A 1,153,433-nucleotide genomic window follows, 5' to 3' on the forward strand; every position below is an offset into this window, starting at 1 on the left:
GCATCCTTGAAAGGTTTGAAGCAGATCCATGTCGTGAGCAGACTTGGATTTTTGAAGGATTACTTTTGTTACAGGCACAGTTACTCTTGTTCCCTTGAACAAGGAAATCTGAAGGGTAATATTAGAGACATGGAAACCTTTTTGATGGTGTCTTAGGTCTCCCCCACCCCCCGAAGCTGGCTCAAAGATGAATATTTTTGTATAAATGGTGAAGTAAGTGCTTCCCAAGGATTCCTCTGAGGAGGTGGGAGAAGTAAGCCCTGGGAGGGAAGAGGCCATGCAAGGGTACAGCCTCTGCCTGAGTCCCAGTGGCAGCCTGATCTTGATGGGAGCCTTTAAGAGGAAATTGCACTTAGGCCTTTGACCAGCCTCAAAGCAAGGCAGCTGGGTTTTAATGCTTCCACTGGCTGGTCATTGGCTGTGGCTCCTTGCCCAGGGAAGTGTAGCCCCCAGGCCCTGCCAACTCTCCTCCTTTGTGGGTGATACTGCTCCAGGAGGCCAACCGCAGTCCTCTGAAGACAGCTCACAAGCGGAAGCCATAAGAAAGCACACAAAAGCTGGAGAGAGATAGCCAGAGTGGAAGTAAGTGTGAGCAAAGGGGTGGGGGGAATGGCAGTGGGGAGAAAGAGAAAACAGTGTGTGGGGGGGAGAGAAACAGGCACATTTAAAAGATAAGATGTGTGGGAGACGTCAGAACATAGGGGTTCTGTTAGTAATCAAATACTTCATACATTTTTAAACTTTTATTAACAAGTATTACATACTCTTTTCTAAATGGTAATAAGATTGTAAAATAATAAATATGTAACAATTTATGTTTAAATACTTGAGAACAATATTTATGAGAGAATTGGCTGTAGTGATCAGAATCTGAGGTCTCTTTATAAGAATTAAAAAAAAATACTGGTAGCACTAGCCAGTTTTTTGAGGGTGATGTACAGACCAGATATAAATACTTACCAGTTCAAAGAAAGGGAGGAAACCAAGGCTGTAAACCTTACTGAGAGCAAATCAGTGCTAAAGAGAGGAACATATAAATTGCCATCTTCCCCAGGATTCTGCATGTATCCTCATCAGGCTGCTGCTTTTTTGATGAGCCCTAAACAGTGGATTCATGCCGAAATGCCCAGAAGGATTTAAATGGTGGAGCTGGACATCTCTTCCACATGCATTTGGCCATTATCTCAGAGTTGATTTAATAAAAGGAAGACAACATACTAATTTTTTTCTGAAAGGTTTGGTTGGATGCCCTTGGAAAAAGCAAACAGATGAATTGAGAAATTAGTTTCATTAGCTGATATTAAAACTCTGCTATCTCATTGAAATATTTCATTGGCTTTCAAGTCAATTTCACTAATGGAGAGACCGGCTAGCAAAATATGCAGGAAAACACAGTGTACTGATATAATTCAGTAATTTCCTCTACAACTCCTTAGAGAAATCCATATATAGAAAATGGAAGTCTTATTTAACAATCTTAAAATAGCATTCAAATAACTTCAGAAACAGTTTTTTTTTTTTTAAAGATTTATTTATTTATTCATGATAGACAGAGAGAGAGTGAGGCAGAGACATAGGGGGAGGGAGAAGCAGGCTCCACGCCAGGAGCCCAACGTGGGACTCGATCCCGGGACTCCAGGATCGTGCCCTGGGCCAAAGGCAGGCGTCAAACCGCTGAACCACCCAGGAATCCCTCAAAAAAGAGTTTGATCAATGGACTCTTTGCCTAACGTATATTTTACAAACATAGGCAGCATTGTCACTCTGGGAAGAAAAAAATCCTATATTTTTAGGAACTGGTAGCATTCCTCTAAAAAGAGGAAATCAAGTTCCAGGAGGAGCTAGTTTGATAATTAGGTACTTAGGAGGAAGTCCATGTTGCCTAGTAAAAGGACATACAGGTTTGAATGAGATCTTTCTATTTATCCATGACACGCAGACATATCATTAATTTCTTTTAGGCTTAACTTCACTTGTGGGGCAAAAAGCACTAACAAAATCTAACATCCTAAGTTTTGGTTAACCTTCCTTGGGAATGGGGAGACACTCCCTGGTGTAGGATATAATTGGGCTGTTGCTTACAGCTGTGTAGGCTCTAACAGACCCTGCATGAGTGGCCTTGAGTCTCCTCATGAACAATGGCTGGATTTAAAATTTTATAGTTTAGCCAATGACCTGAGCTGTGAAGTGGAGGTAGGTGGTGGTGGTGTGTGTGTGTGTGTGTGGGGGGGGGGGGTGGTTAAGGCCCCTTGGAATAAATTCAATGGTACAGGGGAAGAAAGGACAAAAGAGGGTAAACAATTGTTAACAGCAGTCTTAGCTCATATCGCAGGCTTTTGTTTTGTTTTCTTTCCCAGCCTCTCTCTGGTTCTCTACGATTTATTTAGAGAAGATCCATGAATAGAACATTAATTTGCTTTAGTTCCCTGAGAAAAAAAAATTAGGTGTATCTGTACCATGAAAACCCACTGGCTCTGGAATGTAAAAAATCAGCTACCTAATACTTTTGTCTCCTAGACACTAAACACTCTGTTTTTTAAAAAATAAATAGCTGATTGTTTGGGTGTCAACTACCATAGGCTCAAGGTGCTACCATTCGAAAGGCAGTTTTATCTTAAATTTGTATTAAGCAACCTTATGTAAAAATTCTTGGTGATTTACCTGAACAGAAACTTTATTGACACCTGTACGTCCCCCTTATTTGTTCTCTGCCAGCCACTTGTTCCATTTCCCTTAATTATCAAATGACAAAATTAACTCATTCCTTTTAAACCACTGATTTAACCATCACTCACCTGTGCATCAGGATTTGCTACGAGTCACAGGCCATCACATGTGACCTTCTCTTCCTGCCCTGTGCTACTTATTTTTCTATATACACACTCACCTTTACCTCCTTTAATCCAGGTTCAAAGGATGAAAGACTAGCTCCTTCTTCGCAAGCACTTCTATACATCATCAACCCTCCGCCCCATAGGATTGGAGGAAAATGTGGTTAGAAAGTCTTACACAAGGGCACCTGGGTGGTTCAGTGATTGAGTATCGACCTTTAACTCAGGGCTTGATTCCGGGTCCTGAGATTGAGTCCCACATAGGTCTCCCTGCAGGGAGCCTGCTTCTCCCTCTGCCTCTCTGTCTCTGCCTTTCTGTGTCTTTCATGAATAAGTAAATAAAATCTTAAAAAAAAAAAAAAAAGGCTTACACATCATTTCTTTTAAATATTTTAAATTCATACACTGCTCCATTTTAGGCAAAAAAAATTTCTCTAAATAAATCAAGATTAATCTCTTCTTGAATAGTACTGGAGACCTCCAGAATTATTCTAACCCTAATTTTTCTATGTGCCACGTTTCTGCATTGGTCATTCTAAGAATTCTCTTTGTGTCATTTTTTCCATAGCAGATTATGTTTTCCATGTTACAAGTGAGGTTTCATTTGCTATATTTCATTTAATTTAGATGTTCCCCAGGGACACAGAGAGATAACAGAAGTCTATTAATCTCATTGGCTGTTGGATATCCTCAAGGTTTAGGACTAGAATGTCTCCCTTTCTTGCCTAGATCTGCTTCTGAGGCCCCCTCATTGACATTCACTGACTCAGTTACTGTCTGCCCATTGCCCAGAGATTTTTATCTCCAGCCTCAGACTCTCTTCTGAACTCCTCTTTATATACCCAATGGTTATTTACATATGCACTGGCTTATTCGATACCTAATTTGTTATCCATAAGTGTTCGAATAAATGAACGAATCAGTTGGATGTTTCTAAATTTCACCGGAGGAGGTGGGGCAAGAGAAAGAACATTCTATGTACTCAAAATCCAGGGCCTAGCTCATCTTCTGACTGAAGTTATATCATTTTTATTTTTATTTTGAGGTTTGTTATTTCCACAGATTCAAAAATGTTTCCCTCCAAAACAGTTTTTCACTGTAGATTTTATGTGCTATGTTTTTCACTATTGAGCCCTTTCTGCTATGAAGTGAAACAAAATCTCATTGTGGCTTTAGATTTGCCTTTCCTCCTGCCATACTTCCAGCATCACTATCCATGGACTCTCTGAATACTTACAGACTCATGATATTTCACAACCTTCCAAATGAGAAATTGCCGTATAGTGAGCATGTAAAGCAATGAGTTGATGTACATAGGATTCACTAGTCTGACTATGCACTCTAATTTCCATATGGAAAATGTACCCTTTATAGATGGTGGCATAGTTTATTGAGAACTTTGATACAGCATCAGCTAGGAGAGACCACACATTAATGAGATTTGGGTGCTGTCTTGTAAGATGTATATGTATGAGGGTTTTTTTTTTTTCTTTCCTAGCTACATGTGGTCTTGAGAACCAAGTAATGTGAGGATGTGCCTGTTATTATTATTTTTAATAAATCAATTGGAAAAACGTGCCTTCTTTCCCTATGACTAGCAGCTGCTGGTTTAGAAATGAAGGCTTTTACCTACAAATTGCTTTCCTTGAATTGTAAGCTGAGACTGCCACTGGGCTGTTTTGGGTTTCTGTGGCCTTTGGGTGAAGAGGTCAAAGTGGGTTTCAGTGTTGGCTTTCACAATTGATGGTGTCAAGGAGATAGGGCTGCCAGTAGACTGTGGAGAAGAAGTGAGTGTGGTACTGGAGTGTTCCCTGTGATGGTCAGAGCCCTCAGAGATAGACCATCTCTCACCAGGTAAGGAACCCAGATCAGCTGACATCATAATAATTTGGAATGAGGACCAGCAGAAAGGAGTCATAAGTAGCAACCATTGCCAAGGGACTAGTGGTAAAAATGAGGATCACAACCCTATGATTTGTACCATACTCCCTTCCTTGCAGTAATTTGTGTATTTACTTAGGCTAACTTTTAAATTCATCTATTAAGTTAATTCTCTCCTTTTCCTATATGTTATTGTGCTGTATACGGTGTGTTGGAAATGGTTAACTATCTCGTTGAGTCCAAAGGAGAATATGGAGACAGGATCATGATAAAACTACAATAATTGATCTCAACTAGATTGGGATGTAGTAAATAATGAGATTTTAACCTTTCTTCCTTTGGGAAGTGTACATTTTTGGAAATAAGGGGTGATTCTGTTGTACCACCTAGTAGCAATGGTTTGGGATGGGAAGTAGTGGAGTGTGGAGGATATCTGTACTTTTTATTTGTTATTCAGCATCCAAACCCATGCTTCTATGTTTGGGATGTCTCCTTTTATGAGTCTTTGTAGGAGGCAGAGTCTATTTCTACTTAGAATCTTTTTCAAGTTTTTATTTAAATTCCATCTAGTTAACACTCAGTTTAGCATTAGTTTCAGGTATAGAATTTAGTGATTTATCACTTACAACATCCAGTGCTCAACACAAGTGCCCTCTTTAACCCCATCACCCATTCAACCCACCTCCCCACCCACATCCCCTCTACTAACCCTTATCTTATTTTCTATGGTTTAGGGTCTGTTTTCTGGTTTGCCTCTCTCTTTTTCCCCCTTATGTTCATCTGTTTTGTTTTTGAAATTCCACATATGAAACTGGACCACTTTCTTATACACAAAAAATAAATTCCAGGGATCCCTGGGTGGCGCAGCGGTTTGGCGCCTGCCTTTGGCCCAGGGCGCGATCCTGGAGACCCGGGATCGAATCCCACGTCGGGCTCCCGGTGCATGGAGCCTGCTTCTCCCTATGCCTGTGTCTCTGCCTCTCTCTCTCTCTCTGTGACTATCATAAATAAATAAAAATTAAAAAAAAAAAGATTTAAAAAATAAATAAATAAATTCCAATGGATGAAAGACCTAAATGTGAAACCATCAAAATCCTAGAGGAGAATATAGGCAGTAACTTTTTTGACATTGGTCATGGCTACTTCTTGCTAGACACATCTTCAGAGGTAAGAGAAACAAAAGCAAAACTATTGGGACTTTATCAAGATAAACAGCTTCTGCACAGCAAAGGAAATAATGAACAAACTAAAAGGCAACCCTTGGAATGGAATGGGAAAAGATATTTGCAAACAACATATATGATAAAGGGTTAGTATTCCAAAATCTATAAATAACTTATCAAACTCAATACCCAAAAAATGACTTATTTTTCCTTAGAATTAAAAAAGGCCTGATGCTCAGTTACACAGCATTCTTGGCAGCTGAAAAGCATTTACCTCACTTAGGCCAATCACATTTGTTTGGTGTACATTCGAGTCTGGTGGTAGAGATGTAAAGCCACTACCACCTGCAAAGAATACATTTTGCAGCCTGAGTAGTTTCCATCTTTAAAGGCTACCATAGTACTTTTAGTGGAAGTAAAAGTGCTATTCCTTCTAGATGGATCTGTGCCAAGGTGTGGCACTGCCTGCCCTCATTTTCTGCTGTTTTCTGAGCTCACTTCCCTGGCCCTCATGACAATTCTGGAAGCTATCTAATATAGTTTTTTCAATAAATTGTTTTTCTGCTTACATCATTCAGGGTCACTTTCTGTTTCTTCCAGCTGAGAAGCCTGTGTTGTGTACTGAGGGTACCCACAAGCAGTGCATGAAAGAAACCTTCTCTGAGAGTTGAACATTCTAAACCCACACGGGTGTGGGATGTAGGTTATGTCTCCAAAGGATCCCTGGGATCCAACTCACTAAAAAACCTCCAGCAAGACTCCCTTAGTTGCGTATAAATACCATCTATAAACAGCTGTTTATCCTCCTTGGTGGAGTGAGGTTAATCCTGTGGTCATCTTGACTACATGATTCACAAGGACTGTCTCAATGTTCTGAATCATAGGAAACCTCAGGTGGTCTGTGAAGGCCCAGGAAATGTTTGTGGTATTTTCATCCTGATGTTGCAATACGGGTATGATCTACAAATTTTGCCTGCTGGCCTCAAAATGCTGAAAAGGCATTAACAAAAAGTTTTTAAAAAACAAATGAGTGAACTAAAGAGGGGGTCAGTAGAAGGAAGTGGGATCCAAAAATATGTGGTTGTTATTTCATTGACAAAGGTAAAAATGATTGAAAGGTGGGTAGGAGTTTTTTGATAGCTTAGAGTGGAAATCAACAAGGAGCTTATTATACAAAAAAGAAGAGAAAAGGCAAGTTTCCAAAACAACAAAAAAAATGGATGAATTTTTTTTTTTTTCTGAGCAGTTTGTGAGATCATTAGCTAATCACAGGGCATAGCTAAAATGGACAATTTAAATTATCTAGTTGCTTATTAGAAAAAGAAAAGGTAGTATGCTTATCTTTTTTTCACTTAATAGGAAAATCATGTGACTATTCAGAATTCTCATGAGTAGGGAAGAACTACCAGAAAAATGTAACCATGGGAGGCAAATCAGATAACAGAGGTGAAAATGAGGAGTGTTTATGATCTGAAGAAGATGAACGAAAGCAATTTTAGATTGAATTGAACCTTGAGGTTACAGAAGTTCTAGCATTGAAAGGAGAATTTTGTAGCATAGCCAAAGAGAAAAGCCCAGAACTTTATATGTAAAGATATATTGTGAAATACTATATAAAGGTATTTTCACCAAAGCAAGACTCTTTTTGGCTGCGGAAATGCAGAAGGTAATTACTATGGATGAGCATAATACTTTATGAGAGTGCTTTATAATACTTTCAAAATCACTTATAAAATAATTTACAGTTTCCAGGATTAAGGTTGTTCTGTGATTCAGTAAGCAAAGTTTTGAAATTTTCCAGGTCTAGATTCAAATCCTGACTCTGTCCCTGTATATTTGCTGGGGCTACCAGAACAAAGTGCCACGGTGGCAAGGTGGCAAACAACAGAAATCTACTTCTCACAGTTCTGGAGGCTGGGAATCTGAGATTTAAGTGTTGGTTGACAGGGTTGGGTCATTCTGAGGGCCATGAGAGAGGTTCTGTTCCAGGCCTTTCTCCTTGGCTTGTAGATGGCTGTGTTCCCCCCATGTCTTCACATCGTCTTCTGTTTGCATGACTGTGTCCAAATTTCCTCTTCTTATTAGGACACCAGTCTGATTGGATTAGGACTCCCATAATGACTTCATTTTAATTGAATTACCTTTTTAAAAACCCTCCCTCTAAATAGCAGTCACATTCTGAGATGGAATTAGGGAGGTAGGACTTTGACATACACATTTTAGAGGAGACACAATTCAGCCTGTAACAGCCACTTACTATCTTACTATGCTTTCTTAGATAAGTCAATTCTTCTGAGACATTTTCCTTATCTTTAAAATGGGGGCAATTGTAAGATGAGAGGTGAAGCACCAACAGCCAAAGCTGGCACATAACAAGAATTAAGGATTTTTTTTAAGTCAACAGATATTATTGCAATTGTTGTGATAAAGTACAGCATGAGCACAGAAAAGGAAACCCTCAAAATTAAAAAATTCCATTACTCCAGCCTGTCAGTGAGTTCAGAAAGATCTCTGTGCTCCACAGAACTCTTCTCTGACCCTCCCAGTCAGGGGTGTCTCTGAACACACATCAGCATCTTTCTCCTCTTTCCTGACCCACACAGTTTGTCAGTATCTCTTACTTAGCCAAGAAAATAGGCAGCTGGCTAGGAAAAAAAAAATCTAGTTTCCTGCTCAGATACTATTTCAGGTGAAAAAAACAAACAAAAAAAAGGAACTAAAAAAGGAGAGTTAGAATATATTAGATTTTTTGGATACCTGCAACCTACTTTTCTAATCGCTTTTAAACCAGCTTTCAGATGGTCTGGCCTGTTGGAGGTGAAGCTGAGAGAAGCCAGCAGAGGGCAGCAAAGTGCCAGGTAATCAGGCCTGTAGAGCCACTCTAAGGTACAGGAGGTGTGGGAGCCATCCTGGCAGGTGGGTGTCCCTCTAGGGTAGTGGTTCACAAATTTTGTTGTATTAGAGCCACCCAGGGAGCTTTAACACATTCTGATATCTCAGTTAAGTCCAGACTGACCAATTAAATCAGAATTTCTGGGGCCTGAAATCAAGCATTGGTATTCTTTGAAGGACTTTAGTTGTCCTAAGGTGTAGCCAAGTGTAGCTAAGTTTCAGAATTACCCATTAGCTTTGGTAGAGCTAAAGAGGTAGAGCTAGAAATTGTACTGAAAGGAATGTTGGGGCATAGGTGCCAGTCCATTAGAAGGCCAAAGGGCCAAATTTGGGATTTGAGAAAAGATGGGGACAGAGATGAGTAAAAACCAGCCAGGGTCATTACTCAGATTATAGTCCTCATCCTAGGGAAGTGGGTTTTGACAGTTTCTAAATTGTGGCCAGATCACAAGGTATTAGTAGTGCTTTGAAGGTAGACATTCAAATACATTGGAATTGTTGGAGTTGCTAATAACGAGATAACATTCAATAGGGTTACTTGATGAAATATGGCAAATGCAAAATGGAAACAGACCAAGTTAATAAGAATACGTTGAAAGAAACAGAGATGAATGTTACCCACCAAACAGGAGAAGGCAGGAAGTAGTAAGAAATTCCTACCCGGAGCCCTACATGAGTGACCAAGGAACCCTCCCTGCTGACTAGGTCCAGGCTCACGTTTGGCATGTAAATCACTTGTATGAAGGAGAAATGTAAAGAAGGTTCAAAGCAGTACTGTGAACCCTGAGGTCTAAAGAAAGTACGAAGGGAAATTGGTAAAGAGTTTTTGTGGGAGGAGAATTTATAGATCATAGAATTAATAGAATACAGAGGGAGGAAAAACCCTGACTTTATTCACATATGTTCTGCTCTTGATATGAGTCAGAATATGGACCAGGGGAGTTTAACATGTATATGAGGAAAGACAATTGTGACAATTACATCTCTTTGTTCAAAGTGTGATTGCTACTTGAGTAGGTAGTTTGAGGTGGAGGTGGTGAGAACCTGTTTGTCAACCACTTGAAGAAAATGATTTTGTGTGTGTGTGTGCATGCTATGACTTAAGTAACATCAGCCTTTTCAAACTGCGTTATCCTAGAATTTTAATAATCAGTTTTGAAATCCTGACAGAACACAAACGTGTTTCCTTAAACAGTGACTCTCAAAATCAGTGTGCATCAGGATTGTCAGAAAACAGCTGGGGGCAACCCCGGGTGGTTCAGCGGTTTAGCTGCTGCCTCTAGCCCAGAGCATGATCCTGGAGACCTGGATGGAGTCCCACATTGGGCTCCCAGCATGGAGCCTGCTTCTCCCTCTGCCTGTGTCTCTGCCTCTCTCTCTGTGTGTCTCTCATGAATAAATAAATAAAATCTTAAAAAAAATAATAAAGAATGCTCACCTTTACTTAGCTCTGTGATTTCAACTTTGTATAGGGAGTCATCTTGGAGAGTGTTAAAAATACTCCACCCCAGAGAGTATGTTATGCTTGACCTGGCAAGTGGTCTGGGCATCAGCATTTTTAAATCCACAGGCGTTCAAATTGGCAGGATTGAGAGCCATGAGCTAGTGCGTCAGCATCCCCCTCTAGTTGGTCTTGTGTCTCTGGATAGTCTCAGAATTTAGGCAGTCAAGACAATTAATAATCCCAGTTGACATTTTGTCAAGTGCTTTGTATGGGTCTGCATAGTTGGAAGCTTTTCATGTGGATTATCTCATTTAAACCTCACAACAAGAAATGTATTATCTGTTACCCCTACAGGAACAGTGTTTAGGGCTTATGGCTCTGCAACAAATTATAAAAATGGTTGAGACTTGGCAAAAATATATTGGTCCAAAACACAAAAGGAAAACTGCAAAAGTGAAATTAATATTAACCATTTTTAAAACGTTTTATTTATTTATTCATGAGAGACACACAGAGAGAGGCAGAGACCTAGGCAGAGGGAGAAGCAGGCTCCCTGCAGGGAGCCTGATGCAGGACTTGATCCCAGGGCTCCAGGATCACGACCTGAGCCAAAGGCAGATGCTCAACCACTGAGCCGCATAGGTACCCCAATATTAACCATTTTTTAGTAAAAGAGTAAAATTCTCTTGAATATTTTTAAAACAATGTCTTGTATTTAATAAGGTGTATAAGTGTCTTCTAAATATGCTTATTATTTTGTAAGGTAGGACTTGTAAAATACCTAGTGCCTATGAATGTCTGCAAATGGCCCTGCTCACCATAACTTGACACAATAGATATTAACTCTATAGATGGGAAATTTGAGGCACAACAGATTTAAATGGCTGATTTAAGTCACACAGTCAAGTAAGGGATAAAAAAAAATAGTTTAAAGCAGAGTCTCTGACTTTGTGAGTCATTGAAATGACATGTATTGTATATATACACACATCTCCCATACACACATGACTTTTGAAAAAATTCCCCAAGGGAGTTGTAAAGAAATTTCTATTTGAGCCTTTTAAATCCCTTTCAGAGAATCTAGGGATCCCTAATCCATTTAGTCTGAGTTCAACAGGGCAGCCACTTAGGGGGTTCCTTGGAGACTGTGTGGGAAAGGCACCCCAGGCATAGACACCACTGCAGTCCTGCATCAGGGCCGCTAATTCATGCATCATGATTAGAGCACAGGTCTCATTAAATATTTCCCGAAAAGAAGAGAAAGTTAAAAAAGTATTCAGAAGACATACTTGGTTCACTTTAAAACCGTATGCTCGGGATCCCTGGGTGGCGCAGCGGTTTGGCGCCTGCCTTTGGCCCAGGGCGCGATCCTGGAGACCCGGGATCGAATCCCACGTCGGGCTCCCGGTGCATGGAGCCTGCTTCTCCCTCTGCCTGTGTCTCTGCCTCTCTGTCTCTCTCTGTGTGACTATCATGAATAAATAAATAAAATCTTAAAAAAAAATAAAAAATAAAACCGTATGCTCTTGTCATTAGGTAGTACTTGATGCCTTTCATTTTAAAATAGAAGTGGGGTGCCTGAGTGGGTCACTCAGTTAAGTGTCTGACTCGTGATCTCAGCGTAGGTCTTGATCTCATAGTCTGAGTTCAAGCTCCATGGTGGGCTCCACACCCAGTGTGGAGCCTGCCTACTTACTTACTTAATAAAAAATAAAGATAGAAATAAATAGAAATAAAAAAGATATGGAGACTGAACCCCAGTGACTGTCCCTCACTGCACCAGTTAATGGTGGAACCAAGGCTGGAGTGCAGACACCAAAATTCCCCAGGACTAGCAGGTATTTTACTGGCATTTTCCACAACCCAAATTTCAGTTAAGAGATGTGTCATGTTTCCACTATAAAGGCCTTTGCAAAATGCCCTGAACTCTTGACTTACTGTCAGAGACTTCCTATGTCTCCACAATAGGTAGAGAGAAGGAGATACTAGGCTGACAGCTTGGCAGACAAATGATTAAAAAATTGTCACACTCTAGCATGGAAGCTGATCAGCTCTTAGAGTTTGGAATTTTTTCTCCTCTCCTGCCATCTGCTGGTGCTTCTGAGACACATTTTCATTCATCTGTCTTTGATCCCAAGTCATTCCTATAATACTTGTTTAGTTGTCGAGGTCATTACTGCTCAAATCATCAAGTCACATTCTTAGGAAATTCAAAAATGTTTATTTGATGTTCAGGACAAAGCTATGACTTATGATTCATTTTTATACCAGAATATTTTATTTCTGCTAAATATTTTGCTCTTCAAATTTGAGCTGATTATGTGACAATGTCAAATCATGTGACTGTGAATATATATACATCTACACTTTAAAGAGAAAGGAAAATAAAGACATGCAATTCTATTACATTGGATATTTACTTAAACATATTAAGCACTAGTTGTCGTGGTATCAAATATTGATGGAAAAAAATGCTGTTTAAAAAATTTCCTTTTGAAATTGTAGGGGCCCTAAGGCAGGCTGCCCCAAGCCATACCACTTAGTCATGAAGATCATTTCAGAGGAAGACAAACCATGAGAGACTCCTAACTCTGAGAAACAAAGGGTTGCGGAAGGGGAGGAGTGTGGGAGGTTGGGGTAACTGGGTGATGGGCACTAGGGGGGCACTTGATGGGATGAGTACTGGGTGTTATATGTTGGCAAATTGAGTTTAAATAAACATTTTTTAAAAAAAGATTATTTCAAGCTAAAATAACGAGGCCCAAAACACTGGGAAGAAACTTTCATCTTCCCCCTAATGGTTTAAAATAATTTAGATAGAGCACCTGCTCCAGAAAATGGTCACCACAAATAACTACAATATAAGGTGAACTTGGTGTGGTAGGCCCAGAGGAATTTAGCAAAGTGTTTGTTAAAATTCCTCTCTGTCCCATTGTTTCTGAATGGCCTTGGCAAACATTTGTTGGCCAATCATATCGTCTTTTTCATCTTCCTGAATTGCTTTCCTTTCTTTTGAAGTAGTAGACTCCTACTCCCTTCTCCTTAGTTTGAGATGACATATAAACCTCAGTTTGCCTGTCTTTGAAATCTCATGTCTGTGTGGTTTCCTGGTAAGTATGTAATTAAATTTGATTTTCTCCTATTAATCTATTTCATGTCAATTTAATTCTTAGACCAGCCAGAAGAATCTTGAAGGGTAGAGTAAAAATTTTCCTTCCCAACAGAATGAATCCTTGACCCTAGCTATTGTTGCTGGATTTCTGGCATTAGGTTGTTGCCACTCTTATACCTGGAGTTAATGAAGATCCATTCGGGTTCACTCACATTGTTAAAAATTAAATCCATTTCTCAAGTTATCTGAGATTTTTTTTGCCCTTCCAACAGTCATGGAGATTTTATATAAAATCCCAGATCTCCAACATCTCTGAGGAAATTAAAAAATCTGGCTAACTTTGGCCTACTCCTGCAGTTGCCAACTTTCTGTAACCTGCTGTATCTATCTATTGGGCTTCCATTTTAGGATTTTGGAGAGGGGTCATCAGTATTCCTCATTAAACTCCAGATTAACAAATGCTTCCCCTCTGGCATCCCAATCAAGTCCACCAAGTAGTAGAGAAAATCTTCATCATAGAAAAATCAAACCCCAAATTATAATGAATGAGTAAAAAGGCTGAAAGAGACTCCAAATCATCATAGCCAATCTTCAAGTGAAACCAACAATTAAAAAAAATAAAGAACAGAAAAATAAAATGCATACTTTGGAAGAATTAACTGAATATTTTTATTTACCAAATGTCAACATGTAATTAATTTGTGTTTTTGCTCGATTCACAGTGGCAACCAATACACACAAGAAGCCTGAACATGATTTGTTTATTAAGGAATATGATGAACATTAAATGCTTGAAAATTAGGTTGAAAATTGTTAGTTGAAAAAATATTTTGAAATATTGATACCACTAGTTAAAAATTTGTTGAAATGCTTGACAATTATTTGTCTGCTAAAATAAAACTAAACATGATTTGTTGATTAAATGACAATACTAAATGCTTGAAAATGATTGGTTTTACCTTATATGTACTATTTTTATCTACTCTAAATTTCCAGCTTGCTCTCTCAGTCCCATTTATATAGATAGAATGAAAAAATGAAATATCTGAAAGTCTTTTGTGAAATTATATTAATTAATTGGTACCAGTATGCTCGTTGTGCTAATGTACAATATACTTTTTGTAATGCCTTATTCCAAAGCTTCTTGTTTCTTAAGGAAAAGATATTTCTTCACATTTACAGCCAGGCTACTATTGTTCTCCTTCTCACTGTAATATAATTTTAGAATGAGAAACACCACATAGAAAAAAAAAAAGAGTGAGAGAGAAAGAAAATTCATTTACCCTATGACACGACTGCAGGAACAGAACATGGGCTTGATTTGCTCAAGATCAGACCTAGGAAAATGAATGAGATGAAGTCCCAGATTTCTGGCCTCTATGTCCTGTACCCTGCCCTTTGTAATTTAAAAGAACTCCAGGCATAATCAACAAATTGCAAATATAAAATGAAATCAACATTTTATAATAGTACTTCCCAAACTGATCAGTTTTCTCATGAAGTCCCTTGAGTGGACACATTTTGCTGTGATTCATAAACTGGTTCAGTGACATAACAGCATTGGCAGGTTAGGAAAATGGCAGAAACACAGCTCCACATGAATTCTCCTCTATAAGGGTGATTACAAAATTGCATACCCTTGATGTCTTTGTCAGTACTCTACCAGATGCAGAAATCCAGATACCTACCTGATAAATTCCCAAAGGGGTTGTAGCCTCTTAGATCACCCAGAGAAGGCACCAGACTGAAAGCATATACTAAGTGGAACATTCTTGAACCCATGGCAAGGAGTCTGGGATGGGGAACTTACGTGGCTCTGAGACCCCAATATGATCCATGGCTTTGCAGACAAAAGATGATACGGTACATGAGGTATTTTTTCAGTTTTTAATTTTTTTTTATTTTAGAATTGTGGGGTTTTTTGTTTGTTTTTTGTCTTTTGGCTGGAACAGTTTCAGGCAAGGATGTTCCAAGTTTTTGGGCTGTGGATGAGATCAAGGACAGTGTAAGCTTCACCAAAGCTTCCTACGCTCGGTTCCTATAGGTATTTTTGACACCATGTTCAGAAATCATGTTTTAAAAAATAAAACACCAAGTCACTTGCCCGCTTTCTAATCAGCTTATTGTTTTTCAGCAGATAACTTTAGCTTTTAGATGTGAATTCAATGTATTTGAGAATATAAAGTAATCCTTTAGAAAATACACATAGCTCAGTCAAGAGTACATTAGCTCATAAAAACTTCTGGCTCTTCAATAAGCACTGAACCAGAGATAGGTATATTCTCAGTGCATGTCACTAAAAATACTCATATAAAACCCCCTCCAGCCATTCAAGTTTAGACCTGTGTACAATATGGCTTTTGTTCAGCAGTTTTATTTTAATCTGAATGTGCAAAGACTTTCAGCAATTGTTCTTTATGGGCCTACATGCCACATAATGTTGACAAGCGAGCATTTTATTGATGCGTAAAAGCCTTTCTCGTCAAACGAGTAGGCATAGCTATCTATTTTTCCTCTTAATATGAATATGAATCTTATGCTTCCTGGTGCAGGTGTTTTGGAGCCCTAGAGAGGGGTGGATTATCTTGTGTCTTCTAGAAAATGTACCCAGTTTGATGCTGTAGCTAACCTTCTGCAGAGTCCCACATTTGTTGCAAGATTACATTCATCCTCATGCCTTTTAATTCCCCACCTCTACCCTCTCCCTTCCTTTTTTATCAAAACCATCTCTTGTTTAGGGACAATTGGGTTTTACTGCCCTAGATCTAGACACACTCAAAGGACTCTGGTGGAGGCCCACTGTGACCAACCAGCATACTAGAGAGGACATGTGTAGGTACTCTAGTTAACAGCCCAGCTCAATACCAGCCAATAGCCAGAATAAACTTCCAGTCCTGTGAGTGTGCCATCTTGGATTTCCAGCTTAATCAAGCCCTAAAGTGACTCCAGTTTCAGCAGTTATCTGACTGCAATCTCAAGTGAGATTTGCTCAACTCAGCATTTTGCCCAGAAAGAATTTTGTAGGGCTCCCAGAGAGAATTTTGGACAGGATAGTTATTAAAAAATTGGAGAAGGACCCAGGGAGAGCTTCTGTTAGTGGTAGGAATATTTGTATCATATAAACCTGTAGTAATCTCAGACATAGCTTTTACATTTCTGTCTTTCTAGATAAAATCAGTGGGACTCTCTCATCCCTCTATCTTTTCTCTCTACCTCTTTTTTCTTCACATGTAATCTCTATCGGTGTGTCTGTTGCCATTTTGTGACAGGTTTGTGTGTGTGTGTGTGTGTTTTGTTTTAGTTTTTTTTTTTTTTTAAAGAGGCCTCACTCTCACTGAATTGTCATGTGAATGTTTGCAGTTTCTCTCTCTGTCCCTGAACAACCTTGGAACTGATGCCATTTTTTCTCTCTGCAATTCTCTTTCGTTTGCCTTCTTTGCTGAGTTCAAATCTATCCCATTTCTTCTTGCTGTTCAGTGATCTTTTTTCTTCTCCTAATTCTTTGCCAAGCTTATTTTTCTTTCTTCTAAATGCTACCAGTCCCCATCCACCCCCTGGTATAAGCTACATTATAAGCAATTATGGACATTTTCTTTAGAACAAATTTACAGAATGATAATTATGGAGAAAATCTGAGAAAAGGGAAAGAACTTACAGTTATTTAGTCTGGAGAAAGTATTGTTTAGAGAGTTTCACATATGTGAACTAGAAAAGCAATAGAATTTAGTTATGTAATGAGAGGATGTGGCTAAGCGTGGATAAGACATGGGAGGTGATTAATCCCACCAGGAAGGCTTCTTCAGGTTCCCTACAGTTGGATGGAAGTCTTCTCTTTGTTCTTCATATGTCTTATAATGTGTCTTGTTTATCCTCACTTTGGAAATCTCAATTTAAAGTTACTGTGTCTACAGTAGGCCTTCTTCCTTAAAAAAAAAAAAATCTTTGCAATCTGTTTCCCTCATAGCACTGATTGCAATTTTGTAAGCACTGCAATTTAAAAACTTCTGTGGTTTCATAATTACTGTTGTTTATTTGGTTACTTATGGGCTTTCTCTCCCACTGGAATGCAAGCTCCTTGCAGAGGTGGGACACCTCTGCTATCATTGATGCTGATTCACACACATCAAGGATAGTATCAGGCATACATAGTAGGTGCTCAATGAAGATTCATCAACCAAACGTTAAACCATTGTAACATCCTCAAAGCTGCAGTAATGGTACATGCTATTGCTGCAGAAATTGAAGGTATAATAATGCCAGACCACTAGAGTTATATCGCTGGTATTATTTAGATAAACATGGAAAAGATTATCGTAGGTAAGTTTATCAAGAATACAGAGCTTGGCTATGATGATTTCCCCTACTGGGTTTCTTCTTTCTCATTTATAGACACACTAGAAATATTGGAAATTTAATAAAGATAACTTTTTAAAATATAGATAACTCTCAAAGCCTTCCTTCTTGCCCCCACAAAAAGCCTTTATGATCCCGAGAAATGGATTGAGTTTGCATGTATTTGGGTGTATTTAGGATGTCATGATAGGCAGGGGGCGGCAAGGAGTTGGGAGGAACAATTTTTAGATGATGCAACTTTCTAGCATCCATCATTTACCACACATTGAATACTAACCTCTCTGTCGATGCATATTATCATATTGAGGAAGTGATTTGGGTTTCAAAAGGAGGAAGGGTGAATGTTTTAAGCAAGTGTGCCTGACTCCATTTTTTACTCCGATTTTACCGGAAGTGGGATCAATGCCATGTGAATGGATTCCAAAAATGCAAAACTATGGAGTGGAGAGAGCAGGAGAATAAATGACCTGGAGGCTGTCAGTCTGGAGTTCATTTGCTCTTGTGCCACCCACCAAATCAGTGACCTCATTCAACCATTATAAGGCTCATGTTTTTTACCTTTATTTTTTAAATTAATTTTTAAAAATAACACATCTTAATTGAAAGGTTTTTTGGTGCAAAATACCACCACACTGTATGAAGCTGATATATGCCATTTGCCTGATGAATAACCCAAGAAATCCTGAAATCCTAAGATTCTGTGATTATTATGAACCAAATACAAGCATTTACCCTAAAGTTTTACATACAGCTTGTTATTTCCCTTAAATTAGTAAGCTATGGATAGCATGAAATATAAGGATAGATGAACTCCCCAATTATTTTATTCCCTTTTTACTTTCATTTGAGGTGTAGTTTACATGCAATAAAAGTGCACAGATCTTAGGTTTATAGCTTGATGAATTATTTTCTAATGTGTAAATCCAGGTAACCACGACACATATCAAAATAATTTCCTGCACCACAGATGGCTCCCTCAAGCCCCTCTCAGTCAATACTTCCCTCCAAAAATAACCACTATTGAGGTGCCTGGGGGGCTCAGTCTGTTAAATATCTAACTCTTAATTTCAGCTCAGGTCATGATCTCAGGGGGTTGTGAGATTGAGCCCTGTGTTGGGCTCCACTCTTATTGTGGAGTCTGCTTAAGATTCTCTTTATCCTCTCCCTCAGCCCCTCCCTACTCAAACTCTCTAAAAAAATAGAAAAGAAAAAGCACATCTACTCCACTGAAATATTTTATTGGATTTTAAATTTCACATAAATGGAATAATACTGTCTGTTTCATCATAACATATCTATGAAATTTATCCATGTTTTTATATGATTAATGACATTATTTTAAAGAGCAGTCTTGAACTCATCAAGGAAAGAGTCATTTTCAGAAATACAAATTATTCTCATCCTCTCTCAAAATTATTTATCCATTTAGTTTTCCCCAAATATATGCTACATGAATTCACTGTCCTTCATGTCCTCTCTGAATAATCTAATTCTTTCTTTACATCTGTGCTCCACTCCTCTTCATTTCTGCCATTTGGATAACCTGCCCATCATATCTAATTACGTAATCGAAGTCTGACTCCATTTTTTGGAGTGCTATCAGATAAACAGTGATGCTTCAGATTTTAGCAGTCAAGCATAAAAGATACAGTGGACTGATATTTTCACAAGTCCAGTGGCCAGGGCTTCCTGGTATCTCAAGGGTGATTCATTTATTTCTGCATTGCTGGTTTCATCATTCAGTTTGGTTTATCTAGGAGGAACAGTGTATTAAACATACCTCAGGATCAGATTTTGGAGTATTTTTACTTTAATTACTTACAATTAAGTAATTGTAAGAAGAAAGGTATGAGAAAGCCAAAAATACAGGATAACTAAATTTAACTGCTTTATAACATATTGAACGTGACCCTTATTATATTAAAGACCTGGCACTAATCTGGGCCTGGGTATTGGGCTTGATGTTATTAATTATTCAAATTATACTACCAGTTATTTCTATACTAAGCAAGACCTTTCTGATTATATATTAGCAGCTTACAAGTTTTACATTGACAAATATACAGCTCATTGCAAATTAATGTATCAGTATGGCAATTGTAAATAATAATCTTTCAGAGCCTTGCCAAGTTGAGTCCATATCCTTGGTCAGCACAAACCTTGTTGCACTGGAGTTTCCAAGTCTGGTAGGCTGAAGGTCTATCACCAAGATAAAGGTGTGCAGTTAACTTTTTTCCAGGTAACATTTTGAGGATGCTGTGCTGCATTGCCTATCAGAACTGAAAGATTTATTCACCCAGCTGTTGGGGGCAGAGGGATTGTCTGCTGTTACTTTTCTTTCTTTTGGAATTGTCTCTGCTGAGGAGTCAACTTGTCTAAGACCTTGTTCTTTCCTAGGGCAGCTCACATGCAGTGACTGGCCATTGTAGAACAATGTTGTCTTGTCCTATTTGGGGGTAGCTCTGAAGAGCCATCTATTTACAGAGTTCCCCATGGAGTCAGCTGTGGGCTTTCTTGAGACTGCATCACAGCTCAGTTTCTCTGGCACAATCCTTCTTCTTCTGCTTTCCATACTTGTTGATCCCAAGAGCACTTCCTAACAAATGTCTTATATACCATATCAGATCTATTTCTGGAGAATTTTAAACTTCAACTCATCCCTTCTACAATGGACTGAATTGTGTTTCCTCCAAAATTCATCTGTTGAAGCCCTAACCTTCAATGTGACTATAGTTGGAGATAGGGCTTTTAGCAAATATTGTGGTTAAATGAGGTCACAAGAGTGGGATCCCAATGCTATATGATTTGACCTTCTAAGAAGAGGAAGAGAGAGAGAGAGAGAAATCCCAAGAAAGGCCATAAGTATCAACAAAAAAGCAGCTATCTACAATCTAGAATAAGGGTTCTTGCCAGAACCCAACCATGCTGGCGCCCTGATCTCACACTTTCAGTCTCCAGAATTGTAAGAAAATAAATTTCTGTTGTTCAAGACCCCCTAGTGCATGGTATTTTGTTACAGTAGTCCAAGCTAACAAATATACCCTCTGTCTGATTTCACGTCTTCTAACTTTGAGAGCAATTAAAAATCATGTTCTTAGAGCTTTGTTACTTGTTAATAAGCAAGCTATTTATTGAAACTTAATATACATACAGAAAAGCACACAAATCATTAGAATACACTTCAATGATTTTTTTTAAAAAGGAACACAGCCATAAAACTAGCACATAGACCAAGAGATACATCATTCTTTCATTCCTAATATTGGTAATTTGTATTCTCCTTATTCCTAGGTAGTGGCTTATTAATTTTTTTTCATTTCTTAGAAGAACCAAGTCTTGACTCTGTTAATTTGTCCTGTTGTCTCTTTTTTATTTCATTTAATTATACTATTTTCTTTACCATTTTCTTCTACTTTAGGTATACTTCACTCTTCTTTTTTTGTAGCTCCTTAAGGTAGAACTTCACAGCATTGATTTTAGATTTAAAATAAACATTCATGGGGATCCCTGGGTGGCTCAGGGGCTCAGCACCTGCCTTTGGCCCGTGGCGTGGTCCTGGAGTCCCAAGATCGAGTTCCGTGTCAGGCTCCTGGCATGGATCCTGCTTCTCCCTCTGCCTGTCTCTCTCTCTCTGTCTATCATGAATAAATAAACAAAATTTAAAATAATAAAATAAAATAAATAATACAATACAATAAATAAAATAAAAATAATAAAATAAAATAAAATAAATAAACATTCATAGGGATCCCTGGGTGGCTCAGCAGTTCAGCGTCTGCCTTTGGCCCAGGGCGTGGTTCTGTAGTCCCGCAATCGAGTCCTGCATCGGGCTCCCTGCGTGGAACCTACTTCTCACTCTGCCTGTATCTCTGCCTCTCTCTCTCTCTCTCTCCCTGTGTGTTTCTCATGAATAAATAAGTAAAATATTTTAAAAATAAAAATAAAAAAATAAACATTCACTGGGGTGCCTGGGTGGCTCAGTTAGTTGAGCATACAAATCTTGATTTCAGCTCAAGTCATGATCTCAGGGTGGTGGGATCATGCCCCGTGTAGGGCTCTGCACTCAGTGTGGAGTCTGCATGTCCGTTTATCTCTGCTTCTCCCCATCCCCCTACCCCCCCCAAGTAAATAAATACAATCTTTAAAAAAATAAGCATTGACTGCTATAAATTTCCCTCTAAGCACCGAAATGCATTCCTCTTATTTGATATGTATTATTTTAATTATATCCAATTTGAAGTATTTCTAATTTCCCTCATATTTTTTGACCCAAGAATTATTTAGAAATATGTGGTCTAGGGATCCCTGGGTGGCGCAGCGGTTTGGCGCCTGCCTTTGGCCCAGGGCGTGATCCTGGAGACCCGGGATCGAATCCCACGTCGGGCTCCCGGTGCATGGAGCCTGCTTCTCCCTCTGCCTGTGTCTGCCTCTTTCTCTCTCTCTGTGTGACTATCATAAAAAAAAAAAAAAAAAAAATGTGGTCTAGTTTTCAAATATTTGGAATTTTTGTATATATCTTGTTATTCATTTCTAGTTTATTATTTGTTTTAACTTTAGCAGTTTGTTACTTTGTCAGAAAACACAATCATTATGATTTTGGTCTTCTGAAATTCATTGAGATATTTTAGTAGTATAGAAGGTGATCAATCTCACTAAATATATCATGTATATTTTGTGGATTCTACAATTTTTGGATGTGGTGTTTTATCAATACCAATTAGGACAAAGTGGTTAGCAGAGTTTTTCAGATCTTCTCTCTTTTTTTCTAATATTTTTATCTGGTTCTATTAATTTTTGAGAGGGGTATTATAATCTCATGACAATAGAATTGTCTATTTCTCACTTTTATTCTGTCAGTTTTTCTTCATGGATTTTAAAACAGTTCTGTTGGGAATGTACATACTTAGGATTGTTATGTCTTTCTTATTAATAACACTTTTACCATTATTTCTCTTCTTTGTCATGAAGTTTTATTTATCTGATATTAACACAATCACTTTACTTTCTTAAGCTTACTGTATTTGTGGTATTTGTTTTTCTATCTTTTTTACTTTTTACCTGTTTTAAGAAGGGTACATAACTGGTTTTGCTATTTAAATTTATTTGAATTTTCTCTCTTTAAATGTTTATTCTGTTAATATATTAAGCTAATTATTAACATGGCTAAATTTAAGTCTGCTAACTTATAACAAAATTTTTATCTTCTCTACTTTTTGTTTCTATTTCTCCTTTTGTGTTTTCATTTACATTCATTGAATATTTTTATAACTTCCTTTTAATTTAGTCATTGATTTTAACTATAGCTATCTGAATTTTATTTTATTGGTTGTTCTTAGGATTATATACCCATCTTTAACTTGTCACAATTTTGGGTTGATATTGTACCAGTTTATGTGAAATTCTAAAAACCTTATAATCATTTATATCCATTTACTTTCCCCCCATTAGTTATGGTATGATTTGTATGTATCACATCAGATTATGCCAAAATCCCACTATAGAGATAGAGATGTTTTTAAACTGTCATATGCATTTATTGTGTATTTATCTAGTTATTAAGAGGGCATTGTTTTTGTAATCAGTCATACGTTTACTACTTACAGTGCTCTTCATTCTTTTCTGAAAATCTACATTTGTATTTGGTATCATTTGCATTCTGCCTGAAGAACTTTCACTAGATTTGCTAGTGAAAAAGCTTAGTTTTCTTTCATTTGGAGATATCTTTAGTTTACATTCATTCTTGAAGGATATTTTTGCTGGATATAGGGTTCTGGATTGACAGTTTATATATTCTTCTAGAGCTTAAAGAGTTTATTCCACTCTTTTCTGACTTCAGTTGTTTCTGATAAAAAGGCAACAATATTTTGAATTGTTCTTTGTATGTAATGCCACTTTTCTCTGGCTAGTTTTAAGATTTTCTCTTTACCTTTAGAATTTGACAGTTTGACCAAGATGTACTCTGGTGGGTTTTTTGTTTTTGTTTTTGTTTTTTGTTTACCTTTTGTATTCTTCTTGTTTGACCTTGCTAAACTTCTTGAATTTATATGTTTATGTGTTTCACCAAATTTGGAAATATGTTGGCTATCTTTCTTCAATTATACTTTTTTCTGCTTTAATTTTCTGTTCTCTAGGGTCCAACTATAAGAAACTACATATTTGATGTGTAGTCTTGAAATGTAATTTAAAAAAAAATTGTTCCTCTAATATTACTTAAAATGCTGACATTTGAGTCAGTATACAATTAATTTATTTTTTCAAAGAGTTAATGTTCTTAAGCATTGTAAACTGAGTGACTATAATATCTATTTTTATGCATATTGGTAATTCTTTTAACGGGGTTTCCTGTCTTCTTCACAAATAATTATCTTACCTTTGGGCATTTTCCATGTGATTATAAGATTTTCAGTTCTTCCGGGAATCCTCATATATAGGCAGATGTGTTAGCAAAAGTCATTACCAGGAGATTAAACAGGTGTAATCTGAAACCAGTAGCAGATTTTGATGACACTTTTGTTGTTTAACTCACTCATAAAACTGGTGAAAGCTGCTCAGACTAGAGGAAATTCTACTGTTATTTGTTTAGGGAGGTGGGGCATCTGATAGTTCATCTCTTCTTCATAAGGTAATGCTATCCTATTTCAGTGTAATATTTTCATTTCTGGTCAAGGTTAAATAAATCAACAGCTGACTGCAGTACCATTAGGTTTATGGTGATATTAAACCAAATGAACACAGAAAGATTCATAGAATTTTGGAACTGTTAGGCATTCTGCATTATCCTACTGCTTGAGTATCAAACCATGAAGAAATATATGGACCTAACTAATTTTATTAATTTTTTTAGAGGAAATTTCATTTATCAGTATTTTTTAGGATGTTTTTCTCAGTATTTAACAGGATGTCTCCAGCTGCTGTATATAGGTATACATAAAATCTATTTTGCTCCAAAGATGACAAATAACAGCTTTTGATGATGTGGGAAAGATGTATGTTTACAATTTACCATAGGTTTTATTTTTAAATAAGCAGTTTCCTAGGGAAAAAATTAATACTGGTACAAATCATCAAGAAATAAAACTGCCGTATTGCAAAATACTGATGATTGGAACTTCAGAATAATCAGTACCATAAGGTATGCACTGTAATTTGGGAATGCACAGTTGCCTCCATAATTGGACAGTATGCCCCTTCCTTTTTGGTCATAGCCTCTCCTGAGACCAAAGCAGAGGCTAGACCCAGAGAGACAAAAAGGAGGAAAATATGGTTAATATTATACTCCTATGACATCAGATCTACAACTCCATCCGGCAGTGGAGGAATTAGGCGAAGAAGGAAAGGAGCAAGTAATTAGGATTGGATTTCTGACCTATTTCTGATTCCTTTGTAATATTTGAAGGTAGGATAGAGTTGAAATAGCTTAAGAAATAGGCAATAACAGGAGAGCCTGGGTGGCTCAGTCAGTTAAGCAGCTGCCTTCAGCTCAGGTCATGACTGGGTCCTGGGACTGAACCCAGCATAGTTGTTCTCATCTCTCAGCAGGCAATCAGCTTCTCCCTCTCCCTTTCCCCCTCCTCCTGCTTGTGGTCTCTCTCTCTTTCTCAAATAAATAAATAAATAAAATACTTAAAAAAATAAAGAAATAGGCAATAACATACTGCTTTAATATATATAGTAATTTGGGGGTGATTTTTCACCAAATAATTTATATTTACTGTTTCTTAATTACTACACACTATTGATCACTTTTACCATATGAGCATATTAAAATGGTGAGTACACCTTAAATTACTGGATATGACTTTACATTTATATAAAATCCATCAAAGCACACTTTGACTCATATTTTGCAACCATGATTTTGTATACTCTACATCTTTTAACTCTTATTATGCTATTTGAGAATTAGCTGTGCTACTTTTGGTCCGTTCTCACCAAATCGTAGAGAATTATTAACCATCACCTTGTTACAAAGACATAGTAACTATGGTCCCTCACTCATAGGGTTTGCAATCCAGTTGAATAGACAGATAAAGTAGAGTATTCTATACATCATATACAAGAATCATTTGTTTTATTAGTTTTGATTCTAAGGAACTCCAACCAAGGATAGGCTCTTGTACCTTTAATATTCTACGTGGTCTAGGGCAGGGTTTCTTAACCTCTACACTATTTATCTTTTGGATCAGGTAATTCTTTGTTGGGGGTTGATGTTCTGTGAAGGATGTTTAATAGCAGCCCTGTCTTCTACCCAGTAGATGCCAACAGAACCCATCCCCCTTTGTGACAACAAAAAAATGTTTATAGATATCCTTTGTGGGGCAACATTGACAGATATCCTCTGGAGCCAATACTGGTCCTAGTTGAGATTTACTTCTCTAGGGCCTCAGCAACTATCAGAAAATACTTTGAATTATAACCATATGTCAAGATAAAACAAGTGTTTTCAATCCAAAGGCAAGCAATGGCAGCATTCTTTTGAATAAGAGGACATATCATATGTTTAAGTTTCTGAAGTCAAATGATAATAACCCTTTCAAGAAACCATTTTATTGGACTTTCAATGAAATAAATACCGTATCATTAATAGTGAACAGCAAAAAGATCTTTCACCTGCCTGTACCCACAGGTATCTGTTTCAGTTTGGCAAACACTTTTGCTGTTCCTCCAAAAGTTTTGGATTATTCACTCAGAAGTTTGAGCCCTCTAATTCAATCCAATCCTGTCCTATTAAGGCCAAGCTCTATTGCCAGATGAATGTTGCCAGATTGGTAACATTCCAAAAGCCCTTTCTAGTTCTAATGAAATTGTATGAACTTTTAAAAGAATAACAAGTTGAATGCGGCTATCACAAGAGAAGAATTTTATGGAATAAACACAGAAGAGACATTTCCAATGTTCAGAAGTCATCAGCAAAAGGGAGAACAAATAATTGGTAGGGGAGAATGGAACTATATATAAGTGGTATTTCTTGGTATTTAAAGAGGCTTAAATTCCACCATCATCATCTAACTGCATCAGTATCATTTAAATAAAATTGCTCATATATAATCAGGGCCAGAAGCTGTCTTTGGAGGCTCTAGCTTTCCACTTTTCATGTTTTTTCCTGAATTTTCAATGATACCCCATGGTCTCAAGCAATCTTCTACAACCAATGAGTCAAAAGATCTTTTTAGATCCTTATTTAACCTTTCATTTGCATCAAAGAGACAGCACATGCTACTAAGGTATTTGTATGAAGCCAAAGTCAAAGTTTCTGCACTCAATTCTACCAATGGAGGAGGAGTACAGGGGTGGTGGAGTCTTCCCACACCAACAAGCTGTTCTCAGACACCAGCAGAGTTTAAAATTCGACTTAATTCTGACACTATCTACCCAGAGATAGCGTCAGATTCCACAGGTTAGGGACTCACCTCCTACCCGCAAAGACAGGCCATTCAAAGGCCCAGGTTGTCGGAAGCCCAGGTTGTCACCTGTGCTTCTGACTAATCCATTATAGACTAGAAGTTCCAATGACCACATCCTTAGGTTTGATTAATTTGCTACAGTAGCACACAGAACTCAGAGAAATACTTAATTTTCTAGGTTAATAGTTTATTTTTATTATTATTTTGTGTATTTTTTATTGGAATTCGATTTGCCAACATATAGCATAACAGTGCTCATCCTGTCAAGTGCCCCCCTCAGTGCCCGTCACTGAGTCACCCCATCCCCCCGCCCACCTCCCATTCCACTAACCCTTGTTCCTTTCCCAGAGTTAGAGGTCTCTCATGTTCTGTCACCCTCTCTGATTTTTGCCACTCATTTTCTCTCCTTTTCCTTTTAATCCCTTTACTATTTTTTATATTCCCTGAATGAGTGAAACCATATAATGATTGTCCTTCTCTGACTGACTTACTTCACTCAGCATAATACCCTCCAGTTCCAACCATGTCGAAGCAAATGGTGGGTATTCATCCTTTCTGATGGCTGAGTAATATTCCATTGTATATATAGACCACATCTTCTTTATCCATTCTTCTTTTGATGGACACCAAGGCTCCTTGGTTTTGCTATTGTGGACATTGCTGCTACGAACCTTGGGGTGCAGGTGCCCTACCATTTCCCTGCATCTGTATCTTTGGGGTAAATCCCCAGCAGTGCAATTGCTGGGTCATAGGGTAGTTCTATTTTTAACTCTTTGAGGAACCTCCACACAGTTTTCCAGAGTGGCTGCACCAGTTCACATTCCCGCCAACTTGCAAGAGGGCTCCCCTTTCTCCACATCTTCTCCATTTGTTGTTTCCTGTCTTGTTAATTTTCACCATTCTCACTGGTGTGAGGTGGTATCTCATTGTTGTTTTGATGTGTATTTCCCTGATGGAGAGTGATGCAGAGCATTTTCTCATGTGTTTGTTGGCCATGTGTATGTCTTCTTTGGAGAAATTTCTGTTCATGTCTTTTGCCCATTTCATGATTGGATTATTGGTTTCTTTGCTGTTAGTTTAATAAGTTCTTTATAGATCTTGGATACTAGCCCTTTATCTGATGTCATTTGCAAATATCTTCTCCCATTCTGTAGGTTGTCTTTTAGTTTTGTTGACTGTTTCTTTTGCTGTGCAGAAACTTTTTATCTTGATTAAGTCCTAATAGTTCATTTTTGCTTTTGTTTCTCTTGCCTTCATAGATATATCTTGCAAGAAGTTGCTGTGGCCAAGTTCAAAAACTGTGTTTTTGTGTGGCCTGTGTTTTCTAGGATTTTGATGAATTCTTGTCTCACATTTAGATATTTCATCCATTTTGAGTTTATCTTTGTGTATGGTGTAAGAGAATGGTCTAGTTTCATTCTTCTGGACATGGTTGTCCAATTTTCCCAGCACCATTTATTGAAGAGACTGTCCTTGTTCCAGTGGATAGTCTTTCCTGCTTTGTCAAATATTAGTTGACCATAGAGTTGACAGCACACTTCTGGGTTCTCTATTCTGTTCCATTGATCTATGTGTCTGTTTTTGTGCCAGTACCACACTGTCTTGACGACCACAGCTTTGTAGTACAACTTGAAATCTGGCATTGTGATGCCCCAGCTCTGGTTTTCTTTTTCAATATTCCCCTGGCTATTCGGGGTCTTTTCTGATTCCACACAAATCTTAAGATGATTTGTTCCAACTCTCTAAAGAAAGTCCATGGTATTTTGATAGGATTGCATTAAATGTGTAAATTGCCCTGGGTAGCATTGACATTTTCACAATATTAATTCTTCCAATCCATGAGCATGGAATATTTTTCCATGTCTTTCTGTCTTCCTTAATTTCTTTCAGAAGTGTTCTGTAGTTTTTAGGGTAGAGATCCTTTATCTCTTTGGTTAGGTTTATTCCTAGGTATCTTATGCTTTTGGGTGCAATTGTAAATGGGATTGACTCCTTAATTTCTCTTTCTTCAGTCTCATTGTTAGTGTATAGAAATGCCATTGATTTCTGGGCATTGATTTTGTATCCTGCCACACTGCCGAATTTCTGTATGAGTTCTAGCAATCCTGGGGTGGAGTCTTTTGGGTTTTCTATGTACAGTATCATGTCATCGGCGAAGAGGGAGAGTTTGACTTCTTCTTTGCCAATTAGAATGCCTTTTATTTTTTTTATTTTATTTTATTTTATTTTATTTTATTTTATTTTTTTATTTTATTTTATTATTTTATTATTTTTGGTGCCTGATTGCTGAGGCTAGGACTTCTAGTACTATATTGAATAGCAGTGGTGAGAGTGGACATCCCTCTCGTGTTTCTCTCTCGAGTGGATCGTGTTTCTGATCTTAGGGGAAAGGCTCCCAGTGTTTCCCCATTGAGAATGATATTTGCTGTGGGCTTTTAATAGATGGCTTTTAAGATGCTGAGGAATGTTCCCTCTATTCCTACACTCTGAAGAGTTTTGATCTGGAATGGATGCTGTATTTTGCCAAATGCTTTCTCTGTGTCTATTGAGAGGATCATATGGTTCTTGTTTTATCTCTTTTTGATATGATCTATCATGTTGATTGCTTTACGAGTGTTGAACCAGCCTTGCATCCCAGGGATAAATCCCACTTGGTCATGGTGAAAAATTTTTTCAGTTTTTCAAGGATCAATTGTTGGATCCTATTGGCTAGTATCTTGTTGAGAATTTTTGTATCCATGTTCGTCAGGGATATTGGTCTATAATTATCCTTTTTGGTGGGGTCTTTGTCTGGTTTTGGAATTAAGGTGATGCTGGCCTTTTAAAATGAGTTTGGAAGTATTCCATCCCTTTCTATCTTTTGGAACAGCTTTAGTAGAATAGGTATTGTTTCTTCTTTAATTGTTTGATAAAATTCCCATGGGAAGTGATCTGGCCCTGGACTTTTGTGTCTTGGGAGGTTTTTTTTTTTTCTTTTTTTTTTTTTAAACAAATAACTTAAGTATTTTATTTGTTTGCAACTAAGCTTGTTAACACTATATAATGAAAATGTACAAAGAATAATGTTGCAGTTTTTGGTTAGATTTAAGTCAAAGACGTTCATGAATAAGGAATCTTCAAATATGAATATTTAAGCCATCTGATCAGAACTGTCTCTGAATATTACCTTTCTTTGGAAGGTACTGGCATACATTTGAATTAAACTCAGAATTTTTCAAAATAAGCCCTAATTAATAAAACTATTCTATATTCAAACTAAAACAATTTTATTTTATTTTTTTTTCTAAACATAGAACTTTATTTTTTTTCCATTCATCTTTCTATTTTTTTAATAAAATAATTTTTATTGGTGTTCAATTTACCAACATACATAATAACACCCAGTGCTCAACCCGACAAGTGCCCCCCTCAGTGCCCGTCACACATTCACACCCACCCCCTGCCCTCCTCCCCTTCCACCACCCCTAGTTCATTTTCCAGAGTTAGGAGTCTTTATGATCTGTCTCCCTTTCTGATATTTCCCACACATTTCTTCTCCCTTCCCTTATAATCCTTTTCACTATTATTTATATTCCCCACATGAATGAGAACATACATTGTTTGTCCTTCTCTGATTGACTTACTTCACTCAGCATAATACCCTCTAGTTCCATCCACATTGAAGCAAATGGTGGGTATTTGTCATTTCTAATGGCTGAGGAATATTCCATTGTATACATAAACCACATCTTCTTTATCCATCCATCTTTCGATGGACACCGAGGCTCCTTCCACAGTTTGGCTATTGTGGACATTGCTGCTAGAAACATCGGGTGCAGGTGTCCCGGCGTTTCATTGCATCTGAATCTTTGGGGTAAATCCCCAACAGTTCAATTGCTGGGTCGTAGGACAGGTCTATTTTTAACTCTTTGAGGAACCACCACACAGTTTTCCAGAGTGGCGGCACAAGTTCCCTTTCCCACCAACAGTGCACCAGTTCACATTCCCACCAACAGTGTAAGAGGGTTCCCTTTTCTCCACATCCTCTCCAACATTTGTGGTTTCCTGCCTTGTTAATTTTCCCCATTCTCACTGGTGTGAGGTGGGATCTCATTGTGGTTTTGATTTGTTTTTTTTTTTTGTTTGTTTTGTTTTGTTTTTTTTTTGTTTTTTTTGGTTTTTTTTTTGTTTTTTTTTGTTTTTTTTTTTTATTGGTGTTCAATTTACTAACATACAGAATAACACCCAGTGCCCGTCACCCATTCACTCCCACCCCCCGCCCTCCTCCCCTTCTACCACCCCTAGTTCGTTTCCCAGAGTTAGCAGTCTTTACGTTCTGTCTCCCTTTCTGATATTTCCCACACATTTCTTCTCCCTTCCCTTATTTTCCCTTTCACTATTATTTATATTCCCCAAATGAATGAGAACATATAATGTTTGTCCTTCTCCGACTGACTTACTTCACTCAGCATAATACCCTCCAGTTCCATCCACGTTGAAGCAAATGGTGGGTATTTGTCATTTCTAATAGCTGAGTAATATTCCATTGTATACATAAACCACATCTTCTTTATCCATTCATCTTTCGTTGGACACCGAGGCTCCTTCCACAGTTTGGCTATAGTGGCCATTGCTGCTAGAAACATCGGGGTGCAGGTGTCCCGGCGTTTCATTGCATTTGTATCTTTGGGGTAAATCCCCAACAGTGCAATTGCTGGGTCGTAGGGCAGGTCTATTTTTAACTGTTTGAGGAACCTCCACACAGTTTTCCAGAGTGGCTGCACCAGTTCACATTCCCACCAACAGTGTAGGAGGGTTCCCTTTTCTCCGCATCCTCTCCAACATTTGTTGTTTCCTGCCTTGTTAATTTTCCCCATTCTCACTGGTGTGAGGTGGTATCTCATTGTAGTTTTGATTTGTATTTCCCTGATGGCAAGTGATGCAGAGCATTTTCTCATATGCATGTTGGCCATGTCTATGTCTTCCTCTGTGAGATTTCTGTTCATGTCTTTTGCCCATTTCATGATTGGATTGTTTGTTTCTTTGGTGTTGAGTTTAATAAGTTCTTTATAGATCTTGGAAACTAGCCCTTTATCTGATATGTCATTTGCAAATATCTTCTCCCATTCTGTAGGTTGTCTTTGAGTTTTGTTGACTGTATCCTTTGCTGTGCAAAAGCTTCTTATCTTGATGAAGTCCCAATAGTTCATTTTTGCTTTTGTTTCTTTTGCCTTTGTGGATGTATCTTGCAAGAAGTTACTATGGCCGAGTTCAAAAGGGTGTTGCCTGTGTTCTTCTCTAGGATTTTGATGGAATCTTGTCTCACATTTAGATCTTTCATCCATTTTGAGTTTATCTTTGTGTATGGTGAAAGAGAGTGGTCTAGTTTCATTCTTCTGCATGTGGATGTCCAATTTTCCCAGCACCATTTATTGAAGAGACTGTCTTTCTTCCAATGGATAGTCTTTCCTCCTTTATCGAATATTAGTTGCCCATAAAGTTCAGGGTCCACTTCTGGATTCTCTATTCTGTTCCACTGATCTATGTGTCTGTTTTTGTGCCAGTACCACACTGTCTTGATGACCACAGCTTTGTAGTACAACCTGAAATCTGGCATTGTGATGCCCCCAGATATGGTTTTCTTTTTTAAAATTCCCCTGGCTATTCGGGGTCTTTTCTGATTCCACACAAATCTTAAAATAATTTGTTCTAACTCTCTGAAGAAAGTCCATGGTATTTTGATAGGGATTGCATTAAACGTGTATATTGCCCTGGGTAACATTGACATTTTCACAATATTAATTCTGCCAATCCATGAGCATGGAATATTTTTCCATCTCTTTGTGTCTTCCTCAATTTCTTTCAGAAGTGTTCTATAGTTTTGAGGGTATAGATCCTTTACATCTTTGGTGAGGTTTATTCCTAGGTATCTTATGCTTTTGGGTGCAATTGTAAATGGGATTGACTCCTTAATTTCTCTTTCTTCAGTCTCATTGTTAGTGTATAGAAATGCCACTGACTTCTGGGCATTGATTTTGTATCCTGCCACGCTACCGAATTGCTGTATGAGTTCTAGCAATCTTGGGGTGGAGACTTTTGGGTTTTCTATGTAGAGTATCATGTCATCGGCGAAGAGAGAGAGTTTGACTTCTTCTTTGCCAATTTGAATGCCTTTAATGTCTTTTTGTTGTCTGATTGCTGAGGCTAGGACTTCCAGTACTATGTTGAACAGCAGTGGTGAGAGTGGACATCCCTGTCTTGTTCCTGATCTTAGGGGAAAGGCTCCCAGTGCTTCCCCATTGAGAATGATATTTGCTGTGGGCTTTTCATAGATGGCTTTTAAGATGTCGAGGAATGTTCCCTCTATCCCTACACTCTGAAGAGTTTTGATCAGGAATGGATGCTGTATTTTGTCAAATGCTTTCTCTGCATCCAATGAGAGGATCATATGGTTCTTGGTTTTTCTCTTGCTGATATGATGAATCACATTGATTGTTTTACGGGTGTTGAACCAGCCTTGTGTCCCAGGGATAAATCCTACTTGGTCATGGTGAATAATTTTCTTAATGTATTGTTGGATCCTATTGGCCAGTATCTTGTTGAGAATTTTTGCATCCATGTTCATCAGGGATATTGGTCTGTAATTCTCCTTTTTGGCGGGGTCTTTGTCTGGCTTTGGAATTAAGGTGATGCTGGCTTCATAGAACGAATTTGGAAGTACTCCATCTCTTTCTATCTTTCCAAACAGCTTTAGGAGAATAGGTATGATTTCTTCTTTAAACGTTTGATAAAATTCTCCTGGGAAGCCATCTGGCCCTGGACTCTTGTGTCTTGGGAGGTTTTTGATGACTGCTTTAATTTCCTCCCTGGTTATTGGCCTGTTCAGGTTTTCTATTTCTTCCTGTTCCAGTTTTGGTAGTTTGTGGCTTTCCAGGAATGCGTCCATTTCTTCTAGATTGCCTAATTTATTGGCGTATAGCTGTTCATAATATGTTTTTAAAATCGTTTGTATTTCCTTGGTGTTGGTAGTGATCTCTCCTTTCTCATTCATGATTTTATTAATTTGAGTCTTCTCTCTCTTCTTTTTAATAAGGCTGGCTAATGGTTTATCTATCTTATTAATTCTTTCAAAGAACCAACTCCTGGTTCTGTTGATCTGTTCCACAGTTCTTCTGGTCTCGATTTCGTTAAGTTCTGCTCGAATCTTTATTAACTCCCTTCTTCTCTTGGGTGTAGGATCTATTTGCTGTTTTTTCTCTAGCTCCTTTATGTGTAAGGTTAGCTTTTGTATTTGAGTTCTTTCCAGTTTTTGAATGGATGCTTGTATTGCGATGTATTTCCCCCTTAGGACTGCTTTTGCTGCATCCCAAAGATTTTGAACGGTTGTATCTTCATTCTCATTAGTTTCCATGAATCTTTTTAATTCTTCCTTAATTTCCTGGTTGACCCTTTTATCTTTTAGCAGGATGGTCCTTAACCTCCATGTGTTTGAGGTCCTTCCAAACTTCTTGTTGTGATTTAGTTCTAATTTCAAGGCATTATGGTCCGAGAATATGCAGGGGACAATCCCAATCTTTTGGTATCGGTTCAGACCCGATTTGTGACCCAATATGTGGTCTATTCTGGAGAAAGTTCCATGTGCGCTTGAGAAGAATGTGTATTCAGTTGAGTTTGGATGTAAAGTTCTGTAGATATCTGTGAAATCCATCTGGTCCAGTGTATCATTTAAAGCTCTCGTTTCTTTGGAGATGTTTTGCTTAGAAGACCTATCGAGTATAGAAAGAGCTAGATTGAAGTCACCAAGTATAAGTGTATTATTATCTAAGTATTTCTTCACTTTGGTTAATAATTGATTTATATATTTGGCAGCTCCCACATTCGGAGCATATATATTGAGGATTGTTAAGTCCTCTTGTTGAATAGATCCTTTAAGTATGATATAGTGTCCCTCTTCATCTCTCACTACAGTCTTTGGGGTAAATTTTAGTTTATCTGATATAAGGATGGCTACCCCTGCTTTCTTTTGAGGACCATTCGAATGGTAAATGGTTCTCCAACCTTTTATTTTCAGGCTGTAGGTGTCCTTCTGTCTAAAATGAGTCTCTTGTAGACAGCAAATAGATGGGTCCTGCTTTTTTATCCAGTCTGAAACCCTGCGCCTTTTGATGGGGTCATTAAGCCCGTTCACATTCAGAGTTACTATTGAGAGATATGAGTTTAGTGTCATCATGATATCTATTCAGTCTTTGTTTTTGTGGACTGTTCCACTGAACTTCTTCTTAAAGGGGAATTTTAAGAGGCCCCCTTAAAATTTCTTGCAGAGCTGGTTTGGAGGTCACATATTCTTTTAGTTGCTGCCTGTCTTGGAAGCTCTTTATCTCTCCTTCCATTTTGAATGAGAGCCTTGCTGGATAAAGTATTCTTGGTTGCATGTTCTTCTCATTTAGGACCCTGAATATATCCTGCCAGCCCTTTCTGGCCTGCCAGGTCTCTGTGGAGAGGTCTGCTGTTACCCTAATACTCCTCCCCATAAAAGTCAGGGATTTCTTGTCTCTTGCTGCTTTAAGGATCTTCTCCTTATCTTTGGAATTTGCAAGCTTCACAATTAAATGTCGAGGTGTTGAACGGTTTTTATTGATTTTGGGGGGGGATCTCTCTATTTCCTGGATCTGAATGCCTGTTTCCCTTCCCAGATTAGGAAAGTTTTCAGCTAGAATTTGTTCAAATACATATTCTGGCCCTCTGTCCCTTTCGGCGCCCTCGGGAACCCCAATTAAACGTAGGTTTTTCTTCCTCAGGCTGTCGTTTATTTCCCTTAATCTATCTTCATGGTCTTTTAATTGTTTGTCTCTTTTTTCCTCAGTTTCCCTCTTTGCTATCAACTTGTCTTCTAGGTCACTCACTCGTTCTTCCACCTCGTTAACCCTCGTCGTTAGGACTTCTAGTTTGGATTGCATCTCATTCAATTGATTTTTAATTTCTGCCTGATTAGCTCTAAATTCTGCAGTCATGAAGTCTCTTGAGTCCTTTATACTTTTTTCTAGAGCCACCAGTAGCTGTATAATAGTGCTTCTGAATTGGCTTTCTGACATTGAATTGTAATCCAGATTTTGTAACTCTGTGGGAGAGAGGACTGTTTCTGATTCTTTCTTTTGAGGTGAGGTTTTCCTTCTAGTCATTTTGCTCAGTGCAGAGTGGCCAAAAGCAAGTTGTATTGGGAAAAAGAGAAAAAGAGAGGAGAGAAAGAAGGAAAGAAAAGAGAAAGAGAAAAAAAAAGGGAAGAAAAAGAAAAAAAAAAAAAAGAAAAAAAAAAGAAAAAGAGAAAGAAAAAGAAAGGAGAAAAAAAAGGGGGTGGGGGAAGGAAACAAATCAAAAAGCAAAACAAAATAAAAACAAAAACAAAAACAAACAAACAAAAAAAGAACCACGGGGCAGTATCTTCTGATTCTGTGTACTTTAAGTCCCTTGGCTTCCTCTGGAAGTTGTCCGTCCAGCTGGTCTTCTGGGGGAGGGGCCTGTTGTGCTGATTTTCAGGTGTTAGCAGTTGGGGGAGCTGCTGTGCCCCTGCCTGGTGCAGGGCTCAGTGGGGGTTGTTTACCCCGTGAGGCCGCAGGAGGAACAGCCCCAGTGGCGGGGCAGCTCTGGAAACCTGGATTCAGCTCCGGCAGGAACTCCGTCTGCAGGGCCTGGAGGCTCCGGGCGGGGCCGCTGATCTGCTCAGCTGGGGCAGGAGCGTCCTCGCTGTCCTGGGCCCTCCCGGCCTCTGCCTGTCCCGGGGGAGGCCGGATCCTGGGCTGTGTCCCGGCGCCCTGTGCTCCGGAGCCTGCGCTGTTGGATTCGCGCTCCCGGGCCGCGCAACCCCCTCCGCGGAGCCGCCGCCCGAGCCCCCCCGAGCAGCTCCTGGAACCGCGCAGCCCCCTCCGCACGGAGCCTCTTCCTCTGCCCGAGCCCCTCCGAGCTGCTCCCGGGGCCGCGCAGCCCCCTCCGCGGAGCCGCCCCCGAGCCCTCCGAGCTGCTCCGGGTCCCGCCGTGCGCGCTGCAGCCCTTAGGGAGCTCGGCGCACTCTCCTGGGCGCGCAGTTGCTGTTACTGTCCCCGGGAGCCCGAGGGCATCCCCGCCCTCCTGGGTCCTGCTCCACCTCCCCGCGAGCCCCTTTCCGCCCGGGAAGGTCGGTGCAGCTCCTGCTCCTCCGGGACGGGGCTCTCCTGTCCTGGGGACACTCGCCCCGGCCTCAGCCCGGCTCCTCGCGGGCCCCTCCCCCTCGGAGGCCTTTTGTTTCTTTATTTCTTTTTCCCCGTCTTCCTACCTTGATAGAAGCGCGAACTCTTCTCACTGTAGCATTCCAGCTGGTCTCTCTTTAAATCTCAGGCCGAATTCATAGATTTTCAGGATAATTTGAAGGTTTTCTAGGTAGTTTGGTGGAGACAGGTGATTTGGAGACCCTACTCTTCCGCCATCTTGCTCCTCCCCCACTAAAACAATTTTAATAGAATTTTCCTTTCCAGAAACAATAATAAAGGAAACAAGGAATTTTGTAAAATGTGGTCCTGAGCAAATTACAGTGAAAAATAAATGTATACTTAAACTTCCACCTCCTCAAAACAGAGACTACTTTCTGTTCCACAGTCTTGGAACATTTGGTATCCAGATATGCAAGAAAGAAACAGTCTGTAAGCAACTTTGGGCAGGGTGTTGCCAAAACAAAGCTTAAGCAGTTGAACAGTTAAAAGTTGGTCACTTTTTAAAAAGAATTTGGGGGAGCCTGACCAAAGGATCCAAATTCTGTTTTTAATAACCCATACAAAGGCGAAGTGGCTCCTCACAAGTAGCAGTGCCACCAGGGGCTGGCCCCGCCCCTTGCTCACCTATGTTGTGCTCCCAAGTAAACCCTCATGCTCCTGCTCCAGGGGAGACTTTTCTTTTTAGAGGTTCAGTGTCCAGGGAGCTCTCTGTGTGAATGAGGTGAGCACAGACTCCACATGGGTATTTTAAGGCTTGGAGTCAAAGTAGTTTTCAACACGGCTAGGCAGTTCATGTGTCAAACGGCCCATCTCCAGTTTGTCCTAATTCCTCACCACACATTTGTAGACCTAGGACCACAGACTTTGCTATGTCATCATAATCACATCTAATGTCCATTCTAACTTATGATTCATATTCTGTGCCTGGAAACAGTCCCTGTATTTAACAATAATACCTACACATAAAACAATCCACAGTCGCAACTTATATGGTCACAAAACATTAATGATCTTCTGTAGAGCAAGCAAATGTTTTTAACCATAATTGTTGTGCATCAAATTCACAGCCAAAATCCTCAAGATCAAAAAAATTTGCACAATACAAATAATAACTTAAAACACACACACATATACACACACTCTCACACACACTTCTTACAGAACTGTGCTTGGGGAAACTCCATGTGTTGAGTGCCACTGAGGGCATATTTTACTAAACTGCTGCTCCAGGTATTTTTGTTTGGAAAATCCATCACAGTAGGGTACAGCCGTTTATTGGATGAGCAGAAAAGAAAGATATGCTTGTGGCAACCAGAAAGTTTTAAGGTCTTTCAAGTTGTATAAAATGGACCTGCAGAAATGTTTAAGTGTTCTCAGGATGCAAAGTTGGAGCTGAAATGTGATATCAAACCAGTTGCAAAAAGTGTACAGCAGCCATCTCTTGAGGTCAAACCTGGTATCCAGATATGCAAGAAAGCTTCAGGACACATAGCTTGTTGGCCTTGTCCCATACTGTCGCATAATCTGATCATGTGTGAATTTCACAAAAGATTCATATCGTTCTGCTAGTTTGGTATTGAATATTTGCTCATACTCCTCCGGAATTTTATCTTCATAGTCTTTTAAGAGACGCTCACATGTTACTCCAACTTGTCGGAGGGTAAAGGTGGGCTGGTCCTTCTTCATCCGGGAGGAACCTGGAGAACTGGGTGCTGTGAGTGCTGAGGAATGAGGCTGACTTTCTGAAGTACAAGCTTCACTCTGATTAAGAACAACTTCTAAATGTCTCCACCTCTGCTAACAACTGTATTCTTGTTTTATGTTCTGAAAGATTTGTTCCGGGGTTGGAAGGCGCCGCTCACTGCCGGGCAGGGCGGGCCAGACGCGGAGGCAGCCCCGGCCCAACCTCCGGCTCCTCAGGGGAGCTCCCGAGCCAAGCCCTCTTGGGAGGTTATTGATGACTGCTTCAATTTCCTCCCTGGTTATTGGCCTGTTCAGGTTTTCTGGTTCTTCCTGTTCCCGTTTTGGTAGTTTGTGGTTTTCCAGATATGCGTGCATTTCTTCTAGATTGCCTAATTCATTAGCATATAGCTGCTCATAATATGTTTTTTAAATCGTTTGTATTTCCTTGGTATTGGTTGTGATCGCTCCTTTTTCATTCGTGATTTTATGAACTTGAGTCTTTTTTGTTTTTAATAAGGCTGGCTAATGGGTCATCTATCTCATTAATCTTTCAAAGAACCAACTCCTGTCCTTAGGTCTAAAATGAGTCTCTTGTAGACAGCAAATAGATGGGTCTTGCTCTTTTATCCAGTCTGAAACCCTGCACTTTTTGATGGGGTCATTAAGCCCGTTCACGTTCAGAGTTACTATTAAAATATATGAATTTAGTGTCATCGTAATACCTAATCAGACCCTGTTTTTGTGGATTATTTCTTTGGGCTTCCTCTTTCTTTTACAGAGTCCCCCTTAATATTTCTTGCAGAGCTGGTTTGGAGGTCACATATTCTTTCAGTTCCTGCCTGTCTTGGAAGCTCTTTATCTCTCCTAATCTGAATGAGAGCCTTGTTGGATATAGTATTCTTGGCTGCATGTTCTTCTCATTTAGGACCCTGAATACATCCTGCCAGCCCTTTCTGGCCTGCCAGGTCTCTGTGGAAAGGTCTGCTGTTAATCTAATATTTCTCCCCATATAAGTTAGGGATCTTTTGTCTCTTGCTGCTTTAAGGATTTTCTCTTTATCTTTGGAATTTGCAAGTTTCACTATTAAATGTTGAGGTGTTGAACGGCTTTTATGGATTTTGCGGGGAGGAACCTCTCTATCTCCTGGATCTGAATGCCTGTTTTCCTCCCCAAATTAGGGAAGTTCTCAGCTATGATTTGTTCAAATATGCCTTCTGTCCTGCTGTCCCTCTGGGTGCCTCTGGCCCAGGGTGTGATCCTGGAGTCCCAGGATTGAGTCCCACATCAGGCTCCCTGCATGGAGCCTGCTTCTCCCTCTGCCTGTGTCTCTGCCTCTCTCTCTCTCCTTCCCCACCCCTCTGTGTGTGTGTCTCATGAATAAATAAAATCTTTATAAATAAATAAATAATAAATAAAACAAACTCATTAAAGAAGAAATAGAGAAGGACAGAATGGGAATGAGGAATCTCACAGAATGAACTAGCACAGTATACCACTTGGTTCTGGGTGCCTGCTGGTCGTGTTTTAGAAGGTATTAACTTCTGACATTGTAGAACAAAATGAGGCAGAGAAAACAAAAAACACAAAACAAACAAAAAAACATATCTTGTATATCTCCCAAAGTTAAGTTGAGTATGTTGAAAGAATCTAGAAGTGGAAAATATATCTAGGACCTGTAATTGTAGAAATATTAAAGTCAAAAAGGACAAATTTTAAAAATGAAGAGCTGTTAAAATATAGTAGTTAAGGTGGGAAAAAAGAAAAAAATTGGAAATTTATAGTCTGATATAAAAAGGAGTTGTACTGGAAAAAGGAAGCAAAAAAATAGGAGAGGTATCCTCTGGTTCTACATACTGGAAATCCCTCGACTTCCCCTGGAGCTTTCCAGTGCTGCTCGGTCAAGCACATGCCCTCCCCTGTCCTTCCAGCTGGCCTTCTGGGGGAGGGGCTGCTGTGCTGATTCTCAGGTGTGTGCACCTGGGGGAGCTGCCCCCACCCCACCAGGTGCTGGGCTCAGGTGAGCTGTTTACCTGGTGAGGCTCCTGTTCCCTGGCAGCCCCACCCCATCCCAGGCACAGGGTAACACCAGGAGGAACAACCCCACTGGTGGCGGCCAGCTCTCCAGCCCTGGAGTCGGCTCCCGCAGTAACTGCCACAGCTCCCAGTGGGCACTGGCCTAGGCATCTAGGGCGCCCGGTGGCAGGACCGTCCTCGCTGTCCTGTGCCCTCCGTGCCTCCGCCCATTCTGGGGACCACAGGATCCTGGGCTGTGTCCCCGGCGCCCTGGGATCCGGGGCCTGCGCCGCTGGAATCACGCCCCCGGGTCCGGGCTCCCGAAGGCATCAGGGCGCAGCCCCCTCCGCCCGGAGCCCCCGCCTGACCCACCGGCTTCTCCCGAGGCCCCGCCGGGCGCTCCAGCCCTTTACCGAGATCCCCGGGTGTGTGGGGCGCTCCCCCCGGCGCCCTCCTCTGCCAGTGACCCCGGGATCCTGGAGGCTCCGCTGCCCTCCTGCGGCTCTGCCCGGGTTCCCTGCTGAGCGCCTCTCCCTCCGGAAGGATCCGGTGCGGATTCTCAAAGTTCCTGCTTCTCCCGGGGGCTCTCCTGTCCCGAGGCTCTCGTCGCCTCCTCGCGGGGCCCCTCCCCACTTGATTCTTTTTTTATTTTTATTTTTCTCTACCTCCCTACCTTGTTAGAAGCAAAAACCCTTGTCTCTGTAGCATTCTCTCTTTAAATCTCAGGTCGAATTCATAGGTTTTCAGGATGATCTGAAAGTAATCTAGGTAAGTTGGTGGGGCCAGGTGAGGTGAGGCTCCTACTCCTCCACCATCTTGCTCTACAGCCGGTTAAAAGTTAATTGTAAAGGGATCCCTGGGTGGCACAGCGGTTTGGCGCCTGCCTTTGGCCCAGGGCATGATCCTGGAGACCTGGGATCAAGTCCCACGCCGGGCTCCCGGTGTGTGGAGCCTGCTTCTCCCTCTGCCTGTGTCTCTGCTATTCTCTCTCTCTCTGTGACTATCATAAATAAATAAAAATTAAAAAAAAAAGTTAATTATAAAAAGGATATAACCCAGGAACAGCCTAATGGAAGAGATGCATGGGATAGGATGAGGAGATTCTATGCCCTTTCCAGGTATGCCAACTCTCTTTAATCTCCATGTGTTCACTAACCCTGAAGCTCTCAGAACACTGCCCCTCCCCCACCTTAGAGGTTTTATATGGAGGCTTTTTATGTTGGCTTCATCATGTAGGCACAATTGATGAAATCATTGGTTATTGGCCATGGATTCAACTAACCTCCAGCCTCTCTCCCCTCCATGAATGTCAGGGGAGGACTGAAAGTTCCAGCTTTCTAATCAAGTGGTTGGTTCCCCTGGCAAAAAGCCCCAATCTTTAGGTGGTGCATAAAAGTCACCTCATTAACATAACAAAAGATGCCTTTGTTGCTGTGCTCACTTAGGAGATTCCAAGGGTTTTAGGAGCTAGTGCCAGAAATGGGAAGAAGGCCAAATACATATTTCTTATTATAAATCAGACTATCACACAGGTTGGAGAAAGAATTGGGGATAGGAGGGCCTCCCTGAAAACTACAGCATCTTAGGTACACGGGAGTTATAAAAACTTAAAAACACAAGCATTAGCATGAAAGATGTCCAGATGAATATGAGGAAAGTTTAAAATTTGTGCAGAATGGAAGAAGGCAAACAGATAATGCCTAACTAGCATTCTAAGGCTAGCTGAACATGTAAACACAGTGGTATTAAGCCAGGCCTTAAAGCAGCCAGTGCAATTAGGATGTGTTTGAACGTTAAAGAAAGGGTGAAGTAACCAGAAAACGGATGCCTGACAGATTTTGAAGATTGGATCTGCAGAGGCAAAGTCTCTAGTAAACAAGGTCAAAATATGGAGTGTTACTAAAATGTTCAGATATTTCAGGAAACAGTGGTCTCTTGAATATCAATAACTCAGACACTTCTTTTGTTGCCTTTCAGTTGAAATCCATGTACAATAGTTGCACATAATGATAATGGTTCATCTGTGTTACATCCTTATTATATGCTAGAAAATTATACAATCCTTGCAACCATACTCTAAGGTAGGTGCTTTTATCACCTTCATTTCACAGATGAGGAAGTTGAGACTAAGGGGTGAAGTAACTTGCCAGAGGTCACACAGCAACAGCCTGACAAGACTCCACTACTAAAGTATTTATCTACTCAAAATTGTGGTTCTTTAGCAGCAATGAATTAGGTACTTCCAGGACCAAATGAGGAGCCCAACCACACAGGGTTCTTCTCGGTAGACCCACTTCACCCTTCTTTCTGTACACCCAGGACCACAGATGGCTCTCATAAGATTTGTCTTGAATATATGAAAATCATTGAACTTGATGTCTGCTAAATTCGTGCTAGTTGTCTCGTTGAAGCCAGAGCATGGTAGGAGTTGCAATGAGAGCAGTGGGGATAAGGCAGAAAGAACTTGTACCTAAGTGTGCTTGGTACAATTCTGACAATCATTGGGTGGTGGAGATATCTTAGGAATTCTGTCAGTGTGGGTAGAACCAGTCTATCCAACAGGGATCCTGAATGATAGTGGAAACAGCCCTAGGCAGCTGACTAGGAGGGTGGAGAATTCCAGACCTCCTTCCTTTTTTTCTCTACCTTGTGGCCTCTAACAGCCAATTTTATTTTCCTTCTCTAGGTCTCCTCATGGCATATGAAGTGACTGGGTAAGGATATAACCTCTAAAAGCCTCCAAGAAATTCCTGATTCTGTGAAAGTACAAGTAGGATGAGAAGTTATTGAGAGAGGAGCTGTGTTATTCAAAGTGAATGTTCACGGGTCAGTGTCAGCAAATGATATCTGTAACATGTTGCTAATGCAGGTAAGGAAACATACTGATTCCCTTCCCATCTTCGTCCCCCCTACATCTTGCATGTGGAACTGTAGGGCTCCAGAAATTAAGAATCTCCTTATAAACTGTGTGTTCTAACAGTTTTCATGGATTGATTTGCCTTTCTTATTTTTTTTCCCCATGTGGGTGTCAGTGTTGGGTAATGGCTAGAACATGACATCTGTAGCCATGTGAACTGAGTTCTAGTTCTTGGTTCTGTGTGACCTTGGGAGAGTTCATATAGTGGGAGATAGTCCCTTTGTGCCAATTGAGAAATCTCTAAATCAGAAAGTCGATATCTGTTACTTGAAAATGTTAATTAAATATGATATTGTACACTGCATTAATTAGGATATTTCAGTTGAAAATGGCAGAAGCTGAGCTCAAACCGATTTAAGCAAGAAAGAGAATTTTATTACCTTTTGTAAATTAAATGTTTAAGACCAGTCTCAATTCAAGCATAGATGGATCCAGGTGCTCAATGGGTTTCATCAGAATCTTTTCCCAGTTTCAGGGTTGCTTTTTTACTCATAATTTCCAGATAAGCTCTTCCCAAGAAGAAACAAGGATGGCCAGTGGGTTTCTTGATGTCTTGCCTTAGGTCTCATTTCCATTCCTGATCCACTTATTGTGGTTAGGATTGGGCTCAACAATTGGCCAAGTGTGCCAGGACATTCTTAGACAATTTTGCTGAAGAGACCTTAAAGATGATTCTTCTTGGGCAAAAATTGGAAAGACTTCTGTTGAAAAATCCCTTTGAGCTATTTCAGAGTTCTGATTTCTCACTTAGCTATTTCATGAGGAACAATTTCATTAATTAGAGCAGGCAGAAATTTTATTCTGAATCTTGGTCAAAGAGCTTAAAATACCAGGCTTTGGTTACATGCTGCTCCTAGGAGCCTGGTGTGAGGTCTGACCTCAAAGGACATTAATTAAAGGTATGGGAAAAGTGATTTCACCAAAGGAATACAAGAGTGCATTTACCAGAAGAAGTGGGAAATGGGTGCTGGGAAGGCAAAACTAAGCTGTACCTGGTGGTTACCAAACCACCAGACACACAGAATATGATAAACTGTATATCTACACAATGTTTGAGAAATGTTTTTGAATACCTACAGTAGATAAGGCATTGTCCTATACCAGAGATATAATAACAGAGAGTACTCAAGAAGTTTAGGGTTTAGTGGAGAGAGGAGAGAATACAGAAAGTAGACAGATAATTTTACTTTTGTTAAGCAGTCTGTAATTGGAGCAGAAGCAGTTGCTATGGGAACCATGGTAGGGCAGTAATGTTAGTGTTGAGACAGTAACTAACTTCCCGGAAGAGGAGCCATCTATACTGAGACCTCAGGGGGATGGTATGAGTTAGTCAGATGAAAGTGGGTACTCCTCTAAGTCTGTGTCCACAATCTACCTGAGGTTGAAATTTACCATCTTGTAAGACTAGCAAAGATTAGACATCTTCAACCCAACTTGAGGGCTGTTGAATTCAAAAGAGAAAAATAGAATAGCTGACTGAAGTATCTTCTCAAATTTTCAAAAATCTTGTCCCAGTAGGATAGAGAAATGTCCTGGGTATGAGTATTCATTTCAGGGACACCATGCAAAGAACATTTTTAAGACCATCATCATAGTTTAGTATCCCAAATAATATTTACTTTGGATGTTAAACAAAATAAAGATTTATTTTTTTTTTAATTTTTTTATTTATTTATTTATGATAGTCACAGAGAGAGAGAGAGGCAGAGACACAGGCAGAGGGAGAAGCAGGCTCCATGCACCGGGAGCCCGACGTGGGATTCGATCCCGGGTCTCCAGGATCATGCCCTGGGCCAAAGGCAGGCGCCAAACCTCTGCACCACCCAGGGATCCCCAAAATAAAGATTTAAATAAATAAGCAGAGATAAGAAAACATAAAACTGCCTGGAACAATGGGTATAGCTAAGGCTCTTACCATCTATGTGGAACCCGGTGTTGGTGATTATGAAAGTAGGACCTGGCTCAGTTAGCAGGTATTTGGAGCAGGAGAAATTTAGACAGACCTGGTGTGGAGTGTGAGGACCACGGACAACTCCCAAGCCTAAGCCAGGGCAGGTGGGAAGTCAGAAAGGGAAGAGTGAACATCAGAGTTCATCCATGCTTCTATGGACCTTAGCAGAAATAAGTATTGGATTAGCCAAGAGAATTCAAACCAATGTGTCCTAGCATGCTTTAGAAAATCCACCCATGATTCCAAAAATTTATTATAAGTTATAGAATCTGACTTAATGTGTCTACTGGAACTTAAACAGGAAAACTGATTTGTTAGAGGGATTCCAGATAGTTTCAGATTGAGGAACACACCGGAAACCAGACCTCAACAAAAGAAAAGATCCAGGATGGTACTGGAAGTTAGTAGTTCTCAAAGTGAAGTTTATAAATCAGCAACATCAATATCACTTTGGAACTTGATAGAATTGCAAATTCTCTTCCTTACAACAAATCTACTGAACCAGATGCTCTAGGAGCAGGGACCAGAGATCCATGTTATAATAAGTCTCTATGTGATTCTGACATAAGTTCAAACTGGAAAACCACTGTCTGGAATATTAGAACTGGAACATCCTTATATACCTCTCTAGTACTGCCCTTGGATGAATCATCTCTAAACCATTTCTGTCTTTTGGTGTCTCTAAGCAGCAAACCTTAAAAAGTAGAATGTCCAAAGAATATTTTTAAGGCCACCATGATAATTTAATATCCCAAATAATATTTATTTGGGATAAATAAAACATAATTTAACATCCCAAATAAATAATAAATAAATTAATAAATAAATATTATTTGTGATGTTAAGCAAAATAAAGATTTAAATAAATAAACAGAGGTAATAAGAAAACATGAAACTTCTGGTTATGTGTCCACTCCTATGTCTGGTAGTGCACCTTGGTGGTATGCTTGGCAACTCCCCTCCCCAAACTAGTAGAACCACATGAAATGAGAAAGGGAAATTTCCACAAGGAAGCATGAAAAGAGGTGTTTTAACAAGAAAAGGATCCACATACATAAAAATACATAATCCAATTAAAATGAGAAGACAGGAACAGACATTTTCTAAGAAGACATACAGATGGCCAACAGAGAAATGAAAAGATACTCAACATCACTCATTTTCAAGGAAATACAAATCAAAACTACAATGAGATATCACTTCACACCTGTCAGAATGGCTAAAATCAAAACACAAGAAACAAGTGTTGGAAAGAATAGAGAAAAAGGAACCCTTATGCACTATTTGTGAGAATGAAACTGGTACAACCACTGTGGAAAATAGTATGGTGTTTTCTCAAACACTTAAAAATAGGATTGTCATATGATCCATTGATTCCACTACTGAATATCTACCTAAAGAATATGAAAAAGTAATTTGAAAAGATATATCCACTTCTATGTTTATTGCAACATATTTACAATAGTTAAGATTCAGAAGCAATTCAAGTGTCCATTGCTAGATGAATGGATAAAAAAGAGGCAGTATGCATATACAATGGAATATTATTCAGCCATAAAAATGAATGAAATATTGCCATTTGAAATAAGTCAGAGAAAGACAAATACCATATGATCTCACTCATATGTAGAGTTTAAGAAACAAATGAACAAAGGAAAAAAAAGAAATAAAGAAACAGATTCTTAACTATAGAGAACAAATTGATGGTTGCCAGAAGGAATGAGTGAGGGTGGGGATGGGTGAAATAGATGAAGGAGATTAAAAGTACACTTACCGTGATGAGCACTGAGTAATGTATAGAATTGTTGATTCACTATATTGTATACCTGCAAGTAATATAGCACCATATATTAACTATACTGGAATTAAATTTTTAAAAAATAAACAAGAAATTCTGGCCAATCAATAGATACATCAGAAGAGGAATTTAGAGGAGTGGAATATGGGGTAGAATTAGTTTCTTGCTAAAGAGATTTTTCAGCTATATAACAAGATAAATTATAAAATGAAGAACTTCACAGAGAACAGGGATTTAGCACTTCTTTTTTTCTCTCACTATAAATATTCCATGTGCTTAATGTGACTAATATTTTGGCAATATTAATAAGTCAGGTTTTCCAAGCATTTTTTTTTCCAAGTTGAAAAAAGAAAATAGTAGAAAGAGCCACTGCCCACAGACTGAGCTTTGAAATGTATTTCTCATCATCAAGGATGGTCTTGTACTTAGAAGTGCATATCATAAAAAAAGAAAAAAAAGAAGTGCATATCATAGAACCTTACGGTATAAGAGATGGACAAAAACTAGGAACCACCTAGAGCAGCTGTCCCATTTTTGGGATGAAAATGCTGATGCCAAGGAGTTTGATAGACTTCTAGGGTGCTGTGAATATTTGTTTGGAAGTGAATCCAATGTCTATTTTCCTATTTATGGCCAACTAAGAGAAAACTAATCATCTATTGGCAATATCTCTTAAGGGACCTGGCTTTGGGGAATCTTGCCCTTTTTCCTCCTTTCAGTATCCTTCATTTATCCAGCCAGCCAGCTAGTAAGCTAACCTGCCAGCAAATAGTCAGCCATCTACCTGTTTAGTATTAAATTAATGCTTCCTTAGGAGCTAATCATACAAAGACAAATAAGACATAGACCTTGCTCTTTGGCTTGGATCTAGTCTTAGAACCCATGTTTTCTGGTTTCTAATTTAGGGACCACATTTCTTATGCATTAAACAAATAGACACTGACTGTAGAAATGTCATGAAGACATGAGCCAAAAGCCTGACTTTGCCTTGATCTGGCCTTCTGCCTCTTGCCGTTTCTGTTTCAATTTTAATTGTGCCTACTGCAATGAGCTAGGATTTTTTTGTACTTTGAGTTACTGGAATGAAAATTTTTGTGAAGACAGATCAAAAAATAATAAAATGAAACTACTTAGGAAAATTCTACAGTTCTGCCCTAGAAAGAAAACCCTGTGGTAATTGGGGAAAGGATGGAAGTGATCTATTTTAGAAATACTGCTTAATGTTTTCTGCAATAACAAATGTTCTATCTTATATTACATCTGAAAATCCAACCCTGAATGTCTCTATAGATTTTGTTAGATGGGAAACCTTGGGAGTTCTTTGTGGAAGCAGTTGTATTATTTTTGATCATAGCAAAAGGATAGACTGAGTTTTGGTCTCTAAACTCTTAGATCTATAGCTGTTGTACTTCCACTCTCAAGTTCTTCATCCTGATCTCCTCTACCAGACAGATCTATGGAAGTGGATCTTGCTCTATGGAGGAAGACAGAACAGCCACACGGTCTTTTGTCCATTGTTTGAAAATAATAAAGTCATAGTTCCTGCTTCAGTGACTTTGCATGTGCTATTCTCTCTGCCTGCTAGACTCTTAAGTCTTCACAAGGCCAGCTCATTTTTAACTCAAAGGACACCCACTCAAAGAGGATTCTCTGATTGCTGCCATTAAAGTGGCCATTAAACTCACTGGCATGGATTGATTTCAAATATGAAAGCAATTTTTCATACCTTTCTGTGTCCAAACCCCTTAACTTTTCAACTCCTCCCATTAAGAGGTGGAATCTTACAGATTTAATTTGGCCAATTGAATGAAAGTGAAGTCCTGCTGAAGGGTGCCAGCCCATATGGAATAGACTCAAGTTGTCTCAGTGTAGATCTCTATACATGTAAGAGACTCAAGCCAAGATCTGTAGAGCCATTGAGCCAACATGCAGATGACCACTGATAAATGAGTGAGACTGGCTGAGTCTAGAAGAACTATATAACTAGTCTGCAGCAATAATAAATTCTTGTCTTTTTAAGTCACTGAATTTTGAAATAATTAGTTACATAGTAACAGCTAACTGGTATATTCACCACTTTTTAGTTCTTATCACTATCTAAATGATCTCATATATTCATTTTTTGACTTCACCACTAAAAAGTAAACTCTTGGCTGGCCCCAATAACCCAACACTTAAATTAATATGTAATAATTGTTCAATATTCATTAACTGGGTAAATAAAAGAGAAGTAACATTCAAGCACCACTGTATATAAAGCTCTTTATTTCTCACTCTTATTTTAATATTCCCAGGAGCCCTGTGAAGAAGGTATTATTATTCCTAGTTTTCAAATGAAAAGTGAAAAAGTCATGTAACATGTATGAATCGAATAGTTATTTAAAAAAACCAGAGTTTACTACATGTATGTATAACATATAACATCCATGGACTGATCAAATGGTTATTGGCACTAGAAAACATACATTGTTCAGGGACACTCTAATATTTTCTGTTGCTATTAAGTAGTATATAAATATAATAAATATCTTGTTCTGAAAGATACTTAAGAACTAAATGCTGCAAACTAAAAAAGAGTCATAAATGCAAATTATTTGTATGAACCAACACTTTACATTTACTGACTCAATTAACAAGTGCATATTTTGACATGTTAACTGTGTCCACTAACAAGCAGTACAACCCATAGTGGGCCCCAGGAGCACTGAGTTTTCTATTAGAAGACACCATCACAGGGGAAGCTCTCAGAGTCCTTGTGTCCTGCTGCAGGCTGGAACTTAGGCCCTCTCTGTGTCAGGCAAAATTCAGCTTTTCTACTCTTATAGATATGAACCAGGAGGGTCAGGTCAATCCTTAGGAGAAAGAATAATCTCCATAACACTTAAAGACCAGTTTTCTCTAGCCTCATCAGGTATTAGAATTGTGTGGGGTATTTTAGAGACAGAAATGTACCAAGTTATGGAGTCCTTTTTTTTATTTATTTATTTTTTAATTTTTTACAATGGTATATAATTTACACACTAAATGGAAGGCCCTTGAGAGGTAGTTGCTACAACAAGCAAGGAACTAAGTTGCTATGGGCCAGACAGAGAACTGGGTGCTTGAATTTGGGGATCTTGTTTAACCTCCACTAAGTCCCTGTCAACCCTGCCACTGTAACTGTACATTTTACACTGCAGTAAATGGAGGCTCAGAGAGCTTCTTGGCCCAAGGTTATATAGCCTTGCCAACATCAACCTGATAATTCCTTCTTCCTTATCTCAAATGGGTACTGCAGGATTTGCAACACTTTTATATGGTTCTCCAAAATACTCAAATTCTTTGACATTGTACGTGTAGTTTTTTTTTAATGCCCATCTGCAACAATAAGGCATTTTCACTTTATGATGGCTACTTACCATATGAATAATAGAATTTATACTAATTTTGAGTTAGAATGTGTGTCTAGCAATATAGAATACAAAATGTGATGCTAATAAAATAAATATTCATCAAAAGTAGCACCTAAGACATGTTGTCTACTAGAAAATGTCCCCTCTGGGGCAAAAATAATGCCCTCATTGGCTCTCATATGATTCTCATATTCAAATAAATCTGACTTTGCTATATAGTTTTTATTTAAAGTTGCTTTATCCTATTTAAAAACATAGCCATTCATTTCTCAGTTTGCCCAGGAGGAAATAGAAAGAAGAGACAAATATCAAATCAAACAAACATTTTTGGGGGGCCATATGGTTATTTTAAATAAATATTTGGTTTGAGGAATGGGTAGCATTTGAATCCATTCCTATTTTTCCTCTAACTGCTTTTCCTTGCCAAGAGAGTAGAATTAAACTTGACTTGCTCATATTTATCCTCCAGCCCTGATAATTTCTTAGAGTATTTGCTGTTTGTGCCTTTGATGGCATAGTCTGCAGCCCCAGGATGTACTGTTGCAGAGAAGAGAGCTAGGGTTTAAGTAAGTTTGATGTGAGGTTTCTGTTTGTCTAATTCAGTGAGTCATTAGCCAAGAGTTTTTCCCTGAGTAATTAGCTATTCTTTCAGTTTCTCTCTTGGTGATCACTACTGTTTTCCAGTGGCCATAGACCAAAGGATCATTTAATGTAAAATAACTAGGGAGAAGAATGAGTGTGTCTGCTTGTATCAGCTTCAAGAATGACCCTTTCTTGTCAGTGGAATGTGGGTTGGAATGAGTAAGATTGAATCCAATTTTTCCTTTAATTCTGATAAAATCAAGCAAACTTTAAACCAAAGAATTGGTTTAAAGGATGGAGGTTTAAAGGTTTAAGGTTTACATGATGGAGAGAAATACATTAGTGCTTTTGTGAAATCAGGTCAAAATACAGCATTGTTGCAAACAAAGAGAGCAAATATGGACAAGTTGGCCTCACATGTCTCCATGAGATTGTAAACATCAGTAACAGGGAGTCAGACAAACAGAGCAATTGGAACTATGGAAACATTACTGTTCCCAAACAAACTCTGTGAAATTACAAGCCCAGAGAACACCCACGGAGCTCTCAAACAGGGTACCAAAGAAGACGAGACTACTAACTTCTAAGGAAGCAACAATAGGAAAGGAAAAACCCAGCTGGGCTGAGCTTGCCCTTCTCAGCTGGCACTAGAATAATACTGCTTGAAGAAAACAACGTGAAGTCTGGGAGTCAGAGAGCCACAATAAAAGCTGTATTATAGCAAGGAGTGGGGAAAAGGTATAGTCTTTATTTCCTAAAGAAATTACTGTGTTTAGAATGTTGTTAATGGTATGTATTATGTCAAAACAATCTCTGGCTAGTGGGTGCAAAAGTAGATGCTGTATCTGGGCAAATGGTAAGATATTCTCTAAAGCACTGGCATTTATTGGTAGGCTAATACCTGCAACTGAGGATTTACATGTAGGTTTAGATGTATGAGGCCATTTCAAGATGTTGCTGATTTCCTGAGTCCTAGAGCAGAGCTTCTCAAACTTTATAATGTGCATGATACAATCACCTGGGGACATGTTAAAATGCAAGGTCTGTGTGCCCTCTGCTGTTTTGTCTTGGCTGCTCTATCCTTTAGGCCAGTCATCTGCAGAGGCACTCCTCCTGCTGTGGGCAGTGTTTGGTCCCTGGCCTCAATGTGGTGAGTTTTAACTAGATGTGCTCTGGTCTGCTTGTGAAATGAGACCTGACACCAACTCTACCAGAACTGAGGCCCTGAAACACTCTGTTCTAGAGACATGGTGGGAGCAGGGGTTGTGCTGGTCTTTTGGGGGAGGGTATCACTACACTGGGACTGAGACAACTTGACTGAGAAGGGCAGGCCTGCCAGAGCACAAGGGTGTGGGATTTGGTGTAAGCAAGTTAGGCAGCCTATGTCTGCACTGTGCTGCTTCCCTCAGGTGGCTCTGTGTTTGTGCTGAGGGGAGGGTGCCAGCCAGATCCTTTGTTCCCAGAGAGGCATCACTATGAATGCTGTCTCTCAGGGAAGCTCTCCAAAAAAAGTGAATAATCTTACCATGTGCCCCAGGTGTTCTTCAAATTGCTGTTTCCACACTGTCCCCAGGTTGTTTGACAGCTTGTCTTCAGTAGCAGTGCAGTGCCCTACAGGCTCTATCCCAGCCAAGCCTAGTGATCTTTAAAACTCCAAGCATTAAGCCCCACTGGTGGGGCCAGTAAATTTCACTGGCGAGAACTCGTGAAATTTAGCCTTTCTCATTTTCTAAGCCAATAGCTTTGGGGAAATGTTCTCCTTGTGCATTCCCCTGTGTGCTGTTCTGTGACCACAGTTCTCTTCCCTCTGCAGCACCTGCAATCCCTTTCTCCCCTAAATTACATCTCTGCACTTTCTACCTTCTTTGAGGTGGCTTTTTCTCTTCCTTTAGTTGTAGAGTGTTTTCTATCTTCAGGTCTATTTAGGATGATCTGATAGTTATCTAGTTGTATTCATGTGATGAGACCAGCCTAGGGTCCTCCTACTCCATTGTATGCAGCACACCCAGAGACACTCCCTGAAGCATCAGGCCCTGGGCACTACATTCTAAAGCTATTACTTCAGAAGCAGGAGACATAATTAGCTTTTCTATAGAGAGGAAGGCAGACACTTAGACAAAATGCCAAGATGGATGGATTTCTCCCAAATGAAAAAATAAGATAAGATCACTACCAGACAACTAAATGAAACAGAGATAAGTAGCATACCTGATGGAGAATTTAAAGCAGCAATCAAAAGGGCACTCATTGGAGTCACCTGGGTGGCTCAGTGGTTGAGTATCTGCCTTTGGCTCAGGTCATGATCCCAGGATCCTGGAATCAAGCCCTACACTAGGCTCTGCATGAGGAACCTGCTTCTCCCTCTGCCTATGAGATGTCTCTCTGTGTCTATCATGAATAAATAAATAAAATATTTTTTAAAGGGTACTCATTGGGCTTTAGAAAAGAATAAAAGACATCAGTGGGACCATTATCCTGGAAATCAAAGAGTTTAAAAAGAATCAGACATGCAGAATGCAATAAAGAAGATTGGAAACAGGCTTGATGTAATGAACAGCTACAGCTTGCTGAAAGAACAAGAGGAATGAATTAGTGACCTAGAAGACAAAATAATGGAAAATAAGCTGAATGCAAGAGAGAAAGAAGAATTATGTAACACGAGAAAGGACTTAGGAAGCTCAGTGACAACATCAAACATAATAACATTCATATGGTAGGAATCTTAGAAGAAGAGGAGTAAAGGGGGCAGAAAATTTATTTCAAGAAATAATAGCAGAAAATTTCCCTAATCTGGGGAAGAAAAAACAACATTTAAATTCCAGAGGCACAGAGAATTTGCATCAAAATCAACAAAAACAAGCCAACACCAAAGCAGGACAACACTAAGACACGTTGTAATTAAATTTGCTAGATACAGTGATAAAGAAAAAATCTTAAAAGCAAGACAAAAAGAAGACTTTAACTTACAAGGAAAACCCATAAAGCTAGCTGGATATTTCTCAACAGAAACTTGGCAAGCCAGAAGAGAGTAGCATGATATATTCAAAGTGCAAAGTGCTGAATGAAAGATCTGCAGCCAAGAATACTCTATCCAGCAAGGATATCATTCAGAATAGGAGAGGTAGTTTTAGACTAGTAAAAACTAAAGGAATTTGTGACCACTAAACTAGTCCTGCAAGAAATATTAAAGGAGACTATGATTACAAAGGAGAGACCAAAAGTGACAAAGACAAGAAGGGATCAGAGGAAATCTCCAGAAACAATGACAAAATAAGTAATTAAAAAGACACTAAGTACATATCTATCAATAATTACTTTGAATGTAAATGGATTAACTGTTCCAATCAAAACATAGAGTGTCAGAATGGATTAAAAAAAAAACCCATCTATATGCTGCCTACAAAAGACTCATTTTAGACTTGAAGATGACTGTAGATTAAAAGTGAGGGGTTGAGAAATATTTATCACTCCAATGAATATCAAAGGAAAGCTGGAGTAGCAATACTTATATTGGACAAATTAGACTTTAAAATAAAGACTGCAACAAGAGACACAAAAGGGAATTATAATCATAAAGAGGACAATCTAAGAAGAAAATGTAACAATTTTAAATATTTATGCACCCAACATGGGAGCACCAAATCTATAAAACACTTACTAACAAACATAGAGGAACTGATCAATAATAATACAATAATATTAGAGGACTTTAACACCCCATTTACATCAATGGACAGATCTACTAAACATAATGTAAACAAGGAAACAATATCTTTGAATGACACACTGGACCAGATGGATTTAACAGATATATTCAGAACATTCCATCCTCAAAAACAGACTACAACAGCAGAATTCTTGACAAGTGCACATAGAACATTCTCCAGAATAGACCACTTATTAGGTCACAAAACAGGCTTTAACAAATATAAAAAGATTAAAATTGTACAATGCACCTGTTCTGACCACAACAGTACAAAACTAGAAATCAACCACAAGAAAAAATTGGGAAAGATCAAAAATACATGGAGGTTAAACAGCATGCTACTGAACAATGAATGGGTCAACCAGGAAATCAAAGAAGAAATAAAAAAAGTATATGGAATTAAAATGAAAGCACAATAGTACAAAATCTTTGGGGTGCAGCAAAAGCAGTCCTAAGAGGGAAGCAGATAGCAATACAAGCCTACCTTAAGAAGCAAGAAAAATCTCAAATATACAACCTAATCTTATAGGAGTTAGAAAAAGAATAACAAAGTCTAAAGCCAGCAGAAGGAAGGAAATAAAGATTAGAACAGAAAAAAATGATAAATAAAGTCTAAAAAAATAGAATGGATCAATGAAACCAGGAGCCAGTTCTTTTAAAAAATTAATACAATTTGATAAACTTCTATCCAGACTTATCAGAAAGAGAAAGGACCCAATCACAAATGAGAGAAGAGAAAATCCAAATCACAGAAATTCAAACAATTATAAGAGAATATTATTTAAAAAATATGCCAACAAATTAGATAACCTGAAAGAAATGGATAAATTCTTAGGCACATATAAACCACCAAAACTGAAATAGGAAGAAATAGAAAATTTGGACAGACCCAAAAACCAGCAAAGAAATTGTATCAGTAATCAAAAATTTCCCAAAAAACAAAAGTCCAGGGCCAAATGGCTTCACAGGTAAATTCTACCAAACATTTAAAAAAGAGTTAATACCTATTCTTCTCCAACTATTCTAAAAAAATAGAAAAGGAAGGAAAACTTGCAAATTAATTCTATGAGGTTAGTATTACTGTGATACCAAAACCAGATAAAGACTCCTCTAAGGGGCACCTGGATGGCTCAGTGGTTGAGCATCTGCCTTTGGCTCAGATCGTGATCCTGGGGTCCTGGGATCAAGTCTCATATCGGGATCCCTGCGAGGAGCCTGCTTCTCCCTCTGCCCATGTCTCTGCCTCTCTCTGGGTGTCTCTCGTGAATAAATAAATAAAATCTTAAAAAAAAAGAGACTCCTAACTAACTGCAGGTCAATACCCCTGATGAACATGTATGCAAAAATTCTCAATAAAATACTAGCAAACTGAATCTAACAATACATGAAAAAAATCATTCACCACAATTAAGTGGAATTTATTCCTGGGCGGCAAGGGTGGTTTAACACTCACAAACCAATCAATGTGATACATCACATTAATAAAAGAAAGAATAAAGTTTATATGATCATTTTAATAGATGTAGAGAGAGCATTTGACAAAGTACACCATCCATTCATGATAAAAACCCTCACCAAAGTAAGTTTAGAGGGTATGTACCTTGACATAATAAAGGCCATATATGAAAAGCCCATAGCTAATATCATTCTATATGATAGAATAAGCTGAGGGACCTTAATTATCATTGAATGTGCCTATTGTAATATGAGATAGAAAAGCCATGGGCTTACTTGTAGGAAATATTTTTTCATTGAGCATATAAATTACTGAAATTTTGATTTCAGTCCAGAAATAAGGATTTTGGAATTCCGGCCTACATACTGTAAGAGGATACATTTTTGTTGGTTTAAACCAACATGTTTGTGATCATTTGTTATAGCAGCCACAGGAAACTAATACATGTGATGGGAGAAAGTTTGCTAATCAATCCTGAACATGAAGTGGAGACCCTTTGGGCTCTGCAGAAGCAGCACTAGGTGGGAAGGCTTACTCAATTTCTGAGGTCTCTGCTGACATAAAGATACCAGCATATAACCAAATTCTGCCATTCTCTTATGAAGACACTTGCTTTTAGGGATTCCCTAGTTATTCACAATGGTCTCCTCACCTGAAGACCCTTAATCTATCTGCAAAGACCCTTTTTTCCAAACAGGGTAACATTTACAAGTTCCAGGGATTAGGACCCAATATCTTTGGGGGCGTTTACTCAGTCTGTCACACACAGCCAACTACTGCATGACTCATCAGGTGTGCTCAGAAAGATTTAGTGACATGGCAAGGGCAGGATTAAAACAAGTGATCCCAAAACAATTGTCAGTTGAAATACTGAGCCATGTCATTCACGCACTGGGTATCAGTGCAGATCAATTTCTTAGATACACATGAAGACTCTCTCCATTTGTAAGACATTTATAGATGGCATCATGTGCAATGGAATTTAGGTTGTTGGGCACTAACGTCTACACAGCTTGCCTCTTAGATCCCAGCTAAAGAGCAGCATCCTATCTTGCAAACTAAAAGCTTTTCCTATAGAACAGGAAAAACCTTTGTTGTTGTTGTTGTTTAAACTTTTAAAAATGCTTATTTTGAAAAATCATAGGTACACATGAAATTGAAAAGTACACAAAGATCTCTAGTACTCAGCCTGCCTCAGTGTTAACATCTTGCATCATTATAGTCCAATATTAAAACTAGGAAATTGACATTGATATAATTTACATAGTTTATTTAGAAGCTCCCTACTTTTAACTGACTAAATACTAACAGATAATTATTATAATTATCTATATAATCTACCTATAATTATTTAATAATTATTAAACAATATTTGAATATTACATAATTAATAATCATTAATAATATGATTAAATATGATTATTTAATCATAGCAGAGGACTTTTTAATTTTTTATGTTTACCTTAGAAATAAGTGGCCAGATGTCATTATTACAGCCTGTTCCAGCAACACATTCAAAGATGAAATGCATGCTCCAGTTTAGAGGTACGGAAAAGCTCTCGCCAGGAGATGGCACCTTAAATGTATGTTATAAAGCTCATGAGCTAGGAAACTAGTACACTTGCTTCTCATTCCTGCTTCCCAGCATTTCATTTGCTACAATATAGCAAGTAATGAAATAAATTTAAAGGCATGAATCCAATATTATATTCCACTTAGAGTTGTTTAGTTGTTTACACATGCAGTTAGAACTGTAACGTGACAGGGTTGTGATTTTCATAGTTGGAGCTTCATGAATTGTAATGAATTGTAAAATATTTTTAGGGCAGGTTATTATTTTCTCTGAAAGTAATATTATGCTTTCAGTGTTAAGGTCTATGCACTTTTCTTTGTGTCACATTTTCTACCTGTGGCGTTGTCAGCCTGAGGACAGGAGAAGGTGTCCAGGTAGAAGGTCAAAATGAGGCAGCCCAGTAGGCGAGGGCTCTGGAGTCAACACACTCTCCATGAGGGGTCAAAAACTGTGGGGATTTCTGGGGGCTGTTATGGCAGCTAAGGTCAAATCTCTCCAAGCATCCTCATAATTTTACAGACCAACAAGAAAAATAAGATTACATAAATCTAATGCCTCTGACAGAATAAAGTCCACATTACCTGAAGGTGGAAAAACAGAAACTTTTCCTCAAGCCAGGTCAGAGGGTGGCTGGGTGTCCTACTGCGTGAAAGGAATAAGAGGAGATTGAACTAAAATCAGCACTAGAAGAAAGACAGACTATAGGAAGTACAATAGTAAAAAATAAATAAATTCTTTAGTCTTGGCAGATCAACATACTGATGGAAGGAAAAGTGCTGGGAGTGAGATGTGCCTCAGAAGACAGTCCTTCTAGAAAGGTGACACTTTTGGAGGGGTGTCCTGTGGAGATTGTGGGAATGGGAAAACAAGGTGTGTGGCGGGTGAGATGGGAGAGATGTAAATCCCGTGAGGAAAAAGAAAACCCCCCAACTCGAAAAGACAGAGGAGTCCTTCTCCCAACGCTTTAGGCCCCAGAGAGAGGGGAAACATCTAGAGGGGAGCTTTGGGGCAATGTGGAAAACATACTGGAACCTGAGGCAATTTCAGTAATATCGATGTCTATAAATTTTGATATTTTGATCATCATGGATTTTTGTGTTCATTCTGATTTTTTTTAATATTGCATTGAAATATTTATTTTGATTACCAAATTTTTGGTGTCTCCTTAGATTATATTCTTCCCTCACCTTCCCCTTGCTCTGGTCCTGACACTGGTGTGGGGGCTGGAGCTGTTATCAAGTGCTGCCCTGGGGTGAAGCACGTTTCCAGACTCCCAGCTCTCTGCAAATGCTAGTGAAGCAGTTCTGGGGGCCCCCAAAATCATCTGAGAAAGAACTGTAGGTACCGGCTTTTGGACGGGAGAGCCCACCAACAGTCTGGGAGGGAGGTGCCCAAAAATAGTAAAAAGGGATCAGTGGAGATCTGGGGCAGCACATGATTTGCTAGAGAGGTTCTCAAAAGCTCCTTAGCTCAGTGCCTGCACCAACCTCACTGTCCTCATCCTCCAGCAGTTCTTTTGACTCAGTGGCCTGTTATTCTAGCCATAGTGATAGATATTTACTGTCAACATGCTCACCCATAGGGTCCCCTGACTGGAAGGAACGGGTTATTCACATGCAGGGCTGACAAGGTGAGCTTTGGAGAGCTGAACTCTGGTCTGTTCGTCACTGACTTCATTGGAATCACTGACCTAGATGAGTTATAGATTCTTCTCTCTGTTCAGTGTTTATATAGAGAATCTGGCAGGGTCAAGAGGATGAATCAGCACAAATATAGGGCCATTATTGGAAAACACATTCAAAGTAAATAACAGACTGGAAGTAGATAAAAGGCATAATCTTTGCATTTGGAAATTGTCATGTATTTTCTATACAAACTCTCTATAGCTCTTCTCTGTAGGATAGAAGACTATGAATCAGTGAAGATAACCAGCAAAAAATCCCCTACCCTATGAACAACCATAGAATTTGAGGAGAAACACAGTCAGACATTTTTTTTTTTTCTAGGAGTAAATAGTGCTCTGGTATATGGCAAACCTTCAGAAATGTTTAAAAATTTTAAATGTTAACCTTAATACATTTTCACAAAATTACCCATGTGGCCAGCACTTAGATCAAGAACTAGCATCAGAAACCCCTCTTACCCCCACCCAGTAAGCAGCCTCCCCAGGCTATCATTCTCCTGACATCTAAGCTCATAGATTGTTAGCTTGGTTTTGTATTTTATATAAATGAAATTGGGCAATAGGTACTCTATTATATCTGGCTTCTTTTGCTCAAATATTGTGATTGTGATATTCATGTTGTTTGTGGCAATAAACTGTTTATTGTTATTGCTGTACAATATTCCCCTTTGTGAATATGCTCCAATTTTACGATTGTTTTACAGTTGTTGGACATTTGTTTGTTTTAGTTTGGGGCTGTTAGTTTAATATGGCTCCTATGACCTTCTTGTGCATGTACATTCTTGCCGTCTAGGACATGTCTGGAAACATATAGAGACATTCCTCTGAGTTATGTGTAGGAATTCAACTGATATGTTTCATAGGGCTTTTTCAAAGTTTGTATGCTTATGAGTAGAATTGTATATGTGCAACTCAGGAGACAGTTACTTGAGACAGGCAGGATGCCTCCTCCCATGGCATAAATGCATGACCATCACTGAATTTAAATTCCATTTTGAGGAGAGCATTTTCTAACATGGTAACCCCTCCTCCTAATCCAATTACAGGTATCCACTGTATCTAGTATATCTAGTATATCTAGCATTTCTCTTTTGGGTAGCTTAAAACTATTGCTTCTCATATACATGGACACATTAGGAACCCATTTTCAAAACTGAGGATAGCAGCATAATAGAGTAGCTTCTAATCTGTTTCTAACAGGCGTGCAGGTGATCCCCAAATCTTATCTTCCTGCATTAAATACTACATACTAGAAATTGTGCTAACCTATTGAGACCTCTCTACTCTTCATATTTTTAATCTAGTGTGAGGTCTGATATGTTGCACATCTTTTTTGAGTAGTTTTAACTTTTTTTTTTTTTTGCCTGATTATAAGACTCATCTGCAAAAAATTAAGAATAGATTCCTAATCCAACTAGATCAAGGAGAAACCTGGGAATGGATATTTTCCCAAACTGATTTTATGATCAGGTGCAAAAGAATAATACAAATTATTGCATGATTGGTATGTTCAAACAAATTGTGTGTATAAAGTCATGGTTTCTGAGGCTTCCTATAAAAAAAGAGAGACTTGGACATCCAATAAATTGTGTGCATGTGTGTGTGTGTGTGTAATATATAATTAATTCTTTTATTTTATTCTGCTCTTTGATATTACTGGTCATTCAAGTAGTGTTTTCATTCATTTAACAGATATTTATTGAGTGCGCACAAATAACCCTATATTTTTAGTTATGTGTCAGATGATTTCCACCTGAAAGAATTCTAGCTATGACACTCAGAGAAATGACTTAATCATAAAGCATGGTGATGTCGTACAAGTACAAAGTGCTATAGGAATGTTCAGAAGGAGAAAATAATTCCTAACCACTTTTTGCCTTTTCTGCTTCACTTCCGCCACTCCCCCATACACAGCAGAGTAACGATTGCTAGAGTTCACTGTGAACCATGTTTGTCATTACTGCTTATTAAAAATGTAGATCTAAATGGTGAGGTTAACATTTTATTTTATTCTTATTTTTTTAAATATTTTACTTTATTTATTCTGAGAGACAGAGAGAGAGAGAGAGAGAGGCAGAGACACAGGCAGAGGGAGAAGCAAGGCCCATGTAGGGAGCCTGACGTAGGACTTGATCCTGGGACTCCAGGATCAGGCCCTGGGCCAAAGGTGGGCGCTAAACCACTGAGCTACCCAGGGATCCCTGAGGTTAACATTTTATACAGTTCAAAAATAGAAAACAGGAGTAAGAATAACAGCCTATTATTCTTAGGTGATTTCTCAGCTTCCTACTTAATTTTAAGCTTCTGCGAAACAACAAAGTGGTCTATTTATCCACTGTTCTTTCTCCAAATCCTGGAACAGTGCCTGGAACATAGTGGTTGATCAGTAAATATTTGCTGAATGAAGAGTGAAAAGATGTAGTAGAACTTAATTACATTATTGATGGAAAAGTACATTTATATGACTCAACAAATGAAAGTACTATATGACCCTGTAATTGCACCTTTGAGGAAGGAATCTGCTAGAAGAAAGTCATTATTTAGCATGTAGATAATGTGTGGCAATGCAGACATCTTTGGTAGTCAAAGTCAGTCTAATATAGAGTTTATCAGTTGTTTGGATTTAGACTCAGAGTCTGAAAGAACTTAGAATAACTCACCCTCCCACTTGCTAACTGAGTGAATTAAGGTTTTAGTTTCCTAATCTGTAAATAAGATTGACAATAATTCTTTCTATACTCATGGGATTGTTGAGAGGATTACATGAGGTTATATGGGAAAACCTCATTGAACAGAGCCTGATGCATGTTAGACTGGAGAAATAGGAGCAGCTCACCATTAGCCTAAATCCTATGAGTTAGGGAAAGCCAGTCCTTATGCAGATACGTTCCTGGTGTCTGTGGAATGCTGGCATATATCTTATGATGACTAAAATGTCAGCAGTGGCCTCTAGAGCCATGTCACATTCAACCTACACAACCATAAATGGCAGCACAGACTGAGCCACCATAGTCACTATCATTATTATTATTAATATTGTTCTGTTTCTTCAAATAGTATCTCCAGAAGAAGAAAGTATCCCAATATACCAAAAAGCTAAGCTCTTTTTCACCTAAGACACGATTATCAATAAATTTTATTGAGAGAAACTTACCATAGAAATATTTATACTATACTATTCTATAGTATAAATTCTATGAATAGAACTCCAAATTGTACTTAAACTAGGTTGTAACTATTTATAAATAATAACATGGCTTGGAAAATAATCTTTGGAGTGATGACATGAAAATATAGACACTTGTTTCTAATTGAAAACTGTACAGTGATTCTTGTTATAATATTTATGTAATAAACACACATACTTAAATATTTATATCCATCAGCTATGAAGGAACTTTCAGCAGAAAGTCATTTAAAAATATGAGAGAGGGGGGCACCTGGGTGGCTCAGTGATTGAGCATCTGTCTTTGACTCCGGTCATGATCCCAGGGTCCTGGGATCGAGTTCCGCATCAGGCTTCCCACAGGGAGCCTGCTTCTCCCTCTGCCTAAGTCTCTGCCTCTCTCTGTCATGAATGAATAAATAAAAACTTTTAAAAAATATGGGAGAGAGCCTTTTTTGGAGAAAGGCTCTAGGAGAAAAGCAAGAAGGACATGGGGATATAATGGAAGGAAAATGAGAATTTAGGAGCAGTGGAGATAAATACACAAATAATAATGTGTTAAAAAGATTATTCTCTTTCAAGCCACTATTTTTTAATGTTCAAGTAATTATATGGTATAGAATCTTTCCACTGAATTTTCTTATGCTTTTATATTGCTAATCATCAATTTCTAATTTTCCAGGAAGGAAGGCCCAGTGGCTCTACGGACTACATGTGAGCTTAAGGAGATAGAAATAACCCATTTTCAGCTGCATGTTTTTACTGTCTTGACATGCTTCCTTGTAGTGCTAGAAGGAAGACAGGTGTCTTCCTCCATTCTTCCAATCAAGCCAGAGTTTGTGCTTGATTAACATAGTACTTCAATTCTATCTTGTTTTCCCCATTGCCATCATCTTTTTTTTTTCCATTGCCATCATCTAATAGTGTTTCTTGCATTTCGAAACAATTAAGCTTGTTTTACTAACATTTTGAGAAAAGCTTGCTATAGTTAATGTTCTCCATCATTAGATCTATTAATTCTTCTTAGTCACTGATGAAGGATTAATTTGGTTAGCCAGGGATGGACTCTGTGTTGTTTCCAAATTAGTGACCTCATTTTTATCCAGATGATGGAAAGCCACAGTGGTCCTGCTTTAAGAGTAGAACCATTGGTTCTAATAATTTTGTTTTGGAAGTCTGTGGCCATAAGAACCAAATGATCCCGATCCTCAGCTCTTGGCTTGAGCTGTTTGTAAAATTTGTCATCTGTATTAAATTATTCAGATGGAAGAAATATTAGTAATACAAAAATGGTTCACCTTGTTCACATTAATGATGAAACAAACATGGTTACATCATTTGTGGCCTGTGGAATCCTCAGAGGACTTCTGCACATATTATACCCATGAGAACCCCCAACATGGTGAGGTTGGTATGTGATCCCCATTTTAATGGTGAGAAAGATGAAACTCAGAGACATCAGATGCCTTTTCAAGGATTGTGGTGCTAGTGAGCATTAGAAACTGGACTGGAGCCCAGATTTCCAGATTCTAAGCCTATAATGCTAAGGTCAGATGCTAAGTGATAAGAAATTAACAGATATAAGTAAACTATATTTTGGCCCATTTGGTTGAGACCTTGAACCATGACTTAAATTTACCTTCTTTCTCTATGAGGCATTTCCATCTCTCCCTGTCCCACTTTCTTGAGAATGTAAATTAATCTCTGCTAATCTTTCTCAATCAGCAGGCAGACTAAAATAATACCACTGGGAAGAAAGAACTTTCTTCATTTATCTTAATGGAGAATTAATTTTGAGACTTAATTATCAGAAACACTGTCCCTTTGCACTTGTGGTAACCTATGCAGAACTACTAAACATCATCAGTTGGTGTGATTTCATTCCATTTTTGTGCAGATATGGGATTTGCTACCTGGGAGAAAGTGCCCAGGGAAAGAAGTGTAGGCACTAGCTATTGCTCTCTGGATGAAGAGAACTTTTCTTCAGTTGCTTTTCTACATCCAGGGGTTGTAGAAAAGTTGATCCCCGACTCCTTACCCTCCTGACTACAAGAATAAAATTCTTCCAGATGTGCACACCTGATGTAAGTTGTTTGTACTGGGTCTCTTCAAAGCCTATCACAGAAAGTGTGTGAAGGTGGTAAGGGGATGTCATGTTCCTGAACAATCTTTGATGCTTTCTCCAAATGAGGATAACCAGATCATTTTATGTACAGTCGTAGAAAGTGTGGGTTTTAGAGTCAGACTGCCTCTTTCTGATTCTGGTTCTACCTCTTAGCACTGTGTGAGCTTTGGCAGCTCACAGAATCTTTGTTTGACACTGCATCCTTATCTGTGTAAGGGGGGTGACGATAACAAGTACCTGTGGATAACAAGTACCTTATTGTTGACAGTGCGGTGAAAACCTATCTTTTAAGCACTAGAAACAATAAGCACTGGCTATTACTATTTATATGTTAGAGTAAAGCGCACCACAATTTTTATAAATGTGATAGGGCATTTCGTCAAAATTTTCATATGTAGAAACCCTCAAGAAATGGAAATAGTCCCACTGTCTTGCTAAATAATTCCCTCTTTGAAACTTACTTGTGGACTCATGTCTAAATCTTTGCGATGAGCATATAGATCTTCCAATTTAAAATCAAATAACACTCACAAAAGTGATGTAAGCATGGGAAATTTTAGTCATGGAGCTTATTCTAATACTCATGGTTAGGTCTTCGTCCTCATTCTACCAATGCCCTTTTGTGGAGCCATTGATTCCCAAAGGGAAAAAAAAAATCCTGAGGTTCATTTCAGGTACTTCTTTGTCATGTTTTTCTCCACCATTCAGTTCACAGAGATGTTCTCCTTCCTCTGAATACCCACTGAGGTCCCCGACTTTTCCACCACTAATTTGGTATTTAGATATTTCACTATGCCTTTGGGCTTATGGTTATATACCTTTCCCCTTCATGAGATTTTAAGCTCTTTTAAGCTAAGAATTCTTTTGCAATCCCTGAATCAACTTATAACTCTGACTCCTGAGCCCAGAGGTGTAGCCTCTTTTTCACCCCTGTCGCTCCAGGGACAAAGTTCAGAAGCCCTGTGATATCCTAGGAGATCCACCTACAAAAGGCATTTCATGCGTTTCAGAACAGTTTACACATCATCTGGGGGAGGGATGATTGTGAATGGCCACACTACTGAGAATGCATACGCTGCATATCTCCTTTCTATTTTGCTGCCCTTACTAGAGTGCCCATCCAGAGTTCCAGATTCTGTTTTCTATATTTTTGGTCTTTTCCACATTCTTTCAGTGTCTTCAGGACAGCCAGTTCCTAATAAATAATTTGGGTAAAAACATTCTCTCCAGCTACTTACTCGTTTGCTTTTCCCAGAACAGCAGCTAGCATTTTTGTAATGCATTTACAATAAGCACTCAATAAATGTTTCCTGGTAAGCCAAATGCTTGATTATGATAGAAGAAACTGTGGTAACTGGGGGCATGTGGTGAGGATTTCTTGGATTATCTGGGAAGGGATTCTATTGGGTATGATATCATACCCCCCTTGTATGGATTCAATGTCTGTGTCCCCTTCAAATTTCATCTACTGAAATTCTAGCCATCAAGGTGTAATACACCTTGAGGTGGGACCTTTGAGAGGGGATTAGGTCATGAGGGAAGAGCCCTCACAAAAGGGATGAGTGCCCTTATAAAAGAGACCTTAGAGAGCTTCCTGGCCCCTTCTATCATGTGAGGTTACAGCAAGAATATGGCCATCTGTGAGGCAGTGGGCTCTTATAGACATGGAATCTGCTGGTGCCTTACTCTCAGACTTCCAGCCTCCAGGAACTCTGAGAAATAAATTTCTGTTGTTTATAAGCCACCCCAGTCTATCAGGCCAAGCAGACTAAGACACCTCCCTAGTAGGATTACATAAGAAAGGGATCTGTTTAAAAAAAAAAAAAAAGGCATCTGTTCTTATTAATAGTGCAAGCATTTTAGGGAGAGGTCTGTTCTTAAACTGGCCATGACCACTTCTTTTTTTTGTTCTTTAAACTTGATTAATTAACATATAGTATATTATTAGATTCAGAGGTAGAGTTCAGTGATTCATCAGTTGTATATAAAAACCATTGCTCATTACATCATACCCTCCTTAATGCCCATCACCCAGTTACCCCATCCCCCACCCTCCTCCCCTCCAGTGACCCCTCAGTTTCCTATGATTAAGAGTTTCTTGTGGTTTGTCTCCCTCTCTGAGTTCATCTTGTTTTATTTTTCCTTCCCTTCCCGTATGCTCCTGTTTTGTTTTAGATTCCACATATAAGTGAGATCATATGTGGAGAAAGATCATTGTCTTTCTCTGATTGGCTTACTTAGCATAATACCCTCTAGTTCCATCCATGTTGTTGCAAATGGCAAGATTTATTTTTTGATGGTTGAGTAATATTCCATTGTATATATGTATATACCACATCTTCTTTACCCATTCATCTGTCAATGGACATCTGGGCTCTTTCCATAGTTTGGTTATTGTGGACATTGCTGCTATAAACATTGGGGAGCAGGTGGCCCTTTGGATCACTATGTTTGTATCCTTTGGGGTAAATCCCTAGTAGTGCAATTGCTGAGTTGTAGGGTAGCTCTGTTTTCAACTTTTTGAGGAACCTCCATACTGTTTTCCAGAGTGGCTGCACCAGCTTGCATTTCTACTAACAGTGTAAGGGGGTTCCTTTTCCTCTGCATCCTTTATCTAATAACCTCAGTTAGAACTAATAATCACTGGAAAGCTTATTACTCTAATTTCAAGCCTGGGAAATACCTGGAAGAGTGTGTTTCTCTTAACTCTTACTGACTGTGTGGAAGGGTCATGGGTGTCAAAAGAATACTGATGGTACACTCATATCCAAGCAGTCTGACTGCAGAATCAGGGATAAGCAAGAGCTAGCTAATACTTCCTGTATGTGGGAATCAGGTCATGTTTCTCCATCTTTTCCCCTGTGACAGGGCAAAGCAAAGGTTTCCAGAACCCATACGGCAAAGAGGGCCCATGTCCTTCACAAGAACAGCTGGTCAGAGATAAGTGCTTGCTGACTTCTAGAGAAGAAAGCCTAGAAAAGGAGGCTAGACCTCCAGGAAACAAGCCTGGAGAGGAGATGTTGTCTATTTATGGCTCAAGAGATTTAGGAGGTAAAACGCTGTTGAGCTGGAGGGAGGACACACTGGCTCCTCCTACAAGAAACCGGACTTCAGGCTCAGGTTTGGACATGAACATTTAGCACATTGTAAGCAGAATTAAGAATGCATATATAGGCCTTCCAGTTAAGAGTTCAATACATTTTTTAAGTTGACACAAAAACCACATCATGGATGACAGAGAATAGAATAGACCAATATTACCCAAAGTGTGGACTACAATGTATTTTAGGTCGTATGTAGCTCATCTTTTAATTTTTTAATACACTTTCATTTACCAAAATATATGGAAAATAAAGAATTAGTACATCAAACTAGCAATTTCACACACAGATAACAATCCTCTTTAGCAAATAGCAGTAACAATAGATGATGTGTTCAAGCATGTCCAGAATTGTTTTGGGACTTTGATAACTGAAATTTTCACCCAAACCTTCTGTAATATAGACAGTACAGATGATATAGACTGCTAGTATGAATTTGTGTAGACTGAATTTCCATATTTACCAACACACGTTTTTCAGGGATACAAGAAAGGAAAGGGATTGGACTATTTAAATAATGTGATGGTGGTATGTGAATAGCCCAATTTAGGACAGTAGGTTAGACAACCACTTGGTGGAGATGTTGCAGAAGAGATTCAAGCAGTAAATGGGTAAAATGGACTGTGAGGTCCCTTTCCTGCTGGATAGTGTGTAACTCTTTTGGGACCCCAAGAAAGGAAGGAAGGAAGAGATAATGTAGCAGGCGTCAAAGGATACAGGACCTTCTTAACATTTTCATAATGACAAGGACTGACACTTGCTGGGCAGGGATTAGTTTTCTTTAGACATCTTGTACTGTGCAAGACGCCCCCACAATGAACAACTGTGCCACATCCACACAACTTTTGAATGTTTGGCTGGGTATTCCTTTGGGTGAAAATGCTCTTGATAATTATATAAACCTAAAAATTAACTGTGTTTGCTGTATTAACAATATTTTTTTCACAATTATAATAGACACCTATTTTTCCAGATATACAACTGGGCCATTATTTTGACAGTGAAAATCCATTTTAGTTTATTATAAATTACCTTTATTCCTCTTAAGATCAGGACATTTGATTACTTTTTAAGACACTGTGTATTTATTTGGGTTATATTATCTATCCATTTTTGTATCTGGTTCTGCTTAAAAATTGTTGAAGTTGTAGCTCCATACACATATTAATTTGTTATTAATAGGGCACCCATTTGCCAAAGATCAGGCCCAATCCTACTATTTCAATCCCAGTAGACCTTACTTATTAGATAAGTTTTTTTTTTAAGTTAGATTAAAGAAATATCTCTATTCCACAAAAATATCTAGTCCAACTATTCATCTTTTTAGCTTAGCTATCCTCAGAATTCATTCAGTACACATTGAATCACCTTGGCCACTTGTAGAAAATGCAGGTTCCTGGGTCCCATCATTATAAACCTGCAATGTAAAGAAATGTCCCCCTATTTCTGATATAGGATGTTCTTGAGTCACAAATTTCAGAACACTGCTTGAAATTATATGGTTCCTGCTGAAGTAGAAGAGAAACAAACCAGATCTTGATATCTCACCTGTCAAAATACTTTCCTACAGGACCCACAAGTATAATAGATGCTGTTACTCCTATGGGTAGATTTTTTTAAAGCAAGTATTTCTAATTTTTTCCCTGCCTAAAAGGAATTATCCTAGTTTCAGGAAATATATATCTTATTGTAAATATAAATGCATTACAATAAAAAAAGCATTTTGATGCTAAATGATGTACTTCATTAGGTCACTTAAGTTCAAGGCTATCATACACATCCTGGTTTATAAAATTGGTTAAGAGAAAAACAGATAAAATGAACTTTGGTTGATATTTATTTGAATCCATTAGGAAAGCTGTTCTGAGCCTCCTACTTTAAAGGAAATTCAATCACTTTTAGGCTATTGAATCTTAGATTCGGCAAAGGATGCACCAATGTTCACATGGCACTTCAGCTGCTACCTTTGCAAATAAACCTCTAAATGGCTTTGAAAATCAACATTAGAAAGGCTGAAAAATAATTAGCTGAATTTAGTTCAAATGTTGGTTACTGAGTACCTTCACTTCAGAGGGATCTTCAGAGAAACAGAAACACTCTCTCTCTGTGTCATATATATATATATATGACACAGAGAGAGAGGCAGAGACATAGGCAGAGGGAGAAGCAGCTCCCTGCAGGGAGCCTGATTCGGGACTTGATCCCAGGACCCTGGGATCACAACTTGAGCCGAAGGCAGATGCGCAACCACTGAGCCACCCAGGTGCCCCTAGAGAGAAATTTTAAAGAATTTTTTCACTTAATCATAGGAGCTGGCAGGTATAAAATCTACATGGCAGGCTGGCAGACTGAAAATTCCAGCAGGAATTGCTAGTTCAATCCTTACCTCAAAGGCAGTCTACAGACAGAATTCTTTCTTTTCCAGGGGACCTCAGTCTTTTCTTTTAAGGCCTCCAACTGAATGGATGAGACCCACCCACATACATTGTGGAGGGTAATGCTTTACTCAAAGTCTAATGATTTAATGATTTAGCTATTCATAACATCTAAAACAAAAACAAAAACCCACCTTTCCAGCAGCGCCTAAACTGGTGCCTGACTAAACAACTAGGCACTAAACAACTAGTCTAGCCAAGTTGACACATAAAATTAACCACCACAGTAAGCTAAATAAAAAACCAAAATGAATCATAATGGAAACCTTAAACATGAAATAATGGTGTCATCTTTGAAAGCTATGCCACAGTATTACCTAACCTAAGTGGTTTTCCTTCCCTCTATACCACCATAACATTGAAAATGCCTGTTTTAGGGGAAATCTTGGCCACTTTCTATGTCAAAAATTAATGAATAGGTTATATTTATAAAATGATGAAGAAAGGTTTAAATCTCTAGGAGGCTTAAAATCAGACAGAAGGGTTTTTCTACAGTCTTCCATACTCCCTCTCACCATTTTATTTATTTATTTTTAATTTATTTATGATAGTCACACAGAGAGAGAGAGAGAGAGAGAGAGAGAGAGGCAGAGGGAGAAGCAGGCTCCATGCACCGGGAGCCCGACGTGGGATTCGATCCCGGGTCTCCAGGATCGCGCCCTGGGCCAAAGGCAGGCGCTAAACCGCTGCGCCACCCAGGGATCCCCCTCTCACCATTTTAGCAGGAGTGGATAGAGTTTATCTAATGGTCCAACTCTGTGAACACAAGATGGACATCTCTCCCTCCCCTCCAGTGAAAAGACCCCCTGGAATTGTTTGTGCCAGTAATAATTGACCATCATGCCACACAATTACAAACTTTTTTCTTATCTCTTTGTAAAATATAAGCTTATAATTTAGTTCTTTTTTTTATAATTTAGTTCTTATCACCCTCATCTTATAATATTAAGACCAAATTTCTAGTCATTAATTCAACTGCTTTCTGTATCCTGCGGTTTATGACTCTAACTCTGAACCAAAACATCATTTTTCTACCTACAGGGGTATAGTTAGAAAAGAAAATACGTGGGACACTTGGGTGGCTCAGTTGGTTAAGTGTCTGCCTTTGGTTCAAATCATGAAACCAGGGTCCTGGGATTGAGTCCTACATTGGGCTCCCTGCTCAATGTGGAACCTGCTTCTCCCTCTCCCTTTGCAGCTCTCCCGCTTGTTCTGGCTCTCTCTCTCTGTCAAATAAATAAATAAAATATTTAAAAAAGAAAAGAAAAGGAAATATGTGGTTTATGTTTCCAAATAACTCCATATTGGCCTTTCTACCTGGACTGGAGTGATCCCCAGGTAGAAATCTCTTCTTTGAGGAAGACCTTAGGAAATAGTAGATTCCAGCTTTCCAATTTCCAAATTTTCTGATCCATCCTCAGAATATTTGGGTGTCCTGAAATTCCCTTTAGTCAGCCCAACCCCACCCATTTAGCTGTGGCCTTTGAATGACTGCCCAGAAAGGCATGCAGACAGGTTTCTGTTTGGTCAAGGCTGATGCTTCTCTCATTTCTTCATTGCTGTCTTTTTTTTAAGAAATACCAGTCACACTTGAGTTGGATTTTTTGAAGCTAAAAGCCAACATTTCACTCCTTATTCCAAGAGGACCCTCTTTCCCCAGGCTCTGACACAAGCTCCTTGCCTTTTTGTCTCTGCCCCCTCCCCTGTGCCTAAGGAAGTACTGCTGTTTGTTTCCTCACCTCCACCTGCCAATCAGCAGCGTGAGGGGCGATGTCTGATGAGGTCCCCACTGATACCATTTTGCTGCCAGTCACAAACAAACACATTCCTTCTTGAGGAAACAATCTATGGCTTAGCTTTCACAATCTCAGCTTGCAGAAAGAAATCCAAGGGTAATAGTGTTATATTTGTGTCAAAGGCATTATTTATGTTCATTAGACATAGTGTGAAAACACAATGGCTTATATACATGCTGGTGCTTTGGCTATTACGCTTGCCACTTCATTGCTTTCTTTTTAGCTTTGCTTTCTTGTTAACCCATACCTACATAGTAATTGATTATTAAATATATATATATATCCAATTTTCTAATTAATGGAAAGATAGACAGGGTTTACATATTTATCAGGCTCTGAATGTGCTTTTACAGAAAGTAGACTGATAAATAAATAAATAAATAAATAAATAAATGTTAATAGGTTCATTATCTATCTATCTATCTATTTAAGTGGGGAGCAATAGGGAGGGACAGAGGAATAGAGACGATCTCAAGAAGGCTCCATGCTTAGCATGGAGTAGAACACAAGGCTTGATCTCATAACCCTGAGATCATGACCTGAGCCAAAATCAAGAATCAAACGCTTAACTGACTGAGCAACCCAGGCACCCCTAAAAACTAATTTATTGAACCAAATTAAAACTCACTATATTTTACTGAGAAATGGCATCCATGGTTTTGGTATTTAAGATTGATTTTCTAAGAAAGCAGAAGAAAGATTCACATATGCATGAGAATGAGGAACCACATTGATTTTTTTCATTAAATAGCAATCACAGAATTAAATTGTTTCTTTATTCCAGATATGTTTATTGAGGTCCATCTAATTGCCAGGCACTGAAGTAGGCTTTATAAATAGTGGGAAGTAAGCATGCAACGTTGTAATTACTACAGAACTTCAATTACCATTTGTGGTATGAGTGGGATGAGAAATATTGAACAAATGAATCCTCCAAAAAGTCTATATACAGAAAGACTTCCACATAATGATAAAGAAGAACATAAAGGAGAAGATCAAGGTTTGTAGAAGAGAAAATGGAGGGGCCATTGTCATATCCGTAAGTATGCCAGACCCTGGAATAATAGAGGTACTATTCAAGACTGAAACACCAGATTTTTGCTCCAATTGGGGATACAACAGATGAACTAATGGGTAAAAATCCAGGTTGGTAGGTTCTGTGCTAACCCTCATGAATGAGGTCCTCTTGGGGCTCTAGAAAGCTTCAGTCTTTTTTGGAAGACTCAGAGAAGCCTCTTGAAGGAGGTAACAAATCACCTTGAAAGAACTCAGGTATTTTTTTGGTGCCTGGGTGGCTCAGTTAGCTAAGTGTCTGTCCCCAGACATTTGGCTCAGGTCGTGGCCCCAGGATCCTGGGATAGAGCCTCATCTGGGGGTGGAGGATGGTCTCTGCTCAGCAGGGAGCCTTCTTCTCCCTCTTCCTGCTGCCCCACCTGCTTATGCTCTCTCTCTGTGTCAAATAAATTGATAAAACCTTTTTTTAAAAAAGGATCTCGAGTGTTTCATTAATGACCACAATTCACTAAGCGCTTTTCTTGGGGTATAAATAACTTCTTTGCATAAGCTGTGAAAGGGAATGAAGCGCACATGGGTCTCAGCTGAGGGGAAAGCACTGGAAGAAAGAATTAAAGAGTGTCTGAATGTGGAAGTGAAGGCTTCTTGTTCCATTGCTTGTGGTAGAGTTTTGTGTAGTTGAACATTTCTTTGACTTTACAGAAAGGCAGTTATGTCAGAAAAAGGCCATTTACTGAAGGTATAAATCAAGGGGAAACAAATCCCTTTCTCTACAGCCACGGGTAGTGCAGTTGGGGCCTTCTGATCTGCATACTCCAGCTCCATCTGTCTTTGTACCTGCTGTTCATTCTTCATCCTGATGCCTCCTGTCTTTTCTCTACTTCACATTGGTAACTACTACCTGACCTTTGGGAATGTCTTTAAACAGCCCCTCCTTAGGACAGTTCTTCCCAAATCTTCAAGATAGAATTAACTTCTCCCTCAAGCAAGGGCTCCCACAATTTTGTCTATGTAATTCCTTGTTCCAATTTTTTGCCACATTATGCCATGTTTGTTGTTTATTTAGTTGTCTCCACCAGTACACTTGATGAGATCTCTTAAGGAAATATATTTAACTGACTCTTCTCTCATTATCAATTGCAGAGTCTAAGATCCAGCAGATGGTTAATAAATATTTGGTGAATTAAAGGAGGAATGAATAAATAAATGAATGAATCATCAGTAGGCTCATGGCCTTCTGGGAACACTCACAATATCTAGCATAATCAGTCTCTGAAAGATGACACTAGTTTCAAGGTAGATTCTTCCGTAGAATGATATCAGGACCATCCTATCCCAATCTACTATAGGTGCATGAGTTGCACTGATACATAATATATAACTCCATAAGTTAGGGCTTAAAACAACAAAAACAATTCATTATGTTGCAGTTTCTGTGAGTCAAAATTTTATGAGTCGCTCAGTTGAGGACAAGTTCTAGCTCAGGTTTCTTATGAACTTGTAGTCAGATACTAACTGAGGCTGCTGTCATCTGAAGGTTTGACTCTGGCCAGACAATACATTTCCCAAGTCACTCACTCAGGTTGCTGGTAAGTTGGTTCCTCTTAACTTGGGCCTCTTCCTGAAACTTGCTGAATATCCTAACCACATGGTAGCTAACTTCCTCAGAGTAAGCAATCCAAGAGACTAAAGTAGAAACTGCAATGCCTTCTATAACCTTACCTTGGAAGTCACACACTTTTGCCATATTCCGTTGGGTAAATAAGCTAGCTGTGATTCAGTATGGGAGGAAACAACACAAAGGAGTGTATACAAGGAGGTGAGGGTCAATGGGGCCATATTGGAAGCTTGTTATCACATTTGGCTATGTGAATCATCTTGGAATTCTAAGAGAGGAATCAAGGAATCTTCTTTACTAGGCCTTACCCCAGAAAGGTATTTGGGAAGTTCATGAAGAGAAGCTTAAATCCATGGGGAAGTACACATGAACCATACATGAATTGTTGACAGACAAAGAGTCTTGACTTATCTTCAACCTTTCACCTATGGTCCCCCATGCCTTTTGGTAACATAAATATATTCCCACAACATCCCTCTTCTGTGGGTGTTATTTTTCTTATTATAGATAAACTAGGGTCAAAATACAGTCACAGGAATCGCCCAAGGGTACACCATATGTCACCATATGTCAAAATAGGGATTACTACTCAAGGTACCTGAATTCCATGCTTATGTTTAGACTAGACCCCCTCCGGTACATGATGAGTTGTGGCGTATGCTAACTTCTCTGAATTTCCTTTAAGTCTGCCTAACCCCAGATGAATCCATTCCTTTACCACCACTACACTCACTACCACCCCCAATCCATACATTTATTTTAAACATAGCACACACAAACACATACAGACATACTTACTACACACACATACACACACACACACAAACAAATCTTACTCTTTCCCCATATCTTCTGAAAACCCAAACATGACATCCTCTCTCTTGTGCCAATAGGGGGCCTCTAGGGGGTACTTTCAGAGTAAGAGCTGAGGCTCCCATGTTCAAAATGAGAAAGCTATAATTTTCATATTGTATCTCCTTGCCAATTGTAAATCAGTCATTTTAAGGATGCTTCCCATTCTTGTTTCCCTTCAGGCAGCTCTTATTCCTCTCCGGAAGAAGAAAAGATTTGCTTTATAGCTAACTGCAGGACTGAAATGACATATAAAATAGCAACAGCAGGGAACAAATGTGTCCCTAAAGTGGCAATATGGTGCCTTTTTGTGTGTTTTAAAGCTTTGGAGTGAGAGGCAATTTTTCTTTTCAGGCTTCTATTTGAATAGGTGTTGAAAATTTAGAAAACAACATTAGGTGTGTTCAGTAATGGGGCCTGACCTTAGCTGTTCTGTACTATCAGTGGTAGGGATGTGTGTATGTATATATATATATATATATATATATATATATATATATATATATATATATTAATATATTCTACTATTACTGCGGCCAGCTGCTCTGATGATATTTGCAGGGCAAAGCTATCAAGCTAATAACAAAGATTGTTCCATTATTAGGTTGGAGTTTTTGTTTATTATGTAATACTTTTCCCACCAAAATCATTGGTGTTCTGTACCATTAATTGAAGAACCAGAGAATAAAAACCTATTTTATTTTATTCCCTCCTTCATCTTTCCTTTTCTTTCCTTTCAATGTAAGAAATAGCCATTGTGACTGCCAAGCCTGTTTTCTTTTTTTTTCTTTTTGTCAAATAGGACAATTCCAACATTTCTTTTGAAACAAAGAGCCCAAAAGCCAAAGTAATGCCTATATTTCTCCAAACTCTCGGTAGTATCAATAAATCCAAAGGGCTGACAGCACAGGGAAAGTTCTATGCTGAGAAAAAGAGCAAATTGGATCAACAGTGTTGTTCATTATCCTCCATATTAGAAAACAATGCTGCTGAAGGTTATTTCCTGGAGGGGAGACCCCTGTGTGACCTGCCCTCCTCATACACTGCCTGTGCAAGGTCTTCGTCACAGCTGAGACTTGCAAGCATCACTGCAAACAAAGGAAGAACAGCCTGTTCTTTTTTCTTTTGCTTTGTGCCCCTCTCCTTTCCTCGTTTCATGTTGCTAAACCAGGGTCCTCCTTTGTCCCTTTAAACATTCATCACACGTAAGATTATGAATGACTTACTCCCCGAAGGTCACCGTTTTGCAACAATCGTTGGAAGAAGAGGGATGGCCGCACACTGAGCACTGCCCTATCCCCACACACGAGGTGGGGGAATTTCCCACAGCACCCAGCAACATGGCCATTGACTCCCATCTGATTCTTCATTTGCCACTGACAACCTGGGCAACCTTGGGCTTCTCTGCCTCACGTTCACATCTGGAAGATGGTTTGCCAATTCCTTTCCATCTCTAACAGCTTTTCTAACTGTAGGATGCCGAGCCCATGGGTGGCATTTCCAGACTGTGGGCTTGAGGAGTGGAGCCTCCTGGGATTGGTCACAACCCATGTGCACAATGGGCGTGGGATTGGAAAGAGGCAAAACAAAGCTTTACGACTGGCCTGTGTCGTAGCATAATCATGCGCTTTCCTCTTACAGGTTCTAAACCATATGAGAAGTAGATACAGGGGCCAGGAATCAAAACATCAGTCTGATTATTGGCAGCATTCGATTGGAAAACCTGGCTTGGACCTGAGACTCAGCTGGGCTGTTCCTCCCCACTCCCTTCCCTGATTGCCCTCTGATGATCCCCATTTCGTAGGTGAGAACATGGAGCTGCAGGGAGGATAAGCAGGATGCGCCAGGTCCTATAGCTCTTGTGTGGCAGGATCAGCATACACAGCCTGCACTACCACTACACTGCTCTCAAGCAGACAAAGCCGCTGAAGAGGAGAACCAGCTTCTATACCAAACTGCTCAAGGCTTGCTGAGCAGGGAGGCGAATGCATGAGCATCTGGATGGGGGTCTAAGCAGGTGCCTTGAAGACCTTTCTCTACTCTCTAATTAGGTAAGTCTCTCTTCCTCTCTTGGGAAAAATGAGTGAGCAGGCAGGGATGTTCTTCCAAGAGGACAGATGTTTTTATTTTATGTGCTAAGGCAAGAATACAGGGAGAGGAGGAAATAGTTTGTTCTTCAGGGGCAGCATCACTTCAGAATGATATGAAAAGGTGGGCTAACATTGCACACTAGAGGCCAAGATGTAACCATTTGATTGCTTTTGAGGGAATCCAGCCCCAGGATGGGGGCAAGCAGGACAGGCTACATGATCTCAGGAGCCCAGGACAAACTGAAAATACAGGGCTCCCTGCTTAAAATTATTAAGATTTTCAAGATGGTGACAACAGAGCATTAAACCAAGAAAAGGTTCCTTCTAAGCATGGGGTGTTTGTCGTGTGGTTGCACAGGTCACATGCTGAGGAAGCCAGCCCCCATGGTAAAACTAGAACTCTGGGATCTAGGACATGCTGAATGTGGAGATATCTCCTGGAATCGAAGACAGCAAGATCATCATACCACATTGATTAATGAGAAGCAGTAGCAGCTGCACAGTAGAATCACCTGGAGAGCTCTTAAAAAATACCGATGCCATGCAGACCCCACCTAACACCAACTCAACCAGAATTTCTGGGCATAGGATCTTTTAAAATTTCCCCATGAGGGCCCAATGTGCAACAGAGTGAGAGATAGTGGTTTATTCCATTTCTAACCAACTCAAGGGTCTTCAGGAAGACACCTTGGCCATGGTTCTAGAATTCTCCTTTTTGAGATCTTCAGGTCGGAGGCGCTACAAGGCAAATGCCTACACCTGGGCCTGGCAGGTTACAAATGAGTGGAGACTGTGGAGAACAAAAAATATATACATATATCCTTGGCATTTGTCTCAGGAGGCAGCAGGGAGCAATGGAGACCATGGAAAACTCTAGAGCCCAGGTGGCATCTAAAGAGACTGAAGCTCCTCATCTTTGATCTATTGTTGTCTAGAGGTAAGTGCCCCTGAGTGGCCAGATCTCATTATCCGTCAGAAGATGGACATCCAGATTGTTAAATGAAGCATCTCAATTTTCACATGTGCTGAGGGCTGATAGGCACTCAGATGGGAAAACACTCTCCTTTCATGGATGGGGAAATGAGGGCTCAGAGAAGGGGAGGGGACCCACGCAGCCACACTTTGAGCTTGCGGACAGGCCACGTGTGCAGCACAGGATTCCTGATCTGACTCCTCACTTCTTTGACACTGAGTCTTATTGGAGAAGAAATGCAGACAGAAGCCAAGTGCAAGGCTTTCTCACAGAGTATTTGAACTTACATGATTAACCAGAAGTTCATCTCACATTAGATTCCTCGTTCTCCTGATCATCAGAATTACTGGACATGATTTGAATGAACACAGATCTCATATTTTTTGCTCCTTTATTAACAGTTGTATCCGTAGCACCTCCGGCAGATGCCCTTCTCATGGCAGATGCTCAGTAAATATTTGTTGAATGAAGGAGTGACTAAATCAGTGAATGTCACAAAGGGTACAGACTCTCTGGGTATTGGTGGTCTTTTTTTTTTTTTTAACCCAGGCATTCCCTAATAATCATAATTACATTATTAGGTTACATTTTAAGCTGCCTGGTTGAATTCACTAAGGAAATAAATCAATGCTGTTTTTCCTGAGCCAAAAGGAATCACTCTTTGTAGAAATAGAAATATTGCTCTAATTTAAAAGTAGTCAATAACTATAACTTCCTTTTTTCTTAAAAGTTTTCATGAGCCAAACAGTGTAGCAACAGAAAGGCTGCCTGGCTGAGAAGGGGTATCCGGGCTCCCAGACTTTTCTCAAAACCTAGGTAGTTCCAGGACACTATCAAATGTGTGCTACCCTGACTTCTCGTCCTGCTTCAATGCTCGTTTGCTTTATATGTAAAGGACTTCTAAATTGGCATGCTAAAAATAAATCAGATTTCAAAGGTAATTTGAATCAAATGAATGAGGGCACAGGTTTCTCTAACATCTTATTTACTTGCACCGGGAGGGGTAATAATAAACTTTGCAGAGTGATTGTTTTCCAAAGCATCTTGCCTGTCACGTGGGATCTGAACCTCACGACAGCTTTGTGAGGTCAGAATGCAGCATGCAGTATTGTTTCAGTGTCTCAGATAGGAGACCTGAGGCTCCAGGAATTTTCGATTGACTGAGGGTCACAATGCTGAAAAGTAGTGTTGTTAATTCCTGAAGTCCAGGCTGTATGATTTGAAAAGAATGACTCTAAACGCCACGAAGGAGAAAGAATCTGTATGCACCCTCTACCCAGATGGGCTAGTAAGGCAGGCCCAGCGTGCGTGGTCCTTCAGGGACACAGAGTAGGGGGCACATACATGCCAGGGAGGGTTTGTGTTTGGAGGAAGGGGCTTGCCTGCTGAGGTCTTTCTTCCTCCTGGGCTCTGTGATTCTCTGGAGGGAGTGTGATAACAGAAGGGAAACGTGATAGCCCAGAGACCTGGCTTGTGGGAGGTCCTGGGGGATGAAGGGGGTGTTAGGCAAATCCAGGCTGCACAGTTCATGGCTAATACAAAAGGAACTCCTGAAAGAGGAATACTAAAACAAACAAGTAATTTAAAAATAACAAACTTTTACTGACTTCCCCTGACTTCCCTGGTCTGGTGAGCCACAGGGCTCTGTTGGATTATTTTGTTAGTTCGGAAAATGGTCAAATATTGACCTCTCAAAATAGCAACTTCATAGTTTCCCTAATATTTTTAGCATACTGTGAATTTCATTATGGAGAACTGAAGTTGTTTTATGTTGTTGCTTTCTTTTTGAGCCCCTCTCTGGGAAAAAATAGTGAAGGGATTTATAGGTATTGGAGGGGAACCACTAGGCAGTAGCTTGAGGTAGGGGTGAGCCAGCAACCTTTGCCTGTAGGTAAGAGCCTGGGAAAGGAAGGCCTTTTTGTAGGAATTGAAAACTTCTTTACTGTATGCTGTGGTCCCCTACCTGGGTGAATAAACACACTGTCTGCTGGAGGCCTCTCTGGGAGGCCTCGACAGCATTCACTGGAACAATAATTATAGTGTGTGTGGACCCCGTGGAGTACCAGACACTCCACTAAGAGGGCTACATTCCTTATCTCATAGGCTCCTTCCAAAAACCCATAAGGTGGTTATTATCCCCATTTTACAGACAAAGCAGGCTCTGATAGGTTTAGTAACTTGTCCAAGGTCGCACAGTTCGTAAGTAAAAGGGTGGCATCTATTCAAATCTAGACAAGCTGCTTTTTCTTTTTTTAAAGATTTTTATTTACTTATTCATGAGAGACAGACAGAAGCAGAGACATAGGCAGAGAGAGAAGCAGGCTTCCCATGGGGAGCCTATTGCAGGACTTGATCCCAGGACCCTGGGATCACAACCTGAGGTGAAGACAGATGCTGAGCCACTGAGCCAGCCAGGTGCCCCTAGACAGCCTGCTCTTCACCATTATACTATACAGACATCCAAAGGCAGCATTCGCACACACACTAAATGAGCCCCTCTGTGGACCAAACACTGTATTAGGTGCTAGAATGAGGCTGTTGTATTGATTTAAACCACTTGATGTTTTTTTTTGTTTGTTTGTTTGTTTGTTTTTTTATCCTGTTGGTCAGTTAGTAAATGTGCCGTTGGTGGTGTATACATTCTGCTGTGTGCTTTTTGCTAAAGGGCATTGCATAGTGGGTAAACTTAGGCTTTTCAACCCAAACAGGGAGGCAGTGGTTAGGAAGCAAGACTTGTAGAGAAATGGGGAATATGAGAGAGGAAGTTCAGAGGCTTGCATTTTCCTGGGACTGCTACTTCTTTCGGGGTGGGAGAAGTTTGAAGAGACCCCCTGCCCACCCTCCCATCAGAAGATGTTGAAGGAGTCAGACAGATGGCACCCATGTGCAAATCATTAAGACCATAGGCGCAAGACCTGAGGCCTCTTCCAGAGTTGGATGTGGATTGGGAAATTAACAGGGCTTTTTACTAATTGAGCCATTTAATCCCTGGTGAAGTTCAATGCCAGTGTCATATTTAGACTTATGAGTGTCATAAGGCTGGTTGCCTTTTGATGATAATGATAATGAGTCAACATTAGATGCACACACACATTCCATTACTGAATCTCCAGTGGTCATCATAAAAGCTGGCATTTACTGAGTGTCCACTCATTTGCAAACCCTTTTGTTGTATGTCCCTGTGCCCCTGCCTGAAAAGAGGTATCACTATCCCTTTTTTAACCTGAAAAAAATGAAGTCACAGAAGTTTAGAAAAATTAAACGATTTGTTCATGGGGCAGGGTAGGCCTTTAAACCCATGTCCACCCAGCTCTCAGGCCTGTGTGTTTGCCCTACCACATCTCTGTCAAGGACTAACAGGGGTGGAAACAACAAACTGCTGCTCCAACTCCCCTTAATATTGGGCACATTCTGGGTATGCTAGCCCTCATGGTCCTTGAATTAGCCCTGTTCCCTCTTGCCTCAGGGCATTTGTAAGTAGGACTTCATTGGCCTGAGATGCTCTTTGTTTCTCTCTCTCTCTCTCTCTCTCTCAAATAGAGTTTTTTCAAGACAAAAAAAAATCTTACTTTCTTGATCTCTAAGTTAGATAAATTCCCTTTCTAAGGTCTACTCCTTATAGTTTTTCTTCACAGCCTTTATCATAGTTTTTAAACATTTGTAAGATGATTTAATGCACATCTTTTCCCAACCAGACTGGGGTTTTTCTCAGCTAGACCAAATTTCTAATGTCTGGGCCTCTGTTTTTTCATGACTACATCCCTAACAACAATATGTGGCAGTGTTAGATATGTGTTTGTTGAATGAATGACTGAATGAATGGTTGAATAAGGAACACTGTGTGTGGCACATAGAAAGAATCCAATAAATTAAGGTATTATTACTATTATTATATGAAGTATCAAGAATCAAATCAAGAGTTATATAAAAATACTAGTTGACAATACAAATGGTAGCATAAGGTACTGTATTAGTTATCTATTGCCACAGTAATGGTGACTGACAAACAACTACAAAATGCAGTGGCTCAAAACCATAGGCATTTAGTAAAAATCTGTGGTTTTTCTGGTCCCACTGAATATAACCATTGGCTCATAGTTTTGTTGACCTTGGCTGAGATTTCCCACATGCAGAGGAGTTGGCTGTCAGGGGTGGCACAGCTGAGACAACTGGGCAGCCTTTGTGTGTTCATCCTCCTGCTTGCTGTCCTGCATGTGTTCTCATGGTGAAATCAAACTGTCCTGTGTTCCAGCACTGAAACGCATTGTGTTGACCTTAGAGAAAGGTTAGTGAAAAGGAAGAGGAGGAAATCTGATTGCAAACAGAAGCTTTCTTCCTTTACATTTGCATTTTAGGCCGTCGTTTCCTGCTGCTGATAATTGTAAACTCCTAATGATAAATGGCAATAAATTCTGACATACTGAAGAAGTGAAGATTTATTTTCTGATTTTCCTGGTAGCATTTTCCAACTGGTTAGCAACCCATCCACCACCCCTCACCCCCTGACCTTTTTTTTTTTGAAAAGTTTTTATTTGTTTATTTATTTATTTATTTATTATTTATTTGTTTTTTATTTTTTTAGAGAGTGCATGTACATGCATGCATACTCACAGCAGGGTGAGGGAGGGGCAGAGGCGGGGGGTAGAGAGAGAATCTTAAGTAGGCTCCATGCCCAGCATAGAGCCCACAGTGTTCAATCTCAAGATCTTGAGATCATGACCTGAGCTGAAATCAAGAATTGGTGGCTTAATTGACTGAGCCACCCAGGCGCCCCTATTTATTTAAGTAATCTCTACACTCAATGTGGGGCTTGACCCCAAGACCAAGAGTGGCATGCTCCTCCAACTGAGCCAGCCAGGTACCCTGCAAACCCCTGTCTGAATTAACTGGGAGCTACTGAGTAGAGAGCAGAAACAGGTCTTTTCAAGCTTCTGACACAGTCTGAGATATGATGGATACTTGGGTTTTAATGAAAACACTGAGGGTCAAATGGTCAGGGCTGGGTCAATGGGCAGTGGCCTCTTGGAGTCCACACTCAAGTTCAGCTGCTGTGTTGCCCTTGACGGATTGTAAGCTCTTTGTGATAGGCTTGTTGTCGTTTCACTTTGATTTTCTTTCTTTCTCTCTGTTTCCCTTCCTTTCTTCCTCCTTTCTTCCCCTCTTTCCTTCTTTGAATAATCATTCCTCAGACAATAGTTAAGAAGTTTCTATTTATTGCTAAGACAGTGGTTATTATTTGCCCCTTTCCTTTCTGTGCAAGTAGTTTCTCTCCACAGCATTCCTTAATGAATTCTTGTGTTCTGGAAATATTTACTCCATAGCTTTGGACATATTTCACTAAGGCAAGGTGGAAAATCATTGATCCCTGTTATCAGTTAATGACCCAGAGCTGGTTATTGTGAGAATAAGCATTAAATAGAACAATCTGCTGTCTTTCCCTTTGCAACTCTACTCCCATATTTAAATGTTTAAGAGATTCTTAGTCCCAAAAATTACAATGAAATTTACAAAATATCCAACTTTAAAGAACTCATATTTTACAAATGGAGGAAACTGAAGTTCCAAAAGACAGTAAGTGGTTAAAAGTGGATAAAAGATTTGTGTAGTTCATGACTATGTTGCAGTTTCATACCAAGGAGTCAGGCTCAAAAAATACTTTCATGTTCTTGCCACTTCTCATTGGGGTCAGTCTGTTTCAGGGTCAGTAATGACGAAGGTAATCAGAGTCCTGTTTTTCCCTCAGCCTAGCTGGTGGTGGCTGAGGCAAGTGACCTCTTATCTCAGCCATCCTGGTCACTTCTTTTTCCCAAATCCAGCTCTTTCCACTTTATTGATCAAATATGCAAACACTGATACTTTTAGTCCTCAAAGAAGCAACTAGACCACGAAGCGCACATTGTATTACAGAAATACCTGGATTGACAAACTCCACTGGAAGAAACTTCTACACACTCAGAGGAAAAATATAATCTAGTGGATACGGAAATCATTAATATAAGTGTATCTAAGCTTACAACAAACATCTTTTGACCTACAAATTTAAAATTGTGAATATAATTTCTAGATTAGACTTCGCTAAAATTCTTTAAAAATGTAGAGAAGAATCACCTAGAAAGTAGTTAAAATATACTTCTTAACTGAGACCTGAGGGACTGTGAATTCATTAACTAAAGATTTCTTTTCTATCAAATATCCAAAGTAGTGTTCCCTACAAAGTAAAGGTTGCATTTATTTTGAAGCATAAAAATGAAGCTACTACCACAATAGCATCAATTAATTGAGATAACTCTTGGGTTATTGGATAAAGCCAGGCATTTCTAATTTAAAAAGAAAAGGAGACATCCCACCACACACAAAGTTCAGAATAATTTTTCTTGTAAGGTCCCAATTCATCTGCTCTCATGATACACAAATATCGTGATCATACTGCACCTTTTATTGCACTATTACTATTTTTGCACTAATTAGATTAATGATAATTGGCATAATGGTAAATGGGCAAAGATTTATTAAATAACCAAATGACTGAACAATTAAGCTTTTAAGACAATTGAATTAAGTGACCTGATTCTTTATTTATGTTCAGCTGACTGATTCTATTCAGCCAAATAGCCCACCCTAGAAACACCTATATCAGACATTGAGGAATAGGAAATATTGTCTGACACAGGTCCCCACTTCTGGGGCCCATGACCCATTCCTGGAGCCCTGGTTTGTGCAGAATCTTCTAAAGCCCAATTTTACTTTTTCTTTTACATTCATCCATTTTTTTTCTTCATAGAACAGAGATGATTTCCTGGTCTCCTTTCCAATAATCTTTGTTGCTACCCCCAGCCTCCTTGGGCCTGTCCCATGCAGTAATGCATATCACTGTCCAGTCCCATCCAAAAGGGTAGTCGCATGTATAGCTTTTCTTTGCCTTGTTGGTTCTTCCTCTTTTTACTTGGTGACTGTAGGGCTGTTTGAGGCCTTAATACCTAGAGCAGTCTGTAGCAATGGCAACTAGTCAAGAGCTTGGAACTGCAATTCAGGTCCCTCTCAGATTCCCTAGCACTGTTCAGTTATTGGAACAGCCTGCTATTGCTCTCAGAAGAACTCTCTGAAGACACTATTTCCAATTACCACCTAATGGAAAAAACTGAATCCTATTCCTCGTGACTGATATGTCTGAATATATTCTTCTGTCTCTACTAGCTGGGCCTTCATCTAGCATCCTTTCCTAATAAGAGATCAAGATGCCTCTCACTTTGGCCAAATGACTATGATGAACAGGCTCTTTCCAGGACACTTTGTGGATCATGTTCATAAAGGCCATTAGTTTAGAGAATTGCAGATATCCTTTAAATGGCAAACACATCTGTGTTATTAATTATACCAAACTAACCTTTATCCTTTGAAAGCTAATATAGTCCCCATGACACAGCTGTTCTGCAAACAGATGTTCAATCCGGATATTTGCTTGATTTCTTAAATTAACTGTGCATTGATCTGATAAATTGTTAAAATCACAGTTTTATGATTTTTTTGGTTAGTTCATGAGTATGTGGATGTGAAGGAAAAATTAATGGAAAACATGCTATTTAAAAACCATTCTAATGAATATATTTTCTTCTTCTCCCCTCCTCCTCCTCTTCCTTCTTCTTTTTTTGAGGTATACTACATGATTACAAAAGAACTGTGAGACCCAAACAAGATCGCAGGTTACTACATATAAACTATCAAAATGAGGGATCCCTGGGTGGCGCAGTGGTTTGGCGCCTGCCTTTGGCCCAGGGCGCGATCCTGGAGACCCGGGATCGAATCCCACATCAGGCTCCCGGTGCATGGAGCCTGCTTCTCCCTCTGCCTGTGTCTCTGCCTCTCTCTCTCTCCCTCTGTAACTATCATAAATAAATAAAAATTTAAAAAAAAACTATCAAAATGAGATTTTGAGAAATTAAATTTCTAAGTTCGTCTACTTTCTGTCAGTTGCAGAGCTGGCATCAGACACTAACAGCTGTTTGACCATGGCATATAAATACATTTCAAATTTAACTGGCTAGTGATCTTTACTGTTTTAGAGTCATCCATCTGATTGTAGAGCTTCATGATGATATGCCTTGCAGTATATTCTTTTTTAAAGATTTTATTTATTTAATCATGGGAGACACAAAGAGAGAGGCAGAGACACAGGCACAGGAAGAAGCAGGCTCCTCACAGGGAGTCCAATGCAGGACTCGATCCCCAGACCCAGGATCACACCCTGAGCCGAAGGCAGACGCTCAACTGCTGAGCCACCCAGGTGTCCCGCCTTTCAGTATATTCTAGATGAGAGTAAAAGCCAATAGTACTATGCTAAAACCCAAAAAACTGGGAATGCCAAGGTGTAAGGCACATGCGTTATTTGCCAATGCCATCATAGAATGTGTCTGTGCAGAACAGAGGCAAAATTTTAGATCTCTTGTCCTCTGGCACAATCCTTTGCGATAAATGCATTTTGAGAAGGGGGTGCTTAAAGCATTGGTTTGATTTATTTTCGAAAAGATAAATTAATAACCCATATCCCCACCTAAGGATGCTCAGTGATTTGATATGCATATACCTCTATCCCACCCGTTTACATAAAGAATCATCCACACATTAAGGTACACATGTCATCTGCCCATTAGTGAATCCTCACTGCATTAAGAAGCTTTCAATACCCAATCTTTCTAATGTCATTAGACAACCTTGACCTTCGATTTCTTGCAGTGTGAATAATATTGCATCATATCTACACAGAGCAGTGTAATCATCTTTTCTATTTGTGGCACTAAGACAGTCAACAGTATTTGATACAATCAGCATGTGTCTTGATACGGAAGGCACATGGTGACAAGCCTAACTGAATGTAGTTATTCGGCTGTCATGAAATGCACCTTATGGTGATAAACTTCCACCATAAAATTGGAAGACTATCACATAAACATGTTTCACAAAGAAATACACTAGCAGAATTCACTGCTGGGTTATTGTTGGAAAACAGTGTTCTATTTATTGTGCTGCGATTTTTACAGTATGTGTCAGTGTTTGGGTGCTCGTTACGTTTTACAATGAAGTAATTACTGGGTGGTGATTTCTTTATTCTGGACAACAATTCTATCTAATTAGTGAACAATAAATTGAAGTGGTTGGATTAGGGAAATCTGAATGGACATAGCAGGGCAGGCTGATTTTCAGTATCTTGGAAGCATTGTGTTGTTTTAAATTTAGACTCTCAAACTACATGCACATTTTTTAACTTCATGGGAAATTATTTCTTTCCAATCTGCCAGTTCTTTTTACCTCAATCTCTGCTTTTTCTGTTTCCTTCTCTTTGTCTAATATCACCTCATTATTAATAAAATAACATATTCATGGATTGATGAAGTATGTGAGATATGCCATTGAGGCTGGGGATATAATCATCATATATACCCACATAACTCCTAAACTGATAATATGCAATTTTTTAAAAGACATCTGTCCTTTAATTTTATTATGACCCTGGGAGTGACACTCATATTCCACTGCCAGCTCTCTGGGTAAGAAGGCTAGAGAAGGAGCTACTCACGGAACCTGCATGGTAGGAAACCAGCTTCACTGATTTTGCTGAGGAAAGGTCTTAAGAACTCATTTTCCCCTCACAGAGCTACAAACTGTCTATATTTATCTGGCACAAGCTTTATCCCATATCCTGGATGTTCAGTCTATATGTTTTATAGACTCCATGCCTTGAAAAATAGTCACAACCAACTTTGAATTTTATGTTCCATAAGGACAGATAAATGTTTGTTTTTAAGGAGAAAACTTAAAAATAGAGAAAACCATAGCCAGATACAAATGAAGACCCATAGGAATCAGACCCAGCCATTCCTCTGATGCTAGCCCAACCTGCCTGCTGGCAACATAACTGGGTCTTCTGAATTCCCACTAGCCTGTCAGATGGTAGCCCAAGATGCTAACGTAAGATCTGCTTCTTTGGGTCTGAGGGAGCAAGTGAAGGGATTTTCAAAAAACTGCTGCTCAGGTAGGAGTAAAGGCTGAAATCGAGGTGAGGGGTAAAGAAAATAGGAATAAAAGAAAAAAATACAATAGGCAAGTAATAATTGAAAGAATACCATTATAGCAATACTAACTCAGACAAAAATAGATTTTAAAGCAAAAACAATTGCTAGGAACAAAAAAGGGACACTAAGCAATAATAAAAAGAGCAATCTGAGAATATATTACAGTCATGTATATGAACCTCACAACACAGCCTTAAATATATATAAAACAAACACTGACGTGGTTATATGGAGAAAATGAAAAAGTTACAATCATTGTAGATTTTAATATTTGCCTATTGGAAAAGAGGATAGAAAGAAATTGTAAGTATATAAGCAAACTCACAATTAATAAAATCTGGAGAGTTGACTTAAAGGGGGCAACCACTATTCAGCTTCAGAGTTCAGTTGCCAAAAGGAAATGCAGGTCTAGTGTTGCTTGGCCATCCAATCTTCCAAGAGACACTGGAACCAGAATTTTTAGGTAAGATCTTCTTGAAAATGTGACAGTTTAAGACTTCAGCATCTTCATGACACAGTGCAGGCAACACAAACCAGGTCCGTCGCCAGGGTCAGTATCTGAGTGAACTAATGTCTGCCTTTCCTTTCATACAGTTTTTGAGGTTCAAATCCTTGTTTCTCCACAGCTGTGTCTTCAATGGTATTTGAGGATTAAATGAGGAAAAAAATTAAATGTAATAATGATTTCATGAATTAATGATTTATTTTTATAACTTATTTCACAGAATGCTTTATATAGATGCATGTAGTAGAAATTTCTGGTAATCCAGGGGAGAAAAGTGATACTGAATACACCCTCTCCCCCTACTAGTCCCAGGCTGTCCTAAAGCATGGAGTAAATCTTATTCATTTGTGCTTCTCCAGTGCCTAGCTCATGAGTACATGAATAATGAATGATACAATGAATAATTGGAATGACTATGTTTATAATTCTTTTTTTTTAAATTTATTTATGATAGTCACACAGAGAGAGAGAGAGAGGCAGAGACACAGGCAGAGGGAGAAGCAGGCTCCATGCACCGGGAGCCCGACGTGGGATTCGATCCCGGGTCTCCAGGATCGCGCCCTGGGCCAAAGGCAGGCGCTAAACCGCTGCGCCACCCAGGGATCCCTGTTTATAATTCTTTATAAATATTATAATTCTATTGACATTTACTCAGCACTTCCTAGTGTGTCAGACATTGCTTGCTTTTTACATTTAATTTATTAATTCCCATAACTACTACAATTATGTCCATCTTACAGATGAGGACATCTAGTTTTAGAACAGAAGCAAAGTTAAATAACTCACTGAAGCTCCCCCAGCTTGTAAGTAATGAAGCCAGGATGGGACCATTTCTCATAAAAGCTTTATAATACATCATGTATTTCATAAATACATGAAAAAGAAAGTGCTGACTGCAGCAAATGTGAGAATTATAATCCTCTTTTTATAATCTCAACTACTTAACTGACATTCTCAGCAAGACTCACTTAAAATTTGGCAAATATTTATTAAGCACAAACTAAGTCTGGTGCTGTGGATCTAGCAGTGAACAAAGCAGAAAGAATCCCTGCCTTCATGGAGCTCATATTCTAGAGAAGAAAGAAAAAGTAAACAAATATGAATGATGAGTATGAAACATAGATAAATATATACAAATGCATGTATAATATGATTTTAAGTACTTCTAGGAGCTATGAATAACATAAGCCCAAGTCAAAAGGAAGAGAATAGCAGAGTGCTTCTTCAGCTAAGATAGTAAGGAAAATCTTTCATGGGAGTAGCAGGGGAAAGTGTCCCAGAGAAAGAGCTAAGCAATTACAAAAGCATAAGAAGGAGCATGATTATTGGTTCAAGAACCAGGAGCCAATGTGGGCAAGGGAAGTGGGCAGGAGCCAGATCCTGTAAGAGCTTTTAGGTCAGAGAAATGATTTAGAATTGTTAATTTCGTGTGACGGTAAGCCACTAGAAGGTGGAGGGCAGGGGAGTGACCGGGTCCGATACAGGTTTTTGAAATTAACACTCTGGTTGCTATGTGGAGATGTGGAGTAGGGGGTTTACATGGAGTTCTTTGCAAAATTTGGGCTCATGTATATGAGTATATATTTTTTCCTTACCTACTAGCAAATCTGGGGAAAGAGTAGAAGCCAGAACACTAATAAGAAGTCTTGGGTAAATCCCTTAAGCACTCTGAACTTCTGTTTTTTCATCTATTATGTGGAGATAATGCTTACTCAGCCTTCTTACACAATAATAGTGTAAATTAAAGTAGGCAGGTACTACACACATGTAAGAGGTAATGCTTATTATTAAGATCATAGTGCTAGAGATTATAATAGCAAAAAAGATAAAAATCTGACATTAAAGTAGACTGTTTTTGGTTTCTCTGTGCACTCTATTTAGGTGTATAGAATGAATGCTGTACAATTAATAGTAGTAACTCCTTCTCTTATTGGAGAAAACAATACTTCTGATATCACATTACTCAGAAATACCTGCTTGGATTTTACTGACATAGTCCAAATATATGGGATATATTGTTAAATGTTAAGAAAATATTTTTTTTAAAAAAAAACCTTCCATTCCTAAACTCTGAACACTTAGGAAAAGATTCATCAGATCACCTACATTTTTTTCTCTAGCAGTGGCCAACTCTTTTTTTTTTTTTTTCTTTATTTCCTCCAACTGCTATTTTAACAGACATCTTACGTGAATGCTCTTGGTGTCAGGTAGACAAAAGCAGAGGCTGTAGTAGCTGAATTAGTGTTATGGCTACTGTTCCTGTACACTACCAGTTCAATCTGAGATGCTGTTTCCTGCCAGAAACTTGGCATGAGGGTCTGACATAGCCTAAGGAGTCCAGGTGGTATTTCAGAATAAGACCCAAAATTTAGAGGTGAACAGGACAAACGAGTTTAAATCCAAGTCAGTTTTGCTATATTTGTGACCTTGAACAAAATTTGGAAACTTCTTGAATCTCAATTTGCTTCTACATAAAATGGAAATAATAATGCTTGGCCTGAGCCTTAAATAAAATTAGTCCACAGAGCACCTGGCATATAGTAGACACACAAATCATAGCTTCTGCTCTTCTCTTTGGGGCAAATCTATTTCTCATAGTAGTGGGCTAGGGTGAGGGTGGAAGGTAACTGTGCTACTAGAATTAGTTCTGGGTTGGTTCTATAAGAGTAGGAACAAGGATTACAAGCCTGCTCCACATTATCTCTCTCACTAGCCAGTTTGGGTTCACTTTTCCACCCATGAAATAAATATCTTTAGAGCACTTTCAGAGGTTTAAAAATTAAGGCTAAGCAATTATTTCTGGAACACTACTGAAATGAAGGTAGACCTCTGTCATTAACTCATAAATAGGAATTTTTTTTTTTTAAAGATTTGTTTTAGAGAGAGAGAGAGAATAAGCATGCACTCTCCGGGAATCCTCAAGCAGATTCCCTGCTGAACACCAAGCCAGACACAGGGCTCGAGCACAGGATCCTGAGATCATGACCTGAGCTGAAATCAGGAGCCAGCCACTTAACTGACTGAGCCACCCAGGAGTCCCCAAATTGACATTTATAGTGGGAAGTTAGGAGCACACAGAGCATCCCTTCGAAGACCCCATCTTGTGCCCTATGAAATCCTGGAATATTACAATTAAAGCGCTTCTAAGAAGTCATCTCATCAATGGCTCCTAACTTGGTAGGGTGAAAAGCACTTGAAGCAATCTGTCAAGGTCAACTCATCTCTCCAGGAAATGTCTCCTTTACACTTACATACAAAACTTCATGTATGGTTTCAAGGTGTCCATAGTCCTTCTCATCCATGCATGAACCTCATGTTAAAAGCTCATGGCTCTCTCAGTATTGTTTTTATTTATTTTTGCCCCCTGATTGGAACATGAAACTGAGTCCTAGATTCACAGACTCCAGTTGGAGGTATAATTGCAGATTAGATTTCCCAGGAAAGAGACTGAGGTGGAGACTAGGAGCAGGATGTTTATCAGGGAATGCTCTTGGGATCAACACCTGTGTAAGGGAGAGGAAAGAAGCAGAACTGGGCAAAGGGAGAAGTTGAGATGAAATGCATTTTTTAAAGATTTTATTTATTTATTCATGAGAGACAGAGAGAGAGGCAGAGGCATAGGCAGTGGGAGAAGTAGGCTCCCTGCAGGATCTGGGACTCAATCTGATATGAGACTCAATCCTAGGACCCCAGGATCATGTCCTGAGCTGAAGGCAGATGCTCAACCACTAAGCCACGCAGGCATCCCAGAAGTTGAGATGCAATGCATTCTTAACAAAGGCCCCAGGTGACTTTTGAGGACCTCTGGAGGTAAAATGGCCTTTCTGAGCCATCTTAAGTTGGGGCAAGAGGTCCAGCTAGGCTTCTTCATAGATTAGTCATTAGATGTGGACTTCCCTGAGAGAAGCTGCACCCTTCAACTGAAGCAATCCTTGAAAGTGTTGACAATTGACAACTGAGGCTTTCTGCCTGGATTACTCCCCACAGTGGGGGAAATGTGTCCTTCAACCCTGAAGGGACAATCTGGGTAGTACATCACAGCACCCACCACATGAAGTGATTTGCCCAAGGTCACACATTATTTATCAGAGCAGCTGGCACATGGACCCAACTTCCAGGGTCTTAGCCAGTCATCTTACCATTCCCACTTTGCCCCTTTGTCCACTGCTTCTCATGCATTTCATCCCCCCTGTCAAAACTTCTAAGCTCTTTGCCATTCTCCTTTGAAACAACTTTACTGCAGCCTGTTAGGAAGGAACATTTCCTTGAATATTATCTAAGCCTCTTTGTGTAGATTGTTAAGTGTCCCGCTACTCTTGTGTAAGACCAAATAACACCTGCACTTGGGGGGGGGGGGGAAAGAATCTAATATTAAATTCCATTACTCAGCTCAGGAGCACAAGAGACACAGAAAAGGTTCAAAAAGGGGCAATGAAAAAGAATTGAGTCATAACAGGAGTATATAGAGTAATGAGTTTAATTTCCCAAATTCTCAATTTCCACCCTCAGCTCCAAACATGTTTCTTCTTATGCAATTTAGCCATAATTTCAGAGTAGCCTTACAGTGTATTGACTAAGAACTAATTAGTGTGCTCGAGCCTTTAATGTGTCTGATTTGTGAATTGCAACTTTTGTAGTTTTCCTTTTTTTTTTTTTCAGTGTACTTTGACCAAAGCTAAATCATCTTTTAAAATGCTACCCTTGAGAGTAAAGTCTTTTGCTGCCAAAGGAAGTCCCACAGATATCTGATGGCAGCCAGGAAGCAAAACAAATGCATCTCTCTCCCTGATAATTTATTTTGTCTCTAAGAGTTAGGTCTCAAGAGGCACCCACTAACTAGGATGGAGATTGGACTAGGCCATATCCATGCCTCTCCTATGAGCATCTGGTCTATTTTCCTACCTGGTTTTCTTTGGCATCCTCAAGAAAAGATCTTCCATGTCACAATCAGAGACATCACAAATAATCTCTGCATTATAGAAGACTTTATTATCAAAGACAGTATGCATTTGCGGTTAAGTACTACAATAGATGTTAGTAGGGTTCCCCAATTATGGCTTTTTCTTTTTCTCAGAATACTTATAGGTGAATGGGTCCATGTAACTATTTCTGGCCAATAAATTCTTAGCAGAAGTAATGCATTTCATTTCCAGTCTGTCAAGAAAAATGCCATGTATTATTCTATTTTCCTCTATTCTGGCAATAGCAAAGGAGGCCTTGTGTTGGAATAACGAAAGCCCTCTCCCATCCTCCAAGAAGAGGAAGCCATCTTGATCTTTGAGTTATCATTTGGAGAATGGCTTCTCCCGAGAATCATCACAGTGGACTTTGAATTCATTAAAAAAAAAAAATCATCACTTTGTAAAACCACTGAGATTATTGTTACTGCATCATAACATAACTTAGCAACTAATATAAGCACGTCCTCTTTTGCCTTATCTTTATCCAGCGCCAAATTTATTTAAGAAGTATTCATATTCCTAAACCCATTCTCTTTGGTCTATAACAGCCTAACAAACTTAGCTGTTGGATTTCAAGAGTACACACATGGATCAGAGCCTTCATCACTGCCAGCCTATGAAGCAAGGCAATATTTCTTTACCCTTGTAATATCTGAACCAAGTATAAGCCCAGGCTAGAGTAAACATTCAATAGAAGTTTGCTGGACAAGAATTGATAAATGAATATTTCTTTTGGGGACAGTGCATATATGTTTTGCCTTCAGGCCTTTTCTAGTTGTTTTAATCCTCTACCAGTTCTAACTCAACCTTCTTTAAAAATCTTACAGAGAGGGCAAGAAAGGATGGGAACATACCTCAGAGGAAGTGAGGCAGGGGATGTGGAATCCATATTCTTTCTCATCATTTACTAGATCTGTGACCTTAAGCAAGTTTCCTGAGCTTCCTTAAACCTCATTTTTCTCATCTGGATAAGTTCAGGCTAATAAGGCTTCCTTCACAGGGTTGATATAAAAGTTACATGAGACAATGCATGGAGACAGCTTAGCATGATGCCATGCACAAAATATGTGACATATAACAAATACAATCTACTGAATCTATTCAATACCTTTCCTTCCCTTTAGATTTCTTTCTCTCCTGTACCTCTGACCCTAACTTCCAGCTGCTACTTCATGTCCCCTCACTACCCAGAAATTTCCTCTCTATTTGGTGATACCTCATCATCTCAGCCTGTCTTCTTCAGACAGTGGCCTATGCAACAAGTCCAGTTTCTTCACTTTAAAAATTATAGAGGGCAGCCCGGGTGGCTTAGTGGTTTAGCGCCTGCCTTCAGCCTGGGTTGTGATCCTGGAGACCTAGGATCGAGTCCCACGTCGGGCTCCCTGCATGGAGCCTGCTTCTCCCTCTGCCTGTCTCTGCCTCTCTCTCTCTCTCTCTCTCTCTGTCTCTGTCTCTCTCTCTCTCTCTGTGTCTTTCATGAATAAAATCTTTTTAAAAATTTTAAAAAAATTATAGGTAGTTGCTTGGTTAAATAGGGTTAATAATCTAATTCCTATTATTCCTAATTAACTCAGTATGTTAATAACTACTCTGATATTGCTTTAAAAGAACACAAATTTTAAGAAGGGATACCAGCAAATCCAGGGCACCTGACACACAAGATGGTTCTATAATGGCAGAATTCTAGCTAAGAGTGACTGGCTTTGGGGAAACTGGGGCCAGTTGGCACTGAGGATGCTCATTCCTTGATTGAGTCACACCATGTAGTTTGTCACTGATTTGGTTTATGGCTGGAGTTGGTCCTGAGATCAGCATGTACCACCATAACCATTTCTAGGTATAAATGATGTAGAGGGACAATTGTTGTTTTTACATACATTTTTTACATACATTTTTTAAATTGTATTTGCATAATTGGCATATAGATCAACAGTGTCCATTCTTAGATAGTTTCCAAGCATTTGTTATTGCTACCTTTCAGCATGTCATTAAAAAAAATTCTTTCACAGTATCTACCTATTATCATTGATCCAGATTCTCAAAACCTTAATAGAACCTAAAGCAGAGAAGGTATAAGTCACTGGAGTCTTTATGGTCAGTAAATCTTTATTACATTGTACATGTGCCCAATAAAGCCGATATCAATTCCTTCAGCAGAAACAAAAGAAATTCTACTGTTCCATGCTCATTTCCAGCCTCCATGTGACCCTCTAGGCTGGATGTCTTCTGTGTGCCTCATGAAGCTCATCTCTTTTCCATCGTGCATTGTAGTCCATGAGGCAGACCCACATGGCACACAGTGGATTTCCTTGCCCTTTGGCCACAAGTTGAAGTGATGGGAAATACAGGCAGGATTTGGAATATGGGGAGTGAGTCAGGACCATTTACTTCCATAGATGCCTCCTTGTTAAGCGGCGATGGAGTGATTATGTCCCTCAGTGGAAGACCAGAGCTGCTTAATGGTCAGTTCCTTTTAATTGCCTCTTGGGTTTCTGTAACCACTCTCTTCCTTACCCCTTCAGGTGTGAAGTACTAATGGTTCCCCTGTAGATAGTTCCAGGATATTACACTACCCTGACTTGATTTCCCTAAATACCTTTGTAAATTGTAAGTTTTAATTAAATTCTGAAATACCCCATTCTTTCCTTTCAAGACATTGACATACATCCACCAACCTACTTTGTGTTTGGGTCCTGGTACTACATTGCACAGAGAAACATCTCAGATGAACTTAATCCTTTCCTTCTGAAATCATGAAAATTATGCATATATTGAAAATTCCTGGACCAAATGGAGTGATTTTTCCTAATTTTATGACATTATGCCATCTTTCTCCTCCCCTTCCCCCTTTAGGAGAGTGTTATCTGTAGAAGCTTTTGGCTTAGCCCAGGTCCAGAATTGGAGGCAGGCTTCCAGAAGGTATGACAAATGCTCAAGCATGTCAAGCTGTGACAGTCTCAATGGGCTGAGATTTCAAAAATCTTATGAAAAGGAGACTTTGAAGTGCTTTATTCAAAGGCAGCCAAAGCTTTTATCATCAGAGGAGGAGATTCTAATGTGGCCTGATAATTAGCGTAGAGTGGGGGCATCCACTCTCTCCTAAGGAATGAGATTCCATGGCTGGAATGTTCCCTGAACTGAAATCTGGCTGCACAAAGAAACTACGTCTCATTCCTGAAATTTATAACCATATTCACCATAGTTTTATGAGCCACGGCATCATTTTTTAAAAAGTCTTGAACCCTTATAGAGCTATTCAAATAGCCATTGAGCCATTGGGACTGAAATAGGAGTTAGTTCAAAGTGGCAGTTCATAAATTAGAGGTGCTGTTGTTTCAAGGAGAGTACATACGTGCGAAGCAAAGAGGCTGATGGACTAGTTGACTAAGTTATTGTTATGCTCATGACTGCATAGGAGTGTGGGGGTGCTGAACAAGCCGACTTTGACTTTTCATTTGACTTTGCATATAATTAGAGACCATGAGCCATCAGACACATAGAGAACACATTTCATGTTGTTTATTCATGTGTTTAACATACACATTTTTAGCTTAAACTATGTACATGGGGGGAAAATTGGTAAATAACTAGGTGGTTCATAAGGAATTTCTAGTTTAATAGAGAAGGCCTAAAAACCCAGAATTATGATGTAATGTACTAGCTAAGAGCTTTGCGGCAGAATGAGCAGAAAGGGAAATGTCGTGAAGATGGGCTGAGGGAGTTGACTTGGGCATAACCAGGGAAGACTTTGTCGGAAGAGGGTATGTATGAATTATTTCTTACTAGACCAGTTGTAGTGTCTCAGTTGGGTGAGGTCAGGTTGAACTTCTCAGCAGAGAGTTCAGGAAACTCAGCTGCTTAAGGAAGCAGAAAAAATTCAGAGAACTTCAGGTGATTCCATACCAGTTTAGAACATCTTATTTGTGGGATGGCATGCCAGAAAGTAGTGACTGAATCCAGGGGTTATTAAGTATTAAAGGATCTGGCTTTTTTTTTTAAGTTTGTTTGTTTGTTTATGAGAGAGAGAGAGAGAGAGAGAGCGAGCGCGCGCGCGAACATGTGCACCAGTGGTGAGCCGGGTAGAGGGAGACGGAGAGGGAGAAGCAGAGTCCCTGGAGGAAGTCTGATGCAGGGCTGGATCCTTGGACCCTGAGATCATGACTTGAGCCAAAGGCAGATGTTTAACCCACTGAGCCACTCAGGCACCCCAAGGGATCTGGCTTTAATCCAAAGGCTAGCAACCCATGTTTCAAAAGGCATTCATGTCACCTGGAGAACCTGTGAACATGTAAATTACTGGGGCCCTGTTCTTTGACATTCTGATTCAGCAGGTCTGGGATCTGCATTTTTAAAAGCAGCCTAGGGGCCATATTTTCAGAAATACTGCTACAGGAGATGGAAAGCCCTAGAAGAGTTAAATGGAGGATGCCCCACATAAGCATATCTATATGGACAATCATTCCTTTGCATTCATTTGACCCTTTTTCTTCTGATTTGACCCTTTTTTGTATATGTGAGACTGAAGGAAAGTCTAAGGATACTACTGAAATGATCCATGGATGAATATTTCCCTGGGTATGTGACACTCTCTAGTTAGTCACCTAAGAGCTACTTCATTTATCATTTTGCTATTTATAAAATTGATGTAGATCCCAAGCAACTCCAAAGTATAATTGAAGAGATTAGTAATATCAAACACAGTATGCAGTGGGGGAGTAAAATGGTTCATCTAAAGAACATGCACCAACCGAAGGAGAGAAGCTATTACCTGGGGACTCAGAAGCTTAGCTAGAAGAGACAAACTTTAAGCAGCTTTGGCTTTTCTGGTATCATAAGGAAAAGTAGGAAATATGTTGAATTACATGTTTTGCATTGTTTAAGAAAAATGGTATTCTGGGGCACCTGGGTGGCTCAGTGCTTGAGTACCTGCCTTTGGCTCAAGGCATGACCCTGGGGTCCTAGGATAAAGTTTTATATTGGGCTCCCCATGGGCAGCCTGCTTCTCCCTCTGCCTATGTCTCTGCCTCTCTATGTGTCTCTCATAAATAAATAAATAAAATCTTCAAAAAAAAAAAAAAGGAAAATGGTATTCATTTGTTGGAGACAAATACTTTACTGTTGAAGGTTCAAGGAGTGATTTGTATACAGTGATCAAGATCATTTATTGTTCCATAAAAACTAGACAATGTATCCTGGTAATAAGAATGTGACTTTTTAAAAAAAATTCCGGATACCTGACTGAAGAAAGATCAGGAAGTTTGTAATTGCACCTAAGTAATTTTTGATGACAGTACAAATAAAAGCCCAGAGAACATAGAATGTATAAGATTGCATACATATTGGACTTTCTATTTGTTCTTACAGACAATATTATATCTTTGTTGTTGTTATAAATTAAGTTACTCTATTCAGAACCTTAGTTCTGAAAAAGCAACAGAGGCAGTTGATAGGAGTAAGGATCAGTGTCTCAGTATCTTTGGCCTGATAAAATTCAATATCTAATACATAACACAAGTGACTCTTGAGAGCAGAGGATATGGAATAAAAACATGAATTTCAGCATGAAAAATTAACAAAAAGAAAAAGGAAAATGCAATGAAGATAGTAAAGAGATAAAAAAGAGAATTTTTTATGAATAAGCCTCTTATAATGAGCAAACATTGAGTATTACTATATTCTATCTGTCAAACAGTCACAAGTCCTGGCCCACAGTCAAGAGGGTAAAAAAAAAGGAGTCCACCCCTTGGTGCAGGTATAGAAATAATAAAATTGTGGCTACTTTTTAAATTTTTTAATCTTTGATTGTGGTAAAATACACTTAACAAAATTTGCCACCTATTTTAAGTGTGCAGTTCAGTGGTATTAAGTACATTTACGTTGTTACACAATCACTCTCCAGAACTTTTTCATCTTCCAAAATTGAAACTCTATACCTGTTAATTGACATCTCTCTATATCCTTTTCCCTCCGACATTCTACCTTCTGTTTCTAAGTTTGGCTGCTCTGCATACCTTGTATAAGTGGAATCATATAGTATTTGTCTTTTTTTTTTTTAAGATTTTATTTGAGAGAGATAGTGACAAAGATAGCAGCAGCTACAGCGACAGAGATAGTGACAGAGCACAAGCAGGGAGGAGAGGGAGAAGCAGACTTCCTGTTGATCAGAGACCCCGATGTGGTGCTTGATCCCAGAAACCTGGGATCATGACCTGAGCTGAAGGTAGACACTTAACCAACTGAGCCACCCAGGTGCCCCAGTATTTGTCTTTTTGTAAATGGTTTATTTCACTTAGCATAGTGTCTTCAAGGTTCACCCACCATGTAGTGTGTGTCAGAATTTCCCTACTTTTTAAGACTGGATAATATTCCATTGTATGAATGGATTACATTTCATTTGTCCATTCATTGATGGATATTTGGACTGCTTCCACCTTTTGGGTGCTGTGCATAATGCTTCTATGAGCATGAGTATATGAATATCTCTTTATGATCTTGCTTTCAGTTCTTTTGAGTATATACCCAGAGTTAGGATTGCTGGCTCATATTATATTAATTTATTTTTCATATGAATTTTCCACCTAACCTATTCTATTCTCTATCCTGATTTTTTGTTTGTTTGTTTAACGGTATAACCAAAACAGCTTTCTATGGAAGTGCTGCCATATACTTGTGGCTCTTTTTAATTCACCAAGAAGTGTATAGATCATCAGTTTGTTGTAAACATACATGCTTTGATAATTCTTTCTGTGGGTTGGTGTTTAGAATTCAGAGGACATTCCCCCAAAAAATCATTTTGCAAATGATATTTATAAATACAATTTTTCTATAAAGGGCGAAACATAAAAAGATCATGAGAAGAGGCTTTGACATCAGATAGTGTGACTTTGAGTCTCAAGTTGCATTTGAGTAAGTTAGTTGACCAGTCCAAGCCCTGATTTTATCATCTATACAACAGGAATGATAATAGTACTCACGACAGAGTTTTGAGGATTGAATGAGATGATATACCTAAAAAACTCTGCATAGAGCCTAACAACATAATAAATGCCCAAAAAATGTAGCTCTTATTGTTTTTACCCATTGAAGATTTCTAGTACTGGTAGGCATAACCCTCAAGCCTTAAACTTGTCTTAAATTGTAGCCCTCATCTCCTCAGAGCCCTACACTCAGGATCTAGTGAAGCAAGGTTAAAACGGTAAGAGATTTGGCTGATGATAATCCTTCCCACAACTGAGGAGAAACAGTGGACATCGTATATAATGGGTGTACACAAATGGATTGTGTGTGAACAGTAAACACCAGTCAGATCAGTGTTTCACAATCTCTTTTTCATTATCATCTCCCCCAAGGGGCCTATTTAGAAATTTTTTTCTAATTGTTCTCCCAAGAAATTTTAATATTTCAGGTGTATATCTGGTTATGTTCTGTGTGTGTGAATATGTGTGTGTGTGCGTGTGTGTGTGCGCTCATGCTTTATATATTAAAAGAATAAGATTATTTTATCTCCAGTCAAACTAAGTTTCCCCCATGAGGGCAATATTGCCTGCACATCGAGTACATGCCCTAGACTGTGCCACCTTAGAACATCTAAGGAGGATGAATAAGATCAACCTATCAGTCAATGCCCATTGTTGTCTTTATAACAGATAAAATTAATTAAATAACTCACTGCTATAATTATTGTCTATTATCTTTCTTACTCAGTTGCAAGCCTCTGTGATGGCCGAAGCATAGATTTCTTAGTCATTGTTGAATCGATTCTTTTTTTAAAAGATTTTATTTATTCATGAGAGATGATACAGAGAAAGAGGCAGAGACACAGGCAGAGGGAGAAGCAGGCTCCTTGCAGGGAGCCTGATGTGGGTCTCGATCCCAGGATCCCAGAATCATGCCCTGAACCAAAGGCAGATGCTCAACCACTGAGCCACCCAGACATCCCTTTTGAATGGATTCTAATACAAAATAGGCAACTGATACTTCTTAAATATATTGGTAAGGATTTTAATGTCTAGGAGGGAAATGAGAACAAGACATGTAAAAGTGAAAGTATTCATGAGCTCGTTTAGGGTCTTGTATGAGGAGTAGCAAGAGACAGAAGGAACTGAGGCATTTTCCCTTACCCAGTGCAGATTTAATCCTTCCCGTGAGGAGCTTCCCAGATGAAAGCTTGAGTATGGAACCATGTCTCATTCATTGTTAAACACTTTAGAGGTCTTTACACAATGTCTGCTAAATGGTGGTTGAATGTTGTTTCAATTATGAATTAATAGCTAAGATGGAAAGTCTTGAGAAGAAAGAGAGATATAAGGTCGCTTCCTTTTCTCTTTCCTATTTCATTTATTTAAAGATGAATTTAGATGTATCTGTATTTAGATCTTTTAAAAGAAGTTTTTCCAAAAAGAAACATTTTATATTTGAAGATAAAGAATCTTTGACACTAATATTTTCTTTAACTTAATATGCTAAATTGAACCTAGGTATTTTTTTTCCTCTTTTCAGTTCATCTAAAATATTACAATTCTTTTCCCTTTTTACTATAAAATAGATTCTAAAGAACCAATTATAACCCCCTTAAAAAGTAAAAGGACTGTAGGGAGATTTAAAAAAAAAAAAACTAGAATGAGTTGTATATGTCAGTTCTCTTTTTTGCTACATTTTTGTGACTACCATGGGAAGACTATAAAATCTTTAAGTCTGATTTTGGTGGAAAAATTCCCAACAAACTCCCCCCTCAAGGAGTGATCAGTATTATGGACAAAAGAGTGTATTTCTTCAATATGTCTATTTGATTTTATTTTGTGAGGCAACTACCTTTGTAAACCACACTAACATGTCAGAAATATGAAACTGTCTTCAGTTCACTGCCCTGTAAAAGATGTCTGGCAAAGAATAAAAATAAATAAATAAATAAAGCCAGGAATGCCTGAGTAAGTCATTTTATTTTTTATGATTCAAGCCCCCAAAAGGTCTTGAACTGTCAGATTTATTGTCTCTCCAATTTTATGACTTTTAGTTGTATTTATTCTTTGATGTTTACCATCAACTGTGCCTACGTGTGCCGTGGTCTGTGGGATTTCATATTGCTAAATCATTTTTTAAGCTTTAGTTGTAGCTTCTATTTAGCATCAATCCCCAGAGACATGCCATTAACATGAATCATTTTTGAAAGTATTTGGTGCAATATGAACTCCTTGTTGAGCCAATCACTCATTGCGATGGAAAGAAATGATGTGACCTTCTCAGAAATACCCATCACAGTTAAATAACCCAGGACAGGACTCAACAGTCAGGGACTTCGATTGGGGTACCCCCATCGGCTTAATCATCACCCCCCAAAGCAGGAGATGGGAGATCAGTGCAGCTTCAGGAGGGAAAAAGCAAAAGAAGGGGACAGGGAGAGAGACAAATGCTGACCCAAACCACAGTCACTTTTTTCCTATTTCTTTGAAGGTTATTCTCACAGCAGGTACTTCAGTGACTATCATCAACACTATCTGAATGTATTTTTTCCTAACATTCCATTTGAAACCTCCAACCATCTTTTCTTTTTCAAGACAAGAGTTTACCTTCTCTGATTTTTCTTCTCTGCTATGCCCCCCTCCCTACTTTTTTGTTTGTTTTCCTCAGTCCAAACTCTATATTTAGCTGCTCAACTCATTCAAGATCTGGAGAGTCTTATGATGGGCTAAAAAAATTTTCAAAGAATGGAGTATAATTAACATGAGCAGTAAATTATTTCCTTGGTTTATACCAAGTATTTAGATACTTTCAAATCATAAGCCAGTGTAATGACTTCTAGATTACTCCTATAGGTGGCCATTCTTTCTCTGCTTCTATTTAGTTAACTCTGGCCTCCAGACTTTCCCCTCACCTCAGGTTTTCTAGTTTCTTCCTTGGATGAATAAATACAAATACACTACATGCTATGATTAAGAAAAGACATATAGGTAATATCCTAAAGGAAGTGGCAGAAAATTACAGCCTACAGCCACAGCCTTGCCCGTTAATTTATATATTGTCTGTGGCAGCTTTCACTCTATGGCAACCATTGAGTAGTTGCAACAGACTTTATGGCCCTCAAAGACTAAAACATTTGCTATCTGGCCCTTTATAGAAAAATCTGCAATTTTAGGTTGTACCTATTCACTAATCCTATTTACTAAACAAACAGTAATGATGGTTTTATTTCCTGGGCTCATCTCAAACTCAAAGTTTAAACTGTTAACAAAAATACCAGAAAATGTTAGGAGAAAACTGAAGGAGATAATTTCTAATTTCATTTTGATTATCTGGCTCTATGCTTTTTTATATCTTTTTAGTTGTAATTTTGTTTTCTATTTAAATAGATTGTCACTAAATTGCAAAAGGAGATAATTTCTAACTTCATTTTGATTATCTGGTTCTATACTTTTTAGTACCCTTTTAGTTGTAATTTTGTTTTCTATTTAAATAGATTGTCACTAAATTGCAAAATATGAAATTTTGTCATGTATATAAAATTTGGGGGATAGTCCCAATTTCTTAGGTTTTGTCTAATTGCTCCTGTATGAACTGACAACATTCAATATTATTTAAAGTTTGTTGGTTAAGGAAAATGTCTGTTTTTGTTTTAATCTGCATTTTTTGATAAATTGTGAGGCTGAGGCTGAACAGTTTTTCCTGTTTATTAGTTACCTGTACTTATATTTTCTGAATTTTCCTTACATCTTCCATTTACTTTTCAAAATAGGCTTTTGCTGAAATTCTTGACTAAATTCATTATGCCCTTTATTTCTAGTATGAATATTCCAGTCATAATCTGTACCCCCACTAGCTTGACTTCTCATGTAAGAGGACACATAGAATGCCCTAAGCATATAGTTTAGTATCTTCTATGTACTTTATGATGTTAAAACATAAAGATGCACCTAAGACAATGGAAATTATCAAAGAGTAAGCATATTTAGGAAAGAAATGCTTGCTAAAAATTTGGATTTTATATACTAAAAGTGAATGTTTCTAATCACTGAAATTATAGCAAATCGTATTTCCTCTCAACCAAACAAGGAACTTATTATTTCCCATGGTTTGAACTTTCTTTCTTTTTTCTTAAGCTTAAACATTCTTTAGGGCTCATGTGATTATTTGGCATGATGCAGTATAATTGAATGAGATACTTACTTCCAGATGATAGATGCCTATGATTGAGAAGAAAGTGCTTTCTTTAAACTATATCTGACTTATGAAGATAAAAGGCTTGTTAGTGTAAGTAGCTTTAGATCTAGTCAATTCTAAAAAAAGGAAGACTAAAATATCTAGCCATTCTAGAATATTTGCATGACAAGTATGTGTGTATGTTTGTGTGGCATGGGAAAAGGAGAGACTGTATAACATACATGGACAAGTACATGCACGCACATACATACACACAAACACACACATACACACTGTAGAGAATGCAATGCTCCATGGTAGAAATACATACAGATACCCTACTGATATAATAGAGATTTTAGTTTTTAATAACCAAAAATAAAGCTAATGGGCAAAGGTAAAGTTCACTTTCTTTGCGAGAGAAAACCAGTAGTTAATAGTTTTAATTTATGGGAGTCACATAGAGAGTTATTTCATGTTTATGTGTCAGAGAACAGGGATATGTATAGCTAGTTTCCAATGGTGACCACCATCAATTGCTTCCTTCCCTGTATGTGCTTACTGTTCTTCTTGAATCCAAGCTGGCCTAAATGATTTTCTTGATCAATCAAATCCAGTGGGGATGACATTCTGAAACTTCCCAGGCTACATTATAACAGCCCTGTTAGCTTCCTCCTAAGTTCCTTGGAATGTTGATCCTTGGAATACTTTCTTCCAGAACCCATTTGTCATTTTGTGAGAAATGCAAGCTACATAGAGAAGCTATGTGTAGGTAGTGCTGGTTGGTAATCCCAGCCAACAGCCAACATCAATGCCAATCATGTGAAAGAGTCATAATCGATATCGTGTCTACTTCGGCCTTCTGTTCCTACTCAGCCTCCATCTAATTGTAGGTTCCTGAGAGCCTCCTAGCTAAGATAAGTCAACACATAGAATTAAAATACTAAATTGTTGTTTTAAGCCACTGTTTATTGGAGTGCTTTGTTACAGTGGCAAAAGATAACTGATACAGTATAAAACATTTTATGGTAACGATTTTATAGAAAATATGTCAGTAGGATAAGTAGGCTTCATATATCCCAGAGAGAAAATTTTTCTACTTTCCCAATGTCCACCAAAAAATACCTCCCAGACTTGAGGAACATCCTTCTAACTTTCTTAGTGAGTGAGGTCTGGGCCAGACACTATACGATAGAGCCTAGAATCTGGATTTCAGTGCCTCTCCAGGCATGCAATATTAGTCAAGTTAGTAAATAGTAAATGGAATATAAACTTCCAGGGTAATTCAGACATTTGAGGAACACAGCACTATAAAAGAGTAGTAAATCGAACAATTAGAAAAGATAAAACAAGGAACCAGTTTAAAATATATTTAAAACAAACATAATACTTAAAGAGAACAATAAAATGCCTAATTGAATATAAAAAGGATCCCCCAAATAGAGAAATGATATAAAGAGGGAGAAATGCATGCAAAAAAATCATTGAAGTTTTCCCAAAAGTAAAGGAAGATACTGGGCAGAAATGAACAGAATTCACAGGAACAATTAAAAATAAGTAACAAAATAATAAGACCCATATTATTAAAGGCAAAAAAAAAAAACGGGCACAATATATACACGAAACAAGTGTCAGACTAATATTAGAGTTCTCCATGGCAATCCTGGATTAAAAAAAAGAATGAAATTAGCAGAATGACAAAGGAGAAGACTATTTTATCTAGAGCTCATATCCAGATGATATTTCTTTTAAATGTAAAGTCTAAATAAAAATAGTCTTATTTGTAAAATGCCTCACAGAGTTTTCTATACAAAGACCTCCATTGAAGCGTTCTTTGAGGAAGCTTTCCAGAATATAGAGAAAAAGATTCAGGCAGATACTATGGAATATATGCAAAGTAAGAATAATAAAATAATTCAGAAAAGTTTACCATTTTCTAAAGAGTAAGCAACCGACAAAAATATATTCAAAACAATGCAGAATAAAAGTCTAGATCAGCACTATCCAAAAAATGTCTCTGAGATGATGAAATGTTCTATTTTTGTGCTCTATATATCTATGGAACACTTGAAAAGTAATTCATATGACTGGGAAACAATGTTTTTAATCTTATTTTAATTAACTTTATAACTAAATAGCCACATGTGGCTAATAGCTACTATATTAGTGAAGTTCTAGATGATATCAACATAGTGAGATTGGTAAAAATAGAGAGGGTGTTAGGTAAAAGAGACCTGTGGGGCTTAGAGCACACAAAGACACTTACCTAGTTTAGAAGAAAAATTGGAATCTGCTAAGATTAAGAAATGTATAAGAGTAAAATATAGGTATATCTTAATAAATCTTAATATCTTAACAGAAAACAGATGAAAACTAAAAAGATGTAACTTTCTAACCAGCAGTTTGAAGTTCAATCAGTTTATATAGAAGATAAAAAAGTAGAAATATAACAGCATAATAAATAGAAATACAGAATGTCAAAAAAAGTCCCACTATATCAAATTCCTATGAATACAATGTTATCATGAATATAAAGTTTAAACTCACCATTTAAAGAAATTTTCAGACTACATTAAAAAATTCACCAACATGTTACCTACAAGAGGCATATTTAAAACAATAATATTCAGAAAGTTTGAAACTACAATGATAGAGAATGCTAGATAAGTACAAATCTAATGTAATCTAGTTTAGCATTTTCTATATCACACAATATGGGATTTAAGGCTAAAACCATGTAAGTAAAAGAATAATATTATATTAGGGGAAAAACTGGTGTTTTTCATATATATATGAAATAAATATATATACTATATATAGTATACTACATATACTATATATAAATTGTATATATAAATATATATAAATATATATTATATAGTATATATATATAGTTTTTGTATATATATAAACTAGTGTATCAAGTGTTACAAATATATATAGTTTATATATATATAGTTTACATATATATATATAAACTAGTGTATCAAGATGTTACAAATAGTGTCAAGAATCAGAAAGAGGAAAGGATTGTCTCTTCAACAAAAGGTGCTGGAAATACTAAATATCAAAAGAATGAAATTGAACTTTTTCCTTAAATCATATACAAAAAATCAACTCAAATGGTTTGAAACTTCAACATAGACCCAAAAGTAAAACTTCCAGAAGATAACATAGGGGAAAAGCTTCATTACACTGGTGTTGGGAATGAATTAATAGCTATAACACTAAAAGCACAGCAACAACAGCAAAACTAGACAAGTGGGACTACATCAAACTAAATAACTTCTGCCTGGAGAAAGAAATAATCAACAGAGTAAAAAGGCAACATTTAGAACGGGAAGATATATTTGAAAAACTATATATTGGAAAGGGGGTTAATTTCCAAAATATATAGGAACTCAAAAGTAAAAATACAAACAACCTCATTTTTAAAATGGGCAAATGACTTGAACAGACATTTCTCCAAAGAAGACATACAAACAGCCAATACGTTTATTAAAAGATGCTCAAGGAGCACCTGGGTGGCTCAGTCATTTAAGCATCTGACTCTTGATTTTAGTTCGGGTCATGATCTCAAGGTCCTGGGATCAGGTCCTAGGAAAAAGCCCTCTGTTGGGCTCCATGCTCAGCAGGTAGTCTCCCTTTGCCACCCTCCTGCTCGTGAGTGCCCTCTTTCTCAAATAAATAAATAAATAAAATCTTTAAAAAAAGATGCTCAGTGTCACTAATCACCAGGGAAATGCAAATTGAAGCCACATGAAATGTCACCTCACACCTGTTTCAATGGCTCATATCAAAAAAAAGGCAACAAGTATCCATGAGGATGTGGAGAAAAGGGAACCCTTGTACACTGTGCATGTAAATGCAAAATGGTGCAGCCACTATGGATACCAGAATGAAAATTTGCCCAAAACTTGAAAATAGAACTATCATATGACTCAGCAATCCCACTTCTGGGTATTATCCAAAGGATTGAAAAAAATATCTGTAAGAGATATTAGCACTCCCATGTTAATGGCAGCACTATTCATAATAACCAAGATGTTGAAACAACCTAAATGTCAAGGACAGAGAAATGAATAAAGAAAATGTGATAGACATACAGTGGAATATTTTTCAGCTTTAAAAAAGAAAAAAATCCTGGGACGCCTGGCTGGCTCAATCAGTAGAGCACACAATTCTTAATTTATGGTCATGAGTTGGAGCCCCACAATGGATTGTAGAGATTACTTAAAAATAAAATCTTCAAAAAGAGAAATCCTGCAATATGTGAAAACATGGGTAAACATTTACAACATTGTATTAAGTGAGGTAAGGCAGTCACATTTAGATAAATACTGCATGACTCCTCTTATGAATTATCTAAAATAGTCAAATTCATAGAAGCAGAGACAAAGAAGAGGTTGCCAGGGAGAGGGTGAAATGGGGAGTTACTAATTGATGAGCATAAACTTTCAGTAATAAAAGATGAATTACTTCTAGGGATTTTCTGTACAACTTTGTTTGCCTGTAGTTAACAAAACTATATTGTACACTTAATAATCTGTTAAGAGAGTAGATCTTATGTTAAGTGTTCCCACCACAATAAAGTAAAAATAAAGTTGTGACAATCAACATAACCGTATATATAACTAAACTACAGCCTCAAAATACAAAAAGCAACAAATGATACAGCCCAGTAATAACCACAACTAAAGTGATCATATCTTGGTTTCTTTTTTTTTTTTTTTAAGAATTTATTTATTCATTAGAGAGAGAGCAAGAGCAGGGGGCAGAGACAGAGAGAGAAGTAGACTCCCCGTTAAGCAGGGAGCCTGACACAGGGTGGATCCCAGGACCCTAGGATCACAACCTGAGCCAAAGGCAGACGCTTAACCAACTGACCCACCCAGGTGCCCCCATATCTTGGCTTTTGATATCATTGTTCAATAAAAGGAGCCATGGCCTTTATAGAAACGATTTATTGTAGGGCTGGAGAAGGAAATATATAAGATGAGCCTAGAGCATGTGGAGGGCCACAAAATAAGAAAATGTTTTAAAATTTCCCCAAACGAAACAAACAAAACCCAACCCCCAACTGATGTGGGTTTATCAGGAGGCACAGGAGCCAACTGAAAGAGTATCTAATGGCCAAAGCTGGAACAACTAGAGCAACAGAAATAAAGTAATATTGGATTACTATGCAAAGTATAAAATAAATACCCATGAGTTTATACTGCGATAACTAAGTGATTGAACAAATAACAAAAGAAGAAGAGACATATTGTCCATGCAAAACAATCTCAAATAATTCCAAATAATTTATGTAGAAATTATGTAATGGTACAGTGGAGAAACCTGAGAAACTCTTCTTCAGCCAGGTGATCAAGGTCAATATCAGCAGTCATGAATCATGTTGATATGATGTGATGAAAATGTCACTTTATGCCATGATCTTCCTCCAAAAAATTCATAATGCCTGACTAATGAGACAAAATCCAACAGAGGGACACCAAAACTGTCAAGGTCATAAAAAACAAGGAAGTCTAAGAAACTGTTAGTCTGGAGAAGCCTAAGGAAACATGACAAAGAAATGCAATGTGGTGAGATAGGAAAAAAGACATTAAGAAAAACTAAGGAAAGCTATATGATTTAGTTAATAAATGTATCAATATTAGCTCATTAATTGTAACAAATGTACCATATTACTATACAGTGTTATAGTAGGGGAAACCATATGCAGGGGAATATAGGAGCTCTCTGTACTTTCTTCTCAATTTTTCTGTGAATCTAAAACTTTCCAAAACCAAGTTTATTAAGGAAAGCAGCAAATAACAGTTCAAATTGGTTATGCAAATATGTCAAACGTTTACTTTGGAAAAAAAATTACTTTGAATACTTTAACACATTCAAGGAACCTGTAGATCAAGCAGACAGATATTAACCAACATCCACATTCAGAATAAAAAGAGAATGTGCATTTTTGTGCATAAAGGGAATATTCATAAAAACTTGACCATATGCAAGGCCACAAAACTCAGTCTCTAAATCTGGCATAGCAGAACACTCACTTCCAGATCACCTCTTTCTTTGTGCTTACTCCTCTCTCATGTGACTGAGTTCTCACTTTTTTAAAAAAATATTTTATTTATTTATTTGACCGAGAGAGAGAGAGAGAGAGAGAACAAGCAGGGAGAGTGGCAGACAAAGAGGGAGAAGCAGGCTCCCCATTGAATGAGGAGCCAGATTTGCAGCTGGATCCCAGGACCCTGGGACCACGACCTGAGCCAAAGGCAGACACTTGGCCAACTGAGCCATCTAGTCACCCCTCTCATTGTCTTTCAGTACCAGCCATGTGCTGATGCTGTGCAATAGTCTCTCCCCTAAACCCCAGATTTGTATATCTGCAGCAGATTTAACATCCACTTTTATTTTTCTAATAGACTCTTGAAATTGGCATATCCCCAAACCAAACATATACTTTTCCTCCACAAGTTCATAAATGACACATAAATGACATAAACATCTCTCCAGGTGTTCAGGCAAAAAGCAAAACAAAATAAAGTACATGTAGGAATGAAAACCTCTTTACCTTACACCACATAATACTGTTGGCCCTAATTTCAAATTATTAATGGCACACTGAAGATTGACAACCAAAGTAGATTATTTTTTAATATCCCCTATGTCTGACAATCATTTTCAATAATAGTCATTAAATAAAAAGATAATAACACTGAAGTAAAAAGAATAGTAGTAATGGTAAAAAAAAAAAAAAAGAAATGCACTGATTTTTTTCTTTCATTGAACTTTATATATAAACTTATGCCAAAAATAAATATTACAATTAAGAAGTAAAGAATAAAATACAAATTACATTATACAAAGGAAAAAATGGATTAATATTATTTGATTTACTAAAAAAAAAAAAAAGACAGAGAACTAGGGGCACCTGAGTGGCTCATTCAGTTAAGTGCTGACTCTTGGTTTCCTTCCAAGGTCATGATCTCAGGGTTGTGAGATCCAGCCATGAGTTGGTTCTGGGCTCAGCAAGGAGTCTGCTTTCCCTCTTCCTCTCCCTCTGCCCCTTCCCACTCCTGAGCACAGGTAGGTACTCTCTTCTCTCTCTCTCTCTAATCTTTAAAAAAGTTAAAAAGACAACTATATATATATTTCTTGCATTAATGAAGTTTTGTCTCAACTTTGGCAAATTTATCAGTGACTTCAACAAAGTTGATTTTCTTCATCCATTCATGGTTAGTATAGTAGAGCCAGATTTGTCAATCTTTATAGTTTAACAAAGAGCACTATAAATTTAAATTACAGGAATTAATAAGTGCATATATGACCACAAAAGTCTTAAAGATAGAATCCCATTTCACAATGAAACACAGGACTTTTAAATGCAAAAACTTCACATGCACACTGAATAGCAGAATTGAAGTCATTCAAGTTCTGCTCTTTCATCTGTTTTTTAAGATTTTAATTATTCATTTGAGAGAGAGAGCATGAGAGCACGCACAAGCGGGGGGTGGTGGGCAGCAGGCAGAGGGAGAGGGAGAAGCCAACTCCTTGCTGAGCAGAGAACCCTGATGCAGGGCTCAGTCCTAGGACCCTGGGATCATGACCTGAGCCAACGGCAGATGTTTCACTGACTGAGCCACCTTGGTGGCTGCTTTTTCATCTTTATAATCATTGCACTTTTCCTTATTTCAAATCTGTTGTTGAACTGCAGGAACAGGTGGTGCCTCTGCCCCACCCAGGGATGGAGACAGGAAGTGCTCCGAAGACAGCACAGGTGGTTCCCAAATCCTGTGTGCAACCGTGCTTTCAAAACCAGTGCAGGCGGCTGGGTCTATCCAAGTGTGTTGAAACCCAATTGTGTAACAGAGTTCTCTGAAATAACTTCCATCTGGCATATGATGTTTATTAAAGGATAAGAAATAAAAATATACTCAACTGGAGCTCCCAGGTATATTATTAAGGCTCTACTGAACTGCAGCAGTTGTTTAGAATTTGAAGTAATAAAAAATCCTTTCTCCAAAGAGTATTTTATCACTGCCATTGTTTAAAGTTGCAGGGCTATAGTGACAATAAAAAGCAGACTGAATTTTGGTCAGTTTTAAAGTCATTTCTGAGTTCTCAATAGATACTCCCCCACTTTATCGTCTGTATCTGGAGCAGATGGCTTCCACCACACCAGTCTTGGGATGCCAATACAGATTACATCTAGAATCCAACTATTCTCTACTCCTCATGCTACTGGCTCAGCCCAGGAAGCCATCATTTTTTGCCTGGATGATTGCAGCTGCATCCTAACTTTATAAATGGACTTGCTGAGGGATCCCTGGATGGCTCAGCAGTTTAGTGTCTGCCTTCGGCCCAGGCCGTGGTCCTGGAGACTCAGGATTGAGTCCCGCGTCGGGCTCCCTGCATGGAGCCTGCTTCTCTCTATGTCTCTGCCCCTCTCTCTGTGTGTGTCTCATGAATAAATAAATGAAATCTTAAAAGAAGAACTCTTATATAAATGAACTTGCTAATTAAGCTTTTCACTCTCTTTTATCCATTGAACACAGTTGCTGAGGTGATCTTCTAAATGGAAGTTAGATCAGCTACCCCTCTACTCAGAGCTGAAGTGGGATTGCATCTCATTCAGAGTAAAACCCAGTGAAAAGACAAGCCACAAACTAGGAGGACATGTTTTCATATCATATGTCAGATAAATGACTTGTATCCAGGATACATAAAGAATTCTCTGAATTTTGTCATAAGAAAACAATCCAGTAAAAAGAGGCAAAAGGCTTGGACAGTTCACCAAAGAAGATATAGAGATAGCAAATAAGCATATGAAAAGAAGCTCAAGATCATTCATCATTATAGAAATGAGAATTAAAACTGCAATATGATACCACTCAATACCCCTCAAAAATCTGGGTGGCCATCCACAGTGTCAGCAAAGGTATGGAACAATTGGAACTCTCATACACTGCTGGTAAGGGTGTAAACGGATACAGATTTTGAGAAATCATTGGGCAGTTTCTCCAAAAATTAAACTTGTATCTACGCTTTAAAATGTATGCCTACATGAAAACTTGTACATGAATGTTCATAGCAGCTTTATTTGTACTTGTGAAAACCTGGAGGCAACAAAAATATCTACCAAGAAGAGAATGGATAAACCAATTGCAGGTTATTCATGTTATAGATGCTACTTAGTGTCAACAAAAAAGAAACTATTGAAAGATATATAACAATATGGCTGAAATGCAAGATAGTTATGTTGGAAAAAAAACATACAAAAAAGAGATTGTATTGTATGATTTTATTTGTACTAATTATCAAAAGTGCAAATTAATCTATAGTGGCACAAAGTAAATCAATTGTTGCCTGGCTATGGGACAGGGCTCCCATACAGATCTCTTCTCTTTTCTGGGGCCCCAGAACCTGCCAGAACCACTGCCACGTGGTTGTTGCTGCTGCTGCCACCCATCTGGACCCAGCTGACTCTTGGGCTCTGCCACCCATCTGGACCCAGCTGACTCTTGGGCTCTGCCACCCATCTGGACCCAGCTGACTCTTGGGCCACCAAACAGCCCGCACCATCCCACTCAAACTGCTAGGTTCATGCCATGAACATGGGCCTGAGTGCACACTTGTATGAGCTACTACTCCACCACTACTGAATGTCTCCAGTGCCGACTGCTGTTGGGTGTATCTCCTCTGCTCATATGCATGCTATGTTATCCCATCTGACTTCTCTTACGAAACACAAGTTCAATGATAAAATGTTTTCAAGATGGTGAGAGGAGAGCATTAAGTCCAGGATGGAGCCCTTCTTGACTATAGAAGTTGCACACCAATGAAGCCATTCTGGATTTTGTGATGTGAGGAAAATAGACTAATCATGCACTCTTGTATAAGAATCAACTAATGCACACATCCCAGAGCAAACCTGATATTATTTAGTCAGATGTACAGATTTAACTACCCAGTAGTCCTCCACTGCATATATAATCCAGAAAACATCTACTCTAGGTCCATAACACAATGTGCGTGAGGATGCTTATTAAAACATTACATATAGAAGTAGAGAATGGAAAGAAAGTGAGGCATCCATAACCAATGAATGAATGAATGAATGAATGAATGGCAGTGGAAGCATGCTATGGAGCGATGAAAGGAAATGAGCTAGATCAATGGTTCTTACCCTGGCTGCTCATTTGAGGAACTTTTAAAAATTCCTAATGCCTAAGCCCCTGTACCTAAATTAATTAGTCCCGGGTGGAGTTTGATATTTAAAAATTCCCCAGGTGATTTTAGAGTTGAAAACCATTGAATAAGATGGTCATAGAGCTATGTGCACACATATTTTAAAAATTAAAATACATCTTATTTATTTTACATTCTTTAAAAATTTAATGCAGGGTATTATAAATCAAGGACACAGATACAGATACAGACACAAACATATATATGTATATGTTTATGTGTGTGTATACACACTCACACACACATGCACACACATCCCAAAATATGTTTCTTTAGGATATACATATTAAGCAAGGTAGCATGATTGTCAGAGAGAGTGAGGATAATAAGGTCATGTCTAGTATCAACGAAGGGAGTAAATGAGAAAGTAGATTTCTCCAAATTGATGATAACGGAATTTAATTCTCTGAATCTAGGTATAAAATAGGTAATAATAGTTACTAAGGACTGGCCATGCTCAAGGAATTTTGCTCTCTAAATACCTTAATCATATTATTTCATTTACTCCTCATGTGACTCTGTAACATAGGTGCTGTTTTATCTCCATTTCACCGATGAGGAAATGCAAGGCCAGGAAATGAAATAATGCAGGAGGAATCACCAGGCTTCATGGCTGAGCTATGTGTGACCCCAGGCAGAGGGCGCTAGAGCTCTGCCCTTGACCATTGTGATTTACGCGTTTCCTAAGAAAGAAGGGAAAGAGAGGAAAGAGATTCCTCATTTTTTATTTACTGTCAAGTAAATCTTGGACAAACCAAGGTTAGGAAGTTAGCAACTCAAGGGTGAAAGTTGAAAAGTACGTGTTTAGGACAAAGGAAAAATGATGAGAAAATGGCACTAATCTGAGCATAGAATTATGACTAGAAAGACTAAAAATCAAAGAAGGATAAAAAAGGTAGAAAGTAGGGCAGCCTGGGTGGCTCAGTGGTTCAGCGCCGCCTGCAGCCCAGGGCGTGATCCTGGAGACCAAGGATTGAGTCCCACGTTGGGCTCCCTGCGTGGAGCCTGCTTCTCCCTCTGCCTGTGTCTCTGCCTCTCTCTCTCCGTCTCTCATGAATAAATAAATTAATTAATTTTAAGAAAGGTAGAAAGTAGACAAACTTGTTTGATAAGAATGCCACAGAGATGATATGCCCTTCTCGGGTTATCATATAATGAAATGCATAATGTCAGTATGTTTTATTACTGGTGATGTGAGCCTTCCTCATTGGGGTCTGAGTAGTATCTGCTAGGTATCCCCACTGTAAAGTTTCTGTTTTGCCCTCTGTCTTTAATACTATTACTATTCCTAGGGAGACACATTACGATTTATGGAGATACCCTGCTTCTGATCAAATGTTCACCTGCTAATTTTAGTATTTGTCAGTGGACCTTGTCTATTACAATATTTTCAGCTTTCTTGATTCCTTCTAAACTTAGTGATTGGAATTCTTCTGCAAAGAAGAGCTATTCCATTTATTTATTTATGTACGTACTTACTAGCTTACCTTCTGACATCAGTGTGGCCTTGTTGATATTTATTTTATTCTATAGGTTATATTACAATACTATCATTTTTTGTGGTTGAACTTTGCTCAAATTATTTCAGCCATGGCCTATGAGAGTTCTTGCTGTTGCTTCCTGGGCCTTTTCTACATGCCATATCTTTTTATAAGCAGTTCCTTAATTTCTGACAAAGGTATGCCAGGCTCTTCTAGTATTTTCTGAACTCCACACCTGGAATCAGCTACATACTAAGGTGTTCTTGGGTCATTTTATTTAGAAACCAAGATCTGAGAGCTATATATGTTCATTACTACTGTGGTGTAGCTAGTCCTAGGTCCTCTCAGCAGACAGACCTAGAACACGTGTGTGTGTACATACTAATCCATGAGTACACACACATTTATATTAATTTCAGTACCTATCTGCATATATAATAATAATAATAATAATAATAATAAACATGAATTTATATGGATACTGCCCATTCTAATCCAGCAACACTGAGTTCACTTCAGCTTTCCCTGTTCCTAGTTTTAACTTCTTTCTCCAACAATAAGAAGCCTACAGTATTTTTAGTGATTTGTTCAACTCTGATATATTCATAAAGTAGTTCCAGAATTCTCAGCCCATATCCTAGTTAGGAAGAAAAAAAATACTACCTTGAATACAATAATCATGTTCAGTTCTTTTTGCATTTTACATTATAACATCTAGTTTGGCTTTTTTCACTTAGCACAATAGATTCAAGATTCATTCAGGCTGTTTCATGTATCAATAATTTATTACTTCTTATCGCTGTATATTGCTTATTCATTTTATGGATATACCATTCTGTTTATCCATTCATCACTTAAAGGATGTCAGGATTGTTTCTACTTTATGGCAATTATGAATAAAACTCCTGTAAACATTCACATATAAGTTTTTATGGAAAAGTATGTTTTTCATTCTTTGGAGGAAGTATCTAGAAGTAGATCTATTGGACTATTGGTAAGTACATGCTTAACATTTTAAGATATGGCCAAATTGTTCTCTAAAGTAGCTGTGACAATTTGCTTTCTCATCAATAGTACATCAGGGTCTGACTTATTCTACATTCTCGCCAGCATTTGGTTTCATAATTATTTAAAATTCTAGCTACTTTAATATATATGTATCTCATTGTGATTTTTAATTTGCACTTCCCTAACATGATTAATGATATTAAGTATATTTTCATGTGGTTATGGCCCATTGTATATCTGAAGTCTGTCCAGACCTTTTGTCCATTTTAAGTAGATTGTTTGATTTCTTCTTGTTGAGTTAAAAAAAATTCTAGATGGAAGTTATTTGTCAGCAATGTGATTTGATTTGCAAATATTTTCTTTGTGATTTCTCTCTTCATTCTTTTAACAGTGCCTTTTGCTCAGCAAAACTATTGTTGATAAGTACAAATTATTGGTTTTCAAAAAAATTTTTGACTCATGCTTTTGGTGCTCTATCTAAAGATCTTTTTGGATAGCTCAATGTCAAAATTATTTTCTTATATGTATTCTTTAAGAAGTTTTTATAATTTTACTTTTCATATTTAGATCTATGACCTATTTTGAGTTAATGTTTTTTTAAGGAAAAAGGTATGGGTATAGGTTCATTTATTTGCATATGCATATCTACTTGATCCCATAATATTTGTTACAAAGATTATTTTCCCTACATTGAATTATCTTTGCACCTTTATAAAAAAAAACAAACAGTTGACTACATGGGTGTGGATTTATTTCTGGGCTCTCTGTTCTTTTATATTGATCTCATGTCTATTCCTCCTGTCAATACCACACTGTCTTGAACATTGTATATTTGTAAGTCTTAAATCAGATAGTGTGAGTCCTCCAAATTTCTTTTTCAGAATTGTTTTGACTATTCCATTATTGTCCAAGGACTTAATTTTGTATGATTTTAATTCCTTTAAATTTGTTAAGACTTGCTTTTGACACAGAATATGGTCTGTCTTGAAGAATTGTTCATGTACACTTGAAAATAATGTACCTTCTGTTGTTGGATCAAGTGTTCTGTAAATATCAATTAGGTCAGATTGGCTTGTAGAGTTATTTGGCTCTTTACATCATTAAGTTTCTATCTACTTGTACTAAAAGAAGAGGGTTACAATATTTAATTATTATCGTGGGCTTGTATATTTTTACAAACCAGAAATTAAGAAATATTTTGCTTTATGCATGTTGAACTCTGTTGTTAAGGAATTGTTATGCTTTTTGGAGAACTGACTTCTTTATCCTTTTATAACATTTGCCCTGGATAATCTTACTTGTTTTGAAATATACTTTGTCTAATAGTAATGTAGCCACTGCAGCTTTCTTGTGATTAGCATTTGCATGTTTTATCTTTGCCCATACTTTTACTTTTAACTTATCTGTATCTTTAGAGTGGATTTCTTGAAACAGCATGCAGTTGGAACTTGCTTTTCTACCAATCTGACAATATCTTTTATTTAATGTATGTGTTTAGACTATTAACATTTAATGTAATCATTAATGTGATTGGTTTAAAATCGATCTTCTTGATATCTGTTATTGATTTATTCCATCTGTTCTTTGTTTCTCTTTTTTTCTCCTATCTCTCTGCCTTTTCTTGGGTTAGGTAAGCATTTATTATTATTCTATCTCATCCTAACTCTTAACTTACTATTTATACATTATGTTAAATGTTTCAGGGGTTTCTGAAGGGTTTGCAAGGTACAACTTTAATCAGTATCTACCTTGAAATACCATTATACTACCTAATGCTTAATTAAGGACTTTAAGATCCTTAAATAGTAGATTCCAAATTCCTCCCTCTCAAACTTTAAGACTTATGTTTGCTATAAACATGCAATACATTGCTATTTTGTTCATTTCATATTTTAAATGAGTGGACAAATTTAACAGAAGGCAAGTTCATTACATATTTCTAATCCTAAAATTCTTTTTTACTGGAGCAAATAACAACTAGTAAAATGGCTTACTATTAATGAAAACATTAGCAAACATTGTAAAATTGTAAATGGGAATCATATCTATTAATGATAATGGATTGAAGTAGGGTTAGAAAATATAAAATATAGAAGTTTTAGAAATTTTTAAAATTTATTTATGAATGCACATATTTTATAAATTTTATGTCAGTTATCTTTTATAATTACCTGAAGCTAATACATAAATTATATATGAAGAACCTGTTGAAAAATGGCCCGTTATGACTTTTAATAATTATAAGACAGAAAATAAATTCCTAGACCCTTGTTTTTCATTTTTTTAAACAATTTTATTTTTTTATTCATGAGAGACAGAGAGAAGCAGAGACATAGGCAGAGAGAGAAGCAGGCTCCCTGTAGGGAACCCAATATGGGACACGATCTCAGAGTCCTAGGATCATGACCTGAGCCAAAGGCGGACACTCAACCACTGAGCCACCCAGGAGTTCTAGACCCTTGTTTTGAACCGAAGCATTAAGACCTAGTGATGCATTAAGAATTCTCCATTCTTGGAAAGTTAAATTTTCTATTGAGCAACATTCTCAATAGAAAATAGAATGAAGAGTAATAGAATGAAGTAGGGAGGGACAAGATTGAGAACAGCCCAAGGCTGGCTATAATTGTGGAAATAAGTAAATGATGGGAAATATTTTCATTTTTTAGTTCTTATCAGAGATTCATTGTATTTGGATATAAAACATGGTAACTATCCCATCATAAATTCAAAGCTATAGTTAGATCAACATATAAAAAACTACTTCAAAAAAATAAAAAAAATAAAAACTATTCAAAATGAAATTATTTTATCATTTTGAGTTCTTTATTTCCTTTATAGAAAAATAAATGCCAGTTGGGCTGCAAAATATAGAGGATTATCTTTTCTCTTTATAAGAGGTAGCAATGTGATTATTATTTTATGGGGCATTTGATTTGGGGATTGAGAGAGTGGTCTTATTAATACCAGACTTCCCTGGCCAATAATCTTATGACTGTGGAATATATGTGGGTTTTTTTTTAAAGATTTTATTTATTTATTTGAGAGAGAGAGAAAATGAGCATGAGTGGGTGAGGAGCAAAGGGAGAAGGAGAAGCAGACTCCCCACTAAGCAGGGAGCGCAACATGGGGCTTGATCCAGTGACTCCAGGATCATGATCTGAGCCAAAGGTAGCTGCCTAACCCACTGGACCACCCAAGTGTCCCTGGAATATATGTTTTATGTATTCCTATTGTTTTATGTATCCTTATATTTCAAAAGGATTTTATATATATTTTATATATTTATTTTTATATATTTATTCATTTATATACATATATACATAAAATCCTTTTTTATTCATATTATTGAATGTTCTGTTCTTTTTCAAATTTTTTATTCTATTTTTATCTTTGTATTTTTTTCAGTTTGAAAAGCTTGGATAACTTGTAATGACATGTCTTCCACTGATTCTTTCACAGCCTATGTCAAGACTGCTCATGAACCTATTAGTTTCATTCTTCATCTCTGTTACTGTGCTTTTCATTACTAATATTTCCATTTAATAATATATTATAGTTTTTGAATCTCTACTGAAATTCCTCATCTGATCATGTATGTAGGTGTTCTTCCTATTCCATTATATCCTTCAGCAGACTAATCATAATTAATATTAATCATATTACTTGACATATTAATCATAAAGCCCACCTCTCAGTTTCAACATTAGTGTCATTTCTAAGTCTGGTTCTGTTGATTGCTTTGTCTCTTGGCAATGTGCTGTTTTGTCCTGCCCTCCACCCCTTTTTCTTTGCTTTGAAAATAGCACATCTTGTGCTGGACAGTGGAGAAAGAGATAAATAGCTATTATACCTTCAATTGGGCATGATGCCTTTCCTTCTGCAAGGCCTTTTTTCTTTACCCTTCTAGTCCTTCATATCCATATTCAAATTAATCCAGCCAAGAGTTGAAATGTATTCCAGGTTTGTTACTATGGTTACCCACAGTGCTCCACTCCACAGTGCTTCAAATTCCTGTAGTGAGACTTTGTTTTAGGTAGGGGCTGGCTGGCCAGTAGGTTTTACTTAATACCTGCTTCATCCTCAGCTTCGGTTCTTCCTTTTGCATTGTGCCTCAGACAATGTCTGTCTCCATAATCTTTGAACTACTCCAACAGTATTCTTTTGTTGCTTTTTAACATATATTCGCTAGTCTCTGTTCTGGCTGAGTCTTGGTCATAGCAGGTGCTGTGTCTGCTGATCTCAGGTGGAGCCCTTGACTGTAGTTCTAGGTCCAGCTCCTATTTCTGATCATTCCCTAAGGGTAGAATGTTTTATTTTCTTTTCTTTTCCTAGGCTACAGTGAGTTTTCACCATTGCCCTCAGGGTGAGAGTGTTGGCTTTCCTTCACCTCATAGATTATAGGGTTTTTTTTTTCCACAGGAGATACAAGGAGAGGGTTTGGGCTAGACGTGTGCTTCTTCCACAATGACTGTTGTTTCCTCTCCTAGGCCTCTCTTGGGACTCTCCCAAGTCCTTCTTGTGAGATCAAGATAGAGTCTACAGACGAAATCTTGAAAAAAGGAGAAACTCTTCTCCTTTATATCTCCATATTCTATGGCTCCACAGTTTCTCACCAACCTACTTAGCCTCTACCAACCCATAAATTATTCTAGATTAATCATTCTTACCACTATCCACATGCATCTGCCCAGGTAAACAACTACTGATGTCCCACCTCTCCCTCCATGCATCCTTCTCTCATTAGATTTCATCTAATTGGCTTCCAGAAACATTGGCTTTCTGATATGTTTAATAAAAGTCATGAACTTGCAGTTTGTTTGACTTTTTAATTTTATCGTTCTTGTAAGTTTGGGAGTATAGATATTCCCAGATTTCTACACCTAAGTGGACACTGGAAGTTTCTTGACTCCTTTGAGATAATTTCTAAAGTTAGGTTCAGAGTAGGATAGGTAGAGACACTGAGAAGATAGCATTTTTAACTTTGGAGAATGAGTTTCTACAGAGCTAAAAGAATAGGGCCACAGCTCTACTTTTTTTTTTTTTTTTTTTAATTATAAGGTTACACAGGCAAGTGGGGTTTCTTTGTCCTTTGAATATAAATGGTTGTAAGACATATTCCACTGCACCATTGTGAAAAGAAGAGAGTAAAACTAACCAAAAATTTTGCTTAATATAGGAAAGCAGAGAAAAAGTTCTTGAAAAAGTGAATCCCTCTCTTTATCTAAAAGATACCAAATGTTGAGACGTCCCTGGTTTTGCCTTGTACCTACCATTATTTATATTCTACTTGGGTGACCCAATCACAGCAAAGTTATTACTGAGTAATGTAAAGTTTCATGTTGATTTCAAAAAGGAGAAAGGATTTTCCTTGTATATTAAAATTATATTTACATTACATTGCTCAGTCTGCACAAATCCCAAGAGACAGCTGTCTTTCATGGTTCCTCTTGTTTCCTAAATTTTCTTTAAACAATGTTTATTACCTTCCCTATTAAGTGGAATGATTCTGTTCTGCTTTCATATGTGTGAAGCTCACTGACCACAGTGCTCAGCAGTTAAAAGCCCTTCTCTCCACTTTTGGAGACATTTTCTTGACCATATATTGCCTCCAGTATGACTTTTGGGTTTTCTTTCCACTTTAGGTGATTCATTAAAGGATCTCTTCCAAATACACACAGCATTTTCCCTGAGAAAAGTTCTGGATAATAGTTCTATCCATATTATTACAGATATGTGCCAAGAATTGAGAATTTTAAAAGAAATAAAATAGACTTATTTTATTATCCACAGGGTCTGGCTTAGATAAATGGGGAAAATATCCTCTCCTACATGGTATGCATATATGAACATCTGGCTCAATATCAAGGCCACCTGTTGGAGGTATAAGGAACTGATCTGTGTGTGCTGGTTTGATGGGTATCACAGATTCAGATTCACACACGATGTGTAGGACCTAACAGATGGAACAGATTAGTTTAAAATTTGTCTTCATTGCCATCATCTTCCTAGGAGATGATTTCCTTTCAAAAACTTTCATATCAATGCACAGCTATCAGAACCACCCACACACGCACACACATCCCACCTTTTCTCAACAGTTTTCAGTTTTGAGGGTCCTTTGTACTCTTTTGCACAAAGTTCCTTGTGCTCTAAGGAAGAAAATTGTTACAAATACACAAGGTAAAAGTATCTTAGTAAAATGTAAGGATTGACATTCAAGATTTAACAGCCTTTCCTTCCTCTAACATCTTGCAAAAAATATAACACTGCATCATTGGCCCAATGACATACCCCAAAGCATTTGAATTTTTTAAAGAAGATTTTAGAATAAAAGAAAGTCATTCTGTATCATCACTTGGGATTGTGGTATTTAAAGGTCATCAGAAAAGCATCTTCCTGACACATAACATCAATGGCAACCTCTTGGTATATGAGCTGAGGATAATATGTTGTTAAAAGCATTGTGTGACAAATGGAAATAAGAATGTTTGTCGTCAAATATTTTCTGCTGCTTGTACAAATAGAAAAGATAAGGTTCATGGTATTTATTCTTCTGTCTCCTAGTATATGTGAACATTCCTATCAGAATTTTATCTTTATAGAGGTATTTCCTGTAAAGATATAATAACCTTGAGTGGAGTTTTTAACCACTGGTTAGGTAAATTTTCATGTTTGTGACTGTCAGAAATAATAATGAACTATACTTCTGGCACTAGGGTGGCAAAGAAAAAGATTTAAAAAATAAAAAAAAAATAAAGAAGCTGCATGGCATCACATGTCATTAGATAGGCCTTTCCCTAGGCTTCTGGATGATAACATTACCTTTATAAAATAATCTGTAAGCAGTTTTATTTTTGTGAAATGATAAATGATAGAAATGTTTAGGTGATCTTTAAATATGAATCTATGCACTTTAGAAATGTATCAAAGGGGCAGTTGCTATAGAAATTAGGATAAATTAAATGAAAAATAGTTTCAGTGTATCTTCCTTGAGTAAATTTTTAAATTTTGTAAGTTCTATTTTATTTATAATGTAGTTTATTTCTCCAGGTAAAATTAGGTTGGAGCAAGAAGATTGTGAAATCTCATGTTCCACAATGGTCCGCTGAGCAAGTCAAAATAGAGTTCGATCTCCATGATTCAAAATCTCCCAATGGGTAAGTCATTTAGCATGTCTGTATTGAGAAAAAATATTTGCAGTATGAAGCATTTACATTGGGTGTTGATTGCTAAGGACAGTTTTAGTTGTGAAAACTGTGGTTTAATTAGAATCCCAAATATTGTTTAACATCTCATTATTTGATATTAAGTTTCAAAATATTTAGTACTTTCCCTAATATACCTTTTTAAAAAATTATTCACTATTCTATAAATATAAGTTGTAAAAGTGACTGACATTGTCTAGGTCCTGGGGGAAGATATGGAACACACTCAAAAATTTAATTGAAGAAAGTTAAATGAAGGGCACATTCTAAGGGGTGTGAGCTGGGATAAGAGAACCCTGCAGGAAACCATTGCTACATAGGATGGAAGGTGCAATGATGAGGGAGAAGCATTTAAGGAAACTGGAGGGAGCTTGGAGCTAGGGAAGAGGCACATCCTCTTCCAATGGGGCTGTAACCCTGCTACTCAGCCATGGCCAGAACCTCTGTAAGGAAGAGATGGTAAAGGGTATAAATACTCCAACTTTAGTTTCCCCTCCACCTTAACTTTGGTCAATCCAACTGAACACCACAGAACTAGGAAATATGACTGATGTACTCCATAGAGATCCACCACCATAAGGGCAGAAAACAAGGCAGAGAATGGTAGAAAATGGTTATGAGGGAGGATGATCGATGGATGTTTCAACATAGTATCCATATATGAATGAGATCATTTATATGAGTGTGCATGTGGCCGTGTGTGTGTGTGTGTGTGTGTGTGTGTGTGTGTGTGGAGAGGGGAATTCTCTTTGATGTCAATTTGATCTCTTTGGGTTTTGACCTCCACATTTCCACATTCCTTTGCTCTGCCTCACTTAGCCACCATTCTCAGTCCTACCCAAGGGTTTTTCATTATCAATAATGCCCCTACTTCTAATTCTAATTTCCAGCATCCCAGAGTTTAACCATCCTCTCCTATATTTCCAGTACATTTATTCTAATGTGCCCACTGCAAGAGTTCTCTAGTCTCATTAAGACCTACTATGAAAAAAAGAAAAAAAAAGACCTACTATGACATCGTATGACCTTCCTCTCAGGTTCACTTCCTCTTCATCTTGCTTAGATTCCAAAATTCTCATTATAATCTTTTATTTAACATCCTGAACTCCCCTATTCCCTCCCCTCTTTATTGTAGTTAACTGGTAATACCTCAGCCTTTGTTGAACCCAAGCTCACATCCAAACTGACTCATCTGAATACTGCTAAAAAAAAAAAAAAAAGTACACAACTCATCTGACTGATTTCGACTTATGTCAATGAACATAAAGTTTTAATAGGCACTCAAATAAAAAAAAAAGCAGAAAAACAAAACTATCAATAATGTGTAAAATAAAAAAACTCATACTTTTCTCATATACTAAGAAATCTGGAGGCAAGTAGCTGCAGGTTAATTCCAGACTCAGCAATGTCAAGGTGCTAGGTTGATCATTGTCCAGAACTGGATTCATGCACATTCTTGACCAGGGACTGGGTGCACCTTCCCTGAAATCAAGTCTTCTCTTTCTAATTTCTGAACATAAGGGGATGTTCTATTAGCAAAGATGAAGTATATAGCAATAACTTACATGGAGAAACATCATCAGAGAAAACAGTTTCTGGTGTAAATACATTATAGTTCTTTCTTTGTAGGACATACAGACATATACACTCTCATTTTCAGGCTCAAAGTAACTAAGTTTGGGCAGTGTATAATAGCCATAGCAGGAAATAAGAATAAGGAATGCTGAGAAATCGTGACAATCTGTACTAATCAGCATCTACCTGTGCTAGATGCTATAGGAAATGTGGAGAAATTCATAGAATTTGAATCTAGAGAATCATCTTTAAAAGTAATATTATAGTTCATAGATTTAAATATTACCTTAGCTATTTTTCCTTTAAAATGTGTGAAATTCATTTATGATAAAATCTATTGATTTTTAATCAAGTTTAGCTAGTTGATTTAAAGTGTAATTAATAGACAAATATATAAAAGTTCCAGTTAAACCTCCGTGAATGCATTTACTAATTATTAGTGCCTTTTGTAGACAATAGCTAACATCTAACCACTTGCTATAATGTATATATTGTTTTATCTATCTAATTTAATATTAAGACTATACAATACTTCGTTAAAATTGATGATAGCTGGAAAAGACAACAGACTCTCATTTAAGTGATGAGAATTACTCATCCATATTTAGTGGCAAGTGAATTTTTACTGGCACCAGTCTTTGCTAAGTATCTCCCATGTTACCACCTGTTATCAAATTAAAGCTATGTCTAAAGCAAATGCTAATTTTATAAAAGGAACCTCAGGTAAAGGGAACAGAATAGGTACAAGCGTGGTATCAAAGTGCATTGCTTGTTCTGAATTCTTACAATAAGTGAATATCAAATAAATGTTACTCCCTCTCTTGACAAAGATTTGTAACCCATAATTACATTGATACATGTGCTATGTCAGGGGCAGCAGTGAAATTCATAGTATTTTTATGTGAAATGCACTGTTTTATTGCATTAATTCACATTTAATGTGTACACAGTAATAACCATAAAGTATGATAACCAAAGTTATATATTTTCTTCAGAACATTCATTTAGAGAGCTTTCAAAAGAGTCTGAGGAAATTAAAATATCAGTCAGTTTACCTGCAGGATATAGAGCAAAAGCAGAAAGCAGTATAATATCTTTTATAAGCCACCTGTTCCTCCCCATATAATGTTCTTACTTCTGGCTGATAAAATACAATAGTCATAACTCTGTACATATTTTTTTAACTATGGTACACAAAACAAAGGTTTCTGGAGTGAAGGAAAATATACTTCCATCAGTAAAATTGCATTACTCACATGATTATAAGCAGGAGGCTTGGAAGTAAGAGAAAACAGTGAAAGCAGAAATCCCAAAGCCCTTTCTTGGTAATGGGCCACAGAAAGATGACGTCCATAAAAACATGAAATCTCTTATAAGAGGTAGTAGAAACCCAGGGAGTGTTGAGAAATAACAAATGAGCAGGCATCCAGAAAACAGAACAAGAATGAAAAATCTTGGGGCCATATCGAGGGCCAGAAAAATAAAACAACACAGCAGGATATAATGTTCTAAAATCTGTGAAAGAAGAAACCAAGTAAAGCCAATTTAAACTGGGTGAACACAAAATGGTTTCAGAAATACAGGAGGCTGCCTCTGCCTTTTTTTTCTTAATCTTCTAATACTTGAATATTCTTGCTGTCTATTACTCTGCTCTGGTATACACAAGGTTGATTATTCCAAATTAAGGCATACTTTAAGACCCAGTTTATATCCTATATCCTTCAAGTCATGACAACTACAACGCCTATGGATTCTTCCCATAGTTAAATTCCTAGTATGTTCATATTATTTATACAGTCTGTTCTTAATTCATTCTTTCAATCACTCAACATTTTTTAAAGATTTTATTTATTTATTTGAGAGAGAGAGAGAGAGTGAGAACAGAACATGAGCAGGGTGAGGATCAGAGGGAGAAGCAGACTCCTCATTGAGCAGGGAGCCTGATGTGATGCTTGATCCCAGGACTCCAGGATTATGACCTGAGATAAAGGCAGACACCCAACCACTGAGCCACCCAGGTTCCCCCCAGTCATTCAACATTTTAAGAAGCATTTTCCATGAGTCAAATGTGGCTTCAGTTTATCACCAAATCATGTTTTATCTAAGACATGGATAGTAGTAAAATATATACAGTTGGATATTTTTGTCATTGCTTAAAGTAGTTTTTAAAACATAAATCATGCACACATAATTTTTAAAAATTTAACCAAAAAGAAGGAGTAAATCCTCTTTCTTCACTGCAACCTTAGTCTCTCTCATCAAAACAATCAGTTATTATTTTCTTGAGTGTCCATTTAGAAAACAGAATATACATACTGGTTTATGCTTTTCTAAGACTCTATTTAAAAATCTAAAGAAATGGAAAATAAATATATATTCATATACACACATGCACATTCATATGCTGTTCTGCATACTGCATTTTTCTTTTAACTCTCTGTGTATGAGTTGACTGACTTTAAGCCATCATGCACATCTTATGAGTTGGTCTTCATCATCAAACCCATCTCCTCTCCTTCCTGGAGTCACTGCCAGACTACATTTCCAAAACTCCCTAGGGGTTAAGAGTGGCCATCTGAGTGAGTTCTGGCCAGTGGAATGTGAGTTAAAGTGATGTGTGTCACTTCTGTATCCATTCCATAAAAATATCCATGCATGAGCCTCCCCTCATTTCCTATGTGCTAACTGAATGTTACTGACCGTGAAAACCAGGTATTGATGATGGCAGAGCCTCCATCAGCCTGATGTGCGAAGGACTGCAAGGAGTCCATCCCCTTGACCCCTTCCCCTGCTCCTGTCTTGGGCACTCTCACTGGGCTAGAACATGAGCAAGAAATCAATTTCATTGTGTTAAGACACTGAAATTCTAGAATCAGTGTCAGCAGTTAATATTATCACAAACCTATACACACAGGCAGAGATAAATAATTGTTTTTGAATGTCTGAGGAAAACATAGTTTGTTGTTTGCAAGAACCATTATTTAAGCTCTCCCTTGTTGATAGGCATTTAAATTGCTGGCAGCATTTGTTATCAATTATATTATGAATAAACTTGTACATATGTCTTCATTTCTGAGTATCTCCATAAGATAAATTTGTAGCAGTAGAATTGTGAATCAAAGGTACATAATTTTTAAAAACCTGGTCCTTTATAGCTATGCTAACTTTTCCTTTACATTATTTGTTTCTTTCACTATTGTTTAGACATGGCTCCTTCTTCAGATCTTCTTCTTGGACACTTAGGTATTATAAAATTATTAACGCTCTTTCAATCTATTTGGTGAAAAATAGATTTGTTTAGATTTGCCTTTTTACAATTTTGAGTGAGATTGGGTATCTTTTCCTAGTGGTTTTGGCCATTTGTATATTTTAAATAGCCTGATTGCTCATACCCTTTGCAGATTTCCCTACAGAGCTATTTGTCTTTCTTATGTTGATTTATGATAGAACTCGAAGCTCCTGGAGCTAAATACATTTGAGCACTATTTGCATAATTAAAAATATTTACAGTGTTGCAATTCTTACCATCACTGTATAAACAGTTATCTTCCACATTCTCTGGAAGTGGAAGCAGAGCTGGAGAGAGTTAAATGGTTTACAATGGTGAAATAAGCACAGATGGTAAGAGAGGAGTAAGGACCTGAATCCTTAGAATGAGATCCTGTGCTTTTTCTAGTACATCACTAATTCTTATGGAATGATTTTTCTGTGCACACCTACTAGTTTGCTAAACCAAAAGTATCCAATATCATCATCATCATTATTATCCATCATCTACCATTTATTATCAATTATCGAACATCTATAGATGAATGGCACTAGCAACTAAATAAAATAGCTTATAAAGGAGATTCTCTAGAGATACCTGCAAAAGACCTTTAAAAATATAATTCTTTCTAAGACTATGCCCAGCAGTGAGATCTAGGTAAATTTTTAACAATGGTCACTGGTTGATTCCAGAGGTTATAAAAATTGAAGGAACTAGTGAATCCTATTTCAGTGGTTCATAATCCATATGAAAGCACATTTTATATACACTTTATGATAGGTGCTGAGAATACAGTGAAGAACTGTTAAGTTTCTACTCTAGAGAAGCTTATATACTTCTGAGAAAAATTTTGAGGCAAAATTATCACTAACATACAATCCAGGATTCCTTTTCTATAATTCTCTATAGAATATAATGGGGACACTCAGAAAGGAGTTAGTTATTGCGATTGAAATTTCTGGGAGCAGATTCAGTAAAGAGATGGCACTTGATCCAAGTATTGGAGATGAGTAGATTTCCTACATAGGAGATTTTAGATACTTTGCTGAAAATTGAGCTATTGTCTTGATCATTAGTTATCACCTATGTCAGACAAAATGTCCTGAGACACATGAAGCTAAATATAGTATGACAGCAATGTCAGACACCACTTGGCATTATTAGTTACCAGCATTAGAATTTAAAAGGTGACAGAGTATTCTATTTATAATTTTCATGGTCTACAACAAAGAAGGAACTCAATAAATATTTGTTGGATTTGATGGATTTCTGAGATTCATATAGACTTTTCTTGGAGCTAACTAGAACTTAGGGCAATAAGTGCTATGTCATTAGTTATATCTCCTCATGAAACAGAATCAATTTAGAAGGGAAAAACTAATAGCAAGGAAGACATCACAAGCCTCCTAGTGGCACTTGTTCTTGTTAGTGGCTCTCAGGAGGTAAAAACAGAAATCACAAGTGGCAGAGGTAGATGTTCACCAATGATTTACATTTTCCTTACTGCCTATTGCTCAGGATATGAAATTGTCAGGGGAAAGTGACTCCCCAGCCAGAGGCTACATATCCCAGGCTCTTTTGCATTCATGTGAGGCCAAATGGTTCATTCCCAGCAATAGAATGTGCTTTGAAGTGATATGTGTCACTGCTGATGCCCCTTGTACTTAAGAATGTATCCATCCAACTTCTAGCTGCTAGCGCCGCATTTCTTTTCCTGAAGGCTTTGTCCTCTAGGGCCTGCTTTGCCCACTCATGTAACCACATTAAAAGTGCATGGAAATTAGCATCCCTTGGAAATAGCTGTTAGTAAAAGCCTGGCAAGATGGGTATAAACCTATTAAACCTATCTTCTTCATTCTTCAAGGGGGATAATTCTGGGTCATGTGATTCACACTGTGTCTCAGAATTTCCCCAGAAGGATCAAGCTCTGATGGCCCTCAATGGCACCTTGTTTGCTAACATGCCCCGTATCAGTTACTTTTTCTTTCCTGTCTCACTTCCTTCCTTCATTCCCTTTCTGCCCTTAATCCCTGACTCAGAGCCAAGTTCTGGACAGTACAAACTAAGAGAATATATTTCCCCTAGATCCCATGTTTCTTTCTCTTGTTTTACTCTCTTGATTAGTTGGACTACAACCTCTAGTAGCTTTCTAGAAAGGAGCAATAGAAAGAATAATTTCTGAGATCTTGTGTGCCAAAAAAAGTCATATATTGGATTTATAATTTAGCTATCTGCATGAAGTAATAAATATTGTTATATTTAATATTTATTATATAAAATTATAATAAGTTCCAAAATTATTATCACTTCAACTTTCAAGTGTTTTATTCCATTGTTTTCTAGCTTTGAGTATTGTTCTTGAGAATCTCACTATCATCATAATTCCTCACTTTTGTATGTAATTTGCTCTCTTCATGTAAGATTTCAGAATATTCTCTTTAACTGGATTTCCTACAGTTGAATGATTATATGCCTTAATGTTGTTTATATGATTGTTTCTTCATTCTTTGATCTGGGCTCTCAAGGAACTCATAAACTAGAAACTGTTATCCTTCAGATCTGCCAATTTTTCTTATGTTATTTCTTTTTAATTTCCTCCCTTTTTTTCTTGTTTTCTCTCCCTGAAACTCATTATTTGTATTTTTGAGCTCTTGAGTAGTTCTAAAATTCCATTTAAGATTTTGTATTCCTTCATTAATTTTTGAGACACTTTCTCAACTCTGTCAATCTTTCTATTAATTTAAATCTAACATTATATGTTTGATTTCAAATATCTATCATTAAAATGAGAAGTCCTGGAATTACAGTATCTAAATATGTGTGTTAAGGGAAGGTCATTGAAGAGGAAACAAGAATGTGTTTAAGGTGCATACTTCCTATTGACAAAGATTCAGTAGCCATTGCAACTCCCCTTGCTTACCTCACTCCCAAAATTGCTACTGTTAATAATAATGATAATGATAGCTGTCAGTCTAGTCAGGAAGATGGAAGTCATTCTAGTTATTTCAAACAGAAGGACTTTAACAAAGGGAATTATACATAAAATTGTTGGAAGGACTGGGAAATCAGAGGGAAAAGGCGAGATGTTATTCAGAGATTAGTAGCCTACAGGTACTACTATCTAGTTTAGTATATCTCCAGAGCTAGAGAGACAATAGGGTCAGTGCTGTTTTGTGGAACCCACATGGGCTGTGCTGCTAAGGGTGCCAGGGTGTCATTAGCATCATAGATATTATCAAAACCACCACTGTTGCTCTGCAGGAAGCCAGGAGTTTGCACTCCTGCTGACTCTGCAGGAGCCCTGGAGCCCAGTCTTGCTGATGCTGTTGGAATTGCTGCTGAGACTTCTGGAACCCATAGTTGTTTATATCTGCTGTTACAGCTGCCATAAACATGCCACAAATGTAGCACCTGGCAGTCACCTAGAGTTGCTTGCCATGTTACAGCTGTTGCAATCAGAATCAATGAGCCCATGTTTCTGAGGCTTTGGGGATTCTGCTACTGCCACTTCCAGAGACAAAAGCAAAGGAAGAATGGCTTATCCTTTCTCCTACCTTTTATTCTTTCACCAATATATCCCAATGGTGAGCAGAGGCTAACCACAAACTAGCTGGCAAGGGAGTCTGGGTGATACTGCTTTGAGGCAGGAAAGTTGGGAATGGAGCTGAGAGTCCAAAGATAAGTAACCAACATCTAAATTTTCTGTGCACTAAGTAGATCCAGACTATATTTATATTATCTCATTAAACCTCACAACATCCATTTGAAAGTAGATACTTATTGCCAATGTTTTACAGATGAGCAAATAGTCTCAGAGATGTTGAACAGCTTGCCTAGGATTACATAGCTAGGAAAATGGTAGATTCAGAACTCTAACTCAGGTCAGTCTCATACAAAGTCTTGAGGTTGTGACCATTTTGCTTCCTACAGACCTTCAATGAACTACCCTTGGCAGTGCAGTTATCCTCTGCATTGGTGACCCCTGTTGGGCTAATGGTTCCCTATGGCCCTTCAGTCCAAGGAAGGTCCCTTATGCTCTTTATTAGAAGTCTTTCACACATTACAGCTATTATCCTAAGTGACACAAAAAGTCACTTGACCCTTACTATTCCGAGTGGAATCCATGTATCCGTACCTGAGAGGTGTTAAAAATGCTGAATCTCAGTTTCCCTCCACTCTATCTCAGACCATTGAATCAAAACCTATGTTTTAACAAAATCTCCAATTGATTCTTATGTTCTCTAGAGTTTGAGGAAGACTGCTCTATGCATCATTTTTCTCCTGCCCACAGTATACTCCTAACCAATGGGAATAGAGATGGTGGGGTGGGAGTCATAGTCTTACATCATACTTGAAATCACTGTCTCCTTGTAAATTCTGCCTTGACTCTTAAATTGGTCCACTCTGCCAGAGGTTTTCTTCATTTTACCAGTCTTTTTTTCAGTGACCACACTGTCTCCGCTGTGAATCTGGAATGTTTGGGGAATCCCATTCCATCAGATGGTCTTCCCTCAAGTGTGTGCTACTCCAAGGTCTCTTTGTAAGTCTCTGAACCTCATATAGACCTGTCCAATTGTCTAAAGATATGATTTAATGCTTCTGAATATGGTACAATAGGAGAGAATCCCGCTCTCCAGCATCTAACATAGCAGGAAGCTTATTCTAACTAGAACACACTAGAACACACAAGCTATTCCCTTTGCCCACCTAATTCCCATTATAATTACACTATTCATTCCCTATAGACAGGAAACAGATGGTGTGAACCAGCAAGCAAAAAGAAATGAGAGAACACGTCCTCAACAGCTTTCATTCTCCTCTGTTTCTTGTTCTTTTGTCTGCTCTGCATGTAACACCAGTCTTCAAGTCCTGACTGCTCCTCCACCATGGGTGATGAAATTACTACATTCTGCTTATGTGATTACCTCCACTTGGTTTCTGGGAGCTGCTGCCAAAATCTAGACATCTAAAGAGCATGATATGAATAGACTTTTCAGGAAAGCAAGAGTCATATTCTCAAGCAATACATCAATGTTTATTCTGTTTCTTGAACAGCTTCTTAATTCTCATTGGAGTTTATTAGTCACCCTTGTTCTCAGTTGATTAAATTTGTTTGTAGTTGCCTCCAAGATTATATTGACAGATATTCCTCCTTACAATTTAATAGCAACATTTTTGCAGAGTATGAGCTGACATGATAAGACAAATGGAGAAAGTGAATGCATCACACTGTATAGATCTGATTCATTTTTCCTCCTATCTCCTTATTTATTTCTGCCATGATTGGGAACCAAATGAACAGGACGACATTTGGGTTTTGTAAGATAACTATTATTTTTGATTTATGGTTTCATATTTTTTAAAGTAAACACAATAAATATAAAAATAAAAGTTACTTGGTATGATTTGTAGAGTGACTATATTTTACGAGTTAATTGTGTTAGGCTATGTTATGACTGGCACAAATTAAAAGGATATGGAAGAAAAATATAAGATTCTTTTAAAAGTATTTCTGGTTATATGTAGTTGGTTCCCCTTAAATCTGAACATTTCTGAGAAGGAGGAAGACTATAAGATATGCAGCAAAAGAAGGCTCTTGAACAATTCTGATTTAATTTGCATTACACAGTAGATATTATTACATTGATAACCTTTGTAAGGTTGCAAGGAAGAGAAAAATCAAATAGCTTTCAGAAGGATAGAAAAAAAATTTTGGCTGTTCTTGTGGTCTCACAGTCACTTTGAATTACACTGTACTTCAAGAGTAGGTTGCATATTGCTCCATGTGGAGAACTGAGCAACACTCCAAGTCAACCACGACTGTCTTTGTTTTCTAGCAGCTAGAGCCACAAAAGATGTATGAATGGTTGATTCACTGCTAAACACCATGAACAGCCTGAAGGATGGAGCCTATAATATGGTTCACTTAGCTCAGCCATTTTGCCTTTCTCTAGGATGGTTGATCTGATGTCTGTTAGCAGACTTGGTGTCTTTGCTTGGCCCAGGTCACCAGCCATGGCAGCGTTGCACAGAAAGCACCACAACCTGTGATCATGAGTATGGTTTTATAGATTCTTCTATGGATTCTTCTCTATAGAAGCACATATGATTTTACAGATTCGTCTCTATCCAGGGATCAATGAATCTTTTTTTCTCCAAAATAGAAGAATTTAAATTAATTTGACTTTTTAATAAACTGCCATTTGGGTGTCACGTAGATCATCTATATCCAAATATAATGTTATTCCTATAAGAACAAGGATTTGTCAGCTTTGGTCACTGTTGTATCCTCAGTGCCGAGAGCAGAGGTTGGCATATGATGGGTACTCGATAAATATCTGTGAAAGGAGTCGGTAAAAATAAAGCAATGGTTATTTAATACTTTCAGCTAAAGCCAGGAACAGGATGTACAGGGTAGCCTCAGTAAATAGAAGATCTGTGTGTTCTGCTTCTGCCTTTTTTAGTTCCTAGGATGAGGAACGTTTATAATTGCCTGCCTTGTAGGTGTGCTGAGAGGATTATTTAGGTGCTTTAAGTACTACAGAGTTAGAGAATGCTCCACTCAATTGAATTCTGTTTAATTGGTTTATTGTGTTTGTTAAGTTCTTAGGGGTATGAAGAAATACAAGACTCTTATAAGGCCCTTAAGGAGATTATAATCATGTTATTACTCTGATGTATTTACCCCTATAATCACTCTTTCTCCATCGTCTCACTCTTTATCTGTTCTCCCTTGTGAGGCTGGAACAAGATGGATAAGAGTGCCATCCTAGTTAGCTTGTGTGTGATGGGGATTCTAATGGGAAAGTGGGGATAGTGAGTCCTAGCTGCATCAAATAGGCTTATCTTATTGTAGTAGTAGTAGTAGTAGTAGTAGTAGTAGTAGTAGCAGACGACAAAATAGAACTTGGAAATAGGGATCCCTGGGTGGCGCAGCGGTTTGGCACCTGCCTTTGGCCCAGGGCTCGATCCTGGAGACCCGGGATCGAATCCCACGTCGGGCTCCCGGTGCATGGAGCCTGCTTCTCCCTCTGCCTGTGTCTCTGCCTCTCTCTCTCTCTCTCTCTCTCTCTGTGACTATCATAAATAATAAATAAATACCCTACAAAAAAAGCATTTAAGGCTTAAATTTAAAAAAAAAAAAGAACTTGGAAATAAGGTGCATTTTGCTATATACTGTGCAAAAATAAAAATAGAAAAATAATCTTAAGATCAATATCTGGAAGGTCTAATGAAAGATAGAGGCAATACCTAGAAATGATTCAAAGAGAAATGTCAGAAGTCAGGTTTTCAATGAAAAGTTTCCATTCATGGGTGGACACCATTAACTCATCATACACTTAAAAATTTGGATTTTACTCTCATCAATACAAACTATCCTCCATGGGTTTCCAGCAACATTCCCAATACAATGGCAGTTTCACTATTGCTCCAGTCCCTTCTTTCAAAAAATCTTTCCTTTTCAGTTCTTCTCACCACCACATGACAGTTCTATCTAAGATGACAGCCAAATTTTCTTTGCTCAAAAATTAGTTCTTTGGTTTCCAGGTAAAGATGATTCATTGAGAAAGTACACTTACCTTCCACCCCTTCACATTAAAGTCACAGTAAGGATATAAAGCTCATAAGAGTAAAGAGAATGAAAGGAGTGATATAGCGGATAAAAACGTCTGTTCATCACGGTAATTCAAAAATGAGTCAAGAGTGATGACAAGTGAAAGCAAGTGGAGGAAACCACTGCCTTGAATGCACACTGAGGAGCTCCAACATCGTGGAAAGGGCAACCTTCCCAGCAGAATCCCACTGAGCTACCCACGTTCCCCTCGACAAACACATTGTAAATGGGTGAAAATGACTTAGATGAAAACTCTTACCACTCTGGCATATGGAATGGACACCAGGATCATAAGAGATGCTTCCCTACCTGCTCCCTCTGAGAAGCCCGCCAATGACAAGCTCCACCCAAGTCCCCACAGCTAACAGCCAAGCTTCCATCATTTACACTTGTGATTGGATTGCCAAGGCCACTTGAGGAAAGCCTGGATTACAATAAAGAGACTGACAACCTGACCCAAGAAAACATTTGTATAATATTAATTAGCATTCTCAAAGAATGCAACCAAAGAAATTGCTGGTTCCTTCTAAAGGTAAATATGGGGACACCTGGGTGACTCAGCAGCTGAGCACATCAACTCAGGGAGTGATCCCCGGATCTGGGATCCAGTACCACATCGGGCTCCCTGTGGGGAGCCTGCTTCTCCCTCTACCTATGTCTGTGCCTCTTTCTCTGTGTCTCTCATGAATAAATAAATATATCTTTAAAAAGATAAAGTTAAACATGAACCTACACTATCCCACTGTACATTATACATTGTGCATTCTATAGCTATTCCATACCTAACTATTCATCAAAAATAAATAAAAATAAAAAATATAAATAAAAATCTATTACCACACAAAACTCATATGCAAATGTTCATGATATATCTATTCACAATCTGCAATCCTTTGATCTGCAATCAAAGAATTCTCAAAGAATTAAATCAAAGAAGACTTAGTAAGGCAATATATTCATAAAGCGAGAATAAAATGATCTTTAAAAAACAGAAAAAATAGCTTCTAAAAATTAAAAAAGAGATTCAAGAAATATTTTAAAAATTAAAATTCAGGGACGCCTGGGTGGCTCAGCGGTTTAGCGCCTGCCTTCAGCCCAGGGCGTGGTCCTGGAGTCCCGGTATCCAGTCCCACGTCAGGCTCCCTGCATGGGGCCTGCTCCTCCCTCTGCCTGTCTCTGTCTCTGTCTCTGTCTCTCTCAGGAATAAATAAATAAAATCTTTTTTAAAAAAATTAAAATTCAGGGACACCTGGGTGGCTCAGTGGTTGAGCATCTGCCATTGGCTCAGGTCATGATCCGGGGGTCCTGGGATCGAGTCCCGTATCAAGCTCCCCGCAGGTAGCCTACTTCTCCCTCTGCCTATGTCTCTTCCTCTCTCTATGTCTCTCATTGATAAATAAATAAAATCTTTTTTAAAATTTAAAATTCAGTAGAAATTTTGAATGACAAAAATATAACATCCTGAATATAGTTATGCATATAAAATTGAATCCCTCCTTGCTAGCATATACAATAATAAATTACATATGAGTTAACATCTTAAAACTAAAAAGTATTCAAATCATTTGAAGACAGTTTAGGAATAAAACTTTGTGACTTGGAATATAGGTTGATTTATTAATCCAGAACCCCTCTCCTATTGTCAGTAGTACCATTGTTGCAAAGTATCCACAAAGGTCAGTTTGCATGTCTAGAAGATTACATGCAGTATATTTGTATGCATATATGTCCACTCACACATCCACTCCCCCATATATATAGATCTCTTTCAGTTTACTCAAATTATATCATACTATATGAATTTTGTGGGCTTTGTTTTTGCTTTTTACTTAATAACATAGTTTAGTAATCTATTCATTTTAACGTATATTAATGAACCACATTAAAAAAATGTAGTTAAATGGAATTCCATCACTTATATGTCATACCTTATATAGCTAGTCTCTTTTTGACTTGCATTTATGTTGTTTTAAATTTGTGATGTTACAAACTCTTCAGTTAACATCTTTGTAAATGTATAATGGTAAAATCTTAAAAGTATATTCCTAGCTGTAGAATTGCTGGGTTAAAGGATCTGTTCATTTTCAGTTTGTATAGCTACTGCCAATTTGTCATTCAGAAAGCCTGCACTGATTTATGATGTATGTGAGATTGGTTCTCACGATTTCTGGACCATCATCAACCTTTAATTTTGCCAATTCAGTGGATGTAGGGTTGTATTTCATTGTTTAGATTTGCGTTTTTTTAAAAAAAATTGAGTGGAAAAGGACATTTAAAAATGCCATTCATATTATTAATGATGTAAGGTCATAAAACCATCATAATAAAAATAGAGAATATTTTCATCATTAAAAAAATGTCTTTTTACCTCTTTGCTGACTATCTCTCCTCCCTTCCCAATTCCAAGCAACCACTAATATTTTTGTCAATGTAGATTAGTTTTCATTTTCCAAAATCATATAATGGAATCATGGAGTATGCACTCTTGTAACTGTCCTCTTTCTCTCAGTATAAGAGTTTTGATATTTGTACATATTGTTGGAGAAAAAAGGAGTCTATTTCTTTTTTTTAAGATTATTTATTTATTTGAGAGAGCTAGCACAAGGAGGGGAGGGGAAGAGGAAGAAGCAGACACCCCAGCTCACTGAGTAGGGAGCTCGATGCTGGGCTCGATCCTAGGACCCCAAGATCACAACCCAAGTTGAAGGCAGACACTTAACTGACTGAACCACTAAGGCACCCCAAGAATCCATTTCTTTTAATCCATTTATTTTGTATTCCATCATATGTGTTTACTGCATTTGGCATTTGTTTCTCCATTTACCTATTCTAGTTTTTGATTATTGTGAATAGATACATAATGAAAATTTGCACATGAGTTTTGTGTGGTAATGGATTTTTATTTATTTTGGATGAGTAGCTAGGTATGGAATAGCTATAGAATGCACAATGTACAATGTACAGTGGGATAGGTAAGTTCATGTTTAACTTTAGAAGGACTTGTCAAACAACTTTCCAAAAAGTGTGCATCATTTTGCATTCTCACTAGGAACATGAGAGCTCTAGTCGCTTCAGCACTTGGTATATGTGCTGCTGAAATGAGCACATTGCCAGCACTTGGTATTATTCATCTTTTAATGTTGTATATCTTATTGTGGCTTTAATGAACAATTTCTTCATGATTAATTTTTCTGAGCACTATTTTATGTGCTTAGCAGCCATTTGTATGTCTTTTCCTTTAAAGTTCCCATCGAAGTCTTTGGCCCATTTTTTATTTGTCTTCTTATTGAGTTCTAAGAGCTAACTCTTCATGTATTCAGAATAGAAAACTTTTGTCAAATTGCAGATATGTAATATTTATATTACAGAATATGTGATGTTTTCCATCCTGTGGCTTGTCTTTCAACTTTCTTTCTTTCTTTCTTTCTTTCTTTCTTTCTTTCTTTCTTTCTTTCTTTCTTTCTTTCTTTCTTTCTTTTTTTTTTTAAGGTTTTGTCCATTCATTTGACAGAGATAGAGAGTGAGAGGGCACAAGAAGAGAGAGACAGATGGAAAGGGAGGGCACACACAGCTCAATCCCAGGGCTCCAAGATCATGACCTGAGCCAAAGGCAGACACTTATTCAACTGAGCCATCCAGAAACCCTTCAATTTTCTTATTAGTATATTTTAAAGAGCAAAATACAAGCACATTGGTTCTTTCTTCAGTCATCTCAATTCTGCTATTAAATCATTTCAATTTTTCAATGTCCTATCTTTTCAATCATTGTGATATTTTCCTTTGTATCTTTTCTTTACTTATATCTATTATAAAAGTTTTGAAATCATTACTTAGTAATTGTAACATTTGAATTATGCTGGAGTTTTCCTCTTTTGATTATATTTTCTCTTGCGAATGAGTTCTACTTCTTGGTTTTTGTATATTTTGATTGTTTGGGATTCTATCCTTATCATTGTGAGTATTACATTAGGAAGACTCTAAATTTTGTTATTCTTTCAAAGAGTGCTGATATTTTTGTTTTAGAAATCAACTTGGTTAGGGGCACCTGGCAGGCACAGTCAGAGGAGCATGTGACTCTTGATCTCAGGGTCATGAGTTCAAGCCCCACAGTGAGTGTAGAGATTACTTAAATAAATAAACTTAAAAAAAAAAAAAGAAATCAACTGGATTAACTGGATTAGACTCAACCCAAAAATTCTGTCTTATGTATGGTTGGTGGCAGATCATATCTTGGTTCATTTCCTGTAACATTAGCTGTAATTTGCATTGAGATTCTCCCACAAATACATAATTTAGGGATAGCCAAGAGACTTGAACATAGCATATGTTCAGAATTTGAAGGTTCTGTTCTCTGGCATTCTCCATTCTAGGATTTTTTCCTTGCTTTCAAATGGCTGATGTCCTTAACTGATTCTTTGGGAAAGAAAAATGACGGGTTTCCTGCTAGAATTTAGGTTGCCCCTTGCCATATTTTATTTCTTGTCTGCCCACAGGCAAAAGCTATAATAAATGGGAAATTTTATTATGCCAGTCACTTCTCCCAAGTTTCATTTCCCCTACAAGATATACTTTTTTTTTTTTTTTTTTTACTTTCCAGAGGATGAAGGCAATTGATTTCAATTTTGGTCGCAGTTTATAGTTGTTTTCATTAGAAGGATCAGTCTCTTAGAAGCTTCCCTAGAAGCCTGACTTCCAATTAACTTGCATGGCTGAAGTCAGCCAAGAACAAAATATAGATGGTGTTGTAACCCATGTGTGTGTGACTCTCACACCCAAATTCTCTATGCTTTATATAAAAGCAACCCCATCTACTGAGTACTATTATCTAATATTACTCTAGCAAGAGGCTGCTGAGTAAATAATCTCAATTGTCAGTATATTTCTAGAGCAATCAGCACTAAGTTACAGCGCCGTCTTTTGGTGGCTTTTTAAAAATTGCTGACAGCAGGTAACTGGTAAGCCTCTTCAAGATCTCATCTGATTTACCTGAGAGGACAGCACCTGTGTTACTTGGAGATTTTAACAAAGATTAAAAAACAGTTGTTAATAACAGCTGCATATTTCTAAATTAAATGAAAGCAAATTTGGAAGTGGGAAACCTACCACAAATATTTTTTTTTCTTAAATCTCATTTAGTACAATTGATTTAAAAGATACAATCCAGGATGAAATCACAGATGATAGTATTTTATTTAAATAATTCACTATTAGTATTGGTGATTACATTTTCTCAGGTCCCTGTTCTCTCAATGGTGTGAAAAAAGTTTGTAATAATTACATCATTTTTTACATGTGTCTATAGCTTAGGAAGTATTGGAGACTAATGAACCAACTGTTTATATCTTACTTTATTGCAGTTCTATTGCACCAGGGATTTCAAACTGACAAGAAGTTTGTAAGATTTTCTTCTTTTGTAGGTAAGCATAGAGATAGGAAGGAATGGAAATTTAGTTTTCTTCTGCTCATGTGGCCATTAAAGAAGTCATTTCACAAGTCAATTTCATTCAAGCCAATCACTATGCACTCATCACCTCCTAGATGTTTATTAGGTGTTTTAACAGCACTACCTTCATGCAAAGAGGGAATAATACTGCTTCTTAAATGTAGTCACTTGGCAGAGGTAGAATTCGAAATATTGTTTGTATCCTTGTGGTGGAACACCACACAAGGGCACTTGTGAATTACCTTATACACTTCAAATAAATGGAGAGCACAAAACTGATAAATCCACTAGTTTTTTTTTTTCCCCCACTCTCAAAATGCTGCCATATGACTTGGTATCATGGGATTTGTCCATATTTTAGATTAGTCTGAAAGAGAAAAAATGTGTGTTATATCAGGTAATGGGTGCCTTTGTATCTTCCATTTAGGGGTCTCATGTATACACCACACATTGCATGCTGTTTGCATATTTAGACACTCCTTCAAAGAGCATTTGCATAATTTTACTTAAAAAATGTATAATGGGGCCAATCATAGCTATCTATCTTAGAGTGAGTCTTATCTACAGAACATACCTGTTTGCTTGATCCTGGAAAGGATCAAGAGCTAGTCCAAGCCTGGTCTATCATCCCCTGGTAGGGCCTGAGATGAAATTCAGAAGGCTCCTAACTCTGGAAAACGAACAAGGGGTCATGGAAGGGGAGGTGGGCAGGGGGATGGGGTGACTGGGTGACAGGCACTGAAGGGGGCACTTGACAGGATGAGCACTGGGTGTTTTACTATATGTTGGCAAGTTGAATGCCAATAAAAAATATACAATTAATTAATTAATTAAATTTTAAAAAAAGAAGGCTTTATCTTAAGAGAGAGGGAGTAGTCAACAGCTGCTAGGTGGAAGATGCCTCACAAGAGACATGCCTATATTTTTCTGCCCTAAGAGTTATATGCTAGTTATTGGTTAGGGAGGTACTTATCAACATCAGAAAAAGAGTTTTGCCACTTTCAAACTAAAGGCTAAAATGCGTAGCATGTTTTGAGAGCAAAAGAATTGGTGATTTAGCCTCCCTTCTTGGCAGCTGCTGAAACCATCTTTTATGTACATGATGGAAACAAGGATCTGCCTTCTGTCCTTTGCTCACCACCTGTTTTTCCTCGTTTGGTCCTTTCCCATCTTGCCAATAAAGGTGTCCTCACCATGATCCAATTCAAGATTTTATTCCTGTGTCTCTACATGTGTCCAGTACTAACTCACACACGACGAGAGAGCTGGGGGTAGTCTGGATACATGGCACTACCTTGGCATTCTCAGAAATCTGCCACTGCATTTCAGTCTGCTCTAACTCTGTGCTGACATGTTGAGGAGCAGAAGTGGCTCCGATGCTGCTACTATGAGTCTTCAGCTTTTATATATTGCCAAAATGATAGGTGATTAAGTTTTAATAATTAGGCTCAGGGATCCAGAGACAAATACCAAAGTAGAAAAAAATAAAGATTAATCAGAACTTCTTAACCTTCTGTAAGTAAGAAGGGCACACCAACATACTCCACACATGTATACACACACAGAATGATAAGTAAAGGTATGTTTCACAATAAGCTTTAAGGCTCTCGACTCAAAGTTAAAGGCTCTCCAGAATGCCCATCCAGTTTAAGATGCAGTAGTATGAAAAGGAAGGAAATGGTGCTGTCAATGTCAAAAGCCTGAACGTGACTGAGATGGACATCATATGGTTTCCCTATTTTTAGAAGGGGACTGAAATAAGTACACGGTGTTTAAAAGTGCCAGAATATTTATGTATATGTAACAGAAAAGTTGTATCATGGGCTAGCTTAATATTGTTATTAAAATGGTTAAACATACATATTTTTCAGATTCTTATTTCCTTCCTCATATCTTTCCAAAATACTATATTCATTGTGTTATATTCCTCCTCAAGAATTTCAGAGGCTCTGTAAGATCTGGAATAAAATATTTAAACTCTAAAAGCTGGCCAGCCACAAACTACCTCAGTTTACCTTCAAATATGTACTTCCCTTTATGAACTTTACATTAACAGTTTGCTTTGATTAAATGTCCCATGTAGTCTCACCTGGTCACATTGTGTCTATTTCTCTCACTGAGCCCCTTTCCAGGACTTCTCTGTTATTTTTCAACCAATCCAAATCTTAGGAGCAGCAGAATGCTGGAAGTTTCAAATCAAAGACCAGACCTGATCCTGACTTCACCCCCAGCCTTTTGACCTTGGGCAAGTTACCTAATTTGGCTGGACCTCAAATTTCTCATATATTAGATGAAAATCATAATGATTAATAATGCTGAATGAGATCATACTTATAAAGTAGCCCAGTAAAGGGTCTGGCGTACAGTGCTTAATGAATCCTATTCGTCTTCTTTTGAATTGAGAATAAATTCCACCCTAGCTATAAAGGCCACTCCCTACCTCCCACCTTCACTTTAGACCATGCTAATTTCTCCAACTATGTTGCTGTAACGTACTTCTTGTCATGTACATTTGTTTCCCTTAACTTAAAAAAAAAAATCTTGGGCTCTATCAAATGGCAAAAATCATGTAAAGTGCTTTACACAAGACTTGACACATAGTAAGTGCTCCATAAATATTTCTGTGGCCGCTGCTACTATCGCAAAGGCAACAGTCACTCATACCCCTATGGTAACAGCTCTTGACTGATGAATTATGTTTGTTCCTGGAAAAAAAAAAAAAAAAAAAGAAAAGAAAAAATAAAAGAGGCAGTAAAGAGTCATGGCAAGGGTTCACCCTCTGGATCCAGATTGCCTACATTAAAATCCTCACTCAACAATTTCTGGCAGTATGACATCTGGCAAGTTACTTCACCTCTTTTGATTTAGGATGACCATAATAGTTATCCATCCATAGATTTGTTTTGAGTCCTGGGCAGCCCGGGTGGCTCAGTGGTTTAGTGCTGCCTTCAGCCCAGGGCGTGATCCTGGAGACCCGCGATCGAGTCCCATGTGAGGCCCCCTGCATGGAGCCTGCTTCTCTCTCTGCCTCTCTCTTCATCTATATGTCTCTGCCTCTCTTTCTCTTTCTTTGTGTCTCAAATAAATAAATAAATAAATAAATAAATAAATAAATAAATAAATAAAATCTTAAAAAAAAGATTTGTTTTGAGTACTAAATGAATTAAAATATAAAAAAGATCAAAAACACCTAACAAATAGAAGTATGTTACATGAATTTGGTATTGCTAACACATTTTAACCTTTTTCAGTCCTGACCCCCCCTCCCACCAAGTATTTTGAAACCTCCTGAAGACAGAAATATATATATTTATACTGATCTTATCATTTCATAAGGAAAAATGAAATAAAAGATGGCATAGAAGAGGTCTAGTACAAAGCCTGGAGCACTGTAAAGATCTAAATTAGCCAGATTCTTTCCCCTTATCTTACCTGCCACACCTAATAAGTAGTTCTAGGAATTGCTCTTTGAGCATTTTTTGAAGGGAATAAATGAATATTGATTTTTCCCATATGCCAAGGATTATCATTAAATATAGAGCATTATAATTCAAAAGACTTCCTGTTATTCTGTGGAAATCTGGTTTGGTAAAATTATGTCATCTTCATTTTATTACATCATTTACTGTATCCTGACTGCCCCAAAGCTTCTTGACATTTTGTTCTGGAGTCCTGAGTTGCAATATACTATTTAAATCAGACATTGTCTTAACTTTCTTTTAGATTCACTTTCATTTCTCTCCATTATCTCTTTTCCTTTCCTTCTCTCTACTGCTTACTTGCATTCATATGGAGATAGTGGAACTGTCACTAAATGGCAAAATAGCTTTCCTTTACAGAAGGCTAGCTAGAATTGTACTCTGCTGTTTCCATCTGCAACATTTTCAACATTTCAACATTTTATAGGTGAAGCTGTGCAAACAGCATGGGGGAAACAAACCATGCTTCTTCATGCCTTTGATCTTGAAGTCATCTCCAGGTTGACAAGTATAATGTACAGTTAATCCCTGAATAAATCTCGAGGGTAATAATGTATAGGATGACTAAGACATGGGTTGTTAGGTTGACTTTATAATATTTTCTCCCTCCACCATCATTGAACTATAATTGACATATAACATATGTAAGCTTAGGGACCAGTGTAATGATTTGATATAACTATAATTGCAAAATGATTAACACAGTGAGGTTAGTTAACACACGCATCACCTCACATAGTCACCAATTTTTTTTTTGTGGTGATAACATTTAAAATCTATATTCTGGGGATCCCTGGGTGGTGCAGCGGTTTGGCGCCTGCCTTTGGCCCAGGGCGTGATCCTGGAGACCCGGGATCGAATCCCACATCAGGTTCCCGGTGCATGGAGCCTGCTTCTCCCTCTGCCTGTGTCTCTGCCTCTCTCTCTCTCTCTCTCTGTGTGACTATCATAAATAAATAAAAAAATTAAAAAAAAAAAATAAAATAAAATCTATATTCTTAGCAACTTTCAGGTACATAATACAATATTGTTTACTATATTACTATATGCTGTATATTAGATCCCCAGAATTTATTGATCTTAGGACAGGTAGTTTATACCCTTTGACCAATATCCCCTGTTTCCCCCAACCCCTAGACCCTCAACACATATATCTACTTTCTATTTATATGAGTTTGGCTTTTTTAGATTCCACATGTGAGAATTTCCAGTATTTCTCTTTCTCTACTTAGCTTGTTTCACTTACTATAATGTCCTCAAGACCCATCCATGTTGTCACAAAAGTCAAGATTTTTTTTTAAGGCTGAATAATATTCCATTGTATATATATAACACATTTTCTTTATCCATTCATCGTTTGATGGACACTTAGATCTTGGATATTATGAATAATGATGCAATGAACATGGAGATGCAGTTATCTCTTTGAGATAGCAATTTCCTTTCCTTTAGATGTATACCCAGAAGTAGGATTCCTGGATCATATGATGGTTCTATTTTTAATTTTTGAGGAAACTCCATAGTGGTTTCCATAGTGGCTGTACCAATTTACATTTCCATCAGCAGTGCACAAGGTTGCCTTTCCTGCACATCCTCATCAATATTTGTCATTTCTTATCTTTTTAATAATAGCCATTCTAACAGGTGTGAAGTGATACCTCATTGTGGTTTTGATTTGTATTTCCCTTAAAGGGTTCAGGGATATTGAGCAACTTTTAATATACGTCTTGGCCATCTATATGTCTTTTTCTTTTTTAAAGTCTATTCGAGTCCTCTATGCATTTTTTATTCAGGTTTGGTTTTTTTTTTTTTTTGGTTTTATTTTTTGTTTGTTTTTTGAAAGCATATGATGCTTTCAGCTTTTGTTTTTCTTTCTCAGGACTGTTTTCTCTATTCAGAGTACTTTGAGATTTAATGTGAGTTTAATTATTGTTTTTATACCTCTGTGCAAAATTGGAATTGGATTTTTGATAGCAATTGCATTGAACCTGTAGATAATTTGGGGTAGTATGGTATTTTAGCAATATTAATTCTTTCAATCCATGAACTTAGGATATCTTTCCACTTATTTGTGTCCTTTTCAATTTCTTTCTTTATTGTCTTGTGATGTTCAGTGTACAGATCTTTTACCTCATTGCTTAAACTTATTCCTTAGTACTTATCTTTGATGCAACTTTAAATGAGATTGTTTACTTTATTTCTTTTTCTGATAGTTCATTGTTAGTGTGTAGAAACACAACTGATTTTTCTATGTTGATTTTGTATTCTACAACTTTACTAAATTCATCTATTAGTTCTAATAGTTTTTGGTAGAGTCTTTAGAATTTTCTCTATATAAGATCACCTCAACTGGGAGGACAATTTTACTTCTTTCTGGCTTGGTGTCTCTAGGCTTTCAAAACTATGTTGAATAGGAATGGTGAAAGTGGGCATTCTTGTTAAGTATGATATTAGCCGTCAATTGCTCACATATGACCTTTACTTTCTTGAGCTATATTCCTTCTATGCCTAATTTATTGGGAGTGTATATCACAAAAGGTTGTTGAATTTTGTCAATTGTTTTTCCTACATCTATTGACATAATCATATAATTTTTCATTCATCTTATTAATGTGGTCTATCATATTTATTGATCTGTATATTTCAGTCATGTTTGCATTCCAGAGAGAAATATCATTTGATTATGGTGTATGAGGTTTTTAATGTGATGTTGAATTCATTTGCTGGTATGTTATTGAGAAATTTTGCTCCCATATTCATCTGGGATATTGGCATGTGGTTCGGTTTCCTTGTAGTGTCCTTTTCTGGCTTTGGGATGAGGATAATGTTGGCATTGTAAAATGACTTTTCTCTCTATATGTTTGGAAGAATTTCAGAAGAATTGGTATTAATTCTTTTTTAAATGTTTAGTAGAATTCACCAGTGGAGCCATCTGGTCCTGGACTTTTCTTTGTTCAGAGTATTTTGGTTACTGATTCAGTCTCCTTATTAGTTATTGTTTCGTTCTGATTTTGTTTCTTCAAGAATTAGTCCTGGTAGATCCTATGTTTCTAGGAATGTATCCATATCTTCTAGGTTGTTTCATTTGTTGCTATATAATTGTTTATACTAGTCTCTAATCTTTTTGTGTTTCTGTGGTGTCAGTTGTAATGTCTCCTCTTTTATTTCTGATTTTGAGTCTTATCTTTTTTTTCTTAGCTTAGTTTAAAAGGTTTATAAATTTTTTTAAAGGTTTTATTTATTTATTCATGAAAGACACACAGAGAGGCAGAGACACAGGCAGAGGGGGAAGCAGGCTCCCTGTAAAGGACCCGATGTGGGACTCGATCCCAGGACTCCAGGATCACGAACTGAGCCAAAGGCAGACACTCAACCACTGAGCCACCCAGGGTGCCCCCAGGTTTATCAAATTTTATCTTTTCAAACACCAGCTCCTTGTCTTCTTGATCTTTTCTATTGTTTTTCTGTCTTTATTTCATTTAATTCCATTCTGAGCTTGTTATTTCCTTCCTTCTACTAACTCTGAGCTTAGTTTGTTCTTCTTCTTCTAGTTCCCTAAGCTATAAAGTTAGGTTGTTCACTTGGGATCTTTCTTCTTTCTTAATGTAAATATTTATTACATAAACTTCCTTCTGAGAGCTACTTTTGCAACACCAATAAGTTTTGATATGCTATGTTTTCATTTTCATTTGTTTCAAGATTAAAACAAAATCCCTTTTGATTTCTTCTTTGACCTATTGATTATTCAGGAGTGCATTGTGTTATTTCCACACATTTGCCAAAATTTTGGTTTCCCTCCTCTTCTGATCTCTAGTTTCATACTATTATGGTCAAAAGGTACTTGGTATGATTTCAGTCTTAATTTGCTAAGGTTTGTTTTGTGACCAGCAAGGGTTAGGTTCAAATCCTGGCTCTGCCACTTATAAATGATGTATTTAAGATCAAGTAACTGAACCTTTTAGCTTCAAATGACATATCTGTGAATGGAGATAATAATAGTTCCTACTGTAGAAATTATTTAGACTACACACATTTATAATGTACACCAAGCACTTAGTATACTATTTATGACATTGTAAGAGCTATACAAATGAAAATCCTAACAATAAAAAGAACTCATTTTAGTGCAATGGGTTTTTAGTTAGGTTAGATGGCCTGACACACAAACTCTAAGATGGAGATTTGCCTGCAGATAATTTATTAGGGAATCACATGACAACAATATCCTTGGAGGAGTGAAAAGGAAATAAGTTTGGATAAAATGGAGCTCTGATTCAGTCTGAAGAAGACTTCAACTTGACTCTTAAGGAGCACTGAAACCAGGATGACTTTCAGTGAAGTCCCATTGAGGTGAGAGGACTGGTCCTTTATACTCCTACATGGACCACATCTGAGAATGAGCTTCTCCCGGAGAGGCCACTTCTTGGGTAAGGTAGTTCTCTGGTGCTGAGCATAAGCCCCAAAGATTCAACTGTCAGCTTTCAGCCATGAAAACTCCTGACACTTGTAAAATGAGTATCATAGTCCTGAAGGTGGGGCTAGGCCATGCACAACAGCATCTACTATGGGTTCCTAATGGTAAATGTATAATAATTATATATAGTACAGAGCTTTATTTTATTACTTTTTCTAGACAGAATATTCCTGGTGGGTAAGAGCTGTGTCTGTCTTCATTGTCTGGCACACAGAAGGATAATATATATGTTTTAAATAAATGGAGTTGTTTATAAAAACTATATTTAAAAAAATCATATTCTATCCTCCTTTTAAGGAATTAGAAAATCTAAATTTTCGGACACTTGGGTAGCTCAGTAGTTGAGTGTCTGCCTTCGGCTCTGGGAGTGATCCCAAATTGTGAGATCAAGTCCCACATCGGGCTCCCTGCATGGGGCCTGCTTCTCCCTCTGCCTGTGTCTCTGCCTTTCTAACTCTGTGTATCTTATGAAAAAATGAATAAAATCTTAAAAAGAAAAAGAAAATCTGTCTTTGGATATGGAGAAACTACTGATATTTTCATACTGTAGTGCCAATTTTTAAATCATTTATATATTTTTAAAATGTTTTATTTATTTATTTGACAAGAGAGAGAAAGCACAAGCAGGGCGAAGTTCAGGCCAGGGCTAAGGAGAAGCTGGCTACCCACTGGCAGGGAGTCCTGATGTGTGGCTTAATCCCAGGACCTTGGGATCATGACCTAAGCTGAAGGCAGATGCTTAACTGATTGAGCAACTCAGGTGCTCTAATTTTTTTTAAAATAATTTAACTAGAACATAAAATATAGTGAGCAAAACATACCCCAGTTTCCCTTATTTAGATACACAATGGCAAAAGATAACTATAAATATTTCCAAACAATTTATTATCATTTTTGTTCATTTAATCCTATTTACAAAATTGTTTTTAAAATCTCTGTCTCTTGGGATGCCTGGGTGGCTCAGTGGTGGAGCGTCTGCCTTCGGCTCAGGGCATGACCCGGAGACGTGGGATTAAGTCCCACATTGGGCTTCTTGTGTGGAGCCTGTTTCTCCCTCTGCCTGTGTCTCTGCCTCTCTTTCTCTCTGTCATGAGTAAATAAATAAAATCTTTAAAAAATATATATAATAAAATCTCTGGGGATCCCTGGGTGGCGCAGCGGTTTGGCGCCTGCTTTTGGCCCAGGGCGCGATCCTGGAGACCCGGGATCGAATCCCACGTCGGGCTCCCGGTGCATAGAGCCTGCTTCTCCCTCTGCCTGTGTCTCTGCCTCTCTCTCTCTCTCTCACTGCGTGCCTATCATTAAAAAAAAAAATATATCAAAATCTCTGCCTCTGAATAGAGCGGAATAAAGAGGTGGATAAGTATTAATGTGATGAAGTAAACTGTTATGTGTAGAATCTAAGAAGTGCCCTTTCAGGTGATCAATATATTATTCTTTCATCTTTGCACATTTAAAATTTTTCATAATGCTTGGGAAAAAAACATTTTAATTAAGTTGGCTATGTATTTATGAAAATATTGAACTGGGAGAGTCCCTAAGTGAAATAACAGAACAAGCCAAGCATTTTGATATGTAGAGGGCTGTAACAAAGTAAGGATATCTCTGTCTAACTAGTGTCCACCATGGGTTCCTAACAATAAATGTATAATAACCATATATGACATACTGCTTTATTACTTTTTCTAGATAATGTGTCTCTGGTAGGTAAGAGCTATGTCTATCTTAACTGCCTGGCATATAGGAGGAACTCAATAAATAGGTCTTAAATAAATGGAATTGCTTATAAAAAGCTATTCTTTAAAAAAATATACTCCTGAGTTTTTATTAGTTGTTCCTTTTTGGGGGTAGTAGATGAAGGGACATCTTGTTATAGTGACAGGTATGTTATGGAAGGAGACAGCAAAAGAAGATATCTCATGTTGAAAATGACAATACCAAGACTGAATAAAGATTTATAAAGAGGCTTAAAGATAATTGGCTCAAGGTCACTCACACTATAGGTGTGGAAACAGATTAGGCAGTCGAAGAAACTTGTTCAAAATTGTGCCAGTAGTTAGTGTCAGAGTAAGACTTTATTTTGCCTAGAAACACCCCTTCCTCCCACCCCCACCAACAAACAAACAAGGATTACAATGCCACAAACTCCCACAAATTTTCTATTTGGGGAAGAAGAAGAGATTTATGGGGTCCCATATGGAGCTTCGCTAATTGAATATGTCACTCCACTGGCCAAACATAATTTTTTTTTTAAGTTTTATTTATTTATTCATGAGAGACGCAGAGACAGAGAGCAGAGGCGCAGGCAGAGGGAGAGGCAGGCTCCTTGCAGGGAGGGAGCCTGACATGGGACTCGATTCCGGGTCTCAGGATCAGGCCCTGGGCTGAAGGCGGCGCTAAACTGCTGAGCCACCCAGGCTGCCCAAACATAATTGTTTAAACTATTAAATTTTTGGGGGGACTACAAAGCCTGATAAATATTAGTTGAGTAAGTTAGCCAGTAATTATGAAAATGATTGAAAGAATATTTATTTATTTATTTATAAAGTTTTTATTTATCCATTCGTGAGAGACACAGAGAGAAGCAGAGACACAGGCAGAGGGAGAAGCAGGCTCCCCACAGGGAGCCCAGTGAGGGACTCAATTCCGGGTCCCTAGGATCAGACCCTGAGCTGAAGGCAGATACTCAACCACTGAGCCACCCAGGTGTCCCTAGTTGGTTATTTATTAAGCTATTATCACTCTGGGCCAAATTGATTACTAGATTAATATGACACATAGAAATGAGGAAATGGGCCCTAGGGCAGGTAAGTTTTGATAGGGAAGAAGGAAAAAAAAGTAGGATTTAGTGGAGGCTTGAAGTGATGCCTGGATGGATACAGCTGTGGAAAGGCTTTGAGAGTATGGGTGGTAATGATGGGGAATATAATGAGGATAGGAGAGAGTTACAAAGGCAGTTGGACCCAAAGCAAAGAGATAGAGAAGGACTTCATCTATTTATTTTACAGAAATCTCACTGTGTTGCAGAATCCACTATCACAATGGTGAGCATCCTTTGAGAACTTGTGTTCGAAGAATCTGGATTTTCTCAGAAGCATAATTTGCCAAAGAGGCCAATGCTAGAGTAGGTTGCTTTCCTTCACTTATCCTACCCTTCCAGTCAGTTGTTTTGTTTGTTGGGTTTTATTTTGGCCATTGCCTTAGATTCGTGGTCGTCAAACTTACTTTTAGCTGGAACTACTCTTTTCATGACATCTTATTTATAAATTCTCTTGTAAATGATGCAATTGAGGGGGTATCCCTTGGGTGGCTCAGCAGTTTAGCGCCGCCTTCAGCATGATCCTGGAGACCTGGGATGGAGTCCCACATTGGGCTCCCTGCATGGAGCCTGCTTCTCTCTCTGCCTGTATCTCTGCCTCTCTCTCTCTCTCTCTGTCTCATGAATAAATAAATAAAATCTTTAAAAAATAAAATAAAATACAAAATAAATGAAGCAATTGAGGTAATTCTTTTTGGAATAGAATAAGGTGGAATTGGAGGGTGCAGACCCAACTCTTCTACCTCAGCTTTGCCTATTCCACAGGAATTCTGAGGAACATAGGGACTCCAAGGAGCATGGCTATAAAAACACTGTCTCAGAAAAACAGAAAATGCATCATGGTCTCCTGAGTTCAGTAGAGAAGCAATTACAATGTTATTTATTTGAGAACCTTGAGTTATCTCTGTATGAAACTTATTTGAGAGGAGAGGGAGAAAGGACCAGCTGAAGTTGGTTCTGGGTTGCATGTACAAGGAAACCAATGAATATTTCTCATATTCTGAGAGGTTAACAACATCAGTTCAGAAAGAATTTTAAGAAGATTTTTTTCATCTCTAAAGTAAGAACTGTTTTAGTGGTAGTAGAATTCAGTTCAAGAATTTGTAACAGAAAAATGTTACCACTAATTGAAATACAGTTGGAAGAGGAAGGAATTTAATGAGCAGTTACACCATATGCTCAGAGAAACTATTGAAGAGTAGAAATCCATACTTGTGTAAGATGAAAAATCTAACTGTACTTGAAATATTGGATTGAAAAGCAATACAGAAGGTCTTAAATCTTGTGAACACTGTTGTTAGTACTGTGCTAGCCAAAGAATATGCAACGTGATATGGAGCTATATTTGGTATGCAAGTATTTGATACATTTAATTTTCATTTTACACAAGTGATTTTCAAATTTCCTAATGCCATATATTGAGGAATTTTACTGTGTTGGTGATGCTTAATATCAAAATCACTGGTATTACACAAATCAAAATAATAAAACCCTAATTCCTTTTAGGAAGTTATTAAATTTTATTATGTGTACTTTTAGCTGAAATGTAAAACAAGGTATCTTGATATCCTCTCACCAAAGAGTAGGTTCATGAACAAAATATGACAATATGACTCCCTTCATTTTAATTTTCACCAGAGTGATATAAAGCCAGAATGAAATATTTGGAGCTGATTCATTCCAGCGGCAACCCCGACAAGGCTGTTGTGATGGTTTAAAAATATGTCTTCAAATCCTTTGACATTTCTCCCTTTAAAGGCAGAATTTTATTCCTTTCTCCATGAATTTGGGCCAAACTTAGTGACTTGCCTCTAATAAATAGAATGTATAATTTCTATCTAACTCCCAAAGCTAGGTCATAAAAAGGATACAGCTTTTACCTGGTTCTCTCTCTTTCCCTCTTCCTCCTCCCCTCCCCTCCCCTCCCCTCCCCTCCCTTCCCCTCCCCTCCCCTCCCCTCCCTTCCCCTCCCCTCCCCTCCCTTCCCCTCCCCTCCCCTCCCCTCCCTTCCCCTCCCCTCCCCTCCCCTCCCTTCCCCTCACTTCCCTTCCCTTCCCTTCTCTCCTTGTAGGAGCAATCAGCCACCATAATGTGAGGATACTCGAGCCAACCTAGAAGAGTCCAAATGAAGAACGAAGGCTCCTGCTAAAAACCATCACCAGCTGGATAATTCTATAAGTAAACGAACTTTAGAAATGGATCCTCTAACTCTGATTAACCTTCAGACAATTACAACTGTGGCCAACAACTTAACAACAACCTCAATGAGAGACCCTGAGCCAGAAATACTCAGATGATCCAGAACCAGAAATACTAATCATTCAAACTGTGAAATCTAACAATGTTTATTGTCCTTTTGAGCTATAATATTTGGGGATAACCTGCTAAACAGCAATAGATAAGTAATGAAGTTGTGGTCCAACCCATGCTACTAACACTTTATGAAGCTTCTTTACTTCTTTTCATTTCTTTGATCTCCTTCAATCTTCCCTAAGATTCTATAAGCATCTCCCCAACTCCATTCTGCTAACATCAGTTTCAACTACTTATTATCAAAGAACACAACTATAAAACAGTGTAATTTATTAATAATTTAAAAAGTTTGGTCTGAGAAATTTTAATTCAATATCTTGGTTTACTGTGGTTCTATCTACACATTATACATTTTCACATGAAGGGTAAAAGATTGCTATTTATCTACTGGCATTTTGTAAGTCAAAAGTGATTTACCACTGATACATATGTCTCTTGATGAATATTCTAAGATTATGCAGCACTTCTTTATCACATATCATTTATAAAGAATTATGTGATCATCATCTATAAAGAATGCAAGTATAAACTTGTAAAATGAAATTAGATGCTTTGTAATTGAAAAATATATTCATTGTAGATTTAATTGTTGAATAGTTATTTTGATTTGCCCACACAAGTTATTACTTCAGATTTACAAGTTTGGATATCCTGAACTTTAGCATGTTGCCCTCATGAGTGTGTGTTAATACTTTTTTCTTCTTCACGAATAGATGAAAACTTAAAGGAAAAACTAGAAAACTGCCCACAATGAAAATGTATCTTCCTTATTTTAAATCAAATGATTGTGTTTAATTTTTTAAATACAGTAGTGTTTTAATCAAACTTAGAAAAATTTTGGTCATTATTCTTTAAATATTTTTATTGCACTATTCTCTCCCGTCCTTCTCCTCTGCCTTCTCATCTCCTCAAACTCAAGTTATGTTTGTGTTACAACTTTTGATATTATTCCACAGGTCCTACATTGTTCATTTTCTTTTATCTTATTTTCTCTCTGTAGTTCAAATTCATATTAGCATATTGCTTTCATTGAGCTTGGTGTTATTTCTTATGTTGCCAATCTGTGATTAAAGCTATCAATGTTTGTTTTCAAATATTATACTTTTCAACTCTACAACTTCCATTTGGTTCATATTTATGATTTTTTTTCCTATTCTGAGATAGTCTCTCGGTATTCATTCATCATGACCATATTTTTCTTTAAAATTTTATAAAAGCTACTTTAAATTCCATGTCCACTAATTTCAACATCTAGATATTTGGTATTGATTTACATAGACTAACTCTCTAAAATATTGTTCACATTTTTTATCCTGTTTTCTTATTTGTAGTAACTTCTAGATATATGTTGGACATAATGGATCAGAAATTATAGAAATCTGGATTATGTTGTCCTCCTTAAATACTGGTGATGTTTTTTATGGCTGACATATAAATCACTGGTAGATATTTTTGTTCTTGTCAGGCTTGAACTTATAGTTTATTAGAGCTTTATCTATATTTAGTTTTTAACTTTATCCTAGGGAATATCCTTACTCTACAGCATGATCTTTATACTTAAAATATAATTTCTCTGAATCTCAACTGAATCACGAATGAAATTTCTTCACTTCAGTTGGTCTGGACTCCAGTGAATTCTGGCATGGTATGCCCTCTAATATGACTGGCTCTCAGCCCTAAAAAGGACCAATTTGGGGAAAGATGAGGTATTTATAATCATAAGGCTCATGTCTTCTATTCCTCTTATTTTAAAGATCACAATCTTATCTAGCCTTTGTTTAATTTCTGACACAGTGATTTCATACATTTTTTCCAATTTAATAGTTCTTCTTGTCAAGAGGACATGTCTGGTGCCAGTTACTTTGTCATAGTTAAAAGTTGAAGTTGCTTTCAAATGTATATCTTCAGCCAGTTTGCTATAACATTTCTGGACTTAATAGTAAAATAAAATAGCATGTTAGAATGTTTAAATAATTTTACAAAGAAACAAAAAACCCCTAATACCCCTATACACATACACATGCCATATACATTTTCTTTTTTTTTTTTTTTTGCCATATACATTTTCAAATTTGTAGAGAACTCCTATAAACTTTTTGTATAAGAGGAATTAAATATATTTTAATAAAATATTTTGTATAACAGTGATTAAATATATTTTAATAAAAATTAATTAGCTCACAAATTCCTTCACATTTTGATTTGTCAATATTTTGTATTTATACTTATAAGGATAGAAATATGTGATGAGAACTCTATTTATATTTATGTGTTATAGTAATCATTATATTTTAAAATATTAATACCTTACTTTCAATAAGAAGAACTCAATTGCTTTGATATCTCTGCAAATCACCTGCATAGAGTCTACAAATTATGCCTAATTTAGGTGCAGACCTTCGTCTCTTAAAGACAGGGTTCAACTTACCAAACCAATTTCCACCAAGTCCCTTACTCTCAGTAGAGAAAAACTCAATAAATGATTTTGCCATTAAGCTTTCTGTATTTCTTTAATATAGTAGCAATCTATTGAAAATTTAAACCTAAACCAAAAATAATATGGTATCTCAGATATTCAAGCTAAAATTTAAGTCAGAACACCACCTGAAGGAGTTTCAAAAGTGTTTACAATATATTTTACAGACTGTAGCTAAGAGCTTTGTACAATTCATCTTCCAGATGTAGACACATTAATGAATTTAAGTGTATTAATTTTCCTCTAGCATTTACAATTTATTATTGGCTTGGTTTGGCAGTGAGATGTTAAAAGGGGTTCAAGGTCCAAGTGAAATGATTTTTAAGTGCATCAGGAATGATGAGTTATATTCATTTTAACATCACTGCGTCCTTTTAAAGCCTCCGTGTTGTCAATGTTAAGGTTTTTAAATCAGAATTTCCTCTGATAAATGCCTCACTGAAACACAAAAGATTAGGATAGGCATTTAACAAACACGGAAATACATTAGGCCAATAAACCTATGAAAAGTGCAATATTTTAACATCCCCATCAATAACCAGGAAAATGCAAAGTAAAACTAGAACGATGGATCATTGCCTGCCCAACAGATAGGCAAAAGATTTTTAAAGTTTGATAATATGAAATGTTGTAAAGATGTAAACAATAAAAATGCCCTCACCCTTCTTGGAGGAGTATAAATTGGTAAATCATTTTGGAAAATGATTTGGCTTTTCTTTTTCTTTTTCTTTTTCTTTTTTTTTTAATAAAGTTGGCTGTATGCATACCCAAGACCTAGCAAATCCACTTAAAGTACATATCCCTGGAAAAATGATGGATAATAACATCAGGATACATATATCAGAACAGTCATAGCAACATTGATTGCAATAGGCAAAACCTGGGAACAATTCATTATCTATACATGGCACAATGGGTAAGGAAATTTTGCTATATACATGCATTGAGATACTATACTAAAGATCAATTAAAAAATTAACTGTAGCTACCCAGATTAACATGGATAAATCTCACAAACATAATATTGACTGAAAGGAAGCAGTCTTAAAATAATACATGTATATTTATGATCATTTAAATTCAAAAAAGTTAAACTACATTATTTAAGTATGTATGCATAAGTGGAAAAACTAAACAGAAAAGCAAAAAGGTGGGTATCATTGAATTAGTGAGTATCATAACTATCATAGAAGTTAGGAGAGTGGTTGCTGACAAGGGTGGGGGAAGGACAAAGGTCATATTGGAGTGATATGCTGAGGTTTCAGAGTAGTTGGCAGTGCTTTATTTCTTGACCAAAGTTGTGGTTACAGTAGTATTTGCTTTACAGCAATTTATTATACTCTACATTCATGTTTTGATCATTTTCTGAAAATGTTATCTTTCATAATAAAAACTTAGTACTTCCAGGAATGAGGAGTGATTCCATAAATGCTAGTTATTTTAATAGTTTTAATATGTTTTTTAAAATAAACTTTATTCTTTGGAAAAGTTCTAGGTTTACAGAAAAATTATGAAGACAGTATAGAGTTCCCATAAAGGAAGCACCCAGTTTCCCTATTATTAACATCTTCTATTAGTACGTACATATATTACAATTAGTTATCTAATATTGATACAATATTTTTTAATACTGATACATTATTATTAGCTAAAGTTCATACTATTTAGATTTCCTTACTTTATATCTAATACTCTTTTTCTGTTTCAGGATGCCATCCAGGATAGCACATTACATTTAGTTGTCATTGTCTTTAGCTTCTCTTGACTATGACAGTTACTCAGACTTCTTTATTTTTGATGACTTTGAGCATTTTGAGAATGTTGGTCAGGTATCTTGTAGAATCCTCCTCAACTGGAATTTTCTGAATTCTTTTCATGATGAGACAGAGGCTATGAGTTTTGGAAAAGAACCACAAAAGCAAAGTGCCACACTCATTAAGGTATATAGTATCAACATGAGTTATGACTGTTAACGTTGGCCTTGATCACCTGAGACAGTGTTTGCCAGGGTTCCCCACTGTACAGTCATTCTTTCTACAGCCCATTTTCTTATTATCTTTTTTGAAAGAAAGTCCCTATGAATAGCCCATCCTTTAGAGTGGGGATAATGTTCTTCCTTCTATTCTAGAGGCAAATTTTGATCTACACAAGTTATTTAGAATTTTCCTAATGGGAGCTTGTGTCTCTATTTATTTGTTAATTCTATCATGTATTTATATTTATATATATGTATTATTTTATATGCTGATTTTTTATTATAATCGAATAATACTTTATTTTGTTCAGGTTGTTCTAGCTTTGGAATTCTTTCAGCTGATTTCTGTGTCCCTTTTATATACCCCCCAACATTACAGGCTTTATTTCCCCTCTAGCACTTCATTACTTTCTGGCACTGTAAGATACACCAGGCTTATCTTCTGTATTTTCTGTCCCAATCCTAGAGTCATCAATTTCTCCAAGAAGCCCTGGTTCTGTTTATAGGGGACTGGTATTAGAAACCAAGATACGGGAGCTAGGTGTGCTCATTGCTACTGGGGTGTTTGCCTCCAGGTCCACTCACCTGACAGAGCAAGAAGATACTAATAAGTACATATTAACATTTCTATAAACATTTGTATGTGTATCTATGTATATATACATAGTTAGCATATACTGTTATATTTGTTTCAAGTGCACAATGTAAACCATTCAGGAATTCTATACATTACTAAGTTCTCATCATGATAAGTGTAGCCTTTAATCCCCACACCTATTTTCCCTACTCACCTCCCCTCTGATAACCATGTTTGTTCTCTATAGTTAAGTCTATTTCTTAGGTTTTTTTCCTCTCTTTTTTTCCTGTGTTCATTTATTTGGTTTCTTAAATTCCACCTATGAGTGAAATCATGTGGTATTTGTTTTTCTCTGACTGACATTTTTCTTAGGATTTTATTCTCTAGCTCCATCATTGGCAAGATTGCATTCTTTTTTATGGCTGAATAATCTTCCATTGTATATGTATCCACATTTCTTTAGCCATTCATTTGTCCATGGATACTTGGGCTGCTTCCATAATTTGACTATCATAAACAATGTTGCAATAAACATAAGGATTCATGTAGCCCTTTGAATTAGTGTTTTTGTATTTTGGGGAAAAATACCTACTAGTGTAATTACTGGATCATAGGGTAGTGCTATTTTTAATTTTTGAGGAACTTCCATACTATTTTTGACAGTGGCTATATCAGTTTGAATTCCCACCAATAGTGAACAAGAGTTACTTTTTCTCCACGTCCTCACCAACACTTACTGTTTCTTGTGTTTCTAATTTTAGCCATTCTGACAGGTGTCAGGTGATATCTCATTGTAGTTTTTTTTTAAGATTTTATTTATTTATTCACGAGAGACACACAGAGAGAGGCAGAGACACAGGCAGAGAGAGAAGCAGGCTCCATGCAGGGAGCCTGATATGGGAGTCGATCCTGGGACCCCAGAATCATGCCCTGGGCTGAAGGCAGATGCTCAACCGCTGAGCCACCCAGGCATCTCTCATTGTAGTTTTGATTTGCATTTCCCTGATGATGATGATGAGCATCTTTTCATGTATCTGTTTGCCATCTGTATGTCTTTGGAGAAATGTCTGTTCATTTCCTCTGTCCACTTTTAGTTAGATTATTTGTGCTTTTTGGTGTTTAGTTACGTAAGTTCTTTACATATTCTGGACACTAACCCTTTATCAGGTATGTTTTTTGTAAATATCTTCTCTTATTTAGTAATTTGTCTTTTGTTGATTGTTTTCTTTGATATACAGAAGCTTTTTATTTTAAACTAGTCCTAATAGTTTCTTTTTCCTTTTGTTTCTTTTTCCTTTAGGAGACAGATCTTGCTATCGCCCATGTCAGAGAAAATATAGCCTATGCTTTCTTTTAGGATTTTGATGGCTTCACGTTTCACATTGAGGCCTTTATTTTGAGTTTATTTTTGTGTATAATGTAAGAAGTGGTCCAATTTCATTCATTTGCATGTAGTTGTCCAGTTTCCCCAATACCATTTGTTGAAGATATTGACTTTTTCTCATTACATATTCTTGCCACCTTTGTCAAAGATTAATTGATCATATAATTGTGGGTTTATTTCTGAGTTTTCTATTCTGTTCCATTGATCTATGTCTGTTTTTGTGCCAGTACATACTGTCTTGATGATCACAGCTTTGCAATATTGCTTGAAATCCAAAATTGTGTTGCTTCCAGTTTTGTTTTTCGTTTTCAAGATTGCTATGGCTATTTGGAGCCTTTTGTAGTTCCATACAAATTTTAGGATGCTTCGTTCTAGTTTTGTGAAAAATGCTGTTGGCATTTTGATAGGATTGTATTAAATGGTAGATGGCTTTGGGTAATATAGACATTTTGATAGTATTTCTTTTTTCATCAATAAGTATGGAATGTCATTCCATTTTTTTGTGCCATCTTCAATTTCTCTCATCCATGTTTTAGAGTTTTCAGAGTAGGTCTCTTATGTCTCTGGTTAAGTTTATTCCTATTTATTCCTAGGTATTTTATTATTTTGGGTGCAGTTATAAATGGGATTGTTTTCTTAAATTTTCTTTCTGTTACTTCATTATTAGTGTATAGAAATGCAACAGATTTTTGTATATTGATTTTGTATCCTGCAACTTTACTGAACTCATCAGTTCAGTTCACTTTTTTGGTGGTATACTTAGGATTTTCTATATATGTAGTATCATATCATCTGCAAATAGTGAAAATTTTACTTCCTCCTTATCAATTTGGATGTCTTTTATTTCTTTTTGTTGTCTGATTGCTGCGGCTAAGGTTTCCAGTACCATAGTGAATAAAAGTGGTGAGAATGGACAACCTTGTCTTTTTTTAAAAGATTTTTATTTATTTACTCATGAGAGACACAGAAAGAAAGGCAGAGACATAGGCAGAGGAAGAAGCAGGCTCCATGTGGGGAGCCCAATGTAGGACTTGATCCCAGGACTCCAGGATCACGCCCTGAGCCAAAGGCGGATGCTCAACCACTGAACTGCCTACACATCCCATCTTGTTCATGGCATTAGGGGAAAAGCTCTCAGTTTTCCTCCATTGAGTATGATGTTAGCTGTGAGTTTTTCATATACAGCCTTTATTATGTTGAGGTATGTTCCCTGTAAACCCACTTTGTTGAGGGATTTTATTATGACTGGATGTTGTGCTTTGTCAAATACCTTTTCTGCATCTATTCAAATGATCATATGGTTTTTATCCTTTCTCCTGTTGATGTGATATATCATGTTAATTAATTTGTGACTATTGAACCATATTTACATCCCAGGAATAAATCCCATTTGATTGGGGTGAATGATTTGTTGTTAATGTATTGTTGGACTCGGTTTGTTAATATTTTGTTGAATATTTTTGCATCTAGGGATGCCTGGGTGGCTCAGCAATTGAGCATCTGCCTTTGGCTCAAGGTGTGATCCTGGGGTCCTGAGATCAAGTCCCGCATCAGGCTCCCCACAGGGAGCCTGCTTCTCCCTCTGCCTATCTCTCTACCTCTCTCCCTCTGTGTCACTCATGAATAAATAAATAAAAATAAAATCTTTTAAAAAACATTTTGCATCTATGCTTATCAGAGATATTATCCTGTAGTTCTCTTTTTTTGTGGTGTCTTTATCTGGTTTTGGTATCAGGGTAATTTTGCCCTGATAGAATGAATTTGAAAGTTTTCCTTCCTCTTCTATTTTTTGGAATAGTTTGAGAAGACTAGGTATTAACTCTTCTTTAAATGTTAGGTAGAACTCTCCTGTGAAGCTATCTGTGGGTCTTATCTTTTAGCTATTCTGGACTTTTGTTGGAGTTTTTTGATTACTGATTCAATGCCATTGCTGGTAATTAGTTTGTTCAAATTTTATATCTCTTTCTGTTTCAGTTTCGGTAGTTTATGTGTCTGGGAGTGTATCCATTTCTTCTAGGTTGTCCACTTGTTGGAATATAATTTTTCATAATATTCCCTTACAATGTTTGTATTTCTGTGGTGTTTGTTGTTACTTCTCCTCTTTTTTCAGTGATTTTGTTTATTTGGATCCCCCCTCCCACTTTTTTTTATGAGATAGGTGATAGGCTAAAAGTTTATCAATTTTGTTGATTTTCTTCCAAAACCAGCTCCTGGTTTCACTGATCTGTTCTATTGTTTTTTTTTTTTTTGGGGGGGGGGGAAGTTGTTTGCTTTTGTTTTTGTTTTTGTTTCTATATCATTTATTTCTACTCTAATCTTTTTTACTTTCTTCTTTCTAATGGTTTTGGGTTTGTTTGTTCTTATTTTCCAAGTTCCTTTAGGTGTAAAGTTAGGTTGTTTAAGTTGTTTGTTTGTTTGAGCTAGGCCTGTATTGGTATAAACTTCCCTCTTAGTACCACTTTTGCTGTATCCCAAAGGTTTTGGACCATTGTATTTTCATTTTCATTTCTCTCCATGTAATTTTTTACTTCTTTGGTTTCCTGATTGACCCATTCATTGTTTAGGAGCATGTTATTTAACCTTTATATATTTGTGCTCTTTCCAGATTTTTTTCTTGTGTTTGATTTCTACTTTCATAATGTTGTGGTCAGAAAAGATGCATCATATGATTGATTTTTTGAATTTATTGAGACTTGTTTTGTGGCTTCAAATGTAATCTATTTTGGAGAACGTTCCATGTGCACTTGAAAAGAATGTGTATTCTGCTGTTTTAGGATGCTGTATCCTGAATATATCTGTAAAATCCATCTGGTCCAGTGTGTCTTTCAAATCCAATTTCCTTGTTGATTTTTTGTTTGGAGGATCTATCCATTGATGTAAATAGGGTATTAAAGGCCTCTACTATTATTGTATTATTATTGATTTGTTCATTCATGTTTTTTTATTAACTGTTTTATGTATTTGGTACTCCCATGTTGGGTGCATAAATATTTACAATACTTCTATCTTCTTCTTGGATTGTCCTCTTTATTATTACATAATGTCTTCCTTCTTTGTTTCTTGTTACAGTTTTTGTTTTAAGGCTATTTCATTCAATATAAGTATTGCTACCCTGGCTTTCTTTTGACATCTATTTACATGATAAATGATTTTTCATCCCCTCACTTTCAATTTGCAGATGACTTTAGATCTGAGATGAATATCTTGTAGGTAGCATGGAGAAAACTCTTATCTTTTAGCTACTTTGTCACCCTATGGCTTTTGATTGGAGCATTTGGTCCATTTTCATTCAAAGCGATTATTGATAGATCTATATTTATTGCCCCCCCCCCTTTTTAACTTGTTTTGTGGTTGTTCTTTGTAGTTTTTTTCTGACTCTTCTCTTGCTATCTTTTATGATTTGCTGGCTTTTTAAAATGATATACTTGGATTTCTTCCTCCTATTCTTTGCATATCTATTACTAGTTTTTGATTTGTGGTTACCATCAGTTTATATACAACATTTTTTTTGCATATGGCAGTCTATACTAAACATGATTGAGTAAACTTGAACCAATTCTTTACTCTCCTGCCCTGTGTCTTAGGTATATGGCATATCACTTTACATCCTTTCTTTTTTGAATTCTTTAACGGAGTTTTACAGATATACTTTATTTTTACTGGTTTTGTGTTTCTTACTTTTCATACATTTACTTATGGTCTTTCCTTCCCACTCAAAAAGTCCCCTTTAACATTTCTTGTAGAGCTTGATTAATGGTAATGAACTCCTTTAGTTTTGGCTTGTCTATGAAACTCTTTATCTCTCCTTCTATTCCGAATAATAGCCTTGATGGATTAACTGCCTTTAGCTGCTGATTGTTCCCATTCAGCACTTTGAATATATTGTGTCACATTTTTCTGGCCTGCAAAGTTTCTGCTGAAAAATCCACTGATAGCCTTCTGGGGTTTCCCTTGTATGTAACTGTCTTCTTTTCTCTTACTGCTTTAATTTTTTTCCATTTTAATTAGTTTTTACCATTTTAATTACTATGTGCCTTATTGTGGACCTCCTTGGGTTGATTTGGGGTGGGGGGCATCTCTGTGCCTCTTGGATCCAGATATCTATTTACTTCCCCAGATTAGGGAAGCTTTCAACTATTATTTCTTCAAATAAGTTTTCTGCCCCCTTTTTTCTCTGGAATCTTGGATCCCTATAATGTTATTATAGGGATCTGTCTGTTTCTGTTTATTAGGAAAGTAAGCTATGTTTCCTGCTACTTCTGTTTGAAAGGAGTGAATGGGGCACACACTTTTTTAAAGTAAGCTCAATGTCCAACATGGGGCTTGAACTCATCATTCCAATACCAAGAGTTGCATGCTCTACTGACTGAGCCAGTCAGGCACTTCTGGGATGTACATTTTTTAACAAGGTGGGGCTTCTTATCTTCTATAGGGGATGGGCAGCTGCTGTGGAGACCAAGGCTGGCCAGGTAGTTGAGGTGTGGGGGGCGAAGTTTTAACAAGATGTACTTGTCCTCTTTGGGAGGTCACCAGCTGCCACTGTTGAGACCAATGCCTCACAAAGCACATGAATCAGGAGATGGGTGTTTGTTGACAAAGTTTATGCTGGTCTTCTGGGAAAGGGGACCTGCAGCCCCAGGACTGAGGCAGGTGTAGGTGTGATTGGGAAGGGCAGATGTGTAGAAATGCAGGTTGTGGGCCTTGGTGGAAGCAATTTAGGTAGTAATTACAGGCACCATGATCATTCTTACAGGTGGCTGTGTGTTTATGTTGATAGCCAGGGGAGGGAAATGGCACCTGGGTAGCTCCTTTTTCCTGGAGAGATCTCCCTTTAACCCCTGCCTCTCTGGACATGCTCTGAAATGAGTAAATAACTCGTCTTTCCGTATGCCCTGGGTGTTTTTCAAACTATACCTTCTATGCCTTATGTTAGGGAGCTATTTGTCATGCTATCTCTTTAAGGGCTAGTGCTTAGCTTCCTGCCACCTTAGGGCTCTCCAAGACCCCAGCTCACTGAGTTTTAAAATTCCAGGATTTAAATCCCACTGATTATAAGAATTCATGAAATCAGCCCCTCTTACTCTCAACACCAAATGTTATGGGGATTTATCTTCCCATTGTGGGCTCCCTGGAGTAATATCCCCATTTTTTGCCCTTCTCTGTTCCCACAGTTCCCTCCCCCACCTAGAGGGCCACAGTTTATTTCACTCCCTACAACGTCTCTGCCTTTTCTACCCTCTTTAAGTGTTATCAAGTTTCATCCATAGGATGAGGTAAGCTTAAGGTCCTCCCACTCCACCATCTTCCCAGCTGCCAGTCCCTACAATAGGATTTTGAAAATCAAAACAGATGTTAAATGTACTTCTTAGAAGAGCATGTACAGAGTTCAGAACATAATAATATCTGGATCTCACATTCTGAAATTTTTTGGTTTTTGCTTGGAATATTTTGTGGGGAAGAAAAAGGTGTACAAAATTATCAATCTATCAGAATCATCTCTATGTTTGATAGAGATATTTAATTCCTGGCAAAGATAATGAAATATAGGTTAAGATGTCAATTAATAATGTAGAATAAAACTTGGTCATTATTACTTCCAGATCCCTAGGGAGAATAAGAAGGGAAATACTTCATCCTTCTAGTGAATTTAGGGAGCCTTGGTGGGTCAGTCAAGTGACTGACTCTTGATTTTGGCTCAGGTCATGATCTCAGGGTTGTGAGATTGAGCCCCATGTCAGGCTCCGCATTCAGCATGGAGTCTGCTTGAGATTCTCTTTCTGCCCCTCTACCTGCTTATGTGCTCTCTAAATAAATAAATAAAATCTTAAAAAAATAGGAATTTTTAAAAATCAAAGCAATATTTTAATGTCAAAATTGTGTTTGTAACAAATTAATAAATGGAATTTTATTTACAATTCCCAAAGACTTTTTTTGGCAATTTACAGTTATATCTTTAAAGTTCAGTAAAAAAAAAAATCCTACAAAGTCATTATAATTGTAAATGTAAAGAAAAAAATATGTATCATTTTGACATGACAGTTATGAAGAATTATCACCACCATCTGTGTAAGAGTTTATACACTCTAGATTTAAGGTCCTCAGTCCACAGTGAACAGGGAGGACTGTCCTTTTTCATCTTTGTGTTAATAGCCATACCACACAGCCAACACTTAGTGAATGTTAAATTGAAATGAACTTCCTTTATTCCAATTTAAGCAAAGGTGCATGATTGTTCATAGCTTTATGTAAAATCAAGGTAATAGTCCTTGTGGATACACATGTTGCAAAAAATATATATATAGTTTAGAATCATTGGAGATTTGTGATTCTTACACCATTTTGAAATCCAAGCAGAAAAGTGTTTATAATTTAGAAGTGATTATTAACATTAAAACAGAATTTACTCCTGGGGCCCTTTAAATTGGTGAGTACAAGTGCATTTATGTGTTGGTTTTACAGATCATTAAATACTTCACAAGGAGGCTTGATTTGATTGTAGGCAGATGTTTGAGAAGCAAAGAAGGAAGAAAAGGAAAAAGACACTTGAAGTTGAATCATCAGGAATTGGATATGGTCTTCTAAAACTCAAGTTAAATTACCTGAGTATTGTAATAGAAATCAGTTACATGACTGGCATATAATTTACAGAAATTTGACAGACAAATGGTCTCAGATACATCTTTTTTGTTAATTGAAATTGACTTAATTTCACCCTTTGCTTAAAACCAATATATATATATTGGTGCCTGCATGGCTCAGTAAGTTGAGCATCTGACTCTTGGTTTCAGCTCAAGTTATGATCTTGGTGGTCCTGGGATCCAACTCTGCCTCTGGCTCTGTCTTAGCAGGGAGACTCCTTGGAGAGTCTCTCCCTCTGCCCCTCCCCCCCACTTTCTCTCTCTCTCTTTCTTTAAAAAATAATAAATAAATAAATAAATAAATAAATAAATAAATAAGTAAATAAATAAGTAAATAAATAGTTTTTAATAAATAATAAGGCCTTTCTGGTGCTTTTTGTTTACTGCTTCTTATGGCCAGGACAGTGTTAATCGGCAAGATTCATGGACTGGTAGCATCAACCTGATCTGGTACTTGTTAAAAATGCAAATTATTGGGCAGTCTGGGTGGTTCCACGGTTTAGCGCTGCCTTCAGCCCAGGGTGTGATCCTGGGGACCCAGGATTGAGTCCCACCTCAGGCTCCCTGCATGGACCCTGCTTCTCCCTCTGCCTGTGTCTTTGCCTGTCTCTCTCTCTCTCTCTCTCTCTCTCTCTCTGTCTCTGTCTCATGAATAAATAAATAAAATCTTAAAAAAAAAGCAAATTATTAGAACCTACCCTAAATTAGAACCACCCTACTCTGGAGTGGAGTCCAGGTGTCTAAAGGTGTCTGTATTCTAACAAGCTTCCAGGCAAGTATGACGCATGTTAAAGTTTGAGAAATACTGGCTTTTTGTGTGTCTAGCTCTTTCCCAAACTTCATGTCCTGGCTTAAATGTCACTCCTCAGAGAGGTTATCCCTGACTATCTTCTCTAAAGCCATTTCGATCATTTTTCTTTTTTATTTATTAATTTTAAAATTTTGAAATAATTTTAAATTTACAGAAAAGCTGCACTAATAAAAAAATTCCTGGGATCCCTGGGTGGCACAGTGGTTTAGCGCCTGCCTTTGGCCCAGGGCGCGATCCTGGAGACTCGGGATCGAATCCCACGTCGGGCTTCTGGTGCATGGAGCCTGCTTCTCCCTCTGCCTGTGTCTCTGCCTCTCTCTCTCTCTCTCTCTCTCTGTGACTATCATAAATAAATAAAAATTAAAAAATAAATTCCTATATATACTCAGGTTAACTAATAGTTAATATTTCACTATACTTGCCTTACCAGTTTTCACACACACAGACATACACCTATACCTATGTAAACATTTGAGGGTAATGAGGGTACATATTCCTTCTTTGTCCCTAAATACTCGGTGTACATTTTCTAAAAACAAGACAACCTCTTTCATAACTATAGTATAATTATCAAAATCAAGAAATTAACACTGATACAACCATTTAATCAGTAGGCTTAATTACCTCATCACTTTAATATCCTATGAAGCAAAGAAGAAACAGACTGATCACAAATAAATATTATGATCTCAGTTTTTACTCATAATTAATACAAGGATATGAGGGGAAAGAATTGCTACTTTATTAGCTATGCCTTATAGCTATGTTTCTTCCAGAGGATGAAAAATCTCCCTTTTTGTCCTGTCAGGAAGCTCAAAACTAATTTTGTGGCTTAAAAACCTTGACAATATTATGTTCTCTGCTTTTTCATAGTTTCCATGTGACATTTCTATTTTAACAGTAATCATCTCTCCACTTATCTCCATGCATTCTGTTGTGAGCTTGCTCTAAGACAGATAGAAGCAAATACAACAGATAATAATATAAAAATTAAATCTCCATGATTCTCCATATTGTTCTCATTCTTTAAGTTAGAAAAACACTGAATTCCAAAGATTGCTTTGCATTTTAGAAATCTTTCTTAAATATTTATTGGGATTTGAAACTATCAATATGCCCTTTAAATTAACTTTAAAAACAAACACATAAAAATAGTCAAACAATTTAATAACTGAACAGTATTATTTATCAGTTTTTGCATGACACACTACTGTGAAAGTTAGCAGCTGAAACAAAAATTATTTATTATCTTGCACCATTTCTGAGAGTCAAGTATATCAGGTAGATGGGTAGTTCCAACACAGGTTGCAGCCAAAGCTGCAGTCATCTCAAGAGGGCCATGGCTGGAGAGTTTATTTCCAAGGTTACACAGGGGGTTGTAGGCAGGCCTCATTTTCTTACCAATAGGTATCTCTAGGGGAATGCTCATGGCATGCCTCCATACCCCACCACAGTAAGAGAGCCCAAGGCAGAACCTGCAGTGTTTTATAAACTAATCATAAAAGTTGACAACTATCACCACTTCTAATTTTAGAACATTTCCATCACCCACAAAAAGAAACCCTGAAAATCTTTTGCTCTGTCAAAGACATTGTCAAGAGAAAACACAAGCCACAGATGGAAGAAAACATTTGCAAAAGATTTATCTGATATTCAAGATACACAAAGAACTCAAAACTCAGTGATAAAATGAAAATCCTAATTAAAAAATGGGCAAAAAGTCTGAACAGACATCTCATCAAAGAAGAAATACAGATGGCAAATCAGCGTAGGAAAAGATGTTCCACATCTTAGGTCACCAGGGACATGCATATTAAAAGAATGATTGGATACCAGTACATACCTATTAGAATGGCCTAAATCTGGAACACTAAAATTACCAAATCCTGACAAGGATGTAGAGTAAAAGAAACTCTTCATTCATTGCTGGTGCTTTAGGAAACACTTTGGCAGTTTCTCATAAAACAAAAAATACCCCAATATATGATCCAGCAATTCTGCTCCTTGGTATTTACCCAAAGGAGTTAAAAACTGATGGCCACACAAAAACCAAACATAGATATTTACGGCAGTTTTTTTTTTTTTTTCATAATAGTCAAAACTTAGAAGAAACCAAGATGTCCATCAGTAGGTGAATGGATAAATATACTCTAGTTCATCTGGAAAGTGGACTCTTACTCAGTGCTAAAAGACTTTGAAAAACCTTGTAAGACATGGAAGAACTTTAAAATGCATATTAATAAATGAAAGAAGTCAATCCAGAAAGGATACATATTGTATTATTCTATCTATATGACATCCTAGAAAAGGCAAAACTATGGAAACAATAAAGGATTAATGGTTGTCAGGGGTTAGACTGCTGGAAGGGAGCATAAAAGATATTTAGAACAGAGAAACAGCCCTGTATGATACTATAATGATGGATATGTGTCATTGTACATTTGCCCACCCCATAGAATGTACTACAACCAGAATGAACCATAATGTAAAAGTATGGACTTTGGGTGATAGTAATGTGCAATGTGTAGGTTCATCAATTTTAATAAACGTTATCACTTTTGTGTGGGATCTTCATAATGGGAATGTCTATGCATATGTGAAGGCAAGAGGTATATAGAAAATATGTGGGCAGCCCGGGTGGCTCAGCGGTTCAGCGCCTGCCTTTGGCCCAGAGCATGATCCTGGAGTCCTGGGATCGAGTCCCAGGTCAGGCTCCCTATATGGAGCCTGCTTCTCCCTCTGCCTGTGTCTCTGCCTCTCTCTCTCTCTCTCTGTCTCTCATGAATGAATAAATAAAATCTTAAAAAAAAAAAAGAAAATATGTATCTTTTTAAAAATTTTGCTGTGAACCTAAAACTAGGGAAAAAAAAGTCTATTTGAAAAAAAAATGAAACAAAAAACAAAAAGAAAAAAAGAAAAAGAAACTTTGAACTTATGAGCAATTACTCCCCATTCATTCCCTGCTACCACCTGCCCCTAGAAAACACTAATTTACTTTCTGTCTCCATGGATTTGCCTGTTCTGGGCCTTTCTTATATAAATCAAACCATAAAATGTGAGCCCTGGGTGTCTTCTTTCTTGAACTTAGTGTAATGGTTTGAAAGTTCATCCATGTTATAGGCTGTATCAGTACTTTATTCCTTTTTATAGCTGAATCGTGTTCTATTGTATGGAAATACCACATTTGTTTACCATTCCTTACTTTATGGACATTTGTTTTCACTTTTTGGCTATTATGAATAATGCTTTCAAAACCACTCATGTACACATTTTTGAGAGCATATGTTTCTTATTCTTTTGGGCTTACATCTAAGATTGGATTTGCTGGGTCTTTTGGTAACTCAGTGTTTAACATTTTGAGGAACTTCCAAACTGTTTTTCACAATGGCCATGCCTCTGTATATCCCCATAAGCAATGTATGAGGGTTTGAATTTCTCCACATCTTTACCAGCACTTGCTATTGTCCATCTTTATAAAAAGTATTATTATTCTTATTATACCCATCCAAGTAGATGCAAAGTGGTATCTCACTGTGGCTCTGATTTGAATTTTCCTTGACTAATGATGCTGAGCATCTTTACATGGGCTTATTGTACATTTGCAAATCTTCTTTGGAAAAATGTCTACTCAAACCTTTTGCCAACTTTAAAATTTGGTTATTTGTCTTTTTTCTGTTGAGTTGTGTTATTTATATCTTCTGCATACAAGACTCTACCAGATATATGATTTGCAAATTCTATATCTTTAAGGTTTAGTGTCCGATTAAGAAGGAAGTAGAAAACAGCCTATCTTTATGGCATTTTAGTAATGCCACGAACCACTCCACTTTTACTTTCATGATTGATGATACCACTGAGCACCCTGCATGAGATGACTATACTTTCTTGAATCTCAAACTGTAGAGCATTCATTATGTTGTATATTTTCTACCCTGACCTGATATTGATGTACACTGTGTTTAATGAATCATATTTATCACACTCAGTTTTTCCATAGGATGTACTGTGTCTCTTAGAGTCATGGTCCAAGTGGGAAATGCAACAAATGGGAATAGAATCAGCTAGAAGGCAGGTGAGGGAACTCTGACAGGAAGGAGGAAGAGAGAAAACTTGAGCTGGATTGTCCAGCTGGGCTTTGCAGAGCATGCCAAATACTGGTGAAAACCAACAGTGGGCTCCTACCATCTGCATGGTGGCAAAATGACAATGTCTGCAAAACCGGAAATCCTCTCAACTTCAGATTAGCATCTGAATCAATTTCCAACTGATGGTTGTAACAATTTCCCCAGGCGTTGAACCCATGTGCATATAACCAGAGCCAAACATTCTAAGCAAAATAAAAAAGTGTTTATATAGACATTCTAAATGAAATTACAAATGAAAGTAAGAAGAGAAACCATCCTATGCAAATTTCTAAACTAATATCTTTGTTAAAAAAGGAAAATAATTAGACTTACACATGGTATTTAACCACTTACATTATAGCTTTTCCTTTGTGCCTTGCCTTGCTAATATTTCCAACATTTCAGCGCATGTGATAATTGGGCAGGATATGTCCTCAGGCAGTGGACGAGCCTTGCCAGGCCACAACCATCCCAGCAAACACTGGTGTGGAGGCTCACCTAAGGTAGAAGAAGTTACTTGAGGACACATCACAGGAGGCAGGAGGCAGCCAGGAAAATAAATAATTCCAAATATAGCTAATTTATTGTACAAACTGAAGTGTAAACATGAAACTATTATGTTTTTCTCAAACCACTGGTCCCAAATGCGTATGTCAAATTTTTCTTTTTTACCAAGTGCGAGACCTCTTAACAGGACTTCAGGTAGATTCCCTAACTTCTGGATCACTTTTAGGTATTCACTTTCACCCATTTAAAATCCATCAAGGGGCGCCTGGGTGGTTCATTGTTTGAGCATCTGCCTTTGGCTCAGGGCATGATCCTGGGGTCCTGGGATCAAGTCCCCACATCAGGCTCCCCACAGGGAGCCTGCTTCTCCCTCTGCCTATGTCTCTGCCTCTCTCCATATGTCTTTTATGAATAAATAAATAAAATCTTAAAAAAAAAATCCACCAAGTTTACATTTCCAGTGTATCTCCAATTCAGAGCTCTGTCCCTAATCACAGGCCATGCTTAGGTCTAAGGAGCTCTAAATGGGAGGGGGCCTAGCTTGTGCTTATTTCTAAGCACCTAAGATTCAATATTTGGTTTTAGGATGTCTCTTTTTATTCTGTTTTAACCCTTCCCTTCTGGTCTTGGAAGGTGGGGGGAGGGGAGGAAGTGTATTGGAAGGGCAAATTCTCAAAATTTAACTGCTTTGGTGTGGCTTGTCACAGCTTCTCTGGCTAAGATGGGCTGGCCATCCATATATTCTCATGCCAGCATCCAAAATGCTGGCTCTCACAGGTGACAATATTAGTTGGACACTGCCAAATCAGCTGATAACTCAGCTCCATGAAAGGAGGTTGTCCAGGCTTCCTCAATACCCCTACTTTCAGAACCCATAAGATATCCCATAGCTACCTGCTGCTTTCCCAGTGTTGACCCCTCTTGGGTGGGGTTTCAGGTACTCAGCTTATGCTTGGTACAAGAGCTGGAAAAATTCACATATCAAAAGTCACGTATTGAAACAAAGTCAGTGCTCACCTCAGATACTCTCAAATCCTTTTTTAGTATTTTTGTGTGACATCCCACCTCCTCCATATTTCTGAGTTCCATTGCTTTCAATAGCAACGCTGACTTTTCTTTAAAGGACTACCCTCAAGCTACTGGAGCCTACTTAAGTACCAAGGAGTTTATTTCCCCTGGGAGGTTGTTAACCAATAAACTGTCCAGCAAAGGAATATGAATGCCCAGCTCTTTTAGCTCAGTTTGAGAGGAATTAGAGGCTAAAACTCCAGAGCTTCCCTGCAGAATGTGTCTAAGCCCTACTCACTGTGGGACTTCCCGTCCCTTGTTTGGCTTTCTCCTCTTTCCAGTTCTGCTTCCCCCTCTCCCCAATTCCCTTAGTGGTTTCCCCTGGGAGTGCTTTCTTCATAAATCACTTGCACATAAATCCTGCTCCTTGGAACCTGACGCAAGAAACCTACCCTTGACAAACAGTTCGGTAAGGATGGAGCTCTGCTCCCCTTGCCCCATGCTAGTTAATTTTAATGTGTCAATTTGACCGGATCACTTGGTGCCCAGATTTATGACTGAAAATGACTTCTGGGTATGTGTGTGACCGTGTTTCTGGAAGAGATCAGCATTTGAAGGGGTGGACTGAGTAAAGCAGATGGCCTTCCCCAGGGGGAGTGGGAATCCTCCAATCCCATGAGAGCCTGAACAGAACCAAAAGGTGGAGGAATGGATGATTTGGCCTCTCTCTGTTTAACTGCTGGAGCTGAAATGTCGGTCTTCTCCTGTCATCAGTGCTTCTAGTTCTCAGGCCTTTAGACTCTGGATGAAATGTACATGGTCACCTTCTTAATTCTCAGGACTTCAAAGTATGCCACTGGGTGCTTGAGACAGGAGATGGGGCTTCTCAGCCTCCATAATAATGTGAGCCAATAACATAATAATTCTCTCTAGCTCTCTATCTCATCTCTCTCCTTTTATTTCCTATTGGTTTTGTTGCTCTGCAGAACCTTAACACACCTCCTCTCTTTACCCTGTCATCTCTTTCCTTTTATTAAAATTTTTTTTTTTACTTATTTGAGAAAGAAAGAGAGAGAGAGTGAGCAGGGTGGAGTGGGGCAGAGAGGGGCAGAGGGAGAGGGATTGGCAGACTCCCGCTGAGCATGGAGCCCAACATGGGGCTCAATTCCAGGCCCCTGAGATCATGACCTGAGTAGACACCAAGAGTCGGTCGCTGACCACGCAGATGCCCCCTGCCATCTCTTTTAAATGTTCTTTTTGATTAATTTCTGAGACCTGAGCAGCAGTTATTGGTCCTTCCTCCCTCCTTTCCTTTTTTTAATTCTTTTTTTTTTGGGGGGGGGGTGTTATTCTTCCCCTTTCCAAACTCCCATCTAGAATAAGCCCTGTGATGCCAGATTTCTAGTTCTTTCTCTCACAACACTCATACAATTGGGGGCGGGTGCTAAACTGTTTCAAGTTTTTGATGGACTGGTTGTCTTGATAGTGATGCTCTCCTTTCATTACTTAAAATGGTAATGTTATTAGTGCTGGGAGCAAGTTGCCATTTTTGACGAAAACAGAACGTGACAGGAATGGAAAAGAGGTTTCATGAAGGTCCACCTGTTCTGGATATAGATGATCAGGCTTCCTTGAAGGCCCAAGCTTCTGGCTTCCAATTCTACCCAAAAGAACACTTCAAAGCCAGAATCAGTTTCTAGAGCTAGCGGTGGAAACCAAAGCAGTCCCCTCCTTTCCTCCTTCTGACAAGCCATCAGCAGTTTCTCTGATGGCTTGTATTAGTATTTACTAATGTCTGAAGCTCTGGAAAATAGAGTAGAAAAAGGGTAGAGTGACATGACAAATAAAATGGTAAGGTGACTAAACAGCCAACTTTTATTTGGTTTTTAGAGTTTGAGCCAAGTGATGCCTCAGGAAGTTGAAAGAAGAAGCCTGGACAACAATGGGATGATTAAAATGGCTACATTGGCAGGGGATGGTTCCCCTTGTCTCTGATACATAGCACTTATGAATGAAAGTGCTCTGCATCCCAGTGGCTCTCCTTTTGAACTGGCTCATCCATTACTGGGGTAATGATTTTCCATCTGGGCAACAGCAAAGCCAAAGGCTTATTACACAGGCAACATAAAGTTAAAAAGACATTATGAATAAAACGTTGGCTCATGACGGCTTTTGCCAACTCTTCTTCTGAGAAGACTGTCTGATGCCGACACGTGTTTATTACACTTAATAATGTTTACATAATTCTTCCTTGAGCTCATTAGAGCTGTCAGATCAGAAGTAAATGTGTTCCCCCCTCTGTTTATCTCTAAAGACTTCGCAGTCAATAAAGCAAGATGAATGACATCCAGGGCGCAGACAGCGTACTCTCGGGCTTTGCAAATGCTGCCAAGTTAAACCTTCAGTTCGAGTGGGCTCCTGGATGCTAGGACTGCATCTGATCAACCCCTCAGTTCTCTGAGCAAAAGAGTAGTGCTTCTACAACTTTAATGTGCTTGGAATCGTCCCAGGAGCTCGCTAAAATACTTACTGTTAGGTCTTGTCCCTAGAGATTCTGATTCCGTTGATTTGGGATGGGGCCCAGAAATGTGCATTTCTAGCAAGCTCTCGGGAGGTGCTGATTCTGTTCCAGCGTGGACCATACTTGCCCTGTTCTAGAGGTCGTTTCAATCATCTCGTTTGTGTGTGTGAGGGGGGATCCCCCTCGACAATTCGGGGCTTCCTAGTCTATGCAATGCATCAGCAGCAGCGGCCACTCCGGCAGCGGAGGCAGGAGCCAGGGGCAGCGGGAGCTGCGGGCGGCACAGCGCGCGTGCAAACCGCACGGGGCCCGCGTGGCTCTGGGGGGCTGTGGGCCAGCGTGGAGGGGCGGGGCCTGGCGCTCGGGGGCGGGGCCTGGCGCTCGGGGGCGGGGCCTGGCGCTCGGGGGCGGGGCGCCCGGCGCCGGCTCCCGCTGCCTGCTCTCGGCGGCGGCGGCGGCGGCAGGGGCTGAGGGCACAGCCAGCGGGCGGCGCGCCGCGGACTCCCAGGCAGCCCGCGGAAAGGTAAAGCCGGGAGAGCGCGCTGGCGGGGCCTCCTGCCGGCAGCGGCTGTCCGAGTCCCGGAGCGTCCCCGGCGCCCCGAGCTGCGTCTGGGCTCGCAGGGTATTTGCACAGCATCCCGGGACCGCTGCCGAGCCAGGGTTTTGCGTGTGCTGCGGCGGGGCCGGGGCTGGGGGCTCGGGGTCCGCAGCGGGAGCCTGCGGCCATCCCAGGACACCGGGACTCGGAGACAACTTTGCGCAGCGGTCCTCTCCCAAGTTCCCTTTATTGCTATTGTCTTAGCGCCTCCCGGCTGACAGTCTCCCCGGACTCCAGCTTTGTTCTCGTCAGGCCAAACCCGCGGTCCCCCAGGGCGTGAACCCGGGAGTCGTTGGCAAGTGGCACCTGCCAGCCGGGTCCGCCCAGGCTCCCTTCGCATCCCCGGAGACCCAGGGCTGCCCTGCGCTGCGCGCCGGGAGACGTGGCGCCCGCGGGGGCGCGGTGCTCGCCCCACTCCCCGGCGTGGTCTGGGTTACCCGCTAGGGCGTGCAGCCTCTGGGAGGCGCGTGATTTGGGGCTGGAGAAAGGGCGAGAAAAAGTTTGGAGCCTCGGCGGGGGCTCAGGAGCCGGCAGCGCTGGGCTGCACATGGCAGGAGTTGGAGAGAGCGCCGGGGGCTGGCGCCAGGCAGAGGGACACGGACGGAGGGGGAGCCCTGGAGGCCGGGCTTAGGAGCTCGACTGTCGCAGACGCGGGGCCAGGTGTAATTGCAGAGAAGGTGGGCGAAAAAGAGGCAGAGAACTGTACTAGGGATAGACGTAATTGCAGTGTACCTAGTGTGCACCCCCCCCCTTCAGGTGTTTTTTGGGAAAAACAAACAAACAAACAAACCCTGTGCCATGGGATGCCTTCTTGAACCTGAACTCCTGGAGGTGGGGGGCGGAGATGGGGGGAGGGATAAGTTTCACCTAGCTCTAGGGCTACTGGCTTTGAAAGCGAACAGGTGACAGAAGACTTCTGTGTGTGTGTGTGTGCTTGTGTGTGTGTGCGCGCGCGCGCAGCGGCGGGGGGATGCTGGACCGCCCGTGGAGCCCCCCCCCGCCCCCCCGCCCCCAGCTCGCCACTGCGCTGAGTTTTCCTGTCCCTCCTCGCCCGAGGCTGCCAGGCGAGAGGCTAAGCGATGGTCTCGGAGTGGAGCAGACAAAAGGGTGCACTTGGTGCACCCTCCGAGGGCGAGGCGGCTGGTGTGTGTGTGTGTGTGTGTGTGTGTGTGTGTGTGTGTGTGTGTGTGGAGGGCATCCCCTTCCTGCCAGCCAGAGAGAAAGCAGGTAGCGGAGAGAGGAGCTCAGAAGGGAGAAAGGTGAGATGGAGCACGGGAGAAGAAACAACGGGAGGAAGCAGGAGGGCAGGGATCTGAAAGCATCTTGCCTGATGGGCTGTAAAATTATAAGTTAATCTTAAAAAAGAGATGTCGGGTGGGGACCCTGGAGCTAAAATTTTAGAGAATGGGGGCACATTTAGTTTGATGAATAAAGGTGAGCGGTGTTCAAGGAAGTCTGAAACCAGCGCCAAAGTTTATTGCTGGTTTTAGCTAACCTCCTTGACACATCTTTCCAGCACCTACTCTGGAAGTACCTTTTGACTGTCAGAAAGAAGTAAAAGGCATATATACACAAATAAAATGCAACTAAAATGAAGTTTAAATGAAGCTTTGAGCAGGATTAAATGGCTTGTGTAACTGCTGAATGTTGCTAAAGTACTGTCAGGGCTATAAAATAGCCAGGCAAAAATAAAGGAAAAAAATAATTGTAACAAGAAAATGAAGGCTTTACAAGAACTTCCGTAATGAACACATAACAATTGATGGTATGATGCAGTAATTATTTTCGTATTTACGCCATTAACGATTGTAATTTAACGTTAATGTCCTGGTATTTTATTCCTTCTCATTTGCAGACAAAAGCACATCTGAGACACCATCAGGGAGTAATTTGGTAATATAAAGTCATGAATAGAAAACACTAAACCATGCTCAGAACTCTGACAACATAAAGCGTGAAACAAAATAACCTCATTTGCTGTTTATTATCTGTCTTTATAATTCTGTTTACCATCATTTGCATAAATGAATAGCTAAATTGTATAGTATATCCTTTTTAGGAAAAAAAATACTTGATGCTTATAGATATACTGGCGGGTGAGACTAGTAGGTAACCCTTATATTGAGCAAGAAAGGGATAGAAAAAAAACTTTGTGGGATTAGAAGTCATCTGGAAATAATCAGAATGCAAATTCAGCCTACTTTAGGCATTCTTATTTTATTTAACTTGGTGCAAGTAGTTTTTAACAATATATATGTAATTAGTCAGTGGGCAGCCCTTAGACTTCTTTCCTAGCTAATCTTAACCAAACCAAACCAAGCCAAACCAAACCAAACCAAAGTACTGTACCTTACATCATGCAACAATTTTGTTAACCTGAAAAACTCTTTTTTTTTCTATTTCTATGTCCAAAGGGTAAATTTTCTAAAATTGAGAAGGAAGGAATTTATTGGAGGAAGCTCAAAAACAAAATTCTTTCAGCAGAAACTTAAATTATTAACATTTTGAGACAAACATCAGAGTTCACACATCTTAAAATGATTGTGGATTACTTTAACTTTAGGATCTTTGCTAAAAGTGCCTTACTCATATGATAAAGAGAACAATTAATAACTGTATTCAAAAGGCTCTGAAGTAACATGCCAGCAAAACAGCTGAGCAAAACATGTAGTGGTTGGGAGGGATCAGTCAATCACATGAATGTTTTAAAAAAAATCCATTTATTTTTGTGAGGCACAGAGAATATCGCAATGATGGAATGCCCTTTTCCCTTTCCATACAGATACACTGGTATCATGTGGAACAGCACATAAAATCCGTATTACCTGAGAAGGGATTCCATGTGGGAATAAGGACCTTGTATGTATTTTAAGCTCTGGGGAAATAAAATAGTAAGTGACAAGCAAGCTTTTCATTACGGTGGGACGGGTGATTGCATAAGATTAGGGCAAGTTCTTATCAGTTTTGCTGGTTACAAACTTGGCAAATGCAATTTTGTGAACAAACTACATTTTGAGTATAGGTTTAATTACTCTTTTCACTCTTAAAGAAAGTCACTACTCCTCTATTACCACTTTTATATGATAAATATTTCAGAGGCTCCCCAATTTCTCTATATTTCTATTGTTCTTTAAATCCCTGTTCTGTAGAGAAGTTCTGTTTTAAAGGCTAGAAAGTCTGACTTTTGGTTAATTCATGGATTTCTCTATTTTTTAAATATTTTATTTATTTATTCGTGAGAGACACACAGAGAGAGGCAGAGACATAGACAGAGGGAGAAGTAGGCTCCCTATGGGGAGCCTGATGTGAGACTTGATCCTGGGAGCCAGGATCATGACCTGAGTGGAAGGCAGATACTCAACCACTGAGCCACCCACGCACTCCTAATTCATTCATTTCTATGACACATTTACTCGGTCCCTATTATTAACTACCGGATATTGCAGTAGGTGCCAGGGATTCAAGGATGAGTTTAGACTCAGTCCTGGTACTTAGAAAGTGAGGGAGGCACTTATTGGATAAATACATGTAATAAAGTGCAGTAAGTGGCAGTCTATCCTAGGGCTTTGGAATGAGATAGACTGGGCTCAACTTTCAGCTCTGCTTCATACCAGCTGTGAGTCCTTGATCAAGTTTTTAGACCTCTCTGAGCCTCAATTTTATTATCTGGTAAATGAAGGGAAATAATACCTCTCTAGACCCCAGCATTGGGAAGATTACATGTCAACATATTTTAATCTCTTCCATCTTTTTTTGTTAAAAGACCTTATTTATTCATGAGAGACACAGAGGGAGGCAGAGACACATGCAGAGGGAGAAGCAGGCGCCCTGTGAGGAGCCTGATGGGGGACTTGATCCTAGGACCCCGGAATCACGACCTGAACCAAAGGCAGATGCTCAACCACTGAGCCACCCAGGTGCCCTGTCTTCCATCTTGAAAACAAACCCTGAATCCCACACTTCTCAACATCCCTCACTTCTTTACTCTATGTCCTTATCAGATTTCTGGTGAGGCTTGTCTGTCTAAGCCGTCTTCACTTTCTCTCTCCTTTTTTGTGCATCCCACTCTAAAATGACTGCTGCCTCCACCACTTACAGAAACAACTTTGATTGAGATCAGCTGTGGCCACTATGTGGCCTGATCCAGTGAGCTGTATTCTTATTCAATTTCTGGGAGCATTTGAAAGAATTGGCTGGTCCCTATCCCTTCAAAAGTTATCTTTTCTTGGCACCGGTGACTCTGGTATGGCTTCTGTCACACTGTACATCTCTATTTTTCCTCATTAGGCTTTTATTATTTCTCAGCTAGCTCCTCTTTCTGTCTCCAAATGAAGATGGGAATCCTTCCAATCTTGGGAGTCTACCCTGGGCCCTCTTCTTAGCTCCCCAGCCTCCTCCTGCCTTTAAGTAGTTTTTTCCATTCTCATGGCTCTAACTCTTATCTATATGCTGACTCAGTTTATTTGTTCATTCCTGGCCTCTGAGCTCCAGAAGCATCTATTCAGCCATCTGCTTCTCTGATGTTTCCTAAGCATTTCCAACTTCTTCCATTAGAAATTAAATCTGTATTACTTCTACCACAATACACCAAATTTATTCTTCCTTCAATCTTTCTCATTTGGGGGAATGGTACTACCATACATCCAGTTGTGCATTTCAGGATCTTTACCCCTTTGCCACCAACATGGCACCAACGTATTTCTTAATTCATCATGTACTTTGTGTTCTGGGTGGGTGTTTACCTGATACACACAGATAAACCTGACGGTATTGATAGTTTATAGTGAGTAACTCTTCTGATGCAATGCCCTGGCCATACCAGCTAAGATATATATATTACTGTTATTCCTGTATTTACCTTCCTATGTCCATTCCCATTTCAACCTATAGGGTCCAGGTCAATAACACCCCTCACCTATATTTGTGTCCAGATATCCAGATATGATAGAGTTGTAAATGATTAATATCACTCTTTAAAGTTAAACGGACTTGCATTTTGTATGTTGTATGAAATACATTTTAAACAATTGAGTGTTAGGACATTGGACATCAATAAAGAAAGGCATCTGCTTGGCAAGGTATCCCATCAATTTAATGCTAAGTGGTAGGATACCTTATAAGGAGAAAGTCCTTTAGGGGAAGGCAAATATCCTTGGTTGGATTCTATACTGACATGACAAATTATGGAATTTTAGGTTGTCAACATTTTGCCAAATTTGGAATACCTTTCCTGCATTTAATTTTAGGAAAGGGAAGTCAGATAAAGTTGTAAGTAGGCTTAAGTAATTGTAATCTTTAATGGTCTGTCTTTCTGTTCGTTTCTTTGTGTTTGGCCAACAGAGTAGATTTAATCAAAAAGCTAATCTAGAAACGTAAGAGACTGAGTATAAGGCATGTTAGTTGTGGATATACAGATTTTTTGACAAATAGAAAATGAAAGCAAAATAACTGGATGAGATGAGGTGTATGGTCAGTTCACCCCAGAACTGTTTGAAATTCCAGCCTTGTCCACTTTGGTCCACTTACAAGTGTTCTTAGCAAAACAAGCATCTTTGAGTACTCTTCACTCTGTATTCATTCCCTTTGGAGTTATGAAGTGTTACTTCAACAGGGGTGGCAATGATGTACATCCATGTTACCATGTAAACAAGACTCAAATGATCACTCCATGCTGTCATTGGAACTCAAAGATCAAGAAAAGTCTAAGTTTTAATTTTCTAGAGGTAGAGGCATTTCCCTTTATAAAAGAGAGACAGGGATGCAAGAATTGGTTCAATTGTAAATGCACTTCATATTCTCTGGTAGTTTTACAGTGCTGGCCCTGCCTTTAACCTTTGGATGACACTGGGCTGCAGTGTTGGCCTTCTAGGAATCTTCTTTACTCACTTCTTTCTTGCTTCTCTCTCACTAGTATTTCCTTCCCTCTTCAGTGCTTCTCTTTTACTTCACTTTCTCTTAGTCCTTTCCTTTCTTACTCCCCTTCCTCTTTCCCTCATCTTTTGTCTTTTTTCATGTTCTTTTTATAAGCAACACCAAACAGAAGAGAAAGATCTACATGAGTTTTTGTCCCTGCTCTTATCATCACGGTAGGATTTAATTTACCACGTTGCCCCTGCCTTTTGTACTTGGCGGTCTTTGCAACCATTACCTCAGACTTACCTCCAGAATAAGTGAGATACCTTAAGGTATCTTAAGATTCTTGCCCCGTTTCCCCTCTGTCAACAAATAAACATGTAAGGTGGAAGAAAGGGATTGGTAAATTACCTTGTGGATCCATGCTACGACATTCTAGAGTGACCTTTTCTCAAGAAGTAGTCTTTATTACCAGGTGATAGAAAGGTAGCAAAGCCTGCTTCCTGAGCCCAGGTACCATTTTGGAAGATGCATGTCCATCTTCACAATGATGATGACAGCTAGAATAATGGCCTAAATGACAGTGACTAATATCTATTGAGTGTTTGCTATGTGCCAGACTCTGTGTTAAATGTTTGATATGTGTGGTTTTATTTATTCCTCACTCTCAGTAGGCCTGTATTATAGGTGAGGAAACATTAAACAAGGTTAAATTACTTAAACAAAGATTGCAGGATTAAAAGCATGGGATTGACAACTCAGATCTTCTGAGCTGTCGTGCTCTATACTGCAAAAGAGGCACTTCCTCAGCAGCACCCAGATCCTGTATCTATGAATACATTCATATTGAGTGAGCTGCTGGAATGCTCCAAAGCCATGATATCAAAGAGATGATGTGTGCGGGGTGTGGCATTCATTGGTCCCATGGGTGCAACTGGTATAGATCAGTTGGGTAAATCTTAAGGTTAGATATTTCACAGGAAAGCATGGTAAAAGCAGCTCATCATAATCTGTCTCTCTAGTGTGATTAGTGGGGAAGCCTAAAAACTAGTGGGATTTGTAGAGTGAGATAACATTAGCACAACAGGCTTTGGAAGAATCTTAAGAGATTTAAGTGGCTCCCTGCTTTTCTTTGTCACTCTCAAGGCAATGTGCTTGTTCATTTTGGGGTACACATAGTCTTCAGTGAGAATGAATGCTATAAAACACTAGGTTTGAGCAGAGGAGAAATAAGAGGTCATTATGTAGGTGAAATGAGCCTTGATCAAGGAGTGATCAAACAGAGGTGATTGCAGTTAGTGTTCTCTTTGATTCTTCGCAGAAACCATGCTCCATGATGTTATACACAGAGAGGGACTGAGTATAAAGGAGACAACCATTGGCATTTAGTGTTGAATGTCTTACAAGGGACTCTAAAATGAATCCTGTGCTCCAACAAAGTTCATTAGGCAACTTAGTTTGGATTACATGGAGAACATGGGCAGTCAGAAAACATTAGTATCCCAGTAACTTCCTGATTGCTGACCTTGTGTCTCCCAGGCCTCATATAGTAAATAGATTACCCTTTTTTTCAAATGTTACTCAGAATATGACACTTACAGTGTGAGGGTCCTCCAGTGGCTTCCCACCTCTCACTCTTACTAAAAGCCCAAGATCACAGTAGCCCAGGAGACTTCATGATCTAGCCCTCTGTTATCCTTCTGACTTCATCTGCTGATTTCCTTTGTTGAGTGAATGAATGAATGACACTTGAGGAAGCCAGGGGCTATCCAAGGTGCTCAGTCATATTGTTGAATAGATAAGGAAGGAGGGACTTCCTGTTTTAATGGGGACACTAGAGAAATTAAGGTTAGAAATCAAAGGCATAGGAACAATCTAGTGAGTAGGTAAATAAAGATAAAAATTAGTATATCAGAACAGCTGGATCCTGACTTAAGAGTTTTCATCACTTATTTTTTCATTCATTTAATGAGTATTTATTGAACATCTACTTTATACCAGGCACTAGTGTAAAGGCTACATGTACATCAATGAACAGGAATGTGTGGCTGACATGCTATTAAGAGACATATATTACAATAAAGTGGACACATAAAACTATAATTTTAGGTAACAGTACATCCTATGAAGAATATTAGCATACAGTTACAGGAAGATATGTTCTACAGATCCCATATCTTCCTGGCTTTAAACACTGAGTAATGTGGTCATCTGTCCCCCTCTCTCCTGCGCTGAAAATGGTACTGCTTTCCGAGATGAATACAGTTTAAACAATCTTATATTGAGTGACTATATTGTAATGTCTTCCTTAAGATTTTCTTCACTAGTAAAATAAGGCTTACTTTTAAGGTATTTAAAAAACAGAGCTTGACAAAAGAAGGTCCCAAATTGATGGTCTATGAATGTGCTCTGCATTTGATTTTAAAACTGTAGCAAATGTCTCACTGATACAATGGCAACTGTGGTATTCTTTTGATAAATAATTTAATAAAGAAGTCAAATTTAGAGTAGAGAGCTCTTTCTTGCCAAACACATCAATACATTCAACATTATAGTTAAAAGAGATAATTCTGAAAAATTTAATTTGAAGAGGTTCAGTTTCCATGTGATTTATACATTACTTACTTAATTTTCTCAGTATCAATTTTAGCCCGTTTATTTTTCAGTTTGTGTTAATTTGTTGTGGCAGGGATAGAAAATGGATACAGGCTCCAAATCAATATGATTGGCTTAGAAACATAAATGATTAATGACAATGTCACATCAACAAAGAAATAATGATTGCTATGGATGAAGCATTCAGACCCTTTCTGATACTATCTACTGGGGTCACTAGTGACCATGGGACCTGTATTAGTTTTCTATCACTGCCTTAACAAATTAACACGCACTTACTGGCTTATAACATCACCAGTTTATTATGCCAGTTTCTGTAGGTGAGAAGTCTAGGCATGCAGGCATGACTGATACTCTGTTTAGGATGTCACAAGACAAAAAAAAAAAAAAGATTTTGGCCATCCTGAGCTTTTAGCTGAAAGTTTTGGGAAGGCATTTGCTTCCAGGCTCGTTCATGTTGTTGGCAGAATTAATTTCCATTGGCTGTAGGACTGAGGTCCCTGTTTCCTTGCTGGCTGTCAGCTGGAGATCGTTCTCAACTTCTTAAGGCAGCTCTTGGCTCATGGACCCTTCTGTCTTCAAAACCAACAACAATGAGTTCAGCCCGTCTCTTCAAATATCTGACTTCTTCTTTTCCTACTTCTCATCTGCCTTCCAGCAGAGGACGTTCTCTGTTTCATGAGGGCTCACATGATTAGACTGGGCTCATCCAGATAATTCCAAGATAATCTCCCTATTATAAGGTAAACTGATTAAAAAAAAGATTACTGAAGATTTTATTCTTTTATTTGAGGGAGCAAGAGAGAATGTGGGAGTTAGGGGAGGGGTAGAGGGAGAGGGACAAGCTGACTCACACACACTGAGCTTGGAGCCCTGTGTAGGGCTGGATCCCACAACTCTGAGATCATGCCCTGATTCAGATGCTTAACTGACTGAGCCACTGAGGCACCCCAAACCAATTAGTAATCATCATTACATCTGCCAAGTCTTTTTTTTCCAAACAGGGTAACATACTTACCAGAATGACCTCAGGGAGTAAAAGATACGGAGGCCAAAATTTTGCCCACCACAGGGCCTATGAGATCTACCTCTGGGAATGTACTTATCAGCTGGGACAGACCAAATGATCTGACTGTATTAATTGGAAACCTCTAACTTTTGGTGAAGGTGAGAGTGGTGTTCTTTTAGCACACCCTGTAACAGAGCCACTGCAGATTTAAAACACTCATAGTATTAAACAAAACAAAAATTGATTATTTAATTTTGGAAGACATGGCCTCCAAGAAACAAGCTTGAATAAATAAGGGAACTTTGTTTCATAGGGAAAAATATTCAAATGCCTACAAGGGTCAGAAGTCAGAAAGGAAGGTAGTCAGATGTATGACAATAGTAGTATAGACTAAGAATGTAAAAGAAGGTAGTGCTAACTCAGCTCCAGGTACCTGTTTTGCTCTCAAGCAATTTCTTTCTTTGTGTTTTTTCTTCAAAGATCCTATTTTTAAGTAATCTCTACACCTGACATGGGGCTGGAACTCACAACCTCGAGATCAAGAGTCATATGCTCCACTGACTGAGCCGGCCAGGCACCCCTCAAGCAATTTCTGCCGGTAATGGCAAATATCTGACTTGAAATGAGAGTTTAGAAATCTAGATTTTTCTGCGAATCTGGAAATCTGTGTGAAATATCCAGGTTTTTTTTTTTTATGCTGACAAAATCAAAATTAAAAATAATGGAGCATGAAACCTAATGTATTTGAAATTAAATTTTCCTTGTGGGCTACCAGTTGGCAATTCATGGTTTTACTCATACTAAGTAAAGTGCATGTTTGAGTAAAAAACTATTGAATTTGATGAAAAAATATTCAATTTAGGAATTGTCATTGACAAAGATATTAAAATACTCTGATATAGTAAGATGAGGAACTTTTTGGCTGCTGCTTTTGGACGTGACAGTATGACTTAATGTCCTACTTTGTTAACCTGGGGGGAGGGGAGGAAAATAATTAATGCAATAATATTGTTTCTGGAGTGTTTGACTTTACACAAGTATTTAAATACCACTTTTTCTTGATTTATATTCTTCAAGTTTGCACAAGCGAAAGGAATCCGGAAGAGGTGTGATAAATTATCGATTGAATTCTAAAGAGTGTGAAGAAACAGTTTGGATAATTCAAGCACAGATCTCAATCTAGACAAAATTGCATTTATCTTTAGTGTTAACCTTAAAAAGAAAAGTCGGTTATTTTACCAGTAAAAATAGATTTATTGGGGAGTAACAGAGAATTGCAATTTGAGACACGGAGGCTATGGAAAACCATAAGCAGGTCCAACAACCAAAGGAGAGGAACTTTATTTTATACAGAAGAAGGAGACAGTTGTGAGGGGTTGTTTTGAGTGAAAATCCATTGCAGAAAAGCAGAGTTCAGGGTGATGACGATTTTATACTGGCTGAGGTGCAGGGTAGTTGATTTCTTGTAGGAGATGCAATGTATATTTTGGGGCCTAGAATTGCTGATTCTTCCTGTTGAGATTGGTCTGTAAGGGCCTACAGCTGACAATGCTTCCTGCAATTGACCTTGGGTGGTCTGGCCCCTCCTTCTAGCCTTCTGATCCCCCTTAAGGAGGTTTCCCTTTATTGAGTTTTACAAGAGATAGGGAGCATAACCTTTAAAAATCTGATTTAAAAAGAGAATTTATTTTACAGTGTATCAAAGTGCATGAAGAGGCCTAAGGACCTGGATGCAAGTAGTGCTTTTACAACTTCCCAGCCAAGCCATGTGAAAATGGGCAATATACACACATCCTCTGAACTTTACATTCCCTTTGTATGAAAGAGAAATTCAAGTTCCCTAACTCACAATGAGTTTCAAAGGATTGCTTGAAGAATATATACTTTTTATAGATTTGGAATCTGAATGGTTAGTATTTGCTACTATCCCTACTGGGCCACTTTCTTTGATCTGGCATGAGAGAGAAGAAAGAAAAATGTGAAGAGGACACCCAGCACAGCCACTACTGAATCATTTAATAAATATTTGTTGAGCATCTATTCTGTTTCAGCTATAGTATGTGCAGAGGATAAAAACAAATGCAAGCCAGTTACACAGTGCCTTTTGGAAGTCATGTTCTAGCTAGGAAGATAAACATCATAATATATACTGATTCAGGTTCTTGCCAAGTATTTTGGAGATCAATAGGGCAGTAGTGTGGGGAGAGAATCGAAGAAGACACCCTAAATGAAAGATTACAATATTTTTTGGCTGGAGATCGGTATCTAGGAGATGTTTTTTTTTTTTTTTTAAGGATTTATTTATTTATTTTAGAGAGCGAGTGAGCACTGGGGAGGGGCAGAGGGAATGAGAGGAGAGAGAGAGAGAGAGAGAGAGAGAGAAAGTCCTAAGCTGACTCCAGGCTGATCATGGTGACCCATAAGGGCTTGATCTAATGACCCTGAGATCATGACTCGAGGCAAAAGGAAGAGTCTGACGCTTAATTGACTGTGGCACCCAGGTGCCCCTACAAGAGATACTCTAAAAGATAAAAACTAAGCCAAACTAGACCACGTTTTTCCCTATTTGCTTTCCTGAACTTCAGATACTGTGTATTTAATTGAACGAGTCCATGGACATAGTCCTAGTTTTCCACTCAAGGTCATATTTCTAAAAGTATTACATAAGATTTAAAAATACAATTAGGAAAAAAAAGGAATTTACCTACCATAGCCCTAGTGATAACATCAGCATAGGTTGTACATAAAAATGCAAACACAAATGCTGTTCTTCAGTTATAGCATATGGTCAAATGCTTGTCATTGGTCAGAATTGCTGCTTGGATGAGGACCACTGTAACTTTGGTAAGCTACAATAGCAAATCAGAAAGTCCTTACTTAATGTAGGATATTCCAGAAGGTGCGTGATAGTTTTGAGGACTGTACAATACTGTACAGGATTTTAGTAAGGTGAAGCTCAGAGCTAGATTTGAAAGAAAAAAATTATACCAAATTTATAGTAGCCCGTTATATCAAGACTGGATGCCATGCTCATATTTTAGATGAGTAGAAAAATTAGACTGACAGGAGGCAAGTTAATTATGTAATTCTAATCCTAATAGCCTTTTCTCATATAGCAAATAACAATACAATGGTTTACTATTAATGAAATCATTAGCAAACATTTTGTAATCAAATAGGAGTTTTATATTGATTCATGATAATGGTTGTGCAGTAGGATTAGAAAGTACAGAAATTCTAGAAATTATTATTTTGAATTTATTAATGCATATATTTTGAGAATTTTCTATCTATTGATTGTTATATTATTATGTGGAGCTAATACATAAAATTCTATATGAAAGAACCTATTAGAATATGGCACTTTCTGAGTTTTAATAATCGGAAGGCATTCCAGGACCCTTGTTTTTAATTGATGCAGTCTGTTTTTGTGCTCCAGAGGCCTAATGATGCATTAACAATTGTCCATTTTTGTTGGTTCGATTTTCTATTGAGCAGCATTCCTGAGAGTAATAGAATGAAGTAGGGAGGGACAAGATTGAAGACGCCCAAGACTGGCTACAGTTATGGAAATACGCAAATGATGGGAAATAATTCAGGTTATTTTCATTTTTAGTTCTTATCAGAGATTCATTGTATTTAGATATAAAGCATGGAAACCATCCCATTATAAATTCAAAGCTATAGTTAGATCAGCGTATTAAAGAGTACTTCAAAATGAAATTATTTTATCATTTTGAGTTCTTTATTTTCCTTATAGAAAAATAAATGCCAATTGGGCTGCAAATTATAGAGGATTATCTTCTCTTCTTTTAAGAGTTAGTAATATGAATATTATTTTGTGGGGGGCATTTGATTTGGGGATTGAGGGAGTGACCTTATTAGCATGAAATTCCTTGGCCAATAATCTCATGACTATGAGATATATATTAAATCCTTTTCTATTTATATTCTTTGGCAGGCTATCATTCACTGTTATCATGGAAATTTTGTTAAGTAATAGTTCTCTTGAGAAATCATGGGTGCTTTTTCGAGGTCATGATTTCCTATGAGCTTAAAGAGTGGGCTATCCATCCTTTCTTCAGTTAAGAATCCACTCTGTACCCATTTTCTTTAACACATACTTTATTTGTAAGGTTTCTGACATTCCTTTCTTCCGAGAACTTAAGAGTGATATATCACACTCTTTATTTTGTGAAGTAAAATTGATTAGAGGAAACAATAAACATAACTCTTTAGGCATGAAACTCAATATATTTTGAATACTGGGCCGGGCCACCATAGCAGCCTAAGCAGCCATTCTCTGGAGAATGCTGGGCTGTGCCAAAGGCCTCCTAGTAAACAGTCCTCACAGTATTTTTTCTTACGGTGGAAGGAATTTCACCCTTGACCTTTACTATTATTGTTTTGCTCTGACATAACAAAAATCCATCACTTCTAGATATTGATACCCGTTCATTGCTGTCAAGTTATTGCCAGAAGGGGAAAACTAGCTAATTTGGGGGGGGGGGGTGTCTATGTGTGTTTTAAATCTCTATCCAGAGGTTTTAATGGTAGCTGTGTTTTAAAAATTGGATTAATTGAGCAATACTGCTAAGCAGAGAATCACATATTATTTTTCACTGAGTTTCAAGGGTCACATGAAGGCAACTCCCATTTCTAAATCTTTGACACTTCAAACAATCTGTTTCCAGACAAAAGTCAGCTTGAATGGATGAGGGGACAACAGAAGGCAGCAGGTAAAACATGTATTTTAAAAGATAGGGAGACTTCATTTCAAGTCTTACCTTTACGCTTTACAGGCTGTGGGATACAGACAAGTGGCTTGCCTCTCTGCTCTGAATTTAAGTTTTTCACCTATGAAAGAGATGATGTAGTAGTGCCTGCCTGTGACAATTATTCGAATTTACAAAGGCAAAGTGCCTGGTATCCTATAGGCTCTTTATACTGTGAGTGCTATACACCCATTTCCTTCATGGGCACATGTAGATTTAAGTCAAATAATACCTCCTGCCTGCTCATACAACGGCAAGCTGATAGATCACATCAACATGGAAAGTAAGTACATGTTTTACTTCTCTAAGTAGGATCCTCATGGAAGCAGCATCAGTATCATCTGGGAGCTTGTTAGAAATGTGGACACTCTGGCCCCACCACAGACCTGCTGAATCAGAACTTGCATGTCTCCTGGGGAATCGTGTGCACAGGCAAAGTGTGAGAAGCACTCCTATTGACTGTGTCACTTCTCTCCTGGCAAAGTTGATCCATTGTGGTATTTGCTGTTCATTTTTTTTTTTTTTCACTTTTCACGTGTTGTTTTGGGGATGTTTGCGGGGGGCATAGGTGTTCCCTCAGCACTGGTACCTTGGGGCACATCTGTGCATGCTCACCTCCATACATGTCAGTGGAACATCCCTCAGCATAGGGCCTGGCACAAGTGGGACCTCAATAAATGTTTATTGAGTGAAATAAAACAGTCCACAGTCAGATAGGCAGACTCTCCCATCTGTTCCACAGACTCACAGCAGCCCTAGAAGGGCCTGGAGAGAGATGAATGTGCTTGAGGTCTTTGCCAGGAGGCATTACCCATACCCAATGGGGAGGAGGGGTTTGCTCACTGCTGTTCTTGCCAAGAGATCTGCTGAGGTTCTGAAAGCCTGTCAAATATGTGTAGTCAGAACAAAGGACAGGGGGCTTCCTTTCTTTTTTATTTCCCTTGCTTGGCAAAGCTCATGCCATGATTCTTTGGGAGCAGTTATCTTTTGGTGGTAGTTTTTCTTGCTCATAAGGGACAATGGAGTGGGTACAGTGGCAGCGCACCATGGTCATATTTTCCTACCCCTGTGACTAACTGGCCTGTGTCTCAAATTTTCTCTATTTCAAATCGTGAAGCTGCTGATTCACAGGCTGGCATGGGGTATGGCTGGCCTAGGGGAAGCTGGGAAGCCAATGAAATGGCTGGACATGAGCTTTCTCTCTGGGGCACCGTGAGACACAGGAAGCTGTGACCTCTTCAAAGTTTGGCAAATGCTTTGCATTGCCATCGTCTTGAACAAATCAAACATGGTGCTTTCCAAGCCTATCGAATTGCAACAAATATATTGAGATCGAGTTTTGTCCACCTAAACCCGGAGTATATTTCCGTGAAGTTCACACACCAATGTTCCTGGACCTTTGAGATCTGGAACCTGCTTCCTTAGTGGTTAGTGCTCTACCACTCCTCTGTTCCTGTTCCCAAGGCCAGTCTTGGCAAAATTGTCAGGCAGGAGGCTTCTTTTGGGAGTCATCCCACCTCACTTTCTGACTCTGCTCAGTCTTAGGAATCTGGCGAACTCAGAATGACAAATGTCTTCCTCTTCAGCAAACTCCTCCTCATCCTTGCTGCAAAATCTCTCTCCTTATTCTTCTATCCAGCCATCAAACTCTCATTTACCCAGTGTGGCCAATCCCAGTGTGGAGTTAGGAAGAAAACAATGAGATGAATATACATTCAAGAGTAAAATTTCCCCTAATCCTTTTAAGGACAGCTTTCCTTTTTAACTTGGATGGAATCTTTATTCAAGGGAATTTGCAATGATCTGAATGACATTTAAAGTAGTCTATAGCAGATTAAAGAGAACTTTGATCAATATCATCTTTAGCTAATACCACCTACAGTAACAGACAAATGCTTGTATTTCAGTTGCTTAATAAAATTACTTTTATATAATATGAAGGTAACAGTGTAATGGCTGCATGCCTGGACTGGGGAGGTAAGAGGATTGCTCCATGCATTCATTCAAGGACCCAGGCTGACAAAGTCTCTGCCACCTTCTATGCCTGGTTTGGCGGGTTGCCCTGGGTATTGGCATCCATTTGACAGTTGGGACGAGAGAAAGGAGCATGCATAGGGGCATCCATGTGGTACAAGAGCAGGAGGTATGCATGACCTCTGCTCACTTTCCATTGTTAAAAACTGAATCACATGGCATGCTCAATTGCAAAGGAGGCCGGGATATGTGGCCTAGTTGGGTGCTGGATTTGGTGATCATCCATTCATTGTTGCTGCTGTGGGCGTAGGAAGTGCCCTGTTCCTTTTTCTCTTTCTCCTGCAACTCCTTAGAGAGATTTGACATTCCCTCCCCCTCTTGAGAGTCAGTTCTCTGCAGCAGAAAGCCTCCCTCCACCCACCTGAAGAACAAAACTAGAATCTTGGCAGGCCACATTTTGATGGTTGCCAGCAGTTAATCCAGACTCAACTTCCTGTATTTCCGAAGGGTGTTGTGAGAATTAATGAATTATTTTAGGTGATTATCATCCCTTTGATCATTGTCTTTGTCCTGTGCTTTTATAGTTTATGTGATGCAGGCATAGACTTATACAGTACCTCAGTTAGAGGCAGAGTGCTTTTCTATTATCCTACCTACCACAGGAGGAAGTGGAGATGCACATAGGTCAAAAGACATATTCTTTAAAAAAATTTTTTTAGGATTTATTTATGTATTTTAGGCCCACCTGGGTGGCTCAGTCAGTTTAGCAACCTACTCTTGATTTTGGCTCAGGTCGTGATCTTGTGGTTGTGAGATTGAGCCCTTTGTGGGGCTCAGAGTCTGCTTGTCCCCTCCCTCTGCTCTTCCCTGCTCACTTGCTCTTTCTCTCTCTCAAATAAATACATAAGTAAAATCTTTAAAAAATAGTTATTTATTTATTTGAGAGAAAGAAAGTGCATGAATGCATATATATATATATATATATATATATATATATATATATATATATTAATTCCAGGAGAATAGGTACCTAGTACAGGGAATCCAAAGAAATGACAGAGTATGTGGCCTTTTGTTCCTGGCAAAAGTGAAGTGGAGATACAAAGTGTGACAGCAGCATTACCTATCTGCAGAAGGGAACATGCTGCCCTTTTACTAAAGTAAAAGTTCTTCAGAAAGGAATCAAACCTTCTAATGAGCCACAACCAATAAATCCTGTCCCTCCTTTGGGAAGTACAGAAACTTTTGCAAAGAGCAGGGATTCCTAGGTCGGCCTATGGGCACTGACTGTGTCCAGACTTCCTTAGTGGACTGCGGTGGGCAACCAAGTGGCTGCATCCCTGGAAAGACCAGAAGACCTGCTGTGGCTTGAGCCAGTGTACATGCTCCATCACCATAAGCAATAGAGTTTTCTGTCCCTGGGGTTGAAGATAAGCTGTTTTAGCCATTCTGACCAATGAATGTAAGCAGCTGTGAGAAAACCAACGTTCTTCTTCTATGGTTGAAATTTTAAAAACTTAAAAAATAAAAGGAAGAGAAGGGCATTGAATACAGGCCCAGAGGACATTGAACATTTAGTTGTATTTATATATAGGAAGCAGATTTAACAACCTCTTGACAGCCCCTATATCAGTGCTTCTCCAACTTTATTGTGCAAATGAATCACTAGGAGATTTTGGTAAAATTTGGATTCTGACTCAGCAGATCTGTGGTGGGGCCTGGGATTCTGCATTTCTCATAAGCTCCCATTTGATTTGGATGCTGGTGGTCTGGGACCACACTTTAAGTAGCAGAATGCTACATTGCTTTATTGTTGGGGTTTTGTTCTGTTTGGTGAACAGGGCATGGAATAAGAGTAGTTGTTCTCCTAGAATGGAAAAGCTGGGCCCTTCAGAGCAGTGGTTCACTGAGTGTGAGCCCAGCAAATCACCATGTGCATCCCTGGGGAACATGTTAGGAAAGCAAAATGTTGGGCTCCTCCCCAGATTTCCTCAAGCAAATAACCAGAGGTTGGGACCCAGCTGTCTGTTTACAAGCTCTGGGGGTGACTCTGAGTTGTAAACATTTGAGAATCATTGCAGGAAAGCAGCTGACAATGGCTTTGAAAGGTTTGGTGGTTACGTCAGCAATCCTATATAATGGCTGTAGGCTCCTGAACCATGTATCCTGGTCTTTTTCTGCTCAGTTTCAAACTGGATTCCTTGGGTTATTACATTCTTCAAAGTCTTAGCTTTTTATATGAATCCTTCCATCCTTGTTCTGCATTCTTTATGTGGGGACCACACAAAAGCAAATGTGCCTCCAAAATAAAGCCTGGGAATTATTTCAGGGTTCATTGATCACTAAGTGGCTGTGAGTCTCAAGTCTCTGCTGAGAACTCCCTTTGGTTGTGGTATTGGGACCAGTTGTCCAGGTTTGTTGGAGACTGAGGATTCCCACAGCATGGGACTGTCCATGTTTACACTAGATCTGGGACCATGGGTCACCCTAATTGTAGGATGTTTCTTTTCCAGCTTTAAAGTGTGAATAACCTGAAGATTTTGTTAAAATGCAAGCTCTGCTGATTTCAGTACTTTCAGTTTGGTGCTGAAGAGTCTGCATTTCCAACAAGCCCCTAGGTGACATACTGTTGCTGGTCTGTGGACCACAGTTGGGCAGCAAGGTAGTATGCCAATCTTGGGATACAGAGTTGGCCTATATGCAGATAAATCGGGGTATCTATAGGCACTTATACTGCAGACTGGCTCCTTGGCCCTGACAAAGTCAAAGAAAATTTTTGAGCCATCTACAGGCATTAGAATTGTGAATTTTACCTACAAATATATGGTATCAACACATCTCTACCTTTTGGGGCTGTGGTTCTTTAACCCATCCAATCCAACACATGCCTTAAAAATTGTCCCTTATAAGGGCAGGTGACTTCCGTTATAAAGTAGAGTAGAACATTCTTAAGGCTACAGTTTTCTCAGTTTGTGTTTGAGTATTACTTAATAATTTTCCTAGTTTAGGCTAAGCATCTGCAGATGACCTGGGTATATCTGTCATTTTTGGTCTTGTCTTTGCCTCACGAATGGTTCATTTGTCCTTCAGTTTACAGCTGTGGTCGACCACAGGGTCTTTTGCTATTTGCAGGGTTAGTGCTTTTCAGCATAATGAGTTTTGCTTTATCCATATCCCCCTTTACTAATTGCAGCACAGCAGCACATTCTATATCCCATCTGTTTCCATGATTGATTGTCTTTTACTTCAGAGTGTCCTGGAGAGTTATTAAGAAAAAAATCAGACTTCACTGCGACCTTTAAAATCATCATAAATTGTGTTTGTATCCAAGTATACTGGTCTACATTATGACCACCCAAAGCACAAGAAATAACTTACTTGCTGTTGACTATGTGATTTCTCCTTACTTGTCACAGTGAGCTGTGCACTGAGCCTTTTTGCCTTATTATGTCTTCTTCATTCTGCTTATATCCTGTGTAATTAGTGTTTTTTGTCTACACACTTCATCTTTTCATTGATGAAGACAGAGAGGCAGAGCTTAGTAATGGCTCTTAAGAAGCTGCTGGTCATGAGTTTCTGGTAACATATAAAGTTGTTTTGATGTACTGTTAATTCTCATTATTCATGGTAGTTATGGTCTATAATAATACCTCAAATCCTGAATTAGTGAATACTGAACAATTACCCCTAGGAGAAATACAGGATTAGGTTCTTGGTCTTATGGTCACAACATTTTCATCAGCTAATTAAATGCATAAACTTGTGTTACATGTGCTTCTGTTAAAGACACCTTAAATATATATTGTTGATTAATTACCATTGAACTCATGGTCAACAGCACTATAACTCATGCCTGAACAAAGTTCATCTAATATGTGTATTTTCTCTGTGAGTCACTTCACACCCTTTTTGTACTTAGGACCACTAGACAGCACATAGCACTGGGCTTGGGAGCCATTTTTTTTTTTTTTTAAGATTTTATTTATTTACTCATGAGAGACAGAGAGAGGCAGAGACATAGGCAGAGGGAGGAGAAGCAGGCTCCACGCAGGAGCGCGATGTGTGACTCGATTCCAGAACTCAGGGATCACATCCTGAGCTGATGGCAGACGCTCGACGCTGAGCCACCCAGGCATTCCTGGGAGCCATTTAGAACAGCAAAATCAACCAATACCACACAGAAAAAAATCATGGCACTAAAAAGGTATGACAAGTGCATTTGTTCACTGTGTGAGAAGTGAAACAAGAAGGTGGAGTGTTGCATGTGTGACCTCACCTAATGTATGCATAGGGTGACCCAGATTTTGGCCATATTCACAAATGACCATGAAAGTGCCACATGTTAGGATTTGGGGGTTATAATTACATATAAATTTTAGCAAGTAAGCAAATTCACAAATATGGACTCTGTGAATAATGAAGATTGATGTATGTTGTCATTTAACCATACTCTTCATAGCTGGCTCTATTTAGTCTATGATTCTACTTAGTGGAGTAAAGGCATTTGCCTTCAACTATTGAAAAACTTCTAGAAGCATGTTGATAGAGGCCTGTTATATAAAGATATATCATCACTTTGGCAGCATCTTAGCATAATACAGTATCCAGGGCCCTCATTTATGAACAAACGTGGTATCAGGCTTTTTCCAGGTACCATGTATAGGGCACTAAGGCCAGTGCATGGATCTCTGTTTCAAGGAGCTTGCAATGTCCATGAGAAAAGAGGATCAACTATAACAGTAAACAGTAAGAGCCTAATAGATAGTACAGATAACGGGTATTAGAGAATTTCAAAACCACCACAGGTTGGCTAATTTTTGTTTCCTGCGAGACCAAAGTTCCACATCTGCCTTTTTACCATAGTGCCTAGCATATAGTAGGGGTTCAAAATTATTTATTTGAGTGAAAATGAAAATGAAAGTATTTGAGCTGATGTCTTGGGGCCTTCCATAGGTCAGTTTTCCAAACTCTACTTGATAAATTTCCATGGGATATTTATCAAGTAGAATTACATTTCACAAATCAATTGATTATACTTAGCATTTGTAGACTTTTAGCAATGTAGCATATAGGAATCACCTAGGGGAGATTATCACAATGCAGATTCTGATCAGTAGGTTAGGGATGAGGCTTGAAATTCTGTATTTAGTTTGATCCTCCCCCCCAAACATTTTATTATAAAAAAATCAAATATACAGAAAGATTGAAAGATTTTTACAGTGATTACACACACACACATATATATGTACACCATCCATATTTTACAATGAACATTTTACTTCATTGCTTTGCAGACCTAGCTATCCATACCTTTACTTATTCATTTTCTCATTCATCTTCTTTTTTTTTTTTTTTGTTTGATGCATTTCAAAGTAAATTGAAGACATCAGTGCATTCATCCCTCAATAGTTCATCCAGCCTGCATAACTTTAGCTAGAGTTCTGTATATGTTTCTGGATATGAATTTTTAATTTGTTTGGGTAGCAGTTTCTTTATGCATAAAAGTATAAGGTTGGGTAAACTTTCAGGTGAAATTTCTGTGGTTTTATGAGAACTTAATGCCTGGCTTAGTTACAGGGGTTAGAATGTGGGACAAATTAAGAGTAACCCCTAAGTTTTGAACCTTGGGCCAAGAAGGTTTTATTGGAACATAGCCATACGCCCATACTCATGCATTTGTAGTAGTTTCTCACCGTGCTTTCATGCTGCCATGGTAGAGGTGTGTAGTTATGGTAGAGACCATATGGTTTAAAAGGCCAAGATGTTTACTATCTGGACATTTACAGAATACATTTGCTGATCCCTGAGGTAAAGAAATAAAAATTACTATGCAGACTGGGAGAGATCTGGAAATTAGAAGAATGAAAACAAACTAAAAAAGTTGGCAGAGTTGACAGAGGAGAGTGGGATAACCTAGGTTCTAGAGAATTCAGATGTAAATGCACCTCTAAATAAGATTCCTTTCTAAGGTATGTTGTCCCCCCCCACCCATTCTTTCTTTAATTGAAAAAGGGAAAAGCAACAGTGATTCAAGGTACATCAGTCAACTTAGGCTATTCTGTGCTGTAACAAATGGACCCCAAATCCCTGTGGCTTTTTTTTTTTTTAATTTTTATTTATTCATGATAGGCACACAGTGAGAGAGAGAGAGGCAGAGACACAGGCAGAGGGAGAAGCAGGCTCCATGCACCGGGAGCCTGACGTGGGATTCGATCCCGGATCTCCAGGATCGCGCCCTGGGCCAAAGGCAGGCGCCAAACCGCTGCGCCACCCAGGGATCCCTCCCTGTGGCTTTCAACAGCAGCTCTGCTTGTCCTCCATAGGTCACCTTTGGTTCAGCTCCATGTTGTCCCCTCTGGACTCAGGTGATAGAGCCTCCACCATCTGGGCTATTAACAGGCTTGTGATAGTCAAGAAAGAGAGAGACAAAACATTAACCAACTCTTAAAGCTTCTTGCTTAGAAATGCACTTATCACCTTTGCTTAGATTTCATTGGCCAAAGCAAGTCATGCGGACAGACCTGGGTTCACCAGGATGAGGATCTTTAACACTCCTCCAGAGAGAGGAAGCAGATGAATATGAACAGTAGTGCACTCTTCCTTGCAAGGCAAAACTGTCAAGAGATTTTTGTCATTGTTTAAGGAGCATGGCTTCACTGTGCTTGGAGGAAGAGGGAAGAAACCTACACAGAGTGTTTTCTGAATAATTAATATCCCCTGCTGTTACTTATGGTAGGGGAAGTTTTTCACCTGGGCTTTATGAGTTTCTATGTCTGTGGGTTAGACCTGGTAGTCCATACTAGCTCAAGTTAATGATCTAGTACATAGGGATCTTCTGGGGAGATTGTTACAATGCAGATTCTGATCAGTAGGTTAGGAAAGAGGTTTGAAATCCTGTATTAAAAAAAAAAAATCCTGCATTTCTAATAAGGTCCTGGGGGATGCTGATGCTACCAGTCTATGGACCATACTTTGAGTAGTAACAACGATTTTCATCACCAGATGTTCTAAAACCAAACCAGAAACAGGTATTCATTAACAAACTATCTGGATCAAAAAGGTGAAATAATGAATCCAAAGGGAATAAAGTACCCAATCTGAAATGTTGAACATTTCTGGTCATTGCTCAGAACATCTCCAAGGCAGAGAAGAACCAGATATTGAGAGCAGGATTACGTTTCAAATGATGATGAGAGGATCACCTGGAGTCATGACTGGTGGTAGGGCAGTGGGTAGGCCAAGAAGTGTGGCCAGAGAAGAGTTAGTTATTAGTTATAGATTTTGAGCTAGAGCAGTTCCACCCAGTGACTTTGGCCATCACCATTCTATCAACACCCTCTTTGTAGTGGAATGTGGGTCAAAGGAAACATCAATATTTTTAGTCGCAGATGGGACTTAGAAACTAGCAATAAATGTTTTTTGAGCACTCAAACATGAATAGCAGCTTTGTCAGAATTCATAACTTTAGATAGTGGCAGAGGATTCAGTACAGTTAATAAAAGCCATTCAGCAATTTCATGCTATGAAGTATGTTTCATTTGAGTTTTGTCATAAATATCTTGCTAGTTAAATCTGAAGCAAGACTATAACTATGAGATTTGATGTTTGAAGAGAATATTTTGAGGTGAAATGGTTCTCCAGAACTTTAGCATTGTTCCTTCAAAGGAACATCTGTAGTTATTAGGAACAATTGATTTTATTGTCTGTTGATTCCTCTTTTTAATGACATTGACAGAAGTGTTTTGGCCGTGATTAGCAAGATAAAGCCCATGCGTATATTTCAAATATGTCATGGTTTTTGCATGAATTGCTGTTGTATTTAGGTTTTGTGTCACACACATCTGGCATTGAATTCAGACTGCTACCTGCTTGCTAGGATTCCATGGGCAAATATTTAAACTCTGAACCTTATTTCTTTATTTGTGTCTTATAGGTGATATTGCATTAAAGATGGGCTAACTAATGTACATATATATCTTTAAAGATATATATGTATATAGATATATATGTATTTCTATATATATTTAAATATATTTATCTTTAAAGATTTTATTTATTTATTTGAAAGAGAGAGTATGAGCTGGGGGAGAGGGCAGAGGGACATGCAGACTCCCTGCTGAGTGAGGAGCCCCATGATATGGGGCTCCATCCCAAGACCCTGGGATCATGACCTGAGTCCTCTTTTTTTTTTCTTTTTTTACCTTTGATGTCATGCTTTATTTGTTCATCCATTAAATATTTTATTTTTATGTCCTCTCTATACCCAACATGGAGTTCAAACTCCCAATCCTGAGATCAAGATCCCCCAACCGGGCCAGCCAGGCACCCCAGTGCCATGCTTCATAACTCTTTGCTTCCTTGCCTATCTCTGCATCGAACTGGAACATTGAGTCCTTGACGGGGAGCTTTAGTTACCTCAGAATCCTAGAACGTTCTCACTGTATCCCAATCCTAGATTGACATTTACCATTGAATAGCACTTTAAATAAATAGTCAGTACAATAACTACTACAGTAAAGGAAATTATCAACTTTTCACGTGTGTGGGCCCTGCTCCCTGGGCTCCCAGGGAAGCTATGGTTTCTTTAACATTGATCAAGGTCCAAATGACTCCACCACACCTCAAAGCGTGGGCTCAGTTTCTGCCCTGACACTTGCAACACCTCTGCTTCAATTAATATGTATCAATTAATCAAAGGGAGCCTGACCGGCTCTGTGTGGTTCGTAAGAACATGGGATCCTGGGATCATGACCTGAGCCAAAGGCAGATGCTTAACCTATTGAGCCACTCAGGTGCTCCAGAGCTAACAGAAATGTATTTAAAGGACATTACACAGAGTAGGTCCTTAGTGAATGCTGGCTGTATTTTTTTATATTCGTGATACAAATTGAAATCACTCTTGTTTCAACATTTAGAGTGAACCATGTATATGGCTATAGTAAAAAAAGAAAATAGGCAGTAGCAAATATTGGACAGGATATGGAAAAACTGGAACCCTCATACATTGCTGGTGGGATTTTAATATAGTACAGCCACTTTGGAAAACAGTCTGGCATTTTTAAAAAATGTTAAACATAGATTTACCATATGACCCAGAAATTCTACTTCTAGGAATCTACCCAAGTGAAATGAAAATATATTTACAAAAGGCTTGTGTGCCAATGTTCATAACAGCATTATTCTTAATAGACAAAACAAAACAACTGTCCATCAACCAGTGAATGGATACACAAATCGTAATATATCTATACAATGAACACTGTTTGGCAATAAAAAGGAATGAAGTACTGCTATATGCTACAGTGTGGATGAACCTCAAAAACAATATGCTAAATGAAAGAAGCTAGACACAAAAGATCACATACTGTATGATTTCATTTATATAGCATTCCCATAAAAGGCAAATCTGTAGAGACAGCAAGTAGATTAGGAGTTGACTGGCTCTGGCAGGGGGTGCCAGTGGGTAACTGCACATGGGCTCGAGGTTTCTCTTCAGAAATGGTCTAAAATTAGATAGTGATGATAAGTGCACAGCTCTGTAAATTTACCAAAAAGCATTGCATCGAATGCTGAAACTGGTGAATCCCATAGCATGTAAATTATAACTCAGTAATGCTATTTTTTAAATAAAGTGTGAACTGTGTTCATTTTTTAAATTTTTGCTTATTTCTGTGTAGGTTCTCATTGTCATAAAATGAGGACAATCAGTGAAATACTTTTTCGCTTTCTGAAATGAGGTGGATTCCGGAGCTATCGTGAATGCTTCAGCTTTCTCAACTCAGTAGGGAACGCTTTGGTTTTTCAGGACAGCAAACTGAACCCTGAAACTAATAGCCTGCAGGCACCAGCTGAGGATCGTAACATCTGAAAACAATAGAAAGTCCAGTCAGTAAATGCAAATCAATAACACTGGCTGATGATTCCACGTAAGTAAAGAGAGATTTTTAAGATGGAGTGTCTTGACTCTAGCCATTAAACTTCTCATTCACCAGTTCTTCATTAAATGCCTGCCTTAACCAGGGCAATTGAGTCTAAGATATCAGACATTTTTGAGTTATGGAGATCACCTGCTTCATTTTTGGCCTTGGGCACAGGATAAAAGGAACTGAGTTGAATATTCCCCCAGAGAATGATGTAAGGAGAGGTAATTGGCAGCACCTGGAAGATACCATCTTGGAACAACTGCCATAGATGTGCTTATGGAAGCATAAGTACATTTAAGAAGAGGCACCGAGTCTCATTGTGTTAAAATGCTAGGGACCTCATTCAAGCATCAGATTTAAGAACTAGGTGTGTGTTTATGCGTGTGTGTGTGTGTGTGTGTGTGTGTGTGATAGAGAGAGAGAGAGAGAGAGAGAGAGAGAAAGAGAGAATTCTCTGGCTTTATTTTTGAGAATGGGAATAGCTTGGGCACCCAGGTGGCTCAGTGGTTGAGCGTCTGCCTTGGGCTCAGGTCATGATCCCAGGGTCCTGGGATCAAGTTTTGCATCGGACTCCCCACAGGGAGCCTGCTTCTTCCTCTGCCTATGTCTCTGCCTCTCTCTGTGTGTCTCTATTTGTTTCTTTTGTAGGGATCTCATTGTGGGGGTGCAATCCTAGCATTCTCCTGATCGGATAGACTAACACATATACTTTATCAGCCTTCTTTGGTTGGTAGTAAGTGAGTAATAGGAATAGAAGGTGTCCCAAAGTTGCTACCCAAACAGCAAAAACAAAAACAACTCATTTCTCAGTGTATAATATGAGGATCACTGGTATCAGAATAACCTTGTAGGGGGCAAGAAGTGTGAGTATCTTATTTTAACAATCAGAGACGTGAGTGGCTGTACTATGCCGTGCTCTGTTTCTGAGGAAACAGTGGTGCATAAAAGAGACCAAAGTCCCTGCTTCATGGAGTACTTGTTCTACTAAATTGTTCTCCAACTGTAGGCCCTGAACCAACAGCATCTCCTTTGCTTGGGTACATAGACATGTACAGTTTCTGGCCTTGCACTTGACCTACCTAACAAATCAGAAACTTTGAGGGGGCAGCCTGACAATACAAATGCTAATACGCTCTCTAAGTGTTGATGTGGGATAAGTGTTTGAGAAGCACTCTTCGAGGGCAGGGTTTCTCAACTTTAGCACTGTTGACATTTTGGGCTAGAAAATTCTTTGTTGTGGGGCTGTTCTGAGCAGTGTAAGATTTTTAGCACAAGAGATGCCGTGTAGCTCTCTACCCTAGTTTTGACAATAAAGATTGTCTCCAGATAGTGTGAGATGTCTCCTGGGGGTGCAGAATCATCCCAGGTGAGAACCAGTGCCTTAGGGCAAGGCTGTTCAAGATGGCTTGCTGACTGGTACTATTAGCATCACTTCAATCACATCTCTAGGATGAGTGAGGAATCCACGTTTTAAAAAGTCCTTCTAGTGATTGTGATGCTGCTAAGGTTCAAGAACCACCATCCTAGTGGAAGAGATAGACACGTGCAAACCATTCAGAATGAGTAGTGTGCTACACATAAGATCTATAAGAAGGAGTGTCTTCACTTTACCCATTCAACATCTCCTTTCAGAAGGATAAGGAGGATATGGAAGGAGGACAGGGTGTTCCCAGGAAGAGAAAGGTTGTAGTTTTAAATAATATAGTCACGGAAGGTTTCATTGAGAAGGTGATTGATCAAAGAGTGAAGGAAGTGAGGAGTGAAGAGAGAATGGGGAAGAATGCTCCGGGCATTGAGAAGGGAAAGAGCAAAGGCCCTGGGGCAGATGTATGTCTAGTAGGTTAGAGGCTAGTAGGTAGCCCAGGGTGATCAAGTAGAGGAGTCTGGAAGTAGTTAGAAAACAAGTAAGAGAAGTAATACATGGATGAATCAATGAACAAGTTTACCTTGACTTCTATATATGCAAGTTATGTGGCTTTGAGTGTATTTTGTGATCTTTTTAGACCTCAGCTTTTTCTTTTATAAAGCAGGATTAATACTTGTTCCCTAGAAGTCTGCTTTGAAAAATAAAATGCTCAAATGATGGTAAACTTTCAAGAGGTTTGTCAGATTACATTGCTTATAGTATGTGATCAATAAATTGTATATGTGTTATAAGAAAACAAAACTAAACCTAGGAAAATTTAGACCTACCATGTCTGAATCTCTGTGATGGAGACTGGTAATCTGGGCTTGTAATAAGTCCCGCAAAATGATTCTTGAATATGTACACTATTTTGAAACTCTTTATTCTGCTCATATACAGTATTTGTATCCTGGTCCCATTGATTATTTGAAATGCCTTGTCAGTAGAATTTTTCAGGTGTGAATATTAACATATGAGGTTCCAAGGCTTTCCTAAGAAGGAACCAAATTGTAGATCAATATGGCAAGTTCAGGAGATTACACTGAGAGGCTTTTAACTTCCGGGTGAAGCTCTCTAGGGTGAACATTCAGAAGAGGACTCCAGGGGAACTGACCCTTTTTTGGTTTGCTCCAGCCAATCAACAATACTAAGAAATAGAAATACTTCGTGATCCACTGTGCAAGGAAAATAACTGTGAGGTAAATAAGGTATTATGTCGACTATGATGTCCCTAAGGTTGGTACAGTTATCCAAGCAAAAGATTCCTTGTACCCAGTTATGTAAGTTTTTGTTTGTTTGGTTTTTTCTTTTCTTTTCTTTTTTGTACTCAATCCACCTCTCCCTGATGAGTTGCCTGTCTTTATCATTATGCTTTGGTAACTTAATATGATAACCTTGAACTTTTGTAAACACCTCTCCTCTTAAAGGCTCGGTGTTTGGGGCCATTTTCAGTTTTTAAAAATAAGCTATTCTTCAATATGTTACTCTCCGGTTATTTTGCTCCACCTTATTTGCCTTAGGGAACCTCGGAGATTAAATCTTACCAAATCTTGAAGCTGCCATGATTTGAACTGCTAGGTTTTTCTGCCTTAATTTCCCCTCTGTGAGTTCAAGAGGTCAGACGTAGTTTGAGGCAACACTTAAGGAGTCTGTATCTTGAAAAAGCAATTGGATTAGTTGGGTTGAATCTCTTTCCTTTTTTTTTTCCACATTGAAATGATGGGGTGGGAGAGTGTCAAGATGAGTTTTAAATTGATTTATTTGGAGATAAAATGCACCAAAGCTGAAGAGGAAATGCCTTCTCATTATTTAGTTGCTGAGCTGCACCTGAGAGTTCATGATGATGCCAAGAGTATAAGTGAAAGCACCCAATTTTTGTTCAGTTAATTCACACATACATTATAAATATTATAAATTAATTATAATACTTATAAGATATATACCCAAGCAATTTAAGGAAGTTTAAAAAAGCAAGGGTGTTGCAGTTTGTCTTCTATCTACTGAACTACATTACTTTTAACAACTTCTCATTTTAGGCCCCTGCAATATTTAATTTATCACCCCTTCAATTTCACCTACTAGAGAATTGAGAATTAAGGATATTTTCGCCTGTTCCAAAGCTCTTATGAACTTTCACCTTCAAGGATTAGGCACAACACAGTCACCAAACCTTTTCCCCACTGCAGTGTCCGCCAAAAGACATTTTCAATTAAAGTTGCTCCTAAGAGTATCAGAAAAAATAAAGGACACCTGGTTAAATTAGAATTTCAGATAAACAGCAAGTACATTTTTAGTGCACATATTTTCCATGCACTATTTGGGATATAAAAATCTATTTGTGGTCTGTCTGAAACAACATTAATTGGGGAGTCTTGTAGTGATTTGTTAAATCAGGCCACCCTATTGGCTTCTCTTGGGATTGATGTTATTGGACTACAGGAATATCCAATTGTGATCATTAAGCTTCAACCTAAGGGAATCTTGGAGACAAGTTATTTGGCTTCTCTACCAGAAGGAAATTAGGACCAAATTCTATTCTCTGAAGAAAAGACAATTTAGAACCTAAGACTTCATTTTTTTTGAGAAACAGCTAGGGTCAAAAGCCCCTGTCATGTTTCCCTAAGATGAGTGAAGCAGGAATTAGAGGTATTTCTCCTTAAGCCCTAGGGTGAATATTACCATGTGAAAAATGAAGAACCCAAGAAGATCACAACATGTCTTTTTCTCTTTTAAGTCTTCATGGATCTGGGTCACAGCTGAACGTTTATACAATCTACTTTTCAATTTGTTAGGGGATCAAAGGTCTATCCTAAAGGTAGCTACACCATTATCACATTTATCATCTGTGTGAATCCTTTTGCATACAGAAATACCTAGTTACATCTGAGTCCCGTTAATACAAAGCTTAGCACAAAGAAACCTGTGCCTCCTCACTTTTCTTCCTCTCGATGATCATGGCTACAGTGGACACAGTCCAGCTTAGTTTGAGATTTAGCAAAGGGGCTTGGTGGTTTCTTCTCATTATGACAAGGATGAACTTGTCACGTCGTGGAAAACGAGGTATTGCGAAGAAGGAGGCAAAGACCCGGAATAATCAAATCTACTTTTTTTTTTTTAAGACCACTAACTCAAGGTATTTGTTATTACAGGATTCTGAATATTACTATGAAGTGACAGTCACCCTCCTTTTCATCTAGAGAACTGTTCTCAGGATCTACAGAAGAGAGGTATGCTCAGATTTACTCCTTTTAAACTCCTTAATACTCTTATTAGAAGCTACGTTCAGTAATTCCCTTTGTAATCCGCCTTATCTGGCTTCTGGAGTATTTATTTTGATTAATCACTTTGATCCATGGTAATAATTTCTTGCCAGGAAAAGCTCTGAGGAAAGAAATGATGTGCTGTTTTATGTTGAAGTATCTCCTGAAGGAACATGGTTCTGGGGGTTAAACAGCTCTAAGTCTGTTGAAGGTGGGGAGGTGAGTGGCCACTGGTAAAGTGAGGATGGATGCTGAGGGGAGGCATTTGTGTCAGAGCTATGTGGTAAAATAGGAACAGAGTTTCTCCTAAAACCCCCACGTAGTTATAATAAACAGTTTAACATCAAAATGACTGCAGGCGTCCTGTTATTGTACTCACCTGGAAGTGAAACAAAACAGCCTTTTCTCACTTCAGAGGACTGGAGTTTCAAACTGTGATATTCTGTTCTAAAAAGGATTTAGAATTCTAAATTTTTTGGGTTTCACATGTCCTACAAAATCCTAAACGCAACTGATAACTGTCTGCTAGACCATTATATTTTCCCGGGGTGAGATACACAAAGATAACAAAATCAGAAACATAAGCTTTATGTATTTGCTGTTGGAAGTGGGAGTGCTTGAAAGTTTAGATCAGAGGTTTGCAGACTTCTGTAAAGGGACTAAATGGTAAACATTTTAGGCTTTGTGGGCCTTACGGTTTCCTTTACTCAATTTGGCCTTTACTCAATTGTAGAAGGAAAGCAGTATTAGGCCACATACAAGTGAAGGAGTGCAGACACTGAAATCTGATGTTGACATTCTCATGTATCCTCAAAAATTTTTTGTAAAGATATTCTTTGAGAGCACGAGGTTGCTCATGAGCAGAGGAAGGACAGAGGGAGAGGGAGAAGCAGGCTCCCCACTGAGCAGGGAGCCTAATAGGGGACCCAGTCCTGGGGCTCCATGATCATGACCTGAGCAGAAGGCGGACACAACCAACTGAGCCACCCAGGCACCCCTGTAATTTTGTGTGTTTTGTTTCACGTTGTTTTCTAGCTCAAAGGCTAGATTTGGCCTTAGGTTGTAGTTTGCCTCTGCTTTAGATCCTAAACCAAGGCAAAGCCTCCTGCGAATCTCTGCATACTTTGTACTCATTATCATTGCAGAGACCTTATGCTACACTCCTGTTATAGTTTTCCAAAAAGACCCAGGCCCAAGGCAGAAGTGGTTAGTGCCTCACGGGGCCGGACAGCATATCTTAAGCTGTGCCTTGTGGGAGGAGGAAGGAGCGTCAGGTATTGACGATACCTGGTCTGGCTGTTTATTGCCAGAAGTCTGTGGGCAAACCTTGTGCACCTGGGCTGTTCTGCTTCCCAGCCAGTGACCTTCCACCTGCTTTAACTTTAGTCTTGTAGCTCTTAAGCTAGTTAGCAGAACTTTAGGGAGCTAGAAGTTTGGCAGCTGTTTTTCAACATAGCAGAAGGTCAGAAGGCAGAAGGTTTCTTTATATTACATTTTTATTGTTTCTCTGTGATTAAAGGGTTTGATTTCAAACACTTGACAAGAGTTGTTTGAACATAGATCTGCCTCAGTGTAGGCAAACTCAAGTGAAAGAAACTAACAAACCCGTGGACCCCCTCCCATCCTTTATTCTCTACACCAAATAAATAGATCAATTGGGGCATGATGATTGAATAAAAATAATTCTTTGCAAAAGAAATAATTGTAAGCAGTTCTCAAATGTTTTCTTAAAATCACTGAAGCTTTCTCTAAATAATACACTTGCTGAATGTTGAAAATAAGACTATATGTAAAAATGAAAAGCTTTCCTTCCTTGTGTGAGCTAATAATGTGCTGTGTGACCTTAGATAGGTTACTTCACTTCTCTGTACCTGAGTTAAATAAAATGAGGAACTTGAGGCATATGAATTCAAAGGGTTCCTGGGTATACCTAAAAAGATGAAATAATAGAATATAGAGTGTAGGTGTCTCATAACCACTGAGTAAAAGAGCATTATTTTCTCACCATAGTGTTATGGGCTTAATTATGTTCCTCCAAAATTAATATATATTGAAGTCCTAACCCTGTAGTACCTCAGAATGTGACCAGGTTTGGAGACTGGGCTTTTGAAGTGACAATTAAGGTTAAGTGAGGTCACATGGGTGCACCCTAACCCAGGTGACAGTCTTTGGAGATAGGCCTTCAAAGAGGGGACTGAATGAGACAGTAGGCTGGGGCCATTGGATGACAGCCTTTGGTGCCTTTTAGAGAGCTACTAGGGATGCCCTAGGACAGAGTGAAGGCCATGTGAGGACACAGAAAAAAGCTGCGTGCAAGCTAAGGAGAGTGGCCTCAGGGAGAAGCCAGAACTGCAACCACCTAGATATTTTAGCCTTGTCTAGAACCTCGAGAAATTTCTTAAGGCACCCAGTCTGTAGTATTTTGTTATGACAGCCTTAGCACACTAATATACGTAGTGTTGCAAAGAATGTGTGTAGGAGTGCCATCCTTGAGCTGACCTCATGAAGCAAAGGAGTAGTGTGAACTTGATTCCCTCCCCATTCCTTGCTCCACCTAACCACTCCTGGTCTGGAGCGCAGGGTGGGGTTGGATTTGAAAGAAGAGGTGAGGGGTGCCTGAGTGGCTCAGTGGCTGAGCGTCTGCCTTCAGCTCAGGTCATGATCTCGGAGTTCTGGGATCGAGTCCTACATTGGACTTCTAATGGAGAGCCTGCTTCTCCCTCTGCCTATGTCTCTGCCTCTTTCTCTGTCTTTCATGAATAAATAAATAAAATCTTAGAAAGGAAAGAAAGAAAGATCATTGGATTGTGTGGACCTTCCTGGCTTTCTTTGGAGAAAAGTTTCAGGGTTCTGAACATCAATAAAAGATAAAATCTTAATCTGTTAGCAGCATATTTTTCATATGTCTTAGTGAGAATTCAGAGTTAAACTTATTTGCCAGATACTGCTTTCATACCATTATTGATATAGAGAAGCCATTCTCAGATGTTTTTGTCTCTTTCATACCCTTCAGTCCTACAGGACTTCAAAGCTTTTATATGTGGGGTATGGCTATAGATATTTATATATTAGAAAGTAAAAATGAGAAATTTGCTAATTGCTTCATTTAGAATAAGCCTATTAACACAAATAACATTTTTTATGAAAAGGGATTTTCCCAAAGCAAAAACAGTGAAGAGCAGAACCTTTTCCTCCACATTTTTGTAAGTTTTTTAGTGTCTAGCCTAGTAGAAGGTAGCTGGATTGGCATATCTGCTTCTGCCTTCAAACTGTTGCGATATCACATATTATACTAGATTCAGAGAACTGCAGTATACGCAAGAGCATGAGAAAGGCAAGTGCCACCTTGGCATCAGGAGGAAAGTACTTGAGGTTTCATGGATGTCCTGCACAGCCCTATCAGGACTTGTGAGATCAGTTTGAGAACCTCTGCTAGGGCAATATACCCAGAAAAAGGTGATTTATGGTTTCTCTAGTAAGATTTGGTTGCCTGCCCTGTTGACCAGGCACAAACTTCTCCTCGTAGTTGCCTTTTTAAAACTATGTCTAAAATGGTTGTCAGTGGAACACTTGTAAACATGTAACTGAACAACTCAAAATTAGGACCACTTCGTATGTAGGGCACAAATGGCCCTGCACAATTTAAAGGTACGGCTGAAAATAAATGAAGGCAAAGAGGAACTGTTGCTTGTAACCCACATGGCCTGTAAGGCATAGTGGGTTTTTTTGGTTAATTTTTTGCACCTGATTTAGATTTGCATTTACCTATGCATAGGATCTGTCTCCATCAGTCACATATTTGACGGCTACTAAAGACTGCAGTGATTAGAAAATCTAAGGCAGAGAATTTGAGCTATATGGCTTTTCATCCTATGAATGAGGAAATGAATGTCCACATAGGCTGGATGTATTGCCCAGGATTACCCAACCAAGAAATACAGCACTTGAGATAGGAAAGACCTTGTTTTTACATGGTACTGTGCCATACCTATACTACTATCCTCGGCCAGCTTAGCAACTCAAGCTGAATGTAATTGTGAACTAAATCAGAGACTATAGAGTCCAAGGGTGATCATTTGGTTGTATAAAGACTCCCGAAGACTGGAGTCAAGAGAGAAAAATAATAAGACTTCAGTGGATTTGGGGCAAACTTTGAAATTCAGGGAGGGGTAGGACGGGAACAGGTTAACCCAGTGAAAGGAAGAATTTTGAAAAAAAAAAACATAGGGGCAGGTGGCCAGAAAAAAAAGCTTTGTGAACATGGGCTGGTGGAGAGGTGGTGGTGATCAGGGGTGAGGGGAACAGTTGCTGAGGAATAAGGAGCAAGGAGACTGACAGATGGGGTGGTGGTAGCAACACCCTCTCTGAATCCAAGCTTTCATTTGTTAGATGCTTCATCTAACAGGGGTGGCAGGTAAGTGGCTCTTACCTGGAGCCTGACAAAGGATTCCATCCAAGCTTTTGGCCCTGAAACTCCCATCACTGAACCAACCCAGCTAACTAGCCACAGATGTTTTGTTTATAACCGGAGGAATTCATGTGAGGTTGGTGATGACATTTCCCTGTCTATAAAATGCTGATAGTTAAACAGTGATACTCTGTGCAGCATTTGGAATCTCCATCTTGAGAGGCAGTTCTTAAGTGTAATGGTTTAATGGTCATTTAGCATGATGGGCCTTTGGAGTGTAATATTTGCCTGCCAGTTAAAATGAACGCTTCTCTGTGGGAAGTCAAAGATCATGTCAGCATAACTTGGGTTAGGTGAAGGAGCGCATCAAGATGTGAATGCTAAAATTGAGAATAGGGAATAAAATCTCTTGTATGCCTAGCCTGTTCATAAATCCAGTGTAATTAAAGAACACCACTAATACCTACCAAATGGGAAATACACTCTGAATCGGTGAAAAGTTTGACTTATTTCTAAAGAAGTGATGCTTTATTATCTTGTCTGTTTTTCACCTGTCCTCTGCGTAATGCTTTTCTAATTTATTGATAAGGTTGAGGTTACCACAATAAAGAAGCTGAACTTCTTGCCTGTCCTGAAGCTGCTGTGTCCCTCCTCTTGCTGCATTTGTGGAAGGAGGAGGTGTGGTCCCTGCCTTTCGGGGCCAGTGTTATACCCTTAGCCTCTCAAGGGGGCCTCTTCCCCATTCAGGAACATCATTGCTCCAATTTACCCTTCTCTCTCCTAGTCTCTTCCATCTGTTTCTGCTCACAGATTGTTTCTTTTTCCTTCACTTAGAAAAGCTCCCTGGCTGTTTGGACATACTTGTGTTACCCTCTGCACATAACCTTGAGCTGTGCACAGTCACACCCTGGCTGCTCCTGGGGTAGCCACTATTGCATGCCTATGGCATGGCGGGGGCTGCAACTGATCACATCCATGTTCTTGGCTCTCTTGTCTGGCTCCTCATCTTTCTCAGTGTTTCCTCTTATTTTTTGGTCAGGATTGGTGGTCTACCTTCCTGCTCCTGCTCCATGCTCATCATGGGCAGTGTCACCTGCACCCAACTTTTCATAAGCATCTTACCCTGCCTTTGAATGTATATACCTTCAGCTCTGCTCTTTCCTTTAAGCTCCAGAGCCAGATACTCAACTGATAATCATCCACGTCTACCTCCAACTCACCATCTCAAAGCCAGACTTCAACATTGTCCTCCTTTACTGCTAGGCACAGCTGCTGTCCTCCACATCCTGGAGCAGGGGTCCACAAGCTGTAGCCAGTTGGCCAAATTCAGCCTGTACACAGTTCTGTAAATGATTTATTGGAACATACCCCTACCCATTTTTTAAAGTATTTTCAAGGGGACTGAGTGACCTGTAAAATGTAAGATATTTATATCTGACTGCCCCCCCCCCACTTTTTAAAAAAGATTTTCTGTATTTATTCATGAGATACACAGAGGCAGAGACATAGGCAGAGGGAGAAGCAGGCTCCCTGCAGGAGCCCGATGTAGGACTCAATCCCAGTACCCCGGGATCACACCCTGAGCTGAAGACAGGTGCTCGACCACTGAGCCACCCAGGCATCCCTATATCTGAGCCTTTACAGAAGGAATCTGTCAACCCCTGTCCTGGAACGCGAAAATCCTTTGAAGGGCTTGATAGTACCCACCAAAGGGTTTTATCTCCAGACTTTTTTTTATTCAGAGATTGGAGAATTTGCATTTGTAACAAGTTCCCAGGTAATGCTGGTCTGGGAGCTACCCATTGAACAGACTCCCAGAACAGTGTTCTCAATTACATTGTCATTCACTTCGATCTTCCAAATGAGCTTAAATTTCTCCTCCTCATCAAATCTACATACTGAAATGATTTTTTAGAAATACACATTCATCTAAAACGTGACAAGTTTTCAGGGACTTCGTCTTACCTACAGGTAGGTTTCATCTCCTTGAACAAAGTATGGATCCCAGTAAAAGGAAAATGACATAAACCACAATAGTTAACCGCATGAGCGGTCTTTATTTTGTATCAAGCCCTTGACAGCATTAACTCATGGAATCCTCACAATGACCCAGTGTGGTAGGAACTTTTATCAATTCCATTTTCCAGATGAGCACACTGAGATTCAGTGCCAAGGTCATGGGGCAGGAAGGTGGTACAATCAAAATTTGAACCTGAGCAGTCTGGATGCAGAGCCTATCTATGCTGCACTGAATCTCTTTATAACCCCTTACTCAGTGCCCCCCCCCTTAGTTTTGTTACAGTATTACCTTAATAGGTACAATTAGAAACCTAGATACATTCTCCTGTGCTAATAGTTCCTGTACAACTATAAAACCAAACCAAAGTGAATACAAAGACACAATTCCAATAAAATCTAAGTTAACATTAAATTGATGTTACACATGATACTGAATATTTTACTAAATATTAATTGTCTTTTGCAACATGAATTGGTATCTATTTGCTACAGTGAGGCTCTTGTGGGTTCAACCTAACTACAGCCTGAGGCATGTTCTGTTATTGCATTTCTTTTTCAAACTCCTGTGAAACCATTTTTACACAGTAATATAATGATAATTTGCCTGAATGTGTCATACAAATATTGTGTTGACCTCATTTCCCCTCATCAAACTTTCTAGGTAGTAAGACTTGCCACCCATGCCATCAAAATAAAAGTGTTGGCTCTGAATCCTAGAGGGGTTCTGTGCTTTCAGGTGGTTAGTCACAGACTCTCGTTTGAGGAATCTGAAGTGTAGCTCCTGGGCGGACATCTAGAGCCCTTCACAGTGGATCCCAGGATACCCTTCCTTACTTCCTCTTACTACTTTCTTGTCTTTTAAATTTCACCAGTACTAAACTGCATGTAAGCTTAGGTGTCCAGTGAATTGCTTCATTTTTTCAGGCTTTGGTAAGAACTCTCCTCTGAATGACTCCTCCAATCCTTAAGCCCACCCCTCAAATCCAGTGTATTCCCAAGCCCTAGTCATCCTGTAAAATTCCATTTGAACACAGACTTCTCAGCAACCCACAAAATGGCCTGTGTGTAGCAGAACAAACTAATGCCTCAGTAATGCCTGGCAAGGTCCTTGTGAGCTACCTCCTGTCCTACACTATGGTTCGAGGTGAGCTCCACAGTGTCACAGCAAGCTTTAAGAAATAGGCTTTGTGAAGAATGAGAACACCGAAAAAGCCAGAAGCAGCAAGAGAAGCAGTTTTGTAGGTCCACTAACTTCCCCTCACCCTCCAAACTGTGCTGCTGGGTCCCAGTACTTGCTGGCCTCACACTGGGGGATTTAGGTTCCACATGTAAAGTATTCTCCCTCTGTTTCTCTTCCTTTTCCAGGGAAAGCTTGAGGGAGCATCTTTCTCAGTGGAGGGATAATCAGACCTGCTTGGCAGCAGGCAGACTGGGTCTTGGAGTAGCAGCTATTCAATAGAGTTGTCTTGGAAAACCAGCTGCCCAGCATCTAGATACCTTAAAACCCATCGAAAGTTGCTTATCCGTCCTGTGGGAGGAAGGGAGCCTGCTGAGGTTGGGTCATTGGTCCCTGTGGACTTTGGGTGCAGTCCCAATAAATGGCTAAAGGGGGAACTGCTTCAGTGTTCAGGCAACTTGGAATTGGACCTCTGTGTTCTTTTCAGATCTGCTTGCACACTCCTCTGCCCTCATAATGTTCCAGTCCTGTCAGGTCTTCAGTGGCCCATTAAGTTGAAAAAGCAACTTTGGAAATTCTTCTAAGAAAAATGTACAAAAATAACAAAAGAATGTGTAGAGGCGGGATCCCTGGGTGGCACAGCGGTTTGGCACCTGCCTTTGGCCCAGGGCACGATCCTGGAGACCTGGGATCAAATCCCACATCGGGCTCCCGGTGCATGGAGCCTGCTTCTCCCTCTGCCTGTGTCTCTGCCTCTCTCTTTCTCTCTCCCTGTGTGACTATCATAAATAAATAAATAAAATTAAAAAAAAAAAAAAGAATGTGTGGAGGCTTGGGATTTTTCCATTGACTACCATTGAAATCAAATTGAACACCAGGCAGATTTCCAAGTCAAGTGTCAAATAATGAGTCCCCATTGAGAGCAAAGTAGTTACGGTGAGATTATAGGGGCCTATTGAAGTGATCAGAGATTGACAACTCCTTTCTACCAAGGAAAGTGCAATTCTATATCTCTGGATGGGTTATACAGAAAATAGGGCTTGATATGTGTGTTGTAAGAACTATCAAATTAAAATAATTTTGCTGGGCCACGTTAGCACTGAAAATCCTTTCAATGCTGATTCGGTAACAGTATAAAGTGCATGTGTTACATGTGGGTGTTAGTTTCTTTTAAAATCTATCCTGATACTGTCTGGATGTAGAAAATCAAGGTTTTTGAAATCAAAATAATTCATTTAATATACAACAAGAATAGAAGACACTTCAGAAGCACATCTATAATGCATGATAGCATACTTAGTGTTGAATCCACTTTGAAGACTGATAAGGCTTTTAAAAAGTAAATCACTGTCAAAATACTTCATATGTTAATATCATTTGTGGCTACTTTCCATTTCTGTTTCTGTGAAGCAAGAAATCAACAGTCTATCTCCCTTTTGTACAAAAAAACTGAATAATTCTTAATACAGTGTAGTTCTTTATTCACTTAAGTAGGTGTTGTTATAAATGCCTTACAGTGAACGTACACTTAAAATCACTCGTTGCAGTTGTTTGTATATGATTCTTTCATAATATTAAGTTGGCTTGTAAATCTGATCAACTTTGTTATTTGTGTGCCTTATTTTTATATTGGAAAAAATCTGATATGAGGTACAGAGTGGATTTATAGAGTTCAGAATATATGGCTCTTATACAAATATGAAACTAACTTAAACCAACTAAAATAATGCTTTATGATCCTTATAAAATTTAGTTTAACGCTTCTTGTAATTGGATAATTACGTTCAAAATCAAAACTTTGGAAAAGGGAAAAATAATGATGAATCATTCAAAGATTCCAGCTTTCTAGAATGTACACATATGGGTTAATGTCCTTCCTCTAAATTTAGCATTATATAAGTCAAAAGTTCTCTAAGCAATAACCTGTTGCCTGTCATTAAATATCAGAAATTGGTTTTTATTTTTTTTTTCGTATCTAGATAATTATCTGTTGTATGGATACCTGATAGTGTATACTAACTATTCCTTTTGGTAGACCTAAAATACTTCTAATTTTTGCATCTTATGAAAAACCAACATACGTTTATCATCATTATTTCTTTAGGGTGAGTTCTTAGAAATGGAGCTATAAGATCACTAAGTCAAAGGGGGTCTTTATTCATGCCGACGGAGTGTTTTTCAGGGGAGGTAGATGAATTTACATTGCTATCAGTGAATTAAATTATTCATTTTACTAGTTTGCCAGTATAAGATTTTATAATTTTTAAAAATACCATTTGGTAAGTCATCTCTGCCGTCTGCTGTGAGATACTTTGTCATTAGGTCTATTCCTGGTTTCTGTATTTGATTCCATGGGTGCATCTGTTGATTCCTTAATTATTATAATTTTATAGCCTTTAATAATTGAGGGAGTCAGTCCCTCTCATTATTCTTTTTGTTGTTTTCAGAATTTTCATGGTCAAACCTGCCTACTTATTTGATGGTCTGATTCACATTTGTATAGTTCAGGGAGACTTTGAGTGCGGTATTCTTTCTCCAATCCAGAGTGATTGGCTTACTTCTATGGTTATCCATATATTTTTTTTCATGTTGGAAACCTGATGACTTTACCAAGGTGCCGCCTTGTTAATCACTTATTCTTTATCTTCCCTCCTGCCTGCTAGGACATAGTATAGACCTTTTTCATTTGTTGGTTTGGACCTGCCTTTATTTCAGAGAATTATTTGTGACTATTTTTGTTACTCATTTTGTTAAGACTATGTTTATAATTTTAATAATTTACTAGAATATATTTGCATTTCTTGTATAACCTTGATTCGATTTAGATATCAGTAATTTATTTCTTCATTTTAACATGCAAATTTCATTTTGCTATTTCTCCTGGTCTGTTTTACATATATACAGAATCTCACCCCCTCCACTGCTATTACCTTGGTCTGATCCACTGTCCTCTCTTGCCTCCCAGTGGACCTCTGCTTTGTACTTTTGCCCTTCTACCGACTATTTTTAACACAACCATTGGTGTTCCAGTAATGTGGGTCCTGACACTCTTCAAAGTCCTGGAATGGTTCCCTATTTAACTTGGATAAAAGCCAAAATCCTTACAGTGGCCTACAAGGACCTACAGACTTTGTTTTCCTTCACCTTCCCGTAACATGTGTATTATCTTTCTGACTCCTCTGTAGCAGCATTATTCGCCTTGCACTGTGTCCCAGCATCACATGGCTATCCCATAACCACAGAAGGCACACTCCCACCTTGCAACCTTTTCCTTGCTTCCTCCTCCTACCTGGAATGCTGTTCCAACCAATTATTCATTTAGCTAATGACCACATCCCCTTCAAGTCCTGGCTCAAATCTTACCTTCTGTGTAAAGGTGCTCTACTCTATTTAATATTCTAAGCCATGAACAGTCCTTCCCTCCTAGACCTCTTCCTCTCCTATACCCTGATCTGCCTTTTGTCATAGCTTTTACTTTTGAGCCTTCTGTTTCAGAAGTTTTCTTTCTGAAACTTATTAACAGCAAACTTTCTCTGAGGGCCAGATGTAAAATTTTCTGCTTTGTGGACTCCATTGGTCCACAAAGCAGAATAGCTACTCAGCTTTGCCCTTCTAGCATGAAAGCTGTCATAGCATAGAAAACATGTTTTCTCATTATTTTTTTTTTTAAAGTAGCTGTGTTCCAGTAAAACTTTATTTACAAAAACAGATGACAAGCCAAATTTGGCCCATGGGCCATTATTATTTAATATTTTACATTTTATTACATTTGTCTTTTTCTAGGTTAATAGTATCTTGCATGAATGATTAGCTTATAAAACCATTTGGGCCTAGCATTTTCTTGGTGGAAGTACTTTTCTATTTCATTAATTGTTATAGAATCTTTCTGGTATTCCGGTTCTTTTCAAGTCTATATTATTATACTAAATTGTTCAGTTTTCTTTTTAATCTCTCTACCTCTGGTCATGTCTTTTATTCTAAATATTAATAAATTCCTTCTCTTGATTATTCGTGTCAGAGATTTTACTATTTTTGGTCTTTTCAGAGGATCAAAGGGATTTTATTACTTCCTATAGTATGATTTTCTAATTTATCATTTTCTGTTCTTATTTTTAATGCTTTATTCTTTGAGCTTACTATTTTTGAATAATTAGCTCATTAATTACTAGCTTTTTTTCCCCCATAGAATTTATAGCTATCATCTTCCCTCAAACAAGTCATTCTAAATCATCCTACATGCTTTGATATGTGATATTAACATTTTTGCTTAGCCTGTTTTTGTTTTGTTTTTTTTTTGATACTTGGGTAAGGTATGTTTCTAAGTATAATTAAAAAAATTATTAACACTTAACTAACTTGTTTTTTCATCAGAGACTAGGATGGTAAGGAAATACCGACTTTTTAAAATTAATTGAGCTTTGCTTCATGGACTAGCAGCAGTTCAACCTTAGAGTTTTTGGTGTTTATGTAAATTTGTAGTATGTTTCATGCTAGAAGTGTTCATTAAATTAAGCCTACTGATAGTGTTCCTCATTACTGATTCTTTTCACTTGCTAATTTATTAGTTACTAAGGCAGACTTGTTGGAATCTTCCAGGATGATGGTGATTTTTAAAATTTTTGTTGACATAGTTATATTAAAAATGCCCTTGAAATACTTCAAAGTCATGTTAATAGGAGCAGATAAATTTACAACTTGTGTTGTCTGCCTTAACATTTTACTGTGATGCTCTTTATTGCAAGTGGTACCTATTGTGAAATCTATTAATATGTCCGTATAGATCACTTCAATTAGATTTTTAAACATTTTTTCTGCTTATAATCTTGTTTTGTCCTTTTATATTAGGTGATTTTAGGGGTAAATATTATAAAGCTGGATTTGTTTTTTTATGGCTGTCTTTATCTTAAACTTTAGTTCATTTCTATTGATGGCAATTACTATAAAATTTCTAGCATATTTTATATTTGTCTTCATCTTTTTTCACCTTTGTTAAAATTTTCTTTGCATTTTTTTCTATACTCTACTAGAAGATATATTCATTGCCCTTCTCTTAGTAATTGCTTTAGAAATGAATAATTATACTATTAAGTCAAAATCTAATGGTAATGAAAATCTTTACCTCTTCCCAAACAATATGCAAACCTTCAAATACCTTAACAGGAATAAATGTCTTCCCAGTTGGTATTCTTTTGTTGTGCAGGATTTTAATGCTATCTTATTTATTTTAATCCCAGGAATTTAACATTCTTCTCCTTATCCTCCCCATCCCCCACCTTCTCCTCCTCCTTTCTTCCATTTTAGATTTCCTTTCAGAGTCCTTTTCCTTCTTGATGTACATTGTTTTGCAGGTCTCTGCTGAAGGCTGTGTTGGCTGCCCAAGCTGAATGTAGATCTAGGAACCTTGGGCTGTGGGCAGGGTCAGATCCAGACGTTGGCCAGCTACTCAGGATGCAGGCTTAGGGCATACTATAGATCAGTGATGCAGTGTGCCAAGTGAGCATGCTGGCTCTGGGCTCAGGTATCCTGGGATCACATGGCAAATGTGCAATCTTGAGCAATTCCTTCTATACTTTAAGCTTTAGTTATTTTGTCCTTAAAGTAGGGATGATTATGGTACTGATTCACTGGTTTATCATGATGGTGGATGAAGTTAATGCATTCACAGTGCTCAGATCACTACTTTGGCTAAAGTGAACATTGAAATGTAAACAAATGCATTAATAGGATTAACTGACATTTGTTAGAACTTTTAAATGTTTTTATTATGATATAGTTGTCTATTTATAGAAATTTGCAAAGATATTTTGAGAAGTTCCCATACATCTTACAGACCTTGGTTGAAGTTAAAATCTTATGTAACCATAGTACAATTAAAAAAAAAAAAAACAGGAAAATTACATCAGTACGATACTATTTATGAAATTGCAGGTCTTATTTAGATTTCACCAGTTATCCCACTAATTTCCTTTTCCTGTTGTAGATACAAATCAGCATCCTATATTATTCCAGCTCAGTTGGCATGTTGTCTTCATCTCTTCCCATCTGTGACTTCTTCATTCTTTCCTTGTCCTTCAAAACGTTGACCCTTTTTTTTTTTTTTTTAAATAAAAAGATTTTATTTATCTGACAGAGCACAAGCAGGGGGAGAAGCAGGCTCTCCATTGAGCAGGAAACTCAGTGTGGGACTTGATCCCAGGACCCTGGGATCACGACCCAAGCTAAAAGCAGACACTAAACCAACTGAGCCACCCACGCACCCTCCTGACACTTCTTAATGTTGGGGCTATTGATGACTGAAGGTTAGATTGAGGTTTCTTATTTTGACTAGCATACCACAGCAGTGATGTGCCCTTCTCAGTATATCATACCAGGGGCCATGACATCAATATATCCTATTACTGATGATATTAACTTTGATGACTTGTTGAGGTGTGGTGACTGCTGGGTTTCTCCACTGTAAAGTGAAATTGTTCCCTTTGTGAATAATAAATACCTCCAAGGTATTTCTGAGACTATGGAAGTAACTTGTTTCTCCTTCAAACTTTGAGCAACAAATTTTAGTATCTGGTGATCTTGACTGAAACAGTCATTATGAGAGTGTTTGCTTAATGGTGACTTTCTATTTCCCACACTTATTCTCTCTTTAATAATTCAATTTTTTTCCTAGAAGAAAGAGTTGTTCCTTTTTCATTTATTTAATTAAATTATTATGGGTTATAATCCAATAAAAATAAGTTAAAGTATTGGTATGGAGGAGAGAACTGCAGACAGGTAGTTAAGAATTGTGGAGTAATCAATGTTAATCAAATCAGAAATGTTTGAGTATGTGAACATATTAGCAAGCATTTAACACTTAATTTTTAGGGCAGCCCCGGTGGCACAGTGGTTTAGTGCTGCCTGCAGCCCGGGGCGTGATCCTGGAGACCCTGGATCAAGTCCCACATCAGGCTCTCTGTATGATGCCTGCTTCTCCCTCTGCCTGTGTCTCTGCCTCTCTCTCTGTCTCTATGAATAAATAAATAAAATCTTAAAAACAAAAACTTAATTTTTAAAGCCATAATACACTGGAATTCTAGGTATTATGAACTACATGTCTTATTTCTCAAACCTAATGATATAAACCAAAAATCTTAATTATATTGCAATTATGTGATTCTAAAGATGTGCTGTATATTTATTGCTTTGAGAAATAAAACTTGCCATGTTATATTATTCCAAAGCATGTATGAGAAAACAGCATTTTCTCATGTGTAAAAGCATAGTACCAATGAGAAAAATGGAATTTAGTGGCATTTTATTTATCAAGTATCTATTACTATGGGCTGATGTAAAACTGTACTATATAATCTCATTCCTAGGCCTCAGTATATTCAGAAGCAACAGTTACATCAATTTATCATAAAATAGTAGCAACAGAAATGTAATTTTATTAATGCTGGGGCTCTTCTGGAATAATAAGAATATTGAGGGCTGAGAGGTAATAGTACAAATTGGAATGGTGGGTCTCTACTAAAGGCAGACACACCTTTTTTTTATCCTGTGTATGTCCTCTAATTTTATTAGCAGTGCCTGAATTGAATAATAGTTTAGTGGTCAGATGTAGTAGATAGTATGTCAAGGTGATACCCAAATGTAACTTTTTGAAAACCGTTCCAGTTTAAATAGAAGCATTCCTTAGATGTACAGTGATTCTTAGAAGCTGTCTTTTAGCTATTTAAGTGTTGTTCTCAAAAAAGATAGATTAAAATCAGAAATTTTAATACATTTGCTTCGTGCATCTGAAATTGGTTCTAAGAAATTTTATATAATACAGTGAAGTTGGGATCCCTGGGTGGCGCAGCGGTTTGGCGCCTGCCTTTGGCCCAGGGCGTGATCCTGGAGACCTGGGATCGAATCCCACATCGGGCTCCCGGTGCATGGAGCCTGCTTCTCACTCTGCCTATGTCTCTGCCCCCCCCTCTCTCTCTCTCTCTCTGTGACTATCATAAATAAATAAAAATTTAAAAAAGTATATATTAATACAGTGAAGTTTTTTCAAAAAAAAGTAGCTATACTTTTTAAATATAAAATTCACAATCTTTCTAAAACTCTAGAAAGGCTTAGTAATAGAAAGCCCAAGAACCTTCAAAAACTGGAGTGCTGATGTGACTTGAAATAGGATTTGTCTGTAAGTCAGTGAAAAACAATTGCAAGGCCTTCAGCCTCCTTTGCTAATTCCCAAGGTTTGCTTGTGAAGATGTTGGAACACGGTCACACGATCACAGCCAAGCCATCCGGTACAGCTGTGACTGCTGTACCATGGTAAAGGCTGCCAGTTACAGTGAAAATCTACCTGACCAAGATGGAGAGTTCCAGGTCTGTTCCTCCACTTACCTCTGAGAACAGTGGCAGGTGGACAGAAACTTCTGAGGAGGGAGATTTAAGATCTCTGAGGGAAAATAAAAGGCCCAGAGGTAGTGATAATTGAGGGCCTGTTAATGGAATGGGAACACGCCCTATCTATAGGCCTTCAACATGCACATGAAATTTCTAAGCAGCCTGTAAAGATATTCATACACTTTCCTTTGTACTTACCTTTCAAGATATATTGTTTCCTAGGTGGTTTTACAACACAGACATGCTGTCAGAATGGGTGGTGTGGTGGAGAAGGCCCTGCTTACCACCCACAGAGACTACTTTCTTACAGAAAGGGAAAATAAAGGTGGTACAGGTGCAAGGTTCCAAAATGAGAACAGGAAAGGACACAAGATGAGTGCTTTGAGGCTGGATCTTTAGCGTATACATGTCGAGAGTTGTTAATTTTATGCTGGTGAATGGACTGTTAGCATTGCATGACAATTGTCCTCTAGGAAAACATTTGTCTTAAAATCTCTGGTTTATATTAATACCAAATTGGTTTACGTGAGACCAATTTTCTTTTTGTTGGTACTTTTCTGGCATGTCTTTTTCTTATCATCTTTAACTATTCTGTGCTTCCTATGGGCCCCTCATAAATAGCATATGGTTAAATTTTGTGAATTTTTTTTTCCTGCTTGGCATATTTCCTTCATGTTGCTTTTTTTTTTTTTAAGATTTTATTTGTTTATTCATGAGACACACAGAGAAGGCAGACACATAGGCAGAGGACAGAAGCAGGCTCCCTGCAGGCAGCCCCATGTGGAACTCGATCCTGCAACCCCAGGATCACACACTGAGTTGAAGGCAGATGCTCAACCGCTGAGCCACTCAGGTGTCCCTCCTTCATGTTGCTTTTTAAAAATTCTTTTTTTGCTTTCCTCATCCTCCACTTTTCTTGTAAAGATTTTATTTATTTATGAGAGACACACAGAGAGAGGCAGAGACATCGGCAGAGGGGAAAATCAGGTTCCCTGTGGGGAGCCTGATGTGGGACTAGATCCCAGGACTCTGGGATCATGACCTGAGCCAAAGGCAGTGCTCAACCGCTGAGACACCCAGGTGCCCCCTCATCCTCCATTTTAAATTCTTTCTTCAGATACCTCATCATAGTCTTGGTTGACTGTTTCTGGATATAGAATAGTGGAAAAGCTGGCTGGAGGCTCTGAGAGGTAGATGGGGCATAGCCATGATAAGGACTGCAAAGCAGGACTTCTCAGTACCAGCACTACTGGCATTGGGGGCCAGATCATTGTCAGGGACTGTCCTGTGTGTTGCAGGGCATTGAGCAGGCATCCTTGGTCTTTACCCATTAAATACCATTAGTACTCTGTAGCTGTGATAACCAAAAACATCCCCAGACTTTGCCATCTGTTCTCTGGAGTAGAGGGGTAAAATCAGCTCGGTTGAGAACCACTGCTGTAAGATGATCTACATGTACCATTTGGTGGGGAGCTCCCAGTGCCAATTTCTGTGGCTCTTTTTGGACTGATAGGATTTGCCAGGGAGAGAAAAAGAAACTATCTCCTACCTATAAAGACCTGGTTGAAAATATTTTTTTCTTTTTTCTTCCATTTTTTAAAAAAGATTTTATTTATTTATTTAAGAGAGCGCACATGAGTTGGGGGGAATGGCAGAGGGAGAGGAAGAAGCGGGCTCCCCTACTGCTCAACCAGCCCAATGTGGGGCTCAATCCCGGCACGCTGGGATCATGACCTGAGCCAAAGGTAGATGCTTAACTGACTGAGCCACCTAGGCACCTCTCATCCTCTGTGTCCTCTTTGGCAGAAGATCCATTTTGTTCAGCATTCTCCTCCTCCTTCCCATGAATATGGTTTAGCCAACACTGGCAGTCCCATTCTCAGAGCAATGATGGGTTGACAAATGCATATGTGACAGAAAACTATCTAAAGAGACTTAAGGGAGAGTTTTCACTGGTAATGGCAGAGTGTCTGGAAAAGCCTTCCTTAATAAAGAACACATAGGATGGGCAGTTTTCTCATTGGATGGATGGTGTGGGGATGGATTGTGATGCCTGGCTCTGCATGCAGCACTGCATGGAGCTAAAGTTGATGCAAAGCAGAAAGAGAAACAGCAAGGGGTCCTAGTGACAATGTGGAACCACTAATTCATCAACCCTGGATGCTAACTCTTAATTTTATTTTTCTAAACTTAGATTTTATAAATCTCCTTATTTAAGCCATTCATTTGAATCTGACTTTTTAAAAATTTGCCACCGAAGTCTTTCTCACATTTTCCCAAAAGTTAGTTGCATTTTATAAAGTCCCGTTGATCTAGAATAATTACATCCTTCTATATGCATCAGTCCTTAGATACTCAGTGGTGAAAGATCCTCATTTACATAGACCTGTGTGAAGCCAGACTTTGAACAGTGTTCATGTGGGATTTTTTTTAGTTCCACTAAAGGAACATTTTTAAACCTGAAAGAATGGTGGGCTAAGAAGCAAATAAACTTTTAAATATTATAAAGTGCAAGAATTGAGAAACTGGGCAAAGCAGGAACACTATTGTTTTGACATTCTAATTATAAATACATTAGACTTGGTGCAAAAAAAATCATCAAACCATCAGTCTTGGCGATGGTTAAGTTAATTCACTTTTTGAAGTTCAATAACTCATCTGTGAAGTGTCAGCAGCTGGGTCTTGTTAATGGTAAGCCTTTCATTCCTGTTAAATCAATTGTAAATAATAGAACCCCTCAGAGAAAAATGATGAAATAAGCATTGATTTCCAAATTGGGTGTCAGATACAGCATTAATAAAACGCATTGCAAGCAAACAAGTACCTAATATACTCCGATCACTGAAATAGTAATCAAGAGGAAAAAAAATCATTGATTTTTGTGTAAGTTGCTAGTATTTTTACATTTCATTTGTATCTATGTATCATCTGATGAGATTTCTCATTTAGGCCCTATATGGTTATTTAATTTTCATTATCCTCATCAGCAGAACTAGGTTGTTTTGTGTAATGTTAGATTTGTTTCTCCCTTCTTTTAAATAGGTGACACATAGGTTTTTTTTGTTTTGTTTTGTTTTTTTTAGTTGACCGATACCAATGATTTTGTTATGTTTAATGCAATACAGTAATCATGTACAGCAAATCACATAAAACTGTGGAAAAAATGTAACCACTCTAATAAAATTTTTAAGGAAAATAAAGCTCTCTAGCAGGTGTACATGAAAATGCTTTATGCCTACGAACTCTATTTAATGTTAATGCCAGTATCTTGATTACTGCATACAGGATCTGGCTGAGATAAAAATGTGGCTGTGAACTGTTGATTATCCGGAAAACAGAGTTGGAAGGGCAATGTCATGTTATCTATTAGACTGAAATACTGAAAACCATTAGGATCTCTATTCATTGAGCATTTTATGAAGGACTAGTTTGAGGGAAAGTACATAAATTTATTCTAAAGCCATACATAGGATGGGGGTGGAAAGAGAAAGGGTAGAACTTTCAAAAGGCATCCCAAACTTCATAAAGTTAAATAGCACAATTTTTTTTTTCCGAGGATGGTGTCTAAAGATAAAGTATTAGTGATGTAGTGGTGATTGATTTTGGCTTGATTTTTCTGTTTGAATGCTGTTTCCTCACATCTCATAACTAATTATATTTTGTCTTTTAGTCTATCGTTTTTTTTTTTTTTCTAGATTTCTTTATAAAACCTATTTGAAGGTATTCAGATAATGTTTTAACTGTTGGTGATTCAATGGTATTTGACTATTTGCTATCTATTGTTGTCTTTGCCCTCAAGAGCAGACTAGTAACTCTTCATAGGAACTTCATTTTGATGTAGATGGAATCCAAGAGTAGATGATACTCAGATGCAAAAAAATTCACTACAAAAAAAATAGTCAGAAATGGAAGTTACCCCTCACAAGAAAGAAAATATTACAAACTGAATACCAGATGTGAAGTGACCAATGTAGCAACATATTTACAGAGTACAAGGAACTTGGGACCTGACCTTGTTTTCTCAGCTCACACACAGACCAACTACTGTGTATTCCAAAAAGGAAAATGAGATGCTTACAGAACTTATGCCAGATGAAGAATACTTGAAGGTCATGGAAAATTGTGCTAGGCATAAAGAAAAAGTAGATTGCAGGTCTACCAGCTGGTCAAGATCTGTTGTATTAGGATGATCATAAAATTTACCAAACAAGGGGAACCTTTGAGGAAAAAAAGGAAAGTAATAGTAATGATTAGGTTGGGAGAACCATCACATACAAGGACTGCACTGGACAGGTTGTGTGGTCATCCTAATTTTGAAGAGTTTGACTACTAGCCTCAAAGCGTTCTTCAAGTAGGATCAATGGGAAGGAGAGAGGGCAGTGTGAGGGGGAGGCACTGGATTGCTGTCAAGGAAGGGATTGGTAAGGAACAGTTGACTGGCTGAAATGGGATGCCTATCCAAGAATTCCAGGTAGTCAATGGTATTGCTCAAATATGATCATGAGGCCATTTAAAAAGGACAGTTTTGTGGGGATTTGAGCATCAGAATTATGGTTGGACCAAATGAACTTGAATGTTCTTGCAAACCTTGAAAATCTATGGTTCTAAATTTTAAATGAAGTTCTGTGGAAAGATGTACTTTCTATGTCAAGTTGTCTTAAGATCCATTAGTAGAATTGTATTCTGGAATGAGTGCAGTCTAGTATGGCAGGAGTGTAGCTCTGAGTCACTGATGTCTGAATGAACTAAAGTTTTGTCAAGAATGATCTGGACAGAAACTGTTTAGGTTGTAGGACCTACTGTTAAGACCAGTAAACTGAACTGGGTATGACACAAAATTAAGGTACAGTTTGGAGGCCTTGAGACATGAAGTAAAACTCCCTCCAAAGCAGGGTGTGTGATCCCTACAGTGCTCTTCCACTGGACTTGTGAGGCACCAGGATGATGTTTCAAATAGCACCTCTGAAATTTTATACAAGGAAGTTCTATCATATGTGCATTTATGCAATTTGAGCTGTAGAGATATATATTAGTGCTATAAAATTGTCCTCCGTATTTGTGTACTTTGCCTACCATGGATTTTATATATTATATGCTACTTCATAGAATGATTTAGAGATTTTTCAAAGATCATCTCAACTCCATGATCTTGTCCTCATTTGCCAACATAGCTCTGAACCCCTGTACTAAGGTACTCCTGATCTCTATCCAACAATTCCATTTTTCTAGGTCAGCTGTAGCTTCGTGTTCTTTGAGAAACCTTCCCTGCTAGCCATGGCTACACATGGGCAAACCTATCTTAGCCTTTGGTGGCATTTCCTGTCTGTAAGGCAGATTTTTGCACTGAATTATACCTGGCTCTGTTGTCCTCTATTTGTAGTTTGGGTACACCTGGCCTCTAACTAGACTCCACACCTCTTATTGGAGGGACTGAGTCACTCATTTCTTTGGAATCCTCCAGAATGAGGTGTACCCTGTGGATGGTTGTTCAGTTGAGCTGGGCTCCCTCTCCTTAATTGAAGAGACTGTTGCAGGAGCTTCATGATGCCTGACCTCCCAAGTGGAAACATCTAGAGATACTGCTTGCTACTCTGGGGGCAGCCTGATCCATACAGAAAGACTAAAGGGCAATCATGGGAAGGAGATTTTATTTGTTAATTCAATTTTAGACTGCTTTTCTATGTTAGACTTCAGTGTCTGTGGTGTCTAGGCCATGGGATCACAAAACGTTTCTAATTATATTTAAATGTTCTCCCTCCCTTTGGGAGTTACACATACAAACTGGCTGATTTCATAGTTAGGGATTCATATTTGGGATTCCTATTTTACATAAAATGCTGTGTTAATAGTTTGAAAAGTATTCCTCACATAAGAACCGTAACTTGAACTTCTTTAATTCCTGCTTTTTCGAATTACTGCCATGGAGGCATGAAAATTGGCATATTCTGAACACCTGCAGGTTTAGATTTCATAAGTAAGGACCATCAATTACAAAATACTCTGTGCATAATGGGATTGCAAGAGGATTTAAAGTCAGATTTCTTCTGTTAACTGGTATGCATGAGAAAAAATGATATATGGAGAACTTTTAGGGGTGGGAGAGACAAAAGGGCACTTCTAGTACAACGGAAAAAATTTTTTTACAAACTATCTTCTCAACGTATGATTTATATCTGTAGTGTATTGGAAGGTAAATCTTGGCTGAGGCCAATTTATTGTAGCACATCTCTGTAATGTATTAACTGAGCAATGCTTCATAAATGGGCATGTTGAACCTCACTTCAAGTACCCTTGCTTCTTAGATTAATAATTGCATCTTCGAGGCTCAATGCTATTTTATGAAAGAATGCATGGTTTTGCTTATGTACTGGTAAGTACTTAATTAAGAGACATAGCAACAAGTGAACAACAGATTGTTTCCACTTACTGTAATGAAAGTCTGTGTTGTGCAGGCCAGCCTCTGGAATAATCTAACTGGCACAGCCACTACTTCTGGATATGATGCTCAATATTATGGTTGACTATGCATTGTGACCTCTGAAAGCTTCTTTTTTCCTTCTGGTCTTTGCATTGTAATATAACCTTGCAGCTAGCTACTTGGGAGAAAGGACACTGTTGACTCGTAGCAACTCTGGTAGACTTTGGTTCTGCCAGCAGTGCTTTGACTGTGGCATTAGTACTTGTGGAATGTGTAGGAGAAGGCTGACCACTACAGAGGACAGGCCAGTGCAGTACAGATTTAGGCAGTGTACATACCCCTAGTGGCTTTTCTCTAGATCTTGGTCCACGTGTGCTAGATCACTAGTTGGTTCATCAGCATTGTTAGGTGCCCATGGGATACAGGCACATGTTGGATACTATATTATAGGACTCTATTAGTGCTTAAACTACCATGAGTCTTCATTTTTAAGGATAAGAAAGCTTTATTCGTGGTATCACCAGAATAGCCATCTATAATCCTTTTCCCACACCCTGAAACCTGAAAGATAGGCTGTTTTACATAGGATATGAAGTTCTTTTTTTTTTTTTTTTTTTTTTTACACCATAATAACTGTAATGAAGCTTAAGTAGAATAGCAAATACTTGGGTAGTTCTGGGTAGCTGCTAAGTAAATACTTCCTATATATTGATAAGCTGTCACCATAACCCTATGAGAATTGAAGCCAGAGAAGTAACTTACACAGATCCTAGTGGTGAGGCTGAAATCTGAACCTGGGCAGTCATAGCCTCTTTTACCGGTTCGAAGCTAAGGCCCAGTTATCTGTCGAAGTCAGATTTAAGTACTGACAACCTGAAATTTAACAACCAAGTTTTTTGTTGATGTGTTTATGCAGTCTGTAAAATGAGGATGGCCATAGGGGATCCCTGGGTGGCTCAGCAGTTTGGCACCTGCCGTTGGCCCAGGGCGTGATCCTGGAGTCCTGGGATCGAGTCCCGCGTCGGGCTCCTGGCATGGAGCCTGCTTCTCCCTCTGCCTGTGTCTCTGCCTCTCTCTCTCTCTCTCTCTCTCTCTCTCTCTCTATGTCAATTATAAATAAATAAATAAATAAATAAAATGAGGATGGTCATAGAATTTAATTCCAATGGTTTGGAAATTATGAGATCTCTGGCATCTAAAGTGCTCAATAAATGTTGGCCTTATGATTTATAATGACGGAAATAGAAGGGTTATCCATTGATAGGTATAAAACAGTCTTGTGTATGTATCCCATGTTTTATGGGCTGACATGAGGGAGGAACGGTCAGTGATAGGAAGAAGGGACTAGCCAGAAGTGAGGGAGGTGGGGGGTGCCCATATTCTTGTTTTGGACCACGGAGGTTAATCTCCACAGGGTTACCATCACCGGTGTGTGTGGAGAAACTTTACCTCAGACCTCTGGTTTAACTTCATTTATAGTAAGTTCACTTTACTTTACAGCTGACAGTCCTGGATCTTATTTAACTAGAAAACAGCAACTGTCAGACTAATTTCCTCCTGATAATTTTGTAAATTTCCTTCTCTAATTGGATAATAGAATTATTGGGAATTTTGCAAATAGAAAATCAGACAATCTGCTGAGGGCAGGAAGTGATAGCAGTGTGTTGGACTATATAAAACCTTACTGCACACAATCCAAGCCGCGTGTTGTGGATTCATCAAAATCCACGGAACGGCTGTATTGTTTCGTTTTACTTCCTCTTCTCACACTGCTGATGTGGGTCCGTTACCACAAAGCATTATCATCTCTTTTATTTTTTATTTTTATTTATTTATTTTTAATTTTTAAAATTTATTTATGATAGTCACACACAGAGAGAGAGAGATAGAGAGAGGCAGAGACACAGACAGAGGGAGAAGCAGGCTCCATGCACCGGGAGCCCGACGTGGGATTCGATCCCGGGTCTCGAGAATCGCACCCTGGGCCAAAGGCAGGCGCTAAACCACTGCGCCACCCAGGGATCCCATCATCTCTTTTAGTAGTTCTGCTTTTCTTCACTAACTCCTCCAGGGGCAGATGAATTTCACCAATATGATTGTCAACTTCATGTATTCAAATCAGGGTTTTTCCACTGGTGAACCAAGGGGGGAGAGAAATCTTGACTTTTGGAACCAAGGGGGGAGAGAAATCTTGACTTTTGGAAAAACCATGTGCTTGCCACATCTCCTTACTACACTGTTAACATTTTTTTCGTTACCTTTTATTTGTTAAAGGAGGGATAGTCAGCTCAGGAAACATCAGAAACCAATCACAATTTGACTATTTCAAAATAAATTTTTACATCAATGACATTATATGGTAGAAGTTGTTGACAAGTTTTGGTGATCTTCCAAGCACTGGCTTGGAATGCTTTTAAATTTTAACTTTCTACTTTCTCCCCTCTTCAAATGTATTTAGTTACCTTGTAAAGGAGTTGAGATTTTTGGCAAACCATTCAAAGTTAACTTCAGATTAAGAGTAAGAATGTAAAAGAAAAAAACTCTGAAAAGTTTGGATTGCCATGAAAGAAAAATTTTTTTTTGTTTTTTTTTTTAGAAAATTTTAATAATGAGTATTTGTATAGCACATTGGTATTTTAATGTGGTAAGCAGTACACTCAACAATTATATTTATCACCGCCCTGCGGTACCAAATGAAAAGAGTGAAGAATTCAGGTAACCCAAGTGTGACTGGTTTACTTCTGTGTTAACAATGATGTACTTTTTTCATTCTTTGAGGTTAACGTTTTTCTGTCCTCTATAAGTAGTTGCCTTGCTAGTGGGGTGTCTCGTGGCTCAATGACAACTATGCTGACTCCTTTATTTCCAGTTTGTCCTGAGCCTCAACCTGCATGCACTATTAACTTGTCAAGTCCCTGGCATTGAAGTTCCTTAGATATTTCTCTCACAGTAACTAATGGTAGATTCCAGGACACTCAGGACCTACCCTCTTGGTGATCAGATTTCACACTCTGAGAATTTAGACTTGGGGTTTTTGGGTAGCACCAAGGAGAAATGGGACTTTGCTATCTATATTTCCATTTTAATATAGCCTTGAAATGTGAGCCCCTGTAGGATGTAGGAAGACCTAGCTGAACAGAAAAATGGACTATCTGGCCTTAAACCAGTTCTTGAGTAGGGAGTTTTGTGTTCTGTCTTCCTGGGTGAAGAATTGTTTGTGTTAGTGCTGCCTAAATGCTTCAGTAGTGTTTCGTGCATTGATGGAGGCTCTCACATCTGATGGATGTGGTTTGAGTTTGGATTTAGTTATCAGTTGTGTGACCTGAGCAAATTACCTAATGCTGCTAAGCCTCCATTTCTTCTGTGAAATGGGAATTCTTGAGGTATTGGATGCATGCCCATCAGCAGCCTCTGTGAACTGTGGCTTAACACTTCTGAGTAAAGTAACCCAGTTACAAAGGGCATGGGAAGGTTTAGTGCCGTTACATCTGTCTGCAAAGTTGTGACCATACAGTCCATAAAATTTGATTTTTAGCAAATGAAGTCCTGGACATTAAAAAAAAAAATTTACCAAGGACTGTAAATCTCCATTTTGAATGATATCCGGTGACATCTTGCCATAGAAGTCTCTATCTGCACATTTCTGTTTTTCACCTAGAGTGCCTTTGAAGCCAGGCTCTGTCTGGGTCAGTCCTGCAAGAGGTACCTTATGGTGTATGTGTCAGTTAGTACCATGGATTCTGGAGCCCAGGCTGCCTGCACTTTAGTCTTCTCTGAGGGCTTACTGAGTGGTCTTGGTCAAGTTACTTAGGCTCTCCATGCTTTAGTTTTCCATCTCCCAAATGATAAGAATCACAACAGCTCTCTTAGAAGTTAGTTGTATTATAATGATTTAAGTGCTTTACCTGCCTTTCTCAGCATATGGTAAACATCCAGTCAATGTTGCCTGCTGCTTACTTACCGCCCCCCACTATAAGTATATAGTTAATGCTAATGAACATTTGCCTCAATCAGAATTTTTCTGTACAGCTAATTAAACATTAGGCATTAATGGGGCGGGGGGGGTGGGTGGAAGATAAGTCAGGCAAGGACACAGGGGAGAGCAAAGAACAGTCTGACCATTTCCTGGCTTAGGAGAAATGAGGAACAAAGCAGTCAAACATTCTAGAATTAGGTTAATTGAAGAATTAAAAACAGCTACCTTCTTTACCTACAATTGACGCTGGGGAGCATCCCATCTCAGACTGCCCACAGCTGGGTGCATACCCCTAAATTTCAGTGCTTTTGAGTTACCTTTGATTCTGGAGGTGCATCTAAAGAAGTAAATAAGACAGTGGCCGAGAGCCTGCCTGAGGGGATCACTGGTGTGAGGAGAGTGGAGGGCTGCCAAGGAGACTTACAAGGCCCAGAAGTAGCCCTGCTAGACCGCTGAGGGAGTAAGAAGTCATGAGGAGACAGAAGGTGGGGAAAGCCATCCCTGCTGAAAGTAGTCAGCTGGACCAGGTCCTAGAGATGGACACCCCTTCTCCAGTTCCCTTGACTGCGATCTTAGAAAAAAGAGCAGTGTGGGTGGCCTTCTTTAACCTTACACCTGCTGCTGTCCTAGAGAGAAAATAAGTTGCAGTTGGAGGGCTGAGGGTTCTTAGAGATGGTACGTTTTTATCCAAGGGAACAGGTTAAAACTTAGCTCAATTGATGGCATAAACTGGTCAATTATTTCCCTCTGGAGGAAACTTATGGAGGAGGCTTGAGACCAAATAAACCAGCTGGAGGAAACTTATGGAGAAGGCTTGAGACCAAATAAAAGAAACTTGCTTTTAAACTTAAACTGCAAATTAAACTTTGCAATCTTGATAGGCAAAATATGTGGCTTTTTGAAATTTTCCTATGAGCATTTTCCAGGGAGAATGACAAAGACATAATCCTTTCCTTGTTAAAGTAGTCAGTGACTCAAAACCCAGAGTTTGATTTTGCCAAAGATTTACCTAGGGAATTTGATTGTTTTCTTATTGATAAAATTCTAGCATATATTCATATCCTGTATGCTTTAAAGTAATTCAAAAGATGTACACTGAAAGCATAATGTTAAGTTCAATTAGTCTATTGTTTTAGGGTTTTTAAAAAGATTTTATTTATTCATGAGAGACAGAGAGAGACACAGAGACACAGGCAGAAGGAGAAGTAGCCTCCCTGTGGGGAGCCTGATGTGGGACTTGATCCCAGGATCCCTGGATCATGAGCTGAGCCAAAGGCAGACGCTCCACCCCTGAACCACACAGGCATTCCTCAGTTGGCCCATTGTAATAAAGGGACAGATGTTAGAGATCTGAGGCTTTCTCTGGGATAAGTGATCTTGTGGCAGTTGCTTTCCAATCAGGATGGTATTCTTCGTGTTTTCATAGTGGTCACATTCAGAGTAGCTGATTGATAAAATTCTAAGTATTTTCTATTGTTAGACATGTAATAACAGGGTGACATTCAGTCAACAAGGGCTAGAGTCCTTTACATATCTACCCAAAAGAGGGAGACCCCTTGAGCTGCAGTAAGGACAACCACTTAACGACAACTTCACAAAGGTTTTTCCCCATTTGCATGGGATTAATTTGCATCTGAACCTTGTTGAAAGATTGTGTAAACCCGTTTGCTCTCTTGACCTTGGCAGACAATGAGGTAGCCCCATTGGAAAAGATTGTTTTATTTGAAAGGACATTATTAATGTATGGTTACTCGGATTTGCTAAGTAAACAGAGCCTCGAAGTAGAGGAATAAAATGAGCATTCAGAATACATGGTCTAATACTTTAAATGTTCAAAATCTTATTCACAGTTTAATTTTTTACACTCTCTGTAAGGTACTAGGAGAGATGAATAAGATAGGGCTTTTGACTCTAAAGCTCTTACCCTAGCAAAATAAAAATAAATGCATGTATACAATAGTTTTATGTATGCCATCATGTGCATTTTCTAGGAGGAATGTCTGAACATATTTGCTTTTCAAACAAGCCAGTGACTCCAAAAGGTTAAGAACAATCACAGTTTTAGTCTACTTAATGTAAACCTGTGCTTTTCGATGATAATTATTCAGAAAGTTCTGGGCCTTCATCTGCTTTTAGCTAGCAGTGATGAATTTATATCAATAAGAAAAGTAATTCAATTATTGGGCATATTGGTAGAGTAACATCAAATAGGTGTTAGGGGCCAGAGAAACATGTAAGAAGGATGTAGTACTTGCCCTTATGGAGGCCGGTATCCAGTGAGAACAAAACATGCAGTACAAGTTCTGGCAGAGGTTTGTGCTAAGTTAATGGATAAGAAGAGAGTCGGTGAGGGTTCTCAAAGAAGTATCCTTTCAATTAACTTGAAGAACATAGATGGAGAGGCCAGTTTTTCTCTTTCCTTTAGCCAGGAAGATGTACTTAATTTATCTATTTTACTGAGTTAAGTAAGATGAAAATGAATCATATAGGACTTAATCCCCTTTATAACACTTAGGAAAAGTAAAACTGACTATTGATTACCAGGTGATATGCTAAGTGCTTTCCTAAGAATTATTTGATTTACTCAACCATTTAAGATAAAGGAACTGAAGCTAAGACATTTGTGAGCTAATATCACACAGCTAATTTATTAAATAAGTAGAGCAAATGGAGATATGATCCATCTACTTAGATTACAGGCAGCTCCCAGGTAGATTGGGAATGCATTTTTCAAAAGTTGCTGAGTCCCAGGATGGAGTCCCACATCTGGCTCCCTGCATGGAGCCTGCTTCTCCCTTTGCCTGTGTCTCTGCGCCTCTCTCTCTCTCATGAATAAATAAATAAAATCTATTTAAAAAAATGCACTCGAGAAGAGAGCCTGGGTGGCACAGCCTGTTAAAGCATTAGACTCTTGGCTTTGGCTCAGGTCTGATCTCAGGATTGTAAGACTGAGCCCTGCATCAGCTTGGAGTCAGCTTTAGTTTCTCTCTCTCTTTCCTTCTGCCCCTTCTCTCTCCCCAAGTAAATAAATCTTTAAAAAACACCATGCATTTGTGCATTAGTGACAAGTACACCATTTTTCTTTTTCTGTATGCAAATTCTCTCTTTCCCATTTGATCCCTACAGTTAGGCCCGTCAAAAGAAATTGAACCCTTTAGGATGGATATTGAAAATAAGTGCTGTTGGGCAGCCCGGGTGGCTCAGCGGTTTAGCACCCAGGGCCTGATCTTGGAGACCCTGGATCGAGTCCCACGTCAGGCTCCCTGCATGGAGCCTGCTTCTCCCTCTGCCTGTGTCTCTGCCTCTCTCTCTCTGTGTGCGTCTCTCATGAATAAATAGATAAAATTAAAAAAAAAATTACCATTCCACAGTAACAAAACTATTAAAAAAAAAAACAAAAAGAAAATAAGTGCTGTTAAAGATATAGAGAAACTGGAATGCCTGTCCATTGCTAATGGGAATGTAAAATGGTGCATCTGTATTAGAAGACAGTATGTAGGCTTCTCCAAAATAGTTAAACATAGAATTAACATATGATCCAGCAAGTCAATTCCTAGGTATGCCCCAAATGATTGGAAGCAGGGTCTCAGATTATTTGTACACCCATGTTCATAAGAGCATTATTAATATTAGCCAAAAGGTAGTAACAACTCAACAGTGTTTACCAGGGGTTAGGAGGAGTGGGGATGGGAAGTTAAAATTCAACAGGTACGGTTTCAGTTTGGGATGAGGAAGTTCTGGAGATAGGTGGTGGTGATAATTGTACCACATTGTGAATGTGCTTAATGTCACTGAACTGAACACTTAAAAACTCATTAAAACTGGAAAATTTTATGCCTATTTTACTATAATAAAAAAGGGACTGTAAAAAAAGGATTCACATTCCCTCTCTGACTCATCTGCCAAAGCATGCTTGAATAGTCTACACCATCTCATTTGAATGACTGAGATGTAGAGTGTGGCAGTATCTACTCCTCAAGTGGAAAACAGACCTCTTTTAGATACATCTAATACCAAATTTGAGCTGTTATGGAAACTAACCTAGAAAAACGGTGTGCACCTTAAACTTGCCCAGAGGTTAACCCTTCATATCCAACTACAGGCCACACTGCCAGGAAAATGAGTCTCAATTTGTCTGAGTGGGAAGCCATTGTCTGTAAGTTTAGCTCATAGAAAATGGCTGCAAGTCAGAGACTGTCTGATTTGGCATCCCTGATGTCTGTCTCTGACACTTAGGGCTAAATTACACTGCTGCTAATTAAATAAACGTGTAAAGCCAGCACCATGCCCTGCCTCTCCTCTTTCATAAAGCAGGGCATTGCCACTTTGGGTAGTTGTCCGTATCCATCATTTCATAATTTCTAACCTTAGGCATAGCTGTTTAACTCAATTAAATGTGACTGAAGTAAACTGTGTTGAGAAACCTAATAGTAAAATAAATATATGGAGTGAAATGCTCAGGGTGATTTCTGCAACTCAAGTTGAGGCTATTAATTTTGGGCAGCATGTGCAGTTCTTGATCATGACATTTTTCAAAAGAAATCTCTTCTGTCTGAATTATCCTTTTGCAAAGGGAAAGACTGCTCCTGACTTGAATACCCTACTTCTCCTTTAAAAAAATTTTCATCGAAGTGACCAAGTGTTTTAATCCTTGCAAATACCATAACTACATACTCTAGAAGGGCATTAAAAATATAAGGCTATAGTTTAAAATATAAATTAGGTTCTTAGGTTAAATATTATTGGCTAGGAGATTAATACTTGATAATTTGTGGATGTCATTCTTTTTTGGTCTTCCATTTGTTTCACTCAATAAAACCTTAAAACCAGGAAGGACTTTTATCTAGAGAATACCTCAGTGTGCTCCATAGAATACAATGTTCTGAGAGCTGTTGACTAGTTTTCCTGTTTAAGAAAGTCTTGTTTTGTCAAGTAACTGTGATAAATTTTGGTTTAAATAAAGCTTAAACAAACAAAAACTACAGGACTTTTAAGAACCTTAACTTCCTAGTGTTTACACTGTGAGTTGCAGAGAAGAAATGTATGGAATTCAGTCCTCCAAAACATACTCATGGAACTTTGCTTTCCAAAAGGCATCTGTTAGAAGTAGGAGAAAATAAAATAGGCTCTGAGAAAGTCAAACTTTGTACCTAGGACAAATGGAGGATGTAAAGACTTCAAGCCTCATGGTTTATTTGGTATTCTGTGGCCTTAAAAATAGATTAGTTTTCACTTTGGAGTGGAAAGGCATGAGCTGAGGGTCCAAGCTAGAATCTGAGGCCCTTCTCTGAGTTGGCTGGCTGGATACCCTCAGACATCTCTGTAACTCTGATGTGTCCTGACTGGGTTGAGGCACTGATCCCTCCCGTGCCTCACTCAAAAGATTGTAGATTTAATGCTTTTGAAGTAGCCTTGCAAATTGTTAAGCACAATTGCAGATCACCGTCATCATAAGTACAGTTAGACGATAGCTCTGGTATTAATGGTTTTTCTGATTATATCAAGATGAATTTGATACGTAGTATGATTACATGGTTTGAGCACAGCAACATCCAAAAATAACCCTATGTATGAAACAAATAACATTGGAAGACAAGATGCCTGGATGTTAACCGTGTTTTGTTTTGATAAGGGTTTGGGTTCAGTACTTCTACTTTTTACTTGTGTATAATAGAAGTACAGATTTCTTATCAGTTCTACTGCCTAGGATTCTTCCTCCCCTTGAAGTAGAAACTCATACTACGATGGCCACTTTTTTAGCTTTCTGCTGTACTACGTTGAACATTTTGCTTTTGTCTTCCTCGTTACAAGATGGCTGTTCTGTTGGCCCCACTAGTGTGTTCTAAATGGGAGGGATGGAGAAGTTACTTTTTGGAAGGATCGTGCAGACTCAGGATGGGAGGCCCTTCTCAGTAAAATTCTAGTCACAATCCACTGGCCAAACTTTTGTTTTAGAACCACCTCTCGATTGAGGTGGCTTGGAAAATCAAGCGTTTAGCATTCTGACTTCCTGCACAAAGTGCTTGAAGTGTGGTCCCTAGACCAGCATCCGCATTACCTGTGATCCTGTTAGAAATGCAAGTTCTTCTGCCTCACCCCTGACTCTTTATCAGGACTAGCTACTTCCTTTGTGCAGCCTAGTGCAAAATAAAAATGTGGGGCCCCTAGTTCAGAAATGATTAAAATTTTCAAGACAATAACAGCAGAACATTAAAATCAAGCATGAGGTCCTGTGCAATGTCAAAGGTTACATACCCATGAAACTGGGCCTACCATATGTAACAGAAAATGTAACAAGTTTTCTAGGTGATTCTGAGGTATGCTCAGGTTTGAGAACCACTCTAGAGGTACGGAGAATAGGTACTTAATTATTTCCCAGATCTAACTACTTCTTGAGGAAACTGCCTGGCTATTTGTAGAAAGATTCACTCGCCGATCAGTCCTATGGGAGGCAGAATGTCCTATGATTTTCTTTGCCATTGGTGAAAAGCATCTCCTGACATCTGGGGACAAAAGCCCAGTGGGAACTGAGTAGGACCTGGAGGAGTTTCTGGCAGCCGACAGCTGTGGCCAAGGATAAATTCTAGATGAAAAAGCTGGGTAGTGTTGCTCTCCTGATGAATGGTTATTTCAAGGGGTTAAAAAAAATTGCTGATGAGCCTTCAATGAAAGTGAAATTAAAGTCATTTATCCCAGATCATTTGGAAATATCAACTCCCTTCTTAAAGAAGGAAAATATAATAAAGCTCCTTCATAAAGATATAAAATATTTAACATGTGACTTCTGCTTTGTACCAACATCACCTCTTAATAGTCACATTATTTTGTTAAGTTTAACTTCAATGAAAAATTTAGGAGGAGGGATGGCCAAATGTTTAACCCAAATCAGGATTTTTTGCCTGAAATCTGTGATTACATCATTGGCACATTTATATTGTAAGACACTTTTACGATATAAGCATTTTTTCATTTGGGCAGCAATCATAATAAATTGAAATAAAATTCAGTCTTGATTGATGTTGTAAGTGTCATGTACAGGGCAAGTGCCATCTATTAAGTGTGGTTTGCCAGGGCAGCAATAATAGTAGCATTTGAATGTTTTTCTTATTAAGGAGAAAAATGGTCAGTAACATTGGTTTGGTGGACTCCAAGGACGATGGTAAATGGAAAATGCCTGCAGCGTGTGTGACTCCTTCACTGGCTTTAGGACAAAGGTAGTCAGAAGGCTGCAAGAATTGTGTGTGTGTGTGTGTGGTTTTTTTTTTTTTTTTGATTTTTTAAAAAATTAGGATAAACTATTACAGTTTGTGGAATGAAAGAGAGAGGCTGATTACAACATAATGGAGTGTACCATATTCATCTCTTTGAAATATGACCTCACCCGGCCTTTTCCATTTTACAATCGATTCTCTCATTCCCTTAATGAACCTTTGCATTCATGAGTCTTCCTTGGAAGTATGCACATGAAGTATTGCTGGAGCAAAGAATAATTGTCTGCCAAGTAAGTAAGAACAAAGTGCCTCTCTTGTCGTTCGGTTCAATAACATTAGAAACTGTTAATGCATCATGTTGGGCACCGTATTGTTTTGCTTAATAATTATCTAATTTGCCAAAGCTTGCTTTAAAAAATGTTTTTTGAAAACTGGCACAATAGAGTTGTTTGCTATTTCTCTAAAGATGGGATGAGAGGCTGATGTAAATGCACTTAAGCACAATTTTTGTTCTTAAAAGTGTTTCTAAGCATGTCTAATTTGGGCAAAGTAGCACATTCATTTTGAGCAGATACTGTAACAGTGAGGCATAATAAACCTATAGAGAATACTTGGTTGCTTGTAACAGAAAGGAATACAAAACAATAAATGTAATTCTTGGGTTTTTGAATAATAACTTACATAATTTGGAATGCATACATACAAGGTTCATTGATCCAGTATTGGAAGACAATATGATAGATTTCACATAACCCAAGACCTAAAATCTATTCTAGTTTCATTTTGATTTCTTCTCTCCACCTGTAGGGAAGAAATGTTAGCTCTGTTAAATGTTAGTTACATATATGACTCTGTAAATTGGGTGAAAAAGTTTGCATGAATTGATGGCATGAGAAAGGAAAGAACAGGATTGAACCATGACTGTGCTCGTCAGCCACATAACTATTTCAAAGACTTGTCCTTTCCTGGGAAGCAGGGGAATAGAATTGCCAGTGTGTGCTTGGCCATTTAATTGAGCCCAGGAGAATTATGGGTAGACACAACAGTGGAATTAGGAATCTCTTTAAAGAATATAAAAAGGAGACAGAAGTAGTGGGCATTACCACAGGGCTCCAATCTGAAAAGAGGGGAACCATAAGAGAACAGAAGTCCAAGCCTATGAGGGTAGTAAAAATAAAAAGCCAAGTACAAGGTTACCGAAGCCTGTGATAACCAATTCTTAAAAACATACATAAAGCATATATCATGCTACTGTTTTATTATAATGAATAAGGTTCCAAGCAGTGGTCCAGCATGTCTTTTGCCTTCTTCTCTTCACCTAAATCTCAGGATGCCTAGTTCGGCTTCCTGCAGGGAGCCTTTTCTGACTGGCAGAGGGAGGGAGTGATTCCTCTTAGATTTCTTTCTTGCATAGAAGCACTTTAAAACTATACAATCATTAGGCCTTTGTGTATAGCTGAGGGTTTATTGAGCATTTGCTACAGCAGGTGCTAAGTGTTTCTACTTACATTTTCTTCCAATTCCACACTCTTCAGAGGAGCTAGGTACTGCTGTTTCAGTGAGATGCAGGAGGGTTAAGTGGCTTGCACAAATTCCTACAGCTGGCAAATAACATCTAAAATTGGAGCACTGATCGATCTGTCCCCAGAGAGTGTGAGCACTGCTTCCCAAAACACATCTCCTTATTTTAGGTAGGTTTTTTATGTATGTGGCATGCCTCCCTACTTAACCTGTAAACCCTTCAGGAGAAAGTAAATGAATCACTTCGAGTCTCACACCCACCTTCAGTTGGAACCAGTTCTTTCCCAGTTTTTGTCCACTTCGCAAAGGAAACACCTTTCACCCTCCCAAGTCGTGCCAGGGCTCATTGGTAGGGCTTTGAGATTTAGACCTATTCTGTTGAGGGCAACCAGAGATGATTGAATTAGGTCATGTGTTGAATTTCTGAATTTAAATACGTTGTAGAGTCAACTGAGAATGCTGATGATTCAAGCACTTCCCCTTTTTTGTCTTCTGATAAAAAGAATTGTCTGTCTCCCTGTCCATCTCCCTGTATGTCTCTAATAGAAAATGACATGGTCATCAAAGGACTGTGTGACATGTTTATTTGAAATAAGAAAACGAAGTCCTACCTTTGGTAAATCTAATTTTACCTTTTGGTTTGACACTGAGGACTGACTGTGCTAATTGGGTTATATAGTAGATGTTTTTACAGAAATTGTATACACTAAATCTGTAGTTGAAAGGTTTGAGTAAAAATTAAAAACAGGATAGGATCAAAGTATCTTATCAGCCTTACATTAGGAAAGGTGTTTTTAATTAACTTACAAATCTTTCAAAGTGTATTGAGATAAATAAGATGTCTTGAAGCAGAAGAGTAACAGGATAATTAAGTCATTTAAGTCTTAGAAAAACCATTTGAGATGCTTCCAAAGTTTACTGAAAAACTCAGCTTCACATCACTAAAATGTTCTAATAAAATTTCTCCTTATGTACAACGGCTATAAGAACTTTTAATATTTAATTTTAAAAACAGAGTAATTATAATAATTCAATCGAAAATAATTCTTATTTTTCACTGTAGGACAGCTTTTCGACCATAGGAAATACAATTAAAATGAGGCATTATGGTGAGAAGTAGAATGCAGCTATAAACATACAAATACATTACGACAAAATTCTGTGATGTAGGTCACAGGAGTGCAGTAACCATGGTCCACTGATCGAGAGCTTTTCTAGAATACATTGTATTCTGTGTGAATGATACAGATCTCTATAAGCATTCAAATGATTTCATATATGCTTCATCTTTGTCAAAAATCCCTCAGATGCTCTGGTAGGTGATATTACCAGGTTTATACAGAAGGGGCCACAGACATCCAGGGATGCCCTGATTGACCAGAGTGATTTGCTTTGTGATTGAGCTCAGGATTAGAAACAAGCATTCAGGCTCTTCTAGTCCTTCTCCTAAAACAAGTTTTCTTTATTCTGTTTTTTGAAGTAGACTCATCATCCAGTGTGGAGCCCAATGTGGGGATTGAACTCACAATTCTGAGATCAAGATCTGAGCTGAAATCAAGTCAGAAGCTTAACAGACTGAGCCACCCAGGAGCCCCCAAACCAGTTTTTTTTTTTTTTTTTTTTAATAAAAGAATAGGAGCAACTGGGTGACTCAGTTGGTTGAGAGGCCAACTCTTGTTTTTGGCTCAGGTCATGATTTCAAGGTCTTGAAATGAAGCCCTCGGAAGTCCTCTGGCTATGTGCTCAGTTGGGAGTCTGCCTGTCTCCCCCTCTCTCCCTCTCCTGCCCTACCCGCCACCTGTACATGCATCTGTGTGGTCTCTAAAACAAGTAAATAAATTTTTTTTTTTTAAAAAAAAAAGAAAGAATAAAGGGGAAAGGTACACAAAGTTTTTTTTTTTTTTAATGGCATAAAGTAACTGAAAATTACCAATAGTGGCAGATCCTTTGAAAAAAAGTCAATATATTAATGATGCAACTCTTAAGATGAGAGAATTTTATACTAAATCTGTTCAGGCCCTTGATACTCAAGTGGAATACATCCTGTTTCTGATTAATTTTCAGATAATGAGCAGAAAAGGAAGCATATTTTAAGAAACATCAATATTTTGTGTTTGGTAATATAAAACCTGAAATATGGGCAGCCCCAGTGGCCCAGAGGTTTAGCGCCGCCTTCAGCCCAGGGTGTGATCCTGGAGTCCCCAGATTGAGTCCGACGTTGGGCTCCCTGCATGGAGCCTGCTTCTCCCTCTGCCTCTGCCTCTGCCTCTGCCTCTCTCTCTCTCTCTCTCTCTCTCTCTCTGTGTCTGTCATGAATAAATAAATAAAATAGTTTTATAAAAAAAAAAAACAAAAAACAAAACAAAAACAAAAAACCCTGAAATATATGCACCATACTTTTAAAAGAAGCTTTGGATTTAATTGGAGAAAAAAAAAATTGCCACTACAATGTAAAATAGTTCTAGTAGGATCAACTACAAGACATGACTTATCTAAGTACTGAAGTCACAGGTCTTAGAAAGAAGAAATACATTTCTGAAGGAATGCTACTACTCTGTAATTAGTTTTCCAGATCATGTTTGAAGTTGAATTACAAAGTTAGCCTCAATTTCCAGGTGTCTAGTAGAATCAGTCTTTTTCCTTAAGGTGGCAGAAAGTTAGATGTTAATTAAAAAAAAAAAAAAATACTGGAATGCTTTACTCTGGCCCTTGCTAATCCAAGGGGGGGGGGCGGGGGCTATGGTTGAGCAATTTCTTTTTTTTTTAATCATGTAAATAATATAAGTATTCTCTTTATTTTTTTTTAATTTAAATTCAATTTGCCAACATAAGTATAACACCCAGTACTCATCCCATCAAGTGCCCTCCTTAGTGCCCATCACCTAGTTACCCCATTCCCCACCCCACCTCCTCTTCTGTAACTCTTTGTTTCCCAGAGTTAGGGGTCTCTCATGGTTTATCTCCCTCCCTAGTTTTTCCCACTCAGTTCTCCTTTCTCTTATAGTCCCTTTCACTATTTCTTATAGTCCACGTATGAGTGAAACCATATGATTGTCCTTCTCCGATTGACTTATTTCACTCAGTATCATACCCTCCAGTTCCATCCACATCAAAGCAAATGGTGGGTATTCGTCCTTTCTGATGGCTGAGTAACATTCCATTGTACATATATACCACATCTTCTTTATGCATTCATCTGTCGAAGGACATCATGGCTCCTTCCACAGTTTGGCTGTTGTGGACATTGCTGCTATGAACATTGGGGTGCAGGTGTCCTGGTTGAGCCATTTCTTGAACTGTCTTCACCTTCAACTGTTTCTCTGCTTAGTGGGCAGTCTGCTTCTCCCTCTCTCTCTATTCCTCCTCCTCCCCCTACCCTCTCTCTCATTCTCTATGTCTCAATCTTAAAAAAAAAAAAAAAATGTGTAAAGGTATGAATGGGGGACATGTGAGGAGGGAGCTAGGGAACACCAAGAGAGCCAGAGTCTGCAGTGAGGCAAGTCAGTGACCTCAATATGGTCAGAGGGAGGAAAGCGTTTAGACCTCCTGCAGTCTCAGGAAAGTTCACAGCTGCTGGAGCTCTGGGACAGGAGGTTTCCTATATTGTTGGAAGTCTATAAGGTGCATTCAGTGGCTCAGAATATGTGAAGATATCTGACACATGGCAGGTACCTGGATTTAGTTTGCATTGCTGTTTATAGTTTGAATCATTCTCCCCATGGATTCAGTTGAGTTTATTTTCTTAAGCTGTACTTTGCCTTCCTCCATTTTTAAGAATTTAACCAAAGCCCCTACCCTGGTGCTGCCTTAAAGGATGGTGAGTTTGTGATGTACTCACTTCACAGATGGTAGAGTGAAAAGCCATCTCTTCATTACATGAGACCCTTGAGAGTTCCTGATTTGGTAGTTTCAGATGTGATTGTATGGGTAGTGAAAATGAGTTTTCCAAAATACAAATCCAATTATGTTTTTTTCTCTTTCTCATCATCTTAAGGCTAAGTACAATCTTGTAGCACACTATGAAAATCTCTCTGCTTACTCTGTGTCTAACCACATCTGTTCTCACTTTGTTCATCTTTCTGCTCCAGTGATAGTGGTGATGGTACTCAGCATTCATAGACTGACTCACTCCACTCTGCAGCCTCCTGCTCTCTGGGGATGGCCAACTGACATCATTCTAGCCAGAGCAATGCTGGGGGAGATTACTAGGGTGGGCCTTGGGACAAACTATCTCTTTTCCAATTAAAAAAAAAAGATATTTTTAAGCTGTTAAGCATTTTGTTCCTTGCCCTTCTTTCCTTCTTCCCACTGGAAACCTAGAGAAGCAGCATTCATCTTGAGAGAGGCAACAAGAATGAGAAACAAGCCATATGGTACACTACAGACATTGCTAGAACCTGGATCCTTAAAAGTGTCATTGAACAGTTGTACCAGACAAAAACACCCCTTGTCAGATTTCTCCGTGTTTTTTTTTATTTTTTATTTTTTATTTTTTATTTTTTATTTTTTTATTTTTTATTTTTTTATTTATGATAGAGAGAGAGAGAGAGAAAGAGAGAGAGAGGCAGAGACACAGGCAGAGGCAGAAGCAGGCTCCATGCACCGGGGGCCCGACGTGGGATTCGATCCCGGGTCTCCAGGATCGTGCCCTGGGCCAAAGGCAGGCACTAAACCGCTGCACCACCCAGAGATCCCCCTTGTCAGATTTCTTACATGAATCTAGTTAACATCTGTCTATACTGGTCAGTAAGGTTTTTATGTTACAAATGTAATCTTGTTATTTCACCATAGAAGTATTTCATGTATCAAAGCATCTAAGATGTGATGTTTTGTTTGTTTCCTTGTCTAGAAGAGACAGTGAACTTTTTTTGCAGTTTACTATATTCAAGGCATTGTGTTAATCCCTGAAATACAGAAGTTCCCAATGACTTTTAGAAAATAGGTACAAGTCAACAAAAAATTACATCGAAGGAATGAATGTTGAAATAGCCTATACACCAAGGCAGAGAAGGTATCATGGATTCCTGAGTGGGAAATAGCCAGGTGGAGAGTATGAGTGAAAGTGGTTAAGAGTATGTGCAAAGTCCTCGAAGCCAGAGGGAGCACACACTGTATTCAAGGAACTGGAAAAAGTTTAGGATAGCCAATGTGAGAGCAGAAGAAAACTGTGGTAAGTGATGAAGAAGAACAGGAAAAGGGAGCCTTGCAGCTTATGAGAAAGAGTTTGGGTTTATCAGCAGTGTAAATATTGAGGATTCAGCAGGGATTGGTTAATGAGGGCTTTGTGGCCCTATCTCTGTTGAAAAAAGCTTGCTGTGCCTCATAGATGGCCAATAGGATGGAGTCTAGTAGAGAGCATTTTGTCAGATATCAGGGAGAGATACTGGAGTTTGGGGATGCAATTATGTGAGTGGGTTTGGAGAAAAGTGGGTGAGTACTACTGTTTGGATTGACAGGGTGTAAATGATGGAACAGAATGAAAATGAAGGAAAAACCAGAATGTGTCTAGATTTTTTACTTTGACAAAAATGGTATCACTACCACTCAGACCACTCATGTGAACCTTGGAGCATGGGAATAACATTTAGTATTAACCATTATTGTTGGATTTGGTTAAGTGAAGGAAGAGAAGGAAATCAATTTTGTACAGAGTGAATTTGAGAGGCTAAAAAATCATCACATGTAGAAAACCAATTGGAGGATTTGGGGCTGAGCTAGAGATACTCAGAATTTCTCATTGAATCAGCCAGTATTTATGGAACACTCACCATGTGATGGGTATTATACTAGGCACTGCTGTGTCCAATGGCAGTTGAAGCCATGAGAAAATGACTGTGGGCAAGCCCCTGATGAAACAGAATATTTGAGAGTGAGGGTGGAAGTTTTCAAACTTTAGCATCAGAATCATCTGGAGGGCTTATTAAATAGGTTGCAGGTTTCTACCCCAGAGATTGGATATAATAGATCTGAAGTAAGGTGTGGGGCTCTGCATTTTAACAGTAGCCCTAGGTTATGATGTCGATGTTGCTGGTTTAGGGCCACACTTGAAGTAGACTAGGAAAGAGAGTGGCTATAGGGGACTGAGAAGGAAGAGCTAAAGGGGGATATAGGGAAAAGCCTAGAAAATGGAAGCTTTAAGAAGGAAGCAATAGATCTGTTAAATATTGCTGAAAGCACAAAAAAAGTCAAACTAAAACCACTCCTGTACTTAGTAAATCAGACAAGAGAAGCTAAGTAGTTGATGAGTAGGAACCAAAGAGTGTGAGTAGTAAAGATATATGGGATGATGTGGTTGGTCAACTTTAGAAATTTGCTTTTTTCCTAAATAAACAGACTTTGAGCACATTAATCACCAAAGTGCTTGGGTGAGGTAGATAAACTGCATTTAAATGGAAAGATTCTGTGGGAAATACCTGGTAGATACTGTCCATAGTAAAGCTAAACAGATATGAATATAGCAACATTTCTTCATGTTATTAATATGCAAATGAGCTTTGCACATTGCCAGTGGAATCCACTAAGCAATATTTCCCAAAATTATTTGACAATGAAGTAATTTTTTGTACAGCTGACTTTGGGGGCAAGCAGTCCAGGAACACCCTTTGGAACTAGTCTCTCTGCAATTTTAAGGCTGACCATGGTTTATAGAAGTCCCTGGGGAGGAAGGTCTCCTATCTTTATCAACCTCCCATAAAAGCTTGGGATTTGAGTGGGATCCCTTTTCAGAACCCAGGACTATGCACGAGTCACAGGTATCAAGCATCCTATCTGTGCAGTATCACAGTATATTCTAAGTCTTTAAGTGGATGGTAGACAACTTCAAGAAAAACACATTCTTGGCCAGGTATTTGTTTTCCTGGAGGTATACTTGGATTTTTATCATCAGAATGATTGAAAGCATATCTTCCCTTAAATTCTTCTGAAAGGTACCTGAAGTTAACGATAACCTCTATGTAACATAGAGTAGCTATATATTTTGGTGTTAATTATTTATTCCAAACATCTCTTTTCTTTAAAAGCTGTAGCAGAATCTCTACTAGAAGAGATTGCAGTTACCATATGCTCTGTACATTGAAAGCCAATACACACACAGCTTCCGTCAAGGAAAATCAATGAAGCAGGATCTTCTAATTGATAAGACTAATACTTCTTGGTGTGCAGCTTCAACATAATGAACAAAATTCAGCTGCTTTGGTTTGGAAATGGTTTTTTGAAGAGGAGAAGTAAGGTCAAATCAAAGACCTTCTGAGAGGAGGGATAAATTGGCTAGATAAACAGGACTTTACTAACTCAAAAATTCTGTAATTCTTGACAGGTAACCAGATCGGTGTTTTTTTTTGGCTAACAAAACAGTTAATTCACATTTTACGGAAGATTGAGGGGGGATAAAATATGAAAAAGGAAAGGCTTTGTTCCATACTGGCCCTTAGTATATTAGCTCTAGCATAACTTTCTAGTCATCTAAACCATCAGCATTTAAGAGCTAGTTGACCTGCTATTGTTTGAGTAAAATATAAAATTTTTGCCAATGTCCACTCTGACCGACCTTGCCTTTCCATACCTTTCACCTCTCTATGTGTGCTTCCCCCTTCCTGATGTAGCTGAATCCTAATTTTTCTATTAAGTGTTTCTTGGAGGGCTTCAACAGAAATGCATGCTATTAATATTGGCATCTGTCACTTGTATGATACGTTTGAAATGTCAAAGCATTTTTATAATCAGTATCTTTATTTTTCATGATAACCCTGAAAAGCAAGTTATCGCGATGGTGTATTGATGGAGGAAGGTACCAAGTTTCCAAGGGAGTAAAGGCTAATAAGTTATAGAGTTAGGACCAAGTCAGGATTTATGCTACCAATTTTATACTCCCTGCTCTTCTTTTCCTGTGTCTGTCCTCACTGATCTCTAGGTACTTATTTCTCCATGTATTCATTAAAGAAAAAAACTACTCTACTTGATTCTACTATAATGCATGTTTCTGCAATAGGAATTAGCACCACATACACAATTGGTAAAATGAAAGAGTGACATTAATGAAACATGGTGATAATCTTGTTTTTTTTTTTTAATTTTTATTTATTTATGATAGTCACACAGAGAGAGAGAGAGAGAGAGAGAGAGAGAGAGAGAGAGAGGCAGAGACACAGGCAGAGGGAGAAGCAGGCTCCATGCACCGGGAGCCTGACATGGGATTCGATCCCGGGTCTCCAGGATCGCGCCCTGGGCCAAAGGCAGGCGCTAAACCACTGCGCCACCCAGGGATCCCTTGTTTTTTTTTTTTTTAAGCATATACACGCTTAACATTTTAAAGTTGACAAAACCCGTTGAATGCAACAAGCTACGAGCAAGTGGGTTTTGCGCATGGTGCCCATTTCCTATATTGTTCCTGGCTTGGGGTGGCTATGTGTTCTGGCTGGGAAGCATTGATTTTAGTCTTCATCTTTTCGTGTTTTTACTTTGTCTCCAGGGCTCAATTGTTTGTTTTTGAAAGTCTGAGCATGCTTGCAAGTGGGGGAAAAGGGTAGAGGGAGAGAGACAATCTAAGCAGGCTCCATGCACAGCATGGAGCTGAACGCAGGGCTCAATCTCCTGATCCTGAAGTCATGACCTGAGCCGAAATCCAGAGACTGATGCTTAACCGACTGAGCCAACCAGGTACCCCAAGGCTCAGTTTTAACGTTTTCTTAAACCTACTTCCATCAAGCTACTACTTTCTCTTTGTTTGTAAGTTGAGGTCCTTTTATATATAAAAGGATCATTTTTATATACAGTTTTACTTACTAGAAATTCATCATGTCTTTTAACTGCAACAGTATTTTTATTAGGATGTGCTCTGGATACAAGGTGCATGCATATGGAGTGGTCTCTCCTGACCTATTTTGTTCTATACCCTCTATTCTTAGTGTGTCATTTCATAAAGCAGAAGGATTTAAATAACATGTATTTGGCATATTTCCTTAAATGGCTGTATTTGTAGAGTAAATAATGAATATGCATGTATATGGTTATATCTGTAGATGTATGTATTCACCAGAGTAAAGTATCTAGCTTCCATAGCTTTCCATAAAATGTTTCTCACAAAAGTATATATGTTTTCAACTCTATGTAGGAATTATGGAAAAGCTACCAGGTGCTAGGTACTTCATCATTTAATTCTCACAGCAAATGTAAATCTGGGTCTTTTGATTTCCAGTTTTGACAAAAGATTTGAACCTATCGCAGTCTGACTCTATAACCCTTGATTTTATGACCTATAAACACCATGTTTCCATTTCTTAAAAAGCTAAACATTGAATTTTATAATATAAAAATTATTCTACCTAAACCTAGAAACCGGGGAAGAGATGCTAGCAAAAAAAAGTTAAATTGTTTGCCTTTCTACTATCCCTTCAAAGACTTCTTAGTAATTTTTTGGTTTTCTCCCTCAGGTCCAGTCTCTTTAACACTAATGTTGAATTCTTTTTATCCTAAACTTTCTAATAACGAAACTACTTAGCAGAAACTCATTCAAAGATAAACACAAGAATGGCCATATGATATAAAGTGATAAATATACAATACAGAGTAAATAAGCTTTGCAGTTTCTCGGGACACAGGTGCATCTGCTTCTATAAATGGGAGCTGTGTTGGTTAAACCGCTAGCTGCTGTAACAGATACTCCTCTGATCTCCTCAAATCTAAATCTTAGAGAAATGTAAGAAAGATTTGTCACTCACCTAACAGTCCAACTTATATGCTCTTGGTCTGACAGCTCTTCTACAAGCTTGAATTCAGAACCTCCATTTCTTGCCATTTTGTAACCCTACAATTTTTAATGTATAGGTCTCAGATGGAGATGGAGATCACCTCCATTATAGCCAACCAGAGGCAGAAAAGGCCATGGAGAGATGGGAGAGTTTTATGTGGAGACCCCAAATGACAGACATTACTGCTGCCCCACGACAATGGCTAGAACTCAGTCATGTGGCTATTTCTTTTTTTTTTTTTTTTCATGTGGCTATTTCTAACCACAAGGAATATAGTCCGTGTGCCCCAAAGGAGGAAGAACTGCTAGTTTGTGAACAGCTAGCTGGTTTCTGCCACAGGGTCGACATAAGTTCTTTAATAGCTCAAGTTTTACGTCTAAAACTATTGCTTCCAGCAGAATAAATTTCTCCACGGCAAGCTGTGATAAATGTTATGACTTTATATTTTATTTTATAGCACCTCTGCTCCATTCCTGCTAAATTGCCTTACTGCGTTTCATTATGGGCACTAATGATGAATTAAGTTGGACTGCTTAATAATTAAAAGTATCTCTAGGATAAAACCATATTTTTCTCTTGGAAGAAATCTATTTGGCTTTGTTCACAGCTACAGTATTCAGTGTAAGAATTCTTGAATGACTTCTCAATAAGTGACATTGACAGGATTATTCAGCTTGTTTACTAGTGAAGTAACTTATATAAAATATAAGGGGGAGCTTTTTACTAAGATAAAATTTAAAAAATGAGCGGTATGAACTTTTAAGAATAACTGTGGGAATACTAAAACCCTTGGATAAACTGACATGTTCCAAAGAGAACTTTAGAAGCAACCAATTTCTGATGCAAATTTAAGAAAGATGGAGAAGGAATAGTCCCCTGGATCAGTATCAAGCATAGGTACTACCTAATTTTAAAGAGTTACCCATTTTTAACATTTTTGTTTTTGCTATGGAGTATATTTATTTGCCTACTTTTTAAAAAATATTTTATTTATTTGAGGGATAGAGTGAGAATGCTCAAGCACGAGCTGGGTGAGGGGCAGAGGGAGAGGCAGGCTCTCTGCTGAGCAGGGATCCGGATGCAGGGCTTGATCTCAGCTTTCTGGGATTGTGACCTGAACTGAAGGCAGATGCTTAACCGACTGAGCCACCTAGGTACTTCTAAAGTAGTATCATCTTGGGACACCTGGGTGGATCAGCGTTTGGGCAGTTGCCTTTAGCTCAGGTTGTGATCTTGGGATCTGGGATTAAATCCCACATTGGGCTTTTGCAAAGAGCCTGCTTCTCCCTCTGACTATGTCTGCCTCTCTCTCTCTCTCTCTCTCTCTCTGTGTGTGTCTCAATGAATAAATAAATAAATCTTTAAAAAAGGTAGTATCATCTTAACATTGTAAAAATTTGAGGGATGTTTGGGTGGTGCAGTTGGTTGAGTGTACAACTGTTGGTTTCAGTTCAGGTTGTGAGATCAGCCCTGCATTGGGAGGAGTCTGCCTGAGATTACCTCTCTTTCTCCCTCTATTCCTACCCTCCTGTGTGCGCTTGAACTCTTTCTCCCTACCCTCTCAAATCTTTAAAATTTTTTTGAATACACTTAGATCCTGTGATCACTCTATGGATAGTATTAGAAGATCTATGTACCAGATTGGGGTTAAAATGTGTAATTTGGGGTGCATTTTCCTGAAAAGAGAGTCCATGTCTTTGTTACATTGTCAAAGCATCTTGTGATACTCCCCCAAATGCTTAGAACCTGCTGAAATAAGAAGACTTGAATCTTAAGACTGGCAAAAACACAGAGCATATGGTTGCTTTAAAGAAGTTCAAATCTACAGGCCTAGAAGATATTACAGAATGCTAAATAGAATGAACATGGGATCTTAGAACCATTTTTAGTAACATTTACTCATGTACATATTCATCAGATATTGAGTGCCTTTTCCATGCCTCATGCTATGCTTAGATATTCTAATGGATGAAGGTAAAGTTGCTAAAAAATTTTAAATTAGAGTGGTCAAGAAGCAGGGCTCTATATTAGCATCTGAGCACTCAAGTGTGGGCATCAGGCATCCAAGGGTTCAAAGGCCACTTTGATTTAATATCTATATCATCTTGGGTAGTTGGGGAACCTCTCCATACCTCCATTTGTTTTTTATAAAAGGAGGCCGAATGTACCTATTTCTTTATGTTGTTAAGAAGAGTAAATTAATAATACACATAACATACTTAATGTGGTGGCCCATACGCAGTAAAATCTCAACGAGTGGTATAGTTGATGTCCTTTTAAATATTGTATCTAATAGGTATAAGACTGATTTAGACTTACTAGGGGTGATACTATAGATAGAATGGAAGCTGAGTTATAGGACCCAGTTCAGCTTAACATAGAGAATCTGTTAATAATTACAGAAATGGATAAAAAAAAGAACCAGGGCACAGGGTAATGAGGTCTGTCACACAGAGTATTTAAATAGAAGAAGCTGCCACTTCTCAGGGGATGAGAAAATCTTTACATGATTAAACTAAGTTGCATTTGACATCTCTTCTATAATTAGTATCCCATTCGTGTTTTCAATGACTATCTTATCAATGATAGTTATAGAAGGAACTTGAATCTAGTTTAGGTGGTATTTCTGAGCTTCTCCAAGAAAAACATGTTTTCACAGAGGCAATTTATCCCATACAGATATAACTTCTTTAAAAATGCTTAATTGTTGAATATCTGAAGTGATAGTACATACATAAGGTAGTTACTGGCTTAACAGAAGTTTTCTTCCCCTCACTGATATTAACGTCAATTTACAGACAACTCTAGGGATATAGCAAATGTGATAGGTTATTTTATTTTAATCAGAGATCATCTATAGTGGTAAATATAGAAATTTATTTAACACGTCTCTTAGAGCAGAGTGAAAAATATACTTCAGAAAGAATTTGTGCCTTAGTCTCTTTCTAGAAGAGCAAAGTTGAAATTAAACGAAATACTTCATTAGAAAATATTTATGAAAAGTAGCTTCTTGTCAATCATGTTTAGTAGAAAACAATAAGCCAAGAATTTCTTCATGAAATCCCATGTTTTAAAGTAAGATGATGAAAATCAATGTTTATTCATCAGTCAAAAGGGGTTCCCCAGGTGGCTTAGTTTCTTAAGTGTTTGCCCTTGGCTCAGATCATGATCTCGAGGTCCTGGAGTAGAGCCCCTTATCAGGGCTCCCTGCTCAGTGGGGAGTCTGCTTCTCCTCTCCCTCTGTCCCTCCTCCCTGCTCATTTTCTCTCTCTCTTTGTCTGTCTCTCTCAAATGAATTCTTTAAAAAAAAAAAAATCCAAAAAACAAAAAACTCCCAGAAACTAAGCCCGTCATGGGTGTTAGTCTTCATGGTCCCATATTTTTTTACTTTTTTGGGAGAAGGAAGTTTCAAGATTAATTTTAATGATCAGGTCAGTAATTATAAATTCATAAATAAGCCTAGAAGTAACATAAGAGAATAATGGATGTCCAGTCTATAACAGTACTCTGGCATTGTCTATTCACATTAGAGGTTTACTTATTATCTCTTAGCAGTAGAGTAATTTATTTTGGAAATTTAATCCACTTTGTAGAATTCTTTGTAATACCAGCTTGTCTCTATCTATGCAGCAGAAGTAGGCACAAGTCCATCAGATGCTAAGGTAGTTATAACCACAGGGAAATAGATGGGCAGGGCCAAGATAGTGCCAACTGCAGTGAATGGTGTAGTCTGTGACATTAGTTAAACAGTGTTAAACAGGGAATCTGAGATGCCATCATCCCAAATCCTTTGCCCTCCACATTCTATAGGCCCGAGCATGGCATAGCTCAGGGTTCTGAGGCATGGAATGCTTAAATGCTTTAACATTCCTTAGCAGCACTGAAAGGATTCATATATATTCAGATCTCTTGACCAGTAATATTTTCCCAGGCTTTCCTGTAACATCTCAATGATGAGAGGGGCCTTGGATTGCTGAAATATTGACACTCCCCGAAGCATCAAAGTTTGAGAAGGTGGGAGATGATGCCACAGTATTGAGGCAGGGCAAGACAGGTACTGTGCCTTCTCAGATGGACCTCACTCTGTCCATGGGAAGAGGCAAATCCTCTGGAATTGGTACCTACAATACCTTATACCAATGACATTTAAAACAAAGTGGCCAGAATGATGTGGTATTCTCAGTACTATCAGAGGCGCAACTAGCCTGTTTTAACCACATGTATGTTACAAATACACTTCATTGCGATCTGTTTCTGATACTGTAGATTTGTCGTCTAACTTATTAAGGTGGATATAATACTTTTGCTTTCCATGGGAGACCCAGCTACTGTGTATGTAGCTCTATGGAGATCCATAATGTTTACCTTTAAAAAGCTAATTTGAAAGATTGAAGTGGCCATTTAAAACTGTGCCCCTAGTGAAGGGAAGGGGAAAAAAGACTTTCTATAAGAGGTATATTTTTAAAAAGATTTTATTTATTTATTTGAGACAGAGAAAAAGCACAATTGTGGAAGAGGGTTAGAGGAAGAGGGAGAAGCAGACTCCTTGCTGAGCAGAGAGCCTGATACGGGACTCGATCCCAGGACCCCGAGACCATGACCTGAGCCAAAGGCAGATGCTTAACCAACTGAGCCACCCAGGTGCCCTGTAAGAGATATTTTTAAAGTGCTTGTTCTTTTGCCTTTAGATGAGAAATGCTGAAGTTGAAGTCAACAAGGATAAACTATTTTGAAAGACTTTCTTTTAAAATGCCCGAGAGCCTTCCCATCCAGTAGAAATGAGGTGCAACTCAAGTATGTTAATTTTTCCAATGGTCACATTGAGAAAAGACAAGGCACAGATGAGGTTAATTTTAATTTTACTTCCCTTGGATGTTGACGTATTTTGGGTGTACTATCAGTATTTTTTAAAATGAGCAAATTTTACCCTTTTTGCCCTATCTTTAAGATCCAGGGCACATTTCACAGTTGCAGCACATCTTAATTCTGAGAAGCCACAATTCTACTGGTGGAGAACCACATGTGGCTAATGGCTATGATAACATATAGGCCGCTCTAGACAGAAGGCTACGCTCCTGAATTGCTAGGAAATCATGGCTGATCCATTGGAGCAATTTCCAGCTGGAGAGTAAATGCCCAAATTTTGTTTTATGAAAGAGCTTAAGCCCTTTAGAAAGGGAAAAACATTTTTGGGCTTTGTGTATGTGCTTGCCACACAGCATTGTCTGTGATATGTGACTTTGGATCTGCTCCAGCTGACAGGTGAGATACTGTGACTCTCTCAGCTGTGGTGACCTCGCCAAACAATATGCTTCTGGAAATGCAATCAGTTCAGCCTTGGTCTCTACAAACGCAGGTGGGTAGGTAGAGCATTCAGCTGAATGATCAACCTGTGGAGACGGCTTCAAAATCCTACTCCTTCTACTGGATGCTAACCAACCTGGATAAGGAAGCCCTGGTGCCTGAAGTGAGCTCAGAGGATTAGAGGAGAGAGGCAGCTACAAGCAAGGCCAGAGCAGAGTGTTAATGCACATCAGAAGTGCAAGGCATTCGGAAGCTCCAAGGAGGTTTGTTGACTCTGGTTGACAAGGAGAATTAATAAAAAACCGAGCTTGTCAATATCAGTTTACTTCTCTGTAATGAGAGTACAAGCAGAGATGTCTGTGTTTACGTCTGAGTTAAGAGAGAGGAAAAAAGTACTCCCAGAAAGCAGCAGTAGGTCACAGTGAAGAGAGAGCTGGCTTTATGGTTGTATGCTCCTCCACTCCAGTCACAGCACAGAAGAGAAACAGTTGGAAAGAACTGTAGGGAGAAGCAACCTTTATACTCTTTCTTTAAATTTAATGATTTCATTAAAATTTAACACATTAATAATATGTCTGAGATCACAATTGTTTTCCATTCTATTTTAAGGTAAAATTCACATACATCAAAATGCACACATTTTAGATACACCAGTTGAAAAAAATTGACATGGTTTCCCGTATTTTGAAAAATTCAGTTTTAGCTTGAAATCTTATCAAGAGAGAAAAGATATTTATCACCCCCTAAGTTTTCCTTATATCCTTTCCCCCCTCAATTCCCAGCTCCAACTACCAATGCTTTGATTTTTTTCCCCCAAAATTAGTTCTTCCTCCTCTTCATCTTCATAAAAACTTCACACAAATGTAATGATCTAATATATATTCTTGGGCAATGCTTGTTTGACTCAGCAAAGTATTCTTGACATTCATGCACATGGCTCCTTAATGGCATCTCATTGTATGTACGTACTGCAGTTTGCTCATGCATTCTTCTGTTGGACACCTGGGCTGTTTCCCATTTTGAACAAGTATGAAAAACCTGCTATGTACCTTCTTATACAATTTTTTGCACAGCTAACACTTAAGAATGAGATTGGGTCATAAAATAGATGTGTATTTTATGAGCAAGTATAAGATTTTTTCCTAAGTTGTGGTACCATCTTATACTCCCACAGTGGCATAGGAGATTCCAGTTGTTACTCGTCACCACCAACGTACTTTGAGTGAGGGAAAACCCCATTTTCAGAGAGGGTGTGTTACTCACTAGATCATCAGGTATCATCAGTGTCACACAGAGGAAAAAGACTTGTACAGTATGACCTGGGGAAATGTGTAATTTAACTAGATTAGCCTTCCATTTTATAAATGGGAGATCAGAACCTTCTCCCCAGGTCCTCTAAAGGACACTAAGATTTAGCACAAGCCCTGGAATAAAACATCACCAATCAAGTGACATGATATTGTTAGTCTTGCTCTCCTACTGCCTTTCTGTGGGTATTTGGAAAATAGGGCTGAAAGAGCATAAAGAAGGGGGTACCTGGGTGGCTCAGTGGCTGAGTGTTTACCTTCGGCTCAAGTTGTGATCCCGGGATCCTGGAATGGAGTCACTCATCAGGCTCCTCGAGGAGAGCCTGCTTCTGCTTCTCTCTCTGCCTGTATCTCTGCCTCTCTCTGTGTGTCTCTCATGAATGAATAAATAAAATCTTTAAAATAAATAAATTAATTAATTAATTTACTTTGACATGCATTAGAAAGATGAACTAACAGATGGCTGGATAAATGACTAAAATGACTACATTGAATGTTAACAATTAGAGTCTAAGTGATCTATGTACATATTTTCCCAACTTTTCTGGATTTTGACAACTTTCAAAATTCTTGAGGAGGGAGAGAGGGAAACAAGATTATTTGTAAACTCTGGTACGTCAGTGGGAACAAATTGCTGTTATCTCAGACCATAGACAAAAGCTAATTCAAAATGGAGCACAACCCTAAATATAACAGAGAACACTATAAAACTTATAGACAAATTTTCATGACCCTTGGGTTAGAGGTTTTAGATAAGACACCAAAATTATTCACAGAAAAAAATGGATAAATTGATAAATCATTGAGCTGATAAATTCAATAAAGTTCAAAACTTTGATGATTAAACATTAAGAAAATGTTTCCAAATCAGATATATGGGAAAGTGCTTGTATCCAGAATATAGAAAACCGCATGAAACTGCGGAGTAGAACAACCCAATAAAATATGGACAAAAGATTTAAATAATCTTTACTGAAGGAGGTACACAAAGATGTTCAGTGTTCTGAGACTTTAGGAAAAACCACATATACCTCCTAGCCACTAGAATGGTTAGACTCAAGGACACAAAGCAAATACTGGTCAAGATATGGAGAATCCAGGACTCTCATACATTGCTGCTGGTAACGTAAAGGGGTAGAGCTCCTTTGGAAATCGAGCAGTTTTCTTAAAGGCTAAATGTTCTAACCTTAGTATATGTGCTGCCAAAGCGAACACTCCAAAAGACTAACTGTAAATTTACCACTTGATCCAGCAAGTCTGCCCATGGGACTTTATGCAAGAGAAATGAAACCACATGTAAAGACTTGAAAGGGAATGATGAGAGTAGTGCCATTAATAGTAGCAAAAACTGAAAATCCTCCAAATGTCGAGCTGGTGAAAGGCTAGACAAAGTGTGGCATAGCTATACAACAGATTATTCAATAATAAAAAGGAACAGGGATCCCTGGGTGGCTCAGTGATTTAGCGCCTGCCTTCAGCCCAGGGCGTGATCTTGGAGACCTGGGATCAAATCCCATGTTGGGCTCCCTGCATGGAGCCTGCTTCTCCCTCTACCTGTGTCTCTGCCTCTCTCTCTCTCTCTCTCTCTCTCTCTCTTTCAGTGTCTCTCATGAATAAATAAATAAAATCTTCAAAAAAAGAAACTTCTTAAAATAAAAAAAAAAAAATAAAAAGGAACAAGCTAATAGATGCTCTGACCCAGCTGAACCTCAAAAACATTCTTCCAAGTAAAGGGGGCCAGAGACCAACAGACCTCATATTATAAGTTTTCATTTATATGGAATGTCTCGAAAGGCCAAACTTAGAAAACACGTAAGTGAGTTCCTAGGAGGGAACAGGGATTGACTGAAAATGAGCCAGGGGTATCTTTTTGAAGTGATGGAAAGTTTTTAAAGCTGCATTGTGGCCACAGTTGTATAAATTCACTTAAAAAGCATCACTGAGTTATACCCTTAAAACAGATGAATTGCATATTAATTTCTCAGCTAAGAATGGTATATGAAACCTGAAAAAATAGGTTCTCGTTCAATGGTGACTGAGTTTTGTGGCTAGGAGAATGGAATCTGGTATAGGATTTCCCTCATCCTTACTGGATGACTTGTAGAATTTAACCTCCCTGATTTATTCCACCCCCCCCCCCACCCCTGCTTAAATGACAATAGTATCTACTTCATGTTAATGTAAGGACATTAAATTAGATAAACAGTGCTTTAGCACAGCATTAAGCACATGGAGAGCTTAATAAATGTCAACTCTTATGACCATGGTAATGGTGATCTAGGAGGATTGACCATAATTTCCCGGTTTCTTTTTGGCTCCAAGATTTTAATATATTTACTCCCAAGATTTGGTAGAGCCTAGAATTGTATGCTTCTTAGTTCCTGGCCTGACTTTTAATTTTACTCTCTATCCCTCTTGGCCACAGTGCCTTTAATTTCTTCTCATCAGATTTTTCAGTGTTAACTGGAGCTTCTGCTTATTCCTCCTCATTTGTGGCTTCCTATGGTGCTGCCTAACTGTGATTAGCCTTGATAGCACTCTGTATGAAAGAAAAGTCCAGAATTAGCTATATAAGGGTCTAAGGTTTTCACCTACAAAGTATAGTGCATGGGTTTTAATACTCATTTTGTGATGACTTTGTTTAGAAACAGTTACTGTTTTATAATGCAATTTTTGGTTGACTCCTTCAGAGAGAGGGTCTTAGCTAAGAAAACTGGCAAGATAATGTTAAACCTGGTTGGGAGCCCATGGATCTGGGAGAAGTTAAGAGTTAAATTTCTGTTCACAGACTTGGGAGAATGCCAGTCATACAAACTGAAGGCTGAATTTAAGATTATTTGAAAATAAAAAGCAATTTTATTACTTTTCAAGAACACTAACAATGTGAACTAGCTGTTAACCAAGTGTTTTCATGAAGAGGTCCTGCTGGGACTTCTTTTAATTTGGCAATTAGCAGTACCATTTACATACAAACAAAGAATGCAAAGTCCTTAAACAGTCCATCCCCACCCCCAATTAAGGCAATAGCCAAAAGAAGTCTTCCTCTATTTGTGGAACAGTTATTTCCTAAATCTAAAATAGAGCTATAGCCTTAGAACTAATGTAGAAAGGATGATCAGAGACTTAAAATTGGGAAACTTGGAATTGACAGATCTAAATATTGTACCAAAAATGGTCCTCTTCTCCCTATACCTACTGTTATCTCCCCCTTTCCAGCTTTCTGTCACACATTTCAGCTTTAGCATTTAGTTTCTGTGGCCTTATCAGGTAAATTTAAAACTGGAGGTTAAAAATCTATTCCAGGGACATCTGAGTGGCTTGTGGTTGGCTCAGGTCATGACCCAGGGGTCCTGGAATCAGTCCTGAATCAGGCTCCCAGTAGGGAGCCTGCTTCTCCCTTTGCCTATGTCTCTGCCTCTCTCTCTCTGTCTCTCATGAATAAATAAATAAAATATTTAAAAAATAAAAATCTATTCCATTGCCTCGTTTTCCAGATAAAGAACTAGGGGGAAGGTGATGTCATCTTGGACAAGGTCATAATACTTGGCTGGCAGCTGTAGTGGACAGGAACTCTTCCTTCCTGACACCCAGTTATGTTTTCTGTCCCACACATTGTGTTAAGTTCCATCTGTGACTGTACAATAGTCTGTTTCCTTCTGCTCAGATCCATGTGTCCTAAGCTCACACCAGAGCCAACTTCTGCCCATGGCTCTTGCCCGTGGCTCAAGCTTTGATCAGTCCCCCTTAGCCATGCTCATCTTTGTCAATCATCTTTTTAACTGGACACTGCATTTATAGCACATGCCCAGCAGAAGCCCAGTGAGAGCATCCTGCCTAGGTGACATGATTCTAGTGGTAAGTCAGAGTCCCCTTCACCCCTAATTAGCTTTTTGAAGCCATCTATGGAATCACATTACTTCCTGTGGTCTTTAATTCCCACTATTAGAGCCATGCATTCAGGTGCAGGCTTGCTAGTGCAGATGCCTCCAAAGCCAAGTAGGTAGAAACAGGTCAAGATGACATCTGCCAATGTTGTCAGATTGCTGATTTTGAAGGATATGTTAAGTCCAGTTTCTATGTAAAGTATCCCAATCAATAAATGCTGGGAGGGAATTCCTAGGTTTTTAAACATCAGGTAACCCTAGCAGTTGGTGAGTATAACCTAATGAGCCTATCAATTGATGACTTACAGAGTTCATGATTTCATTCCAGGTTTCAGTTGAGATCCTGTTATGTGTCCAGTGCTGTGCTACATACTTTTATTCTGTAGCCGATGGGGTTGGAAAAATACTGCTTTCCCTGGTATAATGAACTTCTTTGCATCCCTCTGCTCTTTGAAGCTAGCAGTTCCTGGAAGTCTGTGTTATCCTTCTCCCCTCTTTTTTCCATCTTCTCATAAGTTCAGCCCTGACTCAGACTTTGGAGCACATTTTGGTTAGATGAAAATGAAGTCTTCCTGTGACCTTGCATCAGCACAACTGTCTCTGGTCCTGCTGGCCATGTGCACATGTTGATAGTGAGTTCCCTACCTTGCTCTTTCTCAGTACCCAATCATATGCCCTCTCCCCACCCTTTCTAGTCTAGTGTAGACTATATGATCTGTCCCAAAAAAACTACTCTAGTTTTCTTCATTCATGATGCCAAATGCTCCACCCCCCATTCATCCTCACTCTGGCACTCTAATCCCACTAAGATACACTTCCTCAGGTCCTAGTGAAAAGAATTAAGAGTGCATTGTTATGGTTTGAGTTTTGTGTCAACAAATCTTGCCTTTTCCTGATGCTGAGACTCTCTGAAATACTTCTGAACCTAGACCAAAACACAAAAATAGCAGGAAAAGAATGAATTTATGCAGAATAATCACAATTAATAACCCTATGGAGGAATTCTTAAATAATACTACAATTCTCAAAAATTATACATTTCTGATGCCCTGATTCTGGTATTGACTCATGCATTTGCTGACGAGGACAGTTTGGCTTGATGCAGCCTTCTGTCACCTGCCCAACCTTGCTGTTTTCCTCGTAGACCTCAGCACAGTCCTATCCTGTGGCCTGTATCCCTAGGGTCAGGAGATGCAGTGAGATCCCTAGTTCTACCTGCTATGATCTTATGAGCTGAGGCAATTTTGCTAAGGTGCCGTTTCCTTATGTAAAATGAGGATACCACCACCTTCCTCTTTAAAGGAAAGTATTTTGTAAAAGAACTTGTGTCAGAGTTTGATAACAGGCTTCAGAGTACAACAATCAGTTCAGATCTGGTTCTGCCATTGCCAGTCTGGGTCAGCCTGTAAGATGATGATACATATGGTGAAGAAAATATAGCTGGCTAAGTTCTAAAGATACATATGGTGGAAAAAAAATATATAGTTGGCTAAGTTCTCAGCACAAAACATGATACACAGAACTCTGTATTAGAGAAGATGATCCTTGTGATTTGGGCAGCATTTTTAAGTTGCTGTATCTTCACAGCAATCCTATGCTGTAGCTATTTATAGGAAGTGCTTATTCCCATTTCACAGATGAAGACATTGAGTTTAGCAGAAATAATTTGTCTAAATTCCTACATACCTTGGGAGAACCTAGATGCAAAGAGCCTATCTCCAAATCTATTCTTTCAACCCCTACATTAGGCTGCCTCACAGGTGGTGGGGAAAAAAGATGGGTGGAATCTGAGTCCAAGATACAAAGCCTTCCCTTCACAATGGGAAGATTAAATGTTCATTGCTACAGCTGGCTGTTTCTAGCTCTGCTGAGAATTTCTTGCTGAAAGGGGGTAGGGAGGAGGGGTTTTCAGAGTATAAACCCTTAGGGTCTCCATGGCCAACTCAGCTTGGGAAAATCAAATCTTGGGACAACAGGAGAAGGCTAAATCTATCAGAAAAATCACTGGGAAGTTATAAATAAAAAAAATTGATGTAGAGAGTATATTTTCTTTGTTCTTGGATTCTTTATTTATATCCTGCTGACTTACAAAATGATGACTTGCGGCAGGTTACAACAAAAGACACACAAACAATAGAAATGTTCAGACAAGGGTAAAAGGTCAAGAGACTGGGTATTTGAGCTATTCATTTAGTACATTATTTTCCCAGCTGGGAAATCTACTGCACAACTGAACTAAGATCAGAAAGGGTGCTTCATAAATATATAGGTTAATTCTAGCAATATATTTGAAGTGCTTAGATAGCAACCCTCTCCCTATTTCACTATAATGGCCCAGCTTAATTTGTCATCTTTTTTTCCCCTCCTTTTAAAGCATTGCTGAGACTTTAAGATACTCATTGTGAATTAATTTGGGATTTGGCATAATAACATTAATCATGCTAAAAGAATTCATTTGACAGTAATGCAGTATAATTAGTGATGTACTAAATCCATTGAGATCTACCAATAATTATAGAATCGCTATTTAAAACCTTATATAGGCATTCGTTTTTTCTTGTTCCCCCCCTGTTTTGAATGTGCAGCATGTAGAGGCAAAGTCTCAGCTCTGACAATTTGCTTTTTGAAATACTGGCCATGGGTATCCAGAATAAACCTTAGTAGACTTGGCTCTAACCTTAGAGGCCCCTTGCTAAGGGCAAGGTATAAAAACTGTCTGAAAGAAGACTATTTAATCCTGAAGATAGCCGCCCAAATCATGTGGAATTACTAAGGAGCCTCGAGAAAATAAATGGGTGTGGACAGACCTACAGTTTAAGAATTTAGAAAGCTTAAAGACTGGTGGAATAGAAAAGGAGACTTGAGATCCCTATTCCTAGATTGGAGTGAATGTTTTCTCTTTCTTGAAAGCACTAATGATTTGGAGTGAGAAGAGGTAAGGAAGATGGTTTCTGTGGTTGTAGCTATTTAAAAATTTCAACAGAAAGAGATCTGATGAAATCAACAGGCCAAATTGTATTATTTTCCATTATAGCTGGGGCCCATTGAGGTGTATGGCTTGTTCAGGTCCAAAATCTGGTGATCCAGCCAGGTCTAGACTCCCAACTGTCTGCCCTACAGTAGCCATGGTTTCCTCATCATGAGGTTTGTAGTTTTTGTAGCATCTCAGAATCTGTTCAATGGGAGTTAGTAGAGAGAAGCAAGCCTCAATGTCCTAAGGCATTTCTTGGTTCTAGAATGGGAGTAAACATGTGTTGTCTTTGAGAAAATTGTGAAGAGAGTCATCCAAATAAACTTTTGCATTCTTTGACTCACTGAGGAAACATGGTTGAGAAGCCTTAGCCTAGAACAGGATAATCCATTAGACCTTTCTGTGATGATGGGAATACTCTATCTGCTATGTCTATTACCTTAGCCACTGGCCATGTATGGCTGCTGCACTAGAGAAAGGAGGCTAGTGTGATGGAAGAAGTGACTTTTTAATTTAAATTTGAGACACAAGTGGTTGCTGGATGCCATATGGAGCAGCATAGCTCTCTGTATTTTTGCTTATTCAATATATAAAGCCACATAACAACCCTATTGCCAAGGGCATGTGAATATGTCCATGTTCTAGTCCAAGTCCTGTATTTTGGAATGAGCATAGCATTGTGCTTTAAAGGACATGATTTACAGGACCTGAGATCAAAACCTAGCAGCAGGGTGTGATTTAGAACAGTATCCTAACTTCTTGCAGGGTACTATCCTTACCCTACAGGCATGATGTGAAGTGTAAGGGAATTAATAGTGTGAACTACTTACAACAGAACTTGGTGTGTGCAAAGTGCTGATGGTGATGAACACTACCTATGAAAAATCCATGGTGGTGAACAATACACCTTGACTTCTATGACTCAGATACAGCTTTCTAGGTATTTAAAGAACAGTGGCACTTAGCTGCACAGACTACTTATGTCCTGAAGAGAAGGGACAGTGGTGGCAGTTAGCCCCAGTGGCAAGGAATATTTTATCACTGAAATTGTGTAGAATTACTGAAGCACAGTAATCATAAAATGCAGACAGACTTTTATTCAGTGTTTATTTAAAAATTCTCTCCAGGTAAAGCAACCCCGTAACACGTGTCACTGGACTGAACACTACCACTGTCCTCCACCTTCCTGCCTCAGGATCCTCTTGGCATGAATGAGGGCAGAATAATAAAGATCTAATTCACCTTTGTTCCCCCAGCCGTCAGATGTGCATTAATCACTGAAACAAAAATTATATCCCTATAACCTCATGTTCTACCTTGTATACCCAAGACATCTATATACTTGCTAAATGTAAGAATCTATCATTCTCACTTATTTGTAATTGTATAATTCTAGTAACAATATAAAAGCACAGAAAATCGGTGCCTGGGTGGCTCAGTCAGTTAAGTATCTGACTCTTAATTTGGGTAGAGGCCATGACCTCAGAGTCTCTTAGGGTCATGGGATCAAGCCCCAAGTCGGGTTCCCCACTCAGCAGGGAGATGCTTGAGATTCTCCCTCTGCCGCCCCCAATGCACGCTCAAGTGCTCTTCCTCTAAAATCTTAAAAAAAAAAAAAAAACACACACACACACACACACACAAAACATGACAGATTCCACTTACCCATAACTAGGTTTGTAGACAGTTAATATTTTGCTATATTTGTTTTTTGTATCTCCCTTTAAAAGAAATCTCCTCATGGTGTATAGTTATGAAAGCTGCCTCTACTGTTTTGGGAATGTAGTAGGTTACCAATAAAAAGATATGTCTTGGCATTTTCATGTACTATGGGATCCCCATGTTGTCTTCCAACAAGGAGAATGAGGCAAAAGTAGTAGGATATTAGTATATTAGAAGATAGGCAGAAAGGATGATAATAAAGTTGATACTGATCCCAGTGAAAAACATAAAACTGAAACCTATTTTTAGAGTATAGGTTACCTTGCATTGTGGGAATCAAAGCATGGTTTCTCTACAACTTGTTAAATTCTGTGGTGCTTTGTAAACAGATTATAATATCCTTGCCCTCAAATACAGGTTCAACTGAAGAAATAATACTGACCCCCAGGTACATAGGTACTGAGGAGTGGAATAATTATTTGTGGATGGTGCTAAAATATCATTGGAAATGTGAGCAAGTCACCAGCACTTGGTGACTTAGGGTATAGCTATTACATAAGAAGGAAGACTTAGTGTTTGAGCCTGATTGAGAAAATGAGGTTACCAAGGAAAGTGGAGATCAAGAGCTATTTTTGTGACAAGAACAACGAGTTTGGTTTTGGGTTTATCAGAGCAGGAGAAGGCAACAGGGCAAGCATAAGTAAACATGTTGTATGCGTTTTGAAAACCAAAGCCCCTGAGTGTTATATTCTAGGCAGCTATAAGAACAAATTATACTATTGAGAGAGTTGTATTGTTCGATGAAGGATAAATTACCCAAATGAGGCTTAATATGATGTTCCTAACATTAACCTCTTCTCCAATCAAATGTGCTTGGCTTGAGAAATTAAGTGAAAAGGCCAGTCTTACTGTTTTCTTGTCAGAACTCAGCTGAACTTAGAGCCATGGGGGGTTGATTGCATTAATTTACAGAGTACACACAAGACTCTTAACGATAAGGATGGACTTCTGTCCATTACTACACCAATGAGGTAAACTGATCCAGTAATGCTGTTACCCTAACTGCCCTCATCCTGAAGTTATACTTTTCTCGCAGAACCATATTTATCCTTCCACTATCAAGTCAAATATTCCATTCAATGTCTGTGATATTTAACGACTCTTGGATCTATATAGGAAAAAAAAAAAAAAAGAAACCTGGAAATTGCCATGTAGGAGCTTAATTTTCATTAAATCTACTTAGCAGTATATAGTAATACCTTACCTTTTTCTGAATTCTTCGGTTCTGAATCCTCAAGTAAGTATGTATTCCATTGCCCTAAAAGAATAATTTAAAAAATGCATTAGTGGACTGGTTTTTATAAGGCAGTCTTGCAGGCCACATGGCTTCTACACAGCCATGGTATGTGGTGACCGTGATCTTTGTTTTTGGTTGGAGGATGTTTTGGGTTGAAAGCTTTATGTAACATCTGCTTATTTATCAGGCCTTAAACACTTGAGTGTCTGTAGCTGTTCTGATATAAGCTAAAGATCTATGGTCAGAGCCCAGAAACATGCAAAGGATACTGTGACTTTGAAAGTTTCTGTAGTCAAGGATCATTTATTCCCTGAATACATACTAAGAAATGCAGTTAGCCACAACTGATCTGTGTATTATGATATAGACTCTCCAACCTGTGTTTTTGCCTCAACAATGTAATCTTGTTAAACTTTATTTCTTGAAAGTATACCCCTTAGGCTGATTTTGATATGCATTCAGATGAGTTGGTTTGAGGAGGTGCTAGCAATTTTGCATGTTTTCAATACACACTAATGTGGATCTGCAGAGAAAAAAGGTAAAACTTAGTGTTCTGCAGCAGAAGTGACAAACACATCTGAGGGATTACTTTGTTTCCTGTAGTGTAGATGCATTGGCAAACCAGATCCTCACCAACTTTGTACAAGATGATAGTTTTATTGCTGGGCTTAATAGGGACAGGAGAGCCCTGAGGGGTTATGAATATTTTTGCACGGAGCATGTTAAGTCTGGGTTCATCTTTATTGAGAAGAGAAGCAACTTGGAAAAGCAAAATTCACCTTATGGTAGAATTTTGAGGGGTAAAGTGGATTTAAGCTACTGGAAGTCAGTGAGTTGATGTGGATTGTTAGATACTTCTGTTGCTTATACAGTATTACCAATGAAGGGGTTAATTGACCCCTTACAAAAGTAACCCTGGTCTTAGGGGACAGGATTTGAAAGATCAAATGTTTTTTGTAGCTAGAGTACAGTCCATCTGCTATACGTACTCAAAGTACAATCTGTACTCCAACCAAAGCATAACCCATTTATTAAATACACTTGAACAGCTTTCTGCGCATCATTAAATAGAAAGACGAAAAGACCTAAGGGCACCAGATAGTTCTTAATTCTTGAAATGCTTTACCACTTAAAAGAATCTTTTTCAATTTGCAAGGATTTTTCTTTCAGCTAAGTGATTGTTCTTTCTCTTCTTACAGTCTTAATCAGTTTTTATCTAGACTCAACCTCTGAAAGTACTTTTTTTGCAGTTCTGGTTTTTCCATGCAAGGTGTGCTTTTGTCAGCATCTGTGTTGTCTCACTATCAGCGTGTGCTTTTTTTCCCAGTTCTCCTAGACTGCCAGGTAACATCCACCTGTCCCTCCACAGGTGGATGCTGGTGGTTAGTGCATATCCTCAGCCCCTAAATTCTCAGGTTTCCTCCAATTATACAAGCATTTTTCCTCCACATAGAGATAATCTCTTGTTTGTTAGAGCTCAGGGTGTGAGTCTGAATAATCTGGTAAAACAGATTTTCCTTGTTTTGCATTAGTGATGCCTAGAAATTGGGTTGATTTTAAGAACCCCGCTGGGTGCTTGGACATGGCAAATCTTGAAACAGAAAAAAAAAATCTTAACACTCTGAAATGATCACTATTAGTATCTGGATCATGTTTTCCCCTAGTCTTTATTTTATACATTGAAATGCCTATTGTTTAGAAAAAGGGCTTTAGAAAATATGTTACCTAAAAGCAGTGATAGGAATATTCTCTTAAGTATCTTGCTGAATTTAAAATATCCTTTGAAAATTATACTTAATTAGCATGCTCATTTATGAAGAGAAAATATTTCCAAGTATTTCGAGAGAAAACTGAGTGAGGACAATAGGTCACTAATGTAATCCCCTAAGAGATGCACGTGGGTCCTAGCCTTACTTGATATCTTAGTAAATGATTTGGAAGTTAGAGTGCATAGTGAAATCTCTACGTTTGCACATTATACTAGCTTTTCTTATGGATAAATTATAGGAAGATCTCACCATGCTCTGAGAGTAAGCAGAAAAGTGACCGATGGTCTTTAATAAAAATGCATTTTAAGGGGAAAAATGTCATGAGCTGTAGTTTATAATATGATGGTTTGGAACCATCACTTATGAAAGAGCAAAGAAGAGCAATTTTATTTTGCTGTTTGAAAATATGATTTTAGGCAGAAAAAAAGCCAATAAAACATTGGTCATTATTCATTCATTACACAAATAATTATTGAGTCCCTAACATAATTATAAACACCATGTTAGATTCTGAAGTTGTTGGCTTAAAAAAATCCCAGTAATTTATGGCTCATTTTCAGCAGCTAGGTTGTTAAATGCTTACTGCTGGCTCTCCTTTTTTACCCCATCTCTAAGAACTGTTCCTTAGCATTTTGAGAGGAAACAAAACTTCCAAACTCAATTCAATGCCAATATTTATGTTGTCAATATGGCCACCTGTAGTACCTGGGCAGTACTGCTACCTGGACCAATGCTGCTTCTTTGGAATTGATTCCTTAAACATATTCTTTTATTTTTTTTAATTTTTATTTATTTATGATAGTCACACACAGAGAGAGAGGCAGAGACACAGGCAGAGGGAGAAGCAGGCTCCATGCACCGGGAGCCCAACGTGGGATTTGATCCCTGGTCTCCAGGATCGCGCCCTGGGCCAAAGGCAGGCGCCAAACCGCTGCGCCACCCAGGGATCCCAAATATATACTTAATAATTATAGAAAACAAGGAGCACCTGGCTGGCTCAATGGGTAGAGCATGTGAATCTTGATCTCAGGGCTGTGAGTTCGAGCCTCATGTTGGGTGTAGACATTAAAAATGAAATCTTAAAAAAAATAAGTATGGAAAACAGTAACTACAAAGAAGTAAATATGAATAATGCTTCTTAATTATGAGGAATAATGTATATCATTCTGCTTATTTTAATATGCATTCTCTTGTCCTTTGAGCCCTCATTGTTAATCTGACATGGTTTATGATAGTTTAGTAAGTTAAAATCTAGTATTTTTAAGTAAATGACAGTGTTCTGGAGATCTATTCAGTAGATTCTGTATAAAGTAAAATTGCAACACAACAGCTGTCTGAATTTAGGCAGAGTGCAAAGAGCTCTCCTTTGGGGGCCATGTGCTAGGGGTCCTCCCCTTTATGATTCTGAATGAAAGGAAAGTGGGTAGGAGGTGGTATACATCTAGAGACTGAAGCTTTACTACCATTAACTTTGTATCTATGCATCCTGTTGGAATTGAAAAATATGGTTTGTACCTGTGGTCTTAAAATTATCAACAAAATTCCCTAAACCAAAGTAATCTTAATTCAGTCATTAAAGAAAACCAATGAAAGCCACTTAATAGGGTCTTAAATGCTCCTTTTTATAAATTATGTCAGAGCAGGTGGTTTCTTGTCTGTCTTCTTTATTTTTATATCCTCAATGCCTGGTACATGATAGAAATTCAGTTAATACTTGTTTACTATCCAACACTTATACAGTGCCTACTGTGTGCCAGACACCATTCTAAATGCTTTTCAAACAGGAACTGTTTGATTCTTACAGTGACACTATAAGCTATGCATCCACATAAAGGTGAGGAAAATTAAATACATGCCAGAATTTTAAGTGATTTGTTCAAGATCCCCCAACTTGTAATTAGTGGAGTTGGGATTCAAACACAGGCAGTCTGGCTCCACATTCCATGCTTTTAACTACCAGGTATGTCTCGTTGAATTGAATATAATTTGGAAAGAGCCACTGACTTATATGATTAATGCCTTCATTTTTCCTATATTTTTAAGTGTATACCCAATTATTTATCTCTTCTGCCTGAAAATTCTCCCACTCTCCAACAACACCAGAAGAGCTTAAATTTCTTGGCACATCATTTGTGTCTTTTCTTAATTTGACCTTGTTTATATTTCACCTTATTTCTCTGTCCTCCTCTATGGAAAGGAGCATGAAATATTCCAATGGCCTGTATAGGCTGTTTGTTTTTATACCTCAATGCTCATGACTGCCTTTTGCCCAACTTCAGTTCTATAGATCTGTCAAGACCAGATGAAATGTCCTCTGTTCTATGAAGTTTGCAGGAGCTATCTAATTTGCATATATCAAATTAGAGTCTAGCACCATGTCTGGTAAAAGGAACTGATGGGTACAAACACAAAGTGTGCACTGAATGGTTCCTGCAGACTACACACATGTGTTTGTAGGCATCCTCACACATGCCTTCGCTCACATAGTCTACAATATGAATTGTGACCCCTGGATTGGACAGTGCATGCTGGCACAACAGTACAGGGCAACTCTGCTGGTGAGTAGTAGGAACTCAGTATGGTTTTGTACAATGAGTTAGGCACTTCTTTTCTATCACAAGATCAGAGACTGTGCGAGTAGTTTGGGGAGTATTGACCATTCAGGACGTATCTGGATTTGTTTCTAAATTCATACCTTCTTCCACAAAATTTTATCTGGTAGAAAAACTAATGGGATTCCAACAGAATACCAAACTATATCTTGAGATACCTTTGACTTCCACAATAAGCAAAAATTCCTGAATTTTGGAATCTGCTTGAAAGAGTTACCTTTCTTCCTTTCTTTCCTTTCTTTCCTTTCTTTCCTTTCTTTCCTTTCTTTCCTTTCTTTCTTTTCTTTCTTTCTTTCTTCTTTTCTTTTACCTGTTCCATGAACCATATCCTCTGCTGTGCCTTGGAGTTTGAGCCTCTCACCCAGGGTGGTGGATGCCTGTTTCTTGATCTACATGACAAGCACAGGGAAAAAGAAGGAAGGCAGTAAACACCAAGAGTGTCTCAAAGTCACAGTGACAGTCATAGCCCTAGTCCTGAAACTCTCCCACTTGAACTATCCCAGCACCAACTTGGTGTATTGAGCACCAGATGATGTATGCAAGTGTTGAATCCCTATATTGTACATCTGCAACTAATACTGCACCGTCTGGTAACTCATTGGAATTTAAATAAAAACTTGAAAAATAAACACCCCAGCACCAGAACGAGAGATGTGGAAAGATCTGGCTGTGGTGGGTGCAGTAGCTCTTGTTTTTTTTTTTTTTTTTTTTTTTTTTTTTTTTTTTTTTTTTTTTTTAGCTCTTGTTTGTATAGTGACTTCTACCTGCTAGAACTGGTGAAGTTGCTGATAAGTTTATTTTAGTCCATCATTTCAATCAATATTAAATTCATGTTAAATAGCAACTTTGACAAGCTCATTAAGCATGCATTTTTAATGTGTTTTAAGCACACGTACACATGTATACATCTACATAGATAAATGAAGATACTGAATACTATTTTAAATTCTCAAGGACCCCAAAGTCTTCTATGTTGATCATGAGCTATGTTTATTAGATTTATCTAATGTGACAGTTTTAATAATTAGAAAAAATATAGAGACAAATAGTATTATATTCAAGTTATTCAGAGACTGTTTGTTAGAGGCTTAGATATGTGGCCAGGAAAATATTATTTATTAATCAGGAAACATCCAGTAGGATTAAATCATAATTAATTGCTACTTTGGTTGAAAAACTACCAATGACTGACAGAACTCATGGAGGTGCTAATCTCTCTTCAATTTTTATTTCTCTCTCTGCTTTAGAGAAAGTAATTAACCATTATGGAAGAGAGGAAGCCTATATAATTTGTTTACCAATAAAATATCCTTAAATGAGAGAACTAGCAGCTTCATTTAAATAGGCCTAAGAAATCAATCTTCTTTCAGAAAACAAATAAAATATGATTCAGATTTGTGACATTTCAGTGTGTGGCCATAATCTCTTAAAAAAGGTAAATAATTTTCTCGGAGGAATGAAGACACGTAATTGAATAAACGACTTAAGGTTATTTCCCTGTATATGAATCTGCTTTAAAAAAGAAAAAATGATGGCAAAACATGTAAATCCTGTATAGTATTCTTTCAGATGATTCTCTGCATTTTTTCAGTCTCTTAAAGGAGTACTGTTGACTTTTTACTTGAGGAAAAAGACAAAAATATTTCACCTAAAATTTCCTTCATAGATCTTGATGAAAGTGTTCTAAAATCTGAATGTATCAGGAAAGAGCATTTTACATCTTTTACATATTTTTTCCCAAGCTTATTTTTTGAAAGCCCCTAAATGTACACTTGAACTCTGGGAAGGAATTTTTTGAGAAGCCAACTCAAATAAACCTGAGTATTGAAATTTGGGGGCTTTCTTAGGCTTGTTAATGGCTCACTTTCCACACTTTGTCGTTGAGCAGAAGTGTATGTGTATGGAGCGTGAGCTCTTGCAGCCAGGAGAGGTAGGATGCTCCGATGGTTAGAGCAAGCTGGGACTTGGTGGCTGTGCATGTAGAACCACAGCTGAGCTCATCAGGAATGGAAATGGTTAGAACACTGAGCAACAGATGCTCGACAAGGTCAGAAACCTTATTCATTATAAAATGGCCCTTTTAAGACTTCTAAAAATAATTTACTTGAGAAATAAAATATCAGTAACTAGGTCTTTCATGATCATGTTTCCCAGCATCCCTTTCATATTTCTATTGTAGTGAATAAGATGTGGTAAGAAACATCAGACACGATATTAAACCACTGGCATTATAAACTCAAGTACACAAAAATATATATGCATTTATATTTGTGCTTTCCAATAAGGTAATAAACTACACACATTCTAATAGAAGTATAGAAACCTTTCTTCATATCCTTAGAACCTTTAGAGAAGGACGTTTTTGTTTTCTTAAGCAGACTTCCCAGCTTCTCAATAAAGTTCCCTTTGAAGGACATAATGATAAATAATGGAGCGATTTCAATTGTTATTTTGCCAAAAGGTATTGTCTGAGTTTTTGTGTTCATCATGACTTGTGAAATTCAGCTGTGTCCTTGGTCCTCCTAGCTAACCAGAGGAGGGAAAGGCAAAGCCATTCCATTGTGGCTCTCTCTAGAGTGAAAAATCAAATGCCATGGTTTAATGGTTGTTAGTCTGATAACTGCTTGCCTGCCATTCTGGCTGTGGGGTGGAAAAGTTACCAGCACATCTCAGTCTGAATCATTGTTAACCCAGAGATAATCTAGCAGATCTTTCTGGTAAGAATAGCTCTTTCTAATGTATTGTTTGGATGACTTTGAAGATTTAAATTGCTTTTGTCTTTCCTACTTACACATCTGCTGAGGATCATACCATACGCCGTGAATTTCTTATTTTTGTTAAGTTGGATTTGGTCTGGGTCTGTAAGTTGTATATGAATAAGCCTGAAGTCTCCATTGATAGAATCTTCTGTCCTTTTGCAGTCTAATGCATGAAACTAATAATTTCATACCTCTTGTGCTATAGCTAGACCTATTTTTAGTAAGTGTTGTGGTTGCTTTCCTAATCAAAATAGGAATTTTGCCTGTCAGGAATATATCAATTTTAACATCAAGGAGGAAAATGCCTGGCTATATTCCTTATATTGTTAGGACCAAATATCATTTTATTTCAAACTTTCTTATTGAGGAATTTGCTACACTGGAAAAAGTTTTTGAGTGAGCTATCATAAAGCATAAAATGAATTTAGAGCCTATGAATGACGAATAAGATTTATCAAGCAGCAAAAAGCAAATTGGTACATTTAAAAGTTAATGGTATTTTGGAGTACCAAATTACAGTGGGGAGATGACAGAAATATTTTGCAATTCCGAAAAGCACCCTAAAGACTTGAAGTGTTTAACGAACCATATCATGTGGTATTATAATATTGGTTTACATTCCTTTTGGACCATGATCGCATTAACTTATGTTTTCCAGAGGTGGGTATTTTTGAAAGGCGGCTGTTTATTAATGTTTTGTCATTTTCTTCATAAAGCTCAGTAATGGGTTGTAGCTGGCTAATTTAATCCATAAGGCACTTTCATACTCTGTTGCAGGTTTTAAACAGAAGTCAAATTGCTTTGTTATATTTAGGATAGAACAAAGGCATTATGTCATTCTATATGTATACATCCCACTGAGCTCCCATAGTTAAAGGAAAGAGGACTTAATTCCTTTCTCCCTCTAGTAATGAAAGGCATACAACCTCCAAAGCAAACCAACAAAAACCATCATGCCTTTAAAAAAACACAAGAAAAAACCCCCAAAACACTATGGCAATATAGGCGAGCCTGGTAGCCTGTCCTATTTAAGCTATGGTTCCATGTTCATCTCTCTCTCTCTCTCTCTCTCTCTCTCTCTCTTTCTCTCTCCCCCACTCCCTTTTTGCTCTTCAATCCTTGCTCATACTGTAGTCTGTTCTGATTTCACAGAAATGAGTTTAATTTTAAAAATCTGTTAATGTTCTGAAACATTCACACTTCTAATTCTATAGGAAGATACTGGAAAACTAGTTTTGTGCTGATTTTTCACAATCCTTGGGTTGTGGAATATACTGCCATATGTTAGGGTAAGACTTTAGGATGGGAAATCGGGTAGAGTGTTTTTGAGCAGGCCTGGCAGGATGTGGGAATCTTGTTTAGATTCAAGAATTGGATTGTTTGTTTTCACTTTCTTACGTGATTAATGTGGCATAATCATAACAGAATCACAGCAACATGGCAGTCTGTTGGCTTGTTTTTATTGCAGGTTCATTGGCAGAGAGCTCTGATTGTTCATTGTTGCTACTCATTTTTAATCTTCTCTTGATTTCACCACCGATAAATTGGCACAGAGTAGGTGAATTTTGTTTCCTGGTATTTTAGGAGAATATATAAATTAAAAAATTGACTTGAGAGGATCTGGATGGCTTTTGGAACTTAACTGCAGGAAACAGTGTAGTTGCTGAAGAGCCAAACTGCACCTTTAAAAAAAAAACAAAACAAAAACAGAAACCCTCTCAGGGTCTCAAAGACAAAGTCTTAGAGGAGTGCCTCTAAGTGCTTCGTAAATAGCATGTGTGATAGTGAAGGGGTCACAAGATTATTACTGAAATTCTATGTTACACATTGATACATTGAATAAAGTTTTCTGAATTGTATGTGTTGGCACCTCAGGTCACACAATAACATAAGAATATCCCAAGGCTATAGACTATAACATAATAATAAACCTTCTCAGGATACCCAACTTCAGATAATCTTTGTTAAAAGTCCTGGAGTAGTGCAGAGGATCGAAAGCCAGAAAGGCGTTTTTCACACCAGCTTAACCAGGAGTCTTATCTGAGGCAGCGAACAATCAGCCCAAATGACTAATTTGATTTTCTACTTCTCTTCCTTTCCTTAATCAGAACTCTGATAGAGGGATTAATTAGCAATAAAGCAACATGAGGAAGAAGGAAAGAAAATGAGGGCATAGATAATCCACAAACTATATATAATCATCCTTGCGTAATCAAAAGTTAACTGTCATTAACATGACATTTGCTTTTAAAGCCAGGCAGAAAATTATGATTTTTGGCACTAACCTAATCTTTAATTATAGCACAGTACCATTCTTTCCTTGTGTTAGTTCAGATAGCTATAAATTATATTAGTCTAGGGCTTTTGTGTCATTTCATTTCCTTTTCCATGATTTATATAGTCAGAAAACTGACCTATAATTAAGTGTACTTGAGAATGGTCTCTGGTTAATTAAATGCTGTGGAGTGTGTAGGGTGTGTTTTGCTAAAATTCCAAGGGAAAAGGCCATCCTTGGGTTAAATATTTATGAGGAGTCTGGATAAGTCTTTTCTGCTAGCGTTCTGTGACATGAGAGGTAAAAAGGAGTTTTTCTTGACTATTGTCTGTAAAAAAATGTAAGATTCATCTTTTTGTGTAATTAAAGGATATCATTTCAAAAAGTAATTGTGTCATTTGAGGCATACCCTGGTTTTTAATAACTGGTAACACAGATAAATTATTTGGAAACAAAAATTAAACTCTTGTCTTCCTTCCTCTTTATTTTTTGCCTTTTTGTGTTTCTCTGTAATGATTCTCCATTCACAGCCAGAAGAAACTAGTTGCTGCTCTATTTGATTCGATGTGTTTGAGAACTCCTTCTAAGCTGGACAGGGGCTTTATCAAGGCAAGCAGCTCCTAGCCAGAGTACCCACCCAGGTGCCAGAGATTGCCATAACTCCCGGACTAGGCTAAGACCACGTTCCACTTTATGCCACGTTCCATCCCTACTGCCCACTTTCAGCAACACCTCCCCACCCAGATGCACATATGCCCCAGATGATATGGAACTTGTTTCTATTTCAAGATCCCCAAAACAAATCCTAGGACCCAGACCATCTAAAAAGAGGGAGTGAGGAGAAGGGGAGGGCAGGAGGATGGAAGATTCTCATTCCTCTGTGGTTTGATGGAGAAAGGAAACTTTAGAACTGTCCAGGGGCTGCATTAAAACATTTATTCAGGCAGTTGGGTCTTCAGTATACAGCAGAAGAGGATATATACTGGCAGCTGGGTGGAGGGAGCTGGGCCTACAGATGTTTTCTTTGGCATGTGTAGTGTTTTAAAGAATTGAGCCAACGTTTTAAAAATTAATATTCCCATCTGAATCCCGAGTTTTGGCTTTTTTTTTGAAAAATTAGAGGATTGGCAACCTTGCATCTGTGTTCTCAGAGCCTGAGCTGACTGGGGGTCATAGGGTGATCGTATTCACTGTGTGATCGGTTAAATCACTCCTTGGCCCCTATGTGGACTGGAGTCCATGACCTCCCCTCCCCTTTCTCTTCACACCCACATAACCCAGTTACTGACTTGCTGGTTCGGGGTGATGTTTTGGATGGAGAGATAGAGAACTTGGGAGGGGATCAGGTTGGCAGAGCCAATATTAGCCTGAAAGTAAGGAGAGTGTCAAGGTAGCCTTCAGGTGTCAAGTTGAACCAAATGCAATTGACCTCCTCATAGCTCAAAACCAATCAAATACTGGCAGTTTCATATCTTCAATCCACCTTCCCTTCCTTTCTTTAAAGAAAAGTCCACAAGACCCCTAGAATTTTCATTGCGCTGTGGGGTTTGTTACAGGATGGTATGTTTTCCTTTTAGACCTCTAGGATTTCAGTGTGAGGTGCTTTTGTTTTAGGAGTGAGCTGACCCTTCATCCCCACCATAGATTTATTTTTTGATACTCAGCCTAGTAGATGTTGCTTCTCTCTAAAAAAAATGGGGGTAATTGATGGAAAGACTCACTGCCTTGTGATAACTCAGCTTTAATAACTTTAAACCCAGAAATACTATTATATGCATTTGTTGTGGTCAAAAGCACATAACAAAATTTACCATTCTAAACATTTAGGTTTACAATTTAATGGCATTAAGTACAGTCACAATCTTGTATAACCATCAAAATGATCCATTTCCACAACTTCTCTATCGTCCCAAATAGAAATTCTATACCAAGTAAGTAATTCCCCATTCAGCCCTTTCCCAATCCTTGGTAACCCCCATTCTACTTTATATCTCTGTGAATTTGCCTGTTTCAGGTACCTCAAATCCCACTTCAAGTGGGATCCTATAATATTTTTCCTTTTGTGTCTGGCTAATTTCAGTTGGCATAATGTCTCAAGGCTCATCCGTGTTGTGCCCAGAATTCCATTTCTTTTAAAGGCTGAATAATTCATTGTGTGTGTTTATCTCATTTTATTTTTCTACTTTTCTGTTGATGGACACTTGGTTTATTTTCCCCTTTTGGTTATTGAGAGTAATGCTGCATTGAACACTGATCTCAAGTATCTGTTTGAGTCCTTGCTTTCAGTTCTTCTGGATATATAGCTAGAAATGGGAATTACTGGATTATATGTTAAATCTATGTTTAACTTTTTGTGGAGCTGCCAAACTTAAATAATTTTATAGAGGTGACAAAGGTAAACTGCCTTACTGGTCCTTTTAAATCCAAGTATTTATTCCCTTTTAAACTAAAATAAAACTGGGGTCTTTTATCTTTTGCCATAGAAAATATTTGGTCAGAGAAAAAGGCAGATTTTTCCTAAATAATCAGAATTTCATGGGGGTCAAATTTTGTTCTACTGTTTCCAATTTTCAAGCCTCTTAGAAGTACTTTTTGGTTTCACCTTAACTATTTTGATAATGACTTCTTAAATTTCCTCACCATCATAGCTAATGAGACTGTTCTTTGCACAACCAGCAAAGTTAACTCTCTAACATTAGAAGTTAATTTGTTAGCACATTATAACACATTCCACACAGATGCCTTTATGGGATCATATGAACACTTGTGTTTTGCTTATTTAACTAATGCAGGTGCACACACACACTTTGAGGAAGAAGTTATACATGATGCAATCTATGGACATAAATGGCAGTTTGTGCCATATTTTTTCTTATAAAAAATGCCAGTCATTTTAGATAAATTTCAGGGTTCTCAGCAAAACAATTTTCTCACTCACTTAAATGCACTTTAATTTTATTATGTAAATGGACTCTGGGAATGACTATGTAGGTTCAAAGTGAGCTCTGAAATCCTTTACTGTTTACTTTAGTGGCAAAATATGTCAATACTGGCAATGACCTCAACACGTCTCCTTTAAATGGTGGCGATGGTCTGTGTCTGCTTTCAAAGGTGTAGCAGATCGTTTTATCTTTCCATAGTACAAAAGGAGTTCCATTTGACAATTTCATACCGAATAGTCCTTCTATTCAGCCATGGAAATAATGGAAGCAGCTCAGTGGGTGGCAGTTTCTTCATTGGTTCAAAAAGGTCTGAGGACTAAGACACAGTTCTGTGATGTTGACAATGTGTGTGTGTGTGTGGGGGGGGAGATTCAGTGTGGAAAGGAGGAGCTATATATTTGGTTGAAAGATCTAAATTCCATTTGCTCTCACTTCTTACTGGAGGATCAGGGAATAGGAAGGACTTGATACCATTTCAGTTTTCCAAGTGATCATTCAAGTGAACTGCCTGGCTAAGCAACCACTTGGATTGCTTTGCCATCTAATTCCTTTACTGGATTTTTTTTTTCTTGTCTGACTTCTCTATGGCAATATCCCATAGGGTGCCCTCCTTCAGTGGGACCACAATGAGTGCGTATCCATGCGTGTTCCCAGGAGCCAGTCATTCTGACTCAGCATTATTCTGGGGAAGGCATAGACAGACCATAGTATTTCATCCTGCTATTGGACAGTGATGAAAGGCAGGGAAGGTAGGGACTCTGGGTTCGAGGCCTCATTCTGTCCCTTACTTAAACTCTAGCAAGTCAATTCTTGGAGCATTGAAAATACTCCTCTGATACGTTCTTCATGAGAAATGTACGAACTCAGAAAATGAAGATCAGGAATGAGGAAGAGGAGGTGGTTCTGAGGTAGAGTTGTTCAAGGGACTTTGAAGAGCAAATTCAGGCAATACTAAATTTTTAAGTTACCATCCCATGCTGTAATGGAACTCCTATTCCGTTACTAACATCTTATTGAAAAAAATATTGCTGATACTTTAGAATGGAAATGAGTTAGCAGCCCGGGTGGCTCAGCGGTTTAGCACCACCTTCAGCCCAGGGCGTGATCCTGGAGACCGAGGATCGAGTCCCACATTGGGCTCCCTGCATGGAGCCTGCTTCTCCCTCTGCCTGTCTCTCTGCCTGTCTGTCCGTCTGTCTGTCTCATGAATAAATAAATACAATCTTAAAAAAAATAATGGGAATGAGTTAAAGAGGGTTCTACTTCTGAACTAACAGAGCCTGCAGAGAGAAAAGAACAGCCATAGGTGAAGGATCTAGGGTGGATGGGGAAGTCCTCATAAACAGAAATCTAAGTGATTAGTAGGGGGAAATGGACCATTCCTGAGCATTCTTGGGGAGGTGGGACTAACTTTAGATTGCTATTTTTTTTAACATGTCCAAGAACGTTTAAAAAAATTACTCTTAAATCGTATTTCAATACCAAAAAGTAAGAGAAGAGCACAAAAGAGAGTGCTTTAAACTGAATAAATATAGCTTTATGAAAATTTCACTCAATTGTCATCTTTGACTCATTTTTTTTCTGTAGACTGTTGAATTCTTAATTTGTAGGCCAGCATTTGAGAATCTTGAGTCTAGATTTTAACTCCTTTTAAAGCTCAGGAGACTGACATTTATATAAAATAGCTTACCCAATCTGCATGGTTGGGAGGCTCAAACCTTAGGAGTTATTTCATGTTCTGGATTTGTGGTGTTTTGTCTTACCACACTTTCCCATGAGAGCAAAGTGTGGCTAATCAGGATCTCAGGCTGATGGATATAAATATTTTTTGCCCTGAAGAGAAGGCAAAGATTCCACAGTATGGGAATGATATGGTCATATTGATGTGGAAGATTTTTTAGATTTGGGGGGGGGGGGGTCCTACATCCTCATTTTATGATGTTTTAATTGAAGCTTAGAAATGCAAAGTGATTTGTTCAAGGTAAAACAGCTATTTTGTGGTAAAAGTGATACTGAACCTGGTTTCATGATTCTCAGTTCATCTAGACACTGATCCATTTTTTTTTTTTTAACAGCTCCTGGGTACCATCATAGCACTAGGTTCTGTGAAAGGGTAATCAACCAAATATTTTGTAACTGTGTTCAGAATTGTTGGAATAGGAAGGTGTCATCCCGGAAGCAGTAATTATAGATGTATCACACATTAAATTTGAAGTGGACCTTTGGGTTTATTTATTCTAATTCATATTTGAGATAATGAGGCTCTAATCTAATGAGGGTAGCATAGGATGAACAGACAGATGAGTAATTTTGGTGGGAAGCATCAATATGATGATGGCTAATTAACCATAGAGGCTGAAAGAGAAGTAAAAAATATACATGGAATTTAGAACCTGGGAGCAGAATAACATAGTAATTAAAAACAGGGACTATGGGGTTCTCTGCCTTTGTGTGACCTCAGTTAACTTATTTGTGAAATAATTATTTCAGTTTTAGGGGTTTTGTGAGCATGAGTGATACTGATTTATGAGAAGAATGAGATGTGTTGGTTTTGGGGGATTCTTACTCTATTAAATATTCAGGATTTCACGTGTGAAGCCCCTAGAAACCAGCTCCATCACTTAGCCATTATTTGTTTTTCTTGAATCCTTCCATCTAAAGGGTTTTTAATTGTTAAAATAATCTTAAGGAAATAAGTCAATTTGGGCTACCAAGGTTTAGTCATTTGTTCCAAATGAGGCCAGCATTTGGAACAAAGATTCACTGAAAATAAGCAGGGAGACCATCTAGTGCAGTCCAGGGGAAGAGTGATCTCCGAAGATGCCATAGTGTTGACGATGAACTCTTTAATGGATGATGCCAAAGAATTTCTAGACTTAGGTACCTAAATCAAATCCTGCAAGGGAGAATTCTTTTGGGGTAATCTTAGCAGTTCATGCTAGTTTGTAAAATACTTCTCTGAGTTGAAGGGGGAGAATTAGTAACCAAAAGCATCACATAAAACAAACTTCTATTTCCTTTTATTGCACTTGGTGAAAGTTATTAAGAATGTAATTCTTTCTGCTTGCTATGTGATTAGCAGCCGAACCTTTTGGGGGTAAATTTCCATTGCTACGCTCTTGTTATCGCAAATAGAATTTGCATGCCTAATTCTCTTCCCTCCATATTGAATCCATACCCCTTTAGGTCTAACGGCATGCTAAAAATGATTCCAAATCTCCAGTGTTGATTGTGGGCCATATGTTAGCACTAATTATATAAATGAGACTTGGTAGAAATGTGACATGCTAAGCATTCTGAGCTTAAGGAATTATCTAAATGAATTCTAGCTTGAGTTAGTGCTAGCAGAGGCAAGGAAATGCCGGCGCAGGTTTTGAGCAGATGTTAACAGGTCTGCATGGCTCTTCATTGTCATTATTTGTCTAACTACAAGGACCGCTGATGGAACATTGTGTCAGAATATTTTAAGGTGCCTTTTTCCTGAAGATTGCGTTTTGTACCTACAGATGGATCCATTTTCTGAATAAGCAGACTAGGATGACAGAACATCAAAGATTGGACTCTTGTGAGTCTTGAAAACTTAGCATTCATTAGGCTCACTTGCTATGGTCATTATGGCACAGAAACTGGAAACTTCTAGAAAGGCATTTCATTTCAATATCAGGCATTCGTGAATTTTAGTTTTCAAAATGATAGTTGGGGTGGGGAATGTAGTTCCGATTCCAAGCAAAAGTGAATAACAGTAATGAATAACAGCAAAAGTGAATAACAGACTATTTAAAACTCTGTCAAAAAATAAATAAAAATAAAACTCTGTGTCTAACAATTAAGAAAGATAGTGTGATGATACATGTTGATTGATGTGGTCAGGGGGACTTTGGGATCCTAAATAGTGTCCAGATGGAACTCCAACACATCTTTACTTGGAAATCATGAAGTCTTGGATGTGCCAATGATTGCCTATTTCAGAGCCCTTGGTAAACCTAACTAGTATCCTTGTTGATCTCACTCAGACTTTTTTCCCCCCACTCACAGACTTCTTTTTTTTTTTAATTTTATGTATTTATTAATGAGAGATATACAGAGAGAGAGAGACACAGGCAGAGGGAGAAGCAGGCTCCTTGCAGGGAGCCTGATATGGGACTCCATCCCAGACCCAGGATCATACCCTGTGCCAAAGGCAGATGCTCAACCGCTGAGCCACCCAGGTGCCCCTCCACTCTTAGACTTCTTAAGATCGGATTGGATTGTTGTTTAAAAGTGGTGGAAATGAGCTGGTTGGCAACAAATCCCCAAACAGTAAGCATACTTGGAGCATCTTCTTTAGCATGACACATATTCTACTGTCCTGCCTTTTCATATGTGTTTCACAGACTTTGATCCCCTTGAAGATGAAAATTCCACCTTTTCTTTCTGGGTCCCCAGACAAAGTCCCAAATAACAAATATTTGCTGAATGGAATGTTGGCAAACTCATAGAAATTGCTACCATTTACTGAAGACTTAGTATGTATTAATATTTTACTGGCATTATCTCATTAAATCCATACTACTGTGTTCTTTTTTTTTTTTAAGTTTTTTTTTATTTATTTATGATAGTCACAGAGAGAGAAAGAGAGGCAGAGACATAGGCAGAGGGAGAAGCAGGCTCCATGCACCGGGAGCCCGACGTGGGATTCGATCCCGGGTCTCCAGGATCGAGTCCTGGGCCAAAGGCAGGTGCCAAACCACTGCGCCACCCAGGGATCCCACATACTGCTGTGTTCTTAGATGGGTGCTACTCTTGTGGTTTTGCAGATGAGGAAACTGAAGCTAAGAGAGATTAAACAGCTTGCTTAAAAATCACAAGTAAGTCAGAGAGAGAGAGAGAGAGATGGAACTGAGGAACATCTGACACTGTGTCTGTTGCTCACTCTTGTAAGGTTGTGGATTCTTTTAGATACTTCCTTGCTAAGTTGATGTCCTCAAATGTGGGTCTCTAGCTATATTCTAGAGAGTTGCTGAGTTTCCTTGGGTGAGTTGTTCTGTATTTTGTTTGTTTTTATTGCAGTGGTAATCTAAGTAGAATGGATCTGAATGTATTCTTGATCATCTGGATGACCATATTGTGATGGTGTTTACTATCACGTTAGTGCCAACTAGTATTACTTTAATTGTAGAACATTATTCAGGGAGGAGCAGAGGCAGACTAAATCTGGAGATGATAATGTATTTGTGCCAATGGAGGTTGGAGTGGTATTAAGGATTTGGAGTGGTTTAAATAGAGAACTGGAATACAAAATAATTTCCACAGAGCATAAAGCATTGGTGATACATAGAAACTGTGCCATTCCAGTCTGGCTGCCTTCACATGGGGCGCAGTGATAGAGTTTCAGTAGACTAATATTATCCATTTATATTTTAATTCCTTTACAGTCTACAGGTTTTTCTTTATGAAATTTTGGTTTCATGATCATATAGCATCTCAGACATAAGGAATTTACACTTTCATGTTTGTGCTTATTTATGTAATAGTGAAATGTTTCTGCCATAGTTTTTCTTATTTGGTTGTTTCAAAGGGATCTGTAAACTCTTTGAGATAGAGTGCTTGTATCATACTTTGGGTAATATGTGATCCCCAGGGATTGGAAAGAAACTAGATCAGGGTAATTGGTGTTTGTATATGTGTCTATGTGTGTACATACGCATATGCACACCTGCTAATCTCCATGAAACAAGTGGTGGCCCCAGAAGTTTGAGGGGGGTAGTTGGTTGACTATCATCTCCTGGGGCCCAACTATTTAGACCTTGATACAAGCAATGTTCCTGAAACACCTTTCCTTTCCCAAAGCTCTTCTGGGAGTCTTTTTTTTTTTTTTTTTTTTTTAATTTCTAATGTATCAAAGGAAGATGCCTTCTTTGGGCCAGGATAGTGCCAGAATCTTATTCTTCGTGATCCCTCCTTTGCCAAGAACTAAAAGGAAATTCTCTTGGCACACTTGGTCACTGTAATATCTTTATATCCTGGCCTCCAACCAGACCACAAACCTGAAAAAAAAGATGTATTCCTTATTCTTCCTGATGCCTGAAACAATGCCTGATGGTATTACTTATCTCGAAAGTCAGTAAGGCATCAAAGGGGCTTAAGGATGGTGACCAATGAGACCAGTTCATAGTAGTTAATATTCTACTTTCCAGTGGACACTATTTCATCCTTGGAAGTTTATTTGCTACTGTTCTCTTTGGAACTCAGACTCTACTCTCTCAAGCCATCTTGAGAACCCTCTAATGTATCCCTAAGCATGGTTGTAATTGAAGTGGTTCTATCATTAGTGGACAATATCTTCTCCAGAGCTGAATGTTTTTACTAAAAGTTGGCCATTTCAGAGTGATAATTATATAACCAAGTCCCTTGCCTTTAAAAATTAAGAAGTAGTGAGAAGTCGGGGACAGTCAACACATAGTAAAGAAAGTGCTATGTGCTTTCTTGGAAGAATGTTGTTGGAAATAGGGTCACCAAGCTAAAGATAACACAGATGTTTCTGCTATAATACAATATATGCAAGCTTGGAAAAACCTGGAGTTATGGGAAATGACACATTAATAATGGCAAGGCTCATGGGAAAATATTGTTAGACCACTCAAAAGACATGCAGCTTTGTAATCCTAGCATAAATAAACCTAATTAAAAATTAGTCATGTTATTGAAAAGACATACTTCGTTCCTCTTCTTTAAGGAATGAATTATTTATGGAGTGTTATCTTGAAAAAAGTGAAAGTAACTTGATGGTAGGGCTGAGACTGCTGAATTAAGGAGCTAGATTTAATGGGGTGAACCACGTGATTAGCCTTTCCAAGACAAGGCATGTGGCTAAATTGAGCCAAGAAGAAGAAACATGAGTGAATTGAGTATAGTACAATATTAATCAACAATTTCTGTTCAGGGGTATCTTGTGTTCAACTGCTATTATGTGCTAAAAAGTATTAATGTACTGGGAAAAGTCATATATGACCCTATATAACTTCTCCCTTAAGATGACATCATCCCTCTATTTACCAATTCCATAATGCTAATCTCTTTTTCAGATGCACATCTGTAGCAAATCAGACTGTAAGTTTATCAGGATATATGGACAATAATCCACCTGATTGAATCTCAGGCATTTTATGTTTGAAGAGGAGTGTTGCTTCATGTTGAGAAGTAGAACAAGTGTAAACCATGAAATCAGGCAAAGGGAACCTCAGGCTATAAACTGACACCATCTCTACTCCATGAAAGCATGTACATCTCTACTGTGCTTTTATGGCTGCAAGGTAGACTCACACGTATAGAGAAGTATATTTAAACCAGCATTAATGGTGGTTTGTGACAAAAATTTTCCACTTAGTCTTGTGGGGTTAGAGTAGCAGGGTTTGGTTTCATTACCCTAATAAAGTATAATCCTTAAACATTACAAAATGACTATGTTTTATTTTTTCAGAAGGTGTGATAAGTAGTATGCATATAAATCTCCTTAGCATGATTCTTTTCTCTGTGTGGAATGACATGTACTCATTTGATATCCTTACCGTAGTCCAAACAGTCCCATATTTGGATCATGGGACAATCTCCTTTGGATCATGACTCAAGTCTACTCTCTCAGGCTAGCTGACCTGGGGAGTTGTGCTCAGATTATTAAAGATGGTGGAAAGGATCTTTGAGCAGGAAACACTGGCATCCCTTTAGGGCTTAAAGTCTTGACGTGTCATTGGAGGAACACCAGTTATAGAAACAGGCCTCTTTGTCCATGATTGGAAAGTCAGGCAGTGGAAAGTCAGAGGGAGATAGAAAGAGAAACGTAGATATGACCTAAATTCTGGGTTCAAATCCTAATTTCTCTGTTTCTAGCTGGGTGACCTCACTTTCTTCATCTGTTATATGTGGAAAGTTGACCACATGGAGTACAGATGAAAAGAAGCTGGAATGATGTTTTCCTTGGATCTCTTCTCTAGAGCTTCTTTTTGATTTGCTTAATCAAAGCTGAAAGAAAATTTAGGAGAGAAAATATAACTCTAATTCTGTACCTCAGTATTATTTAGTATCCTATCCATATAACCCCTATAATTAACTCTCCATCTATTTCTGTAGTAAAAATACCATCTTAATTGTCATCAGTTTGGAGAGCAAGTTCAAAAGGACATGCCCTGATCCTACTGAAAGATCAAGACCTTCCCAGCCCCAGGGCCACACTTGCCCCATGTTCTCAACTGCCTATAAACCTGGGAAATCTCACTGTACTTCCTTCACCTTGTCGCTTACATTCATAGCTTTCCAATATGCAAGCAATAGAATAACTCACACTGTAGAAGGGGGAGTAGAGCTCTTTCCTGCTGGTGACTGTAGGTGGCAGGTTAGCTCCCCGAGAAGGGACAGCCAAGTTGCAGATGGCACCACAGAAGGGAAAAGTGTCACAGAACACACCTGAAGAACTTTTTCTAGGATATGGAAAAATATACATAATGCTCTTTCCTCCCTAGACAGATTGTGTAAGAGGTGGACTCCCAGTTCACCTACTTGGAAGAGGGTGTATGTGAAATGGAGGGTCAAATTGGATTGCAGGCAAATTGTCAAAATACATAACGTCTGGCTACTAAAAGATTGTGAAATGATTTTATGTATTTTTATACTCTCCACGAGGGTGCATAATAATTAGAAAATGAAAAATAAAGTATTACTATTAAATATAGGCATGAGGATATATTCTTGACTCTTGTTCGAAATTTTACTTAGCTCTTTTGAAGCATGCCTGGGATTTTCCTCTGTATAGGACATTACCCTAGAGCCTCTGAGATAGAATGAAGTACTTGTCCATTCCAAAAACCAGTTTATAAATTGGATGCCTCTGAATGGACACATGATGCATTTGATTTGTTCCTTTAATTTTTCCTCTGATATCCGCAACTGGGTAGAAAAGACTAGCCTAGTTGGCACAGGTGTAGGAAATTGATGCAAGAGTCACCAGCCAGCCATATTATCGTACCTTTGGAATGCACCCAAGATCGGAGAGAAGAGGAAAGGGGCAGATTGCAGCAGTTGCAACAGTGTGTAACAAAAATATTGTGCCATTGAGATGCTAATGTGGGTGAGCATCACATTGTAAAATTCACATTGTTAGAAGGCAAACCTAACCACTTGAATCACATAGACTGATTTTTATGGGAGACCTCTTATTTTATTCTTGGGGTATTTCATTTTCATCCTGTGTTTTCTTTGGAATTAATAGAGCCTCTTAAAAACGGCTGTCTATAAATTTTCTCTCCTACATATGTCTCGAAACAGTTTCATTTCTTCATTTAAAACATTACAGCCATTTCAAAATGCCCTATTTTGTATTTAATTTCACCATCTCATATAAAATACATGTTCTTCACATAATTATGTAAAAATGGGTTTGCAAATGCCCTAGAGATCCATATGATGGGCACATTATAGGATTCTAAGTAATAATAATCTCCTGTTTACATGAGACCTGATTTTCATGCCAGTTTTTACACTTTAATATATCCAGAACACGGCTTTGCTCAAATATGCTAGTTTATTCTGGTCCATGAAATGCATTTGAAATATCACAGATGAGTTTGCCTGGCGGAATGTGCAGCTATATCTGGTATGTTAGAGGTGAACATAATGGAGCCAGAGATGGAAGCCATTGTTGTCCTGGTTGCTGTGAGCGTGGCTGAACAAAGCCCAGCTGGGTGACAGGAAGGTGTAGGCATGGGCTTCTTCCTCAAGAAGCAGAAAAGAGAAATTTTGGGGAAAAGGTGGATAATTAGACAAAAGGGAGAAAATGAAAAGGGATTATATGACTAGATGAGAGCTTGAGTATGCCACAGGCAATGAATACAGAGAAGGCATAGTGTACAGTAGTGGTTTACATTGTGGTCCTTGGACAAGCAGCATCAGCATCCCCAGGCAACTTGTTAGAAATGCACATGCTCAGGCCCTACCCCCATCCCCATATGGAATCGGAGACAATGGGGGTGGGGTCCAGGAATCTGTGCTAATAAGCCCTCCAGCTGATTCTGATGCACATTTAAGACTGAGCACTACCAGTCCACTGGAGGGTTCCGAGAGCTTCCGTTCGGTGTGCTGCTCCAGGCACTACGCCTGTGTGTAGGAGGGACACCAAGTGCACTTGCAAGAAGGGGAAGTCAGAGACCTGAACACCGTGTAGTTGAAGAGCAGAACACAGCTAGTAGAGCTGGATGGGAGTGGTTACTCCTTCTGGAGCAAATGTCTTTTCAGTGACTTAGGAAGTAATAGATGTCATGGTAGAGTTAAGACAGTTGAAGGAACCATGTTAAAGGCATGAAGGCAATCTTGGCCTACGGGTGGGGTTATGTGCTCATTCACAGCACTCAGTGATGGCCTTTTCCATCTCTTAATCCTCTTTGGTGAGACTCAAATTCATGGTGTAGGCAGTCCTTCAGGAGGAGTGGCAGAAAGGAGGATCCAGGCAGAAGACATAGCCCATGCAGAAGGAGAAGGTCATGGTACTGGGTGGGAGGTGAGAGGTATGTGGCGGGGGGGGGGGGGGGGGGGGGGCGGGTTACTGGGTGGGAGTCAGGGCATCCAGAGCATAAAAGCGTGAAGGGGCTGTGGCCAGAGTCAAGGTTTAAGAGTACTTAGACACCCAAGGAAGAAAATTAGGTTACTTGGGACTTAGAGAATTAAATGAGTGAAGTAAAATGCTTGTGGAAGTTTTGTGAGATTAATATTACCAGGACAAAGTTTTGGGTCCCCTGGGAAATGGGAATCTGTAGTCTCCCCCAAACCCCAACCCTCCATAGGTACCTATTGTAGGGCTATGGGGTTCATCCCTGGAATACCTGATTGTGATCTGGTCCAAAGGGACTCGTCTATAGATAGTTGAGAGAATGAAAATCATCAAGTCAGTAGAAATCCAATACCAACTTCTGAAAGAAGCAGAAGATGCAAAGAGTAGAGATGCTGCTCCTTAAGACATTGAGTTCTCAGGAATGCCTGGTGGCTCCGCAGTTGAGCGTCTGCCTTCAGCTCATGGCGTGATCCTGGAGTTCTAGGATCCAGTCCTATGTTGGGCTCCTCACAGGGAGGCTGTTTCTTCCTCTGCCTGTGTCTTTGCCTCTCTCTGTGTGTCTCATGAATAAATAAATAAAATCTTAAAAAAAAAAAAAAAGACATTGAGTTCTTTCTTTCAAGTTCATGAGAGTATTCAGGATAAACAATTTATCACTAGATCTTAGAGATGATGAAAAAAGGGGTTTGATTCATATTTATTTTCTTACAGAGAATAATTTCCAAAAACTTGGAATATGGGAAACATGGTAAATATATTTGCTGTATGTGGTGCATTGTAATTCTGTATTCAGGGGCAATTATCAAAATATTTTACCATCTGTTTAGACAGAAACAACTAATTCAGCCTTGTCCGTAACTTCCCATTTTAAAAAGTAGTGTGTGCTTCTCTCGGTGTTTAAATTTAAATAATGATTACAGAAAATGTATCTTAAATACTATTTTCATTGTGTGTTAATTGGATGTTTTTTCCCCAACTTTACAGAATTAAATGTACACAGATTTCCTGAGCTTTTCAACTTGTCTTTGACCCTTTCTAGAAATATTTTCTAGATTTTCCTTTTCTAAAATTCATTCTATCCTCCACCACCACTCCTAACCACTTAACAGCATTTCACCCTTGGCATTTAAGTGGCTTCCCTTCTTTGTTCTGTAAGGGCAAGATAGTATGGGCTTGGCTGGCCTCAGCCTCTAGCACGGGCCTGGCCCAGTAGGTGCTCAGTAAACATTCATTAAACCAATTGTCATCAAAGATTGCTCTACATACCTGCTTTTTGAAGCTGTTCTTTAAAAGCTGTTCTTTTGTTGTCTTCTCTTGCCCTCTCTCCTCCCCCTGTCCCTGGTGGATTCATTACAAAGACATTAAACTCAGTCCTCAATTTCTCTGAATTGTTCATGCAACTCATTGAATTATATTAAAAGATAACAAAGCCCCACAGTAAAACTAATTCCTTTTTGCACCAGAAGCTGTATAATTTAGGGACATAAGGTAATTCACCATGCACGTTAATTATGAAAGAATGTATAGTACATCCTATAGACACTAAACATTGTAGCAGAAAAAAAAATCTTTTTGATTGTCTAGTGTCAAATGGACTCCCATTTAGTTGTAGCCTCTTCCAGGGAGAGGCTAACAAAAAGTATGAGCTGGGAATCAGTGTGGGGGCAGGGAAGTACATAGATGCATGTAGATAAATGAGTTCACGGGCAGAGTTTCATGAAATTTGAAGAAGTGGTATTATGCATCTCTTTTATTTAAATAACCTAAAATGAGTAATTCACTCCCTAGAACATTTGATAAAAATCCTTGGAAGTTTGCCAGCAGGCACAGTGGGAGGAAGAAATGCATATTCAAAAGGAGATGGGGGGGAAAAGGGAAAATCAGGAAGCAAAAACCTGAAAAAGCAATCTATACCTGATACAGTTTCTAAAATAAATTGGAACATCTTGGTTACAATTACTTTAAAGGGCCAGGGGCTCACTTTACACTGCTAAGCAATGTAGTCTTCTGAAAACACTCCTTTTGAAACACCAGTGCATTTCAGGAAGGACACAGAACACTTTCTCTGCATTGTGTTCACCTTAGGCGACAGATCCCATGAACTGGAAGCTCGGTTCTGGGGTGTCAAAACACCTACGTGCAATGGTGATTGTTGCCATAGAGATAACTGGATGATAGATAGCTAGATGATAGATAGACACTGAATAGATAGTAGATAAATGATCTCATATGTCAGAAGAGGCCTTTGTGCCTAGGAAATTACAGATTTTTTTTTCCAAAACAATTCTTCTGTCAAAATCAAAAATAGAACTCTTCTTTGCAGTACTCCCACTCTGTATGCATTCTTACTCTTCCAGGCTTTTTTCTTATCACATTTATGATGTGTTACGCCCATTCGATTTCCTACCTGACTTCTTGTCTGGGAGATTAACTTTCTTCAGAGGGTTGAATGTACCACCAGTGCTAGGGGGCAAGAGGGTAGAGAGCTGACTGCTAAGGTTTCTTCGTTATACAATAAATAGGGGTTTCATTCGTCCTTCCTCCTTCCTTTGTCCTTTTTTTTTTTTTTTTCTGTACTTAGACCAGTTTTGCCCCCTTTGTGTTCTTTGTTTCTTGTTACTTGTCTCTTCCTTTCTGCTTATCTTTACTTTTTGGTATTCCCTGAGCCCTATCTCTTGTTTCTCCCTCCATGTCCTCCTGTCTTTGTTGCCTCCCTGTTTTCCATCTCTGCTTTTTTGATGTTACTTCTATGTATTTTTTTAATTCCAGACATTTTAACACATGGTGAATCTGCTTGATTCTTAAAATGACAAAGGGCAATTTCAACAGATCAAAACATTTTGTAAGGCGATAGTGAGATAGGACCCTGAAAAACTCATCTTAAAATTCAGCGTGTGCCCACTGGTGGGAAGGACTTTGTAGAATAAACAGGGAAGACTGAGGGTGCAGTCCTCTGCAGTATAACTCTGACAGCCTGAAAAGTCGGACCCCATTTTATAGGCCATCAAATGATGACAGAGGCCTGGATTTTGCTTCATGGGAAATCATGCCCATGATTTTGCTTCATGGGAAATCATGAAGAAATCAGAAATCAAGATGTATTCCTTGGAGCGGCTTTAGAAAATCATGGAGCAAGTTCAGTTCCATCATTTTACAGATGAAAAAATATTGGGGTGCAGAGGGCTTGCAATTTGCTCAAACTTTTATAACTGACAACTCCAAGATTTTAGAATCTGGGGATTCTGACATGTGGGAAGTGACTATTTCAGCCCACCCTGCTATGGACAGGTGCAAGAGAAGATAGAAAGGAAGAGTTATTATTGCTAAGGGAGTAGAATTTGAGGCCCTTCTCCAAGTTGGAGATGAGTGAAGAAAATATTTTTTTTGAAATATTTTAAAGTAAGAGAGACATTAATGTTTCTTCTGAGGCAGATGAGGGAAGTGGGGACAAAGAAGATAATCAGGAATCTCTACCCATCTGTGGTTTCTCATTTGTCAAATGTAGATAATATTTTCATAAGCAGGTTGTCATTATTACATGAGAAATTTAGAGTGGTGATCTATAGAAGGCAGTCAGCAAAGAGTAATCATTACTGTTTTGGATTTAAGACTAAACTTTCTTCTTAATGACCCTCCCGTGAAGAATAGCAGTCTTACTGTTCTAGAGTCGCTGAGGCTGCTTTTAAACCTTCCATCTAGTTCCGAAACCAGAATCTGAAACTTGGCTTCAAGCTATTTGCTTCTTGTCACTGTAATCCCAGCCAAAGTTTGTGGCTTACAACCATAACCAGGGAAGCTAATATATGGACAAAAACTGCTGTTTGTCACAAAGGATGAACTGATGCCATGTGCATGAAAATATCTTTAACTTGATGTTGCATTACTGGGGGCTGATAGAGTGGATCTTCTTAACATTGTAGTGACAGAGCATGGTCATAGGTCACACAAAGGTTTAGGGTAGTGGTCCTCGTCTACTTCCCCAGGAGATGGGCTGTCAGCTGTATACTCATGCACAGGAAGGTTATTGGAAAGTGCCTGAGGGATTTATACCTGTGAGAGAATGGGGAAAATTGGAGTAGATGCAAGGAGGAATTCAATATAGTTTTAGTAGTTACTGTGGTTCCCAGTCCATCCTTTGAGGAGTTAGGGAGTTGGTATTGTTCTTTTGAATGGTCCAGAATTGAGGCAAAGGGCTTAGATCTTTGTACTTCACACCAACCAGCTGTTCAATGCTGGCTGCCTCTGTATAGGAGTGACCTTGAAAAAGGTGTCTGTATTCTGAAACAAATTGTCACACAGGGCCTGAGCTATATAGGGTGAGCAACCAACACTGCAGGCAGCAGGGGACATGAGTACCTCTCTTCTGAAGTAGGATCTGGACCCAGCACTACAGAAGCCAAGACAGAAACACAAGGTATCTTCTCAGTAGGCAGGAGCAGCTTGGAGAGTGGTAGCTTGCTATTCTCAAGGTATTGTGAGTCCCAAGAAAATGACTAAGGTCTCTTGAAACCCAAGGAAACATTTGTCCTTCCTTGAGAAGTCTATAACCAGAGCTCCTTGAAGTTTTAACAAACATTGAAAAAATATCACTAATTGGACACTAATTGGGGACTTTAACAGGCCCCATGAGGGCTGTCAGTCTGTGGAACTGGAGAGAACACCTTGGAAGTTCTCCCAGTTTGCTTCAGCATACTGTTGGGAGAGACTAAATGGCAGAGAAGAGAGCCCGGTATGTACCATCAGAATTATGAAAAGGAAGCAGATGAACTAGGTTCTGAGTATAGCTATGATTACTCATGGGACAAAATTCTTATTCAGATAGTAGGAGATTGAAAGTTAATCTCTTACCTTGATTATTTGGAGGTTCCCAGGAAAATTGTGTGCTGGTTGTAAGAACTTTGGCCTCATTTTGCTCACACAGAGTTAAGAGCATTGCTGCAGTATCTGTAGTTTTAAACAAAGCCATATTCTTCTTGCATATTCATCAACAGTTGATAATCTCCTAAGAGTTCTTTGTGTTAAGTCTAGTCTCAATTTCTTTGTCAGCAATTTCCACATAAATTTTATGGTGTTAGTCCAACTCATTCATCCATTGCATGAGCATAGAGAGATTAAAGCAAAGCTTTTGGTGTGGATGAGTGAAAGCCTGTATGAACTAATGTGTTGATCTCCAAAGACAATTTGGATAATTCAACCTTAACCCTGCTCTTGAGACTAAAATAGTTTTACCAGAAATATTACTAATAATCAACCTCTTTTTTCCACGGACGACTGACTTGCCTAATAGCCACTCTTTTAGAAAACTAAACTGAACATAACTGAAACAGTTAAGGTCCCCACCTTTCTTCCCCACTGTCAGCTCATCTGATCTTGCTGCTGCTTAGGCCTAGCAGTAAACTTAAACACTTGCTAAAACCATTAATTGTGCCAGTCAGAATATAGCACCTATTTGACTTAGTTGCCAAAGCCAGAATAAATAAGGAAATATTAAACTTCTTTTTCTCTTGTACTTTGTATATTTGCTATGTCACCAAGTACTGCCAATTCTCTTTTCTAGATACCTCATCTGTATTGTCTTCATGTTTTCTCCTTCTACTTTATTTTGATCCAGGTGACTCTTACCTAGTTACAGTATTAGGGAAATCCCTATAAGCTGGTTTGGCCCGCTCCCACCATCTTCCATTCCACCAGTGTAAGGATGATCTCAAACAAGTCCTTCATTATTGCCCTTTTAACGGCCTAGAGTAGATGTTGGATCCCCATGAATGTCAGACAGTTTTTCATGATCTGGCCCCTATCTGCCTCATTCAATTAAAAAAAAATAATTTGGGAGAGATAGCCAGAAAGAGACCACAAGCAGGGGGAACAGCAGAGGGAGAGGGATAAACAGGCTCTGCTGAGCAGGAGAGTCTGACGTAGGGCCCCATCCCAGGAACCTGGCTGGGATCATGACCTGAGCCAAAGGCAGAGGCTTAACCAACTGAGCCACTCAGGCATCCTTGCTTCATTAGATTATTCCCTTCATGGACTCTTGCTCCATGCACTCCAAACTATTTTCCCCTATGATCCCGAGACACTTTCCAGAGCTAGACATGTCCTTCACCCCCAGGCCAACAGCTCTTCATTGCCCAAGACTCCACTTAAGCATTGTCTCCTTCATAGCGTTCCTTTGATGTCTCCCAACCCACATCCCTTTTCCGTACTTAGTGTCAAGCATAGAGTTTGGCATTTAATACATGTTCAGCAAGTGTTACCAGTTTCTCATTTCAGTGGATGAGGATGTTGTACAAAATGCTTTTAGCTCCTTAAAGACAGAGAAATTAGGCTTTTAATTATAATACACTATTCATTCTTTAGTCAAATGAAACCTAAAATAAAAATTATTTTCTGATCAGATTAATTAAGTGCTTGGAGTCCTCAGAGTTATGGATGTATATTAATTTTTTTACCTTCCACTCCCTGCAGGAAGAATAATCTATCAAAATAATTCCCTACGTGGTTCATTCTAGAATTTAATATAATTTTAAAACTCTAGATGGTTTTGTTAGGTCTATTTTCTCCCAGAATCTATAGAGCCACTGCCTCAATTTGTGTCTGGTTGTATGAAAAGAAAGGGCATCAGAGATGAAAACATTTAATCATAGGAATATGTGTGGGGAAGGGTTGGGGAGACAGGGCCCCCAGAGTAAGAGCCACTGTGCATTGCAGACTTAGAGTATGAAGCAAAGGACAGTTCTGGACCAAGGCAGCTCTGCCAGCATAACCCAAGTCAATGACTACTCAGTGGATTAGCTACTATTGGATCAGGTGCCCTCCTGAAGTCTAGTCTTCTGTCTGTATGAGAGTCCAGTGACAGACAAAATATGGTTGCTGAGGTGACCCATGATGTGAGCAGACTAGAAGCCCTTAGCAAAGAGTGGGTAGGTGGGGAAAAAAAAATGACTCCTCTCTCCAGTATAACCACTGGAGTCCTTATTTTTTCATATATGCTCATACCTTACAGATAAAAATAGGTGTAAGTAAACCCAAAATAATAGTAAAACATAAACATAAAAGACCAAAAATAGAAAATGATGAACTTTGAGAGTTGTTTACTTTGGTCTGGATATCATTTAACTGTAAATTTACATATTGCAACTTTTATTGGTGTTAATTTTATTAACAATTTGCTCACGAAAGTCCCTGAAACTTTAACACCTGGCTGTCAGAAGATTCAGCACACCCATGGAACGACCCTGAGAGCTCATGCTCCCTAGCTTCTGATAGTCATTTTTTTTTTAAACTTGAGCATTCACAGCAAAGGGTATCTGGTGTTGGACTTTTTTAAAAACACCAAAGAAAGTGAAGATGACTTGTCTCTTCCCCAGCCAATTTCAAGATTTCTTAAATAATCAGGAAGCACCCAGGCAACTTGAAAATTAATAGTTTACTCAAAACTCATTCTCCTTATATGCCCTCTAATAAAGGCAAAGAGAAAACTGCTTTCTGTTCTTAATTAGCCATTTGGTTCCCAGACGTCTGCCAAAGCGACCATAAAGGCAATTTAATTAAACAAAAAAAACAAAGAATCATTTAAATTCTCTCACACCCTGAGTTTTAGAAATACATGCTGCTCTTTTTGGGATTTTCTTTTGTTTTTCTTTTTTATTGGTTGGAAGTTTCATTCTCATTCCTTCTAGAATGACCGTAGGCAAGTTTGCATTATGCAATGAGGGGTAAACCTCATCCAGACTGCCACTGTGATAAAAGCAAAGATGCCAAGCATGTCTTTAAGAAAATTTATGGAGTTCTGGAGTTGATCAAATTGATATTTCCTAAGAAGATGTTTCTTGATGCATGGTGGGATGAGACCTTTTGGCCATGAACACTGTATCGTCACTGTCTTGTACTTAGACCAGGAATTGCACCTGATCTTTTTCATGTCTTTTCTAGCAATATTTTAAGTCTGAAAGGTGGCTGGGATAATAAATAATAATAATTTGGCAGTGATCTTTGTTTTTTTTTAATGCTCATTGAAAAAAGTTATAAGTTATAGAACAGGGGGAATGAGGCAGAGGAAAATGTGCCTACTATGTTCCTGTCCCCTTTTTTTAAAGATTTTGTTTATTATTTATTCATGAGAGACAGAAGAGAGAGAAAGAGAGAAGCAGAGACACAGGCAGAGGGAGAAGCAGGCTCCATGCAAGGGAGCCCAACATGGGACTCGACCCCAAAGGCAGCGCTAAACTGCTGAGCCACCCAGGCTGCCCTACTCCTGCCCTTTGTTTATATTCATTTTATTTCATCCCCATAAAGAACCCTGTAAGGTCAACATTATTACCATAGACTTTTACAGTTGAAAAAAAAATGGTTTCAGAGAAGTTAGACTAATTCAAGATCTGACAGTTGGTAATTGGGTTTAAGGTTGGGGTCCAAGTCTATCCATAGAGGTCAAGACAGTGACTTATCCTTGAAAGAAATGGTACACAAACTGAAAGATCAATAAATCACAACAGAAGAAAGGATGATGTGTGGAGACCATTTTTTATTTATCAACCATTTTTTCCCCTCAAGTTCTAAACCTGAATATCTTCTGTTATAATGGCGTGATAGCCTATTTTGAAGGGGGGAAAACCAATGTCATAGCTACATTGGAGTTTTTAGTGAATAAATCTTTGGGTATTAGAAGATTTCTTTCAAAGTGTTATTTAGATGCATGTTATGAAATTAACATATTGTAAGATGTGAGTAAGTTATGCATTACACCTGCTTTTACAAACGTTGAGATGTGTCCTGGGAAAAATAATTTAACTTCCAGGGAAAAAATAACACTGAAATGATTTTTGTCCAATCTATGATGAACTCCATTCTTTATATTTGAACCAGCATCAAGCCCTGCATGGAACCCCATATAAGACTCCACGCTCAGCAGGGAGTCTGCTTTTTCCCTCTCCCTCTGCTCTTTCCCCCCAACTTGTGCTCTCACTCTCTCGTTCTCTCTAATGAATAAAATCTTAAGAATAGAAAATGGCAATTTCCAGTTGAGAATTGGGCCTTCAGATTTTTTCCCCAACTTTGTGACATGTAATACTTGTATTTCTACATATTTGTGGGTTAATGATATAAATTTATCAATCTATTTTCCTCTTTTGAATAAAACTTAGAATCAAACCTATGATGATAGCAGACTATCCCTTGACACAAACATAAGATACGTTTGGGAATGGGAACTTTGACCAGGAAAGTGCAGATTAGGAAATCTCTGACCATAACAAGTGCTGGGAGGCTGGTGGAAAAGGAGGAGAACTTCTCTTAAGTCTGTTTTCTTCTTGTCAGATTTGGTTAATGCAATCTGTCTTGTTGAAGTTATTAAATGACAGAAGAACTGGGAAAGCATTTTTGAGAACCACAAAGCACTGTTCAAATCTTTGTAAGCTACTTTGTTCTTACAAATATTGATGATAAATGGGAACCTCGGGTCTATTGTTGAATAAATATTTACTAAGCATCTACCGTTCTAGGCACCCTGCTAGGGTAGTCACACAACAGCTCTAATTTCCCCCTCCTTTTCCAAACCAAAAATAAATATTGTGCAAATATTGTGCAATGAATAACTGGAAATAACATTCACGTTCTCATTGAAATCGTCTTAACAGACTAATGGCTTCATTGCTCAGCTTTGTGGGTATTAACTGATGATGAAATTGATAAATCACATTACAATTGGCCATTTTCTATATCTGAGAGTTTGTAAAAGCAGAATTAATTTTTTTTAGATCAAGCAATCTTCTAATAAAGGTAATAACTCATGATTTCTTTGTGACGGGTCATCTGAGACTCTTCAGGTCATTTGCAGAGATGAATTCAGTGAAGCTTGCCATACTGTGAGAAGGAGGGGACATGGAGTTTTGATGATGATCGAGGTGTCTCCTAGTGTTGGAAAGGAAGGATCAACTCAAAACCAAATAACCAAGATGTCAGGAAACAGGATCCCAGAGGCCCTTTGACCACCAACAAAGCACATGACTGACACATTGGGTTAATTGGAGTTTCTAATCTAAGCTTGAGAACACCATGTAATTAATGTTCAGAAAAACAAAGCACTTGGATTTTCTAAAAGGATGTGCTTGAGAGAGAGAGAACGATACTGAGATCTATAGAAGATACTGTGTTCCATTCAGAGCGTCTTTGAAAGTCTGTTCTTAAATCAGGGTTTTTAGGCCTTGGCATTTGACAATTGGGGCCAGATAATTGTTTGTCATGAGCTATCTTGTTCATTATAGGATACATTAACAACATTCCTGGACTCTATCCACTAGATGTCAGTGGCAAACCCCAGTCATATGACAATCAAAAACGTCTCTGGACATTGCCAAATATTGCTTCTGGACAAAATCACCTCTGGTTAAAAACCATTCCCTTAGCTGGTACACTAAATGATGTAAATGACTATTATGTATCAGGTACCCTTCTAAGCCTTTGATGTGTGTTCACTAGTTAATTATCATGGTTACTTGATAAAATAGATTCTAATATCATGCCCATTTACAAATGAGGAACTGATGCACAGAAAAGTTAGTAAGTAGCTTGCAGAGATCACCCAACTATAATTTTTTCAAAATCCTAAAAAGCATTGTTTAAAAAACTTAAATGTTTTAAATGTTGTTTCTACTTAAAAGATTTTATTTATTTATTATAAGAGACAAACACAGAGAGGCAAAGACATAGGCAGAGGTTGAGAAATAGGCTTCCTGTGGGCAGCCCAATGTGGGACTTGATCCCAGGACCCCAGAATCATGACCTGAGCCAAAGGCCAACGCTCAACCACTGAGCCACCCAGGTGCCCCAGTTTCTGCTTTTTTTAAACAGAGAAGTTGGGTCTTGTTCTAGAAGTAAGGTAGATCTCTCCTTAATCCCTTAGTTATTTGAAGTGGGTTAACCTCTAGGCAAGTTCCTTTGCAATAGCAAACAAAGGAGCGCATGAATGTAATTGCCAGAGAATTAAAGAGGCTCTCTCGGGGTGAAACACTGGGAACTCATCTATTTTCCTCCTTGGTCAGCTGTGCTGTATCCAAAGCATTAGGGTCTAATGGCTTCCCCTCCTTGTTGTCACGCTCTTGGCTTCTTGATGTAGTTTGCCTTCTCGTGCTTGCTTTGGCCTTACTATAGCCTCCTCCGAGAATGAGATTATTGCCTATTGCATTATAACTGTTATTTGCTTAATGAACCAAATTCAGGAAGGAGAATAACTTTAGAACAAAACCCTCAAAATCCTCAAAAACATGATGGCCTCGGAGAATTCAACAAGACTGGCTAAATCTCACCAGTCACACAGATGAGAAACATTTCCCAAGCATCACGTGAAGAGGAACCCAGTCAGCATGAACGTAGAGTCCCTACCAGAGCGTATAGTTCATGTTTTCTATCTTAGAGATCCTTCTGCGAGAAAGTGTCTAACAAAATTAGGAATCTAGAATAAAGGACTCCTCTTCAAAAGACAATTTATTTAGGTTCAATCAATATTTAATTAATCTTCAGAAGAAAATTTAGGGACAGATCCAATGCAATTTTGGGAGGGAACCTTAAAAAAAGTCATCTCCAGGATTCTAGTATATTGCCTTGTATACGGTCTTGACCAGCAGAGGGCTTCCATACCTGACAAATGATGTCTGAACAGAACAAAAGGGACTTGGAAAAGTTCGTAGCATTTTAACATGGTTTTTTGCTGCTGTTATTACCAAAGTCCTTTAAAGTTGAGATTTTTCCTGAAATATAACACATTGGTGTTTTTTTTTCCAGCACATATTGTACAGGGTATAATCAGCTCTCCTTTGTGAAAACTAAAGTTTGAATCACAGGAATTGTTTTCTCTTTATTTGGTTAGATAAAAGGCTGTTCCTAGGATGATTGAGATTTTCTAGGAATTTGCAAATCAAATACATTCAAAAGAATTGGTTTATTGCTAACCCTCATTAAGAGAAATACCTTTTTTTCCCTACATATATCACATGAAGCATTAGCTTTGGAATATAGTGAGTGTTTGTCTCTAGCAACTGTTCTGGAATCTGTGCTTTGGTACATGGCTGCCAAAGAGAACTTATTTTATCAGACCACTGCTTTCTACTCCCTATTTTATATTCTAATTTTTTTGACATCCAGAAAACTTGAGATCCTGAAAACACACCCAAGGCTCATAAAGATTGGTGTACATTCTGAACATAGGGGTAGATTCAGAGGAAGTTCAAAGATGTTGGTGCCCAGCCTCCCAGCCATGTACATAGGCTGGTGAAGTCAGAAGTGACCACTGGCTAATATGATGAATTCTGCAGTGCCAACAGTAGAAGTATAGAAGGGACACCCTAGTAATCAGCTCTCTGCCTGGCATCCTGCACAGCTTTGCTGAAGTCCTGTGAAGGTAGTGCCCTCCTTTGGTGTTTTCCCTCAGGAGAGTTCTCTAAGAGCAGGCACTTAGAGCACCCTCAGCCTTGTGGTGAAATTGTGGGCATCACATAGTTGGATGCTTATGTGTGCTAATCTCACTTAGGAGCTGTTCATGATGATAGGAAATACTGACAACAAAAGATAATGTGAAGGTGAAGCACTTTGTTTCTAAAAATAGAACTGGAGCTCAATTCTGGATTTACTGAAACTCTGTCTTATGTAACAAATTCTTCTTTCCATGTTGGCAGTTGGAAATTTCAAAGCCACATTTACTAGACTCAGCTCCAGTGAGGATACAGGACCTTAGGACAACAAGTATGCTCTCCTCATTTTTTCCACATACTTTCTTGTATTGAATGTATTTTTTTTTTCAGGTACTTGGATCCTGTTGAGTGCCCAAGAGAGTATAAAAATATAGAAATACCAATACTGGAGCAGAATGGTCATGCTAAAGCATAACAAAATGTTGAAATACTAAGGACAGGGAATACTTAGGTTGAAATCATTTTGAGGAAAGCCAGTGAATTATCCTCTCCTAATCTATGGAAAAACCGGTAGACTTTATTGCAAGTTTGTGAGCAAATCAATTGGGCAGAGTTAAGAGTAGATTTGGAACCAGGAAACCAAAATTTGCATTGTGAGGAGGCAATATTTTATAGCTTAGTTTTGTCACCTATAAAATTGGGTTGTAAGGGGATCCCTGGGTGGCACAGTGGTTTAGCGCCTGCCTTTGGCCCAGGGCGCGATCCTGGAGACCCGGGATCGAATCCCACGTCGGGCTCCCGGTGCATGGAGCCTGCTTCTCCCTCTGCCTATGTCTCTGCCTCTCTCTCTCTCTCTCTGTGACTATCATAAATAAATTAAAAAAAAAATTGGGTTGTAAGGATTAATTGAAGGTAATACAGGTAAAACACTTTAGAAGGTGTCTGCTCCATAGTAAAACATCAATAACAGTTACCTGGTTCTGTTACATGATTGGAGCTATGACTGTAGGTGAGAGTCCCAGTAACCCCCCCTGCCCCCAATAACAACAGCAACAGATATAATCTACTTGTGAAGATTAAGGAAGATAATTGTGAAAGAATTTGTAGGTGCAGCGCAATGGGGAAAAGTAATGTGGTATTAGTACTGCCTTTTTTGTGCATGTCTGAGTTTGGTATTAGAAAAGAATATGCAGCTGAACTCTGACAGGTGCTGAGGCCTGGTTAGCTTCATTTCTGTAGAGGAGTTGGGGTAACTTATGCAGAAAAGTTAAAAATACAAGCTGAAGTGGCACCTTTATTGTTGAAAACTTTCTTTTTTAAAAAATATTTTATTTATTTATTCATGAGAGAGACACACACACAGAGAGAGAGAGAGAGAGAGAGAGAGGCAGAGACACAGGCAGAGGGAGAAGCAGGCTCCATGCAGGGAGCCTGATATGGGACTTGATCCCGGGTCTCCAGGATCACGCCCTGGACTGAAGGCGGCACTTAAACCGCTGAGCCACCGGGGCTGCCCTGTTGAAAACTTTCTTTGTTATTTTAGATGGTCATTAAATTATTTTTCTTTGGCACTGACCTTTGGCAGTTTTTAATACTTAATTGAAAGGCGTTCCAAAGTAGAGAGTTGACATATCTCTGTGATTGAATTTGGAGAGATCAGAAGGAGAGGGAAACAAGGTGGGAGGGAGAAAGAGACTGTTAGGTCAGCAAGGAGTAAGATTGAGGATGGTGGAGGTGGGAGTTTTGGGGGAGCTGTACCTAATCACTTAAGAGAAACAATTTTGGAAATTAAAAGGAGGGGATTGGGTGTTGCTTTAAAACTTGGGGATTTCTATCCACATTTGTCTCTTACTATCACTTGTGCAATATCAGCAGGTGGCTTGCATTTCCAACCAACCCGGCTTTCTCATTTCCCTAGTGATATTTTATGGTTTCCACACCTCAGTGTGTGTTTTTCTTAGCACACTCCTTGGTCTGATTAAGTACAGGAATGTCAAGGGTCACTTTACCATCATCTCTGTCTGACCTTGGTTTACTCTCGTCTCTGTCTGTCTCTCTGAAGTCCCTAACAAGAAGCAGAGCAGTGAAGATATTGGGCAGATGCTTAGCAGACCAGGAACGTCTAACATAATGGCTAACTCACTTTAAAGAACAACCACCACAAAATTCAGACTCAGCTTTTACCTTTTTGATTATAAAAGCTTAAAATATTCCATAGATATCCTTAATATGGTTCAGATGGCCATTATATACATTAATAACACCTTGCACCTTCCAATTATATTGACTCACACTCTTGCCTGAATTCACCATACATTTTAATTCCTCCATATTTTGCTCATATATACTGGAATGCTTTCTGTCATGGATATCACAACCAGCTGCTTATATTCAAAAGTAAACTCTATGATAGGGTTCTTTTGCTTTGTGTAGTTTTTTTTTTTTTTTTAAGATTTTATTTTTAATCTCTACACCCATCATGGGGCTTGAACCTGTAAACCTGAGATCAAGAGTCTCATGATCTACTGACCGAGCCACCCAGGCACTCCTGCTTTGTGCAGTTATTTTCATTTATTAAATAAGACTTAGTTGCAAAAGGAGTAAATGATTTTCCATACAGATTTTCCATATTACCTTAAAAAAGTTCAATCTGGCAACTTTGCCCATGATTCTCTGTAGCAGTAGTCAGAAATGTGTGGTAGATGTTAACTTTGACAGGGTACAAACTCTCTCATTGGTCACGGTTGCCAGCACTTCCGTTTGCTTTTCTTTCCCCTGGCTAGATTGAGTCCCTAAAGTATCTCTGTGTCTCCTATAAGGTTTGGCTTTAGGACTGTGAAGTAGAAGCCAGATCCTCCCTCATTGCTTCCTGGGTTTGCTCAAGCTTCTGGGTGTCCCTTAGCAGGTTGGTAGAGTAGCATTCATTTCTTTTTTAGATTTATATGTAGTTGCTTTGTAAATTTATCTCATCAACACAAATGGTCATCTTTTATGAGAGAATCTGGTGCCTTCCCACTTTGTTTCCTACAATACCAAGTATAGTATTTTGCCAACGTACATGTGTCTTTCAGCATCTATTCCTAGAGGTAGAATGAACTGGTTGAATGATAGTAAGAGCCTAGGAATGAGTTATTACCCTATCACTGGACTTTATGAGCTCCTCTACAGTCATGTAATTAAGAAGGCATTCACAGTTTGCTTTATAGCACTATCAAAGTTTCCAAAATGAATAAAATAGCTTCATCATTAATAATTTGGATTCCTCATCTTTGACCCAGAGTCATCCCACACTAGAGACTGCAAATATTATTTTAAGCAGTTTAATGGATTACTGGGAGAGTAACTAATGGATTAACAGGTCAAATAAATTAATGGGTAAATTGATGTGAACATGTGGTTGAACGACTTTCCAATTGTAATTGTAACTGTAAAAGGCAGACACCCTGAGGGGGAATTAAGCAGTAGCAACAAACACTATTATCATTAGAGTTTCCGGAAGCAAGCATAACAGACAGGATGTTTTCTAATGAAACTGTAAAACAATTATAATAGCTCTTTGGAGCTTTGGTGGGTTTTTTTGTTTGTTTGTTTGGTTTGGGTTTTTTTTTTTTTTTTTCTAGTGTATCCAAAGGCAGAAGCTGTGTTTGGAATGTCAGCCAGTTCAAGTATTACAAATATTATAAATAACCATCTACTAGAGGGGCAAAAGATGGACAGCAAAGTAGACAATTAAACATGTGCTACGTAAATAGCCATAAATCCAATACCATCTGCCACATTGTCCAATTTGACTAGTTGTCTTTATATACCTACCACATAAATCAGTTTAAAAGGGTTCCCTGAAGCAGTGTTCCCTATAATGACTGGGTAAAAGATCTTCATTCTTTTAAGACTATGGTTTTCATGTTTCCCATGACAAAAATAACATACTTTCCTTTTGGGGGTAGAGAATCCGTTAACTTTGCCATGTAATAAGCCAACTTTGAACTTAATGGCTTAAAATACCAGCCAATTATTTAACTCAGGCCTCTGCCAGACAGTTCTGGGCTGAGTTGAATCCACCTGATTTTAACTGGCCTGCCTCCTACTTCTGTGGTCAACTGACATGTCAGCTGGGGGCTGGCTGGTCCTCCATTGGCTTCACTCATACATTTGGTGATTGGCTGGCTATTGGCTGGATCACATTATCTTTCTTTCCCCTGCAGGCTAGCCCGAGCTCATTCACATGGTGTTCATGGGGTTGTAAGAACAGTGAGAGAGGGCAAGCCCTTGTGTGCAAGCTCATACTAAATTCTCCCTCACAATTGCTATTAAACCATTGGCTAAAGCAAGTCACATGGGTAAGCCCAGAGTCAGGCTGGAAGCAGTCTACCCTATGACATGGATGTGGGGAGTGATGGATGAATGGAATGCCATTATTCTGACCAGCTACTACAAGTAATTTTTCAGATTGAAATTGATTCACATTTATTGAATATGAATCACCTCTTATGTGCCAAGCACATTTCTGGAGAATCTTAAATATATTTGGCCATTCTTTTCTTCTTTTTTTTTAATAAGAATTTATATAATGAAGAAATTACCTTAGGGATAAACTAAGGCAGAGGGAGGGATATACTGACTTGTGATATTGATGTAGTATTCGTTGTCAATGATTTACAAAATGCATGCATGGTAAGTCTTCTGAAATGTAAATGTATGTGAATATTACACAAATATGAGAATACTTGTCATTTTTATGCATGTTTATTTCCCTGTCATTCTCAATTTTCTCATCTTTAAAAACAATATGGCAGGAGTACCTTCCCTGTAGAGCTGCTGTGAAATTAAAAGCTTAACGTAGTGCCCAACACATAGTAAGCACCTTCTTGATGTTATCTGTGAGGGGCAATATGGAACTACAGTGATGCCTTGCTGCTGTTATTATTGTTAAATAGCAGTAATAAAGTCAGTTACAGTGACATTCTAAGAAGAGAGATTCTGATCCTATAAAAGCCACATATCACATCTTTCAGATGTGAGGACTCAATCTTTGCATAATTGTGTGTAAGTTTTCCCTGGCTCTCTTTTATTTATGTGCCATTTCATTTCACCATACCGGAGCTTGGATACTCATTATGTCTTTCTCAATACATCAAATTTCCAACTAATTTTGTTTTAAGAAGAAGAAGAGAGATAGAAAGTGGGTTGAATTTCAATTACTGTTTCCTCACTAAGCCCTCTGTGTAATTCCCAATGACTGTGATGAGACACGAAGTTCTGCTTCAGAGCTTTGGATAATAGGGGATGTGGAGAAGATGTTTCCTCAGAGAGTGGTGTGTCCATTCAGAGCATTACAGTTTCATTGTTAAATATAGTTTTAGGTATGCATTTCTTTCCCAGCCAAACCTAATATATAGCTGAAGAGCTCTGTCTACCACACAATACTTAAAGCTGTCTGTAAATCTTGTATTGGACAGGATATAATATACCATGACCTCATTTTAAAGGAAAAAATAAAACCATCACTCAAAATAAGAGTCAGCAAACTTTTTCTTTTCTTTTTTTTTTTTTTTTTTGCTGATAAAAAAAGAGCCAGAGATAGTAGCTTAGGCTTTGTCGTCTGTAAGGTCTCTGTTGTAACTGCTCTAATCTGCTTTTGTAGCAAAAGCAACCACAGACAGTAGGTAAATGAATGGGTGTAGCTATATTCCAATAAAATTTTATCTGGCAAAATAACAACCAGATTTGGTCTGTGACCATAGATAACCCAACCTCAACCTAGAAGGAAATGTAATCTCTCAAGCAATCAGAAAAAAGAACATGTATTTTCAAGAAAGTGTAAGATGTAGGTATAATTTTTATGGTGGTAAGAACTAAATCCAGTACTGGTGTCCCTGCTTCCTTCTGGAGTGTGATGTCATCAATAAACATTTAAGATAACCAGAGAAGATTGTTTCCTTTATAATGAATGATTCCATTTGGGGGTGAGGGTCATCTCTATGTGTCTTTTAAATTTGTAGTTGGATATTGATAATGGTGTGTTTAACTGGACTTGTGAATTTCACAGAGCAGTAAATTTAAATAAGTGTTGGACCAATAGTTTCTTTTCTTTTTAGATTTATTTGCTTTTATTTTTTTAAAGATTTTATTTATTTATTCATGAGAGACACAAAGAGAGAGACAGAGACATGGGCAGAGAGAGAAGCAGGCTCCATGCTGGGAGCCTGATGTGGGACTCGATCCTGGGACTCCAGGATCACGCCCTGGACTGAAGGCAGGTGCTGAACTGCTGAGCCACCCAGGGGTCCCGATTTATTTGCTTTAAGAGAGAGAATGTGAGACACCATGCAAGCAGAGGGAGAGGTAAAGGGAGAGGGGGAGAGAGAATCTCAAGCAGATTCCCCACTAAGCATGGAGCCTGATGTGGGGCTCCATCATGACCTGAGCCAAATTCAAGAGCCTGACACTTAACCACCTGAGCCACCCAGGTGCCCCAATAGTTTTTTATTAAAGTAAGTCATTAACTCATTTAAACTCATATAGCCACTTTGCCATCATTTACTCTCAGACCTGTAGGAAAGGCGTTTGTTTTTCACACACAGAGAACACTGAAAGGGTATTCCTTTGAGTTAGAAAAATAGCATGGTGTGTAAAACATTGCCTATATTTTCTTCATTGCTTATAAATACTTTGTCATGGAACAATTTCAGTTCATAAACTTTATTTCAGACTACTGAGTCAGAAGACTGCTGTTTCCACCTGTTTGTGAGTCAGAATAGGGCGACTTCTTAGGAGCTTTGTGGCTTTAATGTCAGTTGAATAACTTGGCACTGGATGCCCAAACTGTTTGCTCTAATGAGTCAGCTCCTCGCTTACCAACATGCACAAGAATTGTCCCCCTTTCAATTACAACTGTGAGTTGCTTTCTTGAGGATTCTGACTGGGTCATCATAAGAATCCTGTGAGCTAGGCATTCATTTTTCTAATTGAAGCATGAGGAAACCAAGCTTCAGAGCAACTGTGGAATTTGTCTAACTTCGTGAATCTAATTTGCCTAAGCCAGGGTTTGAACCCATATCTCTGAGGCCAGATGTGTTTCTTTGGCTATTCCTGCTCCGTTCCCCCAGCAGCCACAGTGGTGATGCGCCCTTCATACTGTGAATCAGCTCAGAGCTGGACACGTTCTGTTGCTGACAAATTCTGCACTTTGGTACTCGCCGTATCCTTATTCTAGAGTCCACTGCATTTGTTATCTGGACTTGCTCAGTGAGGAAGATCAAGGCATCACTGAAAAGATGGCAGCAATAATCAGAACCTCAAGATGAGGTCATATAATGAAGTCACTCCTGACATCTCCTGAAGGTTTACGCTGTGCCGAGTACCATGCTAGTTGCTCTCATGCATTATGTCATTTATTTTTCATGACAAGTCAGAGGTAGATACAATCATTCCAACAGACAAGGAATCTGAAGTTAAGAGGTTAGGCATTTAATCCTTTGCTATTTACTTTTGTATTGTGCTTATTGTTTGGACTCTAGCTTAACGTTATATGAAAAAAAACTATATTGTACACATAGTGTTTTGATGATAATCCTTAGAGTTTTTTGAACATGGATATGTCTCTAATGATAGATTTAGAATAGCATTAGTGTTATAAATCAGAAATAAACCAATTCTAGTAACTTGTTATGCATCTGAGTATTTATGCAGAGTATTTCTGTAAGTGATATTTCTAGATAATTAAAACTTTTTAACTGCCAAAACTTCAAAAAAATTTTGAAGTGTTTTAAAAAGCTCTTTCTAAAATAAGTTGCACATACCTATCTAAGGGAGCATTAATGAAGTAGGTAAACATCAGAATGATGACTTCAACTTCCAAGGGAAGTAAGGTATCATGCTTCTGACTTTTAATCGGTGTTTTTATTAGTATAACTTGGGCTTGGCATGGTTGGCTATTTGGGGTACAAATGACCCTATTAACCTATATCCAGATTATTAAAAAAATTGGTGATTTCATGTCAAATGTTAAAATATTCTCAAAATCATGAATAAATATTAACTTTCAGAAGTCATGTCCTTATTTTTTAAAAAATTTATATATATATAAATATATATATTTATATATGTGTATACACACACACACACACACACACACACACACACAAAGGGAAAGAATCTCAAGCAAACTCTGCTCTGAACACAGAGCCTGACATGGGGCTTGATCTCACCACCCTGATAGTGACCTGAGCTGAAACCAAGAATTAGAAGCTTTACTGACTGAGCTACCTAGGTGCCCTCAAAGTCCTGCCTTTTATTTATTTATTTTTTTGTATTTTTTTATTGGAGCTTGATTTGCCAACATATAGCATAGCACCCAGTGCTCATGCCATCAAGTGCCCCCCTCAGTGCCCGTCACCCAGTCACCCCATCTCCCCACCCCCGCCCACCTCCCCTTCCACTACCCCTTGTTTGTTTCCCAGAGTTAGGAGTCTCTCATGTTCTGTCATCCTCTCTGATTTTTCGCACTCATTTTCCCTCCTTTCCCCTTTATTCCCTTTCACTATTTTTTATATTCCCCAAATGAATGAGACCATATAATGTTTGTCCTTCTCCGATTGACTTACTTCACTCAGCATAATACCCTCCAGTTCCATCCACGTCGAAGCAAATGGTGGGTATTTGTCGTTTCTAATGGCTGAGGAATATTCCATTGTATACATAGACCACATCTTCTTTTTTTTAAAGATTTTATTTATTTATGATAGAGAGAGAGAGAGAGAGAGAGAGAGAGAGGCAGAGAGAGAGGCAGGCTCCATGCCGGGAGCCCGACACGGGACTCGATCCCAGGACTCCAGGATCGCGCCCTGGGCCAAAGACAGGCGCTAAACCACTGAGCCACCCAGGGATTCCCAGACCACATCTTCTTTATACATTCATCTTTCGATGGACACCGAGGCTCCTTCCACAGTTTGGCTATTGTGGACAAGGCTGCTATAAACATCGGGGTGCAGGTGTCCCGGCGTTTCACTGCATCTGTATCTTTGGGGTAAATCCCCAACAGTGCAATTGCTGGGTCGTAGGGCAGGTCTATTTTTAACTCTTTGAGGAACCTCCACACAGTTTTCCAGAGTGGCTACACCAGTTCTCATTCCCACCAACAGTGCAGGAGGGTTCCCCTTTCTCCACATCCTCTCCAACATTTGTTGTTTCCTGTCTTGTTAATTTTCCCCATTCTCACTGGTGTGAGGTGGTATCTCATTGTGGTTTTGATTTGTATTTCCCTGATGGCAAGTGATGCGGAGCATTTTCTTATGTGCATGTTGGCCATGTCTATGTCTTCTTCTGTGAAATTTCTGTTCATGTCTTTTGCCCATTTCATGATTGGATTGTTTGTTTCTTTGCTGTTGAGTTTATTTATTTTTAAAAAAGATTTTATTTATTTATTCATTCATGAAAGACACAGAGAAGCAGAGACACAGGCAGAGGGAGAAGCAGGCTCCATGCAGGGAGCCCGATATGGGACTCAATCCCAGGACCCCAGGATCATGCCCTGAGCCAAAGGCAGATGCTCAACTGCTGAGCCACCCAGGCATCCCTGCTGTTGAGTTTAATAAGTTCTTTATAAAACTTGGATACTAGCCCTTTATCTGATACGGCATTTGCAAATATCTTTTCCCAATCTGTAGGTTGTCTTTTAGTTTTGTTGACTGTTTCTTTTGCTGTGCAGAAGCTTTTTATCTTGATTAAGTCCTCTTTTAAAAAAGCTCACATGGAGAGTAAGAGTTTGACATTATAGCTCCTCCCTTCATTTGTTTTCCCCATCTCATCCTTGGTCCCAGTTTTGTGGGTGTCATTATAGATGATGGAGTGACCTGGTCTGCTGTGGCTACTGAATGGCCACTTCAAATGTAGTTAGTGTGGCTGACGAAGTGAATTTTAAATTTTATTTAGTTTTAATCAGTGGAGTTGAATTGCCAAAATAAATCAGGGGTGCATTTCTACTCCACAGTGAATAGCATAAGGATTTTAGTTTAGAATCTGTTGAATATCAGTTGAACTGTTAAGGTTAAAACTTGGTTTTCATGGTGAGAGGTAGCATGGATAAGCGATTGCTATTCTCTCTCCTCAATGTTAATTGCTCAATAAGTGACAGCCTCTATTATAGTTATTAGTGTTATTACTTAAATTAAAATTTATTCAAGATTTTTTTCGAGCACCTACTACATGCCAGGCACTGTTTTTGGTGTTGGGGATGCAACAGAGAAGAAATCAGATAACATCCCTGCCTTCATGGAGTTGCCATTCTAGTGAATTATTATTGAGCTAAATTCTACTTAGATGACTTCATGAGATGGAATTTTGCTTGTGCTACTCTGAGATGTGCAGAGATCACATAGGTTCCATTTTCTTATCATTAGATCTATCTTTCCCAGTCCTGTGGGATGGGGAAGAGGAAGAATTTAAATACTTGCTTCTATCCAGCAATTTTGATGGAATCCAATGGAATAATTAATTTTTTTTTCTTTTTGGTTGGGGAGAGGCTAGGGAAAAAAAATACACAGAGTTGGAGTTTTACCTCTTTGCTCCTAAACTCTCAGATGGTATAGGAGCCTCTGGACAAGTAGTTTGTCTGTGAGCTGAAGACAGTGGAGGGGAGGTAGGGAATCCTGGCAGTGCCCAGAATTATCTGTGTGCTGCTCCGGGCCCCAGCTGGCCTCTGCTACGGCACTGTCTCATGTCTGCCGGGTCGGTGTGTGCCCTGCCATGTGTGGTCAGATGATATCTGCAGGTGGTGGCACTCGTAGCCTGGGCTCTTTGTCAGCTTGGTCAGGGCCCAGCTGATTTTCCTGCTGCCTTGGCTCCACCTCTGCTTTCCCTGGCTGCACAAGCTCCCTGGGTTGGCTGTGACTCTGGCCAGGTGGACCCCCTTGCAGCTCTTTGCACAAGGCCACTTTGTTTTCCTTGCAGTCACTTCTTCGAGCTTAATCCTTATCCAGAACCTTGGCTAATCTGTACATCCCCTCTCAGAGTGTGTGGGGGTTTCAGGCTTCCTTCCAAACCAGAAGAACCAAGGCTAATTGAGGAGAGCTAAGCATGGGCTCTCTTTCCGCCTGCCCAGCCTGAGATGCTTAGTTACTCTGGTGCAGCCTTTCTGTGAGGGGGGAATAGGGTGGGAGACTCTCTTCAATTATAGTCCTGGGTCAGCTAGGTCCATCCTTGGCTTTCCTGTCTATTTGTGTGATAAAAACTTTCTTCTCTGGGCAGAAAAGAAGAGAAGAGAGATCAGAGAGCAAATGTCTTAACCTCTCCCTTTTCTCCTCTTCCCATAATTCTCTGGAGTTGTTATTAGTTGTTAGTTTTAAATTCTCCCCCTTGGCTCAGCCCCAGCTTTTCTGTCAGTGTGTCTAAATAGTTACACCATCCTGGGAGGATTTTAGAAATGTGCCAGTCAGTATTTTGTGGTGGGGGTATCATAATAATTGAGAGACTCTATGAACATTTAGTCCAGGGATGTCGAACATCCTTCAAAGCATGGGACTCCTATCCAGCAACTCATACATACATCTTGTGTCTGTATGACCTTCAAGTGTCCTTGCAGAAATTCACATAAATGAGAACACTGTTAAAAATGATCGGAGCCTATATTATAACCCTCCCTTTTTTCTACACAAACACATATATGTAGGATGTTGAATTTTCTAAGAATGTAACAACCAAACAAATGGAAAGAATTTTACTTTATTTTGTTTGGAAATTTCTATTCATCACTGATAGCAGTGCCACTCCTGACATTTCAGTTGCCAATAAAACACACATATGCTAGTCAGAATTTGTAGCATCACATTCCTGATGATACTGCACATAGGTGTACACATCTGCCAACCTCATTATATCTTCCAGTAGAAATTTACCTGAGAACTTTCAGACTGAAATACATATTTCATCTTTATCATTCACTTTCCTTTTGTTTATCACTTCTGCTAGTGGTAGAGAACTGCTAAGTTTTTTGAATTATATTTGTAGATAGGTTGTATTTTTCTATGAATTTCATTTCAGGCCATTTTATAAAATGTTAAAGATTATCTTTAGTTTGCCCTACTTCTTTTCCATGACCTGAGCTTCTTGGCTGAATCATAACGTGGGGAAGAAAGTGATTAGCTTATAGCATAGAGGTAAAGGGAGTGGTCTTCACTTAAGTTTTAAGATACCAAAGAACACAAAATAAATACAATCATAAAAGACGTGTAGGCACAGACAATGCAATAAAAGTAAAATGAGAAGCACAAGCAATTTCCAATTAATTTCTATTTAGTTTTCATTTTTGGTGATTTTCATGAATTCCAATTTAAGTTGTAGTAGAGCCATTCTGCTGCTACCTTTGGTATCATTATAGATTAACAAAATTATTTGGGTAAGCAATTTGGCTATATAATGCCGAGTTCACTACAGAATGCATTCCTATTTATCTGGCAGTTCTTTCATGAAAAGTTAAGCCAAGCAAAAGGGAAGAATTAAGATACGTCCATCACAGTGTAAAATCATATAAATAAGCATAGGTGGAAATGTTAATAAATATAGGAAATTAGCAAAACAGGCATAAATAATTATATTTACTCCAGAAATATGTTTGTGACTATTTACTCATTTTTTTTCATTGGCTCAATTAACATTTACTTAGTATATGCTAGTGAGAAGCATTATATTAGGTCCTGGGAATATTAGAAAAGGATAGGAGAAAAGAGGATAATAATATGCAAGAGGATGGGTTTTTAAAAATTCACATGGCATCGTTAGCTCAGTAAAATGTAAGTGCAAAAAGCAATAGCCTATGACCTCCTGATTTGAACTCTACTGCTAACCACCTGAGTGCTATGGGGCGGGTCCCTTCCCCCTTCTGAGGCTCAGTTTTTTCATCTGTAAAGTGGGGAGTTCGACTTTCAGAATTCAGAGGGGTCAACTGGTTCACTGATTCTGCAAATGCCTTAAACAAACATTGGGCTCTTCCGTCTCCATCATATCATAAACTATTACATCCACCTCATCTCTAGTACTTCTTGTGTAGAAATGGGGAGACGCTCTTTCCCAAATATCAGTAGTTAATATGTCTTTCAATTCATAGCCTTTTACTTGTTCACATTTTAGCTTAGTAGTTACTGTATATTGCGTGTTGTAATAGATCATAAGAATTTCCCTTCCTCACCATGAAATTTAATGAGGCATTGAGATTGCATATGAACATCTTAAAACCTTAAAAGCAACAACTGGATGTATGCTGCTTTCATCACTGCCATAGCATTTTGCTCGTGGTTATTTTTGATGAGAGTATTTCCCAACTGAACAATATTATATTTGGGTTAAGCCAAGGAGACAGTTTATATGACTTTGCTAAACCTGAAGGGGATAAACAAACAACAGACAAACCTTTGGCACAACAGTTTAGCTAATGTGTGATTTTACACAAAGCAATTTTATCTTACAAGTTTTCCTTATGGGAAAAATTTAAACAAAAATCATAATTCAAGAAATCCGAAATACACGTCCAGTGCCTTTCAGTTCGATCCCTCTAGATGGGCGAAATCTAAAGAATGAAAGCTTGCCTTTTTGCAAATGGGGAAATGTGGGTCTTTTGTTTCCAGAAATTTTGTTCAATGTTTTTCCCCCATTTTACGAGCCATGCTTTTTCCAGAGCACTTCCACTCTTTTGTACTTCACACAGTAGCTACAACAGCTGTGTTAATTAAATAGATATGTCACAGCTCTGAGGCCGGTGCCTGCTGCCACATTGGCAGCCAGGAGCCTCCATGCATGGCAGTATGTTGCCGCAGACGAACAGAAAGGACAGGGCGGACCACAATGAGGAAAATAATAAACTAAGAATAGAGACTTAGCGCTCATCTGTGTCCATATTAAATATACCATAAAATATTTATGGGATTAAATATGAGCACACTTTTCTCCCCGGCCTTGGAATATTTGAATATAATTCTAAGAACCATGGGTAAGATCACCTAGAGTGGTGACAAGCTGGTTTTAAGTGCTTAAACTATAAATTGTTTGGTTCCGAACACTGCGGTACAGTTCATTGACTCGGGAAATATTTATTGAATGTCTGTGTGTACCTGCCCTGTGCTGGGGCTAGAAATACAGAGGTGAATAAGGTGGGACTTTAAAATTACACAGAACATGTTCAATTCTCATAAACATTTCCCGTGTAGCAAAAAAGCTAAATATATTGTGTGCGTGTGTAGTTATTCAGTATTACTAGCCATATGCCCAAGTCCTCTCTGTAAGATAAAGATCAGAGATCCAGAATATGAAAGTGATTTTAGATACATTGGAAAAAAAAAATCACATCTCTGCAGTTCATTCTTGCCAGAGTTTTACTTTTTCCCAAAATTAGTCTTGGCTGTTTGTTGATTACTTTGGGATTAATGTCCAAATGGGTTTTGTGGTTTTAGTTAAAGAAATATTAATAGTAGTTAATGTTGTGTTGTTGAAATTTAATTTGTCTTCTTTGGATTCTGCTTGCATAATGCTATTTTTTGTTCTAATTGATTCATAAAGATCATTAAACAAGAGAATAAAAACAATTTGTAGTTAATTTCTGGGAGATTGCAGCGTGTGTGTTTTATGGTTCAAATAACAGATGTTATTTTGGAGAGGATAAGCAGTACTGTAACTTCACTGGAAGTCAGCATGGTGATTCACATGGCAGCCCTCCCCTGTTATCTCCTGATAGCTGTGCAGTGAACTCCTGCCCCTTTGCCGAAAAGAGTAGAAAAGCAAACCTCAACAATTTTACCTCTCTGTGGGGGCTTTATGCTTCAGCTGGGCTAAAGAAACTAAAAGTAGCCTATCAAAACCTTATGACCTAAGAACGTTTGGAATACAACTGTGGTCATCTTTCCATTTTCAGAAATCTGATATTCATTCAGAAAATTAAAGGTTTGAAAACAAAATGCCTCTCATCCAAGAAAATTCTGATTTAACCACCCAGCTTTTAGTGCTATAGCTCTTACTAGCCTTCAGGAAATTACTTGACTAAATTTTTGGGCAGTGAGTGGAATATATATTAGCACAGAATGCAGAAGAAATTATTCAGGAAAATAAGCCCTTAGCAATCTTCTATTTCTCTTGTACTACAACCTGAACAGTCTCCTTATCAACATTTGTTCTTTTATTCCCCTGCCCCATTTTTTTTAATACAACATTTCAAGTTAAGGACTCACACCAATGAAAACCTACAGAAGAGTCAACAGGATGGAAGTCTTTAACAGGAAAGTCGTTTAGTGGCTATGAAAGGGAGACCAGAAAAGAAGAAAAGCCTTAAGAAGGAGAAATGATGTGTGAAAAATGATGAACCCCAGAGGGGCAGATGGAATCTTTATCTTAAATACACCCTGCAAGAGGGGGTCAGAAAAAAGGAGACGGTTCCTCTGATGTGAAGTTGTTATACTATTCACTTGCCTTGGGGCAACGTGAGAAATATATTCCATTTTTAAGACAAGAGACTTATATCCCTCCTGAGGGAATGTACCGCACAGCTAAAGGCCAGGCTTTGAGAGAAAAATATATGGAAAGATTATTTAGGTCTGAATCCTTGTGGAAAATGGAAAAGAATTTCCAAATTTGACTCCACATACTTTGAAATGGGTAAATTGAAAGTAAGGTAATAGATTTGAGCTTTAGCCATGCAGCTGTCTTTTGCCCCCCTCTCTGAGCCCCTCTGCTCCCCAAACACCTACAGACAAAGGTTTCAGACACATATGCACGTGCACACACAAATCCAAAACAAAATACAAATAACACCAACAAAAAAAATAAAGCTCTTGACTTCTCTCCTTTTACACAAAGTTTAAGAACTTTTGCTCATTTTTCACGTAATTATCACCCTTAGTCATAATTGGAACTTTCTACAGTAAACATTAGAGAACTTGAGAAATTTTCTTGATTTTGGAATGAGCTTGAGTTGCTAGATGCTAGATCTCATACTGTTCCATGAGAAGCCCTTAACTAAGGCATTTTATTTTTTTTAAGATTTTATTTATTTATTCACGAGAGACAGAGAGAGAGAGAGAGAGAGAGAGAGAGAGAAGCAGAGACACAGGCAGAGGTAGAAGCAGGCTCCATGCAGGGAGCCTGACGTGGGACTCGATCCCTGGTCTCCAGGATCACACCTTGGGCTGTAGGCGGCGCTAAACCGCTGCGCCACCAGGGCTGCCCAACTAAGGCATTTTAAACATAATTCCAATTTCTGGATCTCGGAGTACCTCAGGTCATGATGGTATCCTCCATGGTTACCATGTATTATTTGTGTTATACTATATATTTTAATACTATGATTAACACAATTCTACTTGTTTACCATTAAGAATGACTGAATGTAAAGTCAAAGCCCTTCTTTGAGCTAGGGAGGTATGAGTAGTTATGGGCATTGAAATCCTGGAATGGATCTCTCTTTCAATAAAGGTAAAAAAAAAAAAAAATTAGTTAAAAAAAAAAAAGCAAGGTTGCTGATCCATTTTTTTTTTCTGTGTACCATGTTTTTTAAATTATAAAATATTTCATTTTTTATAAAATATTTCAAATGTACTAGGACATATGAAGAGACGTATATCTTCCTTTTTACCAGACTTAAGGAATGTTAATTGAGAAGATGTAAATATTCCATGTGTAGTGCAAGATTTGTTCAATCTCATTTCCTTCCTTTGTTCTGCAGGTAGGTAATCCTAGCCCTGACCTTGGTAAATGTACTTCTAGATCATGTATTCATGTGTTTGTCCTTTGGTAACGTATGCTTATTTCCTTAAACATACAAAACAAAATACATAGTTTTGGTCTTTCTGTTAGGACATTTTAATATTATCATATCATATTAATATTATCACATTATGTTTTCCTTTTACAGATTGATTTTTAAAAATCTGGTATTTTGTACTTAATAATACCAAATTATTTTAGGGGTACCTGGGTGGTTCAGTCGATTGAGCTTCCAACTCTAGGCCTTGGCTCAGGTCATGGTCTGGGTCGTGGGATCAAGTCCTGTGTTGGGTTCTGTGCTCAGCATAGAGTCTACTAGAGGTTCTCTCTCTTTCTCTTTCCTTCTTCTCTGCCCCTCCCCACCACTCAGTTTTCTTTCTCTCTCAATAAATAAAATCTTTAAAAAATATATCAAATTATTTTTAGATGCACAAATTGTTAATCCATGTAACTGTCATGTAATAGTCAAAATTTTAAACAGTCTGTGCAGCATAAGTGCCAGCCCAGCAGAATGGGATACTGAATTGTAGGTGTGGATGCCAGCCATCAACAGTTGTCAAAGCTGTATCAGGTGTGCCAGCTAAGCAAGACTCCTGTGTTCTAGAGTTCTTCTTAGATACATATTCTAAAGTAGGAATGTGTCACAGGGAGATACTCAACTACTCAATTAGAACTGGCTCTCTAACAATGTAGTATCAATGTACTCCTTCTACCAATACATTAGAGTTTCTACTACCCTACAACCTCACGAATTCTTGTTATTGCAACATATTTTAACATTTACATGCTGTGCATTTGAAGTATAATTTCTCCTTGATGCTTAATAGATATATTGTTTTGATTATCAGTGAGAGGGAACATCGTTTCATATGCTTACTAAAGATTTCATATGCCATCTGTGAGTTACTTACTTGCTCGTTTTCTATTTAGACAGTAGTTAATTTTATCGTGTTGAATACTAGTTCTTTATGAATTATATGCAAAGCAAATATAACTGCCCTGCCTATAGTTTGATTTTCAACTTAATATGTTGCTTATTGTCATATTTGTTTTGCATATCAAATAGTTGAATTTTTGTATTTTGTTTTAAAAAATCATATTTAACATCATAAATGATCTCAGTTATACTTCTAGAATTTTGAAGTTTTGTTTTTTAATTATTTTTAACTCATGTGGTATTTTAAAATGTATCAAAGAGGTATCTGATTTGCTATCTTTTTAAAACATAGGTGAAATTTAAATACATACATAGGTCTTTTCTGTCCCCTCTATTTAGTTCCATTATATCTAATTTGTCTAGCTCTGTATCAGTACCACCATGTATTATTATATTGCCTCTATGTTACATTTTTTGTTCTTTTTTGTCTCATCTCCCTATTAACTCTTCTTCAAAATGTTCTTTTTCTTGGCACTCAACTCTATCATAGGAATTTCAAATTAATTTGACAAGCATCCAAGAAATCCCTGATAGGATTTTGGTTTGGAACTACACTTAATTATAGAATAAGATGTATTGACATCTTTAAATATCAAATCTTTTAATCTATAATTTTGTTAAACTGATTTCTAAGTACATCAAGGCTCTTCTTGCTATTATGAATATGCTTATTTTATTTTTTTAATATGCTTATTTTAAAAGTTGCATTTTCTAATTGGCAGTTTCTACTGTATAAGAATGTTCTTGTTTGTACGCTGGCCTGTAACCAGCGGTTTTGATAAATTATCTTATTTCCTATTGTCTGCAGATGTTCTTGAATTTGTAAATTGACAGTTCTTAGGGACTAAACGTTTGTGTTCCCCAAAATTCATGTTGAAATCTTATTCCCCAATGGGAGGATTTTAGGTTGTAGGGCCTTTGGGAGGCAATTAGGTTATGAGGGATGGAGCACTCATGAATGGGATTAGTGCCCTTATAAAAAGGACTCAAAAGCTATCTTACATTCTAATTTTGTTATTTATTCTTGTGTTTTATTAATTTCTGCTTATTTTTTCCTTTTACTTACTTTCTTTGGTTTTATACTTATTTTTCCAGCAATTTCTGAGTTGAAGAATCTTCTCATTGAATTTTTAGTGTTTCTTATTTCTTTTATATACATTTAAAGCTGTAAATTTGCCTCTGCACAGCCTGTAAATTATTGTATATGGTAGTTTCATTCTTACTCAGGTGAAGCTTCATTGTGATTCATTGTTGGGTTTATAGAACTTAACTGTATCTTAAAATGCTTAAACATAAGGATTTTTTTTGCTCTTTTTGTTATTTATTGCCAACAACAACATTTCTAATTTAATTGAATTGAATACTAAATTTATTGCTTTATATGCCTTTGAAATATGGATATTTTGGAGAACTTTGCAGCCTATTCAGCATAAATTTCTAAAATATTGTGTATATATGTAAAATGTAGATTTTCTAAAGATTGGATTAATGTTCTACATACATTATATTTTTTTAGTTGAATTGTTAGAATCCCCCTTATTCTTTGAATTGTAATAAATGCATAGATATTCTAAATCATTTTAATCTTAATAGTGAATGATTCCTTTTATCACTATGTAATGATTTTCTTATCTTAGTATTTTTAGCCTTGTGATATTTTTTGTTATTGTTTTTCAACATCAGGATACTTAAACATTCTTTTGATCTTTATGTGTGCCTTGATTCTAGAGGTTTTACTTTTTTTTCAAACTGGTATAGTGGTTTTTTTCTTAGTTGCTTGCAGTTTGAGAATGTCTTTCAGGGCGCCTGTGTGTCCCAGCAGGGAACCTGCTGCTCCCTCTGCCTCTGCCGACCGCTTGCCCTGATTGTACTCTCTCTCTCTGTCAAATAAATAAATAAAATCTTTTAAAAAAAGAGAGAGAATGTTTTTCAGTCTTCACTTTCAGCTTTTCAAGAATTATAAACATTCTAGTAGGTGCTCATAGATTATTTTAACTCATTGGATACTCATTCTCCCTGTGGTTATCCTCAGTTGACTCCAACTTATAGGGTTCATCTTCTTCTGATTTGTGACTTTTGCTGGGTGTTTTTAGTGTATTATGGACTCTGGTACCCCAGGAATTTGAATAACAGAAAAGAACTTAAATTTGTTGTAGTGGGATCTTCCACCACTAAAGCTGAAACCTTCTATGTGTGTGACAGAATTATGGTGTTCATGGTTTGCATGGAAGATTTTTTTTCTCACCAATGAGACTCCTGACTGAAACTAACTGCATTTAAAGACCATTTTTATAATGCTTGTTTTTGTGTTCTGGAAGTCATTTGAAGGTTTAGGCCTTAATGGGCCTAAGGTCATAGGTCTGTTTCTTGCCTTTTATCCGAAGGAGTTTTATCTAGTTCGATGTCCTTGATATTTCTACAGTCTTTTGGGGATGACCACTCTGACTTTACAGTTCTTCTTGACTTCTATCTTCCAGAGGGTTTCTCTTGTTATTCTCCTCAGAAATGCAACTAGTTTGCACATGGGTATGTAAATTAGGTTGAAGTCCTAACAGTCCTACAAAAACTCTAGAATCCTACAAGTTCCTAAAAACTTGATTGACATTGATTCTTAAAACAATATTTATACATAATGACCACAGGCTGGATACACTGCTAGGAACTTCCATATGTCTGATTCTGTTGTGTTGTAAAGGTCATCTGTGAGTATTACCCTGACCCTGCAAGGAAGAGATCTCGGATACAGCTTGTGCATAATAACCTAGAATCCTAACTATCCCAAAAGGGATGGAATTTTGGCTAGTTAAACTAAAATGTACAGAGCACTTTCCTGGATTGCATCAGGTTTCTTTATATTTTCCTTTTCTGTTACATTGATTAATAGCCTCAAATTTATTCAGAATGATATATTAGAGTCAGAAGTCCTTTATGTGTTCATTGAATGTTCATTTCCTGGTGTGAAATTTGAGATGGCTTGCATTACACTTTATGTAGCATGCATAAATACCCTCAAAAGCCTTTTCTGCCCTATACTTTTGTATAAGTGATCTATTTCCTGCAGCAGCAGATTCTACTAGTTCAGGACAGTAGTAAAGGCATCTTCTCATCACTCACAGCTCACAAGCCATGAACGTTGTGCTATAAGGCACTTCCAGTTAAGTAATCAAAGCCTACAGGGGTGCATCTCCTTAAATGTATTTAAGGTCAGTAGTTGATGATATTGAATGGTCAGACATAGGCAGAGAAGAAAGAAACATGGGCATTTCCTGGACTGTAGTGTGCAAATTGAGGACCAGTAAAATGGCATAATGAAGATGATAGCTGGTACTCAGGATTCCCAGTACAACTTAGACTTGCTTTAGCACAAAGGACTTGTTAGCTCCTGTAGTTAAGCTCTCTAAGAGGTAGATTGGGCTTTGATCAGGGTGATGTGCCTCTCCCACTCCATCTCTTGTGTCTGTTGGGTGAACTTTAATTTTAGGGATATTCTCCCAAGTAGCAAAGATGGCCCTGGACACCTCCAGTATTACTACTACTTTTTATAGCCTTTGATGCAAGAAAAACAGAGACAAGAAAAGACCGATCCCCCTTTTTTTCCCAGCAGCTACATTAATCCAAGAAAACCCTTTGACTAGCTCTGCCCTGCTTGAATCTTCAGCTTACTCCTGAGATCTATGTATAAGAGAAAGAGGCTATGTTGTCCAGAGTCACATACCCAGTTTGGTGGCAGTGGCTTCAAACACTAGAATGACAGAGGAACAATTTATACAAGAAAAAAAGATTCTATTTCCTGAAGAGAGGATGCCGAGAAGTCAAAATGACAGATACTAACTACAAAATTTTTACTTTTACATGGGTACAATGACAGAAAGGTTCTGATAGTTTCATGAATTTAAAGTACCTGGTACTATACTTATTTCTGAAACATAAGTTTTAGATTGGCCTCATCTAATCTCTTTCTTTTCTTTACTTTTTTTTTTTTAAGTATATAATGCTGCCAAAATAAGCACTGGCTCCATCTAATCTCAATACAAAGTAATACAAGTATTTCATGAACCTTACTAATGGTAGGGTGGCAGGGGGACGGATAGAGATCCAAGTCCAACAATACCATAGGCACTATCCAGATACCTGTGTGTACTCAATTATAGACCACAGCTATTTTGGCTAATTTCTCTCTCTCTCTCTCTCTCTCTCTCTCTCTCTCTCTCTCTCATATTTCATTTATTCACGAGAGACACAGGGAGAGAGAGAGGCAGAGACATAGGCAGAGGGAGAAGCAGGCTCCCTGTGGGGAGCATGATGTGGGACTCCATCTCCGGACTCAGGGATCACAACCTGAGCCCAAGGCAGATGCTCAACCACTGAGCCACCCAGGCATACCTCTTTCTCTTAATTAAAGAGAAAAGTCCCCTTCCCCTCCCAGTTTTTATTATCTGTTTTTGGAGGGTTTTTTTTAACCCCATGGAAATCCTAAATTTTCCCTTAAGAACTTCAACTTACCCCTGACTTTAAAACAATTTCATTGTTTGTTTTTAACCGGTAAATGCAAGTTACGCTCCTGAATTTTATTAGAACTAAAAACTTTTCCATGAAAGGCAATGTCAAGAGAATAAGACAAACCACAGAATGGAATAAAATATTTGCAAAGGTATATCTTTTTTTTTTTTTTGCAAAAGTATATCTGATAAAGGACTATTATTGAAAATATACAAACATTTATAACTCAACAATAAGAAAATTAACTCCATTAAAAATGGACTAAGAGCTTAGCAGGCACCTTACTGAAGAAAATATCTACAGATAGCAAATAAGCACATTGAAAAAAGTGGTGTATATCTTGTGTTAGGAAATGCAAATTAATACAGTGACATGCTACTAGACATGAATCAAAATGGTGAAAATCCAAAATACTGAGAACACTAAATGTTGGTGAGGATGTGGTATAAGGGGAACTCTCACTCGTTGCTGGTGGGAATGTAAAATTCTATTCCTATAAACTCTAGAGTCTATGTATGTATTTGTTGAAAACCTTTAAAAAATTTTTTTTCAGGATCCCTGGGTGGCTCAGCAGTTTAGCACCTGCCTTTGGCCCAGGGTGTGATCCTGGAGTCCCGGGATCAAGTACTGCTTCAGGCTCCTGGCATGGAGCCTGCTTCTCCCTCTGACTGTGTCTCGTCCCTCCCCTGCCCAATGTCTATCATGATTAACTAAATAAAATCTTAAAAAAAATTTTTTTTCCAGCAGGGAGTGTTTCAGTTATATGTAATTTATACATTGAAGTTGATAAACCTGATTTTGAAATGAGTAGAATTTAGAACAGTGACTCTCCCCAAACATGGACTTGAGCCGTTAAAAAAAGAGGATGTTTATAAACATTTTCTGAAATTTCAGTCAGTAACAACTTATTTAATGTTTTGTCTAACATTTAGAAATTTGTGGGAATGAGGAGGGAGAGAGACAAAGGAAGGGCTAAATCATGTTAGGTAGATGACAGTTTTTCTACTAACACTGCTAAAAACAAATAAATAAAGGCAAACCTTAATGTGTTTCTAACAAAAATACATAATATAAAACCAGCTGTGGTTTTTATTTTTAAAGAACACATATGCCAAGCCTTAGAACTTTTTAGCAGTGGCCATGTTTCAAGAATGTGAAGACATTCCATCAAGAATTCCTATTTATTCAAAGGAACAAATAAATGTCTTTCTTAAGAGGTTTTGAAAGGTCCTCAAACCACTCAGCAGAAGGGTAATATGGATATTTTTACCTTCCTTCTCAACTGTCTCCCCTCCCTCAGCAGGAACAAAATGGGAGTGGTAAGAGAGATTTCTTTTACACATTGATGTTGGCAAGCACCTCGGTGATAGACTGCAGGCCTGACCTCCTCGAAGTAAGCTGAAAGATTAGCTATTAGCCTGGTATTTCAGTTTTCTCCCCAAATTGTTTGTTCTTCTACTCCTGTTGTACTGAGAAGAAATCAACTTACATCAGTATGCCTGACTTGAGAAACATTGATAAATATTGTTCTATCTCATTTGTTGTAAATGGAAATCATGTGGACAATACTTTTTTTGTATCTCAAATTCTCTTGTACTATTTTTCATCCCAGGAGTGTGTTTATTGGATCCTATTACTACTGTCTATACATGGGGTTCACAGACTGGTGATTAGGGAAGGAGTCTCAGTTTAATATAGGGCTTCTGAAGTTGAAATTTAAAATCTGTTTTATGCAGTGATTCTCAACATTTATTGACCACCCTCTCTTGACTGTGATTGTGGTAGGGTGCAGTGGAGATGGCCCAGTTCCCACCTTCAGCAGGGTTCCTGTCTGCTTTAGGAAATCAGCAAGGTAATTTGTAGCTCACTGTGAAACATATAACCTTGTCCTCCTGAAGTGTTCACACATTGTCTCCCTGCCAGTGCTTAGAGCAGTACCTGACACAAAGCAGGTGCTCATGAAACCAGCAGATGACAATCATGCAACCACACACCGGGCATTGTTCAGACTAAGATGCTGTTTAGAGTTAATTCAGTAGGTCTAGAGTGCTTGTATCTTCTTTTAGGGATTAAAAATCATTGTTTTTACATAATAAAGTCTACTACAAAAAAAAAAAAAAACAGAATAGTTTTAAAAATAAGCAGAAAGTTAATATTTGGGCATATTTTCTTTTTTTTTTAAAGATTTATTTATTAAAAAAAAGATTTATTTATTTATGATAGAGAGAGAGAGAGAGAGAGAGAGAGAGAGAGAGAGGCAGAGACACAGGAGGAGGGAGAAGCAGGCCCATGCCGGGAGCCTGACGTGGGACTCGATCCCGGGACTCCAGGATCACGCCCTGGGCCAAAGGTAGACGCTAAACCGCTGAGCCACCCAGGGATCCCCTGGGCATATTTTCTATCAGCTCTTTGAGTGCTACATATATATTTGCAGGTTTGTAAGTATACATGTATGCATATATGAAGAATCTATACACATAAATATATATAATATGGGCAGCCTGGGTGGCTCGATGGTTTAGTGCTGCCTTCAACCCAGGGCCTGATCCTGGAGACGCAGGATTAAGTCCCACGTCAGGCTTTCTGCATGGAGCCTACTTCTCCCTCTGCCTGTGTCTCTGCCTCTCTCTCTCTGTGTCTCTCATGAATAAATAAACAAAATATTTTTTAAAAAATAATAAAAAAAATATAATATATATGCTTTGGATACCAGATTATACTGTATGTGAAATATATATGTAAATTGAGCATGCATTCTGCATTTTTGTTTTGCATACTGGCTCCATAATTTATCAATTTATGATCAGACAAGTAACTTAATCACTTAATGCTTTGTTTTCATCCATAATATGGGATCAATAGGAATATTTGTCTCATAGTTGTTGGGAAGGTCAATTGAGTCTATATATAAAATGCTTGGAAAAGACCTAGTACCTGGTTAATGTTATATAAGTTTGTTATGATTGTGCTGATGATGGCTTTACAGCAGTAAAAGATCTTTGTGCATAAACTTGCTGTGCAGGTATCCTTTGAACTGATATAATGAAATTTATTCAGTTTTTGGACATCCAATCATTTATGATTCTTCTGTATCACATATAATGCTATAATGGTCATCATTGATGTAATTCCTCACAGTCTTTGCTTCTCTTTTATAACTATGTGAATTGTTCTAAGGATTAAAGACTATAATGTAAGAAAAACAAAAAGATGCTATTGAAATGAAGTTTATTAGGAACAAGTACAGAGTATTTCATTTAGGAAAGAAAACAAAACAGATATGAGATATATAGTCAGACCACCTTGTCAGGGGAAGTTCAGCATTATCAGTGGACCTGAGACCAAGGGCAAGTGACTATAGCCCTGAAATTACAAAATGAAGTCTACTAGTCAAATGAAGAGATGATCTTGATTCTTGTTTCTACTTTAGTCAAGTATATAGTAGCATTGGTATACATTTTGGTCAATTCCATAGATACTTTATATATTATGACACAAATAGTAGCTGAATGTTTTCTTTGATACAAGTACTAGCCTCATTAATATGTCCAAAATTTATTGGGTACTGTCTGTGTCTGTATGTTAGGCACTTGTAGAAGCAGAAAATGAAGACAAAGATTCTTCCTTGAAGGGACTTATAATCAGTTAAAATATGATCTGTACTAGAATAAAGGTATTGACTAAGCAAAGTTTTATGAGGTAAGGGAGTAAGGAACCACTCCTTGCCTGGTGGGGCATAGGGATGGAAGGATATACAGCTAAAACCCATGGAAAAGACTCAGGAAAATTAACCTCTGCTTTCACTGATGGGCTCCATACACATAGGACCAAATAGTTGGTAGAGGGTATGGTTTGGCAGCAGTTTTGGGCTACCTTCTGGCCATGAAACTTCCCTGAGAAATGAGTTTGATCTCTGAGCCAGATCATATATGGCAGCATAGTGTAGATTTTGCTGTGATGACAAACTCCAAATCCCAGTGGAGCCTATAAAAATTTTCTTTATCACACAAAGGCTAATGCAAGTTCCTCCACATGGAGCTTCAGGAATCCAAGCTTTATGTCTTATGATGCCACCATTTCAAGACATTGTAGCAGTAGGGAAGAGAGACGATGAAGGTTGCATGTGATGTTTTTAAATTCAGAGCTCTGTGTTATGACATCTTTCACAACCATCTTATAGGCCAGAATGAAGTAACTTGCCCCAGCCTAATATCAGGAGCCTTGAGAACATATTTTTTTTTCTGTCTGCCCCCTAATAGAATTTAGTGAAAAACATCATATTGTCACTTCACTTCATGACATAGATTCCCATTAAACTGTCCTGCTTCTGTTCACTCTCAGCATTTTGAGATGTAAGACATGAGACAACTGAAAAGTTTAAGTCATTAAGTAGAAGTTTTATGATAGTATCTGTAAAAATTAACTATTGAGTAGTATTTTTAGAGTTTTATAAAATATAATTTTATCATTATAATTTTTCAGTGATAGAGAAATTCTGACTATTTGATTATTTTACATTTTAATTCTTCACTCCTGTTCTTTTTGGCAGCTTTGCCTATTCAGCCAATGGGAATTCCATTCATCACCGAGGTCAAAATCTTGGAGTCTAACCTCGATTCCTTTCTGTTTTCTCATACCCTATCTCAAATCCCTAAGCAAACTCTGGCCCTACTTTCATAATATGTTCATCATCAAACTACTTCTCAGTGCCTCTACTGCTGCCAATTAGTCCAGACCACCAGGTCTCCTGCATTCCTGAAATAGTCTCCTATCTCTCTGCTCCACCTTTGCTTCACTGTTTCCATCTTTGTATCAGTTCTCTATTACTGTGTATAAAATTACCCCAAAGCTCAGTGTTATAAAACAACACCCTTTCCCTGTTTCTGTGGGTCAGGAATTCCAGTGTACTTTATCTGGTGGCTGTGCCACAGTGTATCTCAATCAGGTCATGGTTAAGATGTCAACCAGGATTGTAAGTCTTACTTGGGGTTGGAGGATTGGCTTCCAAGGCAGACTCACTTGAATTGTTGGCAAGTTAGTGTAAGCTGGCTGAGAAAGTTCCTGCTACATGAGTCTCTCTGATGGGCCATGTGTTGTCCTCATAACATATGGTGGAACACATGATTCAAGAGAGGAAAAAATGGAAATCACAATGTCTTTTATAAGCTGGCCTTGGAACTCACACATTGTGCTCTCCACAATGTCTTTTTGTTTGCATGAGTCAGGCAGGCCACTACGTTCCTAGTTGAACTAGACAAGACCATTAATACTTGAGGCAAGAAACATTGGCACTATCATGGCTATAGGCCACTATCCTCCCTGTGGTCTGTTCTCTTCCTAGCAGTGACAGTCTTTTTAAAAATGTAAATCAGATTGTATCATTTGTCTATTAAAAAGTGACCAGTGGTTTCCCATTTCATTCAACATTAAAATCAAGGTTCTAGAAGGTCCCATATCATGTAGCCCATTACCATCTTTCTGACTTCCCCTCTCTCTCTTTTCCTTTTCCCCATTTACACTAGACATTCCAGCTTCCTCACAGTTTGTGGAACAGGAAAATGGTAATCCGACCTCAGGGCTTTTGTACTCCCTGTATCCTTTACCTGAAACCGTCTTCCTCCAGACATTCAAAGGGTTCATTATTAGAAAGGCCTTTATTGACTACCTGACAAACTAGTCTTCCTTCAGTATGCTCTCTCCCTTTGCACTGCTTCGTTTGCATTCATAATACTGATATTTCAATTTGTCAACCTCTTCGAAGTCAAGCAAATCTTATAAATGCAGACATTTTATCTGTTCTGTGCTTGCCCTGTCTCAATACTTGTGAATATGCATGGTATACTATAGTTGGAACCATAAGAAATTGCCATGTGATTCATCCTTCATTCGTATAAGCAGATAAAATCTTGACTGCAGGCTTTCAAATAAGGAAAACCACATATTTTGTATTGAATGGCTGTGGAATTAAAACTTTGATGTTGTTAAAAAACTTAAAAAAAATACCTTTTGACATCCTCTTCTGGCTTCCAGTTAGGAAACACTATAATATATGTTGCACAAGACTTTGGAAATGTCATAGTTGGAGGTAAATTTGATTCTTTGTATGTCCTGTCACTTAAAAAATAGAAACAAAGTTAATATTGTTCATTGGTATACAAGAAAACAACTGACTATATTAATTTTGTTATATAAGGAGTGCACTTGTGATGAGCACCAGGTGTTGTATGGATCAACACATACACATATGATTAGTTGTTGAATCACTAAATCGTACACCAGAATCATACTACACTGTGTGTTAACTAACTAGAATTTAAATAAAAACTTTTTTTTAAAAAAGTTCAACATCACTAATTACCAGGGGAATGCAAATCAAAGCCACAGTGAGGTATCACTTTACACCTGTCAGGATGGCTAAAATAAAAAAGACAAGTATTGGCAAGGATGTGGAGAAAAAGGAATCCTTGTGCACCGTTGGTGGGAATGTAAACTGGTGCATCCACTGTGGAAAAGAGTGTGGAAGTTCCTCAAAAAAATTAAAGATAGAAATGCCATATGATCCAGATAATTTCACTACTGGGTATTTCTACTCCTGAGTATTTACCCCCAACAACCCCCAGAAATCATTAATTTGAAAAGGTCTCTGCACCCTCCTGTTGACTGCAGCATTATTTATAATAGACAACGTATGAAAGCAGCCCAAGTGTCCATCAATAGATAAATGGATAAAGATGTGGTGTATTATGTATATACATAGTACATACAATGGAATATGACATAGCCATAAAAAGTATGAGATCTTGCAATTTGCAACAGTATACACTAAGTGAAATAAGTCAGAAAGATGAATACCATATGATTTCACTTATGTGGAATTTATAGAAACAAATGAGCAAACAAAAAGCAGAATCAAACCTGTAAATACAGAGAACAAACTAATATTTGATGGAGGGGAAAGAGTGAGGGGTATGACAAAATGGGTGAAGGGGAATGGAGGTTATAAACTTCCAGTTATGGAATGAATAGGGCACAACATAGGGGATATAGTCAGTGACATTGTAAGAGTTTGCATGATGACAGATAGTAGCTGCACTGATGGTGAGCATATAGTATGTAATGTATAAAGTTGTTGAATCATTACATTGTATACCTGAAACATCATGTGTCAACTAAAATAAAAAGAAAAAAACTTAAACTCACAATACCATTTATATTGGCACCCCCCCCAAAGAGAAATCCTTATGTATAAACATAACCATACATATAAGATCAATATGAGGAAAGCTGCAAAACTGAATAAATCCAGGAAGAACTAAATGGAGAGAGATCCTGTGTTGACAGATAGAAAGACTCAATACTGTCAAGATGTCCATTCTTGCCAAGGATTTAATGTAATCCTAATCAATATCCCAGTAAGTTATTTTGTGGATATTGACACACTGATTCTAAAGTGTATATGGAGAGCAAACCTTAAGGTAAACCGTATACTTGGGGTTATTATGATGTGTAATTAGAGCAGTTGTAACCATTGTACCACTGTGGGCGGGAATGCTGATGGTAGGAGAAGCTGTGCAAGTCTGGTGACAGGAGGTGCACATCTCTCTCAATTTTTCTGTGGACTTAAAACTACTCTTCCAAAAAAAATTAAAAAGGCAAGTAATCATAAAAAATGGAATCAGGGTTTGATTACTTCTGGTTTAATCAAAGCCTGTTATAAAAGGTCTTATATCTTAATTAAAAAAATAATGAGTACTGAACATGGATTTTTACTCTTATCTATGTTCCTCTAGTTGAGACCACTCTTACTCCAGAGGCAGGCATTACACCTTGGAGTTGTGTATTGTGTTTTGCTGTTTGATGTATATAATAATGGATAAATTCATTAAATAGACCTTTTTCTCAACAGAACCATATATTTTTATGTCGTGGAACTCCTTATGTGGAAGAAGAAGGCCACTGAGTTAATAACCTCCAGTGTAATACCTAGTAATAATTTATGGTATTTAAATTCATATTTCGATGTTCTGTGTCTTCCAAGTAAGAATGAGGAGCATGGTTATTGTGGGGAATCCTGAAAGGAACTATGAATTTCAGCCCTGCATTTGACTTAAACTTGAAACTTCTAGCATCTGCACAGCTCAAAGATACAACATAAATGCAGTGATACTTAAGAAATCTGCAATAAAGCAAAAGTGCATGGGACCTGAATCTTCTGATTACTACACATAGGAAGATGAAGGAAAATAAAACATTTGTCCCTTTGGTCTTATCCATGTCAGTCGAAGTCAATGAGGGGTACCTGATGAATAAGGGATGCCATTCTAAATGTGGGTTCAATGCTAGTTGCCAGAATTGCAGTGGTATTTTTCTGAAAGAAGTGCATGCATTTGTTAGAAAATAAATACATTGGGAAGAAAATTTTAAAAAGTTCTGATAAGTTCTGGTTTGGTAAACCTAAAGTGTCTCCTGCACAATAAATGGGTTAAGACTTGAAGATGCTTAATCTTCATTTTGGAATCTAACACTTCAAGCTCTGTGATGCTCTATGTGTTGTGTGTTTGTGGTACAGAATGGTCTGGAATTGAGGTTAGATGATTCCTGTTCAATCCCATGACATACCCAGGTGTTAGCTTTGGGTGCATGATGGAACTAGAGCAATTATACCATGCTGAACATTGTCTGCCAAAGTCACAAGGTTTTCATGGATTTGTTAAACTAAGAAAAAATATGTAAGTCCTAAACAGAACTTTTGGCATATAAACTCACACAGAAATTTGCATTTGAAGCTCCTGTAATATGTAGTGTATACACAGACACCTTGACCCACAGGCTGATACATGGCTCATGAAAGTGTTTTGTTTGGCGAGTACAGAGTTTTTAAAAAGTGAATTTGAGTGTCTTTGGACACTCTGTGCTCATCTTGGCAGTTTACAACAAACCGTATCATCCTGTGACTGTCTTACTTTTGAGTAGGAACCTACCTTGTGCTGTCCTGACCCTATCCTTTCCTCCTACCCACAGATCACCGCTGAAGAGTTGTCTTTCCAAGGGAGTTTGGCCTCCCAAGTCCTAGTGTCTTAGCAGCTCTTAACTCTGATTCCATCTTGTGAGAATGGTGAACACAGTCTGAGGAGCTGTCATATTTTAGCTCCTCAAGGGCACTGCTGAAGACTCTTGGAATGCCTTGCAGGGAAAATTAGTGCTGAATATTGGGCTTGCTTCAGTGAGCTTCCTTTTTGGACCAAGTCCTGGCTGCCTTGGCTGGTATTCTCTAATGCCTTGAAACAGAGTGGTAATGATCATCATTATCACTATTGTATCCAACTTTCTGAGACCTTCTCAACAAAAAATTTCATTTGTTCCAAAGAAGTCTACCTTTCCCAGAAGCAGCCAACTCACTCTAACCCCAATTCACACATTTATTACCAGATTGTGCCTCAAGGTATTTGATATGGACACTTCCAATTTAATGTAGCCAATTGTAATTGTAGTTTGGTCAGGTGAACAGTGGTCTTCATCCTTTGTATGCTTTCCAAATTCTTATCAATTCTAGGCTTTTCACTATATATATATAGTCAAATCCTAATTGTAGGAAGCAGTATCTTCATTAGTTTTAATTTCTCAAGATATAGTATTTCTAGTAGTCTTGAATTGGCTTCAGAATTCAAAGTCATGAAGTGAAATCTGCTTGCCTAAAGAAGCAACATGACCTGTTAGGAAGCCCTGATAAATGAATCAGAAGACCAAATATAGGCTTTGTCACAATCTGTTAGTGTCCTTGAGTGAATCACTTAGTTCTAAGTATACTAGGCTAACTGTAAAATCTCCAAAATTCTATGTCTCTAAGAAGAAAAAGACCATGGGTGTGAAGGTAGATAGAAAGACAGAAGATCCTTATCTACTTGGATCCAGAATTATGTGACTGAGTTAATAGAGCAGTTTTCTTTTAAAATAATCGTTAATATATTTCATTTCTTCACATTGAAACTATGCCAGTTATTTACCACATCCACAATCCTACTTAAAGTTATTGTAACCTTCAGTTTTTCTTCTCTTACCCTACAATTTTCCTCACATGTAAAAATGGGTAATTGTTATCAGCATAAAAATTCAAACACTGCGGCTCCAGTAAGCAGCTCAAACTCCAGAGTTAAGATCTCTGACTTCACGTCACCCCTTAAGAATAGGGGCTCCTGACTGGCAGGAGAAAAGTCCCTATTCACACCATGGGTTCACTGCTGGCAGTACAGTCTACAGTTGGAGATCCCAAGAGATCTATACCCCAACCCCACCACAGCTGACCTTTTTTCACCAGGCTTCTCTGGTCAACTTCTGGGATTGTGAATTGGGATAAACCTCCTTTGAAAGCTTAGAAGGGAGAGGAAAATAGGTTCATTTGCCTTGTTCTATCTGGAAAAGGTCAGAGTGGACTGGCTGTGGTGTCAGGGTTAGGGGAAGTGGTGCACGGGAGACAGGCAGGAAGGAAGGGATAATTTAACTGAACCCAATTTGAACCTTTAAGCAGTTCACTTCAGGGACACCACTGACGTCAAAGCTGTTTCTTATTTTATAAAAGCCAAGCTGTCTGATTTAAGTGGCCCCTCTTACCTTCTTCCAGCCCAAAGTGCTGGGTCATGACCCTTTGGTGGATTGTTCTTTATAACCTTAGTTCAGGTGAAGGTTTTCCTAGGATTACTTACCCCTTTCTCTCTCTTGTCAGATAGGGCTCCAGTAGGAGGACTAAATGACAGAGGAGCTAAAGAAAAACTTAAGAGTCACATCTGATTAGTTTTATATTCTTATTCCATCAGATTCCGTATCTTAAATAACCACCTCTCCTACAGGGATTTGATGCCTTTCCCAAATTTAAACATTCCTTTCTCTGTCCTGTTTAACATCAGTATAAATTTTTAAAATTAAATTAGGTTTTAAATAATTGCTGAGACAGTCAATTTTACAGCTGTGTATACACAAGATTTTTTTAAAACCTGTATAATATACAGTGAACCTGATATAGAAGTATGTCGGGCTTGGAAGTTATGAGCTTTTACTTTGCATGCGGACTTGTTATACAGCACAACATTTCCCCTGTTTTCAATCTGTGTCCATCATCATAGTTGAAATAACTATTTTTAAACTTAAATGTAATTAATTAATATATAGTGCATTATTAGGTTCAGAGGAAGAGTTCAGTGATTCATCAGTCTTTATTTAACACCCAGTGGTCATTACATCATGTGCCCTCCTTAATATTCATCACCCAGTTATCCCATCCCCCTACTTCCCTCCCATCCAGCAGCACTTAGTTTTTTTCCTATGATTGAGAATATCATATGGTTTGTCTCCCTCTCTGATTTTGTCTTGTTTTATTTTCCCTCCCTTACCCTATGATCCTGTTTTGTTTCTTAAATTCCACATATAAATGAGATCCTATGATAATCGTCTCTCTCTTACTTTTTCACTTAGCTAATACCCTTTAGTTCCATCCACATCCTTGCAAATGGCAAGATTTCATTTTTTGATGGCTGAGTAATAGTCCATTGTATATATACACCACATCTTCTTCATCCATTCATCTCTCAGTGGACATCTGAGCTCTTTCCATCATTTGGCTATTGTGGACATTGCTGCTATAAACATTCCTCCTATTTCTCCATTTTGTAGGTGAGAAAGCTGAAGGACAGAGAAGTCAAGTGTCTTTCTTTCCTTGCCTTTAGATTGACCAATGACATTTTAGCATCCTGCTGAAAATCCAGTTGAACATTAACATCCAGGTCATTCTTGCATCCATCCACTTTCTTAGTAAGCTCTTACCTTCCACCTATTCTGGAAATTTCCAGGTAATTTCCAAGTGCTTCAAGCTTGAAAACAATGTAAAAGAAACTGGCGTGTCCTTGGTGGACTTTAATCCACTCCACATAGAAGACCTGTCCCATAACTAGGAATCAAGTCCAAGGCAAAATATAAACAGTATGGATTCAAATTAAGAGCATAATCACCAGGACGTGGAGTTGGTCAGAGTGTTGCATTTTGATCCAGTACCTAAAGAAAAGAAGCACCTTTTGGGGAGACAGGTCATTCTTCCCAAGCAAGGGCATAGGACCCTACAGTGTTAGTAGGTAAGGAGGACTGATATCTCCCAAGTGGGATTGGAAATCCCACACTGAGAAATAGTGGCACATGCTTCAAAGATAACATATAAATTTAATAGCAGTGAGGAAAAAAAGCAATTTAGCTTCTTTTAGTTTCTGACTTGGACAGAGTAAAATGTCCATATGTCTCCACATCTCTAAATTAAATAGGCTCAGCCTCAACACTGAACAGGAAATCAAAGGTACTTCAAAGTTGTCTGGACTTGTATGCTAAATATTTCAAGCTGATAATAACATCCTAGAATACTATTAAAATGTAGGAAATCCACTTTGATTTTTAAAGAAGTTTGTTTCTTATTGATGAGAAAGGGGTTCACAAATCTAGCTGACAAGCTGAATCACCTGGGAAGTGTTTAAAAAGCTATTCCTTGGTCCCCCACCCAGATGTTTTGATTCAGAAGGTCTTGAATAGGGCAACTGAATGAGTATTTTTAACAAGCTCCACATGAATTCACATAATCAGCCAGGTTCAGAAATGCCCTGTAATGGAGGGCTCAGCATTACACAGGTCTGTTAGCTGCTCACATCTACATGTTAGAAACTTGAATGATATACTGATTTCAATTTTAACTGTCTTATTACACTTTAGGAATGAAAAGTAAAGTGTCCTGTATCATTACTTCCTCAGGTTGGCATATTTTGACTTTCTAATAAGTGAGCTTGTAAATGTTGTTTGAAGTGATTTAGATTTCTTTTCTTTTAGGTAGAGAAAATTAGACACTTTTTTTTATTTCTAAGGGAAAAGTAATCTACACAAATAAAGTGATATACAAAATCTGTGCTCATAAGATGGAAAAACTTGATTTTTTTGCCTTTAGTGTATATAAGCAATACGATGGTACACTCTTTAAAATGAGAGTAATGATGGGGCCAATTCCATAGATCAAGTAAGAGATTTATTGTAAGCCATCTGGTATAATTTCTGGTATATAGTTAGGATTTCTAAATAATAGTGCTCACTATTATTATATAAGAATCTCCTTAATGTCTTCCACAGACATCAAGACCTGACTGGACCAGATACATAAAATAATATGTATATATGGAGGAAGGATAGATGGGTGAAATAAAGGGTCTCATTTGCTAAGGACCATTTTACTGTTGCAAACCTGTTGGTTCTGCTCAGGGTCTCATTTGCTAAGGACCATTTTACTGTTGCAAACCTGTTGGTTCTGCTCAAGTTGTAGCCTATTTGAATCAGCATAGCCTTAGGCAGTTCATTGCAAACAGTATTGCCTTAAGGAAATGACCAAGTGGTTACATTAGATTTGGAGTAGGTCAGGGTTTAAGAACAATTTTGGCATGAAGACCAGAGTTTAATTTTGCTAAGAATCTCAGAACTATTGCACATTCTTAGGTCAACCAGGAACATACTTTTGTCCCCTGGGAAATGTCCCATATGAAAGATGCGTTTGGTTGTGTGGGGTTCCTTTCACCTAGCTGGCACATACCTAGGCCATTCTGCTGTCATCACATAATCCTCCAGAACCTGCTTTTGGTTTCACTGAATTCATGACAAACCATTGTCCTAACTTATTTTCCTCGTTATTTCTGTTCATCTCATCTTGTAACTTTGAGGTTGGTTTTTCTGTTTCCATCCTGATGCTGCCATGAAGTCTTCACAGTTGGTACTGACCTCTGACTTGGACCCTTACCCACTTCTTCCTCTCATCTCAACACACATCCAGTTCTAATCTAGGATAATCAAGAACAATATAATCTAAATCCTGAGTGTAGACTTGCTAAATGTTAATAGCAAAATAAGAGCTGGAGAAGAACAGAACCATATGCTGTTCAGACAGCTTTTTGTCTTACTCAGAGCTTTGAGGTTCAAGCAGAGTGAACTGAGCTAGTTCCTCCTCTCTGTGCTAACCTAGGCTGTCTGTGCCATTCAGGATTGTTTTAATTATAGGCAATAAGAATGCTATTAAAACTGACTTAAACATAAGAGGGAAGATTTTGACTCAAAAAATTGGAACATCCAGGGTAGTACTTGACTCAGGAATGGTTGTGCTCAGGTGCTTAAAGAATACTGTGGAGACTTAAGCTCACTCCCTTTTTGAGCTGGGAGGATTGACTCCATCAAGGTTCATCTATGTTGTTACCAATGGCAAGATTCAGTTCATTTTTATATCTGAGTACTACTCTACCCCCATGCTGGTGTGTGTGTTTATCTGTCAGTATTATATAGACAATCTTTATCCATTATATTCATCAAAGGGCATTTAGGGTTTTTTTTTTCTTATCTTGGCTATTGTAAATAATGCTCCCTTGAAAATGGGGGTTCATATATCTTTTCAAATCAGTGTTTTTGTTTTCTTTGGTTAAAATACCTGGAAGAGGAATTGCTAGATCATATGGTAGTGCTATGATTTTTTTGAAGAACCTCCATATTGTTTCTCATAGTGGCTGCAGTAATTTACATTCCCTCCAACAAGTGTACAAGAATTTCTTTTTCTCTACATTCTTTCCCAACATTTCTTATATCTTGTTTTTTGGTGACATTCTAATAAGTGTTAAATGATATCTCATTGTAGTTTTGATCTGCATTTCCCTGGTAATCATTGATAGTATTTTTTCACATGAATGTTGACCATTTGTGTATCTCCTCTGGAAAAATGTTTATTCAGGTCCTGTGTCCATTTGTTAAATAGGATTATTGGTGGTGGGGGGGGGGTGCGGTTTTTTTTTTTTTTTTTTTAGATTTGTTTTGCTATTGAATTATATGTATTCTCTATTTGGGTTATTGGATATATGATTTGCAAATATTTTCTCCCATATAGTAGGTTACTTCATTTCATTAATGATTTCCTTTGCTGTGCAGAAGCTTTTTAGTTTGATGTAGTCCCACTTTTTAATTTCGTTACCTTTGCTTTTGGTGTCAAATCCAAAACATCATCACTAAGGCCAATGTCGAGGGGCTTACTACCTATGTTTTCTGTCAGTTTGATGTTTTCACGTCTTACATTCAAATTTTTAATCCATTTCAAGTTAATTTTTGTGTAAGCGGTTGTCTAGTTTCATTATTTTGTGCATGATTGTGCAGTTTTTTCCAAGCAGTATTGATTGAAAAGGCTGTCCTTTCCCTTCAGTTTATATTCTTGCCTCTTCAGTCAAAAACTAATTAATCATATATGCGTGGGTTTATTTCTAGGCTCTTTATTCCATTGAATGAGTTGTCTGTTTTTATGTCAATGCCATACTGTTGTGATTATAATAGCTTTATAACATAGTTTGAAATTAGGCAGTGTGATGCTTTGTGCTTTTAAAGATAGCTTTGGCTATTTGGAGTCTTTTATGGTTAGAATTTTAAGATTGTTCTATTTCTGTGACAAATGCCATTGGAATTTTGGTAGGGGTTACATTGAATCTGTCAATTATTTTGGGTAGTGTAGGCATATTAACAATAATGTTGCATTCTATGAGCACATAATATCTTCCAATTTTTGGGGTCTTTTTAGATTTCTTTCATCAATGTCTTAGTTTTCAGTGTACAGGTCTTTTACTTCCTTGGCTAGATTTGTTCCTAGATACTTTATTTTTTTCTGATGCAATTGTAGATGGAATTTTCAAAAAAAATTTTATATTTTGTTTTTAGTGTATAGAACACAACAGATTTTTTGTGTTAATTTTGTTACTGATTTTGTATCCTGGAACAATTCATTTATTCTAATTGGATTATATTAAATTTTTTGTTGCAGTCTTTAAGGTTTTCTGCATATAAATTTATGCCATCCACAAATTTAAGCAGTTTTATTCTTTTCCTTCCAATTTGGGTGCCTTTTCTCTTTCCTGCCTAATTACTCTGGATAGAACTTCCAATATTATGTTGAATAAAAGTGGTAATAGTGGGTATCCTTGGTAGTGATGTTAGCTGTGGTATTGTCATATGAGGCCTTTATTATGTTGAGGTATTTTATTGCTATACCAAGTTACTGAGAGCTTTTATCCTAAAAGGATGTTGAGTTTTGTCAAGTGCTTTTTCTGCATCTATTGAGATCACATGATTTTAATCCTACATTTAACTAAAATGGCGTATCATGCTGATTGATTTGTGGATGTTGAAACATCCTTTAGTCACTGGAATAAATCCCACCTGGTCAAAATGTTCTTGCAATGTTGAATTTGGTTTGCTAATCTCTTTTTGAATATTTTTGCATCTATGTTCATTGGAGATGCTGGCCTATAATTTTCTTATGGATCTTGTCCATTTTGATTATCAGGGTAATGCTGGCTGCAGGGAATGAGTTTGGAAGCACTTGCTTCTCTTCAAGTTTTTGAATAGTTTGAAAAAGGTTGATATCAATTCGTCTTTGAATGTTTGGTAAAATTCTCTAGTAAGGCTGTCTGGTCCTGGACATTTGTTGGTTGAGATGTTTTTGATGACTGATTTAACCTCCTTATTAGTAATCCATCTACTCAGATTTTCTATTTCTTCATGGTTCAGTTTTAAAAGGCTGTATGTTTCTAGGAATTTAATCATTTCTTCTAGGTTTCAATTTGTTGCTGTATAATTGTTCATAGTAGTCTTATGATCCTTTGAATTTTTGTGATATCTGTTACAACTTCTTTAATTTCTGATTGGAATCTAGCTGTTTTTTTTTTTCCTTGATGAATCTAGCTAAAGGTGTATGTTTTGCTTCTTTTCAGAGAATCAGCTCTTCATTTGATTAATCTTTTATTGCCTTTTTAGTGTTTGTTTCATTTATTTTCTCTCTGATCTTTATTTTCTTTCTTCTACTAATTTAGCTTCATTTGTTCTCCTTTTTCTAGTTCCTTGAGATGTAAAGTTAAATTGTTTGAAATTGTTCATTGTTCTTATTTCTTGAAGTAGGCCTCTATCACAAAGACATTCCCTTTAAACTGCTTTTTGCTGTACCCTATAAGTTTTGGTATGTTATATTTTCATTTTTCATTTTTTTGGAGGTATTTTTCTATATCTCCCCTGATTTATTCATTAACTCACTGGATATTCAGTAGCTTTTTTTTTTTAAATCTCCACATATTTGTGATTTTTCCAGTTTTAATCTTGTAATTAATTTCTAGTTTCATACCATTGTAGTCAGAAAAGATGTTTAATACGATTTCCGTCTTAGATTTATTGAGACTTATTTTGTAGCCTAACATATGATCTGTTTTAGACCTTGTCCTTTGTATACTTGAGAGGAATGTGTATTCTGGTTTTGGATAGAATGTTCTATATATATCAAGTCTATCTGGTCTAGTGTGTTGAGGCTGCTATTTCCTTATTGATTTTCCATTTAGGTGGTCTGTCCATTGATGCCAGGTATTAAAGTCCCTTACTATTATTATGTTGCTGTCACCTTCTCCCTTTAAATCTGTTAATATTTGCTTTATGTATTTGGGTTTTCTGATGTTGGATGCATAAGTATTTTAAAAATGTCATATAATCTTGCAGGATTGATCCTTTTATTATTATATGATGCCCTTCTTTTTCTCTTACTACAGTCTTGATTTTAAAGTCTATTTCATCTGATGTAAGTATAGCTACCCTAACTTTCTTTTGGTTTCCATTTGCATGGAAGATCTTTTTTTATCCATTTACATTGTGTGTGTCCTTACTTTTGAAGTGAATCTCTTACACACAGCATATAGGTGTTCTTTTTTTCTTAGTCACCTGCTGTATGTCTTTTGATTTGAAAATTTAGTCCATTTACAGTTAAAGTAATTATTGATAGGTGTGTATTTACTGCCATTTTGTTAATTGTTTTCTGGCTGTTTTGTGATTCTATGTTACTTACTTTCTTCTTTGGCTCTCTTCTTTTGTAGCTTTAGGGCTTTTCTTAGAGTTATGGTTAGATTTATTTCTTATCTTTTGTGTATCTATAGATTTTTGCTTTTTGGTTACTATGAGGCTTAGACAACTACCTATACTGATAACAGTCTATTTTATGTTGATAACTTAAGTTTGAACACATTATAAAACACAGCATTTTTACTCCTGCCCCACATTTTGTTTTTGATGGCAGACTGCAATAGCTGGTGCCATTCTTGGAAGTATCGGGTGAGATCAACCCTCCTAGAAAGATGCGGACTGAGAATTAGGGCTATTTGACCATGGGAAACTAGGATGTTATTATAGGAATAATTATGCAGACAAATCCTCAGATGCTCACCTCTCTTTCTACTTTGGTTATATTTCTCTAACTTCATCTATACTACTGTCTTCATGGAGCATCTAAAGAATAAAACCGTCTCTACTTTTTTTGCATTTTTCTATGAGTATGACACATCAGGGAAAGAGTATTGTTTATATACAAACAGATTTGAAATGCTTATAATCAGGAACTTTCCACATTTTGTGTTCTCCTGTTTTGAAAAATCTGGCTTTCAGAGTGTGCATATAAGCAGATGGCTTCATATAAATGCTCAAGAATTGAAGTTCTGCAACAAAAAGCAAAACAAAACAAAAAACCACAATGGTATGACTTCACCTCAAAAATACCCACTAATACTTGCCACAGTAACTTACATTAAATCAAAAAGCAACGGGAGGCAATTAAAGTACATATAGGATGGCAGCTGTTAAACACAAAGAATTTAATATTCATGGGTTTTTTAAGTTCATTCTAAATTTCTTATTACAGTGTGTTTTGTGAGGAGGTGTGAGAAATGCTTTGTACTTTCGAGAAACTAAATATTTCATGGGGAGAGAATATTATCTTTACAACTTGTTAAAATGTGAAATAAATGGACTATTTTCTTCGGAGTGGAAAGGCTGGTTGACACCTTTCCTCATTTACGTGTAAGAAATATTTTTTTTTTCTGAATTAGGCATAATGGGAAACTCCCTAATAGGATATGTTGATAATTCCAAACTGATATAAAAAACTCATCTACTGAATGTTTAGACAACAAAATGAGCTTGGTTCCCACAGCCTCCCTCTTGATGCAGTTTAAAATTTCTAAAAGCCATTTATTCCTCTATACCCTCTAAGTTATTCCAAGGACAGAGATATTTTCTCTTTGTGGTCATAGATGAAATAGATTTAGTGCTTTTAGACTAAAGTCACATGAATATGAACTGCAAGACATTTCAAGAAGTCAGTAGACCAGCACATAGAGAACCAACAGCAGATTGTAAATATTATAAATATGGACCAGTCCAAGGCTCTTTGATGCCTTATAAGTAAATTTAGCCATATCCTGTTGACTCCTCCCACCACAGTTCAAGGACCCCCATGGATTATTCTCTAAGATTTTGCTTTGACTCTTTTTACAGCAAAACATTGTACAAAATCTTAGAATGTATTTATTTCTTTAATTATCTCCTGATAAGATCTTCAGACCTTTGGTAGAAAGATTTGGTGCCTGCTCTTTGTTGGTTGAATTAGTAAGTGGACAAGCATTTGAAGTTAAACAGGAGCAAATTCAGCCTAAGTAAGACAGAAGTCAACTACCTGTCATTGGTAAGAACTTTTGAAAGTGCTAACATTCCTGAGTAATGTGTAGAGCACACTGTACTTGCAAATTTACACATGAAAGAAATGAAACAGGATTAAGTATTTTGTGGATATTTTTATTGGTACACATGAGTCCCTATTCAACTAAGTCATGTTCAGAGAAAGTTCTTAGGGCATTAGAATTTGAAGAGTGTTTCTCAACTCCAGTGATATTGACGTTTTAGTCTGGATAATTCTTTGTTGTGGGAGGCTGCCCCATGGACTGTAGGAAGTTGAGCAGCCTCTCTGACTTTCTACACACTAGCTGCCAGTAGCCCTCTCCTCCCCCAATTGTGATAACTAATAATGTCTTTGGACATTGACCAATTTCTACTGGTGCAAAATGGGAGAAGAAGATAATCCTAGGCAGAGAACCACTGGTTTGAAACTATCACAGATACCACACATGTAGCTTTCAATCACCTGTCATGAAATACTCTAACCAGAACATCAATAAAATTCATCATTTATCCTACAACGCTGAGCTCAGAAGAAATTGCAGGGGGCATAATCATCTGACCATACACTTAGATGTGGTGGAAATAAAACTTCCTGGAGGGGGACGATTTTATTCTATTTTTATTATGATAACTTCCTCCAGTCCTATTCCATCAGGGTGGCAGAAATTTAATCATGGCCATTTGACAATCCTCCCCAACCCCCACCCAGAATATTCCAAGTGCCCAGGAATTAGGGGTGGAGTCCAACATCATTTGCCTTTACCGATATCCTTTGAAATGTCCATCATTCCATCTGGATCTCAACCATTGATCCTTGTTGGTCCATGCTAAATTGTTCTTATTCCCCATCCTCAAGTCTCCTCAAGATTTAGCTAGTCACTCTGTTACTCTTCTCTTCTGCTATTTTTAGACACAAGGAAGTCTTTCTGATGCTTTTACATTATTGTGAAAGACGAGAAATTTCACATTCTAAACAATTGGGAAAGTTGGAATAAAGGGTGAATGTTATCTAAGATGGCTACAGTTAGGGGCCATTTTTGTGTTCTAAGAACCTTTTGGTTAAAGATGGACTAATACTATATTCTATATGATTTTCCCTTCTTTTTTCCTCCGTCAACACTGGCTTTTGAGTTGTTTTCACTTTTATTTTGTAATAAATTTCTATAACCAGAGCTTTTAGGAAGTTACTATCTCTACTCTCTCTGAAGGGTATCTAGTTTAGTTATTCTTAAATCAGATCTAAATGAATTCTTGTGCCCGCAGTCTGTTCTTCCTTTTCTATCCACTCCCACCTCATCTCTACCCCTCCTCCTTTTTCTTTCCCTCCTCCTTCTCCTCTTCCCCCTTCCTTTCTCCATCCCAACTATGTTCTTGACATTTGTCTATATTCTAAAGTATCTCTGTTAGAATTCCTATTCCCCATCCTCACCCTTCTGGATGGTATTTACAAGTAATAAAAATTGATAGTGGCTAGCCAGACACAAGCATTTTGTTATTTCAGTAGATCCCCTAATTTCTCTGACTTCTGAGAAGAACATCCATTGCAAAAGACCAAGGCAGAAGTTGTAAGGTTTCTCTGACCTAGCCTTAAAAGTCACACAACATCACTTTCACTGCATTTTATTGGTTATAAATGAGCACTCCATATAAGATGAGGGAAGTTAGGCTCCATGCCTTGCTGGGGAGTGGCAGAGTCATGCTACAGAAGAGCATATGGGATGAGAGATTCTGTTACCACCATCATTGAAAAAAGCATTCACCACATCCATGTTTGGATACTGGCCCTGTTGTTTGCTAGTTGACTATTTTTTTTTCTTTTCCTTTCAGAGCCCAAGCACCCAAATCTCTAAAATGAGAGTTAACCTCTATTATAACTAATTTCTCTCCTATTAATAAAAAGTTCCTGTTTCTACAGAGACACCACATAACCCAGGCTATGCCTTCCTAAAGTTTAAACAAGTCATTCATCATGTTTAAAAAAAAGGGCGGGGGGAGAAAAATTCTGCCATTTTGATGAATCTACTGTCAACAATTAATTCAAATATAAAATTTAAAAGGAATCTGAAGGTCAGGGTTCCCCTAGAGCATTGGCTTATCTGTAGCATTTTTTTATATAATTTTCTAAGAAAGCAGTACACCTAACTATCTTGACTTCAGCTATTTGATTGATCAAATACCTTTGTGTTTAAAGATGAATAGCTATATGACAGGAGATGAGATAGAAACAGGAAGACAGCTTGTTAATACTGTGTCAACTCTAATTCTTTTTCTTTTAAGGTAAAATAAAAGGCACTTTTAATAACTACTACTAAACTTAATGACTCTGAATCAGGGCCAATCATTTCCTTTTTAAACAGAAGATCATAAAGAATAGCCTCAACCCTTAATATGTAGGTAGATTTAAAGTTTTAGAAGGCTTATTTTTCGACATTTAAGTGGATGGATGACATAATTACTACAAGCACAGATATGTTGCAGGAGACCAACGTATTATGCCCAGAGCATAGCAAATACAGTCAAATCTACTTCCTATAGCTGTAGGCTATCATATGTCAGTAAATGCATTGCTAAAAAAACAATAAGTATAATAATTCTTCTTATTCTGTTCTCTTATAAACTGGAGTACTAATTGTTGAACTGGTCATCATAGGCTGGAATCAAATAGGCAGAGGTTGGAAAGAGAGGTCCGTTTTTGTTTTTTTTTTTTTAAGATTTTGTTTATTTGAGAGTGAGAGCAAGCACAAGTGGGTGGGGGGGAGGAGCAGACAGAGAAGCAGACTCCCTGCTGAGCAGGGAGCCCAACTCAGCTTGATTCAGGACTCCAGGATCATGACCTGAGCTGAAGGCAGATGCTTGAATGACTGAGCCACCCAGCCGTCCCAACAAGTAAGTTTAGAAACATTATTTCAGAGAGTTGTCAAGAATTTCAGTATCTTGACAATATGTCTCAGAGTCTTAAATGGTATTTTCTTTATCACAACTATTTTTCTCTTTGAATTTTATCACTAATAATAGGCAATTGTTAAGACATTTATTTACTCCTTGACCTCAAAACCTAGGACAAATAAGCAAATAACATTTATTTTAAAAGTTAATATGAGGTGTGCCTGGGTGGTGGCTCAGTCAGTTAAATGTCTGCCTTCTGCTCAGGTCATGATCTCAGGGTCCTGGGATCAAGCTCCATGTTGTGATCCTTGCTCAGCAGGGAGTCTGCTTCTCCCCCTCCTTCCGCAGCTGCCCCTGCTCATGTGCATGCAGTCACTTGCTCGCTCTCTCTCTCTCTCTCAAGTAAGTAAGTAAATAGATAAATAAATAAATAAAATCTTTATAAAAAAAAGTTAAGATAATATTTCATGTACAGTTGACCTTTGAACAACACTGGTTTAACTGCATGTGTCCCCTTTATATGTGGATTATTTTTCAGTAAATATAGTAGTATAAATGTATTTTCTCTTATGTTTTTCTTTCTCTAGCTTACAAGAACATAGAATATAATACATAAAACATAATGTGTATTAATAATTGTTATCCATAAGGCTTTCAGTCAATAGTAGGCCATTGGAAGTTTAGTTTTAAGGGAATCAAAATTAAACAGTGATTTTCAGTTACACAGGGGATCAGCACTCCTAAACCCAGTGTTCTACAAGGGTCACCTGTAATTGGAAAAACCACTATATGTGAAGTTAGAAAATTTGGAAAGCCTGGCTTGGAGTTTGCAACTCATTCACTTTGGGTAAGCACCTATCCTACCCAAGCTACAGTTTGCCTATGTAAAACTCTGATCCCTTCCAGTTCTTAAGTTCTACCCCTATTAAATTGTCCTTACATAGCAAGTCTTCTTGGTGATTAATGTCGAAAGAAATGCTCACCAGCACTAGCCCCTGGGCACACATAATTTTAAACTCTCAGTCATTTTACCCTTACCTTCTTAGCTCAAAAGTTGATGCTATAAACCCATTTAGGAATCTGAAGTCTGGGCAACCTGCGTGGCTCAGCGGTTTAGCGCCGCCTTTGGCCCAGGGCATGATCCTGGGGACCTGGGATTGAGTACCACGTCAGGCTCCTTGCATGGAGCCTGCTTCTCTCTCTGCCTGTGTCTCTGCCTCTTTCTCGCTCTCTTTCTCTTTGTGTCTCTCATAAATAAATCTTTAAAAAGAAAAGAAACCTGAAGTCTTCAAATTAAACATGTTCATATTTATAATGGCTTAAAAGTACTGCCTGTTTATACCATGAATAGAAGGAAAAACAAAACTTGTTTACATACTGGGCTTCTTTTGAAGCTAATTGCCCCCTTTTTTGAGAAAGAGAGCATGCACGTGTGAGGAGGGACAAAAAGAGGGGGGAAAGAATCTCAAGCAGGCTTCACACCCAGTGCCAGCCCAACAGCATGGGGCTCGATCTCACAACCTTGAGATCATGACCTGAGCAGAAATCAAGAGTTGGATCCTTAAGAGACTGAGCCGCCCAGATGACCCTCAAGGTAAATGTCTTGAACAGAGAGATGAATCTTGAGAAATCATCTTTTCAATGTAGACATGGAATTCCTGTATCATACCTTGTTTGAATGTTGGACTGTAGCATCCTCTGACGTATACTAGGTAGAAAGAATTTTATGTCTTATATTGTTGAGTGATTATTTTTTTAAATGTTTTAAAAATATGGAATCAAATTTAGAACTATATTTGAGTACAATAGAAACTCAAGAAAAAAAAATTAGTCAAAAATCCAGCATGATTGTTAGAGAAGCCCAAAAGAGAAATAGTATGACATAGCGTGTGAAGGATTGTATAGAGGGAAGCAAACTCTGCAATTGTGGATGGGGCCAGGTGGGGATTGGCATATGAAACCTAGCTGTGTATGTGACAGTACCAGTGATACCAGATCCCTTTTACTTTTTTTTCTTCATAGGTTTATAACCTTCTAAAAATAATTCTTTGTAGCTCAAGGTTCAGAAAGCTTAATTTGCATTAATACATAATGTGTGGTGAATGTGAATATCAGAGCTTTTTATCTATGCCTCTGAGAGGGAAGCAGAAACAATAACCAAACCCGATAACTAGCTCAAAAGACAGACAGGTAGGGCATTCATTTTCATTCCCTTTTGCTGCGGGAGGAGGATGGAGGAGGCTGAGGCATAGCATGATTATTCTCTTGCTTTTTAGGAGAATACCTAGCAAGATACTCAAGGAGAATGGAAGGATATTGTAGGAAGCACTCTTCTCCACCTCAGGCCAACCCATGATAAGTGGTTTGAACTTCAGTTGGTTCCATGTTGTGAAGTCTCCAATGGGGAACTTTGCTTTGTAGCCAGAAGGGCAGCACTCAGAATTAAAAGTTGGAAATTAAAGAAATTCTAGGTTATTATAGGTTTTGAGAAGCCTGCCCCAGAGAAGCTGTCCATCCACCCCATCCCTCAACCCAAACCTCATGCCCTAACCTCTGGGGAACAGATCACGTGGTGGTGATGGTGGTGGTGGTGTTGGTAGTAGCGGTAGCTGTGTCCCTTTGGGACCTCTCCAACATCCATAAATCATGCAGCCTTTCATACTCGACTGAATGTAAATTGGAGATTATGCCCACAACAAGCCCTCAGAATAAAAGGTATGAATTTATCCTGAGGTCTTTATAAAATGTTTCACATGTAAAGCAGTGTCATGGTCACTTCATTTTAAACAACCAAGAATCCTGTTTGGGTGAAACACATCAGCCTAATACATCCTCCATTGATGCTGGTTTTGAATACCTATAGAGCCACGTGAGAAGAATTCATCTTTTAAAAAAGAGATGAATGTTAACACGCTGTTGGATTTTGCTGGCTAAAAGACTTTTGAAGATTATTTGCAAAAACATGGAGCAAGTGCTTGTGTTGTGGAGTCACAAACACTTAAAGGATGAATAAGGATGAATCCTAACGTTTTACAAATGAGTGCTTAAGGCTTGACTTAAATTTTCCAGTGGTATCATTTTACAGGGACTCAAAAAGTCAGCATCTCAAATAGAAATAAAATGATACTCTGGAAAATTCTTAGCTGATGAAAGTATGGTTCTCTTGATAGTGAAGACAGATTTAAAAGATGCATGTGGAATTTCAATAATATTGTTTGAAAGACGAGTGGTACTTCTGAAGGTAGTATATTGTGGGTATAATAGTTTTACATCTTAAAGTAAGAGATGAAATACCCTAAATCTGTACTTAATCATTTAATCTCCATCCCTAAAAACAATCTTCATCCTTTCTATGTTCAAATCAGTCAAGAAGTTTTTCTAGTGTTACTGGCCTAGGGGAAAAAAATAAAAATAAAAAAAAACCAACAACCACAAACGATTGACAGTCTCATCATTTAGAAGCCCTGGTTGATTACCTATTTCTCCAATTAAGTCAGAAGTGTCCTAAAGTGTCTCCTTGTAAGTGGGCTAACAACCTACCTCACAAGCTGTAAGTTGACCAGAAAAACCAGATACTAGTGGGATCTGGGCCCATGAGGTGATGAGAATAAGGACTAGATTACACTCTACTGTAATTGTAAGAAAAATCCAGTCACAATTTTACCATGGGTCTGATTAATCCAGAAATCTATTTTGTGATTTCTAGGCACAAGAAAGGGAGATTATTAATTGGCTAACAGTTAAAGTGATGGGCTCCATTGTCTTTTCTTCATTTACTGTAGTTGAGATGAAAGCTGGTTTTGCTTTTTTATTCGTGAAATGAAAGCCTGGGACTACTATCTCAGTATGCATTGATGAGCACTCAAGATAGACTGATGCAGCCGACGTTTACTCCAATATAAAGGAAAGGTAGATGACAAGACTTTGTGACAGAAGGAACTTACCTTTCTTGTATTCCAGTCAAAACTATAGTATGGGTTTATAGGCCAGGGGTCATTATTATTAAAGATTTAGGATGAGTTTTTGCCACTGTGCTTAGTCATGAGAATATGAAATATGTAAATGTGATACATTGTTATGTATATACAATATAACTATGAAGGGATAGAGTGGAAGTTCTTTATGTGAATTTTTCTCGGGAAACCTCAATAGATTAGAATAGCTATCTAAATAGTTATTAAAATGACAACATAATCTAGAGGAATTAATTAAGAGTAAATTAAAAGGTAACATGCAGAAATCTGGATGTGGATGTCTTGGGATATAGATGAAGGATATATCTGAGTAGGATATGTATGTTTGCATGTACGTGTGTTATTATCATGGACTGAGGCTTATTATTTAGTCTTGTTGAACAATTCACTGCTTCTCATCAGACATTGGTTTGTACATCTGTGAAATGAAAGAATTGGCCTTAGGTAATCCTTAAGGACTATCAAGCTCTGATGTCTGGGTCTTCCATTATTAATCAGCCATAGGAGCATGCTCTCTAATGAGCCCTCTGTAACAGTCTAATCCCTTACTTTCAAATTAGAAAATTAGGATGATTACAACATGGAATGCATGAGATTTTTGTAGGTTTTTATTTGTAGCCTGAGGAAACGTAGACAGTTCTATTCTTTTTTTTTTTTTTCCTTCATTAGTTTTTGAAATGATTGTGTGATTTAGTGGCTATAGCCAAAATGCAGTGATTTGGTTAATATTATTTATTGACTCTTAGTCAATAAAATTATCAGAGAATACTTAGGCCAATTCACACTGAGAAATATATCCAAACTTTGAGACCATAGAGATACATTGTGTTGTGCTTTTCAATCCATATAAATTGACATGATTAAAAGTAATAACATTTGAGTGTGATTATGAAGACTATCATAAACATTAATTAAGCAACAAATTGTGCCTTTGAGATCAATTTCTATTTATTTTCCTTGCAGATAAGAAACTTCTTTTAGGCATCTTTTCTTATCAATAAAGCAACTTAGAATAGGCCTTAAATACTAGAAATAAACCAACTAGCAGGCCAGAGATTTCAGTTGCAGCAAGATAAATGAAATGAGATCTTGATATTAAAAAAATAGGTTAGAGAGAGCTGTATCTGCCAATAAAAGTTCTAAGCATTTACATGAATAAAGATTTGACATTTTTCCTTTGAGGTTGTCCTTTTGAAATACAGTAATTATGACATTTTCATCTTCATAGCACTTCCAAGGTGAACTCTAAGTGTCATTTAATTGCATTTGGATGATACCAAATACTCATGGGAGTTGTCAGAAAATATTTCATTAATAACTTTGGTATCCATTGGTTTGGGGCCTCAGAGCCTTTCTCCACTTATGTGCAAATGTGAAGTGATGTTTTTATTATGTCAAACAACTCTGTAGGATGGTGTTGAGTCCTGGGGAACCTACCTTTCTAGGCTTACCATCTTAACTTTAGATGATTCGTTATCTCACTTTGTATGTATCCTACTGGCTGATGAAGTGTGAACCACATAAGGAAGTAAAAATAATAGGAAGGATATATTTCAGAGTTACCCACATAGATATGTCTAGGACCAGGCAGGTATTACAGATACATGGTGACATGGGTAACATGGCTTGTATAAGGGATTGAGACTGTCTGGAGAGTCCAGATTGAGGCATTGGTTGCCAGGAGTGACGTGGACACAGTATTGCATGATCATTCATGTTTCAAGGAACTCAGAATCTCAGAGTTCTTCGGGCACTTGCTCAGTTTTTAAATGTTGGGAGCTAGTTCGAAGTGCAAATAAACACCTTGTGGGACAAACAGTATTTGTCTGTGGATCATAGGAATCCTACTCATAATCTTCAGTTTGCTAAAGCCTTGCAAGGATAAGTTACCTGACTTAGGTAGGTCCCAAGGAGCACAAATTCTATGAAATCGAACCATAGGATGTTGTCATTTTCATAACTCAAAAAAAGCTCAAAGCTAGCAATTTCCTATGGTTGAACTTAATAGTTGGCAGTTCCAAAATATTGAAATTGGTAGTTTGTACTGTAAGAACTAATGTGCAATTTAGATGAAATAGAAGAATAACAGAAAGTGAGTTTTAACTTTCTAAGGGACCATTCTTGTTCTTCACTGATGAATTGGTTAAAAGCTGTGGACCTTCATAGACATCTGCACTTTTGCCTAATGTTGTGGGATACATGGAGAAGGGATTTATAAAACCTCAAAGTCAAGGATTTCATAGTTAGAAACTCTTTGTGAGCAGGTCCAAATACAGTTGTGCTAGCTTGCCCAGCCTACCATAACGAAGTTCTAGACTAGGTGGCTTACACAAAAGCAATTTATTTTCTCAGTTCGGGAGGCTACAAGTCCAGAATCAAGGTATTGGTTTCTTCTGAGGCTTCTCACCCTGGCTTGCAGATGGCTGCCTTTTTGCTGTGAGCTCACAAGGGCTTTTTTTGTCTGCGTGCATGTCCCTGGTGTCCTTTTATGTATCTAAATTTTCTTCTCCTGGAAGGGCACCAGTCAGATTGAATTAGGGCCCATCAATATGAATTTTCATCTGAATTACCTCTTTTAAAGGCCTATCTCCAAATATAGTCACATTTTGAGGGAGGCATAATTCAGCCTATGACAAGTAGCGTGCTGATACATTTTTAACAAACATCTCTCTGGGAAGAAAAATCCTTACTTGTAGTATTTGCCAACTTCTGTGGTGTAAATACTTCCACCATGGCTGATTGCAGGTTACCAATAGGACTTCACTGAACCTGACTTGGGACCAGAAGTGTGATGGCATACCATTCCATAGAAATTCCACCATCCATATGCAATAGATATAAATAACCTCAAGACCATAGATAATAGTAAAATGTAATAAAATAAGAGATGAGGTTTTAGTCTTTTCTATGATAAGCTCATTGGTTTTTTGCAAGGTAACACAATTTAATTTTTTAAGATATTTTATTTATTTATTCATGAGAAACAGAGAGAGAGGCAGAGACACAGGCAGAGGGAAAAGCAGGCTCCCTGTAAGGAGCCCGATGTGGTACTCAGTCCTGGATCCCAGGATCACTCCCTAAGCTGAAGGCAGGCACTCAACTGCTGAGCCACCCAGGCATCATAACCCAACTTAATTTTTAATGGCTGTGTTTAATAATCAGGTAGCAAAATTTCTGAAAATTTAACAGAGTTCTCAAGAGCTAATACAAACTAGCTCTAGCACACCACTGACTCCCATAGTTAAGTAGAATTCTATCATGAGGAATGGAAAAGTAGAACAGCTTCCTCCCAAATTTTAAAGGGAGAATCAATTGGACATAAATGATAAGACATGGGCAGAAGTAAGCAGGAAGAATCAAAAATAAATGAGAGGAGAAATGGAAGGGAAAGCTATTTAGATGAGGTAGTGAATTCACAGAGCATCGTGGAAAGAGAGAGCCTTAGAGTCAGTTGACTTGAATCTTTGTCTTACTTGGTGGCAAGGACAACAACTCTGAGTCTCAGTTTCTGTGCTCTAAAATATATCCCCTCTGTATGATTTCTCAGGTGACTCTCAACTCTAAAATCCTGGGATCCTATCACTTATTATATAATTGACAAGTCCTTTTCATTTTTTCTTTTTTTAAGAGTGGGAGAGAGCAAGAATCTTAAGCATGGCTGGATCTCACAACCCTGAGATCATGCCCTGAGCCAAAACCAAGGGTCAGATGCTTAATGGACTCAACCACCCAGGCGCCCCAAGTCCTTTTCATTTCTGTCTATATAAGCCAGAGACACATAGGCATGTATCTATCTCTTACATATGGTACAGTCACCCAGAAGATAAATTTAATATAAAGAAAAAAATTCTATTGTCTCTCATAGTTAGCACGATTTTTATCAAAAAGATTTCTTTTGAAACTTTTTTTTTTCCTTATGACCCTCAGAGGCAAATATAAGTAACCTATTTAAATGTACGTTTGGCTTAGAAGAACCAGTATGTGAACTGTATCAGAAATGCAGGCAACCCCAGAGGGATTCTCCTTTCAGTTCAATAGTTAAGCCTCAGTATATGGTTTATGTTTTGACTACATCACAGCAGGGTGTCTCGTTGCTGTACTCTTGAAAAGGTTTTTTAAAAAGAAACGGGTTTTATGCACTTAAGACCCTCTGGGGGGAAAAAACAGGTCTTCTTTGGCTCATGGATTTTTCAGACTCTCCCGCAAATATGCCATCATCATCATTTCAAAACTGTTGTGTAAGTAGCTACATATTGACTAGAAATGAAAACAACCAGGTTTATAATATGTTGGCCACTCCACCCACCTCATTTTGTGATGTGATCCTTCCGCCAGTGCTTCTCAAAACATATTCCTGGACAGCAGCCTCAGCAGCAGTGCCTGGAAACTTGTTAGGAATGCAAACTCCCAGACCCTCAGACCTGATGAATGAGAATCTCCAAGAGTGAACCCCAGGATTTGTGTTTTAATGAACTCTCAAGGTGACTCTGATATAGGCCAATTGAGAGGAGGCTCTGCTGTACAAAACTCCTCTCATTTGTTCATCACATTTTTCATCTCTTTAGGTCCGTGATGCATAAAGTGAAGTCTTGAAACAGCAGCATCAGCATCACCTGGGAACCTGCTAGAATTGCAGCTTCCTGTACCTCCTTTATACTTCTTCCATTGAGAATTTGGGACTCAGGGTTCAGCAAGAGGAGAGTTATTGCCCAAGTGTAACTTAAAATGGTGGACTTGGATAGCTCCACTGGACTTGGGGAAGGAGGACATTAGTCTGGCAAAAAACACATCTGTTTTGGAGATAGAGTGGAGGTAGAAGCAGAAGGAGGAGGGGTGAGAAATGATTTTGTGGTTTCAAGTATGTCGGAGTAAAGGTGAGTTGGGAGAGATGAAAGCTATCCAAGAAGAGAGCCTTTCTTGTGGAAGTAGATTTGGCTGCCCCCTCTTCCTGATATTACTGTCCCCATTCCACTCTACTCCACCCCTTTTCCAGTTCTGGCCTGTCACTGGTACGGGGGAGTCAGGACATATTTTCAACACCATCCTGGGGATGAGGTTATTTCTCATTCCCCCGAGGAAAGCCCAGGGGAGCACATTTGGATAGGGTCCCTGGCAAAATCCTGACTGCTGTGTATACTAGCTCACTTCATCTTTCCTTTTGCACCTGTTTTAATGAGATGGTGCTGTTCAGCACTTGGGTTCTATACTTAGAGGGCATTTTGCAGAAGAGGAAAGTATTTCGGAGAAGACCTGCTCACAGTCTGAAAGCTGAGTCTAAAATGCAACCCTTCTGTCCCCCAGTATTTTTCTCACTAATATCCTTCCAATTCTCATAAAACCATAGGTCAGCATTGAGGAACCCAAGAGTCAAGTGACTGATACATTTTCTCCTCTTAGAAAGCAGAAGCCTCTGGGGGCCCCCCCACCCCCCACCCCCCAGAAAAGGGAAAAAATCGCAAGGATAAGAAATAAATTAAATGAATTGGTCTTGAGTTTGGCCCAACTCTGATTTGCATAACTGCTTCAAAACTAGTGACCTGGGAATAAATTCCAAGTGGTAAGTATTTCCAAGTTCTTATAGATAAATGGCTCACGGGAGCCTTTTTCTTGGTCTTCACTGATGAGCCTTCTTAGCTTTTTAAAATGTGTGGCCAGTGGGGAGTTTACTTTACTCCATGTGATTCTGACCCATTTCTCAACCACTTCGCCGACACCCCGAGGCACCATTTAGCACTCCAGGATACCTTGTGTATTAAAGATAATCCTTCGAGAGATCTGGGTCCATAAACCAGTGAATAAGTCACGTGTGGCACAGCAGTGCTGCTTTTCATCTCAGGAATGGGCAATAAGGGTCATGCTACTATTTCATCTAAATGGGAAAAGGAAATTAACATGGTACAGAGTAGAAGGCAGAAATCCTTTCATTGCATTTAGCTGCCATAGAACGCTAGGTCCGAGAAATCCTACCAGAGTGAAAATATCTGCTTGATATATGAGGCAGGGCACCTGAATTTGGGGATGCATAGAATATGGTGTCAGGCAAGACAAATCACATCCTTCAGTTGTAGTGCAGTTGGAAAGCCCTTTTATTCCTCTGAGAGACAGATATCTCATGCCATCAAATTGAGCTTTCAGTGCTAAGAATGGAGTCATGCAGGGTGATCAAGTAGATCATATTGCTGGTCAATACCTTTATTATTATGTTACTGGAAAATAATTATTTTCTTCTGCTCGAGCCTGTGTGAGATTGAGAAAGATCAGGGAGAGGGAAATATTGCATTGTTCCACTTTTTTTTTTTTTTAATTCAGCCAGCAATGTGAGGTGAAGATGACTCTCTATTTTTAAAATCATCACCCTTTTGTCTTTTTCTGTGGTCATTAAGCTAGGTTGGGAATGTGATACTGAATTTTATAATTAAGGAAAGAGTATTGGACTTACCAATATTTAATTCTGTATTCTCCCATAGATTTAATTTTGGTTAAAAACTTGAGATAATCACAATAATGTCAAAGATGTTTAAAAAAATTGAGTGAGGAAAAAATGTTTGCAATTGTATTACATTATCTCATGCCTCCTCCTGATAACTATTAAATAAATTTGGGCTAGAAAACTTTAGCTCTTTTCAGTTGGAGGACCTGAGGGAACATTCAATATTTTGTCACATAACTTTGAAGAAGTCCTACAGCTTTCTGGAAAAGCTGTGGAGAATATCAGGCCCTGTTGAGGACATAGGCTTTTACTTGTATCATGTTCTGGAGCCCTCTCGAAACTATGAAATGTGTCTGTCTGCTTCTTATAATCCTAAAAGTATGTTCTTCAAGAGCAAAAGGTCTTGGAGTGTTTTCTTCTCATTTGTCTTCAGTGCTTTTTAGATACTCTAGTATTAGTTAACTTTAAACAAACAAACAAATAAAAAAAAACCTCTCTTTCCCCTTTCAACAGAGATATCCAACAGAAAATCAGTCTGACAACTCTCCTGTGATTTTTATTCTGGAGGCTTCTTTCCAGTCATATTCTCTCATAGAAATATAGAAACTTTGCTTTAATCAACTTTTGATTTGGGGCATGATCATCTTTGCTATGAAAGACTGTCCCTTGCCTTGTAGGATGTGTAATCCTGGCTTCTACTCACTGAGGACCAACAACACTTATTACCACCACCTGGGACAACTGGAATGAGCTCAGACATTGTCAGAGGTGCCTCAGGGGTACAAATGCTTCCCTCTCCCCACCTTTACATTGAGAACCACAGGCAGTGCCACTTCCCTCACATACACACACAAGTGTGCATCAGTTCTCACACTATGAAGTTAACAGCATAAATATATGGGGCAAGTTCTGAGCAAGTTTAGTCATCCTCTTCCTGACCCATGAACATTTCCTATAGATTCCCAGGGGAAGAGGGCTAATTGTTTGAAGGAAAGGATGGTTTATAAGCTTTGTTATAAACCCCCTGAAAAGTGCCTTTGTTTTGCTGATACCTGGAGTAGGGGATTTGGGTAAGAAGGTAGGGAGAAGATACATTGCAAAGAGAATGCAGTGAAAACTGAGTAAGTTCGTTGGTGTTCCCCTACTTTTGTGACCTCTAATTTCCTCTTAGCTAACAGATTGTCTCCCACCTCCCCCTCCTATGTAGCAAGTACATGGGGGCTAGTGATCAGGAAAAGAAGCCTCCATGGACAGGCTTGTTTCCATTAGCCACACCTGTGAATATCAAACTTTTTGCCTTACCGTGGTCTGAAGGACAACTAAAAAGGATAGTTGCAAATAATTCTATGTCTTTATATACTTTTCTAACTCTTAATACATATTTAGGGGATTGTTAATGCCCAAAAAATAAAAACCAAAAACCAAACCAAAACGCCTGCGTAGAATCAGCATCAGGAAAAAATACAATAAGAAAATTAATAAATTTGACTTTCCTTAACATGCTATTGTTACAATTAGTAACTTCTTATTCCTGGGAGATCTTGTCCTGATTAAAGCCATTAGAAGATTTCCCCCCCCTAAGCATCCACACCCATCTACTAATCCTGTAATCAAGGCAGAGTGTCAAGCTAAAAATATTTTCTTTCCCCCCCAAAACTATTAATAGGACCATAATTCACAAACGTACTAATTGTTTTTCTCACTGCTAACGCTAGCTAGCCAATGTTGGCAACAATAGCATTGAGATTGCATTGTAAAAGACATCCGCAAACAGCGAGCTGTCTTATTTATCTTAATTAACCTATAGTCGGCATAATGGAGCCTGCCTTTCTACACCTTCCACTTACCTAATGCAAGAATGGTAAAACAAAGACAGTAAAAGCTAATGTCCCTATGGGCTATGATAATTAGCAAAAACACTTTTTTTCTCAAAGCCAGTTCCAGTCATTAGTTGAAGTGCTACATAAATGCTAAGTATCCCTTGTTGGTTTGTAAAGTTAATCCCATCCCAGGATGAGACTGGTTTATTGATTACGTGGATCTGAAGAGAAGCAGAGGTGAGAACTTAAGGCACTATTGGCTAGTCAAAAGGAAGGTTAACTTTAAACAACATTGATGGGCCATTATTCCCCTATCAGATTGGCACAGATAGAAAAGTTTGATCCTATACAGGTTTGCTCAGGGTATGTGGGAAACAGGCACTTTTATACACCAATGGTGAAAGTATAAACTGATAAAACGTAGATGGAAGATGTTTCAGCAGGGGGCAGAAATTACAACTGAACTACCCCCTCCCTGCCCTTTGTTCTAGCAATTTGACCTCAGAATTTATCTTACAAATCTCACAGAAGTTCACAAAGATGTAATTCAAGGTTATGTTGTGGTTGTTTTATATTTGTTTGTTTTCTAACAAAGCTAGAAAAGAAAACTCAGTGGTCAATCATAAAAGAATATATTACCTCATGCCATGGATATAGTATTTTGTAACCCATAGGCACTCAGTGAAACCTGTTAAGTTGAATTGAAAAGTCACTCATCACACATCAGCTTGTCATTCATTCCTTCTACTCATTTATTATTATTATTATTATTATAATATATATTTAAAGATTTTTTAATTTATTTATTCATGACAGACACAGAGAGAGAGAGGCAGAGACACAGGCAGAGGGAGAAGCAGGCCCCACGCAGGGAGCCCGACGATGGGACTCGATCCTGGGTCTGCAGGATCACACCCCGGGCCAAAGGCAGCTCCAAACCACTGCGCCACCGGGGCTGCCCTTATTATTATATATATTTAAAGACTTTTTACTCATTCATGAGTGTCTCTCATGAATGCCCACAGAGAGAGGCAGAAACATAGAGGGTAAAGCTGGCTCCCTGCAGGGAGCCTGATTTGGGGCTTGATCCTGGGACCCTGGAATCACGACCTGAGCCAAAGTAAGATGCTCAACCACTGAGCCACCCAGGTGTCCCTTATTACTATTTTTTAGAGAAAATGTGCTCATGGACAAGGGACAGGGGAAGGGCAGAGGGAAGAAATCTTAAGCAGGCTCTACACCCAGTGTAGAGCCTGACATGAGGCTTGATCTCACAACCCTGAGATCATGACATGAGCTGAAATCAAGAGTCAGACACTTAACTGACTGAGCCACCCAGGCCCTCTCATTTACTGAATTATAAAATGTGTTTTGATTGCCAGGAATTCACTTGGAGTTTTGCTACTAATAAACTTTGTGCTCTTGTTTTCAAATTAGTTGGATAGTTTGATGATGCAGATCATTTAATGCTTATATTTTGTTAATATTTGTTGACCAGACACTATTATGAGGCTCTGGAGACTTAAGGGGAAAAGGGTCCTGTCACAAGCATTGAGGTAGACACAACATAGTCATCGCTGAGCTATTATAGAAGAACATTGCACTGACCTGGGTTAAGTCAGGAAAGCAGAGCCTGCAATTAGTGTAGGATAAGGGATTCATGCTAGGAATTGGACCGTAACTGTAGGAGGAGCAGGAAAGCAAATGTCTGAAAGAGGAAAAGGTGGTGAATCAGAGAAGTCACCAAGCAGTAAACGTGACATGAAAGCAGTTCCACTTCTCAAAATGGGACTGAGAGAGGAAGTGCACGGGAGGACTTAGGGCAGCTGTCTCTCTGCAGCTACTAGTTTGTGGCACCACTACCAAGCTTCAGTGAGGAGCCTTGGAACGCTGCCTGGCAACCAGCTGAACAGTCAGGAAGAGCAAGAGGTGAACCTGCAGGAGAGCAAGGACGAGCCAGGACTGCATCTAAACATAAGGCCTGGGGATCCCTGGGTGGCGCAGCGGTTTGGCGCCTGCCTTTGGCCCAGGGCGCGATCCTGGAGACCCGAGATCGAGTCCCACGTCGGGCTCCCGGTGCATGGAGCCTGCTTCTCCCTCTGCCTGTGTCTCTGCCTCTCTCTCTCTCTCTGTCTCTCTGTGTGACTATCATAAATAAAACAAAATAAAATAAACATAAGGCCTTCAGAAAGGAACGGCCATGGCTTCCTTTCTGCCTTCCAGGCCTTAGGCAGATTACTCTTGACCGACTAACTTGAACCCATGCAGAGAAGATGGTTCTGGGGAACAAATCTCAGCGTAGGGGCTTTGGCTCAATACAAAATGCCACAATAAACATTTGTGAGCTTAAGCCTTCCATCTCACATTACTGAAAAGCTTCTATTCAAGAAGAGTGTTCTCTCAGACCTCATCTCACAAGGAAGTTAAGAGTAGACCATTTAAATGTTGGTTGAAATCTGCCTTCTCAGGTGTACTGAGGCCAAGAGGTGCAGGACTCTAAAAGATGCTGTGTCGCCCTGAGGGTGTTATGAGCCTTTGCTCACTAGTTCACACTCAGGTCAAAGGATGGATGTGTGGCTGTATCTCACACCTAAGGGGCCATGTTGGAAGGACCTTGGCATTATAGTTAATGACCTTTAAAAATGGGAGATTGTGCATAAGTATGCAAATCTCCAGTGTCTGTTGGAATCTGGAACACCTGGAAATGCTGGTCTGCTAATTCCATGTGACAATTTTGACTGGGCCTCAGTGGCTCCTGCTCTCTCCTGATCGCCATGGCCCCCGCTGATTTGAATCATCCTTTGATGCAAAGGCTGCACATCCTTTGCTGTTTATCATTTCACATGCCATATGTTTTTTGTAAGTGTAGAAATATTGATGGGTCAATGATAAAGCTGCTGCAACTTATTTAATTCTTACCGTGTGCCAGGCACTCTGCTAAATACCTTAATACTTAATTTTTTCTTGAATTTTCCTCACCTTTTCAGGATAGCTATTATTTCTATCTTATGGATGAAAAACTAAAATTAAGGGCCTTCCTTGAGTTCAAAAGGAAGAATATAGCCAGCATTTAGGTAACAGGAAAATAGTCTTATGTGAGAACCCAGGTTCATGAGTAGGGTCAGCAGACTTTTTCTGTAAAGAGCAAGGTAGTACATCATTCAGTTTTAGCTCTGTGGGCCCTGTGCTCTCTGTTGTAACCTCTCAGCTCTGCCTTTGTCATGTGAATGTAGGTGCAGACAGTACATCAAGGAAAGGGGGTAGCTTATTTACAAAACCAGGCAGGAACTGGGTTTGAACTGGAGACCAGTTTATCTACACAGGACCTGTGAGTGAACGTCACCACTAAGGATGGTTCTACCACAGGGGGCGGTGGATGTTGCTGCGTGGTCCTCCGCATAACCCTCCACAGTAGGTGCAACTGTATGAAATTACTGTTGGGAAACATCAGAGATTTCATGAAGCACCAGTGCCATGCCAATCTGTGGATGAAAATTGAACTAATGTTTGCTTTGAACCCTTTGTTACGTACGGTTCCAAATTTGAGTTGTTTCTGGCTCCATTTGTTTTTCAAACACATGAAATCCTAACCATGGGGGCCAAAGGAAAGGCACGAATACCAGAGGGCTCCTGAGAAACCAGAACACCTCCTGGTGGCAGCTGCATGAGTTAGGTGTCTTTAGTGGCCTCTGCTGTACAGAGAGCTGACGTTCCGCGGTGTTTGGAGGCATGTACAAAGTCACACTGCTCGTCCGCAAGGTGGAATTTGCAGCTGCATGTTTTTGGTCCTGTGGGCCAAGCTGTCTTTATTTTACTGTGTCAACATCTGGTGTACCTTTTCTGAATTCAGCATTATTAAGTATTTCCCTGAAAAAGGCGGACCCACAGTTCATCCTTTCTTTTAAATGTGATATTCTTCAACATTATTTATTGGGGGCCTACTGGGTGCCAGGCACTGGGAATGTGATGCTGAATGAGGTAGAAAACAAGCCTGGAGATCACATTTCAGTGGAAAGAGAGATTGCAAATATCTCTAAGTGACAACAGTACCCGGCTAGCCCTCTGGACCTCAGGCTCACATGGGTACCTGACTATGGTGTGGACAGCATGAACTGCCTTTGTGGACAGGGCCACTCTGGAGAGCAATGGGATTGCTAGGATGTCAAAAAGGTATCACTACAAGCCATACGGCCAACTGACTCTCGAGTGTGCTTGTTTGTGTTCAGGGTGGGGTATGGGGATCTGGCCAGATTCTTTGGTGTCTTGTCCAAGAGCTACATTCTTTTGTCTTATAAACTAAGTATTGTCTTCTAACCTCTGGTAATTTTAAGATCACATATGAGAGGTGTCAGGTAGGCTCTGCGGGGACGAGGATTTACAAAAGTTGGTGTGTGTTGTGGTTTGATCCCCCCACCCTTTTAAGATTACCGCTGGCTCTAAGAGAGTCAAGAACTCAAACTTGCATGAACTCTTCAACACCTCTCCAAATTCAACAAAACTGACATTTATAGCTTCGTTGAAGCGGAGACATGGCATTTGGCTTCAGATTGTTTGGACTGTAGAGTGTCAGTATAAATAGCTTTGATTGACTTTTGTATCGTGCACATCTGGAAGCAATCTATGGCATTCCAGCTAGATTAAAGAGCGTTTTAAAGGAATTTCTTTTTTTTTCTTTTTCTTTTTTTTTTCTTTTTTTCTGTTGGCCATGGTGAATAAAGTTTCAAAGAAGGTTTAGCTGCTGTTCTTAATGTAGACGGTGGTGAAGTCAAATTCAGGGCAAATGCTGGGGGGGGGGGGGCGGGGGGAGGGAAGAAAGGAGGCAGGTTTGTTTTGCCAAAAGAGCTAAACACAGAAGTGACTTTTCCTCGATTGTTTTGTTCACACTGAAATGAGAGATAAAAGATCAGACACCAGGAAGTTGCTATCACTACACAGAAACCATGAACTAAGTCGTTTTTAAAGAGAAGAATAGATTGACCCAAGAGAGGTGAAAATAGCTAAGTATGTGTCACTTGGCTCAACTACCAGAAGGGCTGGGAAGAAGCAGGAAGATAGACTTTCATTTATGGAAAATGTACTATGCTGTTCATTTAGCAAGTGCTTATGAGACACCATCTCCTTGCATCCACTGTGGTCTAGGTGACAGAGTAGGAGCAAGCAAAAATGAAGACAGACTTGTTCCCCTCATGGAGCTTCTGCTCTGTCAAAACAGAGACCTGACAGACACAGCACTTTCCCCACACATTATTTAATCACTTTTGTGATGAAATAACAGTGGAGAAGTACAGGTGTCCTTGAGTGCCTATGGACCTAACTCAGAGGGATCAAGGACGTCCTCCTGGAAAGACATGAAATTTGTAGACAAGACAGGAAAGGGTCATACTTAACTGGAAAAGCAAGTCGAAGGAGAGAGAAGAAATAACATTCTGGGGGGGAGGTGGTTGGATTTTGATTTTTAAACCTCTAGAGATGACAAGGAGCACCTCAGTGAAGTATTTTTCTCATTTAGACAGGGGAAATATGAGGCTCAAATTGGTTCTCGCCTCTCCAATTTCTCTATTAACTGCCTTCCTCACTGGACACTATAATCTACCTTAGAAGCCATTTAATCCCTTTGCCCTGGTAGTCCACATAGGTGAAGGCACGTCAGGTTACATCTCTGGGCCTCAGTTTCTCCATTTGGGTGATTAGCGGAACTTTACAGATGCTCTGTGAGTTGAACCTTCAAGGAAGACAAGGCATCTATGTCAAGGAAGTAGTATGTAACATGGATAACAGATACAGATGGAAACAGTGCTGGTCACAGCATTTGAAGATGAAAAAAACTCTTGGATAAAGAGACTGAGAAGAACAGTAAAATTCTTGGAGGCATGAGAATGTACCCTCTAGTTTTTCTTAGATAAGAAAATGAATTATCCGTTATTAAATCGAACTCCTAAGCTTGGAGAGCCCAACCCCCACACGTTGTTAGAGCTGTAATATATAGGTCATTGTGGTCCTTCTTTTTCTTTTCGTTGCTGAAGGAAAGTGATGAAGTGGTGCCAAGAAAGTGGCAAATTGCCCTAAAAATCACATAAAAGTGCAATTTAGCGCACACAGTTCTGCTGAAGAAAACCACCTTTGTTTCATTATTAGCTTCCCAGGGATTTCTTTCCTTGGTTGGCATTTAAGTGTGGAAACTTGTCCTTTTTTTCTTAACATAATGAGACAGTTCTTATGTGTTAAGAACAATAGAAAAAAGCATGAAGAGTGATCGATACATTACCTGAGATTTATTAACTACCAACCAGAGCCTTATTGCCAACCTTTGGGTATGATTTGGAAAGACAAGGAGGCATAAACCTCTGTTGTTTTAAGTAAGAATAGAAAGAAATCTAATCTCTGAGACCATAGGATGAAAAATGTTCTATTAGGGACTTGCTTTGCCTTTTTCCCCCCTAATTCAGGTTCAAGCTTTGACCTATAGACAAAGGAGCAGCTACTTTGCTTAAAGGATTTTGAACTAATAGGAAGGTAAATGCTGAAGTTATTTGTTGACCTCATTTCTGGCAGTATTTTCCCAGCTTCTGTTTCAGTCCTCTTCCCATTTGTCTGTACAGGCTTGACAAAAATACATCAGAATAACGCTGTGCTAATGTGATCCCATATCCTATTTCATGCACTCTGCATTTGATTAAGAAGCATACATGAGACAAAATGGGGTGAGGTAGAGGGGGAAGTGATAGGCTAGGAGTGTGGAGTCCTGTTGACAATAGCAGGAGTTGATTGAAGTTTAGACCAGAATGAATGAAGACAGTGGTCTAGTAGATTAGTAAAGCCTTTCTATTCTGTTGATGAGAAATAGAAAGGTGATTTTGTGTAAGCCTGATCAGAGGGAGTCTACAGTTCAAATGATGCATTCCCTAATCTATTAATGGTTTAATTCAACAAATAGTAAGTACCTCCATTGTGGCAAGAATTATATCAGGCAATTGAGACACAGTAGCACAGAGTCAGATTGGAACTCAGAGCTTCCGTTCTTGGTGGACAACAACATCCAATAACTAAGCACTATAAGTGGATTATATTGGTATAATTGCTTTATGCATTACAGAGAGGTATGGAAAGCTAAGAAACCATATGAGGATGAAAGCTAGCACCTAGAGGATAATGATCTGTTTTGTTTGCTACTTTCATTATGGTTGGTTAATATGAAAGTAGAACTTGGGTGCTGTATATGATTTTGGCTTCTAGAGTCTTGCATATGTTAATAAATTTCCCAACCTGAACGAGTGTTAAGTATGGATGTCAGGATGTCTTTGGGGAGGAGTCGGGAATGGGGAGAATCACTGCTGACTTTTTTGCCGAAAATTAGATGTGACTGCTGGGCAACTTAATTATATACCATTTTTAGCTGAATAGAAGACAAAGGGTCTTGTAGATTAGGATAGAAAATGGAGAAGCAACTGCTCACAGAATGGTTTTGCTTGGCTTAGAAATGAGAAAGAGATGTTAACTGGAGAAAGTCAACTTAATGGTGACATTCTCCCAATGACCTGAAGATGAGCCCTCCTGGCCAGGCCAGGGGCATTTATGGTAATATGAGTGTCATGTACATTTTTATTATTTGGTCTGAAATGTGGAAACAGTGAAAAAAATCAGAGACAAATTGAAATGGAGAAAAAAGTGGAGTTCTTTGGGGAGCAGATTATTTAGTTTGAATGTATCTATGCGACGGAATTTAGACAGGTTCTCTGCTTGGCCTTTTTAATATGGTCAGTGGAGTTACCATTCTTTTAAGAGAGTTGCATCAGATTTGGGTTATGGTAAAACCAATGGCAGTATTTTGTGGTTCATAGGATAGAATCCATTACTATGTTTTTTTTTTTTTCATATCATGACTGGCCATATGAACTGAATCGGTCATTGACATGTTAGAATTTACAACAAACATTTGTAGAGCCCCTTGATGTTCCAAAACATTTTTCCTGGCCATTGTCTCAGTAGACTGTTCAACAGTCTTAGAAGGTAAATGGGCTGTAGGTCTAATATTTATGTAGTGTCCTGTAGCCTGGATTGGCTTCAAACAGAGCTTATCCACTGGAATGTGAGCTCCTTGAGGGCAGGACTTTTTGGTGGTTTGATTCATGCTGTATCATCAGCACCCACAACAGTGCCTGGCATAGAAAACAAACTCAATAATTATCTTTTGAATTGAATATTAAAATTTTGATATGAATTTTACTTGCTCCTTAGAGGTTTAAAAAAAGGATGGGGTGGTAGTTAGTGAGATTATGGGAATGTCTATATTGTTAAATGTTTAATAACAAAAATTCTAGGGACATTCAAATTTGAGATTGATTCCTGGCTATTGCTAATTGTTTCCAAGACCTGAGAGATGTCACTTACCCAGTCTGAAATTCCCTATCTATAAAATGAAACATCTCTCCCAGCTCTAATATTCTATGCTAGAGTAATTTTTCTACATTTCAATATATTTTCTCCATAAGTTTTTTTTTCAAGATTGCCATTGAGTATTTAAATACTTAAATCTTGGGATTTCTGGGTGGCTCAGTGGTTGAGTATCTGCCTTTGGCTCAGGTTGTGATCTTGGAGTCCTGAGATCGAGTCCTGCATTGGGCTCCCTGCCAGAAGCCTGCTTCTCCTTCTGCCTATGTCTCTGCCTGTCTCTGTGTGTCTGTTGTAAATAAATAAATAAAATCTTTTTAAAAAATTAAATCTTTCAACAGCATCATTCAGAGGTTGCATTTAAAGTTTCAAGAGCAAGGTCCATGGATCTGGCTCTCAAATATATATTCTGTTCTTCCACCCACCGCCCCCCCCCCCCCAGACCAAATAACATGCTTGATATCCTTAAAGGCAGTGGGGGGTGGGGGTAGAAGGCTTGAGGGTGGTAAAGACAGAGAATTTAGTTGAGAGGGAGGACATATGACAAAATTAAAGGTCTTGACCTTGTCCGCCTACAAAATGTAGAAGATCAAAATTTATGGTCTGGCACAGGCTCTCTGGCTAAGAATTTTTTTTTTAATCCCTGCTATGCTCCTCCACTCTGAAGTCCTCTTTTAGATTGTGAAGTTCTTGAAGTCATAGATTATGCCTTATACATCTATTTGCCCATTCTTAATACCCAATTAGTATAAAATAATAAGTAAATACCTATTGAAAAAATAAATGTGGGCAGCCCGGGTGGCTCAGCGGTTTAGCACCGCCTTCAGCCCAGGGCGTGATCCTGGAGACCCGGGATCCGGTCCCACATTGGGCTCCCTGCATGAAGCCTACTTCTCTCTCTGCCTGTGTCTCTGCCTCTCTCTCTGTATGTCCCCCCCCCCCCCATCATGTCTTTCATGAATAAATAAATAAAATATTTAAAAATAAATGAATAAATGAATAAATAAATGAATAATAAATAAATGTATGTGCAAGTGGTTGAGGATGGAGTTAGAGTTGCTGCAGAAATGCAGGAATAATGAATGAATAAAGGTATTAAGCAGAGGTGATAATATAGCATCCAAGGAACAGAGTAAGGCAAAATACTGAAAAGCCTAGATTGTTTTAATTGTGCAATTAAAGATCGAAATTTTCAAAGCAGCTGCCCCCAAATGCAGAGCATATAATAAAGTCAATGACTGAAGCCCACCTTGCCAACCTCCTCTACCTCTAGTCTAATAATGTTAGCAGTAAAAGAGATTATCCTAGATGGAGGGCACATTACCATTTCAGAGGGAAGGTAAGCACTACTGTGATCCTGTTGATTGATGCTAATATGGCAATATTGCTGGTGTTACCCATTCTTTGAAAACAAAAGAAAGACACTCAACTAGATCATGTGGTTGATTATAGAAAATCTCACATTTAAGCTTGGCTGGTGATTTCTAATAATTGTAAAACATTGCATGGCTCTCCCAGGCCACACTCACTGACCAACAGATTGACTAAAAAAGAGAGAGGATAGTACAATATTTAATGAAGGCATTGGGAATGTAGATTAAGTTCTCAGATTGTGTCTAAGGCAAAATTAAGTAACTATTGTCTCATTCAAATGTTCTAGAATGGTATCTGTGTTTTAACACCCAGTAGTCTTTGGTGCTATGCTCCTTTGGTTTGCGGAATGCCTTACTATCTGCCCTTGACTCCCTGTGGCTAGTCGATTTAGCCCTTCCACGTTAAGCTGCTGCTCAATGGGCAGACTAGAGAAATGATACTAAATTAACATTGAGATTTATAATTGGATGGAATAGCTTGATGTGGAAAGGACCATTCAGAGAACTCTGGTTTATGCCACTTGACAGACACCAAATAATACGTGTATGACACTCTAATACACTGCATGATTGGTTATTGAATGTCCATAACCCCCAGAATATGAGCTCTGAGATCATATCTGTCCCCTTCACTACCATGTCCCCATTATCAGATACCGTTTTCTCAATTCTGATGGTTCACATGTTGTGGCTGTTGGTAGGCGCAACTTCAGATGTCCCTCATCTAATACCTGTCTTCACAGATGACAGTGTTCAAAACACAAGAGCGATGTTGTGACTTGGATGTGCCTGCATAATATAATGAATGAAAGTAGGAGAGTGGGCTTCAGAGGCCACTGTAGTAAACTTAGGCTTCTACATGCTCTTCCTGTAACCTGAGCATTTTCTTTTGTCCTTTTTTTATGTCCTTAACTCACCAAAACCCTGTTTTGACGAATACTCTAACGTTATTTGAATCCATTTCTTTCTTTAATGTTGAATTCACAAGCTGTATTTCTATGACATAATTATTTAGCAGTCACATAAAATGTGTATCTGGTCATTCTTAACAGGCTCATTTATACATGGGCCACATAAAATTTGCATTCTTACACCAGCGACTCATTTATTAATGGTAATAAATACACCCGGCAACAGGCCAAGCACACTTCAGAGGCTTGTAACCTGAGCATGGTCAGAGTAGATGTAAAATGTAATGTGTTTCTTTAAATTACAGTAAAAAAAAAAAAAAAGAAACACTTTCATCAGAACTTGGAAGTGAATCAAAATTTTAAGAAAAAGAAAAAGGAAAATTTGGAGTGATGTATTAATACATTCAAAAAGAAGGTCTTTGTCCAGAAAGAAAGAAAGTTTATTCCTAATAGGGAATTCAAGGAGAGGAAAGGAAAAGTAAGCATTAGGGAACTTTTCTTTAAAAAAAAAAAAAAAAAAAAAGCTACTTATAATTACATCAATATGATTCCTGTCTGAATAGCCTATTAAACCTTATAACTAAAGGCAGCTTTGACCATTTTATGACTACTCGGTATGTTCCCTAAGATGGAAAAAGGTTCGCCCATGGGTCAGAAAAGTATAGGGAATCTCAAGCCCATGGTAGGAGGTTAGACATGTGCAATAAAAGACAATCATTTCATGAATATTGGTGAGAATTAATAACACTTTATTTTGTAGCTCACTGAGGAAACGTGTGGTTGACACTGTTCAGGAGTACTTCTCAATGGTTTTAATAGAAACCGTGTGTGTGTAAGGACATGGAGCACAAGCCATCCCCACTGGGGACCTGATGCTCTACAGACCTCTCCGGCTTTCCCATTTCTTCTTTCTTTTCTTTCTTTCTTGTTCCAATCCAGTGAAATTTTTAAAAGTACATGAAAAGATCAACAGAAGGTAAACAAGTTCAGGGAAGAAATTCAGACAACAAAACCTTTGGGTCAGTCCTTTAAGAGACTCTTCCCTTTTCTTTGACAAAATTTGTATTTAATGCCTCATGGCCCTCCCACACACTCAAGGACTAATGACATTTATGTTTTCACTCATAAGTGAAATTTAAAAAGTTTGAGCTCTAAGAATCACTACGGAACAGTGATTGCCAGGGGTAGCGCATGGTGGAAATAGGGAGATTTCGGTCAGAGGACCCAGACATCCGGTTATAAGATGAGTAAGTTCTGAGGATCTAATGTACAGCATGGTGACTATAATTAATGCTATATTATGTACTTGCATTTTCTAAAAAGTAGGTCTCGAGACTTGGCACCACACACACACACACAAATGATAAGTATGTGAAGTGAAAGAGTAGCTTAATGGTGTTAATCATTTTACAGTGTGTACACATATTAAATCATTAGGCTAGACACCCTAAAAAAATCATACTGTGTATAACTTAAGTTTATTCAAATTTCATCAGTCATACCTCAATAAATTTGGGGGACAAAAATATACCAAGGATGAAAGACAGTTGAAATTTTAGACATTTGTATAATTCTCACATTAATATCTTAATCCCAAATTGGGCAAAACTTGAGAACTTGGACTTGTGTCAAGTGTTGTAAGTATAAGGCAGGAACCATACCTAGGTCTCCCACTGTTGTATCCTGTGTAGGGCTCTCTATCCTTCATGCATATGTATTAGAATAAAAGATGGAAGGGAGGGATGGAGGCAGGAAGCCTACTTATATAGATTCTAAAGTTCCAAATAATCCTTAAGTTCTTCCTTATCAGGCCCTACTATAGTAATCAGAGCCCTGAACTGGTGCATCGAGGTTCCCTGTGTTGGGACCCGTGGTGTGTGTGGCCAGCATGTCCCTGGCTTGTAATGAACACTCAGATGGGAAAGTGAATGAATTGTGTCTTCGGTGGCTTGTAAATAGTGTCTGGAGAATAGTAGGTACCCCATTTTTTGTAGACTAACTGAATAGTAAATTGAACCTAAGGGTCTTTCTAATGTAGAAATAATTTCTACAATTTTTACGCTTCTTTCTAGTAACAATGGGATCTGCAGGAAGCAATAGTTAACCAACTATCTAAGGCTAGTCCTGGAATCTTTGAACCGTTCCTGCACCTAAAACAGCAGTTGTCTCTCTCTTTGTCTCCATTATTTTCAGTGAATGCTCCATTTGCCTCTAGCAGTTTGTAGCTTGCAGGGGAGTCAGAGCATTTCTGTTGTAATTGGAGAAGTGGACGATAGCCAGAGACTTCCGAAGGACAAAGTCCCAAACTATGCTCTAGTTTGGTGGCACCAAGAGGTATAAGAAGAAGAAAGATGCCAGGTATTTCTAGGAAATCAGTGGTCTAAAAGCGTGAGTAAGCACAGTTCGAGTGCATCCCTGCAAAAGCAACTTTCCCAACTGTTTGATGGAGGAGAGTCTTAAACTTCAAGGCTGGAAAGAGAGAGTGAGAGTTTGTCATTTATAGATGTCCCTGAGCTTTCTGGCCCCTTTTCTGCTCTTCCCAAATGAACAAAATCGAGAAAGAATAGGGATCCAAGGTAGGGGACAGGAATGTTGATCAGAAGGCCCTTCCAGGAGAGACGGTGAGGTAAGTATTCTTTTCTGGAAGGTTTAAGTTAATGGACAGCCTGTTGGCTCCCTTCCAGACATTCAGAGCCAGAGGAACCTCCCTCTAGGGGAGGGTACTGTTTCTGTGTGTTCATTGTTTGGGGCTCTGTTTGTGTTTAACTGTCAAAACGACTTCAGTGTTGCTACTTCTACAATGTACGCTTTGGCTTACATACCAAAGAATCAGAACAATCAGACTTGACTGAGTGGTTTTTCTGATTTATTAGTTTTTTCCTAAAACCTATGAAATTTTTATAAAATATGTGCTGTGAATATTTGGAAAATAAAATTCATTGTCATGGACTCAGATCAATAATTACTTCAGTAAATGACAAGTGTATTACTAGGTTCAGCCACACTAGTGAAGCTTCTGAAGTTCTTTAGGTTCAATATTACTCTAAACAGAATTTAATGTGGCTTTTTTCTTAAAATGTTTTAATGAACTGGAACTATAAAGGACAGTTCTAAATGCAGTTGAATTATGAACATGACTTAGTATTTTATTATACATTGGAAAATGCCTTGATCAGATTTAATATCGATTAGACCTAGCTGTTCAATAGCTTGGATAAATATGCATTTCTTTTTATTAGAAATCTATCATATCCAGGGCATAGGCCAACATGTTGGCTTTGTAAATCATGTAGTCTGCCCAACCTTTTAGACTGTAGACCAGAAAGAGGCTTTTATAAATCCACCATTCCTGGGGCCAGATAAGAAATTAGGGGAACCAGAGGGTCAGGAAAGGAATGAAGAGAAGTCTATTGTGCCTTTTGGTTCTGAGCATCCCCTGGAAAATATCCAGGGGCCTGTGTGACTTTCCTCTGTATTCCTTTTCAAAAGAGAGGGGGGAAAATCAATATAAGAAGTCTCCTAGTCTATTCCCTAAGTTAATAGAGACTGAACAACTACAACTTAATCGTAGAGTAATTCTAGAATATATTGGAGACTTTGGTATTCCACATGGCAGCATTCCCCTGCCTTGGTTTGGTATCGAGGTTTTATCAGAATAGTAATCAAGTTTTGCTGGTGGTTAATATGTGGCTCAATTATAGCAGATTATAGATCTGCAGATGTCTATAATGTATAAATAAATAGCACATATTTTGGGACTGCTTACTAATTTCTTAACTGATATGTACACTCAGCCACTGCTGTTCTGGCTCAGGAGTGCTTCTTTTCTAAGAGCCAGCAGGGAGAATCTGCCTCATTAACTTATTGCGTGCCCAAATTTTTCTCCAAATTCATTTGTAGCATATCATTGGACCACTCTAGTCACCAAGAACATCAGGGTCTCATGTGGCAAATGATAATATTATTCTAAGTTCTCCTCCATTTTCAAAGACTTCTGGAGGAATTTCAGCCTTGAGCTTTACAGATTACTTACTGAAAAGATCCTGGGAGTTATTGCTATCCATTGGGTAATTAGGTAGTTCCAAGGAAAATAATAAAACTATTTTGTGCCTGGGAGATTAGAATGGCACACGGTGACTCATATTAGTCAGCTGAGTAATTATGTAATTACAAAAGAAGGGGAAGAAAACCCTTCAGATTGTTTTTCCTAAGAGGCCCTTTTGGAAGCTTTCCAGCCCATCAGGTACTTATGTAATTAGGTCGGGGGTGCAATCCATAAGGAAAGGCTGGTTGGGGTGTGGGGGAGGGATTCATTAAAAAAAATGTTTATGTTTATGTAAAAGAACCTGCTAGAAGAAGAGAAAGGAGTTTTTAAAAAAATTCACTCAGTTTTCATACCATATGTAAAGTAGCATAACAAAACATCAAAGAGTTTCATATTCAAATATGACCATGTGTATGTGGGTAAAATACAATGAAGGGCTGTGGTTTATTTTGGAGAAATCATCACTATTTATTAAGCCTATGCTGGGTCCTTTTTCCTAATCATTCAATATAATGGCTCTTTTGTTTGCCCTATTTTTGTAGATAAGTAAACGGAGAGGCTCAAAGAATTTAAATCTAGGTCCTTTGGGTTCCAATCCCTGCTCTTCCCACTGCATCATGCTCTCTACTAGCATTTCTGAACTGATTTATGCAGGTTGTTCTGTTCATAAAGATTAGCAAGATCATTGTTTATTTCATCCCTTTGCTTTGTATAAGTATTGTCTACATAGTGAAAAACACAGGATTGAAAAACAGTTCAGTTAGTGATTTGGGCCATCCAAATTACCATTTTGTATTTCCTACATGTTTTATCTGAATAGCTGTACATTGTAGAATACTTTATACAAAGTAGCTCCACCCACCCCTCCAGTGTATAATATCCCAATTCAGTGCATCCAACTTTCCCATGTTAATGCATGTCAGTAAAAGCAGAATGTTGATATTTTGAAGGAATGTATTGTTATGATGTCAAAGGGCTTACTTCATTGTACAAGTTTTGCTTATACACATTCACTCAAGTTGTTAAAAAATGTTTATAATGGTGTCTACATTTCTGAAACATCGTGTATGTGCTGATTAATCTTTATGGTGGCAGTGAACTAGTGGATTCTCCTGCCAGACACTTGCTCTCAGATTTCTTCATTCTTTATCTGATTGTTTTACTTCATCCAGCCATGCTTTCATGGTTTTATAGGACAAAAAAGATCTGCAGAGAAAGAAATTCAGGCTGCTGCTTTTTAGTTCAGTAATGATATAATTGTCCCTGGTACAGAAATATAACCAGGCATATTTTTTCAGCTGATTTAGAGAAGTCTTGTGGACCAGGCCAGTTTGGGGTAGCTCAGAACAAGAGTGGGGCTCTTCAGGAGTGCCTGTGGAATCCCTGAGATCCCAGGAACTGAGAGAAAGGAACTAGGTTTGGAAGGGCAGGCTGAGGCTCATCAAAAGACCTATCCTGCTGCCAATTCTAGATAAATTTGTCATCTTCCACTATAGACTCTAGCATTCATATGATTTGATTGAGAATTGTCAAAGTTCTGCCAAATATTGATGTAGAGTTTCAAGAATTTCAGCATTGACATTGGAATATGTACAGTTCACACCAGCAGTTTTTTTCTTGCTTATTTCCATCACTCTGACCCTTCTTTTTTCCAATTTAGATGCTTGTCATGAAAAAGCTAGGAGACTTTCCAGGATAGGCTGTGAGATTCATGAATGCAAGATTGCATACTTTGAACATTTTAGCTCTGTAGGCATATTTAAATAGCATACTTCTTGTATAGTGTTAAGAATTAAAATATGTTATCTTAGCTTACCATCTTCATATTGGTTGAACTTCCAGATAGAAGCAGATGCTGGGCTATGGGTGATTTCCTGTAAAATTAATGAAATTTCAGATATTTAATAGGAGCCATCTAATTTCCTGAATCTTTTTATTTGATAATATTTTGGCACTATGAATTAAAAAAGAAAAACTGCAGCTCCTTCCCTCAAGTACCTCAAAGTCTAGTAAAAGGGGAAGGCGTGTATGTAAAGAGGTAATTGGCTGTGTGTGATGTAATGAATAATCAAGCAAACAGGAAGGGGGCACCATTAATTATTTGAGGAGGAAAGCTTCAAAGAAGAAGGAGCATTTGCTCTGAATTTTTAAAACTATTTAGGTGTTTTCTAGGTAGGTGAGGAAAAGTTGCTTTTCCAACTCTTTGAAAAGCATATGCCAAGCTTATGTAAGAAAGTATGGCTATCTAGTCTCTAGAATCACAGTTTCATGTAGCAGCCTTTAGATGGCAGGTTGAGATGACTGTGGAAGAATCAAGCCTGGAAAGCTCTGCCCCCGCCCACTCTTAGACTGTGATTATGGAAAGGGATCTTGGAGGTGGCATGTTTGCCACCAGAGGGTTAGCTTTCTTTGAACACATGAGACACATTTCATTCCTTAACAACCAATGCCATCATGATATGGTCAATATTTTACACAAGAGATAATCTCACAAATGGAACCCTTGATTTAATACTTTTTAAATAAACCTTTACTTGTCAAAAGGCTCATGATTTCAGAAATATTAAAATTACATCATTACACTTGAGTTAAATGATGTCATTTTAAAAGAAAAGTATCACATGTATTCAAGAAGTCAAGTAGTTCTCTAAACCTAACAAAATACAGCAATTCCATGATCTACCATTTTCCAGCAGAGATTCCTACTCTCTTGAGGCTACCATTTCCAACTTTTCAGCAGTTTTCTTTTATTCTCTTCTAATATTTCTAATTTAACTGTTCACGTTTTGTGTTGTGGTTATTCAAAAGGAGCAATCATTTTCTGACACACAACTATAGAAGATAAAGGTTTAACTCTTTGCCATTACGTTGGTGTGCTCATTGTTTATTATAGTTATATCATTGCTTTTGATCAGTTGTGCGTATGATTGTGCAAGTGTTGCTTGGAGATGTCCTTTGCTATGATTGCATTTTCTTTTGTTATATGAATTGATTTGGTTCTTGATGACCGTCTGCTCCTCTTTGACTCAGTCCACAGTTAAATGTTGTATTTCTCTGTGGTTTACTAAGTTTCCCATATAGTTTTCAGTTACTGAATTTTTTTAATGTGTTTCACCTGCTATTGTCCCCTCTCCCATTCTCTTTGACCTTATGGATTGATGCCATTGAGGAGCAGGTAAAGATGAATGTGTTATCTTTGATATGCCATGTTAAACAAAAGTGGAGTAGGGCTTTCTATGTGGGGCTACAGAAAAGGAAGGAGTAGAATGTTACGTGAAAATGTCTAATCCTTACAGAGGAAAAACAGGTGTGGAGATAGTGCAAAATTTAAACTATTTGTCAGAAATATTAAGACACAGATGAAGTACATGTATGGGGGAGGAATAGAAAGGTATAATTGTTATGAACATTCTGTTTATAAATGTAGGAGAGAGGGAGTATTTGCAGCAATAAGACTGAGGGTTATGAAGAAAGAAAAAAGCTTGCAAATACTTTCAAAGAACTGTCTCAAGATGCCTCATACCAGAAACCATAGTAGAGTTCAGCTTCTTTGAATTTTTAAGTGCGTATAAATATGAGAAGCACAAGAGGAAGATAAGGATATTTGCAAAAATAAAGTGATATAAATCCTTGAATTAGTAAAGAAAAAGTTTTATTGTTAATAGAGCTTTGTTTGGTCACTAACCTGTTGAAAACTAATCTTACATTCAATTCAGTCAATATTTTTAAAGATATTAATGCATTAGTGAGTGTGAGCTATCAGTTAACAGATACCTTGAGTAAGTTATAGCTCAGAAAAGTTGATGAGGCAAGTGTATAAATAAAATAGTGCAAGATGAACAAACCTAAGTAGAGAGGAAAAGGGAGAGAAGGAAACCGGATTGAGTTAAGAATTTATGAAATGAGAAACTACCTTTATGCTTGAAGAAGGTAACATCATAACGGCTCTGAAATACACAATTCTTCAGCCTCCCTCCATCCCCCAAAATGGTGGAAAATGAATTCTATTTGAAGAGTTAAAATGCATGATGATGTAAGGGCTTGATGCCTTACCATGTCCTTACATGGAGGACAACGGGTAGTGAACTTGGACAAGACCCTCAGGTTGATGTTTCAAAAAAGTTGGTTAAGAGACTCATGAGATATACTGATACCAAATTGCAAACAGATTTTATCAGGGTTTTGGTGGCATCATCCATCTTCTTTCACCTATGGGTTCTTAGCATTTTGACAAAAAGAAATAAAAACCAGACAGATTAGGTACCAACAGAATTGCCAGTAAAGCTGGCATGGAGGGGATCCCTGGGTGGCTCAGTGGTTTGGCATCTGCTTTAGGCCCAGGGCAGGGCCCTGAAGTCTCAGGATCAAGTCCCGCCTCAGGCTTCCTGCATGGAGCCTGCTTCTCCCTCTGCCTGTGTCTCTGCCTCTCTCTCTCTCTCTCTCTCTCCCATGAATAAATAAATAAAGTCTTAAAAAAAAAAAAAAGGCTGGCATGGAGGAATGTAGTATGGAAAAGAACGGAGTCAGACTTTGTAAATTTTGCCCATTTGGTCCCAACAGAGCATATAGATAACTACAAGCCTCTGGACCCAAAGGTGGAATTAGTTGAAGAAGGGAAAATAGGGACCTGTCATAACAGACCACTGCCAAAGAAATCAGCCAACCTCAGCTACATCACATATACACAATGATCTTTATCCCAGTCTTTTTTTTTTTTCTTTATCCCAGTCTTAACCAGGGTTTTCAGGATATGAATATTCTCTCCAAAGCTTCTCTATTCTGGAAGAGGGCCTGGAAGTGAGATTCCTTCTTTAGAAATGTGATGTGGAAAATTAAATGTGTCCACCAACACATTGACTGCTAAGTTGGAGAATTTGTGTGGAGTTAGTCGTGCATGGTGAGCCACCACAAACTTTGGATTATGATACAAGAGTGGTAGAGCTACACTGTAGGAAGAAAAACCAAGCAATTGTGTAAGTAAAATATTTTAGGATACAATGGAAAGAGAAGCAGGATGAGAAGATATGATGCTGAGATAGCAGCAGTGGAAATAAAAGGAAGGGGAAAATGTAGAGCAGCACACTGACAGGGGCTGTAGAAAAGTGAGCCCAAAGTTGAGGAAGGGGATAGAAAGAGCACTCTAGGACATTTGGAAGCATGGAGCAAAAGGACTCCATTCCATTCATTGAAGCATAGAAGTTATTAGAAGCAGAAACTGCAGAGGAAATGCGTTGTTTGGGGATCATAATTTCAACTTATCAATTGGCCAACCATAGGAAATGGTCCAAGGGAATGAATGCTGGAAATGTGGATTGAACTTCAGAAAGAATATGACAGCTGAAAGAGTCTGCAATGAAAGTAAAGAGCATGGGTAGATCATTCATCCTACTGTTTAATTTAGCTGCCTCCTTCCAATGCACCACCATCCAATTAAAAGCTTTTATCAGTGAAAAAAGCGATGTGCTGATTTACATATTGGCGTATACACCTTTTCTCATCATCTGCTATCCCTTTTAATTGTTCTGATCACATAACCAAACTTTTAAGTTAGCTAAGGTAGGCCACTTAATTTCCCTGTGCCTGTCTCATGGAAGAGACGAGGATAGTGATAGCACCTATCCCAAAGGGTGGTTGTAAGAATCAGATGAGTTAATATTTGTAAAGTACTTAGAACAGTGTCTGGTATGTGGTTAGTCCAATAAAGATGCTGTGGCTCCTCATTCGTGTGCTTTTGTTGTTGATGAAGTGATTGAGGACTGTGATAGTCAGTAAAATACACAGCATTATTGGGCATACTGTGAACATGCAGTCAATGCTCATTATAGTGAATCTCAGGTTGACAGAGAATCATCAACACTGTTTCTGATGCTTGACCTGTGGCGCAATTTGCCACACATCACAAAGCTAATCAGTAAAACATTCTTAAGATTGAGGTATATGTCTTGTGACTTCAGATTGATGCCTTTTCTCTCAAAAAAACTGTTACCTTACAAATCTTGCTAATTTAGCCCCCCAAAATGTATTTGTCATTCATGCTACATGCCTGTTATAAGATACCCTGCTTATTGTAGATATTTAGAGACCCATGCTAATGGAGGCTCCACTTCAGTATATGCCTCCATGATCACTCCAGAAGGGGAGAGAAAAGGGGCTTCCATTCTCATTTCATTGGCCAAAGCTAACTGGCCACACCTAGCTAACACTGGACAGAAGTGGAATCGGGCCTTATATTCCAGAGGAGATGAGTATCAAACTATTTGTAAAAGTCATAATTATTATCACAATACGTGACATACACAGGATGCAAACTATTTTGTCTGATTGTAGAAGCTTTACTCTTTTTTTTTAAAAGACCAATTTATTTATTTAAAAGGAAGAGAAGACTTAGAAGCTTGTAGAAGCTTTATTCTTGACCAGCATACTAAAAACTGCCTCCCAAATCCTCTTGTAGGCCCATTAAAACTCGTTTTTGAGGTATAAAAAAGTATAGTTGCCATATATTGAAAATAAGAATCTACAGCACTGAGGCAAATTGGAATTTCAGATATTTTAGTATAAGTATGCCCATGCAATCAATATTTGAGACATATTTATTTATACTCAGTTGTTATTTATCTGGAATTCAAATGTGTTTCTTAATTTTTGTCATGATGGCTTTACTTTTTTTTTTAAGTTGAAGTATAATTAATAGAGTGCTTTATTAGTTTAAGGTGTATACATAATGATTCAGCAGTTCTATACATTATTCAGCACTCATGACAATAAATGAGTCACCATGTGTCACCAATGTTATTATCATCTTCTTGACTATATTCCCTATGCTGTACTTTTCATCTCTGTAGCTTATTTTGTAACTGGAAGTTTGTACCTCTTAATCCCCTTTATGTGTTTCATCCATGTCCCCATACCCCTGCCCTCTGGCAGCCACTAGTTTGTTCTCTGTATTTAGGGGTCTGGGTTTATGTTTTGTTTTGTTTTGTTTTTCTTTTTTTCTTTTTAATTTTTTAAATTTTTTCTTAAGTTCCACATATAAGTGAAATCATATGGTATTTGTCTTCCTGTCTGATTTATTTTACTTCTCATAATATCATTTAGGTTCAATCATATTGTTGCAAGTGGCAAAATCTCATTCTTTTTTATGGCTGAATAATATTCCATTGTGTGCATATACCACATCTTTATCCATTTAACTCTTGATAGACACTTAGGATGCTTCCATGTCTTGGCTATTGTAAAGAATGCTGCAATAAATATACAGGGGGCAAATATCTTTTCAAATTAGTGTTTTGGGGATTTTATTGTCTAAGTATTCAGTAGTAGGGACACCTGGGTGGCTCAGCAGTTAAGCATCTGCCTTCAGCTCAGGGCATGATCCTGGATACCCAGGATCAAGTCCCACATCAGGCTCCCTGCATGGAGCCTGCTTCTCCCTCTCCCTGTGTCTCTGCCTCTCTCCCTGTGTCTCTCAGGAATAAATAAATAAAATCTTAAAATAAATAAATATCCAGTAGTAGAATTAATGGATCATATGGCACTTTCATTTTTAATATTTTGAGGAACCTCCATACACTTTTCCACAGTGACTGCACCAGTTTGCATTCCCAGCAACAGTGCATGAGAGTTCTTTTTTCTCCACATTCTCACCAACACTTGTGATTTCTTATCTTTTTTAATTTAGCCATTTTGACAGTTTTGGGAGTAGTTTTATGCTCTCCATCTAGAAAAAAATATATAAACCAGTGAGTTCTTGGACATGACAAGAAAAAAGAAGCCAGGATTAGTGAGGATGGGGCCACAATTAAGATGTGAAATAGTCATGTATTTTTAAAGAAAAAAATGTAGGTCTTGGAGATGTTGAGGAAAAGTACTGGGCAGAAGCAAGGAGATTGTCCTGCCTCTATGTTGCCTGACTCAATTTTTAATGCTTATTTATAATTTGGGGGTATTTCTACTTAATTGGGCTATGAGTTCAAAGCAGAACATCAAAAGTAATTAAAATTGGAAAGTATCTGGGGCACCTGAGTGATATCTGACTTTTGATTTTGCCTCAGGTCATGGTCTGGGGATGTGGGATGGAGCCCCACATGGGGCTCTGTGCCCAGCACAGAGTCTACTTGAAATTCTGTGGCTCCCTCTACCCCTCCCCCGCTTTCTTGCTACAAATAAATAAATGGGTAGATAGATATCCTTTAAAATTGGAAAGTAGCCACAATAAGGAAAGGCAAAAAGAACTAAAGCAGGCTGGGGGAAGATGTGAGAGTTCTGAAGCAAATGAAGGCACATATGACCTGTTAGCAGCACCCCTGGGCCACTTGGGAGTAGGGCTTATGACACAGTTTGGTGGTGAAAAGCCTACTGGGAAACCATGATGAAAGCATCCCCCTACACACACACACACACACACACACACACACACACACACACACACACACAGGTGTACACGTAAGAACTTAAGGTGAGGGCCAGATGACACCCTTGGGTCTAGTTCCTGAACATTCTGTGGGTTATAGGGAAAGACACCAGAGACATATCCAAAACTCTTACCAGCTCTTGAATATATAAGTTATGAAATGAAAATGAATCCCTTTATACTGTCACACTGGGTGTCTTGTTCTTACAAGCTGCCACAGCTTGCCCCCTCTGCCCTGTAGCAACGGAATTACTCAAACCTTTCTTTCCCTCTCATATGATTGTAAGCTTTCTTGGGCTAAGAGGTGGTTCCCATCCTTATATGTATTTATCCTTATCCTTAGGTATTTATATTTGCTTTATTCCATATCCTTATCCATCCTCATTCTTCATCCAAGTGCAGTTTCCTTTGCTTTAGCAGGCACATGGTAAGCACTTCCTGAACTGAACTAAATCTTTGACAGCAGACTGTAAGAGCCAAATACAGAGCATTGTTCTGGCATCCCAGCTCAGAGCCCCCTTCAGGAAAGTCTGATGTCCTTTCCTCTAGGAACCTGTGATCCCTGGAGGGAAGTGTCTGCAACATTCTTGAGAATGACTTGCAAGCCAATAAAAAGAAATCCCATATCAATAAATAAAGCCCCCGTGTTGTGTCCCCTCAATGTTGATGGAGTACTGATAGGTCAGTGGGTTTGGAGGTCCCTTTGCTTTCGACATTAGGTAAAAACTTCCAAAGCTTCTGCGGAAGAGTTCAGTCAAATAGGGCGCCGGGGCAAGGTTAGAGTTTGTGGGTAAGGGCCCTATCTCTCTCCCTCACGGACCCTACAGACCCTCAAGCACCCTGATCCATGAAGTGCCTGACTGTAATCATCTTTTGAAATGAGAACTTCGGAAAGAAAAACTGACGAAATGCTAGGATGCTATGATCCTGCACATTGCCCCGAAATGAACTGGAGCTCCTACTGGGGGTTTTGTGCACCATTGCCCTTGTCTTGCCCTTGAGGAGTTCTCAGTTTAGTGGGGGCTGTGTGGGACCCACATGGACGCAGCACCAGTACAACTTGATCAGGGCTGGCATCTGTGGAGAGACCAAGGCAAATGGACCAAACTTATGTGGGAGGAAGTAATGTGGATTCATGTGGCTAACAAGAGAGAGACAAGCCTCTTACCCCAAGTACTCATTAATCCCCCCCCCCCCGTTACTTTATTTATTCATTCAGACTTCTTTGACAAGGGACACAGCTAAGCATTGCATGAAATATAGATGAATGGCTTGTCATTTGTTACCTTGAGAAGCTGATAGTTTAGTGAAGGAGAGAGATATGTGAAAACCTCTAAATCAGTAAGAAGAGATGGAGTCTCGAAGAGGCAAAGAGGAACCTAGCAAGGAACCACTTGTTTTCTTTTACCTGAGGAGATCCCAGAGTCTCTCTGGATCTGGTGGGCTGCCATGGGAACCCTAAGCTCACTTCCTGGTGTATTTGGATATGTGGGCTGAAGGCTACTTCAGGCAGAGGGCACAGGATTAAAAAGACAAAGGGGTTAGAAAACTCAGGTGTGTCAGTGACTTTCTCCTATCACTTGCCTCTGGGGTGGAGTGGGAGAGAAGAGGAGAAGAGGGCAGGGGTGGTAACGAGAAATCTGGAGAAGTAGGAGGGGCTGTATGTGCTAAAGAGACTCTGGCAAATGGTCTGTGGGGGGCAAACTGTGTCTGCTTAGCTATTTTGCCAAAGGGCAGCTCTGCTTAGGAATCTGAAAAGAAAACTGAGATTATTTATGTGCTACCACTGGCAATACGTCGGAGGCCAAGAGGAACGGAGAGTTATTGAGCTAGTTCAAAGCAATCTCGATTATTGAAAATGAATGAAATTGAATTCCACTTCCTACAGAGTCATTTATTGAGAGACAAAAGCAATTAATATTGAAAATAAAATAATTGTGAACTTCTGAACTAAATTACCATGCAGATATAATGTACTGTCTCATCAGTCTTTAAATACTTCATGTATTAGAAAATTGTAACACCAGTCTCTGAACTGGGGTCCTCAACATTATTAGCATTTATTCGCTCTGCTTTTGCCAGAGAGCGATTTTCAAGAGTCACAAATTAAAAGCCAAAGTTTCAGAAGTGTTATTCCAAATGTAAGCTTCACAACCATGTTGAGGTATGGGATTTCAGTTTGTAAATTAATGCTGGCTTTTGGTATATTAAATACAAAACAACAACAACAACAACAACAACAAAACACAAACACAAAATCTGAACAACCCTGAACTTGTAAGGTATACCCACAGTTAGTTAACAGTCATTTTGGGGTATCATTGCAAATTTGGCATCGTCACGCGGTATATACTGCCAAGTACCATGGATGCATTTGATGGATGATGCTGTCGTGACCTCAAGCATCTTGTGTCACTGAGTTATATACTGAGGGCCCTTAAGAACTGACAGTACCATGTGTGTACAGAGATGGCACATATACTGTAAGTCACACAAGGTCCAACTGGAGCCACTGTTTTGGGAGAATAGTACAGGGTCTTGATGAGAACTGGTCACCCATTTTTCTTATTCGTCCCGGCTCAGGGAAATGAGCTGTCCTAGGTAGGCTTCCCCCAGCACAGCTGATGAGGATTGAGGAATATATTTAGGAAGAGCTGGAACAGAGCGGGACTGGAAAAAAGAAGCAGCCAACAAAGGGACAGTATCAGAAAAAGTTTCCAAAGAGGAAGTTAGGTCCTATCTTGCTAGGCAGCTCTGGAACAAGTGTGGGACATACCCCAGAGTCCTCATCACCAGGAGCACTCCATTGGCATATTTATACTTCTTGTATCTGATGATCAGCCCACAAAATTATAGGTGCTGCCTGCTGATGTGAAAGCACACGAGGAAACTGGTCTGAACAAAGATGGGAAGGGATGTGAGGGGATGTGCACAGTGCCCTGAAAGTAGAGTATGCAAACTAGAAGAGGAACGCCTCTGAATAGCCAGAGATAGGCTCATCTAGAAAGGAATTGATATTCGGCCATCAAGAGTACTGGCTCAAAAATACATTAGAGTGCACAATTAGACCTATAGCCACTAGTTTGCAAATTCAAATGTCTAAAATAAATGGTCTTAATATGGGTGTAACTATGGTTTGGACATTGATAGAAGACTTTCCAGAATATAGAAACCAGGCATAAAAAGCAAAGACTATCAAACCCTCTAGAGTCCTGCCACCTGTTTAAAAGTTGGGAGCATCTATTACTCTGACAGAGTAATAGATGCTCTTAGTATCCATTGTAATAAAATCTTTAGTATATGCCTAACACTTGCTTATTCATTTAATAATGACATATATCTCAGGGAAAATAAACCTTTATCTTGGTTGAGGGTTTTGCCATCAGCATTTTGTCAGGATAGGATTCTTTTAATTATTCCACAAAATATGGTGTTGTCTTTTAAAGACAAAATGCTGTCTCAATGCAGAGCTTCTGTTAATCCTCAGGATTTCCTTAATGGCCAATAACCCGCTAAAGTCCATGTAAATCAATTACTAGGCCTGGAGGTAAACCACACCATCAGTGTATAAGCCTTTGTTGTTAGATCTGCACCAGGGTGTATTTCATAATGGCATTCTCAAGTGTTTATCCGACATACCAGGACAGTTTTGGGTTTCCATAGTGATTTACCCTCAATTATCAGGCAGGTCACTAAAATGTTAGCTTCTAACCTTAAAGCTTATGAGCTAGTCTGAATGATTCCACTGTTACATTTAAGCTTTGCAAGTGTTTTGGCCAGAGACTTCTGTGCTTATTGCATTCAACACAGACACTAGGTCCTATTGACCGTTACAAACCAGTTGGGGATAGACGTTTCAGGAATGCTTTGCAGTAAGCACTCTTGTGTGATCAGGACTTGAAGTAAGATATTCCATTGTTAAGGGACTTAGGGTTACCATCATAATCTTTCCAGTTGTGTTTGAGAATAGGAGTTGGCTCTTGATAGCCCAATTACTTTTCCCCCCAATTAAAATTTAAAACAAAAATATTTATCCTGGAGACTGAATTTTAAATCTCGACTCTTTTAGAAAAATCATAAGCAAAAATAAGTATGAAAATAAAGCCTCAGTCTAGGTTGGCTTGCCTCACTGCCTGGATTTGCCAGAGAATTGAGTAGTTTTCCACTTCAGTTTTTGCTTTGAAGACTTGGCATAGGAGAGGCTTACTCATTCACGGATCCTATGGGATGAGAGCAGCTTCAAAGGAAAAATGAGAAGGACTTCTTTTGTTTCAGCTTCTTCATCTTGGAATTATATTTGTGCATGCTTTTATATTTTAAGAAGATGATGAACTTTTGTTTCAGACTCACTGGAGGAAGACTAGTCCAAATGATGGAGAAAGCTGAACTGTCAATTATTTTAAAAAAGAAAGAATATTTTTACTGTGAACCATACTTTTATTGTGGAGCTTGACCAATACAGACCTTTTAGAAGAGCTCTGAAATGGAATCACTGCTTAGCTAAGAATAGTTTCTCTAGAATTGGTTTAAAAACATGTTGCTTTGGAAGCCTGTCTTTATAGGTGATATAAAGATAGACTTCTGAACAATCAGAATGTATCAATCAGTATGTATAGTTTTTTTTTAACTAAATTCTTTCTTGATATCACCCAAGCTAATGCTTAATCATGCACTTTCACTTTGTTCAGGTTGTAAAAAAATGGCTTTCAGCATGAACTTCCTGCCCATTAACTTTCACCTAAATGGCACTAGGGTGCCATTTGGTTAATTATATTTGGAGTTCAAAGTTTTGATTATGGCTGATTTATCAGATGTAATCTTTTAAAGGCATAAAATTAAATAATAGGCAGTACATGTAAGGAAGATTAACTTTTCCTAAATCATCAAGATTGATGGTCTTGTTTTTCACAAACATACTGGATGCTGATATAGTATACTTTGCTTTTGTGTGTTAGGTTATGTAAGCTCCAAGTGGTTAAGTTCTGGGAATATTGTGCCAACCCATGGGTCCCAGGAACAAACTGAACCAGTCTAAGGACTTTTGATTTTAAGATGTTATAAAGCTTAAGTAGCTTTGTTCTTTTATCTAGTCCCACTGAACTATTTAATGAGATCTGTGCTAAATGAAGCAAAAAGAGAAAACTAGAGCTTGGATGGACACAAAACCAAGTAAAGGCAAATAAGCACAATTGTTATCATTTGTTTTAAAAAAGAGTAAGCAAACAAAAAACTTGGAAATTAAAGATCTGAGGTCCCTGGATGGCTCAGCGGTTTAGTGCCTGCCTTCAGCCCAGGGCGTGGTCCTGGAGTCCCAGGATCGAGTTCTACGTCGGGCTCCCTGCATGGAGCCTGCTTCTCTCTCTGCCTATGTCTCTGCCTCTCTCTTTCTGTGTCTCTCATGAATAAATTAATAAAATCTTAAAAAAAAAGAAATTAAAGACCTCAGAGAATGAGAGGGATGTGAAGGGATTGATGATCTTATTGCTCATTATCACTAGTTTTCATTTTCTTCAATACAAAGAAAAAATTCAGTTGATTATGCACCAGATCAAAATTATTAGATTCAGTAGAAAGGAAACACATACTGAATCCTTGAAATGACCAACTCCTTGAAGGTCTGATTATATAGCTAGGCATAATCTAGACATTTAAGTTATTTTTATAACTATAATTTACTACTCCTAAATAATTCTTACGGTAAACATAATATGTGATCCATGCAGTAATCTTGAAAATTACCAAAAGATCTACCTATAAATCTTTCAACAAGAGGTAACCAGAATTCACGTTTTGGCAGGTATCCACCCAGTCACTTTCTAACATGTGTAAATATTTATACATACGTATTTTTATAAGAAATAGAATGCTACTATACATTATTTTACAGCCATTTTCTACTTTTTAGAATGAACATTTCCTCATGATCTTTTATATTGTTTTACATTATAATTTTAATGTCCACATGGTACTTCATTACATCGTTGCATCTCACTTGCACTCACCCAGCCAGTATTTACTTACATTTAAGATTCCAGGTTTTTATTTCTCTAAATAATGGGATGCCTGTCCTTTTCCTTACCTTTCATTATTTCCTCAGGGCATACTCCTAAAAATGGAATTTCATGGTTAAACTCTTAAGGCTTTGGATATATGCTTAACAATATCCCCTCAAAGGATCATACTGATGCATATACTTCACTAGCTGGAAATGTGTCCCCTCTCTCCATATATCGCTTGAACTGGATTCTTGTTTTGATTTTTAACTTTTTGTCATTGAAGCAGTCACAAAATGATTGTGAGAATGACTACTTTTATCTTATGTGATATTTAAATATATGTTTAATGACTTAGGATTTGTAATGTTGTTTTAAAATAAAACTATAAACAAAATCTAATTTAGAGGAAATGGGATCTGAGCATTCCGAGGACAAAGTTCAAGGTGATGATCTTTACAAAAGCAAGTCAACAAATTACAAATAAGAACATAAATAAAATGGGAACAAAAAAAGAAGTCCTGCTTAGAGAAAACAAGTTTGGAATCAGGGTAGAGAATCTTTATCCCCAAGAATTATAATTTGTTTTGTAATCTGATGAGAAATTTACTTCTAGATGGAGTTTTGAAAATATGATGGTATCTTAGAATTCCTGTGACTATTCTCTTTAAAGAGATTATAGTGAAAATAATCTGAGAAGTGTGAATGGTCTGTGAAGACTATATTCTAACAAAAATAGTAAATAGGCTCTCCTGCAAACATCTCTGCTTATGACTGGTAGTTATCGAAATTAAATGATACAAAGAAAATTGAGTTGCCATGTTAAATACAGTGATAGAATGTTAGAATTAAAAGGAATTTGAAAGATTGTCTAACCCAGCTCCTTATTTTACAGATGAAATAGAGTACTGCAGAGATGATGTGATTTGCCCAAGGAGCCATACCTGGTGAGTAAAGAAAGAAGAAATAAATGAATTTGATCAAGTAAACATGATAAATGTCCTGGGTGTAGATAGAGAACTAGATTTGGGTTTCCATTACTAGCTGTGGGGAAAAAGCAGAAATTTTGTACAGACATGAACATAGATGAAGCATTTGGGCAAGGAAGAATTGACCAAATTTACTGTTACCCTGACAAGTCAAAGACTTGCATCACACAGATCCTCTTAAAATTCATGTTTTCAGATGTTTAGCAAAGCTTGGCTAGGCATGACTGTGCTAGAATGGTCCTGAGATTCCTCAAGAAAAGATTAACATCCTTGGCATGGAACTTTGCAATAAAGGAAACACTATAGTTTAATTCATAGTGATTTAAGAAGATGGAAGATTCTTGAGAGAAGAAATCTAATTATGGTGAAAATAAAATTTCATTTGCCCATCATTTCCTCCATTATTCATTAGAAAGATAAGTATGTACAAGGAAGAGCAAAGAGAAACATGAAAGTGTACTGGGGAAAAAAATAAGGAATTGATGTAATGAATGCTATTTAACTATGAATTTCTCATATTGTGATCATATTTTAACTTAATCTTCAAGTGAACCTATTGGGTAAATTCAATTGGTTATTTTAAAACAGAATTCCTATAGCAGTTCCAAATAACTTCATTGCTTTTTCTAATTCATTTGGAATTTAATGCATTTTTTAATGACCTAATAACTTTGTTTTCTTCTCTAGTTGGTAGAGTTATTTAATGCATTTCTTAATGACTTTAATAACTTTGTTTTCTTCTCTACTTGATGGAGTTACATATTCTAGTTATAAACTTTAAGATTTGAACACAGCTTTCTTCTGCTTTATTTTGTTGTTGCTTTTTCTTATTAGGAGCCAGCTCCTTTCATCCAAATTTAAATGTAAACTGGAATAATTCTAATAATGCTGCAGTTTCACACCAATATATTGATCTCTTTCATTTTATATTCCTGAGAGCAAAGCATTTTATGCTTATTAAAGATTATTACTAATGATTATGGCACATAATTTAGAGAAAAAAGTTAAAATGACTCAAGCTGATATAATGTTCATTTTTGAGAATAAGTATGTGAATAAAGTCAAAACATTTTAGAAAATGAACTTCTCCAACTTGATAATCACAGTATATGTTATAATGAAACTGAAATAATTAAAACGTTTTGGCACTGGCTTTTGAGTAAAGGAGATCGGTGGAACAGTCTAGAATGAAATCTGAAATATAGGAATTTCATGTAGGATAGAAGTGATATTTCAACTTAGTAGGAGAAATGACAAAAGGGTGAAGTAGCGAAGAGAAAAACAGACAACATAAAAATATAAAATATCTTTACAACAAAAGACAAAGCTAAAAATATAAAATATCTTTACAACAAAAGACAAAGCTAAAGCTTTTTTGTCAACAAATAGGGAACATACACATGTAGACACATCCATAAAAATAGGATAAACAATTCAGTGGGAATATAGACAAATAATATGAATTGGATATTGCCCAAAGAAATATCAATGGCCAATAAACAAAATGGAAAAAAAGGACACAAGGATACTAATACTTATATAGTATTTTTATTTTAGACTGACAAAATGTATGCTTAATAACTTAAAACATCAAGCAATGGGGAGACCATAGGAACATGTCTACTGCCTTTCATTGTAGATGGAAATGTGAAGTGAAACAACTTTTCTTGAAGTGAAATTGGCCACTATCTACTAAAATTCCAGTAATAGGTATCCTATCACTCAACTGTCTAATTTCTTAGAAAATAACTCTTAGAGATTACTCAAGTTCCAAAGGTAGATGTTCAAGATGTTCATTGTGCTTTGTTTGTAATAGGAAAAAAAAAATAAAATAGAAGACTTGCTAAATAAATCATGATGCCTCAAAATACAGAAATGATCTGTAGTTTTTATGAAAATACAGTAAATTGACATCAGATGACATGATAATATGTTGATGGTGATAAATACTATATACATTGCATAATCTTGTTTCATTAAAATAGTACCTTGTAATTTAAAAAGTACTTGTCTCTGGGTATGGAATTGGAGAAGTAGGTAGGTTACTTATTCATTTATATATAGTTGACACACAGTATATTAATTTCAGGTGTACAACTTAGTGATTTGACAAGTTTATGCATTATGTTTACCAGAAGTATAGCTATACATGTCCCACTGTATTGTTATTACAACATTATTGACCGTATTCCTCATGCTGTGCTTTTTATTCCCATGACATACTCATTCCATAATGGAGGCCTGTATCTCCTTCTTCTTTTCACCTCTTCTGCCCAACCCCACCCTCCCCTCTGACAAACATCATTTTATTTTCTGTATTTATAGTTCTGATTCTGCTTTCTGTTCTTTTTTTTAATTCCATTTGTGAACGGAATCATATGGTATTTGTCTTTCTCAGTCTGACTTGTTTCACTTAGCATAATAACCTCTAGGTCCAAGATGTTGACTCAGAAAGCAAGATCTCATCCTTTCTATGGCTGTATTAATATTCCATTGTGTGTATGTGTAAACATACATATCACCTTTTCTTTATTTATCTATATTGATAGAAAAGAGATTAAACTGTCACTATTTGCAGACCACATGATACTACACATAGAAAATCCTAAGGATTCCATCAGAAAACTATTAGAAGTAACAAATTCAGTGGAGTGGCAGGATACAAAATTAATATCCAGAAACCAGTAGGATTTCTAAACACAGTGAAGTTGCAGAAAGAGAAATTTTTAATAATACCATTTACAATTGAGTCAAAAAGTATAAAATACCTAGGAATAAATTTAACCAACGAGATGAAAGACCTTATTTGAAAACTAGAAAAAACTGATGAAAGAAATTGAGGATGACAGAAATGGAAAGATATTTCACACTCATGGATTGGAAGAATTAACACTGTCAAAATGTACATATTACCCAAAGCTATCTACAGATTCAATACAATCTCTCTGAAAATGGCAAGGGTATTTTTTGCAAAACTAGAACAAGTGACACTAAAATTTGTATGGAATTACGGAAGACCCAAACAGCCAAAGGGATCCTGAGAAAAAAGAACAAAGCTGGAGGTATTACAATCCCAGGTTTTAAGATATACTGCAGAGCTGTAGTAATCAAAACAGTATGGTACTGGCACAAAATAGACACATAGATCAGTGGAACAGGATAGAGACCCCAGAAATAAATCCACATATAATCAATCTATAGCAAAGAAGACAAGAATGTACAGTGAGAAAAAGACAATGAAACTGGACTACTTTCTGACACCATACACAAAATAAACTCAAAATGTATTAAAGACTTAGACATGAGACCTGAAACCATAAAAATCCTAGAAGAGAAAACAGGCAATAATTTCTCTGATATCAGCTTTAGCACTATTTTTCTAGATATATCTCCTAAGGCAAGGGGAAACAAAGCAAAAATAAACTGTTGGGACTACATCAAAGTAGAAAGCTTTTGCACAGCAAAGGAAACCATCAACAAAACAAAAAGACAACCTACCAAATGGGAGAAGATATTTGCAAATAATATATCCTATAAAGGGTTAATATCTGAAATATATAAAGATCCCACACAATACAACACCAAAAAAAACCAAACAGTCTGATTAAAAAGTGGGCAGAGGACCTGAATAAACATTTTTCCAAAGAAGACATACAGATGGCCAACAGATACATGTAAAGATGCCCAGTATCACTCATTATCTGGTAAATACAAGTCAAAACCATGATGAGATATCTGCTCATGCCGGTTAGAATGGCTAAAATTAAGGAGACAAGAAACAAGTATTGGTGAGGATGTGGAGAAAAAGGAACCCTTTTCCCTTTAGGTGGGAATATAAATTGGTGCAGCCACTGTGGAAAACAGTATGGAGATTTTTCCAAAAGAAACTTTTTAAATTAAAAATATAAATGCCGGGGATCCCTGGGTGGCGCAGCGGTTTAGCGCCTGCCTTTGGCCCACGGCGTGATCCTGGAGACCCGGGATCGAGTCCCACATCGGGCTCCCGGTGCATGGAGCCTGCTTCTCCCTCTGCCTGTGTCTCTGCCTGTGTCTCTGCCTCTCTCTCTCTCTCTCTCTCTCTCTCTGTAACTATCATAAATAAATAAATTTTAAAAAATATATATAAATGCCGTCTGATCCAATAATTCCACTATTATTTACCCAGAGAAAATGAGAGCACTAATTAAAAAAGATAAATGTGCACCTGTAAATGCACTTGTTTATTGCAGCATTATTTATAATAGCTAAGACCTAGAAGCAACCTAAGTGTCTGTCAATAGGTTATTATCTTACTGTCTGTTTTTAATATGTATTCTGGTTAAAGGTGCTTTTAAATGTTTTATATTTTTCAAATGAAATATATAATTAGCATATAAACATGGAAAATAATTAAAAAGTGAATGTAGAACAATAAAAATAATGGGTACCGAATCTATTTTAGTCTTGTGGTAACTCACTGCATAATTACAATTTTTGTTTTTTTAAGATTATATTTATTTGTGAGAGAGAAGCAAGAGACAGAGCATGGGCAGGAGGAGGGGCAGAGGGAGAAGCAGACTCCTCACTGAGCAGGGAGCCCAAGGTAGGGCTCGATCCCAGGACCCTAAAATTTTGACCTGAGCCAAAAGCAGACGCTTAACTGAATGAGCCACCCAGGAGCCCCCCAAATTATGTTTTGATATATAACATAAAATGAGTTATCTTCACTGAAATGTATATCTTCAAGAGATTTTACCCTTAGGTATATACCCAAGGAAAATGAAAATATGGCTGCACAAAATTTCTTTATACATGTTTATGAGCATTGTTCATAATTAGCCAAAATATGGAGACCACTCAGGTTTTCAATGATGATAATGGATAGATGTGGTACATCCATACAATGGACTATTACAATAATAAGAAGTAAGGTACCAATGCATGCCATAACCTGAATAAACCCTGAAAACAATATGTTACATGAAAGAAGCCAGTCGCAAAAGAACACATGTAGGATTTAATTTATGTGAAATGTCTAGAATATGTAGATATAGAGACAGCAAGTAGATTATTGGTTGCCTGGTGCTGAGGCTAGAAGTAGTAAGAGAAGGAGCTACTGCTAATGTGTGTGGGCTTTTTTGGGGGAAAGATAAAATTGTTGTAAAAGTAGGTCCTGGTGATGGCTGCACAACTTTGAACATATTAGAAACACTGAATTGTGCACTTCATATAGGTGAACTTTATGGTCTATGGATTATCCTAATAATGACTTTTCAAAATACCTAACTTCCCTTGGATATTTTAGACAATTTCTGAGATCCTTTCTCAGAGTAATAAAGATTAAGAATAATGGAGTGTTTCAGTAATCTGCAGTTGAGTCTGAAAGGTAACATAACCTTTTAATAGCCACAGAAGATTTCCCAGAAGCTGGGATCACACAGTGGTTGTACCAGCCATAAGTTAAGCCCTACAGAAAGGAAAGTATTTTATGCCCCTTTCAGTTCTCCTCCAAAACTTCTGATTCTCTTGATAAGAGAGGCTATTTGATGGCATTTCATCTGCTGTGGCCCTTTTTAACAAAGATAAACTAGTCCTGACTCTCGGAGCTAACCTCAGATCACACCATCTAACCAGGACTCAATTAAATTGTTTCCATGCTTTTTATTTTTTATCTTCTACATGAGGTCCATGAAGCTGATTTATGGCTTTTGGAAGATTATAACCGTCCATCTTAAACACATTTATTCAAGTAAAAAACGAGTGTGCTAACCTAAAGAGAAATAATGAAAGTTGTTGACCTAAAAAGTCAAAATGTGTGCTAATGGAATCAGTTTACCTAAAGTCTGAGGAACAATTTAAAGACTAAGCAGTCATAAAATCTTGGAGTCTAAAGATGTCTGTAGATGATTGAGTTCAAGACATTTGTTTTATAAATGAGGTAACACAGACCCTGGCAAGTTAGGGACTTACACAGGTTCACATTTTCAGACCAGGCCTCAAGATAAGAAAAGTGCTGGTAACTAAGACAAGGTCTCAGAAGAAGGTGTGGGTTGGGTGAACTGAAGCAATGTTGTTAACTGCTCCATGCTTTAGCGATGCTCAGTTAGGGAATGCTGTGATTACCAAATTCCAGGTTACAACTGTCTCCCTATTTCTAGTTGCATTGGGTGTTTGTGAACTTTTGTTGTCAGACGCAGCCACAGAACTACAGAGGGAGGGGGGTTATGAAAGCCAGTGGGGAGGAAGGGCAGGCCTATCTTGCCTTTTTGTAAATGCCAAAGCTAATTTCAATGATTGCTTTAGCGATATAATGATAACCAAGATTAAAGCAAGCAGGAATCCACTTTAGGATATGAGAGCTGGAATTTTAGATTTCATTATAAGATTGGCATTTCAACAAAATAGTAATATAATGGCAATGGATTTCCATTTTTTCTCCATTTCTATTGAAATATTATCTCATAAATATACTTTGATACAAAAGAGATCTCTCAATTTCATGAGAGCCCTATTTTATTCTTATGCTGACTTATCCCTAAAATATCTTTTTGATGTACAGCTTCAATATTCTTTCCAATGTCCATGACATCAGCAATCAAAAATGGCATTAGTTTTAGTTTTTTTCACATATAGTTGTAGGTTATCCAAAAAAAAGAAGAAGAAGAAAGAGTTCCTGCTTAGTGCTCACTGAAACATCCTTCTGGTATTATCAAGAGATGTTTATGGTTAATGCAGCTAATTCTTCCAAGAGGAGGAAAAAAAAATACCATCCATGAAGGGAGGCAAACTTGCCCACTACTATTCTAAAATGTATGTAAGGTATACAGGGAGGGAAGGAATACTTTTTTTTTTTTTTACATATTAGTATTTCTTGTATTAAAGGAAAGGTCGTGTTTTCCCAGATTCTGTTTAAGAGATGGAAGTTGTGAGACCTCGCAACTGGATGCCAGAGTTCTGAATCTCTCTATCCTGCTATGCTTATAGGTCCACGTAGTTAACTGCAGACCACATCCACAGGGGTCAGCCTTCCCAGGCCCCAGGAATGAAATCTTTCACCCACCAAAACTGTTAACTTATAAGGGTACTGATCAATGAGGATCATTTAGTTGGAGAAAGTAATAAATCGGTTAAGTATGCTTGATTTTAAGTACCATTCTGGAACCTCACTTTACTTTTAATTTTTTCTCCCTTCTGGAGTTACTCTGACATTCTTATAAAGTTTTTGTTAGGATGTTACTTATGAAAACCCCTTGCGAAGAATCTGACATTCACCTGGTTTGCATATAACTCCTATCTACATCAAATACTACTTCATGGAAACTTTAGCTTTTTGAAATACTGGCATTAGAGAATTAATCATTGGGTTAATAACCATGCTTTTTCTCTAGATGGTCCATTTTTTTAAAAAAAAGATGAATGCTTTGTTACACAAAGAATGTGTTAAATTACAGCAAAAACATAAATGAACCTTTGAAGTAGATTAGCAGCACTAGCTGGTGTTGATAGTGTTACACTGATTCTAGCATTATAGAAGTATTTTCACTAGGCATGCCACATATTCTGATCAATTTCTGTTGCTATACCTATGATCAATTAACAACCATGACCAACATATAGACATGAATATGATTGTTTCAGCCAAAGCATGACCAGAATTCCTGGCTACTTTCCCTATCATGGTGGATAGAAAATAAAAGTCCCTTAAATAAATGTGTAGTTAGGTAATATTCAGTACCATACCTGAGGCTCTAGGTTGTGAATGTCCTGTATAAATCAGCCACATATGTGAAAAATAATGCCAAGGCTGGCTCATGGATGAAAGACATTGGTAGCTTGACCCAGGAGGAGGAGGAGCTACTGTTACTTGGTACAGCTCATGGTATCCACACTTTGGCCTTTGAGATTGCTCTCAAAAAGGATTCTGTAGAATCCCTCCCTCTAAACAATAAAGGAAACATTTTCTTTTTTTATTTTTAAGATTTTACTTATTTATTAATGAGAGACACAGAGAGAGAGGCAGAGACATAGGCAGAGGGAGAAGTTGTTTCCCTGCGGTGAGCCTAATGTGGGACTTGATCCCAGGATCGTGAGATCACAACCTGAGCCAAAGGCAGACACTCAACTGCTGAGCCATCCAGGTATCCCAGGAAACATATTTTTAAGGAATAATTTTTAAAAGGAAGAAATTGGTACTGCTTTCCTCTATGATCCATTAACTAGTCTGGCAATGTGCTCTACTCGCCACCCCCACCCGAACACAAGGATGAAAAAGTTGGACAGTGCCAGCTATAGAATAAACATTTTTTTTCTGAATGACCCACAGCTCCCTCATTACTGTGATGTCTAAAGAAGCTGCTGCCTTTTCATTTTAATGTGAGAGACATAATTTTCTTGTTGTTTTCCAAGGCTGTCAGATAATAGACAAATTGCCTTTGATAAAACATGCTTTCAATTTCTCCAGTGTAATAATTCAATTTTCATTTTCATAAGGGATTGTTTATTTTGATGGCTTGAATTGGTTGACTAGGATGTCAGTGTCTAGTGCTCATCAGTAAAGATTGTAGTGTGAGTTATAATTCAGGAGAGCATATGTTACTCTCAAATTTATTATGTACAAATGCTTTTCTGTGTTTAATTCTTGAAAATCAGGAGTGACAACTCATTTGAGGAAATAATTTCTCTTGGTCTGTTTCTCTCTAAAAGTCACTTAGACACAAAGACAATTTGTGCAACTATTTATTCAAGAATTTGCACAGTGCTGTTTATTGAAGAGATATGGGTTCTAACTCCTGGAAATTTCAACTCCTATAATTCCTGCAAATGGCTCATGTTCCTCTTCTTTACGTCACTACCCTGATTGTGTGTATGGACATACATACCTTTCTCTCTTGCTGTATCCATACATAAAGCAGACCTCAAAAGAACTTTAGTTTAAAAAGAAATAAATGAAAGTAGTATATATACATTGTAGAAAATTCTAATATCAGAAAAATGTTAAAATCATCTATTAAATCCCTGTTTACTTCTTTGTCCCCATCTTATTTAAATCTCTTATAATTAAGAGATTAACATCTGAAAAGTTCTTCTGTTAACTATCTTATCTTATCCAGTCATGTATTCATTGTGTTAAGGCAGAGGAATCCAGCACCTTAGAATGATGCTGTGCCATCCTTCCCCTAAGCCCTGCCCTAATTCCAATCAACAGCTGGGCAAATAGTGAACCCCTAACACACACCAGACACCCATGTGAGGACACACAGGTGAATAATACATAGGTCCTAACTAGCAGATATAAATAGACATGAATGTGTTGAGGAAGTGCCCTAGCAAGGGTCTGGCTAACCTTGAAAGGCAAGCATTTCACATAGCTTATAGAGGGAAATGTCTGCCTGGAGAGACCATTTGAGTGTTCTTGGTATATGAAAGATGATCAAAACCATATGCTCAATTATATTCCCTAAAAAAGTATAGAGAAGAGAAGTAAACACAGTTCCAAAATTTGGAGACCTCTAATGGTTGGCAGGAGGAGGTGAGCTGTGAAAGAAATGAAAAAGAAACAGAAGTAGCTGAAAAACAAGAAAATGTGATATCCAGTAGGCACAAGAAGAGAACGTTTCAAAATGGAGGAAGCGGTCCATTGGATATAATGCTATTTGTTAATAAGGTATGAAAGATGATCATTAGTTTCAGCAACATAAGTGTTATTGGTGACACTGACAAGAGCTGTTTTATGAGATGTTAGCAAGAAACCAGAGAGGAGTAAGTGCAGAGGCATTAGCAGAATCCCTAAATGCCTTTTATCACATTTTAACATGTTAATGTAATTATTTGGTATATGGTTCTGATGTTTCCATTATTTAAAATGTGGGCTCTGGGGATCCCTGGGTGGCTCAGCGGTTTAGCGTCTGCCTTTGGCCCAGGGCATGATACTGGAGACCCGGGATCAAGTCCCACATTGGGCTCCCTGTGTGGAGCCTGCTTCTCCCTCTGCCTGTGTCTCTGCCTCTCCCTCTCTCTGTGTATCTCATGAAAAAATAAATAAAATCTTTTTAAATTAATTAATTAACTAATTAATTAATTAATTAAAATGTGGGCTCCTTGTGTCTTACCTTTGATGACCCTAGTCATAGTACTATACTTACCACATACAAGGTTGTCAGTAAATACTTGGTAAGTAAATCTTGTTTCCCACAATTGCTCCTCCTTCTGGACTTCAAATTCTTCTTTCTCCTTGTTTTTCCTACATTTGATAGACTGCCAGGTTTTATCCATTTTTTCTGCAACATCTCTTGATGTCACAGTTTTGGCTAGTTGCACATTAACTCCTTTTACTCCAAGAAGTCAAATCTTCAGTTAAGAATTAAATTATAACCCCAAAATTAAATTATACATATATAAAATCCCTCCCCTCCCACTCTGTATGTGTATCTCCTTCCTCCTCCATCTCCTCCCCTCCTCTCCCCGGAGTAAGTGTATGTATCTCCTCCCTCCCTTTCAACTCCTTTTCCTCCCTGTCCATCCTTTCCCTCATCTTTACCTTTTTATGAGAACCTAAATGCCGTTTTGACTCAGAACATACAAGTTGTGGAAGTAGGGAAGAATCACTAATTACCACACTTGTTTCATGGAGAGATATTTGAAAGGTAGTTTGAGGACCATAAGAGATTGACGTGAAAACTAAAAGAACAAATCTTAAAGGAGTAAAATTTGGGAAATATTTAGATTAAATAAAAAGTCTCAAATTGTTGAACAATGAAGATTCTGTGATTCTGTGTGTGCCAACTTCCCCTTTGGTCCTCTTGACACCAAGAGAAAACAGAAGTTAGGAAGTGGGATATTAGCTCCTCTTCTCTTTGTCCCATCCATGGCGATGCTTTAATCCTTAGGCACCCATTAACTAAATGGATTTGACTGAGCTTCTGTGTCCGGTGGTGCAGTCCCTCAGCGCAAAGCACTGCCTGGGCTGCTGAAGGATGAATCTGATTGAGGCAAGAAGCGCCATCTATAATGGTGGCCTCATCTATAATGGTGCCCGCCTTTACCTCCTGTAATGCTCAGGGGAGGAGCAGCTTATCTTCAGGATGGCCAATTCTTTATGGTTAGTATCAGAAATGAGCCTATCAATCAGCCACATGAGACTTTTAAAGGGGCACCAGGGCCATAAACTTTATGAAAAAGGCTAGAGATTGCATTCAGCCCTCAAGCAGATACACAATTACCCTAAACCCAGTTCAGGGCAGGGAGACTAAATCTTCTTTTTAAAAAACAAAACAAAACCTGACAAAGTCAAGACCCCCACACTCATCAAGGCTTTTAGAAGCAAAGAGATAAGAGATAGCAGTTGTCAGACAAATCATCTCTCCTATAGCTGCGCAAAGACAAGAAGAGGAAGGGCAAGGAAGGAAATGGTAGAGAGAAAGGAAAACTATTAGGCTGGAAGGGGAAGAAAAAGAAGAAAGACTAAAGAGAGATGTTTCTGGAGTCTGTAAATCCTTGCCTGATTATGAGATTAACTCATTGATATTGAAGGGACTTGAAAAATCTCATTGATTTATTCACTGTAGGCAGAAGTTAGAGAAAATCTCATTTTCATGAGCTTCCCTTCCTATCACTCAGTTCCCTGGTGACACAGAATGTAAACCTTTTCTAAGGGTTTTCCCAGACAGTTTGACATTTTGTTGAATTAACTGGCATATATTGTACCAAATTTATATGTGGCATCTTTCCACCCAAGCAAGTAATGATTTTATGCTGAATAGAGTTTTGGGGGGTACTAGGAGAACTCTGGAAACGTTCTAGGGTGATCTTGCTTCTGAAGTCACCTGTCTGCCTTGAACACCCCCCACCCCCTATATCTCACTGCCTACCCACCTGGATATAAATGGTGAGGGCATTCTAAATCTCAGCAGGATTCTTCTTTGACACCAGAGATTGGTCCCCTGAGGCTCCCTGTGTATGCACTGTCACAATGTTTTATCTGGTAGATATCAAGAACATCTGAAATATTTGGAAAAAGGTGTGAGGAGGAAGGTTAGATGAATGAAGCATCATATTGCTGGTACAGCTGGCTCTGTTTTGGTCCCAGTGGCAAATATTCCATATATAAATGTTGAGCTAAAAGTGAACAGTCTATATGTTGGTGTGTCCTCCGTTTAGGAAGCACATGCCATCTAACTACTGCTATGAATGACTGTGAGGCAGAGTATGTCTGTAGTTTCTGAGGGCTGCTGAAATGAAATTTCATGAAATGGGTGGCTTAAGATAACAAATTTATCATCTCTCACTTCTAGAGGCTAGAGGTCTGAATTCAAGTATCCATGGGCCATGCTGAAACCTATAGGGGGCAAGTCTCCACCTTTCCCATCACCCCATATCTTCCTTATGTCTTTATGTCTTCACATGACTGCCATCTTATAAGACATGGAGTCCTGTTGCATTGGGGCCCTTCTTCCACAGTGATTTTAACCTATTTATATCTGCAGTAATTGTATTTCCAAATAAGATCACATTCAGGGATTAAAACTTTTTTTTTTTTTTGAGAGGGGCGGGGGCATAATTTAACCTGTGACAACAAGAAATGTTTGTTTGAAATCTTAACCAAATAGATCTAGACATATTTCTAGTTCAATATAATACACAATTAACTAGAAATCACTGGTATCAAAGGTTGTACTAGGTGCTGTTTGAGTTCTATGAGATGATCAATATAAGATCCTGTACACATACACACACACACACACACACACACACACACATATCCACAACCTCTAGGTACCTGAATACAGCAGTATTGCATTATTAAACATCTTTCAGACAGAGATATAATTATATGAAAACTTTCATACTTTTAATACACAGGACAAAATGGATATCATAGTGATTAATAATAGTTGCTAATATTTATATAGTACAAAAACATTTGCCAGGCACAATTCTAAGTGCTTTACATTCGTATACTCTCCATGACAGTCTTGTATGGGGTGTACAAATAAGGTCAAGCCTTTTTCTTATGGAACTTATATTCTCATGGTTTGTTTTCTAGTCCCTGTGGGTCTGAATAGTTTCATCTTTGAAATGAGATTAAATGAACCTCAGGATCCTTTCGTGCATGTCTAGTGCACTAGTACTGTTGTCTCCATTACTTAGTTGCTGTAGTTTTGGGAAGATGCAGGCACCAGAGGGTTTTAGTGTTTAAAACATAGCTGGAATGGATTTCACTCTTGAAATTTCTTTGCCTTGGGTCGCTGAGTTGACATTGACCAGACTGAGTCCGCCATATTTGTTTGCGGTTTTGAGTGTTGCTGACAGAAATGAGTAAAACAGTCACTAAAATAAAAGATGGCCATTTGAAAGTAAGCTCCATGACCGCTAGAATTTCTCTCTGTTCATTGCTATTTCTGTATTGTCCAAAAGAGTAGCTGGCCCGTTAGAAGATGTTCAATAAATATTTGTAGAATGAATGGATGGCAGTAATTAGCAGGCATTTGAAACCCAAAGCTTAAATCATACCATGGAAAACAGTGTTACTGGCTTTTGGTACTTACAAACAAAATGTCCACTGTAAAATTGAAATTATATATTATGCTACTTTGGATAACTGATTTACTGAAACAAAACCACACTAGCACACCAGCAATATTTCATTCCCAGACACCTAAACCAACATTAATAATCCATTACTTTGTCTGACTTCAGTGAGTGGGTGGTTTGTGTGGCATTCCTTCTTTTAACTGCTTCACACCAAAGGAGGAAAATAAACAGGAAGCTCCTTTACAACCTTAGTTCCTTTCACTTCTCCTCTGGACCACAGATTACCTCCTTTTTTGCTGGCGATATAATTAGTTGACTTAAAGGGATGATAAGGAATTATGAGATGCTGATGTCTGGCATGATTGAAAAGGTAAAAGGTGTGAGTTGGAAAATATTTAGAGAAGAAATACATTTCACAGTACAAGAAGAGATCTTGCTGAAAATCACTTTTCAGTCTAAGGTGGTGAATAAAATAAATGGTAGGACATTGGGTAATAAGCAAAAACAAAAACAAATTCCCAAAGGTGCTTGGGAGCCATCGATACAGTGTCTCACATGCTTTTGGGATCTACTGTTTTCAAGATAAATCATGCCATGAGTAACATATACTATTTGGAGAATACAAGTGGAGCATGAGCAGAACAAGCTGCCTCTCACCTTTCTCTGTAAATGCTTTCCTTTGAAAAGTTCTTATTTCTGTGTTTATATCTCCTGCTAGAAGAAGTCTGCATGAAGATTATGTGTCAAGTGGCCCGTGTGTGTGTGTGTGTGTGTGTGTGTGTGTGTGTGTGTGTGTGTATCTTTCCCAGTTCCCCTGCCTCTATGGTACAGTTTACAAACTAAAGTACATTTAATTTTAAAATCTAGAAAAATGTGGGAGTTTTTTTTCAGTGACACCTTTAAAAAAAAGAATTTTAGAGAGCTGAAGGGTGGGATGGGACAGGGGATGGGTAGAGGGAGAGAGACTGAGAATGAGAGTTTCAAGCAGACTCTGTGTTGAGCATGGACCCCGACATGGGCCTCAATCTCACAACCCTGAGATCATGACCTGAGCTGAAACTGAGAGTCAGACATTTAAACTATGCCCCCCACCCCAGGCACCCCTTTCAGTGACACATTTTCAGTCATACCACTGAGCAGTTTATCATATTACCTCAGAACAGCCAGTTGTTGGGGTTGGAGCCTAAAAAGATCTGAAATAATAAATAAGGAATGATCCCATTCAGAAACAAAGAGCCCTTTTAGGGGGGTACAAGTGAACTACCTCATAGTAATAATGTTTTATAACATCCCAAGATTCCTATATTAAGTGGATTATCGATTTGCAGATGCAAAAACGAAAAGGACAAAAGAAAAAGGGACTAATACCATTTAGAAGCCAAGACACTGATACAGGTACCTTCTTATTTTTTCCTCGAAGTTTAGCAGGCATAGAAATTACTTTGGATAGCTAAGAAGGGGGTTTCATATTATTCTGACCTATTTTTTTCCCTGCCATTTAAATACTGGCATTCCTTTATCCCAAAAGAGTAAGAGGGACAACTGAGTGATTAAGCTACCTCAGGATATGAGGTCCAAAGTCAAATATCAGCAGGAACCAGGCAAGTGATGTACATGTGAGAGATGATTTGGGAATAATAAGAGAATGCCAGAGTCATAATGAAGCAGAGAGTCTATGTTCCTTATAAAGGGGTAGTGGGATTTTTTTTTTTTTTTTGGTAGTGGGATTTTTTAAAAGATTTTATTTATTTATTCATGAGAGATACAGGCAGAGGGAGCAGCAGGGAGCCTGATGAGAGACCTAGGATTACACCCTGAGCCAAAGGCAGATGTTCAACCGCTGAGCCACCCAGGCATCCCAGGGATAGTAGGATTGATGCTAGGTCAGGATGTGGCCCCGGGCCGCCAGGATGCACTAACTGTTCTCCCTGCCCTCCCTCTCAGTGTGTGGGATCACTCAAATTTAAAACACTGTACAGGCTATCAGTTCGCAATCTCTGCCTTAGGTGGTTGTCCCAAGGTTGCATCTCAGAACAGCTGTTCTGAAAGTGAGTGGTGAGGTTCCTTAGGCAAAACAGTTTGAGAAACACTGGGTTAAACAGTTAACTAGCTTTCTTGACTGCAGGGATTCTCAGAACCTTAAATGTATTACTTATAAAGTGAACCTTCAAGAGGAAGTTCAGGGTACCCATCATTTCCCAAACTGCTCTGACCTTTGGACCCCTTGCTGTGGATACTTCATCAATGTACTTTGAAGGACTATGCAGTAATTTACTTTGCAGTAAATAATGTGAGTGTAATTCCTGTAAGTGAAAATGCAAGAGGAAACTGTAGATGCAGAAAACAAACAGCCCTGCTAAAATTAAGATGCCTGTAAGTGACCTTGACAAGTTGGAAACCATGATTTCAAGCTATGGAGTAGATGGGGGAAAAATGGTGTTTTTTTTTTGTTTGTTTGTTTGTTTGTTTTGGTTTTTTTTTTAAGTTTTGTTTTGTTATCAGCTACTTTGTGAATTAGACTTTGTCAGCAATGGAGTGTTTGCGTTTTTGAGTTTTGAAGTGAGAGTGAGACTGGAGATAAAGGATAATCTATTCTGCAGAATTTGGTGAAATCTTGACTTCTGATAGTCACCCATTCAACAAATTATTTCTCATATCCCTACTGTGTGCCAGGCAATATGCCAGGCACTGAGTAGAGTCTGGGATTAAATTATTGGTCTCACCCACACCAGTTTTAACCTAAACCCAGGAATCAAATTAAAGTATGTATTTTCAATTCATAATTTATCACAATGGAAAAGTGTAAACACAAAAAGGAATACTGTTTCCTTTCCTTCAGGGTCTTTCTGACATTAGGAAAGAGAATAGCTCAGTTCACAGCCATTACCGAGTCATAATATGACCTGACTTGGTTTGTAGTTATATAAATAGCTATGAACAATATTTGCTTCCCCATCAGATGCTGATAATCAGAATGATAGGAGTGTATTCACTTTAGCCTGGATTATTCCTACGGACAAAATACCACTTCCCCTTCCTGTTAATTCCTAAGAATCCTCCACGTGTGTGTTCAGGCTCTGTTCTTTGTTTTTCCTCTCTGTCATTCTGAACCCCCAAATATTTATCAATACTGAAGGCCACATGCCACATCTCCATAGAGTCATCTTGGATCTTCCCACCAGAGATTGGAAGCCCATCATTCATATCTAGAACTTTCTTACGTCTGTGATTCTTTTCTCCCTTAGGTAAGAAATATTAATTCAATAATATATTCAGCAAATGTATACTAAGGGCCTATTGTGTGGACTGTACTGCTGACAATTGGGGTTGAAGTAGACGTCAAGGTGAATGAGATAGATGATCGCCAGCCAGCCTGACACTGGTAACGCAGTTGTGTATTTGAGTATGCCTCCTTCTGCATAATTGAAGCTATAGGATCACTAACTAAATGAATGATTTCATCTCCTATCTGGAGTATAGTGGCTTATACATATTTGCTAAAAAGTTTACTAAGCATGGGCTTGATTATTCCCTCATTCCTCAGTCTTAGTTTTCACTGCTATGGTTTGATAATGCTTCGACGAAGAAAGTTCATCTTCCTGGAAATCACATGTCTGTTTCATCATGAAATGCTGTTGACTACCTCTGTTTATTTGCTGTAATTTCAATTCCATTTACAGGTAAAGATCTCCTCTGTTCCTAGTCATCAGGCATAGAGACTGTATAAGATGCAGATGTGGCTTCTTCCGAGAGTTCAGCAAGTGCTTGCCACTTGACAAGAAAATTACAACTCAATTAGAGTGTGTCTACTTGTGTTTTGTCCTCGAGTTTGCTCCACTTGTTTTCCATGCAGATCCAGCTCTGTTCTCTCCTCTACCCCATCTTTCTCTGTTAATGAAAATTGTCCTTCAATCTCTGTTTATCCTTTAGCCAACAAACTAGTTTCAGTGGCAGCATTATGGTTACAGCCCACAGAAACCTTTTCTGTGCAGTAATTTAGCTGTCAGTCTGGAAGTGGTAAAGCAGCAGAAAGATGGATGCTGAGCCTGGGGCATGCCTGAGCAGATACCCTGCATGTCCCTACTTTGGATGTGCACTTATTAAAGTAGAAAGGAAAAATGCTTGCACCAATTTCTCTGGGCTATTACTGCATTATAGCTAGGGTTTTTTTTGTTTGTTTTTTGTTTTTGTTTTTGTTTTTACTGGAACTCTGCTAATTGCTAAGAACCCTCTTATTATCTATACAAAGGATGGGGTAGAGGGTGGCGATCATTTAGTGAGAGAATTGTCCTCGAATAAAAACAACTGGAAAAGCAAATGACTATGACATTTGTGGTGGAATCCCTGGATACAATAATTACATTAGCACAATGTTTTGGCTTTTTTTTTTTTTTTTTGGCAGGGGATAACAAAGATGAACTTGGGAATTTTCTATAGAAGAACTGGTATGTGAAATAATAATTTCAGGTCCATCCACTGACTAATGACCATGAGCAATCAACAAATTGACAAATTAACTCTCTTGACACTTTGGTTTGTAGACCAACAAGTTGTTTGATTGTGCCATTAGATGTCTGAGAGTGCTGGAAAACTCACAGTCAGCATCTGGTCATCAAAGTAAATTTTTGACCATTAATTCAGATACAGTTAATTGCATTGCATTCTCAACATACTTTATTAGGATGAACAGTCTATTCAGGATTTAAGACCTCATAGTATTAAACCCACATATTGAACAGTGTCTATACAAGTTTTTTTTTTTTTTAACTTGGGAGCATTATATATGGCTTATACATGGAATGGCAATTACTAGAATTCTGTGGCTTTTTTTAGACATGAATTTACCCACATGTTGTTTTCATTTCTTGAGCCCTTAAGAGAATGACAAACACTACTCTGCCCTAGTACATACAAAGTGTGTTTTCCCCAAAACTCCTTATTGCTGAAATTTTTAGTGAATAAATGATTTCCATGCTCAAGTAGGTTTGAAAAGTTTTCTCACTGGGTTTCCATTTTTGAAGAGTCACTCTGAGCATTTGCATATCAAAGATTTTGAAGAGGTCTTACAATAAATTAAATATTTTGAGTTTGTTTTCTGTTTTGTTTTTATTGTTTGTGATTGTATTTTTTTTTTTTTTTTTAGTTTAACAGAGTTCCCAAAACCTACTAAGCCACTGAAATCTTTATTCCAATCAAATCAATTACCAAGAACAAGAGATTCTCACCCTGCTTTGAGAAGGAAGCTAACCTTATGAACTGCAGTGCTTCTCATGAGGCAGAGGTTCTGAGGCTGGGATTTCTAAGAAAACTCTGGTCTAGTGTGATGAGAACTATAAATGGGGATCATGACAACCAAAGACATCAGATCTCTTTTTCCTAGTCTTTTAGATCTTTGTGTGAGAAAGCCACTTCTGTCATTTACTTTGTATCATCTATAGTAAGCCAACTCTACCTTAGGCTGAAAAGCAAATATGTTGGTCTTAAAAAAAAAAAAAAGGAAGGTGGGAGGGAACATGTGCATGTGTGACTCAGTTGGTTAAGCATCCAACTCTTGATTTCAGCTCAAGTCATGATCTCAGGGTTGTAAGACTGAGCCCCACCTTGGGCTCCACATTAGGCATACAGCCTACTTAAGATTTTTTTTTTTTTTTAATTTTTTTTTTTATTATTATTTATTTATGATAGGCACACAGTGAGAGAGAGAGGCAGAGACACAGGCAGAGGGAGAAGCAGGCTCCATGCACCGGGAGCCCGACGTGGGATTCGATCCTGGGTCTCCAGGATCGCGCCCTAGGCCAAAGGCAGGCGCCAAACCACTGCGCCACCCAGGGATCCCCTTAAGATTCTTTCTCTCCCTTCTCTCTCTCTTTTTCTTTCTCCCCTTCTCTCTCCCTCTCCCCACTTTTCCGTGTGTGTGTGTGTGTGTGTGTGTGTGTCGGTCTTCCTCACATGCTCAAACCCAATGTTGATCATTAATGTGCTCCTCAAATGAAGAGTTTTTGTTTTCTTAAACTATTCCTTATGAACCAGCTGAATTTGTGCAACATTTTAAATATTTCTATTAATCAAGGTATAACATACACAGAGTGAAATATGCAGATCTTCTGTGTAGAAATCAGTGAGTTTGACATGTGTACCTGTATGCAGTATCCCTGTCAAGATATATTGCCATCCCTCTAGAGTTCTCTCAGTTTGATCAAACTCTTCTCCTCCCCAATTCCAAGTCAACCTGTGTTCTAGTTTCTATTGTCATAGGTTAATTTTGTCTGTTCTCAAAGTTTATATAAATGAATCTACCATTTTTTATTCACTTAGTATAATGCTTTTTAGATTCATCTACATTGTAGCATTTTCAACAGTTTGTTCCTTTTTACCCTGAGGAATATTCCATTGTATGAATATACCTCAATTTGGCCACATATGTGTGGGTTTATTTCTGTTCTCTGTTTCATAGGTCTTTGTGTCAGGCTTTATGTGGATACCATACCATTTCTTTTTAAGTTTATTTATTTATGTTTGATAATTTCTGCACCCAATATGGGGCTTGAACTCATGACCCTGTGAGTCAAGTCACACAGGCCCCTGACTCAGCCTGCCAGGCACCCCAATACTGTACCATTTTAATTACTATAGTTTTATTATATAGTTTGAAATCAGGAGTTGTGATGCCTTTAGCTTTGTTCTTAAGATTGCTTTGGATGCTTGTGTCTGGTGTTTACCTTACTGATTATGAAGGATTTTTGTATTTATTTTTTATCAGGGATATTTGTCTGCTATTTTCTTGTGAGGTTCTGGTGCAGTGTTGGTATCAGGCTAACAAATGAGTTTGGAGTGATCCATTCCATTCCATTTTTTTTTTTTTTCAAGTTTAAGAAGGATTGGTATTCATTAGTTTGGTAGAATTCACTAAGCTATCTGGTCCTGGAATTTCCTTTGTTGGAACAACTTTTGCTAATGATTCAATTTTCATACCAGGAATTGATCTGCTTGGAATTCCTATTCCATCATGATTCAGTCTTGGTAGTTTTGTAGTTCTAGGAATTTATACATTTCTTCTCTATTGTCCAGTTTTGGGCATATAATTATTTCTTGAAGTCTCTTATGATTCTTTATAATTTTGTGATATCAGTTGCAACATCTCTTATTTTTTGAGTCTTCTTTTTTTCTTGGTGAATCTAGCTGAAGGGTCGTCTATTTTATCTTTTCAGTAAACCTGCTTAGTTACATCAACCTTTTTGATTGTCTTCTTAATCTCTGTCTCATTTATTTCCTCTCTAATATTTGTTATTTCCTTCATTATACTAAGTCTGGGCTCATGTTGTTCTTTTCTAGTTTGTTAAAGTGTAAAGTTAGATTAAGATCTTTCTTTTTCTGAAGATTTATTTATTTGAGAGAGAATGAGTGTGCACATGTGGGGTGAGGGGCAAAGGGAGAAGGAGAGCGAGAATCTTCAAGCAAACTCCCCACTGAGCATGGAACCTGAGGAGGCGTTGGAAACTATGACCCCTGAGATTATGACCTGAGCTGAAACCAAGAGTCAGAGGCTCAACTTACTGAGCCACTCACATGCTCCATCTTTGTTTCTGAGTGTAGCTGATTATCACAATGAACTTTCCATTTAGAACTACTTTTGCCACATCCCGTTAGGTTTGGTATGTTGTATTTTCATTTTTATTTATCTCAATGTATATTTCAAGTTTTCTTTTGATTTCTATTTTAACCCATTGATCGCTAGGGTGTTATTTAATCACTTTTTTGTGAATTCTCTGATTTTCTTCTTACAATTGATTTATTTTTTTAACGTTGTGCTTGGAATGGATGCTTGATGTGATTTTAATCTTCTTAAATGTACTAAGACTTATCTTGTGTCCTAAAATATCATCTCTCCTGGAGAATGTTCCATATGTGCTTGAGAAGAATGTATGAGTTCTCTTGCTTTTAGATTGAATGTCTCATAATCATCTGTTAAGTCTGTCTGGTCTAACTTATTGTTTAACACCAATATTTGCTTATTGATTTTCTGTCTGGATGATCTATTCATTGTTGAGAGTGGGACATTAAAATCCCCTCCAATCACTGTATTGCTATTTCTCACTTTACACTTATAATATTTGCTTTATATATGTGAAGTGCACAAATATTTACAAATGCTTTATCCTCTTGTTGAATTCACCCCTTTATCATTTTACAATGACCCTCTTTGTCTTGTATTACAATCTTTGTCTTTAATTCTATTCTGCCTGGTAAAAGTACAGCTACTCCAGCCTTTTCCCCCAGCCATTTTCCATTTGCAAGGAATATCATTTTTCATCTTTTCACTTTAAGTGTCTGTGTGTCCTTAAAGCTGAGGTAAGTCCCTTGTATGTGGTTTGCAGTTGGGTCTGGTGAGTTGTTGTTGTTGTTGTTGTTGTTGTTGTTGTTGTTTAATTCATTCAACCACTCTGTCTTTGGTTGGAGAATTTAGTCTGTTTATATGTAAAGTAATTATCATTAGGTATGGACATACTACCATTTTGTTAAGTGGTATTTGTTGTTGTTTTGTAATTTCTTTGCTCCTTTCTTGCTCTCTTCCTTGGTGATTTGATGACTTTATTTAGTGGTATGCTTAGTTCCTTTATGTTTTGTATATCTACCATAGGTTTTTGCTTTGTGGTTATTACCATGAAGCTTATATTAAACCTCTTATATTTATAATAATCTATATTAAATTAATAAGTTAAAACACATTCTAAAGCTCTCCATTTTCACTATATTCTTCCATGTTTAATGTTTTTGATATCACAATTTGTCTTTTTATCTTGTGTATCTATTAAGATATTATTGTACTTAGAATTACTTTTTACTATTTTTGTCTTTCAACCTTCAACTAAGATTTGTAAGACATTAATTTACCACCATAAGAACATTCTATTATTCTGAATAGAACTAACTACATTTTACCTTTGCCAGTGAGATTTATATTTTCATATATTTCCCTATTACTAATCAGAACCCTGCTGTTTTAGTTTAAGAAAATCCCTTTACCATTGTAAGGTCTTTCTAGTGATGCTGAACTCCTTCAGGCTTGGCTTGTCTGGAAAACTTTTTATTTCTCCTTCCATTCTGGAAGACAACTTTAACACATAGAGTATTCTTGGCTGGCAGGTTTGTGGGGTTTTTTTTTCATCATCACTTTAAATATATTGTGCCGTTCTCTTCGGACCTGCAGTTTCTGCTGAAAAATCTATTTATGGTCTTATTGGTATTCCATTTTAAGTCATAAATTGTTCTTTTGCTGATTTTAAGATGCTCCCCATTTCTTATGACAGTTTACTCATAATGTGCCTCACTATGGATCTTTTTGGATTCATCTAATTTGGAATTCTGTGAACTTCCTGGATCTGGATGTCTCTCTCTTCCTTCTTTACTTCTTCTCTTTTCTTTTCTTTCTTTTCTTTTCTTTTCTTTCTTTTTCTTTTCTTTCTTTCAATGATTTTATTTATTTATTAATGAGAGACACAGAGTCAGAGACATAGGCAGATAGAGAAGCAGGTTCCCTCTGGGAAGCCTGATGCAGAACTCCATCCTAAGACCCTGGGATCACTACCTGAGCCAAAGGCAGATGCTCAACCACTGGGCCACCCAGGTACCTCTTGAAATCTATTTCTTTTCTCAGATTAGGGAAGTTTACAATGATCATTTCATCATATAAGTTATTTGCCCCTTTCTCACTCTCGTATTTTTCTGTGACACCTATGATGTGAATATTGTTCCATAAGCCCCTTAATCTAGTCTCACTCTTATTTATCCTCCTTTCTTTTCACTTCTCACTGGATGAATTCCACTGCTCTTTGAGTTGGCCAATCCTTTTTTTCCCTTCATCCCATCTACTATTGAACTCCTCTACTGACTATTTCAGTTCAGCGGTTGTATTGTTTAGCTCTGTGATTTCTACTCAGTACTTGTTAACATTTTCTGTCTCTTTGTTGAAATTCTCACTTTGTTCATGCATTGTTCTCCTGGCTTCAGTGAGCATATTTATGACTATTATTTAGAATTCTTCAGCAGATAAATCACTTATCTCCATTTCATTAAAGTCTTTAAGATTTGTCCTGTTCTTTTGTTTAGAGTATATTTCTCTGTTTCTTCATTTTTCTTGACTCTCTGTGCTGGTTTCAATACATTATATTAAAAAAGCCTCCTCTCCAAATCTTGAAAAAGTGATCTCATGTAGGAGATGAAAATTCTTTTTCAATCCTGCCCTACTTCTTGGTTGTCTTTCAAATCTTTGTGATTGTCCAAGCAGCTTCCTTTGTTCTTAGTGACTCCAAGTAGTTGAAGGTGTTCCAAGAACTGTCCGTGTCCCAAAGGGGAGGATATCAGGCTGCATCTAGAAGTAGGCTGATTGGAATTTGAACCCTATCGCAGCAGCTTTCAAAGTGGGCAGAAATACCTCTTTTAGCAGAAGACTGGGAGATGAACATTTCCGTTTGCTCCCTCTGCACTGAACTTTGGAAGAGTAGTCAGTTAAGAACTTTCTTTTTGGCTGCTATCCTATTGAACTTGTAAGCATAAGCCCCCCTGGTGGCCAAAGGCAGGCTATCAAGGGATATGTCCTCTGGGTGGCAGCCACAAAAGCTGAGGCACCAGATTTGTACCTAGCTCCCTTCTCAGAGACAGTGACAGTCTCAGGTAAGGTAGCAGGTGAGCACAAAGAGTGCCCCATCAGCATCTCCTATCTCTGAGAGGGTTGTAGTCAGCCTCTGGATATATGTTAAATTAGAAGCCTGCCCCTCAGGCCACAGCTTTCAAGATAAGCAAAAAGCCTTCTTTCAGGGAAAGATTGGGTTATTTCATCTGCTGTTTCTATACTGTGTCCAGGGCGATAGCCAGTTAAGAGCTATGTATTTGTTACAGTCATGTAGGACCCAAAGATTTGAAATATGTAGGATACCAGAGCCAGTTGATCAAGTGGGGTCCCCTGCATGGCAGCCACAAAACTGGGACAGCAGAAATGTACATAAGTACTTTTCTAGAAGATATTAGAAACCTGGAGAATATTACAGTCAGACTTTAGATGAGTTAAATTAGAAGCCTGCTCCTCAGCAGAAGCTTCTGAGATGAACAAATAGGCCTCTTTCACTGAAAGCCTGGGCACGTTTCAGTCTGTTGCCTCTTTGCTGGTTGGTTAGCCATGGTGAATCTATGCAAGTCCTTTGGGAACTATCTCTTACTTCACTGTAGCCTTGTGGGTCTTGTGGTTGCAAACCCCATTGGCTTTCAAAGCTGAATGTTTTAAGATCCTATCCCTCAATCTGAAGTCTTATTAGTTGGGTCACCAGATAGAGGGTCCAAACGCTTATGTCCTTAGAAGTGGAGAGTTTTGAATTCCCTTCCAGTTGTATGTCATTGTACATAGAACTGGAGGGAAGGGGTTTTTGGTAAGATCTTGTCTCGGATTGTCATACTCAGTTTTTGGTAAGTTTTTGTCTTATTCTCCCAATGTGTAGGAGTTTCTCTGTTAGTTTCTGGATTTCTTTCAGAAGGAGTTGTTTTGTATGGAGCTATAGATTTAGTGTGTTGATGAGAGGAGGTAAGTTCAGGAGCCTCCCACATCTTCAAATGGAACTGAAACTGCATAAACATACTCTATCATTATGAATTATACCTCTTTGTTTCTGATAATGCTCATCTTGAAGTTTACTTTGCTGATACTTATATACCCACTCCAGCTTAAAATACCTGTTTCTGTCATATTCAGTATTTTTCTCTTTTAAATTCTATGCCTTTATTTTTAAAATGTGTCACTGAGCATAGAAGTGAGACTTGGGTTTCTTGCCTAAATCCAGTCAATTTATTATTTTTAATTATTTAATCCATTTACATTTAATGTAATTATGATATGTTTGGATTTAGGTATAGCGTCTTGCTATTTATGTTATATTTCTCCCATTTTGTCTTTTCTTCCTTTCTTTTTAAAGATAATTTGGAAGATTTTTGGTATTGTTTTATCTCTAATATATGTTTATTAGCTATACTTCTTTATATTCTACTTTTGTATTGTTTTAGGGATTATAATACATGTCTTTAATTTATGCTGGTCTACTTTGATTTAATCTTATATCTCTTTAAGTATAATATTAAAAACCTTACAGTAATATCTTTCTATTTATTCCCTCCTGTCCTTTGTGTACTGCTCTCATTTCTTTTATATATTGAGTGAACCCCCAGGCATAGTGCTATTTTTATTTTAAGCAACCATTTGTCTTTTAGTAAATTAAGAAACAAGAAAGAAAATATTATTTATGTTTACCCACACATTCATCTATACAAGTGCTCTATTTCTTCGTGTAGGCTTAAATCTCTCTCAGATAGTATTTCACTTCAACCAGAATAACTTTATATGACATTTATTATAATGCAAGTATATTCCCTGGTGCTGGAATCTTTAAAATTTGTTAATGTGAAAGTGTTTTTGTATCACCTTTGTTCTTGAGGAATATTTTTGTTGGATATAGAATTCTAGTTTATAGGGTGTCTGGTTGTGTTTTGTTTTGTTTTCTTAGTTGCAGAATTTTAAGATGTTCTATTACCTTCTTGCCTGCATTGTTTCTAATCAACACAACTATTATTGTTTCTCTATGTAATATGTCTTTTCCCCTGTGGCTGCTTTTAAGACTTATCAATCTTTTGTTTTCGGTATTTTTAATAAGTACTTAATGTTTGTTACCATTATGTGTGAGATTCATTAAGCACCTAGAATCTTGATAGTTTTAAACAGTGTAGTGTTTTGGAATAACATGGAACATAATTGACCAATTTTTGTTTAAATACATTTCTTCTGCCCTAATCTGTCCCTTCTTTCTTTTGAGGACTCTGGTTCCATGTATTGCTAAGGCTCTTTTTTTTTTTTTCCTTTTAATCTTCTATGTGCTTTACTTTTAGAAAAATTCTGTTGATATTTCTTCAAGTTCACTGGTCTTTTCTTTCACCATTATCAGTGTGCTATTGATTTCATTCAGTGATTTTCTTTTCTTTTCCCTTTTGGATGCTGTTTTTCAATTCTGGAATTTCCATTTGGGTTCTTTTACAGTTTGTATCACTCTGTTGTGATTTGTCACTTGTTCACTTATTATATCCATCTTTTATTTAAATAAATGAAAATATTCATAATAACTTTCAAAATCCTTATTTGCTAACACTGATGTGATATCTGTATTTTATATTCTGTTTTATCTCTCATTGTCATCCTCCCCACTTTTATTATCTATTAATTACTGAATATATGCTACATGTGATGAATGCTTTATTGTTGAGATTCTGGATTATATTATACCCTTTAAAGATAGCTTTGCTCTAGTAGGCAATTATGTGGAGTTTTTATTTTTTTATTTTTTTTAATTCTTTTTTTTTAAATATTTTTTTTTTTAATTTTCATTTATTTATGATAGTTACAGAGAGAGAGAGAGGCAGAGACACAGGCAGAGGGAGAAGCAGGCTCCATGCACCGGGAGCCCGATGTGGGATTCGATCCCGGGTCTCCAGGATCGCACCCTGGGCCAAAGGCAGGCGCCAAACCGCTGCGCCACCCAGGGATCCCTATGTGGAGTTTTTAAACTGGAATTTTAGGTTTATTTTAGTCTTTGTTGGTTGGGACAGATCTATAGTAGTTCTCCTTCTAGGTCTAGAGTTGCCATACTTCTAAGGCATGCCTTTATAAAGTCCCACCTGGGTACTCTAGATATTCAACAAAGTCTACCCACTTTGAATCAAATTGAAATTCTTCCAGTACTGTGTGACCTTTGGAATCTTCATTCATCTCTCCTTTGACTGTAGCTATTCTCTGCCAGCCCTTAATTTCGACTTCAGGATGAAAACAGTATTTGACTATTCATTCATTAATTAATCTTTTATAGTGTAGAATAAACTATTCTTAAATATTTTTACAACTAGAAAAGTATTAGCATTTTGGAGGGTTTTACAAAATACTGTTTAAAAAGGAATGTGTAAACCATTTTTTTAGAATTCATCAGAAAATGCAAGGGAAGGGATGCCTATGTATCTCAGTGGTTGAGCAACTGCCTTTGGCTAAGGGTGTGATCCCAGAGTCCTGGGATCAAGTCCCACATCAGGCTCCCTGCAGGGAGCTTGCTTCTTCTTCTGCCTGTGTCTCTGCCTCTCTCTCTGTGTCTCTCATGAATAAATAAATAAAATTTTGAAAGGAAGAAGAAAGAAAAAAAAGAATGGAAGGAAGGAAGGAAGGAAGGAAGGAAGGAAGGAAGGAAGGAAGGAAGGAGGGAAGGAAATGCAAGGGGACATTTTTCACTATTATTTTTCTGGCTCTAATTATATTTTTGTATTTCTCCCCTTTTCATATTCCATTGTTTTGGGGGTCTTTAAATGTTTGTTCCCAGATCTTTGGATTTGTTTCTCTCTCTCTCTCTCTCTCTCTCTCTCTCTCTCTCTATATATATATATATATATATATATATATATATATATTTATTTATTTATTTAAATCTAAAATTTTAATTAGATTTTAAAGTTAATTTGAGTACATATATTAAGAGGGCAATTGCCAGTATAGACCCCAACCATAAATCAATTTAATCTGCTAAATATCAGCATTTTGTCCACCACTTCACTGAATGATACATTTTTTACGTAAGAATCATGAAAAATAAATGATTTGTGTACTGTCTTCTCAATAGAAAATTATAAGGTAGAGCTTATAGTTCTTTCAGTTCCATAGGCTACAGATTATTAGAATCTATTATTTTGAATATGGCACAAGACATGCATCATCCCAAAAGCAGGATACCAAGAGGTTACAACTCTAGGTTTGTCATCTGAAGTTCAAAAATACTGGATTATTTTATCATTTGGGATTGATTCTTTGGCAAGAAATAAAGTCCTCTCTTTCATTAAGTAGGAAAACAAAAGATTTCTTTAACATATGTAGCAAAAGTCACAGAAAACAGAATGATTAGATACCCTACTGAGAAGCATGGGAAAATCATTCTCAGGTTAACGTGTTTTCAGGTTTTGTTCTTTTTAAATAATGGATCTACTTTTGTCTATTATGTCATGGAATGGAAAAAATTGAAATAAATTGTTCTTGAAGGATTTTTGTAAGATTTTGCTAAGAAGTATATTTGGGGGGGGGGCGGTTATTGGTTTAATTTTGTTTTACCATTTTCACATTTCTGTCTTCTCTCCTTCCCTTCTTTTTCTGTAACTTTTCCTTATTCTAGCATCTCATTTGCCCCCTGCCAAATTTTCTTAAACCTTTACCTATTTAGTTCATTTCCTTTTATTCCAAACACAATATGGAAAGATGAACACTGTCAAATTTTAAGAATCTAATTTCTTAGTCTTTATCAGGGCCCTCTTCCTCCCAAATAATGAGTTAGAAACAGTTGGCTTCATCATCATCTTTCTATCTTACTGCATCTTCTTTCTGCCTTACTAAAATAGAAAGAAGTCTCATAATTGTCCAAATTTGTTCTGAGTTCATTTTCATGGTCTTCATTCCAAATTATATAATGAAATAATCTAAACTTAAAGTGTATTCACTTACATTGTTATTGTATTATCAAGGTAGGCTACCCTGCTGTAATAAATAAAACAAAATATATAATGCTTAAACCTGAGAAGTTCATTTCTTTCTTATATAATGACCTACCATAGGTATGTAGATTGGAGGTACCTCTTTTCTGTGCAATCATTCAGGGATCCAGGCTCCTTCCATCTTGTGGCTCTGCCATCCCCTATACCCTTGATGAGTCAGCATGCTCAAGATTGGTTTACCACATCCAGGTTTTTTTGCTAGAAGAGGAAAGAGAAATGAAGAGGGTCACTCACCTCTTAATGGTCTGGGCCCAGAAAGGGCCCATATCATACCCACTCTCATTACACTCTGACTGTGGGAGTGATGAATTCTGATTAGGCCTGAGTCATATGCCCGCCCACCACTTGTTCATTTCCTACCAGAAGAACATGAGGTAGATCTACAGGAAAAAGTAGTTGTTATTAACACAGACAAAGTGGTCACAGGCAAGGTAATTTCAGATGTTCTATGTAACTTAAAACATTTCCCTTCTATATTTGTATACAATATCATTTGATTTTCACAACTCACTAAGGTAAGAGGAGTGGGGCAAGTGAGAATATCTTTCCTCAGGAGTGAAGATTTTGAATCAATTTTTAGTGATTTAAGGAAGAATTATGTTTTTTTTTATTGTTAATATTTTAAAAAGTGTTTTATTTATCTTTTTTTGAAAGTGAGTGAGCACACAGGCATACTTGATCATGAGTGGGAGTGGAAGTGAGGGGGAGGGCCAGAGGGGGAGGGAGAGAGAATCGCAAGCAGGCTCCATACCCAGCATGGAGATTGATGTGGAGCTAGATCCCATGACCCTGAGATCATGACCTGAGCCAAAAAGTCAGACGCTCAACTGACTGAGGCACCCACATGTCTCAAAGGGAGATCTATATTTTTTTAAATTTTTTATTCCAAACACAAGGATTGGCATAGTGGTTTAAGAAGTCCTACATCCTGGATTCAAAGCCAGGATCCACCATATCTTTCTTATGTAACTTCATTCATTCATTTATTTGTTCATTCATTCATTATTTTAAAAGATATTATTTACTTGAGAGAGAGAGTACAAGGGGTGTGGGCAGAGGTAAAGAGGAGACACTACAGGGGGAGCCAGATGTGGGGTTGGATCCCAGAACCTTGAGATCATGACCTACTGAGCCACCTAGGTGCCCCACTTGTATAACTTCTTAACCATGCAACCTCCAACAGGTTAGCTTCTTTATGCATCAATTTCTTCTGCCATAAATTGGAGAGGATAATAGTCAATACTTGATATGTTTGTTCTAAAGAATAAATGAGCTTATACACATAAATTGCTTTGAAGCCTATCTGGCACATAGTAAATGCTCAATGAATGTTATAATTGTTACTAGAATTATTATTCTCTCACTCAAGTTTGTGTTTTTTAGGTCCTAGCAGTTTGGGTCTCTGATAGAGAAAGCCCTTGACAGATGTTAGAACTCAAAGATTAAAAAAAAAAAAAAAAAAAAAAACCTAGAAAACTTACAGTATTATTTATTTAATTTCATGCCTTCTGCACTTGCTTTGCCTCCTGATGGTATTTCTATTTGTTTTCACAGAAGTCAATATTTTCCTGTTTCTCCTTTTAAAATAGATTTTTATGTGGGGCATGTAAACAGTATCTGAAACAAGTGAAATTAAATTCTCCCAAGTGAAGGTTCAAAATAGAAAGAAAAGTATGAGCCTGACACCATGGTTCACAGGAAAGTTGTAAAGGCCAGTAAATTTGCTTACAGAGAACCCAAAAATAAGTGAGGGAAGATGGGAGTAAGTTTGATAATTAGAGATTTCGCAGTAGGGCTCTAGGGCAAAGGGTCCAATTTATATGGATAAAAACAGTACTTGGCAAAACTTTTCTGATCAAGGAAGAGCTTCATTTGGTTTCATATTAGCTTATTCACACTTCTCCTTGCTGTTTTCTCAATCAATCCTTAAGCGACTTGATACACCATGTCTAATTCTTCATAAATCAGCTAAACTTTAGAGTGATATTGACAGGGGCTTTGCTAACTCCATTGTTTCCTGTCAAGAGTTTTATTCGGCTTCAAAACAATTTGCCGTGAACGCCCTTGTTTGCTTGCCACACGGGTCTTTGTTTGGACTGAAAACTTTGATTTATAACTGTATATAATTGATGGCTGTGGGGTAGGGGGGACCATAGCTCATGCTCCTCCTCTTTTAATCTAGCTTTGCCTAGAAATCCATGTAGTGGAGCATTCTCAAGGGAACCAGGCTGGGAAATTTTCCATATACCCAATGGGAGGCCATTAATCATGGGGAGGAGTGTGTTTGTGAAAGTAAGGAAAACAAAAGTCAGGCCACCTCAAGATGGCTTATCAAAAGAATAGATGTTAAAGCTAATGTATTCATTGTAGAGTATTTATAAAGGAAAGCTGAGCTATTTGGTGAACCAGATATATTTGTTACTCCAAAAGTGAAATTTGACATTAGTACTTCAAATTATTAATATTGAAAAGCCACTCCGGAGTGCCTGAGGAGTCGCTCAGTCATTGACTGGGGAGCAGTTGAAAGCTCATTTTTAAAGGCACAAGTCTCTCTCTTTTTTTAATAATGAAAAAAAGAGGAAAGGGAAAATACTGTATTTTTTTGGCAGCTGCATCACAATGTAGCTTGCAGTACCTGTCATTCTAGAATTTGCTGAATTTAAGGCCTTGTTCTCTCCTCACCCTGCCCCCTTTAGGTTTTACTAATTCAAAAAGAACCTGTGAAAGTTTCTGTGTGTGTGTGTGTGTGTGTGTGTGTGAGAGAGAAACTTTCTAAGTTGCACATTTCTTTGGAGTGCAAAGAGTGTTATGAAGTTTCTAAATGCAATTAGAGATCCTCAAGGGTGGAAGGAATAGAGTAAACCAGTTTTATTTCTTTAATATTCATCATGAAGATATCAGACTTTATTATTTGTTTGTGATTTATTTTGTTCTTCTGTAAAAACTGTCTTGCCCTGGTAAAGATATTTCATGATATTTCAATAGCTTATTTAGGAAAAAAGATTTTACATGTATTCTTGCCAAATGGATTATAATGCCAAAATTACAGTAATGCATCACTAGATACAGTAAATTTTAGGTGGTTTAGTTACACAAAGTATTTTAGTGATTGAGAATGTTGATCCAGCAGGGATAAACAAAGGAAGTAACAAAATCAAAGAGAGTTATAAGCACCAATGGGACTGGATCATATCCCACAAAAATATCCCAAATTGTGACCAAAAACTGCATTGAAATACTGCTTAATGTCAGGTCACTGTATTTACTAATTAAGCTGTGTTTATCATTGAAGTGGCACTTACAGTGGTCTGAAGCAACAAAGGTGGAGTTTACTTTTTTCACTTACCTATTGATATAGGCATTATTTGAAGTTATTTTTTTTTATTTTGCATCATTTTATTTCAGTCAGATTCAGCAATAGCAAGCCTCTCCTTGGAAGAGAAGCCAAGAATATTTTCAGTTTCTTTCTTCCTCCTTAAAGGCATTTGAACTGATAAATAGTTCCCATGTGAAGGATGTTAAAGTCGCAATGGAAATAGTGCTTTTCCTAGATTCTATTCCTTGTTATATCAGAATCCTTTGAAATTAGGAGAAAGACTGTTCCCAGATGTTGGTACATTAGCACTCAGAGTTGCCGCTTAATGACATAAGAATCAATGGGTCTTGGAGAACAATGCCTTAACATTGACCCAATGTGGGATGTAACTTCAATCCAGGTCCACTGATGTGACTTATCAGAAAAATATTCATTAACCAAATGACAGGAAGCAGTAATTAAAATCCATAATTAATCTGAATGAAAGCACAAAATAACACAGACATAGGACAACTTTGAAGAATTAAAAATCCACTTCCTTGAAAGGGGCAAGAGACAAGCTCTGAGCTACCTTATCATCAAAAAGAACTAGGTACCTTTGCACGTCATTGGAAAGCTTTGTTCAAAATAACCCCCCTGTAGAGATGAGACGCATGCATGGGAGTGTTTTTTTAGTTCTTTCTTGAGAAAAATGAGAGCTAGAGGAAAGACTGTATTAGGGGATACTTTTAAGCCTCTTCAAACTTCTGATATTTGTTCTTTGTTCTAACAGCTTTGCATTTCAAAACCAATATTTGTTTTGTACGAGTGTTCTAATCTTACGAATTATTGCGCTACCCATGTTCAATGTGTAACTTCCCTCCCTTACAAAAAAAAAAAAATCTTGTCACTGTACTCACAATCCCCTATGCTCTTAAGAAGTTAAAGCTTCAGAACAAAATATCACGCTGGATTTTTTCCACTGAACCACCTTCCTGTTGTCTTATGCTGTTCATATAATGTGGATGTTTTTGCCTTGGGGGACAAGATTTTTTATTAGACTTTCAGGATATAACCCCTTTAATAGACAGTCGATGAATCTCTTCTCACGTCCTGGATAAACAGTTCAGATTAGGCAAAAATAAAATATTCATGCCATGGTACTAAAGAGACAAGAATGCCCCCAAATAAAGGATAGAGTTTAAACTATAGCAGAGAAGACTTTCAGAAACAGCCAGTGTGCACTTAAATAAATAATTGCTGTATGGTGATCATAACAGGCATCTCTTGTTCAAACTCACACTCCATTTTTCATGTGGGGGAAGAGATGGCTTCCTTCAAAAAATGTTTAAAATAATCCATGATCTCAAAAGTACTGGATACATATTATTAAAATAAAATATGAAGGCCATTGGCTGTGTTCCAGAAAAGCTGAACTCCGTTAAAGGACATAATGAACAGTCATAGCTTCGTGTGCAATTATTTAATTGGGGAATAGATTTTTCTATCACTGTCCCTGGCAGTAGCAGCCATTTGATCCCGAGGCTTGGATTAAATGTTTCATCAGTAGTGCCTATTTAAGGATCTTTATGGAACAACAAGTCAGTCCCCTGGGCAAGCCCATGTCAACTGCGATAAAGAGATCTGCACAAGTGAAGGAGAGGTATTTTTTTGCAACACATGTACAGAGACTTGAACGTGCCCTGGGTTATCTGGATGCTTTCCGAGATTTGAGGGTACACAGTCTCCTGATGGCAAAGGTTGGAAGCTGAACTCACTTTATCCATGGGATTGTGTGGCTTCCTTAGGAAAATGAATTCTCGAGCTCCTACCTTCTTTCCAAGCACAGGTGAGTCCTTGCAAACAGGAAAATAGTACGGAGACTGTGACTTGCCTTTCTTTTTCAGGAAATCACTGCTTCTGAGCCTGAAACTGGACAGCTCATTGCTTTATGCTTTCTACAGAATCCACCATCTGTTTCACAAGGAGTAGATGTAAATTTTATAGACTTGACAATTATCTTTTAGTTGGGTTGGTTTTTTCCCCCCACTTACTCTCTGAGTGGTCGTAGACATAAATGCACGCAGCTAAGTAGGACTGGATTATTTGTGGAGTGGGCACTAAAAGGCATTTATCACATTAAAACAGTTGAATACATTTAAAAGCATTCTGAAAATTAAAGTCTGAACATCTGTAATTTTTTAAAAAGGCAGATGAGCTGTTGCTACCATCAATAACCTGGTTGTTAAAGGGTTTAATTTGGGGTTTGTTTTTCCCCCTTGATGGTGTGATCATATTGGTTTAGTCTGCATAATCTCTAAGTTAACTCCAAATTGATAAAAATGCATCCTGCAACATGGTTGAATCAGAAGATGTTGTGTGGAGATTTATTTTCAGGACCTGGGGATGTGTCTGGGCACGCCGTTTCACTCAAATTAAGAAACCAATTGCAGCACAATGTTCTTTTATAGACTTCTAGTATTTGGATAATTGAATGGCTATGCTCTGCCTCACTATAGCTTAAGAGGCATCTTTCGGATCGGGGGAAAAAGTGGAAATAGTGCTTTTACAGCCAGACTCTAGGAATCTGCTGACGAGGCACTTAGGAGAGATGAGGCGGTCCTGTCGGTTGCTTAGAAAAGTTCACAAAATCTTTCCCATCTGTTAAATGACAGGGGAAAAAGTATCCAACCAAAAAGGTTGCAAACCATTGTGATGTTTGGGCCCTTTTGAGACCAGGAGGGCAAAGAAATACTCCCAAATGCCTTTTGCTCTCAGTTTCATGTAGGACTTTCTTTTAGTTCATTTGTTTGCCCAAGATCTTAAAAAAAAAAGTGAGGTTGCATCCTAAATAAAGCATCCCAGTCTTAATTTGTGGGCAAGCATTCCTCCAGAACTTAGGGGAAAAAAAACTGAAGTAAAAGTGAGTGTCTCTCACTTTAATTTCTGCTGCTGTTTCTAATAGCCTCTGTCCCAGTGTGCAGAGATGAGATGCAGTCTGGGCTCCCTGCCCTGTCCCGTCCCCACACCACCGAAGACAGGCTGTTGTCTGGAAATGGCGATCTGTGACTCCGATTGCATCCTTGCTCTTTTTTCCCAGAAAAAGAATGGAAGGCAATATTTACAGTTGTGCAGAAGCTTTGTGCCTCCCTTATTTATAATAAAATATGTCTCTGTGAAGTATGTTGTCCTGCTATGTAATTGCTGTTGGCTATCGGAATAGTTTTCCACTGAATACATTCCCAGACAATAATGTCACCTAATGTGAGTTCTAGGTGTGAGGGAGAATATTCGATGCAAGCATTATTTTTCCTTATGCCCTTAGTCCATCTGTAATAGTAACTGAGGGAGGGGGGAGGCCTGAGCCTATAGCTCAGAACAACTAGGGCTTTCCTTAGAGCATGACAGGGATGTGACAGAAGGGATATTCACTTACAGTGTTCTGGTCGCCACATTCAAGTAAATGGTGGTCCAACCTAAATTGTACAAGTGTTGTTCACCACGGTATTGACTCTGGATTAGTCTCATGTTTTGATGGCCCCTTGCTCTGATGCAGGTGGTAAACTAGAACCCTCTTGCTCCTAGTGGACATGTTATTCTTCATGAATTTTGCTACCTTCTCCACTGGAAGGTTAGCTTTTAGTTGTTTTCATTTTTAGTTATGTGATCCAGCACTCCTTAAACTTCTGATTTTTGCCTTTCTTTTGTACAAGTATGTGGGTTGGATGGATTTCTCTTTCTTTTTACTTCAGTTTTTATCCATGAAAGCAAGGAATGCTACTTCTCAGGACCCCCTTTGGGGCTCAGAGTTTGTAAATCATCACCACAGTGTTATTCAGGATAAAATACAGGATTCTTCCCATGGCTACCATTATGCTGGGGTTGAAATATCTTTAGAGCACCTTCCTCTTCCTAGCTAACACATGATGAATTGTCCATATGCTTTCGCTTATCAAGTGCCTACTTGTGTATCTGGTGGGAGTGCAGAGATGTTTAGGACAGCTCTTCTCAAATGCTGGTGTGCTTTCAAATCCTTTGGGGACAGGGGGACTTGTTAAAATGAGATTCTGATGCAGAAATTCTGGGACGGGGGGGCTGAGATTCTTCAGTCCTGAAAAGTAGCCAAATGATGTCAATGCTCCTGGTCTGTGGGTATCAAGAGTTTAGGATATGAACTTACACTGTACCAGGCTTTATGTGACCTTGCACAAATAACAGGACAAACTGTGAAGAGGACACAATGAGCTGACGTTGATCACCTATTGCTTGCAAGTCATGTGCTGTGCTGATTATGGTGTGGTTCTTTGTATTTTTGACACCTTCTATATGTTTGAGAGACAGGCATATAAATCACTAATTTCATTAGACTGTGACAGACAGAGCCCTGTACCAAGATGGCAGTGGCACCAAGGGAACAGAGCAGTTTTGCAAATGTGGGTCAGGGAAGCTTCGCAGAAGTGATACTTGTTCATCTGGGCCTCGAAGGGTGAGAGATTTCCAAGCTGATGACATGGGAGATGTCTGTGAAGGTGAAGAAGCACAGTGTAGCACAGAGTATCAGAGGGAACTTGCATTTCCTAGGGCAAGGGCTGCATGTATCCGGAAAGGTAGTTCATGTTTATCAGGAAAATATATATGCTGTGAGGCTCCTGGGTGGCACAGTTGGTTAAGTGTCAGACTCTTGATTTTCAGCTCAGGTCCTGATCTTAGGGTCATGAGCTTAATCCCACATCAGGCTCCACCCTTAGCAGGAAATCTGCTTAAGACTCTCCCCCCACCACCAAAAAAAAAGAAAAAAAAAGACTCTCTTTGTCCCTCCCAAGCCTCTCTCTTTCTCAAATTAATAAATCTTTATTTTTTAAAAAAATTAATTACTTGACAGAGTTAGCACAAGCAAGGAGAGCAGCAGGCAGAGGGAGAGGGAGAAGCAGGCTCCCTGATGAGCAGGGGTTCGATCCCAGAACCCCGGGATCATGACTTGAGCCAAAGACAGACACTTAACCGACTGAGCTGCCCAGGTGCCCCTAAAATAAATAAATAAAGCTTTACAAAAGAAAAGAAAATGTATGTGCTAGACATTTCACACTTATTAGTCCTAATCTTACAACAAACTTGAAAGGAAGTAATATTTTTCTCATTTTGCAGATAAAGAAACTGAAGTTCAGGGAAATTGTGGAACTCTGGCAGATGTACAGTTTGTAAGAGGTCAGGCTGGATTTTAACTCCTAATTTTAATAACACCAAAGCCCTGGCTATATCCCCCCCTGCCAAGCTTGGAGAATTCGGCAGAGGCCTGATCAGAAAGAGCCTTACAAACTGCCCTAAGGACTTTTAACTGGACCCTATGAATGATAGGAAACCTTGGAATACTTTTAAGTTGAGAGAGAAAATTTGTATTGTTGAAAAAATATTCAATTGCCCATGTAGGGGTAATTAAGGGGGCCTCGTGGAAATAGGTGAGAAATTGATGACTGGTAAGCACCAAAAATTATCAGCCCATGGATGCTCTAAGAAAACACAAACCTCATGAAATTCAAGGATCTTGTAGGCTAGTCCAACAGAAGAACTTGTATATACAAAACAAAATATCACATACAAGATCTGAAGGCACCTTCAAGTTCAGACTAGTACATAGGGAATCTGAAGAACAAACCACCTTATAAATGGGTACTGTCTAGATGCAGGGGGAAAGGACATGGTGCTCCCTAATTTTAAGGATGCTGCTGAGTTGAATCTTCATACACCCACAACTATCTCTTGTCCACTTACGTGAGGTCTATTTGATGCTATTTTTCAGCCTTTCCACTGTTAATTTCACTAACCTCTGTTTGGATGTCTTCCCAAGGGGAGGCCTTCTCCATATCAAGGGATGATGACATATGTAATATATATATATACCCATCACATATGCCATAACAGTCATTTCTGGGGCATGTACTGTGTTCCAGGCAAATAGCAAAATTGCTCTGAAGGAACACCATCAGGAAGGTAGTGACATTCTGGCTTCACAAAGGAGGAAAGTACAGCACAGAGCAGTTAAATTCACTTGCTCAGGTCACAGAGCTAACCAGAACTGGGGTGCTGACCTGGGCTTCCTGCTGGCAGTCTTTGCATCACCCTGGGCAGCACCACCTCCCTTGCTATGCCTTGTATCTGTAGGCGCCTTCCTAATTTTCAAAACCACTTTACTTGTTTGATATATTTTTCTTGCTACTGGTGCTTGAGAGGCAAGTAAAGGGGTGGTCACCTTGTTTGACAGATGAAAAAGAGAGACTAGGTAAAGAGGATGGTCCCAAAGTCACAATTAATAAGGGTTATTCTTTCTTCTCCTCCTCCTCCTGGTCTCTGATCTAATGCTCTTTCTCATCATCTCCAAGCCTCATCCCAAGCTTCAGTGGTTCTCAAATCTGGATGTATCTCGTGATTACCTGGAGATCTTTGAAAATATAGATGCCTGGCTTAGAAACCTGAATGCCTGCATACATATTCTGATTTACTTGATGATTCTGAGATGCTGTGGTGTTTGAGAACCTCTTCTTTATCTTTAGAGATAGTAGGTTTGGGATTGGTTTAGAGCAGTGATTTTGATAGTATGGTTTCCGGACCAGCAGCATCAGTACCAATTGGGAACTTATTAGAAATGCAAATTTTTGGATCCCACACTAGACCTATATATCAGAAATTCTGAGGGTGGAGTCCAGAAATCTGTGTTTTAAACAAGCTTTCCAAGTGATTCTGATGCAAGCCAAGCTCCTTGGCCATACTTCCTCCCAACAGGTTTATGGTGTGGAACATGGTGACCAGCTGTCTGCTATTTTTACTGAGGCCAGAGCTCAGGGGAAATATATTTAAACCCAAATGACAGTACAAGGCATTCAGATTTATATTAAAGATGGATATCCTGGTAGTGTAGGTTGCCAACTGCAGGAATAAAAAACTGAAGAAAGATTCTGGAATCTTTCTGGGGGTGGGCAGAATACTGTACCATCAGAAGCAAAAAAAAAAAAAAAATGAAAAGGAAGAAATTGGCCTCTGGAGAAAAATGAAAGCAATAAGTATTGTCATCTGATTTCACTTTAGTCATTTACAGCCCTTCCTTCCTGAACTTTGAAGTTCATGGTGATGTCTTAACTGGCATCTCTTGTTTTCTCCTGAAAATCTCAATGCAGTTGAAACCTCCGTCTTCTAGTTCTGTGCTAATGGCAGAAAGCAGGCATTCAGTGCCAGAGAAGTGAAGGGCTGAGTTATGGATGGCAAAGTGACTTTTCCCCTGCCTCTTTCCCATTACTGGGCCACTAATTGGCATCATTTCCCTGCTACCGCAATTTTTTTTCAACATTATAATTTTAAGTAATTCAGTATATTAGCCAATTTCCCTAATGCCCTTTGTTGCATGTTCATTCAATGTAGCTGGTTTTTGTCATATTTTTCTAAGTATTCCCAACTGGAGTTCACTCAGTAACTGCTTGGGTTAGGTCAGATGGGCTCTTAGGACAATGGTTTATGAAAGAATTAAGGGTCCAGCACTCCAATATTGGAGTGAGGAAGGTGTTAATGGGATATAATTGTTTAAACTGAGAATTTGTATGATGCTCCCCCAGGAGGGGATAGTAAAAGGGAAATATTTATGTAAGGCTGGATACCATTGCAGAGATTGTGGGAAGAGTTGGGAGAGATTGTATCTAAATGAATAAATTTAATACAGACTTAAAAAAAAACCAGCTGTTAGACTTCAGTCATTAGTTACCAATCCTACAATGCTTTTATAATATATGCAAAATGTTCCCCTATAATTTAGTAAATTTTTTATTATTTTTAGTTGTACCTTTTTCAACGAGTAAGTGACTTCAAGTTTTGACTTTGGCATCGTTTGACTTGTTCTGTTTTCATCCTGCAGTGAGGAACCTGTGTTTAAAATGTCGTGAAAATTCTAAGGAGAGGAGGCAAGAAAGGGTGCAGGGAAAGAGGACAGCTTAGCCGCTCTTACCTGGGGTAGGTGGGTGTTTCACCTCCTAGTATCTCAAGATGATTAATCTGGGGGTGGACCCTGCATATTAATCATCCATCAGCTAAGGCTCCTGGGAAGACTAATCTATTCATAGACAAAACCTTGACAAAGGCAGTAGGCCCCTCAGGAAAAAAATGGTAACTACTTCATCGTCAAAGAAGTGATATGGGATGTGAAATGATGTTTTATCTTCTGCTACCTGAAACCTCTCAAATAGAGGTTTCCCCAGCCTGTGGGGTTGAACAAGGAGGGACAGGCAAACCTTCATAGCACTAAGAATGAAATAAGCATCTCAGCACATCCTAATAACACCTTGCTTTATAAGTTGTTTCTTCTAGTTCTTTGCAGTGGTTGAGCTAAAAGGGTACAAGTGATTTGAAAGGTAGAAAGAGGCACGCCTGGGTGGCTCAGCGGTTGAGCGTCTGCCTTCGGCTCAGGGCGTGATGCCAGAGTCCTGGGATCGAGTCCAGCATTAGGCTCCCCCATGGGGAGCCTGCTTCTTACTCTGCCTGTGTCTCTGCCTTTTTCTCTGTGTTTCTCATGAATAAATTTAAAAAAATCTTTTAAAAAATTAATAAAAAAAAAAGAAAGGGAGAGGAGAACAAACGGTGACAGTGTAGTCAAGATTCTGTCCATCATGTTGACATCTTTGGACCATAACTCAAAGACCCACTGGAACAAGAAGACATGTGGCTTGATAGATGTTGAACTCTAAACTCTTCATGGACATAAACCAAAGACTATTTGGTGACCACACCCAACAATTGAAAGCAGAGAGACTGGAAGAGAAGCTAAAAAGGAAAGACCAAGAAGCAGCATAAGTTAGAATAGAAATCTAACCAAAGCATATCCCCAGGTACTAAAAAAGAGTAATATGAAAACATTTAGGGTGTTACTTGAATGTTCTTATAACAAAGTCCTACAGCTTCATCAAGGGAGGGGAGGGAAATCAATTTCACTGAAATTGCATATGAAAATGTCTGCAATCAAAATACTTTCCAACTCTGTAATGAAAAATAAGCTACTTCAGGGAGGACATTGCCACCAGTAAAGTGACAGTAAACTCCTGGGCATCATCCCATCCAGGTTGTGCTCTCCTACTCACTCCTCTTGCCTCTTCAAGCTCAGTTTCATATCCACGTCCCAAGCCATCAGTGATTCCTCTTCTAGAGAATGTAATTTTTACCTCCCTTTAGGCTCATCCAAATCTTACCCCTATTTATGAATTTGGTAATTCAACTTGTGAATCCTGAACATCTACTGCACAAACATTGGGCTAGACTCCAAGAAGTAAAACAATAGTTCCTGCCCTTGAGTTGCTCACTGTCCTCAGGAGATTCAGACTTGGAGATAACCAGCCCATCGTGCCAGGTGATAAGCATTGTCAATTTTTGTTTGCTGGTCTTAATTTTAATAAGTATTATATAAACGTCGAAAAATGTGCACATAGGGCTATGGACTTTCACCAGGTGCAAAGTGAGCACTGTAAAGGGAGCATCTGACTATGCCTGAGGATTCTGGGGAGGCTTCCCATAGGAGGTGAAGCTGGAAGTGAGACCTGCAGACTGAGTAGTTATAGGCAGGCAGAGGTAGGTAGGGGAAGAAAGGGTGGGTATTTCAGGTCAGGAATGCTGCCAGCCAACTTCCTCCAGAAGGATTTCTATAACTGCTTCAACGTCTGGTCATTGCACCTAGTAACCCAGATTATAGCACTTAAGTTGGAAATCGGAGACCTCTAACACTCAGTATCTCCCAGACCTGTTTGTTTTATTCACCAACTACAGGAAGTTAGGAATGCAGAACGAGTTAGGGGAATTCTTACCTGTGTAACCTTAGGTAAAGGATTCTATCTAGTATAAATTCAGTTTCTTCATCATAAAGGATTGTTGGGAAAAGACGAACCTAGATGAGAATTGGCAAACAATGCATGTGGGCCAAGTCCAGCCTGCAGACTCTTTTTATGAATAAACTTTTATTGGAACACAGCTGTGGTCATGTATTTGCACATTGTTTTTGGATGATTTTGTGCCACAATGGAAAAGTTGAGTAGCTGGAATACAGACTGACCCACAAAGCTTAAAATATTCACTGTCTTGTCCTTTGCAGAAAAAGCTATTTGATCACCAACCTGTGCTTATTTGTCAGCCTATGTTTGTTTTGGTGGTGGTGGTTGTTAGTTTTGGATAAATCTAATTTTTAATGCTTCCTTTTTAAAGTGTATCCTCCTCAACACCAATACTCTACCCCTACATCCAACTTAAATTATAAGTACTCTTCATTTTATTAGGCTTATTGTTTAAGGAATTTTTAGAAATGTTTTCTCTGAGATATTTAAGATACTACCACTCTGTGGCATACCTGCTTTGAGTGGCTAGGATCTCAGCCCCATAAAAGCCATGAGGTCCTTTCAGTGCTGTAACCACAATGTTTGGTTACGTGTCTAGCACAGAGAAGTCATGCAAGAATGACCCTTCGGGGGTGAAGTGATTTGTAGTCATGATGGGAGCTGGGAAGAATAAAAAGAAAGATGGTAGTAAAACAGGTAGGCACTCCTCAAACCCCTGGGCTTTAAAGAAAGTTCAGTTGTTATCCACTCCCAAGGAAAATTGCCCGTACCCTGCTCACTTTTCTGTGCTCTTTAAAAAAAAAAAAAAAATTTATTTATGTATTCACGAGGGTCAGAGAGAGAGAGAGGGAGAGAGAGAGAGGCAGAGACACAAGCAGAGGGAGAAGCAGGCTGCATGCTGGGATCCTGATGTGGGACTCCATTCCAGGACTCCAGGATCACAACCTGGACCAAAGGCAGGTGCCAAACTGCTGAGCCACCCAGGGATCCCCGTTTTCTGTGCTCTTGAGCAAAGTCCAGTGTTGCTTGTCCATCCTTGTTTCAGAGAAGACACGGACATATTGCAGATAGATATTTTTTTATGTGGCATTTGGATAAAGAGGAGGGCTAGAACAAACTTTGAAAGGAAAAATATACAAATACAACAGAATATGAACATGCTGAGTGAAGCATTTCATTTATAATGTCTTAGAAAAGAAAAACTTACCAGGGAAAAAGTTCATCTGAAAAATACCAAGATTAAGATGCATATGTATCATTGAATCAAATTATATCTTCTAAGATATTATTATATTATTAACATTTTTCCATTACTGTCAATTTTCCTCTAACTTTTTCAGGAGTGTTTTCGGAATTAAAACACACACACACAGACACACACGCACAAAGGCTTTCATTATGCAGCGGATGATGGCTAAACATCTATGATAGGATTTTATTGATGTAAGTCTGTCCGTGGAAGGCCACTGGAGTTCTCCATTTGTCCTTTGCTGCCTTTGTTTCAATTCTCTAGTGTTTAGTGATCATCGGTAGACCTGGACATGGTGTATCTCAGAAGTACTCGAGGAGAGCTTGATATACCTCTACCCTCCATTGACTTTTGCCTTTTTTTTTAAAGATTTGATTTATTTATTCATGGGAGACACAGAGAGGGAGAGGCAGAGACATAGGCAGAGGGAGAAGCAGGTTCTTCACAGGAGCCCAATGCGGGACTGGATTTGGGATCCTGGGATCACAACCTGAGCCAAAGGTAGCCGCCCAACCACTAAGCCACCTGGGTGTCCCATACTTTTGCCATTTTTAAATTAATTCCCCTGACTCAGAATAGGCAGGAAAGCTGGAGGAAGATATGACAGGCTGTTGGCAAACACTTTGCCTAATGGACTACCTTGGCTCCTAGACCTTTAGTCTTCATTCAGTTTAAAATACCATTTCCTGGTCCAGTTTCATTCTTTTGCATGTGGCTGTCCAATTTTCCCAACACCATTTATTTAAGAGACTGTTCTTTTTTCCAGTGGATATTCTTTCCTGCTTTGTCAAAGATGAGTTGACCATAGAGTTGAAAGTCCATTTCTGGGTTCTCTATTCTGTTCCATTGATCTATGTGTCTGTTCTTATGCCAGTACCACACTGTCTTGATGATCACAGCTTTGTAGTACAGCTTGAAATCAGGCATTGTGATGCCCTCAGGATTGGTTTTCTTTTTCAATATTCCTCTGGCTATTTGGCAGCGTCTTTTCTGATTCTGTACAAATCTTAAGATGATTTGTTCCAACTCTGTGAAGAAAGTCCATGGTATTTCGATAGGGATTGCACTGAATATGTAAATTGCCCTGGGTAGGTAGCATTGACATTTTCACAATATTTATTCTTCCAATCCATGAGCATGGAATGCTTTTTCCATCTCTTTATGTCTTCCTCTCGATTTCTTTCATAAGTGTTCTTTAGTTTTTAGAGTATAAATCCTTTACTTCTTTGGTTAGGTTTATTCCTAGGTACATTATCATTTGGGGTGCAATTGTAAATGGGACTGATTCCTTAAGTTATCTTTCTTCAGTCTCATTGTTAGTGTACAAAAATGCCACTGATTTCTGTGCATTTATTTTGGATCCTGCCATATTGCTATATTGCTGTATGAGTTCTAGCAATCTTAGGGTGGAGTCTTTTGGGTTTTCTATGTACAGTATCATGTCATCGGCGAAGAGGGAGAGTTTGACTTCTTTGCCAATTTGAATGCCTTTTATTTCTTTTGTTGTCTGTTTGCTGAGGCTAGGAATTCTAGTACTGTGTTGAATAACAGTGTTATTCAGTGGTGAGAGTGCACATCCTTGTCATGTTCCTGATCTTAGGGGAAAGGCTCTCAGTTTTTCCCCCAATCTCTTACACCATATACAAATATAAACTCAAAATGGTTGAAAGGTCTAAATGTAAGACAGGAATCCATCAAGATACTAGAGGAGAATATAGGCAACAACCTTTTTGAACTTACCTACAGCAACATCTTGCTAGACACATCTATGAAGGCAAGGGAAACAAAAGCAAAAATGAACTATTGGGACTTCATCAAGATAAAAAGCTTCTGCACAGGAAAAGGAAACAGTCAACAAAACTAAAAATCTACAGAATGGGAGAAGATATTTGCAAATGACATATCAGATAAAGAGCTAGTATTCAAGATCTATAAAGAAATTATCAAACTGAACACCCAAGAAACAAACAATCCAGTCATGAAATGGGCAGAAGACATGAACAGACATTTCTCCAAAGAAGATGAACACATGTCCAACAAGCACAGGAAAAAATGCTCCACATCACTTGCCATCAGGGAAATACAAATCAAAACCACAATGAGATACTACCTCACACCCATGAGAATGGCTAAAATTAACAAGACTGGAAACAACAAATGTTGGAGAGGATGTGGAGGAAGGGGAACCCTCTTGCACTGTTGGTGGGAATGCAAACTCGTGCAACCACTCTGGAAAACAGTGTGGAGGTTCCTCAAGAAGTTAAAAATAGAGCTACCCTATGACCCAGAAATTGCGCTACTGGGGACTTACCCCAAAGATACTGATGTAGTGAAATGCCAGGACAGCTGCACCCCAATGTTTTTAGCAGCAATGTCCATAACAGCCAAACTGTGGAAGGAGCCATGATGTCCTTCGACAGATGAAGATGTGGTGTGTGTGTGTATATATATATATATATATATATATATATATATATATATGTGTGTGTGTGTGTGTGTGTGTACACACATACATACAATGGAATATTATTTGACTATCAGGAAGGACAAATACCTACCATTTGCTTCGATGTGGATGGAACAGTAGATTATTATGCTGAGTGAAATAGTCAATTGGAGAAGGACAATCATCATATGATTTCACTCATACATGGAATATAAGAAATAGTGAAAGGGATTATAAGGGAAAGGAGGGAAACTAAGTGGGTAAAAATTAGAGAGGGACAAACCATGAGAGACTCCAAACTCTGGGAAACAAACAAAGGGTTGCAGAAGGGGAGGTGGGTGGGAATATGGGGTAACTGGGTGATGGGCATTAAGGAGGGCACTTGATGGGATGAGCACTGGGTGTTATATGTTGGCAAATTGAATTTAAAAATTTTTGTTAATAAAATATCATTTCCTGGGATGCCTGGGTGGCTCAGTCTGTTAAGGCCTGCCTTAGGCATAGGTCATGGTCCCAGAGTCCTGGGATCAAGCCCTGCATGGGGAGCGGGGGGGGGGGGGGGGGGGGGGGGGGAGGGTCCTTTCTCAGCAGGGAGTCTCCTTCTCCTTTTCCCTCTGTCCCTCCCCCTGCTCTGATGTCTCTGTCTCACACTCTCTCAAATAAATAAAATGTTTTAAAAACATAAAATACCATTTCCTGGTTTTACCTAGCCTTTTTCCTACTAAACAAAAGCGGTACCTGCTTTGCCTTTTCCACCCCAAAACACCTGGCTTCCCTTTCTAGGGAATAGAAGGTGACAGAGTGTTCACTCATTTCACTGGAAAATGATTACCCAATACTACTGTGTTCCAGGGAATATACTGACAACCAAAACAGACATCATTTCTGTTTTTACAACATTTATATTTTGGGAGATGGAAAACAAACCAATAATACTTTAATACATAGCAAATAAAGAGAATAATCATAAGTAACGTGCAGAGAATTAAAATGTGACAGTACTTGTTTGGAGAAACAAACACAGGTGCCATGGAAGCTGTGATTTAGATAAAAAAAGGAGCCAGCCTCGCCAAGATCATGGAAAAGACTGTTCTATGTAGAAGATCAGCCGAAGACTGAGGGTGTACTTTGATTATTTAAAAAAATATTTGAAGATGAATGGTTTAGGGATGCCTGGGTGGCTCAGTGGTTGAGCATCTGCCTTTGGCTCAGGTCATGATCCCAGGTTCCTGGGATGGAGTCCCACGACAGGCTCACCATAGGGGGCCTGCTTCTCCCTCTGCCTATGTCTCTGCCTCTCTCTCTGTGTCTCTCATGAATAAATAAATAAAATATTTTTAAAAAATGAATGTTTTAGGAAAAGTAGAGAAGAAATTAACTCAGAATAATAAAGCCTGAAGGCTAATCAGGCATCTGATTCTTAAGATTACATATATCTGACAGTAGCTTGACCAACTAAGTTGGTTATTTTTACATGTTTTTACTGGACAAAAGGAGTACTATTAAGCATAATACTTATGTGCCAGCAATGAAAGGTAACTCTGCTCTTTATTGTCTTTCTAATCCAATTGCAATTCCAGGTAAGTTTAGAGCAGAGTTGAATTTTTGGATTGGGTCAAATTTTCGAATGGGTCCATAGAAATATTCATCCTGCGATTACTGTTCTGATTAAACCAGGAGATTCAGGTGTTAGAGAGGAGATCACACAGGCTGCTGTATATCAATATGTAACCCATCTTTTACATGCTTCGTGAGGTGGGCAATGGAAAGTGGAAAAACTGGATCAGTACACTTAAGTTGCAGTTCAATTCATCACAACCTCTTCTTGGCTCTTAGTAGCACATCCAGAGCTGAAGCACAGATCATGCTCTTAGATCAGAAAGGCAGCTATATAGTTAATATACTTCACATAAGGCACATTTAAGGGGTAGGTAGAGGTGATTATTGGATTTATTTGGCAGAAGGTCATCTCTGGAATTCCATGATGTCATCTGTGGAGTTTCTTATTACTGTAGGTCTTTGGTCTATATTTAAGGGTCGATGGAGGTCAAGTTTAACTGGAGGGTGATAGGTGTCTTTGGTGGATGGAGACTTCCTTTCATGCCATTTGCAGTCTCAGGAGAGATGCTAGGTGACCTGTACTATACCTGGGCCTTCTAGAATTCCACAAGCTCCCTGTCAACCAGTAAGAGCCACATATGCACGTGGCAAAGCAAAAGGTTAAAAAACACACATAATGAAGGGTGAAAGCCTCCCTCTCTTGTTTTCATCCCTAATCATTACCACCTGTCATTTCCCATAAACATATGTGTAAGGGAAAAGTTGGCTTATTTAGAATATAAGTATATCCCTAGAAATTATAAAGATCATATATACATGTCTTTTATATATTTACTATACTACAAACTGCTTGGTTCCCTTACAGATTTGTTTTGGGGACTTGTCCATATCATTACATCCAAGTCTACTTCATTTTCATGTTTTTAGATGTTGCATTGTATCATTTTGTGAAGTTACACCAAAATTTATTTAACCAGTCCTTACTGATAAACCGTTTTTAAAAAAAAAAATTTTAAGATTTTATTTATTCATGAGAGACACACAGAGAGAGGTAGAGACAGAGGCAGAGGGAGAAGCAGGATCCCTCCAAGGAGCCCGATGTGGGACTCGATCCTGGACCCCAGGATCACGCCCTGAGCGGAAAGCAGAGGCTCAACTGCTGAATCACCCAGGCATCCCTAAAAATATTTTTATATAATATTCAATATGGCATACTCCTGACATACTCTTTTGACTCTTTCTGCAGAGTACTTTGCAGTAGAATTGCTGGGTCAAAATACATAATCCAATTTAAATTCCGTGAGAAAACTGCACATCACCTCTCAAAGTTTATCCCAATATACATTCCTACCAATAGTGTATAAGGGTCTCTGCTCCCCCACATCCTCTTCTACTCTGGACACTTTCAAATTTTTATTATTCTATTACATTCTTTTAGGTGAAAGCCTGTGTCCTCTTGTTTTGATTTGCTTCTCTTTAAAATAATTCAAACAAAAGTGTAAACACTCAACAGGACATACAGCTTGAAAACTAGGTCTGTTAGGAACGTGGTACATGTCTACAGTTTTTAATCCAACACATTTGGAGTCAGAATTGTTTCAAAATTCAAAATTTTTCAGAGCTTGGAAGGTATTATGTATAGATGCAGTGAATCAGTACCACTCCCAACCCAGTCTGGGCCAGGACTCCCTAAGCCAGTCTAGCAGTCCTTACACAGCAAACTGTATAAATCTCCCCACAAAGTGGACCAAGTAAAGGTAATAAATATCCTCACATTAGTTTAGGAAAGGCTTTTGCCATCAAATAAATTTGGATTAGGTAAGATCTTGCTCCCAAATGAGTTATAAAAATGAAATTTGAGGGCTCAGAGCGATTTGTATTTCAGAATTGCCATCAAAATATTGTGAGGTTGTGTAAACAACTGCTTCATAAATAGGGAAGGAAAGAGCCTGAGTAGGATGAGTAGACAACACAGAAGTGGAATTCATTACCTGCCTGTGAGGGCAGACCAAAGATACTGAAACCATGCAAAGGTGGCCAAAAGGAGCAGCAGTGGGGTCTGATGGTTTTCCTTTCCTTTCGTAGTTTCCTTTGGGCAGGAGTTATGGTTAGGGTGTGCACCCTGGGCCAGTGGCTGATCTCATTGTTCCTAAAGAATCCGTGTGAGGACCTCTGCTAAGATGAGGTGAGTAAATTGAGAACTCTACAAAGCCTCAGATACAATGGGCACCATTGAAGTGTCATGGAAGGTGACCTTCTCCCTCTGGTAATTCCAGCACTGAATCTTCCTGCATACTTTTCCATAGTTACAAACAAAATGACCCAAAAAGTAAATGTCTTGATTTAGACAAAAATCAGGAAAGACCTCAGTGACTCATGGTCATTGCCTAAATTCCTGGTATCCTCAGCAGGCTTTTAAGAAGTATGCTAATTCAAGAGCCAGTAGGTTCACAGAAATCATAAAAGATTTGTGCCTGGTAGAAACCTGTCCTTGAACAAGGGGAGGGATGATGAGAATTGGAAATGGTACAAATCTTTTTTTTTTAGTCCATCTTCATGATACTGCTTTCTAGGGATGAAGTAACTTGCCAGGATCACTCAGCTCAATTGAACATTGCTATGATAAAGCAAGTCATAACAACCTGATAAAGACAGTGTCACAAAGAGAAATCTTTTCTGCCATGGTGAATGGCAGATCTGAAATTTAAACCCAGAGCAATCTACCTTAGCCTTTTCTACTAGCTCTTCCTTTCTGCTTCTGATAAACTTTATCTGGTCAATAAGATTCCTCTTGTGAGTTTACTTTGTTTGCTTGGAAATGACTGTGTAAAGAGTTGTATCTGGAAAGTTTCTGAAGCTGAATCCAGGTCAGTGATCCATTGCATTGTATTCCAAAGCTACGAGAAGGGGTGGTATGGGCTTTAGTGGGGACATATGTGCCATACATTTGCTATTCATGCACTGGGTCATCTTTGAGATCCTTTACTATCTCAGGATTCTGTAAAATACACATTTATTTAAAAATAAATCAAAAAGTCTCATTCTGTTGAATATTATTAGCAGGGAAATGCAAATTAATATCATAGTGTAATTATACTGCACACTTACCTGAATGGCTAAAATGAAAAACACAGGTAATATTAAGTTTTAGTTGAGGATATGGAGCCACCAGAACTCCCATACATTGCGAGTAGACTTATAAATCGGTACAACCACCCTGGAAATACAAATCGGTAAACCACCTTGGAAAAGGTGTCAGTATTTACTAAACCTGAACATGCATACATCTACTGACCTCTTGATTCTATAGAGAAATATAAACCTAGTAAAAAGCACTAGCATGTGTACACCAAAACACATGTACACAAAACTCATACTAATGCTATTCCTAATAGCTCAAAACTGGACAACACACAAAGGCCCATTGACATTAGAATGGACAAATAAACTAGGTATATTGGCAACAATGGAATATCATATATGTCAATGAGAATAAACAAAGTACACTGCATATGACGTATGGATGAAGTTCACGGATATAAAAGTACAAACTGATTCTAGGGTGTGGATACACATAGGCAAAACGAATCTCCAGCGTTCAAAGTTCTGGGAGTGGTTTTCCTGGTAGAGTGGAGGTAATGACTGGAGTTTCTGTTTGTTGGTCCGGTTCTACTTCTTAAACTGAATTGATGGTCCTGTGAGTGGCGAAAATACATTGAGCTATATATTTAGAATTTGTGTACTTTTCCTTAAGTATGTATAATTGAATTATATGTTAAAGTATTTTGAAAATTCTTAATGAAGAAAATCATTCTATTTCTCACATTTTTATTCTAAAGGTAAAATTTTTTCATAATTACATTATTTTCAGTATGTTAGAGAATTTTTATTTTGGCTCCCTACAGTTTACACCACATACAAATATCCTGAGTCCCCATAGAGAATCTACACTTGCTGGACGTTATTCCTCTCCTACCTAATGAGCTTTAGGATGTGCATCCAGGCTTCTCTGAGACCTACTGTAAAAGAAAAAAAAATAAAGACAGTAAAAAGATAGTAAAACAAGTGCTTTGATAGCACTTTTAAAAAATTCATAACAGATATAAAAAGAGGTGACAGCTGTTTAGTGTGTACATGCACAAAAAAAACCCAAACAACAACAACAACAACAAAAGATTTGTGGTGCCATAAAGGGTATCAGTCATATGTTTTGCCAAGTAAGACTGCGCTGCTTCTGACATAATAGTCTTAGTTTCCTCTTTGCTTTTATCTTGTGAATAATGGATTTGGCCGTTTATAGGCCTCAATACATTTGGAGGGAGAGATTGGAAGAATGTGCTCACCAAATTTGCACTCTCTGAAATTTCTCTAGTATGTAGATTGAAGCACCTTCTATTAACTGCCTCACAGTTGGGATTGTTTCCCATTCCAGTGTTTTTACTTGTCAGTCTCCCCCCCCGCCAACCCCCATAGGCCACTTGGTCTAAATCATAAATGCACATTTGGTGGTACAAGCATGTCTATTATAAAGCAAATCATACCCACTTTATAAAGTCAGAATCATGAACAGGTATCTTCTTTTTTATGCATTATCAGTTTTAACGTAATAGGAAAATTAAAGCATGCATTTCCCAAGTATAGAAATCAAAAGTAATCTAAATGCAAGCCCCAGGTCGATTACACAGTAATATGTGGTAGTATGGCTATTATTAATCCCAGCAGGAATGCCACCAAGACCACTTCTGCAGTTTACAGTGTGTGTCCCAAAATGACAGCAGTGGAAAGATAACCGGATAATAGGGAATGTGAGCCTAGGCAACAACTTGGGAGAATGAGTTCTTGTGATTCACATCAGTGAAGGAGGTGGTTGGTTTCCCATAAAATGGGACTGCATTAAAAAAAAAAAAAAAATGGAGACTCTTCCTGATACTCTGTGGTTTATCAAATCTAAACCCCATTTGAGTTTCCTGCAGGATTTACAGTTATGATGTTACAAAGGATTGTTTCTTAGATAAACAAATGCACACTGATGTACTGCTTTTGCAAATTTATTGTTCTATATAAGTAAATTTTCCAGCCAGCTAAAACACATCTTTTAAGCAGCAGGATTTTCTCTTTCTCCTTTTCCTTTTTTTTTCTTAATGTTGACCATGTCAGTTGAAAAATATTCACATGCATGTTGTAACACTTTCTTGCTTTCTTAAACAGAACTTAGGAAACATGACTTTTTCATCACTAAGCCATCATTATAAACATCTACTGTTGAAAGGAGCAATTATACTGTGATTCCTCTGAAAACTCTAAGGGTTAGTGGAGCTATAGCCCTATACCAGATGGCCCCACACTGCATACTTCTTTTCTTACATGGTTTCTGTATTCCTTCTGCCTCTTGCTTTGCCATCAAGCTATCAGCTGCCCATTTTTGATTCTCTTGGTGGTCTTTTTTATCTTACAGATAAATCTTTCTCTTTGTTTTCTAGTTTTCTTCTTCTGGTCTAAGGTGTGAAGATGTGAGGGTGGGAGATTTTCTGGACCAGATGCTGAAGGGCCACACAACGTGCCCACTCATAGTTCTATTGGCTGGGACTCAGTCAAGTGACCTGACTGCAAGGAAATCTGGGTAGTGTAGTCTCAGTCAGTGCCCAGAAAGAGGAGGAGGTTTTGATGGATCTCAGTCTCCGCTAGGATATTTTGGTTTTGTTTCCCTATGTATGTATTGTGACATTCACTTTAACAATTTTCTTCTCTGCAGTTTTTACTATGTTCAAATTGTGCAGGGTTTTAACGTTAAAACTATATATGAGCTAACGTTAATATATATATTACAAACAAGCTGATTTTTAAACTTACTTTGCTAAAACTGGTATCGCTTAAAATTAGCTTCACCATGTCAGCAGTATTTCTGCATCTTTTACTTCAGGTATTCTCTGCCAGTTTCCAGGTAGCAACTCCATACGGAATTAATCTTTATATGAAAACAATGAGATATAGATCATAGATCCTGGGTGTTGGCACCACCCAGACCATATTTTATCCCTGCATTGCCACACACCAGCGGTAGAATCCTGGATATGACACTTCACTTGATTTACTTTCCTTCCTTCAAGCCCTACCTCAGCCATCCTCTTCACCCAGGAAGCACCAGTTTCTTTCAGTAGCTTCAGCTAATTCCAGTCTGTAGCTTTCCCAGCACTCCCAGAACAGGTTTCGAAGCCATAAGCACCTGTCAGGCAGTGTCCTCTCCTCTGAGATGTGGGTCCTTTCTTTGAGCTTTAAGTTGTGACAGTTCCAACCTCTCCCCTTTGTTTCTCCAGCCTGTGAGTGAAAGCTGATTCCTGTAATTATTATCTGTAATACTTCTGTTCCCCTTTTCCCTTTTTGGAGAATTTTCAGTTTTACCATAACTGGTTAAAAATTCTTGACATTAAATCCTGTTAAGCTACCAGTATTGTTCCTGTCTCCTGCCTGACTCAGAAATTCATGCCAGGACCGATCCCAGAAACAATCCCCTAAAGATGAGATGTAGGGGTGACAGTGCTCATAAATTGACAGTTTATCATGTCTAGGCTAAACATGTGTCAACATGTCTCAGTTTATGGTTTTCATGGTTCCTGCTCCTGATGTGACCTAAAATAACAAACTAGTATATTTGTAAGCATTCCTCAGTTTTCAAAGGGTATTCATTTGTGTTATCTTATTCAGTCTTTGCTGCATATCTCTAAGGAACTTTAAAAATGAGGAGACACAACTTCTGAGTTGTTTGAAATCACTGAGTTGGTAAGTGGAAGAGCCAGGGACTCAAAATCAGATATTTCAGTGCTTTTTTTTTTTTTTTTTTTTTGTCTGTAATAAAGCTAACTTTTAGAAATGCTTTAAAAGCACCAACTTCTTCATTAAGAGCAATTTGTGTTTTAAATATTAAGATTTCTTCCAGTGAGAGAATATAGTGCCTGTTGAAATGGTGAAGGGGAAAGATAATCCAAAAAAATTGGCTTAGTTGATTCGTGGAGCTACAGCCTTAGACAGCTATAATTATGTCTTGTTCTAGGAGAGAAATAATTTTTGGCTTTTCCCATTTTAAAAGATATTAAGTTTCAAAATCTCAGGAAGAAGGAGTATTTTCTGTATTGTAACAGTTTAAATTGATCAAGTAGTAAAAATCTGTTCTTAATTACCCAACTCAAATTGAATAATCTCAGTGTTGCCCCAGGTATCAAAATCTCTCATCCTCATTTCTCAGGGAAACAATGAGATACATTATGTGAAAGACACATAAAGCTCCAAATTTAAGTTTACTTTGACATAAATAGAGTGTGCTCTTACAAATGTGTGCGGATTATGTACATTTTTTATGAGTTTGACAGAAAAGAGACAGTGGAATGGGGAGATATTTGTAACATCTTGGCTCTTTTTCCGGCCTGTTGAGTTTTTCCAAAGCTTGGCAGGATTATTTTCATACCAGTTAAACACTTGTATGGCCATGGCAGCAAGAAAGTCTAGAATTCATAACAAATCCATCTTGTTTTTTCAGATGCAAGTAATCAATCCTAATACTGTTTTGATTTCATTTACTGAGAGATATGTTTTTATAAAGCCTTTGGAGGAAAAGTTAGTGGCATAATTTTAGGAAATGCTTCGATTATATTTGAGAGTTAAAACTATATTTAATTTTAGTTGTTAATTACTAGCTGCTATTCTTAAATCTTCTACCACCTTTTTGAAAATAAAAAATGTATATATTTAAGGTGTACAACATCATGATTTCATACACACACATAGCGAAATGATTACTACAGTGAAGCTAATTAACATATCATCTCCTCACATAGTTCCTTTTTTGTTCTTATGAGAGCACCTGAAATCTCTTAGCAAATGTCCAGTATTCAGTATAATATTAACAATAATCATCATGCTCTACATTAGATCTGTAGATTTGTTCATCCTTCATAGTGGCAAATTGTACCCTTTGACTAGTATCTCCCTGCTTTTCCCCGATTTCCCTACCCCTTGCAACTACCACTCTACTCCCTGCTTCTATGCAGTCGACTTTTTCAGATTCTACTTATAAATGTGATCACGCAGTATTTTTCTTTCTGTGCCTGGTTTATTTTACTTAGCATGATGCTCCCTAGTTTCATGTATGTTGTTGCAGATGGCAGGATCTCCTGTTTTGAAAAACGGAGAAATTATATGTGTATAATCATGTGGGTACACACACACACACACACACACACACACACACACACATCAATCAATTTTTTTAACTAGTCCTCTTATCAAGGGCACTCAAGTTGTTTCCATATCTTGGCTATTGAGAATAATAGCAATGGACATAAGAATGCAGATATCTCTTTGAGGTACTGATTTCATTTCCTTTGAATATATACCCAGAGAGGGTTTATTGGATCATACATTAATTCTATTTTTAGAATTCTTTCTAAAATTCTAATTTCTTTTTTGAGAAATTCCATACTGTTTTCTATAACACCTGTACCAATTTACATTCCTACCACCTGTATACATGGGTTCCCTTTCCTCCATATCCTTGCCAACACTTTTTTTTTTTTTTAATAATAGCCATCTAAACAGATGTCAGGTGGTATCTTATTGTGGCTTTGATTTACATATCCCTGATCACTATTAGTAAATATCTATTTTAACCACCAAAATAGTGTTGACACCTACAGATGTATTTGCCATTGTGCGTGTGGAAGTGCCCTGCTGCCTATCAAACTGCTTTCTTATCCTTTCTGAAATGCCACACTCTTTCCTAGGGAATCGTGCAAAAGAAACTCACAGCTCAATAATGTTTTGCAGTTTGAGCTCCCTAAGTGAAATTCTCTCTGTTTCCACCAAATTTTATACTCATTTTCTTTCCTTTCACTCCAAAAACAAATGAAACCTTTGAGTTGGATGTGGTTTAATAACATGCATCTGCTTTGGTGTGGTTTTCTGGTTTGGAGTATCGTATACACCCCAATACCAATGCCTTTGTGTTAGACTATAAACTCTTATGGGTCAGGAGTCTTTTTTTCTCCATTTATAACCTAGCCTGGCACTCCACAGATATTAAGCAGCTGTTCAGTGTTTTGGTTATGATAATGATTTTAAATAAAAGGGAAATCATCCTCTTAGAGAAGTTCACAGTTATTTGGTTATCTTAAACCAAAATAAATAACTCAGTCCAGACATGGTTCTAAGCTGGAAGTTAGTCATCCTTTTGGTTTACATATGGCTGGTGAAAGACTGCACCACAAACAGGGGCCACATGGTAAGTCTTGCTATTTAAATCAGGGTCCATAGGCCAGTAGCCTCCACATCTTTAACTTAGAAGTTGTTGAAATGCAGATTCTTGGGCCCCAGTTTAGACCCTCTGAATTATTCTTCATTTATGTGATCCCCAGGTGATTTGCATACACTGAAAACTTTGAGAATTATTGATGTTAGAAGATATGTTGATCTATTAACTGATTTACAGTTTAGTATAAGCATCAATTAAGTATCCTATTTGAAAACATAATCCATTTGAACTATTACACTACACTAGTAACAAAATTTCTCGAGAATCTTAGAAGATAATTTAAATATTTACTTTAATATAAAAATTAAAGAGACATTTTCTTACATACTAGGTTTTGTTTTTGTTTTGTTCTGAGAGAGAGGGAGAGAGTAGGGAGGAGAAGCAGAAGGAGTCAGAGAGAGAGAATCCCAATCAGACTCCCTGCTGAGCCCAGAACCCCATGTAGGGCTCTATCTCATGACCCTGAGATCATGACCTAAGCTGAAATCAAGTGTAGAACACTTAACCAACTGAGCCTCGTAGGCATTCCTGTATACTAGTCTTTCTTTCTATCTGTATTATGGTGTATTAAAAAAATAATATTTCCTTCCAAAAATTAATGGACTAATAGTTTTTCTAACCCTGGTCCATAGGAAATTAATGTTCAGTGTACTTTTTTTTCATGCAGAGTCCTATCAGCCTCATGATATAAAAATTACAGGGACTGTAAAGTATCCTGTGTTCTTTTCAGATATATCCTCTGTTTTTTTCTGAATGTTAAGGTTTTTTCTATTTATCTAGTAAATACCTATTTTTTTGTGGTGTTCTGATAGATAATCAGCATCACTAAAAGCCAGTATTTTTTCTTGTGTCTTTGTCTTGACTTGCCATTTATTTTAAAACACATCCTGTTATAAAGTGATTTGTCTTTTGGTTTATTTTTGTTCTGATCTTTTTCTTCTTATTTCCTTTCCTCACTGATAATTTCCTTGCTTTTGCTCCTTTGTATTTGCATTATCTGACCTGACACAGACTGGTACCAGTGCTTGCAATTAGCTTCTTTCTGTGTTCCCTTCAGGAATTCTTTTTGGACTTGGGCACATTCTGTTCCCCATTTCTCTTGGGAGACTGATAAGGAAATTAAATTACTGCTGCTGTGATGCATTTCTAGCAACACTGTAAATTTCCTAAAAGCCTAAATTTTCATACAGCATTTATTTTGACAACCCTAAGACCCATCCTTTCTTAATTTAACAATAAATGTCCAGTGAAAATATTTTTGGCTTGTTTTCTTATTTGGAGAATAAAGTCATCTTTCAAATACAGAGGCTAAAAAAAATGGTAATTACTCCATTTAGTAGAAAGAGAGTAACTTGCATTATTCTTTTTGTACAACTTCCTGGTTATAATTGAGCTGACATTTAATTCTTCAAATTCTGGTAATCTCTACCCAATGCTAGTTTCAAGTCCTTGGAACTTTCTCAACTAGAGAAAGTTGTGGACCCAAGGTTTCACAGGTAATAGTCTTGCCACCCAGCTGGGATGTAGACTCTGGATTTAGGAAAGACTTTGGAATTAAACAGTGGTAAGTAGAACTCTGGCTGGAAAGTTTCCCAGCAATAAATAATGGCCACCAAGCAGGAAGAATGGTCCCTGAGCGGACAACAGGAAAGCTTGGTTGCATTGGCAGTACCCATTCTTCCTTGGAAGGCAGAGGCTGAGAGCATGTGTGTACAGAACTGTGAGAATAAAAAGGCCTGTTCTATTCCCCTGGAAATGATTGGTGTCATTCCTGGATTTGTGTGTGGAAGCATTTGTGAATTAACCAAAAAGTTCAAGTGATTTGAAGATGGTATATAAAAAAAACATGCCTTGTCAACCTAGACCCCTGATTAACTAGTTTGGTTTCTTGGGTGTTTGAAGGTATGCACTTTGTATCATCATCATGTGTAAAAGGAAGCATGGGGTGAGGTAGGTAATAATATGTTTAAGCCGTTTGTTTTTCAAGTCTGTCCTTTTGCACCCACTCCATCTCTGTGTAGCTGGGAGAAGTAAAAAGTATTCCCCTTCATGAAACTTCTGCTTCATCTGGATCAGGATAGCTCGTGGTGAAATTCCTTTCACTAAAGAAGTCCCATGGGCCCAAACTGACTAGCTGTAATTATTATCAGTTTGTGTAGATTCTAACTACTTTGGAAATGTTCTAAAAGTGTTTTTGAGTTAAAATACTTGGTCTGGCAGAGGTAAAAATGATCAAGCCTGTTTTAAAGGGATTTTACTTTGTGTTCTAGAGTGACTCTCTAAGATTGTATTTCACTGATTCTAAAATATATTCCCCTCTCCACCTCACATCCACATTTTAGTATCCCTAAAATCAGGATTCAGCTTATACTTTATGGCATCTTGATGGTATTGTTGGCAGCAGCCATACCATAATTGCCATTCTTTGCATGTATGACCATGATTGCTCTTTCTAATTGCATGACCAGACAACCATAATGTCTTGACATTTAAGATAGCCATTCAAGGACCATTTGATGAAGGCAGGTTAGATTATTGACACCTGGTAAGATCAAAAAAGCTCTAGCATGAAACCTGCCAACTCGTTGGCAGTTTAGAGATAATAGTGGACCACTCTTTGGAGAAGTACTCCTCTCGGTATGCTGGGTGGCTCAGCAGTTGGGTGTCTGCCTTCAACTCAGGGCATGATCCCAGAGTTCTGGGATCGAGTTCTGCATCGGGCTTCCTGCATGGAGCCTGCTTCTCCCTCTGCCTGTGTCTCTACCTCTCTCTCTGTGTCTCTCATGAATAAATAAATAAAATCTTAAAAAAAAAAACACCCCTCTCTTTCAGAAATGCATAGTTATCAAATACTGAATTGAAAAGTGACTTGTATGAGTTGAACTCTTGAGTATAAAGACATGTTAGGAGTACCTTAGCCAGTACAGGTTTCCCTTGTTTATGCATAAGAATGACATGTGCTAAAAATATGTGCTAAATCTGAAAAGAGCGACATCAAGGAGTATCAAATAAAAAAACAAGTGGTAAGAAAGTCTCTTATAACCATTTAATTCACAGTACTTTTGTTTTTTAGTAGTATGTAAAAAACAATGTGCTTTTTACTGCGAATGGCTTTTTAAGTCTATAGAACTCAGTTGTTAGAAAGGAGCAGATAATACCTTGGTCAGTGTGTACACATGTGCAGAGATGATTACTTAATTGTGCTGAATCTAGATGCAGAAGCCAGTGTTTCCTACTGTGCTTGGAATTCTTCAATCTTTCATTTTTGAAGATAATCATTTCTCTTTAAGGGGAGTGCAGATTCTCTCCTACATTGAGAAGTTCAAGAAGTAATTCTCTTTTTCCTCTAAGAATCTGTTATTTAAGACCATCTGTGTATCTTATTGATTGAGTTTACTTGCTCCATTAGTTGAGATTTTCTTGGTTGCAAGTTAACAGAGTTACTGAAGAGGAGCACAGAGCATCTGAGAGAACCCAAGGCCCAAGATGTAGCAGAGTCAGAAATTGAGTACTTTAGCAACCCAGAAGCCCCCTCTTCATTTACAAGTAACTAGCATTACTTGAGCATTTTAACTAGTTTGAAGATGTACATCCTTGAGTTTAAATGTTTGTTTTAGCACAGGTAAGAGTAATCATTTTGTCTGACTTTTATGGCAGTTATAACCTACATGATCCTCATGTATATCAAACAGGAGTCTCATTAATTTATAAATGAGCAAGAGTCAAGAATGCAGGAAGTAAAAGAAGTGAAGCCAAGCACCTGATAGACAATGCCAGGTCTACTTATATACTTTCAGTCCAAGAATAGAAGCCTGTGATATTGCTTGACTTTATAGTATGTGGCCCCTCACGCCCCAAAAAAGGTAACAGTACAACTTATTTTAACAGAAAGCAGAAACTACTGATGTGATGAGCAGGTTGTTTTATATGGATTGTGCAGGGGAATGTGAAGTAACCAGTGACTTTGTCAACCCAACAAGATCTTTATATTACTTGTTAATTAACTCTCTTCTCTGATTTCTCTCAGACAACCAAAGCCTTTCTTTAAATCTAAATAACAGTATCTTTTGATAAATAGAAAGATCTCTGAAGATACACCTTGCCTTTTATTGCTCCATTATCCTGGATGATTTGTGGCATCTGAATAAGTCATCAGTCAATAATCCTGGGTTGACAGTAGTCCTGTCAACCCAGGAATGACATGCTTGTTTGAATTCTCCTCTTCTCTATTTTAAAGTGAAAATATTGGAAGATAGAAAAGGACCAGTCAAATATAATGAATTTTTTTATATTAAATAAGAGCAATTTTGCAGGTTGTTTCATTACATTTGTGGGCTCACTAAGGATACACTCACCAGGAATCTTATATTGGCATTTCCTAATTTATAAATTATGGTGTTTTAATGGTGAGTCATCTCATTCAATCAATCAACTTGTATTTATTGAGTGCCTATAATGTGCCAAGCACTGGGACTAGAGCAGGGAACAAGACAGATGCAGGATACTTTCTGTCCTGTGGTGTAGCAGAGAAAACAAACTCTCCAGCTAGTAACTGCAGTCAAATGTAATAAGCCCACATAGTAAGTATTTTTGAGGGTAATGGGAATGGGTAACCCAACATAAGAGTCTAGGAAAACCTCCCCCTGGGAAAAAAAAATAGCATTTACATTGAGAACTGGAAACTAGGTAAAAGCCAGGGGTGTGAAATAAGGGTGTTTCAGGGAAACGGAGTGGCAAGTGCAAATGTCCAAAAGAGGGAGGAGGAAACATTGTATTTGGAGGAAGAGAGATTTCATGGGTTAAGTGAAAAAGTGTTCATTTCAGATTTTTAAGGGATTTTAAAGGTCTTTTAAGGAGTTTAGACTGTAACCTAAGGCCAAAGGGAAGCCAATATAGAGTTTCCAGCATAGCTGAAGCCCAGAGAATAGGTTGGGTAAGGAAGTGGACCAGACAAGAAGGAAGACAGACCAGTTACAATACTGGGGTGGAGTTATAAGTAGATGGAGTTAAAACAGAATTAATTATATGGGCATGAGGGAGAAGAAAGTCAAGCTTAGCTTTCAGGGTTTCATGGTAACAACTGGATCAATATTGGAACTAGTCAGTAGGGGGGAAAAAAAGCAAAATAATTGCATTTTTACCTTTTTAAAAAAAAATCTTACTAAAATGAATTACTATTATCTGTTCAGAATAACAAGAAAAAATAGTTGAGAGGAAGAGACCCAGCCCACTGATCTCCAACTTCCTTTGTAAAGAAGAAATATATAATTCACACTGAGCATTCAGCAGCGCAAGAGAAGGGGCAAACATGATTCATAGTGTTCATAAGTGAAATGAAACCCTCTGTTTGGAGAAGCCCCATTCTGGCTGATACTGAGGCCAAAGAGGAATTTCTCTAATAAATCTTTCTTGAAAGACATCATATAATGTCACGAACAACATCTTCATCAGAAACCGTGATAGCCTTCATAAGCTCCTTCCTATGTGGTCCCTCAGTATAGACCAGTGCACCTGCCATGGCAAAAGTAATTGAAAATCCATGCTATGAAAAAAGAGAATACTTCCATCAGATTTAACCTCACACGGTTCTGATTGTCACTCTCTGATGATCTGCCATCAATCCTGGGGGTGGAATGTGGAGTACCTTTTTCTCACCTTGTGAGGTCCCTGAACTTTTATTAAAAAAGAGTAAATATACATTCTGTGTAATTGTTTTGAATGTCAAAACAGGAAAGAGCCTGTTTCTGAGAAGTAGACAGACCTAGGTTTGGGGGAGTTCTCCAAAGTACATTTTCTCTCAACCAAATTTTTGAAAGACATTACTGGATCAGTAATGAATTTAAGGTATATTCTTAGAGAGGTACATGGAGAACAGCTGCTCTATTTTGTCAGCAAGTGCTAAGCCATGTGCTTTTTTAGTCAAGCTGGGGGTAGAATTAATACCCTCCTGTGGAAGTCAGGGTGTTTAACAATGAGATATGCCTCAGTATGAAGGTACCTGGTTTTGCTTAGCTATGAGCCACTCGAGTAGTCCCAGGCAACCCAAGATCCTCCCCAGAAAGTCATTCTGAGTCCATTATAACACAGACAGATGGGAAATGGAAGTCCCAGAGTTCCCAGTTTTAAGGTACAACTTTAATCTTTATTTCAGAAAAATTTTAAAGCAGCTGTAACCAAATGCCCACTTTGGTCATAAAAATAAAAATCTCAGCAAATAGAGTATCCAGAGAATAGCAAGCTTTGAGCAATGTCATTCCTAGTATACACTGAAAAAAATTATAATGCAATTTTTAAATTATCCATTAAATTTTTTTACCAATATCCCAGCTTCTTTAAGCATAGGAATAGTAAATCTGTATTTTTGTTGCTGTTGTAACTAAAGGAGAATATGAATAGTTCTAGAATGTAGTCTTACTACCATTAGATTTCAGTGTTATAATTGAATTAGTCTATTGCTAGCACTACCTTCAGTTTGAAGTTGATTGAACAAAAGTGTTGGCTCTGCTAAAAGAACATCTAGTAAGTATGAGGAGGAGGTGGCTGTTGAGGTTAGTAATTAAGAGAATACACTTTTTAAAAAGATTTTTGTTTATTTATGGATGAAAGATACAGAGAGAGAGAGGCAGAGACAAAGGCAGAGGGAGAAGCAGGCTCCCTGCAAGGAGCCTAATGTGGGACTCGATCCCGGGCCCTGGGATCATACCCTGAGCCAAAGGCAGACGCTCAATTGCTAAGCCACCCAGGCATCCCAAGAGAATAGACTTTGAAATTACGTTTCCTGGATCCTAATCCATGCTCTTCCATTGATCTTGGCAAATTACTTAACTTTTTGTGTCATTTTTCTCAGCTATAAGATAAATATAATAGTATATACTTCGTGAGTGTATTGTAAGGAGAAAACAAAATAATACAGGTAAGAGATCTTAGATACCCTTGGATATAGACGATACTCCATAAACATTGACTGTTGTTACAGGTCTTAGTTGAACTATATGCACTGACCCATTCCATCTGTATCACAAATGCAGACCGTAGGACATGAGGCAAGCTAGATGAATGGGTATCATTCAACCCAGCTCTTCTAGTGAGGCAGTGATCCCAAGGACATGTGCTCTCCTGCCAAAAGTAAGGGGGCTATCTTCATATTTGAAGACCTGCTGATTCGCTCAGATATAGCAAGTAACTACCATATTCAGATGCACTTTTTACTAGAACTTTAGATGCCTATTAGCTGGTACCTGTATTTTATCATTAAAAAGTACATGAGCATTTGCATTTTTTTAAAAAAGAATCTGATAAGTACATAAATGAGTTAACAGGAGAGATTTGCGCAATGTGAAGGCTGAATCAGAGCTGGAGGAAAGGAAAAGTGATGGTTTGAATACAGCACAAAGAATTTTAGGCCCCTCCCCAGTTTGGGGCACACAGTTTTAGAATTTATTTCATCACAAAACCTGGTAAGCCTACCTTGGGTGTACAAGAAAGAAAAAACAGAAATGGGTGCAAGAAAAGTGGAGGGCTTGTGCTCTGAAATCATCCAGGGATTCTTAATGCCTATAGCAGAGGTTGCAAACTCAAATGACCAGAGGAACCAGAAAGATAACATAAAGAAAGAGGCGAGGCATATGTAAGATGATAAATCGCAGCAAACACTCCCACTCAGTGCTGGAGAATAATAGAGAGTAGTGTGACTGAAGACCTGGAGATTATGTGCTCCTTTTATTTTTATTCTTTTTTTTTTTTTTTTTAAAAGAGAGAGAGAGTGTGTGAGCAGGGGGAGGAGCAGAAAAGAGAGAGAATCCCAAGCAGGCTCCATGCCCAGCACAGAGCTGATGCAGGGCTCAATCTCATGACTCCAAGATCACAACCTGAGCCAAAATCAAGAGTCACGCTTAACCAACTGAGCCACCCAGGCTCCCCTTATGTGTTCCTTTTAAAAGATAGCTACTTCTCAGATCCAACTGATTGTTGGTGAAGGTAGATGGAGTAAGGCCACATCTTCCAATTTGTCAGGAAACAGTGTTCTAATATTTTCAGTAACTATTTTAAAATATTATCAGCTAATTGAAATCTAAGGCACTGTGTGGGTCAACATTATAGGCCAAAGAAAACACATTTGTCTGCATACTTGAATGTGGTTTCTTGAACAGGTAGCTTACCTGCTTCACATTGGATGTGAGTTACTTATGTTACCTAAAACCTTTTCAAAAATTTCTCAGTTGAAAACCCATCCCGTTGGTAAGGTGTCCTCACAGAATTGGAAGAAATGGTTAAAGACCTAGCATGTTTTATGACGATAAATGATCTAGGAGACTTTATAAGCAATATGGGCCTTCCTGTCTTGAAGATTTGGATCAGAGGTTCATAAATTGTTGACCTTTGGCCTTCACTCAAAGCTTTACCAAAATTTAGCCACACCCAATGATTTGCTTATTGTCTCTGGCAGTTTTCCCATGGCTATGGGAGAATTGAGTAGTTGCCACAGAGACCCTATCGCCTACACAGTCTAAAACATTTATCATCAGGCCCTTTTCAGAAAAAGTTGGCTCACCACTCATCCAAATAAACACATCAACCAAAAATGGTTGTATAATCCCAAAAGTACTATAGCAGAAATACATATATAGTAATTCATGCACGTGTGTAAAGTGCTGGAACAGCCTGAAAGATGGGGAGGGATCCATTCTTTCTGGGAGGTGGTGTGGAAGGCTACACTGGAAAGGTAATATTTGACTTAAGTCTTGAAGGACAGGACAAGAGTTCCTCAAGTGCAGAAGGTAGAACTTTAAGCTATGACATGTTTGAATCACAGCTAATGATTTAAGCTTGTGGAAGAGAGGAGGCAAAAGAGGGCTTAACACTCCCAGGAATATGTCAGGGAAGCAAAAAAGAACTTTGCTCACATCCCTTTCAGCTCTCATACTCTCTAGGTCTTTACTTCAGTTTATTTAATGAATAACTCCTTGTAGTCAACTTTAATAGTTGAAAAGTAACCAAGCATAGCAGGACTAATCAAAGTGTGAACTATCCAGTAAAGATAGACAATGAATATGGTCCATAAGAAAAAAGTCTTACCACACCAATCTAATTTTTTTTTTTTTTTTCAGGGAACAATGTTGAAAACAGTGGACCTTTGATTTTTGGCTTACTGAGATACTAGAATCCAATCTGTGAAATGATTGTGGATTCATTCTTCCTACAGATACTATTCAACGAATATATTCTTTGAAGAGTGGTAGTGTGGATTTTGTATTTTAATACTCAGCAGTAAAGTATACATAGTGTTTAGAAAATACTGAATTAGTAGGCAAGCTATTCAAAAATCATTTACATTTATTCATTTCCTAATCATTCCTCAAACTTTGTCTAGTGAACATTCCAGAATTACAATTTGATAAGAGAGCCAGGAATAAGAGAGCCCTAGAAGTCTGGAAGCGCAGGCGGGGCTGGGGCTGGGGCCGGGGCTGGGGCCGGGGCCGGGGCCCACCCGGCTCCCCCCCCCACCTCCCACTCCCGCCCGGCGTAAAAAAAAAAGAAAAAAAGAAAAAGAAAAAGAAAAAGAAGTCTGGAGGCCATTGGTGGTTGGTCATGATCTTTGGAGGGTTACATCCCAGAGAGCACTTGTTCTTTAATGTTCTTGCTCTTACATTTGGTTAAGCCCTCAAACAAGCAGTAGTGTGCCTGGTAAATCCATGTCTCATTCTGATTCAGCATGAAACTTTCTTACATTTGTTTGAAGGCTCTCCAAGAATTTAGTCAATGCATTAGCTAGAATAATGGTAATTATTACAACAGAGCAGCCCCAAATGCAAATAACACAGATCAATTTCAACATAAAATTTCACACTACATTCCTTTAGGAGATGCCATGTCTTTGCAAAGCTGGTTTTTTAGAAATTGTGATTTTTAAAAGCAAGGATTGAGCGAAAGTCAGTGTTGAATAGGAAATGAGGCTGATGGTATTTGAAAAGTACAAAGTTCAACATAAATCCCATCAGTAATTATGATTATGTAAGAACAAGATTATTTCTTGACTTCCATGTATTATTTTTTCAAATGACCAGTAGATTCATTAGGATATGAGTATTTTTCTTTTAACCTAATTGCTTTTAAATGAAGTTTATTTAGGATATTCTTTTTTTTTTTTTTTTTGGCCTGGGGCACTGTGAAAAGATTACTTAGACATAGAGTGCCATGACCTGTGAGGTTTTGGAACCTCTCTTCTGAGGCATTTTGGCAGGTGAAATGCAGAGGTTAAAGCCCGCTTACAGGTGTGTCTGTGCTGACGCTTAAGGCAAGGGAAGGGAGGGCAAGAGATGTCCACTCTCTTGAAGGTTTCCACCGGGTACTCTCATATCATTTTACTCATATTCGATTAGTGATGTCTTAAATGATCATAAACAATGGCAGGCTGGGGAATGTAACATAGCCAGCTGACGTGACCCAGGCAGCTACTTTAGAGGGGAGAATGAATTTTGGTGGACAGCTAAGTCTTTGTACAGTTCACTCCTCTAGCCACATATAGAATAGTCTCACTTTTCTTAAGGAAAAAAAAAAAAAAAACAATAGCCAGAGCCCTTGATACTGTGATTTATATTAAATATATATTTGGTCTTCATCCCATTTTTGGCACACATCTCCTAATACCCTTGGAATTTCCTAAGTGATGAAAACAACAAAGGTGTCTTTTGTTATGTTAATGGTTTTGGACCACACATAAGGTATAAGGCTGGTTGCCAGGGGAAATAACCAGGAGATTAGAGGGTTGGAGCTTTTATACCCACCCCCTAGGCCTCTGGGGAGGGTAGAGCGGTTGCAGGCTGAATCACTTGCCAGTGACCAATGATATCATCAATCGTGCCTGTATAATAATGCCTCCATAAAAACCCCAAGGACTGGGTTTGGAGAGCTTCTGGATTAGTGGATACATAGAGATTTGGGGAGAGTGGTGCCCTTGAGCAGTCCAAGGAAGCTCTATGTCTTTTCTCTGTACCTTGCTCTATGTATCTCTTCACTTGGCCATTCCTAAGTTGTATCTTTTATAATAAACTGATGATCTAGTAAGCAAAATGTTTCCTGAGTTCTGTAAGCCACTCTAGCAAATTAAACCCAAAGAGAGGGCCATTGGAACCTCCAATCTATAGCCAGTTGGCCAGAAACACAGATGGTAGCCTGGACTTGGGTCAGGTGCCTAAAGATGGAGAAACAGTTTTTTGAAATCTGATGCTATCTTGTGTACATAGTGTCAGAATGGAAGTAAATAATGGGATTCTTAAATGGTGTTGGAGAATTTCTTAATAGTGTGTAGGGGGGAAATCCCCTGTTGACCAACAAGAGACAAGAGTGCAGACTGAAAAATAAAATGTGTACACTTATTTTGAGGTCTTAGGGATTGGCAGTTGGGAGACACAGAGTGGACCAAAATCGACGAATGCGTCAGAGAGACAAAGGAGTTTAGGGTTATTTAAAGAGATAAGAGGGAATTTATGTAAGTTGTTTTGAACGAAATGTGAGTGGTGCTAGTATAGCTGCAGTTAGGCTGATCTATACATGATTGGTTGCTAGGGCTATTACTAGGCAGAAAGCCCATTTATGTCCATTTTAACATGCAGCAGGTGCCTTGGCTTTCGACTGAGTTCAGCATCGATTCCAAGAATCTGAGACAAGAGACGTACATAAGTCCCACTTCCACCATGACCTTGTGACTCCATTTTAAAATGACTCTTTTAGCCATGCTTACTCTATTTGGAATCCTCTTTCACACCCCTCACTGCCCACATACCTCCATTGGAACTGGGTATTCTGAACCCTTGTAAGTCCCCAGCCAGTTACGGCATCGAGCTCAAATCCAGAATGTCTGATAACATTCAGTTGTTTTCATCAGGTTTCGTGTTGGCCCCTCCTGTTCTGCGCATTTAAATAATAATAAAAAAAAAGTTGTCTACACAGAACCCTCCCCCCCACCCACACACATATAAGACACACAACACAGTGGTGCCTCAAGGACAGTATAATGCATAACAAAATTGTCATTTAGATAAAGAAAGAATTGGTGCATAGTAGTAATGGAGTTCTCTTACACAGGAATTGGGGATACACTTGGACCTGGCAGGAGAGGGTTGGTGAGGGATGGTGGTAATTGGAGGATTAGTGTGTTTCTACTTCCTGGGTAAAACTCTCTTGTCCACTATTTTCTGTGGCCTCTGGCTCCATCCACTGACAGGTTGGTTTGTTTTGTTTTTTTTCCCCCATTATCTGCCATTGTTTTCTCTTACGTGGAAATTGGGACATCTGTTTCATAATCCTGTTTCATAATCCAGTTTCTGCTTGTGTCACTTTGGAGGAAAACATCCATCTAGGGCCTGAATCATCACGGGCTTTCTTGCAGATGAGTTCTGTGATTTCTTTGGCAATATAATTTCCTCAAAATCATAGTAGCCTTCTCACCTATTTATGTCCAGGAGCTTCTCATGCCAGTAACTATACCCAGTGTTCTGTGCTAGGCACACTTCCCCCCTTTCTTTGTTACCTTGCTCTAACCATTTCTCTCACATTGATGGTGGTTCTTCTGAGGCCACTGAAACGTTAGACTTTGGTGGGAAATCCACAGTTGTTTACCCCTTTCCAGTCATATCAGTCCAGCACCTAGCTGCTGAACTACTTCCTCCCCTCATATTTGTGCTGGCAAACCAGCAACTTCTCTGAGCTCATCTCTTTCTTGTAACATTTTTTGGCAAATGGAAGCAAGCCAACATTCACTAAAACTCTGGCTCTTTTAAATGACTCTTCTACATTTAGGGGTTTAGTCTTTGTAAATCCATCTATTCAACCCCATCATCTAGGATTTTTTTTTTTTTTTAATCTCTCTGCCTTCAGTGATATTGATTTAATTTTAAGGTGGTTGCTTTACATGACTACTCAAGAGGCTTGCTTCCTGTGGCTTTCTCTGGGACTTCCCAAAAAGGCAGTAGCAGACATCTTCTCATAACTTCTTGACCAGATATCTCAGTCCTGAACTAATTAGTACCAAGCATAACTTAGAATAATCAGGAATAACATCTCTTAAGTAGAAGTAAATTCTTCAAACTACATAACCAGTACTCAAGTAGGGACGAGTGGAATGAGTATTGAAGACCTGAGCCAAGCAGGGACGAGTGGAATGAGTATTGAAGACCTGAGTCAAGCAGGGACGAGTGTAATGAGTATTGAAGACCTGAGTCCATCACAGTGTCCACTACACAGGACTTGCAATTGCTGACAGAGCCTAATATGGTCAGCATAATGGGCTAAACTGCCTTTCAAAGGTTTTCCTAGCTCCAGACCTCTGACTATTTAGCAATGAAATTTTTGGAAAGCTAGAGAATATAAATATAATTAAGCTTTCCTTTCTTTCTCAGATATATTTATGGCCACCCCTTTTAAGTCAATATACTAAGCTTCTTTCAGTGGTTTTGGTAGGCAAGTATATTAAACTGTTGAGTAGAAGACAAACTTTAAGATGCTAGTAAAAATGGGCAGCAAAATAATCTGTAGCCTCGGTGATACTAGCATTTGTAGGAGGCTTCCTTTAATTTGCTTACCTTTCAATTTATTTTTTAATAATCGTTATTCTTTTTATCATGAAAAGTACACTGAGAAAATTAATAGATATTGGAGCCTGAACTGGGAATTTTATGTAATGTACATGAGAGTCCCTCTTTTCTACCTTTATGGGCATAATAGACCTGGGAATTAAAATCAACTTGTAGAATTTTTTTTTTTTAATTTTGGAAGCAAAATGAACTGCTTCAGTAATTTTTTCTAAATATTTCTCCCAATCTCACTGTCTTCCTCCCTGTGAACTGATTAAGCATATTTACTCAAATGCAGTTTTGAAGTTTTGACCTAGAGACAAATTTAAGTAGAGGTATGCTTTGTCTTTTCACTTGATTGATGTTTCTTATTTGTAGCCCATCAGTTTTTTTCGTCATCTTTTTGTAGTCAGCCCACCTGTAGCTGTCTGTGTATGAACCAGGGACCATTCCATTGTGTCACATTGGTCTGTGTTCCTTACATATTTTCTAAATAGATCGATCTTTCTAGATTTCTTCTTTGAAATACATTATTCATTTGGCTAACATAGCCAAAGGTACGTAACCTTAATGAGAATTTTGCTACTACTGACTTACATGTTGAGCTTAATTGTTTAGCTTTTAGTAATGGATGAAAATCCCTGACTATGGTCATGCAGCTTACTACTGGCTTCCACATGTAGATCCAAATAAGAAAAATCAGGAATTAAAGAAAGCAATAAAAATGTGCTAATATTTCATGATTGCTGGATGATTAGGTCAGCTGAGATTTAGAATCAGAGGTCTCCAAAGATTGTGTCCATTCTCTTTTAGATAAATGTACCTAATATGCATATCTACCTAGATACACGTTGTGTTTCAAGTGAATAAGCAGATGAGGAAGAAACATAAGAATAGATGAGGTTTACTTAGGGCATCTGAAATGAAGAGGAGGTAATCAGTGGAGCAGAGCAGAGATTTGGCAGTTAATAATTTCATGTATTCACTCAACATATATTTATTGTCTGCCATGAAGAATCTTCTGGTAGGCAGCTCATATTCTCTGGGGAGCAAATCAGACCAGCCTCTGTTCTCAGGAGGAGTGATCTTGTGAGAAGACAGAGCAAAAAGCAAATAAAGATACACAAAATTAGAGCATATCTTAAATGCCCAGAAAGGAAAGAACTAGATTATGTGAGAGAGTAACCGGAGAGAACAAAAATGGCTATGCAGTTGGGTGGGCAGGAAAGATCTCTCTTAGTAGGGGCCATTTCAGCAGTATCATGAGATTCAGATATATAAAAACAACGGGAAAAGAAGACCCAATAAATTTCATACTCCAAAAATAGAACTGAATCTTCGGCACAGTTAGCGTTTTAAGCAAAGTTCACTCCTTTTGTCTTTGAAATTGTCAGCATGGAAACTTCTCTTCAAACTTTGGTTAATAATATCTCCACAAGCCAATACATAGACATCGGCACCTCAGCTCTGGAAAACATCTTGATTGAGTTTTGAAATGGATGGCTTTTGTGTTCAATTTTTAGGTGACTTTTTCCGGGAAGGAAACCCAGATTTTGAGGGAACTTCTCAGGTTCCCCTAACCTCCAATGAGAAATGAACTCTGTATAAATGGTTCCATTCTCAGTAGATTCACTGCCGGTTGGAAATGTAGTTGAGTACATAGAGTTTTATTATAATATTTGCTGCTCTGGTGTGTGTGATATATTGAAGTGTTGGCTTCTTTGCCTTTTTTTCATTAAAAACATCATAAAACATTTAGGGGTCTGTGCAGAAATTGCTGTGACCTCTATTTATAATTGAAGAAAGTAATGTTTTCTTTAAAATATTACTAGAGAGCAGTATTCCTGACCACAAGACCTGAAGTCTGCTAACCAGATTTGTGCAGATTTTCATCCTCTGGTGTGTAATCACTAAAATGATGAGAAAGTAAGACCGCTGGCAAGGGAAAGAAATCTGGTAGGCAAGATGATTTGAAACAAGCCTATAGAAGCTAGGTTTTATGTTTTGTTTTAGTATTTTTGTTGTTCCAGTGAAAGCTCTTTCTCTTTTTTTACGGTTGCTGTTGCTCAACTAGCATGGTACCTTTGTATGGTTCTTAAAGCAAGGGATCTGGCCTCCAGCTTGAACTTCTCCATCCCACTGCATCTCCAACCTTAGTATGCACACATATCCCCTGGGGATCTTGCTAGAAGCAGATCTGGATTCAGTGGGGCTGGAGTGGGAGTGAACACTGCATTTCCAACCAGATGATTCAGTCGTGTTGTCCTCAGGCCACACTTGAGTATCGAAGCTCTAAGTGCTGACTCATGTTTCCTGAAAGGTAAACTACATCATCTGTCATTTCAACACGCTTTACAGTCTTTCTCATTTTTTCCATGTTCTGGGACAGTGTCTTGTGGATAACTTGCCAAGATTGCTTGGTTGAGTTACTCAGCAGTTGCTTCTTTCATCTGAATTAGTCCTAAAGCAACTACAAGGCGAGACAAAGCTCTAGTCACCTGTGATTCCCTCTTCTTCCACAGCACATTCAGTGGGTCAGCAAGTCCTGTCAGCTGTACCTTCAAAATACACCTGTAGCCATCCTGTCCTCATAATCTCCACCACACCATTCCGGTCCGATCCTTTGCTATTGCTCACCTGGGCTCTGAGAATCCCCAGACTCCTCCTCCTACTTTTACTCTTGCCCCATAGAAGCTAGGTGATCTTCTAAGAGTATAAATCAAACTCTGTCACCTCCTGCTTAAAATCCTCCAGTAGCTTCCCACACACTCAGAATAAGACCCAGGCCCATGACCATAGCATGTAGGAGCCAGCTACCCGATCCGACCCTGTAAACACCTTAGTCCAGGCCCCTTTCCTTCAGTGAGCCTTACTCCCTCCCACCAGCCTCCTGTTTACTCTCTGAACACAGCAGTCTAAGCTCCTTCTTTCCTGTGAGCTGTGCACTGGTGTCTCTCTCATTGGGAGGCTTTTCCTGAGGCTCTGTGCCTTATCTTCAGGTTATTTCTTCTTTTTTTTTTTTTAAGAAAGATTTTATTTATTTATGCATGAGAGACACAGAAAGAGAGAAGCAGAGACACGGGCAGAGGAAGAAGCAGGCTCTATACTGGGAACCTGATGTGGGACTCGATCCTGGTACTCAAGGATCATGCAAGGCAGATGTACCCAACCGCTGAGCCACTCACACATCCCAAGGTTGCCTCTTCTGAATGGCAATCCCTAGGGGCCCAATATAAATTAGCTGTGCCCCATATTTCTGTGTTTTATCTGCCTGCTTTTTTTTCACTCTTAGCTCTGATCACTATCTGAAAGTATTTTTATTAAAAAAAATCTTTATTTACTTATTTTCTGGCTTACACCACCACACTAAACCATAAGTTCCTTCAGGACCTGGCATTTCATAGGAGGTTGGGATGAATGGTGGGAGGGAGAGAGGAAGGAAAGAAGGGAGACAGGCAATCCCAATTCCTTTGATCAAATGTTACCCATTTTTCTGTTTGATACTGAGTACTATTAGAACTTATTTTTCTCTCATATTCTAGAAAAGACAGAAATTATCATATGTAATTGAAAGGCTTAAAAATATTTTTCTATATAAAGAGTAGTTCACTTCTATGTTGAGTTTTAGTAACATCATTAACTTTTATTTCCAGAAACTCAAATGAGTTAAGAAAAGGCACCATTTGGGGAAATTTACATGAGAATGACACTCTTCTCCACTATGGATAGTGCATTTGTGCTGACAGAGCTCTGGGCCTACCTGCTGCTTCAGGATACCAGGCAAACACTTGCTACATGGTCAACTGAGGCTGGGGCCATCTGTGGTCATAGGGCAGAATGTACTTCTCTGGTTCACTTTGGTGTTTCTTCCCTCCCCATGGCCTTCTTAGCAGGGTATTTGAAACTTTCTGCAACCCTGGACCAAAGGAGCAGGAATCCCTGTCCTAGAGTAATTGAGCCCACCATTGGATGAGGCAAAGAATGTATACTTTGGAGTCCACCAAGTTGACATTCCAATCTTGGCTCCTTAGTCCTGTGATTCTGAGAGATTACCTTAGCCTTTCGGAGCCTCATTATTTTCACCTGTATCATGAAAGTAAAAGTCTGTTGTGAGGTTTTTAAATCACTAAGGATCCTGGGCTTGTATCTCTGGAGGCTGTGGGAATGTTGCAATTCCAGGAGGCAGCCTTTATTTTACATCCATGTAAATGGCACCACCACTTACATTCTCTCTATGTAAATGATTCCCCAGAGTGCCAATTCAGAATGTAATTTTGTATGGAATTTGGTACAAATGGTAGCCCCAGATTTATTGAAGGAGGCAGGCCTTGTTGAACTAGACACCCAGAACAGTCCTCTCATTAACAGCAACTCAGTATGTTGGGAGAGGTTAAGCGTCAGTTACTGGGGGAGGAAGAGAGAAAGTGGGGGGGGAGGGGGAATTAAGGACATTTTATGAGAGATTTAGGGGAAAAAATCAAAATAAAAATTGTTAAAAATAGGGTTGCCTAGGTGGCTTAGTCAGTTAAGCATCTGCCTCCAGCTCAGGCATGATCCCAGGGTTCTGGGATAGAGCCCCATGTGGGGCTTCCAGCTCAGTGGGGAGCTTGCTTGCCCTCTCCCTCACCACCTCCCTCCGCTCATGCCTATGTGCTCTCTCTTCTCTGTGTGTATATGTCAAATAAATAAATAAAATTGTTAAAATTTTAACATAAAATTTTAAAAATTGTTAAAAATAAAAACTCAGGAAGAGGTAATCAACAGATTAGACCCTGCTGAAAAAAATTGTTGAGGAGAATCTAGATAGGATACAATGAGAAAGCCTAACATATATTTTAATGAGGAAGAGACAATCTAGGGGCAGGGGGTTAGCCCATAATATAAACAGTGAATTAGAATTTAGTGTTCTGGAAAATTTTTTTTTTTCCTTTTACTATTTCACTAGATGTATGTCCTGCTATTTTGTTGGATGTAGGTAATAAACTATTAAAACAGCAGGCAAGTTTAGTGAAAAAAAATTAGATTCATGTCTCCACATATTTTAGTCAAATATTTTTCCTGTGTGTCAGTATTAGAACCTGTGATTTTTGAGTTTTCATACAAAGATGGATTTTTTTCAACCATTTCAATATATATTTTAAACTACCAATAGACTATGTCTTTTTGGAGAAATGGTCTCTGTTTCCTGAGCTTCCACTTTTTAAAACCCTCTCCAGTATAAATCTAAAACTGGGGCAGCCCGGGTGGCTCAGCTGTTTAGCACCGCCTTCAGCCCAGGGTGTGATTCTGGAGACCCAGGATCGAGTCCCATATTGGGCTCCCTGTATGGAGCCTGCTTCTCCCTCTGTCTATGTCTCTGCCTCTCTCTCTCTCTCTCTCTGTGCATCTCTCATGAATAAATAAATAAAATCTTTTTAAAGAATAAATAAATAAATAAATAAACCTATAGCTGGCACATTTAGAATCAGATTATATAGGTTCTATTTGTGTTAAAGTAACTAATATTAAGACCTAGATGAACTAATGTCACAATCCGAGTCTTCATATTTAAACTTACTGTTGCTCTAACTCCTGAATTTGTCCAGATTATAGGCCAGAAAATATTTAATTGTAAATAAAAAATCAGAGCTAAGATTAATCCTTAGCATAGTGTTGCTATTTAGTAAATATTTGTCAAATAACTGAATTAATGACTTGGAAGTTAATATCAAATTTTAGGAAGGTTGATTAAAAACGTTTTTAAATCAAAGCATGTTTTTCCATTTGTTTGGATTGGCTATTGTCCTAAATGTTAGTGTCACCATTTGTCATCATTCTTGGTGTTAATTACACACTCTTTTGACACAAACTGACAAAGGAAGAAAATGATTAGGAAGTGTTTAGCAGTATTTCCTGCCCATTAAAAATTGATTTTTACGTTTTTATTTTACAAGCTCTTCTTTATAAGTCCTTGCATTTACTGTCCTCTATCTAGTCCCTAAAATAAAATCTTTGGATTTGATAACCCAGCTGAAAACATCAAGGCCTCGGTGAGACTTTACAACTCCCTATGGGAAACTGGTGGCAAAATGGTCTTTGTATAAGGACAGACAGGCACATGAAAGGCCCAGTGAGGGGAAGAGCTTGATGTTAGAGTGTAAGTAGGGGAAGAAAGCCAACTCTTCCTTTAGTAGGAGTCTTTGCTGAGCACTTTTGGTCTGGGAATGTCCTCCTTCATTAGACGATACAAGAATCTACTCATCTCGCAAAACTCAGCTGAAACTTCACCTCCAACAGCCTTCCCTGAATAGTTTCAGCTGAAATCCTAGTAGAAAATGTTTTGTGTTAGGTAAATAACGCCCTCTGCAACTGACTTTGACAATTAGAGGGTAAAGAATTGTTCTAAGGTGCTCTGTTCTTGGACGACTTTTGCAGAAAGACTGAGCATGTTGTGATATTTTTTAAAAAATTGTGGCCAGGTTAGTGATATGTGGATTTGTATTTATTCTCCTTCCTCTCTGCCTCACTGCATTTCTCTCATTCTTGCTGTACTGGGATTACATCTCCTATTAAGCCTTAGTATATATTTTTTAAAAGATGGAGGAGATTTGATTTTTCTGTTCAAAATCAACACTGATCATTGTCATCCGTTACAATTACTGTTATAAATGTCTTGACTTTCTTGTAGTAATTCTGAGAGTCCAGAATCCTGTCTCATTCATCTTGTTATATCCAACAGTGCCATCTTTGCTTGTAGAAACTACTTGCTCTGGAAATTGGGAATGAACAAATTGCCCATCCTTGCTTCTACCTCATATCCCATACCACTGTGTCTCAACAGACTTGGAAATATGTATCATTAATTCTTCCAAACCTCTGTATTGATTTATATGAGGTCAACTTCTTTGTCTGCTGAAAAGCAAGCCTGAAGGGAATGTTGATTGAGATCTTAGGACATGCACAGAAATTAGACCCAAAGTTATGCAAGATGAGGTGCCTACAGAATAAGCCAAGTGTTGAGAAAAGTTCACAAGCTTAGAGCCAAGGACAACCAGACCCAGTGCAGACCCATGCCTTCCTCCTGAGCTCCTAATCATTTTGTGTTTAGCTTGAGTCCTTCACTCTTTAACATCAAGCTCTCCAGTGACTTGGCTCCTTCTGCAGATATCACACTCAAAATAATGGGCTTTGGAAAATAATTTTGGCATAGCCTTGTTTCTTTTTAAACATTTTTTATCAGATGTAGGGTTTTATGGTCATATTGTTTGTAAAATGCCTTTTCTGTACATTTTTATCATGGCAGTGTTTATGTTGCATGTCTAATTAGCTTCAACATACCAGATGAATTGTTTAAACCCGTCTGGCATGTTATAATTTTTCGAAGTTCCTCATCTGCTAAGAAAAATAGATTTGTAAAGGTTTTGGATTTCAGGAATTGAAAGTCTATCATGGATCCTGGTCACCATAAGAAACATTTCAAGGGAGGTAAATGGCATAGCCATTGCAGGGTAGCCAGTGGGAGAGAAGACAAGGCCCCAAACACGTTTGCAATTCTAATTTGAGAATCAGTGCAGAGATCAACACTCCTTCCCTTTCCCACCACCCCACCCCTCCTCAGGATTAAGGGAAACAAAATATGGAGCTGAGTAGTTTCTTACCATTACCATTACCAGTACTAGATATATTTAGGATGAAGGAAACCAGAGGAAATCACAGGCTCATGGGAGAAAGGATAGGCGATGGGATTAAGGGTGCAAAAGATGGTGAGGTTGGAGACGAGGAGAGGTTGGAGCTGAGCAGGGACCTAAGGTCTATGGCTCCATCCAAAGTCAGGTACTTGCCTGCCACACATTTCCTCAGTCTGACACATTATGCTAGATCAACGCATTAAACCTTATTGATAATCATTTTCAAAAAATCTTGAAGGAAGAGATGATCTGATCTCAGGTTCTCCTCTTCTAATCCCCAGAAAAAGTTTCAGTCCTTCTTTCAACCTCTGCTTGAACCAGGTGGTAAATCCCTTTTGTACCAAGGTACTCACGTAAATCCCTTTTGTACCAAGGTACTCATAACGATGGGAGGTGATAGCTTTGTCATTCAATGGAACCAATTGCTATTATAATGACAAACTATAATAGCGTATTTGCATAGCAGTTTACCATTTTGTGCTTTCGTAAGTATTCTTGTGTTTGGACACCACAACAGCCCTGTGAGATCAGACAGAAAATTTTAGACTCAACTTGACAATTAAGAAAACTCAGCAGCCAAAAATGTTGTGACTTTGCCATATTAACACATATAATACTCACAAGAGCTAACATTTATAGAGTCCTCATTGTTTTTCCTGCATTATCTCATTAATCTTCCCAAAATACTGTGTTAAGTATTTTTTCTATTTTTATTTGAAAGATGGTGAAATTAAAAATCAAGGATGTAAAGGAATTCATCCACAGACTCATAGTTAATGAAAAGTAGAAGATTGAGGACTTATCTTGGCTTTGACTAATGTTCTAGCCACTGTGTTACAGTATTTTGTCAAATCTAAGATGATATCACTGTAAGACACACCATTTTTTTTGTGTAGGTCCACTAAGAAAGAAAAAAATATTAATTAAACTACAGGACTATGCTTCTTACCTCTTAGAATTTTTGTTTTTAACTAATTGAAAGAGTTCTTTTGGATTTAATTTAGTCATAGGTTCTTATCATATATAAATTTTAGCCAAATGAAAGAGGGAAAGTATAAGTGAAATAAACTGGATAAGATTTTCCTAAACATCTCTACACTTAGAGATTGCTTCTTTATAATTACTTTTCAACTCAGAGCTACCAATTGTCTCTCCCCAAGAGTATCATACCTTCTTTTGTCAACAACACTGGTGATACGGCGTATCTTAAATGAGTACTCCACTATTTTAGGATTTTTTTTCAAGTTTCTGGTACTCCCCACTCCCCATGTTTTGAGGTACAGCACCCGTAAAGACAGAAATTGTAAGCAGAAATGTTCAAAAGGGAGAAAATCTGTGGTTTAGAATCAATGACCTATGGTTTGCTGCCTCCTGGGTTAAGGTAAAGCTGAGAATAAATACCAGGTATCTAGTATACCTCTTAAGTTAGCCGAAAAATTCACTCAAATCATGCAAGTCAGCTTATATTTTTTAACTTCTACCAATTTTTAAGGATATTGTTTCCTGTAACTACACATTATCCTTAGATGTTTTTGGTTTTGTTTTCTCCAACACAACAGCCTTTTAAGAATTCAAACAAAGGCATGAAGACAAGATAAAGAGAGTTTTTGGCAAAGATAAGACCACATATTTCAAAATAAAAGGTTGATCAGTACTGATGAAAACAAGTGTGTGTGTAAATTGGAAGGAATGGGGGGAAGGTTTGTGGCAAGATCATTACCACTGAAACATTTAAGAAAAATGAGTATAAAATATCATCAATATGTTGATCCAGCTGTGAAGTTAATTAAATATTACAGTCCTGGTTGAACAAAAACAAAAACTGAGATTTCCTGGGGAGTACTGTTTTTGTTTAAAAAAAAAAAAAAAAAAAAAAAAAAAGACATTTTGCCATTATTTAAAAGAGCATTCCTTTTCTTGCCGCAATTCCTGTCAATCCTGCTTTTCATGCTCTAATTTTCTATTTTCTGACTACTGCCAAGGTAAGGAGTAAACCAGTTGCCTTACATTTTATTAACAAACCTCTTTGGCACCAACACTGTAGAGATCATTAGTTTAGTAAAAATTCTTGCTCATACTAAAAATCAGGAGATCTGGTAACATCTGAGTTGTTTTCTGAGCCACTAAAGAAATATTAAATGATACTTAGTGGAATTTTAGAACTGTGTATCATGGAATCTCTTAACTGGCCAAGAATTCAAAAGATGAACACAGGTTCTAGAGTCAGCCTGCGTGGTTTCAGCCCAGGTTTTTACTGCTTATTAATTGCCACCGGGGTTCTTATATTTTGTGTACCTCCATTTTTTGAGGATCCTACAAGTACCTTCTTAAAAGATTTGTTGTAAGAATAAAATAAGCTAATGTGTGTAAACTATTGACACATAGTAATCACTCAATGGTATTAGCTAGTATGATAATATATGTGGTTACTCTTTGTCAACTAAAATATTTTATTTCTCTGAAAACTTGATTTTCCATCCTTCCCATTTACAGAAAACAATTGACCCTTGAAGGACACAAGGGTTAGAGGTACTGATCCTCCAAGCAGTTGACAATCCATGTATAAATCTTGACTCCCCCTAAATTTACCATCCTACTATTGACCAGAAGACTTACAGATAACATGAACAGTGGATTAACACATATTTTGTATGCTACATGTGTTATGTACTTATAATAAAGTAAGCTAGAGAAAATAAAATGTTAAAATCAAAAAGAAGAGATAATATGATTATAGTGTTGTACTATAGTTCAAGGGTCGACCATGTTTTACTTTAGAAGCAAAAAGCCCCCAAACTCTAAAAGGTCCATATTATATTAGAATTGAGTTTTCTTTCTATTCTTCCTCTTTTTTTAAAAACCAGATTTATGCTTTTTAAAAATCCTCACATCCACCTTAGAAGAACTAGAATATAGCTAGGGATCAATCCCACCTAAACCATCACTGCCTCTCCCTTAGTCTGAATTATAAAAACATCACATCTGAAGCACTTTTGCTGTTTCACAGACGTTTTCCCCATAAGTGGATTATTTACTCTGTGAACTTTAAAGTTACTAATACTATATGAAGATTAAACTGTGGCTTATGATGCTGTTGCTTAGAAATAAGGTAATGAGAATTTAGTACAGGCATGATAAAGGTCCTTTGGAGTCCATCATTTCTTTCCTTTAAATAGTCTATAATTTTTATAGTCCTTGGAACATGTTTTCCTAATCCTCTAAGGTAGCACTGTCCAGCTAAACTTTCTGTCATGGTGGAAATGTTTTTTTACACCATCTGATAAAGTAGCCACTAGCCATATGCAGCTGCTGAGCACATACAGTTAGTGCAACTGGGGAACTGAATTTTTATTTTAATTCATTTCAATTTGAATAGATACATGTGGCTAGTGGCTACCATATTGGACAGCACATTTTTAAAGTGTTTTCATATCATTTCTATTTTCATGGGAATCAGAGATACAACCCACTTATCTAGACATCTGATTTTTAGAGAAAGTGTATATCTAATTGCTAGCTGAAGAAGCACAGAGGTAAGTAGAAAAAACCTAGAATGACAAATATTAGCCTTTGCTACAAATGATTCTTAGTGATGTCAAAGTGTTATACTCAACACTTTGAGGATAGGTTGAGTCACACTGGGACTCTCACCTAAACAACAGTGCATAAAATAAGACAGCCAGGAAAGCCAGGAACACATTGATGTCAGTGTGAAGATAAAGCTAAATGGTAGAAAGAAAAGAGAGCAAAGACTTTTTTTAAAAGCAACTACTGCATTAAGTCATTTTTTTTAGACAGGCAGTATATGAAGCACAAATAAAAATGAAATAAAATAGAAAAAGTAGACAGTAGAACTATAAGGGCATATCTGTCTGAGGCCGTTTACCAAGGGGAAAAGCTCAATTTAGGGCAAACTCCAGAAAATGTCATAGTATCAGAGACAGTAGTCATAATGCTGAAACTAATTCATCAGGAGGAAAGAAAAAGGTGGGGGGAGCTTATTATCTTTGAAAAATTCCTGAGAGTAAAGTATAAAATTTTAAATATTTTATATGAAAACATGTGTAAGAAAAGTCTTGGCTTTTCGAAGGATAAGCAATATTCATATGTGGAAACATTCCTTATCTGGCCCAACCTCTTTGGAATCAGCAGTTTTTATTTCTGACTCCTTTTAGAATACAGGAGTAATATGCAATCTAAAATCACCAGAATATACAGTATTTTTGGCCCACTGGTCTCTTAGCATGCCAGGAAAATAGACTGAACCCTTGATGGACATTTGTCCTGATGAGAAAGCTTTATCCCAAGGACTTACTAAAAGATCTGTTAAAGATAGTAGGTACAACTGCATGATTAATACTTAACTAACAGGTCGAGGATGCATCTGGATAAGCTGTTGTCTTTATACCTTTATATAAAAAGAAATTCCCTTAGTTTTAAATTAAGAGATGGTTGTATAAAAATTCATTATGTGTGGTTCCTCTTTGAATGTATGGCTTATTGGGAAACTTTGCTTGATTTTTAACCTTAATTAGTGTATCCAGATTTTGATAAACATAACCCATAGAGCATGTTGAATTGGTTTCTTTCATAAATATCTGGATTTCTGCATTGTTAGGTTACAGCATGAAAATATTATACATGACCAATTAATGACAGTGATGGACATGGCTATAAAAGACCTCAATAGAAAAACCCACACAAAACAGAATATAATATGTGTCTCATAACTCCAATTAATAGTACATCTATTAATAGGTACTGCACTAAACTGGGAAGAGACAGAATAATGTGATGGGACTACATTTCAATGCTGAAGGATGTGGGGAGAGTTTGGGGATGAAAAAGAGGACCTTGGGAAAACCATCATTAGCTTAGAATTTGGGCTCAGGGAATTTGGACAAGGGAACTGGTGGTGTCTTGTGCAGATAATTCAGTGGGGAGGTAGAGGAATATATATTTGATGAGTTTGGTTGCACTGAGATTGTTATTGGTGCTGAAAACCTAATAAATTTGTTGAGAGCACAGAACAGCCAACAATTTCTTTGCACCTAGATTGTTGAAACATAAAGTGTTAAGCAAGGAATAGCAGGTGGATTTTGAAGCTGTGTAATCAGTGAGGTACTCAAACATTGCTTTCAGATGAAGGTACATTAGTCTCAGACTTTTTAATGTCAACCAAAGTCCTATTATTTTCTTCAAATGCTGAATTTTTTTCCACCACTTTAAAATACTTGTTTTCTTATTTTATTTTTTATTTTTATTTTTTTTTTACCAAGAGTAGGATTTAAAAGAATGGGTTTATATAGCCAAAGAAAACAAGCTATAAGAACTTAAAACTTAAGGAATTTTGAATGCAGCTGAAATGGTTATAATTTCTCATTTCTCACATAAGATAGAGCTCAGTATTTTAAGATATGTTTTCTGCTTCAACCATGAGGTGAGCTTCTGCAAAGAGTATGATTCCTGTTCCCTTTTCCCTACCTTTAAAACGACTTGGTAATGTTGAGATTCAGAAGTACTGGATCATGTATACAGCATGGTTTTGGTTTTGCTTGTTTACTTATTAATATTTTACAGTGACTTATAGAAAAACTGAGTGAAATCAGTTTGGTCAGATAACAAGTCAGCAAAGAAGTTTTGGCTTCCATAGAAAATTTTCATATTTTCCATGTGGGTGTTGAAGTTTGAAGAGCTTTATAAACTAAAAATGTGTCTTTTGATTTTTTGTGTGTGCGTGTATGATTGTGATTCTGTACTTCCAGTGGAAATTAATACCTTAGAGCAAAATTTACCAGACCTATGAGTGCCTCTTAGCTGAAACTTGGTTTATTGCCATTTAAATAACCTGTGTAATATGAGGCCCTATACTCATGTTAAGGTCCCACTGGCATTTTTAAAAGAATGTTGGCCAAAGAGTCCCTCATTTTAATCCTTAATTGCCTCTGTCTTTTTAGCTCTCAGCCATGACTGAGAGGTGGAACATTTTGTAAGACCTAAAAGCAAGACTTAGTTGAGTTTAAAAGAAGCTTCTGCGTTTGAAAGACTAGAAGTCACTAAAGTAGCCATTGTCTACATAGAAGTAAAAAGGTACTGAAAACATCCTTTTCACCTAAGATCAATTTTGAGATCTCATTCACGGGATGCCCGGTCAGGCAACTGAAGAGATAAAAGACTCCAGCAGAACAAGTCAAAAAAGCTTTGTTTTGACTTCAGATAATATACCTTAGGGTTATAGGGAATTCCAGTCTTTAGGGAGCTACAAGACCTTCTTTCAAGCAATTCCCCAACATCTGGCATGGCCAGGAGTCAGGAGGTGATTGGAGACTGTTAGGGAATGCTCAAATTACAGTTGTGCGTAGATGAAAGCAGACATAGCCGTGAAGAAATTACCAAAAGTTAGCTGTTTATATCTTGCCCCCAGGCTATGATACATCCTTTTAAAAGCAGCACCATAACTATGATATTAAAAAAAAAAGAAAGAAAGAAAATATTTCCAGTTTCTGAGATTGAACATTGGTTGAAATAGGACCACTCACTCAGTCCCTGCCCCTGGTTTGTTGAACCAAGGTGTACAGGATAGTGCAAAACAGACAAATATTCAACTTGCATTTGTATCTTACTGTTTTTATTTAAGCTTGGAGCCTACTGTTCTAATTAGCAATGTAAGTAGTCATTCTTGATATGTTAGAGCAGGAAGGACATTTAAAAACAATATTCGTTTCTAAGACTCCTAACTCTGGGAAAAGAACTAGGGGTGGTGGAAGGGGAGGAGGGCGGGGGGTGGGGGTGAATGGGTGATGGGCACTGAGGGGGGCACTTGACGGGATGAGCATTGGGTGTTATTCTGTATGTTGGTAAATTGAACACCAATAAAAAATAAATTTATTATAAAAAAATATTCGTTTCTAAGAAAAGAAAATCAAGGTGGTTGTTTGAGATTATTTGGTTATTACACTTATTATCAATGATCTGCAGAAATTTTCCACATAAATGATGTTTCTGTAATAGACCACTATTTTTAACTAAGTCCACATCACTATTTTTAACAAAAAGAAAAGTTAGTTTCAACCTTAACCTGACTAAATTAGTATTAGAATTATTAATTAATAAGAGTTCTATATTTTTTAAGGGAAGTATGGTTCTTTAAGAGAGTGTGCACAAATGCTGTAGGGACAAAATTTATAATACCAGGCAACTAATAAATGTTTTCAACAGATATTTACTTTTCCCTGGATAACTTTTGACACTGACAGTTACACATTTTGCCAGTATCTGAATTAAATATACTAGATGCGTAAGGATGGAACAGAATCAACTGTGGGTTCCTTTCACTTGTTTTCAGCTTAACCTTGTATCTCTAGTGGCTTTCAAAGAAGCACCTGACCTATTTTTACTGACCCAATTCATTCACTTCCCAGGTGGCCACTCGTAGGTGGAATGATTTGCCAATTTTGGAGACTCTTTGGAGGGGACTATCCACTAGAATCCTTCTGCCAATTGTCTGAGAGTAGCTGAAAGCTTGAAGACTCTGACAGATTTAGCCACTTATTTGGTTAGCCAAATAAGCAATTAACTTATTTTATAATATCTCACCTTAGATATTTACCAGTTTGATCATGAATGATTTCTTATGTTTTTACATTCTAAGTAGATCTTTTAAAAATTGGTCCTTATTTTCCTAATAGAGGAGCTTTCTACTTACAGGAATCCTAAAACGAGCTCTTTTTTAAGAGAAATCTGATAAATCCAGATTTTTATCAAGTAAAGTTGCTTTTATAATTGAGGTGTGTCTCTCTCTCTGCTTCTACAGGCAGCATGGTGACATGGATGTCAGATGAGCGAGGTGTATGCATGTGATGGGTTTGCAGGTTGTAAGATTGGGCATTGGAAATATGAATATTTCTGATGACATGTATAGAATAGACACAGAATTCTTAGCCTTGACCCTCCCAAGGATAGCCTGGGACTAGCCACATAGGCTGACCTGAAAGCTTCTTAGAAATGGAGAATATCTGGCCCCAGAAAGCCTGGATCAGAATCTGCACTTTAATGGGATCACCAAGGGGCTGGCAGGCACGTTAAGGTTTGAGGAGTCATGCCCTGCGGCTTTGTAAATTCAGCACTAGCTCCTGTACCCCTCGCAATGATACCATGAGGCAAAGCTATGATCTCTGTGCCCTCGGCATTGAGGTTGGAAGTCTTCTCTGTTGCAGGTCGCTGCTAGTATTTTTTAATTGAGAGCATATCTGAGTACAGACATTTGCCATTATCATTAGCTTTCAGGGAAGGTAACTTTGGGTTAACAGGCAGATAATGCTTCTGCTTTTCTAAGAGGGAATGCCTCCTCCGGAAGAGCCGACAGGAACCCAGAGCCAGAGCGTGAAAGTCTGCAAACGGGCTATAATCCAAAGCTGGCTGGTTTGTTTTATCTCAGGATCTGTGGTCAAGATAAGAGAGAAAATGGGGTTACTGGGGGATTTTAGCTGTTTAGTAAATAAAACCAGAGCTGTCTCTATGTCTAGGCTGCTGCTTGGATGGATCCAACCTCAGAGACAATGACATATGCATGAAACCTTGTGATTTTTTTTTTTTTAAGTCATACTAGTGATAGGAATCTTTTGGACGGTTCCTGAAGGATTAAGTGAATGCTGGGACATGCTGCTAGGTTGAGTCTTTAGCTGAATGGCATTTACTCTGAGTAAAAGTTGGCGTGGAGTGTCCACTGATAGGTGAATTGTCTCTTGCCAATGACTTCTTTGCTCACTCTGCCATTCTGTCGAGAGAAACACACTTCCCTGACTGACCTTGCTGTTTCTTGAGGACCTTGCTGTTTCTTGAGGTGATAACTTAGCTAGCAGCTGCTAATGCATGGAGGCAAATGGAAAGGGGCACCTACTGAGCTTCTCTGACAGTGAGGGATGATGAGGGAAAGTGAATTGCTAAAGCCCTTTAAGAACTGGGTTTCTTGTATAAATCCCAACTAGACTTCCATTTTGTATGTTTTTTTTTTTTCTTTCTCTCTTTAACATTTCTAAAACTACTACAGAATGCAATTTTGCTAAGCTGTGTAATTGGGTTTGGCCTAGTCCTTAGATTTAGATTGAGGCTACCTGATTCAATCCATGATGATGCTGCCTCCATGGGGAGCCTCCCAAAAGCATGTGCCACATGAAGTCAGGTTAGGTTTGTGTCCCTGGGCACTTCATTATGTGACCTAGCCAGCTAATTGCCATCCTTGCTGTACTTTTTGGCCTTCTCCTTAGCCCAGGGTTGTCCACAGAATGCCCTTTTAGCCTCTTTAGGTTTTTACCTTCCTTTCATGAGAACCAGAGTAACCCAGAACTCTCCCACCTTCAGGCCTACCAGTATAACTCAGTCGATGAGTTCTCTCTTTGGAATTTGACCATCAATATTGCAATGCTGCCTTGGCCCTTGGGATTACATGGCTCAAAGCATGTGGCTTACCTTTTTTGGGTCCTCAATTTCCTGATCTGTTAACTGGACTGCTATTGTGAGGGCTAAGGTAACTTATACACACACACACACACACACACACACACACACACACACACACACACACATATATATATACACACACACACACATATATATAGTGCCTGGCACAAAGCCTGATACTAAGAGGGGAAAAAAAGCACAGTGCCTAAAGCCAAGCAATGAATTTATAAATGTTCATTTCCTTTTCCTCCAGTCCTGAATAGGAGAAATTATGCTAGTTCACCTTCAGTGTAAGTATTCATATGAACATACAGAGGCCAAGAGTCCCAGAGCAGAAATTTTTATTGCAGAAAACAAATTTTCCTTCTTCTTTAGCTACCCAGGTAGAATCACCTGACATTGACCACCTTCACTTTATACATTCGGCAAACTTTGTTGGTCAACTATGCAAAGTTTCTAGTCTCAGGATTAGGAGTACTTGGAGGGGTGATTTAACATAAGTATCTAGAAAGCTAAAACAAAGCAGAAAACGTCAGGAGACTTATAAATGGTACAGAACTAAGAAACAGTATAGGTTCCGAATCATTCAAAGAGCCTTCTTGAAGAAATGAGGTATTCAAATTGGGAATTTAATGGTATATTAGGATTTCAACCAGCTAAAATTAGGAAGAGTGTTTCAGAAGAAAGAGATGAGGCAAGCCAAGGTTAATTGGCAAAAAGGGAAAGAAAGGTTTTTGGAGAGCGTTTGGCCTAGCCCATTTTGGTTTCCCCATTTGACTGGGAAAAGGAGTCTGCCAAATATAGAGCAGAATTTGAATGTATTCTTAGGAGAGGGTGCACTCTGCTTCTCTGCCTTTCTGGGGCTCTGTGTGCTATAAGAAATAATAACCCAAACCTTGGAACATCCCATTCCCAATCTCTCCAGCTAAATCTGGACTTTCTAGATTATAACATCAGCTGTTAAAAGTTTTAGGTCCTTGGTTGTTATCTATGCTTGTGACCTCACTTGGAAACCATTCAGATGAATAATTCCTTCTCCCTTGTAATGTAGAAAAGAGGGTGCCACCCTTTGAGTGAAGAGGAGTCAGTAGTCCTTTCTGAATCCTGAGAGAGAGAGAGAGAGAGAGAGAGAGAGAGAGAGAAGCATCCTGGAAGAGGTTCTACAGCAGAGTTAGGGGTTAGGTACTACAAGGAAAGCTGTTCCGGAAGTATAGGGTGGTAAGAGAGGAGAAGGCCATCAGTAAATCTGAGACTGGAATTCTCTGGTTGAAGAATTCGGATCAAATCAATAGTAAACATTAAAAAAGACAAAACAACAGTGTGACATAGCAAGACCAAAAAAGAAAAGTTTCATTGACTAAATTGAAAAAGCTTCAAATAATAGCTGGGAATCTGGCATAGTGCCATATGCTAAACAGGCTTGTCTTAACTGTTATGAACATTAGGTACACCTAGTTCAGCCCTTTGATTAGTGAGTAAGACCACTATCAGCCTTACCGATGGCCTTGCATTTTAAATGTCTGGTCTGCAGTGGTAACAAATAAGGCTAGAGTGTGATTTCCAGCCAACAAGAATATGTGGCCAGGCATCTCAAGGGTATATGGGTCAATGAACAATAAATTAAACCAACAGAGGGAACTTGGTGGCACAGTATGACTCAGGACTCTGTTCACCCTTCATTTACTTTGTCTGATTAGCATTTTGGCATATACTGTGCCTAATTTTAGGAATATAAAATTGTGGAATCCAAATTGATTAGAGAAACACACAGACCTTTTGTGGCTTTTACCCTTGCTCCTAAGATGATGTGGGCTCTACTATGAGTGGCAGATGATCTGGAAACTACCCCCAAGGCTCTTTTGTGGGCTAGGTTATCTCAGCATATAATTTATATGTTTCAATTGCTTTATTGGATCCCTGTAAAGCAAAATATTGACAATAAAATTGCTATTTTTGTCTTACCAGCCACTGCATGATCTTTGTTCCTCTGTGTTTAATGGCTACATGTTCTTCTCTTCCAACTGCTTAGCTGTTCCCCTGACAAACAGCCACAGCAAATGGAGATTCCAGAATAATGTCTAATCTTTAGCAGCAAACTGTCTATCCTGCTGACCCTGTGGAAAACTAGGAACATATTGAATATATCACAGAACAAATTAAGGGTGTGAGGCTTAATGCAGCCAAGGAAGTGATCATAATGCCATATGTCTGGGAGCCTTGAGTGATTCTTAGAGCTCTAGCTTATAGAGTTAGTCATATTGAACATTGTAAATTTCAAAAAGAAAAAGAAATTGTACAGTTCAGCACTCACCATTTTTCAAGCTTGATAAAAGAATGAATCCTTTTCAGTCTGACTGCTCCAGTGGACATTAGGTGCAAGGAAAAAGACAAGAGGTGGCTTAGATTTTTCAGCTATCTGTCCTCCTGAGTCACCCTTTCTCTTCTTACACCTTGTCACAGAAGTCATGCCTAAGAACTATATTAATTCAATTTAGAAGGGACATACTGATGTCTGGGAGTCATACAGCCTGCACTCAAATCCTGACCCTGTCCTTGGCTAGCTCTATGACCCTATATGAGTTTTTCAACCTCTCATATCTTCAGTTTCCCTATTAGGAAAATGTAGATTGAATTAATAGGTACAGGGCACTCAGCACCATGTCTTATATATAATCAGAGTTTATTGTGACTATAATATTATGATATGTTAACTACCTATGATCCAGATGTTCATGGAGTTCAGGGATTGGTAAGCTTTTTCTATAAAGATCCATATAAATATCTGGGGCTTTGTGGGCCATATAAGATCTGTCATGGCTGTTCAGTTCTATGATGGTAGGTCAGAAAATAGCTACACATAGAAGATATGTAAATAAATGGACATGACTGTGTTCTAATAAAACTTACTTTACAAAGCAGGAAGAGCACAGGGTTTGGCCTATAGGCCATGGTTTGACCCCTGAACACATTCCTATGGCTGCCTCAACTCTTCTAAGCTGTTGTACTTACATATGGATTTCTATGCCATAGCCCCTGCCTTTGTCAGATCTGCACATGGATGTCCTTAAAATATAATTCTGGGCCACATGCTTTGATATTTTGGGTTAGAATCGGGTTCCAGTTGTTGGTGTTTTATATAAGCTCTCCAGGAGCTTCTAGTGAGGAGCCGGAGTTGAGAATCATAGATGATAACATTTATTAGTGCACTTATAAAAAAAAAAAAAAAAAAGGAAAAAAAGAAAATAGATTTTCAGACCTCTGTCAGCAAATTCTGATTCCCATTCTGAGTTACCCAAGAATCTATATTTGTCATAAGCACTCCAAGTGATCTTTAGGCAAGTTTGGGAAACTTGTCCTTCCTTTCCTGTTTCCTCCATTAAATACTACCTGTCCTATAGTTTCTTACAACACCTAGGATAGGAGATCCATGTCAGGGAAGTCCTGGGACATGGCTACATTTTGTAGTTTCTTGCAACACCTAGGATAGGAGATCCATGTCAGGGAAGTCCTGGGACATGGCTACATTTTGGGAAGGCCATATAGAGGCCAAAGGAAGAGTTACTTCTAGAGTAGGAATTTTGAAGTTTGTTCTGGTCTAGGAAGTATGACCCTTATATGATAGGGATTTTCCTGGGAATTGAGTTGAAGTGATAGGTCTTATTTCCAGAAGAAGAGTCCCAGTTTTATATTAAAGTAAAAAATGGATACTGTACCAAATAAGGAGATAGTTTAAGGACACAAAGTCTTTCCATTTCATCTCAAGTATGGAGGAAACCAGAAATTATGTAAGACCTAACATTTGTGTGCAGGTAACAGTAACTATAGCCTGTAGAATACCCAGGTATTCTATGAGTGCTTGGAAAGTACTGTTAGTATGAAATCAGCAGTGTTTGGTTATTTCTTGCCTCTCATTCAAAGTTGAAAAAATAATTATAAAGGGAGTCTAGAGGAGACTTCATATCAGGCTTTGCAAATTCTTGTAGTACAGAAATATGGTAAGATGTGTGTTGAAATCTGTACTAAGAGAACATGTGACATTAACAGTCTGAAACAAATTACTCTTTTCAAGTCAGCACATCAGTAAAGCACATAGCACTCATTGCCAACACATCAACCCTCTTCTCCCATATGGCTTTCACTAAAGAAGCTAGAAAGCTACTCACTTTCCTAGCTTGCTATCCAGCAAGGTTCTGCCCAATGAGACTTAAGCAGAAATATTCAGTCTTTTTAAGAAAGCTTTGGTTATCCTAGTGAAAGGTAGACATACCTTTTTACAACTCTTCTTCCTGCATTGATTGTAGAGACTATGACCATGAGGCAGGAAGTGAACATGTTAGTGAAGTAGAAAGAACACAGGGGGATCTGGGATCTTTCAGGATTTCCTTGAACTAAACTCCTTTTCTGGTTTGCCTTTTCTCCAGACTGTTGTGTATGTAACAAAGTCAAGCTCAAGCACGTCTACTGCTTTGACCACTCACATATTCTGTTACATGGAGCCAAAAGAATTCCTAACAGGCATATGTAAGGTACCTCTTTCTCTCTTACAAAAGATGCAGTGTTTAATAGGCATTAACACCCTCATATATTGATGTAAGCCTTCTGAATGAACCAGCGGGGAAGTCCCTTTGCTGACAAATTTAAAAAGCACAAATTGGGGCAGTCCAGGTGACTCAGCAGTTTAGGGCTGCCTGCAGCCTTGGGTGTGATCCTGGAGACCTAGGATCAAGTCCTACATCAGGCTCCTTGCATGGAGCCTGCTTCTCCCTCTGCATGTGTCTCTGCCTTTCTCTCTCTCTCTCTCTCTCTCTCTCTCTCTCTCTCTGTATCTCTCATGAATAAATAAATAAAATCTTAAAAAAAAAAAACACACACACAAATTGCCTTGGCCAGAGGCAAGATTACTTCCGTTAATCTTGGGCAGAAATTTGAAAAGAAAAGGTAGTTGTTTACTAACACAACAGTTACTTTTCAAAAGTAGTTTTTAAATGCTTTGACAAATCATGACTTTCATGCATTCCAAAATTATTGGGAGAGTAGATCCCACTGAATCAGTGAGGTTGGATTCATGAGAGCTGGCCCTTCCTTTGGTTTGGATCTGGATCTTCCTTTAGTTTGACTCGCAACAAGGGCCATTTCTAAAGTCTACACCGCAATGATCACTAATTACTCAGTGATGACTATGACTTTTCTCTTAGGAAAGGAGCCAGTGCAGTGGATAATGCAGGTTCAGATCCTGTTTAAAAATTTCCTACGTTTGTGACCTTGAGCATACTCTCTAATTTCTCTGTGCCTCTGGTTCTTCATTTAGAAAGTATGGATAATAACTCATTGGCTCTCAGCATTACCAAAAAGGATTGAGTGAAATTATTATAAATCGTAATCCCGGACTCTTTTACCTATGAAGTACTTGCCAGATACTCTCTTACCTTTTCTTTTTTTTTTTTTAAGATTTTTTTTAAATTTTTCATGAGAGAGAGAGAGAGAGAGGCGCAGAGACACAGGAAGAGAGAGAAGCAGGCTCCATGAGAGAGCCTGACATGGGACTCAGTCCCAGGACTCCAGGGTCACACCCTGGTCTGAAGGCGGCGCTATACCCCTGAGCCACCCAGGCTGCCCTCTCTTACCCTTTCTAAAACACAACTTGGATATCTAGCCTACCACAGCTTAGCCTCTGAAAGTAAGGGGCTGTGAGCTATTTCCTCTACTTTCTTTTCCATTTTATATCCATCTCAGCTCATTTCAAACATTCCTCTCCATATCTGGTCTATCTTTGCAGTCTCTGCCTAGAAAAAAGATATAAGATGGGACTAAAGAATTAATTTTATTCTGAAATGCTGTGGAGATGGACTGAAAACCCATCTCCTATTACCTTTCTCTGGACTTCATCCAGAAGCTCTTGAGCAGGGAGGAAAATTAATTGCCACTTGAATACATTTGGGAGAGAGGAGGGAGACAGGAGGGATGGGGAGGATGATTTAGTATGTAGGTAATACATAGAGTGGCATTCTGTAGGGTCTTCCACAGGAATAAATTCTAAAATCTAAAAAAAATGCCTCTATTGACAATTGAGTATTGTCCAAATTACCCTAGAAAGTTAAATTATTTATAAACACCAATCATGTGTGGTTTGGTATCTACAATCCCTCATAGTAATACTTGCATATAAATGTATAACCTACAGCATATATGCTCTTTATTATATATATGTTCTTATTTATATATAAGAAGCATATATGCTGACCATCATTTTACCAGAAATTTTGCTGGTGGACAAGTTACTTCTCTAAGCCATTTCTAATATCTGCTAAGTGTGGTAATGCTCATACACATGCCATGAAAGCTGCCTGGGAAAATAGGCCAACTGAACACATTGACATTTAAAGCCCCCATTTCACACTGGTGTTGGAACACAAACTCAGAATAGGGAAGACCATCACCATCTAGTGTTTAAATTGATTGTTTTTGCCTCCCACTTACCTCCCACATCCACAGTCCATATAATTTAACTGTGCATGAATGAATGCATGTACGATGCAGTCTCTCTCTTTCTCTCTCTCTTTCTCCCATGAAGAAGGTCTCCACTTGTGCATGTCATTCTTTGTCTACAACTCCGCTGCAGGCCTTGAAAGAGTAGGTTATCAAAAATTGGCTGTTTATAAGTTTAATTATAACAGCTTCACCTATATTCATGAGCATTAAAACCATTTGCAAGGAATCTTAAACTAGATCTGAAAAGTTGTTAGCATAGCAAGTTAACACAGAGCAAACACTCGACAAAGAGGCTGGTTTATCTGACAGAAGAGCAAGCCTGGAGCTGGTTTCAGGAAGAAGAGCCTCCCCAAGAGAAAACAGCTCCTGTCTGTAGCCCCAGTTGCCTTCAAGCACCAACTCCTGGATCCCCTGTTTTAGAGCCCGTTGCCTGCAGCTGACACTGCTCAGCGTATTCTCTGGACACTCAACACAGTGGGGAAAAGCCAAGTATTTTATTTCTCTTGGCTTAGATACTTTGGGTAGGGAGAGTTTCATGTACAGACTCTTGGACATTCAGGAAGACAGATGCAAAGAAATCATGCCCAGCCTGACTTGTGGCAAACTCTGGACAAGTAAGAAGTTTTCTCTGTTACCTCCCTAAGATCCCCTGCCCAGTCTTCTTACACATGCACAGAGTACAAGCATTTGATAAAAACAGTCACGTATTGTACATTAGTGCACTACTCATACGATCAAAATGATCTTTTTAAACAGAATTCCACAAGAGCAGGAAAGAACCTCTCTGACTTTCATGGGAACAGAACAGTATGTTGCAAAAATAATGAGAAATGCTTAAAGACTCAAGCCTTCCAGTGGTTTAAGAATAACACAAGAGGCAGGATCCTGGTGGCGGTGCTCTCTAAGAAAGATGCCTGCACAGCTGTTTTCATGGGAACAAGCAATGTACAAATTGAGCATCCACTACCCAGAAGGAATTTCCTCTGTCTTTTTAAAGGCAGGTACATGGTATGTGTTGAGTAGGACGCTGATCTGCATAATATTTTTCCATTTACAGACAGTGGGCGATTGGCTCAGAGGCTCTGTATATCTACTCAGATCTCTTTTGAGTAGATTGGCCTGGAAAAAAAACATTTTGTGTTTTCTCTTTTATGGAGATACAGCTGGTCACATCACCCATTTTGCCCCATGGCTTCCAATTTGGCAGACACAAAATGCAGGTGCTGCATCTCTGAAGCATTAGTTTGGTTGGAGAGGGGAGGATGGCACCTCCTGGAAATGTTTAGACTTACAGTTTGAGGGAGCGTTTTTTGTCCTGCATGATTATTTTGTTTTTACTGACATTCTTTACATTTTCCTAAGGCAAATAACAGAAATAACTTTAGCACCTAGCCAGCTTTGGACATTTTTTTCCCCTATGTTTTCTTTAATCGTTCACAAAGGAGAAAGCCCCTTTATGCCAGACAGGGAAAGGCAAGAAATTAAGTTTCACTTCATCAAAGAGAAATCCTCCAACATCTTGCAATACTTTTCTTTTAAGAGCTTCATTTCTTTTTCTCCAGCTGCCTTCATCTCTTTGATACATAAGGGTACACTAAGTTGAATCTATAAACAGAACCCACTAATTAAGAGTGATTGCTTAGGAGATTGGTGCCGACGATTCAGCATTATATGCGTGTTCTTCTCAGATATCCATTAGCTGCTAATAAGATACTACAGATGTGCCAGTCTGTTTCCTGTTTCCGTCTATTGTACCTTTATTGCCATATATGGACCAATCGGATGGGCAGAACAATAAGTGGATGTCCTTTTGCTCCCAGAACATGTCTCAAAGGAATGTTTGTTATTAGATTGCTTTTTCTGTTTCACATCAGTATGTTAATAAAGAAAACATAACACAGAGAAAGTTTTTTGTTGCTTTTCTCTTCTTCACTTCTGCGACTGTAACTGGTTTATTGTTTAATTAAAACCTCTTGTATAGATATTTTAGAGTACGTAATGCAAATATGCCTGGCCGACGTGCGCAGAGGGAAAATGACATTCTTCCTCTCGCTCTCTTAAAGTTTCCATCTAAATGTTTTAAGTACTTAAAAATTCAGCATGAATATCATGTTGCTATATTTGACTGATTTACACTTGAGACTTGGTAAAAAGCCTATGAATTATTCATTCCCAAGTGATTCTATAAGCCAGAACACCAGAAATCACATCCCCCGTTGAAGTTTATAAAGTGAAATAGTTTAAATACTCTCTAGACGTGTGGATGTCTATAGAGCCGCTTTTCCCTCTGATTTCAAATCACTGTGCTTTCAACTCACTTATCATTTTATTTTAGGATAACATAGCTAAAGATCTTGCCTTTTTCCACAGTAAACCTGCTTAACATATTTTTAAGTTGGTACAAAATAGTATGTTATAAAGTAGACTAGTATTTGGTACCTTTGTTCCTCCTAGGTCCAAAGAGATTTTATTTCATTACAAGAAAAAGCAAGAGGGGAAAATAATCATTGACTTTGTCTTTGATTTATATGGAACTAAAAGTGGGAAAAAGTAAACTATAATTTATTAGGTAGAATTACACCATACCTGGGGATGGAAACAAATATGTTACTCCACACTACTATACAACTATCTCTCTACACACACACAGACACACACACACACACACACACACACACACACAAGGAGAGAGAGAAATACCTACCGGCCTGGTACTTTAAAACTACTTGTAATATGTGATTCTATGTAGTCTTTATACTGTGGAATCTACAGTTGTGGGTCTTGGCAGCTAACTTTTTATGGGAGTATATTAATATCACTTAAAATGCTACTTAGAGCCGTAACACTTTGACCTATGTGCTCATCAGAATTCATAAACTAAATAAGGTCAGGTGGGGCCACTAGCTGGATGACACTTTCTAAGAACAGCCAAAGCTTCTAAAAATATGTAAGCTCTAGAAGTAGACTGGAGCTTTTACTACACATAATTTTGAGTGGAACTGTGACCGACCATTTTGAGGGGAGAAGAGGAGTGAAATTCTCTAGGGGAGAAGTAGCCAGAATTTTGAATCTGTTCATGGGTGCTATTCATTACTACTTTCATGGAATTCCTCACTAATTGCCTAACCTCCATAATCCAAGCCATTCAAATTATAGACCTGAGGCTTGTGCATGTACGTGTGTGTGTGCACGCACATGGGGAAGAGAGGTATCTTGAATTAGCCTTTGCTAGGAAATGTGAACAGGAGTCATACAAACACAGAGGCACACACAGAGACATGTTTTATGCGGTGCACATCATTCCCAGACTCTTAATGAGACATTTCCAAATAACATTAGTCATCAGAGTATCACTAATAAACTGCCAAAATGTGGTTCAAAATTTCATTCACTACTAAGAACATAGAGAGATTATTTATTCGTGGAGAATCAGTATAAAGTACCCTGCCTCAAGTCTATTTGTGCAACTTCTGCTGTTACTGAAGGACTGATGAATAGCTACCAGTTGGGTGAAGTTGGCTTTAAAGGTCATGCCTTGAAGTTTGTGGGCACTGAGTTGATACCCAACAGTAATAGAATCGACAGCTACAATTAAACAATGTGAATATCTTCTAACTTGTTTTGATGAGTGGCTGCTACTGTAGTTCCAAAGAATCTTCCATTTTACAATATTCAGGCAAATGGATATTAAGTATTCACTGGGATGTGGACATATCTGAGGCACTGAGGATACAGCAGAGCACCTTCTGGAAAGAACTTCTTTCCCGAGAGAGTTTAGGTTGTAATAAAGGAGTCCGAAAATTCCAGTTTTCTTTTTATGCTCAAAATGTTGTTGTTGGACTCTAAAATGCATAAACCTTTTGGGGTATGGAAGGAAGGAATAGTCTTAAAGGAAATCAAAATACATCCTTATGTGAAATTGGAAATTACCCTTAGAAGAAACAAAACCATAAAATCTGAGCTAATTAATAATATCATCTATCTCCTGGTAATTCACTGTAAAGGATTTGCCCCAAAGGAAAGCAATAATCATTGCTAGTGGTTAAATTGTTTTGAGGAGGCCAGTCTACTCTTGAGAAAAGTGAAGAATAATTCAGATGCTCGAGTAATTTAGGAGTAGGAAGCTACAATTTGGCCATGATGAACCCTTTGTTTGTCTGCCTCATCCAAAATCTGAAACTTTTCCTGAGCCAAGATTGGGATGACCCAAGTAGGGCACTCACCTTGGTTACACAGTTTAAGGGCATGCAGAAAAATTCAATCAAGCTAATATTTTAATGAAAAGAGCAGTTTTTAAAAATTAATGCACAAAAATCTGTAATGAAAAAAGTACCAAAAATGGAATACAGACTAGTGCTCTATTGTCACTCGCTGTTCACTTGGACTATGTTTCCCTGCCCACCCTACTCTAAACTCCAAGAGCACTTTGGTTGCTTCAGAATTCCCAGCAGGTTTTATTGTGTGTTATGGTCACTTGCTTCTATGTCCTGTTGTCCGCAGGGGTGATATATTACTATGAATAGCAAGGCCATGTCTGTTTTGGTATTCCTCACTTTACCCAGCATTGTACATAGCAGCTACTCCCTAAGTGCTGGTTACATCAGAGGGCTGGGCAAATTAGAGCTCCAAACCCCTTGACATTTCCTGAGCCTTCTAAAGACCATTTTCTCTAAAGAGATAACTAAAAGAATGCAGAGAATCCACACTATGTGAAAGCCTTTTAAATTTGAGGCGTTATCTTTTTATGCTTTTCACTTTTATTGTATTCATTCTAAATTACTCTGTTCTGTGATCGGGCTGATTTTTGAAGAGCCGGTTATGTTGATGTACACAATTAGAGATACCTTGTTTTTTTCCTTGTACATTTTGACTTGTTTCAACATCGATTTGTGCTAATGAGCATGTCTGCTAGTTTGCCGCACAGACACTTGAAATTATGTCATCCAGAGCATTCATTCTTCCTTGAAACTTGTTGTTCCTTCTCTATTCCTGGTCTTGATGGAAGGCACCATCATTTGCTTCATTTCTAAAACCAGAATTCGGGAGTGATCCTTAATATTTTTCTACCCTGTATCCAATCCATGTCATATTTTACCCATGCTACCTTATGAATATCCTTGGGATTAATCATGGCCATGGACCAAAGTATCAGGCTCTCTAAGAGGGACCATTGCAATACTCTCTTGTGTAGTTTCCCAGCCACCAGTCCAGTCCAATCTCCACCCAGCTGCCAAAGGCGCGTCATAAAGTACAAATCCAATAAACATCACTCTCCTATTTTCAACCCCCTGGTGAATGACTTACTGGCCATTACCTTCAGGAGAACAGACCCAGTCTTTGTTTTTGTTTTAAAGATTTTATTTATTTATTAATGAGAGACACACAGAGAGAGGCAAAGACATAGGCAGAGGGAGAAGTAGGCTTTCTGTGGGGAGCCCGATGCGAGACTCCATCCCAGGACCCCGGGATCACGCCCTGAGCCGAAGGCAGATGCTCAACCACTGAGCCACCCAGGCATCCCAATCTTTGTAATGATGCAGTCAAGGTCTTTCTCCATCTGGTTCCTTCCTTGCCAGTCTCGTCTGGCACTATTCCCTGGCTGATTGCCTGCATTTTCTGTGTTGTGGAAGGCCCTTCTTCCAGTTCAACTGTCATCCTTCCTCTACCAGCCCTTGTTTGACTAGGTATTCACCTTCTGTGCTTCCATAATATTGGACACATACTTCCATCAAACATACAATAAACCATGACAGATTGCTTTTTACCCACCAGGATGTGAGCTACTTGGGGAGGGGTGTGCATGGCAGGAGTATGTCTTTTGGTTTTTGTGTCCCCGTATCCAGTGTAGGGTAAAGCAATCACTTACGAAACTCACCCAGGTCATTCAACCACTTGTTAAATTACATTATTCTCATGTCTGTCCCCTCCTGTTCATTCTCATAGCCATCTTCTGGTTTAGATGGGTATCACTCTCTTGCCTCTGCATGTTTTATATTCTATCTAACTCAGACTAATATTACTCCTGGAAGATATCTGTTTCCCCCTCATCTCTATGTGCTGAAACCCTTTTGGTATCTTTCAGTATTCATCTTCTAAACTGTCTGCTTCATCAGATATTTTCTGCTTTCCTGCACGTGAAAATAATCCCTCTTTCCTCTGGGCACTTCTTCACTCCCACCGCAACCCCCAGCACACATACACTTTATTTACATTGCATTGCTGTAATTGGCAAAGCGGTCAACATTCCTTCCTTAGATTGTGGGTAGAGACTGTTGTTTCTCCCTTGCTCTGTTCCCCTACAGGTCTAGCTCAGTGCTTTGGTCATAGAAGGGGCTCAGAATTGAATTGGAACTGAACTGAATTGAATAAACTAACCATTTATGAAATAATTTGCTTTAGAGTTGCCAGAATTAAATGGCTGCTCCAGTGGCAATATTACTCTAACTCACTAATATCATTTGATCCACTGAGGAGCTAGTTAATTAAGTAGGTGGATTAAAAATATAATCTGCTAGAGAAAGAATGTTTTGGCAGGGACCCATACATTGTGGTTTTGTTTTGTTTTGTTTTTTTAAAGCATTATGATCTCTCAGCTGTAATTCCTCTTGCTTCCACCCAAAATAGCAATGGGACACTCTGCACATGACTGTTGATGGCTGGTTTAGGAATACAAGACCATACACCTGTGTGCCAGATGTGCTCTGCAGCCTGTGTGCTACCCCAGTCCATCTGCAAAGCCTACCCCATGCTGGCTTCTTTCTATAGACAAGGGGGCATTGGTCCCCAGCCTTTTTACATGATAGGTTCCCTGGTGCTTGCCTGTTTTCCTGAACTTAAAACCCCCTTCATTGAATTTCAATGTCTTGGATGACCTTTGCCAACACAAGAGGCCTTAGTTCATTTGCTTATCAGGGAGTCTGCTTTTTTTCTGCATGTTTGATTTTTGGCCTGGTGCTTTTTTTTTTTTTTTTTTTTTTTTTTTTTTTGACTTGTATCACCACTTGTGAGAATGCTGTTGGGTCTTCTGTAGCCAAATCAGCCACATCAGCACCAGTAGTAGTTAATAGCTGATCAAATCCTTAGGATTTCCATGTAGTGCCTTAAGAATGTCATCTGATATTGAATGTAGCTTTAACTGGAATGAATGGGATTCAATAACGAATGGGTCTGCATTGATGGGCACTGGAGACAGGATAGCTTTGTGATCCTCTTTGTTTCTGTAAGAATGCCTCTGCAACCGAATCCGGCCCATTTCTATGCCAATGTGCTAATAGTTGTGGAATCTCATTCATCTCAACAGAGGCCAGTTAGCTCTGGAATCCCATCTGTTTGAGTGGATGCAGTAAAATGTCATGAAAATGTGGCCATTCATTCACATCACCAGTGAGAGCTTTCTCACTATTAATTTCCTTTCATTTTAAGTGACTCCAATCACACAGTTTCTTATACCAACTGAAAAAAAAGTGTTTAGAGTGTTCACTTAATTTTTTATTTTGATTTTTAAGTGCTCATCCACAAGAGAGAATTAAACAGTTATAAAAATATGCACAGAGTCTAAATGGAGATGCTTGCCATCCCTACAACAGATTTAAAAAAAAAAAAATGCTTCAGCCAGATTTTTCAAGTCCCTCTTAGCATAGGATGCCCAAGGCTGTGTTTTGGCCCAGAGGAATTTTTAGGCTGATTTTTTTTTTTTCTCCTGAAAATATAAAGTTTAAGCAGTAGAGAAACAGGATGAGTGTTAACGAGAACGGGGTAAAAGAGTTGCTGTCTCTTATAGATTGCTGGAATGACACAATAGTTAAGAATGTGGCAAGCCTTCTAGTTCTGCTCCTGGCTAGTTGGCTAGCAGAAATGCTGGAGCCAGGCCAGCTACAAATTGTAGCAGGAGCCCGTAAAATCACGGTCAGTAGGAATTACAACCGTTTTCATACATTTTGTCATTTCCTTAAGAAATTCCCTAAATTGATTTTTAAGTCAAGAAATTTGACTTCTAAAATAGAGTATCTGTGTGTATGCTTTATGTATTTCAACATGCATCTGATAGAAGTAAAGGAATGGATAAAGAAGATAGGAGATAATCGATTATTTGCTAAAAATAAATATGGAGGAAAAGTGCTTTTCTCCCCCCCAGGTACCTGTAAGCATATAAATGGCTTAATCGCTCAAATATGTTTAAAGGTATCAGACATTTTTCATGGACTCAACAATATTAAGAATAACTAACCATTGCTTCCTAGGTGCCAGGCACAGTTCTAAGTGTTTTATGTACATTAACTCATTTGATCTTTGTCACAAAATTGTGAACTACTGCTGTCATTTCCATTTTATAAATCAGGAAAGTGAGATTCAATGAAGCTGAGACTTTATCCTTTGTCTCTAATATTAGCTTTATTATCACTTGATTCCTAGAATGAGATTCACCTTTTTATTTGCGAGGTGTGAATTAACAAAGCAATGTGCCTACCAATTTAAATCAAACATGCCAGAACAAATGCAGCAGACTACTGTTTATCCAGAATGTCTATAATTTGACACATTCTGAACTAATAACTTTTCCAAAATGTGGATATCTTGACTTTGAAAGAATGCAACAGTTGATAAACATAATTTTATCCCAGAATATGATATTTGCACAATTGAAGCTAAATGCTTTGAACATGATTTCCTGCCCAACATATAAACAACTAAGAAACATTACAGCACAAGTATTACTAGCCAAGCTGTTAAGATAATACTGTTCTATTTCTTACAAACTTCCCTTCTCTTACTCTTATTCTGGGGACTGGGCTACTGTAATTTCACCTGGGAGATCAAACCATCACTTTATACCATATGTTAAACCAAACCATGCTTCAATTATTAGAATGCTGTGATTATTAAGATGTTAATCTTTTAAGGTATTCTCATACAATGATCTCAATGCTTGAATTCTTATTATAATTTCTTATAAACTCTGCTCTGTATTCAAATGAGTGCTATTGGTTTTCAAAGATGATCCTTAAAGAAGTTATAGACATATTTTAATAGTGCTACTAAAGATTAAAATTTCTTTGAAATTCTTCTTCTTTTTTCATTTGTAGCAAGCACTAATTTATTAGGAAGTGGCTGTTTATCCTTGGAATTGCCTTAAAAATGTAATTTCTGAAGATGTAAATAAATGATAAGTTATTCCATATTCATGGATTGAAAGAATTAATATTGTTAAAATGTCCATACTACCTGAAGCAATCTACAGATTGAATGCAATCCCTATCAAAATTCCAGTGGCATTTTTCATAGAAATAGAACATTCTAGCAATTTTCAGGGATATTCTAAAGCTTCTGATAAACAATTAAAAAATAAAAACTATGTCACATGACATAGCAGAACGGCAAAAATAGTTACATAAATATTCTATGTACTTGTTCAGGAACAGTTGTACATTGCCGTCAAAGATAGCACAGTCTTGCATCTTTTCTTGGTACCACTGTGACCCCTGGCCTCTTTTTGAGCCCATGTCTTCCTCAGAACTGACATCACTTGGCTTCACCTCTGCTTTAATGCAGTAGGAAGTTTTAGAAGCCAGTGCTGATCAACTTTGAGATTTTCGCCCTGACCAACACCACACATTGGGTTTTTCCCCAGGAGAAAAAAATTATATTTTGGCAAAACTGGCTACTGGTTTCAGGATAAGTATTATGTCAGTGTTTGTGGTTTATGTTCTCGAGTAGGTCCTTGAAGGCTCAGAGTGGACCAATATATTCATTTCCCATTTCTTCTATAAAAAATGACCACAAACTTAGTGGTTCTAAAACCACACAGATTTATCCTTTCAGCTCTGGAGATGAAAAGTCCAAAATCAGTTTCACTGGGGTAAAGTCAAGATGTCAGCAGGGAGAGTTCCTCCTGGCTCTGAGGAGAGAATCAGTTTCTTTGCTTTTATCAACTTCTAGGGGCTGAGTATATACCTTGGCTTTTAGCACCTTTACCTTAACAGCAAATCACTACAAAGTCTGCTTCTGTCATCATACCACCCCTTCCTGTAATCAGACTTCCCTTTGTCTTTCTCTTATAAGGACCTCTGTGATTACATTGGAAGACTCCGAGAATCCAAGATAATCTCCCTGTTTCAAGATCTTTAATTTTAATCACATCTGCAAAGTTCTTTTGGCCATATAAGATTACATTCCTTGGTTTCAGAAATTAGGACCTGGGCACCTGTGCGAGCCATTATTCAGTCTACCTTAGGTGGCTCAGCTACCACAAAGGCCTAAATCTGTGTCTGCTATGGTCTGAATGGTTGGTGCCCATGCAAATTCATGTTGAAAATCATAACCCTCAGGGTGATGGTGTAAGGAGGTGAAGCCTTTTATGAGTGATTAGGATATGAGGATGGAGCCTTTCTGATTAGTGATCTTAGAAAGAAGAACCCAAACGGCTAGTTTGCCCCTTCCACACGTGGGCACACACTGAGAAGGTACTCACCATGAGAGGTCTCACCAGAGCAGGACTATGTGGGAACCTTGACCTTGGACTTCCAGCCTTCAGAACTGTGAGAAGTAAGTTTCTACTGTTAATGAGGCACTTAGTTTATGATACTTTGTTAGGGCAGCCCAAATGGATTGAGACAGTGTCCTATTCATGTTCATTACAACTGCAGGACTGTAAGTTGGCAACATTTCTGCTCCTCTACGCTTTCTTCATAGTCTGCCCTGGCTCAGAAATGTAAAACCCTCATCATACCTTTGCATTCTTTTGCCTTCCCACTTGTCTTAGAACATATTTTGGGGCATGCTTTTTTGCAGAGCTAGTTCTTACTATTTTTTTTTTTTCAAAATGTTTGTTGACTGTGTTTTAAGGAACAAATGCAGGTTTATTGACAAAATCTCTTCCAGGGGGAATAAAAGTAGATAAGAACATTTTAAAAAACTGAATTTATGAATTTAAGAAAAGACAGAAGAAATAAGGAGGGAGAGAAGGTGAGTAAACGTTCCCTAGAGGTAAGTAGAGAGCAGGAGTCCATGAGGCCTGGGAGTGGTGAGGACCCAGACCTGATCCTAACAGAGGGCCTTACCAGGGTAAATGGCTGTGTGATGCTCTGCAAAGGCTGGACCCTGTGCCCAGGGCACCAAGGCCAAGAAAGCCACATGTATGGGTAAATCTAGGCTTAGACTTTGGGTAAATCTAGGCTCTATCAGTAGAACCTGTGTGGACTGAGTCTACCCATTGGAGGTTTGTTGGTTTATGTACCTATTTCTTTTTTGTAATTATCAAGGTATAATTTGCATAACATAAATTCATTCTTTTAAGTTATATGATCAGTGGTTCTTTAGTATATTCTCAAAATTAGGCCGTTGTCATCATTACTCACTTCCAGAATATTTTCATCACCCAAAAAGGAAATCCTATACCCATTAAGAGTCACTCTTTCCTCCTTCCTTCCAGTTTCTGTCTAGGGATTTGCATAATCTAGACATTTTGTATAGATGGAATCATATGATATGCAGCCTTCATAGCTAAGGCTTTTATGGCTTCTTTCCCTTAGCACAATGTTTTCAGGATTCATCCATGATGTAGCGTGTGTCAGTACTTCATTCCTTTTGGTGACCAAATAATATTCCATTCTACAGGTATACCACATATTACTTATACATTCATTAATTCGTGGTCACTGTGGTTGTTTCTATTTTTTGGCTATAATGATTAAGGCTGCTGTGAATACTCATGTACAAGTTTTTGCTTAGATATGTTTTCACTTTCCTCATATATTCAATAGTGGGATTCCTACATCATATGGTAGCTCCATGTAACTTTTTTCCTTCCTTCCTTCTTTCCCTCCCTCCATCCATCCATCCATCCATCCATCCATCCATCTTTCTGAAACTATCAAACTGTTTTCTGAAGCATCCAGACCATTTTATATTCTCACCAGCAATACTAAAGGGTTCAAATTCTCTCCAACATGCGTTATTGTCTTTTTTCTTGTAGTCCACCCCCAGTGTTTTGGTTGCATGAGACCCCAGGTCCTTTTAATAACCCTGGAAAAGAAGAAAAATCTTAACAGATTGAATCTTCCCACTATCAGGTAGTATAAAATTTAGAGTCCATTCAAATATAATTTAAATTAGGCATCCTTCTACATTTGAAAAAATATATATTTGCTTGCTTGATCTGACCTTCTCTTTGTACTATTGTAATTCTAATGTAGTGCTTCTTAACCTTTTTTCCATACAACTACGTATTTGAGTGGCCCATGGTAGTAAACAAAGGAGTCACTAATGGATGAATAAATACATTGAGTCAAAGGCTTTGTTTTACCTCCCTACTATACTATTTTGGAGACTCTGACTTCTTTTGTATGAATTCTTTTATAAAAAGAATAAATGTGTGATGAATTTATTTTCAAATATCAGTGAATTTGTATACATACTGAACTTGACTATAGCAAAGTATATTGTATGTGTTTTCATGATCTCCATATTATTTCAAACTGCAAGATTCTAGAGACCTCAAATGTGTCCCTTGCCATAGTGATTTTCCAGCAGCCTGCCATTTACGAATGGACATTTACAAATCCTACTTGATAATGTTGTGTCAGTCTTAATCTTAACATATAGGTTGACATCCCATCAGTGGTCTATTACCACAGTCAGCTAAAGACTAGCCAGTTGGGCACCTGGGTGGCTCTGTGGTTGAACATCTGCCTTTGGCTCAGGTGGTGGTCCCAGGGTCTTGGGATCGAGCCCCACATCTGGCTCCCTGCATGGAGCCTGCTTCTCCCTCTGCCTATGTCTCTGCCTCTGTGTGTGTGTGTGTGTGTGTGTGTCTCACGAATAAATAAATGAAATCTAAAAAAAAAAAAAGAAAAGAAAAGAAAAAAAGAAAAAGATTGGCCACTTTATCCTTCCAAAAGAGACAGAGTTAAGTACTGGGATAGTAAAGTTCTTCTTGGAGTTAAGGTCTAGCGATATAATTTGAGAGTTTGTCAGATAAAAGAGAAGGAAAAAAAACAAAACAACTGAACAAGTGAAACTTGGGCCTCAAAAAAGTCAGAATGATGTTCTTAACACTAAAGGTAACCTAGAGGCACAGTCATAACTATTGTGACTTGATTCATCCCCTTTTCTACAAATGTTTTGGTTCTATGTACTCTCTATCTCCTATTTCTCTTTCTCTAGGTTTCTCTAGTCTCGTGGCTTCTGTGAACTTACTTTCCTGTATATCTTTCCATTTCTATGCCAGTCTTTTACCTGCATCTGTCTTTGCGTGTTAGGCATTCAAAAATGAATCAACAGTAAGAATGATAGGATAGACAGGCCATCATTCAATGTAGAGAATCTTCTAGGGTCCGACTGCATCTTCTAGGCTGCCTCCTAGGCTACTAGCCTGCCTCCAGATCATGGACTTTTCCTCGAATCAAATCCTAATCCAGTCATTATGCCCAATATGGCAGAACTCCACGATGCAAAGCATGGGAACCATTGTAGAAGGAGTTGCCTACTGTCGCTTCTCTTAGAAACAAGCCATGAGGGGATCCCTGAGTGGCTTAGCAGTTTAGCGCCGCCTTCAGCCCAGGGCATCATCCTGGAGTCCCAGGATCGAGTCCCACGTCGGGCTTTCTGCATGGAGCCTGCTTCTCCCTCTGCCTGTGTCTCTGCCTCTCTGTCTCTCTCTGTGTCTCTCATGAATAAATGAATAAAATATTAAAAAAAAAAAGAAACAAGCCATGGTACTAACAGATATTTGATTCAGTACATTCTCTACACCTTTCTGTTTTGGAATCCATATGAAAAGAACTTAGGAGAAAGCTGGCTCTTCAGGAGGTAGGTTTGGCAACGCTAGTGTATGTAACACCTTTGGTTTGAGTGTTGACTCCCTAAAAATTCATCTATACACTATTCCTCCTATAATTTATGAAATTAAAATCTTAGAGTTTTATGCTTTCTAATATGTGTGTATTCCCTCATCATTTTCTGAGTCATATTTTCTCTTTGTATTTCTTTAGCAGATGGAATCTTATAAAAATGGCCCAAAAAGGAATGCAGGGACATTTTGTGTATGCTTTAAAAATATGTCTTCAATATGCCACATGACCTCTTCCTAAAGCAGCAGAGTGATTCAGCTTTCACTCTGCTCACTTGGTGGTCTGAGGGACTCGTTGAAGGCATCATTCTAAGTAAATTTCCTCTCTTTCATTTCTAAAGTAAAGAGTGGTAAGATTTCTCTTTTTGGCCAAATTCAAGTTACTCATTGTGTCATCCTCTTGGTTTAAGTTGACCATAATTTTATCACTAATATTTACAGTGGAGACGGTGTATATAAGAAAGGCTGCAAAACTACCAGGCAGGCAAACCTGACTTCTTTATAGCCGTGTTTCTTTTCTATCAAGACCAGCAGCAAAAGAAACTGACAGAATTTGTGCTGAGTTTGGCATTTTTGCTGAAAACAGGTATTTGGCTGAATGCATTTGAGAAATTTTAAGTGGCATTACCTGAAACCAATGCCTTAAATAAATAGGGAGGTTTGAGCTAAAATAAACTGGAAGAAGAGGCAATATACATGTAGTATCTGTTGAAGCAAAAATATCCCCCACAACAAATTCTAAATGAAGTGAAGAAATAGAGAAGAGTTTAGAGTGCTCCACCATGAGAATTTTAAAAATCTATCTTTTGTTCATCTCTGCATGTGTTTTATGTTAGCCACATCAATATGGTGTCACTAAATTTCAATGGGAGGAAATGGATACAATGTTTTCTACAGAAATCTTTTCTGTCACTTAGATTATACTCAAAGGCCGAATGGTGTAAAATGAACACTTTTCACCAGGTTAAAGTGTCTGGCTCCTGTGTCTCAAGATAGACTCTCAACAAGTGTCCTCTCTCCAATTTGGAGTCTTCTAGAAAGCACATATCAAATCACCAATGCATTAAATGACATTTCTAATTATCCAGTATGTGTGTAGGTCCGTGGCTAAGACAGGTCAAATTCCATTTTTATTTTATTTATTAGTAGAAGGCTTTTGACACAGCCCTGTGGCAAAGTCCATGATGGCAAGTCAAACCTCACTTTTTTGTTCAATTTCAGATTGAGATCAAACAAACAAAAAACAGACTCTTAAATACAGAGAACAACTGGTGATTGCCAGAAGGGTAGTGGGGAGGGGTTATGGATGAAATAGATAAAGGGAATTAAAAGGTACAAACTTCAAGTTATAAATAAGTCACAGGAATAAAAAGTACAGTGTAGGGAATATAGCTGATAATACAGTAATAATGTGTAATGACAGATGGTAACTACATTTATTATGGTAAGCATTGAGTATAGAATTGTCAAATCAATATATTGTACCTTAAAACTAGTATAAAATTATATGTTAATTATATTTCAGTAAAATTATCATGAAATATCATATGTGACAAAAGAAAATTTAGTGAATTTCTAGGGAAATATAATGGGTAATAACATGTATTTTTACCTATTCCCTCCCAAATCTTAAATAAAATTATAGAAATGGGATATAAAATGTATAAACCATTAAAATTAACAAGAATATGAGAGATGCTAATTGCAGATAAGAAATGGCAACAACTAAAAAGAAAAAAAGAAACAGTAGTAACTTTTTTGAGGACAAAAAGTAAATGGGCAGTAATGAGTAAATTAATAAAGTGCAGAGAGTAGAATGCTAACTGAATGCCTGAAGAAGGAGACACAAAGAAGCAAGGAAATGCAAGCAAGCTATAGGATTTTGGTCAGTCCCAGAAAGTAGAAGCACCAGATGTCCAGAAAGATGGAAGTGATGATTGAAATAGTAAGATTGGTTGGAGTTCTGAACAAGGAGTAGTTAAATTCACTTCTCCACCTGTTACATTCTGGTGATTACTGTAACCCAACCCTGGTAGGAAAGATAAGTCTCCTCTTTGAATAAATTAAATGAGAGACATTAGAGTTCTGGACACCAGGCATAAATGTAGAGTGGGGAGGTGTAGTGTTAAACTGAACACAGGAGGAAGAAGTGAAAGACTACTTATTTAATAGTAAGCCCACAGTCAGCCTGAGCCTTACTGTTCCATTCATCTACCAGAAGTGTTTTCTGTCAGGCATTTTCTTTTTTTCCCCATTTTGGATAGAATCTTAGAGAATTTCTCAGTGAATTTACCAAAGAGCCTATAGAAAATGAAAAATCATTTCTCCTCTATCTTTCTGAGTTCTTGGCTGAGACCACTGTAATAAAAGATCAAGAAGGAAAAAACAACAAAAGTTTGTTAACATGTATACTTCACGCATACATGGGATAGACCAGAAAAAAATGAGTAAGTCCCTGAGATGGCTTAGAATTCAGAATTAAATACCATCTTGATAGGGAAAGGGGAAGGGGTGGGTGCAGTGTCTAAGGAAGTTGAGTGGGTCCTTAGAATAGACTGGAAGTATGATAGCTTGTGACAAAGTTTGTCTGGGGGTGCTGTTGACTTCTAGCTTCCTCTCCTGTGGCAAGAGTCCATCTTTGCTGGTTGATAAAACTCCCATGGAGGGGATTTATAATTGTGTTCCTTTTGGTGGCTATGTCTTCAGGCATATCAGGAGATTTTTTAAAAAGCCCCTCCCTACTTTTATTGTTTTTCAAGTACTTACAACTCAAATAATCAATATACCAAATCATATGTTGGGGTGGCATGTCCTGAATCCCTACAGTTATGTTTTAGGGTGGTTTATTCTGCTACTTGCAATCCCCAAATAAGAAGTCCATAAATCTAACATTTGGGAAATCTCCCAAAGAAATGTCCACTTAGATCACTTTCTCATAAAACTCTCATCAATGTAGAAATCAGAGTAAAACATTAAAAAGAACTATCCTTAATATCCTAAAAGAAAAGATAAGCCATTTGTGGCAAGAACCAGAATGTGTAAAGAAGAAAAAATAAGAAAACTCTTCACTATTAATAAAATTCAATCAATATGAAATTCAATGAAGTTAAGGGTAAGGTTATCTTGCAAAAAAATGGATTAAAAGTTAGAATATGAGAGAAAATATAATAAAAATAGAGAATCAATTAGGAAGGTGCAATATCTCATATTTCCAAAAGGAGAGAACATAATATATAGAGAGGGAGATATTATCAAGGAAATATTAAATTAAGTTTTCTCTAACAGAAGGATATGGGTCACCAGACTGAAGAAGTCTACCAGAACTTAGCACAGTGTAGGAGGAAAAAAGATCCATAGGGGATAAAGAAAAGATTATGAAGGCTTCCAGAAAAGGAAAAAAAAAAAAAAAAGTAACACACAAAAGATTTGAAATCAGAGTGGTTTTAGAAATTTCCAAAGAAATGTCGAAAGCCTGAAAAAGTGGTGTAACATACTTCAAACTCTAATTTAAAAAGTTATTTTCAGGCAGCCCGAATGGCTCAGTGGTTTAGCGCCACCTTCAGCCCAGGGCATGATCCCAGAGACCCAAGACTGAGTGCCACGTCAGGCTCCCTGCATGGAGCCTGCTTCTCCTCTGCCTGTGTTTCTGCCTCTCTCTCTCTCTCTCTCTCTCTCTCTCTCTATCTCATGAATAAATAAATAAAATCTTTAAAAAAAAAGTTATTCTCAATCCACAATTTTATACCTACCCAAACTATCAAACAAGTGTGAGATATAAAATATTTTAATACATGCCAAGTCTCAAAAAATTACATCCCACATACCATCTTTCCAAAAGATCTTAGGGAAAAAAACCCACAAGATCAAGAAGCAAACCAAGAAGGAGAAGGGTGTGAGATCCTGGAAGTTTCCAAAAAAAGACAGAGAGAGAGAGAGAGAGGTGCTAATTTGAAGTCTTAGTTTGACATCCATGCATGAGGCTAGGAAAACACCAATCAGCCTTGTGGCAAGTAGAATGTCTCTAATTATGGAACTCCTATATCATAGGACATGTCTGGGAGTTGGGGAAAAATTATTCGTAGATGGAAAATAATCCAATTATATAAACAAAGCAACTCTTAATTCCAGGAAAAACAAAAATTATTTGTAAGAACTGAAAATGTAGTATGTCATGTGGCTCAGCTATAACAATATTTACCTATTCATAATTAGGTCAATATAATGTAAATGATTTTCATTTTTTAAATTGTGATGACATTGTGAGGAGAGTAAAAGAGAAAAGAAGGTTTAGCATGTGTTAGCAATAGCTGAAGAAACTTTAATCATATTTATAGTAGAAACCAATAGGTAGTAAAGGAAATCTTAGATCATTATGAAAAAAATAGTTTAAGCACATTATCTAGAAATACAAGTAACAGGAAAAACCCAACTAAAATAGTTTCAAGTAATTGCATATAGAGAGGGGAGCTAAAGGATTGGGAAAGTTGGCTGCTGTTTTTCTTAATTAATCTAAAGCAGAGGTCAGCAAGCTATGGTCCATGAGCCTGGTTCAGCAGGCTGCCTATTTTTGTAAATCATGTTTTATTGGATTACAGCCATGTCCACTCCTTTACAGATTATCTGTGGTTGCTTTTGTCTCACAAGAAATTGGTACAAAAACAGAGTAGAGTATTTGTAACAGAGACTGTATGGCCTGCAATGTAAGTTATTTACTTTCTGTCCCTTACAGAAGAAATGTGCCAACCTCACATCTAGAGCATCTCAAATGTTAGGTACTTTAGAATCATCCAGAGGGCTTCTTAGAACACAGATTGCTGGGTCTTCCTTAGACCCTGATTCAGTCAAGCTTGGGCCTGGGGAATCTGTGTTTCTAACAAGTTTCCAGGTGATGGTGAGACAGCTGGTTCAGGGACAGGATAGTGCTTTGAGAACCACTGGTTTAAAGGAACCTATTAAAAAAAAAAAAATCATACATAAGTACCATGTTTATAAAACAAATTTTAAATGTTTAGAAATATAAGCTTGAAAACTCACATGCAAATTTAGGCTAAAATAAATACAGAAACGACCTCTGGTAAATTAAATGTGACAAGAAATTGAAATGCAATTTAATTTAAAAAAACATCTTTTTAATGGAACAAAAACATTAATAAATTAAACTGGAGAAAATATGCTGTGTGTTATTAAAATAATATCTCACGGATGCAGGCATAGATGTTAACAGTTCCCAGGATCCCTGTCACTGCATGGGCACATTTCATCCAAGTGGTTAGTAGGTAGACCTCTTCTACTACCTCCTGTCATTCTGCTGTTTATCAAAGGCAGATTATGCAGAACAAAATCAGCTATGCATACAGTTATGGAAAAATCCTTTCTTTTTTATTTCCTCTTAAATATTTTCAGGATTTCCATTTAATGTCTTAGGAAAGCACTTATTTTCTGGACAGCAGAGTCTAGAAACTTGGTTTAAAACCTCAGCAGTTTAGTGCCGTCTTCAGCTCAGGGCATGATCCTGGATACCCGGGATCAAGTCCTACGTCGGGGTCCCTGCATGGAGCCTGCTTCCCCCTCTGCCTGTGTCTCTACCACTCTCTCTCTGTTTCTCATGAATAAATAAATCTTTAAAAATATATATATATAAAATAAAACTTTTTCTTCTTCCCTGTACCCCTTTCACTGACGTTGAAACTGACAGCAGGGAATCTCCTGGGTGGTAGATCCATGATCTGCTGACCTGCTGCCCACTTCCTTCCCCTTTTTCAGTCAGCTCCCATTTGCTTTGCTTCAGATTGTGAAGGAAGGAACCCAAACCCAAACTGCATGAACCCAAACTCAAATCAAGCATGAAGAGGGAAAAAAGAAGCACTGCTAATACTGCTAACCATCTTTTTTTTTTTTTTCGAGAAGCCTAAAACAAAGGAAATTCTCTGCTTCCAGAAATAGCCTTAATCAGTCACATATGTGAACATAGACCCAGTTACTGTTCAAACAATTTTCCAGCAACATAACAGGATTTTCCCAACGCACCGATTTTTTTTCCTTTTGCCCTATTATCAATATGCTTCTTTTTTTTGTCTTTCTTTTTTCTTCTTTTTTTTTATTTTTTATTTTTCAGGATCCTAGGCATGATACCACACTTTTCAATCAGGCAGGCAGGATGCTGAAAATCTGCAGTGTTTGAAAGCAAAGAGAAATGAAGGATTATTGAGAGTAGAAATAGTCCCTGGTTGGTAAAAACAAACAAACAGCTTTAAAACTCTAAGAATTGTGCCCTGCGGGGGTGGGTTTGCTGAACTGTCAGCTCTACCAGTTAATGAGGTAGTTTGTCTAATGGAGATAGAAAAGACCATTTTTAACAATGCTGGGTTTTGTGTGTGTGATTTAAAAATCAAATTGAGTGGAAATGCAGCAAATACGAAATGGTATTGTTTATTTTCTAATTAATTTGCTACAAACCACAAAATAAAAGTGTTAAATATATTAGATGGTGTGTGATATTTTAGAAGAGAAAGCGGGGAAAACATTCACCTCTCATAGTCCATTTACTTTATTTTCATCAGAGAAAAAAGTTGTGGTTTGAAAGTGTGAAAAGGACAATGATATTTGGGGAGGGCATCACTTTTAGGGATAAATGTGTTACATAAGCAAATAGCAAATACGGTCTCCTTTGTAAGGGACAGCGAAGTTCTGGGGAACCTGGGACCAGATGGTCTCACTGTTGATGACATTCATTTGTAATATTAATAGGCCAGGGACTCAAGGCCCTGGGGAGAATGTCATCTGAGTGAGGCCAGCCACTCACATCACAACAGCTTGTGGACTTTTTCCTGTAGGGTACAACTAGGACACCTCAGGCACTCAGTGACATAAAAGCACAGCATGGTAGAGGGGAAAGCACAGAGATGTAGCCAGATCTAGGTTCAGATTGTGACTTAGCCACAGGCTGACTCTGTGACATTGCTGTTAAGTCAATTAAACTCATTGAGGGGGTGGCTCCATGGTTGAGCATCTGCCTTTGGTTCAGGTCGTGATCCCAGGATCCTGGGATCGAGTCCCACATCAGGCTCCCATAGGAAGCCTGTGCTTCTCCCTCTGTCTATGCCTCTGCCTCTCTGTGTCTCACATGAATAAATAAATAAATTCTTTAAACAAACAAACTCATTGAGACTTAGTTTTCTCACCTGGAAAATGAGGATAACTGCCTATGGACAGCTCTAAGGGCCAGAGCTTAAAGCCCCTAAGTCAAGTGCTTGACAACACAGTAAACAAATGGAAATTACTATGAAAATTTGGGGATTCATAATCAAGAAAATGTGGGGATTCATAATCAAGCTGGCCAGCTTCACAGACTGAGAAGTCAGGAAGCCTTAATATGTCTTGGTTCTCCACTGTACCCGGATCCCACCTTTCCTTCTTCCATGACAAAAGTTTTAGTCCTAATGTTTTCCTCAAACAACTGTGCTGTGACTTCCTCCCTGCCCTGATCCCAAAGCCTCTTGTCTATTCCAGTGAGCTTGTTCTTAGAAGCATATCATTTGATGAGACAATACATATGTGAATAATGAACTTTGACTTAGTGGTTTGTTTTTTTTTTTTTAAGATTTTATTTATTTATTCATGAGAGACAGAGAGAGAGAGGGAGGCAGAGACACAGGCAGAGGGAGAAGCAGGTTCCATGCAGGGAGCCTGACGTGGGACTCAATCCCAGGTCTCCAGGATCAGGCCCTGGGCTGAAGGCAGTGCTAAACCACTGAGCCACCCGGGTTGCCCTTGACCTAGTGTTGACTCCACACAGGGCACTCTTCTTCTCTTGATGTTACTTCATTTCCTCATGTACCCCTCGCAACCACCCTCTGAAGTAAATTCTATTATCATCCCCATTGTGTAATAAAAACTGCTATGTTGAGAAGTAAGATCACTGCCCATGGGATGGAACCATGATTTGAACCTAGGCAGTCTGGCTCTAGAATCATGCTCTTGACTGTGACTCTGTGCTGGCCCTGAGATATTGTTCTTGTTTTGTGTCATGTGGGTTTACTCTCAGGGCTTTCCTTCAGTGGAGTCTAGAGTTTGAGACTTTTGCTGAATATTGGTCTTCAGGACCAAAATGAGCCCATGGAGTCTACAGTCAGCCCACCCTATAATTGATTTCAGGCTTTTTCCACTCCTGGTCACCAGGAGTCCTAGGTCTCGATCATCCCTTGCATGTCTTTTGTGAGGGCAGAGCAATTTAACCCTCTTTAACAACATGATCTCAGTTAGAAGCTGTTAAAACTAGACAGCTCTGTGATGGCAGGATCCACATTAGCATTGTTTCATATTGTATCTCTACAGCCTACATCAGCACCAGGTGTCTAGTAGTAGTTAGCATTCCACTATTATTCCACAATAATATTTCACAACTGCTTTATTCCACAAAGCAGTTGTGTGGATCTACGGATGGTGTTCTTACAAGAAAGGTATATACTATTGACAATGAGAAACTGATATATTTCATGGGTCTTTGGCTATATCTCTTACTTACCTTTCTTTAGGATCTAGGGGTCTCCTAGAATTATATTTTATCTCGTTGGGCATCTCATTCCAAAAGAATGGGTTGAAATCCCGAATTTGTTTATATAACGTATGTAACATCTTGAAAGAACCTAGGTTAGGACATCATAAAACAATGTGTCTCTAAAAGAAGCAAGAAAAAACATTCATTCATTCATTCAATCAATATTTATTGAGTATCTGTGGCCTATCTGGTTTCCTTTTAATAGATTAAAACGTTGTGGTACACAAAACAGAAAAACTCTCCCCTCCTGGTCAGTTCATTCTAATGGGAGACTGACAAAGCACTCTCACAAAAACTTAAGTGCCATGGAGAAAACTTAAAGCAGGATGAGGAATATGGAGAAAGATTACCCCAGAGTGGGGGGACATGGCTATTTAATATAGGATAGTTGTGGCTATTGTGAAATTATTTGTAAATTTGATTCTATATTAGAATATAAGAATTTAAGAATAGTCAATATAGGGGAATAGCCAGGAGCTAGGAGAGCTAGATTAATACCTGAGATTTTTCATATAATTTGATAAAGAAGAAGATATTTTTAACTTGTGATATTTATTTATTTATTTATTTATTTATTTATTTATTTATTTATTATCTATCACTCTATCTTTTTTTTTCCCTTACAGAATTAGCAGCTCTGAATCATTAAAGTAATAGCATTTCCCAGCCTTAAATTGAGACGCTCAACAAAAAAGGCATCCTTCTTGTAAATCAACACAACAAGATGAGAGGTGGAAAAATCATGCTGAGAAGAAGCAAGGTCATATGTTGAACTGTTTTGCCTTTTGCCCAGAAGACAGCTCAGACTCAATCCTTGCCCCATAGTTACCTCCCTCACTTTGGTTCAAGACCTGAAGTGATGTGTTCCAGCCCCAGAGCACCTTTCATCCTGTGAGGCCTGAAACATGACCACCAGTAGCCACGCATGTCCCGTCCCGGCAGTGAATGGACACATGACTCACTATCCAGCTGCACCCTACCCATTGCTCTTTCCACCAGTCATTGGAGGACTTTCCCTGCCTCCCCTCCATGGCCTTCACGGCCACCCTCCTCCAAGTGGATGCAGTACCCCATCACCTGCAAGTAAGTACCACTGCAATTTGGTCTTTTCTCTCGGTTGGCTGGCTTAATGGATGTCAGAAAACAAGGTGTTTCATATCCCTGGGTAAGTTTTTATTTTGGGGGGGGGTTTGGTTTCTCTTGGTCTGCAATTGTACTTTTAGTTCTATTGCAGAAATCTAATTTGAAACCTGACAAATGATGCGTTTTAGAATGTGGTCCATTCAAAACTCTGTTTTATTTTGCTCCATTTCTTAAAATGTAAACCTAAAAAGTAATCAGCAGATATGTATGACTAACATTCCTGAAGAAATTGGCCGCTTGATAAATAATGTGGACAGAGGATTAGAAGATGATTCCATAAAAATCACTTAACAATAATGCTGGACTTAACATCAATTTTGGTTGTGAGGTCTTCTTTGAATCTCTAACTCTGCTCCTGGGTATAGATAGTATCTTTAATTGTTTAATTCATATCACATAAGCTTTTGTGAGTGTCTTCATTCACTTTTGGTTCTGTACTAAGCTGTTCCTTACCTCTGCTCTTAACTGGAATGTTGGGTATAAAGTATTATAAGATAAAAATAGAGTTAGAATTGTTCAAGACTGATACGACTTACTTATAGAAAACATACATATTCTGTGATTTTTTTTTTAAGACCTGCCTATTTCCGCACAAGCTGTGGTTAGCCAGTGAGCTCTTTCGCCTTTGAGAAATAGGTTGGCCATATGACACCTGGAGGTGACAAAACACATTTATCCTATGGGGATGCATCAGGGTGCCATAGTGCCTTCTCCAGACTCTTTCACAGCTCAACAATAACTTTTGAGAGCTCTGTCTGGTGATTATTTCAAATTTTACTGCTCTTTAAGGAGTTCTTACCAGTATTGGCTTGGTACTTAAGAGATTTTCTTTTGAAGTATTACCTTAATTGTTTTGATATTTTGGTCTTTGTGCCTTAACTTCTTCTTCCCACTATGTTGTTAGCTCACTGGGAACAGGAAGTTTGCTCCACCTAACTCGGATTCCTCAGCAAATGGTAGGGTGCCTTCAGAACTAGTAGGATGTTTAGGTGTCTGGGTGTTTGGGAAGATGTTTGGATGGATGGACAGACGGACAGAGAGATGGAATGAATTTTACTACAGGGATGCTGATTGCAATCACAGTGATTATCATGCCTGATATATACTAACTGGTTTTCCTTCCTGGTATGACCTGATCATAATTCTTCCCTTCTGTGTTTTGGATTTCTGACCAGAATATGTGATCAGTAAAGTCTTTGAAATTGCTTAATAACATTCTCCCATGCTTCTCAAGTTCAAATGGAAAGTCGATACAGCCAAAGTGGTTTCTTGGCTGTCAGGAGAAGTAGAAAAAGAGCCTGTATTCAAAATATCTTGCTGACCCACGTGCCAGTTCAAACCCTGTTCACTCAACATGCAAATGATAAAATGAAGTTACTTTCAGCTAACACACGAAGCAGTCTGACAACATGATTGTTAAAGCTATTAAAATTTCACCCAGAAGCGCCTGTATCCAATTCCATAGGTCAGCCAACCTAATGGATAGCACATTTGAATGTATTTCTTTCCTCAGAACACAACTATATTTTGTAGATGTAGCTAAGGAGTTAAGGCAGTATTATTCCCATCCTGAATGATGTAATCTTGCAGATGGCAAACCCTTAGGCAGCTGTAGACCCGAGGTCCCAGCAACTTTGGGCTACTTTAGGTGCTTATTAGTAAGATCTTTGTGCTGAATTAGCATTCATGAACACTTGAACACACTTTCAATATACAGATCCCTCACCCATCTGCTTGCAGATATTTTTAGGTCTAAGAATTCTATAGAGCAGTGCTTGGCAAACTACAGCCTGTGGGCCAAATCCAGCCTGCCATCTGTTTTTATAAATAAAGTTTTATTGGAACCCAGCCACACTCATTTGTTTACATATTGTCTATGGCTACTTTCATGCTACAGTGTTAGACCCCGAATAGCCCACAAATCCTAAAATATTTACTCTCTTGCCCTTTACAGAAAAAAATTTCTGACCCATGCCATGGAGATAAGAAGTCAAGTCATCCCAAATGTAATCAGGCTCTGTTCTCTAAGTGGTGATGTTTGATCTTCTAATTCCTTATGCTATTCTGAGTCTCAGTAGCTAGGCCTATACCTGAATGAACTGGGCTATATAATACCTAAGGCTCCACTCCATTTACCTCTAAATAAAAGGCTGGTTGGTTGGTTTGTTTGTTTGTTTGTTTGTTTTCATTTCACAGTTACTAATAAGGCACAGAGACTGTCACTACCAGGTTGAACTGTAATGCAGTTGTCATTGTTCTAGATCAGAGTTGATCAAATGATGGCAATTTTATATGATCCAACCTATAGGAGAGGTTTTGCAGTTCAGAAGAGGGAGGATAAGTAATTACAGTTTTTTTGAGGACCTTGGGGAGAGGGTGCTGAGTACATTGAAAAATGACTGGAAAGTGGCAGAAAAAGGATGAAGAACTGAAAATTCAGGCTGGAAACATTGAAATTGGCTAACTTTATATGCTGGCTAATATCTTATTTTATTATTTCTTGCTACAGACAAAGTACATGAAAGCTGCTCAGATGAAAATCATTAAAAGAAGCTGCTGTTAATATGCAAGCTGTTAGTTGGCCCTTAAACAAGGAGTTGTCTTTGTCTTTGTTATAGTCTGAGGTTTAGAAAGACCAGGAACAAGGGTAAGGTCTTAAAAGTTAAATGTAGACTTTCTCTTGGCTAAAATTAACCATCAAATTTTATTCATGTATTGAGGTTATTTAGGGAGGTAGCTGAATTCTATAAAATCTCAATAACTAGCAGAACACATGCTTGGGTGGAAAAGCCAGCTAATCTGGAATGGGTGTTGGGAATGACTCCATAAAGAGGGTCATGTCATTGAACTATGGGATTTGCTGATGTTTCTTTCCTAATCCATACACATCCAGATCCTGTAGTTCAGCCAGAAAGAATAAATTCTGCTACCCCTGTAACAAGGTTCTTTCAGCACCATGGAATTACAGAAGGCCAAGAACCTTCTACCTCAAAATCTAGTGAGAACAATTTCTGTAGCAGCTACTGATACTACCCCCATTCCTGACACTTCTCACCATTCACTTCTGATTCTCTAGTCAGCCTGTCCTCCCAGATGACAGCTTGAAATCTGTACATTAACCTCTTCCTTCGGGTAATACACATATCCCCATTCCCACATAGAAAAAGTCCTTGACCTGCCATCTCATTTATGGTCATTAAACCTCTCTAAAGTTTTCTTACATCAACTATAAACAATTTTTATTTAAAGAATAGTCTTCTATAGTAATCGTATTCAAATCTTTTAAAGATAAAGATGAGGTATGAACTTGAAAGAAAAGTTGTTCCAATAAAGGGGTAAATTCAGATAATCTCCAAGGCCTTTACAACTGTAGCAGGTGAGGATTCTATATATGGCAGTTCTGATTTTCTCCATGTCTTCATGCCCTTTGCAGCCAAACATGCCATCTTTCTTTGGTGTGTGTCAATGGTGAACTCTGTTCTGTAGCATGGAGCACTTGGCCATTGGTATGAACATTTGTGACAACTCACAATTATGACAACTCACAATTATGAGTGAAAGATGTGACCGCTTTCCAGAAAATCTGCTCTCCAGAACTTTATAACATAAAGGAAAATAAATATTTGCAGGGGAGAGGTGGATTTAAAAGTTTTCTATGTGTGAATGTCCTTGTCTTTGAATTCTGACTTAAATCTCTATACTGTAGAGTCTCTATGAGATTAGAAATCTGGAGACAGTAAGAAAAGAGGAAGTTGAGATAAGTAATAAGAAAAACTAGCATGTATTGAGCATCAGTATATAATCCACTGAGCATTTCATGTATGCCATTCTTAATCTTTTTTAATAGCCTCCTAATACCACTGCTAAACCATTAGTAACAGTCCCATTTTGCAGACGAAGACTGTGAGGCTTAGAAAACGCAAAGAACAATTACAGCTGGTTCATGTTGGTGCCAGATTCCAAGGCCAAATCTTGGAGCCCCTAAGTGAATATTTTTCCCAATGTGTTGGGTAACGAGGCCAATTTAACTGCTCAGCTAATCAACTCCACCATGGCTGTCTCTTTCCCATGATGCTTCAGAGTCTTTGGAAATGAAGGACATTTAAAGGAATTCACAACCTCTTTAGTTCCATCCATTACTGTGGAAGCAAATATTGTTTTTCATCCACTTGAGGCATTGAGGGTGGGCCCCATTGTTAGGAAGTCACTAACATTGTTAGGAAGTCTCTGTCCTAAAGGCAGAGATCCTGTCACCTCCAGGCAAGCATGACTCCCCACAGGAGGAAAGCCTGATATACTATGCCAGGGAATGCTCAAAATTGAATGTTCCAGAGCTCTCTGTGAAAATTGGACAACTGTCTGTCTGTCTCTCTTTATGGTTCCTTTCATGGCTGCTTGTTCTGTTTTATTGCCACACATGTGCTTTTTTATAGGTTGTTGTAAGCTGGAAAATATTATTAACAGTGTTGGCTTCAGAGACTCTCTCAAAATGATCTCCGTTTAACTCTACAATCTTAAAATGAGAGTTCTTTTCCTTGCTTCTTTAATGATCAGAAAGTGCTCTCCTGTCAAAATCACAAAATAGGGTATTGACTTAAAAAAAAATCAACAGCCTTTTGGAGAGACAGACTGAGAGTCTCAGAGTTACCAATGACAGGACATAAACTGAGTATTATTTCTATCTCTTGTCTTAAGCTAAGAGAAGCCATATATATGCAGCTTGTCTAAAGCAGTGTATGTGGCCAAACTGGAATTCATGTTGGGCCTTTAAGACAACTGGCCCATAGGTGTTGATCATGTTTTGAATACATGCAGATTGATAGTAACTAAAACCAACTTGTTAATTCCTATTGTCCAGCACTCTTTGCTTTATACTCTTGTCTTCTTTCTACTGTAAGTTGTATTTGTCCTTAAACATACACAATGACCCCACTGGACAGGGATCATTTCTAGTTTTAAGATGTCTGGAGCTTAGTATATTATTGGTATTCAGTGAATATAATAATATGGTCCACATGCATGTATTTGTCACATTTTTTAAAAGATTTTATTTATTTATTCATGAGACACAGAGAGAGAGAGAGAGAGAGGCAGAGATATAGGCAGAAGGAGAAGCAGACTCCCTATGGGGAGCATGATGTGGGATGGAGTCCCAGGACCCTGGGATCATGCACTGAGCCAAAGACAGACATCCAACCACTGAGCCACCCAGGTGTCCCATGTACCTTTTTTTTTTGAAGCCAGATAAAACTAAGTTAAAGTAAGAGAAACTTGTTAGGAATTCCAGTAAACTGAGTATAACAGTTTTGCTCATTTTTCTGTCTTTGGTCATTGAGGATCTCTGAATTTCTGAGGTTTATGGAGGTCAAAGACTTTTACCTGGATGCTTTATATATAGTTTAAGTCTTTGTCATGATCAGACACTTTCAGTGGTCTTGTGTAGGCCTACAGCCTCATGTACAGTATGTAAGAGTCTATTCCTTAAAGGTGGACAGGTATTGATTACTGGAAGGCAGTGCCTCTCTTCCCCAATAATAAAGGAATCTTTGTGTCTTCTTCTTGATGTCTTTACAATTTCTCCAGACTCTGGTCGAGTACAACATGTAATCCTTTGAATAGTTCTAATGAGGAGCTGGGTTCATTCTGTTTGTTGAACTTTACCCCAAAGGGATCAAGAATATGTGAACATGAATTAGAAACAGAAAGATTATTGTTCAATTTCATCAAATTAACTACAATGCCCAAAGGAGAATCTCAACTCTGGAAGTGTGTTCTTGAATAGAAATAGGCTTTCAGTCTAAAGAGACAATTGTAAAAACAGGAATGGATTTTCCTCTGACTTACTTTTGCCAATGACTATTCCTACAGAGAGCATGATTGAAAGTATACCAAAATAAAAAAAGAAGAAGACTCAAAATGGAGAGAAGAGAGAGATTGGTGGTTTAGACGTAATATTAGGTTCCTTTAGATACTCTGTTTATTAGATAAACAGAGACATTTTAAAGGAGCATTTTTGACCTTAGGAAGATGAACTTCTGAAAATAGCCATAACAGCTCCGAGTTGGCTATGAGATATGAGACTTTCCATGTGTTCCAAATTTCTGTACTGATGAAATCATCAATCTGCAGCTCCTGTACATTTCAGATGAATTATTTTGGTCCTAATGATGAAAAATTCATTCATATAACCTTGAGTGATAGGAGATTAACCTCCATACAAGGTAGATGAATATGAGGACAGGTAAAATTGCCACCAGATGGCTGCCCTCTGGGCCATCTTCAGGATATATCTCAAGCAGTACCACAGAAGCTCTGGTAATTTATGCTGTGTTATCAAAGTGATACAGCCCCCTATTATGTCTTTTTTCTCTATTTTCTATTTTGGATCCCTCAAACAGTTGAATGGTTTTTGGTAATTTATTTATTTTAATTATTTTTTAAAGATTTTATTTATGTTTCATGAGAGACACAGGGAGAGGCAGAGACACAGGCAGAGGGAGAAGCAGTCTCCCAGAGGGAGCCTGCTGCAGGACTCGATCCCAGGACCCCGGGATCACGACCTGAGCCAAAGAAAGGCAGATGCTCAAACACTGAGCCACCCAGGTGCCCCTGTTTTTAGGAATTTAAATGAACAAGAGAGAGGGAGAGGAGGAAGGGAATGTGGGAAGGAAGAAAGGAAAGAAGGAAGGAGGAAAAGATAGACAGGAGAAAGAGACATTCTGGCCCTATTATGTTCCCTCCATGCCACCTCCAAGAACTTGAGGCTGCTGAACCAACCAACAGCCAGTGGTACCATCAGCACTCTTGCTTTTTTCACTTTCCATTAGAATAAGGATTAAAAGAGCTGTCATCTGTTTAGTGTGCTACATACATTATCTCTATCTGCCATCCGGAAAAGAGAAATAGAGGAAGACTAATATAACCAACTTTCCTAAAATTGCTCAGGCAAAAATGATGGAACTGGGTTTCAGTTCTTCGCTCTGGCCAGTCATCTTTTCACACCTGTATGTTAGATGTGGATGTTGAGGTGATACAAAGGTTTTAAAAACATTCTGTCTTTAAGGATCTTGCACTCCTATGGGGAAATCATAATTGCCTAAAATAATTTCGATCTCAAACTCTGATTGTTCTCTATTCTTTAAGGCCTTGATTTTATAAAGCTTATAACACCCCTCCCACCCACATACCTGCTATGCATATGGTAATTTACTCTACATGTCCTGTTCTGCTGTCTTCAGTAATTTTCATAGCTTTCCCTCCTTTACTCATCTGTTAACTTGATGCCTGGCTACAGTGAAAACTCATTTAAGGTTCACAGAATGACCAAATTTATGGTTCTTGTTGATGGGGGACTTTGACAATTTGCAAGTGTGCTTTTGGATGTCACCATGATTGGCAACACTATAGGCATTTAGGGGGTAAGGGCTGGGAGACTGAATGTCTTGCACTATGCACAAGAGTTGCAAATAATACAGAATTATTTCATGTCCTCCTTGACTTCCCATTGTCCCACCAGACATTCATGTTAAGAACACTCCCCCCCAAATAAATTATGATTAACTGAACTTACCTATAACTCCATTTTACATATAAATGCAAAATACTATGTGCTTTTATTATACCGTGAATTATTTAGAACTATAATTGCTGTGTAGATGGAGAGTAGGCTGATCTTTATTTTGTTTGGAATGTTCCTAAGAGTCATTTACAATTTCAGATTACAATGTCACCACTGACTAACCCATACCACATGTTTTTATCAGTCTGCATTTGTAGGTAAAATATTCACTGTAATTCTGCACAATAATCATCTTACTGCTTCTTTATTCCCGAGCATTTATACATTGAAATACTTATTATTTTATTACAACTTACTTTCTTTGAATTCATTCTTTATATTGCAGTGAAGGCCATATATTGATTTCTTTGAAATTATATGTATAGGTGGGCTATATTATCTATGACTGTCATTTTAAGATAGTAAAGCAGATGTTATAAAATATGTTACTAAAAGAAGTATTACATTCAATATCTTGAAGATTGCTGGAATGATAGGGTGGGTGGGTGGATGGATGGATGGATGGATGAGTGAGTGAGTGAGTGAAGAATAGTTAACAGTGTCAACTAAACTGCTTGGAACTTAAATGTTCTAGCCGTTGAAAGAAAGTCAATAAGGGTCATGGACAGGAAAAGATTTGTGAAACCAAATCTGATGATCATGTCAGGCATGGGGCAGTGATATGGCATGGGGAAGTCATATGCAGAAGACCTGTGGAAAGTGTTTAAAGTTTCCCATCTTGGAAGGCATGTGGGGTTGGCAAGGAGCCATCCAGCCCTTGCCCCTATTTCTTGATGTGTAAACAGTGTCTCCAAGGTATACAGGAGGGAATCAAATGTTTTCTTATTCATGAATTTACTCTTTCAATATTTATTTGACACATATGCGTTAAGTATTGAAATAGGCACCTTTGAGTCTCTCTGATGGTTTACTGGGTAAATTTATCAGAGTAATTGGTTCTTACTTGTGTGTCATGTCAGAGTCTGTCACCAAAAAATGCTCAGTATCACTCATCATCAGGGAAATGCAAATCAGAACAATGAACTATCACCTCACACCTGTGAGAATAGCTAAAGTAAAAAACATAGGAAATAACAAGGATCCAGGAGGATGTGGAGAAAAAGGGATGCTTGTGCAGGGTGGTGGGAATGCAAACTGGTATAGCCACTGTGGGAAAACAGTATGGAGGTCTCTCAAAATTTTAAGAAGAAAATTACCCATAATCCAGTAATTCCACTACTGGGTACTTACCCAAAGAAAATGAAAACACTAATACGGAAAGATATATGCACCCCTATGTTTATTGCAGCATTATTTACAAAAGTCAAGATGTGAAAGCAACCCAAGTGTCCATCTATAGATGAATGGATAAAGATGTAGTGTGTATGTACACATGCGCACACACACACACACAGAGGAATATTATTCAGCTGTGAGAAAGAATAAATGCTTGCCATTAGCAACAAAATGGATGGATCTAGAGGGTATAATACTAAGTGAAATAAGTCAGAGAAAGACAAATATTTCACTCACATGTGGAATTTAGGAAACAAAAAAACAAACAGACTTAAATATAGAAAACAAACTGGTGGTTGTTAGAAAGTGGGTGGGATGGATGAAATAGGTAAATAGGGTTAAGAATACACTTATTGTGATGAGCACAGAGTACTGTATAGAGTTTTTGAATCATTATATCATGTTATATAATCATTATGCTGTACACCTAAAATAATGTAATACTGTATTAATTATACTTGCATTAAAAAAAATCCATTTCCAAAAAAAAAAAAATCCACTTTCAATGATACATCATTTTAGGATTTACCAGGACAAACGTATGGAACTGTTCTAGATTGAGTTTGCATATCCCAAAAGATGCTGAAGTCTGAACCCCCATTATACATGAATGTAACTTTACTTAGAATCTTCTCAGATGATCATGTTAAGATGAAGTCATTAGGGTGGGTCCTAATCAAGTATAACTGTGTCCTTATGAAAAGGGGAAATTTGGACACAAAAATAGAGATACAGGGAGAGTGCCATGTAAGGGTTGGAGTTATGCTTCTACAATGCAAGGACCACTAAAGATTGCCAGCAAATGAATAGAAATAGGGGAGTGGCATGGAAAAGATATTCCTTCATAGTCCTCAGATGGAAGCAAGCCTTCCATGTACTTTGGTTTGGGACTTCTCGTATCCAGAGCTATTTGTGGTACTTTGTTATAGTGGTCCTAGGAAACTAACTAATCAGGACTCTAATTCGAAATTATACCTTCCTACTACTGAAGGAGGAAAAATCGTGCTTTTGGTCTCCCCCCACCACCCCCCATCTGAAAGTATCTAGTAATTTAGCTATTTTTCTCATAATTTTATGCTCACAAAGACCTCTTCTGCAATATGTGGCTGCTTTGGCTTGGAATAATGAATAATATTTCAGGAAAGTATTTTTTTTCCTTTCCTTTCCAAGCCAATCTCCCTTGATTCTGGTGGCTACAAGTCCATGGTCATAAATCACAATGGTCAATTTTTTTTTTTTAATGAATATGTCTTTATTTCTCTGGCTTTATTTTGGTCTTATCCTTGGATACTAAATTTATACTCCCTTTCTTGACCTTCACATGTCTTTAATATCTATTTTACTCTTAATTTTAAACCCTTTGCCTCATGACTCTGCAGGGTTACTCATCACTATTGTATTGGAGCCTGTAGAATTCTCCAGAAGAGTCCTTCATTTAACAAAATCATATTTCAGGGGCACCTAGGTGGCTCAGTGAGTTAAGTGTCTGCCTTTGGCTCAGGTCATGATTTCAGGGTTCTCGGATTGAGCCCTGTATCAGGCTCCCTGTTCAGTTGGGAGTCTGCTTCTCCCTCTGCTGCTCCCCCTGCTTGTGCTCTCTCCCTGTCTTTCAAATAAATAAATAAAATCTTTATAAAAAACAAAAACAAAACAAATTCATATTTCAAGTTGCAGTCCCTGGGGGTTGGTGGCTGTGATCTTACTATAATTATTGGTCATTGATTATCTCAAACATCATTATTGGTTCATCTGACAGCCCTGGGCACTTGGGCATTCTTTCTTTAATACTGTGTTCTTCTTTTTTTGTCTTATGGTTAGTTCTGTTTGTTTCCTGGTCTTTACATCGATTCCCATTACTTCTCTGTATCTGGGATTTTTTTTAGTTACTTATAGCCAAAAGCCTTTTAAAATATTTTGGAAGCCAAATAAAGTTGTACCATGTATAAACTTCACGATTCTGGGCCTCACTAAACCTTTGTCTGGTTACCTTCACCCTCTGTAAAGTGGGTGCCTGGGCCATTGTTTTCTTATATAATAAGATACATTTAATAATATGAAAATCTGTATATATAAAGTTACTTTTTTCAGTTTGCTAAAATCTCAAAAAGTCATCATATTGATGAAAATGTCCCCTTTCTAATGAGAGTACATATTGTTAATTTAGTGTTGAGGTGTTTTATCAAATATCTGTTAGTTTTGCAGATGTTTAGACAAAACAAAATTTCTAGGGAGTTCTGGGACCAAGGACAGTAGTTATCTGTAGCCCTGTGGGCACTAATGACAGTAGCAAGTTATGTAGCCATTGCTTTGTGGTGGGCTACAAAATGTGGCACTAGTGAGAGGTACTGCCTCCATATTGCCTTTAACCTTGGGGAATTTACAAAGACAAATGTACTAATTAGGAAAGCTTCATCCCGTTGAACCAAAAATGGTATTCATGTAGATAATTTTGGGGGATGGAGGAGGATGTTTAAAAATGGGGGAGTTACTATTTTCAACCCCCAAACTGGGTCCTTGAACATAGTTGAACCTCTGTACATCATTTTCCTCAGCTTGTGAAATAAGGGTAATAACAGTACCTTCAAAGGGTCACCACAGTGAGATGGCTGTTAGTTAAGGCATGGAAGCGTCTACTAGCACTGTCCAGCTACCAGTGCTTACACTGTTTATAATAGAGCTATAACAGTAAAAACCATATCAGTAGTAGCAATCATTGTTATCAATGCTCTGCATTCAAAATCTGGCCACTCAGAGAAGCAAACACCTGTGCTGTCATAGGACTGACATTCTGATGATTGCTTCCAAAATATAAAGGCTGTTCTACACACACGGGTACTTTTCTGTATTTCTTAGAAGTCCATATTATGCATGTAGAAGTTTTCACTTTCCAGAATTTGTACCCTACAAGATTTTCCTTTCAGCCAGAATTCTCCAGAGGGTGATTTTACACTTGGGTATTGGAAAGGACTCTCTTTCATCAGTAACCATGGCCTGTTTAATAATTTTGTACTTATCACAGAGGCCACATCCAAGAAATACACATGTATTCGGGTTCTCTTTCACAGATGAGCTCCTCTCAGAGTCAGAGAACGTAAGCAAAAGCTGAACCTCCCTGACCTCTTAGGGCCTGCAGGCTCTGCAGGTCACTTTGTTCCTATAAACCATCTCAAATAATGCTTGCTTGAATTTCAGTGATGTGTATAATAATGCACATTTCTCAAGCATTATGGTTTTGCTTCTACTAATACCAAGTTACTCTAATATTTAATGGTTGTGAAATTGGCCAATCCAAAAATAAGTACTTAGAGGAAAAAGTTATCTTGACATTTCATACAAGTGAATAGAGCTTTAATAATGACCACATAGTTCAAAAGAAAGCTACTCTTCAGCATTTTATCAGAATGGCTTAAAGGAATATTTGACAAAACAAGGATTAGGGATTTCCTTGACTTCTGATGGAAATCTCTGAATTAGGAAGTGGTCTTCATATCATCCTTGACTCTTGTTCTGACCTCCTATAGAAAGTTTTGGGATTTCTTTCTTCTTCCACAAAAAATCTTATTCCAGAACCAAAGCCAAAAAAAAAAAAAATCAAAAGATGCATGTAGCACTATCAATAATACTGTTTTGTTCAGTTCTGAATCCCATAATGGGTTAAGTATACGCATATTGGTGCAAAGGTTAACATGTTCTTTTTTTTTTTAAGATTTTGTTTATTTAAAAAATAAAAAGATTTTGTTTATTTATTCATGAGAGACACAGAGAGAGAGGCAGAGATGTAGGCAGAGGGAGAAGCAGGCTCCCTGCAAGGAGCCCCAAGTGAGACTCAATCTAGACCCCAGGATCATGCCCTGAGCCAAAGGCAGATGCCCAACCACTGAACCACCCAGGCGTCCCAGTTAACATGTTCTTTAGTACTTGCCACAATTTTTTAATCCCTGCTTCGAGGACAGAAAGCAACGATATGTGTCTGGTATTTGGGCAAACAGAGAAGTGCTATGGAATAACAGAAGAAGATAAGGCTTGACACTGGGAATCCACCACTTCCATTGCAACACAATGGACAAAGACAGAATGTAAATAATATGTAAAGAACTTGTCCAATACAGAAAAATAGGCAAATAATTCAAACCAAAAATATACAATAGATTTCATTCTACTCAAAAAGAATTCAAATACACCATATCAACTTCACATTAATAATAAGGATGTATAATTCAAGACCAAATGCAATGCCTTTTTATAGCCATAAAAGTTACATGAATTAAGTGTGGTGACAATACCAAGTGTTGGAGAGAATGTCAATCAACAGATACTCTGAGATATATTTCTGGTGAGAGCCTAAATTACTATCATCTTCTTGGAAATGGCTCACATTATCCTATAAAATTGAATATTCAGATTTCCTACTATTGAGCAGTTTGTCTTGTAGGTAACTATCCTAGAAAAACTCTTTAATATGAATACTAGGATTTATGTTTAAGAAAGTTTATAGTAGCACTGTTTGTAAATTGTAAAAAATTAGATACCAGCCAAATATTTATGAACAGATAAATGCAAAAATAAATGGTGGCATGGTCGCTAAATTCAGTAGTACCCATCACTGAAAATGAAGTCATAGCAAGAACATGGATAGATCATAAAAACATAGTGTTGAGTTGAACAAATTTTTTGGCTATGTATAAGATTGTAATATTTTTTATAAATTCAAGAGAAATAGTGGTTAGAGAAATATATATAATAAAGCTGTGCATTAAGGAGTCAAGGGAATAATAAAGACCAAATTCAAGGTAATATATACCTCTGAGAGGTTAAACAGAATAGATAAGTAAGTGGATGGGATAGAGAAGGAGCACATGGGTGTGTGCAGCATAAGTTATAGAGTTCTAATTATTAAATATTTATTAGTATGTTTTATAACACATGCACATGTTAGGTTTATTTTTGTAGTTATTAAAGGTACATCAAAAAGATAAACTATGATTATATCTATTATGTGCTAGAACTAGAAGACAGGAAAAATAGCAGTAGCCTGAAGCAGGAAATTCACATACTGAAAGAAAGGGAAATGGCCAGTGAAAATATTTTTTTTTTAATTTCTGTCTTAAAAGTAATTGTACAAAAGCAAATTTAAAAGAAAAATGCAAATTAAGATTTTATTTCTTACTTAGAAACCAAAGATTTAAAAGAATGATCCCATTGTTATTCAGGCTACAGAGAACAGCATACTCAGTGCAGCCTTGATAGGGAGAATGAAAATTGATACATCCTTTCTATGGAATAATTTTACAGTAAATGACAAGGGCCTTAAAATATTCATACTGACGGCTTTGCATTTTTGCTCCTGTGAATTTATTTGTGAGAAGTAAATGTTTTAGTGTGCTTGGGAAAACAGATATTAGCACAGACTTGTTTATTTTTTTTTAAAAGCTGGAGACAACCTTCCTTGCTAATAAAATGTGACTGATTATAATAGAGAATGAAAATAATAAGCAGACTGTTAGAATGTTGATGGAGAAGCGAATATATTGACATGAAAATGCTCAGTGGAAAACACAAGTTACAGAACTAATAGAACGAAGTCTTAACTATTAAAAACTAAGATATTCAAAATATTTAATATTCTTTATCTTAGATATATATTGTGTATATTTGGGGGTGTTTTGTGAGTTTAGGACAGAGACTGGGGAACATACTCATAGTTTTTATTTCTGGATCCATAATGTTTTTTTTATCTGTATTCAGGGGTCATGCTTACCCTAATCACCTCACTGTTCAGTGCTTGGCCCCTCATAGTAGACACTCACTGAATGCCTCTTGTGTGCATGAATGCATTGAATAATAGCTTCTGGAATTAAATAAAAGAAGGGACACTTTTCATTGTGTTAATTCAGTTAAATTTAACTGAAACAAATATCCTACCTCCATTAGTATCCTTATATTTGAAGTATCCCATTAAAGGTGTTCATGACTGATTCCATTTCATTTCCAAGGAATTAACCTTTCAGAGGGATATTTGCACTTTGGAATAGTAACTTTTAAGCTGAGATCCTGACTTCACTGAGACTCTGGTAGAATTTCCAAGGAAATATCTTAGGGTATGAAATTTATTCTCTCGACTTCTTCAAAGATTGTACCATATGGTATCCATATACTCTACCCATGCCCAAGGCCTCTTCTGTGCTAATAGACTCTAGATAGATTATAAATGTTATTAGCATCACTATGTATAAAAATCATAATTACCACCTATGAGAAACTATATACGTTGTCTCATTTTTTTCACAACAAATAGGTAAGCATTTTTTAAATTAACTCATTTATATCCTATTTCATTTGGGGAAAATTTTTTCATGACAACTTATAAAAATTATATATATAATTTTTAAAAATTATAAAGAAGTTTATTTGGGGAAGGGGAAAATAAATATTAGGAAAATGGGTGGAAACCATCTTGAGGCTAGTGTGTTAAAATGTGTCCTGTGAGGTAGATAATAAACGTTGCTCAGACAACCTAAAAGCCAGTCCCAAGTAGAGGGTCCCCACAGTCATATAGTTGATAGAATTCGTAAAATGAAGTCACCTGGCCATCTAAAGAAGCACAGATGACTGAATCATGAAGCACATCCCAAAGACACAGTAAATCCAACTCTGTATATGTGTGCTTGTGTTTTTAATAACATCCCTCAATGTAGGCCAAATTAATCATTCCAAACCTCATTCGGTGAAAGCAGGTCCCTGCGGGAGTCCCAAACAATGTCTCCAGGTACACAGCTCTCTCACAATCCAAACTTAATCCAAAAATAAATATTAGAGTGTCAAGATAAATAAATGGTCTTCATAGCCTTCCGGCAGTTCTCCATAAAAACTGTTTTCCTCAGCGAAGGATTTTTGTGAGCATTGAGAAGCCATGAATTTGAGGTTATACTCCCTTGACAGGGACCAAGGAGCCCAAGGCCTGCTTGGCCCATAGGAACAGGGTTTTCCCTCACAGAACAATTTTGAATCCACGCCAAAGGGCACCAGATCATGGAAAATGGAGAGCAGCACATTTAGAAGCATAGATCTTCAAGTCAGAAAAACCTCCGTGTGACCCAGCTGTAAGATCCTTGGATAAATCAGCACCCCTAGGACTGTCCTCTTGGCATTGCTATGTCCAAATTTTATCTGCCTGGAAATAGGGCCACATTAGGACTGAGTGAAAGAATGCTTGGAGGTGCCCTACATAGAGCTTCAGTCAGGCCTGATTTGTCCCTCAACGTGGGATATTTATAAGGAGGCGGGGAGTTGTGAGAAGAGGAATAATGTGAAGAGGAGAAAGTGAAATGGAAAATAATAATATCAAGAGCGAAGCCTCTTTCTCACAGGACAGCTACCTCAGCAGAAGCAACTGGATTCAAGGATGCATTTTCCTCAGTTGGATTAATTTTCTTTGGCCACTGGAAGGAATAGTCGGCGAATGCACTCCCACACACCCAGCCCTCCCCACCCAGCCACATCCCCCAGACACACACTTGCAACACTGAAACACCCACTGGAGGAGACATTTTATGCTTCCAAATGTCTAAGCCTTCTTTTGTGTGGTCATTAAGATCCTGATATGTGCAATAATATGTTCCTTTTATTTGGGGGAAAATATGAAGTATTCCCTAATCCTATTGTGGACTTGCATTACAGAGCACAGCAGGAGATGTTTAACTGGCAAGTTCTCTCCGAGGTCACAGTGTGCCACATTTTTTCATGGAAAGCTTCAACTGCTCAACTAAAGAATGTGTTTCTTTAACAGACAAATGAAAAAGAGACTGCTGGGTGATTCCTTGAGGTATGCTTAATTAATTCCAATCTATTAATGACGGCAATTTTCTAGTTTCGGATGATAAATGGCAGCCCTTTCTAAAAGGCATCTTGAAGAGAAAGGATCTTCTCCCCACCCCCAGATTTTTTTTCTTTGTCCTTGGCTACTTCTGTCGCTTGGTGCTCAGAATGAGCTCACATCAGTAATAGTCATAAATGATTTACAAAAGTAATTCCTGTCTAATCACTTGGGACTTGGCGGTTTTATGATGTTGCCAGATGTGCCATCAAAAAAAAAAAAAAATCATCCGGTTCAGAAACTTGTGATAAATTGAGTCAGAATCCATTAATTCCCTGAAGGCAACTGGTTGGTTTGCATGGATTTGTGTTGGGGCTTTGCCCATCTTCTTCTCTTTATCCCTCGTTCAAGTGTATAGAAGACAAAAAGAATTCTGTGAATACAAAGTTCCTGAGAGGTGGTTAGCATTTATTAAAGTCCCTAGAACAATTTTTATGTTTCTCTCATGTGGTAAGAGGACGTTTAGCCCAAAGGATAGGAGGGGGAAATGTGAAAAACTCTAGGGGATCCTATTTCTCACATAGATTCCTTCTGCCCCTCACAATGCTGATGTTTCTAATACTCTCCTCTTTTGAATGAAAGTTCCCCCTCAATTCATCTTTACTTCATCTGGACCCTCACCACATGAGTGTTATATCTCTAAAAAAGAATTTTGGGTATTCCACCTTATAAGTGGTTAGTGGTTTAAACATTTTTCCCTCCCATGAAATTGTCATTTTGTTAAGTTTGAGTCCCACATTTTCTCCAAGTATACTTTGGATGATATCTTTCACCAGGGAGAGTCTAACTAATTTTGGTGAATGAAGGAAAGAATCCCTAAGTGGATGACTGTGAATTTTTATCCCACAACCCATGAAGGAGTAAATGGAAAGATCTGTATTGTGTTTCTTAAACCACTTGTTGGATTGCATATAGTAACTAAGCTGGGCAGTCGAGGACTTTAAATCAGCTTATGCCATCTACCCAAGGACTTGAAATGGTACCTTCTCAACCAGGAATTCTCACAATGGAGATTAAATTTTCTATAATCCAGTGCAACAAGGCATAGTAGTGTGCTTTGCTGACGACTCTTTAGGGACAAAGTTCCCCATGTTGTCTCTAATTACAAAGTCAAGGAATCCTGTGAATTTGCTAATGTATAGGTTTTCTTTTAATGTAAAAACAGGCAAGGAAGGGGGGTGGGGAACGTGGAGTCCTTTTGGGGGAATAGGCGGAGTATTGACATAATTCAAAGTCTGGAGGTGCTTATTTATTTTTTTAATATTTTATTTAAATTCAATTTGCCAACACATAGTATAACACCCAGTGCTCATCTCATGCCTGGCGGTGCTTATTTAAACAGCTTTGCTGGATGCCTGGGTGGCTCAGTGGATAGAATCCTAAATCTGGCTCCCTGGGGGGGAACATGCTTCTCTCTCTGCTTAGGTCTCTGCCTCTCTCTCTCTCTCTGTGTCTTTCATGAATAAATAAATAAAATCTTTAAAAATAAATAAATAAACAGCTTTGCAAAAGTGCACCCATGACGGAGAGCTTTGAATGTTCAAAATCTAATATTGACATAATTCTTCATCTTTGGCTCTTCTAGGACATAAAGGTAGTATCTTTTGCCCATTGACTGTAAATATCAGAATAGGAGTCAGAAACCTTTTTGATATCATTCTGTCAATACAACTAAATAACCTCTCATAGTTGAATAATTTATAGATCAAACAAAGGGAAGCACTGTAGCCTCTTGGGGCCCCTCATAAACTGATTATTCTCCAGATTTCCTGCTACCCTTTTAAAAGATTTTGACTGGTAGAAATGAATGTAATTGTTTTAAAACTACTAGCCAGTAATATTGGGGAGTTAGCTATGTTTTCAAGGACTATATTTACAATGAAGATAGACATTAGCCACTACAACTTTGATGACTTTCTCATATTAATTGATACCCTAGCCTGTAATTTATTTTAGTGCATGTGTTTATTGAATAGAAATAGCTTATAAATGTCCCAATATTGGAACATCAGAGTGTAATCTATCTAAAGTATGGCTCTAGAAAGTTAAACTATATTTTCCTCACTTCTATTTTGGTTTTGATCCATATGCAGACATGGTTTTATATTATTCCAGGCATGAAGCAAAGACTATTTTTAATTGTGGTTCTATTTGTCTTTCCATTACAAGTGCATGCTGTTGCTTGTCACTCTGATGAATATTGTTGAGGATATTGCTTGCTATATTCAACAATGTTGTCTTTCTGAACCATTATAGGGGAAAGATCTTTTCTGTTTTCTGTCATGCAATCATGTTTCTAGTGAGAAAAAAAAAATTATTGTATGGCCAGGAAGACTCATTTGGCAATCACATCTCCCTTTTGGTGTTGCTTCTCAGAAGGCTTAGAGTCACTGTGGCAGTTAGCATCAAATACAAGATTAATGGTGAACATTTTCCAGATTTACCCACCTTTGTACATTACATTTTTTCTTTCTCATCCAGTTCTACTCTGTTCAACCAGTTTTCTGTTTTATTTCAGTTCATTTTATGTGTATTATATAAAGCACTTAAAATCCTTTTTACAGAAATTTTCCTTTTATTATTATATGCTTCATAATTATTGTCTTAGTTTCTGTATGACATTCTATGAAGTGGAGGTAAATGATTCTATGCATCTTTAGCATTTAAGTGGTTTCTATTTTTTTCCTACTGATGGAGAAAATAATAACTTTCACATCCAAGTTTTTTTCTTATGTCTATTTTTTTAAAAAATTTTATTTATTAGAGAGAGAACACAAGTGGCGGGAGGGACAGAGAGAGAGAGACAATCTCCAACAGACTCTGTGCTGAGCACAGAGATTGATGTGAGGCTTAGTCCACAACCCAGAGTTCATTAGCAGAGCCTAAATCAAGAGTCAGACATTCAACTTACTGAATGACCTAGATGCTCCTTCTTATGTCCATTTTTAAAAATTGTTTTCTTTGGATAAATTTTCAAGGATGAAATGGCTTATTCAAAAATTTTACTCTGACAACCTTGATCTAATTTGCCCTTTTTGGAAGATAGGGGCAAGAATTAATCCATGATAAATCTGTATTTACATGTAGACTAAAGGATGTCATTTATTGCTGAAAATTTACTTTTTATAGGAAGTAGTTAAAACTTCACATTCAGATCTTCTCAGTGAATATCTTGCTTTTGTGTGGAAATGGGCCAAAGTGAATCTGTGTTTCAAGTCTCAACATTCCTTCTTGATTAGCAGAAGAGAACTTACAAAAAATAAAATATATTTACTCAGCAAAATATAACATAGACACTAAATGTGAACTTTTAATATGCCTATAATATGATTTAAAAGCTTTGTATAAAGAAGCTGTCATGCTCTTTAGTGATTTAGCGTTAAGTGACTTCCTTTACCACCTAGATTTTCCATCTGTGGTTCATAACTGGAGGTATAACTGTCCCCCAAAAACATTTGGAAATGTGTAGGAATTTCTTGGCTTGTCATTTACAACTGAGGGCTGCCATTGGCAATTTATGGGTGCCAGCCAAGTGTGCTCAACATATTACTGCGACCAAACAGTCCTGTACCACACACAAAAAAATGGTTCTGATCAAAATGTCAGCAGCCTCCACTGAGAAAAACAAGTGTCTATAAACTGGTCTTACTGAACATTGGGAGCAAATGGTTGAGTTGGTGCCTGGTCCATTGTAGACAAACACTTGCTGAGCACCACCTATGTACCAGGTATTCTTCAAGGCACTTAGGATATACATCTGTGAATGAAACAAAGTCAGCCCCTCATGAAACTTACATTCTAAAAAGGGACTCTTCATGAATCTTGCTTCAGTCCACGAAGATGGAAAAAACAATATGTAAAATTTCATTCACTCTATCACCAAATATGCAAAAGGAAACTGAGTTAGGGGAAGGGCCAACAGTGGTAGCTAACATTCCACTCAAGAGAAAAGCACGTCACTTGGTCTATCTATCCACCCCTTTTGAGTTTGACCATTTTGGCTTAGTTGTTTGTCTCTCTCTCCCACTGATCCCACCTTCACCAAACACATGGTTTTACATTCTGCCTAAACCACAGAAAATTCATCTCTCATGGAATGGAAGCCATCTTCCCTTGGCGTTTAGACACCTCCCAGACTGTTCCAAAGTAGAAAGAAATCTTTTGAATATTAATTTTAAAGCAAAAAATAAATCAGCACTAGGATGAAAAGATAAGAACATTCAAACATTAAGACCCTAAAAAGTTCAGAAATCACTTCTTTGTTCTATGGAATTGCAATCTGATTGTGCTTTTTATTGTTTTATATGTTTCAATTAACTCAATTGTAATTGCTTGTCAGCATTTCATTCTAAGCAATAAATTTGTCATAAAAAAGAGTAGAAATAATCAAATTTCATTGTTCATCATTTCAGTGTTTATTCCCCTTATCTGTTTCTGCTACTTTGGAATATATTCTTTTGCTAGCAGCTGTTGTGATATGTTTTATAGGGAGCTATTTTAACAATTTTCTTTCTAATTTTCTTTCAGTTATATATGTAGATTATTGCTTTTCAGAGTAAGAAAGGAAATGATCAGATGGGAAAGGAAAAGGGGAAATGGAGAATATATGAAACATGGGCAGTGTGTACATTTTATATATTTATATGACATGTATAGTTTGCACACTATACACTTAGTTTTTTAAAAAAATCAACATTTAAAAACTATGTGATTAACCAATTAGTAAAATGATTATTTAGCTGTGCAGTTTGAATGAAACTATTTGTGTATTAAGATCAGACTGCCAGATATTGTTGGTATCTGTGAACTCCAGTAGATATTTACACTGGTCTGGACCTCTTTGAACATTCAGTAGCACTCTCTTCTTTTCTTGATTCAGTCATGCTTGAAGGAGTGTGGTGGGAAAGTATACTAATTTATACTAAAGGGTAGGTGACTAATACAATTTACTATCTTAAATATCCTGTGGATATTTATTTTAACAGAAACACAAGTTTTACTCAAAAATATTAAAATGTGACTCAAAATGTATGTGCTTGGCATCAGTCAGTATTTGGAAGACAGGAGATATTTCTTGATATAAAAGATCTTTGTAGTACCACTGAAATGGCATCACACAAACTGTTGATTGTTCTCCTTGTCATTCTTGATGGGAGAATTTCTTTGCCAAACAGTTTCACCTGTAGATATTTATCTCTTATGCGCCTACTAATTAACTACTTTTCAATGTGGGCCTTATTCTTGAAATCAGGTCACTTAAAAAATATGCAGTATCTTCTATGCCCAATTTCTGATACCATCATTTGTCAAAAGCTTTATTCTAGTTATTCATGGGCTAGGGAAATAGATTTTTAACATCATTGGATTTGGTTGGTAGGTTTCAGTAGTAACATGCTAAAGTAATATTTCTTAATATGATTTTAAAAAAAGGACTTGTGGCATTAGCTTGGTTATCCCCTAATACTCTATTCAGTTTCTGCATTTATTCCAGATAAATCCATCAAGTTTCATTCCTATTACTGTTCTCATCTCTACTGAATTTCCAAGCATTTTCTTAACACCTTATAAAGTTCATTGAGTTTAAAATGCTTTTTATGGAACAAAGGTGCATTAAAAATTTAACTTGATAGTGAATTTCAATTCAGTGAATTGTATTTTACCACTGACTTATTGTGAAATTACAGTTTCACTCCCAGAATAAAAAAAAAAGGGGGGGGGGTGCTAAATAAATCTAAGTTACAATTATATATAGAAATTTTGTGAATCTAATCACATGTTTAAAGAAACACCATAATGCTTTCATAAAACATGGGTAGTGAGAGAATATCAAAATATAAACAACTCCTGTAAAATACCCAAAGCTATATATATCTGAAGTGTATGCAGTTTGTTAATTTCCTGGAATCAGTGTTTTAGTATTCGTGACTCGATTTTAAATAAAATATTTTGTCAGTGAACTAATGCCAATGAGGCTGTTGGGGAGTTTTGTGGTTATGCTTCCTTGTTTCTGTTTGCTTCAAGTCATTTCAAAACCATTCATCGTGGTCAGCTCCACCTGTAGAGTTAGGTTATCAGGTGTACCATTAACAGAATTTCAGATTTGCATAATCCCTTATATCTGTAGGTGAAATTTTCTCCTTAGTGCCTGCCTTTTAAGTGGGACATTCTTATACCTTGTTATTATTATATTACTCAAGGGGAGCTCTGACAGGCCAGAAAAGAAAAAAAAAAAAAAGAATTCCAGATGCATCTGTCAGGTTCTTAGTTTGTCTTCCCTTTGAAACAGACTCTGAGACGAAGATTTGAGTACAACTGGTTGTATTAGGAGGTACAAGAAATTAGAGGAGTGGAAGATATGATTGTAAGAGAATTAAGCCAATAGAGTATGTATTATCATGCAAACTACCATGTGGGCAACTGGCACTTCATCCCTCAGGAGGATTCTGGGAGACAATGTAGAACCTGCATCTGAGTCACCCTACCCAGGGGCAAGCAGCTTGGTTATTTACCCAACAGTCCACTGACTGAGGTTCTCAGGTAAGGATCCTCGTTGCCCAGTGTTTCCTGCCCCCACACCCTTGTTGAAAATGGACGCTGTGGCCAGAGAAAGCCCTGTCACAAAGAGTTGCAGTTACTGGCTGTTGAGACGCTCTGATCAGCCCCCCTACCCCTGCGGACAGCATCTGCTGAAGCAATTATCAATTCGCGGCCACCTAGCCTTTTGATCATTAGAGAAATATCACATTGCCATATTGCCATTTCCCTGTAAAATGAATGAATCATCACTAAACATTTTAGAAACAGCATAGATAATACCTACCCTCAGATGCCTTTTCTAATGTATCTAATTGCCCAAATATCTATATACTCTATAGGCTAATACTACAGCTAAATATTTGCCCAACTCTACTTTACCAGCCCTGAAAATATTCCATCTTGGATGACCCCCATCCTCTGGAATTTAAATTTCTGATGTCCTTTTATTATTAAGTTGATATTTTAAGGCTTCTCCAAGTGAAATTTCTAATTCTAGAGAGGCAATCTCTATGACTCACTCAAGTTTTTACTCCTAAATCATTCAGGTCACATTTTAACATGCAGGTAAAAATGATGTATAAACTGCTGATGTGCTATATTGAATATTTTGCTGGTTGGTCAGGGAATAATGAGGTCATTTGCCTGCGGACATAGTTCCAGCTTAGGTCTACTAAGTATGTTTTTTATTTTGAGCCTTAACCGAAGAAATCTCTAGGGGTCATCCCCTGTGCCTATCGAGAAAACTTTCCATTCTAAGCTTCGTATGTGTTTCAGGAACCATTTAATGAAAGTGCATCACCACATTAATAGTGTTCGGATGCAGCACAATAGCCTAATGAGACAAAAATTATGATGGGAATCACTGTAGATGCGAGAGACCTTAATTATTCAATTATTCTTCCTGAACCCCCCACCCCCACTAATGCCTGATACCTTTCAGGAGATTCCCCAAACCCTGGCTTTACTTTTCCTCGCTCACATTTCAAACTTACCTTGACTGTTGGATACCCTGAGCATTGGAATCAATTTTAGATGGCTTTGCAGTAGTTGGTCCCAGGCATGTGGCATGGGACAGCTCTCGGGCTCAGACCTATTCAACCGCATAAAAGTCAATCACAATGAATTCCATGAAAGGAAGGGATCTGCCCCTGACATCTTTCTTTTCCTGGGTGTTTGCTTCTCTCTTAATAAAGCCACGTTTCATTCTTTAAGTCACAAAATCATGAAGTTAAAATGAAAAGGAACTTTGAAAATACGTTATGAAGTTTAATGCCCTTATCCTAACAATGAGAAACCTGAGATTGCCTGAGGAAATCAGCAGGTCTGGGACATGTACTCACATTTCCTCTTTCCTAGTTCAGTGTTCTCACACAGTCCACAAAATACTTACCAAACATATAGAAAAAATAAACTACTTGTTGTTAACAAGTGGTGATAACTAGTAAAATTACAAAAGAAAAATAAAAACGTTAGTATTCCTTTTATCACCTGCTTTATTTTTTTTCCGTACTACTAAACCATTTTAATATACCAGATAATTTGCTTATTTATTTTGTTTCTCTGGCTCTGCTAGAAGAAAAACTCCAAAGAGAATAAGGATTTTGTCTGTTTTATTCCCTAAGGGTACTCCAGTCTTAGAACTGCATCAAGATGCTCAGTAAATATTTGTTGAATGAGTGAATGTATGGGATCCAGACTCTTCATAAGGATAGTATATTTTATCATTTTGAATTAAATCCTAAGGATCCCAAGATCTGTATTTCTATCAGATGAAGCTAATTTTGCAATCAGAAGAAATTCCTATTCTAATACTTTGAATATTTGAATTATTAACTATCAGAATAAATTCTCTTTGGAGATCATGATTCATCAAAAAGCTCTCCCACGTATTGACAGTTAAATACTGATTGCTCAGCTTTATTCCAGTGACTGAGTTGAATTTCTGCTATTGACTTTTCAGGCAAGTCATTTACTCTCATTTGACGTTTCTTTTCTATATTTAAAAATTCTACAAATAAGGCCCACCTTGAGAGCTCCCCCCTGCTCTCTGACCACCCAGTGGATGGTCAGAATGTAGTCTGGAATGTAGTCTTATCCTAAATATCAGCATGACTCCTTTTTTTTTTTTTTTTTTTTTTCTCTTTCTAGTCACTGTGCTATACATTAGATCCCTAGGATTTATTTATCTTCTAACTAGAAATTTATATTATTTGACCATATTCACCCAATTCACTCACTTCACTTCCACCTCCCCACTGCCTTTCCCCCTGCCCTGCATCTGCAGTCACCAATTCTGCTCTTGGTTTCTATGAATTTGTTTTAAGATTCCACATATAAGTTGGATCATTACAGTATTTCTTTCTGATTGATTCCACTTAGCATAATACCCTGAAGGTCCATCCATGTTGTGTCAAGTGGCAGGATATCCTTTTATGGCTAAATACTATTTGTGTGCATGTATACATTTTCTTTATCCATTCATCCATCAGTGGACACTTAGGTTGTCTCCATGTCTTGGCTATTGTAAAGAATGATCCAGTGAACACGGGGTATGTGTGTCTTTTAAGAGAATGATCATGTTTCCTTTGGGTAAATACCTAGAGTTTGAATTGTTGGGTTTTATGGTAGTTTTATTTTTTAATTTTTTGAGGAATCTTCATACTGTTTTCCATAGTGGCCAAACCAGTTTACACCAACAGTACATAAGGGTTCCCTGGCCAACACTCATTATTTCTTGTCTTTTTTGTATTATAGCCTTTCTGGTAGATGTGAGATATCTCTGTCGTTTTGACTTGCATCTCCCTGATGATGGATGATGTTGAGCACCTTTTCATGTACCTGTTGTCCATCTGTCTGTCTTCTTAGGAAAGATGTCTTTTCAGAGCCTCTGCCCATTTTTTAATTGAATTTTTTAAGTTGCATGAGTTTTTCAAACAGATTTTGGATATCAATCCCTTATCAGCATACAATTTGCAGATACTTTCTACCATTTCATGAGTTGCCTTTCCATTTTGTTGGTAGTTTGCCTTTGTGTCTGTACTCCCATTCTCTTGTTCTCTCCCATTTTGTTTTATTCTTTTTCTTAGAAAAGAGACAAGATGTCTGTTGGACCATCCATTTCACTCAGCCCTCTGACCTGACATTTTTATCTTCTTTTCCTCATTTATTTTACAGAAGAACTGTATTTCCTTTCTTAAACAAAGCAATGAGATCATACTGAACCGTTCAGTTTTGGCTGCCAGTTCCCCAACCTGCTGAACTTGTACCTTCTCTTAACCAGGAAGGGAAGGTGACCTGACACAGGGCCAGCCACCCTCCTGGGAGGCACTGGCCTGCTTCATTATCCTTGGGGTTCATGAAGAGGTCTTTCTTCTTATCAAGAAACCCTTCACTTGGGGATCCCTGGGTGGCTCAGTGGTTTAGCGCCTGCCTTTGGCCCAGGGCGCGATCCTGGAGTCCCGGGATCAAGTCCCACATCGGGCTCCCTGCATGGAGCCTGCTTCTCCCTCTGCATGTGTCTCTGCCTCTTTCTCCCTCTATGTCTATCATGAATAAATAAATAAAATCTTTAAAAAAAAAAAAAGAAACAAAAGAAACCCTTCATTTAATAAAGTGTCCCATATAGAATGCGTAAGCAATGAAGTACCCTGGGTTCAGTCTAGTGTTTGAAAACAAACATGAATAACTGCTCCCTGTGTTGAGATGAGGGCTTTAAGTTAAAAGGAAAACAGAAGGCTAAGGACGTGTCACCTATTCTCACTGTCATTGTGACGAGTAGCCACAAATATATGGGAGTCCACAGACCAGTGAGTCCACTCTTGGCTTCACATTTCTGTGTATCCCAGCCACTTGACCCCTTCATCAGTCAGCTGGCATCCTGCTTGCAGGCAGCAGAGTCAAGTTACTTATGCAAAGATCGCTGGAGACAAGAAAAAATGATCAACCTCTCACTATGTTGCTTCTGGCTCACTATTTCCTCATTTAATTTCTCTGTCTGAAAGCGTGAGTGCCTTTTTAGGTGCACAGTCATTCTGTGAGTGGGCATTGAAGACACCTTGAAGTTTCTTCCTTTTCTTTTTTTTGTTAAAGATTTTATTTATTTATTTATTTATTTATTTATTTATTTATTTATTTCTTTATTTATGAGAGATACCAAGAGAGGCAGAGACACAGGCAGAGGGAGAAGCAGAATCCCTGATGGGAGAAGCAGGATCCCTGCGGGGAGCCCACTGCAGGACTCGATCCCGGGACCCCCGGGTCAGGCCCTGAGCCAAAGGCAGACGCTCAACCACTGAGCCACCAAGGCATCCCTGAAGTTTGTTCCTAACAGACATGTTTCTAGACGCAATGAGGACCTGTGATCCTAGGGTGATAGCACCCTTCATGGCCATGTAGTCACGATTCAGTGACAGATTTACTAAAGTCCCTTGTATACCAGACTGTGGGTAAACCATAGGATGCCTTTGTGAGCACTGAAAAAGGAAGCAGGCTGGCATGAGGCATACCCATGGATTCATGACTTGGAGGGTGTGTTTCAGCCCCTACACCGCCTTAGCTAGACTCCCCCTTCTGGTGGTAGCAACATGCACAACTGTGTAGAGTGGACTTCTATTACTTCTCCATCCCTAGATCTGTTCCCCACCGCTTCACTTTGGAAATCTAAAAGATGAGATTTCAGAATAGGCTCCATAACTTCTCAAGTGATCGGTGTGGGCCAGATTATAATAGAATTTGCTGCTAGCTCACAGATAAGATTTGTGAAGGAAGAAGGCTCAGGATGGATTCTCAGGGTATACCGGTCAGCAACTGATTCCAGAGATAATTATCATTACACCTTTCCTCATTCCAATGCAATACACCCAGCACAGTGCTAAGCACAAGAAAAGAGTAATATTTGTGGGTTAGCAGAATTATCTGGACCAAGGGTTGGCAGAGCACAGATGTGGGCCAAATCTAGTCTGCATCCTGTTTTTTAAAACAAGGGTTTTTTTGGAACACAGCCATCCATGCCCATTGGCTTATGCATTGTCTATGACTGCTTTCTTTCTTTTTTTAAAAGATTTTATTTATTTATTCATGAGAGAGACAGAGACATAGGCAGTAGGAGAAGCAGGCTCCATGCAGGGAGCCCGATGTGGGACTCAATCCTGGGACCACAGGATCACATTCTGAGCCAAGGGCAGACACTCAACCATTGAGACACTTAGGTGTCCCTCTATGACTACTTTCATACTATGGGGTCAGAAGTTGCAAAAAGACCTCATCTGATTCCCAAAGCCTGAGATATTTATTATCTGACCCTCGATAGAAAAAAAAGTTTGTACACTCTTGCCCTAGATCTGCCACATAAAAGTCCATGCAATAAACATTGATTTTTAATACTAACATGAATTCAGTTTCTGGCCCACACCCCAATTAACTGTGTGACTTCAGGCAAATTTTGTTTCTGTACCAGTTTCCCCATCTTGTTAAAATGAAGATAACCACACCTATATGATAGAGTTCCAAAGATGAATTTAGGTAGTAAATGTGAAACCTCAGAGCCACACCTGGGACATAATAAACACTCAGAAAATGTTAGCTCTTACTCATCAAATCAGTTGGTTTTATAGGTTCTGAGGATATGTCCCTATTACCAAGGATCAAGACATGTTCGAGGCATTTGATAATATTTTTTTCAGTGTGGCAAGAATATGAAACAGGACAGGGTCCTAAAAACTCCCTGACAACAGAATGGGCACTGAGTGGAGGGAAGGAATTTTATAAGCTCTCTTAGTGTACATTTGAGCCATTTCTACAAAAACATGACAAATAAGATTTTCTGAATATATATCATCACAGTGCCTTGGCAATTAATAACCAAAGCAGCAGAAGGCATGGTGCCCTGCATATACTTATATTTTGCAATATATTACAGAAGCCATTATGGTCTAGTGGAAATTTATTAATAATGATCACTGGCACATAGGAGAAGATGTATGGATTTTACCATAGCTGAGAACTAAAGCATCAAGGGATAAAATAGCTGCAAGTTTCATCTTCTCATGGTTCAAATCTGAAATTTGAAATCTAAGTGTATATAATGTCATCTAAACCAGGAGTTGGCCAATTTTTTCTGTAAAAAAACAGATAGCAAGTGGCTTTAGGTATCATGTGGTCTTGGTTACAGTTATTCAACTGATGTTGTCACACAAAAGGAGTTATGAACTACATAAATCAATTAGCATGGCTGTGTTCCAAAAAAACTTTATTTCTTTTTTTTAATATATTTTTTTATTTATTTATGATAGTCACATAGAGAGGCAGAGACACAGGCAGAGGAAGAAGCAGGCTCCATGCACTGGGAGCCCGATGTGGGATTCGATCTCAGGTCTCCAGGACCGCGCCCTGGGCCAAAGGCAGGTGCCAAACCGCTGCGCCACCCAGGGATCCCTAAAACTTTATTTCTAAAGACAAGTGGTGAACAACATCTGCCCCAAGGGCCATGATTTTCAGACCTATGATTATAAACAATTACAATTCATATTTTCTTTTTTCTTTCTCTTTTCTCTCTTCTGTCATTCTCTCATTTTTTTGTATACTCTATTCCCCCCATTCAAGTAGTCTCATTTTCAGGGACTATAAGGTCTACCTGAAGGAAAGAAGCATATTATGCTCTCTGAATTTCAATTTATTTTGTCAGATATTTCTGTGCAGTTAGGGTAGGAGTGAGGATGAGCTTTGCTGTTTTCTTCTAGTAAGTTGAAATGAGATTGTCCAACGTGAATGAACAAAGAGCCAGTAGTAGAATGAGGCTGGAATGTTTATTTAAACTCCATTCCCTAGTTTCATATTTTGAGAATAGAACTGAAAGGAGAACAGGCAAATTACATAAGTTAAGCCTAAGGCAGAAATTAATTCAATATTATAGACTCTGCCCAATTCATCATCAGTAATCAGCTATTAAATAGCATCTTGCTGTTTAACATTGCCTATGTTATACACAGGAATGTGTATTTTTTTGAACCACTTGAGATAGCTTTGACATAAAGAAATTGTGTATATTTAAGGGCTACGACTTGATGTTTTTATATATACACATACATTATGAAAGATCACAATAAAACTAAATGGCTTATCCATCACTTCTACAGTTATCTGTGTGCTCATGTATGTGGTGAGATTTAATTTAAAATGCTTCCTCTTAGAAAATTCCAAGTATGCAATCCAATATTATGATTGCTACCATACTGTACATTCTATTGACAAAATTTATTCACCCCACATAACTGAACCTCTGTAACCTTTGACCAACATTTCCCTGACCTCCCAGCCCTTGGCAACCACCATTTTGCTCTCTGTTTTTATAAGTTCAACTTTTTCAGATTCCACATAGATGTGGAAGACAGACAGTGATATCTATCTGTATCCAGCCTATTTCACTTGGCCATAATGTCCTTCATATTCATCATTGTTGTTGGAAATGGCAGGATTTTCTTTTTTGAAGGCTGAATAATATTACTCTGTGTGTGTGTGTGTTATGTGTATATCAATACCACTTTTTAAATCTCTTCATCCATATATGGACATTGAAGTTGTTCCCATATTTTGGCTACTGTGAATAATGCTGCAATGAACATGGGAGTACAAATATTCAAGATACTGGTTTTATTTCTAAAGAAATGAGTATCTTATTAACTACGAGACAGTGTACTATCCAGAGCATCATGTCACTAAATTTTCATGGCATCTATCAAATTAGATATTATAGTCTGATGCTATTTTCATGAATGTGCCAAATATTTGATTTCTCATTTTTTTATGAATGTGGAAGGAGAAAAAGAATTAAAACCTCTGGTTATCAGCTTGAAGTCCATATCCAAATAAACTGAAAGACCAAGGTGACTTAACTAGAAAACTCCAGGTTAAGCCAGGTGTAGTAAAATCTTAATTACTGGGGATTATTTACTTGGGAACCCAAACTAGGGCACAGAAAGGAAATAAGGGATGTCCCCGAGCATCATGACAACTGATGCTTTCATTCTTGGCTCATCAGCCAACCTCCCAGGCTCTCCTCAGTGTTCACATAGTTTTAATTTAAACAGAATTATTTGCCTTTTTTTCCTTGCTCACACAGCTTTTTATTTTTAACTTTTTATGGAAGCATGATACAAATACAGAAAAGTGCATATATCATAACTAAACAGCTCACTCAAGTCACAGTAGCCAGGTCAAAAACCAAATCACCAGTGCCCTGGAGCCTCTTTTCTCCTCTCTTCCCACTATCACTGCCCCCAGGAGTCCCACTATCTTGACTCCTAACAGCATGAATTTGTATAGCCTGTTCTTGTACTTTGCCTGCTACCATCACACGGTCTGGGCCATTTTGTTCCTGGCTTCTTTGACTCAATGTTTGGGAGATCATCCATATTGTTGCACATAACTATTATTTCTTTTTCATTTCCGTATGATACTCAGTTGTATGTGAGTGCACTGTGGTTTATTTACCTGTTTGATTGACAATGGGCCTCTGGGAATTTTCCAGTCTGGGACTCTGTCCTGTATGGCCACTGTTTAACTTCCTAGTACATGTCTTTTGGTGACCACTTAAGCACATCACCACTGAGTATACTCCTACAAGTGACACTGCTGAGTCATGCTACGGGAATATGCTCAGCTTTAGTCATTTTTCTCAAGCTCTTTCTTGAAGCTCACAGCCATTCTTAAACAAATTGGAAGTCAGTCCTGCTACAGGCAGGCATGCGACTGGCAACAATAAAAGCTAGAGTGACATTTAAAGAGTGCTCAGAACCAGGTCTCTTTACATAGGAGCATTGCTGTACTATGGCAAAGTAGTGGTAATTGATTTTAATTCTGTTGACCTTGACTGACCAAGAATGTTAAACCATGGTTAATCATTTCTGGTTCTTTGTTTGGTTTTGGTTTTGAGAGAAAGAGAGGGAGCCTGAGTGGAGGTGAGAGGGGGCAGAAGGAAAGGGAGAGAGAGAATCTTGAGCAGGGTCCACACCAAGCATGGAACCCAAGGCAGGGCTTGATCTCATGATCCTGAAATCATGATCTGAGTTGAAATCAAGAGTCAGATGTTCAACCGACTGAGCCACGAAGGCAGCCCAATCACTTCTGTTTTAAATAGCAAGAAAGGACATTTTTGATAATGTAACCATCATTTTTTTTTGTAAACATCATTTTTAAAGTCTCCACTTTTATACTGATAAATGCCTCTTGGAAACGTCATTTTTACTATCGCTCATTGTCCAGTATGACCCACTCTTTCTTTGGGGAATAAATTAACAAGTTCTATGATGTATTTCTAAACTATTGGCTTATCAGAACAGATATACTAGTAAAAACTGTGACTGTTTAGTAAGCCAGAGGAGCCAACTCAGCAAAACTATGCATAGAGTGTTTCCTATATTTCTGTGAAGTTGCACTATTTCAATTATAATTTCATAGTCAGGATAGAGGACCTTGATCTATAAAAGTTTTAAGGTCTCCAAGCATGTAAGAAATTCAGAAGTTTGGAACTCTAGACTATGGTGTAAAGATTTGTGCCATGACTACTGGGAAGAAGCTCTTTAATGGGGCTTTATCCTTGGTTTCTTTGCTTTCTTGCTCTTTTCATTGGTAGAGCTCTTGCTGACTTCAAAGAGAGAGCCTCTCACCAGGTACAGGAAGTGCCCCTGGAGGTGTTAGAGTGAGATGAGCAAATGGACTGCATGGGAGGTATTCCCCACTGGTAGGGGCTCCTGTTAATGCAGAGCACCGTGTTAACTCAGAGGACTATTAGTGCTTATAATATGTATGTCAGCCACATGCATGGAGACTGTCTCTGAGGAAATGGGGTGGCAGTCACTTTTTTTGCATTTAATAGAATATCTAAGTAGATATGAATAGAAATATAAATATTTGTGCATGTAGGTCTTATATATTTTTCACATTAAATTCACATGGCTGCAAAAGAAATCTATCTCCCTGTTGAAGAACCCGGAGCATTTTGTCAGGATGTCCTAAAATGCACATGAAAGGACTTAAGAACTTGAGCGCATCTGGTGCAAGTTACATGGCTTCCAGGGAGATTATGAGATTCCAGGTTCCCATGTTTTGTGCCCTCGACTATGGGCCAGGTTCTTTCTGATTACCATTTCTTATCTTATCTTCACAATAACCCTGAAAGGATAACATCATTGTTCCCATTTTATAGATCCAATGTCCTGTACTTAAAAAGTAGCAGAGCTGTGGCCTTCATCAATGGCCTTCCCATTATCCCCCTCCTGAATTAGGGGTTTTGCAGGGGCTGTTTCTAGGGGTGCCTATAAACCACAACAACCACAATAGGAATGACTGGGAAGAAGGGGATGGCAAGTGGAACCTATGCACAGTGAATACCAGATGGGAACTCTGAAAAAAAAAAAAAAAAAGAGAGAGAGAGAAAAGAAAAAAAAAAAAAAAAAACCCAACCTATCACATGAGGCAATTGATTTCAGCCAAATTTGTAAAGATCCCAGCCAGTGGTTGTCAATTTCGGCTGCATCTGGAATCACCCAAGGCCCAGACTCCAGTAGCCAAGCTTCTGTTTCCTTAGGTTTAGGAGATTTAGGATGTAGCCCCAGCAGGAGTATATTTGAAGCGCTTCCCAGGTGATTCTCAGCAGCCAGGGTTGAGAACCGTAGATTGAGATTAAATGCCTTTGTAGGCTGAGCAATTAAATCTAAATCATGAATGTAATTTTTTAAAGAAAGCATGAGAATGAAAGCATATATGCGAAAGGGCTTGACAAACTGCAAACTGTTCTACATATGGCACTTTAATGAAGAGATAAATGGTGAATGTAATGTATGAATGTAATTGGACACCTGGTCCATGGTGGCAAGGGGGAGGGGGAAACAGGACGTGTTGAAGGCTACCAAGGAGAGAATTTTTTTTTTATGTGACAAGATTGGGAGCCAGGCTTTCATGGTAACTGGACCTTCACAGCCCCTCTGGCCCATGGTCTGTGGGAAGGAAACATGGGGTGCAGAGCAGCCATTGTACCAAAGGGAGACACACAGAGAGGCAGAGACATAGGCAGAGGGAGAAGCAGGCTCCCTATGGGGAACCTGATGTGGGACGTGATTTCAGGGCCCCGGGATCACCACCTGAGCCCAAACCACTGAGCCACCTAGGCACCCCTCATTTTAGTCAGGTTTTAAAAGGGATTCTTCAAAAAAAATAAAATAAAATAAATAAAATAAAAGGGATTCTTCTCAGAAGTGCATTTTGCACTAGAGGACATGGCCTAACTGTTTCAGAGCTCAGAGCCCTAGGCTACCATGTGAAAATGCATACTTGAGGCAAGTCAGAGAGGCACAGTCTCTCTCTCTCTCTCTCTCTCTCACACACACACACACACACACACACACACAGTTTTATCTAAAAAGTAATTGCTAAAGTAACACAAATATATAGCATAGTTATTAAAGGTGAATAACCTTATAACCACCACCCATGGAAGGAGCTAGACTTTGCCAAATACCACAGGAGCTCTCTGTCTCTTCCCAAACACAACCCTCCTCCTCCAAGAGAAACCACTATCCTCATTTTGATGATCAACTTTATGATTTGTTTTCTTCAGATACTTTGTTTATCCAAATTTATATCTCCAAACACCAGAGGTAACACTACTTTTTAAATTATTCGTTTAGATCTCTCTTAATCTGTAGAAATCTATTTAAAAAAATTTTACTGCATGACAGTTGATTTGTAGAAGCAGACATTTCACATCTGTACAGTTTGCCTCAGCCTGGACTTTGCAGGTTGTGTTTCTACCTCATGGTTTCACATATTTCTTTGGCTTCTACACTCCCTGCAAAACAGTAGCTGACTCTGAAGAGATCAATCATGTTCACATTTGGACATTTGTGGGGAGGATATCTGCTTAGGTGAAGGGTGACATCTTCTTCATCAAGAGGTATGTACTGTCTGACTTTTTCTTTTTGTCTTGGAAGTAGCCACTGATTCTCTGTGCTTACATCCTTAATTCGTGAGGAGTAAATGGTGATATTTCCAGTTGTGTCCTTCTTTGTTTGTTGAAATACTTCTGTGCAGAGAAACTTCTACTCATCTACTATTTGCTTATCAGTTGGTATAGTTTGTAAAACCAAAATAGGACAAGTGCTTGACTATGTCATTTTATTTACCACTGTTCAAAATAGAGTCAGTTCCCCAACATCCTCTCTAAAAGAGGTCAGTTAATTTTTTTGTGTCATTAGGAACTCATGAAATAGACATACATTATTTGTTTCAATCTGTCATGGTCGTGATTTATAATCTCATTAGGAGCTTGTGTTCATGGCTGCACAATGGCTGCAATCCTGTCTGTACAGCCATCAGCCCAGAAATGGTGGCTGGAAGATAAAGAGAGTCTGAAGGTTTCTCCCCTTCCTTTCTGAACCCTGAATGTTATAGGACCTAGGGAAAGAAAGACCTCATTTCAAAGTCACTGGAAGAAGACCTGGGCTTGACTCTGAGCTGTGTCATTTCTTAACTGTGTGACCTTGGGTCTCTCGCCAAGCCTCTCAGAGACTCTCCTTCCTCATCTGTGAAAGTGAGAGTAACAGCATTTGCCTTAGCTTTGTGCATTAATTGAGAATGTGCACACACACCAGGCCCAGTGTCCAACGGGTGGTAGGGATAGGATACAATTTCTTTCTCTTTCCTGCCCTCTGAAAAGCACAGCTCTGGGGATGTACTGAGTCTAAGAGCAGAGGCCCAGCTGGGGCTGAGGTTATCAGGAATGGAAGCATGTGAAGAATGGGGTCATCCCTTTGGAACATGTTGTTCAGAGATTTCAGCCCATCGGTGCATGCAGTTTTCCTTTTTCTCCTTCTTGTCTTTTTTTTTTTTTTTTTTTTTTGCTTCTACCTGAAGAGACTTTTCATTATTTGATAAAAACTATTTTAATTCTCTGTGTTTTCTGAGGAAATTTAATTGGTAACTCTTAGGAGCCCTTTACTATAACACAAATCAGCCTCTCCAGCTTTGAAAAGGATCATCTTAGCCATAGCGCCATGGGCACCCCGGCCTGTATCTAGTTGGAAGGACTCCAGCTTCTAGGAAGGGCAGTTTTCTCTGGCTACATTTCAGAGGTGCTGTGACAGTTGTCAGCTTTGCACTTCCTCTCCCCTACCCCCTACCCCTCTACCCCCCAACACACACACCACCACCACCACCACCACCACCACAGTCACTACTTATGTTGCTTTTTTGTTTTGCCCTCAGGCCCCTTTAAATTCTCAGGGTGCTGTTCAACATTTTCCTAAGTTATTCCTTTTCATTTGTGAGAACATATCATCATAAAATGTAAACATGCTTAGAAATTGCCATTTATTTCCAAAGAGAAAGAACGTCTCTCTGGGAAAGCTATAACTGAAACCAGATGCAGCTAGGTACATCCCAACCAGTGGTTTACCCAGCCTGGACGACCTCTCCAGCAGACAAGGAGGATTCCGGGGCATTCTGCCATAGTAACTTAAAACTTTATCAACACATAGATGTTTTTTCAGGAGAGGAGCAGGAAGTCATTTGCTAAGACCTTATGTTGCTATAGGGTTTGACTGTATCAGTGAAGGGATGTTCGAGACCACTTGTGCCTGTGGACCATGCAATAATACTGAAGAAAGCTAAGGAGATGTTTCTTTCGCCTTTAATAAAAGAGGAAACTGAGGCTCAAAAAGGTGACTCAAGGTCAGAGCTGCTAGAGTCAGGACTAACACTCAGGTATCCTTGCTCCTTATCCAGTGGTCTCCGTGCTGCCCTAACCTGGGTGTCCATTTATCTCAGGCAGTGTGACTTCCTACCTCCACACATACCTTGCTCCCCCAGCAGGATGGCTCCTGGCCTCTGCACTTGAACTTCTAACTAATGTAGGCCCTGAATCTTATCAATTTCCCTTGTAGCCAGCTTGTCCTGAAGAGGCCCATTCATTCACCTGTAAGTATGTACTCAGCACCTAGTATATATCAAGCACTGTGACCCTGTTAGTAGAGAACCAAACACTCTCAGAGTGCTTACAGTCAGGGGGAAGAGTGATTATCTATATTGAAATTGATAAAAGAACCATCTCCAGGTTAAAAAAACCAATGTGTGTCCATATATCACCTTGTAGTAAAGAGGAGGGAAGTCTCAAAATAACTTCACATTTCCTGGCTGCTTTGATGAGAAAAAAAAAAAAAAGGAAGAGAATGTACAAGCACAAAGTTGAGAATAAGCACCTAATCACTCTGAATTGCTCTTGTACCTAAGCCGTTTTGTCTTGACAGTTTGAAGTAACACTAATATGTTGTTTGGGGCCTACTAGAACGCAATGCACCTTTTGGTGCCAAGACAGAGATCTATGGGGTGGCGGAGGGGGCTGACCCTTCGTTATTTTTCATCACACCTGCTGACAGGCTGTAAGCTGCCCTCCCCCAACTTCCCAGGACCAAACTCTGTTTTGTCAGAATCTTCAGATAAAGCATATGCTCACTCTTCTTGTTTTCAGAAGTGGCATTTTCTGGACAATTGTATTGGATCATGAATCATAACTTGAAGTTTTCAGAAAGTCCCATTAGGTTTATCAAAGAACTGTATTCCTAAATGGTTCTGGAATGCAGGCTTCTACAGACTCACCCTGCCAGCTCTGTGAAGATTTTTAGGCTCATACAAGGAGAGTCAAATGTGATCCTTGAAGTAGAGAAAAAATAATCTGAAATAAAAAATAGAAGTAATATCATGGCGCACATACCTCATTTTAAAACTATTATTGCTGGGCAGCCCAGGTGGCTCAGCAGTTTAGTGCCGCCTTCAGCCCCGGGGCGAGATCCTGGAGACCCAGGATCGAGTCCTGTGTCGGGCTCCCTGCATGGAGCCTGTCTCTCTCTCTCTCTCTCTCTCATGAATAAATAAATAAAATCTTAAAAAATAAAAAAATGAAACTATTATTGCTGTGTTCAGAGTAAGACATTTGAGAAAAGTGTGCTGATTTGAATCCTTTTCTGTAGAGAATTATCGAATAGGCGTATATATAGTATTATCATAAAGAATGCATCTGTAATCATCTTACATACAAAAAATAATCTACTGCTTAACATGTTTTGTAAAACCTTCATATGCAACCAATGATTGAATATTGTTATTGCACTGCCTTTGGACTCCTTCACTGTAACTCCAGCTCAGCCAGTCAGTTTGACAGCTGTGTTGCCCTCCCTGCATGGTTCAACACACACTGACTAAGAGACAATTTTCTTTTGTTTAAAAAACAGAAGAGTTCTTTTCTGTATACGAGAATTCATCTTGCTACAGCTTAGCTGTTACAGTTTTAACCAATCTACTTAACAGTCACCTAAAGACTTTTGATTAGTATTGTGATTAATTTGGAGAAAGCACTGTGTAAGAGAAAGAGAATGAACTGATTTTGAGATTGCAGGATCCAAGTTCAAAAACTAACCCCTCCGCTTACACCTTATGTGGTATCAGACAGTCATCTATTAAGTAGGGATGGTCATTCGTGGTCTTGACTATCTAATGGGGTCACTGACGCAGGTCAAATTAGATGAGTACTTAGCACCTGCAAGAGTGTAAAGCAATGGATAATAAGACATTGTTGTCCTTTAGGTTTTGTTTTTATGCTCCACACATAAATACACAGACACTCAACAGCTTCACAAATTTACTTTTTTTAGTTGTAATTTATGGTCTACTTCCAAAAAAATTTTTAAACTGTCTTATGATACAAGACACCGATATAATAGAATCGATCAAACAATGATATATGAACAACAACCAGATAATGATGGCAAGAAAATTTAGCTGCAGAGCAGTCAGGACAAAAGGAAAAACACATTTCTTGCATGGTTCTCCCAGTCTGATTGTGAAAACTCTTTTTGTTCTCACACTGACTCTTACTTAAAAAATAGGCTTCGGAGATCATTACCAAATACTTTTTTTAGGAAAGCAGGATCTTTCATTATTAAGGTACTTCATTTGGTAAAATGTTGTTACTGCATCTAAAGTTTGTCAAACCTCTTTTAGAACAGTGTTAAATGAAAGCCACTTTTCTAGTGCTGTGTCCACATTTTGAGTGAACAGAAAATGTCCTTCAAAGCATTTAGGCCTGGGACGCCCATGTGGCTCAGTGATTGAGCATCTGCCTTCAGCTCCAGGGTGTGATCCTGGGGTCTTGAAATCGAGTCCCGCATCAGGCTCCCCACAGAGAGCCTGCTTCTCCTCTGCCTATGTCTCTGCCTCTCGCTCTGTGTCTCTTATGAATAAATAAAACTTTAGGGATGCCTGGGTAGCTCAGCAGTTGGGTATCTACCTTTGGCTCAGGGCATGATCCCACAGTCCTGGGATCAAGTCCTACATCAGGCTCTCTGCAAGGGGCCTGCTTCTCCCTCTGCCTACGTTTCTGACTCTCTCTCTCTCTCTCTCTTTCTATGCCTCTCATGAATAAATAAAAGAAATCTTTACTAAATAAACAAACAAACATACATACTTTTTAAAAATCTTTTTTAAAAAATGAAGTCCCATTGCTTTCATAACATTTCTATATCACATGAGGGGCACACGTGTCCCTGACATGTCTGTTTTTGTATACTCTAGAAATGACCCTAGCCCTGAGTTTTATTAATAGCTCTTTAATTTTTTGTTCTGGATTCTGTTAGTGGCATCTGGACCTCAGAGGTGACACTAAGAAATGGGAAAATAAACTAGATTATTTCCAAATTCAAATGTGTGTTGGGTTCCAGTTGAGGCAAAAAGTCCACCCTTAAAGATCCATGAAGTCTTAGAGGGTGCCTCCTTCACCGGAGAGCCACACAGACAGGAGTTTATTTCCAATTTTGGCATTTACTGCATGGCCATAGGAAACTCACTTGGTACTTCCAATCCTGAGTCTTTCTGTCTGTAAAATGAGATGACCAACTCCAACTTGCAGAGTTGCTCTATTCCCGGTGCAGCAGCTGCCATAGAGACAGAAATCAACACATATCAGTTACTACATTTCTACTAGCCCTTATCTGTGATTGTAAAATCCCCAAATTTCCAGAATCTGAAAATTCTTCTCCTAAGTCATTTGACAAAAATGTCTCCCCTGAAACTCAAGTGTAACCTCACCTGAACTGATGTAAGGATATTCATAGTCTTTCAACTATTCAGAGAAATTGAAAAACAAAAGCAGAAGTATTTATGCGTTTGGTTATGGAGTGCTGCCCCAGACTCTGTTGGGGATCATACATAACGAATGGCATATGCACTAAATTACCTTTCCAAACTCTAAAAAATTATGAATTCCCAAACACATCCAACCCCAGTGGTTTCAAATAAGAATTGATGACCTATTTTATTCCCAGGGTTGCAAATTTCCTTAATGTCTAGCTTGTCAGAGCATGCACCAAGAGGAGAAATCTCTTCTGCATCCCTAATGCACACTAACCTCTCCCTGGCCTGCCCTATCCATTTTGTGCTTTTTTCACTTGGGGGGAGGTTGGTACTTTGGTAATAGGTAGCCTGGTTCCCTGATCTAGTAGTTAGAACGTTCTTTCTTATACTAAGCTGAACTCTGCCTTCCAATAAATTCTCCTACTTATGCCTATTCTGCAGAGCTGAGGAAACAGAGGATAAGTCAGCTCACTCTTCTAGGTGACTGCCCTTCAAATATTTGAAAAGAGTTCTGCTCTTCCTTAAGTCTTGTTTTTTGTTTAGTTTTGTTTTCATAGACAAACAGTTGCACTCTCTGTTGCCAGTCTTTATCCAGCCCACTTCCAGGCCTTTTCTAACTGTTCTTTGTCAGTTTCCTATTCTTTATTTTGTCATTGAACATATGTTATCCAGAATTAAGAACTTTATGAACTTTGTCTTGAAAACTCTGTTTCCACCCATTGATGATCAGCATCCTCTTCTCTGGCCCCAGACAGTATCTTCCTAATGGCTGAAGAGCCATGGATGACGCCTGCCCAGTTCAAATTCTACATTATCCACTTGATTAGATTTTAGGCAAGTGATATAAACTCAGACCCTCAGTCCCCTTATCCGCACAGTGGAGATAATTGAGCTTTGTGGTGTTGCTTTCAGTATTGAAGTGTCTAGCACCTTGCCTGACACAGAGTAGACTCATAATTCATAGTAATGATCATTATAAGCAGCTTAATAAATAAGCCTCCTCTTCCTCTTCCTCATCATGTTCTTATTGCTTTCTTAGGCTGATCCTGGCATACACACGCCCAAGACATTGGTGGGTTTATTTTTAGGTCTAACCCATATGAAGGTAATCTGTCTTCATGAAGATACAATTTGTATAATAAACAGCCCCTGTCAATCTTAAAGGGAAGTCACTCTGCTTTTTCCTCCTCTTTTACCCATTTCTTTTGAAACAAATACAGCTGCCACGATAACTTGATCGACAAAAGCACTCAAACTTGTATCTTTCAGGCACCTATTTAGAGATCTACGGTAAAATTTTGGTTTTTTCTAGCCTAGAAACCAAGTGGATTCCAGGGTGTCTTGTTTCACAACTTGAGACTGCATATCCTGTGTAAGTGTTTCCAAGTGTACAGAGTAGAGCCATAAATTATATTTTGATCAGTGCCAAAAACTTGGTGCCAAAGAACATCTTGACATTACTATTAGTATATGTTGTATCCTGTAATTAAGCAGAATCGGCTCGTAGATGAGTTCTTCTGAAGATAGAGCCCTCCTTTCATGGGAGCATAATCGAAATGAGCTATTGCTCTCATTAAGTTACTTGGCAATACATCACCAGTGTGGCCTGTCATTCTAATGATGCATTAGTGTAATTCATCAACAGGGTGAATCCCACTAATAAGGTGTTACTCCAGAGGCAGGGCTATCCAGTGCAGAAAGCATCCAGGGGCAGATGTAGGATGGCTGCAGCCTAAGGCCCAAGAGGCTCTATGTAATGGATTGACCCCCTACCCTTCTTCTTACTTTATGAAGTTTAGCTATTTTTTAAGCTATCCAAATTAATGCCCATTTGTCCCCGGACTGTTCTAATTTTTCCTTTCTGACTACTCCCAGAATCCTTTACTGGCCCAGGGATATCCAACTTGAATTCCTTTGGGCATATATGATGGAGCCACTTTGTTCTTTCCTAAAGAGTTCTACTTTGAGAAAATTCAATGTTATAGCTGACTTTGTCAGAGCACTTCTGGATTTCTATGATTTTTACCCTATTTATTCTAAAGGGTATAAGATTTTTTTAAAAAGACACACATTGATATAATGCCAATAAAAAGTAGGTGATAATGATACTAAAAATCAAGGCTTTGCAACTAGTAGATAAATAAATCCTAGAAATCTAATACACAATATAGAGATTATAGACAACAAATCTGTATTATAAAATTAAACTTGCTAAGAAACTAGATCTTAATTGTTCTTACCACTAGTAGAAATGATAATTATGTGACATGATAGAGGTGTTAGCTAATGCTACAATGGCAGTCATACTGCAGTATAAATCTGTCAAATCAATATGTTGTACACTTTAAATTTACATAATATTGCATGTTAATTACGTCTAAAAAGGTTCTCTATGGAAAAAAAAAGCAGAAATAAAGACTAATAAGGATGATGCAACTGAGTATCTCTGAGCTTCCTGGTAGCAAACTCAAAAAGGGATGATGGACTGAAAGAATGAAAAACATTTTGTTTGGAAACTTACTTTCTAGTACTAAATGATTTGGATGGATATCTAAGGAACTTTAAAGAACTTAATAGACTTTGCCTTCAATAGTGAGATCCCTGAAAATACAGAAATATTGTTCATAGTGATTTCTTATTGCCATCCTTTGATAAAGTGAAGCATATAATTATGGTATAGATTTTTAAGACATTTTCTTTGCAAAACAAAGAGAATGTGGTTCAGGCATATAACTTACCTTGGGAATAAAATCAGAAAGCCTATAGAAACAAATGGGACCATTTCTTTGTACTATTTTTCTCTAATATAATTTCTCTCCTGTGAATATTTTTTAGGAAATGGATAAAGGGTTTTGGGGTTCCTGGGTGGTTCAGTTGGTTAAGCATCTGTCTGGCTTGGGTCATGATCCCAGGGTTGGGTTCCCTGATCAGTGGGGAGTCTGCTTCTCTCTCAGCCCCTCCCTGTGCTCATGCTCTCTCTCTCTCTCTCTCTCTCTCAAATAAATAAAATCTTTTTTAAAAAATATGTTTTTAAGCTTTATTCGGCTATAACTTAAAACCGATAAAATTTACCCTCCATAAATACACATTTTGATAAATTTTGAAAACATATCATCGTGTAAAAACTACTACAACCAAGATACTGAATGAGAGGTCCATTTTGCTGAAAAGTTCCTTCTTGCTCCTTTTTGGTGGTTCCCATCACCTGACACCCAGGTCTGTGCAACCACTTACATCCTTTCCATCATCATAGTGTTCCCCTTTCTAGAATTCCATACATATGGAAGATTCAAAAGTCATTTGCCTGACTTATTTTATTTCACCTCTCTGTTGTTGTGTGTACTCCTGTCTTGTTCATTTTTATTGCTGAGTAGTATGTCATTAGGATTTATATTTCTAAGGAAAAAGCTTAAAGGATATTAAAAGTAGTTGCTGAAAGAATATCCATATGAATTTAATAACAAGCATAAAGATGGCAATATGTATTCTCACTTAAAAAGAGAATTAATGCCTTCTATTCCAATATATTTTTTTAATACTTTACAATGGCAAGCTTGAAAGCTAAATGATGGCAAGAACCATGTTCTACAGCTTGCCATTATATCTGCAATATCTAGCCCAATGTCTGCTTTTACTAGGTGCTTCATAAATCATTGTTAGATGAGTGAATGAAGACATTAATAGATGTTCATCATCCATGCACAACAGTCATGTGAAGAGAACAGTCCCTCAAGATAAGGAACAGTAAAATATAGAAAGAAAAGTTACAGTCATTACCACTTATTGAGCACTTATCATAGAGGTGCTTGTAAAGTGACTGAGTATTTCGTACATATTTCAGGTTCCTTATTTTAAGCTCTATAACTTGTGCATTTTAAAAACCTTTTGATCTTGTGTATTTTATCCTGAACTCCCAGCTTTGGGATAATCAAGTGCATATATTACTATGCCTTGTCCTTTTATTTGCCCTAATAGTATTTATAAATATTTAGTAAGTTTCTGAATCATGCACTTTTCAGCTCCAAGAGTTTTTCTAAGATATAAAAGTGTAATCAAGGAATGGTGTACTTGGAAACAGAAGACCATAGAATATTAATACTTCAAGGTGGTTTAGACTAATGTCCTCATTAGAAAAGAGAAACAACTCTCAAAGACTGAGCTGCTCCAATTCACACACATTTCATGGGAAGTGTGCAACTGAAGATAAATTCATTAATAGCTGATTAATCCCAATAAGCAAATAGATAGTTTGCAGAATTGAACTGAAAACAAAAGGAAGATATTTTAGTTTGCTTGCTTGTTCATATTCAAAAGGGGAATTGGGAATGTGTTGTCTGTATTTTATTGAGTGGTACTTTAGAGCATGTCAAGGAAAAAATAATGTACTCAAAGAGAAGCTACATAGCTTGTAGTAGAATCTATGCCAAGGTAAGAAAAACAGATAAAATAAGGCCAAATTCTTTTTTTTAAAGATTTTATTTTATTTATTTATTCATGAGAGACACACAGAGAGAGATAGAGACACAGGCAGAGGGAGAAGCAGGCTCCATGCAGGAAGCCCAATGTGGGACTCGATCATGGGATTGGGATCATGCCCTGAGCCTAAGGCAGACACTCAACTGCTAAGCCACCCAGACATCCCAAGAAGGCCAAATTCTATATGAAGCAGATTGAACCTCACCTCAATTGGACATCTCAGTAGATGGCAAAGTCTGTTAATTATATGACTTAAATGAAACCTTTCTTCGTCTTTTAAGATTTATTCTCTCTGCCTAACCACTAAATATTCCAGAAATTAGGTTTTCAGGTGGATTGTTCATCTAAAATCTTAATAATTACTTTTGGCCTCTGTCAAATATTTATCTATACAACTTAAGATCCATAAGGATTTGAATCCATCAGATAAAAATCCTTCAGGCTCCTGTAATATTCTGAATTTCATAGATCTGGTGAAAAATTAAGATATGACTGAATTGTATTGGTTTTATAAACCCAGCAAGATAATACTCAAACCAGTACTTGAGATGTCCCCTTCCCACTAGATGAAATTTTGGTTTGTTTTATCCATCCATTAATACAAAAAATATTTATCAAATGCTTGTCAGATGCCTAAGCACTTTAACACAGGAATAAGTAAGGTGTTCTGATGGTGTGAAGGAAGATCAAAGGATTTCAATGTGGGATGGGAATTTAAGAAAACTTCAAGAGAAGGCAGCTTGTGGGTTGGGCTTTGAATGAAGAAAAGCATTTCAGAAGGTTAACATGATAATTCTTGGGAGTACAAAGGGAATCTATGAAAAGAGCTAAGCACTGCACAGGGAAGCAAACAATTAGCAAAACTAAAAGACAACCAAACAAAAAAAATTTAAAAAAAAAAAAAGACAACCAAACAGAATGGAAAAAAGATATTTGCAAATGACATATCTGATAAAGGGTAACCATCCAAATATAAAGAACTTATAAAACTCAATACACAAAAAAACAACAAATAGGCAGAAGACATGAAATGAGATTTCTCCAAAGAAGACCTATAGAAGATGGTCAACAGACACATGAAAAGATGCTCCACATCACTCAGCATCAGGGAAATACATGTCAAAACTGCAATGAGCTATCAGGGCACACCTGTCAGAATGGCTGAAATCAACAACACAAGAAACCACACAGCTTGAAGAGGATGTAGAGAAAGAGGAACACACTTGCACTGTTGGTGGGAATGCAAACTGGTGCACCCACTCTGGGAAATAGTATGGAGGTTCCGCAAAAAGTTAAAAGTAGAACTACCCTATGATCCAGTGATTGCACCACTATTTGCCCAAAGAAAGGAAAAAATATTAATTCAAAGCAATATGTGCCACTAATGTTTACAGCAGTGTTATCTACTATAGCCAAGTTATGGAAATACCCCAATTGTCCATCAATTGACAAATGGATAAAGAAGAAATGGCATATGTATACGTGTGTGTGTATATATATACACACACACTCGAATATTACTCAGCCATAAAAAAATGAAAGCTTGTCATTTTTTTGAAAGCTTGTCATTTGCAACACCATAGAGCTAGAGAATATTAGGCTGAGTGAAATAACTCAGTCTGAGACAAATACCATATGATTTCACTCATATGTGAAATTTAAGAAACAAATGAGCATAAGGAAAAGGAGAGAGAGAGAGAGACAAACTAAGAAACAGACTCTTAATTTTAGAGAATAAACTGATGGTTACCAGAGGGAGGTGGTTTGGGAGCGGGTTAAACAGGTGATGGGCATTCAGAAGTGCAGTTGCTGTGATGAACACAGGGTATTGTATGAAAGTGTTGAATCACTAAAATATACACCTGAAAATAGTATTACACTGTACATTAACTACTTGGACATTAAATAAAAACTTAAAAGCAATAAGCAGGGTGTCTTTTCCCTGGATTCATTTTGGAAGAATATGATGCTTTCAAATGGAGGTGTAGATCAGTAGGCCAAAATGACTTTAGCCATATTTCAATACCAAGTAGATGGAACTCACTCATTTAAGATCCCATACTTTCTGGAATCCTTATATTTCCAATAATAAATATGCTATAACAAATGTTATGGTATTGTCAAAACATCCTGTTTTATCAATATTGCATTTTTGAGATATTTCATGTTTCATTAAAAGTAAGAAAAAGTTTTTTATGCAACATGACAACTAGATATAAATGATAAAGATGTGGATCCACTTGCATATACACATATTCTTGTAATTGAGATAACTACACCTCTACTGACAATAGTCATTTCTGATAGATATTTTTAATTTGTTTTAATAGTATGATGATATCTTTTATTGGACTTTAAAAAAGAAAAAGTTAGATTTGAACATCCTAGCACCCATTATAGATTTTTGTGTTACAAAGTTCTTCAGTCATCATCCAAGTAAGGATGTGTGTGTTACCCCCAAACCAGAAAATAGATACATGATAAAAGTCATTTTTTAAGGCCCCAGTGGTTTCAATGTTCATGGATAACTGTAATTAATGAAGACAACTGTAGCCTTTTTAGACAAACTGCCCAACATGAACATTCAGTTTCATATGATGCATAAAGGATGGAGGTCCACTTTTCTAGAAGATCTGCCATTAGATTTTGGTTTTAAATGTTGTATTTTCCTTGTTCATTTAGATAATCCGCAGAGTTACAAAATATCTGCAATTCAACTTCATGTTTACTCTATAAAATTAGGCACTTCTATTACATTATCATAGTTTATTTTAGTAGGTAATACAAGAGCCCTTATTAAACAAACAATGGAGCTAGATCATAATTACTTTAAAATAGCAGTGAACTTGCTCTGACTTCAGGATAATTTAGTTTTGCCCCCAAACCAGCCCTATTGCAATATTTCTCTTAGTAAAAAAGTACCATGGCCAGTCTCTTTCAAAAAGGAACTTAAAATCAGCTTCACGATGAATTTCTCAAGCATTTTATAGACCTCTCTATACAAGTTTTCTAGTTTTCTCAGACTAAAACCTGCAAACTTGTCAATCCTTATGTCTTAATATAATCTATATACATTTATGACAGGTGAACATGAACAACATCTGCTGAGGGACATAAATTTGATTTTATATTCAACTTCTCTTCGAGCAGGTTGGCTGCTGTCTGAATTGCTAGTGGGTACTCAATCAAAAATAGTGTTTCCCTTCACTTTATTGGCAGGTTCTCCCAAGCTCTGTGTCCCTCCTTATCAAACTGCTCTGTGAATCAAACACAAGGAGACACACTAGAAACTGATCAGGATGTGACAGGTTCTGAAAGGCTGAGTGTAGGGACTTTGGAAAGACCCACAATTATCCATAATACCTCAGGACTATTTAATTTTGTGATTTTTCTCACAATCTAGAACATGTCATACTGTAAGACACCGATTGTATGACACCCCACAACATTTAACATTAGAGAGATTATTGTCGATTAATTTGGTTAGGTGCTTTGCTTTTCTCGATGAGCCCTATTAGCCAGGCTCCTGTTTCAAGCTGTAGCCTTTTATTCCAGAAGCTGATGGTTGGATGCTCTAAGGATACTGCTCAAAGAGATTCCCAGTACTGAGAGAGCATGGTCATTTAAAAGATGGTTGTTTGATGGGCTCATGAGCTCTCTTACCAGGTAAATATGTGTGCTGAAACTATATTTAAAATTTAAACAAGAGGTCTTCCTGGATGGTTCATTGGGTTGAGTGGTTGCCTTTGGTTCAGTGGTTGCCTTTGGTTCAGGTCATGATCCTAGGGTCCTAGGATCAAGCTATGCCTGGGGCTCTGTGCTCAGCAAAGAGTCTGCTTCTCCCTCTGCTCCCTCCTCCTGCTCATGCTTGTGCTCTCGCTCTCTCTCTCTCTCTCTCTCTGAAATAAAGAAATAAATTTTTTTAAAAATTAAACAAGAGAAATCGATGTAAGTCTGACTATTTTACCTTGAGTTAAAACAAAAGAAATATTTTCAGAAGATTAAGTTTTGCAGTAGAATCACTGAAATCATCAACTAGACATTTTGACTAAGCATGGAAGATAAAACATTTATCCATTCAAAAGGGGAGTTTATTTGGTATTAATTATAAAAGCACTGCAGAAATTTTATACTGTTGGTGTTAACTAAAAATTTTCTTTCTTGCCAATCCTAACCCTCTCACACCCTCCAGTTCCCAGTTAGAATCATGCTACATATATACCTCTACTGTGTTTTTTTTTTTTTTTTCACTTTTCATCATAGTTTCCATACAGACACACAGTGATATCTTTAGAAAGTAATCTTTGACACATTGCTTTGGGAGATGAAGAATATGGCTTACTTACATTTCTTCCCATCACAACTACATTTTATTTGTTATGTTAGTAGATTCGCATTGTGAGTGTTTATAATATTTACATTCTCTTTTATAATCCTAGTTCTCATAATGGTTGATCATTAAGTTTCTTCTAAATTTATGTGGGATCAGTTCCCACAGACCATCCCTTTATTTTATAGTTTTCCTTCCCTACGTTATATATCCTTTTCATTCATTTCTTGTTGGTCTGGATTCCATTCTCAACTAGACTTTGTCAATTATTCACTTATTTTTAGAAAGACTTTTTATGTCATTAAAAGTGACCAAAATCTGGGCTGGGTATATTATTTTTCTTTTTCTCTTTTCTTTTCTTAAAGATTTTATTTATTCATTTGAGAGAGAGAGCACGAGCAGGAGGGGCAGAGGGAAAGGGAGGAGCAGACTCCCTGCTGAACAGTGATCCTGATGTAGGACTCAATCCCAGGACCCCCAGATCATGACCTGAGCCAAAGGCAAATGCTTAACTAACTGAGCAACCCAGGTGCCGCAGTTTTATTTTTCTTTTAACAGTCAGGAGAGATTGTTTCTGTGCCTTCTGTGAGTGGGTGTTACTATGGGGAAATCTGAAGCCAGCCTGATTTTTATATCTTGTAGTTAATGTAACACTTTGTCTCAATACCTTTAGATTTCTTTCTCCATCCTTGCAGTTCAAAAACGTGACTGGAATATATCCTTTTACTAATTATTTTGTAAAAATTTTCTTAGGAAAAACTACCATGCCATGTGGATCTGCAGATACAGAACTTTGTTTTTCATAAGAAACTTTTCTTCTAGTGTGTCTGCGAGAGTCTCTTGTCTGTGATAGTGATTGTTGTTTGAGTTGATCATTTGTTCAATTCTCTACTTTAAGGATGCTCTACTCCAAAGAATGGACAAATCTGCCATGCCTAATACAACTTTGACTGAGTTTTGGGCTTCCTTTATATTGATTACTTTCTGATGCTTGTTTTCCGTGTTATTGCCTCTATTTCTAACAGTATCCATTTTACTTCTAGCTGCTTCTGATTGGCTTTCTTTTTCTTAATAATGGCTTAATTACTTTAATTTCTTTCCACACCATGGCCAGATTATGTTTCATCTCTTTAAGTATCTCTTCTTTCATCTCCTGTAATGATTTTGCAATATTCTCCACACCAATCAAAAATTCCATGTTTCTTTCCATTTTTTAAGAGCATGAGGGAGTGTTTGTAGTGTTCTTCATTCCCAATTCTCTGAAACGTATGGAATGCTTTTTATGTACCTTTTGATTTTTCTTGTTATGGGAGACAGGACACTATAATGGTAACTATGTGCAGATGTCATGTTGGATCATTGTTGAATAGTCATCTATCTGTGACTTTCTGTTTGCTTACCACTAGTATAAGCAAAAATATGCAGGTGGAGAGTAAATTGAGACTGACAAAGACACTTTCTCACTAACTAATGTACCTTCTGCTTTAGAAGAATATTTTTCTTTTGGTACAGCAAATTATGAAGGCAAAGAGGTTAGGATGACTCATCATGAAGCTTCCTCACCAAGCTGCAATTTGTTTCTCTTCATTTTTTCTTATTTATTCTTTATTTCCTTTCTCCTAAGTTATCTTGGTATTATAAGGAGCCAGGATTCTGCAAGGACATTTCTATATTCTTGATGCCCTTGTCCACTAACTAACAGCCTCAGTCTTCTAGGGATGGGGCTATTCCTTGGATCTCTCAGAATGTGCCAATTCACTTTTAGAAAAATTTGTACTTTGCTAGGGACATCTTGATGGCTCAGTGGTTGAGCATCTGCCTTTGGCTTAGGGCGTGATCCCAGGGTCTGGGATCAAGTCCTGCATCAGGCTCCTTTCAGGGAGCCTGCTTCTTCCTCTATGTCTCTGCCTCTCTGTGTGTGTCTCTTATGAATAAACAAAATATTTTTTTTAAGTTGTACCTTGCTAGAAAAGTTTGCCAGCATTTATTGGCATTTTTTAAATCTCAGTTTAAAACAAATGTCACTCTCTTGGGAAAACTATTTTCCTATCTGTGATTTGCAGTTGTTTTATAACTTAATTATGAATTTTATTTTGTTACTCCTTTTGTTCATTTCCATGAATTTTAGTAAAGGGACTCTACATACCTTTACTTAATCTTTTCTGTGTGAATTTCATGTGACTTTTTAAAAAGTACAAAATTTAAAGATCTCTAAATCAAATTTGATAAGTATTTTAAAAATAAAAATCCTCTCCCAAATCCCTGGTAGAAAATAATAATTTTCCATAAATAACCATCATTTATAGTGCCATTTACAAATAGATATGTTTTACTGATTTTTGTCTACTTTAATGGGTAAGTAAACATCCTATCCCAGTAATCCTTGGCTGTATTGTAAGTGGTTAAGAGATGTGGGGATCTTCTGCTACTATTTCCCTATCAAAGATAAACTGAGAGAACTTAATTTCACTGACATATACATCTCTGTTTTAAATGGGTGCCTTTTTTTTTTTAAATAGACTTTTTCACCCCCAGCAGTCATTGTTAGAAAGCATTAAATTGAGCATTCAAGATTAATTCTCTGGCAGGTCAAGAGGAGAACAGCATGTAGCCAATCCCACCTTAGTGTTTCTTCTTAACGGCTCCAGCACAGTGTGAAAAAGTAAACAGTTGTGACAAGAGATGTAATGGATGAGCTAGTGTGACAGGTCACCCCAACTAAAGCTCATCCTCTCCCTAAGTATACTCTGTAATGAAGTGCACTATAGTTTTTCAGATCATCAAAGACTTGTATTGTAAACCCTATTTCTGGAGTGGGGAAGGATCTTGAGTAAATATATTATGAGTGATGGTGCCTAGTGACACCAAAGGAATAAAAACAAATAATGAATAAAGTATGCTTATCCTGAAGTATTAGCCTAGGAATCCCTGGTATTAAGATCCCCCTTCCCTCTTTCACATTCCTACCGCCATTCTCTCTTATGTATAAACACTTTCTATTCCAAATAATTTAGTTTCATAATAATTATTTAGAGAAGAAGGATTTTATAATTATTAAAGACAGTAAGCTTATAGCATCCCCCCCAAAACCAACCAGCATTTCCTCATGCCCTTTCACACTCTGGGAACACAGAGATACATGGAAAATGAAGTTAGATAGTGGTCAAGCTGTCCTCCCATATTTCATGAAATTGTAAATAAAAATGGGACACTTGCCTCTTCTCCTACTAATCTGCAAATATCTAGAAGACAGAGTGATAGGAAGAAATAAAAGTAAAGTCCAATCACCAACATAAATTGTTTCTCAAAACTGGAATAGGCTATTTCAAAGAGAAGTTAAATTCCTCAGTTAAGTTATATTTTTCTGGTGTTAACTGTCCAATAATAACTATCATTATTGTTAATATCGTCTCGTTTCCTCTTCCCAGATAACAAGCATTCTTTCTTCAGTTTACAGAAAGCTGAGGTTTGCTCAAGACTGTAGAATGGAAACCACAGCCTTTCAGACTCCCAAAGCCCACAGTCTTTATACTCTACTGTTGCAGTGCTATCCACTCTAGTAACCACTAGCCACGGGTCACTGTTGAGCGCTTAAAATATGGCTAATGTGATTAAAAAAAAGAAACTGAATTTTTAACTTTAATTTTGAATTTAATTAGCCACATTGAGTTACCATATTAAACAATACAGATTTAGTCAGTCTTCTATAAGATTTTTTTAAATTTTGTTATGCAGAAATGATCAATGCATTGAACATTGACTATGTATGATATCTTATAAAAATCCCTGTATCTGAAATTAAGAAAATAAGAAAATCTTATCAAAATACAAAAGTTGACATGTTTGTTTCTTTGGCTCTTGGCTCCTGGGAATACCTCCTTCTTAAAACAAACAAGTATTTAAAACCCAGTATCTAAGAACAAAATTACATTTTGTTGTTAATACTTTAAGGGTTATGCCAAAGAAACTTTTGAAAGTAAGAACTCAGTACTTTCAGCAAATTTAATAAAAAGCCTGTTGGTCAAGACATAGAGCAGTAAGGCAATGCCTGTTTTTCTCAGAAAACAGAAGGATTTCCTTTATTTGACTTACACCCACTTTGGTCCTTGTTTATTTATTTTTTAAAGCTTTTTTTTAAATTTTTATTTATTTATGATAGTCACACAGAGAGAGAGAGAGAGAGAGGCAGAGACACAGGCAGAGGGAGAAGCAGGCTCCATGCACCGGGAGCCTGACGTGGGACTGGATCCTGGGTCTGCAGGATCACACCCCAGGCCAAAGGCAGCGCCAAACCACTGCGCCACCCAGGGATCCCCTGGTCCTTGTTTAGAAGCACAAATGCAAATTGTTTTTGACTCCTGGGTATCCCTCAGCTCCTATGAAATGAATTTCAGAAGTCTTTGTAGGCTTTTAGTTTTTCTTCGTTGTAGCCAAGCAACACTACTAAGAAACAATCAGTACCCTGCAACATTGTAGGTTATTCCTTGGAGAAGTTAAAGTTGCATCTTTGTCTGTCAGTGTGTGAGAGTTCCAGATGCTCTAAATCTTGGCAGCAGTCGGAAATATTTTTTTTATTTTTAATATTAGCCATTCTAGTATCTCACAATACGTAGTTGTGGTGAAAATTCGCAATTCCTGAATGACTTTTGAAGTATCTTTTCTTTGCTTGTCACCTAATGTATTTCATTGAAGGATCTGTTCAAGGTTTTTGTGCATTTTTTAATTGGGTTGTTTGCTTTCTTATTGTTGAATTTTTAGAGTTCCTTATTTATTCTGGTTAGAAGGCCTTTGTTGGGGATGTGATTTTCATTATCCTAACACTGTCTTTCACAGACTAAAAGGTCTCCATTTTGATGAAGTCCAATTTATCAGGTTTTTTTCTTTTGGTTTCCTATCTAAGATCTCACTGCCTGACTATGGTCACAAAGACTTTGTTCTTTGTTGTCTTCTAAAAGTCCTATGCCTTTATGTTTAACATTTAGATATATGAGATACTGTTTGTGATTCATTTTCCTTTTGTGTATAGATGTCAATTTTCCAAGGACCATTTGCTGCAAAGTCTAGCAATTCTTCACTTAACTGTGTTTGTACCTTTGTAGAAAATTAACTGGCCATATTGTGTAGATCTATTTCTGGATTCTATTGTATTCCACTGATCTATGTATTTATGTTTTTATCAATAACATACTGTGTTTATTTCTGTAGCTTTATCATAAGTCTTGAAATTGGATAATATGGTTGCTGATAGTTTGTTCCTCTTTTTCAAAATTATTTGACAATTTTAGTCTCTTTGACTTTCCATGTAATTGTTAGAATCAACTTCATGGTGTTTACAAACTAATTCTCAATGTGATTCTGTTGACTCTACACGTCTATTTAGGAAGAATTAGCATTTTGGCAATATCAAGACTTCTAATCCATGAACATAGCATATTTTTTCATTTCTTTAGGTTTTCTTTTCTTTTTTGACCAGTGTTTTATAATTTTCAGCATACACATTTTATATTTTTTAGATTTATGTGTATTTATCAGTGCTATTGTGAAGAGTATCTTTAAAAATTTTGCTTCTTAATTTTACATTGCTGATATATAGGGATGCATTTGATTTTTTTTTGCATTTGATTTTTTAAAATATTGAACTTGTATCCTGATATCTTGATAATATCACTTATTCTAGAAGGTTTATGTATGTTTTTCTTAATTCCTTGGAATTTTTCATGCAGGCCATCATCTCGTGAATAGAGACACTTGTATTTCCTCTTTTCTAATCTGTATTTATTTGTGCTTATTTTACTTATTTTAGAGCACTGGTTAAGACTTCTAGAACAATATTGAATAAAAATAGTGAGAACAGATGTACTTGTGTTCATCCCAATATTATGTAAAAAGCATTCAGTCTTTTACCCTAAAATTCAATGTAAACTATAGATTTTTCTAGATGCCCTGTGTTAGGCTAGGTGCATTTATTTTTGTCCTTGGTTTGCTGGAAGATTTTTCTTTTGTTTCAGGTTTGATTTTTGTTTCTGAATCCTGAATGGATGTTGAATTTTTGTCAAATGATTTTTCTGTATTCATTAAGAGAATCACATTTCTTTTTCTTTAACTAGAAATACCATGCTTAAATCAATTTTGAATGTTTATCCAACCTTGTTTCCCTACTTTGTTGTGATATATCTATATTCAGTATCCCATATTTTGTTGAGGATTTTGAGATTTTTTTTCATATTGGTCTATAGTTTTGGGTTTGTTTTGTTGTTGTCATTATATGTAATGTCTTTGTTTTTACTATAAAGGTAATGCTGGCTTCATGAAATGATTGGGAAATATTAATTCCTTTTGGATTTTCTAGAAGAAAATGGATAGAAATGCTTCTTTCTTTCTTTCTTTCTTTCTTTCTTTCTTTCTTTCTTTCTTTCTTTCTTTCTTTCAGTATGTCTTAAAATTCCCCATGGAAACCATATGGGTTTGGAATTTTATTGGAATTTTCCAACTTCTTTAATATCTACAGGCTATCCAGGTTATGTATTCCTTCTTGAGTAAGTTTTGATAGTCTAGATTTTTAAAGAAAATAGTATATTTCATCTCTGTTATCAAATTTCAGGTCTGTAGGGTCTGTAGTGATATTCTTCATTTATTCTTTATATTGGTAATTTGTGACTTTTCTCTTTTTTGGTCTACTTGTCTAGGTGCTTATGAGTTTTAATGATCTATATAAAGAGCTAGCTTTTATTTTCTCTTTATAACTTCTGTTTTCAATTTCATTCTATTCTGCTTTTATCTTTATTATTTTTTCTTTGTGTAGGGGAAGAAAAAAGTCTTTCCTACTACCCTCCCAGGTTCTCTGACTGGGCTTCCATAAGTTAGACTGACATAAGACAGATAACAAGAAAAAAGCACACCATTTATTTATAATAAGTTTCACATGATGCAGGAGCCTTCATAAATAAATGAATAGTGGAAAGAATAATTAAACCTAACCTTTTTAGTCTAGGTTTTTTTTTTTAAGATTTATTTATTTATTTATTTATTTATTTATTTATTTATGATAGAGAGAAAGAGAGAGAGAGAGAGAGGCAGAGACACAGGAGGAGGGATAAGCAGGCTCCATGCCGGGAGGCCGACGCAGGACCCGAACCCAGGACCCCAGGATCCGCCCTGGGTCAAAGGCAGGCGCTAAACCGCTGAGCCACCCAGGGATCCCCCTTTAGTCTAGGTTTGATGAAGAGTGAAAAATCATGAGTAAACATGGTAGGACAAAAAGATATGAGCTAAGAATAATAAATTGGAAGAAACATAGCAAGAAGGCCTGTTCACTTGGATTCCACTCTGTACACTTTCATCTTCACAGAGATAAGAATGTTCCTTTCCTCCAACTATAAGAAGGGCACTCCTCACATGGGGTTCTTATGACCTCCTTCAGGAGAGGAGGCAGAGGTCAGAGTCCTACCACCTTCTGTTTCTATGATCCACTTTAGGTTAAAAAAAAAAAAAAAAAAAAGTGGAGTGGGAGGAGATCAGAGAGTCCTTTCTGTATCTGACATTTCTCAAATTGCTCTAGCATAACGTATTTAGTATGCCAAATCACTATATTTTGGAGTAGCATGTTCTGAACCCCAGAATTTGCATGCATGGATTGAAAGCCTGGGATTTGTGTTAATTTATAATATAGAATTAGGGGATTAATTTTTCCAATCCTTTCTTCCCTGGGATTTTCTCATACTCTCTGGTTCCAGAGGGAACTTATACTGGTTTCTCTGGCCAGATGGTTGTTTCTTCCCTTAACTTTTTCATATTTCTAAGTGACTATATCCACCCTTGGAGTAAAGCAACAAGAGAAAAGAAGGAAGAAAAAAATTACAGGGATTCTCCCCACATGCTTCAGCCCTCAGAGACCTCTTTTTCTAGTTTCTATGGCTAGAGAGACAGGTTTTTCTCTTGGTGTTTTATATACCCATGCCACTGTTGTCACTGTTGCCACTGTTACTGTCCCTACCACATCAATATAGCTCATTACTGGGACTGTTCTCAGGGCAGGGCTGAGTGAGAACAAAAAATCCTCCAAACTTCAGGTATTTCCCCTATAACTTCTGGCTCACAGTATCCCCTCTTCCCCAGTTGTCTGGCCACAAAGATGGATTTCTCTCCATAGCCATTGCTTAATTCTACAACTTAAACCATTGGGCTATCCTAACCAGAAAATTCAATGGAACTGGTCATTTGTCAAGTTTTTCTTTTCCTCACTATTGGCTTGCAATTGAATGTTTACATTTTAGAAACCTCAGTTGTTTTTTTCTATTTTGTCTGAACTCTTTGGTTATAACATAGAGAGAACATCTCCAGCTGACTTCCTTCATCTTGGCAAGTACCATCCATTCTCTCCATCAAATATTATAAGGGAAATTTTATTCAGAAGACCAGAGAAGGTTCTGTAAGTTGAATATCAAGTAATAATAAATTTAAAAAGTTAGGGACATTTGAGGTAAGTTAGGATACTAAACTCTAGAAGAAACATCTTTCTCCTCATTGAAAAGAGATTGCATATATTTTCAGAGTTCCAGCAAAGGTGAAGGGTGTTCATTCTTCATTATAGTGAAGTCCAACTGGCCTCTTTCCTCTGTGTCTGTAATAGCCATCATGCCTTTTACTCACTTAAATCACAGACAAAACATTCCATAGATGTAATAAGCAAGTCTGCTGTTTCATGTGGTGGATCACTTTTCTCTTACTTATTACAGCCCTTGTGTGAGGTTACAAGGTAAGAAGGCAGACTGAAGAAACATACACACAGATATACACATGGAGTGGAATGTTTTGTTGCAAAAAGTCCTTCTTTGACTATTACTTTTTTATTTGTGCTTTAAAATAAAAATAGAAATGTCCTGATTTTTCCCATAGCATTTGTATCTGGGAATAAAAAATGCTTTAAACCACTCCAAATGTGTTCAAATGCTAGAGACTTTCATCACCTCTGTTTTCCATATTATCAAATATCTCTAGATATCTTATAAGATCAACAGCCCCAGGTCTACATAGCCTGAGAAAGGAGTACATGTGAATTGTTTCAGGGGATCTTAGTTTTAACTCTACTTCTTTGGCCTTTCTAGATACCCTTTTTGTGTATCCCTCAGAAATACTCATGTTTCTGATATATTTGTAGTACAGTTTTCTCATATGAATGAATGAACTTGTAGCTATAGCTTCTTGCCCTGCTATATTCATTTGGTAAATACTAATTGTGCCAAGAGTAATGCTGTTAGAATTACACAGTAAATAAAAAGAATAGATATAACAGAGTTAGGTGAACATCCACCTAATTTTAATAATCAGAAGCATTTAAACTCCACATACTTTCAAAGAGAGTGATACCTTGTTTTTTCTTACCTCAAAACAGCAGATTGGCAATTTTTTTCTTTACATTTCTCTGCTGAAATATTTATTCTACTGGCTTTCTAAAGAATGAAAAGGCCTCTTCTAAAATGCCTTGCACCCTTCAAAAGCAAAAACTATGAGCAATATCTAAATGGCCATTATATTACTAATAAAGAAGAACAGAAGGAAAGACTGAAGTGTAGGAGCTAGTGAAGAAGAGAGGGAAAGAAAGAGGGAGGAAGTCAGAGAGGAGGAAAGGAATATTTTTTCCCCTCAACATGCTTTCTAGTTGATGAAAGAACTGGTGGTTTAAACTATTAATACTAATATATACATGTATAATAGAGAAAATAAACATTAAATTTTACATCAACACTCTTCTTTTGGTTTGGTGACCTAGCATTTCATAGTGAATTTGGTAGAGAATGTAAGAAAAATAGAATAGAACTCTTCCTCATTAATTATTTTTCTTACAAAAAGTTCTAGGACCAGTTTTGAGTTTAGATGTTATTTATCTGGAAGATCAATTCTTATGGTTAATATACTTTTTCAATATTAAAGTTTTCACTTAAAACCTTAGAGATTGTAAGATGTACATAATTCTGATAATTATGTCCCTTTTTATCCCTTTATTTCTCTCTGAAACTCTAAGCATAGGTTATAAGTCTTCCAATATTGAGCTAATCAGACTATGCACTTTCCACATTTGATATTTTTCTCTACTTTTGGTATTGCTTGAAAGAGAGCATCTTGTGCTATTATCATAATTGCCATCTTTCCATTTAATAAAGTTCACTTTTTCATCTGAAAAGATTTCCTTTAATACTTAAAAGCTTTCCTGCATTAATACCTCACAACAGAAGGATTCTATATAGAACAATATTCAGTATACTTTGGGCAATCCATTTAGAGAATTTGGTTACTAAAGTACTAAAGTGATCTTATAATAAGTTGATGCCATTTATTAGACAATCGCTCAGAATGACTTCCAAAACAGCATTATAAAATGATCTTAAAGTAAGCAGAATATTATTTTAATACATTTTCTGTTTCTTTTCCCTTTCGTCTTTTATTTTCCTCTTGTCGCTTTCACATTCCAAATACCGTGTGGCATTTTACTGGGTCTTGTTTTACATGGGCTGGTAATTGTTGTTTAAAAATCATTCTCCAAAAGTAATGAATACGTTTTATGGCCAGTAACTCAGATATAATTTTTTTTAAAAAAGGAAAAAAGTACACTTATTTTAATAACAGCTTTACTAATAGATAATTCACATGTCACAAAGTTCACCACTATAAAGTGTACAATATAGTGGATTTTATTATATTCAGAGTTCTGTAAATACCACCACTACCTAATTCCAGAACATTTTTTGCATCCCAAAAGAAACCCCAAACCCATTAGCAATCACTCCCTATTCCACCTTCCCTCAGCATCTGGCAACTACTGTTCTCCTTTTGTTTCCATGGATATGTCTATTCTGGACATTTCATATACATGGGCTCATATAATATGTGGTCTTTTGTGACTGGCTTCTTTCATTTACAGTGATGTAGTCAAGATTCACCTATGGTGTAGCAGGCATCAGTACTTTATTCATTTTTATGGCCAAATAATTTACCACTGTCTACATATACAATGCTTTGTTTATTCATTTTTTGCTTGATGAATGTTTGGGTTGTTTCCACTTATTGGATATTGTAAATAAGGCCACTATGCACATTTGTGTACAAGCTTTTATATAGATGTATTTTTCTAGTTCCCTTAGGTGTATACTTAGGAGTGGAATAGTTGAGTAATATGGTAGCTCTCTGTGTGACTTTTTGAGGGACAAACTTTTCCAAGGCAGCTGCACAATTGCACACTCTCATTATCAATGTATGACGGTTCCATTTTTCTACCTTCTCCCCTGTACTTGTTCATTCTAGCTCTATGTGATAGGGTTGAAGGGGAAACTCAGCATGGTTTTGATTTACATTTCCCTCCTGACTTTTGGTGATGATGTCTTTTCATGTGCATATTAACATTTGCATATCCACTTTAGCAAAGTGTCTATTCAAACTTCGGCCACTTTTCCCTTGGGTTATTTGTCTTTTTGTGGTTGAATTTTAAGAAGTCTCTATATATCCTGAATAAAAGCCACTTGTAAGATATATGATTTGCAAATTCTTCCTCCTATTTTTTTGGCTTTTCTTTTCACTTTTTTGATGGTGTCATGTGAAGCCTCAAAGTCTGTATTTTAATGAGATCCAATTTATTTTTTTCTTTTTGATTTTGGTGACCTATCTTATGAATCATTGCCTAATCCAACGTCACCAAAATTTAGACCTGTGATTTTTCTTTTTTTTTTTTTTTTTTTTTGATTTTTTTTTTTTGATTTTTCTTTTCACAGTTTTCTAGTTTCAGTTTTAGTGTTTGGGTCTCTGATCCATTTTGAGTTAATTTTTGTATGTGGTGTGAGGTTTTGGTCCAACTTATTCTTTTTGCATATGAATGGATATCCAGTTGTCCCATCATCCATTTTATAATGGATGAATTTCACCAATCCAGAATAAACAGCCTAAAAGAACAGTTGCAAACATGTTGTAGAATTGCATTTTTTTTTAAAGATTTTATTTATTTATTCATGAGAGACACAGAAAGAGAGAGAGAGGCAGAGACACAGGCAGAGGGAGAAGCAGACTCTTTGCAAGGAGCCCGATGTGGGACTCGATCCCGGGACTCCAGGATCATGCCCTGGACTGAACGCAGGAGCTAAACTGCTAAGCCACCCAGGGATCCCTGTAGAATTGCATATTCTAAGGAAAATGTGATGCAATGATCTGAAATAAAATGTCAGCCCATTCAGTTGGTTGGCATTTCATGAGACATGTAATGACTCACTATTATAAATTTGTCTGGGTTTCCTGAGTGTTATCCAAAGGAGAGTTATATGTAGCTTGTATGGTTCATCAAAGATATGCATTGACTGCATTGACTGTAGAATGGAAGTAGTTCTTCAGGTTTTTCTACAGCCTGGATAGTAGGCTTCAGGAATATTTCCCCTCCTCTTTAATTTCTCTGGTACCCTACATAGAGAGGCAGTTCCATGTAGAACAGGATTTGCATCTCTGGGCATGGGTAGCTTCTCTACTTAACTAGTAAATGAGCATCCGTGCTAATAATCAGTTTCTTCCAAATTTGACAAACATGAGTTTACCTACAGCCTAATCATCTCTGAATCAACAAATGACATCCCACTTCTATTTCGCAAAGCTGAGAACCTGATTAAAGATAGCAGAAATGCTGTAGCTGAGGGCTCAACTTAAAGGCCGGCTGGGTTCTTCCTTCTCTGATAGCTTTCCTTAAATGTAGCACCTAAAGCATTAAAAGCATGCTTAGAATGTGTCCTATCAAGGAAAGGCCTCAGGGTGTATGTGGGAAAGGAGAATGCTGGATGACCTGGGAGCCTATCAAGCCACAATGTAAAAGTACTTAGCAACTACCCTACCTGTGACAAAAAAAAAAGGCGAGGTAGGGTAAAGCAGAAGACAATGCAATTGTATTTGGAGAGATTCTAGGCCCTGCCACTGACTGACTTTACAATGTTGGGCCATTTACATGTTTATGTCACGCTTGGTGATCTCATCTGCTCATCCATAAATTGGGCCTGTGTATCATTACTTGAATTGCTTGACATGGAACGTTTAAGGCACAACCAGAACCATTCCGAATACTTGGCAGATTCCACAAATGTTAGCATCCTAGCTCTCTCTGCATCTAACCTAGGCACTGCCCTTGATATTGGTGAAGAGGTCAAGTTTGCTGACAAGTTTAAATTTGGAGGGGTAACACCCACCCACCCATTTTTTTTTTTTTTTTTTTTTTGTTACCAGTCATGATCACAAAGGAAATGCCTGCCGAATTCTCTCAAATATCTGTACCCTCAACTTCCCAGACACACTGGATTAAGACAAATAGAAATTTTCTCTGGAGATCAAGACCTAGATGTTTAATCTGTTGTTAGGACACAAGGCAGGTCCTTACATCTCTAGCCATCTCAGTGGTGATTAGCGGTGAGTGATCAGAGATCATTCTTTGTGCCAAAAACAATTTCTTTCCCTCACACCTTGAATATCATTATGAATTCCTCATGGGACTCTATTATTATCTGCTTTGTGTCACTTTTGTGAATTTCCTCCTCTGCCTTCCCCATCCCTCAGAAAGGGTGCAATTACAAATTCACAAAACAATTGAACTTGGAGTTTGAAACAGCATTTCACCCTTGGCAACCAAAATCCTTAATTATTATGCACCTTGTAAGTGAAAAAATAAAAGCTAAAAAAGATAAAATTTATCTTGACGAGTAAGAATCAGTACTTGCCATGAAGGGCTCTCACAGAGCTGAATTTTGGGAGAAAAAAACTGTAATTTCAGATTCTGATTGTACAGATTTTATACCATATTAGAGTCGTTTGTGCAGTATAGTTTTATTTATTTTTTTAGTTGAGCTGCTAAAGTCCATAGGCTATCAAAACCTGGTCTTTTGTTTTTGTTTTATTTTTTTGTATTAATAACATGAGATCCTTCATTCATTTGGTTATTTTAAGTACCATTACTGGGAGATATGATGGGAACAAACTTTCCTTGTTGGCCTGATAGAGAAATTGAGGATACAGAGCATATACCTGCATAGAGTCATAGTTTTGTTTTTTACTGAGATAGAATTGACATAAAATTCCCTTAGGTTCAGGTACGATTCAATATTTGGGTACATTGGGAAATGATCACCATAGTAAGTCTGGTTACCATCTCATCAAAGTGACACTTTTTTTGAGATAAGAAATGTTAGGATTTACTCTCCTGGTAATTTTCAAATATACATTCTAATATTATTGACTATAGTCATCACACTGTCATTACATCTTGACTTATTTTAAAACTGGGAGTTTGTACCTCTTGACCTCCTTTAACAACCCCCCTCCTGCCTCCCTGCTGACAAACACTATTGTGTTCTCTGTATCTGAATTTTGTTTTGTTCGATTCCTTTAGGTTTTAGATTGCAAATACAAATGAGATCACAAAGTATTTGTCTTTCTCTGACTTCTTTCACCTTCAAGGTGAAATAATACATTCAAGGTCCATTTATGTTGTCATAAGTGGCAAAATGTCATTCTTCGTATGGCTGAGTAATATTCTAGTGCGTGCGTGTGTGTGTGTGTGTGTGTGTGTGTACACCACTTTTTCTTCATCCATCTATTTATGGACATTTAGTTGTTTCTGTATCTTAACTATTATAAATAATGCTGCAATGAACATAGGAGTACATATATATTTTTGAATTAGTGTTTTCATTTTCTTCAAATACCTATATGTGAAACTGCCAGATCTGTGCTGTTCCTATTTTTAATTTTTTGAGGAACCTTCATACTTTTCTCCACAGTGGCTGCACCAATTTACATTCCCACCAACAATGCATGAATTTCCCTTTTCTCCACATCCTTACCACTTGTTATTTCTTGTCTTTTTGATAATAGCTTTTCTAAAAGGTGTGAGGTAATAGCTTACTGTGGTTTTGATTTGCATTTCCCTAATGACAAAGGATGTTGAGCATCTTTTCATTTGCCTGCTGGCCATCTGTATGTCTTCTTTAGAAAATTGCCTGTTCAGATCCTCTGCCCATTTTTAAATTGGATTGTTTTTCACCTATTGAGTTGTGTGAGTTCTTTATATATTTTGGATATTAATCCCTAATCAGATATATGATTTGTATTTTCTCCTATTCCGTGGGTTGCCTTTTCATTTTGATGACTTTATTTGCTATGCAGAAGATTTTCAATATGATGTAATCCCACTTATTTATTTTTGCTTTTGGAGTCAGACCAAAAAAAAAAATAACAAGACTGATGTTAAGGAGCTTACCACCAATGTTTTCTTCCAGGAATTTTGTGGTTTCAGGTCTTACGTCTAAGTCTTTAATCCATTGTGAGTTAATTTTTATGTATGGAAGAAGACAATCTAGCTTCATTCTTTTGTATATGTTCCAGTTTACACCATTGTCCCATTTAAAATCCACTTACTGAAGAAACTACCCTTTCCCCGTTGCATATTCATGCTCCTTTTTTGCAAATTGTTCATATATATACATGGATTTATTACTGGGTTCTCTATTCTGTTCATTGATCTATGGGTCTGTTTTTATGTCAGTATCATCTGTTTTGATTGCTATAGCTTTGTAGTATAGTTTAAAATCAGGAGGCATGTATCCAGCTTTGCTCTTCTTTCTCAAGATTACTTTGGCTATTTGAGATCTTCTGTGGTTTTATACAAATTGTAGATTGTTTTAATTCTGTGAAAAATGATATTTGGATTTTGGTGGGAGGTGCTTTGAATCTATAGACTATTTTGGTAATATGGACATCCTAACAGTATTCTTTCAATTCATGAGCATGGAATATCTTTCCATTTATTTGTGTCTTCATCAATTTTTTTCATCACTCTGTTATAGTTTTCAGTGTATAGATCTTTGATCTCCTTGGTTAAATTTATCCTCAATGGTTTATTCTTTTAATTCATTTGCAAATGGAGTTTTTTTCTTCATTTCTCTTTTGGATGGTTTGTTGTTAGTGTATGAAAGCACAACAGATTTTTGTACCCTGCATCTCTAATAAATTAATGTATTAGTTCTAACAGCTTTATTATGGAGTTTTTAGGATTTTATATATATATAGAGAGAGAGACAGACAGAGACAGAGACAGAGAGAGACAGAGAGACAGAGAGAGAAAATCATGTTGTTCACAAATAGAGCTTTACATTTTCCTTTTCAATTTAGATGCCTTTTGTTTCTTTTTTCTTGCCTAATTGCTCTACCTAGGACTTCTAATGTGTTGAGTAAAAAATATTTGGAGTGGTTCTTGTGTTCCTGATCTTAGAGGAAGAGCTTTCAGCTTTTTACCATTGAGTATGTTAACTATGGGCTTGTCATATATGACTTTTATTATGTTGAGGTATTTCCTCTGTACCTATCTTGCTGATTGTTTTTATCATAAATGCAGGTTGAATTTTATCAAATACTTTTTCTACATCTATTAAAATCATATGATTTTTCTTCATTTTGTTAATGATGTGTCATGTTAATTGTTTTGTGGATGTTGAACCATCCTTGCATCCCTGGAATAAATCCCATTTGATTATAGTGTATGATCCTTTTAATAATATTGTTTAACTTGGTTTGTTAATATTCTGTTGACAATTTTTACATGTATGTTCATCAGAGATATTGGGCTATAATTTTCTTTATTGATGTCCTTATCTGGACTTGGCTTTATTGAATGAGTTTGGGGAAATTTCCCCCTCTTCAATTTTTTAGTAGCATTTGAGAAGAATTAAATTTTCTTTTAATGTTTGGTAAAACTCATCCTCAAAGCTACCCAGTCCTGGACATTATCTGTTGGGAAATATTGATTACTGATTTAATCACCTTACTAGTTATCTATTTAGATTTTCTAGTTATGTTTCAGTCTTAGAAAATTGTGTTTCCAGGCATTATCCATTTCTCCCAGTATTATCCAATCTGATGATGTAAAATTGTTTATAGTAGTTTCATAATCCTTTTTATTTCTATAGTATTAGTTGTAAATTCTTTGATTTCTTATTTATCTCTTTAAACTCTGGTGCATCTAGCTATAATGCTTGTCAATTTAATCTTTTAAAAGAACAAGCTCTTAGTCTCATGGATCTTGTCTGTTTTTTTAGTCTCTGTTTTTGCTCTGATCTTTGTTATTTTCTTTCTTCTATGAAGTTTGAACTTCACTTATTCTCATTTTTTCTCTTCTTTTAGGTATAACATTGTATTGTTCACTTGAGTTTTTTTCTTATTTCTTGAGGTAGGCCTGTATTGCTATGAACTTCCCTCTTAGAGCTTTTTTCTCTGCATTCTACAGATTTTGGTAAATTGTATTTATATTTTCATCTATCACAAGGTAATTTTTTAGTGATTTCTTCTTTGACCACTGGTTATTTAGTAGTGTATTATTTAATCCCCAACTATTTGTGATTTTTTCCAGTTTCTTTTTTTTATAATTGATTTCTAGTTTAATACAGTTGTGGTCAGAAAATATACTTGATATGATTTCTATTTTTAAAACATCTTTTGAGGGCAGCCTGGGTGGCTCAGTGGTTTAGCACCACCTTCAGCCCAGGGTGTGATCCTGGATACCCCAGATTGAGTCCCACATCAGGCTCCCTGCATGGGGCCTGCTTCTCCCTCCGCCTGTGTCTCTGCCTCCCTCTCTCTCTGTGTTTCTCATGAATGAATAAATAAAATATTTATTAAAAAAATAAAAAGAAAAAAGAAAAAAGAAAAAAAGAAAAAATCTTTTGAAATTTGTTTTATGGCTTAACATATGATCTATTTTGGAGAATGTTCCATGTGCACCTAGGAAGAATATGTATTCTGCTGCCCTTAGATGGAATGGTTTGTATAAATCTATTAATTCATCTAGTCCAATGTGTCATTTAAGACCCATGTTTCCTTATTGATTTTCTATTTGAGACATCTATCCACTGATATAAGTTAGGAATTAAAGTTACCCACAATGATTGTATTGCTGTACTCTTTCTTTAGGTGTGTAATATATGCTTTATATGTTTACATGCTCCTATATTGGGTGCATAAATATTTATCAATGTTATATCCTCTTGTTGGGATATATATCATTATGCAATGCCCTTCTTTTTTTTCTATCTTTAAAAAATTTTTGTTGTTTTTAAAATTCCTGTGTAGTTAACATAGTATTACATTAGATTAGGTGTATAATATAGTGATTCAATCATTGAATCCATTACTCAGTGTTCATTGTGATTAGTGTATTCTTAATCCTCTTCACCTATTTCACTAGTCCCCCTACCAAACACCCCTCTGGTAACCATCAGTTCTCTATAGTCAAGAGTCTGTTTTTTTGGTTTGTCTGCTGTCTTGCTTTTGCTTTCTCTAGATCCATCCATGTTGTTGCAAATGCTAAGATTTTATTCTTTTTATGGCTCAGTAATATTCCATTGTGTATATATATACCACACCTTATTTATACAATTCATCTATCATTGGGCACTTGGGCTGCTTCCAAAATTTGGCTATTGTAAATATCAACATAGCAGTACATAAATATTTTTAAATCATATTCTTTTAGTAAATATCCAGTAGTGAAATTACTGGATCATACGGTAATTCTACTTATTTCTTCATACTGTTTTCCATGTAGCTGCACCAGTTTGAATTCCCACCAACAGTGTAGAAGGGTTCCTTTTTCTTGACTTTTTAATAATAGCCATTCTAATAGGTGTGATGTAATATGTTATGGTGGTTTTTTTTTTTTTAAGATTTTATTTATTCATTTATGAGAGACAGAGACAGACAGAGAGAGGCAGAGACATAGGAAGAGGAAGGAGCAGGCTCCATGCAGGGAGCCCGATGTGGGACTCGATCCTGGGACTCCAGGATCACACCCTGAGCCAAAGGCAGACTTAACCTCTGAGCCACCCAGGTGTGGTCCCATTACCAGGGTTTTGATTTGCATTTCCCTAATGATGAGTGATGTCGATCATCTTTTATGTGTCTTTTGGCCATCTGAATGTCTTCTTTGGAGAAATGTCTATTCATGTCTTCTGCCCATGTTTGAATTGCATTATTATTATTATTATTATTATTATTATTATTATTATTAGTGTTGAGTTGTATAAGTTCTTTTTTTAAATTTTTTTACAAGTTCTTTATACATTTTGGATACTAACCCTTTATTGGATATATCATTTGCAAATATCTTCTCCCATTCAGTAGGTTGCCTTTAAGTTTTATTGAGTTTTACTGATTGTTTCCTCTGTTGTACAGAAGCTTTATATTTTGATGTAACCCCAATAGTTTATTTTTGTTTTTATTTCCCTTACCTCAGGAGACCTATCTAGAAAAAGGTTTCCATGGCCAGTGTCAGAGAAATTACTGCCTGTGCTCTCTTCTAGGATTTTTATGGTTTCAGGTTTCACATTTAGGTCCTCAATCTATTTTGAGTTTATTTTTGTATGTGGTATAAGAAAGTTTCATTTTTATACATTTGTTATCCAGTTTTCCTAGCACCATTTCTTGAAGAGACAATTTTTTGCATAGTCTTTATGCTATGTTCTTTTTTGTCTTTCATTATAATTTTTGTTTAAAGTCTATTTTGTCAGGGATGCAATAAAATCTTTTTTTTTTTTTAAGTCAATTTTGTCTGATATAAGTATAGGTACTCCAGCTTTCTTTTGTTTTCCTTTTTCATGGAATCTTTCTCCATCCTTTCACATTCAGTCAGTGTGTGTACTTAGATGTGACATGATCTTCTTATCAACAGCATATAGATTGGCCTTGGGCTTTTGTTTGTTTGTTTGTTTTAATGCATTCAGCCATGCTCTCTTTTTTGATGAGAGAATTTAGTCCATTTACCTTTAAAGTAATTATTGATGCGTATGTACTTATTGCCATTTGTTCACTGTTTTTTGGCTATTTTATAGTTCTACTTGCTTCATTTCTTCTTCTCTTGTTCTCTTTTCTTGTGGTTTGATGACTTACAGTGTTATGCTTAGATTTCTTTCTCATTATCTTTTGTGTATATACTGTAGGTTTTTGCTTTGTGGTTACCATGAGGCTCACATATAACAGCCCATATATAACAGTGTATTTTAAGTTGATAGCAAGTTAAGATTTTACACATTCTAAACCCCCACATTTTTACCCCCACCCTATGCTTCATGTTTTTGGAGTTGTTTTGTTTTGTTTTGTTTGCATTTTTTTTTTAATTTTTATTTATGATAGTCACACAGAGAGAGAGAGAGAGAGAGGCAGAGACACAGGCAGAGGGAGAAGCAGGCTCCATGCCGGGAGCCTGACGTGGGATTCGATCCCGGGTCCCCAGGATCGCGCCCTGGTCCAAAGGCAGGCGCTAAACCGCTGCGCCACCCAGGGATCCTTGTTTGCATTTTTTAAAAATTTTATTTATTTATTCATGAGAGACACACAGAGAGAGGCAGAGACATAGGCGGAGGGAGAAGCAGGCTCCCTGCAAGGAGCCCGATGCAAGATTTGATCCTGGGACTCCAGGATCATGCCCTGAGCTGAAGACAAATGCTAAACCACTGAGCAACCCAGGAGTCCCTGTTTCATGTTTTTGATGTCACATCTGACATCGTTTTATTTTATGCATCCCCTGATTATCACAGTTATAGTTATTTTTGTTACTTTTGTTTTAACCTTCATACTAGCCTCATTTAATTAATTCACTATTTTTACTATGTATTTACCTTTACCAGAGAGATTTATACTTTCTTATGTTTTCTTGTTACTAATTAATGATCTTTCTTTTCAGCTTAAAAAAATCTCTTTGACTTTTCTTTTAAGGCTGGTTTAGTGGTGGTAAACATTTTTGCTTTTTGTTGACTGAAAAGCTTCTTCTCTTTCCTTAAATTCTGAATGATAATCTTACCAGATATGGTTAGTTGGAAGATTTTTCCTTCAGCATTTTGAATATATTGTGTCATTCCCTTCTGGCTGGCAGTTTTTGCTGAAGATCTGCTGATAGTCTTGTGGGGTTCTTCTGTTCATAATAAGTTGTTGTTTTTCTTTTTTTTTTTTTTCTTTTTTTTTTCCCTCTCACTGCTTTTAAGATTCTCTCTTTAACTCTTGACATTTTAATTATAATGTGCTTTGGTGTGGGTCTTTTTGGTCTCATCTTATTTGGAATTCTGGGCTTCTTGCATCTAGATACCTGTTTCCTTCCCCAAATTAGGAAGTTTTCAACCATTACATCTTCAAACAAGTTTTCTGCTCCTTTCTTTCTCTCTTCTCCTTCTGGAACTCATAACACAAAAATTACTCTGCTTGATGTTGTCCCATAGTCCCTTATGCTGTCTTCACTTTTTAAAATACTCTTTTCTTTAGCTTCTCTGTTTGTGGGAGTTCCACTGCCTTGTTTTATAGATCATTTATTCTTTTTTTTTTTTTTCATCTAGTCTGCTCTTGAACTTGTATAGTATATTTTTCAGTTGAGTTATTATGTTGTTCAGCTCTGGGACTTCTGTTTGGTACTTTCTTATATTTTATTTCTTCTTGTTGAAGTTTCTGCTATGTTCATTCTTCTCCCAATTTGGGTAAACATCTTAATGACCTTACTTGAAAGTCTTTATCAGGTAAACTTCTTATTCCATTTTATTAAGGTCTTTTTTTTTTCCCCCTGATGTTTTATCTTGTTCTTTCATTAGGAACATATTACACTGTTCCCCATTTTGCTTGACTCTCTGCTTCCATAGACTAGTCAAACAGTTACTTCTAGGCCTGAAGGAGTAGCCTTGTGTAGGACATAAACCTTCTCATTCACATTCGCCTTAGCTCTTGATTTATTCTTGATAGGTCCCATTTGTTGAGGGTGTGCCAAGACCTGTAAGTGTTCCAAGGGGAGGAATCTTAATCAGTTTTAGTTTCATTCTGATTGTAAGCCAGATCCTCAGGCAGCAGCTTTTAAAGTATGCAAATATAAATATGCAGTCCTTTGTGACTGGAACTGTTATACCCTAATGCCCTTTAAACCAGGTGATATAGTATGCCCTTGGTGACTGTTGCAAATATAGGGGCTCCAGACAAGTGTATGAGCTCCTTCCTACAAGTTACTGGTGATCTGAAGAAAAGGATAGGAAGAGCACATAGATGGCATTCTTCGGCCCATGTTCCCTGACAACTTTGTAACCTCTAAATGTGTGGCAAATCTGAACTCTCTTCCTCAGAATGAAGGTCCAGGAGAAATAAATAACGCTTTTTTTTTATAGGAAGACTTGGGATATGTTTTAGACTGCTGTCTAAACTCTGGAGCAGTAGCCTACCAAAAGCTGTCTCTGATTGTTACAGTCCTTTGGGACCCAGAAATGTAAGCCCTTCCTGCTACCAGAGCCAGATGACAAAGGGGCACCCCTTTGTGGACTTCATATGCACACTAGCTTAGCAAAACTGTGGGAGAATGCATGGCTTGGGCACATCCACTGGCATTAGTAAGGCATGGGGAGACTACAGGGCTAAGGTGCATTTGCCAGTGCTATGAAGGTAGAGGAAGAGTGCAGAAATGGCTCCTGCCAGTGTCTCAAGTCCCTAAAGAAAGTCCCAACATAGGCCTGTCCCTCTTACAGATGTGTAAGATTAGCAAATGAACCTCCTTCATATATAGTCTAGGTACCATTTCAAATTTTTTTTTTTTTTTTTTTTTTTTTTTTTTTTTGCTGGTCCTGGGGACAAGCGAGTCTGCATGTGAGCTCTTTAAGAGAAGTACCTCTGTTCCCTACAGCCCTTTTGGTCTCCTGGATATAAATCCTATTGGTTTTCCAAGCCAGACCTTTTGGGGACTCATCTCTCTGTTGCAAGTTCCAAGGGTTGGAATGGCTTATTTGGGACAGGAACCCCTCACTCCTCAGAAGCTCCTAGTTTGTGAGATCCCTCTCAATAGTGATTTACCACCCTGGGTGAGGGGAGGAGTTGGGGGGGACCATGCCCCTACTTTTCATACTCATCTCAATGTGACCCTTTTATCATTTGTTTGAAGGATTTGTTCAGCTAATTTCCAGGATTTTTTCCATAAAAAAAGAGGAAATTGTTCAATATATAGCTGTGCATTCAATGTGTCCTTGAGAGGAGGTGTGTTCAGGAGCTTCCTATGCTACCATCTTGGACAGCCCCCCAGAATCAAGTCTTATATAACTTTTTTTTGGGGGGTGGGGGGAACTTTAAAAATGAATTATTTTTATACTTGCCGTCTGGGCAAATAATGGCCATTGTGGATGTGTGTTTGTGTGTGCTTATAAATTCATTTATAACATTTATTTCTTACCCATTTACTGACTTTTCAGTGAGATGTTTCTAAAGGTAATTTTTTTCCTTGTAAGCTGTTATTTATTCATGACCATTTCTTGACCTATCATGTAAATGCCTGTGTTTATAGATATTTCTATGAGGAACGGTCTTCTAAGCTCCAAGATTTTAATTGCTTCAACCAGAATGTGGAAATTTGTGTACATTTAAACATTAACCCATGTTGTTGTTGTTGTTGATAGTTATTCAAAAACATCTGTCGATCCCCTATTGTGTATTTGCTATTCCTCTGTGATAAAAGAAAAAGAAGTAGTATTCTACAGAAAAGATGTAGCTTCTTCCTCTCTACTTGTGAGGTTATGAACCAAACATACATACATGGAAAATCTGCAGAATACGCTGTTATCTTTACTTTTCTTTTTTCTTGTGGTTCCCTCATTGTAGAAAATCCATTTTCTTTGTTCATACCACCTTTGTTGACGTAATCTCCTAGGATGCAAGAGCAACAAGGGAAGCTTATTTAATCATTAAGTGAGGAAGATTGAAGGATGAGAAAGAAATTGATTAGGAAGGTAGATTTCTCTAAGGATGTCCATGAATTTATACAGAAAAAGAAGCAAGATACTGTACTAAGAAATGGTTCATAATGAGACGTATAACCAAGACTTGAGAATTTTTTTTTTTAAGATGTGAGAATTTTAAAAAAAATATTTGGGCAAACTTAGTAGAAATAGATGAACAGCAGGGTGCTGGGTGGCTGTCAGTTAAGCATCCAACTGATAATTTTGGCTCAGGTTATGATCTCATGGGACATGGGGTTGAGCCCCATGTCGGGCTCCATGTTTGGTGTCTCTCTCTCTCTCTCTCTCTCTCTTTCTCTCTCTCTCAAATAAATAAAATCTTAAAAAAAGAAATTTATGAATAGCAGCCCAATGTATAGTCTTCCCAAACAGACTAGGAAGGTGTCAGAAATGAAATTCTGATTGTGTAATGTGTGAAGCAGACAAGGACAAAGAAACGCAAGGAACTAAGCTGGCCGCTGCTCATGGACTTCTCTGATTAACCCAGATATGAAAATAAAAGATGTTAAAATATGGGAAAACATAAGACCAAAGGATGAAGACAAAGAGTGATACAAAGAGTTTATTTTTTAGAGGTCTTTTGTGGCAGTTTATGGAGTTCTGTCTCAGCCTTGAATCAATATACATCATTATCAAGACTGTGAAAGAGGACATTGGTGTCATGTTTATCATACTTGCCTAAGACATCATAAAATGAGTACTATTCCAAAGCTCTTGACAACATAGAAAAATGGACCAAATCTTACCAAGGGAAACATTAACTGATATCTGTAAAGTTACACACTCACATTTAAAAAAACATCTGCCTGTGAATAGAATAGGGAATGAGCTTACCAGCAACACTCACAGTGGTTGACAGGAAGTTCAGCATGACTCAGTAATGTGGTATGCCTGCTTGGTAACTTCATTTGATGCTCAAATGCAGATCAAAGATTATGTGGGTGAACCACACTGAAATAGTATGTTGCATCTGGGTGCCATATTTTAAGGGAAATGTGGACCAAATAGAATATGCCCAGGACAGAGGACTATGATAAGGATGAAAAGAAGATTAAAAACATACAGAAAAACACATATGAAGGGGGACTTTAGCCTGGAAAAGAGTAGATACTCATGGAGCTCTAATAACTGTCTTTGGACTCTAAAAGGGCTGATCTATGGAATAGTGATTATGCTCCGTCTCTGTGTCTAGGAGAATAGAACCAGGGCATAGGGTAGGAACTAAGGCAGGTATTGGCTAAGTATTGAGAAGACCTTTGGAACATCTAAAGTTGTCAGATGTGAGGTTTGTTTCCTCAGGAGGTCTGTATCATTAGAGATGTTTACACCAAAGGCCCAATCTCCATGTCCCTTCAAGTCTATCAGGATGCTTGCTGCCTCCACTCCCTCTCACACTTGGCTCACCCTCTGTTTCACAGTAGTCCTCTCAGACCTTCCCTTTCTATCCAATTTACACCAATCCATCCATCTCATTTCCCTTCTACCTTTCCCAGGCTCCTTATTCTTTCCTAAACTTCCTAGGCTTCTTCCATCCCCAAGTCCCTTATAATACTTATAGTCTCCCCAAGTATGTGCCTACTGATACTGTCACTACCACCCTAGTGTTTCAATCTGGAAAACTCAACCTTTTCCACTGAAGCACACAAATCAATGTCTTCTAAGAAGCCAGTCTAGTCCCTCCCTCATTTGTATTCCACTGCATTTCCTTCCTACCTGAGCCTTGGCATTTACCTACTTCCATTGTAAAGATCCACCTATGTACTAGTCTTTCTTATTAAACTATGAGGTCACTAACTTATTTTTCACTGCATTGTGCTCAGGACACATGATGTTGAATGAATAAAGGTTGAGGAACTCTTGGCAGAGGCATAATAAAAAGTATGGACAAGACAGAACGTTGAACTCAGGAGCCTCTGTGGTTCCCTGAAGGTCAGTGACTACACGTTTTTACATAGTGCTGTCACAGAAGATGATTCCAAAAGGACAGTTCTGAAACATTTAAAGAAATGGTAACCTTATTACATTAAATGGCTAGTCGCCCTGAGGTGTTTGCAGTGGAGTCAGGCACATCGGTATATGGTCACATCTGCTATGGTAAAGTAGGAAGAACACATGACATTCTAGGGAGATGTTAATAAGAGTGGAACCCACTGGAAGGTTTGTTTGATGAGATAATTCTGATATCCTGATCCAGCAAGAGTTAACAGTTGGCTGATACTTTGAAGTTCTGACTTTTTGTGGTTTTCAGCCATCGTAGTCCCAACCCTGAGGAAGACATTTGGAAATGTATAGCATTTTTGGTTGTCATAGTGTCTGGAATTACTCTGGCATTAGTGGGCAGGGGTCAGAGATATGAACTTACCACAGTGTGAGACACTGTCCAGCAATTGAAGAAGTGTCTCACCTAAAGTGACAATAGCTCTCTTCTCAAGAAACACTAATTAAACAGAGCAGGGTATTAATTTGTGATTTTGCTTCCTCTCTTCCTCTATTGTTTTCCAAACCCCTACAATAAGCAGATGTGGTAAAGATCAGCAAATCCATAGGAAAATAGACATCTTGCTTCCACCAATGGTGGTGTTCCCTTTCCACAATGGGGAGTTTTTGCTGGAAAGTGGTTGCCCAGCCAAAGGCTACATCTCCCAACACTCCCAGTATTTAAGGTGCAGCCATGTGACCAAGTTCTGTCTGTCAGTGATATATAAGCAAAAATATCATATATCACTTGACCTGGTGAATAAAATCTCCTGTATAATTCTTATCTCTCTTATCTTTCTGCTAGCTGGATCCAGAGCAACCTAGGAAGCTACATGTGTCAGATGACAGCGCTATCTTTATGCTAGGTCCCTAAATGACTGCCTAGAGCAGAGCATTGCTGTGCCCATCCACTGGTTGGACATTCCATGACCAAAAAATAAACTTCTGTTGTGTTAAGCCACTGAAATTTCAAGTTTCTCTGTTACAAATAGCTATTATTGTTTTAATCAATACATTTCCAAATAAGTGTTTCAATTAGGATAGCTCTACATGTAAATAATATAGAAGATGTTAAAGCATTTCTGTTTTTGGTTTTGTTTTTTTTTTTTTTTTCATTTTAAACAAAGCTTACTTTATTTTATACATGAACCAAAACCATTTCCTCTCTCATTAGAGTCAGAGCTCTTGGTCTCTGTCATTGCTTTCCAAGCAAGTCAAAAGATTAAAGCTCCTTTCTAGGCAAGTCTAGGGAAGCTTTTCTTTCTCAAGCCCTGTCTCTCACACATTCATGTGGGGTCCAGTCAGGATGGAGCCAGCTTCTCAGCCTGCCTTTTTCTCTCCTCAGTTTGTTTTTGGAACTTTTTTCCCTTTCTCCTTCCCCCGTGGTGTGAGTTCATGTGTGGCTGGTTTTCTTGGGCACAAGGCCCAGCTGAGTTTCAGTTCTGTTTGTTGTTTGTACTAACTGTGTTCAGAGATCAGCCTCTGATACCCGGTGGTCAGAGTTCCCTGGAATAGAGGACCCTGATTGCATTCCTGCAAACCTAGTTGGAAGACAGCAAATGCAAGAACACTAGGGCTATGCAGGACTTTGTTCACAGAGAAAAAAGCTGCAGTATTTTTTGTAGCATTCCATTTATATAGGAACCAAATGACTAAAAGTTCATTTATTTGGAATTTGTTCACACTCCTTTATCATGAGGGGGGGAAAAGTAACAAACCCCCAAAAGGCAGAATGGAATCTCCCACAATCCCACAGGAGACAGAGACTCTCCACGTTGCTAGTCAGAAGCCTGAGAGTCTATGCCCAAGGGATAAGAACAAAGCAGAATTGAACTAAAGTTTAAAAACTGATCAGTTCTTGATTGGATGAGATTAGCCCCTCACTTTATCTCCCAATTAAGAGACAAGAGAGAACTCATGTCTTAAAACAGAGGGAAGGGGGAACCTATGTCTTATGAGGGACATAATCCGGGGCCTCCTCCCTCTGACTAGGCTAGTACTGATTAGTTACAATACACAGGTCAGTTCATTCAGCCTGATCTCAGCCCACCGCTGAAGCTGGCTGACCTTGGGCAAAGTTGACTAACTTTGCTGATCCTTGGCTCCTTTCTCTTCAATTAGGATGATGGTGGAACCTAATCACTGGCTTATATATGGTGAAAAATAAATGAGATAGAACGTGAGATAGCAGTGCTTAGTGGTTAAGAGTCACATCTAAAGAGGCTTGGCCCTGTCACTTACTGAGTAGTTTTGGACAAGTTACTTAATCTCTTGTGTTTCTATTTCATTATATATAAAATAGGGTTAGCAGTAGTACCTTCCCCATAGGATTGTTAAAGGAATTAAGTAAGTTCAAACTTATTGAGCACTTAGAGTAATTTCTGGTAGGATATATGTGGTACATGTGTGTTGGTTAAATAAATGTCATAATGTATTGGTTGCTATTGTAGTTATTATTATATGATGATCAGAACCATCACCACCACTATTACCATCATCATCTTTCTAAATCCTGCTATATTTGACCCTATGTCTCCTTCCCTTCCCTTCTTGAAACTATTGCCTTGACTCTGGGATGCTATCCTTGCTAGTTCTTGCAGCTATTTCCTGCTCATTTCTCTTTCATTTTTTTCATGAGCATCTCTTTTTTTATTCCAGCATTTCTTACATGCTACTATCTCCCAGGACCCTGCCTTCAGCCCACTGTTCTCATTCTGGAGTGATGTCATCCTATCTTACTGTTCAATTGTCTTCTATACACTTTAAAAAAGGAACTCATCATCTTCCCCTAAATCAACCCCTCTTCTCTCCCATTGTATATCTTGTTTGTGGGCACCTTCATCTCCTTAGACCCCCAAGCTACAAATGCAGAAGTTGTTCTGGATTCCATCTCTATCCTCATACCTCACATTCAAAGCATTATGATTAGGCAGCCAATTTTGCTGGCCAATATCTCCTCAAATGGTTCTTCCTTTCCTTTCTGCTTCCTACAGCCTTAATGCAGACTCTACCAACCCTCACTTGGAACCTTATACATGATCTCCTCTGTCTTGGCATGCCCTCTTCAAGCCTGTTCTCCATCTTGATACTCTGGTAACGTTTCTAAGACAGAGATGGCCTTATTATTCCCTAAATTAAAGCCCTCTGATGCCCCCTTTTTTATTGGCTGAAGACTATATTCCCTATTATGCCATATTCTTTATGACTGGATCTCTGTAAATTTTTTAAAAAATATTTATTTATTTATTTATTTATTTATTTATTTATTTATTTATTTATTTATTTTCGAGTGAGAGAGAGAGTGGGAGGAGAGGCAAAGGGAGAGAATCTCCAGAAGACTCCCCATTGAGTGCACAGCCCAATGTGGGGCTTGATCATATGATCCCAAGATCACGTCTGAGCCAAAAATCAAGTGTCAGACACTCAACCAACTAAGCCACCCAGGTACCCCTGGGCCTCTGCAGATTTATGCAGCCTCATTTAAAAATATTCAGTCTCTTAATTTTGGGTGAATTAAACTATCACATCTGCATCTTTGTCCAAACTAAAGCCTCGGCCCAGAATGTTCTCACTATACATAACTACTGTTTGTCCTTCTAAATGAGTCTTATTAGACTAAAATCAAAGCTTCTACAGGTCTTGTCCCTTTCTATAGGCTTCAAATAGATCTATATCCTTTTTCAGGTTCTACAAGCCTCCTCTACTCTTTGGTTCATGGTTTCCTTCCTCCAGTTTCAAATCCAGTAATGTCCGGTTGAGTATTTCTCACATTACATTGGTGATTCATTTGGCTTCCACCCACCCCCCAATTTTAAGGATATTTCTGTTTATATTGGACCCACCCAGAAAATCCAGAATAGTCACCCTATTTTATTTTATTTTATTTTATTTTAATTTTATTTTATTTTATTATTTTATTTTATTTTATTTTTCATTTATTTATGATAGTCACACAGAGAGAGAGAGAGAGAGGCAGAGACATAGGCAGAGGGAGAAGCAGGCTCCATGCACCGGGAGCCCGATGTGGGATTCGATCCTGGGTCTCCAGGATCGCGCCCTGGGCCAAAGGCAGGCGCTAAACCGCTGCGCCACCCAGGGATCCCCAATCGCCCTATTTTAAGGTCAGCTATTTAGCAATCTTAATTTTTCCTTGACATATATGTAACATATTCATATTTTCTGGGGGTTAGAACATATGTATCTCTGGACAGGCTGTTGTTAGGCTAACCACAATGTTCCTTCCCACATTCCCATAAAATTCTATGTGTGTCTCTATCATTCCATATAATAAATATTGTCATAGAATTTTGGTTTTGTTTTCTGGGTTTTTATTTTTCAATTGCTATGTAATCGACACATCACATTGTTCAAGTTTCAGGTGTCCAACATATGTGATACATTTATATACTGCTTCAGCATTTGTGCATTTGTCAGTCTCCTTGACCTAACTTTGATCTTAGAGTCTTACTGATTTTTGAATTCCTGTTTTAAGAACAAATAGTAGACCCTCAGTAAATGTTTTTGAGACAGTGTAGATAATTCCAATCCCTAGTGATAACTGAAAATTCCTTTAAGGATCAACACACAAGAGGGCTTGGCCTGTTCACAGTATTACAGTTATTCGTGTCAATAATTGAGTTTCTCTGGACATTGGTCCACCAATTTGTGATATGAATAATATAAGTTGCATTATTCTTGTTGCAATAGCTAGCAAACATTTATTGTATCTCTCAGTACATCTCAGACACTGTTTTTAGTGCTTTCCACGTACTCGTTAAGGTTTACAACAATCTCCTGGTAAAGGTAGAATTACTGTCACCCATTTTATGCATGTGGCAACTGAGAGATTAGATGACTTTCTTGGTGTCGGCCAGCTTAGTAGACAGTATCTCTGAGTTAACCACTGTATCCTGCCAACCCAAACAATCCCTTCTATGGCTGGTCTACATAAATGGGAGGTCGGTGTAGTTAATTTGAAATTTTGTTTATTTCTCATGAAACTCAATAGCCTTTAGCCTCCTGGGTTTAAGGAAAGAACTGAGTGAATTAGCTGGCTCCATATGAGATTTTTCAACCAGCCAACTTCTAAGGCACATAGGCTAAGGCCTCAAGTGTAAAAATGAGCTGTGTATTATCTTTCAAAGCCACCTTGGTCTTTGGGAAAATCCGTGGGCCTAACCACGAGTCCACACACGATCATTTTGTCAGTTTGATGAGAGTCGGTCCCAAGGGAAGGCCAGTGTGCCAGGGAGGAAGGATGGAGGAAGAAGCGCATTAAATCTGCAGTTGCTTACAGCATCTGCCTTTGATGCCGTCTCTGGGGGACACACTGATCGCCTCCTCTCAGTCAACAAATTCTACGTCTTCTCAGCAGTTCTGAAGGGGGAGAGCCCTTTAAGGCATTTTGTACTGACAAGCTTATTTCTCTTAGAGCTCTAGAATGTAATAGAAGCCATCAAAGGCAAGGGATATTAGGAGGTTGTTTTGCACGACGGCAACAAAATTCATGTTTTCAGGCAACTTCCTCACTTCTATCAGCAGTTCAATTAGAGGCCTGGTAAACTAATAATATGTATTTTTTAGTTTGCGTACTGTTTGTTTGTTTGTTTGTTTTTTAGAGGTTGATTCTGTTTTGTTGCAAACAACTTTAGAAAGCCAATGGCATTTTTCACTGAATTCAAAGCTCTTGCTAAACTGTAACCTGGTCGATTTATAATCTGAGAAAGTGGGGAGGACCATGTGCACAACCTGACGGGGTGGCCGCCATCCCAGTATGCCTTCAAGAACCCTCAGGTGAAGGGGAGACTGTTTTTCCTCCACTCTATAGGCATGGTGTTTGAGAGACACTATTCTGTTTTCTTCTGTGGGAGACAGGCTGAGACATGCCTTCTTGATAAAACTTGAACAGTGCCATGTGAATTCAGTCCTTCTCTCGGTTTTCTGTTGCTAGCATCTTCGAAAAGTTTGAAAGAGCTAACTGAACAACTTGCTTGCGATGAACTTACTCTTAGTTACTTTGGAGCCATAGTTACATTTTACTTGTTTTAGTGCAATCTGATGTCAGTGTCTTTTTTAAAATAGAAAACTAACATGTATATCAATTTTTATAAAGTTGAGACACCACACAAAACAAAGTTATAGTGAAAGCCATAATCCTCCTATATTCTTGCCCCAAGATTGATTCAATTGATTTGGTGTTTCTTTTTTAAGATTTTATTTATTTGACAGAGAGAGAGAACACAAGTAGGCAGAGCAGCAGGCAGTGGCAGAGGGAAAAGCAGGCTCCCTGCTGAGCAGGGAGCCAATACAGGACTCAATCCCAGGACCCTGGGATCATGACCTGAGCCAAAGGCAGACACTTAACCAACTGAGCCACTCAGGTGCCCCATTCTGATTCAGTATTAAGTACCTGCATTTTACTCAGATTTTATTTATTGAATGCATTATTAATTTTGAGTAGCTACAGTATATTAGACCATGTGGGGAAATGGTGGCAGCACAGAAATGTTTTGGATGGTTTGAAATGTTTCAAATGTTTCAAGCAGTGAAGGCCTCTTTTTAGAAACCAAATAGTGGGCCCTCTCTTCCACCTCACACTGCTGCTGCCAATTCTCTATCTGGATGATTTCATTGTTTTTATTTTTAGCCTCTCTCTGTATGTTTAAACTGTTTCCCCAACTCTTCCACTTACTCCTTGATGTGCCTTTAGTTTATCACCTCTTATGTTTAGTGTCCTCTTGTTTTTAAGAATAAAATTCCATGCTTGGCAGTGGTGTTTGGCAGCTGTGATCCTAAAGGACCCTTTCTTTTCTGCACTTGACTGAGGATATTTTTATTCTATAACAAACATGACAGGCTCTTTTTGGAAAGACATTTTGAATGTTTGCAAATTATTCTTTTAAAAAAAAAAAAGATTTTATTTAGTTATTCACGAGAGACACAGAGAAACAAGCAGAGACATAGGAAGACAGAGGAGAAGCAGGCTCCAAGCAGGGAGCCCGGTGTGGGACTCATCCTGGGACTCCGGGATCACTCCTTGAGCTGAAGGCAGATGCTCAACCACTGAACCACTGAACCACCCAGACACCCCTAAATTATTCTAAAATACAGTCACTTGCATTGTTCCAATTTGGGAGTTTTCTAGGTGGGAGTTCATTCTATATGAGCTGAAGAAATTTGTGGTTACTCCAGTATTTTCTTAAATATACAGCAAAAATCAGACCATTATATATAATAATGGCGTAGAATTAAGTACTGTTATTGTCCAGCATATGTGGATTGAGATATTCAGGATTAACTATAGAAATCTAATACGGAAAATTGGCAGATGTACACACGTAATGCTGAAACTAATACATTTTCTTAATTTTGATTTCTCAAGCTTTTTATAAATGCTAGAAGGGTTATATTTTTCCTAAATTATCTGTGGTTCTAATGTCAAATTTTTTGGAACATCTAGTTGTATGGCAAAATTTTTTGAACAAAAGTATATAGTAAGAAAATTATATTTGAACACACAGATGAACCCTCACACATGAATCCTCTTCTTTGAATCTTTTAACAAATCTCAACTGTAGACTTATTTTTCCTTTCTCCAGTAGAGAAGATTTGGTGACCCTCACTGGTTTTTTGAAAGAGCAAATGAATCCAATATTGAAGGGCTCATCATTTGATATAGAAGAAATTAATCTTAACTTCCTGTTGAGTATGTGTACATGTAGAACATAGTATTTTTAATCCAGACCAAGAAGTGTCTTACTCCCTGGATAATTCTTTTTCATAATGCTTCTGATGCATGCCCCACCCCCCACTCCAGGTGAGAGAAAAATAATCCAGGTGTCATGTGCTCTACAAGAGCAGTCTATATTTTTGTATTTTATCTCCCAACACAGATCTTAGATGTGGTGTATTTCAGCTCTGGTCCCCACCAGGGTCACTGCCATCTGATAAATTCTGCTCTTGTCAATTTAACAATAGAGCTCAAGGAACAGCAGAGTTAGTGAGTTTCAGCTCCCCTTTCATGCTGTTCTGCTCACCCTTACTTCTCATTATACAAACAGTCCAGGGAGACTCTTGCTTTAGGGCTTTAGCACTAGTTGTTCCCTTTGCCTAAAATCCTCGTCACCCATTATTCGTTTTCTTATTTCATTCTGGCTTCTCTCAAACATCATCTCAACATAAACACATTCCCTGGCAGCCCTGTCTAAAATGTCAGTCCCTCCTCACACCCTTAGACCTTCTCTCTTCTCTTATCCTGCTTTATTCTTCTTCCTAGAACTCACCATTACTTGATGCAGAAATTGTTATGCAATTCCATGTTCACTGCCTGTCGTATCTTCCTTCAACACCTACTAAAGCACCCATTATGTGTTTGTATACCTAGGAGGTGGACTCATTCCTAGCACATGATAGGCACTCAATTAAGGTTTGTGGTGTTTCCAGTGCGTGGAAAATGGATAAGGTGAAAATGTGCTCTTCCAGTAGTCTATAAAAATACTGAACACCACAAGTAATTATGCCTTACCTTTATCCTTCTAGTAAACTGTTAAGCCATGACAGTATGGTGTTGTGGAATATAATTTTTCAGGCATATTCCAAAATACATCTCATCTTTGAGCTATTAAATAAGAGCAGATGATAGCCATATTGCTGGATCGCTTCAGAAGAACATAGAATAGTCATAGAAATGAGTCCATGAATCTCCTTAAGTATTCTGAAATGAAAGATCATGAGCAATAACCTATTATTTATTGTTCCTCTAACACACATGTCCCATAAGGTTTGTCAGTATATCATAGAGGAGCATTCATCATGGAGAGGTAGTCATGTATGGTGGTTAAGAGCAAGGATTTTGACATCTGAGTTCAAATTCCCCTTCTTCCACTTAGTAACTCCATGAAACTCAACCACATTGCTTAGCTTCTTGAAGCCTCAGTCTCTTCCACTGTAAAATGGGAATGCTAATAATTTTTGCTTTGTAGAATGGGTGTGAAGATCCAATAAGTCTATACTTGTGCACAATTTAGCTCAGTGCTTGGAACATGGCCAGTATTTGATCATTTTAGATTAAATAGCAGTAAGAATGATAAAGTTTAAAATAACAGTAAAAACAATAACAATATGGACTCATTTAACTGTTACTTTTAAGGACATTATGACGTTGCTGTTAGATCCTAAAACTTTTTTTTGACAAAATGAGTAATACTCTCATTGACATTAAGAATGTCATGTTTAAATGGGCAAAATACTTCAAGAAAAATTTCTCCAAAGAATATATACAAATGGCAACAAGCAAATGAAAATATATTTAAATCATTAATCACTAGAGAAAAGCAAAGCAAAACCAAAGTGAGATCTACTTCATACCCATTAGGATGGCTCTTATCAAAAACAAAAAACAAAACAGAAAATAACTGAGGTTGTGGAAAAATTGGAATCTTTGTGCCTTGTTGGTAGGAATGTAAAATGGCACTGCCTCTATGGAAAACAATGTGGCAGTTCCTCAAAAGATTAAAAATAAAATTACCATATGATCCAGCAATTTCACTTCTGAGTATAAACCCAAGGAATTGAAAGCAGGAACTCGAACAGTTATTTGTATACACATGTTCATAGCAGCATTATTCACAATAATGAAAGGTGGAAATAAGCCAGCTGTCCATGGACAGAAAAATGGATAAACAAAATATGGTGTATATATACAACAGAATATCACTCAGCCTTAAGAGAGGAAATTCTGACATACGCTACAGCACAGATGAACCTTGAGACATTATACTAAGTGACAGAAGCCAGACTCAAAAGGACAAATACTGTATGATTCGGCTTATAGTAAGATACCACAACAGTCAAATTCATAGAGTAGAATGGTAGTTGCCAGATGCTGTGATGGGGAAAGGTGGGTGGAAGGGCGGAGCAGTTGTTTACTAGGTGCAGTGTTTCGGTTTGGGAAGATGAAACAATTCTGAAGCTAGCCAATGGTGATGGTTACACAGCTGTGAATGCATTTAATGCCATTGAACAACAGTTCACATAAAAAAATGTTAAAATGGTCAATTATATTATGTCTGTTCTACCACAATAAAATTGTTAAAGAATATTAATTTTACATAAAAAGAAACAAAAGAATATCAGTTCTGAGCCAAATGAAACCTATACACATAGGGTCAAATCTACCATGGACCCCAGAATGAAGGGCTATATGCAGGACTTGGAAAAGAAATGGCCACGTTATCCCATCCTGATAACTCAAACCCAGATAATACTTTCAGTTTACAAAACCCATAAAGATGTATCACCTTATAATGTTTTCACAGCCCCCCGTGGGCTAATATTGTTGTTATGCAGATAAGGAGAACGGATCTCAGAAAAATTAAGTGATGCATTACTCAAGGTTACATTATTGGTAAATTGGTGTCAGGGCTTAAAGTTTAGCCTACAGGCACCGACTCCTGTGCACTGTCCTCTAAATTATACTACCTCTTGACTAGATCTTCTTTTACTCCATAAATGAATGGCCTCTCCCACCTTTCCATGAAATACAAAGAATGCTTATCCTCTGGCTGGCGAAGAATCAGGCATCGCTCATAACCACTGGTTTTACAATAGTGAAATGAGGTTGGCCAGACCCATTACAACCACCAAGTGTGATGGACCATGGCTTGAATTCATTATCCTTCAGATTTTAGAATAAATTAAGTAACTCTGTCAAATATTTAAGGATGAGATAAAATATCAAGATAGAGATAACGGCAGGTTTGCATTTCCGTGGGCATGAGGTGGTTTTTCATATGAAAAATAAAGTGCTGACCAAAAATAACTGACTGTTGGAATGTTTCATGGGAGAAGCATACCAACTTCCCAGGAATCTCATCTCAAGTGCAGGCCCAAAAGAGTCTGTTGCTGGAACTGAAAGAAGTAATCAAAAAAGTTTAGTCACGTTCCTTGGCCAAGGGTCTCTGCATTAGGAGAATTTGGTGCTTAAGTGTAACTGGGAGAGTAAGTTGATATTGGCATTCACATAACTTGCTTTTGGAAGAGTTTCCATGGAAAGGTTGTCATTACATGAAACAATAGCTCCATCATTCCTGCAACCTGACTCTCAAGCATCTGAGAGCAAGGCAGTTGCTATAAAACATTTGCTGTTCCTAAAACTTGTCATATACTATAATATTCAGCAAGAGCGTTCTTATTAAACTCCATGATTTTGTTTAAAAGGAAAACCAAACACACAAAAGTACTTTAAAAAATTAATGTTACTTGTGCCTTTATTGTCAAAAAACTAAGGTTTTTTTATTATTAATGTTCAATCTTGCTGAGCAAGCTACTGACGTATAAATGAGTAAGTGACAACATGGTTTGAAGTTAAAATATTTATCTTCTTCATCTACAAATTTCTATGTTACCTACCTGGTTGGGATAGTTCTAAGACGACTTTTTCATTGTCCAATGCAGTGGTCACTAAACATGTGTGATATTTAAATTTAACATATAAAATAATTTAAGAGGAAATAAGAATTTCTTCATTCTCCTTGCAACTTTTCAATGCTCAGTAGCATATGTGGCCAATGGCAACTGTATAGGGCAGTGCAGATAGAGAATGTTTCCATCATTGCACAAAGTTCTATGGACAGTTCTGTGTTGCTTTAAAAACTTTTTCATCTTAGGTTGGGTACCATCCTGGTCACATGCAAGTGGGGTGGAAGAGTCTACTGTTGCACCAACTGAGAACAAAGCTGGCATCACCCAGTCAGGACTCATAGATGTGCCTTAATTTTTTCTGGGCACCAATAAGGTGACTTTGCAACTCACCAGTGTCAGTCTGGCTAATAAAAAAAGTCTTGAGGTAAAGATAATATTGCTAGCTTTATCTCCACCTCCTATACAGCTGAATCGTCTAGATTCAACCTGGACATGACAGTTCTCTCAGTCCTCTCAAAGAGCCTGCTTTGAATGCTGAGTCTTCTCTAAAATTGTTCAGGTGCCCCCTTAGGCACTAATTCTCAACTACAAATTAGAATCACCAGGAGAGCTTTTTTTTTTTTTTTTTTTTTTTTTAAATGAAGATACCCAGAGAATCTGAATTAATTGCTCTGGTTTGCAGCCAGGATTTTTCCAAAATTCCTCCAGGGATTCTAGTATGCAGCCAGAGTTGAGAACCATCACCTAACACCAGATCCTAGCATCTCAAGTAGCTTTATGTCAAGACATCTCAGCCTCTTGGGTCAGCTTACAGGTAGCAAGTCGTACAAGAACTCTGAGCAGGACAGGGACACAGGAGACTCCGTTTGGGTTTCCAGCCTTGCACCTGAACAAGTTGTGGCCCTTGGATGGGTCACTATCTTGCCTGGGTCTCGGTATCTCCCCGTTTGATGAATAGGGCTGATTGTCACTTTTACCTGAATTCTACTAGTCTATGAAATGCCAATTCCTCCTCAACCTGATCAAATAGAATTCTTCATACTCGTTTGTAGGAAGAAATATTTTTTTATCTCTTGCCACCCAACTAGTTCGTATGCATTTTGTATCCAGTATAAGCTGATGTTGTGTCAGCCTCAAATAGCCCTGAGCTTCCCAGACAGCCTCAGCTGTCCTGCTGTACTGGGGGAATGGGGGTCACCTGTACTAAGCAGTTCTGTCCACTGTGATTAGAATCCAGTGGAATATTTAGTGGCTTCTGTGTTGTAGTCCATGTAGAATCATCACTGATGTTGGTGTAGCTCACAAAGGTCTCTAACTGGACTCTGTTACTGTGCGTGAGAAGCTAATGTTTCTTTCTATGTCCCAAGGAATTTCCAGGTCCTCACTTGTACAACCATTGTATTTTCTGCTCTAGAAGTTTTTACAGCCAACCTTTAAAATCTTCACCTAATGGGCACAGAGGTGAAAGTTGTGTTTATAGGACATTCTAATATGGTTACGACTTGCGTTTCTTCCCTCCTGCCTTTTTGCCAAAGCAGGGCTGGCTTTGTTTGTGGCTGCCCAATTTATCTTCACATGCTCCCGTATCTCATGGTGCTGTTGGAAGTGACATCTCCCTGCTCATGCCGTCAGAGACAGTGATGGGATAACACCTTTCAAGGTGACAGTGTATGTGACAGCAGGCAGAGGGGAGCGTGTGCTCACTGGCAATGATAAGAAATGTGATATCATTTGGTGTCCATGTTTCATCACCGTAACTGCTTATGGGTTCAAATTGCCCATGAATCAACCTGTAAGGGCCTTAGAATAGCAAAGCAGTTGCTAGCTAGCACTTGACTCCACTACTGCAAATATCTCACTTCCTCAGCACCGGCCAGTCTCCTCCTGTGATCCCCCACCTAATGTCTTTGCAATGCCTGGCCTTTCTGCCTTTAGAAAGATCTCTTTCAGGCCCCTCTAGGAAATGGCTGCGGCCCTCAGTGTGGTGTTCAGGCCTCCATAGCTGTGAATCCTCCTGGCCTGCTACTTCTGCACTACTTAGCCTGTATGCCCCAGCCAGGCTGCATGGGATAATCTAACCTCCACCCCACCTCACTTGCTAGGCTTTGCACACATTGTCTCATTGTCCTGGGAATCTCTGGAGCCCAGAGCTCTCCAGTAGACATGTACTCTGGGCCACCTATGCATTTTTAAGCTTTCTCATCACTACAGGAAAAAAAAAAGAAGGAAAGGAAAGGAAAGGAAAGGAAAGGAAAGGAAAGGAAAGGAAAGGAAAGGAAAGGAAAGGAAAGGAAAGGAAAAAGAAAAGAAAAGAAAAGAAAAGAAAAGAAAAGAAAAGAAAAGAAAAGAAAAGAAAAGAAAAAGAAGAAAAGAAAAGAAAAGAAAAGAAAAAAGAAGAGAAGAGAAGAAAAGAAAAGAAAAAAAGAAAGGAAGGAAGGAAGGGAGGGAGGGAGAGAGAAAGGAAGAAAGAAAGAAAGAGAAAGAAAAAGAAAGAAAAAGAAAAAGAAAGGAAGGAAGGAAGGAAGGAAGGAAGGAAGGAAGGAAGGAAGGAAGGAAGGAAGGAGCAGGTGAAGTTAATTTCAGCAATGTCTTTTAACCCAGCATATCCAAAATGCTATTTCAACATATAGCAAATACAAGAATTGTTAATGAAATAGTTGACATTCCCTTTTTCATACTGAAGTATTCAAAATCCAGCGTGTATTTTATACTTCCAACACACCTCCATTTGAACTAGGTACATTTCAGGTGCTCACATGTGGCTGGTTGCTGCAGGCTCCCCTCCTGGACTGTGTACTTCCAGACTTTCCCATCCCTGTCACCAGCCTTATCCCAACTCCTCTTGTAAGATTCCAATCAGCTGTGGCCCTTAGCAAGCCAGGTCTGACTCCAGCCTCCATCACCCAAGTTCAGTGGTTCTCAACTTTTACTGCATATTAGGATTACTCAGGGATTTTTTTTTTAAAGGCTGAAGACCAGGTCTCACTATGGGTCAATTTGATCAGAATCTTTCTGGGACCCAGACTTTAGTTTGGGGGTGAGGAAAGAGGGAGGGTTGGGGAGACAGGAAATAAATAAGTAGATCACATATAAAATGGTTATCTATACAATATGGAAACATAAAGCAGAGGAAAAAAAGAACAGAGACTGCTGGGGGCAGGGTGCTTGCCTCTCTATAGCAGGTAACTGGGGAAGGCCTGTCTTACCCAGGGCTACTGAGACAATGGGGAAACCAGGACAAATTTCTGGATCCTAACCATCTAGAAATAAGACACGAGGTACATCCTGTGTGTAGCTGCTATAATAATGCTGTGAAACAACCCTCAAATCTCAATGATTACAACAGACATTTTTTTTTTCTATAGGTCAGCCAGATTCTGCAGGGTCTTGCAGGCCTTGGAGTCAAGGATTGGCCTCGCTTGGAGGTTGGGTTCAGGTGTATTCCCCATGTCTCCTTGTTCTGGGACCAGTAGCTTCCTCTTCACATTTTCTTCCCATAGTGGTAGCAGAAGTACAAGATGGCAGCAGGGGTTGAAGGGACACAGGAGGCAACACATAAGGCATCTTAAGGCCTAGGCTTGGGACTGGTACATTGTCACTTCTATGCACATTCCACTGGCCAAGGCAAGTCAATGACTCGGCCTGATAACCTAGCATGCTACTACCCCTAGCAGTAATGGGGTGAAGTGTTCTGCACCCACTGTGATTGTGGCAGGGGCAGGAAAGGAAAAGGTCTGAGCCAAAAATCCCCCTCAGATATTATCTAAGGATGATTAGCTGGCCAGCTTTTGCTTGGAAGCTTGAAACATTTTGTTTTGTTTTTTAAAATAAGAACCATTCTCCTTTGGCCACATGCTCTCATGTGCTCCTATCCCTGTACGCTCAGTGGGCCCACACACTTCTCAAATAGTGATTACCTTATCATAGTCACAGGCTCTCCATGTGGTACTCTTAGGAACTCAGAGTCTTGACTCATTCACTTAACGGATATTTTAGCAACCAGCTTATTCCTGAAACTATCCCCCCTCCTTACACTGTCAGCCACAGGAGGATTCGCTGCTCTGCCCCTTTTGATACTATGTACCAGTCTCAGAACCACACATACTCAATATTATGTATGCCTTACAGCCTTACAAACCCAATGAGGATGATAACCAGGCTCCCTTGTTCAGACTGAATCTCCAATGCCAAGTTCAGTAACTAGCACATTATAGACTCTTAATAGGTGTTCATTCAATTGAATGAAATTATCCTAAAATGTACAGCAAAGTTAGAACTACATAAAGCGTCTCATATAAAACCAAGACATCCCTAGACCACTCAGTTTCCTCTTCTAGTAAATTTTATTTTATTATAATATGAAGTTTACATCATGGGGATGATGTAACGATTAAATGAGATAATTCATGTAAATGCCTTTAAATACACGTACATCATAAAAACTCAATAAATAAATAGGTAATTTGTGGAATGGGAATATAGGAAACCAAATGAAGTGAAATATAATAGAAGGAATTTCATTTAGACTCATTCTACACCTCATTTGCTCTCTCTTATAACTAGGGAACTGGTCAAAGTAATCCACAGCACATTGGCTGCTACTTAACAAAGTTTTGGGAAAAAGAAAAAGTGTCAGAAGATAATGTCTCTCTAATTTCAAAGTAGGGCTGAGGTGATCACAGAAATGATAAGCTGAACACTTAGCATAAGAAAGATCTGGGAGAAAAAACAAAGCCAGCTCAAAATCCATTTGCAGATACCTGGAAGTTGGCAGAGCAGAGTCATTTGTAATATGCCACATGGCTATGTGAAGACCAAGCTTTGTCAGATCAGGTTTAGGGATCAAGAGCACTTGACTACTACAATATATCTTGGCTGTCAGAAGTCCGTACTATAAACATTGCATAAACTGGAAACTTGTGTCCTAGATCCAGCACTGGTCATCTTTTCTGGTTGGTTAAGAGTTTGAACAGGAGAGGAGAAAAAAGGAAAATAAATGAATTAGATGGATAGATGGATGAATATTTGCTTGGTTGAAAGGATACAGATAAAGGGTTTTGCCATTCAAGGCTGACAATAATAATAATGGTAAAGCCTATATCCACACATTACCGGGGAACTTCCAAAAGTTAATTGACTAGCTGACCAAGGAGCAGAGCAAAAACATAAAGCTGCAAGGTTTGTTTTAAGGTGGAGCTGGTGAGGAAGAACTCTAGGCAGGTGTCAAGGAATTAGTAGACTGCATTGTGGAGACTGCTAGAAGTAGAGAGGGGGCTGATTGGAGTCACTTGGGTCACCTAGAAAAGCAGCCTGGTCAGAAGGGTCCAGGATGTTTTCAGCCGCCCAAAAAGCATATTGATTCACTCATTCAACCCCAGGAGGTCACCATTAACCTAAGCTTCTCACTTGCAGAAGTAAGGAGAACAGATGCACATTAAATCTCCCATGGGTCAGAAACAATAAGAATTCCTACCCAGGGACTGAGCTTTATCCTGGCTTTTATCCAGATTCCCCAAAACAGCAGCTTTCAAATAACAGTTTGTAAATGGAGATTGATCTTGGAAAGGGTCTAGAGTCTAGAGATCCAGAGCAAAATGAGCAAAAATATGGCCAATATACAAGTGGGTTTTTTCTAAATTTATGCAATATAAACAACTGTATGTCTTTCCTACTTTTTAGTGCTGTCTTGTCCTTTCTTAAAATGTATAGACTGGGGGATCCCTGGGTGGCTCAGCAGTTTAGTGCCTGCCTTTGGCCCAGAGTGTGATCCTGGAGTCCCGGGATTGAGTCCCACGTCAGGCTCCCAGCATGGAGCCTGCTTCTCCCTCTGCCTGTGTCTCTGCCTCTCTCTCTCTCTCTCTCTCTCTCTCTGTCTATCATGAATAAATAAATAAAATCTTAAAAAAAAAATGTATAGACTGTGGTAATGGAGGGTAATTGGTGGTTGGTTGATTTATTTATTTATTTTTGTAATGCCCTTAGCAAAATAGAAGTTGGCTATCCTGTGTGGGTCCCTCTGCCTTTTGCGTATGTGTAAATTTTTACTGAAGTATAACACATAAGTGCACAGCTTGATTAATGTTTACAAAGTGAACACACAGGTTACCAGAAACTAGATCAAGAACAGAACATGCCATGTATCTCTGAAGGCCCCTGTCTTGTCGTTTTCTGTCATAACCCGTTTCCAAGCATAACCACTGCCAGACTTCTGACAGCCTGCTTGTGTAATTTATATAAATGGAATCATACTGTATTTTCTCTTTTGTGTCTGACACCTTTCACTTGCATGACATTTGAGAGATTCCTCTCTTTTGTGCAGCTCATTGTAGTTGGTTCATTCTCCTTGCTGTGAGGAAATCAGTGTTCTGTTCATGTTTGTTTCTTCATCCTGAGGATGGAAATTTGGGTGTGTCTAGTTTGGAGCTATCATGAATCCTGTAGCTACTACTCATCTTGTATATGCCTTTTGGGACACATATGTTCACATTTCTGTGTGGTTACACCTCTAAGCACCTGTTTAGAGCTAGAAAATGAATATTCATCTCACAGGTTTATTGTAAAGATTCAATGAGATGACATATTTGAAACTTTGAATTTAAATGTGAGGCATGTATAGGAGTTGGCACTTTTAGAAAGAACCTTTACCATTTTTCTGTACCCATTGAAAAATCCAACACATTTCTTGAAATATTCTCTGACCACTCTCAGGCCTTCCAAACCCATATAGTGCATGGCATCTATAGCAGTGGTGCTCAAGTCTAGGCCAAAATATGTAGGTACACCAATGTCTACCTGGGGCCATTGCCAAATACCTGTCGACATGTAGATTTTATTTCTATAACTGAAACTCCATTAGGTTATAATAGCCTCTGTCAAAAAGAAACACTGAGTAGGTTATATACACAGATGGCAACCAAGACAGCTTATTCATAGTGAAGGGAAAGAGAGATAGCAAAATATCAACCCATCTACAAGGCAATTTGCATATTGATTAGATTATATGTGAAGTTAGCCTTAGGAACATATAAGAGAACATAGTTGGAGAGCGACATTCTACTCAACCAGAACCACTATTAAAGATCAAACATGAGAGCTAAGAATATTTTTGTAGATTTAGGGAGATACTGAGATACGTGGCTGTGGTTTTATTGTAACAATTCTTGATTACTATGTTTGATTTCTTTTTAAAATTTTTTTTTAATTTTTTTAAGGTCTTATTTATTTAAGAGAGGGAGTGAGAGAGAATGAGAGCAGAAGCTGGTTGGAGGGCAGAGGAAGAAGCAGACTCCCCACTGATCAGGGAGCCCAATGTGGGGCTCCTTCCTAGGACCCCGGGATCATGACCTGAGCCAAAGGCAGACACTTAACCAACCGAGCCACACAGGCACCCCTAGTTTCTTTAGTCCCTCAACCATGACACCAACTTTTTTAACATTTGAACCCAAAAAGATTGTGTACCAATGGGAGTTGCACTTATAGCTAAATAATGTGTGTTATTTCTCACATAGTGATCATAGCAATGCTGTACACTTGTACCATGCTTTATGGTTTCCATAATGCTTCTTTACACATCATTCCCTTTTATCCTCAGAGCCAACCCAGAAATGAGGCAGGGAATGGAGTGTTCATATCCCTGTATTACTTAAAACTGAAACTCAGGCTGCTTATCTTGTCCATGAGTACAGCATTACAAAGCAGTAGAAGCCAACATTGAACCTTGGGTTTCCCTGGTTTCTAATGTTCTGCACAGCCTCTTGGGTATATATCCACCTCCCCTGCTACACTATAAATGCCCAGAAAGCAGAGGGTACCCATTATCTTGTGTTCTGTTCTCTTCTGCATTCTCAGCAGAGTGGATGCTTAAAGTACTTGGAACTACATGTGCTTCTTTATAAGCTAGTTACAATTTAAACAGGTTGCTCTAGGAGTTAAGAATTGCTAGTAGAGAGTGAAAGGCATTCTTTTGTTTTTAAGAGTTTTTTGTTTATTTATTAGAGTGTACACGCATGACCATGAGTGAGGGTGGGGGCAGAGGACGAGGGAGAAGCAGAAGGGAGGTCTGCTCAGCAGGGAGTCTGACTCAGGGCTCAATCCAAGAACCCCGAGATCATGACCTGAGCCAAAGGCAGACGCTTAACCAACTGAGCCACCCAGGTGCCCCAAGAGTGAAAGGCATTCTTGAGTGAAAAAAAATATCTTAAAGAATCTTTTGACTATGCAAAGAGAGATCTCAGAGCAAATCTAGAAAAGAGACAGATTTTTATTCACCTATGGGTGAAAAAAGTTGGTATTTTTTTCCCTGACACCATGAGAGGAAGCCTGGTACCAAAAGAGAGGAGGAGGAAAGATGAGAGAAGTTCTCAAAAATATGGTGGATAGGGAACCCTGGGTGGCACAGCGGTTTGGCGCCTGCCTTTGGCCCAGGGCGCGATCCTGGAGACCCGGGATCGAATCCCATGTCGGGCTCCCGGTGCATGGAGCCTGCTTCTCCCTCTGCTTGTGTCTCTGCCTCTCTCTCTCTCTCTCTCTCTCTCTCTCTCTCTGTGAGACTATCATAAATAAATAAAAATTTAAAAAAAAAAAAAAAGAAAAATATGGTGGATAGCCAGAGCCCATGAGAGAAACGTGGTCTGTGGTAAATTCTCTGTGGTGAGGAAGGTTGGTGCTGGCGATATCTAATATTAACTATTAGGTATTTCTGACTCTGCTCTTTGTTATAAGATCTCACTGGACAATTTTGCCCTGAGCTTCAGTAAAATTATATATATTGTGTTAGTGATGCTTTAGGAAATGAAATAAGGATTAGATCAGTCTTTGTTCTAAAGAGGGAAGACATTATAGAGGCCAATTGCTCCAGAAGGTGAGACAGAAAAAGGAGGTTGAGAGATAGGTCAAGAGCAAGAGTGCTGAATGGAAATAACCTGGGATGTGAACCTCCTCAGGTATGCTTAGAAATGTGGGAAAGGTCTCTAGATTCACTGTAGAATGTGGGATAGTGGGGCTAATCATTTTAATTGGATGTTGAACAAAGCATTGACCTCAGAAAGCTGGAAGACTTGCAGACAAAAAGGGGGTACGTCTGTATTTATTGAATGATTCAAATTAAGATCTAGTCCCTCATTCTATGATCAGTTTACAATTTAAAATAAAATTGTCACTTTTTCACCTTCCATTTTATTCTTGTTGTTACCCACCCCACCCCTATTATTCCACTGGGAAATGACTTAATTTAACATTCTTTGCTTGCTTACCACATGACAAACCAAGGTCATGTGCAAATCCAGGATCCTGGTGGTATGGGGATCTTTGTATGCTCTACCCCATCCTGAGTCTCAGAGGGTGTGTGTGTGTGTGTGTGTGTGTGTGTGTGCATGCACGTGTGTGTATTTAAGGGAGGGAATAAGCAGGGTCACCAGGAGAAGGAAGATCGCTTACCAGCTTAAGTACAAACTTGTTTACTCTTAAATATACATTTTTTTCAGAGTCAGCAAAAGCCAGAGCCATCGTGCCTATGAAACTGCATTTGCATTTATAGTACAAATAAGAAAAATGAATTCTAGCTAGAGCATGTCCTTAAAGAGATTATAAATCCACTCTCTTGACTGGAGTGCTGGGCAGTACTTTGATTGGTATATGAGAGTGTATGTTGCACTTGAAAGTTAAGGGAAGCGAGAAATTTGGGAAAGGAGCCAGTGGGGACATTTTACCATGGGAACAATTTAGTTCCCAGAGAGCCATCTCTTCTGTGGAAAACTGCTTATACCTGGCTAACTTTGTAGACATTTAATCCACAATGAAGTTTGGCTTTTGGTGGGTTAATAATTAGATACTCTTTGTGTATAGTTCAAGTGAAGGCCACTAGCTATGACTTCACTTTGGCTGGGGTTTCCCTGTAATCCATTTAGCAAATTAAAGAGATTACTTTGATTGGTGCCATTATCTCCTATTCTCTTGCGGGTGAACCACTTAACCTGTGCTTAATTGAAAGAGATAGAGAGGGTACAGTAACAAATACAATCAAAAGGAAGGGGCAATAGGATCTGTAGGCCAAACAAATGATGGCACTGAGCTAACAATAGCAGATTAGAGGTGAGATCAATTAATTAGAAGCTATTGTAGGCGTTGGGTGGTTGCCAAGGTTTCTAATGGCCTAAGCCATCATGCCAGCTCTGTTTAGGAGGATTTTAATGACTGGGAGTTGATGTGGTTATTTCAATAATTACTTACTTTTATAATTACTTCATTAGAATACTAAATGTATTACTTCAAGGAGGAAGATCTTTATCCCCCACACATCCAGCCATATTGGGAGGCTACATCTTTCCACAAAGAAGTCTCCTGTTTGGAAGAGGCAGTGGTTTGGAAATAGTTCTCCTCAAATAGTAGTAAGAATTACATATCAGGTGTATGCTCAGTAAGACCCTGGGCTAGGCATTTGGAATACAGAGATAAATAAGGCACCACCTTTGTGGCAGGTACAAACAAGAAAGCATAGTTTCAGGGCAACTGGATAAAGACTGGGATCAAATTATGCAAAGGGTATGCATGTACTGGTAACCATTTAGTAGAAGAAAAGAGAAGTCCAGTCTAGTTGTTTCAAGCAGAAAGGGATTTAATATAGGGGAATTAAGTAGCAGGTCTGGCCTGCCACCACCTGACTGACCTATTCCGCCCTCTCTCCCCCTTGCCCTGCTTCAACACGTGAACTCCTTCCTGTTCTTTGAGTTGCCCAGTCACACTCCCAATGAGAGGTCCTGCAGCAACTTTTCCCTCTGTCTAGAATATTCCCTCTTCCTTCAAAGCTGTCCTCAAATGTCACTTCTTCAGCAAGGCTTACCCCAGCTGCCTGGTTTCCTTTACAATATTTTGCCTAGCCCTTAAATTATTTTTAAGTACAAAACATGTGCTTAATATGTTTATTCCCATGTATGTGGTAGGGTGCAAAGTCCGCAGACAGGATCCTGTGCCTCTTGATCACTGATGAGTCCTAAGGGCCCAAGGCAGTACTTGGTATGTAGATGGTGTTTGAGAAATATTTACTGAGTGAATGGGGGCCTATAGTATCCCTGGAAGAGCTGGTGGAGAGGAAGCCATGGCACTGCTACTGGACTGATGGGTTGAAGGTCACACCACCCTAGCTGGGATCCATAGTTCAGGAAACCGTTGCTGATGTCCTGCCGGCACAACACTGAGGCAGCTTGTACTGCAGCCGCTCCCATGATTGGGATTATTTCAGGCCACAGGAAGATGGCTTCTGCTTCACTCCAAGCCCAAGGAAGACAAGCTGACAAATGCAGTATCTAAGTTTTCAACTTCTCCAAGAAAAAAAAAGAGGGATGAGGGGGTGGAGAAAACAATTCAGCTGTCATAGGACCTTGTGGGCACGTGAATGAGGACCCCTGTGCCCCCTTTCAGGTGAGCTGCCCGAGACTCATGGTTGCATAATGTGCTGTAGGGCCCACCTGTCTCAGAACCAGGCTTATCCCGCAAGAGATAAGCTTCATTCTGAAGCCTTTGTTTCACTCCACCTCCTCTGTCACCGCAAAATACCCGTAAGACCAAAATCAAGAGTTTAGTTGTCCACAAAGGCTTTGATGTATCCTGGAATCATGGCGGTGAGCCCTAAGTTTTGTCAACATAGACCAGACCAGAACGTAGAGCTGGCTATGGACACCAGGCAGAGCCCTGAGCACAGCGACTCAAAGCGTGGGCCTTTTCCTGGGTAGGTTCTTTGTTATTATACACAGTCCACTCAAGGAGGAAGAACATTAATGACTTTCCTCTCTATTTTGGGCCTGACCCCGAGTGGAAATTCTTCAGTTGCTCTGTATCTCAACACTGGTGTCACATAAATCTGACAGAAGGCCACATAATTGCTGAAATTAAAGCGTAATACCTGACACCTTGGAGGTGGCTCGCTAGAGTCTGTGAATATTTATTTAATGGAAATGGGGTAAGTGTGACCTTGCAGGGTCAAACTGACTGTTTCTCTCCCTGACATACTTTGTGAAGAAACAAGGAAATTTTAAGCTGCAGATCAGTAGGTCATCTGCTCTGGGGCTGCCCTACTGAGCAGGATTATTCCATCATCAGAAACACCCGCAAGCCTTCCTAAGGGGACAATTTGTGGATGGTACTGGGTTAGGGTCCATTCAAACAGGATTAGGGATGTGGTCACTGAGTAAACCCTACTTTTGCTCATTTGTGTGAGTGGGGCTGCCAGCCTTCTGAAATGACTTCCAACGATCCCCACCTTCTACCATTCACTCCCTTATATAACTTCCCTCCTCCTGTGTATGTACAGTGGACCTGCTGACTTCCTTCTGATAAATAGCACATGCAACGATGATGGGATGTACTTTCCAAGGTTAGGTTATAAAAGGCTGCTGTGACTTCTGTCTTGCTGGCACTCTCTTACTAGCATCTTTTTTCAACAAAGTAAGCTACCATGTTGGAGAGGCCTACGTGGCAACAAACTGAGGGTAGCTTTCATCCACTATTCGCTGAAGAACTAAGGCCCTCAATCTAACATCTCCTGAGAAACTGAATTCTACAAAGGTACAGATGAACTTGAAAGTGGATCTTTCTCCTAATCAGGCTTTAAGATAACTGTAGCCTAGTCAAGACCTTGTTTATAGCCAGTAAGCCTGGAGTAGAGAGCCGAGTTAAGTTGTGCTCAGATTCTTGACCAAAAGAAACTATTGAGATTATAAATGTTGTTGTTTTAAGCCACTAAGCTCTGAGTAATTTTTTAAGCAGAAATAGATAATATTATGAAGGAGACAGCCTTCTAAAATATGGATAATCAGAGCTCCATAAATCCCTGTAAGATGAAAAGTAAAGGAGGGTTTCAAGATGCTTAGTGAAGCCATTTGGATGTTCATTCAGGAATATTCAGAATTATAAATCAAAACCGTGACTCATGTTTGAATAGTAATTATGTTTACCTAGAGTCCTTAGAGCAGCTCTGTGAGTTAGGTGTCCCCAAATTCATTAATTCATATATTCATTCATGTATTCCTTTATTCCCTCATTTATTCACCTGTGCCTCTCTGGGTACTGCGTTAGCTGAATGGAGAGTCCTCATGGACCTTCCAGTTTAATAGGTAAGGGCAGCATTGCCTCAATCATCACAACAATGAATGTGTGATTAAGACCTAAGATGTTTCCCAAAGTAAATGCATAGTCCTACCAAAGGAGACTGACCCATATCATGGTGTGGTCAGGGAAGGCTTCTCTACGAAGTGATGCTTTGAACACTGATGTATGAGTTAACTAGGTGATGTGGGAAAATAGAAGCAATCCAGCTAAAGGGAATAGTATATACTTAGGCCACATGTTGGATAGACCCATTGTTTGCACTCAAGAGAGAAGAAGACATAGGTGTGACATGTGGGTGGAGGCCAGGCTTTGCTGGGGTCTGTAGGAAACATGGATAGGAACCCATCTGAAGAGGGCAGTTGGTGGAATGTGATCAGATATCCACTGAAAGGTCACTCTGCCTACAGTGTAGAAACCTGTTGAAGAGGATCTTGAGTTTACCCTGGGAGACCAGTTAAGATGCTCCTGCAGTAATCCTGATGAAAGGATGGTGCTTTCCACTGGGGTGGTGGCTGAGATCTGGAGAGCATTTTTAAGAGAGACCTATCTGGTGAACACAGGCTGAGTGATGAACTGGAGGTGATGCAGATGAGGTTTCATGACTATCTCCATCTTAGAGATGATGCTCTTACTGAGGCTTACAGAAGGTAACAACGTGTCCAAAGTCAACAGCAGAGCCAAAGAAGTAAGATTATATATACTAAACTCCACTTTAGACAATTGAGAAGACCAGGTTTTTTCTGTCTCCATCCCTAGATAACCACTGGTACGCACATACAAATACATCTACACAGGCTCATGCGTGCCCAGTAACATGGGTGTCCGCAGGACCACACACGCAAATTCAAACTGTTCAAAGCCATTTTTCTGCCCTCCCTCTCCGTGTTTCCCTTAATCCCTCTATTTCAAGCAATGGCTGTTGTTCAGCTACTGAACCCCATTCAGTTAATTGCTAATTAGTAATCCTTCTCCCATACGCTCTCTTGAGTCTGTTTTCTTCTGTCTCCACTGCTATCCCTCTGCAGTAATGCAATAACCTTTTCATGCTTCCTCTCCAGCCTCTTTCTTCTCTTCTGTGTCCCCTACAGCACAGCTGGATTGATTTTTCTTTTCTTTTCTTTTCTTTTTTTTTTAAAGATTTTGTTTATTTATTCATGAGAGACACAGAGAGAGAGGCAGAGATACAGGCAGAGGGAGAAGCAGGCTCCACGCAGGGAGCCCGTTGCGGGACCAGATCCCAGGACCCCAGGATCACACCCTAGGCCGAAGGCAGGCACTAAACCACTGAGACATCCAGGGATCCCCTGATTTTTCTTTTCGATGATCTCTTCTTAACACACCCTGTTAAAAAAAATTTCGGGTGCTCCCCAAGCTAAAAGTCCCAACTCCTTGTCTGCCCTTTATGCCTTCTCTAGGAAACTTCCTAATTATTTTTCTTTATTTTTGAAAGATTTTATTTATTTATTCATGAGAGACACACAGAGAGAGGCAGAGACACAGGCAGAGGGAGAAGGAGGCTCCATGCAGGGAGCCTGATGTGGGACTCAATCCTGGGACTCCAGGATCACGCCCTGAGCCGAAGGCAGACACTTAACGACTGAGCCACCCAGGTGTCCCAAAAGTCCAGGATCTTTAGCACAGCTGACTTGATGTGGTCTCTGTCTACCTTGTAGCCCCATCTCATACCACTCCCCTCCAACCATCATGAGCTCCTTTCAGTTCCTCAATGTCAAATAGCAAATTCCCTCCCGCTACAGAGTCTTACTACATGCTGTTCTCTCAGGAAAATTTCATCCCCCTTACCTTACTAACCTCTACTCCTTCTTAATAGCTCAACTTGTCTCATTTCTTTTTTTTTTTTTTTTTTTTTTTTAACTTGTCTCATTTCTTCAAGAAAGCCTTTCCTATTGTTTTCAGGCTAGGTCAGTTTCTTCTGTTGCATAATTCTACAGAACTTTGTTCCATTCCTTCACAGCACTACCCCTTTTTTCAGGGTCTTTATTTATTATTTTCAGGGAAAAAGGATCACAACTGTCCTTACTCATCAGTGTATCCGTAGCACCTAACACAGCATGTTGTAAATGCTCAACCGCTGAACCACCCAGGCGTCCCTTCTTTATGATTTTTGGTTCCCCCAAAGTGGATTAATCTTTACACACATCTAACTGGTCATTTGAATATTTTAATAGTACCTAAGAATTAACAAAGTTCTTTCTCATGTTCAGGGCAACCCTACAAGGTTGGCATTTCCACATTACACAGGGGAGTAAATTGAGGCTCAGAGAGATGATTCTACCACAGTGACTAACCACCTGTACTATTACTATTATTCTCTCAACACTTCTCTTTAAGCCTATATTTGTACTTAAATGCATTTCTTTTGCAAGAAACATTATACACCATGACCATAAATGAAAATCTCCCTATCACTCATGATATTCCCTCTCTTGAGGGAATATAAGAGATGTGATAAAGACACATTGCAACACATGAAGACTTTCTTCTGGCTGTGATTAGGAGAAATCGAAGAGGCCATTTGTTTCAAGCTGTGTGACTCTGTTTTCTCATTTGTATTGGTGAACCACATAAAATAATCTGCATCCAACAAGTGACACATGTCTCACATCTTGGGTGGAAATGCATTGTTGAAATGGACATCATCTTGAACAAAGTTAACAACTCGTGGTATTCTGTAGATTCTGGTGCTCTCCTTTTTCTAGCAAACATTAAATATATCCTCCTTTCTCCACCCAAAATTCATTTCTGACTTGGCTTTGTTTTTCCCATGTACTCTGTGTTCCAAATTACATCTCTTCCTATGTTTCCACTTAGGAAAAAAAAAAAAAGAAGCTAAATTTTTGGAATAAGCAATTTCTCTATGGAGAGTCCCAAGGCTGCACTCATATCAAAGCTAAATAACCTCTCATTCTAAGGGATGTTGGTCCCTCAGGCCAGGGCTGAGGTCATCAGCAGGGCAGAAGGAGGAAGCATGGAAGGTAAATGCTTCCATCTATCCTGGTCCACACAGAGACACCCTGAGCTTCCCTTAGCATTGTGCCAGCAGCCTTCCCTGGCATTAGGAGTCATCGCGCAAATTCTGGCTCCTTCTTTATGAGTGCAAACATTTTAAGGGTTCTGCCCCTTTGTCAGCCAATAAGATGCATGGCAAATCTTTTGTAAATTACAGAATGTTCTACATAAATATAATGTCTTCCATATTTCATATATTTTTCCACTCTTCAGTTTCTTTTGGAAACTAAATCCGGGAAGGATGCAAATAAACATTTTGAGAAATGATTGTAGCCTGTGATAGAAGCATTTCTCTTCATTTATTGTTGTCCATATTCACTTAGAGCTCAAATAAAGCAGATGGACTGTGATCCTAAACAATTTAGGCAGTTCATGTAGAATCATGAACTTACACATTCAGTGTGCATTAAAAGGGGGAGGAGCATAATTTCCCACTATTTAGTTTTCCTTGAAGCTGGTAGGTTTTTAAAATATAAAAAATTCATATTTAATAAAAATCTGTTGACACAACTAAAAATACCTAATTTCGTGTTAATAAGAATTGGCAAATCCAGCAAAACATTGTCAAAGAGACTCAAGCTGTGCATACTATAAAGCAATTACAGGGACTTGTCCAAGTGGATTATAGGCACTATTGCATTTAGCGGTCAGTTTTGTTTGTAGTGTAGCCCCAGCTTGGAAAGAAGAGGCAGTAATGGCTAAGATGCTCTGGAATATAAAAATAAACAAACAGCAAAATAAATGATCTAGAGAGACTTTGGAACTGAGTTCAAAAGCGGACTACAAAGCAGTTGGTCACTGCCTGTTCACCTAATCACACCAGGCTGGTGGGGGAATTACTGTAAGACTTTTGGAACTAACTGAAGCTGAGAGGACACAAGTCAACATGCTATTTTCTTTGGTCCAAGTCTTTAGTGCAGAATATTCTCAGTATTGTTGTTGCCACTCCATATCAAATCCCAGCTGTGCCCATTGAAATCACCCCTGAGCCCAGGACCTGATGTGGGCCAATTTGCATGTGTGAGGGTTTACCCCAGGTGGTAGCCATTTGGTAAATGATTACCTGGCTACAGACTGCCTTTTTCCACTGGAGAATCTTCTGTTCCTGAGCATCAGCAGAATTTCCTAGGGCAGAAACAATGAAAGAGGAAAGCCAAGCAATTTCATCCCAGAGTTGCCCTCTTCAAAGAGAATCTGCCATCCTTTGGAGCTGTGCTCTTCTCTTCTTTCTCTCCTTCTCTCCTGAAGATTGAAATTTCTGCTTTTAACTGTCCCTGCAGAAATTTGAGACACTGATCTTTACCCAACCTGTCCACAAAAAATATTTTGTTCATTTATTATTTGAGAGAGAGAGAGAGAGAGAGCAAGAGCTAGCAGGGAGAGGGGCCAGCCGACTCCATGCTGAGTGTAGAGCCCTATGCGGGGCTCAATTTCATGACCTGGAGATCATGGCCTGAGCTGAAATCAAGAGTTGATCATTTTTATGCAAGTTCCCATTCAATGGTCATTTTCTAACAGGCAGAAAACCTCTATTATTCCTTATTCCTCATACTTCACCTGTATTTGGAAGCCTAAACTTCTGGAATAATAATCCAAAGAGTCAGAAGTGTTAGCTCAGTTATAATGTCCCACTATTGGGGCAGTGCTTCATGACGTCACAGTGCATGCAGTTTCCTGGACCAGCAGAGATGTTCATATGTGCCATGTAGTAGGTAAGAGACCAGAGTTAGAGCAAAAGTTGAATTCAAATATCAGCTCCATCTCCCACACGCTGTGGAGCACTGGTCAGGTTCCTTAGTGTGTCTGATCTTATTTCTTCATTTGCCAAAAATGATGAATAAGGCTTCTCTTATGGGGATACTGTAAGGTGGAAATGAGATATGTTTGTAAAGTAGGAAGCACCGTGGTGGAGACTGGGCCAATGCTCCATGAAGACAGCTTGATGAACTGCAGGCTCTTTAAGAGACAGAGTATCTACAGTCCCTGTTACTACCAACCACCTCTCAACCACAAAGAGTTACTGCTTTAGAATGCCAGGATTGTCCACAGATGTCTTTATTGTGTATTTGTGTGTGTTGTCTAACAAAACTGAGCTGCAAGGAGGTGTAGATCAACAGAATGGCATGTCTTCATTCATCCAATGTTAGCAAAAACAGATTCTGTTAGCCATAGCTCATATCCACTTGAAATAATTTCCCTTGACTTCATTAAGCTTGAAGAATTGCACTTTTCCTTCACCCCTTTCTTCCTCATACTTACTTAGCCTTTACAACTCAAAAGATAATTGCTCTATTAACAAATGTTTATAGCATAATAAAGGAGTGGGAGGGAGGAAAGGATTTTTTTTTTTTTTTTCCCCTGTCTGGGCCATTCCCTTTAGTTTCTTGGAAGTACTGGAGAGCAGAGGAATAAGCCATAAATTATTTTTGGAATTAAACCAAAGGATTCATTTTTCAGCCACTAGCAAATAGTTCTTAGCCAAAAGCCTCCAAGACCTTGTGGGGAATGAGGCTACCAGGAATTCCTAATGGTTGAAAGGCTGTCACCACGACTCAGAACTGTGAAGAAATGCTGGCTTTACTGGAAATCAGGAAAAGGCTCTGGCAGGTATTGGTAGGGCCTGTGGAAATCCCCCTCTGGGACCTGGGGTTGGGGGATTTAAGAGAACCTTCTGCAGAAAGCTCCCCTCTTCTTCAGACTGATGAAGTGTTGGACTCTTCTCGTAGTTAGATTTGTGCTGAATTGTGTCTATCCAAAACTCCTGTATTGAAGTCCTGCCCACCAGTATCTAAGAATCAGACTATATTTGGAGATAAGTCCAAAAGAGATAATTAAGGTTAAATCAAGTCATTAGGGTGGGCCCTAATCCAATCTGGCTGGTATCCTTATAAGAAGAAGAGATTAGGACAGGACAAACAGAAGACCATGAGAAGATGGCCATCTGCAAGCCAAGGAGAGGTCTCTGAGAAAAAACAACCCCACCAACACCTTGACCTAGAACTTCTAACCTCCAGACTGTCATTTAAGCCACCAAGCCTGTGGCATTTTGTGATGGCAGTCCTGGCAAACTGATACATGTGTTAAAGGACACACATAGCATCCCCTCATGACCGAAGGAGATTCCTTCATGGTCTCCCCCAAAACATCCATAAGACTTTACAAGTCATACACCTGAGATGAGGAGGCTCCATTTGAGCACGTGGCAGGAAGGTTCAGGACTCAGAAGTGACCCTCCTTACATGCTTCACTTCCTTGAAGAGACTGCACTTTATTACTTGATAACCAGCCTCTTGGGCTGTCTTGACCTCTCTCTAGGACATTGTTTTCTTTATAAGGGCCTTTGATAGTGAAGAGGGTACTTAGCTTCTTGCTTGCTCTTCAGCTTCCTCCTCCTCCCCCCTTCCCTTGCTCTCCCCCAGAACATAAATTATAGTTTGTCTTTGATCCAGTGATAATATTTTCCTTAGGAATTAAATGCAAGATTACTCCATCATCAATATCCAAGCCATCTCCTTACCTCTGATTCTGGTTTTGTACGGTTTGCTCAGCAGTAAGGATGGGTGGCAAGGGTGTTGATAAAGAAACAGTGTATACTCTACCTCAGATCACCTATGTCACACTGGGTATATTCCCTGGATTCTGTAGTACCTCAGTTTCCTCTCCTGAAAAACAGGGGGTCCAGGCTAACTTTTCTTTAAGATCCTTCTAGAGTTAACACGCAGTGCCTCTAATCCACCCACTCAACAAAAGTAGACACCAAAAAAAAAACAAAAACAAAAACAAAAGTAGACACCAATACACACACAGATATACACATCTCTCTCTACTTAGATCACAAAGGCACAACTGTATCGGAAGATCAGTTTGAATTCAAATATTGAATCCTGTGCATCCTCTAAAATAATTGAAGCACTAAGCTGCCCTTGCAGAAACCAGTCATTAATAGCCCCAAATAGGAAAATGAACTTTCTTTGTACTCGTGTTTTTAAGGGCTGTTAAAACGCTTGCCCTAAGTCTTGCATATAATAAGTCATAATTTAAGAAAGATGTGTGAAAATGCTTGAGCCAGATGTTTGATTTTTTTTTTTTTTAAACACATACAGCTTGTTTGCACACTGCCTTTTACCCAGTGCAGCAGTTTGGCCTCTGAGGATAACTAAGAAAAACCTCTGAGATTGTTAGGGGGAGCTTCACCTGCCAGTCTGGGCTGCAAGATCTCTATAGCAACCAAACATAAATCAAGGAAATGGCCCCTTTTGTAAGTTGGTTAATAGGCACAACATGCTTCTTTAGAAAATCCAACCATTCTTTCAATAGACTTTGATTGAAAGTCAGCCTTTTCTTCAGACACATTCACATTCACATCTAGTAGCAGCTTGTATGGCTGTCCACGGGCTAATTTATTACCCTTTAAAGATCTGGCAAAGAAAAAATGGCTCTCAGAACAATGTTTACATTCAGAGGCATAAGCACAGAGCCACAAAAGAGCATCCTTTTGTTCTGAACTTGGAATATTAATCTTTAACCTAGGACTTTAACTTTCCCCTTCTAATGGGGGGTTCCACAGGACCACTCCTCTCATTAAAATTTTACCAATTTAATAGGACTTTGTTTCTAATACCAAGAGAAGGGGGAGTAAACCTTCCTCCCATTGTTTTGCCAAACCTTGATAGAGATTAATTGTTCTCAAACTCCCTGCCCTTTGCATGCAGAATACTTCAGGGATTGCTGATGAGGAAAGTTGGTTCTCTTGTCCGTAACAGAAGAATTTGGCTATTAACAAAAATACAAGGGATGCTCCTCACCCCTCTTCATGGAACAAGGGAAGGGCCATCCTTTGATCAGTTGGTGAGTTGGCCCCTCTTACCCCATCCCACCAAAATGTAATTTGGAGAAGCATCCAAGAAATGCCTCACACTGAGCCAGTCTTCCCCGATGTCATAGAGAGTAAAGGTGAAGTGGGGACACACACTAGCTCCTCCTTTCATATAGGCAGGGGCACGTCACTAAGTAAATGGTATGCTTTCTCGCAAGTGGAGAGCCAAACTCTGGGTCCTCTCTTCCTTTGAGGTAGGGAGAGGAGATGAGGAAAACCTTTAGAAACAAACCTTTGTAGTTTTTTTTTTTTTTTTTTTAAGTAGATTATGAGATGAAAAGGTACTTCTAAAACAAGAGGGAGCTTGCATTGCTCTGTGTAGCTTCATATCACAGATGGAGTTGGGCAAGAAAAGATTTATATTAATGCCTCCCTCTTTGGCTTTCTTAAATCTTCAGAAACCAGAGTCTTGAGAAACCAGACTCTTCAGGAGCTCTCTTCCCTTTGATATGGTCAGCTGTCCCCACTGGCATGAGGAGAATAAAGGGTTGGTTTCAAAATGTGCGTGTTCAAACGTGCCCTTTATTATAGTCATAGCACTGTGTAAGTAAAAAAAAAGAAAGAAAAAAAAGTCGCCCTTTGCTATGTAGGGCTGACTGCTTAGAAATAGCTTTTGCCTTAGCATTAGCCTGGAAATACCTTTGGGGTCTGTGAAACCGAAGGGCCTTCCAGAATGTAACACAAAATAAGAACAGTGTGTCTGAGGTCCTCTTAAAGGCAGGAAAAGATCTTAGATGCTCACTGAAGGGAGTTGAATTTTCTTTTCTGCGTCTGGATGTCACATGGAGCCAAAAGGTAGCTCTCCTAGTTATTCACAGCCTGGCCAGATAAAACACATTGTGCATAATATTCCACCACATTCCCCTATCCATGCTCTGACACATCTTGGAGACACAGTACAGTAATCAAAATGGCAAGCAAGGCTCCAAATGATCAGTGTTCAAATTCCATTTCTGCTCCTTACAAGGCTCTGTCACTTTGGTCAAGTAACTTCAACCTCCTTGGGCTCAGTTTCCTCATTTGAAAGAGAAAGTTAGAGTAGTACCTACTTCATAGAGTTGTTAATAGGATTCAATGTGTTATAATAAGCGACTTAGAACAGTGACCAGCCTATCATAAGTCCAATGTTAGTTGCTCTCACACTTTTAATGTTTCTGTTGTACTTGATGCTATTGTAATGTTGATATTGTTTACTACGGGAAGAATGCACATTACCCAACATAAAATGTTTTCCAAGTTCGGCTGACATTTTGCAGAACACTGACCAAGAAGAAAATAATTTCTCAAGGCTGGAGTTACTCCATTAAGAAAATCCAGAGATAGGAATCAGGTTGTGTCTGTGGCAATAATTCATCCCACTTGCCTAAAACTATTATCACCTGATATCTCCACTGTTGGCTGTTTATCTCAAGATTAGGAGTTCTGGCTCAAGAGGTTGTGTCCGTGTGTCTCCCATCTGTTCTCTGCCACCAACATGTAGACCTAGTTGCATTTCTGCAGTTCAAGTACAGAATGCCGGGGCCCAATTTAACATCACCAGGAGTGGTTATCAGAGCTTATTCATCCTCAGCCTGTTTGTTTAAAGGGCTTTGTTCCTTTCACTAAGCCCATTCAGCTTCTGCCCAAGTATTAAGGAAACAATAACTTCAGAAGAGATAAGAAGGGATATTCACCAAAGGATTCACGAGGAAAATGCAGCCTGACTCCCAGGAAAGAGCCCCACATTAGGATGCCTGGGTTGCTCAGTGGTTGAGCTCTGCCTCCAGCTCAGGGTGTGGTCCTAGAGTCCCAGGATCGAGTCCCACATCGGGCTCCCTTTGAAGAAACTGCTTCTCCCTCTGCCTGCATCTCTGCCTCTCTCTGTGTGTCTCTCATGAATAAATAAATAAATTTTTTTAATTAAAAAAAAAAGCCCCACATCTATAAGAATTCCATAAGCAAATAAGAACTTGCCAAAAAAAGATCAACGGACCTAACAAAATGACTGAGATCTTGTTTTTAATTGCGATTTTGTCACTAATTTAAGAATTGTAAACATTGGATACTCACTAAGGAACAGCACATTCTAAAGGAAAGGATTTAGGTTTTGAAGACAGTTGAACCCCAGGAACTCAACTTCAGTACTTATGGTGTGGCCTTTGGCAAGGCCACATCTTGACCTCGTTTCAGCTGGCCATCTGTCAATATCCAGTAAGGAAAAACAAACACCATTCCAGCAATTTCTGATGGAAGGAATTGAATACAGGGAATTGATTGTATAGTTAATGAAGAGCAGAAAGAGGAAGCTCAAAGCTAGGACAACTCAGACATTCACTTCAACAGAAAGTTGACTCCAAGACTAAAGAGACAACCGGAAGAGGTGGTGCTTCCAGAGCATAAGACCTTAAGACAGTGGGAGCTAGAACCCCAGAGAGGATTCAGTCACACAGGAGAAACCCCTAAGACAGAGAGAGAAATGTCCTAGCTTCTCCTCTCATCTGCCCCCCATGGTAGGAACTTCCTGGAAGCCAGTTGGCCATGTATTCATGTTTTCCCAATGTCTTTCTCCATCTGTTGCTATAAAAATAGAAGAGAAAATATTTTTCTTTTCTTTTCTTTTCTTTTTGAAGGGGGGGAGGCACAGATTTGCTCTCAGATTCATTCCTTGCCCTTTCCCTGCTCTGCTGCTCATCAGGGAACTGAGGCATATAGGTGGATAATAATGGGCCGTTAACCCAATATTATGTGTAATCTCATGGGATACCAGAAAATATTTCTATGTGTTTCTCTCCAAAGACAGTCTTCATCTGTTCATTTTCCCTGATGGACCATATATAGCCCTAAGTGGTAGACTTGTACATGTCCATTTACCACGTAACTTTCTTCTGCTGGAGAAGCAATATGATATAGCGTTCAAACCCTGGCTGTGCCTGCTGTGTGATGTTGGGCAATTGAACTTCTCTGTTCTTCAGTTTTCTCATCTATAAAGTGGAATTAAGAACAGTCCCAACCTCATGGCTTGCTTTCTTTCTTTCTTTCTTTCTTTCTTTCTTTCTTTCTTTCTTTCTTTCTTTCTTTTCTTTCTTTCTTATCTACCTGATGATACAGGGCTGTGTTCTCCCAGGTATTAACCAAAAAATTTCCCAGGCTCTGCCTTAAGTTCTGGCACACCAGCAGCCTGTTTTTATTACTGTGATAGGATGATGAAATGGGACTCTTTCTGCCTGGGTTCTGATACCAGTATTGCTAGATATTAGATACCAACCTGAGGGTAAGGCACATCATCAAAAGCAAGAAAGAACATGTTGAGAATAAATTCTATGACTCTTCAACTCCATCACCACCGGCAGCCACAAGAATTCAGAAGTATCAAGAAGGGGAACAAGTATTTGTGATGGATTTGCAAAAAGGAGAGCTTTGCCTCATGTACTTAAGGTGTTTCTAAAAACATTGTCTTGCTGACTAATTCCACAAATTTCCAAGGCTTTTTATATCACAGACTAGGTCTGGTTGAGGTGTTTGTCCAAGAGAAAGTACATTCAAAGGTACATGATCTAACTTAATATTATAAACTCAGGGGATAGTCAGATAACAAAAGAGGCAAAACTTGAGCTGAGCCTTGAAAGAAGAAACTTGGGAAAGGATCAGGAGATAAACATATCATGAAATGTTCCAGAATTAAGGAAAAGTCCTCTTATTCACAGTAGAAAATATGAATGGAAAGGCAATCTAAAGTACTCCAAAAAGACTCTTTCTGTCCCAAAGAAGCTGGGAATTAAGGTTTTCATTGGAAGATACCCTTCAAAGGAAAACCAAGATAGCTATATCCATGGGAAAAGGGTCAGGAATAAATTCACCATTTTCTAGCTTGGTGACCTCATGCAAATTACATCTCTGTGCCTCCATTTTATCATCTGTAAAATTCTGATTTTAAATTGTGTCTACCTCTTGATGTGAGGTTAAGATGAAATTGTAGGTGAAAGTGCTTAGCATGATACCTGGCAGGTAGTAAACATCCAAAATTCTTAGTTCAGTTGTTACAAGTATTTGGTGGTAAAGGTCTGATAAATTTAAGGGGGGAAAAAAGGATGGGAATGATCTGGATCGCTGTGGGGGAAATAATCTCATTCTACTTAGGAAGGTAGTCTTCTTCCCTGTCCAAATTGTTTTACTGTCTAATTCAATGATTCTCAGGGTGATCTCCCACCTGACCCATGAGGCTGATCCATGTCATTATTATTGTTTTAAGTTGGAAGTCCTACTACTTTTGTGCTTTTGACTGGATCATGAGATTGGTCAAGAGAACCAGCCTTCTCATTAGAATGCCATCCCTAGTAGTGCTTTCCTTCCCAGCTATTCTGGAGAGAATGTTTTATAGGAACAAGGACATGTTCCTTGAGTATCCTGGGAGATATCTGAGGCCCATGAACCAAGATAGTTCTTAGAGACTTTGAGTTTGATACAGGGCTCTTATTCCCTTTGTATCTATCATCTAGACAAAGAATTCAGTGGACTACAAAGTGGCTCGAGGTCCAGTCCCTTTATCTGGCCTCTGTAAACTTTTAAGAGTTCTGCATATATAGACCTTAGAATATTCATATGCCTCTGTGATGAGATGCAAATTGATATGTGCCTAATATGAATGTACATCTTTCTTAGGAGAGGATTCATGGCTTTCTTCATATTTCAAATGATTATGAAAATAATAATGACTGGCTTATGATAAAGCAAGGGAATTACAGTCTAGATTCCCTACCAGCAGAATAGTCAGACCAATAACTGCAGCATTGTATAGTAGAGAAAAGGAAGGAGCTTATAATCAACTCATTTATCCCCAGCACCTCCCTGCCATCCCACTCGCTGCAGAGTTGAAAAAAACGGTGGACCCAGAGCCACTTTTCTTTTTCCCAACTTCTGGTTTACTTTTAATTTTCTTTTGGATTTAGACTGGTCAAAGGCTTTCCTGCTTTCTCTGCAGAGATGTAATACAATATGAACTCACAAGAATCATGGTTTGTTTGTTTTCTTGTAATCTGAAACAGCTTTTATCAAAAACCTAATTCATGAGGAGAAGATAATCATGTGCAGGAAAAAGCAGATCTTTGTGGGGGTCTTTTTCCTTTCCTTTAAGATATCAGGACTATATTTTTTTCCTTTGTTTTCTTTCCTATTAAAAGCAAGAGTCAATCCGATTTTTTTTCCCTTCATCTTCGAGTCTAGTCTCACGCATGGGATTAATTAGACAAGACGAATCACTGAGAGAACATTTATCTTTATCCAGGAGATTGTTTTCAGAATTTTTTGATGTTGTCCTGGCATTTCCACTTTTTTAGTGGCTTTTCATAATGACGGATAGACTCCACTGCTTCTAATGCGTGGTGAGGCAAGCATTCACTTATGTGTGTGTATGTACATATGAGAAACATTAATTTTTAATTTACTCTGTTTACCTTGAGAAACTGCCAGCGGATGATTCAGATATTCCACAAAAAGGGGCTTTTCTTTTGTAATATAGGACAAAGGACAGCTAAGCTTGTGTTCTTTCTTCAAAGCAAGGTTCGGAGGGAGGGGGCAATAGTATTTATTTGTGCAGCTTAGAAAAGGACTATTTTGACTATGTAAACACTCATATAATTGTATTAAGAATTGCTACCAAATCTTTTCATCCAGTATATGCTTAAAAACTAGGCTTAGATACAGTGATAAAGAACCAGCATGGGCTGTTCCCACGTTCCTTTATTTCAACAGTTCGTTGTGTGACTGTTTAAGAAGAGAATGTCAGGATAGTCATTTGCATAGTGGTGAGTTTAGACTGGTCTCTGATTTCTCGACCCAGGTATGACACCAACATTGGGAATGTCCATAGCCTTCCTAGCCTGTCTTGGGCTTGGGTACCCTAGGAGGATGGTTGCCTGGGGTCTGCTTGTTCCAAGGGGGAGCAATACCTTGCAGCTTCTTTCTGGGGGCTTGGGAAGGAAAACTGGAAAATTCTGGAGGATCTCTGAGAACTAAGGTAGGCAACTTTACATAGGAGATTGGAGACCTATTCAACTCTACCCCGAAATTGTCCAGAGACTACCAGGGATTTACTCGGAAGCAAGGGGCTAGTCCTGATCCCAAATGCCAGAAGACAGCTGGAGAATATGAGTGAGTCACTGCTGTCACAGCTGTGCAGGGCCTCCTATTAAGCCTGCCTTGTCCAGTTGCACTCATGTGCACTGCACAAGGGCAGCACGTCTGAGAGGACACAGTTCACATCCTCAATATCATAGATGTGTCATTATTAAAACCGTTTTCTGGCAGACAGCATTAAGGTAACAGTGTATTAGCTCAGTTTTAGGTAACATGAAAACTTATTAGTGCAGTTTTCATGTTAAATAGCTAACATTTAGTGAGCATTTACTGGATAATGGTGGTTAATTGCTTTGACCTCTCCCCTTAGAACAGGCTTCTTAATATACATTCAGAGGATCTGTCAGCTTTGATAGGAAAACAAATTGTATCCCCATTATTACTCACTCCTAACTGAAATCTAGGATTATGAATGGGGATGCCAACCACAATACTATTAGCAGTGCCTATGGTTTCTTTTCTCATAACACATTTAAATTATCACAATATCTCAAAATATTATTCATGCTCATCACTTTTTCAAAGTTGTGCTAGTTGTTAAGACCACAACTAATATGCTATTTAACAAGTTAATAAAAAGGAACATCTATTATTATATCACAAAAGTTTTTAAAACTACTTCAACTGTCTTTTAATAAAATTGGCTTCCGTGTTAATCCTGTATATTTTATCTCATGAAATGTTGTTCTGAGAATGGGTTTATAAGACTCATCAGCCTATGAAAGAGTCTGTGTCACCAAAATAATAACAATAACAATAATAATAATAACATTAATTAATTAAATACAAAGAGATTTTGCGAAAAAAAGTACAAGAATAGGAAATACTGTTATCTCTTCTTTCCTTTTTTTTTTTTTTTTTAAGATTTTTAAAATTTATTCTTGAGAAACACAGAGACATAGGCAGAGGGAGAAGCAGGCTCCCTGCAGGGAGCCTAGTGTGGGACTCAATCCCAGGACTCTAGGATCATGCCCTGAACCCAAGGCAGATGCTCAACCACTGAGCCACCCAGGCGTCCCTTATCAATCCTTTTCAAGAATCCTTTGACCACCCCTTGCCAAAAAAACTGGGGAACAGTCATAATAATTGTGTGTGTTCACCTGAACAGTTTGCCTTTTGTGTCTAATTGCCATGCAGTATAATTACAACGATGTATGGTATATAATGTATGTCCAATTGATCTTCAGTTCATTTGATTGGATTTCAGCACCAAAATCCAGTCATTTTAGTAGTCTCTATCATTTCGTAGTTTGTGCCTTTGAAAGATCAGGTTAAGGGATAGAAGATACCACATGAAGTCACTTGAGAGTCACTGCTCTAAATTTAACCTGTGCTGTGCGATTGCTGCTGTGATGTCTGACAGACACTCTCTTATATAACAAAAAAATGACTGTTTTTGACAAAATGTCCTTGCATTATGTCTAATATAAATACGTGCTCTCCTCAATGTGGAAAAATGATTAAGATGCTGCAAAATGTGTCACAACTTTTAGGTTGCGTTTCTGTGGAGGAAGGACAGCAAATGTGTGCTGAGCAATACTCTGATTTTTTTAAGTGCGCAAGATGGTCACATGCAAAACACAGTCTCTCTCTATAGCTCCTGAACCCACATGGTCTCTTCATCTAAGCATTAGCAAAGATGATCTAGTCTCTGAATCATTCAGTCCAAATTCTAGAAGGAACAATATGACTGTCCAAGTCTGATGTCCTCCTGGGCCCACTCAGGAACCAAGGAGACCAGGTCCCATAGTACAAACAATCCTGCAGGGACCCCTGTAGGTAGAGGGTAGATCTCTGAGAAAATGGAGAGAGCCAGAGCTTTCTCTAATGGGATCATAGGGACTTAAAAAGGAGAGACCATAAAGGCTTCTTAGGGAAGCCAAGACTGTATGCATCCCTGCCCATGAGCATTGACTGTACATACCCTCTGTGGCCCTGAGTGACCCGAGACCTGAGCACAAAGAAGAGGTTCACAGTTCTTTTTTTTTTTTTTAATTTTTATTTATTTATGATAGTCACACAGAGAGAGAGAGAGAGAGAGAGAGAGGCAGAGACACAGGCAGAGGGAGGAGCAGGCTCCATGCACCAGGAGCCCGATGTGGGATTCGATCATGGGTCTCCAGGATCGCGCCCTGGGCCAAAGACAGGCGCTAAACCACTGCGCCACCCAGGGATCCCGGTTCACAGTTCTTTATATTTTCAGGGAACACAAAAGGGTCTTTTACATGTGTGACTCTGTGTTAGGCAACTTTTAGGTATATTGTCTCGTTTAGTCTGAGACTTCCCCCACACTGCACCTGCCAATATTTCTGTGACATCAAGTCCCATTTTGGAATTTCTTCATAGGATTTTAATCCTCTCTTTAATGCCAACTATTTCCAGTAGTCCCCAGCCTCACATACAAAACAGCTTCCTGATATCTCACATTTGCTCCTCAACTTTGCCTGCTGAGCCATTTGCCTTCTCTTCTCCTTGGCTGTCTTGAATCATGGCAGTAGCCGAGGCCTCTGCTGCTTCTGGGGCTGCTAGAGGGTTTTACTCCAACACCATGATCCTGGTGCTGTGCCAAAGATACTTTCCCTGATCTAGTACTACCTCCACTGGTTAAAGTGGTTAAAGCCACTGGTGACAGCAACTCCTACCACAGGAGCCGCAGATGCTGAGGACAGCACCAGGATCTCTGTCCTCATTGAGACCAGGACCTTAAGACTGCCTGATATTCTGGAATTTTAAATGTTCTGAAGCTCTGCTGAATTTCCAGTTCAAGATTGGAACACATGCAAACACTGACTCCTAACACACTCAAACAAGATGCAGAAATAAGAAATATAATTAACAAATCTATTTCTATACCCAGCACCAAAACATGAAAGGGATATATTTTCTACTAAGGAGAAATGAAGGAAGCAGGCAAGACCCCGTGGTTATAAGCAGAAGATCCCATGCTTAAACACCCCTGCACAGAGCTGTGAATAACTCACCATCTCCAGAGAGCCAACAACATCACGATGCCGCTTCACCTCCAGGCCATGACAGTGCAGGACATGCAAGGGAAAATCCACCCATGGAAGGTAAGCATAGAACTGAGAGTCCCCAAATATCCAAGAGAGACGAATGCTGAGGAAAAGGTTCAACAAGTACAAGAACTAATACCACATGAAATAGGAATATTAGAATTATGTTTAAAGGACTTTAAAATCCAAAAAAGAAAGGAGGAAAGAAAGAATGAATGAACCAGCCTCAGAGAGCCAAAGGAGGGAATCCTATCACTAAAGTACGAATAGGAAGTCATGTAAAAAGAACAGAGTTGTTAGAAGAAAAAAAAAGAGAGAGAGAGATCTTAAAATGAAAAAAACATTATTATTAAAATTTAAAACTCCAAAGATTAGCTGGATTGTATCCTGGACTCAAGTGGAAAGTCACTTCCTAAGCTGGAAGATAAATAATGAGATAGGGATTAGCAAAAGAACCATAAACATTGTACAAAAAGAGAAAATAGCATGAAAAAGAGAAGAATGGTCATCATTTTTTTTAGGACATGAGTCCTCTGAGTACGTTTACACAAATGCCAAGCTGAATGAATAAAAGCAAGTCATAAGCACAATGATGTTACTTCCCAGTCACTAGGGAGGCTAAAACCAAAAAGTTGAACAATAAAAAGTGTTAGCAATGAGTGGAGAAGTTGGACCCCTCCTCCATTCTGGTGGGAATTTTAAATGGTGCAGCAGCTATGGAAAGTAGTCTGGCAGTTCTCCAAAGGTTAAACGTCAAGTAAACTATAGGAACCAGCAAGTGTATTCCTCAGATACACCCAAAAGGCTTAAAAACAGATTTGTGTAAAAACTTGAAAACACACACACACACACACACACACACAAACAAACTTGAACACAAAAGTTCATACAAAATTATATATAACAAAACAAAACAAAACAAAATTATACACAACAGCCAAAAAGTGGAAGCAATCCAAATGTTCATTAGTGGATGAGTGGATAAGCATAAAATGGAGTATTATCTAGACATGAAAAGAAAGTACTGATGTGTGCCACAGCACGGATGTACCCTGAGAACATTATGCTAAGGAAGCCAGTCATGAAAAGCCACATATCCTATGATCCCATTTGGATGAAATGTCCAAAATAGACCAATATGGGCAGCCCGGGTGGCTCAGCGGTTTAGCGCTGTCTTCAGCCCAGTTCATGATCCTGGAGACCCGGGATCGACTCCCACATCGGGCCCCCTGCATGCCTGCTTCTTCCTCTGCCTATGTCTCTGCTTCTCTCTCTCTCAGTGTGTGTGTATGTGTCTCATGAATGAATGAATGAATGAATGAATAAAAATAAATTTTATGTTCTGTGAATTATGTCTCAAACTATTTTAAAAAAGAAGTCTCCCCAAAGCTGGGCTGTGCTGTGTCAAGGTCATACTTGGTCCTGTGAGAATAATTCCTTTAACCCCATACTTTTGTGGTTTGGGTGTTAAAGTACTGTTCTCTGTTTGTCACAAAACTTGTTTGTGTGTGTGAGAGGGAGAAATGGCCTTTTCTGTATTTTTCTTGACACCCTAGTATCTGTTTCTAAGGGGACTGGGCAGGAAGATCCTGTGAAGGGCGGGCTCGCACTGTCCTGAGGATGGCTCCAGCCCTCTGTGCATGGATGCATGGATTCCCTTCAATTCTTTCCCCGCAGGCTCCTTGGTCCTTCCCAGGAGCAGCCTTTAGGCCAGTGCAGCCGCTCCAGCTCGGAAGCCTGGTGCGTTCTGCAGGACCCCAGGTGGAAAACCCGAGCTCAGAGAGACTGTGACCCCAAAAGCAAAGAAAACAGACACTGATTTTAACCTCTTGAGCCTCCCCATCCCCCTTTAACTGGATTCTTCAAGTGCTTGTAACCGTGTGTGAATCTGTTCACTAAATTTGTCATAGGCCTTTCTGCTCAATAATAACCACAATTAAGCTAGAACATAACATTTGACAACAGTGGCAAAGCTGAGCTTCAGTTAATTTTTCGGAGCAAGCCCAGAGAGTTAGTAAAACAAAGGGCCATGAACAAATGGGTGCAAAATGCAGACACACCCTTGTCTGACTTCAGATTTTTTTTAAGGATCTTATTTATTTATTCATGAGAGACAGAGAGAGAGAGAGAGAGAGAGAGAGGCAGAGACATAGGCAGAGGGAGAAGCAGGCTTCCTGCGGGGAGCCCAATGTAGGACTCGATCCCAGGACCATGGGATCACAACCTGAGCCAAAGACAGACACTCAACCACTGAGCCACCCAGGTGCCCCCTGACTTCAAATCTAACTGGTTCTCCATGACCCTCAGCTGGGCAGATACCAGCAGTCACCACCCCCCCTCACCATGGCTCCCCCCAACACTGTTGAAACCTCACCAAGTAAAACTGATTTTTTCATGGCGGTATTCATCATCCCTCCTCCCTCGGTAATTGGGTTGTTTAGATCCTCGGGTGCCCGTCTTTGTGGAAGTTGGCTGTAGTAACACCTTACCACAATCACTGGCGTAATTTCGACAGAGCTGCTTCTGAGCCCCATAGAGCCACCACCAGCCTGCCAGAATGTTTCTATTTTATTTTGTCTGATTTGGTCTTGGTTTTTCTTTTTTTTTTTTTTTTAAGATTTCTTTATTTGAGAGGGAGAGAGTATGTGCATGTGTGAGCCAGGGGAGGGGCAGAGGGAGAAGGAGAATCCCAAGCAGACAGATTCTGTGCTAAGTAGGGAGCTCAACAGGGCGTTGGATCCCACAACTCATGAGATCATGACCTGAGCTGAAACAGAGAGTCAGCTTAACGGACTGAGCCACCCAGGTGCCAGTTGGTTTGTTTATTCATTGCAGACTGCAGTGACCAGGGTTCCCTGGTGAAGCATAACTGCCAATGCCCACTGGTTTAACAAGCTTTGTGAATACCTCCAGGTCATAGTCCATGCAGTCCTGAGGCTTAGGGGTGTCAGGTATGACAGAGAACACAGAGCAGCTCAGAAGTTCCAGGAAAAAAAACAAAACAAAACCTGGACACCTAGTAGTTCTTCCTAGATCCCTCTCCCTCCAGCACAGGCACCTACACACCCGACACAAACACATTTAACTTCCTTGACCTCAGTGATAAGAGCATACCTTGCCTTTGCTAATCTTAAAAATAAAATAATCTTAAAATAAGCCAAATAAACCTAAAGCAGTAGATCTCAAACTCTGCCACACATTAGAATCACCCCAAAGGATCTTAACGATCCTGATGCCCAGGCCTCGTCCTGGATCAATTAAATCCTAATCTCCTGGGCCTGACCAAGCAGCAGGAGTTTTTAAAGCTCCCCAGGTGATTCCAGTATGCAGTCAAGACTGGGAAGCAGTGCTTTGAACAAATTTGCATCTTATTCAAGGCCTACATTTTAAAATCCAAGATTGAAAACAGAAAAAATTATCTTGATAAATCCTTTAAATTGCCCACAGAGTAAAGTGGCTTTGCATCTACAGTCCTGAATGGTTAATATGTGTAAATGCTTAATGCACCTAGAAATGTAGAGCATAGTAAATGGTACATATGCAAAATATAACTCTGCTTTAATTACATAACTAAAAGCACACACTGAGTTGAATTCGGGTTATTAAAATCTACGGATGGTGCATATCACTGTCCAAATGTGGAGTCAAAGTAGTGTTTGTATAAATGATTAATCTTTAAATTTTAGGTCACCTGATATCAATTTTAAGATCTGAGGGTTTTCATGACATGTCTCTGGTAGTAGTTTGACAGATTTACTGGGGTTCATGAAACAAAGTACATTCTCTTGTGATGCACAGATCATGCTAAACCTAGAAGCCAGCCAGTCCCGACTCCTTGCCCATTAGGAGGCCAGAGCAAGTCTTGCAGAGTCGAGGCCTTCTAAAATCCAGCTCACCTGGCTGCTCTAGCCTTATTTGCAGTGCTTCCTGGAAAAGCTGCTTTATTCAGCTCTATTAGTCTCTTCATGACATGAAATGTTCATTCCATTCCCACAATCTTGTTCAGGCTTTGCTCTCTGGTCCTTTAAATGCCTTCCACTTGTCCATTATCCCAAACCTACCAACCTCTGTGTGCCATTGGTGACTAGTATTGCTCCCTGAGTGTGCCGAACGTGGCCTATTTCTTCATTATTCAGCTTGCCTCTTATCCTCACTCTTTGGGACTTTTTCATTGACCTCGATCAATTCCAATTGGTCATTCTACACTTGGAATAAACTTTGACTATTTTTTCCTCTTATCCCCAACATTTAATCCTCCCATGAGTCCTATGGGCTCTAGCTTGAAAGTCACCCAGAATCTAACCACTACCTACCGCTGCCACAAATTCAAGACACCAAATGATCCCACCTAGGTTATTGTAATAATCACCAAATATCCTCCTTGCTTCTACTTTTGCGCTTATGGACTGGCTTCCAAGGTGACCCTTTCAGATAGTAATTCCAGTCACATCCCCTATCCAGAGCCCTCCAGTGACTCCCATCAGCCTGAGGATGGAATCCAAAACTCACCAAATTCTGCCAACACACTAGCTAGCAATCCAGACTTTCTCCGTGGAGTTTTACTATTCGTATTAGCAACAACAGCTGGCATTTGACAAGCGTTTACCCTCTATAAGGCACTGGTGGGAGCCTTTGACATATTTTACACGTTAGGAAACCAAGGCACAAAGAGGTCAGGAGGCTTTCACAAAGTACACAGCCCAGAAGTGGTGAGCTCGGATTTAAACCTCAGCCACAGTCTTGACCACTGTCCCGCCTTTCCTCTGTGGGCACAAGAGACACCAAGATGTGCCACAACCCACCCTATCAACCCCTCATTTTCATTTCAAATATTTCAGCAAGAAGCCCGGCACTCTATTTGTTTTCTTACATTCGTGGATGTATCAGTGTGTGACTTTAACTGTAGAAGGAAAGGTTTTAGGGAAGAACAAAGAGAAAAGGAGGGCTGGAGCCTGAATTCATTAGGGAAACCCAAGTTGCTCAGATACCAATGCCCCAGAGCCAAGCTGGGAGCCAAGAAATTTGTTTTAAAAATATGATCTCTCCCAAGCCGGAGATGATGTAAAATATAGGGTGATATACCACCCAAAAGGCAAAACCACAGTTTGCTTGTTTAAAGGCTGTCTTAGGTTGGTTTGGCTGCTGCCCGGAGCCGTACCACAAGCAGCAGGCCGCAGTTGCCAGGCAAGGGTTGAAAAGTTTTCAAGAGAAAAGAAACTGAGGTCCTCCCAGCCCAGAGGCTCTGAGCCTTTAGAGGGTCATCCCCCAGGGCTGCTGGCTCTGAGCCTTTAGAGGGTCAACCCCCCCGGGCTGCTGGCTTGCTCCCTGCTGCATCTGAGCAACAGTGTCCACTACCACCTCCCTCTACCTCGTGAAGAGGGAGGCGTCCCATTTGTTGAGCAGCAGAGAGCCCTTGGGCTGTAACTGGAATTTCCTCAGAAGGAGTAAAGTGTCACCCAGTGGTATGCAAATCAGTGAGAGAGAAGGGTCTTCAGATATTCTGGTAGTTCAACCAAAGAGTGATGAGGAGTCCAAGGCAAGTGACTGGTTGGTTGAAACATTCAAACATTTCAAGTGACTCAGCCTTGTCCCAAGTGCCCAAGCTCTTTGGCTTCTGGCACTTTAGTGACACACAGGTGACCTTACTGGAGCCCTGTGTAAGTATTTGGGGGAAAAGAGTTGAGGAGGCTTAGCCTGCCCCCCACCCCCACCCCCTTGGCTATATTCTAAACAGTTGTTATCTGGAACAATTAAGGACCCAGGAGGAGAGGCCAGTCACCCTCAGGAAGTGCTGCCGGCACCCTGGTTTTGGCGAGGGGAGTGAGAGGCGGTTGGGTTTCCCTGATTGGGTCTCCGTGGCAAGCTGGCTGCCCCCCAGGAAGGCCTGGTATTCCTGTCCTCTCCGTGAACCTGCTTGAAAGGGATACAGGAGTTATTGGGTAATCAGGACTTGTCAGCACCTCGGTTATGCAGGATGGTTCAATCCGATAATGTGAATGGAACCTGTAATAGTGCTGATGAAAAGCACTCCACTTTCAAAAGGGCCTTGAATGATTTTTTGTTCATTTTCTGTTTACATGTAATGTGTTATTGATGTCATTACCTTATAATACAGCGGCTTGTTTCATAGAAAAACCAGGAATTATTCATTCTTAAAAAAAAAGGGCGAAGAAGAAAAAAGAAGGAAAGAAAGCGACCCTGTTACGTGAGGAAAATTGCATCCGAATGCTGCAAGCATATTGATTTTCTGGCACCAGACTTTTTAGATTAAAAATGCCAATACTAAATCCTTTCATGACCTATAGTTCATATGAAGTTCGCATGTCATTTACTATTATTCTGGGGGGAAAAAAAAGCTGAATCTTTAATGAAAACATAGTTGGAAAGAATGTCTGCCGTTTCTACAATTTGCATACCATTATAATAATGCCTGATTATGAGCTAAGCACGTTGCTGGTAGGGTGGGTTGAACATTTTTCTTAGTTCAAATCAAAAGCCATTTGTCAGTTTTAATTGTCTGCTTGTCATGGCTGCATCCTTGGTGAGAGCCATGGATGTCCACACTCTGATTGTCAAGGCCTGTTAAGGATTGGCATGTGAAGGTCCACCCGATACCAAGACACATTCCTTCACATTCTACAAGGGTCGGAGACTTGCGTCTGGTCTTACCCTAGTCCAGGAAACATTAATGGTAATGATTAGTTGTTCTTTCCAGTTAAGAATTGTAATGTAGCCACATAAGTCCCTGACATAGTCCTGATTTTGTTATGTAGTTACTACCAATCTCAAAAGTCTCTCAGTGGACATGGGGATGCCTCGAGAAAGTAAATAAATAAAGTTTTTTGTAAATAAAGCTTGTAAATAAAGTTTTATCAGAACACAACCTCATCCATTTGTCTATGTGTTACCTGTGACTGGTTTGGCACTTCACGGCAGAGTTGAATAGTTGTGATAGAGACCATATAGCCCACAAACCTAAGATATTTATTATTTGGCCCTTGATAGGGATTTGCAAATTTCTGGCCTAAATATGATATTCTTCCAAAATCTTTTCCTATATTATGATGACCAGGAGTGGGTGTGGCTGCTTTTCAGAGTTGTATCGCAAGCAGCTAACTTAAGAGTAGGTGAAATCAGGAATTTTAAATCATGGATTTTTTTTTTTTTTTTTAAATTCATGAGAGACACAGAGAGAGAGGCAGAGACATAGGCAGAGGGAGAAGCAGGCTCCCTGCGGAGAACCTGATGCAGGACCAGATCCCAGGACCCCGGGATCATGACCTGAGCCAAAGGCACTCAGCCACTAAGCCACTCAGGTGTCTGGATTTTTGAATGAGATGGAATCTTAATTAGAAGTCACATGGTTCTACTTCCTAACTGACTGATGTTGAATTACCCTCAATAGCATTTCCAGTATTGGGAAAACTATTTTAAAACATGCCATTCTGTATATTGATATTTCGGTTAAGAATTCTTCCTTGTATCCCCTCATAGGTTCTCTCCATTGGTCAGATTCCTCTGCTTTGTAGGCATACAAACTAGTATGAATCATTCAGGAATTGAAAGCTACCTCTATTTTCTCCCAGAGTGTTTTCTTCTTCAAATTAAGTATTCCAGTTCATTCCCTTTGTTCCTTTTGAGCCCTTTATCAACCTACTCACATTTCTCTGGACGCATAAATCCATCACTAGGTACTAATACAGAATTCCAAATGGGGTTCTACCAACGTGGAGTCAAAATCATCACCTCCATCATTCTAGAAGTAATATTTCTGTTACTGTAAACAATAATTTGCCTTTGGGGAGACCACATCTCACTGTTGATTTAGATTATGCATGAAATCAACTGTCTTAGTCTGCTCAGGCCGCTATAACAAAAGACCATAGACTGGGTGCCTTAAACAGCACGCATGTGTTTCTTAGAGTGGTGGAGGTTGGGAATTCCAAGACCAGGGCTGACAGATTCAGTTCTTAGTGACAGCCCACTTCCTGGTTTGTAGACAGCCACTTTCTCACCATGTTCTTGTATGGTCTTTCATTGTGGATGCATGAAGAGAGACCTCTTTGTCTTCCTCTTCTTGTAAGGACACTAATCCCATCATGAGGATCCCACCCTCCTGACCTCATTTAAACCTAATTATCCCACCCTCCTGACCTCATTTAAACCTAATTATCTTCCAAAGGCCTCACCTTTGGTGTTGGAATCACCTTCACTCTATGAATTTGGGGGAGACACAAACATTCAGCCCAAATCTAACTCCACTACCTTTGCTGATAAATAGGAAATTATCCTGCTGTTCTCCTACCTTTGTTCTCTTTCTGCCCTCAATCATACCTGGCTGAACTACATCCTTATTTTTACAATGGAGCCTGATCCCTTCATATCTGATAATTGTCTCTTAATTGGGAAGGAATAAATGTCTTTAATTCTTCCTTCCCTTATCCATTCATGCGAAGGGTGATGTCTTCCAGACTAATTACTCTTTTCCAACCTACTTTATCTTCTATACGTGGAAGGGAAGTGGTTAAAAGCAAAGTTACTTTATGGAAATCACAGATGCTGCTCTACACATATTTCTGACTCTCCTCCTTTTGTCAGCTTAGTAGGATTGCCAGCCACGTGATATGTTCTGGCCAATTCAAAACACTACCTCCCTCTCTCCCTCTCCCTCCCTCTCCCTCTCTCTCTCTCTCTGTCTCTTTCTCTCTCTGATATGGTGACCAACAGCATTTAAGATGGTGGCTGTTTTATCTCTCTGGCTCCCAGAATAAGGTGGCATTAAGCAGAGTCCCATCCTGACTCAGGACGGACACAGAGCCTGAATGAGAAATAATCCTTTGTTTTCTGTAAGTGGAGGAGATTTAGAAGTTGTTCTTGCAACATAGCTTATCTAACTGATACTTAGGTTTTCTGGTCACTGATTCATATCCCATTAGTCAGCTCTTTGTTTTGTGCCTACTGTGTGCAAAGCACTTAAACTGTGAGCAAACTAAAAATCTCTCTCCTTGTAGAAATACAGGGTTTGGACCTTTGGTTCAATGGCCGCACTAGACCAGACTCCTCCATAAACAGTGTGGCAGATAGAATGTAGCACATTCAGGCCATCTCCAGATGTATGATGATCACTGAACAGGTTAGAGAGAGACCTCACTGGGAGTAGGAGAGCCACTTTTGTCTCTTACCTACCATATGATGTTGGGTTGACCACTTTACCTGTCTAGGCCACTATTTCCTCTACCCATTTCCACTCCTGCTTAGTTTGTTTGTTTGTTTGTTTCTTTCTTTCTTTCTTTCTTTCTTTTTTTCTCCTGCTTAGTTTCATTCTATACCGTTCATGCATGCCAATGGTTGTCCAGTCTCTACTTTAAGGCTTTCAAAGATATGATGCTTGCCACTTCCCAAGGCAGTGTTACATCTCTAAGCACCTGTGTCTGCTCCAATGTTTTTTCCTCTGAAGCTCTTATGTTCTAGAAGCCTGGAAATATGTTGATTTATTTTTTGTTATGGAACCCCTTCCCCAATGTCCGAATTTGCATGTAAATAAATTTTTATTGAATTCCTATTCTGTGCCAAGCACAGCCTTGGAATAGACACTCTGGAGGGTAGAGAAGTATACATGATGACCTTCAACTTAAAGTTCAATCAGATAAGAGCAGCATTTAGATACTAGGGCTCAGCATATTGTGCTACATTGTGGGACAGAGTTGGACACAAAGGAGGTGTAGAAGGGATAAGGGTAATCAAGGAAGCCTTCCTGGAGGGCACTGGACTATGCTCAGCTTGGAAGGACTGCCAGTTCTAGGTAGGTAGAGGGCATCAGGGAGAGGCACATCTGACAGGGGGAACGACTCTAGAGAATGCAAAAAGAGGGTGAACATGGTGGGTTGCAAAAACAGAATGACGTCCCGCATGATAAGAACAGAGAATGGGAGCGAGCACTAGATTCAGACCAGCTCTGTGTGGACAAATTTTAGAAGAATTCACTGACAAGAATTTTGAAAGATAGCGTACCTTTGTCTCTTACCTATCATGTGACTTTGGGTTGACCAGCCCAAAAACCAACCACCATGCTATCTAGGTATATAGTAAAAGATGTCTTTTTTTTTTTTTTTTTGTAAAAGATGTCTTAAATTCCCTTTTATTAAAAAAAAAATCTTTGCCACTATAAGACTTACTTTTATCGCAGATTCTCCACAGTTATTTAATTAACACCAGCAACAGTATCATATTATAGATGTATTTCTCTGGACATTTCTTGTGTTGATGGCAGATTTTGTCATGTCATTATAAATGGGTCAGTCAAGAGCTCCGTGGGAATGCAGGGTGGGGCTTAAGCCCGTCTTTGGGCTGTAACGAGACATTTGGAGAAGAGAAATATAGAAAGGAATACCTTTGCCAATGAGTTCCATTCTTTATATGAGTGATGGGTTTATTTTGCCTTTTAATGAGAATGGCTTTCTCTGGGGGCACATCTGGTACATAGATAGTTCAGGCTCATGACACAGACTCAAAAAACACATGGAATGACACACACTCAAGCTGCCCTTGCTCTGCCTTTCCACTGCCCTAAGTCATTCCGTCTCCTCATTCAAGTTAGTTTCTAATCTCTATGAAACATCCAAGTGAGAACAAAACTCATTAATGTTGTATTTGGTTGGGATGTCTGGGTAGCTCAGTGGTTGAGCATCTGCCTTTGGCTCAGGTTGTGATCGCGGGGTACCAGGATTGAGTCCCGCATCAGGCTCTCCGCAGGGAGCCTGCTTCTCCCTCTGCCTATGTCTCTGCCTCCCTCTCTGTGTCTCTTATGAATAAATAAATAAAATCTTTTTTTTTTAAATGTTGTATTTGGTTGAAAAAAAAGAGGTGAAAAAATAGATGCTATGTTCAAAATGTGGGTTAGTTGAGGCAGATGAGTTGTTTCCCACTGTGTAATAGGAAGTGGATAATGAATGTATTGAATCCAAGGCAATCATTTTTGAAATGCCAAGGAGGATGGGGGTAGAATCAGAAACAGTGAAAAATTAATGTGTTATTTTCTATAAATGGGAAGGGGGAATTTTAGCTAATTGCCTTTAGGAAAATTAAGGTTATTAAAAATAATAAGCTAACTTTTCTATAGATCTTGATAGTTTTCAAAATACATTGAGATGCATTATTTCATTTGATTCCCTTAACAACCCAGGAGGAATGCAGAGTGATTTTTTTTTTAACCTACATTTTATAAATGAGAAACTAAGATTTTGAAAAGTTAAAGGACTCACTCTAGATTACACAGCTAATAAGCAGGAAAGTCAGGGCTTTATTAAAACCTCAGCCCTAACTCTAGTCTGGTCAAGTATAGAGGAAAGCAAAACCTGTGAGCTAACAGCGGGTTTATTAAAAGCAATTGACTTAACAGAGATGGTGTAGCAATCAATGTAGTTTAGTGGGCAGGGGCTCACTGAAATTGCAAAGAGAAGCCTGAAGTCATAATCTGGAAGCAGATGAGCTTGCACAGCTATGGCCCAAACAATATTTACAGGTTTCTTCCATTTTTGACAAGATTTAAAAACTAGGACATTTTATACTAAAATCTAGATATCTGTCTTCTCTTTTAAAATCAAAATCAGTATACCTGATCTCACTGGCCAGTGCTTCCACATGAGCACAACTATCAGGAGCCTAGAGGCTGCTGTTTCTCTTAGATGGACATGAGCTCTCTGGTTTGCTACAGTCCCCACCACTCCCTATTGCTGCCTGCCCTCAAAACCAAGGATTCGCTGATGTTTTTCATCACATCTATGTTGTTATTTTTCACTTACCCATCTACATCACTCACTGAGTTCTGTAGGCATTTGAATTTGTGTACTCAGGTCTGGAGGCAGCTTCTGGCCTCTATCAATTTTGACTATGTGAACATGGGCAGGTTACTTTCACCCAATGGAAATGCTTCCATTTCTATTTCCATTCTTTGAAAAAGAATGATAATTCCTTTGGAAAAGGAATGATAATGGTGTCATGCTAGTGGATACTTAGGACTTTGTTGTCACTGTCATTTTTTTCTTTCAACATTATTTCTTCCATTAGAAGTTCCCATCTTATGGAGATGAGGAAACCTACGTTTTCCAAGCATCCTTAACACCTGGGGCACAAATGAGGAACTCTGCTACTCCAACCAAATGGATTTGACAGCTCATGACCCAAAGGAACACATGTGTGCTATTTATCTTGCAAGAGTCTGAGGATAACCATAGTGGATGTGTCAGTGGTACCATTCAAAACTCATCATCAGTATGTTGGTGGAGTATGAACTGGAATGTGTGTTCCCATTATAGGAAGCATCTGGGCTTCCTCCATTCTCTGATATGATGTTAGCCATTATCTCTGGTTGTGTAATTTCCAAGCCTGGTTCTCTGATCCTCCAAGAGAAGCTGTGAGCCCTGTAAGGTCCTGTTGCCTATTTCTTGCCTGTTGGCTCTCAGATCCATTCCCCACCCTTCCCCTGTACTATATGAGTTGCACAGGGTGATCACTATAAAGTACATTTCCCAAGATCCTATGTCAGCAGGTAGGGCCTAAAGTTTATGCACTCTGGGAGCTTTCTTTTATGAAAAATAATTTAAAATTATAAATACAAAGTTATGTACAAAGGGAATGTTTATTTTAAATCAGAAAAAAATCACAACAAATTATAAATCTTTTTTAACAAATTACAAATCTTAAACATTTCGAATGAGAAAAAACAACAAATAAAAAATTGAAAGCTGGAAAAATAAGATCATATTTTTATTTGTGAACTGTTGAGATCTCTCTCATACATTTTTCTGAGAATTTTTTACTTTATATACTTTGCTTATCTCTTCCTAGGAAATAATTTTCTGAAGAAAAAAACAAAAATATAATTATGTCTTTCTTCAGTATGCTAATGGAATTGACATTTTTTTACTATTGACAGCTTTAAAAAATTTCCATTCTCCTAATTAATGTGGTTAGGAAATTTTTAGGATCATTTTCAATTGCAGGCAAGCCTCTGCAAGTTGCTTTCAGAGAAGAGCTGTAAGATTTTAAGGCAGTTGAAGTTTCTTATGTTGCAACCAAATGGCTTGTCACTGGCATCATCGTGGCATCCTCGTGGTGAGACGTCTGAGGTGAAAGCCAGAAGAAATGGCATGATGGACACTCACGTTTTACTGCAGGCCATCCTGGGATCGATGAAAGACTTGGATAAAATCTCAGGGGTGTGGGACAGTCTGATATCTGCAGGCAACTCCAGCCTCTACATACTCAGTAGAAGCTCCGTCCTGATGGCAACCACACCAAACTCAATTCTATACAGAAATAACTGTGAGCCACATATATACATCCCACTAAATCAGCTTCCCCTAGCCAGCCCTTAAATATAGCCCAGGCCACTAACTGGAGAGGAAGTATGGGGAAGGGGATGTCAGAGCACAGAGACAGCAGTCGGAACCATGAGTTATAATGGCATATTTTCAAATTCTATATGTAGAACTATGCACACAAGTTGCTAGAACCCTCCTCGTGCCTTGTACTAGAATGAGAAGCCCTTAAGCTTGGGCCTCACTAACTTTGCTCTCAACCTACTTCTTCTAGCCTGGTTTGGCCAAAAGCTCACATTGGTAAGACCTTTGTTAACACCTTCTCTTCTTTATACCCCTCCAGTTCTAGGAAGGGTAGATAGTGGCTTCCTGCCTGTTAACCTCTGTCACTGTTCCACTGGATTTTCAGTTATGGCAAAACATTTGTGAAAAGTAATTGTATTAGATTTGTTCTACTGGATCACCTAGAATAGGTGGGCCCTGGTCCATATTCTTTTTTCTGCTTAAAAGATACTTGAAAATGTCTATTTCTAAATTTGACCTAAAACTTTTGTATAAATAGATGCTTATTATCTTCAATAAACTTTAAAAAAATTTTTAATTTAAATTCAATTTGCCAACATATAGTATAACACCCAATGGTTATCCCATCAGGAGTCCTCCTTAGTGCCTGTCACCCAGTCACCCCATTCCCCAACCCTCCTCCCCTTTGTTTGTTTCCCAGAGTTCAATAAACTTTTTATACGTGGCACCTGGTTGAGCCCACTGGTTAATCTGAGGGCCATTATATCCATATGCACTTTTTTTGTATAATTTCTACTCTGTTCAGAGATAAAGTGTCATTTTTCTCCATAATTGACAAATACATACAAGATGACATATACTATATTAGAAGGAAGTCATAATTGTGATGAGCACAATTCAGAACCCCTACAAGCACCAGACATAATACATATGATAGGACTAAATTATAAAAAATGGTACAAAGTGGTATCTGTAAATATTTTAAGCCAAGGAATCTAGTGGGATTAGAACTAGAAACGGAAAATTAAATTTTATTTCATTTGGAAAAGCGTGCCCGGGGGAAATAATGTATAATTCAGATATATCAGTAGAAGAGAATACCAGGATAGTGCTGGTACCGAAAAAGGAATGAATCGTAGTGACAACAAATTTGGTGCTGCACTGTAATCAGATAGTAAGAATTTTTTAGGACCATAAACTGGACTGTAAATTGATGCAGGAACAGCAAATCTGATGTTGTTAGTAAATGGTAAAAAGAAAAGATGCAATGGTACAAATTGCATTACCGAGGACTAGCCAATACAACAATGATGAGATTTTGTACTTCTTTGTCTTTTTCTATATCGGAGACATTTTCATAAATGGAACACATTATTGTAAGAGACAGCACAAATTATTCAAAACCTAGAAGGTGAGAAGGAATAGTCGAAACTATCTGGTTGACCCCCTCATTAAACAGAGGAAGAAATGAGGACCAGAGAGAGAAATAGTTCACATCGGGTTAGCCATATTGGCCAAACAAGGGCCTCTCTTTTCCCATAGAATTTTACTTCTATAGCAACTTACAACTCTATAAATGTTGAATGAAGGAAAACTTAGAACTAATCGTAAGTATCGAGGATTATAAATGGTATTTAAAAACCATACAACATGTTTGCATAGATAAAAAAATAACATAATCATTGAAAATATCTTGTTATCAAAGAGTAGCTACTCTGTCTTGTTCTTTCCTTGTATTCTTCCTTGTGTCTGACACAGAGAAGGCATTAAGTAGATGTTGGATATTCATGAGCTGGATCATTGGTTGATGAGTGGATTATTAGGTGGTTGGATGAATGGGAGGGAGGGAGGGACAGAGGATGGTTGGAAGGATAGGTGTGTGACCTTCGAGGGGGAAATTTAATCTATTCTCTCATTTCCTGAGGAACAAGTGACCTTGGCAATTCTGGGCCGTGCTATCTCAGAATGAACACAGCAATAAACACATTTTTTAATAATCCTAAATGGCAAGGACTTCATATCAGGTAAAATAATAAAGCCAGTCAGTCTCATTTTCATCATCAGTAGACTTGAGATTTCCGAGAGAGGTGCCCAAGAGTGTCAATAGCATGGATAGTAATCATTTGCCTAAAATTACAAACAAGACCTCACTATTTGTGACTAAGTGGAGGAATACCAACTTAGTAAAGAATCGGAATTACAGAGCACAATTTTATTGCTTCTAGAAACCTACAGGAAAATGGAGGCAGCTCATAAAATATTATCTGGAAGAGATCATTGGGGAAAATTCTTCATTAATTGATAAGGATGTGTAATTATCATCTCTTATAAGTGTAAGTGCACCTCCTACAAACTTCAGGATGCTTTTAGGGAGTTCTCTGCATAAAAACATTCTCCTGGCGCCTCTTTTACACTCTTAATTAGATACACAAACTTTTCTGTTCACACCCCCCCACCCCCACCCCAGCCTCTGTCTGAATTTTCCCAAGTTTGGAATTAACACAGTTATTCTGCATTAGTGATGATTTCCAGGACACCACTATTGTTGGTAACAACAGGCATCCTGTTGAATAGTCCACTAGAGATCTGGACCATGCGCTGCCGAGAGAAAGTTTCATTTGAACGTGCCTTCCCCTCGTAAGATTTGTCTGTCTCACTGATTAATTGTGTAATTATTAATCTGCTACGTTTTGTAAACCGATGAACAGAAAATCCGTCTGCCATTTCTCTCCCTCTTTTCTCCTCTGTGTGTAGCTGAATTCAGTCACCATCAGCACTAAATTCTGCTCAGAGTTCACAGCCGTCACGATCGCTGGTGCAGTTTTAGGTTAAGCATATTTTATCCATAAATTGCTATATTTGGTTCTCGAGTTATTATTGCAGTTCCTTGGGGTACATTTAAATCCACCTTATTGTAATAGATTATGGAATATAGTGGCTAATGTGTCTAATGTAAAATAAATGACTATAATGATTTATGATGCGACACTTCAATTTTATTGAACATAAGGATCATTGTACTAAAATGGATGGTGTATTGCTGGTTTAGCATAAAATACTGAATAACATATTCAAGAAAATGAATGGCTCGGCCAGTTCATAATATCCTGCCCTTTCAGCTGAGAGGTCTTTAATAAGCAAGAGTGTCATTACACTTGAAAATGTATGTATAGGTAATCCATTATCTAGAACAATGACAGGGATCTGCTCCAGTCCTTATTAAGAAGGGACTCTTCAGGAGAAAAAGCCATTCTTTGGTCTTCCTGAAAGAATGATGTCCACCCAACCGCCGGGCAACTATAACAGTGCTTAGCAGAATTGTAAGTGGCCCCCACATTTAAAAATTATCGCCTTAAGACTCTCTTGTAACCTGTGAGACAGAAGCGAATTTCAGGGAGGTTTTGATTTTTTTTTCACCATTGTCCTCAGGCAATATCCTTAATGTCCTTTCTGTGTCCATTCGCCAACCTTTTGTTTTAACTCTTACAGTGCCATTTACAGGAACTCCTGCTGTGTGTCTTTCCCTGCGACCCCATGTTTGTGTTTGAACACTGAGTAAGGAGGTAGACTGAAGAAGACCTGAGTGAGCTGTTACTTCTTATTAACTGTGATATTAAAGATAGTTTTCAGTGATATATTGAGCCAATATATGTGTGTTCTCAGGCCTGGCAAATAAAAGGAAATTCTTCTATAAAAGGTAGCAGGTTCAAATTAATGGTACAGGTCTATCTTCCAAAAAGTAGGGGGACATGAAGAATAAGTGAAGTGATATGAACATTTTATCCCCTTTGTGATCTGTGATGCTGCCCTCTGAGCCCCATGATTCTCCTGGGGTCTGATGTGATGATGTAGACAATTCCCACCAAATAATTCTATCCTCATAGAACTTTCTTAATGGTGTCCATCTCTCATGGAAAGGATAACTAGCTTTCCTCCTCTGGCATGGCCATGTTGTTCTTGGGGGTGAGGGAACTGGAATATTTTGAACCAAACTGCTATATTTTGGGTTGGACTCTCACAAATTCACTACCTGTGCCCTCCTCCCCCAGCACGCTCTGAGCTTGTGCCCATCCTCCATCCCTCAGCCCAGACAAGCTCATCTGACCAGCCAAAACTGAGGTGCGGTCAGGTGCCACAGGAGCTCGTGCAGGCCAGAGAACACAGGTCAACATGATGCCATGCATTCCGTGGTAGTTTGGGTTTCTTTCTCCTCAACAGAAGATTTCACCACTGCTTGAAAAGACATGGGTCACAAAGAGAAGTTAATAAGACCGTGAGGTGAACACTGTGTGTGGAGTTAAGGAGTTTTACATTCCAGAATTGAAACATAATATTGACAGTGGATCTGCACTATGTGGATTTCAGGCATTTATTTATTCAGGATACACTCTGGGGGCATTATTATTATTATTATTATTATTATTATTATTATTATTATTATTATTGAAAAGGTAACAAACATAGCCTAGAGCTATTCACTGCAAAGAGTGACTAGGGATATCTTGATATCCTAAGTGAATTTGGGAGGTCAAAGTCTTGTGGTAAAGCAGTCTATTTCTGGAACACTGTGGATGTTTTCTCTGTCATCAACTAAAAACGAAAGTGATTAGTGACTATCTTTTTGCTAATGGTCAAGTTGCTTTTGGATCTCTTGATACATTAATCTAGAAAAGACCAAGGCAAAGGGTGCTGAGATACTTCTGGCCCCAAAAGACCTCTTGACCTCTATAACCTGCCCATCCTCCATTTCTAAACCTCAGGATTCTTTTCCACCATAAATTCTGCACTGTCATCAAAGATTGCCGGGATGTTTTCATAATGCATATTAGGGCTTTTTCTTTTTTTCTTCACACCTTCACTATTTTCCCTCAAAATATTGTAGTACCTTTAAATGGTTCATAAGGTCTTACCACTGCCCTCTTGTTTTCTCTGCATTATACACCCACACTATCTTCAGATTGAACCCCTATCGGATCATCTTGGGAATGGTTCCACAGTATTACAACTACAGAAAAGGAGCTTACCAGGGCCAAAACACACAATCTAGAGATTGGCCATTGAAGGGCCTTCTTGCTCTCACTCCATTACCAGTGCCGCAACCTACCCTACCTCCCCACTCAGTGTTCCCAGCGCCTTCTCCTTCCTACTGCCCCTTCATACTGTGCTACCTACATAGTCTTCTGCTTTCACTTGTTCATCAAGGCAAATGTCTACTTGACTTTCTAAATTCTTATGTCTTACATCTAGTGCCACGATAATATTCAGAATCCAGGCTTCCCTTTACTGTGGGTCCATGGGTAGAGTTACTGATGTTAAACGTGTTTTTCAAAGTGCTAAAGGAGCTCTTTCTAAAACCTGGGATTTGCATCCATATTTTGACTGGTGGTGATATTTGACTTCTTTCCCACTGAATTCTTTCCACTATTTCTTCTTTCAATCCTGAATCATATATTAAAAACCCAGGTAAACCCTCGATGTTCTTTACTTAATCCCCTCAAAATACTTTGATTTACAGAATAGAGACTTCTACCTGAGAAATATTGAAATATCCACCCATCATTAATGTTTAAAAATTGTTTAATCTCTATCCTCCTTCAAATGACAAGCTGTATAAACTCATCAAATGAGCTCTGGGTTTCTTTGTAGGAGCTCTGTTTCTCTAAGTGTTATATTATCTGTATGATAATCTGCTTCAGGTTAACAGGCAGACCCTATTCTTGAGTTGGAGGGCTCAGTGTTAATAAGTCATAACTTCTCTATAGAATGAACTCTGAATTCAGTGAGATAGCTTCTAGACCAAAAAATAGTTGTTTGAGGAATGTATGGAGGCAGGCAGTTGGAGGATGGATATGAGGATTCTTAAGCTCATCTGGAAAAATTTAAAGACAATTAAAGTTAAAAGAAAAAAGTTTATGAAAAGAGACAAAGAAGAGAAGACCTCCTTTCCATATAATAAAATACATTATAAGCAGTGGCAATTGAAACAGTGAATGAGTGGTGTAGGAGTAGCAAGAGAGGTGGTCCCAAGTATATGAATCAGTACATGAGGTGGCCATTTAGATGGTGAAATGGTGTATCACTTAATACATGTTGGAGGAGAAATAAAGCAAGCTTTCTATTTCATTCCTTCCACCTGAAATAAACTTCAGGTAACTCACAGAGGGACAAATGATCATAATGGGAAAAAATATATAGTTGCTACACAAAATTTTTAAAAGAAAGCATAGGTGTATTTATGCTAAAGAAGGGAGAACCTTTCTGGGAGTGACATGAAATGCAGGAGCTGTAAAATAAAATATTGATACATCTGACTACAAAACAAAATTAGGCTCTCATCAAAAATCAGAAGCCAAACAACAAATTAGTATAAGATATTTACAATACATATTTCAAAGATCTGACTTCTTTACTGAGCAAAATAATTCACTTATATATGAATATACATATGCAGATAGAGACACATGATGTATGAATACACAGGTAGCAGTTTAACTTCTCCAAATAGATTCATGATCTTTATGTGCTCTGGGAGGATACACGCAAATTTTTTACCCTGCTTTTTTGGATAATCTTTCATTGAATATAATTTTGGAATCTTACTCTTCTAATAGTACAAGCATGCATTATTTTTACAAAGAATGAAAACCAGGATACCTGGGTGGCTGAGCCATTGAGCGTCTGCCTTTGGCTTAGGGTGTGATCTTAGAGTCCCTGGATGGAGTCCCACATTGGGCTCCCTGCGTGGAGTCTGCTTCTCCCTCTGCCTGTGTCTCTGCCTCTCTCTCTGTGTCTCTCATGAATAAATAAATAAGATCTTTAAAAAGAAAATGAAAACCTTTGTTGATACTGTGTTTAACTTTGAGTGACCCATAAATCAGTGGTTCTTACTCCTTTTGGAGATAAAGACTCCTTTAAGAGTCAGGTGATAGCTATGAGTTCCATTTCCTGACAGGGCACAAAAATATAGACACTCCAAATGCCGCCTAAATTATGAATCCTTGCTCTAAGTGATTCTCCTAAAGTGAGTTAGTCACAGTTACAATTGCTATATAACCACAGCTAAACATAGTGGCTTAAAACATGAACCATGATTCTGTGGATCAGAAATTCAGGCAGGATACAGCCAAGTGCAGCTTATCTCTGCTTCAGGTGAGATTGGCTGTGTATAACAGGTTGTGAGGATCCACTAAGGCCTTGGTCTGGGGCCTCGGTCCTATCTGTCACCTGAGGTGATTCAGTACTGCTCCATGCAGCTTCTGTCTGACAAAGTCCCCTAACCTAGCTACATGATCTTTGGAGACCTGGACCTGGCAGTTACACAGCATCATTTTCACCACCTCTATTGGCCAGAGCAAGCCGTGGTGGCCACCCCAGATTCAAGGTGAGGGGAATTAGACTCACAGTCTTTTTGCAGACAGAGACAGCATAGTCATCCTGCAAAAGGACTCGAGGTAGGGTTGGGATTGCTGTAACCATTTTTTGAAAATAAGCTCCCACAGTTTGACTCTGAAAATGTGGTACTTTTAGCCAACATATGAATTTGTCTGTGACCTAACATTCATATTCAACAAAACTGATCTAGGAGTGACTGTAAACTTACAATGGTCATCTATTCAATTTAAATACCCAAGATTTTTGGTGGTGGTGGTGGTTGGTTGGTTGGTTGGGTTTTTGTTTTGTTTTGTTTTGTAGCTTATTCAAAATTACTATATGTATGGAATGGAAAAGTAGATGCCATAAGTTTAGCTGCTATATAATGTATTTCACCCATTTTGATATAAAAATATTTTGCCTATAACTTGACAACTCCACTTTCTAGTTTGGAAGCTCTTCAGAAAACTAATGCTGTCCTGGGTAATGAAAGGTCATGCATTTTAATGCTGGACCTTTAGGCACACACCAAGGGGAAGAACTGGAAAACAAAACAAAACAAACAAACAAAAAAACACAAGCCATGGCCTTAGAGTGGATTAATGTAGTGAAAAGATGTAAAAATTAAGGCTAATTTATGGCCCCAAAGCCCAAGGGAGCTTCTAGTTAAGTATGATAAATTGAGCCACAAGTTTATCTTCCTTCTGAAACACCAGTCACACACTAGTACTTCACTTTTCAATGACAACAGACAATTAAGAATCACTGGACATATGAGGAAAGCTTCTGATATAAACTAGGCCCCAGAATAAACAAACAAGAGAGGAACTTGAAAAAAATATGATAAAGGAAAGAGAAGAAAACCATGAAAATTACTGCTTGCAGTCTCTGATAAATTTGAAGCTATTTTAATAAAGATCAGAAAAATGAAAAGAAGAAACAAGAAAGAGCTCTTGGAAATAAATGTAAAATAGCTAAAGTAAAAAAAAAAATGTCAACTCCACATTTTCTTGTGGTCTCAGTTTTAGCTGAATTCAAAAGAAATGCGAGATGATTTTTCATTCTTATCATCACTCACCTTAAACATATGTGAGAGAAGGTGAGGAGATCTATGGAGGAAGGGCAGTATTGAGAATTTTTCTAGAGAGAGTTGGTGTCTTTTTTGCTCAGTTTACCCTGGGGAAAGGAAATTAACTTTTAGAGAAACATCAGAGATGTTGCCACACATCTTCCTAAAATGCAGGAGGACAGAATGGTGTCTAACTCCAACAAGAGAACAGGGAGAAAAGACTTTGCACAGTGCATCCCACTGGTGCTTGAACAAATGTTTGTGCTTCCCATGGGTCACATGGGGAAATTATGAAAAGGAGCAGAAATGGAGTCACTCTCAAAGGGACCCCTAGATGGGCAAAATGTCCCCAACTGTCAATTGAGACAGTTGCCTAATTGAGTCTATTTTCAATACCTGGAAGAGGCTGAAGTTTCTTTCAAATGCAGGATGAAAATATTCAAAATAATATGGTCAGCAGACTATGGTATTAAAAAACAATGCCCTTATTTCCTGAATTCAGCCTTCCAAGTCCAACTTTTTTTCAACAGAGTAGTTACATTTGTGGTCTCACCATCCTTTAGCATGCCCTTAGAGGATCAGTAGCTCCTATTATCAACCCCTGAGTCTCTTCTGAAAGTCTGAGGTAATCTGAAAGTCACAATATCCTTTAATAAACATTAAAATATTTAACCAGTAGACTAAGTGAGAATGTTGACACATTTCCAAAAAATGTAGAATAAAAAGACAAAGGCATTGTAAAATAAGAGGGAGAAACAAAAAGAGTTAGATTAACCCAGAAAGTTTAACATTTGACTATGTAGAACTCCAGAAAGAGAAAAGAGAACAGGTGGGTAGGAGGGAAATAAAAAAAGGAAGTTTCTAAGATCTGAAGGGCATGAAGTTTCAGACTAAAAGGACACAATAAATGCTTAGGTACAATAATTGAAAAATTAATAAATACAAAGATCCACACCAAGAAACGCTACTGGGATATTTCAAAATAATCCATAAAAGAAAACCCAGAAAGCATTCAAAAAAGGGGGAAAAGTCATACTGAAAGTGATTGGAATCAGAAAGACATAAGACTTTTTAATAGACACATTAGAAGAGAGAAAAACATAAAACCAGTATTTTTTATCATTCTGATTGGAAAATAATCTGATGCACCTGCCTAAACTTTTCATCCAGTGCGAGCATAGAATAAAGACATCTTCAGATATGCATGGTCTCAGAATATTTCCCCTGCACACTTTCCTAATGTGATCCTCAGGATTTGACTTTAGCCAAATGAGGCAATTAACTCCAAAATAGAAAGGATCCATGAAATAGAGTGTTCAACACAGGAAATCAGAAATATAAAACAATATCCAGACAATGGGAAAGATAAGGTACTAAATGACAGGCTATACCATTAGTCTGTAGAGAAAGGGGTTCAAGATAGATCAAGAGAATAAAGTGCTCTGGGAATGGGTTCTCCAAAGAGGGAGTGAAAAGAAGTTGATATATTATCTGGTCTATTTGACTATTGGAAAATAATACTTATAATAGGGCATTTAAAAGAAAATTAAGGATATGTAGAAAACTAGCAAATTTTTAAAAAGAAGCAATTTTGAACTCATCTGTACAAGAAATGAAAATAAATCATAGTACACTACTTGGCTCTGCAATAAATAATAGTCCTGAAAACACTGTTGATTTCACAAATCTTTATTAGGAATTATAAATATTCCTGCTATATCATTATAAATATACACTTAAAATTGAATGGGGAGGGCAGCCCAGGTAGCTCAGTGGTTTAGCCCTGCCTTCAGCCCAGGGTGTATCCTGGAGACCTGGGATCGAGTCCCACGTCAGACTCCCTGCAAGGAACCTGCTTCTCCCTCTGTCTGTGTCTCTGCCTCCCTCTCTCTCTCCATCTCTGTCTCTCATGAATAAATAAATAAAATACTTTTTTAAAAATGGAATGGGGAGAATGATGTAAAAACTATATTTTCATGTCTCATAAAGAATATCAATATATAAACTATAAAATTAATATACTAATAAATATTAATATAAGGAATTTGGCAATCTGGTGACCAGAATAAATTGCTCAAAGGAGATTTCAGGAAAAGAGATGGGAGTTCAGGGTATGGGGAAGGAGGGATTACATGTTATATTTCTTTTTCTTTTTCTTTTTTTTTTTAAGCAATGTATGTGTGTCACTTTGGCAAAGAAATTAAAAGGAAACAAAAAGAAGGATATCCAAAGTGGATTGATTCAATTTCATCATTCAATATTATTTTTTGGTCACCTTTTTTCCAATCAGTATGAGTTGCGGAGAGTGTAAAAATGAGACCCAACCATTTTCCCCGTGGAGGGTTTGGCATACAGAGGGAGGAAAATAGGGGAGTGGTGTAGTGAATGGAGAGCACCAACTCTGAGTCTAGCCTCCACCCTTAATGGGTAGCTGACTCCAAGTAACCTCTGTGCTTGTTTCCTCATCTGTATATGGAAATGATAATGGAACAAACATGTTGTGTAGATTTGTTGAGAGGATTAAGTAAGCAGATATAGAGTGCTTCAGTACTTAGCACATAGTAAGTGCTCAATAAGCAGCAGTTATCACTAGATTTTAGCTAATAACACACACATCATGAACTGGTAAGTGCAGTGCTAAAAGGCCACCCAAAATGCTTAGGAAACAAAACCCATGGATTAAAAAAAAAAAATGTGTGTGTGTGTATATATAAATATATATAGTATACATATTATAAATATATATAAATATAAATATATATATATTCACTGATAAAGACAATATTTAGTTACAGGGCCCTGATTGTGAAATGAAAAGCTTTGCAAAAGCAATCCATCATTTGACAGATTTCCAGAACCCAGCGTGTCAGTATGTAATTGCTTGGCCTCTGTCTCCTGCATTTTGCACGTCAGGCCAGGTTTGGCGCTTCATTACCTTGCCTTGGCTCCACTAGGTCCATCGGGGCAGTTGCCTCTTAAGGTTTCTGCCCCAGCATAACTGCTAATAACATTCATCCCATCTTCTGGCTGTCAACTGAAAGGCCACTGAGAGTTTACTTCCTGAGAGGAGCTCTGCTGAAGAAGAGATAACCGAGCCAAATAGCCAGAATCCCACATGTTTACTTTTTACAAGGGCAGGCAAGCAAATACTGAGCCTGTGCTTCTGAGGCCCTTATCTATATGTTCTCTGCTATATTCTTTTCTTGAACTGATTTTGTCACCTATGCAACCAGGGAACAGACCAAAGGAAAGCACCACAGAGAGTGGGAAGCATCCAAATATGGAAATTTTGTTGGAGTATAAAGTAATATAGCCATTCATAAACTTTCAAAGTGAAGTCAATAAATCATTTATTTGATTATTATTTACCCAATAGACAGAGATTTTTAAAACATGCTAAACATACTGTGACCTTAGGAGGAAAATAGGAAAGAAAATTATGTATTCCATATGATCTTATCTATGTAAGAAGAGGACAAAACAACAACAACAACAACAACTGGAAGGAAATAAACCAAAATGTTAAGAGAGGTCATTCTGAGTTCAAAGATTATGAATAGTTTTTATTTCCTTCCTTATTCCTTTTCTTTCCTTTTTTGTTTTTATTTAGGAAGTCTATTACTTTATCATGAAAAAAAATATATATGATTTAAAAATAAGTAGTAATAGCCTCAAGATAAATAACACAAATTTAATTCCACAAATATTTGAGTACTTATTTTCTAATACCCCGTTAGATGCTTTTAGAATTCAGTACACTTTGGTAATGAAATTTATTTTATTCATTTAGTATTTAGTTTAATGGTATCTTGTTTTTGCCATTTTCCTCAGATTTTAAAACTTTTGCAGGCAGGAACCAATTGTTAGACTTCTCTGTAACATAGGTGCCTGGCCCAGTTCTCTTCTGATATCAAGCACTTATAAATACCCCAGTCTTGGAGAAGAAAGGAAGGAGTGTGATGTTCCCACCAAGTTAAGATACGTGGAACAGATTCTCGACAATGATGTGAACCACTGGAATATGGCCACCTCTCTCATTACTTGGAACTCCACTGAACTGTTCCTAAGTTTAGTGCCAATTACCTAAAGGTTAATGTGCTGAGCAATACCAGGAGAATTGGGGTTTTCCCAAGAAATGGTCTGTAGCACATTATGTTCAGGCTGAGAGAGTATGATTGCCCGCTTGGAAGCCCCGGAGTGTCCTGTGGTGTTTCTCTCCAAGTACTGTTCTACTCTAGGAGGCTTTAAGAGAGGAAATCAAAATGCCAGGGAAGTAAATGAAACTGGACAGAGTATGAACATATCATCAGTAACTATTTGCAACTCATCATGGATGCAGTGATGAACACACCCCTGCCCTCATGGAAATTACATTCTAATAGAGAAGCTCCATTAGATCCCAGTCTGTTGGAAAGGGATACCATTGACAAGTGAGACTGGGAATAGAGGGAGCTTCGGATCTGGGTGCTAAATGAGAAGAGGCAGGAATTGGAAAGGCGTACTTTGTTGTTTTTCATAGTTTTCAGTTTGGATGTGTCAACCACTATCACCACCACCCTGCACCCTACTCTTCCCCACATGCAGAAAAGAAAAAATCAGAACATGTCTGCTATAGAATTGTATGGGAAATCATTCCATACCATGTACCAACAGTCATAAATATTTATTTTTTAGGAATATGATTCTCCAATTCAGGATCCTAATCACCACCAGTTTAGCTATTTTAGGAAGCATTTTGTTTTTCAAAGAGAACTTACAGCATTTATTTGAAAAGTTCCCCCAATCTGACGGAATGCTGACTCTTCTGGGGCTTTAGCAAGAGGAGCAATCAATCTCATCTCCTTCATTTGCACCTTGTTCAGTCTGCTCCAGAAACTGGATTTCTTGATGTGACTTGAACACATCAGGAATCCTTCCCATCTCAAGGCTTTTGCTGTTATTGTCCTCTGTGCCTGGAAAGGGCTCCCACTGAATACTTATCACTCTTTCTTGTTCATTGTTCAATTTCTTGTTTAGAGGTCATCTCCTTACAGAGGCTTTTCCCCTAACCATGCTAGCTATGACATCCCCAGCCTTTATCCTGCTTAAATTGTCTTTAGAGTACTTATTCTTTCCTGAAATTATAAGTATTTATTTGCTTATTTATTTTCAATTTTTTTTCCCTAGGATGTAATTTCCATAAGTATAAATTTCTTATTTGTCCTCTTCTCTTCTACATCTCCAGAGCCTAAAAGAGTAGATGATGCAGTGGATACTCAATAAATATTTGTTGAATGAATAAATGGATTAATTTAATTGAATTGAGTTTACCTAGGGCTAATAATTGAAAGCTCAAGAAAATGAGATCTAAAAATTATAAGTTACCACTACAAATAATTAATAGTATGTCATTCATTGAATCATAGGCTTTAAGAATAAAATCACCATTACTGAGCACCCCAAAACACACAGAAATAGGAAAGTACCAAAACATTAAAGTTTCCTTGGGCTTATTTGCTCTATTTTGATCATAGAAGATGACATAACCTGTAATTTCCAAACCCACTCAACTTTGAGATCCAGCCTATTTTGCAAGAGGCATCCCATGGGAGAGCTAGAGATAGAATCTAGAGGCTATGTTTACCAAGGGAATGCTCTCGTCTGTAGGTCCCCTGGCTATTGTCACACTGTTTGTTTTTCATGATTGGAATGTGTAGCACTATTTGGGGGTGGGCTAGTGTCTAAATTGAATGGGTGAAGAGAAACAGAAAGACATTCTCTTTGCCACCTTTGTAGAAAGGCGGCTGGGAATATATGTACTGAATTACCCGCTGTCAATTATTGATGGCTTTGGCTGGAGTCATTTACCCTCTCTAGTTACTTTGACATATGGCCAAAAGGCAGCTGTCAGCCTGCCTTTTCTTCACCAACCCCTTATCCACAGGAAAGTTCTTAGGAAAAACTCAGCAAACTGAACTCACCCTTTAGAAGCTTCAATGGATTTCTGAAGAATTTAAGACAACCTGATTATCTCTAAGAGGATAAGTCAGTCATCTGTTGATTCATTTAATTTCATCTAGGAGAGTAAGGCTGTCATTTAGCAGTTCGCAGCAATACAGCTGCTCTGGTTATTACAAGAAATACTTGGGTACCACATGGTAAATAGCCATTACCCTGAGCACTCTGCCCCCCACCAGAGTTACCTGGGTTTCCCTACAAAAACCTGTTACTAGACCTTCCCCAAACCACCACTAAAAGTGACTGCCTCACAGCAGGGAGCCTTCTGGAACTGGTATTTGAGAAAATAGCTGGGATCTGTTCTGAGTAGCAGTGCCCATTACCTTTCCATTTGATAAATATTTTAATATCTCCCTGCCCAATACTGTAAGCAATGAAACCTTCCTTTGAAAGTTCCATGTCCTTTACTTCATAACAATCCAAGCACAGCTTAACAGAGATGGAGCTCACATAACCTGAAAATATTAACTGGATTCAAAACATACTAAAAGAGAAGTCTCCCAGGTTCTATTTCTGTTGCCTTACCAAAACAAACCTCACACTCATTGCCTAATTTGAGAGCCTTTCCAAAGAAAGGACATTCTGGTTTTACCATGTCCACCCATGAGTATACGAGCTCTCCCACTCCCTCTCCCGCTCTGTCCCTGCATTTGCCGCCATGGCTGGGATAGATGAGTATTAGATTCCCAGACTCTATCGTTGCACTTCCAGAGAAGTTCTGAGGACTGGATCCAGCCAATAACATATATTGCGATGCTTGGCAACCTGTTCGTCTTCTGGAAAGGAACTTTGTCCTGGTAGTTTCCACATAACACTGCTTGAATTCCACATAACTCTGGCCAGTTTCTGTGCTGTGATTTAGACAGTTTCTCAGAAATAAATTAATAAGAGCCCCACTGTGAAGATGACCAGCAGCTTCAGGCATGCAGGAGGTCCTGAATCAGTTTAAAGACTCTTAAACAGGCAAATGAAAAACAAGACCTCAGCCTATTAGCCATTGGTAAGGAACACATAAAGCAAGATGGAACACTAGGGACCAAATATCATTGACATTAAAGTGCATTTTTCTTCCTCTGGAGAAGAATGAAGAGTGTTAGGTGCTGACCTCCCCACTCATTTTGCTCTGCTGACTCCAAAGATTGTGAAGAACCAACGGAAGAAAAAGGGGTGGTGGTGGGGGGGCTGTCTTTAACCTACAGCTGCAGATTAGCCTCAGTTACCTCATTACACCATATTAGCAATATTCATTCTTTTAGGGAGTTCCTTTTGTGAGTTGCTTTCACCTCCATGGGATAAAAGTTTAACTGTCCAATTACTTGACTACTGGATTTAACCATCCTTCTATTTTGGGTCCTGGTTTCCTCAAAACTTCAAGTCTATTCTTCAGTGCACGAGGGATGAGCCACCACCATCAAGCTCCTTTTGGTAGAGAAAAGAAATAGAAATGCAGATTGGTATCAGTCATCATGCCTCCGATTTTATAAGTTAGCCTGGACACGTAAATTGATGTGTGGTACTGACCAAAACAAAGTGTGACTTAGAAAGCAAAAAAAAAAAAAAAAAAGTACTTCATTTTTCCCTCAAAGTATATGGTTCCTCAAAGCAGGAAAGATATACTTTGCCTCCCTTTCAGCCTTCCTGTCCTTGGCAACCTGACTTGGCTAGACAGGTGATAAACAAAATATTAGGGGGAAGCTCTGACTTGGGAAGAAGACACGAGAAGGAACTAGGTCAAAATCCTAGTAGAGTAGGGCCTGGGTGGCTCAGTCAGTTAAATATCTGACTCTTGATTTCTACTCAGGTCATGATCTCAGGGTCATGAGATAGAGCTTCATGTTGGGCTCCACGCTCAGTGGGTTGTCTGCTTGAGATTCTCTCTCCCTCTCCCCTGCCCCTCCCCCCATGTGTTCATTCTCTCTCTCTCTCTCTCTCTCTCTCTCTTCCTCCCTCCCTCAAATAAGTAAATAAAAATAAATCTTAAAAAAAAAAAACCTAGCAGGGAATTTTAGGAGAACTCTCACTTTGGGAAAGTTATCAACCAAATGTGAAGCAAATAAAAACCAGTGTCAGTAGTTCAGCAAATAATTATGAAGATCCAAACCTACTGGAATTGCCACTTTGGTTGCAGGTTGTCTTCGTGAGTGTAAAATCATTGTCATTAATCACTTAATACCAGAATTATCTTCCATCAAATCCTCCGCTGATATTCTCTCTATAATGTCATAGATACTGAATTGTGAACTAAATAGGCATTGCCCTTGCCTCTCAATCTGTTTTCATTTGAAAGAACATGAGGACAACAGAAACTAAGGGATTGCACACAAAAGGTGTGCCTCTACAACTCAATTAGTTTTGTACTGAGTGAGTTAAGAGAAGGTGTTCTCGGAGATCACAGCTCTTTCCTTATGCATATTGATCCTGTAGCATCTAGAACAGTGCCTGGCATGAAATAAGCCCTTGGTGCCTGTCTATGGAGTAGTCGAAAGAAATAAGTATCCAGGTTATCCATAAGGTCTGGAAATACAGGTGAATATGCACAATGTCCTCAAGACAGCTTCCATTTGTGAAAAAGTAAAATAACATTATGTTTTCAGACTACATGGGTACCCTGTAGTTTGCAGAATATTGAGAAGGAAAAGATCACAGGACTTAATATTTATTCAGGGTATGAACAAAGGGAATTTAGCACCAATTTTCTAATTATTCAACAAACACTTTGATGAGAAGAAGTAATTTTTTTTTTTTTTTTTTTAGGGATTTTATTTATTTATTCATGAAAGTCAGAGACATAGGCAGAGGGAGAAGCAGGTTCCCTGTGGGGAGCCCAATGCACGATTGGATCCCAGGACCCAGGACCATGCCCTGGGCCAAAGGCAGACACTCAACCACTGAGCCACCCAGACGTCCCAAGAAGAAGTAATTTTTTAAGGCTTTTTGAATAAAGCAAGAAAGCTTCCAAATGTTATCAAAGGAAGAGGTTTGGCAGAAAGGTGAACACAAATTTTTTACCTCTCCCTTTTGGTATGATTGAGTCAATCTCCCATTTACCTTTCAAATATTTGTGTCTTTGTTTAAATCCTTGGTTTCCAGACTGGGGGCGATTTTACCCTCCTCTCCCCCCACCCACTCCCCCATCCCCAGGAATATTTATTAATGTCTAGAGCTATCTTTGGTTGTCACAACTGGAAGAGAAGAGCCATTAACATTTAGTGAGTAGAGGCTAGGGGTGCCACTAGATACCCTCCAATGCACAGGACAGCCCCTCACAACAAAAAATCATCCAACACAAAATGTCAGTGGTGCCAGGCTTAGAAACTGCAGCTTCTGTGTACTATGGGGAAGCTTTACCTGACCAACCTCAAACTATGTTAACTTCCTATGATACCTGCGTTTCACTCTTTACTTTCCTTCTGTAGTGTTTATCACAATTGTAATGAAATGCATCCTATTTGTTTCTTCTGTTACAGCCCAAGCATCCTGGAAAAAGAAATAGTAGGTATCTCATTCACCACAACATGACAGCACCTGTCACAATGGCTGGCACTTAGTAGGACCTCAACAAATGTCTGTTGAATGAATAAATCAACAAACAGCTAATAGTAGAAAATAATCAAAATATATAGTCTCATTAAGTAGAATTGTAGTTGTAGCAATCATTTGAAGCTTTTCAGGTGGTCCTGGATTTCTCCTCTATTTCACCTCAAGAAACTGATGAGTTTATCTCTGGTGTCAGGGGAAAGTAGAACTAATATTCAAACTCCTCTGTGTATACACTTAGTTTATAGATTTAATGCAGTATTTCACAATTTAGCTCTTTGTCGGTAAAGTCACTGGCATATCAACTATGACAAAAAATGTTTGGAAGTTGAACGAGGATTGATCTTGTGGCAAAAGCTCTTCACTGGCTCCCACAGTACCCATTCAGGTTCACTTCACTTTCTCATTCTCTCTTGCAGACATGGTGCTTTTCAGTTATCCCAAAAAGGGGATCTTTTAAGACAGAATTTCTGGAAGGGCCTTTGCTTTCCTCACAAAAGGGAGAGGTAAAACTGGCACCAAACTTCTTTCTCCTGGATGGAACAGCAAAATGCCAACCCTGACACTAATTATTAAGTGAGAAGAGTAACCCAGCTTTGTTTTTAGCCACAGTTAGTCAGGTTTTTCTCTTACCTGCAGCTAAACACAGCTTGACCTGATGATAGATTCTTTTGCCTTGGCAGCCAATCTATCTCCATGGTCTTTTTTTTTTTTTTTCTCCATGGTCTTTTTAATGATGTAAGAGCAGAAACAAAGATGGTAGCCATCATAGTTTGCCCTGGGCTTAAATCTCATCCAAAGTATGAAGTAAATAAAAGATCTGAGGTTACAAAGATTGTGGCATTGAAATATTAATGGGGGGGTCCAGTCTATAGAATAGTGAGTACAGCAAGGAGAAATGCCAGAGCTCATGGTTTAAGAGGGAAAATAATCATATACTTAGAATACAAAGTGTACCTGGCTGATTTCCTACTTACGTTTTGCAGACCTTTTCTTTTTTCTGGTTGTGAGTGGGTGACTAGATGAGAATTTCAGATGCAGATTTAAAAGTTCTGCATGGAAGGGAAGCCCTTAGGATAAAGCAGCTATCCTACAAATCTTCGTGGATCCAGGCTTCAGAGTGTTTCTACCTCATTCTGCTCCTTTTTCTCCATTAGACTGAGAATCTTGGAGATGGGGACCATGTCTTCTTGATCTCAGTTTTTTCTGGTCCCAGCAGAGTGCCAGGCCTACAGGCCATTCTCAGTCAATACTCTCCCAACTAAACAGTTTTCCCCTCTTTGGTATTTAAAGTGCATAAATCTGAAAAGAAGGGACACTTGGGTGGCTTAATGGTTGAGCGACTGCCTTTGGCTCAGGTCGTGATCCCAGGGTTCTGGGGTCAAGTCCCACATTGGGCTCCCCACAGGGAGCCTGCTTCTCCCTCTGCCTGTGTCTCTGCCTCTCTCTGTGTGTCTCTCAGGAATAAATAAAATCTTTTTTAAAAATTTTGAAAAGTGGAGACAAAATCTGGAGAAGGAGATAGATTTCATTTTTTACTCCCATCTCTTGTTTTTTAATTGCAAGCGATAGTCCCTATATTTTGAAGAGAAAGATTAAGGAAAATCCTGACAGTAAAAAATAATGTATTCAGAAAAAGAATATTTTAAAAAGGAAATTTTCCCAAATTAAATTCCTCAGAACCCAGTTATTTAAATAAATGAGTAAATAGCATTTTTTAGGAAATACTGTGTCTAATGGTTACTGCCTTTGATATGCCAGTGTGTGCTGTGTCTTTCCAAGAGATATGTGGTTTGCTACCATTCAAAATCCTATTTATATAACCCAAAAAGTGTTCTAGGACAAGAAGATCATAAAATAATGATCACCCAGTCACTTGCTCACTTGTGTCAAAGTTTGGGAACTGCTGTTTAACATCATGAGGATAATAATGGAGCATAAAAGAAAGGACCAAATGGATAGAACAGGAAAATTTAAGCAGACAGACCCAGAAGTTAGGAGAGGCAAGTTTGAGTTTCATTCTTGCCGTGACAGTCTCTATATATATAGCTTAGTATGGAAATCAAGGAAAGAATGTTGGCAGAAGTTTTAAGCCAAAAATCAGGAACCTGGCTGTATATTCCAGAAACTTCCTGTGAATAACTTGGATTACCTCAGTAAATGAATTGCCTCAAGGATAATGGGATGATAAAATTCTTCATTTCTTCTTTCACATACTCATGTTTGAAATGAGTTGAAGCTCAAGTTGGTGGTGAATTTTTTATTTAGTTAAAGAAGGATCAAATAACATGAATAAAAGACTTGGTCTTTTGTGAAAACGTTACGTTTATTAATTTTTTCTGAGTTTCTGAGAATCTTGGGCAAGTTTTCACATTAATGAACCAGGAATGGTTAACTTCTGAGCAATGTCTATGTGAGAGAGACTTACAAGTGGTTGGGCCAATTAGCAAATAAATGAAATAATTTATCATAGTATGGTGTGTGTAGTGAGCACTGTCCAAGTAGGAAATTGAGTCAGGAGTGGGCCCACCATTCATGTTTCAGAAGTATTGGGTCTGATACTTGGTAGTGAATTTTAAAGTTCAAGTAAACAAGCATGTGGTTTTTCCTTTTGACTGAATTTGAAAGCTCTAAGATGGGAACCCGAAAGCCATAAACATTTACACAGCTTGGCAAGCTCTTCATTATGTAAATACTTTGTGAAAACAACTTTGGTCCATAAAGTATTAATGCTATTTAGTAAAAATCAGTTTTTGTTTGGTGTGTCTTTTGAAGCTAGTGTGACTCCTGGTTATTCTATATGACTATAAAAGCTTTTTGGAATCAAATCCTAATCCCAACATGTTTTTCTTGTTCATTTAAACCTTTTATATACATGTGGGAGCCAGAGAGAGTAGAAAGCTTTTAGGGATTAAGCTTAAATTGTTTGTCATTCTCATGCATGCTCTCTGAAAAGTATTTGCCATGTTTGTGTTTGTAAGTTAAGATATACATTTGTGTTTTGAAGCATTTTCTTTCTTTTTCCCTTTATGCTCATCTGTTCGGTTCACAGAGACCATCTTAATTTGGGAGAGCCGATACGCTGAAGTTTTGATGTTTGGCTTACCACCTTGTAAAAATATCTGTGGGTGTTGATTTGCTAGGTTAGCCCCTGATTCAAGCTTCCAAAGAGAAAAAGGTTTCTCAAACCAAAATCAATAGAAGTAATATCCCCAGGAGCCGAAAAAGCCGAAACAAACAGACCTGGCCAAAGCTCCTTGTTTAGTGCTATAGGAGTCAAATTGCCCATCTAGAATATTTTTTTGTTGTTGTTTTTGTCATGAAAAAGAAGCAACTGAGGCTCCTGAGCAGAAATTCATAGTACTTTCCACCCATGTCCAGTAAGCATGAGATTGGCAGATGGGATTAAGCTACATGAAATTCCATCAAAGGATTAAATTTAAATGGACTTCGAGGAAACGTCAAAAGATTTTTGTCTTTTAGTATAGCTGCAGATTGAAGCCAATAAGCATTTGTTTCTCAAAAGGTGATCATATGTGAAGTGAACTGTATCAGTTAGCTTTTGCTATAAAAGGAACATCTCCAAAACTTGTAGTTTACTATTAACCCCACCATTTAAATTGTTCATGATTCTAGAAGTTTGCATTTTGGAGTGGGTTCAGATGAGTGGTTCTCCCGATCTGGATGGACTTGTCTGATCTTAGTTAGGTTTGCTCATGTATCTGTGGCCAGATGCTGGGTTAGTTGTGGACTTTCTGCTCTAGGATAGCCAAAGCAAGGACAGCTGAGGCCTCTCTTCCTGTGGTCTCTCAGCCTGGTCCTTATTCAGATAAAAATTCCATATCTTCTTTCATTTGTTTAGAATCTGTCCATGTTTCTCAATTCCTTTTCTCATGTCCTTAACCTGTATCTTATTAGAACATCCCCAAGGGCAGCACCCTCTAGCATGGTTGCCTAAATTTTCTTGAGATAGGGAATGAAGAGAAAGGCAACATTTCTTCTGATGTATTTTCAGTAACTTTTAGGGTTATTTGTGGGTTGTTCTGTTTGTTTGTTTATTGGTTGGTCATCAGCCCCAAGGCTTTCAGGGAGGAGCCACAATCTAAACAAAACAAATTGATTAATAAGATGATTAAATGGTTAAAAATTGATGAGTAAATGAATTAGCATTATTATGGAATTTATTGCTTTTTATTTCTACTTCCTACTTCCTGTATGTCTCAGAGAAGCTCACCAGTCCTTGACAACATTGCCTTTAGAAATTTCATCCTATGGCTGACATGGGACACCACTTATAAACTCTGCAGCCACTGCAGAATGTGCCCTAGTTGTCCCTCACTAATTAATCAGGAAGCTTGTGACTGATTGCAGCCTCCATCAACACAGGATGTTTTGACACAGCTGTTTGGACAAGGCTGTTTGAGGCCCCCTACAGGGCTTGCTGGCATTTGGGAGGGGACATGGCCCAAGGGTCAAGGTTTGAAAGCAGTCACTCATCTCTCAACAAAGTCAATATTCATATGCATACCAGAGCACCTACCCTGTGCTGGGTCCCCAGAAGACTACGGTGAGCAAAATTGATATTGACACTGCCCTTGTGAGGCTTGAGTCAAATTGGTGAGAGAATGGTTGATTAGTAATCTTCCAAAAAGGTACAAGTTGGAATGACTGCTGTGAAGAAAAAGCATTGGGAAAGGAAGGTTTGAGGACAGGGAGGAACATCTAAAATTGTGATTGTAGAGTATGAAAGAGCAGATTGACCACGAAGACATACCAGATTCCCAGATGGCAAAATTAACACCTAAATACCATGGATTTTCTCCCAAAGGGCTTGGCTGCCTGGGTGCAGAGCATGGGAAACTGGATAGTTGGATATGTCCATGGCCAGATGCATGCAAACTGGATATGATGAAATTATCAAGGTACAAGGGAGTTCAAAGCATAGGCAAGAAAGTTCAGAAATGATGAATTGTGGAATGTAAGCTCAATCATGTAAGTGAAGAATGATGAGACTCCCCTCCCCTCCAGTGGAAGACTTGACTAGCGATCTTAAGCCTGTAAAGAGGTAAAGAGTTGCCTGATTGTTGGAGTGTCCATCCCATCTAAAGGCTACCATTGCCACTCAACTGAAAATGACACTTGAAAGTATTCTAAAAAAAAAAATGAGAAATGGTAGGTAACAAAGATTATTATCTTACAGGCCCACTTAGAATAAAACTTCATTGAAAAATCTAATTTTTGTTTATAGAATCCCTTCTTTCAAACTTATTTTTCCAAACACAGTGACAAGGGAGTCCATGTAAGTGGCCCAAAGCAGTAGAAGATAAGATAGTAATGAAAACCTGCAGCATGTGTAGACATCTTGTAAAATCAGCAGAAGGCCTGAAAGCCCGTGCTCTTTAAGTCCACACCAGTTTCCAGGATTTGTATTTTCTGAAGAAGGGTATATCTGTATGATGTTGTGAAATGGTTAATACAATGATGATGGCATTCAATCATGTGTGTTCATTCATTGCCTGCAAGACACAGGGCAAGTCCCATTAATAGCACCAGAGATGCTATATGAGATTCTTCTCAAGAAAGTTCTGCCTCCTTTGGCCTTCCTACCTTCCTATCAACTAGTCTATGAGAATACTTCTGGCCCTGTCTTCTCAGAATCCATCAGGTTCTCTGATTAACACAGAGAGTCTCCAACCTGACTCCAATTTGTAAGGCCCACCTGTATCTTCTGTCGTGATCATCATGGGATTCATGGGCTGAAAGACCACATTTTGGCAGTCACCTCATAACAGCAGTTTGTAGGATCCAACGGATGCTCTAGAGTTTAAATCTATCTAGATTTTTTTTAAGTTGAGACATAATTGACATATAATATTATATTAGTTTCACGTACAATGTAATGATTCAATTTATGTTTACAATGCAGAATCTTTGCCACAGTAAGTCTAGTTACCATTGATCACCACACATAGCTACAACTCTTTTTTTCTTGTGATGAGAACTTTTAAGATCTACTCTCTTAGCAACTTTCAAATATACAATAGAGTATTATTACTAACATGCTGTATATTGCATCCCCAGGACTTACTTATCTTATAACTGAGAGTTTGTACCTCTTCACCACCTTCACCCATTTTGCCCACCTCCTCCCTTGCCTCTGGCAACCACCAGTGTGTTCTCCCTATCTTTGATTTGTGTTTGTTTGTTAAGACTCCATATGCCAATGAGATCAAATGGTATTTATCTTTCTCTAACTTATTTCATTCAGCATATTGTCTTCAAGGTCCATCTCTCTTAGACTTTTTGATAAATGTATGTGACTTCTTGGATCCTCAATTTCTTCATCTGTCAACTAGGGTTGATCAAATACTGATGTGAGATAGAGAAATGCTGTATCAAGTCTTATTTATAAAACATCTTAAATCGGGCAGCCTGGGTGACTCAGCGGTTTGGCGCCTTCCTTCAGCCCAGGGCATGATCCTAGAGACTCAGGATCGAGTCCCACATCAGGCTCCCTACTTGGAGCCTTCTTCTCCCTCTGCTTGTGTCTCTGCCTCTCTCTCTCTCTCTCTCTCTCTCTCTCTCTCTCTGTCTCTCATGAATAAATAAATAAAATCTTTAAAAAAAATCTTAAATCTTAACTGTGACCATTTCTGTATAGTGGTATCTACTAATTTTTGTGGCATTGATTCTGCCAAATTTAACCATTTTAAAATATTTCATATTTGTATACCACATACAGGTACCTATGTGTCTTATTCCCAAGTAGTCTCTGATTATTCTAGTAGATACCTTCCTTGGATTAAAAATCTTGGATTTTTATCTTGGTTTAAAAATGTAACTTGGCTGTGGAGTCTCCATAACTGATTGTACAAACCTGTTCATATACTACCAAGAAATACATTTTTGTATAGATTTTTAAATTTTATTTATTTGAGACAGAGAGAGAGAACCTGAGTGAGAAGAGAGGGGCAGAGGGAGGGAAAGAATGAGAAGCAAACTCCCTGTTCAGTGGGGAGCCTGACATGAGGCTTGATCCAGGGCTCATGACCCAAGCCAAAGGCAGAGGCTTAATCGACTGAGCCACCTAGGTGTCCCAAGAAATACAATTTAAAAGAGCACAATAGAGTATATGTATCAGTATACTCTATCAATGAGAGGTGCCTGGCTGGATCAATTGATGAAGGGTGCTATTCCTAATCTCAGGGTTGTGAGTTTGGGCCCCACACTGCGTATAGAGACTGCTTAAAAATGAAACCTTAAAAGTAAAAATAAATAAATAAAAAGGTATTTAAGACTGAGTCCCCAAAATATGTACAGGTATATATATATATTCATATATGCTGTGCATTAATGTATTTTTATATTGTCAAATATAATAATATATGTTAAGAGATGATGTAGGTAAAGTATATAATATCTTAAAGAGTTCCATTATATTAAATAAAATTAAAATTTTGGTGCTCGCTAAAATAGTCTTTTAATATTTATGATGGGGACAGTGTCATAGCTTGTAAAAGTGTGAGCAGATTGTAAAAGTGTCAACTCTGCCCATTTTTTAAATTTGCTTCAGCTTGGTGGTCTCTTTGCAGAAATCCTTGAAGCCACATGGCCATTTGAGACAGGTTAGTAAAAGTAAAATTGGGTAATATAATTTGTAAATCCACCAAGGGGCATAAGCAAAGAGTGATATTTTGAAATAAGCTGCAAGCAAATGAAACAAGTAGGGATAATAATCTTAAACCCTTTGGGTTGTAGAAATTTCATATCACATATGACATGAGACTTAAGGGTTAAATCAGAAGAGGAGAGTCTGTTGCTCTTAGATGTTAGTAAAACTTAAGGTTTTTCCTTTTTAAATTATAAATTAATATACATAGAAGTTCTCATTTTTTTTCTTTCTGAATTCCAGTACATTTAGTGGTTCTCAAGCTTGCGTGGGCACCAATATCAAGTGGAAGGCTTGTTAAAATATAGATTGCTGGGCCCCACTCCCAGAGTTTCAGATTCATTCGATCTGGGGCAAGGCCCGAGAATTTGCAGTTATAACAAATTTCCAGGTGTTGCTGATGCCGCAGGTCTTAGGACCGTACTTTGAGAATCACTGTCATAGATCACCTTGAAGACCCCCTGGGCTGTATCCTGTCCCAGACTTTTGATATATATAATACAAATGTAGTTAAGATCAATGCCACCAAGAAGTAATGTTCCCATTACATTTTGGTTTGCCCATTCGTGGCCTATGTTTCCCTACCCTGCATCTCATCCTTGGCCCTTCCCCCACAACGGAGGAGGAAAGGGCTCAGGGGACAAGGGAAGGATGATGCATCCTCTCTGTGAAGGCAGCTGACAGTTTGCACTACCTGGTGAATTCATGGCCTCAGCATGTTTCCCTAGAGTGAATTAATTGCTTTGCTTTTCCTTTTCCTTTGCATAAAGCCAAGCAGATTTGTCCCCTGTTTGGACGAGACCTTGCTGCTAGCACTTTCCGAGGATGGCCAGAAAGTGGCTGCTGTATGAGGTTGATAGTGTTGTCAGGAATTCCAGGGCGGGGTATTGTCACTTGAGTTGGGAAATGCTAACTGAGGTCAATTCTAGTTCAGTTTCCTACCTACAGAATTATGGCAGGACGTAAGTTTGGCCCGCGTGAGATGAATAGGTCAGCAGAAACGTATTCTTGTCTTCCGAATAGCAGACGACTCTATTTTTAAGCCTTAAGTCAGAACATATTTTTCCCCCTATTTGAGATCCAGCAATTCCTGTCCTCAAATGAGATATTTTAAAATCAAAGACATATACAACAAAACCGAGAAAAACCTAAACCAAAAAAAAAAAAAAAAAGGAATTTTTTTCCGAGTCAAAATTGTACATAAAAAGTTGTCATCTTTATGGGCCATTATGGGTGGCTCAGTGGTTGAGTGTCTGCCTTTGGCTTGGGTTGGGATCCTGGGATCCTGGGATCAAGTCCTGCATCAGGCTCCTCTCGAGGATCCTGCTTCTCCCTCTGCCTATGTCTCTGCCTCTCTCAATCTATGTCTCTCATGAATAAATAAATAAAATATATTTTTTTAAAGTTATCATCTTTAGTACCTGAAACTAAAAATCATTGTTCCAGCTAATCATTGCTGAATAACAAACTACCCCCCAAATTTAATAGCTGAAACCAACAACCCTTTTATTATTTTGCTCATGGGTCTGCATGCTGTGCACTGCTCAGTAGAATAGCTCATCTCCACTCTCCTTGGGGTCAGCTAGGGTGGCTTGACTGGTGCATGACCATCTACTTCCAGGTCAGCATCACTCACCCTCACCTCTGTTGACAAGACGGTATCAGGGCCGTTGGCCAGCGCCTGGATTTTCCTCTTTGTGGTGTCACTATGCGGTGAGGCTGGGCTTCTGGCAGCCCAGTGGTCTCAGAGTAGTAGGGCTTCTTACAAGGCCCCATGTACAAAAGCAGAAACCACCAGACCTTCCTAAGGCTTAAGCCAGGAACTGGCACCCGCACTGCTTCCATGACATTTTATTGGTTAAAAGGAGTCACAGAGCCAGCGCAAACTCAAGAGGACAGTCTACAGGAGGCATAAACAGCAGGAAGCGTGGGTTAGTGGGGCCACCAAGGAGACAGTCTACCACACTCACAATGGCTGGATTTTCTGCTCCCTATTCCTTTGGAGCTCTCTGCATTCCGTCCCACGTACAGGCTGTTCAGCATAAACCAGAGCAAAGCATCGATTTCAGGTGGACATCAGTGCCTCCCAAAGATAGAAGTGGCTTTGACTATATCTACCAGAGAGTTTTCAAAGCACAAGGATGTGTATCTGCTGAACAGGCATCTCTGTTGCACTTCCTGCCAAAACTTCCCCTCTAAGTCACTCCCTTACTTACCCTGTTGTCTTTTCTTCCTTCACAAGGCTCACCTCGGCCTAATACTTTATCAGGTTGCTGTTTGCATGGTTATTTTCTGTCTTCCCCTACAGAAATGTTTATGGAATGCAAAACCCTCTGGGGATGGGGACCGGGCACTCACCACGTTGCCTGACACAGAGAAGGCTCCGCAAAAACCTCGATTGAAGGAATGGGTATAGAAACGTGGTATTTGAGAGTATGCCTACGAGGCAGAAATGACAACCCGACAGGAAGTTGTTCTACTGCAGAGGCTACAGCTAGGGTTTGTGTCTCCTCCAGAGGCTCGGGCAGTGCACATCCTGGTTGCATACGGTGTGTGCCCTCTGCCAGTTCCCATGGTGTCATTGTTCAGAGGTGTCAGGGGGCATCAATCATGGGTTTAGAGGGTTTGCTATGGAGCCTACAGCTCCTTTATTTGGCCAATTAGGCTTTATGCTCCTGTTTCCAAATACAGAGGTAGGAGAAACCCGAACCTTGCTTTATCTAATGCCTTAGTTTTAAGGAATAGCCTCTGGTGCAATGCTATCTTATTTCCAATTAAACCGTGGATATCCTCATCCTTGCTAAAACTGGTTGGTGAGCATTAGCTATTCATTCCTAAAAAGAGGCTTAAGCAGATAGGTTTTCATTTATGTTCTGCTTTTTACTAGGCTACCGTGAGGGGTTCTCTTTCTTCCGTTCTATCTTTCTCTCTTTTCTGCTTTCTACCAATCTGTATTCCTTCTTTCTTTGCTCATTTTTCTTTTTCCCTTGAAAAGTTGGTACTATTGGTGAGAATCCTTGTTTGTGCTCATTCCCCTGTCCATTTACTCTTTTGATTGTTTATCGATCACAGAAAAACACATCAGATTTCCTTAATGAATTTTACGTGCTTGCATCTGATTTGCTTACAGGTCACCTAGGTCTGTCATTTGTAGAGACTCTTATTGGAACGCCCTGTCTATTTCTTACCCTTTAAAGAGTCTTTATCAGGGCTGTGGCTTTCAACCCTCTTACAAGCCCCAGAACATTTGTGTGTTTTCTAACAAGGCTAAAAAATTTCTTTGGAAAACCATTTTAAATGTTTCCCTTGGACTGTATCCTGGTTATTTTCCTCCTTGTCTTGTTTCCCTTTTTACACATACACACACACACACACACACACACACACACACATTCCTGGCTCTGCTTGTAGTACTAGAGTGTGTCAACTCTTTCCATGGGAGCCTCAGCCCTGTATAGTTGCAATAGGAGAGCATCTGGCTAAGACGGTCTTTCAGAAGCACTAATATGAGTGCTGTTTCTGATTATGTTAACCTTACCCAAATTCTTCAAACATGCTAAAGCTGTGCATCAGAGTTCTCTGGCATTTTAGACTCTAGGCCTAGAGATGCATGAACACAATTGTGTGTCTTAAGTTCAAATAAGAGACCATTCACATCCCGTGGAGTTTGCACCTTGTATGAAAACACCACTCCATGTCACTTACCAAGACACAGCTTTAAGTTTATGAATCTGGAATTGTACATTGCAATGGTCCAGTTGAGCTCCTGAAAGCAAATCCAGTCCAGGCCATGGGCATGGTGGGACCTCAGCAAAGAGAGAATGTGAACTCCAGCTCCTTTGGAGTCATCCCAGTTTCCTCTCTCTCTCTCTCTCTCTCCATTTGAATCCCTATCTTTCCAGCTCCGGCTCTTCTAAAGTGGAAGAAAACAAGCCCAGATTCTCTTGGGTTTGGCAAAGCCTCAAAGCCTTTGGTTTCGGCTCAGGTCTTGCCTAAAGTCTGCCTAAAGCTAGAGTAAAACCACTTACCTTCTCTCTTCACCTTTGGCAAGTAAGTCTGCCTTTAGCATTGCTCATGTCTGATTTTTTTATGTGCTTAATGTGTCCCAATTTTTAAGGAACTTGATGTTTTCATTTATTCTCTTTTTCTTTCTCTCCTGCGTGGTTCCAGTTTAGTAACTAATTAGCTAATTGCTCATTTCCCTCCAAACTTGCCCATTTAATGTCAACAGGGCAAAATTACCAGGCAGCTCTGAACAGAACTAAATGCAAGTTTACAGACCCTCATCTTCCATGATTTTCTGCATCTATTTCAGGAGTATAGACAAATCACTCATTACTCTCTACCATCCCGTTGGGCTATGTATGTAGTGGGAGGAACACTGAACTGGGAGCTGAAAAGTCCTGAATTCTAGATATGGATCTCCAGTGTGTCAGCTGTGCTACCTTTAGACATCCACTTACCTTCTTTAAAACTAAGATTTTCTCATCTGTATAGTAGGGATAATCGTGACTACCCTGCCGGTTCTGGAGTCATTGAACAAACAAGTAAGAAGCAAAACTTTCATCTACTCAGTGAGCACTAATCATGCACTTACTATGCACTAAGTGAGGCACTTAGACTATAGAAGTAAAGTGAAGACACTTCCTGCCCTTTGGAGGTGGTGTTGTCATCATCATCATCATCATCATCATCATCACTACCACCACCACCACCACCAACACACAACTGCCTTTATTTTGTGTTCAGATCCATGATAGCATGGAGCCCACAGTTTGGCTTTTGTTCTCATGATTCAGTTGACATCAGCAGGCAGGAAACCTGGCTCTGAATATCCACAGTACTTTATTGTTACTTCTGGACAGGGGCTGCTGAATCAATTTAGAATCTGCCGCTTATTAGAGTCTCAATGGAAACTCACTTAAATTAATTAATGAATAAGTAATGAATGAGTGAATAAATGATTAAATTTTACCCTGGGAAATTTATATTTGCTTCCTATGCTTGATAGTATCAATGAAGATCACTGTGAAAGTCTTATTTTTTTTTTTTCTTTATCTGATTCCAGCTGGTTTTCACTGGAAACTGATTCTCTCTTCTTAAACTTAACTGTAAGATTGATTCTCTCTAGGGTAAAACTACTGCTGAGATTCTTTTATCTTACCCAAAGTAGATTCAGAAATATTTGTGAAAATAAGTGATTAAAACCAAAATTCAGTTTATCCCTTGCCTCTCTGATAACTCTTTTTTTTTTTTTTCTAAAGATATATTTACTTATTTTAGCAAGGATAGAGGGGCAGAAGGAAAGGATCTTCAAGCATACTCCTGTGCACAGAGCCCAACACGGGGCTTGATCTGATGACCTTTCAGATCATGACCTGAGCCAAAACCAAGAGTGGGATGCTCAACTGATTGAGCCACCCAGGTGCCCCAACCTCTCTGATAACTCATAACATTGGAAGTGGGCAACCATAGCTGAATATTTCCATACTTCCTACCCTTACATTTCCTCCTTTGGCCAGGTGATTGTGTGGAGACCAGAGAGTTGCTGGAGTTTGGAACAATGGTCTTTGACCTGTTTGCAACAATAAGCCTTGCTCAAGTAGTTCCATACCTTCATCTTAAACCATCAGTGGAATTCCATTAGTAGCCAAACATATAACATGGTTTTCTAAGGACAGGGAGTTAAGAGGTTTGTGAACCCCAATGAAATAAAACGCAGTGTATTATAACTCGATACCCATGCATTCTTCTTTTTTTTAAGATTTTATTTATTTATTTGAGAGAGAGAGAGCATGAGCAGGGGCAGAGGCAGAGGAAGAGGGAGAAGGAGAAGCAGACCCCAGTGGAGTGTGGAGCCCATGGTAGGGGCTCGACTCAGTGATCGACATAGGGCTCCACACGGGGCTGGATCCCAGGACCCTGAGATCATGACCTGAGCTAAAGTCAGATACTTAAACAACTGAACCACCGAGGTACCCCTATACCCATGCATTTTTCTGGGGAGCACATGCATCCTCCCCACCTTTCCTCAAATTATCAAAGGGATCCATGACCCTCCCCATTTCCACCACCAAAAAAAAAAAAAAGTTTAAGAATGATTGATTGAAAGATTCTGGTCCACTTGGAGAATGTGATTTTTTATGACTAAATATTTTCCTTTTCCCAGAACTGCTATGTAGCAGTAATAAAATTGTAACCCTCCAAACTGCCCGGTGGTAGACTTCAAATTAGACAAGTCTATCGTGTGACTCATGGAACTTTCTCATGCTTTTGCATTCAATAATCAGGAAAATCCCGTGTAACTTTTTCATGCTTCTGAAGACAGTAATCAGGAAAATCCTTGAGGAGACTGTGGTTTTAAAGGATGCGAAATCAGGTTATGATCGTGTGTGCCCTGATAGTATGCTTTTCCTCTCTGGAATTTCCTCTTGGGGGTGGTCTGTTCTTCTCGTTTCCAAAACTTGTATCAACATCCTCTTGGACACAGAACTGTAAGCTACTAATTTATTTTATGTTGTATTATTTTGTACAAAGGAGAAAGGGAACTACCATAGACCATGGCATACCTTCCCATGGTATAAGCAAACCAGATTATTATTTTTCATCATGTATTGTAGAACTGAAAGCTAAACCTGCTAGCCCCCTCCAATGCCTGCCTTTCAGCCACTCAGTGTAAACTAAACCATTCATCCCCGATAGCCTACTCTGAGTTAAATGCCCTAGTTATTTTGTTTTGCCTTTGCTGGGTTTGATTTATTGGTAACAGAGTTGTACACTCTTAGGGAACATAGAGGTGCTAATACTTAAAAAACAGCCTGTGCTCTGCTACTACTCAACTGTTGAAGGATGAAAGATGTTCCCTAGGAGTTTCATGAAGTGGAAAAAACAGGAGTTTCGAGTCACATAAATTCGTTGGCAATGTTTTTTCCATTTCCTTCCAGCACAGCATAGTGACCATGTGCGCACACTCTGGATTCAGAATGTCTAGGTTTGAATCCCATCTCTGCCACTTACAAATCAGGCCACTTTGGGCAGGTTTAAAGACTCATCTGCATCTACAGTCCCTATCTAGAGACTAGAGATACTAATACTGCTCACCTCATAAGGTTTGTGGAAAAATTAGATCTTGGTGAAACTCTTAGAATACTGCTTGACATGAGCCAAGTGCTGCATAGGTCTTCTTTCTTTATTTTATTTTATTAAAGATTTATTTATTTATTTATTTATTCATTCATTCATTCACTCATGAGAGAGGCAGAGACATAGGCAGACACAGGTTCACAGGGAGCCTGATACAGGACTCCACCCCAGGACCTTGGGATCACAACCTGAGCCAAAGGCAGATGCTCAACCACTGAACCATCCAGATGCCCTGCCTATGTCTTTTAAAAATCAGTCTGGTGACAAAGGGAAACACGAGAGCTTGTGTGGATGTGTTGAACTCAGAGCAGGCCTCAGAAGCCAGTTGCTACTGTGAGGCCAGTTATAGTGGTGGTAGGTTTTTTTGTGATTTCCTTCTTTCCCTCACAACTCCTCGGAGGGCAAGGTTTCCCTTGACCAGCCTCCCCCACCATGCTCCAAGGGCTTTCAAATCTGAGATAATCTGATGGAATGAATCCCTGTCATTTAACTCTTTTGTCACATAGTGAGGTGCTTCAATCAAAGCCACTTCATTATTCTTGTCAGGAGTTTCTTTGGCCGGAGGGGGTTTTGTTTGTTTCTTTCTTTTTGTGCCCCTTCTTTACCTGTGGTTAACTTCCAACCAGCTCTGAGAGGAGCCATGTGTCAATTAATCATGATGTTCATGATTAAATATACCCCCTGTTAGTAGGCTTGACCAGAAAAGAAAAGCAAGACTCTTGGACACGGTAACTTTTCAAAACCTCATAATCAGCTAAAATAGTTTTAATGTAAGAATCACAAGATTCAGTTCTGTAATGCAAGTTGATCCTAGAGTCTCGTGAAATACACTCAGGCCAGAACACAGAGAATAATTTTGTTTGCCTCGTGATTAGGTTTATTTTTTATGGGATGCATCTACAATAGACTTAGCTATTATTTGGGGAAAAAAATGATAAACAGGAACTCAGAAAAAGACTCTTTTTAATCCTTACACAGAAAATGCCCAATAGCATTCTTGAGAATTTTCTTTTATTTAAAAAAAAAAAAATTCTCTATTTGCAAGGTAATAGCAAAGAGTTGTAGTAAAGGTTACTCACTGCAAGATCTAGTTCTTACTCATATTTATGCTGATCACATATAATTTCAAGCAGAGCAAATGGTGTATTGCCAGCAATTTGAGTGATTTAATAGAGCCATTCTGGTTTTTTCAAGAAGTATTTGCAGAATTTTAGAATCTTCTAGCCAAGTTTCTTTATCTTTTGGATAAGAAACATGAGACCCACCAAGCCACTAATTATACCCAGCTAAGTGAGAGCAGAGTACAATAGCGAATTTTCAGGGAAACTTTTTTTAAGTTTGCATTTTGCCTTTTGACATATTTTCTGTTCTGTTTACAACAAATATTCTTAGTGTTTGGTTTTTTTTTTAATAATCTCTTCTAAAGAGAAAATTGGTTTGCTAATGATTTACACTAAAGAGAAAATGAAAACAGACCCTGAATTTTATAGCAAATACCGAGCAAGAAGAAAAGAAAACGAAGTTATTACTTTTAGTCCATGTACAACGTCTTGGCAATTGAAATATGAAAGCCTAAGGGAGAGGAGCTTAAACCAGTGTTTTCTGGAGGCAAAACAAGGGATACAAAGCTGGACAGAACACAATTTGAGGACTTTATTGTCTAGTAAGGAGAATGAGAAAAGCATAGAGAAAACTAGAGTACAAAGAAAAATGTAAAAGTTTTCACTAGGGAAGTATAGCTGAATGTCTTAGAGGATAAGAGAAGGATTGCAGGCCACTGAGGATTGCTCTCCTTATTATCTATAATTGATGACTCCCAATCATTTATCCCCAGCTGAACCTTCCCCTGGAATTTCTGACTCATCCAGCTGCCAACTAGACATCCCCACTTGGATATCTAACTTACCATATCCAAAGTACAATTCCCAGCCTTGCTCCCAAAAAAGTACTCTCCTGTGGGCTTCTCCAACTTGGTTGATGGCAACCATGCTTCCAGTTGTTCAGGTTACAAACCTTGGCATCATCCTTGTCCCCTTTCTTTCTCTCTCACATGTATCTGACCTGTGACAACATTCTATCAACTTTGCCTTCAGAGTCTATGCAGAATCTGATGATTTTTCCACTCCATCATTCTGGTGCAAGCCACCATTGTTTTTCACCGAGATTATCAAAGTAGCCTCCTGGGTGGTTCTTCTTGCTTTCACTGTTTCAATACTTTACAGATTCTTCTCAACACAGCACAGATCAGATTCCATCATTCATTTCCCAGAATCCTCCTAGGCTCCACATTTATATAACAGTACCTCACAGCCTTGTCTCCTACTCTTCTCTCCTTCCCTAATTTTGCTTTAGCACATTGGCCTCCTTGCTATTTCTTTTACATGCAAGATGGACTCTCATATTAGGACCTTTGCACTGGTTTTCCCCCATTCTTGAGTGCTTTTCTCTCAGATATCCATATAGATCACTTGTTAACCATCTTTAGTGCTTTGCTTAAATGTCTTCTTAATGGGACCTATTTTGAGCATTTTATTTAAAATTGAATTCCTCCCCTCCAGCACTTCTGATTCTCTTTATACACTTTTTTTTTTCTTTTCCCATAGGACCTTAAATTTTTGCATACTATATAATTTATATATCTGTTTTTCATTTATTTATTATGTGATCTATTTTCTACATCCTTCTGCTAGAATGTAAGGTCCAAGAGGATAGGATCCTCATTTGTTTTGTTTGTTGCTGTATCCCAAGTGCCTGGAATAATGCCTAGCACATAATAGGCACTAGACACTAGACAGACATCTGTCAATAAGTGAATAAGTGAATTCATGGGGGAATTAGGGTTTTCTGTAAAAAAAAAAAAAAAAGGAAGGAAAGAAAGAAGAAAGAAAAAAAGTAGTGGGTTGTTTTGTTTTTGTTTTTGTTTGAAGATTTTGTTTATTTATTCATGAGAGACACAGAGAGAGAGACAGAGACACAGGCAGAGGGAGAAGCAGGCTCCATGCAGGGAACCTGATGCGGGATTCCATCCCAAGACCCCGGGATCACGACCTGAGCCAAAGGTAAATGCTCAACCACTGAGCCACCCAGGTGCCCCAGAAATAGTAGTTTTTAAAAAGGTTTGAATTACAGTCCCCTTTGTAAATCTGGTCAGTCTTAATAAACCTCCTTCCAAGAATGGCACACATATGCAAATTTACACAAAATTTTGCATTCACTTTCAGGATAATTTTGAATTCACTTCTACATATTCAGATTCATCCATGAACCCAAGTTGAAAGACCCATGTCCTAGCCAGAAAGAACAACATGCACAAAGGCTCTGAGGTGTTTGAGGCTCAGCAGGAACCATTTGGCTTGGGTGGGTAGTAAAGGAGAAGAGTAATGGAAGATAAGTTTGAGCTATACTGGATAGGGCCTAGAATGCCAGAGTAAGGGTTATTTCTATTTGATATAGAAGGTGAGAGGGAGCCATGAGGAGCAATGCCTGGTTGCCTGGTAATCTTGCCCTGTGGTCACCTCTAACTCGACATGGACCTGAACACCCTCCATTTGCTTTTAAGTAAGTGAAATTAATAGAATTGCTGCAACACTTTTACAAGCCTGCTCTGTTTATAAAAGGTATAGATAAGTACTTTATCATTATGATAATTAAAATGCATCCATGCTCCTATTAAAACTATTTTAGTTATCAGCTTTCGTTACACTTCTGAGAATATGTATCAGTTCTGTCATTCTCCAGGTATCTGATTATTATCACTGTCATTTGATTCATTAAGAACTAAGTTTTCAATTTGATATTACCCATCTCCTGCCGTGCTTTGCTTATGATTTGGGGGCTACCTGAAGGAGGTTTTCCATAAGTCAAAGGCCCTAAAAAACCCCTCTGAATGAGAGGATATGTAAAAGGAGGCCATCTATGCTCCTAGACTCCATATGTCCTCTGTAAAAAAAAAAAAAAAAAAAAAAGAGGCTAAATAAGCCATCTATGCTTTCTATCTCCCCAAGTTGAAAGTATGTTTCAGTTATAATTGCCATGTCACAAACCACTCAAAACTTAATGATATAAAACAACAAACTACACACAACTTAGTGTTCTAAAGCAACGATTGATTCTGTTCAGAGATCCTGAATTAAGAATTTGGACAAAGCACGACAAAGGTGGCTTATCCCTCCTCCACTATGTCTAGAGTTTCTGCTGACAATACCTGGAAACCAGGAGTGATTGGAAGGCTGGACATTGTAATCATGTAGAGGAATACTCATTTACATGTGTAAAACCTGGGATAGAATAACTTGAGGAGGGGATCTCTGGGTGGCTCAGCGGTTTAGTGCCTGCCTTTGGCTCAGGGAGTGGTCCCGGGTTCCAGGATCGAGTCCCACGTTGGGCTCCCTACATAGGGCCTGCTTCTCTCTCTGCCTGTGTCTCTGCCTCTGTGTGTGTGTGTCTCTCATGAATAAATAAATAAAAATCTTAAAATATATATATATAACTTAAGGACTGGGATTGTGGACCAAAGTGCCTCACTTTCCATGTGTTTTGATCTTCCTCACAGTATAGAGGCCTCGGGGTAATCAGATTTATTATGTGGCAGCTCTGATGAACAAGGTGGAAATAGCATAGCTTAATGACTTAACCTTGGAAATCACATGGCAACACGTCTGCCATACTGAAATATCCACACTGTGCCTCTATTCAAAGAGAAGGAACAGAGACACCACCTCTCTATGGGAAAAGTGTCCCCCAAAATTATGGCCATTTGAAAGTCTTTATTTACTTTTCAATTGAAGTATAGTTTGAAATGCAACATTACATTAGTTTCAGGTATACAACATAGTGATTCACCAAGTCTGTACATTATGCCCTGCTCACCACAAGTGTATCTACCATCTGTTACCATGAAATCTTATTACAGTGCCATTGCCTATACTCCCTGTGTCATACCTTCATCCCCAGGACTTATTCATTCCACAGCTGGAAGCCTATATCTCCCACTTCCCTTCACCCATTTTGCTCATCCCCTCTCCCCGCCCCCCCACCTCTGGCAACCATCAGTTTGTTCTCTGCATTTATGGGTCTGTTTCTGCTTTTTGTTTATTTGTCATTTTGTTTTTTAGATTCCACATATAAGTGAAATCATATGGTATTTTTGTTTCTCAATCTGACTTATTTCACTTAGTATAATAGTCTCTAGGTTCATCCATGTTGTCATAGGTGGCAAGACCTCATTGTTAGTGTGGCCAACTTTTTAAACACCACACTCTTAGAAATGTAAGCATCCTATGGAGAATGTAGGACAGATTATTGGACATTTTCCTATGAGACACAACTAAATTCACCATTAATCCAGTACCTGCACAAAAATACAATTAAGTTCTAGTTGTGTGAAGCAAATTATCAGATTAACAGAAACAACGTATGTTTTGAGGGGCTGTAGAATCTACAGAGACAGTACTAAGATTCATGAAAATGGTTGGAAACCATTTAAAAATGGAGAGGAGGAGGAGATCACTAAATAAATGAAATAATCTACAAGGCACAAATTATTTATAGTTTATGGTTCCTAAACACCTGTCAACCACTCTTTTTAGAAGTTCACCTTTCTAAGGGGACTTGTTCTTATTAATCTATATTGAGAGTTGTTTGTTCTATTGCCTACATGTGTTGGATCTCTGCCAATGAACTCTCTGTAGGACAGAGAAAATGGGTTATTTCAAGGGTCTTCAGGGAGAGCATTTCCCAGATATTACCCTCACATCTGGAATAGTTCACAGGTCTGAGTTTACTCATAAAGTGAGCAGACTACTCCCAGAGTGGTGAGCACATAGTTAGGTCCAGACTTAGTCATTTTTGCCTTTTCTGTGATAGAATCCTCTGGATTATAGCAACAAAATGCCATTAAAAAAAAAAAAAAAAAAGTTGATTGAGACAGGGGAAGGAGAGGATGACCCTAAATTGGCAGCCTGTTTGGTACTCTCTTTATGCCAGACAAGAGTTCATACTCCATCATTATCTTCTTGTCAGTCTGAACAGTGGAACTAGAAATCTAAAAAGACTAGCATTCTCTCAGGTTGTAATAAGCCCCAGGAAAAGCAAAAGATAGACTTGCTTATTAATGCATACTTGAAAATTGTGTTTCTAGCATTGGCATGGGCATCATTTTGGTGGATAGTTCCAAGCTATGGTAGCATTTGAACACTGTCTTTCAATACCTAGCATAATGGCATCTATTACTCAGTCATAAGAATTTTTTCCCCTTGGGCACCTGGATTGTTCAGTTGGTAAGGGGTCTGCCTTCAGGTTCAGGTCATGGCCCCAGCATCCTGTGATCTGGGCCCTCAGCGGGCAGCCTGCTTCTCTCTCTCCCTCTGCCTTTCCTCTTCCTGTCAAATAAATAAATAAAATCTTAGGAAAAAAAAGAATTTTCTCCCCATATTCTGGTTTTTGTCAGAAACTCATCTGGCTGAAATGACAAAAGGGAGCATGGGAATGAACACAACTTATAGAATGGCATTCCTGCTTTGTTGTCCTTTGGCAAAGCATCTACGTCAGGGCTGAGCACATAGTAGGGCCTCAACACATGCTCGTAGAATTTCATCAGCCCCCAATATGGCCTCGTGAAACAGTGACCATATTGGATTTCATAGGAGAATTTCAGATCAAAAGAACTATGAAAGCAGCCAAACTGGAAAGGTGATTTCCTACTGCAGGCATAAAGACAATCCAGTTTTCGGTGCTCCTCCATGCAACAAGAAAATATGAGAAAATATTTTTGTAAAACTTAAATTTTTTTTACAAACCTGATTTCTTTAAGCTAAAACACTTCCCCTTATTCTGAGAATGTCCCTCTGACCTTTTTGGGGAGGTAGGAGCTTAAAAATTGTTCCTTTTATGAAATGAGATGGTAGTAAATAACTTGTTTTTCTTTCTGAATTTCCTTCCTTGTCAAAATGAAAAGCTGGCAAGCTGTAACAAACCCCAAATTTGTTTATTGGTTTGCTTTTTTAATCATTCCATGGAATGTGAAGATTGGGGAACTTTTGTAGACCAGGCAATTGAGAATTTTTCTCTTGCATTTCAGAGAAACTAAAGAATTCCTTAAACAGAACAGGCAACAAAGTAGTAAGAAATAGTTCACCACCTTATGTGAGAAAAAAATTTGCATTTATCATTCATATAGGCCATAATTAGGACATATAGTATGTTTACAGCACTTATTACAAGGACAGGTTCAGAGATGTTCATTATTATACATTGTTTACTTACACATACTCTCTTTCATATAGTTCAAGACCAAAAATATATCAGCACACAAATGCTAAGGGCGGCGTTCTGCTTATGAGGAGTTGTATATGTTTTCATTGAAAACTCCCATCTTCTCAAGGCATTCCTAGTCCTGCTGCCTAAGCCTCTGACATACAGACCTGGCCTTGATAGATGAGTTCATTATCCCTTTCTAATTGCAAGCAGATTTCCAGGTGTGTTCATTACGATTTAAATGCAGTCTGCCTAATTGTATGTGGTGCTAGCCCAGGGGTCAGCCAGTGGGATCCATTGTTCCTTTTCTCTCCCTGGCCTCCTTTTCTTACCTGCGAATTCCTGCAGATAATGTAGGCCCCTACGAGTAATTCCTCACTGAGGAATCAGCTGTCCACATGCGCTGCTTCATAAATACAAGTGAGGAGGCAGAGATACGCCATGGTTATGTGCTCTTGTAAAGTCCTACTTATACATAGATTTGATTATGTATTCAAAATGCTGATTGCATTTTTTGACTGAATGTGTGACATCTTCATTTATAATTATTTTCATTTGGGTAGGGAAGTAGGTGGAGAACAGAGTTTCCATGTTTTTAACTAAATAGCAGTTTCTTTTGCTTACTCTGATTTTGATAAGTGCCTAGATGGTATACACTCACACATACATACATATAACTTGTGTAATTTTTAAAAACACATAAAATAATAATATACATTTTCTAAGATTTAGGTACACAAATAAAATAGATTGGAAAAATGCAAGCTATATCTCTGGGGAGAACAACAGGTTTTGGGTAGGGGTAGTAGGGGGTAGTTAAAGGGATCTTTTAGCTTTATAATGCTCTTTTTAAATAAGGAGATTTTATTCATGAAATGCTTTATCATTAAAACTAATTAATAAAATGTAACCATCAAGATATAATAGCATAAAAATTAGTGTTACAGTAAAGGTAACACTTCCAAGTACCTTCCAGTAAAAGTAACAATTCCAAGCTCTGGAGAGTTCATAGGGAAGTAACTGGCAGCATACAGTAGTAGAGTGCTGGCCTTACGTGAAAGTGAAGAACCAGGGCAATATACACTGGGCCTTAAAATATGAGTAGGAGTTTACTAGCATAACTATAGTGGGAAATGGGTGGAAGAGCAGCACAGGCAAAAAGACTAGATTAAGCATAAAAGAAGAGGGAGTTTTTAGAGAACATGAATAATCCTGACTCAAGCAGAGCTTGTGTACCTGCAAAAAGTTGTGGCTTATGGAAAGCAGTTCTAGGACCTGGAGATAAGACTGTAAAAGCAGGGATCCCTGGGTGGCGCAGCGGTTTAGCGCCTGCCTTTGGCCCAGGGCGCGATCCTGGAGACCCGGGATCGAATCCCACATTGGGCTCCCGGTGCATGGAGCCTGCTTCTCTCTCTGCCTGTGTCTCCGCCTCTCTCTCTCTCTCAATGTGTGACTATCATAAATAAATAAAAATTAAAAAAAAAAAAAAAAAGACTGTAAAAGCAGAGGCCAGAACCAGGAGAACCTCAGTGACAAGCTGAAGTGCTAATTGTATGTCACTGCAAGTATTTGTGCTTGTTTCCTATGGCTCCCCCCAAAAATTACCAAAAACTTGGTGGCTTTAAACAATGAAAATTTAATATCTCAGAGTTGTGAAGGCCAGAAGTCCAAAATTCAGCAGGGTCACACTCCTTATGGGGTTTCTAAGAGAGAATCTTTCTTACTTTTTCCAGCTTTTGAGACTTGTAGTTACATAGTTCCAATCTCTGCCTCCATCCCCAGAACCCTCTCCTCTTCTTCTTCTTCTTTTTTTTTTTTTTTAATTTACTTATTTGAGACTGCGAGCAGGGGGAGGGGTAGAGGCAGAGGGAGAGAGAATCTCAAGCAGACTGCACACTGGGTGGGGAGCCTGATGAAGGGCTCGATCTCACAACTCTGACATCATGACTCGAGAGGAAATCAAGAGTCAAATGCTCAACCAAATGAGCCACCCAGGCGCCCCCAGGCTCCTCCTCTATCTGTATCTCTCCCCTCTGTGTCCCTTCTAAGGACACTAGCCATTGGATTTAGGATAATCCAGGATGATTTCATCCATGGATCCTTAATTATATCTGTAAATATTCTCTTTCCAAATAAGGTCACATTCACCAGTTCTCTATGTTAGGATGTGGACAAATCCTTTTTGGTGGTGTGGGAGGAGATGTGGTGGGGGACACCATCCAGCTCATAGCAGTGCTGATGGGGCAAATCAAATGTGGAGAAATAATATTATCATATTTGATTTCTTGGAAGGTGATGCAGGCAAGCCAAGCCCGAGAAGTTTCTCAAGGACAAGAGATGTTTTTTGTCTGTTGTTAAGAACAAAGGACCTACCATGATTTCTGACATGCTGATTATTGAAATAATAAACAAATAGATAAATTATGCAAGACCAGTGAAGAAGAAAAGGTGTAGCTGACATATAAACATTTAGAGATGAGAAGAGTACTTGTCTTGTGGGAAGTGCTCATTAAGTGTTTTGAAAAATGTTGTTCCTGGAGAAAAAATTACTCTTGCAGATAGATGTTCTTTAGGAGGTCACTCAGACACACAAAGCCAGAGGATCCTTACTGTAAAAACATCAAGTTAATCTATTCAACAAATATTTATAGAGCATTTACTGTGGCTTTTATAGATAAAGGGCAAGAAGATTCCCAGCTATCCTGAGCTAATAATCAATACATAGGCAATATGTAAACCAGAAAAAATAACAGAGTAATAAATGCAAAAAATAAAATAACATACGATTATGTAAAAGAAAGTACAAAGAAAGAAGATATTGATGGTATTTGAGATTGGGTGGTCAGGGAAGGCCTTGCTAAGGAGGTGACATGTGACCTGGAACACTAAAAAATCTGGGTGATGGGCATTTTAGCCTTCATTGGTAATTTGAGGAGCAAGCCTGGCCTGCATGAGTGGCAGTAAGAACAGGGAGAAGGGTTACATAATAAGGCTCAGTAAGCATGAAAGGACCACATCATTCAAGGCATTAGGGGCCCTGGTAAAAAGTATTTTTAATATAAGCAGAAGTCATCAGAGCATTTTAGAGAGATGTATGGGGGCATCTGGATAGCTCAGAGGTTGAGCATCTGCCTTTGGCTCAGGTCATGGTCCCGGGGTCCTGGGATCCAATCCCACATCAGGCACTCTGCAGGGAGCCTGCTTCTCCCTCTGTCTATGTCTCTGCCTCTCTCTGTGTGTCTCATGAATAAATAAATAAAATCTCAAAAAAAAAAAAAAAAAGAGAGAGAGAGATGTATGACTTGGTCTGATTTCCATCTAAATTATGGCTTCTCAACCTTGGCAGTCTTTTAACATTTGGGGCCAGACAGTTCTTTGTTTGGGGGGCCATCATGTGCAGGTTTATCAGCATCCCTGGCTTCTACCCACTAGATGTCAATAGAACCCATTCTCCCAGTTGTGACAACCAGAAATGCCTCCAAACATTGCCAAATGTCCCTATAGGACCAAATCAGCCCCAGATGAGAACCATTGATTTAAATAAATCACTCTCTGACTACTCCAAGGAGAAATGTTTGTAGGGAAGATAATAGTGGAAGCTAAAAGACGAGTTAAGAGGCTTAACATGCTCTAGGCAAGAGAAAATGATGGTTTCTAATTGCCAAGAGAGAGAAATAAGTGAATTTGGAATGTGCTTTAGAGGTGAAATCACAGGACTGACTGACAATTTAGAAGTGTGGGTGCAAGAGAAAGAGAAGAACCAGAGGAAGGTTTATGGCCTTCCTCTGATTGGCTGACTAGTGGTATCTTTAGCTGACATGAAGAAGAGTGACAGAGAACAAGGTTGGGTGGAGATCACTGGGTAGGAAGGAATATGGCATGTTCTGATGTGGATATGTGCATTTGGAATGCCTATTAGACATCCAGGGGAGAAAAGAATTCAAGTAGACTGTTAGATACACAAGTCTAGAGTTCGGGAGGGAGGTCAGCCTAGAGGTATAATTTTTTGGAGTTTTTGGCATGTAGATGGCTTTGAAAGCCATGGTCAAGATGAGATTTCTTGGAGGGAGAGAAAAAGAGGGAAGAGACAAGGAGAGAAGAGAGAGAATAAGAGTAGAGCAGAGGCAAAGGGGGTCCCAAGACTGAGCTTGAAGTTCTGTCGAGGAGAAGTCAAGGTAAGAAATCAAGAGAGAAGGGGGCCGCTTGGCTGGCTCAGTTGGTGAAGCATGCAACTCTTGATCTCAAGGTTGTGGGTTCAGGCCCCAGGCTGGATATAGAAATCACTTACAAATAAACTCTTAAAAAAAGAAAGAAAGAAAAGAAAAGAAAGCTCAAGAGAAAGAGCCCAGTGAAACAGTGCAGAAAACAATCCCATAAAACAGTGAAGGCCACTAGAAGGCATATGAAAGACCTAATACTTTTGAGGTGTTGCTTTTTGGGGAGCTAGAAAGAAAAAGGGTAAGAAACAGCTGCTAGAAGCTAGAATACACAATCCTATTAGTGTTGAGAGATCCTAAATGTTTTTCTCTTCTAATCATTTTTCGTTATAAAGTCCCATCTATAAGCTAATTACCCAATATCCTGAAGCACTTAAAGAACTAATTGCTTCATAGTCTTAAGATCTGTATTTTTGGGGTTTTTCTTCTTCTCTGATAAACTGAAAGGGGACTACAGACTTCCTTTTACTACCATGGTAGAGGATGGACCACATAACCTCTCACAGTTCCTTCTAACTTGTGAGTCAGTGTTACATACCTAACAGGGACTTAAACTGTATCCAGATAGAAAATCCATTTTTCTTTGTCTTGGTTTGACATCCCACCTCAGGTGTTGGTGGACTAACAGGCAGGAAAAAAATTAGCCAGAAACTAGAGTAGTTCACAGATGAGAAGCCAGAGCAATGTATGGATTGATAGAGCACATGGTTGGGAAACCATTCTATCTTAAGTTGCAGAAAAAACAAAAAAACAAAACAACAACAACGAAACACACACACACCAAAAACAGTGAAGGAGGCTCATGATGATATTAAGTCTTCAGGTGTGTTTTGATAGTTCAAGCCACTGGCAAACAAAGTCAAGTTTGAATTGGAATCTTCCTCAGCCTTTCAGAGGTACAATGAGAAGCACAGGCAGCGTGAACGGTCAGAGTAGGAAGGCTGAGTGGACACAGTGGGATGGAGAAGCCAGGAACTGGGGTCAGCATTTAAAGAGGGATGTAGTCAGAGGGATGCCTGGGTGGCTCAGTGGTTGAGCATCTGCCTTTGACTCAGGTCGTAGTCCCAGAGTCCAGAGATTGAGTCCTGCATCAGACTCACTGCATGGGCCTGCTTCTCCCTCTGCCTATGTCTCTGCCTCTCTCTCTCTGTGTCTCTCATGGATGAAGAAAATAAAATCTTAAAATAAAATAAAGAGTATAGTCAGACACAAAGATATGCTCACATGTTAGATCATGCATGAAGAAACAGTGGACAGCAGAAAACAAGATCTGACGACTGGGACCAGATGAGCAAGTCTCAGAATCAGTTGTTTCAGGCCAGGACTTTGTTTCAGATATCTTCCCTGCAGAAAGCAGGTTAACTGAGGAGAATACAAAGATGTGGATAGGGTTAAGAGAGATCAACAAGAGATGAAGAACTACTCTGGTACTAGCAATAGCAGGGCTTTATTATCCTTCCTGGACCTAAAGAGTGGGTGGGAGAGAGCCACCCCTATCAGAGCGGGGGCCTTTGAGGTAGAACACTGCCAACCTGCTGTTCCTGGGAGGTAACTGGGGGAGTGGGCATCTCAACTTCAGTCTCGTTTTACCTGCCAATCCATCTCCAACCAGAAGCCAGAGTAGATGTTAGCCTCTGGGGGCATGAAAAGTAGGGTGGGGATCTAGAGGGACAAATAGAAGATGTCCCCGACAGATGCCTTCTGGGATGAGTGAGGTCAACCTAACAAGTATGTTTTGTTCTTCAGAGTGAACGAGGTGTCTGTCTTCAAGTGTTAATGACTTTCATAGAAATTTAGCTACACCGAGCAGTGCTAACCTTGACTTTGCCTGGGGAAGAAACAACATCCAGTTGTTCTGGATGTTCAAGACAACATCCAGAAAAACTCCACAAGGGAGAACAGATGCTACGATCATGTTGTGTTTCTTGTGCTTTCCTAAGTATCTTTTCTAAAACTCATGTCTTTTATTTAGTGCAGGAAGCACTGCTTATCTTCCAGGCTGAGAGTGAGAGTAGCCTTACTGAAAACTTAAAGCACAGAGAAATAAACCAGGTTGTCAAAAAAACCATGAAAAATCATTACTCTGAGGTGCTGGGCACCAAAACTGATACAGGATATCTGCCAGGAAGAAAATAAAGCCTGGAAAATTATTCTCCATCAGCATATTCCACCTCTGAAAAACCATTAGCTTCAAACTAGGGAATAAATACAGAACCCTACGCATAGTAGGTGAGCTGGTGCCTTCTCAATAATAAGGATATATTTCTACCTTTCTATTGTTGGAGCTGAATTGGCTCATAATGATGATCTATTTTATGTCTAGAGAACCATAAGTGTTGTAGGCAACATCACAGCCATCAATCCTCAACTGTGAAGTTTCTTGTATGAAGTGTCGTTGATTTAATACAAATGGTTACCACCTTACAGAGGAGCTCCGCAGTGATACAGTGATTTTTGAGTCAGACAAGGTGATTGGTTACTTTTGGGTCCTCTGGCTCTTGTAACTGTTGAAATTGAAGAAGTACCATTTTAAAGTTCTGATGGATAGAGACACCTGGGGGAGGGGTGCTCAGTGGTTGAGCATCTGCCTTCAGCTCAGGGTGTGATCCCAGGGTCCTGGGATCAAGTTCCATATCAGACTCCCCATAGGAAGCCTGCTTCTCCCTCTGCCTGTGTCTCTGCCTCTCTCTGTGTCTCTCATGAATAAGTAACTAAAATCTTTTTAAAAAATAAAATTCCGTTAGAAAAGAAGGCTAAAAGGGGCTGTCACATATTAGTTAAATAATAAATACATTCATCTGAAGCAAACCTGGATCCTTTCTTGGCCTATATTTTGTTATCCAGCAGTTAATAGATGATCACTACCTATTGGGTGAGAAAATCTGTACAATCCATTTTATGACTAAATTCTCTATGCAAAAACATAGATGGATGCTGGGACACATGTGTCATGATCAAAATTGAGGTTCTGTTTGTGATCAGCTATAATCTTTGTAATCTTTGAGCCAGACATTTTTTTTTTTTTTTTTTTTTTTTTAGTAAGCATGATTAAAAGCATGGAATCCAAAGCCAGACTCGCAGGATTCAAGTTTCTACCAACCATTTGCTAGCTCTGTGGCCTAGAGGGACGTTACTGAACCTCCCTGTGGTTCAATTTCCTCATCTGTGAAACGGGGATAATGTTACCCCTACCTCTTCAGGATTAATGAGGAATAAATGAGTTAATCCATGTAAAGCTCTTAAAACCATGCCTGACCCATAGGGAGTACTCCGTAAATGTGAGCTCTTAGAGTATTATTTTTTTTTGCAGGTCTAAAGTATTGCACTGTTTATTAAGAAAACCTCAAAGATAAGCTGTTATCACTTCTGTGTGTAGAATCAGCCACACAAAATGGCATTTTTCTCACTCCACTTTGCATATGTTACCATTCCCCTACTCACCACGATATTATCTTCCTACCTCTCCATAAACCCATATTAACCACCCAGAAGAGTGCCTGATGCATAACATATAGTAGGGATGCCACTAAGGTTTGTAGGATGCATGTAGTCCAATAAAACATGCTTCTATTTTGTATCAAAGTATTATCTCTAGTGTAGAGAACACTGAAAGAAAAAGAAACTTTTGTCTCTGAGTAATTACCAGCCCCTGTGGTCCCGGATACAATCATGTCTTCATGTCACCTTGTAATCCATGCTTTACTCAAAAACTAAAGTCCTCCTGGGAAAGCCAACAATAAATGTGCTGTTCCTGAGTAGTAGGGGGGTTTTTTGTTTGTTTGTTTGTTTTTTGGAAACAGGCTTCTGCTGATAGATGTGTAAAAGTGCACCAACCTATACAATTCTGTATCAGCTTGACAGCTGTGGATAGCCAGGAAACTGCACTATTTCTTTTTCTTTGGCATTAATGGACACTTGAATTTTTTTTCCCAGGTCTACCTGTATCTGATGATATCAGGCTGTCCCAAGGATTGTTTGGCTCATTGCATCCACTTGGGTTTCCTGGTGGAAGCAATTCTAACACAAATATTGAAGACGTGCAAATCTGAACTTTCGTTTCCTTTTTTTTTTTTTTTATGATAGTCACACAGAGAGAGAGAGAGAGAGAGAGAGAGGCAGAGACACAGGCAGAGGGAGAAGCAGGCTCCATGCACCCAGAGCCCGACGTGGGATTCGATCCCGGGTCTCCAGGATCGCGCCCTGGGCCAAAGGCAGGTGCCAAACCGCTGCACCACCCAGTGATCCCTGAACTTTCGTTTTCTTCTGGAGGAAATGAGAACTACCAGGGTGTCCTTAGTTGGGCATTGGTCCCATTTCCAACCCCCTATGTCCCTCAGGGTCTCCCCAATACTCTATGTAAAACATGGACTTAGTGGGACCTGGGTGGGCTCTTTTCACAATAGTGAAGAATGCCTTGTTTTTATTCTGTGTTATCCTCTTTCAATCCATTAGGTTCATTTTTTTTTCATCGTTGTTTGAGAAATACTAAGTAAGTGATTAATAACCGTCTTGGTTTTGCTTTTGCTTTTTACTGGCTTGTAGAGAAATAATGTGACCTACAGATGTTTGGACAAATAGTACATTGTGTTGATGACAGATTCCGCTCAGACATGCCCCATGCAATTGAGCTTTTCAGCACTGAAAGGACAGGTATTCCTGGACTTTGTCTAATTGTCCCTTCTTTGCTTTTCTTGTTAGACTAAATACCAACCATATTGAAAAGAGAACTGGACAAAACGGTGTTCAGAGCTGTGTATTGCTTTTGTCCTCCCCGAGGCAGACAGAAGGAGAAATGTGCAGATAAGCAGATGAGGAGGTCATATAAACAGTCCTAACAGAATAGAAGCATTCTTCTTATGTGCTAGGCATGGACTGTGTAGGTCAGATATTTCTTTATTTAAATTGCTTTTTATTTTTACTTAAAGTGTGGTAATAGGAAATAGGGTTTCTTAAGCAGATAAAAATTACCAGCCAGAGTTAATTAAGTCATCTTTTATAGTATGTGGTTTCATTTAAAATAGGTGATAAATGATAACTTAAACTCTCTGGGCTGGTTTATAAAAAAGGTTTAGCTGGGATTGTCAAGCAAAAGGAAGGACAGAATTTCCATATTGAGTCATGTTCCTTGGATAAGAAAATTCAAACATGATTAGAGTTACCCCTGAGTGAAAAATCATTAAATTTAAAATCCAAATTTTAGAGCCAGCAGGAACCTAGGATTAAGTCATCCAACATGCCCATTTTACCAAGGGGGAGGTGACCCAAAGGGTTCAAGTCACATGGCCAAGGTCATATGGCTCTTCCATAGCTGAGCAATAGCCAAAACCCACCTTTTTTAGCTGTCAGTCTTGTGTTTTCCCCACATTGCTGCCCCACACCTCTTCCTAGTCACATATATATTTTTTCTAGTTCAAAAATATTTGTTAAGCACATACTAGACACAGGGCACTGAAGTGTGGTAATTCCGATGAGAAAATAGAACGTGAGAGTTCATCACGTCAGCCATCAAAGTAATGTTTTTCATCTGCAGCATAGAGACAGCTGCAAAGCATTTGATCTTAACAATGACAATTAAAATGAGCCTTATTTGAAGTTGCAAAATCACCACACTGCATTAGCGCAAGACTCCAGCATGCGTGCGCCAGGGCACTTTGCAGATGGCGTGCAGAGACTTAGTTTATATAGGCACTTTAGGGAACAGATGGAACCCATGGCATCCCATGGTAAATGTGGATTTATAGCACGACCGTCACGAGCCAGAGGGGCTCTCTTCTACCTGAGGGAGCAGCTGAAGTGATATGATGCCTCTGGCCTGTGAATCAGTGAATCACTGGCATAGGAGTCCCCAAAGGAAATTTCGTCCCTAGTGGTAACATTGTCTCCATCCTGTGCCCATGCAGTGAATCATCAATGGGTGTTTGATGTCAATGAAAGATTCTTTTTATTTAGACTTGATAAAGGGAAAATGAACATCCCCCAGAAGGCTAGATGATTAAGAGGTAAACCTGCATGAGTCTAAATGCTCATTGTCATAAACCTAACCTAGTTTTTGTTTTCCTTCCAACTTCTGTCTAGGATGGGTGGTACCTACCTCCTTCCCTCATTCATCTGCCCCCAAATGTTTTAAGCATCCAAGATGAGAGAATTAAGGGAAAATACATACAAAGCTGAGCTTAAAAAAACAAAAAACTGATCTTCATCAAGATTCGGCTAATGGGAATCTTCAGGGTCTTTAGTCTGTAAAATACTAAGAATGTGTGTCCTGGTTCCTCCTAGGATAGAATCTCAGCATCTCATAAAGAAGTCATCAGAGAAGATAGCTGCTTTGGAAACACACACACAATATCAAACAAAAGGGATCAATGAGATGAATGCCAAAGATCTTACCGGGAATGTAGACTACCCTATGATGGCGTCTTCCCTAATTATTTAAGATCGCTTGTAAAATTGATTTTATGTAAACACAACAACACTCAGCAACAGCCAGCTCCTTGGAGGCAACATAAGTTGTCTGGGATTTATTGACCTGTCGTTCACATGTGTTACTTTACTACCACTTAATGGCCTGTTTAGATAGTCTTGGTGTGTACAGGCTCCCCCCACCACCCCCCCATCAGCCCCGAGCAGGTAGCTGCTGCAGAGCTAGAGTAAGGGACCCCCTCCCAGAACACATGGAGGCACAGGAAGTTTCATTGTTCTCCACTCAAATGCAGGGCTTTTCTCAGGAACTGGAATGAGAGGTGAGCAGTCAGTATCTTTCTACTTTTTACTGTCTTGAACATGGAAAGCCTAGAAGAAGGCGAGACGTAGATCTGATTTTGCGTCCTACTCCTGCTGGCAATGTGACTGTGAGTATACTATGTCACATCTCTGGGCTGGCCAGCTATATGACCGGCAAAATTTGGTACCTGCCTGGTGCCTGAATTTCTTGGGAAAATTTAAGTATAAAATGGGTGCAATGTGCTGTGCAAATGCATAATTGCACACAGCCACACACTCTCTCTCCCTCATTGCCTGCCTGCCCCCCCACCCCATCTCCCTCAATTTAAAGCTGTTAGCAAGATAGCTTTGGAAATACAAAAAGCCAATCTCTGCCTTGGGGTGACTTCAGAGATAAGAGACTACAGTATAGTCCCTACCTGCAGAGAGCTTACAATCTAGCAGAGGAGATTCCGCATTTCATGGATTTTGAGGCAGTGTTCATTTAACATAACTTCTCTGCAGTTGAGATAAATCTCACAACTAACGATGGATCGTGGTTGAATAAGCAGGCTTTTTCTTTCTTTAGTGGCTGATGAAATAATGATGCCTCTTTGTAAAACTCGTGTTGTCTTAGATGCAATGAGATATAGTAATATGGCTCACAGATAACTCTCCTCCAGGATCAAGGGAGCTCTGGGGGAAGAGGGTGATGGATCCCCAGAGGACAGCTTCTGCAAGACTTTGCAGGAAACGTGGCTATGTAAACTGCAGGGCTGGATAGAAGCTCATTTTAGGGGAAAAGAGAATAAATTTTGCAAGCATTTCGTTTTCAAAGTCAGGAGTTTCCTATTACATCAAAAGAGAAATGTGTGGAAAAGAACTGGACAACTGATGACAGGAGGTAGAGTAACAGGTGGATGCTGCTCCCCACCCATCCTTTGCCCCCATTTAACGGAACAGCCACCTTCTAGAGAGGTTCCAGAGTGGTGAGATGCTCCCATGCAGGACGCAGGCCTTCAGACGAGCTGACATCATCCACGCTCTTCCCCACGCTGTACCCCTTGAGTGAACCCAGCTCTTAATCTAAAACAGAACGTTCAGAGTCTCAGGCTCTGTGACTGGCCTCTGAGGCGACCCCAACTCGATCCCAGGGCAGAGCAAACAGCCTTCCTGCAGGTTTCATTTTCCGCAGGCCTTTCCTCTCAGGAATGCAGTTATGTGGCCATTTCCCTGACCCGGCCCTTGTCATAATGAATCCTTCCTTCCCACTGAATTATTTCCCCCTCTTTCCTCTCAAAGATTTATCCCACATGCCAACCTTTAGTGAAACTTCTTTTGCTCAAGAAAAAATAAACAAGCAACCAGAACTTGAGTAGCCAGAGTTGGGACAAAATCAAATGGCATTTCCTGTATTTTAAAAGATTGCAAAATATTCTAAAGATGAAAAAGAATGTTGATATAGCTTAAATGCCCAATTATAATAACTGGAGTTCAAAATCCAATTAATGGCATCTTTCATTCCCACCCCTACCCCTCCTAATTTCCCCTCCTTGTTTCCTGCATTCCCTCCTCTTGACTGGTTCTACTCTTAGATTTTATATTTCTATTTTCTCAGTGTGATATCTACCCAGAGTTTGACTTTTCTATCATGCATGTTTCGTTTTTAGGATTTTTTTTCTCCTGTAGAGCCCTTACTCCACATGTTTTAACCACCCTGACCTTTCCATCTGGTTATTTTTACCCTTCTTCCTATTGCTTTATTATTTTCGCTTTCCTGTTTACCATTTCTCTTCCTTCACTCACGTTTCCATTTTTCTATTTTTCAAGTCCTTCTACATCCCTTGTAAAATAATGATTGAATCAAAGGGACTCCCAAGACGTCAAGGTATAGGCAGATAAGAAACTGTGCCCTCCTAGAGTTACTAGGTTTCCAAAATAAACTTGACCAAGGCTACCCCCAACAGGTCACCATGTAGGGAGGGGAGGCTCCCAAGTGGTGCTCTCTTAAAGGAAGAGATGTCCTCATCCGCCCAGAGATGAGGACAAAGATGGAAAAGGAATGGGAGTGGAAAAAAAAAAAAAAGGAATGGGAGTGGAAGGGAGAGGAAGTGTTGTATAGTGGTTCTAGCCTCTAGGGCCAGAATTCCTGTGTTCAAACCCCAGCCAAATATACAACTCTTAGACAACTTTTTGTGAGGATTAAATGAGATAAACATATTTAAGCACTTAGAACCATGTCTGTAACACAGTAAAACTATGTAAGTCCTAACTGTTACCATTATTTGCCTACGTCACTTGAGTTTATATCAGGTATAAGAAAATACAAATTTGGGGAAATATATTTTCTCTTGCATGTGTCCACCTGGGATCAAGTTTGAAAAGTCTTAAAAATAGTGATTCTTAAAGTTTAGTTTTCTGACCAGAAGCAGCAGCATCTAGGAACCTGTTAAAAATGCAAATTATTAAGCTCTACCACTGATACACCCCCAGCCAAACTGAATCATCAACTTTTAGTGGGGTCAAGCAGTTCAAGTTTTAACAAGCCCTTTAAGTAATTCTGCTAATGCTGAAGTTTGAGGACCATGACCCTATGGCAAGTATCCTCTCTATTCTAATGGAGCATCCAAAACACAGTATAGCTGTATCCACCCACCCCACCACCTACAGCAATATGATGAGCCTTTGTATGGTCATGCTTCTTGGAGCAACTTGAAGACAAGCAAGCAATAGGTACAACGTAACTATATTCTGAGAAATATTAGCATCATATCTTCCTTTGGCATACAGTAGTGAACTGCCTATTTCTTTGGATTTAAAAAGTAGGACCCCAAAATCATAGAGTGGGTAAGGACAAAGAATGTCCTTGACGCACATGGAATAGGCAAGCAAGACTAGGTAGTCCAGACATAAACTCAAAGATTAGTGCCTTTCATTTCTCAAAATAATCAGGTTGCCTGGCAAAAAATACTCAGTGACCTCTGTTTGATGTTTCTAAGTTGTTCATTTTAGGAGATGTTTGGGAAATTTTGAAGTTAATATTTAGGACAAATCACCATGTTCTCCTTCAGGAACCTCTTGATTGAAGTTCCCCTTTCAGGTACGTGGACTAGGTAGCCCCATCCATAGGTGTGATTGTGTGTGGCAGTGCCTATGTCCTGTGAGCACTGGGTGATCCCTAAGGACCTGTGAAGCTCTCTGTTGAATATGAGGGAAGGTCACATACATCTTTCTTCTTAATTGAATCAAGTTGACAGATGACATCTGCTGACATCCTCAAAGAGACAGTAGCTCAGAGGCCATGGCTTTCATCCATAGGCAGACTTCCCAGAAATCCTCATAGAAGAACCAGAATGAGGGGCACTAGGATGGCACAGTTGGATAAGAGTCCAACTCTTGATTTTGGTTCAGATCATGATCTCCAGGGTCATGAGTTCTAGCCCCATGTGGAGCTTCACACTTAGCATCAAGTCGCTCAGGATGCTCTCTCCCGTGTCCCTCCCATTCATTCTCTCTCTTCTCATTCTCTCTCTCTCCTTCTCCCCAAAATAAATAAATAAATCCTTTAAAAATAAAAAGAAGGGGCACCTCGGCGGCTCAGTGGTTGAGGGTCTGCCTTCAGCTCAGGGCGTGATCTCAGGGTACTGGAATTGGGTGCCACATCATGTTCCCTGCGGGGAACTTGCTTCTTCTTCTTCTGCCTAGGTCTCCCTGTGTGTCTCTCACGAATAAATAAAATCTTTTAAATTTTTTTAAAAAGAAGAGGAGGAAGAACCAGAGTGAAAGCATCTAGTGCAGAAGCCTCATTGTCTACACTACAGTCTCAGAGCCACAATTCCTGAATGCGTGGTACCAATGCAGTCATTGTGCAAGCACGAATTGTTGTATTTGATTGGATATTATACCTTGCTGTTTACTTAACTGGACACATTGATTTGGTTATCTCCAGTTTATAGATGCAGCAACAGATGCAGCTCAGAGAGGCTGTAAGGACAAAAGGCACAAAACTAGTCATATAACCAAAGTGAGAGCCCATGTTCTCTGAATCCCAATCCAGGGCATTTTCCACTTCACCATGAGGCATCTCTCTGCCAGCCCATAACATAGGATGGCCTGTAGGTCTTTAGCATAAAAAGAACATGGATTCTTGATGGGAAAGCCCCTTTTAATATCTTAGAAATGAAGAGGTGATTTGCTTCCGGAGTTTGGCAGCCCCTGTGTTGACAACCTCTGCTATCTGCCAAGAATTTTCCCAGATTTTAACCTGATAGAACTAGGGGGCTGGGCAGTGCTAGAAAGGATGGCACCATTGGTATATAGCAGTACTTTCCAAGAGAACATTTGTGGTTAGAGAAATTTATGTATCTATGCTGTCCAATATAGTAACCGCTAGAAGAGTGAGTTTTTAATTTTATTTGATTTAATATAAACTTAAATAGCCACAGTGTAGGTAGTGGCTACCATATGAGACAACATACATCTATAAGATCATTTTTTAGTTGGGTTCTGGGTAGGTTCTACCTGGAGAAATAAGAAACAAAAATATAATTTAATCTCCATCCCCTCAATCTCTCAAACAAAATCACTTATCCCCAAATATCTATCTATTTAGACATGTGTCCCCAGCAGAACCCCTTACTGCATCAGTTGCTAAATTGTCTGGTTATCTGCAAAATCAGTACAGTGGTTCTCTATATATATCTTTCTCTCTTCCTCTCTCTCTCTCTCTCTCTTTGAGCAAATTCTGTTTATTGTCGTTTCCTATTAACCAACAGTAGGATGAGAGTCATGTATAGACTAACAATGAACATGCTATTCTGTGCATTGGGCAGTGAAAGGCGTGGATGGTGATGTGCCTGCATGGTTGTTTGATGACAGAGTGTTAGAAATTGGCATAGGGACTTATTCCTCAGCTCGCTCTCGCTCTCTCTCTCTCTCTTTCTTTTAAAGCATCAGAACCCCAGCTGTGTAATCACACCTACACACAGGACTGGCTCCCCTTTCTCTACAATGAGGCTGGCATTCCTCCTCACCTGAGACTGTTCTTTTCTCTGTGAGGAGCTGGCAGTGGCAGGAGGTGGGCTGATGTGCCATACATTTAGCAGTGGTGAGTTGCAATTTATCTCAGCTCTTTCCATACTTTCCGTGTCAGAGATCCTTTTAGAAAGTCCAGCCTTCTTTATGCTTTTAGTGTAGAAGACCAGCTAGCCAAACTGTTCATTCAGAAAGCGTAAAGGGAATAAGAAATAAATTGTTTTCCCAGTTCAGCACACTTCTTTCCTTCATTAGCATGTTGATGATAAAAAAAAAATTGTAAGGTGCACTTGTTCCAAATCATTACATATCGCGTAGCATCTACAATCTGTTTTGCCTTAATGCATCATAAACTTTTACCTGTGAGGTCGTATGTTGAGTAGCACCCATGGCCCGAACAGGTACTTGTAGGCAGAATGACACATACACCCTTCACTCTGTGCTTGTCTCCAATTTATCTTCCTGGCCTTGTGGCGTGCCACACATTCTGCATATGCGACACTCCAGTCACACGCATCTGTTGGCTATTTCTGAGTTGTGCCCCCTCTCTTCTTACAGTGGACCCAGACTGTTCCTTTTGTCTCAAGTGCCTTTTCCTGACTCCTTCACTTGCCAAAGGTTTGAAAAAAGAGAACTGGGCTCCAGATATTCACATACTTCCTCAATTCACATTTATAGAACACCTGGACTGTCAGTCACTGAGTGGGACCCAGACAATGAGAAGATGACAGGCTAGGTTTCTGTGTCCACATCAGGCTCTGTGATCCTTCTAGCTGGATAGCTCTGGACAGTTGACTTAATAAACCCCATGTGTAAAATCATGAGAATGCTGCTTTCCTCTTGACGCAGCAGAATGAGATCATGAGCCTCCACCTAGTTGAAAGGCTTGTGTGTGGGCTAAGTCTTCATTGTCACTTCCATCCTTCTAACTTTCTGCTCAGTCCCACCCATTCCAAGGACACGTCCTGAGCTTACCAAGTTGGAATTCATCTCTCCCTCTCTGTCACACCCATAGCATGTTGGCTGAATGAAAGGAGCACATATTTCTTTCTGTTTTCTACCAGTTATTTACATGAACTTCAGCCTCCAAAATGAGATTTCAAGTCTTTAGGGGAGGTGCGTCAGGTGTCTGTCCTCTGTAACTCGTTGATTGCTTACGTTGAATTCAACATATAATCTTTGACTGCCTTCTGTGGCCAAGCACGGTGTTAGATGGGGCCTATGGCAACAGGTATATAATCACATTTTCTGAATGCATAAAAGTTATAGCCTTACCAGGGAGAACATAATGAGAATTATTGTTTTTGTTTGCTTAGCACCTGTTCCTTCTTGCAGAAATTATATCATCCTTCCTTCAAAAAGTCCTTCCTGTAGTAACTGGAATCATTGGCCTCTTATCTTCACCCCCTTCTAGATCCATGCCCTTAGCCCTGTGACTGTTCTGGTCCTTCCCACCTAGTGGTATGGTACCTCCCTCACCCTTTGACTTTGTGCTCAGCCATATAACTTGCTTTAGCCAACAGAAGAGTGTAGAATTCAATGTGCCACTTCTGAGCCTGGTCCTTAAGATCCACGATGGGCTTCCCCTTCTTCTCTTGCACCTCTATAACTGCTCTAAGAAGAGTTTTCCCATTCATTCAGCCTGGTCACTAGAATGAGGCATATTAATAGCACATGCCTGAGTTTAACAGGCCACAAGAACTATTCAGCCAGACAAGCCACTGAAAGAGCTACCTGGTCTAGATCAGTCAACCTCTAGCCAACTTACAACCGCATAAAAAATAAAGGCTTATTATACTTTGCCACTGAGATTTTGCGGTTGTTGATTTCGTGGTAGTAGGTGGTCCAAACACTGGCTCCTGCTCTAATTGTCTGTCCTCCTTCATGTTCTTTGCTCTACCTGAGAGTTTGAAATATCTCAAGGGATGGCCATCTTCCTATCTCCCCCAAACCAGAGTCGTAGTCCTCAGTCTAGGGCAAGCACGTGACCCAGGAAGGAGCAATCAGAGTTCCTCCGTTTGACCTGTAATGTTAGAACCAAGGAAAATGTGAGCCTCCGCCCACCTGGCAGACACGATTCCACGATTCCACTTTTGGTGAGAGCCAGTACATCATCAACAGAAGAAAAGGGACAGAGAAGAGACAGAGGCAGGGAGAAGAAACAGACCAGCATACTAAGAACAGTTGTCAAAGCCCTGACGCAACATCTGGGATTTGAGAGGCTCCCCAGTTTCAGCTTTCCTCAAACTTGATCAGTCAAGGGGCACCTGGGTGGCTCAGTGGTTGAGCATCTGCCTTGCGCTCAGGTCATGATCCTAGGGTCTGGGGATCAAGTCCTGCATGGGGCTCCCCACAGGGAGCCTGCTTCTCCCTCTGCTTATGTCTCTGCCTCTGTGTGTGTGTGTGTGTGTGTGTGTGTGTGTGTGTGTCTCATGAATAAATAAATAAAATCCTAAAAGAAAAAAAAAAAACTTGATCGGTCAGTATTTCCCTCAGCTTCGTGAGCTAACCTAACGTCCAATAAATTTCCTTTTCAGATTAAGCTGATTTGGGTCGAGTTTCTATCTCTTACAACCTCAAAAACACCAGAGACAAAATAAAGAGGCAGTTCAGCCTGAGGCAGCTATCATCCCCTGAGGTGGGTTGGGGGAGGAGAATGAGGGCCATGGGAGCACCGAGGGAAGGGCCTCCACCACCGGGGCTGGTGGCAGCAGAGAAGGCTTCTGGGGAAAGAGGCAATTTCCCTCCTGTCTGCAGGATGAGTGGGACAGGCTCAGAAAAGGGAACAGCCTCTCCAAGGGGTGGAGGCCAGGGGCTCAAGGTGAGAAGTGAGTTTGGGAAGTTGTCAAGGGCCAGCGTGGGAGGACCTTGCGAGTCAGCCCAAAGGAGGACTTCTGATGGCAAGTGGGAGCCCTGGAAGGATTTTGAGCGGGGGAGTAGCAGCCTTTTAGAAGCCCTTTTCTTCTCTGGCCGCAGGGTGGACATTGAGGTCAGAAAACCAGTTGGGAGGCTGTTAAAAGCATCCAGGCATGAGATGAAGGGCTCCTGCGTCCTGGCAGAGGCCTGAGGCTTTCTAACGGGGTTTTTTTTTTTTTTTCCTGAGTCGGTGTGCAGTATTTGTCTGTCGAATTGTGAATTGGAAAATTGAAGCCATTTTCTCCTTTGAAGGGACTTGTGCCTCCCACTTCAGATCTCGAGGAGCCACGCTGCGATAAGGGGACAATTGTTTGGCCACTTGTTCCTCGGTTCTTCTCCTAGGAGACTCTTCTGAATGCGCACAACCTGGGTGTCACCGCCCTCGGGCCATCAACTCCTCATTGTTCAAGATGTGCTGTGTTGCACTTACCCAGAATAAAATGATTCTCATTTACTTACCTAGCAGCTGTCAAAGCCTGAAATTTCATTCTGTGGGCGTAAGCAATTTCTCCCCTGTAAATGTGGCTTCATCTTGAGTTTGTTATCTGCCAGCAACAGAGAACGGCGCTGCTAGTCTCTTTTCCTTTCTCCTACAAGCAACAATTAAAGGCCAATTCTGCCCAAGTACCAATGCATCTGTTAGTGATTGTCACTCTGGAGTCACGAGCTCAGGAGCTTCACTATTTTGCCGGAAGACCTGCAGATGAAAAAAAAAAAAAAGGCTTGGTGATATACAGAGAAAACCCAAAAGGAAGAAAAAAAAAAAAATTAGGGACTTAGCTCCTTTTGGACCGAGCAGGGAAGAATCATTTTGTTTCCTGGGCAGACAAAGGGACACTGGCTTTGGGAGAAGGCAGAAGCCAACTCTTTATTGAGGAAGATACATTCAAATGGAAGACATCAGAGAAAGTGCTTAGATGAGCAAAATTTGAATTTCACCCTGGTTGGCCTGATTCCTGTGGCCCCTATAGATGCAAAACGCGATGGCCAGATTATGTTCTGTGAACTGAAGTGGGGAGAAGGTAAACGAGCAAGAAGAAAATAATTGGTTTCCAGATTGTGTGGGCAGTCTTTCCAGTTTTTGTAGAATTCTCTTTGTGATATTCCCTATGCATTTCCCTACAGGCCCTTAGGTAGGCAGGGACAAGGCGACCCAGGGCACCTGCCAGCCCCAGCCAGGCTCCAGGACACAGGAGGGCCTTGGCTTTGATAGCAGGTCCCTGTGAGTGCCCAGAGGCTCACCATCAGGTCCCAACCCACGTCTCTTTGGGGGTTTTGACCACACACATAATGAGGTCGCACTTCAGCAATGTCTTTGTTCGACCCCAAATGATGTTCCCACCCTCCTGACAGAGCAGCTTTTGTGTCTTATGTCAAAATAATCACTTACCCAAAATGATGGCTAGGCTCAGAAACATCCCTGCTTTAACCTTAGGGAATATAAAAAAAAGGAGTGTTAAATGTTTAACCTGGATTGATGAGGTTTGCTGAAACTATTGGATAAAATGAAAACTTTCTTCGAGGCATAAATCACTGGGGAGATTTCCCCCTCTCTCATTGATTTTTGGGCTCGGCTAATGATTCCAGCACTGAGAACACAAGACTAGGTGGAAGTTAAAGAAATGGAAAGCCACATTAACCTCTAAATTTTACCTATATGTTGATTTTTGACAGTGAAATACTATAATTAACCCAGACTATTTTCCTAAGATTTAATTTTTTGCTGATGTTCAAAAGTATCGCAGAAAAGCTGATTCCTAATTATTACATACAGCATTGCATAAATTTCTTCCTAATTAAAAAGCCTCTAAATTCTAAATAATCAATTTATGAAGACATATGGTTTTGAAAAATTGGGCATTTAATTTCTAAAGATTTATTGGTAATTTGTACCATAGCTAATTAATTATGGTTATAATACTATTGCAGTCATAGTAGAGATTGATGTGATGATACAATTGCAAATTTATTTTGATATGTCTTCTTTAATATCAGAGCATTACATTATACTTAGTTTTCCAGCCCCTTCTTAATTATGCTTGAAAGCATTAGTTTAATGAAAGATAAGAGGGCTTGATAAGTGTACCATCAGAATTTATTTGAAAAACTATTTTCAACATGAAACAAACAAATTGTTTTTTGCCCTGGCAAAATGAAATTTGCAGTTGGTAATAAATTAGCAGACAGAAATGCCTTAAAATTAAATAGTATTTGGTACAGAATTTCCCATTAACCATTGTGACAATTTGCAGAGAGCTTAGCATGAGAAAGTAGTTAAACTGTACAGAGGAAGTCTGCAGACAAAAATGAATAGAACCCAACATAAACAATGATGGCATTGTAAACACTCACAAACACATGGGCTAGGTGGGGAAGGGTTTTTCCTATTTCCTTTGTCATGTGAATTTCTAGGCATTAAAAAAGAAATCTAGAAGCTGTTTTAGATATTACCAGGGTTTTCTTTGAAGTTGTAGGAAGAGGGAGATTTTTGATTTAGTGGTAGAAAAATGCCGCTGAACCCTTTTATTGAATAAAGAAACACATGACCCTGAGGAATCATGACACAGAAGCAAATTGCTGGTTGCCAGGAAAAAGGAGAAGAGGGCAAAAGTAGCTTCTGAGCTGGGCTCAGAGTACAGCATGCCAAACGCAGGTTAGCTAAAGAGCACGGTTCCATATGGAGAGCCCTCCCGGGGGAGGTGACAGTAACTGTTCATCTGGACATCTTCCCGATGAGACCCCAGGTACCAAGGTCTGCCCTGCCTTCCTTGTTTTACCTGGTAACGAACTGGGGCTTTTTGTTCTGCAGCTTCTCTAGTGGTCACCTTGCTTTGGATTGCTCTTGTTGACTTCTGTGACTTTTCCCAGACAGGGTCCCTTTGCTTCAGATTTCTTCCCTCTTGTTTCCATGGCACGATCTCTCTGTCAAGCTGTGTGACTTTGAGAAAGTCACTACGTAGCTCTTAAGTAAGTCCCACTTTCCTCTTCAACGAAAGGGTGCTACTAACAGAATCCACAGTAGCATTACAGCGAGGATAAAACGTAATGCGTGCTAACCCCCGCTCGGCAAGCTCCCGGGAAGCTCACCATCACAGTGCGCGGAGGAGAGGGCCAGCTCAGAGGACCGGGTGTCTGGTTTGTGGGAGGGCTTGGCATTGTTCGTTCATTCATCTTACAGATATTGATTGTCTGTCCACTCTGTTTTCAGTAGAGCTTATTTGCTATGGATACAGAAATAAATAGAATGTAAGCGTATCTGCTCTCTTGGAATCCACAATCTAATAGAAAAGAAAATTGTGTGCATAAAAATAATGCAAATCATAGTGGTTGTGCATGAGTTACACGGGGGCACCAAAGGAAGAGCCTTAGAGAGCTCGAGAAGGCCTGAAAGAGAAGACAATAAATCTCAGAGTTTTGAACAAAGGCAAAGTAGGTAGGGAAGAGTTCTGAAGCAGATAGTACAGCAAGAAGGAAGCTTCCGTGACAGATGTTAAGGTGCTCCAAGGAACTGGAGTTGGTTAGAGCTAAAGAGGCAAAGTGAGGCTGGTGACAGAGGAGTCCGGAGGCTCAGCAGGGCCTGGGATGATCTACTGGATACAGGCACCTGTGAGATGCAGAAATGCCAGAGGTACCTGTATAGTAGTGGGCACATTGATTTTTCCTCTCCAAAAATATAGCACAGGTTTTTTTTTTTTTTTTTTTTTTTTATGATAGGCACACAGTGAGAGAGAGAGAGAGAGACAGAGAGAGAGAGAGAGGCAGAGACACAGGCAGAGGGAGAAGCAGGCTCCATGCACCGGGAGCCTGATGTGGGATTTGATCCCGGGTCTCCAGGATCGCACCCTGGGCCAAAGGCAGGCGCCAAACCGCTGCGCCACCCAGGGATTCCCTAGCACAGGTTTTAAAATAGGTAGTGGGAATCTACTCCAAAAAGAATAACCAAATGCATATCCTATTATATTGATCAAGTTTAGACTTCACAATAATAGTTGTCGTCAAAGGAAAAAGTGATATAGCCTAAGAAATTACTCTTTGGGAATGTTTTATCACATGCATGATAAGCTTTTAACACGCTTTCTTCACTCACCAAATATTTATTCAGCTCTTATTATGTGCCGGCATCCTGCTAAGCCCTGCATGACTATATTAGCTGACTTCTCCTAGTCCTCTTTAGTAAAATATGAAGAATTTTGACAATTTTATATCCGTTTAGCACTGTTCTTTGGATTTTAAGAACCCGATATTGAATTTATTTAAAAAGTATTTCTTGAATAACCATTCTGTTCCAAGTCTGCATATATATACTTATTCGGTGGTCAGGTTCCACATTATAATCTTTTCAAAATTCATGGTCAGGGATTAGAATTAACTGTATGACTGTGGGTAATTCATTTAAACTCAGTGGGCCTCAATTTCCTTTTCTATAAAATTAGTCCATCTCAAAAACAAGTGTGAATTGTGAAAATGAGTGGGATCTTTTGATTAGGAAGAAATGTATCTCCTTGTATAAATCTCAAAGGCGGATCTCCATATATGAACTTTATGTTATTTATTTATTTTTTTATTAACATCAGTGGCAGATTTTTTTTTCATTGGAGTTCGATTTGCCAACATATAGCATAACACCCAGTGCTCATCCCATCCAGTGCCCCCCTCAGTGCCCGTCACCCAGTCACCCCAACCCTCTGTCCACCTCCCTGTCCACTACCCCTTGTTCGTTTCCCAGAGTTAGGAGTCTCTCATGTTCCGTCATCCTCACTGATATTTTCACTCATTTTTTCTCTATATGAACTTTAATTGAAGATGATAAAAATTTCCATATACTCTCTAACTAAAATTCAGGCTAATGCCAACTTACATCTTTTGGGTGACAATGCCCCTAATTTTGGATTTTGGCTATCACACAGCCTTACATGAAATTTATCGTCACTCTGTCTCCCTTTATGTGTCCATGCACTAGCTTCTATCTAAATAAAAAGGCAGAAAAGCTCCAAGTTTGGGGGTTAGCTAAAACAGGAAATGACTATGCCCCCTCCATTCCCATCCATTCCCCTCTGAGAGCTTACATAACTGAGACGAGCTCCTGAACTCCAAGCCATGGTTTCAAGGCTGGTCAATCACCATAAACTACAGGAGCCCCATAACCAGCCCATGTGCTCTAACATAGCTCCCATTATTATCGATAAAAGTTACACTACTGTTCCGAAGGGAGAGAAAGGCCACAATAAGGCTTTTAAAAAGCTATTTAATATATCAGCTTTCACAAAGATAGACGGCATCACTAAGACAAAACAAGAAAAGATGTGCCCGACTTTGCAAGGTATTGGCACTGTTAATCATATTTTGAAATATTGCTGGCATATATCTTGGAAAACACAACACAGTTGCCATATTTCCAATGGGAGAGATGACAGTTTTAATGTTGAGATACACCGATAATTCCAAGCCCTCTTTGCCCCCCCCTCCCCAATATGGGATAAACCAAAGAAGATTAGGCATCTAGGTGGGTTTGAGAAGCTTAAGTACTGAAATTGAACATCATAAATTCTGGCACATTCCAATACAAAGTTATCACAAAATTTCCTAAGCAAACGACTATATATGTGTGTGTGTGTGTGTGTGTGTGTGTGTGTGTGTGTGTGCACTGTGTGTATATGCTATCATGTTATAAAATTATTTACATTAACATTTTATTTATATATACAAAATGTTAAAACATAGATTTATATGCATATATAATTTTGGATGAACTTACGAAAAGGTTATTGAAATAATTAGCTCATTTCCGTTCATACTTCTCTATTTCCAATTTTTAAATACCTTGTGAGAAATCAGATGCACAGGTCAATAGATTTCACAGCTTTTCCATGTCCATTATTTTGGTCACACCAGTTCTGTGAAGTGGGTAGGACACATGCATTGATGTCCATTTTACTGATAAGGAATGTAATGTTTTTATCTTGCCCATGGTCTCCCAGATTCTATGTGGCAAAAGCAGAATGTGATGCCTGTTCTTCTGCTTCTGAATTCAAGGCTTTTCTTACTACACTATCCTGGCTGTGTAGCACGAGATCATTTACAGATAGTAGACACATAGACCTGATCCAGGGGGACATGGGTTTGTTGCTCAAGCCCCATGTATCACAGTGATGCTCCCCAAGAAATATGGCCCATGGGGCATGCTGATGTTTGATGAGGTTCTTTCCTCTCATTTCAGCTAGGACTTTATTAATAATGGCAAACACTTTGGATTGCTATTGTCCTTTCTTCCTTATTAAAAGAATCTTAATTTCCTTCAGTGTAGCAATGGTACCCATGTAAAATATCCCAGCGCCCATGAATATGGGGTAGCCATGTGACACAGTCCTGGCCAGCTAGATGTGGAGCAAGTCCCCAGATGGGGCTTCTGGAGAAGCTATTTAAATAGAAACAGAATTGTTGGCTTCACTCTTTATCTTATCCTCTTCTTCCTGCCTAAAATACAAACACAATGCTGAAGAGGTAGCAGCCAGCTTGCAAGCATGAGAATGAAAGCGACATATTTAGTTGAGTAGAAAGGTAGGAAGAGCCTGGATCCCTCAGAGCATTACTGAGCCACATCAGAAACCGATCTGCCTACCTTCAAACTTCTTATTCTGGGAAAAAATATAGGCCCTTATCTCATTAAGCCACTATAGTTGCTGTGACTGAACTTTGTCCTCATTGATAGAGTTAAAAGAGTTAAAAATGGGAAGAAGAAAATGTTAGATGGAACCAGAAGGAAACCCAAGGCATGTCTCTTGGGCAAGGATCATTGTATACAATTAGCAAGTCTCCCCCCAACTATCCAACCAACTCTCCGTGGCTAGAGGCCATCACCAGGGATGCCTCATGCTGGGACCAGGATCCACCACCAGTAATGCCTTGAGTTAGTCTCAGCTGCTGTTTCCAGAAAAGTGAGCCTTAGGGTTGGGTCTCTCTGTTTCTTTACTTGGAAAATAAGGATGATAATAAAACCTACCTCTTAGGATTGTTCTAAAGGTTGAATGGAAGAATAGATGTAATGTGCTTAAAATAATGCCAAGCACACTGGAAGCACTTAGTAAACGCCATCCTAAAATCTGAGAAAGGAGGGGCCAATCATTATTGATTCTGCATAAGTGAGATCTAACTTCCAGAGACCCAGTTATAGCAATTCTTCCTTTTATACTGGCAGGAACCTATAAAAAGGGTCAATTTCTTCTCCTCATTTTTTCTCATACGAAAGATACTGGAAGTAGGAAAGCTTGCTCAGAGAGTAATCATAATTTTAAAAAAGAAAATCCAGAAATATACATTGGGTGATTTGGAGGTTACAGCATAAATATCAAACCTAGTTCTCTTTAAAAGAACACACAATCTGATGTGGGGGAGGGAATAGGGGACAGTTTATTAACTAGGGCTTTGTGGCATGTTGCTCTGCCAGGTGCTGATAATAAATAGCACAAGGTTTCAGAGAAAGAATATTTGAATATTTGCCTGAGTCTTCGAGCAAAGGTTTATTGGTGGTCTTGAACTAAATATTAAAAATGAGCAAAAAGGGAGGATCAGAATGGAATGGAATTAAGTGTGCCTTAGAAGAGGTCTGATAGGATGTGAATGCCCCAGAGTAAGGATATCATCTTACTCATTTTAAAGCCCCAGTACAAGTACACACAGAATGAATTTCCCCAGTTGGATTTTTGGTAGTTTTCTGCCTCTAGGATTTTGTTTTTGCAAAAAACCACAGTTATTCAACATTTCTACATATGGGGCCAATGAAGTAGCTTATAGCACACCAATGGTCCCGGGGGGATAACAAGAAATACCAGAGAATTTTTTGAAGTCATCAGAGATCTACTATGGCATTCAAGACTTGAGGGCCCAAGCTCTCTGAGAAAGGAAGGCCCCAAACAATTCCCCCCCCAACAATTTTCTTGTTCTTAATTGCATAGGGCAAGGAGTTAAAAACCCAAGCAAATGAAAACTTCTAAGAAGCAGAATGGGGTTTTCAGGATTTCATGGTACCTCAAAGATAAAAACTAGAATTTAGGAGGAGAGGCTCTTGTAAATATCCCAGGCTCCTCTTGGGATCCCTAGAAGACAATACCCCAGGAGAAGGTGAACCCACAGTTGACCCACCCTGACTAGGGCAAAACTTTCTGGTCAACTGAGCCCTTAATTAGATTGAGGTAAACTTGCCCAGCATTAGATATCTAGATACCTACTGCTTTCAGAGAGGTCAATGCTTTCCGAAGAAATATTATATCATCCAAAGCCTCCAAAATTTTTCATATACAACATCTCTCATTCTAACAAAACTACCAGATATATTGAGAAATGGGACCAAGAAGCAATAGATATTAGAAGCAGACCCATGGATGATCCAAATATTCTGCTTCTCTTTAAAATAAATGTGATGAGTATATTCAAGAAATAAATGACCAGATGAAGAATTTCTCCAGAAAATGAAGCTGAATGAAAAAAGAATGAAATAGAAATTCTGGAATGAAAAATGCATTGCATTCATTAAATGAAGATGAATATCCCAGTAGAAAAATTTAATAGCAGATTAGATACAGCTGAAAAGTGGGTAAGTGCTCTTTAAGATAGGTCAGGAGGAAGTGTTCAGACTGAAGCACAGAGGAGAGCTAAATGTATAGAAAACACAGAAATGAGACACAGGAGACCCTGAAAAGTTTGAACATATACATGTGGATTCCCAGAAGGAGAGAAGAGAGATGATAGGACAGAAGCAAATCCCAGGAGAAAAAGACCATGAATTTTTCAAAATTGATGGAAGATATTAACTACAAGTTAAAGAACATAATTTGAACCCTAAGCTAAATAAAACCCAATTACTTAAAGCTAGTTTCATTCAACACTATTGATTTGTTTATGATTTAGAAGTAAAATCTTTTGAAGCTTCATTGAGTACATGTGATTTCAGCTAAAGAATAAGATACTAGTGTTAATTTGACCTTGACTTTGCCTTTAAACCAGAGTGAACCTAGGAAGATCGGGCTAGGATCAAGTTACTCTGGCTTAACTTTAGAACCAGAACAAAAATACAGATTTCAGCCCTGTGATTTTATTTGGTTTAATTTGTTCTGAGGCAAGAAGAGACTGGGTCCCAAACTCTACTGCCATCCCAATAACCTTTCTCAGCTTTTTCTTTTAAAATCAGCCCTGATATTTGCCTGGAAAATCTTGTCGTTTTGACATTTGAGTGTTGGTATTTAGCACTTTTATTTCCATTTCTTATTCTTGTATAAAGTCAGCCATCATCTTTACTTTTTAGAAAAGGTGCCAAGTTTTACAAGCTGTGGATTCTTTTTTCAGAAAAAAACACCTAGATCGTTTTTTCCCCAAGAAGCTTACTGTTGAAGGGCAAAGCCTCCCTAATAACTTTTTACTGAATAGTTCAAGATTTCTTCTTTTCCTGGACAGAATCCACCTGGAGTCTTTCAGAGGCTGTTGATATGGCAAGGAAGAGCCTAATCTTGGACTATGAAAACTCTACTTAGAAATTACTCATGCTTTCACTGCTTGATTCTGATTTGAGGAAAGCAGGGAGGAGTGATATTTGTCAACATGTCATTGGATTCTCAGATTGTTTTACCACTTTCTTCAGTGATCTTTGTTACTTCATTTTTTCCAGAGGACTCTTCTCACTGATGAGTAGTCCTGGCAAAGCCCTGATGGTTTCCTTCCACATTCACAAGGGGTTGGCTGCACTCTGTTTAACATTCCAACAGGGTTAGCTTAGCCGGCCTGGAGTACTGCATAGCCAACAGTAACATGCTCCCTGGTAGAAAGCTGACTTGCTATTGCTTATCCGCCTTTAACTCCCCAGTGCCACTGGGTTTTTTTTTTTTTTTTTTCCAAGAGTTTCTGCTTATTAAACCAAAGGAAGACCAGATGGCTGACTTAGTGTCCTCCATTTTTATAAAGGATATGGTTCTAGGGAATAGAGAATTGACCCAACGGATAGAAAGTAAGAATAAATATCCCTCAACATTCTCTTCCTTTTATTTTCTAACAGACATTATTTAAGCAATAAACAGAAGGGGACCAAATGAATTGAGGCAAGGTGTCTGTATTTCAAGGGTTACCCACAAAGAGAAAGACCCTCTTTGATGATATATCAATGTTATAGTTACATAAGACAAAGTGAAGTTTTTCAAAGTTTCTATCCTGAAAGACCTCCCCTCATTCTTCTTCTACTTCTACCCTCTAGTTGTTGATTGCCTCTCAAAGAATATAATGTGCTGACTGCATTTTGTCAAGGATCCTAACATGTTTCATGTCCTATCACCATTTAGTCTGTATATTTTTTTCAATCTGAGGAAACAGAAAATTGATTCTATAGGATCTAAGAAAAAATACTAGGAGTTTAATCTGAAGTCCCTTCAGGCAAACCACAGGTCTGCCTAAATTGTATTTTCATTCACTTCTCTGCTTATTCCATGAGACTTGAGCCCTTCCAGGCTAAGGCTATATTGTAACTATGTCTTAATTCCCAGAGACTGCAGCAGAGACCTGGCATCCAGTGGAACTCAGGAAAACCATTACAAGTTTATTCTCTTGAGTCACAAGATTGATAAGTAATCTATATCAGTGATCAAAGATAAAATGGCAACCACAGTATGCTCACAAACATGATAAAAGTATTACTGTAATCCATTACTAGCTTGTTGTTGTGGGAATGCATAATTAAGAGAGAACCCCAAGTCTCATCTGGCTTGAGAGAGTGTGGTGAACAAATGGAGACAGGTACAGAAATATCCATTACCGAAGGCAATATGGGATGAGGCCAGGAGTATAGTAAACACTCTAGATCTGTATTGCCAAACATGTTAGCTACTAGCAATATGTGGCTATTTAAATTTAAATTAAATAACAAGATAAAATTTTAACTTCTGTCCTTTAGTCACACTAGCCACACTTCAAGTTCTCAGTATCCACATGTGGGTAATAACTATAGTATTATGGAGCACAGATATAGTTCCATCATCACAGAAAGCTTTATTGGGTAGTGCTGCTCTAGAAGTTCAGAGAGATGAGAAGGCGGTTCTATTAGGCTGGTCATGGGAAGTTTCATGGCAGATGTGACATAGGAGGCAGCTTTTGGCAGAGGGGAGACAAGAAAAGGGAAGATCTCCCAGAAGAGTGGTGTAAGCCAAGGAACCTGTTAAAGCATGTTTGGTGGTAGCATTAGTAGCAATAATATAGTCACTCTCCTGACTGTATTCCTTCTCTTCTTGCTTTGGTTGGATCCCACTAACCTAACAATGAGGAATATTTATGATCTTTGGTGCTCCTTCTTTTTCCTTGATAATTTTTTTTTAATTTATTTATGATAGTCACACAGAGAGAGAGAGAGAGGCAGAGACACAGGCAGAGGGAGAAGCAGGCTCCATGCACCCGGAGCCCGACGTGGGATTCGATCCTGGGTCTCCAGGATCACGCCCTGGGCCAAAGGCAGGCGCCAAACCGCTGCACCACCCAGAGATCCCTTCTTGATAATTTTTTTCAGGGGGTTGCCACCGGTTTCCATGACTAACCTTTACCAACATGTCCTGGCATCCTTCCATATCCTGAACTGGCCTCACTCAGATCGCAGATACACAGATACACATACGTGTTGTCTGCGTTCAAACCCTTCTTTGGAGGTTTGAGTAAGAGAATAACAGTGAGTCAGAAGAGTTGCCCTGTGTGTGGGAGCACACGCTCTGAGGATGAACATAGTGCTCATCAGGAATTTAGTTTACTAGGGCTTCTATAACAAAATACCACAAAAGGGTGGCTTAATCAACAGAAATTTATTGTCTCACACTACTGGAGTCTAAAAGTATGAAATCAAGGTGATCATAGGATTGGTTTCTCTCAAGGCTTCAGTCTTTGACTTAAAAATGGCCACCCTCCTGCTGCCTTTTCATGTGGGCATTCCTCTGTGCACACACACACCCCTGGTGTCACCCTAACAATCTCATTTTAACTCATTTACCTCTTTAAAGACCTTCTCTTCGTATATGGTTATGTTTTGAGGCACTGGCAGTTGAGACTTCAACTTGTAAATTTTGCAAGGACACAGTTCAGCCCGTAACAGCAGTGAAGCAGGACAGGGGTCAGCTGCCCCACAGCCCGATCAGCAACAGCAATGAGCAGAGTGACAGAGGCCACAGCCACCACTGTCACACTGGACCTTTATGCTCAAATATTTTGCATTGCCTCGATTCACAGCAGTAACAACTGAGTTCTTCATTCCAGACAAGGCTTGGTGATGGCTGCTATTCACCCCACCAGCCCCTTGTCTTTTTTTTTTTTTTTTTTTTAAGATTTTATTTATTTATTCATGATACTCCATCCCAGAACCCCGGCATCATGCCCAGAGCCAAGGCAGATAGATGCTCAACCACTGAGTCACCCAGGCGTCCCAAGCCCCTTGTCTTGACATCTCTAAGTTAGCTTTGCCTCCCTCTGTCTGCCTTTATTGTGGAGTAGTTTACCAATCCCATGAGATTTTCTAGAGTAAACACTGTCTCTCTCAGCTATTTTTTTTCTTTTTTGTCCCATCCACACTGTTGGACAGTTACCTAACTGGGTGCCTCCACCATCATCTTTTCAATATCTTTTTGCTGGCCACGTCACGTGCCTCTTTGTTTAACATGCCTTCAGTGCTTTCCGGCTTCCGGTGGTCCAGTATTTGAGAAGTTTCTCAGTAGAGACCAACAACCTAATCTGCCACAACAGGCTTCATGACAGGTGAGTAAGCTTCCCAGTAAGCCCCCCAGATTGCTTCCCAGGCAATGTGGTAGTCAAAAGAACAGTCTTTAGAGTAAAAACGGATTCAAATTCAAATTGCTCACTGACATTTGAGACATGTCAAGTGAAGCAGAGGTTCCTCATCTCTAATGTGAAAATAATAATATCTTGAATGTTGCTGGAGAAGATCCTTTATAATATATACAAGGTGCTTGCTTGACTATAGAATGTTCTCAGTTAAGGGTGCAATAATTTTTATCATTCCTGACTCTCCTTTGAATACCTTCTTTCTGTACCTTTGAGCATACTACTCCACCTGCTGCCTGTGAGTGCTCTCCTTGTCATGCCTATCTTAGTTACATTCTTCATGGTCCATCTCTTTTTTTATATCTATGTGCACACACACATATGCATGCACACACACATATAGTTGCAAAAAAAACGGTCAGAGTCCTATTTGTATCCTTCCATCCTCCCTTCTGCACAGCAGAGGTTGCTTATGTGAATTTCTGCAGTTCTCTGCCTGAAGGCATTTTTCCTGGCCATGAGAACATTCTTGGCTCTCATGCAGTACAAGCTAGAAGTGGCAGAAAATTAAACAGCCCTCAGCAAAAACAGATGGGAAGTTGGTGGATAAATCCTTGAGCCTTCTTGCTCTTTTGGGAGGATAACTCTCAAGTGCATTCTACACTCTTTCCAAGATGCTCAGATAGATCGAACTCCATTGGCCCACAATGGCACCTTCTCAGTAACACACCCTGTATCTCTCTGCCCCTTCACCATTTCCCTATCACTGCTTCCTGGGATTCCCCCATAGAAGCTACATGCACTGAAAACCTGTCAATATCTGCCTCAGAGAGAACCCAACCTAAGACACAAACATGGCAGCTGTCCCTTTTGGTCAACTGTGTAGAATAGGCTCAGTCCTTCATCTCTTGACTACTCAGTAGCACCTCCCTTTACAGGCTGCAAACAAATGGTGCTCACTCTGGACAGTTGCCACAAGGAAGCTGGAATTCATGCATCCTAGCATTATCAGAAGTTCTTTTACCATTAACGAATTGTTAAGAGAAGCCCTATTGGCTCTATGTAGCAGGCAAAGCCATGACACAATAAATGCCACCACAGCATATAAAATACGACACCAAAAACTAGGGGTGAGAGTGCTGGTGCAGCAACTTCTTTCTGATTGTGATGACCTGGTGCCCTCTGGCCTCAGCCCACAGCCATGAGCTCACTCTCCCTTGTTCCTTGAGACCAGAGGAAAAATGTGTAGCTCACAAATATCTTCTACTGACACGACAAAAAAAAATTTTTTTTTACCTTTATTTTCTTGTTGTTTCCCTGAGAGGCCATACAACTGACTTTGCTTTTGTCATTGAGCATCTGCTAGTGAAGGTTCTGCAAACCTTCTTCCCCTTCATCAGATCACACACCATATGCCATTATCTGCTGGGGTTGCACATTTTCCCGGTTGACAGTCACCGTAAACTTCTGCATGTCTGGAACACATTCATCATAAACTCAAGACATTATTCAAAATTGTGTTAACTCTATAGTGCCGTGCAGTACAAGGACCTCTTCCAATTGACTTGAATATTCAGGATTCATAGATGTGAAGCCCCAGAATTGTGTATTTTTAACATTGGCCATCAGAGTCTCTAAATTGGGACTGTGCTTGAAATCTCTGAACACTTGACAGCACTAAAAAGGTATACAGAGTATAGGCTGTACAAAATTTTGCTCTCTTTATTACAATGGACTCTGTGGTATCTGTCCTTTTCCAGTAATAAGCAGACTTTAAAGCTGCCAGTAGAACCTGGTGTGCACATCCAAGCCACCTGAGCATCTCCCCATGTCTGTTCTCCAGAAATTTCACTACGCATGTCTCTTTGTATACAGAAAATACTTTAATGCCTTTTATACAATGGGGTCTTACTTTCATGGTGCTCTTTGTATAGTTCTTCAGTGTTCTTTGTCAGGAATTGCAGAAACACTGGAAGTATTGCTAACTTGGGTCCTAGACAAATTCTAAATCAGACATGCATGTGTTTACACTGGGCAGTTTCCCATTGCTGCAGATCTTGATCACTTTTTCATGTTGGTGCACCATTTACATTAATCCAGTTCTTGTTACCATCCATTTGGTTAGCCCATAATCCATCCACCATTCTCTCCTGGTGAGATTTTGTACTCTGGCCAAAACTGCCTGGATACCCTAGTCCTTAAACTGACCAACAACAGGACAACTGAACGTGGGTTATCCCACTGCTCACAATAGGCTGCCCTTCTTTGATCTAGCACCTGTTTACGAGCTAAGGTATGACCAAGTAGACCTAGTCTATAGCCCATGGATTTCCATTGCCTGGCTAATTAAAGGATGCTTTCCCAGGTGCTTCCCTTAAGTAGTTTCACAAATGTTGTCTCCAGTGTTTTCTTTCAAACCAGCAGCAAAATAAATGCTAGTAACATATTGCCATATCCCCTAGTTCTCATCTGAACAGGGTATTTCTTTTTATCCTGGAATCTCAACTGATTACAGCTGATTTTTAAAGAATTGTTTAACTCATGCTTGTCTTTATTTCTTTGGAACAGTGAACTCCCTGAGCCTACAGGTATCTGTTGTTACCCATATTGGGTCTGACATGTTTGTTTCATTTATTCTTTGCTAATTTGCTTCGTGGTCCTCTGCGCCTTGTTAGAGAAAACCTAGAAAAAAATCAGGGTGGTATCTAAGCAGAAATTTGATTACTAATGGGTGATGGGGTTCTCTTACTTGTAGAAGTTTGCAGGAGCTAATTTTTGGTATCTTTACCCAATTCTGTGTCCAGTGATGTCGTGTTACGTAATTCTTGAAATTGGCTATGGTCAGAGTATTTACACCATGGAAATCAGCAAATACTGCAAATCAGGGCTTCTCCCCCACAGAGAGTCAGTTGTTAAATATTTACTAGCACACCACTGGGCAAAGGTCAGCCCATATTTGTCATTAAGAGTCAAGATTTTATAGAAGCATTTTCAAATGTTTCAGAGGAAAGTGGAGCGGTTTCTCTAAATCCATGGATCCCATCCCTTTCAGGCCCAGTATTTCCTTGATATACAAAATATTTTATAACACGTCCTATACCATTCTGAAATGAAATTCATAGATAATACACTCTATCTACACAAAACTTTTTAAAAATAAATCAGCATAATATCCAATGACAGTACAAATGAAAAATAAAAGTTATTTATAATATATTACTTTGTATTTTAATAAGTAAATATCTGGGCATTACTAAACTGGAAGACAAGATAAGATAGCCAAATGCTCATGCTGTTATGTAGAACCAGTATGAAAGCAGGAGCTACAGTGCAAACCAATGGAAGTGAAGTCCTGGTAAATCAGAGTGATTTTCTGTAATGATAAACACTTGGTAAAATTTTGTGCGGTACAAAATATAATCCCTCAATGCACAAGGTTCTTGCATGTTTGAAGATCCTACAACAAAGAAACAGTTTGTGTGTATGTATAAGAAAGAATTCATTTCTAGGTTCAGGTTATTTACTATTATGAATTACCTGCATTTTAAAGTTGTGTGGGATCTAGGTAGTTCTTGATTGCATAGAACAGCTGACATCCTAGCACCCCCACCAAATGCCATCAGTAACCCCCATTATAGAGGCAAGCAAAAATATCTCCCAAAGATTCACAGAGTGGCCAAGGAGTAGTACTGCCATGATTGGAAATCAGTACTCTAAATCAAGGCCAAAGAACTGCCCTCGAGGGCCTGGCCTATACCCCCTTTGTCTTGATGCATTGATATCAAAAAGGAAAATTTACTGGCTGAAAGGATGGTGACCCCTGGGCATCTGGAGAGGAAGTCCCAAGGTATCCAAACTCAGCAAATGGAACAGGTACAGATTACTGGGAGAGATAACTGGGGGGCTCTGAGGAACAGGAACAATATGGAAAAGACTCCTGTCCAGCAGGGGCAGTGTCGCAGGAGCCCAGGAAGTAGGAGACTGGGTGAGGAAGAGGGTGGGACCTGCTTACTGACTTTGGGGAAATGGTAAGCTGCAAATGGAAGAGCCAGTTCTGCCTTAGAAATGGTCTGTTAGCAAAGAATTGTAGAAGGCACAAGAAACAGTCAGTATGGGTCATTACAGACCTGAGGACTCCTTAGAAATAACTGTGAATTATCTAATGGCTCTTGGCTCCTATTAATACATTGTGGTCAAGGTGCATCTTAGTGGAGAATTGATAGCAGACAGTTACTAGAAGAAAATTGATATTTGCTTTATCTTTTGTCCTATATGCCTCATTCCCTTTTTTCTCCTACATTTAATTTCTTAGATATTTATTTTAAAAGATAAAAATTATGTACTGATATATTAAGGCTTTGGTATTCATTAGGTGTTGCTATTAACCAAGGGATCTAGTTATATAGATGCTGACATAAGTTTTCATCAAAACGCTCTTTGTACCTTAGAGTTAAATATTCAAAGGTAGTTCTTTAGTGACTCATAGCCTCTTCTCTTCTTCTCACCCCTGTATTTGACCTGCTTATGGTACAAACACATTACCTTCTCAATATTGTTGACTAGATTAGTTGTTCTCAAAATTGTTCAATACAAGGATCAGTTAAGAAGATTTTTATTTAGAAATTCTGTGAGTCATGTGTCCCATCCACTCTATTTTTTTAAAAAGATTTTATTTATTTATTCATGAGAGACACAGAGCGAGAGAGAGAGAGGCAGAGACACAGGCAGAGGGAGAAGGAGGTTCCATGCAGGGAGCCTGACATGGTACTTGATACTGGGTCTCCAGGATCACAACCTGGGCCGAAGGTGGCACTAAACCGGTGAGCCACCCAGGCTGCCCCTATTTTTTTTAAGTGAACATTTTTATTGCAATATACATAGACATGCATAAATCACAAGTGTACAGTGTGATGGGATTTTTTTTTTTTTACAACTGAATATCTAACCAGCACTCAGATCGAGAAACAGAATGTGACCAGAACACCAAAAGCCACTTTGTACCTTCTTTTATTCACTAATCCTGACACAATGGTAACAGGTGTTTTAACTCCTAATAGCATAGATTAATAAGGCCTATTTTTTATCTTTATATAAATAGAATCATAAGGGATGTACTTTTTTGTGTTTCTGGCTTTTTTTCATTCAATATTATGTTGCGGCAATTACCCACATTCGAATACAATGAACTTCATTCATTCTCATGGTTGGATAGAATTCTATTGCATGAATACATATTTTATTTATTCATTCTACCATTGATATATACTTGGGTAGTTTTCTGTTTGGAGCTATTATAGTGAGTGCTGCTATGACCATTTCTTCTACATGTCTTTTACATAAACATATGGATATGTTTCTATTGGGTGTATATGTGGGGATGGAATCATCACATCCTAGAATTCAAAGAATGTCAGATTTCAGTAGATACTGACAAATGATTTTCCAAAATAGTTACACAAATTTCCATTCCCATTGGCCATGTATGACTATCTAGATTTCTTCATATGTTTGCATACCCTTGGTATCATTGCTTGTTTGTTTGTTTGTTTTAATTTTAACCATGCTGATAGGTATATTGTGCTATTTCATTATGGTCTTAAATTTTGTTTCCCAGAAAAACCGATGAACACCTCCGTGGCTACAAGTGGTTGATTGGTGTTCAGTCTCAACATGCTAGCATGGTCAATATTATCTTCAAGGATTAATGTCTGTACTAGTTAAATGTTTTTTTAAATACTGTTTTCTATGACAGCTTTATTGAGGTATGATTGACATTAAGCTTTACATATTTAAAGTATAAAATTTGGTAAGTTTTGACATATGTATATATGTGTGTGAAACCATCACCATACTCAAAGTAATAAATATACACAGCAAAGGAAACCATCAACAAAATGAAAAGGCAATGTACCAAATGGGAGAAAATATTTGCAAATCGTGTACCTAAAAAAGGGTTAATGTTCAAAATATATAAAGAACTCAAAAAATCAATAGCAAAATAATAATAATAATCATGATCTAATTTAACAATGGAAAGAGGATCTGCATAGACCTTTTTCCATAGAAGAAATACAGATGGCCAATAGGCATATAAAAAGGTGCTCAACATCACCAATCATCAGGGAAATGCAAATCAAAACTACAATGAGGTATCACCTTGTACCTGTTAGAATGTCTACTATAAAAAAGACAAGTTAATAACTAGCATTATCACATCCGATAAATGTTGGAGACGATGTGGAAAAAGGGGAACCTTTGTGCACTGTTGGTGGGAATATAAATTAGTACAGCCACCATGGAAAATAGAATGAAGTTTCCTCAAAAAATTAAAAATATGTTTACCATATAATCCAGCAATTCTACTTGTGGGAATTTATCCAAAGGGAAATAAAAACATTAACTTGAAAAAAAAACAAGAACACGGACTTCAAAAGATACCTATACTGCCATGTTCACTGCAGCATAATTTCAGTAGCTAAGACTTGGAAGAAATTGTCTGTCCATGGATAGATAAAGAAGACATGGTGTGTGTATGTATATATATATATATATATATATATATATATATATATATCTACAGTGGAGTATTACTCAGCCATAAAAAAAGGAAATGTTGCCATTTGCAACAACATGGATAGACCTTGAAGGCATTATGCTAATTGAAACAAGTGAGACAGTAAAAAACAAATACCATATGATTTCATTTATATGTGAAATCTAAAAACTAAAACCAAGCTCATAGATACAGAGAACATATTGGTGATTGCTAGAGTCAGGTGGTGGTGGGTGGGAAAGATAGATGAAGGTCATCAAAAGCACAAACTTTAGGGGTGCCTGGGTGGCTGAGTTGGTTAATTGTCTGCCTTCGGCTCAGGTCATGATCCCAGGGTCCTGGGACCAAGCCCTGCATCAGGGGAGAGCCTGTTTCTCCCTCTCCCCACCCTTCCCCGACCTATGCTTGCTCCCTCTCTCAAATAAATAAATAAAATCTTAAAAAAAAAAAAAAGCACAAACATCCAGTTGTAAAGTAAATCCTGGATATGTAACATATAGCCTAGTGACTATAGTTAACAATATTGTATTTTATATTTGAAAGTTGTTGAGAGTAGATCTTAAAAGTTCTCAACACAAGAAAAAAAAATTGTAGTTGAGTAATGATAAATCTTAACCAGACTTATTGTAGTCATCATTTCACAATATATACATAAATTGTATAATTATGTTGTATACCTGAAACTAATTTTTATGTCAATCATCTTTCAATTTTTTAAGAAATGAACATATCTACCACCACCCCTAGAAGTTTTCCCATGTGTTTTTTTTTTTTTTCAATCCTATCTTTCTGCCTTATTTTCCTAAACCCCATCTTTAGGCAGCCATTGATCTTCTTTCTGCTACCATGTATTAGTTTGAGTTTTCTAGAATTTCCTTACATAAGTGGAACCATACACTAAATACTATTTTGTATCTTTTTTCCCTCAGCATAATTATTACAGAATTCATTCTAGGTTGTCACATTTATCACCAGTTCATTTCTTTTTATTGCCAAGAGTTTTCCATTGTATGGATATACCATAGTTGGTCAATTCACCTGTTGAGAGGCAATTGGATTGTTTCCAGTTCCTGGCTGTAAAAAAAGGTTATATGATTTTACAGTTCTACTATTAGATGAGAGTTTCAGTTTCTCCACGTCCACAGCAACATTTTATGTGGCAGTCTTTTTCTTTAGTGATTATAGTAGATGTGTCATGGTGTCTCACTGTGGTTTGAGTGTGCATTTCCCTAATAACTAATAATATTGATGCCTTTTCATGTGTTTATTTGCCATCCATATATTTGATGACATTTTTGTTAAATTTGCTCACTCTCTTGGGGTGAGGGTAAGGGGTTAGCTTTGTTATTTTTGAACCTGACTTTCTTTATACTAGATATCACTTCACTATCTCATATATGTTTTGCATGGTTTCCTTCTTGTTTTTTATTCATTTTCTCATTCTTTTGGCAGAATCGTTCAAAGAATAGAAGTGTTTTGTTTTGTTTTTAAGTAGGTTCCATGCCCAACGTGGGGCTTGAACACATGACCCCGGGATCAAGAGTTCTGTGTTCTAAGCTAGCCAGGCACCCTTCAAAAAATAGAAGTTTTAATTGTGATAAGATCCACATTATTAATTTCACTTATTATGTCATACTTTGGTGCCATTTCTGAGAAACCTGTGCCAACTCAAGGTCACAAGACTTTCTCCTATTGTTTTCTCTTCTCAAAGTTTATATTTCAATGTTTTACATTTAGGCCCATGATCCATGTTGAGTTAACTTTTGTATGTAGTGTCAGCTATGGATCAAATCATATTGTTTTGTTTATTGTTTTTTTGCAATGGATACCTAAGTGTGCTTGCTCTATTTTTTGAAAAGACAATTTTTTTTCTTCTGCTCTGTGTAGAGGTTGAACTTCTTTATCAGAGAATTAAAAGAATAAGGCTTATGCCATAGATTTCATTTTTAAAATGAGATCATTTAATAATTAGTCTTAATTTTGTTTTGGTTGTAGCAGGGCCATTCTAATTGATTGGAAGCAATAGATTATTGTTGGTGCCGATTTTAAATTTTTACCAAGTTTTATGTGTCTCTACTAAGCAGTGTCTGCCAAGAGGGGCTATTTGTTCATTCACTCATTTATTCACTTGACAAACATTTGTTGAAGGATTGCTATATATCATGTAATGTTCTTATTATGAGGGTCATTGCAGTGAACTAGATAGAGTTGCTGCCCTCAGTGATATTACTTTCCATTATATAATAAAAAATAAGTGTTTGGCAGGTAATAATAAAGGCTATAAATTTCAAAACATAGGGGCAAGGGAAAGAAAGTAATGGTCATGACCTGGAGGTCTTGATTTTTAGGATCATTAGTATCTCAAGGCAACATATTCAAAAAGACTTAAAGAAAGGGATGGAATAACTCACTTTTATATCTAAATGAAATATTCCAGACAGAGCAAAAATAAACTCTAAACTAGACACTAAAGAGGTCTATTTGGCATGTTTTAGAAATAGCCACAGAGGGTTCTTAGGTATTTGAATTAAGAATCTTAGACCGTGAGAAAGCCCTCAGTACTATCCAGTTCTAGGATTGCCAGTAGATTTCATCTTCAAAGCCCCTTCAAATGGATTGGTAGTAAATGCCTGGAGCTGCACTCAGCCTTCCCCCCACCCACCCCCCGCCCCATAAAGGTCCAGATCATAAATATTTTCAGCTCTGTGTGACATAATGTTTCACTCAACTCTGTTGTTTTGTAAAAGCAACCATAGACAGTGTGTAAGCAAACACATGAGTGTGCTGTGCTCCAAGCAAACTTTAATTTTACCAGAGGAGGTAGCCTGGACTGCCCAGGAAGCCACCAGCCTCTGGGCTAGTGTGGCGTTGAGCAGCCTTGCTGGGATCTTTCCAAGGAATGCACCTTAGCCAAGTCTGCCCTAGGCTTTTGGGAAGTACCTGAGCCATGTACTTGCCACTGTGACTAACAACAGCCTCCTCATGTTACTGATTAGACCAGACAAGTTCTCACAAGGTGTTAGTGGAAAGTTAGATTTCTGGCCTCACCGCCTCACTGCTCAGTTTTGTTACACTAGCCCTGCCCTTCCTCCTTCAGATTTGCCACAAATTACTTTACATATAGGACAGTAATAGAATTCTGAGGGTTACCTCCCCAAATCAGCCAAAGCCTGAATGGCAGTATTTCCTGGGAAGCTGCTGGTAATGTCCAGAGTTAGAAATGAAGGCTTCTGCAGAGCTTTCTCTCATTTTGTCTGTGCTGCAGAAATACAAATGAAAAACTCTGCCATTTGTCTCTGGATCCGGAGCACAGAGGACAGTGGAAATCAGCTGTGTCCCCCTGCCACTGACCAGTCATCCCAGTGGGAAAGGAGAGGGGAGCCTGGCTCAGTGAGGGAAGAAGAACAGGCCTTTAATACAAGGTAGATCTCAAAGGGGTTGGGCGATTAATTGCATAAGGGAATACCAAGATGATCCTTTCTCTGATTTTCAATTTTATTTTTTTTCTTATTTTAAATGTTAAGCACTTCAAATGAGATTCAATTAATTAGAATATAGACTAAATCTGATTTTAAGAGATACCCAAAACTATGACAACATAAATGTGATAGAAGTTTATTTTCTCTCTCCTGTAACTGTCTAGAGAGAAATAATCCAAGCTGGTAGGGTGGCAGTGCTTCACATGATGTTCACAGTCTCCAGTTGCTTCCATCTTCATGGCTTTGCCTTCCCCTGGGCTGCTGTCCTCATCTATCCAGTCTGTACAGGGTCCTGTGGCATTCCAGTTGGCATGGAAGGGGGGAAAGAGAAAGTGGAAGCTGGGAAATTACTTTTTAAGGAAGTGATACAGAAGTAGGGCACAGCACTTCTGATCACATTTTGCTGCTGAGAATGAGGTCACATGATAGCCACACCTAGCTGGAAAGGACGCTGGGCAATGTGGCCTCTATCTGTGAAGTCCTAAGCTCAGATAATAATCTACTCTGGATATTTATTTTTTTATTTTATTATTTTTACTGTGGATTTTTAAAGGGGATTACAAATTAGATGGGATGCTAGATTAGCAGTTTTCAGCAGAGCTTATAAAAGAGTGGAAAATTTTTTTTGTTCGTTCTACCACATGTGTGAATTGTAATGACTAATGTTACCTAATACTTTAGAGATTTATAATTTTCCTCATACATTATTTCGCTTAATTCTTTAACGTTAGCTTCCTTTAAACTAGACATTATCTTTGGAAGTAGACATTAATCTTCCTAGATGTGAAGAATAAGTATGGTTCAGAAAGATGATGAGATTACTCAAACCCACGTATCTGTAGAGGACAGAGCCAAGACTTTTGTCCAGGCTCAGAGCTCTGCCATTTCCAGTCCTCACAGTCTTTCTTAACACCTAATCCTTTGGAGGGTTTCCTGTTCCTTGGCATTCACCAAATGGAATGTTCCATCATAGCAGAGGTCTGATACTTCAGTGTGCTGGGTAAGTACCTAAGCACCTGGATTAAAATACCCATTACTCTACCAGAACTTGAGAAATTTTCATGAGGTACCTGTAGGTGTGAGGCCCTAAAATTGCAGTGCTTTGGGAATCACTGCAGTGATCTTGCATTTTATCATTGCATTTGCTTGAACAGAGAGAGGAGATGTTTCATATTTCTGTCTTTTTTTTTCTTTTCTTGCCCTCCTGTGCTTATATGCATTACCTTAAATTTTGGAAAATTGCTTTTGAAAAGTCTTTGCTAATCTCTTTTGAAGCATCACTAACTCAGAATGAAAAAGCAAACAATGACAAAATGTCAAAAACTAATTTGGGAAGCCACCATGGTATCTTCTCAAACAGAAGTTTTCAAAGCCCTTAGTTGAAGTAGATGTTCAGAAGGGGGCTTTATACTCTGCAGTTTGAAAGGAAAGAGAGAGAAAATTATTTTTTCATCAAAAATCTATATAATGTATTCAGAGTGTGTGTGTATGTGTGTGTGTGTGTGTGTGTGTGTGTAAGGTACACATATACATATCATTGTTTCCCCAACAGAAATTTCACAGAGATTTCTACTTGACTTCGTGTTACCCTCAATTCCCATTAAATCACATTGGGCTTTTTTATTTGCCCTTTTCTCTGTCAGACACCAGGATGAATTTAAACTCCAATCCCTTTCCAATGGCCTCTCTGATGTATTTGCTACTTTTTACATTCCCTTTCCCTGTAGAGTCTGATGGAAATTCCTTTGGAGCCTTTAGCTTTCCCTCAGAGTCAAAAACTTTTGTGTTGCTAATAGAACCCAGCCTCATTAGCATTTCAAATCCTAAGATGCTCTTAGAGATCAGTGTGTTAGATCTGAGGGGCTCCCCAGCCACAACCTGATTTATCAAACTTGTTTAACTAAAATCTCCAGTGGCCTGTGCCTTTGACCTTATTTCTGCCAGCACATCTCATCAGGAAATCCTTTTCAAGGAGTCTAGGGAAAGACACATGCATAATCTGAGAAGCTTTACTGTTGTCCCTCTCTCTATATTGCCTGCTTGAAAAGCCAATCCATGCTTTCTTCTTCACTTTTGATCCTTAGATCATGGGTAGATGATGAGTCAGAGCATGGATAGATGGGTAGATGGATGAGTACATGAGTAGATGGACAAGTAGTTGGGTGGGTAACTAGAAAAGCAGATGGATTGTTAAATGGGTAAATAGATGGGTGGGCAGATAGTTGAAGTAGATGAATGAGAAGAAGGATGGGATGGATGGATGGATGGATGGATGGAAAGACAAGATAGATAAATAATGCAAGTCTTCTGTTTTGTACAATCCTTGCCATCTAATTAACCATAATTGGTCTTGGTGTTCTTGAGGCTGAATACCATTTCTGCAGAAAACAGCAAGTCATGTGATATAGCAAGAACAGGGTGGGGCTTGTCAAATAATTCATTGCTATTCTGACTCAGTGTCCAATTTGTACAATGAAAGAAATCATTCTCTTTTCTGAAATTTATAAAAATGTTTCGATACTTAACCAGACCTATACAGCAAAATCGCTTGGAGAAGTTGCCCTAACTGCATATGCCTGGCCCCCAGACCCTGAAATGTGCATTCTGATTGAAAATTAACTGCCCTGACAGACTAGTCTCTGTGCCTAATAGCAGTAGTATTTGAGCTATGTGTCCTGACTTTATTTTCTTCTTGCAAACATTCCACTAACACTTAAAAAGTTTTACTTACTCTATCTTGGGCAATGTTGTAAGTGCTTTTTACTTGTATTACCTCATTTAATCTTTACAGCAATATTTTAATGTATTTACCATTAATATCTCTATTTTACAGGTGAGGGAATTAAGACATGTAGAGGTGAGGTAACTTGCTCAGGATCACACAACTAGTATGAGGCAAATCGTGGGTTCTAACACAGGCAGTCTGTGTCCAGACTCAATGGCTTCACCCACCATGAACGTCTCTGATCACTAAACTGAGCTTTCAGAGCACTGTGATCCAATAGAACTTTCAGTGATGGTGAAAATGCTCTATATCTGTGCTGTCCCATGAACATGGTCGCCACTAGCCACATGAAGCTTTTGAGCCGTTGAAATGTGGCTAGTCTGACTGAGGAACTAAGTTTTTAGTTGCACTGAATTTTAATTAATTTAAACAGCACAGTTGATCTCCAAAAAAAAAAAAAAAATGAAGTGTTGAATTAGGTACTAAGGTAGGCATCCAGTTATAGACATTCTCCTTTATTAATAATATTAACGTGAAATAATTACAAAGCACTCTTAGAATCCTTTGTGCTTCTTTCCATCAGTGAAAAGAGCCTCGCTGTTCTTTTAAGCCCTCTGCCAACTAGGTGGCACATCTACTCTTAGCTCATTGGAAGATGTATTGAGATGAGACAGAAAAAGTAATTCAGGCAGAATAATACAGGGACGTCATGGGCAAGTTGTAGCGTGGTGGTGCCATTGGCATTTATTCTCAGGAGTCGTTGTTATATTTTCCATCTCCTCAATATTGCCATCATATATTAGGGGGAGAAGGGGTTGATGGAAATAATGGACTTTAAAGCAGGGTTTGGTGGTGGAGGAAAGAAAGTACAAGGGCATCTGGGCTCATGTGAAGGAGATATGCAATCCTGCACCCCTTCCTAAGGACGTGCAGAGTGAAGTAGGAAAGTGGGAATTAATGAGCCAAGAGAGAAGAAGAGAGGATTCTAGATGAAATAATATGATAAAAGAGCCATATCATTCTTGGTATACAAGTTGAAACTGGGTAAAGCTTTTAAAAGAGAAGGAAGATTAAACAGAACCCAAATGTATAGAGCTGGGTTTTGAAGAGAGAAAGAAACAAGACAGTATAAAATTTGGTGCAATTGTTAAAGGAATGGTTTAGAATAGAGGTGGACAAACTGTAGCCCATAGGTCAATGCCAGTCCACTGCTGATTTTTGTAAATAAAGTTTTATTGAACATGCCTATACACACACACACACACACACACACATTTATATCCTTTATACTACAATGGCAGAACTGAGCTGTTACAACAAACTATATATACTATAAAACCTAAAATCTTTCCTATGACCATAAGCAGAAAAAATTTACTGACCCCTATTTTAGAACAAAAGAGGAATGTATTAGCACAACCATTTTGGAGTGCAATTTTGTGTGGTCATCAAATTTTAACATGCACATCATCTTTGACCTGGCAATACTGCTACTAGAATTTTATCCAGCAGATGTGTGGCTACATATACAGGTAGGTCTTCTTAAACACTGAAAACCTGGAAACAAACTAACTGTCCAGTAGGTGAGCACTAGCCAAATGAATTATATGTATTAATGTAGAGAGATACTATTCAGCTTTTGTTATTGTTTTTTTAATTTTTATTTTAATGATTTATTTATTTGAGAGAGAGTGTCCATGATGTGGGAGCAAAAGTCTACGGAGGGGCAAAGGGAAAGAATCCTCAAGCAGACTCCGCACCAAGTGTGGAACCTGATGGGGGTTGGATCACAGGACCCCTAGATCATGACCTGAACCAAAACCAAGAGTCCAACACTCAACCCACCAAGCCACCCTGGTGTCCCTTCTTTTTGTTTTTTAGTGCAAGTTCTATATGTGCTGTTTATTATGAAGGAATTTCAAGAAATGTGCCAAATAGAAAAATGTTACAGAAGAATATGTATTATTTTATCATATTTGTGTAAAAGCAACAACCCTCCCAAGAGATATACAGATATATGCCCAGCAACTTTTCACTTTATATCTTCCAGATCAAAGTATGAGTTTTTATGAATGTGTATCACTTTTTTAAAAAATTTTATTTCCAATGTAGTTAACATACAGTGTTATATTAGTTTCAGGTGTACAATATAGTGATTCAACACTTGTATACATCACCCTGTGCTCATCAAGATAAGTGTGCTCTTGATCCTCATCACCTCTTTCACCCCTCTCCCCCTCTGGGAACCATCTGTTTGTTCTCTTATCGTTAAAAGTCTATTTTTTTGGTTTGTCTCTTTTTTCTTTTTTCCCTTTGTTCATTTGTTTTGTCTCTTAGATTCCACATATGAGTGAAATCATATGGTATTTGTCTTTCTCTGACTGGCTTATTTCATTTAGCATTTATATTCTCAAGATCCATCCATGTTGTTGCAGAATGTATATTACTCTAAAAAAAAAAAAAAAACAAAATCTAAATTAAAAAAATGAAAAATAATGGGATTCCCTGGATAGCTCCACAGTTTAGTGCCTGCCTTCAACCCAGGGTGTGGTCCTGGAGTCCTGGGATCGAGTCCCACATCGGGCTCCCTGCATGGAGCCTCTTTCTCCCTCTGTCTGTGTCTCTGCCTCTCTCTCTCTCTCTCTCTCTCTGTATGTGTGTGTGTGTCTCATGAATAAATAAATACAATCTTAAAAAAAAATAAAAAATTTTTTAAAAATAAAAAAGTGAAAAATAAGAGGGAGAAAAGAAAACAAAGCTAGGTCTCTCCCAAACTGAAAAATTCAATACTGAGGTATTCATTCAGGAGGGTAAGTGCCAAGTTGGGACCAACAGAAACTGTCGGACTTGAAGAGATGTCTTTATGAGTCCTGTGCAGCGAAAGCAGAGAAGTAAAGTGCTAAAGAAAGCAAGTCAAGGGTGGAAAGGGAGAAGTGTTCCCCTTGTCTTGAGGAATGGCATTTGTAAGTTCCCCGGGTGGGAAGACTTCATGGAAGAAACTAGAAAAAACAGGAAGCTGGAGAGAAAGGAACCAAATGAAAGAAGGACACAGTGGCCAATGCTCAAGATGGAGAAACATTTTTGAGGAAGAACAGATGTTCCTTGGGATTCTGAGAAGACCCAGTCTCTACACAGATGCGTAGACCCACTCCACAAATTCATGTTTGCAGAGCACTTTGGTGTCTTCTGGCCTAGGATCCATGGCCATCAACAGTCCTGGTACGTTATCAGGTGTTCAGATGGAAGGGCCAGAAACAGTTTCCCTGTGTTGACTGGTGTGAGAACTTCCCCCAGCCCCCGACACAGCAAGCAGCTCTGCCTGGTGGGGGGGAAGCCCTGGGAAGTGCCTCCCTGCTCGCCTTGTGCCGCAGCACGTCCCTGCCTTGGCTTCCCAGACCAAAATGCACACAGCACTCAGTGCTAGTCATCTCTTTTTCTGGCAAAACTGTGGCAAGAGGAGTTTGTATGAGATTAACGGTTAAGAAAACCACACAAATAAATAAAAGTAAAGCAAACCAAAAACCATGGAGGAGGCAGGTGTGTTTTTTACAATGAGCCGTGTCTACCTCCCTGCAGCCCACCCCCATGTCTGCCTGCACTTTGCATGACTTGTGCCTGGGGTGGGTATGTCTGCGCCTGTGAGAATCTTTTTATTTAGACATCACAAGGCATTTGACCAATTTTGAACACGGCCGGCTTCAGTACGGGTACACAGAGACGCCTGCTCTTTCTTCACAAACCTCTCCAGTTCAAACATGTTTGCAGAGCATGATTCATGGTGTTTCTTTCTGGATTGTCCAGTGGGTAATTGCTATACGAAAACCAGAGAAACAGATGTAGACCGTGAACCTTGGCTATAAATTTTTGTTTTATGATTATGGGTTTCAAATGTGCTGTGTCACACTGACAAATCTACAGTTACTCCGAAACAAAATGGATTTTGGTCTCAAACTTTTGCTTTTTTTGTTTGTGGCTGGAAATACTTTTATTAGAGTTTCTTTTATCGTTGATCAAATACAAAACAGAGGAGATGACACATATCAGATTGTTATTCTATGTCACACCAAGAGAATATTTGTGAAAGGTTCCTTCCAACTGTTGGATTCATGTTTAAAATAGGCGTCGATAACTTAAACTTCATTTATCCCCAAATTAACTAGGCCATTTTTTGCCGTCTACCTACTCATTAATCTTTATGGTACATGGATATGTTCTTTAAAGAAGTGTGGATTGTTTGCCTGTCTTTCCTAAATTTTACTTAAGATGAAGAATGTGGGGGAAGACAGGTTTTCCAGAAGTATAAGAATTAGATTTCCTGATGAAGAAATGATAAGAAACATGTGGCTAAATTTGGGGGCTGCTTTATAAATTAATACTTGGATTAAATAATAGCTCTAATAGTTGCCATCAGCATAATTAACTCATGATGAGAAATGATGAATAGACTAGTGAATGCTGTTGCACTATAAGAAACCCATACTATTCTATTCACACGCATTGAAATAAAAGATCAGTATTCAAAAGCCCAAGTTTATTCCTCTACAGTTAAGAGAACCCCAAGATGATTATAAATTTAAAATGTTCTCTTGCAAAGAAAGAAAATATCCAATCTCCTACCATCTCCCCCCATCCCTGCACACTTTGTTATTGTTTTTGTGTCATGACATGGTATTCAGGGTAGAAATTAGGGAGCAGTCATTTCCCTTCCTAGGCTGTCCTCTAGCTTGTGAAATGAGAGTAAACAGAATTTGGGAGACACCATCCCCATCTTTACCTCCTTGTGACCAGTGCACCCTTCCCTTTGGAAAGATGTTTGAGCAGGAAGTGCTATGCATCCCCACCCAACAGATACCTGAATACACACACTTGGGAGTTTGGGGGTGGGGAGATTTCTCTCTTGATGCCTCCTGCTGTGCTTTAAATGTAGCTCCTTCCTCCTTTCATCCGAAACACCTTTTCAGTGGCTTCCATTACAGCATATAAGATGAGTCCAGTTTCCAAGGAACTCTTAAGGACCGTAAGGACCGTAAGTTAGCATTTGAGCTGTAAGTCCACGCACACATGCAGAGGTTGGTACATAATGTGGTGCTTTGTGTATCTTTACAACTATCTTAATGACAGTGTGTTAAATGTTTTGTAAATTCCTCTGTGCAACCTAAGTCGTGTGTTTTCTTTGTAGTTAAAGAGTTTCTTATAAACCCCTGTTACAAAATGATGGCCACTTGAGAGAGAGAGAGAGAGAGAGAGAGAGAGAATAACAAACATAGTTTCAGCAAAATCTCACCCTTCTATTGCCCTGGACTTTTCAATAGCAAGAACTGAGCTTGCTGGGCTGAAAATTGTTTTAATGTACCTTCATAAAAGGATCTTTGACTTAGTAAGTGTGTGTGATGCATACTTTTCATGTTACACCATGAGTGCCACTTAGCAACTCCTGAAGACAGAGCAGCCGTTCAGCATGGGGCGGGGTGCCCCCTGACAGGCTTTTAAAGGGCCTGGATGCCAATGAGCATTCCAGCATTATCCACAGAAAGGAGACTGGGGCAGCACTTTTCCCTGCAAGGGGCAAGGAAACTCCCTCATGCCCACTTGCTTGACTGCCCTGTTTTGTGGGAGAGTTACAACAAGTAAATCCTGGAGAGGTAGTAGAGGAGATAGGGTGTTTTAAATCATCCGGAGTTTCCTTCCTTTGATGTACTTTGCATCCTTTAAGCAAGTTGTACAAAATGACTGCAATGTGGATCGGCTCTCCCTTTGAAAGCTCTCTGCCCGGGTTTATTTGTAAATTTTGCATCTGTCCTTCTCAGGGTTTTAGGACCTGCTACAAGGTTTCTCCTTCCTCTAGGTGGGTCAATATGGGAAGGATAAAAAAGAATCTCTCTTAAAATTATTCTAATAAGTAACCAAGATTGGGCAGGGGCTAATATTGGTGAAAACAGGCCTTTGGAGGTATAAAACCTTCACACTTAGCCAGTTTTCAAAATATGTGTTTAATTATGTGGTGGTGGTGGTGTGTGTGTGTGTGTGTGTGTGTGTGTGTATGTACGTGCATGAGGTGATGGAGGTCACCAACATGCTGTTCAGGGTGCAAGGCTGTGGGAACAGCAGAGTAATTTTCACATTGGGCTGGGATTCCGGGGAGTTGCGTCTGGTCATAGTTCTCAGCTTTGCGGCCTCAGACAGGTCTCAGCCTCCCGTCGCAGGGCTTGTTTCCCCAGTGAAAAATAAGAGGGTGAAATGAGAATTAGTACTTGTTGCAGGGTACATACTGAGTGCCATACAAGCGCTTTGGGGGAGGGGAGCGGCTCACAGCAACCCACCCAAGTGGGTAGTAGTCCATCTCCATTCTACAGATGAGAACACTGAGGCTAGGAGAGATTAAATACTCATCCCAGATCACACCGCTGGTAAAAAAAAAAAAAAAAAAAAAGAAGAAGAAGTGGAATTGGAATCGATTTCAGTTTCAGCCCCACATCCACTCCTGACCAGTCTGTCTCCTCTGATCAGGACCTGAAATCCTGTGTATCTGTGTGATTTCTGTGTGTGTGCGTGTTTGGGGCAGGAATCATGCCTTCTTGACGGCCGCCTCCAGACTTGAGAGAGTGCTTAAAAAAGTAAATGGATCCACGAAGTTGGATTTTTACTCCGGAGCAAATGCAATCCCTCCGGAGGCCCGAGGCTTTTGCAGGAGGGATGCAGGAGTGGGGTGGGGGGGTGGGGTGGGGGGGGGGAAGCTCTCCATCCAATGGAAAGTTTCTCGACCCAAGGCTTCCCCGAGGAGCAGCTCTCCCCTGCTCTACAGTTTAGGGCTTGCACGCGCTTTGTCGCGAGTGGAAAAATCCGTAGGTTGCGAGGGATTGAGCAGCCCGGCGGGCGCTCGGAGGGCTTGACGGGGCGGGCGCGGGGCGGGCGCGGGGCGGGCGCGGGGCGGGCGCGGGGCAGGCGCGGGGCGGGCGCGCTCCCGGGCTCGGGCCGCCGCGGCGCGGGCGAGGGCGAGGGCGAGGGCGCGGGCGAGGGCGGACCCGGAGCGGAGTCGGCGCTCGGCGCGAGCCGGCGGCGGGGGCCCGGCTCCTCCCCCGCCCGTTTGCACAAGCACCCCTTGCATTGTTTTTCAGGTGAGAAATGGGAAAGAAAGAGGCGGCTCGCGCGCTCGCCCGCTGCCTGCCTCCCGGGCTGTCTGCTTTTGCAGGGCTGCTGGGAGTTTTTAAGCTCTGTGAGAATCCTGGGAGTTGGTGATGTCAGACTCGTTGGGTCATTTGAAGGTTAGCAGCCCGGGAAGGGTTCACCGAAAGTTCACTCGCATATATTAGGCAATTCAATCTTTCATTCTGTGTGACAGAAGTAGTAGGAAGTGAGCTGTTCAGAGGCAGGAGGGTCTATTCTCTGCCAAAGGGGGGACCAGAATCCCCCAAGCGCGCTGCTGGAGGACCGGGATGCCGAGGACGCGAGCGAGCCGGGCAGGGTCTGTCTGGGCACCGTCGGGCTAGGATCCGGACCGCCTTCGGAAGGCTTCTTGCAGGCATTTGCTTGGAAGGAGAACTTGGGATCTTTCTGGGAACCCCCGCCCCGGCTGGATTGGCCGAGCGAGCCTGGAAAATGGTAAATGATCATTTGGATCAATTACAGGCTTTTAGCTGGCTTGTCTGTCATAATTCATGATTCGGGGCTGGGAAAAAGACCAACAGCCTACGTGCCAAAAAAGGGGCAGAGTTTGATGGAGTTGGGTGGACTTTTCTATGCCATTTGCCTCCACACCTAGAGGATAAGCACTTTTGCAGACATTCGGTGCAGGGGAGATCATGTTTGACTGTATGGATGTTCTGTCAGTGAGTCCTGGGCAAATCCTGGATTTCTACACTGCGAGTCCGTCTTCCTGCATGCTCCAGGAGAAAGCTCTCAAAGCATGCTTCAGTGGATTGACCCAAACCGAATGGCAGCATCGGCACACTGCTCAATGTAGGTTTATTTTTTCCCTTCTTCTACCAAGAAAAAAAAAAAAAAATGAATTGTCTCTCTTGCATGCAATAAAGACGTTGGAAACAAACTGCATTGGTAGCAAGACAAAGGATTTAATGATTTAATGCTGAAAGGGTGTGATATGCTGGCGTGCATATTGATTCCCTCTGCTGAAAATTTCCTGTTAGATGTTTTCTTCCCAAACAACCCCTCCCGAACCCCGCTCCTCTCCTTAACCAACCTTAGGGTCTCTCGGAAAACGGTTTTTAAAAATATGCATGGAGGGGGTGGTGGTGAAAAGTAGAGTGTGACCACAGGACTTTGAAACATTCTTCAAGTAAGGCAGTTTGACACATTGTGCAGTTTTTTACTAAAATGTATGCAGAGGGGAATTTAACTTTGCTGTTCTTTGGATTAGCTGCTAGTTGTATATATTCCCCCCTTGTGTGTTTCAACAGTCCCAAGTAATTAAAATATGACATCGTCCTTGCAAGGAATTTAGCCTAATTAGGGTGGCTGCTGCTCCTGAAGTTCATAAACCACCAGTTAAAGCTGCTGCTTCCAATGTTTTCCTTGCTAAGGAAAGGCAATATTTCTTAGCATTGACCCTGCTGCCACCTTTCCGAGTCACTTTGTTGCTCTAAGAAGTTGCTGTTTTGCTAGAAAACTACTGGCAATGAACACCCCTTGGGCTGAGCCATCCATTATTTCCATATCTTGCAATTCATCCTCGAACCTGGACATCACTTAAAGGAAAGGAAATATAAGTGGAGTAGCCCAGTTTTTTTTTTTTTTTTTTTAATATTGACTATTTGGTTATCTGATGCTGACATGATGCCGAGGCACGCATCTGGTCAACAGTAGTGTGGCTGCAAGGCTTGAGAAATGACCAGGAGCCCCAGAAAATCCCACCTTCGGGTGGCTGTGGTGGGAGCCTGCAGGATGCATCGCTGCCCTGACAGTGATTTAGATAAATGGCTCAGCTATCTATCAAAATGTTTTTAGTACTTTATTTGACAATTCATTGGAGCATTAGCCTGAAAATGACATTTTAAATCTTTGTTTTCAAAGAGGTCAAAGTTTAACTGGAAGAAATTGAGTTTTCCTAATAACATGGTGCCTTATGTAAAGAGGGAGAAGAAAAGGGAAAGAGAGTGGACAGTGACCAGATTTAAATTGCTCTCTCTGAAACTTTGTCTTAGCAATAAAGACTCGCTTCTTGGGCCAGGAAATCAACAGGTTTGTAGCTGAAAAATCAATAACCATTTGATGCCAACAGTCTGGCTGTCTGACTTAATATTTCGTAGAGCCATAACCAGGGCAAAAAGAATATAGTTTTCAGAAAGTGTCTTCATCTTCAGCGGCTCCCCAAATGCCTTTTCTTTCCTGCTGTGCCTGTTTTCTTTCTGGAGAATTCAAAGAAACTCAGTGTTACAAAATAATTTTTATAATCCACTAACAGATCTTTCAGACCTGTCCTCTCCGTAGCAGTTAAAAGAGTGTGAACAGTTTCACTCGGGATCTCAGGGAACTGGGGCTCTCCAGAAGTTTTTCTTATAAGAGAAAGTTCTATGAAACATATTTTTAATGAAGGGGGGGGGGAATGCTCGGGACCCTTGGCGGAAAGCTATTAGACCTAACAGAGCCTTCACAAGTAGACATTCTCCCTTTTGTAATTAACCCTCCAAACATGCCTATTAAGTTGTAGGAGTAGGGGGAAAAGCTTTGTTTGTTCTTGAACAAGTTAAACAAGGGATTTGCCTTATCTAGGGAGAGCGAGTGGTGAATGTGTCATTCGCCTAGGGCCAGCCGATAAGCAAGAAGTGTTGATAACAGCAAAGTTCAGCTAATCAAAGAAACTTGCATTAGAAAAAGTAAATAAAGGCGTTTGACAAAGGGATTTCAGAAATTCCAGTGTCTTATTTTTGTAAGCAGGGCAATTAGAGCTTATTGTGGTCAATTTCACAAGAGTTCCACTCGCATACCCCCCAGCTATAGGTTAAATGAATAAATTGTAAAAATTGCATATGCCCCTGCAGAGCACTTTATCCTCCATCAACCACTTTATGACGGTCAGTTTAGTTCTTCAAGAGATTCAGGTTTTTAAGCGTAAATAAAAATTCTAACAAATGTCTGCCACATGGTGTTTGGTTCGGGGTGGCATGGGTAGTAAGGACTTTTGAAATGAAAGCATATTAGGGCTTCATTTGGATAAGTAAGAACATAAAAACCACAACCTTTTCCATTTTACTTAATGACTGTTTTGACGAGAAGCAGATCTGTTTGCGCTCTTCACACAGAGGAAACAGTGGGCAAGGAGAAAAAAAAATAGCACTGAATTCCTACCAAAAGTATTTTCTGCTTTGAGATTCTATTTTTGACATGTGGTGTGTATGTGTGTGTATGTGTAGTAATTGGAGTAAACCCTTTGAATGAAAAAACACATCAGAAGCGGTCTTTGAAAGGGGTCAGGATATTCTTTTTATTTTCTTTTTAAAATTTTAACGACAGATAAATGATATGCCAACCAGCTACCGGTTGGAGTAGGGCCTGCAAATGGCTTGTTATAAAAATTCGAAGTCAGGATTAGCGGGCTCTAAGGGAATGTGGTATAAATAATACGATTTCAGACTGCCCCTGGAAGGTATCATAGTCACAAAGTTTCTATTCATATGCCTCCTGGATTATCTCGGTTTTAGGGCTGCTCCAGATGTTTTCAGCATTCATTGCTCAGTGGGCATAGGATAAATCCTAATATTTGTGGTCTAAATATAGTTGCTTTCGGTGAAATCCTGAGTGTGACAACTTCTTGGCCCTCTTCCCCGTCATCTCCATACTCAGCCCATCAAAAGAAAAAAGGAAAAAAATATTTTCTTTTTGAAATAGTATTTTGCCCATTTAAAGAGGATAAATCATCTGTTTTAAAAACAAACAGTGATGTGTGATCAAGGAAGGAAGAAAAGTCCCCTTCTCAAAGCCCTGGGACCTGAATTTTAAGTATTACACAGTATCCAAATCCTCTCCTAGTGAGATATAAATTGGGGTCAAAGTGGCAAAATCAAAGATACTCTCTGAAAGAGACGAAATAAAGACTGAAATAAAGACTGACAGCCACCGTATGAATTGAATGGGGTTTTGAATAAATATTTCGATGAAAAGGCTCAATTGTTTTTCTAAAGTAGGACATAATTTTCTGCTTCTCAGCCACATGACAGTGGTAACTAATACCATCAGAAAGAAAAAAGAAAAGGAACTTTTGCTTACATCTCCCGAACACAAGATAGGGTCACTTGAAAACAAGCAGAAGATTCACAAAGTTTTCCTCCCCTGTAGGAAAAAAAATACTAAAATTTTGTCATTACGCTGATAACTTGGTACTTTGGGTAAGGAAGAGTTGATGAGCAACCTAGAAGGAAAGAAAAAAAAAAAAAACCCAACGCAGAAGTTTTAAATTTTCTCACCATAGAGTGTGGATTCCAAAAAATAAGATAGGAGAAGTAGACCTCTGTCTTCTTAAACTTAGGCTATGGAATTGATCTGGAAGCTCCAGCTGGCGTTCGATTCGCCAGCCCAAACGCGAAAGCCTTTGGTTTGAAACAGGCCTTTTAAAAATATTTATTTATTTATTTATTTATTTATTTAACCAACCTTATTAGATAAATGATCAGAATTGCCGTTTCTGATAACTGACCTGAAACAGAAGTTTTGTTCTTATTTCTGGAAGCCTGGCTTTGACCATATATAACCAGTCAGTACTGTCATGAACTTTAAAACATAAAAGTAAAAGAACGTTCTTCTGGATATCAGATGCTTGTAATTTTATCTTCAACATGTTAAGTCTCTGAGATGAAAAGAGAAGAAAATCATACATTTTCTCCTTTGTACATTCTCCCAGCATCAATAAACTATCTCTGAACGGAATACATGAGAAATGATTAAGATTGTAAATTCTGCTCTCAAGGAATTTGTAATCTTTAAAATCAGATTTTTTTGTTTCTTTCTTTTCTTTCTTTTTTTTTTTTTTTTTACAAAAGGCTAGGAATTTTTAAATGAGAAAGTTACTCTCTAGGAGGAAAATAGAGATGTGAAACCGAGATGCAAAATACAGAACTCTCTTCAGGTCACACAGGACTTATTAAACAATAAACGCAGTATTCATATTAGAACATCTTAAAAAGAATCTTCTACAGAGTTTGAGTTACATGTAAGTGCCAATAAATTTATCTTTAAATGACATTTTTATATTTTAAATGTTCTACTATAGATTCAGTTAACTGTCAATTAAATACATTCTTTTGGAAATGGGAGCTTTTGATGAAGGTTAATCAGAAAAATCTTGGCTAAAAACCTTTCCAAAAGATATTAATGTAGAATCTTGCCTTTCAAATTATAGGGTAGTTAGGGCAATCGTGCATCTCTGGTTTTCTAGAATAACCCACTTCCAGATATACTGCCACAATTCCCACATAAATCATGGAAATACGCCAGATATTTCAATATTACGACATTTCTGAGGCTGCCCCTTGAACCCAGGAGTGGCACAGAAAGTCTTTGTTTGGATTCTATGGTCAATATAGCTAGAGCGCTCGCAGTTTAATTTTTCCATTATGACTGAACACTGCCTTGTGCTTCTGGGTCATTCTTCTGAACATGAATTCCTTTTGTGGCAAACTGTAGATCTGTAAATAGCACCCCTTGCAAAATGGATTTAAGTATTATGGCTGTGGTTCTGATTCCAGCACATGTGTGTATTGGGAGTGGGGGAGGGGTCGACTTATTAAATGGAATCACTAGGAACAAATCTGTATCAGTTCTCGGCCAGCTTCTTTTAAAAAGTTGAAATGGGTGGTGATGGGGAGAGGAGAGCAGAGTTAACTCAGGTTCCAGATTTATCAGTATCCTGTCTGTAAGTGGCTTGGCCTAAGTACCTCTTGTTAAATAGGAGATGAGATAACCTTCCCCATCTGTAAGATCTAATAACACAACCTCATCAGTCAATATGTTGCCCTGAATTCTTTTTTCCTTTCTGGCTTCCTTACCTCATCGTTAAGAAGTTATGATTCCCGCCTCACCCCACACCCCTAAACCCCTTTAAATGAATAATAAAAAAAAAGTTGCCCAAGTTCTCTCCACCTGGGAAGTAGTAAGGGTGAGTCTGCAGGTATCATTTATCTTGAGCTTTATTATTTATCTTGAGCTTTCAGAGCTTCTTAGATGAGAATTCAAACAGGCAATGGAACTGCTGACTTGCTTTTTCTTTGGACTTGCAGGGTGGGGAGCTGAAAGGGGGCCATTCAGTAAGATAAGACTCTTGGTCCCCTGTACGATAAGGCGAGGATAACAGGAACTGACGTCAGCCAGGCGACCCAGGCTGGCCAAGCATTTCCTCTAGTCAGGGCCCATGGATTCCAGGAGTCTCCAGGCCTCCCCCCGCTGCTGCTGAACTGAACCAGCTGGGGGTGGGGGTTGGGGGGGGGCATGAAGAAAGCTACTTTCCACAGGAGTGATGGTGGGTGACCATGTCCCTATTCCCCAAAGGAGATTCCTCTAAATAGAACAAAGAATCACTGGGGTGGAAGGGAGTGATTTCTCTAAAAGCAGATTCTGAGAATATAATTGCAATTTTACGTTGTCCTAGAATAGGTATTTGTTTTCCAGCTGTCCACAGTTTTCCTCTGATGTGTCTTGAGCTGGTCTATCCAGCACTCACCAAATCCCATCATCCCTGAGCCCCGCCAACTCTCTGTATAACAAAATGGGAGGGAATTCACCTTGTCAGTCAGTCCCTGGGACTCCTATTTACTTTCCCAAGTACCAAGTTCCCACCCCCATCCGCATCATATGACAGCGCTGCTAAAACCATTTCATCTGCCACCAGCCCTGACAGCGTCCAGCAGTTTTTGCTCTCCTTTCTCCCGTCTTTTCTCTTAAACACAGATTATTTTTGCCTTCGCGAGTATCTGTGATTTGAGGTCCGGAGGGGAATCTCGAATGAAAGAGCCTATTTTTTTTTTTTTTTCCCAAGTTCACAGGTTCTCCAGACTCTACTCTTTTCTCAAAGATTGCTCTGTTGTTGTTGTTTTCAAGTTTGAGTGTGGAATAAAGGGTGACTCTCCTGATTTGACCCAGATATGGTGAAATGTTTTTTTTGTTATTATTGACCAATTACTGTTTGCCACAGATTGCATTTGACCACATCAGGAAAAACCAAATTGCTGATTCCAAAATACTCTCTGGTAGAAGTAATGCAGATGAGACCATAAGACGAGTATGTCTGTTAACTGGTAGAAAATTTGGATCAGACGTTTATCTCGGTTTTTCTCTAATTTCCAGAGCAAATGAAGACCTCACCTAATAAATGCCTCTTCTCAGAAATATTAAAGCTTTCGGGGCTACAGTACCTATGTCTTGTTATCAAAGTCCATAATTATAAAAAGGCTGATGATCTGAAGGCTGTTTCAGCTTCAAAAGATTTTTTAGGGTCTGGTCTATTGGAAAGCTTGGGGGTATAATTAAGTAAAATGGAAATGGAGGCAAGCGAAATTTAGTTCCTGATGTTTTAATTTAGCTCAGTACTGCCATGTGTTATTGAAGAGAATTCTTAAAGGCAAACATAATTATTTCATTATGGTCCTCAGAATGCTTTCATTGGCTTTAATGACAAGAAGCTGTATAAAAAGGCATACATTTTAATTAGTCCTTCTTATATTTACATCAGATAAATAACAAATAATTGATGAAAAACAAGTCTTTGGAATGGATGATTTCACATAGTGCGCTGGTTACAGTTTAATGATGAAACATTTCTCTGTTGCTTTGCATTTTAATTATCCAGACATTACAGTAGTGGTGCCATGGAGTTAAAATACTGTTGTTGCCATTTTATTACAAAAAAATCACAATTAATGCCTATGAATCAGAAGCGGAAAAAGGTAGCTAGAAGCGCATCTTAGAGGAAGCAAATTGCCAGTCCCATTAATTTTACTACGTTTGTTAGCACTCACTTTGATCACTTTTTATCTTTTATGCTTTATCCTTTTGGGTTAAGACTGTCAGGGGTTTCACATGCGTTTTTATGGCCACATCTTCTCCTAAATACCTTTCTGTCTCTCTTGCCGCCTGTTAGGAAGACTTGCCTGAAAGGTACTTTGCCAAATGTGTGCTGGAAATTCAGAGCCTTTTTTCCATGTTGCAGGCTGCCTTACCTTTGATTTTATATGAAAACCCATTTCACATGATTCATCCGTTTTGGTGTACAGAACACTAATTGTTATTATTGATTTTAAATTCCGTGACCATTACAAGTAACCCAGATGACTGGCAGATAAAGGGTAATAATCCATGGAGTTCTGGAACTGTTTCATGTTTGTCTGGAGTACTTTATGTGATCAATATTAACTGCCCCATTGAAACTAACTGCTGTATCAAATAACAGTCAATCAAATGAATGTGCTTAGAGATTATTTATTGAAAGCTTTAATTGTTCACTGGGGCCCTGCTTATCAGAGGGAACAATAGGAATTAGAGATAGGATGAACAGGTTTGGATTTGCAAAGAAAGTTGGAGGATGCAGTAGAACAGGGCATCTCTCTGCTACTTGGGCAAGTTTCCAGAAACCCGTGTTGGGCTTACAGTGGACAGAAGTTGCCTATATTCTGGCAAAGGTTATCCTATTACCTGTCCCTCTAGAGCTCTCTGGCAAAGAATGATTTTCTTGCCCCCAGACCAGGGGCTGTGAAAAGTTGCCATTCTCTCAGAGTTTTACCACTTCTCCTCTGTGTGCCCACTCGTGTCGACTGCCCTCCCATGCATCTCTCCACCCGTGTGCCCTGCCACTGCCTGCTGGTCTGAGATGTTGGGAATAGCCTGACTTGACACAGGATTAATTTCTGCAGCTGTGAAATGGGCATAATAATGTCTACATTGCAGGATTTGCAGAAAGATCAGAGATCCTGTAAAGGAGGATTCTGTTCTCGCCCAGAAAGCATATGGAAGCCACCGAGGAGACAGACTTTCTGCTCTGATTCCAGCGTGACACCTGTGGCTCATGTGTCTTTGCTAATAGCAAACATGCTGTTTCAGTTGCTATCTCTTGTCCCCAGTGAAATGGTTCCTCTGTCTGTGGCTCATAAACTAGGTGACAGTTCTTCCCACTGGTTGCTGTTTGGGTAGCCCTGGCCCTGATTCAGTGGCATCCATTGAACCAAACCCCCAGATTTACAACAAATGATTGCTTTTCTACATGTGAGCACTGTTACAACGCAACTTCACCCAAAGGTGCATCAGGGGTGTAGTCCATTTTATTGCTCAGCGATGGATTAGATCTTGCATTGTTACTCAGCAAACACCTCTTGGGTCGGCCATGTTCCAGGCACTCCATTATGTTCTGTTCTATGGGCAAACACCAAGATGAGTCCTACCCGGTCCTGGCTCTCTCTGGACTCGTAAAGTGTGGGAGAAATTGTGTACACAAGTCACCGTGACACAGCCCCCTTATAACACAGACACAAGTATCTCCTCGGGACTTGGCACATGACTTTGATTATGGAAAGAACTCAAAACTCCTGTAACTGCAGCTGGTGCATCAGGTGAGGGATCAGGCGGGTGAAACATTTTTGTCACAGGAGCAAGCAGAGGTTTTCCTGTGTGCAGGCCTCATAGGTAATTTCTAAATGTGGCATACGTAGCAGTGTTTTAAAATTCGCTTGAGCAGTGGAGTAAGTGTATACCTTCTGAACTTGCTTCATGAAGACTCTTGTGTGGATATTTTTAGTGTGTTTGTTAAATAATGTTCTTTGGGGGTACGTCTCATTAGCTTAGCTTTCTTTAATTTTTTTTTAATTTTTTAAAGATTTTATTTATTTATTCATGAGAGACACACAGAGAAAGAGAGAGGCAGAGACACAGGCAGAGGGAGAAGCAGGCTCCATGCAGGGAGCCTGACGTGGGACTCAATCCGGGTCTCCAGGATCACACCCCCCGGCTGAAGGCGGCACTAAATCGCTGGGCCACTGGGGCTGCCCTTAGCTTAGCTTTTTAACAAATCACCTCCTTCTCTACGATTGTTTCTATGACTTCTTGCTATGTAACCATCCACCCCCCAAAGTTAGTGGCCTAACAATTTACGATCTCATTAGTCTGTGGATGGACTGGGCTCAGCTGGGCAGGTCTTCTGCTCCACATGATGTCAGCTGAGGCTGCACGGCGGCAAGTCCCGGAAGGCTCACTCCCATGGCTGGCAGTCGACGATGTTGCTCGTTGGCAGAGAGCTCAGCTGGGGCTGTCAACTGGAGTAGCTGCATGTGACCGGCGCTTCTCACAGCATGGCAGCAGTATTCTGAGAGGCAAGGAGGAAACGGAAGCTCCCAGTCCTCCGAGGGGCTGGATGCAGAGCTGGCACAAGTCACTTGCACAGTATTCTGCTGGGTAAGGTGCCCCGGGGCCAGCCCAGATCCCCCAAAAATCCGCCTCTGAATGCAGATTGACAAAGTGCATACATCCTTAGTCCACCATAACAACCGTCTTCTCGAAGAGGCACACCTTCTCTAGGAAAGGAATGATTGTCTTCTGGCAGTAGAGGCTAAATTGAAGCAGTATGGTGGGCTGTGGTTTGTTATTGTTTGGCTATTGTCTGGTTATGTATTTCACAAAATTCTACTCTCACAACTCTGGGAACGTTGTCATCATTTGATCCTCGCAAACAATCCGATGTGGAAGGTGCAGTTCTCCTTATTGTATAGGGGAGGCAGTTGTCACTCAGACAAGGAGAGGAGTGTGGCCGAAGGCACAGGGACAGGGAGTTGCACTGTCAACCCCGGGAAGGTCTTGCCTCCATCCTCCGTGTGGAGGTCCTCACTTCCAGTTTATTTTTTTTTTTATTTTTTTTTTTCTCACTTCCAGTTTAAATCTCATCTCTGTCAGCTGCATGAAGAATTCCTGGAAAAATTTCTTAGGCCCTCATCATGCGGAGAAAAGACCATGGCGTGTTTTGGTTTGGGGGGAAATGTGAAAAAGAGAGAAGTCAAGGAACTGTAACTCACCTAGGTCCCTCTGACATTATTCCTCCAACAGAAGCCACAGGCTTTTATGTTGTGGAAGAAAGTGTGAGGCCATTTTCTCCTCTTTTGTCCTGTTTTCCATCCTGTTTGTGGCTCAAGTCCACATGGTTCTTATCCCTCCACAGCTCGTAGGCATTGGGGCAGGATGAGTCTTGTATTTATGGAGGAGTCACAGGAAGGTGAGAGATGAGGAGTAAGGTTTCTTGTGTTATTCCGGTTCATTGGTTACCCTCCTGTAGGGATGGCTACTGGCAATCCTACTGGTGATACCTCCGCCTGAAGCATCACCGTTGTACACTTCCATCACTTGAAAGGAAAGGGCGGGCAAGAAAGCTTCCTAGGAGATGATGAAGTTATATCGCCATTTTGGGATTTGCCATCTGTCTTAAGGATGTTTTTTCTTAAAGATTTTATTTATTCATGAAAGACACAGAAAAAGAGGCAGAGACATAGGCAGAGAGAGGAGCAGGTTCCCTGTGGGGAATCTGATGTGAGCTCCATCCCAGAACCCTGGGATCACAACCTGAGCCAAAGGCAGACACTCAACCACTGAGCCACCAGGTGCCCCAAGTATGTGTTTTCTTTTTCTTTTTCTTTTTTTTTTAAGGTTTTATTTATTTATTCATGAGAGAGAGACACACACACACAGAGAAAGAGAAAGAGAGAGACATGCAGGCAGAGGGACAAGCAGACTCCATGCAGGAAGCCCAACGCAGGACTCAATCCCGGGACTCCAGGATCACAGCTGGAGTGGGCTGAAGGCAGGTGCCAAACCGCTGAACCACCCAGGGTTCCCCTAAGTATGTGTTTTCTGTAGAGGGTCCCAAACCTCACAAAACTATTACTGCTTAATGAAATTTACATAAATAAGTACGATTATTAGCCTCTCCCATAATGCTCTTATTTCAGTGATTTCAGGTACATTTGAAATGCATTATAGTGCTCTGTGTTTTGGATTTTTATATGCCATGTTCTACCTGGGGTTTTGTTTGTTCGGTTGTTTGGAAACTATTGTTGAATTATTTATGTTGAGGAAATAGAGACAGACGGATGCAATGAGGTGACTTACTAGAGATCATAGTAGGTTCTTGGGGATCCCTGAGTGGCTCAGTGGTTCAGTGCCTGCCTTCGGCTCAGGGTGTAATCCTGGAGTCCCAGGATCAAGTCCCTTCATGGAGCCTGCTTCTCCCTCTGCCTGTGTCTCTGCCTCTCTCTCTCTCTGTGTCTCTCATGAATAAATAAAATCTTAAAAAAAAGAGAGAGAGATCAAGGGATCATATAGTAGGTTCTGAATGGAAGTGGATCTAAATCTGGAAATGCTGCCCTGTGTTATAGGAATACAGCGCTGTCCTGTGTCCCTGTGCTCATGTGTGATGCAGTGGAGCTGGACATTCTTTATGCAGTGCATCTGCTATGGGAGCTAGAACTCCAGGTTCCCTCATTTTTCCATCTGTAAAATGGATCCAGGCTACTTACCCTGAAAGCTTACCATAGACTTAAATAAAAATGTATATAAAGACCCTGTAGTACTCAGTAAATAGATGTTCCCCCCATATTTTATTCAGAAAGTATTTTTGAAATATTTTCAGAAAAGCTGAAAAATTTTACAGGGAACACCTAGCTACTCTTGTGTGTCTACCCATTTCTCCTTTTTTGTGCTTGTGTTTTTTTCTGTTTTGTATTATCAGTTGTGTTCCCTTTCTAAGCTGGCACATTTTTGAGGTCAGGTATTGTGTCTTTCTGTTTTCCAGTCCTAGCTTAATACTTAGTACCTGGTCAGTACTGAATGGATTATGGTTAAGTCAATAGATATGTTCAAGCACACCACCACTTGGTATACTAGTTATCGGTGCTGTCCGATAGAATTTCCTACAGCGATAGAAATGATCTATAATTCTGCATTGTTCAATATAGTAGCTGCTCGCCCTGTGTGGCACTGGAAATGTGGCTAATATGTCTGAGGAACTGAATTTTTTATTTCATTTTAATCTATTAAGGTTTCAGTAGTTGCATGTGGCTGGTGACTATTGTATTGAACAGTGCAGCTCTCCATACTATTAATACTTTCCCAGTATTTGTTCCTTCTCAATTTTCCTTTAGCCCTTCTTCTTTCCTATTGCTATTAAGGAGCTCTAATTATCTCTTTATGTAGATGGTGAATAGATTGGGGGAGTGGAATGTAAACAGAATATTAGGGTGGTGATTTGGGTCATTGTTTAACTTGTTTTCCTTCTGGGTGGAACTAGTTTTCCTAGGGCCTGGCAAATGCAGAGCAGCACTTATTGACTAACTATAGAGCTAAACCAAGATTTTCCCAGAATCCCGGTGCTCTGGACTTCAATTATATTCCTTGTAGCAATCATATCTCAGGTAGCATCAAATTCTATTCCTGTGCTCTGTGCCCTCTTGGCTTTCAAATGAACACACAGTGTCTTCCAACATTTTCAAGCTATGTTCAACGCATTTGAAAATCTTCAACTTCAGGGAGGCAGAGATGAACAGGTGCACTCTAGGGAAGGCTCACTGTGTGTTCTAGAGAATGCCATGCTGTCTCTCCCACAGGCACCTTCTCCTGCTCACGTAGGCATATTCTACTTCCTAACCCAGTGCCCGGCACACAGTAGGTGCTCAGGAAATATGCTGAGAAGAGTTCAGTAGTAACGAACATAAAATTCAGAACATCTCAAGTGGTCTCTGATTTATGTGTATATTTTGGGGTCTCTTAGAAGACCCGAAGTAAACTTGCAGAGAGCTGTCAAAACTTGGGAAGTACAAGTTGGCTGTTAAGATGAGCCTTAGTCCATGTGTTAGCTGAAAAGCTGGCCTGAACGGGCATGGGATGTTTTCTTGGACTTCTGGCACTTGTTTTCAGATCCTGGGAATGGATTTTCTGTTACCCAGGACATGGTCATTCCTCTCCTCCCCTTTTTTTTATTGTCTATCCTAGGAAATGATGTCAAGAAGGTAAAGAGAAATAAGACCAAATCAAAAATCAAGAGAAAATTTGAGCAAGGTCTATTCCACCCACCTGGGCCCCAAATGACTTCAAGCTGTGATTGATTTTCATGAGGCTGCAAAACTACCATCATCGTAATTATTTATTAAGTGCATATTATCTCTGCCAAGTGCACAAAATGAATTATGTCACCTGGGGAGGGCCCTGTTACCGCTCTTTTGTTTCTTACAGATGAGAGTTCCCAGGCACAGGCCGGTTCTGGGACCAAATTCAGGTCTCCCAAGTAGGAGCAAACAGTTGGAAGCTCCCATCCTAGCTTTGCATAATGTGGGTTGCCTTCCCTCTGCCAACTATGCAAAGTAAACTCCTATTTGCTTTGTGGGGAGGGGGAATAAGAAAGTTGGAAGCCTCAGAACCCACAGAATAATAGGAGGGTTTCCAAGTGAAAGCTGGAAACAATACATTTTTAACAAAATGGGCAGTTACTCTAATTGCTGTGCCCCTACTGTTCAATTCCTTTTTATGTCCTAATTCATTAAATTATGTGCACACACAGGCTTATTATTTACAGATGTATGCACTTTTAACTGGCTCATATGAAACAGATGTTTCACGAAAGGTAACGGAGAGCAAGTGTTCTAAACCCTCCTTTAGTGGGTATCAAGTGAGTATTATAGCCCATTACCTGCAGGTCTTTTGCTATTATTTTGAACCACAATGTCCAGTGTGGGGAGAAGAATTCAATCTGTCCCCTGGAGGAACAAATAAAAATACAACGACCCTATAAGCAGACATCTGCATCTCAAAATAAAAGAGGGTGTGTGCAGGTGAGAGGCAGGTGGTGTTCACATGTGGGCTCAGGTGGATATGAATGAGTTTTATAAGCAGTTTGAGAAAAAAAAGGACCCACTGCATTACAGTCAACTTTTGAAAAAAAAATTAATAGCCTTATTCTATGATATTTTAGTCATTACTGTCCTGGAATTTATAGCTGAGCAATTATCCTACTCCTTTTCATGCAGAATTTCTTAATAATTTTTTTAGATGGAATTATTCCATTGCTCTTGTACCTGACAGGGATGCATGCAAAGCGCACAGTACATGAGATGTCAAGTTATTGTCTAAAGAATCTAAGAGTTGAAGTGAGCCCTTTCTGCAGGTTCTTTATGACTCTGCCAAAATTATCTTTAATTAATAATTATAGAGTTAATTAACTTGTTGCTATGTAACAGACCAACTCAATACTTAAGTGGCTTAAAATACAATTGATTAACTTTCAAGGTTCTGTCTCACTTGGGCTCTTTCGCATGGCTGCATTCGGAAGTGACCAGGGCTGGACTCATCTCTTGGTTTGAGCTGGCTGGATGTTCAAGAAGGCTTGTCAATGTGTCCAGCTCCCCAGTTGAAATTGCTGGAATGGGTAGAAACCCCCATAAGCATCTTTCTCTCCCTGTGGCCTCCTCCCATGATGTGGTCTTCCTTATGGCATGGTGGTCACAGAGCTCTGTATATGGCTTCCCCTAGAATAAGCATTCCTGGAAACCCAGATGGAAGCTGCGAGGCTTATGATCTAGCCTCATGTGTCACACAGCATTACTCTTGCCACATTCTGTCGGTCGGACAGAAATCACAGTAGCAGCTCAGATTCAAGAGGAAGGGCCTTATACATTGGCGTGGATTCCTGGAGGTGTGGTTCATTGAGCAGGCCATCTGTGGAGGCCGCTTACCATACAAATAGCTGTAAAAATAAATGTATACCTCTGTCAATGCAAGGCAACATGGCCTAATTGAAAATAAGCATGACCAGTTCACATCGCAGTGGACTGGGTGGCATATGTCAGAGGACAGTCATTTCAAATACCTCTTCAGAATATCGGGGAGCAACAATAGTCACCCCTGAGAGTCCACAGTGAGATTTATTGTTTATGATTTGTCCGGTCTCTAAACAAAAAAAAAAAAACAAAAAAAAATTGGAGCAAAAGATGGCTGAAAAATATGTCATTTTGCACATTGAAAAAGCTGGAAACCATTACAACTGAAATATAAAATGGGACATGAAATATTAAGTGGTATATTAGGTCTATTGCATATATGACCATGAGAGTGCATTTTATTTTGTCTTATGGAGCTCTAAAAAAAAATCCATGTAATGGATTAAAGGTATTAAAACTCCCATATTCTGCTTGGCTCTGGGCCAGGGAACAAGGCACGATAAATAATCCCAATAGACAGAATATGTAGGAAGGAATTTTAAAATGTATTTATGATAGACATATTGACCTCCCTAACTAATAAAAATGTGTACATGAGGTTAGTTTTGAAGGAAATGTGCAGACCTTACACATTTATAGTGCATATAAATACTATATGCACTATAGTGTTAGCATCCTTAAAATACTTCCCACATCTCTGTGACATATGGCTGTCATACTCTATCTTTACCCTGGAAGCAAAGAAAAGCACGGATTTTATAGTAACAAGTACAGTTACTATAAGAAGGGATAGTTTTAATTTCCTTTATCTTAAAGCAGGGGTCAGGAAACTAAGCCAAATCTGGCTTGTAGTATGTTTTTATAAATAATGTTTTATTGGAACATGCCACGCCTGTTCATTTATGTCTTGTCTAGCGCTGCTTTCTTCCTACAGTGGCAGAGTTGAATCGCTGTGACAGAGACCATATGGTCCTCAAGACTAGTATTTACTACCTGGCCCTTCACAGAAAAAGTTTGCTGACCTTGTCCTAAAACATTAACAAATTAATAAGAGGCCTCGGAATAGAAACGAGTGCTTTGTTTCTCATTTATAATAACCCCCTACGTGGATTCAGGAAGCCCATTCTAGATCGAGCCATTCCCTGTGTGACCTTTACCAAGTCTTGTAGCTTCTCTGGGCCTCAGTTTCCTCCTGTGAATAATGGAGATTAACACACGGATAATGATAATAAAGCCTGCTCTTCTTCATGCTCTAGTCACAAGTGAGCACACAGGGGGTAACGTGAGAGCAAACACATCGCGAGTCATCCGATGCCACGTAATGGGTGCTGTTGGCACATTCCCCTGAACTGGCCACAACAATCATCATTGGTTTGATACTGCATATGAAAATTTTTTTTTTCCAGATTGTGTTTATTTATTCATGAGAGGCACACAGAGAAAGGCAGGGACATAGAGGGAGAAGCAAGCTCCCCGTGGGGATCCCCATGCAAGACTCAACCCCAGGACCCCAGGATTACACCCTGAGCCACCCAGGTGCCCTGCGTATGAGAATTTTTGCACAGATTTTCTTCTTTCACTCACTCGGTTTTTCAACTAATGTGAATTGAGTCCCTCCTGGGTGCCAGGCACTCCTTTAAGCACCAAGTGGCATGTAAGGAGGTATTCAAGGAAGCTGTTTCTGAGGGTGCTGTGCTTACAAAAAAGGGATGAGCCAGGAGAAGAGCCAGGAGAACCCATGAAGAGAGGATTGTAGTAGCATGTTGGCTTAATGCCCAAGTGGCTAGGAAGAAAGGGAGTTGAGAGAGATCATAAGGAGGTAGAGCTGACACATAACTGCTTTCCTGGTATAAGCTTGTAAAGAATCTCTTCTGTGAGGAAGGACAACTATTTGGGCAAGGAAAATGGGAAAATGGAAGTGAAGTCAGCAAATCAAGACATGAAAGTGTAGTGTAGAAGAAAGATGGGAAGGTAGGGGCACTTTGGCTGGTGCAGTCAGTAGAGCGTGGCTCTTGATCTCCAGGGTTGTGAGTTCTAGCCCCATGTCGGGTGTAGAGATTATTTAAAGATAAAACCTAGAAAAGAAAAGAAAAGAAAAGAAAAAAAAGAAAAGAAAAGAAAAAAAGAAAGAAGGAGAAAGAAAGAAAGAAAGAAAGAAAGAAAGAAAGAAAGAAAGAAAGGAAAGGACATTGAGATTCATCAACACAAGTGTATTCTTGATACCTTAGTGATGTTAACTGCACCATACTATGTGACAGGCATTGTGCTTGTCATTGTGTCACTTTACAGTGATTTATAATTTAATGCTCACGATGACCCAATGAGGAGTACACTCTCATTGTGTACAAGGAGAAATTGAAACTCAGAGAGGTTAAGTAACTTGCTCACAGTCACACAGCAGGTTGCAGAATTAGGATTTGAACCCAGACACATCTCCAACCACATGCCTTGGCTTATCTGTAAAGTTGGAAAGTTCCCTAAAGGAAGGAATATCCAAAAAAGACTCGACCTTGGGGACTGCTCATGATGGGAACTTTGGTGAACATTTCTTTGAGTTAGCCATTTTGTTTTTAAGAACTACAATTAAAACACTTTGAAGCTGTCATTCTTCTCAAGAAACATTGAAAAAAAAATCAGTTATGAAAGAGAAACACAACAGTTACAGCATTTCCATAAACCTCATTCCATATAGAAACTTCAGATTCTTTTAAATGTCCCCAAGCGCATCATTCTTGACCTGATGTGTTAAAATCTTCTTAGGTAAGTAGAAGGTGCAGGGAGTATGTTCTCTATCATCCTTCTTCTAGTTATTCTCTGACCCACCCTGGTCCTCCTGGGAAGAGAGTAATGCAGCCCCTAACATGGAGAATTCCAGATCTGTAGACAGTGACCCAGAAGCCACGGCACAACTTTAGAACTCTGGATGTTGCCTTCATTTCTTGTGCCAATTAAGCTTTGGTTAGAGGAGTATATATGGCCCACTGGCAAGAGAGGGGGGAAAAACCAGCTCAGGGTGGGGCTTCCAGAGCTGCCCCCCACCCCCCACCCCTGGCCCCCAAAGCTGGCAGTTGTGCAGGTCACATTTGGCCTGAGTGACTGCTCCCGACAGTGTGTAGTCACACGCCCTTGGAGCACCGCCAAAGGCCTCTGCAACCTTGGTTTTAGCTGCTGCCATTCTGCCTGCTGGGGGTTGGTTTCTCGGCAGGGCAGGGAAGATGTGGGAGGGGTTTGTGGGTGTGTGTGGGTGTGTATGCGCCTTCTAATTCCTGTGTTTGCTTCTGGGGGACTTTCCTACTTTATTGCTCTGACTGGAAAGAAAAGAGGGCATTATTTCTCTATGCGTAGTTTCTTTTTTATTTTCCAGTTTTACTTTTAGTCTTTATGCTGGGATAACTGTGTGTGTGTGTGTGTGTGTGTGTGTGTGTGTGTGTGTATCTTAGATGTAGTCTGTATATTCTCAAACTTGCTGGCAGGGAATATGTCAGCCTCTTGCTGGAGAAGTTCCATGTGGTCGTAGGGGCGTCATTATTTTCTGCCAACACCATGGTCACACTCCTTCTCATGAACCCCAGACCATTTGCATCCCCATCCCTGCCCATGGGTTCCCATCTGTGTGGCCTTAAACAGTTACGTAACCACTGTGCCCCCAGTTTCTTGCCCGTAAAGACAAAATACTAAGACTGCCTATTTCCTAGGGTCATTATGGGGATCAAGCTGGTTACTATATGGAACGTTCTTAGAACAGAATGGGGGCTGGAGGCTAGGTCACAGTACATGCTCTATAAATGTTAGCTATTAATATTGTTATGTTACTATTTGACTAGACTCTAGAGATGTTTCTGTCATCTTCTCAGGTAACAATATTAGTCATATTCAGATAGGACTTACCCACCTTTCCCTAAATACCCTAATAATGAAGTTCTGACTGTTATTTTTATGTATTTGTATAGAGTTCACAAAGTGTTAGCCCTGCCATGTAGTAAGTATGCTTGCCATCTCCACGTTTCAGATTCGGGAACCTGAGGCTCTGGAAACTAAAGTGACTGCTGGTATGTGACAGGGTTAGGAACCTAGTATAGGCCTTCTGTCGGCTAGGATGCTGGGCCCACTTCTCTGGCGCTGCAGGAAATCATCTTTGCTGTTCCACAGCTTTGTCCTAAAGTCTCCCCACAAGTACCATCCTTACCCTAGATTGAGGTTTTCAGCCTCAGCACTCCTTGTAATTTGGGCCAGATAATTCATTTGGGGGAGAGGGAGGGTGCAGGGCTGTCTTGTGCATTGTGGGATGTTTAGAAGCATCCCTGGCCTCAGCCCACTCACTAGCTGCCAGTAGCAGCCTCCAATCATGACAGCCACAATGTCTCCAGAGATTGCAAAATATCTCTTGGGGGGCAAAATCAATGTTGGTTAAGAACCACTCCTTGGGTTAAGAAAGAGAAGGGAAATGTTGGGGGAGGGTGATGGAAGTAAGGGTTGGCTGTCACTCATTAACCACTTATTGTGTGCCAGGGAAGTTGCAAATATTGTCTCCCTTTCACCCACAAGAATTTTAAGATTATCTGCATTTTCATGAAAGGGAAACTGGGACTCAGAAAAGTAGAGAAAACTGTATGGCCATTAAATTAGTAAGTGCCTAAAGAGGGACCCAAATCCAGGTTCATCTGGCAGGAAGCCCATGCCCTTCCCATCACTTCCTACGCACAGTTTTCTGCAGGCTTCTGTGTTGTAGTTCTTCTTAGGACCCAAGAAAACCCACCCCGTGAGGATTATGTGGGTTTCAAAGTTATTTTGACACCACTCATGAGTGTGTACCTATAAAAATAAAACAAAACCAAAAACCTTCTTTGCAGCCAACTTACAAGCCAAGTAAGCAGACCATCATTTTGTTGAGAAAGGTAGTTTGGGCTCAATTTTGGTGTCACCACCAAACTTGAGCTTTCTCAGCTCTCGGGATATAGCAAGAATCCCCATGTGATACAGCATAATTTCATTACCCTCTCCTTTAAATACAGTATTCCAAAAAGTATCCCTTCATAACTCTTCTGTTAGGCTGATATCACCGTGGTTTTTAGTATATATTAGCAATACATAAGCAAAGAATTTTGTATGTGAGATGATATATATTTTAGTGCTACAGTTTTAATCAACTTTATGTGCAGGAAATTTGAACAGATAATAGAATGTCATTTATTAGTGCAATAATTGCTTTTTTAGAAATTATGGGAATCCTGATTAGAAGTAGAATATTGAACTGAATCATTTGGTGTTGAGATAAACTCTTCAGGGGGACCTTAATATTGCAATGCAATTAGCTTCATCTATACATGACTCCCGAGACTGGTTCCAGCATTTGCTCAGTTAATGCAGTTCCATTTCTGATGCCTCTCAGTTCAGATCATTAATAAGTAGTTAGATGTGTCGGCCCGTTAAGTGATTTAAAGGGAGAATTTATTTGAACCCTGTCATAAGCTATCTTAGTATGTCCTAGAAAATAGTGATATAAAGCATCGTCTGTTAAAAACGTCACCCAAAACAACCTATGAGATAATTTTCGACTATGTTCCTTGAAGCAAGAAAGCATATTATCAAAATGAAATGTAGGTGTTGAACGTGTCATGGTCCCTTATGAAAATATGACAGCACTTCCCATGGTAAAAGTCAGTCCCAGGAGTAATTTCTACTGCTGGCCGTGAGCCCAGGCAGGTGTAGCTATAATATAGAGTGATTAGTGGATGCTGAGCCTCTCTCTCTCTCTCTCTCACTCATTTTAAAACCCAAAGTATCTTGTCGAATTTAGCCATGTCTGGAATCAGATCAGTGTTTGGAAAATTATCACCATGACTTAAAAGAAAGGGGGGTACACATCCTGCAGGTCTCAATTTTAGTCAATAGGCCTGACCAGACCAGATCCAGTGACGTTTCTAGCAAAGAAAATAAATGAGAAGGTTAAAAGCTGTGGATCTTCATAAAGTAATAGCGATAGATATTAAGCCATTTCCGCCTCTTTTGTAAAGGCTGAGAGTGGTGTTTTTTTAAATTCCTAATCCTAAAGTGCGGAGTTCCTGGTCCCTTCCCTTCCCCTGGTTTTGGGGAGGAGTCAGATGTGTTAATAGGTATTAAGCAACTAGCACCGCCCCTGGCACCTAGTAAGTGCTCAGTAAATAGCAGATACTATTAGTTCAGGCTCTTCCTGTGCAACTTTGAACCCGCTGCCAACTACAGTCCACTGCCAGGATTCTGTGGGAGAGAAGGAAGGCTTCTGGCTTCTGGTGAGCATAAACACACCGCCTGAAGTTCTCAATGTATTAAGTACTTAACAAGGTGGGGTATTTAGTAAGGACCTGTGCAAGGGGGAAGCTGACAGAGTTTCCACGCCAAATTGACTCAGCAAACTGGGATTCTCGGAAGATTAGAGCAGTAATAAGACATTATCATGTCACGGTGTCTCAAATGTTCACACGCATAGGAATTTTTTTTTAATTAAAATTTTTTTGTTTTGTTTTGTTTTGAGATGCCGGTTTTGATCCGGCAGGCCTATCGCAGGTGGAGCTGAGAGCCTGCCTTTTAACCAGTTGCCAGGTGATGCCGATACTGCTGGTCCCGGGACAAAACTTTGAAAAGCAAGGCTTTTCTATAAGGACTCCAAAATCAAAGTCTCCCCCAACCCCCCTTCCCCACCCCCCCACCCCGCCCCTGCTTTTGTCCCCTGCCTGTGTTCAGCACCTGTTGCATGTGTGGTCAGAATAGCAGGGATTCTCATAACCCAGCTCCAGCCCTCGGCCAGGATCCCGGGTGACCCGGGCAAACACACACTCCTCAGGGTCACGGGCAGGTTACTGAGTCAAGACTGCCAGAGCCCCGCGTTGATGTTTTCCTTCTCCCCCCGCCCCCCCCCCCCCTTTGCCAGCCCCAAACCCAGGACTAATCTTGGAGCTGCTTAATAATAACAAAGCCAGCAGCAGAGTGAGGCGAGACCATTGGAAAGCAAAGGTTTTCTTGTTTGGCAGTTACCTAACTTCACAATGCGATTCACAGATTTGCAAATCCCATGCGTGTGGAAACAAACCGCTTCTACTGAAAGACGATCAAAAGCTGACCTCGCCCACCCCCCCCCCCAGCCCCCGCCACCGCCACCGCCAGGAGGAGGCGACAGGAAAATTAAATGAGCGACAGTTTGGAGGAGCTTTTTTTCCCCTCCCCCATTCTACCGTGTCGAGGCGTGCAGATTATATTTTAATAAAACGTCTACACCCGCGCTCGCACGCGCATGCGCACACGCAGGCAGCGGAGAATCTGGTTCTAATTACTTGTACTTTAGTTGAACTTTGGCGTTTCCTTTGACTTTCTCCCTAATGTATGTGAGCTGTGGGCCCTGCAATCCTGCAGTGAATCCACAGAAAAAGGGGGAAAAAATCCAGACCGGCTCTCTTTGGTGCCAACAAAAATGAAGCCCCACTGAATGTTTTGACCAAATGCAACACTTTGCTATTCTCCCTTAATTAGCTGAAATTACTCCCTCCCACCGGGTCCCGGAGCTCTGGGCTCAAAATTCCCCCGGGGCCATGCAGGAAATGCCTTTTGCTTTACAACTCCTTTTTCTTTTAAGGTTCAGCTGCCCAGAGAGTGCATTAAAATACTGTCTTAATCATCCGAAGGTTCTAGTAAAGAGGCAGGGCTCTCATAACGTTTGATGCCTGCCTGCTGCTAATCAGGCCCCACATAAAATCCTGAAATCTGTCAACATGGTTTAGGCAGCACTAAATTAGTTCTCACAAAGGGGAAAAAAAAATAGTATACTGTGCTCTCTCTTAAAAATGTTATCTGCTACTTAATCTAACCTTTAGAAAAATGCCAAGCATGTTAGGAATCGTGAAGGGAGCTATTGTTGGAGACTTTCTGTGTGTTTAAATGACACTCAGGTGTGTTGTAACAACAAGGACATTTATACTGTGTTTTCTCAGGTGAGTTAGGTTCGCAAGTGCCAAGTCCTTTTAAACAGGCAACAGCGTTAATTCTTTTCTTTTTCTTTTCTTTTCTTTTTTTTTTTTTTTTTTTTTTTTGGTTTTCTTTTCTTTGGGGGCATGAATTCACTCCCAGGGTTGGGGCAGTCACTTGGGAGCGCTGGTATTGTGCATTCACGCCGGCTCAGTCGGTGGAGATTCCCTTTACTTTGTTTTTGTTTTGTCTGCCGAGCCCTGGAGTCGAAGGCCCTCAGAGTGGGTCTCCTCCGTGCCACCTGCTCCCAGGAAGGGAGGCATAGCGGCCGGACAGCCCGGGTTAGAAACTTCTACAGCAGCTTGACAGAGTAGTTTTATGTCGAGTCCGGCTTTCCTTTTCCTTTAAGGTGTCGCTTGCGTTTCAAGCATCTTATTCTTTATTCCCTTTTTTCCAAAAATTCACTTTGTGTGCATGTGTTTTTTTTTCTCCTAGGGACGTGTTTTTATTGGATTTTGTCACCCCCCCAAGGGGCTGGGGCGAGGGAGTTAGAAACGGTCCTTTACCTAGAGAGTCTGAAAGTCACTAATTTAAAGCAAATGCCTCCCCCCGCCCAGGAATGCTGTTGCTGGTTGCTGATCTGGATCACACTTTGAGGAATATTCATTCATTCTTTTAAAAAGATTTTATTTATTTGAGAGACACAGAGAGAGAGAGGCAGAGACACAGGCAGAGGGAGAAGCAGGCTCCATGCAGGGAGCCCGATGTGGGACTCGATCCCGGGACTCCAGGATCATGCCGTGATCTGAAGGCAGGTGCCAAACCGCTGAGCCACCCAGGGATCACAAGGAACAATAATTTAAAGGCAAACAAGACCTGTAATGAATTTTTTCCAGAAGGAAGGTGATTCTAGCTTTGTTTCCCCAGTGACAGCCATCTTTACATTGCGGGGATGGAAAGGTCTCAAATAGGGGCTAGAAGCTTCTGTCAGTGCAGGTTTGAGTTCAGCTCACTCTCTCCTTTTGCATGTGTGCAGCCCAGAGAAGCCCCCTCAGCACCCCTGGTGCTGACTCTGCTCTGGGCAGGGACCCACGGAGCCAAGCATCCATCTCACTCGAGGAGCAGAAGTTCCTGTGTCTTGGCCATTCCCTGACAAAGCAAGGCAGCCCATCTGGTTAGCAGTTTGGATGCCACATTGGAGGCTGCTGCTTACTGGGGATGCACTCACCAGACAGACTGAGTAAGTCAATAAGTAAGCAAGGAAATAAATAAAAGCAGGAGGCAAAAAAACAGATCCAAATTATTCCTCAAAGACTGCTTCCCCAAACTGAAATCACATCAGGATGGCTGGAGTGCAGTTGTTTTATTGAATGACACAAGCCTCTTTCCCCCTGGGAAGTCTAAAAACTGCTTTTTTGGCCTGCCTGAGATCGCTGAATGAGCTAATACAGGACACATTGTCTGCTGAGCCTGCAGAGTTTTCGAGCAAAAATTTTATCATTCCATAGACTGATTGTGCTTGCCTGGAATAAGGAACAAAATGTTTGAGACCTCTCAAGGGCATTTGATGAATCTAACTCTAATTTAAAGGGACTAATAGATTATTGATTTAAGCAGGATGACAGTGAACAGATCAATGGCCAAGCACTGTGTAGCTCTCTTAAATACCAACAATGGCTAGTGAGAGGGAAGCTATAGGCTGCCCCCCCTCCCTGGTTTCCCATTGTCTTTATTGGTGGTGCTGCTAAGGGGTGGGTGGGGGGTGGGAGGAGGTAGGGACAGGAGGGGAAGGGGATCGCTGATAAACTTTGCCAAAGTATATTTTACTGAAAAGTCCAGAGGTTGCGTTAAAGTACAAATGTGCGTTTATACTGATGCCATATCCTGGTTGTAATTCTAGAACTTGTCTTGACGAGTTTGCTTAAGGCTAGCTTTGGCATTCAACCATACCACAGAGATTTGCTTTTCTGTTTTTGCTTTGCATTGTTCTCTGTGGTATAGACCACACAAAGGAAATACAGGACCATCGATTATCAATTTGGAGGGGATATTTGAGTGTATATATAGCACCAGTATTGAATTCTTTACCACCAGTGGGACAATTTTTCTGAAGATGATTATTTCTTGTCATATATGTCTTTTCTATTTATGTTTGTATGGGATTCATTTATGGCATTTGTAGGACTCAGATTACAAACCTCAATAGAAAGAATTCATTCATCCTTCAAAACACAGCCTGGTCACTTCCTCTGGGAAGTCTCCTGTGATTTCTCTGGGCTCAATAAGGCTTTTAGCTCTCCATGTCATTGTATTTTATCAGTGGTTCCCAAACTGCTACGTTTTGGACTCACCTGGGATGTTTTTTGTTTTTGTTTTTAACACCGATATCTGACTCCCACTCTCAGACATTCTGGCATAATAGTTTTGGGGTACAACCTGGGCATTAAAATGTTTAAAAGCTCCCTACATGGGTCTAATGTAAAATCAGGTTAGAGAACTGTCTGTATCATATTCTCATTGTTGGTTTACTATCCATCAGGCGAAACCATCAAGGCTAAGGCATTATACCCATTATACCGTGCACCATCCATAGAATATAACACAATGCCTGGCATACTCTGGTCACTCCAAAAATGATTGAACACGTGAACATCCACTGCACAAATATGGAAAGGTTCATACAAACATTACTGCTGAAACCACCACAGCTTTATTTTTTTATTTTATTTTATTTTTATTTATTTATTTATTTTTATTTATTTATGATAGTCACAGAGAGAGAGAGAGAGAGAGAGAGAGAGGCAGAGACATAGGCAGAGGGAGAAGCAGGCTCCGTGCACCGGGAGCCTGATGTGGGATTCGATCCCGGGTCTCCAGGATTGTGCCCTGGGCCAAAGGCAGGCACCAAACCGCTGTGCCACACAGGGATCCCTATTTTTTTATTTTATTTAAAAAATTTTATTTATTCATGAGAAACACACAAAGAGAGGTAGAGAAGCAGACCCCTGGCAGGGAGCCTGATGTGGGACTCCATCCCCGGACCAGGATCACGTCCTGGGCCGAGGGCAGATGCTCAACCACTGAACCACCCAGGCGTCCCTCACCACAGCTTTAATAAAAGTCTAGAGCCATCACTATTGGTTGGTTACAACAGAACTTCTCCATTCATGGCAACTGCTCAGGAAAAGCATTCTGGATTCATTTGTTTGTTTTAAGCAACTCTTATCCATAGAAAAAGGCTTTTACCAAACCTTGTAAAATGTTTTGGGGTTTTTAAGGTCTCCCCGTTTTTCAAAAGTGTGCTTTGCCCTAAATTTCTTGGGAATTAAATTGCCCAAGTTCTGCTTCCTCTCTTTGGGAGGGTGAAATGCTGGATTCCCTTTAGGACATGTATTTGAAGTGACATATTTATGGAAATTACCACCCACTTTTGAAATTCAGGGCATAACTCTGACAGCTGAATCCAGCCCTAACAGAATTCTATTTACAACTTTCCTAGACAAGCCAGATTAGCTGTTCTACACGAGCGAATACACGAGCAAGTAGAACATTAAAACACACACACCCCACATTGCTTCTGTGGAGAACACAATGCAGGATTGATCATGCTGGTGATGACACAATTCTTTCAGAGTTGTTGAAACACTTGGGTGGAAGCAGAGCCATACAAATAAAACTAATCCAAGAGTTTGGGGAGGCATTTAGGGAAGGACTCCTTATGTTGATGTATTGGGAATGACATAGCCTTTCTAGAAGTCAGTTTATCAATGTGAATTAAAAACTAACAAAATATTTCTAAATAACCATACCTTTTGAGCTAGTAATTCGGCTTCTGAGAATCTATCTTAAATAGGCATGTGCTGAGATTAGCTACAAAGAGTTTCATCATAATGGAAACTGTTTTGCAGGAAAAATATTTATGGACATAGAAATAAACTCATGACATAAGTTAAACAGAGTCCCAAACAAAATCTATGCTATAAATCCACGTTAGTAAACAAACACACCAAAATCATTTATCTGCATAGAAAAGTGGTTTGGAAAGATGTATGCTAAGGTGATAACAATGTTTTTCTCTAAGCAGAAGGTTTGGGGTGATTCTCTGCATGTTTGTTTTTCTTACATTTTAACAAAGAGCGATAAATTATTCTGTACTTTTAACAAGTACTGTTTTCTTGTTGATGTCATTATTACTAATTTGCTTTCAGTGAAGCTGATTAGTGTGTGGACTGCTTTTGCATTTACAGCTTGGTAGCTGATCTGATAGGCCTTAGTGACATCTCAGATGCCAACCTTTATGTAGCATACTTGTCATAATTGTGCCAAACTACCCAGAGTAAGGGCTGTCTTCGTCCCGGATGTCTTGCTTCTAACCAGTAAGGACTGTAATAGATTTATCTCCTAGACCTGCATTACTGTAATGAATTCATTCCAAGATACTTCTGAATTATGAAAATACTGTAATTATAGTTGATTCTACTCCAAAATGGATAATTAACTTTTTAAGGAAGCAAATGAGTATATGAAAGCTCTTTGATTTGTAATTGTGTTACCCTAACACATTAGAGGGGCACTTGGTACTTAGAATGAAGAAGCATAAGGAATAGGGAAAAGTTCATGTATTAATTCAACAAATATTTATCGATAGCCTATCTACCATTTATTGATAACCTACCTGGCACCTAAGAAGAGGTGCCAGGATCTCTTCTTGGCCTGGAACATAGTTGTAAATGATGCAGTTAAGTTCCTTGGCCTCATGAAACCCATAGTTGGAAGGTAACAGAGGTAGAATATAAAATTGTACATAGGGGGATTGCTGGGTGGCTCAGCGGTTTCGCGCCTGCCTTTGGCCCAGGGCGCGATCCTGGAGTCCCGGGATCGAGTCCCGCGTCGGGCTCCCGGCATGGAGCCTGCTTCTCCCTCTGCCTGCGTCTCTGCCTCTCTCTCTCTCTATGTCTATCATAAATAAATAAATAAAAATAAATCTTTAAAATAAAATAAAATAAAATTGTACATAGACTTTCTAAACTTTGATACTAGGTAGGGTTTTGCAGAAAATAATGTGTAGTGATTAGGAGCGGGGAGGAGCATTTTACTTAGAAAAGCCATCTCTGAGGAGGTGACATTTGCTTTAAGATTTAAGAAATGAAACGGAACCAGATGTGTGAAGTCTGAGGATATCCAGGTGGGGGAAATGGTAAGCAGCCTACATTGGTATGAGATCTTGGCCTATCCAAGAGCTGGCATAGAAGCCAAGTATTTAGAAGTTGATAAATTAGAATGATTGAATTCAGTGATGTTGATGTTGCGAGGGGCCATATCCTAAAGAGCCTTATTGAACACAGCAGTGAGATTGACTTTGACCTAACTGGTGACTCTTGGAGGGCCTTAGACATGTAAGGGAGAGGGATTGCTTTTAACTTTTTGAACAGTTATCTGACTATGTATTTGAAGAAGGGATCCTAGGATAGAAGCACAGACACAGGGAGACCATTGAAGAGGCTGTGGTAGTAGCTCAGGTGAGAGGTGATGGTGGCCTGCTAGCCTAGCATGGTAGCAGGATTATGAGATGAGGATGGATTCACAGAGTGTGTAAGGAGTAGAGTTGCCCTGACTTCCTGAAGGTTTGTCTATAGGACAATAAAGTCAGTGGAATGCCTAGTCTGGAGATTGTGAGTAATGGAACAACTGGAAATCTTATAATGTGGGGGCTATCCTGTATATTGTAGAGAAATTTGGAGATTGGAATATTCTGGAACATTATTTGATGACTTTGAGTCACACCCTCCCTTCTCCATTACCTTCAAACTTTATTTGCATTTTTGCCTGTGGTTGGAGAAGGGCCAGGTCTTGCTTTGACTTGGAACGTAAATCTGAAGAGAAGGGATGGGAGAGCCATTGGGTCTTAAATTTTATGTATTCCTATTTGGGTGTTTAGAAAAACGAAATGGGGAATACTATATTTTTAAATCTAGGACAAAGAGCAGTGTGACTCTGCCGTCATCAGCATATGCTTCTCAAACATTAATTGTATATTTGGCAATCTGAGAGTTTTGTTAAAATGCAGATTCTGATTCCCTCGGCCTGGGCTGGTCCTGATGCTATGTTTGCTGATAATCTCTGAGGTGATGCTGTGCTGCTGGTCCAAGGAGCAGTCCTGGCGTAGTAGCAGAGGTCTTCCGGGTGCTGTTATTAGTGGAGATCCGTCATGGCTGCATGCTACAGGCCCTCCTCATATGCTTGTCACATGGCTGCTATGGCATTTTCTTGATTTGTCCTAGGAAATTTACTTTTGGTTGAGTGAGCAACAGGGTCAAAGAAGTCCTTTCAGAGACTACATGATTCAGAAGCTAGGGGAAACAGAAGAGCAGAAAGAGCTTGGGGTTTGCAGTGTGAAGATCTGACTTTGTGTCTTGGCTCTACCACTGGGCCTGTTCATGTCGGAGGAGTCTTGGCACTCCTCTGAGTTTGTTTCTCTCGAGGGCAGCAGGGTCCTAAAATCATCTCCCTCACAGTGCTGAGGTACGCTGTGAAGAAGAGAGGTGAATGGGCTTGCTCTGTGAACTACAGAGCACCACGTCGATGTCCATATCCCCACTGCTGTGCCTACAATGACGAGTGTTTCTGTGGGCCTATCCTTGCTGGTGTTCTTGCTGGATTGGGAGCAGAGACCTATGATTCCGCTGGTGAAAAAGAAATGACACATTTTCTCTTTTCTCTCCTTCCCCTTACTCCCCACCCCGTCTACACCACAGCGATTGAAACACAGAGCACCAGCTCCGAGGAACTGGTCCCAAGCCCTCCGTCTCCACTTCCTCCCCCTCGTGTGTACAAACCCTGCTTCGTCTGCCAGGACAAATCATCGGGGTACCACTATGGGGTCAGCGCCTGTGAGGGCTGTAAGGTGAGTATCCACGCTCCTGTGTCCTGTGGGGGTCACCTGCTCAGCTCCAGAAGCAGGTTGCTTTTCCACCTGTAATGCCACCTCTGGTGTGATGGTCTCAGCTGGACTTGATGGTTTAATTTCTTCCTTATATCTCATGAGTTAAAAATTCCTTAACTTCTGCAAATGACTGATTGGGGCCAAATGTTCTGGGGCCCTTAAAATAACATAACAGTTCTTTGCAGGTAACAAGAGCTTTTTGAAGGAGTCCTGAAAAGCATCATCCTGTTTCTCTTTAAAACGTGCCGTCTGCTGTCTTTGTAGTTTTATTTTATTTTTAAATATGACTGACAATCCACTAAATCAACTTGCTGAGAATCCAAGGTTGAAATTGGGATTTATCTTCTGGCTGTTTCCTCAGCCCTGTGGCCTTTGAATTACAGTTTGATTTTCAGCCTGTAGGGACTTGCTACTGTGTGCATGTCATAAATTCAGGAGAGCTGGATTTAACGTTCCAGCCTGCAGAGTAGTGGAGGCTGAACATGTGTCAAAGAGGGTATGGCTGCTTTGAATCAAGCTAGACAATTGCTATCGAGTCCAACAGTCTTAATTGAATGAGAGAGCTGCTTTTTTTTTTTTTTTTGAAAGAGAGAAAAGAAACAGAATGACTTCATAGACAAGTCCAACTCATCCACAGATAGTTTTTCAAAGGAACTATTGCTGTCTAGAGCTAGCCCTTCCCTAGATAGATAGCTTCTTTATGGTCTGTCCTACAGTTGGTCAGACCTGTTCTTTATATAGCTCCATTGGATGATTCTTTGTAGTGGTAAACATGTTGCAATAACATTACAGGTGCTCCCCTCAGGTGCTCTGTGGCATTTTGTATTTGGCTTGTCAGAGCTAGCTTCATTGTCATTGTATGTCTGGGTTAGGCACTGTGATGTAACAACCATCCTAAGGCTGAATGGCTTAACACAGCCACTTTTCATTCAGCCTACAGTTCTATGTGGTAGCACTTGAGGCCAGCCTCCTCTGGATGGTCACCTGCTCTCAGCCATGCTATCTCTGGTCAGCTGTGGGTTCACTAGCTGGATGTGTTTCTGGGGGTTGCAGAGGGCACTTGTTGGCTGATGACTCTTGGTGCGCCCCCATATGGTGTCTCATGCCTATTGGGCTGGTACTGGCTTATTTGCACTGGCAGGGTTCCAGAAGAAAGAACAGAGGCATCCAAGATCTCCTGAGGCCTAGGCTCATGTATGGCACACCGTCACCGCTGACACATTCTGTTGGCCAAAGTAAGACATAAGGCCAGTGATACTTGGGAAGGTAGAAATATAAACTCAACTTTCTAATGCAAGGTGCCGCAAAGTCACATTTTAAAAGACAGGAATATAGGAAAAGGAGAAACGGGGTCATTTTTGCATGAAGTCTACCACACTGAATGCCTTACTGTCCGTGACGAAGAGTTGGAGTCCTAGCTTGAGTGTGCAGAGCCTCACACACAGTCTGGCGTATAGTGGGTACTTTAAAGATATAGGCTGAACAAACACAGGAATGTCACTCAGCTCCTAAAAGAAATGATGTGAGTTTTCCCTTCTTTTCAAGCCACTTGAATAAACATGGATTACTGTACTGAGGAAGGCTAATTTAGAGAGCATCTCTCTCTCTGCCTTTGGGATTGTGTTGGTTGTTTTAAAGGAGTGTCTTTTCCTCTAGTAGCTTCAGATAAGGTGGTCAGGAAAGTTCACACAACTGCCACTTGGCAGCTGGAGAAAAAGCAAAACATTTGTGTGTCTAATTATTACTTTTATTATTGATTGCTAGCTGAACCTGCTTAAATGTATCTTGAGATTTGAGAAAGCCACAACCAAACACCAGTTTACTTTGCCCACTTGTACAACATATAAATAAACCCTTTCCTAGTGATCATTTGAAAGTTAAATCAAAAGACACTCTTTTATTTCAAAAAATGTTAAGTCATGTCCTGTCCAGAAATTGGAATGCAGTTATGTTCTAACTCAGCTTACCTGCTCCCATTATGTCCTAGGAAAAAGAAATTATCCAGCATCTCTCGTCCCTGCCAGATTCCAGGCCCTACAATATTCAGCTGTTTCACAGTCTGTACAGTACACACTGTTTTAATCAGCTCTTAGTCAGCTAATTCCCTGACCTCTTGCTTTAATTTTGAACTCTGATTCTTTTTAGGAAAAACCCCAACAAAAACAAAGTCCGTACCAGCACAGGCAACTTTGATAAACTTGGTGAAGCTGTTCAAAGTCATGTTATGGCATAACTTTGTAACAGAGTAAGAGGCCAAGAAGGCTGGCCAGACTTATTGAGGTTTGAGGGGTTCTGTATTGTGGGTACGTCTCTGAAAACGTGGACTGCCTTTCCCCTGGGTTTGTTGAGAAAGACTGGTCTGCGTTTTGGCTTACTGGGAAAATATAATTGTAGAATTCACAGAACTGAAAACCGTTAAGGCCAAAGTATAACGTAACAGCCGAAGGAGAAGAAATACAATTTAAAAAATTAACTATAACAGCATTTTTGAAAGTTACTAAGACAGTGCAAAATTTATTGTATAAAAAATAGAAAATTAAAACCACCATAGTTCTACCCTGGGAGAAAACCTCTGTTAAGTCTATTTTTTCTATGAATATATGTGTGTGTGTATTGTTATCTTTGGTTTTTATATATATATATATATATAAAAGAATTTTGTGCTGCATGCCGGTTTTAATCTGCTTTTTAAATTTAATAATCTTTCATGACCAAAATTTAAATAACTGCTTAAGTGTTTGTTGTTAGAACATTAATGAGTAATTTATGGTTATATCATAGTTTATTTAATGAATTCCCTGTTGTTCATTTAAGGTGTTTGCAGGTTTTCTCTGTTATAAATAATACTTTAATACATAACCTTGAGGTATACCTGTGATAATTTTTTTTAGGATAAATTATAAGAATTGGAATTCCTAGGTCATTGGCTTTGAATATTTTAAAGACTTTTGATACACATTGCCAAAATGCCCTCTAAAAGAGACATATCAATTTACGTTCTGTTAGTCTGTTAAAAGGTAATCATTTTAGAGACTATCTATTAGGAATCTATCCCATGTGATAATAAGCTAATGAATCAAGAAACAACTTCTCTTCTGGAGTTATGCCTATATTTCCTTTGGTTGTTTATAATGAGTCTAATACATGTTATCATTTTGGGCTCCCAGCAGATGGGAGCCTGATTGACCTATAAGGGCTGGCCTTTTTTGGCTAGAGATCAAAGATCACTCTTCTGGGTTTCCCAACCCAGAGCCTCTGCTCTAAAATAGGACTCTCCAACAGAACCTAGTTGACAGCTATAAGAAGTAATGCCCAAGGTGGCTTCAGTCTGTCATGATCAGGATGGCCTTATTGACTATTGTTTGCAGAAGACAACTTTCCACTTTCTTAAGGAACAGGTGGCAGTTTCAGACTCAGAATTTAATGAATAGGTTATGGTCCATCTCTGGGAATGGCCAGTGGCTACTGCATTGACATAATATTACCATGGCAACATAACCACTAAATGCGCCCCTGGGATGTCCCCTTTAGGGGATTTCCAGCTAAGCAATGGCAGTTTTTTGCAAGAGATACAGAGTACATAAAGTGAACATGTGTTGTGGTTAGCCAAGAGGGTTCAACAATATAAAGTGATAAAGTTGATTTTCATGTGTCCTTGAGAAACAGCTTCATTGCTCATAGCTAGAATTTATGCAAACTTTTGGCCTTCATCATATTTTATATTAATTATGGAGTTTAGAGTGAGAACACCAGGATTTAAATTCTAGTTAGGCTACTTAATAACTTTGTGACCTTGGGCAAACATCTTTAACTCTCAGTGTCTCTCTCTTCTCATCTGGAAAAACAGAGTTAATAATACTGCATATTTCATAATCTTGTGAGTATAAAGTGAGTTACTATGAAGCATACAGACAGTACCTGGCACATAGTAAATGGTATATACATTCGGTTATGGTTTATGTTATCATAAACTTAATGACTTTTGTACAGTGATGTAACATCAATTATACTCTTAGTATACTTTCTTGTAAGCTCTTTTAGCAATTCTCCATTTCTTTATACCAAAGATAAACACTGCCGCTTTTCTTCAAGACTCAAGTTAGGACCCAACCACTTCATGGAACTTACCCTGATTACTCCATTACAGGGGTTGGGAAATCATTTCTGTAAAGAACCAAAACATTTTAGGCTATGAAGGCCATCTGGTCTCTGTCACAACTACTCAACTCTGTCATTATAGTATGAAAGGAGCCAAAGATAGTATGTTAAAGAATGGCCATGGGCATGTTTCAATAAAACTTTATTTATAATAATAAGCTGTGGGACACACTTGGCCCTTGGGCCTGGTTTCCTGAGCTCTGCTAAAGTACATGGTGATATGCTCTTTTTTTTTTACAATATCTAAAACTCAGAAGCTGATGGTCCAAAGCACTCATGCCAGAGGAGCCAGCCAGTTGTTTCTTGTGGACTGCAGCACAGGGAATGCGGTACTTCTTCCCCATTTCCTTCAGAAATGGTGTTTAACAAAAATTGATGTCCACTTGCCCAGAGCTCCCCAGTGGGAGCTTTAAGACTAGTCTCTGTTTTTACTCCATCCCCTCATTCCAACTCAGCTCCTACTTCTTTATCATCCAAAGTCAGAGAAATTAGCTTCCAGAAACACCTAGAATCTTACTTTGGAGAGGTTTGTGGGATGTATTCTATGAACTACGGTGTTGGTAAGATTTTCTTGCTTAAAAAAATAACCTAAATGTTGTTGGCTTAAACAATAGGCATGAATCGTTGGTCACAATTCTGTGCAGGTTTTCTTATCTTGGAGGGCTTGTCTTGAGTCAGGTGGTTTAGATGGCCTCATATGACTGGGTCCTTGGCAGGATGACTGGATCCTCTTCACATGTTATCAGTTCTCATCCATTAGCCTAGCCTGGACTTGTTCACATGGTGGTGGATGGGTTGCCATCAGTAAGAGAGGATGAGCACCAACGTGCAAACCTCTGGTTGCATCACATTTGCTCACGTCCCATTGGTGAAACAAGTTATGTGGTGAAGTTACATGGTCTGATGGGTGGAGAAATTGACTCCACCTTTGAAGGGGAAAGTGGCAAAGTGACCTTGCAAAAGAGTGAGTATATTAGAGCTGGCATTTGATTACATACCATCCTCAAGTCCTGATTTCATGTGTAAGTCTGTTCTGACATCTGGATTCACCATCCCTTCATCTGTTAGCAGATAATTATTGAACACCTACTAAGTTCCAGGGCCTTTGCCAGACACTGGAGATACAACGCCAGAGACATGTTCCTCCTGGACCTTACTGTCTCATGCAAATGACATACAGATGATATCTGTATTGAGTTGGAAGAAAAGGGACAGAAAGACTGGTAAACAACAGTGGAGAGGTACCTGATTTACTGGGGAGTCAGAGGAAGTCTTATGACCAGCTTTGTGAGTAACAGGGAAAAGTGTTTCAGGGCAGAAACTGAGTACTTGGAATCCAGGACTATTTCTTCCTTTCTTTGCTGTATCCTTTGCCTTCCTTTCTTTGCTGCTCTGGGCCTCAACAGATTTATAAAACTCACATTCACAAGTTTGAACCCAGTCCTACGCCAAATACAGTGGTAAAGTTATTTCTGACTAATTAATTATGTGCAGTATTGTACTCATTTCTTGTTAGGGATGGCTAATATGATACGGGTATTTATAAGTTGAGGGGTGGGTAAGGGGAAGGAGAAAACTGCCCTTGTTGGGTATCTTCTCTATACCAGGCATTGGGGCATTGTATACTCTTATTTATTTATCACAAGAGCACAGTAGGGGATAGGCTCAATAATACCCATTTTACAGATGAGGAAACTGAGTTTCAGAGAGGTAATGGAACTTGGCTAAATTCACACAGCTAGTCTTTTCGAGGGCAGGGATTGAACTCCTAGGGCTGCTGGAAGACATTCATTCCCCTGCTTTTGCCACATTGAAACAGAAGGCGGGAAGCAGTGATATGTTATGTTCTGGAGTGGGGGGTCTCATTAAAAACAGGTGGGGGTATCGTCTCAATCATTTCATAAAAGAAATGACATTTCTGTAACAAAAAGTAAAAGAAAGAAGAGCGCGCAAGGCAGTCTTTCCCAAGAAGGGATGGTTAACAGACATGACCCACCCACGGGCACAGTCCCAAATGCTGCTTTGTCCCTGTTTGCTCTGCTCTGCCATTGATGGGTGGGAACTTCCCATCCATAAGCTGGCGTTGGGGAGCCTCTGTCCAGCTCCCATGGAGAGCCTCCGGGTGCCGCCATGATGGTGCGCCTTCCCCACAAGGGCACAGAGGAAATGCTTGCTCAAGGTCACACTGGTAGCCTTCTATTTAAAGCCGCCTTTAAGAGTTTAGACTCCACTAGCCCCCTCAGTCCCTCAGGGCTAATTTTGTCCATTTTCTCATCTGCCTTTGTTTTCTTTGCTGCTGAAGAAGGGAGGCCCTCATCTCCATGACAGTTGGGCTGCTGGGCTGTTTTTTTCCTGGCAGACAGCAAAGTAGTATGCTCTGTCACAAAAAGTTTTGCAATCAGGAAGATGGATGTCTGCACTTAATTTTAGACCTTCTATTAAATACTACAAATGTGCTTAATGATTTTATTTGACCAAGGGCATTTAAAACAACTTTTTTTTTCCTGGTTTTTTTTTTTTTTTTTTTCCGTTTTTTCCGTTTTTGTGGTTTTAATTGGCATGGATAAACATGAACATTGTGCTCTGTCTGGAGACCATTTCTGGCTTTGCTGCCCTGAGAGTTGCTTCTGTTCAGAGTTTCCTGCAGTATTGAGCCCCCAGAACGATATACCATGCTAAAGGCAAGAACAAAATCTGGACAATGTCTGCACTGCATGCTTTAATAGCTGAAAGTGAATTGTGAAGCTTGCCATTAAGTTCGTTATCATAGTTCTTGAACTGCACAAAGTAGGTCCTCTAGTAGACCCAAAGAGCTATTCTCCTTATTAACATCGGCTAACAGTGGAGAATTGACTTATTCTCTCATTAATCAGACATCTATTAAACAACTTCTGAGATAGGCTGTAGGTGTATGTTGTTCCCAAAGTTGTATCCCAGTGTTTATAAGGTACATAGGTCAGTGCCTGTTGGGTACATGGTAAATATTTATGGCCTGAATGGATGAATGAAAAGCAGGGAGACAAACAGTGCATGTACCATGTGCCGGGACACCTAGGGGGTTTGGTGAGTGCAGAGACAGAGCCTCCCATCCCTCTGATACGTTCAGGGAAGACTTTATACAAGAGACGATTTTATAGATGTAGAGGCAATTTCTAGATGGGAAAAGGGAGAGAAGAGTTCGAGGCACAGGTTGAAGACAAGAGTACTTGGAATAGCCTATGAAGAATTATGTGGAAAATGAAATTTATCCATTCTGTTGACATCAGTTTTGCATAGCCCTGTGCAAGCCACTGGGGATCTGCCAGGCTTTTTTTTTTTTTTTTTTTTAATTTTTTATTTAAATTCAATTTGCCAACATAGTATAACACCCAGTGCTCATCCCATTAAGTGCCCTCCTTAGTGCCCATCACCGAGTCATCCTATCTCCCTACCCCCCTCCCTTTCCACAACCATTCGTTTCCCAGATTTAGGAGTCTCTCATGGTTTGTCTTCCTCTCTAATTTTTCCCCATTCAGTTTCTCTCATTTCCCTTATAGTCCCTTTCACTGTTTCTTGTATTCCACATATCAGTGAAACCATATGATGATTGTCCTTCTCTGATTGACTTACTTCACTCAGCATAATACCCTCCAGTTCATCCATGTCAAAGCAAATGGTAGGTACTAGTCCTTTCTGATGGCTGAGTAATATTCCATTGTACATATATACCATATCTTCTTTATCCATTCATCTGTCGAAGGACATCATGGCTCCTTCTACAGTTTGGCCATTGTGGACATTGCTGCTGTGAACATTGGGGTGCAGGTGTCCCAGGGTTGCACTACATCAGTATCTTTGGGGTAACTAACCTATAATGCAATTGCTCAGCCAGGCTTTAAAGACACTCTGGAGGACTCATTGCATATCATTTCCTCAAAAAGCCTTTTCCCAAACCCCCTTCGATATTTTTTATTGTTCTCCTTTGTAGCACTTCACTGCAACTGGAAGCAGCTTATTATTTATGGAGTCATTGGTTTGATACCAGCCTCTTCTTTCAGACTAGAAGTGGGCTGGGGCTGGGCTCAGTGCCTAGCACAGTGCTCTGCACCTCATAGGGCCTCAGTGCATGAAGGATTTTCATCACCAATTAGTTCTAATTATATAGTAATACAGTAATATATGACATAATCAAGCAGGTATATAATTCTGTGGTAATGCACATAGTAGTATAATTTTATACATCCTATCTAATTAATTGCATCTAATTATATAGGGTTGATGATGCGTTATTGAAAACTTTTATAAAACTTATAAACAGGAAAAAGCTTTTCACGACCAGAGTGCAGCTCATTTTCTTAATAATTCCTGCCTTCTACCTCAGAGTTAACCCTTCTGTGCAAAAGATTTATCTTTTCTTTGATGCCATCCGGAAGCAAACTGTTACGGCTAGCAACTAGAATGATATACTCAAGAACACCATGGGCTCTTAGTGCTTTAAAAGAAATAAAAATCTCAACATCTAGAATCTGCTCCCATGTGGAGAAACATCAAGACCGCTGAAATGGCAATCTGGCTTTTCCCAGTAATAGATCCTACTGAAGGAGAAAATACTTTTCTTCTTCTGGATAAATGTTCTAAATTGAGAAATCATTTTGGTTTGAAAAGGCAGAAAGGTCTTTTTTTTTTTTTTTCCTGGCATATGAATAAACAGGAAGTGGAGGGTATATTTTGAATTAGCCTGCAACTCTGTATTTTTCTTTGCTCCTGCTATATTGGTAAAATACTTTATTTAATTTAGTGGTTTTAAATGGTTCATACATTTTCTAATTGTTAAAAGTTCATAAATGCTTGTTGAAATGCTCACTTTGCTTGTATTTAAAAATATCTGGAGCACTTTCATTGGCCATTTTAGTTACATCAAACAAGGTAAAGGTCCAACATTTTTGGTGAGAGTTTTACCTCCGTCATACAGTAGAGAAGCAGTTCCCAATATTCATGTCATAGTTAACCTGTTGCTTTGAAAATGGCTTACCTCCCAGGGATGTCTCAAGTGTCTGTTTCATGTTTTGGTCAGTTAAAAAAAAATCACCAAAAACCAACACTATTTTTTTCTGATTTAAAGCAAATGGTGGGAAGGTGGGAGGAAGCAAAAGAAGTTGCTTTTACAGAATTCCTAGGGACCGTCATCTAAAAATGAATTGTGACAATGTCTTACAATTACACCAAACAAAAACAAAAATATATTTTTGTCAGAGAAATAAAAGTATACTTCCAGGGTTTCCTGAGAGTGCTAGAAATTATGACTGAAATCATTTCTGTTTAAATCAAATTTACACCATCCTAGGTGATGATTTAGTTACTTTTGGGAAATGAGTGTTTTCAGCCTTTTCTCTTTCTAAACCTTTTACTAGAGAGGTTAAATAGAGAGCTTTCAGTTCGGTATTTCCTCCTCCTAGGTGAACTCTTAGAAAAAAGTAATAAGTGAAATTGGCAAAGGCATCCTGTTGTAGCAGCCCCTTTATTTCTCTTCATGAGGGCACAACTGTGAGCTCTCAGTTTCCCCTCTATTTTGGTTGCTTCGCTCCCATCTGCAGACCAGGGTAAGCCCACAGAAACAATAAAAATATCTTATGTTGATTATTGCCTCTTAATGTTTCTAGAGCACTTTCACATATAGAATTAAGCTGAGCTTAGCTGCGGTACCAAAAACAAACCAGAAAAACCCAAAAACCACACTAAAATGTGTGATACCTCATACAGAATTTTTTCCTTTTCATATAACAGTTCAAGGTATGTATTCCAGGTAGATTTCTTCTCTCTTCCACACAGAGATTAGGAAGTCTGGCTCCCTCCAGCATTCTAGCTTGGCATCCACTAGGTCCTTAGCATCATGTGGAATGAGAAAGAGTGCATGGAAGAAGCAAGGGCCTGAAGTGGGATGCATCATTCAGCCAGAACTGCTCATATGACCAAAAGCAAGTGCAAGAAACGTAGTCTAGCCATATGCCTGGGTACAGACCGATTGTTCTGGAAAGAAATAATGAATTCAGTGGAGAGCTAACAGTTTCTGCCTTAGGTTTTTTTCTATTTGATCTTTATACCAATTAGAGAAGTAGGTGGCATGGGCTTTGCCCCCTCCAATATTTGAGGAAACTTTTAAGAGTCTATGGGACCAAGTTCTACCATCCACACTCTTGATTTATAACCTAATTCGGTTAGTTGAAGTGATTTATTGTGGAAACCAACTTGAATACGTTTCTGCATTTAATTTTCCCCGAATCTTATCAAACTGTCTTTTCAAAGTGTATGATTCTTAAACATCTCCATTTTCCTATCATGTTCCGTTTTGATATTTTGAGAGACTTACCCTGTACAGCTAGACCTCTAGCAGGGGTTAGATTCCACAAGGCAAAAATCACAGGTAACCAGAATGACCCCAGAAAATCCCTTCGGCAAGCCGGCTCTTGGAGACTACTGGCGTGTGTCTTGTCACTAAGACCTACAAAGCCAGTTCTTCCTCCAGCTTTGGAAACCAGATGGAACAGTTGCTTTGTTTTCATGCTGTACCAAACATACGTGTCCTTAAGCACAAGAATCATACTCATGTCGTGAAAATCCCACATCATTCTAGATACGTCTTTGTTAGTGAACTGCCTCTACCATAATAGTTTCTTTGGGATTTGGGATTTTTCTTGTGCCCTATACGAACTGGTTCTTTTTTTGATTTGTTTCTGTATTTGTTCAGTGTTTTTCCACTTCAGAAAGGCAGCTAGATGTGTCATATGGATGAGCAGTGCCAGAATGGGGAAAACTTTGTCCTGTGGACCCTAGAACTCATCCCTGAAAAAAACTCTAGAGCGGGGAATAAAACTCTGTGCGCCTCTCTGCCTGTACAATGCTAGCATTGTCTGGGGTGGAGAGGAAAAGCGGGGTTCTGGCGGCAGGCCTGCCCCATTAGGGCCTTGTTCCTTGTTCCGTATTGAAAAGATGACATTCCTTTGCTAGCAACGTCCTGCCCGGATTTCTGGCACCAGTTCTGTGGCCAGCACTGTCGCCTGGGGCATTTTTGTTTGGGTTGGTTTTGTTTTATTTCAGAAGTAGCAAAGTGCAAGCTGCATAAGTGTACAAGGTAGAACTGTTTTTATAAAGCTTGTCATCGAACTTGTCAGGAGAGGCAAAGCGGCCCATCTGCCAGGGCGTCTGCTTCCTGTTCACTAGTGTCACAATGCAAAAGGGCGTATATAGTAAGTTTAACTTACTAACTTGTTCTCAAGTGTTTCTGAGGCAGCCTTTGGGCTTTACCATGGGCCACCTCCTCCCTCTCATGATTTCAGTGTAATGCTTCATTTATAAGAGAGATTGGTGGATTTGCAAAGTAAATATTCCAATAAGGAAAAGCAAAATCTTCAGTGACCCTCTCAGTTCTGCTTCTATGGAGGCTTTTTTTTTCCTGCGTCTGGAAAAGAAAAATCCTTTCTATTGGCTGCAGTTCTGAACTGGAGCATGTAAAATGTACTTCTCAGGATCTGTGAGCCTTAAAATAATGAGCCTTAGAAAACTCTGAGGTAGGTCAGTGAGGGGGAGTGTACTTTGGTTTTATAAAGGATTTTCATGGCTACACAAATTTGGAGAAACTAGAATGATCTGGCAACTCTGTGCCTCTGAATCTGAAAATAGCAGCATTCTAACTATACAACACCACTATTCATACGGGCCTGGAAAGTCCCCCAAATCATGAAAATTATCCTTATCAGTCAAACCCAGCAGGGATCATCTGACTGCTCCTCAGGGAAATGAGAATTTTAGTTTGGATCTCACATCCATATGTCAAACTCAAATTGTAGATGAGCTATGCTATATCTGGGGACCTTGGGAGTGTGGGCATACTTCTAACCAACAAGTACTTCTGAAAGCTGCTGTCCTAATTTGTATTATTCCTCAGTAACATAAAGAATTAGTTTTAGAATAAGAGAACTGGGGAGGGGTTGCGTGATTTTGATATTTATTAGTTTCCAGAGGCATGTCCTGCTGTGTTAGATGCTCCTTCAACTGGTTGGTACCTTAAGTTAACAAATTTATAGACACAGTACTCCATAAGATATTTTTGATGGCATCTATTCCATTTGAATGTACAATGTATTATGTTTATGATAGGATCAAAACATTTTGCTAAAATGCTCGAATAGTTTTCAGTATATGTGTTGTGTTGAATTGTGACAGAAAAAGTAGGAAAGTTAGCAGGCCAATGCCAGAAATTGTGGGAAGAGGGTATTAGAAACTGAGTTCGCAAATTCTGATTACTTCCCCAAAATGGAATTAAATGTAAACTTCCTCATTCAGTGGTGTTTTGGTCTTACATGATTATTGCTTGATTTAAGAGTCATGTGGGAAACAGGTTTTGTTTCAGTGCATATGTCATGCAAATTCTTGCCTGTTGACCTACAGTTTGAATTTCATGTACATATCACACATACGGATATGGTATTTATGTCTGTAAATATTTGTGGCAGGTAGGATCTGAATAAAACTGTGAGTTACATAGCAAACCTAAGTGAGTCTGTCACTACCAAATGTACTTGTTCTTTTTCCTTTTTCTTTTTTTGAGATTTAATTTATTTGAGAGAGAGAGAGAGAGCACAAGCAGGAGAAAGGGCAAAGGGAGAGAGAGAAGCAGATTCCCCACTGAGAAGGGAGCCCGATGTGGGGCTCCATCCCTGGACCCTGAGATCATGATCTGGGCCAAAGGCAGACCCTTAACCAACTTGAGCCACCCAAGTGTCCTCAAGTGTACTTGTTTCTAACATAAACTCCTAATGAAGTCATTTCTTTTGCTATACCCAAACGTGGGATGTTTGTTATGAGAGAGTTCACAAGACTGATATCAAAACAAAACAAAACAAAAAAACAAGACTGATATCATGGATCTGGTGGTTTAAGAAACATAAAAGAGTATTGTTGAATTAGTGAGTCTAGATCAGGTATTCCTTTATTATTTGATTCTGTTTCATCCATCTCATGAGCTCTAGGCCTCAGAAACAGTATTCCTTTCCTCCACTATCACTGGAGAAAAAGAGCACTGATGATAGTGACCTCCAAGGAACTAATTTTTACCTGTATCGTATCAAGACATTGTTAGTTACTCTAGGCACACCGAGGTGGTTTGTGTTCTAGCAAGGCTTCAGAACCTAAGATTAAGCCACACCACTTTACACTCCTAGGTGGCTTGAATAAAAGAAGAAAGTGTTCAAAGACATCATGTTTCAAAAAAATCATTTTTTCTAACCAATTTAAATTGCTGTGTATGTCCTTGTAGGAATTTCATCTTTATTATTTTAAAATAAGTTATTAAAATTCTAAATGCTGGGATGCCTGCATGGCTCAGTGGTTGAGTGTCTACCTTTGGCCCAGGACATGATCCTGGAGACCCGGGATCGGGTCCCACATCGGGCTTCCTACACGGATCCTGCTTCTCCCTCTGCCTATGTCTCTGCCACTCTCTCTCTGTGTCTTATGAATAAATAAATAAAATCTTTTTAAAATACTGAATACTGTAATAAACGTAACTTAGAACACAAACCACCTCTCTTCTCCCCATCATGAAGGACTTCTCTTTGTTGAGGCTGTCACTTATATGTACAACTGTACTGAGTAAAAATAACTTTTATGGCCCTACCCAACACAAGTGGAATAGAGAGATGCAACCATACCGTGTGTCTAGGAGGATGGGCAATATTGCCAGTATTTACCCCCTCCCTCTCCTTCAAGAATCACCACAGATTATTTCTTTTCTCCGTATTCTTGTGATTGTCGGTGCACTTGTTACATACACATGGTTGCATTCACATGCCATGGGAGATTTCTCTCCCCATCAGTATCAAACTCTATTGGGCCCTTAGCAAGGGGTTTACAGAAGACCTCTTGGGTAAAAATACTCTTATGAGTTTGTGCTTTCTGTTTTTTATACCATTAGTCTCTGCCAAAAAAAAAAAAAAAGCTTTTTTTTTCTTGCCAAAAATATTTAAGAGTTCCTTAAGCATAGTTCATAGGAGAGATTTAGGGAAGGAATTGTGTTCCACCCCAAACTGCCTCTCTGAACTGAACTTGATCATAACATATCTGTCATTTTATTTTATTTTTTTAGTTTTTTAAAGATTTTATTAATTCATGAGAGATATATAGAGGCAGAGACCTAGGCAGAGGGAGAAGCATGCTCCCTGTGGGGAGCCCGATGTGGAACTCGACCCCAGGACCCCAGGATCATGACCTGAGCTAAAGGCAGACACTCAACCACTGAAGCCACCCAGGTATCCCTCTGTCATTTTATTTTTAAAGAAATTTTAAATAAAAAATTTTAAATGAATCCCTGCCCCTCTGGGAAACTCCGCCAAGAAGTTAAAGGGCAGCTGCCTTCCCTGTCTTTATATGAGAGACCCAGTCCTGAACTTACAACTATCCTTTGCTGTGCACTCAACATTTCTCCAGTGTGGTCTGTTGGGTCTTCAATGAAATAAAAGTGCTGGCGGCCATCCTGACGTGCCAGGGCTCCCGTAGTGAAGTGGAGCTTTCTTTGTAGTACTTCTACTCTTTGAAATTATTTCATCATCTACTGATTTACTGGTTTTCTCTCCCACTGGCATATGAGTACCGTGAAATTAGGGGTTTCATGCGAGTCTTATTTACCTGTGCATTTCCAGTGCCTGTGACAAACTCGGCATGATATAGCCGCTCAATAGATGTTTGTTGAATCAATGTAATAAGTAAAATGAGAAGCAATAGGAAGGAGACAAACTGGATTAGAGTGCATTCGTGCCCAAAGATGGTGTTAGGTCCAAGTTAGCACAGGGCAGAGGCTAAGGGGCGGATGAAGGAGAAAATACTTAGGATGATGTTGGCTGAACATGTCCAAACAAGCAAGAAAGGGAGAATGACAATTTCAGTAGGCATCCTGCTCCGTTCCATTTTTTATTTTTAGGCGAGGTCTCCTCTGAGCACTCCCAAGTTATACAGGGGCATCTGCTCCATCTGTCCCACTCCCTCTTTCCCACTCTCCATTGCCATGCTGCTCTTTGGCATCAGGTAGATGATGCAAGCACAGCACTCAGGTTCGTTTTGCCACCTGATGAGATGGCCCTTTGGTGTCTGCCAAGGGTGACTATTTTCTTATCAATTATTAAGGTCACTTCTTGGCCTCAAGTTGAACTGGTTTTGAATTTCAAATATGGGTCTTTCCCCACTTGTCATATACACCAGTGAAATAACAGATACCTTTTTTTCATTGTGAAATGATAAATCTTGTAATAATAAGCACAGGACATACCGCAGTTTACAGAGGATTTATAAGTGCAGTATCTCCTTGCTTCATATTACTTTACCATGTAGGGAAGACAGGAGAGTACAGTCCCTTTCCATTTAGGGCTTAATTTCTAAAATAAGTAGATGAGGGAAAAATTGTATAGGGTTGAAATGACCCCGAGTCATCCAAACCATGTGCTCCAGTTACCCTTGCTGTATAACAGACCATCACAAGGGGCACCTGGGTGGCTCAGTGGTTGAGCGAGGGTCACTTTGGAAGATCTTCTGGGAAAGGAGAGGTCACCTAAGGTGGCCACCTTAGGTTTTATTTCCAACCACAGGCTCGCTCTTTAGTTGGATGCCAGAAGGAGTAAGTGAAGTGTTTTTCAGACCTTATTGTAGGGAAAACATGCATCTTGGTATTTTTGGTATTTTTCACCTTGAAAAATAGATGGGAACCAAGAGAGAGCAAAGGGCCTATGGATTCCCACCACCAATCTTACGTGTTAGGACGTGCACTCCCTGAGTTAACAGGCTGATCAGCATTTGCCAACCACCCCCCTTTAAGCTGCTGCTGTGAGTGGCTTCGTGCTTTCCAAATAACTAGAAAAAAATGAAATGCACATAGGGTGTAATAATGTCTGTGACAACAGAGAGGGAAAGAATTTCCCAGAAGGCCCGAGTGAGACCTCAGCTCTGCCAGCTATCTCAAAACAGACGGCCAGCTCATCTCCCAGGGAATGGCTTCCAGTTCAGGGCCCCTGCCTTCCCCTGGCTTGTGTCACATCATACAATTATTACCTTATTGATTCTAAGCCACTGAATGAATTTTTTTTTACTAACTGTGGGTTCTATTGTTTGATGCTCTCATCCTTGTGCTTCCCTGTGTTTCTTGCCAGGATAGTTATTTATTCCTTTTTGGGTGAGCTATTCTTGTGCATGGTCAGAGTGCTGAACTCCCACTGACTTCTACTGCAGTTCTCTTTGGCCTCAGTTTAGAAGTTGTCTGTGGGCCTTTAATTACACCCTCTGGCAAAGGAGAAAGAGCGCTTGAAACATGCATAAATTCTGTACATATTTCCAAGGCTGGCCTGTTTAAAAAATGTTGTCTGTCTTTCTTCTTTTTTTTTTCCCCCTCTTTGAACTTGGACATGGATTTTTTTGTAAAGTACAGTATGTCAAGGGAAGGGCAGTGAGAAAATATGCACGGGTATTTACTTAAAAATTACTTAGTAAATCCATCACAGTGTGTTCATTGGTTTTGGTATGATATACCATATCCTGAAATGAGAGGTGTTTTACTATGTTTATATAGTATATACTATATGTTTATATGCCTTGCCATACATAGTATTAGGCAGTCCATGCCCGTCTTGGACCGTTTTGTTTTCCTTTTTTACAAATTAGATTAAAACCCCTCCAACTTTATTAATTTGTTCCCTTTTAAAATTTAAACACAAAACTGTGAAATGTGAATTTTGTTCAAGTCTGTATAAATAAATACTTGCAATTACTTTTTTTAAAGTAGCAAGTTTCATGGATCTTGAGATCTGTAGAACGATGGAAGGGTTTTTCATTGTTGGTTGGTTGGGCAGTTGTGAGATCTTGAAAGTCTTCAGATCTCTTTCTTAGCCAAAACATTTCCTCTGGTTACCACCTGCCACGCCTCTGCTATCTATTGTAGAGGGAGGCTGGATTATCACTGATCACAGAATCCCCAGGTCCTATTAATGCCTGTCTGTTTCAGCTCCTCCCCTACTGGATGTTTTGAATAAAAGCCGCATGGAAGTGAAGTAGGCTGATTCAGCTTCCTCCAGGTCCCCGCTTCATTACCAGCGGTGCAGTGACCAGGAAGCTAGTAAAGAACTTGAATGATCCACAGACTGACAGTTATCCCTGAATAACAAAAGGTTGGTTGTATTCCCATAGAAAAGAGAAATTTGTATCCTTTGCAGCGGGCTCAGTCTTGGTGAGATGGAATATTGCAATCTTGTGGTTCCTGGTGTTCCTCTTGATGGTTTGCATCCCCTCAGCCTGAGCTGGTCATTTGCATTTGTCTGGGAACCTGGTGGCCTGGTTCATAGCCTGCCCACTCTGCACCTGAAACCTAGTTTCATCTTGTGTAGAATGAGGATAATCCCTTTGCCATCAGGACGCTAGAATTATTTTGAGGAATAAACACTACAGTGTATATACCCAATGTTTCTTTAGCGAGAAGAGGACTTGTCTAGCACTTTCTACATGCTGGACATATATTTTAACTCCATTAATGTTCATACCAACTCTATGAAGAAGACACTGTCACTGCTCTCATTTTCCAGGCGAGGCATAGCCCCTGGGCCAGGTCAGTGGGCCCCTGGCTTATTTCCCTTTCTTTTTTCCTTCAGAGACCTGATTCTCTACCTGTGATATGAGCCAGGTTAGGCTCAAATGATAATTGAGGCTACTAACTTTCATCTTTGAAATTCTCTGTTTCATTACTTCCTGGAAGTATGGCAAGGATGCATTTTGGTCATGTTTCATGTATTTCTAGACGTAGAAAGTTCATATTCCAATCTGTCTAAGGTTAGGATAAAATGATGCCTGATTGTTTTCTTTTTTTTTTTTTTTTAAGATTTTATTTATTTATTCATTAGAGACACAGAGAGCGAGGCAGAGACACAGGCAGAGGGAGAAGCAGGCTTCCTCTGGGGAGCCCGATGTGGGACCCGATCCCAGGATCCTGGGATCAGGCCCTGAGCTGAAGGCAGCCGCTAAACCACTAAGCCACTCAGGCATCCCGAGGCCTGATTGTTTTCTACTGAAAGTAACCTCATTAAGAAGTTATGTTTACTTTTTCTTACTGGAGTTAGCTTTACAGTTGGAGTTTAGAATTCAGGTGCCTTATCAGGAGGGCCAGGCAAGGAAGTGAATGATGCAGGCTAATTTGGGATAATAGGGAGGGGTGGAGAGTATGCCCAAGATAAGGTTATCTTCCCAGTAGTTGCTACTCTGGGTGAGTGGAGTTCAAGCCTTAGCATGGATCAGCCTCATCAGGATGGCCTGTCAAACTGTAGATTGCTGGGGCCCACCACCAGCGTTTCAGGTTCAGGAGCTCTGGGGTGGAGCCTGAGAATCTGCATGTCTAACCTGCTCCCATGTGATGCTCCCAAGCCTCCACTTTTTGAGAGTTCCTGCTCAGTGAGAATGTGGAACTATCATTGCCAGGTTTTCTGATATTTCAAGTGAATCTCTTTGTTACATGAGCACTGTGACTTTTTCAAGGTCTTTTCTAGTCCTCCAGACATTTTACTACTGAAAAACACTCAGACCATACAGTGATTTGTCAAGAAAAACAGGGAGAAACATCAAGTCAATCTCTTCTGTAACTGAAATCTACTTTTTAAATGTTGGCAACACATTTAAAAGTTTTTAAGTCCATGCTGGCCACCACTGTCTCAGCCAGAAATAAACATGTCTTTTGGCTCAATTCAGCTTATAGATTAACAGTTTGCAACTTCTGCTTTAGAAATTTAGGAGACACCATGGATGAGAATAAAAGAATTTTTTTAAAAGATTTATTTATTCATGAGAGACACACACAGAGAGAGGCAGAGGGAGAAGCAGGCTCCATGCAGGGAGCCCGATGTGGGACTGGATCCCGGGTCTCTAGGATCAGGCCCTGGGCTGAAGGCAGACGTTCAACCACTGAGCCACCCAGGTGTCATAAAAGAATTAAATTTTTAAAGAATTTCTGTCAGTAAAAATATTAGGAGAGACTTCCACAGAATAAAAGAAAAGCTAGTGTAGAAACCTACCACATGTACTTTGCTTTTATAACAGGAGACGGAAATCTATAAACTATTAAAATGAACAACACATCATCCCCTCCAGTAGGCATACGCATCCTGTGAGTTGTGGCCACTAAGTGAGCCTATCATCTAGTGACAGGCATGGCTCACTCAAGAGACCCTAGCAGGGTAGCAGCTTTTTCCTTTTATGAGAGACAGAGAGACAGAGAGGGAGAGAGGCCGGCAGAGACACAGGCAGAGGGAGAAGCAGGCTCCATGCAGGGAGCCCGATATGGGACTCGATCCCGGGTCTCCAGGATCACACCCTGGACCGAAGGCAAGCACTAAACCGCTGAGCCACCCAGGGATCCCTGGCTTTTTCATCCTCACCTTGCTCTACCCGGGGTACATCCCAGACTCTTCTCTGAATTCCCCCTGCAATCAGCTTGCTGGCTTTCCGGATCTCACTTTATTTTTGGTTTCAGCTTCCCTTGCACCTTTTGCCACTCCCATCTGTGCTATGAAAGCTTCTGTTTGCCCTTCTGGTTAGACTAATAATAGTCACAATGACAACAGCTCACTCATATTTGTGAGCATTTGTACTGTTTTAGGCTCTCCACCTGTGTTCACTCATTTAATCTTCATGACAACCCCACGTGATGGAAAATATTATTCCTATTTTAAAGGTAAGGAAACAAGGCACAGAGAGGTTATGTGACTTGTCTAAGATCACACAGTTAATAGCAGGAAGAGGCCTTTAATCCAGACTAACCAGGGCAGGACACAAGCCCTGGTTATTTATTTATTTTTTTTTTAAAAGGTTGTATTTATTTATTCATGAGAGACACACACAGAGAGGCAGAGACACAGGCAGAGGGAGAAGCAGGCCCCATGCAGGGAGCCTGATGTGGGACTCGATCCCGGGACTCCAGGATCACGCCCTGGGCTGAAGGCAGGTGCTAAACCGCTGAGCCATTCAGGGATCCCCACAAGCACTGGTTATGGTATTAACTAGAACAGCCCTGTACCAAAGAAATGTGGAAATCACACAGTGAGAAATTCCTGAAATGTCAAATGCAAATGGGAGAGGAGCCGAAGAGAAGAAAATCAAGAAAGCATCTGGATACAGTTATAAAGAAGTAATTTTGTGGGGCACCTTGGTGGCTGAGTTGATTAAGGGTCTGACTTGATTTTGGCTCAGGTCATGATCTCAGGTTCATGAGATCGAGCCCGGCATCGGGCTCCACGTCTGGTGGGGAGTCTGAGATTCTCTCTGCCCCTGTTCATACTCTCTCTCTCCCTCTCATTCTCTGTTTCTAGAATAAACCTTAAAAACAAAACAAAAAAAAACTTTAAAATAAACCTTGGAGGAAGATAATGAGAAACTTTGGGGAAATTTTGCTAATTGTTGGAAAGTCTAGTTGGAAAAAAAAATACATGTGTTTGCTCCTCACTGATTTAGTCAAGTTGATTTTTATTCAAAGCTAGGGAAAGAAACTACACATGCCATAGTTGAGGACGTTGGATCATAATGAGAGAGAACTTCAGAAAGAATGATTTGAGGACCAGAGTTATTCCATTTGAATGGCTTAAGCTTCTTGACCTCTAGACAGACCCTTTCAGCTTCCTAGATCAGATGAGCATAATGAGTGTTTAAATCATATTTCCTTTTTTTTTCCTGCTGGTGAGAACATGCACCTTCAGCTCTCTTGTCACTTTGGGTTCGGATGGTACAAATAAAGTGTTGGCTTTCTAGGCCTTGTTTAAGTAGTGTGGAAAAAAAAAAAATCACACAGATAAGAGCCAGGGAGACTGGAGGATGTGATTATGAGTAAAACTTCTTTAGATATGTAATGCCAGCAGCACAAACTGTTTTCATTCCCATGTTAGTTAATGGCTAATCTAGAGATTGTACTGCCGTTTGCTGATAGAGCACAGTTTAAAATATTTTATCATTAATGTGACAGGGAGTTGGATAAAGAAAATGAAGCGTGATTATAAAATGCTAATTATCGTCCTCAAGTGCATATTGGGCACTCTCGAATATTTGCAGCGTAATTTGCTTTATTTATTATTTCGGTTTGGTTATAAATGTTAATTCAATTGCAGATGGTATGTTGGCAATTTACAGAGCTATAAAGTTATTTGGAAATCCTAATATTTTCTACCAAAATGTTCTATTGGTGATGGATGAGGTAAATTAAAAAGCCCCTGCTCTTTAGAGTTAAATACATTAATTGGCAAGTAGGCTGCAGGGATTTCCAGAACCGCGCTGTCTACGTTAACTCCTTAAAGGAGTAAAGGACATGATTTGTAATTTAGAGTAGGAATTCTCTCCATGAGAAAGGGTGGGAGGGGCGAGGTCTCTTTTTCCCTACCACCCTGCTAATGTTTCTTCAAGGCTGAGATTTTCTTCATGTTCTGGTTCACAGGTCTAGACACATGCTTGAAGCCACATTTTTGCTGTACTACATCAGTGGTTTCAGAGACCATGATGTTGACAGCTGAGGTGTATTTGTGTGTGACAGTGTACGTGTGTGTCTGTGCCTGAGAGAGAGAAATGGAGTTTTCTCCAACCTTACTGATGACTTAAAAAATATACACCTGTGTGAGGCCACTGGTTGCCAAACTATGGCCCACGGGCTTTAGGCAGATTTATCTCGTTTGCCACCTGTTTTTTGTAGAGTCGAAAGTGAAGAATTTTTACATTTTAAAACTTGAAAAAAAAATTAAAAAATAGAGTATTTTATGACACATAAAAATTATAGGAAATTCATATTCAGTAACTATGAATAAAGTTATCTCAAAACGCAGCCAGGCCCATCCATTTATGAATTGTCCATGGCTTCTTTTCACCTTGCCACAGCAGAGTCGAATGTTTGTGGCAGAAACTATATGGCCCGTAGCCTAAAAAGTTTACATCTGGCCCTTTACAGAAGCAGTCTGCCAGCCTCTGGATCAGACTATCTAAGGTGTAGTTTATAAAATGCATCCTTGGGGATCCCTGGGTGGCTCAGCGGTTTAGCACCTGCCTTCAGCGTAGGGTGTGATCCTGGAGTCCTGGGATCGAGTCCCACGTTGGGCTCCTGCATGGAGCCTGCTTCTCCCTCTGCCTGTGTCTCCGCCTCTCTCTCTCTCTCTCTCATGAATAAATAAAAATCTTTTTTAACAAATGCATCCTTAACCTTTGTGTGTGGGTTTGTTTTTCTAACTCTACAAAATTTATCGGAACATAAGCCATTTGGGGAACAAATAGGTTCAAAACACGACTCTTCGTTTTTGAAAGGTGAGAAAGAGATTATAATACCAGTGCTGGCTTCCTTCTTTGTGGCCACGTTGATAATTCAAAGAAGTGACACCATATTCCTCATGTGAATAATTTTGTGCTTCGCATACGCACAATGTGCTCAAAACATTCTCTTCGCGCCCCAAATCAGGAGAAAAATAAAGATTGTTTTCTCATATTGTCAAATTAAAAACATAAAGTAAGCCATGTTCCTGGATCATTCTATTTGCGTTAACAATTAAGGATCGTACATGGAAAATATGGCTACCTTATAGAACTCATCTGGAAAAATGTCATTCTTTACTAAGAAATACTGTGCTTAATTAATTCTTGCTCCTAGGAAGTCAACTTGGGGCACTCATTATGGCCTTAATTGGTGGTATAAATTCTGAGACCCCGGAGGAAAACACACTTAATGGTTAGTGGTCTCTGGCCCTTGGGCTGAGCATACACCAGTGCCAGCCCCATCTCAGAGAGTGACAGCTTCTGGTTTTGATGGCTTCGGATCTGGCCACACTGATATTAGGTTTAAAGGCCAGTGTGCACTAAGAAAAGAAATGCAAGACTTGTCCCGGTGTTTTGCATTAAACAGTGTGAGACAACCTTCTGACTTGGAAAAATGTGTTTCTTTGAACTCCGGTTTTTCGTATTAAATTATATTCATTATACGGCCCATCTGGAATCTCCTGCCAGGCCAAAAATCATCTTACAGACATTAGCAAAAGGAAGTTAAATGTAATTTTTTTTAATTGTATACTTTTCATTTCCATTTATTTTTTTCCCTTTTATTGGAGAAACCAGATGGAAAGGAAGGCAGGAACCTCTCCCTCACTCTGGTTCCCTTCGGGAACAGAGGCGGAACATTCCTGGCTCTGCTCCTCTCATCTACTGACTTGAGGTGATGACGGGGCTGTCTAGATTCTGGGGATAATTGCTGGAAAGGTCAGGAGTTCAATTTGAAGCACACACCGGATCGGAGTGGTGGGGTTTGGAGAGTAAGTGTGGTGTGGTGGCTAACTTTGGGCTTTCACTGATGTGGGTTGTCACCAATTATACTTGACAGCATGGAAATGAGACTCACAAATATCACATGTGATGTGGTCCATTTTTGTAGACTGGTATTGACTGTGATTTTGCTGGGAGTTGTTTGTTTGCTGGATTTTGACCCTGTGTGAAAAGGACCCATATTTGGTAGACTTCTGGCCCTCTCCCTCTCTCTGCTTCTTACCACACCAGACACGTCCCACAAAACGTGCAGACCTGAGGCTCATACTGGGAACATAGGAATGTGTTTTTCCTTGTTCAGACACATGGAAATCTCAGTTGTCAGCACTAGAAGGTATAGAGATAACTTCAAATGTGTGAAATGGAACTGCAAGGACAGCTCAATAGTTTGCTCTGACGGCCCAAAGCCACATAAAGGCAGAGCATAAACCAGCCCACTACCCTCTGGACTTACACTTGCGTGCTTTTCTCTTCAGCCATCTGCCAGAGAATATTTGGCAAACTGAGTCCTTTCCCCATGCAACCCTCTGCCCATGTATATGAGCAAATTTTTATTGAAAGCTGGGTAAGGTACTGGATTTGCTGTGGAGGATACAAAAGCTAAAGAGTGTTGACAAGTCTCTGGCTTAATAAGCTACATCAGAATGATGCTAGTCATTATCTATATATACTCTACCACTCATCTGGAGATTGACCCAAATGAATTCCGAGTTGCTGTCTTTTGAAGGAATATTTTAAATTCAGATAAGGGTGAGGTACTTTTTGGGAGCACACTAACATACCTAGTACCTATGATCATTTATTTTTTATTTTTAAGATTTAGTTATTTATTTATTTGAGAGAGAATGAGGAGGGGTAGAGATGGGGGGGGGGAGAGGCAGAAAATCTCAAGTGGACTCCCCGCTGAGTGTGGAGCCCAGCTCCAGGCTCGATCCCAGGACCCTGAGATAATGACTTGAGCTGAAACCTTTAGAGTTGGACACCCAACTGACTGAGCCACCCAAGCACCCCTACCTGTGGTTATTTTTTGATGATGGTCTTTGTGGGTCAAAAGAGAAGGGAAGCATTAGGACTCATTTTGAATTTCTAGTAATGAATCTTCATATCTTATGTATGATTTCATTGCAGTCAGGTTCAAATCACAGATTAGTAATTTAATTATCTAAATATATTGTCATTGCTCTGAATATTTTTTTTTCTAGGACAGTGTATTCAAGCGTACCTAGAGATGATCTCCTCTTATTTATGTTGCTTTTTAACACATACCTGGGAAGTGGAGGGCAGAGGGCAGAGGAATGCAGGGTGATCCCCCTTGTCGCTCACACACAATGGGTGCCTTTGTGCCTGGGTGCTGGTGTGAGGTGCATGCTGTCACGGATTCCCTCACCCAAGAGCTTCTTTATGGAAGCCGCCTCTGTCCTACCCTCGTTCGTGTTTGACACAGTAATAGACACACATTACAAACATAAATAGCAGCTCCAGGTTTTCTCTTCCTTAGCAGTGTGTTAAAAGGTACTTCCACTAAATGGGTTACTTTGGCTTTAAATAATAGACCCCATCACTTCTGGTCCTCAGCGTGTGAGGTGGTTTCACATACCACTCTCCACTTTCAACAAAGCAGATAAGGTATCAACACAATTAAAAGTGAAAAATAATCTGTCTGCTTTGCCGGTAGTGAATGCTTACAGAACACACACTGATACAATAGATTTTAAATAATTTATGTCCGGCACTTTTTTTTTTTTCCCCAATCTGTAAATGAGGACACCTAATGCGGAATAGCCAGCATGGTCTATCCCTCCCCCATTAAGATAACAAGATGAGGGGGCAACGATCAGATCGGCATGTTTTTGGAGCAACGTGTGGATAAAAATTAAAAATTAAAAAAGATGATGCTCTGAAATACTTTGGGTAAGCAAGCTCGTAAAAGCTGTTAGGAAACCTGGAATTACAAATTAATTCAGAATCTCCTTCTGAGGGGCTCCTAAAAGCCCTTTCCGTTTTCTTGGCAGGATGAAAACATTACTTTTGTGTCACTGCCTGGTGTTTTCACAAGGTCTGTTCTAACACCCGCTAAGGTGGAATGCTCAGTCCTAATGTGTCTTTGGTCTGAACCAGGTAAACTTCTGGTGATGTTAAAAACAAACAGGAATTAGTATATGATACATTAGGTCTTCCTCTCCCCATAGATATGTTAACTCTTAAATTACCAGGATAATGTGATTAGTGACTCCTTTTTTAGCTAGCCCTGAAGGGTTGGTCGGATCCTGAAGGATTTATCCAGCTGCCCTAACTCCTGTTGGCAGTAAAGGGAATTGCGCCCACAGATCCCTGAGGTCTAGGGACAGTGATTTCCCACAGAAACAAAACTGCTAAACTGTTTACAAAACTGCATTCAGTCCTTTGGTGGTTAAATGTAGCTTGATCATGATTTATGGAGGCCCAGCTCTTTTTCCTACACCTGCCCATGGACATCTCCTAATTATTCATTTGAGAAAACACTGGATAAAACTCTCAATCCCGAAAACATGTGTGTTCCAAAAAGAAGGCCAAGCATGTCCAAGGATATTTTTACTCCCGTTTGATCTAAGGAAAATAATTCCCAATTTCCATGCACAGGCCAATGCTTAAGGGAGGCAAGTTCTTTCAGATGGGTTCAACATAAGCATACCCTCTTAAGTTCTCTATTCTTGGCTTTTTGAAGAAACTGAAGGAGGGTCGGTAAAGTTCCAGCGGATGATCATCTGAAGAGAGCAAAAATAGGGCAAAGCACCCCCAAACTCCCACGTCAGCCTGACCCCTCCATCTTCCAGAGTGGGGTACAAGATCAGGGACTGCTTGCTGTCCATTAGCAAACCCATCGTGGGCAGCAGAGCTTTGTGAAGCCAAATGGGAAGTAGCCACTGAGGAGAGAAATACAATTTCAATACAGGAAATAGAAGAAAATCATAGAGCTTTTCACTCAAGATAGATGTTTCTTCTGTCTAAAGCCAGCAATTTTGGAAAATGAAGCTAAGAGTTTAAAAATAAGGGCTCTGTTAGGGAAAATAAAACAGGTCCCCCTGCATCCATTAGGCTGTCTTTAATTGAAAACTGGAGAACAATCTAACTAATTGGCAGGTACCTCTTTTATTGCTGGGCCTATCTTCCCCCTTCTCTCCAGTGTAATCAGAAGACAACTCCTTTTTTTTTTTTTATCAACCAAAGTCAGGTATGAAATGGAAAAGCGGAGAAGTAACACTTAAAAATTAATTGTGTGTATTCTGCAAAATTTTCTCTTATAAAATAGGAACAGAAAGCACAGAAGTTCAGGTCTTCAACACAGCAGTAGCTCCAGGAGTGGATTTTTATATAGCGCGGTGCTGAGGTGGAGGCTATAACGTGCTTAATTGCAGGCAAGTTCGTGTTGTTTAAAAGAACTTTACCTTTTACATTGGGGACCTATTTAATTTCAAATCCTGGCAACTATGCTGACATTATACAGCAACTTTAATTTTAAAGATCAAGGAAGAGGAGCTATGGGTGAAATTTGAGCCTATTTCTTGCTAATTTGGAGTAAGAAAGAAGGGAGGTTGGGATAAATCATGAAGTTAGAATTGCTGTCTGAGTTATGATATTGGAGTTTCGCTCTTGAAAATAGAACTTCCTTCTTTCTTTTCCTTATACTGAAAGAATTTAGGTGGTGGTTGTATTTATTGAAGTTAGGGTTCTCTGCTAATCTTTTTCTTCCATTCTCCACTGAATCTCCATATGATTTTAAACAGCAAAATAACTTTGCAACATGTTATTTTTTAATTATAAAGGTTGCATGTGCGCCATCACAAAGACAATTAAGATACCCTCAAAGGATTCTGGCTTTGAGGAAGAAAGAGACACAAAGATCAACGGTTACAGCATTGTACAATGAATGTTAAACAGGGTATGCTGGACCTGGTATGTGATTCAGAGGTGCCTTATGCTATGTTGGAGCGTAAGTAGGTGTGAACAAGGCAGGGAAAGGACTTTTGAAGCCTAGGGAACAGCATGTGTAAAGGTACAAAGGCAAAAGAGAACACTCTAGATTTGAGGGGCCTGGCTAAGTATGAGTACACAAAGGGCCCAGGTGCCACTGAAGGCCGCTAGGCTCTCAACTATTTCGCCAGTGGTGTCGTTGTTCAGATGCTGTGGGTTTGGGATAACATGGCACATCAGCTCTTTGCCTAAAGCCACCAGGGTTTTTCCATACAAGGACAGAATGCATTTTGAGAGCTAGAACTTTAGGCAGTATTTTCTCAGTAAACTGTTAGCAAGATTTTTGTACTGTCTGAGCAGTGTCTGTGCTGAGGAGAAGCAGAAGGCTGCATCCGATAAATGCCCATTATTTTACAGTTGTCAGGCTCTTGAAGACCTAAATGTAAATGCCTGACTGGCTTCCCTTCTGCTCCCACATCCTCTGTGATTTCTTCCTTTTCAATTCAGATTCAGGATGTAACCACCTATAAAATAAGCAGGAAAGATTCCAGTGAGAAGGTCCCAGAATGGACCTGGAAATTAAGTTTACTTGGAAAGAGTGCAACACATTGTGGACAAGCATTTTTTCTTTTCAATTTAGGTCCTTCCTAGCATTATGAAATAATGTAAGTGCATGATGATCATTGGATTCTGTGAAAGGCTTTTGAATCATGTGATATGTAGAGTTGCCATGGTGATGTACGTTGTCATCAACCCACATGTTATGACAGACCTAAGACCTGGCTTTGTTGATGGTGAAATGTTGCATACCAAACTTCTAAAAGAGATTTAAAAATTTATGCTCCTCTGCAAAGGGTTTAAGCATATTTGAGCATGTTTTGGCTCTGTCTCCTTCTGCCTGCCTCCCCACCACCCCTTCAGTACAATTGAGGATCTTGAATTTAGGTCCAGATGAGATTTAGTAATTAATGTACAAAGCACCTGGGGTCTCCTAACTCCTGGGCTGTAGCTGAGGAGCTATTTTGGTGCATTTTCTCAGTGAAATATTTGAGAATTAGAAACCTTAAAATGCATTGGCTTCTTGCCCAGTTATATTTAGAGTAATCCTGATAATAAATCGGTAACTATGGGTTTCACTGAGGAAGGGCACAAAATAACTGACCCAAGTAATCTAGAAAACAGATGTCTCTAGTTGGTTTAAAGTAAATTCTCAAGACCAGATTTAAAGAAAGCTCTATGGGGCTGAGTGAAATCTTCCATTTCAGATTTTTTTTTTCCTGTCTTAGGGTTCTTTTCCCTACTACCATATCTCAACTCAAAGTCTTGAGAAGAGGGGTAGTGGTCCCCAAGGTACAGTGTTGATAATATTTAACCCGCTGTGCAGAAATGCTTTGGGTAACAGATAAACTGCTTGACCTCATATTTCTTGCGTTCTTCTAATCCACTCTTTATTTCAGTAGCTTCCAAGTAGGGATCAGAGTCATCTAGGAGGTGTATGAGTGAGCTTCTGGGCACCCTCTTGAACTCACAACTAAATATATATATGCTATTTGGGAGGATGCTGTATCCCAATCTTTTTTTTTTTTTTTTTAAGATTTATTTATTTATTCATGAGAGACATAGAGAAGGAGCAGAGGGAGAAGCAGGTTCCCTGTCCGGAGCCTGATGCAGGACTCGATCCCCATACCCAGGATCACGCCCTGAGCCAAAGACAGATGCTCAACCGGTGAGCCATCCAGGTGTCCAACTGTATGACATTCTGAAAAAGTTCTTTTCAGTCTTCATGTTCCTCCTCCAGCTCCCTCCAAAGGCCCTTATCCATGGGGAAAATAAAGCCCAATAGTAGAACATAAGATGATTCCCAAATGGTTTTCCCTTCTGGCTCTTGCTGGGGTTGTGGACTGCTCGGAAGCACCCCTGAGAGATCCTGGATGAAGTGTGACCGTGGTAGACTTTCTATCTGTGGTAGCATTTCTATCTGATCTATAGTCTTAAAACTAGCATCGAGGTCAACCAGAGAAGAGAGATTACCCAAGACTTACTCATCCTCACTAACATAACGCGTTGGAAACCTTTCCTGTAGATGGTATTCTAAAGCCCAGACTGGCGACTTAATTTGCAGGACCCCATACAAAAATACAAAATGAAAAGTACTGTCCACTTGACCAAAAATTATTCAGAATTTCAAGACAGTGACAGTGGGGCAGCAAACTAAGCATGAAGCCCTTCCAAGGACCAGGCTCCATGTGTGCCCAGGTCACACGCCTGTGAAATTGGCCCTGCCCAGAACAGATCCTTTCAGTTTTTGAAAACAGCCAGTTTAACTAGCAGTGTACATACCCTATCAAAGGTGTGTACACCTCAATCCCAAAATTGTGTTTTGAGATTACTGGCCCCCAAACCTGGTGGATGAAAATGGTGTTCTAATAATCAGACCCATAGGATAGCTAGTCACATAAAAAAAAATTATCCAAGGTCATGTTTTTGAAAAATAATAAGACATAATAAGACACCTAAATTAAAAGACCTTTTATCCAACTGATTAATCTCTCCTTACTGTTGGTTTCCAGTTTATATTACCTTGTAGCATTTCTTCCCCAGATCATGTTACTCTAAAATAAAGAACACTGTGAACTGAATGTATTGGCTCAGTGCCCTCCTTGGAACATTGAACACTTTGGAAGTTTAGACCGTGATTTTCTGATGTTGTGAGTTCAGGTTCTCAGTTAAGAACATGGGTTGTCTATTCATTGGTATTCCTTCCCAGGGAGTTTTAATTAATTGGGGATTAAAAGGGTTGAGAGTATTGGCCTCTGGGTCTCCAGGGGTTGAGCTTTCAGGGGTTCACCTGACAAAGTCCAGGGAGATGCCATCATCACCCTCTACCAGAATGACTGGTTCCCACAGAGGTGATGTTTTTGCTAAACCTATCGTCATTGTCTTTTGAGTACCATCTTTCTAGAGCTTTTCCAAAATTAAGGCTTGCCTTGGTAACCTAGGGAAGAGCATACACGCCAAGGGAGCTACTGGTCCAAGGGACTTGAAAGGAGACAGACCTAAAATCTATGGTCACTTTTTTTTTTTTTTTTTAAGATTTTTATTTGTCTATTCTTGAGAGACTCAGAGAGGCAGAGAACATAGGCAGAGGAAGAAGCAGGCTCCATGCAGGGAGCCTGATGCAGGACTCCGTCCCAGGACCCTGGGATCACAACCTGAGCCGAAGGCAGATGCTCAACCACAGAGCCACCCAGGCATCCTATCTATGGTCAGATTCTAAGTGAAGGGACAGGAGACACTTTCCCGGTTAGCAGGCAAGAGGCAGTGTGGAATGACAGACCTTCTAGAAGCCACGGTTACTAAACAGTAGAGCACTCAGACTTCACTATTTTCATTCATTCATTTTTACTAAATTCCCAAAAGTGGGACCTTGTCCTGTCAGGAATTTTTTAAACAAAAAAAAATAAATAAATAAACAACTCTAAGCCTCTACGCCTTGGGACAACTCTGCTTTCTTGTTTGGAATATGAACCTTAGGTTGTTTCCCTTTTCGTGGCTCCAAGTGCCGGCGGGGGGGGGGGGGGGGGCTCCCCCAACTTGATCAGCATCCTTTGAGTTGCATTCATGCCCACCCTCCCTGCTTAGGAGGAAACTCTGTTTGTCATCAAAAAAGTAGGCTGTTTTTCTACTTTCTCCCTCCCTCTCACCCATTGTCTTTCAGTGGGGTGAAAAGGTCTTCACTTTTCTCTTTCTCCCCCACAAATCTTGCTATTAATAACTTTTTAGACGTTGTCACGCATAGACTTCCACTCACTCCGGAGGGTGTTTTTTGTTTGTTTAAGGCAACGTGTTTCCTGGTCTGAAAACCGTGTTTCCCAAAGTAGCCGCGATGGGATTATTCCATACTCGCCTCCCACTGGCAGCGTCTTTGCTTCTGGCTGGAAATGGGAATTACAGCTCGATGCTGGCCTGGGGCTGCACGTCACCGGCCGGCCTTGCTGGCCAGGGCGAAGGACTACCCCAGGCAGCCACCTGGTTACTTTTTGATTGAGATGGGGTTGCAATATTTTCCCTTTAATGACCGAGGGCAAATGCCTAAGTAACACTCCTTGATGTCTCTCTCTCTCCTTTCACTCTAGAAGGAAAAATTACCCTTTTGAACTTTGCATGGGATAGAAATTAACTCTGCAAAAGCCTAGTGCAAACAGATGTGCTTCCCACACTACTTTTTGGGTGGATTTCTCCTGATCCAGTGCTTTTTATGACTAACTCTGCGCCAAGTTGTCATTTTGTTTTGTTTTGTTTTTTTAATAATAGAAATAAGTGTGGTACCTGGGTGGCTCAGCGGTTGAGTGTCTGCCTTTGGCTCAGGGCGTGATCCCAGGGTCCTAGGATGGAGTCCTGCATCAAGGTCCCTACAGGGAGCCTGCTTCTCCCTCTGCCTATGTCTCTGCCTCTCTCTGTGTGTCTCTCATGAATAAATAAGTAAATAAACCTTAAAAAATAATAATAATAGAAATTAGTTTTTTCTTAGTGCTTTTCTTCAGTCACGACACATTTCACACATGTTGAACCTGATATAAAGTAGCTCTAGGCCTAAAAAGCTACTTCCATTCAAAACACCACGCTTTGAATTCTCACAAGTAGCTTTATGATTAACTATGAATCAGCAGATTGCACTGTTATTTCAGAAATCAAGGATTCTTGGGCTACCTTCCTGACCAGACCTGAGGGCAAATTCAGGGGTATTGGTATTTATATTCATACCCAGAGCTCACTATCCACTTGAGTAGGTGTTAAATTAATGCATGATGAAACCAGTGACTCAGGACCTCCTGAAGATCCTGGCAGATTAGCATTCTGACCCTAGCTTTCTCCTGTACAGAAGAGTGAGTGCCTTCCCAGGAAATACCTGGCGTGGCCGTCAAGATCCTGCTCAGTCTGATTGATTGTCAACCTGCTCTTTCAGTTGTGCTTTACACACACACACACACACACACACACACACACACACCATCCATTATCTACATCTCTGCCAACCTGGACCACAGCCCCTTCCCTGTATGATCGCACCTGTGATCTTGGCAAAGCTGAGATGTTCCTGAGGGGGGTGGGGGGACTTGCTGTTCAAATCCTCCTCCTTCATTAGAGCTGGAATCAAGTGCTGATTCCCTTCTAACTCCTTTGAATTCCTGTGACCTTTACTCTAAATATTTTAAGTGGGCCTATTATGTGCCAGGTACTATACTGGGCACTTTTCCACTTTGTGCGTCCATTAAATTCTTATCACACTGCATGGTGGCATCTGCTCCAAGGTGTTCACTTGATTTAATGTTCCTGGTAAGCTGAGAAAGGGCAGGAGATCTATCTTTGTACACTTAAGGGAGCCCACCACATCCACTCCAGTTAATTGGCATTAGATAAATGAATCAGTATGGAAATGAATATATATATAAAGATGGCCGTTGGAATCATGAGGCTGTCTACCCACAATAGTCTGTATTGTTCAGAGATTCAGAATAGTGTTCTTTCCTCTTCGGGAATCTTTATTTTAAATATAAAATGTCTATTGGAAGTTTTCTAGAAGAAAGCTTTGGAGAGAAGAGGTTTCATCCATAACAAAAGCTGCCATTCCCTGGGCACTTGCTATGTGTTGAGCATTGGCTTCCCACCTCATACGTGTCCCCTAATTGGGTACAGTAGGTAATCCCATGAAGTGTAGGTATGTTCATTATCCCCACATTACAAATGAAGAAACAGGCCTTCGCGTAACTCACTTAATGGCCCACAGATAGTCAGCAGCAGAGTCAGAGTTCAAATCCACAGGTACTCAAGCTAAATTCCAGTTTTTAATCACCAGGCTAGTATCTAAACCAACAAAAAGTGCTCTATTTGGGGGACAGTGGGGAATATTATGTGTGATGAAATCTGAAAAACAGAAGTTGAAATGTGGTCCATGAAAGAAAAGAAAAAAATTAATCAGAATTAGAGCAATGGTTTGAGAGTATTAGAGGAGAGAAGGTGGCCCAAGTTACTCTCAGATCAAAACATGAAGCAGGGAGTACAGTGAGCCACATTTCTTCATGTCCTTGATAGATTTGGGCCATATAACTGGTCTCTCAGGTAATTATGAATTTTGGATACTTAGGGACAGAGAATATTCAGATTTAAAAGAGATGGTTGCCTTTCCTTTTGATTGAGGAGTGTGTCTGTACTCTAGATAAGACAGGATTACGTAGAACCTCTACAGGTACGTAGAGGGTACCTCGTGTCCCCAAGGGGAGACAGAAGTAATCTGAGTAGGCAATGGGAATTCCAGGATTATTGCTAAGACATGAAGCAGATCACCCCAATGCATATGTGACCTTCTCCACCATAGAAGTAGTTTCTTTTTATTCCAATTTCTTGATAGCAAGAATAGAAGAGCATGAGCTAAGAAAGGTCGGAAAAACTGGTCAGAAAACACGGGACTCAGTTTGTGGTGAAGACCTATCCTGTCGATTTAAGTGGCTAGAGTGTTAAATGTGTTTCTCACAAACCACGGAAGTCCTGATTAACCACTAAAAGTCATAATAAGAGAAATCGAGATTAACCAACAGAAAACGTAACTAACCAACATGAATCATGGTTAACCAACAGAACTCTTGACTTTCTAATCTGATTACATCTCAAACCGGTGGATCTTCTACTAACTTCTGAGAAATCCAGCTGCTCACTTTATTAAGTACACCCAGTATCATCTTCAGCGAATGCATGACTGTGGAGGAATATTTTATGGAATTAAGTTTTAATACATTCAGGACTCTTACTCGGATTCTGCTTAGAGCTGAGGATATCATCATTCACTCACTCATTCATTTAACAGCTATTTATTAACTCTCTACCGTGTGTCAGGTCCTGTCCCACTACTGAGGATATTCAGCTAATATGCACCAATACGGTTTTATTAGGTGTTGAAATACTGAAATACTTCCCTACCATCTGTCAAATAACCATTGCATCCAGTCTTTTGATCCTCTCTACCCAAGTCCACTGTCTTGCTTCCAGGGAAGGCATTTTAAACACTGCTTCAAGGGGCGCCTGGATGGCTCAGTGGTTGAGCATCCGCTTTTGGCTCAGGGCATGATCCTGGGGTTCCCGGGATCAAGTCCCACATTGGGCTTCTCACAGGGAGCCTGTTTCTCCCAATGCTTATGTCTCTGCCTCTCTCCCTGTGTCTCGAATGAATGAACGAATGGATACATACATACATACATACATACATACATACTGCTTTGAGGCCATGTGGGAGCCCAACAACATGCCCATTTTAGTTCCAAGAAAGTTAGTCTCCACGTCCCTGCCTCTTATCTGTCAGGGTATCAGCAAGGAGAATGTCACACTGGGTGGTAGTACTGTTACATCCAGTTGTGGATATCTATGATGCCCATTTGGCTCCCCGAAGCTGTGACTGCTGGCCACAGGCAGGCATTCCTCCCTGTCACCCATGTATCCTCTAAAGTGAATGGTACTATTGTTTACTATTTTTAATATTATACTTGAATTGGAATAATATAGAAAGATAAGCAAAATACCAAGGTCGCCTAGGAAAGGAAGCATTTATGTGGGATTGGATTAGTCAGAGAAGGCTTCCTGGATGAGGTGACATACATCTTGAAGACAGAATTTTTCTGAGTTTATGGGGAAAAGTATGTTTCAGGAAAGAAGAAATAAAATTGGGGGGGCACCTGGGTGGCTCAATCTGTTTAGCGTCAAACTCTTGATTTCTCCTCAGGTCATGATCTCAGGGTTGTGTGATCTGGCCCCGTGTCCAGCACATGCTGAACATGGAGCCTGCTTAAGATTCTCTTTTTCCCTCTCTCTCTCCCTCTGCCCCTCCCCTAGCCCCTCCCTTCCCTCCCACCCCCCAAAAAAGAGAATAAAATTGTGATCTCAGTTACCCTAGACTAATCCTCTGCAAATTGCAGTATTTGCCTGTATAGGCAGAGGACCAACACGTTCTTCCTTAGTCTTCAAACACCACCTCTTCCTTGGCCAATTTCTGTGCTCCCAGAAACTCCTTCATCCTCACTTGTGAAGTGTCCCACCTTGTCACTCTCTGGTATGATAATGTACTTGGAATCCCAGAAATGTACAGCTGGAAAGGATCTGGGAAATCAGCTCCCCAACCCCTCACTGAGGAGGTAAGAGAGCTTTGCCTCCTTGAGCTGACTTGCCCAAGGCTGCACAGTGGTAATGAGGCTGCAGTCCAGCCTTTCCTGGACTTCTTTCCTGGGCTCTGCCTCTACTGCTTCCTACCTCTTCTGTCTCTCTGTACCTGCTCCCACCCCACAACCCTCACCCTGGGACTGCTCCTTCAAGTGGGACCAAATCCTTCCTTTTATATGCTCAGCTTTTCAGTGTTTTCTCCTCTAGATGTGTCTCTATCCATCCACTTGCTTCAAGGACTGTCACCCATTGAATTCAGCACTTCTAAGCCCATTTTTTTTACGTATGACAGGTTTTGGGTTGCAGTTTTGTTTCTCAAAGCATGAGGCTTCCAATTTTAGGTGGCACAGATTTGTGGCTTTATACTTCAGTGAACCACATAATGAGACACATTTTCTCTGAATTCCTCAAAGAGAAAGTCTCAGTCAGGGCTGATCTAACACTTGCTTAGCTCCCTTTTCAGTAAGAAGTGACACGGTCTGGGTGTTAAGCCCTTAGCAGATCCAAGATCCAGTGAGAGTGAGATAATATCTGATTATCATTTTGTTTGACTTTCATTTTATTTGTGTTACATTTGCCTTTTAATATTGACAGTAGGTATTGGTTTTCAAATGAAGCCAGAGGTTAAAGGTCTCCATTTTAAGGAATGTTAAAAATAAAAGGAAGAGGCAACCTAAGTAAAAATATTAAGTAGATGGAACTTAGGGGGCATGTGGCTACCATTTCCCATACAGGCACACACTAGATCCTCAAAGTGGTGGTCTGCAAGGAAATAAAGTTTAAATAATAACATCTACTGGGGAGGAGGATTTATAGAATGCAAACCTATCTTTGGCCTCAGAGGGTTTTTCTGTTTAACCCAGTCAATGTATAAAAATACCTCCCAGCATATATGTTAGTCAGCAGGTATTCTACTATGGTAGAAATGATTTGCTGAAACTTAAACCGTCTCCTGATATCTAGCCAAAAATCTGATTTGGGAAACCAAGAAGTCCTATTTAGTTTCTGCCGACATGGTTACTGAACCAGGCTGAGCGGATAACTAATGACACAGAAAGTTCCTTAATTCTCTCTTCTTCAGGGCACCTGGGTGGCTCAGCAGTTGAGCATCTGCCTTTGGCTCAGGTCATGATCCCAGGGTCCTGGGATCGAGTCCTGGATTGGGTTCCCCATAGGGAACCTGTTTCTCCTTCTACCTATGTCTTTGCCTCTCTCTGTGTCTCTCATGAATAAAATCTTCCTTCATTTGAGTATCAGGAGATTGTATTTCTCCCCCTCTTGGTCACTCACTAAGAATTTGCTGAACTGAGTATTTGGTTTTTAATAAACGGAGCAGGTCACCTTTGCCCATACCTCACTTGCTTCACACATGCAGAAAAGACTGGGTCTTCCATCGTGTCAGTGTTTCTTGGCAGGAGAGCAGTGCAGTTTCTGTAAATTGAGTTTGTACATCTGGCAACCAAAAGCGTCCCGTAGGTATATTTTTTGCATGCAAAGATATGTTTGAGGTGACCACTCTGCACAGATTCTATTAGAGGTTCGGAGCATTGGTAACCTGTTATTTTAGATTTGGAGCATATTTGTAGCTCCAGAGGTACCAAAATAAGCAGTGTTTTCTTGGAAAATGTGTGTGTCTGGGATGTGACAGGAGTTGCAAACTTAAACAAGATTTTCAGGCATTTACAGTTGAACCATACCAGTAAAAATATGTTTATTTAGACATTAGAATCCTAGGGTGCCCACGTAAATATCCTAAACAATGTGTGTTACATGAGCTTCCTTTGTTAATGCACTTTAACTTTAAATGTTTTTAGTTCTGGCTCCTGGAGTGCTAATGTACTACAGGGAAAGTTGAACTCAGATGGTGAGTCTTATGTGCTGTTTAGCACATTCAGTGGTGTGTTTCTTACATCCAAGAGAATTGTTGCTAGTGTCGGTAAAAGTCACATCACAGTGGAGAAGGTAAAACTCCCTACTCTTAATACTCATAGCAACATAGATGTTTTTGTTGGGCAATTAGGAGACAGAAAAGACAGCAGGTATGCCCTTCACTCACTGTTCATTCATCTGTGTAGTAACAAGCATCCCTTGATTATCCATTGTCTGCAAAACCATGTGGGAGAATGAGGAGAACAAAGAGGACAAAGTGGCCACCATGTGCTCATGAGCCTATAATCTGCTTTATCCCATCGGTGTTTCACAAAAATCGGGATAAATTGCTTCTCTTGCCAAAATATAATTTTCAAAAGTTGAGAAGTAACAACGCACTCAAATATTCAGTAAGCATGTAGTCGAAGATTCATTGAACTTGAGAATGAGAAGTAAGATGACAGAGCTGGTTCAGAGAGGGATTGGAGCAAAATATCGAGGTGGCTGGAATAAGACTGCAGAGGTAGATACAGAACTGGTTAATGTCCTACAAGGCAACCAAGCCATGCTCTTTGGTTATATTTCAGCCAGACAGAAATCTTTGCACTTATCCTTAACAAATAGATTTGTAATTTACCAGCCTTCTACAGTCTTTAAAAGAGTCTGTGTCCAATCAATGGCAAATAGTAAGTCAAACAAAGTTACATTTCCCAAGAGTGTCAGATGACTCTTAGGTAAGCTTGTCAAAAAGCCAATGCTGCAGGACAGTGCTGCCCCACAGAACTTTCTGCCATGATGAAAATCTTCTATATATGTGCTGTCTAGTGGGGTAGCCACTAGCTGTATATGGCCAGTGCAACTGAGTAATCGAATTTTAAATTTTACTTCATTGTTAAAAATTTTGATTTAAATATCTGCATGTGATTAGGGGCTGCCGTATTGGACAGTGGCCGCTCGTTTGTGCCATTAAATGGGCAGTCCTTTTTATGCCTTGCTTCCAATCTTGGATAATACTTTTTTTAAAACACTCTGTAAATTAAATCACATTTTAAAATACTGTAACAAGCTAAATATGTGGGGAAAAAATTGGAAGAGACTTTCTCGAGCAGACCTAATTCTTCCACAAATCTTATCATTTCTTTTACAAATGGGATGCTTCTCGTATCCAGTTTCTTGAGAGTGGGCTCACCTGAAATTGTTCTCTCTCCCTCTCTCTTTTTAAAAAAAAATTGTTCTAGCTGCTTATGAAGCTAAGCCTGTTTGGAGGGAACCCAGCTCCGCATTATGTTTTCTGAGTGAATCAGCTTCGTGTTCATTTTCCTTCAGCAAGATGATAACGGTCATGTGTAGTTTTGATTAAAAGGGGCTTTCTGATTTGAAACAAAGGGAGAGCTGACTATTAATATCTCACAAGGATTTTTAAGGCTTAAATAAGTGAACTTTTCTACTGCCATCACTTCATTACTCAGACCAAGCAATCAATGCATTGATAAGGCTGGTTTTGATTTCTCATGAAACTTGGTAGTTTTACTTAGTTTTCTCATCTTCTCACTTGCTTGCAGGGGTTTTTCCGCAGAAGTATTCAGAAGAACATGATTTACACTTGTCACCGAGATAAGAACTGTGTTATTAATAAAGTCACCAGGAATCGATGCCAGTACTGTCGACTCCAGAAGTGCTTTGAAGTGGGAATGTCCAAAGAATGTAAGTGGAGTCTCAAAAACTTTTTTTCTGTCTTTGCCTTATCTATAAATATGATTTGCTCAGCTTCCAAAATCAAGTTGTGGAGGGCACATTATGTGGAATTCAGACATGACACTGAAGATATATTGCCAAAGCTAAGTGTAAACAGAGGTAGTAGGACAACAGAATACCTGTGGGGATTTTCAGATAAAACTTGAGTGGCTGTTGGGGAAAAGACAGGAGCTGTGTGTTGTGGCTGGCAGATTTGTATTCCTGAGCAGTACTCGCTCACTGTATGTTTCACAGCCATTGGTAGCTCAAACATACCACAAAGTCACTTAGAGACTCCATTTCCCTATCCTGACAATGGGAACAAAAAGTATTGCCTGTATCGATGAGAACAAGATGAGGAGCTCCAGTAGCACAATTGATTAGTGCGTGGTACTTATACAAGAACAAGATGAGATGATAGGTGTGAATATTAACAGTAGTAATAATTAGCCCTTTTTCAGACAGAAGGGGGCATAAAACTTCTGTTGTGGAAGAAATACTTAGAAACTTGGTGCATTGGCAATTTTCCAAACTTGATTTAGCTTTTTTTTCCCTCCCAGCCACCCCCTCCTCCAAATAATTACACATTTTTTTTTAATGCAAAAGAGAACATTTTAGTAAATAATTAGTGGTCTGTAAACCTCGGATAATGGGGACTTGAAATATATATCATTTAATACAGATAGTATATACACTACAAAAAAATTGCACTACTTATATTTCTCTCTTTGGTGCTTTCAGTTAGGACAAGAAAGTGACTGGCAAATGGCTTGACTAAGGCAGGCCTAAGGAAGACATAGGGTTGTGTGCCAGGTGAAGTGCTTCACGTGGTTGCTGCTTCTCCATTCATCCCATTACTTGGGGATTTGGTGAAGGAAGACTGTTAGTGAGGTCCTGGGCTAGTGGTGTGAGGGGACGCTGGAGATGCATGAGACATGGCCCCTCCCCTCTAAGAATATGGGACAAAAAGCCAGGTACTGGGGTGCCTGGATGGCTCAGTCGGTTTAGCATCCGACTTTTGATTTCGGCTCAGGTCGTGATCTCAGGGTTGTGAGATGGAGCCCTGCATTAGGCTCTGTGCTCAGCAAGGAGTCTACTTGAGATTCTTTCACTCTCTCCGTCTGCCCCTCCTTGGGTTTCTATACTTGAGGAGAAACAGCAGGATTGGGAATAATTCAGTTGACTCAAGCCGAGCATCCTTTTCTGTGTTCCAGCCTGTCATGTTACTGGTTCATGGTGTGAATCTGTAATCTAGGCCAGTCCAATGAGAATGAAACTCAGGCTTATGATCCACAAAAGAGTAAAAGATAAATTCAACTTCATCAAAATAGGAAATGTCTGCTCTACTACAAAATGAATGAAAAGACAAGGCACACAGTAGGAGAAAGTATTTACAAATTGCACATCTGACTCAGGACTTGTATCTGGAATATACTAACCTCTGAAAACTCAAGAAGAAAGCAAATAACCCAATTTAAAAAAAAAAAAAAAAAACAAGCCTTAGTGCCCTTCAAAAATGCCAAGAGTACATGGCAAAGGCAGACTGAAAGACTGTTCCAGGTTAAAAGAGACATGCCAGTTACATGCAGTGCATAATCCAGTCTTGATCCTGGGGTCAGAGGGAAAATAACTATAAAGGACATAATTGGAACAGTGAGTGAAATCGGAATATGGACTATAGATTATAGCATTGTAATATACTGTTGTATATTATTACATACTAAGAATTGTGAATTAGATGAAGCGTGTAAAGGGGTTCTTTGTACTATTCTTGTAACTTTTGAGCAAATTTGAAATTTTATCCTAATAAAATTACCCAAACAGAACAAAAGACTCATGCTTAGGATATTGAGACAATTCCTGATGCATGTGAACAGGGAAACAAGTAGCCCGAAGTGCCCCTAATAGCTAGCTTCCCACTCCAAGGGAAGTCACCTCTAGGACAAAGCAGACACTATGGATGGAAGGGTGGAAGAATAGATAAATAGGGCCCTGAATGTCATTCTTGAATTGCTAAACCAACCGACCCTAAAACCTCTGCCTCCAGCTAATTTTGTTATATTTGCCAAGAGATGCTCATTAAAGCAATTGAGGTTGGAGCTTGATCATATTTAGGGTCCTGATGAACAAAAATGGACTGGGTCATTGGACAGGCAAGCATCCTACCATTTCTCCTAGGAGGGTCTTTTACTTCTAGAAAGTTCTATCTGTGGATGTTGGGTCAAATGACCACAGTTCAGCCAGTTGTCTTCGATCCCTCCAAACTTTAGAGCTATTAAATTACTTAAAATCAATGAATGTGAAGATATAGAGCTAATATTTACTTAGCTCAGGCCCCCAACGCCACCATTGAAGAGAACAGCGTGACATTCCCCTGAAATAACTGGATTTTTTATATGTCTAAGTGAGACTCGCAGAGCAATCCCCTGACACTCCATTTTTGGTCTGACATTCTGTAGACATGGATGTCACACTGCAGTTCTGTGGGAGAATTTTAGTCTAGGCTGAAATTATAAATGAGTAAGCCAGATGTGGACTCGGGGTAAATCAGTACTTTTGCATTTATTTTGTGTGGGCTGGAGACCCATTTCCTGCTTACATTACTTAAAACCCATATCCTGCTGCTCTGTAAAAACTGGCAGCTTGGTTGCCAATTAAAAAAAAAATAATGTTTACACCCACAGGAAAACTCTAGTTTCAACCCTCAAGGAACTTATCACCTTAATTAGATTTAAAAATATAGAAATGAGAAGAAAATGGGATCATTATGCCCAAGTATACAAAAATAAATATATTTTCCTTAGAAGGGAATTGAAGGGGAAGGAATAAACACTTGGAATATAGAGACTGAGGGTCTAATAGGGTATTTTTTTAAGGTGAAACCCAAAGAAGCAGGAAACTATGAGAATCAGTAACCAATTATACCACGGTATTCACAACTGAAACGAATCCAGGCATAATAGAGACTCATAGAATGTTAGAACTGAAAAAAGATCTTCGAGATTGATTTTCACTCACCTCTCTCACTTGACACACAAGCACACTGGGACCCAGAAAGATGAAACGGTTTTCCCAGCAATCACCAACTGGCTAAAGACAGAAGCAAGATTACCGTTCAGGTCTTGCCTTTTCTCTCCATGCTTTCTCTGCAGTACCAAGAGCAGCAAGATTTGCATTCAGTGCCTGTGTGGGTCATAAGGATTCATTAGTATGCATCAGAATTTTTGGATGCAAGTGAACTCTGAGAACTCAGCTCAAACTTGGCATAAGCTTTAAACATCAGTGCAGGTAACTGGACAGTCCAGAGTAACACACCTGCGTGCATGGGCTTGCGTTCCTTTTCAGGGGGGCATGTCTCACCTTTCTGTCCCACAGCTGTTTTTTACTGTGTTGGTTTGGTTTCCAGGAAGATTTTATAAATGGCTAAGTGTAAAGATACCACCAACCACTGTGGCTGAGAGTCTACCTGACAAAAAGAGAATCTTGGATCCCCATCATCCCATTGGTGTCAGGGAACTGGTTCTCATTGGCTTAACTGGAGTTACACGCCCCTTATAACTACCTGGCCTCGGGGAGGCTGGGGGTGTTAGACCACTGTGATTGGCTAGATCTGGATCATGTGCTAGTCCCTGGAGCCAGGGGATGGAGTTTGACCCCACCTGAGCCAGGGGGCCCGGAGTGTCATGTCCCGGAGGACAGCATTCCTAGGTAGGGAATCAGAAAGACAGAAGGTAGAAATGCTCCATGTTCACAAAGCCCTGTCAGTCCCCATGGTGCTCTTGCTTATTCTTCATGCTGTAGAAGGAAAGGAAGACACCTAAGAATCCTAGGATAGTAGTAGCTGACATAGGCTCCATGTTTTCTATATGCCAGGCACTGCTTAACTATTTTTAATACTTTATCCCATTCGATCCTAACAATAACCCTATGAGACAGATCAGTTATAAACCCTTTCTTCCCCTTTTTTTTGGGGCAGATGTGGAAGCTTAGGTACAGAGAGGTTGATTAATTTAGGGTAACACAATTAGTAAGGGCAGTGTGGGGATTTGGATCCCAGTAGTAATATACACTATATGCCATAAAGAGCAGCTTTTAAAACTCTGACTTCTCTTCTTGACGCTATTGCAAGTGGTTAATTAAACAGTACTCGCACTGCTTATTGTATATGAGAGATGTACCCCCTAGAAAATCATGTGTAAATTTAATTTTTATAGCTCAAATTTGGTTTAAAATGTATAAGGGGATTACCTCGTAAAAGAAATCCTTTAGTGTGGCGGATCAGAAAAGCATGATTATTTCTTCACATTTCTGTTCTGTAAATGCTGGTGGGTATACCGTGTATTTTCCAAGGGCTTTGTAAAACTAGGGGAGCCTTTTTGCAGAGGAATAGCTATTTGTCAAAGCATGGGATTTGAAAGCGGTAGCAGCAAGTGAAAAAAATCGATTTTCAGCAGCATTCTAAAAGTGGTACAAAAATTTATGAAGAACTTAGGGAGGAGGCAAAGGAAGCAAAGTGACTCAAAGTTGAGTGATGAGCTTCTGCTGGTGGGGTGGGAGGCTTGAAACGATGTCAGCAAAGGAAAGTATGTGGCCCTAAAATAAGAAATAAAAAAGAGAATAAAGGAAGACATAAAATTTGGGATTGTGAAAGACATGTCAGGACAAGCTTATGATACAGATAAACCACTAATTGTCCATGATGGAGAAAGAGAAGATTTAAAACGATGCCACTTAGAGACCGTAGGAGTACATAAAGCCTGACCATGTGCATTTCATTTGGGTCTGTTACAGAAGTCCAAATGAATAGTTCAAATCCATAAGCCAGGGATTGGCAAACTTTCTTAAAAGGGTCAAATAGCAAGTATTTTTGGTCTTGTGGGCTGTGTGATCTCTGTTCTGTCACCATATCCCAGAAGGAGCCAAGAAAGTACATACACAAAGACTGTGTTCCAATAAAACTTTATTTACAAAAACAAGCGGAGGGCTAGGTTTGGCTCAAGGCCATACTTTGCCTACTTCTGCGGTAGGAGGCTCACCCAGTGGTCAGATAGGCCACTTAAGGCTGCTCTGTGATGTCATGCTCGGCTCACCTCCCACTGCCACCTGTTCCCTCCTACCAAGAGACATCCCAGCTTCCAGCCACACTGGGCCATGCTGACCCATGAACCTTGCAACTCCATGTTCTGTAGGGGCTGTGCCCTGGAATTGAGTTTCTGCCTCCTTCTTCTTCAGATGAGCCCCAGCAACTGGCAGAAAAGTCAGTTGCTCTGGGAAGCCCCCATGAACCCCAGCCCTGCACTCTACTTAATTTGTTCTTCCTTATATTCCTCTAGCACTTCGAATATCCCTCCATGAACTGTAGACTTCTTACAGTGTGATTATTCACACACCGGTGAGGCTCCCTGGCTCAATTATGAATTCCTACAGGTTAAGGCAAAAGCGTCATGTCCTCCTCACCTTTGTAGCTCTGAGGTTAGCAGATGCTTTGCCCAGTGATGTTGGATTGGTCACAGGGTTAACAGTAGCTATTTATTTTATTTAAAGTGTAAGCCGGCTCTGCCCCTAATGAGGGACTTGAAATCATGACCCTGAGATCAGGAGTCGAATGCTCCACAAACTGAGCCAGATGGGTGCCCCCGAAAGTGGCTGTTTTTAAAAGGCAACCAAATCCGACATCTCCCCAGCTTTACTTCTGATAAGTTGTCAGATGCAAAAAACTATTCTGGTTATGCTTGGTATTCATCTCTCAGACATTCACTTACCTGCTGCGAGCCCAGGAACAAGGTGTGTTTTCTTTCAATGTAATGGGAACAGTAATATTGGCGGACAGCCTGAGCATGATGTGAAAACTGATGCTTTTAATCCTGTTTAGCCAACAGTGTTTCTCCAATCAGCTTCCTCTTGCCCAGTTCTCTCCCCTCTGGAGGACCCGAGATCTTCTAGTGGATTTTCTCTCGAAAATGGTTGAGCTGAGTGGGCATCTTGTACAACTGTGTGTGACAAAATCCCGAAAAGGGGGAGAGGCTAACATGGACAAGTGGTGGGATTTGGGACTCACTGAGCCAGTTCCAGGCCATCAGTTTGCTTGCTGACAAGAAGGGGGATCCAAGGATGGGCTAGACCCTGGGGTCAGGAGGCCAATAGGAAAATGAAAGATAAAAAGGAGATCAGAATCAAAACTCATGTACCATGATAAAGGGGAAGTAGTGGACTCTGGATGCCTCTGACATTTGACCAGATTCCCTGGGCTTCTGGCCTTCCAGATGGGATGCCCTCGCCTCACGTCTGTGACAGAAACATTGGAGATTACTGTGCCTGCCACCCTCCATGCTATTTCTTTTCTTTCTGAAAACCATTGGCCACTGGTTCACAAAGGAACATCTTCATATTGCCTTTGAGCTTATGTTTATGTGGGCCATGCTTTTGAGTGGTGGGCCAGAGTTGTCTTGGATTTTGTTGGAGAATGCTGCTTAGCTTATTTTCACAGCATCCCCCCCTATGACAGTTGCGTAAGTCTATCTGTAGAATAAAGCAATTGAATAATCTCAATTTAGGAACCCCTAAGTACTCATTGACACCTTCTTATTTAGGGCATATTGAGCTTAAAAACTTTTTAGGGTCACCTGGGTGGCTCAGTGACTGACCACCTGCCTTCGGCTCAGGTGGTGTTCCTGGGGTCCTGGGATTGAGTTCCACATCGGGCTCCCTGCAAGGAGCCTGCTTCTCCCTCTTCCTATGTTCCTGCCTGTCTCTCTGTGTGTGTCTCTCATGAATAAATACATAAAATCTTTTAAAAATAAAAGCAAAAAATAGCTTTTTATAAAGTCTCCAAATTCTGATTTATGCTTTGGACATGAACGCCCTCATGGGTCGATTGGGTAGAAGGAAAGTGCTTTGCATGGATGCCTTGATACCTCCACGAGAGGCTTCTGTTGTTCTGTGTTTTCCCTTTACTGTTAAACTTACATTAAAACAAACCTTTTGGATTAAAGGCACTTAACCTCAGTTAAAATCACCTCTGTTGATGCACAAATTCTACCTATGTGCTCATTGGTTCTATGGATGGATTTTACTGGCTTTAGAATGAGGAAATTCACATTGTAGGTTGCCCTGTGTACTTGGGAAATTACATAAAAATCATCATCAGGCATTTAATGTCTTTCTAATTTTAGTTTATTTCTGCCTTTGTCCCCATATTGCATCCCAGCCTGTTACTGTGTTCCCAGGGTTCGGTGGGATCGTTTTGTTCTGCTCAACAGAGTTAGCATTAACCCTGCACCTCTCTTTTTTGCCCCGCCACACACAAGTTCCTCAAAGAGCCCCCCAAAAGTCAATGAAAGGCTGGAAACTTTATATTTTTGTATCTAAAAATGTCACGGAAGCTGGAAAGTAAAAATCTGCTGTCCCTTTCCACTTGCCAAATGTTAATGTTTTCCTGCATCTGTTCGGGAGATTAAAAAAAACCCAATTCCGTTTGGGCACTGGCAGCCCGGTGATGTCAATGCCACTGTGGGACTTCAGGCCCATTAACACTCAGACTGCAGAGGAAGTATTAAAATTCCTTCAGCTTTACTAACACATTTCTCCCTGCAGCCTGTCTCCTAGAATAAGGGACGCTTGGCACATTCTCACCTCAGAAAAAGGAGAAATTTCCATGACACGATAGGACAGAGCAGAGCAAAAGAACAGAGGGCTTCGAAGTGAGCCTGAGCTGGGTTCAAATCCGACCTTGCCCTCTGGCTGTCTGTGATTTTGTTTCGAGTGGAAGGAGCTAATGTAGGCCAGTAGATCAGCCTTGCTGGATTGTTTTGTGCCTCGGACCTCATGAGGGTGATGCCTTTAGCACCCTGATTGGCACCCAGTAGCTGCTAAATAATGATAGCTGTTCTCTCGGGTTCTTCCTCTGGTTGGTGACATGGGCTCCATCCTTTGCTCGCCTCAATTCTCCCACAGCTGCTTTTTATATAAATAACTGCACAGCCCGGCTCCTCCTTCAGGAGAAAAGTGAAAGGCAGAGGCTCTACCGGGTTTGAATTGTTTATAACACCACAGTGTAGACCTATAGCCCCAAATATTATGTCACAGCCTTAAAAATAAAGCTTGCAGGCTTCATTTCTAAAAGAAATATCTGCCTTCCTCGGCTGCTGTAAACTGGGGGGCAGATGGCTCATTTGCCCAGAGATGCTGGGACATGTGTAATCAGAGAATGGGATGGGATCCTGGTATCATGGAACCCAACTCCATGGGGAAAACCGAACTGGGGTATTAGAGAGGACTCCTGGGCCCCTCCCAGCATCAGTCAGCTCAGGGTGAGGCCATTGGGGTGTCCTGGGCAACATCCACTTGGCACCTGCTTACCAAGGAGGCTAAGTCTTTTTCACTCCCCACTTCCTCCTTTGTTTATCCTTATGGTACCTCCCATCTCTCCCCAGCTTTTATTTGGGACTCTGAGGCCCACTTCTCCAAGTCCATCTGCCTCCTCCCAACCAAATCTTACCCTGTCCTGTTCCCTGGTGCTGCTCTAGCAGTCAGTCATGTGGCAGGAAGGCTGCAGAGGACATGGGTGGTAATATGGCAGTCAGTGGTCACCAAGTGCTTTACCAGCAGCAGAGTCTCCCAAGACTTCGAGTCATCCTACGTGGCAGGTGGATCAGGAATAGTACTTGGATCCCAGGGGTCCCGACATCCAGAGAGGCCAAGCGACCTGCCTGCAGGCACGCTGCCAGCCCTAAGCCCTGGGTCCTCATTCTAGTTTCTGTGAGCTTTTCAACTACTCTTTGCTTCTCTAAAGACATGGGTCTTGTGTGAATTTAATGCTACACAGTTTCAGTATCTTCACCCATTTTTGCTCCCTAATCACATCTTCTACGGTGTATGATTTAATGTCAAATATGTACAAGTTCAGTATGGTTTTTTTCCCAGAATAAGTTCTGCACAAAGCCTATGAAATCTAAATTGGGGGAGTCCTAAACTTAGCAAGCAACAATCTCAACTCAGAGCGTGATAACGTCATTCCCTTTTCAATATTCATTCAGTCTTTATATTGCTAATGAGAAGATATCAGTTTGACGCCAGTCCATCCTTAATTAATACCTCTTAAACCTTGGCTACTCCCTCTTTTTTACAGAGGGCGGGCAGGCAACTGGACCTAGTTAGGACTAAGTTCTGTTCATTTCAGAGATGTGCAAACTTTCTGACGTGGCCAGACAGCACTTATTTTAAGCCTCACAGGCCATTCAGTGTCTGTTGCAACTGCTTGACCCTCCTGTTGCAGCATGAACGCTTCATGAGAGAGCGTGGCTTTATTCCAGTAAAACTTTATTGAGGCAGTCAACCTGAGAACCCCATTTATTTTTTTACTCTTCACTTCTATTGATGTCCAACAATACTGCTTTTACCTTTATAGTAGTAATATAAAATTCAGTAAATTTTATTTAAGCCAAAAAAAGAGAATCAATTTTGGGACACTTGGGTGGCTCAGTGGCTGAGCGTCTGCCTTTGGCTCAGATTGTGATCCTGGGATCCTGGGATCCTGGGACGGAATCCCATGTCCCCACAGGGACCCTGCTTCTCCCTCTGCCCATGTCTCTGCCTCTCTCTGCGTGCCTCTTGTGAATAAATAAAATATTTTTTAAGAAATCAATTTAGATAGAAATCCTAAGAGTATAGGGGCCTGTGTGTGAAAGATCATGAAGGGAGTACAGAAAGCACAGAAGTTGGTTTTATGTTAGTTGGTCAGGTGCCCCTATATCTTGGCAAGATTAGAGGAGATTCCGGAGGAACCTCAGCCCCTTCCAGAGCCTGTGTAGTGCTTCAGTTGTTGGTCAGCAGCTCACTGACCTGCCTTTGGTTTACTCAGGCCTCTGAGCTGAGAACAGTTTGAGGATTGACAGCTAGGTCTTACTTTTCTGGGATCCTCTAGGTTTGGTCTATCTCCTCTCCTCTCCTGATGTAACAGAGGGTCAGTAAAGGGGTGGATCTGTCTTGGTGGGGTTTCAAGGATCAGGTGTACCTGGTGGAGGGAATATGAGGAACAGGGGAGATTTCAAGTTGCATCTCTCACTCCCCCTTCCTCAGAGCAGCAGGGTAGTGTTGTGGCTTAAAGCACAGACTTGAGGGACAGTCTAGATTCTGATCCCAGCCCACCACTCATGTTGCTCTGTGTGATCTCCGATAGGTTACTTAGCATCTCTGTGCCGCTGGTTTCTTGTCTGTGGCACCAAGATGATAATAGTACCTCATGGACTGCCTGGGTGGCCTAGCCAGTTAAGTATTTGCCTTGGGCTCAGGTCATGGTCCCCGTGTCCTGGGGAGCAGTGGCGGGGGCGGGGAGGGGGGGGGGGTCCCTTCTCAGCGGGGAGTCTCCTTCTCCCTCTCCTTCTGCACCTGCCCTGTTTGCACTCTCTCTCAAATAAAATAAATAACATCTTTAAAAAAAAAATAGTGCCTACATCATATGGCTATTGTAAAGAGTAAATGGATTAATTTATGGGAGGAACTAAAGACATTTCTTAGCTAAGTGTTAGCTCTTGTTACTCTTCACCCTGCTATGCTAATGATCCATTCTGGCCTCCAGAAATCAGCCTGTTTGATCATCAGTGTAGTCTTTAGTGACTATACGGAACAGCTGATGCTCCTTATGGTCCAGTGGTCCATTTACTCAAAACAAAAGGTACTCTTAAATTTGACATGTATCCTTGGGGCTCAGACCTAACACCCACAAAGCAAAATGTCATCACTGAGCCAAATAATCCCATGCTGGGATTCATGGCCCTTCATCACTTACAGAATCCATTCCAAGTATATCAGCATGGGCAGGGCCCTGCACAGCTGGCTCAGCCTGCCCCAGCCTGCCCAGGACACTGACCTTCTGTCATGTTCCCCCAAATGACCCCCACCCCACCCCGAACTAGTCACTGCTGACTACTCAGCATGCCTGTCGTGTGAGGCAGTCTCAGGGTGTGTGTGCTGCTCTTTCTGCCTGTGATGCCCATCCCCAGCTTGCCCTCCCACTCATCTTCCTTTTCCTTTTCAAGCCACCTTTTTCCTAAGTATGCACCCACATTTCTCTAATAAGAGGTGTGGGTCACCCTCACCTCTCAGCAGTGTGACATGTTCCAGTGTAACACCTCTATTGGGTGACTTTGAAAGTCAGACTTGCTTTGGAGTCCAGGAGGGAGGTAGGAGTGTGTGTGTGTGTGTGTGTGTGTAAAAGAAAGAAAACATACACAGGTTTTCTCTACACTCTGTGAGCATTTTGAAGGCAGGCACAGAGTCTCCTTCCTATCTGAATCCTCAACTGAAAGCCCAGTGCCTTGTACCTAATAGATATTTCTTTTCTTTATTTTTTTTTAACATTTTATTTATTCATGAGAGAAACAGAGAAGCAGAGACAGAGGCAGAGGGAGAAGCAGCCTCCCTGGGGGAGCCTGATACGGGACTTGATCCCAGGACCCCGGGATCACACTGTGAGCCAAAGGCAGATACTCAACCACTGAACCACCCGGATGCCCCCTGATAGATATTTCTGGAATGAACTGGAGGTAAAGAGCAATTGAGGAGTAGAAATCTGAATTTGGGAACTTTCATCTGATCTTTCCAAGAGTTCGAGATTTAGATCCAGTCCCACTGACATAATGAGCTTGTTTTTCTCTTTTCCCCTGTGCGTCCTTCCCGAAACTTGCACCATACGATTTCTAGCATATAATCCCTTGCATGACAAGGAGTCTCACCGTTGGCTGGTTCGTGGTGGACACAGCCAGATGGAGCTTGTAAATCGGTCCTGACGGGGAAGATTTGCTCGCTCTCAAAACTGTACACACATGCACACCATAGTTCATCGAATCTATAATTTGTTAAGGCGCACTGTTATTTTACGTGCCACTGAGAGCAAAACAGCAGCAATTAAACGAGGACACGCCAAAGATTGTGAGACAGGTGGCAATTTCAGAGACGGAGAGAGGGAGAAACCAGATACCAGCGCCCTAAGAAAAGGCGGCATCTCACATTCTGGGCTGGAAATATTCTATGTTTCCATCTTGAGCTATTTTTCATTCTGCTTTAAATAGACATTGATAAAAGCTCCGTGCCCAAAGACAATCCCCAGCACAGAGTTGAGTGAATAAATATGCAAGTGCTTCTGGAATAGCTGGCAGAGAGCCCTTTGTTTGGAAACAAATGTCTCCGTGAAAATAGCAACCCGAAATGTCCCCGCGGTCCCTGTGTTCCGGGGCGATGAACGTGGCCCTTTAAGTACCTTGTCCCAGTGACAGCGGTCTCCGGAGGTGGCTGCCGAAATTGCTCAATAAATCCGTGCATAGGGTACGCTCTGCATTTGCTCTTCCTGGAGTGGCATTGAGCACTTAAACCACTTTCTTCTCCCCCTGCCATCGAAAAATATTAACTCTCACAGTTAGGTTATTTCTCTCATCTGTCTCCCCTTAAAGCCAGCAAACAAAGACTTGAGCAATTATCCGATGAACTAGACTAATGGAGACAGGCGTCTTTTTAGCACCAGGGCCGAGGAGCGCCAACACCCCGTTTCCTCACGAGAAAGAATGTTTTTGTCCCAACTTTGCACTTGATCGTTCCAGCACTTCATCTCACTGACGTGAAATACCTACACGACTTCCAAAAATTTCTGATTGCCTTCCTTTCAGAATAATTTTAGGACAGAAATGTTCCTTTTGGGTGTTGGAGAATGCAAGTCCCCTGTTTTTCTCGTCTTTTTAGGGGGGCAGGGTGTTTTATGACATTACGTGGTCAGGCTTATAAAGCAGTGTCTTGGTTCAGCAACGTTGGTTAAATCTGTTTTAAAATAGCACGAAGGAATTCCACTGGCATTTCAAAAGGGACCTGCTTAGGATCCGGTCATATGATATGGCTCTTCCAAAAGGAAAGATGAAAGTTGCGTCTAGTAAACTCTGTCAACTCAGGGGATTTAATGAGGACAGGAAGGGAATCCAGTGCAAAATGTAATGAGTGAAGGATTCCCACTTCGTGTCCTAGAAGTGTCGGGACAACGCTTGAGCAATTTTAGACTAAATGGAAACTTGGCTGAGGTGCCCTTGGACTCTGAGCTCTCAGAAATGTGAAAATATGCAGGCTCAGAATGTACTCCTCCCCCCCCCCCACCCCCCCCCCCCCCCCCCCCAGTGGATGTGGCCCAGTGAGTTATTTCTGGAAGAGAGACATCAGGACTTCCTCCTGCCTCCTGGGGCCGAGCAAATCTTAGAGATGGCTTTCCCCACATTCCCCATGATGATGATGGGATCCAGGTCTACAGAATGCAAAGCCCCATTTCGTTTTTTAAAAATAATGCCTTTTACGTAGCTCTGTGTTCCTGAATAACAGAATTATGTCCATGAAATTAAAATGTGGTGCTTTACTCCACCCAAAAGTCTGACGTTAAAAGGACTGGCAATACCAAGTGTTGGCGAGATGTGAAGTGACTGGAACTCTCGAATGTGGCTGGTGGAAGTATAAATCGAGCCAGAGTTTGGTGCTATCTCCTAAAGCTAAACATGAATGTGGCTCAGTAATTCTAGTCCTGGGAACATCTTCAAAAGAAATGAGTGCATAGGCCCACCAAAAGATAGATACAAGAATGTCCACAGCAGCTTATTCACAATAGCCAAGGACAGCAGCATGGATGAATCTCATAGACATAATGTTGAATAAAAGAGAGCATTCTTTATAATTCTATTCCCATATAAAGGAACAAAACTAATCAGTATGATAGAAGTGAGTGTGGTGGTCACTCTTGGGACTTGAAAGGGACACCTAGAAGCCTTGTGGCGTATTGGGCATTCTAATCCTTAACTGGTGTGTACTTAACTGTGTCTAATGTCTTAACCTCAGTCAAAACGAAAAAAGAAAGATGGAAATATGGAGTGTTGGAGAGCACCATGCCATCCTGTGCATAAAGAACTGTGTTATCACAGACGAGAAGTGTAACATCCTTTCGATAAGAAAACCTCCCTCCCTTTCAACACATTAAATTATCTCCTGAAAATGTATTGACCTTTCTGCCTTTGCCTTTTCTTCTCATTTGGGACCTTTCTCACTTGCAGCTTTGAATGCATAAGGAGCACCAGAGAGGGGATGTTATCCCTGATTTACTCTGAGCTCTCTGAGGATGGTTATGTAATACCTGTAATCCCATCAACGCACCTAAAGAGCTTCTCCCTTTGGTGCCATGCACTGCAAATTAATAGCCCATGGATCCATTTACAGCTTGTTGTGTTTTGGAAAACTGTTTCAGCCATCAAATAATAAAACAGCTTTTAAAAAAAAATGAGAGTTGTTATTTTTAAATGTTAAATTAGCAGTAGTGTCAGTAATTCCTCTCAAATATATAGTATGACCAAAATTGATTTATGAGCCTGTGTAGATTCTAGTTTTTTTTTTTTAAAGATTTTATTTATTTATTTACGAAAGACACAGAGACAGAGAGAGGCAGAGACACAGGCAGAGGGAGAAGCAGGCTCCATGCAAGGAGCCTGATGCGGGACTCCATCCCAGACTCCAGGATCATGCCCTGGGCTGAAGGCAGTGCTAAACCACTTAGCCACCCAAGGATCCCCAGGATTCTAGTTTAATAATTAGCCAACCCTCCCTGTTTTCCCAGAATGCAAAAAAAATCAAAATGAGAGGTCTTCTCATTTTGATTCATTCATTACAGGCAAATGGGACTTTATTTAGTAAGTGACCAAATTGAGACTGGTTTAGAAAAGTTAACAAGAAGGTTTGACTGACAGAATTTTCTTTTCATTAATTTTTTCCTTTTTTTTTCTTTTTTTTTTCAGCCATCAGAGTCATTTCTCTGTGAGGTTGTTCACATTCAAAGAAAGGGTTCTGGATTTCCAGAACATCTATCTTAGTTTCCTTGTCCTTTTCGGTATTTTAAAAAAAGTATTTAGTATATACTGACAGCAGAGAAGAAGGCACTGAAAATTGCAGTCCTTTCCTAATGCCCATTGGCAGTTGAACAATTAATTTAGCATCAGAAATTTAGACACAAAAACAGGTTTTGTGGGATAGTATATTAGAGTTAATTTAGGATATAGACTATGACTTTAAACATATCAAAACTAACAGAAGCAGCATTTCTGTAAATTTATAAATATAAATAAACTCCAGCCCTTTTTAGAGAGATATATTTATCTCTCAGTGCCATCTTTGAAGAATTCAAAAGAATTTAAAAAAAATATTGTTCTGGGCCTCTGGGTGACTCATTTGGTTAGGTGTCTGACTCTTGGTTTGGCTCAGGTCGGAATCTAATGGGTTGTGGATCAAGCCCCACATCCGGCTCTGCCCTCAGCAGTGTGTCTGCTTAAAAAGATTCTCTCCCTTTCTCTCTATCCCTCCCCCCACTTGCGCATGCTTTCTTGCTCTCACTTTCTCTCTCTCTCTCTCTCTCTCTCTCTCTCAAATCAATATATAAAAAATGTTTCTGAAAAAAAAAACTTTTTAAACAGATTACAACTCAGCAATAAGACAACCCATTTAAAAGATGGGCAGGCAGGGGATCCCTGGGTGGCTCAGTGGTTTAGCACCTCTTCAGCAAAGGGTGTGATTCTGGAGACCCGGGATTGAGTCCACATCAGGCTCCCTGCATGGAGCCTGCTTCTCCCTCTGCCTGTGTCTCTGCCTCTCTCTCTCTCTCTGTATCTCTCATGAATAAATAAATAAAATCTTAAAAAAAAAATAGATGGCCAGGCAGCAGATTTGAAGAGACATTATAGCAAAAATGATAGACGATCAATAAGCACATTAAAGGATCCTCACCATCTTTAGTTATTGGGGAAATACAAATCAGAACCACAATGAGATGTCACCTCGCACCCATATCAAAGAGACATTAACAGATGTTGGCAAAGGTAAGCAGAAATCTGGACTCTTGCACACTGCTGGTGTAAAATGGTGGTAAAATGGTAAAGCCACTTTGGAAAATAATTTGGCAGTTCCTCAATTAAACATAGAGCTTACTGTATAAGCCATCAGTTCTCCTAGGGTGTTTACCTGTGAGAAATAAAAACATACACCCACACAAAAACTTGAGAGGCTATTCATAGCAGCGCATTATTCATAATAACCAAAAAGTAGAAATAACCGAAATGCCAATTCAGGATGAGACAAAGACAGTGTAGTGCATCCATGCAATGGAATACTCAGCCATAAAAAGGCATGATGTATTGACAGGTAGAATAACTTGGAAGACCTTTGAAGACATGATGCTAGGTGAAAGAAGCCAGACACACAGGCTGCAGACTATGTATTCACCTATGTAAAACATCCGGAATGGGCAGATTTATAAAGACAGAAAATATATTCGTAGTTGCCAGAGGCTGGAGACATTGGAAATGGGGAGTGACTGCTAATGGGTTTCTTTTGAGGGAGATGGTATTATTACTTCAGAAATAAATTAAAAACCACTGAATTTCACACAGTTTTAAAAGTATGAGCTCTGGGACAGCCTGGGTGGTTCAGCGGTTCAGTGCCTGCCTTTGGCCCAGGGCGTGATCCTGGAGACCCGGGATCGAGTCCCACGTCGGGCTCCCTGCATGGAGCCTGCTTCTCCCTCTGCCTGTGTCTCTGCCTCTCTCTCTCTTTCTCTGTGTCTCCTATGAATAAATAAATAAAATCTTTAAGAAAAAAAAAAGAGAGTACGAGGTCTGTAGCATGTGAATTATATCTTAATTAAAAAAAAAAACACCATAGAACTAAAAAACAAGTTAACTTATTGGCTTAAGGGGAAAAGAGGAAAATGAACTTCAAAGTCAGATATGGTCACTAAGGTGTATACATATATTAGATAAGGATCCCATTTGGGTCTGGTGTTCTTGTGTTCTTGGTAGGGCAAAATGGATGAAGTCAGTGGCAGGATTCTGGCTGTTTGCATCTGCCTTGTTGTGCAGAAGAATCACAGATTTTCCAGACACCGATGTTGGAGATGAATGTCTCTCGTGAGTCCTTGTGAAGAGAGTACTGGGAGATGTCATTTAGGATGTCCTTGACATTTTTCATTGTTCTTCCTTAGGACGGAACTTCCATGTAGTTAAATCTCATCTGTTTTCCAAATTGGAATAAAAAGAGCATAGAAAAGGAAGACAATCTTTATCACCTTAGACTCCAAAAGATATACTTACAGATATGAAACTGAAGAGTCCGTAAAGATCATCCCCTCAAAACACCGGTTGGCTCTCCTCCTCATTCCATTTCAAATTTTATCATTTAAAAGCTCTTTCCTGGGATGCTTGGGCAGCTCAGTGGTGGAGCATCTGCCTTTGGCTTAGGGCATGATTCTGGAGTCCCTGGATCGAGTCCTGCATCAGGCTCCCCAGAGGGAGCCTGCTTCTCCCTCTGCCTATGTCTCTGCCTCTCTCTGTGTGTCTCTCATGAATAAATAAATAAAATCTTTAAAATAAATAAATAAATGAATAAAAGCTGTCTCCTTCACATAATGCCTTTCCAGGTATTTCCTCAGTTTCTTTTGATCTTCCCTTTTACAGCAAAAATCAATAGTATTCTAGAACATTTTTCTCTTTATTGAGGTATGCTCTACATATCTTAATGGTACAGACCTTAAGAATACTGTTTCATAAGTTTGATAAATGTATACATCCTTCTAACTACCTTCCAAGTCAAAATACTAGAAAGAGACTAAGAACTTTCTGGGTTTGAAATGTTCGTTATCTTGATTTTGGTGGTGGTTATGCTGTAAGGTACACTGTTCTGATGTCCACCTCCAGAGATTAGTTTTGCCTGTAGAACTTCATCTGCATTGAATCATGTAGTCTGCACTCTTCTGTGTTCCATGTCTTTCCTTCGTCATTGTGTTTGTAGGATTTTTCGATAGTGGTACAAGTATGGGTTGGTTGTTCCTTTTTTGCTGAGTAGTATTTCATTCTATAGGTACACAGTTCTCACCTCGATGGATGTTCAGGTCATTTTCAGCTTAGAGCTACTATAATGAAAACTCTCATGAAGATCCTTGTACATGCTTTGTGGGGGACATAGATGCTTACACCTCTTAGGTACATACTCAGGAGTAGAATTACTGGGTCATAGAGGCAGTAATGGGCATTTCATTTTATAAAAGATGCCCAGTTTTCCAAAGGTTCTACGTACCATTTACACTCCAGCACTGTATGCGAATTCCAGTTGTCCCACATCCTTGCCAAACCTTGATATTTCAGTCTTTTTAATTTTGACATTCTACTGGATATGAAACAGTATCTCTTTTTTTTGTATATTTTTTCATTAGAGTTCAATTTGCCAACATATATCACCCAGTGCTCATCCTGTCAAGTGCCCCTCTCAGTGCCCGTCACCCAGTCACCGCAACCCCCCCCCCACCTCCCTTTCCACTACCCCTTGTTTGTTTCCCAGAGTTAGGAGTCTCTCATGTTCTGTCTCCTTTTCTGATATTTCCCACTCATTTTCTCTCCTTTCCCCCTTAATCCCTTTCACTATTTTTTATATTCTCCAAATGAATGAGACCGTATAATGTTTGTCCTTCTCCGATTGACTTAGTTCACTCAGCATAATACCCTCCAGTTCCATCTCCATGTTGAAGCAAATGGTGGGTATTTGTCGTTTCTAATGGCTGAGGAATATTCCATTGTATACATAGACCACATCTTCTTTATCCATTCATCTTTCGACGGACACCGAGGCTCCTTCCACAGTTTGGCTGTTGTGGACATTGCTGCTATAAACGTCGGGGTGCAGGTGTCCCGGCGTTTCATTGCATCTGTATCTTTGGGGTAAATCCCCAGCAGTGCAATTGCTGGGTCGTAGGGCAGCTCTATTTTTAACTCTTTGAGGAACCTCCACACAGTTTTCCAGAGTGGCTGCACCAGCTCACATTCCCACCAACAGTGCAAGAGGGTCCCCTTTTCTCGCATCCTCTCCAACATTTGTGGTTTCCTGCCTTGTTAATTTGCCCCATTCTCACTGGTGTGAGGTGGTATCTCATTGTGGTTTTGATTTGTATTTCCCTGATGGCAAGTGATGCAGAGCATTTTCTCATGTGCATGTTGGCATGTCTGTGTCTTCCTCTGTGAGATTTCTGTTCATGTCTTTTGCCCATTTCATGATTGGATTGTTTGTTGTTGAGTTTAATAAGTTCTTTATGGGTCTTGGATACTAGCCCTTTATCTGATATGTCATTTGCAAATATCTTCTACCATTATGTAGGTTGTCTTTTAGTTTTGTAAAACTAAAAGTATCTCATTGTGGTTTTCATTTGAATCTTCCTGACAACTGGTAACATGCATTTCTTTTTAATTTAGTAAAAACTCGACCTCTTGTTAAATGAGAAAATATAAAACACAACTATACATAGTTTGATCTCATAGTTGTAAAAACAAAGCCTGGCAGATATATCTCACGATGTTAAAAGCTGTTATTTTTTTTTAACTTATCTGTATTTTCATTTTATTATTTAACCCCTGTGCACATTTGTTAGTTGCATGATAAAGAAGAAAAGCTGGTTTTTTTGTTTGTTTGGTTTTGGTTTTGTTTTTTTAAGAAAAAGAGGATAGCTCTTAGATTGGGGTAGAACTTCTGTTTTCCTAGTTGTCTAACATTTTAGGCTTAGGAACATTGGGTATTGACAGTGCTTTAGGCAGAAATGGTTGAGGAAATAGATGCCAACACTGTTTTTGCATTTGTCTGTTTGTTTCCCCAGCAAAAGACAAATCCATTTCCATACATTTAGACATCTTGATTTCTGAGGATAACATCCATTTTTATCTCAATTTAATAGACCATAAATCAGGGGCGCCTGGGTGGCTCAGTCAGTTAAGCCTCTGCTTTTGGCTCAGGTCATGATCCCAGGGTCCTGGGATCAAGCCCCACATTGGACTCCCTGCTCAGTGGGGAGTCTGCTTCTCCTCTCCCTCTGCCTCTCCCCTCCACTTGTGCAGACACTCTCTCTTGCTCACTCTCTCAAATAAATAAAATCTTTTTTTAAAAATATAATAGACCAGGGACACCTGGGTGGCTCAGCGATTGAGCATCTCTGCCTTTGTCCCAAGGCGTGATCCTGGAGTCCCGGGATCGAGTCCCACACCAGGCTCTCTGCATGGAGCCTGCTTCTCCCTCTGCTTGTGTCTCTTTCTCTGTGTCTCTCATGAATAAATAAATAAATAAAATCTTAGAAATATAAATATAATAGACCATAAATCAGGGGTCAGCAAACCTAAACCTTTAAGCCAAATCTGGCCTGCCTCCTGCTTTGATCAATAAAATTTTATTGGAATACAGCCATGTACATTCATTTATATATTATCTACAGCTGCTTCCCTGCTCAAATAGCAGAATTGAGTAGTTGGGATAGAGACCATACAGACTGCAAAGTCTAAAATATTTACTGTTTGGTCCTTTCAGGAGGAGTTTGCCAACCCCTGCCATAATCCATTCACTCTCTTTAAATTTTCTATTTTAATTCAAGCACTGGTTTATAAGAGTTTAGTTCTATGCCAGACATATGCGCAATTTGTAACTGCACCTGTGTTTCTGTCCAATTCATGTAAGCTACTAGTGGTTATGCGCCTTACAATCATATCTCTGTACTTCAGTAGGGACCATGTCTAATTTCAACTTTGCACTGGAAATTCATAAACAAATCCTTTTCCAGCATCACCCCCAAATCCTTTCATGTTAAAGGGAGGAAAATTAAAAGGATTTTGTTCTGGATGGAAATGCAGCTAACTCTGAAGCCGTCTCTCTCCTTTAAACACATACACACATGAGAACTTAAGCATCCAACTGGTAACTCTTTTTAAGGTAAACTAAGTAGTGACTGAATAAGCGAGCTTGATTTTCTTGTCCAGAAATCGTGGAGAGAGAGTAATGTTGTGAGCGGTAGCACCAGAGTTGGAACAGCATCCCATGACTTCTCTTTGTCTAAATGGTCACATGTTATATTGAACCTCATACATTATGTATAATGAAATGCTTGAATTCTTACATGCACTCGTCACAAACATATTACTGTATACCGGCACCTTTTATAAACTTCCACCAAGGAGGAACACATGAAATAAGCTAGCATGGTGTCCTGGCCCATTGTAAAGACGAACTCCAAGGCAGAAGAACAGCCACTACCTCTGTTTTATAACTTATAATATGAAGATACACATTCCTACCCTTTCTGCTAGATATCTAAGGAGTTTGAGAATAAAATATCAAGAGTAAGAAGAAGCTGTGAAAGTACTTTGATGAAACAAAATGCTTGAGAAACAGGAGATGTGATGGTGGTTCATTTTACTGGCCCACAATGATAGAGGATAGGGCAGCACTTGGGTCCTGAAATCCCATCAGCCATGCCTTCCCATGTGCGCAGCGCAGAGCCCAGCTCCAGTGGGGGAAGGTACTCTCTGCAGATCCGTGTTCCGGTAGAACTTCTCCGACCTACTTAGCCTTCCAACTTCGCTCATCTAAAAGATACATTCATCTTTCCTCGAGTTTCCTCCTAGAATCTAATTATATGAAACCGGGGGTGCGCCAAACATCGCCTCACATCCGAACTCATCACAGAGGTTTCTGCTTCAAGGGTGAATCAACATGTGCACTTTGCTGCTGCAGGAAGCTGACAGCTCCTAAATTATTCCTGGTGCGTCTGACAGTTTCTAGGATGTATATAAAAAAAGAGAGAGAGATCGATCCACTGGGGCTTTGGTTCCGCTGGACTGTAACTCATTAATAAATGGACAAGAGATCTGTGCAGTAGGCATGAACATACCCTCCATAGCCTATTTTAATCATGGTCTGTTAAAAAGCAGTATGCTGGGTGCCTGGGTGGCTCAGTCATTCAAGCGTCTGCCTTTGGCTCAGGTCATGATCTCAGGGTCCTGGGATCTAGCCCTGCATCAGGCTCCCTGCTTGGCAGGGAGTCTGCTTCTCCATCTCCCTCTGCCTGTTGCTCCCCCTGCTTGTGCTCTCTCTCTCACACACACATGCTCCCTCTCAAATAAAGAAGTAAAATCTTTGAAAAACAAAAAAAGCATACTGAGAGTCCCAAAGGTGAGACCTAGGGAGTAGCCATGCCCCCAGCTAGCTGGGTAACCATGTGCAAGTTACCTCTCTGGGCCTTACACATATGTAACTCAGGGCCATTGAGGCAATGATTGGTACCATCCTTTCCAGACATTGCCCCATCTGAAACAAAAGACTATAACATTTAATTAAAATTGGTAAGACCTCTTCATTGAAAACCATTTTTACTTCCAGGACACAATTACAGTGAAAGCTAATTCCTATTGTGCTCTGCTCCTAATAAAATAGAAAATTTTCAAGTGGTTTTGGAACATATGATGTGCCAAAATTGACTTTTCTTGCTGCTTTTTCTTCATATGTCACCTCTTTATGTGGGGATCTCTGAACACTCCTGCCATGGCAAGCTATGAAAGAGTAGGACTGTCTTTGAGATGAAATACCTGAGACACAAAGCGGTTCATTATTTTGTCCAAGAAGATATATGATACAAAATACTTTAAACAGTAGTAGTTGAAAGGTGGAGTTATAGGCTTGGCATAAGAGAGGTAAAGTTGTACTTATGCACTCTATGATTTTTAGGGCTTCAGCAATGATATGTTAAATAACATATCAATAATAAATTTAAATAAATTTTTAAATAAATTTAAAAATCCATGAGATGTGTATTTGCTCCATCCTATTGTTTCTAGTCAATAGTTGGGAAGGTAGAAACTAAGAGGATTTGTGTAAATAACCCCCAAGGAGACATGAGGAGCCGGGCATATCTATGAGTAGGTGGCAGTGTTCACCCATTCCTTCCACCCCAAGTCCCAGGCAAAGCCCACTCATCACTGACTTCCCACCTTGACTTTGAAGGATTCTTCATTTAGTAGGAAGGTTTTCTTTATAAGTCCATGAAAATAAAGTTCCCAGGGAAAGGTGGCAGGTTTATCACTTTTTAGTATTTTAGAGCAAACAAGTGTTGGCTCTTATTCTGTGAGCACATTTTGAAGAGGGAAAAAAGGTTTGGGGGCACTCTAGGGGAGAAGTAAAGATGGAGAACACAGGGGAGGTCTGGCCCAGAATCAACCATGGCACAGCCCCGGCTCTGGGGAAGTGAGAGGTCTACAGATCCTCAGAGAGCTCCCCCAGCAGCCCCCATTCCTGAGGAGCCTCTGTCCTGCCCTCCATGCCTATGCCGGTAGTAGACCTGGGGTGTGTTTGGGTTATGGCCCTACATTCTTGGCTCAGGTTCTGTCCATAGAGCAGGAGACCCAGGCTGGTTGGTCTCCAAGAGTCCATCCAGACACGGCCTCAGTAGGCACTGGATAGGGAACAAATGGATGCATGATCAGAATCCAGTTTGAATGGTCATCATTTTTGTGGTGCTATCTAGGAAGTTCTCTTGGTTACACGTTTCAATTGGTGACAACTTTGCTCAGAAGCCCAGGGCCTAACATGTAGTGGTATCACGATAAACATGTGCCTGAATGTATTGAAAATATCACTGTTTTCCAGTAAGTTCTGCTGACAATCAGAAGCATTTTCTCTTCACATATGAGAAGTTGAGGGATGTCTTCCCAGGGGAATGGTTTTCTGCCTTTGTTTCTACTTGATTTCTGATCTCTTGATTTCCTCTTACAGGATAAATCAAATCCTTATCAATAGGAAACTTTGTTTTCACATATACAGTTGAGGTAGGGAGATCACTGTTTAAAGAAGGTGTGGGGTAAGGTTTGCAGAGCAAATAGTCCTCAACATGAGCAATCAATACCTTCAGGTAGTGGGGTCTTGGCAGGTATCATGTGAAACAAGCAAGGGAGATACTGAAAAATCCTGTAAGACTCAGGAATATAAGATGTATACAACTTAAATGACTTGACCAGTGTCAACAGCTGATAGCAGTGGTGCCAGAAATAGAACGTGGGTGCCCTGATTCTGAGGGGAGTGCCCTTAATCGCTTAGCATCCTGCTCCTAGGGGAGCATCTCACCAGCTGAGCTGAATCAGCTGCAAATTGGGAGCCTCTAGAAGTCAGGGATCACATCTACCCCGTGTACTTTATACAGTTTCCTCAAAAACCTCTTAACAAGTGCTTCTGGAAAATGATGAGAAAGAAAGCTTACCTATCACTTCCCTTTTTGAATAAAAAAACCAGCCCTCGCTCACACCTGCAGAATGGGAAGGGGGGAAGAATAACCATAAAACTTCTGCAGTGATTTTTTTTACACTCTTTTTCTTTCACAGGACGTATTAGTAACATCACATTTTTTTTTTTAATGGGCCATTTTTAGCAATAGAAGTAAGAAAAAAAAGCCTCTCATTCCCATTCCCATATAAAGTATGATTTGAAAAGTGCCTCTGACAAAGTTGTAGCATCGCATCCTATGGGCAAGGCCTCAGGCTGGTGCACTTTTAATTTTCTGTGGGCTTTCACTATGGTGCCCTCAATATGGAATAGGTTGCTCACTGCAGCTGGGAGGGAATTTGTTTAAAAAGTAAAGGGAATTCTTGAGCTGAGAAGCATTTTGAAGTCGGAGCTAAATGGCTCGCTGCCTTTCCCTCAGCAACAACATGTGGCTGAGGCAGACCCTTGTTTTCTGAGGAGCTTGAGCTTGGAGAGTCACCTGACAGTCCTAATGGAGTCGGAAAGACACGCAACCCAATCACGGTGACCTACTTTTGTTACCACGGCACCCGGCATAAACGTTGAGCTCCTTGAAAATTCAGATTGAACAAAAGGTGAGGTGCATTAGTGGTTTTTTTTTTCAGCTCTCTTTAGTCAAGGTGTTGGTCAGAGGAGGAAGATCAAAGGATAATTTAACTGGAACCTTTTCCCAGTAGGAATTAGGGTTAGATTTGAAAAGTGCCGGCAGCCCCATTGTTACTGCCATCTTCTCCATCTTGGTTGGAATAAAGATGAGGCTCCTGAGTAATTTGGTGCAAATCTTTTTCATCTCATAAAGGCAAGCATTAAAACCTCAGTCTAACAAACACCTTCAAAAGAAGTTCTTTCTCTCTCCTCCCTCTGCCCCCCTGCCCCACTGTCCCTTCTGCTTGCCTCCATTTTGAATGGTTTGCTTTTATGGCTCTGGGAATACAATCTGAAATTAGGCTTTGTGTGGAAGTTTTTCAGCTTTCAATTTATTTCACAACCTCATAAAATGTTCTGACAAAGCTCTCCAAAAATCCCCAGGCTTGTGGTGCTAAATGGAGGGCCCAGAACAAGCACTCTCACAGATCTTTCATGAAAATAGAATTCCCAGGAGGCTGTTTTCTCCTATCTTGGAGTAAAAACACCCAATATTTACTTGAAGGCAAAAACAAGATGAAATTAAAGCCAGGTGTCATTTGGAGGGGAGAGGCAGAGGACAGAAGGGGCAGAGAGAGCTGGTGTTGAAAGGAGCAGAGAAGGGCTATAGATAGGATGCTGATGGGTGAATATTTATGTGTCACCAAGTTGCCCCTGTCCTGTCCTCAAGAGTAAGGTCCTTGAGGTCAGAAATTTTAACTTCATTGTCTTCATAAACCTCCCCCTGTGCCTCTAGCAAATATGGTTTCTGGCTCATGACAACATGAGTTCACTCATTTATTCATATATTTCTTGAGTATTTACCATTTGGTCTTTCAACATAAAATGTTTATTGGGTGCCTGTTATATAGGTCAGATGTTCTGCGTGCTGAGAATCAACTTTGAAGAAAGTCCCTGATGTCATGGAGCTTTTGCTTGGAGGTGGGGAGAGAGTAGACAGATGCTATTAGTAAGCAATTTTACATACTACATCAGATGGTCATCACTGCTTAGAACTGGGCTGTGCAATGTGGAAGCCAATACATATGGCTCCTGAGCACTTAAAATATGAAGAAAAACATAAAGCAGAGTATTTGGAGTTGATGGTGGCTATTTAATAAAGCGTGGAGAAGGAAGGTCTTGTCTGGCAGGGTAAGATTCAGTCAGGAAATGGGGGAGTGGGCCGGGGTAGATATCAGGGAGTGTTCCCAGCAGAGGAATAGCAGGTGCAAAGCTCTGCGCTGTATGCTGAAGGTTGGGTGGTAAACGAGAGAGACAGTCATAGTGTGTCCCCTTGGACCTTTCACTCTTCAGGTCAGGTAGATGTAAAACTAGGAAGCAAAGAAATACATATGCAGTTGACCCTTGAACGATGCAGGCTGAGGGGCACCGGCCCCACACCCAGTCAAAAATCCATGTATGACTTTTGACTCCCCAAAAACTTAACTAGTAATAGCCTTACTGGTGACATAAGCCACAAATTAACTTATTTTATATGTTCTATGTATCCTATACTGTATTCTCACAGTAGAGTAAGCTAGAGAAAAGAAAATGGCAAGAAAATGCTGTACTGTGTTTACCGAAAAAAATCTTTGTGTAAGTAGACCCACACAGTTCAAACCCATGTTGTTCAAGGGTCAACTGTGTAGTTAAAAATCAAACTATGAGGGCAGCCCTGGTGGCGCAGCGGTTTAGCGCCGCCTGCAGCCCAGGGTGTGATCCTGGAGACCTGGGATCGAGTCCCACATCAGGCTTCCTGCATGGTGCCTGCTTCTCCCTCTGCCTGTGTCTCTGCCTCTCTCTCTAGCTGTGTCTTTATGAATAAATAATAAATAAAATCTTTAAAAAAATCAAACTATGATAGAAAATAAGTGGGAAAAGGGACTTCAAGTTGGTTGATGAGAGAAGAACTCAGTGAGGCAAGTGTGAAAAGGAGCTGACCATGTATTTAGAAGGGAGAGGCTATTATAGGCAGTGGGAACCACATGTGAGAAGGTCTGAGGCTGGAATAAATCTGATGCTTCTGGGAACCCACATGAAAGAAGATCCCTGGGGCCGGGCTAATGAGTGTGGGGAGATATGGTCTCACATGCCCTCGGAGAGGAAGCCAAGGGCCAGATTAGCAGACTTTTGTAGCCCACCTGAAGGAATTTGATTTTATCCTTATTGTGATGTGGCACCACAGATAAGTGCTGAACATTGAGGGACATCACTTCTGTGGCTTTAAAATATTCACTGCTCAGGCTACTGTGTGGGGAATGAGTTGGGACAGAGCTGGAATGAAAGTGGGACAACCAGTTAGGAAGTCCAGGCAAGAGTTGCTGATGGCTTGGACTGAGATGGTGGCAGTGATGATAAAGGAAAATGAAAAATAAAATCTGAAAATAAAGAGAGGTGGAAGGATTTTGGTAAATTGGAGATGGAACCGACATGATATAGCACATAAAAGGCACACAGGGAATGTTGGATAAATGGTGGTTTGGATGGATGGATAGATGGGTGGGTTGATGGATGGATGGGTGTTTGGATAGCCAGGTGAGTGGATGGGTGGAAGGATGGATAGATGGGTGGCTAGTTACTAGTTCTCTGGCTTCAGTACAATTCTGATAGCCAATCTCAACCTTTAAGAGGACAGAATGATATTTATGCTGGTTTCTAGAAGTGTTCCCCTTATTCGGGTGGATCTCTACTTTTCCATGACTGCTCACTCATGATTATAGTGATGGAGTTCTGCTGGTGAAGGTATTACATTATTTACCAGCAATCCTGCCAGAAAAACTTATTTACGGTTAAGCATGCAACTGGATGAGTGATCATGTGTGTGTAATTACCTGGGAGCAGGGTCTGTAGAGAGTCAGCTTTTTTGCAGTCTTTATTAGGCCAGGTAGTATGCTGGCTGTTTTTTATACATGACTTCATTTAATCCTTAGGACTGCCCTATGAGGTTGACACCATCCAGCCCCTTACACAGGTTAAAAAACTTAAAGCTTAAAGAAGGCAGGTCACTCACTTGAGGTCACAGAGGGTCAGTGGTGGGAATGATTCTCTGTGTGACTCAGATGTGTAGTTGAGAAACTCAAGTATCTATTCTAACTTACTAGCCCTCCAAATTCTGGTTTTCTGTGGTAATTTAATGACCATGATTTTGAACTGCGGCCCTGAACATTCAGTGTTCTAGCTTCATTCCTCAGTGAAGCAAAGGCTCCAGGAATCCCCGTGAGCCACTGCTAATGTAGACCCAGTGGTGGGCACTCTGACTCAATTTCTTCACAGGGAGACCTAGCTAGGAGTCCCTTCAGCTGAGGAGCACTAAGTTGGTCGTTGAATGATCATTGCACGTTTCCAGTAAACCAATTCCCTTAGGGTAGTGGTCAAGAAAGTTGGGCTTTCAAGGCAGTTAGCTGTCCGTTCAATTCCAGCTCCAAGCCGTCCATGAATTGGAGTTTCCTTAAGTATAAAATAGGGCTAAGCAAACCTCAGGAGTGTGTGACAGGATTAGCTTATACGTGAAGCATTTAGTCCAGACCCTTCCAAGCACAGAGTAAGTGGAACAAAGGACCACTATTACCCTTATGTCTCAAGGCAAGGAGGGTTTTTTTTTTTTTTTTTTTGAGGGTAACTAGATGTCGTTGGCATTCCTCTGACAAACCTAAATGTGATTATTTCTCCTTCAGTGAATAAAAATTAACTGGAGGTAATTATCTTTGCCTCCACAGAACTTAAGAGGAAAAATAAACAGTTCACTCTGTAAACCTCAGAAAAAAAGCCTGCTCCCCCAGATTTCTTACTGTTTGTTTCTTCCCCTCAGTGTCTCCTATTCAGAGCATAATGAGCACTGCCTTTGCTCCATCCAGCAAGGCCCCCTCACAAAGCCAGGCAGGAGGCCTGTGGATGAGGTGCTCCACAGGCCGAGCCAGAAGCCTGAGGAAAATGCTTGCCAAACACTGATGTTTGACTAATTGGTAATGTCTGGGGAGTTGGCACCAGGAGAAAAGAAAATATAGAGGCTGGTAGATGTTGAGGAAGGAAGAAAGAGAGACTTGAAGCCAAGCATCAAGATTCTGGAGAAAGAGCTTGGCCAACATGGAGTTCAAGGAAGTTTGTCAAACTGTTTTGAAATGGTCAATTAAACCCCTGAAGGACAGCTGGCCTAAGTTTCCAGCATTAGCTCTAATGGAGTCAGACCGCGGGAGGGGTGAGGCAGGAAAATGGAGTTTCGGGTGCGCCTTCTTGAGGCCAGACAACTCCATGCAACTCCATGACCCCCGTTACAGCATTTAGTGGCACCAATCAAGGGTAGTGGGTCAGGAGTCTAGGAGCAGGCCTCTTCTGGGTTCAGCTGAGGTAACTCACCCATCCTATTCCCTATGCTAGTGAAGCTGGAAATGAGCGGCCTTATGGAGGAGAAAGGTTTCTACTTCTCTGTTTGCACATCTCTGATAGGCCACTCTACATAGAATCACCCAACTGGTGCAATTCCAGAAGTGGGCTGGCAGCTTTGAAAAGGTTCCCTTCTTCTTAAAATAGAACCATAAAGAGCCACCTCATTAGGAACCGTTCTATGAATCTGATCTGCTCTTTTCAGGTTAGAATATTCTGTCCTACACATTCTTCGGCCACGTTCATTTTCTCATATTTTCTCTTGGGTCATAGTGGTCTTTCTGAGGTAAAAAAAAAAAATGCAACTATGGTGGCACTCTCTTGCTGAAAATTGTTCAGCAGGGCAACGAGATGAGTAACTGGAATCTTATTCACAGCTGTTTAGATGGTGAATGACACAGCAGCTTTGAAAAAATAATTTAGCATTATCTGGTGAAGTGGGAGATATGTGTACCTGGTGACCTACCCATATTCTCTCTTGAATATATATGTGTGGGTTTTTTTTTCTTCTCCTAGAAAAAAATGTATATAAGAATGTTCCTGGTCAGCAGTATTCAAAGTAGCAAAATGCTAGAAATAAGTCCATTTTCCGCAGCAGTAGAATACATAAGTAAATTCAAACTAAGAAATACTATACGGCAATAAATTGTAGAGTACAGAACATGAATGAATCTTAGGTTGCATCTTGCCATAGGATTAAGTCACAGAAAAATCTAGATGTTTTCATATATATAAATTTCAAACAATGTAAAACAAAAACTGCCTTTTCTTTATGGATGGAAATGTGGTGAAATTAAAAAGGAAACCACAGAAATTATAAACACCAGATTTATCATAGAGTCGCTTCTGAAGGATGAGGAAATGGGAAGGGGAACCTAGGAGACTTCGAAGGAAGACAAGGTGTGTGCTTTGTCTTAAAATATTCAATGGAATTTTGGGAGGTAAGGGAACTATTCTGTATCTTGATCTTGGTGGTGTTCACAAGACTATGTATTTGTTAAAATTCCTAGAACTATCCACCTAAAAGGGTGAATTTTGTAGTATGTAAATGAAAGCTCAGTTGAAACAACACTTTGAAAGGAAAGTGTATGGTAGGCACATGGTATGTTTATTATACTGTGATTTTATTTAAAAGATTTATTTATTTGTGGGGAGAGTGGAAGCATACAGGTGGGAGGAGGGGCAGAGAGAGGGAGAGAAATCTCCAAGCAGATCTGCCTCTGAGTGTGAAGCCCTTATATTGTGATTTTTTAAAAAAATATCTCATATGGAATTTATATTCTTTTTTTTTTTTTTTTTTTTTTTTTATGATAGTCACAGAGAGAGAGAGAAAGAGAGAGAGGCAGAGACATAGGCAGAGGGAGAAGCAGGCTCCATGCACCGGGAGCCCGACGTGGGATTCGATCCCGGGTCTCCAGGATCGCGCCCTGGGCCAAAGGCAGGCGCTAAACCGCTGCACCACCCAGGGATCCCCCTGGAATTTATATTCTTGTATAGTCTACCCAAAAGGAATTTTGGAAACCACTCAAGGGTTTGCCATTTTCTGCAGGTTAGACTCACATGATCATCATGGCCACCACTCCTTCATGTGTTACCCCACTTGCCTGTCCTGCTGTTTTCACCCTCCCACCCTTGGCTGACCCATGTGCCACGCAGTCTCTCCTTTTCCTAGCATGACACTGACCTTGCTGGATTGTAATCATCTGTGGACTGCTCTGTCTCTCACTAAACTACAAGTTGCCTGCGTATTACTACCCCGTCATACCCCTAGTTTTAGCACATGGCTTAATACATAATAGGAGTTCCAAGATTTGCACGGTTTTGTCAAGACATAGACAGCCATCCACATTGATGCTGTTGGAGCAGGAGCAGTGCGAAGAAATGGGTGGGGGATGAGAATGATACATGACTGATACTCACTTCAGAGTTGCTAGTTCTATAGGTTATAATGGTGAATGGGTTTCCTATGGCCCTGATAGCAAACTACCACAAATTTAGTAACTTAACACAAATTTATTATCTTATATTTCTGGAAGTCAGAGGTCTGAAATGAGTCTCAGCTCAAACTAAGGAGTCAGAGGTCAGTGTTCCTTTCTGGAGGCTCTAGGGGATGCTGTTTCCTTGTCTTCCCCAGCTCCTAGAGGCTGCCTGCCTTCCTTCCCTGTCTTTATTATTTTTTTAAATATTTATTTATTTATTTATGAGAGAAAAAGAGAGAGAGAGAGAGAGAGAGAAGCAGGCTCCATGCACCGGGAGCCCGACGCAGGACTCGATCCCGGGACTCCAGGATCGCGCCCGGGGCCAAAGGCAGGCGCCAAACCGCTGAGCCACCCAGGGATCCCCCCTTCCCTGTCTTTAAAGCCAGCAAAGGCTGGTCTCTCTCAGTCTGGTCCTTAAGGCTTCTGGCCCCATCTTCCAAGTTTAAAGACTTTTGTGATTGGTCTACCTGGATTATCCAGCCTAATCTCCTTATTCAAAGGTCACTTGATTAGCAACCTTAATCTCATCTGCAACCTTAATTCCCACCCCCACCTCCATGTAATTTAATACATTCACACATTCTGGGGCCCAGGATGTAGACATTTTGGGGAGTTTGGTGAGGGACAGCATTCGTGCAGCATATGTAGTAAAGAACTAATGAAATTGCTGAAATTTAAGAGAGTGACAGCATCTAGCAAAGCACCTGCTTCTTGATTTTGGGATGTCATTGGACTGAACTTTTAGTGTGTGTACCCAAGAAGCAGACCCAGAGGATTTGAGTGCATACAGTTGGTTTTGTTTTTGTTTTGGATAATCCCTGGAACACTGGTGGGCAGTGAAGGCAGATGGGGAGGAGAAGACAGCAATAAAAAGTGTGTTACCAAGGTACTTACCATCTGCGCAGTAGAATTTAAATAGGACCAATGAGAAGCAGTGGAGAATGTGAGCCTCAGAGTTATCCCTCAACAAGCATTAGTTTTTTGTGGAGGGCTGCTCTTGGGGAAATTTAATTCTAAGACCTTTGGACCACATGCACTCCAGGCCAAAGAAAGCACTCAAGCAAAGTGTTGGGCATTGGAAGTCAGGTTAGAATACACTGAAAAAGTCAAGGCTGAAGGAATACACACACACACACACACACACAAGGGGGCACCAGCAATGTCCACTAAAACTTGCATTGGAATTTGGAAATCTGAATGTAGTAAAATCATGGTGTTGAGTAACTAAATAGGTTTTTTTTTAGTGACAGTTCATGGAACTTTCCAACCTGTTTTGTGAAAGAGGATACAAAGAAGCCCCACAGCTTCTTACAGGAAAGTCCCCAGCCTATCCATGCTTCAACCAGAGGCATTCCTGTTTTGTTTTCTATGTCGATAGATTTTGTTTGAGAGAAAGGAAAGATACAGACACTTAAAGAAAAAAAAAAAAACCCAGAAAGAAAGAAAGCCACTTTCTTGGCCTACAAACGACAAAAATTGTGTGTCAGGGATCTTTTCTGCCAGGTAGGAATTTGGGGAGCAGAGAAGAGCACAATTTAATTTCCCTTGGGGTCTTTGCTGAAGGAACAAGAACAGAAATCTGGTTTCAGTTTTGTTGGTAAAAATAATCTTTCCACCAAAAAAATGTGAAAAGCTACATTGTTCAGGATCTTTGGACTTACTCATTTTAACACAGGCTGGGAGGTAGGAGTGAGGAGGGGAGATTTTGAGCTGTTTAGTTTTAATGAAATGTTTAAGGCTGAAATAATGGTTCTATGTAGCCTTTGACATAATTTATTCTATTTTGTGTCAATTTGCCTGAAGACTGTAATGTTGCAGGGTAGGGGGTTGGGAACTGCAAGAGGCTCTCACTGAGTCATGGATTATAATTTACATCTAGAAAGTCTACATATTCCATAATTATGGTGTGCTATGAATTAGTAGAGTAATATTGAATATCTCCAAACCTCTTATTATGGCTTCTCCCTTGAAATATGTTTTCAATATACATTTATTCAGCAGTGCTTAAACATGGCAAGTCATAAACACACGCTTTTTAAATCATGTGGCTACATTTTCTTCCTGCTTAAATGTAAGATCAGATGTTATTAACAGCAGAGGGGGGTGGAGCGAGGAGAGAGGAGCTGTTAAAAAACAAATAGTATTTTTCATTTTAAAAGAAATGTCTCCTGTTTATGATACTGTTTTCCCTTGACAAGAGAGGAAAGGGTGCTTAGAGGCTTTTGGTAGTTTCTCTGGTGACAATTTATTTTATTTTTGTAGCACTTTACCTCCTAAGAGCAGTGTGTTTGAAGTCTGCCGTATATTACATGAATATGCTTGACCAACTGATTTGGTTAGTAATGCTCTCTGGCTAAGATCCAGGAAGAAGAGCTAATGATCCAGCTCTCAGATGATTAAGAACGTGGTCCAAATGGCTGAAGCCCTGAAGAGACTTCCTATAACTGTCTCTGAAGTGAGAATTTAACTTCATTCTTGTGGCACTGAGCCACAAGATGAGGGAATTCCTCCCAGGGAACACAATTAAGTATTTTGGAAAAAGGCATTGCTCTCCAGGACATTTAAAATTCACTGTAGAGGCTTGTTTCTCCATGTCGAGGACTCCTGAACCTGCTGGAGTCCTATGCTTGCAATTTCAGCATGCTGACACCAGGTGGCAGGCAGTGCTGAGGTCCTGCCAGATTTCCTATTAGACACAGCAAGGTTCTCTTCAGTGCAGCAAATGAGTTGAAAGATATTGAGGAATCAAAGAACAAAAGAGAGTTCTTTATAAAAAAGTAACACTTGCTAAAAATACTCCAGAGGTCACCTCCACTTTTAAATTGAACGCATTCATTGTAAAGGTCATGTGAATATGCAGCTTTACCTGTTTTTATAAATATATTGAGCTTAATTATACTGTGGTCTTATAGGGAGAACATTATTGTGTTTATGTAAACACAGTATGCTCACTACTGCAGTTCAACAAGACATAGCAAGTTTTGGATATACGGTATATTTTAATAACCTTGAATAACAAATCCCATAGATAAAATAAATATATTAGTATCAGTAAATAATATATAGAAAATTACAATAGTACTAAAGTAAATCTAAAATACTAAGATGATGGACCAAACTTAATGTCTAATGAGTTGCCTGACTTGTGGCTTGTTATTTCACAAGAGGATAAAATTATTATTTTACATCTGTGCTTTTGGTTTTCCATAGGTAGTATATGCATATGAAATGCAGGATAATGTTTGAATATATTTTATTAGTGAGGAGGAGAGGGGAGATTGCATTCATATGCCAGCAAATAAAATAAGCACTTACTTTGCAAATGATATATCCAGGTTTCTACTTGGTTGGTTTGATTCTGCTCAGTCATTGGCAGAAATCAAAAAGTGATCTGACAAAAGGAGCAAAAGGTAACCCATTAAAAAAAAAAAAGTTACCTATAGGGCTTGATAAGTGCTAAATGAATTAAACCAATTGCAAGGTTTAGGTTAAAAGGAGGAACTGTTGTTGTTTTTTAAGATTTTCTTTTTTTGAGAGAGAGCAGGGGGAGGAGAGGGGGCAGAGAGTGTAGGACAAACAGACTCTTGCTGAGTAGGGAGCCTGATACAGGGCTTGATCCCAGGACCCCAAGATCATGACCTGAGCCAAAGTCATGCTTAACCGCCTGAGCCACCCAAGTACCCCAAGGAGGAACTGTCTTATTTAATAAAAGTTATTAAGTTATATAATTGAGAGCATGATTTAAAGAAATGGGAACTCATAGGCAAAAATTAGTGCCATCCTTCCTAACACTTTAACTCTTCGAAATTAATTTTACTTTTTATTATTTTTATTACTTTTATTTTTTTAAGATTTTTATTTATTCATGAGAGACACAGAGAAAGAGGCAGAGACATAGGCAGAGGGAGAAGTAGGCTCCCTGTGGGGAGCCTGACACGGGACTTGATCCCAGGACCCCGAGATCATGACCTGAGCCAAAGGCAGATGCTCAACCACTGAGCCACCCAGGCACCCCTCAAAATTAACTTTAAATTAAACATTGGTTTCCTCTCTTGTGGTAGTGACACTGACTCCCACTGAGTCTTCCAGTGTCCTTCCAGAGCTTCTCACAGCTCCTCCATGGAAGTGAACTGAGTCCTTCCTCATGTCTTCCACGTTATCTTAATTTATTAAATGTTCTTACACCTGGTACTTCAAGCCCCTCAGATTATGTTTAACTCACCTCTAACCTCTTGTAGTGTTAAGTGTTCAGTTTATCCTTTCATAACTAATTTTCAGAAAGCAAGAACATTGAGGTATAGACTTTGGAATGAGTCAGAAACCAAACTTCAGTATTTGCTGGCCTTTTTTGAGCAAGTAATCAAAGCATTTGTAAAATTAGAATAATAGTACCTACCGCCTGGGTGGAGAAGGTTGAATGGGAACCTATGTACAGTGCATAGGTTCTCTGGACCTAGTTTACAGTGACTACTCAACTCAATAAATGTTACTTATTATGACTGTTACTGTTCTTAGTTTTAAGAATGGGTCTTCACTTCAGTTTCTAAATCTGAGTATTCCAGGTTTCTGAAGTAAAAGCAGAGAAGGGTCCCTGCTTCACAAATCCTATAACAATATCACATGTGCTTTTCCACTTCCCCTTTTCCATTAAGTATCTGAGTGTAAGCGCATAGTCAGTGTCCTTGGCAGTGGTTTTCCTGGGTCCTTCTGGCATAGTCTTTGCTAAACACACAAGTTTGGATTCAGGCTTATTTCTTATCAGAAGCTATATTTCTTTTTAGAGAAAATACTATAAGTAAACACATCTAGCCATGTTTCACGTTAACATTTTGTTTTAGGTAAGGAGTGGATTATATTTTTTTTAATTGGAGTATAATTGACATACAGTGTTACATTAGTTTCAGGTGTACAACACAATGATTTGACAATTCTATATTCAGTGCTCACCATGATAAGTGTGCTTACCATACATTATTACAATATTATTGACTATATTCCCTATGCTGTACTTTTCATCTCTCTTATTTATTTTATAACTGGAAGTTTGTACCTCTTAATTTCCATGATCTATTTTGCCCATCACCCCGTCCACTTTCCCTCTGGCAACCACCAATTTGTTCTCTATATTTAAGAGTTTGTTTGGTTTTTGTTTGTTCATTCATCTTTTAGATTCCACATCTAAGTGAAATCATTTGTATTTGTCTTTCTCAGTCTGACTTACTTCACTTACTATAATACCTTTCAAGTCCCACCTGCAGTATACAAGGGTTCCCTTTCCTCCGCATCTTTGCCAACACTTTTTATTTCTTGTCTTTTTGATAATACCATTCTGGCATGTGTGAGGTGGTATCTTATTGTGGTTATGATTTGTATTTCCCTGATAATTAGTGATGATCATTGTTTCATGTGTTTGTTGGCCATCTGCATGTCTTCTCTGGAAAAAAAAAATGTCTATTTAGCTCCTCTGCCCATTTTCTAATTGGATTTTTTTTTTTTTTTGCTATTGAGTCATATGAGTTCTTTACATATTTTTCGATATTAAACTGTTATCTAATACATCATTTGCAAATATCTTCTCCCACTCCCACTAGTTAGGTTGCCTTTTTTTTTTTAAGATTTTATTTATTTATTCATGAGACACAGAGAGAGAGAGAGAGAGAGAGAGAGAGAGGCAGAGACATAGGCAGAGGGACAAGCAGGCTCCATGCAGGGAGCCTGATGTGGGATTCGATCCTGGATACCAGGATCACACCCTGAGCCAAAGGCAGACGCTCAAACGCTGAGCCACTCAGTCATCCCTAGGTTGCCTTTTTTTGTTGTTCATTGTTTCATTTGCTGTGCAAAAGCTTTTTATTTTGATGCAGTCCCAATAGTTATTTTTGCTTATGTTTTCATTGTCTGAAGAGATACGTCCATAAGTATGTTGCTAAGGCTGATGTCTAAGAGATTACTACCTATGTTTTCTTTTAGAAGTTTTACGGTTTCAGGTCTCACATTTAGGTCTTTTATCCATTTTGAGTTTATTTTCGTGTATGGTATAAGAAACTGATTCAGTTTCATTCTTTTGCATGTAGCTATCCAGTTTTTCCAACATCATTTATTGGAGACTGTCTTTTCTCCATTGTTTGTTCTTGCTTCTTTATTGTAGATTAACTGACCATAATATGTGTGAGTTTCTGAGCTCTCTGTTCAATTCTACTGATCTATGAGTATGTTTTTGCACCTATACCGTACTGTTTTGACATTATAGCTTTGTAGTATATCTTAAAATCTGGAATTGTGATACCTCCAGCGGTGTTCTTCTTTCTCAAGATTGCTTTGGCTGAGTTGATCATCTATAACTAAAAGGACAGGCAAATATAGGGCTACCAGTGCATTGAAAACTTGAAGAAGTTCCTTCTTTTGCTGACACGGGGTGAGAGGGTACCCTCTTAGCCCCTTCAAAGACTCCTCCATGAGGGTCACCTGTGTTACTCTGAAGCATAAACCATATTCTATAGGCTTACTAATAATATGAATGAAATGGTCAAAATATCAATGTGACTGTGGGAGAAATAAAATAAGATCAGGTTGGGGGGAATCCCTGGGTGGCTCAGCGGTTAAGTGCCTGCCTTTGGCCCAGGGTGTGATCCTGGAGTCCCGGGATCGAGTCCCATGTCAGGCTCCCTGCATGGAGCCTGCTTCTCCCTCTGCCTGTGTCTCTGCCTCTCTCTCTCTTTGTCTCTCATGAATAAATGAATAAAATATTTAAAAAAAATAAGATCAGGTTGGATTTATTGTATTCATATGGAGTAGGGGGTGCTGAAAGTAATCAGATTTGGGTTTCCCAGTGGAAGAGAAAAGGCAATGATGCATACTTGTTTAGTCATTAGCTGGGCCAACTGAATGTTCTGGGAGTTACTTAATTTCTCAGTGCTTTGGGTCAGTAACTGTAGAACTTGGTCCTCCTTTTTGTTTCTCTATCAATCAGTGAGTATTGATGAGTTCTGAATTGGAGATCTCTTGGTCAAGGTCAAGTGGTCATTTGGTTGGGATGAGGTCAGAGGGGACATTATTGTCTGTTTTTTAGGAGCATGACTTAGCTTTAGCTCCTGCCTCCACCATACAATCATGGGCAAAACAGAAAAACAAAACAAAAAAACAAAAAAACCCTACCCCTGCCTCATTGTCCTTATCTCTATAATGGGAGGAGTAGGGACTCCTGTCTCAGTAGGTTGCTCTGCAGATGGTAGAAGTGCATACTGGGGTGCTGGGCACTTTGGAAGCCTCCATAAATGTTAATCCAAAGTGAAGAGACAATTGAAGATGAAGGCAGTGATGCCAGGGTCCCCCATCCACCATCACCCCTACTACACAAAACTTTTTTTCCTATCTGCTATCTCATCCATGTTACAGTCAATGGGGACACACAAAAAAGCATCTAATCTCGTTTTAAGGACATGAAACTATAAAGAGTGGTTAAGTGTCTTTTCTAAAGTCACACAGCTGGTTAGAAACAAAGCCAGGCTCCAAACTGTCAACTGCAAAATACCATTCTAGTGCTAATCACATCTGCCATGCCGAAGTCCCACTGGAATGGGGCATTTTAAAGTGTAAATGCCCAAGAAGACTTAGCAAGTCCAGTTTTTTCAAGACTTAAGTGGAAGTTAGATTATACCCATTCATTTTCAACCACATAGCTAACTTATAGAAAAGCCCATGAGGGGAGAAAGACAAAATGGAATTGAAACATTTATGGGTTCCAGGTCAAACTATTCCTCACAAAGTAGAGTGCAAAATTAGGTAACATTTGTGGTTTCCGAAAACACAGATTTTTTAAAAAAATTTTTGGGCTCTGGCAAATATGGGGAACTTCATTTGGAACAACTAAAAAAGTAGAAGCGCAGTGAAAAATAAAATGCAGATGTCCTGCTGTTCTGAGCAAATGTGGCTGGGTATTTCTGGAAGAAATAGTCTCTCAGAAATTCATTGGAGGCTGGAGGCCTAAAGGGCAAGGTTGATGAGGTAAATGGTAGGGACCTGTCCATGGAAGTTTCATAAGCTTCTGGGAGATGAGATGCACCACCATTAGACAAGAACTTTTAAAGCCCTAGAAAAAGAAAGTTGGGGAGTTTTCTGGTGAAATTTTGGATTGAGAAAGAAAAGAAATCCACGTTTTGTTAATAAGCAGGATGGCCAATCCAGTTCAGAGAATTGAGTAAGAGCCGAAATTCCCAGAAGCATGGGAAAAACTAGTCAAGGACTTCCCTGGGGAGCACCCAGATCAAACAGTGACCCCGGGGATCTCCTGCAGTTTGCTGCTGGTGGGGTGGGAGGGGGAGGTGGCGCTGCTGCAGTTGGAGGCTTGGAACTGAGTCAGGAAAAGACCCCAAACCCATTGGGACACAGGGAGTTGAAAGTGTGGTTTGGCCCTAGTGGAAAAGAAAGAAGGTTGGTCAAGAGAGGTCTGCTAATAGAAAAGCGGCTGAAAACAAGAAGCATCTGGAAAGGGCCGTTGAATGCTTTAAACTCATGCCAAGCTAATTGAGTAATGTGAGCACATGTTCTTGTAAATTATTTCAACTGCATATAGTTCTTCCCCTGAGATTGCCTTACCCTGCAGTTCAAGATTGGTTGTGTGTTTGAATGGACTCCGAGGGGGCTGTCGCTGTGTGTGTACACACAGGGTTTATAGATTACAGTCTGCATTCCTGGGACTGTGCACAGATTGGTCAGTTTTTCACAACTGTGGCAGATACTTTAATCCCCATATTGCAGATGTAGAAACTGAGGCTCTTGCAGGGCTCTTTGGCTGTGGTGATCATGCCACCATGTCCTGAGAATGCAGTGGGGTGGGGGGAACACACAGACAAGTGTGTATTTCTAAGTCCTTTCATAGGAGGCTCTCCTCTGTTGGCCAGCCTTGGATGATGATTCCTTTTTACTTATGAATCCCTTCTGGAAATCTTGGCGGGGGCCCCTTTGGTTCATAAAGCTGAGGGTGACAGGACGCTTGGGTGGCTCAGTGGTTGAGCATCTTCCTTTGGCTCAGGACATGATCCTGGAGTCCTGGGATCGAGTCCTGCATCGGGCTCTCCACAGGGAGTCTGATTCTCCCTCTGCCTGTATCTCTGTCTCCCTTTCTGTGTCTCTCATGAACAGATAAGATATTTTTTTAAAAAAAGAAAAGAAATAAAGCCAAGGATGAAAGTTCTAGTTTATAATCCAAATGAAGAGTCTCACTGTTCTTCACACAGGATTGTCCCCCATCCCTGCTGTCCTACCCCCTCTGTCCTCCTCACAGACAGCTCCCGAGATCTCAGCCAGCCTATTGTGTTTCTGCGTGGAAGTCAGAGAATCTAGGTCAGTTTATCCAAGTAGAAAGTGTTATTTTATTGAGTTAACTCTGTGCAAACTGCTGCCTCAGTGCTTTATAGAAACAAAGTCCCTTGTGTCCGGGGCATTTTCTCTGGAAGTTTTCAGAGGCCTCCAAGTAATCACTTAGATTTAAAATCAAACAATGAAAACCCTTCTTTTTTTAGAAATGGTGTTTCCCGGTAACACATGTCTCTCTCTTTAACTGTTTTGTCAGACACTAAATCAATTCAGCCTTTTGGACTGTGGAAAGGCTGTAAGTGAAATTGCCAGTGCCACTGCATCAATGTCCAGAAAGATCGGAATGCACCTGACAGAATGGGAGGCTTAGACCCATTTCATAATTACAGAATTTCCTTATTCTTCCCGTAACCGGACCCAGTAAATATCATTAAGCCCAAACTGGTTATCAAATGAGACCGGGATCATTTTGGTTGCTAAACATCATTTGAGTTCTCTTTTCTCATCAGGGATAGATGCTTTTATAATCATGGGTTTGTTTTTTTTTTTTTTAATGTCTTAACATGATAGTATTGCCATTTTACAATAATACTTTCCACCATTTTAGAGTAGTGTCACTCATAGAGCTGGCTCACAAACGCTTCATTACCAGACCCCAGAAGATAGGTACAGAAGTTAAGAATAGGAATTTAGAAACTCTTAGCATTGTGCTGTCATTGTAACATCCAAACAGCATTTTATTTTTCTAGCAGTTTCTCTTTATTTTATTACAGTCTTTATGTAGAGTAGAGTAGAAATGAACGCCCCCCCCTCCCCCACCAACCACAGACACAAAATTCTGGTCTTTCCCCAAAGATCGTTGGACAAAAACGATGATGACAGCATCGATCATCTCGTTTGATGCTGCCTACAGTTTTGTGAGGAAGATGGGGATTGCATGTTAAGGTCCATGTTATGAATAAATAAAGCCGGGCTCAAAGAGGTAAAGACACCTGGCCCATCACATGTGTAGTGTTGTGATCTAGTTCCTCTTACCCGGAGCCAGAAGTTTTCCAAGGTATTGCTCTGCTAATCATAGACAAAATAAAGGAAGCTCATCTACAAACACTCTTGCCTGGGCCTTTTTTTTTTTTTATTTTTTTTTTTTAAGGAGGTATCTCCTTGTACAAGTGTACAAGTGACCTTGAGTGATCTATGAACAGATAACCTTTGATAACATTGGAGTTCTCCTAATTCAGAAAACCAGTTAGACTTCTACAGACTGGCTAATTCCCTGTGCTTTGCAAAACAGTTAAAAGATAATAACTGCAAAGGAGGTCAAGGTCTGGAAGAGCAGCTAGGGGACCATGCAGCCCTGTGGCATTGGTCTCCACCCTACCTGGGACAGCCCCTGCACCGTGGGAGGAATGCACCATGCTAGATAGCATACTTTTGGGAGCAAAAGGACAGTTAGAAAGTCTTCCTCCTGTCATGCCCACCCTTCTCTCTTTGACCTGTTGGCCCTAGATCTACCTCCTCAAGATTTTAAGAATGAGTCCCAAAGTTTAGTCATAGGTATTGTGCCTTTTACCCAAGGTAAAAAAAATCTCATTTTTTGAAGGGTCCCCAGGTTGGTATGGCTTCAAGAATACCCCACCCCAGGCTCTTCGTCCTAGCCATGCTCTGTATTGTCTTTAGTCAATGCGTGTCCTAAGGGGGGTGAGTCCCACCAAACTAAATCTGGCACATTCAAAGGTGGCCTGCTGAGATTATGGGAAATGGATCATTTCCCTCCATCCATACGCTATTTCATATAATGCAATCTGAGGCTACATTACCTATTTTGCAGCCACATAACATTGCTGTGTTATAATAAGGTACAGGTACTAAGTCTTTTTGATATGAACATCTGCGTTTGGCTAGCAGTTATTCTCTTTGTTGACCCACTAATTTATTAATTGATGGATTTCTTTCTTCACCCACCGTCCAGCCAAACATCCAGCCAGCCAACCAGTGGCATTCTGTAATACCTGCTTTAGGGTTTTCATCCTATAATTTATTTTGGGATGAACTACTGATCAGCGGAAGGAAAGCAGTTTAGGTCTTTTCATCTTCCTGGTTAATTTGATCTGGAGCCTCAGTGTCTGCGTAGGCATCAGCCCTCTGGTCCACACCTCGGGGCATGGTTAGCTAATTAATGAAATCCCCACTAGCTGCTGAGCTCTCTAGAACCTGAGTTATTAGTGGGCTCCCCAGGTAGACACTTCATTGGTTTTGGCTGCCTCCCTCATCCTTCTTCCCTTTTAGAATATCTGATCAAGGAGCTCTGTTTGCCATGACCTTTATGATATCTGCTTCTGTGACATCCAGGTGGTGCCTTTGATTGTACCCAGCATCCCGGTCTCTGATGGCACAGTCACTGCATCTGAGGACCACACCAGAAATTTTATGTGGTTGCCTCAGGGGCCTTGGGGTTGGAAGAGGAGTAGGAGGGAGATCATTAATGTCATTGTTTCACATGTTATAATAAGCATGTATGACTTCTGTAATTAAGAAAAGTAATAATAGAAAAGATGAAAGAGAGAAGAAAGAAATCGCCCCTACTTGCTTGTTGGCTGGAGTTCAGTCCACAGTAGAACCCTCCTCCTCAGTGGCTGCCTAACTTACTCATGACCCACTCATTTCCTGACTCCTCACATTCTGGCCTCTACCCTAACCTAGAGAGGGAGTAAATGCTTCTTCCAGGTTTACTAATGACCTAATTCAGAGGTCAGCGGACTACAGCCCATGAGCCAAATCCAACAGGTCACCTGTTTTTGTAAATAAAGTTTTATTGGAACACAGCCATGCCCATTTGTTTATACTGATCGCCTATGGCTGCCGTCCCAGTGCAAGCACAAAACTAAGGAATGCTGACAGAGACGGGATAGCTCACAAAGCCTGAGGTATTACTCTGGGGTCCTTAGAAAACTCAGTTTGCTGACCCCTGTCCTGTGTCAGTAAATGCATTGACCCAGCCACTTTGGCAGTCCCGATTCCCTTCCCACTCTCCTCAGCATCTCAGCTACCTTTGGCTCTCAGGACCTGCATTCCTGATGATTTCTTCCCCTCAACCCCTGTGACAGTGAATCCTCATCATCCTCTGCGTGTCACTCCACTTTTTTTTCCCTGTCTTCCATCCTGACCCTTCAGCCATAAGCATGTAAGCAAGGGCAAAGGCTTTTGTCTTTTTGTTCACTTTTGTCACCCTCATGGCTAGAAAATGCCTGGCACGTGTGTAGTGACTGGATGAGTGACTCTTAACTGTCTGGAGGAAGGTTGCTCAGAGCTGTTCCTTTCACATCCCCTTAATGGAAAATCCTGTTTGGATTTCACAGGTGAACAGGTGTATCTGTAATAGTCTCAAGAGGTGAGTTTAGCTTGGAGTCATGAACATACACACATTCCCCCATACACAGCCAAGACTCTGGGGCCCTGCCCCACTGCTTTCCATTTCATTGGTGCCAACACTCAAGCCTTTATTCTGATAGATCATGTGTGTGATGCATGAAGGCAGTGGTGCTTCTGTAAATCTCCCTCTATTCACTTCCACATTTGGTCTAGTCTCCTAGATCACACAAAGGAGAGTAGCTGAGAACTTGTAAGAGTCCCAAGGAAAGAAACTAAAACAAATGAGGATGTCATAAAAAGGTTCTCGGGCCCCTCTCTCCACGGACTCCTGGGTCTCCCTCTGTGGCCACCACCGTAATAATAGATGAGGATTCTGCCATTCGTTTTGTGGAAGGTGTTTTTTTTCCCCCCTTGCCTCTTTGCATAGTTGATTGAGATTTTGCTTTCAAATAAATTATCATCTGGAAAAGGACAAAAGGGAAGGAACAAGAAGGGGAGGGGAGAGGAAAGCTAACTTGAGTCTTTTATTATTAAGGGAAGGGTTGGCAAAGAGGTTTCATTTCCTTTGTTAACACTGATCCATTAGTGGTTGCTGGGATCTACTTCAGTCACTGTTGAGAAGGATTCTGAGGCTATCTTCAAGTTCAGTGAGAAGAACTATAATCAGTTAGTAAAGTCTGCATGCGTGTGAAAGAAAGGAAGTTGTGACTTCCAGAAAAATAAAAGAGTCAAGAGGGAAAGTGAACACAGTGTAGGCACTGGAGGAGGGGACACATTATTATTTCACACCAGGTATCTCAGGAAGACCTCCCTCAGAAGATGATAGTTCAGTAAAGACCTGGAGATGAGGAAGTAAGCCATGTGCATTGTCCAAGGGAAGAGCTTTCCAGGCAAGAGGAAGTGCAAGTCCCAGGATGCTGGTGCGGTCAGGGAACGGCCAGGAGACCACTGGAGCTGGAACAGAAGAAGCCACATGGGGGCTGAAGTCATTATATTTCTGCTACCCGCCTTAGAGAAATACGTATATAATTTTGGAAGTTGTGACCAACTGCCCACTTACGGAAATCTTAATCTTTAGAGGAACAGCAAACATCACTGATTGAGAGTATAGCTATGGCTCTGTTCTAGGTGGGCCAAATGCCTGTCTCCACAGCTGTGGAGTTTGAGACTGATAATAATAGCAAAAGCGAGAGTTTTCTTCATAATATTGTGCCTCTCCCATTTTCTGTTTGCATTTAAGCCAGCTAACGGTGGATTCTCCTCTGTGCAGAGAGTTTTTCTGAACCTCTTTCACCTTGACTATTTCTCTGGTTTTCTCTTTTCCCCTCAGAAGTCTCTGTGAGCATATATCCATCAGGGTCATTTGGTCATAGGCAACAGAAACCAAGTTGGCCAACTTAGGCAAAGAGGAATTAATTGAAAACCTATGGGGCTCAGTGAGGGTGGGGGCTCCCTGGATAGACTAGAGGCGAGAGAACCAGACATGGAAAAGAACTGGAACCAAGTGGCTCTGGGAGGCTGGGAAAGAAGTCTCCTTTGGGGTGGTTTGACCAGAAGGCTGCCATTTAAAAGACTGAACCTAAGTCACGTATTTTATCCTCCAGATTCTGAGTTCCGAGAGAGAGAGCCCCCTGGCAGACTGGGACCAGTCTCCCCTGCCCATACAGAGGAAAGGGGGGATGACTGGGTCTCCTCAGCCTCTCTAATAAACAAATGGGGCAGGTACCTGGATTTTCCTTCCTATCGGAATTGTACCCAGTGCAGTAGAGGTGATTTCCCCAGAGGAAATTAAGATAGTGATAAGGAGGAGAAATTGATACTCAGAACTGCCCCCACCCCCTAGCTCTAATGTCTACTCCAGGATGCAATCAAGAGTCTCCTATTTCTGGGCACCCTGGGTGGCTCAATTGGTTGAGCCTCTGACTCTTGGTTTTGTCGGCTCAGGTCATGATCCCAGGGTCATGGGGTCTGTTCCACGTGGGCTCCATGCTCAGTGGGGCGTCTGCCTGTCCCTCTCCCTCTGCTCCCCCTACCTCATGTGCAAGCTCTCTCTCTCTCAAATGAATAAATCTTAAAAAAAAAAAATGAGAGTCTCCTATTTCTACTGTAGTCATTAAAAAAAAAAAAAAAGCAGTTCAGTTGGATCTTGATTGATTTAAGAATGGCTGAAACACGTGAAATTTGGCCAAATGACAGAATTTGATGTAATGAAGCTTTGCAGCCATCACCTGTCATCATTTCCCTGAGAGTGTCTGCAGATAAGCCCATGATACTAGTTGCCACCATTTATGCAGTGCTTTCCAAGGACCCTTCCAAGTACTTTCCAAGCATTTTCTTGCATAATCTTTACAGCTCTATGACATATATGTTATTTTCTCTGTTTGCAGATGAGGATCAGAGGGAAGGAAGGCTAAATGACTGGCTCACATAGTGCTGGTGATAGGTCTGCTTCCTATGCTTATGCTGTAATCCCTCATTAATTCAAGATGATGACATTCATATACACCAGTGGATCTCAATCCCCAGGGCAGTTTTACCCTCCAGCAACATTGGCAGTGTCTAGAAACATTTTTGGTTATTACATACAGCTGGGGAAGGTGCTACTGGCTTCTAGTGGGTCGAGGCCAGGTGTACTACGAAATGTGCTACCATGCACAAGACAGGCCCCTCACCAGAAAGAATCATCTAATCCCAGATGTCAGTCATGCTGAGACTGAGGAAGCCTGAAATACACACATGGATATGTGGTTTGTGATCGCCCAAAGTCCCCACAGTGCTGTGGGGTCTGAACATACACATGGGTTAGCTCTTAGAAGATAAAGCTCACTGGGAGTGGGAATCAGCTACTAATGCTGTCTTAATTAACTATGAATTGCCATGAAGAAATCTCACCTAGAGTCCCACCAGCTCCTGCTCTCCCTTGACACACATCCTCCCAAGAGGACAGAGGTCAGTGGGTCTGCTCAGGCAGTGACACTGAAGAAGCCCTGTGCTTCAGGATGAGCCCTGCCCTCTATGAGTGTCTCAATAGCTCTGCAGGGACGGGCAGCCTGGCAGATATACTCCCTCTGAGCAGTGGCTATTTGCAAAGCAAGGGGGAGGTTGGCCAAAGAGGTCACAGTTGTCCTGTAATCAGATTATGTTGCTATATCTGATCATTGGCCATCTGTGGCCCAAAAGGCCACTATTAAGCCAATAGCGCTGGCCTAAGTGAGACGGACAATAGCAATGCTCCTTGGAACGATGGAATGACCAGAGAGACTGTGTAATAGCCCTGCTAACAGGGTTTAGCAGATGGGACTTTCTGACAGGAGTAGGGCTTGTCTGCTCCCCATAGAGGTGAATGAGATCAGAAACGCAAAATTCACCTCCTTTTCTAGAATGTATCCCATGATCTGCAGAGGAGGGCAAGAGCGAAGCCTATGGCAGAATAACCCAAGGTTAATATTAGAAACTGCCTGTGATTTGACCATGTATTTCAAAAGCCTTGATAGTCTCCTTCCTGGAACCTGTTTTAAAGAAATAAAGTAAATATATATATTTATATACATATATATGTGTGCAGTGATGATAATATAGAGATGTTCATTGCGGCATTATATATATAAAACAGGTGGTAACATAAAGGACTAACAAGAAAAGAATGCTCTATAAATTAATTCACACCCATAGAAGGAAACATTCTGCTGCCGTGGAAAGCAATATTTTCATGATAGGGGGCTATCTCCATAATGTTAAGTTTAAATGAAAAACAAGATTTAAAAAATGTGGATATTTTGTGATCCATAATAAAAAAAATGAATGCATAAAGAAAAGAATAAAATAAATCAGAATAATAAGGGCTTCCTTCTAGAACACAAATTAATTTTGATTTATATTTTCTTTTTTGCACATTTCATTATTTTCCAGATAATCTGCAGTGAACCTCTCTGTTGCTTTGTTGTTGTTGTTGTTTTTAAAAGGTGCTCTTTCCCCCACCCTCCCAAAAAAGAAGGAATCAGGTCCTCATATTGTATGAAGACTCTAGGAAACTAGTTGCCCTAAATCTAGTTTAGCAGCTGTTTTCACCCAAAAAAAAAAAATTTTTTTTTTTTACCTGGAAAATTAAGTAAGTACATCTCATGCCTTCTGTCCCTTGTTGGGCTCAATACCGATGTTTATTTGAACACTGGAGAATCTTCCTCTTGCTCCTGCTGGGAAATTACATCCCTGCCTGTCTGGAATTTAGAAAATGGATGAAAATAGTTGCTTGACTTATTTGACCTGGTCATCCTGGACATGCTTCGCCAGCCTACCTACCTGCATTGTGGATAGGATTTTCAGGGGGCTGCTACCTTCCCAAGCATTTCCAAGGCCTTTCTTCTTGCCCTCTCTCGGCAGTATTTAGATTTTCATTCTAAACTTGAGGCAGTTTTCCAAGCAGCAGCCTGTGGTAGATCTATGATTGTCATCATTGCATTGAGTTCACCCAAGTTGTTGGTTTCAAGAATGAGGATGTAGAAGTCTCAGGAATTTTGTTCATTCTCTCTACATTTCTACCCGACATACCTTTGCACTCTCTCTTAGGAAAGATAGCAGTGATGGGCAATCTTAAACCACTTTTTTTTTTTTTTTTTTTTGTCTGTTTTGTACACATCACCTGCTAATGGTGCCCTGAGTGGCTCAGACATCTTCAGACACAGAAGTGGCTTCTGTGTCCATCTTTCCCAAAGCAGAAGCCCGCATGAGAGCCTGGGTTAGGATCATTTAACGCTGTGTGACCTGAATGGACTGATCTCCACAGGCCCAGCCAGCAATCAGATGTTCCCATGTTCGTCGCCCTCACTGCCACCATCCTCCTGTGCACATAGTTGGCACCGTTCTGAGTAGGGTAAGGTTGGAAGAGTGAGGCAGCCTTAGATTCAGGGCTTCCAAGGTGGGTAGAATGTCCTCTGCCACCTGCACTTCCACTGCAGCTCCTACATGGGTAGCTGTGAGCCCCCAGACTGAGTGGTACCTCCCCTCCCTGCCCAGCACGAGGCTCCCATTCCAGAGCCTTTGTCCACAACCAAGGCTCATCCAGGACCTGACGCACGGGGCACTGTTCTGGATGGTGGTGATACCATGGGAGGAATTCCTCAAATTCCTGCCCTCCTAGAGCTTTAATTCTAGGGAGGAGAAAGATAAGAAAGGAGGCAAATAAAATAAGGAGATAAATAAAACTGGGAAGGGCGATAGGATTGTTAGAGGCAGGGCATTGCAATTTTGGACATGGTGGTCTGATGGCAGCCGTCTATGGATATTCTATTCTCTGGTTTTTAAATTCTACTCTGAGGAAAGCCTCTTGAGAAGATGACATCTGAGTAGAGACTCAGAAGGTGAGGCTATCGGAGGGGAGAGTTACTCTAGGTAGAGGGCCCAGCCAGTGCAAAGGCCCTAACATGAGAGCCTTCCTCTATTTGAGGACCAACAAGGAAGCCAGTGTGTCAAGAGGGGAATAAACAAATGGGCATAAGACAAGGAGATAGAATCCGAGAGGCCCCAGGGGGCTTTGCACAGACCAGCTCCTACTCCAAGTATGGTAGGAAGCTATTGGGTGTTTGGGGCAGAAGGTTGACATCTTGGGCTTTAGTAGGCCCTAGCTGACCATGAGCCTGAAACTAGACTACAGGGGAAGTGAGGGCAGAAGCAGAGAGAATGGTTGGCAGGCTCTGACCAGGTGGGGGTGGTGAGGCAGGGGTAGGGTTTCTGGGAATCACAAGCCTCTCTTTCCCTCATGGATTCAGGCCCAGTTAAGAAATCACTACATAAATCAGAAGATCAAAATGTCTGCCACTAGTTTCCAAGAGTCACCTTGGAGTCAGAGAACCTTATGAGCACTGGAGCAGAGCTGTTTTGTTTTAAAAGAAAAGAAAAAAACAAACAAAAAAACCCCTGCATTTTTAAAAATAATTGAAACCACACAGGCTTGCTGCGGACAATTTGGAAAGTACTGAAATTTATAAAGATGAAAATATAATCTCATGTCCCAGATACAAGCCCTATTAATATTTTGATTTATTTTATTCTCCCCTTGGTTCTATTCCCATAGGTGTGTACATTTATGGTTTTAATTAAATTCAACTTTGTGATGATTTCCCCTTGTTACTAGTCTTCGATAAAGTATTTTTAACAGCAACATAATGTTCCTCCCTATGATTATAAACTAACTTAAATAACCGTTTGCTTATTGGAGGATGTTGCTTACCTGTGTGCCCAGACGGACTTCCTAAACTACAGCCCCAAATCAGATAAACTTAACCACACTTTCAACGGCAGTGTTGCTCCCCAAAGGTCTCCTACCATGGCAGAGCCTGCTCGTGGGAACTCCCACATGATGGAACCCAGGCCTGGTGCCCTTCCCTACAGGCAGGCAGGCAAGTGGATGTCAAGAAGGCCCAAGGGGCTTGAACCTGTAACACTAGGTGCCTTCCTTCAGACTCACCAAGACAAAACCCTTGTGCTTCTTTGGGGAAAGGAGAAAGAGAGGTAGGGAGAAAGGGCAAGAGTGTCACCCTACTGAAGACCTGCACATGGGAACCCAAGGCCAGGGAAGCAGAGGTACCCTCCTTCCACTGAGGATTTAATGGGTCATAAATGTCAAGTTCTTGGTCATGGCCATTGCTTAATCTCATCCCTTCCCCTACCACTCTCAGGGAAATGCCAAAATTCCATAAAGTGAATGTGCCAGTGTAAAGGCATAAGCTCAATTAGTGGACAGTCATTCCTATTTGTGCCAACCTAGTGAACCCTCTACGGACTGTAGGATCAGTTCGGTAACTCTCCCTTGGATGTAATGTCATTAGCCGTCCTTCTCCCCTTGGGCATATTCGAATCACCTCAAGAGAAGAAAGAACCCCAAGTTGACCGGTTTCTAAGTGACCTCGGTCAGAGTTGAATAATTGTTTATTGATGAATGGATGAAGAGGTGGATGGGTACATGTACGGATGGATGGAAGGAAGGAAAGAAGGAAAGGAAAGATGGTGGATGATTGAAGGAAGAGTAAATCAAGATGGTCGTTTATAATCTATTTCTTCTTTCCCTGAAAAGATGAAAGGGGAATAATGTTTTTACACAAGCCAGTGTCTTTTCCATTTTGCAGGTGAAATAAAAACCCAATATGAAAATCCCTCATTTCTGCTGGAAGAAAGTAAAGAGCCACATTATGATCTAAGTAGCATATTTTATCTATTTGAGCTGGAGGGAGGAAGAAGGGGTTGGTTTTCTGGCTTGAGTGACATAAATCTGTGCCCCCCCATCATATATATTGTTATTGCCGTGATTCATTTGGCTTTTTTTTTGAAGTGGACTATGGTTTGTGTGCAGTGGATGAAGTAATTGGAGTGAGTGCTTCTCCCTAGAGACAGAATCAATCACTGTTGCAGAAGATGATGACATTTTAGAAAGAAACTCTGAGGAAAATGTCATGCTTAAAAAATTAGATTTAAACACACTGGCTCCAGATTGATTTTTATTACACACAAATGGATACCCTGATTGATTATCAGTCTTACAAATGTTTAGCACATTTCTCACTTCTCTAATAATCAGAATAATCTAATTTTCAATGTCATTTAATGTACTGTATTCAAGGTTATAATAGATCATATTTCTAATAAAACACAGCAATTATGTAATGAATAATACAGAAGGACCAGCATTCAGATTCCCTGGATTTTAAGGCAGTGCCAATGGAAAGTCTCAGATAAGCCCATTCCTTTAAATGTGATGTACATTCCAAGTCTTTGCATCATAAAGGTGTGGGGTTTTTTTCCTGCTGGTGCTCTGAATGAAACTCTGCCAGACTTGACCAAAAAACAAAACAAAACAAAAAACGAACAAACAACCCCCCCCCCCAAAAAAAAAAGAAAAGAAATTTCTGGGAGGATACCACAAGTTTTGAGTCTTTTTGATATATGTTATTGGTGCACCTGGAGAAAAGTGACAGGTTGCCAAGTTATTTATTGAGTTTTTTTGGTAACTTCTGCTTTCCCCCCATTTTTGATATACATGCCCAGGAGAAATACCATATTTTAGTTCTAAATATTTTTCCAATATCCATTGTAGCAGCAGCTGACATTACAGATGTTCCACAGTGAGCCACGAGATATCTAATTTTGAGGAGGTTTGGATCTATATTTAGAGCCTAATATTTACCTGATGGGGTTGTTGTTGTTGTGTTGTTGTTTTCCTTGTGAGAGGTCTGACTCACTTTGGGATATAAGTTGTGCTTTTTATATATGTGGCTTCTGTTTAGTTCTAGTCATGTCAAAATCTGAGTTAGGAATTGCAAATTTGGGGGGTGCCCGGTGGCTCAGTCAGTTAAGCAACTGCCTTTGGCTCAGGTCATAATTCTGGGGTCCTGGGATCGAGCCCCACATTGGGGGAGGCGTCCCTGCTCAGCGGGGAGTCTGCTTCTCTCTTTCCCTCTGCCTCTCCTCCTGCTTGTGCTGTCTCTTTCTCTCTCTCAAATAAAAAAAAAAAAAATCTTTTAAAAAGGGAATTATGCATTCCTCTGTGACAACTTGTGGCTCAGTTTGATGATCTGGTATATATGAAATGGTATCAAAACCTGATAAGCTAACAGGCAATAGCCTTTCAGGACCTTCCCCTTTGATGCTGTACTCTTTGGCAAGGGCATTCAGGGGCAGCAAGAGGAATGAAGGAAGCCAATGAGCTGTCTGGCCTCAAGACATTTAGAGACTAAATGGAGGAGCTTCCAGCAGAAGACTCACTCCTAAAATCAGCCCAAGTATGAACCTAGTAGAGTGAGAACCTCAGAAGGTCCGATGCTTCCAGAAGATCTCAACAGGAGCTCAACTGAGGGACCAGTACAAACAAGATTACCATTTAACAGAGATGTGTGTCGAGTCCTGATTCAGATTCAGCCAGGTCAGTAGTGGAAGGACCGGCTGGGGACACCAGAGGTAAGGATTGAATGGCCCAGTGTGATCTAACTCAGGGTGCTACTGTGTCTTCCTTCCTAAAAGCCTTGTGACAGACCACCCAGACCACCTGTATTTGTGGCTGGTCAGAACATCTTGGGACATATTGGTTTTTGTTCTGAGCACCTTATTTTAAGAGTTAATTTATCTAGGACTGCACTAGGATGTGCAAACCTATCCTGTTTATCCAAACCAGGATGACTAGGATGGCATGAGATCATCAAGCTCTCTGCTATGAGATATCAGTGAACACACTGGAAATTCAGAGGGCAGAGAAAATCCAATGTTGGGAAAAGGTAATTGCTCTAACCTGTTTGAAAGGTTAGAAGCGGAAAAGAGAAGTTCATTAACATTTCTTGGGTACTTGATCTTTTCAACACCTCTGTTAGATTGTCTCCAGTTTTTAATGGTCGTGGCAACTAATGTTGAGAGAGGCCAGGTAAACTGCCCAAATTTACACAACTACTAAGCTACAGAGTTGAGATAAAAACCCAGCTCTCGTGATCACCGTAACCGAGCCATCACAGTTGTGGTCACTTGTGATACGCCATAACTGGAGGATGGCTAAGGTCCCTCTCAATTCTAAGTTTGGTAGGTTTCCACTCAGAAGACAAGTTCAAAATCATTTCCTGATATTTAGAAACATTTCAAGCATAAGGAGGAAGTACTCTCTCATAGGACCCAAAATAAGATGAGGTTCATCTGAGAATGCTTGCTGCTTAAATAAATTTAGGTTGAGAAAGTATAGACACCCTTGCAGTTAAGCTGTCTACACTGGCAGTAAAACCCTCTACACTGTTGAAAATGACAGTTCCTGATGCTGGCTTACCACCATGGACTTTCTTGGAGCCTCAAGGAAAGGGAGTGTATGTGTCTGTGTGTCTACGTTGAGAAGGAGATGGCTTAAAAAGTTAATGAGAAAAAAAATCATTTTTAAAGGCTTTAGGGACAAAGCCTGAGCAGGGCACTTAAAATGGGAAGGAGATGCTTTAGATGATGTCTCTGTGGTAAGGACTGAAGGTTATCTGAGTTCACAGGATGTTATTGGGGCCCAGCAAGAGAGAGTAAGGACACATCTGTGGAAACCGCCTGTTTTTGCTCTTAACAGTAATATTAGTACTTTTACTTCTAATTGCATTGTATTTTCCTACCACTCACAGATGAGCTGATGTCTGCAAAACATCATTCAGAGAGAGAAGGGAGTTGAGTAAAGCAGGTAGACTTAGTGGACCTTGGTAGACCCATAGGATGAGGAGGAGAGAAGGATGGGTCGGCCTGTCTCACTAGGACTTGAGCCCCTGAGTGGGCTGTGGTTCTGGTCACAGAGATGACAGCACCAGTGGATGAGGAGCCATGCAGGACAGCTAAGGAGTCTTTTTAAGAGACAATCAGACAATCAATTGGGGCCAGGAGATGTCTAGTGAGAAATCAGATACACATATCTCCTGGCTTAGGAGAAAGGCCAGGGCTGGGGCCCGGGATCTGAGCCTTCTGGATCCCCTTGATAGGAGAGGGCTGGGGTGTGACTGCATGACCCACGAAGAGTGAGGGAGGGCTAGGGATTCCAGAGGTGTAGGAATCCTTCTAGTGTACTGCCAGATTGGCTTTGTGGGGCTCCCAGGATGAAGGTTTCTCAATGGAGTGTTTCTTTACTTCTTCGATCAAGCCCTCAGTTTCCTTTTTATCAAGCTGGGAGTTGACAGCAGTTCTCAGAGAACACAACCTGGTCCCCATCCACCAGCATTCCTCGTTTTGAAGTTAGTTAGCCCAAGATACTTTTTAATAACCCTGTTTCATAATTCTTGCTATTTTGTAAAGTCTGGACACATCCTAAGAAAGTCCCATAACCTATTGACCTTTCCCTGTTTCTAAATAAATGTGGACATCAATGAGAGTTTCAGGACAAGAAGGTGAAGCGAATAATCACAGGGGGCCATAAGCCCCTCTGCAGTTAAGATGCATGGTAGCCAGAACAATCTATATGATTGGAAATGGCAGTTTCTGGAGCTGACCAATCATTGTGCAATTTCCTGAATTCAGTCAGAAGATCACGGGGTAAGTGGGGGAACAGGCTGGGCAAGGGATTCAGTGGCATTAATGAGAAAAGTATTACTTTAGAGCCCAGCATTCCTTTCCAGCTTCAGGTCTGGCCAACCTTAAATGCACGCAAAGTCATGCCATATGTTTCTCAAAATAATGAAAGTGGTGAAGCAGGGGTAGGGAAAGGGCTGGGGGCAGGACTGCCCACTCTTGTTGAAATTGACTTGGTCGTTAAGTGGAAGGGACTTGGTGAAGAAGAGGGCAACACCCCTCATGTCGGTGGCTGCTTAGGACAACTTGTTCCCTCTGCTTATGCTCTGGATGTTTCCAGCTGCCTCTGCTTTGAGTACATCAAGGTCAGGGGGGCACCTGCACTGTCTCTTTCATTCGGGTTTCCCCTCCTGTGTTTTTAGACCATCAGTTCTCACCTTTGACTTCTCTCCCTACTAAATTCTATCTAAAGGAGAAAATAGGGGATCCCTGGGGGGCTCAGCGTTTTAGTGCCTGCCTTCGGCCCAGGGCGTGATCCTGGAGACCCGGGATCGAGTCCCACATCAGGCTCCCTTCATGGAGCCTGCTTCTCCCTCTGCCTATGTCTCTGCCTCTCTCTCTCTCTCTGTGTCACTCATGAATAAATAAAATCTTTAAAAGTAATAATAAATAAAAATAAAGGAGAAAATATTTCACCTTTTCCCCCAGAGTGAAGCAAGAATGTGATAAAAAGTTATGAAAACAGGGAACCTTGGGTGGCTAAGCATGGACTCTTGATTTGGGCTCAAGTCGTGATCTCAGCGTGAGATCAAGGGCCGCTTTGGGCTCCGCACTGGGCATGGAGCCTGCTTAGGAGCTCCCTCTCCTTCTCCCTCTGTCCCTCCCTCTACTTCTCTCCCTCTCAAAAAAGAAAAAAAAGTTATGAAAGAAAGGAGTTTGAAATATGTACAGATGAAAACACTCAACATCAAGGTTTGCTTCAAAATAATCTGGAGGAAGGGATGGGAGTGGAGAGGAAAGACGATAGGCCTAGTAAAGTGATAATTGATTGTGGGCTTTGAGTGGATGGGGGCTCATTACTTATACTATTTTCTCTACTTTCTGCTTTTTGTTTGAAATTTTCTGTAATAGATGTGCTTGAATATAAACATGTATGTCAGTTGTCAAGACAGGGAAAGTTCATGATGGACCCTTTAAGGTACGATTCTGTGATTTGAAGCTTTAAAATATAAAAACAGAAACCTTACAAAGGAGATGTGCAAAGTATAATTCACTTGGTGTATTATATGAAACACATGAAAAGCAACAGTGTTAATTTTTCAATATTAAATTTTTATTTTTCAATTAAAATATTTAAAATTTTAATTTTTAAACAATTTAAAATTCAGTAATTTTTAAATATAAAATCATTTTTAAATATTTTAAAATTTTACTCCTAGGGAAATATTTTTCTGCCATCTTTTGTATGTTTTGTCTTGGGTTTTTTTCAGGATGGACCTGGGTAAATAAAACAGAACTCCTTTGGTTTGCAGCCTGTAGACTTTTCCAGTGTCCGAACCTTACTGAGTCTTCATGGGATGGGAGACTTGCTGGTAGGGGGTGGCCTTTGCCTCCAGGATCCAGGTGCACCCTTCAACATCCCCAAGAGGAAGGATAGGCAGGACAGCAGATAACTTTTCTTTGGAGAATTCCCAGAATCTTTACATCTTCCCGCCAGCTCTGTGTGAAATGGATTTAGCTCTCCGTGAAATTCTTTTTTGGACTAAGCCACCTTCCCAAACAGCAGCTGGTAGTGCCAGGACTTGAGAGAAACTATGAGCACTTCCTTATTGAAGAAGAATTCGTATTTGCAGAGAATGTCATCGGATGCCACTATAACCTGGCAGGTTTGGAGGCCATGCTTTTTATGAGGCTTGATGAGAACTGAAACGTCACTCACATCTCCAGAACACCTCTCAGCTACCACAGCCTCAAGTGCTTGGGTCTCCTTATGTTCCCAAGATCTTGCTCCTGCTTTCTCTCAGCCTAGAATGTTCTTCACCTAATTGGCTGCTACTCAGCTCTTATCATGGGAAGATTTTCTCTGGCCACCCTCCCCTCTCCACTTCCCATTGGGTGAAAGCCAGTGTCCTATATCTCTGTTACCCTTACTGCTCTGGGGTGTAATAAGCCATTATTCCACACATGGGTTAGCTGAGAAGAGCCTGCCTCTCCCCTGGACCAGGGGTCTGGAAATACCACAGGCCATTATCAGGGTAAGGGAAGGGAGATTTCCCAGAAGAAATTGTCTGTGGGAGCACGGGTTTGTTGCTGGGCAGGAAAAAAAAAAAAAAAAAAAAAAAAAACAATTGGCACTTGTTATGTTGCCTGATAACTGAAATAAAACCAGAAGACAGACATGGGAGAAGGTGGGTATTAAAATGTTTTCTTTTTTGTTAAATGTACTTTCTTCCCTAATTTGGATTTATTGCACAAACAACTTCTTAACAGTCAAGGACAGTTTCTAAAGTATGGGTCTGCAAACTACATTCAGCATCCTATATCCAAATCCGGCTTCCCTGCTTGTTTTGGGAATAGAAAGTTCTATTGGAACACCGCCGTGCTCTTCCTTGACGTCCAGTCCTGCCTCCTGTTGCCCTACAATGGCACAGTAGTGAGCAACAGAGTCTCTAAGGCCTGCAAAGCCTACTACCTATTTGCTACCTGGCATTTTACAGAAAAAGTTTGCCACCCCTGGTCTAGACTGAGACTTGATGAGAGAACCCGTGGCCTCCCTCACTGTCAACATCTCCAGCAGCTGCCACAGTGCCAGGCACGGGGCGGCATAGGTTCCCTATAAAGATTTGAGTTAAATTATTGAATAAGTGAATAAGCAGATTAACCAATAGCTATTCCAGCTTGGAGTTTTAATTTACATGACAAGCTCTTTGCCCCAGTACACGCGATCCTTTCCGCCTCCAGCCATCCACGCTACTGCTCATCAAAGAGGCTTCTCCTGCCCACGCTTCCTTACACGGCATCCCCTGCTCCTTCTCTGTCCCCTCTGTGATTTTTCTTCATGACACTTGTCATGATCTGACATTATATGGCATTTGCATTTGCTTATTGATGGCCTTCCCCCAAGAAGAAAATAAACTCTGAGAAGCCAAGAACGTCGTTTTGTTCAGTTATGCCCCTGGTGCCTGGAACGGTGCCTGAAACACAGGCACCTGGTAAATATTTGTAAATTAATGACCATGTTTAGAATTGACAACCTGCACCCCAGGACCTCCTTGTGTGTCCTTCATGGTTTCTTGGATGGGGAGCTCTCTTCCCAATAGGTCCCAGATGCTGTCTTTACTGATGACCACACCCCAACATATGGATTGGTGAGAAATAGGTGGCCATGGGTGGGAGGTGGGGATCCTCCACTGCTTTCTGTTCTAGATGCTCCCCTCTCTCCCCTGAGCCCTGACAGCTGGGTCTACCTTAGAAGGCCTGGGCAGATGTCTTTTTGATTAAAAGGAAAGAAAAGTGTGTTCTGGGTGTGGGCGTGGGTGTTAGAGGAAGGGCAGAAGGAAGTGAATTGTGCAGGTCTGGCAGGAACGTTGTGTGTCAGTTCTTGGATTTCTTGGAATTTTTTTTTTTTTTTTTTTTTTGACCCCGCAGCCGAAGCGTTCCCAGGAATAGAGACTCGGTTCTCTGCTCATGTCAGGCATCCAAGTACATGGCTGGGAGCAACAGAGAGGATGGGGAAGATGGCTTTATTTCTTTTCCAAACGACGCTCTGGAGAAATAAATACCTGAGAATTAAAGTTGTGTAGGCCAGAAAAAGGATTTTTGTGAACTAAATAAGATTTTAGCAATCCCTCACAGATGAGGACAATTTAGGATGATCTATTTATATTGAAAAACTGATAAGTTCACTCGAGGGAAGGCTAAGTTGGCTCCAATCTGGCCGGCACTTCACGTACTGAGATTGACTTGGGGGCTGTGGCTTGTGTCTGCTGTTTGATTTCTAACGTTTTCTCTTAGTCACACTTGTGGCCTGAAAGTGACCTCTCCATAGCATTCACGGCAACCCAGGCCAAGTAGGAAAGTTCCTTAATTATAGTCCTTGTTTTTTTTTTTTAATCTTTTTTATTTTTACTTTTATTTTTTTAAGATTTTATTTATCACAGAGAGAGTGAGGCGGAGACATGGGCAGAGGGAGAGGCAGGCTCCCTACAGAGAGCCCAATTCAGGATTTGATCCCAGGATCACCACCTGAGCCAAAACCAGATGCTTAACCACTGAGCTACCCAGGCGCCTAACACTAAACTTTTTAGAAGGAAACTGATGGGCAGCCCGGGTGGCTCAGCGGTTTAGCACCTGCCTTCAGCCCAGGCCCTGATCCTGGGGACCCGGGATCAAGTCCCACGTCGGGCTCCCTGCATGGAGCCAGTTTCTGCCTCTGCCTCTGTCTCTCTTTCTCTGTCTCTCATGAATCAATGAATAAAATCTTAAAAAAATAAAAGGAAACTGATTCAAGAGTTATTTCATGAGCAATGTGGAGTTCAGAGTAGGAACCCGGTTTGAATTCTGGCCACATGGCATTTAAGGCACACGGGCCCTGAGAATTCCATACATCGTGTTCCTCCTCCTTTGTCCCTCCATCATTCTCCAAACCAGGGACCAGCCAGGCTCCGCTTTCCCCTTCCCACGGCCCGGCGCCCCACGTCTCTTACCCTGACCCGTCCCCACAGTCCTGCCCCGGTTCAGACATTCGCCCTCTTTGGAACTTCTCGAAGCCAACTCAGCATTCTATCCACCGCCACCCATTTCTTCACCACGAACCGAGGGGCCTTTCTCAAAGGCAACTCTGCTAACATCACTGCCACTAGCACCCCAAAGGAAGCCGAAACCCAAGTCTCCTTGGTGAGATCCGCAGGATCACGTGAGCTGTGGTCCAGCCGGAGTCTGACCTCGAGCCCGGGCCCCGCTTGCAGAGCTTCAGGGCTGCCCTGTCGCTCCCGTCCAGGCCCCACGCCGCCAGACTTGCTCTGCCCCTGCCTGCACAGCCCCCCGGCCTTGCAGCCTCGGCTTGGCTGCAGCCCCCCCTTGCTTTCCTTCTCTGCATGGACAGAACATAAGTGAGTGCGTCTTCCAGGATCTTTCTGCTCCTGCTGACCTCCCAGGGAGCCTCTACGAGTGAACAATTTCTCATCCTCTGGGAGACCCGTACAGCTTTTCGTGTTTGTAAATACGGGTGGTTCTACTGACCTTCTCTTACAGGTTTGATTATAGAAAAACAAGTTTTCAAGTGCCTGGACTCAAGTTTATTTCCTAGGTTCAGTTTTGAAGGGCTTCCTCTGGCCTCCTCTTAACCCTCCCCGCCCCTAGTCTGGCTTCCATCCTTGTGGCTCTGCTGTAAATGTTCTCTCGAAAGTCGCCACTTTCCCCATTGCCAAAACCAATGAACTTTGCTTCCTCTTCATTCCTTCTGACTGTCAGCTACAGTGGATGCTCGGCCAGGCTGCTGCTGCTGCTTCCAGTCCTTTTCCCCACTGGCTTTGGTGAATTGTTAGGATCCCCGTTTTCCTGCCCGCCCTTCATTTGCTTCCATCATCGTGTCGTCTTCTCTTCCCCACCAACTGCCAGCAGCTGCCCAGGATCAGTTCCTAAGCCTCCTTTCTTCCTTCCTCTCTCTCATACTGTTCACCCCCCCCTCCTGACTTAGGACAGTCATCTCTCAGATTTCAACTCCTAAAGAATCTAACTTCCTGTTCTCGTGTCTGATCCATAGTGCCATCTCTCAAAGAGCCTCTGGGCTTGCCACCTGGATTCCTGTCTCACGTTCCCCCAAGCCACACTTATCATTTTCCTGCCCCAAACCGAATACTGTCTTCCTACCAGCTTCCCCACTTTTATTTGGGAAACTCTCAATATCCCAGTACCAGGCTTAAAATATTATTGGTACCTTCAGGTCTTCTCCAACCCCCATATTTAGCCCATTACAAGCCCAGCAGATGTCTTCCTTGGAGTGCATCCCTACAAATCCCCTTTCTCCCCGTCCTCATTATACCAATCTAATCTTTTCTTCCCACCAATCCCCTGTCTCCACTTTTTCCTCTAGGCACATCAGCCACCTTGCTCTTCTACAGACCTGATGCAGACATTTCTGGAAACATTTCCTCCTATCTCCCCATCCAAAATGTTCTTCCCATCTCTTTTTACCTCCCCACTGAGACCCATCCTTTCAAAGCCATCTGAAAACTAACTTCCCTTTCATATAACTATGTTGTTTTGACCCTTAGGCCTTTCACATACTGCTTTCATCATCCCGAGTATCTCCTGCCCCTTCAAGCCTTATTCATTTAAGGAATATTTGTTGAGTGTCCTTGGAAAACACACTGCTCTGAGGACACCCGAATGAATAAGGCCTAGGGTACTCCTATAGAACACTCAGCTCAAAATTCCTCTGTACTGTGACATTTTTCATGACTCCCACAGACTGAACCTAGTAGCTCCTTCATCTGTGGGTCTAAGTTCCATCTCACAACATACACCTCAGATTTTATACTCCTGCTGCTCCAATCAGCGAATGAATGTTCTGGCATCTAGCTCACTGCATGATAGTTATTTGTTTAGGTGACTATCTTTTACTAGAATGTGAATCTCTTAAAATAGTTATTATTTGAACAGATGAAGAACTAAATAAATGAATAGATGAGTGGGTAGGTATATAGATAAATAGATGAAAGTATAGACAAATGGATGGATAAATGGATAGACAGTTCAATGAAAGAAAACAATGGGAGGGAGGGAGGGATAAACAGTTGAACAGATGAACAGCTGAGTGGATGGACAAATGGATAGATGAAGGATGGACAGGTAGACTGTGTAAATGAATGGATAGGTGGATGGATGGATGGATGGATGGATGAATAAAACCCTACAGTTAAGAGAAACTTTAGTGGTAACACTCCCACCCATTGTAAACATGCCTTTTTAAATAGCTGAGAACTAAGATAGCCTCCCAAAATGTCAACAGTAAATTTAAATTAATTCAAATTATTAGGAAAGGAGGTTATGGCTAATTGACTAATTATATCCAATAGTAGGCTAACATACATGGATTACCAATTCTCTAAAAATTAAAACTAATAGATTGCATTTAGAATAAAAGCTGAACTGAAATATACTTATTTGGTGATTCCTAAAAGCCTTAGAATGCTTAGTGCTTCAGGGATACCAGTGAGAATCACTTAGGGATATATAGGCTGGCATAAATCATTGAAATGCCTTAAAGTGAGAGTTTTTCATTTAAACTAGGTATATAATTTATACAACCACACATTCACATGTAGACCATTCCTCTGGGGATTTGGGTTTCTAAAATTGATTTGACAACATGCAGGCAGTTCTCTACAGTAATATCCTAAATAGGGTATTTGGCACACATTAGGCAAACATGCAGACATTTGTCTATCTCTTTTGAACGCCTCACTGACACATGGGTGGTGCAGGCAGAGGTTCGTCAAGTGTGTCAAGGAGTATCTGGAAAAGTTGGATCCCAAGTAGGTGAACATGGTCACATCATTTACTAAGTCAAGTTCACATGGAAAGCCCTGCCATTGAGATGAACCCATTGAAAGTCTAAAAACTGTTCAGTTTACCTATCCTCCATCTTCCCCTTAATCTCCAGGCTGGGGCACTGGTCTTGCCTTGTATAAAAATTTTTTCCTTCCTTTCTCCTTTACTTTCTTCCTTATTTTCCTTGTTTCTTTCTCTTTTCTTTCTCCACCGCTGCATTAACATATCATTTCAAATCATTACATGTATATTAAACCGTCATAGTTTATATTATATATCATGTGCATTTCATTTGAGGAATAAAGCATGCTTTATTTGACTTAGTATCTTCAGTAGCTACAGGGATTCAGTAACTGTTTGGTGATAAGAAATTGGTGTGGGGCTCCCACTATTTTATTACATATTACACTGTGATGCAATCATTTACATATCTAAATGTATGTTAAAATCCTGTATATAATGGAAAACATGAATGTCCCCATTTTTCAGATGAGGAAGCTGTGGCTTGGGACCATTTAGAGACTATCCAGAGTTTTCACAGGTAGTAAATGATGAACTCAATGCAGGCCACTGGAATTTTAGCCCAGTCCTTCCCACTTATCTGTTGTACCTTTCATATTATTTGAGACCATGGAGAACAGTTTCATAGCTTCTGTGTGTTGTAGCAGATATGGGTAAGATCTTGAACCTTGAGTTGGAGGAATGACAGATTGTCTTCTTTCTTGCCTTAACCACTGAATAAAAGCAACCATTGATTCAGACATACTATGGAGCAAAAGAACATGTAGGCATGTGCTACTGTTGCATAAATACTCCTTACACAGACCATATCAGTTAGTTATTGCTGTATAACAAACCATCCCAAAGCTCAATGACTTGAAACAATAAGCACTTATTATTGGTTACAAAATTATTGATCAGCTGGGTGGTACTTTTGGGTTCACTGGGCTCTCTCCTGAGCCAGTGGTCAGCTTCAGATTGAGTAAGCATTCTACTCATCTTCCTGAATGCTCTCCCAGGTTCATGGGCAAGTTGGCTCTAGATTGATCTCAGGTGGTCTTAACTCGACTAATTGGGCTCTCCTCTGGATGGTCTCTCATTTTCCAGCAGGTTAGCCTAGACTTGTTCACACACTGTGATGAGGTTCTGAGAGGAACATGCAGAAGTGTGCAAGATTTCTTGATGTCTAGGCTTGGAAATGGTATAACATTATTACCACTGCATACTGTTGGTTTAAGTGAGTCACAGGCCATCCCAGATAAATGGGCTGTGGAATAGTCTCCACTTGTTAATGGGAGGAGCTGCAAAGTCAGTGCAAACAGGGTACAATAAGAAGACACAGCAGATTAGGGCCACCATGGCGGTCAAACCACATGCAAACATCACCCCAATTTCTAGCACTCTAGAGCTTCCTGACCCTCCAGTTCCGCAGGGTTTGTCAAAGTGTCATACTCCCCAAGAGGAATTGCTGAGCCTCCAGACTAAGTGAAGTACCTCATTTCTATTTTAAAAAACATTTTGGGACACCTGGGTAGCTCAGTGGTTGAGCCTCTGCCTTTGGCAAAGGGCGTGATCCCAGAGTCCCGGGATTGAGTCCCGCATTGGGCTTCCTGCATGGAGCCTGCTTCTCCCTCAGCCTATGTCTCTGCCTCTCTCTCCATGTCTCTCATGAATAAGTGGATAAAATCTTTTAAAAAAAAAATTTAAGAGGGGAAAATATAAGAATGTCAAGGAAAACTGCAATTCATTTTTTGAAAATTAATTGGGTTTAGAGAACAGTAGCAATGAAAATTCTGACCATTGGAATTTACCATGATAAAGATTCTTGTTTAATGCTTGAAAGCCTGTAACTTGCCATGAAGAATATACATGACACAGAGCAGGATACATGTTTATCTGGAACAGTCTGCTGCTGGGAAATTTCGTTTTGTCATTTCCCACCCCCCAGGCAGATACTGCTTTGAAAGGCTGTCCTTGTGCCTGGATCTCTGCTCAATCATTTACCCTACATATGTGGATCCTTACTTGAAAATGATAGATTCCCAAATCTGAGATTGGCTGCATTTTTACAAAGTTTATTAAAAAAAAGAAAAAAACACGACCACAGTCTTTCAGATACATGAGGGCACGTTGAACTTCAACAAACTTGAATATGGTGAACTTCAGGTTGACATGACAAAGACCTTGCTGCCCACAGTGTGGCTTATGGGAATAGATGCCAAACTCTCCTTTTTCTAAGACGTTCATCTCAGCCTCAGTCATGTGGGATAACTGCCATAAATACAAAGCCAAGGACACATCCTCCTCCCATGGACAGGACTTAGGGAATGCCATCACCGACAGTAGCCCATTGCTGCCGGAGGGAACGTGCAGAGAAGCTGCACTGATTCTGAAAGAGGGCATCTCAGAGGCACTATGCACTTTCTCAGCTGCTCATTGTCAAAGTTCCTGTTTTTAAACATCACGCAGGAATGTTTTATTGTGTCTCATCTCTGGAGTTGAACTTAGGATATTTCCTATAGTTCACACAAGACTCTTGTCCAAAGGAAAGGATCTGTCACCAGCAATAGCCTCTAAACTTCGTATCTCTTGCCTTGCAAGGACAGCCACCACGTGGGGCCTGCCCAGAAAAGTAAGTGGCCGTGGCAGGGCTGGCCACAGCAGGCCGGACAGAGGAAGGAGAACATATTTGGGAAATAAAAGGGGAAGGCTCACCGCTTGAAAGGAGGCACAATCTTCAGACCTAAAAGCAACCAGTGAGGGGGGAAATGGGTTTAAAACTGTTTTCAAAGTTTTATTAGTATAATATACCACTTTGACTAGAAAGAGGTATTTGGCATTGGTGCGTTCTGATATTTCAGGGATTTTCTGTAAGTGCTTTGAATAACTCTAAGCAGCTGAGCCAGGCTGGTAGATCCTTGTTAAACTCTCAGAATGCTATGTCCAGACGATTTCCCCCATGACTTGAATATTTAATATTCCGTAAAAATTCTAAGTATGCTCCCTGCTCTGTTACTGGCCCCATGAAAGCTAGGCCATCCTTCACACTCTGCACCAGCGGGGAGGGGGTCACATCGCCCTGGCAAGTCCTTAGCCCCAGCGCCGCTGCCTGGCAGGCCAGAGCCGTCCAGTCACCGCGGCGCTCAGCGAGCCGCGCTCTCGGGCGAGGCCGGGACCCTGAGCCGCAGCCTCCTTCACTAACCTCCTTTCTCCGTACATTTCTTTCTTGCTTTTTTTTTTTTTTTTTTTAAGAATTTATTTATTCACGAGAGGCAGAGAGAGAGAGAGAGGCAGAGACACAGGCAGAGGGAGAAGCAGGCTCCATGCGGGGAGCCCGACACAGGACTCGATCCCGGGTCTCCAGGATCAGGCCCTGGGCCAAAGGCGGTGCAAACCGCTGCACCACTGGGGCTGCCCTCTCGGTACATCTCATTCAAACTTCTGCTAGGCTTCCATGGAATTCTATTCTTGGTGCAGGCACAGTCTGTACCTTTGAGGTGATTCTGATCTCGAGGCAGGATTGGCTCACCCCGACTCCACCCAGCTTTACTGTGGGACCTGCTCTGCTCTTGAGCACCAACCCCCAAGTCCTGAAATTATGGGAAAAGGTATCTCTGTTACTCATAGATCTGCCTGCCTTTGGGTCCATTCATTTCCAGTTCATTTCCATAATTAGTTCAGAAAATCTTCTTCATACTAAGATTAAACTCTGGTTTTGGTGGTTTTCCTTTAATTGTATTGGTGTGTTAGTTACAGGCTCTCCCCGACGCAGGGCGACCAGATAACTCAAATCACCAACTGTGACCCATTATTCCTGTAGTTAGCAAGATGAAGAGTCAAGATGAACGAATTCCAGACTTTAATATTCAAGCAAGAATAAATAGACCGTTATGCTTCCTTTGCTAAACTGAATATAGAGAACTTTACGGACAAAACTCTGCCAATTGTATTTCCCCTTTTCTCTTTCTTTTTTTCCTTCTTTCTTTGATGTCAGGGAATTTTTAGTGAAGCATTGTTTTCATCTCTTCCTGAATCCAAGTGAAATCCACATCTTTTGCATGTTTCCTGCATTACATTTTTATTGTGTGCGTGGAAATCAATATTCTAGATACATGCACAAGTGCACACATTAAAATGAACATGACTTCATTTATTTCCATGATTAGACATTCAAATAAAAGTGCTTGGGTGTCTGTTTTCATATTCATAGGTCGAGATCCGTACATCAGAGGTATTTGTATAAGTGACACTTTTATTACATTCATTTCATTTGCAATATGATAGTGGATCATAAATATGTTACTTTTATGCCACCAAATCTGATTTGTGGCACTTGGCCCTCACAAGGAGAATACTTGATATTTTATGGAGCACCTTGCGTCCAAGAGGCGCTTTGCAGACATCAGGCCCGGTTCTCCCAGGTGTGTAAATCATGCTCATGACCCTTTGGATGCCTCACCTGCTTTATCAGCCTGCCGGCTCGTGCCGCAGGAGTAGAGAGTGGTTCCTGAATCCCCTGCAGGTCTTGAGGTGGTGATAAGACCTTTAATGGCTGGAAGAAAGAGGCTCAGGTGAGCTCCATGTTACGCACAGAGGCCCTGGCGGCTGACCAAACTCCATACTTTGTCACATGTTCACTTCATCCTTCACAAAACAGTTTTTGTACCCCGCTGTGGGCCAAACACTGTATTAGGCCCCGGGGAAACACAGACTAAATAGGACCCTTGCCTATTCAGACTGGGAGAGGAGAGCTGTTTGGAACAGTAATTGGCCTCCACTTGTTGATAGGCGCTCTGATGCAGAGGTAACAGTATAGGCCCCCCACCCTCCGCATCTCATCGCCCAAGCCTTCCCAGGGTTGCACTGTGCCTGAGAGCAGCTTGTCAACACCCTGATCCGTCACAGGTATATTGGTGCTCATGCCAGCCAGCATCACTTCCATTGGGCTGGAAGAAGAGGCCAGCCGCCGACATCACAGGCAGCCTTTGGGGCCAGGCATGAGTTAGACAGCCCAGACTCCCCAGGCTCCCCACCCACCTTCCCATCCCTCCTCTCAGCTCGCTTTCCCCCTTCCCCAGCCTCAGCCTTCCCATCCTGGATCTGCCCCCCTGCCCCTACATGCACACGCCGGTAATACATACACAGCAGCCTTCACGGCACTCACCATGCAGCAGGATCGTGAATATATGTGACAGGACAGAGCACAGTGGTTCAGAGTGAGGGGCCCGGTGCCAGGTCTTTTGAATTCAGATTCCAACTATGTCATTGACAGGATGCACGGCCTTGGGCAGGCTACTTAGCTTTCTGCACCTCAATTTTCTCATCTGAGAAACAGGCATAATAACAATACTTCGCTCTCAGGTTGTTGAAGGGTCTAATGTGAATAGAAGGCTTCTATCGGTGCCCATTGCTGCTGCGGTAGCCGTAATGAACATTTCCGGTATTATGATAATGCGCCAGTGTGAGTCACAGTACATGTCATAACAGCGATGCCAATATTATTATTGTTACTGTTGCTATTGTATGATTAATGTCTGTCTCTCACCATAAGTGAGTTCCATGGCAGCAGGAACCATCTGTGTGGCTCACCCGTTGTTTCATCCCTGCAGCAGATGGTACATACTAGATGCTCAAAAAATATCCGAATGAATGAATGGACAGAAAATGAAGGAACAAATGAGTCCATCTGCTCATTTGGGGCCGCTACCAGGCAGCTCTTCTGAAGCATCACTGCCACTTGCAGCCATGAACCTCATGATAAAGCCCACAGATCCTCATGTTCAGATCTACCATTTCCACATGGAAGGGCCTGAAATTCTTCCTCCTGTATGACCAGCCTGCATAAGCCTTTACAATAGACTCACTGTTTCCCACCTAGCATGGTGTCCACATGTCTCTGGGAGCATGTTGCTGCTTTCGGAGAGGCTCTGAGAGGGGCCGGATCCCCTGAAAGGGTGGTGAAGCCAGTGTTTGCACCGAGTCCCTGGTCCCCTTGCAGCACCTGTGTCACCCCCTGCCCCACACCGGTACCCTACATGCAGGCAAGCTCATGGTGTCCCGTGCCTCGCCCAGATACCCTGTCTGCAATTCACGGCAGTTTAAAACCATTGAGCAAGGCAGTTGCTGAAGCCATGTGTTTAGAAGACTCATCCATCAACTTCTGGCCCTTTACATAATTGGGGCATTATCACCAGAGGGGTCATTGCATCTTGCCGTTGCTGAGGAGTTCCCGAAAGACTCAGGAATCCTCTGATCATGGCGACAGTAGGAGAGGCACTCTGCCTTGGGAGGTCAGGATCTATCTGGAAGGGAACCTGCGGTTACGCACGGGTCCCCTGGCAACCAGTCAGCTGGTAAAGCGTGCTCAGAGTTTGGGCCTCAAAGCACAGAAGATGGAGCTCTGGCTTTACAGCTGTTATTTTTGTAAATGGTGGGTGCTCTCTACACGACCCAACCGAGTTCCCCCACTGGGTGCCCTGGTACAGCTCTCCAGGGCCACCTTCCCACCTGACCTCATCTGTCCCTATCTGGCTTGGCGTGGATGCTCAGTGGCGGGAGCTCACAGAGTGCCCCTCGCACATTGCAGGTAACCTCTTGGGGGGCTGTGTTGCCTCACATGAGTTTCCCAGGTGATTTTCCAGGGGGCTGTGAGTGGATGGTGGACGGAGAAGCAGAATGCTGGCAAGCGTGGACACAAGTCCTCCAGACATACCTGGGGATGGGACTACGGGTAATTGTGTGTGTGCACGTGTGTGTGTGTGTGCGGGTCCTCCCTCTGCCATTCTGTATATCCCACTGAAATCTTGGCTTGACTACTTTCAAACATGGTGATCTTGGGCCTCAAGCTTTGAGAGTACAGAAGTGGAATTTTAATGCCTACCTCATCCAGTTCACTGTGGAATTTAGGGAACTAGAACTCTGTGTTGCTTATGGTGATGGCTGGCCCTTGCTAAGCAACCTATAAGGTGTATCACTGCTGTGTTAAGTGGTCCAAGCTGCCATGTTGGCTTCTGCCTCCAGTCAGAGCAGCTCCTAGTGTTCAGTGACTTGTGGCCTCCCTCAGGGGTCGGGGTTTTGTTATTCTGGTTTTAAGGTATGATTCATATAGCGTAACATTCCTCATTTTTAAGTGTTCAGTTCAGTGGTTTGTAGTATGTTCAGAAGGTTGGACAGCCATTACTGCTGCCTAATTCCAGAACATTTTCATCTCCCTAGAAAGAAACCCCATGCCGGTCAGCAGTCACTCCCTATCATCCACACACCCCAGCCCTTGGCAACCAGTGATCTGTCTTGTGTCTATGAATTTGCTTTCTCTGAACATCTCACAGATGGAATCATATGATAAGTGGCCTGTGGCGACCGGCTTCTTGCACGGAGCATGATGTTTATGGGGCTCATCCATGTTGTAATATGTGTCAGTCCTTCCTTTATGGCCAATACTGTTCCACTGTGTGGCACTGCCACATTTGGGTGTCCATCAGTTGATGGGCATGTGGGTTGTTTCCACTTTGGGGCTATTCTGAGTCATGCCACTGTGAACATTTGTGCGCAAGTTTGCATGAACATCTATTTCTGTTCTCTTGGGTGGACCCGGGCTTAGGACTGCTGGGTCATATGGTAAGTCTGTGTTTACCTTTCCAAGGGACTGCCAGACTGCTTCCCTCAGGGCTCTGTTTTAGAAGGACCCCGACTGCTTCGAGATGATTCTTGTGTTAACTAACAAAAAGGGTCACGAACAGGAGCCAGGGAAGGAGAGGGCTGCTAACATACACCGAGAGCCCGTACTGTTCTCACCAAGGCTTCTGGCCACCGCCTCCCCTCCTGGGCCCGGGCTCTGCCCTCCTGGAGAGCCCCTGGGACATCCCTGCCGCCAAGCACTACCCTCCTCCTCTCCCATCATCCTCTCCTGCTGACTATATTCTTTGCTTTCTCACTGCTTTAAACCACATGCTGCCCTCACCCGGCGTCCCGCACCTGCTAGGAGTGGTCTGGGCACTTGGCCAGGCTGCACTGGAAAGGAGTACACTTGAGGCCGAGTAACTTCGCGCTGTCTTTACCCACTCACCTTCGATCTGGAAATGTTCTGAGCCAAAGAACAGTGTTGTTTCAGAGTCCTGGGGGAAGAGAATCAACTGGAGAGGTATTGTTTTCTTCTCCAACGGGTCCACTCCCTTAGGAATAAGTGAGTCCAAGTGAAGAAAGAATTTGGCAACTGTGTAAACATTCTTTGGTCTATCTGATGCTCAGTTTGTTCATCTGTAAAATGAGTTTACAACTGCCTACCCGATAAGGGGATTAAGGGAGATACTGTGGACACAGTTCCCAGTACAGCGCTTAAGACATTCAAGAAATGTGCGTATTCTCCTGGACTGCCTTCCCTCCTAGCCAGGAGTCCGGGACTTATACAGACACTGGGATTGTTCGGTACCATTCATTCCCTCCCTCCCCATTCCCAGCTGTTTCCTTTCACCTTACTGCCCTCCCCAGGCCTGCCTTTTACCTTGCCCTCAGCTCCTGCCCCGTGCGGGGCCTTGGGATCCTCGCGGTGTAGACCCAGGGAACTGCTAGTTCTCAGATCACCCTGGGTGCTCTCAGGGAGGCCATGCAGGCCAAATCCTCTTAGGGCAGATCGGATTATGACCTGGGTCATTTTGCAACACAGATTCTCAGGTCATGGTGGTGGCATACACGGCCAGGTGGTGTCCAGCCTGGCAACCCCTGGGTCCCCAGGGAATGTGGACTGCCCGGAGGGGATTGGTGTGGTCTAGTTTTACCTGTTGGACTCTGGGTTTCAGTTTCCCTCCCCAGGAGATCTTCACCAGAGGCCAGAGCTTTGCATTACACTCAGTTTGAAGTCATCTGAGAGCTCTGCACTGTGAGGGGAGGCATGGGCTTCCACAGCCCCAGGGTCTCGGTCCGGACTCTCCCTGGCAGTAGCCGCAGCTGGGAAGGTGCCGAGGCAAATACACACACCCGCCAAGGGGCTGGCGGACCAGATGAGATGTGGAGTCGAGCAGCTACAGATGAATAAGCGAATATTGAATGGACAAATAGCTTTTCAGGCCAAAAGCTCCTAATGCATAGATTATTATCTTAAAATAACTTTTTATAACAACAAATAATTTTTCATTTGTATATTATATATAATGTATATAATAAGTAATCTGTATAAATAATAATAAAAGACTACATGATTAGTACCAAAAGTCTAGGAAGCAGAAAAAGCATGAAGGAACAAAAATTATCATCCCATCACCTTTAAGATGAATCTCTTCAAAAGTGTTAGTTAATTCAGAAAACTAAATAACAACAATAACAACAAAAACCAGAAGGGTTAGCCAGGAATCTTAATTAATGATGCAACAAAGGTTTTGTTCAGCGACATGTCTCCCAGGCCCAAGTGGTTCCCTTGTAATGCCTCGTGAGCCCCTCTGGAACCAGGGAGCCCCTCTGGAACCAGGGAGAACATGCTTGGAAAAATCGTCTGTTCGAGGACCATTCCACTCAAACAGAGGCTCTCAGCCTTCTGGGTGAGCCTAACCTCTCTTGAAGAATGGGTTGGCAGGTATACACACAGAAGGACAAACTGCCCTCTCTGCTGGGGTCCTCTGGCCACCAAACCTCTCTTCTTGGGAGATGTGTTTATGGCAACTTTTCCCACTGTTCCTGTTCCAAGTGTCAAGTGAGTCCAGGCAGCATCAGGAAATGGAAACTTCCAGCTCAGGCAGCGCAGGCCCGGCCATTAGTGACCACTGACTTGCCTTCTCTCTCATTTCCAGCTGTCAGGAATGATAGGAACAAGAAGAAGAAGGAGCCTTCGAAGCAGGAATGCACGGAAAGCTATGAAATGACAGCTGAGCTGGACGATCTCACGGAGAAGATCCGCAAAGCCCACCAGGAAACCTTCCCCTCACTCTGCCAGCTGGGCAAATACACCACGGTAAGAAACGCTGCCACCCCAGGCTGCAGGCCCTTGCGTTCATGCCCCCTCCCTTCTTCCCTGTCCCCTGGCCTCAGACCCGGAGGGGACATCCACCCAGACGTGGCCCAGGACATCTGAGTGGGGCTACATGGTGGCCACCTCCCTCCATGTGGCCATCTGTGGACAGTCAGATGGGTGTTGCCTCCGATCGAGTCATGCATGCGTGCATTCACTCAAGAACCACAGACTGAGCACGAGCGCTCATTATGTGCCAGGCCGCGTGCAGGGTGCCAGTGACAGGGGTGAATAAGATAAGGTTTCTGCTCGCAGGGACGTGCAGTCTGGCAAAGGAGACACGTGAAGCCAATAAGGTGTTATAGGAGTCATGACAGACATCTGTACGGAGCCCAATGGGGACCTAGAGGGGACACGAGGCAGTGTTTTAAAAATACCCATCCAGCTGTAAGGTCCAACCTGGCCCCAGGTCCGGCTGGAGAGAGGATGTCAAGCCCTTGAGCCAGGGCTGGAAAAAGCACAGATGTGACTCCTCCCTGGGGAGGTGGAGGTCCCGCTGTGCTTCCCAGAGCTCCATTAGAAATAGCTCTCACTGCAGGTCGAAATAAAGAAGCTAGGCGGGAGAGGATGGGAGATCAAGGGCAGGTGGCATATGATGACTGGTCTGAAATATGTCGCTGGAGACGCATAAGGTACTTCAGTCTTTTATACTGGTTTTTGCGGGTATTATGTTTGCTGACATCAATTCGCAGTGTGTGGCACGTGGTAGGCAGTCAATAAGAATTTGTTGAATGAATGAATGAATGAATGAATGAATGAATATAACTAGAATGCTATTCTGGCCTCCCTAAGTAGCTTATGTTGCTTGCTTAAAAGGCTGATAAACGTACTTTTAAAATAATCCAAAATGGGCAGCCCCGGTGGCCCAGCGGTTGAGCGCCACCTTCAGCTCAGGGTGTGATCCTGGGGTCCTGGGATGAGTCCCACATCGGGCTCCCTGCAGGGAGCCTGCTTCTCCCTCTGCCTGTGTCTGTCTGTCTCTGTGTGTGTGTGTGTGTGTGTGTGTGTGTGTGTGTGTGTGTGTCTGTCATGAATAAATAAATAAAATCTTTAAAAAAAAATAATCCAAGTTATCGTATTTGCTGGCTTGGTGACTGGCGTACTAGAAAAAGAACAGGAGGAAAGCTCCTGACGATCCAGAATTGAAGTGTTGGTGCTGAAAGGAGGACAGTGAGCGCCGGGCTGGGAAGCTGCTCCGAGGGAGCCCGCGTCTTGCATTCGGGTGTTGTCGCCACAGCTCTTTCTGTACAATGGGAATGGTAAGCAGGAGCGGGCCCAGGGGGTTTGCTGCGCAGATTTGTACTAGAACCTGCTGGGGCGGCATCCCAGCTAAGCCCAAGGCTGCTGGTGGGTAGCCCGGGAGTTAGATGGCGCCAAGCCGAAGACCAGCTCAGAAAGCAGAAGACCGTCCTAGAGCAGCGCTCTCCAGACCTCCGTGTGTTCACTTCTGAAGCATCTGGCAATCATATTGAGATGCGGGTTCTGACTCCGCAGGTTTGGCGGTGCTGGGGGCCGGGGTGGGAGGGGGAGCATTTCTAACAAGCTTCTAGGTGACCTGCTGCGGCTGGGCTGCAGACCACACTCTAAACAGCAGACGCCGTGAAGCGTACTTAGTAGCCGGACCCAGGATGACCTGCTGGGCCCAGCCAGGCCCTTGGTGTCAAGGAGAAGGAGAGACATGGGTGTGCTTCACCCACCAGTGTGGAAAGCTGGTGACCTACCCTCCCAGGCTACGGGAAAGGCTTGATTCAGTGGATAGGCCCCCCCTGAGCTTGGGGAGCATATCCTAGCCCAGAGAGACACAGAGCAGGCAAGGCTGGACGCCATAAGGGAGCTTTGTTTTAACCCAGGAGGTAAAGCAGGCCCATGAGCCAAGAGGTGGTGGAGGTAATGCTTTTTATCAAGAGCAAGAGCGCTAGAAGCTTAAATCCTGCTTAGCTAACACCAGTCAGCCGAGTGACTGTGTGCAAGTTATTAACTTCTCTCAGCCTCATTTTTCCCATCTGTTGAATGGGGAGGATATAAAACGGTCAGAAAAATTCAACAATTCATGAGAAGCTTCTGTGATGGGAAATACCTATACAACAGTGATGTGGCAAGAGCACCATCTACCCCACATCCACCCACTGGATATGAACTGATAGTCCGGGGAGCTAGTCCCATGCTGGGTGCATCTGATGCCACAGAGAAGTAAGATGATTAACCAGTGCCGAGGAGCATATCATTTATTCCTTTTAGAAATATTAACGATTGCCGACTGCTGCAGGCACTGTTTTGGGCTAAGGATCAAACTGGATGCACCCTGACCTAGGAAAATCAGGAAGTCAACTGAGGATGGGCTCAGGGGGACGGACAGAAGGAGGCGAGCGGATTAGTGGGACTGTGTTGGGAGTGAGTGGGAAGTAAGAAATAGCTTTGCAAGTGTGCCTGGGAGGCTCAGTCGGTTTAAGTGTCTGACTTGATTTCGGCTCATGTCACGACATCAAGGCCATGAGATCGAGCCCCACATCAGGCTCTCTGCTCAGTGGAGGTGGGTGGGGGTCTGGTTGAAATCCTCTGTCTCCCACTGCCCCTCATCCTGTGCTCACTCTCTCTAAAATAAGTGAATAAATAAATCAGAAAGAACGAAAGAAAGCCTTGCAGAGCCTTGAACACTGACTGAGGAATTTGTACTTTAGTCTGTAAATAATGGAGAGAAAGAGGAAGTCTTCTCAGGAGTCTTTGTTATCGTTATCACCATTATTATTACAGCTAGTAGTTACTGAGCATTTACTCTGTACCAGGGACCCTGCTAAGTACTGTGAATATTCATTCTTTGCCTCCTTATGGGACGTTATAAAGCAGGTGTTGTTGCTTCCATGTTACAGATGAGTAAGCTGGTGTGTGGAAAGGCCAAATAATGTGCCCCGTGTCTCATAGCAAATACTTGGGACTTGAACGTGAACTGCCTGAGTCCAGGGACGGCCCTTGTAGCCACACCATACACTGGAGACATCAAGGGGGAGGTTGACGAAGCAGGATGGAAGCAGGAGCCTTTGGGCATCTAGTTAGGAGGGAGTGGCTGTTATCCAGGAATAAATCAAACTGTTAGCTCCCGAAAAGAGTAAAAGAGACAAAGCAGGGAGGACTTCCTGGAAGTGGAAATTTCGGAGCCAGATCAGATGAGACACATTTTATGACAATCCTTAGGATCATTTGCTATGGTCTCAGGGGTCTCCTCCTCTCTTCCCCAGACGGGGCTTTCTTAGTGTGGCCTAGACAGTCCACCAGGCCCCGACTCACCTGGTAACTGGATGGTGTCCGCTGTACTCCAGGGGAGGGCTGGGCAAACACAAGGCATAGCATCGCCTCTGCCCAGAACGTACGCCCTGCTGTGACCCAGCTTCCTACAGGGCCTGAGACCAAATGGTCTTTCAGGCTGGACCTCCCCCTGTTCCCTCCCACCCCAAAAGGCAGCTAGGGATTCTGGCCAGGCTCACCAGGGTCTCTACTACCCTCCCTCCCCCAGGACTCCCTTTCCTTTTGGGTTCCCATTATACCACAGGTCTGATTCCACATGTCTCCAGGCTGTGGGGCTACCTGCCCAGCCTTCCCGGAGAATGCAGCAGGGGCTGGCAGGGCCCTGTCCCGAGGCTCACACTGCAAGTCCCAGGGACCTGCGGGAGGGCTCTCGAGGGCTGCTAGAGCCGCTTGGCTCACATGTGGGGCACTGACACTCCTGGGGGATCCCCCACCCAAGAACAAAAAGAAGCTGATGGGTGAATGCCCCAGCTCCCTTGCCCCTAGGAAAGATACCTCTTAGGTTCTCTAAACCATTTCTTAGGGGTCCCCAGCAAGATGAGCCCAGGTGCCCACAGGGATGGTCTTTACTGGCTGCCTCCCCTCCCCAGCCCTCCTCTGGTGCTTCCTGGGACTCATTCCCAGAAAGCTGCTTGCATTCAAATCCTAGTCTCAAGGTCTGCTTTTGGCCCAAGGTGGCAGGGGGTGGGGTGGGGGGTAGTTCCTGAGGGCCTCCAGGCCCCTTCCCACCCACCCCTCTTTGGGTGAGACACCATCCATCCCCAGATGGGGTCCACCATCCTAAGCACTTTGTGGGGATTTCTGCCCCTAGTTTTTTAGATTGATTTATTTTAGAGAGAGCGAGCCAGCACATGTGAGTGGGGGAGGGGCAGGCTGAGAGACCCTCCAGCAGGCTCCCTGCTGAGCACAGAGCCCAACGTGGGGCTCGATCTCACCACCCATGGGATCATGACCTGAGCCAAAACCAAGAGTTGGACACTTAACCGACTGAGCCACCCAGGTGCCCCTTTCTGCACCTGTTTTCATCCATCAAGGAAAATGGAAATACAGCCTCCCTTCTCCAGAGGGTGATCCTTAACCACAGGACAGCCAACCTCCTTCCAGAAGCACGCTGCCCGTTTGTGGGATCCCATCTGCTCTGATAACAGTCTCTCATCCGGCTTTTCTCTTTATTTCTACTCTGTATACAGATGTAGCTCAGTTTTTATTGTAAGCAACTTCAAATCCTTTCTGGAAGTAGGTGGGGATATAAATAAATAACAGCAGCCATAACACATTCTCGGCAAGCTCTTAGTTCTGAGTTGAGCTTTTTTTTTTTTTTTTTTTTTTTTTAAGAGCTTTTTTTAGACAGGCAGTTGCTTCCACTGCAAGGAAACTTCCTGCCATCCTCACTAGCCTGGCCTCCCTGTCAGATGCCTTTAGAATAAGTGGGCAGAGAGGAATTAAAAAGGCAGCTAGCCACCCACCTATAGACCTTTGAAAAAGTACTTCCCTTTTCTTTTCTCATTACAGTAGATTTGGGACACATAGCCCAGCCCCAGGGGGCATAGAAGTGGGTGATGAGGCAGGAATATATACTCCTCTGCCCTCCACTCCCAGGCCTGGGCAGGGTGCTCACCTCCAAACTTCAGAGCTAGTCTCTTTGGGAAGGTTCCTAACCAGTGATCACCTCTCCACAAACGAGGAGAGTTGGAGGGGGATTCCATGGAGCGAGTGGAAAGCAAGCCAGTGGCTATTTATAGATGAGTCTCCAAAATAGAATGAAGAAGCAAACCGAAGGAAGCAGCATCCCAGTTCTGAGGATATTTACTCTGCTTCCAGAGGTCACATTCCAGCAATAATGTAGTTTGCGTTTTTGGACTTTGTAGACCTAGGGTTAAATCTGGCCTGTGCTACCTAAGATCGCATGACCTCGGACTCATCCTAGGAACCTCGGCCCCGTCCTCTGTGTAATGGGATTTGCATGACACCCACCTCGTGGGATTCCTGGAAAGGTTAAGTGAAACAACTGTGTCAGCCTCTTGTGTAGTTTCTGGCGGAGGGATGTGCAAAACGGGCCAGTCTCCTCTCGATCGTGTTAGGAACACTGTGTCACACACACAGGTTCTGGGAAGGGAAAGTGGTAGGTGGGCAAGCGAGGCAGTCTCCAGGCAGCGTGACCCCAGCCTGGGCTGTCCGCTCCCGCATCCTGCTGCTTGGCACGCCGTGTGGGGGCTGTTCGTCTCCTTGCAGAGCTTGATGGCACATAAGCTGCCCTCCAAGGGGCTCGTGGAGTTGAGCTATGGAGATTTAAGGAGCCCTTCATCTACTTAGAAAAATGACCACCAACAAAATCATTAAACCTCCAAAAGACTTTCCAGGAAACAACTGCTTTAGAAAAGGAAGGATATTGTGAGTAGTTCTGGCCACGGTGCACTTGGCTTTCATTCTAGCAAACTAACACTGGGATCAACCAGAGAATCAGAACCTGACACTCAGAAGGTCACCCTCCCAGGAGAGACGCACCTGGTTGGGGGGAAGATGAACGGGGTGTCATGAGTTCTAGTCTCCACTCGACCGGCCTCCCTGTTGGCTGACCTTGAACCAGTTCTTATCTTTTGTGAGCCTGTTTCCTGTCAGTAAACATACCTGCCCTGCCTGTATCACGTCGACTATTCTTTCATTTTCCAGCACGCATAGACTGTGTCCCTGCTGTATTCGTCTGCTAAGGCCGCCGTAACAAAGTACCACAGACCGGGTGGCTTCAGTCAACAGCAATTTATTGCTCTCCAGTCCGGAAGCCGGAAGCCCAATACCAAGATGTCAGGGCCATGCTCGCTCCGTTGGCTCTAGGGAACAATCCTTCCTTGCCTCTTCTAGCTTCTGCTCTTGGGGGCCATTCTTGGCACTACTCGGCTTGGAGAAGTGTCATTCCAATCCCGTGTCTTCACATGGCTTCTCCTGCCTGAGTGTTTTCATGCCATCTTCTCTCCATTCGCTTCTGTCTCTCTCCAAATGTCCCCTTATAGGAGCACCGGTCATACGAGAATGAGCCCTGCCTAATGACCTCATTTTCAGTCGATAACTTGTGTTAAGGACCCCATTTCTGAGTAAGGTCACACTCTGAAGTTACTGGGGATTAGGACTTCAACGTGTCTTCTGTGGCGACGGTGGCAGGAGAGGTACACAGCTCAACCCTAGCACCCACGGAGTGCAAAGTCGGAGGGCGCGGACACCTACCCTCCCGGGCTTGCAGCTCTTCTCTGAGGCCTGGCTGAAAAGCAAATGTTGTCACATGTTTGTGAGCTTTTAGAAGCCTCTGGCAGTATACATCACGCGTCTTGTCTTTGGCTTTTAGTGAAAAGTGCCCTCTGGGTACTGTGCTACATTCCCTGGATCTTACTGGGCGGTGGAAAAAGGAAAAGACGTTTTCAGTCAAGGGAATAGCATGAGCATGGCCAGGAGTTTGGCAGAGGAGGGGCTGGATGCAGAGCCTGAGGAGATAGGTGAGGGCTGGCAGGCGGGGCCTTTGTGAGCTGGGGTAAGGTTTGTGTGTGAACATGGGCCAAGTGAGGTTTCCAGACGGAAGAAGCAGGGCCAAGGGGGTGAGCCTGTGCTCTGTGCCCGGCCACAGGCTTTGGCAGGTCAGCAGGGCAGAGCTTTCGTTCATCCTTAGACGTGCCCCTGGGACTCCAGAAGCCATCCGTGGACTTTCAGAGCAGCTGAGACCACCCCAAAATCTAGCACCTCCTGGACATCCTCTGGAACACTGATCTGTACCTTCCAGCCGATCTATTCCAAAGGTTATACCCCTGCACTCCACCAAGGTCCCTGAATCTCTGAGATCGCCAGCAATGAATAGGCTGCGGCCGTCCCTTTTAGTCTCATGTGTGGGTCTCAGAATCTTAGGTTGATGGGGGTACAGGAGCACCCCTAAAACATTACCTTCAGGGATATCGTGTTTGCTTCTAGCCAGACTTCCCAGAAACTCTTGGGGAGGTCCTCCGAGACCCTTGTTGCCTCTCCCTTCCCGTTGCCCATGGCCCGTTGCTCAGAGCCCTCTCCCTCTCTGCCCATGGGCTGCTCCATGCCTGTCTGTCCACCCGTAATGCAGGATGGCTGCCAACCTGCCTGTCCCCACCTGTTGGAAGCAGGTCTTAAGGGAAATGTTAAAAGTGTGCCGGGGGCCCCGACACTGCCCTCCTCCCGCTGATGAACGTACCCCAGCTGGCACATTCCTGAGGCCGTGTTGTCACAGTGCCTAGATACGTGTTTGTTGACCACAGAGGGATGTGGCCTGGCACATAACGTTCTCTTCATGATGACCCTGGGGATCTTTCAGCCACCTTCTGGAAGCATCCAGCATTCCAACCAGGAGGGAGATCACAAATGCAATAGCAGGTTCTAGAAGGCAGAAAGTTCAGGCCACAGGCCACGAAGCAGAACCCGAGCTGGACCGAGGAGCAGGAGGGTGGGTGGCACAGTATGGGGGTCAGGAGCATGGACTGTGCGGCCGCACTGCCCTGTGCGAATCCCGTGCCCTCCACCTAACGGCTGGGCGTCTTGCCCAAGTGACTTCACGTCTCTGGGCCTCAGCCTCCACCCCAGCCGGATGGGCCGGGAACAGCCTTCCCGAAGGAGGGTGCTGTGAGGATTAGAGGGAGCTGGTTGTGAAGCCCTCCGGAGGGGGCCTGGCCCCAGGGCTTGTGGCATGGGACACGTGTGCCACGGGGACACGGAAGGCGGATGACAGGAACAGTCTGTGGTGCGACTGGAAGGGGCATCGGCCTGTCCGGGCGGCCGAGGGCAGATCAGGCCCAGGGAAGGAGGCACCTGGCAGGTGCGCCCGGCACCCCCTGGGCAGCGTAGCTCCTTGCTGGGGGGAGCTGCGTCTCCCCCTTAGCTGAACAGGAGCAACAGGCAGCCCGGCTCGACCACCGTGGTGTCCAGGGGGGCCCGCGCAGCCCTGTGGGAAGGCAGAGTGGGGTGCCCACCTGGAGGGGGGCTCCCACCCCCTAGGAGGAGCAGGGGATGGGAGGAGAGCCAGGGTTTGAGGGGGGCCTGCTGCTCCCCACAGGCTGTGCTCCTCCCCAGCCCGGGCCTCCCCCGCCGCCCTGGCCTCCCACTCCTCCACCAGTTCCAGAAGGGCCTCCCCAACCCCACCCTTCCCTCCCTGCTCCCCGAACCGCCTTCCTTGCCACCCCAAACAAGCAGGGCTCTCCATTTGCTGCCACCGGCAGAAAATATATAAGCCATTTTAAACCTCATGCCTATGAATCGAGCGCCCGGTATAATAAAACACCGGGTTATTTTGTGTTTTATTAACTGCCTCTTCCCTTCGGTTTGCATAATAGTGAGTTAGATTTACATGCCATTAAGACGGCTGTGCATTATTTTTAATAGAAGGTACGACAGGCTTCTCTCCTGCAGCCTGGGGTGTGATGAAGTAACCTCATAGGATGCTGATGAAGGTTTTGTTCACACTCGCTGGGTCGGGCCAATGTCTTTTTTTCCAGATGGATACTCCATTGTCAAATGATTTCCCGCCGTAAGCTCGCCTCTGTGTGCCTCTCTTCCGTGTCATCTTCCTACAAACTGGATAAACTGCCTATTAAATTTAATTACAGCCCGAATGGCCGCACATCTTGATCCTCTGTTCCCCTGGGTGTACTGTATGCCACCAAGGTCCTTGAGGAAGGAATAAAATAAATCTGGACGAAGAGTGCCTCGCTCCTGCAGAGGGTGCTGCAGGAGGTGACGGTGGCACCCACCTTTTGAAGGCCTTCCGGGGCACCCCTTAGGCCCACTTTCCTTTTTGGCTCTCCTCCCCGGCATTTAAAATGAAAGCTAAGTTTTATTGGCTCTGGGCTGATCTTCACTGGGGTGAGGAACTAAGGATGGGTATTTGGGACGCACAGTTCCCTTCACTGAACTGTTGACATTTGTCAGAGGCCTAAACGCCAGGCCCGTGAGCCTTGTCTTTCACTGGGTGGTTCCACTTTGCTTCCACAGGCAGCAGAGGCTCCTGAGCAGGCCTAGACCGCAGCGTGGGGAGCCTCATCCTCAGGATGTAGTTGTCCTGAGACGTCTGGGACAAGCCAAGACTTGGGGGAACATCGTTCCTCATTGGTTCGTTTAACGAATGTCTATTGGGCCCCTGCTTGCTATGTACCAGGCACTGTTCTAGACCTTGAGGATGCAGCAGGGGGAAATGAGACAAGAAGGCCCGTGTTAGTAAGGCCTTATAGTGCGGTAGGCGGTAAGTGCCGTGGACACCGAGCAGGATGGGGAGCAGCTGCAGTGCCAGCAGAAGGATCCTGTAGATCTCGACAGAGTGGGCTGGTGCGGGCTCAAGAGAGATGACATTTGATCAAAGACTTGAAGGAATGAGGGCGTGCACCACGTAGGTAGTGAGGGGAACAGGAATCCAGGTGGACGGAACAGCCAGTGCAAAGACCCAGAGGCGGTGCGTGCCCACTTGTTCGGGGACAGCAAGAGACCCATGAGGCTTGGGGGCGGGAGTGAGCTAGGAGGGAGTGGGAAGGTAGGGAGTCAGATCTGGGGTTGGATCCGGGAGGGCCTTGCAGGCCAGTGAGAGGACTGTGGCTTTTGGTCTGTTTTTTGTTTGTTTGTTTGTTTTTTCAAAAAAGTCATGGTGTGGATCAGGTGTGGCTGGATCCAGCGTTTCAGTACCTTCAGGACAGACTCACTCTTCCTCTCTCTCCATCACTCACCACAGCTTTCCTCTGAGTTGGCTTCATTCTTAAGAGGCCTTCTCCACCTGGTAGCCCCTGAAAACCCCTGGCCACCCACACTGACAGCTTTGCTTCCCTTTATTCTAACTCGAGCCCCAGAAGTGAGCCTCATGGGCCTGCTGTCGGTCACCCACTCCTCTCGGAGCCAATGCCTGTAGCCAGGAAGAGGGCCTGTTGTGATTAGCGAGACCACGGTCAAGTGCCCTCCGATACTTGAGGGGGTCCCAGAGCCCTGCCCAAACCCCGAGGGCTCGGAGGGAGGGAGGAGCAAGGGGATGACAAAAAGGCAAGCAATACAAGGTAGTCATTTGACTGCGTTCACACCAGAGATTCTGCTCTGGAGATTGGATAAAGAAAAAAAAAAAAGAAAAACCCCACAAAAGGCACTTTCCTGGGTATGTTTTAGTGTAACCGCAGCTGAAAGCTGAGACCGTCAGTACGTTCTGGCAACTACCGAGTGGTACCCTATTTCCTGTGTGTACTGTGCGCATCCTCTTTATGGACTAACTGAAGAGAGCGAGGCTGAGGAGTGTGATGGGCGGCGGAGTGCGGACCCGGATGGGGACCTTGCTGGCCGTGCTACCTCTGCTCGTGGAGAAGACGGTCACGGCTGTGGTCTGGACCCTCGGGCGGCGCGGTGGGCAAGAACGGGTGCCGAGGAAAGGGTTGCAATACTGGCCAACCCCCGGAACACACCAGGCCCCCTCTGTGCCCTGGGGTCCCACTTAATCTTCCTGGCAGCCTTTGAGGGCAGGTGGCCTGTCGCCCACTTTACAAAAGGGGAGAATGAGGCGCTGCTTACTGGAGGGCACACCTGTCACCTGGCGGCCGGGCAGACGTGGGAGCCGCTTCCAGCCCCTCGGGGGCAAGTTAGCTCCGTGTCTCAGGATGGAGCTCAGAACAGCCAGCGCCTTCTTTGCCGAGTGGGCTTGGGTGAGGTCCCGAGCGGGGCCCTGGACGGGGCCTGTCGTGGCAAGTCCCAGGGAGCAGCAGGTGCCTGGCCCGCCCGGCTGTCAGCTCATCGGGGCTGGAAGCGTGTGTGTGTGTGCGGGCTCAGCCCCTGGCTGCACACGTGCGTGCGTGTGTGCGAGTGGGTCAGGAAAGTTCGTGGAGCGAGGGAGGGATGAGAGAGGCAGGCCAAGAAGTGAATGAATGAAGGAGTATGCAGATGGATGGAGGAACCCGTCCAGTAGGTGGACAGAAATCTGAGGTCACCGCGGTGCCAGAGGAAGGGTTCCCCCTGATTTATTCTGTGGCTTCCAGAAGCTCCTGCAGGAAGCTGGGCGTGGGGTCCAAGATTAAAGGCACCGAGGGGAGAGAAGGCCGGGCCCTTCCCAGGGGAGCAGCTGTGTCACCCTCCCACCCCGAGTGGGACCGTGTCATCGTGCTGCGCGGGGCCCCGAGGTCGCCCAGCGCTGGGACCAGGGGCGCCCGGAGAAGCTTGCCTGTGGCCCTCACAGCACTGAGGTCGCCTAGAGAGTCCATGTTCTGTTGTTGTCATTTTGTTTGAATTCACTCTGGCTCTGGCTTGTCTTTTATCTTTATGGTGAACGACTGCAAATGCGGCGTGGAGCCGAGAGAGTAGAGAAGCCGACGCCCCCGGCGATCACTCCCCGCCCACCTTGTTGCACCCTCCCGCCGGCGCACTCTCTCCCCATCATCTGTTACGTGGAAGTAAATTACAGACGTGCTATTTGGCCTGGAAATATGTTTAATGTTCTCAATGGTGGGAACTTCCCACCAAAAGCAATGTCAACAAAAGCAGTGTTTTCATCGCAGAAAATTAGCATCTCAGACACCTTAATATCTCACATTCCCACTTTTCTCACACGTGTCAGTTTCTGTGGTTTATTTGAATGAGAATTCGCATAAGATCTACACGTTGTAATTGTAAGACTCCTCAGTTTTTCTTTTCTTTTTTCTTTTTTTTTTTTTTTAGTTCCCTCCCGGGCCTCTGTCCCTACCTTGGCCCTGGACGCCCCCGATCTGCTCTCTCTCCCTCCAGCTTTGCTGTTTTCAGAATGTCCTGTACGTGGAGTCGTTCTGTGTGCAGGTGTCTGGCATCCCTTGGCGTGGTCATGGTGCGTCTGAGGCTCACCCACGTTGCGGCCCACGTTGGCCGTCCCTTTGCTGTTACTCTTGGCCGGCATTCCATCGCGTGGGGTGCCACGGATGTATCCATACTGGTTAATGAGCATTTAGGTGGAGTTGCTTTTAGTCTGTAGGTTTCTCTTCCATCTCGCGTTACCCTCTTGCAGTGTATTTGTTGAAGACCCTGATTTGCTGTTTCGATGGAAGCTCCAGCATTCTGCATGGTGACAGGTTCCTCCCCCGTGGTGTAGCTTGCCACGTTCCTCTGACTCCCGGATTTCCAGCAGTTCCATCTAGAGCTCCGCTCTCATTCTGCTTTGACTGTTTTGTAGATGATGGTTGTGATTCCATGACGTTTTTAAGATTTTAGCAGCCACTGTTGGTCAGGGCCTGGAGCCACTAATTCATCGGTGTTCCAAAATGGTGACTCCTTACTGCATCGTTCCTTCGCTCACTAGCTGGGATAATCGCATAAAGAGAAACTCCCTTTATCTGTTACTTGATGTTCCAGTGGTTCAGGGATAGGATGTTGAGCATTTTTAAAAGAATCCAAGCTAAACACTCAGCCACCCCAACAGGAAGCTCCCTGGTCAAGACTTAACTATTAGCACATCAGGAGGAAATGCGCCGAGTTCCTGTCTTCTGTCGAGCTTTCCACAAACTACTCCTGACAGTGTTTTCTCTCCCCACTTAGAATTCCAGTGCTGACCATCGAGTCCGACTGGACCTGGGCCTCTGGGACAAATTCAGTGAACTGGCCACCAAGTGCATTATTAAGATTGTGGAGTTTGCTAAACGTCTGCCAGGCTTCACCGGCTTGACCATCGCGGACCAAATCACCCTGCTGAAGGCCGCCTGCCTGGACATTCTGGTAGGTGCCCTGCTGAACTCATAGTCAGAGGTTGGGTGGGGGGAGGAGGTGACTGAGATGCTTTGAAGAACTCCAGAGGCTTTGGTCCACCCAGCCCCTCCTCCTGCCACTTCCATTGCACACTGAGCCCCATCCTCCCTGCCTGAATCTCGGCTCCACCACCAAAGGTTCAGAGACCCCCTGGAAATAAGCAGAACCTCCTACCTTCTCCACCTGGTTGTGGGAGCCTCCCTGCATGACCTCGGAACGGACCCAGGCTGTCTTGGTCACAGGCCTCCTTGCTCCCCTAGAGCCCCTTCCATGGGCCCCCCTTGTAAGTCATTGATTAGGCCGTCAGGCTTCTCCAAGCTACACCGACTGGAGGTGGCACATAGTGCCCTGCTTCTACCCTCTATCGGTGGCCTTGGAAAATCACTTCCTTCCATAGGATTCAGGGTCCCTGTCTGTGCAAAGAGAATGGATCCCTGTTGCCTCTTTTCACTCTGCTGTTCCTGCACTGTGGCTCCTAGGGCTCTAGAGGGGTTAAGGATGCTGTCACACCTTGTCCTCTGTGGGTCTACTGGCCGGATGCCTGCCCTCCCTCTCCCTGCTTGGAGCTTCAGGGATGGTGTGATTAATTCTGGCTGGGGGGTTGGTTTCCATGGGTGAGAAACAGCCCCCATTACAGGTGACAGGGATGTATCTTGCCTTGGGGGAGTGGAAGGAGTGTGCTAAGGGCCTCTGGAGGAACTGGGAGGGGACGTTGGCCCCCAGGGACGTATCAGAAAATAGAGAAAGTAAAACTAGCTTTTGAGGTGCTTTAAAAGCATAGATGTTTCTTTTTATGACATCTTTCCTAGCTTTGGGTATAAACAATTCTGCAAAGCAAATATAGTTACTCACTGTAATTAAACACACACAGGGGATCCCTGGGTGGCTCAGCGGTTTAGCACCACCTTTGGCCCAGTGCATGATCCTGGAGACCAGGGATCGAGTCCCGCGTCGGGCTCCCTGCGTGGAGCCTGCTTCTCCCTCTGCCTGTGTCTCTGCCTCTCTCTCTCTCTCTCTCTCTGTCTGTCTCTCATGAATAAATAAATAAAATCTTTAAAACACACACACACACAATCCTCAGGAGGAGAAAGGACCCCATATGAGGCAGTTGTGCAGGACACTTGGACGTTTATGTGTCTTTCTGCTCACTGGTTGGATCTTAGGAGGGGTGGTAATGGTTACTCAGTAACCTACAAGTGCCAGGGATCCTGAGAGTGTATATAGTATTTTTTCATCTCAAAAATCAGACGGTCTGGGATGAACCTAGGGACATTCAGAAAAAATGAAAGCTTACAGCAGCTTTCACTTATCACCTACCTGCATCCTATAGCTTCTCTAAACCTCAGCTCATTTGAGCCTCACACAACTCAGTGAGCCTGGCTGGGTATGGAGATTCAGCCCAGTTTACAGATGAGGAGCTAGAGACGGGGTCAGTCACCTGGGTCAGGTGAATGCTGGAATCAAAACCCAAGACCCACATCTTTCGATTCCAAAAGCCATGAGAGGATTAGAAGCATAAACAGGGGACAGTATTAGGTAGGCCCTGGGCAGAGAACTAGCCAGGCCACCAGGGATTAATAGAGGCCACCAAGCAAATCAATAATGTCATTAACAACGAGCTACTGGAAGAATTCACAACAAAGCCCGGGCTTTCTTATCCTTTCCTCACAATTCCTTACGGTATAGTACATCCCCGAGATAGGAGTAGAGACCGCAGTTATCAGCACGTGGTGAGAGGTGCCCCAGAGGCCTGGGGTGGCTGAAGGAGCCGTAGGTGGTACAAGCAGGCCGGTGTCTGCACCAGGCCAGGTGGTGGAATTCTGACTCCCTGCGTCACGCGGCCACCCAGCAGGCCTGGAGCCTTCCCGATGCTTGGGCTCTGACTCTGGTTCTTTGCTTGTTTCTTAGTCCTCCTCTTGTCTGGCTGCCAGGTGGTGTCAGTTTGGGGTTCCTTCAACTTCAGTCCTTTGGGAGAGATGAGAAGGACGCTTTGAGATCCTCCAGGGAAGCTTCTTGTTTCCACCACACCCCATGCTTCATGGTCAAGGTGCTTAGATTCCCTCCTTAACATCCTCCTCCAACCTCCAGCTGTCTTCCCACATCCCACGTTTACAATGAAACCTAAGCACTCCTCTGATTTGCCCGTGGATCCAAGAGTCGGCCCCTAGCCCCTTGGTGGAATTGGGGAGAACAGGAGCCAATTTCTGTGACCCTGGTCAAGTTATTTAACCTCTCCCAGTCTCGGTTTACCTATCTCTATGACAGGAATATAAATCAATAAGGTATTCACCAAAGTAACTCTTTAAATGTGCGTAAATATAGTCATGGGTGTGAGCATGGACCATGTAGTAGATGCGATGCTCGGTCAGTGGTGCTGAAATCAGGAGCACAGCTGTCATGAGCGTGTGGGGACAATTCCAGCCCCTGTGGCAGGACTCAGGAAACTCTTTCAACCACTCCTTCTTGGCTTCCCAGGCTTGAGGGGCTGGGGTTGGGATGCAGTAGACACAGAAGGGAAAACCTCAATTCAGGGCAGGGCAGAGACCTCCAGTCATATGAGACGAAGCAGAAGGCGTACTTATTTGGCCCCAGATAAGAGCTCATTTCCAAGAATTTGTAGCAGAGGCAATTAATCACAAGAGCCTGAGAAATGCACAACTTCAAAGAGCATCTTTCGGATGAGAATGTCAACTGGCTGAGCCATTTAGAAGAATCTTCTTATCGAGGCCATTGATGTATGGATGGAGCGAGACAGAAAGACCAGGACAGACAGACACAGGCTGAAGCTGTTGTCCGCCCCCGGAAAGGAAAGTTGCCGGCGTCCCAAGGGTCGACGGCTCTGGCCTGGCACCGCGCTCACAGCCACCCACGCGTCGTGCTGTGTGTGGCCTGAGTCGGGGCTGCCCGCCGGGCCGGCGCTGCGATGGCACGTCACGGGCGGCGCGGGCCATGGGTTGCTTTATGACACGAGGTGGGAGCCCCTCAGGAAGCAGGCCCGAGGGGAGAGCCTGCCCTGAGTCTGTGCCTCCGGAGGGGTGAGGGGTGTCCGGTCCTGGCGGCTGCCCGGTGGGCACCCTCGGTGCGGAGGCCGCAGCCAGGCCTCCGTCGGGGCTGGGACCTGGCCCTGAGCTTCACCGTGTCCCAGGAGGGTCGAGTCGCCAAAGGGTCCCTCGTAGGCTGGGCCAAATCTCCCAAACCACTGTGTGTAGAAGTTTGCGCCCGTTCCTCACCCCAGAGCGGTGGCGGCCTCGGTTTGTGGTCAGGACAAGAACGGGAGCCCCGGGAGCACCCCCGCCTGTGCTCTGTGCCCCTGTTCTCCTGCCTTCCCTGTCCTGTTTCTCCTCCTCCTCCTGCCTCTCAACTGCCTCTTCTCTGTGGGTGATTAGGGTCACGTCTCTCTCAACTTAAACCTCCTTTAAAACAAACCCTGGGGCCGGCTGACCTTCCCTCCGTGTCCCCTGCACTCCCTGCTCACCCCTCTGCTCTCTCCCTGTTACAAATGTTCCCGGGACCTGCCGTGTGCCGGGCACTGCTCTGGGCGCTGGGAGCTGATCTGCTGCGGCGATGGGTGAGGAGATGCGGGCGGGCAGGATCTTGCGGGCGCCGAGGACCACAGGGGCACGATCCAGCCCAAGAGCGTGACTCAGGTGGGCCTGGGCTGCTCTCTGCAGTGTGGTCGGGGAGGCAGGTGACCTCGGAAGAGGCCTGAGCGAAAGGACACCAAGAGTCCGGCGTGCCCTGGAGGAGGAGGGCCTGGGCCTCAGAGGACGCGCCGAGATGCCCTGGATGGTCCTCCTCGGCCCGAGCCCCGGGGCCGGCGGGAGCCGCGCCACACGCAGGCTTCTCGGTGCCATTCACGTGCCCGCGCGCAGCACGAGGCAAGGAGGCGCCCACGCGGGGCCTGGGGACGCCTCGGCCTTCCAGCGGCCCGGCCCTGCTCCCGGCCCTGCTCCCGCGCCTGCCCCGGCCCCTGGTGGCTGCCCTGCCCGTGCGGGCTCTGGAGCAGCGGCCTGGGCCTGCGCTCTGTGGCCCGCGCTGCCGCCTGCCGCTGCGTGGCCTTGGGCAAGCTCCTGTCCCTCCCCACACCGAAGACGGGGGGTGAGAGAAGCTTCCTCTCGGGTTCTGGAGAGCGGGAGATGAGTGGTCCTCAGGGGGCTGGACAGTGTCCGGGACGTTGTCGGCTCCGGTCACCTCACGTTTTATTAGGCCTCTGTACACCCTCCAGGGATTTTGCTCCCGTCTCCGTCTTGCAGATGAGGCAGCCACAGCCCAGGTGGGCGCCAGAGGCCCCTTGTATCCGGGTCCCCCCGTCCACTTTCTTCCCGGCCAGCTCCTCATCTCGGCTGAGAGGCCACCTCTGCAGAGCAGCCCTTCCTGACCAGACACCCGGCCCTCGCCGTACGGAGTGAACGCGGGAGCCAACGAGTGAGCTCACGGCCGGAATTCCGGAGTCTGAGCCCCTTCCGAGTGCTGCATCTGGGCGGGTGCGAGCAGGAGGCCCGCGCGGGGCTCACCCGGGCCGTCCTGGGTTCTGCTGCCCTGAGGAGACGTCCCCACGCCAGCGGCAGCAGCGCCTTGCTCTGGTGACGCAGAAGCGGCCGCCCCGTGTGACTTCAAAACATGATATGCGGCTCCCGAGGTCCCGGGGACCGTGTGGCTCTGCAGCCGCGGAGGCCGCTCCCACATGAACCTGTGCTTCCCTTCCAGAAGCTCAGTAGTGACAAGACCCAGCCTGAAGAGGAGCAGGCCCCGGCCTCGGAGCCCACAGCCGAGTTCTGGCTCCAGCATCACCATGGCCACCCGCGCCATCGTGAGGAGGTCCTGTGTCTCTGAAACTCAGCTTTCTCACGCCTGGGGACAGCGATTGCCTGGCTGTCACTGGAAGTCAGCAGGAGGCAGTCAGGGTGGTGGTTAAGGGTCGGGCTCTGCAGCCAGACTCCCTGGGTTCAAATCCCAGCTCTGCCCTACAGAAGCTCTGTGAACTGGGGAGGTAATGTGTCACCTCTAAGCCTCGGTTACTGCTCAGTGCAATGGGGAGAATAGTGCTCCTCCCTCGTAAGGCTGTTGGGATAATTTTTCAGGTTAACAGCACGTAGTAAGTGCTCTTTAAATTAGCTATCATCACCAGTATCAGGAACGAGTAAGGTCAGACTGTCCCCATGAGCTCTTGGGTACCAAGCACATGGACCCCCCCCACACAGAGGCTGGAGCGTGCTGTCCGGTACAGGAGCCACAGCCACCCACAGATGTTGAGTGCCCAAAATGTGCCTGGTTTGAAATGCTCTAATTGTAAAATAAATAAAACTTTCAAACGCTTAGTATTTAAACATCTCGGAGATCTCCTTAAAGACCGTTTTTTTAAAAAAATATTTTTATTTATTCATAGAGACAGAGAGAGAGAGAGGCAGAGACACAGGCAGAGGCAGAAGCAGGCCCCATGCAGAGAGCCTGACGTGGGACTCGATCCAGGGTCTCCAGGATCACGCCCTGGGCTGCAGGCGGCGCTAAACCGTTGCACCACCGGGGCTGCCCTCCTTAAAGACCTTTTATATGGATTACATATTGCAACAAAAATATTTTGAATATGTTGCGTTAAATAAAATATATTATTAGATTTAATTCCCCACATTTCTCTTAACATGTTAAAATGACAGTCCCTAGAGTGCCAGTCTAGGGAGTAGTGGCAGTACAAGGAGGTCCTGCTCCCAGCACGTGTGTTCCCTCCCCAGGGAAGGCAGGCTGGCGGCAGGTGCCACGGGGGACAACGTTTTGTTCCAATGAGCTCAGCATCATAGGTGCTCCGCACCTCCAGGGAGGACAGCCACGTGAAGCTCTGTATGTGTTACTGTTGTTACTGTCACCACTTCAACATTCCCACAAGCGCTGGAGGATAGTCACATCAGATCAGGATCTGCCCACGAAGTTGCCAAATACAATTAGTGCACGGACTGAGATGCGTGAGCAATTTGAGCTTTTCTCCTTTGCTTAGAAACTCTGAAATCCCTGGTTGCTACGAGGTGGGAGAGATTCTGATGAGGGAACCCGCCTCATTAATAATTGAACAGATATTCATTAGCCACCTGCTGTGTGGACTGCATTGCCCTAGATGCTAGAGATACCGCAGGGAGGGAGCGAGGCCGATGAAGAGCAGGCTCCGGCTCCTCTCCTAGAGGAGCAGTGGTCAGCAGGCTCAGAGAGTGACGGCGCCCTGCAGAAAGCAAAGCAGGCCGTGGGCAGCCCGGAATACTACCCAGCCATGAAAAAGTACCATGGCTTCATGCACCCCCGCGCGGAATCTCGGATAGGACACAGAGTACATAAAGGCCAGACACAGGAGAGAATATGCCGTGTGATTGCATTGACCTCAAGTGCAAGAACGGGCAAAACTAATCGGCAGGAATTGAGGTCAAAATAATGGTTATCTGGGGGAGGGGATTGGATCAGGAGGGGTCAAGGGAGCCTGTAGGAGCTGGAAGTCTTGGTGTCTTTTTTTTTTTTTTTTTTTTTAAAGATCTCAACACTTTATTTTTTTTTATTTATGATAGTCACAGAGAGAGAGAGAGAGGGAGAAGCAGGCTCCATGCACTGGGAGCCTGATGTGGGATTCGATCCTGGGTCTCCAGGATCGCGCCCTGGGCCAAAGGCAAGTGCCAAACCGCTGCGCCACCCAGGGATCCCTGGTGTCTTGATCTGAGTAGTAGTTACACAGGTGTAGGCTTAGGGCAAAATGCAGTCAGCTGTACACCTGAGCCATGTGCACAGCTCAAGGCCAGTACGTTGTGCTCCTAATCTGTGGCTGTATATCAAGTTGCCACGAAACTTAGCAGCGTTCAACAGTAAGTGTTACTATCTTGCAGGGTCCCCGTGCCTTAGGAAGTGACTTAGCCCGGTGCTTGTGGATCAGGGTTGCTGAAAAGTTTGCATGGCCAGGGCTTCATCCTCTGAAGGCTTATCAGGATAGAAGGGCTGCTTCCAGGGTGGCTCCTCACAGGTGCCTGGCAAGCAAGAGCTGGTTACTGGTAGGAGGGCTCAGTTCCTTGCCACATGGACCTTTCCATGGGGCTGCTTGAGTGTCCTCATGATGTGTCAACCGGCTTCCCCCAAAATGAGATTTAAGAGAGCCAACAAGGAGGAGTCCACGGTGCCTCGCCTCCTGTGACTTACTCTCCAGAGTCACACCTGTTGCTTCCCCTGGATTCTGTGTTGGAATCCAGTCACTGGGTCCTGCCCTCACTCAAGGGGAGGGGAATGAAACTTTACTCCTTTCAGAGAGTAGTAGCAAAGAATTCAGAGGCATATTCTAAAACCACTGTACATGCTGTACGTACCTCGTTTTAAAACCATTTTATTGCATATTTCAAAAAAAAAATCGGGTGATAGGGTAGAAAGCAGTAGGTTTTAGGAAGTGTGTTCACCGTGCTTTCTGAGGAGGTGACATTTGAACTGAGCTCTGAGAGGAAGAATCATGAAGATCAAGGGCAAAGCATCAAAGGCAGAGGGAACAGCAAGTGCAAATATGCTTTGCTGCGGCGCTGAGTTACTAGAGATTCAGAAAGACCGACGTGGCCAGAAGTTAAGGAGCAAGGGGAAAGGAGGAGCGGTGATGGGATAGGTGGAGGCCGTGGAGGCTGCTGTGGGAAGAAGTTTGGATGTTACGGATCTAAGGCAGCTCGAAGCCCCTGGAGGGGTTTTAGCAAGAGCGAGGTCCCCTGTGATGGAGATTTTGAACACCATGCTCCAGCTGTAGGAGCAGGAGCGGAGGCCCTCACCAGAGGAGACGTGATGGTGGCTTGGATCAGAGTGGCCCCAGGGACAAGGAGCAAAGGGGACAGGTCTCTATTTCCTGGGATCCCACATGCTCGGGTCCTCCCAGGGCTCCAGTCTCAGGCGGTCTGCTCCCAGAGGGCACCCCAAAGCCGTAGTACGATACTCAGCTGTCCTTGCTGAAGGCAGGAAGGCTGCGGGTCCTTCTCACTCTGAGGAGCATCAGGTTTGCCCATCAGCAGAGCCCTGTGCCGCCCAACGGGGCCCTCCTTGGGGAAGTCAGCCTCGCCTGGACTGTTGATACCCCCCTCGTGGGGCGTGCGTGCTCCCCTGTGCGGATGAGAAGCCCCCGTTTCAAACAAAGGGCGTTTTAATACTGGTGAGGCATTTGGTAGTTGCCGCTGGTGTCTGACTTTCACGGAATGGAACTCCTTGGTTCCTGTCCAGCGGCAGGCCCAGCCACAAACCTCGAGGGGGACGCCTGCCGCCCACTGGGCCCGGCAGGGCAGGGTGGGAGTGCAGGCTCCCCTGATAAAAGAAGACATTGACCATTCACCCGTCTCACGCCATGTGCCTTCCTCTCTGGACAGCCCATTAATACTTGGTTTGGGTTTTGAACTTTCGAGGGAGAGAGGCAACAGAACATAGTTTAAATGCTTCATTAGAATCCAAATGTTTTCCGACTTTTGAGGAGGGGCACCCTTCAGAATAGAATCGTTCAAAAGAGACATTTGTGCGTTCCTGTTCGGACTTGGATTTCTAAGTGATCTGTTGACAGCTTGCAAATGCCTAAATCTTGGTCTTCTGTTCCTTTCCAGCAAATCCTGGTTTCTTTCATTCTTGCAGGGACAGATCTAGTGCACTCACTTCTTGGCAGCGTGCTGCAGCTGCAAAGACTTATTTAGTACCTATTTGATTCCAAACTGGAAATGTGTCTGGGGATTTTGAGCCCATAAATACTGAGCATCTGACTCTGCCCGTCCCGTGACACCTCCCCAGGCAGGCATATTTCCCCATGATCCTCCAGCGGGTGGAGGGGAACACGGGCTGGGGGCTAGGAGTCCTGTGTTCTGTCCTGGCACCATTACTTGGGTGATCTTGGACACTGTACTTCAGCTCCTGTGGTTTTCAGGGGAACTAAGGTTTATCACCTGTTGGTTCCTTTGCTGCTCTGACATTGGGAATGGCTTTGTACAAGCTCCTTAGCTACCAAGATGAAGTGCAACAGGTCAGCCACTCGGGGACCCAGAGGAAATGGCTGGACTGGCTCAGAGAGGTCCCCAGGCAAATATCTGGGAGGCAAAAATGGCCACCCATCCACTGAAGAGGAATCTTTGTAATGTTTTAGTAACTACTCACATTCAGTTGCTTTCCAGTTCACTGTGTCACTTGATCACATGATAAGAATGTTAAGTTAAAGTGAAGTTTGCAAAATTTTCCATTTCCAAGCTGCTGGCCATGCACTCCTATATACCAGGTAGGTCACCACGAATAACTGTTCAGGTTGTGCACTGCACAGAGGCACCCAGCCAAGGAGACAACTGAGGTTAACCTCCAAATTAATGCTAGGCTAGATGTCGTTTCACCATAGGCAGCTGAGTGTGGAGAGTGGTGGGAAGGGGGAGGAGGCAGCTGTGAAGCAGAGGTTAAGAGCACAGTGGAGTGGAGTGCTAAGTGCTAGGGACAGATTGCCTGAAACAATCATGCCACCTAATGGTTATGTGACCTAGGACAAGCTTCTGGCATTTGTTTCCCTATCTGTAAAATGGGATAACAGTAGTACCTAACATATGAGTTGATAGGAGAATTAAGTAATATGTTAGAACACTTCGCACAGCACCTAGCATGATCAAAAAACATTAGCTATTACCCATTAGAGGTGGGAGTGTGAATCATTCACCCTTCTCCTCTCAGATGTTCTTCTGACCAAGAAGACATTGGAGTCGGGCTGGTTTGTTTGTTTTGTTTTGTTTAATCAGCCGATGTCCCATGCCCTCACTTTACAGGGTGTCCTAATGCTCTCCAAGTTCACACTGGAGTCCTGACTGTAAGAGGACGGCTGGCTCCTAGCCCACTGTCTTGGAGGTTCAGAGAGCATGTGACTTTTCCAGCATGACAGCCCTGTCCCCCAGCTAATGTGGTAACTTAGCCAGTCAGATAGGATGGTCTTCTGCACAGGAAATGTCCTTGCCCTAAACCCCTGGCACTGAAAAACTTGACCTGGTTCTTGCTTTAGGAGTCCTGGTGGGAATATGGAGTGGAGAGGGGGCTCTTCTACAGGGACTTCCATCTTAGCTGGGAGTCCTGTGGCTCTGTCAGAGAGCCACGCCCTCCGCATATGGCCGGGTCACAAGAAAATCGCAGACCCTTCTGATCACATCTGTCATCCTCTATGTTGACACAAAGGTGGACATTCATGGCAACCACACCCAAACTGAGCACTAGCATCTGGAAAGAACACTCCGCTACCTCAGCCTATTGGGTTATTCACTCCTGTCCAGATGGAATAAATTTCTGTCTGTGCTTCATGCAGCTCTGAGGCTTTTTTTAGAGGGATAAGTCAAATGTAGAAGAAACCTGGCTGGCAGAAAGGCCCCTCATCGTGGTTGGTACAGAAATAAGCTTCTGGGTGGATGAGTGCTCTGGATTACATGGAACTTCTTGCCAGCAGTGTGGACTGATAGGGCAGTGGGAATACCAGCTGGCTTGACTATATATATACAGAGGGCATTTTGGAGTTTACCATGCTGAGCAAGGCCCGAAGGTCCAGAGCACCAAGCAGGCAACTTCCTAGCAGCAGATGTGTCAGAGTTTTAAATCAAGGGCATGCCAGGTGGCATTGGAAGATCACGGTCTCATGACCCAGGCTTCTCACTTAACAGAAATCCCCACCATATTTCTGGGCTTAATTGAAATGCTGCCTCTTTTGAATCTGCCCTTGAGATCCTCCTGGCTGTGTCAGAGCTTTCCTCCTCCCAAATGCCCAAGCACTTTGCAGTTCCCTTTGTGCTGCTTGTATTCTAGTAGTCTGTGAACTGTGGGGTCAGGGAGCCTCACCTGGGTTTGAATTAAATCCAGCCTCATGTTAACTGTGTGACATTGGTCATGTGGCTTAACCTTTCTGAGCTTCAGTCCCTCATCTGTAAAATAAGAGTAACATTCACTTTACTGAAGTGTTTGAAAGCTTGAACGTAGGCCATGTATAACACTTGACATATACTAGGCATTTAATAAATGGTAGATATTGCTTTTTTTTTTTCCTTTTTGTAGACTGTAAGCTCTTAAAAAAAAATACTTTTCTTTCTATCCCCAGCACCTGGCACAGTGCCTGGGACATAAGTAGGTACTCAGTAAATGTTTACTTGAGTCAAATGAATTACTTTCAGCACAGATATTTCTCACAATTTCTTGTGTCCTATTTATTATTCCCTAAATAAAGTTTAGCCCATGTTTGACTTCTACAGTCTTTTAATGAAAGGGCTGAAGACATTCCACGTTCAAAGAGGGCCAGGAGGGCAGTGTGCCTCATGGGATGCAAGAGCTTCTTGGAAATCTTCAGTGTTATTTCCTGCCTAGATCTGGTTGATGCTGTAAGGACAGGCTGGCTTTCATGACCCCATCAAATATGGTTTGTTTGTTTTTTCCCTTCCAGATTCTTAGAATTTGCACCAGGTATACCCCAGAACAAGACACCATGACTTTTTCAGATGGCCTTACCCTAAATCGAACTCAGATGCACAATGCTGGATTTGGTCCTCTGACTGACCTTGTGTTCACCTTTGCCAACCAGCTCCTGCCTTTGGAAATGGATGACACAGAAACAGGCCTTCTCAGTGCCATCTGCTTAATCTGTGGAGGTACCAACCACCTAGAAAACCTTCATGAGATTCCATCAAAAGCAGCTTACACTTATAATTTATGGGGAATTCCTACCTCCATTTTGGAGTTCTTTTGCATGGAAAAAGACACGTGAATAAACAGCCAGGCATGCATGTTTGGGGTTTGTTGCATCTTTCTGTATCGTTGTACGTTAAATAAAGCTATTTGGGATCCTTTTGCTCTGAAATACCAAAATGCTATTTCTCCAGTTGCCACCAGTATTTTTTTCCAAGCAGGATCAGACTGTTGTAAAATAAATTGCCTAAGGACATTTTAATGATAAGTAAGGGACTGCCATGTGCTGTTCTGTTTGTGAATTTAGTGGCTGGGACTACAAGTCACTGGGTTGTCTGGCCCCCACCCCACCCCCAGCCCTGGAAGGACTGGGATAAAATATGGCTTTCTTCTTTGTACTGACTCCTCCTGGCTCACAGGAGGTTGACTTGTAAGTGGTTAAAAAGTAATGGCTTTAATTACGGGGCCGTTTTACCTTGCCTTTCTAACCAGGCGGCTGCTTGAAGTTGGTTTGAATTCAGTTCAGTAGTGACACCTCCTGGTCACGAGAAGTAATGGTCTCCCTGGAACAAAAGCTACCAGGCATCAAAATGTGCTTTTGACCAGCAAGAGGGACATTTTCAAGTATCACTGCTTAAAGCAGTCGCATGTATCTTCAAACCTGTATATGTGTTTGAATCATCAAATTAATAAAATCATAATATATGAGGACCAAGGAAACAAGAAAGGGAAATGAGTGGCAGCCCTTTTGCCTGGTAAGCATGTAACTCTGTCCTGATACTAATTGTTCAATACTTTATTCCTGCAAACTAGACCGCCAGGACCTTGAGGAACCAACAAAAGTAGATAAGCTACAGGAACCACTGCTGGAAGCACTAAAAATTTATATCAGAAAGAGACGACCCAGCAAGCCTCACATGTTTCCAAAGATCTTAATGAAAATCACAGATCTCCGCAGCATCAGTGCTAAAGGTATGTCTTCAGAGTCTACATGGTATTTACGAAGTGGTCCTGACTTGTTTTTTGTTTGTTTTTTGTTCTGACTTGTTTTTTTAAACTCGACGTTTTCATTCGGGATGTTTGATAATAGCTTATTTGTTGTTGGTCTGGAACTCATTTCTCATGGAAATCAAAATGAATAGTGTCCACCCTTTAAAAAACCTTGTATCTTACCCTACTCAATGATCTTAATAGATTAGGAATTTATAATTCAGGTGACTACATGAACAGAAAAACTGTTTTTTTTTTTTTTAAAGATTCATTTATTTTAGAGTATGCACGCCCATGAGTGCAAGGCAATAGGGAGGGGCAGAGGAAGGAAGAGAATTGCAAGCAGACTCCCTGCTGAGCGCCAAGCCCTACTGAGGGCTCGATTGCAAGAACCCTGAGATCACGACCTGAGTTGAAACTGAGAGTCAGACAGGACCGTTTTACTGACTGAGCCACCCAGGGAGCTGCTAGAAAAAGTATTTTCAAGAGAACATACTATATATTGACAGGCTTTTTAATTTCATAGTTTTATCCATTTCATTCCTTTCCACATATGCTCTGGTAGATATAAACTTGACTGAATTTTTTCTGACCATCCAAACCTCAGAAAATGAATAGTAATTAAGGCAACAGTTATTGGTGAAGTTTCTCTCTCAATTAATGTTGCATTGCTCTCTTGTGTATAGGCAAATTTGCTTCTGCACATTTCTCAGCAAAGGAATTCTTGCCGTCCTGTAAGGTATAAATATCCCCTGCCTAGTGATTTTTAGTTTGTGTGGCAACTCAAGCAATTACAGGAGTGCCTAGAGCCATATGACAGTTGAGTGCTAGCATTAGGGCTTTTCTGTGTAGAGAGAAAACTCAGCAGCCATCCGTGGTACCGAGTGTGCTGTTGTCCTTCTCCTTCCCCATTAGCATGCTCTGTCCCTGAAGATCTCGCTGTGCCAGGGAACAAACTCTACATCTCAGAAAGTGCTTTAAAAACAGAGTGAACTTGCTTGACAAGGAGTCTCCGTTCTTGAGCTACTTCTAAGAGATTTCCTCAGTGAGCCATTCTGAGTTCATCCCTAACATGGGATTAAGAGTATCTGCAAACAGCAGATACCAGTGCTTGGCCATTATAATTATGATGATTTTAAAAACAATGAGGCTGTTTAACTTAATACTGTCATTCTCTATATCTAGCTAGACCAGTGCTAATAGAATTTACTGTGATTATGGAAATATTCTATAATCTGCATTGTCCAATACAAGTAGCCACTAGCCACACGTGGCTCTCAAGCACTTAAAAAGTGGCTAATGCAATTGAGGCACTGTTTTTCCTAATTGTATTTAATTTAACGAATTTAAATTTAAATCGCCACATGTAGCTGGTGCCTCCTGTGCTGGACAGTGCCGAGCTACATCAACTTGATAATCAATCACTACACATTCATTACTTAAGTCACTTCCTTCATTTGTGGGTAACTGGTATCCTTTACAACGATCTCGTTTTAAGATAGGCTCTTTCTGGTCTTTTATCAGGAACTTCTTTTTGTAGATTATGTTAAGTAAATATATACTGCTAACCTTGCCTAAAACAGACTCAGGCATGGAATATCCTCAAATTTAAGCAAGTTGCCATACCCGTGCTGCTTTCCTACACATGAAGTAAGAAAGACTATTTAAATGTTGTAAAGTCAGGACGGCCACTGGTGGCACAGTTTACACCTTTGTTAAAGTAAATGGAAGACGATCCCTCATTATTCAGCTTAACTCCTTATCTCTACCAGATTTCTATTATCTCTCTTTAAAAGGTGCAGAACGTGTAATTACCTTGAAAATGGAAATTCCTGGATCAATGCCACCTCTCATTCAGGAAATGCTGGAGAATTCTGAAGGACATGAACCCTTGACCCCAAGTTCAAGTGGGAACCCAGCGGAGCACAGTCCCAGCATCTCACCTAGCTCAGTGGAAAACAGCGGTGTCAGTCAATCACCACTGGTGCAATAAGACACTTTCCAGCTACTTCAAACATTCCCCAAGACTTTCAGTTCCAGGACTTAAAACGCAAGAAAAAAGAAAAACATTTTTACTGCTGCTTAGTTTTTGGACTGAAAATATATTAAAACTCAAGAAGGACCAAGAAGTTTTCATATGTATCAATATATACTCCTCACTGTCTAACTTACCTAGAAGTACAGACTTTTTAAATTCTAAAAATCAGCCATTTCATGCAACCAGAAACTAGTTAAAAGCTTCTATTTTCCTCTTTGAACACTCAAGATTGCATGGCAAAGACCCAGTCAAAATGATTTACCCTGGTTAAGTTTCTGAAGACTTTGTACATACAGAAGTATGGCTCTGTTCTTTCTATACTGTATGTTTGGTGCTTTCCTTTTGCCTTGCATACTCAGAATAACCAAGACACCAAGGTTGTGAAACAGACTACTGTACGTGTCCAGCTCAGAAAGGCTCAAAAAAAACACAAAAAACAAAAAACTGTCTTGCTTTCACAGAGCAATCAGAACATCAAGGTAAGGAAAGGGGACTGTTGTACAGTATGACAAGATAAAGCTAGAGATAATTCTAATTTAGTTAGTATGGAAGCTTGTCCTTGCTCTTTTTGACGCTCTCAAATTGCGTCTATTTCATGTTGCCCAGTAAAAAGATACAAATTCACTGCACTAGCAGAAGAGAATTCTGTATCCGTGTAACTGCCAGTTCAGTTAATCAGATGTCATTTGTTCAATTGTTAATGTCACTTTAACAGTGGTTTATTAATGGCATAGCTACACAATTTAAAAAAAATACATTTTTACAGTAATGGTAGCCTCAAAGGCAGAAACACTTTTCAGTGTTAATAAGTTTTTTGTTTACCTAGTCACAAGCCATTAGGGAAATTTCATGGGATAATTCATGGGATAATTAGACTGGTCTACCACCTACACCATGTAACTCCAGTGTCCTTTCTGATTCGTGCCTGGTATTGAGGGTTTTCTTCCAGCCTCCCTGACGCCCAGGGGCTAAAATATGGACTCCCAAAGGCATGGACAGAGAATCTGCATCCTTTGACCTTGTTCGATCACTATGAAGCAGAGTGAAAGCTGTGGTAGAGTGGTTAACAGATACAAGTGTCAGTTTCTTAGTTCTCATTTAAGCACTAGTGGAATTTTTTTTTTTTTTTGATATATTAGCAAGTCTGTGATGTACTTTCACTGGCTCTGTTTGTACATTGAGATTGTTTAACAATGCTTTCTATGTTCATATACTGTTTACCTTTTTCCATGGAGTCTCCTGGCAAAGAATAAAATATATTTATTTTAAAAGTGTATGGGAGATTTTACTACACTTTCATCTTTAGTAAAGACACCGAGTACACAGTTCCATTTTTAATGTTTAAATTTCATTTCAAAAAGCAGGTCTGTAGTCTGCAACCATGACAATTAAAATCTGTGCTAATGCACGGCAGTCTATAACAATTCTACAAGCCAATCAGACAGTACATGACATTTCAATGAGTAAAAAAGAGCATAAAACTGTATGTGTAAGAACAAAATGTTAAAAGGCCTACCACAATAATAAAAAACCATCAATTACATCATCACATTAAAATAAGCCAGATGTACAAAAGTCTGAGACAGAAAAGACAAAAGGACAACACAATTTATCTGTTGAAAAATGTTTGTGCTCTTTGGGCACTTAATTAAACATTGCAAAATCAACATCTTCTTCTTCATCAGACTCTGCAAAATATTTTACTTCTTTCCTAGCCCTACCGGTCCGTGGCAGAGAAGGTGGTTCAGAAGTGAAGTCTGATGGGAAGATGTCCACATCTGAATCCTGATCAAAAGATGTTTTCTTCGGTTTCTAGACAGGTTGAAAAAAAAAAAAAAGATTTAAAAATATCCGAGTTAAAATAGAATTATTCCTTACACTCGAGAAATATTGTAAATGATGAGGTTTCTAAAATCAGAATTGTAATGCTGACTTAAGTGTAAGGCCAGTTACCTAATCCTTTATCCGCTTTGTAAAAATAAGTCTAATAATCTACCACCCTGGTGCTCTGTTTGTTCTGAACTTCTATATCGCCAAGCAAATATACAAAGTGCCCAGATTAGTAAAAAGTACTCATTTATAAGTACCTAGAAATTCATGAAAGGAAAAACAAGACTTATGCACAGTATGGAGTGCACTCTATGTTTATAAAAATGCAGGGAAGAGTCACCAAGATGGACCAGAGGCACGAAATCAAGATGGAAAGCAGCATAAAGCTGAAATCATCTATGTTTGTATTTTTAAGTTCTAATACGAAGAGAGAGAGAAAAAAAGAGGGACACCTGATGCTTTTCTTTTACCTTAAAAAGATTGTGTGCTTCTGGAGAAAGGTCAGACTGTCAAAATTAGCCATAGTCCAAAAAAAAAAAAAAAGTTAGCCCTAGTTAAATAAATCCAAGTTAAAAAGAAATAGCCTTTATTTGGTCTGGAAAATATTATTTCAGACAGGTAGCATATAAGTTCTATGGCTCACTGGGTGAAATAGAATACTCTTAATTAAGTAGGCTAATTTATGCCCATAGTTTTATCCAAGAAATAGTCCTGATTATATGGGTTTTATACTTGGATAATTCTTTAACCATCCATAAGCCCTCTATGCATAAGACAGGCTAGGTTTAAAGCTGTTAAAAGACATTTTAGTAATAAGCCAACTAAGCCAGTTATAGATCATCATAAAACAATGCATTAAAAAGATGTTCCTAATTACCTTGCTTGTTGTTTTGGATGTTTTCCTGCCAGGGTTATAATCACCTTCATTTTCAGAGCCAGATGCTTTCCTTTTCTTTGCCCCTCGGCCTTTACCTTAAAATGATACAAAGGATATTTTTCTCCAAGGTTAAGTGCGACAGAAAAAATAAATGCCACAACATTATACCTCACTTCTTTGGCATGCCCCAATCAGTACTGCAATCCTGGTCTCTAAATATAAATGATGAAGCAACGTTTTGGCAGCATCATTTCAGTTCTGGGATTGATATGACTGAAGAGTATTTCACAAATACATTTAAAACTAGTTGAAAGGTCCTGGTGATAAATTTTAATAACCAAGTCCCTGATATACAAGAGAAAATATTTGCATTTTGAACATGTAGTCCTTGGGCAGGAAAAGAAAATGTCTTCGAAGAGCGCTTTTTTAACTTGTATGTGATAAAAAAAAAAATCTTAGTTTCTAAATTGTAATAGGCTAGTACCTTTAAAAATACAGTATGAATTACTAGAAAAATAATACATATTTATTAGTACAAATTATATGTTTGAACGTTTACTCTAAATTTTACTTATCACATATTAGCAACAACCACTTTAAGGAGCACAGTATTAGAATAAACTCCCAGCATGAATCATGCAATGATCTGTCAAATCCACGTTCTTTCTCAGATTTAGAAGCAGCACATGCAGCAGTTGTTGTTGCCATCTACCTAACCTCTTACTCTTGTTGGAGGAGGAAGAGGGAAAGGTAATATGCAAATGGTGCCAAAATATTCTCCATCCTACAATGATGCCAGATGTCAGTGAAAGAGAAAATGGAACCAAACTACAACTTTTAAAAATTCCTTAAGACCAAAAACTAACCAGGTTGAACTTGGAATATTTATCAAATGAATCAATGAAATGGCACTTGTGAACGTATAAAAGTTTCAAACCATGCATACCATACATACTGATCTCCTCGGTCACTGTTTCTTTTTTGCCCCTATTCTCCCTTGTTTTCATGTAGGTATCTCCTTATCCCAACCACCACTTTAAGACCTAAATACACTGATGGTAACATCTGTTGGTTGGAAAAAAGGTTGACCAGCTACTCTTAGAAAAAAAAATTACACCTTACATGTAGTTTTTAAAAAGCACCTTTGAAGACTTTCTAGATAGATTCTGGGGCAAAGAGGAGTACCAGGGAGAAGAACTGATGCTGCTGCCCTTACAGATCCCTAAGTATAGTGATTGCATTTCCTAGATGAGCAAAAAGCTCCTGTCTCAGAGTCCTAGCTCCAACAAGAGTCACTCTCTAGTTGTGAGGAACCCTCACCTGACTAATAACTACTTTCAGTGAGTCTGCGGCAGGAGGTCTTTTGATCCATTCTTAGAGGTGCAAATTGCTTACTTAACCTTTTTGAGTCTCAATTCCTTAATTTCTAAAACAAAGTGCTAGACTTCCTCTGAACTCCAATTCAGCACTGATTCTTAAGACACATTACTTATTGAAGAGCAAAGCAATTTAAAACAAAACTGGTCTCCCAAAATTCAGTAAGTAGAAGAGATTCTTTTCCACATAGCATACATTAGAGGGTTAAAAATAATCCTCACCTTTTGGGGGTGTAGTCTTCTTTGGAATGCCAAATTCTGAATCTGAGTCAGAGTTTATAGTTTCTACTTTCTTCTGTTTAGGGGTTCTCTTAGGCTTAGCAGCTGTATCTGAAGACGGCTTTCCTATGAAGCAAATTTCCATTTCATAAATCAATATACTTACTAACAAACCACACTCAAGTGAATCAATCCTATAATACAATTTCTTACTGCTGATATGAAATTGAGTAGCCTTAAATAACAAAATGATACTTGGTGCCAGTGTAAAAGGCAAACAATTTCTCATAGATGACAAAATGCTTTTTATTATTAATAATTTGCCTTTTGATATTTCAAGTGAGATTATTTTATACAAAGGCCATAAAAGTGAATTAAGCAGTAACATACGTTATTTATTTATTTATTTATTTTTTTTAAGATTTTTTATTTTATTTATTCATAGAGACAGAGAGAGGCAGAGACACAGGTAGAGGGAGAAGCAGGCACCACCCAGAGAGCCCGACGTGGGACTCAATCCCGGGTCCCCAGGATCACGCCCTGGGCTGCAGGCAGCGCTAAACCGCTGCACCACCGGGGCTGCCCTAAGCAGTAACTTTTAAAAAGCAGTAGGAAAGATACAGTATAGTCATGACAGAAAAATAACTATTGGACATTAATTACAAGTCAAGTATTAATCACATGTTAGAAGTCCTAACTTCTAAAATATTTTAGAGAAAAAAAAAAAACATTTTTATGGGACCCTCAAATACTCTGAATAGAAGCTGATTCACTTCCAGTCAAAAGTTGAAATCTAGACATGGCACTTTTATGTGGAAAGAAATAAGTGCACAATAGATCCAAAGGCCTTTGTTCTTATGAATTTTGCTTTTAAAATAGACTGTAAATAGAGCTGAAAAACAAAGTCTATGTGAAAACTATGATAAGTCAGTCTTTACTTGTGTGATTAGTAAAAACTAATGTGAGGGACACCTGGGTAGCTCGGCGGTTAAGCATCTGCCTTTGGCTCAGGTCATGATCCTGGGGTCCTGAGAACAAGTCCTGCATCAGGCTCCCCCAAGAGAGTCTCTGTGTGTCTCCCATGAATAAATAAATACAGTCTTTTAAAAAAAATGGTATTTTGTGGGAACTGTAGTTTTGGAAGACTAGGGGCTTCAACTATTTCACACAGGCATCATCCATTCAACTGACACAAGGCTAGTTCAGCTACTGGTGAAACAACCAAATAGCATAGGTGGTGTAGTGTGCTAGCTTTTTAGTCAATGCTCAACTCTAAATAAGAGTGAAGAGCTTGATAAAGGAAACAAGTTAATATGTTCAAAAAAGTGATATGGCTCCCAAGTTTTCAGGGTGGTTATAAGTGCTCACATGAAGACAACTTAAAAAAAGATGCATAAAGGGAAGCTGTAGGGCCTGTTAAAGTTTGAGTTCCCCAGAAGCAGATCCCATTTCATTCCAAAACAAAGTATAGGTACTTATTTGGGAGGTGAAAAAAAGATACAAAAATGAGACACGAAGAGAGAAGCCTCTCATCACTCAGGGCTTATTATCTCTTATCATGAACAATCTCTGAGCCACTGTAAAACACACATCCCAGAGTTAGCCTACCTGAGAGAAGAGCACTAACATATTTGCAAACCAGCTTTCCTCAATCACTGATAAAGGGTGGCTGGGGTGGGGAAATATGAACATTCCAACATAGTAACAAAAAGTCCTGAGGCAAAAAGAAATATAGTCCCTGGCCAATGTGTACTGAAGTAGTATGGCGAGGGGATATGGGCAGGGCACCTGCTGTGTTGGCCACAGAAGCTTCTGCAGTTAATTAATTTCTTACCATGGTCCGTGAATTCAAAATAAGGAGGGATTTTTGTTTTTGTTTTGCTATATCTAATGCCTGACATGGGGCTCAACACGGGGCTCAACCCCAGGACTCTGAGATCATGACCTGAGCCAAAGGCAGATGCTTAACCCACTGAGCCAGTCAGGTCCCCCTTAAAATGATATCTTATACACATTTTAAATAATTACCTCATATGGTTAGAAAACAAGAGGGATTCTCCTTATATGCATTTATACTATTTTCTACTAAAGTCCAAGTGCAGTTTTAAGTTATATTAAATTTATTTTAATATCAACTATATATCATTTATGCAATGCTTAACAACATCAAATAGAAGTACATACCCTTTTTAGCAGCTATTGTTTTACTTGGAACCTTATCTGTTTGTTTCAGACCAAATGACGGTGAAAAAACAGAGGCAGAATCTTCTTCATTGCTATCAAATTTAGCTGAATCTAAAAATTACAAAGCTTTTTTTCAGTTAAGAGATTCTATAAGGATCACTTAATAGTTAAACTTTGATTCTATTTACTAATGGCTTCTCTTTAGATAATTAATCTTATAAATTTCTACTTTGTGATCATATAGTCCATAATGTATCAACAGCTGAAAACAATATAAAAATGTTACATTTCAAAAATGTTAAATCTTAAATGTTAAATGTTAAATCTGTTACAAAACAATATACAAATATTGTATTGTATTCTTAATTTTTATTTACTTTATTACTCAAATATTGAGTAATAGAGTAATAAAAATTCTTAATAGTCCCAAATGCTAATCATTTAAAACATACTGACCAACTCAAAAATATTATTTTAAAATGGAATATTAAAAAGTTCTCACTGTTGATTATTTTAGTATCTACACATCTAATGCTACTAACCATTTGAGGAATATCAGTAATGGTCAAATCTAAGAGAGTAGTAACTTCATCTTTTAAAAAGCAATTTTAAATCATTGAAAATCAATTTAAAAGGTAGGTAGGCTTACCTTCAATTTACTTTTACACTCAATTAATTAATCAATTTCTCCCTCCATTTCTCCCTCCCTCCTGCCCCCTGTCAAACCAAAACTGGAACTGTTTTGGTTTGTTAAAATGTCTACTTTGATATTATAGTTTTATATAAATGTTCTGACATGCTGTCAAAAATGCTTGTCTATATACATAGAACATATACCAAATCTGTCTGCCTATATGTGTTAGGTGTATACAAGACAATTATGCCTAACTAGTTTTGACCTTAAAAATTCTACACACAAAAATATAGAGAATAAAAAATACATACCCTGATTAAATTTGTTTCTATGAAGGTTTTAGTCTTTTAGCTACTACAGTTTAATACAGCAAATCTGAATATTAGTCCCCTTGTAGTTTTTAGAAAACTGTCACATATATATTCACATTGCCATAAAAATCAAATTTCATCTTCAAAATTTCTTTCCATATCTTTTTCTCTATCAAAACACTACACCCACATCCATATACTTCATACACACATCTACCTTTCCACCTAAATGGTTCCATAATGCCTATTTTGATTAATTAGTTAAGTACTCATCTCAGGAAAAGCAAATAAAACTTATTATGTTGAGGAAAATGTAAAACGAAGGTAAGTTTTCTATCATAAAAAAATCCATAGCGATAGTACAGTAAGTAACCGGTGAAAAGACTGAGTGAGCGTACCATCTTCTGACTTCTGAGAGTATGAAGGAAATGAGAAGAGATTCCCAAAATCTTGACTTTTTTTGTCATGTGAAGATTTTCTATTAGAAAGAAAAATTAACCACAATATAATTTAAATACACAGTTTCAACTTGGTAAATTCTATATAATATGTACTGCAGGATTATAATTAACAAAGAGAAACCAGTGAGAGGACTGTAAAGACAGGTCAACCAAACTTTATTTTTCTGTCTCATATGCACAGGAATGCATACATACACAGAGACACCAGAAAAACTAATGATTTAATGTAAGACAATGGAAACTAGCAAAAGCTAAAGTTATTCAAAATACTGCTACATTAAATTTTATGATTAATAGAACTATTCCAGAATCCAACATCAGTAAATTACTGCCAAAAACCGAAGGAGAAAGCCTGAATCTATAAGTCATCAGTAATCCTATTTCTGATCTTAGATTGCATACGATAAAACACTTCTTTAACATAGTAAAGCACTTCCTTTAAAAATCTGGAATAAAAAAAAATAAATAAAAAATAAAAAATAAAAATCTGGAATAGCTCACAAACTTCACATCCTACACATTGGTGTTCAATACTCTCTGGAGGCCAAAAAAAGAAAAAAAAATCAATCAAGGCCAAAGTTAGGAAAGAAAATTAAACCTCCCAATTCTAAAGTTTTAGTAACTTCTTTTAACTATGTTGTTGGGCTGTGTCCCATAGGCCTGCTGCCTATTTTAAAAAAGAAAGTTTTACTGGAACTCAGCTATATTTATTCATTTACATACTGCTTATGGCTGCTTTCTTGCTACAACGGCAACAATGAGTAGTTAGAACAGAAACGATATGATATGGCCTGAAAAGCCAAAAAATATTTTCTATAGAACCCTTTACGGGGAAAAAACCCTGTCCATGCGATAAGATATAGCAATAGTTCTGTAAATAGCCACAATACTACCCAGATTTTTTTCCTTTGTGAGGAAGACAAATTCTTAAGACACAGCTTGCTATGAGATCTCTGATAGCTGTGTAAATAACTAACTGCACCATGTAACTGAATAGTAGTTGCTTCATTACTTACTCTGGAGTAGCTTTTGATTTGCCTGGTGAAAATGTATATTCATCTTTATCTAGGCCATCTGAAGGAACGAATTCATCTTCCCCATCATTTGTTATGGGAGATGCTTTAACTTTCAATTCCTCTAAATCATTATTGTCATCATCATCATCAGCATCATCATCCTCTTCTTCTGAGAAATCAAATGTGTACTTAGGTCTTTCAGCTAGGAGAAAAATAAAAGTGAAGGTTAACTTAAATCCAGTTTTACCCATGATATATTATGAATAATACATTTGAAAAATATTCCAGCTATCTCTAAAACTCGGAAAAAGAAAGAAAAGCATTCAGGAAAAAAAAAAAAGCCAACAACTTTGGCCTCAATGACTTTGATAATGTTAAATGTTCATCGTAGACTTCCCAGGAGGCTAATGTGGTAATGCTGCATATGGTACAGGGGAGCATATACTAATAAGATTAATTACTAGGGAGCTATTTGTCATACTCAAATATCAATTCAGAAATAGTGGGGAATATAGGCTATTGTAAAAGTGACTACTAAGATTTCCCACTTTTACAATTACAAAAGACCAATCTTACTAGTCTTAGAGCTCAACTTTCTCTTAACAAGAGTGCATAAAAGCTTCTATCTTCTATTCACAGTAGTTTTACTATGAAATGACAAACAGTAATAAATGAGAAAAAAGTAGAGATAAGACCTCAGGATATTACTAAAAAATAATTTAATATAAAGCATACAGAGGAAGACACATTGGATAATGCAAGTAACTTTTAGAATTTCTAACATCTACTGTGGAATAAAATTTTTTAAACATTTGGGTGCTAAATAATTTTATATTTCATTTTAGATGTATGAAAATGCCTATATAAATTTTGAAGCATCTAATTTAATAAATTAATTTTCAAAAGTTACTCATGTTAATTCACCAACATTTTATTACTTCTGCACATTAGGAAAATAAATTCAATCGCTGGTGATTAGAGAACCAAAGAATTTTAAGGCCTGACCTATAATTTTTTTTTTACAAAAAATTTATTTTTTATTGGTGTTCACAATTTGCCAACATACAGAATGCTCATCCCGTCAAGTGCCCCCCTCAGTGCCTGTCACCCATTCACCCCCAACCCCTGCCCTCCTCCCGACATATAATTTAAAAAGTATCTCCCAGAGGTTAAAACAACCATTTTATTGTATCATTCATTTTAAGTAGATCAGGACTTAATAAAACTTGAGAAAAATCTATAAAATAGGACACTCAATTTTTAAGTTATTTGAAGACTTCAAATTAATGAATATTCAGAAAGCATAAAGCTGCATATTCAGAAAGAATAACAAAATGATATCTTTATTTTAATTCTAGCTTTGCAATTATATAAATTATGCTATGTGCATGGAATCAGACTCCTTAAGTAGGAGGAAATTTTTCATGAAAACAAACAAAATGAAACTAAACTACAAAGCACTTCTGATCTATCACTGTTGGTGTTCTAAGATACACTTTTACCAAACATCTTCAAACCACTGAAGGAATATAACCCAAACTTTCTAATAAAATGCAATAAAACTTGATTCACTTTATAGCAATTATGTTCAACTTTGCTTAAAAACATCATTCTGTAAAGCAATTTTTTTAATTTTGTGAACTATAACTTCTGAAATACTAATAATTTAGTACTTTAATAGCATTGATAATACTAATAACACCAACATATCTGAGTAATACTAACTTGGTCAATATACAATATACAATAAAATAAATATAAAATGTATCAGAATACCAGCTGCTCTCCTAAGCAAAGAATCTCTTGGAATAACCACAGGTTCTGTTTCTTCCAAATCACTTTCTGACTTGGATTCATCATCTGACCAAGGATTCCGTTTCTTCACTTTCTTTGCACTGGATTTACCAGATGATGTAGGTGTTTTTCTCACCCTGGTACCTAACAACAACAACAATACGATATGTATCAATACTTGCACAAATGTCATTAGTAAAAATAAAACTGTTAATAATGAACAGTTAATTATAACAAGTGTTCACGAAAACTGAAGACATTACATCAACTACTTGACGAAAAAGCATAAAAACAAAACAAACAAAACCTGTACATATATATATGTTTTCTCACAAAAAACTTTGTAACAATCCTCACCAGGCTCCTTTTTCTCCCTTTTGGGTTTGGGACCTTTATTTACAGGAGCTGACGGGATCAATGCCTCTTCTCCAGTACCCTCTACTGGTGTTCCACTGAATTCTTCATCAAATTCTACTTTTACTGCTGTAGTATCAAGGTCGCCCTACACATTAAACAAACAAATAACCAGAAGTGAAAATAAAAATTAACATCATACATTTTAGAGATACATTTCTAGCTATAGATCACTTCTTATCAGTTAAGTAAAAATAAAATAATAAAATTATTTATTTTATGATTCTACTGAGGTCCAAATAGAGGATTTTGACCAGACCTGTTTTACTCTTTTTATCTACAGCAAATGATACTGCTTACCACTCTAATATTCTGATACATTCTATGAGATGATGGCTACTTAAAAGCAACTGTAAAAAAATAAGGCAGCTTTTGATTATCAAAGGGACTTTCAAACCAATAGCAAACTACACCAAAGGGTACCTGCAAAATAAGTTTCTATATGTTCAGGCCTCTACGTACTAGAAAAAAATCAGATTATTGAAGGAAGATAAGCAACACATGTCATGTACTGCTTGGCATTAGTCAAAGTATCCCTACCCTGAGATTATTAAGACAAAGAAAGACCCAAGGACAGGTCATCACAATACAAATAACATATATGGAGGGAGGTATAAAAGTAACCCATGGGAAGAAGTGAGCATCTCTGCTGAGAGCAGGGCCAGGAAAGATTCCATGGAGAAGGGGCCTTTCTCATTGGGTTTTTAAAGAATTACGTATGTTTGCTAGGTGAGCAGAGGGAAAGAAGAGCATTCCAAGCAAAACACAGAGAAGCATGATCGCCACACTATTTAGGGAATCACAAATAGTCTGCTAGGATTCAAGGAAACGTAAGAGGAAAGAGTACCCACACAGAAACATAGGGAAGCACGCAGTTGCTAAAACACTGAATACCAGAATCTGTGTGTAGTCAGTGGGAAGTCACTGAAAACTTTAAACCATTTGTGCGATAATCAGACTTATTTTTGGAAATATCATCTGGTAGTAAGAAATTAAACAGAGATAAATGAAGTGGAATAAAGTAGGAATCATGATAAAATCACTAGAAACAGGAAAACTAATTAAGAGGAACACTTTACATCAAAGAAAACTCATGGAATTCCAAGACAGTATCAATGGGGACGAAGATAAAGAGGGTGGATTTTGGAATTGCTTCATAGGCAGTTAATAGGATTTATTTTTATCTTTTTTTTTTTAAGATTTTATTTATTTATTCATGAGAGACAGAGAGAGAGGCAGAGACACAGGCAGAGGGAGAAGCAGGCTCCATGCAGGGAGCCCGACATGGGACTCAATTCTAGGTCTCCAGGATCCCACGCTGGGCTGAAGGTGGCGCTAAACCGCTAAGCCACCCAGCCTGCCCAGTTAACAGGATTTAGTTACTGATTAAATGAGGAAGTCCCTGGTTTTGAAATTGTTGATGATGGCTGATAAGGCACAGAGGTGGAAGAGCTTTTGAAATCAGGATAATGGGCTCAGCTTCAAATATGTGGAGTTTGAGGGGCTTTGGGCATTCAGGTAGCTATATTACCCTGGCACTCCTGAAAACATTACAGGTTAGGGACTAGATTTAAGAGTCATCAGTGTGAGGGCAGCCCCAGTGGCTCAGTGATTTAGCACCGCCTTCAGCCTGGGGTGTGATCCTGGAGACCTGGGATCGAGTCCCACATCAGGCTCCCTGCATGGAGCCTGCTTCTCCCTCTGCCTGTGTCTCTGCCTCTCTGTGTGTGTGTGCCTCTCATGAATAAACAAATAAAATCTTTAAATTAAAAAAAAAGTCATCAGTGTGAGTGAAAAAAAGCTCTGGGCATAGATGAGGTTACTTGAGACTGTGTAAGGTTAAGAGAAGAATGCTAAGAACAAACACCAACTGAAAAGGAGACAAGCCATTTCCTAAGGAGGAACCTGTGTGTAGCTAGGAAGCTAGCTAGGTAAAAGGGAAAATAGTATAGATGTAAAAAAAAAAAGAAAAAAAAAAAAGAAAAGAAGTAGTATAGATGTCAATTTATCAGAACAGTAAAAGAGCGCAATGTTTCTGGTGTCACATGTTCCTATGCTTTCAAATATTAACTCGGTATAGAGAACTCTCCAATCTCTTACTCCAGCTCCAAGGCTCATTTCCTGAGCTCTAATAAGACTACTGGACTTATCTACATATCCACATCCCCTGGGTTCTAAAATCAACCTGCCAGAAACATTTGCCTCTCTCTTTTAGACCATCATGCCTCCTGTTTCCTCAACTCTGAACAGCTCTCTCAGGAGTTTCCTTCTTCTGGCTAACTCTTGCCCAACATGCTGGAGGGTAGGTAAGCCCCATACTTTTAAATCCTCAATAGCTCTAATCAATGCTAATGACAGAAGAGGTAGTCCTGGTAATTTTTAAACTAAGGGTAATAACAAATAAATAGTAAAAAATAGCTTACTTTAAAAACTACACAGACCTTTTTCTGTTTATGAGACTTCTTTAATTGGCCATAATGTAGAACTAAAGTTTCACTGTTAAGCTGATATATTTTTTTGGTTTTTGTTCCATGATTTTAAAGTAGAATGCTTCTAAATAGAGTATTTCTATTTTAAAAATGTAATCAACTAAGTAGCTCTTAAATATATATATGGATCCCTAGTTTACATTTTCTTTCTGTGCACCAAATGCTCTCATAGAACAAATTATTTCCTATCATAGTGAAATATATTAGAAACAAAGCATGAGGGATGCCTGCGTGGCTCAGTGGTTGAGTGTCTGCCTTTGGCTCAGGTTGTGATCCTGGGGTCCTGGGATCGAGTCCCACATCGGGCTCCCTGCAGGGAGCCTGCTTCTCCCTCTGCCTGTGTCTCTGCCTCTCTCTGTGTCTCTCTCATGAATAAATAAATAAAATCTTAAAAAAAATAAAGAAAGCATGACTTAAGCATACAGTAAAATTAAAATACATATATACATCATGATGAGGATGGAATCCCCCAATGAGTTAAAACAAGAGATATGTCATACCTTTTTCTTCTTCAGCAACTTTTTGCTGGCATCTGCCTTCATAGCAGTAATTTCAGGAACTATTCTTCTCCCATAGGGTGAGGGCATTGTCTCTTCCAATTGAAGTTTCTTCACCTTAGGTTTGCCAACTTTACCTTTTATTGCTTTTCCAGCCATTCCGGCCAAAATATCCTCTCGTTCTTGAGCTTCCACTTTCTAAAGTATAATTATAAAGGGGGCAAGGGGAAGAGGGTGGGTACATAAATAACTCATTAAAAAAAGACAATCACTACTGCATAAGAAATTAAAACTAATATCATGCATTCAGTAAGGAATAAACCTTTCCTTTTAACTGATCTAATCTAAAATAAATGCAAAAAAAACCCCACAATAATTCTAAATCAAAAGACCTGGGTTGTAGTCCTAAGCCTAACTAGTCTCTCATTTGTAAAACAAAAAGGTAGTAACTAAACGATCTATATGGTCCCTTCTAACTCTACGATCCCATGATGTATTGGGCAATTTTAGAAAAAGTTTAAATTTTCTACATTTTTTTTTTTAATTAGAATTCTACCTGGAGAAAACTAAGTTATAAAGAAAAAAAAAATCAAAATGTCTCTATTATAAACCTAAAGACACTATTATTCTACATTATAAAAATCAAAGTACCTATCATATATATTCTCTCTTGCCTCTTTTGGGGAAAAGAAACTGAATCAATAAGCTATTTTGAAGTCCTTTAAGAAAGTTAACAAAAAGTATCAGAATTCAATTTATTCTAAATCCCTACTCCCTATAGCTTTTTACATTAGACCTAACGTTTCTTTTTAACTTCATGTAGCTAGAAGCTTAATCCTAATGTGGCTTATAAACACATTCAACTTTACAGAGTTAAAAGAAACTAAAATAATTAAAGAAGAATTCTCATTCTTATTTCATAAACATTACTTTTCCAAATATATTTCAATGGAGACTTAACCTACATCCAGTTCTTCGACAAATGCTGCTAAGTCTTCTTTCCAAAGATCTGAAGGAGACTTTCTTTTAAGATCATTGACCTCTCGCCCCTACAATAAGAAAGTAGTATAATTTAAACATTCAGTAACTTAATAATGTACAAAGGGTAAATCAAAATACTTCTTTTTGGAAAAAGAAATGGATAATACTGAAATAGTTTCAAATTATTTAACCCACAAAAGTTCATACTTTTGCATCTCTCTGTTTAATCAGTTCTTCAACTTTTTCTTTAGTAAGAGACCACAGAGACATATTTAAAATATAATTAAAATCGGGGCCTGAAGGAGTTCCTGAATCAGAGGAACTATCATCATGCTGGTTTTGTGTTTCTTCCTCTTCTGCTGCCTGTAAAAAATAATAAACTTTATATTAAAGTCCTGTATGGTATCAAATCAATGCTGAATTTTACTGAATATTGAGTTAAAAATTCCACAAATGCTATACTTTTAATAGTCTATCTTAAGGGTGGTTGGGATTCTTTTAGGTTATCTGCAGGATTACCTATAAAAATGTATTTCCTGGGATCCCTGGGTGGCGCAGTGGTTTGGCGCCTGCCTTTTTGGCCCAGGGCGCGATCCTGGAGACCCGGGATCGAATCCCACATCGGGCTCCCAGTGCATGGAGCCTGCTTCTCCCTCTGCCTATGTCTCTGCCTCTCTCTCTTTCTCTCTCTGTGACTATCATAAATAAATAAATTTTTTTAAAAAAAAAGCATTTCCTATAAAAATATTCTAAAAATACACAATAATAAATCTTCAAAAGGAATGAGTATATTCAGTCACCATTTATCTGGGAATGTGATGAAAAATTAACTGCTTTGCCCAGGCACTAAGTCATGAAATGAGAAGATACCACATCTTGAAATTAATAGAGTAGAACTAATGTTTTATCACTGTATCTTGTCAGATTTTTATGTTGGTGAGTGAATGAACAATTTGAAAGCCAAAATAAGTATCACTTATGAAGAATGTTTTACAGTTGTAATATAAATAAATATGCTGAGGTACAGTCACTCATTATGTATGATTTCTTAATAAAATTTCTAAAGCAAGAGTACTCATGTAAGAATGAACAAAAGGTTCAATTAGGAATTTAAAAGCTGGTAAGTTAGAGTAAGAATTGTGAGGGCTATTCTGAAACTTTATTTATAAGGTCTTTTTATCATAGAAAAGATTGCAGTAAAAAATCCTCTAATGCTAGTATTAAATTTCAAAATTCAATGAATTTAACAGAAGTTATTATAGGTGACATCACTTTTCAGATTTTAAAAATAACAACAGCCATTAAATAAAACTGCATCTAAGTTGTTTAAGGCACTCAGATAGTTAATGACTGAGTTAACCATGACACTCCATGAAACAAAAAGTTCACTTTTGGTAACCAAAAAAGAAAAAATTGTTTTCATTTTAGTTTAAAATTTCAGTAAAATAATGTGTATATACAAAGTAAAATTTAGTGTACTTTCAAAGGGATAAAAATAAAAATTGCAAAGCAACATGCTTCATTACATAAACAAAACTATAAATTCAAATTAAGCAACAATAGCCAAATTAGAAATGCTATTGCTGAGTTGATCAATGATTAATAAGTACCTAGACAAACAGTACTTACGACAAATTCTACCATTTTAAAAATTCTTCATGAAACAGTGTGTTTGTATGGAATATTTAAGTTGTTACACTACTATTAAAATATTAGGGTGTCATAAAATCCTGTTTAGATCCATACTTTAGAAGCTTATTTGTTCTAGGTTTTGATGACACCCAAAGTATTGTAAATGAACACTCTATGAATATATGTGTATCTATCCTTGTTAACATGAAGATAACTAAGGATATTATCAGAAATCAAGAAAAATAAACTTTTCAAGTTCCAATAACAGAATTCTATTATGTTTAAAAAAAAAAAAAAAACTCTAATCTCATAACTATCTGCTTTATAATTCTGTCTCCTCCAACTCTATACAATAGGAAGAGTACCTCCTTTTGTTACCTTAACCCCCAAAGTGGACACATGGCCAAGATACTGAGAAAATTTTGATGGTGACAATGAAATTACTAAAACCAACCACTAAGTTTTACCCATGAAGTCTACTTCCACTGGAAGGGCATTCTCAAATCCTAAATACCTTTATCTTTTTTAACTAAGCATTAAATTTACTAGCTTACTAAGTTAATTTTTTTAAAGATATAGTTTAAACCAACAATGATACAGAGGGCAAGCAGTGTATAAACCATAATTGTGGGATTCAAAAATGCAGTAAAACACATTAAAAGGAAAGCAAAGTGCTTGGATCATCTTAATTTTGAACACTCCCCATCTTGTCCTACTACCCCATTTTCCCCAAATGGTAAATAAGCCTATTATCTTAATATGTAATTGCTAAGTATATAATTTATTCTAATTTTACTTGCTCTGATATCTGGCATTCTATTGACCAAAATTTTTTAAAGCTTAAATAATATAAACAAAAGCAGCATATCAATGTAGTTGATAAAAAATATGGAAAACATTGTGGGTTGAGAATTCATAAATGTTGGAAAGTTTGAAGTTTCAGTTTAAGTTATGTCATATAATCATAACTGTATTTTTTAAGGATAGTAATATTATCAGTATCATATATACACAACATTCTAAATAAAAAATTAGTCATTTCCACTATTTTCTTCCTTTCATACATTTGTGTTCTCAATCACAATGTTATACTGCCTTTTTAAATTTTTCTTTTAATTATTACACAACAGCAAGAAACTAATTCTTGAGAAGAATCTCAAAGTTTCAATATTCCAGTCACCAAGTACTAGTACTTTATAATCTGAAATGGACAATTTAATTAATAAAACATCAGACTTTTAATCTGAAGTTCCAGGGTTTAAATCTCTAGTCCAAGATCTAAGCACAGGACAAAACATATACTTGGTGCTCAATACATACTATATAATATTGAACATTTTGTCTCTAGTCTTTCCAGCATAAACCGAAACATACCAAGTGAATTGTGACTGGATACCATACTATGACCATAGTAAGACCAGTGTGAAATGATTTATGTGCTACCAGTGTAGTTCCCAGATAGTTCACATGCATCACAAAAACCACCACCACAACTAACACCCTTTAATGGCAGGCTCAGAAAAAAGGCCAAGGAGACTGAGCTACCTTCTCACACCTGGAGTCATTTCTCCAGGCCCTGGTTGAGTCACACTGGCAAAGTGCTTTGTGGTGGGTGTGCACTGCAAATTCCTGTACTGTATCTGTTCTGTGGATAAACAGAAGACTTCAGTCTCTAAACAGACAACTTGGCACCTTTATAGCAGTACTAAATTTAAAATTTAGGGGTTGGGTTTTTTGTTTTGGAATTTGCTTTTAAAAGCTTCTCTGAATATCTTGTTCTGCAAATGATTACCTTTTCTTGTGCTTCTTTCCAGGCTTTCACTGGGTCAGATTCATAACCTCTCTGGACTAACATTTGAATCAAATCTTTCTTTGACCTATTCTCTATGTGAGGGAAAAATAAAGTTAGGATCAAGAAAAGAGATTCAATTTGTATTTGTTTATATTCTACTGATAAAAATGTCTTCTATTTAATAAACTTTTTTTTCCATTTTAACTAATGTTAAAATTTTAAAGGTTGCATCTTACCTATAGTAATTTTTCCTTGTATCTTCTCTAAAATGAAACGGGCTTGATTGTTAAGCTTTGTAGACTCTGCTCCCAACATTCCTACAAGCCATTCCTTACGTAAACCATAATAACTTAATCGTAAATCAAAGAATTCTTTCAAAATGTCTTGCACAGTTTCATACTTCTTGAGACATCCCATATGATCAAATAGTACCTAAGAAAAACACACAGTTTTTAAAGATGACATAAACCTGTATTGGTATTTTTAACTTGTATGACATCTACAGTATTGAAAATAACTATGACACACTTAAATGAACACACATCACCCCTAAAAGCTGTTGAAAAGAACCAAAACTATTAAGTATATTTTGCTAAATATTTTTTGGTGGCTCTAAGAACTGAATCCTTTCAATTCTTAAAACTATGAAAATATTTTAAATAATTCTGAAAGATAAATAGGTACTTTAAAAAAAAGGTTCTAATTCAAAATGGCCATAAAACCATCTAAGAAATTTTTTTTTCAAACCCAAAACCTTTTATATCTAAGTTTACAAATGTTAAATTTGAAGTTCTCTCTACCCCACATACTCAATAGATGTGTATTTGTCTCTTTTTGTTTGTTTTTAATTGTCCTATAATACAAACTTTCTCAACTTGGAGGAAAATTTTATTTCTTCTCTATCATTTTTCTCCTTTTTTCTGTCTTTCTTAGCAAATTATGGCAGTCTGTCTCAACCACTGTGCTACTGGATTTTTTCTTTATGTCTAAAGGCTAATTGAGAATGGAATGAAGGTAATCATATATGATGCTCACTTTCTACCTTTCTCCTCGATTATATAAAAACACAAATATACAAGTTTAATAAAGCAGATTAGAATTATGGGGAGATAAGTACTCCACAATTAAAATGCTAAAAGAGACAGGCATAAGGAACATGAAAATCCTGTACCAATCACTCCCATAAATTTTGGTCAGTGTGTGTATCCTGTGTGCTCAAGCCCAGATGCATAAATGCAGAGTTGGGATTGAGGGTGGTGGATAATAGTAGTGGATAAGAATCTAAAGGAATGAACCATCAGATTCTTCATCAAATATACAGGGGGAAAACTATTCAGACTTACTACAGCCACAACCATCATGAAACCAATTACAAAAATTCTACTTATGGCATGGAAAAAACATTAAATTAATAATGAATCTAATCAATTACCATGGAATTACAAGTAAGAGTAGTTTGAAGTTTAAAAACTTTGTGCAATCCAGCAGCTTCTGCTTGTGCTAGCTTTTCTTCAGTCATTTTCACCACAAATTTCACAGTTGTATCAGTATGATACTCTTTATAATCAGAAATTAATGCCGGTGTTTTATCTGTTCCATTTAGCATAGGTTCTAAAACCTGTTCTTTGTATACCTATAAAAGATTTAAAAATAAGTAATTCTTTTCCTGAAACACACATGTTCTCATACTACAAGTCATGAAAATTTTAAATATTCCCAACTCTGGTAGGATAAAAAGAAAAACCTCCCTCACTGTCATCTGTCCAGTCACCACAGAGGACAAAATACCGGGATCTCAATGGTGAAAGAAGATATACAACGTAATAGTTTTGATCTGCTCATACACCAAAGGCAAGGAAAAGTCTGAGCATATCAAGAGGATGACATCAACTACATCTGACAAGAGATGACATGCATACTTTTAGATCTGGAAGAGCTGATACTGACATGAATTTACTGACCATATTTATAAAGGTTGCAAATTAGTGTAAGTCATTCTACATTTAGAGAAATTAAACTTTTAAATTACTATTTGAATACTCAAGGCACAAATTCAATTGGATAGGTCAAAAATGTATATAGGAATTTTTGAACACTATATAGACTTCGGACAAACAATGATGGAATCATATTCTTACCGGAAAGTATTGCACTGCCCTTCTGACAGGAAGCTAAAATACTTCTACTAACCTGAGTCCAAGTTCTAACTGGAAGCTCTGTAATCTCTACTGTGTTTCTATCCACCACAAATATTTCACCACTGACAGCATACTGGTTTTGACCAAGCTCTTGGATCGTTCCTTTAAAGTTTTTGTAGTTAGGAAGCTGCAGAGAAAAATAAAAATAATTTAAGGCCCCGACTTCTCTCCTAACTCCCAGTGTGATATTTGAATGTCCCTTAGCCTATTGTCTACTGCTACTGACAGATTAGTATGACTGAAACTAAATTCCCCGTCGTCAAAAGTCCGTCTCCAAATAGTCACTTAATCTTGGATTCACAACCTCCGTTAACTTAATCTCAACATCTCCCAATTTCCAAACCTTAGCTTCAGGTGCCTGGGTGGCTAAGTCTGTTAAGCATCTGTCTTCGGCTCAGATCATGATCCCAGGGTAGTCGAATCAAGTCCCATGTCAGGCTCCCTGCTCAGTGAGGAATCTGCTTCTTCCTCTCCCTCTGCTCCACCCCCCCACTCTTGCACATGCCCACGCACTCTCTCTCTCTCAAATAAATAAATATATCTTTAAAAAAAACAAAAACCAAACCAAAAAAAACTTAGCTCCATCTTTCTATATACACATATATGTATCTACCTATATATGTTGAGCACATGAAAAGCATGTATTGACCGATTGTCTTAATATTCTAAAACACATCTGAAATAATTAAAACACTATAATCATAAAACATTTTATGCTTCCGTTACAAATATTTTAAAATACTTTAAAGTATTTATGGAAGAAAAGATTTTAAACCATATTCATAACATAATGGGGTTTTTTGTTGTTGTTGTTGTTTTAAAGATTTTATTTATTCATGAGAGACAGAGAAGGAGGCAGAGACATAGGCAGAGGGAGATGCAGGCTCCCTGTGAGGAGACCGATTTGGGACTCAGTCCCAGGACTCTAGGATCACGCCCTGAGCTGAAGGCAGACACCCACCTACTGAGCCACCCAGGCATCCCATGTTTTATTTTAAAATATAAGAATGAAATAAAACTTGGAGAGAAATATGTAAAAATATGAAGTTTGTTTTCATGTGCTGGTTTTATGAAGCATTTTTTCTCTTTGCTTATTTATATTTTCTACAATGAGCACTACCATTTTTGTTATACAAATACACTTTTACTTAAAGTGTATCATGATAAAGGGGAATTTCCAGATGATTTTAAATCATGTAGAAAAGAGGAGGTCACTTTTTGATAAGTTTTTCTTGGAGGGAGTTTGGGGCAAAAACAAGCATAGTGGATGACATAAGGGCAAAAATTTAAAAAATATGGGGATACATTAAAATATATACAATTTCTTAAGACTCCTTACAACTTTAATATGACTTAGAGAATAAAAACAAAGTTGCATATAATTTTGCCATAAGAACATTGTTCTCTATATAATTCAGTTACTTAAAAACCTGAAATATTAGAGATTTTTCATTTTCAATGTGATTTTTTCCCCAATAATCCTTATCTCCAGGCTTTTTCTAGAGCTAATCTCTTTTACCATAAGCACATATTAAGTTACACAAGAAGGTCTTTATTGTCTGCAATATGTTCCAAAATGAAAATGGTTCCATTATCTTTATAAAATGACTGTACGTTGTAGCTTACACATTATTTGTTAAATAAAAAATATAATATTATATAAGCAGTAAGTTCTAAATAATTACCATGGGATGAGGATCCAAGCCATCTAGCATTCTTCTGACATTGTTCACAATTTCTCTAGCATCATAGTTGGGTAGCTTACAAGCCCATCCAGTACCAATGCCCTCCGCACCATTTATTAAAACCATGGGAATTATAGGAATATACCACTCAGGCTCTACACGTTGATTATCATCATAAAGGAATTTAAGCAGGTTGTCATCCACAGCAGGAAAAAGGAGTCTTGATAAAGAGCTAGTGAAAGGAAATAAAGATAAGAAAATGTCCTGGTTTTAGCAATTAAAACATTATACATAGAAGACTTTACATTTTAAAAATTCAGAAAAATGTTTTTTAAAATTTTGAATCCATGTACTTAACAATACAATTTACCTAAAATAATTACCGAATACATTTCTCTCAGGCAGGAAGCCAGAATAAAATAGCCTTATTGTACTTATGTTGCTTACTTAATAATTTCTTAGTATTGATAAATTACATTTTATGGATTTCCTTTTACTCTCACTTAATCCCAAAACCCTTCTTCAGCCTAAAAAGTAAAGTTGGATCAGAAAAAAATCCTTACATTAATTAGGACTGGTTTCATCAATAATTCACAAACACTGAGATCAACAAACTTCATTCTATTTGCAATCAACTAATTTGGAACACACACCCTCGACAGAGTACCCTATCATCTCTCCCTACTTATAATTCTATTAAACATTTAGTTAGTTCCAATATACTTCAAGTAGACTTTATACCACCATATCAGCAAACTGTTACCTTAACATTGTGAAAATATAACGAGGGCTTGCAGCATCTTTGCCACCATGAAGCCGAGTTCCAAACTGACCAATAGGCTGAAGCAAATTAATGTTGTTACTTCCCACAAAGTTCTGAGCCAAATTCACAATAGTCATCATCAATGCTTGCTATAACACAAAAATATAATATTAACATTCTAAATTTACTATACATATTCCCTAATTTTTATTAAAACCCAAATTCTTGATTCTCTTACATTTCCAAAGAACTTATAAAAAGAAAAACACTTTATTATGCTTAATTATCATTCTTCATGCCAGTAAGTATAGTTTTCAACTGATTCCAGTTTTAATGCTTACTTCTCCATGATGATAAGCAGACATCTCTGCAACAGATCCAGCCAACTGAGCAACTTTTACTTCACGTTTATCATTCCTCTTGAAACAGGTAAATAAAACTTTTCGTTGTCCTGGTTTAAAACCTATTTTTAAAAAGAACAACCCTCTTTTAAAAATATTACTCCAGATACAGCTGCAATGTTTCTTTTAATGACAACAATGTCCTAGATACTCAAGAGACCGAAGAAGCAAAGATACAGTTTGCTTTTGAAAAATAACTGAAATTGTTACTTGAGATTCTATAACACAGGAAATACATAGTAACATGTTTTTATACCATCTCAGTCTATTCCAAAAGTAAGGTGCCAGGTAAAAGACCACCTTCCAGTCTTAAAGAACTGCTAAGTGGCATCAAATACCTTTCACAGGAGTTGCCGAGTTGTTGGACATTCAGGCATCCAAAGTTTTAGATGTAACTAAAGCAGCAGCAAACCATCAATGAGTCTAAAAAGTATATTGTTAGAGTATCCCAAATCAGAAAATCCTTATAAGGAAGAGATGTGGTGTGGCAATTAAGAATGCAGGCTTTAGAATCTCACCAATCTGGATACTCTTCTCAACTTGGCCATCTACCATTTGACTTTCTGCAAATTACTAAACCAACAGTTTCAGCATCCTCATCAGTGTAATAGAAGTAATTACCTTCCTAACAGGGTGATCATAAGGATTACATGAGATAATGCAAGGAAAGCATTCTGCTCCCTTATTATTCTTCTGGATAGAATCATTCTACTAGGCCAAAGAGCATAGTAATAAACTTTTCAGTATATGCTAGCTATCATCGTGGGCTCAGAGCATGGTAGAAACAAGATGACAAAATATGGCCACTTTCCTTGAGAATTTTATAATCTAATTGAGGAGGCAAAATTGACATAAGTAAATTAAGAGGCACACAATACTGGAATAGAAGCTTAGGTATCTGAAACCAATTTAGACTGCAACTGTTAGAAGAGACTTCATAAAAGGGATGTAACTTAAAGCTGAATCAGACGGATGGGTAGAACCATATGCTATTGGCTGAAAACCCAAGGAACCCAAAGATCAACTTGCTAAAAGTTATAAAATGAAAATTACATATTTCTAGATAGAAGGCAAAAATCTGCTCTAACTAGTGGGTACCAGTTTCTAAGCATTTTTTTCTGGCAAGTTTGATAAGTTAGGTTTGGGTACTAAGATACAAAGGTATTTTTAAAATTTATTCTTAGATGGTTATTTCAGAATTTATCAAAATACTTTTTACTTTATAAAGTGTGCAATCAACCTGAGGCAAAACTTAAAAAATTTGAAAAACTTAAAAAAGAGTTTAAGAGATTCAAATTAAGAAATATAAAAGATTTCATTGCTACCAAAAGATCTCAAAAATAAATTCAGAATTTTAAAATTTATTATAAGAATGGCTTTGAGTACATGAAATTAAAATATACTCAATAACTACATACAAAAGTGAGAAGATTTTAAAATAAAAGCTACTTACCATCAACAAGAGATGGTATAGATCTTTCATTGTCTGAGTTTGAGAAGAGAATCAGTTCCTTATTGATGAAATCATTGTAAGTCAAATGCTTTGTTGCTGTACCATACAAAAATTGCTAAGAGAAAAGTTATATAGCAACATTGTCATTATTCCTGCATGAATTTTATCTCTTTCTTCCCCCAGACCACCGCTTTTTATGACTAACCTCTGGTAAGCCATGTAACCTACGCTGTCTCCGGTCTTCCATAAAATTTGTTAACCATTCTTTTCTGTCATCAATCTTCTTTTTACTGAATGCCTGAAAGATTCCAGGTAACAATTTCACATGTTAAAAATTAAATTAATTTCATTATACAATTAAAATTTATAAAGGCAATTAATCAATTATTAATTTCTCAGAAATTGAGTTTTTTTTCCAACAGACTTTTGTCAAAAATATACTTGAACAGAAATCTTACAAAGAACTTTAAAGGCGGAGCATAATCTGCGTGAGAGACTGAGGTGAAGAAACATTAAGATTAATTAGTTTGGGCATTAGAGTTCAAAGGAGACTTACAGAAAACCAAGACTTGGAAGAAAGGTATGGCAGGAAGGGGGATGGGTGTTAGGAACAAAATTTTTAATTAACTTGATTACCAAGGTAATGGCAGCATCATCTTCAGGACCAGCATATCTAAACAAGATGCGGTGTCTTTCCATATCAGCAAAATATTCTTTTGCTTCTTTAGCTGTACTGGTACCCAACCCTGCACAATTTAAAAAATAAAACTGAAAAAACTCCAGAGAATGACAAATACCATATGAGCTCACTTACATGCAGAATATAAAAAAAATTGAACTCAAAAAAAGAGAAAAAACGGTAGTTGCCAGCAACTAGGGAGAGGGGGAAGTGTAGAAATGTCAATCAGAGAGTACAAACTTTCAGTTATAAGGTAAATACATTCTGGGGATTTAATGCATAGCATGGTGCCTACAGTTAATAATACTACATTGTATACTTGAGAACTGTAGAGAGTAGACCTTAAAATGTTCCATCCATACTCACAAAAAATTAACTATGTGAGGTGATGGATATATTAATTGACTTGATTGTGGTAATCATTTTATAACATAAACATATATCAAATCATGTTGTACACTTTAGATATGTATAATTTTACTTGTCAATTATTTGATAAAGCTGAAAAAAGTTAGATGAATTATGAACATTAATAGCTATTTAAAACCATTAGGTGAAAAGCTAATAGATCAAGCTGGCCACACCTGTACCAATGAATCAGTTTTAGTAAACAACAAATGCCAGACATTACATGCCTCCTGACGTAAATATACAATATAAATATATAATACATCTGTTAAATGTTAAATGTTTCTGCCACATAAATCTAATCCAAATCTGTATCAAGCCTCCAATTTAACTGCCAGTTAATAGAAAACAAGGGGCAGAGGAATACATCATATATTCAGTGAAATTGCAGGGATAATCAGCAAAATCCAGAATGTGGAAAATTATATAGGACAAACCATCTAACTTTTTGAACAAATAAATTGGAAGGAAAAAAATATGAAATGAGAAATAGTATATTAAGATTTAATAGCCTTATCAAACTGAATATGCATTGTGTGGACCTTGATTGGATATGGACTCAAAACAAATAAAAAAACATTTTAATATAATCAGGAGAAGTTTAACACTGACTAGAATATATAAGGTTATTTTAAAAAGATGCAATAATGGGGCAGCCCTGGTGGCCCAGCGGTTTAGTGCCACCTTCGGCCTGGGGTGTAATCCTGGAGACCCAGGATTGAGTCCCACGTCAGGCTCCCTGCATGGAGCCCGCTTCTCCCTCTGCCTGTGTGTCTGCCTCTCTCTCTCTCTTTCTCTGTCTGTCATGAATAAATAAATAAAATCTTTAAAAAAAAAAAAAGATACAATAATGAAATTATGGGCATTTTTAAAACATGCTACATGCTAAAGTATTATGGAAATAATATAACATCTAGAAGTTATTTCAAATTAATAAGGAGGAGATGAGAAGCATTTTGATAAACAGGATTGGCAGTGGAATGGTTATTATTAGAGTACATGGGAAGCCTATCATACCACTCTCTCTACTTTTATAAAATTTTCCATAAATTCTTTAAAAATCAGCAATAGCTGTTTTTGTCATCTAAAACTTTCAAAATATTTTATGATCTCAAAAACATATTTATGTCACTGGTAAACTTCACAAAATTTAAGTATTTTAAAATACAAACCTTTGTAGTATTTTATTTTCCAGGCTTTCTGGTTTTCTATATGTTTTTTCCACTCATCAAATTCAGGAATACTATAGAAGGAAAGTTCCTGCTTATTTTTGCTAGCCTTAAATTAATAAAAAAAAAATTAGTTTTCTGCTATTCTTTAAGACAACAGTATAAAAATATATTAATGTAAATAGTACCTTTACAATAGGAGTAATGAACTCTTCAAGAAAACCATGCTTCAAAAGTGATGGCCAATTGTGATGGATGAAATTAATAAGTAGGCCTTTTATATGAGAACCATCTTGATCCTAAATAAATGTTAGTAAAAAGTGCTATAATTTTATGAAATATAATTTATTTATATAACTAACTTTTAAAAAGTAGAAATGTAGCACAGGCAAAATTCCATTCAAATTTTGGAACTGCACTTTACAAGCCAGTAAAGACCATCCTTTGGAGGATCACAGTAAGGAATTTTTCTTAAAATTCAAATAATGAATACAGCTAGTGATAGACTAAATCTTCCTCTCATTTCAAAATACACTATCATTATATGTTTTATATAGATTTCACTAAAAGAATGATTTAAGAATGGAAATACATAAAACATGGTTATAATGCCACTTCACTTAGCAAGGGAAGGAGTAATACACAGAATACAGGTATTCACAAGTCTTATCTTGATATAAAAACTGCTAAATTTCTGCTTAAAACTACACAGCAGCTTTTTCAGGGGAAGATTTTCTCTACAAATGCTTTTAATTAAGTACAAGAGACATGCAGGTGAATGCATATGAAATTCTTCCTTTTCGGTTTTCTAGCTCTTTCCTAATTACTATCATTTTACTATTTAAGTCCTAGTTTTTGCACATCCCAAATTATGCCATCATATACAAACATTGACCATTATCCTATCAATTAATCTTTCTTGCTTATAAATTTCATAATTTCCTTTCAACTTATAGGTAGGCTTCAACCCCATAATACTATAATATGTTCTACTCTTCTCATATTTATTACATTTAAAAACATTTTTAAAATAGCCAAAAAGATGGCTGTGCCGTAATTAAGATAATATAAAATGAGCTTCAAACAAACAGTGCCACTGAATGTTTTCTACTCCTCCCTTTGATGTACAATTATTTTCCCTTTTACTTTTTTGAAGCAAGTTGCATGAAACAAATATCAAAAGGGCACTCTGAAAAAGATAACTTTTAAATACGTGGCAACCTTTAAACCAACCTGATCAGTCATAATCATAATCTTCCCATAGCGTAAAGTTTTCAAAGATTCTGCATCATCATAACTTTTCTTGTATTGTAGACCAACTATTTTGATAATATTGTTTATTTCTGCATTTTCCATGATCTGTACAAAAAGAGAAATTCAAAGTATGTTACAAGTGTTGAGGGGTACCTGGTTGGCTTAGTCAGTAGAGTATGTGACTGTTGATCTCAGGGTTGAAAGTTCAAACCCCATATTAGGTGGAGAAAGTACTTAAAAGTAGAATTTTTTTAAAAAGGGTTGAAATACATAAAAAATAAGTCAGAATTTACTTTTAAAATTCAACAATTTTAATAAAGTGGGAGATATATATGAGAGAGAAAGTTACATACCTGTTTATGAGAAGCTTCCCGTACATTAAGAATCTTTCCCCTAAGTGGAAAGACTCCGTATCTGTCTCGCCCAATCACACCTAATCCAGACACAGCCAGCGATTTGGCAGAGTCTCCCTCTGTTAGTATCAGTGTACACTCCAGGGAATGTTTGCCACCTGAGAGATATTAAAAATGACATATATTCCAAATTCCTCAACTTTACCAATGAGAAATACAAAGCCAGAAAAATTAGTAATCACAGGATAATAGTGAAAGACTATATAAGATTAACATTATGCTCAGCATAGTTTCAATGTTAGGTATATTTTATTGAATTCCTATCCCTTAAAAATTTATAATATGTGATGCATGTGACAAATTTAATGAAGAAAAATTATTCTCTGAACATAAAATTATAAACTCTATGTGGAAAATGAGTATTTTCTGTAACTTGATAAATAAAAACTTAAATCAAAATCTTGAAAAAAAAAAAATCTGAATCTTACCAGCATCATTAGCATCATCCAGTTTGGGAATACCTTTGATTTTACTATACTTTACTGATGAACACTTCTTGTTCAGCTGAGTCTGAGCCTTAAATTTCACCCAATTCAGAATACTTTCTACAATACCACAGTTAGAAGCCTAAAAATCAAACAATAATGATATACAAACAAGCTGTAAGCTCATACACTTAGCTAAAATTAATGTAATACTTGGAATCTGTGCAGTTATATGGCCAAAGGCTAATGGTGATGATAATAATAATGATACACTCTAGTAAATTTTACCCTAACTACAGTTAAGCTAACTCAGGCAGCTATATACAATAACCTATTGTACAGAAATGCAAACATATGAATAAAGAGCAACTTTCCAGATACAATAAAAACTCTATTATAATAAACTCCATGAAAAGTACACATAGCTTCTGTTACAAATTTATTTTGTTAAAATTAACAAGGTAAAAGCTGATCCATTCATGAATTTACTAGCTGGGAGATTCTAGACATTGGCATTTCTTATATTCCTCAAAAATACAAATCTTAAATTTGATAATAAGAACTTCAACTTATATATTGTGTGTCAGCATGCAGTGGGGACAAGATGTTAACCCAAAAGAAGAGTGAAGAATCTCTGAGTTGGAGCCATTTATTTTCCATTATCCTGGGTAGTTTGATTTTAGGTATGAGAAATCGTTTACTGGAATGTTTGAGATATAAAAAGAGGTGGACTATATTGCCAAATCTAAACTTAATCCATTCAAAACGGAAAAGTACAAAATCTAAAATCAAATCACTTCATAATGAATCCGATGAGGGCAGAAACTTACAAAACCATTAATGTAGGGTCCTTTGTATTCAGAATTCATTATTAGATGCAAAAATACTATTTCTATAGGCTTTACGTTAGAACCTGAAAAAAAACTTTTGTTTTTGTTTTTGAGAATGTATCTTTGAATTTACAATACCAGAATGTGACAAGTTATTTCTGACAATTATACAACACTCCTCCACCAAACTATAAATTTCCACAGAGGAGGAGCTATGATTTATTCATCTTTACATTGTCAGTGCAAATATATTTAAAGGCACTTTACATATGCTTATTTAATATTGGTGTACAGTAATGGTACTGCCGAACAAGGGAAGTGAAGTAAATCCTGCTTATATACAATAGATTATGAGAAATTATTAACTGCATGGCTCAGTTATAAATCTAAGATTATTATTTGTATTCTCACCTCATTTCAAAAAGGTTAAAACAGTCCAAAGAAATATGTGCAAAGTAAAATGTAATTTTAAAATATGTAGAACATGATAAATTTTACATTATACACAGATTACCAAAATTTCAAAAAAAAATATGCAAAAGTAAAAATCAATAAAGTTGAAAGGAGTAAAAAAAGTGAAATCTGGAGTCCTTTAAGGATCTGTAAATTTGTTAGAGGAAAATTGGGCTGTATAATGGCCAAGAAAAAGCTAAAAACACTTTATTCTTGGCAAAACAATCCATTGTTTTACCAAAGTCTATATTTAGTAGTTCTCAGAATTAAGTCTATTAGTTTACAGTATAAATGCCTATGCCCATAGTCAATATAAGAGAAACTAATCACAAATAGAAAAAAGAAAACTACTTAATCCACTCTCAATAAAAACACCTTGAAAAATAATAAAAAATTTTACTTACTGCTTTAAAAAATTTTTCTGATAGTTGGCATTTAGACCCAAAACTTTTGGGTTGCAGAGTCATGTTTTCCTTAGTCTGAGAATCAAAAGTTGGATTTTCAATAAGGCAATTAATAAAAACCCATATGTGGTTTTTCACCTGTCAAAAACATAACCAAAAAAGATCAACATCAGAACTGATATCATTAAATAATTCAACAGAATATATAAAGGACCACTTACTTGAAATGGTTTTACTGATACACCAGCTTTGTTCTTTTTCTTAACTACTTCAATCAGTTTACCAACAACTTGATCTACTACATAATCCACATGCCGTCCACCCTAAAGAGGAACAAAAAAATAGAATATAAAATCTTCTATAGTTAGGATAGCAAAATACTTTACATAGTTGTCTTTTTTTTTTTTTTAATGAGCATTTAATCTTCATAACTTTGTGGAGTCAATAGTATTAACCCAATTACACAGAGGCATAATATGAATCTCAAAATTGCAGAGTTGGGTTTAAAAATAGGGTCTTTTTGGCTCTAGGACCAATTAGCCGACTGCATAAAACTCTACACAAAGTAAAAACAATAGAATAAAAACACAAAGAAGTGAGAATGAATACTGGCAGACACAAGATTTAAACTTAGGGAATGGGGCAGCCATTACCAGTTGGTCATCCAATGTCCATTCCTCCTTTTATTGAAAAACCTTTATGGTTTTTACCTGGCAACATGCCCATTTGAAAACATTAACCAATCCAGACACCATTACAGCTAGAGGTAGCCACTTGACCCAGTGCTAGCCAGAGATGTTAGTAAGGAACACTGGATGGGATTTCCAGGAAAACTACTATATCCCTGATCAAAAGGGAGTGATTTAGTTGGTATACACATTTACCCCTTCCTCTCTTCCTAGAACCTGGAATTAAAACATACAGAAGCCAGCAGGCACTGTAAAAACATGAGAATGAAAGCCACATGCTAAGGATGGCAGAAAAGAAAGCCAGGAAGAGCCTGGTCCCTGATAATACTGTAGAGTCACAATACCAAACTAGGACTGTCCCAGTTCCCAGTTAGAAGAAAAACAAAACAAAACAAAACTTTTACATCTTTATGCCACTGTATTCTATTACATATAGTAAGATGCAATTATAATTGATGCAAAATTTTTTGACTTGAGAAAGTGATGCTAGATTATAGAAAACAATTGAGTCTTGAAAAAATTAGTTAAAATTTGAATAAGAGTGACAAATTATCAAACCACTGCTTTAGATTATCCTAAGATATATGCTTGTATTGCCTAAGACTTTATTATGATCAGTGGACAAATGCTTTTAGACGAGAAAAATTTTATTTGCTTTTGAAATCCAAAAAGCCCACAGAAGAGTGGTTCAAACTCCTTGGAATGGCATATAACAAGTTCCACAACCTGACCCAAAACAGACTCCTCTCCTTTTAGTCTTTTTTACACTCTAAACTCAGAACACAGAATAAGGAATGTGTTAAATTCTAAATTCAATAAAATATTAGATTCTAAATTTATAAAATATAAATGTATTCAACTATAAACACTAATATAAACTCAATGCTCAATGGATGTTTAAATTTTAAGTTATTTTCATAGAAAATAAGCTTTCATCTTCATAAGCCAATTTTGATTTCACAAAAGAAGATTTGGGGCTTTTTGTTATTGTTAGTGTTTCTTATTTTGTTTTTAATGAAATATTGTTTTATCACTGACATGGTAACAAAGAAGTAGTACACTTACTTTTGTTGTTGCAATACTATTTACAAAGCTGATTTGCTGGAATCCCTTTTCACTCAATGTGAGACAAACATCCCATCTTTCATTTGCAAGTTCATGAATAACTTTCAGGGCCACTCCAGTTTCATCCAACTTGTCTTTCACATAAAGATCTACATAACTACGAAATCCATTCACCTATTAATTTGAAAACCAAAACCCATGAGTAATCTAATATTAGCAACTCAACCAGGTGAATGCCATCAGGTACTCTTACACACTTCCCCTCATGTACAACAGCTCTTCTCAGATCCAAAATTTCAAGACTTCCCCCATTCTATTCCTTGATCCCTGATTCATTTTTATATGTACCTGATAAAGAGAGGTTATGAAGGAACAACTGGACAGGTAAATTATAAACTCTTTAAAGTTTAAGTTTCAAAATGACAAAGACTTCCAGTTTGAGTTCAGATATGTACAAGGCTTTAAAAAAGGATGAAAGATAAGAAGCTTCTGCCTTTACAAGGAAACAGCTGGTCAGACAGCAAACTGATTTTTTAAGAACGCTCAAAAAATTGAATTCACAGGACAGCTGGTCATCCTGAATATGAAGAGAAACAGGTGTCTGTAGGGAGACACAGAATACTAACCAGTTTGCTTAAGTGAGGCAGAAGCTGCCTAATGTTATACAAGCCAAAAGGAACATTAAACTAGAAATTCTGACAAGATGCTTAGAGGACAAATGTAGACGGTGTGTGAAGCACCTGAGGATTGTCATCATATAAATTGCTACATTTACAGGCTTTTTCTCCAGAAATTCCAGCAGGTTCTCACAGGCAAGGTCAGGGAAAACCTAGAAGAAGCTCCCCACCATGGTGCTGCTGGTTGAAGGGGCGGGGAGAATAATAGCAGCCACTGAGAATTCCACCCAGACCCATCTCTCTTACCCAACCCATCCACCTAAATAAATAAATGCTTAGTTTTCTGGAGGGGGGGGGATACTGCTAAAGTGTATTGGTAAAATATCACTATAGCTGGAATAAAATAATTACATCTTAGCCCTACTACCTCATCCCACACCCATTTCATTAACAAAAAAAAAAAGTTTATTTTACACAGCAGGGAGCCTGAAGAATACTAAATGAGAATACTGGTGGATACATGCTACAGCTAGGGGAAAATAAAGGGCAGAGGAAAAATCTCTACCTCTAAAAGAGAGGCAGAAACACTTGTGAAGGCCAAACCCAAGACACAGGGACAGTATATAGTCCAAAGTCTTGAGACTCAATCAGACATAAATATCCTACAACCTACCACCATGTTAATAGGCCTTCAATAGTAACTGTGGGTTTCAGCAGGAAGGGCTGCAGAGACAGACCCTTCTTGAAGGGGCAATTCCAAGGCAAGGCCCAAAAACAAAAGACAAAAACAAGGAAGAATTTGAAGTTCCCGGTGCCCAGAGCAACAACAAACTTCAACGCTAGTTAAGTACAACAATAAACTGCAAACACAGCCATTTTCTGTACAGATTAAACATAAATCCTGATACTACTAAGCCTATTTACTCCATATCTACTATCCAACATGGCTGATTGTCAACAAAAACTTACAAGGCGTGCCAAAAGGCAAGAAAAAACAGAAAAGACAAAGCAATCATAAGAACCAAACTCAGAGGGGATCCCTGGGTGGCTTAGTGGTTTAGCGCCTGCCTTCGGCCCAGAGCACATAATCCTGGAGTCCTGGGATCGAGTCCCACATCAGGCTCTCTGCATGGAGCCTGCTTCTCCCTATGCCTGTGTCTCTGCCTCTCTGTGTCTCTCGTAAATAAATAAATCTTAAAAAAAAAAAAGAACCAAACTCAGATATGTCACATATTTTTAACTATCACATAAGACATTTAAAATAACTATGATTGGGATCCCTGGGTGGCTTAGCAGTTGAGTGTCTGCCTTTGACTCGGGGCATGATCCTGGAGTTCTGGGATCGAGTCCCGCATCGGGTTCCCTGCATGGAGCCTGCTTTTCCCTCTGCCTGTGTCTTTGCCTCTTCCTGTGTTTCTCATGAATAAATGAATCAAATACTTTAAAAAATAAATAAAATAAATAAAATAAAATAAAATAAAATAAAATAAAATAAAATAAAATAAAATAAAATAAAATAAAATAACTATGATTACTATGTTAAATGCTCTACTGGAAAAGACAGACAACATACAACTTCATCAGAGACATGGAGCCTATAAGAAAGAATCACATGGAAATGCTAGGAATCAAAGACACAGTTAAAGATATGAAGAATGCCCCTGGCAGACTCTCATCAACAGACCCGACATATAAAGGAAAAAAATTAGTGAATTTAAAAATAGGGCAACAGAAATTAACAAACTGAAACACAAATAGAAAATAATGAATAAAGCAGAGCAAAACATCCAGGAACTTAGGACAATAGCAAACTACATAAGATATACATAACTGGAATACCAGAAGAAAGGAACAGCAAAGAAGTATTTGAGAAATAATGGCCAAAATTTTTCCAAAATTAGTGACAGACAACAAACAGATCCAAGAAGCTCAGAAAATAGAATGAAAAAAAAATACATCAAAAAACAAAAAACCCCCATATAAACACCTAAGTATATCATATTCAAAAAAACAAAAGAAAAAGACAAAATCTTCAAAGCAGTGAGAGAGAAAAATAAACACCTTACCAAAAGAGGAAGAAGGAAATGAACTATAGCAGTCTTCTCATCAGAAACCATACAAACAAGAAGACAATTGGATGACATTAAAAGAAATATACTGTAAAACCATAATTTCTTTATCTAGTGAAATTCTGTATCTTTTGAAAGTGAAGGAAAATACTCTCTCAAGCAGACTGAGGGAATTTGCCAGACCTACCTATAAAAAATTAAAATTTCCGGGCAGAAGGAATATGATTAGGATCAGAAACTCAGATCTATACCAAGAAATTAGGAGTACTGAAAATGGAATAAATGAAGTAAAATAGAATCCTGTGTTGTATTTTTAATTGTTCTAAAAGATAACTGACTACTTAAAGCAGTTAGATTTTACTATAAGCTGCCCACAAAATAACAAAGCATTTACTATTTTAGAAGACACTTACAGGCAATTTCTTTCCATTAAACATGACCTTGACCCCCTTGCATGAACCAGCCAAATCATAAGCTCTTCTGGTCATGAGGGCCACAATATCCTTGTCAAGCTTTTCCATCTTAAATTTAGACAGATCTGGTTGGAATGTTATGCATGTGTAATCTTCACCATCAAAATGTTTAATTTTGGCTTCAGAAGTCTTCATCATGTTATTCATCCATGTCTTTAAAAGAAAAGATACTCAAATATTTCTATAACGCTTCTATATTTTATAATACATACTCAGTTCATGAAATACATTCACTTACCACAACTATATCCATTTTCCAGCTTCCCAACAAACCAAACAAATCCTTAAAACTGATATTAAAGATGAAAAAAATTTAACAATATAGTAGTCCCTCCTTATCTATGTTCCAAGACCAGAAACCATGGATAGTACGAAACCCTATACATACTTTTTTTTCCTGTACACACCAATGATAAATCTTAATTTATAAATTAGGCACAGTAAGAGATTAACAATTAATAAAATAGAACAATTATACTGTAATAAAAGTTATGTTATTGTGGTCTTTCTCTCTCTCAAAATATCTTACTGTACTGTACTCAACCTTCTTGGATGATGTAAGATGATTAAATGCCAACATGACAAGATAAAGTGAAGTGAATGATGTATGCACTGTGAAAGAGCATTAGGCTACTACTGACCTTCCAACAATATGTCAGAAGGAGGATCATTTGCTTCTGAACCGCGGTTCACCGCGGTTAACTAAAATCATGAAAAGTGAAACCACAGATAAGGAGGGTGGGGGGAACACTACTATATTATAATAACCTCATTTGAAAATAAGCAAAATGAACTGCACAACTTTATACACTATTAGTAAAATAACTTTTAAATTCTTCAACATAACCATTTAGAATTTTATAGAAAAAAATAAGTATGATGCTTTCCTGACCAAATTACGTTAGCTTATGTAAAATTTCAAACTATTTTCAAAGGCCTACCACCAAAGTAAAATAAAACAATTTTAAAATATGAATTTGATGAATCAATGAGGACTTTTTCAAATATGCTAACTGGATACATTTCAATGAGTCTATAAGGTTCAAGCCTATTAAATAAAGCTCTTTGTTTTGAAAGAACAGGAGAAAGACAGGTTTATGTAAAATCTCCTAGGCATTCTGAAGTCTTTATACTCTGCTGACATGGTCAATGCTTTTTAAAAAAAAGTGGGGTGGGGGGTGGGATGTAGGCATCACTGCCATTTACCTAAGGTTCTATTATCGTCACAAAGGAACAAAACACACACACAAAATTAGACACAATTCTTTCATACCTGCTTAAAACTATGTTTGTATTCTTTGCAAGCAGTTTCTACTGTAAACTTCGTACTGAAAATATTACAAAGTTTTGCACCATAACCATTACGACCACCTGTAAGAACAATAAAATGTGAAAGGTTTAATGAAAAGGATTTTAGGAATTTTGTTAACTTACCCACCATGTGGCAGGTCTGTTGCAAATAGTTCCACTTACTGCATTATCTTAACAATCACCAATTGAATATTTCAGAGTATATTTAGATTTTTTTTATTTAAAGAAAAATACAATTAAGACATAGCACATATAGTAATAAAATTAACATGCATTTTGTAGATTCATTAACTTCATCACAATTTAAAATTCAAAAACAATTAAGCTTGTTGACTCCTATAATCAAGTAAATCTATGTGAGTATGAAATCTGAGCTTTCTATCAGTTACTTCTCGATTACAAAATTTTAATCTACATATCTTCCTAAAGCCTTGGTTTCATTTTTTGTTTTTGTTTTTGTATTTGTTTTTGTTTTGTTTTGTTTTGTTTTTTTAAGCCTTGGTTTTGAAAAATAAATAAAAACCACTGGCCCCCTTAAGCAATGGAATAAGTGGGAAAACATTTGATTTTGATCACAGTACTTCGATTCTATTTCTAAAACCTAGATTTGCATTCTTGACCCTTGTAAAAAAAAAAACAGTTTAGAAGTAATTTGATACCATAAGACATGGTGCTTATGTAATAAGAAATTCACATGTATAGGAATCCTATATCTCACTTTCATCAGTACTCTAATTCAAAACTCCAACTATCAGCCAAGTTAGAGTTCTAGGAATTGTAGCATAATCCCATGTACTATCAATTAAGCTTTTAAAATGTCTATGTCAGACTATAATCAAGATATTACTTACACATGATAGTTTTTTTAATAGATACTATTCTGAAAAGAATTTTCTCACAATAAAGCTACACAGGTTTCCTTTGTAATATCTTGTATAGGAATAGTTAAATTTTATGTTAGAAGCATAAAAAATTCAATAAAAAAATCTGATCAGCCATTTAGACATTACCTGTTACTTTTTTCTCATCATCATCATAGTTACTGGATGTTAAAAGCTGTCCAAAAATTAATGCAGGAACATAAACTTTCTCTACTTTGTGTTCTACTACTGGAATGCCTTTCCCATTATTCCAAATGCTTATAATGTTAGATTCACTGTAAATAAACAAGCAGAGTTTAGAGCTTAAAATGACTTAACAGTCTATTAATTTCCATAAAAAGTAAAGTAATCCAGAATAAACATGAATAATTATAAGCAAAACTCCAAACATTCCTAATTGGCCAGCACTCATTCTTCAAGAAAATACTTGCTGAGAATACATACTTCTACCTGAATCATAACTCAAAATAGGACCACTAAGCACTACAGGTAACTGAAAAATTTCTCAGGAAAAGAAACTCTTCTCAACCTCCCAAAAACTAGGAAAGCAGTGAAGCTTTTACAAAATCAGCTCCAGATTCTGTTTTCTCTTCATATACATGAGCCAGGAACCTCTGCTTCCTTCTACCAGTATACCACCTGTAAACCACAAGCTTTGTAGAGTCAGCTGCCATTCCCATTTTCATTTCCTACCTAACCATTACTACACTACAAATGGAAAACAACAAACAGTGTGAAATGTATTCCATTCTCACCCTAAATATTATAGGGTTGTTTACATTGTGGCAATCACTGTCATAAATTAATTTTAATGGTTTTTAAATATGTAGATACCTATTTTAAGTTTTCCTATCACAAAGCCATCCATTTAAACCCTGAATGGTATGCAGTAGAGGCTCCTATAGCTAACTGTAACTTTACAGAGGCAATAGTCCTAATGGAAAATCTTGCCTATTCAATCATTTTGAGTAGTATATACTACAATGCCTTTACCCATTTAAACGCCAAATTTGCAAAGAAACACAGCTTCATAACCAACACTTAGAATTGACCTAAAAAGCTACCATTTGACAATTTGATCTATAATCATTCTTAGATATACAGTTTCACTCACACATATACACCTTAACCTTTGAAGAATTATTAGAAGTAGTTATTACAATTAAAGTTTGTTATAAGAGACAAAATTAAAACTATATATTCAGGGAAAAATCAACTAATTAAAACAGGAAAGGAGGGAAGGAGAGAGGAAGGGAAACTAACATAATTTTTAGCATATCTTCTCTCTCTAAATCAGCAACCAACTTTTCTTTCCCTCATTGTACAATACAGGTTCAGCTCTTCAAATGCCCTGGGCTCAAATTTTGATAGCATTTTTTAAAAGATTTTATTTATTTATTCATGGAAGACACACACACAGAGAAAGAGAGAGAGAGAGAGAGAGAGAGGCAGAGACACAGGCAGAGGAAGAAGCAGGCTCCATGTAAGGAGCCCGAAGCGGGAACTCGATCCCAGGTGTCCAGGATCACTCCCTGGGCAGAAGGTAGCGCTAAACCACTGAGCCACTGGGGCTGTCCTTGATAGCATTTTTTTTTTTAAAGATTTTATTTACTTATTCACAAACGACACGGAGAGAGAGGCAGAGACACAGGCAGAGAGCCAGGAGAAACAGGCTCCATGCAGGAAGCCCTGTGCGGGACTCAACCCTGGGACTCCAAGGGATCATGCCTGAGCCAAAGGCAGACGCTCAACCACTGAGCCACCTAGGCATCCCTTGACAGCATTCTTTTTTAAGTTTGTTTGTTTTTTTACTTATTTAATAGAGAGAAAGACCATGAGCAAGGGGAGCAGCAGACAGAGGGAGAAGCAGGACCCTGCGATCACAACCTGAGCAGAAGGCAGACACTCAATTAACTGAGTCACCCAGGCACCCATTTTTTAATTCAGATCTCCTGGTCATTCTCTAGAGTCCTTAGTCATCAAGACTTACTTGTTTGTCCTTAAATACATTTCTTTCTTAAATTTTTTTTTTCTTAGATACATTTCTTATCAGTATTCAATCCTTTCTTCATTCCAAATGCCAATATACAAGTCTAAAATGATATCACCTGAAATATTGTTAGGTCAAGCTTAAAAGTCCTCTATTGCACTTTCACAGTCCATTATCCAGATCCTTAATTACAGTCAAACTTAATTGCCACTATTTGGCAACATGTACCCTGCTTTTTCTTCAAGTCAGTTTATTACTTGTCCTGAATCTTCATTCCCAGTTCTTCCATTTCTTTGTTTATTGGTTTTTCCCTTGCCTTAAGGTCTTTTTATTCTTTTGTCTAGCCAAAATTTACCCTAACTTTGAGAGTCAGTTTTATGACTTCAGTTCTCCATTAAGCCTTTTACCCAGTCTATAACAATGTTTCCCAACCCTCCTTATATACCAAGACTAGATGATTAGATTATCTCACTTATGAGTAAACATACTCTACAGAATACACAGATGAATGTAACAGTTTCAAATTGCCTACTGCACTTCTACTTGTGCCTCCTATCTCCAGAGGTAAAAACAGTGGGCCCTAGAAACAAGGACCAGATACTGCTTTCTTAGACTTTCAAATAGTTTTTAGCTTAGGCTCAAAATTAATAGAGAAGAATCCTGAAGGAAATAAAGAAAGGCAATGAATGGAAAATTACACATCTTAAACATCTCAGAATGATACAAAAGCCAATATACTCATGAGTAAACCTTTAAAAAATTTTTCATCCACTGTAGCATATCATATATGGTACTATAATTAAGATGGGAATTTTGTAAACTCATTAGCTTTATGTTTTTTTAAAAAATAAGGCTTGACATCTACATTCAGTAAGTCTCTATGAGTATGAAATTTGAACTATCAAAGTCCTCTATTGAAAAATTTCAATCTCTATCACTTCCAAGATCTGGTATTTAGTTCTGTAAGCTCTAAACAGTGCTTCAGAGTTCTATTCTTTTCTTTGCTCCATCAATAATCTTCACAAAAATATTAGGAAAAAGAATACTTTTGAATAAGCTACAAATAAAGTTTCAAAATAACTAAAGCAAAAAAAGAAACTTGGAAAGCAATCTAAATATCTAATATTCATCAACTGTTAAGAGGTTAAATTATGATATATTAAGAGGTTAAACTATGATCTAGTGACATAATAAAATAATAGTTAAAAAGATTTAAGCAGATTTTTCTTTATTTAAGCAGATCTATATAAGTTAATAAGAAAGGCTGTCCGCAATGTCAGATAAAAATAGAAAAAGTATATAATCCCACTTTTTAAAAAATAAAACTGTATCTGTATACATATTTCAATATGAATGTGTACTATTTTTTAAAGCTACAGATTTAAGAGTTTTAACCGTAAGCAAGAATACTTAAACTAGAGGGATAATTAGAACTCTGGTTAATGTGCTTTCCACATTGGGTTTTGTTTTTAAAACTTTTTATTTATTTGAGAGAGAGTAAGCAAGAGAGAGAGAATGGGCATGCACACACAGAGTACAAGCCAGAGGGAGGACAAGAGGATCAGATCGCTGGCTGAGCAGGGAGCCCGATGTGGGACTCAACCCGATGTGGGACTTAACCCCAGGACCCTGGGATCATGACCTGAGCCAAAAGCAGATGCTTAACCAACTAAGCCACCCAGGCACCCTTCACATTTGTTTTTAATCAGACAGATGCCAGCAAATACTAAACATCATATTGTATTATTTAATGAGTTTTAAGCTCCTTTGTAAAAAGTTGCTTCAAATTCTCTAATTTTTTAAAAGACCTGTCCAAATTCTGCATGGTACCCCTTGCTAATATTCTTATGCCTTTTACAACCATGGCTATTATTTAAATTTTACCCTTATGCTGAAAAAGAAAGAATAAGAGGCAAGTTGTGCTGTCTAGCCTCCACACTTAATCCATTAATTATCAAAATTTAACCTTTTACACAGAGTTCATGTACTCTCATGCACAAAGAAAACTTTTGCTATACAAAATGTTAGAAAAAATGAAACTCAGAGGATATAAAAAATGGACAGCAGAAAAAAAGCTGGGCCAATGAAATAAACAGCAAAATAGCATGTTTTCCCATTTCAATTTTGCTTTTAAATTTTAACTTCTTAATAAGAAATCTAAAATTACAGCTCTGAAATAAAATTCATTTTTATAACAACAGCATTAGTTCAGTATTATACATAGTAAAAGAAAAATAAGGAATCAGTTTGTGAAAGGAAATTCACAAAAGACAAAATGTTATGGTTAAAATTCGGAAATACAATATAAATAAATAATAAAATATAAGGATTAGCAACATCTCCCAAAATGCTTGTCTACTGCCAATTTTAAATATATATTTTAATATTTTAAACATATATTAAAATATACAATATATATTTCAATTAAAAGCAGGAGAAAGATTCAATAGTCTCTCATTAATGATTTATAAACAAAAAAAGTAAAATTCACACCTTCTTCCTTGGAAGTAGCTACGAATTTTTGTCTCACAGTGGAAAAAAAAGAACTTTCTAGCAGAAGTAAATAACAGAGATAAATAAAAAAAAAAAACTAGTATCTGATTGTCGTTAAAAACCATATAAATTTAGTTATAACCTACGCCACTGTTATGTCCATACAAAAATGTTGATTAAAAAGGTAGAAAGAACTCACTAAAGTGTTATACAGAATTACTCTGTCCAGAACCTATAATGAATTTAAAGGCAAAGCACACCACCAAGAGCCACTATTCAGTCTACAGAGTTGTTTTATAATAGCTCACTTTGTTATGATGGGATTCTATGTAAGCTGTTTACGTCCATGCTGTTGGATTAATATGGCCAAAATTATTAAGATAAAAAGAACCAACTGTTACTGTAACATGTTCATCAAGAATGTATTTGAGAGCCCCTCCTTCCTTAGTTTTTAGTCAGAATCTTTCCATTACGAATTTTAAAAAGCTTAAAGATATCTAACATTCAACATCCATTACTACTAACCAGCTATCTCTCCTAAAGCATAATAAATGATACTGTTTTTAACTGACAATTTCCTAAATACAGAAAAGGAATCTTGAAGCTAAAATGTCCTTAAAACTATTTTAAGCTTCTGCATATATTACAATTTATAAGTGTCTTATGCACCTTACCACATAAATCCTCAAGAATGTATTCATTATCGAAAGGATCCAAATGGGGAAAAAAGAAAAAGAAAAATCTAGAATTTCAACAGTGTAGTTATGTGGTAATATTTTAATATAAGATATGGTTAATTCATGTTATAAGCAAATATGTTATATTTTCATATATAAATATATACTTAACCATACCATCTAAAATTAGATTAGTAACAGTGAGACTATACCTGAATTGGTTGAATTTTCATGTTAAAGAAAATTCTTAACATCATTCTAAATTACTAATAAAATTATAAATGTAAATGTGATAGTTTACAAAAGGCATTCCATTGAAAACAGAATAAATAGAACAGTAATATTTCTAACTTAAAACGGTATTATTTTCACTTGCCTTCAGCTCTCCAAAACAAATCATCATAGGGAGATCTAATTAGCTGAACACCTGGTATATATTCTAAAATACCAGCAGTTCCTAATTTACAAATAATGTTATAAATAATGGAAAAGCCCAAATATTGCCCATAACAAATAAATGTAACCCACAATATAACTGGAATACTACTAGCAATAGCACTTAGCCTTGACTCCCAAAGCAAAGACAAGTAGAAAAGATTTAGTGACCACTCTATCACCTGCAACAATACCCACAATATCAAAGAGAGAAAAAAATGGGTTTCCAAGTGCTCCGATAGGGAAGTACTTTGGTGGAAAAGATCATGAATTACAGAAAAAAACTATAAAAGTATAGTATATTCTGGCTAAAAGAGGCAAAAATAACAAGATCTCAAGCAACAGGGAAACTTTAGGAGTACTAATTATATACAGTATTCATAAGTTGGGGACTATCAGAATAAAACAACTTAGCATAAAAAATTAAACTTGAAATATACTTACGGATCAATAGAAACTTTAATACAGGTCATATTCTTATCCCTCTGTTTATTGTCAGCTGCATTAACTACAAATTAAATATTTTGATGAGTAATAAAGTTATATAAATAAATATACAACTGCATGTGCATCCCTACTTAATATAAACACTCACATATGGTAATAGTTAATGAAATTATTACTACTAACTGCCAATAAAAATTTTATTTTCTAAATAATATTCTTAAATTTTAAATCACACTAAATTACTGCTATTTCCTTTACTACAAAATGGGGGTAGGGGAAGGGTAGATTTTGTGATATATAAAAATAAAAACAAACATCTGCAGGTTGCAACCCCCTAATCCAGGTTAGATCTAAAAGAAAAAAAAAATTGAGTTTAATTATATTTTATCTTTGGTAACAACTACTTTCTCTTGATTTCCTTCAAAAAACTAGTGGTTTTATATACAAGTTGAGCTAAAATCAGTTATTTTTAAGTTAGAAAGGCAAAATCTTCAGCATTTTAGAAATCAAAATTTTAAATTCTATGCACATAATTGATAACATACTTGCATACATTAACCACTGCTGTGCTTAGACACATGACTACACAAATTTGAACACAAGCTAGCTGTCAAATTCAACTTCAATCACAGAAAACATATGTTCCTGATAAACACTATGTAACATAAAAATAAAATCAAGTGGACAGCTGGGAAGCAAGAGTAAAAAGTATAAAATACAAGTAACCAGTTTTACTCCTCTACCCTTTCCCCAAAGAGTGACCAGAACAAGCTCAGAAAGACATACAACCCAGGTGTCTAGGAAATTTCAAGTGGCACTAATGAGGTAGCAGAATCCAGAGTCTCTAGAAAGTGCTTGGCTAAAAATACTACCAAAGTGCAAGCATTCTCTAGGAATCAATTAAGCATCCACACTTCATTTTGATTTCATTTATCATGTCATTTGGAAAAAACAGAGATCATTCAGAACAATGGTTGTTATAAGTGGCTGCCCAACAGAAATTTCTGATTTGTTGATAAAAAACACAATTTTACATGTCTCACAGCAAACTCACCAAATCTACAAAGATCAAGCGCTGTAATCTCTATTTTTAACATGCCCCCCCAGGTGACTGGTATGTATGCAACCTTCAGATAACTACACATCCAAGATTACAAACCAACTGGACTTCTGATCAAATACAATACATATATTTTGCAGATAAACACAAAGATATGATGTGCACAGATATGAAAATATTATACTGACAAAATTTCCTGAAGAACATTTATATTCAGCACAGAAGCCAAAGATATGCCCTTAAAATGTATACTGTAAGTCTGGCTTTATATACACATTGATATATATATACACACACACACACACACACACACACACACACACACACACACATACGTATCAATGGACACAGAGGAGTTAAATCTTAAGCAAGTACTCACCCAAAATTTCATCAAAGATCTTGTATAAACCTGGCACAAAGGTAACCTCTCTGCAATTCATTCCTACATCTTCATCATATACCCACATTAGCTGCATTATAAGAAAAATTCAAAAGGACTTATGGGGTAAAAAAGCATTTAACATCAGTTTTGCAAATTATAAACCCACATCTGTCATTTCCTCTGTAAATACTTAGATCTTCAAAGTAGAAAAACAGCTGAGTGAAGTAAGTCAATCGGAGAAGGACAAAGATTATATGTTCTCATTCATTTGGGGAATATAAATAATAGTGAAAGGGAATATAAGGGAAGGGAGAAGAAATGTGTGGGAAATATCAGAAAGGGAGACAGAACATAAAGACTGCTAACTCTGGGAAACGAACTAGGGGTGGTAGAAGGGGAGGAAGGCGGGGGGTGGGAGTGAATGGGTGACGGGCACTGGGGGTTATTCTGTATGTTGGTAAATTGAACACCAATAAAAAATAAATTAAAAAAAAAAAAACCAAAGTAGAAAAACATATACCATTTTAGTGGCACTCAACCTCACTATATTCATATTCAATTTAAATAACTTCAAAATTGAGAAATCATTTTGTATTGAGTCTATATTCTTACTTATACACTATAATTGTTTAAAACTATATTTAAATAAAATAGAAAAATACAAAAATATTTTATATTTACTTTACACTTTTACTTCATTCTTTATATTTTTCTATAAGGCTCACAGAGTAAAATAATATGAACATAGCCATGACTTTGGAGCCAGAGACCTAGCTTTGAATCTCAGCTCTTAGCAGTTAAGGGATGTGAGCAAGTTATTTAAATTTATTTAAACTTCGGTTTCCTCATCTATAAAATAGGGATAATAGTACCTACTTTCCAAAATTGTTAGAATTGGACAAGATAATATAGGTAAGTCAAGTCCACAGTAAGCATCAAATAGTCATCACTGTATATGTACACATTCTAGGATTGGAAGCAAACCACAGCATAAACTTAAGGACTTTTAAAATAAAAGTTCACACACTACCATCTTCCTCTATACTTAACTCTGATAGCTTCTATCTCCTAGTTTTTTATCTTTAGCAAAAACTAAAGGCATTTCTACCTCTCTTAGATCTCTTACCCTACTTTGCTTATGAGCATCAAGCCATGAAATCATGTACTTCTAAAGCATACAATCACAAAAATTTTATTAAAAAGTAAATATAGATACGTATCTTCTAATCTCAAAATTTAACAAATAATTACCTGTGTCAATGGTTCCACTGACCCAATGTATGTATCAGGACGAAGGAGAATATGTTCAAGTTGTGTCTTTTTCTGATATACTCTCTCCACAGACAACTTCTTTGAAGAATCATTTTTGTTTGCAGTTTCTGATTCTTCTTTTTTGGCAGCATTGTTCTGATCAAAAAGAGTCTAAAATTAACCAAAAAATCAAATTTAAATAACCTACCAGAGGTTAAACTAAAATGCAAATGGACACATGTCACAGGTTTTCTTTTTTTCTTTTTTAAATTTTTTTATTTATTTATGATAGTCACAGAGAGAGAGAGAGAGAGAGAGAGAGAGAGGCAGAGACACAGGCAGAGGGAGAAGCAGGCTCCATGCACCGGGAGCCCGACGTGGGATTCGATCCCGGGTCTCCAGGATCGCGCCCTGGGCCAAAGGCAGGTGCTAAACCGCTGTGCCACCCAGGGATCCCCCACAGGTTTTCTTTTTAATGACAAAATGACCTCTTAGGCTGATTTTTCAGTGTTGAAGAAACAGAGGTCCATTTATTGACAGTCCAGTTCTTTTTATAGTACAGTGTAAAACTATTGTTTTGACTAAGCCCAAAAAGTAGGTATACATAATCACTAGAATAGCTAGAAATGCCTACATCTGTTCAATCCAGAAATATAAAAATTTCCCAATTATGTAAGTTACCAAGTTAATTTTTATAGTCTTCAAAACTTTCCAAGGAATATGAGTTCTGGTCAGGTTATAGGTTCACAATAACTAAACCTGGATACCTGCAGAAATCCTCAAATCTACGTTTCAGTTCCCTGCCATTAAACTACTGATGATTTAGTCAAGAGAGTGGGCAAAAGTAACCTATGCAAAACAGTAAACAATGTAGTTAAAATACTGATATGGCAGGGCAGCCTGGGTGGCTCAGTGGTTTAGCGCCACCTTAGGCACAGGGCGTGATCCTAGAGACCCGGGATCAGGTCCCACGTCGGGCTCCCTACATGAAGCCTGCTTCTCCCTCTGCTTATGTCTCTGCCTCTCTCTCTGGGTCTCTCATGAATAAATAAATAAAATATTTAAAAATTAAAAAATAAAAATATATACTGATATGGCTGGTAATACTAAGCATGGTTTATGAAATCTCAAATTTCACACTTTTATAGGTCATGCCAATAATTCCTTATAAATCATTGCTAGATGCTCCATTACTGAGGCACTCGCTAATTCCAGTTTCTGTGCCAGTTTCAAGTAAATAGAGGTTAGTGATCTTAATTCTAATCATTCCTATGTAGATAAGAATTGCAAACTCAAATTCCCAAGGTTTAGAGATTTCTTAATGACAGAAAACACACCTCTCTCCTTCTGGAATTCCTTGATGTTGACAAATAAGACATCCCACTAAAAGAAAGGTATTATAGTGGCATACTTTTTCACAAAAAATAATTCACATATAAGACACAATGAAAATTGAGATATCTTCACAAGTTTTTGAACTTTAGTAGAAATAAAGCAGTCAGAAGACAATGGAAGAGATTTTATGAATTTGAACAAGCAACAAACCACTTCAATTCAGGTCATATACATAGCCATATCATTATATTTAATGTTCATACTTGAAAAAAGTCAGTATACCTAATCTACATTTAAACAACGTATATTTAAAAATCAAATACATAACCTCTAAGCAGTCTAAACCAGAACTGTAATGTACAAACACTATGGAAATTCAAACATTAATCATAATCTTCCAGTGCCATAAATTTTACATAAAATTAATGAAACTTAATAAAATTACAAAATAAAAAATAAAATTGCAAAATAAAGTATTATAAATAACTCATTTTCTGTATTTTTAATTATATTCTTATATATTCTTTCATTTATAAGGTTACCTATTAACACTGCTCTGAGTTAATTAAAAATAGCTCTGAACAAAAGAGTTTTATAAAATCTTCATAGACTATTTCTCTCAAGTAGATGATGAACTAGCCAAAAATACATTGCATTTTAAAAATACCAGTCTCCAAATTTCTAATCATGTTCCTTGCTTTTCATGAGATAGCTGATTAACTTACCGAAACAAATCCAAAGTTAAAAACATAACTGTGTATAATATAATAGGTCCTCAGAATAGCTAGTAAGGACTAAGATCACATTCTTAGAAAGTGTTTAAAGACAATAAATGCTATGGAATCAAAGAGAGGTAACTTCTTACCATTAATTTAGAACTGTTTGCAATCAATGGCACAAAGGTCAGGAACTTACAGTAACCATGCAATAAAGGCTTTCTGATCCCAGGCTACGATTCCAAATCCCAGAACAAAGAAAATATCTTTAAGATTAGACTTAACCAGAGACTCACAGCCACCTAATTGGGGCTTCCACATTTGACCCAGATGAGTTATATACTTAACTAAAAGGGCACACAAGTATGGAAAATAAGGATAAAGTCCTTCATCACTCCTTTTTCAAGAATTTACAACTTTTCCTATATCCCCTCACTACCAATCACTTCTTCCTCCCTCCCTTTAACCTAACAGATAGACCCCTATCAAGTTCAAAAGTTGTCATGCTTGCTAGCATAATGTCTCAAAATTCAAAGAACAAGTAAAATGTACTTGGCTTTGTCAGATTACTATTTATAATTTTCTCTAGGAATAATATATGTCAAAAATAAGTTTGGCAATACTTAAAATATTTAATGTCAAAATATTTTTTCCTAAATATATGACAGGTATTAAGTAAAAAAGGTACCATTCTATTTAAAGTAATGAAAAGCATTAAGGAACACACATTATTTATAGAATGTCATAATAAAACAGATGTTTTGAGATTTTGTCAATATTTTAAGTCAACTCTCATTTATATTAAATAATTTCTAAAACTCACATATAAACTTTTAAACCTGGATATTTATTAAGTAAATATTTTTAGTTACTTTTATCAAAACTTATTTGTGTTGACTATATAAACTTCTATTGCTATAACTTTTATGTAAAAACGTTATGTAATCAAGTATTTTTAAATTAGTAGCTTATTAAAAATATACTCTTTAGTGAACAAAATTACAAGAGTATAAAAATGAGCCCATTTTCATCAAAAAAAGATTATACACGTAGGAAAAAATATAAAATATACTCAACAGAATATCAATCATTAAATTATCTGTGAGAAGTAGAAATAGAAGTTATTTTCATTTTCTTTTCTGATACACATTTTCTAGTTTTCTACAATGAGCATATATGGATATATTTTAAGATCGTGTTAATCCATGTATGTGAAAATGTCATTACGCTGGAATAAAACTAAAGGGTTGGTTTTTTTTTTTTTTCCTAGTGGCACTGCTAATAACCTACTTACTACTTCTGTAGTCCCAACTTTCTCACTAGAATCTAGCCAAAAAGGTAATTGAAACCAAAATAAACAGATAAGACTGGCGAGTTTGGCAGAGCAGAAAACAGAAAATAACACATTGTCTTTTACTTTCCCATTCTCAATAAATGGTAGTTTGCACTGCTCACTGGCTCACTAGCAGCAAAGAGAAAAAGGAAGTTCTCTCCTGAGAAGTCTGTAAGTTTTTCTCACAGAAACCTGAAATAATGATCTCTTTTAGCTCCTCTTTATTAGCAGAAAGTTGCTCCCTGAATAATGTCCAGACCATGAAAAATCAAAATCTGCTGATGAAGGGACAGACAGCAACTACTCTGCCCCCCTCAAAGGGATATCTCATCCCTAGAATAGGTATGAATATAAACACCTTCGGCCTGAGAACTAAGTAAAATGAGAAAAATCTATTGATCATCTTCCCTCCAGCTCTTACTACCACTGAAAGAAAGAAAAGAAAGAAAGAAAGAAAGAAAGAAAGAAAGAAAGAAAGAAAGAAAGAAAGAAAGATCATCCCTAGTAGTTCTTCAGTTTTAACACCGTTACTAATAATATTCAGAGAAAAGAGATCATAAAATTAGCTTGAACACAAACAGATCAGCAAACTCCCATCTACACATTTATAAAAGTATTCTCAATCCCACAAATAATAAAGGAGACTGATATATATCTGATACTTGCAGGCTAAAAGAATAATGCTTATTTGGGGTGGGGAGGGGTGTTAAACTTTCCATATTTGTGTCAGTATATTAAGGTTTTCATTCACAACTCACTTGGTTTACTTGTAAATCCACCAGTTTTCCCAGTGAATCTTTTGTGTGATTAACAATATTTGAGAAGCTGAAAAATTCTTGAATTATTATCATCTCCTCATCCTCATGTTTAATTGAGGCAGGTATACATTGGCATAGAGGTTTGATTTTTAAATTTTTGTTGTTGTTGCTGTCTTACTAGTTTTTTTTGCTTTTCAAGTCCTTGTTTCACTAATTTTTTAATGTTTAAGTTTTTTAATTACACTCATTTTAAACACTTTTGATTCATAATAATAATCTAACCTTTTATTATGTTTATAGTAGCAAAATATCTTGTACAACAGTGACTATTCCACGTTAAATAAAAATTCACAGTATGCCCTTAAAAATAACCAATTACCAAAAAACATTCTAAATAAACTTTAAGGTTTGATAAAAATTAAAAATGTACAATTTAAGTTTATTTGTAATTTATTTCACTGCCTAAATTTATGTGGATGAAATACCAAGCTATTTATAGTAGTAAATAATTCCAGCATCTAATAACAGCAGAATAGAAGAAATCAGAGCAACATTTTCATAAAGACAATGAAAATGTAAAGAAACCCCTGTATGAAAATATCCTCTGCAAATCTAAAAACATCTTAATTCTAGTCTTTGTGGTTTATACATATGATGCCATAACTGACTTTTTCTGAAGTTCAAAAGAGGGTTGCCAAATTAAACAAGGCATTGTTCAGAATTTTTTAATTATAACAAATCAAAATAATACATAAAATCTATACTAAAATATCAATCTATTTTATAACACTTTTGCAATGTTGCTAACTCCTAGTGAAAGAATACAGATCTAATACTTATCTCAGACTCAACCTTTATCAAGAACATTCCTCAATCATAAGAAAAATACTGCACTAAAATAAATTTATTTAAACTCAATTTGCCAACATATAACACCCAGTTTTAATCACATCACATGCCCTCCTTAATGCCTGTCACTCAGTTACCCTATCCCCCCACCCACCTCCTCTTCTTTGTTTGTTTTAAAACAAATTTTTATTTCAGAATGAGTATGTACCAAGATCATTCTGTTAAGGAAAAAAAAAAAAGATTCTTCCATACACAGAGTTGTCACGTGAGACATAGCAATTTGGGGCAATCACCCAGTTCCTGTTTTTCTGTGAGAGAATGAATTGCTGCCAAAGAGGGGAAAGGAGATGGTTTGCCAGTTGGTGCTAAAAAGGAACTGAGCCATTCATTCACATAATCGGCACAGAAATTTCACCATCACCAAGCCAACAAGAGTGGCACTAGCAAAACCTTGGCAACAAGCCTTTTCTCCTATCTTCTATAAATGACCCCCTCAGACTTCACATTACCCTTTTGTTTTATCTCCTCCCCTTCCTTTCTCCCTCAAACCCACCATGCTTTGATGTTCCTTTCACTCATATTTCATCTATGTAACAATAGAGAGGGCCATGTATCTATCTACCATTAATGAAAACAAAACCAACACTTTGCCTTCCATCTATGCTCTTCAAGAAATGCCCTCCCAAACCAAGGAACAAGGAAAAAGACAGAAGGTGAGGGATACTTAAGATCATAAGGAATGTTTAAACATCCACCGTGAAAATAAAAAATACACTTTCCCTAAATGGCATCCAAATTGAAAAGGAAGAAATAAAATTGTCACTGTTTGCAGATGATATAGTATATACAGAAAAACCTAAGGACTCCACCAAAAAAATGATTAAAACAAATCCAATAAAGTTGCAGAATACAAAACCAATACACATAACTCTGTTGTTACTGTACAATAACAACTACCAGAAAGAGGAATTGGCAATCCCATGTACAACTGAATCAAAAAGAATACTTAGTAATAAATTCAACCAGGGAAGTAAAAGACCTGAACACTGAAAACTAAGACACTAATGAAAGAAACGGAAGACACAAATAATAGACATTCCATGCTCATGAACTGGAATAATTAACATTGTTTAAAAGTCCCTACTACAGGGGAGCCTGTGTGGCTCAGTTGGTTGAGTGTCCCATGCTTGATTTTGGCTCAGATCATGATCTCAGGGTCATGAGATCCAGCCCTGCAACAGACTCTACGCTGAGCACAGAGCCTACTTAACATTCTCTTCTTCTCCCTCTACCCCTTGCCACTCTCATTCTGTCTTAAAAAAAAAAATAAAAAGGGGATCCCTGGGTGGCGCAGCGGTTTGGCACCTGCCTTTGGCCCAGGGCGCGATCCTGGAGACCCGGGATCAAATCCCACGTCGGGCTCCCGGTGCATGGAGCCTGCTTCTCCCTCTGCCTATGTCTCTGACTCTCTCTCTCTCTCTCTCTCTCTCTCTCTCTCACTCTCTGTGTGTGTGTGTGACTATCATAAATAAATAAAAATTAAAAAAAATAAATAAAAATAAAAAAATATAAAAAGTAAAAAATAAAAGTCCCTATCCCTATCAAAATTGCAACAGCCTTTTTTATAGAAATAAAACAATCTTAAAATTTGTATAGAATCACAAAAGTCCTCAAATAGCCAAAGCAATCTTGAGAAAGAAGAAAAGAGAGGCATCCCAGTCACCAGTTTCAAACTATATTAAAAGCCATACTAATCAAAACAGTATGGTACTGGCAGGAAAACAGACACAAAGACAAATGGAACAGAATAGAGAGCCCATAAATAAACCCACACATACGTGGTCAATTAATTTATGACAAAAGAGCCAATAATATAAAATGGGGAAAGGACAGTCTCTTCAATAAATAAAGGACAGTCATATGCATGAACAAAATTGGACCCCTATCTTATCCATACACAAAAACAACTCAAAATGAATTATAGACTTGAATATAAGCTCTTTGGTGTGGGTCTTGACAATGATATTTTTTTTTTTTTTGAAGCTGACACAAAAAGTAAAGGCAACAAAAGCAAAAATAAGTGAAACTACATCACACTAAAAAGCTTCTGCACTGCAAAGGAAACCATGAGCAAAATGAAAAGGCAACCTACTGAATAGGAAAAAATATTTACAAATGATAAATCTAATAAGGGGTTAATATCCAAAACATATAAAGAACTCTCACAACTGAATAGCAAGAAAAAAAATAAATTAAAAAATGGGAAAAGGCTCTGAATAAACATTTTTCCAAAGAAGATATATAGATGTCCAACAGACACATGAAAAGACATGCAACATCACTAATCAATCATGAGGGAAATGCAAATCAAAACCACTATAAGATACTACTTCACACCTGTCAGGATGGCTATTATCAAAAAGACAAGAAACAACAAGTGTTGACAGGAAAATGGAAAAAGGGGACTCCTCATGCACTGTTGGTAGGAATATAAATTGGTGCAGCCACTATGGAAAACAATATGGAGTTTCCTCAAAAAAATTACAAACAGAATTAACATATGATCCAGAAATTCTATTTCTGGGTATTTATCCAAAGAAAACAAAAACATTAACTTGGAAAGATATATGCACCCCCATATTCATTGCATCATTATTTACAAGAGCCAAGACACACAAGCACTGATAAATAGATAAAAAAAAAAAATGTAGCACACAGAGGAATATCATAAAAAAAGAAGGAACTTTTTCCATTTGCAACAACATGAGTGAATCTTGAGACCATTATGCTACATGAAATATGTCAGAGAGAGAAAGACAAATACTGTATGATCTTATATGTAGAATCTAAAGACAAAAACAAAACCCTTGAATTTGGGGCTAGAGGCAACAACATGGTTGAAGGTGACCAATGGGTACAAACTTCCAGTTAAAAAATAAGAAAGTCCTGTGAATGTAACGTACAGCATGGTGACTATAGTTAATAATACTGCATTGTATATTTAGAAGTTGCTAAGAGAGTAAATAAAAGTCCCCATGACAAGAAAAAAATTGTAACTGTGTGGTGACAGATGTTCACTTATTGTAATTTCACAATATTAAAAAAAAAACCTTTCTGTGAGACAAAAGATATGAAAATTCTTTTCAATTTATTTGAAGAAAAATACATGCAAATATACCCATCTGAGAGCTTATTATGTTGCAGCATCATGGGAATTATATGGACAATCTCAATCAATTCTCATAAGAGCTCCATGAAGTAGGCACTGTTGCCATGATTTCCTTTCTACAATGAGGAAATAGAACTCTGAAGAAGTGGTTCCCCAAAGCTAACAAAGTTAGTACTTAAGCTGAATTAGGAACCCACAGGATCTGATTTTACATAGCTCATTATCTTAAAAAAGCATTGTTACACAGATACATACATTCTGAAAAGGAAATGTATTTCCTAGCTTTCTCTGTAAAAAGAAAGGTTAATACAAAAATATACAAGTATATCCCAGAAGGCTTTTTTAATCTTGTCACATCAGGGTATAAAAGATGAGTGGTATTAAAAAAAAAAAAAAGATTTATTTATTTGAGAGACCAAGAGCAAGGGTGGTGCGTAGGAGACAGAAAGGTACGAGACAGGCAGAAAGAATCTCCACCAGACTCCACACTAAGGGTAGAACCCTGAAGAGGGTTGGATCTGATGACCCAGAGGTTATCACCTGAGCCGAAACCAAGAGTCAGTCACTTAAATTACTGAGCTATCCAGGCACCCCAAGGTTTTTTGGTTTTCAATGTTTTTTTAAAGTGGGGAGCCGTATAAATCATGGTTAAGAAGATAAATCTGGTTTCAATCCCACCTCTGCTTTAGCCAGGTAATTAACAGTTTGTTACCTAATCTCTAAACCTGTTTTCTTTTCTGCAAATGAAAATAATTCTGATCTCAAAAAGGAGGTCTAAAGGAGGTTCTATTTTCAAAAACTATGAAAAGAGGCTTATTTTTTTAAAGTACTTAGTAAAATGCAACTACTGACACCTAAGAAATTAACATCTAAAACTACAAGTAAACACTCCCATTCAGAAAAGTTAGCACCAAATATAATTAGTTTCTAAGTACTGCTATTATGTTACTTGAGAACGTTGCCTAAAGAACATTGCTACCTGACCACTTGTCTTAATAATGACTTTTTGTGGTTCTTTGGTCCTAGGATCCAGCCCTTGATAAGCCTGCAAGGGGCTATGAGCTGAATAGGGAGTCCGCCTGAGGATTCTCTCTCCCTTTGCCCCTATGCCTCTCTGTCTCTCAAATGAATAAATAAACCTTTAAAAAAAATAATGATGATGATGGACTTTTCAGGAAGTTAGCATGTCAACTGTCCAATTTGTTAAAATAACTGAGGTTGGATTATGAATCCAGCTCTTTGCTAAACTGTATAAAAGATACAAATAGGTATAATACATGGTCTCTAGCTTTAGTTTATAATCTAATAGTTTTTTTTTTAATTTTTTTTTTAATTTTTATTTATTTATGATAGTCACAGAGAGAGAGAGAGAGAGGCAGAGACACAGGCAGAGGGAGAAGCAGGCTCCATGCACCGGGAGCCTGACGTGGGATTCGATCCCAGGTCTCCAGGATCGCGCCCTGGGCCAAAGGCAGGCGCTAAACCACTGCGCCACCCAGGGATCCCTATAATCTAATTGTTAAGACTAAATTATCATGCATGAAAGTTACATAAAAAGAAATTTATGTTTTCTGATCCATAGGGGTAACAGAAAAAAATGAGTGAAAACTGGAGGATAAAAGTTTGGTGAGACTCTGAGCTAGCTTTGAAGAGTAATTAACATTTACACTTATAAAGAGAAGAGAAAGAGGCATTCCTGATGGAAGGTAAGCATGTATAGCAACATGACAAAAACCACGATGTTCAGGGGACAGTGAAGAGATCAATTTAACTATGATGACTATACAAAATAAATTTCAACTGAGACATAAGAGAACTGGCTTGAAAGTCTGGTTGAGGAGTTCAGACTTGCAACAATAAGCCACTAAAGCAAGGTTCTTAATATAAATCTTTAAATATCTAAATGTACAATGATGGTTTGAATTAGACATATAGGGGATCCCGGAGTGGCTCAGAGGTTTAGGACCTGCCTTTGGCCCAGGGCGTGATCCTGGAGTCCCGGGATCGAGTCCCGCATTGGGCTCCCTGCATGGGGCCTGCTTCTCCCTCTGCCTGTGTCTCTGCCTCTCTCTCTCTCTGTCTCTGTCTCTCATGGATAAATAAATGAAATCTTTAAAAAATAGATAAATAAAAAATAAAGAGAAGGGGCAAGGTGGGTGATCTTGAGTTGGTAATCGGTGAGACTTGATAAATGGAGAAAAGGCTCCTTATATTATTCTAGCCACCACTTTTTTATATGCTTACTGTTTTTAATTATAATATAGTTTAATCTACCAAATTAGAGTATTCAAGAAAAAAGATCAATATTCACATAGTAATTAACTATCTTCTAATATTTCCACAGAAGTGTTACCAATCACCTAAAAATTATAAATGGCTTAATGAAATAAGACTACAGGGTCTACTAATCAAAGCTTTACAAACTAAAAGTTAATTCAAGAAACTGCTTGGTTCAGGAAGCCTTCATAGCTGTTGTCAATGTTAACTCAAAATAGTTTGCTATATTTATGTTTTCCACTTCTTTTCTAATTTTAAAAAATCTGCTTAAGACCCTGCAAATAAAACACAAACATTAAAAGGAGAAGTTAATGTCAATCTTAAACCACTTTGCCTTGTGGGTTTAGGTATTAAAATGTAAACTTTCATGCAGTGACGATGTTAATACTACATGCTGGCAAGCATCCCAACAGAAGTTAATACTAGCAACACATGGCATTACCCATCCCCCTCCCAAAAGAACACTATCAGGGACTAATTCCATTTTTATTTCTTCCTGTTACCCACAAGCAGGTGGCAACATAACACCAGTTTCATTCAACAAAGCAGGCAAAGTTACCCCTCTGCAGAAATAGATGACCACTGAAACAAATCCCTGAATTCTTTCAAAGAAATAATTTGCTTTCACCCTGATTTAAAAGCACCTCATGTAAGAGCCACTTCATTATTCTGAGTGTACATTTCTTGAACTTCACCACCACCAACAAAAAATATTTACCAAGTCCAGCACTGGCTACATGTGTTATCTCATTTAATTCTCAATGCAACCTTACTTTACAGGTGAGAAAATAGGCTTTGAAAGGTTAGATCTTTTGCAATATGTGTTGGAGAAAGGATCAGAATCTACATCAATCTGACATCGAAGTCCATGCTCACTTCACTATATTGCCTCTCATAAAATTAGTCTATGATCAATGATGTAAATCATGGACATAAAGATGCTCATATACCCTGACAAATTTAAAGCAAGCATCAAATCTTAAAGCAGACTTATGGAGTGATTATATTTTAATAAACTTTGAATTCAACACGCAGATATAATCTGTAAATATTAAGTGATTTTTACTTTATTTTACTGTATTTCCCATATTTGTCTTATAATGAAAAAATCTTTACTAAATAAGTCAATTTTATTATCAAATGAATCTGATACTGAATGAGACCATCTAAGTTTCAGGAAATTTTTTACGTAAGTGGTTTCCTACTGAGCTTGAAAAGAAAAAGCAGTCATTTATGTACAAAGTTAAATAACAGTAAATTAAAATATTGCTATCAAATGCCAACCAATTCAATCCTGAAGCAAAATGTTTACCATTACAGAATCAGAGGTCCTCAGAAACTCAAATCAGGCCTCTCACACCTCCAAACAGTGAACGAGAACTTATCTGGCTAACTTAATTTTCAGAAGTTGCTTGATTTTAGTAATGGGGGGAGGGCCACCCATTTTTTAAAAATGATATTTCACTTACGCAACCCCCCCCCCTTCCAGAATGGTCCACATGGACCACCAGTTTATAATGTGGCATTTTATCTATCCCGGCTCTAGTCTGTTCGTACCCCATTAGTGGAGTAACAAACAAAATTCGGAAAATTCAACATGAAGAGCTTGGCAAGTTATTTTGCAAAGCGACTTGACACTCAAACATAAATGGTTAAAATGTTTTCCCGCTATAACATGCTTTTTCTCAAGGAAGTCTGGTTAATTCAGCAGAACTGCTACTCAACTCCCCTAAACCTCGCCCAAGCAAAGAGAAAAGAAAGAATTAGTAATAAAAACGCCAATACGAAAGTTTCCTTGAGTGTTCTTCTGAAAAAGGAAGGATCCATCGAAAGTACCTGTTAAATGTAATGCGTTTTAAAATGTTTCTCCTGGAAACCAAGTACGTCGGCTGAGCTGGGCTTTGTGTGTGTGTGTGTGTGTGTAGGAAATGACCCTGCTCTGAACTCTATGCTGAGCAAGTAAAACGCTGGTGAATTATCGATCGGCCGTGGGAATCGGATCTCTCTGGGTCTTCCCTCCTCTACTACTTCCCAGCAGGAACGGAGCGCCGAGGTCCCTTAACTCCAGGACTAAGCATTTCAGTCACCTCTCGGGCACTCTCCACTCGGCCCCCACCCCGCCTCACCTGGGATGCTGACGCAGGTGAACGCTTCTTTTAATAATCCCTCCCTGACAGATGGACGACCTGCCGTGTGCTAACTGCTGCGAAACGGCCGTCCGAACGCGCTTTCAATTGAACGAGACTCTGAACCCAAGTGTTAAATTAAATTGCCTTGGACTGATCCCCCCCCCACACACACACACACCAAATCCATTCTTTGAGAGGTTAGAGCAGCAGAACTGGGCGCATCTGCATTTACACACACACACACACACACACACACACACACACCCTTGTCTCCGGGATTTTCTTAAGCACATGTAGACCAAAGTGCTGACCCACAGAGCCACACAGGCGTCACGGCGGGCACCCACCGCCTCACGCCCGACTGCCCCGAAGAGTCTGAGAGAGGGCAAAAAACAAAAAACAAAACAAAACAAAACAAAAAGCTGAAGCGAGGGCTTCGCGTCAGGTTCAGGGTTTGTCCCCCTAAGTTTCCAGTGCACGTCACGCTCCCGCAGCCGGAGCCTCCACAGAGGGCAAAGAAAGAAAAGGGGCGGGGAGCGGGGGGTTCTGCGGGCAGGAGCCCCGACGGGCGCCCGTTCCGGACGCCGATTTCCCCCTCGTTTCCCTGCCCCCCCCGCCCTCCCCCGGACGGGCCAGCGGACTCCCTCCCCCCCTCCCCCCCCCGCGGGCCGGGAACAATGCCTCGGCCGGGCCCCCCGCCCCCCGCCGCCCGCCACTCACCACCCAGGTCAGCGCCCCGTTGCCGCCGGCTCCCGCGCCGCCGCCGCCCGCCTTGGCCATGGCGGGTGCCTCCGCTCACAGGCCCCGAGGCCGCGGCCGCCGCCGCCGCTCCCGCCTCCCTGCCGGCCGCCGGGCCCTCTGCGCCGCACCGACCGCTCCGCCCGCCGTGCTCCTAGCGGCGCCGCCCCCCGCGCCCCATCGCCGAGACCCGGGACGCACGCCCGGCCGAGCCCGCCGAGGAGGCCGCGCCGCCCGGCGCCCTCAAACTCGAGGCGCGGCGGCCGCGTCGCCCGGGCCTAGGCTGCCGCCGAGAAGAGGGGGAGGAGAAGGAAGCGGGAGGCCGGCGGCGGAGAGCGGCGGCGCTTCCTCCTCGCCCGCCCGCCCGCCCGCCCGCGGGCGCCGCAGCAGGCCGGGCCGAGCCGAGCCGGGGGTGCGCTCGCCGAGCGCCGCCGAGAGCCCCGGGGCGTCCAGACGTGGCGCGGACGCAAAGGCGCCTCGTCCTTCCCTCGCGCTCGGCGAGGCCCGGCCGCCGCGGGGGTCGCCGGAGCCGCCGCCGCCTCCAAGGCCGCCGCCGCCTCCAAGGCCGCCGCCGTCGGCCGCGCCGCACCCCCGGCTTCCTCACATCCACACACCGACAGGGACAATAAACAGAGCCGCCGCCGCCGCGGTCGCCTCCCTCCTGTCCGGCATAACACGGCGCACACACATTCGCACACCGGGGAGGGCGGGCGGGGGGGAGGGCGCGGCGGCCGCCCCGCTGTCAGTCAGCGCCTCGGCGCCCAATCGGGGCCCTCTCGCCGCAGCCCCTCGGCCAATCCCAAAATTCCAAGCCCCCGGAGGGGCGGGGCCCGAGGGGGAAACGTCATTGCGGGTAGCAACCGAAGGGAAGACTCGGGGTTTTTTTGTTTGTGTGTGTGTGTGTGTGTGTGTGTGTGTGTGGGGTTTGCACTTGAGGGGAGAGCAGGGGCCGCTGTCAGGGGTCCCTTGAGGGCGGCCGAAGGAAAGGGTCGCGTGGGCCTCGGCTCGGTGGTAACCCTCCGGGCGTGCTGTTTACTCTGAGCCCTGCCGGCGAGGCCGAGGCATTTCTCCGCCCGGGGCCGCGGCGGGGGGGGCGGGGTGGGGAGGAGGCAGAGAAGGAGGGGTGGCAGGAAGGAGCCGAGGGCAGTCCCAAAGGGAAAGTATTTTTAAAGAGCGGTTGTAAACCGCAGGCAAGACGTTGTCGATCACTGGTGCAAGGAGGGCCCTGTGACCCCGGCTCCCCGCGGCCCCAAGCGGACGCTGCTGTCCAAAGAGTCCTTGCTCAGACCTTCCCCTCCTCCTCCCTCTCCTTCCCTCCCCGGTCGTCCCCTCACCCTCAAATGGGATCAGGGCGGTTAAAAGGGAGCTGCATTTAAGGAACCCGAAGGACAAGGGATGCCCAGGGAACGTTCCCGGGAAGGAATGCGGGGTGGGCGCAGGGTTCCTTCTCTGCTCTTTGTTGACCTTTCTCTCTCCTCTCTGAACAATGCGGATTTGCCGCTGTCACTTTGCATTCTCCGGTGTCCAGCTACCTCTACGAGGGCTTGCTTAATTTCTTTTTTCTTTTCTTTTTTTTTTTTTTTAAACTGCTTTCAGTGGAATTTTTAAATGCCCACGAAGGAATCATTTCATTCACATTAAAGCTTTCTAAGAATGAGAATTACCCATAGAGCCGCACCAAAGTCTTTTGGCAGATGGAAGAAGGCTTCACCTCACCCTGCTTTTCAGTGGAATTCCGTTCAACAAGTATTGATTGGATGCACACTCTGCCACTCTGTGCCAGGCTCTGCGATGGGTCCAAAATAAAAACAGGGCCCCTGATTCCAAAGTCATTTATAATGCGGCTGGTGAGACAGTCTAAAAGGGAGTGACTGTCACTAAAACGAGCACTTGAGGGCATGAATTGCCACCAAAGAGCTATAACAAGAGAGCTTTTTAAAAAAAAAAAAAAAAAAGATAAAAGCCCTATTGCTGCTTTGTGGAAAAGGTGTTTTTGTGAACTTCTCTTCCCACTGTGCATTTCCTCTCAAGGGAAAACAAAAATGTCTCAGGTCACATATTTTAACTGCCTGCTGAGTCCAGAGAGGTGGGGAACTCTGAAACATGGAAATAATTTAAACAGTTTTTCTTAATTAGCTCTCTAGTGGCCATGTAATTCTGGCATCTTTGGGACTTGGGTTTAGAACAGTGAAGCCTTTCTTTACCTTGAACTTGAGGTGCAAGCTTGTAAATCAGACAGACCAGGGCTAATCTGGGCTCTGAACCTGACCAACTAAGTATTCGTGTGCCTTGTTATTGGACTTCTCTGAGCCTGTCTGTGCCTTGTTAAAATGAGGATTTTTGCTCTTTTGCTAACTGTGACTTTACACTTCAAAGTAAACATCTATTTTATAAGTTTGAAATGGGCAAGTAATTTTAAAAGTTGTGAGGTTTTTTTTATAAAGATATATGCATTAAGTAGAAGCCAAGCTATAAAATATGTAACCGTCTCCTTTTTTGAACTTTAGTTTTCAGAGCTCTTCAGCCTCAGATTTTGAGTGAACAAAACAATATACTCAAAACTCAGACTAATTCATGGAAATTCATGTTTATCTTTTCACTTGCCTCATAGGTAAAGCACTGAGCCTTTTGCCTCCTAAGGGTGAAGACACCGTGGTAAAGGTAACATTTTATTCTTATGAAAATACTGACTTACCTAAAAGAATCACAAATAAAATAGTTGCGTACACATGCAAATCAACAACTTAAAGCAGATATTCATGAAGAATGGGAGAAAGTATCTAGATCAAAAGTATCTCAGCTCCTGAAGAACTGTTTTGTTTAACTGAGTGCAACAGACTTAATATGTCTTTACAATAAAATTGATTATGCCCAACTTGAGCACAGCTTTCTCTTCTGGGGCTTTGTACATAAATACTTTGCATTTATGTACAGAGTGATTATGGCAATAACTGCCACATTAAGAAGCTTCTTTATCAGGTTTGTCTTGTTTGGAATTCTACTTTATGCAATATATGCATGTTACACTTAAAGACTTAATTTTTACCCCATAGCAAATACCAGCCAAAATAAAAAATTGTAGAAATCAAAAATAAAGGCCTTTAACCAAACTTTTTGAGTAGCTTCCATGAGAGCTTATCCTAAGTACTTAAGAATTTTTAATTTTAGATTTTACATTTCCCTATTATATTCATTTGTGGCCTACAATAAACCCAATAAATGGTTGTCCAGGTGATATTGTCCAGGTACTAAATGTTGTGAATGTAATTTAGCATGATTGTATTGCTTTAGAAGTGAACTTAAGGGATCCCTGGGTGGCGCAGCGGTTTGGTGCCTGCCTTTGGCCCAGGGCGCGATCCTGGAGACCGGGGATCGAATCCCACGTCGGGCTCCCGGTGCATGGAGCCTGCTTCTCCCTCTGCCTGTGTCTCTGCGCCTCTGTCTCTCTCTCTGTGACTATCATAAATAATTTTAAAAAAAAATAGAAGTGAACTTAAGGTAAAGAAGAAAGCTACCATCAATGTAGCTTTTGGGATTTCAGCATTTCTATAATAAATATAATAGATTATGAACTGATTTTCAAAAGCATGTGATTGCTCCAAATATTTTATATTTTTACTTTTAAAAAGGTACTTTAGGGATGCCTGGGTGGCTCAGTCAGTTAAGTGTCAGACTCCTGGTTTCCACTCAGGTCATGATCTCAGGGTTGTGAGATTGAGCCCTTATGTTGGGCTCTGTGCTAAGTGGGGAGTCTGCTTGAGATTCTCTCTCTCTGCACGTCCCCCTGCCCCACCTCTAAAATAAACCTAAAAAAAAAAGTTAAGGGTACTTAAGAACCAAAAGTAATAAATGTTTATGAATGGATGAAGATATCGACAATCACCACATTCCTGTGTATTATCACCACTGAGAAGACAGATAAAGGCTAAAGGTCTCCAATTTCTAATCTATAATAAATATAGGATGTTTGTTTTGTTTGACTTTTTTTGGTTTGGAGGAGTTTGATTGGTTTTGGCCAATCCTGTCAGCATCTGCTGATCCTCTGGTGAGGTCTCTAATTACTTACACAGACAGAAGGGACATTTTCAGTTATTGTACATAATATAGGTCAGCAATAATTCAGGGCTCTTAAGTACTCTACTGAATTATATAATATGGAGAATATAATTAGCATGCACCTTAGTTAAAAAGGCTTTAAGAGGGATTTGGGAAAAAATTGCGACTTCCAAAGAAGCATTTTGTTCCAAGAAAACCCTGCTTTGGAGGACATTAGATGCCATCATTTACATAATCTTCACCAAAAGAATATTATAGGATCCTAGCATGTGTATTGCAAAGTTGCATTTAAAGTATGTTTGCCCAGAGGCATCTGATTCAGTTACTCAGTAGACTTAGAAGACTCAGATCAAAAGAAAGAACATAAAAGTGGCTTTCCTAACTGAACTGTTTCCATTTCAGAAGAGCTGGGAACTCTAAAGCTAGAGTTGCCAAGTTGTTTTCATTCTGTAGTATATTTAAAAACTTATTGTCATAGGTGAGGGGAACCCAGGAAGTATAAGGAATAGCTACACCAGAAGAATCTAAGATATAAAGCCTACAAGTTAAAGGAGTATCTGAAACAGAACAAAAGAAGTACCTGCAAGTTACCTAAGGTGATAAGTAAATTCAGAACTTTGAAAAGATCTTTAGTGTACCAATTAACAACAAAAATGCAATTTTCCCCTATTTCCAAAATACTTAAGCACAGATCAGCCCAGATATCTTATGTCACTGATATCTGTGTCTATTAATTTTCTTTTTTTTGCTTTGAGAGTGCTGTCTGAACGTGGAAAGATCTAGAAGGTTCAAGAATGCTGATTCGTTAAGAGATAGATTTCTGGTTTAAATATTCTTTGAGAAAACTGAAAGAACAAGACCAGTCTATTCAGTCAAGGGTCTACTATACAGTGTTAGCTAAGCCTAGAATGTATCTCGCTTGTAGTAGGTAGGTGTTCAATAACTACTCAAAGAATGAATTTGAGGCATATCAAGAAATTCCCTGAAGCAAAATATCACCATAAAGGATGGTCCTAAAACTTGGTCAGGATCCTTAAGTCTTTTGTTTTTTCAAGTGTTCTTGGTTGAATACCAGAGAGAGTAAAGTACCTTAAATTTTAAGTTAACATTATCAAGAACTGGTTGAAGCATTGTTCCTTTTGGAGAATGAAAAACAAGATGGTGTGAGGAGAGAAAGAAGAGGTTATGGTACCAGCAGAAAGAATTGGGGGTGGGGGAAGTCAGAGTGATCACAAAAGCATCCAATTGTGGAAACTGAGTGGAGAAATAAAGACATTTTGTCTATGGAGGTAGATCAGTTGTAGCCTTGCCAATGCTTACACTTCATTTCATCAAAGAAGGAAACCCCATTTATTGAGAACCCTGCTGTCTTTGGTACGGGGCAGGCGCTTTCACAAATATCAGCTTAACTAAATTCCAATAACCTAAAAGAGATACTATCATTCTTATTTCATAGTCAAGGAAATTAAATGTCATAGAAAGTCACAGAACGAAGTAAGTGGTGGAACTGAAACTCAAACCCAAGTCTCTTACTCTGAACCACACCCTTTTGTAACACTGCCAAGTTGGCTAACACACTTGGCAATATAGCATATCTGGCAGTGTCTTAGAAACTTGGCAATACTGGAGAATAATTCTGGCCCTTAGTAAAACTCTTTGGTTGTCAAATTTTATTTTTGGACTAGGGTGACAAGTATCTATGATTTGCATGACCAACTAGAAGTTCTCTTTGAAACCAGCCTGAAACTGCTTGGTCTTACCTTCTTACAAAATAAGTTGGTTTTTGGAGTCCAAAGGATCACTGGGATGCCTGGGCGGCTCAGCGGTTGAACATCTGCCTTTGGCTCAGGATGTGATCCTAGATTCCTGGGATCGAGTCCCACATCGGGCTCCTTGCATGGAACCTGCTTCTTCCTCTGCCTGTGTTTCTGCCTCTTTCTCTGTGTCTCTCATGAATAAATAAATAAAAATTAAAAAAAAAACCCACAAAGTGTCATCAAAGGAAACCTGAGGCCCCACATGCTGTGGGTTCTGTGACAGCTATAGGATTTTAAACCTTCTTATCTAGGGGATGCCTAGGTGGCTCGGTGGTTGAGCGTCTGCCTTTGGCTCAGGGTGTAATCCCAGATTCTCGGGTTCGAGTACTACATCGGGCTCCTTGCATAGAGCCTGCTTCTCCCTCTGCCTGTGTCTCTGCCTCTCTCTGTGTCTCTCATGAATAAATAAATAAAATCTTCAAATAAATGAATAAATAAATAAACCTTCTCATCTAAACCCAGTATAACGATTGTCATATTCCTCAAAATAGCTAACTTTCCAATATAGGAGGAAAAACAGAAAAGTACCATGGGATTAGGCTCTTAGATTGATATTTTGGATAATTTCTGATTCACTGACAGCAGCATAAAAATTCTTAAAGTATTCAGTCACATGGGGAAGACTTGTTTGTGGACACTACTTCTTCTATTATAAGGATCATTTGCTTTATTGTAATCTACTTTTACGCATTACATTTCTGGACCTTTTTCAAATAATGTTTGTCTCCCTGAGGTAAAAAGGGATATTTTGGAAATTAAAGTCCCAGAAACCAGGCACTCTATATTATACAATCCCCACGCATACAGGATTCAGAAAACACGTTAGCATTTTAAAATCTGAGCAATCTTGTGGTGAACAAGTCATACTTAACCTTGAAACTACTTTCAGGAATATCTATTAGCATCCTTGGAATTTATGGCTTAATAAAAAGACTGGGAAATATTGCCACTTTTTATGTTATTTCTGTTATCACAACACATTTATTTTACAAATTTAAAAGGTAGAAATAAATATAAAGCAAAGAAACAAAATGACCCATAATTCCACCACCAAGATCTTTACTATTAACAATTTGGTGAATAGCTTTCCACCAAAACAAATAACATACATTCAAAAACATATACTTTTTTTTAAGGGAGCAATAGGCTCTAGCAAGTTACTTAAAATTTAAAAATGAGTTCTATCCACCAGAAGAGCTAAAATTAAAATACTGTTGGTGAGGATGTGGAACAAGAGAAACACTCATATACTGCTGGTAGCACGTAGCTTAGTAAAAAACCACTCTAGAAAACTGTTTAGTAGCAGTTGCTAAAGCTAAAAACTCATATAGAATATGAGCCAAAAAGGCCACTCCTAGGTAGGTGCAGGTAGAAACACATACTTATGGTGCATGTGGTCAGCTCAGTTGGTTAAGTGTCTGCCTTTGACTGGGGTCATGATTCCAGGGTCCTGGGATCAAGCCCCAGCCCCACATTGAGCTCCCTGCTCAAAGGAGAGCCTACTTCTCCCTCTCTCTCTGCCACCCCCTCTGTAGCTCCCCCTTGTTTGTCCTCTCTCACTTTCTTTCTCAAACAAATAAGGAAATAAAATCTTTTTTTAAAAAAATAAAAAGAAATTTTAAAAAAGAAATGCATACTTATATATATATACACCAAAGATATATATAAGATGCACAGTGCAACAAAATTCATTGTACCCTCAAATTAGAAAATCCAAATATCCATCAGTGATAGAATGGTTATGTTGTATATGCATAGAATGAACTACTGTTTAGCAATGAAAATGAGTGATCTGCTACACTTAACACATAGAAATTTCTCCAGTATAAGGTAAAGAAGTCAAACAGAAAAGACTATGTACTGTGTGATTCCCTTTCTATAAAGTTTAGAAACAGCAAAACTAATCTATGATGTTAGAAGTCAGGATGTGGTTACCCGTGGGAGGAGGATTCTGGGTACCAGTAATTTTTACTCTTTGAACTACGTGGTGAATACATGATTCTGTTCATTTTGAAAATTCATCCAGCTGTACACTTTTCTATATGAATATTATGCTTTGATTCAAAAGTTTACTTTAAAAAACACTATCACGAACACTTGACAAGAAAGGATAAGTGCATGGAAAGACCGATTCGATGCCTCTGAGGTCATCAGTAATTAGAAGATTTGTAGTCTGAATGTGAAATAGTAGGGATACCCTTATGTATTTCATGACTGTATTCCCTTTTCTATGTGCACAAAATGACATGAGATTGAAGAGTTATTTTAATAAGCACAAGATGAAACTTACGTAATTTTTAAAAAACTAATGAATGCCGCTACATCCGAACTTCTGCAAAATCATAAATGAAAATCTCTTAACTACTGTATTTACCTGCACACCTTCACTTCCTAAACTAACTCCTTCAATTTTCAAGAAAAAAAATATAGACTTTTTCTAGTAACAAACAATAACTGTAACTATTATTTTTTGGCACTTACTATATATTGGCATTTGGCTGACATTTCACTTGCATTATCTACTTACATTAGTCCTCATGAGAACTGCATGGGTTTGGAATTTATTTTTAAAAGTTATCAAAATTATAAATGTAATACCTTCTGGTTGTAAAATCCATTGAAAATGTGTTGAGTAAGAAATGCAAACAGTCCTTAACATGTCTTTTCCCCATAAATGTCACTGGCAAGAAGCTGGTGTGCATCCTTCCAGATCTTTTTCTTTTTCTTTTTTTTTTAAGATTTTATTTATTCATAAGAGACACAGAGAGAGAGGCAGAGACACAGGCAGAGGGAAAAGCAGTCTCCCCAAGGGGAATCCAGTGTGGGACTTGATCCCAGAACCCCTGGATCACGACCTGAGCCAAAGGCAGATGTTCAACCACTGAGCCACCCAGGTGCCCCCAAATCTTTTATATCTATGTAGAAACCCACATAGGCACACAGAAGAGAGATCATTTATTAATGGCATTGTATTATAAACACAACTCTGTGAGTTGCTTTACCTACCTTAACTATGTATCTTGGAAATCTTTCTATGTCTGTCCATAGATCATCTCATTCTTTTAATGACTATAGTAATTATTTAACCATTTTACTATAAACAGGATTTTTCAGTCTCATTATAAGCAGGTACTCAGCCAAGAGTACTATTGACTTTTTGAACTGGAATATTCTTTCGAGGCCTGTCATATGCATTTTGAGATGTTTATTAGCGTTCCTGGTCTCTACCCACTAGAAGACAGAAACATCCCACTTCTCCCCAACTCATCCACCTCCCCACCCACCCCTACGGGAACAAAAATGTCTCCAGATATTTTGTCCTCTGGAAGACAAAATCCTTCCTTCCTACCACTGTCAAGAAATAATTAGTAGAGAAGGATATTTATGTCATTATTTTCAAAAATGTCAAATGGATTTGCCAAATATCCGTATTGCTTATTATAAACCACATTTTACAGATGAACAAATGGAGGTGAGAAAGGTTGATATGCCCAAGGTTGATATGATACATTGTGCTGCTATAAGTAGTAAAGATATGAACTCAATTCTGTCTCCTCCAGATTGTATGATTTTAATCTCCCTCCAAATGCTACTATAATTTTACTACCCAGGAGGTTGTTTTAGGGACCACTCTAAAGGAAATAATCAGAACGGTAATATCACTACTTGTTGAGAAAAGATATTAAAAATATCTTATTTCTGATAAACATTCTTCAGCTTCTTTTGAAAAAACCAAGAGTTAAAACTTTTCTGTTTTCTAAAGGTATCCATTGCAGGATAAGTGATTTGTAATCGACACTTAAATTAAGAAAACCTTATGAATTTTTAAACAGATAGCTAATATAGTATCACCAGAGGTAATGTATTTAACAATGATGAAGTAGAGTACCCTGAAAGCTAACCTAGTTTATATTGGTAGTAGGCCTAAAATCGGGATTCTAGATCTTTCTGGACCAGACAACCTTTCTGTCTTTATCGTTCATGAGTACAGATGTGTATCAGGCTCCTTTTGCATATGGTAGCACACTGCTAGCTAGTCCCTTGTACTCCAGATTTCCTCCCCAATGCTGGGTAGACATCTTGTAACACCCAACAACTGATAACAAGGCATATCAAGCAACAGAGGGAAAGTAAAACAAATTCAAAATTAACATAGTTGTTAATATTCAGTACTTACTAAATATCAAGTATTGAAATCAGCTGTTATCTTCTTTCATTCCACAATCTGAGCCCTACTATGTGCCAGATGGGACACCAGATATAGGAGTAAATAGGAGGCAGAGATCATGACTCCATGAAAGGGTGCGAAGGGGGTCCCTGGGTGGCTCAGCGGTGGAGCGTCTGCCTTTAGCTCAGGGCATGATCACAGATTCCCCGGATCGAGTCCTACATTGGGCTCTCATGCATAGAGCCTGCTTCTCCCTCTGCCTGTGTCTCCCTCATATAAACAAAATCTTTAAAAAAGAAAGGGTGTGAAGGACATTAACTAGTTGCTTAAATAACTGATTAGTGGGGGAAAAATAATGAGGGACAGGGGGGAGGGAAGGTTTTCCCAGGAAAATAGGTTGAGGCCTAGGACTAAGCAATAGCATGTGTGAAACTGTCAGGTCGGATGGATCGTGGTATAGTTGAGGAAGTGAGAGTAGACTATGGCCAATCAAGCAGAGTATACAATAGGGATTCTATCTTTGGCCCTAAAAAGTCCATGGAAAACATTGAAGGATTTTTTTTAATATTTTATTTATTTATTTATTCATGAGAGACAGAGAGAGAGGCAGAGACACAGGCAGAGGGAGAAGCAGGCTCCATGCAGGGAGTCCCACGCGGGACTCAATCCGGGGTCTCCAGGATCAGGCCCTGGGCTAAAGGCGGTGCTAAACCACTGAGCCACCTGGGCTGCCCTATTGAAGGATTTTTAGGCTGTGGAGTGTCATGATTACATTTGACATTTCTTAATCTATTTGCTCTAATGTTATTAGTATTATCTCATTCTTACAGAAAAGGGTTTTAGAGACCATGGCTTGGAAATTATACTAACTTGCCTAACACAATACCTTCTTTCATTACTAGGAAAATGAGATAAAATGGGTCAGGGTTATCATTGTCTCCCTCTCACTAACAAGTAATGGTTCCTTCACAGTTTTGGCCTTGACATTTTCCCCTGATGGAGGATTATGGGACCTCTGGTTAAACAATGAATCAAGGCCTTGGAAGCTTAAGAGAGGACATGTTTTTTTTTTTTTTTTTTTTTTTTAATTTATTTATGATAGTCACAGAGAGAGAGAGAGAGAGAGGCAGAGACACAGGCAGAGGGAGAAGCAGGCTCCATGCACCGGGAGCCTGATGTGGGATTCGATCCCGGGTCTCCAGGATCGCGCCCTGGGCCAAAGGCAGGCGCCAAACCACTGCGCCACCCAGGGATCCCAAGAGAGGACATGTTACTATTGATTCTCCGCTTCTATTTTGTTCTTAATTTTCATACCTATGGAATGAAAAGGTCCCTTCCAATAAACAACCTGATGGAGAATAACATGATGAATAAAGAGCTATGGCTAGTAGAGTTCTAGAAACAAAACAAAAAAATTCCCAGTGATTCCAGTATTAGGTTCGGGCAACCACCATTTACAGGCTGTCATTTTAAAAATCTGTCTCTTGGGCGCCTGGGTGGTTCAGTGGCTGAGTCTCTGCCTTTGGCTCAGGGTGTGATCCTGGAGTTTCAGAATCGAGTCCCACATCGGGCTCCCTGTATGGACTTGCTTCTTCCTCTGCCTATGTCTCTGCCTCTCTCTGTGTCTCTCATGAATAAATAAATAAAATCTTTAAAAATAAAATAAATAAATAAAAATCTGTCTCTCTGAACACTTCATCCATAAATTCATGGCTTTCTTCTGTTACTGGTGGTGAAGTAATCTCTATAATAGCTGAGCTGACCCTTCCCAGAGGGTCTCTGACAACCACATAATGATTGCTTCACCTGATTATGGAGATCTGATAATACAGAAGAGTAAAAGCCTCAAGTGTCTCGCCATTACCTCGGTTATGAATTTCTCTCAGGAATTTAACACACTGCAAAATTCTTGCTTTTTAATTAAGTTCTCTCCCACCTTCAGTTTTTCCACATTCTCGTTTGTTCAATTGTCTCCAGAAACTGATCTCAAATGATGTTTTTCACAGCTGTTTTTGATTCCTTGGTGTTGGTTTTACAGGTTTTATTCATTAAATCATTTGTTCTGAAGCCGAATTTCTCTGGGTCTCTAGTTTCTTCATCTGTAAAATATAAGGAATTTAGATTCAGTACTCCCTTCTAGCTAAATATTTCTATGATCTGACTCTCACTATTATTCAAATATAAGAGTAGTAATTTGAGATAGATGACCAATGAGTCACATTCTCCCTTTCACAGCTTTGGAGAACCTTCTTTTCTGCAACTTGATACTAAACATTTCATATTTTGCCTACACTGTTGGCGTTTGAAAGTACGAATGCAGCCAGGCTTCTTTCAACAGGACTGAATGAGAGCATCCATTGTTTGCCAGTAAGGCTCAAAAAGCGTAAAATATTCTAGTATAACAATTAGGAGAAAGACCTGCGACTAGATCCATTTTGTGCTTGGTTTTGGCAATGTCAAAAATGCCTTTCCACTGTTTAGAAAATTATTTTGATATCTTGCCCTTTTATTAGGGTATCCTCTTCAAAGGTCATGGGGAAAAAGTCATGATTCTGGGAAATGTCTAGTTTCACCTTATCTCACCATCCAACTTTTTTTCCACTCTGAGAGTTGAGCTAAGAAATATCTTAGCTTTAGGGCTGTTTGGGTCCTGAAAGAGCTAACCATTCATTTTACTTCTCCCAAGAAAAGCCATCTACATTTTTCCTATTCCTTAAAGGCCTCCACATGGACTGGGGAAATTTGTGTTAAATTGATTTGTTCTTACTTCTGAAGCTCTCTTATTCTATTCCTTGACTGATTTTTTTAATGTTAAATTTTAATCATCAGCTTAAAACAAGTCACAAAATCATTTGCTAATAAACCTAAATTGTAGGGAAATCAAGAATTAAAAAAAAAAATCAATGCCATACCTCCCAGTAACTTGCTATAATTCTATCTTCATATCAACAGATATGTTTGGAGAATTGTTATTTTCAGTACCAAAACCAAAACAAAACAAAAAGAAAAACCCTTCCAAAACCCCAACCATTCAGGAGACTAATAACAAACACTAGCAGCCACATAGTTATGCTTTATTGTTAGGTCTGAATTCTATTGATATTTTCCATCTGTCTAGTCTCCTTGCAGATAGCTTTTCTGTGTCGTCCTCCTACCCCCAACTTCCTAGCATTAGACATAAAGCCAAGAAAGCATCAAATAGCCAAGATTGATGCTTTCCTCTCCCAGACAGTTGGTGATTGATAACCAAGCAGAAGAGGTGTAATTGAATTGGTCATCAGGCAAATATAAGAAAATCAGAAACATTAGGAAAGGATTACCTGTTCAAAATAGAATTCATACCCTCTCATGGCCTCCATGACAAAGTTCCAACATTAATCTAGAAATAATGCCTTTCAGTCCATAGAGGGAACAGAAAAATTGCAAATATCCCTGCTGGAGGTAACTTGTTGGCTCAATATTTTTTTTTGAGATTTTATTTATTTATTCATGAGACACACACACACACACACACAGAGAGAGAGAGAGAGAGAGAGAGAGAGAGAGGCAGAGACATAGGCAGAGGAAGAAGCAGGCTCCATGCAGGGAGCCTGAGGTGGAACTCAATCCTGGGACTCCGGGATCATGCCCTGGGCTAAAGGCAGACACTCAACTACTGAGCCACCCAGGCATCCTTTGGCTCAATTTTACATTATACTATGGTTTGAAAGTGAGTGTCCTCCCAAAATTTATCCTAATGTCCAGTGAGATGGTGTTAGGAGTGGGGCCTTTGGAAAGTGGTTAGGCCATAAGGATGGAGCCCTCCTGAATGAGATTAATGCCTTGGGAGAAGTGAAATTAATGTTCTCATAAAAACTGAATACGGCCCTTGAGGAAAGGGCAAACCAGGGGAGAATGATCTACAAAGCTATAATATTAATATGTATGTTTATGATAAGAAGAAAGACTATAGAACCATTAAATTCTACTCCTGAAATCAATATTATATTATGTTAACTAACTAGAATTTAAATAAAAATTTGAAGCAAAACAAAACAAAACAAAAAGATATACAAATTGTTTCCTACTATCCATTGGTATATCAGGCCATTGAAACTATTTTATACAAGAACTATAGGGCAGCCTGGGTGGCTCAGCGGTTTAGAGCCACCTTCACCCAGGGCATGATCCTGGAAACTCAGGATCCAGTCCCATGTCAGGCTCCTTGCATGGAGCCTGCTTCTCCCTCTGCCTGTGTCTCTGCCTCTGTGTGTGTGTGTGTCTCTAGGAATAAATAAATAAAATCTTTTTAAAAAGAATAACTTTCAATTAAACTATAAATGAGATTGGGTGGTGATTGACAAGGTGCACTGATGTTCCTCAGAAATAAACTAGTTGCTAAGGTAAATTAATAAGTATTAAAGAAGAAAAGGAAAGAAAAGAGGCCTGACTACGTGAGCACACAGCAAGAAGTTGGCAGTCTGCAACCCAGAAGAGAGCTTTCATTAGACACCAGATCTGTCAGTGCCATCATCCTGGGTTTACCAGACTCCAGAACTGTGAGGAACAAATGTTTATTGTTTATAACTCACTCAGTCTCTGGAATTTTGTTATAGCAGCTCAGACAGACTGACACATTACTTTTTCCAGGAAGCTGATTGTGTCAGGACAGACTGGTATTTCTGAGAAAGGAAGGGAATGAGTTACAGGGAAAGCAGATGGAAAGAAAAATGAGGGGCATCTGGGTGGCTCAGTGGTTGAGCACCTGCCTTTGGCTCAAGTTGTGACCCTGGGGTCCTGGGATCGAGTCCCACGTTGGACTTCCTGCTTCTCTCTCGATCTATGTCTCTGCCTCTCTCTCCGTGTCTCTCATGAATAAACAAAAAGAAGAAGATGAAAGAATAATGTGGAACGCAAATGATAAATTTCCCAGTTCCAAATTTTGCCTGGAGCCAGCTGTGAATGTAGTTCAGATGGGTGGGATACTTGGATCCACTCTTTAAGCAAGGCCCTAGAATGATTAGCACCAGAGTTCAAACTCCAGTTTTCCTTCAAATCAAATCCAAATTGGAAGGATAGGGATATATATATATATATATCTGCTTCTCCCTCTGCCTATGTCTGTGCCTTTCTCTGTGTTTCTCACGAATAAGTAAATAAAATTTAAAGAAATAAAAATAAAATTACTATGTGCTTATTATTCATCTAATTACTCCCAAAGGCCCCATTCTTCCAAGTCTTAAGTATATTACTCTTATTATCAAGTATTGATATTAACATTTATTAGGAAACCTATTCAGAAAACTTAATCCAAGGGAAAAATTAAAAAGCAGTATTTTACTGGCAAACGTTAAATGTTACTTTCAAAAAGAACTATTTTTACTGGTACCTAATGAGGCTTACAACAACTATCATGACCAACTATTAATAATTACTCTAGGCAAAATTATTAAATAGTTTGATTTTATCTTTTAAGACCTCAGCCACATAAATCCTCTATCTTATCACATCATAAGGATCTGAAAAATCATTTGCATTCAGGATTATGTACTTTAAAATAGACAAAGGTCTTTAGAGGGGGAGGGGCAGAGGAGAGGGAGAGAAAGAATCTCAAGCAGGCTCCACATCCAGTGCAGAGCCCATATGGGGCACAGTCTCACAATCCTGAGATCATGACCTAAACTGAAATCAAGAGTTGGATACTTAATGAACTGAGCCATCCAGGCGCCACTCAGCATTATTTACAATAGCCAAATTATGGAAGCAACCCTAGTGTTCTTCAATAGATGAATGGATAAAGAAGATATGTTGTGTACATACACACACAGAGGAAGATCACTCAGCCATAGACAAGAATAAAATCTTGCTATTTGTAACAACACAGATGGATCTAGTGGTATAATGCTCAGTGAAATAAGTCAAAGAAAGACAAAAAACATATAATTTCACTTATATGTGAATTTAAGAAATAAAACAAACAAACAAAAAAAAACGAGACAAACGAAAAACCCACTCTTAAATATAAAGAGCAAACTGGCAATTACCAGGAATGAGCAAAATAGGCAAAGGGGATTAAGAGTATAATTATTGTGATGAGCACTGAGTAATGTATAGAGTTGTTGAATCACTATATTGTACACCTACAACTAATATAACACTGTACATTAATTACACTAGAATTAAAACATTAAATTAATTAATTTTTAAAAGACAATATGGAACTGGCATAAGTATAAACATTATTGGTCAATTAAATAGAGTTGAAAGTCCAGAAACAAATCCATATCTACTGTCAATTGATTTTCAGCAATGGTCCCAAGATTATTCAATAGAGAAAGAATCATTTTGTCAATAGATGGTACTGGAACAACTGGAAAGCCACATACAAAAAAACTGAAGTTGGACCCTGACTTCACACCATATACAATAATAAACTAAAAAGTGGATCAAACAGCTAAATGGCAGAGTCAAAACTATAAAACTCTTAGACAAAAACATAGGGTAATTATTCATGACCCTGGATTTAGAAGAAATTTTTTTAAGATTTTATTTTTAAGTAATCTCTATACCCAATGTGGGGCTTCAGCTCAAAATCCCAAGATCAAGAGTCACATCCTCTACTGACTGAGCCAGCCAGGCATCTCTGGAAGGAATTCTTAAATGTAACACCAAAAGCATGAGCATCAACAGAAAAATAGACAATTTGGACTTCATCAAAATTAACTTTGTGGGCAGCTCTGGTGGCTCAGCGGTTTAGCGCCGCCTTCGGCCCAGGGTATGATCCTGGAAACCTGGGATGGAGTCCCACGTTGGGGCTCCCTGCGTGGAGCCTGCTTCTCCCTATGCCTGTGTCTCTGCCCCTCTCTTCTCTCTCTCTCTCTCTCTCTCTCTCTGTGTGTGTGTGTCTCTCATGAATAAATAAATAAAATCTTTTTTAAAAAATTAACTTTTGTGCTGCAAAAGATACCATCAAAACTGGAAAGACAAACCACAGGAAAAAATCTTTGCAAATCATATATCTGGTAAGTGACTTGTCTCCAGAATATATAAAAAATTCTCTCATAATTTCCAATGATAAAAAGACAACTCAATTTTTAAAAGGGCAAAGGATCTGAATTGACATTTCTCCAAAGACAGTCAATAAGCACATGAAAAGATGTTCGTCACCATTAGTCATGAAAGAAATGCAAATTAAAATCCCAATGAGATACCACTTCAGACCCAGTAGGAGCGCTATAATCAAAAAGTTGGATAACAATAAGTGCTGACAGAATGTGGAGAAATCAGAATTCTCATATTCTGCAGATAGAAACAAAATGCTCCACCCACTTTGGAAAACGGCCTAATAGCTCCTCACTGTTTAAACATAGAATTGCTATTTGACTCTATAATTCCATTCCTCAGTATACACCCAGGAGAATTCAAAACATACGTCCACACAAAGGCTTGTATAGGAATGTTCATAGCAGTATTATGCATAATATCCAAAAGATGGAAACTACCCATAGGTCCATCAATTGATAAATGAATAAATAAAATCTATCCATATAACGAGAGATTATTTGGCCATAAAAGGAATGGAATACTAATACATGCTACAACATGAATAAACTTTAAAAATATTATGCAAGGTGAAAGAAGCTAGCCACAAAAGATCACATGTTACATGATTCCATTCATATAAAATACCCAGAACAGGAAAGTATACAGTGATAGGAGACCATGATCAGCTGAGGGAAGGGGGGCTGGGGAGACTGGTGGGTGATAGTTAAAGTATTGAGTTTCTTTTTGAGGTGATGAAATGTTCCAAAGTTGGTTGTAGTAAAGGTTGCACAACTCTGAATCTACTTTTTGTGTACTTAAATGAATGGATTATTCATTTAATTATAAATCTTTATATGAATATTTATAATTATAAATATTACATTATATTAATGATAAATAATTATTCATTAATTATGAATCTTTAAAAATGTATCAGTAACATAAATACTCAAAATGTGGTTAGTGAACTAGTGCCTTCCATGAACTGTGTTATTGGTCCATGAAGAGTTAAGGAGCTTGCACCAGAATACAAAATTGTAACAATACTTTATCAAAAGGAATTAGTGCGTTGATTAACCAAGCACAAACTGCTTCTCTCACAGACAGGCTCCTTTGAGTAGCACTGACCTACAGCACCTCACATGTTAAACAGAAGGATTTCCAGTGACTCTGACTCTTGAGATGGAAGCCAGGAAGTCAAGTGATTCTGTAAGAGGGACTACTCCAAAGTTTTCATACTGGCAGGCAGATGCATCACCAAGGGCATGAGAAAGAATAGGAACAGAAATACAAAGATAATTCCAAGAGGGAAAGTTGGACAGGAGAACCAGAGCTAAGGCAACAGCAACAGCAATTTATTCAAACTTAGCTTCTTTACGAAGCACCTGCAGAGCGAAAGATGTGAGCGCCAAGCTGCCACCCCACTGCCCTGGTTGGGATATAGAAGAACCTGAGGTGAGGGTAAGGAATCTATACAAGCACTCCAGACAATTCTAATTCAAGCTGTCCTTGAGCTCCACGTTGAAACAGTGAAGCAGAGGAAGGAGCAGAAAATAAATGTGCAGGGCAATGTAGGAATACTTTCAGGGATTTTATGAAATCCCTAGTAGTCATGGGAGGACTCAAAAAACAAAACAAAACAAAACAAACAAACAAAAAACAATTCTGCTCTCATCTTAAGAAAAATCTATCCTGGGGCACCTGGGTGGCTCAGTCTGTTGGGTGGTTGCCTGCAGCTCGGGTCATGATTCCTGGATAGAGGCCAATGTTGGGCTTCCTGCTTTGCAGTCTGCTTCTCCCTCTCCCTCTGCTCCTCCTCCCACTTGTGCTGTCTCTCTCTCTCTGAATCTTGCTCATTCTCTCTCAAATAAATAAATAAATAAATAAAATCTTAAAAAAAAAAAAGAAAAATCTATCCTTAGCCATTTTACAATATAAGCTTTTGACTTATTCTTACTCTACTTATAAATCAGAATTTTAAACAAGTTCCGATTTTTAATTCAAACATTAAAAGTAGGATGTAGGGGACACCTGGGTGGCTCAGAGGTTGAGCTTCTGCCTTCAGCTCAGGCCGAGATCCCAGGATCTGGGTCGAGTCCCTCATCGGGCTCCTTACAGGGAGCCTGCTTTTCCCTCTGCCTATATCTCTGCCTCTCTCTCTGTGTCTCTCATAAATAAATGTTTTAAAAAAGCAGGATGTAGTAATAAAAGATGTTAGCATGTAATAATAGAATTAACAATAAAATTATAGCTTACATGAATTTCAGCTTTTCTCAATTTAGACTTGTAGAGGTATACTTCAATAATGCATTACAATTAAAATAATTTTATTAGGCTAAATATTGGGTTAGAGTCAAGAGATCTATGGGTTAGGGTTAAATTTAAAGATAGCTACAAACATAGGAAAAGTAGGCCTTAAATAATCAACGAATTTACAAGCATTTATTGAATACCAACCACGTAACCATCATTATATAGGTACCGTGAAAAAGAAGACAAATTTAAAACACTGTCCTTGACTCCAAGGATACTATAAATATGGAGACAAGGCATTTAATAATAAATGAGAATCATTTATTCATTCAACAAACATTGACTGAGTACCTACAGAGCTGCTGAACTATGAAGGAATATTTTATATGTTATATTATTCTTTATGTCTTCTTATATGTCTAAAATAATTTATGATGATTTTAAAGCAGTAATTAAATTGTCCAGTATGAGTATTGGTATCTAACAACTGCTGTATTAAATTTCAGGTTTTGAAAAAGAAATACAGCACTCAAGGCAGAATTAGGATTAACACTAATTGGAAATGATGCTTTCAAATTATCCCAGCCAAAATAATCTGGTAACTCCTTTTTGCTTTGAATGACTTGGATTTGCCTTTCCTTTCAAGGTGGGTTTTTTATGAACTCTTCCTTCATAATGACACTTAATGAACATGATGCCCAGTGTTGTTTGTAAGACTTTTACACATGTGTATTTTGGTCTCTGAATAGAGTCAAGGGACGGAAGCCCTACATTATGCCTCTTTGTATTCCCCATCATGCAGCACCATATCCTAAAGTTTGTTAATAATGTCGTTCAAATATGAAAGATCCTTGTTATAGAAACAATATAATTGGACAGCATAATAGTAAGCTATGGGCTTGTCACATTATTTTAATCTTTCACTGAAAGGGTTAGGTTTCTAAGAATGTAAGTGATGCCCTATTCCAAAGAAAAGTAAACAGTGAAATAATGGAATGATGCCGTTTTACGAAGAAAGCTGGTAACAGGTTTCCCTGATGAAGAATGATTAGATTCATGGATCATTTAAGTCCATGTGGTTGCCCAGAACTAAAGTATTTGAATATGCTGATCCGCCCAGCTCCCTATGCAATGTGCGCCTGTGTAAATGCAAATCCCAAAGTAAAATCTCTGCCCAGTAGAAATGTAAAATCCAAAGCAAAGATAACAGGGAAAGGGGAGACATTTATTTAAAAGGAAAGAAGATAAGAATTTTAATGCACTTGGTTTAGCTTTTGTGTATTTAGAAAGTACTATGAACTGATTGTGGGTGGTAGGATTTTTCCCGCAGAGCATGGCAATATTAGGTGCGCTCATATATCAGCTTCTGGAAACTACATGACTTGTTTTTATTCTGCTTTGCCAAACAAATCAAACAACTCGGACCTACGTTAAGTTCTGTTAGCTTGTTACTTCTACTCAAATGCCTGCTTCCACCTTCAAAGTCCTCCTCGTTGGACCTGTAGCCCCTGGCTGATGGCCCCTCTTAACCTCCTCAGCTTTCCTTTCCCCCTTTTCCTTCTCTGGAGCTCCAGCCCTGGCTCCTACCCTCCACCGGTCCTCTGGGACCCTGGGGCTGCTGAGCGTGGCTGGAAAAAAACCCCAAACCACCTTTGACTCAATGGTCCTCAGCATCAGCATCACCTGGGCATTTCTGGGAACTGCAGAATCTCAGGCCTGCCCCAGGCCCACTGACTCTGCATCTGTAGTGTAAAAAGGTCCCCGGGTGATTCTTATGCATATTAAGATTGGGACACTAGTGTTGCTACAAGAATCATGGTCTCATGTCCCAACTGGCCTCGGCCACCTCCAGACACCCTCGAGAGGTTTCCCTAGGCGGCATGCCATCCCATTCCCGGGAGCTGGGACTTCAAACTCGATACTCTCTTTAGAAATCTACCCATTACTTTTCCCCTTTTGTCAGCAGTTCACATTACCTCTTCTTTTATTGAGAGAGACAGACAGACAGACTGAGTATGCACCTCAGGCAGGAAGTCCTCCATTGCTGCCCAACTACCTAAATCCCACCTCAGTGTCACTTCCATGCCTACTCCTTCCTCCTCTCCTCAACAATAGGTGCTTTCCCACCTCCTATAGTCAGATCTTCTTCTGTAGCCTCAAATCCATCTTCTCCCTCCACCTCCTGGGTTTCACTCCATCAACAGACAAATTTCATCCGCCATCTTCATTCAAATAGGCTTCTGTTACGGCCTCAACTAACTCCATTCTTTCACCTCCAGCTTCTACCCTCACTGTCTCATCTCTGATTCAATCCTCAGCTCGTTGCCATCTGGCTTTTCCCTTCACTATTCAGGGAACCCTACTCCAAGAACCCAGTCTCACTCGGCAGCATCTGACACTGCCACTCTCTCATCGGGGCCCTCTCTGGAGTTCACTTCTGGGATACCTCTCCACCTGGCTTTCATTTGCAATCTCTCACTATCCTTCCAAGATATTCCCTTCAAAAATCCATTCCCTTTTACCCAGACCTCAAGATTGGTGTTCCCAGAGACACTTCCTTCACTTTTCCCTTCTCTCCTTCTTCACTGTCTGATCTCATCCACTTTGCCATATGCTGCTGATTCCCAGTCTACAGCCCAGACCTCCCTGATGAACCTGCATTATCCATCTGCTTGTGTGTACCTCCACTGAGCTGTAACTGAGCCAACTCTAATTCAGCACATCCTAAATTGATGTCATTTGTTCATTCAAGAACTATTGATGGAGCATCTACCTTGAGCCAATTCTAGGTGCTGGAGATATAGTAATAATTAGGCACATCCTCTGCCCTCAGTCTGAAGTTTCTATGAGGGAAATGTATAGACATAAATAGACACTGGGTGGTGGTGTTGGGAAGACCATTGAAAGGACATTGTAGCTGATTGACCTGTGAGCTGAACCCAGGCATTCGGAGGCTCCTATCTCCACCCCTGTCTTTGGGGGTTCTGCTTGCATTTCCTGCTCCCAGAGGCTCTAAGGACACAGCCTTTAGATAACAAAGTGGTGTTCAGAACACTAGCATACATATGTGACTGAACCCAGTTGAGGCCTCTTTATGAACTTCTGAAGTTTGGCAGGTGGGTGTGGAGGTCCATTCATCTTGCTGCCATCCAACAGAGGCCTCATGTGTAAGTTCCTCTGCTGTTAAACCTGCTACCTGCCCACCTAGAATGGCTGGACTCTTTCTTCCTTCTAGGCCTGCCCTCCATCCAGGGCCAGTTTCAGATTTCACTCAAGAAGCTTCTAGGAGGGTTGCAAACCAGTAGGTGGTAAGGGTATGAGAAAAATAAAGGCCGCCAAGGGAGAGAAAGGACACCAGGTGAGAGAAGGTGTGTTCATTGATTTGTGGTGTGCTCTTCGACATGCTGACATTTGAGAAGAACTTGAAGGAAGGGAGGCAAGGAGCCAATGGGGAGAGAATATTCCAGGATTAGGGAAGGGCAGGTGCAGACACCCAGGGGTGGAAGTATGTTCCAGAACCAGCCAGGCTGGCGCAACAGAACGAAAGGGAAAGAGGCAGGAGGTGAACTGGAGAAGCTGGGCCATGTAGTCCAGAATCCAGAGAGTTGTGGGAAGGACTTCTCTTTTACACTAGTGAAGCAAGAGCCACTTGAGCAACAGAATGGCATGTTCTGACGTGATTCATATCTACCCAGACTCACCCTCCCCAACCTGTTCTTCTCCTTGTCCTCCGTCCCAGGGAAAGGACCTCCTATCATCTTGACTCTTAGTTCTCATTCTCTTTCTGAAGCTTCATGGGCTCCCAATAAAATACTCCAGTTTTAAAAACCATTATTCTGCATTAAGGGTCTTGGTTGTTTAGAGCTCACAATTTATAATGACGTGCCACATAATGCCATTAATCTGAAAATTAATTTTCCAAATCCAGCAAGTAATAAAAGGACTTCAAATCTAAGGATTGTTTTAAAAGGAGAAAACACATGAATTACTTTAGCATTAGAATAATAGAAATCTTGAAGTAAGGTAGTTGGTCTTTCTGTGTTATAAGAATGTATTTATCACAAAGCAGTACATTCCCAAAGTGTTCTATTAGAGATCCCAGAGGATTTTGCCATGAATTACAAAAATGATCATTTCACAGAACAGGAAACTGAAGCTGGGAAAACAGGGTGACCTGGTTCACACTTCACAATTCCTGGGAATATAAACTGTCTCCTGGCTCCTTGCTTTTTCCACTTTACCATGTCTCTGCAGGAAAGCCAAACTGCAACAGGTGCACCTTTATTTTTTGACAACCCTTGTGAAGAAGCAAAAACCAAATCGTCACATTGTTCTGTTTGAGAGAGGATGGCAAGACATGTTAACTGCAGAGAGGAGGTCAAGTGTGCTCAGAAGTCCTTGGGCCCTCCCTGGAGAAGGGTATAGGTCCCAGCAATTGGGATCATCAAGTCACAACCTGGAACCTTTCCCACTACTTCCAAACTTCTCAAACTACTCAGCCCCTAGGCAAGGATTCATCATACTCATCCCTTAGTTCTCTCCTGGCTGAAGCATATGGTTTCCCCCTATTCAGTATGGCATTTATGTTATATCACTCACAAAGGAAACCAATGGCCTTCTTCCTGGTCGTCTTTTCAAAAAGTCTTCCTTCAGGGTAATGCTTTAAATACAAGTCGCGCACATAGCAGGAGAGAAGGTGGGCAGTGTACAGACTTAGAAGGGGTGTGTATATCACAGAGAGACTGGTTATTCAAGAAATGGTTAAAATACCCCGGCGCATATAAAGAAAACAGCACACCCAGGCATTATTTATCTAAATAACTCTTCTTATCCTTGCCCCATATCTGGCATCATTAATGATGCCTAATAAATGAATGAACATGTCCCATCCTGAAGCCCTGAACTTGTGCACAGAATGCCTCAGATCATAATGTTACTGATGAAGGCATGAAGCAATGCCAGCCGCACTTTTTGATGCACTGGGCTCTAATTAGCTTTGGCTGAGAGCAAGAGACAAAGGTCTTCACTTTCATGGCTTTTGATTTGTTGGCTTTTTTTTCCCCCTCCAGAGATCTTAGATCCTGACAATATGGAGAAAAGCAGATTTGAGAGAGAAGATGTACTTTGTCTGAGACTCGTTAAGTGAATATCTCCAGTAACTTGGAGGAGATGGGTCTGGAACTGCCCTGAGTATAAACATTTCAGATACAATTTTTGCAACATGTCCACACAGGTCGACTAGGGGAAACTGGGAAGGTAGGTGCATAGGTCCAGGAAGAGCACACAAAGTGGGAGGAGGCTGTAAGGCGGACTCCATGGATTTCACCAGCAGCCCAACAAACTGCAGGTAATGCAGGGAAGCATGGCCCAGTTGAGAGATGAGGGATGGTAGAGAGAGTGATGGAGAAGCTGAAAGGAAAAGAAACAAAGGAAGCAAAGCCATGGCAGGGTGAAAGGCTTGCAGAAAAGGAAGAGGATTGGTTGTAGCTCTCAGCTGTGTAACCTTGAATTTGCCATTTCATATCCCTCTCATCATTTGTACCTCCCATATGCAACTGTGCCAAGGTTCTAGCTTCTGCCCTTACGATGACAAATAAGCTCTCTGATCAACATGTTAGGAGTTCTCCTCAAAACACAGTGCCTGAACCCAAACCAGTAACTCTTTCTAAGGGTAGAAGTCAGGCCATTTGAAAAGAATAGAGAAGGAAAAAGGAGAGAAGATATCCCAGAATATGGATAATCTTTCTATCTCTCCCTACCCCACCCTGACAAAATAAGTTACACACGAGTAAGTCCAACCTCAGTGGGCTCGCTTACACCCATTAACCTGCATGGCTCCATTTATAACATGTCCTGTACAAAGCCTAGGAGTTGCAAGATACACATTTCTGGCAGCAGCAACAAGCAGAGAGGCCCCTCACTCCCATAAACTCCACATTCTTCCTCCAGCTGCATGCCAGACCAACAATAACCAAACTATACTACTCCCTCAGGACAAGCAGGAATGTGAAAATAGAACAGAACTGAAATCTATTAAGATTCATATCCATAGACGTTTTTATGAGGCCAACAAAGGACATTAGAAAAAAACTGAGACCAACTGTAACACAACCCCCATCTTTAAATTGCTCAGAGGTTGAATCAAAGTGCTCGAGTTAATTAGGATTTCCTTTGTGGGGAAGAGAACACAGTTCAACAAAGCTATTAGCTGTTTGGATATTGGAAGAGAAACCCGGTAATATATTGTGCTTTGGAGAAAAGTAATAAAACCCATTCATGATCTGAATCCCAAAAAGCTCAAAATTCCCAATTTATTTAATCATAGATTCTGTTCTTATAATGCTGTGAACACTGCAAAAGGAGGGGAAGTAAAGCCATACTTCCTACTCTTAAAAACAAAGACATCTATCCTAGATATCTGTCTGTATGTTGTTTCAACTTTGTGCGAGAGCGCTCCAAACCTGGAATGCAAAGTTTTTCTTGTTTTTGTTTTTAATTTTTAAAGAACTTAAAATACCTTTGTAAAGATAACAATAATCATAGAATGTCGCTGGACTGTAGAAAATAAGATGCCTTGACTTTCGGTGCTTCAAGAAGTTGACCAGACCAAGAGTTTGTCTGTGGAAACTATTATGCAGTTAAGAACAAAAAATAGGACTTTCTGGAACTCCCAGCACTGCTCTGCCTTGGTATAACAAGAAACCTCTCTGGTTCTGAGACATTCTGGAATCTGTGTAGACTGGTAGGGAGAGTGCTATGATCTGAATGCTTGCCTCCCCTCCAAATTCCTATGTTGAAATCCTAATAACTGATGTGATAGTATTAGGAGATGGGGACTTTGGGCTCTGAAGTCATGAGAATGAGGACGAGGATTAGTTCGTTTATAAAAGAGGCTACAGAGAACTCCTCAGCTCCTTCTGCCATGTGAGGACACAACAGAAAAGTCTGCAACCCAGACAGTCTGCACCTGTCTGTGCTATCATTGATTGTGAGCAATACATGTTTCTTGTTTATAAGGTATCCAGTGTGTAATCTTTTTTAAAATTTAAATTCAATTTGCCAACGTATAGTATAACACCCAGTGCTCATCTCATTATGGGCCCTCCTTAATGCCCATCACTAAGTGTGATCTTTTTTATAGCAGTGAACAGACTAAGGCAAGGAAAGGGCCTTACTTGGTCCAAACAGAGAGGAAAATCCTGGGGAGGAAGGTCTGTATTGTGTGTAGTTTTGGGAGAGGGGGTAAGGGTGGGGGATTATAGTTATTTCCATATCCCTATTATTGGTATATACTTGGCACATGTTTCCATAAAATAAGTGAACTACCGCAAAAAAAAAAAAAAGTAAACTAATTCTAGTTGCCATTTTGCTGTGACTTCAGGAAAGTGAATTTGCTTGATCTTCAGTTTTTCCATCTGTAAAGTGGGGATGGCCCCTAAGATAACACCCATGAACAAATTTATGAACTCTAAAGCTCTGTGCACATGAAAAGGATGGAGAATTAGAGTTGCCTCTGTTTTTCCTCTTCTCAGATACTGGCAGATATTAAACTTTCAGTCTCAAAACCACTACCAGTATTCTCAATGGCTTTCTTCTGATCAGAAAGTTTCTTTGGCCTGTAAACATATATTTCCCCATAGGTTAAAAGTTAATTTCATTATGAAATTTTTAAAAAAATATGCTCTAAAACATCTTTTTTTTTTTCAGAATTAGATCTCAGAAAACATGTTCACCTTGGTTTAAAGTAAGATGGGGTTTGGGGTTTCTAAGCTATTCTACAATAGCTCATTTTAGTGCACAGTGTAGTAACCTGCTGTCAATCCTAAATTCTGACAACAGACTGCAGCTCTATCTATCACTGCTAGTCTATTATGTTAATAATTAAATACTTATTATGTCCTAGGCTCTGCACTTTGCATTTTATATATATTCTCTTAAAGCTTTCTACCAACTCAGTAGGGAAGATACTCCTTTTCTACACATGTAAAAAGAGGCACTGAAGTTAAAGGACTTCATCCAGCCAGTACATAATACAATCAAGATTTGACCAGGCTTGACTTACTTAAAAGTCCTTGGTCTTTCCACTATGTGGATTGATTGATTGATTGATTGATTGGAGAGAGAGAATGAATACTGAGCAGGAGGAGGGGGAAGGAGAGTAGCAGGGGGAGGAAGGGGGTGAGGTAGAGGGATAAGGAGACTCCCAGCTGAGCCTGCCCTGGCAGCTAGATCCCAGGACCCTGAGATTATGGACTGAGCCATCCAGGTGCCCCGTGACTGGCTGACTTTAAAATACACTTATGGAACACAACCCACTGATAAACTAGAGCCTGTATTTATCAATATTAGAACCATTGATTTGTTTAAAAAAGAAGAAAAGAACCCCTAGTAATTTGTAACTTTTCCAAAACTCTATTTGTGGTGCCTCAAATCACCATACTCAGTGCTCTTCATTATTTGGTGTGAACTGAATCAAATCAATAATATGCACTTTTTGAACATTTTCTAATTCAAATAACAAAACAGCCTTGAAAATACTCAAATAGAAAGGTGCTGTGAAGAAGACAATGCTCCCTGTGTAAAAAGAATTTTGAAGGATTAAAAAAATAATACCCACCATCAGACACACAAAGGAAATCCCTGCTTTGCTGTATTACATTATATATTCCTGATTCCGACTTCAGCAGGAAATAACTTGCTTAGTGGTCACTGGTGGGTCTTTTCGGATTTAGCTACAGGCATTGTCTTGTCCTTAAGAATGAGTAGCTTCTTCTAGTGTTATCACACTGGTTAGAGGCAAAATTGTCAAGAAACATGTAGTAGAATTTGGCTTAAAGCCCTCCGAACATATAATTACTTTCTAAAGTTCCAATCTACACAATAGCAATTTACAGTAGCAACATCATCTCAGCACATTGAGAGAAATGTTAAACTTAGCTTATTGGCAAGAAGAGTCTAAGGCAGCTTCAAAGAGTGATACATGTTTTAAATAACTTTGAAACATAAGCTAAATTCCCACATTTCTCCCCAGTCTGCTTGGAACATGGGCAACTTGACACTCAGCCTACAATTAGAAAGTTTGGAGTGTGCAATCAAAAGAGCTAAAAGAGCTTATAACTGTGAACCAAAGAAATATGCATATTCCAGTCAATTATTGAAGAGTGAATTATCCAGAATGACTCCATATTAGCCAGAATGGATCTGGCTAATCTACTTCTTCTCCCTCATTTTCAGTCACCGGTCAGCAAGTTGTACATCTTTCAGAAATAGTGACAAAAACTAAGCTGAGAAAAAAGGGAACTCTCCCTTCAGTTGATATTTAATATTCTAAAATCTAATTTTCATAAAGAATAGCAATGGTTATCTACTGGGGTGATTGAGAGGAAACAATAAGCCACGATCACCCTATGAACTATTTAAACCAACTCGTTGGTTTTTTTCAGTTTGTGAACTTTGATTATACTGTGAACATAGCTGGACTATGTGATTAATCTAAAGTTCTTACCAAACCTTGCTTAAAGTTAGATTAACACCACCTTTGGAAATCTGAAATGGGGGAATGGGTGGGAGGGGAAAGCACTTCCACTCCAAATGCAAACATTTAACATTTCATGTAAAACTTCTCTTCAATGTAAAATAATTAAACTCCACATGCTCAATGTATTCAACTGATTTACAAACATTTATGCAGTAGCCCAAAACCCTAACATTACAATCCTGTTTAGCGATGGTCTTGCTCACGAGCAGCTCATAGACAGATGATTGGCAGGTTGGCTGGGTCTAAAAATAAAAGAATGAGAAAAAAGGATTGAGCATACACAGAGACATAGAAAATAATGAGGCTGATTTGCAAGTGAGGATTATGGAAATCAGTATCTTCACCTTAAAGACACACATTGTGAATGATTCAAGTTTTAATGAACCACAAGTTAGATTGTGACTCCAAATTATTTCATGAGATTGAAGTGTACTTAAAACTTTAATCTCCTTAGTCCATTTCACTGTCAACAATCATTTTACAATGCCACGGTGCATTTATTAGTTGTAAATGAAAATAACCTGAAAGAAGTGTAATATTATAGTTATGAATTCAATCTTAATGAATTGCACATTTAAGCTAAAACAAAACTGTAACCTCACATTTTGGAAACCAACCAATGAGTTAGTTCATGAGGCATTCAACATTTCTTAAAAACCTACTATGTTCCAGGAATCCAATTTGTGAGGAATAAAGGGCAAGTTTGATCTGGGGATTGATCTGATGAAATGAATGATTTAGAAAGATCACCTATCATGGTAACAATGGTATGTGGAATATCTTGGAAGGGAGATACCAGAAGCATGGAAACCAGTTGGGGGGGGGATGAGGGCCTGGATTGTGTTGTGGGATTAGAAAGGAGTGGGTGAAAGAAACATTTTAAAGGAATAATCAACAAAAAGGACTTGATAGTTTTGTGTGGCATTATTGATAGGGGAAATATGGGAAATGGAATTGCTTGGAGATGTGGAGCTGCATTTGGGGTTGGTGTAGAATACCTTCAATTTAAGATGATGGTGGCTCATCTAAATGGTTGCTGGATCAATTTCATTGACTATAAGAATCCACACTATCTGTAATTTCTTCCCAATGGTGCCTACCACAATGTATATGGTGATTAGTTTTGAAAGAAGCAATCTATTATTTATATTTTTACACATTTACCTTCTGTTGACTAATACTAGTCACATATAACATCTATTGCAGAAAGCTGAGATTTAACTGTATATTTGAGGCCATATTTTCTTCTAGAATGAACACTGCCTACATCTTATCTATATACAGTCAACAGTTTCATACTTTGCCCATGTCAGGAGATTGGGGACTACACCTGTCTTGCATAATACTGAGTTAATCATAGCTTGCCATTAACTTTGAAACAGCCCACAGAGGCCAGTGTGTTTAATGTGGATCTCTGAATTCTAGAAATTGGAGTCTCCATATCTATGATTTCTTGTAAACAGGCAACAGCTCCCCAGGCCTATACTTAGCCATCAGACTCTATTTTAATCTCACTTCCTCTTCAAAATTACTGTCATTCTGCAATGCCAAACATATCTGCCACTGATTATGGAGCCCTTTCCAATTCTTGTGATATTCAGCTAATCTTTATGTTACATGAGAATAAGCAGTAAGATTGTTTTTTGTTTTTTAAGCACATAAGTAAGAAACAAGAAGACTAGAAAATGGTATATTTGATATTCTATATGTTTAGATTAGCTAATACATTTGAGATTAAAATTTAGAAAATATCTCTGTACCAAACATGCATGTTCCACTAAATCTGGCTGATTTAACTTTTATTAGAGTAAACCAAAAATGTCTTCCTAAGACCCTTGTTTAACAGAAACAGACCCATAAATATGGAGAAAAAACTGATGGTTGCCAGAGGGAAGAGTTTGCAAGGAGGGGAAAAATGGCTGAAGGGGAGTGGGAGGTACAGGCTATGAAAAGAATAAACGGTGGGGATAAAAGATACAGCATAGGGACCATAGCCAATGGTGTTGTAGTAAGTGCTGTATCGTGACAGATGGTCACTACACTTGTGGTGAGCACAGGATAACATATAGAGTTACCAAATCACTATGTTGTACACCTGAAACTGATATAACAAGGTGTGTCAATTACACTTCAATGGAAAAATATGTAATATGTATAATCTATGTTATATATATATATACATTTACATATATGTATAAAACAAAATAAAAGAAAACCTTGCCTAAGTATTTCTCTCCCAAAAGTATTAGTCCTAGGCTAAGGAGTCAGGAAGCTCCTTGAAGCCTGGGCTGGGATCCTGAGTCCCACTATAGCATTTGATATACAAGAGATATCCAGCAGTGACAGGAGGAGGAAGGAAGAAGTTATGTGCCTTGGTGATGGTCACAGTGAATTGGTGATTGTCTCTAAGAGGTAACTAAACGAAGTGTTGGAAACTAGACTTGAGTCTATATCATCTCAAGACATGTTCTGAGTATTTGATTTTTTAAAAGATTTTATTATTTATTTATTCATGAGAGACACATGCAGAGAGAGAGAGAGAGAGAGAGAGAGAGAGAGAGGTAGAGACACAGGCAGAGGGAGAAACAGGCTCCACGCAGGGAGCCCAACGCAGGACCGATCCTGGGTCTCCAGAATCACACCCTGGGCCAAAAGCGGTACTAAACCGCCAAGCCACCCAGGCTGCCCATGATCTTTTTTCAAATATTTGCGGAGAGCTGCCTTTTCTCTTCCTTTACCTCTTAAAAAAAAAATTGACAAAAAACACAACAAAACAAACTAAATCATTAAAAACCCAACAAGAAACTGGAATGCTGTATAACTGACTACTATGCAATCATAAAAAATGATGAAAAGCACATTATTTATATTCACACATATATTTATAGAACATTATATATAGAGCAATTCTATTTTTGAAAAAATAGATATATAAACTTTAAAATAGGTATCCTTATTTATAAAAAGACAAATATTAGAATCTAACAGTGGTTATCTCTGAGTAATGGAATTTAGGTAATTTTTAATTTTTTCATCTGTATTTTAATTTTTTCTGTAGTGAAAGAATTTATAATAAGTAAAAGTTAGCTCAAGTGTCCATCAATTGATGAATGGATAAATAAGATGTAGTATTTATATATAAAATGGAATATGACTCAGCCATAAAAAGAATGTAATCTTGTAATCTTGCCATTTGCAAGGACATGGTTGGACCTAGAGAGTATAATGCTAAGTGAAATAAGTCAGAGAAAAACAAATATCATATGATTTCAATCATATGTGGAATTTAGGAAACAAAACAAACAAGCAAAGGGAGAAAAAAAGGGAAAGAGACAAATCAAGAAGAAGACTCTTAATTATAGAGAACAAACTGACCATTACCAGAGGTGTGGGGAGAGATGAGTGAAACAGGTGATGGAAATTCAGGAGTGCACTGACTGTGATGAAGTCTGGTATGGAATTGTTGAATCACTATATTGTACACCTGAAACTAATATAACATTTTATGTCAACTAACTGGAATTAAAATAAAAATTAAAAAAATAAGAAAAAATCCAAAAATTTAATTGCTTTCAAGTTAATAAACATCACTGCATGCTATTAAATGTCTTCAATATCTCTAATATTCTTGCTACATTTTTGAAAACAAGAACTGCAAATTTACAAAATGATGTGAAAAGTGAAGCAAAATTACGAATGAGAAGAAAAATATCTAAACAGAAATGGCCAAGGCCAAAATTTTGGAATAAGGTACAGTTTGGTCAGGCCTGGCCCTCTAAGGAGACGGAAGATCAATCACAATGATCACTACTGTGCATTGAGTCCTACTATATTCAAGTTTTATGCTTATGCTTTGTATTCTTGAAAGATTGAAATCATTATCCCTATGTATTGTATAATAACACAGAAAGAAATTACTTAAAGCTATACATGATTTAATAAGGTTACTGTACTAGAGCTGACAAGATACTGTGAGACCAAATTAAGACAGCAAATTTGATCCAGGTGGAAATGGAGCGATGTTGATAAGCACCAAGTTTCACTTCCATGTTTCTCCTAATCAATATTTGTCCACCACCACTAGGCCAAAGGCTGGTCCTTTAACAGGTAAGGTCACAACATCACTAACAGATAGAAGAGCAAAGCATTACAAATGACAGGAAAGGTGCATGATCACAAAGGTAATGTATGGGCAACCCAGCATCAAAGAAAAGGGGATGCTTGCACTCAGCTCAAGGAATTATGCAAAATCCATAGCCTATTTAAGTTCTTCAGTGCTTGCGTTGAGAGACACACAAGAATCACAGTGGGATGCTGATATGTTCTTTGTAGCCATCACCTGTCAGGTAAAGGTGAGTGTAGGCAATAAAGCCACACCAAAATGCCAGTCCTTGTATTCAGAGGCTAGACAGTTGGCTAGGTTTGTGAGCTAAATGAATCACTCCTGTTTCAACAGCCTGATTTTGTTTTGGCAAAATAATAATCACATTTTTTTTCTCTTTGGAATGTATCACTTTCTACATACTTATCTACAAATTTATTGCTATCTAAAGATATGTGTGGGGGCAGCTGGCTAGGTTCAGTCAGAAGAGTGAGATTAAGAATGACTCTTAATCTTGGGGTCATGAGTTCAAACCCTATGCTGGGTGTAGAGATTACATAACTAAATAAAACTTAAAAAAAATATGTGTGTGAATCTTGGTTAAAATCCACCTCCTTGGGGATCCCTGGGTGGCTCAGCAGTTTAGAGCCTGCCTTCGGCCGGGGCATGGTTCTGGAATCCCGGGATCGAGTCCCACATCGGGCTCCCTGCATGGAGCCTGCTTCTCCCTCTGCCTGTATCTCTGCCTCTCTCTCTGTGTGTGTCTCTCGTGAATAAATAAATAAAATCTTTAAAGAAAAAATCCATCTCCTTCTCCACAGTATATATTCCATGAGGGCAGGGAGTTTTGTCTGTTATTTGTTGTATTCTCTGTAGCTAAAACAATTTTTAACACAGAATAAGATGCCAATAATATTTATTGAATAACTGAGTCAAATGTGTCATCAACATCAAGATGGTGCATTTGCAGTGGTTAACCAGAAGGTTGCCACTGTGGAGGCAGGGCTGTGATTGAGAATGGCAATGAGGGATGCCTGGATGGCTCAGCGGATGGGCGTCTGCCTTCAGCTCAGGGCGTGATCCTGGGGTTCTGGAATCGAGTTCTGTATTGGGCTTCCTGCATGGAGCCTGCTTCCCCCTCTGCCTGTGTCTCTGCTTCTCTCTTGAATAAATTTTAAAAATCTAGGAAAAAAAAAAAAAGAGAGAGAATGGCAATGAGATATCCATGGAAACTGACAACGGGTGGCTGGAGCCATGGAACTCAGACATCTTTGAGAGGTCAGCATGAGGCTCAGCTGTGGGAGTTGTCTATGTTTAGACTGATCAGTGAAACTATATGTTCACTTCTGTAAGAGAAATAGTGCATTAGAAAGACGAATCAAATGGAGCTTCCAACAGAAAGGTGGACAAGAACTGACCATGACAAACACAGTTGTAAGAAAGATGTGGTATGTGCCACTAGCTGTCCCAGTGTCCCAGTGATTATTTTAACCATAGATTTTAATTTAAATAATACATCAAAAAAATAAATAAATAATACATCAATTTTAATAACTACTTGTTGAACCGATTAGAGTAACAGGAAGTCAATTTATATTATGCTGATAGATACAATCAGAAAAAGAACCAGGATGTGGATTGAGAGAGAGCAGGTCCCAGTGACTAAAGAAGAATGAAAAGATACCTATGTATCTGAGGCTACTACCTAAAAAAAAGGTAGAGAAGAGTTCCAGAGCAGATCTGCAATGACACTTCACAAGTTTATGCAAGAATCACAGTGGGTGCAAAGTTTTAAAAATATGTCCTGGGGCAAAACAGTTAAACATACTCCCAAAGAGTACCAGTCCTCTGTGGAGGAAGAGAAGCCACTTTGGGTTCCTTTTACTCTGCAGCTTACCTGCTTTTTCCTTTGCTGCCCCTTACTATAGTTAACCCTTGAAAAACAAGGGTTTGAACTGCATGGGTCCATTTATATGTGCATTTTGGGGGGGATTATTGCTGTACAGTACTATATATGTATTTTCTCTTTCTTATGGTTTTCTTAATGACATTTTATTTTCTTTAGCTTACTCTATTGCAAGAATGCAGGATATAACACATGTCAGATACAAAATATGTGTTGACTATTTATGTTGTCAGTAAGGAATCAAAAAGGAATTTTCGACCACATGAGAGGTCAGTGCCCCTGACCTCATGTTGTACAAGGGTCAACTGTAGATCCCTTCTGGATGCTGTCCTAGGTATCATAGGGACAACCAAAAAAAGGGAATAGGGCATGGTTCCTGGTATTAAGGGGCTTGCCATTTTATGTTTTCAGCGGAGTATAGAACAACAAAATGCAGTGTGTTCAAAGTGAAATAAGACATGAATAAATGGGCTCAGTTAATCTAGAACACCATTTTTCTTTCTTTTCCTTTCTCATCCTCTACCTGTGGAGGTTATCTTCATCTACTCTAAGACTTGAGAGACAAGAACCAGAAAAGAATTTGAGTACTTTTCCATTAAAAAAAAAAAAAAAGGCAGCTACACATAACAATGCGGAGAAAAAACAAACACAATGTTAGCAAAATCTTTATAAAAATGAGAATGAAAAAAATGAGAACAAATCAGGTTAGCAATAGTAGAGGCTTCCAAATATTAGGCGCCAAACAAGGAATCACTAACTTGTGTGAACTTGGGCTGATGTATTTTTTGGAGGAAGGGAGGCAGTATCTAACCTCTCTGACCTTCAATTTCCTCATCGTGTAAGAGCATTAGGTTAGAACAGTAGTTCTCAAATGTTTGTCCGTTTAAGAATTGGAATGGTTAATAAACCCAATCTACTAGTCTCACCCTATGAGTTTTGTTTTGTTTTTTAAAGATTTTATTTATTTATTCATGAGAGACACAGAGAGAGAGAGGCAGAGACATAGGCAAAGGGAGAAAGAAGCAGGCTCTATGCAGGAAGCCGGATGTGGGACTTGATCCTGGGACTTCAGGACCACGCCCTGGGCCAAAGGCAGGCGCTAAAGTGCTGAGCCATCCAGGGATTCCACCCTATGAGTTTTGATTCAAAATTTCCTGCAAGAGGCCCAGGAATGTGCATTTTAAGTGAACTCAGACAGTGTGATACAGTCCACACTCTGGGAAACATTGCCTGAAATAGTCTGAAAAATCCTGAGCGATCCTACCCGAAAGAGACTCTGTGTGAGGCATCACCATTACAAAAGGGAACTAGTAGAAATATTAAATACACATCTTGTAATTTCTTTTCTTCCTGTTTCTATTTATGTATTCCCATAGTAATACATTTATAGATACTTTAGGAGTTATTTCATAAGTAGTATAATTTAATCTGTATGCAATTTGTTCTGCAGTGAGTGAAATCAAAATTATGGTTTATCAGAAAATGTGGCTTAAACATAACAGTGCATTCGAACTCAGAAAAATAATTAACTTGCTCTCACACAGAGCAAAATGAAAAGGTTCTCCCAAATATCATGAGTTATGATTTGTGATATGGAGAGTAGCATCTGAGAAGTCCGATGTAGAATATTTCCATTCTCCCACTGCAAGCACGTTTTAGTAGTTATCGTTTAATATGCATGCATATGTGTTAACAGGCATTCCTGCAGCTCCTCTGTGATCCAGGAACTGGCATGGAAATACTCCATGGAGAAGTGGAAGGAGAGCAGGAGGCAAAGCATCCCACTCTTGGCTGGCGCTTCAGACAGAACAGGAACTTGGTGACACCTCAGTGGAGGCACACATTCCCATACATCTGGATAAAGGGGAAATGGCACCCAGGTTTGCACCGTAGCTTTTGTGCAGCTGTTCTCCCACCTGGAGCTTTCAGGCTGACAATATTTTTCCTTAGCGGCAAAGATGGTTGACTTGATTGCCTGACCGTTTGGTGCTGACACCCCTTATCCTGTGAGGTGATTGGAATCTAACTGAAATTACAGCAGTCATTTTTTTCAACCATGAAGTTTTGAAACTCAACTACTTTCTGATTCACTTTACAAAGTTCTCCCACCGTCTTTCTCCTTCAGCATTTAATCTGTTTCAAATTTAAGTTTACAAGGAGTACAAGAGCTTTGATGATTCCATATTTATTAAATGAAGATCAAAGGCCCTCTTTGCTTTTTTTAGTCTTTTACATCTGTGAGGGATGACATAACATTTCAGATGACAGTCTTTCTTTCCACCAAAGAATGCCTTCATTTTCAACCATTTGCCTCTTTCTAAGCCTAAATGTTCTCCAAATTATAAGCATGCTGCCATCACACATGGCATTTCATTCAGTGTTAACATTTCGAGAACGCCAGGAATATAACACATTATTCTATACTGCCACCAGATTCTGCTTTGTCTCTTTACTTTGCACAAAGACCTGTGCCTAATAAGACTGGCTTCAGTGCTTAAAGAAGATTTAAGTCAAAGATTGTTATCTTCCTAAGCAGATCTTGTCGAGAAGATGGCTTTTTGCTGTATTATGTTGTTTCTGTCTAATAAAGGATAATCAACAAATTTAAAAGATGGATCACATTTAAAGGGTAACACATCATAGACAAACGATTACTGCCCCAATACATAAAGACCTAAAAGTCAATAAGAAAAGGACAAAGAACCCAATACAAAAGGGAGCAAAATATCTGAACAGGCATTTACAGAATAGGGAACCCAAATGATCAATACATGTGAAAGAAAACTCAAATTCACCAGTAATCAAGAAAATACAAAGTAAAGCAACAAAATACTATTTTACACAGTTCATAGTGGCAAAATTATAAAGCTTAATGTGCAGGCCAGGATGTAGAAAAGCAGAAATTTGGGTAAATTACCAAAGCACTGTTAAGTTGGCAGTAAACATCTTGGAGAACAATTGGGAATAAATTCGAAAATGTGCATAGCCTATGACTTAGGAGTTTTATTTCTAAGACTATATCCTAGAGAAACTGCATTTTCCCACAAGGAGCTATAGATAGCATTGGTTGTAATAGTAATAATAATTGCTTGTCACAAACACTGAGCATCAGCTAACTATCCATCAGGCTGATAAGGGGGAAATCAATTGTGCTACCGTTAAATGACGGAATGTATGCACGGTTAAGATAGTTAATATCTATACATATCAACATGCATATAGAAAATAATGGAAAGGGGTATCTGAGTGGCTCAGTCAGTTAAGCATCTGCCTTCAGCTCAGGTCACGATCTCAGGGTCCTGGGATAGAGCCTCACATCAGGCTCCCTGCTAGGGAGGGAGCCTGCTTCTCTCCTCTCCCTCTCCTTCTCCCCCTGCTTGTGCTTGTTCTCTTTCTCTGTCAAATAAATAATCTTTTAAAAGAAGAAGAGAAAGGAAAAAGCAAATTGTAGAACCATTATGTACTATTTATAATGATTTAAAACTATACAAATCAATGTAATTAAATAATATATAAAGTACAAGGAAAAAATCATAAAATAAATAAACTCTAATTTTTTTAAAGTTCTGATTATGACTACCCCTGGGGAAAGAGAAAAAGGGGTTGGGACTGAGAAAGAGGTCCTTGGGGACTTCAGTTGAGGAAGTGCTGTTTTAATTTTCATTAGAAGATAAAGCAAATAAAATAAAATGTTAGTGTAGTTCACTTCTGAGTGGAGAGTACATTGTTTTTTGTCATATCATTCTTTGCACATCTGTATATTAAAAAAAAATTACAACCAAAACATTAACAAGTAATATGGGGCCTTAACTGGAAGAAAACCACTGCAGGTACCCTTTAAACTGTGAGAGTGCTGAGGTGGGACTGGCCACTCAGCAGAGCCAGTCTCCCAAAATGCAAACGGTAGAATTTACAAAGCATTCTGAGCATTAATCGCAAGATCCAAAGACAACTAAAGAAGGGAGTATATTTGCTTCACAGAAAATTAAAAGAAGCTGGGGAAAGGTGCAAATTATAGAAATAAAGATATAAAAATTGGTACATTTCCTACATTTGGCTTTTGATAACAGAAATGATAACAATCTTGGAGCATTTGGATGGCTCAATCGTTGAGCACCTGCCTTTGGCTCAGGTCATGATGCTGGGGTCCTGGCACTAAGTCCTGCATCAGGCTCCCCAGAAGAAGCCTGCTTCTCCCTCTGCCTGTGTCTCTTCCTCTCTCTCTGTGTTTCTCATGAATAAATAAATCTTAAAAAAATGATAACAATCTTAAGTAACTTACTGATGAATTTGAAGTTCCTGAAAATTCAAAGTCAACAACCTTCCCCAAAGCTATTCAATATGTCAATTATCTTGCTTTAAACAACTTATACTATGAAGTAATTACTTCAAACTTGACTGAAATACGCACAAATAAAATAGTACCTCTCTTTAGGGCAGTGACATACTCCAAAATGTATAGGCAGACAACTTTATACGTGACTGTAAGTAAAAATGAGTTAATGAATAAATAAAACCATGCAACCCAATAGGTCTTTGATTTTACAGTTTTGGCAGACATGACAATGGAGGAATATTTCTCTAAGACTAGTAGTGCAAGTGTTAGAGTAAATAGTGACTAATGCTGGGGTTTAGCATTGGAGCTGGGGGCAGGGGATACAGGTCCCTAAAACCTCCATAATGGGGAATGCAGGTCTTGTCTTAAAGGAAGCACAGCTATTAGTCAGGCACAGCTAAGTGTTTCCATTATGGACATGTTGTGTCATCCAATTTTATTTTATTTTATTTTATTTTTTAAATTTTTATTTATTTATGATAGTCACAGAGAGAGAAAGAGAGAGAGGCAGAGACATAGGCAGAGGGAGAAGCAGGCTCCATGCACTGGAAGCCCGATGTGGGATTCGATCCCGGGTCTCCAGGATCGCGCCCTGGGCCAAAGGCAGGCGCCAAACCGCTGCGCCACCCAGGGATCCCTCATCCAATTTTATAGTACAAGCTGGAATACAGATTTCTTATTAAATCTACTAACATAATCTTAAATTGTTGGTTGTAAAAGGCTGGAGACAGCCCAAAATGTGAATTATCATGCACTCAAAGAAATATTATACACCTATAAAAAGGATGAGGAAGCCCTTACGGTACTGATACAGAGTGATAAAATAAAAAAACACAAGATGCAAAACAGTGTCTGTAGAATAGTAGAGTGTCTATTGTGATGGGAAGGGGGAGGTTTTTGTTTTTTGCTTACATTTTCAAAAAAGAAAAAACAATAGAATAAACCCAAATAAGTAATATGGATACCTGTGAGGGTAGGGTGGGTGGGAGAAGAGAACAGGGATGGAAACAAGACTTCTTTGCCTCCAACTTATTGTATAGTTTTGACTTTGAAATTATGTAAATGTTTAATTTAAGAAAAACATAAAATTAGATCATAAAGAAAAAAAAGAAAACCCCTGAAACAAATGAACCTATGAATACTGAGCAGGGAGGGACTAGGTGTGAGAGTCTCTATCTAGCATGTCTGTCTGCTTGATGATCAGGCACCCAGTAATGAAGCTCACTGTTGGCCTGCCACACCCATCACTTACAGGATTCTGCAATTATACCTCCTAACCAGGGGAGTGGTGAAGAAATACCCTACACCTCAAACCAGCTACCTCTTATGAGTTTATTTCTTAATCATAAATACAGTGAAACAAACATTTAAAGAAAATGAATAGCATGAAAGAGAAACCAGAATGAACCATATATGATCCAGAAGAAAATAGATTTAACAAAAGAGACCTCTAGAAAAGTTCTGATTAGTAATCTTATAGAAATAAAATATTACAATCATTAAGCAAGCACAAGATGATATGAAGGAAAGCAATCATAAAAAGTTAGGGATATAGCAATGATTATCAAAGAATACACTCAGGCATACCTTGGAGAAATTACGGGTTTGGTTAAGACCACTGCAATAAAGTACCACAGTAAAGCAAGTCAAATGAATTTTTTGGTTTCTCAGTGCATATGAGAATTGTCTTTACATTTTATCATAGTCTATTAAGTGTGTAATAGCATTATGTCTAAAAATACAAGTTACATACCTTAAATGAAAATACTTTATGCTAAAAAAAACAAAACAAAAACCCCAGCCATCATTTGAGCTTTCAGTGAGTCATAAACTTATTCTGGTGGAGAGTTTTTCTTGATGTTGATGGCTGATGACTGATCAAGGTAGTGATCGCTGAAGGGTGGGGCGGCTGTGGCAATTTCTGAAAATAAGACAACAATGAAGTTTTGCACATCAATTGACTCTTCCTTTTATGAACAATCGATTTCTCTGTAGCATGCTATGATGTTTGATAGCATTTTATCCTAAGAACTTCTTTCAAAATTGGAATCAGCTCCCTCAAACCCTGCCACTGCTTTATCCACTCAATTTACGTTCTATTCTAAATCCTTTGCCTTTTCAACAATCTTCACAGCATCTTCACCAAGAGTAGATTCCATCTCAAGAAACCACTTTCTTTGCTCAACCATAAGAACAGCTCATTCCTTTAAGTTTTATCATGAATTTGTAGCAATTCGGTCCCATCTTCAGGCCCCACTTCTAATTCTGGTTCTCTTGCTATTTCCACCATATCTGCAGTTACTTCCTCCACCAAAGTCTTGCACCTTCAGTCATCTGTGACAGTTGGAATCAACTTCTTCCAAACTCCTTGTTAATCTTGGTATTTTGACCTCTTCCCATGAATCACAAATGTTAATGGCCTTTAGAATGGTGAATCTTTTCCAGAGGTTGCAATTTCCTTTGCCCAGATCCATTAGAGAAATCATTATCTATAGCAGCTATAGCCTAAAAAATGTTTCTTAAATAGTAAGACTTGAAAGTCCAGATGACTCCTTGATTCACAGGCTACAGAATGGATGTCAACAGGCATGAAAATCTTAATCTTATTGTACATTTCCATCAGAGCTCTTGGGTGGCCAGGTGCATTGTCAATGAGCAATAACATCTATATATATATATATATTTTTTTTTCTTTTTCTGAGCAGTAGGTCTCAACAGTGGGCTTGTAATGTTTAGCAAACCATGATGTAAACAGATGTGCTGTCATCCAGGCTTTGTTCCATTTATAAAGTATAGGTAGAGTAGATCTAGCCTAATTCTTAAGGGCCTAAGATTTTCAGAATAATCAATGAGCTTCAACCTGAAGCAACCAGCTGCATTAACCCCTAAGAGTCAGATCGTCCTTTGAAGCTTGAAAGCCAGACAGTGTCTCCTTTCTAGGTATGAAAGTCCTAGGTGGCATCTTCCTCCAATAGAAGGCTGTGTGGTCTACACTGAAAACCTGTTGTTTAGTGTAGCCACCTTCATTAATGCTCTTAGCTAGGTCTTTTTGAAGAACTTGCTGTGGCTTCTACATCAGTACTTTCTGCTTCACCTTGCACTTTTATGTTATGGAGATGGCTTTCCTTACACCTCATGAGCCTATCTCTGCCAGATTCAAACTTTTCTTTTGCAGCTTCCTCACCTCTTTGAGCCTTCATGGAATTGAAGAGAGCTAAGACCTTGCTCTGGATTAGACTTCAGCTTAAGGATATACTATAGGACTGCTTTGATCTTCTATCAGACCACTCAAACTTTCTCCAGGTCAGCAATTTGGTTATTTTGCTTTTTTATTATTTGTGTGTTCTAATTTCCTTCAAGAAATTTTCTTACCATTCATAACTTATTTGTTTGGTATAAGAGGCCAAGGCTTTGGCCTATCCTTACTTTTGACATGCCTTCCTCACTTAGTTGAATCATTTTTAGCTTTTGATTTGCATTGAGAGATGTGTACCTTTTCTTTTCACATGAACACTGAAGAGGCCATTGCAGGGTTATTAATTGGCCTAATTTCAATATTGTGTTTCAGGAATTAAGAGAGGCCCAAGAAGAGGGAGAGGAAGGGACCAGGGGCTTGATAGACCAGTCAGAACATAGACATTTATTGGGTTGCTGTCTTATATACCAGTGCTGTTCATAGCACCCCAAAACAATTACAACAGTAACATCAAAAATCCAACTGATCAACAGATCACCTTAACAAATATAATGAAAAAGCTCGAAATATAGCCAGGATCATTTAAAGGTGACACAGAGACACAGAGTGAGCAAAAACGGTGCTGATAGACTTGCTGGAAGCAAGGTTGCCACAAACCTTCCATTTGTAAAAAAAAAATGCAAAGTCTGCAAAGCATAATAAAGTGGAGTGCAATAAAACAAGGTATGCCTGTATATAGAAAATTTAAATAAGAAGCAAAAATGGCAAACACGTGAAAAATTGTTTAACCTAACAACTAATCAAGGAAATATAACTTAAAACTAGATATTTTTCATTCATGAGATTGGCAAATATAACATTGCCGTTTTACTAAATGTCTTAATTTGGGCTGCAGTAACAAATTGCCATAGGCAAAAGGCTTAAACAGCATTTATTTCTCACAGTTGTGGAAGCTGGAAGTCTGAGATCAGGTTGGGTTCTGGGTAAAATCCCTCCTCTCTTCTGGGTTTATAGATAGACCCCTAGTGTTCTCACGTGGTGGTAAGTATAAAGAAGTAGTAGCAAGCGCTCTCAAGGGCACTAATGCCATTCATGAGGGCTCCACCTTCATAACTTAATTATTTTTCAAAGGCCTCACTTGTTAATAGTATCACAGTTTGAGGGGCAGGATTTCAACATCTGCCTTGGTAGGGAGGTTGGAAAGGGGAACACATTTAGTCCATGACAGTAACCTAATGCTGTATAAACAAATCCGTTACAAATTGTCTTTTCAAAAAATCAATGAGCTCTAATGGTTTTCTGGGCATTAGGGATTCAGAGTGGTTTGGTTGGCATTTCCACCATGAGGTGTCTCATTCTCATGAAGCTAGTCATTGAAGGCTTGCTTGGGGCTGGAGGATCCATTTCGATGGCTGGCAAATTGGTGCTAGTTTGGAGGGAGCCTCTTCCTCCCTGCAGACCTGCTTGACTGGTCTTATGGCATGGCAACTGATTTCCTTCAGAGTAAGCAATATAAACAAGCAGTTTTTTTTTGTTGTTGTTGTTGTTGTTTTTTTTTTTTTTTTTTTTTTTTAATGACAAAGCCTCAGAAATACCCCATGGTCACTTTTTACCGTATTCTACTGGGCACACAGGCCAGCTCTAATTTACTGTGGGAGTGACAACGCAAAGACATGGGACCCAGAAGTTGAGGATCATTGGAGGCTGGCTACCAAATATTTGGTTTTGGCAAGAATGAGAGGAAATAGGTGCCCTTATACTCTTATCACTGAGTGTGTAAATTGGTGTACCTCCTTTAGGAAATGACGGGATGGCAGACAGGTAAGACTGAGTCCACGTATCTGGGCAGCCTCGGTGGCGCGCAGCGGTTTAGCACCGCCTGCAGCCCAGGGTGTGACCCTGGAGACCCAGGATTGAGTCCCAGAGTCCCACGTTAGGCTCCCTGCATGGAGCCTGCTTTTCCCGCTGCCTGGGTCTCTGCCTCTCTCTGAATGAATAAATAAATCTTAAAAAAAAATCCACATATCTTTGTATATATTCTGTGTGAAAGAAATATGAATAACGATGTTTACTGCAGCAGTATTTGAAATAACAAAAAAGGGAAGAACTAAAATATATGTATATAAGGGAATAGATAAAGGAATGCTGCGGGGCAGTTAAAAAAGAATGTTGCAGATCTTTGGCTAATCATGGAAAGTTTCCTTTGAAGACCCATTGTTAAGAAAACAAGCAAGGAGAAAATAAGCTTCCATTTACATAAAAAAGGAAAAAAACCCCGAATACATGAAAACTGATTTTGCATATATGTACATGTATGAATACAAAAATCTCCAGAAAAGTTCTGGAAAAACACATGCAAACATTTTGGCAGTTACTTCTGTAAATGGTTAGTGTGGAGAGCACTTTTACTTTATTGAGTTTTTAACAACAAAAAATGGCTTTAATAATTCAAACATTTAAAATCAGTAAATAAGACTTTGAGTGACTACCCAAAATGCTCTCACAAAAAAGAATAGGGACTTTAGTGGTTAGACGTTATATTTATTTCAGTTTTTCAGAGGTCCTTTCTGGCTTATAGATTTCTAGTTGTTGCTACAATTAATTGTGTTGATCTCAGAGCAAATCTTTAGAAAATTAAGTGATGAGAGCAAGGTCTCAATTTTTTTTTTTAAAAGATTTTATTTATTCATGAGAGACACAGAAGCAGAAGCCATAGGCAGAGCAGGGTCCATGCAGGAAGCCTGATGTGGGACTCGATCCTGGGACTCCAGGATCACCCCCTGAGCCAAAGGCAGATGCTCAACGGCTGAGCCACCCAAGCGTCCCAAGGTTTCAACTTCTGAGTCTGTATTCACTTGTGGTGTCATAATGATAGGGAATGGCATTAAAATACTGCTGGCACCCCTTTCAAAATACATAAAATGTCAGTAGGCTTAGATATGATGCCACTATGATCGAATGAGACACTGATGTCATTGGCATTCATACACACTACAAAGGTGACCATCATTCGTTCATGTCTGTTCTAAATTTCATACCAGAAATAAAGCACTGTTTTGGTCCATATAAAGATGTGACTGGAATACATACTAAGTGGAATAAAACCAATCATGACTTGTGTTGGTTTATTCTTATTCTTCTTCCCCCAAGAGTATTTAAGGAAGGAATGCCACCTGAGTCAGAGTTATTAGTTTATAAGAGTGTATTCACTTGGGCTATAAAATCAACATACAATTTATTGTTACAGAGGAAAAAAATGTTTAAAAAATTATTACACAACCACCAAAGCATCCATATCTAGAACAATCTATCATCAAATTACAATCAATTTGTTCTCCAGGAAAGCTTACCTATAAATTAGAAAAATCATTGGTTCTAATAACAATTTTAACACCTCAAACTTGAACATTCCTATCAAAGTAGCTATATTCACCAACACCTACTAAAACAGCAACTCATTGTTTAGACAGGTCATTTAAGTTCTCTGGGTTTGAGTTTCCTCTGAAAAGTGAGGAGTCCGGGTGAAGTTATCACCAGCAACGCTTCCTATCCCAAAAGTCCACCATAAACTATTCTCCAATCCTCCTTTAATGCGAGGCACTTCTTTTCCTTGCAAACTGATAAGGCTTACAATTTTATCAGATGTAGCTTCTTATTCATCTTGAGGATGTGAATTTCAGCACAAGTACGTTTTTAAACCGCCCTTATACAAACCCACTGTAACAATGTTTGAAAAATGGTCATGATGGGACTTGACCTAAAGCAGAAGTAGAAACCCTTTTTAAACACTGAGCAATGGCAGTAGAAAGCTGGTCAACCAGAGCCTGTTTCAAGGTGGTGGTGGACGTACCCTCTTAGTGATCTGGGACTCACTTTAGGCACAACACCATGTATTTCTAAGTAAGAAGATACTAAAAGGCTGCTTACATAAACTGTGCTCTAAGATTAGTGCCACTTTATTGAGGAAGAGTGTCCTATTAATTAACCTTTCCTTGCCTGTTACTTTTGCCTTTCCAGTTTACTGTCACTTAGCTTTACTCATTATGGAGAATTGTTTTGCTTCATTAATTCTGTACTATTGCCAAAAAATTTCTGTAGGATAGAATATTATTATGTATCAGGTACCCTTGGGGTTGAGAGTCTCGTGGAATACCTTTCAGAAAAGTGTGCAACTACTTTTCCTCAACATTTCACCTCTATAAAAATAAGACACTTGAACTCTAATCATTCTTCTGCTTACTGCCACAGTAACATTTAGAATGCATCCTTTTCATGGGTGAGATACATTCAGTTGAGACTGACATTTTTCTTATCATCTCTAGGTTTTCTCATGAGGGTTAAGAGGGTTGGTTGGTTGATCTGCTCATCACAATACTCATGGGCCAATACCAGAAACTTCAAGACAGGTAAGAGTCAAGGCTCTCCAAATTTATGTATTTGGCTACTATATGAAACTATGATTAATCCAAGAAAATTCCAGAAAACTTTCTAATATTCAAGACTCATACCTTGAGATATATGAAAAATTTTTTGAAATGTAACTTTTTAGCAAGAAACTGATCCTCAACAGTTTGACTACAATTAAAAAGCAAATATAAGACCTTTGTTCAGGATCTTAGTGCATTTTTTATAATGCATATGAATGTCCTACTGAGTTGCACAGGGTGAGAATCTCTGAGAATGTACTCTTCTTGTATGAAGAGTTGAGAACTTTGCAGAACATCACAAAGATAGTGAGAGTACAGGAGCTGTATCCTTCTCACCACTGCCTCCTTTGGTGCTATCACCACACTTGCACACAAATGCTTAATAAATGTTCACTAAATTCAATTGGAGGGGTTATATGGACACACCAAAAACTCTTGATTAACATATACTGTAGAACCTCGTTACATAGTTTCAAAGACAAGAACAGATCAGATCTTTATTCGATGAGGTAGATAGAAATACTCAAAAGTAAACTCAAAAGTAAAGCATATTCTGAACCATCCACACATGAATTTATAATATATCTGAATATACGCAATGTTATTTTCGTAACTCCTATCTATTCCAACAGTTTTCAATGTTCAGCATACTTATCAGATTCTTATTTAGCCAAAGTAACCACTAAAATGATATAAGGCAAAATAATTCATTTTATTTCTTAAATGCCTATGTATTTACAATCATAAAAATGTTCACGCTTATAACTTAGGAGATACTATACTTTCACATTTATTAAAAATTAAAAATATTAGGAAATCTAATTACTTATGAAGAAATTAATGGCTGATCAAAAAATGTCAAATTATTATTAGCTTAAGATTATATCATAATCATGAATAGCACTTCATCATGAATACCTTCATTTTACTTTTAAAACTATACTTATGGTTTTTAGATTAAAATCTCATATTGAGGCAAGACTTTACTTCAAATTACAGTCACATATGGAAGGGAGCTTTTAATTCAAGGTTTCATTATGGTCCATAGTATAAAGATATATTTTCATGAGGGGGTACATGATGGATAGCCAGCAGAAGAAATAATGCTAGCAGAGGGTAGTAAATTGCTAACTAAGCATGCACTGAACCAAGAGACTACTTTGTAACACGGTAAGTCCATGATTTTTGCCAGATTTTCTATAATGTTCAGGTTCTCAAAGGTCACTGAATTTTATAATTATCTCCAAACAATTTTCTTCATGGTCATTTAAGCTTTGTCTAAACAGCTGGGTGTGTTGCCAAGCAACAACACCATCTCCTCTGCTTAATTCTGCTTCCAAAATAACTTCAGTGGCACCAGAAAAATCATGATATGAGCGAAGAGTTTTATCTGTTGGAGGAAAAAAAATAATTAATACTTTGCTTTTGGTAACTTAAAGAATATAAAGAAATAGTTTTGGAATACATATTATATACCTAACCTGTAGGTAAAATCAACCCTTAAAAAGATAAATACAAATTATCCCTTATGGAGGAAATATGTCCTTCGAAACAAAAGAAATGGTTTTTCTTTATCCATTTGTATTTCACAATAAAAAACAGAAGTGGTTTTATTAGAATAAGGTTATACAAGTTTTAATTTTTTTCTTTTCTTTTTTTTTACTTGCAGTACTATGAATGAATCTTGGGTATGAGCAACTCAAGTACAATTATTCTTCAGAGTGTTAAATACACGTCACGATTAATTCTCTAGTCAAATGCTTACCGCCCAATAGTTCTACTTGGGCTGTTTCAGATCGCAATTTCCACTGTATTGTTCCAGTCTGAAAGGTTTGACTACTTGTTCTAATGGAAACATTATCTACTTTTAGGCCAACTGATGCACACTTGAACTTCCAGGAAATATAAGCATAAGATGATCCTTCCCTTCGGGCTAAATATACCTACAAAGGAGGAGGGGAACAAAGAATTGTTATAAATAATAAAATAATGCAGAAAACACATATAGTCAAAGTCTTACTGTTGTAGGGTACTATATACAAATTATTAAAAATCTAATTTCTTCCTCACTGAGAAGATTTTCACTGTGAACATTTTGCATTTCATCAGCAATTTTTCCTATAGTATATTTTGGTTTGGAAGAAAGATACTTGGATACAGGTGCACTGGTAAGTATAGCCCTAAGGGGGGCATGCTAACCAAATTTTGGTAAATCAAATTTTCTTTTAAATTAGTTAAGTCCAGCTATCTCATATGACCTTTAGGATGAATCCTGGTGAAAATGAAGAATCCTTTTAAATACAATTATTCTTTATCTTCTTTTCTAAATCTGGATTTTTAGATAAGATTTCCTAGAGCGAGATGGGCTATATATTCTAAGTTAAGAAAATAAGTCATCATTAACTAGTAGTTTAAAATATAGTATTCATGCTTGCCTCTCTAAATAATATGCTCCCATTCCTTCATTATTAGTCACCCTTACCACTTTTAATGTATACTATTTAAGGCATCCAAGTTTACTGGCTACTTCCAGCTCATCTTCTCTCAGTTTCATCCACATTCTTGAAGATGTGGACGTGAACGCTGACATCCACAGCCTTGGCCTTTCACAAGTAACTCCATTCACCCAGGCTCAAACCCCCAAGAATAGTGCAGTGCTCCTCTTACACCTGTGGGTAAGGAGAACCTGGGGCTGAGAATTCCACCAATGCTCCCTGGGACTCTTTAATCAGTTATCCCAGATGCTCAAACTCACAAAACAACTCATGCATTTCTTTGAAGTAAGTCTCAAAAAAACCCTTTCCTCATTTATACTGCACTTACCACTACAGTCATGACTCCATGCTCATCTTTCACCAACTGCCTAATTAATGTTTTTGAAAGCCCACTTTGTTCCTGTCATTTGCATGGTCTAGAATGTATAGCAAGTAACTGGGTTGAAATCTAAACTCTCATCTTTAACAGTCCTCCAGAATTTCACTCCACCTTGAACTGCCAATAATTCTTTACCCAAATGTAACTATTTTATTTCAGGTGTACTTAGTATGATCTTAACCAAATCTTAACTTTTCTGGGGTCACCAGTTCTGGATTCACATGGATTTAATAAATAGTATTTAAGTATTAAAAGTCTGCATATACATATATTCCTCCAGAAACATCAAACTTACTTGTTGAGAGCAACAAAAGTACCATATAACACATATGTCATGGAAATGTCCTACTACTTGTTTTTAGTCATCAAGTAAAAAAAAAAATCAATCACTGCTAGCAGTCTATTGATATTCTATTTCACAACCTATAGTTTTTCTTCCAGGTTAAATATGTCAGCTAATTGAATTGGAAAGTTTTTTAGAATCAGTGAGCTGGAGGTTATCAACTAAAAACAATCACTCCCCAAGGAAAACTATTTGATCTCTTCAGACTACGTATGTATAATCAACAATTGCACTAGAGGGCATACCTAGATATATGGTGTTGATTGCTCCACTTAAGTTTAGGACGACCTCACTATAACCTCCTCTAATACCTACCTGTTCCTACTGCAGTGCTCCTCTTACACCTGTGGGTAAGGAGAACCTGGGGCTGAGAATTCCACCAATGCTCCCTGGGAGTCATTGGTTCCATCTATCCCAAACTACTGGCAAATCTGGGGATTATCTATAACCTAATTACTACTTCAAAGACATGGCTAGTGTAGGGGATTAACTGGAAAAGATGAGCTGAACAGTAGGTTATTGGAAGAAAGGTGGTTGGAAGAAACTAAAAGACTGGGGAAAAGTAGTCCAAAGACCAACACATTCAGATTTATGTCTCAGTATATACTTTTTCATGCCTTGTTGTCTTTTTAGAACTCAGTAGTTTCAAATGATCCCCTCCCCCAAAAAGTGTGGGCATAAAATATGACAGATTGAAGTCAGGTTAGTTTCAAATTCCTAGCTTACCCTCAGAGTTGTCTTAATTATACCACATGGGTCCAGGCCACAACTGTGGTTTTAACCGTCATAGGTTTATAATAGCTGCTGAACACGTCTGAGAGAATTGCTTCTTCTAAAATTTACATTTTTCAGTCCTAAAGGCATCAGCTTTAAGACTCTAAAAAGTTAAAGGATAGGACAGAATTCATCACTGAATTCTTAAATGCTTAAATAAACATTCAAAACATTGTAAGAAAATAAAAGGTCTCTCAGGCTAAAGAAACAGTATATGGAAACAAAATAGACTATTGATATTGAAAATTCATGTCATATTTTTCTCACAATATACTAATTTTAATTCAGTGTTTTTATAGGTGGAAGTTACTAAGAATATAACAGTTTGATAATTGAAGCGTGCCAAAACAATACCATTTATTATATAAACACTCCATTGTAATCCTTTCTATGTGTAATAGCAACAGAACCAGTAATTATAATTTATTTAGGAGAACAAAAAACTTTATAAGCTTTCAAATATTCAGTTGTTTGGTCTAGAGAACCACACCCCCTCTGTTTTTTTTTTACTATTGGATGTTCCTCTTCTTGAGTTGTCTTACACAGATTTTTGGCTGTCGGCTTTTTAATTCACAGGTGTCACTTACCATGTGCATTTATACATGCTCACTCTTGCAATTTCAGGGGCTACCAAGAGCTACCTTACTTTAGCAGCAAGGACAGTAAAATCAGAAGTCATGGAGTTTTCCTTCTACAGACCTGATATCCATACAACATCCCACCCCCTCCCTCTAGGGACTCATCCCTGCCCCTTTTTGGCAACTGTAAGGCATATAGTACAGGCAGATCACAGCCTGTGGGTGCCAAGGAGACCAGTATGTCTATGGCTTAAGGTCTAAGCTATGTCACTAATAATGTACACAATGGAAACTTGTCCTTTGGGTTATGGCTGTAACCACTATTTTCAAGACTGAGAACAATTTGCATGTCAGCTTCTTTAATGCTTCAGCTTCTTTAATGCTTCAGGTTTTTCACATTCTACAAAAGATCTTCGCTTCAAGATTTTTTGATTACTATATGACAGGCTGTTCTGTCCACTGCTATGGTTTCCTGGAGGTTTGGTTTTTACTGGACTGTTTTTCTTATTTATTTATTCATGAGAGAGAGAGAGAGAGAGAGAGAGAGAGAGGCGAGGGAGAGGGGGAGGGAGAAGCAGACTCCATGCAGGGAGCCTGATGTGGGACTTGATCCTGGGACTCCAGGATCACACCTTGAGCTGAAGGCAGATGCTCAACCACTAAGCCACCCAGTAGTCCCTTTACTATGCTCTTAAAATGATTCTTCTGCTTAGCCTGGTAAGATTAACTCTAGTTAAAAAACAAACAAACAAACAAACAAACAAACAAACAGATTAGCTTAATGAAGTTTGCTGTACAGCAGACACTCTGTAGTCATTCCTGAACATATCTAGCCGAACGACTGTATTTCAACATTTTAATTTAATGCTGGTAAACTGCTATTGCTCATGAATCTCATTTTTGGTTATTCCATTCTATCACTGAAACCAAACATGACATTGTCAGTCTGCACTGTATTTACATCTTTCTATACTATGCTAATTTCTTGTATCTGTAGCCTCTGGAATTACCTCTGAATCATTAGTGTGATCATGTCCTTCCCTTGCCTGGAATCTTTCATGGTTTCCTGTTATATAACTGCAAGGTCTTGGGACTTGACCACTGTTCACCTCTTTAGTCTCATTTCCCACTCTTCTCCCCTATATTCCCTACTACTTACTCTTCCTTTAACATACCAGATGTTTCCCCTTCCAGTGCTTTTGGGCATGCCATCTCTCCTGCTCCCTTCTACATCCTGTCTTCACAATGAGAAACTCTCCCTCTGCCTCCTTCTCTAAGCTTTTCAGATTTCACTTTTTCTGCAAGGTCATCATCTCTGATCCAAGAAAGGACAGTGGCTCTTCCTTCTCTCTTCTCTCTCTTAGAGTCATGTTAAGAGTCATATCTTCTGGCATATATCTCACTAACCTAAACAGTTGGTCCACATGTCCTTCTCCTTTACTAGTCTATTCTCACCTTGAGGCTTGACTCATAATTGACCACTATGATCCAAAGTGCCAGGCACAAGGTCTGACAATGCACATTTACTGAATGGCTAAATGAATCAATTCTTGACATAATGCTACACACTGAAAGTGTAGTGACAAAGATGATACTTTGCAAAAATGCAATGTACTTAACATGCAAGGCATAGTCTGAATGAAGATGAGTACCTATGACACTCTGCACAGCCTGAAGGTGGTATAGAACTTACGCCATATGCAGTCAAACATTCTTTCCTACATTCAGCAATCTTTATTAAACATTAGGCACTATGCTAGATATATGCTACTGAGAGTACAAGTGAGTAGAAAAAGACAAAGTCTTTTCTTTGAGAATGTTTACAATTTTAGTAGGACAGAGACAATCTATTCTTACACAAACTTGCTCAATAAATGTCATGAAGAAGAGGTACATGATACAGTGAATAAAGGGGGAAAGGGATCCAGTTAGTTGGGACTAGAGGGAGTGAGGCTTACACCAAGTTCTAAGCAAAGAAATAAGTGAATCTAATAAAAGGGAAAGTAAAAAGAGGTTCAATGGAGAGAGCAGAAGAGCAGTGCAATGGAGAGCAAGGTGGTAGCACAGTGCAAGGTGAGGCCAGAGAAGGCAGAGGCCAGACTCAGAGAGACTTGAGCTGTTTCTTACCCTAAGAGCACTCAGTAACAACTGGGGTCCAGAAAATGCTTTTCTGGCTTAACAGCATGGAAAACAACTGTGAGATGCAGGCAGAATAATCAGGAGGCTATTAACACTTTTATCAAGGTGTTATCATTTGCCTCCTAAAAGATATACTGGTCTTGATTCAGCTTTTTATATTTCTTCCGAATCAGACATCACTGAACTGTGTATTTGTTAAGTAGTAACGTTTATTAAGTCTCTGTGTTCCTGGGAGGCTAACTCTCCCAATTGTCAAAAATCTGCTTTAAATATCTGAGGGCAGGCTGCATGTGATCTGTCATGATTCAAAGCTGGAAGTTACTGAGGAAAGGTGTGGTGGGAAATAGGCTTCTTCTTTTAGTGGAGCTAGAGATTCCCTAATTGGGAACATGCCAATACAAAACTAAAAATATTGACTTGGGTGGAAAATTCAATGTTCAATGGCAATACATTACTTTTGAGTTATTAAGCTCTGCAAGTATAATTAAGATTCTAATATTTTTCATTTGATATTACATATTACAACTCAAAACAAATTTATTTAACTTTTAAAAGTGATGCCCTTTGTACAGGTATATCAAGGCATAAACTCTGAGTAGGAGCCTGTTTTTTGTTTACTGGCTCTGCATATCTCATTTACATTTAAATCTTACTCAGAGAATACACCTTCTGGCCACATGGTCTATTTAGAGAACTCCAAACATGCCATGTACTCCATGCTTTTCCCCTACTGTTCCCTTGCTTTATGAACACCTACTCATCCTTCAGCGTCCAGCTCAAATGTCGCCTGCTCTGCGGAGCTTTCCCCAACTCCCACAGCCCAGAGCTAATTACTCCCTCCTCGGTGTTTCCATAGCAATGTGTTGATATCCTTATTATAGCACTCTGCATCGTGGGTAAGATGGCTGTTTATGCTTCAGCTTCCCCTGTTAGGACGGTGAGGGCAGAAACTGTGTCTCTATCTTTTTATCCATGTAGCTGAGAACAACACTGGACATAACAGGCATTCAGTGAGCAAGACAGAGAAAAAAACATGTCATAGAATTGATCTGTTTCTCATCACACCACATCTTCTGCAGAATGTCATTATTTTCTCCATTAACTTTCTACATTAACACTGCTGGTGAAAAAGAAAGGTATACTCTTTCTTTAGTTCCACAAGGACAGCTTTTTCCTTGAATAAGTGACATGTCTATCCTATCCTGCTTTCTGTTCAGAAGAATCTTTAGGTTAAGGATAGTCTGTCTTCCAGAGAAGTTCATCCTCTGTCATCAACTATATGATCAACTACAGATATACATAAAATTTTCAATTTGATCTGAACTCAAGAAGAAAATTCCTAAACCTACAATTTTAATAATGTTGTAAGTTATTCTTGGTTTAATACAGAAAGATCACCAAAATAAGCACCGAGGTAAGTTTTAGAACAAAAACTTATGATTGGGGGAAAAAAAACCCCACAGGGATCTTATTTCTGTATGTCTTCTGTATTCTGATTAATGCCTAGGACAGTGATAAGTATTTAGGAGATGCTCATAAACACTAGCAGCTGCTAATCTGTGACTCACTTTTTATTTTATTTTTAAAAGAATTATGTGACTCATTTATTAAATCTAGCCAATGCGTCTTACAAATGAGCAACTTCTCTTCCTACTAAAACATCTTGGCAAATCAACTTTAAAAGTTCCCTATAAGTTGATTACCTTATGAAAGGTAACAATATGGTTAGATTTATTGAGGTCATGTGAATAGTTTTGTGTTCATTTTTGGTGTGTATCCAAGGGAGGGCAGTTTAAAAGCAAAGTTCCTCACTTTTAACAGATAACCTGTGATAACAATGTACAAGTTGGTATAAGTGAACTACTATAGTCCTAGTATCCATTTCTTTTATAGGATGCAGGGAAGAAAACACCAGTATTGCTGCTTAATCATCCACATTCTTATGAAATGAAAGTGTGTTAAACAGTTAGCTCTTGGGACTTTGGATTAAATGTTAGAGTCCCCAATAGCCTGCAGTTAGTAGGTAATCAGTAAGTATCTGTGAAGGAATTAATTAACAGTATATTTTATATATTCATGCAAAAACTAGTCACGAAATTGGCCATACACTTATTTTTCCCCATGAATGAATTAAGTTTAGCCTCTTTGATGAAAATGGATGCTTCCTTGATACAAATGCACACGTTTCTTAGGGACTTTTGATTAAACGTGGGAGCAGGTTTTCTTTTACAGGTCTGAAGATTAATAAAAGTGATTTTGATATATCAATTTTCACATTATACACAATTCAAGCAATCTATATTTGCTTAAACAATGACAAAATTTTAAACTAGCTTCATGCATGAAATTACCATGTTCCAGTCTGCTTCAACTTTTCTGAATATGGATTCCATTTTCCACACACCATTCTCCCATCCAGAAATGGTTTGATTATTATTTGAAACTCGGACATAACGATCTTTCACAATATTATAACAAAGGTGGAGCTGTTTCAAAATCTTCTCATTTTCAGAAGGAATGAACAGGGTTTCTTTTCTCTTAAAAAGAAAGCAGAATTAGTTTTTCAACATATGGAAGACTATATATGAGGAACTGCTATGTACAGTAGTAAAGATTCCTTCAACTTGAAAATGAAAAAGTTGGTGCCATTAAAAAATTTGGAAAGCATTTTATAGGTTAAATATGATCAATATGATGTAGGTAAAACACCAACCATTACTAAACAGAAAATGAGAAATATAAACTATATATAGCTCTGATTTATATTTTTGTGCTTTGTGTTCAACCTAAATTCATTTCTTTTTCATATCTACCACCAACATCTCCAAATTGGACTCTGTCTCCTAAAGTTGACTCCCAGCTATCAACTCTTACCTCTCTTATCCATCCTCCACATAGCAATGAAAGTGATTTTCTAGAAATTGGGATAAATTGGGATATGTCACTTTCTTGCTTAACTCACTCCAATGATTTCCACTTAATGTACTTAAACTCCAAACCTTTACCAAGGCTACTAGGACTCAAAATGATCTATTCCCTATTTACTTCTCCAACCAATATCATGTTACTATTCCCTTTGCTCCTCAAAAAGGTCCAGCTAACTCCTGCCTCAGGGCCCTGACACATGCTGTTCTTGCTATCTGGAATGCTATTCTTTTTACTCTTCATATACTTGATTCTCTCTCATCCTTCTGGCCTCAACTTAAAGCCATTTCACTAGAGTGTCTTTTCCTGATACCCTAAACTAGGAGAGTGCCTGGGACACATAGCTTGAAACAATCTTCTACATGTGTGAAATTACTACAAAAGGTTATGTTTTACAACTTAAATTCCAGGAAAAAATTGCACTCTAGCCCCAAATAAATCCCTGTTTCTTGTAATGTAAATCAGTCCCCAGAAATCCTGAAATCACTGAATGAGAAGATAATAGATTTGTCCTGTGTTTTTATGTGCCACTAACACAATGGTCCCTTGTTTTTTAGACATGAGCATAGTAGCATTTTGTTATAGGGGCTGCCCTGTGCATTGCAGGGTGTCTTATCAGACATTGCCAAATATGCCCTGGAAGGCAAAAATCATCCTCCACTGACAAACACTGCTTTAGTCTGTGTCAATGTCTTGCCACAGTATTTGCTAATCAATTAAAAGAGTAGGCAAGGGTTTTTTTTTGTTAAAGACTGGGTGCTAGGTATTAAACAATATGAAAATTTCAAATATCTAAGAATCAACAAGCAGAACATAAAACAGAAACAAAACAAGAAAAAAAGTATGTGTATGTACTTATCACTGTCACTATTATTAAAATAGTAACATTAAATGTATGAAAAAAGATAATTCCCTAGAACTTGTGAATAATACTGTCAAAAAAAAAAGCTTATTTTTAGAAAATGATTTATAATTATGATCATTTCAAAACAAGCATATAACAAAATTTCCCAATTCTTTTCTTCTTTATCGAAGATATTTTAAAGATGCTGACATAAACCAAATGAAAATAAAATTTATAAGTAGTATTATCTACTAATTTACAAAGGATAACTAATTTACAAGGGGAAAAGAAAGATATTTATGCAACCAAACATAATCATGTATGCAACTGAATAATCTGGAGTAAGAATAACATTAATATTTCACAAAATCTTTATAAAAAACCCTTTTTAAAAAATATTTTATTTATTTATTTGAGAGAAAGAGAGCAAGTGAGTGGGGGGAGAAGTAGAGGGAAAGGGACAAGCAGACTCTGCATTGAATTTGGAGCCTGATGTGGGACTCCATCTCACCATCCTGAGGTCATGACCCAAGCTGAAATCAAGAGTTGCACAACCAACTGAGCCAGCCAGGAGCCCCTCATAAAATATTTAAAATATAAGATTAGGATATAAAACTTTTCTTTCTGGAAATAATATCACCAATGTTTCCTTCTCTTTCCAAATGATTTTAAGGTATAGCTCCATAACTTTTTAGGACTGACATTTTTCATTATTCAATTTACTTTTAAAACAAACATCAACTTCTAAAGAAGAAAGTGATTCTTTAAATCCATGGCCATAATAGTTTCCACTAAGTCAGAAATTTAAAAAAAAATTTCAAGAGGGAAGACAATCTGGGCATATGACCCAATTCATATTTTTAAAGTTTAATCAACTTATATGCCATACAAGAGGAAGCACATCCAACCATAAAAGGAAAAAAGAATGAAGACCTAATATCGATGTTTTATTTAAATTGAACACAGCTGTGAATTAAATTAGCTCTTTAAATTGGCTTCATTTGGATTTAAACTTGTAACTTGCACTGCATCAGCAGTGATTTGAATTATCTGTTGAATTTAGATCTTGTAATTCTATGGCTCAACCAACACTTTCAACTGCTTCCTATAGATGATGAAGTAAATTAAAAAGCAAAAAAGCAAACAAAGTTTACTGGGGGGTAATTCACTCATTTTGGACATATTCCTTTATTGGAGATAAGAGTTGCAACAATGGCAAATTTAGAAAAAGCAGATATAAAACTCCAGTTTTTTGGAACTGTTTGATATGATACTGTGGTGGGTTATTTTCCTTCCAAGCATTTTTTCATTACATATCTAGATATTTATATAAAATAATTTTTAGTGAGTCAACTTTAAGTTTCCTAAGGACAAGGGACAGGTCTACTGCAGGTCTTTCTTAACGTCCATTACAGAGCACATGACTTTTCACCTAGCCCCTAACTATAGGCATATTTCCATTGTTCATTATTTAATTTTGGGACATTAATCAAGAGGCAATGTCTTAGAGACGCCTGGATGGCTCAGCAGTTGACTGTCTTTGCTTCAGGGCATGATCCAGGGGCCCTGGGATAGAGTCCTGCATCGGGCTCCCTGCAAGGAGACTGTTTCTCCTTCTACCTAAGTCTCTGCCTCTCTCTGTCTCTCATGAATAAATAAATTAAAAACAAATCTTAAAAAAAAAGAGATAATGTCTTAATATAAATCTGACAATATAATAGTAATCACACCAGCAATGATAATTTGTAGGCAATACTAGATGCGATGCATATAACAAGTATATAAGAAATAAACATTTTCATCCACTGAATTATCCAGATTCTATTATATTTCTCACTGTACTTCATAAAACCTATACATATACATATGTATAAATACACACACACACACACACACACACACACACACACACGTAAGCAAGGCTCTCTAAAATGTATAAAATCCTGAACAGGCATTTCCCAAAAGAGGATATCCAAAAATTTAAAGAACAGGCATTCAGCTTCATTAGTCATCACTAAAATGCAAAGTAAAATCACAATATAATACTACTATATACCACCAGAACTGCTAAAATGAAAAAGACAATACCAACTAAAGGCAAAAATGTGCAAAATTCTCATACATTGCTGGTGAGAGTGTAAACTGGCACAACAGCTTTGGAAAACTGCTTGGTAGTATCAACCAAAGCTGAACATACTCCTAACTCCTACTCTATCACCTAGCAATTCCACTCCTAGGTACAAACCTAACTCAAATGCATAAATACATTCACTGAAAACATGTATATAAATGTTCACAACAGTACAATTTTTAACAGTCAAAACCTAAAAACAGCTCAAATACCTATCAATGGTGGCATGGACAAATTGCATTTATACAATGGAATATTGCATAGCAATGGGAATAAATGTGCCACAAACATGCTGCAAAACGTCTGAGTTTTATGAAATAATGTTAAGAGAAAAAAATATTTACAAGAGTATATATATTACAATTCCATTTAACCAAGCATAATAACAGGCAAAACTAATCTATGATGTTAGAAACCAAGATAATGGTTACTCTTAGTGGTGTAAGAAGTGACTGAAAAGAAACTCTTCATTGTTCCTTGGATTCTGATGGTCTATTTCTCACTCTGGTTAGTGGTTTTGTGGGTGCTTTCACAAATCTGTGAAAATCTGTTAAGCTGTACATTCCTGATTTGTGCATTTTTCTGTATGTACCTCAGTTACAGTTACACTGTACTGAAAGTTCACATAGAAAAATCCCATTTTAAAATGCCTTGCTAAGTCCTGCATTTGAATATGTCAGTTACTGGTTCTTTCAAATGTTTATTTTTTAAAATAATTACTCTAAAAAGTTAATTGAAAGGTCATAACCAGTGCATTTTTCTGTAGGTACAGAGCACAGTACTGGAAGCAGTCAAGTGAGAAGATTATCATGCTATAATGAATTAAATACCTCTAGACCCATTTCACCTCGGGCTACTCTCCAAGCCACTGACCCAGATATTCTTCCACCAAGTTCTCCAGGTTTAGGGGTTTTGGGAGATATAAATTCAACAAGCTCCACAATTATCCTCTGGAGAAGTTCTTTTCTTCTGTTTTCTGACATAGATATTTGCCTCTGTAATTCATGTTTTAAAAAAAGCCATTAATATTAGGGAAATGTAGAAGTCCGTCTCTAAGAAAGAATATACATAAAACATTTGTATTTTAACAGGATCTTGAAAGATAACCAACTTTTTGTTCATGTGTAATTATTTGGAAAATAAGACACTATGGAAAACTTAAAATAATTTTATAAGCTTTATGTAAAAAAATAATTTGACAACCATATCCAACTCTTCATGACCTAGATTTAAAATGGAGGTAGCAATTTCTGCTTCCAGCTACGAGAGACTAACTTATGTCAGAAACAACTATCTGGACAGCCCAGGTGGTTCAGCAGTTTAGCGCCGCCTTCAGCCCAGTGCGGGATCCTAGAGACGTGGGATTGAGTCCCAAGTTGGGCTCCCTGCATGAAGCCTGCTTCTCCCTCTGCCTGTGTCTCTGCCTCTCTCTCTCGCTCTGTGTCTCTCATGAATAAATAAATAAAATCTTATTAAAAAAAAAAAAAAAAGAAACTACCCTACCAAGAAAGAAGTACAAAAGCCGTGCAAAACATTAAATGCAAACACCCATGTATACACACCACACCTGTTTAAATACAACAGAAAGCTACCAAGGTAACCAGAACTAAAGAAGCTATGATCCCAGGGAAAGAAATGAATTGTATGAAAGGAACATATTCTGACTCTTTCCCTTCCAGGCATTTGCCAATTATTAACCGGTATGAGCAAAAGAGGGTGAGAAAGCAAGCACAAAATGATGGCTGCCGTGCTGAAAAACAGCAAAATTTTACAGAACCACAGTACTGTGGAGTAAATAAGCTGGAGTTCAGAGCCTTTCAAGGTGAGAGGCTCCAGTAAATACTCCAGATTTTCAGGTTAGGATCTCTGAAGGGCTGCACATTAGGTGAAATTCCAAAGAGACTGAAAACTTCACCTTGAATCTCAATCACTGAGTTAAGGGGATCTGCCCTATTCTAATTGCTTGCCAGAAGCAAAATTAGGTTTGGCTTTTAAATTATAAAAACCCTTACACATGTATAAGGGTAAAAAATTTCAATACTACCAAAGGGATATAAAATAAAAACTGAATTTTCCTTTTTGAACCTCTGAGTTTCTCTTTTTAGAAGTACTCATTGTTAACAATTTCCTGTGCCTTGTTTCAAAAATTTCCACCCTTGGAGAAGTGTGTATAATTATATTCAAGAGATAATTTCTTTGAAAAGTAAAACATACTATATATGTCTAGTATTACATATATTAAAATTTTGTTTCTAAACTTTGGAAAAGAGATGGGACAATTCAATACACAAAACCCCCACAATATTTAAAATGAGTCCTCAAAATTTTCAATGAACAAAAAAAAATTATGATATTAGAATACTTTTGCTTGCAAAATAATGCTACTACTTTCAGAATTTCAATGGGTTAAAAACTGGCCATTCTTGATTATATAAAAACTTCAAATCTCTTCTTAAAAGTGCCAAATGCCCATACCTGTTTATTAAGTCCATTAATAGTTTCTCGAAGTAATTCTTCTTTAACCTCAGTTCTTCTGGAGATTACCTCATCATGTTTACAAGAATATCGCCAAGTGACATCAACCACCTCAAATGACAGAATACAGTATTTAACAAGATTTTAAAAATCAACCTTAATTTGCTAACTACCTAGAATGTATGTAATCCTTAAATAGATTTTTAAAATTGTATCCTTTGTTTAAAATTTTAAAACATATGAAAAAAGAATGTACTTTTTATTCATTTTTTCTAACAGGTATACTCCCAAGAAAGACTGTGATAAAACGAGATTTTCAGAACACTCAGCTTTTTAAAACTTATCTCCAGAGTTGATTTCATAAAATTCAACAAATAAAACATTGTTCTGTTTTATTATATTAGATTTATATTAAAGAATGAATTTTTGACAAAGGTACAAAGACAATTCAATGGAAAAAAGACAACCTTTTCAACAAATGATGCTAGAACAATTCGTTATCCATATGGAAAATAATGAATTTCAAAATACACAGTGTACTATATATAAAAATGAACTCAAAATGGATGATAGATCCAAATATAATACTTAAAGTATAAAACTTTTTAAAGAAAACAGGATAAAATCATTATGGCTTGGGCTATGGAAAAATTTCTTAGATACATCAAAAAGCACAATGCATTTCATCATCTACATAAATACTAAATTATTATATGTTGTACATGTGCAAGTATATAATGTTGTATGTTACTTATATGTCATATGAAAAAGAAAAAAACACAATCCTTAAAAGAACAAACTGATAAGCTGGACTTTATCAATTTTATCTCTTCAAAAGTCACTGACAGAATGAAAAGACATGCCACAGACAGGGAGAAAATCTTTGCAAAGGATTTATCTGAAAAATGACTCCTATGCAGAATATATAAAGAATCCTCAACAATAAGAAAATGAACAACCCAATGAAAAAATATTGGCAAAGAGGATGTGCATGGCAAATAAGTACATAAGAAGATACTCAGTATCATTTGTCATTAGAGAAGTGTAAATGAAAACCATAATGAGATACTACTTCATATCTATTAAAAGGGCTAAAATTAAAACAAAAAAACAAAACAGATGACCATACTCTGTGTTAACAAGGATATGGAGAAATTGGGAACTCTCACATATTGCTGGTGAGAATGTAAAATGGCACATAACTCTGGAAAAGAGTTCAGCAGTTTCTTAAAAAGTTAAACATACGCCTACCATATGATCCAGTCATTCTACTTCTAGGCATTTTTCAAAGAGAAAGGGGAGCATATGGCGATATAAAGACTTGTGCCTAAATGTTTACAGCAGCTTTATTTCAAATAGTAAAAAACTGGAAATTACCCAAATGCCCATCAACAGGTGAGAATGGATAAACTATGGTACATGAATTCAATGGAATACCTAGCAATAAAAATAATTTTTAAAAAATATTTTAAAAGGGATCCCTGGGTGGCGCAGCGGTTTGGCGCCTGCCTTTGGCCCAGGGCGCGATCCTGGAGACCCGGGATCGAATCCCACGTCGGCTCCCGGGCTCCCAGTGCACGGAGCCTGCTTCTCCCTCTGCCTCTGCCTGTATCTCTGCCTCTCTCTCTCTCTCTCTCTCTGTCATGAATAGATAAATAAATAAAAATCACAAAAAAAAATATTTTAAAAAATTATTTGAGAGAGTGCAGTGAGCAAGAGAGAACATGAGCAGGGGGGTGGAGAGGGAGAGGGAGAAGCAGCAAGGAGTCTGACTTGGGACTCTATCCCAGGACTGTGAGATCCATGACCTGAGCCAAAAGCAGATGCTTAACTAACTAAGCCACACAGGCACCCCCATATAATAAATTATTGATACAGGAGAATAAATGGGCGAATCTCAAAATAATTATTAGGCTAAGTAAAAGAAGTAAAAGAAACCAGACCACACGCACCAAAGAGCACATACTGTATGATTCCATTTTATGTAAAGTTCTGGAAATGCAGATTAATCTATCATGAAAGAAAGCAGATCCATAGTTGCCTAGAGAGGGGCAAGAGGGATAACAAAGGGCATAAGGAAATTTCCAGGGATAGTGAGTATGTTCACTACCTTAACTACAAAGATAGTTTCATGGGTGCATACAAATGACAAAATGTATTAAGTTATACATTTGAAATAGACGCCGCTTGCTATATGTCAGTAATACCTTCAAAGCTGTCCAAAAGCAAAGAAATTATATTTCATTCTTAGAAAAAAATTTTTCTTTTGCTTATGACTTACCTCATCCTTAGAAAATGCAATGACATAGGAAAGCTTCTTGCCCCACCCTATTTCATAAAGGAGTGGCTTATCACATACATCTTCACATGCGTCACAGTGCAGCCACCGCTGCTGAGAAGGAGAATAGACTTCTGTCCAGACATGGTCTACTCAAGTAACAGATAACAGAGCAACAGAAAGAAAGGAAATAAAAGTTAAGTTTATAAAACCCGAATGATTTCCAACAACTACACACAAACTCCTAAGATAAGGATCTTATAATAATTTGTAACAGTCTGAAATTTAATTCATAGGTCAGAGTATTTTGGGGCACACAAGACTCTAGAATACTTGTTTTAAATTTTTTGTCTCTTTGAAATCCTTGAAAATGTTTTTGGAATATATCCTTTAATGTAGTCAGTTTTAAGCTTAATTGAAAATAATGTGAGCTATAACTCTAAGGTGAAATACTGAATAGTAGCATCAAAAACATCAGGTTTAGTCTTTGCTAATGTGAAGGAGCTAATGCCACTTTTGAAACTGCAGTCTCTCTTGACCTTTAAGACCCAGAACCAGTAGGTGGTCTAATAAAGATTATTATGTTCTGGTTATTGATGTTCTATATTTGATTGGAAGAGAATAGTAATTTTTAAATGAAGGTTTCATTTTATCCTAAAAAAAACAACAGAACCACAAATAAAAATCTGAGAACAAGGGAAACAACTTTTTAACATTTAGATGATGAGTCACTTCTAAATAAGGACAATATAAATTTCACATGGCTTTTATTATATATATATATATATATATATATATATATACACACACACACACACACATACATACATACATACATACTGGGATTTAGGGTAAGTCTGCCCACATCATGTTTTATACCTGTATAATCCCAAACATAGCGAGCTTCAAACCCTAAGGCTCGGCAGCACAGTGTAAAACAATTGGCCCACTCGCCGCACCGTCCACATCTTGTTTCCAAAAGTTTCTCAGGGTTATTATACCTATTTAAAAATAGCCACAAAAAAACTTTGATTCATTAATGAAATTAAGAATTTTAAACACTTCATATGATCTCTGTGCTAAATAGTATTATTTCTTAATTCCACATTTAAAAAAATTATTTTTAACTGAAATACAGTTGACATATAGTATTCACATTCTTAAGTAGTGATTAAAGAGTCTAGAATATATGAGGTGTTACGTTAGAATGTTTAGTGAAAAATGATTAATCAGTGGTACAGTCTTCAAGGAGCTTACAGTTTTCGGAAAAAGGAATTAACACAAATAACTAATAATATATGGCAGAATGCAACCAAACCATACAATAGCACAGATGTAGTGTTACGAGGCAGTGGTTGAGAGGAGAGCTTATATTTGAAGTGGGCCCTTCAGGACAGATTAGATTTGAACAGGTAGAGATTCTCTAGGAAATCTGCTTAAAGCATTAGTATTATTCTAACAAGTGGTATAATTAGCTCATGCATTTAAAAGGTAAACAACTTTAACAAACTACTCAATCAAGATTTTAAAACTTAGTTGAACTCAATTCCACTTAAAATACTTTTCTAATGATCTTTTTGGTTAAAACTTTTTCCTTAACTACTTAAAGGTGCTTGCTAATTTGAAAGTTGTTTTTTTGAAAGATATTTACAGTGACGTTTAAAAAAGTTATTCTCATTAAAAAATTATCATAAAACCAGAGAACACCAAATTTTGCATACTGTGTTAAGGAGGATTTCAGTTGATAAGGCTAAGCAAGGAATGTGCCCCAGCTGAGCAGAGATGTTGGCCGTGAGCCTCTAGAAGGAAACCATTACATGAATAAACTGGCTTGGCAATGACAAGTTTGTCTTAAGCAGATGCTATTGCTTAAACTAGCTAAATTAAATTAATTTATAACTAAAGTAGTTAAGTAATTGAAAAAAGATGTAAATTTACATGAAGAAGTAATAATGGCAGAATTAGAGCATCCTTTGCCTCTTCTATATACGTGTGCCAAGCTGAATGACCAGCTTAGCCTAGAATTAATAGCGTTCATTATCCCAACTCTATACAGAGAACAGCTAACAGTAAAACAAGTATCTTTGTTAGCCTGTGCTCCTCCACAGTGCATTATCAGTTTATATCTAATTGCCTAAAAAAGGGGCAGATCAGGTGGTTCAGCGGTTTAGCTTCAGCCCAGGGTGTGAACCTGGAGACCCGGGATCCAGTCCCACATCAGGCTCCCTGCATGGAGCCTGCTTCTCCCTCTTCCTGTGTCTCTGCCTCTCTCTGTCTCTAATAAATAAATTAAAAAAAAAAATTGCGTAAAAAAGTTTAGGAGGAAAGAGATTTATATATATATATTTTTACCTTCCAATCTTTGCAAAATTACTGTGCAAATGTATGCTGAATGAAAAAAACAACTTGGACTAATTTTATATAATTACTGGATATTGGATTCTGTATATTCTATATTGTATATGTCACAGGACTGGTACCAAGTTTTGTCCTAGTTAGGACAAAACGGGAGTCCCTGAGCTCCAAAAATTAGGGATTTCAAATACTTGGTATCTTTTCTTGACTGATGATACAAAGTTTTTAAATATTGTCAACTGAAAAAATCTGATAAGAGACTTATGAATTAAAATATGAAAAACGTTAATTGAAAAGTTCAAACTTCTTTAGTTTAAAATTTAGATAATGGGGTGCCTGGGTTGCTCAGCTGGTTAAACGTCTGCCATCTGCCTTCTGCTTTCAGCTCAGGTCAAGATCCAGGGTCCTGGGATCAAGGCCCAAGGTCAGGCTTCTCTGCTCAGCGAGGAGTCTGCTTCTCCCTCTGCCTCTGCCCCTCCTCCCTGCTCATTCTCTCTCTCCCTCTCAAATAAATAAATAAAATTAAAGACAAATAAAATTTAGATAATGAAGATAGGTTGGGTGGAGGAGGCACCTGATTAAAAAGAAAATAATATGATGGTACTAGACTTCTACCTTCCTTATTACCATTTAATGATTATTTTAAGCACAGCACTGTGTTTACTATCATGATTTATCAATATTATTAATGTCTAGTGTTATTTTTATGTGCTATCATTGTTAAAGTTACCAGAAAGTTAAAAGTTACATAATTAAAAGAGCAATACAGGATTTACAGTATTAAATGTGCTCAGACTACACTCAATTTATATTCTGCAGCAAGAATAAACAAACTTCTCCTATAAAAAGGCAGTAATTATTTTAGAGATTGCAGGCCATATGGCCTCTGTTACCAGTATTCAACCCTGCCACTGGAATGTAAAAAGAATCATAGACCATAATAAGCACACAAATCAGCATAAATGTGTTCCAATAAAGCTTTATTTACAAAAATAGGATGTGGGCTGGATTTAGTCTGCCAGCTATAGCTTGCTGACCTCTGTCCTAGAGGAATATTTTTTTTTTTAATTTTTATTTATTTATGATAGTCACACAGAGAGAGAGAGAGAGGCAGAGACACAGGCAGAGGGAGAAGCAGGCTCCATGCACTGGGAGCCTGACGTGGGATTTGATCCCGGTTCTCCAGGATCACGCCCTGGGCCAAAGGCAGGCGCTAAACCACTGCGTCACCCAGGGATCCCGAGAAATATATTTCTAATAATTAAAAAGTTCATTTAATAAAAATCATTTTCTAACCATTCCATTAAGAGATCACTCTAACTTTACCGTCCAGTGGACACCCACCTTGGGAATCGATTGCTGAACTGGCACACATCACAGTAATGATCTTCTACTCTGTTTGCACCCCATTTCATCTCATCATCATTGGGAAATAATGATTCACCTCTAGACTTAGTCTGGCCACCACATTTGCTGCACAAAATGTCATTCACCCATTGAAAAAATTCTTCCTTAAACCAGTGTAAAAGCTCCAGCAGAAGAAAATCCTCATCACTTAATTTAGTACCTGAGAAGTTAAAGCACAGTCAAGTTAAGATCTAAAGCTGACAAAAGCTAAAAATAGTACACATATTTTATTCTTGACTATGGAACTGAAATATATGAAAATAGAAGATCTAAAAGGTTTTCACAAATATGATGCAAGAGAAGAACTGTCAAAAAAAAAAAAACAAAACTGTAAGCATATTGTGAACCAGGCTGAAATACGACATAATACATTGCACATTTATAGCAGTAGAACATTTACCACTCTCTAACCTCTAACCAACATTATATACTAACAAGTGAGCTGAATATGATAACCTCTTGGGAAACTATGGTCAATGTGTAATTGATCTTGAAACACAGGGAGGTTAAAAAAATCAGTCTAATTTTTAAAAATATTTAAAAAGAACTATAGTCAACTTGTTACCAGGTATATAAACAACAAGAAATAATCACGAAATCACAAACAGAAATCACAGAATTCCAAACACCTAAAAAAAATCAACCTATCAGGTTTTCTATCAGTTTTTTAACTATACAATATTATCCATCTGTGAATACTCACCACAAATCACCTAAAATACAACAATGTCTGCACAGTATAAAACAACCTAGCAAGTAAGTGTGGCTTCTAATATTATAATATTGTATCTATTTATCAAATAAAAAGATGTCTCTTGACCATATTCAAGACTGGTATGTCTGGGAAGAAGAGAAGGAGAGGAGAAAAGAATCTAGGAGATACCAGGAGTTCTCATCTCTTTCATGTTTTATTATTAAGAGGTGATTATAGAACATATATATGAAGGAAATATATGGCATAATGTTAAGATCTAGTAAAGTTTAATGCTGGTCATAGGTGTTTGATACATTATACTCTATTTCTATACTCATACTCAATTTTTTTGATATAGTTCAAAATGAAAATAATTATACTAGAAAAAAACTAGAAAATATAAAGCCTGGAAATATATTACGTTCCTGGATGGGAAAACAATATTCTAAAGTTAATTCTCTATTAATTAATCTGTAATTTAATGTAAACCCCATAACAATCATAAAGCAATTTAAAAAGTATTTAATTTATAAATTTATTTAATTAAAACTTTATAAAATAATTTTTCATAAAATTTGACTAAGAACTATACGATAAATTCATCTAGTACATGTAAAATACATTAAAGAATTCTAAAAAAAAAAAAAAAAAAAAAAGGATTCTAATAATTAGAAGTTGTGATATTCGTGAAGAACAAAACAGATCACTGAAACAAAAGAATGACTCCTGAAAGACTTCTGAGTGATACATAGTATCTAATGAAGTTAGCCTTTCAAAGTAGTTCTAAGAGGATGGACTGTTCAATAAATGATTTAGGGACAATATAAAATACTATATTGAGAGAAGGAATAGTATAAAGGTAATAGAAGTTACAAAAGAATCTGTTTATGACTTTGTGGTAGGGAAAGGCCTTCTTAAGCAAGATGCAGACTATGAAATCAATAACGGGGAAAAATACACTTTCTTATATTAAAATTAAGCTTACAAATTTCAAAAGATACACTAAATGAAATTAAACGAAGAACACTGGGAGAAAAAAAAATGTAACATGTCTAACAAAGAAAAGATCCAGAATATAAAGAACCTCTATAAATTGGTAAGCATATTAGCAAACCCATTAGAAAATTTCAAAATCCATAAAAGAAGTCCAATAATTTCATTAAGTGGAAATAAATACTCTCGGACACTTCTGATGTAAATTGAAAGGCAATTTGTTTGACAGGATCCTTTACAGTGTTAAATACCACATACCCTTGACATTTTTATGTTTCTCTCCCAGAAACGCTTGTGCATATATACCACAAGACATGCTGTACAAGAATTCTCACTGCAGAAGCATTTAAAACAGATATAAACGGTAAGTAATCTTAATGTGTATTAATAAGGAACTGTATAAATAACAGTATATGCATATTATAGAACACTATGGAGAGTTACAAAGATTTCTAAAATAAATTAGTAAATGAAAAACACCAAGAAACTGAAGATATATGTGACGATTAGTTTTATGTAAACTCACACTATTTTTACAGGTAACTATTTATGGGTGTAAATACATAAGAAAATATATGAAAAGGAACATCTCACACGATAATAGCTGTTACCTACGGAAGAGGTGTAGTACCGATTAGCAGGAAGAGTTTAGCTTTTCTCATGAAATTAAGGTTTATATTAGATTAAAAATGAACTTTAGAAATACAGCACTGCTCCCCTTCTTCTCCATCAAGTACCTAAAGCAGAGTAATCTTTTTAAAAATGCAATATTGTATCACTCAAAACCCTCCAATGGGTTTCTATCTCACTAGGATACAATCCAAAGTCTTTACTCTTACTCTTTCTTACCACAATTGGTCTCCTCTGGTAGGCTGAAAAATGGTCTACCAAAAGTTATCCACATTCTAACCCCTGGAGTCTATAACTGTTACCAAATACAGAAAAAAAAGAAGCACTCGCAGCCTTTAAAGCTATGATGAAGTTAAGAATTTGAAAACGGGGGATTATACTGGATTATCTGGGTGGACCCTAAATGCATACAATATTAGAAGACGGAAGCAGAGGGAAATTTTACACATACCCACAAACACACACACAGAAGGCAACGTGATAGCAGAACAGAGAGAGATAGCGTGGCCTTGTTAATGTCATTTCAGCCCAGTGATACTGAATATGGATTTCTGGCTTCCAGAACTGGGAGTGAATAAATTTTGTTGTTTTAGGTCACCAAGTTTGTGATAATTTGTTACAGCAGACACAGGAAACTAGTATACCCCCTTTATTTCTCTGATCTTGTTCATTCTGCTACAGGCACCATGTCCTCATCCTTTAAACATGCCAAACTCACTCTCACCTAGAGGAGCCTTTTCAGTTGCTGGTGCCTCTACCTGGAATGGAAATCATTGCTTTCCCAAGAAGCCTTTTCTGACAACCCTGTACCAACTAGCATCCTTCCTAACCACTCTCTATTCTGTTATCCTGACTTATTTGTTCTTCCTGGCACTTATCTACTTGCTATCTTTGAGTATTTGGGTTTTTTAATCTGTCTTACCCATGACAGCAGGGACTTTTGTTCTGCTCTTTGCTGTATTCCTAACACCTCGAGCTGTGTTGTCACACAACAGGTGCTCAGTAAATATCTGAATGAATGATGGACTAAAAAAATAAGTCTCATAATATTAGAATTAATACTGTTCACCAAATAGTCATTATCAAATTGGGAAAAGAAGGGAAAGGAAGACAGCATCCTTGTACTTCTCTGTATTATATGTGCTCCAGACATACATTAGCGGCCTCCCAGTTAGAAGTAGGACAGAGAATGAGGCCCATCTGAGGATCAGTACTCCTTGATCAAGCAATATCTTTAATTATGGCTCAGAGAAACCCACGTGGAATCCTGTCTGTAGAGGATAAGAGCTCAGAAAGCTCACAGATACGGGGCTTAAAGGGAGGTTTGACTTAGATACTGAATTCTTTTTTTATTTGCTTTTTGGTTTTTTTAGATGCTAAATTCTGTGAGAGTATGGACAATGTATCAGAGTGTGAAGAGTACATTTTAAAATTATAAACAAGACTTCAGATTAATACATTTATCATCTTCAAAAATATCATGCAAATAGATTTCTGGTTAACTTTCAGTGACAAAAATGAAGGTCTTTTTGTTGTTGTTGTTAAAGATTTTATCGATCGGAGAGACAGAATGAGTGAGAGAAGCATATGAACAGAGGCAGAGGGAGAGGGAGAAGCAAACTCCCAGTGAGTGGGGAGCCCGATGTGGGGCTCGATCCCGGGATTCCTGGATCATGACCTGAGGCCAAAGGCAGACCCTCAACTGACCGAGCCACCCAGGCACTGCAAAAATGTACATCTTGAGTTCATCCTTTAAACATGAAAATGAAAATTACACACATTAGTGTGCATAAGAGGAAATGAGAAGAAAACCAGTAAAAACATCAGTACAGGTAGTCTCATCCTTATATACACCTTAATTACACACCCAGGCACTGCAAAAATGTACATCTTGAGTTCATCCTTTAAACATGAAAATGAAAATTACACACATTAGTGTGCATAAGAGGAAATGAGAAGAAAACCAGTAAAAACATCAGTACAGGTAGTCTCATCCTTATATACACCTTAATACTCAAGATTCTTCCTCCCATGTCTTCATATTCAATTTAGTAGGCCAACATATATTTTATTTCACTTTTTCAAAATGACAGGGTTCTTTCCTCTTTACAAAAGGTGTCTCGCCTATATTTGGAACACTCAATCATGACAAATCTTCTTCTGTCTTCCAAGCTAGAACTATGAAATCATGCTTCTCTGAGCCTCACCTATCTCTAACGGTATCTCAGTGGGTAGGATTGTCAGGTCCTCGCTTCTGCTTCAAACCAGAACATTTTTCTTTGTTCAGAAAGCCAGAATAAGATTTACATGGGGATAAAATGAAAATAAAAAAATGAATGAAAGAAAATCACCATTATATCTACATGTCGCTAGTAATGCTGTTTTCTAGAACCTCTGCAATCCCTCCTTTCCCCCTTGCCTTTTCATTCTAGAAAATCTCATTTACTTGCACAGCTTTACCTATCATCTTAAAATGTACATCAAGGCTTGACCTCTTAATAGAACTCCAGGCTTATATTTTCACCTGTCCCAGATAATGGTCAGCAGGTACTTTAAACCATTTCTTTTCAAAGCCCGTTCCTATTGACTCCTCTAATCTTCTAGTTTCCTGAATTCAAAACTAGACAGTTCTTGAGATTTTCCTTAAGCATATCACAGCAAACATACTCATCACCTGCAAACATTACGTATTCTATCACCCCAATAACTCACATCCATTTTCTTCCCTGCTGCCACAATACCCCATTCACCCTAATTCCTCTTATAGAAATTCTATTACTACTGTTTCAGCCGTTTTCTCCTTGTACTCCGGTATTCTTGTTCATCTTACAACTTATTGCTAGATCAATCTTCCTTAAGCACACTTCTGATGTCACTCACTTGCTTAAAGCTTCAATGGTTAATGCTGCTGAATTAAGTAATCAAGAATACTTGGCTTCTCCGAGCAATTGCTTTATTGCCTCTTTGCTAATGAGTACAGTTACATGATATTTTTGCTTAATGTTCAATCATACTAGCATTGCAATGTTAGCCTTACAAATAAGACATGTACATCCTCCTAAGTTCTTTGGTCCTTATTTTCTGTATCAAAACTTTATTAGAAGTATTCTTTGTTGCATCCTATCTCTAGTTCTTTGGTGTACATTTTTTTGCCTGAAATTCAGTGTCAACCAAAATATGGTCTCAGCCTATTTGATCTCTCACTACTGTTTTACCCACTCCTTATGCTATACACAGCCAGGCTGTATTACTCATTGTTCCCCATATAGAGCCTGTAACTTTTCTGCCTTCATACATGCTGTTCACTACATTCGTAATAATATCCCTTATCCCTGCCTTAATAAGTCCTTTGGCATCTCAGGTTATTATTCCAACTTACCCTTCAAAACCTTTTTAAAAAAAATAAGCTCAATCTTTAACTGATTTTCACAATACCATTCTACCAACCTGATGTTCCTTCTTTCCTACTAAACCTCCATTATAGTGCTTTTATTTTATTTTATTTATTTTTTTTAAAGTTTTTTTGTTTTTTATTTATTTATGATAGTCACACACAGAGAGAGAGAGAGAGAGAGGCAGAGACACAGGCAGAGGGAGAAGCAGGCTCCATGCACCGGGAGCCCGACGTGGGATTCGATCCCGGGTCTCCAGGATCGCGCCCCGGGCCAAAGGCAGGCGCTAAACCACTGCGCCACCCAGGGATCCCTAGTGCTTTTAATTTTAAGTATGAAAGGATATATACAGAAATATCAAAAATCATACTCTGATGTGAAGTTATAGATGGCTTATCTTACCCATATTTTCCAAATTTTCTACAAAACAGCCATGTATTACCTTTATAAATAGAGGGAAAAAATGCCAGGCAAATATCAACAGGGACACTGCTGTGTTTCCCTTATGGGGCTCAGCCCAATGACTCACATATAAAACATGCTTCAGTAAGTACCTGTTAAATAGGCATTTATGGAGGGATCATCTAAAGGAGCACAGTACTTTAATGTGAACAGGGCCTTTGTGATCACATAAATAAGCATTCTCGTTTCATAAATAGTAAAAAAACTGTTAATCCAAGAAGATGGAAGAACTGTCTCAAGGTCTCACAACAATGTTATTGAATTAAGTCTAAGGCCCATTCTGGTCTTCAAATACAAGGAAATGACACAATATAATACTATAATAAAAACAAAACTACCAAAATACAATGGGCAGCTAAATACCTAAATGACATATGTAAGAAGTGATTAATAATCAAAAAAAAAAAAAGGAAAAAGGAAAAGAGATACATAGTTAATCCCTCAGAGAGACTTCTGGTTTTAGCTCTGACATGTAAAGAACTTAGAGTTGTCATTCCCATCATTATGACAACAAAAAACTGAACAAACCAAAATCATTGACTTTTCTTGAGCTCCTTAGAGTTCACAGGGCAAAGTATCTCCTGAAATCTGAAGAGACAGACAAATACAGAGAATCTTGGCCAAATACAGAGAATCACAACCAGCCATCTGCTTTATGGAACAGAAGCCACTGGAGTCATAAGTTCGAAGAAACACTTAAAGTGTAATTTTGACAAATTGCTGGAGGCCGAATATGGACTAGTTTGAGTAAGAAATACAATCTTAGGAGGGGTTCCTAACATTTTTGTCTGTTTTCCCTCTAAGAATCAGATTTTCTTGGTGAAGAATCAAAAAAGATCCCCTAATAGGTCTGAGAAGGAGAGGAGAAGGTTAAGATATACAAAGTATGCCCAGGGTGCTCTCTACAATTAAGGCCTTACTCTTCAGGGAAAGAGATTTTACCAGAGCCTTTTCTGAAGTGGGGAAAGGAACTTCCCTGACCCTAGCCACCTCTAGCCTTCCTATCTTGCTTAAGGGAGGGGCAGGGGAAGTTAAGAAAGACTAGGGAAGGTCACAGACACACTAAAACACTGAGATTTAATCATAAGATTACAGAGGCCTTCTGCACCCCATGCCCTACCACTACACCAAGGCTGGCTCTGATGTAACAACAATGGAGTCTAATAAGAGATGCAGACCATATCTAAGGAGGAGTTCTTAGAAAACCCCAAAGACAATGGGGGAGACAAGAAGAATACCAGAGGAATGCTGAAGTTCCTAACATTTGCAGCTAACATTAAACACAGCCCAACTCGGGATCCCTGAGTGGCTCAGAGGTTTGGCGCCTGCCTTTGGCCCAGGGCCCGATCCTGGGGTCCCGGGATGGAGTCCCACATTGGGCTCCTGGCATGGAGCCTGCTTCTCCTCCCTCTGCCTATGTCTCTGCCTCTGTCTCTATGTCTATCGTGAATAAATGAATAAAATCTTAAAAAAAAAAAAACAAAAAACAAAAACACAGCCCAACTTCTCTTTAAAGACATAAGACCTTATTTATATAAAGGGCCTATTCACCTCAGCTCCTACTACCCAATACATCATGTCCAACTTCCAACAAGTACAAGATGTGTTAAAAAGCAAGAAAACACAGTCTGAAGAGATAATGCAAGTATCAGAACCACTCAAGATTTTGGAATTAACCGGGGATCCTTGGGTGGCTCAGCAGTTTGGTGCCTGCCTTCAGCCCAGGGCATGATCCTAGAGACCCGGAACTGAGTCCCACATCAGGCTACTGCATGGAGCCTGCTTCTCCCTCTGCCTGTGTCTCTGCCTCTCCCTCTCTGTGTCTCTCATGAATAAATAAATAAAATCTTTAAAAAAAGATTTTGGAATTAACCAACAAAGGACTTAAAATAACTATGATTAATAATAATCTTAATAATATAATAACCATGATTAATAATATTAGGTGCTCTCATGAAAAAAGTAAACAACATGTTGAACAGATGGATAATGTAAATACAATTTTTTTGTTTGTTTAGAAACCTTAAACAAATCCAGAGGAAATGCCAGAAATCAAAAACACTGTAACAGAAGGGAAGAATGCCTTTCATGAGCCCACAGTAGATGGGACACAGCCAGGGACAGTGAGCTTGAAAATAGGTTAATAGAAACTTCCCAAACTGAAAATCAAAGAGAAAAAAAAAAAAAAATGCGGGGGGAGGGAGGCACAGAACATCCAAGGACTGCAGGAGAATCTCAAAACGGACCAGAACATCTAAGAACTGTGGGAAATTAGGCAGAGATACATGATAGCAAAATAGGATACCTTCATTTTGAAATACCAGAAGGAAAAGAGAAACAAAAATATTTGAAGCAATAATGGCCAAGAATTTCCAAAATTAATGAGATTCCAAAACCACAGATCTAGGAGCTCAGAAAACACCAACCAAGAAACTATACTTGGGCCTGTCATAATTCAAATTGCAGAAATCCAAAGACAAAATTTTGAACAAAGCTGGGGATAGGGAGTAAGCTAGGGAATGTAGGGGGGAAACCTTAACTATACAGGAATAAGGATGGGAATTATAGCAGACTTCTTGTCATAAACAATGTAGGTAAGAAGACAGCGGAGTAAAATATTTAAAGTGCTGTAGAAAGAAAAACCTCACCAACCTAGAACCTATATCCCAGTGATATTATTCTTCAAAAGTAAACAAGAAATACAGGTTTTCTCATGCAATGAAAAAAACTGAGGGAATTCATCTCTAGCAGATCTGCCCTGAAAGAAATATTAAAAGATCTTTAGGAAGAGAGAAAATAATATAGATCAGAAATATGGATCTACAGAAACTGTCAGAAAAAGGAGTATATGAAGGTAAAAAGAGAATCTCGTTTTTCTTATTCTTGGCCTAAAATAACTTCTTTAAATAATTACAATAGCAATGTATTGGGTGACTGCAGCATATGATAGCAATGTTATAAGGATGAGAGGAAAGAACTGGAATAATTCTGTTAAAATGTTATCTATACTATACATGAAGCAGAACAGTGTTTTTGAAGGTGGATTTAGTTAAAACATTTATTGCAAACTACAGTAACTGCCAGAAAAATTACATAATCCCCTAGAAAATATAGTACTAAGAAATGGTTTAGATAAAAGCTAATTACATAAAAACTTAAAGTAAAAATGCTGACATTGGGAAAATTTAACAACTAAAATCCTAAAACTATTAATGATAACACACAAATATTATTGGTTGATGGACGTGGTATCATTCTGAGCCATTTACATGTACTATTTCATTTATTTTTAAAAATCATCCTATTTTCAAATGAAGAAACTGAGGTATAGATTAAATTACTTGCTCAGTGATGCACAGTAAAGTGGCAGAGCTGAATTTATCCCCAGACAGTAGACAGCAGTTGGTGAGGAAGAACCAGATAGCAGTGGACACGATCTCTTTATTAGCCAAAGTGAGTTAATGGTCTATTCATATGGATTGATCTTAAATATGGTTTCTGTCCAATTCACATTAAAATTCACTCATAATACTATCATATGTCCCACAGACTTAAGTTCTACTATACCTACAAAATCTACATACCAATGATTAAATTACAAACACATATACTGAGGTTAAAAAATATATATATTAAAAAAAGATGTGTTAATAGATGTGTCTATGAGGTACATGCAGTAAAATTTTACTATCGTACTTCTTAAAAATCAAAATAGAAATAGGTTAGGATTTTATGATGTATACAGCAAAAGGCACCATTTCAGTGTTTCTCTGCAATGATGTATTCTTAGCAATGAATGGTTATATAAAACCACTACCTTTATCCAATTTTCTAGCTCTAGATAACTTTTCTTGAGATCTCCTTTTTAGTTCTTGGACTGGAATACAAGCCAGTGCTTTCTCCTGGAGAGCAAGGTTCTCATAGACCAGCACATGCTGAATGTTGGACCGAAGAACTTTTAGAATGACTGAATCAGTAGTAACCTAATAGAAAAAAAATACTGATTAGCTTTTCTCCATATGCTACAAAAATAACACATAACAGAATATGATGGTTCTATGATTTCATACATAAAGAAGAATGTATGGATTCACTGAAATATATCACTCAAAGCCTGTACAATATTATTTTTAGGAGATACTCATATCTAACAGTCTAAGATATATCTATTCTTTTCCTCTGAATGTACTATTGAGGATATATTTAAACAGAGATATGTGGCGCTTGGGTGGCTTAGTCAGTTGGGTGTCTGCCTCCAGCTCAGGTCGGGATCCCAGTTTTCTGGGGTCAAGCCCCACCTTGTTGGACTCCTGGCTCAGTAGAGTCTTGCTTCTCCCTCTGCCCCTTCTTCCAGCTCATGATCTCTCTCTCTCTCTCTCTCAAATAAAGTCTTTCAACAAAACAAAAACAGAGATATGCTAAATTCTTGATTATAAGTTTGGATCAAGATAGTGCTGAGAGGCGCCTGCATCATGACCTGAGCCAAAAATCAAGAGTGGGGTTGGTTAAGCACCCCACTCTTGATTTTTGGCTCAGGTCATGATTGCAGGGTCCTGGGATTGAGCTCTGAGTTGGGCTCCACGCTCAGTGGGGAGTCTGCGTGAGGATTCTCTTTCCCCCTCCTTCTGCATCTCCCCCAGCTTCTCAGTGGGGAACACACACTCCTGTGTGTAAATGTGCGTGTGCACGCATAGTCTCTCTCTAGTAAGTAAATCTTAAAAAAAATAGAGTGCTCTAAGCAACACATCTGACAGCCTTTCCACTTCAAATCCCTATAAGTAACATAATTAAAAAAAAAAAAAACAAACCCAAAACACTCTACATGGCATTAGCAAAGGAGGAACATTCTAAAGGGATCAGGACTTTTGATAAATTCCTGAAAGGAAAAATAGATACATATGGATTAAAGGAAAAAACCATGGCAATATGCTCCCTTCAAAAGAGTGATTATACTAACACAAAAAAGGGTCTCAAAATAATCCCAAGGGCAGAGGAGCCACAGAATCCACAGGGCAGAAAAGGGCCTTGAATAAACAGTGATCCTGGCTGGGCTCTGCAGGAGGAACCGCTAGACAAATCTCACCCCTCCACCACCATCATTCCTTCTCAACAAAGAACTATGCCTCTGAGAAGTGAGGGAGGCTGCTTAGATTCCCAAAAGGAAAGAGAAATGTCCAACCTCAGAATAGTTGCTTCTGGTATAGCCCATCTTGAAGCATGTCCTACACCTCCCCACAGTTGCTGCATTCATAGAAGGTAGGCTAGCAGATTTCTGACTCACTAGATCTGCAACAGACCCATACTGTTATGAAGATACATTAGAATCAACATCAGAAGAACTAACCCTGTAGCCATAGCAGCAAGTCTATCTTCAGAGATTCAACAGTATACTGTATTCAGAGAAAGGCAACTATGAATCCTGGAAATTAAAAATTTAAACACTAAAATAAGAAAGTACAGAAGATGTCAAACAGTAGAACAAACATAGCTAAAGTGTGATCAATTAGAAGACTGAGCCAAGACATTTTCTGAGAATGTGGCACAAAAAACCCAAATAGACACTGAGGATAAATCCAAAAGTTTCCAAATTCAGCTAACAGAAAGTCTAGAAAGTAGAGTAGAAAAAAGTGGAAAAGAGAAACTTCTCAAAGAAATAATGGAAGCCAATTTCAGAGTTAAAGAAAGAGCCAGTATGAATGGGGGGATAAAACTAGGCATATAATAGTGACATTTCATAACAGTAAGTAGAAAAAAAAATCCTAAAAGCCTTTTATTTATCAGACATCTCAGAAACAATGAAGCAAAATCTCCGAAATTCTGAGGGAAAATGACTGGGAACACAGGATTCCTGCCCAGCCAAACTTAATCACACAGAATAAGATGTGTGTATATGTAAGTGTAGAAAGTATATTGCTCCAAAATCTAAAATAATTCTTAGAGATGTTACTGTCCCCTCAAAATATAATATAACCAAAGTAAATAAACAGATTACCCAGGAGTAGAAATTGAGATAAAAGTAGCAGGAGTGCATTAAAAAAATAAACCAGTAAGACCTAAGTTCTGATTATTATAAATAATCATAATTAAAAAGCAAAATCTCTAACTTTCTCATAAACAGGATAGCAGGGAAGGGAGCAGAAAAAGAGTAAAAGCTTTCTGAGGTTCTTGTTATGTTAGTAAAAAAATATAAAAGTAAATATTTGCATTAAAAATTTAAGGGCAATAATAGAAGACTAAAAAAAATATTTAACTTTTTTATTTTAAAAGATTTTATTTATTCATTTGAGAGAGAGAGAGAGAGAGAGAGAGAGCAGGAGCAGGAGGGGGAGCGATGAAGCAGACTCCCCACAGAGCAGGGAGCCTGATGTGGGGTTTGATCCCAGGACCCTGGGATCATGACCTGAGCTGAAGGCAAACGCTTAACCAGCAGCTGAGCCAGCCAGGTGCCCCGATATTTAACTTTCTAATTTTTAAGGGGAAGATAATAGAAGAAAACTGTTCTCAATATAAAACAAAAATAGGAGAAAAAAAGGGGAAAAAGCAAAAAGACACAGGCAACACAAAAATAAAATGTCAGAAACAAAGTTCAAAAATATTAACAATGATGGTAAATACGAATGGGTTAAATGCGTATATTAAAAGGTAGACATAGATTAATTTAAAAAATAAAGCCATTATCAAACACTCTCTTTAATGTTCAGGACTTTCAAAAGCTTGCGGATGGGTACATGAGACAGACACGGTCACTTTATTGTTTAAGGGAGGGACAGGCATTAAATAACGACAAAACCACTGTACTGTCAACAAATATTTAAGTATGTGTGTGGGTCACATACTGGAAAAATAACTGAGACTGAAATAGTCAAGTCAATATCTTCACAAAGTAGTCTATGGATACAGAAACTAATATTGGTACAATGTTCATTTCCTGGGAGTGTGTGTCTATGGGGACACACTTAGGAAATTATGTAGGATCAGAATAGAGAGCATGGAGAACCCAGAAGAAATGGTGGAGAGAGAAAGCTGGGGATGAAGCGGAGTTGATAAGCAGCTAGATCTTTCTGGTCTCTTTCACTGTAATGGGAAGCTATTAAAGATACTTAAGCAAGAGAGTAAAATGGTCAGATTCACATTTTCGGAGTATTACTCTAACTTAGTTAGAGAAAGGACGTTACAGACGACCCAAGGGGGGACCACTGCAGAACTCTAAGAGAGTTGGTGGCTTCAACTAGATGGCTTAGTAGCAGTAGAAAAGTGAATAAAAAATAATTTAGGAAATAGGATCAACAAGTCTTGAAGACTGAATTGTGGAGTCAGGGGGCAGTTAGGAAAGTAGAAAAATACATTAGGAATGATCTGTGGAGGGATCCCTGGGTGGCGCAGCGGTTTGGCGCCTGCCTTTAGCCCAGGGCGCGATCCTGGAGACCCAGGATCGAATCCCACATCGGGCTTCCGGTGAATGGAGCCTGCTTCTCCCTCTGTCTGTGTCTCTGCCTCTCTCTCTCTCTCTGTGACTATCATAAATAAATAAACATTAAAAAAAAAAAAAAAAAAGGAATGATCTGTGGATTCTGAGTGAACAACTAACTGACTCAATAGTTGAACTAGAAGAAAAACCAGGAAATGATTGAGCTAAAGATGATGAACAGTCAAGTACAAATGAACTGGAAAAAAGTACGTTAAATTTAGCAGCATGGAGATCTTTGATGATCTTAGAAGTTTTGTAATAGTGTTAATAAGGAAAAAAAAGTTATAAGAAAGTTGTACAGCATAATGGCTTAACAGTACATTATAGAATTTATAAACAAAATGTATATTGAAAGAGTATGCTCAAATATTTTACTGATAGGATACATGATTAAAGAATGGAAGCTTGCTAGACAGGTGTGTGAGAAGTAAAGGTACAAGGATGAGTATAAGAGGCCCTTCCAGAAACTTGCTGTAAAGAAGAAATGAGAACTATAGGACATGTAGGATCCAGGATATATAGGAACCAGCATGCTGCCTGTTTCTAAGGTAGAAGAGTTTGCAGGAAAGGTCCCTAAACATTAATCTGCTTGTGAAAAATACAGATTTCCCCAATTCCTTCCCTCTTTTTCTGATTTAGCCTGTCTGGGGTTACACCTAGGAATTTGAATGTCCAGCTCAGTCTGATGCTAACAGTCTAACCTTAGACAAAAACTGGCCTAAAGCAAGGTTTAAATGACAACAAGGAGAATCCCCAAGAGAAGAGGAGGTTCAAGACTGCACAGTCCATGTGAGATTCCACAGTGAGCAGAGAAGGGATGCAGGAACAAAGGAGGAACTGGCTTTTATTAAGAGCAGACATGTTTCTCCCATTTACGGAAGGGATGAGTGAACAGATGACTGAAGAAATTTACGATCCAGTGATGAGAAATCCAGGGTATTCCCAGCAGGGAGGAATGTGCTCCTTTACCAGAACTGATACAGAAACACACAAAAATAAAGATCTCCATTTTTGTTTTAAAGGATTCTTACAACAATGAGGCACAGCAGTATTCTTGTTGTTCTTTTTTTTTTTTTCTTGTTGTTCTTAAATGTAGGTTTTCATTTACTGAGAGGATAAGAACTCATTTAGGGAATTTTTATTTTCAATTTAATACTTCCAATCTGGAAATTACTTCATTCATTGTAGTTTGTATGGCACTCAAACAATTCTGAACAGTAGAGTTTATTTTCTTGCCTTATTTCTATACATACTCTTTGGCACAATTCCATAAATACTAAGTGATAAGAGTGAAGTCTGCCAATTGCGTGGCGACTCCAGCAGCTGGGCAACCAGGTACACAAGGCAGCAGTTAATTCCCTGAGTGAGCTGAAGTTATTTGGAGTAGGAACAGAAGTTCAAAAGGTGCAATCTGTCTGGTTTTAGGTCAAATAAATAGGCAGTTTGCTTCACTGACCATACCTGGATTTCAATTATTTTGGTTTCTAATGTGAAAAATATTCAAGACTCTTCTAAGAAAAAATTATATAATATGTATATTTTGCTAAATCATGTGATAAAACCTGTGGAAGACGGATTATCAAATTCACTTCTTTAGTAAAAAAAAACATAGGTCTTCAAGCCCACCAGTCTTCCTTTTGCCTTTAAGCAGCCTTTTAAATTTAGAACCTGCTTTTAAACACAAAAGTTCTGTTTAATAATTTTTTGATGATAGTTTTAATCAACTTGGGACTTCTATCACTTTATTTCTTACAAACCCTTCCCTTTTTTTTTCTATTTACAAAAGTAATAAATGTTGTTGCAAGAAATTCTCAGGAAATACTGAGTGGTATAAATAATGTGGAATCACTTGTAATTTCACCCTAAGATAAAATTATGGCTGTCTATGTATAGCTTTCTAGACATTTTAAAATGAACGTATTTATGAATGTATATTTTTATTTTTTTTAAGATTTCATTTATTCATTCATAGAGACACAGAGAGAGAGAGGCAGAGACACAGGCAGAGGGAGAAGCAGGCTCCATGCAGAGCCTGACGTGGGACTTGATCCAGGGTCTCCAGGATCATGCCCTGGGCTGCAGGCGGCGCTAAACCGCTGCACCACTGGGGATGCCCGAACGTACATTTTTAATAAGAAAATTGAAATATTACACACACACACACAACATATGTTGTTTTAACTTTGGAATTAGTAGTTTACTGTTTTTTTTCTCCCATATAATAACTCTTGTAATGCCAAAATAGACATCATCATTTTTAATGGAGGCTAAGAATTCCGGTATACAGATGTGTTATAATTTAAGTGATCCCCTATTGAAGGGAATGCAGTATATTTTACCTTTAAGAATTGTAGGTTCACAACAAGAAATTGGACATTTAAATCTTATGTCCAAATAGAACATTTCTTCTCTAATAAAGATCAAATATAGATCCAAACTGAAAGGTTTCTTATGAGATTAAGTTTAAAAATAAACCAGTTCCTAAAAACATAAATAAACCAACACATTTTATTGTTTACCATTGTCTAACAATATAGTATATTTATAATTTCAACAGAATAATTTCAAATGATAATTCTTTTAAATAAATGCATACCCATATACACAATGGGCAATAATTTCTAGAGTGATTAGAATTGATGAAAAGTCCTTAACAATTCTATACACATTCTAAAAGTAGGCATGGGCCAAATAAAGGTATGCATCTAAACTAGCTGTGTAATAACTGCTGCAGGCTTATTTTAAGCAAATCATAGTTCAGAATCACCTGTTTTCAACCTAGATGAAGTTGCAAAATTGGAAATATAATGCTTTTAACATTGTAAGGTTCTTTGTCTTTGAAAAACTCTCTGCTGTTTTGAAATGCTTTCCAAAGGCAAAGGATACATAAAGGGTTATTGGGAAATTATGTCCTTTAGGAACACTAAACATTCAGCATGTATAACCAGCAAATTTAAAAGTCAATTGAGTCACTGGGGAAATGCAAATTAAAGCCACAATAAGATATTACCTAATATCCACTAAAATTGCCATAATAAAAAAGACAATAACAAGTGTCAGTGAGGGTACTGAGAAATCGTAACATCACACACTGCTGGTGAGAATGTAAAATGGTGCAACAACTTTGGAAAACAGCTTGGCAATTTCTTAAAACATTAAACATAAACTTTACAACCTGTAGCTCCATTCCTAGGAATCAACTCAAGAGAAATGCAAACCTATGCCCACACAAAGTCTTGTATGTGAATGTTCAGAGCAGCATTATTCATAATTTGCAAAGATGGGAAACAACCCGAATGTCCATCATGGAATATTATCAAGCAATAAGAAGGAATAAAATACTGATATATCCTACAATATGAATAAACTTCAAAAACATACAAAATAAAGAAGCCAAAAGCAAAAAACTACATATTGTGTAATTCCATTTACATAAAATATCCAGAGAGAGCAGCAAAGTAAGTTTCTAACAACATCACATTTTATTGAGTACCAATATACTTCAGTACTTTAGATCTTAAAGGAAAAGTTTATTGGCAAACTTCAACATTAGTGACTATCACTTTAATTTATATTTCAAAATTTTACTTGATGTAGTTTCAACCAAAGAAATATTATAATAGCTATGAAGGTATCAATGCTCAGGATCTGTCTATTTAAATGCATTCAATACTTTTTAAATTTTTCTCTTGCTGCTTGACTTTGATCTTTAATTATCAACTGAGTACCCCCACTCAAAATGCGCAAGGCAGGGGAACATAGCTGTCAAATTCTGTAGTATAACAAATAATAGTGATGAATGCTTACATAACAAAATACTTTTTTAAACTATGTATTCCAGTGATCCATGGATAACCAAGACTTGGTGATAAAAAACAAGATTTATTCTAATTTCTTCCAATTCCCTTAAGAAACTCAGAAAAAGATACTGTGTCTCATGGACTAGAGAAATAAGAATTGGTAACAGATTGTCTACTAAAAGCATATGTCTGTAAGAAAGTTTATTTTCTTTTAAACTCTACATTTGTTGTGTCAATAAAATGACCTTTTCCATTTTTTTTAGTTTAGTATCCAGAGGCTTTCTGGTGATTATAGAGTTTCAAAGGCCTCAAATTATATCTGAATTGCAAGGTTAAGAATCAAAAAAAGGAAAGAGGTTACAGTAAAGTCAAAAAATATGAATGGATCTCCTGAGTCAGAACACTAACAAAATACTGCTTAGTCCAGGAAAAAGCTATTTTGTAAAATAAAATGTTTTCATGTATTATATGCTTTTCTCTAAGAGTGGTTAGTACTGTGCATTTTAAACTGTAACACGGAGATTCCACAAAGGATGAAGTAGGGAATCTTAAAAGATATATTCTAACACTATAATTAGAAAACAAGAAATAGAGCTCAAAATGAAGAACTTAAGTGTACTTCTATATCAACCTTAACCACAAAACCGAAGAGAGCCTCAGCTCATCTCACGAGGGGCACAAAAGAATCTCCTGGGGCACATTTCAGATTTACTTTTTATTTCACCATTTTTACACAATTGCTGTATAAGGTACATATTAGAAGTACATAATTTATAAGGAAATAAACACTGGGTTATATACTCAACATTTTATTACTGTTAAGATGTGTAATCAAAAGAGTAGAAACCACTCTTCTAAGGAATGGACTGACTAGGGTTACTATTAAGTCACATTAAAGTTAAGTAGTCACATTTTTCCATTACTCTGGGAATGCAGCAGCTCAGATACTTTACAAAAAGAATTATTATTACCATGGGCAAACCTTTATAGTTTACAAAGTCCTTTATAGTTTACTAAGTTTTCATGTATGCTATCTCATGGAATACCCAGCCATTTAGCATCTTTACTAGTTGATCTGACATATTCAGTAACAGTTTCTCAAAAGCTTCCTAAACACTAGTTGTATTTATTATTATTAAAAGCAAACAGCTGTGAAGCTGATGAGAGGAGAAAATATTTTAATCACTTAAAGGTTAATCTAAGTAAACTGAAGCACAAAGAAATATGTTTAAGTTGAGTTAATCCTCCACAAAAAAAAAGTTTGGAAACCACTCAATAAGAATTATATAAAAGGACAGTTAACATTCTGTCACTTCCCCTGATGGCCTTTACCACCTTTATTCTTTATTTTTTCAAGACAAGCTTAGGGTCTTCTCAGCATAAACAAAGAAATAACCACCAGGGAAGTGAAGTTAAAGACTCTGGAATTACTCAATGAGAAGATTAAGGGTAGATTTCATAACTGACTCTATATACAAGTTCTGCTTTATGGAGGGTAGTGACAAGATGTTTTACCAAAATTAAGAGGATACAAGTTGAAGCTGGCTACTAAATAAAATTACTACAGAAAAAATTATGAAGTTTTTCCAAGTGAAAATTCAGAGGAAAACTTAAGGACCTCTATCAAAAGGCATTTTTGTTTTGCAAACAGGATAGTTTCCTATTAAATGAGATCAGTTAAGTGTACCAAGGATGCCTGTAAGCAATCAAAAAGTTTGACTGCAGTTCTTCAGATCTATTTATCTGTGTATGTTAAACTAAAGCTAAACTTAACTAACCTGGTAGCACACTCCTCTCAAAAAATTAATATATTATTATTTGCCTTGAAGAAGCTGACTTCTTTTACTAAACTGAGGGATTGATAATGATTAGGTTATTGGAATTAATAATCTTCATAATGAATGGCAACAGGTAAAAAGTAGTATTGGTGTAGCAGAGGAAATCTAGTATGACTGCCATTGTCTGGCAAATCTGTTACTTTGTTTTAGGTTAGAGACATATTCTAATTTATGTTACTGATTTACCTACCAAGGCAATGGGTAGATTTATCAATGATACAATGATGAAATGCCTAAGAAGCAATAAACCAAAAGATTTAAAAGTATATAAAAAAAATAACCATTTTCCCCTACTGTTATAAATTTGACAATTTTTTAAAGAGCTAATGAAATCTGGATATATTAGTTTGTTTGTTTGTTTGTTTATTTATTTATTTATTTTAATTAATTCACGAGAGACGCAGAGAGAGAGGCAGAGACACAGGCAGAGAGAGAAGCAGGAAGCCCGATGTGGGACTTGATCCCAGGACTCCAGGATCCGCCCTGGGCCAAAGGCAGGCGCTAAACCGCTGAGCCACCCAGCGATCCCCATGGATATATTACAGTTCTAAGAACCAAGAAAATGATGGCATAAATTCAAGAATCACAACATATTTCAAAGCTGTTGTTATTTCAATACTTTGAATGGTTAAAAATGGTTTAATTCTAACATTACCATTGGAGCAGACGGTGGGTTTGATGACTGTCCTTCACTGTTCCCTGCATGCTGCTGGGTTAACCCATTAGGATTTGAAGACTGTGTTATAGGAAGCTGGGTACTGGATGCAGGTTGCTGAGATAATTCTACTTTGTAACTCTTATTTGATCCATCCAATCTGCTACTTCTCTCTATGGCAATCAGGTCGCGAATTTTTTGCAGCTGCTCCACTGAAGCTTTTTTAGGAAAGATAAGATGTGTTTCTCCCTGGAATTTATAAAATTGGGGAAAATTTTAACCTTTGCTTTTTACTGACATTCATATGCATACCTATAAAAATGAAACCAATACTATAAAATACATAGTTTTTTAACATTCTATTTTCATACCATTATAAGTATTTTCTTTTAGATGGTCAAAGGTAAAAAGTGCCTATATATGAACTAGGAAGTTAAGAAAACTGGTCTCCTTCTTTGCATTTAATGCTTAGCTTATTTGAGTGGTTCAAAGGCCTTTAGAAAAAATATTTTCTTTTAGGAATAAGAGGTCACAAAGTCTCATAAGAATTATAAAAATGCACTTTCTCTGCAAAAGTATGTATTACTACTATTCTCTGTGAAATTCCCTATGCAATAATAGGAATTAGTAGAGATGCAGCCATACAAAATGATCTGGGGTCACATAAAACCAAGAAGTTATATAATAACCTTTGAATCTCTTAAACCTAAGACTTTAAAGAATAGCTACATGATTAGAAGTTTGGATATGGGGTCCACTAATTTGTCCAAGAAAACAAAAAGTACACCCTGATAGTCAGTTCAAAACTATGGACTGTTAACAGTAATACAAAGGTGGTCCAAACAAAACAAACAATAAAAATCCCATTTTTAAGTAGTAGTTCATTTAATGAATACTCCTAATCAGAGTGCTTTAAGATGCAATAAACATTACAACAAAGCTCACAATGCAAAACAGCAAATTATAAAACAAAAAACAAGTTAAATGAAAAGATCTTCAATTAAATTTCAAAGTGTTAAGAAGCAACAATGTTAAAATAGTAATTCCACCAACTGCATGTGAGATACAATGATTGTTAATATACAGAAGACAGACTTGTTGATTCTAAGCATTTAAGTTGAGCTCCACAACTGAGAATGATCTTATTTCACTGGTGATGGCAGACCTATCAGAATCAACTGACCAACACATTTCTCACTAATGACATGAAAATTAGTTCCAAATAAATCCCTTTTAAAAAGCTAGAAGAGGCCATTAAGCTCTATATATTCTGTAAAAACAAAACTGAACTATCACTTATTGTGTTTATGGTGCTATGCTAAACATTTTATGTATGTTATTTAGAATAATTCTCACAATCACCCTGAAATGTAGGTATTAGATTTATCCCTATTCTTTATATGAAAATACAAAAGCTCAGAAAAGTTAACCTGCCTGAAGCTACAGAATAATTGTTGGGAGTAAAGATTCAAACTTAACAAAACTTAATTGTTAAGCTATAATTGACTCCATCTAAGACTAACAGAGACCAAAAACCATAAGCTTGTACTAACGGATGGAAATGTTGAGCAAAAAGAGAATATTTCTACAGCTGAGATGATTACATATATGATTAAGACAATTCGGACCACAACGATTTTCTAACATTAGAAAGGAACTACCTCACATCTCTGATGAAGTTTCTCTTCAGAAATTAGACATCTAGGTTAAAACCAAATATAGAGGTTCCCATCTCATACTGTTAGTGGAGCAGCACTGAGAGAGACAGAAGACACCATGGGCTGAGGTGGAAATACAGTAAACCAAGTGTCTGGATCTGTTCAGTCTATACCTTAGAGAAGGCCCTTATAGGACAGAGATGCTGCTTGTGCCTTGCTCCCTTCCCTTCCAACTTTTCAAAACTAGTCCTAAAAGAACATATGATATGGCCAAAGTGCTTGTGCCAAAAAGTTTCATCAGCAGCACTGTATTTTCACAAAAAGACAAAATCACAGGCTTAATGCACCAGATCCAATAACACTTTATGAATGAGAACTGTAGTATTTAGCAAAATCCGTATTTCTCAACATATTTTTGCTAAGACAATTCTTACAGCCAGATGTTAAACAAACCTGGCTCCTGCCCACTAAATGCTGGTAATATCTTCCAGTCATCAGGACAACCAAAATTGCCCTCCTCCCATGGTGTCTGGTGAGAACCACCGCACTCAGCAAGCCAGATGAGTCACATATATACCCATGTGGATCCCAGTCTTTCTCAACCTTCTTCTCAGAATTTTCACAAAGACTATAGCCTCAGAGGCAAGGAGGCCCAAAAGTGCCCAGGATTTTAATATACAACTGAACATTTTGGGATGGATCTGAGATTCCCACTTCATCTTAAAGCCGATTCAGTTTCTTTCTAATGATAGAGTTCAGGTGCAGTTCCACTGGTTGCTTCTGCAACTTAGCCAGTGATAGAACATTTACTTGACAGGTCCTGAGGTGTGAAGTCCAAAGACAATCGGAAACCTGAAGTATAAATTAGTCTCATCAAAACATGGTAATCTTTTCTGAAACTGTTGCTCCATTTGTGTCAAATATTTCTGCAAGTTTCAATCTGGCTTATTACCTGGCACTGGTGTAACCAACCTTTTGGTCTGCCTGAGATGGGTTTTCTAGAATGTGGAATTTTGAGTGCTAAAACCAGGACAGCAAAAACAAAACAAAACAAAACAAACAAAAAAACCCCATAAAAATAAATACATTAAAAACAAAACAAAACAGGACAGCCTGAGGGAAACTGGGATGGTTGGTCATCACACCTGGCACTCAAATATTTGTTGAATGAAAGACAAATATGACTCCACAAAATGTGTAACACTTCAAAACTGAGAAATCAGTACAGTTTCCAGTTGTCATTTACTACATTTTTCTGTCATTTAACTCAAAAATCTGTATTTCCTTGAACAAAATGGGCAATGTTTACAATTTTGCCTCCTATATTTTTAAGTTCTCTATGTTCAGATGTCTGTAACTACAAGCAGATGACACCATAATTTCTATCTCCAGCCTGACCTCTCCTTTTGAGTTATAGACTCAAATATCCAACTGCCTGCTGGCTATCTCTATTGAAAGTTTAGCAGTATGTCACTTATAATTATCCAAAGGTAAGTAGTGATTTCTCCCATCATCTGCTATACTCCCAAGGTTTCTCAATTTGAATTAATGGTATTTGCATCCGCTTATATGCTCAAACCAAAACCTAGAAGAATCCCTCATTCCTTCCTTTCCCTTATACTCCACATTGAGTTAATTAGTGAGTCCTGCAGGCTCTGTTTAAAAAGAAAATTCTAGATGCCTCTACTTTTTCCTCATCTCCACTGCTATCAGTCGTTAATTCAACATATGCTTACTGAGTGCCTCAATGTATTCTAGGAGCTAGCAACAGAGGGGACAAAAGGCTTTTTAGACAAAAGGCTCTGTCCACATGGAACTTACACAAACCATTACCATTTCTCCTTTAGGCTGAGAAAAGCTTTCTAACTGATCTTCCTGCTTCATCCCTTGCTCTCATCCCAGAATATCCAGACATTTCTCTTTACAACCGGTAATCTTTTAAATATTCTTCCCTGCCTAAAATCTTCCTATGGTTTCCCATCTCACTTAGAATGAAATCCAAGTCTTTATCAGAATCCTCAAAACCCCATGTCCTGGATCCTGCCTGCCTCTGTAGCTACTTTCTGTGTCAAAGCTAATCCTGCCAGAAGTCTGTTGCACACCTGAATCCTTCTATCTGAAGTACTCTTACCTGAGGGTTTCAGGTACCTGAAATGCTTTTCATTTAGGTCCCAGCTCAAATATTTTCTCCTGAGAGGCCTTCTCATACCACTCATTCTTTTAGAGCTGTCCCTCTACAGGTGCTTTTTTAGTATATTACCATGCCTTCTTTTCTTCTTTGCATTCATCTTTGCTTTCATGTCTACATGTCTACTGTTTGTCCAACCTATTAGAATCCAGGCTCCATGTGAAATGGGATCTATTTCTCTAGTTCACTACTATACCCTCCAAGGGCTTGAACACAATCTGGGGAGGCCGGAAGGAAAGTACTTTTCATGGCAACTCAGCATATCTCTTTGATCATTTCTACAGCCTTGACAATTCTGACTGCTATAGATTACTATGTATCCACAACCTGGTTCAACTTCTTTCAGTATTCCATAAACTAGAAATGGTTAAGCATATATTACATAAAGAAAATTGAAAATATTGATAACTACTTTCATTGTGTCATAAAATTAAACCATGCCACAAGATTCCAGAAGATGAAACTACCAAACTTATTTTGACTTAAAAACAAAAAAAAACACTGATATTCTCCTCTTGTGTCACAGAATAAATTCCTTACATGCAGCAACTGAACTCAGCTTTTCTGCATTTACTCTTTTCATTTCTTACTGGAGACAGGCAGTTAGACCTTATCAATATTCATGGGTACTCACAAATTAAGTTTTTGTGGAAAGTCTAAAGTGACCCACAATTTGGTCTTTGGGTTTTATGTCTGATCTCCCTGTTCTAAAGGATTAAAATTTGTAAGAATTTTCCCTGTGGGGGAAAAAATATATATATATATATTTTTATATATGATATATATAATATATATATTTTTATTGTGATTTTAAAATACATTTACTGTGACTTTTAAATGTCCAATAGGCGAAGAATTAACTAGTTCCACAGATTTCCAAAATGACCCATTAATTTAAAAATATTATCTTATTTAGGTAATTATCCAACAACATTATAATAAACTCTTTACAAATGAACTGGGGAGAAGAAATCCTTCAACATACTTACCTCTTCAAAGCCCATTTCAAATAAACATTCAACGGCTCCTCTGACAGGTAGGAGTCTAGTAGAAAAAGCTGTGTTTCCAATCCGGATAGATCTGTATTTTTCATCATTAGGGTTTCTGGTTTAAATAAAAAAGTTTGATTATATATAACAACTTATACTTTCCGCAGTGTTTTTGAACTCCTTTTTACATTTTATATTGGCTATACTGCTAGAAGATAGTATAGTTCCCTACTTTAAAGAAAAAGGAAGCACAGTCTGGAAAAATAGCCTGATTTTGTGATTCTTACCTCAATATACATTTACCACCACCTACCATTTCACAGCTGATAATATTAATGTTTCCATAAGGGAAATCCATGCGACATTTTAATTCTGTGCTGTTAAAGCCACATACCTTTATGAGTTTTTAGGTTGCTAAGAAAAAAATCCAGGTAAGCTCTAGACATGGGTGCATAAGGCCTTGCCTATTTTGTTCTGATGGATCTCAATCATTAAGAATGGTGCCTGATGCATATATGATAGTTAATAAATACTTGTGAAATGGATGAATAAAAGAAACTAAGAAGCTATATAAAAATGGGTCTTTGAGTTCCTCAAAGACTTTACCTCTGACAAATACAAATTTAGATATATCTTATAGTCACTTGATTTTCTTTCTTCCCTAGATGATTGTTTTTACTCTAAATTCTGCTTCAGCTCAAAGTATATTTTTGTCACAATTTTTTTTTTTACCACGATTAAGATTTTAAATAGCATACATGGGATGAGACCAGCATATGAAAAGCTTTGAGATTTTTAATAACCTTTTAAAAAATATTTCATTTATTCATGAGAGACACACACACACAGAGAGAGGCAGACACAGGCAGAGGGAGAAGCAGGCTCCATGCAGGAAGCCCAACACTGGACTCGATCCCAGGACTCCAGGATCACTCCCTGAGCCAAAGGCAGACGCTCAACCACTGAGCCACCCAGGCATCCCAAGATTTTTAATAACCTCAATAAATCAGAAAGGCTGTTTAAAAAAAAAATCAGAAAAAAAAATACAAGATTAAGATAATCACAGTTTGGGGCTCCTGGGTGGCTCAGTCAGTTAAACATCTGCCTTTGGCTCAGGTCATGATCCTGGGCTCCTGGGATTAAGCCCTGAGTTGGGTTTCTGCTCAGTGGGGAATCTGCTTCTTCCTCTCCCTATGCTCCTCCTCTCTGTTGATGCGCGCTCTCTCTCTCAAATAAATAAACAAAATCTTAAAAAAATAAAAAAAGATAATCACAGTATTATACTCAAAAAACCTCAGAACATAATTTAGGATGAGTAGATTTCACATCTGATATAAATTCTCTTCCAATGGTAGTGGACTCCACCAGCACTATTTTAAGAAGGATTCTGAGGTTGCATCAGGGGTCCGTAGGAAGGAGTGCTGAGGCCATCTGCTTGGGGTATGGAATGGGGATGGTGGACAAATGCTGGCAACAGCTAGCAACTCATTAACCATTTTTGTCCTAATTTAATTGTGGAAATTTCAACATATTTCACATTTGTTTTTTATCAAGCAACTCTCTATTGCCAAACTGTATTAAATACATTAATCTTCTTTAAACTTTTCTTTAATTTCAAAAATTATACAAGTTTGTTACAGAACGTTCAGAGACAAAGCTCTAATATAGTGTTATTCAAAATGTCCACAGACCAGTGACCATCTATAAACTTCCTAGTCATTCATGAGAAGTGCAAAAATTGAGAGTACTCAGCAATTTTTATAGCAATTTGATTTGCCATGAAATTTTTATTGTATTTTACAAAGTTGTAGCTCCACAAAAGATTGGAATTAAAAACAAACATTATTCTTTACCCAGGTCATTTGAGTATCATAGGTGGTTGAAAAACACAAAGAAAAATATATGCTCTACTCTTTTTTTCTGTGTTTTATCTTTTTTTTTTAAGAGTTTATGTATGTATGTATGTATGTATGTATGTATTTATTTATTTATGAGAGAGAGAGAGAGAGAGAGAGAGGGATAGGCAGAGACACAGGCAGAGGGAGAAGCAGGCTCCATGCAGGGAGTCTGATGTGGGACTCGATCCCGGGACCCCAGGATCACGCCCTGGGCTGAAGGCAGGCACTAAACTGCTGAGCCACCCAGGGATCCCCTTTTTCTGTGTTTTAAATGAGAATTACTCAACTTTGGTATTTGAAGTCTTTGTTGTAGGGGCATTTGAAGTCTTTATTGTAGGGGCCTGCCCTGGGCACAGCAAGAGATTTAGCATCCCTGTTTTTATGCCACACTGTATCCTAAGTGCCTCCTTTTCTTACCACTTAAACAAAAAAATATTGAGATCCCTGTCTCTCATGAATAAATAAAATCTTAAAAAAAAATTAAACCATACAACACTCTTACATTTATCAAGGCCAGTTACACATAAATGAAGCATCTTTTCATGATATTCAATACATTTCACCGGGTCATAAATATCAGTACCACCAGGATGATATAACCTACTGGTACAAAACTGCTTGATTTTTTTTTTTAACCTATTTTTTTTCTCCAATAGCTTCCAGATTTTTACATGATCAAAGTCTTTCTCTGGCTTTAATTTCCTAGTTTTTCCTATTTCACCACTCTTTAAGAATTCTTATAAAAACTACACTAGGTGATCTGATACAGCTTATTATTTTGATACATGTTTCAAAGTAACTTGATACAGCTTTTCTGCTCTAGTTAGCAATTTTCTATGTTTTAACATCTATGGGCCTCACATAATATTTATGTTTTTTTTCACTAAAAACATAACACAAACAAAAACAAACCAAAAAAACCAAGAGTAATGTCCAGTTACCCAAATCCTAGCTTCCTCTTTTTTTTAAGTATGTTGAGCATACCAGCCATAATCTTGAACATATAATAATGCCAAAGTTCATCCTGAAGCCCTCAAAGGCTTAGAGAACTTGGCCATTAGAGCTCAAATCCATCACATCCCATTTCCTGACCTTGGAAAACTACCAAACCAACACTTTCTAAATCTTTAACTTCATAGTGTCATCCCAGTGTATCCACCATCCTTGAACTCATTACTACTATTCTCCTTATCTTACAGTGTCTAAAATGCCCGTAAGGATCACCTTTATTTTTGTTCCTCTTCTTCCACTAAATTTTCTCTGCAGACTTTTCTCAAGTATTTTTTGCTATAATTCTTCAATGTGTTTTTTCTACCTCTGCTGACCATTAATTATTTCTGCAACTTGTAATATTTATCTTGCTGTTAGCAATAATCTTGCACCTTTACTTGAGGGTTTTTTTTTTTTTTTTTTGGTTGTTTGTTGGATGATGTTGAATGAATGGGATCTTGAAAGGGCAGCAAAATGGCCTGCATCTCACTCACCATCACTTTGAACATATTTTGGTGTATCTCTAGTTGTCTTACCCCCCCCCCCCCCCAGTTGTCTTTGTTTTTACAACTGAATGGTAGAAAAAAAGTCATGCTTTTCACCTTGAAAGTCATAATCTACCATATACCTAAGATCTTAAGACATGTTGGGGCACCTGAGTGGCTCAGTCAGTTGAGGGTGTGGCTCTTGGTATCTGCTCAGGTCATGATCTCAGGTTGTGAGATCAAGCCCCATGTTGGTCTCCGCACTCAACACAGGGGTCTGACTGAAATTCTTTTCCTGTTTCTCTCCGTTCTGAATCCACACCCCTCTCCCTGCTCTAAAATAAATGAAAAAATAAAATCTTAAAAAAGATTTTTTTAAATAAATCATTTTTAAAGTAAATCTTTTAAAAAGATTTTATTTATTTATTTTAAAAAGAGAGAGAGGGCGCGCACAAGCCAGGGGAAGTGGGAAAGGGAGAAGCAAACTCCCTGTTGAGCAGTGATGTGATGCGGGGTTGGATCCCAGACCCTGGGGGATCATGACCTGGGCCAAAGGCAAGACACTTAACCGACTGAGCCACCCAGGTGCCCAAAAAAGATCTTAAGACATGTCAACAAGTAGGTGTCCCACTGAGGTCACAGACTCAGAAAAAAGAAAAATGTAAATGTTTCTATTTCAGAACTTCAGAAATGATGAGAGTACATCTAACCATTTACTAGCCCTCTTTCTCTTTAGAATACATAATCCTAGAAAGAGTTTATATAAATGGAAATTCAGTATATGAGCGAGATCCTATAGTCTTGTATTTTTATTACTAATCACAAAAGTTGGTTTGTAGGACATTTAAAAAAATTATTTCTAGTCCTTCTGAAAACCTATTATTCTGAGAAACATGTAAATTTTTCAAAAACATCTTTAGAACCATCTGGGAACCATCTCTGGCTCTAACTCTACCATTCTATGTAGCTGACAAAAAGGGAAACATACACATAATCTAGCTTGTTCAACATGAAAAACTGAATAATGGTAATAATAGATAACATATGTGCCTTCATTTCTCTTTTGCAACAATCCTATAAAACAGGCATTTTGCTTTCCTCTCAAAAATGAAAAAAAAAAAAAAGAAAAGAAACTGAAACTCAGAGACTTTACATAAAATCGCCTATAACCACAATCTTAGGAAATGGATTTAAACCCACTGGTCTGATCACAAGCTTACTCTCCATCATACAATATGCCAACTAACTCACCAATCTCAGTAACTACCCTCTCTCAATTTCTCCAGTTGTCAACTGTTACCTAGATTAGAAATCTGAAGTTATTTGTGTTGTCTCCTTTCATTACTGGTTCTATTCCTTGCATTCAGTCAAGACTGCCATTCCCTGCCTCCAATTGTTCTCTCTCCATTCTAACCCCATTTATGCTTGTGATTACTGTAACAGCTTTACAAATGAGGCCCATGCCTTGTGTCTTTTTATATCATTATTCTACATGAAACTCTTTCATTATGTTTCTCTTTGATTCTAGAAAGTATAATCATTTTCTCTTGCCTCTTATGTCAAATATATGTTCTCTGCTATTCCATCAACCCATCCCATCTTATAAAATCTCCATTCTCAAAATTCTTCCACACTAGGTTCCCCTGCTATCTCCAGACATAAACATGCTTGAACAATATTTTGCATTTGTTCTCTAGATTTTATGCTGTGGCTATTTTCCATACTTGTGTCTTTCTCCTAAACATATTTATTTTCTTGGAAGAAACCACTTTCCATTCTTGGCCCTTCCCAATCATACGCAGTGTAGTTTGTAACCAATAACTGTGTGCAGTTTGCAAGGAAATTAGTGGGACATCAAACTTATTTTTTAAAGAATGAAAAGAACAAATTATCTAAGGAACACATGTGGAATGCTAGTCCAACTATTATAAACTTTGAAAAGCAGATACTACTGAAGACAGCTCATTTTTATCCAGAAGTCAGTGAACTGAAAAAAAAACTAAAAAGTTCAAACCCGTAGCATATTGTGCATATAAGTTGCTTATATTTTATTCTATAATTTCATTAGCTTTTTGATTCTTGATTGGGAAATAGGTAAACATTACCTGAAGCAGAAAATTGAACTGTAAACAAAAGTATTATCTTCACTTGAGTGCAGTGACAAGTATTGCTGTTAAAAAAATAAAAACAAAAACTACTAATAAAATTCTCATTTCAGCTCTCATTTCATAAAATACCATGTCAAACTCTGAGGCAGGAACAAGACATATCAAGACATCCCTGACATAGTCCCTTATCTCTAACACTGATGGACTTCCCAAAACAGCAAAAGGAACAGAAACATTGGTTTTCTCTACTTTTAAATAAACCACATCAGGAGCTTTTCTGTTAAGAGATTAATATGTCACTGGACTTAGAAATAGAAGAAAGAGTCTTCCTGAAGCCTAAAGGAGTTTTCATTCTAATATGAGAATAGGGACTAATACTATTACAAACATACCACTGAGATATTATAGGTTTGTGTCTAGACAACTGTAATAAAGAGAAAATTGCAGTAAAGCAAGTCAAAATAATTTTTAAAATTTCCCACTGCATATAAAAGTTATGTACTGTACTGTAGTCTTTTAAGTATTTAATAGCATTATGTTTAAAAAAGTTGTACGTTAATTAAACAGTACCTTAATGCTTGAAAATGCTAAGTACTATATGAACTTTCAGTGAGTTGTAATCTTTTTTTCTGGGGGAAGGTTTGCCTCGATGTTGATGGTTACTAAAAGTTGGAGTGGCTGTGGCAATTTCTTAAAAAAAAAAAGACAGTAAGTCTGCCACATCAATTGACTCTTCCTTTTATGAACAATTTATCTGTAGTATGCAATGCTGCTTGACAGACATCTTTCAAAATTACAATCAACTGGGCAGCCCGGGTGGCTCAGCGGTTTAGCGCCGCCTTCAGCCCAGGGCGTGATCCTGGAGACCTGGGATCGAGTCCTGTGTCAGGCTCCCTGCATGGAGCCTGCTTCTCCCTCTGCCTGTGTCTCTGCCTCTCTCTCTCTGTCATGAATAAATAAATAAAATCTTTTAAAAAATTAGAATAAAGTCTCTCAACCCTGCCACTGTTTTATCAATAAAGTTTGTTATATTCTAAATTCTTTGTCGTTTCAACAATCTTCACAGCATCTTCACCAGTAGATTCCATCTCAAGAAACCACTTCCTTTGCTAATCCATAAAAAGCAATGTTCCTCATCCATGAACGTTTTATCATGAGATTGCAGCAATTTAGCTATATATTCAGGCTCCACTTCTAATTCTAGTTCTCTTGCTATTTCCACATTTCCAGTTACTTCCTTCACTGGTTTTGAATCCTTCAAAGTCATCCATGAGGGTTGGAAACAATTTCTTCCAAACTCCTATTATTGTTATTTTGACCTCCTTCCATGAACACAAATGTTAATGGCATCTAGAATCCTTTCCAAGAGGTTTTCAACTTTGCCCGGATTGATCAGAGGAATCATTATCTATGGCAGCTATAGCTTTATAAAATATAATTGTTAAAATAAAAGACTTGTGAGTCCAAATGACTCCTTGACCCATGGGCTGCAGTTATGGATGCTGTGTAAACAGGCATGAAAACAACAGTATGTCATAGCATATTTCCATCAGAGCTCTTAGGTGACCTGATACATTGTCAATGAGCAATAATATTTTGAAAGCTATCTTTTTCTGAGTAGATCTCAACAGTGACCTAAAAATAGTAAATTACATGGCAAACGGATGTGCTGCCATCCAGGCTTTGTTTTTTCCATTTATAAAGTGTACACCAAATAGATTTAGCATAATTCTTAATGGCCCTAAGAATTTCATCATGGTTAATAAGCACTGGCTTCAACTTAAAGCCACCACCTAACATAAGAATCAGCCTGTCCTTTAAAGCCAGATATTGACTTTTCCTCTCTAGCTATGAAATCCTAGATGGCACCTTCTTGCAATAGAAGGCTATTTGGTGCACACTGAAAATCTATTGCAGTGTAGCCATAGTCACAAATTATCCTAGCTAGGTCTTCTAGATAACTTGTAGCTCCTCATCAGCACTTACTGTTTCACCTTGCTCTTTTGTGTTATGGAGACAGCTTCTGTCCTTAAACCTCATGAATCAACCTCTGCTAGCCCGCAACTTTTTTCTTCAACTTCATCACCTTTCTCAGCCTTTACAGGACTGAAGAGCCTGAGCTTTGCTCAGGATTAGGCTTTGGGTTTTCAGGGGAATGTTGTGGCTGGCTTGATCTTCTATCTAGACCACGAAACCTTTTTATATTAGTAGCGTTAAGGCTGTTTCACTTTCTCACCATTTGTGTGTTCACTGCAGTAGCACTTTTAATTTTCTTCATGAACTTCTCTTGCATTTGCAACTTGGCTGCTTGGCACAATAGGCCTAGCTTTTGGGCTAGCATGGATTTTGACATGCCTTGCTCACTAGGCTGAATCATTTCTAGCTTTGCATTTAAAGTAAGAGACAAGCACCCCTTCCTTTCACTTCACTTAGGCTATTACAGGGTTATTGATTGGCCTAATTTCAATTATTATTGCGTTGCAAGAAACAGGGAAGCCTAAGGAAAAGACGGACAGGAAAAGACCAATGGGTGGAGCGGTCAGAACACAAACAATCTATAGCGTTTATAGATTAAGTTTGCCATCTTATGTGGGTGCAATTGGTGCACCCTAAAACAATATTAACATCAAAGATAACTGGTCACAGGATAAATAAGATGTGGTATATGTATATACAACAGAATATTACTCAGCCATAAAAAAAGAATTAGCTCTTGCCACCTGCAACATGGATGGACCTAGATAGTATTATGACAAGTCAGTCAGTCAGTCAAACACAGAAAGACAAATACTGTATTTTTTCACTTATATATGGATAAAAACCCAAAACAAACAAAAAACAGAATCAAACAAATTGAGTACAAATGATGTTTGTGGGGGTAGGGAAGGGAGTGTGGAATGGGCAAAATTGGTGAAGGATAGTAGGAGACATAGGCTTCCAGTTATGGAATAAATAAGTCATGGGGGTGGGGGTGGGCACCTGGCTGGCTCAGTCAGTTGAGCATGTGATTCTTGATCTTAGGGTCATGAGTTCAAGCCCCACACTGGGCACAGAGCTCACTTAAAAAAAGTCACGGAGATAAAAGGTATATAGGGAATATAGTTAATGGCATTATAACAGAATTATATGTGAGAGATAATTATACTCCTGAGCAGAGCATAATGTACACTTGTGGAATCACTACATCGTATTACTGAAACTAATGTGACAGTGTGTGTCTAACTATATTTCAATTAAAAGAAGAGCTCACAGATCACAACAAATATAATAATGAAAAAGTGTGAATATTACAAGAATTACCAAAATGTGACACAGAGATATAAATTGAGCTATTGGAAAAAATGGCACTGACAGACTGGCTCAACACCACAAACTTTTAATCTATGAAAAACAGTCCTTGCAAAGCACAATGAAGTGGAGAGCAATAAAACAAGGCATACCTGTACTTAAATTAACAAGGGTAGCTTTTCATACCATCTCGAATTATGAGTTCCACACTAATTCCCTTTTTAGATTAAAAACTTTTCAAGATCAAAAAAAAAAAAAAAAAAAAAACCACTTTTCAAGATCAGAAACAAGCCATAGTTAGACCGCAACATGAACTGACAGCATGCGAAGTTTCTTCTATGAGTTTGATAAATATTCATAATGGTGATTATGATGCCAGGTCATTATTTGCATGCAAAGGTTTTCCTTCCTCAAAACACCTTGATCTTAGCGTTTTGGGTTTCGCTAAATTAAAAGCAGAAGTGAATCTTATTACAAGGCCACTTCCCTTTTCTGAATAATAGGGTTTAAATAGTTTGGTGGCTTTCCAGGTTGAAGGTCCCAGCTCATAAGATCTGGAGGACTCAGCTTAGGAGTTCATTTATGCAGAGTCCATCGGCAATCCTGTACTTTGTTGTTGTTGTTGTGTTTTAATCCTGTACTTTGAAGAGCTGTTAGACTCAAGGGGAGAGGTGAGTTGAGATGGTGTCATAGAGGAGAAAGGCAGTCTCTACATATGTCACAATTGTGTAACTGTGTACACTGCATATGCTGTACAATCCCTTATAGCATTTGGTAAATAATAAAGGTTCATTTTTCCTTCAACTTACTTTTAAAATCCTTAATGTTATCTCTGTGAACAATATATTGCCATGAACAATGAAATGCTATGAGTTAAAACACTAGCAACCAGGGTCACTAAAATTGGGCCACATTAAATCTATAACCTTGCAACCAAGAGTTTCCTTTTAGACTTCATGTCAATATACCTGCCACGTAGGAGAACAAGTGCACCCCAGGGGTAAGGTGGGAGAGAGAACCTAGACAGTAACCATGGGGACCTGATGAATGAGGTAACCCCACTCAAGTACCTGGCACCTGGAGGTCCTTTAACTTTGGCTCCATTTCCCTCCCCGACACAAACCACTACATGATTTGATCTAAGAACTGAAGTGGATAATGCTTCAAAATGAATAACCAAACTTGTCTCCCAATTCCCCAAATCTGAGGACCTACAAGTGTACTTCTGCTCGCAGGAGAAGGAAACAAATTACTCTCCGCCAAGGTACTCTTCACTAATCCTTATCTAAAAGGTCACGCTGAAAAGCAGAATTACAGGTATTAATATGAAAATTGTAACTTTAATTTGGTTAATAATATTTCAGTCAGTAACAGTGGGCACGAAAAGACCATGAAAAGACCAGACCGGACCAGACCAGACCAGACCGGACCAGACCGGACCCCACCACTTGAGCAGCATGCTTTACTCTCAAGGTCTTCACAAAACGCTGGAGCGGGGGGCGGACTCCGCCGGGGACTAACTTCTCACAATCCTGCGGCGACTTAAAGCACCGCGTTCGGGGAAAGCCACGCAGCGGGGCTGAACTATGACCGTTTCGGTGCCGACAGGAAGACAGTTCACGCGACGGAGGCCAGCGTTCAGGGCGCGCCTCCTCACCTGCCTCCGCCCTGCGCGTCCTCGCGCCCTCCAGTTCACCCCCGGAGCACCCCGACATCAGGTGCCAAGTCACAAGTGCAAAGAAACTTGCTCCTCTCAGCAGCGAGGGCCCGGCCGCGCCGCCAGGCCCCTGGCAGGTAGGCTCCGACGCTGCGCCGCGCTCAGGCCCCGGCCCCGGCCCCTCTGGGCCTCGCCACCCTTGAGGGGCCCGAGCCCCGCGACCCCAGCCCAGGCCGACCAGGCGCCCCGACCGCCCGCCCTGGCGCCCCGGTGCGACTCCTCAGCTCCGCACCTGAGGATGTTGTCCGCATAGGTGAGCAACAGCTTGGAGGCCTCCAGAAAGGTCTCCGGGCTGTTCTGGCACAGCTCGGCCACCGCCGGGGACGCGGAGCCCGACGAGCTGCCCAGCGCCGCCGCCGCCATGCTTGAGCGCCCGCGGCCGTCGCCGCCCCTCACGCGCCGCGTGCCGCACTGAGCAGGCGCCACAGCGCGCGGCCGAGTCCGCGGCGGGCCGGGAGGGGCGGGGCCCGGCGGGGAGGGGCGGGGCCTGGGCGGGGCCTGGGCGGGGAGGGGCGGGGCCTGGGAGGGGCGGGGAAGGGCGGGGATTTGGACCTGGAGGGTCTGGGGCGGCGTCGCCAGGGCCTCCGGGCTCCGCTCGGAAACAAGGGGCAGGGTGCTTGGTTGTAGGGCCGGGGGCTTTGGCTCCTTGGGAGCGGGGATGCCGCCCTGTGCTGGCCCGCGTGTCCCGAAACCCGGAGCCTAACGCGCGCCAGCTTGGCCTTCGATTCATCCAGCTGCGAAGGTGGGGGGACCCCCTGGTACAACCGCCCCTCCCCCCAGGACCCCTCCTCGCAGACTGCCAGGCATTCCGAGATAACGTGTAGTTGGAAGACCCCAGAAGCTAGGAGCAACAAAATGTTCAAAACCGAATGGGTGTCTGTGACCCTGCTGGGTTTCTGGTACATCGATGAATGATGTATGAAGAATCTTTCTCATAGGGGATCCCTGGGTGGCGCAGCGGTTTAGCGCCTGCCTTCGGCCCAGGGCGTGATCCTGGAGACCTGGGATTGAGTCCCAAATTGGGGTCCCTGCATGGAGCCTGCTGCTCCCTCCGCCTGTGTCTCTGCCTCTCTCTCAGTCTGTGTCTCTCATGAATAAAAAAATATTTTTCATAAGTACCCGTTCAAATAGTATAAGGTCTCTATAGAGAAGGAGTTTTCAAACCGCAGGTTGCAACATAGTAGGTTGTGGACTCAATTTATTATGTAGTGACCAGCATAAAACATACCATAAGGACAAAATAGAATAAAATGGGAGGGGGAGTAGTAAAAATACGCATCTTGCATAGTAAGGGGGTAGGTATTATTTTATGACTTTGTATCACAGGTAGATCATGTGATTAATGTTTTTTATTACTTTTAGAAGATGAATCCTAACTTCTTTAATCCATTTTCTGCCTCTCAATGTTAAAAGTATACTTTACCAGGGTGCCTGAGTGGCTCGGTGGTTGAGCGTGTCCCCTGCCTCAGGGTGTGATTCTAGGGTCCTGGGATCAAGTCCCACGTCCTGCTCCCAGGAGTGAGCCTGCTTCTCCCTCTGCCTATTTCTCTGCCTCTCTCTGTGTCTCTTATGAATAAATAAATGAAATCTTTTTTTTTAAAAAAAGGTAATTTACCAATGGCTTCCTTCTTTGCAGACTTATCTTTCCAAACCTCAACAAATATTTTTCTTGACCTTATGTTTTTAAGGTAAATTATTTGCGTAAGTAGCTTATTTAAATGTTCTTGATGATTTATCTTCTGTTTGCTTTTTAAATTTGAAGTTTTCTTCCAGTATCTCAGAGGAAGTGCTTGAACTATGCCATGCACTTCAATTACCATTCATCTGCTAGATACATGGGAAAAGTTTTTAATATGTTGGTTTGGGGACCAACTTCTAAGACTAGTGTTTAACTGATAGCTGTTACTAGCTGCTATCACTAAAATTTTCAGTGACTTAACAGAAATCTTTCTTGCTCACGTAACAGTTTTTAAAAGCAGGTGTCCTTAGTCATTGGACAACTTTCCCCCATTCAGGCTCCCAGGCTCCTTCCATCCTGTAAAATAGAGGTCAATAAACATTTTTTTTTGTAAAGGGCCAGATTGTAAATGTTTAAGACTTTGTGGCCATAGGGTCTCTGTTTCTTTTTTAAAAGACTTTATTTATTAATGAAAGACACACAGAGAGAAAGGCAGAAATGTAGGCAGAGGGAGAAGCAGGCTCCAGGCAGGGAGCCTGATGTGGGACTCAATCCCGGGACTCCAGGATTACACCCTGGGCCGAAGGCAGGTGCTCAACCGATGAGCCACCCAGGCACCCAGGGTCTCCGTTTCAAACTCTTAATTCTGCCTCTTCATCTGTAGTTCTGTAGACAGTACTCCATATGAATGGACATGGCTACATTCCCATGAAACTCTTGTTTACAAAAACAGGCAGCCCACTGGATTTGGCCTGTAGTTTAACTCCTGCCATTGAGCCACAAAGGCTTCTGCATTTAGTTGGTGGTTGGGCAGAAAGAAGGCATACCTATTCAACCACATGGGCCCAAAATGACATACAGCATTTTCTCTACCATATAATTGGAGAAAATGAAGCCCCATTTAGATAAAAGAGGGAAGGCTGGGAAATGTAGTCTCTAGCTAGACACGTACTATCCACAATTTCAAAGGATGGAAAGGTGTGGGGAGGGGGGCTATAAAATTATAGCTAGATGTCTCTAATCACCAACTATATTCACCTTCATTTGAGTCTCTTTTTTCACATTTATCCTTAGAATAGCTTAAGGTTATTATATACTATATAGTATTTTGATTTTTTAAAAGTAACAAGACACTTTTTTTTTTTTTTTCAAATAGATTCTTAGGAGGAAACCTAGTATGTATAAAACACCAAAGTGGAGAGATGCTCTAGAATTGAAGCAGGAGAGCATGGGGAGTGGGAGGGACAGAATGCCATTAGCTTAGCCTGTCTCCTGAAAGAGATAACGACTAGAAGGCATCTTTGTGGGGAACATGCAAACACAGTGTCAAAACCAATGCCATAGAGTTAATACTGTGATAATAATGCAAAGTCTAAAAAAAATCATAGAAATCATCATTTCAAGGGTAATTCAGTAAGTTATTGCTTATTTTAAATCACCTGAAATTTAAATCATTCCAAATTCCTGTTTACCAAAACTCCTGTTGAAGTTCTTGAGTACAATCTCTCTTGGATACCACCATTTATGTGTTGTGAAGAGAATTTATTATAAGGGACTTTGACTTGTTCTTTTCCCTGTCTGCTTCTTCCACTAAGTTGAAAATATTTTGATTTTCCAGTTCCTTTAGAAAAATTGGAGATAGTAAGCTACTCTTAACCTCTTTATACGTACAATTGCTTCAACTAAAGGGTTTTCTTCTATTAAATCAGCATTGAAGTTTCTCCATTCTTTTACTTGATTTTTTTTTCCTACAAAATAATGATTTTTTTTTTCAGGATTCCAGTTTTATTAAGCACACCAAGGTTAGAGTTGACACATGGTGGCACTATTCTTAAATGGAACAGAAAAAAGAAATAACCTGTTAAATTTCCCCAGGATCAGTTTTGACATAAAAAATAAAACACTGACCTCAGTGAAGACTGTAACATGGAGAGAGGTTGTAACTTTTCACGAACTGGTATGGTAATTCACTACTGTGTGATTGCTTAAGTGATTAACCAACAATTATTTATTGAGCACCTGTTGTGTACAAAGCAGTCTGATGGTGGACATAAAAGATTTATAATGTACTGGGAAAGACAAAATCGATGATCATACCTTCCATACAAATAGCCCTTATGCTGATGAAACAGGTACTGTGAAAAGAAAATAAGTCATTTGGTAAAAACACACAAAACATTATGTATATATACTAACCGATAGAAGTGTATGTTTATTCATTCATTTCATAATTCAGTCATTCACCAAAGATTTGTGAGGTGGCTACTAAATGCCAGGCACTATGCTACGTACTGTGAGGCAGGGAATCTTTTTTTTTTTTTTTTTTTTTTTTTTTTTTTGAGGCAGGGAATCTTATAAGCATGGGCCCTTCTTTCATGGAAGTCAAAATGAGTTTACAGCAGTGGCTAGATCAGCATCACTAGCAAGAAATATGGTACTAAATCATTTTACAGCTATTAGAATATCATAGACATTTTTATTTAATTAATTAATTTATTTATTTATTCATGAGAGACACAGAGAGAGAGACAGGCAGAGGGAGAAGCAGGCTTCCTACAGGGAGCCCGATGTGGGACCCAATGCTGGGACTCCAGGATCACGCCCTGAGCCGAAGGCAGATGCTCAACCGCTGAGCCACCCTGGTGTGCCTAAATGAAATCTTTAAAAAAAAAAACAAAACTGTTTCATAGAGTTTGGGTTCAAAAAGTATATTTTAAGTCTCTCACATTATAATTTCAACATAGTGTATTACAATGAAAAGGGACAGTAATATTGGGTATTTCTCACTCACCAAATTTTAGTTATTACCACATGTGTTTATTTAATCTCTCTTATAGTTAATGAATGATAAGTCATACTAAGAAATAACTAAACAGGCCTTTGATCACAGAAGACTCAAGGTCATATTTAGCTTTCCTAAACTATTTTAGGCAAAGCACACTTTCAAATTCATTTAAATCCAGTAGTAACCTGGAAAAGCTAAGCTTGACCAAAATTCTCTAGAGCTGGGAAAGAAGGCAGAGCACTCGGAAACAATCATTTCAAGAGACACTGTCCAGAAAGAGACAATAGGGCTGGGAGGATCAAATGCACATTACATCATCAATCTTTTATCTAAAAAAGAATAAAAAGGACACAAACCTGACACCTGGGATAGCATCTGAGCAAATACATACCTTACTGCCTTGTTTTTTAAAGGTCTACAATCTCTTTTCTTGTCTCCATCCTTTTTTTTTTATTTTTTATTTATTTATTTATTTATTTATTTTTATTTATTTATGATAGTCACAGAGAGAGAGAGAGGTGCAGAGACACAGGCAGAGGGGGAAGCAGGCTCCATGCACCGGGAGCCCGACGTGGGATTCGATCCCGGGTCTCCAGGATCGCGCCCTGGGCCAAAGGCAGGCGCCAAACCGCTGCGCCACCCAGGGATCCCTGTCTCCATCCTTGTTAGACATTGCGTCTGGCATTTTGAGCCCTGCCCCAGATCCAATAGTTTTTGAAAAGTAAAAAACAGCTTATTATCATTACAAAAGTATTATTTATTGTAGAAACGATAGTAAAGAAGACTAAGCAAAAATGGGAAAAGGAACTTCACAATCATTGCACATCCCTGCAGATCTCAACATAAACATCTTTCTGAAAGGTATATATGCTATTCTGTAACCTGTTACCTCCTGATGTGCTTTCAACATCTCTCCATAGAACATTCACTTACAAAATCATTTTATTTTATTTTTTCCAAAATTATTTTAAAAGGCGGCACAGCCTTTAGGTATACTACAAAATAAGCCGTTTCCTGATGTTGGGCGCTTCGGTTAGTCCTACTTTACCATTATAAGCAACTATGGGAGGAACCGTAGTAACTGTGAGGCTACAGGAATTTCCTTAATGCCTTCCAAAGCTTTCGGTGGAAGATGACGGCGTCCCTTCTCCCAGGAGGCGCAACGATTTGGACATCATAGTTACCCGCCTCCCCCTCCCCGGCCCGGCCCGGCCCGGCCCGGCCCTCTCATCGCGTTCCCTGCACGCTCTCGGTCTCCCAGTCACTGAGGTCTCGCGCGGGTCGGCTCGTCCCCGGCACCTGGGCCCGCCGCCTCCCGCGGTCTGACCTCCACCAAGGTGACGTGGACGCAGGGCCGCTGGCCACGCCCCGCTCAGACGCAGTGCGTGCGCGCGCGCGCATGCGCGGCCGTGCCCGCGCAGACGGCGGCTGCGCGGCCGGCGCCGGGCCTCGCGTAGGTATCAGCTGCTTGCTGCTTGCCGCTCTCTTCCTCCCGCCCCGCCACCGCCGGACCGGGTGGGGGTTGCCTCGGGAAAGGGGGGTCTGACGACCCGGGCCTGGTTTCCTTCTCCCTCGGCGTCCTTCGGGTGTGTGCGCGTGTGGTGGTGCTTTAGAGGCGGTGGCCACATCGTCTCACCCCCCCCCCCCCCCGACCCGGATTAAAAACCAAATGATCTCCACGTTTTGAGGATCAATAAAGCTCACACCCCTAACTCAAAGAATAGGCCCTGAAGGATTTTTTGTCACACTGACGCCAGAAATACTCCCTAGAATAAGGCCTCAGTGATGCTGAACGAGGATGCTCTCTGCAGCCCGTAAAAGGCCTAAAAGGCCGGGAGTGCCTTTCTATTTTTCATGGCGTAATTCTGTTGTGAATTGAATGAACCATCATTTCACCTTTGTCTCGGAATGTCTGAGGGTACTCAGCCTAAAAAGGGAACTCCAAACGGTTTGATAAGCATAAATTGTAGTGATGTTAACGTTATTTTCCTTGCGTTCATCAACAGCTCACACCCAGCGCCCGAGTGGAGGTTTCGGCTCTTGTGCCCTAGGCCCTCAAGTATCGTGAGCTGTTACAGGAATGGGTTTCTGATCATCTGAGTCTCAACCATGTTGTCAGACTGCTTGCAAAATTTCTTAAAAATCACAAGCCCTCATCTAGGTTCAAGATTATGCCAGCCATTAAGAGGAGGCAAAAGGCGGCTTTTCGGAACCGTGCCGACGTCCAGATTTCGTAGGCGGGTTGTCATTACAGGCATCGGCTTAGTGACTCCTCTGGGTGTTGGAACTCAGCTGGTATGGGATCGTCTTATCCGAGGAGAGAGTGGAATTATGTCACTGGTCGGTGAGGAGTATAAGAGCATCCCTTGCAGTGTTGCTGCTTATGTGCCAAGAGGTTGTGATGAAGGTCAGTTCAATGAACAAAACTTTGTGTCCAAATCCGATATCAAGTCCATGTCTTCTCCCACCATTATGGCCATTGGAGCTGCAGAGTTAGCCATGAGAGATTCCGGCTGGCTCCCTCAATCAGAAGCTGATCAAGCCGCTACTGGAGTTGCAATTGGCATGGGGATGGTTCCTCTTGAAATTGTTTCTGAAACTGCTTTGATGTTTCAGACAAAAGGTTACAGTAAAGTCAGCCCATTCTTTGTCCCTAAGATTTTGGTCAATATGGCAGCAGGCCAGGTCAGCATTCGATATAAACTCAAGGGCCCCAATCATGCAGTGTCTACAGCCTGTACCACAGGAGCTCACGCTGTGGGAGACTCTTTTAGATTTATAGCCCAAGGTGATGCTGATGTGATGGTGGCTGGAGGGACAGATTCTTGCATTAGTCCTCTGTCTCTCGCTGGGTTTTCCAGAGCCCGTGCTCTGAGCACAAACCCTGATCCTAAGTTGGCATGTCGACCGTTTCACCCAAAGAGAGATGGGTTTGTCATGGGAGAAGGTGCAGCTGTGCTGGTGCTGGAAGAATATGATCATGCTGTTCAACGAGGAGCGCGGATCTATGCAGAAGTTTTGGGCTATGGACTTTCAGGTGATGCTGGTCACATAACTGCACCTGACCCTGAAGGAGAAGGAGCCTTAAGGTAAACCTTTTTTTTTTTTTAAAGATTTATTTATCTATTTGAGAAGGAGAGAGAAAGAGAGACCATGGGGTGGAGGGGAGGGAGCAGAGGGAGAGAGAATCCCAAGCAGAATCCATGTTGATTCCAGGACCCCAGAGATCACCGTCTGAGCTGGAACCAAGAGTGGGCTGTTCAACCAACTGCACCACTCAAGTGCCCCAAGACTTGTTGTTTTATTTAAAATATTTCTCCAAATAAGACGTTTTATTAGACTTTCAAACTAGGGAGTCCAGTATTGTAGTATCTGCCCTTGGTGTACAGTATCTTTGATGTTTTTCCATTTTAGACTAAACAAATGGCTTTGAATTCTTTGCTTTAACATGTTTGATATATTTGACATTCCTTTTTTTAAAAGATTATTTATTTTTTGAAATAGAAAGAGAGAAAGCACAAACAGAGGGAGAGGGAGAAGTAAGCTCTCCGCTGAGCAGGGAGCCCGACATGGCTCAATCCCAGGATTCTGGGATCATGACCTGAACCAAAGGCAGAGGCTTAACTGACTGAGCTACCCAGGCACCACATTTGAATATTCTTAACAAAAATTGGATTTTAAAGTTGTGGAGAAGGCCATGTGTGTTTTTTCCGACTTTTCATACTTCCAGTTGTAACAGCTGTTTTGAGTGCTCCCTCCCACAGTTCTTCTCTTTGGCCCTTCATCAGACTCAGACAATATAATTAACCCTTTCTTCTAGTGGTGTCTGGGCCCTGCGCCATTTCAGCAGGATTCTGCTGTTCTTAAATCAGTACTTTCTAACTTTTCACCACCCAGGAATACTAAAATGCAGATTTTGACTCTAGGCCTAGGATGCTGCTGGAGATCTGCCATTTGTAACAAGCTCCCATGATGCTGATGCTGCTGGTCTGAGGACCACGATTAGAAAAGCAAGTTGATATTGCAGAAGAGATAGTTAAGTTAAAAAAAAAGAAAAATCCGTGCTTATGTGTTAGCTAATAGGCTAGCCTGCTTAGATCATATTATGTTTTATTTTTCTTTAAGATATTATTATTTATTCATGAGACACACAAAGAGATGCAGAGACGCAGGCAGAGGGAGAAGCAGGCTCCTGGTGGGAGCCCGATGCGGGACTTGAATCCGGAACCCCAGAATTATGTCCTGAGCCAAAGGCAGATGTTCAACCACTGAGCCACCCAGGTGCCCTAGATTGTATTATGTTTTAACCAGTTAACTTGACCAGGGAAAACCTTTTCTGTAAAGGGACAAATAGTCTTTTTAGCTTTGTGGGCCATAGGGTTGCTGTCACAATTATTCAAATCTGTCTTGTAGTGTGAAAGCAGCCAGATATTATAAATAAATGAATGGGCATGCTCCAGTGAAACTACAATTGATCCTTGAACAATGCAGCGGTTAGGAGCACTGACCCGTTGTGCAGTCAAAAATAACATACATAACTTTTGACTCCTCCAAAACTTAACTTCTAGTAGCCTACTGTTGACAAAATGCCTTATTGATAACATAATCAATGAACACATGTTCTGCATATTATATAGTGTATTCTTGCAATAAGGTAAGCTAGAGAAAAGAAATGTTACCAAGAAAATCATAAGGAGGAGAAAATACATTTACAGTACAGTACTATAAAAAATCCACATGTAAGTGGACCCACATAGTTCAAACCCATATTATTCAAGGGTCAGCTGTATTAGTGAAAATAGTTATCTGGCCAGGGCCATAGTTTACTGACCCCTGAGTTATGCTTTTGAGTTTTAGTAAATAGTTGCTGGTGCTAGAAGGTTTGAACATAGTAGCCAGCTAGATGGGGAAATAGTTATGTTTAGGTGAGACTTTTCATCACACTTCAAATTATACCCTTAAGTTGCCTCTTTAGGAAATATATGCAACCCAGAGATCGGGAACTAAAAAAGAAGGTGTTGACATTCATGATATTTTCAAACATTCTTCCAGAGAAATATTTTATTTTTGGGTTTGTTTGTTTTGTTTGGCTTAGTGTACTTCATTTATTTAGAATTCTTAAAACCTAAATAGAATTTTGAAAGGTTATTTGAAGCACCAAAGTAATGGTGCAGACATTTTTAGATTATTGGGAAATATGCCAAGTTTTACATTTAAATGTGAGAGAAAAAAATTAAAACATAGTTATAAATTTTTTTTCCACATTTGGAATCACTACATACACACACATATACACACACACTCCACTGATAAAAAAAAAATTCCTAGAAGAAGAACTATTCTCGGCTTGCGTCAATATGGTTTTGCCCCCAGGGAACAGTATCAATTCAAAAAAGTGGAAATGCATTTTATTAGAGATGATAAAACCCACAGGCCTGTATATTTATCTCATGGTGTTGAATCAGTCTGGAGTATTGAGGGTGACTCATTATTTCCATGCAGGTAGCATTCTAACTCATATGGTAATCCAAGTTTGGGTTCTGTTATTAGAGCAAAGGATTCTCTTCATCCAGGATATATGTTCCTTTGTTTCTCATAAGCTATATAGATAAAGACTCCTGTGTTAAAATTAGACTTAGTTCTGATAAATTTCTTCTCTTATTTTATTAGATGTATGGCTGCAGCTGTAAAAGACGCAGGTGTACAACCTGAAGAGATATCCTATGTCAACGCACATGCGACTTCCACCCCATTGGGAGATGCTGCTGAAAACAAAGCTATCAAACATCTTTTCAAAGACCATGCACCTGCCCTTGCAGTTTCATCAACCAAGGGAGCCACAGGACATCTGTTGGGAGCTGCAGGGGCGGTTGAGGCAGCTTTTACAGCTCTGGCTTGTTATTATCAAAAACTACCACCTACTTTAAACCTGGATTGTACAGAACCAGAATTTGATCTCAATTATGTTCCACTAAAGGCACAGGAATGGAAAATTGAGAAAAGATGTATTGGACTCACCAATTCCTTTGGTTTTGGCGGTACTAATGCAACACTTTGTATTGCTGGCATGTAGGACAAATCATTTGTAATTAAACATTGATTTCTTAAAATGTTATAGACTATATTAAGCAGAGAAATAAAATGTTTATATAAATATATCAATATTTACCAACTATATATCAATCTATTATCAACACCCAGATACCCTTATCCGTGTCAGGTTTTCTCAACCCTGCCACTATTGATATTTTGGGCAGGATAATTCTTTGTTGGGTTAAGGGAAACTGTCCTATATATCATAGGATGCTTGGTAGCATCTTCTTCTTTACCCGGTAGATTCCAGAAGCACCCTCTTCTCTAGTTGTAACAACCAAAAATGTCTCTAGACATTCCCAGGTCTTTTCTAGGTGGCAAAATAGTCCCTATTTGAGAATCACTGATCTATATTTTCCTAATACTCTAGGTCAAACAACTCTTTGATATTTCACCTGCTCTTGTCCCTTCTACCAACATTTGGTGAGTAGCTGCTCGGTGCTAGGCAATGTTGCAGGGTACAACTCCAGGTATACCATTCCCATACAACAGGAGGAGAAGGAATACAAGTATAACTGGGAGTTTGCATCATTGATCAACATTCTTTGGATAAAGCAGTCAGCCAGTAATGAGCTACTTACCCTTTCTAGCTAGCTAGCTCTTTTTTCTTCATATTATTATGCCGAGATGTAATAAATGAGTGGAGTTTCCCTAAACTCCCAGGTCATGAGTTTTCTGAAAGAAGGAGGTAAAATTAGCTTGGTGTTTCTTACCTCATTTGTTGTGGCAACTAGTGATTAATGGAGATAAAATCCTTGGGAAGTGGAACAGAACTTGTTGGTGACTCAAGCTGCATCACTCCTGCCCACCCTTGTTGCAGCTCTGGTAGATAGTTTTTTTTTTTTTTTTTTAATTTTTATTTATTCATGATAGGCACACAGTGAGAGAGAGAGAGGCAGAGACACAGGCAGAGGGAGAAGCAGGCTCCATGCACCGGGAGCCCGACGTGGGATTAGATCCCGGATCTCCAGGATCGCGCCCTGGGCCAAAGGCAGGCGCCAAACCGCTGCGCCACCCAGGGATCCCATGGTAGATAGTTTTTGCCTAATATCCTGCCACAAGTGCTGGTGGTGCCTTTGGTTTTCTATCTTGAGGCCTTTTCTAAAGATCTTTTGAGATCTCATTCATCCCCACCTGGCTGGAAGTATTGGGAAGGAGACAGGGACAAGTTCCTAGGGCAACAGTCAAAAATAGTGAAGGATGGGGTTAGTAGTTAAGTGTGTCAGCCTCCTCTCAGAGGGATATCTAAGGTTCTCCACAGGTCCTCAGAGGGTTTCTGGTCAGATAAAACTTCTGCTCAGGGCAGTAGCCAGCTCAATAACCCTGTTTACTGGCCTTTTCCCCCTTCCCTTTCCTCCCTCCCTGATTTTTAATCCTGCTCCCAGGAATCACCTTCTAAATAAATTACCTTGTGTTAGGCTCTGTTTGGGGGAGAGTCAAACTAAGGCAAGCAGGATGTGTTGAAATGGCAGCTTATATAGCAAAGGGATAGAGTGAATAAGTGGATAAATGGAATGTGTATATTTCTGCAGTACTGAATAGTGTTCCACACATTTTAATAGACTGGATGTATTGTCTACTCACTGACCTTGACTATAGCACTTTCTCTGCTGTATGCCTAAGACTGCAGCTATGTTCATTCACTTAGAATCAGTTTTCATTGTCATTGGCATATATTAATTTATTTAACCAAGATTTGTTGGATGCTAACTACGGACCTGATTTTGTACTGGCCACCAATGATAAAGAGATGTGTCAGGGAAGGTTTCCAAAAAGAAGCTGAGCCCATTCACCTATTCGGGTGAATAGGTTTCAGCCAGGTTAAGGGAAAGAGAAGAAAGGAAGGAAGAATATTCCAGCCACAAGGAATAGTGTGGAAAGATTAGAAAATTTAGAACGTTTGTACTAAACATAAATACATATAGCCTGAGATGGGGTGTGTGTGTGGGAGGATAAGAGATAAAGCCAGAACGTCTGGCAGATGTTAGGTCCCAAGAATCTCGCAAGTTTTTTTAAGAGTATAAAAGTAATAGGAAGTCATTTAAGGTAAGGTTATGATGATTTTGTAAGGTGTCAACTTGGCTAGGCTGAGCTACCTTTCCTAGAATTCTCTTTACTGTATGTTTTTGGTTAGTACCAGCCATAAGAAATTCTTGTGGGAGATTTGGAGGGTAGCAGCCACTTTGTAGCAGATACATGTTGAGGCTTTGCTGGATCACCTTGATGAGAAGGCAGTGGCTGAGCCAGCAACTTCTTCCCCTTCTGCTGGATCTTCCTTCGGTTTCCATGGCTCCTGGACCAAGTATGTGTCTAGTGCCATGACAGTAAAGGGCCCCAGCTTTGCCCCATACCATCAATATCAGAAGCAGCAAGGTCTGAGTGGTTTCAGTTTCTTTTTGTGGTTGTGGGTTCCAGCTTGTTATTGAAACTTTGTATCCATCTTCCCTTTCCAACTGCCTGCCCTGTGGACTTCAGATTTTAGCATCAGAGGATGACACGTGAACATAACAGCCTAAAAGAGACTGCTTAACCAGTTCTCATAGAAGAGGAAGCTTAGCAGGACACATAGTAGCTCCTAATGCTGCGGTAGGTTTCAGGGTCACATTGGTCTTCAGCCTCCCTCTAATCTGCTATTCATCCTAAATTCCCCTCGTACTCAGTTATTATCTTGGCAGGACTTGCTTGCTCCCCCGGTGGTGTGACTCAAACCTTCATTCTCGATAGCCTGGGGCCTAGGCAATCATATCATAACTTTTTCAGATGGCAGTTGCTGTTTGTATCTACAACACTGGCATCAGGAGGCAAGGAAATACCAGAAGGCACCCAAGTACACCACCTAGATTCCACACATATTCTCTCTGTCCTCCTTGTAAAGAAAGCAGTGCCACTTTCTTCAGCTTATTAGGGTCAAATACCACAGCCAGTATGTTGACTTTCTGGGCTCTGGGCATAAGGAGTCCAAAGTGTCCTAGTGGTAACTACAGTTTGTTGTTTAATGAGACACTTTCTGTGTTTCCTGCCAAGAGGATGTATACCCATTGGAAACCGGAACTTTTAACACTGCGGAGCCCAGAGTTACAAGGACGGGAAACACAAAATTCCCTGTTGTGATTGGATCATTGAGAGTGTTGGTAAGTGGGGCCGCTCCTGTTCCCCACACGGTTTGTGTTCTTCTTATTGGGGACTTAGCCCCATACAGAAGTCTTTGATTTAAGCATATACCATAACCTGAGGATGGCACCACATTCAGAATATTGCTTCTGACCTGCTGATTCAGGTTTGCCTTTGGAAGGCTGTTCCAGCATTCTTTGAGGCTGGCTGCTTCCGGATGGTGTGACGTGATACAACTCCTAGATCCCATGTCTTTGACTTGCTCTCATGGTCCATCTCCTTTTCTATGCAGGAAGCCCCCTGCTCAGTATCGGAGGAGTCATCAAAAGGATGTGTCGGGATGCATGATGGCTCAGCTGTTTAGTGTCTGCCTTTGGCTCAGGGTGTGATTCTGGAAACCCAGAATCGAGTCCCACATCGGGCTTCCTGCATGGAGCCTGCTTCTCCCTCTGCCTATGTCTCTGTCTCTCTTTCTGTGTCTCTCATGAGTAAATAAATAAAATCTTTTTTAAAAAAAGAGGATATGTGTCACAGGAATAACCAAATTTCCATGTTAATCACATTGTAATGAACTCTTACCAGATCTTTAGCCATAGCTACTTTTAAGTCTTTTGTCATTTACAGATAGTTATTGTTGTGCTCTGATGCCCTTGCAAAGGTGTTCCTGCAAAAGTACTTCATCTTCAAGGAGATTCATGGAACAGACTGACAAGTACAGCTGTCTGATAACTGAGATCATACTACTGGACTGAATAAGAATTTACAGAATTCTAATGGAAAAACTGATAAGGATGACTATAATTTCCATGACTTTTTATTGGGAATTGTTCATGAAGGTGTATGTTGGCAAATTGCTTATAGCTTAAGAAAACAGAGAAAGAAAAAAGCTTTCTTCTTTTTTTTTTTTAGAATTTTATTTATTTATTCATGAGAGACAGAGAGAGAGAGAGGGAGAGAGAGAGAGAGGCAGAGACATAGGAAGAGGGAGGAGCAGGCTCCATGCAGGAAGCCTGATGTGGGACTCGATCCCCTGACTCGGGATTACACCCTGAGCCAAAGGCAGACGCTTAACCACTGAGCCACCCAGGCGTCCTGAAAAAGGTTTTCTTAAGTCTGGAAAAATAAAACATAAAAAAACCCAACAAAGTTGAAACATTTATCTTTTCCTCTTTATCTGATCCCTCCAGAATTTGGAAACTCTTAGTGTGTATTCTTATTTTCATGTCCATATAGTTATTTGCATAAGTTGGATAAGAATCTGTCTTCCTTGTAACAGGAAAGAACCACAGCAGCCAGTGAGTTGAACTCAGAGCATTTTGGTTGATGATCACTCATGAGCCCTGGACATTAACCCTTTGTTGGACCCTCAGTTGGACTTTTCTAAAGGGATTATCCCAATGGCTTAAACCAGTAGGAAATTGAGAGGTGGATGATAATGAATTAGCCCTTGTGAGGTCAGGATATGTGGAAAGACATTTAGGTTCACCTGCAAGAGCTGAGACATTTCTCACTGCCTTCTACATCCCAGCTCATAAGACATTGACACCTCCTGGCAATCAGGAAGTTGATGCCATTTCTCTATAATGGCCCTCATATACTTTAGTAGACCCACCTTAGTGCCCAGGTGGAATATTGCCAAGGATGCCAAATTGCCCTCGAAATACAGTGACTTGGTTAGTGAAGTAACATGTCTTGTGTGTTCTATGCAATGCCCAAGGCAATTGCCAAAACACTCTAGAGCCATTCAATGGAGTTCCAACCGACGAGGGATTGGCAAGTTGATGACCCTGGCCCTGTCCCTCCAAGTGAATGTTCTAAATATGCCTTGGTTTGTGTGGGCACTATCTGGCCTAACTCAAGTATTCCTCTGTCACCACACAAACCATGTTGCCACCATTAGGGGATTAGGGGATTAGAGAAGCGGAGTACCATGTAGATACCTCATCAAATAGACTGTGGTCAGGGATCACATTTCAAACGTCACGATGAACAAAACTGGGCAAAAGAGTATGACTTTGAATGGAAGTTCCATCTTCCCTATAACCTGCAATAACTAAATTAAATTACTAAAGGGTAAAGCCACCTTGCTGGGTAGGTTAAGGAACTATCCCATGTTTTAATACATTTGAATGATCAGCCAGTAGCACTTATTGCTCCATATACCAGACTGAGTACTCTACTGAGATACCCAATACCACAAAGGTATGGGAATTGTGGGAAATAGTCCCCTTTCCCCTCAATTGTCACCATGGATCAAAGTGCTATGCTGCTGAGAATACCAAGTCCTATGATGCCTGGGAAAGGTGTCACCTATGGGAATTTCCAATGGGATGCTCCACTAGAATGGATGAATAATTACTTTGCACCCTTGGGTGAGGAGGAACTACTTAATCTCTACTGAGATTCAGTTGTTCTGCAGAAAGCTGGACCTTTGAAATGTACTATACCTGGAATAAAGCATGCACCTATTGTAAAAGAGGAGAAGATAGAGGTCCTGGTCTGGCACATTCAACCCCCAGTTCATCTCCTCATGCCTGACAGTGTTGCTTCCCCCAGGAAACATGTATGGGATTATAGCCAGGTCAAATTCCTAATGTTGCCAACCTCACTCTCCTCTAGGCCAGAAAGACACATTCTGTTTTCCACCAGTACAATCATTTGGCCATTGTCTTTGTTCCCACCATTGGCCTGGAGGACGTTATAGCTCACATAGAAGGCCTTACTGAATTCACCTAGGAAGACTTAAGTGATAGCCAACGAAGCCTGTCCTTAGTGAACACTGAAATGTCTCTAATGAGAAAACCTATTCTCCAAAGAAGGATGGCCTTGAATGTTATTGCTGACTTGCAAGAAGTCACCTATGCTGGGCAGCCCTGGTAGCTCAGCAGTTTAGCGCTGCCTTCAGCCCAGGGCATCATCCTGGAGTCCTGGGATCGAGTCCCCCATCAGGGTCCCTGCATGGAGCCTGCTTCTCCCTCTGCCTGTGTCTCTGCTTCTCTCTCTGTGTCTCTCATGAATAAATAAATAAATAAAATCTTAAAAAAAAAAAGAAGTCACCTATGCCATTTACTCAAGAGAATGCTGTGTGTTCATACCTGATAACTCTAATGTATGAGCAGAGTCACGTCAGGATACAACTGAATGTTCTGAATGATCTGACATTCTTCTTAGGTGAGTTAATAAATTGGTGGTTTGGATCATGGGGTCTTGGTGGAAAAACGTGTTCTTTATTTTGGGAATCGTTCTCTTAATCTGTGTTCTCTTACATTGTTATGGTATCTGCCTCCAATGCAGCCAGGTAGTCGTCAAATGAGTCACCTCCATCCCAGTGAAACTCCTTGTTGCCTGCTCAAGGTAATTTGCAGAAGAGGCTGGGGTGGGGGTGGGGCCATGTAAGATTGGAAAGATGGGTCACCAGGGGTAAAGTGTCGGAGGAGGTCATGCAGAGGACAGAAACACCAGTTGACCCTCGGGCTAGACCCAGGCAATTAGAACCTCCTGACACCCTCCCCTGTCCTTGAAATGTACAGTCAGCCCTCAGTTTCTATAGAGGGAGGCAATTTAAAGGACACAGCCTTGAGTGAGCAATGTGTGCAGTTACATGACTGAACCTCATTAAGGTCTCTATATAAACTCTAAAGATTCTTTTTTTTAAGATTTTTATTTATTTATTTGAGAGAGAAAGGGCACAAGCAGGCTGAGCGGCACACGGAGAGGGAGAGGCAGACTCCCCACTAAGCAGAGAGCCCGATGCAGAGCTCAATCCCAGCACCCTGGGATCATGACCACAGCCAAAGGCAGATGCCCAACCAACTAAGCCACGTAGGCACCCCTAAACTTTAAAGATTCTTGTAGCGGATGCAGAGATCTATTCATCTAGGGATCCACTGGAAACAGGTGTCATAAAGTTCTCTTCCCTGTTAAAACAGCCACCTACCAATCAGGGGTGACCAGCCTCTTTCTTGTCTTTCCTTGCCCTCTGGTGGAAGGTACCAGTTTCAGGTTTTGTCAGGGGAGCTTCGGAGTTTGTGAAGCACCATTCAGATGCTGTGCTGTGCGGGGCTCCATGCCTACAGGTCAGATATTCCACGAGCCTGCAGATCGTGGTGCTGGTTGAGGCTCTGTGGGCAGGAAAGGTGCACCCACTCCTGAAGTAGATATCTATACCTGTGACGATGAAACACAGATGCTTCCTTCAGAGCTATGTGCACTTTCAGAGGCAACGGTACAGAAGATCTCCCTTACCTGCAGTTTGGCTTTCCGTGGTTTAAATTCCCTACCCTCACCCAATTCTAGAAGCCAGTCATCTTCCTGATGGATGGTCAGAAAGTCAGTAAGAGCTCAGTGCTTGGTCACAGCGCTGGCAACATTCGCTTCATGTCATCTCCTCATGTAGCCATCTTGCATCTCCCATCATCACAAGAAGGGTGAGTACAGAGCAATATGGTATTTTGAAAGCACACACTCACATAACTTTTATTACAGCATCTTGTTATAATTGTTATATATTATTATAATTGTCAATCTCTCATTGTGCCTAATTTATAAATTAAGCTCTATCATAGGTATGTATAGGAAAAAACATAGTACATGTAGGGTTCTGTGCTATCTGTAGTTTCAGGCATCCACTGGGGATTTTGGAAGGCATCCCCTGCAGACAAGGGGGCGCTGCTGTAGCTAAATTAGTAAATGGAGGCAGAGTAAATTAGCTAGGTCCATCTGGTAAGTGGGAGTCCATATTGGTTGCCCATATGTAGCCTCCATTTCTGCCACTGCGACTACTTCATTCATGGGTCTTTCATGCAAGTTCTGAGGTGGTTAATGACAAGGCTGACTAATGTCAGTCAGCAGAGTCCCTTTGTCTACTTGGTTGTTCAGTTCCTATATGGCGGTGGATGTTTTCTGGTGGGTATGTGTGACACAAAGTCTATAACTGTTATTATTCTTCAACTAAGTGTCTATCTGTCCATCTGCATGACTCTGTACCAGATATTCTTATCTCTGTTCTTTCTTTTTCTTTCCAGACTTTGGATACTTTCTAGGAATCTTTGTATATTCTCACTTCTTGAGCTTCTTTTGTACAAAGTAGATGGCCAGTTGAGTTGTTTGCAGCTCTGCCCTTTGGGAGGACTTCCCCTCACCAATGTCTTTCAAATCTCCTTGTTAAAAGATAAAAATGAGGCATACTAAACATTTTCAGAGTTTATCTGAAAATATATTGTTTCAAATTGGCCAGTAACAAACCAGACATGGTTAGGAGCATTCCACCAGCAAGAGCTCAGGGAGAGACTTTATAGAGAAAAGGCAGCAGTAAAGTAAAGCAATTTTTGATTGGCTATAGCTTAAATCCTAGCTGGCTGTTTGTGATTCATTGTCCTTAGGTTTCTATTTAATAACTTTGAGGCATAGACAGGCTTAGATTTTGGTTTGTTTACATCAGCTGCCACAATATTGGAGCCACCTCAGGCTAATAGCCTCCTCATTTAATTAATTTAACAAGGTGAATGTGGCTTTAATGCAGCTGCCATCTTTTTCAACTGGAATTACTACAAGAAATATTTAGAAGACAGAATCAGGAGGATCTGATTCTCAGAATCTTCCTCCTCAGACTCTTTGCTTCTCCCTTAATGCTCTGCATTCTCTGTTCCCTTCTAGAATATAAATTTTGCCAGAGCAGGAATTTTTGCTGCTTATTTTATTGCTAGAGTTCCTGGTGCCTAGAATAGCACCTGACACAAAGTATGTCCTCAATAAACATTTGCTGAGTGAACAAAAAAGTACATTTTGAAAATTGCTGTATCAATTACCTGGTTGCTTAGACCACAAGACTAGTAAGAGTCGGCCTCGATTCCCCTTTTTTTGCTTTCCCATTTCTAATCCTTCAGCAGTTCCAACTGATTATATACCCAATATATACCTTGAGTAGTCACTGCTTTTCATATCCATCACTACTATCATCTCTCCCCCAAAATAACAAGAGCCAACTTTGTGTTCTCCCTGCTTCTGCTCTCTAATGCTTCCCAAACACTATTCACATTTGTCATAGCTGCCAAACTGATCTTTGTATGATATAAATCAGATCATGTCATTTCTCTGCTGAAAAGCTTCCCATGGCTTCCCATTTGATGTAGGATGCAATTCAAACACCTTACCAAGGCCTGAGTCCCTTTGTGATTTGGCCCTGAAATCCCTATCCAATCTCACCTCATACTACTTACTTTCAAGCCACACTGATATTTTTCTCTTCCTCAAATGTGCAGTGCTCAATTCTGCTTTTATGCTTGCTCTTCCCTTGTCCTGGAACATTTTTAAAAGATTTATATGCAAATTGGCTTCCTCTTGTTATTCAGGTATCAGCACCAATGCCTCTTCTTGGGAGAGGTATTCCTTGGTCATCCAATCTAAAGTGGCCCCCTCTCTTCCTTACTAATCCCTCTTCAACCCAGAGCCCTATGGTATTTCTTTTTATCTCTTGTTACTATCAGAAATTATCCCCTTTTAACAATATACTTTCTGGGCTTTAAAAAAAATCTCTGTTAGAATATAAGCTTTATGGAAAAAGAAATCTTATCAATCCTTGGAACAAAAATGGTATCCCCTTGCCTCTGTCAAAATTGTATTTCCAGAATCCAGCAAAGTGTGTGGCACACACAGGTGTCACACACTAATCTACACAAACACATACACAAAAACAAATATATTAGTCCCATCAGTGACTAAAAATACCTTTGTTCCAGAAAGGTAATGAGGAAGAGCCATTCATCCATGGTCTTAGGAAACCAAAAGAGTTGTTATTAAGGCAAAAGTTGCACATTTAGGGTAAGTAGATGGGATGGACCTCATGACCATAATTAGTGGAAGCTGTCATGCTTTTTCTTTGTTTAGTTACTCAAGATTCAGCTTTGATGTTTGGGATCAAATAGGAAAGCTCATGGTTATCTAGGTAGTTCTTTAGAATTGCTCACAAGTAATGTTATCTTGAATTGTAAGAAACTAAATATGCTGTCTTGAGCAAAAATACCTTTAACTCAGGGTTCAACCCATTTTTTTCTGTAAAGGGCTGGATAGAGAATATTTTTGGCTTTGTGTGTCATATGGTCTCAGTTACACCTTCTCAACCTTCCCCTTATAGTTCAAAAGGAGCCATGGACAATGCATGAATGAGTGGGTAGGTGTGGCAGGATTTGGCTTAGATGGGGGCAGATTTGGTCAATGGGCTATATTTTTACAGTTCTTGTCCTAACTCTTCAAGGGAGCCCATTCTTTGAAATGTTTAGCCATATAATCTTTCTGGATCAGTAAAGTGTCCAGAAACTTTGCAGTATAACCTTAGAAAGCTGGATTTTGGTTCCAGAGTAATAATAATAAAAAATAATTATTACATAATATATAATAATTATATAATATTAATATTATATAATTAATATTATATATAATCATATGTAATTACATTATATAATAATAATTATTATTATTACGAGAACAATAGCTAATGCTTAATATGCCACACATTGTTTCAAAAGCCTTTCTTAATATATTTTCATTTAATCCTCATCACAGGGCAGCCCGGTGGCTCAGCGGTTTAGCGCCGCCTTCAGCCCCGGGGCGAGATCCTTGAGACCCGGAGTCGAGTCCCATGTTGGGCTTCTTGCGTGGAGCCTGCTTCTCTCTCTGCCTGTGTCTCTGCCTCTTTCTCTCTTTCTCTGTGTCTCTCATGAATAAATAAATAAAATCTTTTTAAAAAAAAAGAACTTGAAATTCCATGAAATTAAAAACTTGGCCTAAAGTTACACAGTCAAAACGTGGCAGAGCAGGGGCTCAAGAGTATCTTCTGAACCCAAAGATCATCTTCTTAACCTCAAGTATATACCACCTGCCTAAAGAGCAAGGGTTGAAGCTACCTACTAGGAGAAATCATACAGAAAGTGGTGAAGATAACTCTTTTGGATCCTGTTTTGAATTGGGGAAAGGAACGATGGAAAAATTATTGAACATCTTCTTTTGTCTGTTTGGAAAAGAACAATGATGTGGCCTATTTGGGTTTTGCAGATATTGGTAGATTAAATTAGAATGTTTAAAGTCTGATAATCAAATCCCAACTAGAAAATCAAAATAATCCTTCTCTAAGTGTAAATATTCTGCTCTTTCCATGTACAATATTTGTATATCTTTATTTAGAATTTTAAAATTCATCGTTGTATTTTAGGGGAAGGACCTGTTAATTTATAGGTAAAAACACTGATATATTTTTCATATACCACAGACGGTATGTGATATATGCCCACATTTTTTTTTTTTTTTTTAGAGAGTGAGAGCTAGAGAGAAAAAGCAGCGAGCAAGTGCAGGGCAGGGGAGGGGCAGAGGGAGAGAGAGAATCTTCAGCAGACTCTACAGCCAAGCACAGAGCCTGGTGTGGGGCTCCATCTTACAATCCTGAGATCATGACTTGAGCTGAAATCGTGTCAGACTCCTAATTGATTAAGCTACCCGGGCACCCCAATATATGCTCATTTTTAAAAATTAAAGCAATATGAAAGAATATAAGTCAACCCTTTCTCCACACCCCTCACCACTGGCTAGTAATGTTTTATAACCTCAAAGTAACTGAAGTGTATGTTGCCATTTTGGTCTGGCCTGACTTTAGCAAACAGCATATGAGAATTTCCTTTTTCCTTTCACTGCTTAATTCTACCCTAGCCAAGCTCTGTTAACCATGGTCTGGTGGTAAACAACCCACCTGAAGATCTCCTTGCTTTCCAAGAGTAGGATGGTGGGCAGAGTGGGAGATTGGCCTCAGTAGACCTAGATTGAAATCACTGCTGCTGGGCCTTGGTGTTCTCATCTGTAAATGGATCAGTAATACTACATGTGCAACAGTGATTTTGAGCCTTAAATAGGTTGATCAATAATACACTGAATGTAAGCATCTGTATATATCATATAAGCATCATGTAAGCAGCTTATATGTTAAGAGACAGTATGATCTTTTCCATATTAATGAATTCTCCAGGAGATTTGTTGCTATGTCCAGAAAATTCAATTGCTTTTGGATTTTATCATTATTTTTATACTATATATATATTATTATTATCATAGTGTCATTCTTGAGACCTATTATTAAATGGAGAAAAGCTTTGTCAAGGTAAAAAGCACCATATCCAGACTTCAGGAATTTTCCCTAAAATAAGCGTTTTAAAGCATAGAAATGTTAACAAAGAAGCTTATGAAATTCCTGGTGAAGGGATGAAAGGTTGCCTCTCTTGGCTGGCTCAGGCCCACCCCTTTCTAGCAGCAGGGGGGATTAGATGACCTCTCAAGGTTCCTTGTAGCCTGGGTTTTGTTTTTTGATGTCTATTTAAAGATTATGCTAATACTGCTGATGTGAAATCCTTTGTACACAGTGATGGTTGAAAATACTGGCTCCTGACCCGAATCTATGCCTGCCTGGTTAAAATTGTATACTTGAGATTAACAGGACTCAAATGCTCATGTTTTATACAAGCCATTGGGTCTTTTTTCTCAAGAAGATTTTTTTTGTTGTTGTATTTTGGATGAAAGCAAGAGGGAGAAGGTTGATAAAAAATGCATTCAGAGACAGAAGGATTTAGATTATTTTAATAACTAAGCTTAGTTATCATATTGCAGTTCAGAGAGATGAATGAATAATAATGTAGAATGCAAAGATCCAGGAGGTAATCCTCCCAGACTAGACATTACTGGAGCAGCATATTAACTAGAAAAGAGTCATTGTTAGCAGAGAACAGAAAGAGAATTCTACAAATCTATAAGCGTCTTATACCTAATAAGTGACTTGTGTAGTATTTTAGGAGACTCGGCTCTGGAGCCAGCCTGCCTGGGGCAGATACAGGTTCTGATCTTTTATGAGCTCTGTGACTTTGGCTATTTATTTAATCTTTTTGTATCTCGTGCTCCTCATCTGTAAAATGGGAATTATAATAGTATCTACTTCTTCAGGTTGTTTTGAATATTAAATAAGTTAGTACATATAAAGTGGTTAGCGCTGTTCCTGGAGTATAATGTGTTCAATAATAGTGATAAATTCAAAATATTAAGTATTATTGTGTTTTGTTTTGTTTGCTTTTTGTTTTGCTTCTATTTTACTTTTTTTAAACCTTTATGATGGGAAATAGTAAAAATATTTTAAAAATATATAGGGAAGTATAATAAACTTTTATGTACTCATCAGCAGATATCTGTTTATAGGCAACCTTGTTTTACCTAGATGTCCACTCACTTCCCCTGCTTGATGATTTTCAAACAGATTTCATACATCATATTATTTCATGTATAAATATTCCAAATGTATCTCTAACATAGAGGTAGCGAATTACAGCCCAATGTCTGTTTTACAGTAAAGTTTAATTGGAATATAGTGAAAAGTTATTTTGTGGCATAAAGATTATTTTGAGCTGAAGTCATTTGAGAATAGGCTTTTCTTCTATCTACTCCCTTATCTGCCTAAGAGCAGAGTCTCCCAAAAGAACTCAATTGTCATAAATCCCTTCCCAAAGGAATTTCAGGACTTTGAAAGATTGATTCTTATCACAAAGAAGTTGGAACCACATCTAAACAGACATTGTCACAAAACCATCATATCTGTCATCTATTTTCCTAAGGGCCCATTTATCTTCCCTAAAAGTCATTTGGTTTCCCAAAAGTGTCCTTTGTCCCCTCCTTCTCGTATTAAGGTGGTATAGAAGTCCCCATTTCTAATCACTTTTTATGTGTGTGAACTCTTATGCATGTACATGAATAAAAATCTGTCTTTCCTGATCTGTTTTTCAATCAGTTTAGCTCACACTCCCCCAACAAGTGAATCTAAGAGGGTAGAGGAAAAGATTTTCCTCCTCAACAAGAGTGATGCCTATTCATTTACTTATTGTGAATGGTTGTTTTTGTGCTAAATAGTGGAGTTCAGTAGTTGTGACAGACTGATACACAAACTTAAAATATTTTCTATCTGACTCTTTTTAGAAACTGTCAACTTCTACTCTAAAAACAAGGATACTCTCTTTTTCTTTTAAGAACATAACGATCCATTTTTCACACTTAAAAGCATTAACAATAGTGTGTTAATATTATCAAATATCAAATTGGTGTTAAAATTTTCCAGTATAAGTCATAAACTTTTAAAAATAAGATTTATTGAAAAACGATATCCAAATGAGGTTAATACATTTAGAAGATGTGGCTCTTAAGTCATTTTCAATCTAAAGGAGTCAGTCTCTTTCCTCTCTTTTCCCCTTGCAATTTATCTGTTAAAGAAACAGATCATTTGTTTTATAGAATTTTATGCATTTGTATTCTTCTGGTTGCAGATCTATGGTTTTATTTAACATGTTCCTGTATCCTCTGTTTTGCCTAAAAATTAGTGGTTAGAACTGGGGGCTTGACTTGATCCAAGTTCATAACACACACTGTTTAAGGGTAGTATGTACCTTCATGGGTCAGCACATAACAACTATATTTTGGTCATCTTAACAGACAGGCCAAATTTTGTAATTCTGAATAAAAATCAGCAGTAGAGGCAATGCTTCTTTGAATAGGGCAAGGCCCACCCCCTGTAATTTTACAAAATTATTCACATTTATCTTTACCAATTGGACATCATGGCATTTGTAAATGGGTGGAGGTGAGCAGACCTTCACTGGGGCAAATCTCTGACCTCTATTGCCTTAAAATATAGCTGGAATCTATCTGTTTCTTGCCATTTCCCAGGCCCCTGCATACCATGGTCCATGAGACCATCATCTCCTGTACATATCACTGCAATAGCTTCTTCACAAGTGTCCCTGTTTGTGTACTTGCTTTCCTATGACATATTCTCAACTCAGCAGCCAGAATAACCCCTTTAAAATGGGCCCAGGCCATGTCAAATGACTCCTCTCTGTTTAAACCCTTCCTATCATACCTGTACTACTCAAAATAAGTATTGAAGTCCTTACCATGGCTTACCAGCTTCTAAATAATCTGCACCCACTTCTGCTCACTCTACTCTGGCCCTGATTATCTCTTTTCAGACCCGTCAATGCACCTGGCATTGCACTGGCTGTTCCATTTTAATTCCAGTGCTCTTCTCCCAGATACCTACATGACCAATTCTCTCACCTCCTTCAAGTCATTGCTCAAATGTTACCACCAAGACAATAGTCACCTTCTAACGTATCTTATACTTTATTTATATATTTCATCTGTTGCTTATACATTTGTTTCTGCTAAAAGCTTATAAGCTTTCTGACAGTAGCGTTCTTTGTTTTGTTCGCTGAAGCATCCCATGTGTATACATCAATGTCTGGTGCATAGAAAGTGCCTACAACATATTTGCTGAGTGAATGAATGGATTGCTGTCACTTATACCTGTAAAGAGAACACAAATGCAGTACGTAAACTGAAGGACCTCTGGACCTCTGATTCACATGACCACCCTTGCAATACTCATAGCTTTTCTTCCTCCCGGCAATTGGTCTATGTGCCAGGTACTGTGTTAAATGTTTTCCATGTGTTATCTCATGTAATCCTTCAAACAATCCTAAGAAAGTATATACTATAATTATTTTCATTTCCAGATGATGAAATTCAAGCCTAGGAGTTTAGATCCTGCCCAAGCTCACATAGTTTGTAAGATGCAGAGCTAGAAATGGAACTCAAAACTCAAATCTGTCAGACCCCTAAATCACTGCTGTAAACCACTAGACCAATTACTTCCTTGGTAATTGACCATTTATGGTGATTTCTGTATTCATTCATTCAACAAATATTTACTGAATACCAACTATGTGTCAGGTCCTTGGGATATGTTAATAAACCAACAAAAAACTTTGCCCTCACTAAGTTTTTTATTACAACTACTTCTTTTAAGAGCTGTGATTCAGGGCCAATGTAAAGGAGGAATCAGGTAGCCTCCTAGGCAGCATGATCTTAGGGTCATAGACAAAGTTCCCTCATCTAAAATCACTGTCCTTCATCTCAATTTGTCATAATATTTTATCTGAAGTGTCTGAAGTAATAGTACTTTTGGTGAGATTTGAAAGCCTGACTTAAAGTACATTTTTTCTCTGCTTAGATTCATTTTCACTTTGTAGATGATAAAGCCAAGGCTTAAGATGATTATGAGATATTCTTTTTTTTCTTTTTGAGGGGGAGAGAGAGAGAGAGAGAGAGCGCAAGAATGAAGGGGAAGGGGGAGAGGGAGAGAATAGTTTTTTTTGTTGTTTGAGAGGGAGAGAATCTTAAGCAGGCTCCACACTCAACTCACAGCCTCACATGGGGCTGGATCTCACTACCCCAAGATCATGACTTGAGCTGAAATTAAGAGTCTGACACTCAACTGACTGAGCCACCCAGGTGCCCCAATTATAAGACATTCTTAAAATCAGTTAGTAAATGACAGAGCTGGGATTACTGGTTCCAAATTTTATGCACATGATATTATAGCAAACACTGGACAGGAAAATGGTGAGCTAAGGGGATGCAGGGAGTGTTCTGAGTAGCCAAGTAGATAAGAGGACAATTAGAAGATTAAGGGTCCCTGGGAGCCCCAATTAGCCCATATGTTTTCCTAGAGCTGGATAACAGGGTCATCTTTATAGAGGTACAAGGGCAGGTCAGTGTGTTTTGCAGGGTGGTTGACCAATGAGAGAACTAGGTGAGGACTGGAGCTGAGGCCCTACTGGTAGACACTCTGCTTGGAAATACCAAGATAACTTGCTTCAAACTGATTTCCAGAGGGTAACTTCACCTTGGCTTATTTATTTATTTATTTATTTGTTTGTTTATTTATTTATTTATTTTAAAAGATTTTATTTATTTATTTGGAAGAGAATGAGAGAGAGAGAGAGAGAGAGAGAGAGAACAGGAGCAGGAGCAGAGTGAGGGAGAAGCAGATTCCCTGCTGAGCAGGGAGCCCAGGGCTGCATTTCAGGACCCTGGGATCGTGACCTGAACTGAAGGCAGACACTTAACTGACTGAGCCACCCAGGTCCCCCTTGCCTTGGTTTAGATCAGAAATATCTAAAGAGCTAGGATTCTGTTAGTTTACTTTCTGTTGTGTCTACACTAGAGAGGGAGTGAGTTGTAATAGAATGTACTATGTGTCCTAGGCTCGGGTTTGGATTCAGAAAGTTTCTTTCAATTCTGGCTCTGTCACGTGCTACACAAAGTATTTAAATTCTTTAAGTCTCATTTTTCTTATCTGTAAGAAGTAATATTCATTCATTAAGTATTCATTAGCTTCTATTATATATAAAGAACTGTATGGGGATGCCTGGGTTGCTCAGTGGTTGAGTGTCTGCCTTTGGCTCAGGGCATGATCCTGGGGTCCTGGGATGAGTCCCATATGAGGCTCCCTGCTTCTTCCTCTGCCTATGTCTCTGCCCTTCTCTCTCTTCTCTTTGTATCTATAATTAATTAATAAATAAAATCTTAAAAAAAAGAACTATATATAATAGGTGTTGGGAATAAGATAATATATATAAAGTTCCTGGCATATAGTAGTTGTTCAGTAAGTGGTAGCTATTGATATTGTTATTATTATTAGTGTGCATAATTAAATCAGCAGTGAGTCTTTTGGAATGATAATAGTACAAATATTACATCAGTTATTCTTCCAAGTAACTAACTAGGGTCCTCAGCCTGGTACTCTTTTGAAGCTTTATCTGCCAGGAGGAATAATTGTTTTCCTCTTTAACTGGAAGTACCACATCCTTCTGCAATGGTTGTGTGACTTCTGACAACCCTGGTCAACCATATCCCCAAAGGAAATTAGGCTGGTTGCCCTGAATATCATTTTGTTTCATGATGAATGGTTGATACGGATTTGCTAATAGTTTTGATCTGGTGAAGAGTCAGTCAGCAGAAAATTAGAAATTTTAATGAAGATTCCCATTAGCTGTTCCTCACAAATAATGGAGCTATAATCTAACTTAAGATTCTTGGCAAAGCAATTCTCATTTCAATTCTCACAAGTAACTATTATTTAGTGTTTATATTGCTTTGTATTTCTTAAATGTTTTCAATTATTTTTTCCATTATTCTTTGGAAAAAAATCCAACCCATAAAATAGAACCCTTTGAAGCATCTTAGCATATTAATCTCCATTTCACAGATGGGGGAAGGTGAGATACTTCTTGAACAAACACAAATGTATCCTGCTATACTTACAAAAATAATGCAAAATTCTCACCTAATGAATGGCCACAGCCAGATGTGCAATTAAACAAGAAATATGTTTATATATACACACATACAATAGGAAAGATGTACTTGGATCAATGATTGTAATGCTCAGTAAAGAAAAAAAACTGTGCATGATTTCTCTCCAGAAAATTCATGTGTTGAACAAACTCAGATTAAAGATAGTGAATCCATCACCTCTTTGCTGGTTTCTTGCCTTCAGAATTTCCAGTCTCCTTGTTGCCTTTTTTCTTTACTCTTTTAATTCAGTTTATTAATAATTCATTCAATGTTTGCTGTTTAGCAGCCACACAATTTCAGTTACATACAATGGAAAGAATTTGTTTTTGGATCACGCACCTGTGGATTGTCTGGGCTGGTTTGCTCCATGCTGACGAGGCAGTGTCTACTCCGGGTCTGTTTTTTTTTTTTTTTTTTTGTGGCCCAGGCCTAAATGCAATAATATAAGCAATGTATAAACAAATTTTATTTTTATTTATATATTTTTAAAAAGATTTATTTATTTATTTGGAAGAGAGGGAGAGAGCAGAAGGGGAGGGGCAAAGGGAGAGAGAGAAAATCCTGAAACAGGCTCACTGATGAGCACAGAGCCTCTCGTGGGGCTCCATCCCAAGACCCCAAGATTGTGACCTGAGCTGAAATCAAGAGTTGGCTGCTCAACTGACTAAGACCCCCAAGCACTCCAAACACATTTTAAACCTCTGCTGTTGGCACATGTCATTGGCCAAAGCAAGGCACATTGGGTCTCCCAAAGTCAAAGGGTGGCTCTGTCATGTGCTACCCCCCACCTAGCAGCCATAGCAAGTATTTTGGATGTGCTGGTAGGAGTTGAGAGACAATGAAGTCTTATAGATGCAGGCAGCATCTTCTTCTTTTCCTCTGGCTCTATCTCTTCTCTGGCTTGCCCTTTAGGGTGTAACAGAATCTGCAATATGAAGCCACAGTGAGAGAAAGTCTTAGCATGAACATGATCCCAAGAATGTGCCAGTTAGAGATGTAATACCCAAGGAGGCTATCCAGGGATTTCCTATGAATGTTAGTTTTTTTTTTTTTTTAAGATTTTATTTATTTATTCATGAGAGACACTGAGAGAGAGAGAGGCAGAGACACAGGCAGAGGGAGAAACAGGCTCCATCCAGGGAGTCCAATTCGGGACTTGATCCCAGGACTCCAGGATTACGCCCTGAGCCAAGGGAGATGCTAAACCATTGAGCCATCCAGGGGTCCATGAATGTTAGTCTAATGGCTACTGGCTAAACCACTTTAATAATGTTCTACCCCTCTATTTTAGCTCTTTGCAATGTGATTTAAAAATCTCATCAAGAAGTAGAATCCACTTGCACCTTGGATCTGGGCTGACTGGTGACTTCCTAACAGCATGTTGTGGGCTACACGGAATGACCATTCCAAGCCCACTAAAGGGTTTGCATGCTTCTGTTCACTCCTTGTGACTGTCCTGGGAATAAGCCCAGGCTAGCTTGCTGAAAGGTAAGACCACAGGGAGGAGAGTTGAGACCTTCAAGTTGTCCTTCTGGAACGATGGCTGAGGCACAAGCAACCTGCCAGCTGGCTGCAGACACATAATTGGAATCAAATTAACTACCTGCCTGGCTGACCTATAGATGTATGAGGAATAATACATGGCTGCTGTTTTGAGCCACTGAAGTTTAGCTGGCTTGGTAGGCAGAAGTAGTAACTTAAACACCCTGACATGCTCCATCTTGGGTACCTAGTACGATAGTGTCACTTTCCCAGATCCTACCTATTCTTGGGAGCAGATTAGAGGTGACAAAAAATTGGCTGAAACCTCCTATTCCCCAAAACTGTGTCTCCACAGTCATGAAATTCTTGTGCCTGAGGGAGACCCAAACCCAGTGACTTTTCTGCAGCAAGTATGTATAGGGGGTAGCTATTTCTTTAGGAAGATTATGGGGTGCTAATTGATTTTGGAGACTGTATTACTGATATGATAAAAAGGAAAGCAAAACACACGGTGTTTTGTGTTCAAGCTGACAGATGCATTCCTATTTCAATAACAATGGTAATTAATTTTAGCTGGGTAGAAAATCCATTTTCTTAGAGGAATCAGTGAACTATAGAGAAATTTGTCAGTAGCCATTGTTTGGAATTTTAGTCTGAATGTAGGAGGCACAATAATTTTTACAGTGACAGCTAATATACAGGGAAACCACCCCAAGATAGAGAAAGCTATTTGGCACTATTGTATATTTCTGGAAATATGTGATAATGGGATTGAAGTCAAATCAAAAGGTAAGAGGCATGATATCAGAGCTCTATTTTTTCTCCCCTATTTTATTTTATCAGCACTAAAATGCAGTATACAAAGAGAAATGTGTAGAGATAAGTGTGGTGACTTACAGTTGAAATTTTTACAATTATAGAACATATTGAAGGGCATGATCTTTGGGGTTTGAAGAACACATTATTTTATGAAAATGTCAGGGAAATGCTCTATTTCTGCACTTAATCTATAATTCCACTGTGAATTTTCTGTGGTGTAGTGTTTTGTTATCAATATTTTTCTGTTCATATGGAACTCTAATAGACTTACTTTCACATTTGTGACTGTGTGTCACATATTCATTTTTATGATGCACTGTTGTAGTTGAACTATGGTGGCAGTTTTAATTAGTCTATTAAAGTAGGGGAGAATGTCACAAGTGAAATTTGTATAAACTAAGGGATACAATAGAATGTTTTGTTTCTTTTTTATATGCACTGATAAGCCTATTAATCTACTTGGAAAAAGTTTCTCAGATGTGGTGATGGATTTCCATTCTTCATGGACATTCACCTCATATCCCTGCAGGAGGATAGAGATGTTCTTTTTTTGTTGTAATATCAGAGCTCAGCATGGATAAAAATGAAGTAGGTGCATCAGTCATTCTGGGATGAGCAGGGGGTCAGCTTCCAGCAAGCCTCTTTGTAGAAGCCATGGGAACATGAAGGATCCAGGGTTTCTTTGCCTACAGACCTTTACTTGTAAGTTTTCCCAGTATAAAGTTTTTGCTTTAAAGTGTTTCAAGTGGTATTTTGGAATTCTTCATGAACCTTTGAGCTTGACGTGGAGTTGATCACAAAGGGACTCAAATTGCATGATGACTTCTTTCAAAATAACTCATTAAGGGGAGAAAATAAATATTACTACTAAGAATGTGAATGCAGAAACTTCTGTGTTTTGTTCTTTGTTCTATCACCAGCAGTGGGAATAGTATCTGACACTATTGAGTAAGAAGCTCAATTAATAACTGTTCAATGAATGAAAAGAAATTTGAAGAGGATAGAGACTAAGAGGTCTAATGAATACTCATACCAGCTGAAGAAACCCTGAACAGTTTATAAGTTATTCTTATAACTTAACAGTTTAAGTTATTCTTCTTTATATTCCCTGGCGAAAAGGATTCCATTATCAGTTTTGAAGATAAATGGGCTTTATGCCTCCTGACACTTTTTATTTACATTAATCCTGGTCCTCCCCATCCTTTCAGGCTCATGTCAGATTCAACTCCAACACCAACATATTCTTTTACAGTTACACCCCTCATGATCTTTCCTTTTTCTAAACACATGGGATCAGATATGCCTGTGGGATCATAGTAAGTTTGTTATGCCTGTTGTGCCTGGGAACTTGTTAAAATGCAGGTTCTGACTCAGAAGGCCTGGGGTGAGCCCAAGATTCTGAATTTCTATCAAGCTCTATGACGGTGGTGATGTTACTGGTCCATGGGCCACCCTTGGAAAATGAAGAGGGTGAATGATTGACACTTAAGGAACAACATTTAAATAATAGGCAAAGGGGAAAAAAACTATAAAGAAATTGTTAAAAGCCAGAAAAGGAATAAATCAGAAAGTTATTGGTGTCATGGAGTCAAGTGTGGAAAGATTTTCAAGGTAGAGGACACACTCAAGTTGGCCAAATATTTCTGAGAAACAGTAATATAAAGATAGAAGATACTGTGTTGGATTTTCCAAGAGGAGGTACTTTAGAGTTTACAGTTTTAATAGAGTAAGGAAGGTAGATTTGTACAAAAGGTTGCAGAGAAGGCAAGCAGTAGCAATAATTAGATTTATATAATTTCAATACAATGGAAGTTTGAACTTCAGATGCTGAACAGAGAGGGAAGGAAAAAAGAAAGGTTGAATATGCAAAGGGTGGTGTAATTGATTGAGAAAGCCCTGACAAAGGTGAGCGGTGACTGCAATTAGACAAGAAACCAAAGAGGATGGATAAAGGTTGAAGCCTGGAGTTTGAAGGAGGAAACAGATATAGGGAAATGGAGCTCTTATGTGAAGCTTCCATTTCTCTATGAAGAAAGGTTGAAGTTGCCCGTAGAAGAATGGCAGAAAAAGATGGTGTGCAAAGGTAGTGGACTTAAAGAAAATGGTGAAGATATGAAATTGCTTTTGAGGACAAGAGCAAAGGGAATGGATGAGGGACAGGATTTTTTGGGTAATATTGAGTTTCAAGTTTCAAGATTTGAAGACTTGAATTTGTAATGATACCAATGCTCAGAGTTACAGGATTTTTCTACAAGAGAGAGCTCAATGATCTAGGTGCAGGTGCAGAGTAGATGACTTATAGTTGTGTGTCTGCTAGAGAGGTATAATAGTCCACAAGGGGTATTTCAAGTTCTTGGCACATATGTCTGGATGTACCCACATCCACATGTAATCTTGAAATTTTCCTTTTAAAATATCAAAGATGGAATTTTTATTTATCATATTGGTAAATGAGTCTTTGGATTAGGGAAAATCACCCTGATTCCCAGCTCAAAGAGTAATAGGGAGCTGCCATAGAAACTTAAAAACCAGGATATTTTTTCTCCAGACCTTTACTATCTAATATAGTAGCCACTAGCCACATGTGGCTATTGAGCACTTGAAATATGGCTGGGGTACCTGGGTGGCACTGTTGGTTGAGCATCTAACTCTTGATTTCCCCTCAGATCATGATCTTGGGGTCATGGGATCAAGCCCCTCATTAGGCTCTATGCTTAGCACTCAGCACGGAGTCTGCCTGGGACTCTCTCTTCCTCTCCTTCTCCTGAATCTCTCTCTAAAATAAATAAGTACATCTTAAAAGAAATATGGCTAGTCTGAATTGAGATGAGCTATAAGTATAAAATACACAGAGGATTTCCAGACTTACTACTAAAAAAAGAAAGAATATGTCACTAACAATTTAAAAATACTAATTGCATGTTAAAATGATAAGATTTTGGCTACTTTAGGTTAAATAAAATATATTGGTAGAATTATTTTCACCTTTTATTTTACTTTCTAAAATATAGCTACTACTGGGAGATTTAACGTTAGATTTGGCTCACAGGATGTTTTTGTTGGATGGTGCTGCTCTAGATTCTTCCTTGGATCAATTAATCTGTACTCTTAATTACCCTTTATTTCTGCTTGTTATGTTAATTAGTGTTCTAATGGTATAGATAATCCAAGTCTTTCCTGAATTCTACCTGCATTCAGATGACAGCTGATTTTATTGCTCACTTTTTGCTTGCTACCATCTGGAGGAAAAATTGAATCACATCCTTGGGTTAACCAGTGAATATTTGTGAGAAGTCATTTATATTGGCAACCTGCCAGTTATGCAGAAGCTAAAAGCCTGACCCAAACAATGAAACTAGTTATTTCTGTATGCTGAGCTGGTTCTATTTTGTGAAGATAGCCTTTTCCTAACGTTCATATAGTAAGTCCAGAGTAGGATTCTAATTGCCCCTACAAGGGTCACATGCACATTCCAGAACCAGTCACAGGAGGGTGATGCATTTAACTGACTTTGTTTGGGTCACATGCCCAGGCCTATGACTAGTGGGGAAAGTTTGTTACCAGAAGAAAAGAGAGAGGAAAGTGTGTATGCTGAGAGGATAAAATAGTACTTCCTATGGTCTGCTGTGATCAGCAAGAAGTCAAGCCTAAGCCTCTCACCTGGGGCAGGTTGAGCTGTGCCTCTGCTTGTTTGAGTTTAGGCTGGCTGGAGTTCACTCACACAAATGTGTGCAACTAAGAATATCAAATCATCCTGAATCATAGACTAGGCAACTGGAAGGTAAAATGCTTATGCTTTTCTTGATCCATGTACTCTTCTAAAATCTATTGTTTAGTATTTTTATGGTTTCATTTGGCAAAGGCATAGAAAGTACTTAGCTGTAAATGCTGAGTAATTATATGCTGTTGTAAGTGACTGAGCCATTACAGGTTATAGTTTGCAATCTGTCATAGAAAAACAGCCTTTGGATTTATCCTGTAATTAGTCCATATTTTCTACAACTATGTTCCAGAAAAATTTCTCTTGGTCCATTTTAAACATATTTTAAGAATCAAATCCATATTGTTTCAAATCACATTGTTGTAGTATTTTATGAAAAAGCTAATTCTTGGAGTTGGTCAAATGAGGCTTGAGAGTTCTCCTTGATAGGAAGATAATCTAGAAATATAAGAAATTTAATTGCTTCTGTTGGTCAGCAAATTTTGATCTTGTTTTTATGGTATACTTTTCTTTACCTGTTGATTTTGCAATTTGAGGACATGGTCTGTCAACAATGATTGAAAAAATATGAGAATATCTTTAGTTTCAACTTGCAGTTAAATTAATTTTTATAGCTATTAGTGGTCCTCCTTTCATTATATCATCCTTGTCAGGAAGCTCATGATGGATAAAGAAATGAAGAATCATAGATACTAAGAAGTTTTTCTAAGGTCATGCAGATAGTAAGTGGAAGAACGGAACTTAAACCTATGCTCTCTATATCAAATATGGTACTTTTGGCTCATTATGACAGGCTACCTAGCTAACAGTGTTGTAAACAAAAAAGATTAAAAAAAGATTTTATTTATTTATTCATAAGAGAGAGAGAGAAAGAGAGAGAGAGAGAGAGAGAGAGAGAGAGAGAGGGAGGCAGAGACACAGGCAGAGGGAGAGGCAGGCTTCTTATCGGAAGCCTGATGCAGAACTGGATTCCAGGATCCTGACATCATGCCTTGAGCCAAAGGTAGATGCTCAACTGCTGAGCCACCCAAGCATCCCCAGAAAAGAGATTTAATAATCTCATATTAAAAGAAGACTGGAGGCAAATTGTTCAGGGAGCTAGACTGATGTCTCCGAGTCTCTTGATCTTTACCTCAAAGTCACAAGATGATTGCAGTAGCTCCAAACATCACATCTTCACATTACAGAATCAATCTTAAGCAGAAAGAGAAAGATAGGAGACAGACCTCTTTCTCTCTCTCAATCTCTCCTTCTGCCTCTTCTTTTCTCTCTCCCTTTCTTCTTCCCTATTTCTGTCATTCTGTTTCTCTCTCTCCCCTCTTCTTCTTGATTTTGTTTACCTCTTTCTCTGTCTTTTCATCTTTCACATTCTTTCCTTCTTCCTTTCTTTAATTAGGAGATACATCTTTCCAAGAAATAATTCTGCAAACATTTATCTATATATCTCTTTGGCTAGCACTTGGTTATATTTTTATCCCTAGTAACAAGGAATGCAGGAAAAGTAAATAGCTAGCATTTTTAATCTCTCTCACTGGAGGCATATTTTGCTGTAAAAGGTTATAGTATTGCAAAGTGAATGTGTACTTTGGTAGCCAACAGCATCTACTACATCTCTGTACTCAAAGTCCAGTGTTCTTTTAATTTTATCTCATCAGATTTGTTTTTATTGCTTAGAATAGAATTAGAACTCATTCATTTATTTGGAAACCACTTATTGAGAGTCCTCTCTACCAGGCAATGTGGTAGGGGTTCTAGGGCTTCAGTGATTAATAGATACTGTTCTTGTCTTTGAGAAATATATGGCCAATGAAGGATGGCAGCACCTGAATGAAAGTGCTTTAAATGCATATCAACATCTAAATGCAATTGTACTGAAAAACTGAACTATGGGAATTTATTTATTTATTTATTTATTTATTTATTTATTTATTTATTATTTTTTGAACTATAGGAGTTTAAAGTAAAGAAGCAAGTATTGTCTTCTATTGGTATTCAGTATTCAAGACCTAAAATGAGTGTATCACCAATTCAGCATTCTACTAGGAAGCCTGGCAGCAATATGATGTTTGGTAATGATGCAAAGCTCTTGCAATGTATATTAACATACAGACAGCTGGAATCCCTATTTTTGGTGGAAAATGGAGGACAATGAGTTGAAAATGTGTCAGCTGGATTTGTTTACACAGTCATATTAAGCTCAGACTGAGTTATATACACTAGATTCTCTTGACAACAAACTATATTCAGGAACTTTAAGTAGTCTTTGGTGAATAATCACCTTGGGATATTGGCCAATTTTGTATCACCATACTAGGTTTACTACTTAATATCACTCTTTTTGTTCTTTTTCTTTAGCATAAATTCTTTTTTTGTGCCCTGTAGTCAGAATGCCTGTAACTGGGGGCATAAAGTTGCTTATTGACTGCCCACAGTTTTTTGGAGCAGTTTCAAGCCAGTAGAAGCATGGACCCAGAATACCTACGTAGTCATTTCAAGCCATTGATGCTAACATGAGAACATTATAAATGAGATGTATCTTCTTCATGAAATTTAGCTTCGATACTTAGATAATTTTAGAGGTATAAATTCTTCATATCATTTTATACTTGGAGAATATTCTTCAGAATATGAAACTTTTAGCTCTTTGAGAGTAAACTCTTTCTCATATATGTTAAAAAAGCCCCCCATAGCCCTTGATATAGTATATTGTATACAGTAGGAATTCAATAAATGATTGTTTTATTAAATGAGTGATTATTTCTTAGAGGATTCCAACAAATTATTAAAAATAGTCTCAAATTTGAACATCTTCCTTTTTGGACATCAAGACTCAGACTAATAAAAAATTGCATTTATAATACAAATACACTGAGTAGTAAAACAGATTTGGCTTAGGAATTTTTCAAAAATATTTAATATGAAATATTTAAGACGCATAAGAGTACAAAGCATAATATAACAAATACCCTTGTACTTTCTACCTTGTTAATTAAAAAGTAAACTTTTTAAAAAGATTTTATTTATTTATTTATTTATTTATTTACTTACTTATTTGTTTGTTTGTTTTTTAAGATTTTATTTATTTATCTGAGAAAGAGAGAAAGAGATAGCGAGAGAGCATGAGTTGGGGCAGGGGCAGGGAGAGGGAGAAGCAGGTTCCTGCCAAGCAGGGAACCTGATGCAGGGCTTGATCCCAGGACCCCAGGATCATGACCTGAGACAAAGGCAGACACTTAACTGAGTCACTCAGGTGTCCTGGACATCTTTCCATTTAAAAAAGAAAATAATTGGGTACTTGGATGGCTTAGTCATTTGACTCTTGATTTTGGCTTAGGTCATGATCTCATGGGTCATGAGATCAAGCCTAGTGATGGGCTCCACACTCAGCAGGGAGTCTACTTGAAGATTCTCTCCCTTGGCTCCTGCCAGGCTCCTGGGCAGGCTTTCTCTCTCTCTCAAATAAATAAATAAATATTAAAAAGAAGAAGAAGAAGAAGAAGAAGAAGAAGAAGAAGAAGAAGAAGAAGAAGAAGAAGAAGATCTACATCGATTTTATTTTATTTTTAAAAGATTTTAAAGATTTTATTTATTCATAAGAGACACAGAGAGAGAAGCAGAGACACAGGCAGAGGGAGAAGCAGGCTCCCTGTGGGAACCTGATGTGGAACTCGAACCCAGGACCCCAGGATCACACCCTGAGCAGAAGGCAGACACTCAACCACTGAACCACCCAGGTGCCCCCTACATCAATTTTAATAGCAGTATAAATGATCATTTTCTTATATCACGATGTGCTTCACAAGGCTTCTATTCATGGATATTTACATTTCTAATTTTTCCGTATTGTAATCAGTATGCTAATGACAGTCCTATGAATAGTTTTGTTTTTTTATCCTTTTAAAATATTTCCTTGGGTAAATTCTGAAAAATGGGTATGGTAGATTACACCAGTGGCTGGGGTTTTTCCCTCACTGTATCTGTGCCCTTTGCCATGTTACTTTTCAGCCTCTTCCACTGTGAGCAGGATGTAATGTCCCAACTTTGAGCTCAGATGACTTGCTTTGGTCAATGAGATGCTAGAAGTGTGGCTCAGTGATTGAGTGTCTGCCTTCAGCTCAGGTAGTGATCCGGGGGTTGCAGGATCAAGTTCCACATTAGGCTCCCTGCATGGAGCCTGCTTCTCCCTCTGCCTGTGTCTCTGCCTCTCTCTGTGTGTCTCTCATGAATAAATAAAATATTAAAAGAAAAAAAGAAATGTGGTGCAAGAAGAGTCTTGAAGAGCGTTTTTTGCAATTGAGCTTCTGCTATCACCATGAGGACATTCCTTGCTAGCCTGCTGTTTTCAAGAAAGTAAAAGAACTAGCTCAGTTAAGTGGATTCATAAAGCTCTGACTAAATCAGAACCACCTACCCAACCCACAGACATGTGAATGAGCCTGGCAAGATCAGCAGAAACATACCACAGTGATGTGAACACTGAATGATTGTCTGTGTGTGCCAATGAGGATTTGTGGGTGTTTGTTACAAAGCATTAATGTGGCAATAGATAACTGATGCAGTGGGATTTGGCTATTTACTTTTTTATTGGTACATATATTGATTTGTAGTTTTTTAAGCCTTGATATATTTTGCCTTTGGCCTTTTCTTAAGGTGATAACCATTATACGTAGGTAAAAGTAAAACAAACAAACAAACAAGCAAAAATCTTGGTGGTTTACAGACCTCATTCTTATCATGGCTTTTACATGTATCTCTGCTGTTTATTTTTCACGTATATGAAAATCATTTTAATAGTAAAAAGGAAGATGAATGATTAATTCTTCAATTACAGAAAGAAAATGGAAAAGTTAAATTACTAAGAAAAAGGAAAAATCGCCAAATTGATAAACCAAATTTATATTTAAAGGTGGCTTAAAAGATTGTTAATTTATTATATTGGTATCAGTGTGGTTAACTCTTATAAATACTATAGCATTTAGTTCTGACCATTATTCTAAGTAAATTTAAAGCTGTACTCTGACCTCATTTTTCTAGCTCTGTATCCATGGACCCATATTAATATTTATGCTGAACTAATAGAAAGTTTTTGTCCATTCTCACTTTAGACTTTGAAATGAGATCATTAGTTCCCATCAGTTAAGCAGAATTGAATTTCATTGCATATTCAGTCCAATTATCTTTGAAATCCACCAATAATCCCTAAACCTCATCTGAGTGATTAGTATCCATGTAGTCTATATCAAGCCTTCCACTCAGAATTGTAATTAAAGAAGTAAGATGGACATTTTAAAGTTTCACCTTTTTGTCCCTTGTCAAACCCACCACTTTTTGACCATCTTGATTCTTTTAGACTATTCATTGTGCCTGGCTTCTGTACCTTTCCCATTCAATATGAGTCCATGATCTATCCCTTGAACCACATCATCACATCACCATATTCCCTCATCTGTTTATCTTTCCTCTGCAACTATCCTGCCAGCCCCTCAACCCAGGGCAACCCAACCCTCCACATGAGGACCTCACTGAGGAGGGGCATGTCTACCATTCCCCTGGGGCCCTGGTTCGCTCCTAGGCCCAGCACTATTGGCAGATTATCAGTTTTGAGGAGAGACTAATCATTCAGAGGGTATATTCTTCAACTTACTTTGCTCCTCATCTTCATGGCTCCAGACTTTCTTCTTCTCATCTACCATCTACACGGTCATTGGTTATTTTTCTAAAATAAGATCATATTCCTCCCCTGATTAAAAACATCTAATGAATCTCTTCTGCCTACAAACTCTGGGCATGGCATCCCAGCCCTTTGGCAATCTGCTGGTCACCTGTTTTCTGGGTTCATTTTCTCCTTCTGGCTGTGAGGAACAGAGGGAGTAAACGGGCAACCAGAGTAGAACCGGTAGTCAATCAAGGCGAGGTGAGTATGACAATTTGTGACATTCCAGGCAGGTACCACATTCTAGGGTGCTGTATTCTGGAGGAATAAGGGGACAGTTTCAAAGTGTAGGGAGGTGTCTTAATCTGTATTTCCCCTAATTTCCCACAGAACTTGAGATATGTTTCTGTGAAGTCAATTTATGTGGAGATACGGTCTCAGCAGGAATACAGGATGTAAGAGTGAAACTAGAGAGCAGTAAAAGCCAATAGAAGGATGTGTTACTGAGCTGAACCAGTGCTAGAAGCATCCTGTACTGGATCCAGTGAGACTTCATGAGAAGCCTTATGAAATGCATCTAAGAACTGTTTTCTTGGTGGGGATGCATTAGGGAAGCATTTACTCATTGACTTCTATTCCCCATGGTCATGAATGGCTTCTCTCATGTTAACTTCCCTGAACATCTGGATGAAGAATTCCAAGTGATTTGGAAAATATCTTGGTTTAACCTCAAAAGAATCCCTGGACAGAAAGCAAGTGGTATGCAGTGCAGCATAAAGCAGGGCATGGTCTAGTTGCTTGGGGACAAAGGATGTCAAAAACTAGTAACTCCAATAGTGACTAAAGTCAGAGGTGGGGTTAAGAAGATTCAGAAGTGTGCTCCAGAAGCCTGTGATTCAGGAAGTATTATGCTGAGCTGGAGTCATTGAGGGAAACCCAGCTTGCATAATGAGAAGTTAAGCTGGCCAGGAGCAGGGCCTCTGCTCAGAACCTTGTTATTTGCTCGTGACCAAAGTCCTTATAATTGCCCACAAGGACCTGATGTAATCTGTATCCCCCTTTGCCCCTCTGATCTCATTTCCATCTTCTCTTCCATTCTTACTCCTTTCTGACCACACTGGTCAGTTTGGGTGCTGAGCCTCTAACATGCTCCAGCCTTAGGACATTTGCCTAGGCTCCGCCTGAAGCACTCTTCATGGTAAGTATCAGATTCCTGGAGATCTACCTCTTTCTTCCTTAACACCTGTGTTCACATGCTACTCTTCCAACGAGCCTTAGCTTGATCACCTATTAGAAATGTTAACCCTCTTACGCTTCTAATGCTCCTTACCTTTCTCTTTTCCCACAGGACCTCATCATCTTCTAACATACTATAAAATTTACTTCCTTGTTAAGTTTATTATTATTTTCTCTCTCTCTCTTTACAGAAGGCAAGCTCGACAAGGACTGGTATTTTTGACCGGTTTGTTGATAAATGTATCCCAAGTACTTGACACATAGTTGATGCTCAACAATGTTTAATTTCTGAATAAGAAAATAAAACAGCAACCCCAAAATGAACTGTGCCCTTAGGGAAGGGGCTTGCAGTTGTTGCCTTTTGTGCTTTTTTGAGTCCACACAGTTTGTAATCCAGTCAGTAGGAACACCAGCTGCCTGTTCCTAATTGGAGCAGGGACAGAGATGGGCTAGAATTTTAACCATGACCTTCCTTTTATTGAAATTCAAGCAGAGCAGGGGTGGAAACTAAGCAATTTGTTGTCCTAACAGATTTACGAATGACAAACCACAGCTGAGAAGCTTTGAAAGGAAGGCAAAATCTGTCCTAGAAGAGAAAACAGCATGATTATGATCTATTGGATCATGCTGTATTTGTACAATGCTCTAACTTTCTGTGTATCATCTAAGAATTTTAAGAATCATTTGCAGTAGGTAGAGATTAAGGTTCCCACCTTAGAAAGAAATGTTTATTATATATTTGTATTTAAAGAAAACTGAGGTAAAATTCACAAAATGTAAATCTAACCATTTATTTATTTATGTATTGCTTTTTAAAGATTTTACTTACTTATTCATGAGAGACATGGAGAGAGAGAGAGGCAGAGACATATGTAGAGGGAGAAGCAGGCTCCCAGTAGGAAGCCTGATGTGGAACTCAATCTCAGGACCCTGGGATCACAGCCTGAGCCAAAGGCAGACACTCAACCACTGAGTCACCCAGGTGCCCCAAAACTTAACCATTTAAAGTGTACAGTTCAGTGGCATTTAGTATATTCACAAATGTTATGCAACCATTCCTCTATGTAGTTCCAAAACATTTTCATCAACCCATGCAATCAATCTCCATTACTCTCTCCCCACAGTCTGTGGCAACACTCATTTGCTTTCTTTCTCTAGGGATTCACTTATTCTCGATGATTTCATATAAGTGGAATAATACAGTATGTGAACTTTTGTATCTGGTTCCTTTTACTTAACATAATGTTTTCAAAGTTCATTAGGTTGTGGTATGTATCAATATTTCATGCCTAGTAATGACCGAATTACTATTCCAATGTATGATATACCACATTTTATTTATTCATTCATCATGTGATAGATATTTGGGTTGTTTCCACCCTCTGGGCTTTTTTTTTTTTTTTTTTTTAAGATTTTATTTATTTATTTATTTGAGAGAGAGAGAGAGAGAGTGAGGGAACTAGGGTGAGGGAGGGGAGAAGCAGACTCCCCACTGAGCAAGAAGTCTGACATGGAGCTTCATCCAGGTCTCCAGGGTCATTCCCTGAGACTAAGGCAGCTGCCTAACCGACTTAGCCATCCAGGCACCCCTCACCTTTTGACTTTTGTGATCAGTGCTGCTATAAACATCTGTGTATGAGTTTTTGTTTGAACATCTGGTTTCAATTCTTTGGGGTATGCACCTAGGAAGGAACAAACATTTATTTTTACCCACTGTGTGCTAGTACTTAATTTCCTATAAGACTGAAACATTTATTGAAGTAGCATTACATATATTAGCTAAATGAAATATTAAATAATATTAAGAAAATTAGAATGCTGAGATGAGAAAGCAAAAATTTCAGATGAAAATATGTAAACCACAGATTCCACATGGTTGCTACAATTAAACTGAGAATTTGACTCCTGGGCACCTGGCAGGTGTCACAGGCTTTTTAAAGTTTGAAATGAAACTCAGAAGTAAAATGCTTCTACAAGCTGTGAAATCTAAAAGATGGGTTTGTCTACATAAAAATGAAGAACTGTACAACAACAACAAAAAGTTAAAAGGTAAGTAGGAAAATGGAAGGAACTATTTACAAATTGGTAAAAAGGTCAGTGTATAATATGTAAACAGTACCAAAAACACATTAAAAATATCACCCAATATATTATTATTTTTTAATTATTATTTTTTATTTTTTAATCACCCAATATATTAAAGGATAAGCATGCATTTTGAAAAAAAGGAAGATTTTTTTTAAGGGGGGAGTCTAGTAGATTGGAAAAAATAATTAAAAAGACACATAACATTTAGTGTTGATGGGGATATGGATAAAAGGTCAATGTAAAACAGTGTTGGTGGGAGTATGTATTTGTAAACCTTTCTTGGAGAGCAAACTGATAGCTTGGTGGTGAAAGAACAGACACATAGATTGACGTAAACCAATGGAACTGAATAGACCTCACAGATCTTTGACAAAGGAGCAAAGGCACTTCAATAGAGAAAGAATAATCTTTCAGCAAATGGTGCTGAAAAAATTGGAAATCCATATGCAAAAAAAAAAAAAATGAACCTACATACAGGCATTATACCTTTCACAAAAAGTAACCCATTGTAGTGAAACTTCTAATAAACACTAGGGATACAAAGAAAATCCTAAAGGCTACCAGTTATAAAAACTAGATTACCTACAAAGAAAAGAAAATCAGAATGATATCAGACTTTTCATCAGCAATACTTGATGCATAAAACAAATGTGCAGTACATTCAGGATCAATGGGAGAGTTCTCTGGGCAGGAAGAAATGGACACAGATAGAACTTATATATGCATCCTTTGGCTATGAGAGAAGGTATTGCATTCTGTAAACCTAGACAGAAAGCTAGAGTGTAGCCTAAGCCTGGGGATAAGGGTACAATTAACTTGTAAGAAAGAGAAGCAAAAGCAGGATATGTTAAGGGGAAAATGATTAGTGCATTCAGTTGTGGCTAAGCTAATTAAGTAATGTGCATCTGGATAGCTGTAATTTTCCTCAATTGTGTATTTATTCTCTTTATACCAATCGTGGCAAAGCAGTTACCAAAGGTACTCATTTAATCTCTGTGCCATACTGTACTTTCTATAGAGCCTGAGCAGCTGACAGGGTTTGTTTTAAAGAAAGCCTTCTGGTCAGTGTGATTGCTTAGAGCATGACAGCTCCTTCTGCTGTAAAACATGGTTTGGGGAGAAAGGCTTTTGCTCAAAAACAATGTAGTTTAGCCTAGTCAGTCATTCAAAAAGTAAAATGCTGGGAGATGCAATTTCATCATGTGGAAAACTTCTGATGTATTATCTCATCCACTCGCCAAATGCAGTCTTGCAATTAAAATCCCTCCATATACCACCAGATGGAATTTTATGCAAGCACACATAGATGTGTGCCAGGAGAGTAAGAGAAGTTCCAAATCACAGCTGCCAGCTCTACCTGACAGAGGGCTAGAAGAACCAAATTTATAAGTGAGTGCTTGCCAGACAGCAGACCTCTCAGTTTAGCCAATTATGTAAATGGAACTTAAAGAATGATTTGTGCCAGGCACAGTTTCGGGTAAAACTCCATTGTTGTAAAGCTCCATCCTGAGTCTACATTGTTTTAAAAGTTTTTTCCTCCTTTCCACTTTTGATTTGATTTTTCTGACTTCTGGAGAAGCTGTCTCTCCTTAAGCAGCTGTGGGCAGACAGAGTGAGACCTTTTGTTAAATTCATAATCTTCATAAAGTCATAAAATCAGCAGAAACATTGGTATTTTAATCACTCAGTGTGGTATGTTTTTAAGGTCAAGAGATAGGAATTTTCAAGAAGGAGCTAAATAGGTTTTAAAGCAAAGAGTCACCACGCACTGTATTTTGTTTTTTGGTTCCTTAAAGCCAAATCAAATTCCAGAATATGATGGTCATGGAATATTCCATTAGGACTGTAGTAAATGCCCTATTTATTTGTGTCTAAAAGTTATCTTGGGACCCCCATACATTGAAGAAGAGTAATTTTTAGAGCAGCATCAACCAGACAAGCTCAGTTTTACATATTGTGCTCCTCCCCAAGTTTTCATTTGGAAAAAACTTAAAAAGTATGTGAACAACACCACTGCCCAGATGGAGAATGACATTAGGAACCTTAGTTCAGGAACCACATACTTACTTGTTTTACAAAACAATTTTATTTCTAAATATGTGTAATTTTGTGGTTCCCTACTCTCTTTCCCCAGGTGTTTAGCAGTAAAATTCCCCTGAACTGCAATCGTATTTAACAGCTCCTGTTGGGGGGGAGAGACGGAAATATAAAAAGTAGAAGGGGTAGGTAATGAAACTACTGGAAACAATAGATGGTTCAATAAGGAGTTCAATTATAAATTAAACATATGAAATCAGCAGATTTCTTATATAAAAGCAACACATTTTATACAACCGTATAGAAATTTATATAGAAAATATAATAGAAAAATATATTCCATTCATAGTGGGATCACAGAACATAAACTATATAGAAATTAACTTAACAAAACCTGTAAAGGTCCTTCTAGGAGAAATTGTAAAACTTCACTGTGGTACTATAAAAGAAGTCTTGAATAAATACATTAAGTAATTCTTTTTTTTTTTTTAAAGATTTTATTTATTTATTCAGCAGACACACAGAGAAAGAAAGAGGCAGAGACACAGGCAGAGGGAGAGGCAGGCTCCATGCAGGGAGCCTGTTGTGGGACTTGAACCCAGGACTCCAGGATCACGCCCTGGGCTGAAGGCAGAGGCTCAACCACTGAGCTACTCAGGTGTCCCAAGTGCTTTTTTTTTTTTTTTTTTTTTTTTTGAGATAAGACTGACTATTTATCATGCTTTTGTTATTTAAATACAAACCATGGACATTTTCTTAAGACAGTAGGTGAGTTACAACAGGCCTTTATCACATGCATAGAACCTTACTGAATGGATATACCTACCCTAACCAGTTCCTAATAGTGAATGTTAAATTGTTTCCAATTTTTCTGCATTGAAATCAATGTAACAAGAGGTTGCTAGTACATATGTTTCTGTATATTCACTTAATTTCTAGAAGTGGAATAGCTGGCTCAAAAAATCTGCACGTTTAATATTTTGGCAAATGTTGTCAAGTTGTCCACTAAGAAAGGTTTTCCAACATACACTCCTACCTGTGCTGTTCTATAGTGCCTTTTTTGGTGTCCCTTTGACCCTGTTATATGTCTCTTAACATTTTTTTCTCAATCTACTATATACTCCCCAAATACAATTATTTTTTTCCAAAGGTCTGCTTATGCTTCTATTTGTTGGGTTTTCTTTAAAAAAAAAAAAAAAGATTTGTGAGTGTTATTTATGTATTGTGGACGTTGGCCTTTTGTTACGTATGCTGCAAATAATTCCCTAGTTTCCTAGTCATCTTTTAACTTTTTTTCTTTTGTCATACAGAAGTTCTCCATTTTTATGTAGTCAAACCTGTCTTTTAGATTTCATGGCTTCTGTAAATATTTTACTTCTGGGTTTCATTTCCAGCTTGGAAAAGCCTTTGACACCTGTCAGTTGCCTAGGAGTCAAATTCTCTGTAATTATAGCAACCATGTGGAACCTGAGGCTCCCAGTTTACCACACCAGCGGCTTCTCCTCCAGGTAAGCAGACCTTGGCTGTAACTCACTGCGCGCACCTGCCTCTCCGGATTTCAGGGTGTGATCTGCCTTGATACCTCAGTTCTGTGATGGGTCCTAGAAAAGGCATCGATTTTTCACCTTGTTCAGCTGTTTCTTGTTGGAATTTAAGAGTGATAATTCGAGTCTTTTCAGATTGGAGCTGCAATTGGTGGCCTTTTATTGTAAATCATTTTTGTTTGAGTGGTAAATAGGTTTGTGTATATCTAATTTAGCAAGACAAGGAATCCTGGGTGAGCAGGTGTTAGCAGGACAGGGAGGAGTGGCATATCAGGAATCAGTGTTGTCGATGTAACAGCTGAAAGAGTATTTTTAAAAAGATTTTATTTATTCATGAGAGACAGAGAGAGGCAGAGACACAGGCAGAGGGAGAAGCAGGCTCCATGCAGGGAGCCCGATGTGGGACTCGATCCTGCATCTCATCTCCAGCATCACGCCCTGGGCTGAAGGCGGCGCTAAACCGCTGAGCCACCCGGGCTGCCTCTGAGTTTTTAGACGACCAAGGGAAGATGTGGAGTGATTGGATATACAGGTTCGAATCAGGTAAAGAGCTAGGGCTGGAGATAAAGTTTCCTTCTTTTTTTCTTTCCTCCTCTTTCTTTCCCCCCCCCCCCTTTCTCTCTCTCTTGCTCTCTCTTTCCCGCAAGAGTGAGAGAGCATGCTACAGGGAGAGGAGAATCTTAAGCAGACTTGAAGCTGAGCGCATAGCCTCACACGGTCCAACCTCATGGCCCTGAAATCATGACCTGAGTCAAAACCAAGTTGGATGCTTAACTGACTGACCATGCCTCCAGGTGTCCCTGGAGATAAAATTTCTGAGTCAGCATAAATGTGATATTGACAATCTCTGGTAGCTTCCTAACTCCCTCAGCTAGAGTCCTTACTACATCCTTTAAGAGTCTAAATGATCTGGTTCTTGGTATTACCCTGATCTCTCCTCTCCTTGTTTGCTGAACACAAGCCACATTGACCTCTTTGCCAGTTCTTAAATAAACAAGGTCTGCCCCTGCCTTTGCTCTTGCTGTTTCCTCTGCCCACAATGATTTTCCTCCTAGTGTCTTCCTTCACTTTTCCTACAACTCAAAATCACCTACTCAATAACGCCTTACCTAGAATGGGTTATGTAAAATTCAGCCACGGGTCTGGGTACCTCATGTCTCCCTTTTTGTTAGCATATGTCATTATCTTACATATTCTCTGATTTACGTTGTTTATGCCCTCTTTCTCCCATGAGATCATAAGTACCATAGGGGAAGGAAATTTTCCCATTGCCTTCACCAGAGCCTCAGGTTTTAGGTCCACATTTGTAGAAGTAAAAAGAAACCTGTGAAAACAAGTTTCAAATGTATTGTATTTAGCCCATTTTATCCGAAGTATTATCATTTCATGTAACGTAATCATGTAATCACTATAAAAATTAGTAATGAGGGGTACCTGGGTGGCTCAGTGGTTGAGCATCTGCCTTTGGCTCGGGTTGTGATCCCAGGGTCCTGGGATGGAGTCCTGCATCAGCTCCCCACAGGGAGCCTGCTTCTCCCTCTGCCTATGTCTCTCCCTCTCTCTCTCTCCATGTCTCTCATGAATGAATGAATGAATGAATAAAATCTTATGTTTTTTAAAAGTTAATTTTAATTCAATTCAATCAATTTATTAAATACATAGTGTATTATTGGTTTCAGAGGTAGAGGTCAGTGATCCATCAGTCTTATATAACACCCAATGCTTATTCTATCACATGCTCTTCTTAATGTCCATCACCGAGTTACCCCATCCCCCCAAACACACGCTTCCCTCCAGGGACTCTCAGTTTGTTTCCTATGATTAAGAGTCTCTTATGGTTTGTCTCTGACTTCATCTTGTTTTAGTTTTCTCTCCCTTCCTCTATGCTCCTCTGTTTTGTTTCTTAAATTCCACATGAGTGAAATCATATGTTAATTGCCTTTCTCTCATTGACTTATTTTGCTTAACCTAATACCCTCTAGCTCCATCTATGTCGTTGCAAATGGCAAGATTTCTTTTTTATGTTTTAAGGATTCAAAGTCTGGGGTACATTTTACACTGACAGCACACTTAATTTGCACCAGCTATATTTCAAAGGCTCAGTAACCACAGATGGCTAGAGGCTACTGCTTTGGACAGCTCTATGAGGCTTGTGGGCTGTGTTAGGATTAGGACATTTTTCTTAGGAGAAGTGGGATGTTACTGAAAGGCCTTAGGTAGAGTTTAGGAGTTATACGATCAGTTTTGTAGTAACACAAATCACTGTGGCAGCAGAGGAGAGAATGAATCGGAGGGAATCAATAGTGTATGCAGGGAGCTAGGTCTAGAAGCCTATGAGACAGACTGGCTGAGAAACAGATGTGGTACCCGACAAAGGAGCGGGCAGTGGGAGAGACAAGAGGGAAGATTCAGGCAACATTTAGCCAGTACATTCTACAAGGCTTAACTTTCTAAGTCAGGTAATAGTTTGATTATAATAATCTTTTGTCCCCTATCAGAGGACAGGTTTGACTGAAACCTGGTTTTGAAGTTTCCTTTCTATTTCCAGATGTTGGTTATGATTTGTTTGGAGTTATGGGAATATCCTGGTTATGGTGGCACTTGTTTTAGTTTTTAACAGATAAATCTAAATGGCCACATGATGGTGCCAAAACCTTGATAGTTGGTATGGCTTTTCAGATCAGCTTGCAAACTCCTTCTGCATAAATGTTGCCATCTTCGCCTAGTTATTTCATTTTAAAAAGCAAATTCAGAAGATAAGTGAAAAATTTTCAAAGTAATGTTTTATTTCTAATCATGTTCTGAGGTCAATAGGTAAAGCTGACTTTGTTCTCATTAGGAGTTTTCTTTTTTTAAGATTTTATTTATTAATTTATGAGAGACACACAGAGGCAAAGACATAAGCAGAGGGAGAAGCAAGTTCCTCAAGGGGAACCTGATGCAGGACTCGGTCCTAGGACCCCAGGATTACAACCTGAGCCAAAGGCAGAAGCTCAACCACTGAGCCACCCAGGTGCCCCTTAAAATTGGAGTTTTCTAATGCATAGTAGCACATTCTCATAGTGGTGCAGAAGAAAGATAAAATTCCATATTTATATAGTTATTTATTTAAGAACGAGACCAGTAGGATCTGAGTATAATACCATTCCCATTCCTTTGGGATTGCAGAAATTTCTCCATAGTGCTTTGAAAGATACACCAAGCTTCAATAAGAGATATTTATAAAGCTGTGCACCCAGATACAACATTTGAAATGGTTAGAGGAAGTCCTATACCCTGCACATAGTAGATTCTTAATTAATATTTTTTAAAAATGGTAACTATGAGTATGAATTAATGAAAGCCCAAGGGACCTGTTGGCCAAAGTCTATCACTTTTTCCAAATTAAGTAGCCAGTTTTTGTTGACTACAAGGCATGGAATAGAGATACAATATTTAGCATACCCTGAAGATCCCCAAAGAGGTCATTTATTCACTCAACAAACATTCTTTGAGTGTTTACTATGGGCTGAGGCCTATGCCTTCAGGATTGGCAAGTGAACTGTAAGGCTCCTAGATAACCATCTTCTAGAAATGTAAATATCACTAGCACTCACAGCTACAAGGATCATCAAGCATAAAACCTCAAGTGCCATCAAGTCTCAAAAAGCCTTCATCCTTTGTTAGTTTCACAAACTACCAGAAAACACCAAAATCAAGATTGTATGTGCCATTAAGGTATTATCAAGTGCTACAAAGTGCCAAGGTAGTAACATCTAGAAGAGCAAGTTCTATCAGCTTCTAGACCAGAGGCTAGCAAACTATGGCCTGCAGGCCTACCATCTGCTTTGGTAAATGAAGTATCACTGGGACATAGCCACACCTATTCCTTTAAACAAAGTCTATGGCTGTTTTTGTGCTGTAATAGCAGAGTGGAATAGTTGCAACAGGGACCTTTGCCTACAAAGGCTAAAATCTTTACTATCTGGCTATCTAAGAAAAAAGTGTCTGGACACATGCGCTAGACCCACAAATGCCCCCAATCTATAACCACAAGTATCTTTAATTCCTAGAACCAGATTTGCCTCAACTAATTTAAATCACAGTTGCTACCCTGTGCAACCAACACCTAGAAACACAGCTTCATCAATGAGTAAACTTAGAGAAACCATTTTGGGAGGAGTGATTAAGAACCAGCTAGAGGGATCCCTGGGTGGTGCAGCGGTTTGGCGCCTGCCTTTGGCCCAGGGCGCGATCCTGGAGACCCGGGATCGAATCCCACATCGGGCTCCCGGTGCATGGAGCCTGCTTCTCCCTCTGCCTGTGTCTCTGCCTCTCTCTCTCTCTCTGTGACTATCATAAATAAAAAAAAAAAAAATTAAAAAAAAAAAAGAACCAGCTAGAAAGTTTGTAGACTCTATCTTTGCATTTCATTAAGAATAAGATTATAGAAGAGAGAAAATAGAGATTATAGAGTTTGTCAAAATTCTGACATTAATTATTCTTGCCTCTAATTGTAACCTTTCTTGGGGACAAATATATACACACATATATTTTAATATATAAATTATATAAAACATATAAATTCATTTTGCCAACATATAGTATAATCCCCAGTGCTCATCCCATCAAGTGCCTGCCTTAGTGCCCATCACCCAGTTACCCCATCTTCCTACCCACCTCCCCTTCTACAACCCTTTGTTTGTTTCTCAAAGTCATGAGTCTCTCATGTTTTGTCTTCCTCTCTAATTTTTCCCCACTTAGTTTACTCCCCTTTCCTTATGGGCCCTTTCACTATTTCTTATGTTCTACATATGAGTGAAATCATATGATAATTGTCTTTCTCTAACTGACTTATTTCACTCAGCATAATACCCTCCAGTTCCATCCACATCGATGTAAATGGTAGGTATTCATCTTTTCTGATTGGCGAGTAATATTCTATTGTATATGTATATCACATCTTCTTTATGCATTCACCTGTCACAGGACAACTTGGCTCCTTCCACAGTTTGGCTATTGTGGATATTGCTGCTATGAACATTGGGGTACAAGTCTCCTGTTGTTTCACTGCATCTGTATCTTTGGGATAAATACCCAGTAGTACAATTGCTGGGTTGTAGGGTAGCTCTATTTTTAATTTCTTAAGGAACCTCCACATTGTTTTCCAGAGTGGCTATACCAGCTTGCATTCCCACCAACAGTGCAAGAGGGTTCCCCTTTCTTTCTTGAGTATATTGTTTTTGTAAAGGAAGAAATAAAAACGAGGAAGTATTACATTTTTTTTTCATGTGAATTCTTCATGGATATTCTCAGTTTCAGGATTACTGATTTCATTAACCTTGAAATATCAGAACGTGCATAAAAGATTATGAATATAAATGAACTCAGTTAGAACTTGTCGACATCTTCTTTAATAGCCATCTAAATACTGTCAGAAGGGAAACTGCTGTGGCAAATTTAGTGACCAGGCTGATATAAGGGCCTGAAGACACAAATATTATGCCACATAATGTTCATCTGTTACTTGTTTAATTTAAAAAATAAAAAGGAAAAAAACATTGCTTCTGGATTTGTGTAGTGGGTTAGAGATGGACCAGTAGGGTCTAAGAATCTGGAAGGAACAGATTGGCTGATATCTGGGACTTAGAAGTCAGTCTGCAAATGAAATGTCCCCAAGAGTGAGTAAGAAATCAAAAGTATTTATATACCCAAAGTCCCAGGAGATCCTTGGGTGCCACCAGAGTGAAAGTCCAAAAGGCATAATTTAGTTCGAAGTGCTCTTTGCCAAATATATGGCATCAGGCAAGACATTAAAATATGAACCTCAGTTCTTCACAAATAAACTGAAGCTCAGCATCACTGTCATTATCGCCTTCGTCACCACTGTTATCAATCTCATCATCATTTCATAGCATCTTCACTAGTGTTTGGAAGTTGCTTATTGTGGGCCATCTTTACATAGATTTTTCTTTTTTTAAATTCTCACAGAAGGCATAGATTATGTTCCTCTTTTGACAGGTGGCATAATTCAAGCTTAAAGTAGAAGTGACTGCCCAAGGTCACACTGGAGTCTATGACAGAGCTGGGCTGCTCCATGCCCATTTTTTTTTTAACCCTGTGCTAATGAAAACTGCTTTGTGTAATTACTTTGAAGGGAAGGTCCAAAGCATATTAATAATCAAAGACTGTTACTGTTTATCTGGTAATCTAATTTCTGGGAATATCAAGGAAATACTCCTATAAAAGTAAATTGAATAAAGACCTTCATTGCAGCATTATTTATCATGGTAAATAATTGGAAAGTTCCTAAATGTCCACCAAAGCAGAAAGGATTCAATAAATAATGACATGTTACACAGAATCTTAAATATTCACCATGAGGCCTATTTAGTAATATGGTGTAATGCACAGATCCACTATGTGAAGAATTGGAATATATCATTTTATCCACATGATGATGCCGATTTGGTAAAAGTTTGCATACATGTGAAAAAAAGGATAGAGAAGTATAAAGAAAAATGTCAAATATATTTTCCTTAGGTGGTGATATTTTGGGTTAATTCTTCTTCTATTATTGTCATTATAACCTGTACAAAAAGTGAACAAATTTGAAATGCAATATACACATGTATCTGCTCTATGTATCTAATAAAATGATTGTGAAGAGCAAACAAGACAATGTGAGTTACTGGATAAATTTGATAAACTCTAAGACAATTCAAATACTATCATTAAAAAGTCAGACCTCTGAGTTAGGAGATCTCTTACATTCAAACTGAAAGAAGCCCTGGGATACCAGGACAAGCAGGATTAGCTGCTTTTCTTATCCGCCCTCACCATCCATGCCAGACATTAGCAAACTATAGCCCCTGGATTGAATCCTGCCCACCACCTGTTTTTGGATGGCCCTTGAGCTAATTAATAGTACTTTTTACATTTTTAAATGGTTCCAACCTTCCCCACCACCCCAAACAACAAAGAGTATTGTTTCATGACCCATGAGATTTGCATGAAATCCAACTTTCAGTGTCCATAAGTAAAGTTTTACTGGAACACAGTAATACCTATTTATTTACATATTGTAAATAAAAGTCTGCTTTCCCACTACAGCAGCAGAGTTACCTTGTGGCCCATTGTATGGGGCCCACTGTATGAAGACTGTATGGCTCACAAAGTTTAAAATATTTACTATCTGGCCTTTTACCAAAAGAATTTACTTGTCTCTGACAGAGGCCAGATCAGTTCTCCAAATCTTGTCCCGGCCTCATGAGATTTTTATTCCATAGATTTTTCTCAGTTGTCCTTACATAAATGTTGTCTTTTCTTAATATTTAGATTTTTAAAAATGTTTTCCAAACATTAGGATTGAAGATCAGTGGGTGGCTCTGACACTGACCAGGGTTATAGGACAGTGTTTGCTAACGTGCAAATATAGGATCTGATAACGACTCTTTGGGAGGTATAAGACCCATTTTGGGCATCAGGAGATTCAGTCTTTGATCTGTTCAATGTTTGACCCACCAGGGCCTCCATTCCCCCATCTGTAATAACAAAGTTGACTGGATGATTTCTGAGGCCCTGTACAACTCTACATTTCTACAAGGACTTGTATCATTTTAATACTTGGTGGTTCTTTATGGCATTGAATGTTTTACTCTTTTTATTATCTTCCTGACTTTGGGGGACAAGTAACCAATCAAGTTTAAGGCTAGGAATCAAGACTTACATGCCTACCTGGCCCAGGCGGGTCAAATAAATGAATGAACCCACCTGAGGTAATAAAGAGTCTTGTTAAGCATGGTGGCAAGCTACAGAGTGAAGGCAGCTGCTGTAACTAGGCTCCAGCCGACTATTATATTTTGCTGGAGTTTTCATATTTTTAAGAGATCATAGAAAATATGGATTTTAGGATGAAATCTTCTAATGTTTGAAATACATAAAAATACAGTGTATGTCCTGCCGACCCCACCCCCGATCCCTAAATACAGAATGGGCCTCTGGGTCGCCATTTTAAGAACTCTTACTTCCGTGTGTAGGAAATTCTTACATAGCTTCCCACTGAGATTGTACAGCAAAGTTTTCCAGCAACCCTTGTTCATCACAAAACCCTATCTTTAGAGTGTGACACCAAGCTGAAGTGACTGAGCATGTTTCCAAATGGACTTGGGGCACTGTAGTCACTTAGGACTTGAAGGACTAAGGCTTTTAGCACCATGGCTCTGATTCGCTAACAATACTGTTTCCAAAACTTTTCAGAGGAGTCATCTTGCCCAAACCCCCCCCCCCCCCACCTTTGTACCCTTTTGAAGCTGATCTTTTCTTTGTTTGGTTTCATGCAGTTAGTTAGACAGACTGTTTAGCTCAATTAGAATGGGAGCAGAGAGCCTGGGCCTGCCATGTAAAAATTTCTAAACACAGTATCCTTTTGTTTCTTCTTTTCTGTGATGTGGGCATATGCAAAGGATTTATTTATTCAACAGATGTCTATTGAGTGTTTATTGTGAATAACAGGAATAGCTGCAGCATTGAACTAAATAAAATCTTCCTCTTAAAGGACTTACATTCTGGAGGGAGAGATAGGTAATGGATAATTACATGTAATGATAGATATTGACAAGTGTTAGGAGGAAAAATCAAGTCAAATAAGGGGAGGGTACATAGTAGTTTCAATGGTATGGTCCTGGAGGGCCTCTCTGAGGAAGTGATATTTGAGCAGAGACCCAAATGGAGTGAGTAGGCCATTAGAATATTTCTAAGCAGAGGGAACAGCAAGTACAAAGACCCTAAAGTAGCTTTCTTGTTGTGTTTGAGGAATTTCTAAGGTTCAAATGCGGATGGAGAGCAGTGAGCCAGGGGAAGAGTTATAGGAAATGAAATTGAATAGGTAGCCAGATATCAGATCATAGAGGTTCTTATAGACATGGTGAAAACTTTTATTTTAAGGATATAGGAAAGCCATTTGAGGGATGAATTGTCTGATTTACCATTTAAGAGACCCCCTCTGGCCTCTGTAGGGTCATGAGTTCACAGCAGGAAGACCTATTAGGAGGCTCTTGTAGTGACCCAGGTAGGTGGATGATGGACTTGGCTAGTAGAGGTGGGTATGTGGAAGAGTTAGATTTGAATATATTTATAGTAGGTAGATGTAACTTCTGTTCATTGTTTAGGATACCTCAAAGGCCATTTTCTCTGAGAAAAATTTTTTGTGTTGTTCTATCATGCTAGGATAGGTTTCTCTCTTTGATTTCTCAGAACAGCCCATGCTTACTTCTATTAGACACATGATATTGTATTGAAATGCCCTATTGGGTGTTTGTATCTGTCTGTGAATTCTGTAGTTCGAGATCCTGGACCATGCCTTATTTCTTTCTAGTGCCTGGATTGCCTAACTCTGACCTTCTCATTGTGTGAGAAAAGTAACCTCTACTTGGTTTCCTATTATTATTTTTATTATTTCTATTACGCTTGCATGTAATTGGTGTTTATATCTATTTATATAATAGATATATAAATCAGTAAATTTGGAGGAGACATTGTTGGGAAAAAGGAAATTTATAGGGAGATAGCTGAATTGAGTGTCATACCACCAGTGGCTGGTGATTTTGGTGGAAAGTTTTCCTGAACCTCAGCGAATGTGGATTTGCTTCAAGGTCAGGCTTTTCTTGGGGTCTTCTTACATCACAATCAAACAGGTGAAAACGTCATTTAGGTAAATAGAATCTCAACACACCTTTTGTGTCTAGGATTTTATAACAAATTACCAAATACACAACTTCTGAAGTTTCATAAAAAATACTTTAACATTTTCTCTACCTTTGTGAATAGATAGTAATTTGAAGCTTATTGATAGTGGAGGGATAATTATAGACATGCCATTTATCTCTCAGCTCCCCTGAAACTGAAGCATTTTAAGTAATATGCTATATGTTTATACAGCCCCACAGCCTATGTGTCAAATTTTCCTCCCCTTTGTATATGAGACACAGATGAAAAAAGTGTCAAAAATGATCTTACTGGAGAAATGCTTTGCTTGTTGTTCATTTTCATGTGGCAATACTATAAAAGGAATAGCATGAATATAGTTTTGAACTGAAAAAGGGACGGATGAAGTGAGCAGATTTGAGCCAAGGAGTGGGCAGTCAGGGACCAGACTACTTTTAGGGCTTTATGCCTTATTACTGGCTAACTTTCTGGATTTGACCAGGGAATGTGGGGGTAACCTAATAGTAAGAACTATCTTTCATTTGTTCATTTACTCAATCAATGAATTAACATACAATGGCCAAGGCGTGGTATTTGCAGCAGGCATAGTAAGTGCCAACTGGGGAGATTTTCTCAGCTAGGGTTGATAATTGGGTTCTATTATTGTACATAATAGAAAGCCAAGTAGAGGTTACTTTGCTCACACAATGAGAAGGTCAGAGTTAGGTAATCCAGGGCAGTCATTACTGCTCCACAAAGGCTCTTTCTGGCTCTTTTCTGCTATCCCTTGGATCGTTGCTTTCATTTTCATTCTTGCAACATGGCTGCTTCACCTCCAGTTTGTGTTGCATTCCAGATATTTTTCAGGTTATCTTTGCCAATGCCCAGCTCAGGGAAGGCACTTGAATATTTATTGAATAAATGAGTAAATGGGGATTCAGTAAAAACATCTGAAGCACAAAAGCATATAAAAGCAAAAGTTAAGTATTCCAAATTATTTAATAGCCTATCATTGTCAGATGATCTGAGCAATTTGCTTTTGCACTGTTGTAGACTATGTTCTCCACAGGTAGTCATAGACATATAGTTTGGGGTGCAAGATTTTTATCAGGGATATCTTGAAATAAGGAGGGCTGGAAGCAGCGTTAACTGGGGGACAAAGGTGACATGTAGTGCAGGCCCAGCAAAGCTCTAGGACAAGCATTGTTTGTCACAATTGTTCTGCACTGGGTTGAAGTGGTTGGGTCTCCGTATCCCTATCCACCCTCCCTGTACCCCTGAGGCAGGCCGCTCTAGGAAGGCAGGGCTTGAATGGGGTGGCTTTCTGTAGCCGAGACTGTGAGGGAGCTGATAGCTGCACTCTGATGACTGCACTCTTCACAGCTGGGCTGCCAGGCTTTTCCTAAAGAATAATCTGGGTGGCATATCTCCATATCTGCTATTGCATGACATTTCACTTTACTTGTCATAACACAAAAATAAAATAACAAGATCTAAGAAATAAAAAGAAAGAAGAAAAAGGGGGAGGCATAGAGCTCAGTTCCCTAGCACGAAGCTCAGCTTGAGGAAAGGAAATGATGGCTGTAGATGCTGAAATTTAGAGAAGACTTTTCCCCTGTAGATGCAGCATCAGTAATGAGGGATCCTCATTGCACAGAACTCTGATACGTGCGTAGTGTGTTTCAATGGCAACTATCCCTATTTAACACTGAACTGACTGGAGGAACATGGTTTATAGATGGGATTTCTAATGCAAGCTTCCCATTGTTTCAGCTCTAAACACGCAATCCAAGTTTGCAGATCCTAAGGAGAGCCCCACCTTGTGTTTAGAAGAGGAAGTAGTTTATTTCAGGGAGTGAGTGGTTTGCTTTCTGGGCCTTAATAGAATAGGATCAAGCGGATGCTTCCTTGATTTTAAAAGGGTATCAGTTATTTTTCTCTAGAATTAGATGATTATATGCATTATCTATATATGGATACCTAGCAGTGCTTGCTTTCATGATCTTTTCACTTTGCCTTGTGCTCATTGTATGCCTTCCCATATGTATGTCCTTCGTACACGTTCTCCTCACCCGGCTATGTTTGTCTTGGTCACTTTCTTACTGGCAACTAACCAAGGACTAGTTGAATTTGGCTCATAGAGCATTTGCTTTCAAGTAATGAATGATTCTTGATAAAGTAAATCCCCACAGGACCCCAGGATATAACTCAATAATGGTGTATTTTGGTCCCTTGGGCATAAGGTGGCAGAAATATTTGGGAAGGGGAGCAGAACAGGAAGAGAGGAGCCAGATTTGCTTAAACCTAACTCAATGTAATAGAGAAGAAACTCATGGTCACCAAAGGGGAGGCGAGTGGGGGGATGGGTCTGATAGATAATGAGGACTAAAGAGTACACTTATCGCGTTGAAAAAAAATCAAATAATAAAAAAACCCCTAAGACGGTTTTTACTGTTTCTATGAAATAAAAAATCCAGTACATTTAAAAAGTAATTATCTGCATATAGTATGTTTTGTTTTTGAAAATTGCAAATAATATGTTCCCTCTTCTACCAATTACACTCCTCAATGTGAACACTCTCAGAGCTATCTACCTCCGGTCATGAAAGCATTATGAGAGGAAAATGAAGTCATTTTGGCATTGGCATTCTCAAATCAAAGCTCTTATTAAAGAAAATAAAGTCCTCCCAATGAGACCCTGGACATTTTCAACAGTAAGCCCTTGTTTTTAATGAGATGACCTTGTTTTGATTTTGTATTTTATCCTTTTTACTGTGTATTTATTCTGTTGCTATTATTTGTATTATTGCTTTTGAAGACTCTGAATAATGTCTTAATTATTTTGGTAGGAATTCATCATCAAAAGCAAATTGCTCTTATTAGAAATGTACGATTGTGTTTTGCTCCAGGAAGGAATATTTAAAAAGGCTTCACAAATTTCTAAATAGGACAGTTTACTTATAGTCATGCAGGATGAGCTGACACCTTTGTGACCTCCTTCAATAGGCTCAAACCTATTTGAATCTGCACATAGACTAGATGAGTGGAAATAATGCCTTCTTTTTGAAAAATTTGCATTTTTATTTTAAAGTAATTGTATTCTGATTATAAGAATAATGCAACTTAATTTATTATGGAAACTATGAAAAATAGAGAACAACAACTATATGTACAAAGTGAAAATCTCCTAAAACCCAATGCAGAAAGAGCTACTGTTAATATTTTGGTGTGTATCTGATGAATATTTTAAATTATTTCTATTATGTGTTATGTATAATGTATAATACTTGCCTTCCTTTTTTTAAATACTTGCATTCCTAAGTTGTATAGATAAGTAAACATAATCTCATAATTTACCCTTTTCACTTAATTATTCACAGCATTACTATTTGTTAGAGCATACCTCCTGGTGGTTGTAAACAATTATGATATATGGATGGATCAACTTTCTTTAAGCAATAGTTATTCTTGGATATTACGTGTTTTCAGTTTTTATTGATATTTGTGTATAAACACAGTACCATTTATAGTCTTTGAGATCTAATTTTTGTCTTAGAATATATTCCTAGATATGCAAGTGTTGGGCCAAAAGGCAGACACATGTTTGAATTTTTTGATACTATTGACTAAATGTGTTTCAGAAAATGCATACCATTTATATATTCACTTGCAATATTAAGAAAGCCCATATCCGTATATCCTCCACAAAACTCTGGTTCTTTTTTTTTAAAAAAGATTTTATTTATTTATTCATGAGACACACTGAGAGAGAGGCAGAGTCATAGGGAGAGGGAGAAGCAGGCTTGATTCTAGGACCCCGGGATCATACCCTGAGCCAAAGGCAGATGCTCAACCATTGAGCCACCCAGGCGTCCCCTTGGTTCTTATTACTAAAAAAAGCATGAGAAAACTTGCAGTTGGATAGACAAATAGTAGGGTTACATTTTTTCCTAAGTTCTCTGCCCTTTTGCTATAGAAGCATTTAATGTTTTCTTATTGTATGACCTCTTTAGATATTGAGAATAGTCATTACTATCATAAATGTTACTCAGGATTTCCAATTTAACTTTATATTGGTATTACTTGCCTATAAATAACTTTTAATTTTTCTGTAATGTGATATATCTTTATTTCCCCTCCTTCATTATTTCTTTTTTGTTTTTAGATTTGAATATTTCATTTTACTTGACACCAAAGTTTTCCTCTTGGAAATTTTAGGCTTTAGTAAGCAAACAGGGCAGCATTTTGGTGGTACAACTGTAGGTGGGTAGAGAAAAGTATGTTTAGTTTTTTTTTTTGGTATCATACTCTGCCTCCAAATGTATTGTTGTTTCATCTTCAGACTTATGTGTAGTATAAAAAAAATCAGTACCTCATGGCTTTTTAATGTGCTCCAATGTTTTTCTAAGAATTTCATGCCAAATCTTGAAAATGTGGGGTAATCATGTGGTAGAGAGAACATATGCTTTGGACTCAGACACACCTGAACTGGAATCCTGGTTCTACTTACTAATTAGTGGTCTTGAGGAGTTTGTGAAATCCTGAGTCCAGTTTCCTCATCTGAAAATGAGATTGATAATTCCTGCCTCATGAGGTATGTATGACATGGTAGGACTTACTTCCCTTCCTCCTTGTCTGTCTGCCTTTCTCTTTCCTTTCCTTCTCTTCTTCTTCTCCCTTCCCTCTCACCATTTTTCCCTTCCCCCTTTCTTTCCTTATATATTCCTGTTGCATGAGCAAATGAGTAAATAATACTTGAGACTAAAAGTTACTCAATAAATATAAGTCTCCATTCATCTTTTAGGTCATAGAATATCTCAGGTCTTTATCTGCTTGAAATTCTCTTCAGTGCATTCAAGATTATGCTTTTTTGATTTCTTAGAACCAATGGATTTAGATCATTTGGATTTGCTTTTCTCTGAGTTTATTACCTTACCCTTATACTCAATGAAATTTATCTGTTGGTATTTTATTCCTATCACCTTAACTTACTTATATATTCCAGAGATCTTTGTTTATCTGCAAATGTGAATTTTTCTTTCTTTCTTTCTTTCTTTCTTTCTTTCTTTCTTTCTTTCTTTCTTTCTTTCTTTCTTTCTTTCTTTCTTCCCATTTACTTTTCACATAATTTAGAAAAATATTAAATGCAGAAACTATCACGTAGCCCCGGGAGATGCTTTTTTAGACATTGTCATTTATTCAGGGCAGCTATTGTTTTTCTCTAAACTGAATAAAAGGAGCAGTATCAGAGCTACTTTTTGGGGCATCTTCTCAACTCACAAATGGCTCCTTACCTGCCTCCTTGACCCACAAAGATGGGTCCCTACAGCCACATTTTTACTGTGTGATCCATTGCTGGTTGTTCTCAAGGGGGCCAATCAGACAGTGTCTCTTGGAGTTAAAGACCTGGAACTAAAAGAGTCTAGCTTTTTTAGAAAGTAAACTCAGAGTTGTGAAGGGGCCCTCATGCATAGTTGTGTGACCCGAGAAACAAAAAAAATGGGAATGTCAGAGAGAGAGAGGCAAACATACAGAGAGAAGCCATGAGGTCTTTTGACACTGGGTCTCTGTTCCTTCTGGAGGCCAGATTGCATTTTTGCATTTGTAGTTCATGAGTTGCTCCTTCATGATTATGACAAAGTCTCATTTGTCTTAATCTAGCTCTAATTAACTTCCCTCATATGTAGCTAAAGAGACCTTTATCTTTTTCTCTTTTAGCTCAACTATGTGCTATTTGGTTAGGCTTGTCTACGTCTTCTATTAGCTCTCCATATTTTGATTCCAGAAAGTACTCCCAAATGGACTCTCTCTTTCTCTCATCCCCTATAAACTGCTTTCTTCATTTACGATGATTCTCTAAAACCAAACAGAATCATTTGCACACAAGAAGAAAATGTCCATTCATGGTTTTGCCAAGAAGAACACCCATTCATGGGTTTGCCTCCCATGAATATTGATCTTAATGACATCCTTCTTGGGTAAAGTTGAACTGAAATATTTCTGTGCTTATTTTACAAAGAGACTATAGGAGGGACGGCATCAATTTTGGAGCTTGATTATGTTTAAGTTCTCTGTGTGCAGATCCTTGTTCATATTTCCTAGGGTCTTGCTTTATGCACCTGTGCTTTTCATAATTGTAGAACTTGCATTTAGATGTATTGTCTGATGCCTGCCAAGTCCGTGTTCTACTCTCTGAGAATTGTTAGGCCCATTTTGAAGCACCCTGTGGCTTGTCCTTCTAATCACAGCTTTTTAAACCAATGATCTCTTGACTCAAGCTGTGGCATTTAGACTTTCTCTCCTAGAGATTTAAAATGGTAACTCAGGGATATTAGTCAGTTAGTTGGAGATGAGTAGTGAAACTGAATGGTTATATCAGACTGGAACACTGTAGCTGGGACAGCTGTGATTGACCAGAATCTTGGAGCCAGGAATGCCTGTGTGCTGAGAAAGAATATTTAAAAAGACTATGCAGAGAGAATCTGAGATGAGATGTTGTATAATAAGGAATTTGGCCTTTGTTCTAGGTCCTGGCACAGAGCTTCTAAACTCTTAGAATTTCCCAAGTGATAGAAGTGTCTTTGTTATTCACAAGCCCCTTGGATCACACCTGAGTTTATGCAAATGAGATGTCTTAAGATTAGCCTCTAAAATAGCTTTAGGGTGAGGGTTGGCCAGCAGAAGGACTTAAGCAGTCTGACCTCTAGGAAGAAGCAAAGGGCTACTACAACCCAGCAATTGCACTGCTGGGGATTACCCCAAAGATGCAGATGCAATGAAACGCTGGGACACCTGCACCCCGATGTTTATAGCAGCAATGGCCACAATAGCCAAACTGTGGAAGGAGCCTCGGTGTCCATCGAAAGATGAATGGATAAAGAAGATGTGGTTTATGTATACAATGGAATATTACTCAGCCATTAGAAATGACAAATACCCACCATTTGCTTCAACGTGGATGGACCTGGAGGGTATTATGCTGAGTGAAATAAGTCAATCAGAGAAGGACAAACATTATATGTTCTCATTCATTTGGGGAATATAAATAATAGTGAAAGGGAATAGAAGGGAGAAGAAATGGGTAGGAAATATCAGAAAGGGAGACAGAACATAGACTCCTAACTCTGGGAAACGAATTAGGGGTGGTGGAAGAGGGGGAGGGCGGGTGGGTGGGGGTGAATGGGTGACGGGCACTGAGGGGGGCACTTGATGGGATGAGCACTGGGTGTTATTCTGTATGTTGGCAAATTGAACACCAATAAAGAATAAATTTATTATTAAAAAAAAAAGAAGCAAAGGGCTAGAAATGCAGTTTAATCACATGGTCAATGATTTAATCAATCCTGACTCTATAATGAAACCCCAGTAAACACTCTAGACACTGAAGCTCAGTGGAGCTCCCTGATATATAAATACATCAATGTGCCAGGAGGGTAGCATGTCCTGATTCCATGGGAAGAGGGTGTGGATGCTCTGTGTTTAGAAAATTCCCAGACCTTTGCCTTTGTGACTCTTCATTTGACTCGTCCTGATCTGTATCCTTTAATAATAAAACTGTAATAATAAGCATAGCACTTTTATGAGTTCTTGTGAGTCAGTCTAGCAAATTAGCAAGCTTGAGGGGTTTGTGGGAACCCCTGAATTTATAGCCAGTCAGTCAGAAGTGCAGGTGGCCCCTGGGGACCCCTGATGCCTGGCTAGCATTAAAATGAGGGTAGTCTTGTGGAGGACTCAGCCTTTAACTTGTGGGGTCTGTGCTGATTCCAGGTAGTTAGTGCTACAGTTAATTTGCAGTCTATCAGTTGGTGCCAGAATAAGCTCTAATATAGCCCCAGAGAATCAAGAAGAAGAACTTCAAGTCCCGATGTTCTGTTTTAGCACCTTCTGAGCACTTGTTCCTCCTGAGTTCCATGTAATCTGTTGGTATTTTTCTAGTAGACTACAGGTTTTGCTTGAGCTGGTTGGAGTTGGCTGCTATTTCCACAATCTCTTAGAAAGAGAAAATAGAACTTTGAAGGAATGGGACACGGTATATGAAGCTGTGATTTGCTAATTTTTCTTAAACTTCATGTATTGAATTTCAAATACTGTAATTCACATTTTGTAATTCACATTTTCCTCCTGTTTGCATCAGTGAGAAATTAGTTTCTATGATAAATCCCCCCAATGGAGATTTTTGAGGAAAGTATGATTTTACTACTCTCTGAAACTGTACAACCTTGATCTACTATGGCATTTAAGTTTTACAGGCCTCAAAATTTTCTCCCATTTGGCTTTTTGACTTTGAAGTTTTAATGGCTCCTTATCTAAGTCCAAATTGTCATAGAACTCTTAGAATGTGAATACATGAATGGACCTGAGGGATCATATTTATTACCACAATGACTCTGAGGAGCAGGAAAGTGAGACATTGGCCTCAAAATCATATTACTTATTTGTGGCAAAGTCTGAATTTGAATAATTTCCTTATTATCTGTGTCAACAAATTTATTCTGACTTTCCAGTGACAAACCTGTTTACTAAGGATTTAGTTACTATTTTTCCAGTGCTATAAAATAATGTGAATTGGGATGCCTGGGTGGCTCAGCGGTTGAGCGTCTGCCTTTGGCTAAGGGCAGGATCATGGAGTCCCAGGATTGAGACCCACATTGGGTTCCTTGCTTGGAGCTTGCTTCTCCCTTTTCTGTGTCTCTGCCTCTCTCTCTCTCTCTCTCTCTCTGTCTCTCATGAATAAATAAATAAAATCTTTTTTTTTTAAATAAAATCTTTAAAAAAATGTGAATATTTTCTGTTACAAAGTTTTCAACCATAGATGTGGCTGTCACATTTGTGTTAACACCAAACCTCACCAGGGAAGCTGCTTCCCATGTGAGGCTGCCTCATCCATGTCTGTTTTTGAGGACCAGTATTCAGTTAAGTCTTAACTTAAATCACTGAACCCTTAGTAGGATTTGAATCTGCTTTTTCCTATGGCTTTGTTTGAGTGAGTTTATTGCTTAATGTATCTGCACAAATTCTTATTCTCCGAATGAATATGTCTGTTTTGTTCTGTTTTCTGTCTGTGGAGATCTTGAAAGAGAAAAGATTGTTGTTGTTGTTTTTTTTTTAATGTCAGATACTGAGGTATAATTTGCATATAGTAAGATTCTCTCTTTTAGATGCCCAGTTTGATGAGTTTTGACAAAACAGTTTTGTAACCCCACAATAATCAAATTATAAAATATTTCCATCATCCCTCCAAAAATCCCTAGTGCCTTTTGTAGTTAATAACATCTTCCAACTCCCATTTTCAGATAAACAAAAACAGAGTTTACTACCATTACCAAAGGAATGTCTGAAGACCTAATTCAGAAATCAAGAAATAGTTGAGATACTCATTATTCTATTTTTAATTTCTTTAATAATTTTAAATACAGTCTATAAATATTTTTAGTTTGTAAAGTTTTCCATTATCTTTGTTGGCTCTGGTCATTCATTTTCTTATATGATTTGCAATTTTTGATTGTGAGTTTATCTTTAACTTGGTTTTATCATGTGTTAATACCTGAGTTGCAGTGAGTTAGAAATGTCACTTCACCATGATTTTGTTTGCTTCTGACAGTGATTCATGTTTCATCACTTCTAGACCAGCTTTCTTTTGTTAATTTCTTTGCTTGAAATTCCTATAATGTGGAGGAATCCCTGTAACTCCAGGTTTTGATTTTATTACTATATAACAAACTATCCCAGAAGCTATGAAGTAAAATAACAATTTATTATTATCACTCATAGAGTAGTATCTCTTGACTCTACCCCTGCATGTAGGGCACAATTGGGTTTTTAAATTGTTTTTAGGAGGCTTCCTTTATTTTCCAAGTTTCCCCAGACACTGTCTTCCATGTGGACAGAGTCTAGTTTCTATTTCATGTACTGGATGCCTGGGTCTAGTTTCTGGTTCTCTGTAGGGGTCCTAGTCCTAGGGTCACTATCCCTATCCTGAACCCCATGCAGTTCAGTTACCTCCTAGAGCCTACATTTGGGTCCAATACCACGTTGGGCTGCTGGAGTGCCAGGTATAGGTATCTTCACCCATATCTTGAACTTTTATAGTGTGTAATGGGAAGGGGGCCCATACGACCTCAATTTACTAGGTATCTAGATATTATCTTCCCTGATAATTGTTCATCAGTGGATCTTCCTTTCTAAAGAGCTTTGTCCAACTTTTCAAATATCTTACTTTTTCTTTCATGTTTATTTGATTATCAATATGAAATAATCTACTGTTTTCACTTTTTAAAAATTGGAGTATAGTTGACATGCAATGTTTCAGGTGTACAACATAGTGGTTCAACAACTCTATATGTTATGCTGTGCTCACCACAAGTGTAGCTACCATGTCTTAGCATATAATACTTATTACAATACCATTGACAATATTCCTTATGCTGTGACTTTCATTTCCATGACTTCTACATTCCATACCTAGAAGCTTTATGTCTCTTTCCTCTTCACCCATTTTGCCCATTCTCCCTCTCCTCCCTCTGGTAGTCATCACTGTATTCTCTGTATTTATGGGTCTGTTTATGCTTTTTTTTTGCTTGCTTACATTTCACATATAAGTGAAATCATATGTTATTTCTCTGTTTGATTCATTTCACTTAGCATAATACCCTCTAGGTGCTTCCATGTTGTCAAAAATGACAAGATCTCATTCTTTTATTAAGGCTAAGTAATATTCCATTGTATAGGTATACCACATCTTTATCCATTCACCTATCAATGACACTTAGATTGTTTCCATATATTGGCTATTGTAAACAATGCTGCAATAAATATAAGGGTGCATATATATTTTCAAATTAGTGTTTGTATTTTTTTAGGAGGGGGTAAATACCCAGTAGTGGAATTACTTGATCATATAGTATTTCTATTTTTAATTTTTTGAAGAACCTCCATACTGTTTTCCACACCTGTTGAACCAATTTACATTCCTGCCAATAGTGCACAAGAGTGCTCTTTTTTCTATATCCTCACCAATACTTGTTATTTCTTGTCTTTTTGATACTAGCCATCTGATAGGTGTGAGGATATCTTATCATGGTTTTGATTTGCATTTCCCTGATGATTAGTGATGTTAAGCATCTTTTCATATGTCTACTGGACATCTGTATGTTCCTTGGAAAAATGTCTATGCAGGTCTTCTGCTCATTTTAGAATTAGATTATTTATTTATTTGTTCATTTTTGGTGTTGACTTGTATAAGTAATTTTTATATTTTTGGGTATTAACCCCTTATCAGACATATCATTGGCAAATATCTTTTCCTATTCAGTAGGCTGCCCTTTTGTTTTGTTGATTGTCTTTTACTCAGTACAAAAGCCTTTTCTTTTGCCTGAGTACCCAATAGTTTATTTTTGCTTTTGTTTAATTTGCCTGAGGTATATCTAGAAAATGTCACTAAGGCTGATGCCCAAGAGATTACTGCCTACCATTGTTTTTAAGGAGTTTTATAGTTTCAGGCGTCATTTAGGTCCCACTCTTTTTAGAGAGGGGGAGGTGGGATTAAGGGCAGAGGGAGAGAGAGAATCTGAAGGAGGCTCCAGGCTGGGCATGGAGCCCAACATGGGGCTCCAACTCACAGCTCTGAGATCATGACCTGAGCTGAAATCAAGAGTTGGACTCTTAACCAAATGAGCCACCCAGGTGCTCCTCATTTAGGTCTTTAATCCATCTTGAGTTTGTTTTTTGTATGATACAAAACAGTGGTCCAATTTCAATCTTTTGTATGTAGCTGTCCAGTTTTCCCACCACCGTTTATTGAAGAGACTGTCTTTTTCCCATTGCATAATATCACCTGGTTTGTCATAAATTGGTTGGCTGTATAAGCATGGGATTACTTCTGTACTCTATATTCTGTTCCATTGATCTCTGTATCTATTCTGTGTCAGTATCAATGTTTTGATTACAATAGCTTTATAGTATGTCTTGAAATCTGAATTCTGATACCTAAGCTTTGTTTTATCTCAAGATTACTTTGTCATTTCAAGGTCTTTTGTGATTCCAAACAAATTTTATAATTATTTGCTCTAGTTCTGTGAAAAAATGGTATTTTGACAAGGATTATATTGAATATTTAGATTGCTTTGGATAGTATGGATATTTTAACAGTATTAATTCTTCCAATCTATGACTGGGAATATCTTTCCATTTATTTGTGTCATTTTTAATTTCTTTCATCAGTGTTTTACTGTCTTCAGAGTAGAGGTCTTTTACTTCTTTAGATACGTTTCTGCCTAGGCATTTTATTATTTTTGGTGCAATTGTAACTGGGATTGTTTTCTTAGTTTCTCTTTCTGCTATTTCATTATTAGTATATAGAAATGCAACGGATTTCTGAATGTTAGTTTTGTATCCTGCAACTTCACTGAATTAATTTTATTGTTCTAATACTTTGTTGGATGTGAAGTGTTTAGGGTTTTTGGTTGTTGTTGTTGTTGTTATAGTATCATGTCATCTGCAAATAGTGACAGTTTTAATTTTTCCTTTCCAATTTGGATGACTTCTATTTCTTTTTCTTGTCTGATTGCTGCAGCTAGAACTTCCAGTGCTATGTTGAAAAAAAGTGGTGAGAGTGCACATCCTTGTACTCCAAGCAAGGGGTACTTTGGCAGAGCAGTTGGAGTGATGGCATGTGCATTCTGGGGGAATCCTGGGTGTTTTGTGCAGGGGTGCCTTCACTTGGTTTTTTACCTGTCTCTGTGGGTTGATATACAATTCTGGCTGATTAGTTATCACTGATAGATAATTTTAATTTCTTTACACTTTTATTTAAAGAACTTAGGTCTAATATTGTGTTCCTTCACCTTACATTTCAAAAACCATATATACTTGCTAGAGATTCTCTTTTGAGTTTTGGTTTTGTTTCTTCCTCTCCTGCCTGCCTGTGCTAAGATTGATATTACCCCAGTAAAACCCATTCCTCAAGGATTACTGCTAACATTACTTTGTGCATTGTCATTACTTAATCTTCAGCACGGTCTGTGTGCTTTCTGATTTACAGCACTCTGCATCCTATTGCAGCATCTTATGTGATGCCTGTAAATGTTTTTATGATTTCATTATATGAGAGATTGCAGGCTAATTTTTAATTTATCTCTTAGTGTTCCCATAAGATTGTCATACCATAGAAGGAAACTCAATTCTTTCTTTAATTCCAGCTGTCAGCCAAGAACCAGGCAAACACACTACTGAAAGAGAATTAGAACCATCTGCCTGGAGTCTCTTAGCTAATGGATAAGTCACCAACACCAGGTTTTTTAATAAGTCGTAATTACAAGTTGCATTGCAGACCATTTATATGTCCATCTTGTGTTACATGTAAAAGATGAAGCAATAGTGGCAGGAATCTGTGTTTCCATATTAATTACTGTGGATACACTAGTGGCCCATATTTGTAAAACAAGGCCACCAACCAACTTTTAACAGGCTATTAGTCTAGGGCTACTTTTCCTCTCTAAACAAAGGATGACTGTGCTTTCCAAACAAAGCTCAGGATGCAGTGCCTGGTAGAATTGTAGTTTTGAGAACAAGGAGGAAAAACTATCAAAAAAATTCCAGGTCATGTGGTCATTATACCTTTTAAAATGATGTATCATATTCTTCTCACTTCTCATTCTGTTTTAGTGCAGGGTGCTGCTACTGTTTGAGCTAAATGCTTCCCTGTTTCACCTCTAAGGCTAAATGTCTCTTAGATAGTAAAGATGTGACTTAAATAAAGTAGAAGTTAGGTCATTTAAGAAAAATATAACTTTTCTGAAAGCTAAGGCATAGAGAAACGGCCATATATAAAAACAGAGATGAACTTTACATTAGAAAACCAATTCTAATGTTAACACATCATGATGAAAACAGGATTGATTCCAACCTGTTTGATTCTAGAGTCTATAATTCTAATGTCAAGCAGCAAAATAGGGGAAGGAAGCAAACCAAACCTGATATCCCTAAGCCTTAGTTTCTTTTTCACTAAAAGAAAGATAATAGCACCTCATTGAATTGCTACAGGGATTAAATTAAATAATGTATGGCAAAGCAGTATATACACAAGAGACAATCTATAAAATTTTTTTCCTCCTTCTATCTAGCTCAAACTTTCATGGGAGGTGATTGGGTATTTAGATTTGAAAGAACTTAGTTGTGATAGCAAAATTATAATTAAACAGATTGGATTTCCAGATGTGCCCAAATGTCAATGAAGGCAATATTTAAGCAGAGCTCTAATGGACTGAACTGCAGTTCCATAAGCCTTGGATAATTGAGAATTAACTGTAAACTGAGAATCACTTTATGTGCTGCATTATGTTCCTGCATTACCAGGGACTGAATAACTAAAGGTTTAGAGGTAAGCGAAATAGCCTGACACCTGTAATATTTCAGGAGGAAATGTAACAACATAACAAATAGCACAATGCTGGTATTAATTGTATGAGAAAGCTCTGATTTATCTCTCTGGAAAATTTCTCCCTGTGAATGGCAATTATCACCAGGGTATGGATTCTCTAAGGTGTTCAGTAATTGCTCAATTATCTCTAATGCTTATGCTCTATCCTGGATTTTTAATAGAGACTGTTCCACATTTTTGATCGTTCTAGGCTTCAGCCAAATCTCAAGTACATGCAACAGTAGCCATTACAGAGACAGTGCAAGCCAGACTCCCCAGATACTACCAAATTTAATTTTAACTTTCAGGTTCTCCCTCCACCAAACCTTTTGTAAAAACATCAAAGGCAGTGGATGGGAGAAATGGTGAATTTCTGAGTCTGCTAGAGGTGATAATTGTAAATGACATGGCCCCAATATTACTAGCTATAGATAGAGGTAATTTCAAAAATCATCCCTTTAACTCCAGGTACTGATTATCCACTGCTACATAACAAGCCACTCCAAAACATACAGCTTAAAATAACAACTTATTATTATCTCTCGTGGTTTTGTGGATTGACTGGGCTTAGCTTGGGGTCTCTCATGCAATTGAAGTCAAACAGAGGCTGAGGCTGCATTTATTTGAAGGTTCTGTTGATTTGGAATGTCACGTGGCTAGCAGTTGATGCCAACGGCTGAGAGCTCAGCTGGGCCTCCCAGGTACCTATCCATGGACTTTCATTGTTGTCTAGAGTTTTCATAGGACAGCAGCAAGTTCTCAAAGGGATCGGCCCCAGAATGACCCTTCTAAGAGGCCAAGGTGGAAACTGCAAGGCTTCTGGTAATCCTATCTCAGAAGTCCGAGAGCGGCACTTCTGCTTCGTTCTGTAGGTCAAGAACGTCACTAAGGCCACACTCAGAAGAGTAATGAGATGACTTCTTGATGGCAAAATGGCCAGATCTCATGGCAGAGGAGCACATTTGTTGGGAGACAGTGCAGTGGCCATCTTTGGAAAATATAATCTGCCACACTCAGTTCATCTATTCCTGTTCTAGCTGCCGACAGAACTCACCTGTATCGGGAATGCCCCTGGGCTCCAGCTACTTTAATGGCTTTCTCCATTTACCTGCGAACATGGAATAATTCACAATTAGTAAAATGCATGGAGGGAATCAGAGGGTATTCGTATCACAAATGATCATGTTTATTTCACAAATCACACTTTTGCAATCTTATTCTTGGTGCCAGTGTCTTGATCAGTATAACATTCACAATTCTGTGTTTATGTCTATCTTGACCATTCAAATCCTGTTGTGTTCCTCACTTGCTTTGGCATTTTTGTGTTTCACATGTTTGACTTACTCCTGATCCCTAGTATCCAGAGGAATCTATGTATTCCCACGAATGGCTCTTAACAGACTCTTAACACCTGTCTTCAATGTTGGGCTTCCAGACCTTTGGATTATACTTGGCAACTGCTGGCCTAGGCTCTGTAGCTCCTGCCTGTAGGCAGAAGATGCCTCAGGATGGAGGTTCTAATGCCTATCATCTGAAGTTCTCCTTTCACTGAAAAACAAAGATCCCTTACTACACAACCTTTGGTATCACGGCCTTAAGACGTCCTAATGCTTCAATCTTTGACACTTCCTATATACTTAGGATATTATTCTCTTCAGATGTTTGATATTCCTGTATTTGGATGACGCAGAAGATATATTTTCTCTAGTCTCAGTATTTAGTGTGTTTTGGCAAGGATTCAGCAAAAGCTTCTGTTTCTCTTTTAACATATTGATGGAAATACTTTTAGGAAGGAAGGTAGGGGAAATCCCAAGGGTTTGAATAAGTGTTTCAATGGACTGCAAATAACTGATACAAATGGAACATAATTGGATAAATAGTCAGAATCTATAACCTGTACTGACTCTTCATGTGTCTCCAACTTTTGGATGGGATGATAGTTAAAATCCATTGTTAACTAGAGACTAGATTTTTTTTTCTCCCAGAAATTTTTCTTTTGGTAGTGTCATATTAAATTTTTTTCTACTTGCATCATCTCAAATCTCTATTTTGTCTACCCAGAAATTATTGTATAGAATGTCTTTTCCAATTTGGGAAAACTAGAAATGTCCTGCTTTATTAGATAACAGTTTTCTTGACCTCTTTTCAGCTTTTAAATTTGAAAAATTTTTATTGATCATCTATCATGTCTTAGTGTACTGTAGGAGTCTGTGAAAATGTGGGTGAGGAACATCATTAAGACATATAATCCTTGCCCTTGATGGTTTGCAGAGCAATAGAGCAGATAATATGCTTATCCAAATAGTCAGGATATAGGCACTGAGTTGATGTTTGTTATTGAGAAATATAATTTTTGTTAGGGGTCATTTGAAATGCACTTTAAGAACCAGGCTATAATTTGCCTGGGGTAACCAGAGAGTAAAAAGGGAATTCCAAGTGGAGAGAACAGTTTTTAACAGAAGTAGAGAGGCAGGGCCACACAGGTTCTGTTAGAAAGATGGTAACTAGATGAGTTTTTTTTGTTTGTTTGTTTGTTTGTTTTTTTTTTGTTTTCTTTTTTTTTTTTTATTGGTGTTCAATTTACTAACATACAGAATAATACCCAGTGCCCGTCACCCATTCACTCCCACCCCCCGCCCTCCTCCCCTTCTACCACCCCTAGTTCGTTTCCCAGAGTTAGCAGTCTTTACGTTCTGTCTCCCTTTCTGATAATTCCCACACATTTCTTCTCCCTTCCCTTATTTTCCCTTTCACTATTATTTATATTCCCCAAATGAATGAGAACATATAATGTTTGTCCTTCTCCAACTGGCTTACTTCACTCAGCATAATACCCTCCAGTTCCATCCACGTTGAAGCAAATGGTGGGTATTTGTCATTTCTAATAGCTGAGTAATATTCCATTGTATACATAAACCACATCTTCTTTATCCATTCATCTTTCGTTGGACACCGAGGCTCCTTCCACAGTTTGGCTATAGTGGCCATTGCTGCTAGAAACATCGGGGTGCAGGTGTCCCGGCGTTTCATTGCATTTGTATCTTTGGGGTAAATCCCCAACAGTGCAATTGCTGGGTCATAGGGCAGGTATATTTTTAACTGTTTGAGGAACCTCCACACAGTTTTCCAGAGTGGCTGCACCAGTTCACATTCCCACCAACAGTGTAAGAGGGTTCCCTTTTCTCCGCATCCTCTCCAACATTTGTTGTTTCCTGCCTTGTTAATTTTCCCCGTTCTCACTGGTGTGAGGTGGTATCTCATTGTAGTTTTGATTTGTATTTCCCTGATGGCAAGTGATGCAGAGCATTTTCTCATATGCATGTTGGCCATGTCTATGTCTTCCTCTGTGAGATTTCTGTTCATGTCTTTTGCCCATTTCATGATTGGATTGTTTGTTTCTTTGGTGTTGAGTTTAATAAGTTCTTTATAGATCTTGGAAACTAGCCCTTTATCTGATATGTCATTTGCAAATATCTTCTCCCATTCTGTAGGTTGTCTTTGAGTTTTGTTGACTGTATCCTTTGCTGTGCAAAAGCTTCTTATCTTGATGAAGTCCCAATAGTTCATTTTTGCTTTTGTTTCTTTTGCCTTTGTGGATGTATCTTGCAAGAAGTTACTATGGCCGAGTTCAAAAAGGGTGTTGCCTGTGTTCTTCTCTAGGATTTTGATGGAATCTTGTCTCACATTTAGATCTTTCATCCATTTTGAGTTTATCTTTGTGTATGGTGAAAGAGAGTGGTCTAGTTTCATTCTTCTGCATGTGGATGTCCAATTTTCCCAGCACCATTTATTGAAGAGACTGTCTTTCTTCCAATGGATAGTCTTTCCTCCTTTATCGAATATTAGTTGCCCATAAAGTTCAGGGTCCACTTCTGGATTCTCTATTCTGTTCCACTGATCTATGTGTCTGTTTTTGTGCCAGTACCACACTGTCTTGATGACCACAGCTTTGTAGTACAACCTGAAATCTGGCATTGTGATGCCCCCAGATATGGTTTTCTTTTTTAAAATTCCCCTGGCTATTCGGGGTCTTTTCTGATTCCACACAAATCTTAAAATAATTTGTTCTAACTCTCTGAAGAAAGTCCATGGTATTTTGATAGGGATTGCATTAAACGTGTATATTGCCCTGGGTAACATTGACATTTTCACAATATTAATTCTGCCAATCCATGAGCATGGAATATTTTTCCATCTCTTTGTGTCTTCCTCAATTTCTTTCAGAAGTGTTCTATAGTTTTGAGGGTATAGATCCTTTACATCTTTGGTGAGGTTTATTCCTAGGTATCTTATGCTTTTGGGTGCAATTGTAAATGGGATTGACTCCTTAATTTCTCTTTCTTCAGTCTCATTGTTAGTGTATAGAAATGCCACTGACTTCTGGGCATTGATTTTGTATCCTGCCACGCTACCGAATTGCTGTATGAGTTCTAGCAATCTTGGGGTGGAGACTTTTGGGTTTTCTATGTAGAGTATCATGTCATCGGCGAAGAGAGAGAGTTTGACTTCTTCTTTGCCAATTTGAATGCCTTTAATGTCTTTTTGTTGTCTGATTGCTGAGGCTAGGACTTCCAGTACTATGTTGAATAGCAGTGGTGAGAGTGGACATCCCTGTCTTGTTCCTGATCTTAGGGGAAAGGCTCCCAGTGCTTCCCCATTGAGAATGATATTTGCTGTGGGCTTTTCATAGATGGCTTTTAAGATGTCGAGGAATGTTCCCTCTATCCCTACACTCTGAAGAGTTTTAATCAGGAATGGATGCTGTATTTTGTCAAATGCTTTCTCTGCATCCAATGAGAGGATCATATGGTTCTTGGTTTTTCTCTTGCTGATATGATGAATCACATTGATTGTTTTACGGGTGTTGAACCAGCCTTGTGTCCCAGGGATAAATCCTACTTGGTCATGGTGAATAATTTTCTTAATGTATTGTTGGATCCTATTGGCCAGTATCTTGTTGAGAATTTTTGCATCCATGTTCATCAGAGATATTGGTCTGTAATTCTCCTTTTTGGCGGGGTCTTTGTCTGGCTTTGGAATTAAGGTGATGCTGGCCTCATAGAACGAATTTGGAAGTACTCCATCTCTTTCTATCTTTCCAAACAGCTTTAGGAGAATAGGTATGATTTCTTCTTTAAACGTTTGATAAAATTCTCCTGGGAAGCCATCTGGCCCTGGACTCTTGTGTCTTGGGAGGTTTTTGATGACTGCTTCAATTTCCTCCCTGGTTATTGGCCTGTTCAGGTTTTCTATTTCTTCCTGTTCCAGTTTTGGTAGTTTGTGGCTTTCCAGGAATGCGTCCATTTCTTCTAGATTGCCTAATTTATTGGCGTATAGCTGTTCATAATATGTTTTTAAAATCGTTTGTATTTCCTTGGTGTTGGTAGTGATCTCTCCTTTCTCATTCATGATTTTATTAATTTGAGTCTTCTCTCTCTTCTTTTTAATAAGGCTGGCTAATGGTTTATCTATCTTATTAATTCTTTCAAAGAACCAACTCCTGGTTCTGTTGATCTGTTCCACAGTTCTTCTGGTCTCGATTTCGTTGAGTTCTGCTCGAATCTTTATTAACTCCCTTCTTCTCTTGGGTGTAGGATCTATTTGCTGTTTTTTCTCTAGCTCCTTTATGTGTAAGGTTAGCTTTTGTATTTGAGTTCTTTCCAGTTTTTGAATGGATGCTTGTATTGCGATGTATTTCCCCCTTAGGACTGCTTTTGCTGCATCCCAAAGATTTTGAACGGTTGTATCTTCATTCTCATTAGTTTCCATGAATCTTTTTAATTCTTCCTTAATTTCCTGGTTGACCCTTTTATCTTTTAGCAGGATGGTCCTTAACCTCCATGTGTTTGAGGTCCTTCCAAACTTCTTGTTGTGATTTAGTTCTAATATCAAGGCATTATGGTCCGAGAATATGCAGGGGACAATCCCAATCTTTTGGTATCGGTTCAGACCCGATTTGTGACCCAATATGTGGTCTATTCTGGAGAAAGTTCCATGTGCGCTTGAGAAGAATGTGTATTCAGTTGAGTTTGGATGTAAAGTTCTGTAGATATCTGTGAAATCCATCTGGTCCAGTGTATCATTTAAAGCTCTCGTTTCTTTGGAGATGTTTTGCTTAGAAGACCTATCGAGTATAGAAAGAGCTAGATTGAAGTCACCAAGTATAAGTGTATTATTATCTAAGTATTTCTTCACTTTGGTTAATAATTGATTTATATATTTGGCAGCTCCCACATTCGGAGCATATATATTGAGGATTGTTAAGTCCTCTTGTTGAATAGATCCTTTAAGTATGATATAGTGTCCCTCTTCATCTCTCACTACAGTCCTCGGGGTAAATTTTAGTTTATCTGATATAAGGATGGCTACCCCTGCTTTCTTTTGAGGACCATTCGAATGGTAAATGGTTCTCCAACCTTTTATTTTCAGGCCGTAGGTGTCCTTCTGTCTAAAATGAGTCTCTTGTAGACAGCAAATAGATGGGTCCTGCTTTTTTATCCAGTCTGAAACCCTGCGCCTTTTGATGGGGTCATTAAGCCCGTTCACATTCAGAGTTACTATTGAGAGATATGAGTTTAGTGTCATCATGATATCTATTCAGTCTTTGTTTTTGTGGACTGTTCCACTGAACTTCTTCTTAAAGGGGAATTTTAAGAGGCCCCCTTAAAATTTCTTGCAGAGCTGGTTTGGAGGTCACATATTCTTTTAGTTGCTGCCTGTCTTGGAAGCTCTTTATCTCTCCTTCCATTTTGAATGAGAGCCTTGCTGGATAAAGTATTCTTGGTTGCATGTTCTTCTCATTTAGGACCCTGAATATATCCTGCCAGCCCTTTCTGGCCTGCCAGGTCTCTGTGGAGAGGTCTGCTGTTACCCTAATACTCCTCCCCATAAAAGTCAGGGATTTCTTGTCTCTTGCTGCTTTAAGGATCTTCTCCTTATCTTTGGAATTTGCAAGCTTCACAATTAAATGTCGAGGTGTTGAACGGTTTTTATTGATTTTAGGGGGGGATCTCTCTATTTCCTGGATCTGAATGCCTGTTTCCCTTCCCAGATTAGGAAAGTTTTCAGCTAGAATTTGTTCAAATACATATTCTGGCCCTCTGGCCCTTTCTGCGCCCTCGGGAACCCCAATTAAACGTAGGTTTTTCTTCCTCAGGCTGTCGTTTATTTCCCTTAATCTATCTTCATGGTCTTTTAATTGTTTGTCTCTTTTTTCCTCAGTTTCCCTCTTTGCTATCAACTTGTCTTCTATGTCACTCACTCGTTCTTCCACCTCGTTAACCCTCGTCGTTAGGACTTCTAGTTTGGATTGCATCTCATTCAATTGATTTTTAATTTCTGCCTGATTAGCTCTAAATTCTGCAGTCATGAAGTCTCTTGAGTCCTTTATACTTTTTTCTAGAGCCACCAGTAGCTGTATAATAGTGCTTCTGAATTGGCTTTCTGACATTGAATTGTAATCCAGATTTTGTAACTCTGTGGGAGAGAGGACTGTTTCTGATTCTTTCTTTTGAGGTGAGGTTTTCCTTCTAGTCATTTTGCTCAGTGCAGAGTGGCCAAAAGCAAGTTGTATTGGGAAAAAGAGAAAAAGAGAGGAGAGAAAGAAGGAAAGAAAAGAGAAAGAGAAAAAAAAAGGGAAGAAAAAGAAAAAAAAAACGAAAAAAAAAAAAAAGAAGAAAAAGAGAAAGAAAAAGAAAGGAGAAAAAAAAGGGGGTGGGGGAAGGAAACAAATCAAAAAGCAAAACAAAACAAAAACAAAAACAAAAACAAACAAACAAAAAAAGAACCACCGGGGAGTATCTTCTGATTCTGTGTACTTTAAGTCCCTTGGCTTCTCCTGGAAGTTGTCCGTCTAGCTGGTCTTCTGGGGGAGGGGCCTGTTGTGCTGATTTTCAGGTGTTAGCACTTGGGGGAGCTGCTGTGCCCCTGCCTGGTGCAGGGCTCAGTGGGGGTTGTTTACCCCGTGAGGCCGCAGGAGGAACAGCCCCAGTGGCGGGGCCAGCTCTGCAGCCCTGGATTCAGCCCCCGCAGGAACTCCGGAGCTCTCCGTCTGCAGGGCCTGGAGGATCCGGGCGGGGCCGCTGATCTGCTCAGCTGGGGCAGGAGCGTCCTCGCTGTCCTGGGCCCTCCCGGCCTCTGCCTGTCCCGGGGGAGGCGGGATCCTGGGCTGTGTCCCGGCGCCCTGTGCTCCGGAGCCTGCGCTGGTGGATTCGCGCTCCCGGGCCGCAGCCCCCTCCGCGGAGCCGCCGCCCGAGCCCCTCCGAGCTGCTCCCGGGCCGCGCAGCCCCCTCCGCGGAGCCGCCCCCGAGCCCCCCGAGCTGCTCCGGGTCCCGCCGTGCGCGCTGCAGCCCTTAGGGAGCTCGGCGCACTCTCCTGGGCGCGCAGTTGCTGTTACTGTCCCGGGGAGCCCGAGGGCATCCCCGCCCTCCTGGGTCCTGCTCCACCTCCCCGCGAGCCCCTTTCCGCCCGGGAAGGTCGGTGCAGCTCCTGCGTCTCCGGGACGGGGCTCTCCTGTCCTGGGGACACTCGCCCCGGCCTCAGCCCGGCTCCTCGCGGGCCCCTCCCCCTTGGAGGCCTTTGTTTCTTTATTTCTTTTTCCCCGTCTTCCTACCTTGATAGAAGCGCGAGCTCTTCTCACTGTAGCATTCCAGCTGGTCTCTCTTTAAATCTCAGGCCGAATTCATAGATTTTCAGGATAATTTGAAGGTTTTCTAGGTAGTTTGGTGGAGACAGGTGATTTGGAGACCCTACTCCTCCGCCATCTTGCTCCTCCGACATAACTAGAGGAGTTTTGACAGGATAAAAGATATATTTAGAGAAATAATGGGCTGTAAAGCTGGAAAGGTAGATTTGAACCATTTGAAAATGACTTTGAATCCCTTGAGAGTATCCATATTATTCTGTAAGCAGTAATGGCTACCGAAAATTTTTGTGCCATGTTAGTCCAGTTGTCCAATTAACTCATATTGGGAAGAGCTTTCACAGTACATTTGTGGTGGAGAGCTTCAGGAGTTTCAAAGAGTAGTTGCAGAATTAGCTTGCTGGAATCTTGCAGTATTATAGCATGTATAGTTTGGCCTTGGTGGCATTGAAGGATGCTAGGAGCTTGGGTTAGTAGAAAAGGGTAGGAAGTGAGGAAGTATAGGTTTAGGTGAACTAGTGTGGAAATAGAGCTGGGTCTATTGAGAGAAGGGTCCACAGAGACCAAATGGAAGTAGTCGAGAATGTCTTGGTCTTAGAAAGCCTTACTTAGTTCTAGAAAACTTCAGGCAGCAGTAAAACTGGATCAATTGGGAGGCACCACCTTGTTCCTTGTAGGTTTGTCCAATTTGAAATAGGACCCCAAGCAGAGGCTGAAGATACAGAATCAGTCTCCAACTGGAGGTGGAGGATTCTAGGAGGATTAGTTCCTTTGAAGGGTTCTGATAGGGTAGAGTTCAGGGACATATAGCATGATGGTAAAGTGGTGGGATTTTGCAGTCAGGTGATCTAGATTCAAATATTAATTGAGCCCTTTTTAAATTATGTAACCATGGGAATATTCCATCACCTTCCTGAATTTAGCTTCTCTTTCTGTTAATGGAGAAAGTGTACACGACATAATTTAGCATAGTGTTTGGCACATTCCAAGCGTTCAGTAAATGTTTAGTGTGCTTGCCTGTCTGCTGTCAAATCAGCATCATTACTAGCCCCTTGAAAGTTCTCTGCACTCTCTAGAAGCTGGGATTGCACCTTCCAGACTTCCCTTCTCTCTCTAGATCTGTTAGGGTGTTTCCAAGAGAAACGCTTGAGTGAGATTTGAAAGGTAAGAGAAGGAAGCCTTTGGAGGCAGTGCATTTGGAAACATGAACGGAGAATTTTCCAGAGCCTTCCAGCAAGCCTTAAAGAATCAGCCATATCAGTGCTGTAGGCCAAGGTGGCTGGTGGCCTGATCCTTTCTCCTGAAGTTCTTCCAACAAGTGTGTAAACTTCTAAATCTCTGTATTAAAATACCTCTACAGAGTAGCTTCTATTTTTCTTATTCCATCTTGACAGATATAAGTAACTATTTTTATTATTATTAATTTTGCAAGGCAGGGCTTTTACTCCAGAGAGGTAAAGTGGAGTGGAAACCAGAATGGAAGTTTAGCCATAGGTCAGACACTAGAGTGGTGGACCCAATTTTTGGTGGACAGGGAGGTCCTCAATGCTCCCCTCTGCCCAGGTGTCATGTGTACTGTACCCATAGCTTAAGGTACTTGCTGAGTAGGTAGAGCATGGGAAGGACTGCAGTATGGCTGTCCAGAGGCTGGAGGCAAGAGAGGGAAGTTTACTTAAGACAATGGGAAGTACTGGAAACAGGACCAGGTTATGGCAAAAAAGCAAGCACTGGAATGTGGGGGAAGGTGTCAAATCCTGGAAGAGCCTCCAAGTAAGCGCCTACACTGGGGGTAAAGAACCAGAAACATCACAACAGGAATAGATAAACCAGAAGCTTTCTTCTGGTTGGAAGGTAGGGCTAGAAAAATAGCCAACAGTGCCGGCATCATGTGATGCTCCTTCTCATGGGGTAAATGGGGCTGTGATGTGTATATAAGGAACAGCTAAACTTGGGAGACCAAGTGTGGTGTGGATTGGAAAGCCAGATTGTTTAGGGCAGTAAGATGAAACTTAGAGCCCACCAGATGATGTTTCTTAGGCTATTAATACCCTGGATGCCTCGGTTACAACTGACTCAGGGCTGGGCAGGGCTCAAAGGGCCCCTGCACCTGAGTGGGATGAGTTAAGGCAAGGACCCACACATGGCAGATACAGGACCCAGGCTTTGTGATGCCACTTAGGTGTTCCTTCTGTGGTTCCACAGATGTTAGAACACACTTGAAAGGCAAAGAGTGATTTCTATTGAAGGAACATAAGAATCAAACTTGAAGTTATGTAGGACATTTGTCACTTTTTTAATGGAGGGTTGCACAAATTTATTGATTACATTTCCAAGAAGATTGTATCTCATTTTGTGCTTCTTCTCAGCATTTTCTAGTTTAATGCTCAGAGAATCATCCATAGGCATTTTTCACTGAACACAGACTAAATTTGTTATAAAATGTCATTCATTTTTATTTCTAAGATGACACTTGTCCAGAAGTTCTAACAATTTTTATTGCTACTATTTGTGAATCTAAGAGTTCTGTTCTCTTTCAACTACCTTTCAGCCAGTTAGCTTTCTTGGGGAATTTTCTGATGAAAATTATTGAAAAAACATTTTTATTAGAAAATAGTCAAAGAAATTTACAAGTACATAAAAAAGAGGCTTGTATTAACAACTCAGCTCCAATATCTTCTGCATTTAGTTTAGTTCTTTTCTTTTAAGAAATAGGTGTTGGGGTGCGTGGGTGGCTCAGTTGTTTATGCATTTGCCTTTGGCTCAGGTCATGATCCCAGGGTCCTGGAACTGAGCCCTGCATTGGGCTCCCTGCTCTGAGGGCAGTCTGCTTCTTCCTCTCCTTCTGCTTTTCTCCACAGCTCATGCTCTTGCTCGCTCTCTGTCTAAATAAATAAAATCTTAAAAAAAAAAAAAAGTGTTGTGGCTCCTTTTTTTTTTTTTTTTAAAGGTTTTATTTATTTATTCATGAGAGAGAGAGACGCAGAGACAGAAGCAGGCTCCATGCAGTGAGCCTGACATGGGATTTGATCCTGGGTCTCCAGGATCATGCCCTGGGCTGAAGGCAGGCACTTAACCACTGAGCCACCCAGGAGTCCCATATGTTGTGGCTCCTTAATGGCATTACTATTTCCTCACTCCCCAGAGATACACACTTTGCTTAAGTCATTAGCTTTTATGCAGCTTTCTTCAAAAAGATGTATATCTGTACAAAATACTATTTTGTCTGTTTTGAAACATATTAGATCAAACTGTATATGTATATGTAGTTCTACCACCAGACTTTTTCTTCTCAACCTTGTTTCCCAGATTTATACATTACAATACCTTTAGCTCCTGTTCATTCATTTGTACTGCTCTATAGTATACCGTATTACTGAACAATGACTTGTTTGTTCACTTTCCAATTATGGATATTTAGATGGTTTCTGTCTTCATTTAAAAAATATTATTATGAGTCAAATTGCAGTGAAAGGTCATGTATGTGTGTATGGAACAGCTGAACTTCAGGACCAAATGTGGAGTAGGTTAGAGTATATGTGGACACACAACCTTATTTTTCTCTCTTCTTGTGCATATGTATGAGTTTCAAAGCACATATCTAGGGAATTGCTTGATAAAAGAAATCACATCTGCAGTTCTATTTGATGTTGCCAAATTACTTTTCAAGTCATCACACCGTTTTCTCTACTACCAGCAGTGTGTATCAGAATTCCTGTTTTTCTTCTTGCTCTTCAGCACCTGGTATTTTCACACTTGTTACTTTCTGCTAGTTTGATGAATGTGAAATAATCTTCTGTTGATGTTTTAATTTGAATTGCCTCCACTATTAGGGAGGCTGAGCACCCTTTCAAATATGTGGTTTTCTATTAATTGTTCACTTCCTTTGCTTCCAGGTGGTTTGTCTCTTACTGATTTAGAGGATTTCCTCTGATATTCTGGATATTGATCTTTCATTGGTTGTATGTTATCTTCTCCCAGTCTAGGCTTATGTTTTAACTTTTTAAAATTATGCTGTTTGAGACAGAGGCACATTGAGATTTAACTTGGTGGATTTTTAAAAATCAGTTTTATCCCTAATGATCTGTACTCTGTCCAACATAAAAGTATTTTCCTGTATTTACTTCTGAAAATTTTAACTTTCAGTTAGCTAGGTTATCTTTATTTTTACTTATTCATTTTTATTTGAGAGAGAGAGAGAGAGACAGGGAGGGACTGAGGGAGAGGGAGAGAAAATCTTAAACAGACTCTGCTAACACAGAGCCAGAGATGGGGTTTGATCTCATGACTCTGAGATCATGACCTCTGCTAAAACTTCAGAGTGAGATGCTAACTGACCGTGCCACCCAGATGCCCCTCAGATAGCTAGTTGTTTCCATGGTTATTATCCTAGAACATTTATTAATTAGCCCTTTCTGGTTTATAGGGACATCTCTGTCATATACCAAGTTTCAACATTATGCAGATATGTCTGTTTCTGAGCTTCCTTTTCTGTTTCATTAGCACTTTGTTCCATTCTTTCATGAGCCTCACACCATTTTAATTACCAAAGCTTAATAAGTCTTTATATTAACTTATGATTGTAGAAGAGAAGTTATTTGTCCTTGAAGATGGGGCAAATATGTCTATAAAATTGTAGGGGATTTGGATCCTCTTTTGGTAAAAATTAAAAAAAAATAATTCAACTTCTTCAATGGCTATTTATTTAGGAATTCCATTTTTTTTCCCTTGAGCCAATTTTGATGTTTTTATGCTGTTCTAGAAAATTATTTGTTTTATTTACCTTAAAGGATATTTATTGGCATAATCTTATTTATATTCTTATCAATTCTGGAAGACCTGAGCAGTTATCTTTGAGAATATTATTTTTCTACCATGTCCTTTATTCTATTTTTATGGCACTACTATTAGGTATTTGTTTGAGCCTCTCTGCCTTCACGTTTCTCTTGCTCCTTTTCTCTATCCACATAGATATAGGTACCTTTAAAACCCCTGGGTCACTCTGTGCTGCATTCTGAGTTAATTCTTTAGAATGCCTTCCAATTTGGTCTTCCTTCTTTCTCTTTTGTGTCCAACTAGGGATGTTATCTTGTTTGTTCATTGTATTTTAGTGTTTGCAAGTGCATTGTATTTTAGTGTTAGTGTTTGCAAGTCTTCCTTCTTTCTCTTTTGTGTCCAGCTAGGGGTGTTATCTTATTTGTTCATTGTATTTTAGTGTTTGCAAGAGTGCAAGTTGCACTCTTACTAATTTCTATTTACCATCATCTGTTCTTATTTTATTACCAACTGCTTTGGATTTAGGATTTCTTGCTTGTTTTTATGAGTGTTACTGTTTTATTTCTGAGCATGCTGACCAATTTGTTTGTCATAAATCTATATTCTGATTTATGGACTATCTTTTTTTGCTATAGTTTTATTTATGTATTCTGGTCTTAGGGTTTGCAGGCTTACCATGTACTAAGGCTATCTCTTGCTCTGTACTCTGTTCTCCCTGATTAGTAGTTTTCAGGTTATATCTACCTGCTTTCCACTTGACTACCCCCAGGCCTCTGACTTAGAACCATGTCTCATATTGGTGGTTCCCAACACTTGTCCTTCAGTGATAATGGGACTATTGCAGAACTTGTTACTGAGTCATGGGTAGTTTGTGGCTCAGAGTCTTGCTACAGGTGGTATATATATTCATCTGCCTCTTTAGGCATGAGGCTCATACAAGTAGCAGCCACAGAGAGTGGTTAGCAGAATCTCTTTCCCTTCCTTTCAAGAGTACAGGGATCCAATACCAACCTGTTTCTCAATAGGAGCCAAATTCCAAGACTCTTTTGCCTACTTATATGTGCAGAGAACCTGATGTTTTGCTCAATATTGAATGCCTCTGTACAATTTATTCCTTGGAGTTGCTTTTCTCAGTTTTACATTATTCACATTTTATTTTATTTTATTTTTTTAAGATTTTTGCCTGATGCGGGACTCGATCCGCGGTCCCTAGGATCACACCCCAGGCTGCAGGCGGCGCTAAACCGCTGCGCCACCGGTGCTGCCCCATTATTCACATTTTAAAATACTTTTTAAATGTTTAACTTGCCATTGTTATATGTTTGAAACACACAAAGTCTTCAAAACATAAACATAAAGAGACAAGAAGAACAAACTAATTTTAAAAACTAAAATCTAAAAAAAAAAAAAAAAAAAACTAAAATCTTTTTAAGAATAGTTTAAGGTGGACTCGCATTTATTTTAAATAGCAGATTTTCAGCCTTTCTTATTTGTCTTTCTGTGGTGAGTAAGGGTTGACTAATCTTATAGTTAATTACTCATTTTTATCTTTGCATTTGAACTTCATCTGCCCACATACTGTAATTTTGTTCAATGGTTCAAACCAGTCATTTAGGCTCAAGAATTATTTAAGCATTATAATTCTAGTCTTGAGGGAATTTTTGCTAGTTTTATCAAGAAAAAAGTTGTGAGGTTTCTTTTGTAAATTTAAGGTAGTTCTCAATTCATTCTTAGAGCCACTACTATTTGCATTATTTTCATCTTAGATTGTATAATTGGAAATTTGAATATTCAGCTTACAGTCCACAAAACAATATATTAATGAGGATTAAGTGAGGAAATGTTAAAACACTTTGTAAATTTTAAAACCCTATGTAAGTGTAAGTTAATTATTATCAGTTTCATGCAAATTATTCTTTTTCCATTTATGCATAAAGACTGTTTTAATAGATTTTGTTCTGTAGTCGATTTATGCATGAAGGCTGTTTTAATAGATTTTGTTCTGTAGAACAAAAGTTCTGTTTCCAAGTCATAGAAAAGTGTATGAATTATCATGGTTTGCATTTTAATACTATCATTAAAGCTTAATTGACAATTGCTAATGTCTTCCTAAGCAGTGAGTCTGTCAATCATAAACTCAAGACTGAGTACTCATAGTCCCCAAATTAATAGTCTTTAGATCAAAGAGTTTGAATATTTCAGCAATTTTTGCAATAATAGAATTAAAACATACTAGAACTGTGAGGACCTTAGAGGTTGAGCATTGATCAACTAAATCAGTTCTGTTTTGATCAGGCCAATCCAGTGGTTATTTCCATTAAAATCTAAGTTGCTAAAATATAGCCAAAGAAATTGTGACCTTGGTCTTAGCACTGTGCTTTTTTTAAGGCTTAGTACAGCTTTGTATATC

The 1,153,433-nt window shown here is 39.1% G+C and overlaps 5 protein-coding genes and 4 long non-coding RNA genes across 26 annotated transcripts; 4 read left to right on the top strand and 5 right to left on the bottom strand.

Annotated features, from left to right (window-relative positions):
* Nucleotides 1-322: 322 nt before the first annotated feature.
* On the top strand, nucleotides 323-159,595 carry LOC144293991 (uncharacterized). Of its 3 annotated transcripts, XR_013361377.1 has the most exons (6): nucleotides 323-582; nucleotides 43,683-43,865; nucleotides 77,967-78,213; nucleotides 79,091-79,189; nucleotides 125,682-125,788; nucleotides 156,580-159,594. It is a non-coding gene; the product is annotated as an uncharacterized LOC144293991 (long non-coding RNA). The 3 variants fall into 3 exon arrangements; XR_013361378.1 differs by lacking the exon at nucleotides 79,091-79,189 and having other exon boundaries at nucleotides 325-582; XR_013361379.1 differs by lacking the exons at nucleotides 77,967-78,213; nucleotides 79,091-79,189 and having other exon boundaries at nucleotides 333-582; nucleotides 156,580-159,595.
* On the top strand, nucleotides 4,729-14,221 carry LOC144293992 (uncharacterized). The gene is made up of 3 exons (XR_013361380.1): nucleotides 4,729-4,778; nucleotides 8,667-8,733; nucleotides 14,046-14,221. It is a non-coding gene; the product is annotated as an uncharacterized LOC144293992 (long non-coding RNA).
* A 19,718-nt stretch (nucleotides 159,596-179,313) lies between the features above and the next one.
* On the top strand, nucleotides 179,314-903,939 carry RARB (retinoic acid receptor beta). 7 transcript variants are annotated; one of them, XM_077865432.1, is made up of 11 exons: nucleotides 179,314-179,365; nucleotides 210,145-210,222; nucleotides 393,750-393,801; nucleotides 510,882-511,338; nucleotides 763,151-763,299; nucleotides 802,416-802,557; nucleotides 874,736-874,896; nucleotides 887,773-887,949; nucleotides 899,396-899,600; nucleotides 900,451-900,609; nucleotides 902,424-903,939. In XM_077865432.1, the coding sequence occupies exons 4-11, from the start codon at nucleotides 511,161-511,163 to the stop codon at nucleotides 902,618-902,620; spliced, it is 1,368 nt and encodes a 455-aa protein (XP_077721558.1). In that variant the 5' UTR covers nucleotides 179,314-179,365; nucleotides 210,145-210,222; nucleotides 393,750-393,801; nucleotides 510,882-511,160; the 3' UTR covers nucleotides 902,621-903,939. The 7 variants fall into 7 exon arrangements, with proteins under 7 accessions (XP_077721558.1, XP_077721565.1, XP_077721559.1 ...); XM_077865439.1 differs by lacking the exons at nucleotides 179,314-179,365; nucleotides 210,145-210,222; nucleotides 393,750-393,801; nucleotides 510,882-511,338 and adding an exon at nucleotides 732,763-732,893; XM_077865433.1 differs by lacking the exons at nucleotides 179,314-179,365; nucleotides 210,145-210,222; nucleotides 393,750-393,801; nucleotides 510,882-511,338 and adding an exon at nucleotides 732,897-733,734.
* LOC144293997 (uncharacterized) lies at nucleotides 582,152-586,368 on the bottom strand. Its single transcript, XR_013361381.1, has 4 exons — nucleotides 586,246-586,368; nucleotides 585,285-585,478; nucleotides 584,248-584,358; nucleotides 582,152-582,454 (listed from the first exon to the last, which is right to left on the bottom strand). It is a non-coding gene; the product is annotated as an uncharacterized LOC144293997 (long non-coding RNA).
* LOC144293996 (uncharacterized) lies at nucleotides 858,843-873,607 on the bottom strand. Its single transcript, XM_077865440.1, has 4 exons — nucleotides 873,457-873,607; nucleotides 873,022-873,127; nucleotides 869,416-869,508; nucleotides 858,843-861,168 (listed from the first exon to the last, which is right to left on the bottom strand). The coding sequence occupies exons 1-4, from the start codon at nucleotides 873,604-873,606 to the stop codon at nucleotides 861,146-861,148; spliced, it is 372 nt and encodes a 123-aa protein (XP_077721566.1). The 5' UTR covers nucleotide 873,607; the 3' UTR covers nucleotides 858,843-861,145.
* A 47-nt stretch (nucleotides 903,940-903,986) lies between the features above and the next one.
* TOP2B (DNA topoisomerase II beta) lies at nucleotides 903,987-962,985 on the bottom strand. Of its 4 annotated transcripts, none has more exons than XM_077865429.1 (36): nucleotides 962,834-962,985; nucleotides 949,548-949,703; nucleotides 948,294-948,384; nucleotides 946,852-946,915; nucleotides 940,942-941,087; nucleotides 939,894-939,991; nucleotides 938,561-938,773; nucleotides 935,462-935,635; nucleotides 933,929-934,030; nucleotides 933,708-933,845; nucleotides 932,024-932,162; nucleotides 931,536-931,693; nucleotides 931,162-931,287; nucleotides 930,117-930,227; nucleotides 929,932-930,037; nucleotides 928,309-928,418; nucleotides 927,878-927,970; nucleotides 927,673-927,787; nucleotides 926,160-926,281; nucleotides 925,819-925,967; nucleotides 925,056-925,287; nucleotides 923,363-923,497; nucleotides 922,605-922,805; nucleotides 921,409-921,604; nucleotides 921,173-921,264; nucleotides 917,956-918,111; nucleotides 917,733-917,816; nucleotides 916,771-916,965; nucleotides 913,725-913,869; nucleotides 913,350-913,511; nucleotides 911,574-911,775; nucleotides 910,495-910,574; nucleotides 909,152-909,262; nucleotides 906,971-907,093; nucleotides 905,373-905,467; nucleotides 903,987-904,477 (listed from the first exon to the last, which is right to left on the bottom strand). In XM_077865429.1, exons 1-36 carry the CDS (start codon nucleotides 962,891-962,893, stop codon nucleotides 904,310-904,312), a joined length of 4,848 nt encoding a protein of 1,615 aa, XP_077721555.1. In that variant the 5' UTR covers nucleotides 962,894-962,985; the 3' UTR covers nucleotides 903,987-904,309. The 4 variants fall into 4 exon arrangements, with proteins under 4 accessions (XP_077721555.1, XP_077721553.1, XP_077721557.1 ...); XM_077865427.1 differs by having other exon boundaries at nucleotides 949,548-949,718; nucleotides 962,834-962,945; XM_077865431.1 differs by lacking the exon at nucleotides 962,834-962,985 and adding an exon at nucleotides 950,885-950,941.
* A 45,445-nt stretch (nucleotides 962,986-1,008,430) lies between these two features.
* Nucleotides 1,008,431-1,066,447, bottom strand: NGLY1 (N-glycanase 1). 4 transcript variants are annotated; one of them, XM_077865441.1, is made up of 12 exons: nucleotides 1,066,282-1,066,446; nucleotides 1,055,564-1,055,678; nucleotides 1,050,729-1,050,977; nucleotides 1,040,785-1,040,950; nucleotides 1,030,734-1,030,956; nucleotides 1,027,914-1,028,035; nucleotides 1,027,038-1,027,183; nucleotides 1,024,757-1,024,867; nucleotides 1,023,112-1,023,276; nucleotides 1,018,733-1,018,918; nucleotides 1,011,439-1,011,616; nucleotides 1,008,431-1,011,063 (listed from the first exon to the last, which is right to left on the bottom strand). In XM_077865441.1, exons 1-12 carry the CDS (start codon nucleotides 1,066,410-1,066,412, stop codon nucleotides 1,010,888-1,010,890), a joined length of 1,968 nt encoding a protein of 655 aa, XP_077721567.1. In that variant the 5' UTR covers nucleotides 1,066,413-1,066,446; the 3' UTR covers nucleotides 1,008,431-1,010,887. The 4 variants fall into 4 exon arrangements, with proteins under 4 accessions (XP_077721567.1, XP_077721569.1, XP_077721568.1 ...); XM_077865443.1 differs by lacking the exon at nucleotides 1,066,282-1,066,446 and adding an exon at nucleotides 1,065,748-1,065,770; XM_077865442.1 differs by lacking the exon at nucleotides 1,066,282-1,066,446 and adding an exon at nucleotides 1,064,485-1,064,591.
* OXSM (3-oxoacyl-ACP synthase, mitochondrial) lies at nucleotides 1,065,377-1,076,670 on the top strand. Of its 4 annotated transcripts, XM_077865446.1 has the most exons (4): nucleotides 1,065,377-1,065,596; nucleotides 1,065,697-1,066,126; nucleotides 1,072,519-1,073,601; nucleotides 1,076,183-1,076,670. In XM_077865446.1, the coding sequence occupies exons 3-4, from the start codon at nucleotides 1,072,622-1,072,624 to the stop codon at nucleotides 1,076,583-1,076,585; spliced, it is 1,383 nt and encodes a 460-aa protein (XP_077721572.1). In that variant the 5' UTR covers nucleotides 1,065,377-1,065,596; nucleotides 1,065,697-1,066,126; nucleotides 1,072,519-1,072,621; the 3' UTR covers nucleotides 1,076,586-1,076,670. The 4 variants fall into 4 exon arrangements, with proteins under 4 accessions (XP_077721572.1, XP_077721571.1, XP_077721575.1 ...); XM_077865445.1 differs by lacking the exons at nucleotides 1,065,377-1,065,596; nucleotides 1,065,697-1,066,126 and adding an exon at nucleotides 1,071,903-1,071,965; XM_077865449.1 differs by lacking the exons at nucleotides 1,065,377-1,065,596; nucleotides 1,065,697-1,066,126 and adding an exon at nucleotides 1,071,941-1,071,969.
* Nucleotides 1,071,164-1,071,872, bottom strand: LOC144294000 (uncharacterized). Its single transcript, XR_013361382.1, has 2 exons — nucleotides 1,071,561-1,071,872; nucleotides 1,071,164-1,071,205 (listed from the first exon to the last, which is right to left on the bottom strand). It is a non-coding gene; the product is annotated as an uncharacterized LOC144294000 (long non-coding RNA).
* Nucleotides 1,076,671-1,153,433: the final 76,763 nt, after the last annotated feature.

The sequence above is a fragment of the Canis aureus genome, chromosome 22 (genome assembly GCF_053574225.1).
Source record: "Canis aureus isolate CA01 chromosome 22, VMU_Caureus_v.1.0, whole genome shotgun sequence".
NCBI classification, from domain to species: domain Eukaryota; kingdom Metazoa; phylum Chordata; class Mammalia; order Carnivora; family Canidae; genus Canis; species Canis aureus.

Excerpts from the sequence above, each read along its gene's own strand:
- RARB (XM_077865432.1), top strand. The coding sequence starts at position 511,161 with ATGACCACCAGTAGCCACGCATGTCCCGTCCCGGCAGTGAATGGACAC. Across the intron at positions 763,300-802,415 it reads GCGCCTGTGAGGGCTGTAAG|GGGTTTTTCCGCAGAAGTAT; the intron begins GTGAGTATCCAC and ends ACTTGCTTGCAG. Across the intron at positions 874,897-887,772 it reads AGCTGGGCAAATACACCACG|AATTCCAGTGCTGACCATCG; the intron begins GTAAGAAACGCT and ends CTCCCCACTTAG.
- TOP2B (XM_077865427.1), bottom strand. The coding sequence starts at position 962,893 with ATGGCCAAGGCGGGCGGCGGCGGCGCGGGAGCCGGCGGCAACGGGGCG. Across the intron at positions 933,846-933,928 it reads TATCAGTAAAACCATTTCAA|GTGAAAAACCACATATGGGT; the intron begins GTAAGTGGTCCT and ends TGTTTTTGACAG. Across the intron at positions 917,817-917,955 it reads TTAAACAGAGAGATGCAAAA|GGGCGAGAGGTCAATGATCT; the intron begins GTATGAACTTTT and ends TTCTTATTGTAG.
- LOC144293996 (XM_077865440.1), bottom strand. The coding sequence starts at position 873,606 with ATGACCCAGGTCATAATCCGATCTGCCCTAAGAGGATTTGGCCTGCAT. Across the intron at positions 869,509-873,021 it reads AGAACATTTCCAGATCGAAG|CCATTAAAGGTCTTATCACC; the intron begins GTGAGTGGGTAA and ends TCTTTCTTCCAG. Across the intron at positions 861,169-869,415 it reads CCGGCAGGCTGATAAAGCAG|AGCGTCGTTTGGAAAAGAAA; the intron begins GTGAGGCATCCA and ends TTATTTCTCCAG.
- OXSM (XM_077865446.1), top strand. The coding sequence starts at position 1,072,622 with ATGTTGTCAGACTGCTTGCAAAATTTCTTAAAAATCACAAGCCCTCAT. Across the intron at positions 1,073,602-1,076,182 it reads GAAGGAGAAGGAGCCTTAAG|ATGTATGGCTGCAGCTGTAA; the intron begins GTAAACCTTTTT and ends TTATTTTATTAG.
- NGLY1 (XM_077865441.1), bottom strand. The coding sequence starts at position 1,066,412 with ATGGCGGCGGCGGCGCTGGGCAGCTCGTCGGGCTCCGCGTCCCCGGCG. Across the intron at positions 1,055,679-1,066,281 it reads TATGCGGACAACATCCTCAG|AAACCCTAATGATGAAAAAT; the intron begins GTGCGGAGCTGA and ends TATTTAAACCAG. Across the intron at positions 1,050,978-1,055,563 it reads TTGAAATGGGCTTTGAAGAG|GGAGAAACACATCTTATCTT; the intron begins GTAAGTATGTTG and ends TATAAATTCCAG.